The sequence below is a fragment of the Microcebus murinus genome, chromosome 10 (genome assembly GCF_040939455.1).
Source record: "Microcebus murinus isolate Inina chromosome 10, M.murinus_Inina_mat1.0, whole genome shotgun sequence".
Lineage (NCBI taxonomy): Eukaryota > Metazoa > Chordata > Mammalia > Primates > Cheirogaleidae > Microcebus > Microcebus murinus.
This window is the reverse complement of record NC_134113.1, coordinates 100,528,412-101,681,844: the sequence shown is the minus strand read 5'-3', so window position 1 is coordinate 101,681,844 and position 1,153,433 is coordinate 100,528,412. Positions and strand designations below refer to the sequence as shown.

Here is a 1,153,433-nt window from a genome sequence, read left to right as displayed (position 1 = left end):
TGTCAAGATGACGAAAGGACAAAAAAAGGGGACCAGGGTGTTGTTACAGATTAAAGGAGATTTACAAGATAGGACAAGCAAATGCATGACTAATCCTTGATTATATTTTAATTAAAAACAGAAAAGAGCTATGATGGGTATGGCTGTGTGGACAATTGAGAAAAGTGAAGATGAACCACACATCCATGTTAAATGCTTTCCGAGTGGCAGTGACAGATCCGGGGACATGTCGGAGAACACCCTTTTTAGGAGGTATTTGCTGAGGATTTTAGAGTTGATGGCTGCAACTTTCAAATGGAAAAAAATGTGTATCTCTAAAAGAAATAAAGTAAATATGGCAAAACGGATGAACGCAAGTGAAGCGTTTATGGTATCCACAGTACTAGTCTTTCCACTTTTCTGTATAAAGAAGAAAATAAAGAAGATGAAATGGGTTAGTCAGTTTGGTTCCCTAACGACCAGGGAAACACTGACTTTCCCAGAATCTGCAGGCAAAATATTGATCCATTTGCCACTGAGTTATTTCATTTCATGGAACTTACTCTCCAGGGGTGCCAGGAGGAGCTGATATGGCCCATTTGGGGTGGGGTGGGGTGGGGTGGGGACAGATGCCCTGTCTGTCCCCCATGACTCCTCGCCCGCCAAGGGCAGGGCCGTGTCTCACTTCCTCATATAACCCTTTCCCCACACACCATGCTTTGTGCAGAACTAAGTACATAGTAGCTGCCTAGTAAATATTTTCCTATTAATTGATTATAACTATCCCATCAGTAGGGAGAGAAACGCAGGCATGGAAGTCTAAGTGGACAAGGTTGGGGTTAAAAGGTTTACTCCAACTAATATGTTAAAATACTGCTGTTGGGCAGGGCCTTGCAGAAGGAATGTCAGGTGTGGGCTTTGACACAACCTAATTCTCTGGAAACCAGGTGCTACTGGCTTAGGCAGTGCTTAGTGTTCAGGGGTGGGGTAAAAGAAATACAGCCTTGGTGGAAGCTTATGAATACCTAAGCACAGAATGTCCCCAGCTTGGCCGTATGGGGCAACTGCTCTCACAACCCTGTGTGAGTTCTTCCCAAGGAATCAGGGCCAAAGGATTAAGGACCTCAAAAAAAAAATAAATAAATAAATAAATAAATAAAGGGCGTTCTCATTCTGGCTCCTTGAGCAGAGTCATTGTGCCTTAAAGGACTGGCACCATCTGTGATTTAAGGAGAACACCAGCGGCCTCACTCAGGAGGTGGGAGTGAGAACCAGCCCATGCAGTGCCTTAGGAGGAAGGTGCCACCACAGGCTGAGCAAGTTGCAGGAGAGCTCCTAGGCCAGAAGCATCCCGCCTCCAGCTGAGCCACCCATGTGCTGCTGTGTTGCGGCTTGTTAAGGGAGTGTGGACTTGTCCTCCTAGTCTTGAGCAATTTTTTTAAGGAGGCTAGAAGAACTAGAGGGTCCATTTCCTCTCTGCTCCAGCCAGGGCTTCCAGGAGGCAGGCCCTCAGCTCCAATAGTAGATACATGCCAATGTATTGCTATTTCCTATTAAATTGGAACTTTTTACCAACCACTGAGTTTTATACTAGCATTGACACTTAGTTTTGAATTCAATTTAATATTTTTGTACAGCTTCTTATATTGGTCTCTGATTATTTCATGTAAGTCTTGAATTCTCCCACAAAATTACAAACTTCTTGGGGGAACCATGCTCTGTGATGCGGCACCACTCACATGCCCTCCCTCATCCGGTCCACGGTAGGTACACAGTTAGTAAATGGAAATATCTCAATAACCCAGTGCATGTCCATAGAGTGTAACACTCTGCAACGTTAAAAATACTAAGGTGGATCTACATATTCTGACATGGAGAGATTTCCATTCATATTATTGTGTCAAGAAAATAAAAGCAACCAGGCACAGTATGAAACCCTTTATGCAGAAGTAATTAGTAAAAGGAACAAAGGCACAGTCCATTCATCTATTTCCTTCCTCCTACATAACCCTCGTCACAGACATTTGTTACAATTTAGAGTAGCAGAACTCAGCAATTTCCTGTAATTTCCCCTTCAAAAGCAACAGTAGTTAATGTTAAGTAAATAATATTATATGTGTAAGCTAGTTAACATAGGACTTGCCACAGTAACAGTCACACTCACATAGCACTTATACATGGCACGCAGTGCTCTTGGGGCTTTACATGAATTAACTCATTTAACCCCCACAATAGTCTCATTAAGAAACTGAGCCACAGAGAAGTTAAGTAATTTATCCTAGGTCAGACAGCACAGCACGCAAGTGGGAGACCCAGGATTCGAGCCCAAGCAGTCTAGCTCAGAGCCTGTGTCTTGAACCTCTATGCTGAAGGTGCATTTCTTTGTTTCTACGTTGTGTGTGCCTCAGCTGATGGCATTCAGGACACTGTGTGAGAATTAACGGAAAAGAAAATAATGTCCCCATCCCACCTTAACCTATGGCTCCACCTACAGATTTGAAGGTTTGAGGGACCTCTAAGGGGCTACTGATGCCTCCTGGAAACTGCGTGGACTGTTACTGAGAGAACATGACCATTTGCTGTGACTGTATTTGGTCAAATGAGATACATAAATCTCCACAGCAAGTGCCTCCTGAGGACAGGTTCCAGCCAACCCCAGATGATCCCGAGTAGAACCTCAGCTTAACAGACAAGGATGACAGCGGCCCAGGTGCAGTCAGGCCTGCTGATTGAAGATGGAGGTAGACCTGATAACTCTTTGAGGAACAAGCTCTGATTCTTGACTCCTCAAAGCCCTCAGGCATGAAGATCGATGCTACCTGAAAGCAAACTAGGAGGCTTTGCCCAGGCCTAGGTCCCCAATAGCGTATTGGAGGTAACACGGTGCTTAGTGCTGTTTCATATTAAATCAGTGGCCCTCAGATTTGCCGGACCTATTGTTGCAGTGATGTGTATCCCCGGTTCACGGAATGTTTGCTCCCTGGCAGCCAAATGCACTTGGGACTGGCAGTGATGATCTCATAAAGCAGGAAAGCTGAGCAGTCAGTCTGATGATTAATGCATTATTGATATGGAGGCGTTGAGCATTTGTGCTTAATGAAAATATCCAGGCATTGCAGAATCAGAAGTTTCCAAACTTGGAGGCAGCTTCGAGACCACCATATCCAAAGTCCTTGTTTTACAAATATGGAAACTGAAGCTTTTTTAAAAAGGTAGGTCTCAGGGCTTGTGGTCTGAAAAAAGTTCAAGTGTAGTTCTTCCAATAAATCTCACTGGAGCAACAGCACGTGGGCTCCTCGGAACCCCGTTCAACGACTCCGTGCCTTTACGCTCAACCTCCATCATTAACTCATCCCATGCGCCCGCTGACTTGTCTTCCTCCTCTCCTTTGAACAGTCCTGTTTTTATTTTTAGTTGTCCTGCTTGTATTGTGTTTCCTCAGATGTGAAGGGGGAGCCCCGCCCCGCACCAGAAGAACCGGCTGCAGGTGAGCCCTTAGAAGCGATCTTTATAAATCATTTGCATGCCGGTGTCCAGAGATCTGAAGGTTTGGGTCCTCCAGGTGGTTTTCAAGGTTTTCTTTTTTTCACAGTCATTCCCGATTTTTTTCGAGGCTATTCTCTTACTTATGTAACCATATTTATAAGGTGAAATTATTTGACAATGTGCTTGTACTATTTTCAAATAATAAAAACCATCCACTGCCCTACTAAAGTCTCACTGAAACAAAACTCGTGCTTTCCCTGAGTATAATGCTCTCTGGCCTTCAAAACCACTGCCTACCTATAATCCTAGCACTCTGGGAGGCCGAGGCGGGGGATCACTTGAGTTCAGGAGTTCGAGACCAGCCCCATTTCTACTAAAAATAGAAAAATTAGCAGGGCGTGGTTGTGAGTGTTTGTAGTCCCAGCTACCCGGGAGGCTGAGGCAGGAGCTGGAGGTTGCTGGGAGCTGGGCTGACACGAGGCACTCTAGCCCGGCAACGGAGTGAGACTGACTCAATCAACCAATCAATCAATCAATCAAAACCACCGGCTGTGCCTTCTCAAACACACCCACCTTTTCACTGGAAGGGGCTGTTCTGGGGACAGGAAGGACAGGCGGGCTGCTGTCCACCTTGGGCACTCTGAGCGGGAGAGTGGCTGCAGGGCTGCTCCTGCGGCCTCCCGAGTCTGCGGCTGCTGTCTACGACCCAGCTGGGCTCCAACCGGGAGTGTCCTCACAGGTGAAGGCGGGAGGCGGAGCGCACCCAGCGGACAGCCGGGGAAGCGCTGCGGCCCGCAGGGCGCTCTGGGCAGCGCTCTGGGCAGGGCGCTCTGGGCAGGGCGCTCTGGGCAGCGCGCTCTGGGCAGGGCGCTCTGGGCAGCCTCTGGGCAGGGCGCTCTGGGCAGCCTCTGGGCAGGGCGCTCAGGGCGCTCTGGGCAGCGCGCTGTGGGCAGGGCGCTGTGGGCAGGGCGCTCTGGGCAGCGCTCTGGGCAGCGCGCTCTGGGCAGCGCGCTCTGGGCAGCGCGCTCTGGGCAGGGCGCTCTGGGCAGCCTCTGGGCAGGGCGCTCTGGGCAGCCTCTGGGCAGCGCGCTCTGGGCAGGGCGCTCTGGGCAGCCTCTGGGCAGGGCGCTCAGGGCGCTCTGGGCAGCGCGCTGTGGGCAGGGCGCTCTGGGCAGCGCGCTGTGGGCAGGGCGCTGTGGGCAGGGCGCTGTGGGCAGGGCGCTGTGGGCAGCGCTGTGGGCAGGGCGCTGTGGGCAGGGCGCTCTGGGCAGCGCTGCGGCCCGCAGGGCGCTCTGGGCAGGGCGCTGTGGGCAGCGCGCTCTGGGCAGCGCGCTCTGGGCAGGGCGCTCTGGGCAGGGCGCTGTGGGCAGGGCGCTGTGGGCAGGGCGCTGTGGGCAGCGCTGTGGGCAGGGCGCTGTGGGCAGGGCGCTGTGGGCAGCGCGCTGTGGGCAGCGCGCTCTGGGCAGCGCGCTCTGGGCAGCGCGCTGTGGGCAGGGCGCTGTGGGCAGGGCGCTGTGGGCAGGGCGCTGTGGGCAGCGCTGTGGGCAGCGCTGTGGGCAGGGCGCTGTGGGCAGGGCGCTGTGGGCAGGGCGCTGTGGACAGCGCGCTGTGGGCAGGTCGCTGTGGGCAGGGCGCTGTGGGCAGGTCGCTGTGGGCAGGTCGCTGTGGGCAGGGCGCTGTGGGCAGGGCGCTGTGGGCAGGGCGCTGTGGGCAGGGCGCTGTGGGCAGGTCGCTGTGGGCAGGGCGCTGTGGGCAGCGCTGTGGGCAGGTCGCTGTGGGCAGGTCGCTGTGGGCAGGGCGCTGTGGGCAGGTCGCTGTGGGCAGGTCGCTGTGGACAGCGCGCTCTGGGCAGGGCGCTGTGGGCAGCGCGCTCTGGGCAGGGCGCTCTGGGCAGCGCTGCGGGCGGGCGTCAGGGCGCCGGGCCAGGGCGGTCTGGGGCGGCCGCTGGGTGTGAGGCTTCCTGTCTGCAGGTTGGCCAGCGACTCCGTGGGGGAACGCCACGTCCGCAGCCGCTCTGCGCAGAGCCCGACAACGAAGGGAAGCCCGGGAAGTCTGCCCGCCGAGGCCTCTTCCGAGGAAAACGAAACCGACATGGCCCGAGTGGGTCCCGGGCCGGGCGAGGGGCGCCCGAGCAGTGCCTGGGCGGCGCGGCCCAGCCTTTCTGGCGCCAGGGCCCCTAGCCTGGAAGGCGCTTTCCCGCGGACTGGTGGGGGTGGGCTGGCGGGGTGGACGTGGTTGGGAGCCCAGGCGGCCAGGTGCGGGTTCCTAACAGGCCCCGGGCCGGACCGGAGTGGGGACCGAAGCTGCAGTGCTGTCTCCTCGCTCTAGGCCTGAAACCGAGGAGGACACCCAGCACGGGGGCTCCAGAACTGCGTAGCTCCTGCGGGGCTGTTTGCAATGAAGCCAAAGCCAGATTTTTTCTTAGTGATTAGGCTTCACACCGGCACACCAAGTGGTGCCCAGACTCAGCCCCCATGGCACCCTTGTTAGCTTAGAGCGAAATTAAAGGCCTTTCGGAGAGAGTGGGTGGGGGAGGTGAGCGGTCTTTGGACACTTCTCTGCACAGAAAGTCCTCCATTGGTGACAGAAGTTTGAACCACCCCTTTCCACAGTTACTCTTTGCCCTCAGCCAAAAGGGGTCCCCTCCTCCCAGCACATCTCTTCCGGAACCCTCTCCCTTCCCACATGGAGGGATTAATCAGTCCACTGTTTAGAGACTATTTTGCCACATTGGGGGCCAATCTTGAGTTGCCAACTCATCTTTCAGCTCTTAGACAACACTTTCCTAGACCCCATAAGCTTCCCACAGCACCCTACTTCCTTTTTTGATAGTCCTTATCACACCACCCATTGCAATTGCTCATTTCCTTATCTGTCTTCCTCTGCAGATAGGGCAGGAACCATGTCTCGATTGTCACCTCAGCATTTAGCCATGGCCCAGCTCCCAGGATGCCGGTGCTCCCCAAGAACATCATTTGAAAAACCTAAGCTAGAGTTGCAAGTTAAAGTAAGGCAGTAAGGGAAACTAGGAACAACTGTAAAAACCTTACCTTTAATGACCACGACAGTAGTCATGTTGAACGGCTATCGTTTATTGTTGTAAGTGTGTGAGTGCAGGGTTCCTCAGACATGCATCCGAGCTGCCCAGAGATCTTGTTCAAATGCAGATTCTGATTCAGGACCTTGGGGTGGGCCTGAGATTCATTTCCAACAAGCTTCCAGGTGATAATTCATGGATCATACTTTGTGTAACAAGGCTTTGGTGTATTAACTTATTTTATCCTTTTAACAGCTCTATTAAGTAAGTACCACTGTGATTCCCATTTTACAGATGAGGAAACTAAGAGGGTAAGCATATATGAACTTACATCAAAATAAACAGACTACAGGGCAATAGGGGTAGAGAGAATACTGTAGGTTATAGAAAGAGAAACAAAGTTCCGGACAGAGCATAGTATTTACAAAAAGCCTGGCATGCAGGGGAGTGGGCAGGAGACCCACACAGGGCTGTTTCACCCATTAGGTGCTACGTACTATGTGCACAGTACTTGGAGCTGTGAGCTTTCCAAAGGTCTCTAGTATTTAAGAGCTGAAAAAAAAATTTATTGGGACCTACACGGGAAGACTGAACATTTAAATTAATAATTCCAAAAGTCAAATCATTAAAAATCACTTCAAAATTTTTACATGAAAAGATGCATATTCAGTGAGTGACATGGATATATTTTAATACATTTGATAAAAAATGGGGTAGGGTCTCAAGGCCAGAGCCCATTACGGAGAGGCCAGTCCCTGGCCACATTGGGTTTGGATGTGATCCTGAGGGCAACTGGGAACTACTGATAGAAGCAGGAAAATGTTCTCTGTGGCTACAGTGAGGAGAATAGGTTGGAGGGAGGCCAGACTGGCCCAGTGGCCAGAGACCAGATAGGCAGTTACCATCTTCCAGACTGTGAGACAATCTCTCCTTAGTGCCAAGATTAGCATAAAATGATAGCATTATATAACCCAATTATTCTTTGATCCCTCAGGCCCCAGTCTGACTCAGCATTCTAAGTTTACTTAGAATTTACTTAAGATTTTGGGACAAGGCTTTTGCCAAATCTTTTCTCATGAAGGCCAGTGATGTTACCGTCGGTCTAGGGAGATATTCAAGAGCACATGCCTTGAGCTGGGCAGACATGAGTGCAGACCTCCACTCTGCTGCTTACAAGCTTGTGACTTAGCAAAAGTGATGGAACCTCTCTGAGCCTGGGATTCCTTATCGGTAAACATGGGCATGATATAGTCCTCACAGAATTAAGTGAGGTAGGCCGGGTGAAGTGGCTCATGCCTGCAATTTCAGCACTTTGGGAGACTGAGGTTAGAGGATTGCTTGAGGCCAGGATTTCAAGACCAGTCTGAGCATTATAGTGAGACTCCATCTCTACAAAAATATTTTAAATTAGCCAGGCATGGTGGTGTGTGCCTGTAGTCCCAGCTACTTGGGAGGCTGAGGCAGGGAATTGCTTGAGCCCAGGAGTTTGAGGCTGCAGTGAGCTATGATCATGCCACTGTACTCCAGCCTGGGCAACAGAGTGAGACTCTGTCTCTAAACAAAACAAAATAAAACAAAACAAGAGAATTAAGTGACATAAACTACCATGTATATATACAGGGCCTCCCACAGAGTAGGTACTTATAAATAAATGGTAGCTATTGTCAAGAATGTGCCATTGTTTTGAGACCCAGTTAAATTTTTTCTAGGAGGGAAGAGAGGGTAGGGTGAATAATTTAGTCTTTTCGTCAATCTTACGAGATTAAAAGTATTATCACCATTGTGCAGATAAGGAAAAGGGCTCAGAGGTTAGATGGCAGCTCAGTGAAGGGGTGGGGGCAGAGGGTGCTTTGCTTCCGCTCTGGGTGCTCTCCCCAGCAGTGCAGAGTGCAGGCGTGGCTCCACAGCCACGAGGGTCCACAGCACACCAAGCCTCCATTTCCCTTCTTCCAACCTTTCCCAACCTCCCCACTCCCTTGTCCCCCAATTTTACAGCTTTTGGGTTTCCCTTATTAAAGAGTCTGACTCTTTGAGGCTCAGACAGAGCTGCCCTAGACTGGGGTGCCATCCAGGGTTCCTCCCTTTAAAGGGAGCAGATAAGTAGGTCACATCATAATGGTGGAGGAGGAAGCTGACTTCTTCTGGTAGGAGGAAATATACTGCAGGTCACATGGTGACTGGAAAATAAAATAACAGGGTTCCTCTCTTTGCTCAGTCTCTGTCTCCCAATCTCACAGAGACAGCCCCTGCCACTATTACTGTGACTAGCATTTTGGAGACAGCACAGGCAAAACTCTTGGGGTTTGGGGACGCTAGTGGAGACTGTACTGAGCAGAGAGCTTGTCTACCTGTGCTCCCCTCCATCCCAGCCTGCCCCCCTTCAGACTACCCCCACAAACCCCAGGATAGATTTTTCTCCTATATGGTAAAGAGAAATCTCAGCTTTGACAGGAGTTTCCACCCTGCTGCCTGTTCCCCGAGGGCCTGGAAGCACAGCCCTGCAGCTCAGCGGCTCTGCGGGGCTGGGTAGGTGCTGGCCGCCGAGTCCCAGGAGCAGCCTGGGATGCCACTTACAGAGATGCTGTTGCAGCAACCAGGACAGGCCGCTGTCCCCCTTCCCAACACTCTTGAAGACAGCACACAACAAGGGGTGTGGATGAGCATTAGGTTACACAGATCACTGTGAAAACCAGGTGCGGCCTTAGAGACCCAGCACTGCCAGCCCCGCCCTGCCCCACTATCCCCTGGGACTGGGGTCTGTTTGGATCATAACACTGGGCGGCCACATTTCTAGGAAACTGCAGCGGAAGGCGAAAGGTCCTGGCTGTGTGAGTGAGGTTGTGTTCAGATTAGGATGAAAGTATGTATCTGGGCAGACAGTTGTGTCCAGGGCACAAGACAAGCACACAAAAACAAAAGACCAAAGACTGACCCCTTGAACCTTGGGGCAAACAGACCTGCTTCCCTGGATGGCGGCTGTGGAAACCAGAGTCCATCTTTGGAGAGGCCGAGGGCTTTTCCATTCTCCTGGCACGGAGCCCCGGGAACTAGCACAGAGGCTCACTGTTCCAGGACACTGGCAGCTCTTGTGCAAAGGTTTTGAGGTGACGCAACTACTTTGGGGTGCCCACTTGGCTTCTGCACTGTTCCCTGCCCTCTCTACTCCTGTCCCCAAGGCCCTGGCAGACTATTCAGGGATACTAGGCCCCTCTGCCCTTTTTTCTCTACCTGGGTGTCTGTCCCCAGTTGCCCTGTGGGAGAGCCCCACTCTTGCCCCACTCTTGCTTTGGTAGCTCTCCTTTCCCCCACGAGGGGCAGGGCTGGATGACAGGAGAGAGACATCTGTCTTCACCTGTGCCCTTCATTATGCTAATCTCCCTAGTGGGATAGGCCTTTCAAACACACCTGTTTTCCAGGTTGGAGTATTCCCAAACCACCTCTTATCAAAGTGAATGTAAATCCCCACAAGCATGTGACATGCAAGTAGTAGCAGTGACAGTGTGGCGGTGCCCTGTATCAAACAAGAAGTTTGGACTTGTGAGGCTTAGATCCTTTGTCCTCTCAGAAAGTGACTGGCAGCTTCTCCTCCCTGGCATTTGCTGCAACCTGGGCACCATGCTTTGCCAACATCTCTGCCTGCCCCTTGGTGGGCTGCCTCAGGCCTAATGCAAGTGCTGTAGGACCACCTGGGAGAAGGGCCGGTCCGAAGCCTCCATGTCTCCTGCACACCAGTCAGCCGTGTGTGGAGGTAGGACTCTGAACCTGCAGTCTGCATCTGCGTCCCCAGGAGGCTTGTTTACAGATTGCTGGGCCTCATCCCCAGGGCTTTCTGGTTTGTAGATCTGGAGTGGGAGCTGAGGATTTGCATTTCCAGCAAGTTCCCAAGTGATGGAATGCTGCTGTTCCAGGGACCACACTTGAAAACCACTGAGTTAGAGTATAGCAAAGAGAAAATCTAGGTTTGAGCCCTAGCCCTGGGACTCTCACACTCTGTGATCTTGGACTCCGAGCTTCAGTCCCACATCCATTAAAGGCGCAGCAACAACCACTGGGCAGTTAGAGAATTAGATTGCATCATGTATTTGAAAGGCCTTTCCACTGTGCATGGCAAATTGGATATGTAAATTAGTCAACAAATACATTATTTATTGAGTAGTTTGCAGTTCATCAGATATCTGCTCAATGCCCTGGCCTGTGTGAGGATTCTAAGGCCCAGTTTAACGTCACACATTTCTGGACCTCAGTTTTCTCCTCTATAAAACACGATCTTTGATCCACTAGACCAGTTCCATAGGGATGCCCGACCAACGACTCTGGTGATCAATGCTCTTTCTCTGCAGAGGTACCTGGGCTCTCAGGTGGAGGTCCTGGAAAGGAATGGACAAGGAACAAAAAAAATTGGCTGCTCCCACCCCATCTCAGAGTTGGACTTCTACCCAGGACCTGGAGGGGCTCTTAGTCTAGCAGGCCAAACTTGGCCTTCACAGTCCATCAGGATCAAGTTCCAACCTACCTTTACAATCATATTTCCCACTATTTCTCCTCCATTTACCTTATAGTCTAGACAGACTGGACTACTGATCCTTCCCCACATATGCCCTATGTTTTCCTGCCTCCGGCCTTTGTTCTCGCTGTTCTTGCCACTAGAATACCCTTGCACTAGTCAAAGTCCTGTTCATCCTTTGGAGCTCATTCAATGGCTATCTGTTCCAAGAAGTCATCCAAATCTTTCTATCTATCGATCAATCAACCTAATGCAAGTGATTTTTATCTTTTTCTTTAGGTGTTAGCAGACATGTTACTGAAGTTGTCAGGTATAAGATCGAACTAAAATCAGGAAGGCAACCACCTCACCCTCTCCAGATCGTGCCTCACACTGTCCCTCTGTCAGGGCCATGGGGAAGCTCCGTGACCTGCCAGCCCCCTGGATGCCTCGTTTCTAAACTCTGTCCATGGAGCATGTTCAGAGATTTAAAATAAGAGTTGTACTATGTAAAACTTTTAAAAAGTGAAACAGCCACTTAAAAGGAGATGCTTACTTATATACAAGATTAGTGTATAAACTGTTTATTTTCTATGGCAGTCAGAGACAGGGAATAAACATATATGTCTGTATATGCTATGGCCCATATTCAGAAATCTACTCATTTGCATATAGGCACGCCTGCTTCTCTAATTTTCTTTTCTTTTCTTTTTTTTTTTTTTTTGAGACAGAGTCTGGCTCTGTCGCCCGGGCTAGAGTGCCGTGGCGTCAGCCTCGCTCACAGCAGCCTCCAACTTCTGGCCTCAAGCGATCCTTCTGCCTCAGCCTCCCGAGTAGCTGGGACAGCAGGCATGCGCCACCATGCCCGGCTAATTTTTTCTCTATATATTTTTAGTTGACCAATTAATTTCTTTCTATTTTTAATAGAGACGGGGTCTCACTCTTGCTCAGGCTGGCCTCGAACTCCTGACCTTGAGCGATCCTCCCGCCTCGGCCTCCCAGAGTGCTGGGATTACAGGCGTGAGCCACCATGCCCGGCCTCTAATTTTCTTTTTTAAATACAGGATTTTTTCTATTCTAAATATAATATATGGGTTGGTAGAAAATGTGCAAAGGAAATAAAAAATAAAAAGAAAAGTAAAAGAAGAAAACAAATCATTTATAAACCTATAACCCAGAAATAACTAGTATTAACATTTTGGTGTATTTTCTGCTAATAGTTTTCCTACCTATATTAATTCTATATGATTTTTAAAGGAAATTTGATTTTTATTTGATTTTTAAAGGAAATTTTAAAGGAAATTGAAATGAAATGTTTATACACTTCTGTATCCTATTTTTTGGCTTATGTGATTAGCACTTTGATATTCCTTTAAATATCCTTCCAAAATATAAAAAGACATTATTCCATGATATCCATTTATAGATGCATCAAACTTTATTTAACCATCCATTCATTATTGGACACTCTTGTTATAAATAATATTTTGATGAACATCCTAATATATCTGAGCACATCTCTGTTATTTTCTTAGATTGATTCTACAAGTGGGATTATTGGGTCTTTTTAAATCTCTTGATATATAGTAACAAATTGTTTTCTGGAACTTCCATTTGAAAATACTTCCAGAGGAGACTTCTGGTTTCTGCTTCTGTGTATGAGGAGATTGGAAGTCGCCACTCTACTCTAACAAGTAGAAATCTGAAGAAACTGAAAAATCCACCACTGTTCTTGGACCCTGAGGAGAGGCGAGAACAGAGGACAAGCCGCTGCCCTCAGGACCGAGGAGGCAGGTGGGTGCAGGGAGTCCTGGCTCACTGGAGCAGACTCACAGACGCAGTTCTCCATAGGAAACGACGACAGGTGAGAAACTTGAACTGTAACAGATGAATTGCTGGAGGCTTAGGGTGGATAAGTCCAAGAGTCAAAAACTCTGAGGGGACTCAGTCCCGGGTGGACATGAGGGAAATGCCTTTGCGTGTTTTACCTCTAGGAGCTCCACCAAGTGCTCACAGTAAATAACAGAGAAAAGTTCCCCATGCTTCGGGTGGGGGTAGCAGGAGGGACCATTTTGAAATAGTCCAGAGCACTCTCTTCTTCTTTTTCCTTTTTTTTAAATTTTTTTTTTTTAACAGAGTCTCACTCTGTCACTCTGGCTGGAGTGCAGTGGTGTCATCATAGCTCACAGCAACCTCAAACTCTTGGGCTCAAGGGATCCTCCTGCCTCAGCCTCCCCAGTAGCTGGGACTACAGGTATGTGCCACCACACTCAGCTAAGTTTTCTATTTCACATCAAGTTAATTTTTCTATTTCTTGTAGAGATGGGGTCTCATTCTTGCTCAGGCTGGTCTCAAATTTCTGAGCTCAAGGGATCCTCCTGCCTCAGCCTCCCAGAGTGCTAGGATTACAGGCGTGAATCACCGCACCCAGGCCTAGCCACTCTATTCTTAACAAGGTCTGACCTCAGGGGAAACTATTTAACCAGAGCCTAACCTTTTGGGGTTTTATCAGAGTTTAACTGACCTGGGGGAAGGAAAATACCCAACTTGAGCCTCCTGTAGCCATTCTGACCCACCTAAAATGGAGCCCGGAGAAGCAGTTATGAAGTGGAATGCAGAGGCACAGGCCCACTAAAATACTCAGACCTAATCAAAGGACTGTGGACTGTGTCCCCTCCCTGACTTCTCACCACCACCTACAAAGGCCTATTTACAGCAGTCCCTCTTCCCTGGCACATGGTGTCTGGCTATCAGAAAACGGTCACAAGGCATGCTGAAAGGCAAAAGTACAATTGGAAGGGAGGTCAAGCATCAAGCATCAGAGCCAGACGTGGCGGGGCTGTTGGACTTACCAGACGGAGAGTGTAAAACCGCCAAGATCAACACACTCAGGGCACTAGGGAATAAAGTGGACAGCGCGCCAAACACATGCGCAATGTAAGTGGAGAGATGGAAGCAAGAACTACTACTAAGAAAGAACCAAAAGGAATGGTAGAATCAAAACACTGTGGCAGAAATGAAGAATGCTTTTCATGGGCTTATTAGTAGACTGGACATGGCTGAGGAAAGAACCTCTGTGCTTGAGCATAGATTAATAGAAATCTCCCAAACTGAAACACAGAGAGAACAAAGACTAAGAAAAATAGATGGAATATTCAAGAACTGTGAGACAACTATAATAGGTGAGTAATAGAAACACCTGAAGGGGCAGGGCATGGTGGCTCACACGTGTAATCCCAGCACTCTGGGAGGCCAAGGCAGGAGGATTGCTTGAGGTCAGGAGTTCAAGACGACCCTGAGCAAGAGCAAGACCCTGTCTCTACTAAAAATAGAAATAAATTAGGTAAACAACTAAAAATAGAAAAAATTTGCTGGGCATGGTCGTACATGGCTGTAGTCCCAGCTACTCGGGAGGCTGAGGCAGCAGGATTGCTTAAGCCCAGAAGTTTGAGGTTGCTGTGAGCTATAATGACTCCATTGCACTCTAGCTGGGGCGATAGAGTGAGAGCCTACCTCACACACACACACACACACACACACACACACAAATAAAAACAGAGAGAAAAAATAAAAAGAAGATATGCACCTACCAACAGAGCTTCAAGCTATGTGAGGCAAAACCTGATAGAACTTCAAGGAGAAATAGATGAATACATTGTTAGACTTGAAGACTTAAACACCCTTTCACAGAAATGGACATATTCAACAGGCAGAAAAATCAGTAAAGACATAGTTGAACTCAAAAAAAAACATTAATCAACTGGATGTAATTGATACCTGTGGACGATTTCATGAAACAACAGCAGAATATACACTCTTTTCAAGCTTGCATGTAACATTCACCAAGATAGCCTATATTCTGGGCCATAAAACATACTTTTAACAAATTTATAAGACTAGAAATCATACAATGTCTGTTCATAGCCCAAAATGGAATTAAACTAGAAATCAATCAAACTATTAAGTCAATAACAGAAGTCAATAACTGGAAAATTCTCAAATATGTGGAGATTAAAAAATGAACTTTTGTTTCTTTTTCAACAGTTCTAAACTAGAGACAGAAAACAACGTACTTCTAAACAACAGGTGGGGCCGGGCAAGATGGTTCATGCCTGTAATTCTAGCACTCTGGCAGGCCAAGGTGAGAGGATCGCTTGAGGTCAGGAGTTCAAGACTAACCTGAGCAAGAGCGAGACACCATCTCTACCAAAAATAGAAAAAAATAGCCGGGTGTACTGGTGTGCACCTGTAGCCCCAGCTGAGGCAGGAGGATGGCCTTAGCCCAGGACTTTGAGGTTGCAGTGAGCTATGATGATGCCACTGCACTCTACCCAGGGTGACAGAGCAAGACCCAATATCAAAAAAACAAAAGAACAAAAACAAAACACATGGATCAAAGAAAAAATCTTAAGAGAAACATAAAAATATTTGAACTAAATGAAAATGAAAACACAATTTATCAATATTATGGAATGCAGCAAAAGCAGTGCTTAGCATTGGATGAATACACGGGAAAAAAAGAAAAATATAAAGTCAATAATCTAAATTTTCAACTTAGGAAAGTAGAAAAAGAAGAGTAACTAAAATCCAAAGTAAGAAGAAGAAAAGAAATAATGAAAAATTGGAGCAGAAATCAAGGAAATTGAAAGCAAGAAATCAATTAATTTAAAAATCAACAAAACCAAAAATTGTTTATTTGAAAAGATCAATAAAATCAATAAGCATCTACTCAAGCTAAAAAAGAAAAAGAGAGTACACAAATTACTAATATCAGAAATGAAAGAGGAAATGCCACTATAGATTCCACCAACATTAAAAGGATAATAAAGGGATATTATGAACATCTATAGCCCCAAATTTGATAACCCAGATGAAATGGGCCGATCCCTTGAAAGATACATCTGTCAAGACTCACATCAGAAGGGAAAGATTGCCTGAATAGCCTCGCAATTGCAATCCTTGTTTTTTCCCAAATGAACTGAAAATTTATGTCTACACAAAAACCTGCACACAAATGTTTATAGCAGCTGTATACATAAGGCCAAAATTTGAAAGCAACCAAGATGTCCTTCAGTGGGTCAATGGATAAATAAACTGTGGTCCATCCAGACAGTGGAATGTTATTCAGTGCTAAAAAGAAACATGCTATCAAACCATGAAAAGAGATGGAAGGACCTTAAACGCATATGACTAAGTGAAAAAGCCAATCTGACAAGGCTACACACTGTATGATTCCAACCATATGACAGTTTGGAAAAGGCAAAACTATGGACACAGTAAAAATATCAGTGGTTGCCAGGGATTGAGAGAGGAAGGAGGGATGAACAAGGAGAACACAGAGGACTTTTAGGGCAGTGAAACTGTTCTGAATGACACTGTACTATAATGGTGGAAATGTGTCACTATGTATTTGTCCAAACCCATAGAATGTACAACACCAAGAGTGAATCCTAATGGAAACTATAGACTTTTGGTGATAACGATGTGTCACTATAGGTTTATCAATTGTAAAAATGGCACCACTCTGGTGGGGGGAGTTGACAGTGCGGAAGTCTACGCATGTGTAGGGGCAGAAGGTATATATAGGAGGTCTCTGCGCTTTCTTCTCAATTTTGCAATGAACCTAAAACTGCTAGTGTGTGTATGTGTGTGTGTATAGTCTTTAAGAACAAAAAATACTCCCAGACTATTATATCTATAGCTCTTCTTCTATTCATAGGTAATTTTTACTAAACTCCACTCCCATCTCATTCTATTTGAATCTTGCTGTACTTGACTTGATCTACACTGCATTTGCATTCAGTATGGACAAGACTTAGTTCTCCTTTTAGGAGACCATCTTCCATCTCTCTCAGCATCCAGCACAGGTGGAACAAAGGGAGTCAAAGACTGAATCTCTTTGGGGGAATCTGCAAGCAGAAGAGGAGCTCCATTTTAAGAAAGAGCCAGGCAGGTAGCTTGAATTCCCTACTTGGAGGTAAGATTGCAACACTGTTTTGAAGGAGAAGAAAGGGATTTTTCTCAATCCTTCCTACATCCAGACTCTGAGTGGCAGGGAAAGATGGGAAAGTAGTCAGGCCTAGCACCTGGGAGATGAGCAGGCTGATGTCCTTGGAAGGGCTTCCACGAAAGCTGGGGAGGACAGAAGCCTGGAGGCCACAGTCTCGGCCTGCAGGAAAGGAGCAGCTCCAGGTGGAGGCCGCCTGCCCTAGCACCGTGCTCCCTTCTTTACACCCAGTTGTGCCACTACTAACTTTTGCCCTGGGACACATCTGCAACATTGATTACACAGGCTCACATTAATGTTTTTTAGACTGGAGTTTCCCGAACTTCAGTTATGCCACATTGAGGACATCAATACCCTAGCGCAGCAGCAGGCACAGCCCCAGTGCCGAGAGCCCCCGCATGCAAACCAGCCACACTCCGAACAGAGAAGACAGACGCAGTCATGGGAACGTTCACTGCGCGCCCACAGCATGCACAAGCTCTGCGTAAAGGTGTCGAGACATACTGTGCCACTCACTTTGGCCTCATTCTAAGCAATTACCAATTTTGAATTCACAGGTTTGATAGATTAGTTATGCTTTTTCTCATATGCATTAAGACTATAATGATAACCATTATAATAAAACACTGTCAGCCATTGGTAGTGTCCTTACTACCCACTGGTGATAATTGTACTACGTTTTTAGGGAAACACTGTTTTAACTAAATAGTTTTTTTTAAAAAATTATATTAATAGTTAATTGTTTATATTTCTTCCACCTAATTATAAGCTTTCTAAGGTCAGGGACCATGTTTTATTCAGTGCTTAGTGCTGTGTTGAAGCTCAAAATATATTTGTTCTTTCTCCAATCTGTTTTGTTTTGGTGATAGGGTAGTGATTAATAGGAATTAATCTACATACTCACATAAATGAAGTCTCCAAGGTTGTATTATGAAAGGGAGAGGAGAGTGACATTTACATGTGTTATAGAAAGTTGCCCCCCGTTTCAATACTGTGCCTTTATTATTTGGACTTGGGCTTTAAGATGTTTTTCTAATAACAGGATAAAAAACAGTAAATTATCCACATACTTTCTACCTATCTTTCCTGGATGAATAATACATATGTGTAAGAATTAGTCTTTGGCTACAAAACAGAGCAGAATTATACCTGTAGCAAACTTGGGGTGAAATACATAGTCATTGACCAGTAAATGTTAGTTGAATGAATGGATGAAATAGTGCAGCTTCAGTCAACATATCTTTACCATCCCTGGGAAACCATCAAAGAGAAATGGAGGAAAACTAATATTTATTCAGTGTGTAATATTCTAGAGCCTTTATATATGTCTTTCCTCTGGAGAGAGAACAAAATCCTGCCTATAGGGGACAGACAGTTCCACCTGTCTTTAACCACAGTTTGCCTTCTCAGAAGACCACAGTTACTCAGTTTCCAAAGAGGATTCAAGACCTAATTTAATCTAGACAGCTGGACAGGAAGTTGTAGAAAGTAATGGATGATCTTCTGACCAAAGTGTGAACAAGTTACTAGCATGAAGCAGTATATTCGGAGAGAGAATGACACGCAAGAAGAGAAAGGTGTGCTAACACTTTAGTTACCTGCTAGAGAGAGGGACATTTATCAAACCTGGCCAGGGATTTCCGTCTCCTTCCTCCCACCTACCTCTTTCCTTCTGAACCTTTTGTTCAAATGCAGAGTCCTTTGCCTGTAACTCAGTTGTAACCCATCAACACATAAGAAACTCATTCTTCTGAGACTGAAAAATGAACGATACTGTTTCCTTAGCTGCTAAGGATCTAAGGGAGCAAGAACTAAGTGAAATCAAAAGGAAACACACACCAGGGTCAGAAGACCTGGACTGGAATCCTGCCTTTGTCATGGACTGATTGAGTGACCTTGACCTTATGCCTATTACTGATCCCCTCTAACTCATGGTTTCCTTAACTCATTTGTTCAGCATATATTTCCCAAGTGTTTACTGTATACCAAGCATTGTTCAGCGCACTAGGGCTGCAGGGAATAAAACAGAGGAGGTCGTGCTTGGAGGGATTTCACACCTTAATGAGAGTGACAGGCAGTAAGTAATAAGTAAATAAGTGGTGTAGCTCCAGATGGTGAGCAGTGCTATGAAGAAATGAAACAAACTATAAAGACAAATTGGGAAGGGGGTTCCTATACAGAGGTTGGTTAGGGAAGGTCTCCCTGGGGCAGTAACATTTGAGCTGAGACATGAATGTCCTAGAAGGAGCCAGCCAAGGCATAAGTCAGGAAAAGATCATTCCAGACAGAGGGACCTGCAAGCCTTGAGACAGGACCATGTTTGGGGCTGGCTGCCAATCAGGGAAAACGACGTGGGGCATGCAGTGGTATAGGACGGTGGTTTTGACACAGTACCTCAAGTAATGCTATAGTTCCCTAGTGGTGTGGCGGGGTAGAGGCACCAAGGGGAGCGGGTCTGCCAGGCTTGTGCCACCCTACCCAGCTCACGCACACTGGTTCAACAAAAGAAGCTTTCATTTATTGTTTTGTAGTGACTAGTGCCTCTGCTATGTTGCCTAGGCTGTTGTTTTGTTTTTATTTTTGTTTTTTTTTTACCCTGTTGTTCTCCTGTGCAGATCTAGGCTGGTTTTGAACTCTTGGCCTTAAGTGGTCTTCCTGTCTGGGCCTCTCAAAGTGCTGGGATTATGGGTGTGAGCCACTGTGCCTGGCCTCTTCACTTTGAAGCATAAACTGGGTTTCTGCTTAAGAGTTCGTTGAAGACCAGGTGCAGGAATCAAAACTTCTTGATCTCAAAAGCCCTTTCCACACTTCAGTTGTTCAATTGTATGGAAAGTTGTCGTACAACTTCTGTGGTGGCTGCAGAGGGTGGATTCTGCTCTGTTCATTGACGAGGCAGGAGCGCGTCCCAGCCCCGACCCGCAGCGCGCGTTCCTTCCCGCGCAGGCGCGGTGGCCGCTGACGCCGCCCAGGCCGATCCCGGCGGAGGGCCTGCGCCTCTGCCTGTGCTAGTAGGTCACTCGGGCTCTTTCCGCGCCCTGTCCGGAGTACGCTGCCCGTGCACACGGGAGAGCTCTGTGGGGACGGCCGAGGACGGCTCTCGTTCTTCCCGGCCCGCGAGCGCAGAGCTGGCCTGCGGCCTCCCTTGCCGGCCTCCAGACGCGCCTCCGGGGGAGCGCTGTGCCGAGCGGGAAGGCGGATCGAGCCAGCCCTGACTGGCAGGAGGCAGCAGGGCCGCGAGGGACTTGCACCGCGCGCTTCGCTGGCGCCCGGGCGGCAGGCCGCGGCGAGGCGGCCGCGAGCTGTGGGGCCGAGTGACGGACACGCCGGCGCTGCCTTCCGGCTTCCCTCTGCTCTCTCCCGCAGAGCGCTCTCCGAAGCGCGGCCGTTTCTCTTTCGGATCCCGCCACACGCCGCGGCCGGCCGGGACTCGCCGCGTGGCCCCTCCAGGCGCCGGCGCGCCGCGCTGCTGCGTCCGGGCGGGAGGGAGCCGGCGCACAGCCCGCGTCCGTCCGCCGGGCGCGGCGCCGTCCTGGCCTCAGCCCTGCGGGCGGTGCACACACGTGCACGAGTGCGTGTGTGGGTGGCCTTTTAAGCTGGTCAGGACAGCATCATTTTCACGAGGGGCTTCAGTGCCCCTCCGCTTGCAGTGGAGCCATCTGAGGTCACTGGGCCTGCTTTGAGCTGTGGCTTTACTGCTGGCAAAGGACCCTGCATATTTATCAAGGGTACTGAAAAAAGCGGAGGATGCTGTCTGATGCCACTGCTCATTGGGGTCCCCAGGCACCAAGAGTGGGGTAGCCGTCAGCAGTCTCTGGACTAAGGCTTTGAGAATTCTTTGCTTTGTTCCTTCTATCTCTAAAAGTTTTTTTAAAAAATGTGTAGCATTTTTTAATGCTCCATAGCATAAGCCTTATTCTACTAGGTAAGTGAACAGTGAGTTCTTGCTGGGTAGCCTCAGCTTCTCCCTTGACTGGCCAGTCAGAGAGCGAGCAGGGAAAAGTTGTACCTTTGAATCTTGTTTATGCAAGTAGCCGCATTTTCCCTATTTTAAAGCTAAAGCTTTCCTTTTTTGGAAAGGTTTTCTTTTCTTCCCTCCTGTTTAGCGTAGAGCCTAAAACTCTTCTGGCTTGTCCCTGAAGCTGGTTTTAGACATAAGCTGTGTCTGTGAGTGGGAGGGTGTCGGTGCGGAGCATCTCATTCAGAGTTTGAAGAAGTAGGGGCTGCAGGAAGAGAGCCAGAGTCACAAATTTATTCTCACCACACTCAAATGTGCAAAAAAAAAAAAAAAGCTCAAAAGGCAATATCTTCATTTCTGCGAAATGTCTTTGTAAGTTCTCACCCTGCTAGACAGTGGTGTGGGGTAAGGCTGGACAACGAGGTGAGGATTATATGTTATTTTAATTTTTAAAATTTTACTAAGATATTAAGCTGGTAAGAACAGACACTACACTTGATTTTAGCCAAAAGGCCAAGAAGCGATGAGGATTATATTTTAGTCTAATACAATAAACATAGTTAGATCCAAGAATTTAGATGGTAAACAGTCCAGTTTAGCCATAATGCTCAGTCTTTTGGTTTTCCACTCCTCCCCGGAAGACGGCATCTCCGTGCATGGGAGAGGGGTGTAGAGTGATGGTTTTGCATCTATCCTGTGGCCTCCCCATCTCTGCTAGTTTCTGCTGTGGAGCTGCTGGGCAGGCAGGGCTCCCCCTGAGCTGCTGACTGCTAAGGAGAAGCTGGTCCTGCTCCTAGGCCTCCTGCTGGCCTTGGTGGCCGATGTCTGTGGCCAGAATCACGGCCTGTTCTCTTTCTGCTTTTGAAGACCCAGGGGTTCCCTTGTTGACTGCCCTATCTTGACTCTCAGGGTGATATGGACCGTCCTATGCTCCTATCCCAGGGCTTCAGTGCAGTGGCCCGCCCCTGTAAGGCAGTACCCTCTGGAATGCTCCCACCAGGTGCTCGGTCAGGGCCCCACGCCCTTTGGGAATGAAGGGCTGCTGAGGGAGAACTGGAGAAAGGCAGGCTCTACTTCTAGCAAAGAGTTTGCTTTGATGTGGCTGCTCCAGCTTGGTGCAGGAAGCCTCCGAGGGGCTCTTCTTCCAGACTCCCAAATGTGAGTGAGACACAGAACCTACTCTTTACTCAACAGTCCTTCAAAAACCTACCAGTAGGCTGGGCGCGGTGGCTCACGCCTGTAATCCTAGCACTCTGGGAGGCCGAGGCGGGCGGATTGCTCGAGGTCAGGAGTTCAAAACCATCCTGAGCGAGACCTCGTCTCTACTAAAAATAGAAAGAAATTAATTGACCAACTAAAAATATATATACAAAAAATTAGCCGGGCATGGTGGCACATGCCTGTAGTCCCAGCTACTTGGGAGGCTGAGGCAGGAGGATCGCTTGAGCCCAGGAGTTTGAGGTTGCTGTGAGCTAGGCTGACGCCACGGCACTCACTCTAGCCTGGGCAACAAAGTGAGACTCTGTCTCAAAAAAAAAAAAAAAAAAAAAAAAAAACCTACCAGTAATTCATCCATCACCCACACCCCACAATATAACACTACTATGTGAAAAGCTATATTCTAAGCACTTTAACACATCCCTTATTTAGTTTTCATAACAATCTTGGAAGTAGGGAATATTATTACTACTGTTTTACAGGTGAGGAAACAAAGCATAAAGAGATGAAGTAATTACCCAAGGTTGAACCGAGATTTGAACTCAGGCAGTCTGGATTCACAGTCTACATTCTTATCTGTGATTTTGGCTCAGAGTGGAAAGATTGAACCCCATGTCTATCTGCTTTCTCTTCCCCTGCTTTACTTCTTCCCATAATAACCATAATCTAGGATCAGAAAAGGTGGGCTTTGGTGGATGCCTTTTTTGGCTTCCACCCATCTACACCTAGATGCTCAAAATAAACAGCATTTTGCTATAAAATAAGCTTTTAAAGAAGTAAAAACTAAAAACTAAAAAAGAAAAAGAAAGGTAGACTTTGTCTTCTTTTCATTCCTGTTTGGATGGGGTGCATCCTATGTGGAATTCTATAGTAATAGTTCAAAGGGAGAATAATTTAGAAAATCCTCTTTATCAATAAAACCTGGCTATCAAAAATATTGTCTTGCTGGAAAACCTTATTTTGGACATGAGAAGCAAAATATTAACTATTCTTTCTCTTTGCATTCCTGTTGTGAAAATCCTGATTATTCTTTAGATAATATTTTGATCTGTCTGGCTGAATGGAGGGAAACTGGAAAAGAGAAAAGCACCTGAATATATTTCAAAAACTTCCTATTAATAATCATGTAAATTTTAGAGGAAACAGCTGTAATTATTATTGGTTATAATAATGGTTTTGATTTGGCAAGATCTGTCTGGATTTGGACCTCACTCCCCATCTCATAAGCATCACTTTGAAATAAACAGAATGAAGGGTTTGGAAAACAGTTTATCTACCATGTAACACTGTGACTCTGGCTCAGGGGTCAACAAATGTTTTCTGTAAGAGTACAGAGAGCAAATATTTTTTAGCCTTTGTGGATCACATGGTTTCTGTCACAATTACTCAATTCTGCTATCATAGCCTGACAGCAGCTATAAACATGTAAATGAATGATTGTGGCAGTATTCCAATAAAACTTTATTTATAAAAACAACAGACCAGATTTGGCCCCACAGGTTGTAGTCTGCTGACCCCATTATAGAATTTAAGCAGAAAGAGACAAGTCTAATTCCCACTTGAGAGGTAACTGTTGATCCCCTGCTGCATGGATATTGTGTTAGACACTACGGGGATACAAAGGCACCAAATGCCTGCCCTGTGAGGCAGGAGGCATATACATGGCAAGGGAAGCCACGATGAAGTGTGAGTGCTGCTTTTTTTTTTTTTTTTTTTTTTTTTTGAGACTCTCTCACTCTGTCACCCCGGCTAGTGTGCAGTGGCATCATCATAGCTCACTGCAATTTCAGACTTCCAGGGTCCAGCCTCCCAAGTAGTTGGGACTATAGGCACACACCAAGGCGCCCAACTAATTTTTCTATTTTTTAGTAGAGATGGGGTCTCACTCTTGCTCAGGCAGGTCTCAAACTCCTCAGCTCAGGCAACCCTCTCACCTTGGCCTCCCAGAGTGCTAGGAGTACAGGTGTGAGCCACCGAGCCCCAGAGTGAGTGCTTCCGACATTTGGCTGTGGTACTGAAACTGCACCCTCATGCAGTTTATTCAAACCATTCATGGGAATGGTTTCTATTTCTCTTTACTGCTAGGGTGATTTTTGGGTGTAAAGCCCAAAGGACATTTTTAGGGAAAATGTCTATTGGGAAGTATATTTTAAAATACACTTGAACTTGTAGACAACTAAACACTCCGAGTGACTCAAACTAGTTCAAGACTAGTTTCATGGAAACGGGGTCCTACAGTGAGACCCTAGGTATTGTGCTATGTAGCAGCAAAGGGTTGCTGTAGGGTACTGAAGAAGCCAGCAATTTGAAGATACCTTAATTTTGAATAGTGGGAAAAGCCTAGGGTGAAAGGTAGGTGGCCTGGGCTGCTAAGTCACTGTGTGTACTTAGGCAAGTCACTTAACTTCTCTGGGCCATATATTCTCCTTTGTGAAAAATGAAGCTGTAAAAAGAGTTGTTTCCAAAGATACTTCTAGCTCTTAAACTCTGTGTTTAATGTGTGTTTATTTTAAATACTTCCTGTGTAACTCAGGTGCAGGTCTGAATTTTAGTGTGGAAAAGTTAAGGGCTAGAAATTTGGAGTTTTTTCTTTTAATTGAAATGGAGCAAAAAGCAGGATACAAAATCAACATACAAAAATCAGTAGCAGTTCTATATGCCAATAGTAAACAATCTGAAAAAGAAACAAAGAAAGTAATCCCATTTATAATAGCTGGAAATAACGGCCGGGCGCTGTGGCTCACGCCTGTAATCCTAGCTCTTGGGAGGCCGAGGCGGGCGGATTGCTCAAGGTCAGGAGTTCAAAACCAGCCTGAGCAAGAGTGAGACTCCGTCTCTACTATAAATAGAAAGAAATTAATTGGCCAACTGATATATATATAAAAAATTAGCCGGGCATGGTGGCGCATGCCTGTAGTCCCAGCTACCCGGGAGGCTGAGGCAGAAGGATCACTGGAGCCCAGGAGTTTGAGGTTGCTGTGAGCTAGGCTGACGCCATGGCACTCACTCTAGCCTGGACAACAAAGCGAGACTCTGTCTCCAAAAAAAAAAAAAAAAAAAAAGCTGGAAATAAGATAAAATACTCATGAATAAACTTAATCAAAGAAGTGAAAGATTTCTGTAATGAAAACTATAAAACATTGATGAAAGAAATTGAAGAGGACACCAAAAAATGGAAATATATTACATGCTTATGGATTGGAAGAATCAATATTGGTTTTCTTTTTCTTTCTTAATTTTTTTTTTTTGAGACAGAGTCTCACTCTGTTGCCCAGGCTAGAGTGCCGTGGTGTCAGCCTCGCTCACAGCAACCTCAAACTCCTGGGCTCAAGCGATCCTCCTGCCTCAGCCTCCCCAGTAGCTGGGACTACAGGTATGTGCCACCATGCCTGGCTAATTTTTAAAAATATTTGTAGTAGAGACAGGATCTCACTCATGGTCAGGTTGCTCTTGAACTCCTGACCTCAAGTGATCCTCCTGCCTTGGCCTCCCAGAGTACTAGGATTACAGGCATGAACCACTGCACTCGGCCTTGGAAGAATCAATATTGTTAAAATGTTCATACTACCTATAGCAATCTACAGATGCAATGCAATTCTCATCAAAATACCAATGACATTCTTCACAGAATTGGAAAATAATTCTGAAATTTATATGGAACCATGAAAGACCCAGAATAGCCAAAACCATCCTGAGAAAAAAGAACAAAACTGGAGGAATTGGCTGATCGTGGTGACTCATGCCTATAATCCTAGCACTCTGGGAGGCCGAGGTGGGTGGATTGCTCAAGGTCAGGAGTTCAAAACCAGCCTAAGCAAGAGTAAGACCCTGTCTCTACTAAAAATAGAAAGAAATTAATGGGCCAACTAAAAATATATAAAAAAGTAGCCAGGCATGGTGGTGCATGCCTGTAGTCCCAGCTACTCAGGAGACTGAGGCAGAAGGATTGCTTGAGCCCAGGAGTTTGAGGTTGCTGTGAGCTAGGTTGACACCATGGCACTGTGGCCCGGGCAACAGAGTGAGACTCTGTCTCAAAACAAAACAAAACAAAACAAAAAAACTGGAGGAATCACATTACCTAACTTAAAATTATACTACAGAGCTATAGTAACCAAAACAGCTTTGTACTGGCGTAAAAGCAGACACATAGACCAATGGAACAGAATTGAGAACCCAGAGATAAATCCACACATCTATAGGGAACTTATTTTTGTCAAAGTTGCCAAGAACATACAGTGAGGAAAGGACAGTCTTTTCAATAAATGGTACTGGGAAAACTGGATATCCATATACAGAAGAATGAAACTAGATCCTTATCTCTCGCCATATATAAAAATCAAGTCAAAATAAATTAAAGACTTAAATATAAGACCTGAAACGATGAAACTATTGAAAGAAAACACTGGGGAAATGCTTCAGGACATTGGTCCGGGTCAGGACTTCTTGAGTAATACCCCCAAAGCACAGGCAACCAAAGCAAAATTGGACAAATGGGATCACATCATGCTAAAAAGCTTCCGCACAGCAAAGGAAACAATCAACAAAGTGAAGAGACAATCTATGGAATGGGAGAAAATATTTGCACACTACCCATCTGACAAGGGATTAATAACTAGAATATATAAGGAACTCCAACAACTCAATAGTGAAAAATCAAATACTCCTATTTTTTTTTTTTTCAGAGAAACCTACTGATTTATCAATGCCTTAGACCAACTCTACCCTTTCCTGTGAGGCTTCTTTCCATGGGGTACCCAGCAGGGCCTAGAATAGATGACACTTTTCACTGTTCCTTGAGGGAGGCTGGCCCTGCCCTGGGAAACAAGCCACCATCTCTGCTAGGAGTGAAGCAACTTCCTCCCTGACTGTGGCAGGCATGGCCTTCCTCTCAAGAGTCTGCAGGTGCCATGTCTGCTTCTAGAATTCTGGAGGGCATGCTGGTAGCTCTGACTCAAGCGGTGCAAACGCAATAGATATAGCCCAAACATTTGTACCCCTGTAAAAATTTTGAGGGGCGAATAAAAGGTTACTCTGAGGTGACAACCCACAGGGTGAGATGTTGAAGAAGCTAGAAAGAAAAGATGGTCCCAGTCAAGCAAACAGACAAATAATCGTATTTAAAAACAGGCAAAGGATCTCAACAGACAGTTCTCAAAAGAAAACATACAAATGGCCAACAGGTATATGAACAAATGTTCAACATCATTAGTCATCAGAGACATGCAAATCAAAACTACAATAAGATATGATCTCACTGCAGTTAAAATGACTTTTATCAAAAAGACAGGCAATAACAAATGCTGGCAAGACTGTGAGAAAGGGGAACCCGCATACACTGTTGGTGGGAATGCAAGTTAGTGCAAGCACCATGGAGAACACTATGGAGGTTCCTCAAAAAACTAAAAATAGAACTACCCTATGACCCAGAAATCCCACTGCTAGGTATATATCCAAAAGAAGGTAATTTAGTATATCGAAAAGATATCTGCACCCCTGTTTACTGCAGCACTATTCACAGTAGCCAAGAGCTGGAATCAACCTAAGTGTCCACTAATGGATGAATGGATAAAGAAATCATGGTACATATAAACAATGGAATATTATATAGCCATTAAAAGAGTGAAATCCTGCCATTTGAAACAACATGGATGGCTGGGTACAGTGGCTCATGCCTGCAGTTCTAGCCTTCTGGGAGGCTGAGGCAGGAGGATCACTTGAAGTCAGGAGATGAGGAACCTGAGCAAGAGCAAGATCCCGTCTCTACTAAAAATATTTTTAAGAATCAGCCAGGTATGGTGGCACTCTCCTATAGTCCCAGCTACTTAGGAGGCTGAGGCAGGAGGATCTCTTGGTTCCAGGAGTTGGAGGTTGCTGTGAGCTAGACTGATGCAACTGCACTCTAGCCCAGGCAACAGACCAAGACTCTGTCTCAAAAAAAAAAAAAAAAAAAAAAAAAAAAAAAAAAAAGATGAAACAACATAGATGGAACTGGAGAACATTATTTGTTAAGTGAAATAAATGAAGCACAGAAAGACAAATCCCACATGTTCTCACTCATATGTGGGAGCTAAATATTAAAACAATTGATCTCATTGAGACAGAGAACAGAATGATGGTTACCCGAGTCTCGGGAGGGTAGCAGGGAGGGGGGATAAAGTGAGGTGGTTAATGAGTGCAAAAGTATAGTTAGATAGTCGGATAGAATGAACAATATTTGACAGCGCAACAAAGTTACTATAACAATAAGTTAGGGTATACTTTAAAATAACTAAAAGAGTAGAATTGGAATGTTCCTAACACAGAGAAATGCTAAATGTCTGGGATGATGGATACCCCAATTACCCTGATTGATTAATTCACATTGTATGCCTGTATCAAAATATCACATATACCCTATAAATATATAACTATTATATTATGTGCCTATAATAATTAAAAATAAAAAAAATTTTTTAAAGAAATAGAGCAAGAATTAATTAATTAGTTAATTAAATTTACCAATAAAACCCTTCCTAATGGAATATTTATTTACTTAGAAAATTTGGGGGGCAAATTACCCCTACCTATTCCCTCTACCAACGGAGACTAGGCAGGGAAGATCCACATCAAACATGATACAGAGTGAGAATAAAAGCAAACTGCACAACATGCTCACAAACTCTCTTATGCTCACTGACACACTAACTCACTGCTCTGGGAGTCCTAGGGCCAGGATGGATGGCAAAGGGACCTTTCTGGAGGGTCTGTGGAGGGAGCTAGTGGTGCAGGGACTGACAACAGACTCAGGTTGGCCAAATGGATGATTAAGAATTAGATTGGCACCTGTAATCCTAGCACTCTGGGAAGCCGAGATGGGTGGATCGTTTGAGCTCAGGAGTTCAAGACCAGCCTGAACAAGAGTGAGACCCCATCTCTACTAAAAATAGAAAGAAATTAATTGGCCAACTAAAAATATATAGAAAAAATTAGCGGAGCATTGTGGCGCATGCCTGTAGTCCCAGCTACTCAGGAGGATGAGGCAAGAGGATCACTTGAGCCCAGGAGTTTGAAGTTGCTGTGAGCTAGGCTGACACCACGGCACTCTAGCCTGGGCATGTCTCAAAAAAAAAAAAAAAAAAAAAAAAAAAGAATTAGATTGGGTGATTCTAGCACTATCCAATAGAACTTTCTACAATGATAGAAATATTAGAGGACATTTCCACCTTCACTGTCCGGCATAGTAGCCATTAGTCACATGTAGGCATTGAGCACATGAAATGTGATTGGTGTGACTGAGGATCTGGATTTTAAATTTTATTTAATTTTAATAAATTCACATTTAAATAGTTACGTTTAAATAGCTACCATGTTTTCCCAAAAATAAGCCCTACCCATAAAATAAGCCCTAGCAGGATTTCTAAGCATTGGCGCAATAGAAGCCCTACTCCGAAAATAAGACCTAGTGATGGGCGTGGCCACGCAGCATATCTGCACAACCCACGCATGTTATCGCAGAGCGGGAAAGAAGATGAGCAGCCCTTGTCATCTGCCCCATGACAGTTCTATTGCTCGACATGAGAGATTGGGGTCGATGGTTCTAAAGGAAATAGAGTCGTAAGAAATTCAGGATGGGATTCGGGATTTGGAGATTTATGATGATGTTCCAGAAGAAGACGACTTAACTATATTTGAATAAATGTAGATTGTTGTACTGTACTTAAAACAAATAACACATCCCCTGAAAATAAGCCCTAGGGTGTCTTCTTGAGGAAAAATAAATATAAGACCCTGTCTTGTTTTCGGGGAAACATGGTAGTAGCTACCATATTGGCCAATGGAGCTAAAGACTAAAATTCTACATTTCAAATTTTACCATTGCAGGGGTGGTGCAGTGGCTCACGCTTGTAACCCTAGTACTCTGGGAGGTTGAGGTGGGAGGATTGATTGAGCTCAGTAGTTCAAGACCAGCCTGAGCAAGAACGAGACCCTGGCTCTACTAAAAATAGATAACTTAGCCAGGCATTGTGGCACAAGCCTGTAGTCACAGCTACTTGGGAGGCTGAGGCAGAAGGATCACATGAGCACAGAAGTTTGAGGTTGCAGTAGGCTACAATGATGCCACTGCACTCTAGCCCAGGGTGACAGAGTGAAACTGTTTCAAAAAAAAATCTGATTAAAAAAAACATTTATCCTGGCTGCTCACTCTTTTTTTTTTTTTTTTTTTTTTTTGAGACAGAGTCTCACTTTGTTGCCCCGGCTAGAGTGAGTGCTGTGGCATCAGCCTAGCTCACAGCGACCTCAAACTCCTGGGCTCAAGTGATCCTCCTGCCTCAGCCTCCCAAGTAGCTGGGACTACAGGCATGGGCCACCATGCCCGGCTAATTTTTTCTATATATATTAGTTGGCCAATTAATTTCTTTCTATTTATAGTAGAGACGGGGTCTCACTCTTGCTCAGGCTGGTTTTGAACTCCTGACCTCGAGCAATCTGCCCGCTTTGGCCTCCCAGAGTGCTAGGATTACAGGCGTGAGCCACCGTCCCGGTCGGCTGCTCAGTCTTGATAGATGTTCGTCAGGCAAAAGCCGGATCTGACACACGTAGGAGCTCAGGGCACACAGCAATCGTGGGAACGCCCCTGAGGCCTGGGGGTGCTCTCAGTTGTGGTCAGTAAAATTCCCCTTTGTTCTTTCGAATACAGAGTAGGGGGATTTTAACTGTGACTCACTGTTTAAGGAATGATTAGTAACAGAGCCTTCCTTGTGCTAATATGGAGCAGTTCTCCCCCTTGTACCTCAGGGATGAAGTTAAAAGTCACCTGGCCCTCTTATGGTGGCTTAAGGGAGAACGATAGCTGGTCTCTTCTTAGTGAGAGGTCAGTAGTTTGCGAACTTTGTAACGCTGGGAAACCCTTTTCTTAAATGTTATCTCATGTGCACATTAGAGCAGGTTAAAGTGAAGCTGCTGGAACCCTAGGGTCCCGCCGTCCCTGCCCTGCCAGCACGCCTCCATTTCCTGAGGTAACTCTTCATGCACCCTTGGGAGCCACTAGGTGGCCTGGCCGACAAGCCTCTAAGCGTCTGTGGGTGTGTGAGGGCTGAGCGGTTGCAAGTCACGCAAAATCCCGGGTAATTTTTCTAGTCTTGAAGTGACATATCAAAAAAACAAAGAATAGGAATTCAAAAAACACAAAGTTCTGGCCCCTTCTCCGGGCAGCAGATGGGATGCTGGCCCACGGGCCTTTTTCACTGACAAAGTGTTCCTCAGACACCCCACCTATGAAGCATTCTTGCCAAAAACATCGAGCCTGAGTATGTTCTAGATCTAATTTCCAGTTCACAGGAAACAGAGAAGACAGAAACATATTGAAGACACTCAGGGATGGGTTAAAATCTGGGAAATTCTACAGTGCAAACAACCTGACCTGGTTTCTTCAACAAGTAACTTAGAGGGGAAAAGAAAAGGAGAAAGACAGCGAAGATTAAGACTTCAGAGACGTAGCAACCAAACACAGTGTACAGATCTCACTCGGATCCTGTTGAAAACAAACCAATTGAGTAAAGAAACCATGGATCAGACAGTTGGGGAATGTATAGGATTTGCTTTGAAACAACCCAGTGGCCAGGTGGTGAGTAGGAATGCAGAAGAAACTAGATTGTTCATGGGTTGACAATTGTTAAAAATGGGTTTTGGGTAATGAGCATTCATTATATTATTCTTTCTGCTTTAGTATATGTTTGAAAGTTTTCATAATTAAAAAAATCTTTTAATGAGAAAAAAATGTTGCTCAGGCAGAGGAGTCTGGTGTCACCGTTGCATTGTTTCCCAAAGAGCACAGGGGACTCGGGTCAGGTATGGCGAGCATGCAGGCCAAAGGGGACTCTGGGGAGTGTGTCTGAGAGATAAGGACGGAGAGAAAAACACACACGTCTTTCAGACTGGGGCGTGGGCAGGGATGCAGGAATGAAGTTATAAAAATGTGCAAACTAGAGTTTAGAGACTCAAAAAAAAAACCCCTCCAGATGGAGCTACCAGTCCAATCACTTTATTTTTCAGACGACAGAAGCAGCTTAAGGGTGAAGGTGGGACCCTCTAATCACGTGGCTGTGCACATGTGAATGTGTGTGTGTGACAACTAATATGGGAATAACTGCTCGCACTGTCAGAGTGCTTTGTTCATATTTCGTTTCATTTGACCCTGTCACAACTTACAGATAAGGAAACTAAAATGAGAGTGTCCTGTCCAAGCTCACACAGCTGGTAATGAAGCCAGGACTCAATTCAAGACTTCTTTCTTCCAATTCTTTCTTTTTTGTCCACATGCTACTACTCAACATACACCCCTAACCCCCAGTGCACACACACAAACACACACACACCCACCACTACTCTACAGTGCAATGGGCCTTAACAGTTGTTGATGGCAATAACTTCCTGTCACCTGAGAAGACAGACCTAGTTTTGACTCCTAGTCCTGCTATTTACTAGCTGTGTGTGTGTGTGTGTGTGTTTTAATAGACTTTATTTTTTTACAGCAGTTTTAGGTTCTCAGCAAAATTGAGCAGAAAGCACATCGTGTTCTCACATACCCCTGCCCGCGTGCACACTGCCTGCCCGCTGTGGGACATTCGTTGCACTTAATGAACCTGCACTGACACATTATTATCACCCAAAGTCCACAGTTTCCATTCGGGCTCACTCTGGTGTCATGCATTCTGCGGGTTCCACTATCTGCGTGTTTGAGCAAGTCACTTTACTTCCTTTCCCCCTGAAAAAATGGGGATTATAGTGCCTAATTTATAAAGATCATTGTGAAGGTTAAATTAAATCAGAATGTGCGTGTAAAGCAAACGACCTGCCTGGCACAGAGTAAGAAGAACCCACTAACAGAGTGGATATTAGCATTCCTGTGAGTGTCACCAGTCCGCCTGGCTGCCTACCGCTCCTGAGCCTTCCCCCGTTCTCCTTTCGCTCAGCCCAGAAGCCCTCGCCTGCGCCTGCATAGCTGCCAGCGGCTCTCCAGAGGCTCCGCAGAGACTGCTCGGGAAGCTTCTCTGTGCTGCTCTGAGGAGCTCGAAGTGCCGCTCCTGGAAGGAGAAGGGCAGGTAAGCAGGGATGAGGGCTGTGGTGTCCAGGGGGCCACAGGACAGGAGTTTCAATCTGCACTGCTCGCCAAGAGACAGAAGGGAAATAGAAAGTGCAGAAAGAAAAACTCAAAGAGTGGGGGCGAGCTGCTGCTTCTGCTACTGCGGAGGTGAAATGAAGACACCTTTTGGTGGGGTTTGTCAGTGAAGACTTTTTCTTTTTTTTGAGACACAGTCTCATTCTGTTGCCTGGGCTAGAGTGCTGTGGCGTCAGCCTCGCTCACAGCAACCTCCAACTCCCGGGCTCAGGCGATCCCCCTGCCTCAGCCTCCCGAGTAGCTGGGACTATAGGTATGTGCCACCATGCCCGGCTAATATATATATATATATATATATATATATATATATATATATATATAGTTGTTGTAGTTGTCCAGCTAATTTCTTTCTATTTTTTTAGTAGAGACGGGGTCTTGCTCTTGCTCAGGCTGGTCTCAAACTCCTGAGCACAAATGATCCACCCACCTCGGCCTCCCACGGTGCTAGGATTACAGGTGTGAGCCACCGCACCTGGCCAAAGCTGGTGTTTCTAAGCCAAGAGCCAAACTTAGGCTACTGCCAAGTACATTTTTGCTGTGGGCTTTTCTTCAGTGAAAACTGCAGCATGTTTATGGTCTTGGGGGTCCCAGGCTCAGGAACTGGGCAGAAGAGGAGGAAGGCTTGTCACTGTATACATGTCCTCCCATTCGGCCCAGTTCTCATTTTCTGGTGAACTGTGGTTAGAAGGAAGACAGTGTGCCACTACCTTTTAGGGGAAAGAAAACTCACGAAGCACAACCCACAGCCTTAGGGGTGTGTGAGGGAGAGAACCCTCAGATGGGCACTTTTTCTCTGAAGCCAGCTGAGTCTTGGGAAGCTCAAGCAGCTGAGTTACAGACACAAGCCTCAGGCCACAGAAGGTGAGAGGAGAAAAAACTCCCTCTTCATTTGTTATTAAGTTTCTACCTGTCAAAATGTATTTTCTGCTGGGTGTGGTGGCTCAAGCCTGTGATGCTGGCACTTTGGGAGGCTGAGGTGGACCTAGAAAATGCATCTTTCTAGATACCCTTTACCGGCAAGTTATTATTTTTTTTCCCCAGGGATAGGGTCTCACTATGTTGCCCAGGCTAGTCTTGAACTCCAGGCCTCAAGGGATCCCCCACCTCAGCCTGGAAAGTGGCTTTGACTGAAGCACAAGCCACTGCATTGAGCTCTGCTGGCAAGTCCTCTGAACCCAGTGCTGTACAAAGAGATTTAATAAGAAATAACATGATTAGACTTTGGATACGGATGATGTGTGTGCCAACTGCCTCTCCCAAAGCCTGCCTCCTGAGGAGTGTGCTGTGAGCTTAGCCCGGGTCCCTCACCATGAGTGAGGAAGAGATAGCTGGGCCCATGCGGGGTGGCTCTGCTGTCACTCTTCCCACCCTGCCCTGGCCTGGAGCTTTCTCTTTTTCTCTCTCTGCTGGTTGTTAGCCCTTCTCTGGTGTCCTTTGCTCATTAAGAGTAATGAACCTGAGGACAGAACCTCCCGTTTAAAATGCTTCCAAGTGTGGCATTGCATCCCACTCTCACGGCCACCCTGAGCGCCACATTCACTTCACAGCCGGGCCAGCGACTTGCCGTGGGCAGCCTTGTGAGCAGCGAGCCCGGGCTGGCGCTGGGTCTTTGGACAGCACATCTTCTGGTATGGTTCCTCTGTGCCTTGCTGCCTGTGTCCCACACCTGCTTTTTCTCTGCAGTCTCAGCCACAGCGTTCAGTCACTTCCTCCCTGTCCCAGGCGAGCCTGCGCTTTCCTCCCTCGCACTTCCAACTCTGCTTTCAGAAGCTTGCACGTGGGAAAGACCCTTGTACTTTTCTGCCCCCAATGTGAGGCAGACACCTGCTTGAGAAAATGAGAACCCTCATAATCACAGTGGGTTATGGTTTGGTTTGGGTTCTCATTAGGATTTTTGAATTATTAATACAGTGTAAGTCTATTACAGGATATTTGGAGAATAGAGAAAAGAGAAACTACCATAAATAACTTCATGATCCCAACACCCCTGCACTTAGTCTATTTTAATAATGGTGATGTTTTAAGTAAAAAATTGACTTTCCACTTCTATAATTACCACACTATTTTTGCACTGAGAATGTCTTTTAAGCTAATAGTCCTTTTTAAGACACTACTGTCAATTCATAAGCACAGGGCACCACTGAGTGCTTAGTGTGGGTCTGAGAGTGACCACAAATTCAGTCTCATTTAAAGGACTGGTCAGCTTATTTTAAACAGTTCTCTTGCTCACTGGTCAAAGAAGGCCTCTATAGAGGAGGGCATTTGGGCTGGCTGGCCTTTGGATAACTGTAACGACGCTTAACCAAACACAACCTTGCCTGAATCTGGCCATTCAAAGGTTCCTTGCAATTTAGGCAAGTTCAGAATATGTGCTCTGTTCATGGAAGGGGTTACTTAGTATACAAGGAATATATAAAACGTATTTAGTAAAACTCTTTGTAACTTGATTTAAAATTTCCCGAGTTTAGATGCACCTATGTATAAAGTCATGACATAGATTCATAAATGTTAAACATAGAAGTGACTTCAAGGCCGGGCGCTGTGGTTCATGCCTGTAATCCTAGCTCTTGGGAGGCCGAGGCGGGCGGATTGCTCAAGGTCAGGAGTTCAAAACCAGCCTGAGCAAGAGCGAGACCCCGTCTCTACTATAAATAGAAAGAAATTAATTGGCCAACTGATATATATATATAAAAATTAGCCGGGCATGGTGGCGCATGCCTGTAGTCCCAGCTACTCGGGAGGCTGAGGCAGAAGGATCACTCGAGCCCAGGAGTTTGAGGTTGCTGTGAGCTAGGCTGACGCCACGGCACTCACTCTAGCCTGGGCAACAAAGTGAGACTCTGTCTCAAAAAAAAAAAAAAAAAAGAAGTGACTTCAGTGGGTGATGTGTAGGTGGATGGTATAGCAGTATCACCTGGAGATGCCCATATGTAACAGACAAAGCATTAGATTCAAAAGTTATAAAGAAAAAAATTAAAAATGTTTCAAAAGTATAAAGAACAACTATAAATCAATAGGAAAAATATAAGCAATCCAGCAGACAAATAAGCAAAGAGTTTAAATAGATAATCCACAGGAATAAACCTCCATGGCCAAATGTGAAAAAAGGCTCCACTCACTAGCAGGAGTTGCAGCTTAAAACAACAACAAAATATTATTTCACACCCATGGGACTGGCCAAAAGTAAAATGCCTGAGGATAGCAAGTGTTAGAAACAATGTAGGAAAATAAGAACTCTCGTGGACATCTGGCAGAAATGTAAATTACTAAGTCCATTTTGGAGAACAATTTGAAAATGTCTATTTTTTCTCTCTCTTTTTTTTTATGTACAAGGTGAAGGAAACAATGTCTAGAAAAGTTGAAAATGTCCTTGGTCTAAGACCTTGTATCCATTTTAGGTTGTATTGCAAGCAGCCTTTCTCAACGGAGATAATGGAGATTCTTCTGAACCATAGAACACAGAAAATTATTTGAATGACTGTTTTCTCAACTCTCCCAAGGATAGTATATAAACTAGCATCGTTCTAGATGCATAGGAGAGAAGTTATTTTATTACATACAGAGGTTGCACTATGTCATTAGGGTTTGTCTTGTGAAACCCAATTGAGAAAGTTTGCCAGGGAATCTCCCAAATGTATTCACAATACCACACTACTAGTAATAACAAAAAATTGGAAACCATTTGTTCATTTGCAGGAGAAAGGGAAAAATAATTCACAGTATATTATTTATTTATAAATACAGGGTTTCACTGTGTCACCCAGGCTAGAATGCCGTAGTATGACCAAGGCTCACTGCAGCCTCCAACTCCTGGGCTCAAGTGATCCTCCTTGCCTCAGCCTCCCTAAATGCTGAGATTACAGGCATGAGCCACCATGCTGGCCTCACAGTATATTTAGAGTGTGGAATTCTAATTAGGAGTTTAAATAAATTAACCTAATCTGTATGATTCTACATAAATCAATTCTGAAAATAAAATGTTGATTAAACATTGTAGGAAATTATAAAATTATTCATTAACAAATATTTTCATTCATTAACAAATATTTTATAAAATATACAAACTAATAGTATATATATAATCAGTAGTATATTTATAGTAAAAATAAAAAATAAGGCCTAGAAATGCACCCCATGTATGCTAGCGCTGCCTCCGAGCGGGGAGTGAAACGGCCCGCGCCTGTGGGCGTGCGTCCCAGGGCCGGCTCTCCTTGCAGGCACGTGCGCATGGCAGCACAGGCCTTCCTTACATTCTTTTCAAGTGGGGCGTGACCGTATGTCTTACTGTGACCAGAACAGTGTGAATAGAAGTGTTACTTCCAGGGTGAAGATTTAAGAACCAGTTGTACAATTTACTGTGTTCTTCTTCCTTTGCTGTAGTGATGATTAGTGTTTCAGATTTCAGTGTTTCGGTCCATGTCATCATCTGGGTCCCGGAGTGAGGACAGTGCAAGGGAGTTCCCAAATGACTCACAGCGAACACGAGGCGTGACGGAGAAAAGCCTTTGTTGCCTTCAGCTGCTAAGATTGTGTGTGTGGGGGGGTGTTTGTTCCTGTAGGATAGCCTAGCCCGTCCTAACTTATACAGGGACTTCAACTTTATCTGTGATGTTATATTCCTTCTTTTTATTTTTAAGGTCTAGCGAACATATGATTAAGTGTTAACATTTGTTCATTTTGAATGGAGAGTGTATGAGTGTACACCCTCATTATTGGGGGTTTTCTTTTGAAAATAAAATTTAAAAAGGCTTCTGGAGTCATTTTTCACAATAGACATCTGATATGCGGGATGTAGGGACAATGTAGAAGGCATGTGTATTTGGGAAAAACTCCCCATATGAATTTGATGGGCTTCCCTACCTCCTTGATCTAAAGGGCAATTCCTTCATTTTATAGAAAAGGAAACTAAGGCCTGGAAATACTGAGCATCTTGTTCTTCATTAAAGTGTGATAGTGCTATTAGTGCTACAGCCAATCTTGACTCTAATCCAACCTTGCTACAGGGAACAGGCCTGTAAATATTTTCTGCATTTTTGTAAAGCTATCGTTCAGGACACCGTCCATTATATTGCACAAAAGCCCCCAAAATAAGGTCCTATGGGAGGAAAAAAATGTTTTTAAAGAATTTAGTTCTGGGAAAATCTTTTTAATTGTGCGTAACCAGTAGCCGTCCACTTTTCTTTATAACTTATTTCCTTTTTGTTATGGTTGCCAGGAAACTCAGTGACAAATATATACTCAGTCTATATGGCAGCCGTCCTCTTACTTTAAACAATTCTCATACTAACTTTATGATATGCATTCCCTTCGTTTTAAGCTATCTCCAACCTCCTTAGAAAACAAAAGTGAAAAAGCATGAGCCCGCCATCATACCACTCCTTTTCAGATTCTCCCCGTTGACTGTGCGTCATTTATCCTGTGGCAAGGGGACCGCGTCTGTAGGAAAGGCCTGCTCATCGTCCTGAACATGGCCGCATGCCAAGCAAAGACTGCTGTGGCCAAGGCGAGCCTGCACCCTGGACCAGCCCTGATCTCCTGCGTTGGCACAGTGAAGGCCTTCTCTCTATGGACATGTATTCTTGGGTCTGCTTCATATTCCTAAAGCAGATGCTTCTGTGACTTCCTTTCCTTTCCACACAGTGTTTTATATTAAACATCTAAATGAGAAACACAGAGCTAAAATAATTCAGAGTTCACCTGTACATTAAAACAAAGAAACCACTTCAGTACTGAAAAACAGCCTGTGCCAAGAAGCAGGGCGCTTTAGTTCTGTTTCTAGGTGTGCTATTGTCTTCTGTATGACCCGACCTATGTAGGATTTGGCTTCCTTTCCGTATAATATGACATTTCTTCAAAGTCTTCTTATCAATATTTTATTTTTAAAATTAGAAATGATTATTTTCTTGTATTAAGTTTTCAAAATTAAAAAAAAGGAAAAATTACAAATTAAAACAAGAATTTAACCAAATAGAGAGTTGAAATACTACACATTAGCAAGCATGTGGAGGAAATCAGTTCCCCAGGCACCAGCAGCAACTCATACAGGAATGAAATCTTAGTGTCCAGGGTGGGACTAGGGTGATATGGGAGTAGAATTATTTCAGACGTGCGTTTTGTTTTTAGAATTCCAAAAGCAGCTTGCTTTTATAAGAGAAAGGAATTAGAAGAGCAGCATTCATGCTAATATGATCAACTAAAGCCCTGTTTCCCAAGCTAGTACTCTGAGGAAAACTAGCTTAAGAATTCTTAAATAGGTATACTTGGTGGTCAAATTTGGGGATTTGACCACCAAGGGCAGCACGTTGGCCTGAGTGCCGGAGCCGCGCACGGATGCTCTGCGGTGGTGCCACAGCGCTGCTGAGTCACCAGGACAGGCCTCTGCTAGGGTCTTGATTTTCCCGCCTAAAAATGAGGAAGATAACACTTATCTAGGCTTCATGGAGATGAGTTAGATAATGTCCACGAGGGCTTTGAACACCTTGGAAACCAGGTCCTATAGAAACAATGTCATTATGTTGGCCGCAGAAGCATGGTGGATAACAGGTCACACCATTGGGTGCTGCAAACCTGAGCCTAGCAGATGCTGCACACTTAGCTTCCTGCTCTGGTCCCCAAAGAGACTTATATAAATTCCATTTACTTCTGCAAGCAAACCCATTTCCGCCGGTGCCTTTCACACAGACTGAGAAGGAAGAATGGAAACCAGAGGAATAAACGAGGTGAAAAGTAGCGGGTACAGGAGCCACAAGGAGAGCGAACATCTGCTGAGCAGCTACCATGTAGAAGCTATGTGCTGAGCAGCTGCAACACACTATGCTTAATCTATCCCATCTAGCCCTCACCAAAATCCTAAGGAAGACATACTTACTATGACAAAATTGGAGTTTAGAGAGAGCAAATGGCATACAGGGATAAAGGATATACAGGGATAAAGAGGCAGAGTTAAGACCTGAACCAGAAATGTCTGACTCCAAAGCCTTACACTGCTTCCTAAGGTAGTACACATGAGATGCTCTTAGGTGGTAAAAAATATGTTTTTATTTTAATAGCTTTGTATTTTAATACATCTTAGAAAAATATAATATGCATCAGAAACCCATGATTTCATTTATGAATATCATGGGCGAGAATAAGCAAAAAGAAAAAAACATCTGTTTAAGAAAATAATAGTGCAATTGGTATGTGGAAATGTCAAAAATCCTGAAGGTGGTGTGCTGGGGGCTGAAGTTGGGATGGCTGCGACGCGTCCTTCTACCTCCCAGCGCAGAGAGTGAAGGCAGAAAGCCAAAGGCCAGTTAGATTCACTGTAACAAGGCTTTGCATTTGTTTCTGTCCCCAACCAAATGAGTCTCCTCTGGGTTCTTCAGAAGGAAGTTCAAGAAAGGAAATGAAATTCAGCAAAGGCTGAAGTTGGTAACCAGTTGCTGTATTTATCAGGGTGAGACGGCGGCGGGGGTGGGGACCACCAGAGAGAAATAACTATGATTGTGAGATCTGATTCACAGAAAATCACAGACAAACACCATCTCCCACAGAGAATGAAACAAGGCTGCCTTTAAATCCTTGGCAACCCTCTCCATGACCTTCCACTGTGTGCATTGCCTGGTTCATCTTTCAGCTCTGTGAGAGGGGGTGGGTCTTAGGCAAGACTTTCTGGTTGTAAAAGAAACCCATTTGACTGGTTCAAGTAAAGGTGAAAAGGGAAAAGAAGAAGGGCTTTGGTGGATTTACTAGGTGTTGTATAAACCACAGAGCTGGAGCCCCGAGTGGGAGTCAGGCTCCAAGATTACTACTGTCTGGGTCTGTCATCTCTGCGCCTCTAAGGCTCTACTTCATTCTCTCTTTCTCAGCTTCATCAGGCATGACCATCTGGGCCCTAGCGTTAATCACCTCACAGTTCTAGCCTCTGCAAGACAAGTATAAGCGTTTCTAGGCCTCAGTTCTAAATTGCCATAAGCGACTCAGATTGGCCCAGCTAGAGTCAGAAGTTCATTGCTGTACAGTGCACCATAGCCAGGGTAGGTCACAGTATAAGCAATTAATGGGTCTTCCTGAAATCTAGCATCTTCACTCAGTGGTTCCTATGAATTCTTACAGGCAAGAGTTGTGTCAATTTCCCTGATATTCTGGTTGCTGTGGTTCCCAACTGTCCTGCTCTTTCAGTTCTGCAGGTCATATTTTGTTATTTGACATTTCAGGTAAAACATTGGATTTCCTGCATTAATAACATTTTTTTTGGTTGTACCAACTCTGGTCTAGCTGAAGCATAGTCTAAATTGAAGCTTTACAAAGTTACAGTGGGTTGGAGGGAGTAGAAGGCTAGAGAGAGTCAGTGAGGTATCTTGAAACCTGTGTTAAGGACTTTCCCTGGTCTAGAACAGGGCAATTGGTTTTTACCATTAAAATTACAACATCGCAGCTTTCTCTTCCTCTTTGTAAATGTTAGTTAACTTGCTGGGTATAGCCAGTGCCCAGGGGAAAGGAGTTGAGATTAGAACAAACAATTTCACACGTTGCAGTAATAGCAGGTCTACAAGATGACTTCAGCAGAGTTGAAATACAGGAAGACAGTGTTACTGCAACAGCCAGAGAAGATGAACTACAAACCTACAGAGGAACCCAAACAGATAATTGCAAAGAAAAGATCCTTCCTATATGCAGAACTACCACCTCTGAACACAACTCCTGGTCTTTATTTTGATTTTAATAACTGCATGGCTCAAGATAAAAGGCTGGCAAATCAAGACCTGAATTCTCCTTCAGCCACACAGAATTGGAGGGAATGGTTGGTAGTAGTCCTTTTCTTTTCTTTTCTTTTCTTTTCTTTTCTTTTCTTTTCTTTTCTTTTCTTTTCTTTTCTTTTCTTTTCTTTTCTTTTCTTTTCTCTTCTCTTCTCTTCTCTTCTCTTCTCTTCTCTTCTCTTCTCTTCTCTTCTCTTCTCTTTTCTTTTTTTCTTTTCTTTTCTTTTCTTTGTTTTTTCTTTAGAGACAAAGTCTCACTCTGTTGCCTGGGCTACAGTGCCGTGGCATCAGCCTAGCTCACAGCAACCTCAAACTCTTGGGCTCAAGCGATCCTCCTGTCTCAGCCTCCTGAGTAGCTGGGACTACAAGCGCTTGCCACCATGTCTGGCTGATTTTTTCTATTTTTAGTTTCCTTGCTAATTTCTTTCTATTTTTAGTAGAGATGGGGTCTCCCTCTTGCTGAGACTGGTCTCAAACTGACCTTAAGCGATCCTCCTGCCTCCGCCTCCCAGAGCACTAGTAGGTGTGAGCCACTGGGCGCCTGTAGTCTTTACTCTCCCATTTTTCAAATAAAGTCTTTCAGGCTCATTGCAAGTCAACTGAAATGAAGTCTTCCCTCCTTAGGCTAAAAGAAGTGCAGAAAGTTATCATGTGGAAGCAGAAGGTAGAAGGAAAATAGTTAGAATGTAATGAGTTCAGAGGACTTGCTTTTTAATTGTATGTTAAAGTGAAGGAGGCTCATGTCTATAACCCTAGCACTCTGGGAGGCCAAGGTGGGAGCGTTGCTTCAGGCCAGGAGTTTGAAACCAGCTTGAGCAACATACTAAGACCCAGTCTCCATAACATTTTTTTAAAAAATTAGCCAGGCATAGAGACAATGTAACCATCCCCACATTGAACAAATTTCAATGACTCCTATAAATCCTCTCCCTTAACTAACTACTTGATCTTTTGAGTTGTTTCCCAGAAACCATGGATTTCCTGCAAGACAAAGGAGCTGAGATTCTGAAGGCCCCTGGCTAGCCTTCCTGGCAAGATTCACCATCCCCCCCCCCACCTGCCCCCAATTATGGAGCCCTGTTTTTAAAAGCTCCTGATCTCCCTTAGCCGAGATGGATTCCAGGCAGCTTCTCCTGACAAGACATCTGTTGTATTAAAAAAAATTCTTTTCTTAATGGACTTAAACAGAACCCTAGAACAAATGGGCCTGACTGACATTTACAGGACATTCTACCCCAAAACCACTGAATATACGTTCTTCTCATCAGCTCATGGGTCATTCTCTAAGATTGACCATATCCTAGGACACAAAGCACGTCTCAAACAATTTTAAAAAATAGAAATTATACCATGTATCTTTTCAGACCACAATGGAATAAATGTAGAAATTGATCCTAACAGGAGTCCTTATTTCTACACAAAGTCATGGAAACTAAACAACCTTCTGCTGAATGATCACTTCATAAATGAGGAAATCAAGAGGGAAATCAAAATTCTTTGAACTAAATGACAAAGGTGACACAAGTTACCAAAACCTGTGGGACACAGCTAAAGCAGTCCTGAGAGGAAAGTTCATTTCCATAAATGCCTATATCCAAAAGTCGAAAAGATCACAAATAGACAACCTAATGAATCGTCTCAAAAAGCTTGAAAAAGAAGAACAGACCAACCCCAAACCCAGCAGAAAAAGTGAAATCATTAAGATCAAATCAAAACTAAATGAAATTGACAACAGGGAAACTATACAGAAGATTAATAAAACAAAAAGTTGGGTCTTTGAAAAAATAAACAAAATTGACACACCTTTGGCTAGACTAACGAAAAGCAGAAAAGAAAATTCTCTAATAAGCTCCATCAGGAACAATAAAGGAGAAATTACAACTGATGCCATGGAGATACAAGATATAATTTATGAATACTACAAAAACCTCTATGCACACAAACTGGAAAATGTGGAGGAAATGGACAATTTCTTAGAAACACACAGCCTCCCTATGCTCAACCAGGAAGAAATAGAATTCCTGAACAGACCAATATCAAGTCCTGAAATTGAAACAGCAATAAAAACCTTCCTAAAAAGAAAAGTCCTGGGCCAGATAGTTTCACACCCGAATTTTACCACACCTACGAAGAAGAACTGATGCCTATCCTGCAGAAATTATTCCACAACATCGAGAAGGATGGAATTCTCCCTAACACATTTTGTGAAGCGAACATAACCCTGATACCAAAACTAGGAAAGGATGCAACACAAAAAGAAAACTACAGACCAATATCCCGTATGAATATAGATGCAAAAACTCTCAACAAAATCCTAGCCAATCGAATCCAGGTGCTTGTCAAGAAAATAATCCATCACAACCAAGTGGGCTTCATCCCAGGGATGCAGGGATGGTTCAACATATGCAAATCTATAAATGTAATTCACCATATAAACAGAAGCAAAAACAAAGACCATATGATCCTCTCAATAGACGCAGAGAAAGCATTTGACAAAATTCAACACCCTTTTATGATAAGAATGCTCAACAAAATAGGCATAGAAGGGGCTTACCTAAAAATGATACAAACCATATATGACAAACCCACAGCTAATATCATACTGAATGGGGAAAAATTGAAAGCATTCCCACTTAGAAGTGGAACAAGACAAGGTTGCCCACCATCTCCACTTCTATTCAACATAGTGCTGGAAGTCCTTGCTATACAATCAGTCAAGAGAGTAGAATTAAGGGCTTCCAAATGGGAGCAGAAGAGATCAAACTCTTAATCTTTGCTCATGACATGATATTATACTTAGAAAACCCCAAGGATTCAACCATGAGACCCCTTGATCTGATAAATGAATTTGGTAAAGTCTCAGGATACAAAATCCATACACAGAAATCAGAGGCATTCATATACGCCAACAACAGTAAAAGCGAGAACCAAATGAAAGACTCAATTCCCTTCAAAATAGCAACAAAGAAAATAAAGTACCTTGGAATATACTTAACTAAGGAGGTAAAAGACCTCTACAGGGAGAACTATGAAACACTGAAGAAGGAAATAGCAGAGGATGTAAACAGATGGAAGAATATACCATGCTTGTGGGTCAGCAGAATCAACATTGTTAAAATGTCTATACTACCCAAAGTGACCTACAGACTCAATGCAATCCCTATGTAAATACCTTCATCATTTTTCACAGATATAGAAAAAATAATTTTATGCCTCGTATGGAACCAGAGAAGACCCTGTATAGCAAAATCAATCCTAGGCAATAAAAACTAAATAGGAGGTATCAATTTACCAGACTTCAAACTATACTACAAGGCTATAGTCATTAAAACAGCTTTTTACTAGCACAAGAACAGGGACATTGATCAGTGGAACAGAACCGAGAACTCAGATATAAAACCATCCTCATATAGCCAACTAATCTTCGACAAAGCAGACAAAAACACACACTGGGGAAAAGAATCCTTATTCAATAGATTGTGCTGGGAAAACTGGATAGCCACATGTAGAAGACTGAAACAAGACTCACACCTTTCACCTCTCACAAAAATCAACTCACGTTGGGTAACAGACTTGAACCTTAGGTGGTGAAACTATTAGAATTCTAGAGGAAAATGTTGTAAATACTCTTCTAGACATTGGCATAGGCAAAGAAATTATGAAGAAGACTCCAAAGGCAATCACAACAGCAACAAAAATAAACAAATGGGACCTGATCAAATTAAAAAGCTTCTGCACAGCCAAAGAAACTGTCAAGAGAGCAAACAGACAACCCACAGAATGGGAGAAAATTTTTGCAAGCTACACATCTGATAAAGGGCTGATAACTAGAATCTATTTAGAACTCAGGAAAATCAGCAAGAAAAAAGCAAACAACCCTATCAAAAAATGGGCAAAGGACATGAACAGAAACTTCTCAAAAGAAGACAGAATAATGGCCAACAAACGTATGAAAAAATGCTCAACATCTCTAATCATCAGGTAAATGAAAATCAAAACCACAATGAGATATCATTTAACTCCAGTGAGAATGGCCTTTATCCAAAAGTCCCCAAACAACAAATGCTGGCGTGGATGCGGAGAGAGAGGAACACTCCTACACTGCTGGTGGGACTGCAAACTAGTGCAACCTCTGTGGAAAGCAATATGGAGATACCTCAAAGCGATACAAGTAGATCTACCATTTGATCCAGCAATTTCACTACTGGGCATCTACCCAAAATATCAAAAGTCACTTTATGAAAAAGACACCTGCACTTGAATGTTTATAGCAGCACAATTCACAATTGCAAAACTGTGGAAACAACCCAAGTGCCCATCAATTCATGAGTGGATTAATAAAATGTGATATATGTATACCATGGAATACTATTCAGTTTTAAGAAACAACGGTGATATAGCACCTCTTGTATTTTCCTGGATAGAGCTGGAACCCATTCTACTAAGTGAAGTATCTCAAGAATGGAAAAACAAGCACCACATGTACTCACCAGCAAATTGGTATTAACAGATCAACACCTAAGTGGACATATAGGAGTAACATTTATCGGGTGTCGGGTATGGGAGGGTGGACATACAGGAGTAACATTTATCAGGAGGTCGGGAGGGGGAAGGAGGAGATAGGTATATACAACCACGAGTAAGATGCGCAACATTTGGGGGATGGACACGATTGAAGCTCTTACTCGAGGGGGGAGGGGGCATGGGCAATATATGTAACCTTAACACTTATACCCCCATAATATGCTAAAAGAAAAAATAAAAAAAGAAACACAGTCTGAAGAGCCAGGCGGCCATCATGACCAGACTCAGATATGGCACAAAAGTTGGTATTAATAAACAGTGAATTTAAGTTAACTGTGATTAATATAATAAGGGCTGTAATGAAAAAAGTGAATAGCATGCAAGAACAAATGGGTAAACAGAGATGTGGAAAGTCTAAGAAAAACTGAAAAGGAAATGCTATAAATCCAAAACACTGCAACAGAAATGAAAAATGCTTTTAATGGGCTCACCAATAGATTGGACACAGCTGAGGAAACAATTAGTGAACTTGTATATATGTAATAGAAACTTTCAAAACTGAAATGCAGAAAGTACAAAGCATAAAAAGGATGGAACAGAATATACAAGAATTGTGGGATCTTTACAAAAGGTGTAACATACAAGTAATGGAAGTCCTATAAGGAGAGGTAAAAGAAAAACAGAGGAAATATTTGTAGTAACAATGGCTGAGAATTTTCCAAAAGTAATGATGATAGACATCAAATAATAGATCCAGGAAACTCAGAGAAGACCAATCAGGATAAATGCCAATTTATACCTAAGCATATCATATTCAATCTGCAGAAAATTAGAAACAAAGGAAAAAATCTTCAAAGAAGCCAGGAGACAAAAAAGAAAAAAAGAAAAAAACCTTACCTATAGAAGAATCAGTATTAGAATTGCATTGCATTGGACTTCCTTTTAGAAATCATGCAAGCAAGAAGAGAGTGGAGCAAAATGTTTTAAAGTATTGAATGAAACACAAACAAACCTAGAATTATGTATCCAATTAAATTATTATTCAAAAGTGGAGGAACAAGTAGAGAAACAACTCTCTCAAACAAACAAATGGGCTTCTATGAATATAATAAAATGTATATCAAATGTATGGCATAACTATGAATTACTGTTCAATAAATGGTAGCTATTTTAAAAACCAAAAATAATAAAAATTCTTTTCTTCCTTGGCAATCCTCGTCTGGATTGCCAAACTGGATCTTTGTACAACAAGCAACTGGACCCAGACTGAAGCCCCCTTGTAGTTTCAACAACAGTGAACACCTGTAGTCTCACTTACTTGGGGGCTGAGGCAGGAGGATGGCTGGAGCTCAGGAGCTCCTGGCTGCAGTGAGCTGTGATCGAGCCTCTGCACTGCAGCCTGGGAGATAGAGCAAGAGACCCTGTCTTGGAGAGAAAAAAAAAAGGAAGAAAGAAAATAGGGAACATTGGATACAGCTAATCTTCCAGTAGGTCTTTATACATTTTTCCTTTTTGAAGGACTTTGGTTTTTCCCCCACAGCCATGCCAAGACAGGAACACCAGCTCTCCTCGCACAGAGTGGGAGAGAACGATGGAAATGGTAAATGACAATGATGTTTCCTCAGAGATAAAACCCAAGCTCTATTCTTAGGAAAGGAAACTGTCCCTCTAGGATTTTTTTTGTTCACCCTTTATTTCTTATTGAGGAATGAATAATGAAAGGGGGGAAATACAGAACACTAACATTTACCAAGGGCTTTTTGTGCAGTAGGCACTTTCCCTTCCACGATTTCCTTTAATCTCTACATTTTTACAGATGAGGAAATTAGAGCGTGACACTAATGAAGTAAGTTGAGGACTCCTCCCTGTAGAAGGCAGCAGTGGTTTCTTCTGTCAAGCCCTGGCTCTTTCCATCCACCAAAGGACAGTGAATCAGACCTCCTATAGGCTGTTGGTCACAAGAGGGACCCGAAGAGTTGGAAGGATTAGACCAGTGTCCTCAAACTTGAGCACACGGCAGAATCTCCTGGAGGGCTTTTTAAACACAGATGTCTGGACCCTACCCTCACAGTTTCTGATTTGCTAGGCCTGGAGTGGAACCAGAGAATTTTCATTTCTAACAAGGTGATAGTGATGCTGTCAGTCCACCCAGAGCCATACCTTGACAGCAGCCCGCTAAGAGTTAATCCATCTGCACAAATAGAAAAGCACCAATACATGTTCTGATGACAGTGGAGTCAGGGGACATGGCAGCGCCACTTTCGTATGTGAAGGTCGACACATCCAAGATGTCCCCTGGTAGAGGATTCTCTGTGGCGTCCCATCGTCCAGGAGGAAAACCGAAGAGTAGACCTCTCTATGTTCTGAGAGCTGATAGAACCATGTTTTTTTTTTTTTATTTCTGATTCCACTGCAAGATTTCACCCATAATTCTTTTTTGTTTGTTTGTTTGTCTGTTTATTTTGAAAGAAAAAAATCACTGGCATTCCACATAATTAAAATTCTTGAACGTGTATAGGTATAATCGATCCTCATTATTCCTGGATTCTGTTTTTGGAAATTTGTCTATTCTCTAAAATATGTCTGCAACCCCCAAATCAATCCTTGAAGTGTTTTCTCAGTCATTCAGGGACATGAACAAGGAGGTGAAAATTTTGAGCCACCCAAAACATGGTGATGCTCATTTCTAGCCGAGGTCAAACACAGCCAGGCTCTGCTTCTTGTTTCAGCACTATACTGTAAATAAGTGTCCTTTCTCTTTGCAGGGTGGTCAGCGCCATGGTTTTCACGTCTGTGTTCTGTGTCAGAGCTGTCGCTGTTGGAGAGGCCCCGGGCTGGTGCTGCCGCTGCCTGGCAAGCCCGAGGGCAGCGAGGCTGGGCGCGCCTGGCAGAGAGAGCCGCGCGTTAGACATGCTTCGCCCACGCGCGCTATCGTGCTGCTGCCATTTCAATGTTAGTGAACCGACAATACATAACAAATAAGATATCTTTAAACAGAAACACACGTAATTGATTGTTTGACAGAAAGCTCATGACCAGAGGCCCGCAGGAACCGACGCTGTGTTCCCCGGGAGTGATGTCGGTGCTCGCAGCAACCTTACGGCCCATAACTACCACGGAGAGTGAGAATCAACTGTCCGTTGCAGGAAACCTCAGGGGTTAATGTGCAGGAAAGAACTGCAAAAATCAAGACAAGAAAAAAAGGACAAAAAACTTAAAAACTGACTCAAAGACTTAGCAAATACAAATAAATATGTGTAAACTGTATACAAAACCATGTTGTTTCTCTAGTTATTTCATATGCCAGAATACAGGAAATTATTAGTGATAATAGTTGTTGCAACGTCTCAGCCTTGTTGTCCTACTACCCTTGCAGACATTTTGTTTTTACAAAGTGGATTTCGTGCCCCCCGTCTTCATCCACTCTACCCTTGGAGAACTGTCAGAACCCTCTGTGCCAGCGGCGCCAGGCCCGGGCGGGGAAGGGCAGGGCTGCAGCTGCTGTTATCTCACTCCCGCTGTCACCAGAGAACAATGGTTCCTGCTAAGGGAGGGATGGGGATAACACTTCCATTGTTGGCATAGCAACTAAAGACAGGGCTCTGAGCTTGGGGATCAGTTCCTGCTCCTCTCCTTGGGTCTCCAGTTTTCTCAGAAGCATAGCCACTTTCCAAAGATGTGTAGTTATGGGGAAGCCAGGGGAGGAGTCTAGCATCCAATCGACAGAGAACCACACACCAGGCTGACAATGCAAATAAACGGCCCGAACTCAGGCCATACCTATTTAACCAAGAGGATTCCATCCTCACAGGTATGGCTGTAAGGTCCACGGAATCCTCTAGTCCTCAGCATGGGAGGACCAGCATGTTTGGGGAGGAGAGGTCCAGTTCACGTGGATAGGATAGTGACAGCACTCTCATTTAGTCAGAGCAACTAAAAATCATTGTCACTTAAGTATACAGAGATACTCTCATTTTTCTTTGTTTTTATGTTCTATCCTGAAAACTGTGATTTTCATATACATTGCCACAGGCTTCAGTCCGTTGCAGACCCAGGACTGATTCTGTGTGCTGTGACAGTTCTCCTACCCTCCTGCCAGTTAGTTTCCTTCCTCTGGAATGCCGCGTGGCTCCATGTGAGAAGGCATGGGACAGCCTGTGTTCTCAACACGCCGCGTGCGGGGCTGACTCCGCAGGATCTCCAGCAGCACATTCTCTGGGCCTCCAGACTCCACCTGGGGAAGGATGTACTTGTGCACAGCTTTGGTGTATCGATCGTCTTGCCTCCTCTTTCCCTAGCCCTGCTTCATGGCTACCCTCGAGATCTATTAGTAGAGTGCATGATGTTGGCATCTGACACTGCCTGCAAGGGTGGATCCCAGCTGGTCAGCAGCGGCCGGGGCTTGAGAAGTGAGTAGGGGGAGGCCAAATGCAGTGGAATGGTGGGAAAGAGCAATAGGGAATAGCAATAGGGAATTCAGAAGGTGAAGCAATTTTGCTACAAGTAAGATCCCTTGAGTACTCAGAATATTCAGAGAGCCAACTCCCCAGCCATGTTCTCAAATTATTTCCTTGATTGCCCTTTGATTTTAACATTCACTGGACACCTTTTCCCCAGTCACTTGTATTTTCTCTGTGTCTTTTCGCAGCACTCCTATGAGCACTCTAGCATGACCTCTGTGTGCAGGAGGAAACCCAGGCACAGGGAGGCCAGGTGACCTGAAGCTCACACAGCTGGGAAGTAGCGGAGCCGAGGTTCCAATCCAGCAGTCTGTGTTACAGCCTGCGCTCTGAACCCCGCGCGCAGGCGTCTCACTCGCTGTGAATGACCTAACTCACCATGGCCCTGCCGCATTCTCCCTGCGCCCACCAGCCTGACCTGCTGTGCTTCTGAAGCTTCCCGTAGCAGGCTCTCACCAAACTGCTGCAGAGAGCGTGGTGAAACCCCACCCTTCAGGGAGGACCTGTGGCCCCAGCTGCTGGGACCTGGCTGGTAGCTGCATGCTTCAGGGACTGTCTCCACTGCACACGGCACCCAGCCCACAGTCATGTCCTTCCCAAGGCAGCCCATGTCCAACAACCAACAAAGGCAGGAGGTATAAAGACTCTGCTATTTTAGCCAAATATGGACTAACTTGAGCCCTGTCAGTTCCAGAGGTCCCCATGGGGTTGGATGAGCCTGTCATCAAGCCTGCACTGAGGCTCAGCTTCTCCTGGTACTCAGTCCTGCTCCCTCCCGCTTTCTTCACTGGTGCTGGTCCCAGAGGCACTCCCTAATAAACATTCTAAAAACAAACTCCACCTCGGACTCTATTTCCTGGAGAACCCAACTTCAAATACTACAGTAGGCCTAGAGGGCTTGAAAGAGTACAGTCCTCACTCTCTACAGGCTAACAGGAAATGAAAGACAGGTGTATGGACGAGCCAAAAACAAGGAAAATATTCACAATAAATTTTAACGATGCCAGATTTATCATCTTGCATTGCTTTAATTTTGTTTCTTCCATTGGTCATTTCTGAGTGATTTTGTTTTTCTCTAAAACCTTTATGTAACAGTATGCCAGTTCCTTAAAAAATTAAAAATTTAGAATCATAATTACCATGATCCAGCAATTCCACTGCTGGGTATATATACCCCAAAGAACTGAAAGCAGGGTCTCAAAGAGACATTTGCACGCCCATGCTCATAGCAGCACTATTCACAATAGCCACAAAGCGGAGGCAATGCAAGTGTCCACTGATGGGGGAACGGGAAAGCACAATGTGGTCTACACATACACAATGGACCATTATTTGGCCTTAAAAGATAAGGAAATTCTGACACATGCCTCAACTTGCTGAAACTTGAGGACATCATACTAAGTAAATAAGCCAATCACAAAAAGACAAATACTGTATAATTCCACTTACATGAGGTACTTAGAGTAGTCAAATTTATAGAGATATAAAGTAGATAAAAAGTAGTTGCCAGGGTCTGGGGGAGGGGGAAATGGGGAGTTGCTGTTTAATGGGTAGAGGGTTTCCATTTTGCAAGACGAAAAGCTTTCTGGAGATTGGTAGCACAACAACGTAAAGATAATTAAAACTACTGACCTACAAATGGTTAATTTGGTATTTTATATTATCTGTTTGTTAACCACAATTTTACCTTTCATGTAGAAAGACATCAAAATTAAATTTTTGGCAAGGGAGCATTTACAAGAGCCTTTCTCAAATTTGTTCCTGGGTATACAGTTCTTCGAAAACGGTGGTAGATCTGCGCTCCTCCCCAGCACGAGCCTTAGAAGCAGAGAGGTGACCTTTCCCCAGAGCACGCGACCAGAGAGAGGCAAAGCCGAGAAGAGCCACAGAGAAGAGCAAGCAGGAAGTTCTCCGGGAAACGTGTGCCAAGTGCAGAGTGCCCGCCACAAGCCACAGGCAGGGCGTGTGGTGGCTGTTGGGACAGGCGCCTCTTGTGTCCTGCAAAGGTGATCTGAAGAGGAAGAATGAGGAAGAGCATGGTGAGGCACAGAGTGCCGCAAACTAGCTGCAGCTGGCTGTACGCCACAGCCAAACAAAACTGGAAGGAAAAATCATTTGTTGTGAATCTTGAGGGCAACTACAATAACAGGTGCTAAACAGGAAGAACCAGAAAAACAATTCTTGAAGCCCCATCCAGCAACTCTAGAGAAAGTGCCTTGAAGGGCTCGGAGGCTGAAGCTGTGAAAGCAAAGGTGACACAGCAGGAACAATAGGCATGTACCAGTCCACGCAGCCTGTACAGGAGCTGAAGAGACGCTGCGGCAGTGGATCAAAGTCTCTCTTGCACCCTTGGGTTCCAGGTGGTGATCCAGCCTTGGCCTCAGCTGGTAACAGTGAGAGAGCAGCGAAGCGAGCAAGTCAGGAGGAAGCTCACCTTGTAGGGTTTGATTTCAGAGTAACCCTGGCCACCTGCTAACGTGAAACTACTTTTCTCAAAGCGGTGTCATGTCACTCCCAGGTGCTGTCCCGTAGATGCCCCTTGGATGCACAGGTGAGAACTACGTGTCTGGCTCATAAATTCACCTCCTTTCCAGAGGCCCTTAAAATTTGCCTTATAAATTTAAGATGGTATAGGTTGCCCTGGATGTTGCTGAAGGGGTTCCTTGGGGTTCCTTCCTCCCTCCCTCCCTCCCTCCCTTCCTTATTTTGGTAAAATATGTATAATAACATTCACCATTTTAGCCTTTAATTTTTTTTAAAGAGATGGAGTCACATTATGTTATCCAGCTGGCCTCAAACTCGTGGGCTCAAGCAGCCTCCCCAGCAGCTGGGCCTACAGGCACGCACCACCGTGCCCAGCCAGTTTAAGTGTGTAATTCAGTGGCACCAAATATATTCACAATGTTGTGCAACCATCACCACTATCTATTTCCAAAACTATATGGTAACCCCAAATAGAAACTCTATACCATGAGACAGTAACACCCCAGCCTCTGATAACCTCTAATGTTCTTTCTGTCTCTATGAATTTGTCTATTCTACCTCAGAGAAGTAGAATCATATGATATTTGTCCTTCTACATCTGGCTTATTTCATTTAATTTATCGTTTTCAAGGTTCATCCACAGAGTAGCATGTATCAGAACTTCATTCCTTTTTAAGGTAAATAATATGCCATTGTACAGACAAACCATATTTTGTTTACCTGTTCCTCTGTTGATGGTCACTGGGTTGCTTTCAGCCTTTGGCTATTGTGAATGTCATGCTGCTATGAACACTGCTGTACAGGTTCTGTCTGAGTCCCTGCTTCCAATTCTTTGAGGTATATACCTAGGAGTGAAATTGCTGGATTAAATGATAATTTTATGTTTAACTTTTGAGGAACTGAAAAACTGTTTTCCATAGGAGTTGCACCGTTTTACATTCTTGCCAGCAATGCACAGGGTTCCAGTTTCATTACATTTTTACTAATATCTGTTATTTTGGGGTTGTTTGATAATAGACATCCTAATGTATTTAAAGCATTATCTCATCATGGGTTTGTTTTTTTTTTTTTCTTTTTCAGACAGAGTCTTGCTCTGTTGCCTGGGCTAGAGTACCATGGCATCAGCCTAGCTCACAGCAACCTCCAACTTCTAGGCTCAAGCAATCTTCCCGCCTCAGCCTTCCGAGTAGCTGGGACTACAGGTGTGCGCCACCATGCCTGGCTAACTTTTTTTCTATATATTTTTAGTTGTCTAGCTAATTTCTTTCTGTTTTTAGTAGAGACAGGATCTCACTGTATCTCAGGCTGGTCTTGAACTCCTGACCTTGAGCAATCCTCCTGCCTCGGCCTCTGAGAGTGCTGGGATTACAGGCGTGAGCCACCATGCCTAGCCTTGCCCACTTTTGAATCCGTTTTTTTTGTTTGTTTGTTTTTTGCTGTTAAGCTGTTCATTTTTTTTTTTTTTTTTTTTTTTGAGATAGAGTCTTATTCTGTTGCCTGGGCTAGAGTGCTGTGGCATCAGCCTAGCTCATAGCAACCTCCAACTCCTGGGCTCAAGCAATCCTTCTGCCTCAGCCTTCTAGGTAGCTAGGACTGCAGATATACACACCACCATGCCTGGCTAATTTTTTTCTATTTTTTAGTAGAGGCGGGGTCTCACTCTTGCTCAGCCTGGTCTTGAACTCCTGAGATCAAGCGATCCTCCCACCTTGGCCTCTCAGAGTGCTGGGATTACAGGTGTGAGCCACCGCACCGGCCAGGAGTTCTTTATATATTCTGGATATTGATCGCTTATCAGATATATGATTTGCAAATATTTTCTCCCATTCTATGGATTGTGTTTTCACCCTCTTGATAGACCCATTCTTTGATGCACAAAAGTTTTTAATTTTGATGATGTCCAATTTATCTATTTTTTCTTTTGTTGCCTGTGCTTTTGGTGTCATATGCAAGAAAACATTGCCAAATCCAATGTCATAAAGATGTTTCCCTACGTTTTCTTCTAAGAGTTTTATAGTTTTAGGTCTTCGAGCCGTTTTGAACTAATTTTTTTTTTTAGACAGAGTCTCACTCTGTTGCCCATGCTAGAGTGCCGTGGCGTCAGCCTAGCTCACAGCAACCTCAAACTCCTGGGCTCAAGCGATCCTCCTGCCTCAGCCTCGCAAGTAGCTGGGACTACAGGCATGTGCCACCATGCCCGGCTAATTTGCTCTGTATATTTTTAGTTGTCCAGCTAATTTCTTTCTATTTTTAGTAGAGACGGGGGTCTCACTCTTACTCAGGCTGGTCTTGAACTCCTGAGCTCAAACAATCCACCAGCCTTGGCCTCCCAGAGTGCTAGGATTACAGGTGTGAGCCACCATGCCCAGCCTGAGCTAATTTTGGTATGTGGTATAAGGTAGAGGTTCAGCTTTATCCTGTTGCATGTGGACTTTCCCTGTGGTACCATTTGTTGAAAGGACTTTCCTTCCCCAGCATTATTTTCTTCCATGTTTACACGTTTTTCATCTCCCTGCAAGAAAGCAAGAATTACTTAAAAAAAGAATTACTTAAAAAAAGCAAGAATTACTTAAATTGTAAGCAATACACAAGTAACATATATTTATATGGTAATGAAACCAGGTAACTATCATATACAGCTAGGTTAATATGCATTCCTCAGCCTAGAGTGGTTCCCTTCTTTCATTCATCTCTTAGCATTCATTGTTTATCATATTTTTTTTTTTTTGAGACAGAGTCTCGCTTTGTTGCCCAGGCTAGAGTGAGTGCCGTGGCGTCAGCCTAGCTCACAGCAACCTCAAACTCCTGGGCTCGAGTGATCCTTCTGCCTCAGCCTTTCGGGTAGCTGGGACTACAGGCATGCGCCACCATGCCCGGCTAATTTTTTATATATATATCAGTTGGCCAATTAATTTCTTTCTATTTATAGTAGAGACGGGGTCTCGCTCTTGCTCAGGCTGGTTTCGAACTCCTGACCTTGAGCAATCTGCCCGCCTCGGCCTCCCAAGAGCTAGGATTACAGGCGTGAGCCACAGCGCCTGGCCTATCATATTTTTAATATTATTAATTATCCTACCTTTTACTGCAGCCACTGCTGAGGCAACTAACTTTTTGGAACATAATTCTTTTTCTTTCTTTCTTTCTTTCTTCTTTCTTTCTTTCTTTCTTTCTTTCTTTCTTTCTTTCTTTCTTTCTTTCTTTCTTTCTTTCTTTCTTTCTCTCTCTCTTTCTTTCTCTCTTCCTCCCTCCCTCCCTCTGCTGTTTGAATCAGAATGGGCATAATTCTTGAATTCTACCCAGAACGGGAAGACCGCAGAGGCAGGGCCTCCTGCAAAGCCCACTCCTCGCTCATGCACACCCTAGCAGCACAGGGGGTCAATGCTCCATGGGGCAAACCTAGGCCAGTGGAGACAGGAACCAATCCTTCCTTACCTGAAATGAATAATTCTGAGGCCACTCTACATGACTCCTCAGTAAGTCCCAAAGGGACAGACTGCAGCTTCCCACCGTGCCCGATTTGAGAATACACGTTTGTGTCGGTTTTTCTTCCTTTCCTATCTCATGCCCCTGTGGGATTACTGCCCCCGCCACACCTTCACTCGAGCGCTGGGCTCAGCTCTTGCTTTCCAGGAAGAACACAGGCTAATAGAGTAAATCTAGTCTTTCGACATCTCCTGTATATTTAGTTCGAAGTCTCAAATAACTAATGATCTCTGCAACCGGTTTTGTAAGACTAAGAGAAAAAAAAACTGTTGAGCGTCAGCAAGGATTTAGGTGTGATTAAGATATAAAACATGATTTCTGTGTTGGGCTAAGCACAGGCAGCGGCTGAAATAGCCCTGCTCGTGAGATCAGCTGTGTGAAGCCACTGTCAGCTGACTGAAAGCCATAACTTCTCCTCCTGTTGTCCATCCATATGGAGAGCTGCGTGGTAACTGCTCCTCCCCTTTGCCTTTTTTTTAAAAAGCTTATTTATTTTTAAAGTGTACAATTCAGTGGTTTTTAGTATATTCTCAAAGTTGTGCAACCACCACCACCATCTAATTCCTGAATATTTTTATCACCCCAAACAGAAACCCATATTCATTAGCAATCACTCCCCATACCACCCCTTCAGTCCCTGGCAGCCACTAATTTACTTCTGTGTCTATAAATTGGCCTACTCTGGACATTTAGTATCAATGAAATCATTTCATACGTGGTCTTTTGTGTCTGAATTCTTTCCCTCAGCACGCTGCTTCCAGGGCTCATCTGTGTTGTAGCATGCATCCACACTTCTGAGGTTCTTTCCTCCTGACACCAATTCTTTGACACCAGCTGGGGGTCGTCGGATCCAATTCAATTCTTACACTAACTCCTGGAGTTAACATTGGACCCCACAGGGTCAAGGCTCAGTCCCACAAGACTGCCCCCACTTCAGATCCCGGCTTCAAATAGCACGCCCCAGCTACCCATATTTCTGCCCCACCAACCACAAATACAGGGGTTCATATGACAGACACCTCCCTCAGGTTCAATAATCCACTAGAATGACTCACAGAATTCAGGAAAGCACTTTACTTACCATTACCAGTCTATTATAAGGAGACAACTCAGGGGAAGACATGCACAGGGGAAGGTATGGAGGGGTGTGGGCGGGGCTTCTGTGCCCTCCCAACACTTGCATGTGTTCGCTGACTTGGAAGCTCTCTGAACTCTGTAGTTTGGGGGTTTTATGGAGGTTTCATCACACAGGCATAGTTAATTAAATCACTAGCCGTTGGTGACTGAGCTCAATGTCCAGCTCTTTTCCCCTCCCTGGATGTGGGGCTGAAAGTGCCAGCCCTGTAATCATGGCTTGGTGACCAGCTCCCATCCTGAAGCTATCAATGTCCCTCCACCCCTCAAGAGTCACCTCATTATTATACACTCAGGTATGGCTGAAAGGAGCTCATTATGAATAACAAGAGACACTCCTGTCACCCCTATCACTTAATAAATGCCAAGGGTTTTAGAAGCTCTGTACCAGGAACCAGAGACAAAGACCAAGAATTTATTTTTCTTTCTTTCTTTCTTTCTTTCTTTCTTTCTTTCTTTCTTTCTTTCTTTCTTTCTTTCTTTCTTTCTTTCTTTCTTTCTTTCTCTTTCTTTCTTTCTTTCTTTCTTTCTCTTTCTTTCTTTCTTTCTTTCTTTCTTTCTCTTTCTTTCTTTCTCTCTCTCTCTTTTACTTTCTTTCAATGGAAATTTTTATTTCTCCCATCTTTTTCTTGTTTGGGGAGATATATATTAGTAATACATATTTTTGTAGTACATGTGATATTTTGATACCTGTATACAATGTGTATTGATCAAATCAGAGTAATTGGGATATCTATCACCTCAAACATTTATCTTTTCTTTGTGTTGAGAATATTACAAATCTTCTAGCTATTTTGAAATATACAATAAGTAACAATTAACTACAATTTCCCTACTATTAATGTACTATAGAATTATTTCTTATTATACCACTTATTGTCCTTATGAACAATATTCTGTTGTTTGGATATACCACATTTTATCTATTTCTTGGTTGGATACAACTCCTTTGGTTTTTTTTTCACCCCGTGGCTACTGTGAATAGCACTGCTGTGAACATACAAGTTTTCATGTGGACATGCGTTTCCATTACTCTTAAGTAAATACCTAGGAATGGAATTGCTGGATCTAATAGTTACTCCATGTTACTTTTTGAGGAACTGCCAAACTGCAAAACTATTTTCCAACAAGCTTATATATATATATATATGACTTTCTATATACACTATTTAGGTTTTACCTCCTAATTAACTTCATAAACTCCTTGAAGGAAGAAACAGTTTTCTACTTCCCTGCAACTACTGCAGTATCTACTTTAATGCCTTACACCTTGTAGGAACTCAGTGTATTTATGTGTAAACATGTAATCAAGACAGTATATCCTTTATCTTGGGACTCAGTAACAAAAACAGTCTTACTATCAGCTGGTTGGTGGACACATAACTTTAGCTACAGGTTTCTTTGCTTTCCTTACTTAACACACTGGAGAAATCCAGGCAACCATTGGTGTGCGTGCATCGTGGGGAGCGGACAGAGTAGGTGATGGTGGGTGGCAGATCGTGGCATGAGGGACAGTGGGATTAGGAAGAATGGCTTACCCAATCCTCTGGTTGAGTGCTTACACAGATTCCCAGATAAGAAGAGTCAGTTCTTACTCAAAGTGATATATCCAACTTAGACCACAGTTACAGACTGGTGGTCATTTGGGAGTCCCTTCCTATTCTGTCCAATCCTCTGCTCATGCTTATAGAAGCTTACTCCAGAAGTTAGTGAGGACTCTTTCAGTTTCAAGTGCCAGAATACCAACTTAAACTAACTCAAGCCAAGAAAAAGAAAAAAAGAAAGAACGAACTGGGGGAGGAGTGTATTGGCTGTAAGCCTCAGCGTTCCCGAGCTGCAGGCATGGCAGGGGCCTGCCTTCAGCTGTGCTGCTGTGCTTGCAGCCTGCCTGGGTCTCCTGGCTCGATTCCTTCTGGCTTCATTCTCAGAAGGTTCTTTCCACTTGGCAGTAAGAAGTCCCCTGGCAGTACCCCCTGTCTCTCATTATCTCTTTGATATAAATATATTAAAAATAAACATGAATATATCAGGAGTTGACTAAGTTCTACTTACCAATCTGCTGGTGGCAATGGTAGCCTAATGTCAGGCTGAAGCTGATTCTTATTAGGGTGGAAAGCCTGGAGATACCCTGGGAGTCATCCATTGGGGCAGTGTCCACTGCCTCTCCCTTCTCCACGACTTCCCTGGGAAGTCTGGGCTCACCAACATGCACCTCATGTCCAGACAGCAAGCATGGAATCCTGTCTGTCCTTACAGGCAATACAGGCTGATATCACCTGTAGAGTGATTAAAGAGTAATCATTGCACCTTTGCTTTTGGACCTGCCTTTTTGTCCTGAGAGAGGCCTGGTGCTGCAGGGCAGCCATTCCTGGGACAGGACTTGAGGGGCAGGTGAGGCTGAGCCCAGTGGTCGCAGGGGGTGGTCTGGAGCACACGACCCAAGCTCTTTCTTCAGCTGACCCCAGCATTCCTTCTGGGCTCATAGTAGTAACATAACACTTGGTCTTTTCCAATGCTAAGAAATGAATCCTTACAATGATAATAAAAACTGGGCACCTTTGCAAGCTCAGCTCAGCTCAACTCCAGAGTGAGATTTAGACTTTCTTTATCCCCTCTGCCTTCTGTCCCTCTGCAGACTCTTCCGTCATCCCCAAAACTTTTTGAGTTAGGGAAGAGGAGTGGAGAAGACCTCATACCATCATGCTCTAGCAAGAACTCTAAGGAGCCCCAAAAAGTCTAAATTTAAACCTGGCCAACATTATGAAAACGTATTTATCCATAGAAATATATAAGATTTTAACAATTTGTTAGCTTAATTTAGAAATTTTAAATATGAAGTCTACAGTTTGTTTCCTCATCTGTATTCGTGCCTTGGGCCCTGAGGCTCAGGGGCCCATTGGAGGCAAACTTGTCTCTTTTTCCCTTTTCTCGCTAACTTTGCTCAACCACAGTCTCAGGCACCCTCATAAACAGAAGGTGACCCCAAGCACTTGCTTTGCCCAGTTGTGTCTTGGACTTGTGTCAGCTGCACCTTCTGCGTAGGGGGGTCACTGATAGCTTTGAGCCCGAGCAAGCAGACAGCTAGGGAAAATCACGTTACGATGTAATTGACGGATTTAGGTCTTATTTGGAAAAGCTTGTCGAGTGTGAAAAGGAAGAAAAAGAGCATGTCAGTGTGAGTTAATAGAGAAAATCCTCTTTAGCAGCCCCAAGAAGCCCAGGCATGAGAAGCAGAGGTTTGCACCTCGTGTGAGAGCTCGCCTGCTGGAAACAGCCACATCACCGGAGGAGCTCACAGCTTTGCGGTCATTGTCACACCACCCACCTGGGAGGTGAGATGGACCGTGGTTACTTGAAGATGAGGAAATAGAGGCAATATATGACCCATAGTAAATGGCTACAAGATCATAACACATGACCAGGACCAGTTACCGAATTTGCAGTGCCCAGTACAAAATCAAAACATGGGACCCCTTGTTCAAATATTATGAGGAATTCCAAGATGGTGACAGCAGAGCATTAGACCAAGCATGGGACCCTGTGGTACCTCATAGATTGCTTGCCCATGCAGCCAGGCCTTTACGTGGTTACAGGTAAAGCCAGGCATAGACCTCAGGTCTCCTGGTTCCCAATCGGGTCTGTGAATGTCTCGAGCAGATCCGTGGTCTTCACACCAGGGTACACCAAGGCCTGTGCTTCCTCTGCTGCATGTTTGTATATGTGAGACTTTTTGGTTGTTTTACTTTGCTGTCATCTCTCAAGTTTGAGAGACACTGGGGTGTCTCTCTTCCTATCAAAAGTCAGTCCCTCCACAAAGGGGCAGAACCACATTTTGTGGGGGCCTGGAACCTACATAATTTGGGGGCTCTCTTCACAAAAAAGAACATAAAATCACAAGCAAAATTAGGTGTGGGAAGGGTGGTGCGAGTGCCGGAGTGAAAGCGTCATCAGCTTCACAGCGAGCCTCCCTCCTCCTGCGCCTGCGCCCTGCGTCCCTCCCGCGCCGGCTCAGGGCTGGCTCCCTGGTTATCCCTTTCCTCTCCTGTGTCTCATGCCACCCTCTGTCACCACTCCCTGCTCTGCCCTCTTCGACACCTATCTCTCTCCAGGCACCTTCCTCATCTCTGATGTCTTCAGAGCTAGCCTTCTTGGGAGAGTTTAGTCTTCACAGCTATTTTTTGCCTTCCATTCACCCTTCCTCCTGCTACCACCTTGCTTTTCTCCCCACACCTCTACTGAAAAATGGCTTTTGTCATGTTTATCCACAATACATGGCTTGCTCCTTCCTTGACTGACGGCGCTGTGTTCATTGCGCTGTTGGACCTCTCAGCGGCACCTGTCACAGCTAGGAGCTCTCTTTCTTCAAGCTCTTCTCTCTTAGCTTCAGTGACACCACAACGTCCTTGTTGTCACCTTAGGTCTCTGAGTGTTCCTTTTGCTCTCTTGCAGGCCCCTTGTCTTCCACCCAAATTCTAATAGTGTGAGACATGACTTAGCTAAATCACACGAGACTCAGTCTTGGGGCCCTCTTCTCTGTGCATACTGTCTTCCTAACCGAGATGGCGACATCTGTAGCAAGAACTCGAGGAGGTGAGAACATGTGGCCGTCTGAGGTAAGAGCCTTCCAGGTTATTGGGGGAGCAGCAGGAGCCCAGTGTGGCTGGAGCAGAGAATGACAGGGAGGGAAGCCGGAGCTGAGGATACGGGGACAGATCATGGTAGGCCGCGGTAAGGACTTCAGTTGCTTTTGCCCGAGTGAGGTGGGCACAGAGTGACCTGGTCTGACTTACATCTTATCACTGGAAGAACAGATGCACAAACGAATGTGTGAGTGGAAGAAAATGGAGACGAGAAGGAAGACAGGAGAACTTACTTCAGCTGAGAACCAAGACGCAACATTAGAAGTGGCCTCCCAGTCCCCTTGCCCACAGCACTGAACACAAAGGCCGCTGGAGGTGCCTTCGTGGCTTGCAGCCCGAAGCTCTCTCCCCAGGCTGGCGGCGCTGCTGGAGGGCGAGGAAGATGATAGAGCTCATGAGAAATGCAGCTGGGTGCAGGTGAGACCAAAGGAGGACCTGAAGCAGCTCCTTTGTCAACAGAGACCTGACCCTTTTTGGTTTAGCCAGACAATGACAGCCATGGCTGGGATGTGAGGGGGCCTGCGGGTTCAGTCTGCCTCTCAGCCCAGACCACCTCTGAGAGAGGAGTGTGTCTCTTGGATGGGCAGAAAAGAGCCAGAGCACAGGCGAGAACTGACATTTCCCATTAGTATAACACGCAGACTGGGTAAAAATATGTTGCTGGATCTATTTTGTTCTTGCTGTGAGAAAACAAGACTTAGCTGTAAACAGAGGAGGAGTTATAATTGTGGGGTTTAGAATTTAAGGAGCTCCAAAATGACTCCTTTAGATAAATTTATCTCTGCTAATCATTGTTTACCTTTACTGTATTCTTTGTAATTTTTTTAGAATAAAAATAAATTATTCCTGGTCATAAAAAATAATACATGCAGATGGTTACAAATTCCAGCAATATAAAAGGCTATACAATGCTAAGTTGTCCAATAATATAAACATGTAAAGTCTTCCTAAATTCATCTATATCCTTAACCCTATCATAATAAAAGTACTATCAGAATTTTTTCAGAAGTGGACAAGGCAATGCAAATGTACGAAAATAGTGATGAAAATTCTGAAAAGGAAATATAACATGAGATGTGCCCTAGAAAATTAAATTATAAAAGTATCATAATTAAAAGTTTGGTAGTGGCACAAGTATAGACAGATTAGTGGTATAAAATAGTATGCAGAAATCAATCAAAATGTACACGGAAATTGAGCATAGGACAAAGTAGAATTTCAAGATTTTGGGGTGGGGGAAGATTATTAATAAATAGGGTTGCAACATTTAGCTTACTATCTAGAAAACATAAAATTGGATCCTTATCTCATTTCTTATACCAGAACAAATTCCAGATGAATCACATATTTAAACTTTAAAATTAAACCACAAAAGTACTGAAAGAAAACATGGGAGAATTTTTAAAAATAATCTTGGGTTATGTTATCAGCTGAATATGTTCCTCCAAAATTCATATGTTGAAGTTCTAATCTCCAGTTCCTCAGAATGTGACTGTGCTTGGACACAGGGTCTTTAAAGAGGTGATTAAGTTAAAATGAGGTCATCAGGGTGGGGCCGAATCCAGCATGACTGGCGTCCTTATAAGAAGAGATTAGGACACAGACACACACAGAGACAAGGCCGTGTGAAGACACAGGGAAAAGGCAGCTGTCTGCAAATCGCAGACACAGGTGTCAGAAGAGCCAAGCCTGCCAACACCTTGATCTTGGACTTCCAGTCTCCAGACTGTACGGAGGTAAATCTCTGCTGCGTCCGCACTCATTCTGTGGTGCTTTGTGCAGAAGCTCTAGCAGAACGATACGGTGACTAACATGTATCTAAGCAAGACACAGAATTCATTAGTCATAAAAGAAAAGATGATAAATTCTACTACATAAAAACTGAAAATTTCTACATAAAAATAAAAACAAACTGTAACAACAATAAAAAGCCCCTTCCCAGCCGGGCGTGGTGGCTCATGCCTGTCATCCTAGCACTCTGGGAGGCCAAGACGGGAGGATCGTTTGAGCTCAGGAGTTCCAGACCAGCCTGAGCAAGAGGGAGACTCCATCTCTACTAAAAATATAAAGAAATTGGTCGGATAACTAAAAATATATAGAAAATTTTAGCCGAGTGTGGTGGCACATGCCAGTAGTTCCAGCTACTTGGGAGGCTGAGGCAGGAGGATTGCTTGAGCCCAGGAGTTTGAGGTTGCTGTGAGCTAGGCTGACGCCACGGCACTCTAGCCCAGGCAATAAAGTGAGACTCTGTCTCAAAAGAAAAAAGCCCCTTCCCAAATTCAAAAGACAAATAATAATTTGGGAAAAAATGATGACACCCAAAGAGCTAATTTCCTTTAAAAAAAGCCCAGGATTGCCAGATTCATATTCTCTCTCTCCCTCTTCTTCCTTTCAATAGAAGCTTAGATGCTGGAATTCCAAATTTTACATGGTATCTTCTGATAGTTTCATGTTGAAAACTAATTTAAATTTTCAACACTGCACAAGCCAACACTGTGTGGGGCCTCTGGTGTAGGATCCCTGGTCCAGATTAACACCACAACGGCTTCCCCTTCAGCAGGTCAGTCCAAACCCACTGTGAGTCCTTTCTAAGATCTCACTGTCTTCAAGAGATGCAGAATGAGGGTTTTTCTTAGTCATCCAGAAGCTGGCTCTCTCTCTCTCTCTCTCTCTCTCTCACACACACACACACACACACACACACACACACACACACACACACACACAGGCATGCGCAATTAATATTAACTCTCACACTCTCACATACAGTACAGTTTGGAACTACAGTATGGAAGAAAAACATTTCCCCATAGCTATGTCAGTCACTTCCTTTTCTTCTCACCTTATATGGTAACACTAGAGCCCACCTGCACAGAAACAGGAGCCTGGACAGAGCTGTCCACTGATGGATGGCCATACTGAGCACCCAAAATAGCTGTCAAATAAATCTCATCTCTGTACTGCAAGCCAAATCACATTCCCAGGCAGACATATCCAGGAGGAAAGGAGGAAATAGGAAAATGTATGATCCACTTGTACAAGAATCTCCTCCAATGAGTAATTGTGAGGTGAGAATAGGGGTGATATGCCTGTCTGGGGGACAGGGGTTAAGCTTGAGTGGTGGGATTTGGGAGGACTTTGTTTTTACTCTTTGTATTTTTCTGTATTTTCTATAGTAAACTTATATTGCTTTTATGAATAGGAAAAAGAATAATAAATGCTATAAAAATCATTTAGTATGTTAATTTTATCTTCCTAACTGACTATAGAAAATTCCTGAAAGAGGGACCCAAAAGGGGGTCACAGTTCCTTTCCTTTTTGTGGTACCCTTTCCCATACCCACAGGTCAGGGATCATGGTAGGCACTTAATAAACCCTTGCTGACAGTCATTAATTTGGAGTGTTCTCCAAAGCTTAGTCCTGATTAAGGTCATTAGGCAGAAGTCTTGCCTGGGTGACAATGACTCTGTGGAACTGACTGGAAAGCATGCCTATGGGTTGGCAGGCTCTGCCCTTTACTGATCTCATAGGCCCATCATCATGCCCAGTGGGCACCACACTCATAGTGTTGCATTCCAGGACTCTGCCCCAGACCTAAAGACTCCACAAAAAAATGATTAGTACCGATAAACAAATTCAGTAAAGTTGCAGGATACAAAATCAACATACAAAAATCAGTAGCATTTCTATGTGCCAGATAGTAAACAATATAAAAAAGAAACCAATAAAGTAATCACATTTACAACAGCTACAAATAAAATAAAATACCTAAGAATAAACTTAACCAAAGAAGTGAAAGATCTCTATAATGAAAACTATAAAACACTGATGAAGGAAGTTGAAGAGGACACAAAAAAGAGGAAAGATATTACATGCTCATGGATTGCAAGAATCAATATTGCTAAAATGTCCGTACTACCCAAAGCAGTCTACAGATTCAATGCAATCTCCATCAAAATACCAATGACATTCTGAAATTTATGGAACCACAAAAGACCCAGAATAGCCAAAGCCATCCTGAGCAAAAAGAACAAAACTGGAGGAATCACATTACCTAACTTCAAATTATACCACAGAGCTGTAGTAACCAAAACAGCATGTTACTGGTATAAAAAACAGACACATAGACTGATGAAACAGAAGAAAGAACCCAGAAATAAATCTACACTTCTATAGTGAACTTATATTTGACAAAAGTGCTAAGAACATACAGTGGGGAAAGGACAGTCTCTTCAATAATGGTGCTGGGAAAACTGGGTATCGAGGCCTCTGCACCAGGGGTCTGCTATTTGGCATCATCTTAAACTTCACTTAGTGTTTACTGGTTTACAACAGGGTTGCCACTCACAGGTTTAATACTGAGTAGTGTGAATATCACCTATCGTCTTGAATGTTATAGAAGAAGCCTCCTCTGATTTCCTTACCTAGAAGTAATCTTTTCTTCCTCTAAATTTTATTACGTGTGATTTTTATCTCCATAGCATCTATCACCTTCTAAATTTGTATTATAGTTATTCATGCACACATCTTATCTCCCCTTGTAGAGTATGTGTTTCTTGGGATCCAGATCCATTCTTCTGTTACTTTGTCCTGTAATAATATAGCAGCTGCCATGGATTGTGCAGTTCCTTATGTGCCAAGTCCTTTATAGGGGCCATCCTGTTTAAACCTCTCAACTACTTCCCATGAAGTAGGTGTTTTTACCTCTATTTTACAAGTAAGAAACCTGAAGACCAAAAAGATTAATATCTAGTGTAAGGTCATACAGTTACTAAGGGATGGAGCCTGGATTCAAACTCATGTGACCTGACTTTAGAGTCTATGATCTTAGTCCCTGATCCACAGCATCCTTTGATGTTTTCTGCACACTGCAGGCAGCAAAGGTGCAGTGGGTCCCTGTGGAATGAATTAATTACTCAGCTAACACAAGAATGTTGGGCAGCTGTTCATAGTCCATTCCAGATACCTATTCTGACCCACACCATTAGCTAAGACTAAAGGATTTAGGAATAAAATCTGGGTCAGATCTTTAAGCATCCAGACTACTATCAAACCAAGTTCTATCAAGACTAACATTAGTAACATTAGAATAACCTAAGACAGTCCTTCACAATCCCATGCAGATCAAGCTGAGTCTGATAACTTCCTAAGGAGGAGAGGCTACGCATCTCAAAGAACTAAATTTGTAATCCGTTGAACCATGGTGTTGTCTGTGTTGGGGGGGGGAGGGCAGATGTATCCACCTTGTAGGGTTATTGTGAGATTTAATGAGACCATGTGAAGTACCCCATGCAGGGCTCGGTGCACAGAAGGCACGCCATGCATGTTAGCACTGCCCTCCCTGTACCCGCGTCCCCACTTTGCAGCTAATCTGAGAGAAGACGAAATGCCAAGAGGAACGATGGATGGATGACAGCTGGCAGCACAGGAGATGTTAGTCCAGTTCGACAGGGTTAAATGATTGTGAATCAGAGGTGCCAAGGTCCACTCCCAAGATGCCAAAGAGCAGCTTCTAGTCTCGTAGGGAAAGTTAGTCAGAAGAGGGATCAGTGAGAGGCCTAATGGGAGGAGGGAGTAGTTATTCCTAGCAGAGGGTGAAATTGGTTCTTGGGATTTGTTCACTGTAATGAGTGACTATTGGGTTGGCCAGAATTGGATTCACGTAAGGGCATTTGAAGCTCTATAGATATCACTGAGTGGCCTGCATTTTACTGAGGAATAGGAAGATTAATTGCAGTCGCCTGCCAGTTTGGTCACCCCACTTAATGTAACCAACCCTGAAAAATTCCTCTCTCATTCCAGAAACTGCTCAGTCTCCTGCCTCTGTGAAGCTTGCACATCTATCCAGAAAAAGGGAGCTCAGGCCTTGTTTTTCCCAAGCAGTAGAAAAAGCCAATCTCAACAAAGCTAGAAGTTCATCCTAAGAATCTGGAAAGTCACTTAAAAGATATTTCAACAACCTAGATCTTAGGTAAGGCTCCCCAGAAACAGACTCCGGACAGAGATGTGCACACAGAGCTGGTGGGCTGGTGTGTTTTTTGGAGAAGCACAGAGCGACAACACTGGGAGCAGGGCAGCCAGCCTGGGTGAAGGGAGAAGTTGAACTGCAAGTAGGCCGTTGCAATTGAGGCCTCAGCTGAGCTTTAGGGGCCTTTGTATCCCTTATTGACCAGTCATTTGATGGTGGCTGGATCCCGGGGAAGGAGGAGCCAACAGCAAGAATCAGAGTATCAACTGTACCTGCTGTGCCACAGTGAGGCATGCATAAAGTTCAAAACCTAGTAGACATTGTGGTTAATCGGTTTCCAGGAGGTAGGGGCTTAGTGGGGAGAAAGTGAGAGAACCTTATCTGAAAGTGCAGATTTGGGACAGGAAAGGGAAAGGGACATGTTGTAATTGGCAACTGTCTGCACCACAGCTGGGCACAGCAAGGGCTGGGTGACTCTTAGAGTGTGGTCCAGCTATGTCTGTTGTTGATGGATAAATCTGAGCACTTGTACTTAGAGACTGGATCTTGCTCTGTCTCCATGGCTGGAGGGCAGCAGTGCAATGATAGCTCACTGCAGCCTCAAAATCCCGAGTTCAAGCGATCCATCCACCTCAGCCTCCTAAGTAGCTAGAATTACAGGCGCAAGCATTTCTTGACTGCAGAAATTAGGGAAGTAGAATAAATGAACTGCTGCCCCTGGAAACTTAACCCGGGAGCCTGGAATCACAGACAGGGCACAGAGTAGGCACTCAGTAAATGTCTTTTTCAGTTGAATTGTACTGTGGGTCGGGGATACTCACTGAGGGATCCACTGGCTCTCTTTGTAGACAGTAGGGAAATTTTTTTCGTAGTATATAAGCATAAATATGCCCACCTTGCTTTAATCCTACAGGGGTCTAAAAGTCTTATTTGTAAAATTTGTCAAGCCCTTGGAAAAAGAGGTGAGAAGATGAGAGTTTATTAGATCTTGGCAAACCAAAACTCCCAAGCAAACAACAACATTACGCACCCAGCTGTTCCCTCTGCGGCTGAGCCCTTATATTCGCATGGCATTTTCCTGTTATTGATCACTTAGGCTCTCTCTTACATTTAAAAACTTTAAATTTTGTTTCTTTGTTTTTAAAGTTGTGTCTGACTTGCCTACCAGGTTGTCGATTTCTGGGAAAGAGGATCTCCAGACTCACAGTCCTCATTCCCCTCCTGGTGAGAGGTGATATTCAGAGTGGTCAGCACCAGCAGAGCGCAGGCAGCAGCCAGTCCTGTGGACGCAGGCCTTCTGCAGTTGGCGCGGCCACACTGGCACACACGGCGGGTGTGCACTCTGCACACGGAAAGCACCCGACATTCAAGTGCTGAGTTGAATTTCACTGGCTTTGTGCTGCTGGCTGTGGCATCTGAAGGACTTCTTTCAGAATGCAGGTGACTGTTTCTTGTCAAAATGTGATCGTAATCATTTTTTCCTCCTTGATTTAGATTCTGTAGGCATCTGTGCATGATTTTGAAGAACTTTGCAAAAAACAGGACATACCATACCTGCCTCATCCAGCATGGTAGCCCCGAGCCACATGTAGATAAATAAATGCTGGTAGATAAAATATGGGATGCCCAGTTAAATTTGAATTTCAGATTAAAGAAAAGAATAATTTTGTAGTATAAATGTGTTCCAGGCAATATTTGGAGTATATAGTTAAACTACAGAATTACATGTTGCTTACTTGAAATTGATAATTAACTGGGCATCCTGTACTTTATTTGTTAAATCTGGTAACCTTACACAACTGTCTACATTTATTTTATTTTTTATTTATTTTTATAGGAAAATGCTGTTTATTTTGAGCATCTGAGTGCAGATGGATGGAGGCCGAAAAAGGCGTCCACCTAAATGTAAATTAATTAAAATTTAATGAAAATTCAAAAATTTAGCCCCTCAGTTTTACTAGTTGCATTTCAAGTGTTCCATGGCCACATGTGGCTAACAGTTACCATCTTAAACAGCACAGCTGAAAAACTTTTCCATTGGCCACCACTTTTGCCAAGCAAAAGATAGAAGGAAAGTTTTTTGTATTTTAAAGGTTATAAAAAAAACTATATTTGGGGTTGGGAAACTGCCAGGAAACCCTAGAAGGCTCCTTCTGACAGAGCCAAGAAGCCAGAGTCTTCCTGTTCCAGTCTGTTACTCTCACTGAGTGTGCAGAGCCTTTGCTCCAGATAAATGAGTGGCTGTGAGAGAAGCAGCTCTTGCATATCTACGCTCGTGGAGATGGTTGTTCTGCTTTCCTTCTGGGACTACCAAGAAATAGTTTAGCTATCAGATCAAAGCAAATGAAATTTTAAAAGGCTCTAAATGAAAAATGAGTGTGTTATTTGGCTCATTAGTATCATTCTTCATAGATTTTCTTAAATTAATAATCAAAGAGCATCATCAGCTAGAATATCTGCTTATAACCCAGGTCATTGCTGAACTTGGTAAACACAGCAGAACTACTGCCTCTCTTAATTAGCCTTTTGGGAGAAACCATGTTTTGAATTGCTGCGTGCAGCCCTGGAAGTCTTATAAGAAGCAGGAGTAGATTAAGATCTAGAAGAGATATGTACCAAAAGTTGATTTTTAGATATGATTTGGTGAACCTTAAACAGAACCTGGCTCACAGGCCAAATGTGACCAGCTAAAAATGTTTTAAATCTTTATCAAGATCAAAGGCAGAAATCATAAAAGAAATGATTGATAGACTTGACACAGATACTAAAAAGTTGTACATCAAAGAGTCATAAAAAGTAGGCCAGGAATTTGAGTCCAGTCTGGGCAACATAGCAAGACCCCATCTCTATAAAAAAATAGAAAGTTATAAAAAGCAAAATAAGGGTAGATGACTTAAATTTGAAAATATTGCTACATATGTGACATAGTTGGCACTCAGTGAATAGCCCCTGTATGAATACATTTCTATGAAAGAATGTTTGAGTTCAGGACTAATCAAAGAACTGCAAATTAAAATAACATTGAAATAGCATTTTTACCCATCGGTTTGGCAATAATGAAAAAACAATAATACTCAGTGTTGGCAATGGTGAGGGGAAATGTGCCATGTTACACACTGTTGATGAGAGGATGAAGTGGCATGAACATTTTGGTAGGCAAGTGGACAACATGGAGAATCACTTTGTCTAATACCTCTGACAGCAATTTCATTTCTAGGTAGTTATTCCAAGAAAATACTTATAAATGCCCAAACCCATGTGTGCAATGGCAACATAGATGATATGTCTTTTTGGTTTGTTGGACCAATCATTGCGATGCACCCTCCTGACTTTAATGGTTGGTACAGAACACGGACGTGGGATGCATTCACATCACATCACTCCTTCCATAGAGCCATCTAGGTCAGTGATGGAAAGAGAGTTCTTTCTCTCTTTGGCCCTGGCGTTCTGGCTGTAAAGATGGACTCTGGAGCTGACAGTGGCCGTGTCCTCTGTTAGGATGTGGCCAACATACAGGAGCAAGAGCTGGGATGGAGGGACAGAGGGAGAGACAAAGAGAAAGCACGATTTGAATTGATAGATCCAGTTAACCCTAAAACCAGTGTCCTTTATTCTCTTCTATGGTTAGATGATGTGAACCAGTTAATTCTATCTTTTTTTCTAAACATGGCACGATTGTGGGCTTCTACTTCTGGCCAAGATGGAATAACAGTGAGGAAATTTATCCTCCCACCTGAAACAACTAAAAACCTGGACAAATATATTTTTTTAAATAACTGTTTTCAAAACAATGGACATCAGGCCATGAAGAACAATGATTCCTGAGAGATGGAAAACAAATGAGGTAAGCCCTACGACTGCCCAGCTTACTGCCTTGAGAGAGTTTCCAGGTGGGGGCACAGAAAGGTGAAACCTAGGCAGAGCCTAGCACATTCCCTGAGGTGAGGAGATGGAGCTGGGAGTCCAGGGAGACCAAGACAGCTTGAGTTCGCAGGGCAGAAAACCAGGCAGGAGAGAACTGCTCAGAGAGAGATAGAAATGACTCACAACAACAACAACAATGAAATCTAGAGATCATCAGAGGGTCCCCTTGAGTTTTCAGCAGAGTACTCAACAGCACGTGAATGTAAGGACACTGCTCCAGGCCTGGGACAGAACCACCTGAAAGTATTGTGGGAACAGTACCTCAAACTTACACGGGGCTGGAAGTAGTGCCCGCTCCCACCATGCAAAGTGGAAATATTATCATTCACAGGACATTAGATAAAATACTCAGAAGGATCTCTGTTGTGGGCCAAAATTGGCCCTAGGCTAAATATTGCTCTGGTCCTGCTTAACAAATCTTAAAAGCAAGACCTTAAAAGATCAAACTGTTTTCAAATAACTGTGTCCCAGAACAAACTTAAGAATATTTATGGGACTACAAAAATATCCAGCCCCTAATAAGGTAAATATACGATGAATGGCATTAAATAAAAAATTACTGAGCATTCAAACAAGCAGGAAAATATGACCCCTAATGAGGAATGTAATTAATCAATCAAACTGACCTGGAACTGATACAGATATTAGAATTGGCAGGCAAGAACATTAAGAGAGTTATTATAACTCTGTATGTTCAAAAAGCTAGGCCAGGTGCAGTGGCTCATGCCTGTAACCCTAGCACTCTGGGAGGCCGAGGCGGGCGGATTGCTCGAGGTCAGGAGTTCAAAACCAGCCTGAGTAAAAGCGAGACCCCGTCTCTACTATAAATAGAAAGAAATTAATTGGCCAACTCATATATATAGAAAAAGTTAGCCGGGCATGGTGGTGCATGCCTGTAGTCCCAGCTACTCAAGAGGCTGAAGCAGCAGGATTGCTTAAGACCAGGAGTGTGAGGTTGCTGTGAGCTAGGCTGACGCCATGGCAATCACTCTAGCCTGGGCAACAAAGTGAGACTCTGTCTCAAAAAAAAAAAAGCTAGAAGAAAGACTAAATATGTTAAGTAGAGACATGAAAGATATAAACAGACCCAAATTTAACTTTTAGAAATGAAAACTAAAATGTCTGAGATAACAACTATACTAGAGAGGATTAATTACAGATTATCCATAATGTTTTCAAAGTTTATCCATCTTTTACCATATATCAGTACTTCATTCTTTTTTTTTCTTTCTTTTCTTTTTATTTTAACAATCAGATAAACTTTTTTTTTTTTTGAGACAGGGCCTCACTCTGTTGCCTGGGCTAGAGTGTAGTGATCCTAGATCACTGCAGCCTCAAACTCCTGAGCTCAAGCAATTCTCCTGCCTCAGCCTCCTCAGTAGCTGGGACTATAGGTGTGTGCCACCGTGCCTGGCTAATTTTTCTATTTTCTGTAGAGTCAGTATCTCACTAGGTTGCCCAGGCTGGTCTTGAACTCCTAGCCTCAAGTGATCCTCCCATCTCAGCCTCCCAAACCACTGGCATTATAGGTATGAGCCACCACACCTATCTCAGTACTTCATTCATTCTTTTTTATACCTGAATGATATTGAATTGTATGGATATACCACATTTTATTTATCCATTCATTAGTTGATGGACATTTGAATTGTTTCTACTTTTTGGCCACTATGAATAATACTGCTATAAACATTAATGTACAAGTTTTTGTGTGTACATATGTTTTTGTTTCCCTTGGGCGTATACCTTGGAGTAGAATTTCTGGATCCAGCTAGAATTGCTGGAATTGCATGGTAACACTGTGTTGAACCTTTTGAGGAAATGCCAGACTGTTTTCCAAATCAGTGGAATGTATAATATCACTTTACATTCCCACTAATAGTGAATGAGGGTTCCAATTTCTCCACATCCTCATCAATACTTGTTATTATCTTTCTCTTTGATTATAGCCATCCTAGTGTATATGAATGATACCTCAATCTGGTTGTGATTTCCATTTGTCCATTAGCATCTTTTTATGTGCAAATTGGACATTTATATGCCTTTTTTTTGGAGAAATGTCTATTCAAATCCTTAGCTTATTTTAAAATTGAAGTATTTGGGTTTTTTTATTGTTGAATAGTAACAGTTCTTTACATATTCTAGACATAAGTTCCTTTTCAGATATATAATTTGCAAATATTGTCTCCCATTCAATGGGTTTTCTTTCCACTTTTTTGATAGTATCCTTTAAAGCTGCAGTCCCCAACCCCTGGGCTGTGAACCAGTACCAGTCTGTGGCCTATTAGGAACTAGGCTGCACAGCAGGAGCTGAGCAGTGGGACAAGAGAAGCTTAATCGGTATTCACAGCTCTGCCACCTGTCAGATCAGTAGCAGCATTAGGTTCTCATAGTGGGAACCCTACTATAAACTCACATGCAAGGGATCTAGGTTGTGGGCTCCTTATGAAAATCTAATGCCTGATGACATGAAGTGGAGCTGAGGCGGTGATGCTTGTGCTGGGGAATGGCTGTAAATACAGATTATCATTAGCAGAGAGGTTTGACTGCACAATACATGTAATGTGAGTGAATCGTCCCCAAACCATCCCCCCCACCCGGTCTGTAGAAAAATTGTCTTCCATGATACCCATCCTTGGTGCCAAAAAGGTTGGGGACTGCTGCTTTAAAGCACAAAAGTTTTTTAATTTTGTTGAAGTTCCAGGTATCTATTTTTTGTTGTAGCTTTTATTTTTGGTATCATATCTAAAAAAAAAATTGCCTAACTAATTAAAGGTCGCAAAGATTTACTCCTACATTTTTCTTCTAAGTGTTTTATAGTTTTAGCTCTTAAATTTAGGTCTATAATTTATTCTGAGTTAATTTTTGTTTATGGTGTGAGGTAGGGGTTTAGTTTCATTCTTTTGCCTATGGCTATCTATTTAATAATTGTCCCAGCACCATTTGTTGAAAGACTATTCTTTCTCCCATTGAATGGTCTTGTTACTCTTGTTGAAAATTAACTGATCGTAAATGTGAGGAATTATTTCTGAACTCTCAATTTATTCCATTGATCTCTACATTTAGCCTATGCAAGTACCATACTGTCTTGATTACTATAGGGTTGTAGTTTTGAAATCAGGGAGTTTGAGTGCTTTGTTCTTTTTCAAGATTGTGTTGGTGATTCCCTTGAAATTTCACACAAATTTTAGTATCAACTTGTCAATTTTGCAATCAGCTGGGATTTTAATAGGGATCACATTGAACCTGTAGTATAATTTGGAAATATTTCCATCTTAACAATATTAATACCAAGAAGAGGAAGCCCTGAAAAAGAATAGAAAATATATTTAAAAATATAAAAAAAAAATAAAATAAAATAAATAAAAAAAACAATATTAAGTATTCTAATTAATGAACATGGGATATCTTTCTATTTATCTATCTTTTAAAATTTCTGTTCACAATGTTTTGTAATTTTTAAAGTATATGTTTTATACTTCTTTTGTTAAACTTGCTCCTAAACATTTTATTCTTTTTGAAGCTATTATAATGGAATTGTTTTCTTCTTCTCCTCCTCCTCACCCTTTCTTCTTCTTCTTCTTTTTTTTCTTCTTCTTCTTCTTCTTCTTCTTCTTCTTCTTCTTCTTCTTCTTCTTCTTCTTCTTCTTCTTCTTCTTCTTCTCCTTCTTCTTCTCCTTCTCCTCCTTCTCCTCCTTTCTTCTCCTTCTCCTTCTTCTTCTTCTTCTTCTTCTTCTTCTTCTCCTTTCTTCTTCTTCTTCTTTCTTCTTTCTTCTTCTTCTTCTTTGTAGAGACAGAGTCTCACTCTGTCTGTTGCAGGCTGGAGTGCAGTGGTACAATCATAGCTCACTGTAACTTCAAATTCGTGGGCTCAAGTGATCCTCTTGCCTTGGCCTCCCAGAATGTTAGGATTACCGGCATAAGCCACCACACCTGGCTTTGGAATTGTTTTCTGAATTTTGTTATTGGTTTGTTCATTGCTATTGTATAGAAATAGAATTGATTTTGTATATTGATCTTATATCTTGTAAAATTGCTGAGCTCAGTATTAGTTTAATAGTTTTTTAGTTTTGGATAACTTTTAAATTTTAGTTTTGAATAGTTTTTCTTAGAATTTTCTACATACAACATCATGCCATCTTCAAGTAATTGTAGCTTTACTTCTTCTTTTTCAAACCTTTCTATTTCATTGACCTAGCTTGAGCCTCCAGTACAATGTTGACTAGACTGGTTAAAGTAGACATTTTCCCCTTGTTCCAGGTCTTAGGGGAAAGCATTTGGTCTCTTACCATTAAGTATGATGTTATATGGATTTGCATTTCATTTATTTTTTAAAATTTAGCTAATGTCATCCTTGTCATTCACCAATGTTTTACACACACTTTTGAAATTTACTAATCTCTCAATCACCCATTGAGTATTTAGAATGACCAGAAGTGGTTTTGTCCTCTGTATGTGATGTATAGACACCTGAGCCCAACTACAAATTTGTTTCCATTACATGCTGGCAGTAACAAAGAAAAAAGATACGTTGACCATAACATTAACCTTCTTCAAGGGTTTATTAAGCTGAATGCAAATTTGGTAGAAGCATAGCATAGTTTTTATTAATATAATCCCTTTAATGGCTATTTGGATGATCACAATGCCTTGCACATAGTAAGCTCTCAATAAATATGTGACATTTTGATGTGGATTAATTAATAATGGGAGAAGGGATAATATGAAAAAAGCCAATAATTTTATCCCAGCATCCCTCTCCCACAATTTTTTCCCTAATCTTCTTTATCTTTTTATCTCCCTTTACCCAAATATTAAATATAAATAGCCTTAGGCTTAAAAGTCAGGCAGGCTGAGAGGAGAGGAGAAAGGTCTGAGCAATCCACACATAATTAACTTGAACCTGAGTGATGGAAAGGGGCCGACACACAAGCCTGTGATCTTGCAGCAAACCCTTATCACCTGGAGAATCGATTCCCTGCTGGGTTTGGGGGTTCTTCTTCATTCAACAAACACTTGACAGTTTAAAAAGTGATATTACAGTTTTAACAAGACTGGCTAGGAGAAGAATTTCAAGATCTTGGGCAAATAATTTTGTTTCTTTGGGCCACAGTTTCCTTGCCTATTTTTAAAAGGGGAGGTGGGAAATAGGACTAAATTTCCTCTAAAGGCTCTTCTTCAAGCTTCTTCTAAGACCCTATTTTATAATTCTATTTAAGTCAATTTATTCTCTAGGAATGTACCATTTTATATGCGCCATTAAATGTAGCCATAAAAACCACAAGGTAGATAAAAACATTTGATAAACTCTAGGATTTCTTTTATCCCAAGTTTTTCTTATTTGGGACTGGTAGGGAGGAGTGCTAAGGAATCTGCCTAACTATGCAAGGATCAGGAAATGACAGACTTTCAGAGTTGAAATGTCCTTAGTGGTCATTCATTCCAAACTACGGTCCATGTGGAGACTGCCCTTGGCGTCACTACCCAGAGAGCAGCCACCAGCTTCTGCTTGAACATTTTCTGTGACAAGGAGTCCACTGGCTCATAGAACAATCAATCCCAATTTAGAACAGCTTTGATCAGTACCAAATTCTTGCTTATATTAAAACTAAAATCTGTCTCCTTGTAACTTCCACCCTTCTGCCCTTTGGAACCACACAGAATAATCTAATCCATTTTACACACGCAACTCCTTCAGATACTTGAAGAATGTTTTAATGTCCCTGACACAAATTCTCTTATCCATGCAGTGTTTCCCAGGTTTCTTCACAGGACACAATTTCCAAGCGTTTTGCCATCCTGAACCCCAATAGTTGGCACTTATTTTGTCAATTTCTTCTTTAAAAATAGTGGTTGGAATTGAACATCATACTATAGATTAATTATTCTTAAGCTCTTTTATCTTTATTTTGGTGGAGCGGGGTCAAACATACCTTTGGGAGTCCAGTGCAAACCGTACACTTGTCCCCTGAAAGAACACAGATACAAAATTCTTCATTTGCTTAGGCTGTTCGGGGAGTTAGACCCGAACAGTATTGATAGAGTATTAAATGGTATTGATAGAGGATACTGAGTCTATCACCTTCCTTAATTTAATATTTGATAAAGTCTAAGATTTCTTTTATGCCAGGTTTATGCATTTGATTATTTAGCTTGTTAGTTTTGGCAAATGATGGCCTTTTTCTTTCTTGTTAATATATCCCCAAAGCTTATGTGTGCAGGTGATTATTAAAATGTAAGTTTAGAGCTCTCACATTTATCTCTCTAAAATTTTATTTTGTTCATTTTAGCTCATTGTTCAAGTCTGTTGAGTTCTTACAAAATGTTCATTTGTTGCTCATGGTATTAATCCACAATCCTTTTGAACCTGTGTCATATGAAAATTCAGTTGGTGCATCTCTTAGTGTTTATGGAAGTTGTGGATTAAAATGTTTAATGGCATAAATCAAGGATAAAGTTGTGTGGCATGTGCCTGAGGACAGTCCTCCAATCCAACTGCTATATGCTTTTGATATCTTCCAGCTCACATTTCTCCATCTTGAGCACAGTAACATTCTAGCGGACTTTGTAATGAGCCTTGATAAAAATAAGAGGGCACTATGTCTTCTATTATTTCCTTGATTCAGCAGGTGAGTATTCTTATCAGGAGAGGAAATGAGGGTTACTACAAGGAGTTAGTTTTAGTATTGATATGTATTTATTGTTTTATGCAACGGTTATGCTCTTAAGATTTGTACAAATAATGTATTTATAATAACTAACACTTATTAGTGCTTACTAATAGTGAAGGATTACCCTAAATGATTTATATCCACTTGCTCATTTAACCTAACAGTCTGATGAGGTGGGTCCTATTATTATGCCCATTTTCTAGATTAGAGAAAAGGCTGAGGGAGGTTACAGAGCTTGGGTGAGTTAAATAGCTAGTAAGTGACAGGGCCAGGGCTTGAACCCACATAGTCTGTGTAGAGAATTCATGTGTATGTACAGCCTTGTGTTGTAAAAATCTCAGATTCAGATTCAGATTCAGCAATGAACCTTTGATAATCATCTGCAAGTTTAGTTTCCTCTGCCAGGGTGTCTACATAGAGTGACTGGTTTCATTCTCTTCACAGTCAAAGAGAGTGAACGGAGCATCTTCAGCACTTGCTGTTTACCCAGCAACATATGTTTTAAGATAGGCAAGTTTCTTTCTAACCAGTAAACATGAGGGAAAAAAATATCCCAAGATTCACTAAGATCCAGTGCCTTGGGTCTAGATGGAGGTTATATTTGGACATAGGAGAACTTACTAGTTAAGTTTAGTCCCTGGCTATGTGACCCCAGGGCCAAACTCTTTCCTTTTCTGTGTCTCCGTTTCCCCATCTGTTTGATTCCAGTCCCCTCCCTTCCTCAGAGGGACTGTGGGGGATGAGAATGCACATGTGATTAGCACAAGAGCTTTGCACTAGGGAGAAAGACACTAGGAAAACACAAGGTGCCATTAGAATTGATCTGTACTAAAAATAAGCCATCAAATATCAATAAACATGCTTTAAGAATTAAAACTAAAATAAGGAAGAATTAGTCAGGCATGGTGGTATACATCTGTAATCGCAGCTACTCTAGAGGCTGAGGCAGGAGGGTCACTGGAGCCCAGGAGTTTGAGGCTGCAGTGAGCTATGATTGTGCTACTGCACTAGCCCAGGTGACAGAGCAAGATTCTGTTTCTAAAATAAATAAAATAAAATAAAAAATATACATGAAAATTTTTTCTCAAGAAAAAGAGATAAAAAGAGAAAAGAAAAGAAAAAAATTAAAACTAAAAGTAAAATAACCAACTTGGGGGCCACTGCATTACCTTTTAAAAATGCAGACATGTAAGCCCAGCCAGAAAACTAATCCTAAATTTAATGTGGGGATTTGGACTGCCAGCCTCATTTAAATTAAGAGTTATATAATTTGCCAGCTGTGAACTCAGAGACTATTGTAATGAGGGATTTTATAAAAACTGTGAAGTGGATTCTTGTCAGGACCAGGCAGGTCAGACTTCATCTGACACATTGACTGTCCTAGTGCTTTTATTTTTACCTGAAAAAAAATATAAAATTGGTAGGGCCTTTTAAAATCCCAGTTAATATTTTATAAATACTAAAAGCTTATAGTGTGTTAGAAGCTAACAGGCAGCATAATATCTAAATGCATCTGTTGACCTTTGAAATGGAACGTGGCTCTCATATCCATTTGTCATAATTTCCTACTTATTTCCTTCCCCACCTTTTCCCCATTGTCAACACTTGTTATTTTCAGTGGTCATGGAAAGAAAATATTACTTTGCAGGCCTTAATGTGACCAAAACCAGCACAGACTGGCAGGTCATCTCTCCTCCTGGCTGGACTCTTCCTAACAGGGCTCGTGCCAGGGCTCTGACAGCGGGAACGAGAGCATCTCGCATGGAGCCTGCACCAACAGGCAGACTTGTTAGCAAGTTCATCTTGGTCTTCTCCTCACTCCTCAAGACAATGCTGTAGTGATTATACCCAGTCCAATTATGTATGTTCTACACATCTTCAAAATGTAACAAGATTATTAGTTTGCATAAGCTTTGAAACGGTCTTTGTATAAAGCAAGTTGTCATTAATAGTAGTATGAAGACAGAAACCAATATTTAAGAGAAATGAATGTAAGATTGAGGTGAGGGAGATTGGATGACTGGGCTAGGCAAGCTGGGAGGGAGAGGTAAGGTCTATATCCTGTGTTTAGTACTGAAACAACAATAATAAAACACTTTCTCACAGAGCTGTGCTGGACCTGAGGCCAGGGGAAGGAGGCCTCTACAGTAGTGGAGTCAGTTCCCATTTCTTCCCTATCTCTATTCTACACTGCACACAACTTCCACTTACACACCTGGGAGCTTCCAAATGTATCATAAGTATAACAGTGAAATATTAGCAACAGCTTAAGAGTCCCAAGGTGGGGAAGTGTTTAAAATAAGTTTTGGTGCCGCCATATGATGGGAGATTATGCTGTCATTTAAAATAGCATAAATAAGAATTTAGTGATATGAAAATATTATATTATTTGCTAAAAAATGGTACAGTGACAATGTACAGTAAAAAAAGAAAAGAAGAAACATATGCCCACACATAAAAGTATAGAAAAAATATCAGAAGGAAATATATCCAGTGTTAATGAGGCTAACTCTCTGTAGTAGAATTATGAGTGGCTTTTACTTTTTTTGGCTTATCTTCATTTTCTATGCTTTCTTTTGTTTTTGACAGAGTCTCTCTCTGTTGCCCAGGCTACAGTGAGTGCTGTGGCATCAGCCTAGCTCACAGCAACCTCAAACTCCTGGGCTCAAGTGATCCTCCTGCCTCAGCCTCCCGAGTAGCTGGGACTACAGGCATGCGCCACCATGCCCGGCTAATTGTTCTATATATTTGTAGTTGGCCAATTAATTTCTTTGTATTTATAGTAGAGACAGGGTCTCACTCTTGCTCAGGCTGGTTTTGAACTACTGACCTCGAGCTATCCGCCTGCCTCGGCCTCCCAGAGTACTGGGATTACAGGCGTGAGCCACCACGCCCGGCCTCATTTTCTAAATTTTCTAAAAAGAATATGTATTACTGCTGGAATGAGAAAACAATGAAAGTTACTTTTTAAAAGAGTGCAATCAATAAAAAGTGAAATAACATGATTTTCTGGCCTTTGAAGAGAGAATGTAATTTTTAAAAGCATGCCTTTTAGTGTTATGATGAACAGAATTTTTAAAAAATCTAATTTTCTTGTGTGTCTGAGTATGTATGAAAGTGTGTGAGGGTGGACTTGGATACACGAAGTCAAATTTAATGTAAGTCAAAGGCCTACTGTGTCCGAGGCCTTCTCAGAGATGCTGCAGAGGACACAATTTCATATGAGCCGCAGACCTTAGTCTCAGTGGGCTTCTATCCAGTTGCAGAAGCATGGGGGCATGTCCATAATAATCCTCCTGGTCAGCTGGGAAGGTTTGCAACAAGCCATTACATTGTGCTTCATGCCTGTCACTTGATGACCACAAGATGCTTCTCAAGAGGATCTATACGCTTCAAAACATCTTAGTGAACCTGTTTTGGAATGTTATCTGTCTTTAGGTGATAGCTGTGTATCAGAGGTGTCTCAGGAGGTAAGACATGTTTTTTTCCATTTAAAAAAATTGAACCAGGTGGAGCGTGGTGGCTCACGCCTGTAATCCTAGTACTCTGGGAGGCCGAGGCGGATGGATCATTTGATCTCAGGAGTTCAAGACCAGCCAGAGCAAGAGCGAGAACCTGTCTCTACTAAAAATATAAAGAAATTAATTGGCCAACTACAAATATATAGAAAAATTAGCTGGGCATGGTGGCGCATGCCTGTAGTCCCATCTACTTGGGAGGCTGAGGCAGGAGGATCGCCTGAGCCCAGGAGTTTGAGGTTGCTGTGAGCTAGGCTGATGCCACCGCACTCTAGCCCAGGTGACACAGCCAGACTGTGTCTCAAAAAAAAAAAAAAAAAAAAAAAAATTGAATCGGAATTGATATGGCAATAAGATGAGGGCCAAGTCTTTCCAGGGGCTTTACATTTCTCCTTGGGCCAGTGTTCCCTCTTTTGTGCCTCTTTCTAATGACTTCCTGTGAGCAAAGACCATCTGACAGACTTTATTTTTCTAATCAAGGCCTGGCACTTGTGTCCTGATTCTTTTTGGTAGCTAATCCAACACTTCAACCTGTCTTGGCTTGTTACAGGCAGAGACAAGTGATAAGATCCCCAATCCTATTCTGACATAACTTAATACCTTTGTCAAAGCTCCTTGATAAAAGCTGTAGAGATGCATAGATAGATAGCTAAAGTCAGCCTGGCAGTTGATAGGGTCTAATTTCAGAAGCTGTTCCCAACAGTGCTGAGTTATGGGGCAACATTATCTTGTCTTTCTTCAGCCGCGCCCCCCCCCCCCAACATTCCTACCTATAAAAGTTTCCTTGCACCACACAAATATCCATAATCTGGCCCCATTTTCATCATGACTGTTATTGAAGAGTTAAAATTGCATAGCATACAAAATGTTAAATTCAACACACCTAATCTAGATACACACACAAAATAAATTTAGATGTATCTTAGGAAGGGCAAAGGAGGGAAAACAGGGAAAGGGGAAAGAAATAATTATTTTAGGATTTTCCTAGGGAAAGTACAAAGAAACTTCACAGGAAGTGAGTTCCAAAGGGAGTAATTTGAGGTAACTTATCACTCTGAAAATAGAACACCAACTTATTATTAATTCAATTCCACTAAAGGTCCAGCTCTGAGAAGGCCAACTTGCCAAGGTCTCTTCCACTACTGGCCTCAGTGGCCCAGGTTCTGTTTTCTTCATCTTCTTCCTCTTTTGTTTCCTTGTATAATTTTATCAGTGTTGTGATTAAGTTGGAGAATATGAGAGTACTAGTTAAGTACTATTCTTATGGCCTTAAAGGATTATATACTTCTATCATTCTGAAGAGTATTACCCACTATAGAGCTTGAAGCTTTTTTCCTAACTCTCAGTCATTCTAAGAGAGTAAATTACCATATCTTCAACTGGTCCAAACACATGCAGACATTTGGAAGATGATAATATTATTACTGTTACTGAATTTGCTAAGTACTCTTTCCAGTTACAGAGTGAACCTGTGTATGTTAAGCAAAATATGTTCAGTAAAATCATCTTAAGATTCAGAAAATTATCACTAAATATTGAACTATGAATCATATAGAATTTGAACTAATTATCATATAGAATTTACCTTGATCATAAATGACCAAATAATGTAAGCAAACTCTTATGAGAGATCATAAGGTGTTGGAAAGCTCATCTTTCCATTTATTGGTAAGAAGGTGCTCACAAGGTGAGCATTCATTATATTCATAATTCTTTTCAATGTTTGTCTTCATAGTTATCCCTACCCTCCAAACCATTGAAATGGATGAAAATGATCACTGCTCAGGGAGTTATCAAACTGAACTAATAATTTATTTCATTTTTTCATTTTTACTCTTAAAGTTTACATAGACATTTCAGGTATTATGTTTATATTTTATTATTTATATTTCTTGGGTTTTGAGACAAGTAGTTGTAAGCAGAATAGGATTCTCTTTGTACAGTATGTTTCCATAATTTTGGCAGAACTAGGTGCTATTTTAAAAATCTGTTTTACTGAAGAATAACTTTTATACAATAAAAAAATTCGATTTGTAACCACCACTAAAATCAAGACAGAAAACATTTTTATCACTCAAAAAGTTCTTTCATGCTCTGGGGCTGTCAGTTCCCTCCTCTCTGACCCTAGAACTGATCTTTCTGTCACCATAGTTTTGTGTTTTCTAGATTGACATGTAAGTGAAATTGGTAGTCTTGTAGTCTTCTGTATTTGGCTTCTTTCATTTAGCATAATGCTTTTGAGATTTACCCATGTTATTATACATATCAGTTTGCTTCTTTTTACTGCTGACTAAGCAGTCCATCATATGGTAATATCACAATTTACTTACCCATTCACCAATTGATAAATATTTGGTTTGTTTCTAGGTTTTTTGGCTATCATGAATAAAATAGTTATGAAACTTTCCATACAAGCTTTTGTGCTGACATATGTTTCCATTTCTTTTGGGTAAATATCTAGCAGTGGAATTGCTGGATCATATGGTAAGTGTATGTTCAATTTCCAAACTGCTGAACCACTGTACTCCTACCAGCAATGTATGCAAAAATGAGTTTCTCTACCTCCTTGCCAACACTTGGTATTCTCTGTCTTTTTATTGAGATAAAATCTCCCTCTGTTGCTTGGGCTAGAGTGCCGTGGTGTCAGCCTAGCTCACAGCAACCTCAAACTCCTGGGCTCAAATGATCCTCCTGCCTCAGCCTCCTGAGTAGCTGGGACTACAGGCATACGCCACCACCATGCCAGGCTAATTTTGTCATATATATATATATATATTTTAATTGTCCAGCAAATTTCTTTCTATTTTTTTAGTAGAGACGGGATCTCTCTCTTGCTCACGCTAGTCTCGAACTCCCGAGCTTAAGCCATCCTCACGCCTCGGCCTCCAGAGTGCTAGGATTACAGGCATGAGCCACCTCGCCTGGCCTAAACCATTTACTTTTAACATAATTGTCAATAAAGCCGAATTGAAATCCTCCTGTTGATCTTTGTTTTCTTTTGTTCCATTTGTTCACTTTTGCTTCTTTTTCTGTCTTTTTTTGAATTATTTAAGTATTTTTTAATTCAATTTTATATCTACTATTGGCTTATTAACTGTACCTCTTTAGTCGATAATTTTAGTAATTGCTCCAGTGTTTACAATATGCATCTTTAGCTTTTACAGTTTAACTTCAAATAATGTTATGCCATTTCATATACAGTGTAAGACACTTATAACAGTATTCTTCCATTCCCTTCTCATATCCCTTGTCCTATAACTATACTGTATTTATTTTTACATATACTATATATGCATATCCATATCATACATTGTTATTAGGTTCTTGAAACTGTTGTTTACCTTTCATGTGACTAAAACCTGCCTTTTGTATTTCCCAACACATATATTTTTTCTGGTATTTTCATTCCTTGTTTAAACCCTAATTTACTAATCCATCTACTAATATACTGATATTTCCTTTTTGTTAAAAAAAACCATTTCTTGTAATGCAGGTCTGCTTGCAGTGAATTCTCTCACCAAAAATATGCCTAGATTGGGTGGAGGTAGTGGTGAAACCGTCCCATAGGCGTATTTTGTAAAAACTTTCTAGGTGATTCTGATAAATCTCTTCCTGTGAGGGTATCTTAAAACCTGAGACATGCTATAGATCCCTATTTTTATTTTAATTAAATTAATTAATTAATTTTTAGAGACGAGGTCTTGCTCTGTGGCCAGGCTGGAGTGCAGTAGTACAATCACAGCTACAGCAACCTCAAACTCCTGGGCTCAAGCCATCCTCCTGCCTCAACCTTCTGAGAAGCTGGGATTATAGACTTTTCTTTTTCTTTTTCATAGAGATGAGAGTCTTTGCTTTGTTTCCCAGGCTGGTCTTGAATTCCTGGGCTCAAGGTATCCTTCCGCTTTGGCCTTCCAAACTGCTGGCAACAGGCCTCAGCCACTGCGCCCGCTGGGATCTCCATCTTAAAATATTTTCCCTGATTTTTTCTAAATGATGTAATAAACTTACCCTTGTCATATGACGAAATACTATGCAGCTATTAAAAGTTGTTTTCAAAGAGTATTTAAGGACATTGGTAGTCAGGCACGTGGCGCCTGTAGTCCCAGCTACTTGGGAGGCTGAGGCAGGAGGATTGCTTGAGCCCAGGAGTTTGAGGTTGCTATGAGCTAGGCTGATGCCATGACACTCTAGCCCTGGCAACAGAGTGAGACTCTGTCTCAAAATGAATAAATACACATAGAAACATAGTGGGATTTTTTTTTTAAAGAATAACGAGATACGACCTAGTACATATTATCCTGAAACTTGAGTTTTTCTCTTTAACATTCATAACACCACATATATATTTACCTCTTTTTCTACTGTTGCACGGTATTCCCAAAGTTGGATATATTAATTCCACAGTGTATTTAACTGTTTTCTTATTGATGGACATGCAGATTGTTTGAATCTTTTGTTACAAAGCCATAGTGAATATTCTTATAGATATTTCTTACTAAACATGTGTAAGTATTTCTCTAAGGTAGGTACCAAAAAGAGAGAAAAAAGGCTATGCACATTGTATATTTTAATAATTGCTAACAAATTTCCCTAAAAAAGGTTCTACTAATTTATGCTGTCATTAACAGGACAAGTTTCCCCACATCCCTGCCAACACTTAATATTATAAATCCTTAAAAATTTTGCCAATTTTATGAGAAAAAAATATTACCTTATTTTAATCTGTACTTCCCTAGTTATTGAGTTTCAGCAGTTTTTTCATGCTTATCTTTGTCATTTGCACTTCCTCCTTTCTGAATTGTTTTTTCATATCCTCCTTTTTCTCTATAGTGGATTGTCTTTTTCTTAGCGATTTCTTAGTTTCTTAAAAATATATTTTGGAAATTAGTTTTTTTGTTATACAGGTCTCAAACTTTTTCTGCCAACCTGTCACTTGTGTTTTATTGATTAGATTATTGTGATATTGTTAAATTTTTTTCTTTGTGGCTCTTGGGTTGTTCTTTGAAGCCCTTTCCTATCCTCTATTCTCTTATATTTAAAAAAAATCTTTTGAGCTCTTCAAAAAAGTTTAGTCCTTTAATGCATGTGGCAATTGATTTTGTGAATGGAGTGAGATAGACGCTGACCTAATTTGTTTTTCAAATGAATAATCGTCCAAACACTGTTTATCATCTTGCCCCACTTACTTGAAATGCTGTCTTCCTCACATACAAAAATTCCCATACATACATGAGACTATTTCTGTATTATCTCTTCTGTTCCATTTTCTGTGCTTATCTCAATAACATACAGATTTAATTTTATGGTTTTATAATATGCTTTGATATAGTACAGATCCCATCCACCTTTATTTCATTTATAATAAAAAAAAAGCTAAAAAAAAGGTCTATTCTTCATTGTTTACCTGCCTGGTTCTCACTTCTACTTCCAGAGAGCAGGCAGGTAAAATAAAAATTATCCATAGGCAAGACAAAGGAGCATGGGAAATGAGGAAAAGGAGACAAAAAAAGAGAAATGCTCTAAGATGATAGTTTTTCCCCTATACTTAAAGGGAAGGAATTATGCCACATTGAAAATAAATTACATTATGTGTGTCTAGGATATTTCAGCTGCTTTCTAAATCAAAGCTGTCTCTGACTTTCATAGCTAGCCAGTTACCAATGGCAGAGACCACGTAAACATAAAATGTGAATGGATTGGAAACAGAAAGAAACATGAAACCAACATTAGAAAGTGAACAAGAACTACAGAAATAAAGAACTTATGTTCTTCTTATGGATGTGAAAGCTCTGAGTTTAGTGCATTCATTTCATCCTGAGTTCTTCCGCTACCTCTACTTAGAGTAACTCGATATTTTATATGGATTATGGAGGGATTGTTTACTTAATAATGGAAATGACAGACAAAAGAAAAGTACTAAGAGGGATTACAGCAACAAGTACCAGAAAATACCATGTTACTTGGAGGAGGTTGGAAAGCATTGAAAAGAGAACTGAGCAAATAAGTGTTTGTAGTAAAATATTCACACTAAACGAAACCTTTAAATCTAACCGTTGTACACAATATGGTTATACTCAAAGCTCTCATGGGCAAGTGTGGTTTAGAGATGACAGTTCATTACAATGAATTTAGTTGTTGCTGGTTGAAAAGACATGTTGATAGGGCATGGTGATTGTCAAGATACTTGTGTCCAACAATGCAGTGTGGCCAAAGTTTCAGGGCTCAGTAAACCAGGAATAGGCAATAACAAAATCCTTTAATAACCACTCACAGAAAATCCTAATTTTTTATGGAGCCAAAGTGAACACTGTGGTTTACTGATCTCCTTTTAACCATTTATAATTAGTTGCTTTATGCTTAAAAGCAGGCTATTTTTCCTAGTAAAGCAAAAATTGAGCAAGTTCTAAGGAGCCTCGCTCTTAGCGAGGATGTTCGCTCGGAGCTCGCTCTGCAGCGGGAGGCCGCCGGCGTTGATGCTCCGGTTCGGTTGCGCACGTTTCAGCGCTTCCCGCTCTTAACCGGCTGGGCTAAGACTTTAACTGCCGTCCCGCCCCCAATCCGGCTTCCTGCTCTGCCGGGGCCCCCGGTGCTAGCCACCTGTGCAGTCTTGAGCGGCTTCGAGAGCAGAGAGGTCCAAGGCGCCCAAGGATGCTTTCAAGAAAGGCATTCCATTACCATGAACAGCGAGGGGCCAGATTTCCCAGAGTCCAGAGCACCGATATAAAATACGTGTACATTCATGCAGCTCTGGAGAAAGAGAGGACGTTGTTTCACTAAGCAACTTAAGTAAGCAAAGAAAGGCGGAAAGTGTTTCACGCAGCTGCCAAGGCAGAAGTCAACTCAGCCCTCTCAAGTTTGTAGCCAAAGACTCACAGATATGTACACCATATCTTTTCTCAAATCCAGCCATCCCCTCCCCCGTTCGTTCTTTTACTGGCAAAGCAAAGACAGAGTTCACTCCTGGGTCTTTGGGAGCCAGCATAGTCCTGGGGCCGGGGCTGCAGCTGAGAATGTGGCCTTAATTGTTACGGAGGGGAGGAGGATAGAAGATAATTCTGTTTCCTTCCCCAAACCATTTAACTAACATTAATCTCATGCACAGTCTTCACAAAGTTTTTTTAACCCTCCTCCCCTCTCCTGAGCTCAGGCCCAGGTTACCGGCTTGGCCTCCCCGCCCGTCCCCGCCCGCCCCCACCCGCGCAGGCACCCAGCGCGACTGCGGCTCTCCATTAACGAACAACAGATCACTCCCGTCGCATGGCAAGCCGAGAGCTCTCGCCCCAGCAGAGCATGACGGGAGTCTCTCCCTCGTTCTGCCTCCCTCTTCTTCTTTTGTTATTCCTTCCTTTCCTTCTTCCACAATTAAGCCCTAAATAATGATATTCCTAGCCAGAGCTGACTTCTGGATGGGGTTAAGCGACCCACGATGACGCTCTCAACCTCCTTTCACAGCGGCGATTTCCAGAAAAAACTACAACTCCCATGAGGCAGCAGGCTAAGGCAACCGCAGGGAATTATGGAAGTCGTAGGCTCCTTCCTCCTCGGTCCCTTTCATCCCTCCAATCCTTGAACTACAAGTCCCAGGAGGCCTCGGTTCTGGCACGCCTGCGCGAGAGCCCTGGAGCTAGGTGGGGGTGGGGCTGCCCCGGGGGCGGGGGGCGGGGGGCGGGGGGCGGGGTCCGAGCGGGCTGTGTGGAAGCTTCAGACTCCCGGCGCCATTTACCGTGGAGAGTTTCCCGGGCAGACGCGGCCCTTTTCTCTCGCCTACGTCGTGCCCCCTTCTTCGGTGACAGAAGGCGCCTGGTGGGGTGACTGCTCTTTTGTCTCCCTATCCCCCTCCATCCAGTCCTCTCGGTCTCTACTCTCGCCTCAGAGAAGCAGCGGAGCTCGGGCCCCGCGGTGAGCGGCCCTCCCCTCCCCACCGTTCCTCCCTCAGCCCCGGCACCCGCCCGGGAGGAGACGGGGCTTTGCCAGGCCCGGGGCGGGTGGGGAGGCCTTGGGGAAGGGGGGGCCCGCTCCTCAGGCACCGAGGCTTCGCGGCTTCGGCCCTTCCCGTCTGGGCAATGGGCGCCCTGTGAGCCTGGTCCCCTCGCTGGGGGCGCGTGTAGGAGGAGGCGAGCGCCTGAGAGACCCGGATCCCCCGGCCGTGGCCCTCCCTCGCCTGCCCGGCCCCTCCCACTCGTCTGCCCCGGGGCTGCCACCGCCCGGCGTCGGCGCTCGTCGCTTCCTCGCGGCGCCGCCGCCCTCTGGGCCTAGCCCGCCCAGCGCGGCGAGCGGCGGCTGTGCGAGCTGATCTGTCGCCGCATCCGCCTCGACTCTGCGCCCGGCCCGGCCCGGCCCTGCCCCTCATGACTGCGGCGCCTCTGCTGCCACCGCCTGTCCGGCCGCCGCTCGCCGCAGGATGGATGCGGACCGTGCGGCGCTAACCCCCGAGGCTCTGCTCCTGGATCGCCCGCCGACGAGCCTGCCTCGTGAGCCGCAGCAGCCTCGGTGCCAGCAGCCGCCGCAACTGGGCCCCGTGTCCCGCCTCTCCTTCGGGGCGGCTCGTCAGTGCTGAGCGAGGCGTCGCCCCGCTCGGCCGGAACCCGCCGTGGGAGCGGTGCCCTGCGGACCTTCACCCTCGTTTCATTCACAAATCTGAGCCCGCTCGCCTCACTCCGGTGGACCAACCATGTCTGGCGGCGCCGCAGAGAAGCAGAGCAGCACTGCTAGTTCCCTGTTCCTCTCGCCGCCGGCGCCCGCCCCCAAGAATGGCTCCAGCTCCGATTCCTCCGTTGGGGAGAAACTGGGGGCCGCGGCGAGCGACGCTGGCGCTGGCAGGACCGAGGAGTACCGGCGCCGCCGCCACACTATGGACAAGGACAGTCGTGGGGCGGCCTCGACCACTACCACCACTGAGCACCGTTTCTTCCGCCGGAGCGTCATCTGCGACTCCAATGCCACTGCGTTGGAGCTTCCCGGCCTCCCTCTCTCCCTCCCCCAGCCCAGTGTTCCCGCGGTTGTTCCGCAGAGTGCTCCCCCAGAGCCCCACCGGGAGGAGACCGCCACCGCCACCGCCGCTTCCCAGGTGGCCCAGCTGCCTCCTTCCGCTGCTGCTCCTGGGGACCAAGCCGTCCCGGGCCCTGCCGCCTTGACTGCCCCCAGCAGTACCGGCAAAGACCGCCCAGTTTCCCAGCCTAGCCTTGCGGGGAGCAAAGAGGAGCCGCCGCCGGCGAGAAGTGGCAGCGGGGGTGGCGGCGCGAAGGATCCTCAGGAGGAACGGAGTCAGCAACAGGATGACATCGAAGAGCTGGAGACCAAGGCCGTGGGAATGTCCAACGATGGCCGCTTTCTCAAGTTTGACATTGAAATCGGCAGAGGCTCCTTTAAGACTGTCTACAAAGGTCTGGACACCGAAACCACTGTGGAAGTCGCCTGGTGTGAACTGCAGGTAAAAACTCTACCTACTTTATTTTACAGTCATTTGGATCCTAAATTTGGCTCGGTTAAGCCAGTTTATCGAGTTCACCTTTTACATGACATTCTCTGACTCTGAGTAGGAGGAGGAGGCCACCTTTTGAAAAGAGATTGAAATTAGGAGAATGTGGAGCATGTGCCTAGGTGTTGGAATAGGATAAGAATTATTGGTAGCCGAAGGGATTTGTGACCAGGCAGGGGTGGTGAAGGTCATCTTAGTACAAATGAATTGTCTCCTCATTGGTGTCTGGCAGGAAACTTGGAATTAGTGGGGAAGTTTTTGAGTTAGGAAAGTACAGAGGCTTCTTGCTCTGTGCATTTCAGTCTCATCAGAGGCTCTGCAGTGAGAAACTGCCCCTGTGAGTAGAGGAGTGTTTATATCCTTGAGATCAGGCTGTTCTTTTTAAATAAGGACGCACTTGTTCCTTTGGATATGTCTCACTTGATGGTTGCACAGGCATTTAGTATAAAAGAATTATAAAAAAAAGACTTTCTTCTCTGCCCCTTTTGGTTAAATGCCTCGATACTAGTAAGGTACAAGTAAATGTTTGATATTATTCCGCCTGATGATGCTTATGGTTTATAGTATCAGCAGTGCTCTGACGTTGTTCATTAAACGAATGTCTTGAGCTCATTCACTATACAGTGAATAGCATAGGAGCACATGCAAAATTGTATAAACGCTTTGATATATGTAATGTTGCCATCATTGTTTTAATCCTGTTATAAAACATTAAAAAGCTAAGTTTTCCCAAGAGTCCAAGGGAGTCACAATGCTTCCTTTTATAACCTTTCGTGATGTAAATAATGGTGTGTCATTCTGGTTGACCAGTATTCTAAGTTTAAATAGCTGAGTTTGGGCTACTTGTTGCTTGACCTACTGTAGCAGCTTGCTTGAATGTTGCCATGGTGAGGCATAGGTGAATTGGTAGAAGCATAGTTACATTGAAGGAAAAAAAAGTCAGCTACGTTATACATACATGAAAAATGCCATCAGTACTCTTCTTACCAGGAACATGGACCAAGCTGAAATAGGATGTGAAAGTAACTGAATGATCTCGGAACTTATTTTATCCATGCACTAGTATGTTAACGCTTAACCTTTTGAATGTCAGCTTCCAAATGACCTAGGCCAGATCAAATATGAAAGGAAATTAACACAGCATGTGGAAGTAAACTTAAAAACTGACAATTTCTTTAGAAACATAATGGCTTCTTAAGTTTTACAGTTAATGATGTGGAACTTCTAAGGCTGTGTGAAATTAAAACTGATTAATTAATTTTTAATAGTTTAGATTTAGAAAGGTGACAGACTTTTTTTTTTTTAAAAGAAACTTGTCAATCTGTACTGTTACTTTATTCCTGTTGGACAATCATACTCAAAAACTTAGATCTGATTCCTTTTGACATACAGGCAAAAAATTTACAGGCAGGCATCTATTTCTTATACTACTCATGCCTGTTGTTGCTGATCCTGGAATTTTATTCTTCTGTTGTTGTTGTTTATTTGAATAGATGCTTTTAACAATTTTAACAATTTTTTTCTTAACCAGTTATCTTACTTTCTTAAGATTGGACCCAAATAAGTGTTGAGCACTTAATAGATTAATTTTGTTAGCTTTAATTATTTCACTTTTAAGACATCAGAATGTAATGTGTATGGTTTTCCTTTATCACTGGGAGTTTTCTGATTATTACACAGTGTGAAAAACTCAATTTATCTAGTGTCACAATAAGAACTTTGTCTAAGCTTCACAGTTTTTCTTAGAATTCATGACTTTTTGGATTTTTACTTTTCTTTCTAGGCCTGGGCATGACCAAACTAAGGAAAATCTTATATCGCATATTATTACAAGGACAGTTGACTGTTTGGCTGCAGAACCAAGTGGGCTGGTTTAGAAACTTCCATGTCATTTGCCCATGCTTCTACAGTTTTTTGTTTTTGTTTTAAAAATGATTACCCTAGCCCAAGGATCCTTTATAGCAGTAGTTGGGCAGTCTTTGTTCTTTTGACCAGGATACTTGCAGTACTTGCCTAATAAAGTATTCAGTAGGTCATTGTTTGAACTTTTCTCTTTGGATCCAAATTAAAGGACAGGCCAAGGAATTTCCAAAGCATTGGGAAGAAGGGAAAGCTTTTTCACTAAGTGTATACTAGAAGTATACATATGTATACTTCTAGTGTACATATTTTATACTAATATGCTAGTATACTTCTAGTATACATATTTTTCTGTAGCAAGACAGGAAAAGTATTGTGTGCAGTTGTTAAAAGTCTCCATTGTATTAAAATTGAAAGAAATTTTAGGTTAGCATACTGCCTACCTGCTTATTTGTTAAAAATAAGGAAACAAATCATAGAGCAGTAAAATAACTTAGGTTGGTGAAGAATAAAAATTAAACTGGTTAGGATCTAATAATTTGGGAGATGTTAAAGCATTTAGTAGAGGGCTAATTAATAATTTCAAATGAAGCAATACTGTTTTTGTGTGGAAGTGGTTGTCAGATTTCTGGAGAAATCCAGTCCTATTAACCATGGCAAATTTCAGGCTTCTGTTTTGGTTACTGATTTTATCACTTCAAATGGATATATAAATAGGCTTTGGGGAATGGGTGAATATGGTATACAAATCAAACTACTTTTTATCAAGCTTATCTTTAGACTCACAGTACACATAGCTATCTTGTAAAACAAGCATCAATTCTTAGGAAATAATACCTAGGTAATACTTTAATACCACAAGATCTTAAGAAGTAATTGATATGTTTTGAGTAAAATGCAGATTTCTTTACCCAGCTTTATTAGTCGAATGGTGTGCCTTAATTTTAATACCTAGTTGCCTTGGTCAGAAAATGTTATTGCTGGTCTCTGCCTGCAGAGTTTTACATTGCTTTTCTAGGGAGGGACCTTGTTTTTTAAGAAAGATAGCATAATTTGCTTTATTTTTTTATTTTTTAACCAAGAGATAAAATCAAGAGTGCTTTAAAAAAATTATACACAGATTTAAGCACTTTTCCCCAAAATTGCCTCTCAAGAGTTCACCTTATATTGATGAGATTGTTTTCAGATCTACCTGAAAAGAGAGGTCAAATCATATATATATATATATATATATATATATATTTTTTTTTTAAGCTCCAATATACTTAGTGCTTACTTTGCTTTGGCTTTTAGTAATTAATTTAACACTTGTGTCTCATGAATATAAACTTTTTGTGAAAAGTTTAGCAGTGCTGCAGAAATGTGGTTCTGTGATTTAAAAAACATCATAGCTTATTTTTTTGACATAGTTCTTAAAATAGTCATTGAACTGAATCTCCCCATTTGCATGTTGACAGTTTTTCCCCCTCTTCTAAGTTTCTGCCATATTCCTTATTTGCCAGGATGAAAATTTGCAGTAACTTTCAGTCGTGGGAACTCTGAATTTCAGGGGATAGTCTGGATTTTTTGTTTGTTTGTTTGTTTTTTTAAACCCTCAAAGTCATTGATTGGGAGTATGTGCAAAGTTCAGACAACATCTTTACCTTTAGGTAAAGGTTAGCTGCTTTCGAATTAAAGAATGCTTGGTGACTTGTTTGAAATAATCCATTGTCCCTTTTTAGCAGGCTAGAATTAGAGGCAGTATGATTTTTGGTTAGGTAAGATTTAATTCAAAATATATGTAGATTTTTTGCCTTAGGAATTAATCGTGTTAAAGGAATAGAGAATTACATTTATTTTTTTTTTTTGTTGTTGTTGTTGTTTTTTAAGTGATATAGTTACTTCTTAGTCTTGGGGGCTTAAATGTTTTCATTTTCTCTTATTTACTTTTTTTCTGACCCATAGTAACACACTCTTAAGAACTAGTGTAAAAACTTGGAAAAAGAGGTTATTTTTTTTTCTTTTTTCTTTCTTTTAGTTTAAGACAGTGTCCCTCTCTGTTGACTGGGCTAGAATGCAATGGTGTCATCATAGCTCACTGCAGCCTCCAATGCCTGGGTTCAAGCAATCCCTCCTTAGCCTCCACTGTAGCTGGGACTACAGGCCTGTGCCACCTCTCCTGGCTTTTTTTTTTTTTTTTTTTAATACAGATGGGGTCTTCCCTATGTTGCTCAGGCTGGTCTCCAACTCCTGGGCTCAAACAATCATCCTGCCTGGACCTCTCTAAGTGGTAGGACTGCAAGTGTGAGCCACTGTGCCCGGCTGACAGTGCATTTCTTGACATTCAAATTTTAGTGCAAGATCCATCCTGGTCATTTTGAAATACATCTTAGTTCATCCCTATTGGAAATATTTAATTAAAATTGGCTTCTCATTTCAGATTATCATCCTAAACCTGTTATTTGGGGTTTTCTGGTAGCTTTAATGTTTTTTACATAAAGCTGTAAAAGCCGCAAAAGTAGGTTTACTCAAATTATCATTTCTGAAAATGTTAGTATACCATGAAATAATTCATCATTGTAACTAGTAGGTCTTTGCTATACAAGTTCTTTAAATTATGTTGATACATTTTTAGTAACTTCCATTTTATTTGAGTTTTTTTTGTTTAACATAGATAAATATGGTCTGCATGAATACGTGAGACTTAGCATGACCTCAATTTAGGTTTGAAGAGGCCACTTTCCTGTACTGTAACATAATAGTTAAGAACTAGATTGCCTGGTTTTAAATCAAGGCTCAGCTACTGGACTGTGTCATCTTGGGCTGTGCTGCAATTTCCTATCTATAAAATGGGTGTAAAAGAGTGCCTACTTTATAGAGTTGTGATGATTAAATTAATTAGAATATGTAAAATATGTAGGATAGGGTCTGGCACATAAATGTTAATGATGATGCAGCATCTTTTTTTAGATTGTCCTTTTGGGGGACTCAAGATTTTGTTTGATTTGTGTATGTGTGTGTGCATGTATGTATGATAAGTATGTATGTATGTATGTATTCAGAGACGGGATGTCACTATGTTGCCCAGGTTGGCCTTGAACTCCTGGGTTCAAGCGATCCTCCTGCCTCAGCCTCCTCCAGTAGCTGGGACTTATAAGGGTGTGGCACTACACCAAGCTCATGATTTGTTTATATTTATGCTTGAAAAATCATGTGGCAAAACTCTTACTGTTGCTATTATTTTTAGAGAAGGAACACAGGAGTTGAACATGTCATTGGTGCTTTCAAGTTCCTTAGCTTCACCTGGCCACTGCCTAACATTCTAATTTCATGACCTTTCCCAAATGTCAACCTTTATTAACTGCTTATTTCCAGAATCTGCTAAGATCTTTGTCTCATCTCCTTTGCATGTACCTGGAAAGTAATTTTCCTTGTGGTGGATCTTATATGTGATTCTTATGGTATTTATCATATTAAATTGAAATTACTTATATATTTTGTCTAATCCACTAGTCTTTGGAAAGTTCACTGTGGTGTAATAGAATACCATCTAATGAAAAAGCACCAAGGCAGAGCATTGAGTTCTAGGTTACCCAATTCTTTGACTTTGAGTAGGGAACTTAATCTGTAATGCTCATTTGTTAGCAACATGTCTACTAATTTAGGGTTGTTGAGGATCTACTGAAATAGCATGTGAAGGTACTTTTAATAATGTAAAGTGTTACATAAAATATAACAAAAGCTACTTTAAACATTTATTTTGAAGGCCATACATTGTCACTTGTTACAAATTGAATATTTTAAATTTCTTAGTTAAAGTTGGATTTTTAGGAGCTTTCTTTGTCAGCTTAGAATAATTTTATTAAATCTTAAAAGAGGATCTTTTTAGTCTGAGGAGAAATTGTCAGAAGCTCTTAAGAATGTTTTTATTTTGAAGAGGATTATGGTTTTGACAAGTGGCAGACTTAATTTTGTATGTTTTTTTTGAGATAGTAACTTGCTTTGTCACCCAGGCTGGAGTGCAGTAGCATAATCATAGCTCACTACAGCCTTAAATTTCTGGTCTCAAGGGATCCTCCTGCCTCAGCTTTCCAAATGGCTGGGACTACAGGTGCATGCCACCATGCTAGGCTATTTTTTTAAAAAAAAAAATTTTTTTTGTAGAGATGGAGTCTTGCTATGTTGCCCAGGCTGGTTTTGAACCCTTGGGCTCAAGTGATCCTCTTGCCTTGGCCTCCCAAAGTGTTGGGATTACAGGCATTAGTCATTGTGCCTGGCCCTCTGTGGTTTAAAAAAGATTGGTTATTGATAATTTCTACATGAGAGGAAAAATATCAGTAATCTGCTTGGTTTTGTGGTTGACATAATTAGTCATATAATTTTTCCAACATAATTTATATTAATTAATCTAGATTTTTTCATGTGGGCTTTCATAAAGAATTTACTCTTTAATGTTGTTACTTGAATCTTAACCTTGCAAAATTGCCATATTAAATGTGCTATGCTAAATGAATGTGCTTTATGAATTTTAGAAAAGATTCTTCATATAGGCTGTTAGTTTTCCCAGGAATTTATGTATTCTTAAGAAATTTAACAGTTTAAAAATATTTTAAGAGAGTGGTTGGAAAGTTGCTTGTTATAATCATCATACTCAGGTTAGTTAAGAAAACTATGCCGTATTAATTTTATTTCTGTGACACCTTTTGAGTAGCCAACGTTCAGCTTCTCGGAGACAGATGATCATGTGCATAGTAGATGGTCTTGTGTTAATCAAACACAGACTAATGTATAAATCAAACAAACAGTGGGAGATAAAACTAATTAGTAAATCAAATCATTATTGACGTGCACATTCCCTGTAAATAAAAATTAACAGATTGCTTGAGATAACAAGATTATTTTCATGGCTAATAGTTTTGAGCCAATTAACCTTAAGTAGTCATCTGTGTGTGGATCTATGTAGATAATCTCTTTACTTGGACTAATAGATCATTGTGGATTTGAGGTAAATTGGGAAATGCAACAGATTATCTCTTTAACATGCTGAAGAGTTCCTTCCTAGACATTATCATATTATAATGTTCTTGGGACTCTCCACACCTCTCCCCCCACCATATATCATCCCTAAATATCCAGAGGGCATTGGCTCCAAGACACCCCTCCCACCCTCCAGGATATCAAAATCCATGAATGTTCAAGTCCCTTATAGTATTTCCATAACCTACAGTATAGCCTCCTGTATATTTTAAATCATTTCTAGATTACTTATAATACCTTGAATACAACGTAAAATGCTATGTAAAATAGTTGTTATACTGTATTTTTTAAAATTTGTATTATTCTTGATTGTCATATTATTTTTTTATTGTTTTTCCCCCCAGTGTTGTGGTTTGTTGAATCCACAGATGCAGAACCCATGGATAGGGAGGGCTGACCGTACTTATGTATAGGCAGTGGTGACTAACTACAGAGTTTTAAGCAGAGAGGTTAATTGGTTAGGTTTGCATAGTAGTAATTGTGGAGAACGGATTTAAGGGGTCCAAGGGAAGTATACAGATTACTGTAGTCATTCTTTATCCTCAGGGGTTAATGATGGTTAATTTTTTCTCCTGCTTTTTCATATTTTTATCTTTTTGTTGTGTTTTCTATGAGGTTTCTAAGACCCCCATCTCCTGTGGATGCCTGAAAAAACAATAGTACTGAACTCTAGATATACTATGTTTTTTTGATCTGATAACCCAGTCAACTACTAAGTGACAAGTGGGTGGGATAGATGAGTAGTGTATACAGCATGAATATGAAGGACAAAGGGATGATTCATGTCCCACTTGAGATTTCACCATGATATTCAGAAAGGCACACAATTTAAAACTTATGAATTATTTATTTCTGGAATTTTCCATTTACAGTTTTCAGACCATGGAAAGTGAAACCGTAGATATGTGGGGACTACTGTAGTTTAGCTATGCATATGAGATTTTTAGGGCCTTAACAAGGGAGGTAATAGAGAATAAAATGTTTAAATATTTAGGAGATAAAATATGCAGTTTTAGTGTTTGTAGGAAAAAATGAAGCATGGATGAGAGGATAGGGATAATGGTGCTATCAACTGAGGGAGAGAATAAGAAAGAATAGAGGTTTTTTTTTTTTTGAGGTGAGAAGAGGTATAGAGATTTATTCAATTTGACATGTTGAGTTTGAGATACTTGTGAAACCTCCAGGAAGAAGTTCAATAGAGGCAGTTAGATACATTACTGAAGCTCAAAGAATAAGTCCGAGGTAGAGATCAAAGGTGATGATTCCTGAATGTCTGTATTAGTCATGGCTGAAATAATGGAAGTAAATGAGATCATCTAGGGAGAGAATGTAAAGACATAGATAAATTAGAGCTAGAGGGGAGAATAACGGTCCTAGGGCAAACTAGGAATAGTTAATGGGTGGGCAAAGGAAAAAGAGCCCAGGGATTAGACTAAAGAGAAAAAACTAGGAGAATGGTAGTTCTCCAAGGGAGATAAATTTCAAGATAATAATCTAGCAGAATGGCATAATAGTAATTGTGGAGAATGGATTTAAGAAGTAGCAAAGAAGTATAGAGATTATTAAGGCTGCTGAAATTGTTTATTGCATTTTGCTGTTGAGAAGTCATTAACAATCAAATTCAAGATTGCCTAAGGAGATTGGAGTTGAATAAGGGAGAAGCATTTAAGTGTATGTAAGTCACTGGTAATGATCTAGATTTCTGCACTGTTTAATACTGTGTCTACAAGCCTCATGTGGCTATTTAAATTTAAATGAATTAAAATGAAATAAAATAATTCATTTCCTCAGTTGCATTGGCCACATTTAAAGTACTCAGTAGCCACGTGTGGCCACAATATTTTTTAGCACAATTATAGAACATTTTTATCACTGCAGAAGGTTCTTTTGGAATGTGCTGTATCCAGATCTTGGCTTGAGTTGTGCTTTTTTTTTTTTTTTTTTTAATAACTATTGAGACATAATTTATATACTGTGAAGTTTACCCTTCTAAAGTGTAAAGTGGTGTTTTTATAACTTCAGTTATACATTTTTAAAATGTATCCTCTATTAGTAATTCTTTTTTAGGAAAAGATAATACAAAGGATGTTATCACCAACACATATTATACATGCAGAATTATCAATTTACATTATGTCATATTTACTCCAGGTATTTGGTGCTCTTACAATTTAGGAAGAGTGGAAACTTTACAGTAACTGAGGAAGGTCAGGAAGTAGAGATAATAGGTGTAGGCCATTTTTTTTCTTTGCTAAGTTTTGATGAATAGATAGGATCAAGAAAGATTGGGTGAGTAGAAGGTATGATCAAGGGTGAGATGGTTAGATGAGCCAGGAAAAATCTTTATAAACGTTGAAGCATTGGACTATATTTTGTCTGATATCTCTGCCTTAGTATCTATCATGAGTCTGTTCTAAGCCAATTACTGTTTAGCTTTGGTTATTCTTTGTGGGCAGTTAAATTCAATCCAAGTAAGTTTTCATACTTAATGTCATTTACCCACTAGGTTCCAGAATCCTCACTTGCAGCGTTTGGAGTAATGTGCTGATTCTTAATACATTGACTGCAACACTAGAAAGAAAAAAATTTTTCCTTGGGGTCTCGATGTTTTATTACAAAAATGGATTGAAAACAAAATGATCCTTTCTAATTTAGTGAAAAATTTGTTATTTTTTATTTTCTGTGTGTGAGTTATATGCAACTTGAAAAGTAGTTCTCGCAGCTCCCAAGCTGCAGAGACATTTGAGTTACATACGCTTCACAAGTCCCTGGGCTCAAAACTAGCATGAGTTAAATATTGAACACAACTCACATGGCAGTTAATGTGTTAAACAGTTTGTTTCTCTCCTGTGATCTCTGGCATTCATGCTATATTTGCATATGGTGATACATAGTTTGTAAGTGGAGCATCTGTCTGCAAAATGACTTGAGTGTTTTCAAAGTCTTTGGTAATTAATCTGTAAAGATGATAATTATTAACAGTTACCTACCTAATAAGAGCCCCTTTTCTGTGACAGGCACAATGCTCTGCCCATATTGTTTGTAATTCTAACAATATGAGACAGATTTTTAAAAATTTTATATTTGAGGAAACTAATTCAGGTTTAGTGGCTTGTTTAAGATCACATGGCATATCTGAGTCCTCGTTCTTTCCACTATACTCTCTAGTTAAACCAGGAAGAAAAGAGTTTGAGTTGTTTCGGAATTCTATCTCCTTTTGCTCCATTTAACGAATGTAATTTATCAGTGAGCACTTTATACCTTTTAAAATTTTTCAAGAAACAAGTCCCCACGTAAATGGCCTTTTAGGCAGTGTTCATGTATATGTATTTTTTTTTTTTTTTTTTTGAGACAGAGTCTTGCTCTGTTGCCTGGCTACAGTGCCGTGGCATCAGCCTAGCTCACAGCAACCTCAAACTCCTGGGGTCAAGGGATCCTTCTGCCTTAGCCTCCCGCTTAGCTGGGACGACAGGCATGCGCCACCACGCCTGGCTACATTTTTCTATATATTTTTAGTTGTCCAGCTCATTTCTTTCTATTTTTAGTAGAGACAGAGTCTCGCTCTTGCTCAGGCTGGTCTTGAACTCCTGACCTTGAGTGATCCTCCTGCCTTGGCCTTCCAGAGTGCTAGGATTAAAGGCGTGAGCCACCACGCCTGGCCCATATATATGAATTAACAGATTCTATAAGGAGGACTATGGCAGCTTTGTTTTATTAACTTCTTGGTGTGTTTAGAGTTTTTAAGATGCTATTTACATTAGTTATTGCAAAGAATTTTACTTCTGTTTAGACTTAAGTATTTAAAGAGAGGGAATATTCTAACAGTTGATATTATGATGTTATTTCCATCTAATAGAAACAAATGGAATAGCTATAGTGTTAGAATTTTTGCTAATGGTGTATAGATAACTTTTGCATATAAAGATTGCTCATTTTCTTGTAAATTGGTTTTATCTACTTTAGAGACTGAAGTTATGGTTTTTTAGCTTAGTTCACGATGTAGGTACTATGTGAATTGACTCTTTTCCATTAATTTTTTTTTTTTTTTTTTTTGAGACAGAGTCTCACTTTGTTGTCCAGGCTAGAGTGAGTGCCGTGGCGTCAGCCTAGCTCACAGCAACCTCAAACTCCTGGGCTTGAGCGATCCTGCTGCCTCAGCCTCCCTAGTAGCTGGGATTACAGGCATGCGCCACCATGCCCGGCTAATTTTTTTATATATATATCAGTTGGCCAATTAATTTCTTTCTATTTATAGTAGAGACGGGGTCTCGCTCTTGCTCAGGCTGGTTTTGAACTCCTGACCTTGAGCAATCCGCCCGCCTCGGCCTCCCAAGAGCTAGGATTACAGGCGTGAGCCACAGCGCCCGGCCTTTTTCCATTAATTTTTTATCGATAGCTCTTTTATTTTCCTCTTCACTGTATACTATGACATATTACATGTGTTATTGAGGATTTGGCTCTTTTGTTTGTGTGAGTTCCAAATAGAAAACTCATTTAAATTATGTAAGCATGTTTTGAAATCCTCTGGAATGCTTAATTTATTCAGTATTATTATGGGAATAAGATGTTCCCCACCCCTAGTAAGATTTCCATTTAACTGAAGTTCTTTTTTCAAAGTAACAAGACTTTGTATTAACAATCTTGTAAAACTCTTATTAAAAAGTGTATCATTTTTCTGCCCATTTTAGAGGATTTAAATCTTTTCAGAGAATGACTAAAAGCACCAGTTATTACATTTAGATAATAATACACCTAAGCGCTGCTTGGGTAATGAGCATCTTGCCTTTATGCTCCTACACTAAGTTTTTGAAAAAAATGTCCCAACTTCCTCCATCCCCCAACCTTCTGGTATGTCAGTGGTCACTGCTTGCTGCTGTTGGCTTGTTTGCACCAGGCTCCTTGTTAACAGTTGTTTCTGATTTTGCCTGCACTGGATAACTAAATTGCCAATTTTGTTAGAATTGGTTTTTAATGATTTAAAGAGGAATAAGTATGAGTAAAATTCATTAACTTTAGGGTGTTGTACTTGTGCTGCTCAGGTCTTACATTCTGGCTTTGGGTTGTATTTCTAGTAACTGATGTCTAAATAAGTAAGGTGTTAAGATGATATTCTGAGATTTGGGGGACGTATTTTGTTCGTGCTATTCTATTTAGCGTAGAGCATTTGATATAAATGAAAGTATGTTAAAGCTGATAGAGGTGGCTACTGTTGATTATTTATTGATGGCCAGCTTCTGGTTGGGGTGGGAAACCTGCGGCTTTGGGGCCACATGTGGCTTTCTGGATCCTTGAGTGTGGCCTTCTGACTGAACCCAAATTTTACAGAACAAATCTTTTTATTTTTTTTTTTTTTGTTTTTTTTTTTTTTGAACCAGAAAGGTAAGAATGAACAAATCTTTTTAATAAAGGAATTTGTTCTGTGAAGTTTGGATTCTATCGAAACTTCTGGGATCTGGAGGGCCACATGTGGCCTTGAGGCTGCAGGTTGCTCGCCACTATACTCTCTTGAAGGTAATGCATGTTTATCATGACTTGCATGATCCTTCACCAGTTTGGTATCACTTGCTATTATTTGCTTATATGCACACCAGCATAGACTAATGAATGTATCATCTCATGGACGTGGATTTCTGGATGTTTCTTAGACTAAAATGATTCATTGAGGTCAGACAGTCCCGTACCCTCTTACACTGGGAATAATCCACAATTGGGCACATCAGACCTCACCTCAAAATATGGCAGATTTCTCAAAATATTCCTGTTGTGGTAGAGTAGCTGGGTTGATAGGGGTTTTCAGCTTCAACTACACAGACAAGATCACCTCTCCTCCTTTAATTACCGAATCTTGGTTTAGACTTTAATTCCCTTATCTTTCAAGGTGAGTTTGCTTACTGTGTATGTTCAGGATATGGGAAACTTTTCTGCTAGTGGACCTCATTCAGAGCTGTTTAAAGTCTATCAGAGGATTTCTAATAACATTACACTTAAAGTGGAAGGCCTTGGAGTCTCAGTTGCTTACCAGAAGATTTTTGGCCTTTTAGGTATACTTCTACACACCTTCTTTTAGTACTATTTAATATTATTGGTATGGATAGCTTTTATCAAGTCAAAAAATAGAGCCTGTTACATCCTTTCTCCAGGATTTATTTGCTTCAGTTACATAATTCAGAAGGGCCACTAAAGTGGTGCTTCACAGAACAAAGAAGATGGCTCCTAGGTGCATTGCTGTTTTATACCCATACCAAAAAAAAAAAAAAAAAAAAAAAAAAAAAACAACAAAAAAACCACCAGCAATTTTTAAATGGTAGACTTTCAACTTAAATACTTGTTCTGCCTAACCAGGCACCCTACTACGTAGAGGTGCTAGTTTAGATTTTACTTTGGGTGGACAAACTGTGTTGCACAGCTTCTCTGTGTCTCCACAGATTTTTTTTTTTGGACATAAGTGGGGGAGTATGGTGATATTTTGCTGGTGAGACTCCTATGGCTAAAGAATAGTTTGATTTCTATGATGACAGTCTTAGCCATTTTCTATCCCTCTTGTAAGGGCAGAAGTGAAACTGCCATACTACCCATAACTATTGCTATTATAGGCTTTCACTAATCTTTACCAAGTATGTACTTGGTGTGAATACTTTATTATTTATTTCAATGTTTTAAACATCTATCAGTCTTACCATCTTCATGAGTAAAATTAACTTCTTGAATGACCAGTACTTAGCTAAGTGTTACACAATGTAATTTTTCCCCCTCATATCTTCATGTGATGGATATAGTAATACTTTTTAGAACACTCTTTACTGTGAAATACTTTCAAACATAACAGTTGTTCCAGATTTGGCTAGAAGCTGCTTTGCATGTCCTTGTTATTAACATGCCCCTGTCATTTTTTGATGACATCCTTACTTTCTGCACAGGATATTCTAGGTTCGTTTTATTATTTCCCCACCATAGTCATGCACCAGCCATTTCTTCTAGAGCCCTGGTTCTTTTTAGTGTAGAATGGTATTTAGAGAACAAGATGTGGTGCCAGGTGTGCTCATAGCTAGTTGGGCTGTTCTCAGGCTTTTTTCAGTGAAGAATTAGTGTCTTAGTCCATTTCTGTTGCTACAACAAAATTTATAAAGAACAGAAATTCAGGCTGGGTGAGGTGTGGAAATTTATTTCCACACAGTTTTAGAGGCTGGGAAGTCCTAGACCAAGGTGCCAGCAGCATCTGATGAGGGCTTTCTTGCTGCCTCCTCACATGGCAGAGAGTGAACCTACTTCTACAAGCCTTTGTTATAGTGGCATTAATCCATTCATGAGGACAGAGCCCCACCTCAACACTATTGCATTGTGGATTAAGTTTCTGACATGTCAATTTTGGGGGAAACAGACAGACCATAGCAATTAGGAAATATAAGTATGCATGTGTGTTTGTACACATCTATATTTATCTGTGTATATATATCGAAAGCCATGAGTTCATATTGTTACCTCCAATTGTAATTCAATGTAGAACTCATTCTAGCTTTTCCTTTTTCTATGTTTATATCTTTCTGCAAGGTTAAGAAACCTGGTTCCTATCATTCTAAATATGTGTACTAATTTGCATAATTCTCCTGTATGTATATAGCCAATCTCTTAACTCCTAGGTGAATGTCCCCTCAAGATACTCTTCTCATGTAGGTCCCTACTGCAAAGGGAAGTCATACATTCTTTTTCTAATATCTTCCTTTACAGCAACAGTACTTTTTAAAAATTAATTTACTCTTTGTGCTTGTACATTCTCTCTGTTGCTGCATCTGAGGATATGATGCAGTTTTTCAGCCTCAGAGGAAAACAGGTGATATAAATTGTCCTGAATTTGTTATTTTATATTATAGTTGTGGGAGAAGATTGCAATAATATAGGAGGGTATTTTCCTTACCCACTTCCACAATCATTCCCTTATAAATAAAGATAAATGCTGTGAATCTAAGTATCAAATTCAGTATTTGTTTTCTGAGTTTTTATCTATTTTCTCCATTGTATAAATCATACTACATTTACACTGAGTAATAGCTTTAGCAGAAACTTCCATTCTGTTTGAACACCAAACTATTCTAGGAATTGTCTTTGATTAGTTTGTCAGTTTAGAATGTGTTAGCACCTAGACCTGTGCTATTCCTTATAGTAGCCTCTAGCCACATGGTTATTGAGCACTTGAAATGTGGCTAAAGTTGACTAAGGAACTGAATTTTAAATATTATTTAATTTTAATTAATTAAAATTTTAAAATGACACCTGATTTAGTTTTTTGAAAACTTTTAAGTATGCCCTGAACAACATGGCTATGTGAATCATAGCCAAGTGGAATCTAAATAGAGATCGAGTATTTCTTTTTTTTTTATTTGAGACAGAATCTCATTCTGTTGCCCAGGCTAGAGTGCCATGGCCATGGTGTCAGCCTAACTCACAGCAACCTCAAACTCCTGAGCTTAAGTGATCCTTCTGTCTCAGCCTCCTGAGTAGCTGGGACTGCAGGCATGTGCCACCATGCCCAGCTAATTTTATATATATATATATATATATTTTTTTTTTTTTTTTTTAAAGTCATCTGGCTAATTTCTTTCTAATTTTCTTTTTATTATTTATTTATTTATTTTTGAGACAGAGTCTCACTTTGTTGCCCAGGCTAGAGTAAGTGCCATGGCATCAGCCTAGCTCACAGCAACCTCAAACTCCTGGGCTCAAGCAATCCTGCTGCTTCAGCCTCCCAAGTAGCTGGGACTACAGGCATGTGCCACCATGCCTGGCTAATATTTTATATATATATATATATATATATATATTAGTTGGCCAATTAATTTCTTTCTATTTATAGTAGAGACGGGGTCTCGCTCTTGCTCAGGCTGGTTTCGAACTCCTGACCTTGAGCAATCCGCCCACCTCGGCCTCCCAGAGTGCTAAGATTACAGGTGTGAGCCACCGTGCCTGGCCAAGAGATCGAATATTTCCTTTCAAAAATTAACATCCAGGCCGAGGCGGGCGGATCGCTTGAGGTCAGGAGTTCGAAACCAGCCTGAGCAAGAGTGAGACCCCGTCTCTACTATAAATAGAAAGAAATTAATTGGCCAACTAATATATATATATATATAAAATTAGCCGGGCATGGTGGCGCATGCCTGTAGTCCCAGCTACTTGGGAGGCTGAGGCAGAAGGATTGCTTGAGCCAGGAGATTGAGGTTGCTGTGAGCTAGGCTGACGCCATGGCACTCACTCTAGCCTAGGCAACAAAGCGAGACTCTGTCTCAAAAAAAAAAAAAAAAAAAATTAACATCCAAATTAATATGTGCTATATGTAAAATATACACTGGATTTTGAAAATTTAGTACAAAAAAAAGCAATGATAATATTTAGATATGTTTTTAATGTGGCTACTAGAAAATGTAAAATACATTTAGTTCACATTATATTTCTGTTGACTGTTGCTGACTTAGACTATTCTACTAAAATAAAATGTTAGAAGTGATGCTGTGGCAAGTTTACTACTTCCTTTTAAAATATGTTAAGCACCTTCCTTTTTGTGGTTTCTTTCATTAGCATCCTTTACAAACCATACTTCTTTTGCTGTTGCTGAACACAGAATATTGGGGTTTTAAAGTCTTGCCTTTTTTGTTTGTGGCACTTTTAATATATGATTATTTTGAAAATTGAAATCTCTGTCCTTAAAATTTTTATCTTCTGTTAACTTACCAGCATATCTTTTTCAGACATGATACTTTTTTTATAATCTTGATCTTTGAGTACTTTAGTTAGTTGTTGCCAAGAGAATATTTGAAGTCAGTGTTTACTGTAAATATCTTTAAATATTGGTAAATACTTTGGCTTATTTCAGATAAACTGGTAGTGTATGTTTGGGTCTGTATTGAGTGTGCATAAACTTGCTGCTTTATATTCTTTAGTAATTTCTGGCCATTGTAGCTCCTTAAATTTGTTAACTAATTTAGTGCCCATGTGCATATCTTAATAATACAGAGAAATAGCTTAAATTTGTGTTTGGTATCTCTTGCTTATTTTCATTGAGTATTTCCAAAATAGTTACATTCTTTGACTGGCTGTGCCACTACAGTAAAGAAGGGTGAAAAGATACTAGTGAGAATATAGTTAAACTGCTTTAATATATTTGAGATGCCAAGACAGTGCTTGTAATATATTTGAGATGCCAAGACAGTGCTTTTTAAACTCTTAATGGTAATTTAATGATTCCAAAAGCATAACTTTTCCTTTTGTATAAGGGCCATTTATAGTCATTGTTTATAGCTACATGCTAATTTGATTTTGACTAAAATATCTGAGTTATAAACCTAATTTATTTCTACCTTAGTTTTTGTCTTTAATTTTTTTTTTAATTTCAGCATATTATGGGGGTACAAATGTTTAGGTTACGTATATTGCCCTTGCCCCACCCAAGTCAGAGCTTTAAGCATGTCCATCCTCCAGATGGTGCACATGGCACTCATTATGTGTGTATGTTCCCATCCCCTCCACCCCTCTCCCATCTGTCCGACACCCGATGAATGTTATTACTATATGTGCACTTAAGTGTTGATCAGTTAATACCAATTTGATGGGGAGTACATGCAGTGCTTGTTTTTCCATTCTTGTGATACTTAGTAGAATGGGCTCCAGTTCTATCCAGGATAATACAAGAGGTGCTATATCACCATTGTTTTTGTGGCTGAGTAGAACTCATGGTATACATATACCACATTTTATTAATCCACTCATGTATTGATCAGCGCTTAGGTTGTTTCCACATCTTTGCAATTGTGAATTGTGCTGCTATAAACATTCTAGTGCATCCACCTTAGTTTTTGTAACCATCCTTAAATCACACACACAAAAGATTTTTAAAAATTTGTAGAATATATTCTCAATGTAAAAATTTAGGATATTGGAGGGGGGAGAAGGAAATAAAAATCACCTGCAGTCGATCCCTTCATCCAGTGATGAACATTATCATCATTCATAACATTCTAGTTTGTGTGTTTGATTTTTGTTTTTATGGTTGTAATCTTACTGTATGGTGGTACAGTTTGCCTGTTTTACCACATAGCGAGAGCATTTTCCTATTTAAAAATTTGAGATTTTTAGATTGAAAAACAACAAAATATTTGTGCACTGTAATCATGTGTGGGTGTGTACATATAGTTGTGATGCTGTATGGTGGCATAATTTGCCTGATTTACCTCATGAAAAGACCATTTCCCATGTTAAGATTAGAAATTTTAGTCTGTTTATTTAAGAATTTATAATTTTAGATAAAAACTAAGTGTTTGTACATGTTATTGGAATTGTTTTTAATACTTTGTATTACTACACATGCAGTTGTGAAATGATCTTGACTTTGGAATGTACTTGAATTGCTACCTAAGTGTGTACTTTTTTTATTCTCAGTAAGAGAAAATTAATTAGAATGTTTGATGCACAAATGCAAACATTTAGTTAGAACTAAATCTAGGAAATTGACCATTGATGCTTTTGATCATTCTGAACAGAAGTTTGAAAGTTATGGCTGATACATGTCAAAGGTAAAATTTTTTTTTTTGCCCCGCTTTCAGCCTTTGTCCAGAGATTTGCAAGACAGTTCATCACTGTTTCTCATATGATTTGGGGCATTATCAGAGTACTTTACATTAGTAGTTTGGTTTTAGAACATTGTTACTGTGTGGTTCAGAGTTTTGTAAAAGCCAAGTGTTAGGAGTGTTAATAACAGTACATTGAAAGTTCTTTGAGGAAGTTTAGTTTTGTATATTTACTAAGCTACAGAGGAAAAAGCCTTACTTAGTGTGCTTTTTCTACTTTGTACCCCACTCAAGACAACCTAACTCTGCTTACTTTGCTTTTGGTAAAGTCTGCTAGAGCATACCAAGGATGTTTTGAAAATGTAGCAAATTCTTAAGTCATTTAAAGGGAACTACTTCCTAATCAGTTTTTTTCCATTATAGAAGTAATATATTCTCAGAGATATCTTAGGAAATAAAAAAATAAAGACCAAAATAACCCCACTAAAGTTTCATCACTAAAAGACAGTGTTCATATATCATTTTGAATTATTGTCTCTCCCTCCCCCCATGATGGATTTTATATTTATTTCACAAATGTTTTTTGTATACCTATGTGCCTGGTGCTGTCTTAGGTGGCAAATAAAGAAAAATCTCTGCCCTCATGGAATTTATGTTCTACTAGGATCATAGATCTGTGTGTGTGTGCATGTGTGTAATTTTATAGCTGTTGATTTTATAATTCATTGTAACATAAAAATTAACACACACATATATAAATCAGCCTATATCATGCTTTGATATAAATATTTTTAACAGTTGCATGATAGTTCCTTATGTGGATATATCATAATTTACCTCATTTCCTCCTTAATGTTAGATAATTGTCATTTTTTTTTTCTATTATGAGTCTTAACTCCACAGGCTGTACCCATGAAATATCATATTCCTGTTTTACTAAAGTCAAATTTAATCTGTGTTGTGTTCTCACCCAGTTTAGTTGGTCCTTATTCTACTCTAGAACTTCCCCTACCCCCAATCTTGCAGAGCTTCATACATTCCAGAATTTTATCAGGACAGGGCGTTCCAGTCTTCCACCTACATTGCTTGTCATTGACATGCCTATTTATGTAAGTCTGGCAGGTTTTTTGAAGGCCATGTTACAGAGAATCTTAATCTTGAGTAATGGGATCTTTTGCAGAATTTTTCCAAAGCAAAGTTACTGCCATTATCATCTCTCCATTATCCTCTCCTCTTCTACGGCTCCTAAGGAGAAGGATGGCAGTATTGATCTTGGTTTGGTTGAATCCTCTAATCCTCTTCTTTCCTCAGCTTCCACCTCTTGAACTGCTTTCATTGTTTTCCATCCCCTCCCTTTCTAGTATAGTCCAGTGCAACTCCTTTCTTTGCCCCTGGGAGGTCTCTAAGGGAACCCAGCTGAGAGGATTGTCTTCTAATTGTAGGTTATAAAGTAACAAGAGATGCCCAGGCTAAAGTTTGGAATAGAGAAAAATGGAATTTACCCATTGCTTTGTGAACAAACAAATCCACACCTCACCTGTCAGCTGTTTAGAACTACTTTCTTAGGATTAAATTTAAAAAATGGAATTAGTTGTTCTAAAGGCATGAACATTTAAATGCTTTCTGTGGATCGTCCAATTATTTTCCAAAAGGTATATTTATTGTATTTTCCGTGACCCGAGTGAGAGTTCTTATTTCACTGCTCATTTATCAATGCTATTAAATATTTCTTTTTCTTTCTTTTTTTTTTTTTTCATTTTCGCCCCATGGCCTGGGCTAGAGTGTCATGGCATCAGCCAAGCTCACAGCAACGTCAAACTCCTGGGCTCAAGCCATCCTCCTGCCTCAGCCTCCGGAGTAGCTGGGACTGCAGGCACGTAGCACCATGCCCACCTAATTTTTTCTATTTTTAGTAGAGACAGGGTCGTAGTGTTGCTCAGCCTGGTCTTGAACTGACCTCAAGCAATCCCCCTGCCTCGGCCTCCCAGGGTGCTAGGATTACAGGTGTGAGCCACCACGCCTGGCCTCTAAATATTTCTTATTGGTTTATAGTTTTATTTCTTCATAACTTGACTTCATATGCTTGATAACTAACTGTATTTGTTTCTTGTTTTATTTTTGCCTACTTGCAGGTCCTTTTCCCCAGTCGACTTTCATAAATCCCTTATATCAAAATTAATAATGTTTTTATGTTTTCTACAAATATTTTTTAGTGTTGGGAATTTAATGTCAGTAGTAAAGTACTCTTTATGCCATCAAGTGAGTTAGTCATCTTAATCGTTATTTTCTTTACTTTTAAGTATACTGAATCTTCTCTCTAAAGTTGATAGGTGAATTTCTAATTTCCTATCTTCCTGATACTGGTATTTAAAATTGATTTGTCTTTGTGGATATATTTATGTTACAGTGTTAAGATACAAATTTTAACTTAGTATACACAAAACTAGATTTTTTAAAGTGTTCATACTAGCTTATCAATGTTTAAGATTTTAATTTTGCAGTTGCATAAGTGATTATTCCCTTGTCTGTGTTCTTTGTGTTTAGAAAGTAAATTAAGACATTACTTAATATATGAGGTAAATGGCAAACCAAGTAATACAGTTTATTGTAACAGAATAGTTCTTAAGTTGTTTTTATTTATTTATTTTTTGGAAACAGAGTCTTGCTTTGTTGCCCAGGCTAGAGTGAATGCCATGGCGTCAGCCTAGCTCACAGCAACCTCAATCTCCTGGGCTCAGGCAATCCTGCTGCCTCAGCCTTCTGAGTAGCTGGGACTACAGGCATGCACCACTATGCCCAGCTAATTTTTTCTATATATATTAGTTGGCCAATTAATTTCTTTCTATTTATAGTAGAGACAGGGTCTCGCTCTTGCTCAGGCTGGTTTCGAACTCCTGACCTTGCGCAACCTGCCCATCTCAGCCTCCCAGAGTGCTAGGATTACAGGCGTGAGCCACTGTGCCCGGCCTTAAGTTGTTTTTAAATTTCTGTCTTGTGATGAAGTGTTGTTTTCAATGGCAATATCTTCTAGAGTCTAATGTGAACTTTGATCAAACGTTTGAAGTTGTGTGTGTGTGTGAGAGAGAGAGAGAGAGAGAGATTAAAGGACTTGTATTGAAATAGAGAGGGGTATGAATTTGATACTATTGATGGACCAAACACTATGTTTTAACATATATTCTCATTTAATTTTTGTGCCACATAAGAGATCAATCCCATTTTGCCGATGAGGAGACTGAATTGAAATAATTTGCCAAGATCACATCTGGCAAATGGTAGATGTAGGAGTTGAGTCTGGATCATTCTTGTTTCTTCTTTTTTTTAATTCTTATTTTAAAAGCAGAACATGCTTCTCTTCAAACTTTATCTTGTAGTGTACATTAAAACTAATAGCTTAAGTTGTCTGTTTGTAACCCGAAGAACAAATTGATGATTTGTCAGTTTTCAATCTGATGTTTGATGTTACATCTTAAATATATTAGGATAAAATTAGGTCTCAGTGTGTTCTTACTTTGTATGGCATTTATAACTGGGCTGGTGCTTTGGGAGAGGAACTGCATAGTATGGTTTTTCAGAGACTTCTGAGGGTCAGTAAAAGAAAATGATTTATAAGTAAAAATCTGAACTATAAAGAATTAACCCATAACGCTGTGTTTGAGTCATAATAGTTGATTAGAATGTTTACAAAGACCTATTCAGAACTGCTGGAGATAAAAGACTGGGCCAGATGACCTCCTTGGTCCCTTTATTATTATTATTCTGTGATTTATTCAAAATTATGTGCATATGTTAGACTCATTACATGATATGCAATCTTACCTTTTGGTTACTGTTCTCATTGGATAAAATTAGCATATGTGGTTTTCATTGGGATTTTTAAATAGCTAAAGAATTAGATTTGTTTTTGCATGAAAGATAAGATTTTGTAAGAGTTAGGTGCTTATGTTACTTTGGACCAAACGTAGTCTGCTATAATTTTGAGATAGAGCTAGATATGGTCTATCATGGAACCTAGTACTCAGCTGTGTAATTTTTTAAGTATTAGGATATTATGAACTGGGAAAATGAGTGTTAGCACAATGGGTGTTTCCTTCCAATTTCTACAAGTCACTTTAAAAATAAGACTCTATTCTATACAAATTTCAAGATTTTAAAACTCAAATATCAAATCAATCACAGATATGAAATTTTTATGAAATGACAGGTGGTAAATATTTAGTATCTATTAAAGTTCCCTGTAGTTGCTTAAACAACTATTAATACCACATAGTAGCTATTTTAAAAAACAATTTGCCACAGCCTCAGGAAACTAGAATGTTTGACTGCCAACACTTTACAGTATTTGTCATCTGTCTTTGTATCCTATTGAGATATGGCAGATTTGCACTATTAAACTTAAGCTTCAAGTGCCATCTACTTTTGAATTGTGGCCACAGTTAAATATGACTTCAAAATGTTATCCAAAACTTTGGCAGGGGATACCTCGTTAGTTGCTTTAGAAGGACTTGAAGCTTCACTTTTTATTTAGTGCCCAGGCTATCTAATGTATTTAATATAAGTAGCTGGTATATGTATACCATGGAGTACTATTCAGCTTTAAGAAACAATGGTGATCTAGCACCTCTTATATTTTCCTGGATAGAGCTGGAACCCATTCTACTAAGTGAAGTATCTTAAGAATGGAAAACAAGCACCACATGTACTCACCAGCAAATTAGTATTAACGGATCAATACCTAAGTGGACATATAAGAATAACATTTATTGGGTGTCAGGGAAGTGGGAGAGGGGAGGAGGGGATGGACATATACAAACATAATGAGTGAGATATGCAATGTCTGGGGGTTGGTCACACTTGAAGCTCTGACTCAGGGGAGGAGGGACATGGGCAATATACGTAACCTTAACATTTGTACCCCCATAATATGCTGAAATGGAAAAAAAAATAAGTAGCTGATTCCTATTTACTTAATGATTGAAATAATTTTATGGAAGAGGAGTTATCTATCCACCTGAGCAATTTCACATCTCTGCTTATAATTAGGATTAAATTTTGCTTATACTGTTTACTTAACCTATGGGAAACCAGAGGAGGGCTACTGTGTGTTTTCTTGTTTGTTTTTGAGACAGTCTCACTCTGTCGCCAGTGCTAGAGTGAGTGCTATGGCATCAGCCTAGCTCACAGCAGCCTCAAACTCCTGGGCTCAAGTGATCCTCCTTCCTCAGCCTCTCTAGTAGCTGAGACTGTTGGCACATGCCACTGTACCCACCTAATTTTTTCTATTTTTTTGATGGGGACAGGGGTCTTGCTCTTGCTCAAGCTGGTCTGGAACTACTGACCGCAAGCAGTCCTCCAGCCTCAGCCTCTCAGTGCTAGGATTACAGGTGTGGACCACCTTGCCCAGTGGACTACTGTCTTATAATATTGAATATTTAGAATTTTCATATCTGTGATTATGATTTGATATTTGAGTTTTAAAAATAAAGTCTTTTTTAAAAAGTGACTTGTAGAAATTGAGATTATGAATGATTATGATTTATTAAAATATAAAATAATATGGACAGGTCATGTACATTTTTAAAGGAGATTAAGATAAGGAAGGTATGGAAACATGAGAGATTAAAAAAACTCACTAGGTATATTTTTGTAAACTCTAGAACAAAAATTTTCAATTCTTCTTAGTAATACTGGTAATAGTAACACAGATATGACTTATCCCTTATACCATGATGAACTCCACCACAGGGTGAAGTATTACCAGGAAATTCAAAATATATACCTGGGAATCTTGTAATTAAGGGAGAAACAAACATGGGAGGAGCAAACAATAATGGGGAATATTTTTGGGAAATGAGAAATTTGCAGGTCTTTTTCTACTCTTAAATGGAAAATGGATGAAGTCTGGGTTTCTAAGATCAGTGGGACAGCATTCTCTTCTGTTATAATTGCCACTGATATGTTTCTGCTAAATCATATGGTCTACTTTTCCCCCCAGAGAGTTGAATAAATTACTCATTTTCATTGTATTTTAGAAAAATAAGTAAATTTTGGAAGCTCTTTTATTTGACATATGAGTGGTGTTGCTATGAATATAATACAAAAAAACCACTCATACTCTTTATAAATTCCCTTAATCTTCTAAACAAAAAATTCACACACAACCGTGTAACTGTGGAATTAAAATAGTGGGTCTTTTTATGTCTCTACCACTATATTGCAGGTTTGAAAAATAAAGAATTAGCTAAGACATTTTCTCTTTGACCACGGACACTGTACCTCCGTTGGCTTCCGTTTTCTCTTGCCTGCATTTGTTTGAAATTTATTTAATATATGTACTTCACTGGTTTGAGTAGTCATAGTAAGGTTCAGTATCTCTGCTATTCTCAATGTTTAAAAGTTTTTTTTTAATTGAAATTTTGTTGATAATTATTAACAATTGTTTAAGAGAAGAACAGTTAATATTCTTTTATAGAAGTAATTTGAAATACCTTTTTGGGGTTGTTTGCAAGTAACATTGTGAATTTATTATGAATATTATGAAAGAAGGTATAGAAATAGATCTGTTTATAGTATGAAGCTGTGATAATCTGCCCTATTTGTAATGTTCCATCTTTCTGACTTTTGTAGAGAGGTCACATTTGTCTAATTCAGTTTAACTTCAGTCCTTACATGTTTCTTTTCTTATTGGTTCAGTTCTGTTTATCTGTCAGGAAATGAGAATGGAGTATTTTGGACATATTTCACATTTTACTATTTTGACTGACACCTGTTAAAATATTTATGATGTTTTACTAATGTGGTACACAGATTATAAAAGTATGGCTTGATTTAATTAGATTTTGTGGTACTTTGCTTCTAAATTTGGATAGAATATAGAAGTTTAGGAAAATTTCATTTATATTATGACCACAGCTATGCATTCCCAAAGGAAGTGTGTTGCATTCCTAAATGTAGTGTGTTACATGCACTACTGAGCATAATGGGAAAAGAAAAGTGCTATAAAAAGCTAAGTACCAAGTAACTAGCTAGAAAAAGCTTTTAATGGGAGAGCTGGCATGGTCATTAATCTGGTAGAATAGTACTTAAGGAAATAGTTGCATGTGTTATTTCTTCTGGTTATTAGAAACCAGAATAGGAAATTCAAAATGAGTACTTATGCTAAAGTGGCTTTCTACAGCCTAATATAAAGCAAAAAGAAATAGAATGGGAGACTTGATTCTAATGCAAACTATGAGCTTACCTTAGGTAAGTCCATTGTCTATCTTAGTAAAGTGAGTGGTAGAGTTGGAAGATACAGTCAACTTTAGGCCCACGCCTTAAATATATGCTTCTTAACCTCTCACAGTCAAAAAGGAGGAGTTTTACTTTTATTTACTCTGATTGCTGTAAACTCCTCCTCCCCAAATTACTCAGTGTATAGTAGTTTGGGATAGACTACTTTACAGTGGGTTTCAAACCTTTTTTTTACTAAGACCCATTCTAAGAATACATTTTTTTAAGAGTGCAAAATGCGTATTTTAAAAAAAGGCCATGAGCCATGGCTCATGCCTGTAATCCTAGCACTTTGGGAGGCTGAGGTGGGAGGATTGCTTGAGGCCAGGAGTTTGAGACCTGCCTGAGAAAGAGCCAGACCGTCTCCACCAAAAAAAGGTAGAAAATTTAGCTGGGAATGATAGTGCATGCCTATAGTCTCAGTAACTCTGGGGCTCAGGCAGGAAGATGGCTTTAAGCCTGGGAGTTTGAGGCTGCAGTGAGCTATGATGAGGCCACTACAATGTAGCCTAGGAGACAGAATGAGACACTGTTTCAAAAACAAAAACAAAAAACATTGTGATCCAGTATATATATACATAAAAAGACAAGTTTCACAAAATATTTCTCTTCCTATTAACAGGCCATATTTTCTGTTCTATTTCATTTTTTTAAAAAACTATTTACAGCCCACTCTTTAAAAACATTTCATTAAACTTGAAGCTAGATCTTTTAAATTATTTAACTAATTAAGTTAAACAAGTTAAGTATTTGCCACGAAATGAAAATACAGTGGCTATGTGAATTTTAGCTTCTGCTGTTGTTTGTTAATCATAACCCCAGCTCTGAACACAGTGTTCATCCTCAGAAAGGATCAAATGATTATGATTCTGCATAATAGCTGAAGTTAAGTGCATTTAAAGTTCTATGGTTGCTGCTCTTCAATGTAGATAATTAAATAATCTGTTTTATTTTTGCTTTTCATTTAGTCTCTTGTTAATAGGCACAATACTGACATTGAGTATAACACAAACTAGTGGCCCTAAAAATCTTCACTTTTTTTTTTTTTTTTTTGAGACAGAGTCTCACTCTGTGGCCCAGGCTAGAGTGCCATGGCGTCAGCCTAGCTCACAGCAACCTCAAACTCCTGGGGTCAGGTGATCCTTCTGCCTCACCCTCCCAGGTAGCTGGGACTACAGGCATGCGCCACCATGCCCGGCTAATTTTTTCTATATATATTGAGTTGGCCAATTAATTTCTTTCTATTTATAGTAGAGACGGGGTCTTGCTCAGGCTGGTTTCGAACTTCTGACCTTGAAAATCTTCACCTGTTTGGATTTGGATTTTTGAAAGGTATTTTGTGGAGACTACAGATTTAATTTTAAGTATAAATATGCTGTTATTTGAAATAAATGAGCTTTTTGCTTTTTTGTTCTAACCATCAAGGTAACTTTTTCTTTTTTGAAAACTTAACATTCCCAGTCTTTAGTTCTGTCAGATTTCTTTATTCCCCCTTCCCGTTGATTGAGCTGTTATGGGACTTGTGGCTTAGTCTTTTTAAATTTTTCTGGTGATATTACTTAATGTTTGTGCATACCTGGATACACCATTCCCTGAACTTCTGAGCCTTTTTCTTCATCTGAAAATGATAATTTTGTGTACTTAACTGGCATATTTTAAATAACAAAGAAATAACAAAAAATGTAGAAATAACAAAAAATTTCACACAATACAGTGTGAAATTTTATATAATTTTAAGTCATTGTCATAAACTGACTTTGGAAATTAACTTCTGAGATTTTTGATCTAAAATGAGCCTGAAATTTCATGACCTAATTATCATTTTATTGAGGCTTAAATGTGGATCTTGAATTTTGAGAGAAAATGCTTTAGAAGTAGTTACATAGCTAAGTATGTAGTCTAGCAAGTCTGTAACAGTGGCACATAGTTGTTCCGTAGTACATCATCTCATTTAGTTCTCTCAGTAACCCTGCACGTAGTATGTTGTCATCCCTATTTTATAGATGAGAAAACCAAGGGAACTCTTTGATAGAATCTAAAATCAGGGATCCAGTCTTAGAAGGCTTAGGTGAGTATCATTGACTATATTACTCTGGGGGTTTCTAAGCCTACAAAATTAATGAGAATTTAGAAATCTAATTGAAATCCAAGGAGAAAGTGATGGAAATAAAATTGTAGTGAGAGACTTCATCTTAACTGTACTATCTCAGATAGGTTAAATGGCTAAAAAAAAGTCTTAATTCTGCATTGTCCAATAGAAAACAGTGTGTACCACATTTGCGGTTTAAATTTTCTAGTAACCACATTTTTTTAAAAAGGTGAAATTATATAATATGTGTTGTATAACCCAGTATGTCTAAATATCATTTCAACATATCAATATAAAAATTATATTTTTCTATTAAATCTTTAAATCCAGTACACATATCTCAGTTCATATTAGCGGCATATCAGAGAAGTACTCAATAACCGTATTTGGCTAATGACTATTACAGGACAACTCAACTCTGAGGTTCTTAATTTTTACTTGTGAATGCTAAGTCCTTTTGTTAAACTGTTCCTGAGCAACCTTTTCCTATGTATCTCAAGAAGTTGGTGATTAAAATAATCAGTAGTAAGACTATAGTTGCAGGCATAGATGCAGTCTGATTCGCTGAGTTCTTTTCCTTGGTTTCAAGTTGCAGAAAATGTACTCATTTAAAGGTTTACATTATCAGAGTATTAATACCTGCTCCTTGTACACAGTTTGGAAGACCCAGACATGGAAAAACTACCTGTTTTTCACTATCCAATAATAATACTGGCAACATTTTGGTGAATTTTCATCTGGCATATTGTCTATGACTAAGTTTTTCTTGTGGATTTGTTTTTTTGTTTTTGCCTTCATGTGATTGTGAGCATCTTGTTTTATAATGTGTAATTTAGCATTTTAATATGCATATTTTTACTGTAACAGTTCTCATTTTTATTTTTAAAAATAGCTTTATTGAGGTATAATTAACATGCAATAAATTGCACATATTTACAGTGTACAGTTTAATAAGTTTTGACTGATACATCCGTAACACCATCACCACAATCAAGATAAGGTACTTATTACTGTTTTGCTGAACTCTTACCCCAGTTGTATAAATCTGTTACCACATTAAAACTTTCAGATATTCTTCCATTTTGGAGATCCCTCTCTTAGAGACTTCCAGCTTACGCTGGTTGCTTTCTAGGTGCTTTCTGATGCTCAGGCTGAGGATCTTCCTTTGCTCTTATTTTGGAGATTCCTCTCATCTCTAGCTGATTTTTTTTTTTTTTTTTTTTTTTTTTTTTTTTTGAGACAGAGTCTCACTTTGTTGTCCAGGCTAGAGTGAGTGCCATGGCGTCAGCCTAGCTCACAGCAACCTCAAACTCCTGGGCTTAAGCGATCCTCCTGCCTCAGCCTCCTGAGTAGCTGGGACTACAGGCATGCACCACCATGCCCGGCTAATTTTTTATATATATATCAGTTGGCCAATTAATTTCTTTCTATTTATAGTAGAGACGGGGTCTCGCTCTTGCTCAGGCTGGTTTTGAACTCCTGACCTTGAGCAATCCGCCCGCCTCGGCCTCCCAAGAGCTAGGATTACAGGCGTGAGCCACAGCGCCCGGTCTTCGTAGCTTTTTGAAAAGGGGCATTTGGAACATAAGTATATTTTTGAGACTTCACATATCTGAAAATATCAACCTTCCTCTTCCTTTCCTCCTTCTCTTTAATTGGTAGTTTAGATACCAAATTCTAGATGGGCAATAATTTACTAAAGAATTTTAAAGGCAATGGCTTTATTTTCTTATAGCTTCCAGTATTATTGTTATAGTCTGATGCTAGCAGAATTCTCTGTCCCTTATAACCTACTTTTCTTTTCCCCTCTGGAAGTTTTCAGATTTCTCTTGTCATTGTTTCGAAATTTCAGTTATGTGACTTGGTGTGGTCTGCTTTTTCCATTGTAACTTTTTGTGTCTGGAAACTGGCCATTAATTTTGAGAATTTTCTTCTACTTATTTATTTCTTGGCCTCTATTTTTTCTGTAGTCCCTTCTGGAACTCCTGCTATAGGTATGTTGGTGCTCCTGGACCAGTGGTCTAATTCCTTACCTGTATTCCCTTCATATTTTTATCTTTTGGTTTCTGTGAGATTTCCTTGTGGAAAATCTTGGTGTGACCATGCTGTTAAGTTTTATTTTTGCCATCATCATTTTTTAACTTCCAAGAGATCTTTTTTAAAAAAAATTGTCTCTTGTTTCACTGTATACAAGATTGTCTCTATTTATAGGTTTTTTATTCCTTGAAGTTTTCAATTTGTTTCAAAGCTTCTGCTTTTTTGCTTTTTCCAATTTACTTTTTTGTTCATTATTTATTTTAGTTCTTTAATTTTAAATGCTTTCTTCATGTAATCTCATGAGCCTTGGTTGTCTGCTTTTAGTTGAGTTGGGCCTTGAAAAACTGACAGGAAGTACAGTGATTGGGGTTTGTTAATGGTGTGCCTCACTGTGATCTAGGCTGTTTAAATCTTTATATCTTTTCATTTAGGTTAGCCAGATCCCTAGTTTTATTGACTGTGGCCAAAGTATAGCTTATAGTTTCTGTGATTTCTACTTTAGGGATTTTATAAACACTTTATTTCTAATCTAATATATGGGTATTTTAAAAATTAAAGTTCTTTTTGTTTTTGTTTTTTGAGACAGTCTCACTGTGTTGCCCGGGCTAGAGTGCAGTGGCGTGTTCATAGCTCACCGCAACCTCAAATGCCCAGGCCCAAGTGATCCTCCTGCTTCAGCCTCCCGCATAGCTGGGACTAAAGGCACGCAGGCACCTGGCTAGTTTTCTGTTTTTGGTAGAGACGGGATCTTGGTCTTGCTCAGACTGGTCTTGAACTCCCCAAGTGATCCTCTCACTTCAGCCTCCCAAAATGCTAGGATTACAGACATGAGCCACTGTGCCTGGCCCTAAAAATTAAAGTTCTGTGGTCATTTGAAAAAATGTGTTCTGTTTTTTAGGGGAAAATATTCTGTATTTATTACTTGTATTAATTAAATCTCATAGTTGCCTTAAGACTACTTGACTAGCTGATATTTGAGAAACGTGTCAGCTCTAGGAAATAATTGGATTTGTTTGTCAATTTCTCTTTATGTTTCTAACAGTTTTTGTGTTATATATTTATTGCTTCATATTTAGGCTAGGTTAAATCCATGAATGTTACATACTTGAATAATTGTACCTTTTATCAATATAAACTATACATTGTCTTAGATAATTTTCTTTGCTTAACAAATACTCTTTTTATAATTATATTCTCAATCTTTTGTTAGCATTTATCTCATTTATTTGTTCCTGTATCTTTTATATCATTTTTATTTTTTGATGTGTTTCTTACAAATAATGCTTAGCTAGACTTTTTTAAAAAGCCTTTTCTAGAGGTTTCTTTTAATACAGAACTTTAACCTATTCACATTTATTAGGGATAATTGATATGCTTGGAGTTGGTCTTCTTCCTGCCTTCTATGTGTTTTATTTCTCTGCCTTTCCTTTCTTTATGTAGACTTATTTTCCTTTTTTTTTTTTTTTTTTGAGACAGAGTCTCATTCTGTCGCCCAGGCTAGAGTGCCATGGCATCACCCTAGCTCACAGCAACCTCAAACTTCTGGGCTCAAGCCATCCTCCTGCCTCAGCCTCTCAAGTAGCTGGGACTGCAGGTGTGAGCCACCATGCCCGCCGGGCTAATTTTTTTGTTTCTATTTTTAGTTGCCTGGCTAATTTCTTTCTATTTTTAGTAGAGAAGAGATCTTCCTCTTGCTCAGGCTGGTCTTGAACTCCTAAGCTCAAGCAATCCACCTGCGTTGGCCTCCCAGAGTGCTAGGGTTACAGGCATGAGTCACTGCGCCCGACCTAGATAGATTCATTTTCTTCACATTTTTAACCTAATAGTTTGGATATTATATAATTTTCATTATTTTAAGTTATTACTCTAAAATTTGTGTTGAAACCTAATAGTTTAGTACTAGATGGTTACTTTTAAAAAATAACATCATTCCTCTACTTTCTTAGGTGGTAATGTGTAATGGAAAAGAGCCAGCCCAGAACAAGGCAGCTTGGGTTTGCACTATGGTTTGGCACTTGGCTGCCTTTTGATTGTGACCCTCTTGTGCCTTCCTTTCTCCATACTTAAAGAGAAGATAATAATGTACTTATTGAACAGAGGTGTTGTTGGGTTTAAATATGTTGATACATGTAGAGTACTAGAACGGTCTAGAACTCAATAAATGTTAGCCGTTATTATTAGGTGTCAGTTATGAACAAAATCTTGAAACTATATGATTAGCATAGTTCTTGTGGGTTCCAGTGTTTGCTTGCCTGGTTCTTAACCCATATCAAAGCTAATATGACAATAGCTTTCAATTGATAATAGCTTTCAATATGTTTAAAAAACATCTTTATTCTTTTGTAAGTCTGTTTTCATTACTTTTACATTGTAATGTATGTAGGCTGTTCTATTGTAAAGACTGAAAGTCTGTCTTCTGCTCAGCTGAGTTCTCTGCTTTCACTTCTTTTATTTTGACCTCTGCATTCCCATTTGTTCTTCCTATCTCCACCTCTACCTTTATGGCAGGTTCAACCAAAAGTTAAAAACTTGGAAGTTGTCCTGGATATCTGGATGCTATAATTACATGTGTGTATATATGTATAATTTTAATGTAAGAAATGGTATCAGCCAGGTTTCTCCAGGGAAACAAAACCATTAGGAGATTTTATACATATTTTAAATAGATATTTCATTTCAAGCAATTAACTTATTTGGTTGTTGGGGCTGGCAAGTCTGAAGCCCATAGAGCTGGTCATGAGGTTGGAAACTCAGGGACAGTGGATGATGCTGTGGCAGTCTTGAGGTAGAATTCCTCAGAAAACTTCAGTTTTACTCTTACTGCTTTTTAGCTTATTGGATGAGACCCTTATTATGTTGTACATATTAACTACATCTACAAAGATATCTTTACCATAACATCTAGATTAGTGTTTTATATTTAGAGTAACTGATTACTACAGCAATATTGACATAAAACTAACCATCACAGGTAGGTATATTGTTTCATGGTAGATTGTCCTTCCTATTAGCCTCTTGAAAATAAACCAAAAAAAAGTTACTGTGTATAATATTATATGGAAATTAAACATTGTCAAGATTTTTAGTAATACGTAATTTATGGTTACACCTTGCGGAGATCAATTTATGCACGAATGAATTATATTCTAAAAGTTTGTAAGTTGCTTGTTGACTTCTAAGTGAAAAAGGCATTATAATGTCAGCATTAAAATGATTGTTCCAGGCCTGGCGCGGTGGCTCACGCCTGTAATCCTAGCACTCTGGGAGGCCGAGGCGGGCGGATTGCTCAAGGTCAGGAGTTCAAAACCAGCCTGAGCGAAACCCCGTCTCTACCATAAAAATAGAAAGAAATCAATTGGCCAACTAATATATATATGTGTGTGTGTGTGTGTGTGTGTGTGTGTGTGTGTGTGTATGTATGTATATAAATCAGCTGGGCATGGTGGCTCGTGCCTGTATTCCCAGCTACTCGGGAGGCTGAGGCAGGAGGATCGCTTGAGCCCAGGAGTTTGAGGTTGCTGTGAGCTAGGCTGACACCATAGCACTCACTCTAGCCTAGGCAAGAAAGCAAGACTCTGTCTTTAAAATAAAATAAAATAAAATAAAATAAAATAAAATAAAATAAAATAAAATAAAATAAAATAAAATAAAATAAAATGATTGTTCCTAGAATAGCCAAGAAAAGCTGATACTTGCACAGTATTTAAAATACATTACATATGGAAGAGAAACCTATTTAAAAATGAAAGTGATCAACATGAAATTCTGTACATCTGTTTGGTGCCAGTAATGCTAATAGAAGTTTAGACTTTAACCTTTATTTATAATACTTTTTGTGGGAAAATATTAGTTGAATCTCAATATGAAGACCACTGATGCCACATGCTTTCTTCAATTAAGGCATAATAATGAAAGAACATACTGAATTTACATTATATGTTTCTGACATCAACAGTAAAGGAAAGGATAGGGAAATTAGAACAGAAATAGATTGGAAGGTGGAGAGGTAAGGTTCTTAGGTAGCCTGCAATTTTGGAAGAAGGTAGTTTTTTGCTGATGGCACCAAACAAGGATGCTGATTTTTGATACAGAATCATGTATCTGATTAAAAACTGTAGTCTCAAGCAAAACTCCAATGATTTCCATTCTAGTTCTTTAATGAGAAGCATGATAGTATACTGTGCATAGGTAACATTGAAGAATAAAGTAAAAGATATAGAATTCCTTGCTGTTAAAATCACACACACACTTTTTTTTTTTTTAAAGAGACAGGGTCTTGCTCTGTTGCCCCCACTAGAGTACAGTGGTGACATCAGAGCTCACTGCATCCTCACGCTTGGGCTCTAGCAATCACCCTGTCTTCTACCTCCCAAGTAGCTGGGATTACAGGTGTCCACTACCATGCCCACCCCCATGCCCAGCTTATTTTTCTATTTTTTGTAGAAAATCGTCTTGCTCTTGCTCAGGCTAGTCTCGAACACCTGATCTCACGTGATCCTCCCACCTCAGCCTCTCAGAGTGCTAGGATTATAGCCATGAGCCACCGTGCCCTGCCAGTGTTAACTTTTTTTTAAAGTATAAGAGATACTGTGATCTTATAACCTATTTATTTAAGTTTTATTTTGTTTAATGTTTATTCTTTCTCTCTTGCCTTTTTTCCTGCCCTCTTTCCCTTTCTTCCTTTCTCTTCTTTTGAAATGGAAGTTAGGTAAGTCTTCTGTTTTTTTTTCTGCCTGATCTCATCCTCTTCATTTTCAAGATGAATATGTAGAAGTCCAAAAAGATGAAATGATTTGCTTGAGATCATTTGGCTAGTAGACAGCTAGGTTTAGCCAGTTCTTCTAGGGAAATGAATTGCAGCTTATAATAGTGGGGAAAATAAAAGGGAAACATGCTATGTTTAGATTTTAGATTCTAGATATTTTAAATTTGAGGGCAGCCTGATTTTTTTTTTGAAAGGGCACACAGTACTTTTTTTTTTAGAGTTTGTGGATTGTTGTAAATAGTGTGGATGACAGTACCCACAGTATTATAATAATTAAGTAACATACTTAGAATAAAACTCTGAAAATTGTCAGTAACAATTTTACTCTATGTATATTTTTAGAATTGTGAATATATAATAAAAGTCTTGTAACTAAGAGAAAAAGAGATAATTACTACATGAATAGTAAGGCCCACCTGGAAATTTCCATGTGTATGCACAAAATTTCAGCGATAACAGAACGCTCCTATAAATAATGCTTCTTTATACACTTAAGTGGAAAAATTTTGTACAACATGGTTTTTATTTTATGTAAAACATAGATCTGTGCTTTTCTATAACATTCTCTTCTTGGTTTAAGCTAATACTTGACCTAAGAGGTTCTGTATTTGGAAGAACTTTTTTTCAAACAAGATGACATTTCATACCTAACCTGCCATCCTAAGATGGAAAGCCATTTTAATTCATCAGATATTTATTGATGATTTATTTTGTGAAATATATTGAAGAGAGTAGATAAAATTGTGTTGTTGGACATTGTGGGTTATGGACACCTGGAGTCCCAGCTACTGGGAAGACTGTGGCCAAGCCAGAGGATTGCTTGAGCCCGGGAGTTTTAGACTGCACTAGTTATGATCATGCCACTGTGCTCCAGCCTGGGCAACAGAGTGAGACCTTGTCTCTTTAAACAAAGAATTATCTGTGTTTACAGTTTACTTAGCATAGGACATTGTACTTAAAATATATAACATTAACTATTAATATGATAATATGATTGTAAGTCCTTTTTTGATGATTTTCTCTTCATTTCTACTCTTAAATTGGTAGAAAATGCTTGCTGGTTTTTTAGCCTTTTTATTTTTATACATACAGTGATATGAGTCATTTATTAGTTTGTTCAGGTTTAAAACACTTCCTAATACCACTACTTTCACCTCTAGGTTCCAATTGGGAATAGCAGTTTTATTCTACTCAGGACCTATAGCCAGAGTGCCCACGACAGCAGAATAAATTTCCCAGTACACCAAATTGTCAGTCAGCCTGCTTTTCGTCACCACTTAGACCTAAATATAGGAACTTTCTTGATTATCTTGGTTATACCTAAACACTGCTGCTCCTCTACCCCAGCACCCCAAAAGTGAGAGAGCTTGAGTCAAGGAAAAGTTTTCTGGAGGAAGAAATTAGCCACATTAGTTCTGATTAATAAACATTTCCATTTTTGTGATATTGTTACTCTTTTTTTTTTTTTTTTTTTTGAGACAGTCTCACTCTCTTGCCTGGGCTACAGTGCCCTGGCGTCAGCCTAGTTCACAGCAACCTCAAACTCCTGGGCTCAAGCTATCTACTGCCTCAGACTCCCAAGTAGCAGGGACTACAGGCATGTGTCACCATGCCCGGCTAAATTTATTTATATGTATGTGTGTGTGTGTGTATATATATATATATATATTTTTTTTTTTTTTTAAGTTGTCTGGCTAATTTCTTTCTATTTCTAATAGTCACAGGGTTTCGTTCTTGCTCAGGCTGGTCTTGAACTCCTGAGCTCAAACAATCTGCCTGCTTCGGCCTCACAGAGTGCTAGGATTATAGGCACTAGCCGCCAGTGCCCGGCAGATATTGTTACTCTTGTAAGAAAAAAAACATACAAAGAGTAATACATTTACATTGTTTAAGATTAATGCCACATATAAATAAACTCCTGAATCTGAAAGTTCTTCATGCTCCTACAATCCCGCCTTTACTTCTTTGCCTGGTGGCAACCATATATTTGTATGTGTTTCCAGTTCTTCATGCATTTACACAAATATGTAATCACTTTTTTTTTTTTTTTTTTTTTTGAGAGTCTCACTTTGTTGCCCAGGTTAGAGTGAGTGGCATCGGCCTAGCTCATTCAACCTCAAACTCCTGGGCTCAAGTGATCCTTCTGCCTCAGACTCCTGAGTAGCTGGGACTACAGGTGTGCGCCACCATGCCCTGCTAATTTTTTCTATGTATTATTAGTTGGCCAATTATTTTCTTTCTATTTTTAGTAGAGATGGGTCTCGCTCTTGCTCAGGCTGGTTTCAAACTCCTGACCTTGGGCAGTCCTCCCACCTCTGCCTCCCAGAGTGCTAGGATTACAGGCGTGAGCCACCGCACCCGGCTTTGTTTCCACTTTTTGATTATTATGAACAATACTTCCATGAACATTCATTTACAAGTCTTAGTATTAATATATACTTTCATTTCTCTTGGGCAGATACTGCAGAGTGGAATTGCTGGGTCATATAAAGTCTGTTGAACCTTTGGAGGAACTGCCAACCTGTTTTTCAAGGTGGCTGCACCATTTTACATTGCTATAAGCAATGATAGAAGGTTCCAATTTCTCCACATCCATATCAACACTTGATTTTTTTCTATTTTTTATTTTAGCCATCAAATGGGTGTAAAATGGTATCTTTCTGTGGTTTTGATTTGCATTTCTCTAGTGATTAATGATGTTGAGCATCTTTTTATGGTCATTTGTATATCTATTCAGATCCTTTGTCCATTTTTAAATTGAGTTATTTGTCTTTTTATTTAGAGTTTTAGGAATTCTCTATATAAACTGGATAGAAGTCCATTAGAGGTACGGTTTGCAAATGTTTTCTCCGGTTCTTCTGGTGGTTTTTTCACTTTCTTGAAACACTCAAGTTTTAACTTTAAACACACAAGATTTTATTTTATTATTTTTTGTAGAGATGGGGTTTTGCTTTGTCATTGCCCAGGCTGGAGTACAGTGGCAGGATCATAGGTCAGTATAACCTAGAACTCTTGAGCTTGAGCAATCCTTCCAGCTTAGCCTCCCCAATAACTGGGACAACAGGCGTGCCCCACTACACTTGGCTAATTTTTTAATATTTTATAGACAGACAGGCTTTCCCTATATTGTCTAAGCTGGTCTTGAACTCCTAGCCTCAAGTGTGAGCCACCATGCAAAGCCAAGTTTTTAATTTTGATGGAGTCCAATTTATTTTTTCTTTTGTTACTTGTGCTTTTGGTTGCATATCTGTGAAACTATGCCTAACTCAAGGTCAAGGTCCCAAAGATTTACTCCTCTGTTTTCTAAGTGTTTCATAGTTTTATCTCTTACATTTAGATCTGTAATCCATTTTGTTTATCTTTCTATGTGATTTGAGCAAAAGGTCCAGTTTCGTTCTTTTATAAGTAGATACTCAATTGTCCCAGCACCATTTGTTTAAAAGGCTATTTTTTCTCCTTTTGAATTGTCTGGCGCCCTTGTTAAAAATTAATTGATCATAAATGTTAGGGCTTATTTCTGGGCTCTCCATTACTTCCTATTTATCTAAAGGTCTCTCCTTATGCCAGTACTATACTGTTCTGTAGTAAGTTTTGAGATATGAGGTGTGAGTTCTCCAACCTTGTTCTTCTATTTCAAGATTGTTTTTGACTTCTGGATTCCTTGCATTTACATGTGATCACCTAGTCAAAATAGGCTTATTTGGGGAAGGGCTGTGTTGTGGTCAGGATTGCATTGAATCTGTCCATATCAGTTTTGGTGAGTATTGCCATCTGTCTTCTGAGCCATAATTATATTTTATTGTGGTAAAAAATATAACATAAAATTTACCATTTAAAAACTGTATTCTCTTTCCTGAATTTTTTGTTTCTCTGTGGTATCTCCCCTTCCCCACTTCTTTTTTTGTGGAATGAGTGTTTTATCCTTGGAGGTTTCTCAAGTGTGATAATCTATGATTGACTGCTGATATTTAAGAAGAAGGCTTACTGTGAACTCTGAATATGGATGATCTTGCTAATGGTCAGACTTCATTCTCAGGTCAGGGAATCCCCAAAATAATAGAATAGTGAGAGGTTTTGTTCTGGGATGCTAACTTCTACTGTCATTGCCTGAGTAGTTGTTTTGATATCTTTAGAGTAGAACCATAATTTCTCCTTTTACCAAAGGGTTAACTCATGGCTGAGCATTTTGCTGTGTGCAAGGAAGGGAAAGAGCATTGATCAGTCTGTCCTATAGATTCTTCTTCTTTTTTTAATAAAAGTAAATTTATTAAGAGGTAAAGAAGCTCCTTTTGCGCAGTTTGGCAAGGGATAATGCTAGAAAATTTTAAGCATTAAATGATACCAATGTGTTTATTCTAGGAAAATGTTGCCAAATATTATCTCTTAACTGTTGGCCTCTGATACAAGGGGAATGTGTTTCTATACCAAATATTGAAGCTGGTTAGGTTTTCAGAATCCAGATGTATAGAGATTCTTCTTTTCTTTAATCTCATGTCTTATTTCTGCTTTAGTGGGCCTCAGTGTTTTTGAGGAAAGTATTGGCTCCCTTCTTAGGTACCCTCAAATTGTATTTTAGGGTATTATTTCTTGGGCCAAAATTTCACCATTTTTATCTACTGATGGGTCTTCTCTCATCCTCTTTATTATCTTACATTTAGTATTTATTTGTTTATTTCTGTAACTTCCTTGAGTTATCAGGAGAATCAGGTCTGGATGGAAAGTAGGTAGTAGTAAAGTAAGATGTTTATACTGACATTGTGAATTGGAAATCTCTGCAAACTTGTTGAATGATGTTAGTGATGTTGAATCACTTTTCAATATGGAGGGGACTACCTTGTTCCTTGGTGTCACTTCTATAGCTCTTTGGTTGTTTGCTTAGCAGAGTTGAAAATCGAGGGAGGTGGAGGTATTTACATGTATTACATTCAGGATGGTGTCCCACTGGGAACTCCAAATGCAACTTTTCTTATTTTTCTCACTGAAATAATCATGAAATCAGAAAAGAATGAAAGCTCTCAACATTACTACAAATGAAATTTGACAAACACAGAGAAAGAACTGGGACCGAGTGATACTAATGATGAGGCAGTTGAATCGGATAAGAATCACTATGTAGATTTCAGTTTGCAGAATATATAATGACTTTATTATATATAATGACCAGCAGGTGGTCTCCTTGTCTATCCCCATTGTTTATTCAAAAGTCAGACCTGGAGTCCATGCTAACCAGAAAATTGAGCAGCCATCAATTTCCCCTTCCAGATTTTCTATATATATCAGTAAAATGAAGTTATGGGGGAGAGGGCTGAGGAAATGGTAACTGATAGTTTACATGTGATATACTTGGGCATTGTTATCCAAAATATGGTACATAAGCTTCAAGAGATATAATATATTTTTAGGTAGTATGTAAATGAACATTTTATACTCATAAATTTCTTTTAATAACCAACAGCAGTACTAATTTAAGAGAATGCTACAATAGGTAATACGTACAATGATGTGTTGTAAATAAAAATATCAAGTAAACATTATAGCTGGTTATTAGTTTTAGCAAAAAATTGTGAAAATAATAAGCAAATGATGGAAGTTTGAGAAAAACTTCCACTAAATAAAAGTGTGCCAGAAACTGGCAAAAATACTGCTATTTATTATGCATATCACGGTTGCAAACATGAGAAGAGAATTTGACTTCCGCTTGTGGCAGACAATGGGCACAAAAACACTTAAGTTTAGAAGACCTATGTTCAATATAGAATTCCATTATGACCAGTGTGGAAATGACTTTGGCTTGTTGCTGAAGCCCTGATGCTAAACAAATCTCTGATTTTGTTTTAGTCTTTTTTTCCCTATAGAAGTAAAAGAAGACAATTAAGAAAAAAAGCCCTTAATTTTCACTTCCTTCTTTGAATATACGTTTGGAAATGTAGGGAATTGGAACTGACAGAGTTTAAAGGTTAAGACAGGGGAATTACAATTGTTTTTAAATGAAAGTATTAGGATTCTAGGAAAAACTGGAACTGTAGTGGGTCAAGATAGGCAATAAACAAGATAATTTTGAAGCTGCAGTTGATTTTCTTTTTGTCATAGTTTCCAGCCAGCCTGAGGCCACAAATAAATGCAGTTGGAACAAGTTTTGTAAGATTAGATAGGTATGTTCAATAAATAAGACCTTTCTTTGTAGTATCCATATTTTGAACATGATGAATAAGATTTAGCCAAAAGAAGATGTGTGCATTATTTTATCCCTGGATTGATAAGCAACTCCTAAAAGTATGCTAATTCAGAGATTAGTTTTATGTATTGCAAACTATATAGTTAGGTAAATAATGATTACTTTGAACATTTACAGCTAATACCCTTGATTTGACAAAATTTTATTTAGTCATACTCTGAGGATAGTCTTCTCTATTGGGGTAGGAAATTGGTTCATTTAAAAAGATTATAAGCAAAAAGCTAGATTTAGAAAGGTAAGTATAGAGATAGCATTTTTAGCCCAGGTGTGGTGGCTCACGCCAGTAACCCAGCACTCTTGGGAGGCTGAGGCGGGCAGATTGCTCAAGGTCAGCAGTTCGAAACCAGCCTGAGCAAGACCCCGTTTCTACTAAAATTAGAAAGAAATTAATTGGCCAACTAAAAATATATAGAGAAAAAATTAGCCAGGCATGGTGGCACATGCCTGTAGTCCCAGCTACTCGGGAGGCTGAGACAGAAGGATTGCTTGAGCCTAGGAGTTTGAGGTTGCTGTGACCTAGGCTGATGCCATGGCACTTACTCTAGCCTGGGCAACAAAGTGAGACTCTGTCTCAAAAAAAAAAGAGATAGCATTTTTATAAAAATCAAAATAAACAAGAGTATCGTATGTCATTCATGAACTAGTACATAAGTTGTAAAACTATTAATATAAAATAGCATGATAAACGCTATATTCCAGACAGTGGCTAGTTCTGGGGAGGGGGAGAGAGGAATGGTGGTGATCTTACTATTTGTAGAAAATAATCCAAAGCAAATAAGGCAAAACATTAAGGAGTGGCAAATATAGGGGATAATACATACATGGGTATTTATATATTTTACATTTCTGTATGCTTGAAAAAGTTTATGTAAATTTTAAAAATATGTAATTCTTACTGGTTATCTAACAATGATTTTTAAAGAGGTCTATTAAAGTAAATCCATTGGGTGAAATGACAGTTGGATTAGGTTGTAACAGTAATATTAATGCAGATGACTCTAGTGTCTGCTTACATTTATCAAGAGGTCAGTATTGAGGCAGAATTATGTACTTGCTTAGCAAATAAGAAAATGTGAAATTTTATTTCGAGTGTTAATAAGGTGACCAGTAGCCATTGTTTTTCTCATGTACATCAAGTACTTACCTAGTATAAGTAGTAGAACTTTATGTCTTTGAAGTTCTCAGTGTGCTTCTCCTCATTCCTCTGCCTCCTCTGTTTTTAATGTTGCATTTAATTTACTTGCATTTAAGTGTCAAGAGCAAGTTTTCTCAAAATCAAGTAAATAATAGCCCTTTTTTGAGTAGTAAAATATATATAACATAAAGTTACCATTTTAACTATTTTTAAGTGGACAATTCATTCCATTAAAAGTACATTCACAGTATTACATAATTACTACCATCCATATCCAGAACCTTTTCATCATCCCGAACCAAAACTCTCTACTCATTAAATGCTAACTCCTTATCATCTCTTTCCCCTACCCCTTAGTAACCTCTTTTCTATTTTCTGTGTTTATGAAATTGCCTATTATCATATAAGTAGAATCATATAATATTTATCCCTTTATGTCTGGCTTATTTAACTTAGTATAATATACTCAAGGTTTATGTAAGTTGTAGCATATGTCAAAATTTCATTCTTTTTAAGATTAAATAGTATTCCATTGTATGTGTATATTTTGTTTTTTATTCAACTATTGATGGATATAGGTCGTTTCTACCATTAGGCTGTTGTGAATAATGTTGCTATTAACATTGGTATGCAAGTATCTGTTTGAGTCCTTGCTTTTAGTTCTTCTGAGTGTAAACTTTACACTTAGAAGTAAAATTGTTGGATCAAATGTTAATTTTTTTTGAGACAATCTTTGTTTTCCTGGGGTTAGAATGCAGTGGCATCATCATAGCTCACTGCAACCTTGAACTCCTGGGCTCAAGCCATCCTCCCTCCTCAGCCTCCAGAACAGCTGGGACTACCAGTGTGCGGGCCGCCATACCTGGCTATATTTTGTAGAGACACTGGTCTCAAACTCAGCCTCAAGCAGTCCTCCTGCCTTGGCCTCCCCAAATGCTAGAATTACAGGCATGAGCCACTATACCCAGCCCATATGGTAATTCTATATTTAACTTTTTGGGGAACCATCACACTCTTTCCACACTTGGCTGTACCATTTTATGATCCCAGAAATGCACATGGGTTCCGATTTGTCTACATCTTTGCCAACACTTTCTTAACTCTCTTTTTTTGGATGGGGTGAGCATAACAGCCATTCTAGTTGGTGTGAAGTGATATCTGATTGCTAGGCATGTTTTAAAGGAAAAAAGATGGTTTCTTAATGTGACTTAAATTATTCAAATATTACACATGTAAAGAGAAAACAAAATACATACCTTGTGCTTTATGGATCTTACACAGCTATATAATCAAAACAAATTTCAATCTAAATGCAAATTAAAACCTACTAAAATCAATGTTTTTGACAGTCGAAACAAAATTGTGGTAGCCTTCCTTTATAAATAACAGTCTTACAAGAATATCTAATAGGCCGGGCGCGGTGGCTCACGCCTGTAATCCTAACTCTCTGGGAGGCTGAGGCGGGCGTATTGCTCAAGGTCAGGAGTTCGAAACCAGCCTGAGCAAGAGTGAGACCCTGTTCTACTATAAATAGAAAGAAATTAATTGGCCAACTAATATATATAGAAAAAATTAGCCGGGCATGGTGGTGCATGCCTGTAGTCCCAGCTGCTTGGGAGGCTGAGGCAGGAGGATTGCTTGAGCCCAGGAGTTTGAAGTTGCTGTGAGCTAGGCTGATGCCACGGCACTCACTCTAGCCTGGGCAACAAAGTGAGACTCTGTCTCAAAAAAAAAAAAAAAAAAAAAGAATATCTAATTTCATTACAGATTAATAACTGTAGAAATTTTATCTTAAAACTGGCAAAGGAATTCAGAGTAAATCGTTGACTAGGGAATTTTCTAACATTAGGACATGCCAGTCTACAGCCAAAATTAATTTTATTAACAACATTAATACATTGACTTTATAAATTTCCATATAGGTTATCATTTGGTTGCTAATGTAATTCAAAAAGCAAATGCCTAGTAAAATCTTACAGTCAACTAGATGAACCAAAATATGCATATATTAATTTTTAATAAATTGTCTACATTAGAACCCAGAATTCTTTTAGCCATTGCTGATAATGTCTGTGGTCCCAAATTAAGAAAATGCTAACCTCTCTTGATGACTTCTTTAACCGTATGTGTCGCTGCAGTGTAAGAATGGCCTAGTACAAAAGTATAATTAGGAATATGTATGGGAGAGTAAATCACAATGAATGTAGTAGCTACCATAAAAATGTTAATTTGTGTAATTATTTTCACAGTTTTCAAGGCATACTTATATGCAATATGTTGAATCCTCAGAATAATTCTTAGCTATTGAAAAAAGATGGCAAGGAAACTAAGGCAAGGAAAGGAAGGAAAGGAAACTAAGACTCATGGCAGATAGTTTAGAAATAGGAGTGCAAAACTAGAAATGAGCATGGCATGTGAGTCCATGTCTGTGGTGGGTTGTCCTGAAAAGTTTGTTTTGTTTTGTTTTAAGACAGAGTCTTGGCTTTGCTTAGCTCAGGCTAGAGTGCAGTGGCATCATCATAGCTTACTGCAACCTCAAACTCCTGAGCTCAGGCGATCCTCCTGCCGCCTTGGCCTCCTGAGTAGCTGGGACTACAGATGTGTACTACCACGTCCAGCTAATTTTTAAAATTTTTTGTAGAGATGAGGTCTTGCTGTGCTGCCCAGGCTATTCTCGAACTTCAGGCTTCTTAAAGCGAGCCCCCCACTTTGGACTCCCAAAGTGCTAGAATTACAAGCATGAGCCACTATGCCCAGCCTGTTTTGGAAAGTGTTGAGTAAGAAGGTAGATCCTAGAGGCTTTGGAATTTGGATTTTGATGTAATACCGTATTTTCCTAACTTTTGGTGATTATAAGAAACCCCTCTGCTAAAGATTGATCGTCTGGGACTGGTGTGGTGTCCTAGAATTCTTGTTTAACAAATGCCCCCAAAGATTATTACACTTAAGCAAAATTGGTTAAATCTGCATTCACTATTTTTGATCAGGAGGCTTAGTGTCTTGGGGGAATAACTGCATCTAAATAATATGTTGAAGTGTGAAGAGACTCATCAGACAATAATAATTATTTTGATGTGAGGTAGTTTACCAGTTTACATTGGAAATGAGATACAGGGAATAATGGCAGAGAAAAATAGGGAAATTGAAGTGAATAAGCTGATAAGTGGAAGAAACTTAATAGGGTTGGAGATACATTGAGTCTTTGGTCATAAAATGTCCAGTAGACATTTTGGAAATGTTAGTTTGAATTCCAGAATTAGTAAAACTAGTGTCAGACCTTGCCAGGCATGATGGTATCAAGTGTTAATCCTCAGTATAAAACTCTGTTAAAGCAGGTTGCATTTGTTGTGGAAATTGGGCTTTTTGTCTTCAATTCTTACTGTTTTCAGGGCTTCTGGGCTGGATCTCCTTATACATTTGAAATAGTCCTTATTTTCCAAGTAAGTGTGGGAAAGAGGGAGAGAAAGATTGAGCTTAATAAGGAGTGGATCCTAGAAAAAAAGGTAATGCACAAGTATTTAAAGTTGATATGAATGGGTATGTCTTCCTTCTTTTGAGGGGGAAGAGTCTTCCCTCTTTTCTTAAGTGAATACCTTGATTTCTTTATTGAATAAAATGAAACAGGTTTTGGATATCGGGCTCAGTGAATTCTTAGAGATGCTTGTTGTCTTTGTGATGTATACCAGCACATATGCTTTTCTGTGGTGGCAAGTTCTTACAGGATGGTCCACTATGTTTCAGTTTTCAGTTCTGTGGTGTCGGTCTCCCCTTTGACAATCCCATTCAAGAAACATTGGGAACTTTTTTCTCTTGTGTTGTGGAGCAACATTTGTCTCTGATGTGTCAAATTTCCTTCCTATAGTGAGCAAAATTCTTCCATCTTTTTTTAAAAAAGAAAACAATTATTTTTTTAGATAGAATCTCGCTCTGTTGCCTGGGCTAGAGTGCTGTGGCATCACAGCAACCTCAAATTCCTGGGCTTAAGTAATCCTTGTGTCTCAGCCTCCTGAGTAGCTGGGACTACAGGCATGTACCACCACACCCAGCTAATTTTTTATTTTTAGTAGAGGTGATGCGGTCTCCCTCTTGCTCAGGCTGGTCTTGAACTCCTCACCTCGAGCAATCCTCCTGCCTCGGCCTCCCAGAAAAAATGTTTCCATCTTTATTCCCATCTACATTCATCTCCCTTCTTGTCCCCTTCTCAGCCTTCTTGCTTTCTTTAGGAAGTTCTAGTATAAGACCCTACCTACAGTTGAAGTTTAGTCCTGTCACTTAGCTGCTTTCACATTCATATTTATTTAATCTATTTCAATAAAATACTTCAAATTTATGTGAATAGCTAGGTATTGTTCTGTGTTTTGTTATGCAATAGATTTTTTAAGTCATTTGTTGAAGATAGTTCTAATAGAACTAAATGTGTTTATTTTTGTGGTTCAGCTATTATAGGCATTTGCTACATTTTTAGCATTAACCTAAAGCTTCCTATATATGCCAGATTCTGTATATTTTGGAATTCTATGTGGATTTTGTCCATGTCCCCCGCCCCCAAAAGAGGGGTGAAGACAGTCTCTTAGGCCCCAAATTTTACATATCTGTGGCCTGGATTGGGGGATTAAGTGGAGGGTTCTCAATGAATAGAACGTATAAATTAAGTACACATCTGGTTTGAGAAAGCTTTCCCAACTCTTGTAAGTAGATTTTTCTTCTTGCTTCTTTGAAGCAGAAACTTGTAAAAAATGAAATACAAATAAAGGTGAGCCATACTGGGAAAAAAGGGATTGAAGGAGGAATTAGATATAACAACCAGGTACAACCAGGTTCTTTTTACTGTTCTTTTGAGAACCTTTTTTTCCCTTTCTGAAACTAGTACTACTTCAAAATAATTCTTAGAAGACTCCATGGAGAAGCAAAGGACATGATGCTGTATTTAACTCCCCTCCCCCCCAAAAAAAATTGTCATCTTTTCACCTATTGAGGAAAATTCAGCTAACGTAGATTCTCTTCTCTATGGGATAGACCTTGTTTCATCTCTAAGAGTATATCAGATTGGAAGGTCATAAAGAAATCTGCAGTGGGAGTTTATTTAATATGTAGATTTGACCATATAAAATATAGGTATAATTTTCATATTGTGTTCCAAAACACCTTACAAGCCATATGTCTTTCTTTGTTGTTTTCAACAGTTAAGAGGTTTTGCATGAGAATCGTTATTTTGTTTCTAGTAGTTATTTTCCCAGCCTTTCCTAGGCCTTCAATCTATAATTATTTTGAAGTTTTCAAGAAGAGTAAGTTACCTATGGTTAATACATCTATATTCTTTGAATTGCTATTATACCATGTAGGCCTGTGTGAGAGAGGCACCAGACTTAGATAATTATTTATGTTATTTATTTCTTTTAACATACAAGATAATTTTAAAAAAAATATTTTCCCCTATAAATGGTAAGTGAACCCCATGCTGCATTAGAAAAACAATGTTTCAAACTGCTGTACTCTCCCCCTGAAGAAAAGTTTTTATTTCTATATCCTAACGTCCAACAGTTAGTATCATGTTGAAAGATGAATTGGATGCCAAAGTCTTTGCTAAGTCACTGTGGTGCAGACAGTGATAAGGAGGGAGTACTCCAATATTGACCTAAAATATTTTAATCAAGAATTCCAAACACTTTCTCCACCCAAACATTGCTAAAAATAAAATTTTACAGAAGTTAAAATGTTAATAAGACTTGAGGACTGGATCTATGGAGGTACAGTTGTTAGATTACAAAGTAAAAATTTCAAGTTTAATTAATGAAAACCAATCTTACTGCTGTAGTGACATAATTGATTGGGAGATTTGCTTCTGGGTAAATAAAATAAGCAATACAGGTGTCCCAAAAGTTTCCATACAAAGGAAAAATTTTGTAATGAATATTTTGTAAATGTACATTTAGCTACAATTTCCCATTTTCCCTACTATGGCAACTTTTGGGATACCTTGTAGAAAAATAATAAGCAATAGGAGGGGATAGGATTGCTAATTTAGAAAATATTGAAATATGAGGTTAAAGAGAAGATGTCTGTCAGGATATTTAAAAAGAGGTATTAATATATTCTTTTTTTCTTTTCTTTTTTGAGACAGAGTCTCACTCTGTTGCCCAGGCTAGAGTGCTGTGGTGTCAGCCTAGCTCACAGCAGCCTCAAACTCCTGGGCTCAAGCAATATTTCTGCCTCAGCCTCCTGAGTAGCTGGGACTACAGGAATACGCCACCATGCCTGGCTGATTTTTTTCTATATAGTTTTAGCTGTCCAATTAACTTCTTTCTATTTTTGGTAGAGACGGGGTTTCGCTCTTGCTCAGGCTGGTTTCAAACTCCTGACCTTGAGTGATCCTCCTGCCTCGGCCTCCCAGAGTACTAGGATTACAGGCGTGAGCCACCATGCCCAGCCTAAAAAGAAGTATTAATATATTCTTAAAAGCAGGTGACTGAAGATGTACAAATTGTTATAAGGCCACTGTACCAAACATTAACATTGTGTTCCTCACTCAAGAAGAAATTACATGAGCAAATAATCTGCTGAATACTGTTATTTATTTGAATGGTACTGAGATGAACAATTATTTTAGTTGTTGCCTGGCCACACCCCTCTTCAGTCTGAAACTGTCCATGGTATGGGCGGTCATATGATACTGATCCTCCGTTTTGTTCATTTAGCCTTTCAAAACAACTTAATGTAGGTGAAAAGAAATGAATGCAATGGATAAGAGTGGGTTAGCTGTATCAACTCTAGTTTATACTAAAGGTAATAAATGCTGCAATTGGGTTATTATGTCAAGGCCCCAGGAATATCCAGCATTGATAATACTGGAAAGAAGGTTCTAAAAAGTGACAGTGCCTAATCTATTCTAAATCTCATTTAATGCTTTATTGCTAATTTTGATGTTACATTTTAAATTTTTATCATTGTCTGCATGATAATTTGATTGACAGTTGGTAATATTTAAATAATTTATGGTTCCTTCTATTTTACCTTCAGCTATAATTTAGTAAAGTACCTAGTCCTTTTCAGTAATCCAGTTTTTCCAGTAATTCAGTTAATAACAAATATCAGCATGAATCTTCTAAGAAGAAAAGTATTTTAGAACCATCACAAAATTTTTAGGATATGTTTGTGTAGTATATAGTGAACAGAACATGAGATTTGAACCAAATCATTTAATTCTTGGTTCTGCATTTCTTGTGAAATTGAGGGAGACTTTAAATTTTCTGAGGCTATTCATCTGTAAAATAAATTAATATTAGTATCTCACTGGATTTTTCTGTGCACTAAATGAAGTAAAGCAGCTCACTAGTAAATAGCACACACTTGGCAAATATTATTTCAAAAACCCCAGCTGATCCCTTTGGTCTGTGTGCTAATGTTTTGATCTACCTTACCATTATTATAGTCTTGAGTGCTAAAATTATGTACTTCTCTGAGGTATTTTTATGAAATTCTTCTAGATTAAAAAATAAAAGATTCATCTATAGATGGAACAGTTAACAAATTATCGAAAGAAGCCCCAGACTATATTTGGGTTTTTTCCATTTAGTCGATGATAATCTGTTCTCATGAAACTATATTTCTAATTTTAAATATTTAAGCAAACTTCTCAGATCCCTTGAATAATTTTCAGAGACAGTAAAACTACAATAGATACGTAAAAGTAGCCTCTATTCACAGTGTAAATGACTTGCAGGCAAAATTAGAGATAATGTAATCTTAATATTCCTGTGGAATTTTTATTCTTTTTTTTTTTTTCTCTTTTTTTTTTTTTTTTCTTAACGTGAACAGAAATACAGAACCCTGTGGAATTTTTAGATTGCCATTCAGTGTATTATCTCAAGGAAAATTAGTTGAGGATTTTGGATGAGAAAGAATTCCCCATTTTTTTCTTCTTCTTTATCTGTACTTTGCTATAAATAAGTAGTTGGCAGCTTTTTTGTTTTTTTACAAAAAGCTTTCACAAATTATTTTTTAAAAATCAATATAATATGGTGGCTCACGACTGTAATCCTAGCACTCTGGGAGGCAGAGGCGGGTGGATTGCTCAAGGTCAAGAGTTCGAAACCAGCCTGAGCAAGAGCGAAACCCGTCTCTACTAAAAAGAGAAAGAAATTAATTGATCAACTAAAAATATATATACAAAAAATTAGCTGGGCATGGTGGCATATGCCTATAGTCCTGGCTACTCGGAAGGCTGAGACAGTAGGATTGCTTGAGCCCAGGAGTTTGAGGTTGCTGTGAGCTAGGCTGATACCACGGCACTCACTCTAGCCTGGGCAACAAAGTGAGACTCTGTCTCAAAAAAAAAAAAAAAAAAAAAAAAAAAATCAGTATAATAGTGTCTATGCCTTTTGCAAATTGGTCATTCCGTTTAGGTTGTATTAGACTTAACTGAGACTCAGGCCTGATTCCAATTCTCACCTTCTTTTAGGTCACAGGAATTCCTTTTATCTCTGGGGAAATGCTAGCTGCGTATGAAGGATATATATACACATGCACACACTTTTTTGTGGGAGGCTGGCAAGGGGAGTCATATACATGGATTCATTTAATCCATGTATATGGATTTAATTCATTAATTAATTTATTTATTTTTTGAAGGGGGAGTGAGGAAGGGATCTCAGTTTCCTTATTTATTTTATTTTATTTTTTATTTTTTTTTTTCATTTTTGAGACACAGTCTCACTGTGTCACCCTGGATCCTTCTGCTTCAGCCTCCTGAGTAGTTGAGACTATAGGCATGCGCCATGACATCTAGGTAATTTTTTTATTTTTTAGTAGAGACGGGGTCTCACTCTTGCTCAGGCTGGTCTTGAACTCCTGAGCTCAAGCAATCCTGCCTTAGCCTTCCAGAGTGCTAGGATTACAGGCGTGAAACAGTGCGCCCTGCCAACCAATGCTATTGAACAAGTCACTGTGCTAGAATGTCAGGTACTAAAGCTAGAACACTGAAAAGGCATTTTGTCAGTGCCTTTTTGTCACAAAATAAAGCCTCTGGAGTCTTATTGTATAAGGGAGGGGATAACACTCAGTATAATCAAGTGTTATGAAAGAGGCATGTGAATAGTTCATAAAAACATAACTAAATGTGCTAGGGGGGATGATTTAATATAGAATAGGGGGCAGTCAAGATTTCTCTGTGTAAATGACTTGATCTTTGAAGGATGGCTGGGCAGAAAAAGTTGATAGGCATTCTTAGAGGGAATAGCATGTATTAGGAACTTGAGGTGAGAAGGAACTTCACATGTTTGAGAATGGAAAAGATTAGTATAGCAAGAAATTGGGCTCAAGGAGTTGGGACAAGGACCACATTATGTGGGACCTCCTAGGATACAGTGATTTTCAGCTCTATCTTAAAAGCTATAGAAAGTTGTTGAGATTTTTTAAATAGGGTTATAACACTAAGACTCCATTTGTATGACACTATGATTTCAAAGCTGTTAAAAATGTGGAAGGTGGTATTTCTAAGAATTAATTAAATGGGCATATTTTAGAATTATATAGGTGTTAAAAATATTTTGAGTGTAATCTGGACAAAGTGGAAAAAGAATAAAAAATAGTGAAAAAAGGTAAAAGGACTAAAAACTAAAAGAACAAAACCACCAAGATGCTGAGGGTGGGGAGAGGTGCATTTGGTAACTGATTTTGATAAAGACCCAAATAGAACTTCAGGAAATGAAAAAAAACGTAAATGAGAAGTGTTACCTTCTTCAGTCATTTGGCCCCAGGTATTCTTGACTTGTCTGTTGGCTATCTGTTCTCTGGGAGAGACACATTTTAGGAAGGTAAACCCGGATGAAGTAGTTCTGCTGCCATAAATCTGAGTCTGAGTGGACAGGGTATGGGATTTTGTGGGCAGGGGCTGCAGCATCTGGTTGAAGGGTTAGAATAAAAGTGATAAAGTGGCGCGAAAGGGGACATTTGCTGTATTTTGAGAGAGGCCTATCTTGCAGTGATAATTTTGAGATGGAGCAAGACCCTAAGAGGGAGGCAATTCCAAGGAGGATGCTGGGAAAACTTGTTTGTTCATGAACCTGAAATTGGGTGAATGTTGGAGGGTATTGTTGCAAATTGAGCTGTTGATTAAAATGCAGAATCTCAAGTGTAGGGTTACTGCTGAGTGGAGAGGGACAAATGCATTCCCCAGGCTTTGGGCCTGGTGACATGGTGACATGTATGAAGCATTCCTCCCCCACTAAAGCCTTTAGTATGTGGGTAGCCTCTTCCCTCCCCTCCCCACTTCCTGGCTTTGTGTTTGATGCTAGTAGGGAGAGTAAGGACAGGAATGGTTAGTTAAGTTCCCTTTAATCAAACTCCTCATTGGGTACTTTTTGTGATGGACTGAGACTGACTGCTTGACTCCGTATTTTTGTTTTTTTATGGATGTCCAAATATTACTATGTGCCCCGTCTCACCTAACCCCATACCCCTAGACTTGTGTAATCAATCAGTTGGAAGTGTGTGTTGTGTGGTTTGTGTTCATCTCGCCCTTACCTGGAGCAGGAGCTAAGACCTTACCATATGTCCTTTGCATCCTTTAAACCTTAAAGTTCAATTAATAATTAGAAGAAGAAGAAGAGGAAATAAGCAGGTTAGATATAATAACTGCAGAGAGAATTAGTGAACAAAAAGGTAAATCTGAGAACATTCCCCAGAAAGCAGAGAGAAAGAAATGGAAAAGAAAATTTAAAACCTAAAAAACAAAAACAGTGGAAGATGGGGGGCAGGAGTATTCAGAGAGACAACATTTGAGAATTTTCCTGATTTGAGGATGAATACTTGAAGCTTATGGCTAAAAAGAACAATTAGTTCCATTATATATAAGTGAAACTAAATGCATAGTAGTGAAGTTGCAGAGCACAATAGAAACAAGGAGTCTTCAGAGCAACCAAAGAGAAAACACATAGCCTACAGAGGAAGGGCATTTATACTGACAGCTACAATAGAAGCCAGAACAGCATAAAACAATAATATCTTGACAGTGCTGAAAGAAAAACAAACCAACCTAGAATTCTACATCCATGTAAACTATCACTTAAGAGTTAGGATGAAATAAACATTTCAGAAAACCTAGGATTCTGCCAATAAAATGGAAGTTCACTGGTAGACTTTTGAAATATATATTTCAAAAAAGAAAGTTAAATCCAGAGAAGGGAGTAAGGAGCAAAATGGGATGGTGAACAAAGATACAGTTATGCACCCCCATGTTTTGTTCAAAGCTGAACCACATGTGTGACAGTGATCCCATAAGATTGTAATACCATATTTGTACTGTACCTTTTCTGTGTTTAGATACATTTAGGTACACAAATAATTACCATTGTGTTACTATTTATTTACACTATTCAGTATAATAACATGCTAAGATTATAACTTAGAAGCAGTAGGCTATACCATCTAGGTTTGTTGTAAGTACACTCAGTGATGTTCACACAATGATAAAATGGCCTAAGAATTCATTTTTCAGACTGTGTCCCTGTCATCAGGAGACATATGACTATATAAGTCAGCATATACTATTTAAGTGATAATCATAAAAGTGACTACCTAAGGGAGTATTAAGATGAAACTACTAAAATAGTAGAAGAAAGCAAGCATAAAATGGGAGGGGTGATTGGAGTAGTGATTTTTCTGTTATGCAAATTATACCTCAGTAAAGTTGTTTAACATTATTATATGCTATGCAGGGAAAAAAGGTGGTTTGAGAACAGAGTGTACTGTCTCAATATTATTCCAAGTAATATGCCATTAATTAAAACCCTTGATAATATTCTGACAGTGTTAATTGTTTTATGCTGTAATTTCTTCATTATAAAAATAAACTCTTCTCATTGGAAAAAACATAGCCAAGGTGATTTCAAAGATTAAATTGGAGAGGATGTTGCAGGAAGTTACTCCACCAGGGATGAATTATTTTAAAGCTATAGTAATGAAGAAAGTGTGGTGTTAGTGCAGGAATAGCGGGAATAGACAGACCATTTAAATAGAATGTAGAATCCAGAAGTAGTATTACACTTACATGGAAAATTGATATATGACGGAGTTGAGGAAAGCATAGATTGTTCATGATATGGTATTGGGAATATCAGTTGGGAACATCGGAATACGGAAAAAAACATAGCAGCCAATCCCCTCTCTTACTTAACCAAACAAATTCTTCACCAAATGAATTACCCAAATGTGGCAAACAAAACAAATTTATATTTTAAAAAGGAAAAGAAGAAAGAAAAAGTATGGCCTCTGTGTTTAGAAGGGTTACTGAAGACACAAAACCCACCTACCACAGAATAAAAGATAGATAGATTGAACTATAGTGAAATCTGTAAATCAAAAGACATCATAAGTCAGACAAAAATACAAATCACAAATTGAGAAAAGATATCTGTAACTCAGAAAACCAAATAAGGTTTAGTATCCAGAATAAATGACAAACTCCTACAAATCAGCTAAAGAAAGAAATGATTGGGCAACTCACAGAAGGGGAATGTCAAGTAGTCTGCAAGGAAAACAGGAAAGGTTGCCCAAACTTACTGTTGACTCTAAAAAGTAAATTAAGCATCAGGATATGATTTTATGGCCATGAAATTGGCAAAAAAAATTATTGTTTGATACTGCCAAGTGCTGCTAAGCATGTGGAACAATGGTAAGTTTCATATAATGTTTGTAGGAGGATGTCTCAATCTGTTAGGGCTACTGTAACAAAATACCATCAACCAAGTAGTTCATAAACGACAAAAATTTATTTCTCACAGTTCTGGAAGCTGGGAAGTGCAAGTTCAAGGTACCAACAAATGCAGTGTCTAGTGAAGGCTCCCACTGTGGGATTACTCTAGCTTTGTCTGCATGTATGGGGAGGGGCTGGCAAACAAATTCCCTCAGGTCTCTTATAATCTAATCTCATGCATGAAGACTGCTGCTTTCATGCCCCTCATCACTTCCCCAAAGACCTCACCTCCTAATACCATCATTTTGGGGATTAGGATTGGAGGACTCAAACATTCAGACCATGGCAAAAACATAGTTACAGTGGAAACTAATTATATTGAAATAGTTATGAAATTTGTGATATAGGATGCATTACTTGTGTATATTAACTAATAAGATCTAGTAGAAGGTTTAATAGCTACCATAGTTTCAAAGAAATGATTAGTATAAATGATACTCTGATGTACTGCAACCACTTGTTATGTGATATGAAAAATAAAAATCACAGATACTGCTGAATGCTATTAGATGTGTACAGTCATAATTGAAGTGAATGTTACATTTAAATTTGAAGTTAATGAAAAATAAAGATTCGTTTTCACACAAGTTCATAAACCTGTCTTAAAGGAGTTTAAGGACCCCAAGTTGAGAACCAGTGTCTTATAGACACTCTTACACATATGCCCAAGGAGATTAATATCACAACACTATTGTAGTATTGTAGTGGCAAAAATGGAAAGCAGCTTAAAGATTCCTCAGTAATAGATTATATATATTATGATATATTCAAACAATGGAAACCACATAGCAGTGAAAACAAGCCAGTTTACAAAAATGCGATGGATATTTTATTGTAGGTAAGATATCTTACTGTCTCTTTGTATACTCTCCTGAGTGATCTCAAACCATGTTTAGTTTAAAAAGCAAGCTTCTAAAGAATACTCTTTTTTTTTTTTTTTTTTTTTTTTTTGAGACAGAGTCTCACTTTGTTGCCCAGGCTAGAGTGAGTGCCGTGGCGTCAGCCTAGCTCACAGCAACCTCAAACTCCTGGGCTCAAGCAATCCTCCTGCCTCAGCCTCCCAAGTAGCTGGGACTACAGGCATGCGCCACCATGCCCGGCTAATTTTTTTTTATATATATATCAGTTGGCCAATTAATTTCTTTCTATTTATAGTAGAGACGGGGTCTCGCTCTTGCTCAGGCTGGTTTTGAACTCCTGACCTTGAGCAATCCGCCCGCCTCGGCCTCCCAAGAGCTAGGATTACAGGCGTGAGCCACAGCGCCCGGCCAAGAATACTCTTTAACATCATTTTATGAAACATTTCATACAAAGAGTAAAGGCTCATATAGGAATGATACGTCCAAATTTAGGGTTGGTGGTTATTCAAGGGTAAGGAGTCAGAATGAGGAAGACAACACAGAGGGGTTTAAATTATATCTGTAATGTTTAATTAACAGTATGATAGATATATTACTTATTGTATACCTAGACTTTACATGCTTGGACAGAATGTTAATATAACATAGTTTCAATTGTAATTTGCATAACAATTCAGGGTTTGTATGTATGGGACATCGTAGAGGGAAGAATAACAGATTGAGTGCTTCCCCCAAATCATCTCAGATAAGAAGTAAGTTAACCTATGAAGTACCTGGCATTTTAAACATGATTAAAGGATACCCATTAGATTACTTAATTCTCACAATAATCCTTGTGAGATGATGGTAATATATTCGTAATGGAAATTTTAATCAGTGCAAAGATAGAATACAAATTGGAATTTGTATTCTGATCTTTCTGCCTCGAAAATCCATGTTCATTCCATGACATTAAATTGCATCTCTAGCAAGTAATGATTTATTTTGGAAGTGGCAAGGTAACTGCACCTTACAAATTGAGACTATGTCTGAGGTATACATTAACAATAAAGATACTAAAATAATCCAAGCATGACTTTATAATTCAAAAATTTCTTAAAAATACTTTACCCTATTCTCATTCTTAATCAAGATAGGCTGATAAACTATCACCAGTAATTTTAGTGGTCCCCCTTTATTTTAACCCCTTTGATATATTTTAGCACATGGTTAGCAAACTGCATGACTTGGTGTTTTATGATTTTAAACAACATTCTGTTTTGGTTTTTGATTTCAGGATCGAAAGTTAACAAAGTCTGAGAGGCAGAGATTTAAAGAAGAGGCTGAAATGTTAAAGGGTCTTCAGCATCCCAATATCGTTCGATTCTATGATTCCTGGGAATCCACAGTAAAAGGAAAGAAGTGCATTGTTTTGGTGACTGAACTTATGACATCTGGAACCCTTAAAACGTAAGTCCATCAGTAGTTTAAAAGCTAAGAAGTATGAGAGAATTTGATTTTTGTAATTTCAGGCCTACCAGTTCTATTACGCAGCCTACTAAGGCTGGAACAGTTCTTCCAACTATTATTAGCATATTTTCCTGCCCACAGAGTCCTCTGCTGTATAAAGTGATTTCATAATTAATTATTAGAAAGTATTGAAATGAGAAGTTATTGCAGAATATTTAGTTATTTTAAATCTTACTGATAGTTGTTTCTAAAATTCAGTGGCTCAGGGATCAGAAATCAAATGTCAAGGTAGCCCTCTAGTGGTTAAAATGAGAATAAAGTTTATTGAGAAATGTTACCCATTTATCCATTGTATTAGTTTTTGTTATCTCTGTGCAACTTTTATATCAGATAAAATTGCATTATGACAGTTATCACTAAAAAATTCATGTAGTTCTATTTCTTAAAAGATCTAAAATTGATCCCAAAACAGCTAGACCTATTATCCCTTTGAAACAAATAGGTAAAATACACAAATTCCCTGTTACCTCTTATGAAGAGCTTTTTTTTTTTCCACTTTCACAGCTCACAGACTCTTTTGTTTTTTTTAGTGTTTAATAGATTTTATTTTACTGTATTATGGGGGCACAAGTGTTAAGGTTACGTATATTGCCCATGTCACCCCTCCCAGTGCGAATAAGAGCTTCAAGCGTGATCATCCCCCAAACATTGCACATCTAACTCATTGTATCTGTATATACCCATCCTCTCCTCCCCCCCCCACCTGCCTGAGACCCGATAAATGTTATTCCTATATGTCCACTTAGGTGTTGATCTGTTAATACCAATCTGCTGGTGAGTACATGTGGTGCTTGTTTTTCCATTCTTAGGATACTTCACTTAGTAGAATGGGTTCCAGCTCTATCCAGGAAAATACAAGAGGTGCTATATCAGCATTGTTTCTTAAAGCTGAATGGTACTCCATGGTATACATATACCTCATTTTATTAATCCACTCATGTATTGATGGGCACTTGGGTTGTTTCCATGACTTTGCAATTGTGAATTGTGCCGCTATAAACATTCGGCAGGTGTCTTTTTTGTAGAGTGTCATTTGATCTTTTGAGTAGATGCCCAGTAGTGGAATTGCTGGATCAAATGGTAGATCTACTTGTATCACATTAAGGTATCTCCATATTGCTTTCCACAGAGGTTGCACTAGTTTGCAGTCCCACCAGCAGTGTAGGAGTGTTCTTATCTCTCCACATCCACGCCAACATTTATTGTTTGGGGACTTTTGAATAAAGGCCATTCTCACTGGAGTTAAGTGATATCTCATTGTGGTTTTGATTTGCATTTCCCTGATGATTAGAGATGTTGAGCATTTTTTCATATGTTTGTTGGCCATTATTCTGTCTTCTTTTGAGAAGTTTCTGTTCATGTCCTTTGCCCACTTTTTGATAGAGTTGTTTGATTTTTCCTTGCTGATTTTCCTGAGTTCTCAGTAAATTCTAGTTACCAGCTCTTTTTCAGATGTGAAGCCTGCAAAAATTTTCTCCGATTCTGTGTGTTGTCTGCTCTCTTGAAAGTTACTTTGGCTGTGCAGAAGTTTTTTGATTTAATCAAGTCGCATTTATTTATTTTTGTTGCTGCTGTGATTGCCTTTGGGATCTTCTTCATAAATTCTTTGCCTAGGCCAATGTCTAGAAGAGTATTTCCAATGTTTTCCTCTAGAATTCTAATAGTTTCACACCTAAGGTTCAAGTCTGTTACCCAGCGTGAGTTGATTTTTGTGAGAGGTGAAAGATGTGGGTCCTGTTTCAGTCTTCTACATGTGGCTATCCAGTTTTCCCAGCACAATCTATTGAATAAGGATTCTTTTCCCCAGTGTGTGTTTTCGTCTGCTTTGTCGAAGATTAGTTGGCTATATGAGGATGGTTTTATATCTGGGTTCTCGGTTCTGTTCCACTGGTCAATGTCCCTGTTCTTGTGCCAGTCAAAAGCTGTTTTAATTACTATAGTCTGTAGTATAGTTTGAAGTCTGATAAATTGATACCTCCTATTTAGCTTTTATTGCCCAGGATTGATTTTGCTATATGGGGTCTTCTCTGGTTCCCTACGAAGTGTAAAATTATTTTTTCTGTATCTAGGAAAAATGATGATGGTATTTTGATAGGGATCGCACTGACTCTGTAGGTCACTTGGGGTAGTATAGACATTTTAACAATGTTGATTCTGCCGACCCATGAGCATGGAATATTCTTCCACCTGTTTACATCCTCTGCTATTTCTTTCTTCAGTGTTTCATAGTTCTCCCTGTAGAGGTCTTTTACCTCCTTAGTTAAATATATTCCTAGGTACTTTATATTCTTTGTTGCTATTCTGAAGGGAATTGAGTCTTTGATTTGGTCCTCACTTTTACTGTTGTTGGCATATATGAATGCCTCTGATTTCTGTGTATTGATTTTGTATCCTGAGACTTTACCAAATTCATTTATCAATTCAGGGAGTCTCTTGGTTGAATCCTTGGGGTTTTTTAGGTATAATATCATGTCATCAGCAAAGAGTGAGAATTTGATCTCTTCTGCTCCCATTTGGCGCCCTTAATCCCACTCTCTTGTCTGATTGCTGTAGCAAGGACTTCCAGCACTATGTTGAATAGAGGTGGAGATAGTGGGCAACCTTGTCTATGAAACACTGAAGAAGGAAATAGCAGAGGATGTAAACAGGTGGAAGAATATTCCATGCTCATGGGTCGGCAGAATCAACATTGTTAAAATGTCTATACTACCCAAAGTGACCTACAGAGTCAGTGCGATCCCTATCAAAATGCTATCATCATTTTTCCTAGATACAGAAAAAATAATTTTACACTTCGTAGGGAACCAGAGAAGACCCCATATAGCAAAATCAATCCTGGGCAATAAAAACTAAATAGGAGGTATCAATTTATCAGACTTCAAACTATACTACAGACTATAGTAATTAAAACAGCTTTTGACTGGCACAAGAACAGGGACATTGACCAGTGGAACAGAACCGAGAACCCAGATATAAAACCATCCTCATATAGCCAACTAATCTTCGACAAAGCAGACGAAAACACACACTGGGGAAAAGAATCCTTATTCAATAGATTGTGCTGGGAAAACTGGATAGCCACATGTAGAAGACTGAAACAGGACCCACACCTCTCACAAAAATCAACTCACGCTGGGTAACAGACTTGAACCTTAGGTGTGAAACTATTAGAATTCTAGAGGAAAACATTGGAAATACTCTTCTAAACATTGGCCTAGGCAAAGAATTTATGAAGAAGACCCCAAAACTCTAAAACTGTGTAGAAAAAACATACCACAACACAGTAAAAGCCATATATGACAGGCCCACAGCTAGTATCATATTGAACGGGGAAAAACTGAAAGCCTTCTCTCTCTGGTCTGGAACAAGACAGGGATGCGCACTTTAACCACTGTTATTCAACATAGTACTAGATGTTGTAGCTAGAGCAATCAGATAAGAGAAGGATATAAAGGACATCCAAATTGAAAAGGAAGAAGTCAAATTATGCTTGTTTACAAATGATACAATCTAGAGAACCCTAAAGACTCCACAAAAACAAGCGATTAGAACTCATAAGAAAATTCAGTAAAGTTGCAGGATACAAAAATCAGTAGCATTTCTATATGCCATTGGCAAATAATCTGAAAAGCAAACTAAGAAAGTAATCCCATTTATAATACCTACAAATAAAATACCCAGGAATAAACTTAACCAAAGAAGTGAAATAATTCTACAATGAAAACTGTAAAATATTGGTGAAAGAAATTGAAGAGGACACCAAGAAAATGGAAAGATAGTCCATGCTCATGGATTGGAAAAATCTAATTGCTAAAATGTCTATACTACCCACAGCAATCTACAGATTCAGTGCAATCCCCATCAAAATCCCAATGACTTTCTTCACGGAAATAAAAAAAAAAAATAATCCTGAAATACATACAGAACCCAGAATAGCCAAAGCCATCCTGAGCAAAAAGAGCAAAAAGAGGAGTCACCACATCTGACTTCCAATTATACTACAGAGCTGTAACAACCAAAACAGCATAATAACTGGTATAAAAACAGAAACAAAGACAGAACAGAATAGAGCACCCAGAAATAAAGCCACATATCTATATCAAACTTATCTTCAACAAAAGTGTTAAGAACATACATTGGAGAAATGACAGTCTCTTCAGTAATGGTGCTGGGGAAACTGCATATCCATATGCAGAAGAATAAAACTAGACTTAACCTCTCACCATATACGAAAATCAAATCAAAATGGATTAAAGACTTAAATCTAAGACTATCAAACTACTGAAAGAAAACATTTGAGAAACAATCCAGGACATTTATCTGGGAATGATTTCTTAAGTAATACCCCCAAAGCACAGGTAACCAACGTAAAATTGGATAAATGGGATCACATCAAGCTAAAAAGCTTCTGCACAGCAAAGGAAACAGTCAACAAAGTGACGAGACAACTCGCAGAATGGGAGAAAATATTTGCACATTACCCATCTGATAAGGGATTAATAATTAAAATATATAGAAAGCTCAAACAACTCAATAGGGAAAAAAAATCAAACAATTGGATTTAAAAATGGGCAAAAGATCTGAATAGAAGACACACAAATGGCCAACAGGTTTATGAAAAAAATGCCAAACATGATTAGTCATCAGAGAAACGCAAATCAAAACTACTATGAAATATCATCTCACCCCAGTTAAAATGTCTTTTATCAAAAAGGCAATAATGAATGCTGGCAAAGATGTGAGGAAAGGAGAACCTTCATATACACTCTTGGTGGAAATGTGAATTAGTGCAACCACTATGGAGAACAAGATGAAGGTTCCTCAGAAAACTGAAAAAAGAGAACTACCATATGACCCAGCAATCCCACTGCTAGGTTTATAGCCCTTTTCACAATAGCTAACATTTGGAATGGACTTAAGTGTTCATCAATGGATGAATGGATAAAAAGAATGTGGTACATATACACAATGGAAAAATAATCAGCCATAAAAGAGAATGAAATCCTGTCATTTGCAACAACATGGATGGAACTGGAGAACATTATATTAATATTAAGTGAAATAGCCAAACACAGAAAGACAAATCTTGCATATTCTGACTCACATGTGGGAGCTAAACATTAAAATAGTTGATCTCATGGAGACAGAGTAGAATGATGATTACCAGAGTCTGGGAAGGGTAGTGGGGAAGGAGTTGATAAAGCAGGTATGACTAATGGGTACAAAAATATAGTTAGATAGATAGAAGGACCAATATTTGATAGCACAACAAAGTGACTATAGTCAACAAAAATTTACAGTATACTTTAAAATAACTTAAAATGAGTGGAATTGGAATTTTCCTAAAATAAAGAAATGATAAATGCTTGAGGTGATGGATACCCCCATTACCATGATTTGATTAATATACTTTGTAAGCCTGTATCAAAGCATCACATACTCTGTAAATATATACAACTATTATGTGCCCATAATAATTAAAAACAAAAAAAATTGTTTAAAGAGTGATGGCTAGTATTGAGGATGTATACAGATTCCTAAGCAAGATAAGTGTATACAGATTTGGTTTTTATAGCTGGAAGAATAGAGAATAACAAGAACCGTTGGCAGCATTAGGAGAGGCAAATTGAGACAGAATGGGAATTAGTGCCAAAAATGCATGCTTTGGGGGGCTTTTGAGTTTCTAACTTTGTTCCACGTGTATAAATATTTAAATTAAAACAAATAGAGCACCCATACCTGAAAAATGGGAATGTGTGGGTTAAATTTGGATCAGGAAATGGAAATAAATTTATACTTAGTTATTAAATTGAGGCAAAATTCACATATGAAATTAGCCATTCTAAAGTGTACAGTTCAGTGGCATTTCGTACATTCACAATATTGTGTAAGCACCACATCTATCAAGTTTCTAAACATTTTCATCCAGCCCATCTATCATAGTTAGTCCTTAATTGCTCATTATCTAAATTCTTAGGCAATTTTCTTTTTACATTTAGAGTTCTCTTTTCCCCATCATTATCTGTTTTAGCTTCTGAGCCTCAGAGTCTATGGCAATAGGAGAAAGTGATAAAAATGGTACTAGACTTGGAGCTATGACTTCTACTCCCACCTCTGCCTCTGACTAACTGATCAGTTTCCCATCTGAAAAATAAGAGGTTGGACTAGCTGATTGGTAGTAGTTGTGGATGGGATTTTTTTATTGTGGTAAAAAATATACAACAAAATTTACCATCTTTTTTTTTTTTTTCTTTTTTTTGAGATAGGGTCTCACTCTGTCACAGTGGCTAGAGTGCAGTGGCATCATCATAGCTCACTGCAACCTCAGACTTCTGGGTTCAAGTGATCTTCATGCCTCAGCCTCCTGAGTAGCTGGAACTATAAGCATGCACCACCACACCCAGCTACTTTCTCTATTTTTTTGTAGAGATGGGATCTTGGTCTTGCTGAGGCTGGTCTCAAATCCTGATCTCAAGGGGTCTTCCCACTGCAGCCTCCCAGAGTGCTAGTATTACAGGTGTGAGCCACCATGCCCAGCCCATCTTTACCATTTTAAGCATCCAGGTCAATAGTATTGATGTCTTTCTGTGCAATATCCAGAACTCTTTCATCTCACAAAACTAAAAGTCTATAGCCATGGAACAACTCTCCATTTCCTCCCATCGCTAGACCCTGGAACCACCAACTGCTTACTGTCTCAATAGACTTATCTAATGAGGACATTTCATACAAATGGAGTCATAAAGTATATGATGTGACCCTTGTGTTTGGCATCTTTCACTTAGCATAAATTATGTTTTTGAGGATTATTATGTTGTAGCATTTGTCTGAATATACTTCATTCCCTTTTATGACTAAATAATATTCTATTGGATGTGTCAGGTGTGGGGACCAAATGTTAGGTCGTGTTCCCTGGTTCTTGGCTCCCAATACCAAAGAATGGTTATTGGTACCAGAGCAAATGAGCAGACCAAGCAGATGAAAGCAAGCAAAGTGCCAAAAGTTTATTAAAGCATAGAATGTTCTGAAGATGGATTGGGTCTATCCCTGGAAGTAGAAGAGAGCCTGAGTTTAACAAGATTTCTCCCCTTTATGCTGATTCCCAAATTCTATGCTAAGTGTGGGTAGAATATTCATGAGTTTTTTTGGAAAAAAGGTGGAGAATTCCCGGAATGGCAAATCCTCCCCTTTTCTATCCTTGTCTGGCAATTTCTGGGGATTGCCATAGTATTTGTAAACTGTCATGGCTCAGGTGGGTGTGATTTTTACTATGTTAATGAGGGTAGGTCACTTGAGGATACTGTCATCTTGTATGCATGCTCCAAAGACCCTCTTTTGTGCCCTTGGTCATATCTCCACTTTGGCCTTTCTACCTCCTTCTGGTTGGTCGGCCTTAGATACCCCCTGTCGTAGACCAATATCTGTTCAGTCCATGGAAGTCCCCTTGACATGTCATCTGTTCTTTCTTAGAAGCTCCCTCTGGTCAATTTGTTCCTCCTATTGTAGACAAAGCATCTCCTACTGCCATTTGTTTCTCAATGGAAACCCCCTAGACAAAGTATTTGTTCCCCCTCCTCCTTATTCCTACCTAACACATGGAAATACCACAGTTTGTTTATCTGTTCATTACACTGGTGAACATTTCCAATGTTTCCACCTTTGGGCTATTGTAAATAGTGCTGCTATGAATATTTGTGCGCAAGTATTTTTTTGAGCCCTTGTTTTTCTTTTGGCTATATACCTAGGAGTGGAATTGCTGAGTCACATGGTAACTTTGACTTATGTTTAACTTTTTGAGGAAACACGAAACTGTGTGTTTAATAGCTATGCTACTGGATATGACATGGTGTCTCATTATGGATTTGAATTGCATTGATCTAATGATTAATAATGTTGATTATTAAGTCCCTTGCCCATTTTTAAGTTGGATTGTTTATCTTTTTGTTGTTGATTTATGGCGTTATTTATATATTCTGGAAATTAGGCCTATATGAGATAAATGATTTGCCGATATTTTCTCCTATAAGTTGTCTTTTCACGTCCTTGATAATATTCTGAGATATACAGGTTAAGTATTCCTTATCCGAAATGCTTGGGAACAGACGTGTTTCAGACTTCAAATATTTTTGGATTTTGGAATATTTGCACTGTGCTCACCAGTTGAGCATCCTAAATCCGAAAATCCAAAATATTCAAATGAGCATTTTCTTTGAATGTCAGGTCAGAGCCCAAAAAGTTTCAGATTTTGAATCACAATGAATCTCAGATTTGGGATGCTCAACCTGTACCAAGTTTTTAATTTTGATAAAATCCAAACTATCTGTGTCTTTTCTTGCTCATGCTTTTCCTATCATATCTAAGACTCCAACGCCAAAACCAAGGTCATGCAGATTTACTTATAAGTTTTCTTATAAGAGCTTTATTGCTTTAACTCTTCTATTTTGGTTGTTGTTGCATTTTCTAGTTAACTTTTTTTTTTTTTTTTTTTTAGTTAACTTTTATATATGCTGTGAGGTCGAGGCTGATTTTATTCTTTTGCATGCTGATGTCCAGTTGTCCCAACACTATTTGTTAAAGAGACTATTTTCCCTTGGCAAACTTGTCAAAATCATTTAACCATAGATATAGAGGGTTTATTTCTGGACTCACAATTCTATTTCCTTGGTAGACATACCATGTTTCCCTGAAAATAAGACCTACCCATAAAATAAGCTCTAGCAGGATTTCTAAGCATTTGCGCAGTATAAGCCCTAGCCCAAAAATAAGACCTAGTGATGGGTGTGTCTGCGCAGCATATCTGCACAACCCATGCATTCCGTCACAGAGCGGTAAAGAAGAGGAGCAGCCCTTCTCATCTGTCCCATGAGAGCTCTATTGCTCAACATGAGAGATTGGGGCCAATGGTTCTAAAGGAAATACAGCCACAAGAAATTCAGGATGGAATTCGGGGTTTGGAGAGTTATGATGATGTTCCAGAAGAAGACGACTTAGCTATATTTGAATAAATGTAGATTGTTGTACCGTACTTAAAAAAAATAACACATCCCCTGAAAATAAGCCCTAGGGTGTCTTCTTGAGGAAAAATAAATATAAGACCCTGTCTTATTTTTTGGGAAACATGGTATCTATATATTATTAAGTCTTCGATTCATGAACACAGTGTATCTTTCCATTTATGTTGTCTTTAATTTCTTTTGGTAGTGTTTTGTACTATTTAGTGTGCTAGTCTTTTACATCCTTATTAAATTTACTCCTGTATACTTCATTCTTTTGGATGCTGTTGCAAATGGAATTGTTTTCTTAATTTTCTTTTTAGGTTGTTGATTGTTGATTTCTATAAATACAACTGACTTTTATATGTTAATCTTATACTTTTGTAACTGTTTAATTATTTTATTAGCTTGTGTGTGTGTGTGTTCTTTGGTGTTTTAATATATAGGATCATGTCATCTGCAAATAGAGATAGTTGTACTTCTGTCCTTCCAATTTGGATAACTTTACTTCTTTTTCTAGTCTAATTGTTCTGGCTAGAACTTCCAGTACAGTGTTTAATAGCAGTGGTTATCCTTATCTTATTTCTGATCTTAAGGGGAAACCAGTGGTCTTTAACCATTGAGTATGATGTTAGCTGTGGGTTTTTCGTAAATGCTCTTTTTTTTTTTTTTTGAGACAGAGTCTCGCTTTGTTGCCCAGGCTAGAGTGAGTGCCGTGGCGTCAGCCTAGCTCACAGCAACCTCAAACTCCTGGGCTCGAGTGATCCTTCTGCCTCAGCCTCCCGGGTAGCTGGGACTACAGGCATGCGCCACCATGCCCGGCTAATTTTTTATATATATATCAGTTGGCCAATTAATTTCTTTCTATTTATAGTAGAGACGGGGTCTCGCTCTTGCTCAGGCTGGTTTTGAACTCCTGACCTTGAGCAATCCGCCCGCCTCGGCCTCCCAAGAGCTAGGATTACAGGCGTGAGCCACAGCGCCCGGCCTCGTAAATGCTCTTTATCATGTTGAGGAAGTTCTCTGCTATTCCTAGTCTGGTGAGTATTTTTTTTTATGAAAGAGTGTTATATTTTGTTAAATGCTTTTATGTATCAAGTGAAATAATTATGTGCCCCCCCCCATGTTGTGTTATGCAGATTGATTTTCTTATGTTTAAACTCCCTTGCATGTTATGAATAAATCCCATTTGGTCATGGTGTGTACTACTTTTACTATGCAGTTGGGTTCAGTTGCTAATATTTTATTTGAAGATTTTTGCATCCTTCATAAGGGATATTTGTCTGTAGTTTTCTTTTGGTATCTTTAGTATCAGGGCAATACTAGTCTAATAGAATAACTTGGGAAATGTTTCATATTCCTCTTGTACTTTTTGGAAGAGCTTGAGAAGTATTTGTGTTAATTTTCCTTTAAATGTTTGGCAGAACTCACCAGGAAAGCTGTCTGGTCTTAGACTTTCTTTGTTGGGAGATATCTTGAAGGAATGTTCCATGTGTCCTTAGAAGAATATATATGAAGCTGTCTTGAGTGGTGTATTCTAGGCAAGTTTTCTGCCTTTTTCTTCTTTGTGCTCAAATGTGCTGTTACCTTTAGATGGCTTATAGTATTGTTCCAATCCTCTATTTCCCTACTGATCTTCTGTCCAGATGTTCTATCCATTAGTGAAAGTGAGGTATTGAAGTCCCAACTACTACTGTAGAACAAACTAATTCCTCTCTTCAGTTTTGTCAGTGTTTGTCTTATGTGTCTGGGGTCTCTATGGTTTCATGTGACTATGTTTATAATTGTTAAATTTTTTTGGTGGATTAGCCCTTTTATCAATATATATGATGTTCTTCTTTATCTCTTGTATCAGTTTTTTATTTAGTCTATTTTCTGGTATTAGTTTAGCCACCTCACCCTTCTTTGGTTACTATTTGCATGGAATATCTTTTTCATCCTTTCATTTTCAAACTATTCATGTCTTTGGATCTAAAATGAGTCTTTTTTTTTTTTTTTTTTTTTTTTTTACAGAGTCTCTCTCTGTTGCCCGGGCTAGAGTGCCGTGGCATCAGCCTAGCTCACAGCAAACCTCCAACTCTTGGGCTCAAGCAATCCTCTTGCCTTAGCCTCCCAAGTAGTTGGGACCATAGGCATGTGCCACCATGCCCAGCTAATTTTTTTCTATATATTTTTAGTTGGCCAATTAATTTCTTGCTATTGTTTTAGTAGAGGCAGGGTCTCACTCTTGCTCAGGCTGGTTTTGAACTCCTGACCTTGAGTGATCCTCCCACCTCGGCCTCCCAGAGTGCTAGGATTACACGCATGAGCTACTGCACCTGGCCTAAAGTGAGTCTCTTATAGATATTATACAGTTGTTCTCCTATTTTTTTAATCCATTCTGCCCATCTCTGACTTGACAGAGTTTAATCTATTCACATTTAAAGTAATTAGTGATAATGAATGACTTTTGCCATTTTCCTACTTGTGTTCTGTATGTTTTGTACCTTTGTTTCTTATCTCCTCCATTAGTGCTTTTTTATATTTAATTGATTTTTTTTGTACCACTTGATTTTCTTTTCATTTCCTTTTTTGTATAGTTTTTAAAATATTTTTTCAGTGATTACCTTGAGGATCACAATTAACATCATAAATTTCTCACAATCTAGTCTGAATTGATATCAAACTATCTTTAATAGCATATAAAATCTCTGCTCCTAAACACCTCTGCTCCCAAACACCTCTTCCCATTTTATGTTTCTGTTGTCTCATATTTTTGTCTTTATACATTGTGTTCCCATTAACATAGATTTATAACTATTGTTTTATGCATTTGTCTTTTAAATCATGTAGGAAACAAAAAGGAGTCTTAAATAAAAATATATATTAATATTGATTTGAATATTTAGCTATGTTGTGACCTTTGCCAGAAATTTTATTTATTCTTTTGGGTTCAGATTACTATCTAGCGTCCTTTCATTTCAGTCTAAGGACTCTCTTTAGCATTTCTTGTTAGTAAACTTCCCCAGCTTTTGTTTATCTGGGAATGTCCCTCAGAAATTCTCCCTTATAATTTTGTTGGATATAGAATTCTTGGTTGGCAATTGTGGGGGAGGGTTGTTTATTTGTTTGTTTGTTTTCCTTTCAGCACTTTAAATATGTCATCCCACTGCTTTCTAGCCTTGTCATGGTTTTTGCTGAGAAATTGGCTCATAATCTTATTGATCCCTTGGTCATGATGAGTTTTTTCTTGCTACTTTCAAGATTCTCTCTTTGTCTTTGTTTTTCAACAGTTTGAATATAATATGTCTCATTGTAGATCTATTTGTGTTTGTTGTTTTGGGAGTGTGCTGAGCTTTTTGGATGTATAGATTCATGTCTTTTGTCAAATTTGGAAAATTTGTGATCATTACTTTCTGAAATATCCTTTCTGTTCTTAAACTCTTCTTCTGGGACTCCCATTGTACATATATTGGTAATCTTGATGGTGTCCCACAGTTCTCTTTAGCTCTGTTTATTTTTCTACATTCTTTTTTTCCCCTCAGGCTGAATAATTACAATTGACCTTTCATCAAGTTTTCTGCCTTTTTTCTTCTTTGTGCTCAAATATGCTGTTGAAACCCCCTAGTGAGGCTTTAGTTATTGTGTTTTCAGCTCCTGAATTTCTGTTGGTTCCTTTTAATAACTTACACCTCTTTATTGATACTTCTGTATTTGAATTGAATGTCCTCTATACTCTAATATTAATTTGGCAGCCATTGTTGTTAGCATTTAGTCTTCCAGTTTTGTATAATAGATACTATAATTACTCCCATTTAACCATGAGTTGATTGCCAGTTTATAAGTAAATATTTCAGTACTGAGAAGCTGATTAGGAGCTCTGGTTATGAAGGTGGATCTTTTTAACTACTAGGCTTTTTCAGTGGGATTGCACAAGGATCAGTCATAATGAAGGACTACAAAAAGGTGCTACTATGTTAGAGAGAGCTTTTTTTATGGCCTGTTCTGCACTGATGGTACCTGCTTGTCACATTTCTCTCTCAAGGTGATCAATCAACTTATGGGATCTCATTATGTTGCCCCAGCTAGATTGATACTTCTGGAATCAAATGATCCTCCCACCTCTGCCTCCTAAGTAGCTGGGGTTACAGGCATGCACCCCCATGCCCAGCTGGCATTTTTTTTAAGTGCTTGCTCTAGAGATTGCATTTGTATCCTTAACTTTGCACAATTAATTTATGATTAATACTGCACCATTTCACATAAGATACTGGATTAATACTATACAATTTCATGTAAAATATAAGACCCTTGAACAAATAGTTTTGTTTATCCTCGCTAACATTTGTTCTTTATGCTATGAATTTCATATATGATACAGTTACATAAAAAGTCATAGCAAGTATGGTTAAATGGAAGTAAATATCTGTTCCACAAAGACTAAAAGAAAAATGTAATGTTTTATAGTTAAAATTTTTAGTTCTCTTCATTTTTTTCCTGAATATTTCCAGGTAACATATGCATTGCAACTCAATCCCAAAATATATCTTCCCTGCAGTGAGTACCATCAGAAATCTCTGGTCAGTTCATTTAGCAGTAGTTGGGCTAATTGGGATCTATTCCACATAATATATACTTCAGATGTCATCTAGAGATTTGGTCAGTAAATATGCAGAAGTTAATGCTCTCCTTCAGTGCCTCCTTTCTGAGATTTCCCCTTTCCTTTCTAGATCTCTATTGTTCAATAAAACCTTCTGTAGTATGGAAATGTTCTATAATGTGCACTGTCCAAATCCGTAGCTACTTGCCACATATGGTTATTGAGCACTTGAAATGTAGCTAGGGCAACTGAAAAAAGTAAATGTTTTTGTGTTAAGTAATCTCCAGTTATATATACGTGGTCACATTGGGCTAGTGGCTACTTTAGTGGACATACCATCATTGTAGAAAGTTCGGTTAAACAGTGCTGTTCTGGATGCTGTGGTCATCCCAAACTGTCCTCATTTCCATCTGGGGTTTAGCAGACTCTTCTTTTAGGTGAAAAGGTATAGAAAGAAGGAAGCTCAAGCAGTGCTTTCCCTTTATCCCATCCGATTTATGACTGATTTTGATTGCTTTCAAGAGCCTTTAGATAGTTTTATATATTGACTGAGTGTGTAAATACATCTGTATCTGATAAGAGCTACTCTACCCATTTACCAGAAACAGAACTCTGCTTCATAATCATGTTAACAGTGAACTCATTTTAAGGAATTCATTTTTGTGCTTTGTTGTCAAAATTCTCTTACCAGTCACAAATTAAATATTTTTGGCTCTGAAATATTTAGGTACTACTAATGCTGATACTGCCAACCTGGTATTCCATTCCCTTAAGAAAAAAACTAGTTACATAATACTGTAATTGTTTAGATGAAAAAGTATTTGGAGGACTTATTTATTTTTCTGTGTCCTGTAATAGAATTTTCATTTTAAACTATCCTAGCCTCTTTTAACCTTACTAAAAAGTATCACTAACCTTTAAAGTTAATGAATCTTAATATTCTAAATTTGATATTCCTATCTTGGGTATGTTAGAATTTAGTGGAATTCTTCAAAGCAACAAACTCATATCATTGATAACTTGTTTGGTGTACCTTGCCTTTTCCAGGTACCTGAAAAGGTTTAAAGTAATGAAGATCAAAGTTCTAAGAAGCTGGTGCCGTCAGATCCTTAAAGGACTTCAGTTTCTTCATACTCGAACTCCACCTATTATTCACCGGGATCTTAAATGTGACAACATTTTTATCACTGGCCCTACCGGCTCAGTCAAGATTGGAGATCTTGGTCTGGCAACCCTGAAGCGGGCTTCTTTTGCCAAGAGCGTAATAGGTATGTTTCAAGTGTACCTTGGAACACTTGGCCTTCTGGCATTCTTTTTATTTAGAGACCTGGCCCTCTCAGAGCTTTTAGTAATGAGATTAAACTTTTTAAAATTCATAGCTTAAACCTAAGAGGTGATCAGTTTTACTTAAGAGATACAGAGTTCTCTATATTTATTCTTCTAAAATTATCTTAAAGACTTGGTGTTTTACAAAATTACATTGAAAGAAATAAGGTGAACTTTGTTGCCGAAATCCCATGTAACAATATTATTGAGTCATACCATTTACTATTTATTATTATGTACTATTTGTATATATTATATACTATTTATTTAATAGACACAGCATGTCACTTCATAAAGAAATAGAATTTGTATGTAGTTTAGTTTCTAAAATGTTCATTTGAGGCCAGGCACGGTGGCTGATGTCTATAATCCCTGCACTTTCAGAGGCTGAGGTGGGAGGATCACTTGAGCCCAGGAGTTCAAGACCAGCCTGGGCAATATTGCGAGATCCCATATTTTCTATTTCTACACAAAATAGAAAAAATTAGCTGGATATGGTGGTGCATGCCTATAGTCCTAGTGATGCAGGAGGCTGAGACAAGAGGATTGTTTGAGCCCAGGAGTTTGAGGTTGCAGTGAGCTATGGTCAACACCACTGTATCCAGCCTAGGCCACGGAGCAAGACCTAGTCTCTAAAATGTTTGTTGAGAGAGGTGTGTGTGTGTGTGTAATATTATATATATACCTGCCTGTGAAAACTTTATTTTAAAAAGTGAAAATAAATATGACAGTTCATTCTTAGAAGTTGGTTTTATCAACTTACTCCCACTCTTCAGAAGTTGTGAACTCTCTAGAACAGGGTTTCTCAACCTTAGTACTAGTTAGATTTTAGGCTGGACAATTCTTTGTTGCATTGTAAGATTCTTTAGCAGGACCCCTAGTCTCTACCCACTAGATTTGAGTAATATACCATCTGTCTACTTGCCACTACTTGTTAAAACCAAAAATATCTCCAGATAGTACTATGTATGTCCCCTGGAGGACAAAATTGCACCCTGTTGAGAATCACTGATCAAAAGGACAAGGCTGTCCCTTTCAGATTTTTAACTATACATAGTTGCAGGTGGAAAAATAATTTAATGCCTATTTTAATAAGCTTTCATTCTCTGAAGAGGGTATCACAATTTAAAAACTTAATCTTCACAAGCATTCTACTCCACTCCCCCCAAAAAGTGATAACAAAAGAAACTCATTAATTTTTATGTGGACTAGACTATTAAGTATTAATAGGAAAAGCATAGAATACCAGTTATTTGTACATCATTATAAAACAGTATTATCTGTCAAATATTATGTACCTAGGATTTGGAATGCTGTTTTTATATTTCCATATAATACATTAACAAGAAGAGTGGGACAAGAATTATTTAAAACTGAATTTCCTTTTTGTCTTCCTCACAAAAAGCATTTCGTTGTCTTTGGCATCTTAAAATCTCTGCTCAAGAGAGTTTTTATTCTTTGTTTGCTTGTTAAGCGATAGTGTACAAGCCTGTTCTTGGAAATGCCCTATAATTTGAGGTATACAGATCTAATTTTTTGGAAGCGTTGCAAAACCTAGTCTTGTGGGATCTGTGCTTATAAAACAGTCTTTATTTGAGTTCTATATTTGGTGTGTGTATGTATTTGGTTTTTGCCTGAGGTTTTCAAGCCCTCACTTTATTTCTTATATCTGCAGTAGGCTTATTTGTGTACTGCAGATGGGATGGTAAGTATGTGAAGAAAAGGGCTTTGGTGAGTAGCCTTTGTAGACAATTATATTTTATTATTTTAAAAAACTTGCTATCAGGTTTTTGACTGCAAGGCCTCCTTAGAAAGTGAAACTAACCAGATGGAGTGTTAATGGCAAGAGACTGTGTTAACCTTATAGCTACCATACAGTAGGGGGCAGGCAAGTGTTAATATTTTGATCTTGTTAAATCTATCATTTTATCTTACACATAGCTGTCATTATGTCTTTGTTTCTTGCTAGTCTCTTACCTTTCTAGTTAAATTAGTTTATCTCTTAGCCAAGCCTCTATTTTGATATACCATATAACAGGAATTCAGATTAAACAGTAAATAGACACTTGACCCTATTCCAGTATCTTATGAAGGCCTTGCAGTGGAAGATCTTCTATAAAATATTTGATGGAGCAGACTGACTGAGAAGATTTCCTTCCTCTTTATTCCCCCTTTCTTTTCTCTCCCCACCTTCCCATTCCAATTTCTTCTCTCTCACAGGTCAACTCCTCTGATTCTGCCTCTGGTGAGTAATGTCTAAAGCTTCTGCTCACGTTGAGACCGAATCATTCTTTTAATTTTAGGTACCCCAGAGTTCATGGCCCCTGAGATGTATGAGGAGAAATATGATGAATCTGTTGACGTTTATGCTTTTGGGATGTGCATGCTTGAGATGGCTACATCTGAATATCCATACTCGGAGTGCCAAAATGCTGCGCAGATCTACCGTCGAGTGACCAGTGTAAGTCTTCCCCTAACTGGTTGGTGACCTTGGGTCACATCTAACAACCAATCCCAAGCTGGATAACATGAAACCATGCAAAAGGGAACAAGAGTAGAAAGCATGCTGAGTGAAGTATTGGGGTGGAAGAAGATTGAGTTATCTGCACTGCTATTGCTCATGGTATAGTAAGAGAAAAGCTAAAGATCAAAGAGCCACTGTTCATCTCAGACCCTCCTTGTATTCATTTAAATCTTTATTATGAGATACATTATGTTTAAAAAACACTCTCATCACCTACTTTTCAACCCCCCATTAATTCATTTAAGTTCTCATTCTTTCCTACCACATTAGTTTCTGAGTTAAAAGTAATTCTTTTAACTCTAGATGCTTTGTCAGATTATTCAGAATTTTCTCTGAATGGCTTGAGTTGATTTATTAATGTATTAAATCATATATATATGAGTACCCATAATATTTAAGGCATAAATTAATATCTTATTATAGTTGAAATTATCCATGGTAGTTCATGTCTACTAACAGAGATATTGTCTACAGCTTTCCAGTTGAAACCTGAAAGCTAGTTGTTATGATTCATTATTTCATTTTACCACTATATACTTCATTATGCTACTCCAAAAAATGCAGATCTTATTTAACCATATTATACTTAATAAAATTAATAGTAATTTCTGGATCATCTAATACCCTGTACCTATTCAGATCTTCCTCCATTGTTTCAAAGATGTTCATTGATAGTCAGTGTTCATCAGGTCCCATCAAGGTCCCATCAGGGTCCCCAGAAGATATTTTGTTGTTGTATCTCTTAATCTAGAACTGTTGCTTCTACTCTTTTTCTATATGCCATAGCTTTATTAAAGAAATTACATTAATTATTTTGAGGAATGTTCCACATTCTTAATTTACCTATTCGCCTCCTTGTGTTGTCATTTAATTTATTATTTTTCCATAGTTTGGAAAGGGAAGTTTACCTTAAAGTAAATTGAGGTATGTCAACAATGTAAAAATAATTTTGCCTTTTTTACTCACATTCACATAAGAGTATATAATGTAGATTTCCAGAGGCTATGTGCTGTATGAACTGCATGTTACAGCAGAGTGAATGCAGAAGCACATATGAAAATCCATTCATCTTCTATTGAATGTAAAATCATACTAGTCTCTTCCCTGAGTTTTTCTTGTTTTGGAAAATATTGAATTTGTTTAAAATGTTATATATATCATTAACATAATGGATTTATTATAATTGTTAATGAATTAAATACTTCTAAACTTTCTTATTTTTTACTTCTAACATGGTAAATATCAATAGTTATAACACACTCAAACAAAATCTATCTGAGGTTCCCAACAATTATAAAAGTATAAAGGGTCCTGAGACAAAAGTTTGAGGACCACTATTCAAAATCTGGATAAAATTTAGGCTAAACTTTTTTTTTACAAGGATACTTAATGTGTGGTTTTTTAAATACTGTATTACTTACACCAAGAGGCACAGAGTACTTTGTTATCCCATTTTTAGTCATGTAATGTGTATTGAATTTTGACATTATTAATATTAATAGATTTTATTATAAATTGCTTGCTTAGATTTTGATAGCTGAGTATAATGGAAATAAACACTGATAGGAAACATTTTGCTTTAAGTAGACCAAATTAGTTTTACATCTTCACAGAGACTTGGAAGAAATCTTTGTAGTAAAGGATTAATTATGATCATTTGTTATAATTACTGAGTGTTCCTTTAATGTCTTTTATTAGTTTGTTTGTTTTTTCTTATTTATTAATTTATTTTTATTTCAGCATATTTATTATGGGGGTACAAATGTTAAGGTTATGTATATTGCCCATGGCCCCCTCCCGCCTCAAGTCAGAGCTTCAAGTGTGACCATCCCCCAAACGTTGCGCATCTCATTCATTATGTCTGTATATACCCATCCCCTCCTCCCCGCTCCCACCTGCCAACACTCGATAAATGTTATTCCTGTATGTCCACTTAGGTGTTCATCCGTTAATACCAATTTGCTGGTGAGTACATGTGCTTGTTTTTCAATTCTTGAGATACTTCACTTAGTAGAATGGGTTCCAGCTCTATCCAGGAAAATAAAAGAGGTGCTATATCACCATTGTTTCTTAAAGCTGAATAGTACTCCATGGTATACATATACCACATTTTATTAATCCACTCATATACCACATTTTATTAATCCACTCATGATGGGCACTTGGGTTGTTTCCACAACTTTGCAATTGTGAATTGTGCCGCTATAAACATTCGAGTGCAGGTGTCTTTTTTGTAGCGTGTCATTTGATCTTTTGGGTAGATGCCCAGTAGTGGAATTGCTGAATCAGATGGTAGATCTACTTGTATCACTTTAAGGTATCTCTATATTGCTTTCCACAGAGGTTGCACTAGTTTGCAGTCCCACCAGCAGTGTAGGAGTGTTCCTATCTCTCCACATCCTCGCCAACATTTATTGTTTGGGGACTTTTGGATAAAGGCCATTCTTACTGGAGATAAGTGATATCTCATTGGAGTTTTGATTTTCATTTCCCTGATGATTAGAGATGTTGAGCATTTTATCATATGCTTGTTGGCCATTATTCTGTCTTCTTTTGAAAAATTTCTGTTCATGTCCTTTGCCCATTTTTTGATAGGGTTGTTTAATTTTTCCTTGCTGATTTTCCTGAGTTCTAAATAAATTCTAGTTATCAGCTCTTTATTGGATGTGTAGCTTGCAAAAATTTTCTCCCATTCTGTGGGTTGTCTGTTTGCTCTCTTGACAGTTTCTTTGGCTATGCAAATGCTTTTTAATTTGATCAGGTCCCATTTATTTATTTTTGTTGCTGCTGTGATTGCCCTTGGGGTCTTCTTCATAAATTCTTTGCATCAGCCAATGTCTAGAGGAGTATTTCCAACGTTTTCCTCTAGAATTCTAATAGTTTCACACCTAAGGTTCAAGTCTATTACCCAGCATGAGTTGATTTTTGTGAGAGGTTAAAGGTGTCAGATAATTCTAATAAGTAGCCTAATCATTATTCTATAGTAATTTACATTATGAATTGGTTTTTTTATTTCACTGAAACTGGTTGAAATTTCTTACTATCTCTTCCTGGTATAAGGAGCTTATGTGATATCAGTTTGCTTATATCAAAGCAAGTATAAATTCTTAATATTATCTTTTGCTATTGTTCTTCTTCATCCAAACATTTTATTCTTTCTTTTATTCCTACACATTTGTACATGCTATATACCGTACCTTCTCTACAAGATCATAATTTGAATTAATTTATCTCTATAAAGTGTTTCTCTATAACTTCACCCTTTTATCTGTGTTGCTGTTCCAAATTAAAAATGTCTCAGTACTAATAAATGTGATATTTTCTAAATCCCTGCTATATACCATACTCAGAGCTTTACACTAGGTAAAGGTGAATGACATATATATTCCCTGTCTTCAGAAAACTAGCTCTAATATAGAAGATAAATGTGTAAGCAAACAATTGTAATTACAATATGGTGAGTATTTTAATTAATAGAGCCAAGCACTAGGAACAGTGGAGGAACAATGGTTAACTGTATTGTAGATTAGGGAAGGTTTCACAAGTATAAACTGTCAAAAAGGAAGAAGGGGAAATAAGAGTGTGAGCCCATTCTAAAAAGTGAGAATAAGATGCATGTGAATACTGACGTGCCAAACACCATAGTACAATTGAAGAAGGTGAATCTGTTATCTTGTGTTTGGAAGGGAGGGACAAATCAATCACTCCAAATCCTTTCTCATTACAGGGCAAAGATTTAGAAGTCAGTGATTAAGAGGGGAACTTGTAGCTACTGGTAAGGGTTTTTGCTGCTATTATATTATTTTCTTTTAAAGATGAAATTTTAAGGAAATTAAAGGAAATTTTTTTGTTTATAGGCTTTTGGAAAGAGCAAGAGGGAATAGAGTTAGGTTGAAATTACAGGGATAGGGGAAGGTGGGCAGTGAGCAGGTGGATAATGGATAGAGTAATACCCAGGATTCGGTGGGATCATGAGTATGGTGTAATGAACAGTAAGCCTTAATAGGGAAGGCTTTTTCCTGAGATGAGGTAAGCACTGGTCCCCAACCTTTTTTGCACCAGGGGCTGCTCACTTCCTACTGTGCGACCCAGTTCCTAAATTTCCTGGAAAACGGTTTTTTCGTGGGTGGAGGGGTGGGCTGGGGGGAGGTGGTGCTCATGTGGTGATGCGCAGCCTGGTTCCTAACAGGCCATGGGCCAGGGGTGAGGGGGACCACAGAGGGAGATTATTATGATGGGTTTTGGAGGCAAAGTCTTGGGTTAACATCGCTGCTCTGCTTATTATTATATCATCTTGAGCAAATCACTTAATTTCTCTGTATTTTGTTGATTTTGTTCTCTGTAAAAGAGATACCCTTACCCCCTTACAGATTGTTTGGCACAATGCCTGGAACTGGTGCTGGTAGTAGACCCTGGTTATTTTCTGTGAAATATGAGTTAAGTCATCTTCTCAAGGGTGTAGAATGAAAGGTGGCCTTTAAGGGTGTAAAGGCTTGAAATAACATCTCTGGAATTTTGAACTGATTAGAAAATAATAATAATTGTAATGTAGTACCAAGCCTCCAGAATTTCTTTACAGCATTGATAAACACTATTGTGTAAACAATGCATCCATTGTTTGTGCTTCAGTCTATGTGTCTGTAAGTAGAAAACAGCAAATTTTTGTCTGACTTTATTTCTTGTGACAAACTATAATAGCTTAGATTGCTTTATTAGTTCTTAGTTGTCTATATTCCAAATTCTGTATACCAGGGTTTGAAGAATCTAGTATGGTAAGTTATTGGGGTAGGCTTCATAGGAGAAACATTAATTTTATTTAGTATCCTCTCCACTTGACAAATTTCATGTATTTATTCATGAATTATAAACTGACCAAGCACTATACAATACACTGAGGACATACCAAGGCTAATATTATGCCTCACATGGAGCTTATATTCATTTGTTTGGGAAAAGTTGATAACTCTATAGGAATGATAACAGGGTTCATGTCTAGAATAGATGGGAGGTAAAAGTAGAAACGGAACTGGGTTTATTGCAATGGTGCAGTGAATTCAATCATTCATTCTTTTTGCCTGAAATGTATAACTAGATACCAATGCAATCTGATTTTTTAAATTGAAATAAGTAACTTATGTAATGAGGGAGGAAATATAAGCTACTAGATTCAAAAGTTAGGAAAAATTAACAGAAGTTGCTATGGATGAAAATAGATTTAGAGATGAGCATGCTGTATGATGTACTTATCTAGGTGATCTCTGAAATGTTTTCTATCTCAGTAGATTCCTGATGTTTCAGAATGGTTTGACTTAAGGGTTTCTGCCACAAGATTGCGAGGATAGTATCAATAACTAGCTTTTTAAAATTTACATCATTGGAACATAAATTCCAAAATCTGTTATTGGGAGATATTTGAAGAATTTTACTTTCTTTTTTTTTTAATTCCCACAGCTTTTCAGTAAGATAGTAAATAAATACATGACAAATTATTCTGTGTACAGATGACTATCTAGATATTGAAACTTACGAATCTGATTACATAATCAAGTAGTAGGCTTTCAGTTGTCATTAAAGTCTGTAGTAAATTTTATTTTATAAGTTTGTAATCTAATATTTTGTATTTATTGCTTTTAATAAATATTCAAGGACCTTTGGGGATTTGATTGATTAATTGTATGGCATAATGTGCCAGGTCAGAGTATTGAATAGGAACAATTTTCTTCTTTATTGTATGTGCATATTAAAAGTGTATATTAGTGCTTTTTAAACAGTTTTATTGAGATATTTTATATACCATATAATTCACCCATTTAAAGTGTATAATTCAATGGTTTTAGTATCTTCACAGTTATATATAGCCACCATCATAGTCAACTTTAAAATAATTTTTTCTACCTGAAAAAGAAATCCTGTACCTGTTCACAATCACTCCCCTATACCTACATTCCCCCCAGCCCTAAGCAACCACTAATCCGTTTCTGTCTCTATAGACTTCCCTATGCTGAATGTCTCATACAAATGGAGTCATAATATGTGGCCTTTTGTGACTATGGTATATTGTTTTCAAGATTCATCCAGGTTGTAGCAAGTATTTGTGCTTCATTCCTTTTAAGGCTGAGTAGTAATAATATTCCATTGTTTGTACACACCACAATTTGTTTAGCCATTTATCTTTTGGTGGACATTTGGACTGTTTCTACCTTTTGGCTGTTGTGATTAGAGCTGCAATAAATATTCACATATAGGTTTTTTTTCCACTTCTTTCAGATGTATACCTGGGAGTGGAATTGCTGAGTTATGCTAACTCTCTAACTATTTGAAGAACTGCCACCCTGTATTCCAAGTGCCTGCACTATTTTACATTCCCACCATCCATATGAGAGAGTTCTAATCTCTCCAGATTTTCTTCTTTTCTCCCTCCCCTGCCCTCCTCTCCCCTTCCCTCCCCTCTATATTTAATGTTGTTGTTGTTGTTTTTGTTTTTGTTGTGGCTCTGTTGCCAGGCTGAATTTCAGCGGCACAATCATAGCTCATTGCAGCCTCAAGCTCTTGGACTCAAGAAATCTTCCCACCTCAGCCTCCCAGGTAGCTAGGACTACAGGTACATGCCACCACATCCAGCTAATTTTTAATTTTTTAATTAATAAAATAGCGGTAGGAGTCTCAATGTGTTACTCAGGCTGACCTCAAACCTCCTACCTCAACCTCTCAAGTAGCTTGGGACTGTAGACACATATCACCATGCCTGGCTAATTCTTCTTATTTTTTGTAAAGATAGGGTCTCGTTATGTTGTCCAGGCTGCTCTTGAACTCTGAATCTCAGGTGATCCTCCCACCTCAGCCTCCCAAGGTGCTGGGATTACAGGTGTGAACTACCACGCCTGGTCACAAAAGTTTTTAATTTATTTCAATCATAGTTTTCAAAGTTTTGTACTTCTTTTGTTAAATTTATTTCTAAGTAATGTATTTTTGTGTGTGTATTATAAATGGAATTGTTTTCTTAATTTCAATTTTGGATTGATCATTAAAAAAATATTAAGTTATTAAGTATGAAATGTGTGATTTCTATAAGTACTAAGTTTGACAGTTGATATGTCTGACATTTCCCTTTGACACTTCTTGTTTTATTTTTATTGTGAAAAGGTGCATCCTCAGTCTTTCAAATGCAAGTTTTGGTTTGTGATTATCTGTCAGATTTTCTTTAGAGCAATTTTTTTTTTTGTGAAACCATAGATAAGTAAAAAATTTGTGTTATTTTCAAATACGAATTCCATCGTGGAGCCAGTGCGGCACAGACAGCTCAAAATAGCAACGAATTGTTTGGGAAGGATATGGCTTATGAATGCACAGTATTTCCATGGTTGAGAAGTTCCGTTCTGATGATGTTAATCTCGAAAATGAGCCATCTGGGCAACCTTGAGACCAAGGGTAGATAATGATGAGCTGAAAGCTGTAGTGGAAGTGAATCCATCTCAACCTATGCGTGAATTACCAGCAAGGTTTGTTACTATTCCAACATTATTGAAACATTTGAAACAAATCGGCAAGGTAAAGAAGCTGGGTAGATGGGTTCCACGTGAATTAAATGAGCATCAGAAGAGAAATCCTCTCAAAGCTTGCCCCTCTTTGCCGTCAAGACATTAAGACAAACCATTTCTACACCACACTGTTGTATGTGATGAAAAGTGGATTCTTCCTGACAATCGTAAGTGTTCAGCACAATGGTTGGATAAAGATGAAGTGCAAAGACCAAATATTCATGAGAAAAAGCTAATGTTGTCTGGTGGTCCAGCACTGGTATTGTCCACTATAGCTTCATGAAACCTGGTCAATTACAGTGGATGTCTACTGAAACCAGTTGGACAGAATGATGAGGATGCTCGTTAAGCAGCCAAGTTTGGTTGGTAGAGATGAGCCAATCCTTTTGTAAGACAGTGCTCATCGAGCACATGTCACACAAACACTGCTGCTCAAACTACAGAGGCTGGACTTGGAAAGCCTCTGCCATCCACTATATTTGCCAGACCTTGCATCAACTGACTACCACTTCTTCCAGGCTTTGTGCCACTTCTTGCAAGGAAAAATATTCAATTATTGATAAGCTATGGAAAACAGCTTTTCATGATTTTATTGCCACTTGCTGTCTAGGCTTCTTTGCTGCTGCCATAAAAAAGCTACTGTTAAGAATGCAAAACTGTGTCGATAGTTTAGGTGCACACTTTGATTAATTGTAATCAAATCAGTTAATTTAATGACCTAACATTATTATTGATTTTTGTGTATTCATCTTGAATTCTACAGCCCTGTTGAGCTAACTTATTCTGGATGCCTTTTACTTTTTTTTTTTTTTTGCACCTTATTGCCCTGGCTAGAATTTCCAGTACACTGTTAAATAGACATAGTGAAAGTAGACATCTTTATCTTATTCTTGATCTCTGGGGGAAGGTATCCAGTCTCTGGGGGATGTTTTATAGATGACCTTTATCATGTTGAGGAAAATCCCTTCTGTTCTTAGCTTGAGTGTTTATTATGAAAGGGTATAGGATTTTGTCAGATGCTATTGAGATGATCCATGTACTGTTGTTTTTCCATATTTTTTCATATTCAAAGTGTTAACCTGTTTTTTAACCTGTTTCTAGTTCAGCAGTTTTTTTTAACTAAATCGAGGTAAAATCCATATGTTATAAAATTAACCATTTAAAGTACACAGTTCACTAGTTATTCACATTATATGCAACTGTCACCATTAATTCCAGACCTTTCCATCATCCTGAAAAGCAAACTCCATACCCATTAGCAATTATTCTCCATTTCCCCCTCCAACCCATTCTCTGGAAACCACTAATTTGTCTGTCTCCATGCATTTGATTTGCCTATTCTGATCATTTCACATAAACAGAATTATATAATATGTGGCTTTTTGTGTCTGGCTTCCTTTATTTATTTTAATATTTTCAAGGTTCATCCATGTTGTAGCATGTACCAGTACTTCATTCTTATGATTGAATAATATTCCATTGTATAGATATGCCACATTTTGTTGTATTCAACAGGTTTATTTCCCTTTAGTTCTATAGTTTCTTCCTCCTCTTCTCATTGTTAAACTGTTTGAATCTATAGCTACCTCTTAATCTGGAGAGATACTGGGAACAATGTCTCTGTTCATTTGGGCTACTATAACAAAAATAGCAGAAGGAGTTCATTCAACAAGCTCCCGAGGGCAGTAATGACCTCCTAGCCTAATCACCTCTCCAAAACCCCACCTCTTAATAACATTTCATAGGACACTAGGTTTAAACATAATAATTTTAGGGGGACACAAACATTCAGACCTTAGTAAACATGAAGGAAGAAATACATAGTGTCTTAAAAGGTAGTGTTCCAGAGCTTGTTAAATCTGTTTGTACTTACTGTGTTCATAGCACAGCATATGGCACACTGTAGGCACTCAATACTTTGAAGAGGCTGGGAGTGGTGGCTCATGCCTCTAATCCTTCCACTCTGGGAGGCTGAGACGGGAGGATGACTTGAGCTCAGGAATTCAAGACCAGCCTCAGCAAGAGTGAGACCTGTCTACTAAAAATAGAAAGAAATTAGCTGGACAATTTAAAAAAAATTAGCCAGGTGTGTGGTGGTGCATGCCTATAGTCCCAGTACTGGGGAGGCTGAGGCAAGAGGATTGCTTGAGCCCAGGAGTTTGAGGTTGCTGTGAGGTAGGCTGACACTACGGCACTCTAGCCCAGAGTGAGACTCTGTCTCGAAAACAACAACAAAAAAAACAGTTGAATACTGGCAGGTGGAAACTGATGTACATGTAAAAGCAATACATCTTGTAGAAAAGGAGAAACTGGTACAAATAAACAAAAAATAACTTTAAAAGGTACAAAGAGTCATCATCCCAGGACTAGATAGGCATTTGAAAAAGTCCTTTCTTCTTATGCGCTAATGTAGATTCTTAAATCTCATAGTTGTAATTTCTGGACAAATAGTTTAAATAACTCTTTTCCATTATGGGGCTATGTGTGTATTTCATTTTGTTGAAATATTTCCCATGTTTTTTACCCTATAATTACTCTCACTTTGTTCTTTGTTCTCTGAGATTTCATTGGGCAAACCAAATCATAATTTCACTTGATAGTTCTTCAGATGTTTCAAAACTATTTTTTTAATGTCATGAGTCCGTTTTTGTCAAGATGCATTATTTTCAATTTTTCAAAGTATTCCTTTAATTTCTTGAGGCAAGGAGCTTATATGCATTATTGAAAGAGGTGCTCAGCAATTTTTTTTTCTTTTGGGGGCAGGGGGGCTGGCAGGACAGAGTCTTGCTCTGTTGCCCTGGGAGTGTGCAGTGGCGTCATCATAGCTCACAACAACCTCAAACTCCTGGGCTCAAGTGATCCTCCTGCCTTAGCCTCCTGAGTAGCTGGGACTACAGGCACACACCACTGTGCCTGGCTAATTATTTTCTATTTTTGGTAGTGACAGGGTCTTGCTCTTCCTCAGGCTGGTCTTGAATTCCTCAGCTCAAGCGATCCTCCTGCCTCAGCCTCCCAAAGTGCTAGAATTACAGGTGTGAGCCACTGCACTTGGCCCAGCAAATTGTTTTCTTGGCCTTCAGGAAATTAAATAAGGAGGAAGAAAAATTATAAATGAACATAATTTGGTAAGAATATAAAACATTGCAATGGCCTATTGGTAAATGTTTGAGATTTTGTCCACTGAGATTTTCTGAGAAGGGATCAAGACAGCTGCTAGACTTGAATAATACAGGGAATAAATGAAAAATTCTCTAAAGAAATTCAAATACTACGGAAAAACCAAACAAATCTTGGAAATGAAGGAGGCTTTCAAGGAACTTCAAAACACAGTGGAAAGCCTCAAGAACAGAATGGATCATACAGAGGAAAGAATCTCAGAACTTGAAGATAATGCCTATGTGCTAAACAAATCAGATGAAGAAAACAGATGAAGAAAAAAAACCCACAAAAACAAGAGACAAGACCAAAACATACAAGAAATGTGGGATTATGTAAAAAATTCAAATATAAGAGTCATTGGCATCATAGAGAGAGAGAGATATGAAGAAAACACAAGAGCTGGGAAACTTATTTCATGGAATAATGGAGGAAAATATGTCTAGCCTGGGTAGAAATCTAGATATCCAGATACAAGAAGCACACAGAACTCCTGGGAGACTCAATGTGAAAAGACAGTCACCATGCCATGTAGTTATTAGGCTGACCAAAGTAAACACGGAAGAAGCTATCCTTTGAGTAGTGTGAAAACAGCAGATAATATACAAAGGAAAACCTATCAAACTAACTGCAGACTTCTCAACTGAAACTTTACAAGCCAGAAGGGATTGGGTGCCTATCCTTCCTTAATCTTTCATAACAGAATAATGGGCAACCTAGAATACTCTACCCGGCAAAATTAAGCTTCGTCTATGAGGGAGAAATAAAGACCTTCCCAGACAAGCAACCACTGATGGAATTTGTGAAGACTAGATCCAGCCCTTCAGGAAGTACTCAGACCTGCATTGCATGCTAAACAGTGCATTAGACACTCTCCAAAGTAAAATCACGTAAGAGTTAAAGTCTAGAAACTGGACTCCACGGAGGCTCAAGGAGTAAAACAAAACAATAGGAATTCACCCAACAATATGAACGGAAATCTACCTCAAATATCAATCCTTTCAATAAATGTGAATGGCTTAAGTTGTCCTCTGAAGAGACATGGACTGGCAGAGTGGATAAAAATCCATAAGCCTAGTGTCTGCTATCTAGAGGAAATACATCTAACCCGCAAAGATGCTTTCAGGCTCTAGGTCAAGGAATGGAAACTAATCCTCCAGGCAAACAGAAGTCAAAAGAAGGCAGGGGTAGCTATACTTATTTCAGATAACATAAGCTTTAAAATAGCAAAAGTAAGAAAGGACAAAGACGGCCACTATATAATGCTGAAAGAGAAGATCCCACAAGAAGAATTAATAATTCTTAATATTTATGCACCCAGATACATAAAGCAAACCCTGTCTGATCTAAATAGCATGAGAAACAATAATGCCATGGTAGCCAGGGACTTCACCCCACTGAATGAACTGGACAGATCTTCCAAACAGAAAATAAGCAAAGAAATAATGGGCTTAAACAGAGCGCTAGAACAAAAGGGTCTGACAGACCTCTACAGAACATTCCACCCAAATAAAGCCAAATATACATTCTTCTCATCAGCTCATGGAACTTTTTCTCCAAAATTGATCACATACAAGGCCACAAATCAGGGCTCAAAAAAGTAGAAATTATACCGTGTATCTTCTCAGATCATAGTGGTATAAGATTAGCTCATAGTGGTATAAGATGAGTTCAATTCCAACAGAAATACCACTTCACAAAGTCACGGAAATTAAACAATCTATTGTTGAATGACTCTTGGGTCAAGGAGGAAATACAGAGAGAAATCAAAAATTCTTCAAACTAAATGATAACAGGGATAAGTTTTGATAACAAGTTATCAAAATTTGTGGGATACAGCAATAGCATTCCTGAGAGGAAAATAATAGCATTAAATGCTCACATCCAAAAAACAGAAAGCTCAAAAATCAACAATTTAATAAACAGTCTCAAGGAATTGGAAAAGGAAGAGCAAATCAAATCTAAACCTAGCAGAAGAAAAGAAATAACTAAGATCAAAGCAGAACTAAATGAAACTGAGAACAAATGAAAATCAACAGACTTGAGTGATTTTGCTTAGTAGCTCTCAAATTCTTTCATATCATGACTCCTTCAGACTCTTAAAAGTTATTGAGGACCTCAAAGAACTTTCTTTTTTACTTCTGTTATTATCTGCTTAACATATTAGAAATTAGAATTTTAAAATGTTTGATTGAAAAATAACATAATAAGCCAAATATATTGACATCGATAACATTTTTATGAAAAAAATATTTTCCAAAACTAATTTCAAAAATTTGAGAAGAGCAGCATTTTTATATTTTCACAAATCTTCTTAATGTTTAAATAGCCAGATTCTTATATCTGCTTCTGCAGACGTCTGTTATAATATGTTGTTTGGATTGAAGTGTATGAAGAAAATCAGACCTTATACAAATAGGTAGTGCAAAAGGAAGTAGCTTACAGGCCACTCAGAAGGATCTTGAGGACCCTCAGGGGTTTTCATATCACACGTTTGAGAAACCATCATTTTAGGTCTTTTATGTAAAGTACAGTCCCCAGAGCAGCAGAATAAGAATCTTAGAGCATTTGTATTATAAAATTTTGACCCCATCCCAGACCAATTATTAAGTCATAATCTGCATTTTACAGAGTCCAAGAGTGATTTATATGTACATAAAAGTAATACCAAAATATTATTTGAAGAAATCATTATTTAACCAAGGGACCTTTTAACTGGCATTATAAGTTAGCAAATTGACTTAAAAATATATTATAATAGCATTTATGTATAATTGGCCTTTTTTCTGCCCTTTTGGTTATTGCTTTTTAAAAAAGCAAAATAGTAAGTCAACCTGTAGGATAGATAGAATAAAAAGCTTAAAGAGAATGTAATTGGAACTGTGTTAGAATCCTTAGTATCTATGGCTACTGTAGGTAACATTCACTTGTGCTTTATTTTTCCTCTAAGCTATGAAAATTTAGTTCTGCATGCTCTATAGTCCTTTATTCTGTACCATTATTTACTACACAGCTTGTCTACAAAATATTATCTTCATTTTACCAACTTCCATTCCAATCTTTTGGTTTCTAGTAAAGAATAAAAAGGACCATGTTCTTTGTTACTTTCATAAAGGTTTTCTTATGTTTGGGATGCTTAGATAAATGTGGGGGTTTTCAATAAGTGCGTACACAATACAATGACTTATATACTTATGTAAGCAATATGATGACTTGGTTGAAATAAGTCTTGATGTGTTGTACTTAAGTCTACTTTGGATATAAATTTAACTAATATTTTAAAGTTATATTAATGTCAGTCTGCTTAACAGTTACATGTTTATTTAAAAAAACATGCTCAGTTATCCACTGGAAGAGATCATAGGGCTCCTTAATACAGACACACACACACACACATATCCCAACCTCTCTAGATTTCTGGTTTTCATCCCAGGTCTACTATGTATATGCTGGCTATTAGTAACCAGTAGACCACCACCCTTGACCTACACACACAAAGGGCCTTCTATAGGTTTGGCACTAACTTAGAAAAAGGTTACAAAGAAATGTCTGTATTTAACAGTTGAGGATTACCTTTTTAGGTCTGAAGATCAGAGAATGCTAGGCACTTGAACCATAAGCCCTAGTTCTCAGTTTCTTTGTTTTAACAATTATTCTGTTATTTAACAGCTATTAATTAAGTATGCTCTGTGCGCCAGGTTGAGGATATAGCAGTGAACAAGATATAAATTTTGGTATTTTCCTAAAGCTTTTATAGCCTAGTAGGGAAGTTAGGCATATTGCAGTAGAATTACATTAAACCAAAGTAATATTGTAGACATAATGAAGTAGGAAGTTTTAATCTCCGTGAGAGGGTCAAATAAATACAGTATCCCCCACTAGAACTGAGCCTCTCAAGGTGTTTTGTTTTTTTTTTCCTCTGTAGATCAATTCACTACTACATATTTGACCCTGCAGTGGTACACTGTTGTGCAAATAGTGGCTGATAGCAACATAAATATGAATAAATATATATACTCTGTGTCAGATATTGCATAAAACACTTTCCATGTATTGTGTAGTTTAATTCTTCCAACATCCTGGGGGGGGGGCAGGGGGAGTATAAATACTATTATCTATACTTTATAAACAAATAGTCTGAAACCAGGATGGCTAGCACAAGATTACCATCTAGAAAATAACAGAGTTCTAATCCCAGATCCTTTGTTCATATCAAAATGATATACTGAATCCATAAATGTGTAGTACATTGTCAATCTATGAGCTTAGAGCATTTTCACCTGCGTTAAGTGCCAGTGTAAAGGCGGTAAATGTAGACTATAGTTTAACAGTAATAATTTATAGTGCACTGATGATACATTGCTATGTGCCATTATTCTGTACATTCATTTTAGGTCTCTCCTTTAAGTGTTATGACTCAGAGAGGCCTTTCCTGCCCACTGTATCTAAAACAGTGTTTTTAAGTGTGCACATACTTCTGTTACCTTATCACAGACTGACATATTATTATCTAATGCCCCATGAGAATACAAGTTCCTTGAGTTGGGGTTGTTATTTTTATTCTTTGCTGAATTCTCAGTGCTGAAGGACCGACAAGTTAAAGGTTCTCAGCCAGTATTTGTGAAATGAACTGTAGGAAATGAAACACAATTTCATGTTGCCTGTGGAGGAAATAGGCTCTGAAATTGGATCTGCTTGAATTCAAATATCAGCAATGTGTTTCCTAGCTGTGAGACTTTGAGCAGGTTATTCAACTTTGCTGAGCTTAAAGTATATGTGAGGATTGAATGAGAAAAGACAAAGTGCCTGTCATGCAGTACTTGTTAGGTATGTCCATTATCATTAGCATCACTATGACATGACATGTTTTGTAATGAAATGTCTCTTGTTCTATTATTTTTACCAGTGACAATCAACAAATTGTATTAATTTAAATGTTTAATGAACTTCACACAGAGTCAAGTTTTAAACAGGAGAATGAGCTCACATTTATGTGTAATCTTGTCAATCACTTTGCAAAGTGCTTTATATATACTACCTTATTTTAATCCTTTGTATCATGGTAAGAAGGTAGTATCTTCATTATATAAGTAAGAAAGAAATAGACAGATTATGCATTTTGCTTAAGGATATGCAGGAGAAATAATAGTAGAAAGAAATCAAGGATCTCTTAGTATGACATTGATATAAACCTTAATAACGTTTTTTTCCTTTGCCTGTTTTTTTTAAAACCTTTTTTCTAAACCCCCAGGAAGAAATCTGAGAATAAAAAGTTTATGGAATATGGATAGCATATATATATATATATATATAGCTAGAATTACACTTTTGAGCCCTATGTAAACTTCATGATCCTTGTTTAAGAGAGAGAAACGTCTTAGTTGCATGCTATACTTGTGATTTTGACCTAATTATCTTGAAAATACATGCCACTGGTAATAAGATCCAAATAATAGTAATAATATACTTAGCACAATTTTTGTCTGCTATTAAAAGGATAAAAACTACAGCAAGCAATAACATCAGCTTTTTATATGAAGGACAGTGCATTTGAGGTTAGAGCAGAATGTAAGCGTTCATGTATTCAGAGAGTAATGAGCCTTGGGGAATCATGAGGTAAGCTAATTTCCTTTGATAGAGCTAGTTCGATTTGGTAGGGAGTTTGAAGAGGCTTGTTTTCCAATGGGATCATAAGGTATGTTGAAATTCCTGTGAACTAATGGTTCATACCAGTAAGAATCTGGCTGAATCCAGCCTCCTAACAACCAAGTTAAAAATAATGGGGATTTTTAATTACTTTGTTTGTGTAATTTGACTTTGCCACTGATTCCATTAGCTTTTTGGATTGCAAGGTTCGAACATTCTGTCTGGGAAAAACAGAATTAAAGCTGTGAAGGTAAAATTCCTTTTAGTTTTTATATAACACATTGCAATTCACCTAACTTTTTTTACAGAAACAACTGAGTCTGATTCCTGATTAGATAGGGTTTGAAAAGTTGAGGAAAACTTTTTATTTCTTCAGCAGCTAGAATTTTTTTTTTTTTTGCTATCCTAGAGAATATCCACTGAAATGAGGTGAAACAATCCCTTAATAAATTTTTTTCCTATATCTCTAGTAAATTTGGATTATAAATATAAAAGAAAACCTCACATATTATGTGCTTTATCTTGGGAACATTGTGCATGATTTTCAGAGGCATTTCATTACTCTGTTGTGATTCCATTAAAGGTGATAGCATTCCCAATTTATATGCTAAAGAATAATTATAAAATCCTTATTTCAGACTTCCTCAGAAAAGCTGATTTTCGTGAATACTAAGCTGTAATTCACAAGACAGTAGACTACAGAATAAAAACTGATAGGATATAAAGAGATGGTTTCCATATTTAAATACATTTTTAACAGTACTGAGTTTTCTGGTATCTTGTAAATAGCTTACATGCTAAATGCAAAAGATTCATATAGATATTTTGTAATTGCTGCTTTCTCATAATGGACTATATATGATTTGAGATGTACCTTGAAAGAAGCAATAGGACTCACTTGACTAAAAAGAATAGAAAGAGTATTCCTGTTGGTAGAAGTGTTTATTAAGTATTCAGTGAACAAGTAACCAGTTTGACTGGACTCATTTTGGGACAATAGGATAGAGATGTAGGTAGAAGTTAGATTGTGAGGGATTTACACAGCACATTAAAGAAATTAAAGCACAGTAACATAAATTAGGAATGATACTGAAGTAGACACAGGAAAATCTGGATTCTAGTTTTTGCTTTACCATTGACTAGGCCCTTACTCAATGGAATATAGATTATATTTATCCTATTCTAGGTTCTGAATACTGTAATGCAGTGTATCTAGTAGATGCCTGACACCTATTAGACTAGACTAGACACCCCATTGTCACCAGTTGAATCAATGCATTAATTTTAACTTAGACATAGCATTTATCTTTCTGGGGCACATTTGTCTCATTTGGATAAGGAGGGACTCCTACTTAGGTTTTTTCCTAGATCTGTTATCTTGTGGTTATTATCTTATAGATGTAGAGAACTATTAACTTTTTGAGCATTTTAATCTTTGTGAATTACATGATGTCAGAAAATTGGAAATGGTTAAGTATCAGATGGTTAAATAAAGTCAGATAGTTAAGCTGGCCACAATAAAATACAAATTGCACATGGAGAGGATGGAAACAATGAGGCCCATCTTAAATTGGTCTAAGCTAAAGAGATATGAGGTGTTAGTAGTCAGGACTTTGGTGGTCAAAACTGTAATGCAAAACCAAAAAACTATTTTGAGAGATAATGAAGAAGTAAAAATTGCATTGTGCCTTGTTGGAGATCTTTGGCTGTTATATGAGCAATAAGAGTACTAGTAACAGAAACGTTTACCAGCTGTTTTGTTTTTTCTTTATTAACATTTATCTGTGTTTCAAGAGCTCATACAGGATAATATTATAATAGTAATTAAATACTATGGGAGAAGAAGCATCCAAAAATGATGATCAAGGTTTCTATTCTGAATCATGGAAATAATGGTCATACCATTGAAAGAAATGGGGAAATCCAGAGAAAGGCACTGACTTTAGGAGAAAGAAGAATTAGTTTAGACATGTCAACTGTGATCTATATGTGAATGGTATTTTCATTGTATATGTTGAAAACCCTTGATTTATAGAAAAGGTTGCTTTTTATAGAATTTAGCTATTTGTGCCTATATCACACTTTTGTCTCCCCAACAATGCATCACTTTGGTTTTGTTTGTTTCCCAGTAGAGTTAAAAACCTACCCACATATGTATATCTGATGGACCTTATGAAGCAGAGAACAAGGCGCCTGTTTTCTAGGTCTTTGATTTAGTTAAGCATAGTCCTAAGTAGGCTTGCTCATCCACTTAAATTCAAGGTAGTGCTGCATTTTTGCAGTACACATTGCGTTTCTGAACAATACCTGACATCCTAGACTACTTACTTAGTAGTAGTGAATTTTGTGGAGCTGGAGATCAGTGGCAGTTGCTTTAAGATAGCCTGTTGGAATTAGTAGCATTTCTAACCTTTAGAGAAGTATTCATACCAAATAGCTTGCAAGCCCTTAGCTTATGCTACTGTTTGTACTTGAAGCCTCAGCATATACTGTCTTAATTAATTCAGATCGAAGCTTACAAAATTACAAGGAATAGGACTTTAATCTATTTCCCATTATAACAATGCAATGAGCAGTGCTTTTTCTACTATCTTTGTTAATGCCATAAAGAAAAATCTTTCCTTAATTACTAAAATCAAAGTCATTTTTTATTTGGGAAAATCAATGTCTTTATGCATATTGAGGCTTCTAATATAAGGGAGAGGAAGAAGTATTAATTCTTAACCACTTCTGAACACTACTTCACAACTATTTATTTTTTTAAATATACTATGAGAGAGTGATAAGGCAGTTTACCTTAACATCACCATTGTTTACACTGGATAAACAGAGGAACTATTATCTCCACTTTTCAAGTAAGTTTAAGGGATATGGTCCAGGTCACACCAACTTAGTATATGATAGGTTCAGCCGAGAACCCAGCTCCGCTGTTGTGATTCCTTATCCAGTGTTCTTTTGGCTATATATTCTGAGTTTACCTTTTGTTCATTTAATTCAACACCTTTTTTATTTTAAAGTTCAGTTTCAACATGATTAGAGGGAAGGGAGTGTTTTGATAAATAGATTTCTAGTATATATACAGGTAAGCCTCCAAGATAGGTTTTGATAGGTCAAGGAGGCAGAACTTGTGCTCTATAGTAGGTGGAGCATTGAGCAAGTAAAAACTTCATCTTGCTTGTTCAGGGATCTATTACTGTTGACAGAGAAGCAGAAGGAACAGTAACTGAATAGTTTCTCTGCTATTCAGCATGTAGTTTTGTCTGAAGGGCCAATCTAGAATAAATAGCTTGTTGGCTGAGCGGAGCAAACTTACGTCTGAGAGTTGGGGAAGCATGGCTATTATTAAACAAGAAACAGTGCTTCTGTCTGACTTTGATGTCTGCCTTCCTTATGCTGTGGGCTAAATTTATTCTACTAATTTACATCATATCTATTTTCCCCTTATTTTCCTCTAATGAAAACAAGTCTGTTTTGCCTTTTCGCATGGATTTTTCAAAGAAAGATTTTTGTTCAGTATTTGTCATCATAAATTCTCATTGTTGCTGCTGCCCTCAAAAGGATTGTATAAATGAGGTGGGTAAGAATTTCCAGTATATATAAAGGGTTTATTGTAGCCTTTTTGATGATATGTGTGGAAAGTTTCAGTTAAAGTATTGAAATTGTTAACTGCAGAATGCTTTTAAAAATATTTAAAGTTCCTGTAATTGAATTAATTTGCACCATATTTTGTATGAGGAAGAGATAGGCTTTTCTTAATTCTAAATGATTAGAAAAATTTTACCTTTATGAAGAGATAGTTGAATGTTACCCTAACACGTTTGAAACTTAAGCTTTTAAAAAGCAAGTGCGGACAATTTTTACGATCTGGAAGGTTGAATCAGAGACTACTGTGTTGTGACTCACTTTTATTTTTCTAGCTAGAAAACATAGCATATAGAATTCAAAGTAAAACTCAGTCTATAAAATGTGTGTAGGTGGTTTATTATTTTGTTAGTTCAAATAAAGCAACATACTTGATAAACATTTATCTATATCAAACTCTTGATTTGCTTTTGTAGAGTCACAATTGTTTATTTTTCTCTCCCACTTAAGATTATGCAGAAACAGGCTTTGTTTCTTGTAATGGATGTACACTAGATTCTCAAGAAGTACTTACATTGAATATAGAGAAATAAGCTACTATCCCATGTCAGAAAACTCAATATGGTATGATTGCCTAAAGAGAACTTCTGTAAATTAGAAAAGTAAGGGAAGAAGATTTGTAGAGCCAGTGAATTGCTGGCTCTAGAGGAGTAAGAGGATTATGTGTCCTTAACAAACTTTGGTTTTGTTCTGTTTAAGATATTAGCCAAATTTATCTACCTAAGTACTGTTTTATGTTTGTGGTTTGAACCTCGTTCAGAATAGGTGAGCAATACTTTGCTTTTACTGTTTAGAATAGGACTCAGTGGGGCTAAATCAGGGAATAAGGAAAGGGGAGTGATATTTAGAGTATTGTTGGGCTTTAAGTTGATCATATTTGTTGAAGTATATGAACTAAAAGAAAATAAGATGAAGTCTTTCATCATAAAAACATTTTATCATTGCTTTGTTTTGTCCAGTGCTTATTAAATTCATGTTTTAGAATAATCTAGACCAACTTTTAAAAAAGAATACATTGAGTTCTCATGTCTTTAAGAACCAGAAACCTAGAGTATGTTGAGTATGAATATATCAAAATGTGTAATTGTTTATTTTAAGCATCCTTCTTTTTTGTGGGTTACTTTTTTGTAGGGTCTGAGGTTTCATACTCCACAACTTTCACTTGGTCATCTTTAATATACAATAACTATATATTCTTCTTATGATTCAGAATTCCTTTGCTAGGTATTTTTGATAATCCTGGCTTCCTGATGGTTGCTGGTGAAATTCCTTGTTCTATTTTTCAGTATCTAAGTGGGTAGCAGTAAACAGTCTCTTAATCTTTTAATTCCAGCTGCTGGACTGGTAATGTGTATCTCAGTTTTATTGGCTACCTTGGCACCTATAATACATTTTTTAAGACAGCAGTATCTGAATATCTGAATATGTTGTATAGCATTGGTATCAAATTTTCTATACCTAAGTCATGGCTATAGGTTGAGAAAAGCAGTATAACTTTGAAGTTATACTGTGCACAGTTACTGATTTTGCTGTATCTTGTCTATTTTGTTCTATATAAGTAGGAATTCCTATTTGTAAAGTCACGAATGTATATATGTTTGCATGGATAGGATTATGTTTTCTTTATTAACTTAATATGTAAGAGTTTAACTGCCAGTAGTCCAAATACATTCCTCTGAAATGTATGTGCTTATGGAAGAAGGAACATTTTTCTTCATCAAAAATTCTATATTCTCTTTAGCTACTTTTCTATAACATTCATAAAGTTTATGGAATTTCACATGTTTCTTGTAGAAAACCAAAACCAAATATAAAACAAAATACAGCTATCCCTCAGCATCTGTGGGGGATTGGTTCCAGGACCTTGACCTCCCAAAGATACCAAAATGCAAGGGTGCTCTCAAGTCCCTGATATAAAGTAGCCCATAGTATCTGCATATTAAGCTATGCAAATCCCCTGTATATTTTAAATTATCTCAAGATTACTTACAATACCTAATGCAGTGTAAAGGTATATAAATGCTGTATAAATAGTCATTATACTATATTGTTTAAGGGATATTAATGAAAATCTGTACATGTTCAGTGCAGTTGCAATTTTTTTCCAAATATTTACTATCTACCGTTGGTTGAATCCATGGGTGTGGAACCCATTGATGCAGAAACCTTTTAAGTATATGGGTTTAGCTTTAGGTTCAGGTCTGCTACACAGTTTTTTTGGCACTGAAGTTAGCCCTAGATGTAGAATTCCCCAAACCAGGTCTTTGGAATAATACAGTGAGTAATTGATGAGGATTATCCAACTTTGGGTAAAACTGTGGTATTTAAAGAGCTAATCATTTGATGTATTTCATTTAGATCTGTGAGATTATATACATCTCTGTGATTTAGTAGATCATTACTAAATTGCTTTACTGTTATCTGTCACTGAGACTATAGATGATTATCATTTATATATATTCAGTAAACTTTTTTTTCTGAACACTTTCTTCTCCTGACTCCCTTTGTTTTATCTGTTTATAGACTTATAGTACTCCTTGGGCAACATCTCAGTGTAGCTACTTCAACTCTTAACTCATGTGGTCACTTAGATGGGGTGGGAATAGCTAACTGTGGTTTTTTTTTGTTGTTGTTGTTATATCTTTTGTTGTTGTTGTTGTTGTTCTTATATCTTGTGTGCATTTTCTACACATTCCTGGAAATTTTATTTTTAAAGAATTTATCCTTTATGAAGCTTCAAAACTATCACTGTGGTGCTGCCACATAGTATTGCATATAATACTGGTGGTAATGAGTTTTCTTCCAAAATTAATTACAAAGCTTATCTTTCATATGGGTCTGATATATTGCTTTTCATTTTATGTTTAATTTGTGCAAGCAATTTGCCATTTAGTTATCATGCCAAAATAATACAAATCCTCAACTCTTTCTATACTAGTTGAGTTTGTTAAAGAATAATGCTTGCCAAACTAAGCATGTGAATTCATGCCCACACATAGGTTTAGTGTTCAAAGTAGTGAAATACTATACTTATTAATATGTTAGGGAGCAAAGTTGAACAAAAGATCTTCTAAACCAATTAAAACATTTGGCCTTATTTTTAGCCAATAACTTCCTTTACCTGAAACAGAACAGAAGATATTAAGACCGGCCTAAATTTTTCCATTGCCACATATGGAAGTAAGTAACTACACTGTCAAACTGTTCCTTCTTTTTTTCTCAAGAGGAACTACATTGCCACTATCCAACTCTGATCCTGCGTGGATCAGCTCCTTTAGGCAAATGAAAAAAAAAAAAAAGCCAGCATAGTAAGAAGGCAACCTATAAGGACCTTAATTGGAAATTTAAAAAACAAAGTTCAAAGGCCCTGCTTTCATTAATGTGTTTCTGGTTTTTTTTATGGTTTTCAGGGGGTGAAGCCAGCCAGTTTTGACAAAGTCGCAATTCCTGAAGTGAAGGAAATTATTGAAGGATGCATACGGCAAAACAAAGATGAAAGGTAAGTTGCCTCTTTTCACCCTTATGATGCTTGAACAAAAATCTACAGCATAATGTGCTCTGAGTACTACTCTCAGTCTCAGGTGTGTTTAATACTTATGGTTAATTTCTTCTCTATTTATGCCATGTAACATTTTTAAAAGCAAAGTTCTCTCCATTGAGGTTATTCAAATCAGATATACTAGAACACTATAAAAATGGGGTTTTATAGAGTTTTAAGTAAACCAGAACCACCTTAAAGATCGCCACCACATTCCATGAGAACTACTTACATCAGCATGATTTATAAAACTCAAAAGAGCTTAGTCTCCAGCACAGCAAATCTGTTCCTCAGTCCTTTACCCACTGAATTCTAAAAGGTGAAATAAAATCTTTGCTTTTGAAAATCAACTCAACTGTGCAGGTCTTGATTTGCTATCATTGTGCCAGAATTCAAGAAGAGTGAAACATCAAAATTCCTTTGAGTAAAAAGAGAAGACTTCGCCCCAAGGCTTAGGAGGATATTTGGCTTAGTCATTTGTACTAACAGAGGACTTTTCTCAGGAGTGGCACATATCTGATCTGCCATATAACTGATTCATCACCCTTTAGGCATGGCAAGGGTCCAATGTCTGTTTTTGAAAAATAACTTACTGCCGCCCCCCACCACCACCAAAAAAAGAAAAAGACCAGCTGGTACAAATATAAATTGTAAGTTGAGCATAATGTACAGCCTGAAGATGAGACCAATAAGGTATATTAACCAAAGTAAAGAATTCCATATCTCCACTTCTCCCATCTCATTCTTTTCACAACTTTGTTATTTGGAAGAGCTAAACATCATGGTCTTTAAGACTTTTGAGTAGAAATTTAGTTTGAGTTTCTATTTTTATATATACTGAGTTCTTAATCTCTTTAAGAACTTTTTCCCCCTATAAACAAAGGAATATTTGTTTTGAGTCTTCGAACACATTACACTGTTTTTTTTTCTAGATGGAACAGTTTACTAGATTACTGGTATTTTGAAACCATTTTATCTAGAAAAAATTATTTCACAATCAGCTTTCTGCTTGCCTAGGACTGCGTTTCCCCGAAAATAAGACAGGGTCTTATATTTATTTTTCCTCAAGATACCCTAGGGCTTATTTTCAGGGGATGTGCTATTTTCTCCTCAAAGCCTCAGCTTGCAGCACGCACAGGATGGCTGAGACCTGACAGGGAGAGCCGACCTTGTTGGTGGGGCTACCCGCAACTTTCCCGTCACTTCTGGGATAGTAGTTGTCACGATGGGGCAGGTGAGAAGGGCTGCTCGTCTTCTTTACCGCTCCGCAATGAAATGCATGGGTTGTGCAGATATGCTGCATAGCCATGCCCATCACCAGGTCTTATTTTTGGGGTAGGGCTTATATTGCACAAATGCTTAGAAATCCTGCTAGGGCTTATTTTATGGGTGGGTCTTATTTTCAGAGAAACACGGTACACAAATTGTTTAACAAGGAATTGAGAGAATTTATTGGGGATAAATAAAGATGCTATGGTAGAAGGCACCTAACTAGAAATCAAAAAATATATTTTCCAGTTTTGTTTCCACCATTTACAAGTTTTAACTATTTGCAAGATTCTCAACCTCTCTGAGCCTCCATTTCCTAATAGTCAGGAAATGGTATCTCATTGGATGTTGGTCAAGGATCAGACAAGATCTTATATCTGAGGATATTTTTGTTACTTATAAAATTCTATGTGAATGATTACATGGTATTTTGAAGCTTTGATATTCTATGCATTACTTGCCATTACTAGTACCCTATTTGTCAACAAGATTAGATCATTGCATTTAAAAATTTTTACTATCAGCTCTTATTCATAACTGAGATTGTTAAGTTCTGTAACATGGAGTAAAAACTCTGTAATTACCACTTAAAAGGAGCAATATAAAAATGAGTTAGAGGCCAGGCACAGTGGCTCATGCCTGTAATCCTAGCACTCTGGGAGGCCAAGGCGAGGATTGCTCAAGCTCAGGAGTTGGAAACCAGCCTGAGCAAGAGTGAGACCCGATCTCTACTATAAAATAGAAAGAAATTAATTGGCCAACTAATATATATAGAAAAAATTAGCCGGGCATGGTGGCGCACGGCCTGTAGTCCCAGCTACTCGGGAGGCTGAGGCAGGAGGATTGCTTGAGCCCAAGAGTTTGAGGTTGCTGTGAGCTAGGCTGACGCCATGGCACTCACTCTAGCCTGGGCAACAAAGCGAGACTCTGTCTCAAAACAAATAAAAATAATAATAATAATAATAAATTAAAAATGAAAACATGAATTAGAAACTTTCCCTTGTTTTACTTTTCACATTTATTTTTTCTTCTTAGGAATAACATTTGAAAATAATCTTTTCAAACTAATAGTGTATTAATTTTGTTCCTTTTCTATTCCTTCTCTTTGGAAGATATTCCATCAAAGACCTTTTGAACCATGCCTTCTTCCAGGAGGAAACAGGGGTACGGGTAGAATTAGCAGAAGAAGATGATGGAGAAAAGATAGCCATTAAATTATGGCTACGTATTGAAGATATTAAGAAATTAAAGGGAAAATACAAAGACAATGAAGCCATTGAGTTTTCCTTTGACTTGGAGAGAGATGTCCCAGAAGATGTTGCTCAAGAAATGGTAAATTGACACTAATCAGCCATTTTAAAATTTATGTATGTTTATATACGTTAATACTGTTAAGCAAAAATATGAAGTGGTATGTGCAGCATATTCCATTGGCACAGAATTGTGTTGGCCCCAACTATCATTTGAATAGTAGGATTTTATTATTTTTATTTAACTCCTTTCTTTGTACTTTTTGGTGTTGTTTTTATAATGGGTGTTGGATTTTGTAGTCATTTTTAAAGTTATTTTTATTTGAGAAAAGATATATAGATATAGGGATGGATGGATGAGGTAGGTAGAGGTGGAATACATTCTGAAGTCATTTTGAAGGTCTGTAAGGACTCCCAATTTGTATAAGCTTCTTTAGGTAGTTTGACAACTTATGTTTCTAAATATTGATTTATTAGTCTTTGATCAGTTATCTGGATAAACCCTATAAATAGACATAGGATCATAAATTGTTTTTACTTTGAAGGATTTTTCAAGATCAATTATTAGTAGGTAGGCTTCGGTATATCATTATTTAAAGTATGTCTGAAAGATCACTTTTCCAAAAGGAAACCCTTCACCAATTTTAGACTTGCCACAGTGCTAAAATAGCTAATTATTATGCAGAGATGTTCATAGAAGATCTCTACCAGGATTTCTAAGAACCATTCAAAAGTAGTTGTTGCTTCCGAGAAGAGGTCAGGTATGAAAGGGTTACTTTTAATTTAATTTTTTATATTGTTTCAGGGATTTGGGTTTTTTATGGGGTGGGGGAGGATATTTAAACCTTTGCCTAGTGAAAGGAAGTAAAAGCAGCACAAGTCAATGATGATGCTTGAGTGTGAGAGGGAAATAGAGTGAATAGAATAGAATACCTTACTTGGTTTAGGAACTGTGGTTTTAGCTGCCCCACACTACTGTTGTAAGGAGTAAAGGTATACCCACCCTGCCAGTTTCTAAAAGGTGGTAAGAAAATGCGTAACGCAGACCAATAAGTTAATAGTTTGGTTAAAACCAGTCTTGAGAGAGTTCTTTCTTCCTCCTCTTCTCTTCTTTTTACAGTGTCTTTTTGTATTTTGGGATTGTTTTTTTTCAATCTACTATAGCTTCCTAACGTACCCTCTTATCATGTAGGTAGAGTCTGGGTATGTCTGTGAAGGTGATCACAAGACCATGGCTAAAGCTATCAAAGACAGAGTATCATTAATTAAGAGGAAACGAGAGCAGCGGCAGTTGGTACGAGAGGAGCAAGAGAAAAGAAAGCAGGAAGAGAGCAATCTCAAACAGCAGGTAGAACAACAATCCAGTGCATCCCAGACAGGAGTCAAGCATCTCCCTTCTGCTAGTACTGGTGTACCTACTGCTTCCACCACTTCAGCTTCAGTTTCTACACAAGTAGAACCTGAAGAACCTGAGGCAGATCAACATCAACAATTGCAGTACCCGCAAGCTGTTCTATCTGTGTTATGTAAGTATTTTGGGAGGTGGGCAGATATGCTAATGATGCTCCTAATTGACTTCTTGTTTATCTTGTTTATCATTTTGCACTGGCTTTTTGGCTTTGAATTATGAATCAAATGTGTAGTGAAAAACTTGAAATGGTTGTCATCTATCTTCTCTTTAATCCTACGTCCAAGACTAATAGCACAGAACAGTGGGGCAGTGAGGAAATGTGATTAGGATATAAAATAATTTTATAGGCTGACTCTAACATCTTGAAAGTTCCAATTTATGGGTTTCTACTTTGCACAGTTCCTTAAAATAGAATTATAATGAAGACTGAACAAGTTAGCTACTTAAAATTTGAACCCATTAATCTGGTTGAGCTCTTTTAGCAAAGCTGAATAGTATACAGACCAAAAACTAATGAGAACACTAGCTATTGATTCTATTTTGTGCTTAATATGAGAACCTCCTTGTCTCCATAGTTAATACTTTGAAATCTGTGCTTATGGCTTACTTAATATTCCATTTTATTTCCATTACTCTTTAGGTGATAAGATTCTGTAATAGAGAATTTTTGAAAAACTATTAAAACTTTTTTCCATATGGATTTCTCATTTAAATACAGAAATCTACTTAATATGAGTACAGTTCATTTTTTATGTCATTCAGGTTTGTAAAAAGAAATAACTGATTTACGCCAGTGTAATGAGTCTAAAAATGTGATGGGAAAATGTGAACCTCCTTTTTGTGATTTGTCTTTTCTGTTTTTTTTTTTCTTTCTTTCTTTCTTTTTTTTTTTGTGATTAATTTCTCCTTCAGCTGATGGGACGGTTGACAGTGGTCAGGGATCTTCTGTCTTCACAGAATCTCGAGTAAGCAGCCAACAGACAGTTTCATATGGTTCCCAACATGAACAGGCACATTCTACTGGAACAATCCCAGGGCATACAGCTTCTATTGCTCAAGCACAATCTCAGTCCCATGGGGTATATCCATCCTCGAGTGTGGTAAGTAAATGTGTAAGAGAATGTAATACTACAATGAGAGCCAAAAGATAACATGCTAAATTCAAATTCTTTCTGCTATCCAAGTAGAAAATATAAATGGTATATTCTAAAGGAAATAGGTTTATTATAGAATATAATTGGAGTAGTTCAGGCAGAGTAGGGTATACACATTAAAGTGTGGGAATTAACTGTCTACATGAAACAACTATATACAAGATTTAGACTAGTCTGTAGTTGACTAAAGGTAATGCTCTCTTTAGCACTTACGAGTTGAAGCTGTTGAAATCAGCATAAGCTGGACATACAAATAATTTTGGGGTGGGGCAAGGATAGTTCTTCAAAAGCTTAATTATCAAAATAATTACTAAGTGTTTTCTGTAAGATTTCTTATTGTATAAAATACAGGTAAGACCTTCAAACCATTATAGAATGTTGCATGTGAGTACTTTAGAGTGAAGGAATCCTTTATTTGTGTGACTGTTATAATTTAACGCTTGTGTTTAGTTAATCATCAGTTGCTGTATGTGTTTTTGCCTTTAAAGTCTGTGTTTGACACAAGTTCCTTCCCCAGTATATGTTCATTTGCTTTTTCCCTTTATTTGGTATCTGTTTTATTACTGATTTATTTTCAGAATCAACTTATGGAGATTATTTCCTAAAGTATTTTATGCTTGTATAAATTTTATGTACACACACACACAAAAAAAATTATTATACTATGTTTTACATTAGCCATTCTTGCTTCTCATATAGAGAATGTTAAAGTAGATCATCAGATAATACCCCATTTCTTTTGTTGGCTCTTTGAAGTTTTGATAGGAAAATAAAATACATCATCTGCCTTAGAAAAGAATTAGAGAGTAAGTGGTTACTGTATAGCACTTATATTTAGTGAAATCTTTAAGCAGACAGATTTTCCCCTCCTTCTCAGAAAACTTTTAGTCTAAACTTTGTGAAATTCTTGCTCTACATTTAGTGAAAACTTTTCCCTGTTTAGAAAATGCTTCTGCTTGCTCTGATCCTTTATCCTACATCTTGGAATAAAAGATGTTTCATTTGTTTCAGAATTCCTTGATCAATCTTGCTTGTGCTAGGTCTCAAGACAAATGTCCACAGTAACACAAGAAAAACTTGCACTCATTTTTTAACAATCTACTTTTTAACCTTTAAAATAATTAGGGTAGAAGAACTTTATAAAGACAGCATAGAAGATATCATTCTGTCTTCTGACAAATATTACTTATTTTTTAACAATCTACTTCTTAACCTTTAAAATAATTAGGGTAGAAGAACTTCATAAAGACAGCATAGAAGATATAATTTTGTCTTCTGACAAATATTACTTATTAGCATTTTTTATAAGTTGCTACTTTTGTTTTAATTGACTATTTTTAGCTTCTTGGCATCATTCATCCCAGGGTTATGAATGTTGAGTATCTGTTTTAGAAAAGGAAATGGAATGATTATTATGAAAATATTAAATATTTGAGCCTTTAACATAACTGTGTATTGATGTACTAGAAGCAGACTGTGTCTTCTTGCCTTTTAATGACAATATTCTATGGAGGTCTAAAAAATTAAATATTGAGGATTTTTTAAAATTTTATAATTCTGTTGCTGTTTCATTCCAGAAAGAATTTACTGTGGCTTATAATAATATACAAATGATAAGTGAAATTTCAAAAATTAGAATAAAAGAAAAAAAGGCTAGAGAAAAATGGAATGAGGGAATGAAACTATATAACTATATGATGATACCTATATACTTGCTACTGGGAGGCCACAAATTTGGCTCAAAGCATTCTAGGCAGCTAGTTTTGGAAAGTAAAATGTAATTAGTTACATAGTTCACAATATCTAAAAAAAGAATAAACTTGCTCAAAACAACCTTACAGTTTTAGACGTACTGCTTATTAGCTGTATTAAACTTTTTCTGATAAGGTTCTTCAAACTTTGTAAACCTTAGTAGAATCTCTGATATGTCTGAAAAATTTTTGAAGTTACTCTTTAGAGAAACAAACTGAAGACATTTTTCCATTGACTCCATAAGAGCAAAATGTTTCCTATATCCAGTTATGAATTTCTTCTAGAAAGCTAAAGTTTTTCCTAGTAAATAATGCCTTTTTACCTTTGTAAATGAAGATCAGCAAGTATAAGAAATAAAATACTATGAGCCAACAATTTCTTCAGTCTGCCTTCTAAAATAGAAATGAGAATCATTTTCTGAGGTTTCTAGAGCTCCTGCAAAATAATTCAATAGTAAAATATTCTATATCTTATAATGTGCTTTAAACTAATAGAATTCATTCTTGTTTAATCTTTGTTTTCCAAAATTACAAGGCAATATTCGTTGTTTTCCCTGTCTGCTCCCTTCAGTCAGTTTGTCATTCTTACACGTACACTCATAACAGTTGGTGTTATTTCAGAATATTTAGGATGATAATTGATCATTATTGTAAAGAACCTGTACTTGACCAACAGAATAGAGAAAATAGTTTTGATCTGCAGGTGTCCTTTGGGGAGTTATATCTCTCCTTAAAAAAAAATTGTGGAATTGGGGGAGAACGAAACATTTCTTTATACAACTATGCCCTGTTATCACTGTATATTTGGTTGTTTTGTTTTCAAAGTACTGTGTTTTCATGTGTGTGTTTGTTTTTTGTTTAGCCTCATCGTGGCCGTAGCATGTCGGTTTGTGTTCCCCATCTTTCTGCCGTTCCCTCTCTGTCCTGCATCTCACCCAGTGCTCCTTCCACCCCACCACCAGTGCTGTATGCACCTCTTTCTCCTTCCCTCTTTCGGACTGCCCCTGAGGAAAGTTTTGCCGAAAAGCTTTCTAAAGCATTGGAGAGTGTCCTGCCTATGCACTCTGCCTCTCAACGCAAGCACCGACGCTCCAGCCTGCCTTCCCTCTTTGTCAGTACTGTATGTAGCTAAACTTTCTGACAAATGAAAAGTTATTACCAATGAATACATCCAGGCATCAAGAATTTTAATAAAAATTGAATAAAGAATAGGACTGAACTTGCTTTTAGGATACCTTTATTCCTACAGGAAAGTTTGTAAAAAAGGCTTTGAAGGGGAATAAAAATCAAGAAAGTAATGAGAGAGAATGCTTATGATGTCCTTGGCACATATCATGTGCCCAGTAAAATTTAGCTTTTATTATATCTTTCCTATCCACCAGTGACATAAAATCTTTGCATTTTCATATCCTAGTTAAGAAATGTGTATTTCATTTTAATCTCATTATTGCCTTAACTAAAAGCAAATTTTTCTGTCTAATACTCCTGTTTAAAAAAAGAAGAAGAAGGAAAAAAAGAAAGTTTTTATCAAACATTACCCAAATAATTTTTTCTCCCCACTTTATTCTAAGGGAACACTAAATGAAGCTGAATGAGCCCATTTCTTACCATAATCAGCAAAGAATGATCGAGGAGTAACTGTTGGTTTTAATTTAATCATTTGTATGAAGTGATATGTCAGCATACTAAAAGGCTACTTAGTCTTACTTCCACATGGAAGTATTTTTTTCTTAGGTTGAATAGTGTGGGGCCTTGGCTTTAATGAATGCATTAGATACATATATAGTATGTATAACTTTGGCTCCATTGGTGTCCATAAAAGATCTGTATTTTAAAATTGTTTCAAGCACTGTGGGACCTTGCTGCTGCTTTTCCAGTTACAGAATATAGTTAACTTTCCTGAACTAGCAAACCCAGAATTTTCAGATTTTTATTTAGGAGAATGATTAACTGTATAGTGTTTTATGACTTTAGTACACACCATTAGTAAACAACAGTAAAATGAGCATTCTAGTTCAAAATAGAAATCCTGTTTTAGTTATTATGAAGAGTTGAGCCACATTGTTAACTTGATAGGGGTCATTCTTATTGAAAGAAAGAAACTGATCTCTTTTAAAAGAAAGTACATGATAGTGAAGTATTATATTGTGTATTGTTTGTATTGGACAAGCTAGGTTTCTAAATTTAGAGTCTTAAAACTAGAACTGCTTTTGTTTAAAAAAAATGCTGTTAAGGCCGGGCGCGGTGGCTCATGCCTGTAATCCTAGCTCTCTGGGAGGCCGAGGCGGGCGGATTGCTCGAGGTCAGGAGTTCGAAACCAGCCTGAGCAAGAGCGAGACCCCGTCTCTACTATAAATAGAAAGAAACTAATTGGCCAACTAATATATATAGAAAAAATTAGCCGGGCATGGTGGCGCATGCCTGTAGTCCCAGCTACTTGGGAGGCTGAGACAGAAGGATCGCTTGAGCCCAGGAGTTTGAGGTTGCTGTGAGCTAGGCTGACGCCACGGCACTCACTCTAGCCTGGGCAACAAAAGTGAGACTCTGTCTCAAAAAAAAAAAAAAAAAATGCTGTTAAATCAAGTTGGCTGTCATTTCTCTTGTCCTTTCACCTGGTTTGAACACCAGATTTCAGGATCAGAGAATTCATGGTAATTCAACACTTATCTAGAATCAAAAAAGTGGACATTTGGTGATTTGTCATCTGTAACATATTTCAAATAGTAAAACTATTAGTTGTGTCTAGTTTGGGATAAAGGGGGGAAAGACATGACTGTCACTAGTCAAGTTGGATGCCTTTTACTGTCCACCAAATAACTCTTCTGATTTGTAGTCAGAAGGCATCCTATTATTTGATAAGAAAAATAACACTGGAGTCTCTAACACAGCACAAGATAATAAGAATATAGAATTTAGGAAGATTTAGTACAATAGCTTAAATTAAAACATACATTATCGAAATAGTTGGGCTTTTATTGCCTTCTTTTAATTCTTACTCTTCCTTTAACTCTTTTTCCATTGATGTAATTTATATTACTTCTTAAAAGTGAACATATTAATTATGGGTAAAAACAAATTAATCCCTTAGAAAGTTTAATTCTTCCATTTCCTTTGAGAGAAGAATGTTGTGGGAAAGCAGCTCTTATCTAATGCAAAGAGTTCCACAGGTTGTTTTTATTGGCCCTGGATGTATTTAATGGATTTTTACTATGCACATAATTTCCAAAAGCATTATTTCTTTATAGATTATAAATTTGGTGTAACCATTTCATAGAGTTACACAAAGCTACCCAGTTGTGCATGTCTGATGTAATTTCACATATGAATGTATGAATTACTTGTCTTATTCATGTTGATACAGCCTCAGTCCATGGCGCATCCGTTTGGGGGGACCCCAACATACCCAGAATCACAGATATTTTTCCCAACTATTCATGAACGTCCAGTTTCTTTTTCACCACCTCCCACCTGTCTACCGAAAGTAGCCATTTCCCAACGGCGTAAGAGCACCTCCTTCCTGGAAGCCCAAACTCACCACTTCCAACCCCTGCTGAGGACTGTTGGCCAAAATCTTCTTCCACCTGGTGGCAGCCCAACAAACTGGACACCAGAGGCTGTAGTTATGTTGGGTACTACAGCCAGTAGAGTAACTACAGAGCCATGTGAGATTCAGGTCCATCCTATGTTTGAAACAACTCAAGTTTACAATGACTATAGACCTGGACTAATACTTCCAGAAGAAGGTCACTATTTTATTCCTCAGGAAGCAGTGTATGTAGCTGGGGTACATTACCAGGCCCGGGTGGCAGACCAGTATGAGGGCATTCCATACAACTCACAAGTACCGTCAAGTCCTATGAAACAGACACCTGAACCGAAGCCGGTACAAGGAGGCCCTGCCTCAAGTTCTGTCTTTGAATTGCCATCTGGACAGGCTTTTCTGGTAGGACACCTTCAGAATTTAAGATCAGATTCTGGATTGAGTCCAGGATCTCCCCTCTCTAGTATTTCTGCACCTATCAGTATAGATGCTACATGTTTGAAATTTCACCCTGTCCTTGTTCCTCATTCTGCACCCGCTGTGTTAACTCATAGCAATGAGAGCAGAAGCAGCTCTGTATTTGAATTTCATGTTCAAACACCAAGCTCCTCTTCAGGAGAAGGAGGTGGAATTTTACCTCAACGTGCTTACCGAAATCGACAGGTTGCAGTGGACTTGAATCTGGAAGAACTGCCGCCTCAATCAGTTGGATTACATGGCCACCTGCAGCCTGTGACTGAAGAACAGCATAATTACCATGCCCCAGAATTGACCGTTTCTGTGGTAGAGCCTTTCGGACAGAACTGGCCAATAGGAAGCCCAGAATATTCCAGTGATTCCTCACAAATCACTTCTTCAGACCCCAGTGATTTTCAGTCACCTCCCCCTACAGGGGGAGCAGCTGCATCTCTTGGCTCTGACGTCTCATTACCTTTTATCCGCCTGCCTCAGACAGTGTTACAAGAATCCCCACTTTTCTTCTGTTTTCCCCAAGGAACCACATCTCAGCAGGTCTTAACTGCCTCATTTTCTTCAGGAGGATCTGCACTCCAACCACAGGTTATAGGAAAACTTCAACAATTCTTTTAAACTACCCTTCTATGAACTGTTACATTTAAATTTTCTCTCCCTCGTTTCTCTGAATCATGGATTTATTTATGAGGAATATTATTTAATCTTATCAGTACAATTTCCCTATCTTTGGGGGAATTATAAACTACTTGTATTTAAAAAACAAAACATGAGAAATTCTACCTGATTTTACTTATTCTATGTGTAAACCCTTGGAAAGGAGAACACAAAAACTAGGATTTTAGTCACTCATCAAAACCAGTGATTTCTGGCCAGGTGTGGTGGCTCACACCTGTAATCCCAGCACTTCAGGAGGCTGAGGCGGGAGAATAACTTAAGGTCAGGAGTTCAAGACCAGCCTGGGCTACACAGTAAGACTTCGTCTCTACCAAAAAAAAAAAAAATTTTTTTTAAATGACTTCAATCCCTATGTATATTATAATATTTTCAACCAGTAGTGAAAATGCAAATGTCTATAATATAAGGTTGACTCACCGCTGAGTATTTAGGAATACTAATGTCAAGTATTACTTTCTGCCTTTAAACAAGTTTAAAAAAATATGTATGAGATAACTTTTTTTCTATAAAATGAAAAGAATGGAAAAGAGGGAATATTTTTTGGAATAGTGTTAAGAATTCATAGAATTTTTATTAATGTGGAAAAGTCTAAAAAAACAAAAAAGAAACATCTTAGGAATTTGCCTTTTTAAAATGGCATCAAGTCAAAATTATATCTGCAAATAAAATGTTAATAAAATTAAGGACTGATTCTAATATTAGCAATTAACAATCTAATGGGTGGTGGGCTTAGTTTTTTAAAAATTTAGAATATGTATTGCAAGCTAAGGGACATTAGACATCTCAGGCCTTGTTTTTTCCACAACAAATTTAAATTTAGTTATTTTTGTGTATGAACACATAATATCCACCCTCATGCAAGTAAAGTAATGCATATAATAGAATTTAAGAAGTAGGGTCATTGTCATTGTTCACTATTTCATGTAATCTTTTAATATATTTTATCAAATGCATACATCTTATGAAATCTGTATAGGAGACTATGCAATTATATATTCGAGGCTCATTTGGATATTCTAAATATTCCACTCTTTTATAACTTACTATGTTCTTCTTTCTACTTTCTTCCTATGTACTTCCCCCATCAGGGGAATAACCCTGAAATGTACCTAAAGTATCAATTATTTAAAGTAGTATGAAGAAGCTAAAAGATCAAGAAACTTGAAAAGACACTTCGTGGGCATGTAGTATACTCACATCAATATTCAAGTTGCAGCCCCTACCATCAATAATTAATGTATTACCAGCCATTCTTTTTTAAACTTTCCAAAGTAAGATTTCAAATACTAGGTAGTCAATTTAGAGACATGCTGCAGAGGGAATGAATACTTACAGTGGTTGAGCTGCAGTGGAATATAATATATCCCCATAAGCTTCAATGAACCCCTTCTAAACTGAAATGAAACAAAAGGTGGTAGCCTTTTCATTTCCTTAACCTACATATAGTCCTTCATCTATTTCTCACTTTTTCATTTATTTTAATTTAGACTTCTTGATAACTGGAACATGCTAGTCAGGGTTTCTCAAACTCAACACTATTGACATTTGGTGTTCGATAATTCTTTATTGTTGAGAACTATTCTGTGCTTTGTAGAATATTTAGCAACATCCTTGGTCTATACCTCCTAGATGCTAGTAGCAGCCATCTCCCTGAGTTGTGACAACCAGAAATGTCTCTACATATTGCCAAATGCCCCCTGGGGCTGGCAAAATTGCCCTTGGATGGCAGGGCATTGCTTTAGGTACATAGCAGTTTGATGATAACAGATTTTTTATAAACCTTGGCATTATAAGTATCAAAAATAAGCAAATTTACTTTATCAAATATATTTTTTAATTGTTCAGATAAAATGTTCACATTGATAGTCTTACCACTTTTTTCCTGAGTATTATATTTCTAATAACAATTTATTATGAATCTGACTATTCTAGCCAGCTAAAATTATAGCCTGAGCAGCAGTGGGTAAGATAGGTTTTAACTATCAAGGGTTTTTACATGGGATGGGATCACAAGATGTTCTGTGATAGGATCCTGCAGTAAACTTTTCTTACAGAAGATGCCCTAGAGGCATAGCCTATATATAATCAAGCTAATGTTTCATTTTGATCAAGCAAACTCTTAGGAGCTTAAATATTTATTGCAAAAGCCTGACCTTTATACACTTAGTTTAGGCCTTCACTAATTTGTTGTGTTCGCTTCTTTCGTTCAGGCACAGGGGCAGAGCCAGGGGCAGCCATCCTCAAGTAGCTTAACAGGGGTTTCGTCTTCACAATCCATACAGCATCCTCAGCAGGTGAGAACAATGTGTTGCTACATTGTTTAGCAATAGCCAAAACACTGTTGTACATCTTTTGTAAATTAGATTCCTGATGTAAATGCTTGCTGGGTTTTTTATAGGAAAATTAAGGCATAACATTTCTTGTGTTCAGTAAAATTTTAGAAGATCTTTTACTGCATGGGCACACAGTTTAGAAATTTTAAAAATCTTTTGTTTAATGTATTTTTGAATAATTTAGTAGACATTAAAATTTAAAAGATCATTGTTACTGATATGTTAAAATCTACCTACCTTCTTAAACAGGTGATTTTACACATATAATTTAACAATTCAAAGAACATCAATTTGTTTCCATTTAATGTTTATGACTTGTCCACATACGAGCGTTTTGTCTTTACCTTCATGGTGCTTGCCTATAATAATCCTGTAGTCTTTTTAAATTCTAATCTGTGGGATGAGGCATCAGATTTTATGCTAACAGGCATTGAATGAAAGCCTAAGCACAACAATTTCAGCAACTTTTTTGAAACAGAATCTTGCTGTGGTCACCCAGGCTAGAGGCAGTGGTGTCATCATAGCTCACTGCAACCTCAAACTCCGGGACTCAAGCAATCCTCCTCCCACATCCTCCTGAGTAGCTGAGACTACAGGCACACATGACCATACTTGACTGATTTTTCCTATTTTTTGTTGAGATAGGATCTCGTTCTTGATCAAGCTGGTCTCGAACTCCTGAGCTCAAAGCAATCCTCTCACCTCAGCCTCCCAAAGTGCTAGGATTACAGGCATAAGCTACTGTGCCCAGCCTCAGGAACTCTTTTTTAATAAAAAAAAAAAGCTATCAGATTAATTTAACATGTATATACAGGAACCCCCTAAAAATGAGGGATATTAGTACAATCCCGATGTATTCAACAGTAAAACTGGTAATTCTACAATGAAATATCTATAGTTCATTGCTGGTATTAGTTTATAGTAATTATTTGCATGGGAATAATGGTTTTTTGGCATAATTGAATATTAGCTATTCTAAGTAAAATTTATAGTCATTATATGTGTAATACAAACTTCCTAATGAACTATTCCACTAATAGTTCCTCAAATATATTTTTCAACCACCAAATTATAAATTGCCTTCTGTTTATATTAATTTTGAAACAAAGCTTTTAATTCTTAATTACAAATGTCCCTCTTCTAATCCAGTATGTGGTCACGTAGTCATTTGATCATGGTTTAAGATGAGATGTTCCTTGTACAAAATAAAAATCACTTTAAAGCATCTTGTACAGACAGACTTGATTAGTTCGGTTATATATACATTCACCCAGTGATCAACATTTTTATTTTGTAGAACTTAAGGGCTGGGAATTGTTATATACATTGTCTTGCTCCTGCCCTTTCTTCCAAACAGATGTTTAAATTTATGTATAATTATGGTTAAATTTAGGTAGTCACATTTTTGCCAACCTTAACAAATTCTGTTTTATTCTATTAACAGTTCCTAATTAGAATACAAATTACAGGTCACATAAAACTGGTTGAGAACAGAAGTCCTGTCATGGGTAACAGTCTTCTAATTTACTTATCTTTGGACACAGACTAACACCAATAAACTGAGCAAATTTAAATGTGTGCTCTGTTTTCCCTTTTCCAAAGGAATTTGTTAAGTATCTTATAACTTAACAAATGGGGATGGACATACATATGTATACTTACTACTAAATGGAGAAGTAGTGAAATGAGCCATTGAGTTCAATAGTATATGAATAGTATATGAGGATTGAGGAGAGCAGTGCCATAAATGTCAGATTAAAAGAATTAGTTAACTCTTCTGGGGAAAAGTATAGTTAAATACTCTATCTACGGCACAAACAAAAATTAATTTGTTTCAGTGATGTTGTCATTTTAGATATTTTTATAGCATTTGTTTAGTAGAATCATAAAACTGAATCCTCAATTTATGTAAGAAGTGTATGCAGTATAGAATATTTAACTTTTCTAAGGTCACCTGGACAATAAGGGAGCTACATAACCAGAATTCAAGATTCCCAGAATAAAGTTCTACAGGGACTTATGATTCTGCAAAGGTACCCCAGAAGCTACATTTGTTTGTTTTAGTTATTGAAATTCTATATTAAAAAGAAAGAAAGGTTTGAAACTTTCTGTACTATATGGATAGAGTTCGTTAATCGACATGATTTTTGTCTTATACACAGTTAGTTCCCAACCCCACCTTAGGGAACCATATCTCTGGTTTTATTATAGTGAAGAAAGAAATATACTTTAGATCCAGCAATCCTACTACTGGGCATTTACTCACAGGAAAAAAATCATTATGTAAAAAAAACATCTGCACTCAAATGTTTATAGCAGCACAATTCACAATTGCAAAGATGTGGAAACAACTCTTCTAAGTGAAGTATCACAAGAATGGAAAAACAAACACCACATGTACTCACCATTAAATTCTTACTAATCGATCAACACTTAAGTGCACATATGGAAGTAATATTCACAGGGGATTAGGCAGGTGGGCCGGAAGCAGAGGGAATGGGTAAATTCACACCTAATGAGTGTGGCATGCACTGTCTGGGGGATGGGCAAGCTTGTAGCTTTGAGTGTGGCTGTGCAAAGACAATTTATGTGATGAAAGTCTTTGTGCCTCTGTAATATTCTGAAATTTAAAATAAAGGAAATGTACTTTAGCTGAAATTTACATTATTTGTGGGTTTCTGGCACATAGTAAATGGGGGATTGCTTTTTTCATGTTTTTATCAAGAGTCATTTATAGTAATCTGCTGTATTTTAATGGGGTACCAAAAATAATTCCTCCTATGGGAAAACTTCATGGCCATAAAGTTGTGAACTGCCCTACTAACTTAATAATTTCTTCCATAAAAGTACCTATAGACTCTTGAGGCATAGACAATATTCTTAGTTTTCTAAAGTTCAGTTGAGCCTCGTGAACAATTTTTACCAAATACCCATGTCCACCACATAGTACACAGTCAGTAAAGGCTGTTTGAACTGGTTTCATGAAGCAAGTTTAGGCAAAGCATGATACCAAACTGCTATGATAAACCATCTCTCCTTGGCTGATCACTAGCCAGTCGGGTTGTGCACAGTAGATCACCGTGTACTTTTGGCATACCCAGAGGTGCCATTTCCCCGTAAATGCTCTAAGGTACAACTGGCATAGGTGCCTCTTAATTATCTTAAACAAAAAGTGAGTGAATGGGGGCGCGGTGGCTCACACCTGTAATCCTAACTCTCTGGGAGGTGTGGATCACCCAAGGTCAGGAATTCGAAACCAGCCTGAGCAAGAGTGAGACACCGTCTCTACTAAATATAGAAAGAAATTAATTGGCCAACTAAAAATATATAGAAAAACTTAGCCGGGCATGGTGGCAAATGCCTGTAGTCCCAGCTACTTGGGACTCTGAGGCAGGATTGCTTGAGTCCAGGAGTTTGAGGTTATTGTGAGTTAGGCTGACAGCGCTCTAGCCTGGGCAACACAGTGAGACTCTGTCTCAAAAAAAAAAGTGAGAGAATAAAACTGCTCAGTTTCTTTTCCCTAATTGAGTTCAGATATTGAAGGTGTACCAAGATGGTCAAGGTATGACTACATTAAGAAATTTAAATAAAATAGTAAACACTTATAAATTCCTACAGAACAAATAATAGCTAACATGTATAATGTGCAAAGCACTTTGTTTCCATTTAATCTTTATAAGACCTCTTTTAAGCGTAGGTGCTAGCATTATTTCTGTTTTACTAATGGGAAAGCTGAGACCTGGAGAAGCTGAGTAATTTACTGAAACTTACAGCTTATAAGAGGTAGGAATAGAATTTAAATCCAAATGTGGTGACTCTACAGCTCACCATTTACCTACTACCCACTTGACTCAAAAAAAAAAAGAGAGAGAAATTAACATCTCTCTCAAGCAAGAAAAGGGATATCAGGAATACTATGAAAGAGATGGCATTTTAACTGGATCCTGATTATAAGTTAGACACAGATATAGAAATAAAGAATATTTTGGGGCCAGGCGCGGTGGCTCATGCCTGTAATCCTAGCACTCTGGGAGGCCGAGGCAGGCAGATTGCTCGAGGTCAGGAGTTCAAAACCAGCCTGAGCAAGAGCGAGACCCCCCCTCTCTACTATAAATAGAAAGAAATTAATTGGCCAACTAATATATAGAGAAAAAATTAGCTGGGCATGGTGGCACATGTCTGTAGTCCCAGCTACTGGGGAGGCCGAGGCAGAAGGATTGCTTGAGTCCAGGAGTTTGAGTTTGCTGTGAGCTAGGCTGATGCACAGCACTCACTGTAGCCTGGGCAACAAAGTGAGACTGTGTCTCAAAAAAAAAAAAAAAAAGAATATTTCGGCACTCTGGGAGGCCAAGGTGGGTGGATCGTTTGAGCTCAGGATTTTGAGACTAGCCTGAGCAAGAGCGAGACCCCATCTATACTAAAAATATAGAAAGAAATTAGCTGGACAGCTAGAAATACACACAGAAAAAATTAGCTGGGCATGGTGGTGCATGCCTGTAGCCCCAGCTACTTGGGAGGCTGAGGCAGGAGGATCGCTTGAGCCTAGGAGTTTTGAGGTTGCTGTGAGCTAGGCTGACACCACGGCACTGTAGCCTGGGCAATGGAGTGAGATTTCTCAAAAAAAAAATATTTCAGGCCAAAAGAAGGAAAAAAGGGTACTATGAGCAAGGCAAAAGGTACAAAGGTAGAGAAATACGAGATAAAAACAAAGGTACATAAATATGTGAGGGTTTAAGTTCAAGAAATAGTTGATAGAGTCTAAATTTTGATGTGAGCATGGTTCCAAATTAATGCAGCTGGGGTGGGGACAGGGGACATATGATTACCATATGCCCAAAAATAAAGTGGGGATTTTTCCTCCAATTTATGCTTTAGAAAAGAGAAGAATCACTATGTATTCAAACCTTTAACACAGCGCTCCCCAACTTTTTTGGCACCAGGGACCTGTTTCATGGAAGACAGTTTTTCCACAATGGAGGGGTGGGAAGCAGGGTCAGAGCTCAGATGGTGATGCTTAGCCTGTTTCCTAACAGGCTATGGGGACGGTAGTGGGCTGAGGCCCAGGGGTTGGGGACAACAGCTTTAACATACTTTCATATTATAGGGCTCTCACTGTCTTTTATTTTGAACTACCAACAAAATGTTAATGAAATCAAATATGACAGGTGAGAACAAATATGCCTGCAAGGACCTTAAATAGTGTGGTTGGAAATATGACAGGATTTTTTTTAAAGCCAAGAAATTAAACAGATTTGATCCTTACACTTGGGAATATGACTTTACTATTTCAAGTACTGTATGTCATCTTTACACAATTTGTTTAAAGATCACTTTAAAAAGTTAATATAAAAGTTACATGAATATAAAACCTGTAAGACAAATGCAAAAAAAAGAAATCCAACTATCCTAATAATATTCAAACAGATGTTTATCAGTATAATTTTTACCTCTAGACACAACTTAGAGGGAAAGTGTTATGTTATGCCAGAAACCTGCAAGAGCATTTATAATATAGCTGCAGTGAAAATAAAGAGTTTGGGGGCAAGGAGCAATGTTTCTGAAATTATTTATGTAATATGTAATCTTATTTAGGTGTTTAACAAGTTACGTAACTGTGGATACTTCATTCACATTTCTAAAAGTTTAAATATTAAAATATATTCAACTTGGTGAAAATGGTTTTCTGTTTTTTTAGTTCCTCTTTCTCAGTGGAAAAATGAAAAAATTGTCTTACATTCAGAGTTGCCTTCTAGTTGTCTACATGTGATATATCTTAGTTGCTGAAAATAAATTTTATGTAATTCAATAGCCATTCATTCCTACTTTTTTAAAGTTAAAATATGAGTACATTGAGAAAGAAGTAAGGAATAAATATAAGAAGAGCAAAAATATTATTTGCAGATTATCACCTAACAAAATCTAAAATGTTCATTAAGGTGGCCGGGTATATGATAGATATACCAGTAAAATAGCTTATCTTTATACTAGCGGTAACTAATTAGTTGTGTGTATATACCAGGACATATGTAAGAAGATATTGGTTGCAACATTATGCTAAATAGCAAAGTAACCAAAATGTTTGTCATTAGGAGATTGATTCCATTGATAAATGAAATGAAAAATCCATGCTGTACAACACTATTTATAGGATAGGCAAAAAAGGGGAAAATATACCTCTATATAAATGGCCACTTATACATAGAAAAAGTCTATGAAGGTGATACACCAAACCACTAATAGTGGTTGCCTCTGGAGAATAGGATTGATGAGGAGTATTCTTATTTTTATTTTGTAATCTGATATATTGGTTTAAATTTTTATTACAAACATGTGTTTTTGTAGTAAAAATATTTAAATTAGTTACAGATATTAGAGTTTTGAAAGTTAGCTATAAAGTTCAGATTTTGTTGAGCAGAAGGGGACATTAATTTAGGGTGATACTCATGTTTTGTTTGCTTGACTTATTACAAAATTTAGTATTTGGATATAATTACATGCCATGGTTTGCCCCACTTTGAGTCGACAGTATCCTTGTTTTCAAAAAGGGGAAACTTCCTTTTTGTAATAAAATGATCAATCAGAAATATTACAGCTAATAAATGGTAAAGCTAAAATTTTAAACTACCTCCTGATTCCAAATCTAATGCTTTGCTCATTATTTTGTAGCTATAATTGGAGCTGTTCTTCAAGAACATTAATTATATAGTTGATAAGCTAGGGTAAGGGAAAGAGATAAAAGGAAGAGACCAGATTTGTCTAATCTATTAATAGGAGCCAAATTGAGAGCTGATGCCAAGAAGTAGGAAAAGGGGGGTGAGAGGGAATGAACTATCTGGGTATGTTATCTACTGACTTTGTAAGGACCTCGCCTTGGGTTTGAAGTAAAGATGTTGTTAGATTAAGAACCATTGTTGACTCAGTTTTGAAACATTGGTTAATTGTTGGTGGTGGTGTCATCACAAGTAAAGAACATCAGAGGAAAAACAGATACCTGGGGGGAATTGATGAATTTGAGTTTGTGTATGTCTTTATTACTAAAAGCATCATTTACAGACACTAAAGACTTTAAGTAAACATCCTTGGAAACATGCTATGAATGATTTGAAATAAAACTGGATTATATTTTATTCTTAGCAGCAGGGAATACAGCAGACAGCCCCTCCTCAACAGACAATACAGTATTCACTTCCACAGACATCAACCTCCAGTGAGGCCACTACTGCACAGCCAGTGAGTCAGTCTCAAGCTCCACAGGTCTTGCCTCAAGTATCAGTGGGAAAACAGGTAAACTCTTAATTTCTGAAAGGATGCTAAAAGGGATCTCCATGTTTCTTGTCTTCTACCTTGTCTTCAGTAGTTAAAGATGGTTGATTTTTACTGCAAAAATGAAGTGAAAACCACTCTCTTTGCACATATGTATTGCTCAGTATAGATGGATACATTACTGACAGCAGTGACAATCTAGAAAGATTTCACTTTTAGTATTAGTCTAAAATAGATTTGACAAGATACTACAACTATCGGGTTAAATAAAAAGATGCTTTGGTAACTGAACCTATGACATTCTTTAGAATCGTTGTTGGCTATATTTGATATTCTGAGTTTGCAAGTATGCTTTATTTTCATGTAGATTTATGCACTATTTCCCCCTCATTACCTATTGACAGTAAATCATGAAAATACCTTATATATTTAATGGTGAGTTGTTTTTTTTTAAGTAGTCGTACTTCTAGTCACTTGAAAAGTACCCTGTCTGGAGATACAGGTTCACAAATAAACAAACAAACAAAAATAGTAGTACAGTAGAAGCATACCTGTGGAAGGTCTGCTCTTCTGAATGATCTTTCTTCAACTTTATCTTTGGGCATTGTTGTGCATGTGTTTGTACAGTATTGCTGTAGTACTTGTGATACTGTGATATTTCATCACACATTCTCGAGATGCTGTCAACTGTAAACCAGCATTAATTTATGTAGCGCTAAGTACTGACACATCATCAATTGTAAGATCCCAATTTCTCAAATGTTAAAATGATCAGGCAGTGGAGAATAGGGGTGATTACATCTTAGAATCAGGGAAATAAATATATTAATTATATCTACTTTTATATAGAGCTGTGTTGGACTTAACAACTGTAGAAGTGATATGAAATCGAATTCCACTAGGAAGGAATTACTTTGAATTTCAGTAACTACTGTAATAGCAGTCACAGATTTAGTCGCAGCATTTTGGTACATGAAATATATCCCAATAAAATTGTTGTTTTTTTTTTAAAAAACAAAACCTAGCCTATGGAAGGGTTTATTGCCAAATACTGAAGAATTAGTTTTCTACAGCAGAAGGTTTGGAACAGTAGCAGTCTATTTAGCCTCTCTGTCTGTCTCCTGCTATCCTTTTCATATTTTTATGTGGCATATTAACTTACACTAATGTATGCAGGGTTTTGTTGGGGTTTCCCCGCACACACTTCTTTTCAGCTAATACATAAATCTTGCTTTTGACAGTCTTGCTTTTTTTTTGAAAGCCTGTCTGTTTTGTTTTTCTTTACCTTCCCAGCTTCCAGTTTCCCAGCCAGTGCCACCTATCCAAGGCGAACCTCAGATCCCAGTCGCGACACAGCCCTCAGTTGTTCCAGTCCACTCTGGTGCTCATTTTCTCCCAATGGGACAGCCACTCCCTACTTCTTTACTCCCTCAGTACTCTGTCTCTCAGATTCCCATATCAGCTCCTCATGTGTCTACGGCTCAGACAGGTTTCTCATCCATTCCCATCACAATGGCAGCTGGCATTAATCAGCCCCTGCTCACCTTGGCTTCATCTGCTACAGCAGCTGCGATCCCAGGGGCATCAACTGTGGTTCCTAGTCAGCTTCCAACCCTTCTGCAGCCTGGGACTCAAATGCCAAGTCAGGTTCACCCACAGCTTCTACAGCCATCAGTTCAGTCCATGGGAATACCAGCTAACCTTGGACAAGCTGTTGAGGTTCCACTTCCCTCTGGAGATGTTCTGTACCAGGTATTGTGTTAGCTAGCAAAAAAGGAGGGCACCAGAGGGTTTGATTCTAGTAGACCATCAAGAACTTGAAAATCTATTAACTATCAGAATAGCAGTAATAAAGTTGCTGATCTTAACTAGAGAAGTTAAAATAGCAAATTTGTGGAAAAGGATAGGATGATTATGTCCGATGACATTCCTTATCTGGTTTTCCCAGCATACCTCTTCCAAGGAAAAAAATCCTTCTCTCAATATTCAGTGTAAACTGATCGAATGCAAGATGTGGTTAATAGAGTACATTATGCTATGTTGGGTTTTGTTTTTTGTCATCTTTTTGGCGGGGGGGACAGGATCTCCCTGTCGTTCAGGCTTGAATACATTGGCATCATCATAGCTTACTGTAGCCTCCAGCTCCAGGGCTTAAGGAATCCTCCTGCCTCAGCCTCCCAAGTAGCTGGGACTGCAGGTGCAAGCCACCATACCTGGCTAAAAAAATTTTTGTTGTTTTTTGTTGTTGTTGTTGTTGTTGTTTTGGTAGAGATGGGGTCTCACTATTGCCCAGGCTGGTCTTGAATTTCTGGCTTTAAGCTGTCTTCCAGCCTTGGCCTCCCAAAGTACTAGAATTATAGGTGTGAGCCACTGTGCCCAGCTTAAGCTACTTTTTTTTTTTTTTAATGTATAGGTAGAATAAATAGAAAAGCCAACATAGACTCAAAAAGCTTCAGGGTTTAGATTAGGAGATTAGCATTTCATGATATGACTGCAATAACTGATATATGAAAGTTTTTGTATTCTTCCATTTAAGATTAGCTAGAAAGGAATTAAGTCTTTTCCTCCTATTTAAATAATTTCCAGGAGGAGAAAAACCAACAATCTAAAGTATGATTGCAGAGTCCTGTCCCCTAAATTGGAACTAGTCTACTATTTCATTTCAAAATTCAAGAATGATCTTTAAATGTCCTTTAGATTATTAGAAAGAGATTGGCTACTATTCTTCTTTGCTGTGTGCTTTTTTTGTTTGTTTTTTTGTGGGTTGTTTTGTTTTGTACGTCTTGCTATGTTGCTAATTTGATGACCCAACCTGCACTAACTCACCTTCCTCATTTCTATCACAGGGATTCCCACCTCGACTGCCACCACAATACCCAGGAGACTCAAATATTGCTCCCTCTTCCAACGAGGCTTCTGTTTGCATCCATTCTACAGTTCTATCCCCTCCTATGCCGACAGAAGCATTGGCTGCACCTGCTTACTTTCCTGCAATGGTGCAGCCCTATGTGGAATCAAATCTTTTGGTTCCTGTGGGTGGAATAGGAGGACAGGTTCAAGTGTCCCAACCAGCAGTGAGTTTAGCACAACAAGCCCCCACTACATCCTCCCAGCAAGCAGTTCTGGAGGTAAATGGAATTACTGCATGTTTAAAACATATATGTATATATATAATGGGATAGAAATGACAAAGAAGAAGCATAGGCTCCCCTGGTTTAGAACTCATTTGGAGACTATGTAAAACTGACTTCTCAATGACTTTTTCTTACAGCAGAATGAAATGCCAATGTGGGGGCCTTGTTGCCACTGGCTGTTCTATTGGGAAGTGAGTGTGCCTTGGAGAAGGTTAACCCTATTAGCACTTCACTTCTCTAGCTAATACTTTAGCCATTATTCTTGTCCTTTCACAAACCTTGCCATTGGCAATCAGAAGAGTATCTTATCCTGCTGTGCTCACAGCAATCATTTTTGCCCTGCTAGGAGAAAGATCTTAATTCATCTTTGCACTCTGCCTGCCCTGTTGCACACTTCTGGTAAAATGCTGGCTGTATGGCAAGTTGTAGTTTCACACTGCCTTAGCAGATATGTTGGCTGACCTCACACCATGTAGTTATCCCAGAGACTAGCTTTAGAAATTTTCTTTGGAATTTTAAGACCACTGTCTCTAGATGCTGAATTACTAGTAAATATAGTGCTTCTAGGGCTTAGGGGAGGGATAAGGAAAAAAAAAAGTAGCTTATTAGAGATGGTGAATGATCAATAAATGTTATTGCCAAGATTTGAACAACCCTTTCCATCCACAGAGTACTCAGCGAGTCTCTCAGGTTGCTTCTCCCGAGCCAATTCCAGTAGCACAGCCACAACCTACGCAGCCTACCACTTTGGTTTCCTCTATAGACAGGTATGTAAAACTAAAATTCTTCCTTGACTGATAGGTAGGATAGTATGAAACTTCAGGACATCAGACCTTTAAATCTCATATTATAAACTGAATTTTTTTTTCCCAAAGTGCACATTCAGATGTTGCTTCAGGTATGAGTGATGGCAATGAGAATGTCCCATCTTCCAGTGGAAGGCATGAAGGAAGAACTACAAAACGTCATTATCGAAAATCAGTAAGAAGTCGTTCTCGACATGAAAAGACTTCACGCCCCAAATTAAGAATTTTAAATGTAAGTATTGCTAATTTGTGGGCTCTATATTGTTAAAGGAACTTGGTATTTTAGAGGTTATCGAATCCAAACCACTCCTTTCATAAAACAAAGATAACCTTTTCTTTATGCAGTACATAATTTATATAGTATTGTTATTTCATTCTCACAATCCTTTTGTGGTTTTGGGGTTTTGTTTTTTTTTTGAGACAGAGTCTTGCTTTGTTGCCCAGGCTAGAGTGAATGCCGTGGTGTCAGCCTAGCTCACAGCAACTTCAAACTCCTGGGCTCAAGCAGTCCTGCTGCCTCAGCCGCCCAAGTAGCTAGGACGACAGGCATGCGCCACCATGCCTGGCTAATTTTTTCTATATATATTAGTTGGCCAATTTATTTATTTCTATTTATAGTAGAGGACGGGGTCTCGCTCTTGCTCAGGCTGGTTTTGAACTCATGACCTCAAGCAATCCACCCGCCTCAGCCTCCCAGAGTGCTAGGATTATAGGCGTGAGCCACCACGTCCGGCCCTCACAATCCTTTTGAATTGAATATCGCATTTTTCACATAGAAAAAAAACTGAAAATGTAGCTCATAAAGCTACAATAAGGCCAGCAGTTATTATCATTTAAATAATTCTGAAGGCTCAGGTGAACACTGATATTCTCAAATTCCATATCTCTATGGTAAGGCACTATTTACCTATTAGAAGAATAGAGAGTTTTAGTATGTAGCTCAAAGACTGATATCTTCTCAAAGATTTTCTTGCTACTAGTTTAAGAGACAAAATACTAGAGCTCCAAGGAACAATAATAAGCACTATGCTTCCTCAGACTTAAATTCAAGTGGCAGTCTACACATCTGTCTCAAATTCAGTAATAAAGTTGAATGTGGTCTGAGATCAAGTAACTTTTCTTTTTTCTTTTTAGGTTTCAAATAAAGGAGACCGAGTAGTAGAATGTCAGTTAGAGACTCATAATCGGAAAATGGTAACATTCAAATTTGACCTAGATGGTGACAACCCTGAGGAGATAGCAACAATTATGGTATGTCTGCATTTAGAATTCCTAATTTTTCCACAGTACTTGATCTTAATATCCATTGTCCTATGCAAATATGTAATATTTTGTAATCTATGTTTATTTTGACAGTTACACATTTATTTCAGTGTGACTATAACTAGCACACCCAAGGTGTGATTTAGAGATGTTTTTGTCTTCGATATGTCTAAGTTGGTACTGAAGATCTTAAAAAGGGAAGAGCTAATTTGAATACCAGCTAAATAATAATACAGGCAGTATGCAGATAGGGCAGAAATCATGAAAGTAATAGTTGAATGACTTTTACAACTTGAGAAATGTTACACTAATCAGACTGACATCACATTTCTTTTATAGGTGAACAATGACTTTATTCTAGCAATAGAGAGAGAGTCATTTGTGGATCAAGTACGGGAAATTATTGAAAAAGCTGATGAAATGCTCAGTGAGGATGTCAATGTAGAACCAGAAGGTGACCAGGGATTGGAGAGTCTACAGGGAAAGGATGACTATGGCTTTTCAGGTTCTCAAGTAGGTCCACCATTCCCATAGTGAAACTTTGTTTTATTAAAATATTTCAATAGTGCTAAGTTTACACCTGTGACTGAGAACAAACATTTATGTTCTTTTCACATGTGGTGATTTGCTTTTCCTGATCATTGAGATTGCATTTGAGAATGAATTTAATCACTTTTGCTTATTGTAGAAATTGGAAGGAGAGTTCAAACAACCAATTCCTGCATCTTCCATGCCACAGCAAATAGGTGAATTTCTTTCCTTTCCTTCTTAGTTTTTACCTTTGTCTTAAGAAGCTGTATGTGCCAATAATGAACTTTTGAAGCTTCTTGTTGGTAACAATATAAATGATAATTATGCAGTTAAGTGGGTTGTTTCCTTTTGACTAGGTATTCCTACCAGTTCTTTAACTCAAGTTGTTCATTCTGCTGGAAGACGGTTTATAGTAAGTCCTGTGCCAGAAAGTCGATTACGCGAATCAAAACTTTTCACCAGTGAAATACCAGATACAGGTAAAGAATTGATTCTACCACATTCTTATGTAAATCCTACAGCATCTCCACTGTATTGAAAGCTTAATCATCAAACTGTAGTTCATCATAACACAGATAATAAAAAAGAATGAAAAACTGAATAATGATGAATAGAGAGGATCAAAGAAAAAGCTGGCAGGGATATCCATACTCAGTAGAACCTATGTAGTAGATATTACAGTATATGTCTATTTCTGCATTTACTACTGTTGTATATTCTTTAAGGTTACTCCATGTTTTTGAGGGTTTTTATTTGATTTCAGAAATAGATGAAATCAGACTGACTAAATTTGATCTCAAACTACTGTTTTACTTTACTGTTTTAGAGCCTAGAGCCTATCATTTCCTTTGGATAGATTGTAAACTTTATTGGTACTTGGCATTGTTGGTAATACACAAACAGTTGTTAGGACAGTCTTTTGAATCCATCCTTTTAAAATGGGCTGATTCTTATATTTTTATCCTTTGCAGTTGCTGCCTCTACGTCTCAGGGCACCGGAATGAACTTGTCTCACTCTGCTTCATCCCTTAGTCTACAACAGGCCTTTTCTGAGCTTAGACATACCCAGATGACAGAAGGACCCAATACAGCACCTCCAAATTTTAGTCATACAGGACCAGCATTTCCAGTAGTACCTCCTTTCTTGAGTAGCACTGCTGGTGTCCCAACCATAACAGCAGGTTCATCTTCAGTATCAGTCCCTACAACAAGCAGCCCTATAAATGATATTTCCACATCAGTGGTTGAGTCTGAGATTACAATGCCCACTGAGAAAGGGATTGCTGGAGTTGCCACCAGCACAGGTCTCCCTATACCACCTGTGTCTGAATCACCAGCACTTTCCACTGTGGTTTCAAGTATTACAATACCTGCAATTGTCTCAGTAACTGCAACATCCCAGTCAGTTCAAGTCCCTATATCTGGGAGTATTATTTCTAATACAGGCACTTTTCCTTCTATAACAGTTTCAACAACTTCAGCCTCTACAGTGGGCAGTGCTGCTTCCCCCTGTGCTAAGCCTCCAGCTGTACTATCTCAGCAGGCAGCTGGCAGTACTACTGTGGTATCCACATTGACATCAGTTTCTACCATAACTTCGTTCCATAGTACAGCTTCACAGCCATCCCTTCAGCTTAGCAGCAGCACCTCTGCTCCTACTCTAGCTGAAACAGTGGTGGTTAGTGCACACTCACTAGATAAGACATCTCATAGCAGTACAACTGGATTGGCTTTGTCCCTCTCTGCACCATCTTCCTGTTCCTCCCAAGGAACAGGAGTATCTAGCTCTGTTTCTCAGCCTGGTGGGGTACATCCTTTGGTCATCCCATCAGCCATAGCTTCTACTCCTGTTCTTCCCCAAGCAGCAGGACATACACCTTTATTACCCCAAGTACCTAGTATCCCACCCTTGGTCCAGCCTGTTGCCAATGTGCCTGCTGTACAGCAGACACTAATTCATAGTCAGCCTCAACCAGCTTTGCTTCCCAACCAGCCCCATACTCACTGTTCTGAAATAGATGCTGATACACAACCCAAAGCTCCTGGAATTGATGACATAAAGACTCTGGAGGAAAAGCTGCGGTCTCTGTTTAGTGAACACGGTTCATCTGGAGCTCAGCATGCCCCTGTCTCACTGGAGACATCATTAGTGGTAGAGACCACTGTCACACCAGGCATCCCAACCACTGCTGTTGCACCAAGCAAACTCACGACTTCCACCACGAATATTTGCTTACCGCCAACAAACTTGCCATTAGGAACAGTCGCTTTGTCAGGTATACCAGTGGTCTCACCTGGGCAAGTATCTACCCCAGCCACCACTGCATCAGGAGTAAAACCTGGAACGGCTCCTTCAAAGCCTGCTTTAGTTAAGGCTCCGGTAAGATTCTTGTTATAAAATAATTAGATAAATATGATCACTCTTTTTTATGCCTAAGAAGTACATTTTTCAACTCATTCTTATGAATTAGAAACATAATTATAAAGGTACCTGGCTTATAGTATTTATTGAACATATTGATGGCAGTTTTTGGATATGTACGTTGAAACAGACTTTTTTTTTTTAATATGGTGGGACTTGCAGGTTAATTATACTGTACCATTTTCTAAAAATGTATAATTATCAGATAAAATACAGGCATTTATTCTGAATTGGTGCAAACTGAAGAAATCTGTATCACAAAAGAGCTACATACATCTGTCAGCAAAATATATGTACTAATAGCTGTTCACAATCTTTGTTTCAATGAGAGCAAAGCAAATCTGCTGCTTTATTGTAGAGTCCACAGATGTACGATTTGGGGTTTATCAAAAATTGGACATTAGTGATGAAATTGATACAGAGGAGGCAGAAATAATCTAATCCTAGGACCAAAATAACTAGAATGTATTTTCTAATTCTGCTGTGGTGGATTTCCTCTGGTTCTCCCATCTTCAACCTCTCTAATCTTCTCCAAATAACAAAGCTGTATTATGTCTACTGTATTGTATGCTTCAGCCATTTTTCTTCATTGCCTTTGATGTGAGATTCTTTTTATAGTAGAATAATACAAAATCTCTCAGAAAAAATAGAAATTGCTTAATATTAGATTTCTGATACCTTTTATTACCAGGCCTGCCCCTTGAACAGCTACTGTTTTCTCAGAAAAATCTTATTTTTCTTAGCAAAAGCTTGATAATACTATACCAAATAAGTAGCTCAAGATTAGCTAGACTGGGCCTCTTATGTGCATATAGCTCTTGTTCTCTGTATTTTCCCTGGGGAACAACCTTTTACTATATTTTATTATTCATTTTATGTCATTGTAACCCCTATACTAATATCATTGGTTGTCATGTTCTTTAAGACAGATGCAGAGTATAACTTAGGCAATAAGCTTAACTAGGCACATTTTATTCTTATGTTTGTGCATTCAGATTAGTTGATTTGTTTTTTAGTATGCAGTCTTTACTAACAGTGCCTCATGGACTTGAATTTTCCTTCACTGTCTGTAGGTGTTGCCTGTGGGTACTGAACTTCCACCAGGTACTTTATCCAGTGAGCAGCTGCCACCTTTTCCAGGACCTTCACTAACTCAGGTGCCCCAAAACTTGGCAGATTTCTTTCTGTGTTCCTACCTTTTTTCACAAATCTTGTTTAAAGTCTCCATTGCATGATCTTGGCTTCTGGCTCCTATTTGGCTTTAACTTAGTAACACCTTTCTTTAAATGCTGTAGCTAATGAAATAGACCCTACTTAAAGTAAGAAGCTTCATAGTTGTTTCATTTGTAATGTTGCTTTAGGTCATTTAGAAAACATTTGATATTAATATTTCCCATATCTTAGAAAGAAAATACCAAAGTTGGCATTTTGCCAGACCCATATGATGACATCTTTTATCATTTACACTTTTTAGAAGAGTGAAATTACATCTTAAATGTGAGGTTAAGTTCTAAGCCATTATGGAAGTAAAAAATTATATATAATCAAAATTAACTTTGAAACTTGCTTAGAAAAGAGAAGCACATTGATAACTGATAAACTTTATTCCATGAGTCCAGTGCAACTAGTTTTTTCTTAAGTGTTTATCATTTCTTTCATATGATCACCTAATGAAATAATTAGCTTACATATAGGTAGGTATAACAGTAGTGTTTAATGAAAAATACGTACTTTATCTTTTAATATAAAAATCATCCAGCTCAGCAAGATGCTAACATTGTAAGATTAATCACAGAGGAACTGAGACCAGCAACTTGAACTTGAGATTCCCAACTCATACACAGTTCTGCTAACTGAGTGCAATGGTGGTCAGAATTACCTGTAATATTAAAATTATTATATTACCCTTTCCTACCCTACCCCACCACCAACACATTTACTTGAATTTCCTTAAGGAAAGTACTCACTGTAAATCCATCATGATCATGAAAAAGCTTCTGACATTGGGCAAGCTAGTAAATTTTGAAACTAAATTAGGAATTTATTTTGGAATCATATATAAAAAACACGTGGTAAATTGCTTACTTGAAAAGCCTGCTCTGAATTTAACCCAGTTCTTTTATCTCAATACAGTAAAGCATTGTTTAAGGAACTTATCACAATAAAGTAATAACTCCAACAGAGAACCTACTCTGTCAGCCACCAAATTTTGATAAAAGTGCATGGTGAAAGTCTATAAATTGTGAGTTTAGTTTTAAAACCTGTTTTCTCATTAAACACATGTATTCAGATAAGTAAGGGAGTTTTAAATGTGATAAGAAATAGCACATGAGATGCGGGAGGGAGAAAGAGTAACTGGATAGTGCCCTAATATAGAGGGAGAGGGATAAATGAATGCTGTATAAGAGTAGTTTGATAGGCCGGGCGCTGTGGCTCACGCCTGTAATCCTAGCTCTTGGGAGGCCGAGGCGGGCGGATTGCTCAAGGTCAGGAGTTCGAAACCGGCCTGAGCAAGAGCGAGACCCCGTCTCTACTATAAATAGAAAGAAATTAATTGGCCAACTGATATATATATATAAAAAAAAAAATTAGCCGGGCATGGTGGCGCATGCCTGTAGTCCCAGCTACCCGGGAGGCTGAGGCAGAAGGATCACTCGAGCCCAGGAGATTGAGGTTGCTGTGAGCTAGGCTGACGCCACGGCACTCACTCTAGCCTGGGCAACAAAGCGAGACTCTGTCTCAAAAAAAAAAAAAAAGAGTAGTTTGATAGAAGCCAAGACAGGTAGATACAGGATTAGAAACTGTGGCAAGGGCAAAGCTATGGCCTTGGGCTAGATGGCAGTGAGGCCTGATTAACAGGATGGAATGCCTAAACCTCCATGGCTGCCTTCTATAGGGTAGAAGAAGTGTAAAAAACCTGAAGAAGAGAATAATATTGTCCCCTGATAGTGACAGAATATATTAATGCCATCTTTTATTCATAGAGACAGAAAAAAGGTATATACAACTGAGAAAGAAAATAGAGGAAGCCAGGCATGGTGGCCCATGCCTGTAATCCAGTACTTTGAGAGGCCAAGGCAGGAGGATCACTTGAGGCCAGGAGTTCAAGACTATCCTGAGTAAGAATGAGACACCCATCTCTATAAAAAATAGAAAAATTAGCCAGGTGTGGTGGCATGTACCTGTAGTCCCAGCTTCTTGGGAGGCTGAGGCAAGAGAATCACTTGAGTCCAGGCGTTAGAGGTTGCAGTGACCAGTGATGACGCCACTGCACTCTCGCCCAAACAACAGAGTAAGACCCTGTCTTAAAAAAGAGAGAGAAAAAAGTAACCAACTTTTTCTATCACTCTGAGTAACATTGAACACAGAAGGTTAAAAAAAAAGAATACTTTGAAATAGCAAAAACATGAATTACTCTAAGGCTTGAGAGACTGACATACAATTTTGAGAAACTGATAAAATTCTTAAAACAATGTACTAAATTTTAGCGTAGTGAGTTTTATAATATATATGAAGACAGATGTTATATTGTGCCAATCCAAAGCATAAAACAGTATGTCCTATAGAAAGTGCCTATATACAATGGCTCTGAAATTGCCAACGAACTATATTTATACTGTGTTTGTTTTTGTTCAGTCCCAGCAACCTCTAGAAGATCTTGATGCTCAATTGAGAAGAACACTTAGTCCAGAGACTGTTACAGTAACATCCACAGTTGGTGTAAGTTTTGAAAATCTTGATTAAGTCCCCTCCTAACCTTAATGTATTATATTCCTTGAACATAAACTGTAACCTAAACCATTTTTAATTCCTTTAACACATATTCAGAGTCCCTGCTTGTTCTAGCCAACAGAAATGAGACAGATTAATGAAAGATTAGCACTGACCCAGTAGTGGGAAAGATTTGATTTGAAAAACACTTCTCTAGTCCTAACCTCTGATTAGATTATATTGCAGATCAATTCTATGGGTTTTGTGTTTATGCTTTAGAGGAGGCTAAACTTTGAAGCAATGATGTTTTACTTAAAACTACATTTCTATAAATATCCCAGTTACACTCTTAAGTATCCTATGAAAAAAATTAAGAAAGCAGTCAAGAGGGATAAGACTCAAAATTTCTTCTTGCCAAAGATGCCTTTCTTTACATTAGATTTATTTTTAGGGTGTAAGAATTTAAAAGAGAAGAAAACAAAATCCCTCAGACATAAGTTTCTTCACATATACTATCTTTCTGCCCTTTTACAAAGAACAGAGGAAAGGCAACAAGGCAAAAGTTTAAGCATGACTGAAGCTAAAGATTTTATGGTGTTTATGTGTATGTGTTTTGCAGCTGGTGTCCATGGTGGCTCCAACAGCAGTTACAGAAGCAGGAGCACAGCCTGAGAAGGATGGTGAGAGGCATCCTTCTTTTATATTACTAATTCCTGTCCTACCTGTAATTGATTATAGAGGTTTACTGTTTTGAAAGACACCTTTTGAGAACATCAGTCTATGTGAAACTATTATAAGGAACATTTTCGTGACTGAGGAACATTAATAGTAACATCTAAAGTATGAATATTAGCAAATTTATTGTATTGTTATTGGGGGGAGCTATACAGGGGATAATGATAGATTCTTTTTTTATATAATTATATAATTTTATTCCTTATTTTTCTTTCTTTTGTTTTTATTTAACTCTCAGACTTGAGCCAGTTTATAGAGATAATGATAGATTCTTAGCATAAGGCCCTTTGTCATTAGCTGGGTCTTGCTATGAGAGATTAAGAAATTCAAGCATGCTGTATTTATAAGTTAATTGACTGATAATCTTTTGGCTTTTGTGACACTGGATATATAGGGATAGAGATAAGCTTTTATATCCTGGACATACATTTGTATGGGAATACAAATATATGATTTCAGTTAATCAGTAAATATTTTCAAGGCAATTACATTCTGAATTGGCTCTCTTGTTTTTAAAGAAGTCACTTGCAAATCAGTGGAACAGACTAGAAAGTCCAGAAATGGACAAATTAAAGGGGAATGTAAATTATCAGGATATGATGTTACCACCGTAAACATGTACAATGAAAATAAATAAATAAAAGAAATTAAAAGTTCACTACCAATAAAAAAGGAATACAGAAAATTAAAAAGTTGGCCATTCAAATCTATGAGAAAAAGATGGGATATTTCAGAAAATCATTTGGAACAACTGGATAGCCATCTGGCAAAAAGCAAAGGTGGATTCCTAGACTAGATGTAAGTAAATTCCAAATGGATCAAAGATGAAAAATTACATTGTAAGATAGTATTATAAGAAAACATAAAAGGAATTTTTTTTTTTTTTTGCCAACTGTTCAGAGCAGGGCTGACAATTTTTTTTTTTCTATAAAAGGCCAGACAGTAAAAATTTCAGGCTTTGCAGGCTATACAGTCTCTGTTGCAACTTACTCAAATCTTGTGTTATAGCCCAAAAGCCTGCAATGAACAATATATACATGGATGAATTTGGCTGTGTTCCAGTGAAATTTATTTACAAAAACAGGCTATAGGCTGAATTTGGTCCACAGATCATAGTTTGCTCTTTCCTGGTATACAGAAAGGTGTTGTTAAGTTTAATGTCCAACCCAGAGCAAGCAGTAGTAAATGTAAAATTTTTGCATGGAACAAAATTCACAAAAGTGCCATTGAGTACAAAGATAAATGAGAAACTGGGGGAGAGGTATATGTGTATTCCTATCACAACAGGACTAGCTTTGCCTAATATAAAGAGTTCCTTTATGTTATTCAGTGTGGACCAAACAATAATCAAAAGATACAGAAAAAGAAACTTCAACATAAAAGTACATAACTTCCTTAATGATAGCAGAAATGCAAAGTAAAACTACAAGTGATAGCATTTCTCACCTCATTGGTAGATTAGTGGGTTAATAGCCACCAGTGACTTGGTACAACCTCTGCGAGGATCAATTTATTAATGTCTCTTGAAGTTTTAAGTAGAAATGATTCAGCACTTCCATTCTTAGGCGTTTTTTTTCATAGATCTATCTATAAGAGAATATTTATTTGAACACTTTTTAAATAGCAAGAAATTCTGAATAATTTAAATGTCCATCAGTAGAAGCTTGATTAAAATATGGTACATTGAAAGATACACACATGGCACACACAAACAGTACATTAAAAAGAATGAGACCTTGCTATGGAATGGTCTCTAAGATAATATTATGTGAAAACATCTAAATCAGTCAATGTTCTAACTAGCTGTATACAATAAAGAAAATGTATGCCTATATATGTCTACCAAATCTCTAAAAACTCAATTGTCCCTGGGAGGAGGACCTAGGTGGCTTTAAACTAGTTGCTCAAAACTAGCTACCAATGATTCTGAGAACTGTACTGTCCTGTTAGAGTATTTACCTGAGTGGTGCATCGACAAAGTAAAATTACCTGGTTTTCATTAAAAATATATACTAGGTAAAATCTCATCCTTCCCTTTACTTACTCATATCTCTGAGGTAAAGAGTAACTGAGTTCTTAATGCCTAATAACCCTTTTTATAGTATTTCTTAATATCATAGTTAAGGTGTGAAGCTGGTTTGCTTACACTTTACTTTTATTCCTTTAAACAATGCCATATTATCTGTGTGTGTACAAGGAAAGGTAGAGGGTTAATGATAAATTTTCAGACCTTGACTATTTTTAACAAACAATAGTATCTTCCCCAGTGAGGGTATCTAGTAGTAGAGCAAACAATAATTTCTCCCTGTTAGACAAAGCCTAGGAGATAAGGAAGGGTTTTTTTTCCTTTAACAACTTTCCTCATACATAGTTCCATTTTGATGTATTTCTGACCAAAAGGAAAAGAAGCTAACTAAAAGAGATGTTTATGTTTCCCCCCTCCATGTATTTCAGTTTCTCAAGGCACAGAAGGTCCTGTCCTAGCAACTACTTCAGGAGCTGGTGTTTTTAAGATGGGGCGATTTCAGGTAAGATAATCACTTTTCTTTGCCTTGATTCCCTCTTTTGGGGGAGTTGTATATTTAACAACATTATTACCTACCTATTTGGGACATAACTGCCAAGCCAGTGATATATTAATACTTCTTTTACATAGTACTTTATAGTTCTTTTATCATTTTTCCCTAGTAAAATAATATATAATTTTAAAATATAGAATACCCAAAACAGTAGAGAAACAGTTATACTGTCTACCCACCCACCTCCCAATATTACTTTTTGGGGTGTATTTCCTTCCACTCCTTGTTTTCTGCACAAGTGTGTATCTAAAATTGACCAGTTTCTCTTGCTCTGAATATTTTGTAGCTTTTTTTCCCATCCATTAGTTTACCTAAACATTCTGCTATTGTTGATCATTTAGGTCATTTCTAATTATTCCAATATAATCAGTAAAATAACAGTAAACATTTTTGTGTATAAAAACATTTTCTATGATTAGGATAATTTACATAGGATTCATTCCATAAGTTAAGATACTGAGTCAGCATCAAGTGATACTTCATCACTTTATTTACCCAGCTGGTCCAACATGTGAGCATTTTCTGGCTCTTAATACATTGTGTGAAGTAAGCTTTGCAAATTCTTTTTTTTTTTTTTCTGCTTTCACAGCTACTTTCAGATTATTCTCTTGATAATAGTCCTTAGAGTTGGGGAATAGCAGATGATGTTTTTCTCATTTGTAAAACTGAGCTTCTGAGATATCACATGGACAAACCAGGACAAAGATCAGGATCTTCCTTTTAATTACCTGTCAGTTGTATTTTTGATTTTTTTTCATTTTTTTTTTTTTTAAGATAGAGTCTCACTCCATTGCCCAGGCTAGGGTGCTATGGCATCAGTCTGGCTCACAGCAACCTCAAACCCCTGGGCTCAAGCAATCCTTCTGCCTCGGCCTCCCCAGTAACTGGGACTACAGGCATGCGCCACCATGACCGGCTAATTTTTATTTATAGATATATATATATATAATTTATTTATTTGTTGGCCAATTAATTTCTTTCTATTTTTAGTAGAGATGGAGTCTTTCTTGCTGTTGCTCAGGCTGGTTTTGAACTCTTGACCTTGAGCTATCCTCCCGCCTCGGCCTCCCAGAGTGCTTGAGCCACCTTGCCCAGCCCCGTCAGTTATATTGAATCTTCATGCTTAGCTGTCATTTTATAGTTACTGTTAAATGGATTTAACTTCTATAGTTTTTCTTAGTCACAAAACAACCTTCAAGATTCTGTGACTTCTGGTTATTTATATTTTGACTAAGACATGAATCTGAATCTTGTTTATGACATGAGATATGGAAGTAAGTAAGTCATTTACTTAGTAAGTTTATCCAGCCACGCAATGTATCTCAGTACAGATATGTTCTCTATAATGATATTCAGTTTATTTTCACAAAGATGGACTGCTCATTGACTGGGAAATAAAGTGATTCCTTTTTTTTTTTTTAATGGTCCATGATAGTGAATATTGAGAACTTCAGTTTGGTATTATTTGGTTTTGTTTTGTTTTATTTTTAGAAATAGGGTCTCACTCTGTCACCCAGGCTGGAATGCATTGGCATGATCATAGCTCACTGCAACCTTGAATGCCTGGGCTTAAAGCAGTCCTCCCACCTTGGCTTCCCTAAATGCTGGGATTTTATAGGCATGAACAACTACACCTGGCCCAGAAGTTCAGTTTTAATCTCATTCAGTTCTCTTTTTCCATCAGGTTTCAGTTGCAATGGATGATGCCCAGAAAGAGGGTAAAAATAAGCCAGAAGATGCAAAGTCTGTTCATTTTGAATCCAGCACTTCAGAGTCCTCAGTGCTATCAAGTAGTAGTCCAGAGAGTACCATGGTGAAGCAAGAGCCTAATGGGGTAACTGCTCATGGTATCTCTTCAGATGTGCCAGATAGTACCCCCAAAACTCTAGCCCCAGAGACAAAGTCAGAAACTGGGCAGCCTACCAAGGTTGGGCGTTTTCAGGTGACAACTACGGCAAACAAAGTGGGTCGTTTCTCTGTATCAAAAACTGAGGACAAGATTGCTGAGGCAAAAAATGAGGGACCAGTGACATCTCATTATATGGATTTGGAACAAGCTGTTCTTCCTGCTGTGATACCAAAGAAAGAAAAGCCTGAACTGTCAGAACCTTCACATCTAAATGGGCCATCTTCTGACCTGGAGGCTGCCTTTCTAAGCAGGGATGTGGATGATGGTTCAGGTAGTAGTCCACACTCCCCGCATCAGCTGAGCTCAAAGAGCCTTCCTATCCAGAGTCTAAGTCAAAGTCTTAGTAATTCATTCAACTCCTCTTACATGAGTAGTGACAACGAATCAGACATTGAAGATGAAGACTTAAAGGTGGAGCTGCGAAGACTACGAGAAAAGTAAATATATTTTCTCCTATGAAAGAATAATGGCAGATAATGTTTTAAGACCTAGATCTTAGTGCTAGAATGAATATTCTTTTCACTACAATATGCTGATGTCTCTCTTTTAAAGAGCAGGAGATATGCAAAAGCTAAAGTTCCCTGACTGTAGTTCATTAGGTTCTCTTACACTCAGAAGGACTGGTAGCATTTCTAGTTAAAGGACTTCTCTAGCACCTTTGAATTACTACTATAATAGCAGTGATATAATATACATGATATAAGTATTTTATTAATGGTACTTTTTATCACCATTAACCACTCTTGGCTATTAGCCTACCATATTAATCCAGTAATGGCACTAGGATGTATGATTATGTTGTCAAGTTTTTTTGTTTTTGGTTTTTTTTTTTTTTTTTTTTTTGAGACAGAGTCTCACTTTTTTGCTCAGGCTAGAGTGAGTGCCGTGGCATCAGCCTAGCTCACAGCAACCTCAATCTCCTGAGCTCAAGCGATCCTGCTGCCTCAGCCTCCCGAGTAGCAGGGACTACAGGCATGTGCCACCATGCCCGGCTAATTTTTTTTCTTTCGTATATATATTTTTAGTTGGTCAATTAATTTCTTTCTATTTTTAGTAGAGACAGGGTCTCACTCAGGCTGGTTTCGAACTCCCAACCTTGAGCAATCCGCCCTCCTCGGCCTCCCAGAGTGCTAGGATTACAGGCGTGAGCCACCACGCCTGGTCTGTTGTCAAGTTTTGTTAATTATATTTGGCAGATTGGATCAGAGTAGCAAATTCAGGTGTCCTGCACATGGCCTCAAAAGTCAGGAATTCTTTTTCCCCTAACACATTATCAATCATTTGTTGTTGGCTAGGAGCTTGCTGGGATATGGCTTGGATAATGGAGGCCAGCAAGGTGAGTTGACAAGCCAGAGTTTTGTGTAGAACATTTGGAGAAAAGGTTCATTAGTAACTAGTAAATACTTGGATACAGGTTTAAGACTATGCTGTTAGTTCTTTCTTGTTTGAATAAAGAGGGTTATATTTGTTTGATTTATCATTCATAGACATCTTAAAGAGATTCAGGACCTGCAGAGTCGCCAGAAGCATGAAATTGAATCTTTATATACCAAGCTGGGCAAGGTTCCCCCTGCTGTCATTATTCCTCCAGCTGCTCCCCTTTCAGGGAGAAGAAGGCGACTCACGAAAAGCAAAGGCAGCAAATCTAGTCGCAGCAGTTCCTTGGGGAATAAAAGCCCCCAGCTTTCAGGTAAAAAACCCTAGGCCAGGTCAGCCATGGGTGTCCCATCTTTTGTTTCTGTCTTCAACTACATATATAACATCTATTAAACATGTTATTTTTGTTAAATTTCAAAAGTTTTCCTAATATCCTTGTTTCCTTGACTTCCCCTCTCCCCATATTTATTGTGCCTCTTTTTGAGTCTATGGAAGTAAACTGAATAAGTACAAAGGTTTATTCCATTGTAATCCATATTGCTATGTACTGGTAATCATCATTTATAGTTGTTCATAAGGAAAAACATTTAGCTTTTCCCATTAACTCACAGCATTTAACCAAACTCTTGAGCAATTGAAGGAAAATACATTATTCTCTGTTTAGTAAAGTTTAGGTAGATTCTTCCTTTTAATGATTGAGTTCATCATAATTGCAACTGAGATGAACTCAACTGAGATGAATGTAAATGCCATGGGTACTTGAGTGTGTCTAAGTGGTAACTTCCTTGATTAGAATTTTTATTTTATATATCTATGTTGGGATAAAGAACTTGCTAGTGGTTATAATCAAAGAAATAGTTAACTCATAATCTCTTGTAAGGAACTATAGTTTGTCTATTTAAATAGAAAATAAAGAGCTTTTATCCTTTGGTGAAATTATGGCAGTGTTAACAGATAATTAGTTCAAAAGTAAAAGAGAGCTAAAGTATATTAGAAAGCAGTTGCAAACTTCTTAGCAGCTCCATTCTATGGAAGCTTTCGTAGATGCCCAAATCTTTCCTCTAGCACATTTGAACCAATTCGTGAAACCAGTCAATAGAAATGTGATTGTAAGAGAGTTCATCTGATCTCTGATCTGATCCCAGTCAGATTCTGACCCCAATTTTGCCATAGTTTTTGAGTGAACTTCTATTTAACTATAAATAGTAACTAGGGAACAGAGAAGTTAATCAATTTTAGGACAATTGACCTAGTGATCGAAAGCCACCTACTAAGAATAATTTTAAACATTCATTGCTCTGTAATCACATATTTTGACATCTCTTTTGTATCTGATCTGATGCGTATTTACAAGAAAGTCTAAGCAGAGACTACCTAATAAACCCATTTATATTATAATTCAATATCTTTTCTAATAGGATAAAAAAAAAAAAGCCATTGTGGAATTGCCAAATATCCACTGCATATTCTAGTCTTATTCTGCTCAGGCTTGTGGACCATCTCGGTTTTCTAAAGCTAAAACGCTTCTGGGATAATTCATATATCCCTATTGCCTGTTGACTCTTAGTGTCATTCCTCATTTCCCTTTTTGTTTGTGAGGACTTTGATCTTTCATCAACTTATAGCTTTTGCCCATTGTTAATCACTCAGTGGGACAAATTGAAGGAATAAGAACAATGCCTATTGAGTGCATTGGGGGAAAGCTGGATGTGTTTCCTCACGCCACTTTATCTTTTGGCAGGTAACATGTCTGGTCAGAGTGCAGCTTCAGTCTTGCACCCCCAGCAGACCCTCCACCCTCCTGGCAACATCCCAGAGTCTGGGCAGAATCAGCTATTACAGCCCCTTAAGCCATCTCCCTCTAGTGACAACCTCTATTCAGCCTTCACCAGTGATGGTGCCATTTCAGTACCAAGCCTTTCTGCTCCAGGTCAAGGTAAGAAATCAAAGCAACCATCATCTTCCAAAAACATTAACATGGAGATATTGCCATCCCTGGGACAAAAGCCTGATGAATAACCTATTGTTAAGGTCAGATGAAAGACCAGCTGACTAGAACACAGCCTGTGAGTTGTACACTTAATCTTTGGGCTGAAAAGTGCAATTGAGTAAAATGATTAGAATTGGTGGGTTCATTGGTATCATCAGGTGAAATGGCTTTTTTTCAAGGGATTACAGTAAGAAGTTACATCTGCAACCTATATGATAACTCATTTGGGATTTGGCACTTATGTTTTAATACTGGGAAATTCTAGGGAGTTTTAGCAGTTCTGAAAGCTAATGCATTTTCTTAGCCAGTGTAGCCTTTTGTAACTTCTAAGTATGGGAGTGGCATACTAAAATGAATAGCCCTACAGTTACCTACTTTCCAAATATAGTTTTGTTTGCTAATAATTGATGAAAACATTCCTGCAGAGGAAAGAGCTTCTAGTAACATTAGAACAAGAATTGAAAGGAATTAGGTATCATGGGTGGAAGAGAATGAAAAAAAATATAGGTAAGTAGCTCAAGTCCCTTTGCCAGTTTCACTGAAATAAGAGATTAGATTGTCTCTTCACAAGATGAATGTACTTGGCTAGTAAGAAGCACAAACTAAGTAGCTTTATTCCAACTGAGAAAAGCATCAGTATTTTGCATGAAAAGAATTGAGACCTAGTATTTCCAGTCTTACATATGTGACTTTCTTCCAGAAGCTTGTTCTTTTGTGTACCATCTTAGTGCATTTCACCACTCCAGCCTCAAGTTTCTAACATCTTGTAGCTGTGTTCTGTCTCTTCTCCTCTCTCTCTGTTCTTCCTTGTTTTTCCCCTCACAGGCTGTGCGAAGTTTAACTGTGCATCTGAACAGGTGACATTCAAACCTGGTGGCAGGAGGACCCGATTTCTGAGTACGCCCTGCTTGGCTCTTTGTGTGTAACACCTTTACTCCTTCCTTGTCCTTGTTTTTCTGCTGCTCGGATCTGATGTTTCACACAGTCCATTTTTATTTGTCTCTTTCTGTATATCATCTACTCAGTGGCTTGGCTGAATTACTGTTACCCTCAGAAGTTTGGGTCTGCACATCAATTATAAAAGATTTAGAAATGATAATAAGCTTCTACAAACTTCACTCTAACTTTCTGGTAGAATTGTTTCTTCATAGAGCTGTGACAGAGGGTATCAAGTCTGTAGACTGCTGGGTTATTTAGAATAGGGAAGACTACACTCTACGGTCATATTCGTCTCACTGCCCTGCCACTAGAAGTGACAGCATCTTGACCACTGATGCACTTAGATCTTGGCAGCAGGTAAAAGTTATACCCTATTTTTTCCATTCTTTTCCACAATTAAGCCTAAACATCTACCAGTTGAAAAGATGCTAGAATCTCTTCATTAGATCACCACTGCCCTCAAAACCTATAAAATCAATAGTTCAAAAAGTGGTTATTCTGATAAAGCATTTATTCTGTTAAAGACCAAAGCCCAGTACCGACAAGTGAAAATTGTCTTTTTAACATAATTGCTAGGATTTCCCAGCTTTCTGCTTAAAAACAAGGCACAATAGCAAGTCACCCTTCTTCCCCATATGTGAAATGAAGACATGACCTATGTCCTAGGGTTGTTGTATAAGTCAAGTAAGACCAGTTACACCAAAACAAGTAGCATTTGGGAAGTGCATGCATGGTTTCCCTTGAGTTAGCCAGTGCCTCCCTGGCACCTAAGCAGGTAGTCAATAAATGTTTATTGAAATAATAGTTTAAAAAACAAACAGAAACATAGTTCAAGCAAAAAAATCTTTTTAGAATTTGGTGAAAGATCTTCTCTATTAAGGCCTCAAACTTCTGATGTGGTTATTGAAGTGCTTTTTAAATGCATGTGCTAAGGCCTTCACTGTTTCTAAGTTTGGTCCAGTGGTCTTTGGGCCTCTTCATGGTGGAAAGGATTTACACCTCCCTTTGTTCTTTGTAGTGACCAGATTTAAAGGGAAGTACAACACATTAACTTCCATTTCCCTTACTCACACATTTATAACCTTTCCAGTACTGCTATTTTCTTTACCTGAACTAGTAATGGATTGGTTGTACTTGAGGCAGTCTCTTACTGCCTTCCCCCTACAATCACTAGTCCAGGGCTATTTAACAAAGAAAGGGGTAGAAGACATTACCCAATTTGGTAGTTTTCCAAGCATGTATGATATTTGAACACCCAGATCAATAATTTTTCTGGTTAGACTAACCTGGACTATGCCTAGCACTTGACACTTAAATAAACATTTAATTTGCATGTTCAGCTAAAAAGATGAAAGTACATGAGTAGTAGGAGGCAAGGGTTTTGAACCAGAATGTGAGATATCAGACCTATCATACACAGCCTGAAATGTCTGAGAGGGAAGAAAGAGAACCAAGACTTCTTTTTATTAAGTGTAATGTGACAGGTAAATTCTATAATTTCAGTTAATTCTATAAATTCTTATCCCACACTTAAAAGTAGGTAGTATTTCCCCTGTTGTTCAAATGAAAGTTGTTAGAAATATTAAATCTTACCACTTCCCTTTGGGTCTAAAACAAGAGGCCCTACATCTGTTGTAGGCACATCAGGAAAGGTCATGTAAGCCTGGTCAGCAAATCCAAAGAGGCAGACTTAAAGAAATGTGGAGGCAAGCTATAGTGGCTCATGCAATCCCAGCAATTTGGAAGGCCAAGGCAGGAAGATCGTGCAAGTCTGGAGTTTGAGACCAGCCTGGGCAATATAGCAAGACCCTGTATCCACACCAAAAAAAAAAAAAAGATTATGAAGAAATATGCAAAGAAAACAAGTACTTTAGGGCCGGGCGTGGTGGCTCACGCCTGTAATCCTAGCACTTTGGGAGGGCGAGGCGGGCGGATTGCTTAAGGTCAGGAGTTCGAAACCAGCCTGAGCGAGACCCCGTCTCTACCAAAAATAGAAATAAATTAATTGACCAACTAAAAATATATATATACAAAAAATTAGCCGGGCATGGTGGCGCATGCCTGTAGTCCCAGCTACTCGGGAGGCTGAGGCAGTAGGATCTCTGAGCCCCGGAGATTGAGGTTGCTGTGAGCCAGGCTGACGCCACGGACTCACTCTAGCCTGGGCAACAAAGTGAGACTCTGTCTCAAAAAAAAAAAAAAAAGAAAACAAGTACTTTAAAAGGGTAGGGATCTTATATATTATTCTCTGCTCTCAAAATAGATAATGGTTTGGAAGCACAGCTTGGCTTACTGCTCTGTTTATGTTCAGAGGTTGCTTGTTTTCCACATACTTTTAAAGATTTTTCTGGAAAGGAAGGGATTGGTATGTATGTCTAGGATGTGGAACTGTAATAACCAATTTAAAGAAATTTAAAACTGTAACAATGGTAATATCCATCTATCAGCCTACTGTGGTAAGATTGCTAATGCATTTAATTAAGTGCTTTTTAACAACCCAGCTGGAGAAACAGGAAGTGAGACAGGGTCAGTGGAAACACTGCTTGGGTATTTGAAATTCAAGCAGTGAGACCTAAGAGATTGGCATTCCTCCCCCCATTCCAGAGCTATAATGCAGGGCATTACTCTTTTAGATACAAAGATTGGATGTGGAAACTCAACATTTGTATCCCATAGAACTGTGTCTATGTTCCTTCAGAATAGAGGAGGAGAATAAAAGGAAAAAAACCTATGTCTATGGCAAGGACTACCCATCTGTCTCCCCTCCTGCTTTCTCTTGCTGGGCCTTTGTGTGCTGTTTAAGATTCTAAATATTTTACACCGATGTTTCTTTATCTTTAACACATTGCTTCTTTCTTTGTGCTTCAGGGAAGATGGTGAAAAAAGTCTGTCCTTGCAACCAGCTCTGTAGTAATTATCTTTTCTTTCTGTTACTTTTGGTCCTTGATTGCAACACCTGTTATCTATAAGTTCTTTGAACTCTGAAGCCTCAGAGCTCCCTGATTCCTAACTTCCATCTGTCTCTGCGCCCTTTTCTAATATGTTTTTTAACATGCTTAATTGCTAACTACTAGCTATTCTTTCAGATTGAGAGACCACCTCCTAGTCAGTGCTATCAGTGATGACCCCATGTGAGCCTAGATCTGTGAATAGTCTCCTAGTCATAGATTGGTGATGCCCATGGATGTGTATAGGGAGGTCAGAGATACCTAGCTCCTATGGGAAAGAGAGCCCTTTAGCCAGCAGATAAGTGGCAGGCACTGTTAAACTCCCCACTGGAAACTCAGCAGGATGAAAGCATATGAAAGTCCATGTAGTGGGAGATGTCTGCTAGATTGGTGAGGAGAGAAATACTACTTTGTAGAGTTTGGCTTCTTAGACTGATGGCTTCTCATTAAAGTTGCAACCCAGCAGGCTACCTACAAGGTTCTAGAGAGGGTCAACAGGAAAACTCCATACTTGGGTACTGGGCAGTGTTGTGCTTCATAATAGATTATTGTTGAAGAACTAAAAGGTTTAGAGACTGACTAGCACATTCTATAGAAGTCCTCTCCACTATAATAGCTTTTATGGTCAAGTCTGCTTTTCCTAGGAATTAATTTCTAGTCAGAAAGGGATGCATTTGTTTCTTTCTTTAACCGGGAAGCCTGTTCACAGGAGCCAGAATAAGAAGGTTTAACTGTATAGTTAACTCTTCCTCTTGGGATAAACCCCACTTTCAGAGTCCAGTATTGGGTAATACAGATTACAATTAAAGATGAAATTTGGTAAAGGGGCCTCACAGTACCAAGGGCGACTAACACCACAGTGGAGAGGTGTGACTCCCAACATAAGCTCTTGTGAACAAGCAGTGCTCACCTCTCCTGAGTTCCTTGTATTTAGCTTCTGACAGCCCTGCTCTCCCACGATTATTTCTGGCTTTTGTTTTGGTTATCTCTCACATCAAGCTCACCAAGTAATAATCATTCACACAGGGTGACAGTCCTTGTGCATGTGATATGCTTGCTTTCCTTAGTCACTGTCATGACTGCCCATCCTCATTGCCTATGCTTCCCACTTCACCTCCATCTCACATTTGCTGTTTGCAGAAGGCTATTTCCTGTGCTTTAATACTTTTCCACTTGGGTTCCTGTTCTATAGGGGAAGTTACTCTTCCCTTTACACTGTATGTGATAGCAATCCCCTTGTGGCTCAAGCGGGCACCAGGAAGTGAGCTGACATGCACACTGCCTTAGTTCTATATCTTGCCATGGTGGTAAGACGAATATGACCTTCTTTACTCTGCACTTCACCTCAGAATTAGCTGTTAGTCCAGCACAGATATGCTTGTGTGCCATTCCCTGGGTGGTAAGATATAAACTTGACTTGAGACCAGTAATGGTTAATAATGGGCTTTTAAATGGCAGGGTTGCATTAGGTGTTGTGCTCTGGTGCTGCTTTGACCTTGAAAGCAGGAAAACACATGCACTTATTTAGCCCCCAGCATTACTTGGGTATCTTAAGGCCTAGTGTCTCACAACTTAACTTTTTAGTAGATTTTATTTATTCTATAGCAAATGTGAGATCTGATAAGAAAGTGGGGGGTGAGAGGAAAAAAAACAAGACCATGACTCTTCTTTCCCTCTTCCCTAATACGTGCCTCTTCGAATAATCTTCAGTGTGCCCTTCAGCAGAACCGAAATCAGGCAGGACACAGACTCCTTCCTTTCTCATCAAACCATAGAAATAGATTTCCTTCATCACAACCTCAAAGCTTCCTCCTTTCCTTTGCACCCTGCCTCAGCTGCATTTTCCTGTTGCTTCTACATAGTGTTCTGGGAAGATTGGGGAGAAGGGGTGAGAATCCTGGAACCAATTGAAACTGAGGTCATCTTCAGGAAAAGCATGTTTCCTGGAGTTGAAAGATTCAGGCACACCATGCAGTCCCTTCCTCATGAGTAATCTTGGTCTTTAACTCGTTGGAAATTGGGAGAGGTTGAAGGCTTAACTCTTAACCAGGTTTATGTTTACAAATTCATGTTTATGGGTCCAGGTGAAAAAGTTTTCTGTACAGAGCATGCTACTTATTACCTCTTTCTATTTTAAAGAATGTGGCAGGGTCCACATAGTATGGGAACCCCATCTTCTCCTTGGCCAAGCACCTATCTTTGCATTCCTATTCCTGCTTTAACCCAGCCAAATGCAAAAGAAATCCAATTATTTGGCCCCGCATTCTGCCAAATTCCAGATTAACTAGTCTTGTTGACCATTTCACCTCTCCCTCATCAATATGATGCTGGGCATAGAGTACTGGCAGGCAGTTTCAGTACTCTAAGATGCTTTGTGAAGGGGCTGAAAAAGGTCCCTGCCCTTGTACCTACCATCATCCTGAATTGTTCAGCCTTATCTGCAGCTACTGAAGAGAAACTGCTTTTATTACCCTTTTATACCAAAACAAATGGCTAAATAAAACCTTAGAAAAATCTTCCTTTCTTGCATGGCTTCCCAGTTCATCCTCTCCCCATTCTGTGGTTTGCCATTCATTATCCTGTAAAGTTTTCCCTCTTCCTGAAATTATAACCCAGGCTCCTTTTAATGCTTATATTCTGTTCCTTATAACTCTAGGGACCAGCAGCACAAACACCGTCGGGGGGACAGTGAACAGCCAAGCCGCCCAGGCTCAGCCTCCTGCCATGACATCCAGCAGGAAGGGCACATTCACAGATGACCTGCACAAATTGGTAGACAACTGGGCCCGAGATGCCATGAATCTTTCAGGCAGGAGAGGAAGCAAAGGACATATGAATTATGAGGTAAGTCTTCCCCTTTTGCCATTAGACCTAATCTATCAGAGTATCACTTAACACACAGCTAAATCCAAGGTGATAAGCTACCTAAGCTACTTAACATTTTATGCCATGACATTCTTTAGTAGCTCATGAACTTTAACACTCTTTAGATAAACAAGGCAAAAAGCACCCACATACTCTTTTATTCTTCCTTCCCTGAATTGCTAGCCTCTTAAGATCAGCTCAGTTTTTTCTTCCCTTTTCCTTCAACATCCTGAACTACATGTGCAGACATGCACATACACATAACACCCCTCCTGTCTAATCAGAAGAGTCATTTTCACTCTTACTTGGTAAATATAAAGAGCCAGTAAATACTGTAGAAGGTTTTGTTTCATTTTACATACCCTACAAAATAGATGTGTGTTTTGGTGCTGCCCATTTTATACCCATGGGTGTTAAGCCCACACCAGACTTTACATATGGTGGTTTTGTTTCCAGGGCCCTGGAATGGCAAGGAAGTTCTCTGCACCTGGGCAGCTGTGCATCTCCATGACCTCAAACCTGGGTGGCTCTGCCCCCATCTCTGCAGCATCAGCTACCTCTCTAGGTCACTTCACCAAGTCTCTGTGCCCCCCACAGCAGTACGGTTTTCCAGCTGCCCCATTTGGCGCTCAGTGGAGTGGGACAGGTGGCCCAGCACCACAGCCACTTAGCCAGTTCCAACCTGTGGGAACTGCCTCCTTGCAGAATTTCAACATCAGCAATTTGCAGAAATCCATCAGCAATCCCCCAGGTTCCAACCTGCGGACCACTTAGTCAGACCTAAAGCCATTAACTGAGTAGATCTGGGGACAGGGGATGGAATGCTGATGGAGGGAGGGGTGGGAAAGTAGCCTCTTACTAACTACTAGTGCTGCATTTAACTGGTTATTTCTTGCCAGAAGGGAATGTTTTAATACCGCTTTCAGCCCACAGAATGAAGAGTATCTTCCCCTCCATTTATTGGAGTGGGACAAGAACAGCTTTCTTGTGTGAAGGGGCAGCTTCAGACCATGCTTTCCTGTTCTTCTATACCCAACTGTGAGGGCTTGGGCGAGGAAAGAGAATCTTGTTCATTAGTAAGCTACTAGAGAGCTTATGTAAAATCAAACCCCATCTGTATTTTCAAGTGGGTGGAGCTCCTAATTTTGCTACATGCCCTGAATCCCTTACTCTCCCTCAACAGTCCAAACCACAAGACACACACAAAAAAGCTATTGGGCTATCTCCTACCTTGCTCCTATCCTTCTTCCCCCGCCCCCACCACCCCTTCTTTTTGTTTTTCTTTGCTTTTTAGAACCCAGTGGAAAATACCAGGGGACTGGGGGTGTAACCCTTATGATAGGTCATTAGTGCTTTAGGCAAAAGATATTAGCAGCTTTGACTGCAGCATTAGCAATTAGGGAAAAAAATTAAGTTCCCTGCGGACATGTAACTTTGCCATCAGTTTTGATGTGGAAACACTGTGATATTATATAAATGTTGTTGGACAACAGTAGTTTTAAAAGTAAAATATGAAACGTTTAAAAAAGTTCCAAAAAAAGCTAGCTCTGTCCTTTACTTATTGAGACACTTTAACTTTTTTCCTTTGTATTTCCATTGTATTAGATAAATAAATGTGAATGTAAAATTGTATAAATTACCGTACTTGAATACTTCTGTTCTCCCAGTGTTGCTTGCTGGACATTTTAGTGCCTTGGACTTCTATTGCTTCTGCCATTAGCATCAACTTATCAGACCCCAGAACAGCAAAGGGCATGTGGAAGGAAATTGTAGGTCCATGTGACCCTAGCAGTGGATATGCCAAAGGGAAGTTGAAAGAGTATTTTTTGTTTAAGTCATTCAACAATTTTGTCTAGAACAGGTATAAGATGAGTCAGGTGAGAAGTTAAGTTGGCATCAGTGGATGAAAGCAGAAGGTTCTTTCAGGAATAGTTGAGGGAGGGGCATTATAACAAAATTGGGCAATTTAAAAGATTGAGTGTGGTGTGTGCTCAGTGAAAGAAAAAGAAAGACTAAAGAATGGGGGAACAAACTTGTTTAGAAGACACTTGATGCCCAGCCAGTGACTGTCATAAACCTTACTTATTTGAGCTGGGCTTGAACAGACAAGATCTAGAAGAAATTAAACATAAAGAGAAGGGGGTGGCGGTTAGTTTTTACATTGGAAAACATGATAGTGAAAAGCCACAGATGGAGAAAGTCGCTCTAAGAAGAACTATTTGGATTGCTTTCCCCTTGCACATGTACTATGCATTTCTCAGCTTAGGGTACTATATTTTGTGGAAAATGAATCTTTCTACATCTTAATAAGCATTGCCAAAAAGAATGCTTATTCCTACCCATTTCCTCTATGGTATCCAAATGGTTGCAGGATTATGCTCTATTGGGCCACCTTTATTTCTAAAGTTATAACTAATATTCTCATTTTCATATAAATATTTCCTTTAAATAATAACTGCAACCAACCAGTATTATTTAGTGCTATGCCTAATTGTAATGGGCAGTTCTATTGTTTTCAGAGCTTTCCAGAAATACTGTCCTAATTGGCTATATTTGGGAACTCTATTATCTCTGAAGATGGATAAAGAAGCTAGGACTCTGAATTTGGGGTGCTTCTTCTCTTGACTCTTAGTTGAGAAGCTGACATATTCCCAACCTTTCACTCCCCACCCCCTCCATTGGCACATCCCAGGAATCACAAGGGTAGGAAGAGCCGAGTCCTATTCATTCCTTATGGGCCTATTTTCTTTACTGTGTGGCCTAGGACCAAGACACAAAAGAGAGCTGAGGGTTTTAGGAAGGTAGAATTGAAAAGGCCAGCGGTTTCAAGCCCTGCGTTAAAACTGTTACTTATTCTCTGCTTGTAATTCTTGGGGAGAGGGTAAGAGTAAGGATAGCACAGAGAGAGTACCGAGTAAATGAGAAGTAGACCACCTAAGACCAATGGAACAAAAAACTTATCCCAGAGGAATGAGGGAGCCAAATGCAGCACATTCTTGTTTTGTTATTTTGGTTTAATAATTTTGAGATCTTTTCACTCATACACAAAAAGTAAGAACTGATTTTATTTACTATTGATTTTTTTCCCCTCTTGTGGATGAAATAACTGAAGCCTAGAGGAATGAACTAGTGCTACTGAACTGTTTAAATTATTTTTGTGTTAATAGTACACTGAGTATCTTTTTCCACATTAAAAAAAATCTTTCTGAATTATAAATGTTTTCCTTACATTATTTAACAATGTACACTGTTTAAAAAAACAAACTGAATTCAAACGTTGGGGGTTTCTCAGCAGCCATTAATTGTACATTTTGCACTAACTCTGGGTGTTGCGCTTCTTGTAAGATTGCGCTTTGTGCTTCAGTTTGTTACCTTTGTAGACTTATTTAATGAAACCATTCAAATAAACCAAACTTGCTTTTGTTGAGCTGTGAGGTTTCATTTCCAGCAAATTCCCTTTTCACATTCTCATTGGCATTATTTTGAGTCATGTATAACTTAAAACTGGATTACTAATTCCCAGGAGTTTTGTTTTTTTTTTTTAAGCAACAGTATTGCCCTGAATTAAGATTATACTGCAGACAAAGGTGATATTTTTTCCTAAGGAAAATGGTAAGGATATCAAAATCAAAAGCTGAATATATGACCAAATCCGTGCAACAGCAGGTAAAGTAAAAGCCTTTAGAAGATAGGGAAGTCAGGGTAAGCTCTTCATCTTCCAAAGGAATAGAAATGGTCAACTGCTGCTTAACCACTTCGGGACTGCGCCCACCAGCCGTGAAACCTCGCCCACAGCGGCACTCACAGTCCGCGTGGTAGTCTTTATCCCTTTTGCTCTTGTATGACGAGGAAAGCTTTAAAGCACTGAAAGCTTGTTTTACTTTACAGGCAGCTTTACTTGTCATGTAAATCAGAATAGGTAACATATATGTTTTCATTACGTTATTTTTAAATGTTCACAATTTTATTTTGATAAATGAAAAATTAGAAAAGTCATATCACGGCTGTTGGCTAAAGTCGACGCTCGGCTTCACGCCTTCGTATCACGGCTGTCGGCTAAAGTTGCTGTGCGTGTTCATCTGTGGCTATTGACTATAGTCGACGCTGGTCCCAAAGTGGTTAAGAGTTCCTTCCCTCAGTCACAGCCTCCCACAAATGGGTCTGTGATCCAAAAATAAGAAGTTACAGGCCGGGCGCTGTGGCTCACGCCTGTAATCCTAGCTCTTGGGAGGCCGAGGCGGGCGGATTGCTCAAGGTCAGGAGTTCAAAACCAGCCTGAGCAAGAGCGAGACCCCGTCTCTACTATAAATAGAAAGAAATTAATTGGCCAACTGATATATATATAAAAAATTAGCCGGGCATGGTGGCGCATGCCTGTAGTCCCAGCTACTCAGGAGGCTGAGGCAGAAGGATCACTCAAGCCCAGGAGTTTGAGGTTGCTGTGAGCTAGGCTGACGCCACGGCACTCACTCTAGCCTGGACAACAAAGTGAGACTCTGTCTCAAAAAAAAAAAAAAAAAAAAAAAGAAGTTACTGCTTCAAGATTAGGCACTGCACAGCCCAAAATCCACCTAAAAATGTAAGATTGCAAACTCATCATTTGGGGGAAAGAATTCTGAAACATCTAAACCAAGGCTCCTCAAACTTTTTAAACAGGGGGCCAGTCCACTGTCCCTCAGACCATTGGAGAGTGCGCACTGTGGGCCTGGGATGAGTTGGCTGCTAAGCAGGACAGGCAGCAGTGGCAAAAATACCCGGCGGGCCGGATAAATGTCTTAGGCGGGCGGCATGTGGCCCGCATGCCATAGTTTGAGGGCGCCTGATCTAAACACTGTAAAACCAATTTCTGTTAAGGTAGATTACATCTCACATCTGAAATGGGAAATGAAAGCAGTTAGTGTTTGAGCATCCCTAATCCAAAATCCAAATGCTCCCAAAGCCAAAACTTTTTGAGTACCACATGATGCCACAAGTGGGAAATTCCACCCCTGACCACATGTGACAGGTTGTAGTCAAAACAGACACACAAAACAGTTTATTCAGCCCCGAGGGTAAAAACCCTCCCAGCCCCAGCTGCAACATATCTTGCACACAAACTTTGTTTTGTGCACAAAATTATGTAAAATATTATATAAAATCACCTTCAGACTATGTGTATAAGATATATATGAAACACAAATGAATTTCATTTTAGACTTGTTCCCATCCCCAAGATATCTCAATGTATAGGCAAATATTTCAAAATCCAAAACACCTCTGGTCTCATGCATTTTAGACAAGGGGTATTCAGCCTGTACAATATTTTCCATTTTGTTAAAATAGAGGATTTGCTTTCTGAAAATGCCTTTTCCTTGCTTAGCAAAAATGTTGGTCTTGAAATAATGTAGGATTATGATGTCATAAACCCAAAAATTAGAGATTATATTAAATATTAGATGAAGATGGTAGTCTCGATGGATAGAAGTAGTAAAAAGCACTACTGCAACCTTGTTCCTATCATGATGTGTTACAGTCCTTATGTGGACAACATTAAAAGCATGGAGACCTGAAAGGAAAGAAAACAGATTACTCAAAAGGATTTAATGTAGGCAATTATTAAAGCTCATGCTTAGTACCAATTCTAGCCTGTCTTGCTTGATTGCAGGCAGCCAGTGGTGATTCCCAAAATGTCTATCTTTATTAACATAAAAGCTTAAAAATAAATAGTGGAAAGCCACAAGAGCCAAAGAAAAGATATTTCATCTGTCCAGTACCTCCCCCCTGCAGTATGTGATAAGCTTCTTAAAGGTGCTCAGCTCTATCTACAGTAGACTCATAGTCAAACCTCTGATAGGGTTCAGAATGAAGCAAAATATTTCCTTAGAAATTAAGTTCATTCCCCAGGAATGATGACCAAAGTCCCTTTGTGACAAGAGTCCAGTGATATAGGCTGAGCCTCAGTTAAGATGGATCCAATTTCCTTTTCTTCATGTCCTGGCTCTTCTTAAGAGATTCCCAGTTACCTGTGGATAATAAAATGGCTTAAAAGTAACTGCCATGATTTTAAAAATAAGGAATAAACTTACAGTTAATAATTTCTGGATTGTATTAATGATCCTAATTAGACTAAGAGCCCACAAATGAAAATTATTGTTAGGAGGAAAGCTGAGCCCTCTTACTAATAACCCTATACCAAATGGCATCATACTCATGAAGGACCTACCTTATCCTTATGAAAAGCTCAACATACTCATCCTCAAGCTTCCTGCTACTGTCAAAGGCTGCACCTGAAAGCAGGAGCCCACAGGAAAAGTTCTGGCTCTTAAATCAATTATCTTCTACTTACACTGTTTATTCCCTTGGAATGATTCTATCCAACTTAATTGTCATCCTTCCTTTAAAATTCACAGAGTTAATTTTTGTTCCTAAACAAAACACTTCTCTCTTCCTACCTGTTACATGCTGGTTAGTGCTGTAAGTTTGGGGTTGCCAGGGTCTAGATTTTGCTTGTGGTTTCTGGTGGCAAGCATTGTGTGGGGTCCTGTTCCAGGTCACCATCTGGTTGTTCAATGCTAGTGTCTCAGATGTCTGGGGTGGTTCTGGTCCAAACAAGGGCTTGATAGCACTGTCCAATCCATCTGGAGTCAGATCCCACATTTCAAGATTATCAAGATTCTCTACAGAGACCACAGAAAAGTATAGCATCAGCAAATAAGTGTTCTCACAGAAAGCCCTAGAAACACTGGCCATAGGAAATCCCATGTTTTGAGTACCCTATGATAGTTTTTGGAATCTCTCCTCTACCCCTGAAAGTGCACTGAAGCTTCCTTTGGTTAGTACAAATTTTTTGCTATCGGAACCCCAGCCAATAAAAATGAGGATTCCTAACTACTACTAAAAGCATAAAGCACAGTAGCTTATAAGCATTTCATGGGTATTTACTAATTAATTCTTGAGTCACACCTGCAAGGCAGTCTTTCTCAGTGACTGGTTCTGAGACAGCAGGTATGGTAGTGCTGTGCGTCAAAAGGGGCTGGAAGGGCAGCTACGGTTTACACAGAAGAAAAAGGATAAGTCAGAAATCACATAGCTAAATGGAATTTAACCACTTCAGTACGGCGCTCACCGGCCACAAAACCTCGCCCACAGCTGCACTCACAGTCCCCACAATAGTGTGTGCTGTGCATTGACGACGAATCTGTTTTGCTCTTGTGTGACGAAGAAAGCCTTAAAGCACTGAAAGCTTGTTTTACTTTACAGGCAGCTTTACTTGTCATGTAAATCAGAATAGGTAACAAACATATACATATATGTTTTCATTACATTATTCTTAAATGTTCACAATTTTATTTTGATAAATGAAAAATTAGAAAAGTCGTATCACAGCTGTCGGCTAAAGTCGATGCTGGGCTGTGCGCCTTCATATAACGGCTGTCGGCCATAGTCGCTGTGCACATTCATCTGTGGCTGTCAACTACAGTTGACACTGGTACCGAAATGGTTAAGAGATTAAATCTACTCCCCTCTTGTTAGAGGGAGCAGTCTAAGAAGTGCAAAGCTGCCTGGGGCTATGCCAGTTCAGACTGTAAAAGAACTCAAGATTACTGAGTCCCAGCCCTACAACAGATCTACCTGTGTTTTGTTTTTGTGGATTTTTTTTAATTTGACAGAGTTTAATTGGGCAAAGGATGATTCATGAATCAGGCAGTCCCCAAACCAGAATAGGTTCAGAGTGTCTCCCTATATGTGGTTTAAAATAACTATTCCTTCTCAATAAAATGGTAAAAACAAAAGTTTATTTCTCCTTTAACAGCAAAAGTAGAGGGAGAAGCCATCTACTCCAGTAGCTTGCTTGCTTTTTAAAGCCATAACCCTTGCTCAAACAAAATCTTAAGCAAAAATCCAATATGTAAAATAGATTAAAAGAACAATGGTTCCGGTTGTCTGGTAAGAGACAGGAGGAAGTCCTAGAGGACAACCTATTCCACACTCTACCCTGGGAGTTTCTGCAATGGTTCAGAAGCTAAACCTCTGGAATAACTCACTATTAACCACTTTGGTACGAGCGTCCAACAGCCACAGATGAACACACACAGACTTTAGCCGCTTTAGAGCAAAACGGGCGTGTGGTCAACGCACAGCACAGACTACCATGCCGACTGTGAGTGCCGCCACGGGCGAGGTTTCGCGGCCGGTGAGCGCTGCACCAAAGTGGTTAAAGATATCCTGGGACAGTAAGAGGTTTCGTTTTTTTCACATTAATTTCAGCCTGTCAGTGCTAAGGGGAATATTAATGAACCAAACACAGAGGAAGTCCTCTGTGAATCTTCATAATTTGTAGAGAAAAACTAGGCAAAAGTTCAATTGGTGTGGAATAAATCCCTTACTTTGTGTCTATTCTATATTCTATGGGCAAGGATCACCTCTACTAAAAAAAAAGTCTATTATTCCCACTGAATCTGGACTCTGAAATAAACTAAAGTCATCAAATAAATAATCTACCAAAAGCTCCCATTATCTTCAAACCCAATTTTTCCTTCTATTTAAAGACATGACAGAAATAAAAGGCTATCTGAAGCAAAAAAACCTTTTTACCCTGAAATTTCTAATTCCAGAAGATTATGTCAAGGCCCATTTACTTCCCCCAAAAAAAAAATATTGTCTTTAGAAATGGGAAAGTGCATGGTGGATTTCACTATCTTTTTTTAAGATTAGGTTGCCAAGGCTGGAGTGCAGTGGCATCATCATAGCTTGCCATAGCCTTGAACTCCTGGGCTTACGTGATCCTCCCACCTCAGGCTCCTGAGTGGCTGCAACTACAAGTGTATACCATCACGCCTGGCCTTTCTTTTTTTTTTTTTTTTTTTTTGTAAAGACAGGTTCTCATTACATTGCCCAGGCTAGTCTCAAATTCCTGGCCTCAAGCAATCCTGCCTTAGCCTCCCAAAGCGCTGGGATTATAGGTGTGAGCCACCACGCCCAGCCCGGATTCACTACCCTTAATTTCCTGGACTAATTTCTCCCTCGTACAGCTTGAGAGAAGTCTCTTCAGATATACTTCTTAGGGCCTCTGCTCCCATCTTCCCACACACCCTCACTCTTCTTTTCAACTGATGGGGGAGATACTTCAACTTGCTGCTGTCTCTCCATTTGCTCCCGGAACTGCTGCTGCAGCCGCTTTTGCCGGAGCTTCCGCTGGTAAGTGGCATCATTCTCCACAGTGGCCGAGGTCAGGTGTCTGGGTCACAACAGCAACAGGTGGGAGAGAGTTCGTGAGTGGTGGCTGTGGTTCCTCACAGAGCACACAAACCAGCTTGCTGGCTCTGAAGGTAGAAATGAAGGCAAACTAAATCGCATGAGAAGGAGCAGAAGAGGAAAGGAAGGGAACTTAGACCCCATACCGAGGGCTGCAGTCCTTTTCCTCCTGTATCACAATGTGGGGATCATCTGGGTGGCGAGGTCTGCAAGGGGAGGTCACTTGCTGTGGTTTTGGGTGTCCCAACATCATGTTTGGTTGACAGCTGTTATATCTTGCCTGTTCCACAGAGGGTTCAAAATCTTGTCTCTTTGCTTTAGTTAAATCTACTTCCAGAGGCAACTAATAAGTAAAGAAAGAGGATAAAATACCTTGAGATAAATGAAAACTAAAATTCAACATACCAAAACTTCTGGGACAGGCCAGGCACAGTGGCTCACGCCTATAGTCCTAGCACTCTGGGAGGCCAAGGCAGGCGGATCGTTTGAACTCGGAAGTTCGAGACCAGCCTGAGCAAGAGCGAGACCTTGTCCCTACCAAAAATAGATAGAAGTTAATTGGACGGCTAAAACTATATAGAAAAAATTAGCCAGGCATGGTGGCACATGCCTGTAGTCCCAGCTACTCGGGAGGCTGAGGCAGGAGGATTGCTTGAGCCCAGGAGTTTGAGGTTGCTGAGAGCTAGGCTGACACCATGGCACTCTAGCCTGAACAACAAAGTGAGACTCTGTCCCCCCCCTCGAAAAAAAATAAATAAAACTTCTGAGAGGCAGTGAAAGCAATCCTAAGAAGGAAACTAAACACATAAATTAAAAAATAAGAGGCCCGGCGTGGTGGCCCACGCCTATAATCCTAGCACTCTGGGAGGTGGAGGCGGGAGGATTCCTCAAGGTCAGGAGTTCAAAACCAGCCTGAGCAAGACCACGACCCCCCCCCCCCCCCCCCGTCTCTGCTAAAAATAGAAATTAGCCAAACAACTAAAAATAGAAAAAATTAGCCAAGCATGCTGGCCCATGCCTATAGTTCCAGCTACTCGGGAGGCTGATGCAGGAGGATTGCTTCAGCCCAGGAGTTTGAGGTTGCTGTGAGCTAGGCTGACGCCACGGCACTCTAGCCCTGGCAACACAGTGAGACTCTGTCTCAAAAAAAAAAAAAAAAAAGGAAGATCTGAAATCAGCAACTTGACTTTATACCTCAAGGAACAAACTAAACCCAAAGCTAGCAGAAGGAAGTAAATTAAAAAAGGATTAGAGCAGAGATAAATGAAATAGAGAATACAAAAACAATAGGGGGGGAAAAATCAAAAATAGGAGTTGTGGGTTTTTTTGAAAAAAATCAAAATTGACAAACCCTTAACTAGATTAAGAAAAAAAGAGCAAAGACTCAAGTTGATGAATACCAATTTTAAAATCCCCAACAAAATACTAGTAAACCAAATTCAACAGCACATTAAAAGGATTATACAACATGGCCAAATGAGATTTATTCCTAGAATGCAAGAATAGTTTAACATAATGAAAATCAATGTAATACAGCACATTAACAGAATAAAGGATAAAAACTGCATGTTCATCTCAACTGATACAGAAAAAGCATTTGACAAGATTCAACACTCTTTCGTGATAAAAACACTCAACGAACTATGACTAGAAGGAAACCACATCAATGTAATACAGGCCATATATGAAAAGGCCACAGCTAATACACTCAAAGGTGAAAGACTGAAAGCTTTTCCTCTAAGATCAGAAACAAAGCAAAAACACCCACTCTCACTATTTCTATTCAACATACCATTGGAAGTTCTAACTAGAGCAATTAGGCAAGAGAAAGAAACAATGCATTCAAACTAGATAGGAAGAAATAAAATTATCTTAGTTCCACGGACATCAAAAGAAAAACTTCCTGACATTGTTTTGGATATGACCCCAAAAGCACAGGCAACAAAAGTAAAGATAGACAAATAGGACTGCATCAAACTTAAAAACTTAAGAGGCAACCTATGTAATGGGAGAAAATATATATAAATCATATATCTGATCAGGGTGATACATATATCTATATATAGATATATATATGATATGATATATATCTGATGGTATATATATATATCATATATCTGATATAATATCCAGAATACTTAAAGACGCACTACTACTCAACAATAAACTATCAAATATCCCAATTAAAAAATGGAAAAGGGGGATCCGAATCAAGATGGTGGAGGAGAAACACCGCCAGACAGAGTGTCTCTGCAGAAAAGACAGATTCTAGCAGAAATTAGAAGAAAAAAGCAAGAAGACGAGCCTACATTGGACGAGGGTCGGAAGGCGGGGTACCTGAGACCACGGGAGACTCCACGGGAGGAGGTTGCAGAGGAGAACTGGAAGCTGAGACCGCCGGAGCAGCCCAGAGACCATCGGGAAGGATAGCTGGATAAGTCACCTTTCCCCTCCCTTGCATCTCGGACTGCTGGTGGGCTCCCCAGCAGGTGGAGAGACCTGCGGACACCAGCCCAGTGACAGCCACCACCAGCGAGTGGTAAGCCTGTAGCAGACGCGGCACCAGGCTCCAAACTCCCTTGGGGCACCTCCGTGTGCACAGACCCGAGCCGCGCGGCAGGCGCCATATTGCCTCACTCTCCCCTCCGCCCACCCTACCCGTGGCTGCCCAGAGAGACAATATAGCCACCAGCTGGAGGCACCTCCAGGGAGTGGGACCTTCTCTTTCGGGGCCCTACAGCTGACTAAGGGGAACTCAGACAGTGAGCTCCCTACCCGCCAGCTCTCCCAGGTGCTGCTGGCACGGTGATCCCAGGAGAATGGGGCAGACCTTGAGGCTGAGAGACATAGACACAGCTTGGACTCCCTGTGGGTGAATTGGGACCGGAACTCCTCTCCCTGGTGGGGATATAGTTTGAAGTCTGGGGCCCAGAGGTCAGACCTGCAGACCAGATCCCGTGCACCCAGGTCTCGAATTGCCCGGGGCACAGAAGGGATATATGTGAACAGCCTACTGAGGTGTGTGTGCCTTCGGGGTCAGATCAGCGTCCTAGAGGGCAACTCTACTCCCATAGGGAGGCCATGAGCCCAGCCCAGGTGGCGTTCCTGCCCAGGGAACCTCCCCGCCGGCATCACAGCCAGGGGAGGCTCGGTGGTGTGAGGTCTGGCCTGCTGGCAGAGGCCCAGGAGTAGCTGCGGAGTTGGGGAGGGTGGAAAGAAGTGAGGCCCGCTCCAGACTGCGGGTCTCAGACAGCCACACCCCACACGTAGACTCTCTGATTGAGCGGGGCCATTCCGGCCCCTCCCTGACAGCTTTTCCTGGAAGCAGAGAACAGAACTTTGACCCCTGCTAACGGCATTGGTGGTGCCTGAGGGCAGGCTTACCCAACCCAGCTCCGCCTAGACTCTCTCCTAGACTAGCCCTCACTGAGGGGGAGAAAAGGACACACCTGGAAGTCCCAGGGCCCCACCCACCACCTGAGGCACTAGAGTGCCTCTCTACAGGAACAAGAGCTGATAACGGCACAAAAACAACAGCGTAGCCTGTTTCTCCAAGCAACTGCCACCTACTGATAGGGAGGGCATCCTGCACAGCCTTTTCACGGCACCTACTGATTCATTTTACAGGGAGTGGTCGAATCTCACCCACAGACACCACCTAACAGCTCAGAAACTAAACAAGGTGTGTGAATACCCAAACGAAAACCTAAAGGAAAGAAACATCAACTGATCAACGTGGGAAGAAATCAGCGAAGGAACTCTGGAAATATGAACAACCAACGGAAACCACACCCCCAAAGAGGAGCACCAGCCCCTTAGAAACGGACACCAACCAAAATCAGGCAACTAAAATGACAGAAGAGGAGGATTCCGAATGTGGATCATAAGAAAATTCAACGACCTGCAAGAACAACTCAATAACCAACACAAAGAAACCACAAAAAGCCTCCAGGACCTGGAACAAAAGTTCACTAAAGAAATCAATACAATGAAGAAAAGTTTAACCGAACTCCTGGAAATGAAGAATCAATTCAGGGAACTACAAAATTCAGTGGAAAGCCTCAAGAACAGTAGATCACACAAAAGAAAGAATCTCAGAGATTGAAGATAACACCTTCCAATTAAATAAATCAGTCACAGAGATAGAGCAGAGAAACAAGAGAAAAGAGCAAAGCCTATAAGAGATGTGGGATTATGTGAAGAAACCTAATGTGAGGGTCATAGGGTTACCAGAAGGGGAAGAAGACAACACTCAAGGGTTGGACAAGCTATTTGAAGATATAATAGAGGAAAATTTCGCAGGCCTTGCTCAAAATCTCGATATACAAGTTCAAGAACCTCAGAGGACCCCTGGGAGATTCAATGCAAACAGGAAGATGTCATGACATGCAGTCATCAGACTGACCAAAATATCAACTAAAGAGGCCCTTCTAAGAGCTGTAAGACGAAAGAAGCAAGTAACATACAAGGGAAAGCCAATTTGAATAACACCAGACTTCTCTACTGAAACTTTACAAGCAAGGAGAGACTGGGGCCCCATTCTCACTCTTCTGAAACAAAACAATGCCCAGCCTAGAATCTTATTCCCTGCAAAACTAAGCTTCATATATGAAGGAGAAATAAAGACATTCTCAGATAAGCAAAGACTGAGGGAATTCACCAAGACAAGACCAGCCCTACAAGAAGTACTTAAAACAGTGTTACTGGCCGGGTGCGGTGGCTCACGCCTGTAATCCTAGCACTCTCGGAGGCCGAGGCGGGCGGAATGCTCGAGGTCAGGAGTTCGAAACCAGCCTGAGCAAGAGCAAGATCCCGTCTCTACTATAAATAGAAATTAATTGGCCAACTAATATATATAGAAAAAAATTAGCCAGGCACGGCGGTGCATGCCCGTAGTCCCAGCTACTCGGGAGGCTGAGGCAGGAGGATTTCTTGAGCCCAGGAGTTTGAGGTTGCTGTGAGCTAGGCTGATGCTACGGCACTCACTCTAGCCTGGGCAACAAAGCGAGACTCTGTCTCAAAAAAAAAAAAAAAAAAATAGTGTTACCCACGGATCAGCACAATAAACACGAATCTAAATCTACTGAAAGCTAAAGATCAAAGCCCAGACACTACAATGGCTCAAGAGAGAAAACAAAGCAACAATGTTCAATCCAACATAATGAACAGAAATCTTCCCCACCTATCAGTTATCTCAATAAATGTGAATGGCTTTAACTCCCCACTCAAGAGACACAGGCTGGCCTAATGGATAAAAGAAACAAGCCAAGTATCTGCTGCCTTCAGGAAATACATCTAACCAACAAGGACATTGGCCTAGGCAAAGAATTTATGAAGAAGACCCCAAAGGCAATCACAAAGCAATAAAAATAAATGAATAGGACCTAATGAAATTAAAAAGCTTCTGCACAGTCAAACTATCAAGAGAGCAAACAGACAACCCACAGAATGGGAGAAAATTTTTGCAAGCTACACATCTGATAAAGGGCTGATAACTAGAATCTATTTAGAACTCAGGAAAATCAGCAAGAAAAAAGCAAACAACACTATCAAAAAATGGGCAAAGGACATGAATAGAAACTTCTGAAAAGAAGACAGAATAATGGCCAACAAACATACAAAAAAATGTTCAACATCTCTAATCATCAGGGAAATGCAAATCAAAACCACAATCAGATATCACTTAACTCCAGTGAGAATGGCCTTTATCCAAAAGTCCCCAAACAACAAATGCTGGAGTGGATGCGGAGAGAGAGGAACACTCCTACACTGCTGGTGGGACTGTAAACTAGTTCAACCTCTGTGGAAAGCAATATGGAGATACCACAAAGCGATACAAGTAGATCTACCATTTGATCCAGCAATTCCACTACTGGGCATCTACCCAAAATATCAAAAGTCACTTTATGAAAAAGACACCTGCACTCAAATGTTTATAGCAGCACAATTCACAATTGCAAAGCTATGGAAACAACGCAAGTGCCCATCAATTCATGAGTGGATTAATAAAATGTGGTATATGTATACCATGGAGTACTACTCAGCTTTAAGAAACAATGGTGATATATAGCACCTCTTGTATATTCCTGGATACAGCTGGAACCCATTCTACTAAGTGAAGTATCTGAAGAATGGAAAAACCACATGTACTCACCAGCAAATTGGTATTAACGGATCAACACCTAAGTGGACATATAGGAGTAACATTTATTGGGTGTTGGGAGTGTGGGAGGGGGGAGGAAGGGATGGGTATGTACAACCACAACGAGTAAGAAGTGCAACGTTTGGGGGATAGACATGCTTCAAGCTCTTGCTCGAGGGGGGAGGAGGGACATGGGCAATATAAGTAACCTTAACACTTGTACCCCCATAATATGCTAAAATAAAATTTAAATTAAAAAAAAATGGAAAAGGACTTGAGTAGACATTTCTCCAAAGATGAAATACAAATGGTCCACAAGAATATGAAAAGATGCTCATCACTAATCATTAGGGATATGCAAATCAAAACCACCATAAAATATCACTTCACAGCCAATAGGATGATTAAGATGTCTACTACCAAACTTTTTTTAAAAAAACAGAAAATAGCAAATGTTAACAAGGATGTGGAGAAATCTGAATTCTTGTGCATTGTTGGTGGGATTATAAAATGGTACAACTGCTATGGAAATCAGTATAGCGACTCCTCAAAAAATTAAAAATAGAACTACCATATGATCCAGGCAATCCCACTTCTAGGATTCAATTTCAAAAAATTGAAAGCAGCAACTCCAAGAGATATTTATACACCTATGTTCACAGCAGCATTAGTTACATGAGCCAAGGGGAAGAAATAACTCAAATGTCCACAAACAGATAAACAAAATATGATATATGCATACGAGGATATTACTCAGCCTTATAAAGGGAGGCATTCCGACACCCATCACCACATGGGTGAACCCTGAGGGCATTAATACTAGGCGAAACAAGCCAGTCACAAAAGGACAAAACTCTATGACTCACTTATCGCAGCTACCCAGAGTAGTCAAACTCACAGAAACAGAAAGTAGGGTGGTGACTGCCGAGGGGTGGGGAGAGGGAGAAGAGGAGTTCTGGTCTTACAGGCAGAGTTTCAGTTCTGCAAGACGAAAAGGTTTTGAACATTAGTTTCACAACAATGCAAATATCTTAATACTACTCAACCCTACACTAAAGACGGTTAAGATGGTAAATTGTAAAAATTTACATTAAAAAATGTCTTTTTTACAATATAAAAAGAAAAACTGCAGACTAGGAAAAAAATTTTTTAAAGAGAAGAGTTTTGGCAGATGCCAGACACACACCTCTATTAGTGGCTCCACGAGAAAAAGAATCTCTTGGGCAAAGGATGGGAATTCTGCCCTGGGTGGCGGCACAGCAGGGACTGCAGCGGGCGCCACGGGGAGAGCAGGCACTCCTCCAGGCAGGCTGACCATCACAGGGCAAGTGTGACCCCAGGGGCGCTTGACCACAGAGCCCATTCTCCAAAGGCAAATGCTCAGACCATGTGATAGGTACTGACAGAAATGACGGACATCTAAACCTTAAGGACACCAGAGCTAAGGAAAAGAAACGACGACAGTGCCGCGGAGAGCTCTGTGCGCGTTCTGAGGTTTCACGGGCCGCTCGCAGCCACAGTTGCCTATATCTGAGACAAATGACACAAATTCTCCAGGACTCAATTTCTTTGTCCATAAAATGATCAGTTCTTGCTAGCTCTAACGTTCAAAATCTGAAATAAACATTCCAGACCCTCGAAATAGCTGAGTCCTCACTTCTCTCTCCATCCTCCAAACACTCAACCCATGACAGAAGAGAATCTGCTACACTGTCTTCCCCGCAATCCATCCTATTCCTCCCTTGCTACATACCTGGCGTGGAAGCTTATTTAGTGACCTCAGATAGTCTTTGTCCAGGATACAATTTCCAAGTGCATTCCCAAAACTCCTGAGGGTAAGAGAAAAAAAAGTGGGACAGGGCTGAGAATTGTTTGCACGTGAATCCCAGAGAACAGAGTTACAATGTTAGTACAAGTTGCTTCTCAAAGCAGCAGGGAAAATCAACCCTAGTGTGCATTCCATAAATGTCTACGGAGCATGGCCAGGTTCCTTCCAGGTTCTGAGAATAGCAAATGCAAATCCCTGCCCTGAAGGAGAGATGAGTATGAAAAAACTAAGGAACCATTTACAAAACCCTACCCCCCGGTGTGGAGCACACAAATTCCAGAGCAGAGATTTATTTTTCCAAGAACTGCTCCAATTTCCAAATAAGAGCGGGCTACACAAAGGACACAGTCCTCCACGACCAAAGTTCTCCACTTGGGATATATGGAGCTCCCCAGAGTACGGCAATGCAAGTTTCAGTGCACTCAGGCAGGCATTTTCTGGAAATGCAGTTCACTTCAGTTCTCAGCGATGTCTGTGTAGCCACGTGACTTCGTTGGCTCTGCCCCACCCGTGTGAGGCAGGCGGCGGCTGCGGGCACCGCAGGAGAGCGGAGGAGAAAGGCCGCCGCCTGCTGCAGCCGCCGAGAGGCCCTCTGTTCCCAGCACGGGCGCAAGAGAGCCCTAAATAGAGGGTGCAGGACTCTACCACTTACTCCCCAAAAGGGAAGACCTAAGCATAAACTCTGAAAAATACAAAACAAAGCAGAAAAACAGGGTAGATGAAGACGTGGGCAGGAGTGAGATTTATCTTTCCATGTTATTTAGACTTTTGAACCATGTGAATATATTGACTTTAAAAAAAAACACAAAACTGCTCTGAAACGAGCTAAAATGAAGCATGTGAGCCTCCAGCCCCCGTGCTCACCTGAGGGCCCGCTTCAGCCCGTCTGTCACTGCCTCCTTCCTCGCCTTCTCCAAAGACAAAGCCTTGGACTTGAGGCCCTCACTGACACCATAACCCACGTCTTCATGGTATGAACCATCCTGGGGCAGAAAAGGAGTTCAGACTCGAACATGAAAAGCCACAGGCGTGTCCCTTTCCCTCAAGTAGCAGTGTTCAGACCGGGCATCTGTCACCCAGAGGCACAGAGAGTTGTAAGAGCATCAGTTTCCAGAACTACTTCCCAAACTCAACCTGCCTGCACATGTGCCTTGTGGTCCCGGCGTCAAGACCATTGTCCCCTCCCAGCCCACTTTCACATACAAGGTGTTTCAAACCCCCAGATCTCACTAAGGTGTATTACCCAAAGGTATGAAAACCTCTGGGATATCAGGCAAAGAGATCATTTGAAATATTGTATCTAACAGTGACCGGGTAGCAATCCTTTCGTAAGTTGGGTGGTATCCAACGCAGCTTTCACCAAAAGCCAAGGTGGACCTGACAGAAATCGTTAGCTGACAGAGAATCAAATAAAAGCATTCCTTGATTTTTAGAAAATAACTCAGAGAGCTCTCAAAGAAATGAGTAACACTGTAACAAAATGCTTTTCATCCTCAGCTACTTACTGATGTGTGCAGGGTTTTTCTGTACTATTTATAAAAATCAGAAGTCAAGAATAGAATTAATGCTCAATGTTCATTCAAGAAATAAGTAGTGTTCAATTATGGATACATAAACTAACTAAAAAGAAAAAATAACACCATCCATTTCATTAAGATACACATTTTCCATAAAATTTTAATTTTTCTTTTTAGACAGTCTCGCTTTGTTGCCCAGGCTAGAGTGAGTGCCATGGCATCAGCCTAGCTCACGGCAACCTCAAACTCCTGGGCTCAAGCGATCCTCCTGCCTCCGCCTCCCAAGTAGCTGGGACTACAGGCATGCGCCACCATGCCCGGCTAATTTTTTCTATATATATCAGTTGACCAATTAATTTCTTTCTATTTATAGTAGAACAGGGTCTCGCTCTTGCTCAGGCTGGTTTCGAACTCCTAACCTCGAGCAATCCGCCTGCCTTGGCCTCCCAGAGTGCTAGGATTACAGGCATGAGCCACCACGCCCAGCCAATTTTTCTTTTTAAGTATCAAAATTTTGATCTATTTGTGTTCTCTTCAACATAAACACAATTGTTCAGTCAATTGTGTATTAACAATAACTGTGATAATAAGTCACTCCAGAAGAAATCTTTTAATATTTAGAGCATTAAGGTCACTGAAAATTTACCAAAAAATGTATTTTTATACATACACATGCACACACGCAGGGAGAAAAGCATAATAAGGTTATCAATGAAACCTTCAATCATAAGTCTATATTAGGATAAAAACCAGTAGGGAACTAGAATAGATATATTTCAGTTCATATAAAGAAGGAACAATGTAAAATTTCTGATGATTAAAGAATAACTTACTCATGTATTTTTTCAAATAAATGACAGTATTTAATCCCTATATAGTATTTAGTTTCCACTGGTACATTTTAAAAAGATGTAGCAGATTCACAGTAGCCTCAACATCTTCCATAGGTTCTTGGAAACTGACTTTAACGAAATGATGTATAACAAAGCCAATTTCTTTTAATCAACCTTATAACAAATGACATCATTTGAGGACCTGCTGTACATCGTTTTTGCTTAAAGTTGCAATTTCCAAAAACGTATCAACTACATTAAATGAGGACTTACTGTATTTTAAAGTGTTGAATTTTACAATATGCCAAAAAATATACCTTTTGCAAACAATTTTATATATGGTGAAAACTTTTTTAAGTGTCAAAAGTGTTCAAGAAGACAGCTTTCCAGAATTCTTTCAGGGGGCACAAGAGCAAACTGCCACCCTAAGGAACCCAGCTGAGACTCCCTGCCCCGCCCCAGCCTCCCTCCGGGCGGCGTCTGCTCCAGCAGCCTCACCTTCAGCTGCACCCGCACGAACGCGCAGACCCCCACGTAGAACTTGCCGTTGTTGAGGTCGACAAAATCTAGCAGTGGGAAAGAGATCAGCTGACGAGGATGGGACTCGGCCTGACCCACGTCCCTCCGCTGCCAACCAGACACACCAGCCTACACCCTCGACACCAAGTACTCTCGTCACCAGTCAGACAGTGCCCGAGGAAGGGGGACAGCACTTGGCACTGCCAGGAAGCAGACTTACCCACGTTCTGCTGTGTGACCGAGTGTGCCCAGCCATTGTAGCCAAACATCTCGTTGGCGAGACTAATTACCTTGTGACCCTCAATATAACACACCTAGAAAAAAATTGTTTTTAAAGAAAAAGCTATGTTAAAATTCCCTGTCACACTTAAAACGTGAGTCAAAATTTACTTAGTTTATTCCTTACCTGCTTATTTGGCAAAACTGCCCTTAAACATTCTAGGAAAATTCTCAATGAATTTATTTCAAAGATCTTCTAGAGCAGCGGTCCCAGCCTCTTTGGCACGAGGGACGGGTTTCATGGAAAATTATTTTTCCACAGACAGGGGGAGGGGTGGGTATGGCAGAGCTCTGTGGCCCAGTCCCTAACAGGCCGTGGACCAGGTGTTGGGGACTGCAGTTCTAGAAGGATCCACTGAGAACTAGTGAACTAATGGTCTGTCCAAGGGGAGGAACTAGACTAAGAGGGGAAAGAACTATTCATCTAACAGTTTCCAAAACTCACAGATGCCAAAAAAGTATAAATCTCAAGGTTGACATATTTTTATGGAAGACCAAAAACATGCACAGAAGTTAAAATTACAAGCAAATGATGCATAATTATTATGTATTCATTATAAATTCTTAAAAATTATTTAATTCAAAAATAAAAAGAAGCAAATGGCAAAAGGGACATTTTTTTAAATGGTATAAAAACCCTAAGATGGCAGTTATCTAAGCCTCAAGATGATGCCTGGGCCCCTTCTGATGAGAATGAAGGCCAGACCCATGCCCACCCAGAGGCACGAGGAACCTCCACCTGCAGTGAACAAAGGCCTCCCGCATCCGTGAGACCCAGAGAGAGAGCTGGTGAGGTCACCTGAGCAGTTGCGCCACGTGGACACCAGCTCTCCAGGCACAGAGCTCTCCTACCTTCTGGCCTCCTCCAGCCACGCGGCTACTGATGTATTCCGGGCCCAGCCTCTGCCTCAGCGCACTCTGAATGGCCTGGTATTCCTCTGCCGTGTACTGGCACTGCAGTCCAGAAAGGAAAATCAATGGACGTTTCCACCATGCCTTACATCGCCACGTCTCCAACTTTTTGGTCTCAGGACCCTTTTATGCTCTTTTTTTTTTTTTTTCTTTGCCGGGGAGACTCTGTCTCCCTCTGTCACCAGACTAGAGAGCAGTGGCATCATCGTAGCTCACTGCAACCTCAAACTCCTGAGCTCAAGTGATCCTCCTGCCTCAGCCTCTCAGAGTGGTGGGACTACAGGCTCGTGCCACCATGCCCAGCTCTTTACACTCTTATTGAGGACCCCAAGAGATTTTATTTATCTTGGTTACATCCATGGTATTAGGAATTAAAACTGAGAACCCTTTAAGACACACACTGCATTGAGCATCAGAGCAATGATATCATCATGTTGTACAGTCTCTGGAAAGCTCCACCATTCACACTTGAGAGGCTGAGTGTGAAAAAGGCAAACACTATCTTAGCATTATTATGAAAATAACTTTGACCTCATGGATGCTGAAGGATCTTGTGATTCTCTAGGGATGTAAGAACCACATTTTGAGGACAACCACCTTAGCTATTGCTACATCCTTATAAAATTTTATAATTTTCTCAAGCCAGGCCAGACATGGTGACTCACACCTATAATCCCAGCATTTTGGGAGGCCGATGAGGGGTGATCACTTGAAGCCAGTAGTTCCAGATAAGCCTGGGCAACACTGTGAGATCCCTTCTCTATAAAAAAAATTTAAAACTTAGCCAGGCATGTTGGCACACACCTGTAGTCCTGGCTGAGGCAGGAGGATTGCCTGACCCCAGGAGTACAAGGCTGCAATGAACCATGATGACGACACTGTACCCTAGCCTGGGCAACAGAGTGAGACCCTGTCTCTAAAAAAAGAAGAAGAAGAAAAAAAGAGAAAACATGATAGGAAGTCTTGATTCCACTTGTCCTCTCCCAAGTTTTATACCTTCTTCTCCAATTCAACAATTTCCATCCCACACATATGGAACTATACTCCTACTTGCTGGCTTTGGTTTTGTTCCCTGGTCCCATTTAAATGAGGTAATTCTCACAAACGAATCTCTGGTATAGACAAAGATAGAGCAAGAAAAACTTTTCTTTTTTCTTTTTTTTTTTTTGAGACAGAATCTCGCTTTGTTGCCCAGGCTAGAGTGAGTGCCGTGGCGTCAGCCTAGCTCACAGCAACCTCAAACTCCTGGGCTCAAGCAATCCTCCTGCCTCAGCCTCCCGAGTAGCTGGGACTACAGGCACGAGCCACCATGCCTGGCTAATATTTTATACATATATTAGTTGGCTGATTAATTTCTTTCTATTCATAGTAGAGACGGGGTCTCGTTGTTGCTCAGGCTGGTTTTGAACTCCTGACCTCGAGCTATCCGCCTGCCTCGGCCTCCAGAGTACTAGGATTACAGGTGTGAGCCACCGCGCCCAGCCAAGAAAAACTTTTCTACACACAGAATGTCTCGACAAAGAACAGGACTCCGGTAACTTGGGATTCCCAAGAAAGAGGCCTGGCTGGCACAGACACAAGGATTCAAAGGGGATAGGGAGACTTGTCACATACAGTCTTTCTCTCATTTTGAATTCAATAGCATATGAATATGTTATCTATCCAAAAATAAATTTAAATCCAAATGTAACTCCCAGTACTATCAGTCTTTTGATGCTTAAGTTCTAAAATGCTGTCAGAGTTCACCAAAGACCACCAAAATATTGCATCTAAAGAAAATCCAGTCAATGACATGCTTGATGATGCTCTCCAGCTAATCTTGTTGTAACTTTTCTCACTCAACTTTGTCCTCTCCTGTGAAGGAACTACACGTTACCTGTCCGAAGCATAGCACAGGGCTGCCACCAACAGGACGGCGGTCACTGGCTCCGAAGATCGCTTCCTCAGCCCCAGACATGTCAATTCCACTTGGCCTCTGTATAAATGAAATTTTAAAAAAAGATTTCAAAGAAGGCCAATGGGAAAACACAAAAGCCTCTACTAAAAAGCACCCTTATGTAATATCCTATGAGTTACTTAATTCATGTAACTCTAAACACTACTTCAATCAAGCACGAAGTTCCTCAGTGGTCAGCCAGGATCTACCAAGCTGCCGAAAACCCTTTAGGGTCTGCTGATACTTTCTGTCAACATTTTTGCTATAGTGGTGGTGCTGTCAAAGGTGATGTTTACAATAAGAACATATTAGGTTTATAATTGAAAAATCAAGATTACAAAAATGTTCTTTATGGGAAAGCAGACAATCTACTTACTACAGGTAGAGCATCTCCAATCTAAAAATCCAAAGTCCAAAATGCTCCAGCATCAGAAATGTTTTGAGCACCGGCATGATGCCACAGGTGGAAAATTCCGTACCTGATCTCGTGTGGCGGCAGAGTGAAATTGCAGGCGCACGGCACGATCTGCTCAGCCTCCCAAGGGAAAAATACAGTTGCCTACAGGCTGTGTGTGTAAGGAGGGTGTGAAACATAAGTGAGTTTCGTGTTTAGATTTAGGTCTCATCCCCAAGATATCTCATTATGTATGTGCAAACCTTCCAAAATCTGAAGTCTAAAATACTTCTAGTCCCAAGCATTTCAAATAAAGGCCACTCAACCTACACTAGTTAAAAGGGTAACTTTTACCCTTTGTGTGAGGTGACGGGTATATTAATTAGCCTGATTGTGGTAATCATTTCACAATGTATATATATATGTATCAAATTATCACATTGTGCACCTTAAATATATACAATTTTTATTTGTCAGCCATACCTCAGTATAGCTGAGGGAGACAAAGAAAAATCAAGTGAGTCTGTTTTAAAGCGTAAAGAAACCCAACTTATTACCACCTACTACAACAGACAACATGGCTCTGCTCATTTTGGGGGCAAAAAAGAAATAGAAACCCCAATAACTGAGCTGCTCTTGAGGCGCTAACACACTAGTGGAGGGAGAAGACTGACGGGGATGGGAAGAGCCCAAACATTCAGGAAGGAGAGGCACAGCATCAAACCAGTCCGGCTCCTGAGCCAGCAGCATCAGCCTCACCCATGAACTGGTCAGAAATGCAAATTCTCAGGCCCCAGCCTCCACCCATGAGCCAGACCCTCTGGGGTGAGACCAGTGATCTGCGCCGTCAGAAGCCCGGGGGGTCTGAGAGCCCCACACCAGACTGCGACTGCGCAAACTCATAATCCACTAGAAAATACAATTACCTCAGAAAATCATCCTGCCTGCCCACCCCCAGAATACCCTACACCTGTCAACGAACAGCCTCAAAGTTGTGCCTCAGCAAATTTACATGTTACAATCTCTGGATTATTTGCTAACAGAAGCACGAATCCATGACTGTCAAGTGGTACAGTACCCCCACAGCATCACAGGAGTTCCCCCTGACCCCTGGCTTCATTTCCTTGCTTTCCACAGCTTCAACACCCCCGGTCAACCATGGTCTGAAAATCTTAAATGGAAGATTCCAGAAATAAATAATTAAGTTTTAAATTGTGTGCCATTCTGAGTAGCATGATGAAATCGCGTACCATCCCACTTCATCCCACCTGGAACATGCACCCTTTGTCCAGCATCTCCATGCTGTAGATGCCATTGCCCATTAGCCACTTAGTAGCCCTCTGGGCTGTGAGATTGAAAAACATAGTGTACATAGAGGGAGGCATCACTGAGGGTCTTAGGACACACCCCCAGGGGTCCTGCCAGGTAATGTAACTTCAAGTTCTAGACGTTTTGAACTCCGGTCACCTGCTAGACACTTGACCAAGGGGAATTCACATAATCTCTCTAAATGACATTTCTGCATCTAGAAAATGGAGGTAACAATAGTACCTGCACTTCCTAGGGCTGCTGTAAAGATGAAATGTGATACTTCATGAAAGAGCATAGTGAAAGAGCATAGAATAGTGCCTGGCGCACATTAAGTACTAACTAAATGTTATTGCTTATGTCATGTTAATTTTCTTACATAGATTACGATGAAAATGCAGAAAATCATTTAAATGATCATAAAACATTACAGTTCAGCTAAGATTGATAAATTAATTTATAATCTAGTACTAAAAAGTAGGATAGTGGCCTAAACTAGGTTAGTCAATTAATGTCTAAAATTGTTAAATCAACAAATTAAAAGCGACTGCCTCAGCCTCCCAAGTAGCTGGGACTACAGGCATGCACAACCATGCCCGGCTAATTTTTTTTTCTATATATATATATATTAGTTGGCCAATTAATTTATTTCTATTTATAGTAGAACCGGGGGTCTCGCTGTTGCTCAGGCTGGTTTCGAACTCCTGACCTCGAGCTATCCGCCCGCCTCGGCCTCCCAGAGTGCTAGGATTACAGGCGTGAGCGACCGCGCCCAGCCTGTAAACAATATTTTAAAAGATCCTTACAAATGTCTGTTACATGAAAAATAAAAAAAAAAATAAAAAAGAATAAAAGATCTAAGGCTGGGCGTGGTGGCTCACGCCTGTAATCCTAGCTCTCTGGGAGGACGAGGCAGGAGGACTGCTCGAGGTCAGGAGTTTGTAACCAGCCTGAGCAAGAGTGAGACCTTGTCTGTACTAAAAATAAATTAATTGGCCAACTAATATATATAGAAAAAATTAGCCGGGCATGGTGGCGCATGCCTGTAGTCCCAGCTACTTGGGAGGCTGAGGCAGGAGGATTGCTTGAGCCCAAGAGTGTGAGGTTGCTGTGAGCTAGGCTGACGCCACGGCACTCACTCTAGCCTGGGCAACAAAGCGAGACTCTGTCTCAAAAAAAAAAAAAAAAAAGATCTAACATTCATTGAAGAAAAGGACAATCTTGTCTTTGCCCATAAGGTAAGCATGAAATCTTTTTTTTTTTTTTTTTTTGCTCTTCTACTTTAAAAAAGATGCATACTGTTCTCCCTTTCCAAACCTGTCCACAACCATTTCCCATTATAAAATGAAAATACCTTTATTGTAGAAAGCTTTAAACATATATCAGAGAGTATGGGAGGACATAAAATCAGCTGGGTCCCACCACCAAGATACAGCTGTTATATTTTTATATACGTGATTGTGTTTGTATATGTGTGCACGCGTGTGCATATTTGTTAAACAAAGGTGGAATCCAAATGCAACAGGCATATCTTACGCAACACCTCATAGCTTCTTGGCTTTGCCTGTCCCTGAGGCCCTTGGCCACTTTTCCACCCCAGGTGTCACTGGGCTGACAAAATACACCTGGGTTCTCACCAACTACACCGCCCTCCCTTTCTGCTGGCACTGTCTGCTTAACCCTCCCACCTGGGCTTGCCTCTTGCCTCTGAGGTGCGACCCACCTGAGGCTCACACACGCACAACCTAGAAGCTTGGAGGAGTTAACATGAGACAAACCTTTCTCCAATGAGACGCAGAAGCTGAGGAGTACGTCCTGCTCCTTCCTTCCCTTGGATTGGCTGTCCTGGAATGCAGTACTTTACACGTCCTCCCGGGAGACAGCTTAGGAGATTGCTTGCAACTGGACTTATACCAAGGGGTGGCCAACTTGGAAGTACACCCTTGAACTTCCTTCTTAACCTTAAGACTTAACCTTCCTTCTCCCCTAACTCCCATTCCCTCACCTCTGCTTCTGAAATTGCACTTCCTGAAAAAAGGATTTTGCCTCAAGCTCTAGGTTCTGGGGTACCATGTATAGCAGACACTAGAGCTGCCCTGCCAGTTACCCCATCAGCTCTCACCACGGCACCACACCCTGGCCTGACTTCCAAGCGCCAACATCTGATCTCTCTCCCTGAGAGCCTTTGTTGCTACTCAGAGCCTATTTTGCACCTGCTCATGGCAAGTGGGAAGTGCCAGACAACTAATGTTCCCTGGGATCAGCTTTTACAGAGTGACTGACAGGAGCTAGCATTTAAACACCCCAGATTTCTTACCCCTTCTTTGGGGTGCCACCAAGCCATGAGCTCTACATTGGCTCCAAAGTTCCCCAGGGGAATTAGGTTTGGCTACCTAACCTTGGTGGCTGGCTGGATGACTCACACTCTGTTGACTGCCTGTCCTTTCCCGTCACGCTTTCCCTGTCCTCTACCAATTGTCCTAGGGTCATCTCCAAATAAACTACTTGCACTTGGGGGTAAAAAGTGGAGAGGGGCAAAAGATAACTTTACAATAGAGAAATCTGGCAGACACCACCTTAATCAAGTAATCACACTTAATGCCAACAATGACAGCCACATCACGTGCTTCCTGACTGACGCTCTGAGGTCACAGCGTCACTCAGGAGTATTCCCACCAATCGAATCCTGAGGAAATAAGTTCAAATCTGCAAGGCAATTGGCCTCTACTCTTCGAAAATGTCCAACATCTCAAAAAATAAACAGAAGGGCTTGTGAACTCTTCTATATTAAAGGAGACTAAAGAGATAAGACAACTAACTACACTGTGTGGTCCCTGATGAAATTTCAGATCAGGGGAAAAATCTATAAAGCTCTGGTGCCCAAGCCCGATCCATGGCCCAGCCCTGTACCACCGCCTGAGCCCCACCCACCCCAACCATGGAAAAATTGTCATCCATGAAACCAGTCCCTGCTGCCAAAAAGGTTGGGGACTGCTGCTATAAAGGACATTATTAAGACATAGGGAGAAATCTGATGAAGGACTAGATATAAGATGAGAGTATTGTATCAGTGTTAAACTTACTAAGTGTGGTACTTGTATCACAGTTAAGAGAATGACCTTAATACGAGATATATGATAAAGTACTGGAGTGAAGCACCATGTTTTCTGCAGCTTACTCTCAATCCGTTCAACTGATAAAGATTGTGTATGTGCACACACATGTGGGTAAAGAGAAGAAGAGAAACAGATAAAACAAAAGTGACAAACTTATGAATCTAGGCAAAGGATATGCAGGCATTGATGGGACAATTTTCCTGAAGGCTTCAAATCTTTCAAAATAAAATGTTAGGAAAGACTTCCTAGATAGCCAAGGTTTTGGCAGCTACATAAATTCAAACATCCTAACACATCCTCTGAAAACTATACAAACCAAAAAGAGGAACAAAGAAAACCACAAAACATTCCATATCTTCAACATAATTAGAAGACTGAAAATACTACAAGCTTCAAATTACCTGTAAGTATAAAAACAAACATCACTTTCTGGTGGAGATATTTTTCAAACTCTTATCCCAACTCTTTAAGGAGAGCAAGGTGGGATCCAGGTGGGAAGGGAAGCACATAGAAGAAAGAAGAAGATGAAAACACTCAGATGGAACTAAGTCACTCCCTGAAAAAGAAACCCCACATTAAGTATGAAAACCCTGACAAAGCTCTTGACAGATTGTGGGGGTGGGGGCAAGGAGGGCCTACATTTAAGCACACACAGAACTTGATGAGGCAGTCTTAGAAAGTTTCTGGGGAGAAGAGAACAAAAAGGAACAGAAAGGTATGCTTCAAAAACTGTGCTAGGCCGGGCGCGGTGGCTCACGCCTGTAATCCTAGCACTCTGGGAGGCCGAGGCGGGCGGATTGCTCAAGGTCAGGAGTTCGAAACCAGCCTGAGCAAGAGCGAGACCCCATCTCTACTATAAACAGAAAGAAATTAATTGGCCAACTAATATATATAGAAAAAATTAGCCGGGCATGGTGGCCCATGCCTGTAGTCCCAGCTACTCGGGAGGCTGAGGCAGGAGGATTGCTTGAGCCCAGGAGTTTGAGGTTGCTGTGAGCTAGGCTGACGCCATGGCACTCACTCTAGCCTGGGCAACAAAGCGAGACTCTGTCTCAAAAAAAAAAAAAAACTGTGCTATGGCCAGGCGCGGTGGCTCACACCTGTCATCCTAGCACTCTGGGAGGCCAAGGCGGGTGGATTGCTCGAGGTCAGGATTTCAAAACCAGCCTGAACAAAAGAAAAAAAAAAACTGTGCTGTGAAGGGCAAAAGAGGAGGCAATTTAGGTTCCTACTAGACAAAAGAAAACTTAAGTCAAAGGATATACAACCATCTCCCAAAAAAACTTTCTAGTAAAATTAGAAACCATACTTTATTACCCTTACAAAAACCAGGACCTCTCTTTAACAAGGAATCTCATAAATCATCCCAAACTGACAATCCTGTTCACGAAATAGACAATTAGAGATAAAAAAAAAAAAAAAAAAAATTGAAAATAATGAAAGAGGTGCAGGACCCTGTGGGATAATTTCAAAATGCCTAACATACATGTTATTGAAGTCCCAGAAGAAGAGGTGAAAGGAAATGGGACAGTTTTTTTGTTTTTTTTGAGACAGTGTCTCACTTTGTTGAAGGGGTAGAGTGCAGTGGCATCATCATAGCTCACGGCAACCTCAAACTTCTGGCCTCAAGTGATCCTTCCACCTCAGCCTCCCAGAGTGCTAGGATTACAGGTGTGAGTCACTGTGCCTGGACTGGGACAGAATATTTTTTAAAATAATGGCTCCAAATTACCCAAATTGGATGAGATAGATTTACAGATTTAAGAAGTTCCATAAACCTCAAGCTGGATAAATAAAAAGATAATTACACCTAGACATACCAGAGGCAAAGTGCTGAAAACCAAAGATAAGGAGAAAAATTCTGAAAGCAGCTAGACAAAAATGACACATTATATATAGAGTAATGAATGATACAAATTACAGCTCCATTTTATAATATAGGTAAAAAACATACCTAGGAATAAATTTAACAAAAGACATATAAGACTTCGACACTGAAAACAATAAAACCGTATAAAAAGAAGACCTAAATAAAAAGGGAGATGTGCCATGTTCACATATTTGAAGACGCAATACAGTTAAGATACCATTTCTTTCCAAATTGATGTATAGCTTCAATGCAATTCCAATCATAATCCCACCAGACTTGTCTATAGAAACTGGTAAACTGATTCTAATATTTATATGGAAATGCAGAGGATCTAGAATATCCAAATCAATCTTGAAAAACAACAACAAGATTGGAGGGCTTACACTACATGACTCCAAGACTTATCATAAAACCATGGGAATTAAAATAATGTGGTACTGGCCAGGTGCAGTGGCTCACACCTGTACTCCTAGCACTCTGGGAGGCCAAGGCGGGCGGATTGCTCGAGGTGAGGAGTTCGAAACCAGCCTGAGCAAGAGCGAGACCCCATCTCTACTATAAATAGAAAGAAATTAATTGGCCAACTAATATATATAGAAAATATTAGCCAGGTGCAGTGGCTCACACCTGTAATCCTAACACTCTGGGAAGACGAGGTGGGTGGACCACTCAAGGTCAGGAGTTCAAGACCAGCCTGAGCAAGAGCGAGACCCCGTCTCTACTAAAAATAGAAAGAAATTATCTAGACAACTAAAATATATAGAGAGAGAAAAATCAGCCAGGCATGGTGGCACATGCCTGTAGTCCCAGCTACTCAGGAGGCTGAGGCAGAAGGATTGCTTGAGCCCAGGAGTTTGAGGTTGCTGTGAGCTAGGCTGATGCCACGGCACTCACTCTAGCCTGGGCAACAAAGCGAGACTCTGTCTCAAAAAAAAAAAAAGATTTAATATTGAGTTATACCTCACACCATTCACAAAACCTAGAGATAGATCATAGGCCTAAACATAAAACTAAAACTATAAAACTTCTAGAAGAAAATATAAAATATTACCTGCATAACTCAGAGGTAGCCAAGATTTGTTATAAGTCAGAAAGCAATCACTATAAAAGAAAAATATGATAAATTGACTACATCAAAATTGTCTATTCATCAGACAAGTTTAAGAAAATGAATAGGCAACCACAAAGGACTGATACCCAGGATATAAAAAGGATACAGAAAGAACTCCTACAATTCAATAATAAAAAGACAACCCAATTTATAGTGGACAAAAGATTTGAGGAGGCGCTTCACAAAGGAAGACATGTCAGTGAGTCCAGGAAAAAGTGCTCAGCATCATTAGTAAACGGGCTAAATTGAAACCGTAATGACATATCACTATGTACCCCCAGAATGACTAAAAATAAAAACACTGACAACACCAGAAGTTGGCAAGGCAACTGGAACTCTCATACACTGTTCGCAGGAAACAGGCTGATAAAACCAATTAGCTACTAACACATGCTGCTAACACATGCTACCCGTCATGAAAAAGGAAGGACTCTAAAGACTGGCCTCCACAGGGCCAGAAAGTGGAGCAGCAGAGGATGAAACCCAGGCCTTGAACCTTACTGATTCTTAATATATCTCTAATATCAGTCCTTCATCAGATAGGTGTCTGTGCTTGCCTCTTCATTTTCTTAGAGTTGTCTATGATAAGAAGTTTAAATTTTTGATTTTTGATGTAATCAAATTTATTTTTTTTTTTTTTAGTGGTTATTGTTTTCTGAATTCTGTCCAAGAAACCTCTGTGTACCTCCAGGTCATAAAGATATTTTTCTATATTTTCCTCTAGAAGCTTTCTAGTTTTCTAATTTGGGGAAATAAGTCTGATGATTTCTTTAGAAAATAAACATACATCTGTCATATGAACCCAGAATTCTTCTGATAGGCATTTTCCCAGGAGAAATAAAAACACAACCAAAAAAGACTTATAGTGGGTAGGAGGGAAAGAGCTTGGACTAAGACAGTGGCTAAAAGCAATAAATGAATGAATCTGAGATATTATGAAGGTAAACAAGACTGACAAAAATGCTTTTATTTTCCTCAATTTCCTTATCACCTAAAAGCATTTCTAATTATATGTGGAGGGAGGAAGAAAGGAGTCAGAGGAAATGAGGCATGTTAAATCAGGTACATTTTCCTCTTTCATATTATCACTTCTCATCCTTTTTTTTTCAACCTCAAACTCCTGGGCTCAAGCGATCCTCCTGCCTCAGCCTCACGAGTAGCTGGGACTACAGGCATGCACCACCATGCCCGGCTAATTTTTTCTATCTATATTAGTTGGCCAATTAATTTCTTTCTATTTATAGTAGAGATGGGGCCTCGCTCTTGCTCAGGCTGGTTTCGAACTCCTCACCTCGAGCAATCTGCCCGCCTTGGCCTCCCAGTGTGCTAGGATTACAGGCGTGAGTCACCGCACCCGGCCTACCTCTTCTCATCCTTTTTTTTTTTAAGAGACAGGGACTTACTCTGTCACCCAGGCTGGAATGGAGTACAGTGATGCAATCATAGCTCACTATGACCTTGAACTCCTGGGCTGCCTCAAGTGATCCTCCCACCTCAGCCTCCCAAATAGCTGGGACTATGGGTATGCGCCACCACGCCTAATTTTTTTTTTTATTTTTAGAAATGAGGTCTCTTTACATTGCCCAGGCTGGTCTCAAACTCCTGGCCTCAAGCGATCCTCCCACCTTGGCCTTTAAGTGCTGGGATTACAGGCATAAGCCACTGCACCTGACCCTCTCTTCTCATCTTTATTTATTTATATTTATTTATTTATTTTTGAGACAGAGTCTCACTTTGTTGCCCAGGCTACAGTGAGTGCCATGGCGTCAGCCTAGCTCACAGCAACCTCAAACTCCTGGGATCAAGTGATCCTCCTGCCTCAGCCTCCCGAGTAGCTGGGACTACAGGCATGCGCCACCATGCCCGGCTAATCTTTTTCTATACATATTAGTTGGCCAATTAATTTTTTTCTATTTATAGTAGAGACGGGGTCTCGATCTTGCTCAGGTTGGTTTCGAACTCCTGAGCTCAAACAATCCACCCGCCTCGGCCTCCCAGAGAGCTAGGATTACAGGCGTGAGCCACCAAGCCCGGCCTCATCTTTATTAAAGACAGAACAGGGCATGATCACCAAGGGTTTTGTGAGCCACTCTAAAAAGCTTGAAACTTTTATTTTGTAAGCTATGTGAAAGTACTGTAAAATTTTAAGCTGAGAATAAGATTGTATTTCTGCCTCAGAAAGCTCTTTGTTGACGCTTAATAACTGAGGGAGCGATCATTTAGGAGTCTACATTACAACAACTCAGATGGGAAATGATAAAGACTTAACTAAGGCAATGGAAACACAGAGAAAGAACGGACTCTGGATATGTATTACAGGGGGCAGATTTGACAAGACCCAGTGATGGGCAATATTCTGATTGTGAAGATCAAGAATAGCTGGATGGGCTGGGTGCAGTGGCTCAGGCCTGTAATCCTAGCACTCTGGGAGGCCAAGGTGGACGGATTGCTCAAGGTCAGGAGTTTGAAACCAGCTTGAGCAAGAGTGAGACGCTGTCTCTACTATAAATAGAAACAAATTAATTGGCCAACTAACATATACAGAAAAAATTAGCCAGGCATGGTGGCGCATGCCTGTAGTCCCAGCTACTCGTGAGGCTGAGGCAGGAGGATCGCTTGAGCCCAGGAGATTGAGGTTGCTGTGAGCTAGGCTGACGCCATGGCACTCACTCTAGCCTGGGCAACAGAGTGAGACTCTGTCTCAAAAAAAAAAAAAAAAAGAATAGCTGGATGAGCAGGATTAAACAGCAAGTTTCTTTTTTTTTTTTTTTTTTTTTTTTTTTTGAGACAGAGTCTCACTTTGTTGTCCAGGCTAGAGTGAGTGCCGTGGCGTCATCCTAGCTCACAGCAACCTCAAACTCCTGGGCTCAAGCGATCCTCCTGCCTCAGCCTCCCAAGTAGCTGGGACTACAGGCATGTGCCACCATGCCCGGCTAGCAAGTTTCTTTTATTTTCATTTCTGTACATATTGCTGTAATGTTTGTGATACTTTAAAAATATTTTTAGCCACAGAGTAGGAAAAAATATTTTCAAGTTAAAAGAAATCTCAATATGTCATTTCTCTTTAAAACCTTATGCATCTCACCACATTCTAAAAAGAATTAATCCTGTGCTCCCATAACATTTTAGACATACTTCAAAGCATGTATCACACTATGATCACTTCTCAGCTGCACTACCACAATCAGCCATTTGAGAACAGAAAGGCTGTACACTAATCACTGAATTCCGAGCGTTTAACATAGTCCCCACCCAGCACATAGCATGAAGGGAATTTTAGCCTTATTTTTTTAATAGCTTCTCTCTACTTCAGAACTGCCAGTACAATACTAAAAATAAATGACTTGAGTGAAAAATATGTTAAAAGCTGCAGAGATTGAAAAATATCCACACTATCTTTTCTGCCCCTGAAAATCGGTTATACAGTCAATTCTCATTATTAATGGCAGTTATGTTCTATAAAGTCACCATGATGGACACTGAATTAGCAAGTACTGGACCATTGCTCCTAGGGGAAATACAGGGCCATACAACAGGTCAATACCTAACCTGTTTTATGTGTGCCCCATTTAAAGATATCTTACTTAATATATATTGTTGATTCATTAACACTTAACTCACAGCTGACAGAACGCCTGAACAAAGCTTCTGCAGCTTATCTTTGTGAGGCACGTCACTGCCTTCTCACATTTAGGAACGCTAGACAGCACTTCAGCACTATGCTTGGAGGCCATTTTAAATACCAAAATCTCTAACAAAGAACACAAAAATATGAAAAACATGGCACTAAGTATTCAGCCAAAAGGAGGCTTATGAACAATTTGAGAGCTGAAACAAGGTGGTAACGCATAGTCAAATGGGAACTCATACATTGGGAAACTCAAGGAGCCAGGATTTGGGGGTTACAAATAAATTTCAGGCCGGGAGTGGTGGCTCATGCCTGTAATCCTAGCACTCTAGGAGGCTGAGACAGGCAGATTGCTCGAGGTCAGGAGTTCAAAACTAGCCTGAGCAAGACCCCATCTCTACTAAAAATAGAAAGAAATTAATTGACCAACTAAAAATATATATACAAAAAATTAGCTGTGCATGGTGGTGCATGCCTGTAGTCCCAGCTACTCGGGAGGCTGAGGTAGGAGGATTGCTTGAGCCCAGGAGATTGAGGTTGCTGTGAGCAAGGATGATGCCACAGCATTCACTCTAGCCTGGGCAACAAAGTGAGACTCTGTCTCAAAAAATAAATAAATAAAAAATAAAAAAAATAAATTTCAGCAAGTAGGCAAATTTGCAAGTACAGAGTCCATGAATAATGAGGACTGACTGTAGTTTTTTTTTTTTAGGTGAAAATCTCTAAAAGTTAGGTGAATTACATTTTTCATACACTCATCTCCAACTACACTCAGTTTTTATTATAACAGGTCTTGGCATACATTACAAAACAACAGTAACTCATAGTTTCTGCCTCCCTGAGATCTTCACACAAACATTTGTCTGTTACCACTACAATTAACGGTACTGTTCGGTAGGTGCTGAACTGAGAATAAAAGACTTTAGAAAAGACAAACTCTCCTAAAAGATACCAGACCTGAGGCCACTGAAATACCTGAGGTAATCCCTGAGTCAAATGCTGGTTTCTAAGAACTTGGTTTTCAAATGTTTGTGCCTCATATTGCAAGTTCCGTGGAGGAATAGACCTCAAAAGGTCTGGAAAGCCATCAATGTCCATCAACTAATGGAGAAATAAAATGTGGTATAACCATACAATTCAGTCATTTTAAAAAATGAAGTTTTGTTACTTGCTACAACATGGATGGACGAACCTTGAAAACATTACACGAAGTGAAATAAGCCAGACACAAAAGGACAGATATTGTACGACTCTACTTATATGAAATAAGTTCGGTTCCGAGAACAGTAAATCTCAGAAAAGAAAGAAGTAAACTAGTGGTGCTGGGTGTAGGGGAAAATAACGGGTGTCTGCTAATGGGTTTCAGGGTTTGAAGGTGATGAAATATTGACGAAAATGTCCTGTAACTAGCTAATGGTGGCGGATGCACAAACTCATGAATACATTGAAAACCACTGGTCATACACTTTAAAAGAGTGAATTTAATTGTGTATTATCTCCCAATTTTTTTCAAAACAAGGTGTAGAAAAGCTGAATATGTGGCTAAACTGGGCGTTAAATTCCTTTTAAATTTATCATTCCTTCCCAACCACACCCACAATTTCCAACCCACGGAGCCACCCACAGGAGCTTCAGCCTGTCGCCGCCGCCCACAAACGGCGCGCAGCCCGGCGCCGCCTTCCCCCGCGAGCCGGGCGCGCCGCCAGCCGCCCCCGGAAGCCCCGCCCGACCCCCGCGCCGCTCGGGCTCCGGGCGCAACACCTCCAAGCCCAGACCTGCAGGAAAAGCTCAGCTGCCGCCCAAATCTAGACTCAAATCTGAGCTGTCCCGCGCTCCAACACCCCCGGCCCAGCCACCCCAACGGGGACCCGTCCTCCCCGCCCACTTACGCGCCTCAGGCAGCGCGCGGTGCACGCAAGGAGCGAGCTCGATCAGAGCTTTGAAAACGCGCAAGGGGGCTTAGCTAGAGACCGCGCAGGGGCGACTGGGAAAGAAACGCAAGGGGCCCTGGGAAGAAGGTCCTAACCCACAGCACTAATTTGAAGGTGTGGGGGAGGGCAGGAGGTGGAGCCGTAAATCAAGTCGAAAAGCAAGAAGAGCCGCAAAGCAATCGGAAGCCGTAAAGCAAGCTGGACGGGCGAAGCGGACTTCCAAGTTCTGAGCCGCTTTCTCCGCCCCTTGTGCAGCCAACTTCCCTACCCTGCGCCTCGGTCTGTGGCCGCCCGGGGCTTCGCTGCCCCGCAGCGGCCCTGGCTGGCTCTCTTTGGGCCACAGCTTCAACTAAAGCCTCTGGGGCCCAATGCTCTCGCGGCATCCTACGCATGCCCAGTACCCTGTTAGGATCCCGGGCAGGACTCACCCGATAGCCACCCACGAACACTTGGGATAGTGCGGGGAGCGGAGGATAATGCTTATAAATCTTAGTAAGAACGGTTACGAGAGCCCTTCATAGATTGCACCGAGGCAGTGTGGACACATGTTCACGAAGCCCCCTCTTCCACTACTGCACGCATCCACACATCACGGTTGGCGTCTTACCTTACCTTTGCGAGGACCGGAGGGAAATGAGTAAGTGGCGACAGGGGCGGGCAGGTCTTTAGAATGTCCCCTGGAACTAACTGTCCCTTGAACTGGGTGGCAATTACACATTCTGTTAGCAATGCTCAATAAATGGATTTAAAAGTTTAAAACATCACAACCCCAAATTAAATACTGAGAACTCCAACAAAATCATTTTCTTATGTTTTCAAATTGTTTGTTTCAAGAAGACCTTTAGAACGAGACGGTTCATTATCTAGACAGTAAATGACTCCAGGGTCCCTATGACTACTCACTCCTCCCAGTAACGCCTTGGAAACCTGAGTAAAATTCTCCAGTTAGACCCAGTGTATAAACTTATTATTTGGTAGAGGTGGTATTTCAAATCAACGAAGAAAGGAATGTTTATTTTCAAAAGGGTGCCGGGACAATTAATTATTTTGGGGAAAAGATTCCTTATTAAAATATACACCAAAATAAGTTACAGTAAAATTCAAAGGTGAAATTTTAAACACACAGATATACATAAAACAAAGTAAAATATATATAGATGAATATCCAATCTCTGAATGGAAAATGACCTTCTAAGTATACAAGTTGAGAAATAAGTTATAAAGTGAAAGATAAATGTAACTACCCACATAAAACTTTTTAAACTTCTGTAAGTAAAAAAAATCCCAAAACTGTAAAAGTAAAGAGAAAGACAAATATTATCATACATGATGAAAGAGTTCATATATTAAAAAGTTCAGGCCTGGCGCCGGTGGCTCACGCCTGTAATCCTAGCACTCTGGGAGGCCGAGGCAGGCGGATTGCTCGAGGTCAGGAGTTCAAAACTAGCCTGAGCAAGAGCGAGGCCCCGTCTCTACTATAAATAGAAAGAAATTAATTGGCCAACTAATATATACATAGAAAAAATTAGCCGGCATGGTGGCACATGCCTGTAGTCCCAGCTACTTGGGAGGCTGAGGCAGCAGGATCGCTTGAGCCCAGGAGTTTGAGGTTGCTGTGAGCTAGGCTGATGCCACGGCGCTCACTCTAGCCTGGGCAACAAAGTGAGACTCTGTCTCAAAAAAAAAGTTCAAACAACTCAATAAGAAAAATGAAAACTTCAATCAAGGAAGCCCAACATCTGACCAACAGGCATTCCAGAAAGAGAGAATAAGCAAACACCAGGAAATGGGAATTTAAACTAGTACTGCTACTATGGAGAATAGTATGGAGGTGCCTCAAAAAAAACTACATGGATGGAAAATTACCAAGAGAAAAAAAAAAAAAAAAAAAAAAAAAACTACAAACAGAACCACCATACCATATGATCCAACAAGCCCTCTCCTGGGCACTTACCCACAGGAAAAGAAACTACTATATCTAACAGACATTAATTCTCCTGTGTTTATTTTAGCACTATTCACAATTGTCAAGATATGGAATCATTCTAGGTGTACTATGACAGAGGAATTAAGAAAATGTTTTAGCCGGGCATAGTGGCACATGCCTGTAGTCCCAGCTACTCGGGAGGCTGAGGCAGAAGGATCACTCGAGCCCAGGAGTTTGAGGTTGCTGTGAGCTAGGCTGACGCCACGGCACTCACTCTAGCCTGGACAACAAAGTGAGACTCTGTCTCAAAAAAAAAAAAAAAAAAAAAAAAATGTGGTATATATACACGATTGAATACTATTCAGCCATAAAAAAGAATGAAATCCTGTCATTCATGGCAACATGGATGGAACTGGAGGACATAATGTTAAGCAAAATAAGTGAGTCAGAAAGTTAAACACTGTGTATTTTTACTCATATGTAGAATCCCAAAAAAGTTGATCTCATAGAAGTAAAAGGTAGTACAGAGGGGTAGGGGAAAGGGAAAAATAGGGAGAGATTTGTTAAAGGATACAAAATTACAGCTAGATAGGAGGAATAAGTTCTAGTGTTCTATAGCACTGTGGGATGATTATATTATTTTATTTTATATTGAGACAGAGTCTCACCCTGTTGCCCCTGCTAGAGTGCCATGGCATCAGCCTAGCTCACAGCAACCTCAAACTCCTGACCTCAACCAATCCCTCTGCCTCAGCCTCCCGAGTAGCTGGGACTATACAGGCATGCACCACCATGCCCAGCTAATTTTTTCTACTTTTGGTAGAGATGGGGTTTCCCTCTTTTGCTCAGGCTGGTCTTGAACTCCTGAGCTCAAATGATCCACCTGCCTCGGACTCCCAGAGTACCGGGATTACAGGCTTGAGCCACCACGCCCAGCCAGTGGGATGATTATAGTTAACAATAATAGATAATTTCAAATAGCTAGAAGGAGTATATTGAATGTTCTCAACACAAAGAAATGATAAATGTTTGAGATGATGACTATGCTAATTCCTCTGATTTGGTCACTCTACATTATGTGTATAGAAAAATCACTATGTACCTCATAAATATGTACAACTATTATGTGTCAGATAAAAATTAAATTAAATTAATTTAAAAAAAGAAAACACCAGGAAGAAATGAACAAAGAAAAAACACCAAAACAAATTTTCAGAACTGAAAGAAGTGAATCTTCATATTGAAATTTCCCATCCAGGGCTCAGTATGATAAACTGGTTCTTTTTTCTTCTTTACAAACACACACACACACACACACACACACACACACCAGTATGATAAATCGAAAAATAGCTACACCAAGAAATTGTAGATCAGAAGAGTAGACAAAATATATTAAATCAAAATATCCAGAATGAAAACCAAAAAAGTATCATTACATTAATTTTACATACAAAGAATCAGGACATCTAAAAGTATCAGGAATTGGAATGCCATTGGATGTCCCCAGTGCAGCAACAGAAGCTAACACACTAAAGCAATGCTTTCTAAGGAGAAAAAATTTTCCAGTCTAGAATTCAATATCCAAACTATTAATAAAATGAGAAAAAAGTAAAGATGTTTTTAGACATACATATTCTCAAAAAAAATTAACTTGTTGCCCACCCATTGTCAGAAAGTTATAGACGAATGTCTCCATCAAAATGTAAAAAGAAGCCGGGCGCGGTGGCTCACGCCTGTAATCCTAGCACTCTGGGAGGCTGAGGCGGGCGGATTGCTCGAGGTCAGGAGTTCGAAACCAGCCTGAGCAAGAGCGAGACCCCGTCTCTACTATAAATAGAAAGAAATTAATTGGCCAACTAATATATATATAAAATTAGCCGGGCATGGTGGCGCATGCCTGTAGTCCCAGCTACTCGGGAGGCTGAGGCAGCAGGATTGCTTGAGCCCAGGAGTTTGAGGTTGCTGTGAGCTAGGCTGACGCCACGGCACTCACTCTAGCCTGGGCAACAAGCGAGACTCTGTCTCAAAAAAAAAAAAAAATGTAAAAAGAAACTCAGAAAGAGGAAGGCATGGGATTCAGGAAATAGGACCCAACACAGAAGAAATGCTGAATGAAATTCATGAGATGATAAGAAGAGAAAATCTCAGGAAGGCAGCTATGCAGCGGGACAAAGGACCATCAGTTCAGAGTGGTAAGGAGGATGAAGAGCTCCAGATGGAATGTCTACAGGGGAGATTAAGTGGTGCTAATAGATTATCTGACTTTTTGGATATGTGGAAAAATCGTATTGAGAAGAATTAAGGATCCCTTCCCAAGAAAAAATAGATAAATGGAGAAGGGAGGTCTCTTCTTACAGTAGAATGACAGGGCCAACTGGCAAATGACAAGGAAATGCTAGACTCCAGAAATTATAATTTGGCAACCATCATGGTAAAGATTGAATGAAGCAAGCATTACCATGGATGCTAAATCTAAGAAAAATTTTTTGATGAGAAGCAGAATATTTGCATGATTCTAAAAGTGTCTCCCATGGACTTAGAAGTTGCAAAGGGGAGAAAACAATAATTATCCGGTGGAGGAATTGGGCAAACCTTGACTAGATGATTAGAATTAATACTATTGGCCAGGTGCAGTGTCTGATGCCTGTAATCCTACCACTTTTGGAGGCTGAAGCAGGAGGATTGCTTGAGCCCAGGAGTTCAAGACTAGCCTGGGCAACAGAGTGAGACACCATCTCTACAAAAAATAGAATAATTAGCCGGGCATGGTGGTGCATGCCTGTAGTCCCAGTTACTCAGGAGACTGAGGCAGGAGGATCCCTTGAGCCCAGGATTTTGAGGTTGCAGTGAGCTAGGATGACCCCACTGCACTCTAACCTGAGAGATGGACCCAGACTCTGTCTCAAAGAAAGAAAGGAAGGGAGGGAGGGAGAAAGGAAACCAACCGGTAGACATTGTTTACCTCCAGATGTGATACCCTGAGGGTACAGTATCAACTATGTGGGATTCCAGCAGAGAATGCATAACCTCAATCTAATCACAAGGAAACACCAGATGAATATAAATGAAGAATATTCAAATAAATGAAAAAAATATGTTAGGGGCAGAGGTGAGGAACATAACATTCTTCAAAAATGTCAATGCCATGTTTATTGATTTATCTACATTGAACCACCCTTTCATCCCTGGGATAAATCCTACTTGATCATGTGAATGATCTTTCTAATGTGTTGTGGAATTCAGTTTACGATAATACTTTGTTGAGGATGTTTGCATATGTGTTCATCAGGAATATTGGCCTATAGTTTCTTTTTGTGCTGTATCCTTGTCTGGTTTTGGTATCAGGATAATGCTGGCCTTCTAGAATGAGTTTGGAAGTACTCCCTCTTCTTTAATTTTTTGGAATAGTTTGACTAGAATTGGTATTAGTTCCTTCTTTAAATTTTTGGTAGAATTCAGCAGTGAATCCATTAGGACCTGGGCTTTTCTTTGATGGGAAAAATTTTATTACTGCTTTTTTGTTGTTATTTATTATTGGTCTATTCAGATTTTCTGTTTATTCATGGTTAAATCTTGGTAGGTTGTATGTGTCCAGGAATTTATCCATTTCTTACAGGTTTTCCAATTTCCCCCTCTGACTCGAGTAGGGAAAGGGGGCATATAGTTGTTTATAATATTCTCTAATGATCCTTTGTATTTCTGTGGTATCAGTTGTAATATTTCCTTTTTTGTCCCTGAATTTTTGTGGTTTTTTTTTTTTTTGAGACAGAGTCTCACTTTGTTGTCCAGGCTAGAGTGAGTGCCGTGGCGTCAGCCTAGCTCACAGCAACCTCAAACTCCTGGGCTCGAGCAATCCTCCTGCCTCAGCCTCCCATGTAGCTGGGACTACAGGCATGCGCCACCATGCCTGGCTAATTTTTTTTTTATATACATATTAGTTGGCCAATTAATTTCTTTCTATTGATAGTAGAGATGGGGTCTTGCTCTTGCTCAGGCTAGTTTCAAACTCCTGACCTCGAGCAATCCACCCGCCTCGGCCTCCCAGAGTGCTAGGATTACAGGCATGACCCACCGGGCCCGGCCCCTGTCTCAGCCTTCTCAGTAGCTAAGAACTACAAGCATGTGTCACCATGTCTGGCTAATTTAAACAAAAAATTTTGTAGAGACAGTGTTTCACCATGTTGGTCTTGAACTCCTGGCCTCAAGCAATCCTCCTACTTCGGCCTCCTAAAGTGTTAGGATTATAGGCAAGAGTCAGTGTGCCGAGCCTGTTTATTTAAAAAAAAAAAAAAAAAAAAAACTGGCCAGGCGAGGTGGCTCACACCTGTAATCCTAGCACTCTGGGAGGTTGAGGCAGGCAGATTGCTCGAGGTCAGGAGTTCAAAACCAGCCTGAGCAAGAGTGAGACCTCGTCTCTACTATAAATAGAAAGAAATTAATTGACCAGCTAACATATATAGAAAAAATTAGGTGGGCATGGTGGTGCATGCCTGTAGTCCCAGCTACTCGGGAGGCTGAGGCAGGAGGATCCCTTGAGCCCAGGAGTTTGAAGTTGCTGTGAGCTAGGCTGATGCCACAGCACTCACTCTAGCCTGGGCAACAAAGCGAGACCCTGTCTCAAAAATAAATAAATAACAAATTTCACATATTTCTGCTCTGATCTTTATATTTTTTCCTTCTACTAATTTTGGGTTTAGTTTGCTGTTGCTTTCCTAGGTCTTTGAGGTATATCGTTAGCTTGTATCATTTCAATAGATGCTGAAAAAGCATTCCATAAAATTCAACAACTCTTTGTGATAAAAAAAAACCTTCAACTATTTGGTTATAGAAGAAACATACTTCAACATGGTGAAGGCCATAAATGACAAACCCATAGCTACTATTATACTGACCAGAGGAAAATCAAAAGCCTTTCCACTAAGATCTAGAACAAGACAAGGATGCCCATGCTCACTACTCTTATTCAACATAATTTTGGAAGTCCCAGCCAAAGGAGTTAAGCAAGAGAAAGAAAGAAAAGGCATCCCAATGTCTGGGGATGGTCACGCTTGAAGCTCTGACTTGAGGGGGGAAAGGGGGCATGGGCAATATATGTAACCTTAACATTTGTACCCTCATAATATGCTAAAATAAAAAATGGAAAAAAATAGTAATAAAATAAAAAAAGAAAGAAAAGTCATCCAAATTATTAAAGAGGAAGTCAAATTATTTTGTTTGCAGATGACATGATCTTATATTTAGGAAAACCTAAGCCTCCATCAAAAACATTCTTAGAACAGACAAATTCAGTACAGTTGCAGGATACAAAATCAATATATAAAACTCAGAAATGATTCTAAACACTAACAGTGATCAATCTGAAAAAGAAATCAAGAAAGCAATCTCATTTATAATAGCTACAAAAATACCTAGGAATAAATTTAAAGTGAAAGATATCTACAAAGAAAACTACAAAACACTAATGAAAGAAATTGAAAAGGACAAAAACAAATGGAAAGATCCATGAATATAAAGAAGTAATATTGTCAAAATGTCCATAGTACCCAAAGTGGTCTATAGATTCAATATAATCCCTATCAAAATACCAATTACATACTTCAAAGAAATAGAAAAAACATAAAATTTGTGTGGAACCACAAAAGACCCTCAATAGCTAAAGCAATCCTGAGCAGAAAGAATAAAACTGGACACATCACACTACTAGATATCAAATTATACTACAAAGCTATAGTAACCAAAAGAGCATGGTACTGGGGAAAAAACAAAAAAAAAAAAAACACACATTAGACCAGTGGAACAGGTATGAGAACCCAGAAATAAATCCACATTCTTACAGCCATCTGATTTTTCACAAAGAGACCAAGAATATACATTAAGTAAAGAATACTCTCTAATAAATGGTGCTGGGGAAATTGGATATCCATATGCAGAAGAATGAAACCATATCCTCATCCATATCCTTGTCTTTCACCATGTACAAAAATCAATTCAAAATGGATTAAATACTTAAATGTAAGACCTGAAACTATGAAACTACTAAAAGAAAACATTGGGGAAATGCTACAAGACTTTGGTCTTGGCAAAGATTTCTTGGGTAAGACCTCAAAAGCACTGGCAATAAAAACAAAAATAAACAAATGGAATTACATCAAGCTATAAAGCTTCTGCACAGGAAAGGAAACCATCAACAAAGTGAAGATACAACTTACAAAATGGGAGAAAATATTTGCAAACTATCCTTCCAACAAGGGATTAATAACCAGAATATATAAAGAACTCAAACAACTCAATAGCAAGAAAACAAATAACCCAATTAAAAATGAGCAGTGGACCTGAACAGACATTTCTCAAAAGAAGACATACCAATGGCCAACAGGTTTATAAAAAATGCTCATCACTAATCATTAGGGGAATAAAAATTAAAACTGGAATGAGATATCTCCTCACACTAATCAGAATGGCTATTAATAAAAAGATAAAAGATAATAAGTTGTTGGCAAAGATGTGAAGAGAAGAGAACCCTTGTACACTGTTGGTGGGAATGTAAATTAGTACAGCCATTATGGAAAACAGTATGGAGATTTCTCAAAAAACTAAAAATAGAACTACCATATGATCCAGCAATCCCACTGCTGGTAATATATCCAAAAAAAGGAAATCAATATAACAAAGAGGTATGTGCACTGCCATGTTTTTTACAGCACTATTCACAATGGTCAAGATATGAAATCAATCCAAGTGTCCATCAGCAGATGAATGGATAAAGAAAATGTACATATACATATTGGAATATTATTCAGCCATAAAAAGAATAAAATCTTGTCATTTTCAGCAACATGGATGGAAGTGGAGGTGATTATGTCAAGTGAAATAAGCTAGGCACAGAGAGACAAATATTGAATGTTCTCACTCATATGTGAGAGCTAAAACTCTTGATCTTGTGGCAGCAGAGAGTAGAACGGTGGTTTCCAGAGGTTGGGAAGGGAAGGTGGGAGAGGGGCATGAAGAGAAATTGGTTAAAGGGTATAAAAGTACAATTAAATAGAAGGCATAATAAATTCTAGTGATTGATAGTGCAGTAGAAAAACTGTAGTTAACAATAATTTATTGTATATATCAAAATAGATAGAAAAGAAGAACTCTAATGTTCCCAGCACAAAGAAAATGTAAATGAGTTGATGGATATGCCAGTTATCCTGATTTGATCATTACATATTGTATACAGGTATCAGAAATATCACATGTACCCCCAAAATATATACAACTAATATATATCAATTCTAAAAATTGTGAAAAAAAAAATTCTTTGAATGGCAGCTGAGGTATCCTTTGTTTCTCCGGGTATATGCCTTCAATACCACCATCCTGCCACTTCCTCAAGTTGTCTCACAATAATAGAATTAGCCTTATTGAAATACCTCATATTTATTAAATAACTTCCTTCTAAGATGCTCCAGGCTTTAAAATTATAATTTATCCTGAGCATAATTCTTTGAGGTAGAAATGGGCAGATTGAGTCACACCTCATAACAGAGATATTATTCCATAATCTTAAAGCATACTCCTGTGAGTTGTGCAAAATCTACCCTCTTCCAATACTTCTCATTGTTTGTGAATCTGCCTTCAAGCACACCCTAAAACCAACCATACTGAAGATCTTTTGGGCTGGGCCTGGGGGCTCAAGCCTATAATGCTTACCCTTTGGGAGGCTGAGACAGGAGGATTACTTTAGCCCAGAAGTTCAAGACCAACCTGGGTGACATATTAAGACCCCCCTACCTACAAGAAATTTAAAAATTAGCCAGGTGTGGTGGTGTGCACCTGTAGGCCCAGCTACTCAGGAGGCTGAGGCAGCAGGATCACTTGAGCCCAGGCTGCAGTGAGCTGTGGTGAGCCCATTGCACTCCAGCTTGGGTGACAGAGTGAGACCCTATCTCTAAAAAATGAAAGGAAAAGAAAAGAAAAGAAAATTCACCTTTTCTACCTGAAATGTCAACCCAGTGTAATGAAGGATGAACCTTTATGCTTTATTTTTATTTTATTTAATTGACAGGATCTCACTATGTTAACCAGGCTGGCCTTGAACTCCTGGTCTGAGGTGATGCTCCTGCTCGGCCTCCCAAGTAGCTGGGATTACAAGGCACTGGATCCTAATGCTTTTTAAGCTGGGAAGGAGGGCTGTCCTGAAGACAGGGCAGCCACATAAGCCATTTCAGAGCTTCCTGCTCCTTCATCGGTGCAGCCTATTGTGTCTGAGGGCGCATACACTGTCCCGTCAGCTCCTGCCCCCACCACTCGCGCCTGCTGGTGCTAAGGAGGAGCAACCTTAATGCTTGATACAAGACCAGAGGGAAAATCTTCTTGTTGTGGTAAGAACACTTAATATGAGATCTACCCTCGACAAATTTTTAAGTGCATAATACGGTGTTGTCTATAAGCATAATGTTGTAGAGCAGATTTCTGGAACTTACTCACCGTGCATAACTGGCACTGTATATACCCTTTGAATAGTAACTCCCTATTTTCTCCTCCCTCCAGCCTTTGGCAACTAACATTTTACTTTCTGTTTCTATGAGTCTGACTATTTTAGATCCCTCATATAAGTAGAATCGTATTTGTCCTTCTGCTACAGGCTTACTTTACTTAGCATGATGTTCATCCGTGTTGTAGCATGTGGCAGGATTTCTTTCTTTTTAAGGCTGAATAATATGCCATTGTATTGATATATCACATTTTCTCTATCTATTCATCTGCCAATGGACATTTAGGTGCCTCCATATCTTGGCTATTGTGAATAATGCTACAATGAACATGGGAATATGAATATCTCTTTGAGATCCTGATGTCAATGTTATATATATATATGTATATATATACCAGAAGTATAATTGCTGGATCATATGGCAATCCTATTTTTTAATTTTGGAGGAATTAAAATTACTGATTTCAGTAATGATGGTTTCAGTACAAACGATGGTTTCATTACTGATGGCTTCCTTTCCTGTACTGATTTAGCATCTGTGTCATTTTGCATTCCCACCAACAGTGCACAAGAATTCAGATTTTTCCACATCCACACCAACACTTGTTTTCTTCTGTTGCTGTTGTTTGTAATAACCATCCTAACAGGTGTGAGGTGATAGCTCACAGCAGTTATGATTTGCATTTCCCTGATGATTACTGATATTAAGCATTTTTTCATAGACCTGTTGGCCATTTGTACATCTTCTCTGAAGAAATGTCTATTCAGGTCATTTGCATTTGTTAAAACAGGGTTATTAGTTTTTGCTATTGAGCTTTAGAAGTTCCTTATGTACTTTGGATATTAACTCCCTATCAGAGATGTGGTTTGGAAATATTTTCTCCGTTCTGTAGTTTCTCTTTTCACTCTGTTTTCTTTCCTGTGTGGAAGATTTTCAATTTGATGTAGTCTCATTTGTCTATTTTTGCTCTTATTGCTTGTGTTGTGGGTTTCATAGCAAAGAAGTCATTGCCCAGACCAATGTCATGAAGGTTTTCCACTGTGTTTTCTTCTAGAAGTTTTATAGATTCAAGTTTTTCACCTAAGGCTTTAATCCAGCTCGAGTTGATTTTTTGATTATGGTATAAAAATAGAGTCCAATTTCATTCTTTTGCTTATGAATATCCAGTTTTTTTGTTTTTTGGTTTTTTTTTTGAGACAGAGTCTCATTTTGTTGCCCAGGCTAGAGTGAGTGCCATGGCGTCAGCCTAGCTCACAGCAACCTCAATCTCCTGGGCTCAAGCAATCCTTCTGCCTCAGCCTCCCAAGTAGCTGGGACTACAGGCATGGGCCACCATGCCCGGGTAATTTTTTCTATATATATTAGTTGGCCAATTAATTTGTTTCTATTTATAGTAGAGACAAGGTCTCGCTCTTGCTCAGGCTGGTCTCGAGCTCCTGACTTCAAGCAATCCACCCACCTCGGCCTCCCAGAGTGCTAGGATTACAGGCGTGAGCCACCGAGCCCAGCCTGAATATCCAGTTTTTTCATCACCATTTATTGAAGATACTATCTTTTCCTTATTCTATATTCTTCAGCCTTGTCAAAGACCAGTTGGCCATATCTTCATGGGTTTATTTCTAGGCTCTCTATTCTGTTCCATTGGTCTATATGTCTGTTTTTATGCAACTATCATATTGCTTTTTTAAAATTTGTTATGCTTGTTATAAGTACATGATAATAGTCTATATTTATGGGGTCATACTGTTTTAATTACTGTAACTTTGTAATATATTTTAAAGTCAAGACTCTGATGCCTCTAGCTTTCTTACTCTGACTTAAGAGTAGTAAAGTTTGTTTTTTTGAGGGAGAGGTAGTTTGTGTGTGTGAGTGTTTTTCCATTAAAGAGATAGTTCTTACTGTGTTGCCCAGGATGGACTCAAACTCCTGGGCTCCAGCAATCCTTTCCCCTAAGCCTCTGAGTGGCTGGGACTACAAGTGCATGCCACCACATCTGGCTTAAAACAGTAAAAATTTAATAGATGATTGATTAATTACTATGGGTTTTGTTTTTTCTTTTCTTTTTGAGACAGGGTCTCATTATGTGTCTCTTGGGCTGGAGTTCAGTGGCATCGTCATAGCTAACTGCAGCCTCAAATTCCTGGGCAGGAGTGATCTTCCTACCTCAGCCTATCAAGTAGCTGGGACTGTAGGCACTAGCCACCATGCCTGGCTGATTTTTTGGTTTTTTGTAGAGATAAGGTCTCACTATGTTGCTCAGGCTGATCTCAAACTCCTGGCCTCAAGTGATCCTCCTGTCTTGGCCTCCCAGAGTACTGTGATTATAGGCATGAGCCACTGTGCCCAGCCAAACTACTGTTTTTTGAAAAGCAGTAGCTGACATACTAGGAGACACTTCATACACAGGTGTGGGGCTCAACCCAAGCAATGTACCCAGTTAGCCCTTAACTTCTTATTTTCTACTGTGTGTTTCTTAACAAGGAAACAAGAGGCTTTGAGAACTCAAAGTAGCAGTTGTCAAGTGGAAATCGCCACCTTGCATTTTTCAATAATTATCATTCCACAAAGCCCTCCCTGGGCACAATATCCAGGCCACTGGTTCTGAGATGGAGCCAGCTATCATCAGAACTACCCTACTTCAAGAAAAATCATGCTTTCTCAACTAATCCAGTCTGTGGGAAAGGTTATTTTAGCTGGATTTGAGACAGTGGCAGGCCAAGAAGTTTGGAGAAGCACCAGCTCTCTTTCTGTTCCTGCAGAATCAGCCAATGTTTAGAATGAAGTCAGTCTTTCACAAGTGATTTGTCTTCAAAACGGTAGAGCTCCTACCAGGCAGTGATGGCAGAACAGAAACTATTGAGAGTAAGAGAAGTAAGTCCACTGCTGCCACCAGACTCTGATGTCCTTATTTCCAGAATATTTTCATTTACGTTCTGCTTCATTGAGAAGAGTTTAGAGTCTGGTTCTGCAAAGACCTTATTGTGTTCTCATAGGGCTTCCTCTAATGACATCAATCCTAATTTCCAAGGCCATATGACACCATGACACCCTATTAGAAGCCAGATCAGAGGGTGCAACTGTTGAAATTAATGGTGACTTGGCCAGGCGCGGTGGCTCACAGCTGTAATCCTAGCACTCTGGGAAGCTGAGGCAAGAGGATTGTTTGAGCTCAGGAGTTCAAGACCAGCCTGAGCAAGAGCGAGACCCTGTCTCTACTAAAAAAAATAGAAAGAAATTAACTGGACAACTAAAAATATATAGAGAAAAAAATTAGCCAGGCATGGTGGCACATGCCTGTAGTCCCAGCTACTCAGGTGGCTGAGGCAGGAGGATCACTTGAGCCCAGGAGTTTGAGGTTGCTGTGAGCGAGGCTGATGCCACGGCACTCTAGCCCAGGCAACAAAGTGAGACTCTGTCTCAAAAAAAAAAAAAAAAAAAAAAAAACAAGTGGCATTTATTTACAGGTCAAAATGGTCAAATATCAGCACTTTCTTATGGGTGAATCTATAGTTGTGCTAATCTATTGCATAGACAAGGAAGTGTCCCTCATTTATTTATTCTGGCACTGATATATATGTAGTGTTGGATTATCCAGGCTGCTTCCCTTTTTCTTTAAATGTACATTTGGCCCAGGTGACAGAGGGAAACTGTCTCAAAAAAAAAAAAGAACCTGGAGGACATTATGTTAAGTGAAATATGCCAGGCACAGAGAAACAAATACTGCATGATCTCCCTGATATGTGGAAACTAAAAAAGCCAAACTCATAGAAGTAAAGAATAGAAGCTGCAGATAGAAGGGGGGGGGGTGAGAATGGGAAAAGGGAGAAGAGGAATAAGTTTTTGAAATTTTTTTCACAGCATGGTGACTTTAGTTAATAATAACGTATTATATATTTCAGAATTGCTAAGAGAGTAAATTCCAAATGTCTCACCTCAAAAAATGATAAATAAATGAGGTGATGGATAAGTTAATTAGATTGATTTAATCATCCCACATTGTGTACTTATATCAAAACATTGACCAAGCATGGTGGCTCATGCCTGTAATCCTAGCATTCTGGGAAACTGAGGCGGGAGGATTGCTTGAAGTTAGGAGTTTGAGACCAGCCTGAGCAAGAGTGAGATCCTGTCTCTACCAAAAACAGAAAAATTACTTGTGCTAAAAACAAGCTGCATTCTAGCCTAGGTGACAGAGTGAGACTGTGTCTCAGAAAAAAATTATATGGAATTATTATTTGTTGATTAAAAAAAGAAATTGGAGACATCACTATAGATCCTATAAAGATGAACAAGATAATTAAAGAATATCATGAACAACTTTATGCCAATAAATTCAACAACTTAGATAAAATGAAAAAATTCCTTGTAAGGTAAACCTACCAAAGCTCATTCTAGAATATAGTCCTATATCTCTAAAAGAAATTGAATTTGTAATGAAAAACCTTCCCACAAAGAAAATTTTAGGTGGCTCATGGCTTCATTGTTAAATTCTACCAAACATTTAATAATAAAATAATTTCAACTCTATATAAGCCTTTTTTCAGCAAATGAAAGAGGAGAGAATACTTGCTAGCCAATTTTATGATGCAAAATTTAACCCGTTACCAAGACCAGACAAATATAAGAAAGCTACAGACCAATATCTCTCATGAATATATATGCAAAAGTCCCTAACAAATTTTATCAAAACAATTTTTTATCACATATGTAATATAAAATCAGTCATGACCAAGTAATTTAACATTACAAGATGGATTTCGCATTGGAAAATCAGTTAGTGTAATTCACCATATTAATAAAAAAGAAAAATCATAATAACTGCAGAAAAAGCATTTGACAAAATTCAACACCAAATTCATTATTGAGACTCTCAGCAAAGTAGGAGTACAAGGGAATGTCCTCAACCTGATAAAACATATCTATTAAAAACACAAAAAGTGATAGCTACTTTTTCTATGTTTGCAAAAGACTGAATGTTTTCCCTCTAAGATTGGGAAAAGGCTGCCTCATCACATCTGTTTAACAGTCTAATGGAGATCCTAGCCAGTGCAAAGAGGCCAAAAACAAACAAGCAAAAAGGCATATTGATTGAAAAAGAAGACACGAAACAGTCTTTACCTACAGGTGACATAACTGTCTATGCATAAAATCTTAAGAAAACTATGAAAAAGCTAATAAGTTTAAAAAGTTCAGAGGACAAAAATAAATCAATTATATGTGTACATACCAGTAATGATTATTAGCTAAAAATTTTAAAAACACCATTTACAATAGCATCAAATATATGAAATAACTAGAGACAAATTTAACAAACTGCAAATGTTTAAAGTATTTTATTTATTTATTTATCAGAGACGGGTTCTCACTGTATTGTTCAGGCTGTTCTCAAACTCTTCAAGTGAGGAGTCCTCAAGGGCTCAAGTGATCCTCCTGCCTCAGCCTCCAGAGTAGCTAGGACACAAACTGCAAATATTAATGAAGGAAATTAAGAACTAAATAATGGAGAAATACCCTCCATTAAGGGACCAGAAGACTCAGTATTATTAAGATGTCAATTCTCCCTGAAATTGATCTATAGATTCAACATAATCCAAAGAGAAGTTCCAGCAAGATTTTCTGTAGAAATTGACAAGCTTATCCTAAAATGTATATGGAAATTCAAAGGACTTAGCCTAGTCAAAACAATTTGAAAACAAAGTTGTAAACTTAAGCTACCTATTTCAGGACTCACTGCAAAGCTACAGTAATCAAGACAGTGTGGTATCAGTGTGAACACAGGCATATAGATCAACAGAGCCGAATAGAAAGTCTAGACACACACTGTCATATATCTGGTCTTTTTTTAAAAAACAATGATGCCGGCCGGGCGCTGTGGCTCACGCCTGTAATCCTAGCTCTTGGGAGGCCGAGGCGGGCGGATTGCTCAAGGTCAGGAGTTACCAGCCTGAGCAAGAGCGAGACTCCGTCTCTACTATAAATAGAAAGAAATTAATTGGCCAACTGATATATATATAAAAAATTAGCCGGGCGTGGTGGCGCATGCCTGTAGTCCCAGCTACCCGGGAGGCTGAGGCAGAAGGATCACTCGAGCCCAGGAGTTTGAAGTTGCTGTGAGCTAGGCTGACGCCACGGCACTCACTCTAGCCTGGGCAACAAAGGGAGACTCTGTCTCAAAAAAAAAAAAAAAAAAAAACAATGATGCCAAGGCAATTTAATGGAAATAATAACCTACTCAATAAAGGTGCTGTGACAATTGAATATCCATATGTAAAAAAATTTGGCATTTACCTCACATTATATATTAATACAAAAACTAACTTGAAAGGGAACATAGACCCAAATATAAGAGATAACACTGTATGATTTCCTCAAGAAAACATAGGAGGATCTCTGTGACACAGAATTAGCTAAAGATTTTTAAAACAGACATAAAAAGCACAAACCATAAAAGAAAAAAATGGACAAGTTGGATTTAAAATTACAAATGATTGCTCTTCAAAAGACTTCTTTTTTTTTTTTTTTTACAGGGTCTCACTCTGTCACCCAGGCTGGAGTGCAGTGGCACAAACAATGCTCACTACAGCCTCGAACTCCTGGGCCTACATTATCCTCGTGCCTCAGCCCTCTGAGTAGCTGGGGTTACAGGTGTGAGCCACCAGATCTGGCAAAAGACATTGTTAAAAAATAAAAGGCAAACCACACTGTGGGAGAATGTATTTACAAAACAGATATATGATCAAGGAGTTGTATCCAGAATGCATAAAGAACTCTCACAACTTACTGGTATTATAGACATATTAAAAAAAAAAAAAAAAAAAAAAAAGAACTCTCACAACTCAATAATAGAAGACAATCTGATTTTTTTTAATGGACAAATAGAGTGGTGGCATGTCGAAGCCACTTGGGAGGCTGAGGTAGGAGGATCACTTGAGCCCAGGAGTTCATGAAGTCAAGCCTGGGCAATATTGCAAGACTCCATCTCTTAAAAGAAAAAAAAAAGGACAAATAATTTAACAGATGTTTCACCACAGAGCATATAAGCAAATAAATGCATGAAAGGATGAGCACCATCATTAATCATTAGGGAAAAACAAATTAAAATCACAATATGAGGCAACCAACTACACACCTACCAGAATGGCTAAACTTTAAAAGACTGATAATACCTAGTGTTTGTGAGGATGTGGAACAGGAGTGACTTTCATGCATTGCTGGTAGGAATGCGTAATTGTACAGCTACTCTGGAAAAATAGTTTGACAGTTTTTTATACCGTTACTCTAAAACATAGCATTCCATTCCTAGGTACTTATCCAAGATAGGTAAAAAACAAGTCTACATGAAGACATCTTCTGAAATGTTCATAGCAGTTCTGTTTATAAAAGTAAACCAGGCCGGGCGCTGTGGCTCACGCCTGTAATCCTAGCTCTTGGGAGGCCGAGGCGGGCGGATTGCTCAAGGTCAGGAGTTCAAAACCAGCCTGAGCAAGAGTGAGACCCCGTCTCTACTATAAATAGAAAGAAATTAATTGGCCAACTGATATATATATAAAAAATTAGCCGGGCATGGTGGCACATGCCTGTAGTCCCAGCTACTCGGGAGGCTGAGGCAGGAGGATCGCTTGAGCCCAGGAGTTTGAGGTTGCTGTGAGCTAGGCTGACGCCACGGCACTCACTCTAGCCTGGACAACAAAGCGAAACTCTGTCTCAAAAAAAAAAAAAAAAAAAGTAAACCAGTGGCTGGGCACGGTGGCTCACACCTGTAATCCTAGCACTCTGGGAGGCTGAGGCGGGCGAATTGCTCGAGGTCAGGAGTTCAAAACCAGCCTGAGCAAGAGTGAGACCCCGTCTCTACTATAAAAAATAGAAAGAAATTAATTGGCCAACTAATATATAGAAAAAATTAGCCGGGCATTGTGGTGCATACCTGTAGTCCCATCTACTCGGGAGGCTGAGGCAGGAGGATCGCTTGAGCCCAGGAGTTTGAGGTTGTTGTGAGTTAGGCTGATATCACGGCACTCACTCTAGCCTGGGCAACAAAGTGAGACCCTGTCTCAAAAAAAAAAAAAGTAAACCAGTGAGGCCAGATGCAGTGGTTCACACCTGTAACCCTAGCACTCTGAGAGGCCAAGGCAGGAGCATTGCTTGAAGTCAGGAGTTCCAAACCAGACTGAGCAAGAACAAGACCCCATCTCTACAAAAAATAGAAAAATTAGCAGGTCATGCTGGCGCACACCTGTAGTCCCAGCTACTCGGGAGACTGGGAGGCAGGAGGATGATTGAGCCCAGGAATTTGAGGTTGGTGTGAGCTATGATGATGTCACTGCACTCTAGCCTGGGTGACAGAACAAGACTCTGTCTCAAAAAAAAAAGTCAACTGGTGAATAACTAAAAAAAGTGTGGTACATTCATACAATGGGATACAATTGTATATGGAATACCATTGTATTCCATATAATAACAATATGCAGGAACAAATGACTCATACATGCAACAACATAATTGTATTTAAAAAACATTATCCTAAGTGAAGGGGGCCAGAGACAAAAGACTATATGATTCCATTTATATGAAATTCTAGAGAGAGTAAAACTATAGTGATAAAAGCAGATAAGTAGTTGTCAGGGGCCCCTGGGGTGGAGGAAGTTGAGGACTTAACTCTGATCTTTTCTTTTGCTCAAAATTCCTTCCTAAGGGTGCCAGATGAGTCAGGCTCACAAATGGTAAAATCCCATTAAGCAGGTTTTGTTAACCAAATATAGTGTGGTTTACTTCCCAACTGGCTTCCAGCCTAGCATTAGCTTCACCTGAAAGATAGAACCCCATCCCCCACCCCATCTTAAGAATCCCAGCAGATCATTATCTTTTTTTTTTTTTTGAGGCAGAGTCTCGCTTTGTTGCCCAGGCTAGAGTGAGTGCCGTGGCATCAGCCTAGCTCACAGCAACCTCAAACTCCTGGGCTCAAGCAATCCTTCTGCCTCAGCCTCCCAAGTAGCTGGGACTACAGGCATGAGCCACCATGCCCGGCTAATTTTTTCTCTATATATTAGTTGGCCAATTAATTTCTTTCTATTTATAGTAGAGACGGGGTCTCGCTCTTGCTCAGGCTGGTTTCAAACTCCTGACCTCGAGCAATCCGCCCGCCTCAGCCTCCCAGAGTGCTAGGATTACAGGCGTGAGCCACCGCGCCCGGCCCAGATCATTATCTTAACTTGAAAGATTCTTCCGTCTAGACCTCCCAGAGTGCTCACACCTTTATGTTAAATTAAGCATTTCCTTTCTGGTCTTTTAGATAAAGCCTAACTCTCTCAGCCAATTATCAGCCAAAGAATCTTTAAACCCATCTATAACCTGTAAGGCCCCTCCCTTTGAGATGGTCCACCTTTGTGGCCAAACCAATGTATGCCCCCCACATATTGATTTATGATTTTACCTGGAACCCCTGTCTCTCTGAAATGTATAAAACCAAACTGTAACCCAGCCACAGCCAGTCCACTTGTTCAAGTCTTCTTGGGAGTGGCTCTGGGCCATGGTCCTCAAATTTGGTTCAGAATAAACCTCTTTCAAATATTGCAGAGTTTGGATTTTTCCATCCACAAAGTGTTAAGGGAACTTTTGGGAGGGATGTCTACAGAGAGCATGGGTAAATTTTGGGGTGATAGAAATTTTCTATTAATATATTTTGATTGTAGTGGTGGTTACATAACTATGTACAATTTGTCAAAACTCACTGAAATTGATACTTAAAATTAGTGAATTTTACCACATGTAAATGATACCTTAATGAAGCTGATTAAGAAAATTAAAAGGCCGGGCGTGGTGGCTCACACCTGTAATCCTAGCACTGTGGGAGGCCGAGGCAGGCAGATCACTGAAGGTCAGGAGTTGGAGACCAGCCTGAGCCAAAGTGAGACCCTGTCTCTACTATAAATAGAAAGAAATTAATTGGCCAACTAAAAATATATAGAAAAAAAAGAAAATTAAAAATATTCAATATGCAGCAATTTACAAAAATTATATACATTAAGCACATTAAAATGATTGCTGGGTGGAGGAGGTAATTGAGGGTGGTTTATGGAGATAAAAGGGAATAAACTAACAATCAAACAACAACAAAAGAGGGGCCTTACACAGACCAATGCTGACAGATGGGTTCTGCATGAATTAAATGAACGTCAGAAGAGAAACCATCTTGAAGCTAGCCTTTCTTTGCTGTCACGACATAAGGCGAGCCATTTCTACACCATATTTGTTTCATGTGATGAAAAAGGGATTCTCTCTGACAACCAACTGGACAAAATGATGAGGATGCTTGCAACTAAGCATCCAAGATTGGTCAATAGAGATGGGCCACTCCTCTTGCAAGACAATGTTCAACCACATGTCGCACAAACTCACCCCAACACTGCTGCTCAAACTACAGGGGCTGAACTTGGAAACTCTCTGTCATCCATGTATTTACCAGACCTTGCATCAACTGACTATCTCTTCTTCCAGGCTTTGGACCACTTCTTGCAAAAAAAATATTCAATTCTCAACAAACTGTGGTAAACACCTTTCAAGATTTCATCACCATTTGCTCTCCAGGCTTCTTAGCTGCTGGCATAAAGAAGCTACCATTAAGATGGCAAAGCTGTGTTGATAGTTTGGGCACATACTTAATTGTACTGTCTCTTGTTTGAGATATAATAAACTACACATTTAATTAGAAATCAAGAACTTCATATTTAATGACCTTATATATCTGTGGTTAAAAGGAAAAATAAAGAAAATTCCTACATAGACATCCTAAATAATTTTAGCAGGCACTTTCAGATGCCTAACCCAAAATCAGTCTGGTCTTCCCTCTTACCAAAAGAGTCCTGACTTTGTTCAGAATGGTAATATGCTTGGATGAAAATATGGTACTTATTGTCCTTGCCAGGCATGTCCACGTGACCCTGTTTTGGTCACTGAGATTTAGGTGTAATACTTGGTGGGTTTTCTACAAAAGCTTCTTAAAATTGTCAGCCTCAGCTAGCATGTTCTTTGTCTTTTTACTGTCTGGAAAGTGAGGCTGGAAGTGGAGCAGCCATATTATGATCAGGGGAAAAGCATGAAGATGAAAGCCACATGTTAACATGGTGAGTCCAGGCTGGGCACAGCGGCTGACTCCTGCAATCTCAGCACTTCGGGAGGCCAAGATGGGAGCACGAGGCCTGTTTGAGGCCAGGAGTTCGAGACCAACCTAGGCAACATAGTGAGCCCTTGTCTCTCTAAACGGTAAAAATCATTTAATAGCTAGGCATGGATGCGTGTCTCTGTAGTCCCAGCTACTTGGATCGCTTGAGCCCAGCCAAGAGTTTGAGACTGCTGTTGTGGAGAAAAATCTAACCCGCCGTTCTGCTTCTGTAAACTCCGCTTGCTCAACCCTACTCCCTTCCCCCGCTGGCGCTGGCGTCCCTCGGCTTGCTCAACCCTATTCCCTCCCCCGCTGGCGCCGGTGCCATTCTGTAACTCCCCAAAAACCGCTTGTCGTTAGTCCTTGGAGTTTATTGACCAAGATTATGTTAGGGACCGACCTTCCACAGCCCCACCGGACAGAAAAGCAGAGACATCGAGGATGCAATCACACAAGAGGAGGTTTATTTTCTGGCTAGCCAGGGTCCAAGCCCCAGAGCACCAACGCAGTGGCCACTCTCGCAGGCAAGGACCCCGACCGGAACAACGGCATGCCTTTTAGCCCCACGGTGCACAAGCTGCGCACAAGCCGACTACGCATGGATCATGCGTTGACCTTTAAAATGATTGGTTGCCCACTATTGCCTTTTGAAATAATTGGCGGGTTGGTTGCCCTCTATTGCCTGATAGGCCAGTTGCCTGTGCTTCAATGACCTCATCCCATAATTCCCCTTAGAGCGGTGTAGCAAGCAAGCAATGACCAGAAGCAAAGGTTTGCCGTTAGCTCATTGCCCCACCCAATGAATTCCCGACAAGTAGAAGAATTCCTCTGCCCTACAAATTCCTCTGCCTTACATTCCCCCCTTTCTCTAGGTAGCAGACGAGCACTCCTGCTCGTCCTCAAGGTCTCTTAGGTGCTCTAGTTCTATAGCACTTGACCATAGCTGCTGATATTGTTGTTGCAATACTAGTAGCTGGACAGTGTTTATGCGTTCTTTTACAAAAGCTACTAGTCTATTAATTACACATGGCGCAAAAGTAAGGACTAAGATTAGCATAATGAGTGGGCCTAGTAGGATGGATAGTAGCGTTGTTAACCAGGGGGAACTGTTAACCCAAGACTCAAACCAACCTGCTTCTATCGCTCCTAAGCCAAAAAGAGTAGCCAGGGTTATGGCTGTGATGGGCTCTCTTTTTCTTTTAAAAATTAGGTTGGTGACTCTTCACCCTACTATGCCCTCATACATTGTCTCCTCAGTGTGGTATATTATTTTTGGGAACACTAACACCATTATACAGTAATCTTTAGACCCATGTAAGGTTATGGGGTTGGTGGGGGTTCAGGGCGGTAAGTATAGCTGTAGGTCTCCATCCCAAAAACATTAGACGAAAAACACAACATCCCAAAAACACAACAACCAACCCCCACCACAACCCGTCCATGTTGTCACCCAGTTCAATCTTTAGATGCCACAACCCCAGTCCAAGTCTGGGTCAGCAGTCCTGGGCTGTCGCTGCCACACGGGTCAGTCTGGTCTTCAGAGGATTCTTCGGGTCTGCAGTTGCTTTCCACTGGTCCTGGCACCGCTCCTGGTCTTTTTATTAGCAGGTCTCACGTGGGAGTGGTGTAGCCAGGTCGCTACTATTCTATCGACCTTAAGAGCAGTGGGGGTAACAAGAATAATTTGATAGGGGCCCTTCCACCTCGGCTCGAGGGTTCTGTTGTTATGCCGTTTCACCCACACCCAATCCCCTGCTGGTGTGGGTGAAACGGTGTCCGGCACCCTCCTCCTCAGGCCGGTAGATAGCACGGAGGCCCGGCCATACTTGACTGTGGACACGTTGCAGAGCCTGCCTCAGGGCTCATTCTAGGAACTACAGGAGGGGGTGTGCCATACATGATTTCAAAAGGGGTTAAACCCAAGTGATAAGGGGTGTTCCGGGCTCGGAACAGGGCGAAGGGAAGGAGGGTCACCCAGTCTCCGCCAGTCTCCAGGGCCAATTTAGTCAGGGTCTCCTTTATTGTTCTATTCATTAGCTCTACCTGCCCAGAGCTCTGGGGATTATATGCACAATGTAATTTCCAATCTATCCCCATAGCCTGGGCCAGCCCTTGACTAACCTGACAGATAAACACAGGTCTATTATTTGATCTTATCCCTTCCGGCAGTCCATACCTGGGGACTATTTCTTCTAATATTTTCTTAGCTACTATCAAAGCTGTTTCTCCTTTCGTAGGGAAGGCTTCTACCCATCTGGAAAACGTATCTACTATGACCAGTAAATATCGGTACCCGTATTTTCTAGGCTTGACCTTTGTGAAATCCACTTCCCAAAATAGTCCTGGCTGCCTCCCCCTTTCCCTCGTACCTGCATGGGTCCCTCTGGTCCTCCCCGGCTGCATGACCTGACAGGCTCGGCAACTTTTGACGATGTCATCTGGAACCCGTCCTTGTGACTTGAAACTTAGTTGAGCAGTGTCCAGCAGTTGCAGCATCTTTCTCTTCCCTAGATGTGTGGTCTGATGCAGGTGTTCTAACAGGTGGCGTCCTAAGAGTTCTGGCACTATTAGGCGATGCCCTTCGTCCCGCAACCAGCCATCTTCACGTAGCTGCTCTGAGGCCCAGACCTCATCTACAGTCCGGCAGAGGAGGCAACCATCCCATGCCTGGGGGTGGCAGGCTAAGGTGCAGGATGTTTGGCTGCGGAGTGTCTTCTGCAGCCTTCTTAGCTTCAGCATCTGCTCTCTGATTGCCCCATGCTTCCATGGAATCCCCGCTCTGATGTCCCGGGGTATGGACTACCGCCACTGCCTTTGGCAGCAAAACGGCCTCTAGTAGGTGGAGTATTTCAGGCATGTGCTTAATTTCCTTTCCCTCTGCCGTGATGAAGCCCCTTTCCCTGTAGAGGGCCCTATGTATGTGCACAGTCCCAAAGGCATAGTGGTCGTCAGTGTACACCGTCAGCCTTTTTCCTCGGGCCCAGCTAAGAGCCTCCGTCAGCGCTATTAGTTCTGCCTTCTGAGCAGATGTCCCTTGCGGAAGGCGTAGCGCCCAGACAAGTTTACCTTAGTCATCTACTATGGCCGCCCCTGCGTACCTGCGTCCGTCCCGGATGAAACTGCTTCCGTCCGTGAACCAGGTCAGGTCGCTACCTGGAAGGGGGCGATCCTTCAAGTCTCTACGGGTCGTCTGGGTCTCGGCTAGGATCTCAAGGCAATCACGTTCAGGTGCGGCTGCAGCGGGGGTTGGCAGAAGCGTAGCTGGATTCGAGGCGGCAGGGGTCTGGAACTCCATGCGGGGTGCGTCCAGCAAAAGCCCTTGGTAATGAGTCAGCCTCGCATTTGTGATCCACCGTCCCGGTGGCCGCTTCAGAACCCCCTCTATGGCGTGCGGGGTGGTGATCTGCAGCCGCTGCCCTAGGGTGAGCTTATCAGCGTCTTTGACCAACAGGGCCATGGCTGCGATGAATCGCAAGCACGCTGGCCACCCCGCCGACACCGGATCTAGTTTTTTTTTTTTTTTTGACAAGTAGGATCAGGGAGTGCTAGGGCTGGGGCTTCCAGCATGGCTGCCCTCAGGGCCTGAAAAGCATCTTCCATTTGCAGTCCACTCCCATGCTCGCCCCGCCCTAAACCCTTCATACAGGGGTGGAGCCTTTTCCGCAAACCCAAGGTCATCATGGAGGGCCTTGTTGAACAGGGTAGGCGAGTTTTTCCTGAACCCAAACCCAATCTCTGCCATGTGGTCCACCAATATAGTTTGGCTCCTGTTGCCCCCTGCACCCAACTGGTCTTACTGGACAATTTTCCTGTGTCTTCTGTTAGTACCAAATGTTCTGCTCCTGTATCTATGAGGAAGCTGACTGGGTTCCCCTCCACTTGCAAAGTTACCCTAAGTTCAGGGAGGGGGACCGAACCCCATCTTCCCTATTTGTCTGTCACCTGTCCTGCAACCATGACTTTTTCAGGACCTCCAAGTCTTTGCCCCCCTTTCTTTTGGGGCACTCTCGGGCCCAATGCCCATGCTCCTTGCAATTGGCACATTGATCCTTGCCTAGCCTCTCCCGCCAGGGCCTTTCTCTGTCCTCTGACCCTATCTGTCCCCCTCTTGTGGCAGCTAGCAGGATTTTAGCCATCTCTCTGTTTGCTTTCCGTGCTTCCCCAGCTTGGAATTTCCTGTCTTCTCTTCTGATCCTCTCTAACCTCTCTTCTAGCGTCTCTCTATTGTTATAGACCTTCTCTGCCACTTCTAACAGGTCCTGTAGAGTCTTCTCGCCCAATCTGTCTATTCTCTGCACTTTGCGCCTAATGTCGGGGGCTGCCTGATTGACAAACGCCATCATAACAGCTGCCTTGCTCTCTTCTATAGTGGGACCTATGGGGGTGTACTGCCGGAAGGCCTCCATGATCCTCTCTAAGTATGCTGCCGGGCTCTCCTCCGGCCCCTGACGAACATCTCCTACCTTGGCCAAATTGGTCGGCTTTCGCACCGCCATACGGAGACCGGCCATCAGAGTCTGGCGGTAGACCCGGAGACGCTCCCTACCTTCAGCCTCATTGTAGTCCCAAAGCGGCCGTTCAAGGGGAAAAGTTCGGTCAATGGTTCGAGGGTTTGTAGTAGGTCTTCCGTCCTCCCCCGGAACCAGCTTCCGCGCCTCCCCCTGAATCCTTTCTCTTTCCTCCGTTGTGAAGAGCACCTTAAGCAACTGCTGGCAATCATCCCAGGTGGGCTGATGAGTGAAAAGAACAGAGTCTAAAAGATTAATTAGGTCTCTCGGATTCTCGGAGAAGTTCGAGTTTTGAGATTTCCAATTATAAAGATCACTGGTAGAGAAGGGCCAATATTGGAATGTCTGTGTTCTATCCTCCCCCAGGGGTCCCACTGCCCTTAGAGGGAGCGCCTTTACGGGCTCCGGATCTGTGGCTCGGCCAGCTCGCTGTCTGGTCCCATAGGCTGGCCCCGCTGCCGGTGGTCCCGCATCCGCCTCGGCCGGGAGAGCCGCAGAGGCTGCCCCAGGGTTATAGGGCGGAGGCGTGTTCCATTCGGGACCTGTTAGGTCTGGGTAGAGATTGGAATCCGGCAACACTGGCGTCCCAACGGACCTCGGACTCCATGCCCCCTCCTTTCTGACTTTTTTAACTGCCAGAACTTCCGCCTTTCCCCTCGGGGCAGGTAGGAGGGCCTTCAGCCAAGGTGGTGGGTCTCGAACCAAGTCTTGCCAGACCACAATATAGGGGATCTGATCAGGGTGGCTGTGGTGGCCAAATACCACCCCTTTTACCTTTTCAATCAAGGAGGCATCAAACGAGCCCTCCCTGGGCCACCCCACTCCAAACGTGGGCCACTCGGCCTTACAAAGGGTAACAAACTTTCCCTTCTTGACCTCCAGGGACAGGTTGTGTGCCCTTGCCCTGACATCCTTAAAATGGCTCACCAGGATGGACAATGGCGTTGTTAGAGCCTGTCCCATGGCTAGTCAATAATAGGCAGATGTGCAAACCGATATTCCGCAGTTGGGGCACTGGGGACAAGGATCTGAATCCCTAGCCTTTCACTCCCTACGTAGGTAACGGCTGTGCCCCTCCCGCATAGCCACTCCTGGCACGGGCAGCAGGAGATACACTGTGCACTGCCAGCCCATGCAGGGGAATGCTTACCTGGAGGTTCTAGTCGCCCCTGCGGATCTTTTCGTGGGTCCCCTGATTCCACGGCCCCAGCCCGAAAACCCATGCAACCCTGATGGGTTCTCAGGCTGAAACCATAGAACCCAGAGACTCCAACAAGCCAATGAGAGATGTCACACTCACTCACACACACACACACACACACACACACACACACACACACAGAAAGCCGGCGACAAACAAAGCAGACAACAGACAAGTGGACACTGAGGTAAACAGACAACCTAACCTAGTCCGGACCTACTCCCCGGTCTCCTCCTGACCGAGCCCTTGGCTACAAGGTCAGCTCCGGAGTCCAAACGGGGCCAGAGGACGTCTCCGCCTGGCTCCTACCGGCGACCCACCAGCGCGTCCGCCTAGGTCCTGTGCCGGCGTCCTGATTCGGGGTCCTGCAAGGGGATTCCGCGTCCCTTGCCTAACACCACACCCGGCTAGTCCGGGGTGGATTTTCACACTCCTCCCTCAGCCCTGAGTTCTATCCGGTAGTCTGTGGGGAAGGCAAATCCCGGACGAGCCCCCAAATGTTAGGGACCGACCTTCCACAGCCCCACCGGACAGAAAAGCAGAGACATCGAGGATGCAATCACACAAGAGGAGGTTTATTTTCTGGCTAGCCAGGGTCCAAGCCCCAGAGCACCAACGCAGTGACCACTCTCGCAGGCAAGGACCCCGACCGGAACAACGGCATGCCTTTTAGCCCCACGGTGCACAAGCTGCGCACAAGCCGACTACGCACGGATCATGCGTTGACCTTTAAAATGATTGGTTGCCCACTATTGCCTTTTGAAATAATTGGCGGGTTGGTTGCCCTCTATTGCCTGATAGGCCAGTTGCCTGTGCTTCAATGACCTCATCCCATAATTCCCCTTAGAGCGGTGTAGCAAGCAAGCAATGACCAGAAGCAAAGGTTTGCCGTTAGCTCATTGCCCCACCCAATGAATTCCCGACAAGTAGAAGAATTCCTCTGCCCTACAAATTCCTCTGCCTTACAATTAGAAGTTCCCGATATTAGCCCATCTGGTACATGTTTGTGCAAGGTCAAAGCCCATGGAATCTCCCCCCACCCTGTGATCCCTAGCCACCTGCGTGTGGTTTCTGCCTATAAAAATCCTAAGGAAAAAAAGGCCGGCGCGGCAGCTTCACTAGCTAGGTGGTGCTGTTTGCCCCTGCGCTGCGCTGGAAAATAAAACCTCATGCTTTTGCATCAAGTCTCTGGACTCTGAGTCTTTTTGAGCGGCCGTTTCTCCCCCACATGGGCTGTACATTTCTGCGGCCTAACATTGTGAGCTGTGATTGGGCCACTGCACTCCAGCCCGGGCAACAGTACCAGACTCTATCTCTAAAACCAACAAACAAAAAAGAAAACAACTCATAGTTTTATTAATTACTGTTTCATTAATTACTACAATTGTCTTTCCATTTTTTAATTTAATTTATTTCAACTATAGCTTTGATTTTTTTTTTTTTTTTTGAGACAGAGTCTCACTTTGTTGCCCAGGCTAGAGTGAGTGCCATGGCGTCAGCCTAGCTCACAGCAACCTCAAACTCCTGGGCTCAAGCAATCCTTCTGCCTCAGGCTCCTGAGTAGCTGGGACTACAGGTATGCATCACCATGCCCAGCTAATTTTTTCTATATATATTAGTGGACCAATTAATTTCTTTCTATTTTTAGTAGTGACGGGGGTCTCACTCTTGCTCAGGCTGGTTTCGAACTCCTGACCTCGAGCAATCTGCCCGCCTCCGCCTCCCAGAGAGCTAGGATTACAGGCGTGAGCCACCGCGCCCGGCCACGCTATATCTTTATTATTTTATTTCTTCTGCTTACTTTAGGTTTAGCATATGGTGGATGCAAGGCATTCAATTTTAAATCTTTCTTCTTTTAAATAAACATTTAAAGCTATAAATTTCCTTCTAAGAACTGTTTTAGCTAAATCCTACAAATTTTAATATATAATTTTTGGGGTACATGTATTTTAAAGTTATCCAATTAAATGTTATATTATTGAATATAATATCTCATTCTGGGTTTTTTGTTTGTTTATTTTGTTTTGTTTTTGGAAACAGAGTCTCACTCTGTTGCCCCGGGTAGGATGCAATGGCATCACCATAGCTCACTGCAACTTCTAGCTCCTGGGCTCCACGATCCTCCTGCTCAGCCTCCCGTGCATCTGGCACTCCAAATGTGCACCACTGGGCCCAGCTCTAAAACCACAGTTCAAGATAGTTTCCTTTGTTATTTGTTGTTGGTTGAGTTATGCCCCCCAGAAAGATATGGAGAAGTTATGACCTCTAATACCTGTGAATGTGAACTTAATTAGAAATAGGGGCTTTGTTCATACTCATTTAAGTGTAGACACCCTCCAATATAATTGGTGTCCTTATCAGAAAACAGAAACAAAGACACACAGGGAAAAAGCTGTGTGGAGATGGAGGCAGAGGTGGCAGTTATTATGCCACAAACCAAGAGGCACCTGAAGCTACCAGAAACTGGAAGAGGCAAGGAGGATCTTCTCCTGGGTCTTTGAAACATGGCCTTGCCAGTACCTTGATTTTGGACTTCCAGACTCCAGGATCTGTGAGAAAATAAATTTCTTTGTTTCAAGCCACCCAGTTTGTGGTAATTTGTTTTGGTGGCTCTAGAAAACTAACGCTCTAGGAAAATAACTAAGTTATTTCTAACCCATTGTGTCTACCTACCAGAATTTTCCATGATGTGCCTCCACCATATTTTGCCTATCTGCGTTCCCCACCACGGACACCATAAATAATATTTGCCACCACCATAAATAATACTTCACTGAATATTGTCATACATGGCCCTTCATAAAGTGTGTGAGACCTTTCTATACACACAGAAGTGGAATTGCTGGGTCTTGCACATACACTATTGGCCTAAGTAACGACAGCTCACTCTCCACAATAGCTGCTGTACGTGAGGGTCCCTATATCCCTGCATTTCTGCACTGCCAACACTTGACTTCATGCAGATTTCTAATTTTTAGCAGTCTAATGGTGCATTTTTTAAAAATTACATTTCTGATTACTAATAATTTAAGCATTTCTTCCTGTGCATGGTCTGTCTTTGGTTTTCTATTTTTTAAATTGACTGTTCATTTTTTTTTTTTTTTGAGACAGAGTCTTACTTTGTTGCCCAGGCTAGAGTGAGTGCCGTGGCGTCAGCCTAGCTCACAGCAACCTCAGACTCCTGGGCTCAAGCAATCCTCCTGCCTCAGCCTCCCGAGTAGCTGGGACTACAGGCATGCGCCACCATGCCCGGCTAATTTTTTCTCTATATATTAGTTGGCCAATTAATTTCTTTCTATTTATAGTAGAGACGGGGTCTCGCTCTTGCTCAGGCTGGTTTCAAACTCCTGACCTCGAGCAATCCGCCCGCCTCAGCCTCCCAGAGTGCTAGGATTACAGGCGTGAGCCACTGTGCCCGGCTCCATCCAGTTCTCATGGGAGATATTTTGCCTTCTGTTAGCTTTTTTTTCCTGTCATTCCTGACTTGCAATGGGTGCATGTACTCACATCACCTTCTTCGTTTTATTCATTTGCTGCTGTTCATTATTTGCTTAATGATTATAGAGTACTTACTATCTGCTAAGTGCTAGAGATGCTGTTGTAAGCAAGACAGACAAGGATCTGTCCTAGGAGCTTACTGCATAGTGAGGAGAGAGATGAACAAGTTTGTTAGACATTAGTCAGCAGCCTTTGAGTGCGGCCGGGCGCGCACGTGGCGCCGCGCGTGCGGGCTGCGTTCTGGGCCGGGGTGGCGGCGCCCCCGCTGCGCGCGGCCCGCTCTGCTCTCCGTGCGTAAATTTGCAAAGAAACGTGAATGGGTAACGACAGAAAGTGGTGTTGGATCAGTGGGGATCAGCAATTTTGCACAGGAATCTTTGGGAGATGTTGTTTACTGTAGTCTGCCCTAAGTTGGGACAAAATTAAACAAACAAGAGGAGTTTGGTGCTTTGGAAAGTGTGAAAGCTGCTAGTGAACTCCATTCTCCTTTATCAGGAGAAGTAACTGAAATTAATGGAGCTCTGGCAGAAAACCCTGGACTTGTTAACAAATCATGTTACGAAGATAGTTGCGGGATCAAGATGACACTGAGTAAGCCTTCAGAGCTAGATGAACTAATGAGTGCAGAAGCATATGAGAAATACGTAAAATCGATTGAGGAGTGAAAAATGGAACTCCTAAATAAACTAGTGTGAAATAACTTAAGCCAGCATAGTTGTCTTAAATTAGTGGTGGACAGATGACTTAAAATAGCAACTACTCTCAACACTGCTAATGGAAGAAAATACTCCTTAACTTTCTAATAATTGTAGATAAACAAAATATGCATCTTTTTCACAATACTCTATGATTTTTAGACTAGACATTAGTATTCAGAATTCATCAATTATCCATGGTAGAAAACTAGTTATAAAAATTATGTAATTCAAGGGTAACATTGTTATCTTAAGCCTTATATAATACTGTAACTTGCTTACATCCATACCAGGATTTGGGCTGAAATACTTAATGGTCTTTCCATTGCAAATAACTGGGAGTGTTGAGGTTTTTCTTGGTTGTACAGTATCAAATGAAACAATATTATCTTAATTTTGCATATACTGCATTTGCTGGTACTGTTTTTATACAGTGAGCAACAGCTTTGCAGCAAAATAATAAAATATCCAACTTCTTCATTAAAATAAATAAATAAATAAGGCCGGAGAGGCTCTCCTTTGAATGCATGACATTGTGGCATCTATTTTGGCTCTATTTCCTTACTTTTCCCTGTGCTATAATTAAGTTTAATGGCATGCAACTGAATTCTGTGTGGGTGAGATGTGTTTACTTTCTGCTTGGTGCAAATTATAAATAAAATATCTATTTCAAAACATCTATATTGTAAAATATTATACAAAATGTGCACAGAACATATAAGTACAATTTAACAAACAGTTGTGAAATTAGTGCCCATGTAACCATCACGTAGGTCAAGAAATGGAACTGGACTGGCGCCCAGAAGCCCAGAGTCCACTTCCCACTCGTAGCGCAGCATCCGGATTCTAAGTACTCATGTCCTTCTACGTTTTGCCACCTACATGGGCATCCCTGCACATGTAGTTTTGTTTTACCTGTTTATATTCATGTTCCATGTATTATTTTGTGCCTTTTCTTCTTTTTTTTATGTGACATTAAGTTTGTAAGATTTGTCCATATGAGTGATGCCAGTGAATGGTGGAGTAAGAGACTCTCACAAGTTTTTCCTCCATGAAAGCAACTAAAAACTGGCAAAAAGTATCAGAATTGACTTTATCAGAATTCTAGAAATTAACAAAGGCTTGTGGCAATCTAGGAAGCATTTATTCAAGAAAAATGACTGAATCTCAATGAGATCAAGAGCTTTATGATATTATAACATACCTATTCCCATCCCCTTCTCTCAGGCTCCCTCTTAGCCTTAAAAACCAACTGTTCACAATCCTGGTAAAACCCAGGAACCTGGCAACCACTAGAAAGGGGCAGAACTAGGTTGGAGCTCCTTCAGAGCCTCATTCTTATAGAATTGTCATTATTTGATCTGTCTGGTGTTGCTCTGGAGGACTCCACTTGCAAGGCTGTCTCTATTTGACCCAGCTAGGATATTATCCAAGGTTAAAAAACCTTTTCCCCAGGGCATTTATTGAAAATAGTTAGAGGCAATTGTTTAACTTCATTCCTGCCTGAGTGGTAGGTAATATTAGAGCAAACAAAAAGTAAACCTAAAGCTCAAAAGGGAAAGCTAGAGAACAATTTGCCCCTAGGAGCTTTGAAAAGCTTCAACACATTCTAAGACTCTAGAAAGCAGAGCACAGGGCTGTGGCATGCTCAGGAGAGACCTGAGCAGGCCTTCCCTATAGGAATGTAAGCTCAGTAAGGGCAGGGAGCCTGTCCACTGTATCCCCAGTATCATGAACTATACTCAACACAGAGTAGAAATTCAATAAATATGTGTCAAATCAACAAAGAATTAGTGTGTCTTATAAAATGCACGCGTGCGCAGGCGCACACATACACAGTCAGCCATCCATATCCCTGGGTTCTGCATCCATGGATTGAACCAGCCAGGGATCAAAAAATGGATGATTGTTTTTGTGCTCAATATGTACAGACTTTTCTCCCTTGTTATTATTCCCTAAACAATATAGTATAACAACTATGTACATAACATTTACATTGAATTAGATATTATAAGTAATCTAGAGATGATTCAGAGTATACCAGAGGATACATACATAGGTTATATACAAATACTATGCCTTTTTATAACAGGTACAACATCTCAGATTTTGGTATGGGAGGGGGATCCTGGAAGCAACCTCCCCATGGATATGGGGGGATGACTGTATATATATCTGGATACCAGGAACACCAACAAAAGAATTATTTAACATTCTCACAATGAGAATTGATTCATACCAATAGTACCACAGTCAACAATTTTATTTACATGAGAATTTGGTGGGGTTGCGCTAATTGTATTATATATGTCACATATGTTATATAGAATATTAAAAATTGTATTTCTGTTAAATATATATATATACACAATTTATTACTTTTGTTCACAGTTGTTCTCATTGCAAGAATTTTAGTATGTGAATACAATATTAAGTGTGAAGTACAAAATCTGGGAAGAGTAAAATGACGAAACTATGTAAAGAGGTTTACTAGAGGCACAGTGGCTCACGCCTGTAATCCTAGCACTCTGGAAGGCCGAGGCGGGCAGATTGCTCAAGGTCGGGAGTGCAAAACCAGCCTGAGCAAGAGCGAGACCCCGTCTCTACTATAAATAGAAAGAAATTAATTGGCCAACTAATATATATAGAAAAATTAGGTGGGCATGGTGGTGCATGCCTGTAGTCCCAGCTACTCGGGAGGCTGAGGCAGCAGGATTGCTTGAGCCCAGGAGTTGGAGGTTGCTGTGAGCTAGGCTGGCGCCATGGCACTTACTCTAGCCTGGGCAACAAAGCAAGACTCTGTCTCAAAAAATAAATAAATAAAAAATAACAATAATAATAAAAAAAAAGGTTTACTAGCCACCATATCTATATATATTGGTGATGACTTAATTCAGGAACTCTTGCTTCCATTCTATTTACTTAAACTTCATATCAATGTGAACTGAGAAAAGTTTTATAATCCCACACTGCATGGAAAGAAAAGAAAAAAACAAAATAAAAAAAATAAAAACTTAAAAAAAAAAAAGAAAAGTTTTCATCATGTATCCCACCTCCACTTCCAGTGATATGATTGTAATTTAGTCTTTGTTTCCATACTCACATTCCTTTAAAGATTGTTTTATTATCTCATTTTGCTGATTAAGGCAGTTACTGGATTTTTATTTAGCACAATCTTAGGCAGTCAAGAAGTTATCCATAGTTCAAAATTAAAAACAATATATTTATAACCAAAAATGAGGGAACACTTCTTTCCATCAAAAGACTTCCTAAGATTCTTTCACTTTGAACATTTAGCTTATTGGGAATGGTGGTTGACAAAGACAATTAGCTCTTAAGTTAAAGTGACAACTGGAAAGAATAGTAACAAATTAGGACTGTGAAAGATTGATTTAGAAAGGCAGTTGGGAGTGGGCATTTGGGAGGAGGTGGCTACAAATGGTTGTTTAAAATAACATTTGGAAGTAGGTGGTTCATGGGACAAGGAGATATCAGAAGAAAGTGAACTAATAACTGAGTTATTTTGGGTAGGGTATCATAGCAATTTGAATGTAATATTAACTACTTTTCTCATCATGATGCGCCTTAAGCCAGACACATCCCTTGCTGAAACTGAACATATATATTATGCATATATGTTAAGTTTAGTTATTATCCTATTATGCAAATAAAATAGGTAATAAAGGAGGATCCAAAGCTATTCCTTTACGTACAAGTCCCAAACCAGAAGTAACCGAAGTGGATGATGTCAAATGGAACTTGAGCACAGAAGAAAGGTACTTGGGAACATAATGTTTACCTCATTTCCACATCACCTCCTGGTACATCCTCCTGCTCCCATTTATAGCAGAAGTTCTCTAAATAATTGCTAGCATTCACAACCTATATTCCATCCATCCCATTCTCTCTCTCTCTTTTTTTTTTTTTTTTGAGACAAGGTCTCACTTTGTTGCCCAGGCTAGATAGAGTGAGTGCCATGGCGTCAGCCTAGCTCACAGCAACCTCAAACTCCTGGGCTCAAGCGATCCTGCTGCCTCAGCCTCTCAAGTAGCTGGGACTACAGGCACGTGCCACCATGCCCGGCTAATTTTTTCTATATACATTAGTTGGCCAATTAATTTCTTTCTATTTATGGTAGAGATGGGGTCTCACTCTTGCTCAGGCTGGTTTCGAACTCCTGACCTTGAGCAATATGCCCGCCTTGGCCTCCCAGAGTGCTAGGATTACAGGCGTGAGCCATCGTGCTCGGCCTGACATTGATATTTTTAATGGTTTCAGGAATATCCCTCTTGTACCACAAACTGGCTGCTGAGAGATAGTTTTCCATGGTCTCATGTTTCTTCATGCTCTTGTCAGCAGAGACACTAACTGTCCTTTTGTTCTGGACCATCTTTTCAAAGATATCTGGATAGTGAACAGTCTTGGAAGCTAGAGATAATGTTTCTCTTGAAGACAGGTTATTATTCAGTATAACAAAGGCAATGTCTCTCTGTAAGGCAAGAGTCAGGCAGGTTTGTTTGTATCCCAAACTTCCTAAGTTTGTGATTCTTTCCTATAACTCAACGAAAACATGCATAGGCATTGCCTGGCTCTCACTGAATCTCCCTGTGGAACTGGGCTGGGGAAACCGGCACAAGACAATGATGGTGCTTTGCTGCTATTGCTGTGAGAGACAGACTGTCCTTTGTTTCTGATCCAGGACCTTTGTATCTTCTGCCAGCGTCCACAAAACTGCTGCAGGCTAATCTGTCACCTTGCAGGCATGGTAAAATCCAAGACCCTTCATAGTTCTTTTTTTTTGTTTTGTTTTGAGACAGAGTCTCACTCTGTTGCCCGGGCTAGAATGCTGTGGCGTCAGCCTAGCTCACAGCAACCTCAAACTCCTGGGCTCAAGCGATCCTCCTGCCTCAGCCTCCCAAGTAGCTGGGACTATACACATGTGCCACCATGCCCGGCTAATTTTTTTTTTGTGTATATATATATATACATATATATATATATTTTTTTTTTTTTTTTAGTTGTCCAGATAATTTCTTTCTATTTTTAGTAGAGATGGGGTCTCTTGGTCTTGCTCAGGCTGGTCTTGAACTTCTAACCTAGAGCGATCCTCTTGCTTTGGCCTCTCACAGTGCTAGGATTACAGGTGTGAGCCACCGTGCCCATCTGCATAGTTCTTGACAATGGCTTTGACTGATTGTTTTGTCATGATCATATTCAGATTAAATAATTTTTTGGTCAAGAATTCTAGGCTGGGCGCGGTGCAGTGGCTCACACCTGTAATCCTAGCTCTCTGGGAGGCCAAGGCGGGCGGATTGCTTGAGGTCAGGAGTTCGAGACCAGCCTGAGCAAGAGCGAGATCCCATCTCTACTAAAAATAGAAACAAATTAATTGGCCAACCAAAAATATATAGAAAAAATTAGCTGGGCATGGTGGCGCATGCCTGTAGTCCCAGTTACTCTGGAGGCTGAGGCAGCAGGATCGCTTGAGCTCAGGAGTTGGAGGTTGCTGTGAGCTAGGCTTGACGCCACGGCATTCTAGCCTGGGCAACAGAATGAGACTCTGTCAAAAAAAAAAAAAAATTCTAAATGGTTCTCAACCCACAGTGTGAAAAAGAAAAGAAAAGGAAAAAAAAGAATTCTAAATGGGTAATGTTATGTACCTCCCATTACATCCCATGTGACAGTATATAATGTCAGTTTGTTCCATGAATGGTGATGCTAAATTTAATCACTTGGTTAGTTGGCATTTGCCAGATTTCTCTAGTATAAAGATATTTTTTTCCTTTTGAAGTTTTTTTTTATTTAGTTCATTCATATAATCTCAAATATCACCCTGCAGATTACTTATTGTCTCCCCCAGACCTGGAGTCTGTCATTAGTTATTTCTTCAAGGAGCTCTGTTTTGGTTTTTTTTTTTCTGTTTGTTTGTTTTAGAGGGGAAAAGTGTTTAGAAACCAAGATGTACATGATAGATGTGCTCATTGCTACTGAAATGTCTTTGCTTCTAGACCTTTCCAGTAGACAGAACTAGGGGGAAAGTAAGCAACCATTAGCACATGGTTTATCCTTCCTGTGTTTCTTTTTTAGAAAGATAAGCAAATATTTCCTTTTTTTACTCTAAAGTAGCATAGCAGATTCTCTTTTGTACATAACAATATACTGTATAAATCACTTTGTATCCGTTTCTAGAGATTGTCCTCATTCTTTTTTACAACTGCATTTCACTATTATTCAGTATAATAATAACTCTTCAGAGGAGTTGCACTGTTCTCACCAGCAATGTGTGCAAGTGCTTGTTTCTTCACTGTCCCCTCAACAGTGTCTTCTCAAACTTTTGAATTTTTCCCAGTCTGTATTGAGAGATGATATTTCAGTGTACTTTCAATCTACATTTCATTTAGCATAAGTTAAGTTTAGCATCTTGTCTTATGTTTATGGGTCATCTAAAAAATTTTTATTGAGGCAGGTCTTATTATGTTGCCCAGCCAGACTTCAAACTCCTGGGCTCAAGTGATCCTCCTGCCTCAGCCTCCCTAGTAGCAGAGACTACAGGTGCATGCCACCTTGCCTAGCTTTTAATGGGTCATTTATATATCCTTCTGTGTATCTTTTTTAAAATTACATTTTCTAACCAGGATGCGCATATGCTTGATTCTTGTCTGTTTATCTTGTATATAGATACCTTACTAAATTCTTTATTAAATCTAATGTTTAGTCAGTAGAAAAAAACTTGAAAAGTGATGATCATATCATTTGTGAATAATAGCAGTTTGTTTCTTACTTTATGATCCTTATAAAGTTCTTCTCCTGTTAGTATGCTAGTTATGACAGATAGAATGTTGAATGGAAAAGAAAATAGTGGCTTTATCTTATTCCCGATTTTTAAAAAAATGCTTTGAAAGTTTTTCTGTTAAGAATAGTATTTGCGGCCGGACGCGGTGGCTCACGCCTGTAATCCTAGCACTCTGGGAGGCCACGGCGGGCGGATTGCCTGAGGTCAGGAGTTTGAAACCAGCCTGAGCAAGAGCCAGACGCCGTCTCTACTAAAAATAGAAAGAAATTAATTGGCCAACTAATATATATAGAAAAAATTAGCCAGGCATGGTGGCGCATGCCTGTAGTGCCAGCTACTCGGGAGGCTGAGGCAGGAGGATCGCTTGAGCCCAGGAGTTTGAGGTTGCTGTGAGCTAGGCTGACTCCACGGCACTCACTCTAGCCTGGGCAACAAAGTGAGACTCTGCCTCAAAAAAAAAAGAATAGTATTTGCTATAGTCATTTTGTAAGTAGCTTTTTTTCAGGTTAAGGAAGTTCTCTATAATTGTTCTGCTAAGTGTTTTCATCATAAATGAGCATTAAATTTTATCAAATATTTTTGCTGCATCTATTGATATGCTTGGATTTTTAAATATATTAATGTGGTCAGTTACATCTATTGGTTTCCTAATATTAAATCACATTTGTACACCTGGGTAAACCCAACTTGGTTATAATATTCTATCTTTTAAATACACTATGATACTGGATTTGCTACTAACTTAATATTTTTGTTCCTTTCTTAATGAGTGCAACTGACTACAGTTAAAAAAAAATTTTTTTTTGAGACAAGTTCTCGCTCTGTCACACAAGGTAGAGTGCAGTGGTGTCACTATAGCTCACTGTGACCTCAAATTCCTAGGCTCAAGCAATCCTCCTACTGAAGCTTCCTGAGTAGCTGGTACTACAGGTGTATGCCACCACGCTGGGCTAATTTTTATTTATTTGTTTTTATTCTACCATGCTGCCATAATTTTTAAATTTTTTGTAGAGACAGTCTTGCTATTGCCCGGGCTGGTCTCCAACTCCTGGCCTTGAGTTATCCTCCTGTCAAAGTGCTGGGATTACAGGTGTGGGCTACCGCACCCAATTGCTCTACAATTTAATGTGTTTATGCTGTCCTTGTCTGGTTATCAGTGTTTTATTCACTTTACTGAGTGAGTTGGAGTGGAAACATTCTCTCTTTCTCACTCTCTCTTTTTAAGAATTCTCCAGAAGAGTTTGAATAAGTTTAAAATGAGTTGTTCCTTGAATATTTTGTAGAAGTAATCTATAAAACCAACTAGACCCTCGGGGTTTTTTTTCATTTTTTTTTATTTCAGCATATTATGGGGGTACAAATGTTAAGGTTATGTATATTGCCCATGCCCCCCCTTCCACCTCAAGTCAGAGCTTCAAGCATGACCATCCCCCAAACGTTGCACATCTTACTCATTGTGGTTATCCATCTGCTCCTCCCCCCTCCCACCTGCCCAACACCCAATAAATGTTACTCCTATATGTCCACTGAGGTGTTGATCTGTTAATACCAATCTGCTGGTGAGTACATGTGATGACCCTCGTTTTTTTTTAAAGGAAAATCTTTTACTATAATTTCTTTATTATGGAAACATTCAGGTTTACTACCAGTTCTTGAATCAATTTTGGGAAGGTATAAACAATATATATTTAGATTTACCCACATGTTCACTAGTTTCTTTGATCACCATTTTCTTATCTTTCAGCATTATTTTTATTTTTCTAGCATTTTCTTCTTCTGAAGTATCATTTAGACATTTAGATTTCCTTTAATAAATATTAACTGCTAATAAGCCTTGTGTTTTTGTTTATTTGAAAATATCTTTACTTTGCCCTTGCTCTTATAAGACAGTTTCATTGGGTACACAATTCAAAGATAACAGTAATTTTCTTTCACCATGTGAAGATATTATTCTACTGTCTTGTGCCTTCCCTTGTCTGTTAATAAGTCTGCTGTCAGTCTAATTATTGTTCCTTTGTAAGTCAACTGAACTTTTATTTCACTGATTTACGGGTTGAATTGTATCCCTCAAAAAGTTAAGTTGAAGTTGTAACCCACAGGAGCTCCAAATGTGACCTTATTTTGAGACAGTGTCACTGTAGCTATAGTTACTTAGGATGATGTCATACTGGAGAAGGGTAGGTCCTTAATCCAATTTGACTAGTGTTCTTATAGGGACAAAAGAGACACAGATACACAAGGGAACAATGTCATGTGAAGATGGAAGCAAAGATTGAAATGCTACAACTGCAAGCCCAGGAATGCCAAGGGTTTCCAGCAAATCACCAGAGCTAGGAAGGGGCAAGGAAGATCCTTACAGGTTTCAGGAGGAGCACAGCACAGCCCTGCCAACTTCTTGATTTTTTTTTTTTTTTTTTTTTTTTTTTGAGACAGAGTCTCACTTTGTTGCCCAGGCTAGAGTGAGTGCCGTGGCGTCAGCCTAGCTCACAGCAACCTCAAACTCCTGGGCTCAAGCAATCCTCCTGCCTCAGCCTCCCAAGTAGCTGGGACTACAGGCATGTGCCACCATGCCCGGCTAATTTTTTCTATGTATATTAGGCCAATTAATTTCTTTCTATTTATAGTAGAGACAGGGGGTCTCACTCTTGCTCAAGTTGGTTTTGAACTCCTGAACTCAAACATTCCTCCCGCCTCGGCCTCCCAGAGAGCTAGGATTACAGGCGTGAGCCACCGTGCCCGGCCTGATTTTGGACTTCTAGCCTCTAGACAATAAATTTCTGTCTTAAGCCACCCAATTTGTGACACTTTGTTACAGCAGTCCTCAGAAACTTATAATACAACTGATTTTAAGATGTGTTGTCTCCAGATATGAAACAATTTAAAAACCTTTAAAAAGAAAAAGAGAAATAATTAAAAAAAAGATGTGTCTTTTATGTTTTCAGCTTTATTATAATGTATATAGATTGAATTTCTTTTTACTTTCCCATTTTAATGCTTTGCACTCGCTTGCTTTTTTCTCATCATCTACTCGACATTATCCACACTCGACATCTGAGTGCAAAGGGTTAATATTCTTCATGATTCTTGATCTGTGGATTCTTGTATTTTATCAGTTTGGACAGTTCATGATTCTTGATCTGTAGATTCATGTATTTTATCAGTTTGGACAGTACTCATGATCTCTTTAGAAATAATCTCACCTCCTTGCTCTTGATTCTCCTTTTGGGATTCTAAATTGATTTAAATTAAGAAACTGCTTTTTCTATCCTCCATGTGTTTAATTTGACCTGTCATATTTTTATCTTATTGTCTCTGTGTGCTGCATTCTAGAGACTTTCTTTAGTTGGATCTTCTACTTCACTTGTTCTTCAGATGCATCTAACGTGTCCATTTAGTTTTTAAATTTCAGTAATTTTTTTATATGGTTGTCACAGACATCGATAGTCATCTCTCAATAGTCATTTTCTCCTTATTTCAGTAATAGAACTTCTTAATTTTAACTGGGCACATGACCATCCAGAACAAAGGCTATATTTCCAATCTGTCCTTGGGTGGGAATGACCATGCACTAAATTTTTACCATGAGATATATGCAGAAGTGGTATGCATAATTTTCAGGAAGTTTTCTATATTTTTCCTTCCCTTTTTTCTTCCTTCCCTCTACTCCATGAGAAGAGTATATGTTCCTACACCATTATGTTGGGTCTAGCCATGTGACTTGCTTTGGTGAAATGTGGGTGCAGAGAACATAAGACACATTTGAGCAGAGGCTTTGAATGAGTTTCTGTGGCTCGGTCCTTTGTGTACACCTTCCGCCATGAGGGAAAATAGAACCCAGTGATTATTGCCCTGTTACTCTGGGTCCTAGAATGGGAGACATGTGGGACTGACTTGGATTGGATTGTACCTAGAGCACAGCCACAGCAGCCACTCTCCAGCTGTCAGTTTCTGACTTAGTGAGAAGAAACTATTTGTTCTTTATTGGCCACTAAGTCTTTGAGGACAATTCCCTTATTCTCTTGAAAGTCAGTAATTAATTACAAACTAAGGTTTTTTTAGTAATTTATTCATGATTTAGTTTCTACTGTCTAGCTATTACAAATCATGCTGCTATAACATTTATGTACAAGTTTTTGTGTGGGCGTATGTTTTCCATTCCCTTTGGTGTGCACCAGGAGTGGAATTGCTGGGTCATATAATAACTCTATGTTTAAATTTTTAAGGGGCTGCCAGATTGTTTTACAAAATGGCTATATCATTTTATATTCTCCCCAGCAATGTATGAGAGTTTCAGTTCTCCACATCCTCAACACTTGTTATTGTATGTCTTTTTTTTTTTATTTTGGCATATTATGGGGGTACAGATTTTAAGGTTTCAATAAATGCCCATTTCCCCCCCTTCCCCCACAAGTCTGAGTCTCCATCATGACCATCCCCCAGATGGTGCACATCTCACTCATTATATATGTATATACCTGCCCCCCTCCCCCCTCCCACCTGCCCAATACCCTATTACTGTAGTACCTATGTGACCGCTTAAGTGCTGTTCAGTTAATACCAATTTGCTGGTGAGTATATGTGGTGCTTGTTTTTCCATTCTTGGGAAACTTCACTTAATAGTATGGGTTCCAGCTCTAACCAGGAAAATATAAGATGTGCTATATCACCATTGTTTCTTACAGCTGAATAGTACTCCATGGTATACATATACCACATTTTATTAATCCATTCTTGGATTGATGGGCACTTGGGCTGTTTCCACAGCCTTGCAATTATGAATTGTGCTGCTATAAACATTTGAGTGCAGGTGTCTTTTTTGTAGAGTGTCATTGGATCTTTTGGGTAGATGCCCAGCAATGGGATTGCGGGATCAAATGGTAGATTCACTTGTATCGTTTTAAGGTATCTCCATATTGCTTTCCACAGAGGTTGAACTAGTTTGCAGTCCCACCAGCAGTGTAGGAGTGTTCCTCTCTCTCCACATCCACGCCAGAATTTATTATTTAGAGACTTTTTGATAAAGGCCATTCTCACAGGAGTTAAGTGATATTTCATTGTGGTTTTGATTTGCATTTTCCTGATGATTAGAGATGTTGAGCATTTTTTCATATGTTTGTTGGCCATACTGCTGTCTTCTTTAGAAAAGTTTCTGTTCAAGTCTTTTGCCCACTTTTTAATGGGGTTATTTGATTTTTAATTCCTGATTTTCGTGAGTTCTAAGTATATTCTAGTTATCAGTCCCTTATCGGATGCATAGGATGCAAAAATTTTCTCCCATTCTGTAGGTTGTCTGTTTACTTTCATGACTATTTCTTTGGCTGTCCAGAAGCTTTTCAGTTTGATCATGTCCCATTTATTTATTTTTGTTGCTGCTGTGATTGCCTTTGGGGACTTCTTCATAAACTCTTTGCCTAGGCTGATGTCTAGTAGAGTGTTTCCAACTTTTTCCTCTAGAATTCTAATAGTTTCATACCTTAGGTTTAAGTCTGTTATCCAGCGTGAGTTGATTTTTGTGAGAGGTGAAAGGTGTGGGTCCTGTTTTAGCCTTCTACAGGTGGCTATCCAGTTTTCCCAGCACCATTTATTGAAAAGGGATTCTTTTCCCCAGCGTATGTTTTTGTCTGCTTTGTCAAAGATTAGATGGCTATATGAGGATGGTTTTATATCAGGATTCTCACATCTGTTCCACTGGTCCATATTCCTATTTTTGTGCCAATACCATATTGATTTAATTACTACAGCTTTGTAGTATAGTTTGATATCTGGCATATTAATGCCTCCCATTTTGTTTTTGTTGCCTAGAATTGCCTTTGATATTCGGGGTCTTCTTTGGTTCCATACGAAGCATAAAATTATTTTTTCAATATCTGTGAAGAATGCTGATGGAATTTTAATAGGTATTGCATTGAATCTGTAGATCAGTTTGGGTAGTATAGACATTTTGATGATGTTGAGTCTGCCGATCACAACCATGGTATGGATTTCCATCTGTTTACATCCTCTGCTATTTCCTTCCTCAGTGTTTCATAGTTCTCCCTGTAGAGGTCTTTTATGTCCTTGGTTAAGTATATTCCTAGGTACTTTAATTTCTTTGTTGCTATTGTGAAGGGAATTGAGTCTTTGATTTGGTTCTCAATTAGATTGTTGTTGGCATATATAAATGCCTCTGATTTCTGTGTATTGATTTTGTATCCTGAGAATTTACTAAATTCATTTATCAATTCCAGGAGTTTCTTGGGTGAATCTTTGGGGTTTTCTAGATATAATATCATATCATCAGCAAACAGTGAAAGTTTGATCTCTTCTGCTTCTATTTGGATACCTTTAATTTCATTTTCCTGTCTGATTGCTGTAGCCAAGACTTCCAGCACTATGTTGAACAGAAGTGGAGATAGTGGGCAGCCTTGTCTGGTTCCAGTTCTAAGTGGGAATGATTTCAATTTTTCCCCATTCAGTATGATGTTGGCTATGGGTCTGTCATATATGGCTTGTATCATTTTTAGGTGTGTCCCTTCTATGCCGATTTTCTTAAGTGTTCATATCATGAAAGGGTGTTGAATTTTGTCAAAAGCTTTTTCTGCATCTATTGAAAGAACCATGTGGTCTTTGTTTTTGCTTCTGTTTATGTGGTGAATTGCATTTATAGATTTGTGTATGTTGAACCATCCCTGCATCCCTGGGACGAAGCCCACTTGGTCTTGATGGATTATTTTTTTTTTTTATTTTGGCATAATATGGGGGTACAGATTTTAAGGTTTCAATAAATGCCCATTTCCCCCCCTCCCCCCAAAAGTCTGAGTCTCCATCATGACCATCCCCCAGATGGTGCACATCTCACTCATTATGTATGTATATACCCACCCCCCTCCCCCCTGCCACCTGCCCAATACCCTATTACTGTAGTACCTATGTGTCCACTTAGGTGCTACTCAGTTAATACCAGTTTTCTGGAGAATATATCTGGTGCTTGTTTTTCCATTCTTGGGATACTTCACTTAGTAGTATGGGTTCCAGCTCTAACCAGGAAAATACAAGATGTGCTATATCACCATTGTTTCTTAGAGCTGAATAGTACTCCATGGTCTACATATACCACATTTTATTAATCCATTCTTGGATTGATGGGCACTTGGGCTGTTTCCACAACCTTGCAATTATGAATTGTGCTGCTATAAACATTCGAGTGCAGGTGTCTTTTTTGTAGAGTGTCACTGGATCATTTGGGTAGATGCCCAGCAATGGGATTGCTGGATCAAATGGTAGATTCACTTGTATTGCTTTAAGGTATCTCCATATTGCTTTCCACAGAGGTTGAACTAGTTTGCAGTCCCACCAGCAGTGTAGGAGTGTTCCTCTCTCTCCGCAACCACGCCAGCATTTATTGTTTGGAGATTTTTTGATAAAGGCCATTCTCACTGGGGTTAAGTGATATCTCATTGTGGTTTTGATTTGCATTTTCCTGATGATTAGAGATGTTGAGCATTTCTTCATATGTTTGTTGGCCATTCTTCTGTCTTCTTTAGAAAAATTTCTGTTCAAGTCTTTTGCCCACTTTTTAATGGGGTTATTTGATTTTTAATTCCTAATTTTCGTGAGTTCTAAGTATATTCTAGTTATCAGTCCCTTATCGGATGCATAGGATGCAAAAATTTTCTCCCATTCTGTAGGTTGTCTGTTTACTTTCATGACTATTTCTTTGGCTGTGCAGAAGCTTTTCAGTTTGATCATGTCCCATTTATTTATTTTTGTTGCTGCTGTGATTGCCTTTGGGGACTTCTTCATAAACTCTTTGCCCAGGCCGATGTCTAGGAGAGTGTTTCCAACTTTTTCCTCTAGAGTTCTAATAGTTTCATATCTTAGGTTTAAGTCTGTTATCCAGCGTGAGTTGGTTTTTGTGAGAGGTGAAAGGTGTGGGTCCTGTTTTAGCCTTCTACAGGTGGCTATCCAGTTTTCCCAGCACCATTTATTGAAGAGGGATTCTTTTCCCCAGCGTATGTTTTTGTCTGCTTTGTCAAAGATGAGATGGCTATATGAGGATGGTTTTATATCAGGATTCTCACATCTGTTCCACTGGTCAATATTCCTGTTTTTGTGCCAATACCATATTGTTTTAATTACTACAGCTTTGTAGTATAGTTTGATATCTGGCATATTAATGCCTCCCATTTTGTTTTTGTTGCCTAGAATTGCTCTTGATATTCGAGGTCTTCTTTGGTTCCATACGAAGTGTAAAATTATTTTTTCTATATCTGTGAAGAATGCTGATGGGATTTTAATAGGTATTGCATTGAATCTGTAGATCAGTTTGGGTAGTATAGACATTTTGATGATATTGAGTCTGCCGATCCACGAGCATGGTATGGATTTCCATCTGTTTACATCCTCTGCTATTTCCTTCCTCAGTGTTTCATAGTTCTCCCTGTAGAGGTCTTTTACCTCTTTGGTTAAATATATTCCTAGGTACTTTAATTTCTTTGTTGCTATTGTGAAGGGAATTGAGTCTTTGATTTGGTTCTCAATTAGATTGTTGTTGGCGTATATGAATGCCTCTGATTTCTGAGTATTGATTTTGTATCCTGAGACTTTACTAAATTCATTGATTAGTTCCAGGAGTTTCTTGGTTGAATCCTTGGGGTTTTCTAGATACAATATCATATCATCAGCAAACAGTGAAAGTTTGATCTCTTCTGCCCCTATTTGGATACCTTTGATTCCATTTTCCTGTCTGATTGCTGTAGCCAAGACTTCCAGCACTATGTTGAACAGAAGTGGAGATAGTGGGCAGCCTTGTCTGGTTCCAGTTCTAAGTGGGAATGATTTCAATCTTTCCCCATTCAGTATGATGTTGGCTATGGGTCTGTCATATATGGCTTGTATCATTTTTAGGTATGTCTCTTCTATGCCTATTTTCTTTTTTTTTTTTTTTTTTTTTTTTTAATTTGAGACAGAGTCTCGCTTTCTTGCCTAGGCTAGAGTGAGTGCCGTGGCGTCAGCCCAGCTCACAGCAACCTCAAACTCCTGGGCTCAAGCAATCCTTCTGCCTCAGCCTCCCGAGTCGCTGGGACTACAGGCACGAGCCACCATGCCCGGCTGATTTTTTATATATATATGTATTAGTTGGCCAATTAATTTCTTTATATTTTTATAGTAGAGATGGGGTCTCGCTCAGGCTGGTTTTGAACTCCTGACCTTGAGCAATCCGCCCGCCTCGGCCTCCCAGAGTGCTAGGATTACAAGCGTGAGCCACCGCGCCCGGCCAATGCCTATTTTCTTAAGTGTTCGTATCATGAAAGGGTGTTGAATTTTGTCAAAAGCTTTTTCTGCATCTATTGAAAGAATCATGTGGTCTTTGTTTTTGCTTCTGTTTATGTGGTGAATTGCATTTATAGATTTGTGTATGTTGAACCATCCCTGCATCCCTGGGACGAAGCCCACTTGGTCTTGATGGATTATTTTTTTGATAAGCGTCTGGATTTGGTTAGCTAAGATTTTGTTGAAAATTTTTGCATCTATATTCATTAGGGGTATTGGTCTGTAGTTTTCTTTTTTTGTTGCATCCTTTCCTGGTTTTGGTATCAGAGTAATATTCACTTCATAAAAGGTGTCGGGGAGGTTTCCGTTCTTCTCGATGTTGTGGAATAGTTTCTGCAAGATAGGTACTAGTTCTTCTTTGTAAGTGTGGTAAAATTCGGGTGTGAAGCCATCTGGATCGGGACTTTTCTTCTTAGGGAGATTTTTAATTGCTATTTCTATTTCAGCTGTTGAGATTGGTCTGTTCAGGGAATCTATTTCTTCCTGGTTGAGCCTAGGGAGGCTGTGTGTTTCGAGAAATTTGTCCATTTCCTCCACATTTTCCAGTTTGTGTGAATAAAGATTTTTTGTAGTATTCATAAATTATATCTTGTATCTCTTTGGGATCAGTTGTGATATCTCCTTTTTTGTTCCTGATGGAGCTTATTAGAGATTTCTCTTTTCTGCTTTTTGTTAGCTTAGCCAATGATGTGTCAATTTTGTTTATTTTTTCAAAGAACCAACTTTTTGTTTTATTAATCTCCTGAATAGCTTCCCTGTTTTCAATTTCGTTTAGTTCTGATTTGATCTTGTTGATTTCACTTCTTCTGCTGGGTTTGGGGTTGGTCTGTTCTTCTTTTTCCAGCTCTTTGAGTCATTTTGTTAGATTGTCTATTTGTGATCTTTTTGTCTTTTGGTTATAGGCATTTATGGAGATAAACTTTCCTCTCAGAACTGCTTTAGCTGTGTTCCAGAGGAGTTGATAACTTGTCTCTCCATTGTCATTTTCTTCATAGAATTTTTTTATTTCCATCTTGATTTCTTCATTAATGAAGTAATCATTTAGTAGGAGGTTATTTAATTTCCACATTTTTGTGTAGAAATGTGAGTTTCTGTTAGGGTTGATTTCTAGTTTTATTCCACTGTGATCTCAGAAGGTACATGGTATGATTTCTATTTTTTTAAATTTCTTGAGATTTACTTTGTGTCCTAGGATATGGTCAATCTTAGAGAATGTCCCGTGAGCTGATGAGAAGAACATATATTCAGTGGATTTTGGGTAGAATGTCCTGTAGATGTCAGTCAGACCCAATTGTTCCAGGGTTTTGTTTAAGTCCATTATTTCTTTATTAATTTTCTGTTTGGAGGATCTGTCTTGTGCCGTCAGTGGGGTGTTGAAATCTCCAGTGATTATCGAGTTGCTATTAATCCATTTGCTTAGATCCAGTAAGGTTTGCTTTATAAAACTGGGTGCACCTAACTTGGGTGCATATATATTTAAAATTGTTATATCTTCTTGTTGAAGTGTGCCATTCACCATTATATAATGACCTTCTTTGTCTTTCACTACTTTTGTCAGTTTAAAAACTAAATTGTCTGAAATTAGAACTGCCACACCAGCCTTCTTTTGGCTTCTACTTGCCTGGAATACTGATCTCCACCCTTTTACTTTTAGTCTATATGCATCCTTGCAGGTTAGATGTGTTTCCTGAAGGCAGCATATACTTGGCCTGTATTTTCTTATTCATTCAGCCAGCCTATGTCTCTTGAGTGGAGAGTTTAAGGCATTCACATTTATTGAGAGAACTGATAGGTAGATTACTGTTCATTCTGTTGGGTTGGATGTTGTTTCTTTGATTTCTCTCTTGAGCCATTGTATTTTATGGCCTTTAATCTTTGGGTTTTGGTTGTTTTTATATTCGTGAGTTTTTATTATGGTGTTCTGCGCGTAACACTGTTTTGAGTAGTTCTTGTAGGGCTGGTCTTGTCTTGGTGAATTCTCTGAGACTTTGCTTGTCTGAGAATGTCTTTATTTCTCCTTCATATATGAAGCTTAGTTTTGCAGGGAATAAGATTCTAGGCTGGGCATTGTTTGTTTCAGAAGAGTGAGAACGGGTCCCCAGTCTCTCCTTGCTTGTAAAGTCTCATTAGAGAAGTCTGGTGTTATTCGAATTGGCTTTCCCTTGTATGTCACTTGCTTCTTTCATCTTACAGGTCTTAAAAGGGCCTCTTTAGTTGATATTTTGGTCAGTCTGATGACTGCATGTCGTGACATCTTCCTGTTTGCATTGAATCTCCCAGGGGTCCTCTGAGCTTCTTGAACTTGTATATCGACATTTTGAGCAAGGCCTGGGAAATTTTCCTCTATTATATCTTCAAATAGCTTGTCCAACCCTTGAGTGTTGTCTTCTTCCCCTTCTGGTAACCCTATGACCCTCACATTAGGTTTCTTCACATAATCCCACATCTCATGTGGGCTTTGCTCTTTTCTCTTGTTTCTCTGCTCTATCTCTGTGATGGTTTTATTTAGTTGGAGGATGTTATCTTCAATCTCTGAGATTCTTTCTTCTGTTTCATCTACCCTGTTCTTGAGGCTTTCTGCTGTATTTTGTAGTTCCCTGAATGGATTCTTCATTTCCCGGAGTTCGGTTAATCTTTTCTTCATTGTGTCTATTTCTTTAGTGAACTTTTCTTCTAGGTCCTGGAGGCTTTTTGTTGTTTCTTTGTGTTGGTTATTGAGTTTTTGTTACAGGTCGGTGAGTGTTCTTATGATCCACATATGAAATTCCTCTTCTGTCATTTTGGTTGCCTGATTTGGGTTGGTGTCCGTTTCTAGGGGGCTGATGCTCCTCTCTGGGGTTTGTTTTCCGTTTGCTTCTTCATATTTCCTGAGTTCTTTCGCTGATTTCTTCCCGTGTCGATCCGTTGTTGTTTCTTTCCTTTAGGTTTTTGTTTGGGTATTCACACGCCTTGTTTAGTTTCTGAGCTGTTAGGTGGTGTCTGTGGGTGAGATTCGACCACTGCCTGTATAATGAGTCAGTGGGTGCCGTGAAAAGGCCGTGCAGGATGCCGTCCCTGTCAGTAGGTGGCGCTTGCTTGGAGGAACAGGCTATGCTGTTTCGTGTCCTGTTATCAGCTCTTGTTCTGGGTGGAGCTGGGTTGGGTAGGCCTGCCCTCAGGCACCACCAATGTCTTTAGCAGGGGTCAAAGTTCTGTCCTCTGCTTCCAGGAAAAGTTGTCAGGGCGGGGCTGGAATGGTCCCGCTCAGCCAGAAAGTCTGCGTGTGGGGGTGGGGCTTTCTGAGACCCGCAGTCTGGAGTGGGCCTTGCTTCTTTCCACCCTCCCCACTCCGCAGCTACTCCTGGGTCTCTGGCAGCAGGCCAGCCCACACGCCACCAGGCCTCCCTGGACTGTGATTCCGGCGGTGAGATTCCCTGCGCAGGAACACCACCTGGGCTGGGTGCACGGCCTCCTTTTGGGAGGAGGGTTGCCCTCTAGGACGCTGATTTGTCCCTGAAGGCACACACACCTCAGTAGGGTGTTCACATATAACCTTACTGTTCCCTGGGCTATGCTAGGCCTCGGTGCATGGGATCTGGTCTGCAGGTCCGACCTCTGGGTCCCAGAGTTCAAACTGTATCCCCACCAGGGAGAGGAGTTCCGGTCCCAATTCACCCACAGGGAGCCCAAGCTGTGTCTGTGTCTCTCAGCCTCTGAGTCAGCACCGTTCTCCTGGGAACACCGTGCCAGCAGTACCTGGGAGAGCTGGCGGGTAGGGAGCTCACAGTCTGAGTTCCCCTTAGTCAGCTGTAGGGTCCCAAAACGGAAGGTCCCGTTCCCTGGAGGTACCTCCGGCTGGTGGCTGTATTGTCTCTCTGGGCAGCCGCGGGTAGGGTTGGCGGAGGGGAGAAGGAGGCAATATGGCGCCTGCCGTGCGGCTCGGGTCTGTGCACACGGAGGTGCCTGAGGGATTTGGGAGCCTGGTGCCACGTCCGCTACAGGCTCACCGCTGGCTGGCGGCGGCCGTCTCTGGGCTGGTGTTCGCAGGTCTCTCCACCCGCTGGGGAGCCCACCAGCAGTCCCAAATGCAGGGGAGGGGAAAACAGCAAATCCACCTACCCTTGCCGCTGGTCTCTCGGCTGCTCCGGTGGTCTCAGCCTCCAGTTCTCCTCCGCAGCCTCCTCCCGTGGAGTCTCCCGGGGTCTCAGGTACCCCTCCTTCCGGCCCTCGTCCGCTGTATGCTTGTCTTCTTGCTTCTTTTTTCTTATTTTTGCTAGAATCTGTCTTTTCTGCAGAGACACTGTATCTGGCGGTGTTTCTCGTCCGCCATCTCCTCCCTCTGTCTTTTTGATTATAGCCATCATGGTGAGTTTGATGTGGCATCTCACTGATTTGCATTTCTTTGATGACTAATGATGTTGAGCATCTTTTCATGTGTTTATTGGCTATTTGTATATTTTTAGAGAAGTATCTCTTCATAGACCCATTTTTAAATGGGATTGTCTTTTTATTTTCCAGTTTTAAGAATTATTTATACATCCTAGATATAATATCAGATGTGTGATTTGCAAAATTTCCCCCCATTCCATGCTGTCTCTTCACTTTCTTGACAGTGTCTGTATTAGTCTGCTAGGGCTGCCAAACCAAAATACCCTAGACTGGGTATAACTTCATTGGGGCTTAGGGCTTCAACATATGAGTTTGGGGGGTGGCACAATTCAATCCATAACATTCTGCCCTTTGGACTCCCCAAATATCCTTCTCATATGAGAAATACATTCACCCCCACTCCAATAGCCACAAAAGTCTTAACTGATTTCAGCATGAATCTTAAGTCCAAAGTCTTATCTAAAAATTATTTAGAGCCAGGCTCAATGGCTCTCACCTGTAATCCCAGTGACTCAGGAGGGCTGAGGTGGGAGGATCACTTGAGGCCAGGAGTTTGGGACCAGCCTGGGCAACATAGTGAGACCCCCAATCTCACACAAACAAATAATCAAATAAATATTATCTAAATCAGGTATGGATGAGACTTGAGATATGAGTCATCCTGAGGCAAAATTCCTCTGCAGCTGTGAACCAATGAGACCAGACAAGTGTGAGATGAGCATAGGACCAACATTCCTATTCCTAAAAGGAAAAATTGGAAAGAAAGGGGGATGGATCTAAGCAAGTTCAAAACCTAGCACAGCAAATTCCATTAGACTTTAAGGCTCAAGAATAATCTTCTTTGGCCTGATGCTCTGGCTTCCTGGCCCACTGGATTGGCAGGCCTGCCTTCCAGGCCCACAGGGGAGGCAGTGTCACCTCTCCTTGGTCCTGGTCCTGGGTCACAGCCCCATTCCCTCAGTCTTGGGCAGCAGCTTGGACCTCTGGAACTGAGGAGGAGGTATCCTAGCTCCCCAGACCTGTATCCTCTGGCCTGTGCTGGGAATATCAGCCCTGTCAATATCTGAGTCACCTTGAGGTCATTCTTCCCTTTTCTTGAGGGATAATGTATATTCATAGCCAGATAGCTCTGTTGCCCTATCCTTGGAAGGCAGCAATGCTCACCACTATACCACCAATGCCACTCTAGTGCCCTATCCTTTAGACTCCCAGATGTCTAACAAACATCCTTCATTCTGCCCCATCTTTGTCCTTTTGGTCCAAGCTGGCAGTGTTTCTGCTGGTATAATCCTATCTCTACTCCTGGCTTCTGCTATGATAGGTGAATAAATCTGTAAATTGCACCTATGATCTCTATTAAATTATTTTCCAGACACACTCCAGAGCGCACATGCTTTATTTGCACTTAGCAATATGGATAGGCTGGGAATTTTTTAAATCTTTAAGTTCTAGTTCTTTTCTGTTTATCAATTGCTTCGATTTCTTTCTTTTCCCACATTTTACTAAAGCAATTAGAAGAAACTAGGCCACACCTTCAACACTTTGCTTAGAAATCTCCTCAGCTAGGCTGGGCGAGATGGCTCATGCCTGTAATCCTAGCACTCTGGGAGGCTGAGGCGGGAGGATCGCTCAAGGTCAGGAGTTCAAAACCAGCCGGAGCAAGAGGAAGACCCTGTCTCTACTAAAAATAGAGAGAAATTAGTTGGTCAACTAAAAATATATAGAATAAATTAGCTGGGCATGGTGGCACATGCCTGTAGTCCCAGCTACTCGGGAGCCAGGAGGATTTCTTGAGCCCAGGAGCCTGAGGTTGCTGTGAGCTAGGCTGACGCCACGGCACTCTGGCCTGGGCAACAAAGTGAGACTCTGCCTCAAAAAAAAAAACAAAAAACAAAAACAAAGAAATCTCCTCAGCTAAATATCCAAGTTTATCACTTTTTTTTTTTTTTTGAGACAGAATCTCACTCTGTTGCCTGGGCCAGAGTGCCGTGGCGTCAGCCTGGCTCACAGCAATCTCGAAATCCTGGGCTCAAGCAATCCTCCTGCCTCAGCCTCCCGAGTAGCTGGGACTACAGGCATGCACCACCATTCCTGGCTAATTTTTTCTCTATATATTAGTTGGCCAATTAATTTCTTACTATTTATAGTAGAGACGGGGTCTCGCTCTTGCTCAGGCTGGTTTTGAACTCCTGACCTCGAGCAATCAACCCGCCTTGGCCTTCCAGAGAGCTAGGATTACAGGCGTGAGCCACCACGCCCGGCCAAGATTATAGTTTATTAACAGGTTGGGTCTAAAAGTTGAAACCCTCCAAAGCAGGATTTCCTAAGCTTTCTATTGTAGTTATTAATTATCCCCTTTGAATTCTCTCTTTTCCAGATTTTTCTCCCAGAACTCCTCTCCTTCCATACCAACGTAGCCTGGCTCTTGGGACTTCCCTTTACAGTCTCTTGAATTGGACCTATTGATTACTGGACATGATGTAGTCAGATACCCTGTTTTCTCCCTATTTTGCTTGAGCATATCCTTAAGTAGCTTTTTAAAAAATATCCATGTTGGAGGTTACCTTCTTAACCCTTCATATTTCAACTGTTTTCATTCTGCTTTTTAACCTAATGATAACTTAGCTAGATGAGGAATGGAGGTTTTCATGAAAAAAAAAATTTTTTTTTTTTGAGACAGAATCTCACTTTGTTGCCCAGGCTAGAGTGAGTGCCGTGGCGTCAAGCCTAGCTCACAGCAACCTCAAACTCCTGGGCTCAAGCAATCCTCCTGCCTCAGCCTCCCGAGTAGCTGGGACTACAGGTATGCGCCACCATGCCCAGCTAATTTTTTCTATATAAATTAGTTGGCCAATTAATTTCTTACTATTTATAGTAGAGACGGGGTCTCGCTCTTGCTCAGGCTGGTTTTGAACTCCTGACCTCGAGCAATCAACCCGCCTTGGCCTTCCAGAGAGCTAGGATTACAGGCGTGAGCCACCGCACCCGGCCTGAAAAAAAATTTTTTATAACTTGAAATTCAAAATATTTTCCCTCATAAATTTGCAGGCTTTCGTCTGTTTTCTTCACGTATCTAGTGTTTCTGGTAAGACTTCTGTTTTTCAATTTTTTAAATTTTTTGTAGAGAAAAGGTCTCCCTGCATGCTGCCCAGGCTGGTTTTGAACTCCTATCCTCAACTGATCCTCTCCCCTCAGCCTCCCAAAGTGCTGGGCTTACCAGCCCACATGTGAGCCACCACATCGGGGCACAGCCAGAATTGTAATGCCAGTTTGTTTCTTGTTCTTTTAAGAGTCACTTTTTTTTTCTCTTTGGAAATTTAGAATCTTCTCTTTATCTTTAGAGTTCTAATATTTCACAAGGTTGAAAAACAAAGGTTTTACTTTATTTTTGTTCTCTACTAGTGGATACTTTCAGCTCTGGGAAATTTTCTTCTATTATTTTTGGGGTAATTTTCTGTCCTTCATTTACTTCATTTTCTCATTCTTGTGTAATGTTAGTATTGTTGGATTCTTATATTTTCTCTCATAATTTCCATCTCTTGGTATATTTCTTCTATTCTCTTTAAAAGTTTGTGGACTTTATCTTTCAACACTTCAATTGAATTTATAATTTTGACAATTTCTTATTATTCTTAATTTCAAGACCTATTTTAAAGAATTTATTTATTTAAGAGAGAGTGTCTTGGTAATTGGCCAGGCTGAAGTACAGTGGTTATTCACAGGTGTGCTCCTACTACTGATCAGGATGGGAGTTTTAACTGTGTTTCTGATCTCGGCTGGTTCACCCACCTTTGGACAACCTGGTGGTCCCCCACTCCAGGAAGGTCACCATACCGATCCTGAATTTAGTGTGGACACCCGAACAGCATAGGACACTATAGCCCAGAACTACTGGGCTCAAGCAATCCTCCCACCTCAGCCTCCCGAATAGCTAGGACTACAGGTACATGACACTGTGCCTGGCTCAACATCTACTTTTTATTCTTGGATTGTTAATTCATCTGAATGTGTTAGTATACTATTAATAATTAGTTTTTTTTGTTGTTGTTTTCTAAGTTCTCTGAAATTTCTGTTTCCTTTATGGTTACATTTTCTGTTTATCTTTCTCCCATGTCAGAGACTTCCCTTAAATATCTAATAATCCTAGTTTTCTGTTCATATTTAAGATGAGGCAGTTGGAATGCTGATGAGGAGTCTTGTGAACATGGGAGGTATCGCAGTCCATCTCGTGTTGCTAGAAAGGAATACCTGATGCTAGGTAATTTATAAAGAAAAGGGCTCACTGTTCTGCAGGCTGTACAAGAAACATAGCACCAGTATCTGCTCAGCTGCTGGTGAGGGGCTTTGTGCTGCACCAAACCATGGTGTAGGTCAAGGGGAGGCATGCACATGTGAAGAGAGACTAAACCCAAGGGACAACCTGGCTTTATAACAAACCACTCTTGATGGAACTAATCTATTCCCCTGAGGACTAACCCAGTCTTGTGAGAGCACAAATATATATACTGCTGTAAGAACAGCACCGAGGAATTCATGAAGGATCCTCCCCCATTCCCTAATCACCTCCCTCCAGGACCCACCTTACAACACCTTTCTACTACTGGTGCTCAAATTTTGACATCCAAACCCACCAGGAGGGTCTTGCCAACTTGCTCAACTTTACTTTTTGAGTGGGAAGGAAACCAGCTATTGTGCTAGCATAAAGAATGCTTTATTTTTAGGCATTCAACACTCATAACAGCTGCCTAAATTCTCCCCAGAGGTTATGAGAACACTTGATTTTTAGCCTGAGATAAATGCCTAGTTATTGTATCTGAGATAGAGAGGATTCTGCTGTTTCATTCCATATACAGACCTTTATTTAGTCTCCCTGTTTTCAGCCCTTCTTCTCACTCTTACCCTTCGTCTTGTGTGTGTCTCCAAATCTTAGTCTCTCTAAAGCACTTCTGGGTAGACAGGCCCCCTTCCTTTCTGCAGCATCCACTGCACCCATTCTACATTATGGTTTCTTCCATTTGGTTTAGTCAGACCACACTTTGGTGCATGTCAAATTAAAAAAAATTAATCTTTCAACTGTCTGTTTCTTATTTTCTATTTTGTATAGGGTTTTAAAAAATGTTTTTTATTCCTTTATCATCATCTTATGAGGTCTCAGAAAGAGGAGGCAATAAATGCATGTACTCAGCAAGCTTTAGTAAAAAATCCTAAATGTAGGTTTAACAAAAGATATCTAGGGCAGGGTAGGAAACAAGAAAAAACAACAAGTGCAGTGGCCAAAAAAAAAAAAAAAATCTGAATCTGTGTCACAATATTCCTGTGTATAACTTAGTGCCTGACCTCTTAACCCTCCAGATCCACATATTTTAGGGATATGATGGATCTCAGACACCTAGTTCAAATCCATTTTACAGTTATGTAGGACCCAGAAGTAAAGTGATTTGCCTGAGGTTACACAAGTAGAGAGTGGCAGAATGGAGAACAGAAAGATATACTGACTCCCAGTTTATGTTTCTTTTACCTTACTACACTCCTGGGGAGTTATCAGGTCAGGAGTCAGATAAGAAATGTCTTGAAAATTAGTGACAGGATGGCTTTTTCTGGGTAAATAGCCGATGTTCAAGAAATGAAATACTTCGTAATGCCTGTCTGGCAGCACACTGTCTAACAGTTGGCAGTCATGTGTTGGAAGCACTGAAGGGGACAGTGCAGCAGGTCCAGAAAGGGCGATGATCCAAGTGTATGGCGACGCTGGGAGGGGACAATTAGAGGGCCTGGGCAGGATGAAACAGAAGTTGGTGAGTAATGGATGCGTCTACTGAGGAGGGGAGGGAAAATGTTCGTGGGTATTATGAGCGAGTATAAACTGGTTAATTACAGTGGTCGGAGGTAAAATGATGACTCTTCACTCCTCTCAAAGACATTTAAATTATTTTAATAACCACTGGAAGGCTGGGAATAAATATAATTCATACCATTCTTATTTTCTTGGTTTAGAGACAGCTTATCTACATCCTTAAATTAATGGCTGTAGTTACCCTCTGCGCATGGCTCCGACAAAAGAAAACCATCTGCGATTCAGTGTAGGAAAACTGGGTTGCCTGAAATCTGGCACTACTTTGGAAAAGCCTCTCCTAGCTGTCGTGAGGGCTAAATAAAACCGCCACCGTCGCACAGTATTTAGCACAGCGCAGGGACGGAGCGTGGGCATTTATTTCCGCCAGCCACGTTCTCCTCTCCTGGGAAAATCACCACAGGAAAAGGACGTGCACTGGCGTGGGTCTCCGCGATGCCCGGTGCCTCAGATCCCATTACCACCTTCCGCAAAAGCTAAGCGGGCACGGGGGAAATCCAGCCCCTTGGACCAAGGGTGCCCAGTGCAGCCAGGAATCCAGGGAGAAGGTCAGAGCTGCGCCCCACGGCGGTGGCCGTCTGGGCCGGGTAACGGGCCCGCGAGGGGGGGGTGGGGCGACTCCACCGTTCGGGAGAGACACGACTCCCTTCGACTTCCAGCAGCCCACTCCTACGGCAAGCAGGAGGAGACAAGCGCCGCCTCTCCCCTGCTCGCACCTACCGCGTCTCGCACAGCCGGCCGCGGCTCTCCCCTGCGAGGCCGCAGGGTCGTGGGTGTGTGTAGGTACGTGGGTACGCTCCGCGCCCGTGGCTCTGCTTGGCGCCGACCTGCCGTCGCGGCGCCGAGTCGCCCCCACTTTCTGGGCCGTAGCACCGCCGCGCCCAGAGAAGGGCGAGCGACGGCGAGGCGGCGGGCGGAGCTGGGCGGGCCGGCGGCGGGGATGGGCGGGGCTAGGTGTCTCGCGCAGGGGGCGGGGTGCGGTGACGTAGCGGGCGCCCGCCGGGCTGTGGCCGTGGCGGCAGCGGCAGTGGTAGCGGCGGCGGGGGCGACAGCGGCAGCTCTGAGGAGAGTGCGACGGCCGCGGCGGCGGCAGCGCGGGAGTCGGGTGGGACCTGGAGCTTCCCGCCTGTCGCTGACGCGGGGGCTTTCGCCTCTCGCCCGGCTTCTAGCTCACGGCCCTGGCTGGGCAGGGCAGAACGCCCCCGGGGAGGGGCGGAGCTGTAGGTGAGGCTTCGGGACCCCCTCCCCCTCCTCGCCGACCTGGGGTGGAGAAGTCGGGGGAGGGGCGGACCCCACCCCAGCCCACCCGGGGCCACCCAGCCGAGCTCCGGGATTGGGCGGGGCTAGCGCGGCAGTCGTGGGGGACGCGGGCGGGAGGTGGGAGATAGGGGCTCAGGGCACTCGGAGAACGGAAGGTGGGAGGTTTAGGAGGCGTGATGTTGGGGCGAGGTAGTGGGAAGACGGAGAAACTGGGGAGCCACGAGGTTGGGTGTGGTTGGGGCGAATCTGTGGGTTTAGGTGACTGATGCAAAATATTGAAGATTTTTTTTTTCTTTTTCTTTTTTTTTTGGTGAAATGGTGAGATAGAAGATGAAGGGTTGTATTTCGAAAGGAAGATGAGCTGTAGATGTTGCCTTTGAGGCAGTTGGAGAACCCATAGCACTAGATCTCACATCTCTGCTTTATGGTTTTGATTCCTTTTCTTCTCAGCGGGGTGGGTGGCGGATGGGAGAGGGAAGAGAATCCTTTTACTTTGGCTGAGGTAAATTGTGAGCGTGGATGGATCTGAAGTTTTACACCCAAGAAGAGGGAGATCTTGGGTTTAGAGAACTTCATTGTGGCGGCAACCATTAGGGTATAGGTTGCATTACATTTAGTACCTTAAAGGTGGTGTCTTTCGTTTTTTTTTCTGTTCTTAAAAGATCTTTTTATACCACGTTTTTTGCAGGCTTTCTCCTGGCCCCTTGAGAGAAGGCCTGAGACTCAGATGGTTCTTTTGGAAGACACATTTCTAAGTAATAGTTGCAGGTGGTTGTGGTTGACTGATTTGAGTGAATGAACAATTTGAACAGTTATGTTGGAGCTAATTATATAAAAAGTGCTTAAATATTTTAAAGCACACCTGTCTTTTGCGGCTCTTTATTCAGTAGACCTTGACATTTAGACATTTTGTGTTCAACACTGAATTATTGGAGATTATTTTTCTTAATTGCAGATATATTGCAGTTTTTATTAAACGTTCTAGAAATGAAGTGGAATTTATTTTTTATTTTTAGGTAGGCCCCTCAACTTCTGAGAATTATTTTTGGAGTCAAGTGCTTTTAAAACATTTTGGGAGCACTTGTCTCATTTGTAGAGAAATGTTACTAAGAGTAAACAGTGTGTGTTCAGTGTTTTTTTTTTTGAGACAGAGTCTCACTTTGTTTCCCAGGCTAGAGTGAATGCCGTGGCATCGGCCTAACTCACAGCACCTCAGACTCCTGGGCTCAAGCAATCCTGCTGCCTCAGCCTCCTGAGTAGCTGGGACTACAGGCATGCGCTTTGCCCGGTTAATTTTTTCTATATATATTAGTTGGCCAATTCATTTCTTTCTATTTTTAGTATAGATGGGGTCTGGCTCTTGCTCAGGCTGGTTTCAAACTCCTGACCTTGAGCAATCCACCTGCCTTGGCCTCCCAGAGTGCTAGGATTACAGGCGTGAGCCACCACGCCTGGCCTGTTCAGTGTTCTTCACATCAGTGTTTCACAACTTAGCACAGTAAATCAGAGTCTTCTTTTCTAGATTCCTGCTCCCTATTAGATTACAATATTCACTGACCTTACCTATCATTGTCATGTAAGCTATTTGTTCAGAAAACAAGTCCTGTGATGGACTTATGGAGGGAGAGAAACCACGATGAAGTGGAATTTAAGCAGTGACTATCCCAAGGCTTACCAGTTTATTTGGGAAAATAGCCAGAGAAGTGCTTTCCTGTAACCAAGAGAAAATATACAGATGAGAGTTTCAGAAGTTGCAGATCATTGCCTTTTTTTTTTTTTTACATGTCTACTTAATGAACAGATTATGGTCTAGCAAATACTTCTACTTGTAGAGACTTATAGGAAACAGAAGATATAATAGCTATTAAGTGAGAAACTGTGTGGTCCAATTTATAATTATAAATAAAATAGTTAACTGTATTCAGATTGAATTAAAGGTTGGTACAATAAACCTTTTGATTTTGGATTAATTAGAAGGAAAACTTAAAATTGACACATACCTAGTTTCAGTTTTTAAATTATACTTTGATTTAATTAATTGGGACAAATGTGAACTAAGATACTGGATGAAACTCTTTGTGTATGTACTCCTAAAATGACATTTGCATGGCTAACAGTGAGATGTGATTCTTCTTGTAGGAATGAAATCATATAATTTGGGGGAAGTCTAAGGTAGAAGTAAGCTATTTCTGTTTAGAATTTCTTGTTCCTCAAAAAAAATCCCTATATTTTATTTTTCAAGAAATATTGCATGCTAATTATTCTGATATGCTTGTTGAGTCTATGGATGTGTTCATTACTAAAGTCATAGATAAGTATACTGGTCTTTTAAGTCAACATTAATACTGGAAACTTAAAAGTGTAGGTTCCAGGCCAGGCGCGGTGGCTCACGCCTGTAATTCTAGCACTCTGGGAGGCCGAGGCTGGAGGATCATTCAAGGTCAGGAGTTCGAAACCAGCCTGAGCAAGAGCGAGACCCCGTCTCCACTATAAATAGAAATTAATTGGCCAACTAATATATATAGAAAAAATTAGCTGGGTATGGTGGTGCATGCCTGTAGTCCCAGCTACTCGGGAGGCTGAGGCAGGAGGATTGCTTGAGCCCAGGAGTTTGAGGTTGCTGTGAGCTAGGTTGACGCCACGGCACTCACTCTAGCCTGGGCAACAAAGCAAGACTCTGTCTCAAAAAAAAAAAAAAAAAAAAGTGCCAGTTCCCAGAGAAACCATTGCTCTATTTTATGCTGTGTTTATGCTTTTAGAAGTGGTATGAAAGCTGTTAAATGTGCATTTTGCACATATTATATCAGAAACATTGATGGCAAAAGATCAGGGAATAAAGTATTTTGGTTAATCAAATAATCAGTATATAATCAATTTTCAGAGACATATAATGTAATAAAATAAACTTAATATGCAGGGTATGTGTAATGTAATTTAATTCTCTGTCTCTTCAGGTCTTTCAATGTCTTGAGAGTATAGGCTCTGGAGTCAGAGTGCCTGAGTTCCAATCTTGGCTTTGCCATTGTATGACTAAGGCAAACTGCTTAACCTTAATTTCTCAGCCTTAATCTGTGCCTTAGTTTCTTCATCTGCAAAATGGGAATAATAATGGTAATACCTAACCCCTTAGGATGGTTAAATGAGTTAATTCATGTATTTAGAATGGTCTGGCACATGATTAGCTGGTTCACTAACATCTATTCAAGTTTTATTCTGAACACCATACATTTACTTAATAAGTATATATTGAGCACATATTATGTACAAAATATTCTATTTTTTTAATTTTATTTTTTTTTGGTAGAGTCCAGGTCTTGTTGTGTTGTCCAGGCTGGTCTCAAACTCCTGGGTTAAAGTGATCCTCCTGCATCAATCTCCCAAAGTGCTGAGATTACAGGCATGAGCCACTTTGCTCAGCTGTCATATACCAAGTATTCTAGATGCTGGCATTATAGCAGTGAAGAAAGTAGACCAAAACCTGTGTGCTCATGGAGCTTTTATCCTAGTTGATGAGACAACTGATAAAATAATTAAATACATGAATAAATTGCATATTATGTTAGACATTGATAAGAGAAAGCAAAGGAGAAGGAAAGGGAATGTGGGGGTTGGGGATATAGGAGCTTATAAACCATTGTAAGGCCTCCAAGTTTTACTAGGGGAGCCACTGTGGAGTTTTTAGTAGAGGACTGATATATTCTGACTTAGGTTTTAAATGAATCGCTCTGGCTACTTTATGAGAACTTTGAGCAGGGATTCAAGAAAGAAGCAAGGACACTGGTCAGGAGATTATGCTGAGCTCTTGTGGGTGAGAGTAGCTCTGACCGAGGTGATAGGAGGATGAAATGGTGTGAAGTGGTTGGATTTTGGATGTATTTTGAGGGTAGACTTGTAGCGTTTGCTGGTGATTGGATATGGAATGTATGCAAAATGGAACAATGAAGAATTTTGGCCTGGGCAACTAGAAGAATGAAGTTGCGGATAACTGAAATGGAGACTGTCGGTTGGTGGAACACATTTGGGGAGAAACCAGTTCAGGGAAAATGTCTAGGAAGAGTGAAAAATTTGGTTATTTTGAGCTTATAGGTGATATTTATTTAAAATTATGAGATGAGTGACATCATTAGGGGAGTGAATTTAGATAGAGATGAGATCCAAACATCTGAGCCTTGGGATACTGATTTATTCATTTATTCATTCAAAAGTTGTTTGATTTGGGAATACAACAGTCAACAGAGGTAACACAAACTCCACCTTTGTGGAATTTACCTGCTAGATACACTGTGGGAAATGAAGAGGAACCCAGCAAAGGAGATTGATAAGAGGTCATTGGGTTAGGAGGAACCAGGGCATTGTGGTGTACTAGAAGTGAAGGAGAGGAAGTTTTCAAGGAGGAGAGGATGATCAACTGTGTCATTGTTTAAAGCTGTGTCAGAGGGTTGAGTAATAGAGAATTATGCTTGATTATAATGTCTAATAACAAATATCTAAATACCTTTCATATGAGAAAGATGAGGCAAATGTAAGAATCTTACAATGTTTTACTTCACTGAATTAGTTTTTAAAGAATATTTCAGTCAGGCACGGTAGTGTGCACCTATAGTCTCAGCTACTCAGGAGGCTGAGGTGGGAGGATCGCTTGAGCTCAGGAGTTTGAGGCTGTAGTGTGTTATGGTCACACCCGTGAATAGCCATCACACTCAAGCTCGGGCAACATAATGAGACCCCTATATGTATATATATAAAAATATATATAATTCATTCTTTTTGGAACAAAAGAGGCAGTGTAGGAGTGTGTACTTGTGCTAAGGAGAGGTATATGACTTTTTATTGTTTTTGTTAATCTTATTACTCTTATTTTTTTAAAAATAAGTAATACATGTACCAAATCAGAAGGTATAAGAAAATATACAGGGTAAAGTCAGTCTCTCTTGTCCTATCTAGTGCTTTCTGAAGGCAATCACTGTTTCCAGTTTCTTTTTTATTAAACCAGTGAAATTCTGTACAATAATATGGCATTTAGCTATTTTAAAATTGTATAAATATAAGAAATAATTTTCTTCCACTTTGATATTGAACTCTGCCAATATTTTAGAATAGATTATTTAAAACATAGTTTTAGAAGCCTTGTCAAGGGAAATAGTGATCGCTAGGATCCAACATGGAGTCACATCAGATTGTAATGTTAATTTCCTAGAATTGATATGGTTACTTGACTGAAAAATACAGGAAATGCAGTAGTTATAATGTATCTAGACTTTACCTAGATCTTTTCATGCTATCTTTGTGGAAAATATGAAAAAAATGTCCTAGATTTCATGAGGACAGGGACTGTCATATGACGGGTACTTACTAAATACTTCATAAATGAATGAACCCGAGCTAGCACAGTTAAATGAATTCACAACTGGCTGAATGGCTATCCCCAGAAAGTAAAGTTGCTTATTGGGATGGTGAGTGTGGGGAACTGGTGTTAGATGACACACCCATGTGTTTATTGAAGTGACCTGGGATGGTAGCAGGGGTGGAGAAGATAGTGGCAGCTATAAACTAGTTGCCAGCATGTTCTCACTGTGGGTAGGGGATGTCCAGGTGGTCATAAGCTGATGGTAAAGGGGGAGAGGTAGGAGACTGTGCTGCTGAATAGCATGAGAATTTCAGTAAGGCTTTACATGAAGGTTCAGGTATGGTTTGGAAGTGACTTTGGGAGAAAGGATGGTACCAGCCTCATTTCCCAGTATTGGGTGTGGAGTGTTAGAGACTGAATAGCTTCCGCTTGAAAGGACTATGTGAGAAGAGGTGTCCTGATTGGAAAGCCAGTTTTCAGTTAAGGCAGCGTGATAGTGAGAACATTTCCCAAGGAAGTTGAGGACTTTTAGAGGAGTTTCTTTTTTTTTTTTTTTTTTTTGAGACAGAGTCTCGCTTTGTTGCCTGGGCTAGAGTGAGTGCTGTGGCGTCAGGCTAGCTCACAGCAACCTCAAACTCCTGGGCTCAAGCAATCCTCCTGCCTCAGCCTCCCGAGTAGCTGGGACTACAGGCATATGCCACCATGCCCAGCTAATTTTTTCTATGTATATTAGTTGGCCAACTAATTTTTTTTTAATTTATGGTAAAGACGGAGTCTCGCTCTTGCTCAGGCTGGTTTTGAACTCCTGACCTTCAACGATCCGCCCGCCTCGGCCTCTCAGAGTGCTAGGATTACAGGCGTGAGCCACCGTACCCGGCCAAGAGGAGTTTCTTGATAGTAGAATGAAGTTCCGTAAAAGTGTACTTTCCCACCCTATTGGCTTCTTATCATTTAAACTTAAAAAAAAATCTTTTTAACAAAAAACTCACCCACCTTCATACTTTATTGCTGTAAGTTCTGTGCTTTGTAGCCAAATGTATGCATTTGCTATACATCTCCATTTCTTCTTCTGTAACTTTTCTACCTGTTTCTGTGATGTTTCTGTCTCCACCCTGTCACTGAAATTGGAAATAACCAATGAAAATATGAAATATGAAAATTGCTAATGATTATTTTTCTATGCTCCCTCTTAGTAGTTGTACCAGCTATCTATTTCTATGTAACAAATCACCCCCAACTTACCTAAAATAGTAAACATTTACATTTCACAATTTTTATAGATCCAGAATCTGGGTGTTGTTGGTGCCTCTGATTCTGCAGTCATCTCAAAGCTCTACGCAGGGAGGCTCTGCTTTCAAGCTCACTCGTGTGGCCATTACAGGCCTCAGGTCCTTGGTGGCTATTTGCTGGAGAAATCAGTCTCTTGCCATTTGAGTCTCTGTATAGGATTACTTAGAATGTGGCACCTTGCTTTTCCTGTATTGAGAGCTCTGTGGGGCAAGAGGGGAGATAGTAGAATGTTTTTGTAACCTTATCTTGGAAGTGATGTGCTATCACTTTTGCTGTATTCTGTTCATTAGAAGCTAGTCACTAGGTCCAGCACAATCAAGATGGGATTTCACGATGGCATGAATACTAGTAGGAGGCAGAGATCATTCAGAACCATTTTCAGGACTGCCTACCACAACAGCATTTGACACAGTCGATTTCTCATTCCTTTGTAAAGCTCTCTCTTCTCTTGGTGTCTTCAGAGCACTCTCCTATTTTTCTTGCTAGTTCTCTGAGCTCTTTTTCTGAGTCACTGTTTGAATCTTTCATTAGTCATTAAATGTTGAATTTCTCTGGGCTGTCTCGTAACCTTCTGTTTAATTTTTCCTTCCTTTTTTTGTCTTCATTTTATACCTCTCTCCTGGGTCTAAGGATGAGTATATCTAACTTGCTACTCGGTATTTCCATTTGGATGTCCCTTAAACTCAGTACGTCCAAAACTGAATGTGTAATCCCTGTTCTTTCTTTTCTTTTCTTTTCTTTTTCTTTTTTGAGACAAGCTCACTGCAACCCCTAACTCCTAGGTTCAAGGGCTCCTACTGCCTCTACTGCCTCAGCCATAGTAACTGGGACTATAGACACATGTCACCACACCAGCTAATTTTTCTATTTTTAGTAGAGATGGGGTCTTGCTCTTGCTTAGGCTGGTCTTGAACTCCTGACCTCAAGCGATTCTCCTTCATTGGCCTCCCATAGAGCTAGGATTACAGGCATAAGCCACTGTGCCCAGCCCTCTGGTGTTTCTTAATTCATTAAATGACAGCATCAGTTGCTCCAACCAGACATATATATGATGTTCTTGATTTCTTCTTCTCCTCCACCTTCCACTCTACTGTTCTGTATTGATTTTGTAAAAGTCATTGCTGTTCAGTGATGGTGTGCATGTTTTTATGAGGTAGTGCATCCTCTGCTGGGTTCCAAGCATTGAATGAGTTGCTAGGTGATTTTTAAGGTTCCTTCCAATCTTGAGATACTGTGTTCATAGCTATTGAATTTTTGATTAGGAGACACATAATACAGGCTGTGCCTCAGGTAGGAACTCTTGAACTGTCATTTTTAGTTGTTCACCAAAGAATGAAATTAAACCCTTGTATTCCTTTTAACTTTCTTTTTTATGATGTGTTATGTGATGAATAAATAATAATTTTTATCTGACAACCCCTTTATACATGTTATTTTCATTTTTTCATTATTTTATTGCCATTCTTTTTTGTTTGAAAGTCCTTTGTATGGAAGTAAGATAACCAGTGGGGGAAGATTTTTTCTGAAGTTAAACATCTCTGAAATTATAAACTTCTCAAGAAATAAAAGTTCAGACGTTGGCTGAGTGTGGTGGCTTACACCTATAATCCCAGTGCTTTCGGAGGCTGAGCAAGGTGGGAGGATCTCTTGAGGCCAGGAGTTTGAGACCAGCCTGCACAACATAGTGAGACCCTGTCTCTACAAAAAATTAAAAAATGAGCTGGGCATGGTGGTGTGCGCTTGTAGTCCTGGCTACTCGGGAGGCTGAGGCAGGAGGATCGCTTGAGCCCAGGCTTTTGAGGTTGCAGTGAACTATGATTGAGCCACTGAACTCCAGCCTGGGAGACAGAGTAAGACCCTGTCTTTAAAAAAAAATAAAGTTCAAGCCTCAAACTGTAATTTAATTACAGGAATATAACTTATCTATTGAAGGAATTCCTTCTTTTTTTTTTTTTTTTTTTTGAGACAGAGTCTCGCTTTCTTGCCTAGGCTAGAGTGAGTGCCATGGCGTCAGCCTAGCTCACAGCAACCTCAAACTCCTGGGCTCAAGCAATCCTCCTGCCTCAGCCTCCCGAGTAGCCAGGACTACAGGCACGAGCCACCATGCCCGGCTGATTTTTATATTATATATATTAGTTGGCCAATTAGTTTCTTTCTATTTTTATGGTAGAGACGGGGTCTCGCTCAGGCTGGTTTTGAACTCCTGACCTTGAGCAATCCGCCTGCCTCGGCCTCCCAGAGTGCTAGGATTACAGGCGTGAGCCACCGCGCCCGGCCTAGGAATTCCTTCTTGAAGCCATTCGTGAATGCAACACATAAGAAAAGTATATAAAACAAATGTATACCTTAAAACTTTTGAATCAAGCTCTTGCATAGCCATCAGGTCCAGTAATAGGCCCTTACTGGCATTCCACAAACTTTCCTAGTCCTTTCCCAATCATAGCCTACTCCTTCCCCCATAAAGGGATTCACTGTCCTGGCTGGTAGAGGAATCACCTTCTTGCTTTTCTTTATGTAGACCTTTAAAGTTTTGCCTATTTACACCTTTATTTACATGGAATTGTGTTGTATGCATTCACATTTGACTTCTTTTGAGATTTAGATTTGTTATGTGTAGTTATAGTTTGTTCATTTTTGCTGAATAGGATTCCATTGTGTAAATATACCACAACTTACTATATTATTGATGAATATTTAGGTTGTTTCTGATTTGGGGCTATTAGGAATTATGCTGCTATGATCATTCTTGTATAGGTCTTTTGGTGCATATTTGTATATGTGTCTGATGCATATATAGCCAGGAATGGAAGTCCTGGGTCGTAGGATATGCATATATGCAATTTTAGTAGATAATTGCCAAACAATATTCCTCTGGTTGTATAAACTTAAATTCCCCAAAGTACTGTTTGAGATTTCCTTTTGTTCCATATCCTTGCTAACACTTGGTATTGTCAGTGTTAATAATTTTAGTCATTCTAGTGGCTTTATGGTGGTATCTTGTGGTTTTAATTTGCATCTCACTGGTTACTAATGAGATTGTATGTTCACTTCGGCAGTACGTGTACAATACTAATGAGGTTGAATACCTTTATATTTCTTGGTTATTTGGAAAACCTCTTTTGTGAAATGCTTGTTCAAATGTCTTGCTAAATTTTGTTTTTCTTTTTCTAGTTAATTTATAGGACTTCCTTGTATATCTTGGATATGAGCACTTTTTGGTGTTGTAAGTGTTTTTACCTTACTCTGTGGCTTGCTGTTTAAGACATGTTAATATCTCCTGAAGAGCAGTAGTTAATTTTTTGTGTAGTCCAATTAATATTTACCTTTACAGGATTGGGCATGGTGGCTCACGCCTGTAATCCTAGCACTCTGGGAGGCCCAGGCAGGTAGATCACTCAAGGTCAGGCAGGAGTTTGAAACCAGCCTGAGCAAGAGGGAGGCTGTACTAAAAATACAAAGAAATTAATTGGCCAGTTAAAATATATATAGAAAAAAATTAGCCGGGCATAGTAGCGCATTCCTGTAGTCCCAGCTACTCGGGAGGCTGAGGCAGGATTGCTTGAGCCCAGGAGTTTGAGGTTGCTGTGAAGTAGGCTGATGCCATGGCACTCTAGCCCCAACAACAGAGTGAGTCTCTGTCTCAAAAAAAAAAAAAAAAAGATATTTACCTTTACAGTTAGTGCTTTTTATGTCTGGTTTAGGAAATTTTTCTCTATCCTAAGGTCATGAAGTTATTCCCTCTTTTTTTATTTTCTAAAAGTGTCATTTCTATGCCTTTCTGTGATCTGCCTATAATTGATTTTTTGTGTTTACCATGTGGTAGAAGTTTAGGTTAATTTTTTCCCAGATGATTTACTGATTTTCTTAGTACCATTTATTGACAATTCCTTCCTTTTTCCACTGCTTTGTAATACATTAAGGTTCTCTATTTTTTTCCATTGGTTTCTCTATCTTGGTCTAGTGTGATACTGTCTTAATTACTGTAGCTTTTTTTTTTTTTTTTTTTTTTTTTTTTGAGACAGAGTCTCGCTTTGTTGCCTAGGCTAGAGTGAGTGCCGTGGCGTCAGCCTAGCTTACAGCAACCTCAAACTCCTGGGCTCAAGCAATCCTTCTGCCTCAGCCTCCCAAGTAGCTGGGACTACAGGCATGAGCCACCATGCCCGGCTAATTTTTTCTATATATATTAGTTGGCCAATTAGTTTCTTTCTATTTATAGTAGAGACGGGGTCTCGCTCTTGCTCAGGCTGGTTTCGAACTCCTGACCTCGAGCAATCCGCCCGCCTCGGCCTCCCAGAGAGCTAGGATTACAGGCGTGAGCCACCGCGCCCGGCAATTACTGTAGCTTTGTAGGCAGTCTAGCAGTCTTAATACCTGGAGAGTAAGCACTCCCACCTTGTTTTTCAAGAATATTTTCTTGACATTCAATGTCTCTGAATGACTGCCATGGTCAGTAATCAAGACAGTGTGGAATTGGTATAGGGATAAATACACAGATCAGAGGAACAGATTAAAGAGTCAAGAAATAAACCCACACATTTATGAGTAATTGATTTTCAACAAAGGTGCCACGGTACAGTCATGAGTTGCTTAATGATGGGGATATGTTCTGAGAAAGGCAATTTCGTCATTGTGTGACTGTCATAGAGTGCACTTACTCAAAACCTAGCCTACTGCATACCTGTATGGTATAGCCTATAGCGCCAAGGCTTTAAAACCTGTACAGCATGTTACTGTACTGAATACTGTAGATAGTTGTAATACAGTGGTAAGTGTTGTATTTAAATATAACCAAACAGAAAAGATAAAGTAAAAATAGGATATAAAAGGTGAAAAATGGTTTATCTGTGTAGGGCATTTAGCATCAGTGGAGCTTGAAGGATTGGAAGTTGCTGTGGTGAGCTCACTTAGTGAGTGGTGAATGAATGTGAAGGCCTAGGACGTTACTGTATACTGTTGTAGACTTTATAAACACTGTGAAGTTAGGCTACACTAAATTGATAACATTTATAAGTATGTTTTAATTTTTTATACTTTTATAATAACACAACTTAAGAAACAAACACATTGCATAGCTATTCAAAAATTTTTTCTTTAATTCTATAAACTTTTTCTATTTCTCACTTTTTTTCTTTTAGTCTTTTAACTTTTTTGTTAAAAAACATAAACACAAACAGTTGCCTAGGCCTACGCAGGGTCAGGATCATCAGTGTCACTGTCTTCCACTGCCACATCTTGTGCCACTGGAATGTCTTCAGGGGCAGTAACATGCATGGAGCTGTTATCTCCTGTGTTAACAATGCCTTCTGGATATCTCCTGAAGGACCTGCCTCAGGCTATTTTACACTTAACTTTTTTTAGTAAGTAAATGAGTACATTTAAAAATAATATATAGTATAATAAATACATGAACCAGTAAGCAGTTATTACCATTATCAAGTATTATGTACTATATGTAATTGAATGTGTTATACTTTCATATGACTGGCAGCACAGGTTTGTTTACATCAGCATCACCACAGATGTGTGAGTAATGTGTTGCACTATGTCACTAGGTGATGGGAAATTTTCAGCTCCGTTATCACCATTGTTGTATATGTGGTCCCTTGTTGACCGAATCATTGTTATGTGACACCATGACTGTAATTCAATGAGGGAAAGGATAGTCTTTTCAACAAAAGTAGTGCAACAATTTGTTGTGGTCCGTTTACAGGACAGAGGATGAACACACAACACAAAACACAAACGCAGAACACAAAGAAAAATGCGGACACACATACAAACAGTTGACTCGAGTAATAATACACTGGGTCAGTTTTATTTTTATATTCTAAAAGATTAAAGTTAGTTCCTTGTACATAACCACCCAGGAATGGCAGGATAGCCATAAATTCCAGAACGCGTAGCCTTAGGGAAGCAGATATCCCCTGACTCAGAATTTCAAGGTGGTTGCTCTAGGCACTAGGCATAGATAAAGGACTGAGATTAGCAAGGATGGGCAAGGTAAGCCACAGGGGGCATTTCTCATCCCCACCTTCTCTTAGGGTTACCCTCTAAGATCTTCAGCTGAACCCCAGTGGCTGTGCCTGGCGTAGGTTGCCCCTCCCTTGAGGGGTCTTACCTGACATTGACTAACCAGCCATCTTATGGGGTGTACGCAGCAATCACAGGAACAATGTGTTTATCTTGTGGCCTCCAGACCCCCAATGCTGTGGGGCGGGATAGCTCAGCTTGCTTACAACTCAGGTCCTTTGTTATGCCTCTAGGCAATAGCCTTGTTTATCACAGGGACCTTGTCTGGAACAGACTACTTTCAAAAACTCTGGGCAGAACAGGTACGTTACTCATTAACTTTAATTCTTATACTAGGAAAATATATGTCAGTCCCCTACAACAATTGGATATCCATATGCCACAAAAATGAACCTGAAATTTTGGTGTGTAGGAGAAAATATATATGTGTATATATATATATATATATATATATATATTTTTTTTTTTTTTTTTTTTTTTTTTTTTTGACACAAGTCTCGCTTTGTTGCCCAGGCTAGAGTGAGTGCCGTGGCGTCAGCCTAGCTCACAGCAACCTCCAACTCTTGGGCTCAAGCGATCCTCCTGCCTCAGCCTCCCGAGTAGCTGGGACTACAGACATGTGCCACCATGCCCGGCTAATTTTTTTTACGTATATTAGTTGGCCAATTAATTTCTTTCTATTTATAGTAGAGACGGGGTCTTGCTTTTGCTCAGGTTGGTTTCGAACTCCTGAGCTCAAACGATCTGCCCGCCTCAGCCTCCCAGAGAGCTAGGATTACAGGTGTGAGCCATTGCACCCTGCTAGGAGAAAATCTTTAAGTTCTTGGATTAGGAAACGATTTCTTAGATATGATGATATGACACAAAAAGTATGACCCCAAAAAGAAAAGAAAAGACAATATGGTCTTTATCAAAATTAAAAGCTTTTGCTCTTCAAAAGACATCATTAGGAAAATAAAAAAGACAGGTTCCAAATTCATGTATCTAATAAAGGATTTATGTCCAGAATGCATAAAGAATTCTTTTTTTAAATTTTTTCTTCTTTTTGTTTTAATTTTAATATTGTTTTTTCTTTTTTTCTTTATTTCAAGGCCTGACTCATGGAAAAGAATTCTTAAAACTGAATAATAAAACAAACAACCCAAAGAAAAAATGGGCAAAAGATTTGAATAGACTCTTAACCAGCAAAAATAAATGGATGGTAATAAGCACTTGAAAAAGATGCCCACCATCATTAGTCATTAGATATGAAACACAACAATGAGATACCACTGTGTATCCACTAGGACATATAGGACTAAAGGTTAAAATCAAAAGATTGAAATACTAAGTGTTGGTGAGGATGTGGAGAAACTGGAATTTTTGTACATTGCTGGTGGGAATGTTAAATGTTATAGACATTTTGGAAATAGTTTGATAGTTTATTAAGTTAAATTTATATTTACTGTATGTCCTGAGCCATGGGAGTATTAGGTATCCACCCAGAAGAAATGAAAACATCCACACAAAGACTTGTAGGCAGATATTCATAGCAGCATTATTCATTATAGCAAAACTAGAAGTGATACAAATGTTCATCAGCTGGTGACTTGATAAAATCCATTATATGCAATACTCAGCAATAGGAAGGATTAAGTTACTCATAAATTTAAAAATGTAAGTAAATGAACCTCAAAAACATTATGCTAAATGAAAACACTACCAGTTAATTTATTTATGTGCAATTTCTAGAAAAAGATCAGTGGTTGCTGGGGCCAGGGATGGGAGTGGGAGTGAGGATTAACTAAAAACATGCATAAGAAACTCTTTGAGATGATTGAAGTTTTCTAAATTTCAATTGTCATGATGGTTGTACAACTGTATAAATTTACTAAAACTCATCAAACTGCACACTTAAAATGGGTGAGTTATATGATATGTAAATTATGACTTCAAAAAGCCCAAGGTTTTTGGCTGTTCTTGGCCTGTTGTATTTTCATATAAATTTTAGAATCAGCCTGTGAAATTAAAAAAAAAATATGTTGGGATCCTGATTGAAATTTAATTAGATTTGTAGATTAACTAAGGTAGAATAACTTTTTTATAACATGGAGTCTTTGAATCATTGAATATGTTATGTCCATTTATTTATGCTGCTTTTCACATTTCTCAGTAATGTTTTATAGTTTTCTGTGCAGTATTCTTACACTTCTTTTGTTAGATATAGTCCTAGGTATCTAATGGTATTATAAATGGAATTCTAAAATAAATTTTATTTTCTATTTGATGTTGGTATATGGAAATAAAATTGAATTTTGAGCATTGGCTATTTACTAAATTTTGCAAAAGTCTTTTTGTTTGTTTGTTTTGCTTTTTGTTTTTTGAAACAGAGTCTCACTTTGTTGCCCAGGCTAGAGTGAGTGCCGTGGCGTCAGCCTAGCTCACAGCAACCTCAAACTCCTGGGCTCACTGCAGGCATGCGCCACCATGCCTGGCTAATTTTTTCTATATATATTAGTTGGCCAATTAATTTCTTTCTATTTATAGTAGAGACGAGGTCTCGCTCTTGCTCAGGCTGGTTTCAAACTCCTGACCTTGAGCAATCCGCCTGCCTTGGCCTCCCAGAGTGCTAGGATTACAGGCGTGAGCCACCACACTCGGCCGTAAAAGTCTTATAATAATTTTATATGTAGATTCTCTTAGATTTCTAACTATGTCATTTGTGAACAATTACTGTTTGATGTTTTCTTTATGATTCTTCCTCCTTTGTCTTTCCTTATTTCACTGGGTAGGATTTCTGGTATGTGGTTGAACAGAAGTAGGAGATGTCATTGTCCTTTCCCATTTCAAAGGGAAATCGTTCCGTTTTTCACTGTTAACATATACATATGAGCAAGGCAAGGCCAAGGCCTAGCCCTCACTGATTTGACTGGTAAGGATACAGTGAGCTCATTTAGACTCAGGCAGTTTATTACTTGTATAGTCAGCAGAAAGAAGAATAAGTGAAAAGTGCCACCTCCCTGTGATCTTTGTCCCACATACCAAAAAGGATAACACAGAAATAAAAGGGGCTGGTGCTTACTGTGAGCTGTGGGGTATTCTGTTAATGAGAAGCATACTCTAGATTGTAGCTAAGTGGTTTTATATTTTACAGCTCTGTTCTGAGATGAGCAGGGCTGAAAGTTCCATGTCTCATAAGAACCCAGGAGGTGATGAGAAACTGTCTTGACGGCTTCCAAGGAAGACAAGGAAGTGGGAAGGGATGTCCTGGTTGTGGCTCCTTAGAATCCTTAGGTCATGGCCGGGCACGGTAGCTCACACCTGTAATCCTAGCACTCTGGGAGGCCAAGGTGGGCGGATTGCTGGAGGTCAGGAGTTCGAAACCAGCCTGAGCAAGAGCGAGACCCCATCTCTACCATAAATAGAAAGAAATTAATTGACCAACTAATATATATAGAAAAAATTATCCGGGCATGGTGTCGTGTGCCTGTAGTCCCAGCTACTTAGGAGTCTGAGGCAGGAGGATTGCTTGAGCCCAGGAGTTTGAGGTTGCTATGAGCTAGGATGACGCCACGGCACTCACTCTAGCCTGGGCAACAAAGCGAGACTCTGTCTCAAAAAATAAAAAGAATACTCAGGTCATCTCCTGTTCTGAGAAGGTCACAGGCTTTCTGCCAAGACTCAGATAAGCTGCAGGTCGCCAAAGCGCCATGACAGAACCATTTCCCTATAGATACTTGTGATAGTTGCTTTTGTAGACATCCTTTCTTAGATTAAGAAAGATTCCTTCTATTCTTAATTTGTTAAGATTTTTAATCACTAATGTTAAAATGTTTCTGATAGTTTTTATATCTATTGAGATCAAATGCTTTTTTTTCCTTTTAACCTGTTCACTTTGGTAAATTACATGGATTTTAAAATTCATTTCTACTGACTGACAAATTTCTTTGTTTTTTTCCCCTTAAAAGGCTTCACGTAAAAAAAAAATTATTGATGATGACTTTCTTCTTTCTTGCTGTCTTCCTGTTTCTGCTTTATATATATTAGGTGGTCCAAACGTAATTGCGGTTTTGGACTGTGAATTTTAAATCATCATAACTAAGCTCAAACACATCTTTATTATTAATGTGTAATTTTTTTCTCTTTGTACATATAGAATTCATGGTTGCTGTACTTTTCAAGGAAGAAAGACTTAATTGAACTACTTTTTGGTGTTTTTTTTTGGAGACAAAGTCTTATTCAGTTGCCCAGGCTAGAGAGAGCAGTGACATCATCACAGCTCATTACAACCTCAAACTCCTGGGTTCAAAATGATCCTCCTGCCTCAGCCTCCCGAGTAGCTGGGACTACAGGTGTACGTGACCACGTCCAGCTGATTTTTCTATTTTTTGTAGAAATGGGGTCTGGCTCTTGCTCAGTCTGGTTTGGAACTCCTGACCTTGATGCTCCTGCCTTCGCCTCCCAAAGTGTTAGGATTACAGGTGTGAGCCACCACGCCTGGCCTATATTGAACTTCTGATTAATCAATAAGAAGTTATTGAAGATCTAAGAGTTTCCTAGGGTTTCTTTTGAAATAAGCAGTAGTTATGTTTTATACCTTTTGAGTACCTCCCTTCAGGTCTTTTAGGGTACATCCCTTGAGACTCTATGGGTAACGTTTTTTTTAAGTCCATGGCTATATTTACTTTCATAAATGACAGGTAATTTAGTATATACCAGATTATTTTTCATTCATTTTTTTAAACTTCTGTATTAAATTTAGGCTGAACTTTTGCTTGATGTCATTCTTTCCTGCATTTAAATAGAAAGTTATTAAGTTACTGAAGGTAGATGGAGTTATTGGCTATTTCATGTGGTTTTTCTACTGGTTAGCTGGTAGTCAGTTTTATAGTTTTGCCAAGTTTCTAAATATATTCTGAAATAATTTGTTTATTCTTATGCTTAGGGTCTGATCATTCTTAATTTTGATAGAGTAGCAGTTTTTATCTGGTTTTCTGGTGATTAAAAAGAAGTTAATGAAAATGGGAATAAATTATTAAGTTTAAACTCACAAATGCAGGTAAAGTATAAATATAATGCTATTATATTTCTCTATAGCAAGTATACACATATGTATATTGTATAGCATATACAATACATATATTGTATATGTATTGCTATATTGTATAGCAAATATATACATGTATATTTTATTTATATTTTATTTTCATTTTTTAATTTTTGTCTCGCTTTGTTGCCCAGGCTAGAGTGAGTGCCATGGCGTCAGCCCAACTCACAGCAACCTCAAACTCCTGGGCTCAAGCGATCCTACTGCCTCAGTCTCCTGAGTAGCTGGGACTACAGGCATGCACCACCATGCCCGGCTAATTTTTTTCTATATATATTAGTTGGCCATTTAATTTCTTTCTAGTTATAGTAGAGACGGAGGTCTCACTCTTGCTCAGGCTGTTTTGAACTCCTGACCTCAAGCAATCCGCCCACCTTGGCCTCCCAGAGTGCTAGGATTACAGGCGTGAGCCACCGCGCCCGGCCTTTATTTTTTAGAAACAGTCTCCCTGTGTCAACCCATGCTGGAGTGCAAGGCGTGGTCATAGCTCTCTGCAGCCTCAAACTTCTGGGCTCAAGTGATCCTCCTGCCTTGCCCTTGGAGTAGCTGTGCCCCTCAGTCTCTACCCTCAGGATCCTGGGGACTAGGGAGGGAGACAAGCAAACATGCAATTACAATAGCTTAATGATATAGGCTAGATAAGTGTTAATGATATAGGCTAGAACTGGAAGGTGGAAGGGAGTGGTGATAGATGAGGCTGGAGATTTGGTTTCGATCATGAAGGGCTTTGTATGCCCTGTTAGCATCTTACTTTTACCTTAGGGGCAGTGGCAAGACTTTAGAGACTTTTCATGAAAGGAAATAACAAGTTTATACTGCATTTTATGAAGAATGGATAGTAGAAAGCTAAATGAGGAGGCCAATTGGAGGCTGTGGCTTTATTCCCATTAAAGCTGAAAAAGTAGTGACAGTGGGGATAGAGGAGCATGCAGAGTTGAAAGCTTTAAAGAACACAGGACTGGATAATTTCTTGTATGTGTGTGTGTGTGTGTACACTTCTGTGGGGAAAGGACAGTTGATGGTGCAGGAGGAGATTAAGGTGACTCCAGACTTTCATGTGGAGCACTTAGGCCGGGAACAGTTCTGTCCAGTATAGTAGCCACTAGCCACATATGGGAATTTAAATCTAAGTCTGAACTAATTTAAATGAAATAAGATTTTAAAATTCAGTTCTTCAGTTATCCTAGCCACACAAATATAGAACTAAAGACTCTTAAATTCTGTACATTTAGCCCAGAGTACTATGAAATCATAAATTTGAGAGTCTCTACAGAGATTCAAGCAGAGAAGAATATCTGGGTATATTTGCTTAGCAGCAAGATGGGGCTCGTGGCCTCTGTATTGGATAGTGGAGCTATAGAACATTTCTTTTGTCACAGAAAGTTCCACTAGACAGCATTTGCCTCCAGCTTTTGGTTTCTACTTTCTTTTCCTCCAGAGTAACAGGTGGTATTCTCTCGTCTCCTAAGAACTTTGGCTCTACAATATCCTATTGCGGGATATTGCTAGGGATTCTGCTAGACACCATCACTGCCATTGCCAACAACTACTATCACTGCATCATCAGATATAGGACATTTCCATAATCAGGGTTCTTTGGGAGAATGCTGAGCTAAAGAGATGCTGAGGCCAGTCACTGTGTGGGGCAACAGGAGCCTCCAGAAAGCAGTATCCATTAAAAATATAATATGAGCTATATATGTAATTTAAAATTTTTTAGTAGTTACATTAAAAAGTAAAAAGAATAAAAGAAACAATTAGATTTTATAATTATATGTGTTATTTATACAATATATCTCAAGTATGATTTTCAACATATTCAAACATTATATTTTAAAAATTATTAGTGAGCTGTTTGTTATTTTTTAACACTAGATCTTTGAAATCAATTTTGTACTTTGACAACTTATCAATTCAAATGCTAAGTTTTTATCAGAAATATTTCATTGGTATTTAGATCTGTAAATCATAAAATTTATAGTTGAAAAAGTAGATTCACACACCTGAGTTGTTCCAAACATGCTTTAAACTTTTTTAGTAACTGCATCGAGTATCAGTTTTTTGTTTATTTTTTGAGACAGAATCTCTTGCCCATGCTGGAGTGCAGTTGTGTGATCACAGCTCACTGCAACCTTGAACTCCTGGGCTCAAGTGATCCTCCTGCCTCAGCCTCCTGGGTGGATGGGATTATAGGTGCGTACCACCATGTCAGGCTATTTAAAATTTTATTTTAGATATGGGGCCTCACTATATGGAGTTGCCCAGGGCTGGTTTTGAACTCCTGGGCCTCACGTGGTCTGCCTCAGCCTCCCAAACTGCTGGGATTACAGGCATGAGCCACTGTACATTACTGAATATCGGTTTTTATATTTAACTTGTATTAAAATCAAATAAAATTAAAAATTCAGTTCCTTAGTCTCACTAGCCACATTTCAAGTGTTCAGCAGCTAAGTATGGCTAGTGGTTACCACATTGGACAGTGCAGCTCTGGAATAACTAAGTGTATTTGCTGCATAGTTGGAAATTCAGGTCTGGAGCTCATGAAAGAGGTACAGAAACAGACAGCCACATTGGAAGAACTGTGAGGAACATGGAGATTAAAAAAGAGTTTGTGATTTTGGACAAACCGATTTTATTTCAACATCTCTGTGCTCCATTTAAAAAAAGGTCTATAAATGCATCCTGGTGAGAGTGAAATTGTAGGTGAATATGCAGTGTGTTGTAGTGGTGAAGAGTCTGACCTTAGAATCAGATAGATGTGTGATCTTGGGCAACTTACTGGGCCTTTCTAACCCTTATTCTCCTCATCTATAAACGGGATAATAAAATACTTGTACTTGAAAGATTTGCCAAAAGAGTTAAATGAAGTATTCTCGCAAGTATGTACTGCATATAATGTCATGTTTCTTCACTTTTAAGTTGCCATTTGTTTTTTGTGAGGTGTACCATCAATTTAATAATTCATTCTTTTTAGGAAAAAAAGAAACCTACTTTAATTATATATGTTAATTATAAGCTGAATCCCAATTCAGAAACTTTAAAATATGAAGTATGTATCTTAAAATAGAGGACTTTTTTTTCTTTTTTTTTTTTGAGACAGTTTTGCTCTATCACCCAGGCCTAGGGTGCAGTGGTGTCAGTACAGCTCAGTGCAACCTCAGACTCCTGGGCTTAAGTGATCCTCCTGTCTCAGCCTCCTAAGTAGCTGGGACTGTAGGTGTGCGCCACCACGCCTGGCTAATTTTTCTGCTTTTAGTAGATGGGGTCTCACTCTTGCTCAGGCTGGTCAAGCTATCCTTGCCTTGGCCTCCCAGAGTGCCAGGATTACAGGTGTGAGCCACTGTGCCCAGCCAAAATAGAAGACATTATTGTGAGTACTGATAAGTACTCATTATGAATGAGATACTCTATTAAATGCCTTATGATAATGTAAAAGGCTTTTTTTAAATGTGCAATGTAACATGATATTTCTATTGTAAAGTTTCACTTAAGTAGACTTTGTAATGGAAAAATCTCTTTTATTTCTGGAAATTTTGAAATATATGGTGGTGTAACTCCTTAGTTAATTCAGTTGAATTCTGCTTGAATCTCTTTGGATACTCTTCAGTTTATGATTTCATAGTACTATGGGCTAACTGCAGAATTTGAGTGTAATTCTACATTGGTGTGTATACATGTAGAGAATTAGGATTTTTGAAAAATGCCTTGGTAGAGTTTATTCAGAGAAGCATGTTAACAGGAAGAAAATGGACCCCTTCAGGTCAAAGAGAAAAGAATTAGGATTTTTTTTTTTTTTGAGACAGAGTCTCGCTTTGTTGCCCAGGCTAGAGTGAGTGCCGTGGCGTCAGCCTAGCTCACAGCAACCTCAAACTCCTGGGCTCGAGTGATCCTTCTGCCTCAGCCTCCCGGGTAGCTGGGACTACAGGCATGCGCCACCATGCCCGGCTAATTTTTATATATATATATCAGTTGGCCAATTAATTTCTTTCTATTTATAGTAGAGACGGGGTCTCGCTCTTGCTCAGGCTGGTTTTGAACTCCTGACCTTGAGCAATCCGCCCGCCTCGGCCTCCCAAGAGCTAGGATTACAGGCGTGAGCCACAGCGCCCGGCCTAGAATTAGGATTTTTAATGGCTCTGCAAATCCTTTTTCTTAGGTCTTTCCCTCAAGTCCCATCTAGTCCGTTGTTACTGTCAATGTGCCATTCCACCAGTGTCTTGCAGAAGACAGACATTTTTATAATGCGTACCCTGTGCTTCATATACATATTGTGTGCTAGGAAATTTTGCTACTGCCTTTGCAGTATACCCACTCAGGTCTGAAATAACATTAAGGCCGGGCGCGGTGGCTCACGCCTGTAATCTTAGCACTCTGGGAGGCCGAGGCGGGCAGATTGCTCGAGGTCAGGAGTTCGAAACCAGCCTGAGCAAGAGCGAGACCCCCGTCTCTACTATAAATAGAAAGAAATTAATTGGCCAACTAATATATATATAGAAAAAATTAGCCGTGCATGGTGGTGCATGCCTGTAGTCCCAGCTACTCGGGAGGCTGAGGCAGAAGGATTGCTTGAGCCCAGGAGTTTGAGGTTGCTGTGAGCTAGGCTGATGCTACGGCATTCACTCTAGCCTGGGCAACAAAAGTGAGACTCTGTCTCAAAAAAAAAAAAAAAAGAAATGACATTAGACATTTTGCATCTGTATTATTGGAAATAATGAACTTTTTTTATGATCCCTTTAGGGCTGACAGATAAGTTTGATACTATATGCCAACTACATTTAGTGGTGGCAGCTGGAAGTGCTGTGTTGGGAATAATTTTGAGACCAGTTACAAGAGGAAGAAATGCTCACCTTGGAATCACAGTGGCTTTTTCCTTTTGTTTCTCTTTTAAATATTCTTAACATTTTACCTTTTTAAAAAAGCAGTGTATACTTACTTGGAAAATATTGGCAATTATTAAGAAGAAAGTAAACAGATTTCTTATTCTTTTTGTTGTGCTTGTATGTATATTTGCAAAATCGAGAGTCTACTGTATGTTAAAACATATACCCTTTTTCATTACTATGTTATAAACATTTTTTTCATGACAGACATTGCTTATAAATATGTTTTTTTGTAAGCTGCATATTAAGTCATAAGGATTACACTCAAATATTTCTCAATGAGATGAATGCTTAATACTAAATGAATACGCAAGCTGTTATGTCTTAATTTTCTTTTTTTTTTCAAACCATTTTCAAAGTTGCTACTTCTCAAATACTTATTTTAGGGAAGAAAACAAATACTTACCAGTACCTACAATTTTTCACTTAAACCTTTTTAAAATTATGAAATGTTTTAGACATATTAAATACTTATAGAGAATTATATAATTAATATCTGTGTACCTACCACCTGGCTTACAGAGTAAAATATAGTGTTAAAACTCCTCATGTAGCTCTCCGTGATTATGTCTTTATTTATCAACAATGGCATGGATTTTCAATCTTAACAAGTAATACGGGTCTGTATCCAAGATCTTTTGAGCCAGAATTCAGAATTTTTCAGATTTTAAAAACGCGATATGATACATATACTATCTATTACCTAACTTTTCAAGTAAGTTCTGTGAGATGATCCCTAATTCCTTTATCAAACACATTGATATTTCTGCATCAGTTCAGGTTGGTTTTGCCACCATATTAGTTAAAAGAATTTTTGGGTTTTTAGAGATTTTTGGAATTTGAATCTGTGGATAAGGGGTTGTGAACAAGTACATATCTTTATTATGTTCAGCTTAATCACTCTGGTAGAATTTGTTGAACTTTGTGTTGATCTGATCATAATGTAGCATGAGATGTGGTATAAAATATAAGATAATGTAAGTCTGAACAATTTAATATTAGAGAAATAAGGATATCAGTAAGAACTGGAGTCCCTGGGGAAGGATACACAGCCTAGAACTAAGTGGCACAGATTGCTAATACAAGTAGACAACAACCTTGTGTTTACTTATAATTATCTACTTAAAAAGGTATTTATTTTATTATTTTTTCATTTTAGTAAATTATTAAATTTCTTTTTTCTTTTTTTCTATGGTATACAGACATTGTTGACACTTGTCATGGTGAGAACTTTGATAGAACTTACAATTAACTTGATTAACTGATTGATAAGGATTATTAAAAACTACAATTAACTTGAATATAGCTGAGTTACCCTTCCATAAAAAAGGGTGAAACAATAACTGTGACAAGTGTTAACACTGCTCTTTTACAATTAATGGTAAGTGGCATTGCTGCTCCTACCAGAGGTGCTCTTTTAGGTTGGCTCTGAAACAGTGCTGCAGCCACTCTGTACTATAGTTTTGGTCTCTTGTTAGTTTTAGAGAATCAGTTGAAGGTCAGACAACCAGATGCATGGTGTTGACAAACTTAATACATTTCAGTTACATGCAGAGGGTGGAAGCAGAGACATCTGTGCTGCCTTTAACTTGTAGAATTTTTTTTAAACCCTCTTACTAACAGAGATATTAGCAATCAGCATTTGGGCCTAGTCCATTAATTACTGTGTAAGTTAGTGTTGAATGGTTGTGGAGGTCTTTATTGAAACCCTTAATTTTATAGTGAGACTTGTTTTTTAAATGTAAAGGTAAGACATGCTCACTATTAAAAAAAAATGAAAACAAAAAAATCCAAGAAAAGTATATAGCGGGAATAAGTATCTCCATCTGGCCTTTCAGAAATATCTTGCTACCATCCAAATCATTCCTGTGTATGTAAAAACTTACACATGTATATCTTTTTGTCTGCAAATGGGATTGTATTATGTGCATTCTTTCTTCTGTAACTTGCTTTCTTTTTCACTGTACAGTATATCAGATGTCTTTGCATGCCAGAAATAGATATTTACTTAATTTTTTTTTTAATAGCAGCATTGTATTTTATGGTTTGGAGATAAATATTATTTAACCAACCCTTGTTAGAAATTTAAGTTCTTGTCCTGCTATTACAAACAATACAATAATGAATTCTTGTACATGTATCCCTGAACCTGTGAAAATATATCTTACAGAGATTTTTTTTAAAAAATGAAACTTCTAGTTCAAACAATATGGCACATTTTTAATTTTAATAGATTGTGCCAAGTTGTACTTCAGTGGGATTTTAAAATTTTAGTCTATTGCTAATCTTTTCACAGAGTTTAAGATAGCAGCATATTTCTTGCCCTTAGTAATGTGTATAATCCTTTGAGAAAATGAACAGAATCTTTAAAAATGTTGAAATATAGTGTTTAAAATATTCAACTCATTTTCTCATAATATATGCTAATTACTGGCTGGGCGTGGTGGCTTAATGCCTGTAATCCTAGCACTCTGGGAGGCCAAGGTGGGAGGATCACTCAAGGTCAGGAGTTCAAGACCAGCCTGAGCAAGAGTGAGACCCCCTCTCTACCATAAATAGAAAGAAATTAATTGGCCAACTAATATATATATAGAAAAAATTAGCTGGGCATGGTGGCACATGCCTGTAGTCCCAGCTACTTGGGAGGCTGAGGCAGTAGGATCGCTTGAGCTCAGGAGTTTGAGGTTGCTGTGAGTTGGGCTGACGCCATGGCACTCACTCTAGCCTGGGCAACAAAGTGAGAGTGTGCCAAAAAAAAAAAAAAAAAAAGAAAGAAAAAGAAAGAAAGGAAGGGAGGGAGGGAGAGAGTGAGAGAGAGAGAGAGAGAGAGAGAAAGAAAAAAGAAAGAAAAAGAAAGAGAAAGAAAGACATTAGCGAAAGAAAGAGAGAGAGTGAAATAAAGAGAGAAAGAAAGAAAGAAAGAAAGAGAGAGAAAGAAAGAAAGAGAAAGAAAGAAAGTAAGTAAATAGCTGGGCAATTAAAAATAGAAAATAGAAAAACTTAGCTGGGCATGGTGCACGCCTGTAGTCCCAGCTCCTCAGGAGGCTGAGGCAGGAGGATCGCTTGAGCCCAGGTGTTTGAGGTTGCTGTGAGCTAGGCTGAGGCCATGGCACTCTAGCCCAGGCAACAGAGTGAGACTCTGTCTCAAAAAATAAAATAAAATAAAATAAATGCTAATTACTGATGAGCATAACCCATTACAGCAGGTTGGACTAGTAATTTTGAGATTTATGTCAGAATTTCACCTATAATGCTTTTAATAGCTAATGGGTGGTGTATTATATTTTCTGGTTCATCTTATAAATGTCTCAGAGCACATCTGTGTCAGCTTATCTGTTATAATTAATTTGAAATAGGTTACTATATTTCTGTTAAAGGATTTTCTGCTTTCATTTGTCTTATGAATATTTGGTGTTCCTACAACTCAGGTTGTAGAAAGCTATTATTATCCTTTTAATCTATGAGGAAAGAGTGAGAGACTGTTGTCTGCAATTGCATGTTATGCTTGTAGCTGTTTGTGGGAAGAGTGAGAATTAAAAGCTAACATATAATTATCATGAGTAGAAGTATTTTTATTTTTAGACCTCTGAGTATATTCTAAGATTCTGAGTGGGTATATATGGATATCTGTGGGGTAGCACCAGCCTGGGGACGTTTTCTTTCTCATTATGCATATAATTATTGAGATCAGTGCTTTTCTTGTAGGGAAAAATGATTTTGGAATTTTTGAGTATTCTCTTTGTATTTTTCATGACCTAGCTAACAAGCTTTGTGGTGTGAATGGTAGTGAATTGGTGGCGAAACTGTGTTGTTAATAAACACTAATTTAAGATAAACCAGATTTCTGGTAATGTTCTTGTTGGAGTTTAGGAAATTTCTCTAAACATAAATCCTGGTAGGCTTGCGGAGATTTAAATGCTGTTCTAGTATTTTTTAAAAACTCAAAATGTAGGGTATAAAAACTCACCTTAAGTACTTGTAGGTCTTGGGATATGGTATTACTTTGACAGATAAGTTAGTAGAGATTTTCTAGTACTGAGAGCTGAATTTTACCCAATGGCATGATATGCATATGTTCTGTATGTAAACTTTTAATTTTTTTTCTTAGAAGATGAGAGGCAGTAGTCTGTTATTGTTGAGCTTATGCCATCTTCTTGGAATTAAGATTTAGCTACAGAATTTCCTATTTTTATTCATGTAGGAAGAACAGTTTGTTTTTAAAAAATTGAAATCTTGCCCGTTCAGTAAGTTTATTGTTTTCAGGGGATAGAGGACAAAAATAAATAGCAGGACATGTAGAGAGGTTGTCAATTTATGGCATTTGTATACAATTTAAAGATAGAGACAAGTTTCTCAACAGGAAGAGAATGTCAAAAAGGATTTCATATTTATTTTATATCACATTTAGTTGAAAGTTCCATAAACTAATTTCAAGATTACTACCACTTTTTAAATATATAAGAACTATCAGCCAGGTGCAGTGGCTCACACCTGTAATCCTAGCACTCTGGGAGGCCCAGGTGGGTGGATCGCTCAAGGTCAGGAGTTCGAGACCAGCCTGAGCAAGGGTGAGAACCTGTCTCTAGTATAAACAGAAAGAAATTAATTGGCCAACTAATATATATAGAAAAAATTAGCCAGGCATAGTGGTGCATGCCTGTAGTCCCAGCTACTCGGGAGGCTGAGGCAATATGATCACTGGAGCCCAGGAGTTTGAGGTTGCTATGAGGTAGGCTGATGCCAGGGCACTCTAGCCTGGGCAACAGAGTGAGACACTGTCACAAAAAAAAAAAAAATAAAAAGTGTGTGTGTGTGTGTGTGTGTGTGTGTGTATATATATATATATATATGTGAACTATCTAAGAAATTTCACTAGGATTTAGGTTTATTGTGGCTTCAGGAAACATTTGTTGCCTGCTTGATTTGTATTAGGCACTAAGCTCGGTTTTGCAGATGGAGCTAAGCCTTTCCTTTGCCTTTAAGGAAGTGATTAACTAAAACACAGTTAAGTACATTATTTTAAAAGCCCTTGGTTCCCTTAAATACCTAAGTTGGACTGAGGGGTTTGTGGTTTTGTAGAGGATTGTGACTGTTTAGTTTAGAAGACTGCACAGAAGGTAGTCAGTTGATGGGGAAGAGGAAGGTCATGGAAGCAAGAGAAAATGTGGTATTCAGGAAATTGCATGTACCTGATCATGGTTGTCACATGGAGAAGGAGGGTGATTAAGAAGTGACTTTAGAGAGATAGGCAGGGCCCAAATATGAAAAATTTTACATATACTACCAGGGATTAGATCTTTACTTTGAGAAGCTGTCAAAGGAAGTATGTAGGTGTGTGTGATTGTGTCATATTTAAGTTTTAGAGCAATGGTTCTTAAACTTTTTGTTTCAGCATCCCTTTACCACGATTTATTATTTCAGGATATTATGGGGGTACATTTTAGTTACATGTTATGACTTTGCCACACCCAAACCATGATTTGAGGTGTTCCCTTCCCCCCCCTACAATGCTTACCACGTCCATTAGTGGTGAGTTTACCCACCCCCATCCCCCTATCCCCCAAAGAATATTACTACTGTGTGAGTACCTTAGTGTTGATCAGTCAGTGCTAATTTGATGGGGAGTACATGTGGTGTTTATTCTTCCATTCTTCGGAGGATGGGCTCAAGCTCTATCCAGGAAAATATGAGAGGTGCTAGATCACTGTCATTTTTTATAATTGAGTAGTATTCCATTGTATACATATACCATATTTTATTAATGCACTCATGGATTGAAGGGCACTTGGGTTGTTTACACATCCTTGCAATAGTGAATTGTGCTGCCATAAACATTCAAGTGCAGAAGCCTTTATTATAGAATGACTTTTGTTCCTTTGGATAGATGCCTAATAGTGCTATTGCTGGATCAAATGTGGTATTTCTATTGTTAGCTCTTTGTGGTATCTCCAAATTCTTTTCCACACAGGTCACACTAATTTGCAGTCCCACCAGCAGTGTAAGAGTGTTCCTATCTCTCCACATCCTCACCAGCATTTGTTGCTTTGGAATTTTTTGATAAAGGCCAATCTTTCTAGGGTTAGGTAATATCTCATTGTGGTTTTGATTTGCATTTCCCTAATGATTAGAGATGTTGAGCATTTTTTAATGTGTTTTCTGCCCATTATTCTGTCTCACTTTGAAAAGTTTCTGTTGATGTCCTTGTCCTGTTGCCCAGGCTGGAGTGCAGTGGTGTGACCATAGCTCACTGTAACCTTGAAATCCTAGGCTCAAGTGATCCACCTGGCTCAGCCTCCCGAGTAGCTAGGACTATAGGCATATGCTACCACACTTGGTTATTTTTAAAATTTTTTGGTAGACACAGGGTCTCACTATATTGCCCAGGCTAGTCCTGAAATCCTGGCCTCAAGCGATCCTCCTACCTTGACCTCCCAAGTTGCTATGATTACAGACTTGAGCCTGTGCCTTGCCCTCTTTACACTCCTGAAAATTAATGAGGACCCCAGATAGCTTTTGTTTATGTAGGATGTATCTATCACTTTTTTTTTTTTATCTCTCTCTTTTTTTTTTTTTTGAGACAGAGTCTCACTTTGTTGCCCAGGCTAGAGTGAGTGCCGTGGCGTCAGCCTAGCTCACAGCAACCTCAGTCTCCAGGGCTCAAGCAATCCTACTGCCTCAGCCTCCTGAGTAGCTGGGACTACAGGCATGCGCCAGCATGCCAGGCTATTATTTTTATTTTTATTTTTATTTTTTAGAGTAATTAGAGATCTGAAGTGATTTTACTTTTATTTCCTTCACGGTAAGCCAATCATGAGATTTCACAGTGATTTCTGGGTGGGGCAGAAGGAGGTGGTGTTAAGCATCAGCAGGGCTGTGGCCCCGCTGGCCTGAGGAGGTGCAGGCAGGGTGGGTCCTCCTCACTGGGGCAGCTGCAGGAGCACGGACTGCCCCGCCGGCAGGTAGGTGATGTTCCGAGAGCGTGACAGCTGGTACGCAATGTCCTCGGCGGCCCCCAGCTTGCGCAGCTCGATCAGGCCGTCCCCCGCGGTGGCCAGCGAGTTGGCGATCAGCTCGGCTGCCTTGGAGTCGCCCTCGGCAGAGATGATGGCTGCCTTTTTCTGCTGCTCAGCCTTTTCCACCACGAATCTGGCCCTCTCTGCTTCCTGCTGAGCCACCTGTTTGGCTTCCACCGCTTCTGTGAACTCCTTCCCAAAGGTCAGATGCGTCAAGGAGACATCGTCCAGGATGAGCCCGAAGGTTGCTGCTCGCTCCGTAAGGTCATCGCTCACCTGCCTGGAGACCAGCTCTCTCTGGGTGATTAGTTCCCCTGCATCAAAGCGAGCCACCACTGACTTGAGGATCTCTGTAGTAATGGACGGCAGCACGCGCTCGTCGTAGTCCTCTCCGATGCTGGTGAAGATGCGCGGGAGCTGGCTAGCCACAGGCCGGAAGAGGATGCGCAGCGTGATGTTGACATTCTGTAAATCTTTGCTACCAGTGATGACTGGCACGTTACGCGGTCGAGAGTGGCAGTCAAAGATAATTGGTTTCTGTACCCATGGGATGAGAAAGTGAGTCCCTTCCCCTACCACAATGTCCTGCACTCCACGGAATCGGTCAAAGATGACAGCTCTGTGCCCAGCATCCACATTATACAAGGCAGAGTTCACCACGCCTCCTGCAACGGCCAAGGCCAGGCCGAACTTGCCAATGGACTCAAACACTTTGGCAGCCATGTTTCCTTCTGTTGGACCCACTCACACCTGCTTCCACTCTGACCTCCACATGAATTCCCCCTATTTTTATTTTTTTTTGTATATATATTTTTAGTTGTTCAATTAATTTCTTTCTATTTTTGGTAGAGACAGGGTCTTGCTTAGGCTGGTTTCGAACACCTGATCTCGAGTGATCCGCCCGCCTCGGCCTCCCAGAGTGCTAGGATTACAGGCGTGAGCCACTGCGCCTGGCCTATCTATCACTTTTTAGCATGTTAGAAATCTGAGAAATTTTTAGAACATCAGAATACACAAGCACACATTCTATTAGCTATCAGTGGGATAATATCACATGTTGCATAGCCTCTGGAAAGCACTACATTTGTGAGAGAATAACAGTGAAAAGGGGCCAGTAACGTTATACTATTAGAAAAATAGTTTTGCTCTCATGGAATTCCTGAGAGGGTCTTGGGCTCCCTAACCCATTTGGAGAATTGTCATATTAGAAGATCATTCTGGCAATGGTATTAAGAATTGTTTAGAACCTACAAAAAAGCACATTTTAAATTGTGGTCCAGTATGTACATGTGCATGCATATGCATACCTGAAACAAAGTTTTGGGAAACAGTATTGTATTAGTTGTCGCTTGTATCATAACAAGTTACTTCAAAACTCACTCCATTGAAAAAACAAACATCTCAGATTTTATGAAGAACGCAGCCGGCTGGTTCTGGCTCAGGATATGACATGAAATTGCAGTCAAGGTGTCAGCTGAGTCTACAGGCATCTCAAGGCTTGAGTGGGGTTGAAGATCCTCTTCCAAGGTATCTCACATGTTAATGGCAGGAGACCTCAGTTCCTGGCAATGTGACTCGCCATTGGGTAGTTTAAATATCCTCACAACATTGCAGCTAGCTCCCCCTAGAGCAAGTGATCTGTGAGAATGACCAAGACTGAAGCCCCATGTGTTTTATGACTTAGTCAGGAAAGTAATATATTAGTGGAAGCAAGTCACTAAGTCCAGTGCACACTCAAAGAGGAATTTTGCTTCCCTTCTTGAAGTAAGGAGTATCAAAGAATTCATGGACATAATTTAAAACTACAACAATTGTCAGGAGAATGAATCTTCATGAATCTCCTGTTTCCTGCATACCTTGCTGAGTATGCCAAGAATGCAAGGCCTAACTGCTCTCAGCCCAGCCCAATTTTCAGGACTGTGTTTGCAGTGAGCTGCCTTGAGAGAGGAGGTAATATCTCTCATTTGGACAAAGAGCAAGCCTGCTTATTACTTACTATAAAAGTGGTGGATTCCCTAAGCTCAGTGTTCCTCAGCCATGATGCAAACCCACTGCATGTGTAGCATCCATTTGAGACCCTCCATGTCACCTTGTGGGACTTGGTAACCGGGTGCCAATGCAAACACACTCATACTCATGAGTGTGAGTACTGAAGTTCTCTATCTGACCTAGGAGATGCATGTGTTCTGTCAGTATCCGTGAAACAATCCAGGGCTAATATTTTATTTTATTTTATTTTATTTTATTTTATTTTTTTTTTTTTGAGACAGAGTCTCGCTTTGTTGCCCAGGCTAGAGTGAGTGCCGTGGCGTCAGCCTAGCTCACAGCAACCTCAATCTCCTGGGCTCGAGCAATCCTCCTGCCTCAGCCTCCCGAGTAGCTGGGACTACAGGCATGCGCCACCATGCCCGGCTAATTTTTTTTTATGTATATATCAGTTGGCCAATTAATTTCTTTCTATTTATAGTAGAGACGGGGTCTCGCTCTTACTCAGGCTGGTTTTGAACTCCTGACCTTGAGCAATCCGCCCGCCTCGGCCTCCCAAGAGCTAGGATTACAGGCGTGAGCCACAGCGCCCGGCCTGGGGCTAATATTTTAACTTGTAAGTAGGGTTGAATAAAATCCCAGACCTTTCTTCACAGTTGTTGAGGATGTTTACTTTTAGTGTCATGCACTTTGAAAATAAGCTATATATTCTATGCTCTGCTCTATTCTCACTTATTTTATTAAAATTAGAAAAACAAGCTTGGTTGCAATCTACCAAACTGATTTTGCAACCTATTATTGGGTCATAACCTTAAGTTTGGAAAACACTGATCAAGGAGTCAGATTAGAAAGTTGTTATAATTCAGGTAGGGTATGATGGCATAAACCAAGGTAATAATTGTGAGAATGCAGGAAGAGAATCAATTTAAGAAATATCTGGAAGTCAAAGGATAGGAATTGTATTCTTTGATATATAGGATGTGAAGGAGATTTAGGATTTAGGAAGGACTTTCAGTCTTCTGGCTTGAGCAACTGGTGTCATTCATTTGAATAGAAATTGTCCACCCACCATGTTCTTTTTTTCTGCTGCAGGAGCAGATTTAGTTATGGAGTAGTGAGACAGATGTGGAGTTCTGTTTGGGGGCATGATGAGTTTGAGATGTGTATGAGAAATACAAGTGAAGATATCCAGACAGTGGGATATTTGGTTCTGATTGTCAAAGAGAAGATTAGTACTAGAGATGTAAATCTGAAGTCTTTATTGTACAGATTAGATGTTAAGTTGGTGGGGGCCGGGAGAAATGATTTCCCAAGGATGATATTGTAGTGTGAGAATAATACAGGAATAAATATACAACTCTAGAGATCAGAAATATTTCAGGTAGGAATGACCAGAGAAGGTGGAGGACTAGGAGAAAGGAGGGCCTGATATAAAGAAACCAAGTAAGGAGAGTGTCAAGAAATTGGGAGTGCTTAAGATGGAAGACTGTATTTATAGGCAGAAGTTACAAAGGCATTAGAGAGAAAAAACAATAATTAAATAAGTTTCTGTGAGGGGAACCATAGGGAATGGGAACTAAAGTACTCATGGAAGGATTAGCTTTAGCCCACTGCATCAGAGTAGAGGGAAACAAGTTAAGGAGGGTGTTGATGTAAATGAAAGTGTGGTAAGAGAAGTTGAGATAGTTCCTATTTGATTTGTTTCTCTGTGATATAGGAGGTAAGGTACCGTGTTTCCCTGAAAATAAGACCTACCTATAAAATAAGCCCTAGCAGGATTTCTAAACATTGGTGCAATAGAAGCCCCACCCCGAAAATAAGCCCTAGTGATGGGCATGGCTACGCAGTGCATCTGCACAACCCATGCATTTCGTCGCGGAGTGGTAGAGAAGAAGAGCAGCCCTTCTCATCTGCCCCATGAGAGCTCTATTGCTCGACATGAGAGATTGGGGTCAATGGTTCTAAAGGAAATAGAGTCGCAAGAAATTCAGGAATTCGGGGTTTGGAGAGTTATGATGATGTTCCAGAAGAAGACGACTTAACTATATTTGAATAAATGTAGATTGTACTGTACTTAAAAAAAACAACACATCCCCTGAAAATAAGCCCTAGGGTGTCTTCTTGAGGAAAAATAAATATAAGACTGTCTTATTTTCAGGGAAACACGGTATATTAGATTGGTAGGGCTTTGATAAGAAAGCGTCATAGCCTGGGTGGCTTAAACAACAATTTATTTTCTCATCATTCTGGAAGCTAGAATTATGAGACCAATGTGCCTGCTTCGTTGATTTCTTCTGAGGCCTCTTGCTTGTAGATGGCCATCTTCTTTTGGGTGTCTTAACATGGTCTTTCCTCTGTGCTTGCCTGTGTCCTAATTTCTTTTTATAAGAACACCAACCATATTGGATTAAGGCTAACCTCAGTGACCTTGTTTAACCTTAATTACCTCCTTAACGTTCCTGTCTACAGACGGTCACATTCTGAGGTATGAGGGGTTAGGACTTCAGTTTATGCATTTTGGAGAGGGACACAGTTCAGATGTAACATGGAGTTGTTTGCTGGAAGTGACAGGCAGAAGACAAAGGTTTGAAATAACTACCATAACAAATATTCAGTGGGAAGCTAAAAGTTTTGTAGGACTCTGTGGGGCAGGGAACATTATGGGATCAGCGGAAGTTGGAAATCAAACTGAACAGCTACATGGTTTTCTGCAGCAATAATTGGAATTCCAGGAATATAATCAGTAAAGGTGTTTCTTTTGGATTAATCAAGGGGAAGGGAATTTGGAATCTGTGAACTTATTTTATCAAACTTTTTTTTTGAGTCTCACTTTGTTGCCCAGGGTAGAGCGAGTGCCGTGGTGTCAGCCTAGCTCACAGTAACCTCAAACTCCTGGGCTCAAGTGATCCTCCTGCCTCAGCTTCCCGAGTAGCTGGGACTACAGGCATGTGCCACCATGCCTGGCTAATTCTTTCTATATATATTAGTTGGCCAATTAATTTCTTTATATTTATAGTAGAGACGGGGTCTCACTCTTGCTCAGGCTGGTTTTGAACTCCTGACCTTGAGCGATCGATGATTCCCCCCCTTCCTCGGCCTCGCAGAGTGCTAGGATTACAGGTGTCAGCCACTGTGCCCGGCCTGTCAAACGTGTATACTATCCCTAGTCCAGGGCGTGGGCTCCCAAAACTGAGGCAGCCAGCCTCCCAGTTGGGCCCAGCAGCCAAACCGTGGGCTGGACCCGCTCAGTCCCTGGGCCTGCACTGCCTACAGGGTTGGCCTCTTGGGCCTGAAGCTGGAGCCTCAAGTATGGGAAGGGTGGTTTCTTTTTCTTTCTTTTTTATTTTTTTGTCACTTTTTTTCCTTTGTTTTCTTAAGAGACACCAGAATTAATAACTATATATCTATATATATATATATATACTTTTTTTTTTGAGACAGAGTCTCACTCTGCTGCCCAGGCTAGAGTGCCATGGCGTCAGTCTAGCTCACAGCATCCTCAATCTCCTGGGCTCAAATGATCCTTCTGCCTCAGCCTCCCAAGTAGCTGGGACTATAGGCATGTGCCACCATGCCGGGCTAATTGTTTGTATATATTTTTGGTTGGCCAATTAATTTCTTTCTATTTTTAGTAGAGATAGGGTCTTGCTCTTGCTCAGGCTGGTTTCTAACTCCTGACCTTGAGGGATCCACTGCCTTGGCCTCCCAGAGTGCTAGGATTACAGGCCTGAGCCACCACGCCTGGCCAATAACAATAGTTTTGATTTTGAAAAAAACAAAACAAACCCCAACACCAAAATAAAACTAAACAAAAAACCTTTATTGTGTAATTTATGCAGCAAATTACTCTATAAAGTATATAGTTTGATAAATTCCGATACATCTATGTGCTGGTGAAAACATTACTGCAAACAAGATAAAGAACATTTTCATCACCCCCAAAAGTTTCCGCTTGCCTCTTTATGGTCCATCTCCCTCTTCACCATGTCCATAGGCACATACTTATTTGCTGACTGTCGTAATATCTTAGTTTTGGAATTTATATAAATGGAATATGACTTTTTTGGTCAAAAATTCTTTTTGTCACATAGTTTAAAAGTATAAGAATTATTTTTCTGTGGCTACCATATTTTTAAAAGGAAATTTATGTTTTGGCCTGGCATGGTGGCTCATACCTGTAATCCTGGCATTCTGGGAGGTAGAGGCAGGTAGATTGCTTGAGGTCAGGAGTTCAAAACCAGCCTGAGCAAGAGCGAGACCCCGTCTCTACTATAAATAGAAAGAAATTAATTGGCCAAGTAATATATATATAGAAAGAATTAGCCAGGCATGGTGGCGCATGCCTGTAGCCCCAGCTACTCGGGAGGCTGAGGCAGCAGGATTGCTTGAGCCCAGGAGTTTGAGGTTGCTGTGAGCTAGGCTGATGCCACAGCACTCACTCTAGCCTGGGCAACAGAGTAAGACTGTGTCTCAAAAAAAAAGAAAAAAAGAAATTTATGTTTTAAAAACACTTTTCCCTGAAACTCATAAGATTAAAAAGCCAATATGAGGGCTTTTGACAGAGCTAGTAAATTCCTTTGCTTGTCATATAAGTGAATATGGTTTTGAAAATAACAAAGTCTCTGGTTGCAAATGCTGTTTTGGATTTGAAAGTGACTTGACAGTGTACCTGCTAGTGTTGAAAACTTGATGTGAATTCTTCTTCTTGGGTCTTAGCCTATTCAGTGTGATTTACTTACTTCACTACATGAAAATAGAGTTTTGCCAAAAAGTACTGTTCGGAATTTTTTCTTTTGAAGTGGCAGTTTAAAGTTCTGATGGCATGATTCCTGAGACTCTTAATTTCTGAATTATTACTTTTTATTTTGTCATTTTACTTATTTTGTTCTTTTGTTTACCAGCCTTTAAAAAAGGCTTTCTCCTACTGTGTTTCCCTGAAAATAAGACAGTGTCTTACATTTATTTTTCCTCAAGAAGACACCCTAGGGCTTATTTTCAGGGGATGTGTCATTTTTTTTTTTAAGTACGGTACAACAATTTACATTTATTCAAATATAGTTAAGTCTTCTTCTGGAACATCATCATAGTAAAATGGCAGCCACAGCTTTCCTTCTTCCCCCTGGGGACACACGATACCTAAGGTGGAGCGTCCCCCTCCTCACTTCACTGAGGAGACTTTCCCCTCAGCCTCAGCGTGCAGCACGCACAGGATGGCCGGGACCTGGCAGGGGGAGCTGACCTCGTTGAGGGGCTGCCCGCACCTTTCTGGTCACCTCTGGGATAGTAGCTGTCACGATGGGGCAGATGAGAAGGGCTGCTCGCCTTCTTTATCTCTGCGTAGCCACGCCCATCACTAGGTCTTATTTTCGGGGTAAGGCTTCTATTGTGCCAATGCTTAGAAATCCTGCTAGGGCTTATTTTATGGGTAGGTCTTATTTTCGGGGAAACACGGTACTTAATAGAAAGATAAATGTGATTATTTTAAGTTTTACACCCAGGAAAACCCATGATGTAACCTAAAGTTTAGGTTTAGAGTACTAGATTAATCAGACACATTGCCTGAAAATTGTGAAAACCTTTAATATCTTATGGACATCTTTTATAACATTGGCAGATGATGGTGGTTAAGCATGGTAATGAAGAGCCTCCAGGATCTGGAATTAGGCTGCTTTCATTCAAATGTTGATCCTATCATTGTGTGGCTTTAGATAAGTCCCTCAACCCCTATAAGCTTCAACTTTCTTCATCTGTAAAATGGAAATAATAATGACAGTCACTGTGCTACTTATTAACATAAAATATTAAACTATAAGTGAATGTTAAATCTTATAAAGCTCATAGTGCAATGCTTGGTATATGGTAAACACACACTCGCTAAATGTTAGCTTTTGTTATCATTCAAAGAATTCCAGGTAATGAATGAATCACTTATTTTAAGTACTATTTAGATTACTTAAAAAACAAAAACACTTTGTATCCTTTTTTGATCTTGAAATAGAATTTATCTTACATAGTAATTTGTAGATTACCACTTGTCACCTACCTTACAATCTAAATTAATCTTGAAAAGGAATTTTTGCTTCATGGACTAGGTTAATCTTGGAAAGAAATTTCCTAATATTGCTAGCAAAATATTATAATTTCTGAGCTTCGTGTACCATTTCTATTTTTGAGATGGAGGGAGAATTGGAGTCTTTCCTTAAAGGTTTAGGTTCTGTGTATTTCCTGTCCTGTTTGTGGTTAGCCCAGGGATGTCTTTACTGGCTCACTAATGTACAGAAGAGACTGCCTATGTTCACATTTTTGAGGATTTTTAACCTGTTTGCATTTGACCAGAATATATAGTGTCTTTAAAATCTTATTTTTGACCGTGTGATTTTCTTGGAGACCATTTTTGATGAAGAAACACAAGAATCAATTCTATGTAACAGGATTTTGGGAAAATATTATTTAATATATTGAAGCATATTGTTACTTGACCTGAGCCAGTTCTTTGAAAGAATGTCAGGAAGTCACAGAGATCTATTCTAGACCTATATTGGTTTATATTTGCGATAAGTGTGGAAAGTAGTTAGGCATAGTACAGTCCGTCCTCCAAATCTGTGAGTTCTGCATCTGCAGATCCAACCAATTGTGAATTGAGAATATTCAGGGGGAAAAACAAGAAAAAATAGCAATACAGCAAAAAATAATAGAAATTTAAAAACAATACAGTATAACAACTGTTTACATAGCATTTACCTTGTATTGGGTATTAGAAGTAATCTAGAGACGATTTGAAGTGTACTGAAGGATGTACGTATGTTACATGCGAATACTATGCCATTTTATGTAAAGGACTTGAGCATTGAAGGGTGTTGGTATCCACAGGGGTCCTGGAACCAGTCTTCTGTGGGTACTGAGGGACAACCACTTGTATTTTTAAAATTTGTTTTAATTATACTTGTAGAGTCTAAATGTGTTTTCTTTTGTAAAAAATTCAAGCTTTATGGTAGTTTGAGTATAAAGCTTTGTAAGTGAAGCTAAAGCCTCCACAGACAGACATTTTTCCCCTCATTTCCTCTTACAACACAAGTTTCCTTCCTTCTAACCATTGCTGTTTCAAATTTGACATTTCTCATGTAGGAATTCTTTATATATTCTGTTAATAGATCTTTATACATATGTTGAATATATTTTTCACCTAGTTTTTGGTTTATCTTTTTATTGTTTATGACTATTTTTGGTATAATACTGTATTATTTTGATGTAATTCAGTGTTAGTTGTTTTTCTCTATGATTTTTGCTTTCTGTTTCTTATTTAAGAAGACTTACCCTAACTATTGTTCACAAGAGTGTTCTTCTAAATTTTCTTCTAATCCTTTTAATAATTTAAAAATTAGGCTGGGTGTGGTGGCTCACGCCTGTAATCCTAGCACTCAGGGAGGCTGAGGCGGGCGGATTGCTTGAGGTCAGGAGTTCGAAACCAGCCTGAGCGAGACCCCGTCTCTACTAAACATAGGAAGAAATTAATTGACCAACTAAAAATATATATAGAAAAAATTAGCCTGACATGGTGGCACAAGCCTGTAGTCCCAGCTGCTCGGGAGGCTGAGGCAGAAGGATTGCTTGAGCCTGAGGTTACTGTGAGCTAGGCTGACGCCAGGGCACTCACTCTAGCCTGGACAACAAAGCTAGACTCTGTCTCAAAAAAAAAAAAAAATTAATATCTTTAATGTACATAGAGTTTATTTCAGTGTGAAGTAGGAGTATAATTTTTTCTTAGAACATCAGTTATTCAAACCCCCATTTATTGAGTGGTTTGTCATTTCCTCACTGTTTCAAAATGTTACTTTTAGCATATATTAAATTCCCATATATAATTTAGACTCTATTCTTAGACTAATACTATGCAGTTTTAGTTAACATAGCTTTACAAGGCTACGGTTCTTTATGGGTCAGATGTGGCTTTGTTGTCCAGAGTTTTTTCCAGTTATCCCCAGTGGGCATTATGCACACATTATTTTCTTTTCTTGTTTTTTTTTTGAGACAGAGTTTCACTCTGTTGCCCAGGTAGAGTGCCGTGGTGTCAGCCCAGCTCACAGCAACCTCAAACTCCTGGGCTTCAAGCAGTCCTCCTGCCTCAGCCTCCAGAGTAGCTGGGACTACAGGCATGCACCACCATGCCTGGCTAATTCTTTCTATATGTATACTAGTTGGCCAATTAATTTCTTTCTATTTATAGTAGAGATAGGGTCTCACTCTTGGTCAGGCTGCTTTTGAACTGCCCTTTTTTTTTTTTTTTTTTTTTTTTTTTTTTTTTTTTTTTTTTTTTTTTTTTTTTTTTTTAGACAGAGTCTCACTTTGTTGTCCAGGCTAGAGTGAGTGCCGTGGCGTCAGCCTAGCTCACAGCAACCTCAAACTCCTGGGCTTGAGTGATCCTTCTGCCTCAGCCCCCCGAGTAGCTGGGACTACAGGCATGCGCCACCATGCCCGGCTCATTTTTTATATATATATCAGTTGGCCAATTAATTTCTTTTCTATTTATAGTAGAGACGGGGTCTCGCTCTTGCTCAGGCTGGTTTTGAACTCCTGACCTCGAGCAATCCGCCCGCCTCGGCCTCCCAAGAGCTAGGATTACAGGCGTGAGCCACAGCGCCCGGCCTTGAACTGCCCTTGAACGATCCGCCTGCCTCAGCCTCCCAGAGTGCTAGGATTATAGGCGTGAGCCACCAAGCCCTGGCCACACATTATTTTCTTGATGAAATACGTGAATAGTCACATTAAGTGGGGATACATATAAACAATAAGTAACTTCATATCAGATCAGGTCAGGTTTTGCTGTTAAATGAGTTAAAAAGAAAAAACTTACTTTCAGAGTTTTTTGGATTTTTGTGGTACAAATAGAGGATTATGGATCTGTAATTTATCTTGCCAGTTGGGAATGTCTTCCTTCTTTGTTCATCTATTTGAAATTGTTGGTTATTCTTGTACCTTTACTCTTCCATTTGAATTTTAGAGTTAGCTTGTTGAGTTATGTGAAAAATCCTGTAGAGATTTTCACTGGGATTGTGCTAAGTAGTTGGGGAAGAACTGACACTTTTTAAAGTGTCTTCTCATCCATGAACATGGATAACTTTTCTTTTGTTCAGGTGTTCTTTCATGTCTTTCAGTAATGTTTTATAGTTTTTTTTCTAAAAATGCTTGCACTTTTTTGTTAGTTCATATCAAAGTGCTTTAATGGTTTTGTTGTTCATGGTGAATGGAATTTAAATTTTTTTAAATTAACTGCATTTTCTAATTGTTATTATTGATGTACAGCACATGAAAGTATTGATATTTATGTATTGGTCTTGTGTCTGTCCAATTTGTTGAGTTTTATTATTAGTTCTAATAACTTGCCAGTTGATAATCTTAGGTTTTCAGTTAGAAAATCACATTATTCAAACACTGAGTTTTATCTCTTCTTTGTTAGTCTTTATACCTCTTTTTTCTTTCTTTTCTAGTTCATGGTATGTTTTCAGCATTCAGTTTTGAGTTATGTAAAATATCTTTAAAATGGTGTGTACTATGAAATACATTATGCTGTAATAACATTTTGAATGAATGAATAAATAGATGATAGAAGGAGCAAATATTCCTCAAGTTAGAGGTAATGGAAAGTTTCTGAGAAGGAAAATATTTATTACTGGAGGATTTAACGTGTGGTCTTTTTATTACAGATTTGGTGTAACGTATTTCTTCAAGATTGAACAGCAGCAACCTGTTATTTCTGATTGACCTGAAGCTGACTTATAGCCATAGAGAAACCTCCCAAAGTTCCATCTTTTATTTTCTGCTTTACATCTTTTTTGGCACCTAAGTTCACCTTGCAACCATGTATGGAAGTGCTCGCTCCGTTGGGAAGGTAGAACCGAGCAACCAGAGCCCTGGGCGTTCACCTAGGCTTCCACGTTCCCCTCGCTTGGGTCATCGTCGAACCAATAGTACAGGAGGGAGTTCTGGAAGCAGTGCTGGAGGTAGCGGTGGGAAAACCCTTTCAATGGAGAATATACAATCCCTAAATGCTGCCTATGCCACATCTGGCCCTATGTACCTAAGTGACCATGAAAATGTGGGTTCAGAAACACCTAAAAGCACCATGACACTTGGCCGTTCTGGGGGACGTCTGCCTTATGGTGTTAGGATGACTGCTATGGGCAGTAGCCCCAATATAGCTAGTAGTGGGGTTGCTAGTGACACCATAGCATTTGGAGAGCATCACCTCCCTCCCGTGAGTATGGCATCCACTGTACCTCACTCTCTTCGTCAGGCAAGAGATAACACAATCATGGATCTGCAGACACAGCTAAAGGAAGTCTTAAGGGAGAATGATCTCCTGCGGAAGGATGTGGAAGTAAAGGAGAGCAAACTGAGTTCTTCAATGAATAGCATCAAGACCTTCTGGAGCCCAGAGCTAAAGAAAGAACGAGCACTGAGGAAAGATGAAGCTTCCAAAATTACCATTTGGAAGGAACAGTATAGAGTTGTGCAGGAGGAAAACCAGGTTAGTTTTATATGTATGTTTACCTTTTTTGGCTGAATTCATGACATAAATAAAGTGAGCCATTCTTCCCCCCCCCCTTAGATTTTTCCGTTCTTCATTTATCTTCCTTTTTCTTTTTTCTTTTTTTAAATTTATTTTTATTTATTTTATTTCAGCATATTATGGGGGTACAGATTTTAAGGTTTCAATAAATGCCCATTTCCCCCCTCCCCCAACAAGTCTGAGTCTCCAGCATGACCATCCCCCAGATGGTGCACATCTCACTTATTATATATGTATATACCCGCCCCCATCCCCTCTGCCCAATACCCTATTACTGCAGTACCTATGTGACCACTTAGGTGCTGTTCAGTTAATACCAATTTGCTGGTGAATATATGTGGTGCTTGTTTTTCTATTCTTGGGAAACTTCACTTAATAGTATGGGTTCCAGCTCTAACCAGGAAAATATAAGATATGCTATATCACCATTGTTTCTTAGAGCTGAATAGTACTCCATGGTATACATATACCACATTTTATTAATCCATTCTTGGATTGATAGGCACTTGGGCTGTTTCCACAGCCTTGCAATTATGAATTGTGCTGCTATAAACATTTGAGTGCAGGTGTCTTTTTTGTAGAGTGTCATTGGATCTTTTGGGTAGATGCCCAGCAATGGGATTGCTGGATCAAATGGTAGATTCACTTGTATCGCTTTAAGGTACCTCCATATTGCTTTCCACAGAGGTTGAACTAATTTGAAGTCCCACCAGCAGTGTAGGAGTATAGAATTGTTTTATTTCCATCTTGATTTCTTCATTTATGAAGTAATCATTTGGTAGGACGTTGTTTAATTTCCATGTTTTTGTGTAGAAATGTGAGTTTCTGTTAGGGTTGATTTCTACTTTTATTCCACTGTGATCTGAGAAGGTACATGGTATGATTTCTATTTTTTTAAATTTCTTGAGATTTACTTTGTGTCCTAGGATATGGTCAATCTTAGAGAATGTCCCGAGAGCTGATGAGAAGAACATATATTCAGTGGATTTTGAATAGAATGTCCTGTAGATGTCAGTCAGACCCAGTTGTTCCAAGGTTTTGTTTAAGTCCATTATTTCTTTATTAATTTTCTGTTTGGAGGATCTGTCTTGTGCCGTCAGTGGGGTGTTGAAATCTCCAGTGATTATGGAGTTGCTATTAATCCATTTGCTTAGACCAGTAAGATTTGCTTTATGAGACTGGGTGCACCTAACTTGGGTGCATATATATTTAAAATTGTTATCTCTTCTTGTTGAAGTATGCCCTTCACCATTATATAATGACCCTCTTTGTCTTTCACTACTTTTGTTGGTTTAAAAACTAAATCGTCTGAAATTAGAACTGCCACGCCAGCCTTCTTTTGGCGTCCACTTGCCTGGAATACTGATCTCCACCCTTTCACTTTTAGTCTGTATGCATCCTTGCAGGTTAGATGTGTTTCCTGAAGACAGCATATACTTGGCCTGTATTTTCTTATCCATTCAGCCAGCCTATGTCTCTTGAGTGGAGAGTTTAAGCCATTCACATTTATTGAGAGAACAGATAGGTAAGGTACATTACTGTTCATTCTGTTGGGTTGGATGTTGTTGCTTTGATTTCTCTCTTGAGCCATTGTATTATCTGGCCTTTAATCTTTTGGTTTTGGTTGTTTTTATATTCGTGAGCTTTTATTATGGTGTTCTGTGCGTAACACTGTTTTGCGTAGTTCTTGTAGGGCTGGTCTTGTCTTGGTGAATTCTCTGAGACTTTGCTTGTCTGAGAATGTCTTTATTTCTTCTTCATATATGAAGCTTAGTTTTGCAGGGAATAAGATTCTAGGGTGGGCATTGTTTTGTTTCAGTAGAGTGAGAATGGGGCCCCAGTCTCTCCTTGCTTTTAAAGTCTCATTAGAGAAGTCTGGTGTTATTCGAATTGACTTTCCCTTGTATGTCACTTGCTTCTTGCGTCTTACAGCTCTAAGAAGGGCCTCTTTAGTTGATATTTTGGTCAGTCTGATGACTGCATGTCGTGACATCTTCCTGTTTGCATTGAATCTCCCAGGGGTCCTCTGAGCTTCTTGAACTTGTATATCGAGATTTTGAGCAAGGCCTGGGAAATTTTCCTCTATTATATCTTCAAATAGCTTGTCCAACCCTTGGGTGTTTTCCTCTTCCCCTTCTGGTAACCCTATGACCCTCACATTAGGTTTCTTCATATAATCCCACATCTCTTGTAGGCTTTGCTCTTTTCTCTTGTTTCTCTGCTCTGTGTGACTGATTTATTTAGTTGGAGGGTGTTATCTTCAACCTCTGAGATTCTTTCTTCTGTTTCATCTACCCTGTTCTTGATACTTTCCACTGTATTCTGTAGTTCCCTGAATTGATTCATCATTTCCAGGAGTTTGGTTAAACTTTTGTTCATTGTGTCGATTTCTTTAGTGAACTTTTGTTCCATGTCCTGGAGGCTTTTTGTGGTCTCTTTGTGTTGGTTATTGAGTTGTTCTTGCAGGTCGTTGACTTTTCTTATGATCCACATTCGAAATTCCTCTTCTGTCATTTTGGTTGCCTGATTTGGCTTGGTGTCTGTTTCTAGGGGGCTGGTGCTCCTCTTTGGGGGTGTGTTTTCCGTTTGGTTCTTCATATTTCCAGAGTTCCTTCGCTGATTTCTTCCCATGTCGATCAGTTATTGTTTCTTTCCTTTAGGTTTTTGTTTGGGTGTTCACACGCCTTGTTTAGTTTCTGAGCCGTTAGGTGTTGTCTGTGGGTGAGATTAGACCACTGCCTGTATAATGAGTCAGTGGGTGCGGTGAAAAGGCTGTGCAGGATGCCGTCCCTGTCAGTAGGTGGCGCTTGCTTGGAGGAACAGGCTATGCTATTGTTTTTGTGTCCTGTTATCAGCTCTTGTTCTGTGTGGAGCTGGGTTGGGTAAGCCTGTCCTCAGGTACCACCAATGTCGTTAGCAGGGGTCAAAGTTCTGTTCTCTGCTTCCAGGAAAAGCTGTCAGGGCGGGGCTGGTATGGTCCTGCTCAGCCAGAATGTCTGTGTGTGAGGGTGTGGCTGTCTGAGACCCGCAGTATGGAGCAGGCCTGGCTTCTTTCCACCCTCCCCAACTCCGCAGCTACTCCTGGGCCTCTGCCAGCAGGCCAGACCACACGCCACCAGGCCTCTCCGGATTGTGATTCCGGCGGGGAGGTTCCCTGCGCAGGGACACCACCTGGGCTGGGCTCACGGCCTCCCTTTGGGGGGAGGGTTGCCCTCTAGGATGCTGATCTGCCCCTGGAGGCACACATACCTCAGCAGGCTGTTCACAAATATCCCTTCTGTGCCCCAGGCAATGCTAGACCTCGGTGCACGGGATCTGGTCTGCAGGTCCGACCTCTGGGTCCCAGAGTTCAAACTGTATCCCCACCAGGGAGAGGAGTTCCGGTCCCAATTCACCCACAGGGAGCCCAAGCTGTGTCTGTGTCTCTCAGCCTCTGAGTCGGCACCGTTCTCCTGGGAACACCCTGCCAGCAGCACCTGGGAGGGCTGGCGGGTTGGAGCTCACAGTCTGAGTTCCCCTTAGTCAGCTGTAGGGTCCCAAAAGGGAAGGTCCCATTCCCTGGAGGTGCCTCCGGCTGGTGGCTGTATTGTCTCTCTGGGCAGCTGTGGATAGGGTTGGCGGAGGGGAGGAGGAGGCAATGTGGCGCCTGCCGCGAGGCTCGGGTCTGTGCACACGGAGGTGCCAGAGGGATTTGGGAGTCTGGTGCTGCGTCTACTACAGGCTCACCGCTAGCTGGCAGCGGCCGTCTCTGGGCTGGTGTCCAGAGGTCTTTCCACCCGCTGGGGAGCCCACCAGCAGTCCCAAATGCAAGGGAGGGGAAACAGCAAATCCACCTATCCTTGCCGCTGGTCACGGGCTGCTCCGGTGGTCTCAGCTTCCAGTTTTCCTCCGCAGCCTCCTCCCGTGGAGTCTCCCGGGGTCTCAGGTACCCCTCCTTCCGGCCCTCGTCTGCTGTATGCTCGTCTTCTTGCTTCTTTTTTCTAATTTCTGCTAGAATCTGTCTTTTCTGCAGAGACACTCTTTCTGGCGGTGTTTCTCGTCCGCCATCTTGATCCTCCTTCTATCTTCCTTTTTCTTATTTATTTTAGTATTTTCTATTCTCCATTTCTCAGTCTTTTCCAGGGGTTCTGTACCCTATTTTTTTTCTAGTTCTCATGTCTGCTTGCTCCCCTTTCTTGCTTCTTTTCCCTGGGTTCTCTTTCTTTTCCTGTCTTTTCTTTCAGCATATATCATCTTCTTTTCAGTTCTTTTGTGAGAATATTATTTTGCCACATACTCTTAACATCCATTACCAATATTGTGTAAACTATGTAACTTTAGTGTAACGTATACCATTAAGATTTGTTATACTAACATCAAAAAAATCAATCTTAAAAAAAAACCCAGCTATCACAAGGTAAATCAGTGTTGTCAGCACAGAACAGAAATTACTTTTAAAAAGTCAATATTGATGATATAATATTTATTAATGAATACATTCAGTATTTATTAATACAGTGAGTAACTGTTCTTTTTGTTGACAATCATGCAAGTTTAACTTCAGGATGCTTAGGTAGCCTTTTTGGTTCTGTAATTTTTTAAATTTAAAGTGGAGGAAAGGCAACTTGGTGTGATTGGTTGCTTGAGGAAAATAAATGAGATGATTAGGCATAATGATTACAGGCGTTACAGTTTAAGAGCTAAATGCTATCTTATTAACTGTGTGAAATAGTCGTTTACTATTCTTCTGCACTTTCCCAGATTATAGTTGATGTCTGGTGATAGCCATGTGACAGTGATACAACTTATGACTCCAAAGATGTGAACAAATCATATTAAGGCTCCAGCATTTAAAATATTTTTTTTTTTTTTTTTTTTTTTGAGGCAAAGCCTTGCTCTCTCTCCCGGGCTAGATTGTAGTGGCATCATCATAGCTCAGTGCAACCTAAAATGCCTGGGTTCAAGAAATCCTCTGGCTTCAGTCTCCTTAGTAGCTGGGACCACATGTGTGCACCATCGCCTGGCTCATCTTTCTGCTTTTTGTAGAGATGAGGTCTTCTTGTGTTGCTCAGGCTGGTCTCAAACTCCTGACCTCAAGTGATTCTCTTGCCTCGGCCTCCCAAAATACTGGGATTATAGGTGAGAGCCATCATGCCTGGCCTAGCAATTAAAAATCTTATATACACTTTTTGTTTAAAAGATTTTTTTTTTTTGAGACAGAGTCTCACTTTGTTGTCCAGGCTAGAGTGAGTGCCGTGGCGTCAGCCTAGCTCACAGCAACCTCAAACTCCTGGGCTCAAGCGATCCTCCTGCCTCAGCCTCCCGAGTAGCTGGGACTACAGGCATGCGCCACCATGCCCGGCTAATTTTTTATATATATATATCAGTTGGCCAATTAATTTCTTTCTATTTATAGTAGAGACGAGGTCTCGCTCTTGCTCAGGCTGGTTTTGAACTCCTGACCTTGAGCAATCCGCCCGCCTCGGCCTCCCAAGAGCTAGGATTACAGGCGTGAGCCACAGCGCCCGGCCTGTTTAAAAGATTTTTAGAACTTTTCTTTAACTTGTGATCTTGAGTTGTTTGCCTCCGTAAAAAGCTCTCTTATACTCATAAAGGAGAATTTTTAAGTAACCACCTTGTTGCTATTATTATACTTTCTTTTTGGATTAGGTTAATAGGAATTATAAAGAAAGTAATAAACTTATCTAAACTTATTCTGTGTTCTTGAATGATGATAAGAAGTAAAGAAGGAATTAAAAATGATGTACGTCTCTGAGGAAGTACAGTCACATGCCACACAATGACATTTCAGTTAATGACAGTGGTTCCATAACCATAAGATTATATTATAATTAGTATCACAGCATTTTCACTGTACCTTTTCATTATTTATATATGTTTAGATACACAAACATTTACCATTGTGTTAGAGTTGCCTGTAGTATTTTGTATAATTACATGCTGAGAGCTTTGTAGCCTAGGAGCTATAGGCCATATCGTATAGCCTAGGGTATATAGGTACCATCTAAGTTTGTATAAGTACACTGTGATGTTGCCACAATGATGAAATTGCCTAGTGACATATTTCTTAGAACATATCCCTATCACTAACCAACGCACGACTATAAATCTAATTTAAGATTGCTATTGACTGTTGTACCATTCAATTACTAATACTCAGTTCAAGTATTCAGATCTGTTTGGCTACTCATAGATCAGTAGTTACATTGCATTTCAGATCCACTTTTTCAGCAATAAACATAGCTTATTTTTTCTGGTCATAAATATAATACTGCAAAACATAGTTAGGAAAGCAAAATTTACCCCAGATCCTCCCATTTCCTGATAACTTCGCCATTCCATTGTTAATATTTGATGTTTCTCCTTAATGAAGTATTTCTATGCATATACACATAACAAATTTTACCTGGATGAAATATTATAGGGTTATACTATGACCTTTTTTAGCCAACATTTCTACTATGTATTAAAGCCTTATATATCTAAATCATTATTTTTAATGCCTACATACTATTATGCTGTGTCTATACTAGTTAATATCACAGAGTTAAGTCTTCAAATTTACTTGGTAATGCAATGCAAATTTAAAACTAAACCTTGAATTCATTTGAATGAGAGATTTCAAAGTAGGTAGAAATTATAATTATATTTTTCTCAGATACATTGTAAGCATCTCAAACTACTTTGTTTTTATTTATACTTTTAACCTGGTCCTGCTCAGTGGCTCACTCCTGTATTCCTACCACTCTGGGAGGCCGAGGCGGGTGGATCGTTTGAGCTCAGAAGTTTGAGATCAGCCTGAGCAAGAGTGAGACCCCATCTCTACTAAAAAATAGAAAAAATTAGCTGGGCATGGTGGTGCATGCCCGTAGTCCTAGCTCTACTTGGGAGGCTCAGGCAGGAGGATCGCCTGAACCCAGGAGTTTGAGGTTGCTATGAGCTAGGCTGATGCCATGGCACTCTAACCCAGACAGCAGAGTGAGACTCTGTCTCAGAAAAAAAAACAAAAAACTTTTAACCAGTTACTTATCACTTACTCAAGGTTTGAATGTTTTAATACACTTAAACTTCTAACTGTCTTAGAGACCCAGCCTTTTTAAAGAAGAGAAAATGCCCTTTAAAAAAATATCCGTTAGGAAGTTCTTTGAGTTTGAGTCATTAAGACTTTAAAAATGTGTAAAGAAAGAAAAGAACTAAAATATAAAATAGACCCCAGTGATAGCTCCTAGAAGTAAGGTCAGGGTTCCTTCCTGAATGCTGGCTCAGATACATCAATATCAACAGGTGTAATTGTTTAAAACATAGATTCCCAGGGCTTCATACCAGCTAAGTAAAAATCTCTGGAGATGGTGTCCAGGAACTTATATTTTGAGCAAGCTTCTCTGGTGTTCTGATGACAGACCATTCTTGGGATCCTTAGAATTGCTATATCTAATTCTTAAACTTGTCTGTTGTCAGCCTGTCGTAGAGATTTTCTGATAGTTATGTAGTGGCACTTTTGTAGTAGAAGGGAAAAGAAACAAGGAATGGTTTTCTCAGTGTTTCTCGTCCTTTTTTTCTGCCATGTTACAGCTTAGGAACATGACACTTCTATTCATAATGATCATTCACTGAGACAGGGGCCCTCAGTGATGGGGGTGCATATGGGGAAAAGGATGTTTAAAATCTTAGACATGTTCAGTTAAAAAAGAGTCCCCCAGGGGATTTTGATGACTTCTCACCTTGCGGATTATTGATGCACAAGATAAATAAATGTTCAAATGATACAATAGCAAAACAAGTAATTACTTCTGAGTTGACATTTAAGTTGTTGGGAGTGTAGGACAACATCAAAAATACATCATTCCTAAATATAAAATAATAGTGTATTTTCAGTTTTTATAGTTTGGTGTTGAATTGTGGAAGGAAATACAAATTTGCTCTCTTCAGTCTTGTGATAAAGTATCAGTGTAGACTAGGTCTTAGAAACTGTATATTCCTAGGGGGGCAAGTATTGTTTTCTTTCTTTCTTTCTTTCTTTTTTTTGTTTTATAAAAATGAGATTGGTACAATTAGAGATACAGAGTATGTACTGGTGGCATATCAGTGCCCAAATCTGAGCTTACCTATATTTATTTAGACAAACATAGTGCATCACATTTGAATATTACCCAAATGTGTTATTAATAAAAATCACAATTTACTTTCATTTAACTGAAAAGTGGCTGAGACATAACTTCTTTTTTTTTTTTTTTTGAGACAGAGTCTCACTCTCTTGCCCAGGCTAGAGTGCTGTGGCATCAGCCTAGCTCACAGCAACCTCAAACTCCTGGGATCAAGTGATCCTACTGCCTCAGCCTCCTGAGTAGTTGAGACTACAGGCATGGACCACCATGCCTGGCTAATTATATATATATATATATATTTTTTTTTTTTTAGTTGTCCAGCTAATTTCTTTGTATCTTTTAGTAGTGATGGGGTCTCGCTCTTGCTCAGGCTGCTCTCGAATTCCTGATCTTAAGCAATGCTCCCGCCTCAGCCTCCCAAAGTGCTAGGATTATAGGCGGGAGCCACCGTGCCTGGCCAGACATAACTTCTTATTATAAGAAATATTATGGAAAAATTGCCACGAATAAACACTTCCTTTTAAGGCCCTACCTTTCAAGAATAGATTGACTATATATATGTGTGTGTGTGTGTGCGCGCGCATATCCACGAGCGCATGCATATATATGTAATATATAAAATTATAGATAAGACTTAAAGTGGATTTGAGGTTTCTGGATTTATCACTGGATTAGCTAACCACAATATACCTTGCTGATGATGCTGAAAATATGCCCATCACTAAGATGGTTTTTATTATCAAATGACTTGGAAATGTTCATTTTTTTTTTTTTTTTTTTTTAATTTTTTTTATTTTGGCATATTATGGGGGTACAGATTTTAAGGTTTCAATAAATGCCCATTTCCCCCCCTCCCCCCAAAAGTCTGAGTCTCCGTCACGACCATCCCCCAGATGGTGCACATCTCACTCATTATGTATGTATATACCCACCCCCCTCCCCCCTCCCACCTGCCCAATACCCTATTACTGTAGCACCTATGTGTCCACTTAGGTGCTACTCAGTTAATACCAGTTTTCTGGAGAATATATCTGGTGCTTGTTTTTCCATTCTTGGGATACTTCACTTAGTAGTATGGGTTCCAGCTCTAACCAGGAAAATATAAGATGTGCTATATCACCATTGTTTCTTAGAGCTGAATAGTACTCCATGGTATACATATACCACATTTTATTAATCCATTCTTGGATTGATGGGCACTTGGGCTGTTTCCACAGCCTTGCAATTATGAATTGTGCTGCTATAAACATTCGAGTGCAGGTGTCTTTTTTGTAGAGTGTCACTGGATCATTTGGGTAGATGCCCAGCAATGGGATTGCTGGATCAAATGGTAGATTCACTTGTATCGCTTTAAGGTATCTCCATATTGCTTTCCACAGAGGTTGAACTAGTTTGCAGTCCCACCAACAGTGAAAGCGACTAAAAGTTATTGGTATACTTGTGTATTTTGAAATGATTGAGGCAATTGTTTATGCCTATACTTTAGAAGCTATGTGAAGGAAAAACACCCAATTCAATATCCTTTCTAATTATCAGGCTACTCAATAGCAAAGTATTTGAATCTTCTGAAAAGACAATAGTGGGTATTTCAATTCAGTGCAAGTGAAACAGTCCACAGGATTTTCATGCCAAAAAAACCATATGTGCTGAAGAAGGGTGAACACTGCCTTATCTAGATTCCACCTCTTGCCCTAATTAAACACCAATGGTGGCAGGAATATATTCTTCTTACACCCACTATAATTACTATACAATCCTAAAATTGTATAACTTTGGTTCAAAAAACGAAGGGTGCAATTTTAAAGTAAGTGAAACACTGCAATGAGGTACAGAGACTGAGAATGCTAATGAATAGATTATAGTCAGTCAGCAGTGGGGCCTAATTAAACTCTGCATTCATTATACCCTCCTTAGCCCTCAGAGGTCAGACATCTTCCACTTTATAAAGAAGATTGGTTTAATAGGATTTACAGTAATTAAACAATTTCCCCATTTCAGTTTTGAGGCTGGGGATTTAGGTCCATTCTAAATATTTGATCTTATTGGACCATAGAGATCTCGGTTTAGAATCCTATCAAATGTAAAAACATACTTTGCTTAGAATTGCTTGATGTATTTGTTTCATTATTACAGAGTCCTTTTAGGAGATTGTTCCATTTTAGAAACAATTTTATTTATTTTAAAATAACCAGCTATTTTTATGTCTCACCCTTTTTTGTTACTGAGCTTTCAAGTGTTGGCGGTTGGAGAGGTAGAACAATATATATTTTAACAGGGAAGGCTTTTTCATTTTCTTTTTTTGGATGGGCAATAAGGATGGCTTTTATTGTATATTTTTTGATGAAGAATAAAAATCCAGCTGTGAGCTGGTGGAGTTGGAGAGCTAATGAGACTTTGGATGATTGCTATTTTTTATTTTATTCTAACCAGCTTCTAACTAGATACTGTCGTACGTCTTTCTTGATCATGCTTTGTAATAGTTCTGTATGTTGGATTTAGTTGGAAGCTTATTTTAAAAATAATTATTTTAAAGTACTTTCATTGAAATTTTGTGTGATCGTGAGGTTGCTAGTTGTTTTATTGTTATTTAATATCTGATCTTAAAATTTGGGATCTATTTCTTGGACTATTTGTTAAATTTTCTTTTTGATAATTATGTTTTAATATAGAAATGAATTGTGAATGATTATTGAGAGTAATGGGGATAAATTGGTATTCTATTTGCCAGATAGATTTAATCTTTCTTGTTTCAGAAGTGGAATGTGTTAAAGGCATTATGCAGAGTGTTCTGAGAATATGAAATCAAATGTAAAATAGGTAATGTTCCTTTTGGGGAATTAGGAATCATTTTGAGAAGCAAAATTTGTGCATATGTGCCTTATAGAAATTTAAACTACCCATCCATCAAGATCTTGGTCATATATGAAGGTACATAAATGGGTATGGCAAAATTTTCTGCTTTTAGAGTGGGTAAGTTTGCTTACCTGGAATGTAGTGGGTATTATGAAAAATAATGTAATGACTAATAAGATCACTGCACAGATATCTGACAGGGCTTATTTGTGAGGAATTAAGGACAGAATTTGCCAGAGAATTGCAGTTTCTCTCTCTCTATTTGAGAGAAACTTCAATTCTCTGACAAATTCTGTTCTTATTTCCTCTCTTCTTGGATTTCACCATGTGTGATTTCATCTCAATGAAATAGAATTGTTTTTAGGGATTTGCTAACTTACAGTAAATTTGCAGATAGTAGCTTAAATATGATTTGGGAGACTTACTTTTTATTCTCCTGTGCAAAGGAGACCAGAAAATGAATTTAGTTTTTAGTTAATTAATCTTGATCAAGGGAGATCATAGTTGTACTTTACTTTTTAGAATCATACCACCACATGGAACTTGACATCCTATTATGGGTGCTCTGTGTGCCCAGAAGAGTGTAGGAGTGTCTAGAAACCATGCTTTATGAGAAGTGGTTGAAGGAACGAAAGAAGAGAAGACTTGTGACACTTTAGTTATACTCTGTATTTGATGGGCAGCCATGGGGAAAGGGGTTTTTCCTTTTTTCTTTCTTGGTATTGTTTTTGGAGAGCCAACACTGGAAAAATGAGTACAAATATTAGATTTTAGTTTTAGATTTTGGCTCCATGGAGGAATGTGTTTTCTAAAAAAGTTATATGCACTTGATGGGAGAGTCAGTTTCACAAAGTAATGCTTCACTATCACCAAAATTGGTCACTTGGAGGTCAGTTTACTTTCTGACAGTTTTGTGGGTGCTCTAAGTCATTTAACTCTTCAGAATGCCTGAATTGGTATGGAATAAAGTAGTACTTTGTGGAGAACCATTTAGGGAGTTTCCCCTATCCTCTCATCCCCTTTTGTCCCCTCTTTCCTTTCTTCCTGTCTCCTTTCCTTCCTTCATGACAGCTTTATTGAGATATAATTGAACTTATCCTTTAAAGTGTACAGTTTTTTCTTTCTTAACCTGACTTATTTGAAGAAGAATTTGAGGAGAGTAATAGTAAGTTGCCCTAGGCAGTTCTTGAACAAGGGAATAAATGACATAAAAATGCTGTTTAGGAGCAGCTTTTATCGCTATAGCAGAGTGAATTGAAGGAAGACAGGGAAAGCAAATGATTTTGTTGTAGAAGGCTTGTATTAACTTGGGAGATGGGAATGGAGCGGAATGTGCACATATGTGAGATACTCAAGTATTTGGATATAGGCTATGATGACAAGAGGGAAGATAGTAGTGAACCATAGTATTGAGATTGGGGAAATGTCTTTGCCATTGATTAACAATGGAGAGGAATTAGAAAGTGGAACTAGATTTAAAGTAAAACAGTGAATTTGGTTTTATTTATTTACGCATTTATGTATTTATATATTTAGAGACAGGGTCTCTCTCTGTTGGCCAGGCTGGAGTGCAGTGGAGCGATTATAGCTTACTGCAGCCTTGAACTCCTGGGCTCAAATGATCCTCCTGTCTTAGCCTCCAGAGTAGCTGGGACTACAGGTGTGTGCCACCACACCTGGCTAATTTTTCATTTTTTGTAGAGATCAGGTCTTACTATGTTGCTTAGGCTGATCCTGAACGCCTGGCCTCTAGAGAACCTCTTGCCATGGCTAGGAACTCAGTTTTACAGTTTTTCTGGGGTCCCCTTAACCAAAAACGGGGTCCTTGCAGTGGGAAGGAGAGCTTAGGACTTTATTTTAATTTACATTTCCCCCTTTTGGCCAAGATTTGCCAGAGGCAGCAATGATGGCCAGAGTGCTGAGATTACACCCAAGAGCCACTGTGTTTAGCTGGTTTTAATTCTTTGAATAGAAGTTTTTCATAAGCATTTGGAAATAAGAGACTAATGACTGTGACCTGAGGTACATGCACAGGGATGTTATATGTGTGCTTTTTAATGTTGGGGAACATACTTTTCTAGTTAATTTCAGTATCACAATCTACATGTCTGTGCTTGTGGGAGTAGGGAATAGAGAGGAAGGGAGGAGCTGTTAGATGGTACATGTTTTATATGAATTTTCTCACCCAGCTGTATTTGTGTTTTAGTCTTCATTTTCTTGTGGTATTTTTCTTTGAAGGCAGGTAACTTGAGTGATTCTCTCAATTCCTGCAAGTCACTATTCATTAAAAAAGGTAATAATGGAGGAAGGAAATACCAGAGGACCTAAACAGGTGGAAAACCATACCATGCTCCTGGGTGGGCAGAATCAACATTGTTAAAATGTCTATACTACCCAAAGTGATCTACAGAGTCAATGCAATCCCTATGAAAATACCATCATCATTTTTCACAGATATAGAAAAATAGTTTTATGCTTTATATGGAACCAGAGAAGACCCCGTATAGCAAAATCAATCCTAGGCAATAAAAACAAAATGGGAGGTATGAATCTACAAGATTTCAAAACTGCCATGATTAGGTAGTCACAGACAAACATTTGTTGAAGCACAATTTTTAAAGTTTTTTTCTTTACATAATTGCATTGTATTTACATTATAAACTGTATACAGCATTTATTCTATTTCAAAGAAACATTTTGGGACCTAAGTGAAAACAACTTGGTAGGATTTAAAATCTGTTGAAAAATTAGGAGAGTATAGTCACAAGATATTCTTGCTTTTGATTATCTTTCCTAGATTTTGATAACCTGAATAAGTTAGTAATGTATTTTTGTCATATCGCTCTTCTTCATGGGCATAGGAACTTAGAATAGGTGTCCAAATTCTTAGGAGCGAAACATACTTTAATGAGTTTTTCTAGTCTTTCCAATCCTCCAATTTTATGGGGGTATATTTTCTTATTTTTTTTTATATCAGACAAATGGTAAATCTCTTCATGATTCTATCTGCTGAACTATGCATGTTTTATTATTTCTATGAAAACATGTTAACTGTGGTAGAGAGTATTTTTAAGAGATGAAACGTGAAAAATAATGTACTCACATGATAGATAAATTTTTGAAATTTTCTTGGTATTTCTGATGATAGTTATTTTCAAGGGTGGTGTATTGGGTCTCAGTTGTTGGGAAGTTGTGGGAACACTGGCTACTGGAATAATTGGGGGCAGAAGATGTGTCTGGGATTTAAGGTAGAGAAGGCTTAGCGTTACTGTATGTTCTGTACTGCTTAGGATAGGTCTGTACATTGAAAAGTTCTCCTTCATTCCATATGATTCTGAAATGTTTTGCTAGAAATTTTCTTTTTATTATTTTTTATTGTTCTTAGTGTATTATGGGGGTACAGGTGTTAAGGTTACGTATATTACCCATGCCCCCCCACCCCCTTCGAGTCAGCGCCTCAAGCGTGACCATCCCCCAAACGTTCCACATTTCACTCATTGTGTTTGTATATACCCATCTCCTCCTACCCCCTCCCACCTGCCTAACACCCGATAAATGTTATTCCTATATGTCCAGTTAGGTGTTGATCCGTTAATACCAATTTGCTGGTGAGTACATGTGGTGCTTGTTTTCCATTTTTGAGATACTTCCCTTAGTAGAATGGGTTCTAGCTCTATCCAGGAATGTACAAGAGGTGCTATATCACCATTGTTTCTTAAAGCTGAGTAGTAGTACTCCGTGTATACATATACCACATTTTATTAATCCACTCATGGGCACTTGGGTTGTTTCCACAACTTTGCACTTGTGGATTGTGCTGCTATAAGCATTCAAGTGCAGGTGTCTTTTTTGTAGAGTGTCATTGGATCTTTTGGGTAGATGCCCAGTAGTGGAATTGCTAGATCAAATGGTAGTTCTACTTGTATCGCTTTAAGGTATCTACATACTGCTCTCCACAGGGGTTGAATGAACTAATTTGCAGTCCCACCAGCAGTGTAGGAGTGTTCCTATCTCTCTGCATCATTTATTGTTTGGGGACTTTCTGATAAAGGCCATTCTCACTGGAGATAAGTGATATCTCATTGTGGTTTTGATTTGCATTTCCCTGATGATTAGAGATGTTGAACAGTTTTTCGTATGTTTGTTGGCCATTATTCTGTCTTCTTTTGAAAAGTTTCTGTTCATGTCCTTTGCCCATTTTTTGATATGGTTGTTTGATTTTTTTCTTCCTGATCTTCCTGAGTTCTAAATAGATTCTAGTGATCAGCCCTTTATTGGATGTGTAGCTTGCGAAAATTTTCTCCCGTTCTGAGGGTTGTCCGTTTGTTCTCATAACAGTTCTTTGGGTGTGCAGAAGCCTGATCATTTGATCTGGCTATCCAGTTTTCCCTGCACCATTTATTGAATAAGGATTCTTTTCCCCAGCGTATAGTTTTGTCTGCTTTGTCGAAGATTAGTTGGCTATATGAGGATGGTTTTATATCTAGGTTCTCTGTTCTGTGCCACTGGTCAATGTCCCTGTTCTTGTGCCAGTCCCAAGCTGTTTTAATTACTATAGCCTTGTAGTATAGTTTGAAATCTGGTAGATTCATACCTCCCATTTTGTTTTTATTGCCTAGGATTGATTTTGCTATATGGGGTCTTTTCTGGTTCTATTCGAAGCATAAAACTATTTTTCTATATCTGTGAAAAATGATGATGGTATTTTCATAGGGATTGCATTGACTCTGTAGGTCACTTTGGGTAGTATAGACATTTTAACAATGTTGATTCTGCCCACCCAGGAGCATGGTATATTCTTCTACCTGTTTACATCCTGTGCAATTTCGTTCTTCAGTGTTTCATAGTTCTCCTTGTAGAGGTCTTTTTACCTCATTGGTTAAATATATTCCTAGGTACTTTGTTTTCTTTGTTGGTATTTTGAAGGGAATTGAGTCTTTTATTTGGTTTTCACTTGTACTGTTGTTGGTGTATATGAATGCCTCTGATTTCTGTGTGTTGATTTTGTATCCTGAGACTTTCTCAAATTCATTTATCAGTTCAAGGAGTCTCCTGGTTGAATCCTTGGGGTTCTTTAGGTATAATATCATGTCATCAGCAAAGAGTGAGAGTTTGATCTCTTCTGCTCCCATTTGGATGCCCTTAATTCCGCTGTCTTGTCTGATTGCTGTAGGAAGGACTTCCAGTACTATGTTGACTAAAAGTGGAGATAGTGGGCAACCTTGTCTAGTTCCAGGTCTAAGTGGGAATGCTTTTAATTTTTCCCCATTCAGTATGATATTGGCTGTGCATTTGTTATATATGGCTTGTACCATTTTTAGGTAAGTCCCGTCTATGCCTATTTTGTTGAGCGTTGTTATCATGAAAGGGTGTTGAATTTTGTCAAATGTTTTTTCTGTGTCTATTGAGAGGACCATATGGTCTTTATTTTTGCTCCTGTTTATATGGTGAATTACATTTATAGATTTGTATATGTCAAACCATCCCTGCATCCCTGGGATGAAGCCCACTTGGTTGTGATGGATTATTTTCTTGACAAGCACCTGGATTCGATTGGCTAGGATTTTGTTGAGAATTTTTGCATCTGTATTCATAAGGGATATTGGTCTGTAGTTTTGTTTTTTTGTTGCATCTTTTCCTGGTTTTGGTATCAGGGTTATGTTTGCTTCACAAAATGTTGGGGAGTATTCCATTCTTCTCAATGTTGTGGAATAATTTCTGCAGGATAGGCACCAGTTCTTCTTTGTATGTGTGGTAAAATTCGGGTGTGAAGCCATCTGGTCCAGGACTTTTCTTTTTAGGAAGGTATTTATATTTCTGTTTCAATTTCAGTAGTTGATATTCATCTGTTCAGGAATTCTATTTCTTCGTGGTTGAACCTAGGGAGACTGTGTGTTTATAAGAAATTGTCCATTTGTTCCACGTTTTCGAGTTTGTATGCATAGAAGTTTTTGTAGTATTCATAAATTGTATCTCCATGGCATGCATTGTAATTTCTCCTTTATTGTTCTTGATGGAGCTAATTAGAGATTTTTCTTTTCTGCTTATCGTTAGTTAGCCAATGGTGTGTCAATTTTGTTTATTTTCTTAAAGACCCAACTTTTTGTTTTATTGGTCTTCTGTATAGTTCCCTTTTGTTAATTTCGTTTAGTTCTGATTTGATCTTAATGATTTCACTTCTTCTACAGGGTTTGGGGTTCGTCTGTTCTTCTTTTTCCAGCTCTTTGAGATGATTCATTAGGTTGTCTATTTGTGATCTTTTCGACTTTTGAATATAGGCGTTTGTGGAAATAAACTTTCCTCTCAGGACTGCTTTACCTATGTCCCACAGGTCTTGATAACTTGTGTCTCCTTTGTCATTTAGTTGAAAGAATCTTTTGATTTCCCTCTTGATTTCTTCATTTATGAAGTGATCATTCAGCAGAAGGTTGTTTAGTTTCCATGACTTTGTGTAGGAAGGAGGACTCCTGTTAGGATCGATTTCTACATTTATTCCATTGTGGCTTGAAAACATACATGGTATAATATCTACTTTTTAAATTGTTAGAGATGTGCTTTGTTTCCTATGATCTGGTCAGTCTTACAAAATGACCCATGAGCTGATGAGAAGAACATATATTCTGTTGGTTTTGGGGTGGAATGTCCTGTAAATGTGAGTCAGGCCCATTTGTTCTAGAGTTCTGTTTAAGTCCATTATTTCTTTGTTGGTTTTCTGTTTGGAGGATCCATACCGTGCTTTCAGTGGGGTTTTAATGTCTCCGTCTATTATGGTGGTGTTGTTTATCCATTTGTTTAGATCAAGTATAGTTTGCTTTATTAATCTGGGTGCCTCAAGGTTGGGTGCATATAGATTTAGAATTGTTATGTCTTCTTGTTGAACTGTACCCTTCACCATTATATAGTGACCTTCTTTGTCTTTTATTATGTTTGTTGATTTAAAAACTAAGTTATCTGTAATTAGCACTGCCACGCCAGCTTTCTTTTGGCTTCTGTTTGCTTGACATACTGTTCTCTACCCCTTTACCTTTAGTCTAACTGCATCCTTACAGGTTAGATGTGTTTCCTGAAGGCAGCAGATACTTGGCTTGTGTTTTTTTTAATCTATTTAGCCAGCCTATGTCTCTTGAGTGGGGAGTTTAAGCCATTCACATTTATTGAGATAAGTGATAGGTAGGGCAGATTTCTGTTCATTATGTTGGGTTGAACGTTGTTGCTTTGTTTGCTGTCTTGATCCATTGTGGTATCTGGACTTTGATCTTTAGCTTTGAGTAGATTTACATTCGTGAGTGTTTTTGTGCTGATCCATGGGTAACATTGTTTTGAGTACTTCTTTAAGGGCTGGTCTTGTCTTGGTGAATTCCCTCAGTCTTTGCTTATCTGAGAATGTTTTGATTTTTCCTTCATATACAAAGCTTAGTTTTGCAGGGAATAAGATTCTAGGCTGGGCATTGTTTTGTTTCAGAAGAGTGAGAATGGGTCCCCATCTCTCCTTGCTTGTAAATCTCAGTAGAGAAGTCGGGTGTTATTCGAATTGGCTTTCCCTTGTATGTTACTTGCTTCTTTGGTGTTACAGCTCTTAGAAGGGCCTCTTTAGTTGATATTTTGGTCAGTCTGATGACTGCATGTGGTGACATCTTCCTGTTTGCATTGACTCTCCCAGGGGTCCTCTGAGGTTCTTGAACTTGTATATCGAGATTTTGAGCAAGGCCTGGGAAATTTTCCTCTATTATATCTTCAAATAGCTTGTCCAACCCTTGGGTGTTTTCCTCTTCCCCTTCTGGTAACCCTATGACCCTCACATTAGGTTTCTTCATATAATTCCACATCTCTTGTAGGCTTTGCTCTTTTCTCTTGTTTCTCTGCTCTATCTGTGTGACTGATTTATTTAGTTGGAGGGTGTTATCTTCAATCTCTGAGATTCTTTCTTCTGTTTCATCTACCCTGTTCTTGATACTTTCCACTGTATTCTGTAGTTCCCTGAATTGATTCATCATTTCCAGGAGTTTGGTTAAACTTTTGTTCATTGTGTCGATTTCTTTAGTGAACTTTTGTTCCATGTCCTGGAGGCTTTTTGTGGTCTCTTTGTGTTGGTTATTGAGTTGTTCTTGCAGGTCGTTGACTTTTCTTATGATCCACATTCGAAATTCCTCTTCTGTCATTTTGGTTGTCTGATTTTGGTTGGTGTCCGTTTCTAGGGGGCTGGTTTTCCATTCTTTGGGGGTGTGTTTTCCATTTGGTTCTTCACATTTTGGAGTTCCTTCGCCGATTTCTTCCCATGTCATTCAGTTGTTGTTTCTTTCCTTTAGGTTTTCGTTTGGGTATTCACACGCCTTGTTTAGTTTCTGAGCTGGTAGGTGTTGTCTGTGGGTGAGATTTGACCACTCCCTGTATAATGAGTCAATAGGTGCCCGTGAAAAGGGTGTGCAGGATGTCCTCCCTGTCACTTTCTTGGAGGAACAGGCTATGCTGTTGTTTTTGTGTCCTGTTATCAGCTCTTGTTCCTGTAGAGAGGCCTCGGGTGGTGGGTGGGGCCCTGGGACGTCCAGGTGTGTCCTTTTCTCCCCCCTTAGTGAGGCCTGGTCTAGGAGACAGTCTGGGAGGAGCTGGGTTGTGTAAGCCTGCCCTCAGGCACCACCAATGTCATTAGCAGGGGTCAAAGTTCTGTTCTCTGCTTCCAGGAAAAGCTGTCAGGGAGGGGCTGGAATGGCCCCGCTCAGACAGAGAGTCTACGTGTGGGGCTGTCTGAGACCTGCAGTCTGGAGTGCGCCTCACACTCTTCTTTCCACCTTCTTTCCACCTTCCCCAACTCTTCAGCTACTCCTGGGCTTCTGCCAGCAGGCAAGACCACAGGCCACCAGGCCTCCCCTGGCTGTGCTGCCAGCCGGGAGGTTCCCTGCGCAGGAACGCCACCTGGGCTGGGCACATGGCCTCCCTTTGGGAGGAGGGTTGCCCTCTAGGACGCTGATCTGCCCCTGAAGGCACACACACCTACGTAGGCTGGTCACGTATATCCCTTCTGTGTCCCGGGCAATGCGATACCTCGGTGCAGGGGATCTGGTCTGCAGGCGTGACCTCTGGGCTCCAGAGTTCAAACTATATCCCCATCAGGGCGAGGAGTGCCAGTCCCAATTCACCCACGGGGAGTCCAAGCTGGATCTATGTCTCTCAGCCTCAGGGTCTGCCCCTTTCTCCTGGGATCACCGTGCCAGCTGCACCTGGGAGGGCTGGCGGGTAGGGAGCTCACAGTCTGATTTTTTTTTTAGTCAGCTGTCAGGCCTCAAAAGGGAAGGTCCCGTTCCCTGGAGGTTCCTCCAGCTGGTGGGTATATTGTTTCTCTTGGCAGCCTCGGATAGGGAAGGGAGAGGGAAGAATGAGGCAATGTGTTGCCTGCTGCGTGGCTTGGTTCTGTACACACTGAGGTGCCTGGGGGGAGTTGGGAGCCTGGTGTTGTATCTGCTACAGGCTTACCGCTTGCTGGCGGTGGCCAATCCTGGGCTGGTGTCTGCAGGTCTCTCCACCCACTGGGGAGCCCACCAGCAGTCTGAAATGCAAGGGAGGGGAGAGTTAACAGCTTCAGGTACCCTTGCTGCTGGTCTCCAGGCTACTCGGGAGGTCTCTGCTTCCAGTTCTCTGCTACCTACTCCTGTGGTCTCCCGTGGTCTCAGGTACCCCTCGTCCAATGTATGCTCGTCTGCTTGCTTCTTTCTTCTAATTTGTCCTCGAATCTGTCTTTTCTGCAGAGACACTGTCTGGTGGTGTTCTCGTCCGCCATCTTGCTCCGCCTCCTAGAAAGTTTTAGATGTGAAAAATCTGTTTATAGTCATTTGAGCCTAGGTCCAAACTATATAGATGTTCATATTAGCATGTTTTGACTGACATTTAAGTTGATAGAAGATTGTAGTTTGTTTCATCTGGAATTTTACCTAGGGTTTTTTTTTTATCATTTTGGAAAGTCACTTCTGCAGCAGCGTTTCATTGTTGCCAGTGCAACCACCTGTTTCACCCCTGTTTTCCAGTGCATATATCTTTTGATATAGCTGTGCCCTAGCATTTACATAGTAAAGACATATTATTATGTTGTAAAATTCTTTCATTTTTCCTTCGTAGTAGTTTTTTGAAGTTACACGTGAGAGGGTTTTATTATCTATGCATTTCAGGATAGTAAAGGGCACACTTAGAAAAATATTTGTTAAAAAACTGGGGGGGGAGATGAGGGTTTTATGTCTGATAAGCTTGAAAATCTCTGGTGTTGTGGCTATAACAGTGGTTTTCACATCAGGAGACCTGCATTCTTTTTTTTTTTTTTTTTTTTTTTTCTGAGTTAAATGCAACTCACAAGGAGACCTGCATTCTAGTTTTGATTCTGTCTCTGCAAGGTGCGTAGCCATGGCATAGTGTTTAATATTTTTGGACTTCACTTTCCTTATCTGCAAAGCCTGGAGAGTTGGACAAGGTGGTCTGTAGAGATTCATTCTTACTCTTAAGACCTGACTTTGTTTTTGTCAGTTATCCTAGTGGAATTTTCTAAGAACTTGTTTACATTGATTATAATGCCAAAATTCAAGATTGAGTCATATATCCAAGCTTATGTCCTCCTGAAAATGAGAAATACATTACTGTTGATATTCTTTTCAAGGTAGGTAGCATAAAATCAGTGCTTATGTATGAAGAGCAAAGAGTCTTTATGTTAGTTCCATCCATTATCAAATGGGGATAATAATGGTTGTATTGTTGAAACATTTAGATGAGATTAAAGGGGATAATATGTATAAAATTATGGGCAAGACTACCTGACCTAATAGGTATGCAGTACAATAAATGTTAGTTGTTAGTCCAATATTTCATAAATACAAACACATTTTATAACATTTTTTGAAGTACAAAATGTACCTTGTGATTTGCTACCAGAAGGCAAACAGTTCGATGGATCTGTATTATGTTATAAAAAATGGGTCACAATGGATAATAATCACTACCAGTGTTGCCTTAATATTCCCAAAGGGGTTTCCTGGGGCTTGGAGTAGGGTAATTAGCTCTCAGGATTTTCAGTTACAGTCATATTCATTATTTAACGTTTTTATTTCCACAATGACTCATCCATGGGTATTTTCCCAAAAGGAATGTAATATTACCGGAAATAATTTTTTTACTGCTCTATTTTCTTTCTGTGATAAGAGTATTCTGGCTGGTTAGTGGGGTCCCAAACTCTCTGCAAATAAATTTTAACTATGTGCTTTTGGGTCAAGAAGCCTTAGCCTTCACAGGGCGGTGGAGATTTCTTATGAATGGGCAACATTGAATGCTTATATTTACTTACTCTGCTTATTTTAAACTTTTAATTTCTGTGCTGTGCTTTTAAAATGTAGCTGAAATCTTGCATAGTAAGTATATGTCACTTAAAGGTGTGCGCTTTGCTCACATTATTGCTATTATTTACTCCAGTGACATTAAAAATGTAGTCTTACATCTGATGTTCCCTTAGTTTTTTATAACATCTACTGTTGTATCCTTTTAAAAGTACTGTAATAGTTTTGTCAATGAAAACGATGTCTTATAGTGACACCATTGTCAAATACATCTCTGAATACCAATTATAGAGAACTAGTGAGAATGCTAATACTATTATAGATGCTAACATATCTGGAATAACTATTATTGATATAGATGTTAGTAATAATTACTACAGAGTACAGATACCACCACCCTAGTTGCTTTCATATGTGTTACTTCTAGTCTTCACAACAGTCCTTGCATGTAAGTGATATTGTCCTCATTTATAGGTGAGGAAACTGAAAATCAAGACAGGAACTTTTTCAGGGCTTGCGTCTAGCAAGTCGCAGATATTGGTCTGTTTGGTGACAAAACCAACTGAAATATCATTGTGGAGTTTTTGACTAAGGACATCTGAGTGAAATGTAGATACTTGTTTCAAATATTTATTGAAAAATTAATGTTTATTCAGTTACTCAGCAAATACATTAACTGCAATAAAATTCCTCTATGTTTTCATTGGAGAAGGAAAGACAAAAATAGGAATATCATAGGATCTACAGGGTTCTGAGGAGTTAATATTAAGAGAAAGGGGAGAGAAGAGAGATAGTAGGTGACCAAGTGAGAAGATGATAAAAATAAAATTCGATTAGTTTAAATAGTCAGTCTATATCAGCAGGTATAAATGACACAAATATATACCTTTTTTTTTTTTTTTTGAGACAGAGTCTTGCTCTGTCACCCAGGCCCAGAGTGCGGTGGTGTGATCAGAGCTTACTGCAACCTTGAACTCCTGGGCTCTAGTGGTCCTCCTGCCTCAGTCTCAGTACTACAGGCTCAGGTCACCATGCCTGGCTAATTGTTTTTTATTCTTTTGTAGGGACTAGGTCTTGCTATGTTGCCCAGGCTACTTTTCTTGTTTTGATTAAGCATAAAGTGTTAGATTAATGATTCCCAGACTTATATTTCAAACACCAGTGAAATTAAAAAAAAAGAGGACATGAGGAGACTGGCATGGGATTGTCAAAAACAATTTTTAAAAAGATAAATGACCACATACTATTCCTGTTATTTCATAAGCAGAAAGTCATATTGTAGCAACAAAGGAATTAGAATTGCATAATTTCTCAGTAAGGGACAATTCTTTCCAAGAATATAGCTTTTTAACTTTATACTGACAATTTTATTAAGAATTGATGGAAACTTGCTCATGGATTAGCTTTGAGAGTGTTTATTTATGATAGGGGGCATTATGTTATATCCTGTGGGGCAAATCCTTCCCAAAGGATTAATACATTGCACAAGCTAAGAATGGATTTTACATTTTTAAGTGTTTTTTTAAAAAAGTAATATTTTGTGAGATGTGAAAATTAAATGAAATTCTAAATTCAGTGTACATAAGTTAAGTTTTATTGTACCACAGCCATGCTTATTTATGTATTGTCTATGGCTGCTTTTACAGCACAGTGGTATATGGTTTAGTAGTTGTGATAGAGTTCATGCCCTGCTAAAATATAAATACAGTATTTAATATGTGGTGTTTAGTTTAAACAACAGAATAGTAATACCCAACACTTTTGTAGTGTTTACTAAGAAACAGGCCCTGTTTTATGTGCTCTACCTATGTTATTAATCATTATAACAATTTTATGAGGTAGGTACTATTAATCTTATTTTATTGAAGTGGAAACAGGCTTAGGGAATAATTTGTCCAAGGTGACACAGCTGTCAAGTGGCAGAGGCAGGCCTCCAGCCAGGTAGTGTACCTCTGCAGTCTGGGCTCTTTCTAGCTTCACTTGCCTGTCAGAAAAAGGAAATAGAGAGATTTTAGGATGCTGGACCCATTCTTCATGTTTACCTTGTTTTAGAAAGAGAGGAAAGTAGCTTATTCTGTAGTTGCCCAAAATGTTATCATTGAGTAGTTGAATAAAGAATGAAGAATTCATTAATTACTTCATGATATATGGACATTTATTAATAGTTTATTTTTATTTGACCCAGTGGATTTTTCCCAGAGGTTGTTAATTGATATGTCCTGCTTATTGATGTCCTACTTATTGACAGGTTTATTTTGAGAAATCTGTCACTTCTCAACTATTGACTTTACATTTGGTATAATTAGAATAATAAATTACATTATTAGCTTGGTGGAGGCTAACTTTGTCCTATTCTTCATTATCATCATTAAATATTTATTTTGTTATTCTTAAGGAGCATAACACACCTCCCACATCGTTGATTTAATTTAAAAATAAAACATTTATTGACATTTAATGTACATTTAGAAATATTTTAATTTAAAAATATGTAAATAACTAGTTTTTTTTCTTCTTTGGTAGAATAGGTATGGCTTTCTATGCCAAAGTCTGAAAGAAGAATTCAATTACCAGTAGTTGGGTATTTAGATGAATCTGTTTAAGAGGAAATCACTATTTTCTTTTTAGAGAAGGTGGCTTTTTTTTTTGTTTTTTTGAGACAGAGTCTCCCTTTGTTGCCCGGGCTAGAGTGAGTGCCATGGCGTCAGCCTAGCTCAAAGCAACCTCAAACTCCCGGGCTCAAGCAATCCTCCTGCCTCAGCCTCCTGAGTAGCTGGGACTACAGGCATGCACCACCATGCCCGGCTACTATTTTCTGTATATATTAGTTGGCCAATTAATTTCTTTCTATTTATAGTAGAGACAGGATCTCGCTCTTGCTCAGGCTGGTTTTGAGCAATCCTCCCGCCTTGACCCCCCAGAGTGCTAGGATTACAGGCATGAGCCAAGGCGCCCAGTGGAGAAGGTGGCTTTGAGGGGAGGAGGTAAGGTTTCAAAAATTGGTTGAATGAAAGAATGTTGACAAATAAGCAAATAAACCAGAATTAGTGTGAATAGTTCTGTTTCCACAAATAATGTGTTTACAAATAGCTTTCCTGAATTCTAATATCAGTATAAAATGCTGATAAGTAGAAGTCTAGTGGCTACATTTTTTTTGAATTAGACCTCATCATAGTTTGAGATTTAAAAATGACAGTAACTAATGTTTAGTTAGATTTGTGTACCTCTGAAGGTTAGAAACCTGCTACATATATCTGAAACTGGTTTTAATGGGACCATAGAGAAGATAGGAATGATAGTTCAGTAAGATTCTTTTTTTTCAAATCTGTTTAATTGCCCAGTGCTTTTTACAATTAAAGGCGAAATCCCAAAGGTTTGGAGGATAAGGGAAGGGGGATTGAGATGGTGGTAAAGGTTGATTTTTGACTTTTGGTTCACTTTTACCTCATATTTGGGAACTTGCTTTTTTTGTTCATTTTGTGATTTTGTACAAATGTTTCCATACTATAGGGAATTCAGTTTCTCAAAGTGTTGACTTGTCTCTGATTTGTTGCATTTGTGTGATTTCTATTTGCTGCTTTCACTGTTCCCAATAGTGAGTTAGGGTTATGGTGTTGGCAGAATTAGTGTTGGTGGCTTTTCTTCTTCTTACCCATTCCATTCATAATTTGACAATAATTTTTTCTTAATTTTTTCCTTTTTTTTTCTATATTCATGGGGTACAAGTGCAATTTTGGACACTAATAATTTTGAAAACTATTGCTTATCCAAGAGTTAGCTGGAATTAAAATCTAAAACTTGATTCTGTCCAGGTTGGGGTGGCATATTATAGTCCTTGACAGCTTCTGCCACCTCTTTTTCTTGTGACAGATGGCTTCCCCTCCTGGTTGTAATCCACTGCTGATTTTTTTCAAAGAATGAGTACCATGTGTTTCCCATTTTGGCTCTGGTTGTGTTCTGCCCCCTCATTGGCTTCAGAGAAACTTAAAATTGGATTTACTTGCTGCTGGCATTTATGGCAGGAAGTGGATACAACTGTGACTCTTTGTGCCAAGTGTTCATTTATTAGAAAAATTATAGCTTCCTAAAATTAAATGTTATTTCTCTGTCACAGCAAGAGTAAAGGTGAATTTTATTACTTTTTTAGAATATGGTTTTCGCTTGATGTATTGTAAATAATTTTTGGTGGCGTATTTATTACAAAATAGGTTTTTAGGTCTGAATTTCACATACTCAAAAATTTATAGTATATCAGACTGCAGGCGGTGTAAGTTACTGCATAAGTAGATCTAATTGCCCTGAGTATAATGAGTATGCTTATGAAGGGGATTTTGTATCTCACAGACTCTACAAACAGTTGAAATTGTTTGTGAGGTGCGTGGTATTAGACTTCACGCTTACATTCGAATGTGCAGTCCATCTAGACAGTAGTATTTATCCATTTTTACTTTCCTGCTCAAGATCTCCTCTGCCCATTGATGGATATAAATGACATCATCTTAGACCTTGAAGAAAATTGTAAGTCTATATCTGAGCCAATTTAATTCTGTAAAATTATTGTGCATATTTGGAGGTGTGGTGTTTGGTTTTAAAAAACACCTGGCCAGGTCAGAGTAAACAAATATTCTTAATATTTCTTCATGTTTTTTTCAAGAAATACCTTAATTAAGATAAATGTGAATAAATACTTCATATTACCCTTATATGTACCCTTCATATTACCCTTATACTGGAATTTGGAATTTCTTCCTTAGAAATCACTGTTCTGTCAGTCTCCTGTATTTAGCTGACCGAATATAGTGCAGGAATAGCAAAAATGTTGCTGGCAGTCTCTAAATCTGTTTTGGCAGTATCTCTAGCTGAACTTAGATTTGTGGTTCTTAACCTTAGCTGCAGGTTGATATCACTGAGAAAGTTTTTTAAAAAACTGATTCCTGGCTGGGCGGTGGCTCACGCCTATAATCCTAGCACTCTGGGAGGCTGAGGCGGGAGGATCGATCGAGGTCTGGAGTTTGAGCCCCGTCTCTACTAAAAATAGAAAGAAATTAATTGGCCAACTAAAAATATACAGAAAAAATTAGCCGGGCATGGTAGCATATGCCTGTAGTCCCAGCTACTCGGAAGGCTGAGGCAGGAGGATTGCTTGAGCCCAGGAGTTTGAGGTTGCTGTGAGCTAGGCTGACACCATGGCACTCTAGCTGGGGCAACAGAGTGAGACTCTGTCTCAAAACAAAAACAAACAAACAAAAACAAAAAACTGATTCCTGAGTATTATCTCCTACCCCCCAGATAATCCGATTTAGTTGGGTCTGGGTGTGGCCTCCATGTGGGGATGTTAAAAAAGCTTCTTCAGGCCGGGCGCTGTGGCTCACGCCTGTAATCCTAGCTCTTGGGAGGCCGAGGCGGGCGGATTGCTCAAGGTCAGGAGTTCAAAACCAGCCTGAGCAAGAGCGAGACCCCGTCTCTACTATAAATAGAAAGAAATTAATTGGCCAACTGATATATATATAAAAAAAAAATTAGCCGGGCATGGTGGCGCATGCCTGTAGTCCCAGCTACCCGGGAGGCTGAGGCAGAAGGATCACTCGAGCCCAGGAGTTTGAGGTTGCTGTGAGCTAGGCTGACGCCATGGCACTCACTCTAGCCTGGGCAACAAAGCGAGACTCTGTCTCAAAAAAAAAAAAAAAAGCTTCTTCAGGTGATTCTAATATAATAGAAAGGCTAACACTATTGGATAAGTGTTGGTACGTGAACTGAAACCATTTTGCCATCCTCAGTCTAGTGAGGTGGTTCACAACCAGGCCCTAATGCATGAACAATTTTCAATTTGACTATATAGAGGATATTTATCATTGGAATTTGAGAGTGCAAATGTAACTTGGAGTGATTAGATTAGGCAAATGTTTTCATGACATTTTAAAAGAAGTAGCTTCCAAGGGTAGCTGGAAAGGCAGATGAGTGTGGGACAAGAGGTTGCCATATTGGGGTGGGGATACCCACGGTGTTGGGGTATTGTTAAGGAGAATTAGAGGGGTGAAGAGAAAAGAGCAAAATTAGAATGAGCCTTGGCTTTTTTTACTTGAAATAAAAGAATGGAGTGGAAAGTCAGGTTGGGCCCAAGTCTTGAAGCAGAAACTGTACTTCCCCAACCAGGAGGTGAAGGTGGGGCTTATCTTTCTGTGAGACCAGGAAGTAGTGGTAGCAGACTGCATGGAAAGAGAAAGTTCCCTTTTACACTCAAACTTGTTCTTTGCTTAGTGGCAAAAGGCTCAAATTCTTCATTACAGCATTTCTTGAGCTTTAGTATATAAGACTTAACTGGGAGTACTTGTTAAAAATTAAAATTTCCGGACCCCACTCTAAAAGTTTCTGGGTTAGAGCTGCTGGGGCTGGGCCCAAGAATCTGTATTTGTCAAGGTTGACCTAACGTTTTCATTTGCTTACTGTCTTCTAAATGTTTCCTCTGTCCTTGTACTATTACTTATTTAATAATTTTTAAGTTGACTCTGTGAGGAGGGAGCTCTGTGGCTAATGCACGCTCTGGTGCAGGTTTTGGATATTGGAAGAAAAGGCGAGTGGCAATGGGCAGGTGAGACATGCTCTTTGTTGTGGAGGGTGGGTAGGGGTGGGTCAGGGGTGGGGGGCAGATATAGCAGTGGTGAAAAGGATGGCTGAGAACATGGCAAGCGGTTATGTATGGCTCTGAACAACAGTGGCAACATGCTGTGGGAAAGCATGATCACATGGGTTCACATAGGAGGTAACACCTTGGTTACATAAGTGTACTGACTCATGCCTTCAGGGAAGGCTGGCTAGCTGAGAGGCTGGGCTGGAAAAAACACGGTGGCAGTCATCTTAGTTGGCCTAAGAAACCTATCCCCTATACAAATGCATTTTCCCTTACAGACTCACTTTAAAAAAATGGAATCTTTATTTTTATAGAAATATTATAGAAATATTTTTACAGGGTCTTGCTCTGTCACCCAGGCTTGAGTACAGTGGCAGGATCATAGCTGTCTGGAACCTCAAACTCTTGGCCTCAAGCAGTCCTCCCACCTTGACCTTCTAAAGTGTTGGGATTATAGGCATGAGCCACTGTGCCTGGCCAAGATTTTGTATTTCTAACAATTTCCCAGGTGATGCTTATTCTGCTTGTCAGGGAATCACACTTGAAGAAACTACTAATCTAAGCAACCAAGCTGGAAACTTAGAATATTAGGCTTAGTTTTTATATTTTCTCTCTCTCTCTATACACACACACACACACACACACACACACACACACACACACACACACACACACACACACGTATATATATAATATATATCCAGAAAACTTTAAAAAATAATAAAACACAAACATATGTATCCATCACCTAGGATTAGCAAATGTTAATCTTGTGGCTAAGTATTAATCATCAATACTCCCTTTTTGGTGATACTACTTCATACTTTTGAGTACAAGGACTAAAAATATGGCAACTCTTCTGGGCTTGAGATCAGTGCTCTTTAGTTTAAATCACTGTAATATTGAGGAGGGAATTGTGCTCCGTTGACTTGCTTGATCAGTCTTTTAGGCAATAAAGTGAAATAAAGAAAAAAATAATCTAGGTTATGTGCTCAATTTGAGAAAAACATTAAAAAGTATATATATTTGAAAATGAAACTGTCAGATATAATCCTTTTATCTTGTGCCTCTCTATTTGAACAGTTAACAGGATTAATTTGATAGGCTGAATTTATTTATGCATCTATAACCCTGGGGCTGTGTAAACTGTTATGTATGGTGGGATAAAAAATTGAATGCTGTTGTGAAAACATTGTTTTCAGTTCTAAAACACTTGTTCAGTTCTAAAACAACTTGTTTCCCTTAAATATAACTGACATTCTACACCAATATATGAGGCAAGAGGGGAAAAAAAGTATTAATGGGTGTTATTCATTCAACAAATGGTGAATTGATATTCAGTGCTGTTAGCTTGATTTTGGAAAAGTTAAGGTAGTTTTGATTAGTCTTGCCTAGTTTTTTTGTCATGCTTCAAATAGATGCTTCTTTCAGAAAGAGATCATGCTAGCCAAGTTATGTCAGATAAGTTAATAATGCTTTTTTATATTCTTCTGGAGAGCACTATTTATCACCTCAATTATTTTTTCATCCTGGAGCTAATATCAGGATTCCCTGAGCTTGTTAGCTTCTGTAAATTTTCCTTACAATTCTTTGAAGTGAGAATTTGTACATTGGCTTTGCAAAGTATAGGCTATTGTCTGATGCAGATCCTTGTATAATGAAGTGAAAAAGTAAGTATCATTCTACCATGAAATTTGTGTTGAAAAATTAAAAAAAATCCTTATATAGCTTCAAATTGTCCTCCTTTTTTCCTCCCTCCTATTCATTTTTCATATCACATGTAATTATCCTCTTGACACACTAGTTTCTATAATGCTTTGTTTTTCCAGAGTCTTCCTATTTGCTTTCCTTCTTGGATTATTTGTTCCCTCTTGCTAGAACTCTTTTTTTTTTTGAAACAGTCTCGCTTTGTTGCTGCCCAGGCTAGAGTGAGTACCATGGCATCAGCTTAGCTCATAGCAACCTCAGACTCCTGGGCTCAAGCAATTCTCCTGCCTCAGCCTCCCGAGTAGCTGGGACTACAGGCATGCGCCACCATGCCCAGCTAATTTTTTCTATATATGTTAGTTGGCCAATTAATTTCTTTCTATTTATAGTAGAGACGGGGTCTCGCTCTTGCTCAGGCTGGTTTCGAACTCCTGACCTCAAGCAATCCTCTCACCTTGGCCTCCCAGAGTGCTAGGATTACAGGCGTGAGCCAACAGGCCCAACCTTAGAACTCTTTATCTCCGTTCATTAACTAGATCTTAGGAAAATAATCCTTTTCATTTTTTCTTTAACAGCAAGACCAGCTTGTCTTTACAGCTCATATAATATATATGCAAGTAGCAGAAGACAGTCCTTTGCAAATTACGGATATATTTGCTTGTTTTCATATAGTCTGGGAATTTGACCTCCTTTTTCTGGAAGCCACCTGTTTTGTCTTACAGATGAGAGTGTGATCTTTAAGCTAGCCTTGACTTTTTGGGTAGTATTTGCTTATCATTCAAGTGTTTTGTAGTAATTAGGACCAGAGTGTCAAAGCATACTTCTTGTTATCTTTATTGCCCTGGTCTCCCAGATTCAGGAAAAAATATAAGTTGTTATTATTTTTACAACTGGATTCCCTCTATTTATGGATAAGAATTCAAACATTTACAAAGAGAAAATTATTTTGAATGTCACATGCTATGAGAAGCATGTATTCAAAGTTTGAACTGTCACAATTCTCAATTCATGAGGATTTGCCAAACATTTAGAGTAAGGACTAATTGTAACTGACTTCCTTCTTTGTAGAGGGCTGCTCTTAAGGCCAGATGCCTTCCCAGGACCTGGTCACATTATGTAGTATGATGAATATCACAGAGCAATTTGCAGTTGGTTAGGAGCTGCTTATTGCAAGCCCTTTAGGATCTTTGTTTTTGCCTATTATTTGTGTTTCGCTAAGATTATTGACTTTTAAAAAAATTTACTTTATACCTTGCATGGTTTGGCCAGTTGGTATGTTTAACTGACCTTAGACAGTATAGTCAAAGTTCAGCATTTTGGCAAAATGGGTGGCAGTGCTATCTGTTTTTCTCATGGCATATCACTGTGCATTGTCTTGGGTGGCATACTTTGTGAGTATCTGTGTGGTTTCCCAATGAGAGAAGGGCAGTCTGGCTGCATTCACTCTCACAAGATGACTTTTGTTTCTACATATTCTCTACTTCAGCATAGCATTGTCTAATCAGCCTATCAGTAAATATTTATCAAGTGCCTATTGTGAATGCCCAGTAGTCTGCTTGGTGCTTTGGGAGATTTTTAAAAAAGGGGGCAGGGGAGAAAGAGAGAGCCATGCATTTGAGGAGTTTAAAAATCATGTTCACATAGAATTTATATATTATATGGTTTCATAAATAAGAATTTTTGGAGGGGCCGAATTCTACAGTATTTTGGCCCAGACTAGTTTCCAGAATTGAATTATTCTTAAGAGTAAGCTGTTTCCTCACTGACGTACAGCTTGTTCACGTAAGTGAGATATTTAATGTAAGGATTTCTTTGAAGTTGGTATTTTATATATAGATTTATAAAATTAGTATATCTTAAAATATGCAATGGATTTCTCACAATTTCATCATTTTAAAAAATTCTTGGAATAGGAAGATGCTCATAATATTTTAGGGAAAACATGTATGATATATATACAGTGATCAATTTTTGGAAGCATTGAATCATTATAGCATTGTGTTAAAAGCACAAGCTGTGGAGTCAGACTCCTGGGTGGTTCTGCCACTTATTATCTAAGTGACCTAGGACAGACAGGTTACTTTTCTTCTCTGTTTCCTTTTTTGTAAAATAAATATACTAATGGTACATAATGGGAGAGACATGAGAATTAAATGAGTTAAAATGTATAGAATTTAGAATTGGGACTCGCATGTGGTAAGCACTAATTAGGTATTACTTTCATTTTTATAATAGTCTTTTTTTTTAAAGGAACTGTCAGCATAGAAAAAATGTTTTGAAAGATACCCACCAAATAGTTTTTAGTGATTTTCTTTTTTTATCTATAATTCCCTTTCCCCCATAATGAATATATATTTCTAATATAATAACATAAAACAAAAAAAGATGAATAGGATTTAGCGTTAATATTTATAGGAATCACATGACAAAATCTGGAATTAGTTGCTTAGAATTTATTAAATATTTGATACTGAATGAGCTACAAAGAAGGTGTGATTTTTATTTTTAAAAATAAAAATAAAAAATTTAGGAAACATGGTGAGAAGTAGAGAGGGAAAAAGTCTTAAAAACTGTTGAGTTTAGGCCAGGCGAGGTGGCTCATACCTGTAATCCTAGGTCTCTGGGAGGCTGAGGCAGGCGGATCGTTTGAGGTCAGGAGTTCAAAACCAACCTGAGCAAGAGCGAGACCCTGTCTCAAATAGAAATAAATTAATTGGCTAACTAATATATATAGAAAAAATTAGCTGGGCATGGTGGCGCATGCCTGTAGTCCCAGCTACTTGGGAGGCTGAGGCAGAAGGATTGCTTGAGCCCAGGAGTTTGAGTTTGCTGTGAGCTAGGCTGACTCCACGGCACTCACTCTAGCCTGGGCAACAAAGTGAGACTCTGTCTCCAAAAAAAAAAAAAAACAAAACCAAAAAAAATCCTGTCATGTTTAAATTTCTTTCCTCCTCCTTCACAGTATCCCTCACAGATCATGTAATGTCAACATATCATCTGTCCTGCAGAATGTTCCATGTGTTGATGAGAATAATGTGTATTCTGCAGCTGTTTGACAAATTGTTCTGTTAGATGTCTTCGGTCTATAGTGCTGTCTAAGTCCAATGCTTCTTTGTTGATTTTCTGTTTGGATGATCTGCTGAGTGCTGAAAGGGAGGTGTGGAAGTCTCCAACTATTATTGTATCAGGGTCTGTCTTTTCTCTATTGTAAAATTTGCTTTATATATCTGGATGCTCTGGCGTTGAGTACATATATATTTACAGTTGTTAATTTCTCTTGCTAAATTGACCCCTTTATTATTATATAATGACGTTTTATGTTTCTTTTTAGTTTTTTTTTTACTTAAAGCCTGTTTTTTGTGATTATGCTTTTGGTTTCTATATGCATGTACCGTGTTTCCCCTAAAATAAGACCTACCCATAAAATAAGCTGTAGCAGGATTTCTAAGCATTTGTGCAATATAAGCCCTACCCTGAAAATAAGACCTAGTGATGGGCGTGCCTACTCAGAATATCTGCACAACCCATACATTTCGTCAGGGAGTGGTAAAGAAGAGGAGCACCCCTCCTCTTCTGCCCCATCATGATAGCTACTATCCCAGAGGTGAATGGAAAGGTGCGGGCAGCCCCACCAGCAAGGTCAGCTCCCCCTGTTAGGTCCCGGCCATGCTGTGCGTGCTGCAAGCTGAGGCTTAGAGAGGAAAGTAACACATCCCCTGACAATAAGCCCTAGGGTGTCTTCTTGAGGAAAAAATAAATGTAAGACCCTGTCTTATTTTCGGGGAAACACGGTAAAACCTTTTTGCATTCCCTCACTTTCTGTGTTTGTGTTTACTGATGAAGAGTTTCTGTAGGCAGTATATAGTTGGGTCGTGGTTTTTTAAAAATCCATTTAGTCAGCCTATATCTTTTAATTGGGGGATTTAAACCATTTACATGCAAGATTGTTATTGATAGAACTCCTGTCATTATGTTAATTGTTTTCTGATTGTTTTGTATATCCCTTGTTCCTTTCTTCCTCTCATTATCTTTGCCATTGACTCCTTTCTCTTTCTCACTTGTGTGTCTGCTTTGCTAGTTAGTTTTATAGTTTCATATGTTTTCCTGATGGTATAGACATTGTCCTTCCCCTTCTAAATGTAGGACTCTGAAGCATTTCTTGTTCGGCTGGTCTAGTAGTGATGATTTCTGTTTTTGCTTATCTGGGACAGACTGTATTTTTCCTTCATTTCTGTCTTTTCTTTTTTTTTCAACCAGTGTTTAAATTTTATTGAGCTTTCTAAAAGTATGAATGCATATGTATAGAGAAAAGAAAAGAAATAGATTTAACTTCTTAAAAAGCTGTTATCCTTGGTGATAGGATTATTATTATTGTTATTTTCTTTCAGAATATTAAGGGGCTACAAATGTTTTTGTTACATGGATAGTGTTTATTGTATCTCTTAGGTAGGTTTTTGCTCCTTCCCCCATTTCTGAAGGATAGCTTTGCTGGCTGTAGTACTCTTGGCTAACAGGTTTTTTTTTTGTTTGTTTGTTTTTCCTTTTAGCACTTTGAATATATCATTTCATTCCTTTTTTTTTTTTTAGGGATGGATCTCGCTATGTTGCCTGGCTAGTGTGTAGTGGCTATTCACAAGCACAATTCTAGCATGTCTGCCGATATTCTTGATTTAAAATAAACTATGAGGCTGGGCATGGTGGCTCACACCTATAATCCTACCACTCTGGGAGGCCGAGGTGGGCAGATCGCTTGAGCTCAGGAGTTTGAGCCCAGCCTGAGCAAGAGAGAGACCCTGTCTCTACTAAAAAAAAAATAGAAATTAGCTGGCCAACTAAAAAATATATATATGTATATAAAAAATTAGCCGGGCATGGTGGCGCATGTCTGTAGTCCCAGCTACCTGGGAGGCTGAGCAGCAGGATTGAGCCCAGGAGTTTGAGGTTGCTGTGAGCTAGGCTGATGCCACGGCACTCACTCTAGCCTGGGCAACAGAGTGAGACTCTGTCTCAAAAAAAAGAGAAATTACAAAAATTACACTTAAAAATCTAGCAAAAATATCTGTGTTATATGAAATAATTTAAATAGGAGGGAGATTTGTTTAAAAGAATTAGTAAATCCATATTCTTTTTTACTTGGAAAGGAATTTCCTTTTTGGTATTCTGCCCCCCACCCCTTTTTCTGGTTTAGTTCTAAATCCTGGTTAGAAATATAGTACTTTTTTTGACTTCATCAGATATTGGTGTTTTAAGCATGACTGGTCCACGGAGAACATGATATGAATAAAACTTTGCCTCCTTTAGTAGCACTTTGAATTTAAAGACCGGGGTCATTTTTATGAAAACTTGTAATAGCATTTAGTAGTTAACATTAGTATTTCTTTTAAAGCCATTTAGCAACATATGATATTTTAAATGTCATGATATTTACAAAATGTTAAGCTTCATGTAACTCTTGCTGTCTCTGTGGGAGATATTCTCTTCACTGAAAGAAAGATGGCATTCAACCACTAATTTAATTTTACAATTAATTTTGTTACAAGTCAGTTTTGAAAAGTTGCCAGTGTAAAATGCAGATGATTCTGGTATCCCATGAAGACTGTAAGGTTTTATAAAAATCTCACTATTGGAGAATTAGGGTTTGGGGAAGACTACTCTAAATATATGTAACTTTGTAATCAGAATAGTAACAGAAATAATAAATGGTACCTCAGGAGATTACTTGGATAGCCCTCGGATGGCAGGCCATTGTGGCAGGAGGCTGCTCCAGCTAAAGGTTAAAACTCATAGAAATGCTTGCTTGCAGTGCTGAGACAATGCTGATGAAGTGGATCTCTGAGTGCAGGGGGAAGAGCTGCCTGACTTGAACAGAGAGCCATGAGTGCTTAGGGGTGTGTCCCTGCGGGAAGTGAGCCCTAGATGTAAGTGTTCATTCTTAATTTTCTTAAAATAGAGCTGAAAGGATTCCTGTTTATGCAGCAGCCAAGCTGAGGGCATTTTCCTTTCCTACTGAGGGCTATAATTTTACTATTTTTCTCTGTAGTTCCTTTGCTTAGAAAAAATTACTTGTAAAGCAACACAGCTTTGATGTAATGATAGTCTTCTATTTACAGTGATGTATGAGCTAATTCTTATTATAAAAACACATTTTAGGCTGGGAGAGGTGGCTAACGCCTGTAATCCTAGCTCTCTGGGAGGCTGAGGTGGGCGGATTGCTCAAGGTCAGGAGTTCAAAACCAGCCTGAACAAGAGCGAGACCCTGTCTCTACTATAAATAGAAAGAAATTAATTGGCCAACTAATATATATATATATATATATATACATACACACACAAAATTAGCCAGGCATGGTGATGTATGCCTGTTGTCCCAGCTACTTGGGAGGCTGACGCAGGAGGATTTTTTGAGCCCAGGAGTTTGAGGTTGCTATGAGCTAGGCTGACGCCATGGCACTCACTCTAGCCTGGGCAACAAAGTGAGACTCTGTTTCAAAAAAACTCCAAAAAACACATTTTAAGGGGGCAGGGGGGCATGGGCAATATATGTAACCTTAACACTTGTACCCTCATAATACGCTAAAATGATCAAAACAGACTTTATGCATGTCTTTTGGAGTTTGCTAATATACTTTCATTGTATTTCATTTTAGTCACTGTTTTTTTAGAGTAATAGCCATAGCTGTTTGTGTCAGTTTGACATTTTGATATCAAGGATCCTACTATAGTCTTGCTCTAAATGTCAAACAGTGACATCAGAGTTCCTGAATGGTAGGCATAAACTCATTGGTGCTTTATTTGTTAAAGTATAAGATGATTTTATGGTTTCTTTTTATTGTGTTTGTAAGCTGCACATGTTGTGCCTAAATGAGAGTTTCTCTTGAGTCTAGAGATTACATTTATACTTCCTAATCATGCTTTTATATATTGATTTTAGGTTATTTGCTGCCTAAGTTTTATAACTTACATGAACTGTAAACTTGATTAGAATCTTTTTTTTTTTTTTTTTTTTTTGAGACAGAGTCTTGCTCTGTTGCCCAGGGTAGAGTGCTGTGGCATCAGCCTAGCTCACAGGAACCTCAAACTTCTAGGCTCAAGGGATCCTCCTGCCTCAGCCTCCTGAGTAGCTGGGACTACAGGTGTGCGCCACCATGCCTGGCTTGATTAGAATCTTGATAATACTAGGTGAAGAATGGATTTTCCAAGTAGGCAAATTTCATATACGGGCCAAATCTCAAGGAAAACTATTGAATAATAGCTTTTAAATATGCCTCATTAGTGTATATTTGAAGTATCATCAAATTTCTTAGTTATACTGGACTAACTGTAAACATTTACTCAGTGTTCATACACTTGTAATCAATGTTTCTTGGCTGGAGACTGATTTTACTCCTGAGGAACTGTCTTAGGAGTATGTGGTGTGGAAGAGTGTGTTATCAGAGTAGTACTGTTAAGAATATTCATCTGTGTATTCTTTAAGAAGAGTATTGTGTTCAGCCTCCTTTATTTTTTAAGGACAATTGTGTCATCTACAGGAAGCAGGCATTATATTTTAGCAATGTTGCTTTCTCTCCAAACACAGGTAGATAATATGGTAATTTGTAGAGTTGTTTTTGTAACATTTTTTCCCTCATTACAAAGTAATATATACTATAAAACATTTTAAGAATGCATAAATGTATGTACAAAAAAACCCTATAATTGCCATAGACTTGCCCAGTCAGGATTATGCTTATGTGTTTATGTGTCAATGTGTACACACATACACACCTTTTATATTACTCTTAAAAACTTAATATTAGGGCCAGGCGTGGTGGCTCACGCCTGTAATCCTAGCACTTTGGGAGGCCGAGGCGGGCGGATTGCTCAAGGTCAGGAGTTCGAAACCAGCCTGAGCGAGACCCCGTCTCTACCAAAAATAGAAATAAATTAATTGACCAACTAAAAATATATATATAAAAAATTAGCCAGGCATGGTGGCGCATGGCTGTAGTCCCAGCTACTCGGGAGGCTGAGGCAGTAGGATCGCTGAGCTCCAGAGATTGAGGTTGCTGTGAGCCAGGCTGACGCCACGGCACTGACTCTAGCCTGGGCAACAAAGTGAGACTCTGTCTCAAAACAAAAACAAAAACAAAAAAACTTAATATTATGAGATGACCATCTCCAGTGTTATTAAGTATTCTTTAGAAATATTATTTTAAATGACTACATAAAATTATGTCATACTTTTAGCCATTCTTTTACTATTGGACATGTAGGATATTTCTGGTTTTTTTGGTTATATATAAGACTCTTGTGACTGTCTTTCTAATACATTTTCACATTTCTGATTATTCTAATAATTGTTGAATAATTGAATCTATTTGTCAAAGGTGATCAAAGGAATTACAGGAGAGTCCTTTTCCTCCCATGTTTATTATGTATTCTTAAAATGTTTAACATATGTATGAGAAAAATGTTACAAAAATGAATATACAGTTATTGTATTATATACCTTGTGTTTGGGGAGAGTAGTAACATTGCTAAAATATAATCTTTGCTTCTTGAGGATGACACAATTGTGCTTATAAAATAAAAGAAATTGGTTGTAATATTCTTAAGGAACACATATTTTCCCCCTAATAGCTGGCTGTCGATCAGCCCTTCTCAGTTCAATCCTTGAGCAAATTAAGCCTTAATTCCCTGAGGCATCCACTGTATGTAATGAATTAACTTATTTCCTATGCATCTTGAATTATACGGGCTTGAATTATCTTTGGAAGAATTGAGAAAATGTCACTGAAATCATTTTATTGAATTATCTTTGGGAGAATTGAGAAAATAGTCACTGAAATCATTTTAGATAGGGCTTAATTCTATAGTGGAATGTAGTACTGGTTTAGAAAGGCTGTTTTCTATATAGCTATGATAAATTGTTTTCTGGAAAGATTAGGACCACCTTAGGTATCATCAGTGTATAAGAATGCCGGTTTCACTTTACCTCTTAATATAAAATCTTTTACCAGAAAAAAACTTGTGCCTGATTTATAGGTTAATAAATATTATCTTGTTTTAACTTACATTTCCTTGTTTACATATTAGATGTGTTTATTGACTATTTGCATATTATTTGTGAATTGTGTATACCTTATTATAGTTTTTGTTGGGGAAGGGAAGATCTTAGTATTTGATTGATTTATGTGGGCTTTTTATATGGTGAGAATAAAGTATTTTTCGTCACATTTATTGTAAGTAATTTTCAGTGTTTGTCATTTGCTCTTTAGTTTTTGCTTTTTGATGTATACAAATTTAAAATTTCTAAGCAGTGAAATGTATCACACATTCCTTTGTAATGTCTTATATTTCTTTTTTGTTTAGAAAGCTTTTCTTTATCCAAATATCATTAAATATGCCTATATTGTCTTTTTATTTTCTAATTCACTTGAGTTTTATAATTAGTTCTTTAATCTTCCTAGAATTTATTTTGTATTTTTGTGTGAGGAGACAGATTTTTTTTGATGTTTTTCTAATAATTGAATAGCTTTCTTAACATTGTGTGATAAATGATTAGTCCATTTCCTTTTGGTTTGTGGCATTTCTTGTTTTTGTTATTAAATGCTCATATATTGTAAGGTCTGTTCCATTGATCTGTTGATATTGATATTCTTTTTTCTAGTACTAAATTGATTTAGTTATTTAGTTATTACAGGCTTATAATTTGTATTAATGGCTAGTTGGGTATTGAAAAAAATTGCCTTCAACTATGTAACTTTTGCCATTTTCAACTCTTTATTCTTATGTGCTGCGAGATACTCTTACCCCATTTGTTTTATATCCTAGCTGCCTGAGGTCTCAGCTTAAATGTTACTTCTTCAAAGGGCCCTTTCTGGCCAGGCATGGTGGCTCACGCCTGTAATCCTAGCTCTCTGGGAAGCCGAGGTGGGCGGATTGCTCAAGATCAGGAATTCAAAACCAGCCTGAGCAAGAGCGAGACCCCGTCTCTACTATAAATAGAAACAAATTAATTGGCCAACTAATATATTGGAAAAATTAGCTGGGCATGGTGGCACATGTCTGTAGTCCAAGCTACTCAGGAGGCTGAGGCAGCAGGATTGCTTGGGCCCAGGAGTTTGAGGTTGCTGTGAGCTAGGCTGATGCCACGGCACTCACTCTAGCCTAGGCAACAAAGTGAGACTCTGTCTCAAAAAAAAAAAGGGGCCCTTTCATAACTACCCTATCTAAAGTAGGATACCCTGTTCTCAGCTTCCCATACTATCCTATTTCTTTCATTTTTTAATTTTTTTATTTTGGCATATTATGGGGGTACAGAATTTAAAGTTTCAATAAATGCCCTTTCCCTGCCTCCCCCCACAAGTCTGAGTCTCCAGCATGACCATCCCCCAGATGGCGCACATCTCTCTGATTATGTATGTATATACCCGCCTCCCTCCCCCCTCCCACTTGTCCAATACCCTATTACTGTAGTACCTATGTGTCCACTTAGGTACTGCTCAGTTAATACCAGTTTGCTGGTGAGTATATGTGGTGCTTGTTTTTTCATTCTTGGGAAACTTCACTTAGTAGTATGTATGAGTTCCAGCTCTAACCAGGAAAATATAAGATATGCTATATCCCCTTTGTTTCTTAGAGCTGAATAGTACTCCATGGTATACATATACCACATTTTATTAATCCATTCTTGGATTGATGGGCACTTGGGCTGTTTCCACAGCCTTGCAATTATGAATTGTGCTGCTATAAACATTCGAGTCCAGGTGTCTTTTTTGTAGAGTGCCATTGGATCTTTTGGGTAGATGCCCAGCAATGGGATTGCTGGATCAAATGGTAGATTCACTTGTATCACTTTAAGGTATCTCCATATTGCTTTCCACAGAGGTTGAACTAGTTTGCAGTCCCACCAGCAGTGTAGGAGTGTTCCTCTCTCTCCGCATCCATGCCAGCATTTATTGTTTGGAGACTTTTTGACAAAGGCCATTCTCACTGGAGTTAAGTGATATCTGATTGTGGTTTTTTTTTTTTTTTTTTGCAAAACATTACACAATTTTTTATTATTAAATGAGAAAATCTCATTTGTTACGTCGTCACATTGCTAGTCAGAGAAATGCTGCAGTGATGAAGAAAGTCAATGTTGGATCAACCAAAGTCCTCATTTCTACAACATTCATTTACAGAGAAATAATGTTCAACACAGCCCAACACAACATTCTTGGTTTTCTTCATATTGAAGTCCCCCCAGAAAACATCTTCTAATGGGGTATTTCACTACATAAATTATAGTTCTTCATTTTTACAATTCACCCCAAACTGTATGAGAGATGTATCACACTAAAATTTCTAAAGCTGTTAGGAAATCCTTCACACATCGTCGTCATCTGATGTGTCACTGCTACTTGTCTCTGTGTCATCATTCTCAATTGTGGGTTTGAAAGTGCTGTTTTTCCAGGGTCTAAACTTGAAGTCACAGATCAGCCCATTTTTCAAAATACCATTTTTTCTCAGACCATTCTTCTGTAACTGTTCACTAATAACTTGGAATTCTCTCATTTCATCCTCCGTTAAGGGAGCACATGTTTCATCATTTTCACTGTCTTCCTGCCAGCCCATCTCCTTCAACAATCTGTGTTCTGCCTCAAGTGAACTTGAAAGAACATCAGTTTGTGGGAAGGTTGAAGACCGAATGATCTGTTGGGAAATCACCGAGGCATTGCCATTCTCTTGTGGAATTTCATTTTCATCAAAGTTTCGGTTTATATCCCTTTCTTCGTGAGAGCTATTGCTGTTATGTAAATTAAATGAGTCGTCATCCTTCTCTGAGCCAGCATGGCTTTCATCTTCATGTTCCTCTTCTACTCTGTCCCTTTTCAATGCTTTAAAAAATTCACTCTTCTTATCTGTGCACATTCATGTCAGTTTGGTTAGACGAGGCTGCTGATTGAGTTTGTCAACAGGTGAAGAGGAATTTGAGCGATTACACTCTTTCACTGAATTTGGTGATGGACTAAAATTCTTGGCAGTTGATTTAAAAGCATTAAAGTTGCCAACACCATATGTAGACTCATGAGGGAAAGAAGTCCCAGCTTTATTTTCTTTAGTTTGGCTTTTCCATTGTGTAGGTTTTGTAGGTGCAGCAGCAGGTTTAGGGACTAAACCTTTATAAACACTTGGACCAGTTCCATTCTTAACTGGCTGTGACTGAAGATTTCCCACTACTGGGAATCCAGATAGCTGTAAGTCTTTTGTATTACCTTTCTTAATGACCAGCATCCTTGGAGCTCTAGATTTAGGATTCGGAGGATATTCCCATACACCTGCAGCTAAAGATTTATTCTGATTTGGTTCTCTCTCATATTCAGGATTTAAAGACGGAAAATCCTCAGCCTCAAACAGTTTGCGTTCTCTCTTGTCTTCTTTCCTCCCAGTTTCATGGTCAGGTACATTGTTTTCATGTAGGATTTTTCCAGAATGGAAAATACTGCTACGAGAACGGGAACTCCCACCATGGTATCCCCCTCGATGATTTATGTTTTCAGTACCATTTCTTCCATGTGTATGCCATCCGTTTTTTTCTTTCCTTCCAAAGTTACCCCCATTAGGATGTCCAACACCAGAATCAAAGCCATCTGAAGAGTTGTGTCGTTGACGATTCACATCATAACGATTTTCGGTCCATGAAAAGTTTTCAGAATGCTTCTCAAAATTCAATGATGACTTTGTTGATGATGGTGGAGTAGGAAAATTAAGCCAGGCTGGAGCAAAGTCATGCTGTGCCATTTAGGTCCAGTCTCTCCAACTCAATGAAATAAGGCTTCAACACCTCATGGCAAGTCCCTATGATCATGCCACGGCACTCCAACCTAGGCAACAAGACGAGACCTCCATCTAAATTCCAATAGGACTGCACAGGAAGGTGTTGATTTCTTCTCTGTAATCTTTATGTTTTTCAGTTTGATTTTTTATTTTGTATCCTCTGAAATAATATCCAAGTTTTTTGAAGATACTTAACGTATGACTATTTGACATAGAGTTACTTCAAGTCCGCTACCCATACTTCTGTTTTAAAGTTTTCATATGGCTATCTCTAGAATTAGCCAAGTTCCTTGGATTTAAGATCAAAGTCTTCTATATTATTCCATGTACTTGCCACTGTTGTACTTATCCACTCCAGATGAAATATCCAATTTATGAGCCAAAAAGCAAAAACAAAAAGAAAATTTCACATCTGAAGAGCATTCCTAAATATCAGGATATACAGAGACACACATAGCTATCTCAATACTACCATGCTGCTGGGAAACAGCAACATCTTAAATTTCCATGTAAATAAAAGATAAAAAAGGAAAAAAACTCTGTATTCTTTCAATGTATTCATTTAGAAAAGCTGTCCCATTGTGACATGAAAAGGACTGAGGTCAAAAATTCCTAAAACTTCTAATAAAGGTAAAAATAAACTGCCATGAAACTTCAGCAATAGTTAAACAGTCATTGAAACTGGTGAAACTACTCAGTAAACAAATCAAACATATCTTACAGTTTTGGCTGAAGAACACCAACAACAGGGGAAGGTGGGGAAGGGAGGCAAAAATACCACCAGCTGAAATACTTTTAACCAGTTATATAATCCGCTTGAACCAAAACACTGAAGAAACGCCTGGGTCTCTTTTTAAGTAGCTTGTTGAATTGTTCACTACTATCAATTCACTTCAGAGACGATTCTTGCAAATTTTAATAAACTTCTGGGGCAAAATTATCCAAAACATTGTAATTCCAAAATGGCTACTTGAAATATCCGGGGCCTTTTACACAAACCTGGAAGATGATCTTCATATCTGAGTAATTCAATCACCTTCTGCCCCACCAGAGGTGCCCCTGGCCTGGGGGTGCCGCTGCGCTCGATCCCGGGAGGAGTTTTTCGGTACTTTGAATAATCCCCTTTTGCCGCCTTTCCCTCCCCTACAACCAGTCTCCGTCCCCTGATTGTGGTTTTGATTTGCATTTCCCTGATGATTAGAGATGGTGAACATTTTCTCATATGTTTGTTGGCCATTCTTCTGTCTTCTTTATAAAAGTTTCTGTTCAAGTCCTTTGCCCACTTTTTAATAGGGTTATTTGATTTTTTTCTTGCTGATTTTCGTGAGTTCTAAGTATATTCTAGTTATCAGCCCCTTATCAGATGGGTAGGATGCAAAAATTTTCTCCCATTCTGTAGGTTGTCTGTTTACTTTCATGACTGTTTGTTTGCTGTGCAGAAGCTGTTTAGTTTGATCATGTCCCATTTATTTATTTTTGTTGCTGCTGTGATTGCCTTTGGGGACTTCTTCATAAACTCTTTGCCTTGGCCCATGTCATTTTCCTCTAGAATTCTAATAGTTTCATACCTTAGGTTTAAGTCTGTTATCCAGCGGGAGTTGATTTTTGTGAGAGGTGAAAGGTGTGGGTCCTGCTTTAGCCTTCTACAAGTGGCTATCCAGTTTTCTCAGCACCATTTATTGAAAAGGGATTCTTTTCCCCAGCGTATGTTTTTGTCTGCTTTGTCAAAGATTAGATGGCTATATGAGGATGGTTTTATATCAGGATTCTCACATCTGTTCTACTGGTCAGTATTCCTATTTTTGTGCCAATACCAGATTGATTTAATTACCACAGCTTTGTAGTATAGTTTGTTATCTGGCATATTAATACCTCCCATTTTGTTTTATGTTGCCTAGAATTGCTTTTGATATTCGGGGTCTTCTTTGGTTCCATACGAAGCGTAAAATTATTTTTTCTGTATTTGTGAAGAATGCTGCTGGGATTTTAATAGGTATTGCATTGAATCTGTAGATCAGTTTGGGTAGTATAGACATTTTGATGATGTTGAGTCTGCCGATACACAAGCATGGTATGGATTTCCATCTGTTTACATCCTCTGCTATTTCCTTCCTCAGTGTTTCATAGTTCTCCCTGTAGAGGTCTTTTACCTCCTTGGTTAAGTATATTCCTAGGTACTTTAATTTCTTTGTTGTATTGTGAATGGAATTGAGTCTTTGATTTGGTTTTCAATTTGATTGTTGTTGGCATATATGAATGCCTCTGATTTCTGTGTATTGATTTTGTATCCTGAGACTTCACTAAATTCATTTATCAGTTCCAGGAGTTTCTTGGTTGAATCTTTGGGGTTTTCTAAATATAATATCATATCATGAAGAAACAGTGAAAGTTTGATGTCTTCTGCCCCTATTTGGATACCTTTAATTCCTTTTTCCTGTCTGATTGCTGTAGCTAGGACTTCAAGCACTACGTTGAATAGAAGTGGAGATAGTGGGCACCCTTGTCTGGTTCCAGTTCTAAGTGGGAATGATTTCAATTTTTTCCCATTCAGTATGATGTTGGCTATGGGTCTGTCATATATGGCTTGTCTCATTTTTAGGTATGTTCCTTTCATGCCTATTTTATTAAGTGTTCGTATCATGAAAAGGTGTTGAATTTTGTCAAAAGCTTTTTCTGCATCTATTAAAAGAATCATGTGGTCTTTGTTTTTGCTTCTGTTTATGTGGTGAATTGCATTTATAGATTTGTGTATGTTGAACCATCCCTGCATCCCTGGGACGAAGCCCACTTGGTCGTGATGGATTATTTTTTTGATAAGCGTCTGGATTCGGTTAGCTAAGATTTTGTTGAAAATTTTTGCATCTATATTCATTAGGGATATTGGTCTGTAGTTTTCTTTTTTTGTGGCATCCTTTCCTGATTTTGGTATCAGAGTAATATTCGCTTCATAAAAGGTGTCGGGGAGGTTTCCATTCTTCTCGAAGTTGTGGAATAGTTTCTGCAAGATAGGTACTAGTTCTCTTTGTAAGTGTGGTAAAATTCGGGTGTGAAACCATCTGGACCGGGACTTTTCTTTTTAGGGAGATTTTTAATTGCTGTTTCTATTTCAGCTCTTGAGATCAGTCTGTTGAGGAAATCTATTTCTTCCTGGTTGAGCCTAGGGAGGCTATGTGTTTCTAGAAATTTGTCCATTTCCTCCACATTTTCCAGTTTGTGTGCATAAAGATTTTTGTAGTATTCATAAATTATATCTTGTATCTTTTTGGGATCAGTTGTGATATCTCCTTTTTTGTTCCTGATGGAGCTTATTAGAGATTTCTCTTTTCTGCTTTTCATTAGCTTAGCCAATGGCGTGTCAATTTTGTTTATTTTTTCAAAGAACCAACTTTTTGTTTTATTAATCTCCTGAATAGCTTCCCTGTTTTCAATTTCATTTAGTTCTGATTTGATCTTGTTGATTTCACTTCTTCTGCTGGGTTTGGGGTTGGTCTGTTCTTCTTTTTCCAGCTCTTTGAGTCATTTCATTAGATTGTCTATTTGTGATCTTTTTGACTTTTGGTTACCGGCATTTATGGAGATAAACTTTCCTCTCAGAACTGCTTTACCTGTGTCCCAGAGGATTTGATAACTTACCTCTCCATTGTCATTTTGTTTAGAATTTTTTTATTTCCATCTTGATTTCTTCATTTACGAAGTAATCATTTAGTAAGAGGTTGTTTAATTTCCACGTTTTTGTGTAGAAATGTGAGTTTCTGTTAGGATTGATTTCTACTTTTATTCCACTGTCATCTGAGAAGATACATGGTATGATTTCTGTTTCTTTAAATTTCTTGAGGTTTACTTTGTGTCCTAGGATATGGTCAATCTTAGAGAATGTCCCGTGAGTTGATGAGAAGAACGTATATTCAGTGGATTTTGGGGAGAATGTCCTGTAAATGTCAGTCAGACCCAATTGTTCTAGAGTTTTGTTTAAGTCCATTATTTCTTTATTGATTTTCTGTTTAGAGGATCTGTCTTGTGCTGTCAGTGGGGTGTTGAAATCCGGTGATTATGGAGTTGCTATTAATCCACTTGCTTAGATCCAATAAGGTTTGCTTTATGAAATTGGGTGCCGCTAAGTTGGCTGCATATATGTTTAAAATTGTTATCTCTTCTTGTTGAAGTGTGCCCTTCACTATTATATAATGACCCTCTTTGTCTTTCACTACATTCATTGGTTTAAAAACTAAATCGTCTGAAATTAGAACTGCCATGCCAGCCTTCTTTTGGCTTCCATGTGCCTGGAATACTGATCTCCACCCTTTTACTTTTAGTCTATATGCATCCTTGCAGGTTAGATGTGTTTCCTGAAGACAGCATATACTTGGCCTGTATTTTCTTACCCATTCAGCCAGGCTATGTCTCTTGAGTGGAGAGTTTAAGCCATTCACATTTATTGAGAGAACTGATAGGTAAGGTAGATTACTGTTCATTCTGTTGGGTTGGATGTTGTTGCATTGCTTTCTCTCTTGAGCCGCTGTAATATCTGGCCTTTAATCTTTGGGTTTTGGTTGTTTTTATATTTGTGAATTTTTATTATGGTGTTCTGAGTACTTCTCCTAGGGCTGGTCTTGGTGAATTCTCTGAGACTTTGTTGGTCTGAGAATGTCTTTATTCCTCCTACATATTTGAAGCTTAGTTTTGTAGGGAATAAAATTCTAGGCTGGGTATTGTTTTGTTTCAGAAGAGTGAGAATGGGTCCCCATCTCTCCTTGCTTGTAAATCTCAGTAGAGAAGTCGGGTGTTATTCGAATTGGCTTTCCCTTGTATGTTACTTGCTTCTTTGGTGTTACAGCTCTTAGAAGGGCCTCTTTAGTTGATATTTTGGTCAGTCTGATGACTGCATGTGGTGATGTCTTCCTGTTTGCATTGACTCTCCCAGGGGTCCTCTGAGCTTCTTGAACTTGTATATCGAGATTTTGAGCAAGGCCTGGGAAATTTTCCTCTATTATATCTTCAAATAGCTTGTCCAACCCTTGGGTGTTTTCCTCTTCCCCTTCTGGTAACCCTATGACCCTCACATTAGGTTTTTTCATATAATCCCACATCTCTTGTAGGCTTTGCTCTTTTCTCTTGTTTCTCTGCTCTATCTGTGTGACTGATTTATTTAGTTGGAGGGTGTTATCTTCAATCTCTGAGATTCTTTCTTCTGTTTCATCTACCCTGTTCTTGATACTTTCCACTGTATTCTGTAGTTCCCTGAATTGATTCATCATTTCCAGGAGTTTGGTTAAACTTTTGTTCATTGTGTCGATTTCTTTAGTGAACTTTTGTTCCATGTCCTGGAGGCTTTTTGTGGTCTCTTTGTGTTGGTTATTGAGTTGTTCTTGCAGGTCGTTGACTTTTCTTATGATCCACATTCGAAATTCCTCTTCTATCATTTTGGTTGCCTGATTTTGGTTGGTGTCCGTTTCTAGGGGGCTGGTTTTCCATTCTTTGGGGGTGTGTTTTCCATTTGGTTCTTCACATTTCTGGAGTTCCTTCGCCGATTTCTTCCCATGTCATTCAGTTGTTGTTTCTTTCCTTTAGGTTTTCGTTTGGGTATTCACACGCCTTGTTTAGTTTCTGAGCTGGTAGGTGTTGTCTGTGGGTGAGATTTGACCACTCCCTGTATAATGAGTCAATAGGTGCCCATGAAAAGGGTGTGCAGGATGTCCTCCCTGTCATTTTCTTGGAGGAACAGGCTATGCTGTTGTTTTTGTGTCCTGTTATCAGCTCTTGTTCCTGTAGAGAGGCCTCGGGTGGTGGGTGGGGCCCTGGGACGTCCAGGTGTGTCCTTTTCTCCCCCCTTAGTGAGGCCTGGTCTAGGAGACAGTCTGGGAGGAGCTGGGTTGTGTAAGCCTGCCCTCAGGCACCACCAATGTCATTAGTAGGGGTCAAAGTTCTGTTCTCTGCTTCCAGGAAAAGCTGTCAGGGAGGGGCTGGAATGGCCCCGCTCAGACAGAGAGTCTACGTGTGGGGAGGGGCTGTCTGAGACCTGCAGTCTGGAGTGTGTCTCGCACTCTTCTTTCCACCTTCTTTCCACCTTCCCCAACTCTTCAGCTACTCCTGGGCTTCTGCCAGCAGGCAAGACCACAGGCCACCAGGCCTCCCCTGGCTGTGCTGCCGGCCGGGAGGTTCCCTGCGCAGGAACGCCACCTGGGCTGGGCACATGGCCTCCCTTTGGGAGGAGGGTTGCCCTCTAGGACGCTGATCTGCCCCTGAAGGCACACACACCTACGTAGGCTGGTCACGTATATCCCTTCTGTGTCCCGGGCAATGCGATACCTCGGTGCAGGGGATCTGGTCTGCAGGCGTGACCTCTGGGCTCCAGAGTTCAAACTATATCCCCATCAGGGCGAGGAGTGCCAGTCCCAATTCACCCACGGGGAGTCCAAGCTGGGTCTATGTCTCTCAGCCTCAGGGTCTGCCCCTTTCTTCTGGGATCACCGTGCCAGCTGCACCTGGGAGGGCTGGCGGGTAGGGAGCTCACAGTCTGATTTTTTTTTTAGTCAGCTGTCAGGCCTCAAAAGGGAAGGTCCCGTTCCCTGGAGGTTCCTCCAGCTGGTGGGTATATTGTTTCTCTTGGCAGCCTCGGATAGGGAAGGGAGAGGGAAGAATGAGGCAATGTGTTGCCTGCTGCGTGGCTTGGTTCTGTGCACACTGAGGTGCCTGGAGGGAGTTGGGAGCCTGGTGTTGTATCTGCTACAGGCTTACCGCTTGCTGGCGGTGGCCAATCCTGGGCTGGTGTCTGCAGGTCTCTCCACCCGCTGGGGAGCCCACCAGAAGTCCGAGATGCAGGGGAGGGGAAAGGTGACTTATCCACCTACCCTTCCCGCTGGTCTCCGGGCTGCTCCGGCGGTCTCAGCTGCCAGTTCTCCTCTGCAACCTCCTCCCGTGGAGTCTCCCATGGTCTTAGGTACCCCTCCTTCCGACCCTCGTCCGCTGTATGGTCCTCTTCTTGTTTCTTTCTTCTAATTTGTGCTAGAATCTCTCTTTTCTGTGGAGACACTCTGTCTGGCGGTATTTCTCGTCTTCCATCTTGTTTCCTGTGTTCCATAGTATCCTATTTCTTCAGTAGCATATGTCATAGTCTGTAAATAACGTACTTGATGTATTTATCTTCTCTTTTATTGGAATAGCAGTTTCATGAGGGTGAAGATCTTGTTTTTCTTGATTACTGCTATATCCTTTGCACCTGACACATAGTAAGTACTCAGTAAGTACTTTTTGACTGAGTAAATTGGAAATGAACTCTAGAAGTATTCTCCGTCAGCCACAATCAGGGGTGTGTAAATGGGGAAGTATGGTTTCTTTCTTTTGTTTTTTTAATTTCAGCATATTATGGGATACAAATGTTTGGTTATGTGTGTTGCCTCCCCCCCCCCGCCCCTGTCAGAGCTTCAATTGTGTCCATCCCCCAGATGGTGCACATCGTACTTATTATGTATGTTATATACCCCATCCCCTCCTCCCCCCTGCCATCAACCGACACCCGATAAATGTTATTCCTATATGTCCACTTAGGTGTTGATCTCTTAATACCAATTTGGTGGTGAGTACATGTGGTGCTTGTTTTTCCATTCTTGGGATATTTCACACTAATTAGTAGAATCGATTCCAGCTCTATCCAGAAATACAAGAAGTGCTATATCACTTTTGTTTCTTATAGATGTATAGTACTCCATGGTATACATATACCACATTTTATTAATCCACTGATATATTGATGGGCACTTGGATTGTTTCCACATCTTTGCAATTGTGAATTGTGCTGCTATAAACATTTGAGTGCAGGAGTCTTTTTTTATAGAGTGTCTTTTGTTCTTTTGGGTAGATGCCCAGCAATGGGATTGCTTGATCAAATGGTAGATCTACTTGTATCATTTTAAGGTATCTGCACATTACTGTCCAAAAACCCAAGGATTCAACCAAGAAACTCCTTGAATTGATAAATGAATTCAGTAAAGTCTCAGGATACAAAATCAATAAACACAAATCAGAGGCATTTATATATGCTAATAATAGTCAAACTGAGAACCAAATCAAAGGCTCAATTCCCTTCAAAATAGCAACAAAGAAAATAAAGTACCTAGGAATATATTTATGGACGTAAAAGACCTCTACAGGGAGATCTATGAAACACTGAAAAAGGAAATAGCAGAGGACGTAAACAAGTGGAAGACCATACCATGCTCGTGGGTCTGCAGAATCAACATTGTTAAAATGTCTATACTACCCAAAGTGATCTACAGACTCAGTGCAATCCCTATAAAATACTATCATCAGTTTGCACAGATACAGAAAAAATAATTTGATGCTTCGTATGGAACCAGAGAAGACCCTGTATATCAAAAGCAATCCTAGGCAATAAAAACGAAATGGGAAGTATCAATTTACCAGACTTCAAACTATACTACAAGGCTATCGTAATTAAAACACCTGGGGACTGCGCAAGAACAGGGACATTGACCAGTGGAACAGAACAGAACAGAGAACGCAGATATAAAACTATCCTCATACAGCCATCTGATCTCTTGACAAAGCAGACAAAAACATACACTGGGGAAGGGAATCCTTATTCAATAAATGGTGTTGGGAAAACTGGAGAGCGCATGTAGAAGACTGAAACAGGATCCACACCTTTCACTTCTCACGAAAATCAGCTCACACTGGGTAACAGACTTAAATGTAAGGTGTGAAACTATTAGAATTCTAGAGGAAAACATTGGTTTATTTCTTTATTGATTAAAACATTATTACATTTTCCAGCAAGTTTTTTTTTTTTTGAGGCAGGGTCTCACTCTGTTGTCTGGGCTAGAGTGCTGCGGTGTCAGCCTAGCTCACAGCAACCTCTAATTTCTGGGCTCAAGCAATCCTGCTTCAGACTCCCAAGTAGCTGAGACTACAAGCGTGTGCCACCATGCCCAGTTAATATTTTACATATATATTTTTAATTGCCCAGCTAATTTCTTTCTAGTTTTTAAGTAGAGATGAGGTCTTGCTCGTGCTCAGGTGGGTCTCTAACTCCTGACCTCAAATGATCCACCTCCCTCGGCCTCCCACAGTGCTAGGATTATAGGCGTGAGCCACCGTACCTGGTCTCCAGCAAAGTTTTGTAGTTTTCTTTATTTAAGTCTTGCACATTTCTTGTCAAGTTTATTACTACATAGTTTGTAGAATGTTTTTCCACTTGGAGTGGAATTTTTTCCTATCATGTTATTTGAGTGATTAAAAAAACTGAAATAATCTCAACTTAGAGAAAAGTTGCAAATACAGTGTAAAGAACTTTTTTTCTTCTTTAATCATTTGGGAATAAATCGCCAACTTAATGCTTCATCTTACATTGCCCTTTTAAATAGTGCATGTTTCGCACAAACAAGGACCTTCTACATAACCACAGCACAACTATCACATTCAGTAATTTACCATTAAACCCAAATTTCATCAGTTGTCTTAATAATCTTCGTAAATAGAAGATTTAGCTCATAATCACAGGTTGAATGTCTCTTTTATCTCCTTCAGTCTGGGGCAGTTTCTGTCTTTATTGGGCTTCCTGATTTTGACACTTTTTAAGATTATAGACCCATAATGTTATAGAATATACTTTAAAGTGGGTTTGCTTTATGTTTCCTTATGATGTATTCAGGTTGTCCATCTTTGGAAAGAGTATCATGGAAGTAATGCTCTGTTCCTGTCACTGCATCCTGTCAGGTGCTGTCATTACTGAGATGATCCCTTGAGTGAGGTGACATCTGTCCGGCTGCAGTTACTCTTTTAATTACCCGTTGTAATTAATAAGTATTTTGTGAGGACATACTTTGAGGCTATATGTATATCCCATTCCCCATCAAAGGTTCAATTTATTTATATCATCTCTCTGTACAGATTTACAGATTTCCTGCTTTTTTCAATAGTTTGTATGTAACTATCAGTATATAATATTTATTTTGATGCTCAATTTGTCCTAGAGTTGGCCAGTGGGAGCCCATTCAGGCTTGCTTCTGTCTCTATTTGATATATTCCCATTATTCTTTGAGCATTTCCTTACTGTCAGTTATAAAAACGGTGATTAAAAGAATCACCATTTTTCCAGACTCACCTTGTACTTTCTTTCCATGCCCCAGCCCCAGACTCAGCCATTTCTTTCAGGAGCCTTGGTTTCAGTGAAAAATATGTAGAAGCAAAGATCCAAACTTCAGGTGTGCTCGTTATCATTAAGATTTTGCTACTTCCAGTTCCTCTCAATGGACACAGGTAGGAGATATTTGTGTGTGTACGCATATTCATATATATATACATATGCATGCATATAGGCCCACATACATTTATATCCATATTTATAATATATTTATCTTTCTGTGTTTAAAAAGACACTGATACCTTCAATTCCAATTCAACATTCCCAATTTAGAGTCATTCTAGTTTTTTTCCTTTCTGTATTTGTAATTCTGTTTTCCTACAGTGAGAAATTTGGCTCCCATTATCCTTAATATGTCTATATATTTTATCAGTCTGCTTCTCTGTGACAGTCTTCCATCATTGTTCCCCTCACTTCAGTGTGTCTGAATCTTATACCACAAAATATACTTTTTTTTTTTTTTTTTTTAAAAGAGGGTCTCATTCTGTTCCCCAGTGGCATGATCATAGCTCACTGTAGCTTCGTGGGCTTAAGCAATCCTCGTGCCTCAGCCTCCTGAGAAGCTAGGACTACAGGTGTATACCATTATGTCTGGCTAATTTTTAAAAAATTTTTGTATAGACATGTTCTCGCTTTGTTGCCCAAGCTGGTCTGGAACTCTTGGGCTCAAGCGATCCTCCCACCTTGACCTCTCAGAGTGCTAGAATTACAGGTGTAAGCCACTGCACCGGACCAGTAAAAATTTTTAAATATTTATCAAAAATATCTGAGTTTAAAGTTACTATCACAGTGAGTTTTATTTTATTTTATTTTATTTTTTTACAATGAGTTTTAAATTGCTGAGATTATTAGAGTATTTTTCTCTGAGTGCACAAATATTTCTGTCTATAAGTGTTTTACTTTTTTCTGACAGTGCAGCTATAATGAAAGAACCTGAGGATTAAAATTGGTTGAGTGAAGAAAGGGAATACTGTTCTAGATTTTTTTATTAACTCAATTCTGGAGCATATCAATAACTTGTCTTCTTTTCGGACTTTTCTCCCTCCTACATGTTTCATTGTAACTGTTGGCTTTGTGCCTAACTCAAATTTATTTACTCATATATTTAAGGGAAGATAAACTGAATTGCTAATCCTTCTGCAGTTTGGTGTTTAATGATAATTATTTCATTTAGACTCTGAGGATAGAGGGTTAATTGCTCTGTGGTCAGTGTCCTCACTGTCATTGAAGCACCATAGCCTCATAATCAGCACTTTTTCGTTTGCTTAAAATTGCAACTGTATAAACAATGAAGGAGATAGTTGAGGTGCATTCAAATCATGTAGGACTTTTCTTTTTCATGAAGAGTAAAGTTAAGTTGGTTAATATGCTTGAATTACTTGTAGTTATCTTTTTCATATGCCTACGTGAAGGAAAGCAGTAAACGGCATCAAAAATAAAAAAATCTCAGTTTTTTTCTCATTGACGTTAATGCCTCTAAAGACTTTCTTTTAATATTCTTTTTTATGCTCTTGATTCTTTGTTTATAGTTAATTACTTTGTCATCACTGTATCTGGTCTTCTTTGTTGTACTTACCCCAGATAGTCTTAAATTTAGTCTGTTGAGCAGTAGTATCATCTCTAGTGTAGCTGAAAATTCTCAGGGATGTTCAGCTATGGTTGTATGGCACAGATGCCCTAGTAGTTCATCTTAAAGTGGGAAAAAGGTTTTACAAAGCCTTGCACATTTTGTGTTTCAGACAGTGGCCATCTTTTTTTTTTAAGACATAATCAAATGTATACTTTATAAAATCATTTTAAATTATAACTTTGGAATTTACACTCTTAAGTAGTATTAAGTAACTTCTCTTAAATGCTGGCATTTGTTAGTAATAAGAATTTTCCATGGCAGAGCAGTCAGCAAAAAATAAGACACGTTATATTTTTAAAAGGCTTTAATTGTACTTTTTTTTTGTTTCCTTTTTTTTGAGACAGAGTCTTGCTCTGTTGTCTAGGCGTCAGCCTACCTCACAGCAACCTCCCACTCCTGGACTCAAGCAATCTTCCTGCCTCAGCTTCCGGAGGTAGCTGGAACTATAGGCCTGTGCTATCACGCCTGGCAATTTTTTTCCCCCTATTTTTAGTTGTCCGGCTAATTTCTTCCTATTTTTAGTAGACACGGTCTCATTCTTGCTGAGGCTGGTCTTGAACTCCTAACCTGAAGCGATCCTCCTGCCTTGGCCTCCCAAAGTGCTAGGATTATAAGCGTGAGCCACCACACCTGGCCTGTACCTTTTTTTTTAACTCACCACTATAAATAATGAGGGTTTTAGAATTTGCTTATGTGGCTTTAAATTGCATCCTTTTGAATGGCTATTGGGCTTCATAAGAATCTCAACAGTTGTGTGTTGCTGTGAATCCCAAGAGTTGTATGAAGGAAGTTTTGAGCAATTAAATAAGAGCTGATGGTAGATCAGTAGTTGTGTTCATTTTAACAGCTCAACTAAGAATGAGGAAGAGGAGACCTGGATTTGGAAGATTTAGCATGAAAAGGAAATGCCTTCTGAAAGGTTGAGTGGTTTGCTTGTGCTATGCTGGCAAATAAATATCATGTTGCTAAGGACATTTATTTATTGAACAAAACTTCTGGCAATAAGAGGTTACTTTCAGTTTTCCGTGCTGTCAAGTATCACACAACAATTCCATTATGCATGTGCATGGGTACATGTATGTGTATTTTAAACATTTATAGATGATATGGGCCGTATTTTTTGTACATGGCTTCTAATTTTTCCCTCTACTTTTGGAAGAATAGTTCCATTTTTCAGTGAATAAAACAGAGCTAACTGACTCATAACCATCATTGTAATTAAGTAATTTTCATAAGTTGTAAGGTTCATGTTGAGGATTATGCTGTCATATGGGATATTTTGTTTCTATTTCTCACATGATTTACATTGGTGAAGAATAATAAGCTATAGTCTGAATGAACTGAAGGAAATACTGAGGATCTTGTCAGTGGTTTTTGGAAATTGTTTTTAAAGCTACAGACTCCTTTTTTCAAACAAATATTTTGATATATAAATAAAACTTACTTAAAAAAGTAAAATAATAAAGAAGCCAGAGCTGTTTTGATTGAGACAGAAACAGGGAGCCCAGTGTCCCCATTATTGCGTTTACCAGGCATTCCCTGAAAACGCTCTCCACAATCCCCAGGGCTTCATAGAGCCTGGTTGAAAAAAAGCCAGAGTGGCCAAACCATTTGGCTTTACAATGAAAAACACTAACAACAGTTGTAGGAGACATCCCTGGGTCAGATTGGCCGAGACCCAAAGTCAGCAGAACGAGAGCACATTGCTTGTTCCCACAATTAACAGGAAGTGACTTGTCGACCAGCTGAGAGAACTGTTCCTCAGGGCAAATGGCCAAGGACCTGTGGTTTCGCACGCGAGCCAAGGTTGTCTGTTGTCCTGCACACGGGACCAGATGTTGCAAATGGCCAGGGACCTGTGGTTTCGCACATGAGCCAAGGTTGTCTGTTATCCTGCAAACGGTCCCAGACGTTGAAGAACAGGATGCAAACATCTTCCTCTCTTATGCTATGCAAGCAAGCCAGGTGTCTTGATATCCTGCAAACAGTATCAGATGTTGAAGGGCATCTCTTGTGCTATGTCTAGAGGAACAGGTGCTGCTGACATCTGGCAGTCACATTCTGGGAAAAAGCTGCAGGAAGCTTGCCAAATTGAACAGTATAAAAATAAAACGAGTGGTGTTTAAGCGCTGCAGTCTAGTACCGTCTTTTGTGTCCATGTGTTTTTGTGTGTCTTTCTGTGTCATCCCCTGTTCTGCAATCGGGCCATGACAATAGTTACTACCATTTGTTGCTATTTACAGTGTGGTAGGTGCTCTCTCTCTATATTATTGCAAATTATTATAACCTTGTAAGTTAAGTTTTATAATGCTCATATTATAATTTAATAAGGCTCAGAGTGTTCACTTTCACTAAATCATCTTGGTGGGACTAGGAATTGAACCTAGAGCCAAATCTTTGTTGGTCTGTGTTCTGCCCTTAAACCTAGAGAAAGGGTCCTGTCACCTGTTAGATTCTGTGACCCTGCATTTTCTGGATTTCTACTTTCCTGACTGCTCCTGTCTCTTTGCCAGGCACTCATACTCTGTCTGCTATTTAATAGGATCAGTTCTATGATTATCTTCTGTTACTCCATTTTCTTTTCCTAGGGAGGCTCATTCACTCTTGTGGCTTCAATTAAACCTGTATGTCAAAGCCTCTACAGTAATTTCTTTAGCTCACAGCATTTCTCCAAGCTCCAGACCCACATATCCACTTGCTGACTTAAAGCCTTTTCTTAGCATTGCTCAGGCACTGTAAATTTAACTCATCATTGCTCCTTCAATCTGGTCCTTCCTTCCTTATTTTTTTTGATTTTTGTTTATTGTACCACCACCTGTGTAGGGTGTTAAGTAATCCTTGACTCCCTTACTCCTGTATTTTCCATCCTGCTGGTCAAATACTGGTGATTATTTTTTTCTCTTAAATATTTCTCTAATCCATTTTTCTGTCCCCACTGCCACTATCATAATTTGGTTGTCATCAATAGCTGAGATTACTGCATAGTCTCCAAATTATCTCCAGCCTTTTTTTTTTATTCCCCTCAAAAATATCTAGTGGCTTTTAACTTAATTTCAAAATATTATTTAAAAGGGTACAAATGTTTTTGTTACATGGATATCTTATATAATGCTTAAATCAGGGCTTTGGTGTGCCTATCACCAGAATAGTATTCATTGTACCCAACAGGTAAGTTTTTATCCCATGCCTCCCCACTGCCCCCAACAGTCTTACTTGTTCTCTAATGTATAGCCACATTGCAGCCAGTTTCAGCTTTTTAAAATACAGGTTATGTTTGAATCCTCGCTCCACCATTCACTAATTATATGACTTAAAGCAAGTTGCTAAGTCTCTTCAAATCTTAGTTTCCTCATCTGTAACGTGGTTATAGTAATTTTTATCTCATTTGATTGTTGTAAGAATAAATGAGGTAATATGAGCCTGGCACATGGTAAACACTGGGTAAATAATTAGTGGTGGTGTTGGTGATGGTAATATCCTGCTCAAACTTTTCAGTGGCTTCCTACTGCCCTTAAAGTCCATTAAAATTCTTGCCATACTTCCATAAGTTCCTTTTTGCTTCAGTCTCCTGAATTCCTCAAATGTTTTATTACCTGGCCACTTCTCCTCCTTCACGGTTTTCACAGAAGCTGTCTTCTCTTCAAAGAATGAGCATCATGTTTTTAAGTCGTTAACAGAAATCAGCTTATTCCTCAATCTCATTCAACCCCCAAATCACTTGCTTAGGTAAACTTTCCCTGAACCTCCCAAAGTGGGTCAGATCCTCTTGGTGTATATTCTTTTAGTATCTTGAATTTGTATCTTTTGTTGCTATTTGCAATTATGATTGATTATATATTTCATGACTATTTGGTTAATGACTATCTTATCTACTGTACGGTAACCTTTATGCAAACAGAGACCATGTTGATCTTGTTTATTACCATTGTATCTCTAATGAGGAGTGTAATGCCTAGCATGTAGTAGGTATTGAAAGTATGTCTTCAATCAACTAAGGATTATACTTAAGTACTTATTCTTCCATACTGTTAAGTTTATTTTTCAACTGTACTGCCTCCTTATCTTGGGCAGAACTGTCTGAAATAGGCCCTTTCAAATTAATTACTAGTCATTGTTCTTGAGGGAGAACTCCCGGGGTGGCCAGAGTCCTCTCAGAATCTTTAATTCTCCTATTATTGAAATAGGCTGTTGAATTAGTCCCTTCTAGGATAAAATGCTGTTCTTGGGTTGTTGGAGATTTTATGTTTTTATGGTACTGGTCTATAGGTTGGAATTAAAATTTTCTTTTGCTATGTCTGTATCAGAAATAAATATGAAGCATGGGGGAGAGGAAGGCAAAAAACAGAAATAAATATGAAATATTTTAAGTTCACTAAAATTATTAAATTTTCCTGTGTGGACATGTCATTTAAGTTTTCTAGTTTTTATTTAGACAGCCTAAAGTTGAACAAGGAGCTTTATTTGAAATGTTAATACTCCCTGTAATATGGAGACCAAATAATTTGTTGTTAAATACTATCAGAAGAGAGAGTTATATAAGCATCTATCCCAACTCATATATTTGGTTTAAAATTTTTTAATTTTATTTTTTATTTTTTTTTATTTTGGCATATTATGGGGGTACAGATTTTAAGGTTTCAATAAATGCCCATTCTCCCCTCTCCCCACAAGTCTGTCTCCAGCATGACCATCCCCCAGATGGTGCACATCTCACTCATTATGTATGTATATACCCGCCCCCCTCCCTGGTTTAAAAATTTTTAACCATTAGTAACAAATCAGGTATCACTGCTTCTTTTTTCAAATTCCTAATGCAAAATGGAATTTTTTTTGTGCAATAAATATGAAAGAGACAGAAGGGAAACTTGATTATTGTATATTTTATGGCTTCAGGTTCCTTATTCCTAAGATAATTTATAGAGATCTTTGAGTTCAAAATTTTGGTGCTAAGATTAAAGTTCAGTAGTTACATTCTGTAGGGATTCTCAGGAGAGATGGTATTTTAAGATGTTAAGAGAGATGAGGAGAGAGATTAGAATGCTTCCCTATCTTTTGTTTCTTCTTCTTTTCAGAGAAAAGATTATAATAGAAAAGAGGGAAGCAGCAAGGTGGGAAGGAACACGAATGCAGATAGATGTTTAGGTTTTTGTGGAATCATTTTTGTTTTCCTGATGAAGTAGAATCATGTTAAAAGCCCTTGAAAAAATAAAATGTAATTCCATTTCATTACATGCTCTTGAAGCTCTGATTTTAGTGATAATTTTGTTTTTTAAATGAGCAAAACCTCTAAATATACCAGAATGGTAAATTTATTAATTTCTCTTCTATAGCTGATTGCTTATCAGTTTAGTTCTCTAGTCTAAGAATGATCTGATTAGTAGATTACTTTTATCAACAGGGAACTTTCCTCTTCTTACATACATCTTGTTCTCATTGGAGCTTTGCATATTCTCTGTATATGTAGAATATAAAGGTGGTATCTTTATGCGTACCTTCTTAAGTAATCTAAAATATCTTGAAAATGACAGTAACAAATTAAGACACCAAAGGTTATTTCTTTTGCGTGTGTGAGATTTCTTTATTTAAATGCAGAAACAGGAGGAAAGTGGTGGTTCTTGCCTGTAATCCCACTGCTTTGGGAGGCTGAGGCCGGAGGATTGCTTGAGGCCATGAGTTCAAGATTAGCCTGGGCAACATAGCAAGACTCTACCAAGAAAAAAATAAAAAATAAAAATTAGCTGGGCCTGGTGGCTTGTGCCTGTAATTCCAGCTATTAAGCTGAAGTAGGGAGATTTCTTGAGCCCAGAAGTTCAAGCCTGCAGTGAGTTGTGTTTGCACCACTGTACTCCAGCCTGGGTGACAGTATGAGACCCTGTCTCTAAAAAATAAAAAAAATAAAAAGTAAAGGGAGAAACAAAGTCTTATAAGTCTTATATTGAAAAGTTCATTTAAAATTCCATGGGTAGAATTTTCTTTTAAATATTTCTCATGCCTCAGAATGAAGCTAGGGCTATGCTAAAGCAGCTGCATAATTCACAGGTTTCTTTGAAAATACTATGCCATTCTTTTTTTTTAAATTAAAAAAAATTTTTTTGGGGCCAGGTTCAGAGGCTCATAATCCACCACATAATCTGCTCATAATCCACCGCCTGTAATCCTAGCACTTGTGGGAGGCCAAGGTGGGTGGATCATTTGAGTTCAGGAGTTCGAGACCAGCCTGAGCAAGAGCAAGACCCCGTCTCTACTAAAAAAATAGAAAGAAATTACTTGGACAGGTGAAAATATATAGAAAAAATTAGCTGGGCATGGTGGTGCATGCCTGTAGTCCCAGCTACTCGTGAGGCTGAGGCAGGAGGATCACTTGAGCCCAGGAGTTTGATGTTGCTGTGAGCTAGGCTGATGCAATGGGACTCTAGCCCGGGCAACAGAGTGAGACTCTGTCTCAAAAAAAAAAAAAAAATTAATGGTGGTAGCAGATACCCTTGGCTTGTACCTGGTTATAAAAGGTATTCTTCTGATATTTCAACACTAATGCAAGTTCTTGGGAGATACTCTTTATTAGGTTAGTAAATTTCCCTTATCGTCCTATTTAGAGATTTTTTTTTTAAATCATAAATGGATGTTGGATCCCCCCCTCATTTTCCTCTATTGAGATAACCATATGGTTTTCCTCTTTTAATTTTGCAAACATGATAAAGTAAGCTTTGTACCTTAGGAAGAAGTCTAATGTCAGGATGCATTTTTTTAAACCATTGCTGGATTTTGTTAGTATTTTGTTCCTCATTTGCGTATGTTCATGAGTTCATTGGTATGTACCTGGTTCTCTCCTACTTTACCTTTCTGTTTTTTGTTTTGAGACAGAGTCTCACTTTGTTGCCCAGGCTAGAGTGAGTGCTGTGGCGTCAGCCTAGTTCACAGCAACCTCAAACTCCTGGGTTCAAGCAATCCTACTGCCTCAGCCTCCCGAGTAGCTGGGACTACAGGCATGCACCACTGTGCCTGGCTAATTTTTTCTATATATATTAGTTGGCCAATTAATCTGTTTCTATTTATAGTAGAGGCGGGGTCTTGCTCTTGCTCAGGTTGGCCTCGAACTCCTGACCTTGAATGATCCACCTGCCTTGGCCTCCCAGAGAGTTAGGATTACAGGCGTGAGCCACCTCGTCCAGTCTACCTTTCTGTTTTGGTATCAAAGTTAAGGTAGCCTCATAAAATCTGGTGGGGATGTTCCCTCTTATGCACTTGAAGTGTTTATATTAATTTGGAATTACATGTTGCTTGAATGTATGGTGGCACTTGCTAGAAAAGTTGCCTGGTCCTGGTGTTCACTTCTTGGTAAGACTTTAACTCCTAATTCAATTTCCAGGAGGTATATGTTTGCTATATTTTCTTAAGTTACTTTTGGTAAATAGATTTTTCTAGAAATTTATCCAATTGTTTAAATTTTCAAGTTAATTGCCATAAATGAGTGATCATATTCTTTTCTTAAAACAGTTTCAAAAGTTGATTAGCTTTATTCTTTCATATTTATGAAACTAATGGTATGCTCATTGTGAAAATTCAAACATCACAGAAAAGCACAAAGAATAAGATAAAAAGCGCCTAGTTTCTCATTAACTATGGATAATTGCTATAACATTTTGAGGTATTGTATATCATTCAGACCTTTTTGTGTATCTAATATATATACCTATTAGAAAGAGGTGGTAGAGAAAAGCAGATGAGGATGGGCATAGAGTCAGAGATACATAGGGATAGATTGAGGTTACAGAAAAAAATAGAGACAGAGAAAGAAGTAATTTATTTTTACAAATGTGCTATGATACTTTTTTTTTTTCTTGTTTTTTTGGATATAGAGCAAGGTGTTGGTGTGTTGCTCAGGCTGGTCTTGAACTCCTTGCCTCAAGTGATCCTCACACCTTGGCCTTCCAAAGTGCTGGGATTATTGGTGTGAGCCACCATGCCTGGCCATAATTTTTAAAGTAAAATTTATCTTGAAATATAATAAATATCAAAAGCACACATATCTTAAATGTACAGGCCTACCTTGTTTCATTGCATTTAGCTTTATTGTGTTTTTAACAAATCGAAGGTTTATGGCACAAGCAAGTCTGTCAGGACCAATTTTCCAACAGCATGTGCTCAGCGTCACATTTTGGTAATTCTCTCAATATTTCAGACTTTTCCATTGTTATTTTATCTGTTATAGTGATCTATGGTCAGTGATTTTATTTTTGTTTTCTGGAGACAGGCAGCACCATCATCCAGGCTGGGGTGCAGTGATAGGATCATACCTCACTGTAACCTTGAAATCCTGGGTTCAAGTGATCCTTCCACCTCAGCCTTCCAAGTCGCTAGGACTGTATGCGCATGCTACCAGTTCTGGCTCATTATGTTGCCCAGGCTGGTCTTTAACTCGTGGCTTCAAGCTATCTTCTTGCCTTAGCCTCCTAAAGTGCTGGTGTTATAGGCATGAGCCACTGACCTATCAGTGATCTTTGATGTTACCATGTTTCCCTAAAAATAAGACAGGGTCTTATATTTGTTTTTCCTCAAGAAGATACCCTGGGGCTTATTTTCAGGGGATGTGTTATTTTCCCCTTGCAGCACGCACAGGATGGTGGGGACCTAACAAGGGGGAGCCGACCTTGTTGGTGGGGCTGCCTGCACCATTCCATTCACCTCTGGGATAGTAGCTGTCACGATGGGGCAGATGAGAAGGGCTGCTCCTCTTCTTTACCGCTCTAAGACGAAATGCATGGGTTGTGTAGATATTCTGCATAGGCACGCCCATCACTAGGTCTTATTTTCGGGGTAGGCCTTCTATATTGCACAAATGCTTAGAAATCCTGCTAGGGCTTATTTTATGGGTAGTTCTTGTTTTCGGGGAAACATGGTACTATTGTAATTGTTTTGGGAAGTCATGAACTACTTCCATGCGGGATGGTGAACTTAATCTATAAATGTGTGCATTCTGACTTCTCCATTGGCCAACCATTCCCCCACCTCTCTTTTTCTCCATAGGCTTCTCTGTTCCCTCAGACATAACAATATTGAACACAGGCCAATGAATAGCCCTTACAATGGCTTCTAAGTGTTCAAGTGAAAGGAAGAGTCCTACATCTCTCAGTTTAAATCACTTGATTGATTGATTGAGAAAGGGTCTCACTCTGTTGCCTGGGCTAGAGTACAGTGCATGATCGTAGCTCACTACAACCTCAAACTCCTGGACTCAAGTGATCCTCCCCACTCAGCCTCTGGAGTAGTTGGGACTACAGGCTCTCACTGCCACGCCTGGCTAATCTTTAATTTTTTTATAGAGATGGAGTCTTGCTATATTGCTCGGTCTACTCTTGAACTCCTGGCCTCAAGCAATCCTCCTGCTTTGGCCTCCCAAAGTGCTGAGATTACAGGTGTGAGCCACTGCTCCTGGCCTTCAATTTAAATCAAAAGCTTGACATGATTAGGCTTAGTGAGGAAGGCATGTTGAAAGCTGAGATAGGTCAAAATCTAGGCCTTGTGCACCAAACAGCCAAGTTGTGAATGCAAAGGAAAAGTTTTGGAAGGAAATTAAAAGTACTACTCCAGTGAACACATGAATAATACGAAAGTGAAATAATCTTATTGCTGATATGGAGAAAGTTTAGTGATCTAGATAGAAGATCAAACCAGCTACAACGTTCTCCTGAGCCAAAGCCTAATCCAGAGCAAGGCCCTAACTTCAATTCTGTAAAGACTGAGAGAGGTGAGGAAGCTGCAGAAGAAAAGCTGGAAACTAGCAGAGGTAGATTCATGAGGTTTAAGGAAAGAAGTTATCTCTGTAATTTAAAAATGGAAGGTGAAGCAGCAAGTGCTGATACAGAAGTTTCAACAAGTTATTCAGAAAATAATTGATGAAGGCGACTATACTAAACAACAGATTTTCTTTTTTTTTGAAAGAGTGAGTCTCACTCTCTTGGCTGGGCTAGAGTGCTGTGGTGTCAGCCTAGCGCACAGCAACCTCAAACTCCTGGGCTTAGGCGATCCTCCTGCCTCAGTATCTCAGGTAGTTGGGACTACAGTCACGCGCCACCATGCCCGGCTAATTTTTTCTTGTTTTTTTTTTTTTTAGTTTTTTGGCTAATTTCTTTCTATTTATGGTAGAGATGGGCTAGTCTCTCACTTTTGCTCAGGCTGGTCTCGAACTCCTGAGCTCAAGCAATCTTCTCGCCTCCGCTTCCCAGAGTGCTAGGATTACAGGTGTGAGCCACCGTGCCTGGCCTAAATAATAGATTTTCAATGCACATGAAATTCTATTAGAATCCTATTGGAAAAAGACATCTAGGACTCACATGGCTGGAGAGAAGTCAGTGCTTGGCTTCAAAGGATAGGCTGACTCTCTTATTAGGGGCTAATGCAGCTGGTGACTTTTAGTGAAGTCAGTGCTCATCTACCATTCCCCAAATCATAAGGCCCTTAAGGATTGTGCTAAATGTACTTGTGCTCTGTAAATGACACAACAAGGCATAGATGTCAGAACATGTGTTTATAACACGGTTTACTGAATCTTTTAAGCCTACTGTGGAGACCTACTGCTCAGAAGAAACAGATTCTTTTCAAAATATTATTGCTGATTGACAATGCATTTGGTCACCCAAGAACTCTAATGGAGATGTATAAGGAGATGAATGTTGTTTTCTTGCCTCCTAACATAGCATCCATTCTGCAGCTCATGGATCAAGAAGTCATTTCGATCTTCAGGTCTTATTAAGAAATACATTTTGTGGTGGGGTGTTGTGGCTCATGCCTGTAATCCCAGCACTTTGAGAGGCCAAAGTGGGAGGATCACTTGAGGTCAGGAGGAGTTCAAGGCTGCAGTGAACTGTTATCATGCCACTGGACTCCAGCCTGGTGACAGAGTGAGACCTCATCTCTAAAATAAAGAAATAAGAAAGGGAAGGAAAGGAAGGAAGGAAAAGAAAAGAAAGACATTTTGTAAGGCTATAGCTACCATAGATGGTGATTTCTCTGATGGATCTGGGCAAAGTGAATTTTAAACCTTCTGGAAAGGATTCACCATTCTAGATGCCCTTAAGAACATTCATGGTTCATGAGAGGAGGTCAAAATATCAACATTGACAGGCATTTGGAGGAAGTTGATTCCTCATGGATGACTTTGAGGGGTTTCAAGACTTCAGTGGAGGAAGGAACTGCAGATGTGATGTAAATATCAAGAGAACTAGAATTAGAAGTGGAGCCTGAAGAGTGACTGAATTGCTGCAATCTCCACATAAAAAACTTGAATGGATGAGAAGTTGCTTTTTATAGATGAGCACAGAAAGTGGTTTCTTGATATGGAGTCTCCTCCTGGTGAAGATGCTGTGAACATTGTTGAAATGACAACCATGAGTTTAGAATATTACATAAACTTAACTGATAAAGCAGTAGCAGGTTTAAGAGGATTGGTCCATTTTTTTTTTTTTAATTGAGACATGGGGGTGGGGGTCTCACCATGTTGCCCATGCTGGAATACAGTGGTTTTCAGGTGTATTATATTGCACTGCACCTTGAACTCCTGTCCTCAGGTGATCCTACCAGTACTGCAGCCTCCCAAGTATTTGGGACTACAGGTGTGTGCCATTGTGCTTGGCTCTGATTCCAATTTTGAAAGAAGTTCTACTCTGGGTAAAATGCTGTCAAACAGCATGGCATGCTACAGAGAAATCTTTCATAAAAAGAAGAGCAGATCTATGTGGCCACCTTTATTGTTGTCTTGTTTTTAAAAAATTGTGATAGCCACCCCAGCTTTCAATAACCACTGTCCTCACAAGTGAGAAGTCATCAACATCAAGGCAAAACACTCCATCAGCAAAAAGATTAAGACTTACTGAAGGCTCAGATGATTGATAGCATTTTTTAGCAATAAGTATTTAACAATTAAGGTATGTACAATGTTTTTTAAGATATGTTGCTATTGTATACTTCATAGACCACAGTATAGTGTTAAATAACTTTTATATGCACTGGGAAACCAAAAACTCATGTGACTTGCTTTATTTCAATAATCATTTTATTGCAGTGGTCTGGAACTGATCCCACAGTATCTCTGAGGTATGCCTGTAAATAGTGTGATGAATTTTCACAAAGTTGAAGACAGTCTGGTATTTTACATCCAGATCAAAAAATATCTTACTGCCAGATCCCAAAAGCACTCCCCTGTGACATTGTGATCTCTTCTAGTCACTAATTCTACCACCATCTGATATTTAACACCATAAAATTTGCATTATTTTGAACTTTATATAATAAATGGAATCCTATGGTTTGTCCTCTTTTATATGTTGCAATGATATATATAAATATTCTCACTAGGATAGATAAAAACTAAAAATAGCCTCTTGCTTTTCTAGTGAGTTTAGGTTTTCTGATGAGTTTTCTAATGTTTGCAAAAAACTTGAAGCTTTTAGACCTTTTTGCATTTGAGAATTTGGACCTGTCTTAGAATCTAGGCTAAGGTGGCTACAGATTCATAGAACATTAGAGCAGCATATAGTCTAGTGTTTTTCTCAGTTTTAAACTATGAACTCTTTCTTTTAAATAAAAAACAAATCCTTTACTAAGTCAACCCAAGACCAACAAATTAGAATCTCTGGTGAATGGTGTCTGGGTTTTGGACTATCTCACATTTCCAGATTATTCTAATAATGTAACCAGGGTTGAGAATCACTAGTTTGAGTGAAATATATAAAACCAATAAAAGGGGCTCTGCTCTGCTTGGAGGAAAGGGTGGAGGTTGGTGGATATCTACTAAGTTCTGAGAATAGTTTGACGAACATTGAATCTAGCTGCTGCTTTTTACAGATAAACAGCCAGTCCTGGGAGGCCAAGTGATTTGCTTAAGGTAGCTCATCATTAGTCATCTATACCAGGAGACATGATTTGATTACAGTTGAGTAGACCTTGGTTTAAATGAGGGTAGAGTCTTGGGTTTGATCATCACATGTATCTACTGGTTTTATACAGAAGTTGTACTTTTAGCTTTTTGTCCAGACATGCAAATGCACGTAGTTTCTTGTGAAGTAAGAGAACTATGGATGAATGAGCTCAGTGTAATAAAATTCCTGGAAACCAATTCAGTGGGGGAAATGTAACCAACCTAAAGCCTTGTTGATGCAGGGTGAAGGACAGGCAACATATTAAAGGATGTAGGTAGATGCTGTGGAGTTGTGAAGAGAATGTTACTCCTATAACATCCTACATCTGAAAATATCTTTATTACTAACAGGGAGGTAACAAGATAAAATAGGATAAGAAAGCACTTAAAGATGGGTGGAACAGTAGAAGGTGAATGCTGTGAGTTCAGTAGTGTTATCAGCTGGATCTGCTGTGTTAAGCATGGTTTTTCACAGTGAGAAATTCAAAGTTTAAAAGTAGAGAACTTTGGTTGGAGTAGGATAATTTCCTGAGGAGTGGGGCACATGGATGCCATCTCTGTGGTTGTTGAATGAGGTTGTTTTATTGATTTATAATTATAAAGAATACTATTTTTTTTTTTTAAGAGATAGGGTCTTGCTCTGTTGCCCAGGCTGGAGTGCAGTGCCATGATCATAGCTTAACTGCAACCTCAAACTGCTTGGTTCAGCTCATCCTCCAGCCTCAGCCTCCTGTGTGGCTGGGATTACAGGTGTGAGCCACTGTGCCTGGCTGTATATAGTACTTTTTTTTTTTTTTTGAGACAGAGTCTCACTTTGTTGCCCAGGCTAGAATGAGTGCCATGGCGTCAGCCTAGCTCACAGTAACCTCAAACTCCTAGGCTTAAGCGATCCTGCTGTCTCACCCTCCTGAGTAGCTGGGACTACAGGTATGTGCCACTGTGCCCGGCTAATTTTTTCTATATATATTAGTTGGCCAATTATTCTTTTCTATTTATAGTAGAGATGGGGTCTCACTCTTGCTCAGGCTAGTTTTGAACTCCTGACCTCGAGCAATCCGCCCGCCTTGGCCTCCCAGAGTGCCAGGATTACAGGCGTGAGCTACCACGCCCAGCCGTGTATACAGTACTTTTAATGAAAGTGCACTTTGGAAAAATTTTGTAAAACTTTTCATGCGTACTGATAAACCTCCTATTATTCACACTAGACTTACATTAGAAGAGCTAGCTGGTATTTTATTTTGTGTGCTTATTAGACTGCCTATATTTTACTAATGTCATAGAGATTCATGCAGTGCAATATATTGAAATACACTTGTGGAATACATTGTGCTGATCTGGAACCAGTTAATCTTTTGTAATGGATTACCTTTTGCACTTTGTCAGTTACCTAGTGTAGTGACATTCATTCTGATTTGCTTACTAGCTACACTTGATTTTTATAGGAAAACACATTGCTAAAAATGTTAAGTCTTGAAAAAAGGTGTAAATAATTTTGGTCAGCTTATTTTGCTTTACTGGTATTCTCTGTGTATCCTTTGTGCTCTAAGAGATTCTTTCCCAGAGAAAATTATTTATAGAAATAATTTTGTTTGGTTTCATCTTACTTAAAATTTTTTTTTGTTGTGATAGTTTATGTGAAAGCACCTTAAATAACAGCATGTGCATAAGTTCTTTTCTATAAGACTGTATGGTCCATGGTCTCTTTGTACCTTTCCTCAGTATCACTCTTTCTTACCTCTTCTTTTTCTCGGGAGGGAAAAAAGAAGAAAAATTCCATGGCTTCTGATAAGCTTTGAGAACATGTGACTTCAGTGTTGATACAGCCCTACCGGACACAGACATTGGCCCCTGTTGGCTTTACAGTGTGTGCTGCAGCTGAATGTCAGCAGGGTCTCCTCTCAGAGAGTCAAGCTTCCCCCTTCACTGTGTGTTCATTCAGCAGAATCCATTCCCAGTAACAGCACTGCCAAGATGAGCTGTTAACACTTTCATAGCTGATTCTTACACCTAACTCTTCCTTCTTTATCCTTTCTTGTTGATTCATATACTATTATTTTTCAGTGACCACATTTGGAAATCTTGTGCATCTCATCTACCTCTGTTGCAGCTGGTTGAAACTTTTCGGTTGTAGAGAGTGAAGCAATAAAATGTTGCTGGAATGAATGGCATCTTTGGAGTCTCTTGTAGGTTCTGCCATTGCTTGTTACTGCGGAGCATTCTCAAGCTAATTACTAAAGAACTGGTTGTTACAGGGTCCATCTGCTTATCAAGTTCACTTTTAGATTTTTTAAAAAATAATTTTGATGTTATTTTATTTTTTTTTGACACAGAGTCTCGCTTTGTTGCCCTGGCTAGAGTGAGTGCTGTGGTGTCAGCTAGCTCACAGCAACCTCAAACTCCTGGGCTCAAGTGATCCTCCTGCCTCAGTCTCCCAAGTAGCTGGGACTACAGGGATGCGCCACCATGCCCAGCTAATTTTTTCTATATATATTAGTTGGCCAATTAATTTCTTTCTATTTATAGTAGAGACAGGGTCTCGCTCTTGCTCAGGCTGGTTTCAAACTCCTGACCTCGAGCAGTCCGCCACCTCGAGTGCTAGGATTACAGGCGTGAGCCACCGTGCCTGGCCCTTGATGTTATTTTTAATGGAATGAATCTCTTTAATCCTGACATTGCTTAGTATGATATATTTACTATTGTGATTTATGTTTGGTGATACTATCTTTTCTTGTTTCTATACTTTTCTTCCTCCATCAGTTTCTTCCTATTTCTGCCTTTCTCATTTATCCCTATACTAACAGGACTATATGATGGTTAAATGAAACCAACTTCTTTGAAAGATACCCTAGAGAATTCAGTCTTATCCCTTGTGTTTGGAAGACAGCGTCTATGTAGTCGCTACAGCTGTGTGATGCTTCCTGTGGTTTGTTGCAGCTCCATTCTCTTCCTTTTGTCTTAGTCATGAATAGGCAAAGAGATACTCTCAAGATAGTGAACTATGAATGAATGAGCTCAATGTAATAAAATTCCTGGAAACCAACACAAACCAACTTAAAGCCTTGTTGACGGAGAGTAAAGGACACACAGCATAATAAAGCATGTAGGTAGACGCAGTGGAGTTAAGAGAATTTTAGTCCTTACAATATTGTACATCTGCAAATACTTACCAGTATAGTTAGGGAGTCATAGGAAGGTAGCAAGGTAAAATATTTTAAAATTGATTTAGCATACTTTTTTTGTTTCTTTTTGAGGGCCATCTGTGTGCCAGGTATGGTGCTACTTAGTGGGAATACAAAGATGAGTAGGAATTAAGGCTCATAGTTTGGGAAAGCTAAACAGGTGAAAATAAGTGATACAAGTGCAACAGTGGAGTTATGTTGAGAACATTTATGGGAAATAGAGGAGACTGACCTCAGTCAGCTTGGGAAGTCAGAACAGGCTTTTAAAGGAGATGATGCCTGAACTAGAATGAAGGGAGAAGTGTAGGAGTAAAGAGGGGAAAGGGCAAGACCAACTGTATAAATAAAGTTTAGGGGTGTATAGTAAATATTAATAGCATTGGGCTTTGGGTAACTGAAAGCTTTGGGGTTTCTAGAACTTATACTACAAGCAGTTTATTGTTATTTGAGTTGTTGATTATCTGGAGGAGCCCATAGTACAATCATGCCTCACTTAACAATGCGGATGTGTTCTGAGAAATGTGTCATTGGGTGATTCTGTCGTCGTGTGAACATCATAGAGTATATTTACACAAACCTAGATGGTATAACTTGCTACATACCCAGGCTATATGGTAGAGCCTGTTGCTTCTAGGCTACATACCTGTACAGTATATTACTGCATTGGACATTGTAGGCAGTTGTAACACAGTGGTAAGTATTTGTGTGTCAGAACATATCCAGACATAGAAAAGTACAGTAAAAACACAAAAGATGTAAAGATAAAAAATGGTACACTTGTATAGGGAGCTTGCAGAACTGGAAGTTGTTCTGGGGGAGTCAGTGAGTGATTGTGAAGGCCTAGGATGTTATTATACACTACTGTAGACTTTATAAACACCATATGCTTAGGCTACACTAAACTTACAAAAATTTTTCTTTATTCAATAATAAATTGACCTTAACTTACTGTAACTTTTTTGTTTTATAAACCTTTTTTTTAAAACTTTTTGACTCTTGAGTAATAATATTTAGCTAGAACACAAACACATTGTATAGCTGTACAAAAATATTTTCTATATAGCATTCTATAGTGGAGGTATGAAGAGAATGATATAACATCCTACATCTGAAAATACTTACCAGTAAAGTTATACATTTTTTTCTAATTTATATTTTTACTTTATTTTTTACTTTTTAAGCTTTTTTTTTTTTGTTAAAAAATTAAGACACAAACACACATCAGCCTAGACTTATGCAGGGTCAGAATCATCAATATTAGTCTGCGGTCTCATCTTGTCCCCCTGGAAACTCTTCAGGGGCAATAACACATGGAGCTGTTGTCCCCTATAATAATAATACCTTCTTCTGGAATACCTCCTGAAGGACCTGCCTGAAGGAGGTTTATAGTTTAACTTTTTTTTTTTTTTTTAAATAAGCAGAAGTCATACACTATAAAATAACAATAGGCTGGGCGAAGTGGCTCATGCCTGTAATCCTGGCATTTTGGGAGGCCAAGGTGAGAGGATTGCTTAAGGCCAAGAGTTTGAGAACAGCCTAGGCAACATAGTGAGACCCCATCTGTACTAAAAAATAAAAAATTAGTTAGGTGTGGTGGTGCATGCTTGTAGTCCTCACTACTTGAGAGACTGAGGCAGGACAATCACTTGAGCCCAGGAGTTCAAGGCTTCCGTGACCTATTATCACACCACTGATCATAGATCAATGTCTAGCTTGGGTGACAGAGTGAGGCCCTGTCTCAAAAAAATAAATTAAAAAACAGTAAAAAGTATGATAAATACATAAGCCAAAAACATGGCCATTTATCATTATTAACTGTTATGTACTGTACATATTGTATATGCTATATTTTTATATGACTGGCAGCCTAGTAGGTTTGTTTACACGAGCATCACCACAAATATGTGAATAATGTGCTCTGATGTTACCATAGCTATGATGTCACTAGGTGATAGGAATTTTTTAGGTTCATTGTAATCTTTTGGGACCTCCGTTGTATATATAGTCTATTGTTTGAAACATTGTTACATGGTGCATAACAGTATATAAAATGTATTTGTGACATTAGGACTTCCCCATTTCAATACCATTTTCATTTATTTTTTAGCTTTCTGGGATGTACTAACATAGGGAAGCATTATGTCTATTGCTGATATAAACCTGGTGTCCAAATTTGGATGTTTCCCCAGGGTTATCTTGCCACTTACAATACATTTATGTGCAGGGTTCTCAGAGCATAAACATAGATGCTCTTATTTTTCCTGACTCAGTTGTGGAGAGTAGTTGTTAGAATACTAGTATGATTGCTTGTTCATTTTCTTGTCTCTGACATCTTTTCTAAAGAATAACTTTCCTCGGTAAGCTCAAAGCAAAGGGTAAGAATGCTAAACAGTTTAATCCAGTCATTTGAGTTCTGGTATGGCTTTTTCTTCATTTTAGTGTGTCTCTTGCTGGCATTTAGATCAGTCTGAGAACTTTGTTTTGGTTAATATTTGAGAGCTTGCAGTGTGCTCTGCTGTACAGAAAATAAATGCCTGTCATCAACTGAAAGAACATTGGGCTAACGACCAGGAGAAATGAATTGCCTTAGAAGCTCTGTCTCACTTTCTGAGGTTCAGACTCATTAAAGTAGTTACTTAGTTTCCTCTTCTAAAATGAAAGAAATTAGAATACTTTCTTTTCATAGAGATATCGTAAAGACTTATGAGTCCAATCAGTGGTCTTATAGGTTCTAAATTCATTTGAATATATTGCATGTAAAATAAATGCTTCATATGTGTCCCTTTCTCTTTCTTGAATATTGTTAATTGAAAATTTGCAATAGGGTATAGTGCTGGTGAGTGTGTGTGTATAACTATTGTGTTTTACCAACCTGTGACCTTTATTTTTGTATAAGAACTCTGTCATGTACTCATTGTGTACTTTGTGTAGTACTAAAATGATGAAAGATTCATTTTGACTGTTATTTATCTGAAAATGCTTCTTTTTCTTTCAGGTCAAACACTGAATAAGCCTAGAGTATATAATTAGCATTTTTATTAGGATTGTGTTTTGTATTTTGGCCTGTTTGGATTTAAGATAGAATTATTTGTATTGGTTGGTATAAAACTAATTTTTACAGAATAAGAGTAATTCACTGTATTATTAAGAAAGATATAACTTTCTAGATATTTGAATTGCATCTGCTATACAGTAGCCACTTACTTTGAAATTAATTTCTCAAATTTGTTTTTGTCAGTTATCAGAAATTTATTGAGCACTTATGTCAAGCCAAGTACTGTGCTGTGTCTAGGATAAAAAGATGACATTCGTAAGGCTTAGGAAGTTTATTGAAGACAAATACAAAGAAATAAATTGCAGATCAGTCTGGTAATTGCTATTCTAGGGGTATGCATACAGTGCTGAGCAGCACAGATGAGGAGATCAAATAGCCAAAGGAAGATGAAAGCTTGGCTTGGTGACTTAAGTAAGAATTTATTTTAAATTCTTTTGCATCTTGCATTAATAAAGTTTAATTTATATATTTACATATTTCAGAAAACAATTGTTCTTAATTTAACATTTATAATAGGGTACCAACTGGTATTTTCTCTGGCTTTGATCATCTTGATAAATGGTGCCTTAATTTCTCTGTGATACATTGTAACGGTGACCATTTGCATGTATCTGTAATACTCTTTTTCTCTCACTAAAAATATCTCTAGGTTACATATTTCTGTTATTTTAGGAATCAGGATAAACTGGATCAAAGTGTTCTCTTGTTCTAAGAAACTAATTATAGTTTGTTTTTTGGAAGTTCTGCCTCAGAAGAGTTACTGGTATTTATCTAAAATGTATGAATTTTTGTTGTGGTCTTTTGTTGTTTTTTTCAGATGTATTATTTTTCTAGTAAAAGTCATAGTCCCTGTCAGATATTTATAAATTTTTATTACTATTGTTCACAGTCTCCTCCCATTTCATTGGGATATAGTTTGGTGTAATAGTAGTACAATCCTTAGAGTAAATTTTAGGCAACTACTTTTTTAGCCTTTCCTGATCAAGCTGAGTGTTTGAGTGAAAAGTGGAGTAGTGTGTGTTGCTATAAAATTTGGAGTGTGAGGTCATTTTGCAGTGTCAACAGCAGAATTCCCAATTAGATATTCTGGTAATATCTTACAACTGAGATCCTTCTGTTAAACCCAATGTGTCTGTTTCTGGTTGATCATTATAAATGTCTGTGAGATGTGTATATGTGCACATTTTATCTTCTGTGTGAATATGCTAGAGAAAGAGTAGCCTGGCTTGTGGCCTGCTTTCTTTTCTTCTTTTTCGGGAGTTGGCAGGAATTTTTATAAAGTAAAGCTAACCTGGTTGTTGTTTAAAGAGGGAATATTGATTTATATTTCAATGGAGAAAATTGCTGTGTAGATTTCTAGGCTTCCAATCAGAAGATTGCTTTAGTTTTATACCATAGTAAAGTTGGTGTGAGCTGTGCTGAAGATATAAACACATTGGTAGTTGCATTTTATTTCTTCACTGAATAGTAATTGCCATGCTAGATTTAGTCATGTATGCTGTAGTGTATGTGAGACTATACGTATATAATATGTATCAAAATTATAATTGTGTATACTTTATGGTTCATCAATTCCATCTTTAAGCATTTATTCCCAAGAAGAATTTGGATTCATGTTTATAGATGTATGTATGAAAGTGCCTGTCATACTAATGGAAAATAAGAACCGATCTAATATTTACAGTAGTTACAAATAAATTATTTAATACCCATAAGTCGAATTCTATGGCAGATAACTTCCCTCCACCCAATTTATTTATTTTTTATTTTATTTATTTTATTTTTTTTATTATTATTTTTCTTTTTTATAAAGTGTTATTTATCTATTTATTTTTGACACAGGGTCTCACTCTGTTGCCCAGACTGGAGTGCAGTGGCACGATCACTGCAGTCTGAAATTCCTGGGCTCAAGCGATCCTCCTGCCTCAGCCTCCCAAGTAGCTGGGACTACAGGCATGCACCACCATGCCTGGCTAATTTTTAAATTTTTTGTAGAGCTGGAGTCTCACTGTGTTGTCCAGGCTGATCTTGAACTGGGCTTAAGCGATCCTTCCACCTTGGCCTCCCAAAGTGTTAGGATTACAGGCATGAGTCACTTATGTCAGGCCTCGACCCATTTTTTTTATTGTGTTAAAATACATATACTGTAAAATTTATAATCATTTTCGAGTATACAGTTTAGTGGCATTAAGTACATTTTGTGAAATCATCATTACCATCTATCTCTAGAACCCTTCATCTCACAAAATTGAAACTCTATACCCATTAGACAGTAACTCCTCATTCTCTCCCCCTCCTAATCCTGGGCAACCACTGTTCTACTTTCTGTCTTTATAAATTTGATTACTCTAGATACCTTCATATAAGTAGAATCATATAGTATTTATCTTTTTGTGATTGGCTTATTTCCCTTAGTACTGTATCCTTAAGGTTCATCCTGTTGTAGCATGTGTCAGAATTTCTTTCCTTTTTAAGGCCCAAAATCATTGGTAGTCATCTTTTTAAAAAATTATTTTCTGAATGGATAATACAGGTATTTATGCCCTCATTTAAAATGTGAGGACTCTGAAACCCAGAAAGATGGTGATGTGTCCAAATTTCATAGCTAGTCAGTGTAAGAGCCAGAACTAAAACTCATGTCTTCTGATAGTGGTTTAGTGTTCTACCCATTATGGCACACTGCCAAGCCTTGAATACAAGGAATGATCTTTTCTTGTTGCTTCTTCATTCCTAAAAATAAGATTCTTAATGTAACAGCCTGTTGGAATTCATTGTATAATTTACCAGAATTTACTTATCCATTCAGATTAAAGGTTCATATACCTTCATTAGGGATATAAGCTAAAGATATGCCCTCTCAAACCATTTAGTTGTTTATCTACATTAGCATCTTCATTTAATTATTTACCCATATAGTTATCTTCCTCTGTGAAAAACTCACATATTCTCAGTTTTTAGAAAACTTTGTTATATTATTATCTTTGGGTAGTACTGACTTTAGTGGGATGTGAGGATTGCTTTGGTTTGAGTGCCAGCTCTGTCAATTTCTGTGTAATGTTGGACAAGTTACTTAAACCTCTCTAAGCCTGGTGCCCTCATGGATACAATTGAAATAATAGTCCATGTGCCTGGGTATCTAAAGTAGTCAAATTCACAGAATCACAGAGTGTAATGGTGGTTGCCATGGGCTGGGGAGAGGGGCAGGAATGGAGAGTTACTAATCTATGGGCATAAATTTTCAGTTAAGCAAGATGAATAAGGTCTAAAGATCTGCTGTACAACATTGTGCCTATAGTCAACAATGATGTATACTTATAATTTGTTAAAACACTTAAAAACACTTAACCTCATGTTAAGTGAGGTTAACACTTAACCTCATATTAAGTGTTTTTATCACAAAATAAAAAATAGTACACGTGCCATAATGAAGATGAACTGAATTCACATATAAGAAGTGCAGGGCACAATCTGGTATATATAAACCACTCATTAAATGTTAGTATTTATTATTTAATGTTTATAATATTTAAAAGTCATTTTGTGTTTTTATATCCTTTGTATTTTTTGGTGAGATTTTTTGAATGACTGTGTTCATATTTATTTCCCCTGTAGATTTCTTGTTTCCCCCCTCCTTCACCTTTAGTTCTTATGTAATGGCTTCTATTAATTTTGACCAGTGTCTTTATTTTATCATGTCTTATACAAAGTGAGGAGCTGCCATACTTTTCTTGTTAAATTACTGACATCTTGCAGGTTATCTAAATCATTTTTTAGGAAACTGTGAAATAGAATAAGGTGAATCCTAATTTGCTGGTTGCAGATTTCTGAGCGCCCCTGTAGCTATTTTCAACTCACCGCAATCTGCTCTGTTTTTGCTACTTGAAGAGGAAAGTTGATTTGGGGTTTTCTTTTTTGTCTTGGCTCTAGCACATGCAGATGACGATCCAGGCTCTTCAGGATGAATTGCGGATCCAGAGGGACCTGAATCAGCTGTTTCAGCAAGACAGTAGCAGTAGGCCTGGCGAACCTTGTGTGGCAGAGCTGACAGAGGAGAACTTTCAGAGGCTACATGCCGAGCATGAGCGGCAGGCCAAAGAGCTGTTCCTTCTTCGAAAGACCCTGGAGGAAATGGAGCTGCGTATTGAGACTCAGAAGCAGACCTTAAATGCTCGGGATGAATCCATCAAGAAGCTTCTGGAGATGTTGCAGAGCAAAGGACTTTCTGCTAAGGCTACTGAGGAAGACCATGAGAGAACAAGACGGCTGGCAGAGGCAGAGATGCATGTCCACCACCTAGAAAGCCTTTTGGAGCAGAAGGAAAAAGAGAACAACATGTTGAGAGAGGTGAGTGACCACTTTATTAGTTGTTACCATTTATTGTCTTCCTTATTAATCAGCGTGGTGGCCTAGATAAATTTATGTGCTCTGCTGTGCTAGTGAAAGGAAATTTTGTGTTTTGTATTTAAGTATGTCACTGATTTTTGTTCTGATTTGCTCTCTTGTGTGGGTTGACTTTGTCTTCTGGTATGTATGCCGGCTTGATAACTTTCTGGGCCTTTTCTTCCCTCACCCCCTGATTTCCAGAGGCTCATTTGTTGCTAGAGGGGCACAGAATTTTTTTGGTTTCTTCCTCATCTTTAGATTTGTTCATAGAGATAACACAACAAAACGGAATCTGAGTAGCTAACTATTGTTTAATTTTAAAATATTAATAAGAGAAAGTAAGTGGTTATCTCAGTTTATGTGTGCTTATAAAGTCCTTGGCAGCAGTAATGGATGTTTGCCTTGTCATTTCCATGGAAACTGTTGCCTTGCTATAAAAGATACGTGATAAAAATCATTTGCTTCCATGGAGGCATAGCTAGAAGATTGATATAGAGACATACTGTTACTTGTTTTTTAGAGAGGAAACTTAAACTTTAGCTGATTTTAGTGAATATTGATGATGTTTCACTTTTCTAGGTAATGCTTCATTTAAAGAAGGCATAAAGGAAGAATTCATCTTACATTGAATTAACAAAATTAACAGCTATAATAGCTTTTCTATTTATGGCCAGACTTAATCTTTACATTTGGATGGGGGAAAAAATCCCTGAACTGTATTAGTAGGAGTCTGAATAATTCCTTTTTAAATGAAATGTGAGGAAGGAGGTTAAAAAACTGGTGTAGTCCCAAAGCAGCGAAATAGTAATTTTAAAAAATACTTATACATTTGTAGTTTGTTTCATAATTTCTCCTTTTGTGAAAAATCCGAAATGTTTATTTACAGTGAGGACATTGTTATTTTTGAAGGAGAATGTCATTGTTTTTTAAAAACATGATTCTATTACACCAGAAATCCATTGTACTTGATTAAAAAAATTAGAAATAGATTAGCAAAAACTTAAAACCCAAGGTATTATTACCTAGTGATAATTGTTAACTTTTATCATATATATGCTTCTAGTAATTTTTGTTATTTATACATTTTTTTCATTATTTCTGTTTCTTTCTCAACAAAGGTAGAATACTATCCATCATCACTGTTCAGTATAACTTTCTGTGATGTTGGAAATGTTCTATATCTGCTCTGTCAAATGTAATAACCACTAGCCACAGGTGGCTGCTGAGCAGTTGAAATGTATTTATTGTGACTAGGAAATGATTTTTAAATTTCTTTAAATATAACTAATTAAAAATTAAATTAGGCTGGGCATGGTGGCTCACACCTATAATCCTAGCACTCTGGGAGGCTGAGGCAGGAGGATTGCTTGAGCTCAGGAGTTCGCGACCAGCCTGTGTAAGAGCTGGTCAGATAACTAAAAACAAAAAAAGTTAGCCAGGTATGGCATGGTGGTGCGTGCCTGTTAGTCCCAGCTACCTGGAAGGCTGTGGCAACAGGATTGCTTGAGCCCAAGAGATTGAGGTTGCTGTGAGCTAGGCTGACGCCATGGCACTCTAGCCCAGGTGACAGATTGCGACTGTCTCAAGAAAAAAATAAATTAAATTAAATTTAAGTATATACATTCAGCTAGCGCCTGCTGTTTTAGAGTACCTGTGCCTTACTTAATAATTTGTCTGAACCATCTTTTCTCTGTCAGAACTTGTGCTGCTTCTGTTGTTTCAGATATTTCAATCTATGCCAATTCTTTTTTTTAAGTTTCGCAGTTAATGAATCCTGAATAACTAAGACTTGTGGAAAGGCACAGTGTTAATTCTGGCAGTGAGCAATCAGAAATATGGTGAATTTGAAAAAGTAATAGGAAAAACCATGAATTTAAAACTGATTTTCAACCACATGTACTCACCAGCAAATTGATACTAACAGATCAACACCTAAGTGGACATATAGGAGTAACATTTATTGGGTGTCGGGAGGGGGGAGGAGAGGATGGGTATATACAACCATAAGGAGTAAGATGTGCAACATTTGGAGGATGGACACGCTTGAAGCTCTTACTCTAGGGGAGAGGGGGGGCATGGGCAATATATGTAACCTTAACACTTGTACCCCCATAATACGCTAAAATAAAAACAATAATAAATTGCTACTAACAAATGGGCACATGTGCACAGAGGGAAGTAAAAGTCATTGGAAATCAAGTAGGGGGAGGCAGGAAGATGGAAGGGGCAAAAACCTAACTAATGGGTACAGTGAACACTATTTGGGTGACGGGCACACAATGTAATGCTGACTCAAGCATTACAAAAGCTATTCATGTAACAAAACATTTGTACCCCCTTAACATTTTGAAATAAAAAAATTATTTCTTTCATTAATAAATTCAAAAAATAAATAAAACTGATTTTCAAATAACAAGAAGCTCTACAAATATCAAGTCTCACATATTTATACATAATACAGGAAGAAATCTAGTCCTTCCTTGACCCTCATGTGTTAGAAAATATAAGCAACAAAGTTAAAATAATAATTTGGGGTAAAGTTTTATAATTTATGTGTCTAGGCTAATACATAAAGATTGTTTTTAAAGCAGTAAGATGCTAGAGGCACTTGGTACGGCCTTTCCTTTCTCATGGATTCAACAATTGTTTTTATTGAGCCTTTAATATGTATTTGATCCTGGGATAGACACTGGGTATTCATTTTCATATCATAGCATGTGGTCTGTGTCCTCCTAGAACTTAAAAATCTAGTGGGAGACGGTAAACTTGTAATTATGAGATGAAATAAATGAATTGAGTGGAGTAGGTTATGTTGGGAAAGGGGATTTTTATAAACCAGTTAAGTGTCTTTGAGGAGGCGCCTTTAAATTGAGATCTGAAAAAAGAGAAGCAGCCAGCCTTGCTGAGCGGTTGGGTGAAGTCATTTCGTGAAGGACAGTTCCAAAGGCCTGATAGGAAGGAGTTTTGAGGGAACAGGAAGGAGGCTAAATGGCAGGACTTGTGGTGTAAGGGGAAGACTATGAGATGAGAAGTAGGAGAGATAGCCAGAGTAAGATTCCCTCATTCCACTCATCAGCTATTTATTGGACACCAACCATGTGCAAAGCCCTAAGGGTATAGCAATGAATAAAACAAAATCCATGTCCTCTAGGAGACAAAGTACCTGCCTTCCAACAATTTTATTCAAAGTGTTACAGAAAACCATTCTACTGTTTAATGAAGGGAGTGACTCAAACTGATTTAGCTTTTAAAATTTACTCTGGTTGTATTGAAAATAAATGGGGGCCGGGGGTGGTGGCTCACTCCTGTAATCCTAGCAGTCTGGGAGACTGAGGCGGGCAGATTGCTTGAGATCAGGAGTTCAAAACCAGCCTGAGCAAGAGCAAGACCCTGTCTCTACTATAAAAATAGAAAGAAATTAATTGGCCAACTAATATATATATAGAAAAAATTAGCCAGGTATGGTGGCGCATGCTTGTAGTCCCAGCTATTTGGGAGGCTGAGGCAGCAGGATCGCTTGAGCCCAGGAAATTGAGGTTGCTGTGAGCTAGGCTGATGCCACGGCCCTTACTCTAGCCTGGGCAACAAAGCGAGACTCTATCTCAAAAAAAAAAAAAAGGAAAAGAAATCGGGGAGAGACAAGAGTGAATAAGGGAGTCTGGTAAGGAATTTAACTGCTAATCTAGGTTAGGTGAAGGGTTGCTCCTAATAAACCTCTGTTCCTCCTGGTGCCTCACAGAGGTGAGCTCTCTGTGAGTAGCGAGTGCTTAACCCAGGGCCTGTACATGAGGCCACTGATAATTTAGGTCACAGACTTGAAATAACTGTTGGAGGTATACATAATATTACTAGTGTATCAAGGACGGCAAAAAGAATTTTAGATTGGCAATACTTGGATATCCATAGATTTTATTATTTATTGGATTTTTGTCCATCTGTTTAAAAATTGGTATTTCATTAATTCTAGGACTCACAGTTTTCTCCATTTTAACAACATGAAATTGAGTGATGTCTTATACTTGATGCTATCTTACAATCTGTCAGCAAAGCAGCAGCCCTGATATATTTGTTTGCCTGTGTATTCACAAATATAATCATGGCTATTAATTTTATCAGCACTTCAGTTGAGGTATGAGCATTGTTAGTATTTCTCATGTCAACTTTAATTGTTTGATATGTCGTCAGAAATATTCTGTGAATCAGCATTAATGAAGTTACTGGGTATAGAGAAAGTTATGAAAACAGTATATAATGATAAGTGATTAATGTGATTAAACTGTTTAAGTAAAAAGAAAAAGAACTCTTGCAATCAGTATTAAATACAATTTTAAATCATAAACCTTCATGTTATGATTTATTTGGAGGCATTTCCTGTCATTTCTTTCCAGCACATCAAACAGTGGTGTGTCTTACAATCAGTGGCATCTTAGATTTGTTGAAATATAACATTAAAATTGCATTTGTATCCAGTGACATTTATGATTAGTTTTTCATTTTATACTTGGACATGATCTCGTAGAGAACAGGTAAATAATTGCCCCTAAAAAAAGACAAAGAGGAAAAAGTAAAATTTCAATTAAGCATTGTATTTTCTGTTTGTATTGAATTACATGATTGTGTGTTAGATTTTGTGTTTTGCTGTAGTCCCTTTCCTTTGATTCATAGGAGAGTGAGGACATCTATTGGACAAGTGCTGAATTACAGGCCATACTTGGTTTGTACTTGGGGCTTGGGCACATGGCATTTCAACCAACTTTACAAGTTATCCTGTTATATTAACACATGAAAATTTCATGCCCAAACTTTGGTTCTCAGTTTCTTGGCAGAGAATACCTAAGTTTGCCATGGAATTTTGGGATCTTAATGCATGTGCATACCAAGCATTGTCTATAGGCCAACTAAATAATGTATTTCAATGTATGCTCCTATTTTTTAAAATGTAGGTAGATGCTCTTGTGATAAATAAAATATAACTTTGTTTTAAAACATTATTGCAGGCCGGGCATGGTGGCTCACGCCTGTAATCCTAGCACTCTGGAGGCCGAGGCAGGCGGATTGCTCGAGGTCAGGAGTTCAAAACCAGCCTGAGCAAGAGCGAGACCCCGTCTCTACTATAAATAGAAAAGAAATTAATTGGCCAACTAATATATATAGAAAAAATCAGCCCGACATAGTGGCACATGCCTGTAGTCCCAGCTACTCGGGAGGCTGAGGCAGAAGGATTGCTTGAGCCCAGGAGTTTGAGGTTGCTGTGAGCTAGGCTGACGCCACGGCACTCACTCTAGCCTGGGCAACAGAGTGAGACTCTGTCTCAAAAAAATAAATAAATAAATAAAAATTATTGCAATCTGACAGTTTTGTCATATCAACAAACCCTATTAGTATAACTGTTATCATGTTAGGGTTTGCAGAAATGTTTGAGGTTAAAAGTGCTAATATTTGATTGGGTTCTAGGCTAGGAATTCTGTATCTAACTAGCACATCTGACGAATGCCTATCAGTGTTACTGGCAGATGAAAAGTATAAGCAGGGAAGACTGAGGAAAAAAAGAAACACAGATACATAGAGAAAAAAATAGTGAGTAGGAGGAATTAAAGAGGTTCTCCGTTTCATCTTTTGTAGTGATTTTTGGAAAACAAGACTACTGTCATACCTTATTTAGAAATTTTTTTTTACAGTAATTTGAGTTGCTGTTTCAACTCATACCTTATTTATTTAGGTTATTCCTCCTCCCCTTTTTGTTGTGTCATTTGTCCCTGATTTCCATTTTGACAGGATAATTTTTTCTCAGCATAATACCACTACCAGAGATGGCAAGGGTTAAAGTGCAGTGCTGCAGGACATTGGCGAATATACTGAAAAAGGAGTGAGGGTTCTTTTCACTTGCCCTCCCCTTCCTTAATTCTGTCTCCTCTATGTTGCCAGTACAGTAAACCCAGAACTTGTGTGGAAGATTGAATCTGTGAGGGACTTTATGAACAATTTGGAGCTTTTACAAAACCTTGAACCAAGGGTGCTAAAGGCTAAAATCTGAAACTTGGGGGAGGGAAGAAATTTCAGACATTCAGACTTTTTAGTCACAAATGCTCCTTTCACTTAGGTTAGGTTTGTAAGTAAAAGTTGACTTACTTTTAAAACGAAACAGCCAAAGAAAAGGAGAATCATGAAATTTTATTCCTAACTTGTTTTCTAACTCTAGATTAGATATTATTCTGTAGTAAATGAGTGAGAGAAAATGAACACATTTCCTACTGTCTACCACAGTTGACAGTATCACAAGATCCAGATGATTCTTCCTCTACTTTAATTTTTTTTGAATGAAATTTTTCAGTTCAAAAGGAACAAAACAAAGTGAGCAAAAGGATATTCTTGTACTTGTTTTTGAATAGTACATTCATTTCTATTACCAGAGTTTCCATTCTTTATTAACAGTGCATGAGTCAGAGGCTTGATGTACACAGTGGGAAAGGGGAGTTTATCAGCTCACTGACTGCAAGATGTGTTCATACTGAACTTTAGTGTGTGAGCTTCCGGGTGGAAATTTGTGCTGAGTGATGGGTTTTAAAATGTTTTAATAGTAAAGCTTTCTGCCCATGAATGGTTTAAAACATGTCTTAGTTCCTTATTGTATGCAGAGAAGGATTTCTTATTCAAATGGGTTCTGTTTTCTTTATATTTTGCTTCTATGCTTGCTAGGGTTTAAAAGTGAAATTATAATAGTTTCACCTTAAAGTAAAGCATTTGGGAATTATCCATTTGGAATTATGTAGCAACGAAAAAGGGAAGTCAGATAAAATTAGTAGAAAATCTGAATTATAAGATATTTTTAAAATATGCAATTTTAACATTTTCAAGTAGATATAGAAATACCAAATAAGAAATTTTGTAAAATATAAGTTATAAGGTTTTATTAATAGATTGTTCATAATTAGTAGAGTTCATTTTATTTTTGTTCATACATTTTAAAGTTTTATACTCACTTACTGAACAGATATTATTAAATATCTCCTGTGTGCCCAGTTAAGCACCTTGTTTACAGCATGGAGAACAGATTCAATGTGGGCAAACTGTAGGCTGGGAGAGGCTGATGAGTTTGTTGTTTTAATGCAGGTGAGAGACTGTTAATGGCCTAAGCTAATGTGTTTAGATGCTGAGATGGAAGAAAAAAATGAATTTAAGAGATTTTACAAACTTTTTTTTTTGATATAGTATAAAACAGATGTAGAAAATAGTGTAAAACAGATGTGTAGTCTAGTAAATTACAAAGTAAGCACCCTTGTAACCACTGGCCCGGTCTAGATATAGAACCCTAATAGCCACCCAGAAACCCTCCAGGTGTAGCATCCCAGTCAGAACTCTCTCCTTTCCCTGTAAAAGTAACCACTATCCTGGCTTTTATGGTAGTCATGCTTTTGCTTTTTATTATATGTATCATATCTATATCTCCAATATTATATTAGGGATATATAATGCTTATTATATTATATATTAATATATATAAATTCCCAAGTATCAGCCCTAAATATTGTGGCTTTGTTTTGTCTGTTTTTTAAAATTATGCTTTAAATCTGTTAATTATAGATTTTCTATTAATTTTTCATTTTTTCCTCTTGCAGTTCAACCATTTCTTAGTTTATTAGCTGGAATGATAATTCCATCATCTTTGTAATTTCTGTTTTTATTTCAATTCGACTTGTCTTCAGGTTATAGGTCATATTTCCCTGCCTTGTCTAGTAATTTGTTACTGTATGATGGGCGTGATGGATTCAAGATTATTGAGTATCTCGATTTTGTTATCTTCCTTAATGAAGTGTTGTTTTATCTTGTGTTAATTTACTTGTGAATTAACTTGATCCTTTCAAAACTAGCTTTTAAACTCTGTTAGGGCTGGTTTAGAATGGCTGTCCCTCTAGGGCTAAATTAGCTCTACTCTGAGGGTTGGCTTTTCTGGTGTCTCCACTAAATGCCCCTGCTGTTCTCTCCATTTTGGCTGTTTGGAACTTGAATTTTTCCCAGCCTCATGAGTTCAGGTAGGTAGTTGCTTAGCTTATAGCCCCCTGATAGTTGTTCTTTCCCAGTAGCTTGTTGTCTGACCTGTAGAGTCTTTTTTTATTTAATTAATTAATCTATTTTCTTTTCTTAAATTTCAAAATATTATGGGGGTACATTTTGGTTACATATATTGCCTTTGTATCACCCAAGCCAGAGCTATAGGCGTGCTCATCCCCCAGACAGTATGCTCTGTACCCATTAGTTATGAGTTTACCATCCCCCCATGTCCCTCTCACCTACCTGGCACTCTCTGTGTGAGCACCTAAGTGTTGATCAGTTAGTACCAATTGATGGCGAGTACGTGTGGTGCTTGTTTTTCCATTCTTGTGATACTTCACTTCGAAGAATGGGCCCTAGGATAATACTCAGGATAATATAAGAGGTACCAGTTCTCCATTGTTTTTAATGGTTGAGTAGTATTCTGTGGTATACATATATCACATTTTATTAATCCACTCATGTATTGATGGGCACTTGGGTTGTTTCCACATCCCAATTTTGCAATTATGAATTGTGCTGCCATAAACATTCGAGTTAGATGTCTTTATTATAGAATGTCTTTTTTTTCCTCTGTGTAGATGCCTAATAGTGGGATTGCAGGATCACGTGGTAGTTCTACTTTTAGCTCTTTGGGGTATTTTCAAATTACTCTCCACAGTGGTTGTACTAATCTTCAGTCCCACCAAAAGTGTAAGAGTGTTACTATCTCTCCACATTCTCACCAGCATTTGTTGTTTTGGGACTTTCTGATAAAGGAGTTAAGTCGTATCTCATTGTGGTTTTGATTTGCATTTCCCTGATGATTAGAGATGTTGAGCACTTTTTAATGTGTTGCTGGCCATTCTGTCTTCTTTTGAAAAGTTTCTGTTCATGTCTTTTGCCCACTTTTTAATGTGGTTGTTTGATTTTTGTTGTTAATTTTCTTAAGTTCAGTATAGATTCTTATCAGCCTTTTATCAGATGTGTAGCATGCAAATATTTTCTCCCATTCTATAGGTTGTTTGTTCACTCAAATGATCATTTCCTTGGCTGTTGAACAGGTCCCATTTATTTATTGTTGTTGAGATTGCTTTGGTTGTCTTCTTCATAAATTCTTTGCCTAGGCTGATGTCTATGAGAGTTTTCCCAACATTTTCTTCTAGAATTCTTAAGATTTCACGTCTTAGGTTTAAGTCTGTTATCCATCATGAGTTGATTTTTGTGAGAGGTGAGAGGTGCAGATCCAGTTTCAATCTTCTGCATGTGGCTATCTGATTTCCTCAGCACCAATTTATTGAATAGGGATTCTTTTCCCAGTGTATATTTTTGTCTTCTTTGTCAAAGATTAGATGACAATATGAGGATGGTTTTATATCTGGGTTCTCAGTCCTGTTCCAAAGGTCTGTATCTCTGTCTTATGCCAGTACCATGCTGTTTAGGTTACTATAGTCTGGTAGTATAGCTTGAAGTCTGGTAGACTGATGCCTCCCAATTTGTTCTTTTTGCTTAAGATTGCTTTGGCTGTACAAGGTCTTTTCTGATTCCATACGAAGCATAGAATTATTTTTTCTAGATCTGCAAAAAATGATGATGGTATTTTGATAGGGATTGCATTGATTTTGTAGATCACTTTAGGTAGTATGGACATTTTAACAATATTGATTCTGCTAGTCCATGAGTCTGGTAGGGTTTTCCATCTGTTTACATCCTTTACAACTTATTTTCTCAGTGTTTCGTTAGTCTCCCTATATAGGTCTTTCATCTCCTTAGCTAAATATATTCCTAAATACTTAATTTTCTTTGATGCTATTTGAAAGATATTGTGTCTTTTATTTGATTTTTGGGTTGACTATTATAGGTATATATGAAAGCACTGATTTGTGTGTGTTGATTTTGTATCCCGAGACTTTACTGAATTTATTTATCAATTCCAGGAGTCTCTTGGTTGAATTCTTGAGGCTTTCTAGATATAATATCGTACTGTCAGCAAAAAGTGAGAGTTTGACTTCTGCTCCCATTTGGACACCCTTGATTCCACATTCTTATTTGATTGCTCTGACCAAGGACTTCCAGCACTATGTTGAATAGAAATGGAGATGGTGGGCAACCTTGTCTGGTTCCAATTCTAAGTGGGAATGCTTTCAATTTTTCCCTGTTCAGTATGATGTTAGCTGTGGGTTTATCATATATGGGCTTTAATAATTTTGAGGTGTGACCCATATATGCCTATTTTATTAAGAGTTTTTATCATAAAAGTGTGCCGAATCTTGTCAAATGCTTTTTCTCCGTCTATTGAGAGGATCATATGGTCTTGCTTTTATTTATATGTGGTATTACATTTATAGAATTACGTATTTTGAACCATCCTTGCATCTCTGGGATAAAGTCCACTTGGTTGTGATGAATTATTTTTTTTGATGTGCTGTTGAATTTGGTTTGCTAAGATTTTCTTGAGAATTCTTGCATATGTATTTATAAGGGATATTGGTCTGTAGTTTTCTTTTTTTGTTGTTGTATCCTTTTCTGGCTTTGGTATCAAGGTGGTAATGGCTTCGTAGAATGAGTTGGGGAAGATTCCATTCTTAATGTTGTGGAATAATTTCTACAGTATGGGTATCAGTTCTTTTTTGTACGTTTGGTAAAATTCAGATGTGAACCCATCTGGTCTGGGACTTTTTTTATTGGGGGGTTTTTTTATTGCTGCTTCAATTTCTGTGCTTCATATTAGTCTTTTCTTCCTGATTGAGCATAGGGAGATTGTGTGTTTCTAAGAATTTGTCCATTTCTTTCATGTTTTGAAGTTTTTGGGCGTAGAGATTTTTCTCGTATTCAAAGATGATGTTTTGTATTTCCATGATGTCTGTTGTGACTTGTCCTTTTTCATTTCTAATTGAGCTTATTAGAGTCTTTTCCTTTCTACTTTTTGTCAATCTAGCAAGAAGGCTGTCAGGTTTTTTAAAATTTTGTTTGTCTTTTGAAAGAACCAAGTTTTTGTTTTATTAATCTTCTGTGTACTTCTTTTTTCCTCAATTTCATTTAGTTCTGCTCTGATCTTAGTTATTTCTTCTGCTGGGTTTAGGATTGGTTTGCTGTTCCTTTTCCAGTTCCTTGAGATGGTTCATTACTTTGTTTATTTGTGATCTTTCTGTCTTTTGGATGTGAGCATTTGATGCTATTAGTTTTCCTCTCAGGAATGCTTTTGCTGTATCCCACAGATTTTGTGTCCCTATTATCATTTAGCTCAAAGAATCTTTTGATTTCCATTTGGATCTCCTCCTTGACCCAATAGTCATTCAGGAATAGATTGTTTAATTTCCCTGACTTTATGAAGAGGTGAGTGTTTCTGTTGGAATTGATCTCTAATTTTATTCCACTGTGGTCTGAGAAGATGTGTGGTGGCAAAATTTCTATTTTTTTTAATTTGTTGAAATCTGTTTTGTGGCCTAGTATGTGGTTAGTTTTAGAGAAGGTTCCATGCGCTGATGAGAAGAATGTATATTCAGTGTTGTTTGGGAGGAATGTTTTGTAGATCTCTGTTAGACCCATTTGTTCTAGAGATCTGTTTAAGTGCATTGTTTCTTTGCTTATTTTCTGCTTAAAGGATTTGTCCAGTTCTGTCAATGGGATGTGGGAATCCCCAGCTACTGTAGCATTACTATTTATCATGTTGTTTAGATTGGTCAAGGTTTGCTTTATGTATCTGTGTTGGGTGCATAAATATTTAGAATTGTTACATTGTCTTGTTGGATTTATAATTGTTACATTGTCCCTCCACCACTATGTAGTGACCATCTTTATCTTTCTTTGCTTTTGTTGCTTTGAAGTTTATGTTACATGATATAAGAATGGCTACCTCAGCTTTCTTTTCGTTTCCATTTGCCTGGAAATTTGTTTTCCATCCCTTCATCTTGAGTTTGAATGTGTCCTTATGGGTAAGATGCATATCCTGGAGACAGCAGATACTTGGCTTGTGTGGTTTTTTTTTTTTTTTAATCCACTTAGCCAGCCTATGTCTCTTCAGTGGACAATTCAGGCCATTCACATTTATTGAAAGAATTGATATTTGGGGTAGATTTCTGTTTATACTGTTGTGTAGATTCTTGTTGTTTTGTTTTACTTCTTGAGCCATTGTGGAATTAGGGTTCTGGGCTTTAACTTTTTGCTGATTATACACTGGTGAGTGTCTATTGTGCTGTTTAGTGTATAAAAGCAGGTCTGAGTACTTCCTGCAGGGCAGGTCTCGTCTTTGCAAATTCCATCAGTGATTGCTTGTCTGGGAAAGTCTTTATTTCTCCCTTACATGAGAAGCTTAGTTTTTCCAGAATAAATAATTCTAGGTTGGCTATGATTCTGTTTTAGAAGACTGAGGGTGGGTCCCCAGTTCCTTCTGGCTTACAATGTTTCAGTTGAGAAAATTGCAGTTAGTCTGATAGGTTTTCCTTTGTAAGTTACCTGCTGTTTTCACATTACTGCTTGAAGAATTGCCTCTTTCATGTTTACTTTGGCCAGCCTAATAACTATGTGATGTGGTGATTGCCTTTTCACATTGAGTCTCACAGGAGTTCTGTGTGCTTTTTGTACCTGGATATCTAGATTTCTGGCTATGCCAGGTAAGTGTTCATCCATTATTCTAAGAAATAGATTTTCCAACCCTTGTGTATTTTCTTTTTTGCTCTCAAGGATGCCTGTCATTCATATGTTTGGTCTCTTCACTTAATCCTACCTTTCTTGTATGTTTTGTTCATGTCTCTTGCTTCTGTGTTCTTTCTCTTCATCTGATTTGTTTAGCACATAGGAGTTACTTTAAGCTCTGAGATTCTTTCCTTGGGTGATCCAGCCTATTCTTAAGGCTTTCCACTGTGTATTGAAGTTCCTCAAATGCCTCTTTCATTTCCAGTGTTTCTGTTCAGTTCTTTCATAATACTTCAATTTCTTTGGAGAATTTTTCATTCATTTCCTATATTCTTGTGGCTTCTTTATATTAGGATTCTGTTTTCTCTTCAATTCCATTGAGCTTTCTTAAAGTCCATATTCAGAATTCTTCCTCTGTCATTTTAACCATTTCATTTAAGTTGGTATCTGTTGCTGAGGAGCTAATGATTTCTTTTGGGGGTGATTTTTTCCTCTGATTCTTCATGCTTCCTGAATTCTTTCACTGATTCTTTCTCATCTGGCTTCTTGGTCAAGAATTGGGGGTGCTAGGGCTAGTTTATGGCCCTATCTCCAAGTCCCCAAGGGTCATTCCTTGACAGTGCTGGGGAGAGTAGCACTGGTCCTGAATTGCCTAGCGGTGTTTTAGCAAGCTGGGTTACCTCTGACCTGATGTCTTCTCCTCTTGCTGATGGAGACTAGTGAGTTTGGTCCCCCAGCTTAATCTCCAAGCTGGTGGATTGTACTTATAGGTGGGTATGAATCCACTGCTTTCTAATAGCTTGAGATGGAAGGTAATATGTTTAGCTATGGTGTTTACACTGTGTTATTGATTTTAGTTTGCATGGAGGAGCTGGTTATCAAGGTAATCAGTTGTCCATGTGGTAGGCTCTGGTCCCCCTGAGTGGGGTATATGTATGCTCTGATCTTTGGGAGGGGTCTTTTCATGCCAAGGGGTTGCTTAGACCCTGCTCCCCCCTGAGATGGGGGTAGGAGCAAGATACATTGCAGCTGGAATGTGAAAGCCTCAGTGTGTATGCTTCTATGGTTGCTTTTCCTGCTGCTAGGGGGGATTTTTTTTTTTTAATTGTAAAATCTTTTACTTTGAAGCCACATTATCTTATTTGGCCATAAAAAACATGAAGTTCAGGGCTATTTCTCCAAGCTTGGAGGGTTGCTCCTGATGAGGGAACCAACTGGTGCCATTGCTGAGGTCTCTAGCCAGGTTTTTCCTTTTCTGTACACAAACCCAGGCACTTTCCCCTCCAGTGGCTCCACTTGTGTTTGCCTTGCCACCCAAGACAGTCTCTCAAGCTTCCCCACAGTTTGTGTGTCTGGCCCATTGGCATGTGTCTCCATGTGTCAGTGGAGGATAGGGGACTCTCCAATTTTACACCCCCTTTCTGCCACTAGACCCCAAAGTGAGGTGGGTGGGCCTCTCTATTCCTAGAAGTCTCTGCCAGAGGGATGCTCCTACCAGAGGAGGGGAGATGGGGCTCACCTACAGAACCCTGCCCTCTTGAGCACCTCCGCATCTACCCAGTGGGCACAGGTTCTCGCTTGCTGCCAGACCCAGGAATAGGAGTTTCTCTCACACTGCCCCACCCTGCCGACTGTGCTGTCAGCAGATGAACGCTCCAGATACCTGTGGGCAGGTGGGTGGGGATGGAGATACATCCCTGGTGGTGAAAGGAGGTCACTTGGCACAGAGAGCTCTACCAGCTGCTGTGGTTTGGGGTAGGGGCTGTGAGCTTCCTGCACTGCTCTTGAGTTGGGGAGGGACTTGACCTGTAGAGTCTTTGCTCTGCATGTGTACAGCTTAATATTTGGCTGGAACTCAGGGGGACCCCTGTCAAGTTAAATACTGCTGCATTTCTGGTAATTTCCCTGTGTAATTCTGCTCTGCAAATTTCTACTGCCTTTAGAAACCTTACCCATTGATCTGTCTTCCGAGCTCTGCAAGACTACTATTCTCTGTTTGGGCTTCTCCATATTGGGCAGCAAGTGCGGGGTATTACCTTGTTTGTTTCTCCTCTCTCAAGGATCATAGTCATACTGCTTGTTGTCTAATGTCTGAAAATAGTCATTTCATGCATTTTGTTTAATTTTATAATGGTGTATGACAAGAGGGCCAGTTTTGTGTCTGTTACTCCCATTGTGGTCAGATCGTGCTTATCTTAAAGACAGTGAGGAGTGTAATGAGAAATTCATTGAAAGTTTGGAAGCAGATTAGTGCCATGATTTGTTGATGTTTTGTCAAAATCACCCTGTGCTTGTCTTGAAAATGACAAAGGAAATCAAAGGAAACTAACTAGAGGCTGTTGCAGCAATCTAGACTTAAACTGGATGGAAATGGAACGAGATGAATAGATTCAAGAAATGTTTTGGAGGTAGAACAATTAGGACTTACTGTTGAATTAGTCATGGGAAATGAAGATTGGGAGGAATGAAAGGGGCTGCTTTGGTGGTTGGTTTGAGCCATTAGAATGGCAGTGCCATTTAAAGAGATAGGGAAGACTCAACTCTTATTAGACTCATCAGATGAGGGGCTAGGTTGCGGAAGAGAATATCAAGAGTTTTCTTTTGAATAAGATAAATTTGAGTTACCTATTAGACATCTAAACAGAGATGTCAAATGGGCAATTGGTTATATAGATCCTGAAATCAAAGCAAGGGCAGGCCTGGAAATTCTTGTGTGTCTTCATTGTGTTTTAAACTGTGGAGTAGATTAGAGATTTTAGGTGGAAAAGAGAAAGGGGTTAGAGCTGATCACCTTGTCACTATAGCATTTGGAGGTCTAATTTAGAAAGTTGTGGCTACAAAGGAAACAGAGAAGGTATAATTGGAAAGGAAGAAAGAAAAATACAATGAAGTGTCACAATAGTGGAGAGAAAACAAGCATCTTGGAGGGAGTGGGCCGTTGCTTTGAATGTCCCTGAGAGTTCTGGAAAGATGAGGACAGTAATGTGTTCATTAGATTTGGCAGCTTAGCCCCCATCATGAAAGCTTTTAGCATTTAGGGTGGGGAAAGAAATAGTCTCAGTGAATTAAGGCTAGGCCAGTTGGCCACAGATGAATTTTCAACTGAATGCTGCTAGTGTCCCCATAGCCAGTTTCCTCAAAGACATATCATGAAATATTAATAATAGGCCAAAGAATTTAATTCAAGAAATAGCTTTCAACTGGGGTGACTTTGCCTCCCAGGAGACACTTGGAATGTCTGGAGACATTTTCATTTGTCCTTTTAAGTTGTGGTGGTGGTGGTGGAATGTTAATAGCATCTAGTGGGTAGAAGCCAGGGATGCTGGTACACATTCTATACTATATGGGAGAACTCCCTACCAGGAGGAATTATCCAGCCCACTATGTCTGTAGTGCCAAGGTTGAGAGACTTTGACTTAGAGGTATTTTGCTTCTAGCTCCAGGAGCAGGGAGGAATTGGAATGACTGGGAAAAATTTGCTTACAGAACTAAGAGAGTAAAAAAAAAAAAAAAAAAAAAATCAATCCAGGAATTGATTTAGAAATACGGTGAGTACAGATTAGTGATAGACTCAGAAATGAGGTAGTGATGTTTATTTGGGGTGATGGGGTGCCCCATAAGAATTCTGAACAGTCCCAAAATGTGTTAATAGAAGAGTTGTTGTATCAGATCAGGAAGAGACAGGGATTTCCATGCTCTATCAAATTTAGACATGGTAGTAATTCTGCACCTACTGTCAGGGAAAAAAATTTGGCAATTTCGAATTCATTTGTGATCTTGATGAAGTTGTTTCAGTGGAAGGGTAGAGAAGGAAGCCAGATTAGGGGGCTTTTATGAGTTAAAGGGATCTTGTATGTCTGAAATATTTTACAATTAATTAAAACAAAAAGAATGAATGGGGGAGGGGAAGGAGAGAAAGCTGGTATAGACCAGCAGTCTTCAGGTTTGGGTATTCGTATACAGTAGAATTCACAGTGACTTTCCACTGGTATGTGGGCAGCATGTGGGGCAATTTCAGATTCTTGCATTTTGGCTGAGAACACATCTGTTAGTTCTTCTTTCCACTCCCTTTTACAATTGCCGTTTGCTCACTCTAACTCCTGCTCATTTCCCAGCTCTCAGGTATTTCTTAGGAAATTAGGATCCCCTAATTATCCTGTTACAGTACTTTGGATGTTTTCTTCATAATGCTTCATACATTAACTATACAGCTATTTCAAACATTATTTTCTTTATTCATTTGACAAATATTTGAGTACTCTCATTGTGTTGCATGCTGTTCTGGGTGCTTGGGATACATAAAACAACAACAACAACAACAAAATCTCTGGAATAGGAGAGATAAACAATAAATATAATAAATAAGTAATATGCTATTAAAAAGTAATAAATACCAAGAAAAAAAGAGAGCTTGGTTTAGGAGTTTGGAAGTGTGTGTTAGAGGCAAATTGCAATTTTAAATAGTTTCTGGAGATAATTTGAAAATAAGAGTAATACGATTTCCTTGATGGGTTGGATGTAGATATAAGAAAAAAGAGACTCCTACATTTCTGGCCTGAACAACTGGATAGAGGTATAACATTAATTGAGGTAGGATGGGTGAAGCAAGTTTAGAGGGGATTGGACACATTAACAGTGTGACACCTATTAGGTATGCTAAGAAAGCAAAGATGTGGATTTCAGAGGGAGGTAAAAATTTGAGAGTTATCAGTATGTGAATCATACTGAAAGTTATAAGCCAGAGTGAGAACACCAAGGGAATGAGTGAAGATGGAGAAGAGAGGGGGACAAAGGACTGATGCCTGGGCCATTCTTAAGAAGTTACTCATAAGATAGGAAGAAAAACTTTGAGTGTCATGTCTTGGAAGCCAAAAGAAGAGAGGATAGAAACTGGTTGATAATTCATTCACTTATTCATTCTTTCACTAACAAAAGAGGAACAGATGTGGGGGAGAAATAATTTTTTATGATTGGTACATGTCAATGATGTCTATGGAATACGGAAGACTATTTCTATCCTTAAAGAGTTCACAGTTTGGTATGTTAGAGAAGAAAATTGTTCCGTATGTGATGTGATAAGTGCTAATGGAGCTATGTAAGCTACGCAGCATGCTGTATGAGAAATAAGAGGAGGTCAAGTGGCTTGCTGATTTTTAAGGGGACAAAGAGAAAAAAATTAGTGATGGCTATCTGCTGGTAATAAAAGTGGTGGCAGGATGTCAAAATTCAAGAGTTGGTTTCCTATCACAGGAGATGTGACTCTGTCCTTAAGATAGGTTGAGGCTTGGAGCTTGTTCTGTTTTTTACTCAGGAACTCTGTAAAAGCAGATTCTTGAAAAACAATTTTGAAAGACAGAGATTGACATCTATTTTCCATCCATTCAGCTCTTTTCAGAAGTTGTGCAAAAAACAGAACTCCTTCAGGGTACCTGTTAGTGAGAGAACTCACAGAATTGATCTTTAACTGTTACTGGGAAAACTGTAGGATTAGGTATTTTCCAATTACTTTTGTAAGGCTGCCCCTTTCACATACCAGTGTGGCAGCTGCTGTTTATTCTAGGCACTTTGGATCCCTCGGTGAATGAATAAAACAAAGATCCTGGCCCTTATGGTCTTCTAAAGGAAAACAGAAAATAAACAATACACATAATTAATAAGCCATATAGTTTTTCAGATAATAAGTGCTATATATAGAAAAAAGAAAAATTAGAGGAAGGTCAAGGGGAAAGGACATGTGGGTTCTTTTTTGTCAGTGTTAAATTTTAAAATAGGGTATATTAATACTGAGAACATTGAACATTAACCCTTTGCACTTGCTTGCTTTTTTCTCAATTCCTTTATTCTACTCAGGATTTAATTTTTTAAATACCCCAAATTTTACAAAGTGCAGCAGTTGAATAAAAAACTGGAGTTTCTTTTCATACAAACTTATTTATTTGAATTATTTTATATTTCAAATTATTGATACATTCAAAAAGTAATTTTAATCTGTATAATTTTTGCTAACCGTCTCGAGTCACACTTGACATCCGAATGCAAAGGGTTAATTTTGTTCTAAAAAATTTCAAACCTGCACGGAAGTAGTGAGAACAGTATAATGAGCCTCCATATACTTATCACTCAGATACACCAGTTGCCAAAATTTTGCCACACTTTCTTCGTGCATCCTTTTTTCTTTTTCCTCTTTTCTTTGCCAGAGATTTTAAAGCAGATTTCTGACATCATATAATTTTACCCTGTTACAGCAAGTGTTATAGCAGGTTGTCCCTAGGACAAACCCAGCAGCACATGGAAAATCAAAGTTTATTTCCCTGGTGGGCTTAGAGGGCTCTTGCCACCAAATTCTGAGCTCCCTCTACCCAAATTTTCCCACTTTTATTAAGTTAGGGTGGTCCGAGGGGTGGGGTGCCAGGTGTAGGTTAGTTGATATGTTGGCAATAGGTTAATATTATGTTGATGCACCGGGCAATAGATTTAGTGTTATGCTGATGCCAGGCAATAGACTAGTTGATGGGCCAGGAAACAGGTTAGTATTATGCTGATGTGGGTCTTCCATGAATGTGGGAGGTCTCCGGTGTCTGATTCACCAAATAACAGATGAGGGTTTCCCTTATGAACTCTACAGACTTTAGTATGCATCTCTAACATATAAGGGCATTTTCTTGTGTAACTATGATTATTATTATTATTATCATCACAATTAATAAACTTAATAACACAGAGGAGACATTTGAGCCAAGACTAAGAAGAAGATGCTGAGGCAAAGATCTTCAGAAACTGAGCATGCCCAGTGTGTTTGAGGGGCAGCAAGGGGTACAATGTGCCTGGATCATGGTAACTGAGGGGAGGGTGAGAAGGGATGAGGTCTTGTAGACTACTTTGAGTTGAACGGGGAGCCACTACAGGGTTTTCTGCAGAGGAGTGGAGTGACAAGATCAAGTTTATGTTTAAGAGGGGTCACTCTAAGTGCTCTACTGGGAGTAGATTGTAGAGAGCAAGATGAGGGGGCTCAGTTAGTAGTAGGCAGTTGTATTAAATAGATTAAAGGTATGTTTTTGTTTAGTGGCTTACACCAGTGAGGAGCAGTGGAGATGGCAAGGAGTGCTTGGGTTTTGGGTATGTTTTGAACCTAGACTTAACAGCATTTCTTGACTGTGGCTTGACAGAGAAAGGAAGGCATTAGGAAAACTGACAGGCTTCTGGCCGGAGTCACTGGAAGGCCAGAGCAGGTTTGGGGGCACCATTGGGAGTTAAGAGTTGCACACGTAGTTTGCAGTGTTTGTTGATGTACAAGTGGGATACCTAGTTAGATAGTTAAGGCTGGAGGTAGGGAGAGAGGTAGCAGAAGGGGGAGTGTGTATTAATGGTTTGTGCTGTGGTATTAACAGCCAGATAGGGAGTGTGGGTGTTCTGAAATTACTGGTGTTTCCACTGTTCACTGTTTTTAATTTAGAACTCTTATCAGTTCATTAGGACTACTCTTTTAAGAAAAGGCAACTCAATGAAGTTTATAGTTATATTTTCTATTTCTCTCAAACCATGCTTCCTGGTCAGGCAAGAAAAAATAAATTAGGTGAAAGGTATAGTATAATTAAAGTATTGTGTTATATATTCCTTTTATTATGCTTAAGCATTGTTCAGATGGAAAGTATTTATCTTTGCATTCCCTTGGGCCACTAGAGCCTGTCCCCAGGATACTTTAGGAGTGCTGACTCAGAGACATTTGCAGACTCTGACAGGAACATTTCATGAACTAATCAATCAACACTTATGTGTACATAAGGAAGTAAAACTCAATGGAAATCAAGTAGGTGGGGGAGAGAGGTGGGGATGAGTAAATTCACACCTAAGGTGTACAGTGCACACTATCTTGGTGAAGGGCACACTTACAACTTTGACTCAAACTGTACAAAAGCAAATTACATAACCAAAAACGTGTTTACCCCTGTAATATTCTGGGAAAAACAAAACAAAACAAAACAAAACAAAAGCATTGCTTGAGGTGGTCTGATAGCTTCAGGATAATATCTCCTCCCTCTCCTGCCCTGAATTCACTGGATTTGGGGTTTAAAAAAAAAGAGCTCTGTTTTTCTGATGTTGTCTAAACCTAAAGTACTTAGAAAACTTGTTCAACAGTCTCATGTTTTTCTCCCTATGGCTCCACTGGAGAGAGATTTTCTTCCTAGGTACCTAGGTGGTTGTTCCTATAGGGGTGAATGCTGTGGAAAGGATGTTGTCAATACACACGCTTTCAGTAGCTTTGTGCAGTGCAGACTGATTGTGATGGCTTTTATTTCTCCTTTTAAAAAGGAAGCATTTCCGATCCCATTTTTAGACCATTTGGAGTTCTGATTATATCTTGAAGTCATGTGGAAGATTGACATACTAGCCTGGGGATGTGCTGTAGTTTCAACTGTTGTAAGTAGCTGGCATCTGTGTGACTAATTTTAAATAAGTAGGTGTTCAGAGGCAGGGACTCTCCTACAAGTACATGGTTGAATTAGCCTGAATGCAATTTGTGGATTCCCTGATCCACTGCGAGAGGTTGGTTACACAGAAAGGGGTCAGAATATCTCACAAAGCTGGAGATACTTGCATATGACTATTCTCCCTCACCTCCCCTTTTAAAAAAATGAGAGTGAGGGCCAGGCGTGGTGGCTCACGCGTGTAATCCTAGCACTCCAGGAGGCCGAGGCGGGCAGATTGCTCGAGGTCAGGAGTTCGAAACCAGCCTGAGCAAGAGCAAGACCCCGTCTCTACTATATATAGAAAGAAATTAATTGGCCAACTAATATATATAGAAAAAATTAGCCGGGCATGGTGGCGCATGCCTGTAGTCCCAGCTGCTTGGGAGGCAGAGGCAGGAGGATCGCTTGAACCCAGGAGTTTGAGGTTGCTGTGAGCTAGGCTGACGCCACGGCACTCGCTCTAGCCTGGGCAACAAAGTGAGACCCTGTCTCAAAAAAAAAAAAAAAAAAAAAAAAAAAAAGAATGAGGAGGGCACTTACTCTCTTTTTGCTTTTCTTCTATAGGAAATGCATCGGAGATTTGAGAATGCCCCTGATTCTGCCAAAACAAAAGCTCTACAAACTGTTATTGAGATGAAGGTAAGTGAGAATCTATAAAGAATCTTATGAATCATTTTACACTTTTGAGTGATTAAACACTTTCATGTGCGAGTTTTAGAAAATGGTATGTAATAATATTTCACTCGTTTTACAGATTGAGAGTAAGAGTAAGACTTAATGAAAATGACATCTTAAAATAATTTGAATTTCATTTCCTTTTAATGACTGTAATTCAGATTGGACTAAAAAGGGTTGTCCAGAAATTCTTTAAATCAGCTGTTCTCAAACTTCTTAATCTCAGGGCCCCTTTACTCTCTTAAAATGACAGGCTCACTTCCTTCATTTTTAAGAAAATAAATGTGTGCCAAATACCAAATCCAAGTAACCGCAGTTTGTCAGTTATTCTTCCAAGTAAAAATAGTGTTCCATAAAAAAGTACCAGATTCAGCTTTCAACCCAAAGCAACATGCAAATACTGTTCCCAGGGACGACCTTCATACTTTAGTATGCAGCAGATGTGCTTCATGCCTACTTCCTTCCTATTTCATCACACAAAATATTAAAAAGATGTGTACTTGAGGATTGAGATTTATTAAAAGTAATAACTTTTTTTACTGCTTCCTCAAAGAATTCTTAAGTGAAGCAGTCTTTTAAAAAGAGTTTTCTTATTAAATATTTATTTTTCACTTTTTTCACTATAAGTGCCTGACACTGAAGAGTATGACTAGTATAGTTCTTTGCCATTGCCCTGATCTGTGCTAAGGTACTTATTACCCACCTTTGCTTTTAGTGGGTAGTTTTGTCCACCTTTGCTTTTAGTGCAATGTCGACACTGTAGAAAAGTCCAGTGATATCCTGGTATTATTAGGAAAATAATTTTGACCATGTAGACTTTGTGAAAGAGTCTAAGGGACCCCCAGGGTTCCATGAAATTAAGTTAATGAATAGTTAGGAATCTTTACGATATACAATATGGTGATTAAAGAGCTTGTTTTCTAAGTTAAACTCCCTGGATTCAAAATGTGGCTTCACTTTTATGTGTCATTGAGCAAGTTACCTAACCCCCTTATGCCTCAATTTCTTTATTGATAAATGGTGGTAATAATACCCACCCAGTGGGTTGTTTTGACGTTTAAATTACTTAAAACATGTAAAACACTTTGAACAGGGCCTGGTGTATAGTAAACATTCAATCCATATTAGTTATTGCTATTATTATTTTTTTAACATGTTGTTTCTTATAAAAGCTCTTATAAATATGGACCCCCACAACTTCTACATATCCCTAAAAAGCTTGGCACTATGTTTTGCATTGTGGGCTTTCATTTAATATTTGTTGATATGATAAGAATAATTACTGATATATAAATAATAAAAATAAGATGCTTCTCAAATAGTTATGAAAACTGTTCTCTTAATTTGTTTGGTTTCCTCTTAAAGCTTTATTTATATTGTATACATGTTTATCCCTGGGGAAAGGATTTAACAAATTCCAAATTAGTGGATTCTGGGTTTTTCTTAGTTAATTAGTAATCTTGAATATAATCTTATAAAGGACCTTTAGAATGTTTTAATTGCATGGTTTTGCTTTAGTCACACTTACCACAAGTTTATTTATATGTGTTATTTCCTGATCCCTATTGATACCGAAAAATAAAACATATGAATGATGTACCCATGTTCACAAAATTATTTGTGTATTCAGTTTTTAACAGAATGGGGCAGTGTAATAATATTAATTGGCAGTGGATCTATTTTAAGTTGTGTTAACCTTAAGCTTTTCTGCAAGAAAGCAAGAGATTCTGGTGGCCCAGTGGACTCAGGTGGATGTTATGCTGAAGTCAGAACTGAAATAGCTGAGGTGCTGAGAATGTGGCATGAGCTTGAGAGACGTGTGAAGATCAAGAATAGTCTTTGGGGAAATGGGAAGAGAAGATGATTGACAGACAATGAAAGAGCCTTGTAATCTTCATGGTTATACCGTTTTCTTTTCTCCCTCCTCTTCCTCCTCGTCCTTTTGTTAGAGCAGGAAACTGCAGGACCACAGAACAAAGAGACAGGGTCACTGAGGCTGAAATCATCAAAAGGAGTTTTACTTACTAGCTTGAGCTAGGGTCCAAGTCCCAGAGCACCAATACGGCGGCCTCTATTCGGACAAGGACCCTGCGTACTGTGGGACGGAGCCCTTTATGCCCTACGTGTAGAACCTGCCCACGTGCTTGGCCTTTACATTGATTGGTTGGCCCCTTGTGCCCATGCCTTGCCCTTTTGTTTCATCCCAGAATTTACTGTGATCAGCCCACTCAAACCAACTTCCTGAAAACAAGCAATATACATAAGCTAAAAGAAAGCACTTAGCCTGAGGCTTCATACTTTCTCCTACCGTCTTCCCCTCTTCCATCCTTTCCCCCTCTCCCACTCTTTCCCTCTTTCTTGTTCTCCTCTTTCTCAGCTTCTTTTTGTTTTTCCTTTAGCAGTTGAGGAGCAGGGAAAAATGACTATACTGCTGTAGGGGTAGCATTTTGCTGCGTAGATAGAATGATTGGGATGCAAATGAATCGAGGGTGATGGCAGAGTAGTTTGGACATTCAGTATTGGAATGTACCTTGATATGGAAGAAAGAAAATTCAGATAGACTGATAGGTTGGGAGAAAATGTAAATGTCAGGGAAGTGAGGTTGAAGAACAGGAGATAATCAGAGTGAGGGTGTGACAGGCCTGGAAGAGAGTCCTGAGTGATGATGGGATCCATAGTATAGTCCTATAAACAGGATAGCTGAAAAGGACTAGAGGATGAGGTCACTGGAATTAAGGATGTCAAGGAATTCTGATGTTGAAATCTTAGGATGATGGTAAGACTGGCAATTGTGAGGCAGGTGCCAAAGACTTAAAAAAGTGGACAGGAGTGATTGAGCAGTCCCTAGATGGCAGACATGAGGAGGGTGGAATAAAAGGAAGTGCGTGAGCTTTCCATAAGGAACGCAGCATGGAGGAGCCAGGAGAACTCCTCCCCTTTCCCCTGTTTCTTTGTGGTGCTGGGGGATTACTGGCCTTTGCTGGGGAGAATTCACGTATAGGAAAGCCAGGTTTTACTCGGGGCAGCAGACAATCTTTGAAAAATGGTTGAGGCTTTGGGGGATTTAACAGGGAGCAGAGAATTTCAGTAAGCCCAGTGTGATTGGTTGATCAATGATGGGAGTGCTAGGGCTGGAGAAGTACACAGTAGTAAGGTGAAAAGGTATTTATTTATTTCATTATTACACATTACAGGAGTAAGAGACCTGGTTGGAATGACTCTTCTCAAACTCAGCCCTTGGTGCCAGTTGGGTTGATGCTAGAATTAGTTGAGAGTATCAAGCATTCATTTTTCTGGCCTGATTTCAGAGAGTAGCTTGGTAGGTTCTTTTTCTGGGCAGTCAGAGCCTGCTTCCTGGTTTTCAGAGCTGCAATCACTATCCCTTTTTGGGGAGAAGCTTTTATGGTGCATGATTTGGTAGTGAGGGTGCTGATTTGTCAAGTGCTGCCTTTATCAGTGTTGAGGGTGGGGAGAAGATGGATAATATTTTTTGGCAAGGCCCTCGAGGAGGCTTTGTAGAGGCCCTGTATAGGTAGAGGCTGCCACTTGATGTGCAGAGCTGGAGTTCGTAACTGGGGGCTATATTGCCTTGCCGGGGAGGCCCTGCTTCATCCATTCCGCTGGTCCCGTTCATTACTACCTAGGCTGATATCAGAGGAGAACCTGTATTTTGTGTTCTTCCATGTGCAGGTTAGTCACGTGCATATGCTTGGTATTTTAGTCATTTTTAAGGGATATTTCAGATAAATTTATAGCAATATTTTAAGATTTTCAGATAGTGCAATTGAAATAGTACTCTTTATGGGTCAGTAGATGGCATGACACATACTAATTTTAAATGAGTAAATCAAAATCCTGATTAAGTTTTAGAATGTCTCTGGTGGTAGTAATTTAATACATTTGATTTTGAACAAAATATAAGTTTAATTTGAATAGGTTTGTAAAAGGAAATTTTTGTTGTGATATTTTTAAAGGTAATGTGATGAGCAAGACAGAGGAGTACATCCCCTACTTTTCCCCTTCCCTTGTTCTGAAAATGGCTAGGTGAAGTTTTTTCATGATGAATCTTTAAATTGTTTCATCTTCATGCTCTAGGAATTATGATAGCAAGGAAAGTCAATCAAGAAATCCTTGAGGAGAGGTGGAAAAGGAAGTCAATGTCAACATTGCTTCCCAAAGGAATGGTTTCTCTAAAACTCCAAGTAAAGTAAAGCCATATTGAATGTATGCTCTTTAAGGTCTCTATTTCTTAGGTGAATAAGCATATGCAACTGCAGATATATAAAACCATTCATTCCATGTAGGAATAATTGATGACATTTAAAACAGTCATCAAAAAACTGGGGATACGCTAGATACTGTGACAAACAAAATCAAGAAATTGAAAATAAGAGAATGTTCTAGAAGGTGATATTTGTGGTAATAATGATTTAAAAGAACAGTGATTTAAAAATTATTATGAATTATTTTAAATGCATGGAGAAGTATGGAGAAAAGATTTCTAATATGATAAAAAATAACTTAATATAATTATTCATTTCTTTGTTTTTCTGCAATGGGATGTTATACAATTTTTATTGTAAATATAGCTACATACATTATAGTACAAATATTTGAAACCCTCTTACTTTTTCCCTCTTTGGGGCAGAAATACGCCTTTTAGGGGTTACCAAGTAAAATGATAAAATATTAGAACTAGAAAAGACTTTTTTCACTAGAAATTTGTAGTTTCTGGTGCAAAGAAAACTACAATTGGTTTTCCATTACTTCTACGTCTTTGGTTAATTATTTCAGCTTTAATTGAAAGATGCATAACTGGAGGCGGAGGGAGAGGGAAAATCATATTATAGGTAAGAGTCCTCCTCCCACCCACATGGCTGTAAAACATGTGTTTTAGAAGCAAGGCAGCAATTTTTCTGTGTATTTTTTTATATTTGTTAAATTTAACATCTTTAAAGATTAAGTTATTCAGCTTCTCTGGGTTTTTGTGATTTCTTTAATCACTAAATCTTCCATTGTCCTCAGGATTCAAAAATTTCCTCTATGGAGCGTGGGCTCCGAGACCTAGAAGAGGAAATTCAGATGCTGAAATCAAATGGGGCATTGAGTACTGAAGAACGGGAGGAAGAAATGAAACAAATGGAGGTGTACCGAAGCCATTCTAAATTTATGAAAAATAAGGTAATGGTGTGCAATACTTTAATTCTTAAAAGGGGTGTGAAAAAATTGATGTATACTTTTTACATCCTTAGTGATAATAAAGATCTACTTACACTGTTTTGTCAGACTTCAGGGAAAAATATTTCCAACACAGTTCTTCCAAATGGAACGTTTCCAAAAAGAGTCAGAATTACTGACGTCAGATAGTCGTTATAAATTTTTACTAAAGGAGAATTGCCTGTATGAGGCTGCATATATATTGTCACAGTTTAGCTTTTCTTATCTCTCTGTACTTCTGAGGTCATTTAATAGAATTATAACCACATGAGTTTCTCTCACTATGAGACATCAAGTTCTTTACCCCTTATAAGGATTTTAAAATTCAAAACCCTAGGAGGCTGAATCCAGGCCCCCTAGCCCCCCTCCTCCCCTCCACCTCGCTATTTTCCAAAATGGGCTAAATAAAATCATGTTTCCCCTTCAGAAACAGTTCCATAAAGGAAAGCCCTTTCCATTCCCCTGGGAATGGTCCGTGTGCTCCCAGGCTTATTGCTGCCAATGTGTGCTTCAGGCACATACGTGGTAAGACACCACTGAGACCCAGTAGTCTGTGTGTACGGAGTCAGTCACACCTTCCTCTCTTGGATCCAGAGTCATTTAGTTTGATTCTATAAGGCAAATTGGAGGATTTAGTTTATTACAGTTACCAATTTATCAGTTTTATTGTGGTTTAGTTAAAAATCATGATTTTAATTATAAAATTTTAGCCAGAAAATAAGTGTTTCCACCATTATTTCCCAATCATATTCTCCAGTTTCTTAGAACTGAAAACTGAAACATTCCTGATAGTATAAAGCAGGCGTCCTCAAACTACGGCCTGCAGGCCCCATGCAGGTATTTTTGCCCATTTGTTTTTTTACTTCAAAATAAGATATATACCGTGTGCATAGGAATTTGTTCATTGTTTTTCTTAAACTATCGTCTGGCCCTCCAATGGTCTGAGGGACAGTGAACTGGCCCCCTGTTTACAAAGTTTGAGGACCCTTGGTATAAAGGAATGAGAATCTTAACTTCTCCCGTGTCTGCCTTCTTGCTGTTGGTACCCAGACCTGGCATATAAGTCTATAGAATATTCCTCTACTACATTAAGAATCTGTTATCAATGATTTCTACTAATTTCCTGTTAATTTTGGAACTTCAAAAGTCACATATACAACTTTCTGTAGTTTGGATTTTTCACCCTAATTTGAGAATAAAATATATGGCAATATAAAATCTATGTTTATGGTTGCCATTTGTTGATTAGCATATTCTAGTCCATTTTATAAAAAACACTGTGAAAATATAGAAATCATCTCTGGCTCCTGTTTTTTTTTTTTTTTTTTTTGGAAAAAAAGAATTATCATCTATGGCTCTTTGAACAGATTTGATTGTGTTACATAAGTTATTGTTATTTCCAGTTACCTCTCTGGCTCAAAAGCAGATAATAAGAAGACCTAAGCTGACATTTAAGTGAAAAAGAATAACAATGTCGTGACAGGTAGAGCAACTGAAGGAGGAACTAAGTTCGAAAGAGGCTCAAGGGGAGGAGCTGAAAAAGAGAGCGGCTGGTCTTCAGGCCGAGGTCTTTGCCGTAAGATTTACCTCTTTGTGTGCAGTGATCTCACAGTGGGACCCTGCCAACTCTGGCTTCTGGGTGGCTTACACTTTCATTCTCTATGGTTGGCAGCTCTGCCCATTACTAGCACTAACCAGCCTGCTCTGCTCTTTAACTGACTCCTGTTCACCAGTTTGACCCATATGTCACTTTGTGTGCAGTGAGCCTTCATGTGTTCTAGAAGCCCTATGCCTGGTTCTTTATTGTTGTTTTTGTCATTCTATGGATGGTATTTCAAAGCTTGTTTTTTTCCAACCCCTTATTGTTAGATTGTTGATTTATATGAATGGTGGTCGTTTTTTTCTTCTTAGGTATGGAAATATGCAGATGTGCTAGCCCCATTGCCTAGAGTTTATTTGAATTTGAAGTTTTTGAGTAAAGTGCTTTACCTTATGTAGACATTAAGTCCCCCAGCAGGTGATTTTCCCACAAATGTTACTTTCTTTAGGACAGATGTATATTTAGAGTTAGCTAGTATATTAAAATAGTAAGAGACTTATTTCAAGTATCTAAATCTTGTGATGAACTTAAAATTTCATTTCAAAATATAATAATAAGATAATAAATATAGTTTCCATATATGAGGGTTTCACATCCATGGATTCACCAAATGTTTTTTATTTGAAGGGAAAACAAACAAACAAATGGATGGTTGTGTCTGTACTGAACATGTCCAGACTTTTTTCCCCGTTATCAGTATTCCCTAAATAATAAAGCATAACAGCTGTTTACATAGTACTTGCATTATATTAGGTATTATACATAGTCTAGAGATGACTTAAAGTGTACGAGATGATGTGAATAGGCTATATGCAATTACTACACCATTTTATATTGGGGACTTGAGCATTCATGAATTTTGGTATCCAAGGGCGGTCCAGGAGCCAATCCCACATGGATACCGAGGAACTACTGTAATAATAAAATAGCTAACACTTGCATACTTACTATAAGCATTTTATAGCCTGCTGAGTTAGGTATATTATCAACCCCCAAACTATAGGTAAGGAAACTGAGGTAACAGAATGGTACCCAGTAAAACACAGCTAGTAAGAGGCAGGGTTTGGTTTTATACAAGCATTCTCATTCTAGAAACTGTGCTCATAAGCTCTTCACTACACTGCCCTATATAGGCTGTGTACACATTTGTCAAAGTGTTAGGAAAAACTGCTTCTCAAAATAATTATGGGCTAAGACTGGAATGTAGTATTTAAAAACCCCCCAAACTTGTGCTAATTTGGTATGTTTGTGATTTATGGTCCACTTTATAGCATACAAAAAAAGTGAAATATTTTGGTGGAAAGGGTCTAATTTAGTTTATGGGAACCATGTATTGTCTATAGAAGTTGATCTACAACTTACTTTTTTTCATAGCTACCATTATTCATTTCTGTGTTGTATTAGATAACAGGCTAAGCACGTTTCATACTTTATTTTTTGAATCCCCCATTAGTATAATTTCTCCATATTACTGAATAGGAAACCAAGGCTTAGAGAGGTAAAGTGATTGCTCAGAGACACATAACTAGCTCAGCTTAATATGTGATTGACTGCTAAACTGTGGCTCCTAAGCTGCTTCCCATTTATAATATTCTCTCCCCTTCTCAGTCTTTAAGGAAAATTTGTGCTTCTAAACTCTGCTTTTCATTTAAAATATTTTCTTCCCCAGTCTTTAAGATCAATATAGCATTATTTGAAGCTTATTTAATAATGTAGATGATGAGGAAACAGATATATTTACTTTGATTATATGATTGGAGATAGCTGAAGTTTGAATAGTCATTAAGCCATATTTCTTTAGCAGAGAAAGTGGAAACACTTTGAACACTTTTCCTGAATATTCATTCATACAACAGATGTGTTTTTAGTACAGTCTGTGTGTTAGGGATAGAGTAATACTGATGTGCATTTTTTATTGGTAAAGGGATATCAGGAAAGACATTACAGTATGTGATCACTCCTGGGCACTTGTATGTTTTACAGGATGAAAATCGCTGCCACTTAAAATTATCTTCCATTCACCAGCCGCAGTGGCTCACGCCTGTAATCCTAGCACTCTGGGAGGCCTGGATGGATTGCTCGAGGTCAGGAGTTCGAAACCAGCCTGAGCAACAGCAAGACCCCTGTCTGTACTGAAAATAGAAATAAATTAATTGGCCAACTAAAAATATGTAGAGAAAAAATTAGCCAGGCATGGTGGTGCATGTATGTAGTCCCAGCTACTCGGGAGGCTGAGGCAGGAGGATTGCTTGAGCCCAGGAGTTTGAGGTTGTTGTGAGCTAGGCTGATGCCACGGCACTCTAGCCCAGGCAACAGAGTGAGACTGTGTCTCAAAAAAAAAAAAATATTATCTTCCACTGGTGTCTTAGTCTTCTCAAGTACTTTATTTATATACAATAAACATACAGAAATATTTATTGAATGAACGAATAACTATATCTGTAAACAAGAGATTTCATACATATGAGAGAAATGCATATTTTTTCATTGAAACAGAAGACTAAATTGGAAATTTGGTGCTCCTTAAAAATCTAATTTTACTTAAAGTTTATTTCTTCATGGCAAATTGTTCTCAAAACTCTATCCCTTATATCTAAGATGATTATAATTAAAATACTTCACATACATTTAGTTTTTAAACAGTAAAAAAGTATTCTTTGTTTCATCAGTGATACTGAAATTACTGACTTCTTGTCAAATTTATACTTATTAATAAAATCTTTTAGTTTCTTGCTAAGTGATAGACATAATGTAAAAGCAGATCTGATTTCTGTTTATTTGGCTTACATTTAGAGTAAAAGACTATTTTTAAAATTACTAGAAACAGTAGAAAGTAAAGGAGATGTTTGAAATAAAAGTTTCTGTGTTAAGAGAGAAATTTCGGGAGGATGAATGGCATCCATTTGATTTATAGATTGCCCTTTCAGAGTAATGAATTTGAAATTACGCATATAGATTCTTACAGAATGAAGTTTTATGCTCTCTTTAGGTCACATACTTTTATCCATTTAGTTGGTATGAATGTTGTAGAAGATAGAACTTTGAGGGTAGAATCTTTTTTTTAAGTCAGTACACATATCAAAATTACAGGAATTTTCAAAAGCACTAAAAGTAGTTTTTTAAGATAAGGAGTCTATGTAGACTTTGAGAATGAAAAATATAACTATTATGAAAAAATAAACACAAGAGCAGCAGCTTTTAAATTTGCTTTAAATAGTAGTACTAGGAGGTTTCTTTTTTTCCTTCTGTACTGTATCGCATTAATCCTGCATTCCATCATGTTCTAAAGAGGTATGACTTAAAAAAATGAAAACTGTTCTTATCAGTATAGTGGTGCTCAGTTGCTTTCTGCTATCTCATAGTCATCTAATTGAATTGGAATTTTCTTACCCTCCATTCCCTTTCTAAAGGGTTTAAGAGAATATTTAGAAGACACAATAAACGAAAACTATATGTTGAATAAGTTTTTTGGGAGGCAGGGTGTGGTATCCAAGATTGGACAATACGAAAAGGTGAATATGTCCTATCACACAATTAATGCTGCATTTAATTTCATACCTTGTGACTCAGATCTATCAGATATCCAGATCGAAGGTGGTTGTTTCATTTTTTTTTTTTCTTACAGTGTTTTACTTTCTTTTCTAGATTGGCCAGGTGAAACAGGAGCTGTCCAGGAAAGACACAGAACTACTAGCCCTGCAGACAAAGCTAGAAACACTCACAAACCAGTTCTCAGACAGTAAGCAGCACATTGAAGTACTGAAGGAGTCCTTGACTGCTAAGGAACAAAGGGCTGCTATCCTACAGACTGAGGTAAAAAGAATTCTGGGTTTTGTGGGGAGCTGATTCCTTGGCACCTTTACCTGTGCTATTTTTGTTAGGTTTAGAGTTGAGAAACATGAATAATGTTGTGATTAATTCTTTGGCAATGTAATCCGTTATTTGTACTAAAATATAACCATCTTGTTTCAGTTCTTAGATCTACCAAGTTAAAACCGGTACAGTTTATATATGTTTTTAATATTTTAAACTTTCACCAAATCTATACTTCAAAGTGGACTCAAAGCTAACATTATTTAAAATTACATCTACTTGAAATTGCCTAAAAAAAAAAAAAAAAAGAAAAAAAAAAAAAAAAAAGCTAACATTATTTAAAATGAAAGGATAATTGTAAAAAAAAAAATAATTGATTTAGAAGCTTTAATTTTCACCCATGGTAAATTTTCTGGTTATGAATGACAATGAGCTTGGTTATTCTGTATTTGGATTACATTTAAGTATTATTAATTTTTTGATATTATTAACTTATGCAAACTTGTGGAATCTATAAAAGTTCTAGATCTTATTTTCAACCACAGATCATTACACAATGTGTTCATATCCTGCATGAAAATAGAATTAGTATTTTTAGAAATCTTAGAAGATTATCCTGTCTGTGGCTGTGACTTCAAGTAGGAATACACTAAATAATCACTGATAGATTCTTATCCATCTTATTTTTTTGTTTTGTTTTTTTATTTTATTATTTATTTATTTATTTTTTGAGACAGGGTCTCACTTTGTTGCCCAGGCTACAGTGAGTGCCATGGCGTCAACCTAGCTCACAGCAGCCTCAATCTCCTGGGCTCAAGTGATCCTCCTGCCTCAGCCTCCCGAGTACCTGGGACTACAGGCATGCGCCACCATGCCTGGCTAGTGTGTGTGTGTGTGTGTGTGTGTGTGTGTGTATGTGTATTTTTTTAGTGGTTCAATTAATTTCTATTTTTAGTAGAGACGGGGTCTCACTCTTGCTCAGGCTGGTTTCGAACTCCTGACCTTGAGCAGTCCTCACGCCTGGAATCCCAGAGTGCTAGGATTACAGGCGTGAGCCACCATGCCCGGCCTATCCATCTTATTTTCAATGATCAAAGAGAAGGAATTGATGGTGCCATTTTGATTTGCTGTCTTAATATAAACATTTTTTAAAGATGTCAGTGAAATAGGTAATTTAGGTAGGCATGGGTAAGTAGTTCTGCTTTACAGAAGAGAAATAATGCATATGATGTAGATTAGTTCTTTTTTCTTTTAAAGAACCAGATAGTAGATAAAGGCATAGTTTGATGGAAGAAAGAAATGAAGAGGAAAAAGAAAGAATAAAAACATTATATTCCTATAAGATCAGAATCTTCAAGTGAGGAGGAATAGAGAGAGGACCAAAGCTGTTTCATGTACTATTTTTATCTGTACAGTTTGGGCCTTTGTTGAAAATAAGAGATTCAAATGACATATTTGTCATTTTTCTTATAACTTACAGTTTTTGTATTTTAATTATGTTTCATTTTATCATGATATCTGCTCCATTCCACCTCACAGAGGCTTTTTGGGTCTAAACTCCCGAGATGCAGTGGTGGTTCAGGCTCTGGCTCTAGAGGCATGTTTACTGAGTTTGAACATCAGCTTTACAAACATTTATTGCCAGGTGCATGATGCAGGGCTCATGTTTAACTTCATTTTGCCTCACTTGTCACAGCTGTGAGACGAAGAGAATACTAGTGCTTGACTCATAATTTTGTGTTGTTAAAACTAGTTTTTTATTCATGCCTACTGCCTGGCACGTAGTGAGGTTTTTTTTACATTAGTTATTGTCTTCATTATTATAATTCTTATAATAAAATCAGCTAATGTATGTAAACCTTTAAGATATTAAGAGAACATAGTTCATTTTCTCTTTCATTGGCATAAGTTTTATTTAGAAGATCTGCTCTTTCCTATTTTTATTAAGATTAAGTTTATTCAGGGAATTACAAATATAAAATTATCTGGAAATATTACCTGCAGAGTTACTAATTTATGGCTTTATTAATCAGAGTTTTCCACTTCAGTAATCTGAGTGCATGCAGTACTGCAGAAGGGTCGGAAGAGGGTGCTGGTGTGTTAGAGGTGGGCCCTAAACCAGGTTGGCTGCTGTAACAGCTTTGGAGGGAGGTGGCAGAGAGCTAAGCAGTTGGTCAATGGTAATGCAAACATACAAAAGCTTATCACAGTTTAATAAATGACTTTTCCCCCTTGGCAATCCATCCTTCTCTTTGTACCCCTCTCAAATAATGTTCTTATTAGCTAGGTCTCACACAGATGGGCTTGCAATTGGTTTCTTGTACCATAGAGAATAAAGACTATTTGTTGTCATTCTTGAATGGTTTTTATCTTTGGTTTTAGCCATTGTGGAAGTAGCTGAGTCTCAGTGATTACTCCTGTATGTTTTTCAAATAACCGCTCAAATATAACCATCCATCCTAAAAGGTGTATGAAAGTTAACTTCCTTTTGAATTTGGGATGATTTTAAGAATGTAATATGCCCATTTATTTGCATTTACTTTTAAAAAAAATTACTCTGGTGACACTTGACAAAGGTCACTTTTTCCAAAGTGATTTTCCCATGTTAGAGCTCAGTGAAAGGCAGTTTGTGCCAGCTCTGTGTATTTACATAATTTACTCTTAATTGAGTTCTTTGCAGCTGTCCTAGATTTCAATCTAACACTCATATCACTAAGTTAAGTATATGTGAAAAAGAACATGGATCATGGAGCTTAAAAAATTTTTTAACGGAAAAGAGTGATGTGGGAAACAACCTGATGTTTTTCCTGTTGAGGGTACGTGGAATGTGGCCCTCTGGTATTATGTAGTATATAATGTATATGTAATTGCTCCTGTTATATTGACATCTCTTTTAGTATGTTGAGTTTCACAGAGATGGTCTGGACTTAGTAGCACAGTGATTAAAGACATGGGCCTTGCAGTCAGATGTAGGCTTGAAAAGCAACATTTTATGTTTACTTGTTGTGTGACCTTAGAGGAGTTACTTTTCCTATCTTAAGCCTCCATTTCCTCATCTATACAATGAGGATAATGATATTAATAATAACTTCTAAGGATATTATAGGCTATAATAGGGGTTTAATTATGTAGTTTTCATCTGAATAAACTCAGTGGATTAAAAAATTTTTGAAACACCTTATAGTTTGTAGCACTTTGATTTGATTTGATCTTTTTTGTTTTATTTGCTCTACATAGTGATAGTATGGGTTAGGCAACATAAGTATTGTTGTCTCTTATATTGAGAATGTTAGGAAGTGCTTATTAACATACTGCTTTGGGACTGTTCTCACTAGTAACCCTGGAACTTCTGATATCAGTTCCAGTAGTCTCAGGAACTTTTCTATTTTATGTCTTCTTATTCTTGAATCTTGATGCCATACCAGGGACCTCCCATTGAATTTATTTTCTAGATGAGTTCTCAGTGTACAGAGTAGAGCTGATTTTATCAATAAACTAAAATAATGTAGACCCTTAGTGCCTCAAAGTAGTACTTTTTTTCCTTGCTTCTGCTGAAAATTGTGTTTTAGAATTGTTTATATAGGTGAGCAGTGTCATCCATATCTTAGTAGCAGTAAGAGGAAGTAGTTCTTTTGTCAGAGGTGACCATCCAGCACAGTGTAAAGAACTGCCTTACTTTAGGCTCCTGGGCACTGCAGCTAGGATGCTGCTGATGTGCACCTTCTGCTTACAGTCCCCTAGGGCCCCAGGATGGGGCCTCTTTGAGTTAGAGTCTATACAACTACTTTGGTATTAGAATTCATCTTTTCTGACTCTGCTAATTATGGTATGCTATAGAGACCATGACTCTGGCTTGATTGATAGGTTGGGGACTAGCCACAAAGAACCATTGGGAGAAGGGGAAACAGTTCATGTTAGTAGAGATGAGAAAAGAGTTTAGGATGAAAAAATTGTATAGCTTCAGAGAGAGATAGGCATTGTTCATAACATGAGAGTAACAAAGAAAAGAAAGATTTAATGATTGCTGTCTTCATTCATTCAACAGTTATTTGTGGATACCAGCTGAGGACTCTTTTGAGCATTGAGGACACAGTGGTGAATAAAACAAAGGTTGCTGCTGATCTGTATCTATATTTATGTATATCTCTGTAAATAGCTGCTTAGAATAAAAGAGGGCTGTGTACCACTAACAGAGATGGGGTTTGGAATATTTTTTGGTGAATGTTTTTCTTTCTCACTGTTCTAGACAGATTGTTGTTCTGTCATGACGCTGTGAGCAGTGCACAGTCCAATAGGAATTATGGGTTTGGGGCTGGGGGCAGGTGCTACAGGATAGCAATGGTGTGATACTCAAACCTGCTGGGGAAGGTGGACTGGCCAGTTTTTGGGTGCTCCTTCCTTTTTTAGCATCCTCTTTATACCCAAGGCAGGGTATGGGTTTAGAAAAAGAGCTTTGTCAGAGCAGAGGTACAGATTGTTAAACCAGAGCCTTTCTGATCTGGGAGGCTTATTTCCTGCCACCCCATTCCAGATGGAGAGTTGACACTGCTCATAGTGGTGATGGGATATTATATCTTGTTTGTGGGGAGAAGTATATAACATTAAGCCTGAGAAATTGACAGGAAAACATGAGTTTAAGTATGGGTCTTAATACACCAAGACAGTCAGAATGGAATGTATATGTTTCAAACCAAAAGAATAAAACTCAGTTTATCCAGTGGAGAATAGAAAAGAATTGGGGTGTGGGGAGACATGATGATATGCAGATGCTATGAAAAAAGGCGGCTAAGAGAAGTATGAATAAAATAACAGGAAAGGCAGTACAAATGAGTTAAACTTGGATTAAAATATAAATCTGAATTGGGCTAAAAATAAGATAAAGAAATATAAACATAAGGCAAAAAGAAACAGCAAAGTTAAAGTACAAAGATAGAAAAAATGTAAAAATAAAAGTTATATCAGGAAAATACGTCCCCCCATCTGATTTGTTTTACTATTAATTATCTTTTAAGGCAAAGAAGTTATAAGACACACAGCAATGTGATATACTGATAAAAAATAATAGATCAAGAAAATATAATTGTGCAGTCCTCCTGCCTTGGCCTTCCAGAGTACTGGAATTACAGGCATGAGCTACCGTCCCTGGTCCTAGATTTAACATACATATGTTGACCACATTAGGTGATCATTAAAGGTCCTTTAAAGGAAAAAGTCCTTAAAAAAAGGAAATATAATTTTATACTAAATAGTTAATGGAAGATGTGGTTTAAATAAAAAATATTGTTAATATGAAGTTTTTAGAACTAATTGGGGCTAGGAATAAAGGGATTAGATTGGTTTCTCCAAAGGAAGTTATATACAGTCAGATGGGAAGAGGAGAAATGACAAAGGAGTGGAGAGAACTGAACACATGTGGTCAGAATTAGAAAGGGAGAATGTCATGTTGGCAAAGCCAAGGGAAAAATGATAGGAAACAAGCCATTTTTTTTCCATGGAATTCATTGTTAACTACTAATGTACATTTAGATAAATCTATTTACTGATGTAAAACAAAGGAAGGTTAAGATACTTAATAGTTTTTTAATAAAATCAAGAGGAGAAAAGAGCAGAGTTCACTTTTTTGTTCACTTCCATTGATAGAAAAAAACCCTTCTGTTTTTATTGAAGTTGGCATAAACTGCCACAGACTTTGATGCTTGGCAAGCTAGGTGAATGCTGTTCTTCCAACTCAGTTGATGTGAATAAACAAGGTTTTATTCCTCCTGCCAGGAGTGGTGTTAGGGTGATGATTATGTGTCCTGCTAGTCTTTGAAGGGTTTTCCTAATTATGTTTTTTGTGGTTTGAAAAATATGGACCTCATGCAAAATTATACTACAAATTTAGTTTAATCCAAACCAAAAGATCGGTTTAGAATTCAGAGCAATTAATCTTAGTAGTAGCAAAGTGGGTTTCGTGGTGGTTTTTATCTTGAATCTGCAGACCAGCACATTTAAATTCTGCCTTGCACAAAAAAGCATACCGGGAAAAAGTGTACCCAGGCGATTTGAATTGAGTACTTAGTAAAGAAAAGGTCATTTAATCATTAGGGCTATGGACCTGGGCAATTTCTGTGCCTGATATTTAGAAAAGGAAATATTTTGATATCAAAGCCTATACTAGCCATGCTTACACCAAAGGTTGTATGTTTATAACAAGGGTTCTCATTCTTTACCCTTTTCAGTCACCCATACCTGTGGGTCTCATACTTGACATTCTCTCAAAATGGCTTGCAGGTATTTATGACTGGTCAACACTGGCACATTTTCAGGTTGCTTAACTGAGTCACAGATCTAATGTAAAGGTACAGCCAGGGCATCCAGGTACCTTTGGTAAAGGAGCAGCAATGTGGGGTCCTATGAAATATTGAACCATCAGAAAGAGAAACATTTAGAAGTGACAAGGGATGTTTTCCCATTGTATTGTGATCCCTGACCTGCAGATGGAAAGCCTTGTGTTTCTCTGAAATTAATGCTTACGAGAACTGGGAGACAAGCAAATTAGGCAATTCAGACTTCTCTACAGGGTTAAATGTTGGGGCTTTTTGCCTCTATTGTAAGAATTTAATAGTATATTTAGGGCGTAATTTTTAGAGAATTGCTTTGTTTTTTGCTTGTGGTTATTGGTTAGACATATTAGAAGAGGAATATTAGTATTATATATAAAACACAAAGTAGACTATAGAAATGAGGTGCAAATGATTATGTGATTTACGTATTTTTAAAATTTCTGGCATGTTTACTTTTCTAAGGCTTTGACCTCCTTAACTGTGCAGAAAAGTCAACAGATTCAATAAGTACCTTCTTTGCTCACTGTGACTGATGCCCTCCAGTGGACTCTGCTAATAGGAACCAAAATCTGATACTGTCAAATAGGATTAGTAGCGACACAGGCTGGCTGGAGCTGTGCCTGAATGCCACATGGATAGGGTCATAGGGTTCTTTTGGCATCTTGAGCACCTGGTTGTTGAATGTCATACTCCACAAAGGTCTTTGCTCTGTGGTGGCAGTCCTTCTTTCTCAACTGAATCAATATTCCATCTCTTCTGATATTTCATTTATTGACCTTTTTTCTTTGCATAGTAGAGTGTTTCTGATTTTTTTTCTTGATTTTTTCCCCCTCTAAACATTATACTATAAGATCTGATTTTTAATAGTTAGATGAGCAAAGACAAAGGGAAACTTAAAGACTTTGTTGTCTTTTACTTTAGAATGTACCAATAGGGATCTCAATGGTGGTCATGTAATTCATCTTTGTTTTGCATTGGATTTTAATTCTTGCCCTCAGGTCTTCAGTGCTGGATCCAGGCACCCAATCTGGAAAATTTTATTGTAGCATCTCTTGGACTCACTAGGCTTGACTTATTGTAGTTTTGCTGTTTGTCAGTAAAACATATTTTTATTTAATTTAATTTAATTTTTGTTTATTTCTTTATTTTTTTTTTCCATTTTCAGTTGGTCAATTAACTTTTTATTTTTATTTTTAGTAGAGATGGGGTCTCACTCTTGCTCAGGCTGGTCTTGAACTCCTGAGCTCAAACGATCCACCCGCCTCAGCCTCCCAGGGAGCTAGGATTACAGTAAAACATATTTTTAGATCATGGCTAAATAAACTTTTATTTTTCCTTGTTCCTGAAGAAAATATTGAGTAGGCCGATCATCTTGACACATATTAACTCTTAGTTTACATTTCATGTAGAATTCAAGAAAAGTGCTCATTTAGATCCTATTTGATTTTTTCACTATCATTTTGTAATTTTCAGCATACAGCTCCTGTACATGTTTTGTTAGATTTATACTTAAATATTTAATTGTTTTGGAGTGGTTGTAAATGATCATAAATTTTGAAAATGCAAATTCATTAATGGGTCATTTAATTTTGGCCAATTCACAAAATACTCATTTTTTTTTAATTTCGGCATATTATGGGGGTACAGATTTTAAGGTTTCAATAAATGCCCATTTCCCCCCTCCCCCCACAAGTCTGAGTCTCCAGCATGACCATCCCACAGATGGGGCACATCTCACTCATTATATATGTATATACCCACCCCCATCCCCCCTGCCCAATGCCCTATTACTGCAGTACCTATGTGACCACTTAGGTGCTGTTCAGTTAATACCAATTTGCTGGTGAGTATATGTGGTGCTTGTTTTTCCATTCTTGGGAAACTTCACTTAATAGTATGGGTTCCAGCTCTAACCAGGAAAATATAAGATGTGCTATATCACCATTGTTTCTTAGAGCTGAATAGTACTCCATGGTATACATATACCACATTTTATTAATCCATTCTTGGATTGATGGGCACTTGAGCTGTTTCCACAGCCTTGCAATTATGAATTGTGCTGCTATAAACATTTGAGTGCATGTGTCCTTTTGTAGAGTGTCATTGGATCTTTTGGGTAGATGCCCAGCAATGGGATTGCGGGATCAAATGGTAGATTCACTTGTATCGCTTTAAGGTATCTCCATATTGCTTTCCACAGAGGTTGAACTAATTTACAGTCCCACCAGCAGTGTAGGAGGATAGAATTATTTTATTTCCATCTTGATTTCTTCATTTATGAAGTAATCATTTAGTAGGAGGTTGTTTAATTTCCACGTTTTTGTGTAGAAATGTGAGTTTCTGTTAGGGTTGATTTATACTTTTATTCCACTGTGATCTGAGAAGGTACATGGAATGATTTCTATTTTTTTAAATTTCTTGAGATTTACTTTGTGTCCTAGGATATGGTCAATCTTAGAGAATGTCCCGTGAGCTGATGAGAAGAACATATATTCAGTGGATTTTGGGTAGAATGTCCTGTAGATGTCAAACAGACCCAGTTGTTCCAAGGTTTTGTTTAAGTCCATTATTTCTTTATTAATTTTCTGTTTGGAGGATCTGTCTTGTGCCGTCAGTGGGGTGTTGAAATCTCTGGTGATTATGGAGTTGCTATTAATCCATTTGCTTAGATCCAGTAAGGTTTGCTTTATGAGACTGGGTGCACCTAAGTTGGGTGCATATATATTTAAAATTGTTATCTCTTCTTGTTGAAGTATGCCCTTCACCATTATATAATGACCCTCTTTGTCTTTCACTACTTTCGTTGGTTTAAAAACTAAATCGTCTGAAATTAGAACTGCCACGCCAGCCTTCTTTTGGCTTCCACTTGCCTGGCATAGTGATCTGCACCCTTTTACTTTTAGTCTATATGCATCCTTGCAGGTTAGATGTGTTTCCTGAAGACAGCATATACTTGACCTGTATTTTCTTATCCATTCAGCCAGCCTATGTCTCTTGAGTGGAGAGTTTAAGCCATTAACATTTATTGAGAGAACTGATGGGTAAGGTAGATTATTGTTCATTCTGTTGGGTTGGATGTTGTTGCTTTGATTTCTCTCTTGAGCCATTGTATTATCTGGCCTTTAATCTTTTGGTTTTGGTTGTTTTTATATTCGTGAGTTTTTATTATGGTGTTCCATGCATAACACTGTTTTGAGTACTTCTTGTAGGGCTGGTCTTGTCTTGGTGAATTCTCTGAGACTTTGCTTGTCTGAGAATGTCTTTATTTCTCCTTCATATATGAAGCTTAATTTTGCAGGGAATAAGATTCTAGGGTGGGCATTGTTTTGTTTCAGAAGAGTGAGAATGGGGCCCCAGTCTCTCCTTGCTTGTAAAGTCTCATTAGAGAAGTCTGGTGTTATTCGAATTGGCTTTCCCTTGTATGTCACTTGCTTCTTTCATCTTACAGCTCTAAGAAGGGCCTCTTTAGTTGATATTTTGGTCAGTCTGATGACTGCATGTCGTGACATCTTCCTGTTTGCATTGAATCTCCCAGGGGTCCTCTGAGCTTCTTGAACTTGTATATCGAGATTTTGAGCAAGGCCTGGGAAATTTTCCTCTATTATATCTTCAAATAGCTTGTCCAACCCATGGGTATTGTCCTCTTCCCCTTCTGGTAACCCTATGACCCTCACATTAGGTTTCTTCACATAATCCCACAGCTCTTGTAGGCTTTGCTCTTTTCTCTTGTTTCTCTGCTCTATCTCTGTGATGGTTTTATTTAGTTGGAGGGTGTTATCTTCAATCTCTGAGATTCTTTCTTCTGCTTGATCTACCCTGTTCTTGAGACTTTCCACTGTATTTTGTAGTTCCCTGAATTGATTCTTCATTTCCAGGAGTTCGGTTAAAGTTTTCTTCATTGTGTCTATTTCTTTAGTGAACTTTTGTTCTAGGTCCTGGAGGCTTTTGGTGGTTTCTTTGTGTTGGTTATTGAGTTGTTGTTGCAGTTCGGTGAGTGTTCTTATGATCCACATACGAAATTCCTCTTCTGTCATTTTGGTTGCCTGATTTGGGTTGGTGTCCGTTTCTAGGGGGCTGGTTCTCCTCTTTGGGGGTGTGTTTTCCATTTGGTTCTTCATATTTCCTGAGTTCTTTCGCTGATTTCTTCCCATGTCGATCAGTTGTTGTTTCTTTCCTTTAGGTTTCTGTTTGGGTATTCACACGCCTTGTTTAGTTTCTGAGCCATTAGGTGGTGTCTGTGGGTGAGATTCGACCACTGCCAGTATAATGAGTCAGTAGGTCCCGTGAAAAGGCTGTGCAGGATGCTGTCCCTGTCAGTAGGTGGCACTTGCTTGGAGGAGCAGGCTCTGCTGTTGTTTTTGTGTGTTATCAGCTCTTGTTCTGGGTGGAGCTGGGTTGGGTAAGCCTCCCCTCAGGCACCACCAATGCCGTTAGCAGGGGTCAGAGTTTTGTTCTGTTTCCAGGAAAAGCTGTCAGGGCGGGGCTGGAATGGTCCCGCTCAGCCAGAAAGTCTGCTTGTGGGGGTGGGGCTGTCTGAGACCCGCAGTCTGGAGTGGGCCTCGCTTCTTTCCACCGTCCCCAACTCCACAGCTACTCCTGGGCCTCTGCCAGGAGACCAGACCACATGCCACCAGGCCTCCCCAGATTGTGATGCTGGCGGGGAGGTTCCCTGCGCAGGAACACCACCTGGGCTGGGCTCACGGCCTCCCTTTGAGGGGAGGGTTGCCCTCTAGGACCCTGATCTGCCCCTGGAGGCACACACACCTCAGCAGGCTGTTCACAAATATCCTTTCTGTGCCCCGGGCAATGCTAGACCTCGGTGCACGGGATCTGGTCTGCAGGTCCGACCTCTGGGTCCCAGAGTTCAAACTGTATCCCCACCAGGGAGAGGAGTTCCGGTCCCAATTCACCCACAGGGAGCCCAAGCTGTGTCTGTGTCTCTCAGCCTCTGAGTTGGCACCATTCTCCTGGGAACACCGTGCCAGCAGCACCTGGGAGGGCTGGCAGTCAGGGAGCTCACAGTCTGAGTTCCCCTGAGTCAGCTGTAGGGTCCCAAAAGGGAAGGTCCTGTTCCCTGGAGGTGCCTCCGGCTGGTGGCTGTATTGTCTCTCTGGGCAGCTGCGGGGTAGGGTCGGCGGAGGGGAGGAGGAGGCAATACGGTGCCTGCCGCACTGCTCGGGTCTGTGCACATGGAGGTGCCCGAGGGATTTGGGAGTCTGGTGCTGCGTCCACTACAGGCTCACCGCTAGCTGGTGGCGGCCGTCTCTGTGCTGGTGTCCGTAGGTCTCTCCACCCGCTGGGGAGCCCACCCGCAGTCCCAAATGCAGGGGAGGGGATAGGTGATTTATCCACCTACCCTTCCCGTTGGTCTCTGGGCTGCTCTGGCGGTCTCAGCTTCTAGTTTTCCTCCGCAGCCTCCTCCCGTGGAGTCTCCCAGGGTCTCAGGTACCCCTCCTTCCGGCCGTTGTCTGCTGTATACTTGCTTTCTTGTTTTTTTTTTCTAATTTCTGCTAGAATCTCTCTTTTCTGCAGAGACACTCTTTCTGGCAGTGTTTCTCGTCTGCCATCTTCATCCTCCTTCAAGTTCCAAAATACTCATTTTTAAAGCAAATAAAAGTGTGCCTCTACTTACCTTAGTAGTATTCTTCCTTTCTGTTTTTCTTTTTTTTTGAGATAGGGGTCTCGCTGTGTTGCCCAAGCTAGAGTACAATTACTATTCACAAGTGTGATCACAGCTCACTGTAGCTTCAAACTTGTGGGCTCAAGTAATCCTCCTGCCTTAGCTTCTCAAGTAGCTGAGACTACAGGCTCATGCCACTGTGCCCAGCTTATTCTTACTAAGAAATATTTTAGGCATATTTTAGTGTCTCATGCCACTGTGCCCAGCTTATTCTTACTAAGAAATATTTTAGGCATATAAGAATATAGATAAGAAACTAAAATAAGCACTTTAAAATGACATCATGATGTACAAAAGTTTTAAATTTTAATGTAGTTGGGTTTATCAGTATTTTTCCTTTATGCTTTATCCTTTGTGTATCTTTAAAAAAATCCTTTCATGCTTCAGTGCCTTAAACTATTTTCCTATATTTCCTTCTAAAAGTTTTAAAGATCTACTTCTCCTATATAAATCTTTAATTTACCCAGAATTCATTTTTGTGTATACTATGAGTTAGAGATCTTCTCTCCTTCCCCAGTATGAGTAACTAGTTGTCTAAAAATGATTTATTGAATATTTTCTTCTTTTCTCACTAATTACAATGTCACTTCTGTTCTATATATTTATTGATTGATATATGTCTTAATCCATGTGTGCTGCTATAACAAAATACCATAAACTGCATAATTTATAAAGAGCAGAAATTTATTTTCTCACAGTTCTGGGGTCTGGAAAATCAGGGATCAAGGTGCTATTCAGGTGTCTAGGGAGAGCTACTCTCTTTCCAAAATGGTGTCTTGTTGCTGCATCCTCTGGAGAGGGCAGCGCTGTGTCCTCACAAGGGGGAAGTTGGAAAGGGATGCAAACCAAATACCGGATGCTGGGTGAAGCCTCTTTTATATAAGGGCCTTACTCCCATTCTGAGGGAGGAGCCTCATGGCTTAACCTCTAAAGCTCCTGCCTCTTGATATCGTCATACCTGACAGCACCTGCATTTTGAAGGGGACATATTCAAACCATTAGCAGTACCTGTATGTGTGGGTGTTTTAGTGGGCTACCATTTTTGTTACAATGGTCTGTTGGTTTATTCCTACACCAATACCATGTTTTCTAATTTTGCTTTTTTAAAAAAGCTTTATTGACATAAAGTAAACTCATATTTTTAAAATGTACAATTTGGCAAATTTTGACATAAACACCTGTGAAATCAACAGCACAGTCAAGATACTGAACATTTTCCATTACTCTGAAAAGTTTTCTTTTATCTTTTTGTAATGCTTTCCCTATCATCCCACCCTAACATTCTCCACTTACTTCCCATTTGCCCTTCATTCCCAGGCAACCGCTGATCTGCTTTCAATTACTGTAATTAACTTGCATTTTCCAGAATTTTATGTATATGAAATTATACTCTTTCATTTAGCTTGTTTCACTCAGCATGATTATTATTTTATGAGTAATCTATGTTGTAGCATGTATCAGTTCTTCATTTTGAGATTTATCCATGTTATAGTGTACATCAATAGGTCATTTTTTATTGCTAAATTGTGTTTCATTTTATGAATATATAATAGTTTGTTTAAGCATTCACCTATTTATGGACATTTGGGTTGTTCCCAGTTTTTGACTATTAGAAATGAAGCTGCTGTGAACATTGTGTATAAATCTTTGTATGGATATATGCTTTTCTTCACTCCCTAATAGTCAAATGGTTGGATCATATAGTAGGTGTATGTGTATTTAACTTTTAAGGAACTTCTAAACTGTATTTCAAAGTGATTGTTCTATTTTGCATCCTTACTGCCAGTGTTTGAAAGTTTGATTTTCCACATACTGTTGATAGTTGCTATGATCAATCTTTTAAATTTTAGCCATTTTAATGTGTAGTGTTATTTCATGTTCTCTTTTCATGGGCTCACTTGCCATCTCTGTTTCTTCTATAGTGAAATGCCTGTTTATATCTTTTGTCCATTAAAAAATTGAATTTTGAAAGTTATTTATCTATTACAAATACAAGTCCTTTATCAAATACATGATTTGTAAATATTTTCCACCCATCTGTGGCTTTTCATTAACATACATGGTATATTAGGAAATGTTACTGAATATGTTAGGGTTTCAAATTTTCCTATAGGTGTGGGTTAGTTTCTGGGCTCTGTTACAGTGATCTATTGGTTTATTACTATACCAATACTGTTCTCTTATTTTTTAATAGTTTTATAATGTCTTGCCATATTGTAGGGTTAGTCTGTTTTGTTCTTTTTCTCTTTGCATTTCATTGTGGATAGTTTCCATTGCTGTGTTTTCAAGTTTGCTAAAATTTCTATTATAATGTCTTATCTGTCATTAATCTCATCCAGTGTATTCTTTATCTCAGACATGTGGTTTTCATCTTGTAGTTCAATTTGGGTCTTTTAAATATTTTTAAGCTTTGTATATTCAGTCCTTACTCTAGCTTCTTCTTTTCCTCTTGCTTTATTGAGGTATAATAGGCAAAAAATTGTATTTTAAAGTCATACATGGTACTTTGATCTATATGTGTATATGTGTGTATATACAGTGAAATGATTACTACAATCAAGTTAGTTAACACCTCTATCATCTCATATAGTTACCTTTTTTGTGAGAACATTTCTAGTCTACTCTCTTAGCAACTTCACATATATAATGTAGCGTTATTAATTATAGTCACCATTAGATCCCCAGAACTTATTTATCTTATAAATAAAAGTTTATACCTTTTGACTGACATCTCCTCATTCCTCTGCCCGCCCACATACCCAGCCCCTGGTAACCACCATTCTGCTCTCTGTTTTTGTGAGTTTAACTTTTTTTACATTCTTTATGTAAGTGAGATAATACTGTCACCTGTGTTATTTTTGTTTACAGATTTCAGTGAATGATTTTTTTCCTCGTTATCGGTTGTATTTCCTTGCTTCTTTGCATGTCTATTAAGTTTGGATTAGATGCCAGGCATTGTGAATTTTACCTTGTTGGATACTGGGCATTTTTATATTCTGGTAACTATTATTTAGCTTTGTTTTGTAATGTGTATAAATTACTTGGAAGCAGTTTTATTCTTTTGGGTCTCTCTTTTAAGCTCTGTTAGATGGTACTAAAACTGCATTCAGTCTCTGGTTAACCCACACCCCTCCCCCCCTTGTAGGCCAGATATTCAAGAGGTTTACAAAAATTTAAAATAGTTATATTCTTCTTACTATTTGGGGAAAGGGAATATAGAGTTTTTTTCATAGAAATATATATTTTTAAGTAACATAATGGACTTGTTATTTTAAATTAATAAATATGTAAAACTGCTTAGTTCTAATTTTGAATATGGTAAATACTGATAGATATATATCTTACATAAACAAAAGCTCAATAATTTGGAGTCTTCAGTAATTTTTAAGAGTGTTGAGGAGTCTTGAGACCAAAAAGTTTGAGAATGGGGGCTGTAAGGGAACATTTAGAACATTCAGATGCCTGAGACTCCCCCAAATACAGAACAGTTGCCCAAAGTGGGCTTGGAATTTTTCTAATCCCACCTCACTTTGTGTTGCCCTGAGATCTTGTTTTCTGTCTCCTGAGGCTTCTTCCAAACCCAGTTTTCTAGGTCACAGAAATAAGTAAAAGAAAAAGCAGGTGGACAGGTATCTCCTCTGCTATAAACTCCCAGTTTGGGTTTCTGGTCTTTGTTTTTGACATTTAGTGATTTTGTGTCTTTGTGTGTGTACACTCATTTGTACATGTGCATATGCATGCTCATTTGTGAATTTAAAGAGAAGTTTGTTGTACTTTAGCATCTTTGGGTCTTTTGTAGCAGTAGGTGTGGTGGGTTGATTAGTGTCCTCCATAAATTCATGTCTACCCAAACCTCAGAATGTGACCACATTTGGAAAGGGGGTCTTTGCAGATATAATTAATTAAGGTTTGAGATGAGATCGTACTGGATGGGGTGGGCCCTAAATCCAATGACTGGTGTCATCCTGGAAGAGGAGAGGACACACAGAGACACAGAGAAGAGGGTAATGTGAGGGAAGCAGAGATTGGAGTGGTGCATCTGCAAGACAAGGACTGCCAGGAGATACCAGCAGATATGAAGAGGCAAGAAGTATTCTTCCTTAGAGCCCTCAGAGGGAGCATGGCCCTGCTGACACCTTGGTTTCAGACTTCCAAACTCCAGAATTGTGAGGAAAAAAACTTCCATTGTTTTACGCTACCTGGTTTGTGGTACTTTGTTATGGCAAGCCTGAGAAACTAAAACAGTTGGGTTTTTCAGGATTTCTAGTCCATTTTCTGATCATTATAAGTATTTTTCAGGTCATTACCAGTTATTTTAGGTATCGTCAGGGAGACTTTTCAGATACATTTCATGTCAGAAATAACACACCAAAAATAAGGTTCTTATTCTCTATCAAAAGCTAAAACCTTCCAGCACATACTTTTAGTAAAAAAAAAAAAAAAAAAAAAAAAAAAAAAAAAAAAAAAAAAAGCTAAAACCTATCCAGTCATCTTCATCAGAAACCTGGGGAGCCATCATGGACGCCATTTCTCTCTTTTCTCTCTTTTCTCTCTTTTCTCTCTTTTCTCCCTTTTCTCCCTTTTCTCCCTTAGACCTAGCCACTAAGATACTAATGGCTTTCCATGACTGGCTCCCTGTGTTTGGCTGCACCACACACACTCTCCCACCTATTCTGTGCTCTAGCGCTTCTCTGTTTGTAGCTGTCTGCAAAGTGAACCCCCTTTCTGAACTTTGTTATTTGTGGTATCTCTGCTCAGAGTTCTCTCATTATCTTTCTCACCAGCCACCCACCATCTGCTCATGTTTCCTTACTTTGTTCAGGCTTCTCCAGCACCCATTGCAGACCAGCAAGCTGAGTTCAGTTAATGCTTCTTTTCTGTACGTAAAAGAAACCCGCTCTCTACCTCTATTGTGGTGCAGCAGTTCCTGTAATATTAATATATTTATGCATCTGTCTTCTCTATCAGATAGTAATGTCTACAGAAGACAGAGAGTGTCTTAGTTATCTTTGCAGCTCCAATGACCAACCCAGTATAATCTTTTTGGAGCACAAATGTGACCGTGACTTCCCTCTGCTTAAAAGTTTTTAGTGATTTCCATTGGAAAGCAGGATTAAAATTCAAGTACTTTATTTTGGCAGTCAAGGTCATTATGATCAGCTATCTTTTCAGGCCGTGTCTTGCCTTTCTTCTTTTACTTTATGCTTAGCAATACTAAATGAATTTACAAGCATATCATGTTCTTTCATGTTTCTATATTTTTAAATATTCTATTTCCTCTCCGTAGAACATCTGTGCCTTTCTCTCTGCTGTCCCTTTTATATCTAGTGATGTCTTCATCATCATGCAAAACCCAATCCAGACATTATTTCTTTCAGAAACCTTTCGTGACTCCTTTGATGTGTTGGTCAGTGGAGAGCTATCCCATCCTCTGCATCACCTCTGTTCCTTTTATGCTGGTATCCTTTGGTATATGATAAAAGATTGTAATCTTTTGAGTCATATGTAACCTTTGCATTTTAGTCCTTTTACTTGCTAGTTCTGTAATATGATATAAATTAACTCCTATAAGTCCCAGTTTTATTATCTTTAAAATAGGGATATTATTAGCTACTTTGCAGTGTTATGTGTTTTAAGTGAGATAGGATTACTTAGTTTAAAAATGTCAGCAAAATATGGTTCTTTCCTTAAGAAATACAGAAATAGGATAAGTTCTATATGATAATAGAGATATATGATTGGGAAGAAATGGTAAGTTCTATAATAAAGTACTATGGGAACAGAGGAGGGAGATTGTATTTAATAGCTGTCTGTTGAGGATTTGGAAAATATTTATTAAAATGGTAGCATAGGAAGAGGACCTTGAGAGATTTGTTCAGTAGGGAGAAGTTTTTTTTTTAATGGTAGTGGTTAAGGATATTGTAAGTATAGGACAAAATGTGAACAAAGACAAGGAAGGTAAAAAGCATGGTACTTTTCAGAGAGTGGTTGTGGTGCCAGAATGGGGAGCCTCTGGAAGTGTGCTGTAGGGAAGGCATATGGCAGTGGTGGTAAATTGGGACCCTTAGATCATCGCGCACTCTGAATTCTATGCTGTGGAATCTGGGGGGAGGAGTGTATTACAGAATTAGTAGTAAGAGTGTAGGATCTGGAGACAGAGCAGTTAATCTTAAATCCCTGCTCTATCACTTATTTGTAGCTGTGAAATCTTGGGTCTGCCACCTTCTCTAAGTCCCAGTTTCCCATATAGCCATGGGAGAGTGTGAAATTTTCCATAGGGAGAATGCAAGCAAAGAAAATATGACACCTGAGGCTAGAACTGTGAAGATTTTTTAATATATTGCATACAATAGTCCTCCTTTATCTGTGATTTCACTTTCTGCAGTTTCTTGTTACCTGTAGTCTCTGGTGGTCCAAAAATATTAAATGGAAAATTCCAGAAATAAACAATTCATCAGTTTTATATTGTGCACTGTTCTGAGTAGTGTGAAATCTCTCACCATTCCTCTTCATCCCACCTAGGATGTGCATCCTCCCTTTGTCCAGTGTATCTGTGCTGTATATGCTACCTGCCCATTAGTTGCTTACTAGCCATCAGAACAGCTGTCTTGGTATCGCAGTGCTTGTGCTCCAGTAACCCTTATTCTGCTTAATAATGTCCCCAAAGCACAAGAGTAGTGATACTGGCATATTGTTATAATTCTATTTTATTATTAGTTATTGTCATTAATCTCTTACTGTGCCTAATTTATAAATTAAACTTTATCACAGATATGTGTGTAAAGGAAAACACATAGTGCATGTGTGTGTGTTTGTGGTTTGGTACTGTCTGCAGTTTCAGGCGTTCACTGGGGTCTTGAAATGTATTCCCCACAGATAAGGGGGGAAACCCTGTGTGTGGTTGACAAGAATGTATGTATCCTCACGTAGATTCAGAAGTCTGGGGGTAGAATGAAGGAAACTCTAATACAGAAGAAGTAAAGTAAAATAGGTATGATTAATAAAATGAGATGATGTATTGAAATGATTACTTAGGCTGGGGGAAAAAACAAATAAAACCAGAACACAGATGAATGATGAAAAAGACGGGATAGAGGTTGAGCTATGGACAAACAGATTTAGTAGGCATAGGGGAAAGAAAAGAATAAATAGTGTTTGTGATTCAGAAAAAAGGTTTTCAGAGTTTGAAAGTTCATAGTTGCATCTTTACAGACTATAATAAAAGTTAACTATGTATCATTTTTTCAAGTAGAATAGAGATAAATTAGAGATCAAAGTGTTTATTGAGTCGTCATGGTAGAACTTTTGGTGAAGAATTATAAATGGGACCTATAAAGATTGCTTCCCCAGTTTCTGACTTTGTGAGATGAGTGGCATGGAACTGGTTGGTAGAAATGGAGTTTAGCACAGTGAAATATGGTTTATCTATTAATATTAATATATGTTTTTTCCTTTCTAGCATAGTCCAACATAATTTGTAAATACTTAATGACTTAACTATAGGAGTCTCAAATGAGACTAGTCTCCTAAGAAATTTTCCATAATTACTGAAACAGTAAGTGCCACCATTCTCACACTGTGTTGGTTCTCAGATACCTTGTATCTAAATTACATTACAATACAGATTGAGTATTCCTTACCTGAAATGCTTGGGACCATAAGTGTTTTAGATTTCAGATTTTTGAATATTTGCATTATACTTATACTTACTGGTTGAGCATCTCTAATCCAAAAATCCAGGATGTTCCAGTAAGCATTTCCTTTGAGCATCTTGTCAGTTTTCAAAAAGTTTTGGATTTTATAGCATTTTGGATTTCAGATTTTTGGATTTGGGATGCTCAACCTGCATTAGATCTTCCTGAGGGCTTTGATGTGCTCTAAATATGAAACATTGCTCATATTATCTTTTTTTTCTGTGTGGGTTAATCCACAGTCATATAGGAAAAATAATATGGGACAAGTTAAAGATGAGAGATGTTTTATAGAAAAACATAGTTTATTTCTTAGATTTACACTGTCTGGTTTGGAGCCACCAGTTATATGTGACTATTAAGCACTGGAAATGTGGCTAGCCCAAATTAAGGTATGAAATATATACATTGGACTTTGAAGACTTAGCATGAAAAAGTGAATGTAAAATATCTCATTAACATTTTTAATATGTGTTATATGCTTGAAATGACAATATTGCAGATATATTAGATTAAAATGTTATTTAAGGCCGGGTGTAGCGGCTCACACCTGCAATTCCAGCACATTGGGAGGTCAAGGTGGGAGGATGGATTGAAGCCAGGAGTTCGAGACTAGCCTGGGCAACATAGTGAGACTCCATCTTCATAAAAAAATAAGAAAAAAATAGCCAGGGATGGTGGTACACGCCTGTAATCCTTGCTACTCGGGAGGTTGAGGTGGGACGATTGCTTGAGCCTTGGAGTTCGAAGTTGCAATGAGCTGTGATTTCACCACTGTACTCTAGCTTGGGTTATAGTGTGAGACCCCCATCTCTACTGTTTCAAAAAATGTTATTTAAATTAACTTTACCTGTTTCTTTTTTACTTTTTAATGTGGTAATTAAAAGTTTTGTATATAGCTTGCAAATATGACTTATATTCTTGTTGAACAGCACTGTCTTAGGTGAAGGAACTCTACCTTCCTGTTTTGCTATTATATAATTATATGCTTAATTATTTGATGAATTATTAGTCCTTGGTAGAAAAGCAAAAACCAAAAAATGTTGCATGAATATCTGTGGGGTGCTAAGAGCTTAATGAAATTTATGGTGAATGGATTTTAAAATAAATATCCTTAAATTTCTTGTTTTTCTTTTTTTTTTAAGTTATATCTAACAAAAGCTGCTAAACTTTAGGGATAAAAATAATTGGATATCAGACTTTAGCTGGTTAGTCTTGGTGTCTAACATTAGACCTTTGCTTTTGCCTTGTATGGATATCTAAGTGCATTATGCGTTGTTTGTCTTAAGAGCATCATAGTCTACAAGGCTAGATTGTATTATCTGATACAATAAATTTTATGTTATGCTTGGTGATGCTTTGGTTTTGTCCCCCCTTCCCCCAACTTTAGATTTTCTAAAACAATGATATAACTTCATTTGAGAACTTGTTAGAAATACTAATTTTGATCTCCAACCCTGCTGCATCAGAAACTGGTGACGGGGCCTGGCAATGTCTTTTAACCCTCCCAGTGATCCTGATGCACATAAATTTTGAGAAGAATAGTTGTAGATTATACTGCTTTTATAGAAATAACAAAACTCTTCATAACCTCTTCATAACACATCTATTTGTAAGGAATGTAATTAATCACTTTTAAAATCTTACATTCTAAGGTGGATGCTCTCCGGTTGCGTTTGGAAGAGAAGGAAACCATGCTGAATAAAAAGACGAAACAAATTCAGGATATGGCTGAGGAGAAGGGGACACAAGCTGGAGAGATACATGACCTCAAGGACATGCTGGACGTGAAGGAGCGGAAGGTTAATGTTCTTCAGAAGAAGGTAAAGTGCAGGTGCTCTGAGTTGCGAGGCCTCTTCTCACATACATCCTCATTCCTACCAGTAAACTATACCTAAATATTGTCAAAGTTTCTTTCTCATTCTTTAGTTTATATTTTTGCAGTTAGTTATTGTTGCAGTAGGTAGATTGTTAAAACTGTTCTGCATATTTAGTTTTTAAAATTTTGAAGTAAACATGGTATCTTTCAGTAGTGCTTTTCATGCTGTTTCAGAAGAGTGCCTTATAAATGGCCAATGTGTTTGAACTGATACTCTTTTGTCCCTTCTGTCTTTTATTGGAATTGTAATGAATTAGTATACTACATGGACTTGGGATAGTGTAATTCCATTTATGTGATAAATAAGGTGATAATTTTGAATTGAAAAATATGCTACTATAATGAATATATAATGTACATGTGTCAAGGAAAGGAAAATTTCTTTTTCTCTTTTACCTTAATCATTGGAAAGAGGTTAACTCTGGAATAAATAAAAAATGTACTGATTGTGGCCCCACCTCTTTTAGTGAAAGTAGGGAATGACCTTGAGTTAACAGTTATAAGAGATGCTGAATTTATTGTTCATCTTTTTGAATTAATAGTGTAGAAATAATTGACATTGTCCCGTTTTATTTTTAACATCAATATTGTTTAACAATAATAGCCAAGGAATAAAAATCTGTTATGGAGTTCTACTCAGCCACAAAAAACAGTGGTGATCTGGCACCTCTTGTATTATCCTGGATAGAGCTGGAACTCATTCTACTAAATGAAGTATCCCAAGAATGGAAAAACAAGCACCACACATACTCACCATCAAATTGGTATTAACTTATCAACACTTAAGTGCACATAAGATTCATTGGGTGTTGGGCAGATGGGAGGGAGAGGAGGCGATGGGTATATATACACACCTAATGGGTCTGGGAGATGGAAACTCTTGAAGCTCTGACTCGGGTAGGGCAAAGGCAGTATCTGTAACCTAAACATTTTGTACCCCCATAATAGGCTGAAATTTTAAAAAATTTACAAAAAATCTCTGTTATACTTCAAATTTAGCAGGTTTTTATTATTACTATTATATACAGAGTATCATGTCCTATATTTGTAGTTTATATTAGTTTGACTTTTATTTGCTTTCAGTAAGTAATCTTAAAAATTTTATCACTCTAAAAGTTGGTTGCCTGTATCATGTTGATGGGTGTTTTAAATTTTTAAAAATACATATATCCTCACTGTTTTCTCCCTACTCCTCACTTTTGCTTACCTGTTTCTTATATATTCTTCCAGAAATAGTCTACATATAATATACACAAGCAAATATGTATTCTCTTTTTTATGTTTACCTCTTTTCTTGTATTCTTCCAGACACATGCATGATACATATAGAAGCAAAAGTGTGTGTGTGTGTGTGTGTGTGTGTGTATGTATGTGTTTCAATACAAATCCTAGCATTCCTTACTACTTTTTTTCCTTCAGTTAATAAATTTGGGAACTCCTTTCAAGGGCTTACACATTGTTATTACTAATGATGTTGTATAGATGTATAATAATTTATTTAGCAAAGTCTCTACTGATGGACATTTAGTTTGCTCAAAATTCTACTTTTACATAAAATAATGCTGTAGTAACAAATGTTGTACATATTTAGTTTATACATATGTAAGCATATTTCTAGCATAATTTCCTTGAAGGAGAATTGCTGGGTGAAAGGATATGCATTTATAATTTTGATGGGTAGCCAAGTAGCCTTAGAGATTGTACCAACTTTTGTTTCTGCTATCAGTGGATGAAAGTGCTATTTCTCCCATGTACTTGTCTACGAGTATATTATCAAACTTTCTGACTTTTTGCCAGTCTGATAGGTGAGAAAACAATGTCAGTGTAGTTGCTGTTCTTTTATCATAAGTAAGGCTGAACATATTGTTATATATTTAAAGTCTTTTGTATTTTCTTTTCTGTAAGTTATATGTTCATATGTTTTATCCATTTTTATTTTGAGTTCTTTCCTTTTAAAAAAATTGATTTGTAGTTCTTTCCCAATTGAAAAATGAACTCTTTTAGTCTGATGTGAGTTCCAAATATTTTTTCCTGTTTGGCTTTTTAGTGGGTAGGTGGGGGGTCTCGCTATGTTGCTCTGGCTGGCTTCAGATTCCTAGGTTTAGGGATCCTCCTGCCTTCGCCTCTAGAGTAGCTAGGACTACACGCTCGTGCCACCATGCCCAGCTCTGTTTGGCCTTTCACTCTGTGTCTTTGTGTGTGTGATCTGTGTCTGATAATCAGACTTTTTTTTTTTATATTTATAAAGTGAAGCCTTCTGGATTTTGTGTCATACTTCAAAAGTTCTCTTTTAGAATGTCTCTTCTCTTCTATTGATCTGTCTTTGTATTTAGTTCCACTATTTTAATTTTTGTGTTTTTGTGATATATGTTAATAGCTAACTCTTTCCATGGTACTTTTCTTTTTCAGAATGTTTTAGTTATTTTTTCTTCCCTAGTTTTCCATTTGAAATTTAGAATCAGCTTTTGTCATCCTCTGCCCTTAATTCTTTCTGTTGTGTTTTTTATTGGGATTGCATAAAATTAGTAGAACTTACTAATTCAGGAAGCATTGACAAAAATGTGGTATGAGTGTCTATGAATTCAAGTTTTGTGCTCCTCTGAAGTGTTTTAATATTTTCTTCATATAGATATTGTACATTTATTAAGTTTATTCCTAGGTTTTCTGTTATAAATAGTGTTATATTTTTTATTATATCTTCTGACTGCTTATTTTTATATATATGAGAACTTGTGATTTCTGTATTTTAGTTTTGTGTTTAGTCACCATACTGAATTCTCTTAATGCTTGGGTTGATTTTTTAGTTTATTTCTTTGGCTTTTCCAAATATGAAGTGATATTTTCAAGGAATAATTAAAGTCTTCAATTTTAATGCATGTACCTCATTTTTTTCTCTTTTCTACCAGTGCATCTGAAACTATACTAAATGATATTGGTGATAATGGACATCTTTGTTTTATACCTGATCTGAATGAGAATGCTTTCAGTTTTTTCCCACTAAAGTATGATGCTTGCTTTTGGGTTAGAATTGATAGATACGTTAAGAAAGTATCCATTTAAATAAAGTGAGTTTTAATCAAAGATGGATACTTTTATGGATGTTAAATTTTATTACACATACCTTTCGGCAGCCATGAAAGATGGTTGATTTTTGTGTGTGTATGTGTGTGATTTTTTTAATACAGTGATGTGTAAATAGTAGACTTCATAATTCCAAACCATTTTTAAATTTCTAATATACTTCATTATTCCTTTTCTTTCCTATTTTGCTTCTCATGTATTTACTTCTTATTAGGCACAATAGCATGTTGACTACTGATGTGTGTACATTGATTTTGATTCAGACTTTGCTGAATTTATTCATCAGTTCTAGGAGTCTTTTGGTGGAGTCTTTAGGGTTTTCTAGATACAGGATTATACTATCAGTGAACAAGGATAGTTTTACCTCCTCTTTCCTGATTTGGATACTCTCTCTCTTGCCTGATTGCTCTCTCTGGCTTGGACTACGGAGCTATGTTGAATGGAAGTGCTGGCAGTGGGCACCTTTGTTTCCTTCCGGTTCTTAGAGGGATGCCTTCAACTTCTCCCCATTCAACTATGATGTTGGCTGTGGGTTTGTCATGTATGGCTTTTATATTAATAATTTTGAGGTATCTTCCTTCTATGCCTAGTTTGTTGATTTTTTTTTTTTTTTTTTTTTTTTTTTGAGACAGAGTCTCACTTTGCAGGCTAGGATGAGTGCTGTGACATCAGCCTAGCTCACAGCAACCTCAAACTCCTGGGCTCAAGCAATCCTTCTGCCTCAGCCTCTCGAGTAGCTGGGAGGACTACAGGCATGCGCCACCATGCCCAGCTAATTTTTTCTATATGTATTAGTTGACCAATTACTTTCTTTCTATTTATAGTAGAGACGGGTCTCGCTTTTGCTCAGGCTGGTTTTGAACTCCTGACCTCAAGCAATCCGCCCACCTTGGCCTCCCAGAGTGCTAGGATTATAGGCGTGAGCCACTGCGCCTGACCTGTTGATGGTTTTTATCAAGAAAGGATGCTGGATTTTATCAAATGCTTTTTCTGCATCTATTGAGACGATCCCGTGGTCTTTGTTTTTGCTTCTGTTTATGTGGTGAATTATCTTTATTGATTTGCATATGTTAAACCATCCCTGCATCCCTGAGTGAATTATCCTTTTGATGTGTTGTTGAATTCAGTTTGCTAGTATTTTGTTGAGGATTTTTGCATCTATATTAATAAGGGTAAAATATTACTCATTTTCTTGCTTTTTATTTAAAGTTGAATTTTTTTTTTTTTTTTTTTGAGACAGAGTCTCGCTTTGTTGCCCAGGCTAGAGTGAGTGCCGTGGCGTCAGCCTAGCTCACAGCAACCTCAAACTCCTGGGCTCGAGTGATCCTTCTGCCTCAGCCTCCCGGGTAGCTGGGACTACAGGCATGCGCCACCATGCCCGGCTAATTTTTTTTTTTTTTTTATATATATATCAGTTGACCAATTAATTTCTTTCTATTTATAGTAGAGACGGGGTCTCGCTCTTGCTCAGGCTGGTTTTGAACTCCTGACCTTGAGCAATCCGCCCGCCTCGGCCTCCCAAGAGCTAGGATTACAGGCGTGAGCCACAGCGCCCGGCCTAAAGTTGAATTTAAATAAACTTTTCATAGATTTTTGTTTTGGGAGCTACATACTCATTTCATTTCCACATTTTTCTATTAAGTGTTTTTTTTTGTGTGTGTGTATCTGTTAGATAAATTGGTCTCTTTCCTCTCATGATTTATAAATATATTTTCTTATTTGTCATATTTTTTTTTTTTTTTTTTTGAGACAGAGTCTCGCTTTGTTGCCCAGGCTAGAGTGAGTGCCGTGGCGTCAGCCTAGCTCACAGCAACCTCAAACTCCTGGGCTCAAGCGATCCTCCTGCCTCAGCCTCCCGAGTAGCTGGGACTACAGGCATGCGCCACCATGCCCGGCTAATTTTTTGTATATATTAGTTGGCCAATTAATTTCTTTCTATTTATAGTAGAGACGAGGTCTCGCTCTTGCTCAGGCTGGTTTCGAACTCCTGACCTCGAGCAATCCGCCCGCCTCGGCCTCCCAGAGAGCTAGGATTACAGGCGTGAGCCACCGCGCCCGGCCTGTCATATTTTTTACTTCATTTATGTTATTTGTTTTGGGGTTTATGTGTCACATTTAATAGTCGTTTTATCTTGTCAATTTTAGATCATGCTTAGAAAGCCCTTGTACATACCAAGATTATTAAATAATTAACACTTGCTTTCTTCTGGTACTTTTAAGGTTTCTTTTTTCTTTATACCTAAAAGTTGGTTTATAAAATTTGCATCTTGCTGTAATGATTCAGCTTTAATATTTATTAGATAATCTTTCTCTTCTGACTTGAAATGTCACAAATGAATTATCATATAAACTTGGACCTGCTTCTAGATTCTATTTCATTTATCTGCCTATATTTCTTTGTCAGTACCAAACTGTTCCAATTATTATTACTATACTTAATAATTAGTAGGATTTTCTGTTCTAATAATTTTGTTTTTGGAAGAATTTCTGACTCTCCACTTATTTATATTTTCAGGTGAACTTTAGTATCATATTGTCAAATTCCCCTCTTCCAAAAAATAATTTTGTTACTATTTTGATTGGGTGTGATATTTCAGAAGTCAAGTGAAGAAAGTTTTCAAAGAAGAGGGAATAAATCAGTTTTGTCAAATACTGCTGATGAGTTAAGTAAAATGAGAATTGACCATTGGATTTAATAAAGTGAAGGTCATTAGTAACCTTGGTTATGATAGTTACATGGAGTAGGAAAGTTCATAATTTGTACCTAGTTCTCCTGTGATTATCTATTACTTTAAACAATATATTTAATTTTCTTTGTCTTGATTTAACAAATTTAAAAATGAAGTCACACTTACTGACTACTTTCTATGAAAAATAGTTCATTTATGTGGCCCTTTCCCCTTCTTGCCTTTTGTTGGTAAGCTTTGTTGTGTCTATATAACTTTTCCATTTTACATTGTGTTGGTTTTTAAAGGGGAAAAAGATTCTTTTCTGTAATTATAATTCATATTTTTTATTTCTGCATTTCAGGGGACTTAATGCTCATCACTAGTCCTTTAGAACCACAGCTTAACTATTCCCAAGGTTTAAACTTTTATTTAATTTTTGGTTGTCCAAAAATTTATTGGAATTGTTTTTTAAGAAGGGTCCACGGGTACTATATTTCCCAAGTCTTTGTTTGTTGACCATGTATTTGTGTTATCTTTTTATATTTTAAAAGTTAATTATCTCAGATATAAAAAAACAGAGAGTAATATAAATGTAATTACTCAACTTAAGTATAAATTTCAAATATAGTTGAAATTCCTTGCATATTTTTCCTTGATAGTATTCCCTTCTGTTCTATTCCAGAGAGAAATACTTGATTTTGAAGTTTATGCATGTCCCTATACCTTAAGTCTAGATGCATGTTTTCATACTTAATGCATGTTTTCATAAAACACATATAACAAGAGGAAATTTACATGGCAAATAAATATGTTTACCCTTACTGTGATGAGGGGAATGTAAATAAAGCCATATTAAGATTTCATTTTAGTACTATACTATACTATATTGACAAAAATTTAAAAGTCTGACAATACCAAGTGCTAGTAAATATGACAATTGAATTTCTCACACAATGCTGTTTGTATTTACATTGGTATAACTCTTTGGAAAGCACTTATCTTATTAAAATATACCCTCTAATATATCATTTTCACTGCTACATAGACATGATATATATATAGAGATCTCTGCACAGAGATATGTATAGATAGATGTATATGTTAGAAAAACTTTAGGAGATGTGTAGTTTATAGTAACCTTGTTTGTATTAAAAAGCAAAACAAACAAACAAACAAAACCCCAAAACTGTAGAAACTCTGTGCCAATGTTCACTGACAGAAGAATGGATAAGTAAATTGTGTTAGATTTACAAAATGGAACATTTCTTTTTTAAGACAAGGAAATAGGATTAGAATTCAGGAAAGTCATTTCCTCTTTAGGTAGGGAAGGCAGAAAGATGGGTTAAGGAGGTATATTCAAGTACCTTAAGTAGTTTAGGTAATGTTCTCATTCTTAAGCTGGGTCATAGGATTGTATATTTAATTGTTATACAGATTTTAGTATGTATGGATCAAATATTAAATAATGTAGTTAAAAATTAACTCAAAGCATATTTAACTTTTGTTAAGTTTGTGTGATTGGTACGTGGGTATTTATTATATACTTTATATTTTTCCGTTTGTTTGGCTATGAATAAAAATGGTTAGAAAAACTCTATATATCTGTCTGTATTCATTGAAAAATAATTTTTCCAACGTATAATCCTAAAAGTAGAACCACCTTTCTCTAAAACTTCATTTGTACATTTTGAAACAATGTCTAGTATAAATGTAGTCTCATTTTATAAAGATCAGTCATCCATTTCCTTAATTTTTTTAAATAAAAGTTTTTGGCAACTAGATTGAGTCAGCTAGTGGTCAAGTATGTCCAATTATGCTGAATGAATTGATTTTCTCCCAGTCTCCTGTATCAGTTTCAGACAGTTTTGATCCTCTTTTTGTAAACTAGAATCTGACTTCTTAGAGTTTGCTGATTGAGATTATTTTGGAGCCGTATTGAAGAAATCTAATCTTTCTTCTGCATAATAGCTTTTTAGATATTTGGAGCTTACTATTTGGTAGCCCCCAAATCTTATTTTCTTAGGTGAAATATTTTTATTTCTCTCATTGTTGTTATTTGCCCTGGTTATTTTTTCTAATGGCTGTTATGTGTCTAAACTCATTTTTCTTCCATATTTCACTTGTCCAGTTAGCATTTTGGATCTAATTGTAAGAGAGATGGTTAGGTTGATATATTTATTAAAACAAGTCTAAAAGCTTTTTTTATTGTCTATGGATTTTTTTTTTTGTAAACTCACTTTGTTTGTAGGTCTAACATTTTTATAAATCCATTTTTCTATCTGTCTTTCATCTGTGTTCCTCAATAAAACCCTTACAAATCTGTCTGAAAATGTAAGATGAGCTTTTAAAGTTCCTTCTAATGATGCCTAGATATTGAACTATGCAATATGCTCAACTATTTTTGGCTTTTTCAGGACCACCACCCACACATACTTTTCTAGCTTTCTGAGCAGTGTGTATGTTTGTATGCACTGTAATAGCCTTTGCTTTTTCTCCTTTTTCCCCTAACTAAGTTCATGTATAGTTGCATAGTCAAAATTATGTTCTTGGGTTTCCCAGTCTCCCCAGTCTTTCTAAATTGTCCTTATTCAGCATAGTACCTTCCACTATATGCTGGGCACTTTGCGAAGTGCAAAGACAAATGGATATGATCTCTGCTTTCAAGAGTCCCAGAGTTGTGGAGATTAAAGAATTTATGGTATGTGTGGTGTACAGTGGGGAAAAGGAAGGAGTTTTAGATTTGGCCTTGTGTGAAAGGAGCTTAAGGAAGTCTTAGAAGCTGAATCTTGAATGATGAATTAAAGTTTACTAGGCAGCTGGGGGAGGAGTCATCTAAGCCGAGAGCAGTGTGAATAAAAATGAGGAGCATGTTCTTTTCCAGTGTGTCTTGCCCTGGAATTTCACTTTTGTTTTTCAATCATTTTGTAATGTGCACTCTTAAAAATTGCTGGTAGAACTCTGCCTGAGAATACCTTTTCTTTCTTATGAGGCACTTTGAAATTACCTGGACTCTGGGAAAGTTTTACCCAATTCTTATGTATTGAGAAAGATTTCAGTGAATATAGTCATCTTTATTGTCCTAGTTTATTTAAGAAACAAATACAATTTTCTTTCCTCTGACCTTACAGGGTAGGTATCCCTGGAGAGATGCCTTAATTCTGTATAACAGTTAACCTACTTTGCTGCTGCTCCTTTTTTTTTTTTTTTTTTTTTTGAGACAGGGTCTTGCTCTGTCACCCTGGATAGAGTACAGCAGCATCATCATAGCTCACAGCAACCTCAAACTCCTGGGCTCAATCCTCCTGCTTCAGCCTTCTGAGTAACTGGGACTACAGGCACACACCACCGAGCCCCACCATGGTTTTCTATTTTTGGTATAGATGGGGTCTTGCTCTTGCTCAGATCTATTTTCCTTCTTGATTCAGATGCTTAATCCATACGAAAGAAGGATACAGTAACTGTTTTCATTCTTTCCTTGTTCTTTGGTATCTGCATTTGCTAATTATTTCTTTCATAAATACTTATATATTTAAGTAATATTTAACTATTATTTAGGGAGGAGTACCAAGAAGCAGTATGTTACTCTGGCATTCATCTAAGTGTGCTTTTTAAAAATTTTTTTTTCTGAGCACAGTGGCAGCTATGGTATTGGCTGGGTTGTGAGTCACATACTCTGAACTGTCTTTGGCTCCATCAGGGCCACCACTGCCCACCCATAGTCTTCTAACTTCATAGGTAGTGTATGTATTTGTATACACTGGGGTAACTCTGTGCTCAGAGAATGAAATGGGACAATAGCAGATGGCTGAGTGTGCTATACAATGGGATTAGTGCTGGGCTCCTCCTTCCCAGGATTTCCCTCTATGGTTTAAAGTAGTTTTGTGGCACAGTAAATTTCTTATCTTTATAATAAATCACTGACCTGGAAAATGTAATTGGGCATTTGAATCTGAGCTGCATTCAAAATCTGTGTTAAAATTGTACAACTTCTTGCTTGATTGATTATAAATGATAATGTAGCTTGGAGTTTAATTTGCTTACACAGATGCTATCAACATCCGTTTCCATGCTTCTGTGACTTCTGTTTATTTCACCATGCCTTGCATCTCCAGTTTCCTGGGTTTTGAGGTTTAGAGTTTTAGATTTAACAGTAGCAGAAAGCTGATTGATATATAGAATTAGAAGGGGTGTTTTATCCTAGGTTGGTTTATTAAGTCTCCTCTGTTATTTTGTTTCGGGTAGAAAGTCAGAAAGAAGGTTCTTTGTATATTCTCTTTGTTTCCGGTGGAGTCTTGGATAAGACAGTTGCTAGTTTCTTTGCTTTTTTTCCATATCATAAAATGGAAAGAATAGGCTTTTTTCCTTAAAGACAGTATTTACTAATATATTTTGAGAAAATATCTTATTTTTAAAATTGTGCCGTTTTATTTTTAATAAAGGATTAATTCTAATATTTTCTAAATGTTGTTATTTTTTAAGTCTTAACCCAGCTATTGACCAAGGTGAGTTAAAAGAACACCATGTCAGGCCCTACTTGAATTTTTAATCTGAAACATAATTTACTTAGCTGTTAGAATTTTTTCCTTCTCTTTCTTTTATTAATACTTATAATTGTTTAATAAAACTCACTTTAAAGTTTTTTGAGGATGGAGACTATGTATAGTCAAAATCTTGCAATATCATTTTACTAAAAAAATGCATAGTACATAAAGTTTGATTGATGATGATCTTTTTACTGATAGACAAGGAGATATACTCCATGTGAATTTATTTTACCTTGTTGTAAATCTTTTAATTATGTTTCTTAGCACCATCCTTTCTACTTCCAGTATACCCATCTCCAAAAATAGAAAAATAAAACAAAACACCCCTTGTCCCTGCATTCTGATGATCTAGAAACAATAAACTTCAGATATAAGTGATTTAAAATGGCAATAAAAATAGCATTGTTTTACGATAAGTAGATGAAACTCTGTTGCTGCATAATAACTATTCCTAAAACTTAGTGGCATAAACAACCATTTTATTTTGCTCTCTTTTGAGTCAGGATTTCACAAACAAAAGTGAACAAACAAAGTGAACAAACTCACTTTGGTAGTTTGTTCCTAATTTGCATGGTGTTGCCTGGAGATGCCTGAAATCGAATGATCTGCTACCAAGATGGCTTATTCACTTGCAGATATTCTACCTTGGTGTTTGTTGGCCTCTGTCTATGTAGTGTCCTTTGCCCCAGCTTCAGCAAATGCCCTGGGCTCCTCACAGCATGAGGAGAATAACCACACTTCTAATGTGGAAGCTGGCTTCCAGAGTCGTAGATGTTAGAAGCAGAAGCTGCTTGGCCAGTTAAAGGTCTTAGAAGTGGCTTGGAAGTAGCCGAGGGTCACTTCTGCTGTGTTCTGTTGGTAACAGTAGTCTTGGGACCTGCCGTGATTTGGGAGAAGAGGTCAAGAATCGATTCCCCCTTCTCGTGGGAGAGGGGAAAGTCATACTGCAGAAGAGTGTGTGAAATGGGAAATTGTTACGGCCGTTTTCCAAAAATACCTACTGTTAAAAGAAAATTTTGGATCAGTGATTAAAAAATAAAGGGGTGAGATTTTTTTGTGTGGTATGGTGATAAAGTTCTTATTCCTTTTTCTGTAATCTTATGATATTGCAGCCTTATTAGGCAGTATGGAAGAGAATTTTTTCCTTGTTTCTATGTTTTACTCAGTGTTTTTTTTTTTGGACTTATGCAGAGTGAGAACTACTCAGTGTTTTAATCTATTATTTTTAGGGTTTCTACCATCATCCATTGCTTCCAAAAGAAGCCACTTCAAACCAGAAAGAATTCTAAACAATTTAAAATTGTTTTACCCAGTTTAGGAATTACCACAGGGTATAAAAATAATGGATAGGAAAAAAGTACAGAGGAGTAAAGTGTGTGGAAAGGAAGAGGACTAATAGGAGAAGGTGAATTAATGTTATTTGTTTATTTGGGAGATTCACCTTAGTGAGAAGCACAACTGTCTAGATAAAAACTCTTGTATATTTGCGATCTAACGAGTCTGCCTTCTACAAGATTGCCTTTTAGAAGATAATCATACTGAGTATGTATGTAGGTGATACACAGAATGGAGAAGAATTTTTAAGTCCATTAAGAACAGATAAACTAGGCCGGGCGTGGTGGCTCACGCCTGTAATCCTAGCACTCTAGGAGGCCGAGGCGGGCGGATTGCTCAAGGTTGGGAGTTCGGAACCAGCCTGAGCGAGACCCCGTCTCTACTAAAAATAGAAAGAAATTAATTGACCAACTAAAAAAAATATATGTACAAAAAAAGTTAGCCAGGCATGGTGGCGCATGCCTGTAGTCCCTGCTACTCGGGAGGCTGAGGCAGTAGGTTTGCTTGAGCCCAGGAGATTGAGGTTGCTGTGAGCTAGGCTGGCTGATGCCATGGTACTCACTCTAGCCTGGGCAGCAAAGTGAGACTCTGTCTCAAAAAAAAAAAATAAAAAATAAAAAAGAACAGATAAACTTGGCTGAATTTTGTTATTTGGGGAATAAAGCAGGATACATCTCAGGCTTAGAGTGGTTTCACACTTCACTGATGAACATTGCTTTAAACTAGCACTAAGGGGTTAATTGGAGGGATTATTATTAATATTTCAACCGAGATAGAATTCACATGTCATAAAATTTACCATGTTAAACTGTATGATTCAGTGGTTTTTAGTATATTCATTGTTGTGCAACCATCACCGCTGTGCAGTTTCATAACATTTTCATCACTGCAGAAAAAAACCCATATGACAGCAATCACAACCCCTCATCCTCTGACAACTGCTAATCTCCTTGTGTCTGTATGGATTTGCCTATACTAGAAATTTTGTATAAATGTAATCATACAATATGCAGCCTTTGTGCCTGGCTTCTTTCATTTAACATGTTTTCAAGGCCTAGCCATGTTATAGCGGGTATCAGTACTTCATTACTTTTTATGGCTAATAATATTTTATTGAAATGTATATACTACATTTTGTTTATCAATTCATCAAGTGATGGACATTTGGGTTATTTCTACTTTTGGCAGTAAAATGCATGTATAGGTATTTGTATGAAAATGTTTTCATGTCTCTTCTAGTAATGGAATTGCTAGGTTATATGTTAACTCCATGTTTAACTTTCTGAGGAACTGCTAAACTGTTTCCCAAGTGGCTGCACCATTTTACCTTTCCACCAGTAAGGTACAAAGATTCCAGTTTCTCCACATCTTCACCAACACTTGCTCTTTTCCTTTTTAAAAAAATAGCCATCCCAATGCATGCACAGTAGTATTTCATGGTTTGGATTTGCAATTCCATAATGACTAATGATGTTGAGCATCTTTTTATGTGCTTCTTGGCCATTTGAATATCTTTTTTGAAGAAATGTCTATTCAAGTCCTTTTCCCATTTTAAAATTAGGTTTCTTTGTTTTTTTTTTTTTATTTCAGCATATTATGGGGGTACAAATGTTGAAGTTACATATATTGCCGTTGTCTCCCCTCCCCCCTCAAGTCAGAGCTTCAGGCGTGTCCATCCCCCAGGTGGTGTGCATCACACTCATTATGTATGTATATACCCATCCCCTTCTCCCCCCTCCCACCTGCTGGACACCCGATAAATGTTTTGTTTTCTTTTTTAACATTTTGGTTACATTTTATATCTTTGCCTTTCCCTAGCAAGGGTTAGGGGTATGCCCTTTCCCTCACCACATCCCTGTTGAGCTCTAAAAAGTCTTTATATATTCTGGGGATTCGACCTATATCAGATACATGATTTGCAAATATTTCTCTTACTCTGTGGGTTGTCTCTTCACTTTCTTGTGTACTTTGATGCACAAATGTTTTCAATTTTGATGAAGTCCAATTTCTGTATGTTTTTCTTTGGTTGCTTATGCTTTTGGTGTCATCCAAGAAACTATTGCCTAATTGAAGGTCACAAAAATGTCCTCCTATGTTTTCTTCTATTAGTTTTATAGTTTTAGCTTTCACGTTTAGGTCTGATTCATTCTAAGTTAATTTTTATATATGGTGTGAGGTGAGAATCCAGCTTCATTATTTTGTACAAAAATATCCAGCTGTACAAGCACCATTTGTTGAAGAGACTATTCTTGATCCATCTTGGCACACTTGCTGAAAATCAGCTGGCCATAGACATATAGACACATTGGACTCTTAATTCTATTCCATTAATTTATGTGTATCCAAATGCCATATCACAGTGTATTGATTGCTGTAGCTTTTGTAGTGAGTTTTGATCTTGGGAACTATGCATACTTCTGTTTGTTTTCAAGATTGTTTTGGCTTTTGGGGGTCCTTTCTCATTCTATATTAATTTTGAGATCAGCATTTCCATTTTTGTAAAATGGGCAGTTGGAATTTTGATTTGAATCTGTATATTATTTTGGGGACTGTTTCCATCTTAACATATCAAGTCTTTCAATTGATGAATGTGAGATGTGTTTCAATTTTTGTAGGTTGTCTTCAGTTCATTTCATTGATGTTTTGTAGTTTTAAGTTTGTAAGTCTTGCGCTTCTTTGGCAAAATTTATTCCTAAATATTCTATTAGTTTTAATGCTAATGGAATTGTTTCATTTTCACATTATTCATTGTTTGTGTACAGACATACAACTGATTCTTGTGTATTGATCTTGTGTTCTGTAACTTTGCTGAACTTGTTTATTAGTTCTAATAGTGTTTTAGTGGATCCTTTATTATTTTCCACATATATAAGATTATGCCACCTGCAAATAGAGACAGTTATATTTATTCCATTTCTTATATAGCTATCTCCTATTTATTTTTCTTTCCTAATTGCCCTGGTTAGAATCTCTAGTACAATGATGAATAGAAGTGGTGAGAGCAGATATCCTTGTCTGGTTTTTAGAGGGAGGGCTTTCAGTCTTCGCTATTAAGTATGATGTTAACTGGAGGTTTTTCATAGATACCCTTTGTAAAGGGAGATGTTTCCTTCTATTCCCAATATGTTGAGTATTTTTATCATAAAAGGATTGTTGGATTTTAGAAAATGCTTTTTCTTTATCTTTTGAGATGAACATGTGGTTTTTATCCTTTTAGAAATTATATTGATTGATTTTTGTATGTTAAAACTAACCTTGCATTCCTGGGATAAAGATATATGTGTTTTTTAAAATCTTTGTGTTTTTCAACTTGGGGAATGTAGAAACTTGTTCTACCAACATTGTGGAGGCAATAGGAATAGATCTGAGAGAATATAGCCTTTGGATCAATGCTTAATTTTCAAGTGCTAAGGTGTATTATAAATGAGAACTGTTCAAAGGCTTATGTTGTAATACTTTTTTACAACATGGAAATAATTTTGACCCTTATCAAAACATAATTTCTTTGGACTTTTAAGTAACTTAGTGAATAATTTGAGGATTTTTGCATATCTGTGTCCTCCTTTTTCTATCTATTGATAGTATGCTATTATCAGGGTCTTGCAAATTCTAGTTCAGAGTGCCCTAACCTATGTTTTGACTGAGCTCACATTTTAAACTTGAAAAATGGTAATTAACAAGTCTATACGGAAGGGTCAGATCCCTTTTGTGATATAGGTGCTTCTTAGCTCTCAGGAGACCCTGTAGCAGGAGCTTGTCAGAGTAATATTTATAAAAACATAGATAAGTATCTAGAAAGGAGCAAAGGATTTGGAAAAAAGTGCTTGATCAAAGTTTTGAAGCACAGTCAATATTTTCTTCTACTTAAAAACTGCTTATAATTTGACATGAATTATCTTGCATTGCATTCTTATCTGTGGGAATGGCTGTGTGAATAAATGCTCAGGTACCTGGCAACTCTAGTTGAGAAGTGGAAGTAATTAACCACCTCAGGAAGTTATTAAACTCTGATAAAGCAGCTTTTTGTGCTCTTCCTTCCTTCTGCCACACCAATATGTATATCTTAGCTAGAGAATAGTTTCAAGCATTAAACATGTATTTTGTTCTCTTTATCTATTTTATCTTCCTCTAATTGCCAGACTTCCTCACTTTTTTCTCCAAGCATTCTTTTCCAAGAAGAATTTTTCAGATTAGAAAAATCATCCATTTTTACAAAGGAAAATTTACTAAATTCTGTAAGATCTTTGAGCTTCTTATATCCATTGCATATTGGTAAGGAACTGACATTTGGACGTGTTCTTTCTGCATCCCACCCAGGCCAAACTCTGCTTGTATACAGAGCAAAGTTGGTGTTTTTATAAAGCAGCTAAGCAAGCCACTTTAAGGGAAGTGGCTGGCCATTTGAAACATTCTGGATACTTGAAAAGATGGCCACTGGTCAGTGATTTTGAACTTCTCTTACTCTTTTGATTGTCTGTTGGAAGCTGGGCTTTCTCCATGTAAAAGTACACATAGCTCACTTATGTGAATTGGGATGTCATACACACTTTAAAGTTCATCCATGAACTTCTGATTAAAAACACCCACTACTTATGGAACAATCAAGTTGGGATACAAGGGTCTCTAGATTTTATAAAACCATACAATATGTATGTGGTTCAAATACAATAGAAATTGAGAGCAACTACAATTGCATGTTAACTGCAATTTAACTAGAAAGAGTATAGGTGTTGGTTATGATAGATGCTGTGACTAGTGACCCAGATCCCTCATGAAGGTTGATGGCCTTATTCTCCCAGGTGCTAGAAGTGCTACTGACAGAAAGCCCTGTTGTCAGCCCCTGGGGAGATTTATCTTGGCTGAAGAGCCACCTTGCCCCAGGGCATGCCCCTTCCCGTGGACATCCAGTAACTGATCTTTATGAGATACAAGGGCTTAAACCCCTTACCCCCACTTGGAAAAACAGCTTCAAAGCTCCTCATGGGATGTGTGAATTCTTTGGGACTTTATGGCAGCTGAATTTTTCCCTCTGTACAATCCTGATTTCTTTTCTTCCTTTCTACTGGTATTGATCCCAGAAGCACCCTCTATTTTTTTTATTTTAGCGTATTATGGGGGTACAAGTGTTAAGGCTACATATATTGCCCATGCCCCCATCCCCCCTCGAGGAGCACCCTCTAATAAAATTTCCTGCACAGTAATGTCTCTCTCAGAGTCTGCTTCCTGGGAAAGTCAGCCTTGGATGGAATCTAGGATAAAATGTTAGTACCTAAGTTAGCATCTTCCTTTCCTTTTCTTTTTTTCCTTCCTCTTCCCCTTCGTTTTCCCTTTCCTTTCCCCTTCTGCTTCCCCTTCCTCCTTCCCTTTCCTCTTCCCCCCTTCCCTTTCCCCTTCCCCTCCCCTCCCCTTTCCTTTTCTCTTTCCCTTCCCCTTCCCTTTCCCCTTCCCCCTTGCTCTGTTGTCTGGGCTACAGTGCTGTAGAGTCAGCCCAGCTTATAGCAACCTCAAACTCCTGGTCTCAAGTGATCTTCCTGCCTCAGCCTCTCAAGTAACTGGGACTACAGGTGTGTGCCACCATGCCCAGCTAATTTTTTTCTATTTTTAGTAGAGATGGTGTCTCACTTTTGCTCAGGCTAGTTTTGAACTTCTGACCTCAAGTGATCCTCCCACTTCATCCTCCAAGAGTGCTAGGATTAACGGAGTGAGCCACTGCACCTGGCCAAGTTAGCATCTTTCAACCACAAAAGTAGATCTGGCTGAAATAAAAATTTAGTGAGATAAACTTGAATTCATTTCTGTCTCCCAGTCTTTCTTTGGCATTGCAGAAAACTCCCCAATACTTTGAAAGCTTGACTTCCTTGGTCACACAGTACGAACCTGTGGAAGGTACATGTTAAATGAAAAGTTGCTTACATGCCCCACGGAAACCCCTAGAAATTTTCCATGTTGATAATATAATCTTATCCATATGATAAGAGAATCTTTCTTTTCTGAGATTCCACAGATAGCATTCGGGAAACATTTGCTTTTGTCATTATCATTAAAATTGTTGTAGATGTCCATTCTAAATATTTGTAAAATATGGAAAAGTTCTAAAGAGGAAGAATCTATATACAAATACACTTTTCCTTAAAATTGGGATAATATTGTATGTACTTTTTGATGACCTTTCTTTTTAATGTAATAGTGTATAATAAACAGGTTTCCATATCCTTAATCCTTAAGAATACGGGTTGCAATGGTTGTATAATATTCCTTCTACCCACTGGAGAGACCACATTTAATTTAGCCAGCCTCCTTTTGTTATGCTTAATTTTTCCAAACTTTGTTATTGTTACAAGTAATATAATGAATATTTTTTGAAATTAAGCTCAATTAAATCTAATTAATTAAGCCTGCTTTAGTTTTTTAAACAATACTGGGTTGTCTCATCACTAAAAATGTTGTGAACTCTTAGATTTGAGACTGTTGTATCTAGGTAGCCATTGTAATTGTGCAACTACAAGGATGCCATTCACAGAGTTGATGCGAATTCAGGTCCTAAGTGCAGTTTCACCATTGTTGCTTCCTCAGAAGGATTGCCATTGTGGATTTGTGTGTCTTCTTTGTCTTTTGAGCAATTTTAACACAAGAAGGTCTTCATTTTTTATATATGCCTACCAGATATTAAAAGAAGGATTTGAGCTATTTCCATTATTGTCTACCAGGCATATCTTGTTCTCACCAGTTTTTGCATCATTTTATCCAGTTGTTTTAGTGTGCAACAAGCCCTTAGTTCCATTACTGGCACCATGAGAAAGTATGTTAAGGAATTTACATTCCTCTCAGTAATTATTAAAATCTGTCTGGAGCTGTAGATAGATTGTGAATGTATTTTCCTAAGGGCTATACCTATACTTTTGTGCAACCAGCTTTGAATAGTTTTTAAGATAAAATATAGTAGTATTCTGATGAAGTTTATTACTTATTTTTGAGACAGGGTCTTGCTCTGTCGCCTGGACTAGATCATAGCTCACAGCAACCTCAAACTCCTGGGCTCAAGCAATTCTCTTGCGTCAGCCTCCCAAGAAGCTGAGATTACAGGCTTGTGCCACCACAACCAGCTAATTTTTCTATTTTTTTTGTAGAGCTGGGGGTCTCACTCTTGCTTGGGCTGGTCTTGAACTCTTGGCCTCAAGCAATCCTTGCGCCTCGGCCTCCTAAAGTGCTAAGATTACAGGTGTGAGCCACCATGCCCAGCCTAAAGTTTATATTTACTTTCTAAATGTTCTTATCCTCGCCATCATAAGAATATAGTTATAGTTAGAATTGACAGAGATACAATGACCAAATTCTCTTGTTTTGCAGCTACAAGGATTAGAAAGATTAAGCAAATTACTCAAATGTCATATAGCTACTATTAATGTATTAAAGTAATCGACTTCATAACCTGTACTATGAGAGAATAGCACAATTGACAGGAAAACCTAACCAAAGAAATAATTACTTGCTGACCAAAATCTTTGCTGTGATTATTAAGGACCATAAATAGTAATTGAGAATACTGATATAGAGGCTTTTAAAAACTCAAATTGAGTTTAAAACATTGCTTAGAGTTTGCCATGATTTTGTTATGCTTGTGTCTTCTAATGGAAATACATGATTGGTCAAGTAAAATTTAGAGACCAGTGCAAATAGTCTGGGAAAAACCTCTTTTTAGTAAATTATAGTTATGCCTTATTATTAATAGTAAATTTTGTCAGAGTGTAGGATGGTAGACAAACAGCTGATAGAAACCAGGGGACTTAGACTCTAAAAAGAGAAAATTCACTATTAATTACTGTATAATTACAGTAGCCCTCTTTGCCAGGTGATTATGGACCCATTCATCCAGACTGTATTTCTACCACTGATACTGAATGGTAGGTATTATTAACCAGAAAGGTAAAGGTCAAAGGCTTTCTGAATACTGGGTACATAGAACAAGCGTGGAGGCATCGTCACAGAAGTTCCTTTCCTTTAAATGATGTTTAATGTGAGCCAGGTGAAATTGTGTCCTAGAGAAACTTAACTCTGTGATTAGGGTCTCAAAGGCAGAGTGATCAGTTCCACTTGACTAGACATAAATCACCCACATTGAAACACGATAGCTCCTGACAACTGGGCAATGCTGATAAAAACCAAAACAAAAGATGTCAGTAAATCTGTGCCAATGTGGAATTGGTATGCGGATTTGATTAATTCACTATGTAGCATTACATTCTGCATTAGACTTCTTTTTGTTTCATCATTTTTTCTCTCTCTTTGTAAAATAAAAATTGTATGAAGAGAAGAAAGCCTCTATGTGATATAGTAACTATTTTATTTCCATTTTCATTCCAACCTGTTAAACAAAACTATACCAGAATGAGAGAAGTCATGTTATTCCTTGTGTCTTCTTTCTTCAAATAGTTAATTTAAAAATATTTTTCTTGAATTCGCCACTGTTAGATCTTCTCTATGATAATAGACTGTATGTATAAACCTTGTTGATATCACCTCCCTTTCCTATTTGTCATTGAGGACACAGATATATAGAATAAACACTATTCCCTTTGATCTCTATAAAATTTTACTCATACAGAAAATCAATACATGCTAATAGGTACTTAATGATTTCTTTTCATATCAGGGAGAATATGTATAATGTAGAAAAAAGCCCATAGGATTATAAAATGAATGATTTCCTGCAACAATCATTTTATTAAGTTTTAATATTAAAATAAGTAAGAAAAGAAAAACTTTAGGTATTTCATTGTCAAGTGTTCCTTAGTTTACATGTCTGTAAATAAACTAGATTCCTTATAACCCTAGCTTCCTTTAGCCTTGAAGGTCAGGCTGAACAGGTTATTATAATAATATCATGCCCTGAAATCTTATATCAAGTATCTTTGGCTCTGCCAACCAGCTTTAGTATATTGTGACTAGGTATGCACATTCTTCCCATGAAAGATGTACTTGTGCATTTGTAGTGATTTGATACCTCATTCTTGGGGGAATTCTTCATTCTTTGCTTCAGTAGGGAATACATTTTTAATACATGATCATAGTAATAATATACTATATCTATTAACAAACACTATAAAAATAAGGAATCATTTAGATGCTTTTTGTGATTATTTTTTTCACGACAGAATATTATTTATAGCATAGTGAATAAGAGTAGCATTCTGTAGGTCACTTTGGGTACTATAGACATTTTAACAATGTTGATTCTGCTGACCCACGAGCATCGTATATTCTTCTACCTGTTTACATCCTCTGCTATATCCTTCTTCAGTGTTTCATGGTTCTCCCTGTAGAGGTCTTTTGCCTCCTTAGTTAAATATATTCCTAGGTACTTTATTTTCTTTGTTGCTATTTTGAAGGGAATTGAGTCTTTGATTTGGTTCTCACTTTGACTGTTGTTGGTATATATGAATGCCTCTGATTTGAACAGAAATTTTTCTAAAGAAGATAGAATAATGGCCAACAAACATGAAAAAATGCTCAACATCTCTAATCATCAGGGAAATGCAAATCAAAACTGCAATGAGATATCACTTATCTCCAATGAGAATGGCCTTTATCAAAAAGTCCCCAAACAATAAATGCTGGCGTGGATGCGGAGAGAGAGGAACACTCCTACACTGCTGGTGGGACTGCAAACTAGTTCAACCTCTATGGAAAGCAATATGGAGATACCTTAAAGTGATACAAGTAGATCTACCATTTGATCCAGCAATCCCATTGCTGGGCATCTACCCAAAAGATCAAATGACACTCTACAAAAAAGACACCTGCACTCGAATGTTTATAGCAGCACAATTCACAATTGCGAAGTTGTGGAAACAACCCAAGTGCCTATCAATACACGAGTGGATTAATAATATGTGGTATATGTAGACCATGGAGTACTATTCAGCTTTAAGAAACAATGGTGATATAGCACTTCTGGTATTTTTCTTGATAGAGCTGGAACCCGTTCTACTAAGTGAAGTATCCCAAGAATGGAAAAATAAGCACCAAATATACTCACCAGCAAATTGGTATTAACTGATCAACACCTAAGTGGACATATAGGAATAACATTTATCGGGTGTTGGGCAGGTGGGAGGGGGGAGAGGGGGATGGGTATATATAGACATAATGAGTGAGATGTGCACCGTCTGGGGGATGGTCACGCTTGAAGCTCTGACTCGAGGGGGGGGGCATTGGGCAAACCTTAACATTTCTACCCCCATAATATGCTGAGATAAAAAAAAAAAAAGTAAATTAAAAAAAAAGAGTAGAATTCTGGAGCTAGATTGCCTATTGTCTCATTGTCCTGTGGTGATGCTTTAAATATATTTAAATATAAACACATATGTGTGCCTGGCACATACATAATATGCTGTTTTTAAGTCCTAGCTGCTGTTGTCATCACTACCACCTGTCACCAGCACCGCCACCACCATTATTGTTGTTATTGTTATATTAATATTATTTTAGCAAGTCTGTGGTTTCTACTTCTGTACAATGGAGTTTTTTTTTAATTCTAAGCATATTTAATGGAGTATTTTTCCAATAACCACAATTGTAGATAGTCATTTTTATCTTTATATTCAAGTATGTGCATAATGGATTGAGTTTTTCTCTTGGTTCTTACATTCAAGGCTTTTTGTAAATCATATACTTCAGATCCTGTGGATAATTGAACTTAGTATAGAATAGGATCTCTGCTATATATTTTATGGAAATAGCATAGTAAATACTGAAATAATATGATATGGGACTATCAGGGTAAACAGTTTTTATAAGCTCAACATGAAGTGGTGAAAAAGAAAAGAAAAATTACAAGATTAATGTGGTAATATTCATATACCAGCTGGTTAGTGACACATATAAACCCATAAGTTCTTGATCGAAAAAGCACAATTTTGAATCACAACCAAAATGTGCCTCATTGGGGCTTGATTAGTTATCCATCATGATGCTGGTTAAATGAAAAGAGAAATATTTTTGTAGACACACATCCCATCTCATACACACCCACCCCCCTGCAAAACCCCCCCCCCATACACACACATAGCATCTTTTGGATTGGTTCAGTGCTTACATAGCTGGTTTGTACATATCTGTGTCTATTTCAGGTGTTCTGCACTGATGGCAACTTGCCCAAAGGAGGCAATCTTAGTGTCCACTGTTCTTTTTGCATTTTGTGAGATCCTTTCCCTATGAAATGTTTGTTTTTCCTCTTTAGAAGTAAATAAGAGTCTAAAATAGTCATCCTTTTTCTCCACCTCCAACTCAGCAGTCAGTCTGTCTAGACACCTGGATAATTGAAAAAGAAAGTAGCTTAGGCAGAACTTGCTTATGGGGTTTTTACCCTAGTTTAGCAGCTTCTGCTAAACTGTCAGCAGAAGTTTTTACCAGCAAGGAATAATGGATTCCTTTAATAGTTTAACTATATATAGATTATAAAAGTACAATTGTTAACATTTCAGTTCCTTAATTTCTTCCTAGATGAGGATGATGGAAGAGAAAGAAGGATATTATCCTTATTATGCTTTTTGGGGGGGGTGGAAAGGGGATACAAAGTCTTGCTCTGTGTGCCTGGGCTGGAGTACAGTGGCATCATCATAGCTCACTGCAGCCTCCAACTCCTGGGCTGAAGTGATCCTCCTGCCTCAGCCTCTAAAATAGCTGGGATTACAAGTGTGCACCACCATGCCCAGCTAATTAAAAAAATTTTTTTTATAGAGACAGGGTCTTGCTATTGCCCAGGCTGGTCTCAAACTCTTGGGCTCAAGCAATCCTCCTGCCTTGGCCTCTGAAAGTGCTGGGATTACAGATGTGAGCCACTGCACCCAGCCTGAAATTTCATTTTAAATAATGGTTCTTGTAATGCCCTTTCTTGACAAGAAGATCTAATTAGCAGCATGACCATGTTTTCTTTTTAAAGGTCTATACATTAGTAACTGGAATGACATGCACAGCTGGTTAAACATGTGAACTGCAGGGCATTTTGTTCTGTATATATACTGCAGATTCAGTTACAGACCACCACAATAAAGTGATTATCACAATAAAGTGAGTCATACAAATTTTTTAGTTTCCCAGTGTATATAAAAATTATGTTTACACATCACACTGTAATCTATTAAGTGTGCATAACCTTGTCTAAAAACTGTACATACCTTAATTTTAAAATACTGTACCGCTAAAATGTGCTAACGATCATCTGAGCCTTCAGCAGGTCATAATCTTTTTGCTGATGATCTTTTTACCTTGATGTTGATGGCTGCTGAATGATCAGGTTGGTGGTTGCTAAAAGTTGGAGTGGCTGTAGCAATTTCTTAAAATAAGACAATGAAGGCTGCCACTTCGATTGACTCATCTTTTCATGAAAGATTGCTCTGTAGCGTGTGATGCTGTTACACAGCATTTTACCCACAAGAGAACTTCTTTTGAAATTGGAATTAGTCCTCTCAACCCCTGGCACTGCTTTATCGAGTAAGTTCATGTGATATTCTAAATCCTTTCTTATTATTTCAACAGTATTCGCAGCATCTTCACCAGGACTAAATCCATCTGAAGGAACCACTTTCTTTGGTCATCCATAATAATCAGCTCCTTGTCTGTATAGTTTTATCATAAGATTACAGCAGTTCAGTCCCATCTTTAGGCTCCATTTCTAATTCTAATTCTCTTGCAGTTTCCACCATATATGCAGTTCCTTCCTCTACTGAAGTCTTGAATCCCTCAAAGTCATCCATGAGGATTCGAATCACCTTCTTCCAGGTTCCTGTTAATATTGATATTTTGACCTCTTCCCATGAATCATGATGAATGTTCTTAATGGCATCCAGAATGGTGAATACTTTCCATAAGGTTTTCAGTTTACTTTTCATCAGGGTTCTTGAATGACCAGGTGCATTGTCAATGAGCAATACTATTTTGAAAGAAATTTTATTTTCTGAGCAGTAGGTCCCCACAGTAGGCTTAAAAGATTCAGTAAACCATGGTATAAACAGATGTGCTGTCTTCCAGGCTTTGTTCTATTTACAGAGCACAGGCAGAATAGATTTAGGATCATTTTTAAGGGCCCTAGAGTTTTCAGAATGGTAAATGAACCTTGGCTTCACCTAAAGTTACCAGCTGCATTAACACCCAATAAGAGGTTGAAGCATTCAAGCCATGCAGTGACTTTTCTCTAGCTATGAAAGTCCTACATGGAATCTTTTCCCAATAGAAGGATGTTTCATTTACATTGAAAATCTATTGTTCAGTGTCATCACCTTCATCAATGATCTTAGCTAGATCTTCTGGATAAACTTGCTACAGCTTCTCCATCAGCACTTGCTGTTTCACTTTGCACTTTTGTTATGGAGACGGAGATATTAGGGAGATTTTTCCTTAAATCTTATGAGCCAACCTCTGCTAGCTTCCAACTTTTCTTCTGCCTCTTCTTCACCTCTCTGAACCTTTGTATTAGGTTATTAAGTATGAATATCTCATGTCCTTAAGTACTAATTTTGACAGTTGACATCTCTGACATTTCACTTTGATACTTCTTATTTTATTATTATTGCGAAGGTACATACTCAGTTTTTCAGGTGCACAGTTTGGCTTGTGATTATCTTTCAAATTTTGTTTTAGAGCAATTTTTGTAAAACTGGAAAAGTAAAAAATTCATGTTATTTTTGAATGTGAGTTCCGTTGTGGAACCAATGCAGTGCAGACAGCTCAAAATACCAGCAAAGAGGGAAGGGTGGGACTAATGAACTCACAGTAGGTTGATGGTTTGAGAAGTTCTGTTCTGGTGATTTTAATGTGAAAATGAGCCACGTTGGTGACTGGAGACTAAGGTGGATAATGATGTGCTAAAAGCTGCAGTAGAAGCAAATCATCTCAACCTACATGTGAATTAGCAGCAAGGTTTGATGTTACTATTCCAACAACATTAGACCATTTGAAGCACATTGGCAAGGTAAAGAAGCTGGATAGATGGGTTCTGCAGGAATTAAATGAGCATCAGAGGAGAAATCCTCTCAAAGTTTGCCTTTCTTTGCTGTCAGGACATAAAGGCGAACCATTTCTACACCACATTATGATGCGTGATAAAAAATGGATTCTTTTTGATGATCACAAGCATTCAGCACAACAGTAGGATAAAGATGAAGTGCCAAAACATAGTCCCAAACTGAATATTCATCAAGAAAAGGTAATGGTATCTGTTTGATGGTCCAGCACTGATATTATCCATTACAGCTTCCTGAAACTTGGTCAGTCGATTACAGTGGATGTTGACTACAGCCAATTGGATGAAATGATGAGGATGCTTGCGATTAAGTAGCTGAGATTGGTTACTAGAGACAGGCCAATCCTCTTGCAAGACAACATTCAACCACATGTTATACAAACAATGCTGCTCATGCTCAAACTATGGCTGCTAGCCTTGGAAACTCTCTGTCTTCCACTGTATTTACCAGACCTTGCATCAACTGACTGTCACTTCTTCTAGGCTTTGGACCACTTCTTGCAAGGAAAAATACTCAGTTCTCTAACATGCTGTGGAAAATGCCTTTCAAGGTTTCATGGTTACTCACTGTCCAGGCTTCTTCACTGCTGGCATAAACAAGCTACCGTTAAGAAGGCAAAACTGTGTTGATAGTTTAGGTGCATACTTTTTTAAATTGTGTTGTTTCTTATTTGAGATATAATTTGATTTGAAATCGGTCCTTTCATATTTACTGACCAGATAGAATTGAAGGGAGTTAGGGCCTTGCTCTAGATTGTTGTGGCTGATTTGATCTTCTCTCCAGACCACTCTTACTTTTCCCATATGAATAATATGGCTGTTTCACTTTCTTAGTATTTGAGTGTTCACTGGAGAAGGACTTCTAATTTCCTTCAAGAACTTTTCCTTTGCATCACCACTTGGCTTACTATTTGGTGCAAGAGGCCTAGCTTTCAGCCTGTCTTGGCTTTGGACGTGCCTTTCTCATTAAACTTAATCATTTCTAGCTTTTGATTTAAAATGAGAGATATATGACTCTTCCATTCACTTGGATATTTACAGGACATTGTAGGGTTCTTAATTGGTCTATTTTCAATATTCTTGTGTCTCAGGGAATAGGGAAGGCCTAGCTGAGGGAGAGAAAAGGGGAAATGCCTGGTCAGTGGAGCAGTCAGAACACTCACAGTGTGTATTGATTAAGTTCACTGTCTCATATGGGTGTGGTTCATGGTGCCTCCAATCAGTTACAATAGTAACATCAAAAATCACTGATCACAGATCACCATGACAGATATAATAAGAATAGAAATATTGCAAGAATTACCAAAATGTGACAGAGACACCGAGTGAGCACATGCTGTTGGAAAAGTGACACTGATAGACTTGCTAGACAAAGGGTTGCCACAAACCTTCAATTTGTCATAAACAGTGTCTGTGAAGTCCAATAAAGCAAAGTGCAATAAAATGAGGTTTGCTGGCATATCGAGTACTAGAGTTTTCAGTGGCAAAATTCTCTTTAGAGCTTGTGAGTATGCCTAATGTAAATGCATATGAGATTTCAATAGTAGTGTCTGATTCAATGAAGGGAAGTCTAATGTCTTTTTATGTGTGGTGAACTCTTCTTTTACAATAGGCTTTGGAAATTGTCACACTGAAATGACTGGAGCCCATTTCAGACATTTTAGTGGTTCACCTGTATGATTATTTCTTTGTTTAAGAATGAAAATTCAAGCCATAGCATATTTGTGGTACCCTATTCTAAATTTACCAGCTCTCTTTGCTTAGCTTGCTTGTTCTGCCGGTGGAGTTTTTTTATTGACCCTAGAAGGAGATCTTTTTTTTTCTTTCCCTATAGAATGAATGGAGCCGTTAAAGAGTTTGTACTAAACTGTTAATGTAAGAAACTACCTGGAGATTGGATCCAGGGTTCTTTTATACTTCCCTTCTTAGCAGGAGTTTATATGTATGCCTAAATACAGTTTATAATAAAGTTCAAACTTCTATTTTATTCATTTATTGATTGATCTTTACTTAAGACCCGGTATGTACCAGATATGAAGATATAAAACTGGGGTGTAGGGCAGGATCCCTGTCTACTGTAAAGACATATATAAAACAAATAATTACATATGGTTGGAGATTAGTGCTTAATGTATTACTGGATGAAAGAGTGGAGATAAGTATGATAAATGTTTAGCTAGATGGAAGAATGGAGGTGTGTGTAATTGTATATATTAATAATATATACATGTATATGTATTAATGGAGTACGGACAATAATCACATTACTCTCCTGAGGGAAAGAGCAAGAAAGTCTTCACAAAAGAGATAACTTTTATGTTGCATTTTGAAAGCCATGTAAAATAAATCAGGTAGTTCAAGAACAGGCTATGATTATATCCTCCTGTTTTGTTTTTCTCCATAGAACTTATCACTGTTGTGCATACTGTATTCATTCACTTACTTGTTCATTTGTTCCTTGCTTCCTTCCTTTGTCTGCCATACTAGAATATAAGCTCTGTGAAGACAGGGATTTTGGTCTGTTTTGATTACTCTGTATCCTGGATACCTGGGAAAATACATGATATAGCAGGAACTTGAACTCAAATATGTATTATATATAGTGAAGGAATGAACTTTGTGAGTCTAGAATAGTTGGGTTTTTCATAATTTTCCTTCAGCTTATTAAGAATATCTCCTTAGAATTTCCTCATAATTTCACTTAATATTTTTTATTATGTGTATTTAAATCTCTCTAGTGATAACATGCTATTTCCATAATGTTTCTCAAATGCATCTCCTATTTTCTATATCTCTTAGTTTGCCTATCCTATCCCATCCTGTCCCATCCCGTCCCGTCCCGTCCCGTCCCGTCCCGTCCCGTCCCGTCCCGTCCCATCCCATCCCATCCCATCCCGTTTTTTATTGAGACAGAGTCTCGCTCTGTTGCCTAGGCTAGAGTGCTGTGGTGTCAGCCCAGCTCATAGCAACCTCAAACTCCTGGGCTCAAGTGATCCTCCTGCCTCAGCCTCCCAAGTAGCTAGGACTACAGGTGTGTGCCACCTTGCCTGGCTAATTTTTTCCATTTTTACTTGTCTGGCTAATTTATTTCCCTTTCCCTTTCCCTTTCCCTTTCCCTTTCCCTTTCCCTTTCCCTTTCCCTTTCCCTTTCCCTTTCCTTTTCCCTTTCCCTTTCTCTTTCTTTTCTCTTTTGTTTCCTTCCTCTTCTCTCCTCTTCTCTCTTCTTCTCTTTTTTCATAGAGAAGGGGAGTCTCACTCTTGCTGAGGCTGGTCTCAAACTCCTGACCTCAAGCAATCCTCCTGCCTCAGCCTCCCAGAGTGCTAGAATTACAGGCGTGGGCCACCATGCCTAGCCTCTTAGTTTGTTTAGTCCCCATAATATCTTACATGAACTGATACAGCCTCGTAATTTTTTTTCATGTCTGTGTGTAAGTCCCCTTAAACTTCTTTATAGCCATTAGAATTATATATGTAAAATACAGAACTGGCCAGACCATTTCTGTGCTGATAAATCTCTGATGGTTTCCATCTCCCTAGAATAAAGTTTGTGCTGCTTAGGATGGCACAGAAGGCCACCTGCAGCTTGACTTCAACTACATAATGGTTTGTCTCTTACTATCTCATAATATAATAAAAATGGGCCTATTTATTTTTCTATCACTAGTGCCTGGCACATAATACAAAATTCAGTAAATTATTTGAGTAAATGAATACATGTAAGTGTGTATGAAGGAATGGGTACAATAAGAAATTTCATTGAAAATGTTTGCAGTTAGATAAGAGATGATATAAAAATCTAATTTAACACTAGCATTTAAGAACAGGTTTTTTTCTTTAGACAGCCGATTTGTCTTTCTCACTGTCTAATCACTCTATCTCTTGTCCTCCATCGATTCTTCATAAAGGAATCCCCTTGGCATTTGCAGTGTCATTTAAGAAGGAATCCTACTTCTCGTGGTTTTCCTCTCTACATCCTGCTCTCCACTCCCTTCTCAGTATTGGGTCTTTTCTTCTAGCTATTAATACTTTCCTTATTGTGTTAGAGATTTGTGTATATGTGTTTCCATACCCACATGTGTGCCTTTTCTCTGTTCTGGCTATAAATTCTGGGTTTAAGGTTTTGCATGTAATTCTGAAACTCTTAGGGTTAAATTATTTCTACAGAACATATAGACAACCATGACCTATTTGTTTTCAACTTAAAATGATTTTTAATTGTGCTTATTATATTTTTCTTCATGTCTTTTTTTTTCTTCAATGTTTTTGCACACTTAGATTGAAAATCTTCAAGAACAACTTAGAGATAAGGAAAAGCAGATGAGCAGCTTGAAAGAACGAGTCAAATCCTTACAGGCTGACACCACCAACACTGACACTGCCTTGACAACTCTGGAGGAGGCCCTTGCAGAGAAAGTGAGTGACTGGCCCAGATTCTTTACAGGCACATTTCTTTTGCTTTCCCATTAATCTAAAGCTGGGTGTAGAATACAGAAGAAATCCCCATGGGCAGAAGGGAAAAGAGCCCTTCTGTGCTGTTGCTGACATACATAGTATAAAGGAGAAAGAAAATCCATTTGGTTGTTGCCAATTTAAGCATTTGCTGCTAGGCAAGATGAATTTCATGCTACAGGGCAGTGGCTGAATTTCCTAAAAAATCAGCCATATGTTCCATATATTTTCTGAAGAAAAAGAAAATTCCTTGTTATTTATATGGTCAACTAGAATTTGGGGATGTGGGAATAGTCGGTATGGCCACCAGGAAGCAATACATAAAGTCTTCCTCTACTATCCCACTTTGGTACTTGATATATTCATGCATTTTAGTTATTAATATAATGTGCTTTCTAATTTTCTAGTCTTGGCCTTGATGCTTTATTTTACCTTTATGATCAAACTCAGTTTTTCAGGAGTGGTTGACTAAAGAAGTGGCCCAACCCCTGATGAATGTTAGTGTTAATGTCTTTAAAGGAGCTTTAGGGAATCTCCTTGGGACATTTTAATTGGATTTTTATAAAAGGGTTAGGGTCACTGTTCTGTAAGTCTCTTGGACTCCGAATGCTTCAGGCTGCCTGCCAAGATCAAGGCTTGATCCCAGAATGTATTTAGAAATAGTACCAGAAATATACTTAAATTGCTTTAATTTTCAAACTTTATGACTATCTGTTGACCGAAAAATGTTTTAATGGTTTCTCTTTTCTTTGCCTTCCTTTAAGGCATTATCCAAATCTCCTCTCTCTCCTTTTTGTTGGTATATGAATTGTGAGCTGTTTGCATTGCCTTATAAGCAACATGTAAATTGTATAGAAAGAAGAAATATTTGTTATTTAAGTTTTTTAAGTTATTAAGTTTTTAACTTATATAAGTTGTTAGTTACTTAGGAATTGAATAAATGCGAAAATTCTAAAAGAATATTTTAGCAATATCTAATACTAGTTGAGATTACAAGAAAAGAACCTTTGGGGTTCAAAAGAACAAAGCCAGGTCCTTATTACAGCAAGATGGATAGGAAGGATGAATTCATTAAAAACGTATCACTGTCTTTTGAACAGAGGATAGAAGTATAGATTTTATCAGCTGAAAACAGAATTACAGTCATATGATGTAAGTATGAAAAGGAATTTCCTCATGTGTTGCTGTGCTCTCTTTACAGGAGCGGACAATAGAACGCTTAAAGGAGCAGCGGGACAGAGATGAGCGAGAGAAGCAAGAGGAAATTGATAACTACAAAAAAGATCTTAAAGACTTGAAAGAAAAAGTCAGCCTGTTACAAGGCGACCTCTCAGAGAAAGAGGTCATGATCAACAAAGTGGAATTATTTTGTTTGCTTAATTATTGCATTGTGTGTACATGTTGTCGGTGTTTACATAGCACATGTAAAAAAGCATTTGCTGGAAGATTTTCTAAGTATTCTTATAGTAAGATTTTTGTAAATACCTTAAGGGATATTTCAGGAAGCTTTGCAGAGATATAGTAGATTAAGTCATTCATGTCCTAAATCTTACTTTATTTGAGATGGTTTCTTTCTTTTTGATGGCACTTTTATAAATCCTAAAATAACTAAAGCCCAGTTACATTTGAATAAATATTGTGTTAAAGGTAAGAAAAGTGATGGACAGAAGGAGGTAAATTTATTTATAACAACAATTGAAGTACATAATGGCTATTAAATTAGGTGACTTTTAATATACTTTGATCCTGCTTTTGGAGAATCATGTTAATGTGACCTAAATAGCAAAAATGCCTAATGCCCTATGATCAGATGATAAAGCATGAGCTTCAGGGTCTTTCTCTGGATTTCTATTATCTTCAGGAATTTTTATGGACATTTAAGTTCCTAATAGAATTTTTCTTCTAAAAGGGAAAAATGTTTTATGTTAAGTTAATGTAGCTACTAAGGTTGACTACTTACAGTCACAAAGTTTAATCTACTTTCATTTATTTTGTGCTAATGAGTATGTATTGATAGAGTTCTTTAAATCTCGGTTCAGTTGGTATTTCTTGGGAATCCATCCTATTTAGTTAGGAATTAATATTTTATATTTCATGAATACTCTGAAATGGAAATATGTCAGTATTTGGTAACGGAAAGAAACTGCAAGCCACCATGATAATAAATTAAAAAATTTAAAGCTCTACTTTGTTTATAATTTGTATTTATTCCGGGTATGTGTTGTTTCTTTTAGGCTTCACTCTTGGACCTGAAAGAGCATGCTTCTTCCCTGGCTTCTTCTGGACTGAAAAAGGACTCACGGCTTAAGACACTAGAGATTGCTTTGGAGCAGAAGAAGGAAGAGTGTCTGAAAATGGAATCACAGTTGAAAAAGGTTAAAGAAAAATTTTTACATACTCTTGCTTTACTTTCAATAAGAACATAGTAGCTAACTCTAGGGTGTTTATAGGGAATAATTTACTGTGGAATAATAATCCCCCAAAGTTCAAATACCATATATAATGTTCGATTAATTCTCTTAGCTTTCTTACCCTACTTTATTTTATTCATGAGAATCCCTAAACTCTTAGAAAAGTGGCAGTTTTGAGGAATATTAAAATATGCAACTCCCTGTGGTGAGATATGAGAACACAATGTAAAAAATCTCAATTACCTGATGTTTTTCTTCCATTATCAGACTTCTAGAGAGAGATAATGTAACAGTGATAGTCACATGCATTGGTGAATATTAGGACATGGCACAGATATTTGTGGTCTGTTTCTTTGATTTATATCTCTCTAATATTTATATAGCACTTTATAGTTTCCTGAACACTTTCATATTTATTACCTTTGAGCTGTCAATGCTGTGAGAATTGCAACTGAAACTTTTGAGTTTCATTAACTAGATCCAGGTCGAATGATTACTAATGAATATGGGTATAGCTTGTCTTGAAACTTCCAGTTTTGGTCTCTTTCCATATATTGGGTGTATTTAACATGATACCTTTATTTAAGAAATGCCAAAAATTAATCATATTTTGAAGCTGAGGAAAGGAAAAAAATCTAGTATCTTAAAGTTACTTTTGAATAAGTAGGAAAGTCCTTTTTTTTTGAGATGAAGGATTACAGTTTTAACCAATTCATATTTGATAGTTGGCTTTGTTTTTGTTTCTCAGTCAAAGGGTGGAGGTGATTTTTCATTTAACACCTAAATATTAAACATGAAGTTATATGTATAGTTACAAAACTGAGCGGTAGTGATCAAGAGTGATGTTAGTCATTGACATTTTAATCTCCCGTTTATGACAATCTCACATTTTCTTTTTATTTTGGATCTATCTTCATGCTTCTGTAGTTGATGCTTCTGTATTTGATGCTTCTGTAGGTCATTTATGTGGTCTGGAATATTTTAGGCTTTACATATAGATTTATGAGAAAAAGTTCTCTTTGGGGAGAGGATGTAGGCAGCTTTCTTCTCCTTTGATTTAGTACCTTTTTTTCTACCCATGGCTGTTTTTCTTTTTGCATTTTCCTATGTTTCATTCTGGACAGTTGTTCCTTTTCATTTTAATTCATTACTGATATTTTCCTATTATACTGCTTCCATGATGCCCTACTCCATAAAGGAGGTTGTTATAGTTTTCTCTTTGTTGCGTTTGTACTTTGTTGTTTTTCCCTCTTTTCTGCCTTCTCTGTTTTTAATTGAGCATTTTGTTTGATTCCATTTTCTCTTCCATTTTAGCATATAAACTGTACTTGTTAAAAAATTTTTAAGTGGTTGCCCTAGGGTTTGCAACATACATTTTAGCTATTCTAAACCCTGCTTCAAATAACACCATCCCACTTCACATTGGGTGTAGGTGCCAACTGAGTATTCCCAATTCCTTGTTTTCTTCCCTTATGACATTGTTATTCATTTCATTTACCCAAATGCTATCATTGCCCAACACAGTGTTACTATTGTTACTTCAGTAGTTATCTTATAGATTATTTAAGAATAAGAAAAATGAAAGATGCACTTTTAGCTTCACTTATTCCTTGCCCAATTTTCTTCCTTTCTTTATGTATATCTGAGTTTCTAACCTATATCATTTTCCTTCTCCTTGAAGAAATTCTAACATTTTTTGTTAGGTAGGTCTCCTGGCAGTGAATTACTCAGTTTTTGTTTATCTGGAGAAGTCTTTATTTTTCATTTACTATTGAAGGATAATTACACTGGATCTAGAATTCTAGGTGATGTCACTGACCCCAACACTATAATATTTCACTGTCTTCTCTTTTTGGTTTTTTTTTTTTGTTTTTGAGACAGAGTCTCACTTTGTTGCCCAGGCTAGAGTGAGTGCTGTGGCATCAGCCTAGTTCACAGCAACCTCAAACTCCTGGGCTCAAGCGACCTACTGCCTCAGCCTCCCTAGTAGCTGGGACTACAGGCATGTGCCACCATGCCCGGCTAATTTTTTCTATATATATTAGTTGGCCAATTAATTTATTTCTATTTGTAATAGAGACGAGGTCTCACTCTTGCTCAGGCTGGTTTCGAACTCCTGACCTTGAGCGATCCTCCCGCCTCGGCCTTCTTCTCTTTTTGTTTATGTGGTTTCTGAGAAGTCTCTTGTAATTCTTAACATTGTTCCTCTATAGGTAAGATGTCTTTTTTCCTCTGACTTCTTTCAAGCTTTTCTCTTTGTGTTTGGCTTTCTGCAGTTTGAATATTATGTGTCTAAGTGTAGATTTTTTTGCTGTTTCTCCTGCTTGATGTTCTGTGCTTCCTGGTATATAACATATATCATCAATTTTGGAAAATTCTCAGCCATTATGATGTGAAATATTTCTTCTGCTCCTCTCTTTTCCTTCTGGTATCCCAATTGTGTATGTTGCATCTTTTTTATTTTTTTGTGAGACAGAGTCTCACTTTGTTGCCCAGGCTAGAGTGAGTGCCGTGGCGTCAGCCTAGCTCACAGCAACCTCAAATTCCTGGGCTTAAGCAATCCTCCTGCCTCAGCCTCCCGAGTAGCTGGGACTACAGGCACGTGCCACCATGCCCGGCTAATTTTTATATATATATATTAGTTGGCCAATTAATTTCTATTTTTTTTATAGTAGAGACGGGGTCTCGCTCAGGCTGGTTTTGAACTCCTGACCTTGAGCAATCCGCCCGCCTCGGCCTCCCAGAGTGCTAGGATTACAAGCGTGAGCCACCGCACCCGGCCTGTATGTTGCATCTTTTAAAATTACCTCACAGTTCTTGAATGTTCTGTGCTTTTTTTTCTTTGTGTTTCAGTTTGATAATTTTCTGTTGACCTGTGTTCAAGCTCACTAATTCTTTCTTTACCCATGTCCAATCTACTGATGGGCCCATTGAATTCATTCTTCATTTTTTATGTGTTTTTAATTTATAGCATTTCATTTTGATTCTTTATTAGAGATTCCACCTCTCTGCTTTCGTTACCCAACTACTCTTGGATGCTGTCTACTTTTTACATTAGAACCCTTAACATATTAATCATAGTTATTTTAAATTCGCAGGCTAATAGTTCCAACATCTATGTCAGCTATCTGAGTCTGGTTCTAAAACTTGCTCCATCTCTTCACACTATATATTTTTCTTGCTTCTTAGCATGCCTTATAATTTTTTTGTTGAAAGCTGAACATGATATATCAGAGAATAGGAACTGAGATAAATAGGACTATATTGTAAGTTTTTTGTTTGTTTTGGTAATCTGGGTAGAAGTTGGTTGGTATTTATTGTTTGCTGTAGGTGCCAAAGACTTCAAATTCTTCTGGTGTCCTTGTCTCTCCTTTTGACTCTGGGTTTTCCTCTACACAGAGAGTCTGTCTTGCAGCTCTTTCAGCTGTAATCCACTATTACTATACTGGAGCCTTTTGGTGTGGTGGTAACATGGGGGGGGCATTCTGTAATCTTATGATTGTCTCAGTCTTTTACAAGCCTATAACCCTGGCTGTATATTCACAGGAATTTATTACCTTTTTCCCCCCACACTTGGATAAAACTGGAAGGCTAGAGGGGCCTGGAGTGGGAAAAATTTTCTTTTCCCAGGTGGGATAAAGCTTTGGTAAAATCTTTACCCGTGGAGAGCCAGCCTTTGGATAGAGAACACTTTAAGGGTATTACTCAGTTGTCACACTTCCCCTCCCACTGCCAGAACCACAAGAACATTTTCTCAGCTCCCACTGTAAGAACCTGGTAGGGTTCCTGGATGTGTAAAGCCCATGAAACTGGGATGGGGGTTCCCCAAAGACTGCAGCTCCCAGGACTTTCTTACTCACATGTCTACACTCAGCCTCTGGCAATTCCTCAAAATTACCATTTAAGTGCTTCTGCCATCTACCTCTGTTCCAGGTAAGCAGGTCTCGTCCATGACTCCAGATTTGCCTGTCTCTCCAGACTTTGGGGTGGCAATTGCTCTGTGACCTCAGTTTTCTAATAGGTCTAAGAGAAGTCCTTGATTTTCAGTTTGTTTAGCTTTTTCTTGTTGTAAGGAAAGGGGTAATGACTTCTAATCTCTACATGTTAGAGCTGAATGAGTCGTACCTACTAATTGTTATTTTAGGAAGATATTTGTATGAATTTTGCCATTTTGAATAAAATCCAAAGTAATAAAATAAAAATGGTTTTAATTTTATTTAAGAATTAGATTTAGCTTTCTTAATTAACACATAAATATTTATGAAATGAATGTTTCATAAATGTTAACCCTAGGAATTTGAGAATGGATCATAGAAATCTATGAATTAACACTACACCTGTCTTGTACAGCTTTCTCAGTTCAGCTATGTTTCCTACACTCTTAGTATTTATATTGGAATTTTATTGGAAATTGCCTGTATGGGAAAGAAAGAAAAAACTTTGCTTTATAAAAGGTCTTTCTTAGAATAAATGAGAGCATATTTTCTGATTTAAGATTGATATAAAAGATAATAAAATATGAGACTCAGAACCGTTGTTAAATATTCTATTTTAGATTTCATGTCATTCTAGGGAATTCTAGGTCTTGCTGTGGTGCCTAGGCTGGTCTAAAACTCATGACCTCAAGTGATCCTCCCATCTTGGCTTCCCAAAGTGCTGGGATTACAGGTGTCAGCCACTGTGCCCTGCTAATTTGCTATACTTTTTAATACTTCTTAGCAGCTTATTATCCCTAGAATTTTATTTATCTTCATCTTTTGTATTAGCAATCTTTTAGTGCTTTATAGCTTATTTGTAGATTTACATGAAGTACTATTTGGCATATTTTCTTCTTCCTGAATGTTAGGTCCAGAGCCAAGAGGGAGACACATGAAGCCTCAGGTGTAGCAAAATGCTATTTATTTGAGCATCTGGATGGAGGTTGAAAAGAGCATCCACCCTGAGGAAGGCGAGAGCCTTGGGTTTTACAGAGGGTTTTTCCAGGGAGTGTAAGCAACTGGGCCAGAACAGTTGTAATAAATTTTTTTGAAACAACTGGTTTCTGGGACCCCTGTGTCGACAGAACTGTCTGTGGTCAAAGTTAGATTTACAACCTCCAGACTCCCCAGACTCCTGTGGCTATTGTTTCACAGGCCTTATGATCACTATCTGAGTTTTCCATTAACCGCATTCCATCCTGTACATACTTTCTGGGTTCCCATCCTGAGCAAACCTAACACTGAACGCATGACTGGTGTAATATCATTGTTCTAATTTATATTTATTCAAAAGGCTGTGCTTATCTTTCAAATTTTCAAAGTAAATTTCTTCTCTGTTTTTCTTAGAGTGGGAAATGACTGGTCTTGAGGTAATGATAATTGATGTCATTTTTAATCCATTTATAACTTAAGAATTTATATTCTATACCTGAATTTTGGTATTCTGTGTCTTCAGCATAAGATAAACTCAGAATTATTAATGATAGAGTTGAAACTCAACTTCTGAGTTATCAGAATTATTTAAAATGCTAAATTCTAAATTCTTTTTTGTTTAGAATAAAATATTTGTTTCTAGATTCTGATTTTTTTAATTGAAGCTTTTTTTTAAACCATATTTTTAAATTGTTAGCTTTTCTTTTTCTTGCTTTTCCTACTCTTAAATTATTCATCTACTTTTCTTTCTTGCTTTCTTCCTTCTCCTTCTCACTCCCTTTGGCATCCTGAAATAGTGTTGAGCCACTCCCCTAAGCCCGTGACTGACCTGACAAAGTGTTGCCCCAAAGTCCTGGCCAATAGTTTTTTCTGTATTTTGCATGAATGACTTTTTAATACCCTGTGGAAGAGTGGAAACACTTAACCTTCTCATCTCTCCCTTCCTCAAATAGGACTCCCAGATTTTTTTTTTTAGATGATTCCTTTCTAAGTATATTGGGGTGAATACAAACTAGAAAGGTTTCTGTATGACCAAAATTCTCTCCCAAACTTTGGGAAGGTTTGTATTTCTGTTGTTTTTGCTTTGTGTTGTTCTTAGTGGGTTAATTCATTCAGGGTTGCGGCTCTTTCCCTTTGTTTCTACCATGTTGTGACTTCTAACTACACCAGTTTAGAGTATAATTTTGCTAACACAGTGAAACACGTGTCTGCCCGCAGAATCTCCTTTAAAGGCCGTGCTTCAAAGTACAGCTGTTGCTTCCACAAGGCATTTAGCTCAGTTTACATCAACATCTCTCCTTTACTCAAGGTACTTTGTGGCAGAGCTTTCCTGAGTATATATATTTACTCCTTTAAGGTATATATACACACACACACTTTATATATATTTTGGAGACAGCATCTTGCTCTGTTGCCCAGGATAGAGTACAGTGGTGTCATCATAGCTCACAGCAACCTCAAACCCCTGGTCTCAGCGATCCTCCTGCCTCACCTCCTGATTAGGTGGGACTATAGTGCATGCCACCATACCTGGCTAATTTTTGTATAATTTGTGGAGATGGGAATCTCACTATCTTTTTGCAGGGTGGTCCCAAGCTCCTGGCTTCAAGTGATCCTCCTGCCTCAGCTTCCCCAAGTTCTAGGGTTACAGGCATGAGCCACCACACCTGACCTCCCTTTAATATTTTTTTTAAACCATTTTAAGGGACTAAATATATTTTGTTGTTTATTGAATAAGGCCTTTACCTTCTCATTAAATAGATTATAAATGTAAAAATGTTGGTTTCTACAAGGATGTGGTTATGTGTATTATTCTATAATCATACCTATTTTAGTGAGACATGTATAAAATGCAGAAGAACAGAATTTTTGCCTCCAGTGTATGCATATTGAGGTTTTAATAATGTAAAAGGTAGGCAATTTCTAGTAGAACAGTGCCTGAGGATGGTGACCTTAACTTTTTTTTTTTTTTTTTTCAGCAAAGTTTTTGGACTGAATGACCTTAACTTTTGACTAAAGTATTTTAAGGAGGTTGTTCATTGTTAAGTCAGCTTTTCTTGTCCAAAGGTGACATTTTATACAAATTTTGTTATTTCACTGAAGTTGGTAGTTTTTGCTTGTGAATGGTCTTGACCTCCTCATATTCTAAAAACAAAGTGTATAAAATATCTACATTTTTAAAACATGGTTGATGGACAATTAGAATTTAAGGAGTAGGAGAGGGGAGAGGAGAATGAAGCTACATTTAAGCTTGGGCTAATATTTAATTACTGATTATTTTCTCTTCTTCCCAATCATTGTTCTTTACCTACCATAGCCTGTGGGCTATTTAAAATCAAACAGAAACCAGCCCCCTGCTTTGTGCATATTCATTTTTTCAATAAATAATTGAGTTTCTACTTTATGTCAGTTACTATGCTGGACACTGAGGATATAGTGGTGCACAAGACAGACCTGTCCCGTGGCCTCATAGAATTTATAGTCTTTGTTAGGGAAAATAGAGGCTCAAGCAGGTCATTATAGTAAATCACAGGGTGTGATGGAAGCTCAAGTCAAAGAAAACTATTCTCAGTCAGAGTCATGGAGAGCTGAGACCTCAAAGTAAGGACTCACAGTATGTGTGAGACCCAGAACACTAATATGCAGTAGTTATATTTATGGCATTATAAGTAATATATTTATAATAAATTGCTAGAAATCACAGTTATCTCAAGAATACTGAATATCAGCTGGCCTTCAGGTTTGTTTACACAGTCATCTTTTGTGCCCCCAATCCAAGTCCTGTCCTGTTGCCTATTTCATCTCTTTTCTTTGTGGATACTGGGAAGTTTCTCAATTACTCCTGCTTCTGATTGCATCTTCAGTCTCTTCTTCTTTGCTGTTTTCCTCCCTCTTTGTGTATAAATGTGGTCAGCTTTCTATAAAATATCTCCTGATCTTGATATTTCTCATACTGTCCTCTTTCCTCTCTCCCTGTTAGACATATTTTATTTTAAAAGCATTTATAGTTGGGCACAGTGGCATGTGCCTGTCGTCCCACCTACTCGGGACCCTCTAGCAGGAAGATTACTGGAGCCCAGAAGTTCAAGGCTGCAGTGAGCTGTGATCATACCACTGCATTCCAGCCTGGGTGACAGAGTGAGACCCTGTCTCTAAAAAAAGACAAAAATGTCCGCTTTTCCTGCCTATGAAGAATTAACTGCTACAGGAATTTCCTTCCTACCATTGATAAGTCAGAAACTGGGAAAACAATGTGAAACAACTGATTTTAGACATTGGACAACACTTAATGCAGAACAGTGATCTTTTTACCTTCCAAACTTGTATAGTTTTTGTTTCTTAAAATACACTTCACAAATATGTCAAAGTTAAAGGTTGGGGAAGCCAGTAGTTAAGACAGGTAAAATCATTTTCACCAAATGTGAAAATTTCATCACAAATGAGCTTGGTAAAGGACTTATCTTAAAAGTATAGCTGTTACTTTCACAAAGCCTTTAGCACAATTTACATAAATATTTCCCATTTACTTGAAGTACTTTGCTTCAGAGCTTTCCAAAGTGTTAATATTTCCTGAAAATATATATTTGCCCCTTTAATATTTTTTCAAACCATTTTGAGGGACTAAATATTTTCACTTGTCTGTTGAATAAGAAAAAGCATCTTGGTCTTTGCCTTCTCATTAAATACATTATACATGAATGGCTTTAGAGATTCAGGAGGAAATTGAAGGACTTGAAAATTCATTTTTAATTATTGAAAGAAGCTGCTTTGTATTACAAAATGCATTGATGCTATTAGTTGACTTTTGTAACAAGATCCTGAATAAAAATTCTTTTCTCAGTTCTATGCGTGGTTCCTGATTTCTGACTTCATTTATCTTTCTCATATTATCTTACAAGTGGTGGTAGCCATTTTCTTAAGCTAACGATGGCATCACATTGCAGTGTCTGTATGGTTCTAGATACTGAGTGTCACAGGCGTCACACGTTTGGTAAAGCAGCAGTACAGGAGATGGAAATGGAAGTCAGGGTGTAGTGACAACTGGGTCTCTGCCCTAGCAGATCAGCAGTGAGTCCCTGGAGGTGCCTTTGATATTATCTTGGAGAGATCAATCGCAATCCAGTGGCTTGTTAGTATGTCTAACTAAACTCTGGATCATCTCTTGGGTTAAGATGGTTTTTATCATACTCTTTGTCATACTCTTGATCAGCCAAAAGGCTGAGAAGTGATGATTTTTGGCCTAATAATAAATATCTAGAGATATTTTGGTTTAAAAAAACGAATCCATTTGGACTCTAATATAATTCTCCATTTGTTACTAATCTTTTTGTTTATGTAATACTTAAGCAGATAAAACCTTATAAATTGAAGACTAGCTGTTAGATATTTGATAATACTCTATTTAAATTGGAATATAAATAGTTCTTTGGGACATGGTTTGCCCATTGCTGCTATATGTTTATGTGATGGAATTGGAACACTTTTCTTTGTAGGCACATGAGGCAACATTGGAGGCCAGAGCCAGTCCAGAAATGAGTGACCGAATACAGCAATTAGAGAGAGAGATTACCAGGTACAAAGATGAATCTGGCAAGGCCCAGGCAGAAGTTGACCGCCTCTTGGAAATCTTGAAGGAGGTGGAAAATGAGAAGAATGACAAAGACAAGAAGATAGCTGAGTTGGAAAGGTAAGGAAAGGAAAGCTGAATGGGACTCTCAAAGTGAAAAAAGTTGAAGTGTGTACTTTGGGGGGGGGGTATACTTTTTCGATATATCTGCCTCTGGGTTTAGGTTCCTGAGTGCTTGATATTTCTTTATTATCTACTTTTTATTCTAAGTCAGTGTAAATTCTTTATTGCAGCATCTATTAATAGAAGGCAGCATGGAATGGGAATAAATTAGGAAGCTATGGACTTCAACCTCATTGATTGACAAAACAGAAAGTATTCATTAAGAAATTGAAGTTTTTTACTGACTAATCAAGAGAGTACAAGTAGCTATCTATTTGCTTTTTATTATTTTTTCTCTAACAATGAGGTAAATGATCCTCAAGTGTAAGGAGTTAGTCTTTTATCATTGGTTTAGACTTTTTTGTTAAGCCGATGCTCCTTTGGGCTATGAATTTTTAGACTTTTCACAGTTTATATTGTTGAAAAGCAAGCTATTACATCAGTGTATAGATCAAAATCAGAAGAAGGAGGGACATTGAGGATAATTTAGGAGACTTGGATGTGATTTTTATGGAGCTCTGACTTTGAATTCTTCAAAATATGCTGTGCTTTAGCAGATCCAAGCAGACAACTCTTAGAATTTTGGGAGGTCTTTTTTTCTCATTAGAATATTTTATACTAAATATAAAGCATATGTTTCTTGACTTCATCTTTTACACTGTATTTTAACATAAATTCACAAGTGTATAGAAACAGCTCTTCCAGTAGAACTTCATTAATTACTCATATTCTTCTGAACAACCAGAGAGCCTGACAGTGACACAGTGAAGTCACTAATCTGTGTGGTCCCTTGGGGGCTGATCCTTAGGAATAATTTATTTTCATATGCTCTTAAAGGCTGAGAATTAGATTACTTCCATACATTGTTTACTAAGGTACATTTTTTGGCTTATTGGTAGACTTGACATTTTTCTCTGAAGTTGTTATTTTCTCCTATTCTATACCCATAGAATTTTAATTTTCAAGAAACTAAAACAATAAATTCCATCCCTCACAGTTTTCTTTTGCTGTACTAAAAGTGTAAATAACATGGGCTCATTACTTGCTCACTTGTTTCCTTTTATTTTGATAATAACTCTATTTAAATAGTTTCTCTAGTTCTGGACAAGAAAAATGAATACAATTCTTTAAATGAGAACTTAAAAATTAAGATTAGATTATGTGTGTTTTTGTATGTCTTTTTCTTACAGCACACACTTCCCTTCAACACGCATGCACGCACGCACGCGCACACACACACACACACACACACCTTCCATACATGAATGGGCCTGAAACCAGCAGCTGAAATCAGCAGCAATACTGCATAGATGTTAAAATACAATATTTTTGATTAATTACTTCCCATTAAGTATATTTCAGAAGAGAAATTCCTTGAGAAAGTTTCATTTTATGGCTTGATTTCTTGTATTAGAAATCTACATTTGAAACTATTGCTTGCTATGGCAGCTTGCTTGAAAAATGTTTTTGATTTATTTTTGGCTCCAGTAGTGATTTTGGGAGATGGATGTGAATTGAAGGAGAGTAAGAATTCAGACAATGTCTATATTTGATATCCAAAGTGCACCAAATAGCAGCTTTTATTAACCAGCATATTTCTCTCATTTTGAGAAAGAGTTGAAAATGATCTACTGTTTCCACAGAATGTAACTCTTACAAGCTGGAGAAAGCACTATAGGTTCTGTCCATTGGTCCTGCAGGGTGTAATTTTGTTTTAGGATTTGACACAGTTTCTTGGCTACTGAAATTAAAGAAACTGCTTTCCTAACTCAATGTTTGCTACCAGCTTTGTAATTTGTTACTCAGCAACATAGTTTAAGATATTGAATATACAGCAGCATCATAGAATTTGTGAAAGAGATTGACCATGGCATTTTATGAGAAAGGAAACCAAGAACCCGAGAAGTTACCCTTGAAGTTACATAGTGGCTGAGCTGAAGCTAAGAGCATGGGATTTTTAAATTCCATCTGTTTTCTTTCTTTTCCACCAAGGCTAGTTATGTTCTTTTTAGACTTACTGGCAACTGTTATTTGAAGTGTTCCTACTCTAATGTGATTTAATTTTTTGTCCTATATTGACCCAATGTCTTAAGCAGAAGTGGCTATCTTTAGTATTATGGCTTGCTTAGAAACTATGATAGATTTTAGTTTTACTTATGCCCTTGAAAGGCATTCTTATAAACTGAGCTCTGCTTATTCTAGGAGATAATCAGTACATTCTGTGTCAAAGACAGTAGGGGTTATATTGTACCTTTCCCCCCAAGATTTAGTACTGATTTGCATGCATGTGACTGCTGTGTTTCTTACTAACCATTTGCTTCATCTGTTGCCATTCCCTGTTTCCTACTTGTGGGTGTCTGTCTCCATGTAATTTATCATTTGAGTTTTGTCACCTTGCTTTTTATCTTACCATGGTCCTGTTACATTGGCATTTTGGGTGTCTACATGTGTATACATGTGTATTCCCTATCCCCCTGGGCCATGCTGTTTCTCAGAAAGCCAGTCTCTCCCAAATTGCACCCTCCATGCCAGGTTTCTGTCCCTGTACCATCAGGGTTGTTTTTTTGGGGGGACTTCCTGGGAAAGTGAGTGTTATGTAAGGCTATAGTCTTATGCTAGAGTGAATTGCTATTGCTGTTCTGCTACTACTGCTGCTGCTGGGGCTTGCTGGGAATTTTGCTTGATCAGAATTAAAGAACAGCCAGGTATGTCAAGTGGAACTGTACCTCTTGGGTACCAGGCTTTTGGATAAAATCAGTCTGTGTTCACTCTGGTGAAGTTCTGATATTGCTAGTTGTAATTGTTTTAGTCTTTGCTTTAGTCCATCTTTTATGTGCTGGTTCTTATGCTGGAATGCTGTTTAAGCAGCCCCTCAACTCAGGGGTCCTCAAACTTTTTAAACAGGGGCCAGTTCACTGTCCCTCAGACCGTTGGAGAGTGCATGCTGTGGGCCTGGGACGAGTGGGCTGGTAAGCAGGACAGGCAGGGCGGCAAAAACACCGGGAGGGCCAGATAAATATGCTAGGTGGTCCACATGTGGCCTGCGGGCCATAGTTTGAGGATGCCTGCCTTAACTGATGTAACTGTAGTGCCATACTGTAATTCAGCATATAGAATTCATTTCTTAAGGAGGTTCAGTAACTTTCTAAGTGCAAAAATAAAAGCAGACAGTTAAAATAATTGAACTCAAGAAAATTCATAGTATTCTTTGCACTTCATAGTACTTATTATGTAAGGATCTTCAATATTAAAAGGTTTAGGTTATGTCATGAAGAGTTCCCAGACCTGTTCTTTGTGGTCTAGAGAAATAGACAAATAGTCCCTTCTCATGTTGGCTCTTACTGAAAATAGCAGTTCCTGTCAAAAGATGATTTAGTGTTATACTACTCTCTTGACCTATGGCAATTTTAAAAGGAGGATTAGGTAAGCCAACCTATACATCTGCAAATATAAAATGTTTTCCCAATTAAATCTAAGAACTGCTACTTCTAAATTCATATTCCATACTGTGGTGTATGTTAGAATTCAGAGAGAGAAGCAGAACTAGAAGGATACACACACACACATATACACACATACACACATATACATACATACATACATACACACACCAGAGAGAAATGTATGTACATATATTAAGAGACTTATTACAAGGAATGTCTGGTGTGACAGCAGGGCTGGCTGGGCAAGCCTGAGATCCCTGTGACAGGCTGTCAGGAAGAAGCCTGAGCAGAAGGGAACTGCTTCAGGCACCAGCCAAAGCTGTGAGCCACAGGCAGAATTTCCTTTCTCAGCCCTTTTTAAAGAACTTCCAAAAGATTCAGTTATGCCCACAGTTATGCTTATCTAGGTTAAGCTCCCTTACTCAGACTGATTGGAGGCTTTAATTACATCAGCAAAATACCTTCATAGCAACATCTAGATTAGAGTTTGACTGAATACCTAGCCAAGTTAATACTTTAAGAAAGTCATCATCTGGTGGTTCTGGAGAGTCTAGATAAGACAACCAACCAAACCAGACTGGAAATGTCTTTATGCAAATAGATAGATTAGCCTCAGGAACCCTGAATGTAATTGAGAATCTCTCTCCCAACATGAGCATATTAGAGTTTCTATTTAGATTAATTATGATTAGGCTTTTCTTTGGCATAATGTTTAAAATATTTAGAGGGAAGAATACTGGAGACTGATAGAATCCTAATAGTATTTTTTCCGACTCTAGAAAGAATTGTTTATTGTCTGCTCTTTCAATCACACTGTCCCTCTCGGCTAAATACTTATGTTATAGCATGACACTGGGAACATTGTCCCCTGTGCTGTATATTATATTATGCCTTAGAATTTTTTTACTTGCTTTATTACCTTTTTTCTAATATCAAAATGAGGAATGAATTCAGAGTTCAGTGTTTATGGCAGAAATCATCAGTTTTACTCTAATGTGAGATTCATTTTGATTAGATTCAACATGCTATTCAGAGATTTTTGTATTTAGAGAATGGCAACTGTCTTCTGATTTTCATGTGAGTTAGATATCAAGAATTGCCTTTGGTTTATCAAAATTGTCAATGATCTAAAGAATAATAGAGTCTGTTATTGTGTGAGCTAAAGAATTAATAGAAAATGTGAATTTACTATATTTCCTGATTTGAGGGAATATAAGAACTAAGATTTTAATGGATACAGAGTTTATTTTGAGGTGTATTTTGAAATTTAGCAGAGGGATTATTTATGGGGTAGTCAGAAAAGACCTGTCTCATAAAGTGAGGTTTGACCAGACTCTTGGAGGTTCTCTGTAAGAAATCCTCAGATGTCCTTAAAGCACTCCAAACCCCAAAACTTTATTAAGGTATAATTTACATAAAATAAAATACACCCATTTAAAGCTTATTGTTTGAGATTTAATAAATGTATACACTAGTGTGACCATCACCACAATCAAGATATAGATCATTTCCTTCACCTACCAAAGTTCCCTCTTTTTCCTTTGCAGCAATATCCTCCCATCTCTAGCCCCAGGCACCACAGATCTGAGAACCACTTTTTTTTTCTTTTGTCTATTTTATTTTATTTTTAAATTTTAGCATATTATGGGGGTACAAGTGTTAAGGTTACATATATTGCCCATGTCCCCCTCCCCCCTCAAGTAAGAGCTTCAAGCGTGTCCATCCCACAAATGTTGCACATCTTAGTCGTTGTTGTTGTATATACCCATCCCCTCCTCTCCCCTCCCACCCTCCAACACCCGATAAATGTTACTCCTATATGTCCACTTAGGTGTTGATCCATTAATACCAATTTGCTGGTGAGTACATGTGGTGCTGGTTTTTCCATTCTTGAGATACTTCCCTTAGTAGAATGGGTTCCAGCTGTATGAGAATCACTTTTTAAATTAATTTTATACATTGTACTTTAGCTCCCTCCTTTTGCTTAGCATTTAGTTTTCTGCTTTCCTTTTTTGTTTGGAGTTCAGAATGGCATAGATTATACCAGCCAAATGGCCATCTTCCATTCTGTTCTAGCACAACCCTGAGTGTGTGTAATTTCCTACATCCTTAGCTCCAGAAGATCTGGTTGAATTAAGCCAGTCGGGATAATGGCATTCTCTTTTCCAGTGACTAATTATGCAGTGAGCATATAATGCGTGAGTGATTTGAGGGAAAGACCACAGAGTCTCACAGAAAGACTTGTGAGAAGATAGGTGATCCCTTTCTCCTGGACATTATCATGTCTGATGTGATGCCCAGAATTATTGCAGCTACTTTCTACCAGACCAAGATGAAGCCAGCGTCCAGAGGGTGACAAAGGAAGAAAACCCTGGAAAATCAGAACTAGAACCCAAATAGGCTATTCCTGAAACTATCTCTAGACTTCTTGTTCTGTGAGATAGCATGATTTCTTATTGTTTAAACCAGTTTGAATTAGGATTTTCTTTTATTTTCAGCCAAATGCATTGAAATGGAGATAGCTTATTACATATTTCTTCCTCTTTTTTTCCTAAAGTAGAAGCAATCATTTTGAAAAGAGTTAAAGTTTTTCGATAAGTCAAAGGAGTATCAAAGCTACTAAAAGCAGAAGCAAATAGGGACCCTGACCAAAGTTGAGGTCCCTTTGTCTACCTAATACTTTCTAAATAAAAAAATAATTTCCCTACTGTTTTAATTACTTCCCCAAACCAGGAATGATTTGCTCCCTTATGCCCATTTTTGTTCTTTGCAAATAAGGCAGTAATTTGAGTGTACCAGTTAAACCAGTCATAGATGATTCTACTGTGCCATTATTTTCAGATATGTCCAAACCGGTTTCAGTTCTGTGTTTCCTTTGTTTTAGTCCTCTTCGTCTCTGCCCTTAGCCCATCCTCTACCCAAATGCCAGAAGTAGATCTTACCCCTTCATCTTTTGGAATAGGCACAATGAGCAGATTTCTGCCCCCAAACAGGTAATGACTTTAAAAGTAGGTATATTTTGAATCAGGTAGATATTGTCTTTCTGAGAAAGATATCCAACAATTTTAATGTGATTTGTTTAATAGTTATATATGGTAATTTTAGCTGCCATATCTTACATCATACATTTTTTGTTGTTTATTTTTAGAAAGGGTTCTTTAATAGATTTTTGTTATACGGATTAAAAGGCTAAGGCCCAGAGAGGTTAAATGACTGATCCTATATCACATAAGTAGATGGTAACAAAGTTGTGCCTAACATTCTGTCTCTTCTTCCTTTTCTCCTTATGAACCTTCTGTGTTCATTTTTCATTAATGACCCCACCTCCTAGAAGGAGAGGATATAGACAGCTAGATGACTGAGAGGCAGTTCAGGTGGGGATCTGGCTGAGGCTGAAGTCTTCCTACTCCTGGAATGGCCTCTTATGGGACAGGTACTTTGGAACTGGCATGTGGGTTGCTTTGCAGCTGGGGTGCCAGTTTTTCCATGTGTGACTCTTAAGTACTTCTGTCAGATTTTGCTAGTGCCTAAAATTTTATGTAATGAAAATGAAGATATTTTTATTTTTCATAATTCTCTTAAAATGTTTTGGCAAACTTGAACTAGTTTATAGAATGGTATTTCCAATTTTTGGTTTGATGGTCTTAGAAGAATTAACTGTTTTCTTTCAAAAGAAAAGTCAAAATTAGGAGAGGAATGCTTTTTTCTTATCTGCCTTTTGTTATTCTTTTCTCTTTGACTAAAATTTTCTTTACATTTGTTTGTGTGAATCTGACCTCTTTTAATTAACTGTTACGTTTTTTGAAAAAAAAACTTGACTTTTCAATAGTAACCTCTCATTCCTTTATTTATGCTTTTCCTATAGTACCTGTCATATTCTGTCCTGTAACTGTACATTATTGAAGGACCTATATATGTATAAGTATGTGTGTGTGTGAAAAAAAAAGATAGTGCTCTTGTCTCATTCTACTAATCATCTCCTATCTCCTTATTTTCTCATCACCTATAACATTTAGACCCTTTAGAAATTAAAGAGATGGAGATTCAGTAGTTTCTTAAACTTGGTAGTTATATTGAAAATATTTTTATATTTGTTTCTTTTATATGTTCATAATTTTACACATGTATACATGTACATAATATGTTTATACATTCTTTTCCTTCTGTAAAAGTGTAAGTAAATTCATATGCATGAAATATGCATAAAGTATTCTAATACAGTTTAGTGTGATTTAGTAGAATTACTTTTAGATCTGCAGATTAAACAAAAGTATAGGTAACTTACTCTTTCCTCTATATGTTACATGAAATACCAGTTCTAACTTTATTTTTACACTGTAATGTCTCTGAAATTGGGATATATAAACAAGTAGTGGCATGGTATAATTTTCTTTGTTGGTCATATATAAAGTAATGGTGCATCTTCTGGCCTTGGTGAATTGATGTTGAGGATGCATTCAAAGAGTGAATAAAATCGTTTTCTTGAATGTGGTAGTAGAAGAAAGTAGTATTTCTAAATTAGCATTATTTTTCATATACTCCATTTTAAATGTATATGTAACCAAATGAATCTATTACTGTTTATAGTTATTTGACTATTTTATCTACATCCTGAGTTTTTTACGTTGACCTAAAAAGGGTTTTTTTTTTTTAAATTGGGAAAATGGCTTTCTTTTATGTTAGTATCACATATTCAGATACCTATGGCATAGTGTAACCGAAAAATGTTACACTATGCCTCTTGATATTTAGTCTTCATATTTGTAAATATTTTTCTTAAAGAAATCCTGAATTGATACTCAGCTTAATGTCTTCAAAGCTCTGCCATATAGAAATTAAGCTGTCTGTAGCTTTGACATAAGCTGCTATATGATTTGTGAGGAGAATGGTTGCTGAGAGGATTTCCTCAGTTGTAAATGTATGAGTTTGCATCTTTGGTCCAAGAAGTATAGCATCAGGCAATACACTCTTCATATGGCGGGAATGGAAGAGAGTTGACTGGGGCTGCTTGTGGCTGTGAGGAATTACATAAGATGTGTGTTCTTGCTTGAGGGAGAAGGGTCTGTGTTTAAAAAATGGAACAATATTGCCTGAAGCTTGGTTGATATAGAAAACGAAATGACAAAAAAGGAAAAGACAGATACCAAAGTATTACAACTGAAGACCGGTACTTTATCTGATCCTGCTTGCTTCAGCTTGCTTTCTGGGGAACCTGCCTGTTTCTTTCTTCTTCCTCCTTTGTCAGTTTCACTGATCTCATTTAAAAGGAGAATAAATTGTACAACTTTACATAGTCAATTCTATTAGGTCGTCTTTCCAAATTTTCTTTTCTTCTTTTTTTTTTTTTTTGAGACAGAGTCTCATTGTGTTGCCCAGGCTAGAGTGCTGTGGTGTCAGCCTAGCTCACAGCAACCTCAAACTCCTGGGCTCAAGTGATCCTACTGCCTCAGCCTCCCAAGTAGCTGGGACTACAAGCATGCGCCACCATGCCCGGCTAATTTTTTCTCTATATATTTTTAGTTGGCCAATTCATTTCTTTCTTTCTTTTTTTTTTTTAGTAGAGACGGGGTCTCTCGCTCAGGCTGGTTTCGAACTCATGACCTTGAGCAATCCGCCTGCCTGGGCATCCCAGAGTGCTAGGATTATAGGTGTGAGCCACCGCGCCCAGCCTCCAAATTTTCTTGTGGTATAACACCTTATAATTTGTTACTATGCTCTTTTAAGAATTTGTGTTGAGTGGCTGCCTTAATGTTTTACTTAAAAGTGTATATCACAATTCCATGTGCAGGTTTTCTCCTCCTAAATTTGTTCCCCAAGTGCTATAATTTGATGCTAAAGTGAAATATGATTCACAAACAATAAAATAGTAAAAAGATAATTAAAATTTCTTTGTGTTGGCTGGAATAAGCTCAGTTTTTTTCATGGATTTACCCATGTCTTATATAAAACTTTGCACCTGTAGATCTCAAATTATTCTGACTTCATATATCATAACCAACAAAAATAAAAAAGATCATTGGGGACAGTCATTTAGAGATTGGCTTTTTTTTGCCTTGGAACATTGTCTACATTTTAATTGTTTTATATATGCTAAAGGTCCGTGGATTTTTTATAGATTCCTAAAGAAGCGTCATAGAACAAAGTGTATCAAGGTGAGATGTCAACAACCTACCTTCTTATTCTTCATCTACCTCTTACCCACTGTGTGATTGTGAGCAAGTTATTTTGTTTCTCTGTTTCTTAATCTCTTTATCTTATGTAATGGAGATAATAAATCTTACCTGCTTTTACCTTTTTTTATTCTCATAATGACTTTTGAAAACTCTGGCTTTAAGTACTAAATTAGATTTGTGCAACACATCACTAAGATTAGAAAACATTAAACTACAAATTGAAATAGTGCTTGCATTCATGAAGTACATCTTTTGTTTTAGATTCTTAAAGTAAAACTTAGGCCATGAAGACAGTCCAGATGGCATTAGCCATTAGAAGTCTTAACTATTTTCAGAATAGTACTGATTTCAGTGAAATTGACTAATTTTTAAAAAGAGAAAACTGCCTGTTATTATAAAAGGCAATAATGAATGAACCATAGGGGCTTCATGCTATGTAGGAATATTAAGCATGGCTACTTTACATCTCTGATTGCCAAGCAACATGGAGAATGAATTGATGTTTATAGAACTGTGTATTCTTGTTCATTATTGCTTTTAGATTACACCATTTGAGGATTTTGGTAGATCTGGAGTGAGAAATAATTGGTTGTGATTAGAAAAATTATGTTTTAACATTTATTATTTCAAGTTATTATAAGTAAATTAGAATTCTGTATTCTGTAGAATAACTGAAGCTGTCAGTTTTTTTCTGCTTTTGGTTCTGAATAATTTGCATCCACTTAATGGAGTAGGGTGGATAAAGGAGTAGTCGGTTATAAGGTGGGTGTATATAAAGCTAAGCTGACTAAAAAATGTGAAACCACTTAATGCCAGTTCTAGCTACTTAAATGAGAAGGGGGCGAGAGGAGTGTGTGTGTGTGTGTGTGTGTGTGTGACTAACCTCTTCTTTTTGTTAGTGTTTAAGAAATTGGTTTTTTTCTTGCCCTAGGAAATGGTAAATTTTGGACAAAATTTTTTCTTTGGAAACTTTCATTAAAGTATAGTGGTATAATCTAGTAAGAAAATATATCCGTTGAGAGTTGAAAATCTGAAATTACTAATTTTTAGTGCCTGTGCAGAATCTGTGTTACCCTGTCCTCTTCCCTATTCTTGCACTTCATGTTTTATCTATATCCATGAATAATATTATGTCTGAATATTGTCCTTACTAATTCTTTCTAACTTTTTCTTTCACATTTTCTTCCTGGATTTGCTGTTTCCTTCAGTTTCACCTCAAGGTCAGTATGCTTGCATTAAAACAAAGATAAAGTAAGTGAGCGTTGTATACTAACATTATCTTGGATTCCAATAGAGAACTGAAATGATAAAACATGTTCAGAGAGAGATGTCTAGAAATCTAGTTAAGAATGCAAAAAATGTCAGGGATATTAGGTTTACTAGAAGAGCTGATTCAGATTTTTGTGCTTCAAAAGATAGTGGGAGTTGTCAGAGAGCAAGAACCAGATTGACCAGGTTTTGACTGAGAGAGGAATGGAGATGAGAAGAGCCAAGAGGGGAATGAGGAGGGACAAATAAATTGTTTTAATTTAATTAATATTTCATCAGAGACATGCTGACCCTTTAGCAGGGTAAAGGGCAGTAAGAATGCTGGAGGGGAACTTGCCACAGTCTGTAGAATTACATAAGAACCTTTGAATTATTTCACCTAGACAAATCTTTACACACACACCCCCTTTAAATTTGGGATTCATTTTGTGATTCTGCTGAGTGGTAGAACTAGTGATAACAAAACCAGTAACCACTGCTGCTATTTACATGTGCCAGAGGCACTCTGTCAGAAGATTTACATATTTTATTTTAATTGAGCTCCTCAGCAACTATGAAGAGAGATTTATTTCCATTTTTAGGTGAAAAACACAAGTGCAGAGTCCATTAAGTAACTTGCTCATCTTCATTGTAAGTAAATAGAGAAGCTGCACAAAATAATCAGAAACCTGTATTTTTAAAGCTATTTGTTTTGCATATGTGCTATAACAATGTAAATTAAAGTATTAGGATTTCTGACAGGGTTCAGAAAATAAGCTAGTTAAGAACATTTGTGTTGTACCTAACAGCTATTTTTTATATTAGTGATATCATACATATTTGCTGTTTATAAAAAACGTCTTTGATTCTCACAGCTAGCATATAGTTTACACAGGGCAGATTATTATTCTGATGAGGAGCTAAGATTAGGAAACATGATTTCTTCAGGGTCAGCCAACCAAGTAATGACACTTGAAGCAAGATCTCATGTTAACCTCAGGGCTCTTTATATTATATGCAGTGTAGCCTAGGAAGTATAGGATGAGCTGTGGAGCCCCAGATTGTTTGGATTTTCTTAGTCAGATTTCTCATCTATAGTTTTCTCATCTGTAAACTGGGATAATTATCTAAAGTTTGAGAGAGTTAATACAAATAGCACTTGAAATAGTGTAAGGCACAGGGTAAGCAATCAATAAACGTAGCTATTATGATTATTCCTTTTGCCTTTTTAATGGAGTGCTATTTGACACATTTTATTATAGCATGATGTCATTCATCATTTTGGGTTCTTTAAAACATTGTACTGTTCTTACTGATTCATGCCAGTATGAATACAAAGTGCAAATTAGATTCCCAGTGCAAAGTTGTATATGTGTAGAAAATGACAAAAGAAGACATATTTCATCTGCAATATTTTAGGACTCCACTTGCCTTTTGGGGTGCAAAAATTTGTATTATAGGTAGAAAGATTAAGTTGAGGCTTTGTTGGAAAGAGATTCTTTCCCATTTCTAATTCCTGAAATTTCTTAGTGTTTAAGTTGAGGACTTAAATGTTACTTCTGAAAGGGTTTCCTTACCTTTGTGACTCATTTAAAAATAAGCAATTTGTGTGAGGTGTAAGTATATTAAAAATACAAACAAACAATAAATAAAATAACAATAAATAATTAAAACAATTAAAAAAACGATAAATAAATAAAAACCTTCTTTTATGAACTGCTTATGCTAATCTAATTTCTAAAGAGGATTCTTCAGCCTGGTTTGCACTGTCCTCTTCCTTCTCCCTTAGCCAATAACCCCGCCTACTTTACCAAGTAAATAGAGCCTTAAAGGTGTCAGCAGTTTCAAAATCTACAACTTTACTCATCTTTACCTTCCTTTTGTTTCAGAGGAAGTAGTGTCCCACTTCTTTCCCAAGGCTGAGTCTCCCTATCCTTTTCACACCTCCCTTCTTACCTGCTCTCACAGCCTGTCTCCCTGTTCTCTTATTTCCATTGTCTCCCTTTCCACTGACTCCTCCAAACTTAAATCATGTACTGGTTTCCCCCAGCCTTAAAAAAAATTTAACTAGTCCTTCCTGGAGCCTTTTCCTTGGCTTCAATCTACTACAGTATGTTATTTTTACCTTTTACTTTCTTTCATTTTTTCTTCCATTTGCACAGTTCTTGAAAGGATTGTTTATGCTTGCTGCTTCCACGCTCACACTTCCCATTTATTTCCAAACCACTCTGATCTGGATTCTTCTTCACTGCTGTGCTAAAATTGCTTCAGTGGTGTACTTAGTAGTTGCCTAGTACAGTGACCCTGTCTTGGGTCTACTTGGCCTTTCTGGGTGTTTGATATTATTGACTATCCCCCTTCCTTCTAGAACTCTTCTTTTGTGGTTTCTATGACAGTGTTTTCTGCTCACTCTCTTACTATGTTGTTGACTGTATTTTGCTTTTCTTCTTTTAGATGTTTCTCAACTCTTAGTGTTTCTAGTGTGTTTTTTTTTAAGTTCCTTTTTTTCACCTGTTATTGGTGCTCTGCCTTGTTACCACCAAGGACTTATTAGATTTGTTTTGTATAAATTTTTGTGGAACCCCCATTTTGAATAAACTGCATTAATTACAGAAGAAATCTTACAGTGTTTGTAATAAAAATAGAAAGCACAAATACTAATTTAAAGATAATTTTCATGCTTTTTAAACATTTTCTCCATATATTATAGTAAAGCAGTATAGGTACCACTTAAGTAATTCCAATTATGGTGAAATCTGAAAGCAGTTGAGCTTTCTAAAGTAGAACAATATCATTAAGTCTTTTGCTTGTGTTTGGAGAACTTTCATCTCTAACTTGAGTTTCAAGCTGACTCATGTTTTAGTGGTAAGTTTTATCATTTGTCCTATATTTTGTTGTTTGCATGGCAGGTTTTGGTCTCAGTGTCTCTAAATGAAATGCTGCGAAAAGCTCCAGAAGAATCTGTCCTTGAAGCCATTGGTGTATATATCGTTCTTTTATAAGTTATGTGAATTATAATATTGTTAGCTGGTTTACTGTAGTAACTTCTACCCAACAGCAGTTGTCATTAAATTATACTTATTTCTCAATAAGTTTATTTTAACAGGAATACAAAATAAAATAGGTTTTGTTTTTCCAGTGGCAAAGATCATCTTAGTTGTAGTATGTAAAAGTTTGAAGCCTCTCTTCATTACGGATTAGAATTTCGCGTAATATTTTTTCTATATAGAAACATTTTACCATTTTAATTATTGGTTTTGTCAAGTCTAATTGAGTAGGTCATTAAGACAGAATAATTGACTGATGCTTTGAGATAGGATTGTGTGTTTGGGTGACTTCATTATATGACCTTGGGCAAGATACTTAACCCCCCCTCCCCCCAACCATTTATAGTCACCACTTGTTTTGTGTTAATAGTGTTGCTGAACTGTAGCATTTGTATTTTAGTGTCTCCACTAAGTATTTGCATTTTTGGTAGGTTTATTTTTACTCCTTTGCTCCTTGTTTGTCTTCCCCTTCCCTCCCTTGTCCCCCTTTCCATTCAGTACAGAGCAGAGGGATTTTATTTAGAGTGATGCTGATGAAGATTGACACTTTGTTTCTAATCAAAGACATTAGCACCAGTGAATGAATATAAAGAAATAATTCGATATATAGATGAAATATATGATTTGGTTCAGAATTCATACTTTGGCTAAAGAATATTCAGAGGTAAGAGCTATAAATGTCATCTGTTAACTCTTTTAACACTGAGGTCTAAAAAAATTGAGCTCAATGTTATTATTACCTGTGTTTTAAATTAGTGGTACCTCTTGCAGACTTATTTTGAAAACAAATGTTTAGAATCTGTGTGCTAGTTCCTACCAACTTCATTAAGACCAGAGTGTCATTACATAGTAAAAGTCAAAAACTTTATATATATTTTGCCCCCAAACATTCCCCATTTCCATTATTACAGTCTCTTTTGTATAATTTTTTTTTTTTTTTTTTTTTTGAGACAGAGTCTCGCTTTGTTGTCCAGGCTAGAGTGAGTGCCGTGGCGTCAGCCTAGCTCACAGCAACCTCAAACTCCTGGGCTCCAGTGATCCTTCTGCCTCAGCCTCCCGAGTAGCTGGGACTACAGGCATGCGCCACTATGCCCGGCTAATTTTTTTATATATATATCAGTTGGCCAATTAATTTCTTTCTATTTATAGTAGAGACGGGGTCTCGCTCTTGCTCAGGCTGGTTTCGAACTCCTGACCTTGAGCAATCCGCCCGCCTCGGCCTCCCAAGAGCTAGGATTACAGGCGTGAGCCACAGCGCCCGGCCTTCTCTTTTGTATAATTTGATAAAGAGTTCCATGTTGATTTCTATAATCTAGCTTGGTCAAATAGTCATTTCTCTGTACATTTTAGAAATCTTTTTTTACGTTTCTGACTTAGTTCACTAAGAAAAGGCAGTAGTCACTAAAACCTCATGAGATGTCATTCACAAAAAAAAGATTCAATTGTATTTTGAAGGCTGAGTTATTTTCTTTTTTTTCTTTTTTAGCTAAAATATTCAGGACTCTATAGTTCCTAGAGCATTTGTGAGCCTGTAAAATCTGTTTATGAGGAGTTTGACTATGGGCAAGAGGATAATGAGCTAGAATGGTTTGTTGTTCGCGTTTTTAGCTTCTACTTTTTATTCCTTTGGCATTTTAAGCAACTTTATTTTTCAAGAGCATGTTTTCTTATTTATTTTCCTTTTAAGTAATAATATTGCCTAAAGTTTTTGTAATAGCCCACACAAGCAAGTGTAGTATACCTTCTGTTAACTAACATCTCCTGAAATAATAATGTACAGTTTAGAATGATTCATTGGTAGGAAAAAAAAATGTGTGAACATAGACTTGTGCTGATCTATAATACCTAACTCTTCTACTGAAAAGTGTCACGCTATCATGCATTGAGAGTAATAAACATTGTTTTTCTAGGTAGCACTTGTAGATGACCACCTAGTAAAGTTGCCAGATTCAGCAAAAAAAAAAAAAAAGAGGCAGAGAGGAGGGATTCCCAGTTTAATTTGAATTTCAGATAAACAATGGATCATCTTTTAATATAAATATGTCTTATAGATATTAAGACATACTTATACTAAAATATTATTCGGGGTTTATCTGAACTATAAATTTTTCTTGGTATCATGTATTTTATTTGACAGACCAGTTTCTGTCCCCCCATCTCAACAAAACCACTGAAACACATGTCTGATTTCTAACTAGGGCTTCACACTGTTAAAAATGCTATTGTATTCTTTATCACACTTCAGCTGTATGAAATAGATGATTTTCCCATTTCACAGATTGGAAAATTGGGGTTCAGGAAGATTAGAGGATATACTTGGGGTCATAACTACTAAATGGCATAATCTACAGTACAATTCCAGTTTCTCTGATTTCAGGTTTACCACATACTTTATTTTCCTTTATTTCTTGTTATTGTATGGCTTTGTGAAGTCCAGAAACAATATGTAGGCTTTACCTTTTTATTAATAAATATGTATTTTTTAGATCCTTGGAGTATGGGGGTGGAGGATCGGATTAATTGTGTTATTTGGTATGTATAGATCCAAAGAAGCAGAGTGTGTGGTCTTGGAGTAGAAACCACGTGCAGCTTTACCTCTTACTTGACAACCATTGATTACTGGTGTTCTAGTTGTATCTTCTTTTGATTATTATATACTGGGACTATTTTGTCTGGTAAATTGATTAATACTAAATAAAATAATGATATTGCAATAGCAGTTAGAAACTATTTTTAAAGCAGTCTCATGATGGGTTTATTTTCTGGGAGGCTATTGATATGCATTGTTCCGTATGATTATCAATATATATGGAATTTGCACATTTTTAAAAAATTGTGGATTCATGTAGCAAAGTTTGAAAAGTTTTTTGTAGCGTGTTTTTCTTTTTGCCCTAATTCTTAGGTGAGAACTGCTAGTCTTTCACCATTTATAGCCTGCTGTATGAGATGTTCCTTTAGTACTGACTGGATCATTTATACATGTTGTCCTGTTTATTTATCAATATTATCAGCCTTGCTTAGGGAAAACTCTGCAACACAACTTGTATTTTATGTATTGGGTAATGTGATTATTTGGTAAGATGGTTTAGAACAGTGCTTCTCAAACTTGAATGTCATACAAAGTGAATGGGAGGCTGTAGAAATGCAGTTCTTATTTGATGGGTTTGGTTGGGGCCTGAGTTTCTGTGTTCCTAAGAGCTCCCAGTTGATACTGATACTGCAGATCTGTTAGCATTTTTGATTTGCAAGGCTAGCGAATTAACATTTTTGGAATAGATTTTACTCCTTTTTAAAATTCAAACACATTTGACAATATTCCTGTTGATTTCCCTATATTAGCTCATATTTGAACTTGTTATAAAAAATCTACTTTTCCTTGGTTTTAGGATACCAAGGTGACCCTTTGCCTCTGTTAAAGGTCCTCTGCGGTTTCCTATTGGCACGGTACAAGAGGCAAGTTAAAATTTGAGGATGTTAGAGCAAAAGCACTATTTTCATTGGCACCTGTTGCCTTGTTACTTATTTTATTTATTTTATTTATTTTTTTATTTTTGAGACAGTCTTGCTTTGTTGCCCAGGCTAGAGTGAGTGCTGTGGCGTCAGCCTAGCTCACAGCAACCTCAAACTCCTGGGCTCAAGCAATTCTACTGCCTCAGCCTCCCGAGTAGCTGGGACTACAGGCATGCACCACCATGCCCAGCTAATTTTTTCTATATATATTAGTTGGCCAATTACTTTCTTTCTATTTATAGTAGAAACAGGGTCTTGCTCTTGCTCAGGCTGGTTTTGAACTCCTGACCTCGAGCAGTCCTCCTGCCTCGGCCTCCCAGAGTGCTAGGATTACAGGCGTGAGCCACTGCGCCCAGCCGCCTGGTTACTTAAATGTATGAAAACATATTTAGCAGTGAAACAAAATGACAAGAAATTAAGGGTGTGAGGCAACGGGAAAGGAGTCACAAACTTCAGAACAATTCAGTTGGCTGCTCAGGTATGGGTTATGTTTTGACAGAGACCTTCCTTCCAGCCTCCAGTTTCTATTATCATGTAAATGGATTTGAGGTCTCAGAAGGAAATAAGTGATTTTAACTGGCAGCTAGTATATCTATAAGAGCTTTAGTTTATTTGCCTACATATTGGTATTGATCTTTTTATAAAAAGGGTTTTGTTTTTTTTAAGCTAGAGTATTTACTGTTCGCATTGCCTTTGTTGATAAAGTTATATTCTTTTATTAATGTTTTAACCATCTAACTCTAATCAGGCTTGTCAAATTTTTCAGTATGATAGCAAAGATGACTAAAGTAGTTTATTTCTTTTTGCAAACAGATTTCATTTAAGACACAAGTAGTGTCTTAAATGAAGAGACCATTTCTTCACAGTGGCTCACGCCTGTAATCCCAGCACTCTGAGAGGCTGAGGTGGGAGGATCACTCAAGGTCAGGAGTTCAAAACAGCCTGGGTGAGACCCGTCTCTACTAAAAATAGAAAGAAATTAATTGGCCAACTAAAATATATATAGAAAAAATTAGTTGGGCATGGTGGCGCATGCCTGTAGTCCCAGCTACTTGAGAGGCTGAGGCAGGAGGATTGCTTGAGCCCAGGAGTTTGAGGTTGCTGTGAGCTAGGCTGACACCACAGTACTCTAGCCCAGGCCACAGAGTAAGACTCTGTCTCAAAGCAACAACAACAACAAAACACAAGTGTAATGGGATTCTGACTTCTATTACAAAAGACATTTGACTTCCATTACAAAAGACATTTTAAAAATTATGTAGCTAGCTGTTTAGCTGTTACAAATTTCAGTGTTAGTTATGCATTTCTAAATTTAAAAATCACTTATGCATGTTAAACTTAACTATTTTGAAAGTGGTAGTGAAAAATGATTCCTTTCAAATGTGATTTTTAAAATGGAGATGTTAAAAGGAAAGTTCTTTGTAGATGACTTTCCAAAAGAACTAGTAGGATGGAATAATTGGTTTGGGGAAGTAACTGTAAGTTTACTGATACAACTGTGGAATAAATTGATTTGTTCCTGTATTAATGCAACAGCTATTCCACCCCCGACCCCTACTTCAATTATGATTCACTTTGCTTTCCAAATTTTGGGAAATCTAATTATATCACTTCCCTATGATATATGTCTTATATACTTTGGATAAACTATAGATTTCTAGCTTAGCATATAATTACTTGGTTTTGGTTACCTTTAGCTTCCTTTTTCTCTCCTGTGCTCCTCCAGTGTTAAATTGTAGTCATTCTGAACCGTGAGGTTCCCCCCAACATAACAGTGTCTCCTTTTCTTCAGGTCATTGTTTATAGTGTTCTCTCTGCCTAGTACTATATTGCCTGCCTGTGACTTGGACTAATCCCTTAGGAGAGTTAAGATGTCACTTTTCCAGGAACCCTTGCCTGATCATCACTACCCCTCTACCCCCACCCCTCCAGACTAGGTTAGGTCCCTTTCCGGTCCATTCTCATACCACTTATAATATCCTGTATTTGCTTGTATGCCTGGGAGGTATTTGAGAGCAGGAGCTATTTTATTCATGGAATTATATCCCCAGTGTCTGATACATGATAGTAGTGCTTAACCAAATATTTGTCTATTTAATGTATAATGAATATGTAAAAAAATTAGTAATCTGTCAAAGCTTAAACAATTGTAGATCCTTTTATATCCCAGAGCCCATTTTCTCCCTGGCAGTGCCTTAGGCATATTTTCTAGTTGGTTGATAATCCTGATTCTGTCTATTGGTAAGGTTAGTCCTTTTTACCCTCTTTGCCTGTAACCTAGCATTTTGTCTAGTTTCTGACTTTGAGGTAATTTCTTCCAGATGTAAAATTATTTTCTGATTCCTCCTGCCTAAAACCTTAGGCTTCTTTTTCGGCTATCCACATAAAGTGAAAAAAAAAAGTGTCTTACATTTATTTAGGAACTAATAGCTTATGATACACTTTCACATTCACCATCTAATGTAAATGAAGAAATAAATTCTATGGAAAACTAAGGGCTTATTCTGTCAGACTCATCATTTCAAGTGGAGAGAATGTGGTAGCTTTTAAAAGGCAAAGTGCATAGAAGTGCTACTAACCTTAGAGTTGAAGCTCATTTTCAGTAGGGGTCAGTTGAAAGCAATGAAATGAATGTGAGAATGCCAGGAGACTTACATCATCAGATGTATTGCCCTTTTGGAAAGAAAAAAAAGAACACTGAAGGATGAAATTTTTTAATAACAAAGGATGATACACAATTAACTATGTTAATGAAATCCTGGTAAGATAACAACTCTATAAAGCAATGGGTTTCCACCTTCTAATTTATTTTATGTACTGTGTAAAAACCATCTTCATTGAATATTTGGTGTCGAAGATCTTCTCAAATCAACAGATTTTGCTCACAGTTACTATAGTAGAGAGGTTAAGAGTATGATAATTACTGTCAGACTGACCTGGGTTTGAGTACCAGTTCTGTGATGTCTAAAACTGTCCTTTTGGGCTAATTACTAAATTTTATTGAGGGTTTGGTCTTTTTTTCTATAAAGTGAAGTTAATAAAGAAGAAAATTTTGTAAGAAAATTTTGAACAAGATGATAAATGACATGAATTGATGATATGGTATTATAAACATTAAGGTGTTAGGTATATAATTGAGTACTTATAAGGGTTATTATAACATTATATTTAACATAGTGCTAGATTAGATATAAACATATAACACATTCAATAACATCCTTCCCCACTACTGGAAGAGTGAAGAGGGCTAGGTGTGGTTGCTTACTCCTGTCATCCCAGCACTCTGGGAAGCCGAGGCAGGATGATAGCTTTAGCCCAGGAGTTCAAGACCAGCCTTAGCAACATAGTGAGGCCCCGTATCTACAAAAAATTAAATATTAGCCAGGTATGGTGGCACTTGCCTATGGTCCCAGTACTCAGCAGGATGATTGCTTGAGCCCAGGAGTTTGAGTTCATAGTGAGCTGTGATGATGCCACTGCACTCTAGCCCAAGCAACAAAGTGAGATTCTGTCTTTTAAATAAAAAAAAAAAAGTGCAGAAGCAGCATATTCCGTGATTCTTTGGATCTTAATGCATGGGAGAATTAGATATTTAAATTTGTATATTAAAATATAACAAGTAGATACGTGTATATATGTGTGTGTTTGGAGGGAGGAGAGAAAGGATATGTTACTAACCTCTTTCAGTGTGTCAAATCTTATGCTAAGCATTTTCCGTGCATTTTTAATCTATTCCTCATAACTATAAGAAATGGACATTATTCCCTTATCATACATTTAAAAAAATTCTGAAGCTTATAGAGGCTAAAGAGCACGTAGCTAATAAATAGTAAGCCAATATTTAATCCAGAACTCTCCATCCAACCCTTACAACCTTTGCTTTTAGCCTCTCTAGCATTATCTTCCTATGAAAGGTCCTCACGTCCCTGGGGTACCTTGGATGTATTCTGAGATTTATGAGTTTACCATGAAAATTTTATGATTTTGTATTTTCATTTCATTGATAGTCACAAAATTTTATGTACATATTCTGGATCATTTGGATGAATATCTTAAAACTAAATACTGTATGTAGTTTCATCCATATTTATGGTTATGATCTCATTGTCTTTAAGTGTTACTACTGTAATTGTCATGGGCCAATAAGAAAAGAGGAGATGGTGGACCTAATACATAATGCTGCTTTCATACTAAGCAAATTCAAGTAACATTATAATGCACTTGAATGCACATTATGAAGCAAACTTTAAAAAATTTTTCGTTTTGACTTCATAATAGTTGTGCTGCATCTCTGTGAGGTATATGAGATGTTTTGATACAGTCATACAATGTGTAATGATCAAATCAGTGTAATTGGAATATCCATCATCTCAAGCATTTATCAATTCTTTGTGTTAGGAGCATTCCACTTCCACTCTTCTGGTTGTTTAAAAATATACAATAAATTATTATTAACTATAGTCACCCTATTGTGCTACAGAATACTGGACCTTATTCTATCTGTATTTTTGTATGCATTAGTCATTTCTTCTTAATCTTCCCATTTCAGCCACTGGTAACCATCATTCTATTCTTTATGAGTTAAGTTTTTTTAGCTTCCAAATAATGAGTAAGAACATGCAATATTTATCTTTCTGTGCCTGGCCTATTTTACTTAACATAATGTCCTCTAGTTCATCCATGTTGTTGCAAATCACAGGATTTCATTCTTTTTTTTTCTGGCTGAATAATATTCTATCATGTATATATACCTCTTTGTCTTTATCCATTCATCCATTGATGGATACTCAGGTTGATTGCATATCTTGGCTATTGTGAATAGTGCTATAGTAAACATGGGAAATACTGATTTTTTTCTTTTGGATATATACCCAGTAGTGCAACTGCTGGATAATATCTTAGTTCCATTTCTAGTTTTTTTGAGGAATCTCCATAATGGCTATACTAATTTACATTCCTACCAACAGTGTATGAGGATTCCCCTTTCTCTGCATTCCCGCCATGATTTGCTATTTTCTGTCTTTTTGATAATAACTGTTTTAACTGTGGTGACATGATATCTCATTGTGGTTTTGATTTGCACTTTCCTAATGATTAGGGATGTTTAGCACTTTTTTCATATATCTGTTGGACATTTGTATGTCATCTGTTGAGAAATGTCTGTTTAGGTCCTTTGCCCATCTTGAAATGGGATTATTTATTTTTTCCTATTGAATTGTTTGAGATTCTTAAATAATATATTCTGGTTATTAGTCCCTTGTTAGCTGAATAGTTTGCAAATATTTTCTCCCATTCTGTGCATTGTCTTTTTACTTTGTTGATTGTTTCCCTTGCTGTGCAGAAGCTTTTTAGCTTCCATGTGTGATTCCATGTGTCTTTTTTTTGCTTTAGTTGCCTGTGCTTTTGAGGTCTTAACTCAAGAAATGTTTGCCTAGACCAGTGTACTGTAGGGTTTACCCAACGTTTTCTTCTAGTAGTTTCAATTTCAAGTCTTAGACTAAAGTCTTTAATCCATTTGAATTTGATTTTTGTATATAGTGAGAGATAGGGGTCTAGTTTCATTTTTCTGCATGTGGAAATCCAGTTTTTCCAGCACCATTTCTTAAAAGACTGTTCATTCCCTAATGTATATTCTTGGCACCTTTGGCAAAAATGAGTTGACTATAAATTTATGGATTTATTTCTGGGTTCTCTATTTTGTTCTATTGGTCTATGTGTCTATTTTTTATGCCAGTACCATACTATTTTGGTTACAATAGCTTTATAGTATAATTTGAAGTCAGGTAATGTGATTCCTCAGCTTTGTTCTTTTGCTCAGGATTGTGGCTGTTGAGTCTTTTTTGGTTCCATATACATTTCAGAATTATTTTTCTATTTCTATGAAGAATGCTGTTGGTTATCTTGATAGAGTTTGCATTGAATCTGTAGATTGCTTTAGGTAGTATGGACCTTTTAACAATATTGACTCTTCTAATCCATGAGCATAGAATATCTTTCCATTTTTCTTCAGTTTCTTCAATTCTTTCATCAATGTTTTATAGTTTTCATCAGTGTTCAATTTATTTCATCAGTGTTTTATAGTTTTCATTTTAGAGATTTTTCACTTCTTTGGTTAAGTTTATTCCTAGACATTTTATTTTATGTGTAGCTATTGTAAATGGGATTACTTTCTTGGTTTCTTTTTCAGATTGTTTGCTGTTGGCATATAGAAATGCTACTGATTTTTATATGTTGATTTTTGTATCCTTCAATTTTACTGAATTTGTTTATCAGTTCTAATAGTTTTTTGGTGGAATCCTTAGGATTTTATAAAAAATATGTCACCCCTTCCTTTGCAACTTAGATGCCCTTATTTCTTTTTCTTTTCTACTCTGTCTAAGACTTCTAGTACTATTTTGAATAAAAGTGTTGAAAGTGAGCATCTTTGTCTTGTTCCATATCTTAGAAGAAAGTCTTTCAGTTTTTCCCCATTCAGTATAATTCTAGCTGGGGGTTTGTTGTATATGGCTTTTACTATGTTGAGGTATGTTCTTTCTATACCTAGTTTAGAGTTTTAATCATGAAATGATGTTAAATTTTCTTGAATGCTTTTTTGCCGTCTGTTGAAATGACCATATGGTTTTTGTCCTTCATTCTGTTGAAGCAAACTAACTTTTTTTTAGCCATTTGACAAAGAAAATTTCTGGGACAGTTGTGGATCTTCTTATGATTCATAAGAACTTGGGCCATAGTAGTAAATAACCGTGAGTATGCTGTTAGCATTGATTTCCCTATCAAATTAATAATAGTATTTTGAATATTGTGTTTTAGTTTTCCATATATTGAATTTATAAATGCTAAATTTAATATTTGTATATTTTAAGTATTATCATTTATCAACAGGGAATCTAGAAAATACTTTCCTTCACAATTATATGATATTATATCATAATCTAGATAAAGCCCCTTCAGCTCATGGGGATGCAACATTCAATTCTGCTCAGGAGAGTGCTGGAAAGCTTTGCCAAGCTATGGCCATTTAAGCTTCATCTTGAGCGCCTGTACACCCTTATGCTTGGTAAAGATAGGACAAAGGCAGAAGTAAGGACATTAAGACATCTGAAAAGGCAAAAAACAAAAACAAAACAAAAAACACTGCATGAGGGAGTAGTAGAAATACAGATGGTTGTTAGGGAACTTTTGTGCTAATTAAGGGAATTTGAATTTTATTATATCGTGAGTATGACACCAACAAAAACAAAAAGCAGGGGTCTGTAAACTAAACTTTTATAATTTGATTATGTACATGCTTAATTTTTATAAATTAATCATGTTTTACATAACATCGGAACCCTATTGGTTAAGGACCCCTTGATGAAAGTGCAATGTAACTGTTTTTGGAATGAAGATTGCCTATAAATTTCAGATTTGTAAATTATAATTTTTTTGCCTCCATCTCTCCCTTCCTCCTTCTGTCCCTCTTGTTCTTGCCTTTCTCTAGGCCCATCCATTATTAACGAAATCTGAAACTTGTAACTTTATTCTCCCTTGCCATCTCGATGGGATACTTTAGGGATTAATAGTCTTCTGCCTAATTGATTTAATTATTTTTATTATATTTTAACCAACATTTATGAAGAAAGCCACTTGCAAGGCTTTCTGGTCACTAGCATTTATTTGGACCAGAAAAAAAGCTGTTACCCTTATCTACTTAACAGATCTGCTTCTATTAATGATTTTACTAATACTTGGATTCTCACAGTTAGCCTCCAGCTATTAACTCTATGCATATTACAGTTAAATGTCTAAGTTAAATTTGTTTTTAAACTGAGCCTTGTGAAATTGCCAGGTAAAGAAATAAGGATGGCATACTATAATGCATGTGCATTTTCATATGCTACTGTGTAGTATGACTAAACTGGAGCATTGACAGCGTCATTATTATTTTTTTCTTTTTTTATTTTAGCGTATTATGGGGGTATATGTGTTAAGGTTATGTATATTGCCCCTGCCCCCCTCCCCCCTCGACTAAGAGCTTCAGGCGTGTCCATCCCCCAAACTTCGCACATCTTACTCGTTTTGGTTGTATATACCCATCTCCTCCTCCCCCCTCCCACCCTCTGGACACCTGATAAATGTTACTCCTATATGTCCACGTAGGTGTTGATCTTTTAATACCAATTTGCTGGTGAGTACATGTGGTGCTGGTTTTTCCATTCTTGAGATACTTCACTTAGTAGGATGGGTTCCAGCTGTATCCAGGAATATACAAGAGGTACTATATCACGATTGTTTCTTAATGCTGAGTAGTAGTCAATGGTATATACATAGACCACATTTTATTAATCCACTCATGAATTGATGGGCACTTGGTTGTTTCCACAGCTTTGCAATTGTGAATTGTGCTGCTATAAACATCGAGTGCATATGTCTTTTTCATAAAGTGACTTTTGATCTTTTGGGTAGATGCCTAGTAGTGGAATTGCTGGATCAAATGGTAGATCTACTTGTATCGCTTTAGGGTATCTCCATATTGCTTTCCACAGAGGTTGAACTAGTTTGTAGTCCCACCAGCAGTGTAGGAGTGTTCCTATCTCTCCGCATCCACGCCAGCATTTGTTGTTTGGGGACTTTTTGATAAAGGCGATTCTCCCTGGAGTTAAGTGATATCTCATTGCAGTTTTGATTTGCATTTCAAGATTATTAGAGATGTTGAGCATTTTTTCATTTCTTTGTTGGCCATTATTCTGTCTTCTTTTGAGAAGTTTCTGTTCATGTCCTTTGCCCACTTTTTGATAGGGTTGTTTGGTTTTTTCTTGCTGATTTTCCTGAGTTCTAAATAAATTCTAGTTATCAGTCCTTTATCGGATATGCAGCTTGCAAAAATTTTCTCCCATTCTGGGCGTTGTCTGTTTGCTCTCTTGACAGTTTCTTTGGCTGTGCAGAAGCTTTTTAATTTGATCAGGCCCCATTTGTTTATTTTTGTTGCTGTTGTGATTGTCTTTGAGGTCTTCTTCATAAATTCTTTGCCTGGACCAATGGCTAGAAGAATATTTCCAACATTTTCCTCTAGAATTCTAAGAGATTCACACCTAATGTTGAAGTCTGTTACCCAGCGGGAGTTGATTTTTGTGAGAAGTGAAAGGTATGGGTCTTGTTTCAGTCTTCTACATGTGGCTATCCAGTTTTCCCAGCACCATTTATTGAATAAGGATTCTTTTCCACAGTGTATGTTCTTGTCTGCTTTGTCGAAGATTCGTTGGGTATATGAGGATGGTTTTATATCTGAGCTCTTTGTTCTGTTCCACTGGTCAATGTCCCTGTTCTTGTGCCAGTCCCAAGCTGTTTTAATTACTATAGAAATGTAGTATAGTTTGAAATCTGATAAATTGATAACTCCTATTTTGTTTTTATTGCCTACAATTGATTTTCCTATACGGGGTCTTATCTAGTTCCATACGAAGCGTAAAATTATTTTATCTATATCTGTGAAAAATGATGATGGTATTTTGATAGGGATTGCATTGACTCTGCAGGTCACTTTGGGTAGTATAGACATTTTAACAATGTTGATTCTGCCGAACCATGAGCATGGTATGTACTTCCACCTGTTTACCTCGTCTGCTATTTCTTTCTTCAGTGTTTCATAGTTCTCCCTATAGAGGTCTTTTACCTCCTTAGTTAAATATATTCCAAGTTACTTTATTTTCTTTGTTGCTATTTTAAAGGGAATTGAGTCTTTAATTTGGTTCCCACTTGTACAGTTGTTGGCCTATATGAATGCTTCTGATTTCTGTGTATTGATTTTGTATCCTGAGACTTTACCAAATTCAGTTATAGATCAAGGAGTCTCATGGGTGAATCCTTGGGGTTTTCTAGGTATAACATCATGTCATCAGCAAAGAGTGAGTTTGACCTCTTCTGCTCCCATTTGGGCGCCCTTAATTCCGCTCTCTTGTCTGATTGCTGTAGCAAGGATTTACAGCACTATGTTGACTAGAAGTGGAGATAGTGAGAGACCTTCTCTTGTTCCAGTTCTAATGGGAATGCTTCTAATTTTTCCCCATTAAGTATGATATTGCCTGTGGGTTTGTCATGTATGGCTTGTATCATTTTTAGGTAAGCCCCGTCTGTGCCTATTTTGTTGAGCATTCTTATCATAAAAGGGTGTTGAATTTTGTCAAATGCTTTTTCTGCGTCTATTGAGAGGATCACATGGTCTTTATTTTTGCTTCTGTTTATATGGTGAATTACATTTATAGATTTGCTTATGTTGAACCATCCCTGCCTCCCTGGGATGAAGCCCACTTGGTCGTGATGGATTATTTTCTTGACAAGCACCCGGATTTGATTGGCTGCGATTTTGTTGAGAATTTTTGCATCTATATTCATAAGGGATATTGGTCTGTAGTTTTCTTTTTTTGTTGCATCCTTTCCTGGTTTTGGTATCAGGGTTATGTTCGCTTCATAAAATGTGTTGGGGAAGATTCTATCCTTCTCAATGTTGTGGAATAATTTCTGCAGGATAGGTACCATTTCTTCTTCGTATGTGTGGTAAAATTTGGGTGTGAAGCCATCTGGTCCAGGACTTTTCTTTTTAGGAAGGTATTTTTATTGCTGTTTCAATGTCAGTAGTTGATATTGGTCTGTTCAGGAATTCTATTTCTTCCTGGTTGAGCCTAGGGAGGCTGTGTGTTTCCAAGAAATTGTCCATTTCCTCCACGTTTTCCAGTTTGTGTGCATAGAGGTTTTTTTAGTATTCATAAATTATATCTTGTATCTCTGTGGCATCAGTTGTAATTTCTCCTTTATTGTTCCTGATGGAGCTTATTAGAGATTTTTGTTTTCTGCTTATCATTAGTCTAGCCAATGGTATGTCAATTTTGTTTATTTTTTCAAAGAACCAACTTTTTGTTTTATTAATCTTCTGTATAGTTTCCCTGTTGTCAACTTCATTTAGTTCTGATTTGATCTTAATGATTTCACTTCTTCTGCTGGGTTTGGGCTTGGTCTGTTCTTCTTTTTCCAGCTCTTTCAGACGATTCATTAGGTTGTCTATTTGTGATCTTTTTGACGTTTGGATATAGGCGTTTGTGGAAATAAACTTTCCTCTCAGGACTGCTTTAGCTGTGTCCCACAGGTTTTGGTAACTTGTGTCACCTTTGTCATTTAGTTCAAAGAATCTTTTTATTTCCATCTTGATTTCCTCGTTTATGAAGTGATCATTCAGCAGAAAGTTGTTTAGTTTCCATGACTTTGTGTAGGAATGAGGACTCCTGTTAGGATCGATTTCTACATTTATTCCATTGTGGTCTGAAAAGATGCACGGTATAATTTCTATTTATTTAAATTGTTTGAGACGTGCTTTGTGTCCCAGGATATGGTCAGTCTTAGAGAATGACCCATGAGCTGATGAGAAGAATGTATATTCAGTGGTTTTGGGGTAGAATGTCCTGTAAGTATCAATCAGGCCCATTTGTTCTAGGGTTCTGTTTAAGTCCGTTATTTCTTTGTTGATCTTCTGTTTGGAGGATCTGTCCTGTCAGGCTTTCAGTGGGGTGTTAAGTCTCCGTCTATTATGGTGGTATTGTTTATCCATTTGTTTAGATCCAGTAGAGTCTGATTTATGAATCTGGGTGCACCAAGGTTGGGTGCATATATATTTAGAATTGTTAATGTCTTCTTGTTGAACTGTACTCTTCACCATTATATAGTGACCTTCTTTGTCTTTTATTACTTTTGTTGATTTAAAAACTAAGTTGTCTGTAATCAGCACCACCACGCCAGCTTTCTTTTGGCTTCCGTTTGCTTGAAATATTGTTCTCCACACCTTTAACTTTAGTCTAACTGCATCCTTGCAGGTTAGATGTGTTTCCTGAAGGCAGCAGATACTTGCCTTGTGTTTTTTTTTTATCCATTCGGCCAGCCTATGTCTCTTGAGTGGCGAGTTCAAGCCACTCACATTTATTGAGATAACTGATAGGTAGGGCAGAGTTCTGTTCATTATGTTGGGTTGAACTTTGTTGCTTTATTTTCTCTCTTGAGTCATTGTAGTATCTGGGCTTTGATCTTTAGCTTTGAGTAAATTTACATTCGTGAGTGTTTATTGTGCTGATTCATGGGTAACACTGTTTTGACTATTTCTTGAAGGGCTGGTCTTGGTGAATTCCCTCAGTCTTTGCTTATCTGAGAATATCTTGATTTCTCCTTCATATACGAAGCTTAGTTTTGCAGGGAATAAGATTCTAGGCTGGGCATTGTTTTGTTTCAGAAGAGTGAGAATGGGGCCTCAGTCTTTCCTTGCTTTTAAAGTCTCAGTAGAGAAGTCTGGTGTTATTCCAATTGGCTTTCCCTCGTATGTTACTTGCTTCTTTCGTCTTAGAGCTTGTAGAAGGGCCTCTTTAGTTGATATTTTGGTCAGTCTCATGACCGTATGTCGTGACGTCTTCCTGTTTGCATTGAGTCTCCCAGGGGTCCTCTGAGCTTCTTCAACTTGTATCTAGAGATTTTTAGCAAGGCCTGGGAAATTTTCCTCTATTGTAGCTTCAAATAGCTGGTCCAACCTTTGAGTGTTTTCTTTTCCCCCTTCTCGTAACCCTATGACCCTCACATTAGATTTCTTCACATAGTCCCACATCTCTTGTGGGCTTTGCTTTTTCTCTTGTTTCTCTGCTCTATCTTGTTACTGACTTATTTAATTGGAAGGCGTTATCTTCAATCTCTGAGATTCTTCTGTTTGATCTACCATGTTCTTGATGCTTTCCAGTATATTTTGTAGTTCCCTGAATTGATTCTTCATTTCCAGGAGTTCAGTTAAACTTTTCTTCATTGCATCGATTTCTTTAGTGAATTTTTGTTCCATGTCCTGGAGGCTTTTTGTGGTTTCTTTGTGTTGGTTATCGAGTTGGTCTTGCAGGTCATTCAATTTTCTTAAGATCCACTTTCGGAATTCCTCTTCCGTCATTTTGGTTGCCTCATTTGGGTTGGTGTCCATTTCTAAAGGCATAGCCGTCATTATTGATATAGCCTTGAGGGGAAAAGTAAGAGGAGTGGTATTTCAAAGCACTTTGCAGATGGGAAGGGCGAAGGAAGATCGCAACAAATAAAATGCCGTATTGTCTGTCTAGTACCTTACTTTTCCTGGGTCATGGGGCCAGCAATCTCCTTCCATATGACTTGCACTAAGGCGGTTTCAGTCCCAGGTTGATTCTGTAAGGCCGGGGCATACAAACAGAAAAAAAAAGAATAGTAAAATTAAGGGAGAAAATAATAGAGGTGGGGAAGAGGTTAAATATGTGTATGAACATTTTACTTAAAAGTCTCAGATTCTATGTCCTGTTTTACACAGTGATAGAAATTAAGCTAATGCTTAAAATAAAGGGATGCTTTCTTCCATCAAAACGCCTGATACTTTCCTCTGCCATTATGAATAAGTCAGAAATCCAGAAGTGAATATAGAGCAGCATCCCCCCCCCAACCTTTTTTTAAAGAGGAAAAGTTGGCAGTGTATTCTGTCATATGTCCAAAAAGCCAAGCAGTGCTTTAAGGTAGGGGTTTCTTTGCTTCTCTGTTTCTCTACCACATCTTTGGATTTCCTGGGACATATAGTCATAACATTGTGTCATATCCTTAGTTTGTTTTTCAGATTTTATAACTTGATTTTGACTATACTAGCAGTACTAGATCCTTATCTTCACACAATTTGGGAAACGGATAATGACTGTTTTAGAAAAACAGCTCTCTACAGCTTACACTGTAGTATGTACGTAGGCTGTCTCTCTCTCTTTCCCTTTGGTCTGCTGCCATCCCTAGGCAGTGCCATTTCTCTGATTTAGGGGATTGTGTAGCTGTTCTGGCTAGAGTAAACCTGCCTCTTTCCTTTCGTGTGTATTTAAGTAAGTGGAATACATTTTTACCTGTGAAAATTTTCTACCTTGTTTTCATGATGCTGAAAAATACAGTGCAGCTCTGGCCACCACCTCCCCTCATCCCAGTTCACTCATTCTAGTCTCCACTCCAACAACTCTTCCACCTAATTGGGACTTTTATACAGCAACCTACTACTTTTTTGTTTTTAACCTCTATGTCCTTATGTTTCTCTCCTTATCTGGCTCAAATTTCATGCTCCAGCACTATAGTCACTCCTTTCTAAACACCCTGAATTTGCTTGCTTTTGACATTCTTGCTTTGTAAAACCTCTATCATGATATATTTAATAAAACAAGTGCCTACCTATATTGTCTCATCATTGAGCAGCTGCATATTACTGGGGGAGAAAAATCACACAACTGTGCTTACTTGTCTTATGTTGAATTTATGGTCACAGATCTAAATGTTCCTAATTATTAGGCAATCCTAATAAAAATGACTAGTAAATTTGATTTCTCATTCTCAGAAATGACTATATCATACTCACTGTTTCCTTGTCAAATCTGAAAAATCCCCCCTCTCCCACTTAAGTTGCTGACTTTATGTTACATTGAGAAAATTTTTTTTTTCTCTTTTCTTTTTTTCCAGCATATTATGGGGGTACAAATGTTAAGGTTACATACATTGCCCTTGTCTCTCCTCCCCCCTCAAGTCAGAGCTTCAAGACTGTCCATCCCCTAGGTGGTGCACATCACACTCACTATGTATGTATATACACATCCACTCTTCCCACCATCACCTGCCCTACATCCGACAAATGTTTGTTTTTCTTTTTTTCTTAACATTTTAGTTACCTTTTATATCTTTGCCTCTCCGTAGCAAGGGTTAGAGGTATGCCCTTCCCCTTCACAATGCTCACCACATCCCTTAGATGTGGGACTACCCCTCCAACCCCCGAATCCCTGGTGAACACCACCACCCTTTGAGCACCATAGTGTTAATCAGTCAGTACTAATTTGATGGCAAGTATATGTGATCTTGTTTCATCTCACATTGGATAATGGGCTTAAGCTCAATCCAGGATAATATAAGCTGTGCTAGCTTGCTGTCATTTCTTAGAATTGAGTAATATTCCATTGTAAACATATACCAAATTTTAATAATCCACTCATGAATTGACAGATGCTTGGGTTGTTTCCACATCCTTGCAATAGTGAGTTGTGGTGCCATAAATGTTCAAGTACAGAGGTCTTTATAATAGAATGTCTTACGCTCTTTTGGGTAGTTGCCTAATAGTGCTATTACTTGGTTGAATGGTATTTCTATTTTTAGCTCTTTGAGATGTCTCCAAATTCTTTTCCACAGAGGTTGACTAATTTGCAGTCCCACCAGCAGTGTAAGAGTGTTCCTGTGTCTCCACATCCTCACCAGTATTTGTTGTTTTGGGATTTCTTGATACAGACCAATCTCACTGGAGTTAGATGATATCTCATTGTGGTTTTGGTTTGCATTTATCTAATGATTAGCGATATTGAGCATTTTTAAATATGTTTGCTGGTCATTATTCTGTCTTCTTGGCCACAAAGTTCTGAGAGTCTGAGTTGTACATTGAGAAAATTAAAATAGTCAGACATACAGCCCGTGTGTCCTCCCATCATTAAATCTACCAGCCTGCTTGCATCTATACCTGTGTCTTTTGCCTATTCTTTTACAAAGGTGCCGTTGTTCCTAAATTCAACTCTGCCACTTTTTGTCTTAGTGCTATCCCTCTTGATACTATCCCAGTCCCCCAACCTCAAGATGCTGCTCCTTCACTTGCCCTTCTCCTTTATTGTCAAGTTTGTGCTCTCTCCTGGTTCATTATCACAAGTGTACTAACATGCCATAAAGGCTCCCCATTCCATCTTTAAAAGTCCTTCCCTGGATGTGACATCCCCCTCCTAGTTGCCACCCCATCTCCCTCTTTTCCTTCTCAACAGATCCTGTTAAAAATTTTTGACTATAATTGCTATCTGCATTTCCTTACCTTTCTTCAAGTTCATCTAATCAGGTTTCTATTTTTATCATTCCTATGAAACTGCCCTTGGCAGGGTTATCAATAATATCCACATTGCCTGTTCCTAGAAATCCCTTCCCTGTCCCCATCTTGCTTACCCTTTCAGCATCATTCTACACACTTCCTTTCTTGAAATACAATTTTCTTTTGGTGTCTCTGACACTAGATTCTCCTTATTTTCCCCCTCCTTCATTTGTCATTCCTTCTCTACTATCATTTCTGGTTCTACCACATTCCCCTAGACCCCAAGGGCTCTGTTCTTAGCCCAGTTCTCTCTTTTATATATACCTGCTCAGAGGATGTCTTCAAGTCTTATGACTTTCAGTATCAATGACAAGGTGATAATTCCCAAATTAATATATATAGTGAGGCACTCCATATGAATATACTAATTACCTACACAATATATTTCATTAATTATTAATTTTAGTTTTACCCAGAAGAGATCTCTTGATCTTGCCCACCCTTTTCAAAACCTTCTTCCCCGGTTTTCCCTCACCTCAATAAATGAGATCTCCATTCACTCGCTGAGCAGGCAATAAACCACCATGGAATCTTTGATTCTTGTCTTCCCCCATGCCCCACATTAATCTATCAGGAAGTCCTTTCACACCTCAAAACTACACCTGTGTTTCCATCATTCCACTCCAGCCCTGCTCTGAGCCACTGTCTCTTGCTCAGACTGCTGTAGTCGTGTTCTAACTGAAGTCTTTGCTTCTACACCTTACTTCTCTACCAGTCCCGTCCCATAGCTGCTGGACTGAGCTCTGAAAACTTAAAGTAGAAGTTCTCACGTCCTGCTTCAAACCTTGCTATGTTCTCCCCTTACACTCAGAAGAAAAGCCAGACTCCTTACCATAGCTTAGAAGGCTCCTGCCACCTCTGTGGCTCCACCACTGTGTCCCCTGCCATGTGCTCCACTGTGTCTGCTTAGTTTTTGTTAAACTCTTTCTATCCTCCAAGCCTTTGTATTTATGGTTCCCCCATCTCTTCTCCCAGGTCTTTACTTGGCTCTTTTCTGACTATTGTAGCTGAAATATATACTGTTTTGTCACATTCAGTGTCCCTATGACATTGCCTGTTTTTATTTTTTCCTAGCTCATGTTCCTGTGTTATGAGTTACTTATTTGTTTATGTTGTCTGCCTCCCCCTTTTGAAAATAAGTTCAGTGAGGGCGTGGATATTGTATCCTGTGCTCTTCCTTAGAAGTATGTAACTCTTGGTAGGCAATCAGTAAATATTTGCTGAATGGATAAGTGAAGGCCAACTCTTTCTGAAGAAGTTGACAATTGAGTTGAGAGTAAATACTGGCTTTAAATCATAGACAAATATGTGGCCTCTCAGTAGAGAAATTTGAATGTTTATTAGGTTACTCTTATTTGTATTAGTTTTTATAAGCTATTCCTTTGTACTTCATGATACCAAGAGATTGCTTCCTGACACAAAAGACTTTTCAGTGACATACAAAGCTCTTCAGCAGGATTGGCAAACCACCCCCCACCCCCCCAGTTTTTGTATACAGCCTGCAAGCTAAGGATGAGTTTTGCATTTTTAAAGAGTTGGAAAAAAAGAGAAAAATTTGTGAGACAGATTGTATATGGATCACAAAATGTAAGGTATTTACTATCTGACCCTTTACAAAAAAAGTTTGCTGGCCTTTGCTGGAGGATGTACGTGGCTCTCAGGCCCTGTCCGACCTCATCCACCAGAGCCCTGCTCCACAGTCCACTCGGCTTCCTGCTTGCCCCACTGTGGCCTCAGGGTCTTCGACTGTGGTGGTGTGCGATGCTCTTTCCTCGAGACACGCGTGGCCGTGGCTCTTTCCTCACTCCCTTCCCTTCTTTGCTTAAATGTTACCCTCATAATGTGACCTTTCCTGAGTATTGTCTTTAAATTCCAATTCTACTACCCATTCCTATGTGTCTTATATTTTTCCTCTTTTATTTGTTTCTGTTGGATTTATCACTGTCTGACATACTGTTTATTTTACTTGTGTTCTCTGTCTTTTTAGTAGACAATAAACTCAGTGAGGGCTGAGACTTTTGTCTGTTTTTTTCACTGCCATATTCCCAAAGAGTACCTGGCCCTTAGAAGCTTTCATTAAATATTTGTTGAATTAATGGTAATAGAGTCATTCTGAGAACTAACATTAGAAAAGAACTTTTGTCAAAACATCTTAGTCAATATTAACTACTGTAAGACTTGCTTCAGCTCAGATCCATGAGGGGTATAAATAGGTCCTTACCCTCAAAGAGATCAGTGTGGCAGTGAGAACAAACATGGAAATAAATGAAATTAAATGTAAGATGAGAATAATTATGCAGGTTCCTTGCAGACTGAAAAAATGTTAAATTGGTCCTTTAAAATGTTTTTGTAGAAGTGAAGTGTTTATCTAAAACTCCAAGTTATTAATGATTTTACATTCTGTGTCAGTATGTTTTCCTTTTCATTCCAGCTTATTTTCTTCAGATGGTTAGGGGTACAGTTCCAGAAAAATAAAATCCTTCTTTAAAATGGCTTTGAAATATTAAAAAACATCTTAATTAGAGAAAGAACAAGTAAAACTTATTTATTAATAGTTTTAGTTTCTTGGATACCTTTTGGGCAGGTATAATATGAAATTCTTATTTTTAGGCAAAGATTAGATACTTAGGTAATGTTAAGTTTTGTAATTTTATATAATAATTTTTTATTAACTGATAAAAGCTACATCAGAGCTATTTTTGGGAAGGTAAAATAAGAGAGGGAGAGAGACTATGTGCACATACATGCACATGCAGTATATTAATACATATAGTGATATGTTGCTTAACAATGGGAGTACATTCTGAGAAATGCATTGTTAGGTGATTTCATCATTGTGTGAACATCACAGAGTGTATATGCGCAAACCTAGGCGGCATAGTCTACTACACACCTAGGCTATATGGTATAGCCTGTTGCTCCTAGGCTGCAAACCTATATAGCATGTAACAGCCCTGAATACTGTAGGCAACTGTAATACCATGGTAAGTATGTATCTAAACATATGTAAACATAAAAAAGGTACATGAAATTATAGTATTATCATCTTATGGGGCCACCTTGTACATGAATGTTATATTCTATTTTTGTGGTCTGTCATTAACTGAACCATGTATGTGGCACATGACTATATATTCTCTATAAGTAACATTTTATATATGATATAGACATTTACATATAATATATATAATACTTTATCAATGTCATTTTACCTGTAGGGTATTTTTAAGCCTTTTATCTAAGTTAAGCTTCTGTTCTCCAGTGAAAGCGCAAATATCTGAGTGGAATTTGATTGTTGTTATATTTTTTTAAATGTGACAGTGGAAGGATTCTGGTTTTTCTTAAATTCATGTGGAAGATTTTTATGATACGGTAACATACAACACTAGCCTTATGTATCTCTCTTTTTGGTAAAGCAAAACATCCAGTAAAAGTGTAGTTTCTGACTAATATTGATAGTTTCTTAAGAGAATAGGAGTAACTTTTGAAGAAATAAAGCAATAATAATTACTTTCCCAATTAATTTTGCTGGATATAAGGAAGGTGTTTAATTTTCGGCACTTACATTGTTTTGGAACTTTAAAAAAGTTGTATTTTCCCTCAGACTTTTGTTTGGGGATTTGTCAATAGAGAGGATGTGCTTAGTTTCCTTTTTATGCATTTGTTCTATAAATGTTTAATGAGCACCTACCTGTACACCACGAGGAACTGCTAGGAATTATGAAACATGAACGTATATTAGATGTGGACCTTAAACTCTAGAAAGGCATTTTCATAGGTATAATAAGACATATATATATATACACCACCCTAATATGGAGAACAAATTAACCTGTCATATATTCATTTACAATGATGTGGGAGTTAGGAGGGTCAGTAGTAGTTATGATCTAATAGATTTACCTAAATTGTGTTTGGATTTTAAGAGGCAGAGGCTTAGGCAGCAATAACAAAATAAATAGGGGCAGAGCCTGCCTGGCAGAGCCTGTGCAGACCAGTGCTTCTTAAACTGTAGCTGTGCATTCATATCCCCTGGGAATATTGTTGAATGCAGATTCTCATTTAATAGGTCTGGAGTGAACCTGAGGTTCTGCATTTCTACCAAGCTCTAAGGTGATGCTGATGATGTATGTTCATGGATCACACTCTAAATAGCAAGATGGTGGACCATGTCTTATAAAATTTCTGGCGAAAGAGACCAGTAGAGATTCAACTACTATTTCCTTTTCCATCTTTGTTTTTCTCTCTTCTTACACTTTCATCTGCTTACATCTGTGTGATAGTAGAGAGAGTTAAATCTGTTATTCATCTTTTCATGGTTATGATAGTTGGGAACTTATCAATCATAAATCTGATTTTAAAGCCTGAATTCATTTATGAATTGCTCTAATAACTCCTCCTGCTTGAAGAATGACAAAATATGTAAGTTCAGTTTGCATTTAATTCAAATAAGTTCAGACACAATAGCAGTCTGAGAGTTTTAACAAATCTTTACTAAGCCATTAAATCCTTTCTCTCCAGTAGCACTTTGTGGTATGAATTTACTAACATTTGGCTTTTCTTGTGAATTCAGATTTAAATCAAATTAAATATTGTTTTGAGAGAAGGAAATTCCTCGTTTCACAGATTCTGTTATGTCTTAGAGTATTTGTTCCTAATATGCATTTGAGAAATGCCTCTCCTTTTGACAAATATTTAGATGATTCCCTTTTGCATCCCTTCCCAGAAAAATGGTATTGAAAAGGATATTAGTGAGGCAACAGTCGGTATGTATTTTCATCCATTTTAGTTAATTTGTGAATTCAGAACTATACATTCATGCTCATGTGTCTATACACACGCACACACACATGTACACATCAAGAAGATGGGGCAGGAAAGAAATAACAGGGGAGAGATCAATTTAATCCTCTCATTCTGTAATTTTCTTGGCAGTGTGACATAGATAAAATCATTTTCTGTTGATATTTGGTTATCTTTTAGTCTGTAGAGTAAAAATGTATAAATAATAGCTGTAAAACTAAGGTAAGGAAGGGAGATTTAAAATATGAAAAGAAAATGGATTAGGAAAATCAAAGACCAAAAAAATAAGGGAAGCCCTAGTATGCCATACTGTACTACTTTCTATCTAGTCTGATATGGGTGAAGATCCTGTTTTGAGATGCAACCATATCTCATTTATAAAAACATAGCTTTTTAAAGAAAATTTAAAAATGTTTTATGTCTATTGTAGAGAATTTAGAAGCTATAGAAAACCATAAAGAAAAAAAGTAAAATAGTCTAAGTTTTTCCTTTTTAATATTTTTTTTATTATATGTGTGTGTACACATATATTTAGGGTCATGCTCTATATTTACTTGCCATTTTATCATGTCTTTTTGGATCCAATGGAGATAGTTATTACAATTGTATGCCCAGTATAGTAGTCCACCCTTATTCACAGTTCAGTTTCTCATGGTCAACCATGGCCCAAAAATATAAATGGAAAATTGCAGAAATAAACAAGTCATAAATTTTAAATTATGTGCCATTCTGAGTATTATGATGAAATCTCACCACTCCTACTCCATCCTACCTGGGATATGAATCATCCCTTTGTCCAGCATATCCCATAGTCACTTAGTAGCTGTCGTGGTTATCATATTGAAGTTGTGTTATCACAGTGTTTGTGTTCAGGTAACCCTTATTTTATTTAATAATGGCTCCAAAGCACAAGAGAATGATGATACCATATTGTCATAATTGTTGTATTTTATTATTAGTTGTTATTCTCTTACTGTGCTTAATTTATAAATTAAACTTTATCATAGGTATGTATTAATATATATAGGAAAAAACAATACATACAGGATTTGATACTATCCTTGGTTTCAGGCAGCCACTGGGAGTCTTGAAACATACCCCCATAGATAAAGTGGGGACTAGTGTTTGAAGATGAAAATAAACTTTTATACACACACAAACACAAATGGGGTGGTGGGTAAAGTGGAATGGGGGTAATGAATTTCTTGAATTCTTTTTTCTGAAACATAGCTAAAATCACCATGACCTAGTTCTAACTTTGGGGGCAAAGTTAGGATAAAACAATCACTTACTCTTAGATATAATTATGATAAAAAAAGCTGAGGAATGACACTAGCTTTGATTAGATCAAAAGTTTAGCCAGTGATACCTGCCTTCTAACCAATAGAACCAAACAGTCTAGTGCTTTCAATTAGGTTCTTTACTCCATGTGTCATAATGCTTCAAATAACCAGGCCACTACTACAGGCATTACTGGTTGCCAGCACCATCTGAAATAATTCACAGATGCAAGGTAAAAGGAATTTATGTATCATTAAATTTTTTTCCCCTTAAAACAGCAAAATTTTTGCATCTAATAAATGAATGTTATAAGGAACTTAATTTTAAGAAAGAGCATTTGATTTATGAAAACAGAATTTTGCTCCATTTCTTTGTCTTTTCAGCAGACTCCAGTCTCTTTTTCCCGTTAGTTGATATGATTGATACCAGATTATTAAAATGAGAAATATTAGCACAGAAAATTATGGAATAAGGAGAATCAAATATAAACACTACTTCTCTTTTTATTTCTTCTAAAGGTAATTTGTTTTATTGTCTGTGGTTGACTCTTTCTGTAGATATTCAATTATGGCAAAATGTGGAGATTTGAAGTGTGACTTTTGAAGAGCTTACTAGTGTGCATTTCCATTGGAGAATTTTTTATCGTACCATCTGTATCATTAATTCACCATTTCATCTTGAATAATTTTTCCCATTTTATTGAGTTATAATCGATGAATAAAAATTGTGTATATTTAAAGTGTACAACGTAATGATTTAAAAAATATATATAGTGAAGGATTACCACAGTCAACTAATTAACACATCCATCACCTTACCTAGTTACCATTTTTTTCTGTATGGTCAGAACACTTAAAATCTGTCCTAGCAAATTTCAAGTATACAATACAGTATTATTAATTATAGTCATCATGCTGTACGTTAAATCCCTAGAACTTATTCATCTTGTACTGAATGTTTGTGCCCTTTGACTTACATCTCCCCCACTCCCCTCCCCCCAGCCCTTGACAACCACCATTCTACTCTCTGTGAGTTCTGAACTCCACATTTTAGGTTCATCCATGTGGTCTCAAATGGTAGGACTTCCTTGTTTTATGGCTGAAAAATATTTTATTGTGTATGTTTGCACATTTTCTTTATCCATTCATCCAAGAGACACTTAGGTTGTTTTTGTACCTTGGCAGTGGCAGAAAACATCAGGCGCCAGGACGTGGCCACATCCCCGAGGGGCGGGCGCTGTGTGGGCCGGTTGGAGGGCATGCTGCTGGGGCCAACCCCGCGGTAGTACACCCGGGGGACCAGGGTAGTGCCACAGCCTGCTTCCAGCTGCGCTGCTCGTGTAATCCTGATTGGGTAATTTTTGAATCCCACTGTTGCTGATTGGATGTTAAAGCTTGTTGCTGATTGGATGTTAAAGCTTGTAGTTGATTGGACACTTTTTGAGTCCTACCAAGGGTATAAAAACAAGAGGAGAACAAGGAAAAGGGGCAGAAGATCAGAAGACGGGAAGAGAGCTGTAACACTTGCTGGGTTGAGCCTGCTGGCTGAATAAAGACTGTTCTCCTACTCTTCATGTCCCGCTGGGTTCTTTCCCCGGTCAAGAGCTGTAATATTAGATGTACACCTTGCCACAACATCAGTAGTGAATAATACTGGAGTGAGTAGAGGTATCTTTTTGAGATCCTGATTTGAATTCTTTTGAATATATACCAGAAGTGGGATCATTAGGTCATGTGGTAGTTCTGTTTTTAATTTTTTGAGGAAACTTCGTGCTCTTTTCCCTAATGGCTATACCAGTTTACATTCCCACCCGTAGTGTACCAGGATTCTCTTTTACCACATTCTCACCAACACTTATCTTTTTGTTTGTTTTGAGAACTGCAACTATGGAATATGTTTTTGATAATAGCCATTCGAACAGGTGTGAAGTGATATCTCATTGTGTTTTTGATTGATTTGCATTTCCCCATGATGTTGAGGATATTTTCATGTTTAGTTATCCTTTAATCTGAAGGATTGCTTGAGCCCAGGAGTTTGAGGTTGCTGTGAGCTGAGCTGACTCCACCGCACTCTACTCAGGGTAACAGAGTAAGATTCTGTCTCAAAAAAAAAAAAAAAAAATCATGAGAAAAAGTTATCCTTTAGTCTGTTGAGCGTTTTTTTTGTATTGGCCATTTGTATGTCTTCTTTTAAGAAATATCTATTCAGGTTCTTTACCCACTTTTTAATCAGATTATTTCTTTTCTTGCTATTGAGTTGAGTTCCTTTTATATTTTGGATATTAGCTCCTTACTGGATGTATGTTTTGCAAATATTTTTTTCCCATTCCATAGGTTATCTCTTCGCTTTTTCTGTTGAATGTTTGCTTTTCTGTGTAGAATCTTTTTAATTTGATGCAGTCCCATTTGTCTACTTTTGCTTTTATTGACTGTGCTCTTGATTGGATTTGGGGTCCTATCCAAAAATCATTATCTAGACCAGTGTTACATAGCTTCCCCTCCCCCCTGCCAATTTTCTTTTATTAAAGAATAGTTTTATATTTTCAGGTCTTATGTTTAAGTTAAATTCATTTTGAGTTGATTTTTGTATATGGTGTGAAGTAAGGGTTCAGTTTCATTTTTTTGCATGTGGATATCCAGTTTCTCCAACATCATTTATTGAAGACATTATCCTTTCCCTATTATGTGTTCTTGACACCTTTTTCAAAGATCAGCTGATGTAAATGTGTGGATTTATCTCTGGGCTTTCTATTCTGTTCCATTGGTGTAAATATGTGTTTTTATGCTAGTATTATAATGTGTTGATTATTATAGATCTGTAATATAGTTTGAAATGAGGAAGTGTGATCCCTTCTGTTTTGTTTTTTTTTTGCATAAGAGTGGCTATTCCGGATTCTTTATGGTTCCATAGGAACTTTAGGATTATTTTTCTATTTCTATGAAAAATGCCATTAATATTTTGATAGGTATTGCATTGAATCTGTAGAACACTTTGGATATTATAGGTATTTTAACGGTATTAATTGTAGCAATCCATGAACATAGGTTATGTTTCCATTTGTTTGTATCTTTTTCAGTTTCTTTGTCTTACAGTTTTCAGTGTACAGACCATTCACCTCTTTGGTTAAATTTATTCCTAAGCATTATTTTTCATGCTATTATAAATGAGCTTTTTTTGTTTTAAATTTCCTTTTTGGTTAGGTCATTGTGAGTGTATAGAAACACAACTAACTTTTACTTACTGATTTTGTGTCCAGCAACTTTATTGAATTTATTAGTTGGGGTACTTTTTTTGTTTTTTTTTTTTTGAGACAGAGTCTCACTGTGTTGTCCCGGCTAGAGTGCCGTGGCATCAGCTTAGCTCACAGCAACCTCAAACTGCTGGGCTCAAGCAATCCTTCTGCCTCAGCCTCCTGAGTAGCTGGGACTACAGGCATGTGCCACCATGCCCAGCTAATTTTTTCTATATATATTTTAGTTGGCTAATTAATTTCTTTCTATCTTTAGTAGAGATGGGGTCTTGCTCTTGCTCAGGCTGGTTTTGAACTCCTGACCTTGAGCAATCCACCTGCCTCGGCCTCCCAGAATGCTGGGATTACAGGCGTGAGCCACCATGCCCAGCCTGTTTATTAGTTTTAAGAGGTTTTTTTGGTGCAGTCGTTAGGGTTTTCTATATATGAAATCATGTCATTTGTAAACAAAGACAGTTTAACTTCTTCCTTTCTGATTTGTTTGCCTTTTATATCTTTTTTTTTTTTTCCTAATTAGCTACAACAACCAGTATTGTGTTGAATAGAAGTGGTAAGAGTGAGCACCTTTGTCTTGTTACTTAATATTCTTAGTGGAAGAGCTTTTAGCATTTCACCATTGGGTATGGTGTCAGTTGTGGGCTTGTCATATGTGGCCTTTATTATATTGAGGTACATTTCTTCTATACCTAATTCATTGAGAATTTTTATCATGAAAGAATATTTAGTTTTGTTAATTTTTTTCTGCCTCTATTCAGATGATCAGATACTTTTTATTCTTTCATTCTGTTAATGTGGGGTATCACATTTATTAATTTGCATCCTTGCATTGCAGGTATAAATCCCACTTGATCATGTTGAATGATCCTTCTTAAGTGCTGTTGAATTCAGTTTCCTACTATTTTGTTGAGGATTTTTGCATCTAGTTTTATTAATGATATTGGCTCTAATTTTCTTTTTTCGTAGTATCCTTACCTTCAGTGTGAGAGCAATGCTGGCCTCTTAAAATGAGTTTGGAAGTGTTCCCTCTTCTTCAGTTTTTTGGAAGTTTGCGATGATTAGTATCAGTTCTTCTTTAAATGTTTGTTAGAAGTCATCCATGAAGCCATCTGATTACTGCTTCAGCCTCTTTATTTGTTATTGGTCTATTCAGCGGTTACAATTTCTTTATGATTAAGTCTTAGTAGGTTGTATGTTTCTAGGAATTTATCCATTTTTCTAAGTTATCCCATTTATTGGTATATAATTTTTCATAATATTTCTGTGGTATCAGTTGTAATGTCTCTTTTCAACTCTGATTTTATTTATTTGAATTCTCTTTATTTTTTATTTTTTTTCTTGGTTAGGCTAGCTAAAGATTTGTCAGTTTGTTTATCTTTTGAGAAAAACAACTCTTAGTTTTGTTGATTTTTTTTTCAGTTGTCTTTCTAGTCTCTATTTTATTTCTGTTTTTTATTATTTCTTCCTTCTGCTAACTTTGAGCTTAATTAATTCTTTTTACTATTTCTTTGGAGTGTAAAATTACGTTGTTTATTTGAGATTTTTTTCTTAATATAGATGTTTATTGCCATAAACTGTCCTCTTAGAACTGCTGTGAGTGTATCCTCTTGGTTTTGGTTTGTTGTTTTTTCATTTTCATTTGTCCAAAATGACTTTGACTTTTGTTTAAATTTCTTATTTGACCCATTGGTTTTTGGGGAGTCTATTGTTTACTTTATGAACTTTTCAGTTTTTCTCCTGTTTATAGATTTGTGAATTTTTCAATTCCTGTTAATGATTTCTGGTTTCATACAATTTTGGTCAGCAAAGATACTTGATATGATTTTTTTTTACTTTTATTTATGAAAATATAAGGTAGAAATATTCATGACTATTATAGTCCTTGTTTCTGTAACTGATCATGTGCTCCTAGTTGATATTGATAACTACTGTCTTCTATTACCTATTTTATATTCTCTTTGCCTTCAGCAGGCCCCAAGTGGAGTGACTAAAGCCTTCATTCCTGTTGATATGATTTTAATTTCCTCAGATTTTAGAATTGTTTTGTAGCCTAACATATGATCTCTCCTGAGGGAATGTTCTGTGTGCATTCAATATGTATTCTGTTGATGGAATGTTCTATATAGTCTGCTAGGTTCCTTTGGTCTGTGGTGTTATTCATATATGATATTCCCATATTGATACTCTGTTTGGATGATCTATCCATTGTTAAAAGTGGGTTAGTGAAGTCCTCTATTACTATTATATTGCTGGGAGCTTCAGTTCTATTAGTACTTGCTTTGTATATTTATTTGCTCCAACGTTAGGTGCATATATATATAAGGTTAACCTTACACGTATAAGGTTATTATATTCTCGATGAATTGACTAATTTATCCTTGTATAGTAACCTTTTTTGTCTCTTGTGACAGATCTTAAAGTCTATTGTGTCTCATATAGGTAAGGCCACTTCTATTTTTGGTTACGATTTGCCTGGCATATCTTCTTTCATCCTTTTATGTTTTTACTTTCAGCTTCTGTGTATCCTTACAGCTACTGTGAGCTTCGTGTAGGCAACATATTGTTGGATCTTTTTAAAAAAAATCATTTAGCCACTCTGTATCTTTTGATTGGAGAATTTAATCCATTTACATTTAAAGTAATTATTGATAGGTAGGGCCATTTAGTTGTTTTCTTGCTATTTTGTAGATCCTTTGTTTCTTTTCTTCCACTCTTGTTGTCTTTTTTTCTGATTTGATGATTTTCTGTGGTAGTGTATGTTGATTCCCTTCTATTTTTTAGATATTACTAAGGCTGTTTTTCTTTGGTCACCATGAAGGTTATATAAAATATCTTATGGTTATAACAGTCCATTTTAAGGTTATACTAACTAAACTTCAATCAGATACAAAACCTCTACACTTCTGTTTCTCTTTCCTCCACAGTTTATGCTATTGATGTCACACTTTTATTTGTTAATGGGTAATTATGTACCCATTAACAAATTATTGTAGCTGTAGTTATTTTAATACTTTTTTCTTTTAACTTTTATACTAGAATTAAAAGTGACTTTGTACCATGATTATAGTGTTACGGTATTCTGAATTTGACTATATATTTACCTTTACCAGTGAGTTTTATACTTTCATGTGTTGTCATGTTTTTACTTAGTGTCTTTTATTTTTAACTTTAAGAACTCCTTTAGCATTTCTTGTAAGGCAGGTCTAGTGTAATGAACTCCCTCAGCTTTTATTTGTCTGGAAATATTTTTATCTCATCTTCATTTCTGAAAGACAGCTTTGCCAGGTATTGTTGTGGGTTTTTTTTGTTTGTTTGTTTAATCTTTTAGCACTTTCCGTATATCATCCCATTCCCTGATGATCTGGCAGGTTTCTGCTGAGAAATCTGCTGATATCCATATTGGTGATGGTGATGGTGGGATAGGGCGAGGATGAGAAGGGGGTCCCTTGTATTTGACAAGTTGCTTTTCTCTTGCTACTTTCAAAATCCCCTCTTTGTCTTTGCCTTTTCACAATTGATTATGATGTGTTTCAGTGTAATCTTTGTTGAGTTGAGCCTTTGAGCTTTGTGAATCTAAATTTCCAAACCCTTCTCAAATTTTGGACATTTTCAGGCACCATTCATTTAAATAAACTTTCTGACTGTATTTTTCTCTGTTCTTCTTTTGGGACTCCCATAATGCGCATATTCACTTATTTGAGATCTCATGTGATTTTGTCTTTATATTTTTATTCTTTTTGTTTGTTTTCTCTACTGACTTATTTCAAATGAGCTTTTAGTTCACTGATTTTTTTCTTCTGCATGATTGAATTTCCTGTTGAAGCTCTCTGTTGAGTTTTTCAGTTCTGTCATTGTATTCTTAAGTTTCAGGATTTCTGTTTGGTTCTTCTTTAGGATTTATATTTCTTTATTAAACTACTCATTTTGTTCATGCATTGTTTTCCTGATTTTTGTTTACTTGTCTGTGTTCTCTTGAAGCTCATTGAGCTTGCTTAAGATGATTATTTTGACTTTTTTGTCAGTCAATTCCTAGATCTCTATTTCTTTTGGATCAGTTATAGGAGCTTTATTGGTTTTCTTTGGCAGTATATTATGTAATTATTTACATAGAAAACCCAAAAGAATCTACAGAAAAATAATTAGAATTAACAGGAGCATTTACCAAGTTTGCCAGATATAAAACCCATATATAGAAACCATGTGCATGTCTATATGCCCACAAAAAGTCTTTAGAAAATGTAATTTGAAACAAGATACTAAAATTATTCAGAAGTTCGTCACTGCATGGAACCATTAGAGGAAATATTGATGAATGGCAAACTTCATACATAGAAGATATCACCTATAACTGCCTTAAGTCACTGATGAATCTTGGCTTTATTTATTTATTTATTTATTTATTTATTTATTTATTTATTTATTTATTGAGTCTTAATTTCAGAGTTTTATTGTATTGCACTAAAGGAACAGCAGGATGGGGTTATACAATTTTCTCTGTTATTCAGTTTTGAAAATCTAAAGTACGTGCAAATTCTTAAGACTACCTTTACCACCAGTAACCATAATAACAAATTTCTTAATAAGTAATATCTTACAAATAAAAACACATTCAAAATAGCTTTAAATGCATTCTTCACAAGTAATTCAGCATATTTTTTAGATCATGTTCACTTATGCTTAAGAATTAAAGCAAGTATTTTTGTTACTCTGGTGAAAATATGGGAAATTTCTTATTCATGCAATAAGGATAATATTCAAGTTGAAGGGAAAAAATCCCACTCTTATTTTTGTAAATGTACCCATATATAATCATCTACATGATAGATGAGGAAACTCATGAAGTTTCCCACAAGTCAGATATACATTTCCAGCTCATCAGAAGCACCTGATATCTATAGCTCATTTATAATTAGATATCCTTTCAATAAAACCAAAATGAGCCCTACCAATTCCTATAAACAAATGCTTCCAATGGACTAAGTAATTAATGCAATCATTCAGAGGATTATGGCTGTTCCTTAAGGAGTCCAAGTTCAAACCTGTCAATACCAGAGGTAATCATTTTATATTAATTTATATGTAATTCCATTTAAATTCTTTATCTGAGTATAACATATGAAAACAGTCTTTCCACAAGCAAAAAATGTGGAAACATTTAAAAAATAAGGAGTCATTTTTTTAAAGTAACTGATCAGATTCCATAGGCTACTCTTGGAAACAGGATCTTGCTGGATAGAATCCCTTCATCTGGTGGTTTTTTGCATGCACTTAACTGGACCAAATCTTCTGTGTGTTCTAAGAGCTCACCAAAACATAGATCATGCCGTATAAGTAGTAAAAAAATGCTAGAAGATAAAAAGCTAATTTGAACCATCCTTCTTTCTGATAGTATGCTAGAATATCTGCATTCATGATGGTTGTAGGGTCATAGAGTCCTGGTCCACTCATCACTGGTCTACTCATGTACCTCCAAATATGATATGCCAAGAGGGGCATATTGAGACCCAGTGTAAGCCACGCTGCTGCATAAAGAAACATGACACAGAAGAAAGCATGGATTGAGGTAATCTGGAAGTACAAGAGGATTCAGGGTATTACACTGGTCTATGGGATTCTTGTAATCAGTCTTCAGCTCATCAAATGCTATAATGTGCCAGATGGCAAAGAAGATGAGCACGGGGGTGAGCAGCAGCGCCAGCATGTAGCAAAAGGCCGCGAACGTGAACGCCATGACCAGGGAGGAGCAGGCAGCAGCGCCGGTGCCTGTGGAGAAAGGCGGTGCAGGGCCCTCACCATTCACAGTAAAACCATTCACTTCCCCAGCCACAGCCCCGACCGACCGCTGCAGCTGCTGCCGCCGGAATCTTGGCTTTATTAAGGGTGGGAAAACCAGACATTATATACTTTCAGATGTGAGGTAGTATCAAGTATAGAACACTTACCTAAAAAATTGACACTGAATGTATTCATGTCTTTATAGCTAACATTCAGTACTAAGAAAAACAAACAAAAAAAAACAGGAGATAAGTTAAATTTCACCACGAACCAGCAAACATACAATCCAGAATGTGAGTCATTTTATGGAACAACTATTTCTTTTAAAAAGTCACTGGCATTAAAAATGGGGATAGAGAAACACTTAAGAGACTTTTTTCTAGTTTGAGACTTGAAGGATCTAACAGACAAACACAAGGTGGGTTTTTTTTTTCATTCTGATTCAAACAAATCAATTTTAAAAACAATAACTTTTTGAGATGACTGGGGAAATTTGAATATGGAGTATAATATGATACCAAGGAATTATTATTAATTTTGTTAATATTTACATTATTAAAAATGCCCCTTTTTGAGATGCATAAGAAGCATGTATGGGATATAATGAAATTATGTCTGGAATTTAAAATGACAAAAAACCACAATGTTCATAGGAATAAAATAGATGCATATCTTTTATGGAGGAAAGTATAATGTTTTTTTAGAAGCCTTTTAAGGAGACCTAAATGAATGGAGAGATATGCAGATAGTTCCCCCCTTATGATGGTTCCACTTGCGATTTTTTTTGACTCCACAATGGTAGGAAAGTGATATGCATTCAGTGGAAATCGTACTTCAGATTTTGAATTTTGATCTTTTCTTGGGCTAGCAATATATGGTACAATACTCTCTTGTGATGCTGAGCAGCGACAGTGAGCCACAGATCCCAGTCAGCCATGTAATCACAAGGGTAAACAGGTGATACTTTATAGGTTAAATGTATTAAGTGCATTTTGGACTTATGATATTTTCAACTTATAAATGGGTTTATTGGGATGTAACCCCATTGTAAGTTGAGAAGCATCTGTACTATGTTAAGTAATTAAAAGATTCAAGAGCATGAAGGTGTCATTTCTTGCAACTGGATTTGGAATACCAAAGGCTACTGTGTAGTTTTTGTTGCTATAGGTTGATGGTTGGTTTGGTGGAACTTGACAGGCTAGTTCTGAAATTTGTACAAAAAGCATAAATGGTCAGGAATAGCCAAGACTATTTTGAATAGGAAGATAAAGGTAGGGGGAGGCTTGCCTTACCAGTTACTGAGGCTTCTTATAAAGGCATAGTAATCATAGTTGTATAGATCACTGAAATATCATAACATATCAAACTAGAGAGCCACAAAACAGACACACATGTATACAGTAACTTCGTGCCAGAATTGGCAGTGCATGTAAGTATTGCTGGGACCATTAGTTATTAGTACATGTAAAAAATGTATTTTATTCTTATCTCACACCATACCCAAAAAATGAAATTATGTCTTTAGCTCATGTCATACACACAACATCAGTTTCAGGTGGATTAATGATTTCAGTGTGAAAGACAAAGTTATAACATTTTTAGGGGAGTATCTTTATGAACTTGGGATGGGCAAAATTTTGTTGAAAAACATCACCAGATTGAATGTCATCAAGGAGAAGATTGGGTATATTTGAAACAATTTAAATATTAAATTCTATAAATGAAAATATACCATAAAGTCATCAAAGAATTCATAGATTTGAATAAAATATTAAATAACATATAGCGAATAAAGTATTATTATCTATAACATATAAAGAATACCTCTAAGTCAATAAGAAAAAGATACCCTAATTTAAAAATGGGCAAAAAACCATGAATAGCTGTTTCAAGGAAGTGGAAAGAGGAATGACTAAATTCCATCTGAAAAAATACTCAGCATCGGTAGTCGGAAACATTCATCTTACAACTATAATGAGATACTATTTTATGTCTACCAGATTGGCAAAATTTAGAAAGTCAGATAGTACCAAGTGTTAGTAGATGTGGACAGGTGTAATGGGCATTGTTATGTACTACTTTTGAGAGTATAAATATAATTTCTTGGAAAATAAAATAAGATGTACCTGTTACATGGCCTAGCAATTCAGTTTCTAGGCCTATACTAACTTGGAGAAACTTTTGCACAGGTATGACAGAAGGTACCTAGCAGCATCGTTTATAATAGAAAGAAAATGGAAACAACACAATCGCCCATTCACTTGAGACCAGGTTAAAATATTACCATACATCATTTCATACTGCAGTGAAAATGGAGCGCATAAAAGGCTACGTTACACTCTGATTAGTCTGAGTCTCAAAACATATTATAGATTGAAAGGAAAAATAGCTTATTAGTAAACTTTATAAAGTTCAAAAACATGCGGACTATAAATGAAGGATCTATATGTAGATGTAGCATCACAATAATAAAAAGCTGGGGATTTTAAACACAAATTTTCAGGTATAGGTTAATCTTATCAGTGGAGGGTAGACTAATAGGCAGTGGAATGGTATAGGGAGAGGCACGTGGGAAGCTTCAGAAGTAGGTATACTGTTCTCTTTCTTAAGCTGGGTTCCTGCATCTTTATATCACTATTTTCACATACATATACATAATGTATAGCCTCTGAATGTTTGAAATATTTAAAAATGGTAAAGTTAGAATGATATTACAAAATCTTTCTTAATCAGCCATCCTAACTAATATTTCAGTGCATTGTTGTCAGGAGACTGCTTCTATTTTTCCAACATAAATTCTGACTTTTTTTGTCATTTAAAATTATCCCATACCTTTCTTTTGTTTTATTATTTCATTGTGCTTTATAAACTACATGCTGAAATGCATGTTCTTTAGAGGAAATTTTTATAAACAATTTGCTACAATTGGTAGGAAAGAGTTTGAAATTGTTAAAAACATTTTGCAACAGGAATTCTTTATTGGTTTTCAGCTGTTCCTTGATGCCTCTGGTATAAGTCTGTAAGTAAACATATTCTTTTCTCTGCATACATATATATGCAAGACTTGATTTTTCTCCCCCTGTCATTAGGCAAGTGAAAGACCAGAATAAGAAGGTAGCAAATCTGAAGCACAAGGAACAGGTGGAAAAAAAGAAGAGTGCACAGATGCTAGAGGAAGCGCGACGAAGGGAGGACAATCTCAATGACAGCTCCCAGCAACTACAGGTTAGAACACAAGGAGACTCTGAAAGGATCAGGTGAAGAGATTGAGCCATAATTGCATGTTGTTTTTCTCTTCATCTTTATCCTCCTCTTTTTTCTCTTTCTAACCCTGCTTGCTGCCTTCCTCTCAGACCAACTGTTAGCAATAAAGGAATGGCTTTAAATAGAAAATGCAAGTTTTATTCCACAGCTTTGTGAGGACACCTCAGCATAGGAGAAAATTCATCCTTCTTCAAGTTGATCATACTTAATTGGTAAGTTCAACGACAGTTTAATGAGTGGGTTATATTAAGCTTCAGGGCTGTCATTATAACTGCCAATCCCATTCATTAAAATGCATTGCTAATCTTGATTTGTGTCTTTCTTCCCTTTTTCCATTCTTCTTTCTCTTTCCTTTCTACCTTTCTTTCCTTAATCTTTCCTTCCTTTCCTCTTTCAAAAATCCAATTTAGAGAGAATACTTTATCATCATACAGGACATATAAACTATACTTTTTTACTTCAATGGAGCAATAATTGAATTGTAAACCTAATTATTCATAGATTAATTAAGCCAGGCTAAATAACAGTAGCAGCAACTATCATATTATAAGTGCCAATTAGGTTCACAATGTTTAAAACTAGGCCCTGGTCATTCATTATTTTTCTAACCTTCTCAGTAATCCACTGGAGTAGCTGCACATTTTGCAGATGAGGAAATAATCTCAGAGACATTGCATTACTAAACTTTATAAGTGGTTTAGCCATACTTTTAACTAGGACTTTCTTGATCTATAGCCTGTTCTATTTGTCTCTTTTTGAGGCAGAGTCTCAGTCTGTCACCTGGGCTAGAGTGCAATGGTGCATCATAGCTCATTGCAACCTCAAACTCCTGGACTCAAGGGATTCTCCTACCTTAGCCTCCCAAGTAGCTGGGACTACAGGTGCACCCCCCATCCCCAACCCCCCCCCCCCAGCTAATTTTTCTATTTTTGGACAGACAGGGCCTTGCTCTTGCTCAGGCTGATCTTGAACTCCTGGCTTCAAGTGATCTTCCCTCCTCAGCCTCCCAAAGTGCTGAGATTACAGGCGTGAGGCATCGTGCCTGGCCCTGTTTGTCTTGACTGTAATGCTTCAGAATTAATGTTTAGATTTTAGAGAGGAATACCATAAGCTTGCTAAAATCCTCCAAAACTCCTGGTAAGACTATTAAGGCGCTGCCAGATTGTTTTTCTCTAGTTGCATTTTCTATTTGAATATGAGAGAGCATGTATGCTACAAGTTGCATAATTATACAATCTTTACTGGAGAGATTTGGAAGAGTTACCTAGAAGCCATTTTTAGGCTTGACAACAAATTCATTTAAGACATGAGGACTCTGCTTTTTACTTCTTTTTTTAATCCTCTTTTATATAACTTTTATTGATTATACTCCTTAGAGAAAAAGTATAAATCTCCTCAGATGCATCAACTTTTAGAAAAAGCAGCATACCAATTTTCCCTCACCCTTGGCAACAACAGTTAATATTGGCAATTTTCTCTTTTTCCTGATGTTTTTCCTTTTTAAAGAAAGTGTAAGTCTGACGCGTAGAAAATATTTCATTTTTGTTTTATATTTCTCTGATACTGACATTGAGTGTTTTTTCATGTCTTGAATTTTCATTTGTTTCTTAATGTAATTGCGATCTCTGTCCCTTTCATGTTAGCTTCCTCCTATGGATTTTTTTGCTTAATTTCCCCATTTTGAGAATATGTATTTACCCGTAAGTATTTTTAAGTTCTGTGCTTTAATTTTTTACCTTTACCTTTTAATTTATTTTAGCCTATTTTGTGTGGTGAGGATATTTCTTCTTTATAGCTAACAGTTTCACTAGAATGTTTACAGTAAGTTATTTCATTACCCAGAAGTTTGAAGTGGCATCTTTATATTTTATGAAATTGGTTAATAATTTGACTATATCAAGGGTTTCAATTTAATCTTGCTTTCTTGAATGATGATCACGTTTTTTTTTTTTTTTTTTAATTTTTTTTTAATTTTGGCATATTATGGGGGTACAGATTTTAAGGTTTCAATAAATGCCCATTTCCTCCCCTCCCCCCAAAAGTCTGAGTCTCCAGCATGACCATCCCCCAGATGGTGCACATCTCACTCATTATGTATGTATATACCCACCCCCCTCCCCCCTCCCCCCTCCCACCTGCCCAATACCCTATTACTGTAGTACCTATGTGTCCACTTAGGTGCTACTCAGTTAATACCAGTTTGCTGGAGAATATATCTGGTGCTTGTTTTTCCATTCTTGGGATACTTCACTTAGTAGTATGGGTTCCAGCTCTAACCAGGAAAATATAAGATGTGCTATGTCACCATTGTTTCTTAGAGCTGAATAGTACTCCATGGTATACATATACCACATTTTATTAATCCATTCTTGGATTGATGGGCACTTGGGCTGTTTCCACAGCCTTGCAATTATAAATTGTGCTGCTATAAACATTCGAGTGCAGGTGTCTTTTTTGTAGAGTGTCACTGGATCATTTGGGTAGATGCCCAGCAATGGGATTTCTGGATCAAATGGTAGATTCACTTGTATCGCTTTAAGGTATCTCCATATTGCTTTCCACAGAGGTTGAACTAGTTTGCAGTCCCACCAGCAGTGTAGGAGTGTTCCTCTCTCTCCGCAACCACGCCAGCATTTATTGTTTGGAGATTTTTTGATAAAGGCCATTCTCACTGGGGTTAAGTGATATCTCATTGTGGTTTTGATTTGCATTTCCCTGATGATTAGAGATGTTGAGCATTTCTTCATATGTCTGTTGGCCATTCTTCTGTCTTCTTTAGAAAAATTTCTGTTCAAGTCTTTTGCCCACTTTTTAATGGGGTTATTTGATTTTTTCTTCCTAATTTTCGTGAGTTCTAAGTATATTCTAGTTATCAGTCCCTTATCGGATGCTTAGGATGCAAAAATTTTCTCCCATTCTGTAGGTTGTCTGTTTACTTTCATGACTATTTCTTTGGCTGTGCAGAAGCTTTGTAGTTTGATCATGTCCCATTTATTTATTTTTGTTGCTGCTGTGATTGCCTTTGGGGACGATCACGTTGTTTTTTAATTGTAGAAAATAAAATTTATTTTATGCTACAGCATCCTGTGTTTATGTTGGCTCCTTACCTGTTTAATTTATCTTTCCCCCCCCTTTAATGTTTTCTGTTACCAGGCTATCTTTGTAAATAAAATATACTCTTCTAATCTTCTGTCAGTTTTTTGAGAAAACCAAAAGTTCTTTCATATGTAATCTCTTATTTCCTATTTATATGAGATGAGAGATATTATTTATTTATATTTTACATATAGAGAAAACTAGAATAGGTAACTGATTTTTCCAAGATGTCTCAGTAAATGATAGATATCAAAATTATAAAAAACTATAGCTACGCCTGTAATCCTAGCTCTTGGGAGGCCGAGGCGGGCGGATTGCTCAAGGTCAGGAGTTCAAAACCAGCCTGAGCAAGAGCGAGACCCCGTCTCTACTATAAATAGAAAGAAATTAATTGGCCAACTAATATATATATACAAAAAAATTAGCCGGGCATGGTGGCGCATGCCTGTAGTCCCAGCTACCCGGGAGGCTGAGGCAGAAGGATCACTCGAGCCCAGGAGTTTGAGGTTGCTGTGAGCTAGGCTGACGCCACGGCACTCACTCTAGCCTGGGCAACAGAGTGAGACTCTGTCTCAAAAAAAAAAAAAAAAAAAAAAAAAACTATAGCTATGTGCAAGTTACACATGGATGTAATTCATTCAAATATAGTGAAAAGAACACAGGACTACACATTAGGACACTTAGGATCTGATCTCAATTCTTTTAGTAACTACTCTGCTATTAATACTTAAATATGTTTCTTAATCACGTTATTACAAATGACAACTTAGTGGTAGTGAGTGTCCCTAGCACCAAGATTGTGATCTTTATGTGTGATCACCACTAAAAGAAGCTTGGGATTTCTTGAAGAAATGGCTGATTCCAGGATTGGAGAAGGAAGTATACAGATAAACCTAGATTAGTGGTTCTCAAACTTTAGTATGTACTAGAGTCACCTGGAAGACTTTTTTAAAAATAGATTGCTGGCTCCTGTCCCTAGAGTTTCTGATTCAATATGTTTGGGGTAAGCCCCAAGGATTTGCATTTCTAATAGTTCCCAAGTGTTGATGACATTCCTGGTTTAGGGACCACACTTTGAAAAGCACTGCACTATACCATCATTTGATACCAAAAATTAAGAATCTATCAAAGACTATTGGGATCATATAAAGAGGACAGAGGAACAAGAATGAAGGGACTATCATCCGCCTCAGATGGACTCTGTGAGCATAAAAAAGGACTAATGACTACAGGGGCTTAATACTAATCAAATATTTTTAAATCCAAAAGTTTCATGATGAGACTATGAAAATAATTTGGAGATTCCTAGGACACCAAAGCCAAGCCCTAGCATTGCGGTTTGTTTGTTTGTTTGTTTGTTTATTTATTTATTTCATTCCAATGGTAGTAGGAGTAAACATTGGCCACTTTTTTCATAATTATTAAAGCTGAATGATGGTGACATGGGATTCATTATACAATTCTTTCTATACTTTTGTGTATGTTTGAAAATTTCCCTAATAAAATGCTAAAAAACATAGGTATCACTTAACCTCCTGATACTGTTTTCATATTTCTAAAATGAGTCCTAAGATAGTCAGGACTTGACTTTACTATATGGACTTTAGTAGTGTCTTTCAGTTTTAAGCCAGCCTATTTAAACATATTTACACAGCCCTGGAGCAGAGTCCTTGACTCTGGCTTGATTTCTTAGTCACACTCGTTATTTGTGTTTTCCTTCTTTCCTTGAAAAATATTTTTTATATTTTCCAAGTAACATTTTATTTTATATTTTTGCTTTACTGGGAGTTGGTTTATTCAATTTTTAAACTCAGGTCATATACATTTGCTTTTATTGTTTAAAATTACAGTTTTAATTAACATAATAGAAAAATTAGTGAGTAATATTTAAGTTTGCTTACATCCTTCCAAGTTTTCTTCTATACTTTAATTTTACTCATTTGTAATAATAATTATATACTGACACTATTATGCATCTCGCTTTTTAAAAACTTATATTCTGTCTTTTGTACATTTCCATGAATTGTGTTTTCATAATGATGCTTATACTTATTTTCAACTGAATCCAAAGTTGAGTAGCTTTATACAAGTTCCTCTTTTTGCTGGACAATTTTAATTTCAATTTTCACTGAACAAATTTGTATAGATAAGTTTTACCCAATTAGGTGATTTACTTTGGGCATGTCTCAGAGCAGACTTACCTGCTCTAAGTATGAAGTGTTGTGGCTTTTCTCAAGTTTCTATCCACAAAGGTTGAGCTAATTTATAATACCTCCAGCAGTTTGTAGACATTCTGTTTCCTCATAGCCACCTTGGTTCTATTTAATGTTTTGCTCATTTTACAGACATATAATGATATTCTTAATTTGTTTTATGTTCATTTCTTTAATGAAACTGTACCTTTTTCGCATATGATGATTTATTACCTGAAATTTCTGTGTCAAATGTTAATTACATTTGCTCCCGATCATGAATCTGTGTATGGTACTTACTTTGAATTGATATGTTGTCTATTAAGTTGAGGAATGATGCTTGTCAAATATGTTTTCTCTGTCATTTTTATCTTGAAACTGATTTATTATATTTTGTTGTTTAAACCTTTCTTTAAAAAAATCTTATAATTTGCTTACCTTGTCCTTCCATGGCTATTTTTTCATTTATCTCCCATTTATAATAGGATTAAATATATTACTTCTTTTTAGTTCTTTAGCTATGCATATATATGTGTGTTTGTTTATTTTAAGTGTTCATCTCTTTAATCCATGTAGAATTTATTTTCATATACCTTATGAGACATAGATTTAAAGTATTTTTTTCTTTACTCTGATACCCAGTTCTCCTAGTAGCATTTAGTAAATAGATATAGTTTTTTTTTCTGTCTAGCTAATCTATCTATGCTAAATATTATGCAAGTTTCTATTTAGTTCTAGGTTCTAGATTCATTGTTTTGGCTTTGATCCAATTTTGTGCGTACGTTGTTTGGCAATATATTTACAAAGTTGGTAGGTCGACTTCAACCTCATTAATTATATCTGAAAACTTTTTCCTTAAGTAAGTTTGTCAGTTTTTTAAAATAACTTTTGAAATATCCCTTGAGATTCTTTACTTTGTTGAATTGTACTAGTAATTTAAAGATTATTATCACTTGTAGTTTATTCAGTCATCTCCAGTCAGGAACTAAATTTATTTCTCTTTTTATTCATATCTACATTTATTATTTATCATATTAAAGAAGAATTGACTGCTAGGAATAAAATATTTGTAAAGAAATGTCATTCCACATTACAATCAAATTACTACAGATATTTGGTAGATCACAGAGAAGAGAAAATTAAATGAAATTCTAAACCATAAAAAGTATGAAAAAATTAGCAAATATACTGTAATATATTCACCTGTAAAATGAAGGTGCTATTTCTCTGTATGAAAACTGAGGCACATTCCTTACAGAGCTGCTGTCTCAACAGGTGGTGAGGATTAATGAGATGATATATGTAAAAGCATCTATCATAGCAGATATTAACAGGATTGGACTATGTAGTGGTAATGTACCAGATAGAGGCAGCACTCTATCTACGGTTCTGCTTCCTCAGATTCAACCCACGGCAGATCGAAAAATTTAGGAAAGAAAACAATAAAAAATAAGAAAACAACCAACAAAATAGAAAGCAATGCAGTACAACTACTTATGTAATATTTACACTGCATTAAGTATTATAAGTAATCTAGAGATGATTTAAAGTATACAGGAAGATGTGCATAGGTTATATGCAAATGGTATGCCATTTTACATAAGGGACTTGAGCACTGGTGGATTTTGGAATCCAAAGGGGGTCCTGGAACCAGTCCCCAGCAGATACTGAGGGGACTATACTGTGGTGATGTAGCCAGGGAAACATGAGAGATTCTGTAGTTATCTTATGAAAGGGGGCACCCATTTCAGTAGGAGAAAACTTTTTTTTTTTCCCTGATAAAATTATGGGATAAATTTGTCTCATGTTACTGTATTTTAAAGCAGTAATTCTCAATCAGGGGCTATTTTGGCCTGAAGAGATATTTGGCAATTTCCGGAGATATTTTTAGTTATCACCACTTGAGAGATGCTACTGGCATCTAGTGGGTAGAGGGCAAGGATGCTGCTAAATACTCTATAATGTACAGGACAGCCACCACAGCAAAGATTTATTCAGCCCAAACTGTGAACATTGCTGAGGTTTAAAAACTCTGATTTAAAAACACCTAGAACACCAGTTCTTTATTCAGGGTATGACTGTGGATGAAGGTTTCATGATTAACTTTGGAAAACTATAATACATGTGGCCATATTTGTCACACAGTTGCAATCGAATGACTTAGCCATATTTTTGATGTCTCAGAGAACAGAGGAATAGCAATTAATTGGGCTTTTTTTATTTTAAAAATTCTTATCTGAATTTTGTGTTTTTCAAATTTCTAGATATTCATTTAGTTCTCCCATATATTAATACTTCAGTTTGGGAACCATGTCTTGGTACTTTGCATATAGTTGGTACCCTATATATGTTTATTGATTTTAATTGTATCTATAGATGTCAAGAACTTGCAGTCACATACATTTTAGCCTGGAGTCTTAGTTTATTTGGGCTGCTATAACAAAATGCCATAAACTGGCTAGCTTATAAAAAACAGAAATTTATTTCTCACAGTTCTGGAGCTTAGGAAGTCCACGATCAAGAAACCAGCAGATTTGGTGTCTGTGAGGCCCACTTTTCTGGTTTATGGATGGTGTCTTCTTGCTGTGTCCTCACCTGGTGGAAGGGACCAGAGTAGCGTTTGGGGGCCTCTTTTATATGGGCATTCATTAATCCCTTTCTTGAGGGTTTTGCTCTCATGACCTCCCACAGGCCCCATCTCCTAATACGTCACATTGGAAATTAGATTTCAGCATATGGATTTGGGGGGAACACAGACATTCAGACCATAGCACTTGGCATTTGGAGTCTCGCATTAACCAAACTCTTTAAAATGTTTTTAACCTCATCTTTAGGTAAGATGGTCATGAGCATGGCTGCTCTGTTGTGGATGAGCTGATAATGTTGGTGTTAATTTTTTGATTTCATTAATCTGTGCTCTTCTCTTTATGCAAAGAATTTTTTTCCTGTGGATTTCCAGTTTTAGCACAAGAAGTTTCTGCCTTAAAATTATCCTTTGTTGACAGATTGTTCATGTTATTGTCTTACTTGTTGTTTCTTACCCTGTATGTTTAATTAGGCTTTGTTGTTTTTATACCTTTCAATACATTGTTTTATAATTACCCCTGTATGATTTAATCAGTTTTCTTTTTCTTTTTCAACTAGTTTATATCTGCTGTATGTGAAGGGTTACTTTTAAAAGTTCTTTTTAGCCTTTCTGCAACAATGTTTTACATTGGTTCAATAATTACAGCTATAATTATTGAGTTATAAATAATAATAAAATCTAAAAATTTAGTTATAAAATTCTTTTGAAACTTTGAATGATATTTAGTTCAGCACTCTCATAAATATATTCTAAAATTCCATAGGTTACCCTTTAAGGGCCTTGCATATTTTAACAAAAGAAATGCCATCTTCCATTAGTTGAGAACATTTACCTTATATATATTTTTATTCTTTGAGCAGTGACATTCAAGTACATCTTTTGACAAAGCTGATGATTTTAGTCACGTTCTAATAATGCAGAGTTGAGTGGACTGAAAGGGAGGCTTGTATCAGTCGTGGTTTGGAGCTTTGTTTTTATTTGTAACAAAGATAAGTATCTGAATTAACCTTGAGAGAGGTGGTGTCAGAGAGATTAATGAGGCTGCCAAAAGAAAGCTGCGGCTCTTGTGAATATGCTCTCCTGAGACCTGTGGATATTATTAGGCCCACAGAATTTTGACTTTTTAATTAATTCGTGTACAAATTTTATGAAAAATATAAAACAAAAAATGAAAACTGAAAAAAAGAATAAAGTTTAAAGAAAGTGAAAACAATAGAAATAGGTATGGGGAAAATCAGCTTTGCGTGTATTTAAGCATATTCTCTTCTTAGATACATGGTTGGTGAAACATTTGTGTCTTTATCTGAAATTAGATTTGATTTGCTCTACCTACATAAAAAGGTTCTTCCATTTTGATAGGAGAATCGTTTTTTCTGAAGTGAAGACTACTTATCCTTCATTTTCAGATTGGCCATAGGGAAAATTATTTAAGAAAACTTTTTAAAAAATTAAGATTGTCTGGCATCTTTCTAGAAATACTATGTGGTGTTACGTCACATGCTGGATATGTCTAATATATTAATGTTCTTGTTTTTAATAAAAATAAAGTTTGGTTTTCTCTTTCCAGAACTTCTCCTTCACCTATTTAAGTGTTTAATCCTGTATCATCCTTTTTAATTCAATTTTTTCCTTAGCATAGTAGTAGGGGGCTTTTTCTATATGGAATGGTCATAGGTGAGTTTCTGTGGTGTTCTTAACCAATATTAAATGGAGTAAAGGATTATACTGGGAAAGTGTACATACAAAATGGCATCTGTACATACAAAATGGCATACAACCGCATGGGTAGTTGCTGAAATTACACATGAAAATTCTCTTCCTGCAGGTGAAGCACCCACTCAAATCACTGGTTATATGTACAACTCCCATCTCAAACTGTGCCACTTTTTCCCATTTAGAGAAAGACAAAAACAAGCCTTAAAATTATTTTCAAAAACTCTACAGTGTTTGAAATTGACTCTATAAGTAATTTCAAACTCTAAAGTAAATCTTCCCTCTGGCTAAAATTGAGTTCCAATTTGATAACTAATGAAACTTACTGAATATGTTTACTGAGGAGAGTATAGCCTACGGGACCATGCCCTTTAGTTAAATTTAGCCTTGTTTGGTGGGGACATTTAGCACAGCCTTTCAGCTTATTAAAAGAATGCTTTCCTTAGAATGATGAGTAAAGTTATATTTGGTACTAAAATTCTTACAAGTGGATGGCTATGTTTTCACTTGAGTGAAATGGATGGTTGACTCCTTTCCTTTGTGTTACTGTAGGGGCTTTTCTTTGTTTGCATTTGGAAGGTGGTCTCCAATAAAATTCCTTTTATTTTTAAGGGAACAGAAGCAAACATGCATATGGTCCATTTTCCAAGACCTCAAAGGCAAGGGTCAACCTCTTATGGACCATATCAGTTGTTTGTTATTTTAAGTAAAAGATTATCTTTGGGATTTTTTGGTAATGTCCTAAGATTAGGTAAACCCCATGTCCTTGCCCAAGTTTCTCATACCCAACTACCAGAATTTTTAAGATGAGAATCTGCCCAATTGTACTAGATGCTCCATAAAAGTTATTTATATAAAGCATCATCTTGTATGTTCATTTTTCTGTTTCTTTAATGAAATACATCTGCTGTTGTTTTGAGTTTGGTTTTTAACAGTTGAGGTTGTATCAGAGCTCTACTCTAACTGAGAGGAGATATTTAAGGGGTTTTTAAGAGAAGAGGAAAGTAAATATTTTTTTAATTTATTATATTTAATAAATTAAATTAATTTTATTTAAAGCATTACCTTAAGACAAAGAGTAGTTGGTGTGTAGTGTAAACAAATTCTGTGTCTGTGTTAGGCTAGCTTTTCTTTTCTTAAAATTGACTTCTTCTGGCTTCATTCCCCCCCCCCAAAGTATCTGAGAAGTTGGTAAATGAATTCTGATATGTTGAATGATTTTGATGAAATCTTCTGCCTGTGTACATATGCTTGGGGGATGGGGAAGAGAGTGGCAGGATAAGCAGGGGCTGAGGGCAATAAAGAATTACTGTCTCTTCACATTAGGGCTGGTGGATAGTGATTAGCTTTTAGAGCATGTTACAGTCTGTCTGGTAAGTGGTGGTTGCTCCCAAGGAAGCAGCTCTTAATATTACCTCAAATAAATGACCTCCATTACCATGTCAGAGTGAGAGCTGGGAAAAGGAGGAGAGAACCTTGGATAATCTATGTGAAATCTGAATTGGCCTTCCTCCCTCTGCCAAAAAGGGAAAAGCTTAATAAGATCTGTCATTATCAGGTAGTTTCATTTTATGTTACTATATTATCCAGCCTTTTAAAAAAATTTTTAAGGGGGATATTTGAAGGGAATGACAATTGCTGTTTCTCATTGTCTTTGTCTTTGCTTTCCATATTGAATGTTCAATTTGAAAGAAAGCCATTATAGGCTAGAGTCTTACAGCTGCAATGATATGTGGCTTGATATTGACAGAGCTGACATCAAGAAGCAAAGTTCTGAGGGATGTATTGGGGGTGGTATCACAGGATTCACTAAAGGGTGCAGTCTCCTTCTTGATTTGCCGGAGTGAAGTTATAGATGTGGCTGTCTCTGCTTCTGCCCTAGTCTCATTTGACTTCGGGAGTCTACTTATTTAAGGAGTGAGGAATTCTTTGGTAGTTTTCCCCTTCCTCTCCCTCTACCAGACCCCCATAAGCAGTCACATAAACCTCCTGCCTTGAACCCTATACTCTGTGAGTGAAGTGTTCTCATCTGACCTCAGTTAATAAGTGTAGTTGGCAAAGGTAGGCTTCAGTTACTTAATCCAGTGGTAGGAAAAATGGTCTGTTTTTGGTGAGTCTAAATGTGATTAGTAGCAATTGAAGTAAAACTCTAAAGATAATTGCTTTCATTTTAGGCAATATGAACTATTTAAAATGGTAAAGCATGTTCCTTTACTATCTCTAGGTAGCTGTTTAGTGAGAAATCTGGAGTACATAGTACATTTCTAAATTTCGAGTATTGCCTGAATTGTTTTAACAGAGTCAATATCCAAGTTAGGGCCACTAAATGAAATAAAACACACACATTCTCTCTCTCTCTTTCCCCTTACTCTTGTTTCCCAAGGCTGCCAATTGAATGCTTTTTTTTCTAAATAGTGAATACTGTCAAATTGATTAACTGCAAACAGTACACACATTTTCTCTATTTGTCGGTTTGAAAAATTTTTATTTTATTTTTAATTGACAAATAATTGCATATATTTATGGGGTACAATGTGATGTCTCAATGCACATATAGGTTATGGAACGATCAAATCAGGCTAATGAACATATCCATTACGTCACATACTTTTATTTCCTTGTGGTATGAGAACATTTAAAATCTTTTTTTTTTTTTCGACATATTATGGGAGTATAATTGTTAAAGTTACGTATATTGCCCTTGTCCCCCCTCCCCTTGTGTCAAAGCTTTAAGCACGTCCATTCCCCCAGATGGTGTGCATAGCATTATGTATGTATATATCCATCCCCTTCTCCCCCTTCCCACTGCCCAATACCTGATAAATGTTATTCCTGTATGTCCTCTTAGGTGTTGATCAGTGAAACCAATTTGCTGGTGAGTGCTTATTTTGCGGTGCTTATTTTTCCATTCTTGAGATACTTCACTTAGTAGAATGGGCTCCAGCTCTATCCAGGAAAATACAAAAGGTGCTATATCACCATTGTTTCTTACAGCTGAATGGTACTCCATGGTATACATATACCACATTTCATTAATCCACTCATGTATTGATGAGCACTTGGTTGTTTCCACAACTTTGTAGTTGTGATTTGTGCTGCTGTAAACATTCGAGTGCAGCTGTCTTTTTATAGAGTGACTTTTTTTCTTTTGGGTAGATGCCCAGTACTGGGATTGCTAGATCAAATGGTAGATCTATTTGTATCGCTTTAAGGTATCTCCATATTGCTTTCCACAGAGGTTGTACTAGTTTGCAATCCCACCAGCAGTGTAGGAGTGTTCCTATCTCTCTGCATCCACGCCAACATTTATTGTTTGGGGACTTTTTGATAAAGGCCATTCTCCCTGTAGATAAGTGATATCTCATTGTGGTTTTGATTTGCATTTCCCTGATGATTAGAGATGTTGAGCATTTTTTCATATGTTTGTTGACCATTATTCTGTCTTCTTTTGAAAAATTTCTGTTCATGTCCTTTGCCCACTTTTTGATGGGGTTGTCTGATTTTTCCTTGTTGATTTTCCTGAGTTTTCCTAGAATTTTAAATAAATTCTAGTTATGAGCCCTTTATCGGATGTGTAGCTTGTGAACATTTTCTCCCTTTCTGTAGGTTGTCTGTTTGCTCTCTTGACAGTTTCTTTGGCTGTGCAGAAGCTTTTTAATTTGATCAGGTCCCATTTATTTATTTTTGTTGCTTCTGTATTGCCTTTGAGGTCTTCTTCATAAATTCTTTGCCTAGGCCAATATCTAGAAGAGTTTTTCCAACGTTTTCCTCTAGAATTCTAATAGTTTTACACCTAATGTTCAAGTCTGTTACCCAGCACGAGTTAATTTTTGTGAGAGGTGAAAGGTGTGGGTCCTGTTTCAGTCTTCTGCATGTGGCTATCCACTTTTCCCAGCACCATTTATTGAATAAGGATTCTTTTCACCAGCGTATGGTTTTGTCTGGTTTGTCGAAGATTCGTTGGCTATATGAAGCTGGTTTTATATCTGGGTTCTCTGTTCTGTGCCACTGGTCAATGTCCCTGTTCTTCTTCGAATCCCAAGCTGTTTTAATTACTATAGCTTTGTAGTATAGTTTGAAATCTGGTAAATTGATAACTCCTATTTTGTTTTTATTGCCTAGGATTGATTTTGCTATACAGGGTCTTCTCTGCTTCCATACAAAGCATAAAATTATTTTTTCTATATCTGTGAAAAATGATGATAGTATTTTGATAGGGATTGCATTGACTCTGTAGGTCACTTTGGGTAGTATAGACATTTTAACAATGTTGATTCTGCCGAACCATGAGCATGGTATATACTTCCACCTGTTTACCTCGTCTGCTATTTCTTTCTTCAGTGTTTCATAGTTCTCCCTGTAGCGGTCTTTTACCTCCTTAGTTAAATATATTCCTAGGTACTTTATTTTCTTTGTTGCTATTTTGAAGGGAATTGAATCTTTAATTTGGTTCCCACTTGTACAGTTGTTGGCCTATATGAATGCTTCTGATTTCTGTGTATTGATTTTGTATCCTGAGACTTTACCAAATTCAGTTATAGATCAAGGAGTCTCATGGGTGAATCCTTGGGGTTTTCTAGGTATAACATCATGTCATCAGCAAAGAGTGAGTTTGACCTCTTCTGCTCCCATTTGGGCGCCCATAATTCCGCTCTCTTGTCTGATTGCTGTAGCAAGGATTTACAGCACTATGTTGACTAGAAGTGGAGATAGTGAGAGACCTTCTCTTGTTCCAGTTCTAATGGGAATGCTTCTAATTTTTCCCCATTAAGTATGATATTGCCTGTGGGTTTGTCATGTATGGCTTGTATCATTTTTAGGTAAGCCCCGTCTGTGCCTATTTTGTTGAGCATTCTTATCATAAAAGGGTGTTGAATTTTGTCAAATGCTTTTTCTGCGTCTATTGAGAGGATCACATGGTCTTTATTTTTGCTTCTGTTTATATGGTGAATTACATTTATAGATTTGCTTATGTTGAACCATCCCTGCCTCCCTGGGATGAAGCCCACTTGGTCGTGATGGATTATTTTCTTGACAAGCACCCGGATTTGATTGGCTGCGATTTTGTTGAGAATTTTTGCATCTATATTCATAAGGGATATTGGTCTGTAGTTTTCTTTTTTTGTTGCATCCTTTCCTGGTTTTGGTATCAGGGTTATGTTCGCTTCATAAAATGTGTTGGGGAAGATTCTATCCTTCTCAATGTTGTGGAATAATTTCTGCAGGATAGGTACCATTTCTTCTTCGTATGTGTGGTAAAATTTGGGTGTGAAGCCATCTGGTCCAGGACTTTTCTTTTTAGGAAGGTATTTTTATTGCTGTTTCAATGTCAGTAGTTGATATTGGTCTGTTCAGGAATTCTATTTCTTCCTGGTTGAGCCTAGGGAGGCTGTGTGTTTCCAAGAAATTGTCCATTTCCTCCACGTTTTCCAGTTTGTGTGCATAGAGGTTTTTTTAGTATTCATAAATTATATCTTGTATCTCTGTGGCATCAGTTGTAATTTCTCCTTTATTGTTCCTGATGGAGCTTATTAGAGATTTTTGTTTTCTGCTTATCATTAGTCTAGCCAATGGTATGTCAATTTTGTTTATTTTTTCAAAGAACCAACTTTTTGTTTTATTAATCTTCTGTATAGTTTCCCTGTTGTCAACTTCATTTAGTTCTGATTTGATCTTAATGATTTCACTTCTTCTGCTGGGTTTGGGCTTGGTCTGTTCTTCTTTTTCCAGCTCTTTCAGACGATTCATTAGGTTGTCTATTTGTGATCTTTTTGACGTTTGGATATAGGCGTTTGTGGAAATAAACTTTCCTCTCAGGACTGCTTTAGCTGTGTCCCACAGGTTTTGGTAACTTGTGTCACCTTTGTCATTTAGTTCAAAGAATCTTTTTATTTCCATCTTGATTTCCTCGTTTATGAAGTGATCATTCAGCAGAAAGTTGTTTAGTTTCCATGACTTTGTGTAGGAATGAGGACTCCTGTTAGGATCGATTTCTACATTTATTCCATTGTGGTCTGAAAAGATGCACGGTATAATTTCTATTTATTTAAATTGTTTGAGACGTGCTTTGTGTCCCAGGATATGGTCAGTCTTAGAGAATGACCCATGAGCTGATGAGAAGAATGTATATTCAGTGGTTTTGGGGTAGAATGTCCTGTAAGTATCAATCAGGCCCATTTGTTCTAGGGTTCTGTTTAAGTCCGTTATTTCTTTGTTGATCTTCTGTTTGGAGGATCTGTCCTGTCAGGCTTTCAGTGGGGTGTTAAGTCTCCGTCTATTATGGTGGTATTGTTTATCCATTTGTTTAGATCCAGTAGAGTCTGATTTATGAATCTGGGTGCACCAAGGTTGGGTGCATATATATTTAGAATTGTTAATGTCTTCTTGTTGAACTGTACTCTTCACCATTATATAGTGACCTTCTTTGTCTTTTATTACTTTTGTTGATTTAAAAACTAAGTTGTCTGTAATCAGCACCACCACGCCAGCTTTCTTTTGGCTTCCGTTTGCTTGAAATATTGTTCTCCACACCTTTAACTTTAGTCTAACTGCATCCTTGCAGGTTAGATGTGTTTCCTGAAGGCAGCAGATACTTGCCTTGTGTTTTTTTTTTATCCATTCGGCCAGCCTATGTCTCTTGAGTGGCGAGTTCAAGCCACTCACATTTATTGAGATAACTGATAGGTAGGGCAGAGTTCTGTTCATTATGTTGGGTTGAACTTTGTTGCTTTATTTTCTCTCTTGAGTCATTGTAGTATCTGGGCTTTGATCTTTAGCTTTGAGTAAATTTACATTCGTGAGTGTTTATTGTGCTGATTCATGGGTAACACTGTTTTGACTATTTCTTGAAGGGCTGGTCTTGGTGAATTCCCTCAGTCTTTGCTTATCTGAGAATATCTTGATTTCTCCTTCATATACGAAGCTTAGTTTTGCAGGGAATAAGATTCTAGGCTGGGCATTGTTTTGTTTCAGAAGAGTGAGAATGGGGCCTCAGTCTTTCCTTGCTTTTAAAGTCTCAGTAGAGAAGTCTGGTGTTATTCCAATTGGCTTTCCCTTGTATGTTACTTGCTTCTTTCGTCTTAGAGCTTGTAGAAGGGCCTCTTTAGTTGATATTTTGGTCAGTCTCATGACCGTATGTCGTGACGTCTTCCTGTTTGCATTGAGTCTCCCAGGGGTCCTCTGAGCTTCTTCAACTTGTATCTAGAGATTTTTAGCAAGGCCTGGGAAATTTTCCTCTATTGTAGCTTCAAATAGCTGGTCCAACCTTTGAGTGTTTTCTTTTTCCCCTTCTCGTAACCCTATGACCCTCACATTAAATTTCTTCACATAATCCTACTTCTCATGTAGGCTTTGTTCTTTTCTCTTGTTTCTCTGCTCTATCTCCATGACTGATTTATTTAATTGGAAGGTGTTATCTTCAATTTATGAGATTCTTTCTTCTGTTTGATTGACCCTGTTCTTCAGGCTTTCTACTGTGTTTTGTAGTTCCCTGAATTGATTCTTCATTTCCAGGAGTTCGGTTAAACTTTTCTTCATTGTATCGATTTCTTTAGTGAATTTTTGTTCCATGTCCTGGAATCTTTTTGGGGTTTTCTTTGTGTTGGTTATCCAGTTATTGTTGCAGATCATTGAATTTCTTAAGATCCACATTCGGAATTCCTCTTTTGTTATTTTTGTGGTCTGATTTGTGTTGGTGTCCATTTCTAAGGGGCTGGTGCTCCTTTTTGAGGGTGTGCTTTCCATTTGGTTCTTCATTTTTCCTGTGTTCCTTCGCTGATTTCTTCCGATCTGGATCAGTTGTTGCTTCTTGCCTTGAATTTTCGTTTGGGTATTGACACGCCTTGTTTAGTCTCTGAGTCAGTAGGTGGTGTTTGTGGGTGAGATTGGAGCACACCCTGTATGATGAGGCAGTAGGTGCTATGAAAAGAGTGTGCAGGATGTCCTCCCTGTTAGTAGGTGGCGCTTGCTGGGAAGAGTCGGCTACGCTGTTTTCTTTGGGTCTTGTATCCAGTTCTTGTTTTACTAGAGAGGTATTCTAGTGCCTCAGGTGGTGGGTGGGGCTCTGGGTCTTCCAGGTTTGTCCTTTATTCTCCACCTCAGTGAGGGCTTGTCTGGGAGTGAGTCTGGGCAGATCTGGGTTAGGTAAGCCTGCCCTCAGGCACCACCAATGTGATTTATTTGGGGAAAAGCTGTCATGGAGGGGCTGTAATGGCCCTGCTCAGTCAGAAAGTCTGCATGTGGGGGTGGGGCCATCTGAGACCTGCAGTCTGGAGCGAGCCTCACTCCTTTCCACCCTCTCAACTCTGCGGCTTCTCTTGGGCCTCTGCCAGGAGGCCAGACCCCATGCCACCAGGCCTCCCCTGACTACGATGCTGGTGGGGAGGATCTCTGCGCAGGAAGGCCACCAAGGAGGAGTGTTGCCCTTTCGGACGCTGATCTGCCCCTGAAGGCACACACACCTCAGTAGGCTGTTCACATATATTCCTCTGTGCCCTGGGCAATGCAAGATCTAGGTGCACGGGATTTGGTCTGCAAGTCTGACCTCTGGGCCCCGGAGTTCAATCCCTAACCCCACCAGGGAGAGGAGTACCAGTCCCAACTCACCCACAGGGAGCCCAAGCTGAGTCTATGTCTCTAAGCCTCAGGGTCTGCCCCGTTCTCCTGGGATCACCAGGCCAGCAGCACCTGGGAGGGCTGGCGGGTAGGGAGCTCACAGTCTTAGTTCCCCTTAGTCAGCTATAGGGCCCCAAAGTGAAGGTCCTGTTCCCTGGAGATGCCTCTGGCTGGTGGCTATATTGTCTCCCTTGACAGCCATGGATAGGGTAGGGAGAGGGGAGAATCAGGCAACGTGGCGCCTGCCACATGGCTCGGGTCTGTGCTCACAGAGGTGCCCCAAGGGATTTGGGAGCCTGGTGCCGCATCCGCTACAGGCTTACTGGTCACTGGCGGTGGCCGTCTCTGGGCTGGTGTCCGCAGGTCTCTCCACCCACTGGGGAGCCCACCAGCAGTCCGAGATGTAGGGGAGAGGAGAGTTAACAGCTTCACGTACCCCTGCCTCTGGTCTCCAGGCTACTCGGGAGGTCTCAGCTTCCAGTTCTCCGCAACCTCCTCCCGTGGTGTCTCCCGTGGTCTCAGGTACCCCTCGTCCATTGCATGCTCGTCTGCTTGATTCTTTCTTCTAATTTCTGCTAGAATCTGTCTTTTCTCCAGAGACACTCTGTCTGGCAGTGTTTCTCATCCGCCATCTTGCTCCACCCCCCAACCTTTGTATTTAGAGTATGATTATATAAAGTACCGCACTTGTAACCTACTTCCAGAACTTCTTTATATCCTTAATTTATCCACAGTGCATGTTATCCTTTTAACATAATCTTTCAATTTACTTTTGATTTTTTATGAGAATAATATGTATATTTATAAAGTGAAATCATACTACATGGCTTATAATAATGGTCAGCTATCTCATTCTTTTTATTATTATTTCAAGAAAATATACAAGTACGAACATTTTGGTTTCATTTTATAACTTTGCCTCTCCCTAGCAAGGGTTTGAGTTAGCTATCTCATTCTTGTTCCTGATCCCTGTTCCTCTGAGACAACCACTTTTACCTCTTTTGGTTGTTCCATCTGCTGTTTATTTGCACCTTTCCAAGTGACATTCTTACATCCGTTCTTCCATTATTATTTGGGCCTTACCTATGCATGGTGAGGAATTAGCATTTTTACCAAACCACCACACATACTTCCCTTTTTCAATCCTTCCAATATAGTTATATCAATGTTTACATTATTGTATCTGTGGCACATAGTATGTTATGATTTGCATTTTAGTTTTTCTTGGTGTACTTTAGTTTTTCTAGTCTTGGGTATTTTATTTGCTTGATTAGTTATTTGTATATATATCACCTATTTATTCCCAAATTTCTTGTTAGAACTATAAAATTCCTCCCAGTATTGTAATGACTCTAAAGTATATCATCTCTTATCAATTACTCTCAGGTAATCCATACATTGGCTTTTTTTCTTGGAAACATCAGTTTTCTCTCTCTGCTCTAGTGTGCACTTGCTCTGTAGGCTCCCTGTCATGTTGGAGGCCCCTTCACCACTCACCTGTGCTATATCCCCTTTTTTAATGGATTCCACGTCTTCCTCTTTCCAGATTTACCTCTTCAATTTGAATGAAGCACACCCTGGTAGCTTCCTCAGAAAGTCTGTGATTGAGGTATATTTTTTGAGACTTTGCTTTCTACCCTCATATTTGAAATTTGGATTCAGAACTCTAGGTTGGAAATCATTTTTCCCTTGGATTTTTGAAGGCATTACTCAGTTGTCTTCTAGGTTCCTGTGTTGTTAACAAGTCCAATGTCTTCTGATTTTTTTTTTATCTTTTGTAAATTATATTTGTCCTGTCTTTACAGACTCTTTTATTAAAATTTTTTTTTTATTTCAGCGTATTATGGAGGCACACATCTTCTGATTTTTTGATCCTTTGTAGGTGATCATTTTGGCCCTTTTATAAGTTTTTAAGATTTTTCATTTTCTCTAGTATTCTAAACTTTTATTAAAAAAGAGTACCCACGTTATAATCTAAGTACAGAAAAATGTATTTAATCTGCTTTTTTTGGAATATTATATTCTTTTATTCAAAATTATCACATGAAAGTAATGAATGTACTAATTGCAAGTTGTTCACATATATTATTAAAAGGGAATTTATACATACATGACAATAGAAGGCCTTGTAAAATTAATCATTTTATATTTATATAAAAGAATTGCAATGCAGTAATTTAAAGAGGTCTTATAAAACCATTGTTTTTGATGTGGAGATATGGCTATGCAGTATTTTCCTGTGACATGATAGAAGCATATTTTTTGTTTTAAGTTTCAGAGTATTACAGGGATACATACACATGTTTTTGTTACATAGTTTGCTTTTGTACAGTTTGAGTCACAGTTATAGGTGTGCCCTTCACCTAGTAGTGTACATTGTACCCATTAGATGTAAATTTGCCTATCGACTCTTCCCTTGTCCCATCTGCTTGATTTCTGTTGAGTTTTACTTCCATATATGCACATAAGTGTTGATTGATTAGTTCCAATTTAGTATTGAGTTCACATAGTTTGTTTTCTTTTGTTTTGTTTTGTTTTCCCATGCTTGTGATACTTCACTTAGAAGAGTAGTCTCCAGTGCCAGGTTGTTATAAAAGGTACTAGATCACCATTTTTTGTTACGGCTGAGTAGTACTCCATGGTATACATACCGTGTTTCCCCAAAAATAAGACAGGGTCTTATATTTATTTTTCCTCAAGAAGACACCCTAGGGTTTATTTTCAGGGGATGCATTATTTTCTCCCAAAGCCTCAGCTTGCAGCACGCACAGGATGGCCGGGACCTGACAGGGGAGCCAGCCTTGTTGGTGGGGCTGCCTGCACCTTTCCAGTCACCTCTGGGATAGTAGCTGGCATGATGGGGCAGATGAGAAGGGCTGCTCGTCTTTACCACTCTGTGATGAAATGCATGGGTTGTGCAGATACGCTGCGTAGCCACGCCCATCACTAGGTCTTGTTTTTGGGCGAGGGCTTATATTGCGCAAATGTTTAGAAATCCTGCTAGGGCTTATTTTATGGGTAGGTCTTATTTTCGGGGAAACACGGTAGTTTACAGTCCCACCAACAGTATATTAGTGTACCTTACACTCTACATCCACACCAGCATCCGTTGTTTAGGAAATTTTTGATTAGAGCCATTCTCACTGGAGTTAGGTGGTTTTCATTGTGGTTTTGATTTGCATTTCCCTGATGATTAGAGATGTTGAGCATTTTTTTCATGTGTTTGTTGGCCATTCGTTTATCTTCATTTGAAAAGTTTCTGTTCATGTCTTTTGCTCACTCTTTAATGTGGTTGTTTGATTTTTTTCTCACTGATTTGTTTGAGTATTTTGTAGAGTCTGGTTAATAGCCCTTTATCCGATGTATAGCATGCGAATATTTTCTCTCATTCTATAGGTTGTCTGTTTGCTCTATTGATTGTGCCCTGGACTGTGCAGAAGCTTTTTTATCTGATCACGTCCCATTTGTTGCTGTGATTGCTTTTGGGGTCTTCTTCATAAATTCTTTGCCTAGGCCAATATTTAGTCTTCTTGAAAGAGTGAAGACAAATAAGAATATTAATATTAATAAATACTTATAAGATTTAGCAGTGTGGTCGACACTCCAGTATTTGTAGAACTAAAAGGTTTTCCTGTTCATTTCTTGCATTGGCTCATTATTTCATTGAATTAAATAGGAGATTCAAGATGTTGTTCAACACAAAGGAAACTTCCTTGGTTTGCCTTAGCAGATATCTGTTAAGATTCCAAAAGTAAAACTGAAGCCAGACTTTACTCACTAGATAGATTAAGTAGTTATGGACTTTGTTAATAAAGGTGAGGTAGATAGTTACTATCTTCATTCTCTTGCCGCTGCCCTGGTTTAACACAATTTCCTTAGAGCAAATGATTCCATACTTAGCTGTTACATGGCTTATATTAATAATATCACATAAATATTATTTAACAGTCCTCTGCTTTATTTGTAGTTTCACTTGGCTTTTGTTCTTCATCCTTGTTGAGAATGATTTTGAAACATCCTTTACCATTAAGTCCAGAAGACTTTTCTTAAATAAATGGCCTTGCACGCTGAGCTCATCTGGTAGACTATGGTTTCATCGCTGATTTTGAGGAAACTTATATTATGAAACCTACACTGATCCTCTGCATTATGACAAATTATTAATCATCTTCCCTCTTAAAATTTTTTACTGATACAGCCTCAAAGCTATTTTTTACGTTATGCAGGTGTACAAGTAAAGCTGTTTGCTTGAAGTTGATTCCTGGGAAGTTATTTGGAATAACTGTTTCAGACTCTGTTTAGGTAAGGATAACAGAAGCCTCTCAGGAGACCTCCACAAAACAGTTTAAGAGCAGGATAGGGTAGACTGGGAAAAAACATAATACTGGGTTTTCCACAACAAGTTGATAATGAAAAGCATTAGTGTGTATTTCTACTTACAACTATCTTTATTTCCTAATCCCATGTTACTGCACATACAATTATTCTTATTCATCAGAAGATTTGAGAGGACTGAACTAATTATTGCAGCCATTCCTTACCTCATAATTCTTCTCTTACATTTAGTTGTCTTTGATTCTGAAGAAACCATCTTGGTCTGCCTTCTGACTGGCACCAGTCCTTGTCTCCTCTGTGTAGCTCCGTTTTAGAAAGCCTCACTGTGCTATGCTGTTCCTGGCAGGCCAATGGGACATGTTAAGATTTTGACAAAGCATTTTTTTGTATAGCTAAACTGCCTTGTGTAAAACAGAACCTTATTTATGGGATAGATCACAGTATTTTATAACATCTTTGAGAAGAATGAAAACTTTTTTTTAAAATGAACATGACATACATCACCAAAATATGAATATTCTTTTATCTAAATCTCATATTTTTAGGCCGGGCGCGGTAGCTCACGCCTGTAATCCTAGCTCTCTGGGAGGCCGAGGCGGGTGGATTGCTCGAGGTCAGGAGTTCGAAACCAGCCTGAGCAAGAGCGAGACCTCGTCTCTACTATAAAATAGAAAGAAATTAATTGGCCAACTAATATATATACAAAAAATTAGCCGGGCATGGTGGCGAATGCCTGTAGTCCCAGCTACTTGGGAGGCTGAGGCAAGAGGATTACTTGAGCCAGGAGTTTGAGGTTGCTGTGAGCTAGGCTGACGCCACGGCACTCACTCTAGCCTGGGCAACAAAGCGAGACTCTGTCTCAAAAAAAAAAAAATAAATCTCATATTTTTAAATTTAGAAAAATGAGAGAGAACAAAATATTTATCAAGTTTTTATTAGGAAGAATGTTAAATAAGATGCTATTCTTCCAAAGTGGGGAGAAAAATCTGACTTATCTTTGACAGATTTCAAGTTCTGAATTTTCTGAAGGCAAAGTTGTCAAAAAGGACTTTTTTGTAAATTGTATTTATAAAAGCAAACTTCAGTATAATTAAATGAGAGTTGCTCAAAGACAAAATTCTTTCATATGTCTTCCTGATATGAGTACTGAAAGTTGGAGAATGGTTTAGCAAATCTTGTTCTTTTGCTATAATTTTAATAAAATATAGCACTTTATTCTTAATCTTCTGGTTCTATAAGAATTTAAAGAGAAAGTCTTTATAGTAACCTAATGAATCCAGTTCTCCATCCTACTTGAACTCTTGTTCATTAATCCTTCTTATGTCAAGATCCCTCCTATCTTATGTGAACTTAAAATCCTGTGGGATTTTGTTTGTCTTTCTGATAGATCTATATTCAACTCTCCAAAAGTTATGTTTGAAATTTCTGTGGACTATCAGGGCTAATGGGAGTGGCTTGGCTAACTAAATTGTTCATTCTTAGCCAGAGCAGTTCCTTATATCCAGTTGTCACTTTTGGTTTTCTCATATAAGATTAAGAGAAAACTGCACATTCTTGAAACATTAGGAAGTATTGCCTTCTTTTTACTTATTTTTTAAAAATTTTGCCTATAATTGCCTATATATGAAGGATATAATCTGAAAGATCATGCTGTTTACTTTTTCATATAGGTTTAACTTTGCAGGGGAAGAGAATATTTTGGTATTCAGTCTAATTAGTTAGACTTCATCAAAGCTGGCTTTAAGCTCAGTTCAGGGAGTAGTTCAAAAACAGCTTTGTGTTTTTAAATAACCAAGCCTTTGTTACTTATGCTGTCTAACACAGTTTTATTCTCTCTGTTGCAGAGAGCAAATTCATCACCTTTGTCTTGCTTAACTAACTTGATACTTTGCTCTTAATAATATACTTCTTCAATTTCTTTTACTTTTCTTCCCTTGTTTTATTCTTTCCTCTATGAAAATATCTTTTTGGCCTGGATTTGCTTCTCAAGTGAAGAACATTTAATAAGCCAATAGTCCTTTCTGATAAATAGGCTCTCCTTAGGTTAACTAATTAATCTCCTTCACCTAGTCTTCCATCATTTTCCAGGACAGTCTCCGTAAGAAGGATGACAGAATTGAAGAGCTGGAGGAAGCACTAAGAGAAAGTGTACAGATAACTGCAGAGCGAGAAATGGTGCTAGCACAAGAGGAATCAGCCAGGACCAATGCTGAAAAACAGGTCTGAGATTTTATATGGTTATTAGCAATGCTGCTGGTTAAACAAAAGGTAAAACTCAATTGGTATAGTTTAGGTAGACTACAAATATTAGATGTTTGTAGGGTTTCAAAAACACTACATCTGTATTTAGACTTAAATAAAAATTGAAACATAGTTGTATAAGAATTGGCTCATGTTAATGCAGAGGCCTTTACATTAATAATTTAGGACTCATTTCACATGTATTTATGTAATATATGCTAATATATCAGATGAGATGAAATGGAACTTGTCTGTTTGCTATAAGACTGGGCACAACCCTGGCTTTTAAATTGAATGAGAAAACACAAATATTTCTGACTCAGAGCTGTTAATTTCAAATAGCAAAGAGTTTATTTATTTTATACTCTGCCTTGTTTGAAAGAGCAGTTAAGGTTATGATGAGTTAAGGTTAATAGTGAGTGTGAGGGACATAGATATCATAGATATCGTGGCACTTGAGTCCTAGATTAGCATGTCTCAGCCATAAGGGGACTTGTGAAGAGTTCTGCTGTTGCTATTTGTGATGTTTGTTTATATATTTTCCACATCTTTTTAGATCTTCGTGCTTTTTGACTTTTTATTAGGAAGAATAACTAAAGTGGGGAAGTTTGGATGGAAGAAATAGTTTTTTGTTTTTTCTTTTTTTGAGACAGAGTCTCACTTTTTGCCTGGGCTAGAGTGCTGTGGTGTCAGCCTAGCTCACAGCAACCTCATACTCCTGGGCTCAAGCAATCCTTCTGCCTCAGCCTCCTGAGTAGCTGGGACTACAGGCATGCACTACCTTGCCCAGCTAATTGTTCTATGTATTTTTAGTTGGCCAATTAATTTCTTTCTATTTTTAGTAGAGATGGGGTCTCGGTCTTGCTCAGTCTGGTTTCTAACTCCTGACCTTGAGCATCCACCCGCCTCGGCCTCCCAGAGTGCTAGGATTATAGGCATGAGCCACCGCGCCCAGCCAGGAAGAAATAGTTTTAACAAGTGAAGGCTATAATCTCAGTTCTCATTCTGAGAATGTAATGTATGGTTTTGAATCTACCTCCCACAGAGGTTTATGACGTTTAATTTTGCAGTAATTATTTCTTTACCATTTCTTTGTGGGAGAAATGTGAATCCTAAACAGGTTTAAAAAAAAAACAAACAAGTTCAATGAGAAGGTGGCATGAATCTTTTGGTGAACTCCCTTGATCAGACTACTGTGTTACTGTGCATTAAAGTAGTTGAACAGTTAAGAAGAAGAGTATGTTTTCAAGGCAGACATGTTGTAGTATGTACCTCAAGGAGTCCCTTCATGGCCATGTTAAATACAAGGATATGGTTTCTTTTGTATCAGGTATAGAAACAAAGACCTTTATTAGCAAAGGTTAGGAGGAATTGAAGTTTTCACAGAATGAGCATTTTTTAGTACCTTGTTCCTAGATGAATGCCTTGTCTATATTCTCTTCGAATATCTCTCTTAACACACAGTCAGATAGAGCTTCCATAGGGCAGCGTCAGAGAAGGGATGGCAACAGCTGTTGTTCCGGATTGGGGAGGGATTTACCTTTTAATCTTAATGTCACCCTTTTTACGTTCTCTCCTTTATTTTTCAAATTCCCCTCATTTTTTTATATAAAGATTTTTTTCTGTAATGCTTTGGTATAATTATTTTTGATAAGTATTAAACATCGGAGATCATGCAAAGATTTTGGCAATTAATAATAGATAATGTCATTATGGTATTTAGACTTCTGTTTTATGTTTTTTGAGCTATTTTATGAACTGAATATAATGCTTGTTTTTTATTATGTTTTATTTATTTATAATTAATAAACTATTTTAGAACAGTTTTTAAGTTTATAGAAAAATTGAGCAGAAGGTACAAAGAGTTTTCCACTTACTCTTTTCTCTACCTCAGTGTCCCCTGCTACTAAAATCTTGCATAGTACGGTATACTTGTTAAAACTGATGAGCCAATGATGATAAATTATTGTTAACTACATAGTCAGTCTGTAGTGCACTCTTTGCTATGTGTAGTTCCATGGCTTTTGCCAAATGTATGATGACGTGTATCCACCATTACAGTATCATACAGAGTAGTTTCACTGCCCTGAAAAATCGATGCTCTACCTGTTTATTCTTCTCCCACCTCTCCAAACCCTGATTCTTTTTACTTTGTCTATATTTTTGCCTTTTCCTTTACTGCTAGTTGGAATAATACAGTACGCAGTCTTTTCAGACTGGCTTCTTTCACTTAGCCTTTGCATTTAAGGTTCTTTCATTTCTTTTTGTAGCTTGATAGCTCATTTCTCTTTGTCTATGATTAATATTCCATTGTCTGGATATACCACTGTTTGTTCATTCCTCCACCCGTTGAAAGACATCTTGGTTCCTTCCAACTTTTGGCAATTATTAATAAAGCTGCTATAAACATTCACATGCAAGTTTTTGAGTAGACATAAAGTTTCAGCTCATTTAAGTAAACACCTAGAAGTGTGATTGCTGGATTGCATGGTAAGATCATATGGTAAGACAATATTTAGCTTTGTAAGAAACTGCCTTCCAAAGTGGCTGTATAAATTTTGCTTTTAATTGCATGCTTTTTCCTTCTCTCTTTCCTGTTTATCTTGTTTTCCACCGTTCTACTACTTACTGCCTATCTGAAGCTGTTGAGTGAAATATTGCATGAGACCAGTCATTTGGGCTTTAAGTGGTTCAAGGTACGAAGAAACTGCTTTTATACTTCTGAAGCCTTACAACCCTCATCCACTGTCCTCTTCTCCCCCATTTTTATTCTTATTTTTATGTTTTTCTGTCTTTTAACTGCACTGTTAATTTTACTTATGTGTATTATTTGTATGCACAGAGGTAATCTACAGGTATTCTTTTGAAATGCCTTAAGTGGATGGACCTTTTTTTGCTTAAGGACATTATTCTTATTATCTTACTGAGGTCCAATAGTTATCTATTTCTTGCTTAAATTTAGCCTCTGAGAATAAAAGACTCCCTCTGATAAAGGGAGTATATCTGCATCTCTTGATTCCTCTAAGACCAAAGAAAAACTATGTGGGAACCATAGTTCTTATTAAAATAAGACATAAAACTTTCAAAAGTGTGAGCTAGAAAAAAACTCCCAAAGGAAAACATTCCTTGTTACCTTTCCTGTATTCTCACAGGATCTGGTCACAGTTTCTTTATCTATCCCTAATATATGCTGTTCAACATTGAGCCCATTCTAGAAATGGAGAGACATTGTATAATTATCTAATGAAGAAAAGTGCCCTTTAACCTATGTTGGCAAATAGATGGAAGTGAATGCTTCCCAAAAGGGAAAATCCAAGGGCACCTGTGCTTTTGTGTTGTCTCTTTCCATAGGGGCATTTTTTTTTTTTATGAAACCTCTGTCTGCCTAAGTTTTGGCAGGTTTTATGTTTTCTTGAATGTGAAAATCTGTTTTCTTTTTTTTTTTTTTTTTTTTTTTTTTTTGAGACAGAGTCTCGCTTTGTTGCCCAGGCTAGAGTGAGTGCCGTGGCGTCAGCCTAGCTCACAGCAACCTCAAACTCCTGGGCTCAAGTGATCCTTCTGCCTCAGCCTCCCGGGTAGCTGGGACTACAGGCATGCGCCACCATGCCCGGCTAATTTTTATATATATATCAGTTGGCCAATTAATTTCTTTCTATTTATAGTAGAGACGGGGTCTCGCTCTTGCTCAGGCTGGTTTTGAACTCCTGTGTTTTCTTAAAATGAACATAAACAAGTTCTCCTAAACAAGGCTCAGAATTGCCAGTGGCTAAGGAACCATATGCTTAGTTCAGCCATGCTATTATGAACTTACAATTTTTGAAATGCCTTTTTTCTTTAACACTTGAAAAGAATGTTTTAAATATCTTCACTGGTATTCTTTCAGGGTAAATTTATTTTTCGAAGGAATCATTTACAACCCAGTCTTCTGACTAAAGATTTAAAAATGCCTGTGTAGTAGTAAGACTTTTGTGTGTGTGGTTCATTAAGTTGGATTTATATATGCTCCTAAAGAATATTTTTAAATATTTTGTGCAATGACAAAGACATATTCTCTCACAATACTAACATTTGCACATATGAATTCTTATATTTATTTTAAAAGCTCATTTTTTAATAGTGATAACTTGTTTTTTCAAATTGCCATTTTGACATTTGGCTTGTATGTTTAGTACAAATTTTTGACCTTCAAGATAATAAGATTTTATCTATGGTTTGCTAGATAATTATAGATTAAGAGCGTTTTTAAGTATTACATCCTTTTTTTTTTAAGAGTTATTAAGTTCTTTGTTAGCTGCAAATCTACTCAGTCATTTATGCAACAGTTATCACCATAACACCTGGGTATATTTTCAGGTAGAACAGTTGCCACTGTGGAAGCAGCACTGAGTGGGGCAGCTTGCTGAAGGCGACATGTGCTAACAGAACCCTAGCTGTACTCCCCAGTTCTTCTTATTGCCTTTTACTTTCATGTATTCCAAGAATGGTATAATTCAGTCTTTGGTTTTATAAACTTAATCCTTTACTGGTCTGAATACTTGTAAGTTGTATTTCCCTCATTGTTTTTTAAATGGCAGTAATGCTCTGAAAATAAAATGATACTTCTGCCTCTTCTACAGACTTTTTTTTAGTATGTTGTATTTTTCCAGATACTACAAAAATGAAAAGGCAATAGGTATTATCTCTGCCTTCAAGAAGCTCATAGTTTATTGGGAAAGACTGAAGAATAAACATAATTATGGTTTAGTTTGATAAGTATCATGGTAGAAGTCTTAATAGAGTGCTGTAAGAATAGAGGTGGGGGAGCAAGTATGTACTCCAGATTGGAGAAGTCCAAAGAAGGCTTCCTGGAGGAGGTGGCTGTACATGAGTTGAGTCTTAGAAAGAAGGAATTAGACAAAGAAATGAAGGATGTTCAACATATTCCATATAGAGAGAAGAATGTAGGTAAAATCTAGAAGCATCTAGGCAACTAATTGGTGATTAGTAGCTGCAGTTCAGAGTAGATATGAATAGCAAGAACTATGTGAGGAAGAGCAAAAGACGAGAGGGGGAAGAGAGAAATAGAGGTCATTGACACAAGTTCAGTCCTCTGTTACATTCAGGAACTTTTATAATTCAAGGCAGGCAGTAAAGAACTATTGAAGCATTTTAAGCACAGAACGATATTTGTTATTAGTTTACTTGCTCATTCACTCATTCAGCAGATCTTTCCTGGTCATTCATTGGGTGCTGTGGTAGTCCTGGATAACATACAGTGATGAACAAAGCAACTGTGGTTTTTCCCCTAAGAGACCTTGTAGTTCGGAGGGGGACACAGACTCTAACCTAACAGATAACATTTGATTACAACTTATTACAAAGTACTGTAAAGAAAAAGAATAGGGATGGCCGCCACCTACTGCCTCGGCCGGGCTTTCACTGCCCTGGCAGCATTGTTGCTCTTGTCCTTCGGCAGCTTTGCAGCTAGTCAGATCGAGGATCAAGCAGAACAATTCTTTAGAAGTGGCCATACAAACAACTGGGCCGTTTTGGTGTGTACATCCCGATTCTGGTTTAATTATCGACATGTTGCAAATACTCTTTCTGTTTATAGAAGTGTCAAGAGGCTAGGTATTCCTGACAGGAATGTGGAATCCAAAATTGATAGTCTGGATAAAATTTTATATTAAGTACCTGGACAATTTAATATGGAATGGTTAAATCAAATTCATTCACATTGTCCTAATGCTTGCAGATGATATGGCATGCAATTCTAGAAATCCCAAACCAGCTACAGTGTTTAGTCACAAGAATATGGAACTAGATGTGTATGGAGATGATGTGGAAGTGGATTACAGAAGCTATGAGGTAACTGTGGAGAATTTTTTGCGGGTATTAACTGGCAGGATCCCACCCAGTACTCCTCGGTCAAAACGTCTTCTTTCTGATGACAGAAGCAGTATTCTAATTTATATGACAGGACATGGTGGAAATGGTTTCTTGAAATTTCAAGATTCTGAAGAAATTACCAACATTGAACTTGCAGATGCTTTTGAACAAATGTGGCAGAAAAGACGGTACAATGAGCTACTATTTATTATTGATACTTGTCAAGGAGCATCCATGTATGAGCGATTTTATTCTCCTAACATAATGGCTCTAGCGAGTAGCCAAGTAGGAGAAGATTCACTCTCGCATCAGCCTGATCCTGCTATTGGAGTCCATCTTATGGATAGATACACATTTTATGTCTTGGAATTTTTGGAAGAAATTAATCCAGCTAGCCAAACCAATATGAATGACCTTTTTCAGGTATGTCCTAAAAGTTTGTGTGTATCTACTCCTGGACATCGCACTGATCTTTTTCAGAGGGATCCTAAAAATGTCCTGATAACTGATTTCTTTGGAAGTATATGGAAAGTAGAAATTACAACAGAGACTATTAGTTTACAACAGCATTCAGAAATGGAAAGCAGTTTTAAGGACGATCAGATGGATGAAGAACTAATGGAACCTCTGAAATATGCTGAACAACTTCCTGTAGCTCAGATGATACACCAGAAACCGAAGCCGAAAGATTGGCATCCTCCTGGGGGCTTTATTCTGGGATTGTGGGCACTCATTATCATGGTTTTCTTCAAAACTTACGGAATCAAGCATATGAAGTTCATTTTTTAGACTTGATGTATGAAGAAGAATGCATGGAAGACTACAGCCTTGGATAAAAATTGATGTTATTATATGTTTTAAACATGCATTGCTCTATGTGAATTGGAAAAAAAGTATAAGGAGGTTAAATTTGAACAAACTATTGATTTTATAACTTAAAAATAATTATTAATATAATTGATTAATGACACTAAATATATTTCAGGTTTTCATTTTGTATGTTATAAAACAAATAGTACAATGAGATCAGAATATACTGATTGATTCATTTTTGAAATCACAGTTTTGTCTTATCTCCTTTTGGAAAAGAAAAAATTCTGAAGACATTAAATTCTCACTAACAGAGGTAACTTCTGTTAATAATTTTCTATATGTCCTCCCAATCTTTTTATCTATACACATATTTTTCCCCAAACTAGGCATCATAATATTAGATTATTAAATATGAAATGTCCGATTTCCCTAAGTACTAAGTTTGACAGTTGATATCTCTGACATTTTACTTTGACACTTCTTGTTTTATTTTTATTGTGAATGTACATACTTGGTCTTGTAAATGCATGTTTTGGCTTGAGATTGATTATCTTTCAAAATTTTTTAGAGCAATTTTTGTGAAACCATGGATAAATAAAAAATTTGTGTTATTTTCAAATATGAGTTCTGTTGTAGAACCAGTGCAGTGCAGACAGCTCAAAATATCAACGAAGTATTTGAGAAGAATGTGGTTAATGAAAGCAGAAGTACGTCTATGATTTGAGAAGTTCCATGCTGGTGATTTTAATCTTGAAAATGAGCCATGTAGCAACCTGAGACCAAGGTGGATAATGATGAGCTGAAAGCTGTAGTGGAAGTGAATCCATCTATACCTACATGTGAATTAGCAGCAAGCTTTGACCTTACTATTCCAACAATATTGGACCATTTGAAACAAATTGGCAAGGTAAAGAAGCTAGATGAATGAGCTCTGCATGAATTAAATGAGCATCAAAAGAGACGTCATCTGGAAGCTTGCCCTTTGCTGTCATGACATAAAGGCGAACCATTTCTACATTGTATTGTTATGTGTGATAAAAAATGGATTCTTTTGACAATCACAAGCATTTGGCACAATGGTTGGATAAAGATAAGTGCCAAAACACAGTCCAAACCCGAATAGTCATCAAAAAAAGCTAATGGTGTCTGTTTGGTGGTCCAGACCTGGTATTATCCACTACAACTTCATGTAATCTGGTCAACTGATTACAGGGGATGTCTACTACAACCAATTGCTGTGGTCCCCAACCCTTGGGCTGCACAGTTCCAGCATCCTCCCCTGACACATTGGTGGAAAAATTGTCTTCCATAAATTCCAGGAAATGTAGGGATGGGAAGGCACACAGCAGGAGGTGAGCAGGCGGGGGTTAGTGAAGCAAGTGAGTGAGCAAAGCTTCATCTGTATTCACAGCTGCTCCTCTCCTATTGCTCACTGATATCACCACCTGAGGCCCCATGAAAAAATTGTCTTCCATGAAACCGGTCCCTGGTGCCAAAAACATTGGGGACTGCTGAATTAGACAAAATGATGGGGATGCTTGCAGTTAAGCAGCCAAGATTGGTCAATAGAGATAGGCTAATCTTCTTGCAAGACAGTGCTGGACCACATGTCTCAGAAACAACACTACTGAAACTACAGAAGCTGGACTTGTAAACTCTCCGTCATCCACCATATTCACCAGACCTTGCACCAACTGACAACCACTTCTTGCAAGGAAAAATATTCAATTCTCAACAAGCTGTGGAAAACGCCTTTCAAGATTTCATTGCCATTCGCTCTCTAGGCTTCTTTGCTGCTGGTATAAACAGGCTACCATTAAGATGGCAAAACTGCGTCCATAGTTTAGGCCCATACTTTGTTTAATTGTACTGCTTCTTGTTTGAGATATAATAAACCACACTTTTTATTAGAAATTAGACATTTAATATTTAATGACCTAATAGAAAATACCATTTTTTTAACTTCTGTTTTCATTTTACAGTATGTTATCAGCCTTTTCTGTCTTTGTATATTGTGAATACATTGTGAATAACTACATAGTATCCATTGTATGAATGGATAGTAATTTATTTGACAGTCTTCTATTGCTGGACCACTTACTTTGTTCCCATAGTTTTCCTTTGGTTTATTCATTAATGGTATTAAAATTTTACTGTTGGTCACTCATGAAATCCTGCAGCTTTAATTATAAGCAAAGATGAAAAAATTGGTTTCTTAATCTATTGTGCTGACAGTTTTTGAGAACTTATTTGGCATCATTTATCTGGGAGATTTTAGATCTTTGGGCATTTCACATATTAACTGTTCAAGAGAAATGTACCCCATTATTTTTCATGCCTCAGCATTCTGTTATCTAGAATTGGTCATCACCTTTTTAGTTTCTACCTGAAACTGAAAGAGACAGCCAACAAGGACTTTATTTCATTCTGTTTAAGTTAAACCTTGCCCACTCTTAGTGCTGGATCTACATTTTCCCTAAGGAGAATCCCATAAAGTGTATGACCTGCTTGGAAAATTTATGTTTCTGGCCTTGCCTTCATGTCTGACTGATATATCCCATAGGGTAGAAACCCCTTTCTGGTCTCTGATAAGACACAAGAGCTGATATCCCCATCATTGATTTTTTATCCTGGAAATAGTATTGAGATTGTGCTTTGTGATCAACCTCAAATATTGTTTTTCTTTTTAAACTCAGATGGTGGATGGTGGGAGCCTGAAAGTTCAGTATTTATGTCCCAGGGGATACCATTATGTGTTTTATCTGTTTTATCTAATAATGTATACGTTTATCTTTACTCATTGCAAAAATCTGTTTTATAATTTTATGTATAATTGTAACATTAAGAGGACAATTCTTCCTTCACAATAAAACCTCCTAAAATTAAAAAAAAAAAAAAAGAAAAAGAATAGGTTTTCAGCAATAGACAGTATTTGATGGAAGTTGAGAGGGTTAGAAACTATTCTAGATAGAGAAGGTCCTTTGAGAAAGTAACATATAACCTGAGCCCTACAGGACAGGAAGAAGTTTTCACTGGGAAGAGTAGGGGAGGAATCAGCAATTGTGCTGGTAAAGGGTAGGAAAGAACTGGAAAGTTTGAGCAAGACTCATGACTGAAGGGAGGAGCAATACAAGGCATGCAGGGCTCCTGCAAGCCATGGCAAGAGGTTTGTGCTTTGTCAGAGGGATGGGCACCCTTGAGGAGGGCATGGCATTTATGTTTTAATATGTTATCTGGCTGCTGGGTGGAGGACAAATTGGAGGGGAGTAAGAGCGAAGGAGAAAGATCAGATGGCTTATCAGAGTAGTCAGGCCAGAGCTGCTCCAGCTGAGGTGGCATACACCTGAAAGTGCTGAGTACTTGCCACATTGTGCAGGCGCAGCTGCTCAGTTTCCAACCGTCTTTCTCCCTCAGAGTGATCTGCTCAGAAGGCACAGGAGGCATGCAGATTCTCCTGCCCACCATCCCTTTCACAGTTGGGAACCCCTTGCTTTGCAGCAGCCTCCCTCTCCTAACTTGACTTTCCTGTGTTCCTCTGGGGAGAAAAAAGTCTGGAACAATAACAAAGGGACAGTTCATGGTATTGGTGTTAAGAAAATGGACGAGTCTGTCAGGTTGTTTCCAATTTTTTGATTTCAACAGAATGGAAAGAGAACCTGATCAGGTTGCCAGCTGATGGATTATGATAAACAATTTTTGATGACAGGTTACTATGTGGTTTGGGATATAGAATTCTGAAGGAGTGCAAATAATTGAGTTACATTGCTGTAACAAAACTTCCATTCCTATCTAGTCATTTATGTGAAGAAGGTTCTTAGTGCGTTTGCCTATAAAAATGAGACATACCAGTAGAATGATTTTAAACTCTTATCTAATAATAAGTAATATTAATCTAAGGGATATCTAAACTAATAAAAGCATAAAAGTTCCATTAATCCCATTAAGATAAATATGTTTGATGATAAGATACATTTTAATAAAAATTTCTTCTGTGTTTAATAAGTATATTTAATATTTATATTTTTGATTGATTGTATATTATTAGTGATTGTAATAATAATGCAGTCCACAAGAATTTTTAAGAGTTATGAGCATAGGAAATTTTAAAAATATCAAATTTAAATTTATATGGATATTTTTGTTGAGAAAAGTATGAGAGGAGATCCCTGCAATCAGTCTAACTTAAAGTAAATTACGTTAGTATGAAATTGTAGAGAGAATGGAATGGAAACACAAGATCAAAGAGAAAAAGGAGAACGTAGAGAACAAGTTGTCCCTTACAGTTTTTAAATAGGTGATGGATATCAAGTCACTATGGCAGTTATATTTCACTGGATACTTCCTTTTTTAAGACAAGTGATACTTTATTTTTTAAAAAAGCAAATTTTAATACCCAAGAAATTACATTCTTTACAACTCCATAAACTTATGATATAAAAAAGTTTGTTGTATAGTAGATTAAAATCATAGTTGTATAAACTCTTTTAGGAGGTAAACAAGCAAAAGTGCTAGACTCTTGGTGTAGGCAGTAGGCCGTGCAGCTTAGGCAGTGACTGATGAGGTTCCACAGTGGCAGTGGAGATGGAGAGAAATGGAGGGATTTAAAATGTCTTTTGCAAATAGAGCTAAAAAGATTTGGTGAATTGCATATATTCACCAAGAAGGAAAAATTTGAGGATAAGAATCAAGACATTGTGCTAAAAAAATGTTAGTTACATTATCAGTAATAGCAGAATTGTCACCACATCAGATTTATATTTTTATTTACTTATTTTTTAGAGATGGGTCTAGCTGTGTTGCCCAGGATAGAGTGCAGTGGCCATTCACAGGTATTCACTGTAGCCTTGAACTCCTGACCTCAAGTGATCCTCCCGCCTCAGGTTTGAGTCGCTGGGACTAGAGGCATGTGAGATTTATATTTTTAGCCTAGTTTTCCCTTCTGAGATCCAAACTAATGAAGTAGACAACACTCTGCTCTATATCTTTACTCCAGTATTTCATTGACATCTCATGAAAAACTCTCCATATCTGAATTCTTGATTCGTACCTTCAAACCAGTTTTCCCTCAGGCTTTTTCATCTCATCCCTCTAATTCTGCAAAACCAAAATTAGACATAGTGAGTGTTAGGTTAGGTACAGAGATTTTTATACTATGGTTCTCCAGTTCACAGGGTCATTCCAGAACCTTAGGGAAGATGCATTCCACAATGACTAAGAAAGTGGGCTCTGGAGTTAGAAGCCTTGGTTGGAATTACGGTTCCACCACTTACAAATTGTAGTCTCAAGCAGGTTACTTCTTTGTCAGTATCCTGAACTGTAAAAATATAGATAACTGTATCTGCCACATTAAGGTGATGAGATATATGTGTCTATGAAGCATTTATTCTGGCACATGGTCAACCCTTAGTAGCATTCACCACTGTCAGTACTTCTATTGTCCCTACCACTGCCCTCCATAGTTCCAAGGGGAGGGGTTGCTCTGATCAGCCAATCTAAGGCCCAGGAGAAACATAGTATCTATAGACTCTACCTGTTTTGAGTCAGCACCAGTGGTGAAATCCTTATTGTTAAAATTTTTGATTTTCATATAACAATAGTTTTAATTCCTGTCTCCTTCTTCTGCCCAGCCCTATATCCTATAATTTAGTATTTAGATCAACTGATAATAACACAGCCTATGAATAGGTTCATCTGATGGGCATTGTTCCTACCACTGGATTATTCAGTCTCTGAGTGTCTCTCTTAGGTCAATGCAGTATCTTAATCTGTCCATTATTTCCCTTTTTACTTTTAGGTTTTCCTCATAAAAAATAGCCTGGGTAGATTTAGTAAATGGCTAGAAATATATGCTGTGAAATCCAATCCAAATGCTTTCAATTTTACTAAGCCTTGTATTCTATAGTTTGCCGAAGGAAGAGAGAGGGGGTAAAAATCCTTTCTGAGCACTATTTAAAACAAAATACTGGTTTTAGAACTTTGTCCTTAGATCTTATTCCTAGAAGTAAGAAGATGGAGAAAATTTAAGGTTGTGAAGATTTTTTTAAGGGTTTGATTTTTGTGATCTTATGACTTTTTTTCTCGTAAACACACACACAGATAGAAACACATGCATTTCCCATGTACTGAAAATACCAGGAAGACGATGGTCCTCTCAGTAGCAGTGCTCGTTCCTAGTGCTCAGCTGTGGTCTCTAAACACTATTGCCTATTATGAGGACTTGAATTCCAAACAAGTTATTTTTTTTCTTTTTGGCATAAAGTGAATACTTCAAATATGCAGTTTTCTTTACAAGTGCATATTGGTTTCCGAAGCCTCTGTAGTCTTCATTGCAGCACTGTGGAATAGAACTTTCTAAGACAAAGGAAATGTTTTATCTCTGTTCTACCAAGATGGTAGCCTCTAGCCACATGTTTCTATTGAACATTTAAAATGTGGCTCGAGTACCTTAAAAACCAAGTTCTTACTTTAATTTTAAATAAATTTAATGGTCACATCTGGCTAGTGGCTAATGTATTAGACAGCTTAGCTCTGTAGTGTATTGAGTGGATGAATGGATGGATACTGACATATACACATACACACTTGGCAGATACTAATTGGTTTCTCCTCTTGAGCCTAACAGAGCTATAGTACTGGAATACTGAAATAGAAACCCTTTCTGATATAGGTAGCCATTTTTTTTTAATTTTTGTTTTTGGAAAAACATTGGTGCTCTAAAAACAGGTTTATCAAAAGTAATTTTTCCTTTAAAAAATAATGGTGAAAGACTAGGTTAGTAAAGGGCTAGCTTACTCTCAAGAGATATGATAATTGTGTATGTGTGTTTTACCCCATATTCATGTACTACTAAATACTTAAATTTCCAACAGGAGTGATAGAATCAGTGCAGTAAAAAGAGCAATAGTTATAACAATTAGGGTCTTCGACATTAGATGTCCATGGTGAGAATGTGCCACCCCAGAATTGTTACAAGTTTAATGGCTACATTTATTTCATTATTTGTTCAGTTAATGTTTACTTATGCTAGAAACTGGGAATACATTAGTGAACAGATGAACATGGTCCTTTTCCTTATGGAGCTTATGTTATTGGGGGAGATAAATCTGGTGATCACATAAATAAACATACTTTAAAATTTGACACATGCAAATAAATAAAAGTATAGTATTTTATAAAAGAGCATAACAAGGGGACCTTATTTAGAGTGAATGGTGGTCAGGAAGGGCATCTCTAAGACATTGATATTTAAGTTGAGACATGAAAAGTAAGTAGGAATTAGATGAAGAATGGCAAGTAGTTTAGTTCAGTGGAAACAGAATGCATGGGGACCTTAATGCAACAGCTTGGTGTAGTCAGGGAACCAAAAGAAAATCAGTTCATGGAGAGTGCTAAGTTAAGTGAGTCAGTAGTTCTTATGAGTAAGTAGGTGAATGAGTGAGGGAGGGAGTGAATAAATGAGTGAAAGAACAGATGGCATGGCATGAAACTGGAAAAGTAGGCAGAAGCCAAGTTATGTAGGATGGTCATGTTAATGATTTTAGGTTTTATCTTAACCACAGTGGTTAGTTAGCCTCTAAGTCATTTTAAGCCAAAGAATGGTAAGATCCATTTCCTGTTTTTAAAAGATTATTCTAGCAGTTATATGAAGAATAAATAGGAGAGCAAGCATAGAAAGAGCTGAGGACCTGTTAGGAAGATGGGAATCCAGGGGCATGATGGAGTGATGGCAGTGAAGAAGTAGAGATCTCTTTAGACATAGATTCAACAAGATTTGGTGATGAATTGCATGCGGAAGGAGAGAGAAAGGGATGCAGCAAGTCGATCCCCACACTTTCTAGCATAAGGATCTATGTGGATGGTTGTCTGAATCCATTTATTGTTGTTATAAAGTAATACCTGAGGCTGGGCAATTTATTTTAAAAAGATGTTTATTTGACTCATGGTCCTACAGACTGTGCAAGAAGCATGGCACCAGCATCTGCTTCTGGTGAGGGCCTCAGCCTTCTTCCACTCATGGTGGAAGGCAGAGGGAGCTACTTACTGTACAGTGATCACACAGTGAGAGAGAGAAAGCAAGGGGAGGGAGGGGCTGGGCTCTTTTTAACAACTAGTTATCAGGGGAACTAACCGAGTGAGATGAGAACTCACTTCCCTTCCACAGTGAGGCATTGATGTATTCATGAGGACCCGCACCCATGACCAAGGTACCTTCTGCCAGGCCGTACCTCCAACACTGGGAATCAGATTTCAACGTGAAGTTTGGAAGGGAATAAAAAACGCTGTTGTTACTACTAAGAGACTGTCTCCATTTAGTCTGATAGAATGAAGGCTCCTCCAGAGCAAGAGCCATGTCTTGCTTGCTGTTGTGTCCTTGATGCCTGCCATCATGCCTGGTACATAATGGCATTCAATGAATATTTATTGAGTGAATGAATGAGTGAATGAATGAAATTTTATTCTGACCTCCTGAATATTTGTACCCCTAAGAACAGCAGCATCACTGTATTTACTAAACAATTTAGGGTTTAATGGTAATTTTATAATTTTTATAGTAGTTACCAAAATAACATTTTTAATGTTTTTATCTTTTGTTGTCATTGCTTTTCCACTGGATTTGATTAAATTACCTTGTCATCTGAACAGAAAAATTCAAAAGATTTCAAAATTGTAGATTTAAAGAATTAGAATAGATATTAGTTATTTGAAAGTAACTTACAATTTTTTTTTTTTTTTTTTTGAGACAGAGTCTCGCTTTGTTGTCCAGGCTAGAGTGAGTGCCGTGGCGTCAGCCTAGCTCACAGCAACCTCACACTCCTGGGCTCAAGCGATCCTGCTGCCTCAGCCTCCCGAGTAGCTGGGACTACAGGCATGCGCCACCATGCCCGGCTAATTTTTTATATACATATCAGTTGGCCAATTAATTTCTTTCTATTTATAGTAGAGACGGGGTCTCGCTCTTGCTCAGGCTGGTTTTGAACTCCTGACCTTGAGCAATCCGCCCGCCTCGGCCTCCCAGAGAGCTAGGATTACAGGCGTGAGCCACCGCGCCCGGCCAAAAGTAACTTACAATTTTTAGTGTTTGATTTTAAAGCATTGTAGCCAGAATGACATAATAAAATTTAGACATCATTAATACGCCTGACCTGTCCTTCAGTGGGAAAACAGAGGACTTTATAAGTCTTCAGAGAATGAATGTGCAAAATTCTAGCCCCACTACTATTGATCTTTTGGCTGGTAGGAGCTAGCTGAAAGTCTGATGTAGCAGATAGTCTTCAACTCTGAAATAGCAGGTAGCCATGTTCATAAAAACATGTTAATAATTAAATACTCTACGTAGTAGATAAAAATTTTTCATATTAGTTTGAAAATCTTTCAATCCTTTATTTCCTTTTAGTGGGACTGATACTTCTGATCATCATTGGTAAATTTGACATTAGGCTTTTCAAGATTTATCTCATCTTTCCCTGCCTTGAAAATAGGTTTGTAATATTATTAAGATGGGTTCCTTTTATATAGTGCTATGATGGGCTACATTTAATAGCTTATAGAAGTTTCTTAGCATAGATTCTTTTTTTCTTTACTTACACTTGTAAGTCTTAAACTGATCTCTGTGACAGTAATGGTAGAAATGCTTGGGACAGGTGGCTGAGCAGTCTAAAGTATTACAGATATAAACATGTTCCTCAGAACTGCATAGGATCATTCAGTCTTACAAGAAAGCACAATGTTAACAACATAAACTGCGCTTGTAAAGCAGTTTACTGGTTTCTGTAGAAGTCATCATTTTTGGTCAATGTGTAGAAATTCGATATTGTTATTCAAAGAGATTTTGTTTTAAAAACATAAGATGTTATTATGGAACATATTATTGGTAAACATACAGAAAGTTTATTTTTAATGTTCCAGGGATCTGAAGAGATGTGACAGTTAACAATCATTTCCTCTCTGCCATTGTGTAAACAGTTCAGTATTTAAATCAAGCTTTGTCAAGAGGAATCTAGTAAGTTTTATTGTAGACTCTTGCTCTAATGTCAAGGAGTTTAAATCTCCTTTGTTATGATGACTGGTTATGAAATCAGTCACTTGACAGACCCTGAAGTGAGACTGCTGGAAATACGTCATGTCTGCCTTCATGGTGACAGCTGGCTACAAAACAAACCCCACCAGAGCCATTCTGCAATTGACAAGGCACTTCAAAGGCCAGTGGGGCTGCCACTTCAAAGAGAATTCTGCCATCTCTGGCGTGTTGAAAGAAGTTGCTAAGTGGCTATGTTCTGCCATAGCAGAAATCTCTGTGTTTAGACTTCTCCTTCATATGATCTTAGAAAGATGTATGAAATAGCCTTGAGTTAGAGGGATGATGTAGTCTGCAGTAATGGTAACCCAATATTATTCTGCATTTCAATCCATTTATTCATGGAAATTACCCAGAGAGTTTCTAATAGGAGCAAGTCTAAAAATTCAGTATGTCAGAGAACATCCAGAAAAAGAGTTGAAACTCCGTAATACTGTTGTAGTTACCTTTAAGAATGCAGAATAAGATGGAAAAGAAAATGAGACTCTCAGTATGTTTTTAAAACTTCCCTTCCAATTCTCCATTTAATTTTTATCCCCTTTAGTAGAACCAGATCCTGAATGTTGATAGAATGGCAGACAACAGAAATCTTTAATCTCAAAGCGAATTTGTGTAGTTTAAACCAGCATTTCTCCACTTTTAGTAACTTTGTGAAACTACTTGCACTGTATTTAAAATCACATTCATCCTGTTATGCTGAACACAATTTTGAAATAATTACCTCATCTTTATATCAAATAATAGAAAAATATCTCAGAGTTTAAAAACTCATTTTTTAATAAAACATCAAAGTACTAACAAGCATCTTCGAGAATATGAAGGGAAAAGGCAGCAACATGAATTTTTTTTTTTAGAATACTGATATCCCCAAAAGATATCCCTCTGATGGAGTCTTGTCTAATATACTTGAAAAAGAAAACAGAAAACTTTATAAATCCTATGGCAGTAAAATATAGAGATACTGTATATGATGTGAAGTGGAAGTGTGGATGAGTTAGAATTTGAAATCCTTATAAGTCACTGGTGTGACCTTGCCCTAATTACATGTTTTCTCTCTTACCTTGTGTATTATAGGAGGATAAAGCTAAGAATCCTGAGATTCTTTTGCCCTGATTATCTAATTATTTATTTCTCTCAAAATTTCTCTTTATTTAAAATTTTTTTTAAAATGAGTTGGCAGAAGCTTTAGCCACTGTAAGTTCCTCTATAATTTTGCCAGATGGGGTCAGTAGACAACTACTAAAGAAATTCCGAACCAGAAAATTACAGCCCCCAGAAAATAACCACATGACATGGTATGACCAAAAAAAATCTCTAGTAACATGAGTGGTTCATAACAGTAGTTCTTAAAATAATGCATTTGGATTTGTCTTTTTCTCCTAGTTTTCTTCCTCTTGAAAAATTTTTGCTAAAGAAGTACATGATTATATTATCCTGTAGTTCAGGAAATAATCTATGCCTCTAAATTTAGGCTTGAGTTTTATTCAGTAAAAGGGCCACATCTGTGTTTTCAAAAGTTATAACCAAACGAAAAGATTAACTGTAGTGAAAACAAAACTTTGGCATATGCTAAAATTGAACCCCAGAACTGATTGCCCAAAGTCTGTAGATAATGGCTTTCAAAGTAAGTAGACATGTTTTTATACTTCTGTCTAAATTGGGTAACACCTGCACTAGGAAGCACTTATGGAAACTATGTGGCAGATCTATAACAAATGGTAGTTTTCTTATAATTAGTTCTCAGATTGTTTGGCCCTTATTCTGTTATCTCCTATTGAGAAGTTTGATAAACTAAGTTATTGACAATAGAAACAGTCCTCCAAGATAACAGCTGGAGTTGAAGCTGTGAGAGCTAGAAGGTTTCCCACTGATTTTAACATGCAGTTTATGTTCTTGGCTACATCTTCCTGGATGTTTCAATGAAAGATATTTTTTCTAGAGAAATGTGCATAGTGGGATTTATCTTACTCAACAGATAGTCTTTTTGTGTGGCATGTCCCAGACTCTGTTTTGGCATTCAGTTGTCCCTTCCTCTTATATCCATCCTTTTTGATAAGTGTATAAAGATGTAATAAAGATTAGTGTAAAGTACATTGGATTAGAAATCAAGTGATGTGGATTTTATTCCTTGTTCTATTTATTAGCTGTTAACTTAGGGTAAGTCCCATAATCTCTCCAAGTATCTATTGGCTCATCTAAATGGAAGAAATTATTACCCCCGCAAGCATCCACACACTGTTTCACATTGAAATAAGTATTTGCATGAAAGTAGTAGCTTCCATTAGTTGCCAAAAAAGGTAGCATCCAAATGGTGAGCCTTATTACGGCCAGAATGATACACACAAGCATCATATACACACTCACATGTTGCTTTTGGGTTCCCTCTTGGTGTCTTTCGGTTGACAGACATTAAATCCCATCCTTGTATTTTTTTTCCTTTTGCTAATAGTAAACATTTGATAAGGTCAAATAACTTCTATTTCATTTGCCTACATTCTATTTCTAACAACTGTCCAGGGTTACATTGAAATAATGCATTTTTCTCCACAAAATAGGTCTCTAATTAATGAAATGTCAATTTTGTTTATTTCTAGGTGGCAGTATTGCAAATAAGTATTAAAATTTCATATTACAATGCCAATAAATTCTTATTGTTGAAAACTTAAGGAAATGGAAGGAAGCTGTTTTACTCAAATTATTCCATTTAATCTTAGAAGAAGGGCTCACCCCCGAAATGGTCTCTGTTCTGTGTTGGTGACTTTATGCTAGTGAGGGCATTGCTGTTTTCCTTAATAAAATGCAATTAACATTTTCTCCATTTGAACTGACCAAATCACTGTAACTGAGAAGGAAATTTCTTTCTGAAACATAGACAATTTATAAAGACATTCATCACTTCCTTTATCCCATTGTCTTTAACTTCCTAGCAAATGGGATAAAAAAATTTTTTTTCAGAAGAGAACTTATCAGAGCTTGAAGTTCAAAGGCAGGTCTTATCTTCTACCTCTATTAGTATTTCTTTTCCTGAATTACTCATTTGTCACAAACCCTAATGACATATAAATAGTTCAGACCCAGATGCAGAAGAAAGTGTAAAATAATGGTTGCCACACCTTTGTTACTGCCGCTGGAGAAGAAAACGTGATCTGTTATTTAGACTATTTCTCTCTGTCTTTCTTCCAGGAGTACAGAAGAGCCATGGAGCTCATGTGGACCCAGGAAATTATTAATTTTTGGTTTTACTTGATTCTGGCACAACCTTTATATTGTGTAAATAAGCAAATGATGAGAGATAATCAAATAACATTATGATAAAAATGGTTTATTTCAGTGCATTAATGTAGTTTTTTTTACTATTTTTAGTTTTGATAATCATGTTGCCCAAAAGTCACCTAAATAGAATTGGCAGTGATGAAACACTGGCCCTTCGTAAAGCCTCTTTCCAACTCCAGTGACATAAGACAATAAGAGTCATACAGCAGGGTGACATTTGCTTTAAAAATGTGTACTCACAACTGTTAAGATAATCATATCATTTTACCTTTTTCATGGACTGATTTTCAAAGGTTGAATGGACCTTAGATTCCAGGATAAACTTTACTTGGTTATTCTTTTTATATATTGCCAGATGTGATTTGTTAATATATAGGTAAGGATTTTGCATCTATGTTCACGAGGGATAATGATATGCACTTTTACTGTAATATCTTTAGTTTTCTATCAGGTTAATTTTGGCTTGATAAAATCAGTTGTGAAATGTTTCATCTTCTACCTTCTGTAAAATTTTGTGTAGAATTGGTATTATTTCTTGTTTAAATGTTTCATTGCTTTTACCATTGAAGCCATCTGAGCCTAGGCATTTTTCTGTGGGAAGGTTTGCAGCTATAATATCTTTAGTAGGCATAGGGATATTCAGGTTATCAACTTCTTGAATAAGCTTTGGCAGTTTTAGTTTTTCAAGGAATTTGTCCATTTCATGTAGGTTATTAAATTTATTAGCATAAAGTTATTCACAATGGAAAAAAGTGTGCACTCACATTTCATTGGTGTCTAATTTTTCAAGCTCCACTTAGGAGTGAGGAGTGTTTATTATAGAATTTATCTACTTAAGCCCTTTTAGTTGATTGCTTAAAAATAAGAGGAAAATTAAGATGGCTTTTAAAAGAAGCATTTCTTTCACACTGACATATATCCACTCTCGTTTTAAATTTATCTTCAGTTGCAGAAAATTTGTTTCCACACATAATATTCCTGGAAAGTTTAAAGCAGCTGTCAGTGAAGAATACGTGAGGCAGTGTGAACTTATGTCCCTGCACTTCAGTCCTACCTGTGCGGACAATTATGTCATAACTGCATGGATACTTCAGTACGTGTGCTTTTACAGAAAAGGCAGCACTGCTAAGTGTTCTGTAGGAATGGGAGCCGGGTTGTGAGAGCTGGTAAAAACATTTGCTGATTAGTTTTCATTCTTACAAACCTTTAGCAGTGTCGATTTAATGGAAAAATGTAATGATATATAAAAAGTCAAGAAATCTAGTAAAACCCAGAGTTGAATTGTGGAAATGTAGTTTATTCTTCAGTGTTGGATCTGCTGCTGCTGCTTACACATGGGTCCTTCATAAATCAGTAGTAAAAGATGGCAGTAGTGTCTGACAATCCTAAATTTAATAAAATACTGAATTCAGTGGTATCTGTTACCATTAGGTTTTATCAAGATTCACTTAGAATTTCTTATTTTCAGTGAAGGAATAGAAAATGTCATCAACGCCATTTATATAAATCATATGCATTTAATTGGGGACCAGAGGAAAAAAATAAAAATTTCAAGTGCTTACTTTGGTGGCATCTGATTTATTTTGAACTTATGGTCCATTGGGACCAGTGCCCATTCTCTTCAGAGAAACTAGTGGACCTAATTTCACTGGGCCCCTCATCCTGAGTTTCATCAGGCATTGTCCAGACCCTGTATACACACCCACTGCACTATCATCCCTGTATTTTTCTGTACTTCTCTGCCTTAACCCAGCCCCTGCCTCCTCTGATTCCTCCTACTGCTCCCCACTAAATCACCAAAATTCACAAGTTCCTCTGTTTTCATTCATTCACTCATTCATCAGGTATTCATTACGCATGTGTTCTGTGCAGGCCCTGGCACATAACATTGCTAATCTTTTTCTTGAACCTTCTTTCACCTCCGTTGCCTGAAATGTAATCTTATCTATCCACTGACTACTCCCAACAACCCTTTCTGGTAATGAAAAAGAGTTTATTCGTAACCTTAGGAGTTAAATGTGGGACTCATACTTTGTGTTTTCCCTTATATCTTCAGACCGTTATCCACTTATTCATAAGAACCCCTGCTTCTTCAAAGCTTCTGCCATTCAGTTGAAATATTGAAGCTTTTCGCTGAAGACTTGTGATCTCACTGATTTTGTGAGTGAGAAGTATCTACATGGATGACTATTTGCTAGTTTGTCCACTCAATTTCTTGGCCAATGGCCTTTGTTTCACTCTTTATATGACACTCTTCATTCGTTTGTGACACTCTTCATTCCATCTCAGGCATCCTAGACCTTGCTGTAATCTAGTCTGCCTTTAAATTTGCCTATTAAAGCAACTTCCTCTCTAGTCATTTTAGCTTTCTTGTTCAAATATCCACACTATAACTATCTTTCCACATCACTGAATCTCTGGGATAAAAGCCAACTTTCCTAATGGCCAACAAGATTCTTCTTCATCCCTTTCATCCCTCTCCTGCCACATCTGTACTCTTAGTCCTCTTGTTCTTAGGGCTTTGATCTTATTTTGTAGGTAAGTTTGCCCACTTCAGGGCTGCTATACATGTGGGCCTCTAAGCTGGAATGCCCTTTTCTTCTCCAGCTGCTCCTTGACCATCTTAGGGAAACTTTTTCTAGGCCCTCAGGACATAAATCAAGTCCTCATGTTAAATACTCTCATGGTACCCTGTACTTTTTACATAACATATTTATAATTATATATTTATAAATTTTATTAATGAATGACTCTATCTAAGCATGGAGACAGTGTGGATTCTTAACTCAAGAGGGCTAGGGAAACATGTCTGTTTTGTTTTCTGTTATTCCCTCAACACATAGCACATAGTACCTGGCATATGGTAGACATTCCATATTTTGAGGAGTGGAAGAGAAAGAAAGGACGGAAAGATGCAAGAGAGAGCAGGGGGATACTCCCTATAGTAACTCATTAGATAGAATTGTAGAAAGCTGCTATAGGATGTTTTTGGTGAACATTGATACATTGTAGTAAAGCAGCATTAACTGTGACTAGAAAGAAGGAGTCAGACTGCCTAGGTTGAAATCTTTGCTTCCTCTGGTTGAATGGCCTGGGCAAGGCATAAACCCTCTAAAACTGAGATCCCCAACCCCCGGGCCGTTGACTGGTACCAGTCTGTGCCTGCTTGGAACCAGGTCACACAGCAGGGGGTGAGCGGTAAGCAAGTGAAGCTTCATCTGTATTTACAGCTGCTCCCCATCACTTGTATTACTACATAAGCTCCGCCTCCTATCAGATCAGGGGTGGCATTAGATTCTCGCAGGAGCATGAACCCTACTGTAGACTGCGCACTCGAGGGATCCAGGTTGCGCACTTCATGAGAATCTAATGCCTGAGGGTCTGAGGTGGAGCTTAGGCGGTGATGCTAGTGCTGGGGAGCTGCTGCAAATACAGATTACAGTTAGCAGAGAGGTTTGACTGCACAGTAAGTGTGATGTGCTTGAATCATCCTGAAACCATCCCCCTTACCCCAGTCCTTGGTGCCAAAAAGGTTGGGGACCACTGCTCTAAACTATTTCCTTGTCCATGGAAATGAGGATAATAATACCTTTTGCCTACCTTATAGGATCATTATGAGGTTTTAATGAGACAATACATGTAAAACACCTAGAACAAAGTAGTCAAATAATCTGTTGTTATTGCAATAATAATAACTATTCCATATTCATAAAATACTGTACTATTGGTGTATATCTTATCAAAGAATTACCATGCATTGGCAAAATGAACATATTGGAAAAAAGAGATTCTATTATAAATGTTAGCCTAAACTTCTGTTAGGAAATGTATTTCAAGTTCTCATTAGCAGTGAGTGTGAGAGACCTAAAGGATTTAAGAGAGGTTGATAGAATTTATGTATATAGGTATATATGTTACATACTAATACTAATATGTTCTCACTAATACCTTAAAAAGGCTTCTCAACCCAAGAGCTTGGTAACTTTTTTTTTTCACAGTTATAAAACACAGTAGGTCTTAATCTAGAATTTTGTTCACGTTAGGAAATTTAGTGGGATTCTCAAGGGACAATCTGGCTTACATGATGACTTCTTAACCTCTAGATAATCTTCTTTTTGTACCACTCCCTTTTTCTTCTAATTGTCTTCTTTCTTTGGAGATGTATGCTTTTTACTCTCCCAAGAAACTATAATATGATTTTCCGTAAGTATCTTGGAGACTACAAAAAGTATTGTTCTGTAAGTTGTAGAACAGAAGAAGGTGGGAAACTTGAATATGCAGGGTTTGCCAGCCTCTGAAGCACCCTATTGCTTTGCTTTCTTAAGTAGAATAGGTCTGTGGTAAAGTCATAATTTGTTCCCTTCTTATTTGTAGCAAAAGTTTATTAGCTTGTGATTTAAACAAACCATCTGGTCCTGTTGGCACTGCACACTGTCAAGCTCTCTCTTTTCTCCTTAATATGTTACTAGAGGCAGTTAAGTTACATATTTGAATCCCAGCTCTGGCCTGGGCATTTTTTTGTGTCTTAAACCTGCTTTTGAAATTGTTCTGTGACCTGGAGCATATTTTAAAATTGTGGAGAATTTCTTCATTGTTCAGTGTGGGATTTATCTCTTCTTTTCTTTTACTTTGCTTTCATGACCTTCATTTCTTAATGACTGTACATAATGTCATGCAACTGCTATGTGGTGGGCATGTGGATATCCAAATGGTTCTAGCTGAATATGTTCTCTTGGATTGTGGAGAAGTAACAGAAAATGAAGTAATTCAATTTGACTTTGAAACAGTTTTCCTGGCTTGGAGCCAGAGAGCAAATGAGATGATTGGTTGGAAATCCTGGTTTCTGGTACCATTCTTGCCTTGAATACAAAAATACTTTAAAACTTACTTAGGTATATGTGTAATCTCTGGCAGAAATACCTTGAGGCTCTGGTACTCACATGGGTAGAAAAACTAAGCAACCTTTTAAAAAACTATATTTTATTAACACAAAATTCTGAAAGTAAAAGGTTTTTTAATTTTTAATGATCACATTTGGCTAATTGGGATTTTGATCACCTCGAGCATTTATTATTTCTTTGTGTTGGGAAATATTTCAAATCTTCTCTTCTAGCTACTTTGAAATATACTATAAATTTTTGTTAACTGTAATCTCCCCACTGTGCTATTGAAAACTAGATCTTGTTCCTTCTAATAACCGCTCTTCACCATCCCCTCCTCCCTGCCCTTCCCACCCTCGTATAACCATCAGTCTACTTCCTACCTCTATGCGATCATATTTCTTTTAGCTCCCACATATGAATGAGCACATACAGTATTTGTCTTTCTGTTCCTGGCTTATTTCACTTAACATAATGTCCTTCAGTTCCATCCATGTTACTACAAATGACAGGATTTCATTCTTTTTTCTGGCAGAATAATATTCTATTATACATATATATGACATTTTCTTTATCCATTTATCCATTGATGGGCACTTAGGTTGATTCCATATCTTGGCTATTGTGAATAGTGCTACAATAAACATGGAAGTACAGATATCTTTCTGATATCCTAATTTATTTTCTTTGGATATATAGCCAGCAGTGAAATTATTGGATCATATGGTAGTTCCACATCTATTTTTTTGGGAAACCTCAACACTGTTTTCCATAGTAGCTATACTAATTTACATTCCTATAACCGTTTACAAGCATTCCCCTTTCTCTGCTTCCTTACCATCATTTGTTATTTTCTTTCTGTCTTTTTGATAACAACCATTTTAACTGGGGTGAGATGAGATCTTATTGTGGTTCTGATTTGCATTTCTCTGATGATTAGTGATGTTGAGCATTTTTTCACGTACCTGTTGGCCATTTGTATGTCTTCTTTTGAGAAATGTCTATTCAGATGTTTTGCCCATTTTTAATCAGATTGGGGGTTTTTTGGAAGTAAAAAGTTTTGAATGGAAGGTAAAGCACAACTTTAAACATGGCAGACTAGATACTGGGAAAAAACTTCCATAGAAACAGTTGAAGATGATTGATAAAATATGCATTCCTAAGTCAGCAAAACAGTAAGAAATTCTCAGGGAGTGAATAGGCAGGGGATTCAAAGATAGGTACTTGGTTAGCTGTTGAACAGGCACATTGGGTTTTGTGTCCTGGGAGGATAACAGAAAAGGTCCAGGGCAGCCCAAGGGGGAGAGTCCAACAGGTAGCCAAATCTCTCTCCTTCTCTTGTGAAAAGGAGCCACAAGGCCCAGAATTGGTTCTTTAAAAACATTAAGAAAATTGGAATTTGGTAAGACTAAGAAAGAGAAAAAGAAAGACAGTACAATGAACAATATTTAGAATGACAAAAGGTTCATAACTATTAGTCCTGAAGGTGTTAAAAAGATTCATGGATATCTTTGCCAGTACGTTTTGAAAATTTAGACTAAATGCCAAGAAAAATGGAACTTAGTAAATCCAACTAAATAGGAATAAAACTAAATTTTTCATGCATATTTTTCTTATAAGAAAGAAAGAAAGAAAAGTTAGTTTCTTATAAGAAAGAAAAATATGCATGAAAAAGTTAGTTTTATTCCAGGAGTTCAAGGTTGGACTTGACATTAGAAAACTAATTATTATAATCCACTACAATAAAAGATGACAAAATGAAGTTATACAAGATCATCTCAAGAAATGCAGAAAATATACATTACTTTATAATTTTAAAAATTTCTTATCTACCTAGCAATAGAAGGGAATTTCCTTAACTTAATAAAGGATATCTATTAGAAGTTATACTGCTTACTTACAGATAAAACTTACAAAGCATTTCTTTTAAAGATAGAGTGCATGCTATCATCACATCTATAATACATTGTAGTGGACATTCTAGAAGGTGCAACAAGGCAAATGAAGGAAATGAATGTTATAAGGATTGGAAGGAAAGAAAGAAAACTATCACTCTGATATGATATGGTTGGTCTACATAGTAAATTTGAAAAACAATAGATAAAAGCATTTAAGAAGACTGCTAGATTATAGAATCAATATATAAAAATCAATTGCATTTCTGTAATCTGTATTGAGTAGAAAATTACATTTTACAAAAAAATACTATTTGCTATAACATTAAGAAATATATGAAATACCTAGGACATTCCTGTGCACTACTGTAGACTTTATAAACACTGAACACTTAGGCTACAGTAAATTTATAAAAATATTTTTCTTTCTTGAACAATGAATTAACATTAGCTTACTATAACTTTTTAACTTTATAAACCACTTAATTTTTAACTTTTTGACTTTGTTGTAATAACACTTATCTTAAAACACAAACATATTGTACTGCTATACAAAAATTTTTTTTCTTTATATTTTAAAAATAAGACTTTTATTTATTTTTTTTTTACTTTTTAAACTTTTTTGATAAAAACTAAGACACACACACACATTAGCCTAGGCCTAACACAGGGTCAGGATCACCAGTATCACTATATTCCTCCTCCACCTCTCATCCCCCTGGAAGGTCTTCAGGGGCAGTAACACACATGGAGCTGTCATCTCTTATAGCAATGCCTTCTTCTGGAATATCTCCTGAAGGGATGCCCTGAGGCTATTTACAGTTAACTTTTGGTTTTAATAAATAGAAAAAGTAGACTAAAAATAACAATAAAAGACACAAACCAGTAACATAGTAGTTTATTATCATTATCAAGTATTATATAGTGTACGTAATTATATGTGCTATACTTTTATACAACTGGCAGCGTAGTAAGTCTCTTTATACCAGCATCACCACAGACATGTGAGTAATGCCTTGTGCTGTGATGTCATGATGGCTATGACAGCACTAGACTATAGGCATTTTTCAGCTCCTTTATAGTCTTACGGGATACCATTGTATATGTGGTCCATTGTTGACTGAAATGTTAGGCAGCACACGACTGTATTTCTGATCATTAAAAGATACTATAATGAAAGGAAAGGATAAGCTATAAACTAAGATAAGAGATTTGCTACATATATAATTGATAAAAGGTTGGTATCTAGAAAATATGTTCATTAGCATGTTTGTAACTCCTTTAAATCAACAAGAATAAGAAAAACAGTGAATGGTGGTATGGGGCATAGATATGACTGGGAATTTCAAAGAAAGAGAAAATAAATTTGTTCCCTAAACAAATGAAGCATATTTAACCTCACTGATTATTATTAAGATGATAAATGAATTTGATAAAAGATTGAGAAATTTATAATGAAATTAGACCATTGCCATCTGAACCACTAATCAGTAGTAATAGTGAAACACACAACCATTGTGTGTATCCTGATGTGATATAATATGAACTGCACAGCCTTACTTATGAAGTATTATTGTCTAAAAGATAAAAAAATCAAACCCAAATCTAATGAAGCCTTTAGATCTTTTAGTTTACAGGATACAGTAGGACAAGAGGAACAGATTATATGGCACTATAAAGAAACAGTCGACTGAATTCAGAATCTAGTATGTTCTACAGGACAATGACCCAGTTTCATCAAGCAGTTAATGGCATAAAAAAATTAAAAATATGAAGGACTGGTATGTTTGTCCAAGTATCCTTTGTTCAAATGAGCATTATTTCCAACTGAATTGTCTTGGTCCCCTTGTCAAACCCTTGACTCAGAACATTAGGGTGTATTTATAGATTGTCAGTTCTCCATTGATCTGTTTGTCCCCCATTAAACCAGTACAAGCCCTGAAACTTTGTAGTAAGTTTTGTAGTTGAGAAGTATGAGTAGTCTTCCAGTATTTCTTGTCCTTTTCAAGATGATTTTGGCTATTCTGGCTCCCTTTTATTTCCATATGAATGTGAGGATCAGCTGGTCAATTTCTGCAAAAAAAAAGAAGACAACTGGGTTTTTATAGGGATTATGTTGAACCAGTAGATCAAATTGGAGAATACTGCCATTTTAATAATATTAAATCTTTCAATCCATGAACACTGATGTCTTTCCATTTGTTTAAATTTTCTTTAATTTTTTCAATAATTTTTTCAATAATGCTTTATCATTTTCAGTATATATGTGTTACATTTTTCTTGTTAAATCTATACCTGGGTATTTCATTTTTGATGCTATTTTAAATGGAATTATTTTTTTTTAATTTTTAAATTTTTTATATTTGAGGGGACACCTGGATTTGAACTGGGGATAAATGGAATTATTTTCTTAATTTCATTTTCATTGTTGTGTATGGATATACTGCTGATTTTTCTATATTGATCTTGTGTCTTGCAACCTTTATATACTTATTTATTGTCATTGATTTTTAGTGGTTTTCTTAGGATTATTCTCTGTACAAAAGCATGCCATCTTCAACTATAGTCTGTGTCTTCCTGTCTAAAGAGGATACCTTTTAATTTTTTGTGTGGCCTAACTTTTCTGGCTATCACATCTAGTACAGTGTTAAATAGAAGTGATGAAAGCAGACATTCTGGTCTTGTTCTTGGTCCTAGTCTTAGAGGTAAAGCATTCAGTCTTTCATCATTAAGGATAATGTTAGCTGTAGGTTTTTCATAGATGTCCTTTATCAGTTGAGGAAGTTCTATTTTTAGTTTTTTGAATATTTTTATCATGAAACAGTATTGGAAATTGTCAAATGCTTTTTCTGTGTCTATTGAGGTGATCATATGGTTTTTGTCCTATATCCTAGTAATATGGTGTATTACTGTCTTAATATGCTTAGTGTTGCTATAAAGGAATACCTGAAGCTGGGTAATTTATAAAGAAAAAATATTTATTTGGTTCCTGATTCTGGATGACTGGAAAGTTCAGGATTGAGCGTCTACATCTGGTGAGGGCTTCAGGCTGCTTCTGTCACGGCAGAAGGGTAAAGGAGAGCCAGTGTGTGCAGAGATCATGTGGAGAGAGAGGAGTCCAGGTGGGAGAGTGCCAGGTTCTTTTTAACAAACAGCTTTTTCTCTCAGGTAACTCACAGAATGAAAACTCACCCCCAAGGGAGGGCATTAATTTATTCATAAGAGATCTTCCCCCATGACCCAACCACCTCCCACTAGGTCCCACCTCCAACATTGAGGATGTTATTTCAACATGAGGTTTGGAAGGGACAAATATCCAAACCACAGCAATTACATTAATTGATTTTTATATGTTAAACCAACCTTGTATTCCTAGGACAAATCACAATTTTTATGTGTTGCTGGGTTTGGTTTTCTAGTATTTTGTTGAGGATTTTTGCATCTGTATTCACAGGGGATAGTCCTCTGTAGTTCTTTTCTTTCTTTTTCTTCCTTTCTTATAGTATCTTTAGCTGGTTTTGATATTAGAGTTTCTGTGTTCTTTTGCCATGATTATTATTTCTCTTACTTTCTAGAAAAAGATGTACAAACTTTTTCCTGTATATTTCTTGCCCCAAATCTAGAATCAGCTGTTGTTCCAAGGAGCCTATCCAGTTTAGTGGGAAACCATAATCTATGTGCTGCCATAGTAGTTAGTGCTGCGGAGCTATCGTTGCTTCTAGCTAGCTCCTGGGTTGTGAGTACATAGGTGTGTGTTTTGCTCTTGGTTGTAGAATATACACATATGGTGAGCCTTTTTTTTTTTTTAATGCATCAAAAAGTATAATGTTGGGTGAAAAAAGCTCAGAAGATTCCATTTATACAAAGTTCATGAACTGATAAAAATAAACTAATTTATTTTGGAATGTATGCATGAGAGGTTAAAAAAATGTAAGGGAATAAGTAACACAAATTAAGAATGCTGACTACCTTTCACAGAGGATTTAGGGGATATGGTTGGATAACTGTACTGACAAAGCTCCTGGGTATTGAGTGTATAGATGTGTGCATTGCTCTTAATTCTGAATATATACATATGGTAGTCGCTTTTTTCTTGCATGCAGTAGTTCACATTCTTTGTTTATAAAATTTATAGGTGGTTATGTGCAATGTAAAGCATTTTTAAATCATTTTTTCCTATAATTTATAAGTAGTCTTTAAGTAATTTCTGATCTTTTACAAAATAGATGGAAAATTCTTTCTAACCATGACTGTTGAAGTCCTTCAACTGTTTATAGTATATTCCTATTGATAAAAAAATGAATTTTGACCATTACAACATATACAAATATCAGTTACATATGTATTATAGATCTAAACAGGAAACAAACAATACAGAATTTATGAGAAAGGATAGAAGAGTATCCTCATGACCTTGAGGGAGACAAAATCTTATTCACCGTACAAAAAGCTGTCAACACAGAAGAAATATAAAAGAAAAAATTGATTAAATTTCATTAAAATTAAAAACTTGTCATTATCAAAAGTGCTATAAATAAATTTTGTCATTTTCATACAGTTATGAAAATTATAGAATTATAATTATGCCCATCAACATAAATGAATCTCACAGATACAACACTGAATTTTAAAATGTTTAAAATTATACACTATATAATTCCATTTGTATAAAGTTAAAACAAGCAGGCAAAACTAACCGAGAGTTTTGAAACACAGAATATTGGTTACTCTTTATCTTGGAAAGGAGATATGAAGGTAATTTCTGGGTACTGGTAATGTTTTATTTATTGATCTGTGTGTTGATTACATAGATGTGGTCACTTGGAGAAAATTTTTCAAGCTGTACATTTATCATTTGTGTATTTTTCTGTATTTATGTTGTATTTTAATAAAAAGTTTACTAAAGAGTTTAAATACAAAACAGTATGTATAGAGTGTAGAAAAAGGAGGAATAGGTTGTTTATACATGCTTACCTGTATATGTGTAAAATATCTCCAAGGTATGTAAGAAACTGATACCATTGGTTGTCTAGGGTGTCAAAAGACAGGATGGGAGGGCAACTTGTTGAGATGTTTCAAGTAAGTTCATAAAAGATAGACACATCCTGTGCTTTCATCTTTAGAGCTCCTATGCTTATCCATTACTGGTTTTGTGCTATCATAAGAACATAGGTTGGAGTATTATTTGTGCCCAATTTTAGATAAGATTTTACATGAATTAAATGGATGAAATGTAATCGGTGATATATGTTCATGTAAAGCTTGCAGATATCTAAATACATATCCCAGGAGATCTGTATAACAATATATACCTCTGGCAACTGAGACTGTGAAGATGCTGTTGGCTGAGGACATTACCTTGATCACTTCCTAAAAGATTAAATAATTTTGGTGCCAATAGCTAAATGCATCTGCTTGCTATCAGTGTTTAGCAGCTGTTCCCAATCAAAATAGAGACTTTCTTTAGATATCATGCACTAATATCCAGTGGTCTGTGAACAACTCTGGTTTGTCATTCTGAAGTTTTATCTTTAGAATCATCTCAGTTTTAGTATCACACAAATTGGGTGAATGTAGGAGTCACAGAATGGCAGGTGCCCTGCCTCTACTACCCACCCCTTCTGCCTGCTGCTCTCTATTTCTGAAAAGATTTGTTGTCACCAAGATTATTTCTTGGCAAGCAGCAACCTGACATAAACTCTCATTACTGATGTAGCTGGCTGTTTGCTTGCCTGGATGAGGTTACTTTTTGGTAATAGCAGATGTGTTTGTCAGCATATATTTTGCTTCCAAATTAAAATGAACCTGTTTATTTAAATAATTCTGATTTGATAATGACCCAGAGTAAACAGAAATGACTGATAAAATATATGCTTTGCTCTCTTGGTTTCTTTTCCTTATGTTTTAGTATTCTGTCTTCTCTTGAGAAGTTTTTTGTTTGTTTGTTTACAGGTCTGTTTCTAGCCAGGTGTTTTTTTAAGGTCTTGTTAAAGCAGTCTGTCTCCTTTTTATCTGTATTTTACACACATACTTGTATACATACATACACATATACATGCTTTTTTTTCCTGCCTTCCTTAAAAATAAAACCCTACCTACATGGCTCTAGAGCAGGAAATTTTTCCAGCCGTTTCATTAAAAAGAAACTCTTTTTAATGGATAAACAGGAAAATTAGATGAGTAAAAATTACTCATCTGTGTAAATGCTAAATCTGTTATTAGCCAGGTTTTTATCTTATTTTCTAAAACTCTTCTATATATGATTTTGTTCTTTATATTTTTACTTGTGTTATATTATTATTTCCATAGAAATTTCTGAACAATTTCCAAAAAGCTTCCTTAAAAGCAATTGCCTATGGCAGCGTGTGACTTCTTAAACTGATGATTTGTATGTGCCCTTGCATGTATCAAAAAGAAAATTAAGTTCTTTCTGACCTAAACTGAAAAGAATTACAGTATAGGAGTGTAATTTTCTGCTGTACCTTCTTAATATATATGTCTGATCCAGAAAGAATACAGAATTTTTTATGTGTTCATGTGTATCTTCCATATTGTAAACCCTGGAGTTGTCTGTTGCCCAGGTCCTCTGATGATAATTTGACCCACTATGTTCTGTTTTTGTCTTTTCCACATTTATCATAGGTGGAGGAGTTACTGATGGCCATGGAGAAGGTAAAGCAGGAACTGGAATCCATGAAAGCAAAGTTATCCTCCACCCAGCAGTCTCTGGCAGAAAAGGAAACACATTTGACCAATCTTCGGGCAGAGAGAAGGAAACACCTAGAGGAAGTTCTGGAGATGAAGTAGGTGTTAGTAATCTTATTCCTAAAGTACATGCTTAGTAGACAGTAGAAGTATTTTTCCTCATGGCTTTTATCTTAAGGCTCAGGTCATTACCTTTAACATACTTAGCCTAATTTTTTTATATAATTTTTTTATTTCAGCATATTATGGGGGTACAAATGTTTAGGTTACGTATATTGTCTTTGCCTCACCCGAATCAAAGCTTCAAGCATGTCCATCCCCCAGATGGTGTGAATCATACTCATTATGTATGTATATACCCACCCCCTCCAACCCCCCATCTACCCGATGCCTGACAAATGTTATTCCTATGCGTCCACTTAGGTGTTGATCAGTGACACAAATTTGTGGTAAGTACACGTGGCTTGTTTTTCTATTCTTGTGATACTTCACTTAGTAGAATGGGTTCCAGCTCTATCCAGGAAAATACAAGAGGTGCTATATCACCATTGTTTCTTATAGCTGAATAGTACTCCATGGTATACATATACCACATTTTATTAATCCACTCATGTATTGATGGGCACTTGGGTTGTTTCCACAACTTTGCAATTGTGAATTGTGCTGCTATAAACATTCTAGTGCAGATGTCTTTTTTTTTTTTTTAATTTTTTTTTATTTTGGCATATTATGGGGGTACAGATTTTAAGGTTTCAATAAATGCCCATTTCCCCCCCACCCCCCAAAAGTCTGAGTCTCCAGCATGACCATCCCCCAGATGGTGCACATCTCACTCATTATGTATGTATATACCCGCCCCCCTCCCCCCTCCCACCTGCCCAATACCCTATTACTGTAGTACCTATGTGTCCACTTAGGTGCTACTCAGTTAATACCAGTTTGCTGGAGAATATATCTGGTGCTTGTTTTTCCATTCTTGGGATACTTCACTTAGTAGTATGGGTTCCAGCTCTAACCAGGAAAATATAAGATGTGCTATATCACCATTGTTTCTTAGAGCTGAATAGTACTCCATGGTATACATATACCACATTTTATTAATCCATTCTTGGATTGATGGGCACTTGGGCTGTTTCCACAGCCTTGCAGTTATGAATTGTGCTGCTATAAACATTCGAGTGCAGGTGTCTTTTTTGTAGAGTGTCACTGGATCATTTGGGTAGATGCCCAGCAATGGGATTGCTGGATCAAATGGTAGATTCACTTGTATCGCTTTAAGGTATCTCCATATTGCTTTCCACAGAGGTTGAACTAGTTTGCAGTCCCACCAGCAGTGTAGGAGTGTTCCTCTCTCTCCACAACCACGCCAGCATTTATTGTTTGGAGACTTTTTGATAAAGGCCATTCTCACTGGGGTTAAGTGATATCTCATTGTGGTTTTGATTTGCATTTCCCTGATGATTAGAGATGTTGAGCATTTCTTCATATGTTTGTTGGCCATTCTTCTGTCTTCTTTAGAAAAATTTCTGTTCAAGTCCTTTGCCCACTTTTTAATGGGGTTATTTGATTTTTACTTCCTAATTTTCATGAGTTCTAAGTATATTCTAGTTATCAGTCCCTTATCGGATGCATAGGATGCAAAAATTTTCTCCCATTCTGTAGGTTGTCTGTTTACTTTCATGACTATTTCTTTGGCTGTGCAGAAGCTTTGTAGTTTGATCATGTCCCATTTATTTATTTTTGTTGCTGCTGTGATTGCCTTTGGGGACTTCTTCATAAACTCTTTGCCCAGGCCGATGTCTAGGAGAGTGTTTCCAACTTTTTCCTCTAGAGTTCTAATAGTTTCATATCTTAGGTTTAAGTCTGTTATCCAGTGTGAGTTGGTTTTTGTGAGAGGTGAAAGGTGTGGGTCCTGTTTTAGCCTTCTACAGGTGGCTATCCAGTTTTCCCAGCACCATTTATTGAAGAGAGATTCTTTTCCCCAGCGTATGTTTTTGTCTGCTTTGTCAAAGATGAGATGGCTATATGAGGATGGTTTTATTAATAGCAACTCCATAATCGCCGGAGATTTCAACACCCCACTGACGGCACGAGACAGATCCTCCAAACAGAAAATTAATAAAGAAATAATGGACTTAAACAAAACTCTAGAACAATTGGGTCTGACAGACATCTACAGAACATTCTACCCAAAATCCACTGAATATACGTTCTTCTCATCAGCTCACGGGACATTCTCTAAGATTGACCATATCCTAGGACACAAAGAAAATCTCAAGAAATTTAAAAAAATAGAAATCATACCATGTACCTTCTCAGATCACAGTGGAATAAAACTAGAAATCAACCGTAACAGAAACTCACATTTCTACACAAAAACGTGGAAATTAAACAACCTCCTACTAAATGATTACTTCGTAAATGAAGAAATCAAGACGGAAATAAAAAACTTCTATGAAGAAAACGACAATAGAGAGACAAGTTATCAACTCCTCTGGGACACAGCTAAAGCAGTTCTGAGAGGAAAGTTTATCTCCATAAATGCCTATAACCAAAAGACAAGAAGATCACAAATAGACAATCTAATGAAACGATTCAAAGAGCTGGAAAAAGAAGAACAGATGTCTTTTTTATAGAAAGTCTTTTGTTCCTTTGCGTATATTCCCAGTACTGGGTTTGCTGGATCAAATGGTAGTTCTACTTGTAGCTCTTTGAGGTATCTCCATATTGCTTTCCACGGAGGTTGTACTAGTTTGCAGTCCCACCAGCAGTGTAGGAGTGTTCATATCTCTCCACATCCACGCCAACATTTATTGTTTTGGGACTTTCTGGTAAAGGCCATTCTGACTGGGGATAAGTGATATCTCATTGTGGTTTTGGTTGGCATTTCTCTGATGATTAGAGATGTTGAACATTTTGGCCATTAGTCTATCTTCTTTTGAAACGTTTCTGTTCATGTCTTTTTTTTTTAATGCTGATTTGTATTTCCTACTTTCTAGAATAGATTTGGTCAAATGTGGAACAAATCCTGGCAAAATAGAATTATTTTTGCCTCCTCTTTAGTAAATTTTAAAGTCCTCTGGAGTCTGTGTCTAATTGGCTGTGTCTAATTTATCTGTGTCTAATTGCCTCTTTGAAATTCCTAAAATCTTATGGAAAGTTCAGGCAAATTGGTGAGCTTACTGGGGAAGAGGACAGTTGCTTCTGAGGTCGTATGATGATTAGGCAAATTTTTAAAACATTCATTATTCCAAACATTTCCAAGCTACACAAGGTAGAGAGAAGAGTATAATAAACTCCCATGTGCCTATCCCCGAGATTCAACAATTAACATTTTGCCACACGGAAGCCAATTTTTACAAAATTTTTAACAAAACTTTGCTGTACATCATTTTCTTGTTTGTCCTGCGTCTTGAGGATTCCTGAGACTATAATTGTTTGTGAAACATGTATACATATACATGCTTCTTTTTCTTCTCTGTAACCTGCTGTTTAGAACAAGTATGTCTCTTGAAAATTCAGTAGTACTCTCTCATTGACCATTCCTAACTCTTTCCCTTACTTTAAGGCCCTATTCTTATTTTACTGAAACCAAGTCTATTCTGATATTCCTCAGTTACTTTTATTGTGTCAGCAGTTATCTATATTCTTGTTGTCTTCACTTCTGTCTCAGAGGAGATAGTTTCTCCTTCATAAGGCTGGCTTCTTATCCCTACCACAGATTTTAAGCAATGATCCCCTCCTGTAGTCTTCCTCTCTCAATAATTTTCTCTCTCATAATCCTTTCTCACTTTGTATTAGTTTCTTCTTCTCTGCATAAGTACACAGTCTTCATTTGGCCTAAAATAAGCAAGTCTTTTCAACTGAGCTTGCACTTTAAGCTGACATCACCTCTTCTGCTACTTCAAAAAAATTTTGAATACCTGAATAATAGACTAGCAGAGGATCTTGCCACGATACCTTAGCATGAGTTTTCATGGGACTTGATTATTGTGATATTGTGACAGCAACATGAAAGTTGAGGAAGCAAATGTTGGGGTGTTACCTGTAGTTATGGGTTGTTAGACCACAGTAAAACATTAAGAGGTTCTAACCTTTTAGAAAAGTGTTACAGATGATACACTTTTGGAAGGAATGAGTAAGTGAAGCCACAAATAGATTAATATACTTGGAATATACTCGGATGTATCATCATGGCAAAAACTTTGCAAATATGCTTGTTAGGAGCAAGTTAGTGAAAGTGGTATAAGATAGGCTTTTTTGTCACTGGAGGCAAAATTCAAAGCTTGATATTTTGAGGTGGAGTAGTAGAGGTGATTCTGTGGTGACAGAGAGTGAAATCATTAGATTGAAGAGGTCTGGATACCATTCCTAGAACATGGTGGGAGATAGAGTTGGGGGAAAATGTAAATCAGGTCCCCAAATCACTAAGAAAATGGAGGAAGGATGGAGATAATGTTGGGGAAAACAAGGTATTGTATGTGATATCCTATGGAAAAAGGGGCCTTGTTAAAGCAACAATGTCTTAGTTTTGTTATGTTTTCTATAAGTACCAATACTGTATATGACTTTGCCAGTCAGATCTTTCTCATTTAGTTCAAGTAGCTATTACAGCAGAATAGTGGTATATGTCTAGGAATTTACCTTTATTATTTAGGACTTTGAGAAGATATGAAAGAATTTTTGAAAAACCGCAATTACTTTTACACTGATCTAATAATAAAATTGTAAACAATGGGGAAAAAAAAGAATGCTTGAATCAAAAGAGAATTGTCTGTGATTATTTTTTGTACTGTAGTTTTTTTTGAGACAGAGTCTTACTATGTCACCCTGGCTAGAGTGCCATGGCATCAGCCTATCTCACTGTAACCTCCAACTTCTGAGCACAAGCAATCCTCCTGCCTCAGCCTCCTGAGTAGCTGGGACTATATAGGTGCACACCACAATGCCTGGCTAATTTTTCTATTTTTAGTAGAGATGGGGGTCTCACTTTTGCTCAGGCTGGTCTCGAACTCCTGAGCTCAAGGGATCCTCCCACCTCAGCCTCTGACAGTGCTAGGATTACAGGCATAAGCCACCATGCCTGGCCTGTTCTGTAGTATTAAACTTTATTGTAAACTTCCCTTTCCAACCTGGATTCGAGATTACATTTCTGGAAAATACTGTGATTAACAATACTGTTATTGGTAAGATCAAGCACTCACAACACAATAAAGCATAGGATAATGAAAGGATATAGAGAAATGGGGGCCCAGGCACTGTAATTCCAGCACTTTGAAAGGCTGAGGCTGGGAGTTTGAGACCAGGCTGGCAACACAGTGAGACCTCGTATCTACCAAAAATAAAAAAATAAGCTGGGCTTGATGGTGCATGCCTGTAGTCCTAGCTCCTCAAGAGACTGAAGCAGGAAGATCACTTGAGCCCAGGAGTTAAAGACCAGCCTGAGCAACATAGCAAGACCCAGTCTCTATATAAATAGAAAAATTAGCTGCGTGTGGCGGCACACACTTGTAGTCCCAGCAGGAGAATTGCTTGAGTCCAGGAGTTTGAGGTTGCGGTGAGCTTTGATCATGAGGCAACACAGTGAGACCTTGTCTCAAAAACTAAAAATTAAAAAAAAAATGATATAGAGAAATATATGTGCAGTGTAGAAATTTAAAAAGCAAACATTAAATAAAAGCTCTGACAACAAAATATTAAAACCTGGCTCTGAGATATGTCCAGTTTCTCAGATCCCCTTCTTCAGATGCTCAGGATATATTAATAATACTACTGTGACATCGTGATGTTCTTAGTCAGATTTTCCTCAAATTTTATGTCATGCAGTTTATGCTATCTTAAAGTTTTTAAACCAGTTTTTACTTTAATTTGCATTTTAATTTCTCCTTGTTTTTGTCCTTCATTTTCACATCTTAGCAAGATGGTTGGCTAATACTTTCCTTTTAATAAATTATTTCAGTACTTTAGGCCTAATTCTTTATCCATATATTCTGTTGAGAAAGTAGTGATTCTTCACAGATATTCTATTTGCACTGCTCTGTAGACCAACCCTCACGGTTCTGCCAAGAGTGAGGAGCAATCATTATTCTATGCTTTCCACCTAGAACAGTAATTTGAAACCCCTGAACTTCTCATAAATGTGGAACTAAACTTTTTAGTTTGCCATACAAATATAAAGTAATGATTTGTAGAACCTCTACCAAAAACTAGGCAATTAACCTAACTCTACCGTGTTTCCTAGAAAATAAGACAGGGCCTTATATTTATTTTTCCTCAAGAAGATACCCTAGAGCTTATTTTTAGGAGATGTGTTATTTTCCCCTCAAAGCCTCAGCTTGCAGCATGCACAGGATGGCTGGGACCTGTCGCGCCCGCCTCGCTAGCAAGGAAGATGCGGCAACTGGAGTTCTTCTGACAGTGCTTTAATGGGGTTCCCTTTAGACTTACATGATGCGGAAGACCCAGCCCGCCAGCACGCAGGCTGCTATATACCCTAGAAGCACAACCCCTAAGCTGGGATAGGCCGCTCAGCTGTCGAGCCGCCAAAGCATTGGTCCATAGTAGGATCCTTCATTTGCATGCTTGCGCCACAGGGTAACCGACAATTGCGCGTGCGCTGAACTTGTTTACTGCTCTAGGCAAAGCCGGAAACAGGCGCCATCTTGTAATGGCGTTGACACCGCGCCCCACAGGGACCTGACAGGGGGAGCTGACTTTGTTGGTGGGGCTGCCTGTACCTTTCCGGTCACCTCTGGGCTAGTAGCTGGGCTGCTTGTCTTCTTTCCCGTTGGGCCACGAAGTGCATGGGTTGTGGGGATGCACTGCGTAGGGTAGCCACGCCCATCACTAGGTCTTAGTTTTGGGGTGGGGCTTCTATTGGGCAAATGCTTAGAAATCCTTCTAGGGCTTATTTTATGGGTAGGTCTTATTTTCAGGGAAACACGGTAAGTGTAATTATTCACAAAATACTATCAGTGACATATTATGGGAACAGATAGAGTAAACTTTCAGTTCCTTTTCACTATATAGCAAGGGAATAGTCTTTTTCCTGCTATCTTCAGTGCTATTCCTCTCCATATTTTGAACAAGTTCTGCTAATCATCTGCCCTGGGCTGTGGCTTCTGAGTTTCTAAAACTTTGCTCAGAATTTACTTTATTCTGTTGTTAATTTGTAAGGCATTTTCTCCCTCCAAGTACCATGATATGTACCTCTAATTACTTGCGGTAAATAGTAAGAGTATACTTCCTGTGGTATTAGGGCCTGAATCTGAATTCTGACTCTGCCATTTATTAGTTCTATGACCTCAGCAAGTTATTTAACCTCTCTGTGCATCAGTCTTCTCTCTCTCTCTCTCTCTGTTTTTTTTTTTTTTTTTTTTTTTTTTTTTTTTTTTTTGAGACAGGGTCTGTCCCTGTCACTCAGGCTAGAGTACAGTGGTGTCATCACAGCTCACTGCAACCTCAAACTCAAGTGATCCTCCTGCCTCAGCTTCCCAAAGTGTTAGGATTACAGGTGTGAGCCACTGTGCCCAGCCCTCAGTCTTCTCATTTTTAAAAAGCAATAACAACTGTTCCTATTTCATAAGAGTTTTTATGAGAATTAAATAAAAAATTAATATATTGAAATGAGAACAGTGCCTGGAACAGAAAGCACTTAATGTTACCTATTATTGTTTGCTACAAGTTTTTCCTGGTGATGATTTGTAGGAAAACAGAAATTATTTAAGTAAAATATGAGGAGAAAGGCAGTATCCTCCTTATGGCTATTGGCAGTGACACCAAGTTCTTCATCTGTGGTCATTGCAGGACTCACCACATTTTAAAGGTTTAAATTATTTAACTTTTGGTAATCGAAGAAGTGACAGAACTTGATCAGTGTAACTAGAATGCCTGAGAGAGAAAAGTGTGATAAGAAGGCAGTGTACAAAGAGATTGAAACATGCGTATGTGTGACTCTGAGGAAAAGATAGTTGGCCCATTTGTATAGAAAATTCTTCAGGAAAGCACTAAAATTGTCTAGTTTTCTGAAATAATCCTGACCTCATCAAGCCAAAAGAATAGTTTCTTTCCATCCCTAGCATTTATGATGATAATTTTTGAGCATCTGTTACAGATAAACGGTGGCTATGGTTTGGGGAGATGTAAAATGGCCCACTTGGTTGCCTGCCAGTGGTTCGTTAGGAACATTGAGCTGGTTAGCTGGCCCTGAGGAGGAGGGATGTTTTTACTGGCAGATCCCCCTGTGGTTCTTCTTTTCTTTATGCTGTGGTTTTGTTAGTCATTATTTTTTTATTCCACTTTTATATTCATCTCTTTCTCTTAAGAAAGAAAGGATGAAAGAGAACATCAGGAAAAATAATAAATTAACAACTGTAATAACTATAATAAAATTTTAAGTATCAGTCAAGGTCATGAGGTTCATTATGAGGAATTCTAGATGAGCTGGTTGGTTCTCCACTGTCATGATTCGAACTCCTCCTGCATTCCCAACCTACATCAACATTCAGAATAAAGCTAAAATGATCCATTTTTTGTTTTTAATAAAATTTTTATCAAACTTTGAATTTGACTTCCCTCAGAACTGGTTTGTTTAGGGAAGGGGTAGAAGAACTCTTTGGTTTCTTAAAGAATCCAGAGCTGTTCAGTAAGTAGCATCCCACATTCAGTCTATTGGTAGCAATGTCTACCCAAGAAGCATTGTTCCAGACATCATTGTTAATTGCACATTTATGCACTCTCTCTCTCTTGCTCACTTTCTGCCCATAGGTCTGCATTTAATAGCCTTTTTTCCCCCACTCTCCTACCTCATCTTATAGAAAGGTGTTATGGAAAGTTTTTAATGTAATTATCTGCTTTTATAATATGGATTTTTAAGCAGTTTTATAAGTAAGTCATTTTTAAGTAAGTCATTCAGAGAATGAAACCAACTAGTAGGAATTAAACAAACCAATATATTGATTCAGAGCTTAAAAAATAAATGAAGAATTATGATTTAAAAAATCATAACAACATACAGGTGAAGTCAACACACAGGTAAACAATGGAAAACATTAGAATCTCCTGAGCTAACTAGACAGACCTGTTTAGAAAACTGGTCTTCTCTTGAGATTAGTAAAAAAGGCAGAGAAATCCAAACATCTGTGGGTTAAATTATATACTCATGAGATACTCTTTGGTTAAGGAAAGGTCTCCCACAAGCAGAAAATAAGTTTTGATATGTACCTAAGAAGAATCCAGTACTATAGTCTGAATTCTGGCATTTAAAAAATCCTTGCGTTTTAGGAGAGAACAGTAGACTATGCTTGCGATTAAGAGTAGTGTAGAAAGCTATGGGAAAATGTTCAGGCTTTCTGGGGATAGTATAGTCAGGTGATGACACTGTTATGCCTTAAATAATTACAATGAAACTATATTTTAAATTATTTTATCTCCTATAGTATTTCATTTTAAAATTATTTGTAGAGTTGCTGACATTTAAAAAAAATCCCATTTGCAGATTTTTGACAGTCTTCTAAATTAACCACAAAATTGTCAATAGTTATGCAAATTATATCCCAGTAACAATTAAGAGGAGGGAATCAAAATTGAAATGCACTCTAAGTCACATAAGAACATGTGTACTTTTTGCAAAGCCATATTTATTCATACTCCACTAAAAGTTTTTTTTGTTTGTTTTCCGAGTCATTAGACATATGATAGAGGACTTTTAGTGGAGTTGGAAGCATTTTATGTAGTGGGCCAAAATATTAAGGCTTAAATATCCTGTAGGAAATCCACTAAATTAATGTAAAATTGTTTTACACTTGAATTGAAAAAGAAAACAAAATTCCCTATGCAGTATAGCTATAAACAAATAGCACTGGTGGGATTGGTAGTAGATAACATTATAAAGCAAAGTTTATATCAACAATCAGCTATTACCAGGACTTCTCCCTAATTTTGGTTAACTCTGTGATTCTGCCCCTCTTTTTTCTACGCTGATATCCAGCACTCTTATACTACCCCCCATATAGAATCTTATGATCTGGACTATTCCTAACATTTTTATATCCTCAGAGCTAATAGTTTAATTGGGCTGTGAGTTGTTGGGGGACAGTGTTGGATTTATTGAATATTGTAATTATTAGGGTTCTTTACATCTTCCTGCCCCTAAACTTTGACCATGATGGTCAGCTTCCCACAAGATGAAACATGAATATTACAACAAAATGTTTTTCTCAAATCTTTTTAGTTTCTTGTGACCTGAATTGGAATCAGTTACAAGTAACCCTAAATGTTCCTTGCCTTTCTCTTCCCTTAAAGCCTAAACTGATTCCACCTTTTAGCCATTTAGGGTCAGATATTACTTTCACATAGAAAGAAAACACATTCCTTTTTTTTTTTTTTTTAACTGTGTCAAGTTACCTTGGTCAAAGAAACCACATTCTTAAAAATAAAAAATAAGAAACTTGCTTCCTAATCATCTTTTCATGTAAAAAGCCTCAAATGGCTGGAGTAATCTCTAAGTAGGCTAGTAAAGAATTGAACTTCTCAAATAAAAGAGTCCCCCAAGTCTTTTTCTTTTCCATCTCTTCCAATTCTTTCTCTCCCTGTATCAGTGTGCGATCTGTATGTGAAAATGTCCTTACCTTCGTAGGGATGAAACTAAGTGTATTTGGCATCCTCTTTCTCCCAAGGACAAGGGAGCTGGATAATTGTCCTGCATTTTTCTTATCTTTCCTTTTTTTTTTTTTTCTTCCTCTGCTGGATGTGTAGGGGCAACCCTGGTCCCTTTTGTTAAATATAAGTGAACTGGTTAAAAGGTTAACTATTATAGGTAGGTAACATAATGCCTTACCCTAATTGTACTATACTCATGTCAAGAAAATCTGTTATATAATATACTATTATGGCAATTCTTTGATTTTGGATTTCGGGATTTGTAAAAATCTTTTTTCTTTCAGGACCATCTTTTTCAGTGTGCCTCAGATTGTACCAAATAAGTAGCTACTCTGCAAATAGGTAGCTCTTCCCTGAAGCTATGGATGTAAAAGATAAAAATCTACCCATTTAATCATAAGCTTTTCCTATTAGAAGCTACTGAATGAAAGAGAATTAGAAGATGCTCTGTATAGTAGAGAATGTGCTTACATTTTGTGCCAGTTTGCTTGCCTATAAAACATTGATAATAATACTTAGTCTACCTCATGAGGTTGTTGTGAGGATAGAATCAGATAATATAAGAAACATTTTGAAACTGGTAAAGCTGAATGTTTGCAAAGCATGCTATTTACAACTGAAAATTCAATTTGTATTTTTGTATTTGCACATCAAGAAACCACTTAAGTTTTCTAATTAGCAGTTTTCTCATTCAAATATGAAAGATTTCCTAAATCTCTAAGAACTCTATAGATTGTAAAATTATGTAATTCTTTGACAAGGTGGCCTTCTGAGATGCCTTGGTACTGTTGTAATGCCCTGAGTAAACCAAGTTGTAAATGCCCTGAGTAAACCAGGAAAGTAATTCATATACATACAGTAGACTGAGGATAAGTTGGGAGTCAGATATCTGTAATTTTGGGCTGAGAACAAAGCTGCTCATTCACTGCATGAGACTACTCAAAGCTTACTAGATGCTAATGGAGTGGGAGTCAGATTGTAATATTAGAGATAGAGCAGTGCAATGGAATTTGGAGATCTAGCCTAGCCAGATTGGAGAAATCCTTGATAACATTCCAGTGATCTAGCTGAGGTAAAAGAAAAGCTAGGTTTTGGAATAGGGAACAGGCTAAGTAAACTTTAAAACCCCAAGTAAGTCTTCAAGGTAAACAGAATTTGGGGAATGAGTCCCACCAAGATGGAGAAGCCCCAAAAATACCCTGAGTTTTAAACACATCAGCCTAACAAAGGATAAATTTAAGCCTATACAAGTTCAAGGAGTCAACTATTAACTGAATTATGCACTAGAATAAAAATCATTGCTCTTCAGAAGGACAGGTAACAGAACCAAAAGTTTTTACAGCATATTGTTTGCAAAATCCTATATTGAACTTATAAAAAATTGCCAGACATTCAAAGAAACAGTAATATTTGACCTATATTGAAGAAAAGAAGCATGCAGTAGAAATCACCTCAGAGAAGTTCTATTCAATTTAATAGAAAAAGACTTTAAATTCATTCTTATAAATATGTACCAGAGAAGTAAAGGAAAATGTCATGTTGATGGGGGAACAGATAGGAAATCTTGGCAGACAAAGGAAAACTACTTAAAACTGAAAACTTGAGAGCTGAAATAGAAAAGAAAAGTTCACTGGTCTTAATGGCAAATTAGAGCTATCAAAGAAAGCATAGTGAACTTTAAAACAGATCAATAGAAATTAATTTGTAGAACAGAGAAGGGAAAGAATTTTTACAAAATGAACAGATCCTTAGTGACATGTATGTAGGACAATATCAAATGGGCTAATATGTGTGTAACTGGAACACTAGAAGAATAAAAGAGTGAGAATGAGACCAAAAAAAGTTGCAAAAATAATAGCTGAAATACTTCTAATTTGATTTAAAAGCTTAAATCTTTGATTTACAAATCCTAGAAACTCAGTGAAACCAAGCAGAATAAATACAAAGAAAACCACAGCTAGAACCATCATAATCCAATTGCTGGAAACAAAATATACAGAGAGAAACAAAAGCAACCAGAAAAAAAAGACACAGTACGTAAAAAGTAACTATCAGAACTTGAGTTCTTATCAAAAACATTCAGAGTCTAAAGAAAATGGAACTGAAAAAAATATTATCAGCCTAAAATTCTGTGACCAAAGAAAAACATCCTTTGAAAACTAGGATTAAGTAAAGACATTTTCAGATAAATAAGTAAATATGGAAAGAATTCATCTCTAGAAAATACTCTGTAAGAATGCTAGTGGATATTCTTCAAGCTGAAGGGAAATGAAACCAGATTAGAGCAGGGATCTACGGGAAGGAAAGAACACCAGACATGGTAAATAAATTGATGATATAGAAAATTTATCATCTCATAATTTCCCTAAAAGACAACTGAACATTTAAGCAAAAATAATAACATTGTAAGATGGAATTATAATGTGTGTAAAAGTGAAAGATATGACAACAAAATCCCAAAAGATTAACGGGTAGAATTATGCTGTTGTACGGTTGTTACATTTGTGAAGTAGAAAATATGAAGTGTCAGATGCAAAGTAGTACAATTTCTAATCGAAGTAGACTTTGATAAGAGGCACATTGTTAGCTACAGAGCTAACAATGTGCATCTTAACTACTGAAATAACAACAACATCATACTGATAAAGGGGGCAATTTATCAGAAAGACATAATCTTAATATTTATGTACATAATAATAGAGCTTCAGAATTCATGAAGGACAAGCTGACAGAACTAAAGGCAAAAACAGACAAATCTGTAGTCTTTAGTCATCACTGGAAATTTCAACCCTCTATTTCTCAGAAATTGATAGAATTAGTAAACAACAACAAAAAATGGGTAGAAATATCAAGTCTCTAAACACTACCAACGTGACCTATTTAACATTTATAGAATATTGCATCTAACAAATGAAGAATATATTTGTTTTTCATATACATATGAAATGTTCACTAATATAGACCATATGCTGGGCCATAAAAGTAAATCTCAATAAATTTCAGAAAACTGAAATATGTCAGAGTTGTTTTCTAACCACATGGAATTAAGTTAGAAATTGATAATAGATATTTAGAAAATCCCTCAAATGTTTGGAAATTAGATAACATAATTCTAAGCACCATGGCTCAGAGAAGTCATAAGGAATATGAGGAATCATTTTGAACTGAATGAAAATGAAAATTCAAACATGAAATTTTGTGTCACACAACTCAAGTACTTAGAGTGAAATTTATACCTGTGTCTATATTAGAAAAGAAAAGTTTAAATTCAGTGGTCTGAGTTTCTACACTAAGTAGGAAAAGAAGCAAAGTAAACTACAGTTAATAGGAAGAAGGGAATAACAAAGGTGGCAGAAATCAAGGAAATAGAAAGACAAACCAACACAGAAAATTCACAAAATTAACCATGGTTCTTCAAAAAGTTAATAAAATTGATAGGTCCCTAGCAAGACTGATCTAGGGAAAAAGGAAGAAACATCTATTACCAATACCTGGAATAAAAGAAGGAGATATCACTCCAGATGCTAATGATATTAATAAGGGAAAAGAATTTTGAGGCAACTTTATGCCAATAAATTTTATAAATTAAATGTAGTAGATAAATTATTTGAAAAATACAACTTATCAAAACTGGCTCAAGAAAAACTAGAAAACTGAGCAGCCCTCTATCCATTAAAGAGATTGCATTTGTAATTAAGAACATTCCTACAAAGAAAACTGCAGGCCCAATGACTTTACTGTTGAATTCCATCAAACATGTAAGCAAGAAATACCAGTCTTAGAGAAACTCATTCAGAAAATAGAGAAGGTAAAAATACTTTCCAGTTCAGCTTGAGACCAGAGTTACCCTCATACCTAAACATGACAAAGACATTATAAAGAGAAAAAAGTTACAGATAGTCTCACTCATGAACATTGACATAAAAGTCCCCAACAAAGTCCTAGCAAATTGAATTCAAGGTAAAGAGGAAAGCTAATATATCACAACCAAGTTGGGCTTATTTCCAGAATTCGAAACTTGTTTAGGATTCAAAACTGAGTTAAATTCATTACATTAACCCGATAAAGAAAAAAAAAATCACATAATCACATTCAGAAAAAGCAACACCCATTCATGATGAAAACTTTTAGCCAACTAGAAATTGAAGGCAATTTTTTCAGCTCCATAAAGAGCATCTATGAAAATTTTACAACTAACACTGTGCCTAACATTGAAAGCTGAACACTTTTCCCCTGAGATTACAAAGATAGCCACTTTTTCTCCTCCTATTCAATATTATATTGGAGATCTTAATCATGCAAGAAGGGAAGAAGGGAAGGAGGATAAAATTCAAAAGAAGTACTAAAACTATCACTAATCATGGGCAACATGGTTGTCTAAGTAGGGCAATATCTTGGAGATATGGTGAGTTTGCTTCTAGACCACCACAATAAAGTGAGTATTGCAATAAGGTGAGTCACATGAATTTTGGGGTTTCCTAGTGCATATAAAAGTTTGTTTATACGAGTAAGAGTGCAATAGCATTGTGTCTAAAAATCAATGTGCATACTTTAATTTAAAAATACTTTATTGCTAAAACATGCTAAAACATTGCTAATCACCCATGCCTTTAGCAAATTAAAATCTTTTTGCTGGTGGAGGGTCTTGCCTCAATGTTAATCGCTGCTGATTAATCAGGGTGATGGCTGCTGAAGTTTAGGGTGGCTTTGGCAATTTCTTAAGATAACAAAGTTTGCTGCATCAATTGACTCTTCTTTCAAAAAAGATTTCTCTGTAGCATGCGATGCCATTGATAGCATTTTACCCATAGTAAACTTCTTTCAAAATCGGAGTCAGTCCTCTCAACCCCTGCTGCTGCTTTATCAACTAAGTTTGCTTGTTGTCATTTTGACAGTGTTCACAGCATTTTCACCAGGAGTAGATTGCATCTCAAGAAACCACTTTCTTTGCTCATCCATAAGCAGCAGCTCCTCATCTGTTCAAGTTTCATCCTAAAATTGCAGCAGTTCAGTCCCATCTTCAGGCTCCATTTCTAATTCCACTTCTCCTGCAGTTTCCACCACGTCTGCTTCCCTTTCCTCCACTGAAGTCTTGAGCCCCTCAAAGTCGTCCATAAGGGCTGGAGTTAATTTCTTCCAAACTCATGTGAATGCTGATATTAATATTTTGACCTCCTCCCATGAATCATGAATATTCTTAATGGCATCTAGAATGAATCCTTTCCAGAAGGTTTTCAATTTATTTTGCCCAGATCCATCAGAGGAATCACCATCTTGGCAATTATATAGCCTTACAAAATGTATTTCATAAATAATATGACTTGAGAGTTGAAACAACTCCTTGATTCATGGGCTGCAGAATGGATAATGTTATAGCAGGCATGAAAACACCATTCATTTCCTTGTACATCTCCATCAGAGCTCTTGTATGACCAGGTGCATTGTCAGTGAGCAGTAATATTTTGAAAGGAATCTTTTTTCCTGAGAATCAGGTGTCCACAGTGGGCTTAAAATACTCTGTAATCCATGCTGTAAACTGATGTGCTGTCATCTAGGCTTTGCTGTTCCACTTACAGAGCACAAGCAAAGTAGATTTAGCATAATTCTTAAGGACCTTTGGATTTTCTGAATGGTAAATGGCCACTGACTTTGACATAAAGTCACCAACTGCATTAGCCCCTAACAAGAGAGTCAGCCTGTCTGTGAAATCATTGAAGCCAAGCAGTGACTTCTCTCTAGCTATGAAAGTCCTACATGGCATCTTCTTCCAGTAAAAGGCTGTTTCTGTTGAAAATCTGTTCTTTAGTATAGCCAACTTAATCAAGGATCTTAGCTAGATCTTCTGGATCTTTGCTGCTTCATCTCGCACTTTTGAGTTATGGAGACAGTTTCTTTCCTTAAACTTCACGGACTAAACTCTGCTAGCTTCCAACATTTCTACTGCAGCTTCCTCACCTTTTTTTTAGCTTTCATAGATTTGAACATAGTTAGGGCCTTGCCCTGGATTAGGCTTTGGCTCAAGGAAGTGTCATGCCTGCTTTGATCTCTCCAAACCACTAAAACTTTCTCCATACCAGCAGTAAGACTGCTTTGTTTTCTTACCATTCCATGCATTCACTGCAGTAGCACTTTTAGTTTTCTTCAAGAACTTTTCCTTTGCATTTACTACTTGGCTAACTGTTTGACACAAGAGACCTAGTAGCTTTCAGCCTATCTTGGCTTTCAACATGCCTTCCTCAGTAAACTTAATCATTTCTAGCTTTAGATGTAAAGTAAGAGATGTGCGACTCTTCCTTTCACTTGAACGCTTAGAGGCCACTATAGTGGTAGTTATTGGCCTAACTTCAATATTATTGTGTCTCAGGGAGGCCTGAGAAGAGGGAGAGAGAAAGATTAATCAGAACACATACGTTTACTGATTGAGTTTGCCATCTTATATGGGTGTGATTTGTGGTGTCCCAACAGATATAATAATAGATTTAATAATAATAAAAAAGTTTGAAATATTGTGAGAATTACCACAATGTGCCACAGAGACACCCAGTGAGCACATGCTGTTGGAAAATTGATGCCAATAGACATGCTCACACAAGGTTGCCGCAACCTTCAATTTGTAAAAAAAAAAAAAAAACAAAAAAAAAAACGCAGTATCTGTAAAGCACAGTAAAGTGAAGCATAATAAAATGAGGTCTGCCTGGATGTAAAACCTCCATGTATTTCCATATACTAGCAACAAACAAACAAGAGACCAAAACTTTAGAAAATATTATTTTCAATTGCATCAAAATGCATAAAATACTTCAGAATACATTAAGTTTTGTATAAGATCTTTATCCTGAAAACTACAAAACATTACTGAGAAATTAAAGAACACCTAAATAAACTACAGGTTGGATGCACCTGTAGTTCCAGTTGCTAGGGAGGCTGAAGCAGGAGGATCACTTTAGCCCAGGAGTTTGAGGCTGTAGTGAGCCATGATTGCATCTTAGCCACTGCACTCTAGCCTGGACAACATGGTAAGACCCTATCTCTTAAAAAGAGAAAAAACAAAAATAAAAATACTCTACTAAATGGAGCTCTATCTAGTGCTCTTCAATGATTTGAATTGGTCAATCTTTAAGATACCTGTTTTCCCCAAAGTGATTTGTATTTGAAACACAGTTCCAGTAAAAATCACAGGGGGCTTTTTTGTAGAGCTGACTGACAATTGGAATCTAAAGTTTATTTTAAATTTTACCATGAATCTAGCAGAGCTAAACTAATTTTGAAAGAGAACAGAGTTGGATAACTTATGCTACATTATTGAAAGTCTTGCTATAAAACTACAGTAATCAAAACATGATTGTATTGGCACAAAGGTAGATATATAGAATAATGGAACAGAATGAAGAGTACAGTAATAAACCCACATATATACAGTAAAAGGCACCAGTGTAATTTAATGGGGAAACAATTGTCTTTTCAACAAATGATGCATTTATAATTAGATACTTTTAGGGCAAAAATGAAGTAAAGACCTAATACCACATACAAAAATTAATTCAAAATGAATCGTAAACCTAATCGTAATAGGTAAAACTATAATCTTCTGGAAGATAACAGGAAACTTTGGGGTATACAATATGTACCAACATAAAAGAAGAAAATTTGTAGATTGTACTTAAAATTTAAAACTGTTCTTCAAAAGAGACCATTAAAAAATGAAAATAGGCCAGGTACAGTTGCTCATGCCTGTAATCCCACACTTTGGGAAGCTGAGGTGAGAGGATTGCTTGAGCTCTCAGGAGTTAATGACCCACCTGAGCAAGAGGGAGATCCTGTTTCTACCAAAAATAGAAAAACTTAGCCAAGTGTGGTGGTGTGTGCCTGTAGTCTCAGCTACTCAGGAGGCTGAGGCAAGAGGATCCCTTGAGCCCAGGAGTTTGAGGTTGCTGTGAGCTAGGCTGACACCATGGCACTCTACCCAGGGAGATAGAGCAAGACTCTGTCTCAAAAAAAAAAAAAAAAAAAAAAAAAGAATTAAATGATACAGACAAAAAGTACTTATGTGCAAAGTTTTTGGGGTAAGACTTTATAATGATTGTTAAATTTCTATTTTATCTGTGTTTCTATAAGATTTAACATTGTATTATAGTCATTTATTTACAAGCTTTTATTATCTTCCCTCAAATGCTTCATACTCACAATTGTTGCTTTATCTTGAACCTCCAGAAACAAGTATGATGCCTAACACATAATTGGTACTCAGTAAATATTTTTAATTATATTGAATTATTTTATTCTCAAAGTAAGTATTCTATTAATATGAGCATATATAGTCAAATAACTGACAATTTAAAAAAAAACATTTTACTGTTTGCCTTATCTACAACTTAGATCTTCAAGATTAAACATTGTGTAGACCCAGAGTTTATTGTTTCTCTCTGGTTAAGGTTCTAGGAAATTATGTAAAAGATGCCTATTTGGTTAGGAACAGTTGCTATGGAAAATATTTGGGATATACATATTTGGGATATACACATAAGCCATTCTCAGAGGGAAAACAGATGAAGCTCTCACTTTAGCAGAGGCTAACATCGCCATGCGTGGGAGCAGTTGTGGCTGGATTCATAATCTTTCTTCTCCTCTTTCACAGGATGACATTCTCATAAAATCTCATCAACATTGGTGTAATTTTTTTTTTTATTTCGGCATATTATGGGGGTACAGATTTTAAGGTTTCAATAAATGCCCATTTCCCCCCCTCCCCCCACAAGTCTGAGTCTCCATCATGACCATCCCCCAGATGGTGCACATCTCACTCATTATATATGTATATACCCGCCCCCCTCCCCCCTCCCCCCTGCCCAATATCCTATTACTGTAGGACCTATGTGACCACTTAGGTGCTACTCAGTTAATACCAGTTTGCTGGTGAGTATATGTGGTGTTTGTTTTCCATTCTTGGGAAACTTCACTTAATAGTATGGGTTCCAGCTCTAACCAGGAAAATATAAGATGTGCTATATCACCGTTGTTTCTTAGAGCTGAATAGTACTCCATGGTATACATATACCACATTTTATTAATCCATTCTTGGATTGATGGGCACTTGGGCTGTTTCCACAGCCTTGCAATTATGAATTGTGCTGCTATAAACATTCGAGTGCAGGTGTCTTTTTTGTAGAGTGTCATTGGATCATTTGGGTAGATGCCCAGCAATGGGATTGCTGGATCAAATGGTAGATCCACTTGTATCGCTTTAAGGTATCTCCATATTGCTTTCCACAGAGGTTGAACTAGTTTGCAGTCCCATCAGCATGTAAGAGTGTTCCTCTCTCTCCACAACCACGCCAGCATTTATTGTTTGGAGATTTTTTGACAAAGGCCATTCTCACTGGGGTTAAGTGATATCTCATTGTGGTTTTGATTTGCATTTCCCTGATGATTAGAGATGTTGAGCATTTTTTCATATGTCTGTTGGCCATTCTTCTGTCTTCTTTAGAAAAGTTTCTGTTCAAGTCCTTTGCCCACTTTTTAATGGGGTTATTTGATTTTTTCTTCCTGACATTGGTGTAATTTTTAATTCAGAGTGAAGTTATTCTCAATTTGTTTATGACCATGCATTATCCTGGTTACACATACTGTTACTTTTTAAACTAAGGTAATTACTAGTTAGCAGGGATGGCAAATAATCTTGATCTTGAAATTAAGCTTGAGTTTCCCAGGTGGCAGTGTGCACATTTGTAGAATACCTGCAAGAGTACATCTGCCTGTTCGGTGCTCTGGCATCCTGTTTGGTGTTCTCTTTCTAGCTCAAAGTATCCACAGTATATTATAGCTTCCAGGTCTTGCTTTGTCTTTGGCTATATCTACATTGTATACTTTCCTTTTCTTTCATTATTTCTTGTTTTTACATTACTGTCTTGCCTATTTATATGTTCTTTATGTTTGTGTTTTCTTAGCTCATTTATCAAATGTGCGTAATCCTCAAGATTGTCAAATTGCTTTTATCCAATGGTTAAAACCTGGAGTTGGGAGTTAAAATTGTAAAAAGAATGAGAAACAGCAAAAATAGGATAGTTCTCTTTCTCAGTAAAATTGTTTTTATATCTATATAATTTTATTTACTTATTTATTTTTTGAGACAGGGTCTCACTCTTTTGCCTGAGCTAGAGTGCAGTGGCATCATCATAGCTTATAGCAACCTCAAACTCCTGCACTCAAGTGATCCTCCTGCCTCAGCCTCTCTAATAGCTGGGACTACAGGCACGTGCCTCACCACGCCTAGCTAATTTTTCTATTTTTTGTGGAGACCAGGCTTTACTATGTTGCCCAGGCTGACTCAAACTCCTGGCCTCAGATCCTCCCACCTCAGCCTCCCAAAGTGCTAGGATAACAGACGTGAGCCACTACACCTGGCTCAGAAAAGTATAATTGAATCAGATATGTGTATGGATACTATTTATTAACTTTAAAAAGAAATAATAAAGATCTCTATTTTTCTTTTGGTAAAACGCAGATATTAGATATATTAATTTCATACTATGGTTTCCTCTCCTATAACATGAAATGTAATAGTCTTATGCTACTGTTTTCATTATTTTTAGTATCTTTTCTCATCTTTGGGGCAAGCAGTATAATCCCCATCACTAAATTGAATGTGAACTGGATAGAAGGACTACGATGACCTTTCTAACACGTAGATGTGTATTCAGAACGTTTTGTTCCCTAACAAGTTGCTCAATGGAAATGTTTCCTACTTTCGTTAGGAACATAAATCTAATTATGTTACTCTTACATTTAGAAACCCTCACATGCTTCGTGTTTCATTCTGCCCTCCATAATTTTGTTCCTGTTAATAGTTAGATTTCTGCCTTTATTTCCCTGTATACTTACTACTTCCATTTCCCAGAAACACCTAACTATTCATACTTACCTTCTGTTTTCCCTCCTTCATGCTTTTGCTAAAACTATTCAGTCTTAAATACTTGTTTAATAACTTTGCCTTTGATAGTTCAACCCTTTTCTGACGGCCTGCACCAAATGACACTGCCTGTAACGAAATCTGCCCAAACTTTTGAGTCGACTCTAGTCCCTCGGCACTGAGCTCTGTGTTTTGTTTTGTTTCAATTTAGTTTTTAGAGTATTTTAAACTATTGATGCCTTGTTTCTTGGACTTGCTACATGCTCCAAAACTATACTAGGGGATTTGGACAAAATACTCATTAGGATGGTATATTTTCTACTGTCATGGATCTCACGGACTTACATACGTTTTCTGGAAAATGATTATATTATAGAGCAAAGCATAAGGTTCTGTGGATGAACAGAAACGTGAATAACCAATGCGAGTGGGCTGTGTCTTCTGACAAAACATCCTTGAGGAGATAATACATTTATTAGAGTTGTTTGTATACACGTTGAAGTTTTATTTTCACATATAGGTTTTTTTTTTTATTTCGGCATATTATGGGGGTACAGATTTTAAGGTTTCAATAAATGCCCATTCCCCCCCTCCCCCCACAAGTCTGAGTCTCCAGCATGACCATCCCCCAGATGGTGCACATCTCACTCATTATATATGTATAACCCCCCCACCTGCCGAATATCCTATTACTGTAGGACCTATGTGTCCACTTAGGTGCTGCTCAGTTAATACCAATTTGCTGGTGAGTATATGTGGTGCTTGTTTTCCATTCTTGGGAAACTTCACTTAATAGTATGGGTTCCAGCTCTAACCAGGAAAATATAAGATGTACTATATCACCATTGTTTCTTAGAGCTGAATAGTACTCCATGGTATACATATACCACATTTTATTAATCCATTCTTGGATTGATGGGCACTTGGGCTGTTTCCACAGCCTTGCAATTATAAATTCTGCTGCTATAAACATTCGAGTGCAGGTGTCTTTTTTGTAGAGTGTCATTGGATCTTTTGGGTAGATGCCCAGCAATGGGATTGCTGGATCAAATGGTAGATCCACTTGTATCGCTTTAAGGTATCTCCATATTGCTTTCCACAGAGGTTGAACTAGTTTGCAGTCCCACCAGCAGTGTAGGAGTGTTCCTCTCTCTCCGCATCCATGCCAGCATTTTTTGTTTGGAGATTTTTTGATAAAGGCCATTCTCACTGGGGTTAAGTGATATCTGATTGTGGTTTTGATTTGCATTCCCCTGATGATTAAAGATGTTGAGCATTTTTTCATATGTCTGTTGGCCATTCTTCTGTCTTCTTTAGAAAAGTTTCTGTTCAAGTCCTTTGCCTACTTTTTAATGGGGTTATTTGATTTTTTCTTCCTGATTTTCGTGAGTTCTAAGTATATTCTAGTTATTAGCCCCTTATCGGATGCGTAGGATGCAAAAATTTTCTCCCATTCTGTAGGTTGTCTGTTTACTTTCATGACTATTTCTTTGGCTGTGCAGAAGCGTTTTAGTTTGATCATGTCCCATTTATTTATTTTTGTTGCTGCTGTGATTGCCTTTGGGGACTTCTTCATAAACTCTTTGCCTAGGCCGATGTCTAGGAGAGTGTTTCCAACATTTTCCTCTAGAATTCTAATAGTTTCATACCTTAGATTTAAGTCTGTTATCCACCGTGAGTTGATTTTTGTGAGAGGTGAAAGGTATGGGTCCTGCTTTAGCCTTCTACAGGTGGCTATCCAGTTTTCCCAGCACCATTTATTGAAAAGGGATTCTTTTCCCCAGCGTATGTTTTTGTCTGGTTTGTCAAAGATTAGATGGCTATATGAGAATGGTTTTATATCAGGATTCTCACATCTGTTCCACTGGTCAATATTCCTATTTTTGTGCCAATACCAGATTGATTTAATTACCCCAGCTTTGTAGTATAGTTTGATATCTGGCATATTAATACCTCCCATTTTGTTTTATGTTGCCTAGAATTGCTTTTGATATTCGGGGTCTTCTTTGGTTCCATACGAGGCGTAAAATTATTTTTTCTATATCTGTGAAGAATACTGATGGGATTTTAATAGGTATTGCATTGAATCTATAGATCAGTTTGGGTAGTATAGACATTTTAATGATGTTGAGTCTGCCGATATACAAGCATGGTATGGATTTCCATCTGTTTACATCCTCTGCTATTTCCTTTCTCAGTGTTTCATAGTTCTCCCTGTAGAGGTCTTTTACCTCCTTGGTTAAGTATATTCCTAGGCACTTTAATTTCTTTGTTGCTATTATGAAGGGAATTGAGTCATTGATTTGGTTCTCAATTAGATTGTTGTTGGCATATATGAATGCCTCTGATTTCTGTGTATTGATGTTGTATCCTGAGACTTTACTAAAATCATTTATCAGTTCCAGGAGTTTCTTGGTTGAATCTTTGGGGTTTTCTAGATATAATATCATATCAGCAAACAGTGAAAGTTTGATCTCTTCTGCCTCTATTTGGATACCTTTAATTCCACTTTCCTGTCTGATTGCTGTAGCCAGGACTTCCAGCACTATGTAGAATAGAAGTGGAGATAGTGGGCGGCCTTGTCTAGTTCCAGTTCTAAGTGGGAATGCTTTCAGTTTTTCCCCATTCAGTATGATGTTGGCTATGGGTCTGTCATATATGGCTTGTATCATTTTTAGGTATGTCCCTTCTGTGCCTATTTTATTAAGTGTTCGTATCATGAAAGGGTGTTGAATTTTGTCAGAAGCTTTTTCTGCATCTGTTGAAAGAATCATGTGGTCTTTGTTTTTGCTTCTGTTTATGTGGTGAATTGCATTTATAGATTTACGTATGTTGAACCATCCCTGCATCCCTGGGATGAAGCCCACTTGGTCGTGATGGATTATTTTTTTGATAAGTGTCTGGATTCGGTTAGCTAAGATTTTGTTGAAAATTTTTGCATCTATATTCATTAGGGATATTGGTCTGTAGTTTTCTTTTTTTGTTGCATCCTTTCCTGGTTTTGGTATGAGAGTAATATTCGCTTCATAAAAGGTGTCAGGGAGGTTTCCATTCTTCTCGATGTTGTGGAATAGTTTCTGCAAGATAGGTACTAGTTCTTCTTTGTAAGTGTGGTAAAATTCGGGTGTGAAACCATCTGGACCGGGACTTTTCTTTTTAGGGAGAATTTTAATTGCTGTTTCAATTTCAGCTCTTGAGATTGGTCTGTTCAGGGATGTATTTCTTCCTGGTTGAGCCTAGGGAGGGTGTGTGTTTCTAGAAATTTGTCCATTTCCTCCACATTTTCCAGTTTGTGTGCATAAAGATTTTTGTAGTATTCATAAATTATATCTTATATCTCTTGGGATCAGTTGTGATATCTCCTTTTTTGTTCCTCATGGAGCTTATTAGAGATTTCTCTTTTCTGCTTTTCGTTAGCTTAGCCAATGGTGTGTCAATTTTGTTTATTTTTTCAAAGAATCAACTTTTTGTTTTATTAATCTCCTGAATAGCTTCCCTGTTTTCAATTTTGTTTAGTTCTTATTTGATCTTGTTGATTTCACTTCTTCTGCTGGGTTTGGGGTTGGTCTATTCTTCTTTTTCCAGCTCTTTGAGTTGTTTCATTAGATTGTCTATTTGTGATCTTTTTGACTTTTGGTTACCAGCATTTATGGAGATAAACCTTCCTCTCAGAACTGCTTTAGCTGTGTCCCAGAGGATTTGATAACTTGTCTCTCCATTGTCATTTTCTTCATAGAATTTTTTATTTCTATCTTGATTTCTTCATTTATGAAGTAATCATTTAGTAGGAGGTTGTTTAATTTCCACGTTTTTGTGTAGAAATGTGAGTTTCTGTTAGGGTTGATTTCTAGTTTTATTCCACTGTGATCTGAGAAGGTACATGGAATGATTTCTATTTTTTTAAATTTCTTGAGATTTACTTTGTGTCCTAGGATATGGTCAATCTTAGAGAATGTCCCGTGAGCTGATGAGAAGAACGTATATTCAGTGGATTTGGGGTAGAATGTCCTGTAGATGTCAGTCAGACCCAGTTGTTCCAAGGTTTTGTTTAAGTCCATTATTTCTTTATTAATTTTCTGTTTGGAGGATCTGTCTTGTGCCGTCAGTGGGGCGTTGAAATCTCTGGTGATTATGGAGTTGCTATTAATCCATTTGCTTAGATCCAGTAAGGTTTGCTTTATGAATCTGGGTGCCCCTAAGTTGGGTGCATATATATTTAAAATTGTTATCTCTTCTTGTTGAAGTGTGCCCTTCACCATTATATAATGACCCTCTTTGTCTTTCACTACTTTCGTTGGTTTAAAAACTAAATCGTCCGAAATTAGAACTGCCACGCCAGCCTTCTTTTGGCTTCCACTTGCCTGGCATAGTGATCTCCACCCTTTTACTTTTAGTCTATATGCATCCTTGCAGGTTAGATGTGTTTCCTGAAGACAGCATATACTTGGCCTGTATTTTCTTATCCATTCAGCCAGCCTATGTCTCTTGAGTGGAGAGTTTAAGCCATTCACATTTATTGAGAGAACTGATAGGTAAGGTAGATTACTGTTCATTCTGTTGGGTTGGCTGTTGTTGCTTTATTTCTCTCTTGAGCCATTGTATTATCTGGCCTTTATTCTTTGGGTTTTGCTTGTTTTTATATTTGTGAATTTTTATTATGGTGTTCCGTGCGTAACACTGTTTTGAGTATGTCTTGTAGGGCTGGTCTTGTCTTGGTGAATTCTCTGAGACTTTGCTTGTCTGAGAATGTCTTTATTTCTCCTTCATATATGAAGCTTAGTTTTGCAGGGAATAAGATTCTAGGCTGGGTATTGTTTTGTTTCAGAAGAGTGAGAATGGGACCCCAGTCTCTCCTTGCTTGTAAAGTCTCAGTAGAGAAGTCTGGTTTTATTTGAATTGGCTTTCCCTTGTATGTTACTTCTTTGGTGTTACAGCTCTTAGAAGGGCCTCTTTAGTTGATATTTTGGTCAGTCTGATGACTGCATGTTGTGATGTCTTCCTGTTTCCATTGAATCTCCCAGGGGTCCTCTCAGCTTCAGATTTTTAGCAAGGCCTGGGAAATTTTCCTCTATTATATCTTCAAATAGCTTGTCCAACCCTTGAGTTTTGTCTTCTTCCCCTTCTGGTAACCCTAGACCCTCACATTAGGTTTCTTCACATAATCCCACATCTCTTGTAGGTTTTGCTCTTTTCTCTTGTTTCTCTGCTCTATATCTGTGACTGTTTTATTTAATTGGAGGGTGTTATCTTCAATCTCTGAGATTCTTTCTTCTGTTTGATCTACCCTGTTCTTGAGACTTTCCACTGTATTTTGTAGTTCCCTGAATTGATTCTTCATTTCCAGGAGTTCAGTTAAACTTTTCTTCATTATATCGATTTCTTTAGTGAACTTTTGTTCTAAGTCCTGGAGCCTTTTTGTAGTTTCTTTGTGTTGGTTATTGAGTTGTTCTTTTAGGTCGTTGAATTTTCTTATGATCCACATTCGAAATTTTTCTTCTGTCATTTTGGTTGCCTGATTTTGGTTGGTGTCTGATTCTAAGGGGCTGGTGCTCCTCTTTGGGGGTGTGTTTTCTGTTTGGTTCTTCATATTTCCAGAGTTCCTTCGCATTTCTTCCCATGTCGATCAGTTGTTGTTTCTTTTCTTTAGGTTTTCGTTTGGGTATTCACACGCCTTGTTTAGTTTCTGAGCCGGTAGGTGGTGTTTATGGGTAAGATTTGACCACTCCCTGTATAATGAGTCAGTAGGTGCCGTGTAAGGGCTGTGCAGGATGCCGTCCCTGTCAGTAGGTGGCGTTTGCTTGGAGGAACAGGCTATGCTGTTGTTTTTGTGTCCTGTAACCAGGTCTTGTTCCTGTAGAGAGGCACTCTAGTGCCTCAGGTGGTTGGGGCCCTGGACTTCCAGGTGTGTCCTTTTCTCCCCCTCAGTGAGGGCTGGTCTAGGAGAGAGTCTGGGTGGAGCTGGGTTGGGTAAGCCTGCCCTCAGGCACCACCAAGGTAGTTAGCAGTGTCATAGTTCTGTTCTCTGCTTCCGGGGAAAAGCTGTCAGGGAGGGGCTGGAGTGGCCATGCTTAGTCAGAAAGTCTATGTGTGGGGTGGGGCTGTCTGAGACCCGCAGTCTGGAGCGGGCCTCGCTTCTTTCCACCCTCCCCAACTCCACAGCTACTCCTGGGCCTCTGCCAGCAGACCAGACCTCACGCCACCTGGCATCCCCTGGGTGTGATGCCAGCCAGGAGGTTCCCTGCACAGGAACCCCACCTGGGTTGGGCTCATGGCCTACTTTTGGGAGGGGGGTTGCCCTCTAGGATGCTGATCTGCCCCTGAAGGCACATACACCCCAGTAGGCTGTTCATGTATATCCCTCCTGTTCCCCGGGCAATGCGAGACCTGGGTGCACGGGATCTTGTCAGCAGGTCTGACCTCTGGGCCCCAGACTTCAAACTATATCCCCACCAGCGAGAGCAGTGCCAGTCCCAGTTCACCCACAGGGAGCCCAAGCTGGGTCTATGTCTCTCAGCCTCAGGGTCTGCCCCGTTCTCCTGGGTTCACTGTGCCAGCAGCACCTGGGAGGGCTGGCAGGTAGGAAGGTCACCGTCTGAGTTCCCCTTAGTCAACTGTAGGGTCCCAAAAGGGAAGGTCCCGTTCCCTGGTGGTGCCTCTGGCTGGTGGCTATATTGTCTCTCTGGGCAGCCGAGGGTAGGGTGGGCAGAGGGGAGATGAGACAATGTGGTCCCTGCTGTGCGGCTCAGATCTGTGCACATGGAGGTGCCCTGATGGAGTTGGTGGCCTGGTGCCATGTCTGCTACAGGCTTACCGCTCACTGGCGGCGGCCGTCTCTGGGCTGGTGTCCGCAGGTCTTTCCACCCGCTGGGGAGCCCACCAGCAGTCCGAGATTCAGGGGAGGGGAAACTTGGCTGGGCCACCTACCCTTCCTGCTGGTCTCAGGGCTTCTCTATTGGTCTCAGCTTCTAGTTCTTCTCCGCAACCTCCTCCCGTGGTCTCAGGTAACCCTCCTTCCGATCCTCATCTGCTGTTTGCTTGTCTTCATGCTTCTTTCTTCTAATTTCTGCTAGAATCTGTCTTTTCTCCAGAGTCACTCTGTCTGGCGGTGTTTCTCGTCCGCCATCTTGATTCCCTCCTCCACATGGATGGATTTTAATTGCTGTTTTTTAGACGAGTTTCTGTTGTAAAATTTTTGCCAGTGCTTATGGGATGGGATACATTACAACTCTCTTAAACCACAATTTTACATGCAAAGGCAGCAAAAGGCAACAATGAAAGATGTACTTCCCACTCCTCATCTTTGTTTCTGAAATCTTGTTTTGTTCTCTAAGTTTCTGTAAGAGTTACTTCTGCTTAAAACTTTTGTCTTTACCCAGACTTCACATATCATTTACGGTATCTTTTATTATGGTATCACTTCTTTTTCCAGTATAATTTAAAGAAAAAAACCTTTCTGTTCCCAGCCTGTCAGGATATCCAGCTCCTGTAGTTTTGGCTCAGAGTTCTGCCTTATGATAAACACCTTTGTGTCTCATTATATCTTAACTCTCTGAGCTCTAGGAGCAGGCTTACAGAGAGAGCAGAGTATACTATTTAAATGGGCCATGACAGGCCTGGGAGTGGAACTTACTGCTGGGAAGTAGACCAGGTGCCGTTAAAAGGGCTTGTTCCGTGCAGTAATTGCTCAACCCATTAATATTGAAATAGAAACTGGAGGGGTAAACCTCATTCGGCTGATAATTTCCTGGAGTGCTTAAGATAGCCACACTATACTTATGTATTTCCTTCTGTCCATGTAAAATTGTACCAGAGGACATTTCTTTTTACTTCTAGGTTTGATTTTTTGTTTGTTTTGTTTTTATTTTATTGGCAGGCTTAATGTAGCTAACCCCCCTCAGTGCTTCAATTCTGAGACACCAGGAGATGGATTAAATTGTTATATTATTAAGTAGCTCCTATAGCTCTTCTTGCTAGGGATGAAGCTCTATTGTGATGAAGTAATGTGGTGTTAAGCTGTTAGTAATTTGTAGATATGGAAGAGGACCTAATCAGAAAGTTTCTTGACCAGAAAGTTTCTTGTTCCAGTGGGTCTCTGTGAATTAAGAGTATGGTATTCGTTTTATCGTTAATTCTGTTAGGGAGGTTTCACATGGGAACATCATGAGCAAGTACCATTCTGGGCAGTGCCGATGGTCTCCAGAGGAAGAGCAGCCCTAGAGACCACCTGTGACATCCAGTTCATCAGTGTACCATCTCTTTGATCACTAAGAAGATAGCTATTGTAGCAAATCTCAGCTGTTGTCAGGTTCTGTGGATTGATTGTCTCAGAGAGAAACATAAATCAATTTTGTTTTTTTCTGTCAATAACTAATCGGGTAACTTAATTTTGGACCTATAAATAAAAGAACAGTTGAGTTAAATAAGTGCTTTGCAATTTGACCGTGGGTTGAGTCAGCATGTGTCTTCTTCTCTTGAATTCCCTGTTCCCTACTTTGTGGTGTTGTATAGAATACTTTAATGGGTCCACGGGCCCTGTAATTATGTTAGATAAGGTGTTTGTTGTTTTTTAGTAATTGGGATTGAGTGGAAGTTGCGCGTTGAATTTTGAATGAGTGACTTGGTACAGTTAACTCTGGTGTGTCATTAGTTTCAAGGAGTTCTTTTGCTGTAGCTGCTTCTTCCCCTTCTAATACTCTTTAGCTTTGGTTGCATTCCTGTTGCATCTTGCTAATAATGACATCTCTGTTTTCACTTTTGAAGTGTAAGGAGGTTCCAGAGCTGTGCTTGGTTTTTATTTTAAATTAATATCATCAGAGCTTCCTTTTAGTTAGTCACCAGCCACTAGTTAGGTAAGCTGATGATTACTTTATGCTGCCCAAGATTTCTTATTTAAAACTGAGCATTTTTAACTTGATTTTTAGGTCAGAGGATTCATGTCCTCTGTGGTATTCCTCCTCCATCTCAGCCTTTTAAAACACATAAATAGAGGCTTTCAACTTAGCATGTACTGTGTATTTCATTGACTAGAACTGAATGAACTGTAGTAGGCTAATAAAAAGTACCAAATGAAAATATGGTATCTCATTGCACTCTATTGTAGATGTAATGTAGTATGAACAGCAGTAGCTTTGATTCATTGTAAATCCCATCTGAATACTGACAACATGGTTCTAAATATCAGGAGATAAATCCCAAAGGCCACATTTGGATCAGTAGTCACTGTGCATGTATAAGACATTATTTCATTATTTTTAAAAATAGCAATATTGCTCTTAAGGTAGGGCAGTGTCCTATCCTCTGACAGGGATAGAGGTAAGATGAGAGTTAGTGGCTGTTGAATAGTAATATTTCTGTAGTTGAGGTTCTTTTTCTATTTAAAGTTTTTTACTTCATAGGCAAATCTCCCTTGAGTCCCAGAGTATTGCAGCTGATTAGCTTACATTAAAATAAGAAAATTTTGGTCAGGTGTGGTGGCTCATGCTTATAATCCTAGCACTTTAGGGGCTGAAGCAAGAGGATTCCTTTGTCTCTACAAAAGATGAAGGACTTTTGTCTCTACAAAAAATTTTAAAAAACAAGTAGCCAAGTATGGGGGCGTGTGCCTGTAGTCCTAGCTACTCAGGAGGCTGAGGCAGGAGGATCACTGGAGCCCAGGAGTTTGAGGCTACAGTGAGCTGTGATTGCACCACTGCACTCCAACCTGGGTGGCAGAACGAGTCCGTCTTTAAAAAAAATTAATTAAAAAAAGCAATTTTTGCTTTTCCACATACACAAAATGAAAGAGTACTTCAAATTTCTTCAAACTTAAATGGTAGACTTTATGTTCTAACTTTCTTAAAGGAAATCCATTTCTTTATAGTAGGGCAGAGGTTCCCAACCTTTCTTGGTTCCAGCACAGCCAGCAAATTTTTCATGACCCTTAGGCCTAAATAAATATCTAATGGTTCTTTTTTTTTTTTTTTCGAGACAGAGTATCACTCTGCCCAGGCTAGAGTGAGTGCCGTGGCATCAGCCTAGCTCACAGCAACCTCAAATTCTTGGGCACAAGCAATCCTCCTGCCTCAGCCTCCCGAGTAGCTGAGACTACAGGCATGTACCACCACACCCGGCTCATTTTTTCTCATATATATTAGTTGGCTAATTAATTTCTTTCTATTTATAGTAGACACGGGGTCTCGCTCTTGCTCAGGCTGGTTTCGAACTCCTGACCTCAAGCATTCTCCCCCCCTCGGCCTCCCAGAGTGCTAGGATTACAGGCGTGAGCCACCTCGCCCGCAGTTCTTAACAGTACTTAGATCTGTATAGTTTAAATATTTATGACCTAACAATTTGGTACTCACTTGAAAGCTACACACCTTTCCCCTCAACAACATCATTTTGTCTTTTGGTGGGGAGTTGGAGGCCTCAGAGCCACATGTGTCCCTCCAGATCCCCAAGTATGGTCCCTTGACCGAATCCAAACTTAACAGAATAAATCCCTTTATTAAAAGGATTTGTCCTGGATTCAGTCAAAAGGTGACACTCAAGGATCCAGAAGACCACAGGTTCCCCACCCCAGCATGCTAAAGGGAAAGTTGCCAGAGGCAAAAAAAAGTGTTATGTTTGCTTATGTCCTCCTAACCCACTGATGGTGACAAAGTATTTGTTTCTCAGAGAAGTAGAGCCGTTATTTGATTTATAAATATTTATAATAATATATTGACTTAGGTTGATTCTTTCCTCCCTTCTAAAATAATTCCCTCTGTTAAATTAAATTTATTTTTAGGGTTCATTATCCACCACATTTATGAGTTGGTCGGTTCTTTCACAAGTTGAGTTTGTTTTTAAATATCTTACTTTCAAAGTCCCTATCTGTTAATTGGAAGGTGTTATCTTAAAGAAAAAAAAAAGTCCCTATCTGTTTCTACTGCAGCCGCTTTTATTTTAACATTTGTCATGTTATCCCTGGATAACTGCAACCAGTCTTCCTTACTCTTCTCTCAACTCTGAGCTATCAACATATGAATGCTAGAATGATTTTTTTCAATCATAACTTTAGATAGGTTACCTCAGTATTGGCTCGTTTTTAATGAAATCCAAAAGATGCTTCTATTGCAATAAAAGCAAAGACAATATTAATAGAATAAGGATTTATTTTTCTCACCTAACAGGAAGCATAGATATAGGCAATCTGGGGCTGGTACAGTGGCCCCAAGATCCCTAAGGGATCTGGGCTCTTTCTTTTCCACTATCCTTGGTATATAGCTTTCCTCTTCCTACTTGCAATATGGCTGTGCATGTAGGTTCAGACTGTGAAGAAAGAGAAGGGGAAAAAATATGTGTCATCTGAGTCTAACTCTTTTATCAAAACAACAGTAGTCATGTCAAACACTCACCCTCTAGATTTCCTCTTCTTACTGGCCAGAACTGTGCAGCATTCCCCCCAACTCCCAACATACACATCAGCTACAAGGGAACCTGGAAAATCACATTTTAGTTCGGCAGTGACTATACAATGCAAAATCAAGATTCCAATAGTAAAGGATGATGGAGTGGCTATTGAACAGGCAACTAGCAGTGTCTGCTGCAACTTTCCTGTCTGCAAACATGTTACAACTTCATCCTGCCTAGCATATTAGGCTCTGCAGCCTACATAGAATTGCAAGACCAGAATCAGACCTTTGGAGGCACTAACCATTGAAAAGAGGCTAATCACTTCTCATGTGTAAGTCCAACTTTATAAAAGATTGAACATAGTATAGGTAAAGACCAAAAACATTCTTGTTTTTCCCGTGAGTGTTTCAATATCTTTCCAAAAATACCAAATATGCTTCCTAAAATCTTTTTTTCCTCATTTTTTGTAGTGGTGGTGATGAGCTGGAGAGCTTAGTGAGTGTACCTTGCTGTCATGCTACCCCACTCCCTCTCTCCTTCAGCAGTAATTCCTACACAACCTATTAGAGAAATAAGGATGCCTAAATTATAACTCCGTGAAGGAGGATGTTCATTCACTGCAGAGCCAGAAAGAATTTATTAAACCTTTCTAGCCCTGTGTTTCTTCATCTATAAAATGAGAACATTGACCCTAATAGAAAAGTGGGCAAAGAACATAAATAAGCAATTCATAAAAATGTACATGCAGATGACCAATAAAACTATAAGAAAATATTAAGTCTCACTATGACAAAAGAAAATTAAATTTAAATAAAACATACTTTTCTAAAATCTAACATAGTAGCAGGGATGTAATACCCAGTGCCAGTAAGAACATATGGGAACAAATACTCTCATTCACAAATGACAGAGCATTTGGGTGTATTTATCAAAAGCTTTAAATATGAACAGATTTTTGACCCTGCAATCCTACTTCAAGGAACTTTTCCTACTGAAATTTTAGATAAGTGCACAATGATTGACCTGGTAAATTTTTTTTTTTTTTTTGAGACAGAGTCTCACTCTGTTGCCCTGGCTAGAGTGAGTGCCATGGCGTCAGGCTAGCTCACAGCAACCTCAAACTCCTGGGCTCAAGCAATCCTCCTGCCTCAGCCTCCCGAGTAGCTAGGACTACAGGCATGTGCCACCATGCCCGGCTAATTTTTTCTGTATGTATTACTTGGCCAATTAATTTCTTCCTATTTATAGTAGAGACGGGGTCTCACTCTTGCTCAGGCTAGTTTCGAACTCCTGACCTCCAGCAATCTGCCCGCCTCGGCCTCCCAGAGTGCTAGGATTACAGGCGTGAGCCACTGCGCCCGGCCTGACCTGGTAAATTGACATAAGATATTTTAAACTCCAATTTTTTTCTTTCCTATAGTAATTAAATTGCATGGTGCTTTCTAAGAAATAAATTTATAATTTACTGTCAAACCTTTCTTTCTCTAAAGGAAATCTAAGCCATAAACATTTAGTATATGTTTTCACATTGTACTAGAATGACAATACAATAATTTTTAAATAGATATAAATATATAACTTTTTAAAGTAAAAATTGTGAGTTTCTTTGTTCATATCTTTATTTTTGCTTTAATCTGTCCATTTTGGTCTTGTCTATTTTACCTACAGTGAAACTTCAGTAAATATTTCCAAATGAAACTTGCCTAATGGATCTAGGGCCATGAGGACTTTTGCTTCTATCTTCTATCTTGTCATTGGATTTTAGTCAGTAAACACCATACTCAGAAGTTTTCTGCAATATTTTAAAACATTGAAGCTGTCTCCTTCCCAAATTTATCCTCAGACTTATTTCTTTCCTAGTGCTGTTCTACCTATAAAATATTCTATTCATTTACATTCTAGACTTGGACTTGGTACATTGTGGGGAGGGGAAAATGAGGGGGAGAAGAGAGGAGATGAGACAAATGGTGTAATTGAATTGTCAGAAAGATGGTAAAGTGAATCATGAGTCCCAACTCCCATCACTTTTTTTTTTTTTTTTTTTTTTGCCAGAGTCTCCCTTTGTTCCCAGGCTAGAGTGAGTGCCATGGCGTCAGCCTAGCTCACAGCAACCTCAAACTCCTGGACTCCAGTGATCCTACTGCCTCAGCCTCCCAAGTGTCTGGGACTACAGGCATGCGCCACCATGCCCGGCTAATTTTTTGTATATATATTTTTAGTTGGTCAATTAATTTCTTTCTATTTTTGGTAGATATGGGGTCTCGCTCAGGCTGATTTCGAACTCCTGACCTCGAGCAATCCGCCTGCCTCGGCCTCCCAGAGTGCTAGGATTACAGGCGTGAGCCACTGCGCCCGGGCTCCCATCACTTTTTAAAACTGATAGCAATCATATTATCTCTACAAACATGAAACCACATTTTGAAATGATAAATATCTTTTTAAAGCTCATGGGCACATTAGGCTAACTGAGCACTGACCACTATTAAATATATAAGAAGCTGTTTTGACAAACCTCCCCATAACCTTTTTGCCAGAGACTTTTCTTTTCTCTCTGTTAACTGCCAAATTGGTGCCCAGAGCCTGCTGGAACAGCTCTTGTATTACTCTCCAACATCCCATGCATGGCTTAGATAATCTGTTGAGTTTTATTATTGCTAAAAGTTAGTTATGTTTGTTCCTAAACTTGTTTATTCCAGTTATTCTTGATATTTTAATTATGTATTTTTACTATTATATGACACCAATTACATACAAAAAATATTTCTGTGAAACTATAATAAAGCTGAATGTCTTAGGGAAAGGACACAGGTAAGTCACTTAAGGATGCTGTTGCTGAATTCGGTAAAAAGTAAGATAGTTATTGAATATTGAGGGAATTTTTAAAATCTAAAAGTGTTTTAAACTGGAATTGCTTATATATATCTTTAAGCTGGCCCCACTGCCACAAAACCAGAACAGAAAAGGATACGAAAGATACAATGTAGAACATAAGTTATCGGATAATACAGTGAGCTTTGGACCTTGCCTACTTAAAAAATTAGCAAAGTAATATACATTTATATGTATACATTTTTTATTCTGTAAGAGACTTTGTAGTTAATCAGCTGCAAACTTGAGTGTCACATAACAAGGCTTCTTCTATAGTTTCTTGTAAATAATTTGATTCCAAGAACTTTAAAAGGTAATACTTTTATATAGCATGCATATATTATAAATTATAAAAATGTTATAAAGACCTAATAATTCTCAAGTAGTAAGTAACTAAAAATGATAGCACCTTTTCCATGGTGTAATATCTTTAAGATTTGACACAAACTAAATTTATTGGTCTGGATTTGGTTTTGATTCTAAAGAAAAATTATGAAAGGATATTGTAATTTTGGGGGACTTTTTAAAACTCAGATTTTTTTTTAACCCTTCACAAAAACTAATTCTGGACCCAGGGAAATCAGGGCCAGCTGCATTGTGATATGACTTGCCTGGGTTTGGTATTTTATTGAGATACCTGCCAACTGGAATTAGAACCCTACGGGCATAACCAGGATAGACTTAATTATTGGCTCACTATATTTAAATCAAAATGAAAACCTCATACAAAATTTTGTACCCATACCCTGAAAAAATGTGGAGCTGTGTTTGGACTAAAAATTTATAGCTTTTGTGGCTAATGAGGCATGAAATAAATTGGCAAGCGCAAACTGCTCGGAGTACAGTGGTACAGTGTGCATTTTCTTATTCCCAACCCTTGGGATTCCAGCAAAGGTCACAAATTAAACAAAGTCAGGATTAATCAAAACTACAATCAAGTAAAACCCAATCATTAATCCTCTTCTGAGTTACAATAGAGGGATTGTGTAATTGTGTGAGAAGCACTGGAGAGGGCTCTTTTGTAGTGTATAGGAAAATCAACAGTAAAGTGTCAAACAGAAAAATGAAACCCTGCGGAAAAATGAAACCCTGCAGGTGAAGCTGTCCCTGGAGCCAAGAGAAACTGGCAATTTATGCAGAGTTGCAAGTGAACCTTTGGAGTATTGAAAGGGGTGTTGGCACTGAGCTAGAGAATACGTGGGGCTCTCAGTGGGGCCCTCCCCAGAGATTACTTTATGGGCTGCAGCAGGCCCTGTTTGCTGAGAAGCTCAGTGTTTGGGTGTAGTAGCTCCAAGCAACAGTCTTTGCAAGTTAACTGCCAAAAATTTACTGTGTAATTCTCAGCTGTGTGATTTTGAAGAAGTTGTTATAGAAAAGCATTTCCTCTGTGGGAATAATTGGGCATTGGAAAATGTCATTCCCAAAGGGGGGCGGGGGAGATTTGCTAAGAACAAAAATTTCATTCCATATTTCTTTTGGGTTCCTGACTTCGAAACTTACTGATGCTTGCTTTATGATAGCTGTCTTATTATTTCTGCTATTTTATATTCTACAGTGATCATTTACTTTATTTTTCATCCATTAGTCTCGAGTCAGTGTCAGTTTTATTGCCTGTTTTTAAAAGTTGACAGTGATACTATCCAGTTATGCTAAGATTATAACTTTAAGAATCAATTTTGATGTTTCATTCATCCTCCACGGTTTATGTTATATGTGTGTTTTTAAATGTGTACTTTAAGGGTAGTATTGGCCTCTATTTGTTAGCATTCTGCTTTGCTTCAGAAATTTTCACTCATCCCATCTCTAACTTAGTAACTGATTTGAAAGCTTCAAAGCAGGTGATTGCCTGTCATTGCATGACTCATTTTGAGTTTCTGTATTACAGAATTTGTTTCTTACATTGCTTTTTACTGTTTGTGTACTAAGCTCTCTGTGTATGCAGAATACCATTAGGTCCTTTGTGGGATACATGTTCCTTTCTTTCAAGTAACTTAATAACTAACGTCTAGGCATAGCTGTTCAGTCCCATAAACTTACATTACTAAAAATATCACATAGGTCTTTCTATAAGCGAGATTTTATGGTAATGATGTATTATTTCAGATTTTGTCTTTCCATTGAAGTTCTTATGTATTACATTTGGTATTGTTACTGAGACAAATTTATGAGTTGAGTTCATCATTAAAAAGTAAAGGCCTTAGAATTTTGATAATTGTTTTCATACTTTAAGCCATCAGAGAAATGTATTTGGCATATTTAAATCCTGTATGTTTTTACTTACCTGTAGTAAGTTTTAATTTTCAAAGTAGCTAAAGCTATAGCAGAAATGGGAAAGCATATAGAATACATTTTTGCACACATGTCTGTGTGGGGAGGGTGTCTTATTTCACTTTATTTTACATTTTTATTGTTTCTTTGATTTTATATAAACAAAATGTTAGATACATTGTTCTGCGATTTATATTTTAACAGAAGAATATTTGTGGTTTTTTGTTTGTTTTTTGGGTTTTTTTTTTTTGAAACGGAGTCTCACTCTGTTGCCTGGGCTAGAGTGCCGTGGTGCCAGCCTCGCTCACAGCAACCCCAAACTCCTGGGCTCAAGCAATCCTTCTGCCTCAGCCTCCCAAGTAGCTGGGACTACAGGCATGCATCACCACACCTGGCTTATTTTTTCTATATATTTTTAGTTGTCCAGCTAATTTCTTTCTATTTTTATAGTAGAGATAAGGTCTTACTCTTGCTCAGGCTGGTCTAGAACTCCTGAGCTCAAACATTCTGCCTGCCTTGGCCCTCCAGAGTGCTAGGATTACAGGCGTGAGCCACCACACCAGGCCAGTGGTTATTTTTTAACGTCAACATAAAGATCTGTTTTATTTGATTTTTCTTCCATTAATGGACATTTAAGTTAACTTCTGACACTTTGCTATAACATATAATGCTACAAAATAATGACATATTTGTAGTAATATAAAATTTTCATAAATATAAGAATAACCTTATACAAAAGTCATTTCATATATATGCAAGTATGTCTATAGGACAAAGTCCAAGAAGTAGAATTGCCTGGTCAGAGGGCTTATGCTTTTGTAATTCTAATGTTAAATTTAAATAAGCAAGATGGAAAACATTGTGCATAGTACACTACTATTTGTTTAAAAGGGGAAGAATAAGAATATACACGTGCAGACATCAGACAAACACATACTTACATGTTATTATCATGATGAATGGGGGGAAATGAAGAGCAAGGATGAGAGTGACATTCCTCTCTTTGTGTGTGTGTATTGTGTATATGTATCTTTTTTACTTTTTTATTCATGGGAATATATTACCTATATAATATGTTAAATATTTATTTAATGTAGTTGTAAAAGCATGAGCTTTTAAGTTGGAACTAAATTTAAGTGTCCACTCTGTAACTTAGGTCACAACAGTACATAAACAATTTACTCTGAGCCTAAGTTTCCACATATATGTAAATTACACCAATAAATGCCTGTCTTGTAGAGTTGTGAGAATTAAATGAGAAGTTGCATATGGAATTATGTACCACAATGGCCAGCACATGATGCATGTAATAAATAGTAAGTTCTTTTATATTTCTTCATTCTGCCAAAGTTATTTCTATAATATGAAATGCCAAGAGGTTATATTTAGAGAGAGAAAACTTAGTCATGGAATGTCTGTTATCTCTTCCTCTCTCTTTAGATGTGAATACGGAGGCAGAAGTGAACCATTTGTTTTGTTAGGAAGGAGGCCATTACCCCTGGCTTGATTTTGACAGTGACTTTAAAAGAAGTCATAAAAATGATTGTATACCAGACAGTGGGAAAATGAACATGAGCATGAAACTGATATATCTAACGATCAGTATAGTGCAGAGCTCTATAGCATAGTGCTCCGGTGAGTAAAACGCCTATGTGGAAGCTGGGGCTGCTATGAGCACTCCTTAAGCCACATTCATATGTTATCAGATGTGTGTGTACACTGTTGCATTGTAGCACAGATGTGAGAGTGTGTGTGTGTGTGTGTGTGTGTGTGTGTGTGTGTGTGTGTGTGTGTAGAAGTCGGTCTGCTCATAAGCCAGTACAGCTTAGGCAGTGATAGCTTCTGGGTAATTGCTATAGAAATAAATTACTACAGTACAGGAGTATCACTTTTTTTTTTTGCCAGACAGTGTCTCACTCTGTCTCTCCTGCCAGAGTACAGTGGCTTCATCATAGCTCACAGCAACCTCAAACTCCTGGGCTTAAGCGTTCCTCCCACGCCAGTCTCCCAAGTAGCTGGGACTACAGGTGCATTGCACCATGTCTGACTAATTTTTCTATTTCTTGTAGAGACAGGCATTTCAGTATGTTGCTCAGGCTGGTCTTGAACTCCTGGCCACGATCGATCCTTCTTCGTCAGCCTCCCAGTGTGCTACGATTACAGGTGTGAGCCACCATGCCCAGCCTTAACCTTTTAAATAACAAGTACATATTATCACAGTGTTTTAAAATGTCTGGTATTTGGCCGGGCGTGGTGGTGTAAGCCTATAATCCTAGCACTCTGTGAGGCTGAGGCAGGAGGATCCCTTGAGCTCAGGAATTCGAGACCAGCTTGATCGAGAGCAAGACCCCATCTCTACTAAAAATAGAAAAAATTAGCCAAGCATTGTGGCACATTCCTGTAGTCTCAGCTACTTAGGAGGCTGAGGCAGGAGGATTGCTTGAGCCCAGGAGTTCGAAGTTGCCGTGAGCTAGGCTGATGCCACAGCACTCTAGCTGGGCAGCAGAGCAAGACCCTGTCTCAAAAAAAAAAAGTCTGGTGTTCCTTCCAAGTTCACTCCTTCAGTTTTCCCTTACAAATCATGTGAATCTCAAAGACTTCATAAAACTTTTTTTGTCAAGGATGTCAAATTAGAAAAGATTGCTGGAAAATTTATTCCTAGTCCTTTCTATTGACATCCAAGCTGCCCTTGAGCATAATCATCAACTCCAAAAAACTGAAGAAATCCTGAGTGCAATTCTTTTCTTTCTTTTTGCATTTATATGCTTGCTAAAATTTTGCATTGTTTATACTAATTTTTATATTTTTTCTCTGCATCAGTTTGCTTGGCTATGCTTCAGATTATCTGGTCTGCTCTTACCTGATAACTTTTTGCCACTTCAGATGGTGAGCATTTGTAAGAGATAAATTATTTACTGATGCAAATAAATGTGTAGTTCTGAAAGTCCCTTTTAAAATATTTACTGTTTAAAAGAACAGAGTTAAGGTGATTTTAAGTGCCATAATTAAATTTACTTGGTAGATTATTAATCTGATTGTTCTGTAGATCTTCCTTTGAAATGTTACAAGAATTCATATTCAGAAACAAATACTGTAACTTATTCCAAAGTTAATATGGTATCTACTTTTCCTATAAATTTTTGGATAGCCTTTATTCAAATTCAGTAAAATATCTAAACATGTAATAGTATATATGTACCCTACATTCTATTATTGGAAAATGTTTTATAAAAATAATACTTCTCTTTTCTACATGTAGAACATTCAGCTATTTGATATTGTTTCACTTGTTTTAATATAGTTAGAATGGCACTGAATTAATGGATACTACCATATTCTTTACTTTGTTTGTCACAAATTCTGATGACCAGTGTTTCTAATCTTAATAACTCTTCAAAGATGTAACTCTTCAGTAGTTTTCAAGTATTTTCCCTGTAAGGTAAGCCTGTGTATGAGCTGGTTTATGTGTAAATATTATAGTTTCTGCATGTGGGCTGCAACATACACAATTATGCAGCAAGTATGCAGTTTTCTATTTGTATCCCATTCTACCTATATCTATTCTGTATGATATAGAAGAACTGTCCAATTTATAGAACATTCAAAAAAACTGTTTTGGTAACTTTATAATTTCTATTTTAGAATTTCTTCTGTGGCTGCAAAGCTAAGCTAACCCTTAATGGCTTATAAAAACATAGGCTGGGAGTAGTGGCTCACACCTGTGATCACAGTGCTTTGGGAGGCTAAGGTGAAAGGATTGCTTGATGCTGTCTCTACAAAAAAATTGTTTAAAAATTATCTGGGCGTGATGTGGGCCTACAGTCCCAGCTACTCGGAAGGATGAGGAAGGAGGAGCACAAGAGTTGGAGGGTGCAGTGGGTTGTGATCGCACCACTGCACTCCAGCCTGGGCAACAGAGTGAGACCCCCATCTCTTAAAAAAAATATTATGAAAAAGAAAATGCCTCCTACTCCTTCCAGAATAATTCTATGACTCCTCTTTTACTCCTCCCTCTGCTCACAGTCATTGTGGTACCAAATCCTGTTGATTCTGTCTACTTGATTTCCGCTGTCCTCTTCTCTTTATCCCTGCCATCACTACCATAATTTGTACCTTCATGATGATTCTAGCTTGCATTTCCTTGATTGCCTTCTAACTGGTCATCTTGTCCAATTGTAAAACATTCTTCATGTTACCTGCCTGAAAGATTGGAATAAAAAATTCTGGCCGGGCGCGGTGGCTCACGCCTGTAATCCTAGCTCTCTGGGAGGCCGAGGCGGGCGGATTGCTCGAGGTCAGGAGTTCAAAACCAGCCTGAGCAAGAGCGAGACCCCATCTCTACTATAAATAGAAAGAAATTAATTGGCCAACTGATATATATATAAAAAATTAGCCGGGCATGGTGGCGCATGCCTGTAGTCCCAGCTACTCGGGAGGCTGAGGCAGAAGGATCGCTCCAGCCCAGGAGTTTGAGGTTGCTGTGAGCTAGGCTGACGCCATGGCACTCACTCTAGCCTGGACAACAAAGCGAGACTCTGTCTCAAAAAAAAAAAAAAATTCTTCAGTGTCCCCAACCCTTCCCCTCATATCTCTCCCCAAACAAAATGTTTTTCTTAGTCTAATATCTATAGCTCTTTATGAGCTGTCCCCTGCTTTCTGCCACCCCTATGTGTAATAACAGTTCATTTATCCTCATTGCTGTGTGATATTCCATTCTGCGACTAGAATACAATTTATTGATTTAACCATAAGTAGAAATTTGAATTGTTTACGGTATTACAAATAGACCACCTTATATTTGTTTGCTTCTTATAGTATCTTCCAACAGATTCTGAGTTTATTGAAGGCATAATCTTTTTATCCTAGTAACTTTGATTTCTAGTGCATTACATGGCATAAACGTGTTTTTGAAAGAATAGAGGGAAGAGGAGAAAGGTTACTCTAGTGTTATAACACAGACTAGACAACACCCGCTGCATTCTTAGAATAGTAATTTTAAAAACCTGTCCTGTGTTTCTCTGGCCCTTTACTTCAGTTATGTTCATTCATAGGCCTTTGTAATGGAAAAATGAACTCCTTGTATCAGTGTAGTAAACAGTTGATATTTGTTAAACAGCAACTTTTCCATATCTCAACTAAATTTGCCCATTCCTTATGACTACTGAGCATGTATTTATTTCTAACTTAGACACAGAATTGGTTACGTGAAATCAATGTTAGAGTATTCACATGTAAAATTAAACTTTTACAATTGCTGGAAAAATACTGGTAACTGGAATCAGACCTTTACCTTTCTAAACCTTTCTACTTCAGGTAGGAGTGAAATTCATCTTAGAGCTGACAAAAGAGAACCCTTATCATGCAAACTGTAACCTGAGAGAATAAAGATTTATAAATTCTGATTTCTTATTCAGATCCATTTATAAACTCAGACTTTACTCATCCACAATTTCGTTTACATGTTCTTACTCAAGAATTTATAATGTGATTGAAGCATAGTAGATTCCTCAGATATTTTGTCCTGGTTTTAATTTCGCTTCTTCATATGCAGCTGCATTGCTTCTTTCTAAACTAGATACAAAAACAGAAGCAGAAAGAGAAAATGGCCCCTATCAAATCAGTCACTCTAGTAGAAGGCAGTATTGATTAATGGGATGGAAAATAAAATTAAAGTTTGTTTTCTTTGAATACATTTTAGAAACAGGTACAGTCAATCCTCATTATCTGTGGGTTCTGTATTAGTGAATTCGCCTTCTTGCTAAGGTTTGTTTGTAACCTCAGAGTCAATACTCAGCCATTTTCACAATAGTTTATAGATACAGGCAGAGCAGCAGTCACTCAATGTTCATGTTTCCACTTGAAGTCAAACAATGTGATGCTCTGCTTCTTGTTTCAGTTCTGATGCTGCAAACAAGTCTCTTTTTCGTGGTCTGTTTAGCACCACATTTTTTACACTTTTGCACTTTTTGTTGGTGATTTCTGTGTTTAAAATAGCCCCAAGCATAGTACTGAAGTGCAACCTAGCAAGACCCCCAGGTTACTATTCCTAAGCACTAGAGGGCTGTGATTTGTCTTACAGAGAAAATAGTTGCATTAGGTAAGCCTCTTTCAGACATGAGTTACAGTGCTGTGGGACTGTAAGTTCAATGTTAACGAATGAACTATATATAATAATAAGATGCCTTTAAAGAGAAATACACATAAAACAAGGTTATGCATTGATCGGTTGACAAAAATGTGGCCAGAGGTTTCCAGGAACCTGATCCTGTGTTTCCCCTTGGGCCAGTGGTTCAGCGTTTGCTGATTCAGTGTTCATAGCTCCTTTATGTAGCTTAACTATCATGAACAGGAGTCCTCAAACTATGGCCACGGGCCGCATGTGAGTGTTTTTGCCCGTTTTTTTTTTTTTTTTTTTTTTTTTTTGAGACAGAGTCTCACTTTGTTGCCCAGGCTAGAGTGAGTGCCGTGGCGTCAGCCTGGCTCACAGCAACCTCAATCTCCGGGGCTCAGCGATCCTACTGCCTCAGCCTCCCGAGTAGCTGGGACTACAGGCATGCACCACCATGTCCGGCTAATTTTTTGTATATATATTTTTAGTTGGTCAATTAATTTATTTCTATTTTTGGTAGAGACGGGGTCTCGCTCAGGCTGGTTTCGAACTCCTGACCTTGAGCAATCCGCCCGCCTCGGCCTCCCAAAGTGCTAGGATTACAGGCGTGAGCCACCACGCCCGGCCTTGCCCGTTTGTTTTTTTACTTCAAAATAAGATATGGGCAGTATGCATAGGAATTTGTTCATAGTTGTGTTTTTTTTTTAACTATAGTCCGGCCCTCCAACGGTCTGAGAGACAATGAACTGGCCCCCTGTTTAAAAAGTTTGAGGTCCCCATAATACGCTAAAATAAAAAAAAAATAAAAAAATAAAGTTTGAGGACCCCTGATCATGAATAAGGAGCATCGACTGGGCTCGATTGCCTTTTACCTCTGGTATTATCAAGTTAGATTTATCCTTATTTTCTCAGTCTGTTCTCTCCAGCTTAAATCTCTTTTTCTGTATATTCCCAGCTGCCACATGTGGCACAGGTATCTCTTCTAAAAGTAGCAGTTGCCTTTTGTGTGCATACACTGTGGAGCCTGATTGTCAATGGTGTTTTTATTTAATCAATTATGCATTGAATTTTCAGCATAGAAAATGCAGCTTCTGTTTTGAATTGTCTGTTTGACTTCTGAGTATAATTTAAAGGCAAAATGGCTTCTCTCCTAGAAACTTGAGACCTCTAAAACTTGTTCTCTTAGTGATACATGTTCTCTATGGGCCCTTCAAATAGAATATCTTACCCATGGCCTTAGGTGATGTACTGAGAGAACATGCAGTTGTGTTAGAAAGCTTTATAAATATTCATAATACTTGGGTGTTCAATATAATGAATGTTTGGCTTTCTTAACCATTTCCTACTTCTCTTTCATAAGTTTATTAAATTCACTGTACCTACCTACACAGTGTGTAGCATGTCTCTCCTTTGGTGCTAATAAAACGAAGTAAAAGACAGAGTTACTCCCAAGTTAATAGCATGTTCCTGGAAAAACAGCCTTACTTCTTTTCTTACCATGTTCAGCAGTGGTAATCCTTTTAGAACCAGTAATCAAAATATTCTTTCTGTTTTAATACTTTGAGAAGTAGTCATCTGTTTATAAGTTTGTGATAGTAGGTTGAATAAATGTCTTCATCCTCATATAGGATTATATACTCAAATTGTTGTATACCTAGCTGATGATGCAAGTGAGGGAACAGCAGAACTTAGGCCCCTTACTATGATTAGGCGCCTTTTTCTTGAACCATCATTATATTTTAGTTAATTGTTTTCCCTACTTGACTGTGAATTCTTTCTTATCTATTTTTATATCTCCAAATACCTAGCACATATTGATTGTTATGTAGTAGATGCTTAGTGAATGTTTGTGGAAGTAAACTATCTCCACTCTTGCAGTGTTGGTGTGCCCGTCTAGCCTGAGCTTGCTTGTCTCCCATGTTCAGGTTCATTGCTCAATCTTTCCTCTGTTACATCACTAAGAGGTTATGTTAAAGAGGAGGAGCTCAGAAACTAGACTGCCTGGGTTTGGATCCCAGATCCACCAATTTCTAACCGTGAAAATTTGGCAACATAATACTTACAATCTTTTAGTGTCAATTCTCTTATTTTTAAAATGGAGTAATAGAAACTCCTTTCTATATTATAAAGATGTAATGAATTGACACACATATGCTTTTATAGCAGTGTCTGGTGTATAGAAAACAATAAATGTCAGGTAGTAATCCTCATTTTTTTTTCAGCCTCATCTGCCAACTATATATCTTTGACTTCCAGACCTTTTATCTGGAAGCTTTCATAAGTAGAAAACCTATGTTTTCTACTATACCAAGCAATGTCCATATTCATTTATTTTCATTTGTACAATTTTCAGTGAGGAAAAAATGAGCAGAAACTATTGGTTCATCTTTTTTCCGCCTTAATAATGTCTAGTACTTATAGAAATTACTAAGAATTAAGCCTTGATTACACCACACCCATTCCAGAGAGGTGGGTGTTGAGTTCTAATGTAAACATCTTCAGTAATGATAATTCCACAATTATCAGCAGTTTCTTTTAGATACTGAAGAAGGAGATATGTGGTGTTACTCTCAACACAGCAGGGCACAGTCTCAGTCATCTGCATGGTCCAGATGGAGAGGAAGCATTGAAAGCAGAGCTTGAATATAAAGTTCATTTTTTTATTTCTTTTTTTCCATTAAAATAGTTATCTGATACATATAGTATACCAAATTAAACATTCCAGAATTATTTATCCCTGTTTATTTGATTTCTAGAATGTTTTCTAACAATCTCAAACTTAATTGGAAACAATGCTATACTTCCAATTTTGTTTTTAGTTATCAATGTTGGCAAGTCTCCTATTATTCCAAATTCAGCTTATACTTCCACTGCTCATTTTCCTGCAGTAGCGGGAGCATTTACAAGTCCCCATCCCCACTCACGTGGCCCTGGGTAGTGGGCTACATTTTGTAGCCCACACAGGGAGCATCTTAATATGAATGTACAGAATTTTTTTTGGATTAATCACTGGAAGTGTGCTGAATATGGAATATTGGTGGGTTTTGAAAGTCTGTAAACTTTAAAAATAATTATATATAGAAAAAATGTAGATATTGTTGTAATGAATACTCTATTGTTCAGTGTTCCTTTTATAAAGACTTATCTTTTGGTATTCATAAAGAAGCTTTTCAGCTTCTCTTTTTCAGTTGTAGGCAAAACATGAACTTTGGGAAGCTTTTAAAAATTCTGTTATTATTCCCATCCAAGTTTCCCTTTAAACTACAGTAGTGGTCTTTAATCTACAGTAGTGGTCTAGCAGTTTAGGATATTTAGTAAGGAAGAAACAGAAAAACCACATTTTTAATAAGAAAGCATTAAGAATAAAAGCAGCGTGTATCAGTGTTCTGGGAGTCTATATTGATGAGTATTGTCAAAGTGCCAAAGCATTTCTTGTTTAGCTTCCCTTGATAAGTTTAAAGGAACCCATACTGCACTGTTTTTAACTAGATAAGAGGTTGAACAATGCTAAGAGTTTGTGTCCAGAGGTTTGGTTAAAGTTTGGTTACTTGGCTAATTCTGCCAAGTAACCATTGAGTTTGACCTTGTTCTATTTAACTAGCATTTTCTCTGCCATAAGAAAACCATCCTTAGAAGCCAAGACAACTGGTTTTATTGGTAAATATGAATGAGAGCATGTTTCACAAAGCTCTGTAAATTTAGTATTGGAAGGAAAGAAGTTAGAGAGACAGTTCAGTAAAGATAATACTGCATATTTTTTAACTTTCATACCAATCACTTATTCTTTCTTGAGAAAAAAACTGAATATACAAAAGTCTGTAGACATTAAAGAATAGTCTAAGGATTATAGTTTTGAATCAGGTATTTCTTCTTTCATGAATATAGTTTATCTTTTATCTCTTGCTTAATACAAGATACATACCAATTTGTCTATCCATTCCTCTTCAGTGGAGTCCAAGCCTGCTTGCTTCTTTGGTTGTGTCTCATTTCTTTATATGGTCATTACTTGTTACCGCTGTATACAGTCACTTCAATCTGATACTTGCTTTTGATTTAATAACATACAGACTCTTACTCTTACTCAGATAAACTTTGTTGGATTCAGGGACCTGTGTGTGATATGAAACTACTAATCATCTACTTTAATAATCATAGTCCCAAAACATCTTGTTCAGCTCTGAATCCTTATTTTCTGAAACTAAGATAGAAAAATGCTCATTATATTGATTTGCATCCTCTGGCAAAGTGAACAAAGTTAGAATCAAGATATTTCACTCAGAGCCCACTAACTGAAAGGGATAAGTCAGAGTCTGGCCTAACCAACAGACCTTGGACCTCTCAAATTAGATTGAATTATTAACAGCATTAAATCCCATTATTTCACCAAAATTGTCTATCACGCAATAACTTCTAGTCAGACTGGGATAATCCTCAATCTGTAATACTGAAGGCATTCATAACAAAAGCCAACCCTTTGAAGCAAAAAGCAATTCACCTGTGGTTAAAAAAAAGAAGCAGACTTAACTTTTGAGCCTACCTGATAGTACCATTTCCAATTTATACTTTGTTAAACATTTTTATCAAAGCCAGAAAGAGTACATGCAAAAAGAACTTGAAATAGACTAGGTACCATAATTCTTTGTGTTTGAAAGGTGATGTGACATAGAAAAGGAAGTCTCCCTTGAGGTTTTTGGGAGTTTTGTCTTTGTTTTTTGTTTTTGAGACAGGGTGTCACTCCCTTGCCCAGGCTAGAGTGTAGTGGTGTGATCAGAGCTCACTGTAACCTCCAATTCCTAGGGATCCTCCTGCCTCGGCCTCCCAGATTATTCAGATTACTGGCATGAGCCACTGCGCCCAGTCTCCCTTGAGTTTTGATAGGAACTGTTTATAAGGACAAATATTTTAGGTTGAAAATTGTTTTTTTTAGTTTCTCTGTTTATGAATAGTTTATAGGGTAATGTTGTCAGCCATTTTAAATTCATTATCTCTCCCTCTTGGAAAGGTCATAGATTGCCAACAGAAAGTAGAACTTCTTGTCTTGTCATGAAAGTAGAACTTTCATGTCTTTCTCAAAAAAAGAGTATGACATTACTCCAGGCTCAATTTTAGACAAATACTATGTTGTTGTTTTTTTTTAAATAATGTCGAAAATCTGTGGATAATGTATAGTAAGTTGACCTACATCTTACTAGACCTAAAGTATATCAGTTGGTGTCCTACTGTGTTACCTCATTAATAGTCATTGGTCCATAATTGCTGGCTGTTTTTTTTTTAATTTAACTATTTTTATATCTAATACTGAAAATCAACACAATTTTTAAAGTTATTTCATCTCCTATCTTAATGGCCTGGTTTTCATTCTGAATCTGTGTCCTAAGTTACTAATTGCTACAATAATTCAAATTTATCAAATCTTTATGATTTGAGGACCAGTTACTTTGGAGAAGAAAAATATAAGTCTTTTCTATTAAAGTAACAAGAGTGACTTTCATATGTATCTGTGGACCTAGAGTCATTTTTTATCTCTTTATGTTCTAACAATAAAGTTCTTATAAACTGGCTTTTAGCAGAATAAATATATATGTAACATCAGTATTTTAGAATTATTTATAAGTCTTTTACCCCATGATTATATAACATGAAATGATATCCAGCCCCTAAATAAATTCTTCTCTGGGAAGTTCTTCCCATTGCTTGACCATGACAGTAGATCTTTGGTTCCTTTAATTACTCATCTTAGTTTTCCTTCTGTGTCATTAGCCATTCCTTTAGAAAAGTCTTCTTTTTCTCTCCCTTAAGATTAATGTCTCCAGGAGTCTGTTTTCAGTTCTCTTCTCTTCTCCTTGTATACTTTCTCCCCCTGCAATTTCTCCCCAAGTAATTTTATCTATTCACTGGCATCAATTACTGTCCGTAAGTGTTGATGAATTCCAAGTACAAATAAACACACATATGCATAGTTTACTCCAGCCCACGTCTCTCTTCCAAGCTTTGGCCCTCTGTACCTGACTCTGGAGTGTTCCACAAACAATTTCAACGTATCTAAAATTATGGTCATTATTTTCTTTTACAAACACGATCCTCAGTATTTATAGGATCAATAAATGTATTCCATTCACCCAGTTGTTCAAGGCAGAAACGATTAATGAATTGTTCCTACTAAATTTTTTTCTCTTGCCTCTCTCAATTTTTTCAGTCGTATATTCTATTGATTCAACATTTGAAACAGATCTCCAGTAAAAATGAGAACATCATTTTGTTTCTCTCCCCAGAGGAATTTTTCTAATATTTTGTCACTTTTATTTTTATAACAGCATCTTAATTAATTTCTCTCTAACTAGTTTTGCCCTTCGCCAGTTCTCTTTTTCTTTTTTTTTTTTTTTTTTTTTTTTTTTTGAGACAGAGTCTCACTTTGTTGCCCAGGCTAGAGTGAGTGCCGTGGCGTCAGCCTAGCTCACAGCAACCTCAAACTCCTGGGCTCAAGCGATCCTTCTGCCTCAGCCTCCCGAGTAGCTGGGACTACAGGCATGCACCACCATGCCCGGCTAATTTTTTTGTATATATATTAGTTGGCCAATTAATTTGTTTCTATTTATAGTAGAGACGGGGTCTCGCTCTTGCTCAGGTTGGTTTCGAACTCCTGAACTCAAAGGATCCACCCGCCTCGGCCTCCCAGAGAGCTAGGATTACAGGCGTGAGCCACCGCGCCCGGCCCAGTTCTCTTTTTCTGCTTCTTCCGGGTTAATACTTTCAAAAACACATATATGGTCATATTATTTCCCCTTAAAATTTTCCAAAGGCTACTCGTTGCTTTCAGTCTCCTCAGCGTGGCACTGAAGGTTCTTCATAATCTGGTGCCTCCCACACTGTTCACCATTCCCCAGTCCTCAGCACCTCACTTTTATCCTCTCACTGTCCTTCCTCACTTCTTTCTTCTTCTCTTTCTCCCTCCTCCCCCTTTCCCCTTAGTGCTCCTCCCTCTCCCCCTTTCTCTTCACTTCCCTCAGTTGAGATGCTGCTGCTTCTGTGAAGAATGACAGTACAGCAGGAAGTCATTCTTTTTGCTGAGCTTGCAAAAGAGACTCTGACTCACTCTCCCCCCCCCCTTTTTTTTTAATCACAAATTAAAACTATCTGTGTACATGTTTTCTTTACTGTGGAATCAGGAGCACCTATTTCAGTGTTAGGCACTGTTCTGCCTCTTGGCAATCTAACTAGGAATAAGAGCTTCTGCTCTCAAAGAGGAAGGGAGAGTTCTTGTCTTTTTCATTCTTGTAACTCTTTATAGCTCATTTGACAAATGAATAAATATCTATTTAAAAGTTAGTTTTTTTAAGTCTTAATAAAGGTTGTATTTTTTCTCAATTTTTCTAAATATTGATTCATCTAATATCAAAAATTATTTTACAATAGCCTGAACAAAATCAACCACACATACATTCGTGATGGTCTTCTATAAATGAAATCCTATTTGTAATGCAAAATGATGCAGTAAATACAACAAAAATAATAAATTTTTATGTTGTTTTACATTTTCCAAATATATATTGTGTTCATTTATGGAAGCGTCACTGCAGCCTATGAGAACGATGCTTTCATTATCCTTGTTTTATATTTGAGGTAATGGAGTCTGTAATAAATTGAGTAATTATTCCAATTATACCAATAAATGGAAAGGAACAGATCGATGACTTTGTTTTCCTTTTGCCATGTAATGCAGAAAGATCTTACCTAGTCAGGGAAGGGAAAATGTGAATAAGATATTTTAAAAGTGGATGTTAAAGTAATTCAGGCAAGAAATAATGAATTAGGGTCATGTCAGAGGTAGAGTATGAAGAAATACTGAGGAGATAGAATGAACAGAAGATTTAATGACAAAGGGATATGTGGAATTTGAAGGAAAGGGAGGAATTAAAGATGATTTAAGCTAGAAGCTCCCAGGACTTTTGACCTCAGTTTTGTAGTATTCTTGGTTTTGCCTTTAAAGAGATTATGGAGAATAGTTTAACAATTCCCAATGGAAGTAAATTATAAAAGCTGTGATGGGGGATATTTAAACCCTAGAGCCAGCAGTAGTGGATTCAACACTGAAGTTTTAAGCAGTATCCTTTGTTTTATGACTAAGAATCAAGATAATCTGTTATGTAACTAGGAACAGAAACTTCACCTTATATAAGACCAACATTTTATATGATTTTCTTATTTTATTTTATGAAATATATAAGCAACATAATACATGACAATGGTGAAAAATCAAATAATACAGAAAGACCTATAAGGAAAAGCAACAATACCCCTACCATTTCTTCCCCTATTCTACTTCCTAGAGTGAATTATTCTTTTTTACATTTCTTCACTTGAAACTTTACACTTGATCTTAGTTAAAAGGCTGAGAAGTGATCATCACTCAAAACTTCAGGCTCATAATGTTATTTCTTGTTGATGCTACAAAAGGCTAAGATGTAGCTCATTTAAATTGCTGCCTGCCTTCCCTCACTCTTTCTAATTTTTCATAGTATTGTTATTTTAGTACTCCTGTTTCTTACCTTTGTAACTTTAAATCATACACTTAAAACTCTAATTTCTGTTCTGTTACAGGCTGTCTAGTCACCATGTAAAATAAGGTTATTAATACCTCTGCTCTTCCTTCCATTTCTCTTCCCATCCCTCTTTTAGCTCCTAACTTCTGACAGTTGAACTTTATTTTTATTCATTTGTGCAGGATATGCAATAATAATACCTTAAAGTTGAAGACTCATCTTATTCTCTGTCTTGGAAAATTAATTATCTCTTCAAAATATTATTTCCCCCTATTCTTTCTAGAGTTCTTCTTTTTCTGCAACTCTTACTAGACTTATATTAGAGTTTTCCGTCTTTCTTACGTGTCTTTTCACTTAATCTTTTCTATTTTATATGTTTTTATTTCTCTATTCTATGTTGAGTAAATTCCTAGGGCTATCTTCCAATTCACTGATTCTGTCTTCAGCTCTGTTCATTGTAGTATCTCTCATTTATTTAGTTTTTGTTTTTAATTTCAGTAACATATTTGTTAAATTTTCAGTTCAGTTCACTATTCTCACAAACTGAAAAACCCAGATCATGAAATATTACCAATACTCCAAAAGCCCTTTTTATGCTCCCCTGCAGTCAATAACACCTCCCCTGAGTAACCACTATTCTGACTTCTGAATGCATGTTTTAATTTTGCTTGTTTTTGTATTATATATAAATGGAATTATAAAATAAGTGCTCTCTTTTGTTTGTGTTCTTTCACTCTACATTGTGAGTTTTATTTATTGAGTTATTGCATGTAGCCAATAGTTCTTTCAGTCTCGTTCTATATACTATTACTTTGTGTGAACATATAATATTTAATCTGGCAGTTACCTATTTATTTATTCACTGTTGATGGAGACATGGATTATTTGGTTTGGGGCTCTTACAAATAATGGCACCATGAATATTTCCAGTATAGCAGTGGTTCTTGACCTCAGGAGATAGTGATGCTGTCACAGGGATGCAGTCACAGAGCCAGTAGATGTCTTGATTCTATTTCTGTTCTAGAGGCTATCTTCTTCATTCTCTATTCCCCAATCCTATATGGTAATTAGCAATTGGGACAGGAGAGAGTATGGAATTATAGCTCCTGGTTTTAAGCAATGAGCCTGTATCTCCTATAACTTACAGTTAGTCCTCATCATCCAGAAGGAATCAAATCCCCAGCCCCCCAGCCTGCTCTCAGATCCAGATTCTGTTGGGTCGTGGCTTCAGCCCGGTGTATTGCTTTCGGCTCTGTTCCGTGTGTGGTCCACATATAAGTTTAAGTTGTATTGAGCACAGCTGTGGCTTTATAGATAGATCTCTCTTTATCAGTCATTGCTATGTATTTTATACCTCAAAGCATGAATTTACTAAACGATCTCAACCAGAAATATTTCTTTGAATCTGAAGACTCCTGGATTTGGGGATATTATCTATGACTTCTTTTTTTTCTTTCTTTCTTTCTTTGTTTAAGCTCAGAAAAGTTCTTATATTACTTCCTTGGCCATTTTCTTTCCTTCATTTTGACTGTCCTCACCTTCTAGCTCTAAGTCTCCCCCAAGTAGTTTGTAAACTGTCATAGAGAAGATCCCTTCAGGTTTCTCTGTTCCTTGCTTGCTTATTTGTCATAGTCAGGGGAAATAATAAGCTGTTTGTCCTATATAAGAGGATGAAGAAGTGAGGAGGGGCAGCTGTTACAGCTATTCAAAAGGTAGACTTTCAGTTAAACCCCTTGTTTCTGATCTCTTATTGCTACCCTCTACACATGCTGGTTTCAAGTCCTGAATCCCTTTGGAGTTTTTTGCAGCGTAACATCTCACTTCTCTGCATTATCCCCTTCTGCATGTATCCTGGATTACAATTTGCTCTCATTGGTTCATCTGTCAACATACTTATTTTTATATTTTTTCCTTCTAGAAATTTATTGAACTCTCCCATTGACCGTCTTCCTATTCACATAACTATTATGGATATATTTCAAATTTGTATTCCTTTAGTATCATTTTAATGGGATTCCCATTGGACTGGAAGAGCTTCTAGACACCAAGCCAAAAGGAATAATCGGGAAGTTCAGATCACTGCTGCCAAATGGTCCAGTTATTGAAAATTGATTAATTAATTCATTAAGCAAATATTTCCTAAATATTCCTTATGTGCTGCAAAGTAATCTAATTTTTAGAGATAAATGGTGACAAAGACATATAAAGTTCCTGCTTTTACATTTTAGTGGGGTTTACATTTTAGTGGGGGAAATGAACATAAAATAAGTAAACAAATATGCTAAAAGATAGTGATTAAAATGATATGAAGAAAATATGAGGATTCTGTGATAGAAAGTGAGTGCTAGGGGATTTTAATAGAGTGGTGGGAAAAATTCTAGACAAAGAGGTTCAAGAATGCTTGTTTTAGATCTTGCTCGAGCGTTACCTCCTTTATGGTGAGAAAAGGGTATCTACATGACTATCTGGAGGAAAAGTGTTCCAAGCAGAAGATGGCACAAATAGAAGGAGCCTGAAGCAGCATTGAGCTTGGCCTGTTTGAAAAACAGAAGCAAGACCAGTGAGTAAAAGTAAATGAGGGGATTTGTAGGAAATGAATCCAGAAAAGCAGGCAAGACCACAGGTCACATAAGGACTTGAAGGAGAATGAATTTTGCTCTAAGTATAATGGGATGCTGTCAGAGAATTTTCACCAGGGTAGTGACAGGATCATATTGACGTTTTTAAAGCTTATAGATCTATTAATAGAATATATTTGGTAGGCTGAGCCTTTGGCATTCTGATGGATCAGATATAGGGGTGAAGGAAATGGAGGCATCAGTCGCTCCTGCGTGGTGCCCCGGATGCTGTACTCTGCCGTGATGTGCCCTTGCTGGCCCAGGTTGCTATGTGAGCCACAGTGGTGACCCTACTTAGCTTCCAAGATTCCTAGTTTACGCTCAAATGTTCACACGTTTATTCCCCATAGCCAGGATGGATAAAACCAGAAGAACTTCCAGGCATATCAGTGTGCTGTGCTGGAACTAGTCCTCTCCCACCAACTGCTGATGCATTTGTATTTATGAGATAACGCTCAATTTCTAAGCAGCTACCTGAATGTAAGGAGTGCACTCTTCAGTCCACATAAGTGAGCAGATTCTGCCATGGTTGCTTTATACAGTTTTCAATCCTATAAGCCAGTAATAGCAAATACAGATATATTCAAGGGCCAAGCAGATAATATAAATTATTGAGGTCTAAAGGCACTCAAGTTCATTTAAAAACAAAACAAAATGCAGCAGACAAATGAAACACTTGCATGAGCCAAAGTCAGCCCTTAGGAAGCAATTTCTGGTATCTCACTAATCTTTTCTATAGTTTTCCTCAGGCTAGGGAAGAGACATTTATTTTTTGAAGTGGAAAGACTTACCGATTTTTTTCCTTGCTATAAAAATACTGCTTACTTTTTTTAAAAATTTAGACATTTCCACTTTGGCCAAACAGACTAACACTGAGTCGTTGTGATTAAGTTAAAAATGAGGGGAAGGTCTGGTTGTAACTCTTTCTTTGAATTTAAAAGACATTCAGATCTCACCGTAGGGAGAGTTGTTCCATGTAAACATTTCACCTTGTTATGAAAATACTGTAAGAAAGCGCTCCTCTCTTTTCTTTACTATGACGCATTTACTTATAAAGTAGAGAATGAATGAATGTGGATTGCTGTCAACTATAAACACTTCTGTATGTCAGCATTTAATGGCCACCTACTGTGTGCACACTACTGGTAACATTTTTAAGACATTGTTAACATTGAAACATATTTTCAAATTGCCTATAAATCTGAGCCTTGTAATGTATATTTAAGTTATTTTTGTTTTTATAGATTAAAATGACAGTATACTATCCAGTACTGGGGAAAAAAACTGGTTTCAATTTTATCAATGTGTAACTATTTGCCTACCAAGTTTACAAGTACGTTTTAAAATTATCTATGGCTGTTTTAAATTGTCTGGTGATTTACAGAGTTGTAGTTAACTTATTTAAGAAACAATTATCTTTCTATATAAAGTCATTTTCCAATAGCAAGACAGTGCTTGTCTTTTTTTGTTATCACACCGAGTGCAATTCAGTAAACTGCATGGCAAAACATGTATTATATTATAAATAAACCGGGTTTACTAAATAAAAAAAAAATTCAGACATTTCATAAATATTTAAAGAAGTAAATGAAAATCACTTGTAATCCTACCTAAAGCTAATTGATTATTTTATTTGGTGTATGACTGTTCAGACTTTATTCTGTTTTTATATTCACATAAAGTTTTTTTTCTACTTAGCAATAAATATGAAAATCTTTCTAAATCAGCTGATGTCAGTCTATGTCATCATTTTAAAGATACCATAATAGTCCCCCTTATCCACAGTTTAGCTTTTCACAGTTTCCATTACCTGCGGCCAACCCCAGCCCGAAAATATTAAATGGAAAATTGCAGAAATAAACAATGTATAAGTTTTTAAAGTTCTGCTGTTCTGAGCATCATGATGAAATCTAGCACCATCCTGCTTCATCCCACCCAGGATGTGAATCACCCCTTGTCTGGTGTATGCACGCTGGCCTGTGCCTTAGTCACGTAGTAGTCGTGTTGGTTATCAGATCTTCAGTTTCAGTATCACAGTGCTTGTGTTCAAGGAAACCTTGTTTTTACTTAATGGTTCCAAAGCTGAATAGCAGTGATGCTGGTATATTGTTATAAGTGTTGTGTCTCATTAGTAACTGTTGTTAATCTCTTAATCTGCCTAATTTATATAAATTAAACTTCATCATATTTATGTATAGGAAAAAAACATAGTATATATAGGGTTTGGTATTATCCGCAGTTTCAGGCATCCACTGGAGTTTTGGAACATATCACCCTTGGATGAGGGGGTATTACTGTATTATTATCCGTCCTCTTTTGTTAAGAATCTGATATTTTCCTGGTTCTTGTTATTTTAACTTCTGTTTTTTTAAACAGTCTCACTCTATCTCCCAGGCTAAGTGCACTGGCATCATCATAGCTCACAGCAACCTCAAACTCCTGGGCTTGAGTGATCCTCCTGCCCAGCTTCCTGAGTAGCTGGGACTACAGGCACATGCCACCATGCCCTGCTAATTTCTGTCTATTTTTTGTAGAGACAGGATCTCACTTTTGCTCAGACTGGGCTTGAACTCCTGAGCTCAAGCAGTCCTCCCACCTCAGCCTCCCAAAGTGCTAAGATTACAGGTGTGAGCCATATTTTAACTCTGAAGTGTTGTATTGCCATTTTATTCTACCACTGTCTTAACTGTTCTTCCACAGGAACCAATTTATATTGGGATAAAACATAAGAATATTAACATTTCTATTTTCCCTCACTGTCCATGTCCATCCATTCTATACCGTAGGAAATAATGTGGCAGGATTTGGAGAAGATTCCCTGAGATATAAAATGTGTCCCAGAATTACAAATTACCTACTACAGAAATTCAGATATTCAGCATGTTCACTTATTAAATCTATTAAGTGTCCACTATGTATCAGGCATTGCACTAGGATAGACTTTCATAAGCATTTACATATACTGTGTTTCCCCCAAAATAAGATAGGGTCTTATATTTATTGTTCCTCAAGAAGACACTGTACGGCACAACAATCTACATTTATTCAAATATAGTTAAATCATCGTCTTCTAGAACATCATCATAATTCTCCAAATCCCAAATTCCATCCTGAATTTCTTGCGACTCTATTTCCTTTAGAACCATTGACCCCAATCTCTCATGTCAAGCAATAGAGCTCATTAAGTGAGCAGCTCTTTTTTTTTTTTTTTTTTTTTTACTCATTCAAGAGAACATGTAAAATGAGCAGCTCTTATCCATGTAACCTGCTCGGAGTGCATTGGTAACAACATTGTCAATGATTTTATCCCATGAATTCTTCACCCAAATCATGACCTCTTGCAGGCTTGGCTTCACAAAGTTTCCATGCTGATTTCTTGTCATTCTATTTTCAATGTAGTCGTTAATTTCCATGTGCAAATGGTCTTTGAATGGCTTGTCTATTGCAATATCAAGAGTCTGCAGATAGGCAGTCATTCCTGCAGGAATCATTATTTGCTCTATCCCCTGGTGTTTTGGGGGTGGGGTTGAGAGAGGCCCACAGTGCTGAGTAAGATGGCAGCCACAGCTTTCCTTCTTCCCCCTGGGGACACACAATACCTAAAACGGAGCGTCCCCCTCCTCACTTCACTCAGGAGACTTTCCCCTCAGCCTCAGCGTGCAGCACGCACAGGATGGTCAGGACCTGGCAGGGGGGGCCGACCTTGTTGGTGGGGCTGCCCGCACCTTTCCCGTCACCTCTGGGCTAGTAGCTGTCATGATGGGGCAGGTGAGAAGGGCTGCTCCGTCTTCTTTACTGCTCCGTGAGGTTGTGCAGATATGCTGCGTAGCCACGCCCATCACTAGGTCTTATTTTCAGGGTGGGGCTTCTATTGCGCAAATGCTTAGAAATCCTGCTAGGGCTTATTTCATGGGCAGGTCTTATTTTCAGGGAAACCTGTAATATATAAATATATATAAAACTTATGATTATCTTTTTTAATTCAAATTTTTATGGTAGAAAAAACATAAAGTATACCATCCTGACCATTTTTAAATGTACAGTTCAGTAGTGGTTTGTACATTTACATTATTGTGAAACAGATCTCCAGAACCTTCATCTTGCAAAACTGAACCTCTGTGCCCTTAAATAGCTTTCTTTCCTCCCTCCCCCAGCTCCTGGTAACTACCCTTCTACTTTCTGTTTCTATGAATTTGACTACTGTAGATACCTTATATAAGTGGAGTCATATCATATTTGTCTTTTTGCGACTTATTTCACTTAGCATGATGTCCTCAAGGTTCATCCATGTTGTAGCATGAGGCAGGATTTATATTTTTTTTAATAGGCAAGGAGTTTGCAGCTTTAAATTCAGCCTGGTATACTTCAGGTAAATTCTGTTAGTAGTTTCGTTCTGAATCACTTTGTGAAGAATGTCTTCTTATATTTCACTGAATGGTAAGCAGTCTGTGCCTGTCACTGCTCTGTTTTGGAAATTCATAGATGAAAGGGCATGGTTTTTACCTTTCCTGGTCTGCTGTGAGGAACTCATAATCTACTGTGGTAAGCATGAACAGGTTTTGGTGAGAGGCTGCGGAGAAGACAGGGATGTAAGGGCAGCCTTCCTAGTGCTTGGCGAGCTCTTGGAAGAGAAGCCTGGGAAGAGAGCATTGTAAGTGTTCTTAATTGAGAAAACAGCATATGAAAAGTCACATAGGTATGAAGTATTAAGGTGTATTTGAGGAACTATAAGAAATTTGGTACTGCTGGAGCAAAGACCATTTGAGGAAAATTATGAGAGATAAAACTAGAAGGGCTTTGCATACCTTGCCACTAATTTAAATTTTTATTCCATAGGCATAGGGAGCAGGGAAGTGACACGATCCAATTCATGTTTCAGGAAGATAGTGTTGGCCCTGTTAAGGATGGATTGGAGTGGGAGGGACTACAACAGAAATAAGGAATCCATTGCATGAATGCAGACAGGAACACTGTAGAAATATGTGAATTAAGCAATTAATGAGATAAATACCAATAGCTATGTTATCTGTCTTTTTTGCCTGCCGCTAATGCTGTCCCCACAACTCCTTCTAGCACCTAAACTAATTAGTCCTGGCATGAGGCAGCTTTGAAATGTTTATTAAGAAAATAGCTCTGTTTTTTTGTTTTTTTTTTAATTTCGGCATATGATGGGGGTATAGATTTTAAGGTTTCAATAAATGCCCTTTCCCCCCTCCCTCGACAAGTCTGAGTCTCCAGCATGACCATCCCCCAGATGGTGCACATCTCGCTCATTATGTATGTATATACCCACCCCCCTACCCAATACCCTATTACTGTAGTACCTATGTGTCCACTTAGGTGCTGCTCATTTAATACCAGTTTTTGACAGACAGGTGTTAGAGCACCTGGACTGAAAGCAGACTTTACAGCTCTCCTGGGGATCTCAGGGGTGGGTGCCATGAGGTCAGCAGAGCCCTATGCCAGCAAGCTTCCTAAGCAAGTGACCATTTTTTCCATTATAGACTCCATCCCTCAAAAGACAGTGCCATTTGTTGCAACTAGTATTTCTCTTTTCCCAGTATGGCTGATGCTAAGATACTTTATAGAACATTCAAGTTACAGCTGCTTTTTTGTTGCTAACCTTTGTTTCACAGCTTCAGAGTCCTACTGCTCATTACTTTGGCATGAAAATATCCCATTGAGTCATCATGGTGCTTTTAATTTTAAAAGTTCCTATGAGCTACACCAGGAATGCTGTATCTAACATAAAAACTACATGCCTGTTCTTCCTTAAGCAGATTATCTTGTGACTTGAGAGTTTAGTTATCTTGGTATTGATACTGAGTTATTTTTTAGGGAGTTCTGTGGCTTTTATTAGCTCAGTGCTGTCATCACTCATTCACTTAACTACCCTTTCTGAACATCTGTGTGGTGTATTTGCTTTACCTCCTCCTTTCTCACTCAAGTCTCAGATGCTTTTATTTCATTCTTTACATTATTAGGAAAGATTAACACATTATACAGTTCTAGTTACTGCAGGGCTTTCCTTTGATGCTTCTAAACTACATCCTAATATGCTGAAATAAAGTATATTCTGAGGCTTATTTTTTAAATTATGGCTTTCGTACATAAAAACATTTTCATCTTTGTTTATAAATAAGACATCTGATTATGCTTAATTTCATGGAACTTAAACAGGGGGAATTTGATGATGGGGGAGATCACTTATTTATTCTTAAAGGATATCTGATTTATGTTGGTAGTTTTTCTTTGCTAATCATGACCTTTACTTTGTGCTATAGAGTCAATCAGCATCTCAGTGAGGGGCAAAAGGGGTTTAATACAATTTGAATATAATGTTCTCTTTGCATCGAGTCAGGGAAGATGTTGATCTCTCAGAAGAGGAAAGGAAAAACTTTGGAACCCTGTGGAAGTTTATGTTACAAAACCCCTTACCTGTACACTTTGGTCATCGTGTTTTAATAAAGCTGCCGTCCTTAGCCACACTTATCTTGGAAACTAAAACTTGTATCCATTTGACACTTGACTAAAGGTTAAAAGATACAATTGGAGAAAAATCTAAAACCCTGAGTTATAATTCAGTTTCTTCTTTTTCTTTCAATTGTTAGAACCTGAGCTCTTTAGGAAAACTAACATTCGTTAAGTGCTTGCCATGTGCCAGATTCATATCTGAAATAGAGATGTATTATTTTAAACTATCGTAATCTTAATAGTGACTCTGATAATTTTACACATTTGTGTTACCATTTTATAGATAAAAACAATGAAGTTCAGAAGCTACTTGTAAGTGGCAATATTGAAATCTAAAGTACATGCTTTTTTCTTTTCACAGTGCTCTTCAAGTCAGTTTTTATTTACTTATTTATTAATTAAGTATTCATTTATAAAGTTAAGCAGTAGCAAAAGGTAGAAAGAAGAAATAAAGAATAATAAACAAGCAAATAAATAAAGTAAAATAAAAAGCCCCAAAGTCAGCTGCCTAGAAAAGTCGTTATTTGTAGTAGGTAAGCAGGATTACTGTCCTGTTCCTATGTACATATAAAGAAGGAAAAATAGGGGGAAAATTAACAGGATCATAACAACATGCCTTTTTAAATAAAAATTGAATTTAATTTTACTTTAGCAGATTAAACAAAGGGAATTTCAGTAGAATATTTCTGTACTATAAAGGAGAGGAATTCCTAAGTCATCCTTCCAAGGTTAAAAAGATATTAAGAGCTTCAGATCATGCTCTATAACAGCATCTTTTATTTTGATCAGTATCAATTCAGCCTGTGCTCTAAAAGATAAAGAAATTAGCTCTTCTATTCACCGGTTTTTTTGGTTTTGTTTTTTTAAGAGAGTCTCACTCTGTTGCCAGGTCTGGAGTGCAGTGGCGTGATCATAGCTTACTGAAATCTCAAACTCATGAGCTCAAGCCATCCTCTTGCCTTAAACCTCCCAAGTAGCTGGGACTGTAGGCATGCACCACCACACCTGGCTAATTTTTTTCTTTTTTCGTTTTTTGTAGAGACAGGGTCTCAATATGTTGCCTAACCTGTTCTCAAACTCCTGACCTTAAGCTATCCTCCTGCCTTGGCCTCCCAAACTGCTGGTATTACAGGCATGAACCACTGTGCCCAGCCTCCTCACCAGTTTTTAAAGATATAATCTTTATTCCTGCTTGCTAAAGTTTGTAACATTTACATCTTATTTTATAAGTCCCAAATTTACTTAGGTTCTATATTTAAAATTCAGTGCATATCACCTTTTGCCACATTTTTTCTGTCCCTGAATATTTTGCATTGATTTGTCTTTTTGTTTATTGAATTCTATTTTTAACTTACTTTTTCAGGAAAAACTGATACTGAATTCTGCTTTTCATTTTTTGTTTTTGCATGTTTATTGCCATTCTACTTGAAGAATAAGCTGGTGTGCTGCTTCTAATGCAGAGCGGATAAATGTTCCTCTTCCCACCCCTGCCTTATCTGGGACCTCCTTCCCCCTCTGAGCATTGACCACAGTCTGCTTTTCTGTAGCCTGGGCATGTGGGGAGCAGGGACATTGCTCAGCTAGGGCCATGTGCAGTCTTTGTGAGAGAGACTGGAATCAGTTTTTTTCTGAAATTTTGATAAAAGTCATGTATTGATCCTACTCAGGTAAGTAGGGTTCAGATCATTTGCAAAATTGTTTGGTGATTGCTAGAAAACAACATATTCTGGTAATTTTTCTTGCCTGTACTGGGGTTGCTGTAAAGAAGTATTTTCTCCTGACTTTCATTTCTAAACCATTAATTCACCCTTCAGTCTGTTTTTCTCCAAATTTGGGGGTGTTACTGGGAATTCTCACAATTTGATCATCTCACTTCTGATCATGGTATTATTTCTGGGCTTAAGAGTAGGCTGCAGAGCTTCACTATTCTTCACCAAAATTTTTGTTTCATTTTCTTATCTGTAACTGAAGTTGAGATTGTGTCCTTTTTCTGGTTTGGTTGCTGTAGATGAATATTTTGCAGGCTTTTGCACTGTTTTATTTATTTATTCTAAGTATTAGAGAAGAAATTCTGAAATCTGCCATCTTTAGGCAAAATTACATATTTAATTTTAAAGGCAATCTAAAATCTAATAGTATATTTGTGATTCAGGGTGCTATAGCATGCTGCTATGCCACAAATAGGTTTCAGATGTGGGCCAAAAGCAGGCTTATGTTTTTGTCTCAATACAGATATTAGCATTTTTTATGTGTTCTGTGATGTGAAAAGGGTTCAGAAACACTAATCTAAATTCCAGGACCTAAAATCCACAGGTTTGTTGTTTTAATAAAATTTATTTTGGTCATGGATTGCCCAGTATACATTCTCTACATTTATAGACCTGTTCCTTTTTTAGGGGAGAAAAGTTTGTGTCTGGAGTTAGAATAATTAAAAATAGGAGTTGAGAATTATAATTGCTGGTTCTACACAATTCTTGCTTCTTGAAGTTGTATATTTTAAGTGTTTATATAACATGGTTATATTGAGCACTTAATACAAGTCTGATCATTCAACAAGTGTTTACTGAATACCTATTTTACGTGCTAAGAAGGGACATATAAATAAATATATTAAAACATGATCAAGTTCAAATATGGGAGCAAATACATAAAGCTGTGTTTGACTACACTGTACTATTCACCTATTGACTACTACTCAAGTTGTGATGTGCAGCTGGCTCTGAAACTACTGTGTATAAAGGTAACACAGAATTCTGGCAATGGTCAAATTATTTGACACTTTAAAGGGAGATAGGAATTGATGATAAAGGACATAAAGGTCAGCTTCTAGGAGGGTATAATATCAAAAAGTATTTTGAAAGCTGAACAGCAGTTGATAAGACATCGAGGGTCCCAAGCCATTAAGTAATATTGGGGCATAAATTAGAATGGATAGTGGCAGAATTTAAGGCTAGAGAGGAATAATCATAGCTTATGAAGGGCCTTATGTGCCCTGCTAAGGAACTTAGCCTTTATCCTATGTATTAATTATCTATTGCTATGTAACAAATTAACCCTGAACTTAGTAGCTTAAAAGAACAATTATTAAGGTCATTAAATAAGAATGTCCAATTTCAAATCAGAAGTGTAGTTTATTTTATCTCAAACAAGAAACAGTATAATTAATCAAAGTATGTGCCTAAACCATCAACACAATTTTGCCATCTTAATGGTAGCTTGTTTATGCCAACAGTGGATAAGCCTACAGATCAAGTGGCAATGAAATCACAAAAGCCATTTTCCACAGCTTGTTGAGAATTGAATATTTTCGTTGCAAGAAGTGGTCCAAAGCCTGGAAGGAAGTGGTAGTCAGTTGGTGGAAGGTCTGATGAATATGGTGGATTACATAGAGTTTTCAAGTCCTGTTGCCATAGTTTGAACAGCGTTGTTTGTGTGATATGTGGTGGAGCATTGTCTTGCAAGAGGAGTAGCCTGTCTCTATTGACCAATCTTGGCTGCTTAATCACAAGCATTCTCATCATGTTGTCCAACTGATTGCAGTAGACATCCCTTGTAATGGATTTACCAGGTTTCATGAAGCTACAGTGGATAATACCAGCACTGGACCACCAGACAGACACTATTAGCTATTTTTTAATGAGTATTTGGTTTTGGACTGTCTTTCAACACTTCATTTTTATCCAACCCTTGTGCTGAACACTTGAGATTGTCAAAAAGAATACATTTTTCATCACATGTAACAATGCGGTGTAGAAATGGTTTGTCTTTATGTCGTGACAGCAAAAAAAGTCAAGCTTCCAGATGATTTCTCTTCTGACGCTCATTTAATTTATGCAGAACCCATCTATCCAACTTCTTTACCAGTTTGTTTCAAATGGTCCAATATTGCTGCAGTAGTAATGTCAAACCTTGCTGTTAATTATAGGTTGAGATGGATTCACTTCCACTACATCGTTCAGCTCATGATTATCTCAGGTCACCCACGTGACTCATTTTTAAGATTAAAAACACTAGAATTGAACTTCTCAAACCATCGACATACTATACATTCATTAGCCACATCCTTCCCAAACACTTGGTTGATATTTCGAGATGTCTGGGCTGCACTGGTTCCACGATGGAACTCATATTTGAAAATAACACAAATTTTAGACTTATCCATGATTTCACAAAAATCGCTCTAAAATTTTTTTGAAAGATAATCACAAGCTAAAACATGCATTGAAAGACTGAGGATGTACCTTGACAATAAAAATAAAACAAGAAGTGTCAAAGTGAAACGTCAAAGATATCAACTGTCAAACGTAGTACTTAAGGAAATCAGACAATTTCATACTTAATAACCTATGTTGAGGAAGGAAATAGCAGAGGATGTAAACAGGTAGAAAACCATACCATGCTCACGGGGCGGCAGAATCAACATTGTTAAAATGTCTATACTACCCAAAGTGATCTACAGAGTCAATGCAATCCCTATGAAAATGCCATCATCATTTTTCACAGATATAGAAAAAATAATTTTATGCTTCGTATGGAACCAGAGAAGACCCCGTATAGCAAAAGCAGTCCTATGCAATAAAAACAAAATGGGAGGTATCAATTTACCAGACTTCAAACTATACTACAAGGCTATAATAATTAAAATAGCTTGGTATTGGTGCAAGAACAAGGACATTGACCAGTGGAACAGAACAGAGAACCCAAATATAAAACCATCCTCATGTAGCCAACTAATCTTTGACAAAGCAGACAAAAACATACACTGGGGAAGGGAATCCTTATTCAATAAATGGTGCTGGGAAAACTAGATAGCCACATGTAGAAGAGTGAAACAGGATCCACACCTTTCACCTCTCACAAAAATCAACTAACGCTGGGTAACAGACTTGAACCTTAGGTGTGAAACTATTAGAATTCTAGAGGAAAACGCTGGAAAAACTCTTCTAGACATTGGCCTAGACAAGAATTTATGAAGAAGATCCCAAAGACAATCACAGCAACAACAAAAATAAATGGGACCTGATCAAATTAAAAAGCTTCTGCACAGCCAAAGAAACTGTCACGAGAGCAAACAGACAACCTACAGAATGGGAGAAAATGTTCACAAGCTACACATCCGATAAAGGGCTGGTAACTAGAATCTATTTAGAACTCTGGAAAATCACCAAGGAAAAATCAAACAACCCTATCAAAAAATAGGCAAAGGACATGAACAGAAACTTTTCAAAAGAAGACAGAATAATGGCCAACAAACATATGAAAAAATGCTCAACATCTCTAATCATCAGGGAAATGCAAATCAAAACCACAATGAGATATCACTTATCTCCAGTGAGAATGGCCTTTATCAGAAAGTGCCCAAACAATAAATGTTGGCATGGATACGGAGAGATAGGAACACTCCTACACTGCTGGTGGGACTGCAAACTAGTTCAACCTCTGTGGAAAGCAATATGGAGGTAGCTTAACAAGATCGAAGTAGATCTACGATTTGATCCAGTAATCCCATTACTGGGCATCTACCCAAAAGAACAAAAGACACTCTATTAAAAAAGACATCGGCACCCAAATGTTTATAGCAGGACAATTCACAATTGCAAAGATGTGGAAACAACCCAAGTGCCCATCAGTACATGAGTGGATTAATAAAATGTGGTATATGTATACCATGGAGTACTATTCAGCTATAAGAAATAATGACATCTCTTATATTTTCCTGGATAGAGCTAGAACCCATTCTACTAAGTGAAGTATCCCAAGAAGGGAAAAATAAGCACCACATGTACTCACCAGCAAATTGGTATTAACTGATCAACATCTAAGTGGATGTATAGAAATAACATTTATCGGGTGTCGGGCAGATGGGAGGGGGGATGAGGGGATGGGTATATACACATATAATGAGTGCAATGCACACCATCTGGGGGATGGACATGCTTGAAATTCTGACTCGAGGGAGAAGGCAACACACATAGCCTAAACATTTGTACCTCCATAATATGCTGAAATTAAAAAAAAAAAAGAAAAATAACCTATGTTATCTGACAGTTTCTGAGGGTCAGGAATTCAAAAACCATGTAGCTGTGTGTTTCTGGCCTAGGACCTCTTGGGAGGCTACTGTTAAAATGTCAGCTCACACTGGAGAAGTCTGAAGCTTGACAGTGACTTAAGTAGCTGTATCCTGTGTTGCTCACTCACATGGCTGTCGGAAGCATCCTTACTTCCTCACTAGTGGTCTGTGGGAAGCCCCATTTCCTTACTCCAGAGGCCTCTCTGTGGGGCTTCACACAGAGCATGTGATTCAGGAGTGAGAGAACACCTGAGACAGAAGCCGTGGTGTCTTGATAACCCAATCTTGGAAGTGATATACCTCACCTCTGCCATATTCCATTGTCACGCACACCAACGCTGCTATAATGTAGGAAGGGGGTACAAAATAGTGTAAATACTAGACTATGGGGACCATTGGGGTCATCTTGGAGGTTGGCTCCCCCATCCACAAGTGACAAAAAAGTGTTAAATGTTTTGTGTGTATAAGCGATGTAGATCTTTGCATTCCAGATATGTGGCTCCAGGGGACAGTGTGGAGAATGAGATATAGAGGGGAAGATTGCAGTCAGGAAAACACTGTAGTAATCTAGAGTTGCTGAGATCCTGAACTAAAGCAGTGCCAATGAGGTGTTTAAGAGATTTTTGATAAACTTTTAAGAGACAGAAAAGACAGTTTATTGGTCATTGATTCCATGAGGTGGTTTAGGAAGTAGAGCATTTAAGGATGACTGTTAGATGACTGTGTTGACAAATTTAGTGGATGTGTTCCACTGAGATATGGAGCATTTAGAAACTAGCCAGTAGACGATGGGCTGTCAGTAGGTTTGGAGCTCAAACAAAAGGGAATGGAAAAGAAAGTATGATTTCACAGAAGCTAAGGGAGGAACTGTCATTAACCTATACTTGTAAATGTAACAGTGAAGTTCTGAATATAGTTTAGAAAGCTAAACTTAAATGCCTTAATATAGTGAGTTAACATGGTGACATGAACCCTAATGAGAAAGAAAAATATAATATGAATAATTTTTCAAGGTAATATTGTTAATGCCTAATGATTCCTTTATGTTATGTTTATTTAACCAAAATTTTAAATATATAATAATTTTTTTAAATAAAAAAAGCTTCAAGACAAAAAAAAAATCCCCAAAAGGCAGTAGAGTGAATTTTGCCCATGGGCTATTGTTTGCCAACCCCTGGACTATAAATATATACTCCTGAGTGCAAAGATTGTATCTTTTGCAACTTGTGTCTGTAGTGTCCAATACTTATAGCTGTTTCTTGTTTTTTATACTTACACCTGTTTTATTGAAAATACAGAGAAGTTCCGTATAGCCAAATAAAATTAAGAATTTGAGTCTTCCTTTTTTACTTATATAATTATCTTCTTAGTGTATTTAGTGTCTGTTTAATATTTAATTAATGTTTAATGCAAATCAAGAGGATCAATTACTCTATGATGTCTAAAGATCACAGGATTAAAAATAAAATATTGATTTTACATAAAACTCTAAATTAGGAAAAAAATATATTTTTATCAGTAAGCCTTAAATGATTTTAATCTTTTTCTTCATATAATTTTGAAAAATATCATTTCTAATAAGCCAGTGCTCAAGTTATACATAAAACTTTTATGTTCTCCGTTTACATATATATCTAAATGCCTTAAATTTTACATAATGCCAATTTATCTTGGTGGCAAAATCTGTAACAGTGAGTGGCCTGGGTGAGAAGTTAGCTATAAGTTTGTTTTTCTTTCTAGCAGTAGATTGAACTACTGAAATCACTAATGCTGTGATTAGACAAAAACTTGCTCTTTTTTCACATTTTATTCTGTTACTTTACATTTCTTCAGGGCTGTTTACAAATATTTATTAATCTTCATAGTCTGTTTAATACCGGTCCCTCTGTTTTGTAAAGGAGAAAACTGAAGGGGAAAACATTTTGGTAAACTTCAAGAGGGATCACAGTCTTTAATGACAGGAAGCATCTTCATGTGTTAGTTTAAAAACTTAGTTACCTATGGCCCAACCAAAAAACTGACTTCTTTCATTTCTGGGAGAACCACTGATGGACCTTAATAGAGTAAGTTGATTCTATCAGTCAATTTTTATATTATAGTGTAAAGCAGTGCTCCCCAGCATTGTTGGTACCAGGTCTGGTTTCATGGAAAATAGTTTTTCCAGGGATGGGGGCAGGGCAGGGGGGTCAGTGTAGCTCGGGTGGTGGTGGGAGCATTGGGGAGCAGCTGTAAATACAGACGAAGCTTCACTCACTGGCCTGCTGCTCACTTCCTGCTCAGCCTGGTTCCTAAGTTTCATGGAAGACAATTTTTCTGTGGGGTAGGGGTAGGAGGGGGAGGCAGAGCTCAGGCAGTGATGTGCAGCCAGGTTCCTAAGGGAGGGGTGGGGGAACGGACCACAAGTGTGAAGGAAGCAGAGTGTGTTGTGACATTAAAGAGATAGACAGGTTCGAGGTTTTTGTTTGTTTTCTAGTTTTGCTTTTGTTTGATTTGGGGGAAAGTATGGAATCATTTGATGATGATATTTTGTAGTCCAGAAAAGGTGTTTAAGAGTAGTAGAATTGAGACAAACTCAGCTATTTATCTTTGTTGAGACTCACTGTTGGCAATCTTCAAATGTACCTTCTTGAAATGCATCATTGAAATACTGGTATATATGTTAGTGCCAGCTACTTTTTTATTTTTTCAAAATAAAAAACTTATTAGTAAATCTAAAATGCACCCAAATCAAAATTAACTGCTTTGAAAAGGGAAGTTGAAATAATGTAGTACAGCAATTTCTTTCTTTTTTAAATGTATTTTTAATTGACAAAAATTGTATATATGTCATGTGCAACATGATGTTTTGAAATATGTACAGATTGTGAAATTGTTAAGTCAAGCTAATTATATATGCAATACCTCATGTACTTATTTTTCATAGTGACAGCATTTAAAATCTACTCTCAGCAATTTTCTAGTTATATTCCTTCCTTTCCATATAGAGAAATTCTATAAAGCTCAAGCATGTCTATTTTGATGGCTCTTAAGATATTTTCTGCAAAATAGTATATAAATTTTGTGATTCACTTTAGCCACATAAACTATCCTTTTTGTTCGGAGGTTAAGAATTCAAGACTTCGATAAATGAACACAGGTTTCTCATATTTCTCTCCACTTAGTTGATTCTCTGGAGTGTGATTCATTTTACAGCGTGTTATTTGCAGTGTTTATTTACTCTGTCCAGCAGGCTAAAAAGATTGGTGGCATTTTCTAGTGAGGTACAACTCTGTGACCAATGTAAATGATCTGCCACTGCTGCCTCCTGGTTTGGATGTCTTGTCTAGCAAGATACAGTACAAGAAGTGGCCCAGAGGTCATTAAGAAGGAACGTGTCTGCCACTCCTGTTTCCAGAAGTTTTAATATTTATTCATTAAAGGGCTTTAGTTACTGAATTCTTTTTAGGAAACTTATTGGACTCTATGGTCAGTGATGAAGAGTTAAGCTTAAGGTAAAAAATATATATACTGTCCCACAATATAATACAACAAGATTTCCTGCTCAGGACTTACAAAGACCTGTGTCCTTTAAGATATATAGGAGAGGCCGGGCGCGGTGGCTCATGCCTGTAATCCTAGCACTCTAGGAGGCTGAGGCGGGTGGATTGCTTGAGGTCAGGAGTTCAAAACCACCCTGAGCAAGAGTGAGATCCTGTCTCTACTATAAATAGAAATAAATTAATTGGCCAGCTGATATATATATAAAAAAAATTAGCCGGGCATGGTGGTGCATGCCTGTAGTCCCATCCACTTGGGAGGCTGAGGCAGAAGGATCACTTGAGCCCAGGAGTTAGAGATTGCTGTGAGCTAGGCTGACTCCACGGCACTCACTCTAGCCTGGGCAACAAAGCGAGACTCTGTCTCAAAAAAAAAAAAAAAAAAGATATATAGGAGATTACATAGTCATCAAAATGTAGGTTTCTGGTAATTGCTGAGAATTCTTTATTTCTTTCCTTTATGATTCACAGGAAAGCATTGGGTTTTGAAATGTTTATGATTTGATTATTACTATTTACCTTGACATCCCACTGCCATGCTCAAGATTTTTGCACACCTCATGCATGCACATAATCCAGTTATTTCAGTGACTTGGCAAGGGATGAAGAGGCTAGTGAACTGGACTCCATATTTTTTCTGGTTCTATTTTCTTACTATAAAGGAATGTAGTCACACTGGCTTTTTCTGTATCTATTGTTGGCTGTGTGTCTCCAAAACATATGTATTAAATAGGTCTTTACTGAGTAAACGTAAACTTGTCTCAGTTGTACCTCGGGAGTCAGTTTCATGGTTATAATAGAGTCCCAACACTTCTTCTCCAGGGCTTCCACAAAAAGAAGCATAAAACAGTGTTGGTATGTGACTGGCCTTTAGTGTAGAGACTTCAGTAAATCCATAAAGTGAGATTGATTAGGGTTAATAGCTTTTTGTCTAGCTAAAAATTCTTTGGGATCTTGGCTTAAAAGGAGTTCTTTTTGATACCTAGGAATGTGGTTTTATTTTAGCTGCTTTACGCATTTTATTCAGAGAGTTGAGAACATAAAAGATAACTTAGTGATCATGCTTAGAGCTTAAAGTAAAAAGCTTTTAGGAATTCAACAAACACATAAGCTTTACAACTGATTATATTTCCAGTTTTCCTAAACAAGAGTATGGTGCTATTGCCAATATTGGTTTAAAGTATATATAATCTACATAAATAGCGCTGACTGTAGTGCAAGTCTCCAAGCCCACAGAATGCACTGGTAACTTTGTTCCCAGGAGCACTCTAACTAGTGCTTCTTGTTGAGTGACCTAGAGAGAAACCAGGTTGACAGTCCTTTGCTTTCTCATTTTGGCACCAAAAGGGGTTCTTCTTGGTTAATGAGTTACAAAGGATGAGAAAAGGACTCAGAGGGAAGTTTGGCATGCGTAATATTATTTTCTTGAGTAGGTAATAAAGTCAGAGAAAAACAGAGAACAATGGAGATAAGGGAATGGGATACATTAAATTTATTCTATAGTTCCACATAGTTCACTCAGAAAGGACTCATTTTGAATTCATATTTGGTATTAAAAGGTCATGCCTGGGCCAAGTGCAGGCCAGCACGGAGAACGGTGGTGGGTTGAGACCTATTGTATTTTTTAAGTGGTTCCAAGGCTGTCCAGGTGTCCTGATTTAAAGGCTGCCTCTTAAGTCAGGAAATTGTATCTTGTTCTGAGGTTTACTATAATAAAGTACACAGTCCTAGGGGATGGTACTCCAGCTCCGTGAATCATTTTATAGGCTGGCTGTACTGACCCAAGCCCCATGATTTATTTATGCCATACCACAGTAGGAATAGCAAATATGTAAGCCACACATGGTCTCTGGGATGGGCCTTTAACTGGGAAACTACCTTAAATCCCTAAAGTGAGATAGGACAGAGCCAGCAGCAGCTCGTGTCGTGTCCAAGAGATCTCTTCCTATTCTATAGGGACTTGCAGTTCTAGAGATAGTTAAGTTCAGCATCCTTCTTGGAATGTATCTGCCTTAGTACATTTTGTGTTGCTTTAAAAGAATACCCGAGGCTGGGTAATTTATAAAGTAAAGAGGTTTATTTAGCTCAAGGTGCTGCAGGCTGAGAAGTTCAAGGGCATGGCTCTGGCTTCTGGTGAGGGCTTTCATGCTGCATCATGAAGTGTCAGAGAAGGTCAAAGGGGAAGCAGACACCTGCAAAGAAGAGGAAAACCTGAGGGGCATCCTGGCTTTGTAACAACCCACTCTTGGAGGAAGTAATCCATTCCTGTGAGAACTAATCCAGAGAGTAGGAACTCAATACCATTCCTGAGAGGTCCACTCCCCCACAACCCAGACACCTCCCCACTGGGCCTCACCTCCCAACACCATCACACTGGGGATGAAATTCCAGCATGAGTTTTGGTAGGGGCAAACCATATCCAAACCATAGTGGTATCCTTGGGCTTTTTGTGTGCTATGTTTAGTCCATCAGGTCTTTGATTTCACTGCTTAGAAATCTAAACAATAGCTCTCTCTGAAACATCGCATAGTACTGTTGCCACTAATATTTTCTCTTGAATTTATTTCTATAAAGTGTTGCCCATGTTTTTCTAGCAATTTTCATGTTTTGGAAAATACTGCATTGGACTGATAAGCTAATGATCAGTCATCATTTTTTGTGTCTAAGCTTATAGTTGCCAGCACTGCAGTAAGATAAGAATTCTACCCATCTTTTTGAACCTAATTTGATTCCTCAGTACAAATAAAGAGATGCTGTTAGAATTGTGCTTAGGATTTATATGGGGTAGTCAAATTTTGATCCAAAATTGACAACATAATAAAGTAATATTTTATTTTAACCTGAATAAAGTAATCTCTTTTAATTAATCTTTATTTTGAGATAACTATAGCTATACATGTAGTTGTAATAATACAGAGAAATCCCATGTACCCTTTAGCCAATGTGTCCCTGATGGTAACATCTTGCAAAACCAAGATGTAATATTATATAATGTATTATATGTATCATACATTATGTAGTGATATATTATGTATTATATATAACATCACATCTTTGTTTTGCAAAGTGTTACCATGGGGGCGGGGGACTGGCTAAAGGGTACATGGGATCTCTCTATATTATTTTTTATGTGTGGTGCTATCTCGTTTTAATTTGCATTTACTGGTGACATATGATGTCATATAAGTTGCCATCTGTGTATATTCTTTGGTAAGGTATCTGTTAAGATCTTTGGCCCTTTTTTAAAATTTTTCTTTTTTGTAATATTTTCAATTTTTAATTGACATATAACAATTGTAAATATTTATGGTATATACTGATATTTTGATAAATACAGTGTATAGTGAGACCCATGTTTTAATCAGGTTCATTTTCTTATTGTTCAATTTGTATAACAGTGTTCTATCAAATACATCTTTTGAAATATTTTCTCCCATTTTGTGGCTTATCTTCTCATTCTCTTGATATTTGAATATTTAAATGCATATTATATATAAAATAATGCTACATCATTTATAATGATGGTTAAACAGTTGATAAATAAATCACTAATTAATATATACTGCTTTGGAGGGCACAGAGATCCATTAGGCCTCCATTTTGACCCAACACAACATACTGAAATTCTCTATTTTCCCCAAAGCTTTAGAAGGCCTCAGGCCTGACCCACCCCATTTTAAGTGAAAAGGATTAAAAAGGTGCTGGGAAAGGAAAAGGCAGCTTATATTTGGGGAACATGAGAAATTTCTAAATGACTGGAGCATCAGGCTGGAAAATTTAGGTTGGAGCCAAACTGCAAGTGGCTTGAATGTCATCACGTGTAGTTTATGTATTTTATATATACTTATCTTTGCTGTAGAATGTAAATTTTTATAGCTAGAATGTTCTCAGAATTCATCTATTTATTTCAGAAAACATCCAATTAAGATTTCTCAGTAGACACCGAAATAATTTGTTCTTATATAGCTTCAGTCTGAGCTCTTAAAGCAGTTGTCCTCGAGCATACTTGCACATTCACCTGGTGACTGCAGAAACTGGAGAGCTTAAAAATAACATGTTTAACTAGAGAATATTGGGGGCGTTTTGTAGACTATACCACCTTTTAATTTTATCTATTCTTTCTGTTGCTTTTTCTCTTCTTTCAAAGTATATACAAATATATATTCGTTATCTCTTGTGTAAAACAATGTGTATAACTCTTGAATAGTTTGAAGTATCTCTTTTCTTTTTAGAATGTACTCTTAGCCAGGTACCGTGACACATGCCTGTAGTCCCAGCTACTCGGGAGGCTGAGGCATGGGTATCACTTGAGCCCAGGAGTTCAAGATTGCAGTGAGCTATGATCATTCCACTGTACTCCAGCCTGGGCAACAGAGTGAAACCCTGTCTCTGAAAAAATAAAAATGTAAAATGTAGTCTTAATAAGATTTAAACATGTGTATTCAATCAGATCTCTCTTAGTTTTCATTTTGATAAAATTCTAGGGTATGAGAAGCAATCAAGTCTTCTTAACCAGAAATGTGTTTAGACAAGAAAAATAGTAAACTTTATTGATTGAGATAATGTTATGGTTTAATCTCTGTAAGATTTCTTAAAATCAGTCTAATTGGCCAGGTGTGGTGGCTCACACCTGTAATCTTAGCACTCTGGGAGGCTGAGTGAGGCAGGAAGACTGCTTGAGCTCAAGAGTCCGAGACTAGGCCGGGCGCTGTGGCTCACGCCTGTAATCCTAGCTCTTGGGAGGCCGAGGCGGGCGGATTGCTCAAGGTCAGGAGTTCAAAGCCAGCCTGAGCAAGAGCGAGACCCCGTCTCTACTATAAATAGAAAGAAATTAATTGGCCAACTGATATATATATATATAAAAAAAAAAATGAGCCGGGCATGGTGGCGCATGCCTGTAGTCCCAGCTACTCGGGAGGCTGAGGCAGAAGGATCACTCAAGCCCAGGAGTTTGAGGTTGCTGTGAGCTAGGCTGACGCCATGGCACTCACTCTAGCCTGGACAACAAAGCGAGACTCTGTCTCAAAAAAAAAAAAAAAAAAAAAAAAGAGTCCGAGACTAGCATAAACAAGAGAGAGACCTCGTCTCTACTAAATACAAAAAATTAGCCAGGGATGGTGATGCACATCTGTAGTCCCAGCTACTTGGGAGGCTGAGGCAGGAAAATTGCTGGAGTCCAGAAGTCAGAGACTACAGTGAGCTACAATAATGTCACAGCACTCTAGCCAGGGCAATGAGCAAGGCTCTGTCTTCAAAGGAAAAAGAAAATTATTCTAATCATGAAAGAGCCTTTAAAGATCCATATTTGTTGTTTGTTACTCTTTATACTAATTTTTTAAGGCTTACTTTGTTCTCCAAAATAATCAAGGCAAAATAATCAAGGTCCAACATGTATTGACTCATTGTTTAACTGAGATTTTAAGAATAGACTATACACATGATACAGCTTACAATTGCTTTAAATAACACATCTAGGCATACTTGCCTATCTTTGAAATTTGTCAGCAAATTGGCCCATCAGTTGCCAGTTCATACAGGTCACCTGGCTCTTTAAGACGTTTATTCAGTGTACTTAGGCTTAGGGAAGAGCTAAATTAAGCCACAGCACCTTAATCAAATTTTTGACAAATAATTGTTTAGTACTAAGGAGACAGAGGAGCATTTCCAAATATTTTAAGGATTATCATTTAGAAGAGTGATGAAATTTCTTTTATGTGGCCTGAAGGGATAGAACTAAGGAGATAACAGAGAGAAAGCTTTTAGGATTGATTTCAGAAAGTAATTTTCTAAGAGTTAGCTGATCAAAGCTCACATAGGCTGCTTTGGGGGCAGCTAGAGTTCCATCTCATGAATGTGTGTATGCATACGCTGTAGGGCCCTCTACAGGAATGTAGTAGAACAAAATCAACCAGTGATTTTCATGAATGGATTTGATCTGTAAGATCTCTTGTTGTTCTGATTCTAGTTTTGTTCTGTGTGATCTTGAAAGACTAATTTCTAGTCTCTTTCCACTTCTTCATGGCTGCTTACTCCCCAGCCCTTTTCAATATAGCTTGTGCTCAGCACTGAAACTGCTTTCCAAAATAACTAGTAACTTTCTAAAAGCTAAATCCAATGGAAATTTTATATTCTTTGTTTTAACCTGCTTGTAAATACCTTAAAGTATTTGATTCCTTCATATTTCTTGAAATTTTCTTTGGCTTTTAAGAGACCCCTTTCTTCTTACTTTATCTCTAAGACTCCTCTCCCTCAGTTCTTTATAGACTTTTCTTCAACCACTGCTATATGCCCCTCCTCTTTCCCTGGTGGTCTCATGTACACCTATGATTTTGGTCACCTTCTAGTTGATCATTCACACATCCGTCTTGAAGTCAGGTCCTCACTGCAGGCTCACCAGTACAGCTACCTGCTGGATATCTCCTCTCTGAAATTCGTGAGGTTGTTGTAAGGATTAAATTACTTCATCCATGTAAAGTGCCTAGTAGTGTATCTGGCTCTCTATAGCAATCTTGCTGGCAACGTTAATCATAGTGAATTTTAACCCAGTTCATTCATACTCTTGAGGAACCATTGACTTATCCTTAAATTACCACTTTCCAAACTGTTTCTTGGATTACTAGTCTCCCTCAAGGTGTTAATTGGTGTTCCACCCAGAAAAAAGAGGAGGTAAGGATCCGTGGTCAATTAAGTTTGGAAAATGCGTCACAGTAGAGTTGACACACTTTCACTAAAGGGCCAGACTAAATTTATTGGGCTTTGTGGGCCATTCAGTCTCTGTCATGCCACTCAAATCTCTTGTAGCACCAAAACAACCACAGAAAATATATAAACAAATCAGCATGTTTGTGTTTCATTAAAATGTTATTTATGGACACTGAAATTTGAATTTCACATAATTTTCACAAAACATTATATATTATTTTGTTTCAGAAAAGTATTCATCTTTTCTTTTTTTCAACCATTTAAAAATGTAAAACCATTCTTCACAGATGGGCTGTGCATAGAAAGGCGCAGGCTGGATTTGGCTGTGAAAAGTAGCTTGCCGACTCCTGCTTTGAAACATAGCCTCCTGTTAAAGATGTGTATCCTCTTCCGTAAAAAGCTTGTCACAGTTCTGCAGCAGTACTATTAGAACCAGTGTTCCTCAAATGTATTTGACCATGGGAATCTGTATTTCATGGTTATTTGTCACTATCTCTTGCCGTATGTCTGTGGAGTGACTATTGAGAAATGCTGACCTGGAAAACAGCTGGTGTGCTGGGGCGACGTTGGTGCTGTGGAGCAGACTAGAGTTGACAAGAGGAAGCATTTTCTCTTTATTACTCTTGCTCTCATCAGCTGAGCTAATGGGTCACAGGCAGAATAACATCTTGGAAAATTGAATTAGCCCTATGAGGAAGGCACCAGCGAGCTACTATGACTGAGTCAAAGATTGGCTGAATCGAAGATGGACACAATGACGTTCATGCCATCAGCCAGCTTCAGAAATGGGGAAAACATGTACGTGGCTATGAGATAAAATAGAGGTGCTCTCAGTGAGATAAAATATTCAGTCAAGAGATCCAGAGGCCATATACAAAATATAAGCAATAATAGGTATCAATTTGTGTTCCCTTTAAATCTTACTGTTCTTGCTAAAAATTAAGCAAAAGTTTAAAACTTTCTTTTTTCTTTTTTGAGACAGAGTCTCACTCTGTCACCCTGGGTAGACTGCAGTGGCATCATCGTAGCTCACTGCAACCTCCAACTCCTGGACTCAAGTGATTCTCCTGCCTCAGCCTCCTGAATAGCTTGGGACTACAAGGTGTGTACCACCACACCTGGCTGATTTTTTCTATTTATAGTAGCAGCAGGGTCTCACTCTTGTTGAGGCTGGTCTCTAACTTCTGAGCTCAAGCAATCCCTCTGCCTTAGCCTCCCAGAGTGCTAAGATTACAGGTGTGAGCCACCAAGTCCAGCCAGTTTAAAATCTTTTTAAAGAAAGTTTAGTTTACATATAGTGAATTTCTAAAATTTGTTTTGAAATAATATTTTGTGTCTTTGAGAAGTAAGTATGTGATGACACAGTAGGCAGTGAAGTTTATTGCTTTACTGTTTTTGAGCATATTTTCCCCTAATAAAAATAATGCCATTGCTAAGCAGAAAAATTTCAAATTAAGAATAGTTTTATCAAAAGATTCTGCATTTTCCATTTTTATGCCTACTTTAACCATGTGCACTTTATATTTATGGAAAGGAAAAATAGATTTAGTAAGCAGTCTTTCTAAACTATGTCTGGCTTTTGGCAAGCAGCTAGAACCTGTAGGAGGAGGCAAAGAAGATGGGATCATCCCAGTGATAATAGTAACAACTCATCTACCTAATGCAAGCACAGTCACTTGCCCATCCCCACAAAATTTACACACCAGGTGTCTCAATCCAGATGTGTGTAGGAAAGAAGATGTTCTTACCATTTTTGCCAACAAATTGATAGCTGGTGAATGATGGAATTATTGAGTCATTAATACAGGAAGGTAATAAATTACAGGGTTTGTTTTCATCCATTTGGCCAGCAAGAGTTTTGGGGACCTCCCAAGCTCTCAGCAGCCCCAGAGCCTGCAGTCCTCTCTCAGTACCCCAGCATCACTCAGGTATATCCCCCATGGCTTTCATAAGCTTCCTGTACAGCTTGGAGAATGTCTTGGATATTTACACATTGGAGCAGTTCCTACTTTTTTTTTAGGCAGCATACTACAAATCTAAAGATTAGGTGTTCTATGTACTGGCTGTTTGTGAGATCAAGACACAGTTGGCTCTTGATTGTGCTGGACCAGGTGGAAAACTGAGTGCTGTGACTTTGCTGGCATTCATGGCAAACGTCATGGCAAACAGACTTGGAATGCAATGCAAGCTAAAGAAAGGCAAGTGAGCCCCTTAGCACAGTGTGGGCAGCTGGTATGGACATATTATCCATCTGAAACTGGGAAAGGTTGAGTAAACAGTGGGACAGTGACAAAGTACAGGGATTAATTGCTGAAAACATTCAATAATTCTTAAAACAGACATCTAAATAAATGGAGGCATTCTTGAGTTTGAGTTCTGAGGAACAATGTAAGAAGACTTTATTTTCTTTTGGAAACAGAGACTTCCTAAGGAAAGAGGACGAGAATAATGGTGTGGCCCGGAAGTGGGCATATAAAGCAGGTGTACCTGATTTTGAAGGGACTACATCTTCATGTGGGAAAATTATATTTTGAAATTTTCTGTTCATTTTATACTATCAAACAGGAGGGAGAAAGGACATACCATTGTAAAATAGTTAAGACAAAATGAACAAAAAGGCCAGTATAAATCTCTTTATCAGACCATCTCCAGATGTTTCTGTGAACCTTAGCTTAGCTTTATCTCCTGGGGCTCGAGCTAAGTAGGCTTCCCTCCTCCACCCCATCCCCAGATCTCCAGCACAGATCAGTGGGTCTAAGATGTAATTCATTAGAGATTTTGATAGTATTTTAGTAAATCTTCAACAGAAACTCCCTTGGTTTGCCAACTGTTTTTAAAGGCAGGTATGTAAAAAGCAAAAGATCCTAAATTCATCTGTCTTGTGATAGCCCTTGCCTAGGAAAATAGGGAGAAATTTGCTCAAGAATGCATTGTAAAATGTTCTCATGGCACGTGCCTGTAGTCCCAGTTACTCGGGAATTTGAGGCAGGAGGATCACTTAAGCTCAGGAGTTCAGCAGCTTTAACAGAAATAACAGGGACTAAATTGTATATAAATGTATGTCTCTTTCATGTGAGAATACAAACTGGTATAGTGACTCTGTCTGTGAAGTTGTTGTGGGTTTAGTCATCTTGTCCTGTTGCTTGGCCACCCCTGGTGTATTATCCATGTGATCCAAGATACCTCACTGACACATTGCACCCCTGCCAGCAGGAAGGGGAGGACACGAGGGCATACTAATTACATGACCAATAAGCTACTTTTGTGAAATATAATTCAAAAGTAAAGAAGCTTAGAATATCAAAAAAAGAATCTGGATATCATAATCAGCAGAAGGGAATCTCTAAATGTAACATTATATACAGGAGATTATGTTGTCCTAATCTAGTCATGAAGACTATGAGGCTTGGCTATGAAGTAGTAAGAATATTTCTATCAAAAAATAAAATTGTTAGAATTTAGGATCCAACATAGCCTCAAAATAGTCACCTAGATAATTTTACACTTTATTGGTTCTGACGTTGCAGAATATATTCTTAATCTCTTTCTTGGGAATTGCTTTCAGAGCCAGTTTACAAAATGCCCCCCAAAATCAATATGTACTTACACCTCATGTGGTCCAAAACACATATCATATATGACTCTGAATCATTGTCTGTGTGCCAGACTTGGTATCAAAATTAAAATTCAGTTTAATAAAAAGGATATTTGCCATAATTCCAAATTCTTAAAAAGTACAATAGACTTTGAAGCCAAATTTAAAGAGAAATTCGGCAGCATCATTAGAGTAAATTTTTTATAACTTGCCAAAATTAATTCTCTGAAGAACTTCTTTCATTTGAAGAATAAATCCAGGTATATTTATAAAGGAAGCAACTGGATACCTTTTGCTAAAGTAACTTCTAAGGAAATATAGGATAAGAAGGATCTTTGCATATTTGTAAGTTTAAACTTTCAGTAATCCCAAGGAACCTCTTAGAACTGAGTCCATTTACTTTGGGACAAGCTAATTTAATCATGGAATATAGATTGTGGTTTATTATTCCCACATGGATTACTGCATTTTGCAAATGCCTCAACATTTGCTGTAATCTTAATAATAAAGTCAATCTTTACATTATCTATATATGAAATTTAAAGTGGGTGCCCCAGACTTAGGCTAAAATTTTTGTTGGTTTTGTTTGTTTTTAATACAGAAGGAATTTTCTAATGCTTTGGCATAGATATTGTCAGTAAAACTAAAAAGAACTTATTAAAATTTGTTGTGTGATGTCTAACATTAAAGAACAGAGAAAATCTTTAAAATTATTTAGTTATGGGCATAATTTTGTCTAGCTTCCGTAATAGACTAAGTTCTGTGAAGTTGTTCAGATGTGTTGGTGGTACTTAGCACAAGACCTGGCAAGTAGTAGGCATTCACCAAACACTGGTAATCTTGTTTTGTTTGTGATACTAGGCTTGTAAATGTCAGGTCATAGGCTAGCGAGTTTCTAAAGCAGTTCATGCTCTGAACCTACAACTCAGCACTAAAAATACCTTTAAAATGAACTAGCAAAGTTGTTAAATTACTTTCCCCAATAAATACTTAAAATACTTTTCCCATAAAGCTGGCTTTATGACTTGTATAATTTTTTAAAGCTTCTGATGTTGCTCTGTGAGATTCCATTGCTATAGTACAATACTACCGTATGTGAAGTAACTAAAACATTTGCTTCCTTGTTCTTTCATTGTATTGTATGCTTTTTTTTTTTTTGACAAAGTCTCACTCTTGCCCAGGCTAAAGTGCACTGACATCATCATTTCTCACAGCAACCTCAAACTCCTGGGCTCAAGCAGTTCTCCTGCCACATCCTCCCAAGTAGCTGAGACTACAGGCACACACCACCACACCTTGCTAATTTTTTAGTTTTTTGTAGAGACAGGGTCTCACTATGTTGCTTTAGGTTGGTCTCAAACTCCCAGCCTCAAGTGATCCTCCCACTGTGGCCTCCCAAAGTACTAGGATGAGCCACTGCACCTGGTCTTCTGTATGCATTTTCTTAAAGATTTTTTTCTGTTTGTTAAGACAATATTGAATATGATTGGAATATTTCTTATGTGATTCTTATAAACTGATATACTGGGACTATCTCAAGGAAGTTCCTTTTTAAAAGATCAACATAAGAATGAGCATAACAATGACTCTAGATGAGCTTATAGGGGAGACAGGTATTTGCTTTCTGTGATCAAGTAATGATTTAAGCATTGAGAAAATTTTATTTGATTATTGGAAAGTCTACTTTGTTGCATGTAGAATGGTTAATGCTAACAATTAATGATTTAACTTGTTTCACTTCTCTTCTGTTCAGATAATTGGGCTTTCCTAACTTTGGTTCAGAGACATTAGACCAAGAAGAATTTTTAGTTCTGGAGTAGATTAGTTTTTAATTAACTGGCTGAAATTTGCTGAGTGCCTACTATGTAAAGAACTTACATGTGGAAGATACAGTGAAGTTAAGACGTGGCCCCTATATCAAGAAACGTATACCCTAGTTTAGTACTCAAGATTTGAGTAAATGAATAGTTTCTCTTAAAAAAAAATTTCTCAATCTGCAAGCAGTATCTCTTCCAAAACAATATATGGTATAGTTAGTAAAATTCTATGTGATTAGACAAGTGAGAAATGCCAGAAATAGAGTAGCTTAAGAAGGTTTTATTAAGGAGGTAAATGTAAACTTTAAAAAGTTGGTATAGAGGGTGAGTGGAGGGTACTCAAAGATAGACTCATTAAATTGAGGATATGTTATTCCAGTCTCTGGCCTGAAGAAAAAAATTGCCTGTTTCTATTAAACTAATAAACAATTTATAGAAATCTGTGATTCAGTCAAATGAGTTTTGGATACCACCTTCACTTTCTCTTAGGAGAAGCTAAAACTGTGCATAAATACCCAGTCCCCTGTTACCTTCTTAGTTGTGAGCACTAAAAGCAATACCTTGCTCTAGAAACCTAGCTTAAATTCACATTCTGCGGTAATAAATATGGAATGAAAATCTCTCATGAAGTTTTCATGAAAGTGCCTCCAGAAAAACAAAATTCTGGAACTTTGGGCCACATTGTACAGCATTTATAAGATCATGATTATTCATTAAAAAGCTGAGAATGTAGTTTTTGAAAGGCATTTACTTATTGTCAACTAATGTATAGTTTGAGATGAAACTGACACCTGACTTTCTGTATGGAATATGGTAGGGAGAGTGGAAAGACTATCCAGAGCTGGGACCTTCTTCAGAGCCAGGGAGCTGAATTTTATTTGAAATATTCAAAGGCATTACTGTTTTCCATGAAGTTCTTTCTTTGTTTTAGACTATGTATCTACATGTTGCTTTATTCTGTTGCTAATGCTTCTTAAGGTGTCACTGTCTTACAGCCCTAGAGAAGACTGGACACTTTGTATACTTGAATTTTAGTCATGTATTGGAACTCCTATAAATAGCTTCAGTTTCTTGAACAGATTTTCAGTATCACTGTAAATGATATTTAGGATTAAGTGGCCAAAAAAACCATTCAGAGAGATTTTATATTATATCCAGTATACCGGCACTGAACCTGCAGTTTTATGTTATATTTTTGAACTATACTTAATAAGGAAGGAAAACAGGGCCCCAAAGAAGCTGCCATCACTCACTGAGTCCTGTATAAGCCTGTCCTCATCTACTTAGTCTGTTTCATCTGTGCTGTTCCCACCACTGCCTTCTTAGTGCAGTAATGGCTAGGTAAGAACCATAAATCTTTAGAAATCTGTTTTCTTTTTTTAAAGAATATAGTAATAAAAAAAAGAGTTTAAAAAGAAAACTTGAGGGAAAAAATATTCATAGGGTGATTTATGTCTTCAAGGTCACTTAGGTTTGGAAGCATAAAAATACATTGTGCTTGAAGACATTATGCTGAGTGCAATAAACCAGATACAAAATGACAAATACTGTATGATTTTACTGATGTGAGGTATCCAGAGGAGTCAGATTCATACAGACAGAAAGGAGAAGGGAAATCACCAGGGACTCCGGGCAGGGTGGGAATAGGGAGTTAGTGTTCTACAAGCACAGAGTTTCAGTTTGGGGGAAAAGCTCTCAAGATGCGTGGTGGTGATGGATGGATGATTCATACTGTCACACAACAGTATGAATGTACTAATGCCACTGAACTACATGCACACTTAGAAATGGTTAAAATGGTAGATTTTATGTTATATATATTTTACAACAATAAAAATTATGCTTGAAGTTGTCACCATTGCTGTGTAAAAACATTCCTCATTCAGAAAATTTTTGATTTTTAAAATAACTTGATTGCTATATAATATACTTAAAATGCATACATTTTCTGCATATAGTGTGATGAGTTTTGACAGACATATCCACTTGTGTAGCTGCCACCATCATCCAGCCACAGTGCATTTCCAGAAGGTTCTCTGTGTCCTTTTCTAGTCATCTTCCATTTTCCACCCTGACACCTGACAGGGTGGAAAATTGTCTTGTCTTCTATCTGCAAGCAGTATCTCTTCTATTGATTGATTTGTCTTCTATCTTTGTGGATTAGATTACAATTAATTTATACATTTTTTTAAACAAATGGAGAAGATATAAACTTTTGTGTTGTTAACAAATGAAGATACAAATGTCAAGTTTTTGCCAGTCTGAGCAGCCAGTAGAAGATTCATAACAGGAAAAGTACCAATATCACTTTAAAACTAAGTTTTCCAAACTTGCCATAATATACAGTGGGCTACATGTGTTAACATACTCATTTTTCAGAAAAAGTAAAGGAAAAAATAAAATACAAATTTTCCACATAAAATTTTGTTCAGCTGTAATTGCCAGAAGTTTCAGCCTTTATTATATTAATTTTGATCCTTTTCAAGGACTTCCGATAAATGAAAAATCAGTCCATATTGTGATAATTTCTCTACCCATTCTCTTGTCATCATATTTCTTAATGTAGATCAGGTCCTGTCCCTGGTTTCAGGAGGTAGACTGACATGAGAGGATTCAGAAGCCGTGCGCTGCAGGGGGACTCTCCAGTATGCTTCAAGAAGGTCATAGGAGGCAGGACCCTAGCATGCACTGTGGGGACAACACCCTAGTCTGTATGGGGTGACCTTTGAAAGTTCCTTTCCAGCATAAATAATACTTATTTTGTGTTGCATATTCATCAAGAGTATAGCAGTTTTTCACTTAGAGTCCTACCTGTGACTCTTGAATCTAGGAGTCAGATAGCAGCATTTTATTCTTCATTCTTTAGAAATAATTTTTGCAATACAAGGTTTTTACTCATAATACATCTCTAGCAGTAGCAAATCGTCTAATCTGTCCTTTTGGCCTTCAACTTGGTATTCATAAAACCTTGCTTTACTATTCTAGAACTTTTGGTGCTTCTATATTATTCTTAAAATCAAATCACTTATTCAGTGTTTTTGTGTGCCCTCTGTCTGCCAGATTCTGGTTAGATCCCTCAAGTATTTCACAATATGTGTTTATCCCTTAGGCCCCCATTCCAGACCATCTGTACTCTGATTCAGAGCCACCTTTTCAGCTTCTCTCTTTGCTGTCTCCTTTCCCGATAGAAATCTGTCATCCAGTTATATCATGTGTCTTCACATGCAGTTGGTGCTTTTATACTTGCCAGTCTCTCTGTCTTATTCCTCTGTCAAAATAGGGCCCATCTCAATTCCTGTGTCCTTAGCCCAAGGTGATTTCTCTGTCATAATTGTATCTGTATTACTTCAGCACTTACTGCTCATACAATTTATTGGCACTTACCATTTATTGTCTCAAAGTCACTTATGCAGTATCTCTGATAATCTCTTTAAACACCTAGTTATGGGAAGCAGCTTAATTCTGGGGGCTTTCCAATTCTACTTATTAACAAGCATAATTACATTAGATGTTTGTTTTATAAACTGAAATCTTTGTCTTTGTGACTTCCCCTCTCCCTTGGTTACATTTGTGTCTTCTAGAGGAACACAGATTCAATGTTCTGTTTTTGCAAAACCCACCTTAAAAACTTTGATAGCAATTTTCAGGCTATGTTAGTAAATCTTTTTGGATTAACATGCCCTTTTATAATCCCACTCTGTCATCTTCCTTTGGATACCCTCTACTTCTGCACTGTCTCCTAAGTTATGGCATATAGAATTGAACCTAGTGTTCCAATCATCATATGTCTAATTAGAGAAAAATGCAAAAATGTAACTTTTTTTTTCTTTCGTTAAATGAAATGTAAGTTGGCCAAAGCTAGTGGTTTCTTTCTAGTCTTGGTTTCTTTCATGTTTTAAAACTTGTATTCCTTACACTCTCTCTTTCCTCACTTGCCTTACATGCTATTGGACTGGGGGAAAAAAGCCTTAAATATATATTGAAACAGAGCTTTAAAATGAAAACACTCAACAGCTGGGAAGGCACCACAACAGACAGAAATGAAGTCAGAATTGGAGGAACTGTAGGTCCAAGATATATTTATGAAGAGCTTATTCTATGCCAGGAACTTTTCTTGGCACTTGGGATACATTAGTGAACAGAACAGACAAAGATCCTGCCTTCCTGGAGTGTGTAGTCAGCTATTTCTGAGCACAGGCTGTGAGAACACAATGAAGACTGGCTGGCAAATGATATCAGAATGTATAGAGTAACTACAGCCCTAAATAAAAGAAAACAAAAAGATATAAGCGATTTAGGCACATACAATGCTGAAAAGTAATAATATTTGAAAGCTTCTGGTTTTCAGATCCATGAACAAAAACTCTAGAGGAAATACTTAAAAAATTTAAAGATAACAATATTCACAGTAATTAAAAGGTAGAGGCAACCCAAGTGTCAATGATGGATAAATAGATAAACAAAATGTGGTGTAGACATACAATGGAATTTATTCAACCTTGAAAAAGGAAATTCTGACACATGCTATGACATGGATGAACCTTCAGTACATGCTAAGTGAAATAAGCTAGTCACAAAAAGACAAATACTATATGATTCCACCTATGTGAGTAGTCAAATTTATGGAAACAGAAAGTAAATGATGATTACCAGGGGCTGGGGGAAGGGAGAAAAGGGAGCTATTGTTTAATAGGTACAGTTTCAGTTTTGCAAGATGAAGAGAGTTCTGGAGATTGGTTGCACAGCAAGCTGAATATACTTACTTAATACTGCTGCTGATCTGATTATTTGTAAATGGTTAAGATGGTAAATGTTATGCATGTTTTACCACAGTTAAAAAATTTTAAATCTAAAAGATTAAAATTTTAAAAATTAACGAGCTAATAAGTTGAAAGACTAATAAACTTCTAGAAACATTAAAAAATTTTAAAGAGATAAACCACAAACATACTATAGTTGAGGAAGCAGACCCTGCACATGTAGAATTGAAAGACATTTACACAGCAAATGCCTGTTAATACAATCCAAACTGTGGTAGTGCTGAAAGGAGATGTTGAATAGGGAGAAATTATTAATAGCAATCAGGTGAGGAGCCAGACTTTTGAAGGAGAGAAAGCTACAGGCATTTCAGGTAGAGAGCATAACATAAACCTAAGTGAAAACAAGTAGAAACTCTATGACTCAGGGGCCTTGGAAGACAATGAGGAAAAAATGGGTTGAAAAATTATAGATGGTTCTGAGTATTAGGCCAGAGCATTTGATGTGGTAAGAGATCTAGTGATCTCAGTAGAAAAGGACAGTGCAGAATGATGGGGCAGAGAAGAGGCTTTAAGAATAGTGTACGCCCACAATAAAAGGGTGGTCATAACAGTGATCATGACAATGAAGATTCAAAACACTGGGTTTATCAAAAACTACTATAAGAGAGGAATTAGCAAAAGTTGAATATTAGCCATTGGGAGCAAAGAAGAAATGAAATAATTTAAATCTTGTCAGCCTGTGGACCCAGGAATACGGTGACTCTATTAACATTGAAAGGGACATTTGTTATGATGGAAGGAAAAGTTGATTTACTTTTGACATTTTACATTAATGATATTTCTGGATACCTAAATAAAACCAGCCTAGAAAGGTCATAATAAGATGTACAGGGATCAAAGTTTGAGAGATCAAACATTTCAGTGAGGTTTGTCCACAGAGGCTCACACAAGGACTGTGGTTTTCACAGAGCCTAATTGAGGTAGTGTATCTATAATACTCTAAAAACCTCTTCAAGGAAGTTAGAGAAAATAGTAATCAGAAGGATTTCTTTAGGAAATGTGATAGAAGAGTAGATGAGATATGGTAGTTTACTACTCACTCTGAGTAGTTAATTGGTTAAATAACAAGGAAGGCAGCATTATCACAGCTTTGTTTAATCTATCAATAAGAGAAGATTTCAGATTTTTCTTGAAATTGGAGTAAATCAAGCTTTGCCTACATGCTCATGACATTAAATTGTCCAAAGCTACTAGTCTTGTTCTTGCTTTCATCCAATATTTTCTGTTATGTTTTCAGGATTATAGAATTTATGGAACATGATTATACACTCATTCAATTTGAAATACTCAGAGGAAGAGGGAATAATAAACCTTGGTAACATCCTTCATCCATATTCCCTTTTCTGTCTTGCATTTCTGTTAAGCATGCACAGATATTTAGGACTAACTCAGACTTTTTAATCACCATCATTCCAGCACCGATTATAATCTCTTATTTAGTGATGATAGAAGGCTAATGCTGTAGTGTTCCCAAGGATTCAGGAATTATCAAAAGAATTTTGAGCTCCATTTGCCTTTGATATTTGCCTCCAGTTTCTGAACTTTGCCCAGATGGGGGAAGGGAACAGGGACTCCTTCCTGAAGCTCAGATACCACAGCAGAGTACTTTTGGAGACATCTTGATTCTATTAGAGTTTGCAGGTCAAAGGGCAGGTTCAACTGGCCTTGGTAGTTAAAGCACCAGGAACAGAGTGAATAAACCACTGTAATGACTTAAAGTTGGATTTCTGCTGCCACCCACTCATTGCGCTGGTAATAGGCATGTTAGTCATGCCATGGGGATCACTAATCACTTTGAAAGGTTTTGTGTCCACATTTTCTGTTTTGTTTTGTTTGTTTGTTTTTAACTGAGGAAAAGACACCAACAGAGCAAGGAGAGTAATTTGACAAGAAGAGCATTGCAGTCCTTATTTTGCTCTGGGCTTGTGGCACACATATATTAACTTTCACATTTCATGTGCTTGCATTACTCCCTAGGGGCCCATGGGGAACAGTCAGAGTGTGCCACACAGCCAAGGCTCCTTTTCTATGAATAGTTAGTAAGGCTCTTAAAGTCAGTGAGTAATCTCCTTAAAAGGTTCAATTTCTTTAAAATACCCATATCAGTATTGAAGAGGTGACTTCTAGATCTTAAAGCAACTCAGATTAAAAGGAATTATTAAAAAGGAATTATTTCTGGTAATTTTTATTTTCTTTATAGTTTTCTGGGTCTTTCAGTTTTTCTCCAATGAATGTATACTACTTTTACAGATAATATCTTTTTTGCTAAGAGGCAATTATATTGAGTAGACAGCTACTAAAATAAGATTCTTTTTGCAATTTGCTTTTTCCCCCCACTCTGAAGTCCATTCCCTCTGAAAAGCAGAGTGTTTCTAACAAAATTTTAAGTTTAGACACTCAAGTGTACTATGTAAAACTTAACTATGTAGGTTCAGCTATGCTATATATATATCCTATCAGATGTATTGGGGGGACAACAATTTTTTGTATTCCCAAAAAGTTATGGCTGTTACTGTTTAATAGCCTCCGTGTTCTTGCCTATCCTCGAAATTTTTTTCAAGAGGTTTTTCTTCCCCATAACAGCCATTTCAAATTTAGCAAAATTGTAACCAAGGGAACAATACTATCTCTGTCCCTTTCTAAAAATAAAAGAAAACCCCAAAAGCTCATATATCTGTAAAAAATAGTTGGCATTACTCAGAATTTATTTGATTATATGTACAATATATAATTGAAACATTTTATTCTCTTGACTATGAATTGCCCTTCTTAGGTACATACATATGTAGAAATCGATATTAAGAATATACTTTTCAGATGGAAAGGACAAAGCTATGATAATCTGTTAGGGAATTTTTAGGGGATGAGAGCCATGGGTATGAGAGAACAAGTTTGATTCTGTGCAGTTCATAGCATATTATCATTGCTTAGTAAATACTAGCACTAATAAAATCTCTGTTTGAATTGCATTTTTAAAAAGACTTCACATTATCTATCTTATTAAAAAGACATTATTTCCAATGGCTCAGACTCCAATACTACATTCTTTAAAATTTTGAAATTTGAAATCTAGGCTGTGACCTATTATATCATGTTGCAATTTGGGAATTTGACATATTACCCAGAGATTAACTGTACCACACTAGCTGGCCAAGTGTACCATTTATGCGAGAATTTGGAATATAGTTAAAATGGCTCAACATTATAAAATAATTTTTACTATATCATATTATGATGCTTTCCTTAAGCACAGAATAGAACTCAAATCCCGCTCTCCACATGCATGCAACAGGGAAGGATCATGTGAGCGTATAGCAAGAAGGCGCCATCTACAAGCCAGGTGGAGAGACCTTGTCAGAAATTGAATCTTGCCAACACCTTGATCTTGGACTTCTAGTTTCCAGAACCTGAGAAAATAAATTTGGTATATATGAAAAAAACAAAACTCAAACCCCATCACCTTTTTATTTTGCATTCAGCAAAAGTGCTAATGTTTCCATCTAATTAGACAGTAATTTATCTTTCATTCGTCTTCTGCTGCTTGCCTGCTACTAAATGTGTAATTCTGACTATTGGTACACAGAGATGCAGCACCCTCATTGAGAAAGCATGCTCCTCATTCCTGCTTTGTCAGACTTTGAGCTTCCCAAAAGGGAACAGATGACAGCCAGGCTTCCTGTTGGAAGCTCTGCAGAATTAGACCATCTTGAACTCCTTCACCTTTAAGCTCGTTTCACCACTTGATATATTTTTTTCAAGTGCCCACTGGATATATTTAGACTGTCATTGTCCCTTTGGTGTTAACTGGAGCCTCATGGTGTAAGCCATCTGCCATTTCTTAGAATTACATAGTGTGGGGACAATAGAAAGTGATAGTGAAGTCAGTGAGAGTCATCTTTTCTTCCAACAGCAAAAACTAGTTACACAAATCTTCATGTGTAAACTAATCTACATCCCTCATTTGTCAGTATTGCTTGTTCATAGTTCAGTGTACCTACTCATCGGAATAAAGAATGTCCATCCGAATATTCAGCTGGTAGTCTTCCAGTTTGTGACTGCACCAAAACTCTTCCATGTGACTGCTGTTGAAGCTCAATTATCTTAACAAAACACAGAAGCAGGGTTAAACTGGGGCAATGCATTCTCAGATTCAGCATTTCCTCAGGTCAAAAGCTCAGGCCAAGGCCGTGCGCGGTGGCTCATGCCTGTAATCCTAGCTCTTGGGAGGCCGAGGCGGGCGGATTGCTCAAGGTCAGGAGTTCAAAACCAGCCTGAGCAAGAGCGAGACCCCGTCTCTACTATAAATAGAAAGAAGTTAACTGGCCAACTGATATATATATAAAAAATTAGCCCGGCATGGTGGCGCATGCCTGTAGTCCCAGCTACTCGGGAGGCTGAGGCAGAAGGATCGCTGGAGCCCAGGAGTTTGAGGTTGCTGTGAGCTAGGCTGACGCCATGGCACTCACTCTAGCCTGGACAACAAAGCGAGACTCTGTCTCAAAAAAAAAAAAGCTCAGGCCACTTATATAGTTGCTGTAAATCAAATCTGTCTTCCTTCATAAAAGATGAGCTACTGAGGAATGCATTTTGGACCATGAGACTAATCATTCTCCAACTTCATTCTAATTATTTTGTAAATTTCTTATGTCCATCTTTCTACTAAATACACCTTCTTTTCCTTCTGGACATAAACTATAAAGTAGTTATTAGCTAAACCACAGGAATCTGTAAAGTTTAAATTACTGTTTGAAAGTGTGCAGATCATTGCCAGTAAAGCCACAACTGCAAACTTATTTGCATTGATGATATAAAAGGGAATTATTGATATTCAGAATGCCCCAGGAATGGATGCCTGTGTTCCCAAATCCAGTTTACTAAAATTTGCAATTTGTTATACACTCTATACATGAACTGTTTTCAATGTTAGTAATGCCTCAATTTGCCTAGAGGCTACAGAATACTTAGCGAAGGAATGAGTTAAATGGATGAAGTGCATGGGGAACAGGATTATTCTTACTAAAAACAAAAAAAGTCACTAACTCTGTTTACTTTTCAAGTTTAACTGAACTATGTTTAAGAACTCTTTTTTTTTAACTATAAAATGAAGTACTAAGTTGTTATTAATGTAGTTTTTAAATGGTTAAATATATTTTTAAATTTTATTTTGTTGTGGTAAGAACACTTAACATGAGATCTACCTTCTTAACCAAGTTTTAAGTGTACAATACAGTATTGTTAACTATAGGTACAGTTTTGCACAGCAGATCTCTAGAACTTATTCATCTTGTGTAATTGAGACTTTATGCCCATTTGCCCTTCCCCCAGCCTCTGGCAACCACCCTTCTACTCTCTGCTTCTATGAGTTTTACTATTTTAGATGTCTCATATAAGTGGAATCATGCAGTATTTGTCCTATGACTGGCTTACTTCACTTAGCATAATACAGGAGAACTTTATTAATATAGCAATATAAAAACATGGTAAAGATATTTAGAGTCAGAACAACCTGCATGTGATTCCTGGTTATGCCATTTACTGCAAGTGTGAACTTGGGCAAGCTTTGTAAATTTTCTAAAAAGCCTTGGTCTTATCACCCACAAAATGGGGGTAATAATAATAATAACTTTAAAGAATTGTTATGAGGGATAGATCATACTGTTGGCACTTTCTTTTGCAGGCAAGAAGCTCTTCTGGCTGCCATTAGTGAAAAAGATGCCAACATAGCTCTTTTGGAGCTTTCATCCTCTAAGAAAAAGACCCAAGAAGAAGTGGCTGCACTAAAGCGTGAGAAGGACCGTCTGGTGCAGCAGCTCAAGCAACAGGTATCATTGAATGCCAGAGAGGGTCCCGCAGAGGAGGGTCAGCTTTCACACCACTCTCCACACGTCTTGGCCAGCCTGTCTCTTGTTTCATATTAGACATTTGATAATTGTACCTAATTTCCGTGACTGGAGACTTCGATCTTCACAAATCTGTGGCTATGTCTAGGAAATGCAGAGTATTCTTGGTGAGAGGGCTGTTTTAGAAGATGTCACAAGTCTTCTATGAGAATGTTTTTAACTTTGTACAATGGATAGTAGAAATTGGTAAAATCAGCCCATTTGAAATGAAAAGGGCTTTCTTTTTAATTCCGGTCAGATTCCTAGTACAGCAGGTACTGAGGGTATTTTCATTAGAAGATTTCCAGTTATTCATGGATGGGTAACCTCTGAAGGCAAGAACAAAGTTTGCTTCTTTTTCCCCAACCTCAACTCTCGGGCAAGTTAATGCTTAGTAGTCCTGTATGGCCTTTTATCTGTGAAAATATAAGTGAAACTTTCCCCTCTGATGGTTGCACAATAGTGTGAATGTGCTCCGAATACTTTAAAATGGTAAAATGTGTTATGAATATTTTGCCACAATAAAAAAAATGGGAGAAAATTTTTCCTTTCTGAAAATAAGGAGAAAGGTGAATTTTTAAGTCTGAGGCCCCTGTTTAAACTTTAGTGCTTGTCCCTGACTGCTCCTATCATTGTCATCTCCTGCCTTCTCTGTCACATTTTCTGTGCATTTGGGCTGCCCAGATGTGTTCTTTCACCTCAGATAATGAGACTAAGAAAGAGCTTTTTAAGTGAAGCAATTTTTTTTTTCTATTTTGGGGGAATCTTTCATCAATTGATAGCATTTCTTTTTTTTTTTTTTTTGAGATGGAGTCTCACATTGTTGCCCAGGCTAGAGTGAGTGCCATGGCGTCAGCCTAGCTCACAGCAACCTCCAACTCCTGGGCTCAAGCGATCCTCCTGCCTCAGCCTCCCAAGTAGCTCGGGACTACAGGCATGTGCCACCATGCCCGGCTACTTTTTTCTATATATATTTGTTGGCCAATTAATTTCTTTCTGTTTTTAGTAGAGACAGGGTCTCGCTCTTGCTCAGGCTGGTTTTGAACTCCTGACCTCAAGCAATCCGCCCGCCTCGGCCTCCCAGAGTGCTAGGATTACAGGCGTGAGCCACCGTACTTGGCCAATTGATAGCATTTTGACATAATATTTAATGTTCATATTAACAATAACCAATATTTAAACACTAGATACTTTCTCTGTAGCTCAGTATTAAAACTGCTTAGAAATAGACCTTCCATTTATTTATGTGGCTGATTTTGCTGAGAAAATGCTAGAAGATGCTCCTTTTCTACAGGATAGATCATTGATCAGCTAAAAGTAACCCATTGCTCACTTACAAGTGAGAAGAAACTTTTCTAATGTCCTAAAATAATTTTTAGCTAAAAGAGAACGTCATCTAATAGTTGGATGCATGTTAAATAAAATAGGAAGATTGTGCCTATTATTAAAGACATCTGTCCAGTAGTTGAAAACTGAAAATTATCAAAACTGATAGTATAAAATAGGAGGGTATTATTGAAGAAAAGAGTGCCCTGGTTTGTAAGTATATATATTTAGCAATATCAATTCTCTTCAGTAATTATACCTGGAGATATAGGTCTTATATATAGGCATCTGATTTAAGTAGCTTATAATCCTTCACTTTGTGACACCAAATAGAATAGAATTTATAGCAGACCAGAATACTGCACCTCATTCACAGTGGCTTTTGATTACCTGGCTCTCAAGACTTTGTTTTTGTTAGGTGAAAATTAAGGAAATTAATTAGTTTATGAGCTTATAACCTCAGAAAGGAGTAGCTAAAAAATTCTCAGTGTCTTTATATCTAACTATATGCTTTGAATATTCTATAGTGATGTGTCCTATGTAAACAGAAAAATAATAGAGTTCTTAGCAGTGAGTCCTTTCTACAGTCTTCTCCTGTCTCCCTTTCATGTGAAGGTTCACATTCCTGCCCTCTCAAAATGTGTCTGGCATGCTGTGAGCAAGAAGGAATGGACCTTGCCAGAGACATTTGGTTCTTTAATTCTTCTAAGCGTGTGTACTAACTTTTGGACAAGGGAGAGGCCTTTTGGAAAGAGGATATGGCATTAGTGTTATTTTAATTTAAAGCTTCTAGTCCTTGAATTGCTGGAATGTGCCTCAGTCTAAAGGCCATTTCCTAACAGGGGAGCAAGCAGCGCTGGCCAGGCTTTCCCGGGAGTGGGGCTGCACTTGCCTGGTAGGCTTTCGGCGTCCACGTGGCTTCCTGTCTTCAGAAAGCGGTGAAGCAGTGTGGGATGTACAGATTTGAGGGTCACTGTCTAATATGGTCCCAATTTATTAACCCCCCAGGGTGACTTGTCTCCTTGACTCATTCATGGCAAAGCAGCATGTGGAGAGGCTGTATCAGAGGAAGGGGCCGGGCTGATGAAAAAAATAAAAACTAAAGGTCGTCTAACAAACTCCAGATGTGCTATGGCGGGTGCCAACCCGTGTGTTCAGAACATAAGTCATGAAGAAGCCCCCACTGTGATGATCAGGCCCCTGCGTGAGATTTAATGTAAATGCAGATAGAACCCTGGGAAGCATTAACACGATCTGTTTAGCCACAGTGGCTGTCACAAGATGGCCTTCCTTTCAACGTTATTTTCTTCTTTTCACTTCCAGAATTTTACAACCTCCAGATCGTGTTTGCTGCTAGTGTGAAGTCTGGCTTTGTCCCTGTGTGCTCTATACTGATGTGTCATAGGCATGTTGGGCTTTTCAAGACAGGCTAGGATTTTTGTTCTGTTTTGAAAAGTCAGCTATAGCAGTGTAAGAGTAAAAGCTGCAAACTTAAACTGATGTGTTTTGAATCTAGATAATCTCATTTACAACTATAATTTCATTTGAGATTCATTGCCCATTCATTTGAGATTCATTGAGCATCTACTATGTGCTAAATATTATATTAATGGGAAAAAAAAAGTCTTTCTTCCTAATAACAGCCTGGTGCAGAGCTAATACGACCTAGGTTGTAACTTTAGCTACTCCATCTAACCAGTTGGACAGATTATTTCTCTAAGATTGATGTTACTTATGTATAAAATTGGGATAGCATTACCCACCCCACAGAGTTGGTCTGAAATTAAATAAAATAGCAAACCCACAGTACTTAGAATGCACGCTTCCATTGCCTTTCAAAGACCCCTGTTCCAGAGTAAGAACTATGCCATTGGTGACCCATGTTGTCTTGATTGAAGGGGCATTTCAATAACCATGTCTCTCATTCTCAGTCATCCCTAATGACTTTATTTAATGCTCCACCTGACTCTATAGTGTTCAGAACTGTACAACCAGCACATGGTGCTCTACTCCTGAGGAAGGACACGTTTCTCGGTGCAGTTAGGATAAAGAGATAGCGGTACTTTTTATCTTTCCTTTCTTCTACCTGTTCTTTTTAATGGTATGACTATAATATGAAAATTTTAAAAATAATTTTCAAGTCTTTCTTAAATCTTACATTTCCATTACTGAGGAACACAATTTAAATGCCCGTCTGCCTGAAGTTCTCCATATTAGGAAAGTGACAAATCCCAGACACACATTCCATCTCACTCACTTTCTAGTTCTGTGATTTTGAACTTGTTTCCTGCCTGCTCCTTACATCCCTGGCCAGCGTAACTTTTCAGAACTATGTGAAAACAGCATAATGATAATAATGGCTACCACTTATCAACTAGCTGGTGTGCGGAGCACAGGTGCACCTGCTCTTCCCCACGCTCTGGAGAGGATTGTCTTCATTATATGATGAAGCACCTAAAACCCAAACGGTTACAGTTCTTGGCTACATTTCCACGAAGACTAAGTGATAGAGCATGGAGCCACAATTAGAACTATTCTCTTCTTACTCCTACCATCTTTTTTGTTTTGTTTTTTTGTTGGTGGTGGTTTTTTTAGAGACAGAGTCTTGCTCTGTCGCCCAGGCTGAGTGGAGTGCAGTAGTGGCCTGATCGTAGCTCACTGCAGCCTCAAACTCCGGGGCTCTGCCCTGCCCTGCTAATTTTGCTAATTTTATTTTTTCCTGTGGAGTCGGGGTCTCCCTACGTTGCCCACGCTGGTCTCAAACTCCTGGGCTCAAGCATTCCTCCTGCCTCAGCCTCCCAAAGTGCTGGGTTTACAGGCATCAGCCTGGCCTTACTCTTACCATCTTATGTATAAATTTCAGACAGTTGGTAATTAGGAAGATTGCGTTAGAATTAGAACAATACAAACAATGCTATTCCACGTTTTTGTGACATGTATTTGTTCCCCTGAGAGATAGAAGATGATATTTATTTATATTCCAACCCCTCCCCTCTCTGTCTGTAAAGAACCTGAAATAAAAAAGAAATGGTATGATTTGTCCTGTCTTATAAATGACTAAGAGAGGCAGTGTGAACCTGAAGCTACAAAATAATAGCAAAATATAATTCTGCTTTTTTGTGTTTGTGTCTTCAGAGAAGGCAGTACCGGATCAGGACTAAACAAGCAGTGGTTCTTTTTTTTTTTTTTTTTTTTTTTTAAAAGGCAAGTCTCAGGTGAAATTTATTGAGGGGGGAGCCTGCAAGATGGAATTACAATAGGATTCCAGGGCAAGAGCAAGATATAGGTCTACAGAGCATGATACATACGCCACAAATGAAGATCAGACTACTTGCTGCTGCAGGAAAAAGAGAGTATACTGTGGTTCTGAGAGTAAGTGCCCAGGAGTGCTTCATATCCTGCCTGCTTTGAGCAGTCTGCAAACCAGCCACCCTTCCCGAAGCTGTCCTTTAACTCAACCACCTGGGATGTATGCACGCTTTTCCAATTCAGAGTGATTATAGCGAAGAGTCTGGTCCCCTAGATCCCTGATGTATGGGTAGTAAAGAGATATTCAAATCCCATAAGTATTCAGAAGGTAGCCTCTGTGGCCAGTCTGTTTGACCTTTGCCTGAGGATAAAAGAATCATACACTGAGACTCTGGCACCCTAAGCCTTCATCTCCTGTGTACATGACATACATTAACCACTTCGGTACCAACGTCGACTGTAGTTGACAGCCACAGATGAAGGCGCACAGTGACTTTAGGCAACAGCCGTGATATGAAGGCATACAGCAGAGCGTCGACTTTAGCTGACAGCCGTGATAGGACTTTTCTAATTTTTCATTTATCAAAATAAGGTTGTGAACATTTAAAAATAACGTAATGATCAAGAGAGCAAACAGACAACCCACAGAATGGGAGAAAATTTTCGCAAGCTACACATCTGATAAAAGGCTAATAACTATAATCTATTTAGAACTCAGGAAAATCAGCAAGAAAAAAATCAAACAACCCCATCAAAAAATGGGCAAAGGACATGAACAGAAACTTTTTAAAAGAAGACAGACTAACGGCCAACAAACATATGAAAAAATGCTCAACATCTCTAATCATCAGGGGAATGCAAATTAAAATCACAATGAGATATCACTTATCTCCAGTGAGAATGGCCTTTATCAAAAAGTCCCTAAACAATAAATGCTGGCATGGATGCAGAGAGATAGGAACACTCCTACACTGCTGGTGGGACTGCAAACTAGTTCAACCTCTGTAGAAAGCAATATGGAGATACCTCAAAGCAGTATAAGTGGATCTACCATTTGATCCAGCAATTCCACTATTGGGCATCTACCCAAAAGATCAAAAGTCACTTTATAAAAAAGACACCTGCACTCGAGTTTATAGCAGCACTATTCACAATTGCAAAGCTGTGGAAACAACCCAAGTGCCCATCAACACATGAGTGGATTAATAAAATGTGGTATATGTATACCATGGAGTACTACTCAGCTTTAAGAAACAATGGTGATATAGCACCATTGTATATTCCTGGATACAGCTGGAACCCATTCTACTAAGTGAAGTATCTCAAGAATGGAAAAACAAGCACCACATGTTGTCACCAGCAAATTGGTATTAACGGATCAACACTTCAGTGGACATATAGGAATAACATTTATCAGGTGTTGGGCAGGGGGGAGGAGGGGAGGGGTATATACAATCACAACGAGTAAGAAGTGCAACGTTTGGGGGATGGACACGCTTGAAGCTCTGACTCGAGGGGCGAGGGGAGATGGGCAATATATGTAACCTTAACACTTGTACCCCCATAATACACTAAAATTTAAAAAAAAAGAAAAAAAATGAATAACGTAATAAAAACATATATGTACATGTTGCCTATTCTGATTTACATTACAAGCTGCCTGTAAAGTAAAACAAGCTTCCAGTGCTTTCAAGCTTTCCTTATCACACAAGAGCAAAATGGACTCGTCGTCAACGCACAGCACAGACTACCATGCGGACTGTGAGTGCCACTGTGGGCGAGGTTTCGCGGCCAGTGAGCGCCGCACCGCCTCGGTTACGTAAGGGACTGTTACAACCTCCTTCTGAGGGCAGCCGGTTGGAATAGTCATTTCAGGGTCCCACGGGTTCAAAATTATTGTTCTTAAAGACAGTTTAGCTGACCACCCCGTTGATATTCAGACTGCATTAATTTGGTTACCTTTCAGGATTAGTTGCTTTTTCGAGAAAACAACTAGAACACCACTGTATTTTTCAAAATAATGTGAAATAACCAACTCAAAATATTAATTTTTTATAATTATCAATTACTCTGGAAACTTAGCACTCAGTGGTGGCTTTAACTATAAACTTTTCAACTCTTTAGTTCCATGGGCAAATGCTCTACTTTCTTTAACAGAATAATGCTAAATTAGGTTCAAAAAAGATAGATCAATTTGCTCATAATGAGAAGTAAAAATTTGATTGGTTAATTTTTTCTTTCAATCAATAGCTCCTTCTAAATAACATCACATAAAATGTTTTAGGCTGTAATCTTTTCTTCTCAAATATGAATTTCTCAGATTCACAATTTATTATCACAATTTATTATGAAAATTATCATCATTAATTCCTTATACCCCCTGTACTCTAATTCTCCTCCAGGACCTGAACTATTCTCATTGAGGTGAGGTACTAAGACAACTGCCAAGAATTGTACTCTAGGGTAATACTGACTTTAAGAATTCATTTGAGTTACAAAATTAAAAAAACTTTGTAAAGCCATGATGGCCTCACATCTTTTAATTACACACTGACACTTGGCTACCTGTAATGTTGAGCATTTATTTGACTTCTTTGTTATTTGCATTTATTTGACCCTTTGTTATTTGCATTTATTTGACCCTTTGTTACTTGCAAAATTTTGTCATCATTTTCTAATAAGATCTCCTGATAGGAAAACAGATTATTAATAGTATACACTAGTCCCCCTGATCTTTGGTTTCACTTTCTGTGATTTCAGTTACCTGCTGTCAATCATGGTCCAAAAAAATTAAATGGAAAATTCCAGAAATAACTTACAAGTTTTAAATACACACCATTCTGAGTGTCATAATGAAATCTTACACTGTCCCACCTAGGATGTGAATCATCCCTGTGTCCAGTGTATTCACACTGTCTACACTGCCTGCTCATTAGTCATTAACATCATCATTGGGAGGTTAGGAGTAGCCTAATGCTATGTCACAGTGGCTGTATCATTCGCTTCACTCCATCTCAGCACGTGGGCATTTTATCATTGCACGTCATCACAAGAAGGGTTAATACAATATGGTAAGATATTTTTTGAGAGAAAGAGACCACATCTATATAACTTTTATTACAGTATGTTGTTATAATTGTTTTACTTTATTGTTATTCTCTTATTGTGCCTAATTTATTCATAAATTGAATATTATGGGTTTGTGTGTATAGGAAAAAACATAATAGACATAGGGTTAGATACTATCTGTAGTTTCAGGCATCCACTAGGGTTCTTGCAGTGTATCCCTTGCAGATAAGGAGGGCTACTATAGGTACATTTCACAGAAGGTAAAATCAAGGCACTAATTGACTAACAGTGCAAACCAGCTGTAAGTATCAGAGGTTTATAAAAAGAGTAGATCTACACTTTCACATTGCCTACCTTGTCGTATCAGTGCTCCTGATTGGGGTTCTGGGGCTGTCTAGTTCTAGACTCAGCCGTCTTGGCGCTTCTTCTACTGTCCGGGGACCTCTTTCTCGGCAACCCATACCCTTTACTGTTAACACATCTTTTCAAACTCTCTTTTGTATTCATTTAGCAACATTCACTAATTATTATCTGGTGCTTACTGTATACCAGACCCTCTCCTGGCTGCTGGCAATAGTAGGGTGAGCAGAACAAACGTGGACCTGGAGGGCTTCCCTCTATTTCAGGCCCAACTGTTTTATCCAGCATTTCTAGGTATTTTGTCACAGAGGTTTTCAGGTCATTGAGTCTGACAAAGAAGCTATACTTCCTTCATATTATACTAGAAAACTGAGCAAAAAAAAGTGTACTTAATAATTTGTTACACAATCTCAGATTACTCAGTCTAATTTTAAAAGCTGAACTAATTTTAATTTGTTTGTATTTCATAGTTTCTGAACAAATTGTTGGCTTACAGTATGGTCACTAAAAGAATTATAAATGGATTAAGGATAGCTAAGCCATCTAAGTAGGCCTGAAGAATTATAAATAATGTGACCATACCTGTTGTTTAGAAAAAACAAGAGAATTACTGTATTTTATGCCCTCAACTATAAAAAGAATATTATCTCTATCCTATTCCTATTAGGGAAATTTGAAGATGAATTTGATGGTTTCTTCAAAGAGAACCAAGATCTTCTGGAGAAGAGTGGTGTATGTGTGCAGAGCTGTGTGACGTGTCAGGCCCCTGGTGCACGTGCTATGGAAAGCTCTCAGTCCCGTGGGAAGCTAGCTAATTGTCAAACAGATACTAATACCAAGACTTCCTATCTGCGTCCTGGTCGGTTGACAGAGCCTGCTCCCTGGTCTCTCTTCACTGTTTCAAGCTGAGCGTCACCTTTCTGTTCACCCTTCTTTTTTCAGTTGTCCTAGTTCTACTTCCTTGAGGTTATACCTATAATCCTGATTGGCCATGCAGTGATCCCACAGTCTTTGGCCAGGCATTTCCGTATGTTTTCTTAGTTTTCTATTGTGTTGTGTGTATTTTACCTATTTTTGGTTTTTGTGGAGATTTTTGAGAAATAGGGTCTCACCCTGTTGCCCAGGCTAGAGTGTGGTAGAGTGATCATAACTCACTACAGCCTCCAACTCTTGGGTTCAAGTGATTCTCCTGTCTCAGCCTCCTGAATAGCTGAGACTGTGGGCACACACCACCACACTCAGCAAATTTTTAAATTTTTTGTAGGGATGGGGTCTCAATAGGCTGGTCGCAAACTCTTGGGCTCAAGCAATTCTCCCGCCTCGATCTCCCAAAGTGCTGGGATTATAGGTGTGAGCCGTGAGCCGTGAGCCACCATTCCAAGCCTGTTTTACTTATTTAACCCTCCCAAGACCACTTTATTTCTCTAATTGCTAAGTTCTTGATGGAAAGGGAGTATTTCACTGTTGCCACAAGTATTTTCAATAGCTATGACATGGTAAAACACCTGAATCAAGTGAATAATATTTTAAGAGTTGTCTGTTATTAAGTTGACAATTTTTAGTCTCTGGAGGAGCTGCATATGACACAATGATACTTTGTATGATACCTTACTCTTTCTTATTGCTTCGGGTAAAGCTCAGTACTCTGACAATTGCTGATTAGGTCGGGGCAAGCAACCTATGCTTTGGATGAGCACTTTCTCAGTCTAGCAGATGTTCTAGCACACATCAACTCATCTGTAAACCCACATTGTACGTGATTTCAGACTGCCTCATTCTGTTAGAGTACTGGTTACCATCGTGACAAGTCAGTGCTCTGTCCACATACACCACTCAGAAATAATTTGTCAGTCCTATAATATGGACTAATAATGCTCTTTCGATTCCTTTATTTGGGTTATTTTACTCCTTTGTTGTTAAATAATAGAAGTGCGCATAGGTTAATATCTTTCTTATTTTGACTTTAGGCCTTTTTTTCTCACATTTTATAGGGCTGGCCTTGGCTCACCTATAAACATGTATATAGCATCTGTCTTTTTCTCCTTGTAGCATTGGGGGGTGCTGTTTATCATGGTAGCATGGTGTACTAATTACAAAGTTACAGTTGAAAAGGCACTTTTATGGTAATCACTCTAGGCACTTGGAACTTCCCACGTAAATCATTGTTTGGGCAAAAATTTCTGATGTTTGTTTATAGTACAAAGAATACTCTTTTGGAAGTTCAGTAAATTCTCTTTGCTTGGAACTTAGGGTTATGACAACAACAACATATCGTCATTTATTCCAACTCTAGTATTGGTGCACGTGTTTTTTGATCATAGCTTCTATGAGAGAAAGTGTAGTTTTAATATTTTTCTATAGCCAAGCTCAAATCATTTTACTCGTCTTCCTTTATCTATCTCTAAGTTTTGAGTAAAGAATGCAAATCTATTCTTTTAGATATAAAAATATGATTTGTTCTTATTTAAGTTTTGGGAAGAACTGCCTTAACATTGTTCTAAAGAATGAAAGTAGGGGTCAGATAAGTTCTTTAAAAGAAAGCTCAAACTTGGTTTTTAAATTCTTAGCCCTGGACCCACCTATTAGAGCAACATTTAAGACCACCAAGTTGGAGCACAATCAATAATTAGATTCTTGCTGTCAAACTTATTGTTGGCTCTCTTTAGTATACACAGGTTGTTTCTGAACAAAGCTGAAATAGTATGAACCCAGTTGGGTAAAAGTCACCATTTTGGACTTATCATCCTCTTCCTATATGAAGAAGAAGTTGTTATATGGAAAATTCTTCTAACTAGCTCAGAAAACAGACATTTCTGTGGGCAACTTACTGATTTAAAGCCTGTTCCTTATGAATAAAGTATTTTATGGAAGTTTGTAGCCAATAAGAATAACAAGAATCAGCCTCGAAAGCCACACAATAATGTACAATCTCGAGTTGCCATTATTCTGCGTCGTAATCCTGAGCCAGAGAAAGACACGTACCTAGTCAGTTTCTTCAGCTGCTTCCTACAGCAGTCCTCCCTTCTTTTTCTCTGCCCTACTTTCTATGGAGGTAGGAATTTAAGACTCTCAAAATTAAAGGCATTTGAGGGCAGAATGTGCCTTGTTGACTACGTGTCATTGTATGTCATTGCGTGTATTGTTGAGCCTGGGCCTTCAGATGACATCCGGAAATGAACTGCATAGTGGGTGTACTCTGCACCCATGATTCCGAACATTGAGGACTTTTGTCATGTTTTGACAAATACACTATCAAAGGGAAGTACATCACAAAGAATGGTTATTTTCAGGCCAAATATTGACGAATTTAGGGAATATATTGTGTGGTGTTTTGTCTAATTTTTCACTTTCAATTTTGTACTGTACACAGGAAGTTTTTTTAAAACTGTATGTTTTAGATTCAGACTGTGTTTGCAAATTCCCATAAACACATAAAAGGACCAAGCTAAGCTGATTTGGGAGTGACCACTTTAGTACATTTCCTCTCACATTTCACCTGAGCAGCAGGAAGAAAGCTGGCCACATTTCAGCACTTGGGCTGGAAATCTCCTTAGCTAGGTCACTGGGTTCATTAAGTGCCTTCTCTGCTGCCCACATAACTGCAGGGGGCAGCGTTGCTAAAGTTCTGTTACTACTACTAACAAGGTTCCCAATATCATGTTTCTTGTTTCCGTTTGAGATCCATTGGCAGCCTCCTTAAAAGCCCATGTTTTAGCTAACAGTTGATTAAAAGGACTTCAGATTTTCACTAACGCTCTCCTCAGACTCTTTCCAGGTCTTCCAGCTCTGCCTGCTGCCCAGCTCCAAAGCCAGACCCACATTTTAAGTTTTTGTTCCAGCACTACTCCATTCCCAGTTACCAAAATCTATTAGTTATCGAGTATTGCCTAAAAATTACCCTAAATTTAGTGGCTTAAAGCAATAATTATATATTATCACACAGTTTCTGAGGATCCAGAGTCTGGGAGCAGCATAGTAGGTGATCCAGACTCAGGGTCTCTTATGAATTTGCAGTCAGGCTTTTGGCTGGGTCTATAGTCATCTGAAGACTTGGCTGAAGCTGAAGAATCCACTTCCAAATCTACTCATGTGACTCTTGGCTCTTCACCATATGGGCTCCTCCACAGAGTTACCTGGGACCTGGCAGCAAATGACCCAAGAGAGAGGACGAGACCAACCAAGGTGAAATTTGCAGTGTCTTTCACAACCTGTGCTCAGAAGTGACATACCATCACTTCTACCTTATTCTGTTGATCACACATACCAACCCTTGTACAATAAGGGAGGGGAAAACACAATGGTGTGAACAGCTGGGCACAAGGATCTTTGCAGGCCATCCTGAGTCTGGCTCCCACAAGTGAGCGAATAAACAAATTGTGGTGTGCTCATGCAATGAAATACTGCTCAGCAGTAAATAGAAATGAACTACAAACACACACAACAATGCAGATGAATCTCAAAAACACACTGAGCAAAAGAATTGAGACAGAAGAGTACATAGCACATGATTCCTTATTTGTATTAAACCCTAGAAAAGATTATTTTAATCTGTGGTGTAAGAAAGCAGATCAGAGCAACAAAGTAGAACTTGCTTCATCTTCTCTTCCCCTCCTTAGGTCACTTGAGGGGCCTCCAGTGGGAAAAGACAAGTGCCATTCTCTGTCATTCCTCTTCTCTCTTCCTCCTCTGGTTTTAGGGTCCTCCGATACTGCTTCTCTGGCCAGCCCCTGAGGTGGAGTGCAGCCAAAAGACACTAACCTGGCTGCTTTCTGTAATGTCACTTGACCAACGTCCTTGCCATGCCAAATAGTGACGATATGTGGGCTGCCATGGTATTAAAATGCTTCTCTGTCCTGTCATCTGTCTCTAGTTCTTTCCTCCTTCTAAGATAAGCACAAGGCAAATCAAGAAGTCTGATGCCTAAATAGGTTGCAGAGAGATGTGATGTCTATCTCCTTTTCTTGTACTCACACCCAATCTTTAAGAGTGATTCTCTTTGAGCCCCACTCACTTAGCTGAGGCAACGGAGACCCTCTTAAGAATGAGTGTTTACTCGTATAAAGAGTCCTTCTGCCAGGCTTAGCACCACCCTCACAAAACTCTTACATGGACAGACAATAGTGGTGGCTGCTTGGCTACTTTTTTTTTCTTTTTCTTTCTTTCTTTCTTTTCTTTTTTTAGTTAGGGCCTCTCTCTGTCTCCTGGGCTAGAGTGCAGTCCAGTTTGAGGTTGCAGTTGACAGGTCACTGTGTTGCTCAGGCTTGTCTTGAACTCCTGACTACAAGCATCCTCCCTCTGCAGCCTCCCAAAGTGCTAAGATTATAGGCATGAGCCACAGCGCCCAGCTCAGCTACTTAGTAAGCTGTCTCTATAATGTGTGTTGCTTTGCTCTTTTTTGTCACCAGCTTTGGACCTTGGTCACCAATTCTGTAACAGCAAGAAAAACCCACTCATCATACTATTAAAACTATTTTACATTCTGGAGAGCAGGGGTGGAGTAAAACTACAGAGAGCTCCTGAGTTGTTAGTGAATAAGGGGAAGATTAAATAGCAAGTGTGAAAATAGCTAGAGTGCTACAGAAGCTGTGGACAGCAAAATGTACAATATTCAGAATATACAGTATTCAGAAGTTGGTAGAAGATTACAATTCAATCTGTATTTAATGATTCAATGGCCTTTATTGACTTGGTCAGATAAAAATGTTAATCTCAAAAATTATTCTATATCCTTTCAATTCTAGATTTTTATATATTAAACATTCAATATATATATACTTCTTCTAAACCACTACAGACATTAAAACCAGCTGGATTGCTCCTGCTGATGGTGTCCATGTTTATGTGACAGGAACTAGATGCAAAGCATTTTTCCATTCACTGTCTTCACTTCTAGAATTGCCTTCTACTCCCTCCGCTTAATCTCCAATTTTTTTTTAAACTAGTCAAGTGCAGTAGTGAGGAGGGAGTAAAGTAGTAAAACAAGGAGTTCAATGTGTAACTGACTGTGAACAATCAAGTGAGATAACTCTACCTTGGGACCAGCCTTAATCTCCATTTGAATCTGTGCTTCAGGACTCATCTTTGTAGTTTGGAATTCCCTAGCCACAAAGTCAATATTTCTCCTTATCATTAGCAAAGCCATTCTATGCCTTTTTTCATTCACATATTCATCCTTCCTTGGGCTTAAGTTGAAAAAAATGAGAAGAGAGGAGAAAAGGAGGGAGCAGAGGTAAAGAAAAAGAGAAACTGTTCATTCATACTATAGTCATTAATTGTGTTTATTCTTTAAGAGAAGCCAAATTATTCTCATTGTCATGGTTATTTTTTCAAATGTAAGAATTCCCATTCTATAACTGTTGCTGTCTTGTTTCCTTGTGCGTGTGAAGCAGCATGGTGTGGTAGAAATAGCACTAAACTGAGTGGCAGGAGACCTGAGCCCCAGCTCCAACTCTGTTGATAACTAAGTGTATGATCTTGACCAATAATAACACCATCAACTAACATACAACATTTTACAATTTACAAAGTATTAATCAGATACTTCGTAGCTCCCAACCCTACCGCTATGTGGGCCAAGCAGATAAAAGTGAAAGAAGTGAGTGAAGTGGTGAAGGCAATAGGAGAGGTAGAACTGTGATAAACTAGGAGCCACATGCTTTGTTTAAAGGGGCAGCCACTTTTAATTCCAGCTCATGATTATGCAAGATGTGGGCCCTGTGTTATCCAAGCATCCATTTTTCCCCAGAGAATTCAGAGTTTTAGATAAATCTCTTGATGTCTAAGTGTTGGCAACTAATTTATTTTTTGTTTTTACATAAATCAGACCACAAGTCCAATTTAGTATTATTTGTTTTTATATAAATAAGGCCACAACCTGCATAACTTGCCTCTCTGGGCTTTTTATCTTTCTTATCTACAATTGGAAGCATAGATTGAATGAATTTTGAAGTCTAACATTCTTTATTTTCTATATTTTGATGAATCAACATGTTTACCTGTCTCTGTATCATCTGCTGGTTGCTGACATGGGAAATAGTTTTAAAAGAAGTGGTCATATGCATAAGAACAGATGTAAGGATTGTTTGACTCTGTCTATGGAAATTTGCTTATTTTATGAAAATATTACTTTCATTAAAAAGTAATACATTTTGTAGTTGAAAAAATCCTGGGTTGTTTTTTTAATCCTACAAAGAAATCAATCATATTTTGATGGATTCTGCTTGACTGCAGGTAATTCCAGAGGGTGGGGGGAGGATCTGGATTCATCCCAGTCTGCTTTCATCCATTTGTGGCATTTTTTGTCATCAGTTCCAGATGTAGGAAAATTCTTCCCAATAACTTGATAAGTCTCTTTCTTTCCTTCCTTTCTAGTGTCAAATCTAACTCTCCCTTCCTATTGTCAAACTGCTGCCTTTTATGATGCCACAGGGAATTAATTTATAAATTTTCTGCGTTTCCTGCTCCCTCTTGAATTGTCTCGGTGCAAATAAATCAAGCTAGGTTTCCTGCCGGCATGCTAGTGCCCTCCTATCCCTCTTACTTCCGTGTCTGTCAGGTGGCATGATTTATAGCTGCCTTTCCTGTGCCATTGACCTTGGTCTGAAGATCTCATTAAGCCTGAGTAAAACTGGAAAGATTAGCTTGAGGGTGATTCCCTCCCCCACTAAACTTCTCTTGGTGGGAATCAGTCACACCAATATATTCCAGAAATCAATTCCTACTGCCTTCTTTAATCTCTTTTGAACTAATGCAGATACTTATTAAAAGTGAATTTGGAATTAAATTATGTCTATATTCAAGGACAAGAGTGATATTAAATAAACCAGAATATTAGCTATTATTGCATGCCCTTTGCAAATGCCGTAATTTATTACACATCACCAAATTGAATCGTCTATACTAGGAGATGGCTTTCTAGAAAACAGCATTCATGCCATTAGTCATCTCAAAGATAATGTTATTTAACCTCTGTTCAGCCAACCCCTATTTTGAGTGCTTTATGTGAATTAACTCACTTAATCCTCACTATAACCCTATGAGGTAGTTATCCTCATTATATGGAGGAGATGCTGAGGGAGAGAGATTAAGTGACTTACCCTAAGTCACATAGCTAGTAAATGACCTTAGCTAGGATTCAGAACAAATCATACCACTCCAGAGCTGACACTCCTAATCACTATACCAAACTGTGTTAGCATCATCAGGGTACATGCTTTTGGTAAGAGATTTTAGTAGCCTTTAGTCATATTATAATGACCCCATAATACTCTGTTGTAATAAATAGTACTTTAATCTACTCTTATTTTAAATATAGTGAAAATATATACATTACTCTAAAGAACTGCCCCAATTTTTAAAAATTAATTCAGAATATTGACAGGTAAAAATCTCTTCCAAATCTTATATCAAAATATGTCTTGTTGGGCCGGGCGCGGTGGTTCACGCCTGTAATCCTAGCACTCTGGGAGGCCGAGGCGGGCGGATTGCTCGAGGTCAGGAGTTCGAAACCAGCCTGAGCAAGAGCAAGACCCCGTCTCTAATATAAATAGAAATAAATGAATTGGCCAACTAACATATATATATAGAAAAAATTAGCTGGGCATGGTGGCGCATGCCTGTGGTCCCAGCTACTCGGGAGGCTGAGGCAGTAGGATTGCTTGAGCCCAGGAGTTTGAGGTTACCGTGAGCTAGGCTGACGCCACGGCACTCACTCTAGCCTGGGCAACAAAACGAGACTCTGTCTCAAAAAAAAAAAAAAAATATGTCTTGTCATTTCAGTAATTATCTTAAAAATCATTGACTAAGGCCGGGCGCGGTGGCTCACGCCTGTAATCCTAGCTCTTGGGAGGCCGAGGCGGGCGGATTGCTCAAGGTCAGGAGTTCAAAACCAGCCTGAGCAAGAGCGAGACCCCGTCTCTACTATAAATAGAAAGAAATTAATTGGCCAACTGATATATATATAAAAAAATTAGCCGGGCATGGTGGCTCATACCTGTAGTCCCAGCTACTCGGGAGGCTGAGGCAGAAGGATCGCTCGAGCCCAGGAGTTTGAGGTTGCTGTGAGCTAGGCTGACGCCACGGCACTCACTCTAGCCTGGACAACAAAGCGAGACTCTGTCTCAAAAAAAAAAAAAAAAAAAATTGACTAGATTAATGAATAGCTATAAATCAGAGTAGAGGGTAAATTGATGAGCTGATTTTTAAGCAGCTAAATTTGAAAACCCATGTGCTAGTAACCCTAAATCACCATCAGAAATAATTCTGTTATTAAAATACTATTACTGACATATAGAGACAGATATTTACAAATCTGGTCCCAAAATATTGTACAGCATTTATTAAGATAGCTTTGGCTACCAGCATTTTTTTAAAAGAATCAATTAATTTGCATTCTTAAGAAAAGCTCATTGAAATGAAAGATTGGAAAGCTATTGTTGAAGAGTTTCTAGAAAATAGTGACTGTCAAAGAAGGAACATGTCATACCTGAAGCTCAAGATTTTTTCCCCTTGTATCTCAAAAGTTAAGAATTTAAGTAAATAAATAAATCATTATGCTTTAATACTAAAACAGTATTTGTAGTAGTTGTTTTTCAAGGTAGAGAATGCTTAAAATAAAGTGTATGGTATTGCCAACCTTATTCCTGAATAGAGCATTCTGAATTGGATATGATATTTTCTTGGACTTGTATAAAATTGCTGCCTACTAATTGTCAAATCTAGAAGTGTGGATTCTCTGAAAATAACTTTGAACATGTACATTCTGGGCCTACTTTGCTTTTAACCAGCCGATTTATCAGACATATACAAAGAGATTAAAGGGATAGTTCTATGTTTAAATATACATGTGCACTTTACAAGCATGCCCAAATTGCAGACCAAAAACCAATACCAAACTGTGTAGTAAAACCCACACTATCAAACACACTTAGAAGCCTAGTTGATCCTTCATTGGTTCTCAGTCACTAGCCTGAATCCAGTGAAAGGACACAGTTGCATCATCTCTCTAGTCTATACAGTTCAACTTTTCTCTTTTTTTTTTTTTGAGACAGAGTCTCACTTTGTTGCCCAAGCTAGAGCGAGTGCCGTGGCGTCAGCCAACTCACAGCAACCTCAAACTCCTGGGCTCAGACAATCCTGCTGCCTCAGTCTCCCAAGTAGCTTGGGACTACAGGCATGCGCCACCATGCCCAGCTAATTTTTTCTATATATATTAGTTGGCCAATTAATTTCTTTCTATTTATAGTAGAGATGGGGTCTCGCTCTTGCTCAGGCTGGTTTCGAACTCCTGATCTCAAGCAATCCGCCTGCCTCAGCCTCCCAGAGTGCTGGGATTACTGGCGTGAGCCACCTCACCCGGCCTGAGTTCAATTTTTCTTAATTTCAATCTCTGGTAAATGGAAGATTCTTAAATCCAATTTACCTTTTGCAATAGTTTTCCTCACAGTTGCCTCCCTATCTACCTTATTATTTAGAAACAATAGCCAGGAAGAACTAGATGCGATAGAAAATCAGTTTTTAAGGCTGGTTCTAGGTTAGCTGATTGTCAACTAGAACTCTATTTGTATTTAGCCATCAAGACAGTGGTCGCAGCAGTATTTCTGAAGCCTGGATTGTCATCCTGAATGGCAGATGAAATTACCAGCAATGGACTCACAGTTGTTCTTATGGCTGTGTCCTGAAATGACTATTTCTTTTAATACGTCTATAAGTTCAGGTCTCTCACTTTTATGTCAACTGGTAAGCAGCCATAATGTAAACATCCTCCTTCATCAGCATAATAACTATAGGAAAAGAAAAAGCATGAGCCATAATTGGAGGAAATGACTCTCCTTGTTCAGAGATCATTTCTTCTGTCACTTAAAGCTTCTTGTGATACAGCCTCTTAAAAAAAATTTTATTGAAATATAACATACACATAGAAAAGTATACAGATGGTAAGTATACTTGTCAGTGAGATTTCACAAGGGAGCACACCTTATCACCAGCATCCACATCCAAGAAGCAGATTATTATCGACACTTCATGCTCCCTCTTCACCCTTGTTTATTCCTGCAAGAATAAATACTCTCCTGGATTCTAAGAATATGGGTTAGTTTTATTGTAAAATGAAGACTTTACATTTAAGATTTTATGCAAACAGAGCCACTGAAGCCCAGAGGCAGAGGTCAGTGGCACCACCACAGGCAAAGGGCAGAGTCTTGAGCCACAGAGGATTATTCTCAGGCCTTGAAACCCAGTGGAATTTACTTTGCTGGATTTTAAACTTGTTTGGTGCTGGTGGCCCTTTTATTCCTTCCAGTTTCTCCCTTTTGGAATAGGAATGTCTGTCATATACCTGTCCCATCATTGTATTTTAGAAGCTGATAACTAGTTTTCCAGTTTTATGTATCTACAGATGGAGAAGAATTTTGCCCGGGGGGGATTGTACCCATTCCTCCTCATACCTGATTCAGATGAGTTAGATAATGAAATTTGGGACTTTTGAGCTGATGATATTTAAATAAGATTTTAGACTTCGAGTTAATGCTGTAATGGATTAAAACTTTGGAGATATTGGGATGAAGTGAATATATTTTGCGTTTGGGACAGACAGGAACTTGAGGAGACTAGAAGGCAGACTGTAGTGGGTTGAATGGTGGCCCGCAAAAACATATGTCTGCTTCCAAATCCCTAGAACCTGTGAATATGACCTTATTTGGAAAAAGCGTCTGTGCAGATAGAATTAAGGATCTCAAGATGAGATCATTCTGGATTATTTAAGTGGCCTTAAACCCAGTGACAAGTCTTTATGACAGACGAGAAGATGGGATAAGGTGATGTGAAGGCAGAGGCAGAGATTGGAGTGTGTGGAATGAGCTAGAATGTCCACAGCCTCCAGAGCAAAAAGAGGCAGGAAGGCTCCTCCCCTAGAGTTTCCATGTTGATGGTGGCCCTGCTGACACCTCACTTTTAGACTTTGGGCCTCCAGAATTGTGATAAGAAAATTATGTTGTGTTTGTCTTTTAAGCCACCAAGTTTGTGATAATTTGTGAAGGCAGCTATAAGAAGCTAATATATGGGAGTAGGTGGTATGGCTTCTTGAGTCCTTCACATTAACCATTTTACTCTCCTGTATATTTAGGGTTCCGTAGTATGTAGTTAGAACAGTTAAAAAGCATATTATTGATAATACCTATATTCTGAATTTTATTTTGCCTCTGGTTTATTCTGCAAAGGGGCAGGAATTCAGTCTAACATTTTATTTCATACCAAGCATTTTTCTTTCTAGATGTAGAAATACAAAGATGAATGTGACAGACTTGGTGCCCTTGAGTGTATTAGGTTTCCCCTTTATTTGAAGGAGAAAGAAAAATTATTTCTGTGTAAGGATTAGCATTTGTTGATAAATGTATGCAAAGAAGGCATTCTTAAGACTGCCTGGGGGCAGAAGAGGTCAAATAATATTTTCTGAGAAAGGGGAGACTAAAACACTACTACAGCCTCATGGGAAAGCTAGAAAAGGAGCCTTTTTAGGCCAGGGGATCAGCGTGGCCAGGGTGCTGAAGCATGAGGCCTCAGGAGAAGGGAGTGGCTCGAGGTTCGTTACCACCAGGCGTGCTGCTCGTGGGGAGCCTGGCACCGGCAGGGCGAGGCTTCGTCTCGATTTGGTCCTGTGCGTAGTGCCAAGCCATGGAGATGCTGTTAGTCTCACAGATGTTTTCAGAGTTTTCTTTTATAGATAAATCACTCAGCTGTTAATGGAGGAAAGTTCGAGGGGCCTAGATTGGAAAGAGGGTGTTAAGATTAAAAACAAGGAGACTGTTTAAGAATCTGTTCCATGGCTGGGCGCGATGGCTCACGCCTGTAATCCTAGCACTCCCGAAGGCCAAGGCGGGCAGATTGCTCAAGGTCAGGAGTTCGAAACCAGCCTGAGCAAGAGCGAGACCCTGTCTCTACTATAAATAGAAAGAAATTAATTGGCCAACTAATATATATAGAAAAGATTAGCCAGGCATGGTGGCACATGCCTGTAGTCCCAGCTGTTTGAGAGGTTGAGGCAGGAGGATTGCTTGAGCCCAGGAGTTTGAGGTTGCTGTGAGCTAGGCTGATGCCATGGCACTCACTCTAGCCTGGGCAACAAAGTGAGACTCTGTCTCAAAAAAAAAAAATCTGTTCCAATTATCCAAATATGAAATGATGAGGACAAGAGCACAGAGCAGTGGAGATGAAAAGGTAGCATATGCACTAGGCTATTCTGGAGCATCAAAACACCTCCTACTCTCAGTGGTTTAACACGGCAAACATTTCATTCTCGGCTATGCAAAGTGCACTGCAGGTCTTGCTAACTCTAGGAGGAGGCAGTTGCCCTCTGTGCAGCAATTCAATGATCCAGCTCTACCTAAAAGCTTCTAGTTTAGGTCTTTTTTCTTTGTTTGTTTGTTTGTTTGTTTTTATTTGGTTTTTTTTTGAGACAGAGTCTCACTTTGTTGTCCAGGCTAGAGTGAGTACCCTGGCATCACCCTAGCTCACAACAACTTCAAACTCCTGGGCTCAAAAGATCCTACTGCCTCAGCCTCCCAAGTAGCTGGGACCACAGGCATGTGCCACCATGCCAATTAATTTCTTTCTATTTATAGTAGAAACGGGGTCTTGCTCTTGCTCAGGCTGGTTTTGAACTCCTGACCTCAAGCAATCCGCCCGCCTCGGTCTCCCAGAGAGCTAGGATTACAGGCGTGAGCCACCGCCCCCGGCCTAGTTTAGGTCTTTGAGTACGAGGCCTTCTTGGCCACTGTGGCACAGAAAGAAATAGCTAGAGGGTTTAGTGGTGTTTCTTCCATGCTTGGGCCCTGAGATCACTGTACCCATGGGCCATTGGCCAGAATGAGATGTCTAGTTTGAGTGAGGAAGTGGACGCGGTCACACTAATTAAAATGAGTAATCCAGAAAGAAGACCATGTGTGGAAGAGAATAGATAGCATGTTCCCTTTTAGTAGAGATGAATTTGAGGTATCTGTGGTATATACCCAGGTAGACACGTCAAGGCAATTGCTAGAGAATTATGATGCACCAGATAAAGGTGAAAACTAGAAATGTTCATTTTGGAGTCATCAGAACAGAAGTGGTGGTTAAAACCATGAGAATGAATAGCTTACCCAAGAAAATATAGTCAAGTTATATTTACTTTTTACTGCTTCCTGACACTGATATTAAAATATTAACATGTGCCATTCTTTTCATCTTTATAGAATATACCTCAATGAGTATATGCCCTCTATACAGCCTATTAATTAACTGATACCAGAATTGGCTCTACTGGATATGATTTGCTAGAAGCTTTTATGAGGTTCTGGGCTTTTAAGACCTTTTTTCCCCACATCTTACATGTGTTGAAAATGGTTTAAGCATTTATGGCACAATACGTCACAGGTGATTGTGATGTTATATACCGCATAGCCATTTTACTCCTTTGGCGTATACATTAATAAAGCTCTGTTTCTGGAAGCAAGAATGATGTGAGGTATAAATGCTACACTAATACTCTGAAGAGGTAAAATAAATGTAGGCCCAGGAAACATTCATTAAAGAAAAGAATTCTGTCTAAATCCTATCAATTTCAAGTTATTTTATCTGTTTTCCTTAAAAGCATCGTGAATTCTCTATCCTTTCTGCATTCAATTTCTTAGTAAAAATATGTAGTGCCTTTAAAGAAATTGTTAAAAATTCTTGGGTAGCTTAACCACTCCATTTTAAATGCCACTTTTATTCCATGAATAGATCTTTATATATTTGGGTGGTAAATTATACTTCAAAATACCAGTAGACATTTGGTTTAAAACTTTGTTTTCTTTGGTAAATTAGTCCCTTCTAATAAAAGTAGTAAATATTGGTATGTTATGATTAGTAATTAGCTTATAACAAACATCAACAGAGATAAGTCAGCCTGTTTAGTAATAAATCTGTCTCTTAATATCATTAGCCAGTACTGTGTATTTTCTAGGATGGTGTAACCCACAATGACATAAATTAAGAATTTTTTTTTTTTTTTTTTTTTTTTTGAGACAGAGTCTCACTTTGTTACCCAGGCTAGAATGAGTGCCATGGCGTCAGCCTAGCTCACAGCAACCTCAAACTCCTGGGCTCAAGCAATCCTGCTGCCTCAGCCTCCCGAGTAGCTGGGACTACAGGCATGTGCCACCATGCCCGGCTCATTTTTTTTTTTTTTCTATATATATTAGTTGGCCAATTAATTTCTTTCTGTTTATAGTAGAGACGGGGTCTTGCTCTTGCTCAGGCTGGTTTCCAACTCCTGACCTTGAGCAATCCACCCGCCTAGGCCTCCCAGAGTGCTAGGATTACAGGTAAGAATTTTTTTAATCAATGATACAGTAAATATTTCTGCTTCAGGTAGAAAAAAAAAAGAAAAAAAAATGATACAGTAAATACAAACTGTACTTGAATAATAAATCAGAAAATTTAAAACTTAGTTTAATTTTTTAAATTGATAAAAGTAAAAATTAATTGAATTACTGAGTTAATGTTAATAACATTAATATTTATTATCATTAATCTAAATGGAAAGGAGATATATGTGGGACAAAGAAGAACTTTTTCTGAGCCAAAAAACTGGAAGGAAAGTCAAAAAGTACCTATACACTTGATACATATATATTTCCAGAAATCAAAGTTTTTCAAATACTTGGATTTATCAAATGATGAGTGGAATTGTTTCAACAACCATGAACAGATGAGACATTTAAGGCACTTTTCTATAATTTAAGCTTTTTTTAAAGAAAGGCCTGATTTTAATAAATGGCAAGGGTTTTTTTTTCCCTTCTACACAAAAGACTAAAAACCATTTTGCTGAGTTCTACAAAAAGAATGCACTGGTTGTTTTGTGAAAATTTTAACAGTTACCAAATATATAAATTTGTGCAAACACATATATGCAGAGAAATCCTTTCATAATGAATTGTCAAACAGGAGGAAAAGCTAGTATTGTAGAATAATTTGGCCTTTTGTCATTTGCTTTCAGTTTGAATGGTTTACAGAAAGAATCCGAATGCTTTCATATTCCCTGGGTTTATATCAACCTACTTCAATGTATATGCACGTGAATGCACAATTTATAGTCAGGTTATATTTTGAGTCAATTCTATTCTTTCCCACACATGAACCACGATTTTATAAAAAGAAAAGATAAAATTCCCACAGAACTTTTTACTTTTAAGAACTTTTATTCTTATCTTCTAAAGTGCTTTTTTTTAGGCCGGGCGCGGTGGTTCACGCCTGTAATCCTAGCTCTCTGGGAGGCCGAGGCGGGCGGATTGCTCAAGGTCAGGAGTTCAAAACCAGCCTGAGCAAGAGCGAGACCCCGTCTCTACTATAAATAGAAAGAAAAATAATTGGCCAACTGATATATATATAAAAAAAATTAGCCGGGCATGGTGGCGCATGCCTGTAGTCCCAGCTACTCGGGAGGCTGAGGCAGCAGAATCGCTTGAGCCCAGGAGTTTGAGGTTGCTGTGAGCTAGGCTGATGCCACGGCACTCACTCTAGCCTGGACAACAAAGCAAGACTCTGTCTCAAAAAAAAAAAAAAGTGCTTTTTTTTTATTTATAGAGAGCATGTGTATATATTTGGGGGGGTGTGGTTAAAGTGCTTAGACTTCTTGAAGACCACCCTTCTGCCTACTTAGCTTTTCCTCAAGCAGGAAAATTTTTTTTAATAAAAAGCACTAAAGAATTTAATTTCTGAATGTTTACTAAGGAAGCAGTCATACTTCTATTTGAAGGGCAAATACTAAACTCTTCTACTTTGCAATACTAAATACTTGGGTTGGTGTGTACTTTGTACCTCTGTCCTTGAGTAAATAAATTTTTTAACTTGCATCTAACACCATTTAAGATCACAAAAAAATTGTCTGTCTTTTCTGTTAGGTGTGAAGAAATTTAGTGTTACTTCTTTTTTTCATAATGTCTATATCTGTAAGGTTTTACTGTATACTCCTACTCATACAGTCCAAGTCACAAATACACACCCTAAGATTTTGGCCCTTGTTTGCTGATTTGTAGAACAACAGAAAACATTTGCCTACATTTTCTTCTTTTCTTTAGATAGGGTGGTGTGTCTCACTGGATCCAGCTAATATTCTCCTTAACCATTCTAGTTCCTCTGAGAACAGACACAGCTGGGAGAAATGATACTTACGACGTTGAAACTAGAATTAGATTACTTGAAGTTTATTACAGGGAGATGAGGAAGTATGCACTTAAAGGTGTGGAAGTGATCAGGAATATATTTTCAATCACACTTTGGTTTTGAACATTTTTATTTCAGATACTGCATTGAGTCAGTATAGGCACGTTGGCCTACAAGATATTTCAGTTCTGGAACTTCAGTTCATGATCTAATGTTAGGAATGGCTTTGTGGATCTGACTCTGACTTTTTCTTTGGGGTGTACTGCAATTATGGACCATAGCCTTGCCAGAAAATAGGACAGACAGCTCTCAAAACTTAGGAGTGGAATAGAAATTGTTGTGAATTTTTTTTTTCAATTTAAAAATGCTGATTGTCTTTATCCTCTTGTTAGTAAGTATTTGAAGAAAGTAAATGTAGGCTGCTTTCCTCCAGAGTTCCAAGTTAAAGTCTACAAGGCATATGGGAAAGTGCTAAATCTACGTGGTAATGGGGATTGGCCATTGAGATCAGCGGTCTCACATTCTCTCCGGCAGTTGAGAGGCAGTATCTTCAGTTCGGTGAAATCTGTTAACTATGTTTGTAAGTCCTTCTAGCAGTATTCTGTGTCTCTGTGTTAGGGAAGCCAGGAATTCCACACCAGCTGAACAGTCATAATGAGATAGAAGAGACCAGGTGCACAGAAATGAGCAGATAGGCAGTTTGGTGTACATTTGGTTTTTTCTTTGCTTTTTACCAAGTAGAGTTTGGTGGGAATACAGAATTGTTGAAGAACAGACATCTTGTGAGCTTAATGCCATAAATGGTCACGTGTCCAAGAATACTCTGAGATAAGAGGGGAAGATTATATGAAGCTTTAAAAAAATTCTGAGTCCTAAAATAAATAAGTGAATATTTGTAATCAAAAATTTTTCTCCAAAGAGAGAACTTTGCAAATACTTGTAAACTGCAATCCCTGGATTCTGGGGCTCTTTTTTGAAATTGGTGTAAACAACAGGAATTGCCTTTATCTGGGATAAAACTGTGCTACTTAGTTAAAATGCGTATTTTCTTTGCTTTCAACTAAGACAATTCATTGTAGATTTTAAATTCTAATGAGTAAGTATTGTTATTTTTAATTAATAAAATATAAAAGTGTTATTTAATAAAGGAAATTTGATGGAAAAAGCTTTCAAAATATGAAGCTCATTGCTAGAAAAATAATAGAATATATTCCCTAATGATAGGAAAGATGGGAACTATGAACCTGTATCATTTTGTACCAACCGTGGAAAATTGATTCTTTTTTTTTTTTTTTTTTTTTTTTATTTTTAGCCCGCCGTTGTTGCCTATGAAAATTGATTCTTGAATTCAACAAACAATAAGGATGTTATCTATGCTGGCAATCTTACTAGGTACTGAGTTGATAGAAAGGTGAAATAGACTCTGTCCCAGCCCTCCTAAACCCACAATTTGTTGGAAGAAAAGATATGTAAAACAGGTTACTAGAACCTGCCAGAGGTTGCACTTGGCACTGAAAGCTCTTTTGTTCCAAACCTCAAGATGCTGGATAGGCTTTAACCACCTCTCAAAATCTGTCATGTGTGGTTGAGCTTTTGTGAGAGAAAGGAAAATCTTCAGAGGGGTTAGAAGACAGAGATGAGCCATGTGAGCTGATGCAGCAGCTACCCTGGGAACTGTGAGACCTAGTATGACCAGAAGCTTGCGTCTTTCTGCTTACGCCCAGAAAGGAGGTGACGGTTAGGCTCACATGGGGCGGGCACTTGGCACTGAACCTTGCTAAAGAGAGGACAATGGAGGGTTGCAATGTAGGGGAAAGAAAGCAAGACTAATTTGGTCAACCTTCTACCACTGGGAGAGGAGAAAGAAGCTTTTCTCTTTTGTGACTCTGGGAAGGAACCCAGAGTCTGCTCTAAGAAACCAAAATTCTGAAGCTTGTACCTGTAAGGTTTTTCGACAGCGGCAAAAAGAAAAGAGACACAGAGAGAGAAAGAGTGGGGGCCAAACCACGTGGCTTTATTATACACTCGTGGACGAGGTTCTGGGGCCCCAAGAGAGGGGGGCCCCAGAAGTCGCCGCCATTTGAAGGGGCTGAGGCCTTTTATACCCTTTGGGCTTGGCTAGGGACTTTTGGCGGGAAGAGCTGGGGATTTTAGGAGGGGCAGGAGGTATTTGTGGAATCCAGGAGCCAAAACATTCTTATCCAGGTGGACATCTGGGTGTGGATCCTCTCAGCGGGGCCTGGCAGTTTTGTCCTTGGTGGGTCTGGTCTCATGAGTCTTTTCTTTTTGATCCAGGGAGGGGAGGGGGCTGCCACCAGCCTTACAGTACCTTCTTCAGGTTTAGACTACAGATTTATATTTCTCCTTGGCGTGGGAAGTTCCTACCTGAGAGATCACAGGGTAAGAAACGTAGATGGTCCTTAAACACTTGAAAAGATGCTTTAGCCTCCTTCATAATAAGATAAAAGCAAGCTATGATGCTATTTGGCCAAAATCAAGAGTTCAATAACATAGTCAACAGCAACACTGAGGACTCCAGTACTCCACGGGTGGAAATTCAGAATGTCAACCTCTTATAGAGGAAATTTGGCAGTATCTAGTAAAATTATTTGTCTGTGCATTGACTTTTTGTCCAAGAAGCATCACTTGTAGAAATTCATCCCAAAGATACATCTTTAAAAATACAAAATAACATATACACAAGATAATTCATTGCTATAATATTTGTAACAGCAATAGATTGGGATATTTGTTGTCAATTAGAGTATATCCAATAGAGTGGAGTACTGTGCAGCTATAGAAAGGCGTGAGAAAGATTGCTACTGATAGGAATGATTTCTAGAATGTACTGTTAAATGAAAAAGCAAAATGTAGAATAGTATATTTAATATACTATGTAAGAAAAGGGGATAACCTGCATAACTGTGTATTTGCCTGTAATTGCAAGAAGAAACAATTGAAGGATAAATTTAAAAGTTACCTATAAAAGAAAGGAGGAAACAGGTAGAGGAGACAGAGATGGAAGCAAGTCTTCTCTGAATGTACCTAAGTTATGTGGTTTTGACTCTAGAATCAAATGAATCTATCACATAATCCAAAATAAAATTAGTGCAGAACGGGAAGAAAAGCAATCTTTAAAATTTGAAAACAACTTGAAACAAATGAATCCATATGTTAAATTGTTGACATATCACACAAAGCAAAAAATTATTTCAACTAACCTTATAATACAGACTTTTCTCTGTACATTGTCAGGGAGGTAAAGTCCAACTACAAGGAAGAAAATGCAAAGAAATCTTAAAGTTCATCCTGAAGGCATACTGATAGTAATTACTGATAGTATTGGTTTTAGTATTTTAAAAGCATTGTATTGACAGATAACACAAATAACAAGTAATTGTGTTATTATTAGGAACCAAGGTTTTTCAGCGTAGGGTGAAAAGATATAAAGTATAATAAACTCAAGTTAAGTAAAAACCTAGTCTTCAAGACTAAGATCTCTAATCTTAAATCTGAATTTAAAACATTACTGTTAACTCAGTTTTTCCCCTATTTAAAAAAAAAAAGTATTTCCTATCTCTTACTGAAGTAGCCTAGAAGCCATGATAACTCAACAGCAATAAGCACCCCAGCACCCAGATTGTGGTTTCCCCCTGTCTTAGTCTGTTTATGCTACTGTAACAAAAGACCTTAGACTAAGCAATTTATAAAGAACACAAGTTTATTTTCTCACTGTTGAAGGCTAACAAGTCTAAGCCAGAGGCACCTTCCGTTTCCTGTTGAGGGCTGCTTTCTGCCTGGGGGGTGGGGAGGAGCCTTGTTGCTGGGCTCTCCAGAGGGCAGGAGCGCTGTCATTATTTGTTTATTTGTTAATTTGTTAATTTAATTCGCTGATTCCCTAGCAAGCTTTAGTGATGACAAATTACTTTCTTTTCTCTTACTATTTTTTAAGAGCGAACGCATTATTTACTCACACAATTGGTTTTTTTGATTACTAATTTTAAATACCTTTATTGAGATATGATTCACATCCCATACAGTTTGCCCATTTAAAGTATACAATGTCATGTTTTTTAGTAAATTACAGTGATATGCAACCATCACCACAGTCTCTCCTGTTTTTTAAGTATCTTTTTTTTTTTTTTTTTTTTTTGGAGACAGAGTCTTGCTCTGTTCCCGGGGCTAGAGTGCCATGGCGTCAGCCTAGCTCACAGCAACCTCAAACTCCTGAACTCAAGCGATTCTCCTGCCTCAGCCTCCCGAGTAGTTGGGACTATAGGCATGAGATACTATGCCCGGCTAATTTTTTCTATATATTTTTAGTTATCCAGCAAATTTCTTTCTATTTTTAGTAGAGATGACGGGGTCTTGCTCTTGCTCACGCTGGTCTCAAACTCCTGAGCTCAAACAATCCACCTGCCTCAGCCTCCCAAAGTGCTAGGATTACAGGCATGAGCCACCACGGCTGGCCTAAGTATCTTTTTCTTTAGTATCATAGATTTTTATGCATTAAGTTTTAATAAATGGAACACATTACTGATTTTGATGCTCAAATTGTTCATGTTTAGCTGTTGTCCCTTTCCCCGAGGCCTGGCAACCACTAAGCTACTTTCTGTCTCTATGGATTTGCTTATTCTGGAGGTTACATATAAGTTGAATCATATAATATGTTGCCTTTGGGAGACTTCTTTCACTTAGCATAATGTTTTCAAGATTCACCCATATTTGTAGCATGTATCAGTACTTTATTCCTCTTTATGGCTGAATAATATTTAATTATATGGATATGCCACATTTTACTTATCCATTCATAAGTTAGATATTTGGGTTGTTTCTCTTTTTTCATTAGTATAACTAATGCTGCTATGAACATTTGTGGACAATTTTGTGCACAGAAATATGTTTAAGCTATTTGATGTAATTCCATCCTCTGTGCATCTCCTCATTACAGAGTTGTGACTCTCGTAAGAAGCAACAAGGTAAAGAAAAGAGTAGAACAGTTTAAAAGACCCACTTCTCATTTATAGGGAGACTCACAAACTATATCTCTGTCATATTCCTATTGGCCACAAGTATAATAATTTTAATGGTGATTTTAAATTATAAGAGTCCCTTCATGCCTGTACTAAAGAATTAATTACCTTTTTTAGTCTGATAAACAGACCCTACATCTGTAACTGTCAGATGTTTTATCAATAATGAGAATATATGTTTAATTAGAATTTAGATCTTTTAATACCTAGATTTCGATAACCTATCCTGCTTCTCAGTGTAAGTATTTTCCTATGAAATATAATTTCTGTAACGCTTTATTTTGGCATTGACATTTTCATTTTATTTTATTTTATTTTATTTTATTTTATTTTATTTTTAGAGCAGAGAAACAAGAGAAAAGACATTTTCATTTTAGAAGAAAAGATTAGCAGAATAAACAGTTAACTTCTTTTCCTCTAGAAGGGTGTGTATACCCGAATTCATACATATGCATTGATAGCTAACAAAGTTTATTTCAGCAAGTTTCTTCCTCCTTCCTTCCTTTCCTTTCTTTTTCCTTCCTTCCTTCAAGTCATCTTATTATTTATGTCATTGGGACCAGGAGATTTCAGCTATCTGCACATGTAGCTGGCATGGTTCAAGAAGGAAAACATTTGGATATGAAGTACCTTTCATGTCAGTAAAACGTGAAGGACTTCTTTTGCTTTTTGGTCTTATCTTGAGAAGAGCATAGTAGGAGAGCTCCTTAAGAGCAGAGCATCATTTATGTTATCAGTGTAACATCTAATGCTCTGTGAGCTGTCGGGCATTTAGTGCTCAACATTATGACTATGTGGGGAACAGATTTCACACCAAGTTTCCAAATACTAGACCTAGAAGCACTAAACTTTGATTATCTTCATGCCTTTTAGAAATAGAGAAGTAAGTTCTTAGAACTATTTTTTCATTCTCTGATGTGGATCCAATAAGTAACCTTTGGTCTTACCTGTTCAGTGTGATCAGTTCTTCAGGCAGGCATACACACTCATTCCTAAGAAGTACTTGAAATATATTTTGCCTTGAAAATGGATTTGTGTGTATTTTATTAGGATTTCTTTTTAAGTTTTTTAACTTACACTAGATATCAAAGATTTAAATTAAGTGTCTTAGGTTCTAAGAAAAGAAGCCAAGTATACTTTTGCCCACATTCCTATTAAAGTCAACATGGAAAGGTTTCTTAACCAAGTATATGACATGAATCAGACGTTTTCCTCACTTTCTGCGTAGGCCTCTGTTTCTTCCTCTGTGCTTCCCGCTCTCCTGAGAGCTGTGTTGCCGAAGCCCTTCTATTTGTCATGCGATATCACAGGACATGAGAAAAATTACCTTACATATTTTCAAGATTGTCTTAGTCCATTTGGGCAGCTGTAATAAAATACCGTAGATGGGGTAATTTATAAACAATAGAAATTTATTGCTCACTGTTCTGGAAACTGGTAAGTCCAAGATCAAGGTCCCAGCAGATTCAGTGTCCGGTGAGGGCTTGCTGTCAGCTTCATAGGTGGCACCTTCTTGTTGTATCCTTACATGGCAGAAGGGCAAACACTCCCTCAGGCCTCTTTTTTTTTTTTTTTTTTTTTTTTTTGGGAGACAGAGTCTCTTTGTTGCCTGGGCTAGAGTGCCATGGCATTAGCCTAGCTCACAACAACCTCAAACTCCTGGGCTCGAGCAATCCTTCTGCCTCAGCCTCCCAAGTAGCTGGGACTACAGGCACATGCCACCATGCCTGGCTAATTTTTTTTCTATATATTTTTAGTTGACCAATTAATTTCTTTCTATTTATAGTAGAGCTATAGTTTTGAGCTCCTGACCTTGAGCAATCTCCCGCCTTGGCCTCCCAGAGTGCTAGGATTACAGGCGTGAGCCACTGCGCCCGGCCTCAGGCCTCTTTTATAAGGCTATTAATACCATTCTTGAGAGCCCCTCGTGACCTAATCATCTACCAAAAGCCCTATCTCATAATACTATCACATTGGGAGTTAGGTTTCAACATAGGAGTTTTGATGGGACACAAACACTTAGAACAGAGGGATGGGGTGGAAAAAAGAAAAAAAAAAAAACACTCAGAACATAGCAAAGGTCACTGAGGTTCATCCCAGAAAAGAAAAATTGGATGCCATGGATAATTTATTGGTAAGTGTTTTCTTTGCTATCATTATGGACTGGAGAAAAGAACTGGCTCAAAAATGTGTGTATATTATTGAGTGAAAATGTAAAGAAGATAAATGGTCAGCAATACAGGACTCAGTAAACATCTGTTCAGTTGAGCTTGTTAGGGACCAACCTTCCACAGCCCCACCGGACAGAAAAGCAGAGACATCGAGGATGCAATCACACAAGAGGAGGTTTATTTTCTGGCTAGCCAGGGTCCAAGCCCCAGAGCACCAACGCAGTGGCCACTCTCACAGGCAAGGACCCCGACCGGAACAACGGCATGTCTTTTATCCCCAGGGTGCACAAGCTGCGCACAAGCCGACTACGCATGGATCATGCGTTGACCTTTAAAATGATTGGTTGCCCACTATTGCCTTTTGAAATAATTGGTGGGTTGGTTGCCCTCTATTGCCTGATAGGCCAGTTGCCCGTGCTTCAATGACCTCATCCCATAATTCCCCTTACAACGGTGTAGCAAGCAAGCAATGACCAGAAGCAAAGGTTTGCCTTTAGCTCATTGCCCCACCCAAGTGAATTCCCGACAAGTAGAAGAATTCCTCTGCCCTTCCTCTGTCCTACAAATTCCTCTGCCCTACAAGCTCTTTGCAACCAATTCAAATTAGATGTTAGGCTGGGTGTGGTGGCGCACACATATAATCCTAGCACTCTGGGAGGCTGAAGTGGGAGGACCGCTTGAGGTCAGGAGTTCGAGACCAGCCTGAGCAAGAGCGAGACCCTGTCTCTAATAAAAATTAAAAAAATAAAAAGGAAAGAAATTAACCAGACAACTAAAAATAGAAAAAATTAGCCGGGTGTGGTGGTGCATGCCTGTAGTCCCAGCTGCTCAGGAGGCTGAGGCAGGAGGATCACTTAAGCACAGAAGTTTGAGGTTGCTGTGAGCTAGGCTGATACCACAGCACTCTAGCTTACGCAACAGAGCAAGACTCTGTCTAAATAAATAAATAAAAATAAGATTTTAAAATACTATTAAATGACATGAAAAAAAATGGTCATTATTATGATGATAATAATGATAGCTAAAAAGCCAGAATTTATTGAATGTTGATTTTATGCTAGGCACTATTCTAAGTGCCTTCCTTGTATTAACTAGTTAATCCTCACAGCAGCCTGATGGGGGAGAAACTGTTATCCCCATTTTAAAGGTGAGGAAACTGAGGCTCAGAACATTTAAGTATCTTGCCCAAAATTAGATAGCAAGTGAGAGGCAGGGCTAGAATTTAGGCCCAGGCTGTTTGGCTCTAAAGCCCTTTCTTAGGCATCATTGCATATCTCTGTAAATTTTTTTTTTCTCCCTCTCTTTCTCCCCCATACAGAGTCTTGCTCTGTCGCCTCGGGCTGGAGTGCAGTGGTATCATCGTAGCTCACTGCAACCTCAAACTCCTTGGGTTCAAGGGATCCTCCTGCCTTAGCCTCCCGAGTAGCTGGGACTACAGGTGCATGGCACCATGCCCAGCTAATTTTTTAAATTTTTTCTAGAGACATGGTCTTGGTCTTGCACAGACTAGTCTTGAACTCCTAACCTCAAGCGATCCTCCCACCTCTGCCTCCCATTTGTAAATTTTTTATGGAACCAGACAAAATGTTTTAAATTCATCTAGAAAAGAAAACGTGCTAAAGATAACCAATCAAATTTTGATAAATTGGTGGAAAGAAAAGACAGCATGTCCTACTGGATATGAAAATATACTATAAGCTGTAGTAATTTTTAAAATACCATAGTGTTACTGAAGTAGAGAAGAACTAGAATTAATCAGAACAGCGTAGCACTTTTTATGTTCCCAGGGAGGGGGCTGAATGGATACACCTAAATATTAATAGTGATTGTTACTAAAACAGGGATTACAGATGATTTTTCTTTTTTTTTATATACCTTATCCTTCAGATTATCTAGAGTGAACATTTTAAAATCATACAATTTGAGCAAGTTTATTTTTAATGCTTTAAAACTTCAGGTTTTAATAATATTTTATTAGTGTAACATTAGTGCAATATTTTATTAGTGTGCTGTTTGATTTTATGCCTACTCGTACCCTTAATTTTCTGAATTGCTTACTCTGCAGAGTGAATTCTCAAAAAATGTTCAATATATTATTCATTTATTCAGGGCTTAAATTAGCCAGCCACACAGAAATACCAATCCAGTCCTCCTTTTCAATAAAGATAGAGAAAAGGCAATGGGATAATAACTCTCTTCTGGCTTAGGGTTGAGGACAAGGATTTCAGAACCTTGTACTTCTTTTCTTTTCTTATTTTTTAATTGTTATGAATACATATAGTTGTATATCTTACCTTTTACTTATTTTCACAATCTAAATTGTCTGTTGATAATACAAAGACAAGTTACTGTGTATTATATAGGTAGCTTGTGTCTAATCACTTTACTGAACTCTATAATAAATTATCATATTTTTTCAATTGATTCTCTTGAATTTTCTAGATCTATAATCATTTTGTTTACAAGTAATGATAACTTTTTCTTCCAATATTTATTTTCTATATGTTATATAACATCCAAAATAATGGAATAGTTTTAAAGGATCAGTAGACTCATATAATAATAACATGGGAAGATGGGTCCTATATATCATAAAGTGAAAAAATAAAGTTATAGAGTCCTATATGGTAATATAATCCAGTCTTTATTTTAAAATATAAACACGGCATGAAGTGCTTGGTTGGGGCATATTGCCTGTCCCCCTAAAATTCCTGTATCAGTTTATGTGCCTTTCTTAGCTGGAACAGGCATAACCAAATGCCATAGACTGGGTGGCTTAAACTTTCTCATAGTCTGGGAACTGTGAGGCTGAGAAATCCAAGATCAGGGTCCTGGCCAGTTCAGCTCCTGCTGAGGGCTCTCATCCTGCCTTGCAGAGGCCACCTTCTTGCTGGGTTATCATACAGCAGAGGAGTAGAGCTCACTCTCTCATCCTTGTCTTACAAAGCCACAGTCTTACCAGATTAGGGCCCCACTCTTAGGATCTCATTTAACCTTAATTACCTCCTAAATACCCTATCTCCAGATACAGTCACATTGGGGGTTAGGGCTTCTACATATGAATTTTGGAGGGGACACAATTCAGTCTATAGCAGTGTTTAAACTCTTTTCAGTATCCTCAGAAATCTTGTTTAATTTATCTTATTGCAGACAGGATTAGTTTTATCCTTTCCTAAGAAATTGTTAAAGTGCTTGTTACTTTGCAGTGTGTCAGAGAAATGTTATCTGAATTTAACCTTATGAATAACTTTTTCATAGACACAAAATCGAATGAAGCTAATGGCCGACAACTATGAGGATGACCACTTCAAATCTTCCCATTCCAATCAAACAAATCATAAGCCCTCCCCGGACCAGGTAAGACTGTTCTTAAATGTTTTATTAAAAAACAAACAAAACAGTACACTTACATTTTGATGTATTTTTTACAAGCATATTGCAAATTCTGGGATATAAGTTAGAAGAACACTAAATAGCTATTAATAAGTCAGTTTCTGAAAACACCTTAATTCCTTTTTTTTAAAATACAGACTCAGTTTCTGTATAGGAAGTTGATGATTCTGAATATTTTAAGAGCAAATACTTAAAATACTTGAGAATGATAAAGAATCCTTGAATTAGGTTGAGAAAAGAAATTAACCTTCTCAGAGATACATGCTAATTTATAACTATGTGGCCTTTCTTTTTTAAAGCAACAATGCCTCATTAGAAAATAAACCTTTCTTGCCAGCTCAGTGAGGTACAACTCAGTCTAAAGGTTACTTCTGTTTAATTGCAAATTATTAAACCTGTGCTCATCACCTCTTAAAAGGGAAGATTTAAACTGAGTTTCCTCACCCCCTTTTCTTATAGATCCCTCCAGCATATCATTCTCAAGGAAAAGTGTTGCTTTCAACTTCTCATCAATGCAAAAGAGACATTGATGAGTCTGAAGGGAACCATATTCAATTCTAGTTTTTTGGAAGAAAGAAACTCTCCCAGGATCTTGAAAGTGATGGATGGGGAGAGTGGTGAACAGATTACCTCATATCCCATTGCCAAAAATCAGATTTCAACATCTCCAGTCTTAAAATATATAGCTAAGGGAAAAAAAATAATAGGTAATTACATCCATATGACTAAAAAGTCAAGGAAACTTCCCCACTAAATATCTCCACTAAAGAATAGTGGTGGCATTGTCTGAGGAGCAGCAGCAGAAATAGTACAGATAAAAGCAGCAGTGATATTCAGATTGCTATTATTTCTAAGATTCAGAAGGTATAGTCCTAGTATGATAATATTTACTAAGCCAGTTGAGCAAGCCTAATATTTTAGAGGGAAAAAAGTATCAACCTTTAATGTAGGCAAAATGGAGAGTTGTCTGCCTGCTTTCTCCACTTACTTCCTGACACCTGGAATTAAACTTATGCCAGTGTCTATTAGGTGCATGTTAGATCCATTCTTGGAAATAGGATTTGATAATAGATAAAGGGAATTGGATGCCTGTGGTAGGAGGAAGCAAACAGAGGTGGAGAAAAAGGTAAAACATAAAAGCTTCCAACTTGATAATTTTGTCTAGATTCATCCCTGACATAGTGATGGCATCTTGGAAAGGCAGGAGGAATAGAAATGTAATGACAAACTACAGTTGTTCCTCCATATCTGGGAGGGACTGGTTCTAGGACACTTCTGCCCCATGCAGATACCAAAATCTAAAGATGCTCAAGTCCTTCATATAAGATGGTGTAGCATTTACATATAACCTATGTGCATCATCCTCTATACCTTAAATCATTTCCAGATTACTTATGATACCTAATACAGTATAAATGCTTTGTTATTTTTTTGGTTTTTTTCCTCAAATATTTTCAATCCATGGTTGTTTGAATCCACAGTGTGGAATGCTTGGATATAGAGGATCAACTATAATTACTAATTTTGATAGTCTAGAAAATTAGAAACTAACATAAAAAGAGTCAAGAAATTCTCTTCTACTACATTGTGTTTATGTGTTTGTTTTAAATACTAACCAACTCTTTTTCATTCCCATGCTGCTCTGGGTATGGCCCCTCTGTCACCTCTCTCCCCCTAGGACGAGGAGGAGGGTATATGGGCATAGCCAGTCAGAGGCTCTTAGTTCAGCCATTTTGTTCAGAACGGTGAGAAACACCTTTCCTTAACTATAGACATGATCTTTGTTTTTATTTTTATTTTTACACAATCACTCTCACATCTCATTTCTCTATAACTCATGAAATCCTTGGAGTGCGTCTGTATTTTCATTTTCACATGATTCTTGTGTGTGTTGTTGTGCTTCTGGCTTAGTGCAGTTTGGATTTTGTGGCTTTTTTGTTGTGTGTTAATAGTCACTCTTATAATTTCTTTTTATATATATTTTGGGAGAACTTCCAGGGCATATAACTAAATTTCTCCAGTTATGATTTTATTAGCCTATCTAAGGTGATTTTTACAGTGTCCTGGTAAGGCTTATAGTAACTTACATTAAACTGGCAGTAGAAAATTGATCAAATACTCTGCCATTTGCCTAGGTTTGAGATTTTTTTAATGATAATTCATTATAAATACATGGCATGTAGAAAAAAAACTTACACTCTGAACTAAAACCTCCTTTTGTCTCTAGAATGTTTGGAATTCTCAGGGTCAATACCAAGGACATCCCCTAGGGCTTTGACATTACTCTCAAATTATCCCTCCCAAAATAGGGAGGAGCAAAAAAGTAAAGGGAGACTTTTTTCAGAATTCCATCTAAGAATTCTTTTCCCTCTCTTTTCATGGATTGTTGCTGTGTTAAACAGTTGCCAGGACACTGTCTATATTCTCCTTTGGAAGCCAGTTGGCTAGAAAATATAGTCCAGCTGTGTCAGTATGCCTCTTTGATGTAATGCCCTGGAGGTTTGACTAAGGAAATCACTTTCTTAGAAAAAGTAATAATTATGATGAATAAGTTCACACATATTGGTAGCCTTGCACTCCCTGGATTCACTGCCCATGCTTATTGGTGATCTCACTCTTTTGGAGTCACTTCTCCCTGAAATGTCTCTGTCTTGGTGTTAAACTGCTTAAAATGATACGGACGTATGTAGACCTCTGTCGGGCACAGCCAGGAAGGATGAAGAGGTAAGTTATGGAAAGGGGCCGTGCATGCTGCACAATGGACACCTTCCAGATGGCTTTATCCTGAGGGTGTGAATGGAAGTGAAATACATAGCATCCCAAAAAGCTCTTTGGGTTGAAATGCTGTATGTTAGAGAAAGCTAAAGCTGAGAAAATCAGTGTGCTAATTCTGTCTATGCAGGGTAGACACATGTCATCAGAAGGCAAGTGGGGGTCAAACGGTAGTTGCCAGTCTCTTAGCATGGTTCTGCTGCATCTGCTTCAGCAGAACGTCAGAGCTGCTTGGTTTGCCACAGCAGGGGCACCTCCCCTGCATATGTGAACAGGATTGTATTTTGGTTACAAACACTTTTTGTAGCCAATCTGAAGAAACATGTTAGTGTTCTGGGAAACAGGCCTGTAGGTAACTTCACTAGGAAACTAAAAAATGAACAAACCATCACATAGACTTGTTCCTGAAGTCTCCATTTTCTGTTCTCTTCTACCATAATAGAATAACTGCTAACAAGAGTTCAAATGCTATTAATTTTGCTTTTTCCAATTATTGTACTATTGAGCTCACTGCACTAAAATATTAACTGCTATTGGTTTAACACCATACAGATGCAATTAGCTGGCCATACTGAAGTTTCTTTTTTTCTTTTATTTTTTTTTCTTTTCTTTTGTGGTGCCTTCAGGAGTTTTGGAACATAACTGGAGTTCCTATGATATGGTGTTTCAAACTTTCTAAAATGTGCTACAAACATCATTATATCAAGGATTTTACCTAAAGAAATGCATAAGTGACCCCTAAAACACTGCAGAAATCTTGACTAACTATCCAGTTTCCTTGATTTGTTTCCTTGCTACAGAGGACAGATCTTCTTAACAAAATTTCAAACTTTTGACATTGATGATTTACCTTACCAAACTTAAGAACGTAATGTTTTGCATCTAAAACATATTATAGGACACTAATATACATTGGCAAAGTATGAGCCTTCCTACATATGATCAGCACTGGGGTGGGAAGAGACTCACAGCAGTGTGGGCCAACAGGGCTTGGAGTAGGCATTCCCAGGAGAGGTGGCAGACACCACGGCTGAGAGTATCGGCTTTAGAGCAGAATGCCTCTGCCCAAATGCTAGCACCTCCACGTATTACCCTGTGACTTTTGACAAGGTATGTGATCTCTCTGTACCTGATTTCTTCATCTTTAAGATGGAGGTGTTGTGAGGATTAGATGAGTGTGAGCCACACGCACTCCAGCCAGACCACATGGACTCCCCCACCTACGCTGTGATCTTGGGAAAGTAGTTCACTCTCTCTGGACCCCCGTCTTTTATCTATAAAAGTAGGTTTACTAATAGTGCCTGTTTCCTAGGGTTGTTAGGTAGATTAATAAGTTAATATACGTAAACTGCTTTGAACAGTGCCTTACACCAGCAATACTGTGCGTGTCGTTACATTTTTTGTTTTTCCTATTGTGATCCTTAACTTAGATTCATCACCAGGAAATAATTAAATTTTCAATAAGTGTTAGTTACTATTATAATTAATATCATAATATCCAATGTCTTCATTTTATAAGTAAGGATGCAAACAAACATTTGAATGTTGTGACTTACATTACCCAGGCATCTCTGTGGTCTGGAAAGAGGGACCAGTAGCTGACAAGAGGTAGTCAAGGCGTATTGACGGTGGCAACTCCCTCTTCACCATAAGTGCCATCTGCTATATCTTGAGAAATTTTTCTTTTCATAGAATTCAAGGTGAATTGAATTTTATGCAGAAATTCCCTATAAAAAGAAATTTAGTCAGTGAGATTTTCTTTGAAAAAATTAGCTGTCAAGCAGCCTTCCTATCACACACAGGCTGGATCAAGGGCTGCCTCCACTTGGAAAAAATGACAATGTCCCTCTCTCTCCTCTGCCTATACAGAAAATCCATGTGAAATGTAAATCTGTTTTCTCTCTCACATTTCCTTTTGCTCTTTTCAGACATTTGTGTTAGATGTTTTGAGTCCAATACTAAATAGAATTTTAGCATGATGTGATAATGGTTATATGACTACTCAGTAAATCAGTTGAATAAATTTCTATATTATAATGTGTTTAGATTGCATTGCTATCAAGTCTTATTAAATGGCTGTCTTAGCTCAAGCTGCTATTATATAATAAATACCATAGACCTTGTGGCTTAAACAACAGGCATGTATTTCTCACAGTTCTAGAAGCTGGACGTCTGAGATCAGGGTGCCAGCATGGTCAGGTTCTTGGTGAGGGCCCTCCTTCTGGTGTCCAGGCAGCTACCTTCTCGTCATCTCTTCACATGACAGAGAGAGGAAGCAAGCTCTCTCGTGTCTCCTCTTGTAAAGGCACTAATTCCATTCAGCAAGCTCCACTCGCATGACCTAATAACCTCCCCAAACGCCCCATCTCCAAATACCCTGACATTGAGGGAGGAGAGGGGTGCTTGCCACCAGGGGTTTCAACATATGAATCTGGAAGAAGAGGGACACAAACATTCAGTCTGTAACTGTGGCATTGCTGCTGATTCATAGAACCTCAGACAGTCATGCAAGTATGACAAAGTTTCAGCCAAACCAACAGGCAGCTGGAGAGGATAGATTTCCTGCCCTTATTAACATATACATGCCACTCTCTATCCCTTTAATTTCTCTTTTTCTTTTTCTTCTTCTTCCCTTATAGTAGAATGTAGGCCCTGTAAAGTTTTGGGGGGCGAGGGGAAAAGACAGACAAAGTAGGGTCAAACAACATGGCTTTATTGAGCACTCCCGAGCAAGGCTCACAGGTCCCTAGAGGAGACCTGGGGAGTCACATCCATTTGGAGGCGGTTAGAGCCTTTTATGCTACCTGAGGCAGGTATTGAGAAATAGGAGGGGCTGGTGGTATTTGCAGAATCCAGGAACCAAAACCGAGAAACTCCTTATCTGGGTGAACATCCAGGTGTGGTTGTTCTTTAACTCAGCTAGGCCAGTCACTTATTTTTGGCGGGTCTTCTGGGCTACTTCTCTTTAGGGAGGAGAGGGGTGCTTGCCACCAGCATTACAGGCCCTATGAGGACAAGGACTTTAATATGTTTACTTTTGTATTCCTGCCATCTAGAACAATGCCTAGTATATAGTAGGTCCTTATTAAAAATATATATTTATATATTTTAATTTTAATTAACTTATACATTCATGAACTCCAGGGAAAAAAAAGTTTACATTGAAACCAAGAGCATAGATTGGCTGTTTAGCTTTAATTATCTGCATTTCTAGTACAAGAAATGGAAGTTTAGAAAATGGAGATAGGAAAAATATATAGAAACAAAAGAACTTTAGGCAAACTGAGAATTTAAAGGAAAATCATAATGAAATCCTAAACTCTAGCTCCTAGAACTTCATGCTAAGTAAAATGGAGTTGAGAGTATAATTCAAAAATGTTTTCTATTTTCTAACTGAACATCGTTTGGTTAGAAACCTTTCTTCTAGTAACCTATGGTTCATACCATCAAGAGGAATAGCCCTGTGTTCTTTCTGGACTTCATCCTGGGGAAGCAGTTTGTGGCAACTGGTGCCATTCCCTTCAGGTAAAAGATTACCTACCGAGGGGCTTAGAAGTTGCTCTTGATATAAGAACATTCCACTGACTAAAGTCTGGAAATGGGTTGCATGCTTATTAGATCATCACTGTAGCATCCCCAAACAGGATTTGGACCAGAATGTTATAAGACTTTTCTTTTTTTTCCCCCATCATATTACGAGGGTACAAATATTTAGGTTACGTATATTGCCTTTACACCACTCAAGTCAAAGCTTCAAGTCTGTCTATCTCTCAGACAGTGAGCATCGCACCCATTAGGTGTGAATATACCCTCCCCTCCTTACCCCTCCCACCTGCCTGATACCCGATGAATGTTACTACTATATGTGCACTTCAGTTTTGATCAGTTAATACCAATTTGCTGGTGAGTACGTGTGGTGCTTGTTTTTCCATTCTTGGGATACTTCATTTAGTAGAATGGGCTCCACCTCTATCCAGGATAATACAAGAGGTGCTAGATCACCATCATTTTTTGCGGTTGACTAGTACTCCATGGCATACATAAACCACATTTTATAAATCCACTCATGTATTGATGGCAATCTGGGTTGTTTCCACATCTTTGCAACTGTGAATTGTGCTGCTATAAACATTCTAATGCAGATTGTTTTTATAGAATGTCTTTTTTTCCTTTGGGTAGATGCTCAGTAATGGGATTGCTGGGATCAAATGGTAGTTCTACTTGTGTAGCTCCTGGAGGTATCTCCATATTACCTTCCATAGATTGTAGTCCCACTAGCAGTATATGAGTGTTCCTATCTCTCTACATCCATGCCAACATTTTTTGTTTGGGGACTTTTTGATAAAGGCCCTTCTCAATGGAGTCAAGTGATATCTCACTGTGATTTTGATATGTATTTCCCTGATGATTAGAGATGTTGAACATTTTTTTATTTGTTTGTTGGCCATTAGTCTATCTTCTTTTGAAAAGTTTCTGTTCATATCCTTTGCTAACTTTTTGATGGGGTTGTTTGATTTTTTTCCTTCCTAATTTTCCTGAGTTCTATATAGATTCTAGTTATCAGCCATTTATCAGGTATGTAGCATGCACATATTTTCTCCCATCCTGTAGGTTGTCTGTTTGCTCTTAGGATAGTTTCCTTGGCTGTGCAGAAGCTTTTTAATTTGATCATGTCCCATTTATTTATTTTTGTTGTTGCTGTGATTGCCTATGGGGTCTTAAATTCTTTCCCAAGGCCAGTGTCTATAACAGTTTTTCCAACATTTTCTTCCAGAATTATTATAGTTTCATGCCTTAGATTTAACTCTGTTCTCCACCGTAAGTTGATTTTTGTGAGAAGTGAGAGGTGCGGATCCTATTTCACTCTTCTACATGTGGCTATCCAATTTTCCCAGCACCATCTATTGAATAAGGATTCTTTTCCCCAGTGTATGTTTTTGTCTGCTTTGTCAAAGATTAGATGGCTGTTTTAGGATGGTATTGTATCTGGGTTCTCAGTTCTGTTCCATTGGTCTATGTCTCCGTGGTTGTGCTAGTACCATGCTATTTTATTGCTATAGCCTTATGGTATAGCTTGAAGTCTGGTAAATTGATGTCTCCCAATTTGTTCTTTTTGCTTAAGATTGCTTTTGTTATACGGGGTCTTCTATGGTTCCATATGAAGCATAGAATTAGTTTGCCTAGATCTGTGAAAAATGATGTTGGTATTTTCATAGGGATTGCATTGACTCTGTAGATCACTTTGGGTACTATGGATGTTTTAACAATGTTGATTCTGCCAACCCGTGAGCATGGTATGGTTTTCCACCTGTTTACGTCCTGTGCTATTTCCTTCCTCCCTGGTTCATAGTTCTCCCTGTAGAGGTCCTTTACCTCTTTAGTTAAATATATTCCTAGGTATTTTATTTTCTTTGTTGCTATTGTAAAGGGTGTTGAGGCTCTGATTTGGTTCTCAGTTTTGACTGTTGTTGGCGTACAGGAATGCTATTGATTTCTGTACATTGATTCTGTAACCTGAGAATGCTGAATTTGTTTATCAATTCCAGTAGTATCATGACAGAATCTTTGGGTTTTTCTAGATATACGATCATATCATCAGCAAAGAGCAATAGTTTGACCTCTTCTGCCCCCATTTGGATGCACTTGATTTCCTTTTGTTGTCTGATTGCTCTGGCTAGGATTTCCAGCACTATGTTGAATAGGAGCAGTGACAGAGGGCAACTTTGTCTGGCTCCAGTTCTAAGTGGGCATACTTTCAGTTTCTCCTGGTTCAGTATGATGTTGGCTGTGGGTTTGTCATATATGGCTTTTATCATTTTTTGGTAAATCTCATCCATGCCTACTTTGTTAAGTGTTCTTATCATAAAAGGGTGCTGAATTTTGTCAAATGCTTTTTCTGCATCTAATGAGAGGATCATATGGTCTTTGTTTCTGCTTCTCTTTATGTGGTGAATTATATTTATAGATTGGCATATGTTGGCATATGTTGAACCATCCCTTCATCTCTAGGATGAAGCCCACTTGGTCGTGATGGATTATTTTTTCAATAAGTACCTGAATTTGGTTTGCTAGAATTTTGTTGGGAATTTTTGCATCTATATTCATAAGGGATATTGATCTGTAGTGTTTTGGGGTTTTTGTTTGTATATTGTTTTTTGGTTTTGGGGGGTTTTTTTGTTTTGTTTTTTGTGGCATCCTTTCCTGATTTTGGTATCAGGGTGATATTGGTGTCAAAAAATGTGTTGGGAAGGGTTTCTTCCTTCTCAACGTTGTGAAATCATTCCTGCAGGATGGGCACCAGTTCTTTTTTGTAGGTCTTGTAAAATCTGGGTGTGAAACCATCTGATCTGGGACTTTTCTTTTTAGGAAGGATTTTTATTGCTGTTTCAATTTTGGTTCTTGATTCTGGTCTGTTCAGGAATTCTGTTTCTTCCTGATTTTGAGCCTAGAGAGGCTATGTGTCCCTAAGAATTTGACCATTTCTTCCAAATTTTCAGGTTTATGTGCATAGGGATTTTTATAGTATTTATAGATGATGTTTTGTATTTCTGTGGTATCAGTTGTAATATCTTCTTTTTCATTTCTGATTGAGTTTATTAGAATCCTTTCTTTTCTGCTTCTCATTAATTTAGCAAGAGGTGTGTCCATTTTATTTATTTTTTCAAATAACCAATTTTTTGTTTTATCACTCTTTCGTATAGTTTTTTTGTTATCAATTTCATTTAGTTCTGTTCTTATCTTTATTATTTCTTTTCTTCTGCTAGATTTTGAATTGGTGTGCTCATACTTTTCCAGTTATTTGAGATGATTCATTAAATTGTCGATTTGTGATCTGTCTTTTGGATGTAGGCATTTATGGATATAAATTTTCCTCTGAGGACCGCTTTAGTTGTGTGCCACAGATTTTGATAACTTATGTTTCCTTTATCATTTAGTTCAGAAAATCTTTTGATTTCTATCTTAATTTCCTCCTTAATGCAATAATCATTCAGCGGAAGGTTGTCTAGTTTCCATGACTTTGTAGAGATGAGAGTTTCTCTTGGAGTTGATTTCTAGTTTTATTGCACTGTGGTCTGAGAAGATGCATGATATACTTTCTATTGTTTTAATTTGTGGAGACAGGCTCTGTGGCCTAGGAGATCATCAGTGTTAGAGAATGTCCCATGAGCTGTGGAGAAAAATGTGTATTCAGTGATTTGAGGATACAATGTTCTATAAATATCAGTCAGGCCCATTTGTTCTAGAGTGCTGTTTAAGTCCATTGTTTCTTTGTTTATTTTCTGTTTGGAGGGTCTGTCCTGCTTTGTCAGAAGGGTGTTGAAGTCCCAGGCTGTTACGGTGTTGCTGTTTATCATTTTGTTTAGATCAAGTAGGATTGGCTTTATCCATCTGGATTTACCTGAGTTAGGTGCATAAATATTTTAAATTGTTATGTCTTCTTATTGAATTGTACCCTTGACCATTATATAGTGACCATCTTTGTCATTCATTACCTTTGTTATTTGAAGACTAAGTTATTTGAAATCAAAACTGTTACTCCAGCTCTCTTTTGGCTTTTTTTTTTTTTTTTGCATCAAATATTGTTTTCCATCCCTTCACCTTGAGTCTGTATGCATCCTTGTGGGTTAGATGTGTTTCCTGAAGACAGCAGATACTTGGCTTTTGTATATTTATCCATTCCGCCAGCCTATGTCTCTTTAGTGGGCAGTTCAAGCCATTCACATTTATTGAAAGAATTGATAAGTGGGGTAGATTTCTGTTCATCTGAATTTGAATTTCTGTTCATTTCTGAGTTGAAGTTTGTTGCTTTTTTTCCTCTCTTGAGCTATTGTGAAATCTACCCTTCAACCTTTAGCTTTGTATGATTTTTCACTGGTCTTTGTTTATTGTGCTGATCCATGTATAATGATGTTTTGAGTACTCTCTGGAGGGCAGATCTTTTCTTAATGAATTCCCTCAGTCTTTGCTTGTCTGAGAATGTCTTTGTTTCCCCTTCACATAAGAAACTTAGTTTTTTAAGGTACAAGATTCTAGGCTGGGCATTATTCTGTTTGAGAAGAGTGAGAATGGGACCCCATTCTCTTCTGGCTTGTAAGGTCTCAGTTGGGAAGTCTACAGTTAGTCTGATGGATTTTCCTTTGTACGTTACCTGCTTCTTTCACCTTACAGCTCATAGGAGTGCCTCTTTCATGTTTATTTTAGCCAGTCTGATGGCTATGTGTTGTGGTGTCTTCCTGTTTGCAATGGATCTCCCAGGAATCCTTTTATCTTCTAGTACCACGATATCTAGATTTTTAGCAAGGCCAGGGAAATTTTCTTTCATTATATCATCCAATAGTTTATCTAACCCTTGTGTATTTTCTTCATCACCCTCAGGCATGCCTATAATTGTCATTTTAGGGTTAGGCCTCTTCACATATCCCACATTTCTTGTAGGCTTTGCTCTTTTCTCTTATTTATCTGCAAATGAGTTATTTAATTAAAAGGTGTTACTTTCAATCCCTGAGATTCTTTCTTCTGTTTGATCTACCCTATTCTTAAGACTTTCCACTGTGTTTTGTAATTCCTTGAATAAATTCTTCATTTCCAAAAGTTCTGTTTGATTTTTCTTTAATATTTCAATTTCTTTAGTGAATTTGTCTTCCAATTCCTGGAGTTTTTTGTGGTTTCCTTCTGTTGGGTATCCATTTTCTCTTGCATATCATTGAGTTTTCTTATAGTCCATGTTCGAAATTCTTCTTCTGTCTTTTTTTTTTTTTTTTGAGACAGAGTCTCGCTTTGTTGCCCAGGCAAGAGTGAGTGCTGTGGCATCAGCCTAGCTCACAGCAACCTCAAACTCCTGCCTCAGCCTCCCTAGTACCTGGGACTACAGGCATGCGCCTCCATGCCCAGCTGATTTTATATTTATATATTAGTTGGCCAATTAATTTCTTTCTATTTATAGTAGAGATGGGGTCTCACTATTGCTCAGGCTGGTTTTGAACTTCTGACCTTGAGCAACCCGCCCACCTTGGCCTCCCAGAGTGCTAGGATTACAGGCGTGAGCCACCGTGCCTGGCCTTCTTATGTCATTTTAGTGTTCTGAATTTGGTTGATATCCACTGATAGAGAGCCAGTGTTCCCCTTTGGAGGTGTGCTTTCAGTTTGATTCTTCATACTTCCAGAGTTCTTTCTCTGATTCCTTCCAATCTGGATCAGCTTTTACTTCTTACCTTTGAATTTTTGTTTAGATAATGACACACCCAGTTTAGTTTCTGGGCCAATAGGTGGTGTTTGTGGGTGTAATTCAAACACACCCTGTATGATGAGTCAGTGGATGCAGTAAAAGGGTGTGCAAATTGACTTCCCTGTCAGTAGGTGGCACTTGGTGGGAGGGGCAAGCTGCAATGTTGTTTTGAGCGCCTGGAACCAGCTCTGGTTCCTCTGCAGTGGCACTCTAGTGCCTCAGGTATTAGGTAGAGCCCTGGGACTTTCAGGTGTGTCCTTATTCTCCACCTTAGCAGGGGCATGTGGAGTGGGGCTGTGCGGGGCTGCATTGGGTGAGCCTGCCCTCAAGCTCCGCAAATGCTGTTAGCAGGGGTCTGTTCTTTCCTTCTTGGCAAAGCAGCCAGGGAGGGGCTGAAATGGCCTGACTCAGCCAAAAGTCTGCGTTGCAGGTGGGGCTGTCTGAGAGCTGCAGTATGGAGCAGGCCTCGCTCCTTTCTACCCTCCCCTATTCTGCAGTTTCTTCTTGTCTCTGCCTGCAGGCAGGACCTCAAGCCAGTAGAGCTTCCTTGTGATGCGAGCTGAGAGGTTCCCTGCCCAAGATCAAGGCCTGAGCTGGGAGCTCAGCCCTCCCATGGGAGTAGGGTTGGGCCTCAAGCATGCTGCAGCTAGGACCTACTCTTATCTGCTGTGAAGGCACACACACCTCAGTAGACTAGTTCACAAACATCCCTTCTGTGTGAGACCTGGGTGTATAGGATCTGGCCTGCAGGCCTGTCCCCCGGGCCCCTTGAGATCCCTGACCCTGCCAGGGAGAAGAGTGCTGGTCTCAAGTCACCCTTGGGGTACCCAAGCTGAATCAATGTCTCTCCTCCTTGAGATTAGCCCTGCTCTGATGGAGTCACTGGGCAAGCAGCACCTGGGAGGGCCGGCAGGTGGGGAGCTCACAGTCCGAGTACCCCTCAGTCTGCTGCAGGGCCCCAAAAGGAAAGGTCCCATTTCCTGCAGATGCCTCCAGGTGGTGGCTAAATTGTCTCTCTCTGAAGCCGTGGGGAGGGGGGAGAATGAGGCAGTGTGGCACCTGCCCATTGGCTCAGGTCTGTAGGATGGGAGCTGCCCGATGGCGCTGGAAGCCTGCCTGTACACAAGAGGCTCACGGCTCACTGTCAGCCATCTCTGGGCTGGTGTCTGCAGGTCTCTCCAGCAGTTCAGGAGCCCACCAGCAGTCTGAAATGCAAGGGTGGGGAAATTTAACAGGCCCTTGTCACTGGTCTGCAAGCCTCTCAGGGTTTAGACCCTGGCGATGCCTTTCTCCTTCCAGTTCTACTCTGCAACCTCTTCCCATGGAGTCTACTGTAGGTTCAGGCACCTTCCTTCTTACCCTTATCTGACCTATGTTTGTCAGCGACTTTGTTTCTCTCACTTTCATCTACCTTTCTTTCTTGCCTAGGCACTCTGGCTGGTGGTTTTTCTCGTCCGCCATCTTGCCTCTACTCTGACTTTTCTGTTTTAATTAGAGATGATGTAAATCAGCATTTAAGACAGGTATTTCAAAGTAAGCGACCCGACCCTTTCTCTTTTTTTTTTTTTTTTGTATTTTTTTTTGTCTGTCCTATTTGAATTGTCAATGTCCTTATCAGTTTAAACACCCTAAAATTATTCTCATTGCAATAGTGCTACAATGGAAGTAGCACTTAAGTGGATTTAAGTAGATTCTCTTAAATCTTTAGAGAATATGTCTATAGAAAGGAGGCTTTAAATCATCTTGCAGAATTGAACAGTGCAATGGATTGAAATATTTTTCAGTAGGAGGAAAACAGGTGCCCCAGAAACCAATTTGGACCAATACTAGGACTGATTTTTGACATAAAAAAGAAGGAAGTATTTGAACCTGGGTTTTCAGAAATAGAGATTTTAGCAAGAGGCTTCTCTCCTGAAAAGCTTGGAAAAGCTAATAGAATTAAAGGAGGAGGAGGATCTTAGCTGTAGAGAAATGGGAGGGAGAAAAGGAACATTTATTAAATGCATACTGTGGGCCAGACAATTTCATAGCCATCCTAAGAAGAGCATGTTGTTTTCCCCATTTTTTAAAAAAGAAGAAATAGAGCTCATAGTAGTGAAATATCTTCCAAAATTATGCAGCTGAAGAGTGACAGATATTTAAACCCAGGACAGACTCCAGACACCATGCTCTTACCACTACACCATACTGAAAAGAGAAGGAATCTTCCACCTCCTAGTCTAGTTACTTGGGCACAGTAAATACTCAATAGAAGCATGTTGAATTGAATTGTATTCCCATTTGGAGAAATAACAAAACTGCCTTCACCAGTAAGGAATTTCTGAAGGTAACCCAAGATAGCCCCTTACTAAAGAGCCTAAGTGGTTTCTGACTTCACTAATATTTTGCGTAAATTCAACTACCCAAGAATTTAGTAAGGAACCATAGGAGAAGTGGGTCTTTTTAAAGGTCGCGTAAAGTTTGAGTGGATGGAACAGGAAAAGAAAAGTATTTTATTTTTTTTTTTTTTTTTTTTTTTTTTTTAAATTTATTGGACGAGGTTCTGGGGCCCCAAGAGCGGGGGCCCCGGAAGTCGCCTAAGAAAAGTATTTTAGATAGGAAGAAGTTTAAAGGAGATTCCAATCTAAGAACAAGAATGTGGTTTCCATAAGGGAAATGAGTCCGACTGAAACAAAAGGTACCTGTCCTTTCATTATTCCATGGTTATATCCTACCCACGCTTCTGTTTTAAAGTAGGGCACCCATGATTCAAATAGACGAACTACAAATGTGAGAGGTCCAGAAGAACTGTTGCATGTTGAGCTTTACAGAGGATTAAAATAATAATCAGTTTCCCTTGGATGTTCTGTGAATCCCTGTCTTCTAAGTTGGTTGCCCCCTTATCTAGTTCTGATGCTTTAGGGTACTAGTCAGAATGTGGGCTTTGAGCCACATTACCTGGTTCCAAACCTCTGTGTACTTCACTTTCTTCATTTTTAAAATCAGGATGATAATACACCTACCTCATAGGACTGTTCCATGATTGAATGAGGTAATATAAAGCCCTTAGAATGGTGCTTTTTCATATCATGGTTGCTCAGTTAACGTTAGCTATTAAATGCCTTTAACCTGAAGATACGAGCTGACATTTATAGTATTGATAGATACCCATCTCCCTTTTCTCTTTCTCTCCCTGCCTTTCTTACTTTCTCTCTGTCTTCTTCTTGGCTCTCTTTAAACAGCAGGAGGATTGGGTAAGAGTTCCTTACTCTTCAGCTCTGGATTCAAACTATTCTTATACCACCTGAACTCCAGTAGAATAGCATTTCCTGTATACTCTCAGAAATGTCTTTAACTAGTTTCTTCTTTCTCCCAGGCACACAACCCACTTTCTACTTTCAGGTTTCTCCTTCTCTTTCCCCCTGCCCCCAAAATAAATGTAAGATCTTCATTCCTGTTTTTCATGATTTTCTAGAGTGTTCTACTCCCTTTACTCCTAACCGTTTTCTCCTAGATCCTTGCTAGCTGTCTCAAAATTCTGCCTTCAGCTGTTAACAGGCCCAGCTTTCCTCCAGCCCTCTCTACATACCATATTCATCAAGCCCCCCTTCTCCAAGCCATCATCACTTCTTATCATTAGCATGTACTGTAACCCATAAATAGTTTAGATGCAGCTTCATTTTTTTTCCCCCTCATCCAAAGCAGCTTGAATTTATGTCAAATCAAAATTGATTTTGGGAAAGAGTTACTTTTGACAGGATATTGGAGAATAGAGACTAAATAATGGGTGATAATAATAGTTACCATTTAAAGAATACCTACTAAGTGCCAGACACTAAGTTGTAAGTCTATATGCACATTGTAAGCATGTTGTCATTCAAGCCAATACAATCCTAGAAGATACTCACTGTTCTCATTATTTTACAGCTGAGGAAACTGAAGCACAGAGAAGTTAGCTAACTTATCCAAGTTCATATAGCCAGTAGGTAGTAGCAGAAGCCAGATTTAACCCAGATATGTATAATTAAACCACAGCTTGACCCACCTCAAATAAGGAAGCATAGCTAGAAGTATTTTTTTTAAGAGACAGGGTATCACTTTGTCTCCCAGGGTAGAGTGCAGTGGCATCATCGTAGCTCACTGCAACTTCACACTCCCACCCAAGCGATCCTTCTCCCTCAGCCTCCCAAGTAGCTGGGACTACAGGTGCATGCCACTATACCTAATTTTTTTATTATTATTTTTTGAAGAGATGAGGTCTCACTATGTTGCCTGGGCTGGTCTCAACTCCTGGCCTCAAGGAATCCTTGTGTGTCAGCCTCCCAAAGTGCCAGGATTACAGATGTGAATAACTGCACCCAGACTTTAGAAACATTTTTAAAAGAGATTATTATGCCCTTAACCTCATTCTAATAATGAGAGAGATGAGAATAAGTAATGAGGTTTAGGACAGGCTACCCCAAAATATGGCACTTCAGGATTTGAGTAGACAGCAGAAGCAGGAAGGTCTCTCTGACCTTCCCTTTGCCCTTCTCTGAAGCAGACCATAAAAGAATTATCTGACCTTCATCTAAAATAGATCATAAAGCCATCATTCCAGAATTGCCCACCTTATATCTGTAGGAAATGATTGTCCTTATCTCTGAAGACAGAGGAACACAGAAAAACAAACAGGTTTTGCTAAATTCCCCCCAGTTTATTATCATTAGATCACACCCTTTGTCCTGAAATCATATTTCTCCACAACTCTCCACTCTTCATCAAACATAGCATAAAAATATACAGAATTCCCTGTTTGGGAGGATCTTCATTTCTGAAGGCTTACTTGTCACATAAAACATACAGTAAATTAATTTGTATGCTTTTCTCTTGTTTTAATCTCTTTTGTTATAGGGATCTCAGCCATGAACCTAGCAGTTGATGAGAAAAGAAATCTTTTCTCTCCTAAGAATATCCCTGTAAGAATGTCCAATTTAAAAAATAATGAACAATATCCATAAGAAACTCCTCTTAAAACCTGGCTAAATAGAAAGGGACCCCATGGTGGCAATATATGTATGTTGGACTAATTTGTAACAATTCTCCTAAGTGTTTACCCTACTTAATCTTTCTGATAATGCATTTTAGGGTTAGTAAACTACAGATGCACTTTTCCTCCAAAATCATAAGTCCGGGATACATTTCTTTTTTTTTTTTTTTTTTTTTTTTTTTTTTTTTGAGACAGAGTCTCGCTTTGTTGTCCAGGCTAGAGTGAGTGCCATGGCGTCAGCCTAGCTCACAGCAACCTCAAACTCCTGGGCTCCAGCAATCCTTCTGCCTCAGCCTCCCGAGTAGCTGGGACTACAGGCATGTGCCACCATGCCCGGCTAATTTTTTTTTTTATATATATATATCAGTTGGCCAATTAATTTCTTTCTATTTATAGTAGAGACGGGGTCTCGCTCTTGCTCAGGCTGGTTTTGAACTCCTGACCTTGAGCAATCCGCCCGCCTCGGCCTCCCAGAGAGCTAGGATTACAGGCGTGAGCCACCGCGCCCGGCCGGGATACATTTCTTTATGTGACTACTGCTAATGGGGAAAAAAAAATCCAGACTCTATAAAATAATTTAAAGAGGTTTATTCTGAGCCAATGTGTGTGACCATGGCCTTGGAAGCCCTGCCTAAGAAGTCTTGAGCAAGTGGTCCCGGGACTGTTGGGTTACTGTTTGGTTCTAAACATTTTAAGAAGATAGGAACTACAGTAAAATCGTAAATCAATGCATGGAAGGTGTACATTGGTTTGGCCTGATAAAGTGGGACATCTCAAAGCAAGGGCAGGAGGGGATTTACAGGTTATAGGTGGGTTTAAAGATTATTTTATTTGTAACTGGTTAAAGATATAAATCCTTGTCTAGAGACTTGGAATGTTTTAAAACAAGGAGGCCTGTTAATTGGAGACAAGCTGCAATATACCTAATCAAGTGATCTCTGAAGCAAATTGATGGCCTGCAGGTGATTTAACCTTTGCATGTCCTTAGGTCTTGTTAATAATTTTGTATCTTATTGTCACAAAGAGCCCGTTTTATCAGTCTTGTGATCTCTGTTTTAACATTAAGACTGGTCAGTTGTTGTGTCTAAACTCCAAAAGGGAGGCCTGTCTGACCTCCCTTCCTTTCATCGCCAGGAACTCAGTTTATATGTTTTTTTGGGGGGTCCCCGTGGCAACAGGGTGTCCATTTGGGGGGGGCATGCCTTCCTTGCTTCAAATATCCATAGCAAGCAGTATAAGAAGACTCCAAGACCATGGTCTTTTGAAGCCCTTTATTCTATTTAGTAAGTCATGTCTCAAATTCTGTTCTTGAAAAGGAAAAAAAAGTTGACTATAAGATAAATTTCTGCATCAAAATTCATTTTTCCCCTTAATTTTTTTATACTAAAATAGAAGCCATGTTTTTAATCATTTCATGAAAGGCACAAACCCTTGTAAAAAACAGAAATAAGAGAGGAAATAGGGAGTTGCTGTTTGAAGAATATAGAATTTTATTTTTACAAGAGGAAAAAAGTTCTGGAGAGCAGTTGCACGATAGTGTGAATGTACTTAGCACTACTGAACTGTATACTTAGAAATGGTTAAAATAGTAAATTGTGTTATGTATATTTTACTACAATTTAAAATTATCTTAATTAAAAAAGTAAAGGTTTTCTGGCAAAAAATGTATTCAAATATATACTGAATAATATTTGAAATATATTTCTTAATGAAGAAAAAGAGATACCTTCCTCCTTCCTAGTTAAATATTTCAAGGTTTTGAAATGGAAAAGAATTACTATTGAGGCTTTTGTTTAGCCTATTATTCTCTGCTTGGGAACTGGGCTATTTCTTTATTTAACTGGTTACTCTATTAGCATATAAAAGGATTTATGCGTTTGGGGCTTTCTTAATTTGAACTGTTTAGGAGTCTTTAAAATAAGTATTTGTATAATTTATTATTTTCAGATATGTTCACCTTTTTACAAAGGTACACGCCTATACTTGTTGCAAAGGTTTTGTATATTTACACAACCTAGATGACTCAAAACACTATACAATAGAAATATAAGTTTGGGGACCACCTTTTAGAAATAAGATCCAGAAAAATACTATGAACAAGGAACTAACTTTTAAATAATTTTCTAGCTTCAGTACAATGGGATCTTTTCTCTTTTATTTATTTATTTACTTGTTCGAAACAAGTTCCTGCTATGTTGCCAAGGCTGGACTCAAACTCCTGGGCTTAAGAGATCCTTTTGCCTTAGCCTCCCAAGTAGCTGGAACTACAGGCAAGTGCCACCACTCCCTGTAGATTGTTTAATATTTTTTCTTCTGCTTTGTTTTTGAGGTTAGTTTTAAGGAAAACTCCTAGGGAAAGAGTTAGCTGTGTTCCTGAAAGTTCAGTACTTGTCCCAACCACTGAACTAAGAATGAGGACAAGTAGTTTGAGGAGAAGGAAAGAGAAGTTTATTAATTTGCCAGCAAAAAAGGAGAATGTAAGACTCTCATCTTAAAGTACCACTGTCTTTCCTTTAAGCAGAAATACAGAAATTTTAAAAGGCATTTTCAGCTTCAGGCTATTGCTGTTTATAGCATATCTGGCAAAACACAATCTTGTGACTTCTGCCTGGACACCTGGACAATTCTGCTGAGCCATCTCCTATGGTATAAAGAACACTTCCCGCCCTGTGATTACTGGCCTCAGGCAGGGATGCAGGTTTTATTTCCCAAAAAGAGTTGGGTGGTGGGGTTTAAAGAGACAACTCTTTTTTTTCTTTTTTTGAGACAGAGTCTCACTTTGTTGCCCAGGCTAGAGCGAGTGCCGTGGCGTCAGCCTAGCTCACAGCAACCTCAAACTCCTGGGCTCAAGCAACCCTACTGCCTCAGCCTCCCGAGTAGCTGGGACCACAGGCATGCGCCACCATGCCCAGCTAATTTTTTCTATGTATATTAGTTGGCCAATTAGTTTATTTCTATTTATAGTAGAGACGGGGTCTCGCTCTTGCTCAGGCTGGTTTCGAACTCCTGACCTCGAGCGATCCTCCCACCTCGGCCTCCCAGAGTGCTGGGATGACAGGCGTGAGCCACCACACCCGGCCAAGAGACAACTCTTTACAAACCTTTCTCAGGCTGTTCCCTCTGTTACATCTGGACTGCTTTACAAAATAGGTGTTTAAGTCCTGTTTGAGGGAAGACAATGCCTAGAGTGCAAGGATATGCATTATTTTTGTTTGTTTGCATTTTGGGGTTTTTAGAGGGGGCTTTTTAATTATAGAGCATTTTTGTTGTTGTTGCTGGATTAAAATATTTGTCTTTTTATTTGACAACTAGTAATTGCACATATTTATGGTGTGCACTGTGATATTTCGATACATGTATATAATGTGTAATGTTCATCACATATCCATCATCTCAAACATTTATCATCTCTTTGTGTTGGGAACATTTGAAATCCACTGTCTAGCTATTTGAAAATATACAATAAATTGTTATTAACCATAGTCACCTTGTAGTGATCTTATTTCTCCTATCTAGCTGTACTTTTGTTAACTAACCTCTGGCTTTCCCCTATTTCTCCTACCCTTGCCAGCCTCTAGTAACCACTGTTATACTCTCTACTTTTATGAGATCAAGTTTTTTAGCTTCCACGTATGAGTGAGAATCATGTAGTATTTATCTTCCTGTGCCTGGCTTATTTCACTTAACATAATGTCCTCCAAGTTCATTCATGTTGCTGCAAATGACAGAATTTCATTCTCTTTTATTGCTAGATAGTATTACATTGTGTATATATACCACAGTCTTTTTATCCATTCATGTGTTAATGACCACTTAGGTTGATTCTGTATGTTGGCTGTTGTAAATAATGCTGCAGTAGACAAGGGAGTGCAGATAGCTCTTCAACATACTAATTTCCTTTCCTTTGGATATCTACCCTGTGGAGGAATTGCTGGATCATATGATAGTTCTATATTTAGGTTTTTGAAAAATCTCCATACTGTTTTACATAGTGGCTGTACTAATTTACATTCCCACTGTAGGGGTCAAGGGGAAAGTTCTCCTTCTTTGCCTTCTGAAGTTTCACTGAAAAATCACCTCACAAAAGGCAGATTAATTAATTGGAGAAAAGGCAAGCAATGTATTCAACATATATACATGGGAGCCTTGAAGATGAAGATACAGGAGAAATTGTCCATTTTTATACTAGGGTCAGATTAATTAATTAAAGGCAGATTAATTAATTGGAGAAATGAGTATGGACAATCATGTAGAAATAGGATTGGACAAAAGGATATGATCTAATGGCAACAGACTAAATGGGGAAACCCAGCAAGGCCATCTGTCCAGATTCTTCTTACCCTCTCTGAGCAGCATCCTTTCTTCTGGGTGTGGGGCAGGACCCTCTCTAGGATGAGGGTCTAATGACCTACAAACAAAGTAGATCATATAATTTATTTATGGCCAGTTTTTACACAGAAAGGCAGAGGGAAAGTTAGAGTGGTATTTAGGTTTTGTGGCTGGTTTGGGAGAATAGGGATTCTGGTTTCTCTGACCTACCTTGGGGAAGAGGGCTTTTGTTTCTATGCCTAGCTTTGGGAGAGAATGGGACTGAGAGACAGGAAGACAGGTGAAGGTCAGAGAGAAACTTCTACTTCTGAGGTCTTCATTTTTGGCGTATTATTTTCTGAGCCCAAACATTCCCTGATCTGAAACTTTGCCAAGAAGTTTCATGGTCCAGAAGTTCGGTTGGTGGATTGTCTTATAAGCCATTAACCAGTCTCTGAGTCCTAAGAATAGGCCAGTCCAGTTAAACAGTTAACAGTTGTGTTTTATTTCAGGCAGTGGCATTGTAGATGGGCTTCCACCAAAGTTAGGCCTCTATATGATTTGAGCAATCAGGGATTTGGTAAGAGGCATTTCCACGGAGATAATAGAAAAACAAAGGTTAGTAGTTAGAACAAACCATAAGCTCAGTTTTTGAGTCCAGAGGGCCACCAGACGAGATGGCCACCATCTAAAAAGATGTTGTGCTTAAAGTGTCTTCAGATGAAGTGAGAGCAGACAGTGGCAATCTGACAGATTTCTTTCTGGCTTGAAGTTTTCCTATCAGGTGTTCCAGTGAACTTTTCGAGTAGTCTGCACACCAGGAAGCATGAAGTCTGTTCATATATTAAGTTGCCGTAATAATCTTTTTAAAGTTTATATTAAGTTGTCTAGCTTCAGCTTGCAGGGCTTTAGGAAAAAAGCAGTTTTAATCTGAGTGATTTCAAGTCATAAAGTGGAAAAAAATTTGGAAACATTAGTTTGGAAACTTGTAGCCAGGGAAGAATTCAGGATTTAGTCCAAGTTGTAGTCAAATAACAAAAACTGAAAAACAATGGACAAGGCTAGAATCTAATAGCAGATATACTATAGGGTTTTTTTTGAAACATAATTTTTCTGTCTTCAGTCCCCTATTTTTACCAAGGACAAATCATAGTAGGACCAATTAATATGTAAAATATGTTTTAGTCTTAGATTTTGCCTGATTATTTGCATGAAATGCAGCAAGAATAGTGATTGGTCATGGGCTCTTTTTAAGTTGGCTTTGCTGAAATTTTTTTTTAATAAAGAATCTCAGATCAGTCTTTAAAGGCCTTTCAAAGCTAGCTAAGCCAAGCCAAGAATTCCCATCAGACCATCTGCAATACCTGTATGAATTGAGCAAATTCCTCTTTTCTCAAGGTCCCCAAATAATGTGAGGTTCCTAGGCATGTGAGGAAGTGACATTCTTCATTTGTTGGGAATCTTGTAAAGGAACCACCTAGACAAGGTACCAGGCCAGTCTTTCCAAAGGAGCTTTTTGTCAGCTCTATAAAGGCAACTTCAGTTCTGAAAAGTATACTGGTCATATCTAAAAATACGCCATTTCAGTCAAATCCTTTGTAAAATAACCAGTGTCTCCAGTTGTGTCCTGTTATAAAAGAAATGAGATTGTTATTGAACTTAAGGAAATAATTATATTGCCATAAATTAAACAATATGCATAAATAGTTTCCAAATTCTGGAGAAATCAGTTAGAGAGAAAGATAAATGTTACAAATTTTGCTCACAAAAGTATACTTTACTCAACTTACTGTAAGCTGTAAGTAGCCCAAAAGAACAAATTTTCCTTGACTCTGGAAAATAAAACACCAATCAGTAATGTTTCAAACAGAAAGTCATAAAAAAATTATTTTTAGTCCTCTATCAGTTCAATTCCATGCAGTTAACTCTTGTTCTGCTCAATACTGGGTTAGCAATCCTTATCCTGTAAGTTTTTCCTAGTCCAATGGTATAATCTCCAGAATTATTAGAAACCTGTATTCAAGAGTACTCATCAGAGTCTTTTTCATGAATTTTTTAAAGAAGCAAATTTTGGACTGTGGTTTACTATAAACTGCTTCTTAAGAAGAATCAAAATAAAACAATCATTGTCCATGGATGACATGAGTCTTAGAATAGCCATGGTTAATGACACAGTTGACAAGGAAATTTGGTTATTTCTGTGGCATATATCAATTTAACATAATAGTCATAATTATTACTGGTAACATATAATCTTAGGACTCTCATACAATTTTGAAACACATATTGATAATACATTTTTACAAATATAAACCAAAGAAAGTTAAATACCATTTCTAAGTGACAACGGTTCCTGTATTATTTTAACATACCAAATAAACCTAATAGGTCTCTCTTGGACTTCTAGGGGCCCTAATTTCCAAAAAGTTAGAGTTCAGAAAAACTGAATTTAGGGCTTAAAAGTTTTATTTTTGAAAGTTTGTCAGATATCAGCGGTTTAAAACACTTACTCAGAATATTAAATAGGGTCACAAGTCACTATAAAATAATAGTCATTCATTTAGCCAAAATAATAATTCAAAGATTTCAAGAAACAAAAACCTTTATTCTTTAATAGAATTGAGACTCAGTTTCCCAATCATAAGACCCAATAATAACACCATTGAGGCAAACTGCATCTGTCTCTCCCTCTCTCCCCTACATTCTTTCTTTTTGTAGTTTGCTCAAAGGGTAAACAAAATTTATTTACTATCTTTTATTAATATTACATGAAAATCTTGTTCAAAAGAAAAAAACAAATTTTACTTTTGCATTAGTGTTTATTAATGCTAAAGCTAATTTTGACAAAACCTTATAAACAAATCTATTCAATTTCAATTTCATTTTGACCACACAAAGTAAGATTTTTATAATCTCTTATAATTTTTTCTATTTTCTTTTTTCTTTTTTTTTTTTTTTGAGACAGAGTCTCGCTTTGTTGCCTAGGCTAGAGTGAGTGCCGTGGCGTCAGCCTAGCTCACAGCAACCTCAATCTCCTGGCTCAAGCAATCCTTCTGCCTCAGCCTCCCAAGTAGCTGGGACTACAGGCATGCGCCACCATGCCCGGCTAATTTTTTATACATATATATATATATTAGTTGGCCAATTAATTTCTTTCTATTTATAGTAGAGACAGGGTCTCGCTCGTGTTCAGGCTGGTTTCGAACTCCTGACCTCGAGCAATCCGCCCGCCTCGGCCTCCCAGAGAGCTAGGATTACAGGCGTGAGCCACCGCGCCCGGCCAATTTTTTCTATTTTCTCTTTCAACTTTTTATATTCATTTAGTTTTATTTTTCTTTAATTTTAAACAGCTTTTAAATTTTTTAATTAGACAAAATAATTTATCCTTTAACTAAAACCATTTTCATGTCTTCTTATAACCATTTTTACCAAAACATCCTACTTTTTTATATACTTTGTATATAGAATTATTTCTCTTTTATCCAGTAGTTTTAATTACATATATTAATAGTGTTAACACTTAGTAATCCTTATTTTTAGTGAAAAACCTAGGAAGTAAACAGTTTTAATTATCTCTGCAGAGCTCAGGACAAAGGACAATATCTGGAGGATTTAATCTCTCTCAGTGTGGCCAAGAGGCACAGCTGGGCCAGAGAGGATGGGCGGTGCTGTCCCTGTGCCTCACCTAGGCTTAAAGCCCAAATCAAGACATAAGCTCACAGAGAAGTAAGTTTGTCTGTACCAAACATATCACAGAAGTGATAGTTTTATGACCTTAAAAACATTTAGCAGACACAGTATAAACCTGTCTAATAGACCCAGCCAAAAATGTCTAAAGTAAAATTGGAAAATATTTGAAGACAACAATTTTAAAGCTATCTTTATTTACCAAAGATTACTAAAGTCCCATCAAGTTGAAAAGTATTTGTGCTAGTTACTTAATTTATGAATACTCATTTATCTTTAAGGTAATTTGTTATCATGTGTAGACAATATATAAACATATGTATAGACATATATATATGTAGACACAACATATAACATAAAAATGTACATATATATGTCTCTGGAAGCCAAAGAGATAGAGGGGCTTCATGTAAAAGGGAGTAGTAGAGCTTTAGACTTGAGAGGAATAAGTCCACTTACAGCTCTTCTTCCATGAGGAAAAATAGAAGTTTCTCCCAAAAGCAGGAGTTTCTGTGTTGCCCTTTCTCTTTTCCTTAAGGGATCCTTTAGATCCCCTTGTGTGGCATTGAGGGAGGGAAGAAAAAGGAGGGACAGACAGAAGTAAACGGAGAAACAGAGGGAGCACATATGGTTAGCGGGGGCTTAAGAAAATTTAGCCAACTGAATATATAGCTTGAATATCAGCTTTTCATTAAGCTGACTTTTAACCATAAAGCTCATTTTAAAAAAATCCTTTGAAATCTCTTATTATCAGATTTTAGATAGGACAAACAGCTGATATTTCTGGCTTTTGAACTTTTTTGTTCTAAACCAAAGGTACCTTTGAAAATCAAGCCTTAACCCAGGTTGTGGTTAAGGATGCCCAAGGACACACAAGGCATCTCCGAAGAGGTGCAAAGCAGTGCTCACAAGATCCAGAAACACCCCAAAGACAGCTCAAGGAAAGGAAAGTTTCACAAAGGGGCATAGCCCTCATTTCCATCCGGCCATATTTTCTAAGATCTCAGCTCTTCCTCTAACAGTCTGCACCCACAGGCCCAAAAGCATCATGTGCCCCCTGCAGACAGAAGAAGACAGAAAATCAAAAGCTGACCACAGAGGGAAAAGGATTAATAACAAATGGATACCCCAAAAAGTCAAAAGTCACACAAATATCACACCAAGAGGGATTGGTTCCTTGACCAGGAATCAAACCCAGGCTGTAGCAATGAAAGCACAGAATTTTAACTATTAGACCACAAGGTGGATTAGCTCTTGTTGTTATTCTCACAGGGGATCTAAAGCAAGCAGTTTGTACAAAGGATTTTAACTTAGTTTTAGGTCACATTTTCTGTCAGATTGCCACCATGTGCATTTGAAGATGCTTTGAACACAACACCTAAAAATCTTCTCACCTGGTGGACTGAAAAACTGAGTTTATGATACCTTCTAACTATACTAACCTTTTTCTTAATTTGATCTTCCTGTAAATAGGGCAATTGTTTACAATAAGAGATCTCTAAAATCTTTTTTTGTAATATTTAGGAGTTTAAAGGATCCATCGTCTAGCCATTGACAATAGAATATCCAATGATGTAGTAATTACAGTAGCAACTCAGCAGTAGCCTCTTTAGAGAAGAAGCAAGCCCAAAGATCACTCCACATTCCCAGAAATAGGCTAAGACAGACAAATTCTCCTGAGAGCTCGACACACTTGGAACAGAACACACTTGGGTTCCCAGCCACGTTCAAATTGGCCATCTACGTGACACAAAAATCATAACCTCCAGTTGGTGGAGTCCAAGAGAGTGCTTCCACTTGGACACAAGTCAGGCTCTCAAGGACATAAAACAAGATAAGAGGGAACTTTATCTACTACCCTTCTTTATGACAGAACACCACAGATAAAGGAAAAGACTATTTCTGGGAGGAAAGGGAATAAACATGAATATTCATACCACAAAGTACCAGAAAGTACACCAGAATGGCTATACCAACACTAGTCACAGACAAACGTCTTCTGCCATTAGTCAAAATTTTGCAGAGGAAACAGCAATTTCTACTACCTGCTCGACTAGATTGCACAGAGAGAGAGGCCAGGAACCTGGCTGCTAAGAAATTCTTACCCTTATGCCAACTCATTAAGTTCTGGGTTCCCCTCACTGCAGCTTCCAGAAGAGTGGGGCTTTGATTATCTTGTTTGTGATGCCAAACTGTAGGGGCTGTGGGGAAAGTTCTCCTTCTTTGACCTCTGAAAGTTTGCCAGAAAATCAGTCTGCAAAAGGCAAATTAATTGGAGAAAAGGCATACAAATTTATTTAACATGTACACAGGAGCCTTCAGATAGTAACCCAATTATATAGGGGAAATTGTCCATTTTTATACTTAGGGTCAACAGGAGCCTTCAGATAAAGACCAAATGATATAGGGGAAATTGTCCATTTTTATACTTAGGGTCAACAGGAGCCTTCAGATAAAGACCAAATGATATAGGGGAAATTGTCCATTTTTATACTTAAGGTCAACAGAGTATGGACAGCCATGTAGAAATAGAATTTGACAAAAAGGGTATGATCTAATGGTAATAGACTAAATGGGGAAACGCAGCAAGGCCATATGTCTAGATTCTTCTTACCCTCTCTGAGCATCCATCCTTCCTTCTGGGTGTGGGGCAGTGCCAGGAGTTAGTTACTCTTCCAGCAAAACAGGCCCCAAGGCAGGATAGTCGCAAGGGATTTGGAAATAATAGGAAATAAATAATATAGACAGAGAAATGATTGAGACGGAGACAAAGTGCAGTTTAAATGATGGGGGAGTTAGAAGTCCTCTCCAGCATTCCCGTGAGCTGTGAGGCCATGAGTGAAGTCCTGCATCAGTATTTATCGTTACAGCAAATAGTTGTCTTTTGTTAAAGAATTACGTGTACAGCTCATTTTTTGAGGTTTCCAGGGGAACCTGACCTAAGTCTGTCTACAAGAATAGACAGTTACAAAATTTTTCTAAGATAAGTGTGTTAAGCCCTAAGTTAGACCTAGCTGAGCATACAAATTAAAGATAAAATGTATAAAATGAGAACACTGAATCTGTGTACTACTCTAATCTACTTCTTCTAAACACAGACACATGTGGTCAGGAGTAAGGCAGGAATAGCCTTACTCCTGAGTCTAGGATAGTGCCAGCTGCACGTTATCTGCTGGGCAGGCATTTTAATCAGCTTCTCCACCAAGGACCAAACTGAGCTTCTGCCTTGCAATAAAGCTCAAGGCGCTGGCTGGCAGCAAAGCAGAAACATTGGTTTGTAAACGTCCTCTGACAGTGCCTCCCTTGTTGGAAGCAGCTTCTATTCTGTGAGCTAACATGTCCACAGATTCCTTCAAGGCAAGCCCCTGCAAAACTCCTGAAACTTCTCACGTCTCTTAGCCTATTTCCCAACAGGGCAGGACCCTCTCGGGGATGGGGGTCTTATGACCTATAAAAAAAGTAGATCAGATAATTTCTTTATGGCCAGTTTTTACACAAAAAGACAGAGGGAAAGTTAGAGTGATATTTTAGGTTTTGTGGCTAGTTTTGGGGAAAAGGGGTTCTGGTTTCTCTGACCTACCTTGAGCAAGAAGGCTTTTGTTTCTATGCCTAGCTTTGGGAGAGAATGGAACTGAGAGACAGGAGGACAGAGGAAGGTCAGAGAGAAACTTCTACTTCTGAGTTGCTTCTGAGGCCTTCATTTTGGGGTATTGTTTTCTGAGCTTCACTAGTGTATAAGAGTTCCCCTTTCTCTGCATCCTCACCAGCATTTGTTATTTTTTGTCTTTTTGATAACAGCCATTCTAACTGGGATGAGATAGTATCTCATTGTGGTTTTGATTTGCATTTCCCTGATGATTAGTGATATTGAGCATTTTTTTTCATATCCTCTTGGAAGCCCACTGTTTTGATGATGGGATGAGAGTGCTCAGCTGCTGCAAACATTCATTTATTCATCAAATATTAATTATTTCCTCTTAATGGGCAAAAGTTTGCTCAAAAAATGTCTAGTTTAGTTTCAAATTTTGAATTTTTTCCTAAATATCATACTACTATTCATTTCTAGTGTTAGATAAACAAATTAGGGCCTGGCATGGTGCCTCATGCCTGTAATCCCAGCACTTTGGGAGGTTAGGAGTTTGAGATCTGCCTGGGCAATGTAGTGAGACCCTCATTTTTACACAAATAAGAAAAATTAGCTGCATCTGGTACACACCAGTAGTCCTAACTACTTGTGAGGTGGAGGCTGGAGGATTGCTTCAGCCCATGAATTGGAGGCTGCAGTGAGCTGTGATCATGCCACTGCATTCCAGCCTAGGTGACAGAGTGAGACACTGTCTCTGGGAGAAAAAAAATTAATTGAGAGGCCATTAGGCTGAGGTGGCTCCAGTTCCCTGAGTTCCTATATAAACAAAACAAAACCCAACTCAGTATTTGACTTTTAGAATTTTCTGGGTGGCAAATTAATTGCCAGATAATATGATTTCTTGTGTGTGTGTGTTTGTGTGTGTTCCTTTTTAATGATCTTATTTTCAAAATCTCAGAGTGGCTGAGCTGCTATGAATAAAACAAAACAGTATTTAAGAGGTCGGATACCTCCCAAATTGAGGATTGGTTTTAGCCTTCTAATTAATACTGAAAGAAGAACAACAACCTCATAATGACATAATGAGTGAGTGAATTGGCACTGTAGGTTAAATCTTCACTTGTTCTTAGCCAAAGGCTGAGAAGCGATTAGGTTAAATCTTGAGAGGAAAAAAATAATCATGGCACATATAATGTAAGGTGTTTTTGTTAGAGAGGTAATAGAAGAATTGGAGTAGGTCATTAAGGACAACTTCATGAATATGTGACTTTAATAACCTTCAGCTATATTTTTACTATTTTCCTGATATTTATTTAAACCAAAGCTCATTCTCTATATACCAGTACCCTTTTAGAGCATCAAGTACAATAGTTCTGTTATGTTCTTTATTTGTTTAAACAAAATGTTTTATTTTTATCAGGGTTTCAAAAAAGTCATTGCTCCTCATTCTAAATAAAGATCCTCAAGGCAATTAGAGACCATCTGTCTGGATGTCTTAGGCAGAAAAATTGGAGAGACCCACGCAGCCTAAAGGAAGCTTTCTATAATCTTCCCATTTTCCTCTCTTCTTTCTTTTTCCCTAGAAGTAAACAAACTAAAACTAGTCATTTTAAAGAGAAATAAAGTAAACACTGAAGTAATCCCCTGTGATTCTCCTTACCTAGCCAGCTGTTGAAATAGGGTGTTTTGAGGAGAGCTAGAAAAAATATATAACCCATGGGTCAACAGTAACTCACTAACTTGTAGCCAGAGACATGTCAGAGTCGCTTGGGACCCCAAGAAGTTCTTCTATAAATTGTTAAAACCTGAGAGTTTTTTTTGCTTATACTGTTCATCTGGGCCTATCACTTTGGTGTGGGTTGGGGTGCTTTGGAATAGCATGCTACTGCTTAGACCAGAACAGGATTATAATTCCTTTTAAGTGTATGTTTCTGTTGTGTAAAGAAGATTATCTACTCCGTGGAATGCACAGTGCATGCATAATTTAGCAAGGCACGCATGGTGGGTTGTGTTTGGTAGTTGGGAGTGAAGCGCTTTTTAGTATGACGATGCAGCCACCTTTCCTCTGGGGATAGTAATATTCTCCTGCTGCAGTGACATCCTTTTCTACTTTCTGCTTTCCTCTCTTTGCCCCCAAACTTATAGAAGCTCTTGATAAACAGAGCAGAGAAGTAAATTTTCTATACCAGCATTTTCACCAGTGCAAATTCCTGAATCTCTGACTCAGTTAACAAGTTATACCAGTCATCTACCTATCCTGCCTTACCTCATAGTGAGGGATGGAACAGAAAAGGAATTGATTACAAAAATAATCATTCTTCTGTGAACAAAGGTCTCATGCATATCATTCCTCCTTCATGTGTTTTTGGCTTTACAGAATGACTGTGGGACAATGTTGATCTGTTTACATGACTTCAACAGAACTTTTAGCATATTTCAACTGCCAAAGTTGGTTTTTTTCTGATAGATTTAGTATTAGAATCAGCTATCATTTTTCTGGCCCTGATTCACTAAGCTATGAAATTCCTCAAGGTTCAGATATGTCTCTTTTTCTGTTTAATATGAATTATCCAAGAAAAATGTAGGAACTTATTTAATGTAACAGTGTAAAAAAGCATTGCATAAAAGTCAAAGACTTTAATTCATTAATCTCTTGGAACCTTAGTTAATTTATCTCTAAAATGGGTGTGATGATAACTATCTTACTTTTCTTTTTTTTTTTTTTTTTTTTTTTTTCTCTTTTTTTTTTTGACTCCCCTTATGGCTCATCTGAGAATAACTTTTCTTGATGCACGGATATACCAAACATCAAATTAGTTTGTAAATCCATAGTTTGCTGTACAAATAATGGATGTTATTTGCTAACCTGCATGTAACCAACATTCACTTCTACATGGTTTTTGCATGGTATCTGAAGTTTAATACTGGGAGTCTTAGTTTTTAGAACATTCTTTACAAGTAAGTCAGAGGAATGTTGATGGGAACAGAGTGTAGTCATTTGCCAACGTTGGTGAAAGACACCAGCATTGGTGTCTGTATATTTAGGGTTGTCTGTATATTTCTGCATATTTAGGGTTAGTCTCTCTTCTTAAACATCAACATTCGCTAGAATCCAAATGCTTTCAGATAACTTGCAGAATTCTAGGATCTTTGCTTTAGGCTACAGCTTTTGCCAAATTTAGACTACAACTATATTTTATGCTTTATAGACTACAAAAAAATAGTTTTATAATAAGATATAGTAATGAATACTGGTTCAGATTTGAAATCTCTCTCAACATTATAGACATGGAATGCTTTTATTCCTAATTATAACCATGTCTAAAATATCTTGCCCCAATTTTTCTCACCATGTTCTGTCTACCTTTGTACTTCAAATTTCAATTATCATTCTTTTTTTCTTCATGATTTAAAATGGTTTGTGACTGGGCCAGATTCTGTTTTCTACTTTCTTCTTATAAAGCATTTTTCTGCTATACAAGTGTTGTAACTGTTGGAATTCCTTCAAAGTAGGTGTCTGATCCCTCCTCCTAGTGGCCCACTAGTCATAGGCCTCAGAAGCTGCAACACAGGGCCACTCCAGGAAAATTGACCTATTTTATTCCCAATTAGAATTTCTCTGATAACTGACTACCAACCTAGAAGTATCTCAGACCTGCTTTCACCTATTCTTTTTTTTCTAAAGTGCCAGAGAGACCCTTCCAGAACTGGATGACCATCAAGACAAAAGCATACCCAGTCCCATTTTCCATTCCAGTAGCAGACAACAATGCAGTAGGCCTTGCCACACCTCCTAGATTTGTAGTGTCTCCTTTCTGCCTGTCAAAAACTATAAAACTATGGAGATTACCATATGGGGGCTTCCTTTGTGTGAGACCTAGGTGCATATCAGAACTTTTACATAGGGAAGTCAGATGGAGAGGAGAAGGATTTGTAGTCAACACTAACAGTCATTGGCCACTTAACTTGGAAAAGAGAAGAGAAAAAGAATCGCCCATACCACTACTACCCCGCTGCAATCTCAGTTAATACTTTGACGTAGCAGAGTCCAATGCCACTGTTTTTCTCATGTGGTGGTGTCATAATTGTAATACATGCACAATAGTGTGTCTGTAGGTTTCTATTTTTTTAATGTAATATTACATCCCACCAATAAAACTGACAAAATAGAGGGTCATAGGGTTACCAGAAAGGGAAGAGGACAACACCCAAGGGTTGGACAAGCTATTTGAAGATATAATAGAGGAAAATTTCCCAGGCCTTGCTCAAAATCTCGATATACAAGTTCAAGAAGCTCAGAGGACCCCTGGGAGATTCAATGCAAACAGGAAGACGTCACGACATGCAGTCATCAGACTGACCAAAATATCAACTAAAGAGGCCCTTCTAAGAGCTACAGCAAGTGACATACAAGGGAAAGCCAATTCGAATAACACCAGACTTCTCTAATGAGACTTTACAAGCAAGGAGAGACTGGGGCCCCATTCTCACTCTTCTGAAACAAAACAATGCCCACCCTAGAATCTTATTCCCTGCAAAACTAAGCTTCATATATGAAGGAGAAATAAAGACATTCTCAGACAAGCAAAGTCTCAGAGAATTCACCAAGACAAGACCAGCCCTACAAGAAGTACTCAAAACAGTGTTACACACGGAACCCCATAATAAAAACTCACAAATATAAAAACAACCAAAACCCAAAGATTAAAGGCCAGATAATACAATGGCTCAAGAGAGAAATCAAAGCAACAACATCCAACCCAACAGAATGAACAGTAATCTACCTTACCTATCAGTTCTCTCAATAAATGTGAATGGCTTAAACTCTCCACTCAAGAGACATAGGCTGGCTGAATGGATAAGAAAATACAGGCCAAGTATATGCTGTCTTCAGGAAACACATCTAACCTGCAAGGATGCATATAGACTAAAAGTAAAAGGGTGGAGATCAGTATTCCAGGCAAGTGGAAGCCAAAAGAAGGCTGGCATGGCAGTTCTAATTTCAGACGATTTAGTTTTTAAACCAATGAAAGTAGTGAAAGACAAAGAGGGTCATTATATAATGGTGAAGGGCACACTTCAACAAGAAGAGATAACAATTTTAAATATATATGCACCCAACTTAGGTGCACCCAGTTTCATAAAGCAAACCTTACTGGATCTAAGCAAATGGATTAATAGCAACTCCATAATCACCGGAGATTTCAACACCCCACTGATGGCACAAGACAGATCCTCCAAACAGAAAATTAATAAAGAAATAATGGACTTAAAACCTTGGAACAACTGGGTCTGTTTGACATCTACAGGACATTCTACCCAAAATCCACTGAATATACGTTCTTCTCATCAGCTCACGGGACATTCTCTAAGATTGACCATATCCTAGGACACAAAGTAAATCTCAAGAAATTTAAAAAAATAGAAATCATACCATGTACCTTCTCAGATCACAGTGGAATAAAAGTAGAAATCAACCCTAACAGAAACTCACATTTCTACACAAAAACGTGGAAATTAAACAACCTCCTACTAAATGATTACTTCATAAATGAAGAAATCAAGATGGAAATAAAAAAATTGTATACTCTTACACTGCTGGTGGGACTGCAAATTAGTTCAACCTCTGTGGAAAGCAATATGGAGATACCTTAAAGCGATACAAGTGAATCTACCATTTGATCCAGCAATCCCATTGCTGGGCATCTACCCAAAAGATCCAATGACACTCTACAAAAAAGACACCTGCACGTGAATGTTTTTAGCAGCACAATTCATAATTGCAAGGCTGTGGAAACAGCCCAAGTGCCCATCAATCCAAAAATGGATTAATGAAATGTGGTATATGTATACCATGGAGTACTATTCAGCTCTAAGAAACAATGGTGATATAGCACATCTTATATTTTCCTGGTTAGAGCTGGAACCCATACTATTACGTGAAGTTTCCCAAGAATAGAAAACAAGCACCACATATACTCACCAGCAAATTGGTATTAACTGAACAGCACCTAAGTGGTCACATAGGTACTGCAGTAATAGGGTTTTGGGCAGGGGGGAGGGGGCGGGTATATACATATATAATGAGTGAGATGTGCACCATCTGGGGGATGGTCATGCTGGAGACTCAGACTTGTGGGGGGAGGGGAGGAAATGGGCATTTATTGAAACCTTAAAATCTGTACCCCCATAATATGCCAAAATAAAAAAATAAAAATAAAATGGAAAAAAATTAAAATAAAAAAAAATAAAACTGACAAAATATATTTTCTTTTGCTTTCCCTATAGGACAGTTATATTATTTTTATGCCCTTTTAGCTTAGTGGTAAAGACTATGCTTTGCCTTTAGATCTAGTTTGAACCCAGTGTGGTGGCTATATAACTTCCCACAGATCACTTAACTTCTCTAAGCAGCAGGTTCCTCATTTTTTAAATGGCAATAATAATAGCTATCCATAAAAGCTATCCCAAAGGATAGCTTTTATTACTGTGAGAATTCAATGTAAGAATGCATTTGGTGTGTGCACTTAGCCCCTTGCCTGGCACATAGGGTGTGCTCAATAGATGACAATGAGAATGACATTGAGGCAGAGACCCCTTTAGGCCACGCGAGTGCATTGTAAGCAATTTGGGATGGAGAACTTTTAATGTGTATTTAAGACAGCATTTAGTGTTCCACAGGTACATCCTGCATTTTTGTGGTTTCTGCTGAGTGATTTAAAGTTATGTTGTCCTGTGACTCATTTGATTTATTTCTTAGACTGAAAATTACAAAAGTGTTTTAAGGACCATGTGCTCTGAGGTCCATGGGTTCATATTTTAATGATTATGAACATTTGACTAAATGAGAAAGAGCTATCTTCTTCCTGTTTATGGTTTTATTTGTGATTTAGACATTTTTCCTGGATAACAAAATACTTTTCACTTTTGAAAAAATAAAATTCTTCCTATCTTCCTTGTTTTTCACATAGTCATCTGAAAATGCAGGGACGCTCAGAGCTCAATCTATATTTATTGAATGAAAAAAAAAATTGATGAGTTTTGACCCTAAAGAAGAGTTGCATGTATTTTATTTATAGTTTTATGCATTAGTAGAAGCTATTTTTAATCTTGGTTTCTCCCTCGCCCTAATAAGTCTTCCTATAATCTGACACCATTTATGTGTATCAGTGACCCAGGCTGAGCTTAGCTCCAGTCAATACCTAGTGTACCTTCTAGAATATTATATCATTAAGTTCATTACCCACCTGCCTCAGTTAACCTGTGATGGGACCTCTTTTTGAGATATAGGCCTAACACTTGCCTATTATATCATATTTTTATTTTACAGAGTTATGTTGTGGAGGATATGATTTGACTCACCTTTTCTCTGAAATACTGAGCAGCAGACTATAAAAGGATCCCGCAGTTCTGCTTTCATTTCCATGTCCTCCATTCCCCACTAATTTGTTCTTTTCTATACATTCTCCCTGTCTTAGAATTACTGTTTGTTTTGGGTTAGAGGAATATTTTCTTGGACACAAAACTGCATTATCAACCAAAACAAAAGAGCTATTCTCCCTTGATGTGTCTTCCTTCTTTTTCCTGATGCTAGGACGACAAGGCTAACGTTTCCAGCTGCATCTGGCAGTCAGCATTTCTGGGATAGATTAAGTGAGCACATTTGATTGAGGTGTGGCTAGACTGTGTCTCTGGCTTCCTATTGTGCTAGGAGATCAAAGCAGAGCACAAATAGAGGCTTAGTCTACAAAATATTCAAAGCAGATGGCTTGTTCTTTTTGGTAAAAATTCAAGTTTTAAGGCAAAACGCTTGTTAGTAAGACTTCATTTCTCGTCTTTGAAAGATAGTCACCACTGACATTGTTTCTTCCTGAATTTCAGGACTAGAATCACCAACTTTTTGCATGAAGAGGGATTTGACAAGCCTAGAAAGGTCTTAGACTGCCTGGGTTCTTCTTCATGTGAATATGAAACAAGTAATTAAAATTTTGCTTTTGGCATTCTGGATAGCAAATGAAAAATTTGGTCACATAGTCATTTGTTTGTGGGTCACTGTTTAAAAATCTAGTATTCATGTTGTTCTATCTTCCAGGATTGAACCAAGATGTTTGCCCCCATCTTCATGTTTTAACACAGTGAAAAGCACATTCTCCACACTCCCTTATCATTTACATCTGGGTCCTCAAGTTCACAAACAATAATTCCATAAGTGTGGTTTAAAGCTTTTATTATTTTGATTTAAAACTTACAGAAATGAGAAATAAGATTAATTCAAAAATATTTTTTAGGCATCTACCATGTGTCTACACAGCACCAGGTACATGGAAAAAAAATTACATGTTTCAAGACCTTGAAACAAATACCAAACAACAGATTTTCTTTAACAGAAAAAAATTATACGAGATGCAGTATGAAAACCTAGGTCTTCACAAGAGACTCAAGGATTCCCAAAGGCAGTGACACTTGAGCTGGTTCTTCAGGTAGCAATAGGCATTTGCCAGGCAGATATAATTTTGGACAAGGACATAACATTCGCAAAGGCATAGAAGCAAAAACAGCATAAAAAATTTAATGTACTCTTAGTACTTCACTGTAGATAGTGCTTAGGATATATATTAATTATCCCTAGAACTTGGCAGCATAAATATTTGTTATTTCAGTTATATCTATGGGTCAAGAATTGGGAGCAGCTTAGCTGGGTAGTTCTTACCTGGGGTCTCTCATGAGATTGCAGTTAAAATGTCATTTGGGACTGCAGTTACCCAAAACCTTTACTGGGGGTGATGTGTCCAATTATAAGATGGCTCACCCACAATTCCTGTTGGCTACTGGCAAGAACCTTCAATTCCTTGCCATGTGGAACTTTCCACTGGGCTACGGAGTGTCATTGTGACAGGGTGGCCGACTCCCCCCAAAATGAATGACCTGAGAGATGAGAGCAAGAAGAAAGCCACCGTGCCTTTTATAACCTAGACCAGAAGTTACACACCATCACTTCTACCGCATTCTGTTCCCTAGAAGCAAGTCACTGAGACCGTCCCACATTTCATGGGGCAGAGGGGTTTAGGCGCCACTTTTTGAAGGCAGGAATGCCAAAGAATTTGTGGGCTTATTTTAAAATCACTAGAGGGTGTCAAAGCGGGGCAGGCCATGAGGCGGGCACAGTCAGCAACAAGAGGATCACTACCACCTTAGCATGCCATTGCAGCCTGTCCAGGATGGACAGAGGACAGGAAACACTGGGAACAGGAAGGCCAGTGACGAGCTCCCTGATCCGTCCTGGGGTGTGTTGCTGAGGGCCTGAGTGGGTGAGTGATGGGCGTTTGAGAAGTGAGAATATGTTCATTCTCAAGAAGCTTTGGTTCTTCCAAGAAATGTCCCAGATTGTTTCCAGCCTTTCTTGGCTTAGAAAATAGAGAATACAGTCTGAAAGCCCAGTTACAGTTCAGAAAGTGAACTTGCCCACAGGAACTGTGGAGATAAAAGCCTGCGAGTGCTATAATCGGCGGTGGGGAGGGACCTCGAGCTGTGATGCACTAACGCCACCTGAGCTCCTCAGCTCCTGGCTGTCCCGCAGGGCAGCTGCCTCCTAGGGGCTTGAACTTCTCATGTAGAAAGTTAGGTGACTCAGTGATCTCTAAAATTCCTTCCATCTTTTATGCTCTGTACTCTGAATGAGTACAGGTGCTGTTTTGATTCACTTAGTGTTTTAAGCGTGTCTATCATTGAGAATGTTTGACACAATAGAAATGTTTAACCTGTTCGCAAATATTTAATGCAGGTTATACCAGTATCAAGGGATTTTCACTGAGTATTTTCTGGAACTAAAACTAAGTTAATCCAATTTAATCTTGATTAATTCTCTATACATGTAATCGAAAATGTCCAGTGTTTTAAATTCTCTTCCTTTATGGAATCATTTTAATTAGTATCAGTTCTTTTCCATATTTAAATTGTACAGTGATTTTATTTATCAATCAGAGTTTTTGTACATATCAGATTTTACTAATTATAACTTCCTGCAACTGTCAGTTTTCTTTTTATGCCTATTGCCAAATTCAGTTTTCCATTTAGCCAGTGTTTTATTTTGTGTTGATATTACTGTTGATACCAGTAATATTCATTATTGATGGATTTTTTTAAAAATAGCAATTATGATTTATTTCTTAACTAATTTGTGAGAAACTGATAAGAATTTCCTCTTTAATATTAATGTTACCCTGTTACCTGGGGTTGGGCTATCGCAGGGATTGGCAGACTCTTTTTAAAGGTCCAGATAGTAAATGTTTTATGCTTTGCAAACTATACCCTTTCTGTCAAAACTATCCAACTCTGCTGTTGTAATGTGACAACAGCCATAGATAATATGTAAAGAAATGTATGTGGCTGTTAACTAACAAAACTTTATTTACAGACAGTAAAATTTGATTTTCATATAAAAACCATTTGCTAGGTGATGGACTGTACAAAAGCAGGTGGTGTGTTGAATTTGGTCAATGGATTGTAATTTGCCAATTCTGGGTCTTGTGTTGCTTACCTAGTTATCTGTGTGCTTCTCACTTTGCGTACCTTACCTATCCATGTATGGTCCTTGGTGAGGCCAAGCACAAATAGTGGCATTCAAATCCTCTCAGGGTCAGAATGTCAGGTAGAATCATCAACAATAGCTTGTATTTTACATATACTAAAATCTTCACAAAGTTGGGCATTGTTATCCCCATTTTATAGATGATGAAACAGATCCTTAGAAATACTAGTAGTCAATGATTATTGAAGAAGCTTACTATGTGGCAGGTCCATGGATTATCACAACCCCATGAGATACACTGTTGCCAGAGCAACTTGTTCTAGCTGGAATGTAGCAGACCCTGGAGTCAAGCCAGGCAGTCTGTCCCCAGAGCCCATGCTCTCAGCCCACACCACAGGGCTCCAGTCCTGTACTGCTTCACAGAACCGTCGATACAGTCCAAAGATGTCATAGCACGTAGCATAAGTGATACAAATCTGTCTCTGGCAAGGGCACCCTCCGGGTTAAAATAATAATAATAATAATAATAATAACAACTGTTTTCACCACAGTCTCTGAGACTAGATACCCAGTGAATAACATGATGTCACCAGCCAAGGGCCTGCATGTTTCTGGCTACAGTGTTTAAACAGGTCCTATTTCTGGCTGCAACCACAGCGGCCACAGTGCCTTCCCTGGCACTAAAGAGTGGAGACTACAGTGTCTGCATCAGATGTAGTGCTGTATGGTGCGGAGAAGCCACAGAAGCTTTTGCCAGAGAAATGTTCGAATAGATGCAATTTTTAGTTAAGATCATAAGACACAGAGGACCACCTGAATTAATTTAATTCCAGACTAACTAATAAAAACAGATTTCATAAGGGGAGTAACTGACATGAGAGCAGATAAGGGCAAGCAGCTGTGCTTTCCTGGAAGGTGCAAGTTGTAATTGCTCCAGGAGATGCCAGCATGCAGGAGTTCTAGTTCTGAGAAGCCTCGCTCTAGCCAATCAGACCACATCTTGTGTGCCTGTTCATGTGTTATTTGAAGTAAAACATGAACCCGATGCTTTATTCTCGTGCACAGAAATATATGATCCTTGAGACAGAGCACATTGACAAAATCAGGGCAAGCTGGAACATTCAGGTACATAGAATGCACAGCCCCTGACTCATGAGGTCTTCGGAGGTGCAGGAGGCAGCTTTAGAATGGCTCCGCAGTCTTCTTTGAAATGCTACACCCGGGAAATTATGTGTAATGATTTATTAGCTAGAGGAATGACAGAAGTGTATAAGACCAAGTAGCATGAGTTCATATTGTTTGAATGAACAAGATGGCAGAGGCTTTGCTCCCTGTGGATGATCCTTTCTATTTCCTGCTAGCCATAGGATCCTATAGCTGCTGACGCACACAAGGCAACTGTGTATGAAGAATACCTCAAAATTTTGTGGTGCTTATATTTGGGCAGATTGCTTAAAGCATAGAGAGAGTGATTCCTCTTGTTAGTTGCTGTTAAAGTCTATGATACCAAAAATCTACTCCCTGGTAAGAGAGCCAGGGGAAAGCAACTAATAACAAGAACAGATTAACATAGTGAAGAAAAAGCATTCCCTTGTCCATTTTCTTCTTTGTTTGATCTCTAGAGTTGAAGTTTATTTCACTCTTTCATTCTGTTTCATATTTTCCAAATACCCATAATAAAGGTACCCTGATTATATTTTTAAAATCTCAACTAGGTGTGGTGGTGCGCACTTGTAGTCCCGGCTACTTGTGAGGCTGAGGCCAGTAGGATCGTTTGAGCCCAGAAGTTCGAGGCTACGTTGAGCTGTGATTGTGCCACTGCACTCCAGCCTTGGCAACAGAACAAAATCCAGTCTCTGAAACACACACACACACACACACACACACACACAGAGTGCGCACACACTTCAGTCAAAATGTACCCCATTCCTCAGGCCGTGGCCTGCCTGCACCGATTTTTTCACTTGCTGGTAGTCTGCTGTTTTCCTCAGGGGATCTGTTAGCTCTGTGAAATGCTAGGGTTTGCTCTTCCTGCCCCTCTTGTCTCATGTTCCGGTGGAACTGCTGCACTCTGCCACCGCACTTCAGAATTAATCCTCACTCATCACTTAATGGTCCTGTGTTTGGAGCAGAGGGGACCAGGGCACATGGGTCTGTCTCCCAAAGGTGGGGCTATACACACACAAAAGATGCTCTGACTGGAGGTCGGAAGGCTGGTCATGCTCCAGGTTACTCCATCTTCAGTTCCCCTGGCTGTTCACTTATAACCTATAACAGCAGCCACCATTGGTAGGATTTCTGGTATTTACTATGCTGAGCCTCTTTTGTCATAGTCAGTTTTATATCTTCAAATAACTAGTAATGTTGAAGTGGTGATGTCCATCAGAGTTTATGTTATGCTAAGCAATTTTTTTTTTTTTGAGATAGAGTTTCACTCTGTTGCCTGGCCTAGAGTGCCATGGCGTCAGCCTCACTCACAGTAACCTCAAACTCCTGGGCTTAAGGGATCCTTCTGCTTCAGCCTCCCAAGTAATTGGGACTACAGGCATGTGCCACCATGCCCAGCTAATTTTTATATATATATAATTTTAGTTATCCAGCTAATTTCTTTCTATTTTTTTAGTAGAGATGGGGTCTCACTCTTGCCCAGGCTGGTTGGGAACTACTGAGCACAAACGATCCACCCACCTCGGCCTCCCAGAGTGTTAGGATGGCAGGCGTGAGCCACCACGCCAGGCCTATGCTAAGCAATTTAAATGTTTTGCATGCGCATGCACCAGAGAGAGAGAGAGATTAATTCAGTGGATGCATGGGAGATTTTATTCTTAAAGGAAATTAGTAGAGAAAACAGTCTTTCTCATGTTTGTTTTTCCAAATCTTTTTTTCCATCCAAGACCTGGATTACTCCCACGGTGAAAGGGATGATGTCTGGAAATCGTTAATCCATGGGATTTGCTCATGGCATATAAAATTTTAAGAAAGAATTTGCCTTTTAAATATAATTTCCTGATTGACTGGAGCAGACATAAATCTAAGAAGGAGAACTCTGTTGGAGCAGCCAAGATCCCTCTTAGCTGCTCAGATGTATGGGATTTTTTTGAGGGGGGTGTGTGGAGTAGAAATAAAGATTCTTCCCATGGGCAGGGCAGGAGAGAGAGAAGGTAGAGGGAAAGGAAGAGAGTAATAGTACGTGGCAACAAAGCAAAGCTGCCAGTGTGGGATGGGGACATAGACATGGCTTTCTGGGAATTAGCTGCTGTCTCCCTGAGAACCTAGCTTTATTTCTGTTTACATGAGAGGAAGAAATTAGGGAGACACCTTTTGTGCCTCCTATCCTAGTACTGGTTTCAGTTCTTGAAGTGCTCATTTATAATATTCAGAAATATTCCCATATCCTCTTGGTTGTACAAAGTACTTGTGGCCTATTTCCAGAGACAACTAAGCTACACTAAAGCTGAAGGTATTGGCTGAGGGCCTTTTGCTCAGATCTTTCCTCCCAACTTGTCCCTGTGCCCATCCTCGGGCCCTCTTCTCAGCACAAGTATATACATATGCATTCTTACACACCAAATCACAGTTTGTTTCCTGGCTATTTTTTACTATAGCATTAGGAGATCAAATTCCTGTATGTGTCTTGCCTTTCTCCAAATGGATATTTACACACAGCTATGGATGCATTTATACACAGCTATGGATGCATTTATATTTTCCCTTGGATTCCAGGTCATAGCTCAACTCTTCTTCCCTGCCACCTGTACCCCTTTAGGCTAAGTTCTTATTAAGCGCTGTTTAATGAGGAGCTGTGTCTGCCAAAGGCTTCAAACACAGTGAGACCCTCAGTGGTCAAAGCTTGTCCATTAGCAGTAGCTTGTCCAGTAGCAGTAGTCAGTAGTAGACGTCTAAATATCTGATAGTCTGTCGTGTTTGATTTGACGCAGGAGTTGAAATAATAATGTGACTAATGGCAAATTGTCTCGGCCTACTGTTACAACCCTTCCAACTCCAACACAAACGCACAGACATGCACACACACACCCTTAACCTGACCTTGAAATAATTGCCACTCACTAGAGACTCTCCTCCAGAGACTGGCCTCTGCTGAGGAGCCTCCATACAGATAAGCTATCAAAACTCTTAATTCCTGGGTGATCGAACTCGGCTCTTTTCTTCTTTGTAGCAGTGTAGTCTATGGGTAGACTGAGAAGGAGCCAGAGGATGTGTTCCTTATAATGTAGAGTCACCTCTTTTGTTAAGTTATTCCTTGTTTATTGAGATACTGTCAAGGTTGATAGGTCCCTTTTGTTTACGCTAGGCAACTCCACTCATCTCTCCCTCCACTCCCAATGCAGTTGATATGTTAGAGAAAGAAGAAAATGGAATGTGGTGACAAAGTTATTGTGTTTTACCCAGCAAGCAGCAAGCATGTTGCTGTTTTTCAGATCCATATGTCCAGCAGACATGTTATAATGCCAAGAAGTATTGTGCTTCATTGTAGCAAACAGTTATTGCAGGGGTACATGAGGCATCAGGCCTCAAAGGTTGAGAATGGACTGGCAGTTACCAGTTTCAGTACCAGCATGTGTGTACAGGTGTGCAGAGAGTTGAAGGCCACCCTTTTTGTCTCTGACCAACTGCCTACCTAGTTTTTCTTTTTAAATCCAAAATCAGTCCTCATTTGGCCTGCTAAAAAGTATGGCCTCTGTTCTCCCTTTTCTGCCTTATTTTTCCCCCCAGGCCTAGAGTTTACCCCTGATTTCTCATTCATAAATATGTAGCTATGGAACTTTACAGTAGGGAAGTCATTCAGATATAGGTAATATATAGAGAGAAAGATATATATGTATAGATATATTTCTACACTAATATTTAATTCTTCCATTTTTTGCTAAAACACAGTAAATGATTTATTGTGGAGAGGCAAGCTGCAAGCCAAGAACTAAATTGAAAATGTTTTCTCATCTTTATTAGCTCTTAACAGTAAGAAATAAGAATTTTAGAACACATCTGTATTCCTGGTGTTTCTGACTCCAGCAGAGTGGGTGGCTTTCTTGATTTCTTGCTTCTAGTTATCTTATTCTCTCCCATTGGACCATCCCTTCAGGGTGCATATGATGTGTACTCTTGATTGATTAACTTGTGATAACTTCTGTGCCTCATAGGAGCATTCTCTTCATTTAATGCCCCATTTGTACGTACTGTTTTCATCTGCATATACATGTTAGCCCACCTGTGGGTGAATGACCTTCAATTCATGTATGTTATAAGTTTCCGAGGATTAAAGCAAGCACTTGAGATACCTACAGCTTTGACATCCTTTGTAAGCACATAAATAGATATATATGTGCTCAGCAGATTTCCTTCCCTCATTGGGGACAAGCCCCTAACACTTTGCTCTCTATATACATCCCTTAGATTTCATTCAAGTAGCATTATAAATCCTGTTCTGTATCTCCTTAAAGCTTTTTTTTTTTTTTTTTTTTTTTTTTTTTTTTTTTTTTTTTTTTTTGTGGAGACATCGTCTCACTCTGTTACTCGGGCTACAGTGTGGTGGCATCATCATAGCTCACAGCAACCTCAAACGCCTGGGCTCAAGTGATTATCCTGCCTCAGCCTCCCGAGTAGCTAGGATTATAGGCGTATGCCATGATGCCCAGCTAATTTTTATATTTTTAATAGAGACAGGGTCTTGCTGTTGCTTAAGCTGGTCTTGAACTCCTGAGCTCAAGTGATCCTCCCGCCTCGGTCTCCCAGAGTGCTAAGATTACAGGCGTGAGCCACCGTACTGGTTCTCCTTATAGCCTTGAGGACAGAGTGTTTTTCCTCTGTATCTGAGTCAGGAAATAGGGGATGTTTTGTTTTGCTTTGCTGGAGTGGGGTAATACATCATTAAAGAAAAATTAGCAACAGATTTCTGGGCCATAAAACTAAGAAGAAATGATTACTTGTTATTTTCAAAAATTGATTCTCATGTCTCTTCACATTTCAAAACGTTTTGTCTTTTGCAGTTTTCATAGGCATACTTATATACTTTAACAAACCGTAAAGCCCTTTTAAATCTGAAGTCTTTGGAGAGAGATTTTTCTTCTAGAACTAGATTTCTATTAGTAGTAAGATTTCTGATGAATATTTATTCATCTCTGTGACCTAGTAGTCACTTTATTAATACACTCAAGTATTGATGGGCACTTGGGTTGTTTCTACATCTTTGCAGTTGTGCTGCTATAAACATTCGAGTGCAGGATCCACACCTTTCACCTCTCACAAAAATCAACTCATGCTGGGTAATAGACTTAAACCTAAGGTGTGAGACTATTAGAATCCTAGAGGAAAACGTTGGAAATACTCTTCTAGACATTGGCCTAGGCAAAGAATTTATAAAGAAGACCCCAAAGGCAATCATAGCAACACCAAAAATAAACAAATGGGACCGGATCAAATTAAAAAGCTTCTGTACAGCCAAAAAACTGTCTCGAGAGCAAACAGACACAGAATGAGAGAAAATTTTTGCAAGCTACACATCCGATAAAGGGCTGATAACTAGAATCTGTTTAGAACTCAGGAAAATCAGCAAGGAAAAATCAAACAGCTCTATCAAAAAGTGGGCAAAGGACATGAACAGAAACTTTCCAAAAGAAGACAGAATAATGGGCTTTCTTAATATATGCTACATTGAGAGACAGCAGTGCACAGGAGATCAAAACTACCACTAACATGTATGCAGTTAACATATGGACAGTTGAACCTTCCTGTGAAGACTTCAGCGGGTAAAAAGAACAAAAATATTCTGTAGCCACTTCAGGGCTGTGAGCTAGCCACATAAGAATCATGTTAAATATAAAAGTAGTTTGTTGGGGCCGGGCACGGTGGCTCACGCCTGTAATCCTAGCACTCTGGGAGGCCGAGGCGGGCGGATTGCTCAAGGTCAGGAGTTCAAAACCAGCCTGAGGAGACCCCGTCTCTACCATAAAAATAGAAAGAAATTAATTGGCCAACTAATGTATATAATATAAAAATCAGCCAGGCATGGTGGCGCATGCCTGTAGTCCCAGCTACTCGGGAGGCTGAGGCAGGAGGATCGCTTGAGCCCAGGAGTTTGAGGTTGCTTTGAGCTAGGCTGACACCACGGCACTCACTCTAGCCTAGGCAAGAAAGTGAGACTCTGTCTCAAAAAAAAAAAAAAAAAAGTAGTTTGTTAGGAAGATAGTACGTGATCAATAATGTTAGCCTTAAAGAATGGTATCTGGCTGGGTGTGATAGCTCATGCCTGTAATCCTAGCACTTTTGGAGGCCAAGGTGGGAGGATTGCTTGAGGCCAGGTGTTCAAGACTAGCCTAACCAACATAGTGAGATCCCATCACTACAAAATTTTTTTTTAAATAGCCAGGTGTAGTGGTATGCATCTGTAGTCTCAGCTACTTGGGAGGCTAAAGCAGGAGGATCACTTGAGCCCAGGAGTTAGAGGCTGCAATGAGATATGAGCCCACCACAGCACTCTAATCTGGGCAACAGAATAAGACCCTGTCTCAAAAAAAAAAAAAAAAAGAATTGCATCTTCCAAACAACAAAATGTTAGTACCCCAAAGGCAAACACCTCAAGTCTCAAATAATATTCAGTACCTATCATCCAGTCTTTGTGAAAAGAATATACCATACGTCTTGAAATGAGTTCCTAGAATGAGTCTATACTTAACAGCAAATATCTAGCACAGAAATGTAAAAGTGGAAAGAGAAAAGCAGTCCCTCTCATCAGCTGATTGGGCAGGCCTTCTGCTGTGCACATTCCATCCTGGTATTGAAGTCAAATGGTCTAGGAAAATGTGTTCAGATCATAGATAAATGAATTGCAGAGTGGAATACTGTAGAACCTTCAGGTACTGTTTATACTGAACTATACAGGAACAACTCATCCGTCTTCCAAGTGACTATTAGCTATCTAACCTCACTTAAGTGGAAATGAGATTAAAACAAACCCCTCCAGAAGATCACTGGTCCCCAGTCACCCTGTGCCATCAAATGCTGACCTCAGAAACCTCATTGAGAATCAAATACATAAATAAATCCTTAGAAGAAACAAAGCTCTCGTACTTCAACCAAAAATTTCTCATCCTTTTTTATAATTTAAATTACTTTCCTTAACAATTTGTTAAATGTAGGATTGGGGGAATATTGACATTTGGACAGTATATTTGGTATGAGCAAAGGTTATCTTGACAAATTCATTTTTCAACTTATTTTTTCCCAATGCAAAAAAATATATATAACTATACCTCTGCATACAACCAATTTAGCCTAACCACATTTCTGGTGATTTTTAGTAGGACTGCTTGCCAGTGGACTGAGGTCGTATGCGGACAAAAGACATAACTTACAGATCCTAGAAGGCATTCTCTTTCTACTTGGCAAGTGTCCCCCTCCCCTCTTGAGATTAGGCAGTGGCAATTCTACCTTCGGGGAAACCTATTTTCTTTTCTAAGTGGCCTGCTCAAATTAGATAGGAGAAGAAGAAAGAGATAAAGTTATTTCCCACATGATCGACATGGCTTATATGATCAGAGAGACCAAAGTAATTTTTTAATGAATAAATTTAGGGATTATGCTAGCTAGGCTGCTTTGTATACTTTCACATAGTAAGCACTATAGTTAAAAAACAAAAAACAGGCATTTCCTTTGATAGGAGGAAAGGATAGACACTCTGGTCATTGCATAGAATGAGGTGGGGTTTTTAATTTTTGTTTTTTGGAGGGCTGGTTTTTGGTTTTCTTAATTGATATACCATAGTTTACATATTTTGGGGATGCATGTGATATTTTGATACCTTCATACGATGTGTAATGATCAAATCTAAGTATTTGAGATATCTATCACTTCTAACATTTAAATCTCTTTTCTTTGTAGAATGAGTTTTTATCATGGAAAAAATTTCAAATGCCATATTTTTCTAAGTTTTCAGTTGAACTTTGAAAAATTTCAGAGTGTAAAAATACTATTATGTTGTATATTTAATCAGTTAGCACTTAAGTATAAAATACACTTAAATCAGTTTGAGATTCCTTTTTGATGGAGAACAAGAACCCTTAAAAGTCAGCATCCCCAGTCATAGCCATGGTGGTGAGCTAGTATCCTTCTAAATCCCATTTTACTATAAACACCTTTGCATCTTCCAAACAATGTTCCATTATGACCATTTATCACATCATCCCATATTTCAGTGGTCATACTTTTTTATGCCAATTTTCCAATACAAAATGGCATTTACTTAAGATATCAGCTCTTTTAGCCTTGCAGCCCAGATGTGGCTTTTTTTGTGATGGCACACACACACACACACACACACACACACACACACACACACACAGAATGGGAACAAATTTCACAAACCCAGTGCAAATCCCAAAAGGGATTTTTTTTTTTTTTTTTAACCAATGTATCTGTGAAAGAAGATAGAGAAACCTAAGCTTAAAAAAAATTGGAAATGAAATAGGAATGCCCTACTTGGAGTCATGGGGGATATGATGATAGAACCATGACTAGTTTCAACATTGACACGCAAAGTGTGCATGCATTTGAAGTAATATTGCCTTTTAATTGCCTTCAGAGACTACACTTTGGAATTCTTTTTGAACTTTCTACAGTGAGTATGCATTTGTGGTCAGAAATACAATACAGTTATTTTTGAGAGATTAGTGTTGTTTGTAAAAACTATCCAACTTCCCGACTCTCCAGATCCTCTGCTTGATTGAAACATTCTTTTCCTTCTGTGTCTGGCTGTGTTGATATGCCAGAGGTAGGAAATTCCAGCACAGAACTGGTACCAGAAGCCTGCTGATTAGGGATCACTGATAGAGCCCAAGAGCCTTCCACAGCAGCACTTTAGTGTTTAACCTTTATCCTTATAGAATTGGGTGTTTTATTTTTTTTTTATTTTTTTATTTTTTGAATTGGGTGTTTTAAAAAAAAAAAACTAATTCTAAATTGATTCACTTTCTCTGGTCTCTCTAGCCAGGCTCCAGCTTCTATGTCATATTATACTGTGTAGTCTAAACTCAGAACTCTAATATTTTTAGTAAGCTAAAGATTGTTTTAGCCACTAAGCCCTGGCTCTTCACTTTCTTTTAATTATTTCCTGGAAATAGTATTAGAAACAAAGGAAATGAGCTATATTTTTATGCAACCATTAAAAAAATATTTTCCAGTAATACATAATGCCATGGACAGTATGCACAATATAATGTCAAATAGATAAACAGTGTATGAAGCAAAATGTGAGGTATGAAACTGTTAAAATTGATATATAAGTTTATAAAAAGACTTGACAGAAAATCACCAAAATGTTGCAAATGATTACTTCTTGATGGAATACCTATACAAGCGTCTGCAGTTTTATTGTTTTCTTTATACTGTTCTTCCCCAGATTTTTCAAAGTAAAATATATATTGTTTTCATAATAAAAAACATAAATCTTTATTCATTTTAAAAACTCTTAAAAAGAAATAAAAGAAAGTAGCTGGAGTAGCCCTCCGAGGGGGCCAAAGAGGAATCAGTGTTGCTGTTGAAAGTATTGCCAGGCTCTGCTCCTGTTTACTTGAGGATTATGAGCTCCTTATTGTTTAGTTGGGTCAGAGGTGTCCCGTTGTTGAAAATTGCTAGCCTGATGACATGCGACAGGTACAAAGCTCTGCTGTGTGGGCCCTGGGGACGTGCTGAGAATTGCCAGCATTTGGCAGTGCTTTGCAGCTCTCACAGCTGCTGTGTATCAAGCAGGTGCTGTGCTAACACTTCCGTGTCCTGTGACATGAGATCTGGCCCGACTCTCTTCCTGAGCACCTACTACCAAACACCTGACCGGAGCATCGTCACGGGAGCAGTCAAATGAAGTCCTGGCACAGGAATCATCAGTCAGTTAATGAGCTTCTGGCGGCAGGGGTTGGGGGCTGTCAGAGGAATGGTTGTTCATCCAGGCACAGGGAATCGAAAAGAAAAGGTTAGAGCAGGTCTGCTTTTTAAGAAAAACACAGAACCAGTGTTACAACTAAGAATTTTAGAGAGTCCTGGCTATGAGTCTAGTATTGGTGTTACATAAGGATTTATCAGTCACTGTTGGGAAAGAACGTTGGCTAGCCTCTGTGAAACGAATGTGGGAACTTAAGCCAGGGTGAGGCAGATTTAGTAATGAGTTCTCTCATCACATCTCTTGGCCGAGGAAAACATGCACCTTTTCCAGAGACAGAATTTTTCTTCCATTCCAAGAGGTGAAGGAACACTTGAAGTATATATAGGCTTTCAGATGAGCAATTTTCACTAGTTGTTTTCCTAACCTATTTATAAATAAGTAAAAAGAGAAATTGAGAGGTAACTTGAGTTTTTCTATATTGGGAATATCATCTCTGTAAAAATAAGTGGTCCTGTGCTTAATCCCTTGCCTACATACAGAACTCTCATCTGGTGTGTATATACTAAGCCAGCATTCCCTCCCGGACTCCCAGAATGGTGGTTGGGTGTAACGGTGTGCATGTGCAACTGAATATGGAAATATTTCTTTTTATAATCCTGAAGATTTCAATAATGATTAGAAGAGCTTTAGTCTTTGGTCAGTTTCTTTGATTTAGGAGGCATAAGGAATATTTGAACTTCTCATTTCAGATTGACCCTGACTTTCTTTATTTTTTTTACCTCAGATCATCCAGCCCCTCTTAGAACTTGACCAAAATAGAAGCAAACTAAAGTTGTATATTGGACACCTGACAGCCCTCTGCCATGACCGAGACCCCCTGATCCTTCGTGGACTCACTCCACCAGCTTCCTATAACCTGGACGATGACCAGGCAGCTTGGGAGAACGAGCTGCAGAAGATGACCCAGGAACAGGTAAGCCTCCCACTGGAGCTTTGACAAGAGCCTGTTGAAGTCCAGCTGCTGTTTGGGTTAATGCAGTGAGAACTACCTTGGGGAATTCAGGGTTTGGAGCCAAGATTTTTTGGTGGAAGGGTTCCAGATTTTTGTACTGATTTCTATTTTATTTTTTTAATTGAGAATTTAAAAACATATATGTTTATCGTGTACAACATAGCGTTTTGAAATACGTGTTCATTGTGGAATGACTAAATCAATGCAATTAACATATGCATTACTTCATTTTTTTTTTTTATGGTGAGAACAAAATCTCTCTTGGCAATTTTCAAGAATAAAATACATTGTTATTGACCATAGTCAGCATTTTGTATAATGCATAGATTTCTTGAACTTATTCCCCTATCTTACTGAAACTTTGTACCCTTTGACCAACATCTATCTCCCCCACCCCCACTGCTGGTAACCACCATTCTCTTCTTAGATTCAAGATTATTGGTAATGAACAGTCTTCAGCAGATATTTGGGATTACCTTTTGAAGGAAGTGCCACTTGATTCTTGCATCAGTATAATGTACTCAGTTATCAGAAAGGGCTGATTTATAAGGAAGAGTGTTAAGGATAATCTGTTTACGTGCCATAGGTTATTACATAGACATGGTGACCACTGAAGGAGAGTCTGAGTTAAGGATGTTTGCATGAGAGATTTTTCTTTTAAGAGATAGTCTCACTCTGTTGTCAAGGCTGGAGTGCAGTGGTGCAATCACAGCTTACTGCAGCCTTGAACTCCTAGGCTCAAGCGATCCTCCTGCCTCAGCCTCCCGAGTAGCAAGCCATCACACCAGCTAATTCTTTTTTCATTTTTTTAGAGATGAAGTCTTGCTATATTACCCAGTCTAGTCTTGAACTCCTGACCTCAAGCAATCTTCCCACCTCACCTCTCAAAAGTGCAGGGATTACAGGCATGAGCCATTGTACCTGGAAGGATAGGGATTTTTGACAAGTCAATAACATGTGTCTTCAGTTGTATCTTAAGTTGTTTCCAGGGAACTGTAGGTGACAATATAGCCTTGAGTTTATAAGTAAAAAAAACATTAGATGAATTAGTTTAGGTTTAACCCAATGTCTCAGCCCATTCAGGCTGCTATAACAAAATACCACAGAGTGCATAGCTTGTAAAAAATAAACATCTATTTCTCATAGTTCTGGAGGCTGGAAGTCCCAAATCAGGGTGTCAGCATGTTTGGTTTCTGGTGAGGGCTCTCTTCCAGGTTGCAGACTGCTGACCTCATGGCCTAATCACCTCCCAAAGGCCCCACCTCCTAATGATATGACATTAGGGGTTAAGATTTCAATTTAGGAATTGGGGTGGGGCACAAACAAATGTAGCATGGGCGGGGGGGTCTATGTTACATTTTCTGTTTACTGTTGCCTATAAAAATCCAGTGATTTCTCTCTCTCTCTTTTTTTTTTTTTTACATTTTATGATTTTTAGTTCAATAATGGCATGATAAGGCTAGTTTGGAGACAAAAATTGTGAATAAAAAAGAGTGAACAGGATAAGGATGATAGGGATAGCAAGCAGACACAGAAAGTTAAGGAAAGAAAAATTGGATGCACTCTGAGAAAAAGAAAGAGAAAAAGAGCAGGGTTTAAAATATTGATTCAAAGCTCCTTTTGCTCCTAGTTTACAGACAGAAGTGGGTGGTGTCCCTTATCCTCTTATAGGCTATAGACATACCAACCAAAAGACTAAAGAAATGTACAGAAGTTATAAATTTACTAAAACTCTGCATCAGGATTTGGGAGGTAGGCACTGTTCCGGCTAAGTACTTCCTATTTGTTAAACATTGTTTGTTTACTCTAGTATGTGAAGGAAAATTGGGTTGAATAGAAAACTTACTATGGTGTGAGGTTAATGATGGCAGGGACAACCCACAAGTCAAGAAACTCAAGCTATCTCTACATTGGGAAAAAACACAGAGTCAGCTCCGGCCGCCCCGACCCCGCGGCCAGCGAGCAGGGCAGCAGGGCTCAGAGTGGGCGCCGGGCGGCGGAGTGCCGCTGCAGCCAGTCCAGCACCCACAGAAGTGCCTTTACAATCTCTAGACCCAGACATCTCACTCCGAGACAGAATAAAGGAAGGAGAACCAACCACAAGCTAAAGGCAATGAAAAGAGGACAATTTGACACTGGAGAAGTTGTGACAAACGTATTGAGAATGCCAGTTGGCAAAGGCAGGTAAGGGAGTACCTGGAGAAGCAGAGCAAGGGCAGGTCGGAAGGGCACGGTAGGCGGGCCCCAGTGGAATTGGCGGGCGTGTTTATTGGCCCTTCCGATCAGCTTTAAAGAAACCTGAAGAAATGGACAAAGACGGAGAAAAGGCAACTAGACGTGATTCTGCCCTTCCAGAGGCAAAGAGGCTTATGTCAGCCGTATGGTCGATGCCCGTCATGGGGAGGAATGACTGTGGAAACAGTGTATTTGCAGCATCCGATCTGGAAGGAAACACGTGTGTTTAGCAAGTTTGTAAAGCTTTTTAAATAAACTGCATTGCTTTTCATTCTCAGTTTCCAGTTATAAAACCAGTGGATGATGAAAAGACCATGTGACAACACAGCATGTACTCCCGGGAACGTTTGTATTCCTGGGATATTGTATCTGACAGGACAGGGCAATTGGGAGGGTGAACCACCCATACTCTCAATTGTGCAGGTAATGAAGCATTGGGAAAGCAAAGGCAAATGAAATAGCCTGGTCATCACAAGTGAGTCTTCTTTTAGTGCTCTTATTACTGACAAGTGTGAAATTGCCAGGGTTGTATTTCCCTGTTTCTGGCACTCATCACACACTTGGGATGAGCACGTGTATGCAGAAAGTGGGAGCCCAGGCAGTTTCTGTAGACCAGGCTGTTAACCTGGAAGTTGTAAGATTTCACAGTGTGGAGGATGGCGGTTGAGGGTCGGTGAGGCTCTACAACAGTCCTGAGGCCCCACAGAAAGTGGAAAACTGACGCTACCCTACCAGTGTTCCTGAATGCTCTAAAGTTCACTTTTTAGTCTTGAGTTGGGGGTGTATGTTAAATATGTGTTGCTCACTCATGATGTTGCCACTAGTATTTTGCCAGTAGTATGTTGCCACTGTATTTTATTAGACTGAAGTGTGTTAGAGCCAGAAGGGGTTTTATGAATCATCTAGCCCAGCCCCCATTTGAACGGATGCTTATGGAGGTCTAGAAATATGTCTGAGATCACATTCCTAGTAAGAAGCAAGGCTATGACTGGAACCCAGGTCTTGTACTTCCTTGGCTGGTGTTTCTACCATTTGTGTGCTATGCCAGGATTCTTAGAAGTTCCAATAACGAGGGTATTAAGATGTGTACCAGTTAATCTAGCATTAGGTAGTAGATATGTATGAAAATAAGTACAAGCTATTTTGGCTACACATCATTAGTGGAAGATTGTCAGTAATTGTTAATTTTTTAAAACCACTGGGCATTTTTATTATTAATTGAAAATTAATCAATGAGCTTGTGGCTGTATCAGTAAAGCCATTCTAAAGCCTAGTAAAAACAGTGCCCGAGTCTCATGCTCTGATTTAATAGGAAGTAAAATGCAGGATATGGAGTTGAGCATCTTGTACTTGGTGCTCACTGGACCTAGACACAGCCAGGAGGCACAGTAAGGATGTGTCCGCAAGGCCGAGCCTTTATAGAGATACTAAAGAACAGGTCTGTGGATGGAATACTACACGGCCGTTAAAAATCGTACAGTAGAAAAGCATTTCTTGACAGGGAAAAATGTTTATGATCTATTGCTAAGTGAAAAATAATAACAGGTTTCACAGCTGTGTGCAGAGAATACCATCATTTTTGTTAAAAAAAAAAAAAAATTGTGTGTGTGTGATCAGTAAATTAACTTGGATCCATGTATACCAGAGTGGTGAAATGATAAAATGGTCATTTGTGGATGGTGGGATTATCTGTGAGTTTCTTTTTCTTTGTGCTTTTCTGTATTTTGTGAGGTTAGAGTTAGCTATATATTATTTTTGTAATTAGGAAAAAAATCTTTTTTTCCACAAAAAAAGGAAAAAGAAAGAAATGCAAACTGGAGACCCTTAGGACTGCACTTACTCCCCCATATTGTGGGCAGTGCCTGATAATGCATAGACATGTTTAACAGCCTAACTAGTTATCCAGGATGCCTCTCTTGTAATGCGAAAAGGGTAAGGCCTACTTCTCAGATTTGGCAGGTTGCCATAGAAATTTTAATTACTTTCTTTCTTGAAAGAGGAAAAAAAAAATTTAAAGGACAGTATTAAATTCCTAATAGCTCTTTTTGATATTAATAACCATGTAGTAAAAATGCAACTGGAAACAGGACACATGGCTAGTTTATTTTAAAGACTTTTGTTTCAAAATTTTGTAGAAAAACAATGCTTATTAAAGTGCTAACATAGTGATATATCAAAGTTTAACTGGTATTAAATTATAGCTTTGTAAAACAGCTTATCTTTGACCAAGCATGGTGGCTCACACCTGTAATCCTAGCACTCTGGGAGGCCAAGGTGGGAGGATTGCTTGAGCTCAGGAATTCGAGACCTGCCTCAGCAAGAGTGAGACCCCGTCTCTACCAACAATAGAAAGAAATTAGCCAAACAACTAAAGATAGAAAAATCTAGCCAGGCATGGTGTTGCATGCCTATAGTCCCAGCTACTCAGGAAGCTGAGGCAGTAGGATTGCTTGAGCCCAGGAGTTTGAGGTTGCTGTGAGCTAGGCTGATGCCACTGCACTCTAACCCAGGCAACAGAGTGAGACTCTGTCTCAGAAAAACAAAACAAAACAGCTTGTCTTTGAAATGGAACAGTGTTTTCTCTCAATCCTGTACTTCTAATATGCCTGGATGGACTTAACTCAATTTCCAAGGAAAAAAAATATCTTCAGGGTTGAGACCAAGATAGAAAATTTCAAACTAAGAATTTTTCAGAATGTTTCCAGTGAATGAAACCAGAAATTCCTTAATAAACTTACCATTGCTCATTACTGCAGTCATTAAAATAATTTTGCTCACACACATGAATCCTGTTAATGTTGCCATGTTTGCCCTTGATTGAGAATGTGTTCCAGTTACTGATGTTACTGTTTGAGGTGTGTGAAATTGTATCTTCTGCAGTATTCCTTGGGAAACAGGAGACTCCGGTCATCTGTAAAGGAATACAACAACTAACATCCCCTCTGTAAGCTTCTCCATAGCTACTAAAGATTCATGGAGAAACCAGCCAATTTTCTGCCTTCTTACCCCAAGTAAGAATTTAAGGAAACAATGCAGGCTGTCTAACAATACGAACTGATTTGCCCATGAAAGCATTGTGATCTAGGTTCGACTGGAGTTTTGAAGGCCAAGAAACAAAAGAGTCACTGCCAAATATGCATATTGGTTTCTTTTGTGTTGTTTATTATAGTTTTGTTTTTATGATCGGGAGCCTTGTGCTCCTGATATTTGTGCTAGTTACCCCTGTATCTACAGTGCACTTTGCTGCCACCATTCTCCCCCCAGCCCCACCCCATGAGGACAGAATAAGAGCCTTGTCTGTCTTTTCCAATGCTTTATCCTCTGTACCAAGAACAATGACTAGGATTTCGTAGCTGCTCAGTAAGTAGTTGTTGAATGAATAAGGGGGTGGGGGTGGAGGGCAAGTAGACAAGTTCAAGTCTACGGTCCTTTCATTCATACAAGGCTTTCTTTCCTTGGCCTAGCTACTAAATGTATACTTGTTACCTATCCTTGAAGCATACCAAACTACTTAGAGTTTTTTAAAAGGGTGGCACCATTTCATGAGTCCTTTTGCTCATTCTCATCATTCTGCCAGTAAGCCCTTGCCTACTTTGTCTCCCTGGGGAATACCAAAATAGGACTGTTTACAAACTCAGCTCAGACATCATTTCTTCTGTGTGTTCTTTCCTGAAACCCCAGGCAGAATGTGTCCCTTTCTCCTTAGAGCCTCTGTAGTGCCTCTAACAGTTTATTTCATGTCCACCTTCCCATTCTGGCTTGTCTGCCCATTAAAAGCAGGAACTACATCATTTTCATCTTAAAATTAGCACCACCTCAGGGTGTGTGGCACATGCTCATTAACTTAAATGGGTGAATTCTAGTGAGTTCTGTGTAGTTTATTATTTTGTATTTCATATTTGTGATTCTTATTTCTCCAGCTAGATTATAAGTTTCTTCACTGCCAGGACAACGCATGTCTTCTATTTCTCCAATTCCTAGCACAGTACAATGCATGTGGAAAATGCTTAGTATATACTTAGCTGATTATTTATTTGGCAACCCAAAACAGGTTCCTCAGTACCACTTAATAGCTTTGGATAGTCTGACTGTTGATCTTAGAAACCAGACTTCACCCTGAGTCTTGAGTGCATAATCTGCAACTACCTGCCTTATAGGAGCCTAAAAATAAAACCTCACATCTGAAGATTTCCTAGAATTGTTTTGTTTTCTTTGCCCTCTTAGAGGCTGGCTACCATTCCAACTAAACTAGGGGATTTGTTTATTTTTCGTTACTTTCTCAGTTTTGCTCTGTGTCTCATAAAGCTTTGTGATCCAGTGCATACATGTTAAGGATTGTTATGTCTTCTTCATGAACTGACTCTTATCATTACGTAATATCCCTATTCAAAGCTCTGAAGTCTGCGTTGTCTGATATTAATGTAAATGTTCCAGCTATCTTTAGATTCATGTATGTGCATGGTAAGCCTTTTCCTTACATTTGCTTGTAAGCTATCTATCTTTATGTTTAAAGTAGGTTTCTCATAGAGAGCATATATACAGTCATTGTCTTCTAACTGAAGTGTTTAGAACATTTGCATTTGATATAATTATTGATATATTAATGGTTGAGTTTAATCTATCATATTTCTATTCTGTTTCATTTCTTATTTTTCCTTTTTTTCTCTTTCCCTGCTTTCTTTTGAATTAATTATTTTATTTCCACTAGTGGCTTATAAGCTCAACCCCCTACCCTTTATATAAGTGGTTGCTCTGTGGTTTAAGTGCACAGCTTTAATTTACCATAGTTAAAGAAGAAATAGTATACTACTTCAAGTATAGTATAGGAATTTTTCGTAGTATGCTTCTATTTCTTTTCTCCCAAACTTTATACTATTGTTGTCATGCATTTTATTCCTCTATGTTATTAAGCCCATAGTATATTGTTACTGTTTTTGCCTCAGATAGTTATCTTTTTTTAAAATTTTTTTATTGTGGTAAAATATACATAAAATAAAATTTATCCTCATAACCATTTTTAAGTATACCTCAGTACCTCAGAATGTGACTGCTGTGTTTCCCCAAAAATAAGACAATATCTTATATTTATTTTTCCTCAAGAAGACACCCTAGGGCTTATTTTCAGGGGATGTATTATTTTCCCTTCAAAGCCTCAGCTTGCAGCACGCACAGGATGGCCAGGATCTGACAGGGGCAGCCGACCTTGTTGGTGGGGCCACCAGCACCTTTCCAGTCGCCTGTAGCTGTCACCATGGAGCAGATGAGAAGGGCTACTTGTCTTCTTTACCACTCCGCTACTTGCAGATATGCTGCGTAGCCATGCGAATCACTAGGTCTTATTTTCGGGGTGGGGCTTCTATTGCTCAAATGCTTAGAAATCCTGCTAGCGCTTATTTTATGGGTAGGTCTTATTTTCAGGGAAACATGGTATATTTGGAGATAAGGCCTTTAAAGAGATAATTAAGTTAAAATGAGGCCATTAGGGTGGGCCCTAATCCAATATTAGTGGTGTCCTTGTAAGAGAGGCACCAGGTTAGGCACAAAGAGCGAATACCATGTGGGAGCGCAGCAAGAAGGTGGCCATCTGTAAGCCAAGGAGAGAGGCGTCAGAAGCAGTGAAACCTGCTAGTGGTAATACTTTGATCTTGGGTTTCTAGCTTCCAGAACTGAGGGAAAATAAATTTCTGTTGTTTAAGACACCCAGAATGTGGGGTTTCTTTTTTGTTTTTATTTTTTCTTATTTTTATGGGGGTTTGTTTGTTTGTTTGTTTGTTTGTTTTTAAAGAGAGAGGCTCTCACTTCATCACCCAGGCTGGAACTCCTGGCCTCAAGTATCCTCCTACCTCTGCCTTCCAAAGTGCTACGATTATAGGCGTGTGCACTGTACCTGGCCTGACTGTGGTGCTTTGTTATGGCAGCCCTAGCAAACTAATATACCTTTGCTTTGAAAGATGTTCCTCTCTGGGTGTAGATTTGTTAGTTGACAAGAAGGGTTTTCTCCCTTTTTTTTTTTTAATACTTTAAGGATGCTGTTCCATTTTCTTTTAGTTTACATAGTTTCTTTTGAAGTCTGCTGTATTCATACAGTTTTGGTTTGTTTGGTTGGGTCTTTTTTGGTTTATTTTTTTGGGTGTTTCTTTTTTCTTTGGCTACTGTGAAGATATTCTCTTTATCTTTAGTTTTCAAGCATTTGATGATAATGTGCCTAATTGTGTTTTTCTTTATTCTTTACCCTGTTTGGGATTCTCTGAGCCCCATAGATCTGTTTTGTTGTCTTTCATTAATTTTGGAAAATTATTGGCCATTATCTCTTCAAATATGTCTTCTGCCCCTTTCTCTCTTCTTCTTCTGTAACTACAATTAAATATTTGTTCGGTCATTTGTTACTATTCTATATCTCTTGGATGCCTTCTGTTTTGTTTTATTTTGTTTTCTACTTTTTTTCTCATTATGTTTGTAGATTTCTTTTTTTATTTTAGATAATTCCTATTGATCTATCTCAAGTTTACTTTCTGTTTTGTGTGTCTCATAATTTTTTACTAAATGCTAAATATTCTAAGTAAAAAGAATAGTAGAAACCGAAGTAAATAACATTTATGTCTGAAATAGGCATTCTTTTTCTTATGTCAAGCCATTAGCATTAGGTACTAAGTTACTAACTGAGCTGGCTTTGGGTTTGTTTTTGCTATAGTTACCTTCAGGGCACCACTGGCTTAAATTTCCAGTGGTCAGTTGCCACTGCTGTATGCAGTCTAGAGTGCGGTCTAGAGCGCTGATTTTTCTCTGTTTTTCTGCTTTGCTCTCAGCTTCAGCAGGTCCTGTATGCTGCACCACAGAGAGCTCTTCTTCAAGCTGTAGACTTCTCTTGTTACTCAGTGCGAGATGCATGGTGGGGCACAGCAGCGGTTTCTTCATTCTCTTGCCCCACCCCTAGTGACAGGCAGCATCTCCCTACTCCTCAGAACAGGGTCTGGACTATAGGCTGATTTCTTGCCCCTTCCCTTGTAGTAGCAGGCTTCTGCCTTGAATCAGTTCATAATTTGAGGGTGTAGTGGACTTACTTTCTGTCTCTTTCCCAGTGACAGTTTGCTTTTGCCTAGAGTCAGTAAAAGAACCTGTAGGGTAGATTTTCTACTCCTTCTCTGGTGGCAGCCAATCTTTGCCTAGGAATAGGGGCCAGGGGGGTTGCTGCATTGCCACAGCAGCACGCAGCTTTTCCTGTCAAAACAGGGCCAAGCTCCAGGCTCCAAGGGGTTTCTTGCCCTTCCAAGGCACATGGTTTTTGCTTCCTATCAGAGAACAGTCCAGGGTGGGCCTTTGTGCCTATCCCATCCTGGCAGCCGTCACCACTTGTGCTCGTACAGGCCTGGAGCATGGGGAGACCTCTGGAGTCCTCCTGCTCTACCCTCACTGTTGGCAGGCCCCGAACACCTGTGCCATTGAGTGCCTCTCAGATTTCCTGCTCTGTGCCTGATCTTTCCAACAAAATACTCAGTGGAGGCCAGTGGAAGAGTTAGAGAGTGGGTGTGGACTCCTTGTATCTTTGGCTCCAGCGGATTATAATCTGTTGAGCTGGCCCACATCTGAGTTTAAGAATTTGTTTAAATTATGTTAATAGTTGCTTTCTTCCTACCTATTTTGGTGGCTGCCACATTTTCCTCCTGTGCTCTGCCAGAAATATGTCCTGTTTGTCCTCATATGGGCTTGTCATCCTTGAATTCAGTTCACCTAGTTACCTTGGAACCTCCACTTTTGATAGGCCTTAAAAAAATGATGATTTTATAGATTATCCAGCCTTTTCTTGTTATGTGGGAACCATATTCTCTTAGGGCTTTCTACACGCTAAGCAGAAGTAGAACTCCTTCCAAACTTGCATCATTGTCAGTTTGCAAGATGAAAGAAGAAAAGACACAAAGGGTATTGCTTTAAGGCTTCTGGTATCTCCTACTCCTTAACACAAAGATTACCCATGTTGACACAAAGCTCTTTATCCAAGACCCTCAAGTTCTGCTTACTTGGACAGCTGTAGTCTGTTAACTTATGCACCAGTGTTTTTACTGTACCTTTCTGTACAGAATTCATATAAAAGAGAGATGATGAAAACAGGTCATTGCATATGCCTTCTTAAGCTTTTTGAGTGCTGATAGGTAACTGGTACTTTAATTTATGCTTACCTGGATAGCGGATGTGGACTGTTTGAAGAGCCAGAGGGAGAACAAGATAACTTCCTGTGTGCTTAAAGAATGAGAGCATGAAAATCAGCAGGGAAACAAGATATTCCTTGTGCTAACCCAATTTGGAAAATCTCTTTTGACCAAGTAGAAATAAAACTCAAGGAATATATTCAAGAGAACGGCCCACACATCTGAACACACACACACACATATACCCATATACACACATACACAGAGTGGCAGAGTAGGAAAAATAATGACACTGGAGTCAGATCTGGGTTCCAAGTCTGGCTGTGTCACCTTTCTAGCCTTGGGACATAAAGCAGCTCTTAACCTTTCTGAGCCCCAGTTTTTTCAACACTAAAATAGGGATAAGAATACTTGCCCCTCAGGATTGCTATAGACTTAATGAGATAACATTACCTACATAGTCACAAGAAATGCTGTGTGGTGTGAATGTAAAGAAGTGAATGTCAGGCCCTACATACAATCATGAATTTCTTTATCAGAGGTCTTTCCGACAGGCTAGCTAAACTTTCTCAATTCTATAAGCTTTCTTTTTTCTTTTTAAGAAAGTTGCGCATTTGGTACTTATACAACCCATAGTATTACATCATAAAAATTTCAGATAGATTGGAACGATGAATAAATCTTACCTTTTAAAAAAAATCCAGAGATGAGAATATAAAATTTTTGGTCAGAGTTACAAACTGAAAAATTAAATATCACGGCTGTGTGTAGATTAAAGGTAGAGCCTGAGAAGGAATTAGGAAATGAAGTCTTACCATTGTGTCAGAATTCCATAATAGGCTGTTTAGGATTAATGATCATTGATGGCATTATTTCCTAGTGCTATAAAATCGAGCTGGCATTGATTTACTCCAAGTAATCGTTCCATTTTCAAAAATTAGAAGATTATTTAGACCTATAGAACTATTACTTTTTTTTCAACCTACTAGACTTCCTGTAGTGGTTTAATGATAATTATAGGACAGCTGGATGGTAGAATGTGATAAATTCCTTTCTGAGCTCTGCCTTGAATCTATTCATAACAGTGACTTTTCATTTTTAAGTTTTATAAGTGTGAACTAAAATAAAAATTTCAGGCTCATCCTGCTACCACTGACTGAAGGGACTCCCTCATGGCCAAAGGAATATCCTAAAACTAAATTGCCTGCCAGGAGGAAGGAGGTCAGGCATGCCTCATCATGCCACACCCCCTGCTTCTTGGGGACATCCTTTGTAACCTGTTAACAGGCCTAAGACTATGCAAGACAAGCCTATAGGTCCTCAATTTACACAACAAATCTATGTCTGGTGGCTTATCTCTGATGAACAATTCCTAAGTTAAAACATTCCAAGCCTTTAGACAAAGCTTCATGTCTTTAACAATTACAAGCCAAAGAATCTTAAAACCCACCTGTAACCTATAAGGCCCCTCCCTTTGAGATGGCCCACCTTTTCAGGCCAAACCAATGTATGCCTACCACTATTGTTTGATGACTTTACCTGTAATCCCTGTCTCCCTGAAATATATAAAACCAAACTGTAACCCAGCTACATGGAGTTCACATGCTCAAGGCCTCTTGGGCGTGGCTCCAGGTCATGGTCCTCCAATTCGGCTCTGAATAAATCTCTTTAAAATTATTTTATAGAGTTTGGCTTTTTTTTTACATTGACATAAATCTGCCTCCCAATTTTATACTCTTAGGAGTTTCCTTTGGGTGTGGTATATTAATTTGGATTGAATTGAATTAGACAGTTGGGCACATGGGTACATGGAAGACAGGCAGACATACTGCGTACGTTAGTGCCAAATGCTACTGGTGACAGCCTCAGTGGACTGCGGAAGTTACTGGCACAGACTTTAGAGTCAGGCAGACTGGTATTTACGCGGTTCCCTTCCCCTTCCTATCTATTGGGTTTTAGTTTTCTTAGCATCTGTACACCTGTTCCTTCACCTTGCAATGGACATGACGTTCTTATGAAAATTATAAGTGCTTATAAATGGTGCTTGTTATTGCTGTTATCCTCATCATCATTTTCAGTAAATATTTTCCTAAAAAGCAGCCTGATGAGCCCCACATTAACCTTGAAATTGTCCCTGTTCTAGAATCTTGAGCATGGAAAATTCTGACCTTACATCTAGCCATAGCTGGGCTTTCTTTTTTTTTTTTCTTTTTCTTTAAAACTGACACTGTACCATAAGCTGGGCTTTCTTAACTTTAAGCTTACTGTCATTGTATGTCCATTTGTGATCCAGGAGAGCAGTCTTAAATATATATATCAGGAGTCACAAAAGTTATTTGCAGAGGATTCTAGAATAAGGTTTCCTCTGTGAAAAGTTTGCCATTTTTCCCACTTTATATATATATATACGCACACATATCATATTTCCTCGAAAATAAGACAGGGTCTTATATTTATTTTTCCTCAAGATGACACCCTAGGACTTATTTTCAGGGGATGTGTTATTTTTTTTTAAGTACAGTACAACAATCTACATTTATTCAAGTATAGTTAAGTCATCATCTTCTGGAACATCATCATCACTCCCCAAACCCCGAATTCCATCCTGAATTTCTTGCAACTCTATTTCCTTTAGAACCATTGGCCCCAATCTCTCATGTTGAGCAGTACAGCTCGCATGGGACAGATGAGAAGGGCTGCTCGCCATCTTTCCCGCTCCGCTACAAATGCACGGGTTGTGTCGTTGATAAGCTGCGTAGCCACACCCATCACAAGGTTGTATTTTCGAGGTGGGGCTTCTATTGTGCACATGCTTAGAAATCCTACTAGGGCTTATTTTATTGGGTAGGTCTTATTTGTAGGGAAATGCGGATATTTAAAATTCCAACTTTTTCCCCAGGCTCTTTTCTCTTTTGTGTGTGATTGTATCAAATTAATTTGTTTTTTTTTTTTTTTTGAGACAGAGTTTCACTCTGTTGTCCGGGCTAGAGTGCCATGGCGTCAGCCTAGCTCACAGCAACCTCAAATCCCTGGGCTCCAGCAATCCTTCTGCCTCAGCCTCCCAGGTAGCTGGGACTACAGGCATGTGCCACTATGCCTGGCTAAATTTTTCTGTATGTATTGTTAATTGTCCAGCTAATTTCTTTCTATTTTTAGTAGAGACAGGGTCTTGCTCTTGCTCAGGCTGATCTCAAACTCCTGAGCTCAAACGATGCTCTCCCCCACCACCACCCCCGCACCTCCCAGAGTGCTAGGATTACAGGCCTGAGCCACCATGCCGGCCTATACCAGATTAATTTTAAGGAAATACTTCAAAGATTCAGAAAAGTGTAGAGATTAACATAACATTACTTTTGTACCCAGAATTAACAAATATCACTTTGTCCTATCTGCTTCAGGTCTGGTTTTTGTGGGGTTTTTTAAATGCTAAATATAGTGTGATGTCGGAATAGATTGAAAATATATATTTGGTCTCGGGCCCTAGTTCCTTACAGGGAGCCTTAAAATGCTTGGAATCTCTGGAGTGATGATTGTCCTTTGTATGCTAATGAGGTGACTAGGTGCTGAGGGCTCTTGGATAGCCTCAGGATGGGGGCTGGTTGCCAGGGGAACCATCCTAGTGTTTAGAGGGTTGGGGCTTCAGTCCCACATCCTAACCTCTGAGGTGGGGAAGGGGGCTGAAGGTTGAGGTGCTCACCTGTGGTGATTACAATGATGTAATCAAGCATGCCTACTTACCAAAGCCTCCATAAAAACCCAAAAGAACAGTATCCAGATGGGGTTCCAGATGTTTGAATGTGCGAGAGTCCCTGGAGAGTGGCATGCTTGGAGAGGACATGGAAGCTCTGCACCCCTTCCCACATACCTTGCCCTGTATATCTCTTCTGGCTATTCATTGGTATCCTTTAGAATATCCTTTGTAATAAATGGGTGGACATAAGTAAAGTATTTCCCTAAGTTCTATAAGCCATTCTACCAAACTAACAGAACTTTGAGGGGAGTGTGGGAACCTTAATTTATAGCTACTCTGTCAGAAGCACAGTTCATTACCTGGAGCTTGCAATTCGCATCTGAAGTTGGGGGTGGGGAGACAGGAAATCTTGTGGATAGAGCCCCTGGCTTATGGGATCTGACATCGCCTCCAAGTAAATAGTATCAGAATTGAATTAAATTACAGGATACCCACTAGGTGTCTCCTGGAGAGTCTGGTGTCAGAAGTACTGTGAGAGGAGGAAGAACACTCGGTTTTCCCTGTCTCTGAGCATAGCTGAAGTCTCCTTTGTGCCCCTTCTCAATTGTATTTTTCTAACCACTGTCCAAAATTGGTGTGCATTTTTACAGTCTACATTTTTACCTTTTTAATACATATGTATGTTTCCATAAACAATATGCGGTGTCATTACACTAAATGACACTAGATACAAATTAAAAATATATGGTATCATACTTAGGCTGTCTTTCTGTTCTTTATTACTTACTAAACATAGGCCCTGTAATCATTCTGTTGTCAAACCACAAGGGGATTTCAGTCTAGGTCCAGTTGCTCATGGCAGAAAGATCCAATTAGGAGACAATAAGGATTGCCAGGAAAGAGAGGAATTTTTTAATGGACAAGACATCTTTCCAGGAGCACAGGAGAAGGTGCCCCAAATCTGTCTCTCAACTAAGGGAGATCATGGGCTTTTAAAGGAGGGGCCATGTGCCTTGGGGCAGGTTGTGATGCAGCTCCCAGGGGCTGTGTGCTTTTGGGACAGGTTGTGTAGGGTAGTGAATTGTGGCATCAGGAAGGACCTTCAGAATCTCAACCCCTTTGTCTTGTAGAAAATCCATCATTTCAGACCAGGTGGCTCACACCTGTAATCCCAGCACTTTGGGAGGCTGAGATCAGGAGTTCGAGTCCATCATTTCTAGGAAACAACTCAGAGCGTCAAGTAGTTAATTAAGAGAGAGGAATATATATATTAGGGTTCATGGAGTGGATTACATTTATTTTAAGACACTCCTATATTTGACCACTGTCAGCTTTCAGAATTACAGCTCATAATTGAAATTCCAGGGCCAGGTTCTCCACACTGCACTTAGAACCATTCCTCATACATAACATGCCTTCATTTCTTCACCAAACTCTACTGACATCTGTTGGGTTGGAAACTTTGTTAGTGTATCCATGAATCCAGCGTTGACACTTGCTAACAAAGAATTAACATCTACTCAATGAATGGAATTAGTGGTTCTTAGATTGAGTATTACTAAATTCCGTGAAAATCGTGGAAAACTAAAACCTTCTTGACAAGTAGCTTTTCTCTTGAATATAAATGCAAACAGTTTTGAGTTTTAAAATTTCAAACTTTTTCATAAAACACAAGGATTTGTGTCCTAATGTGTTTGGGAGGGGTACAATAGGTTTAACATAAAGATTGTGTATCTTTTTTAAAGGTTGTACTTTACATATGCTACATATAAATTCCTTAGTTTCAGAAAAATGCACCAGGGTGGACAACACTAGATAGCCACAAATGCAGGCATTGGAAAGACCACACTCATGTGCGTGATCTTTCTCATGGACGCAAGTGATTGTGTTCAGTTTTACAACAAGGTGAGGAAACATTTATGAGTCTCCTATGGCTCTCTTACTCATACACCACTGGCCGTGAAATACGATTTCCCTGCAACAGTAAACTTCAACTTTTCGACTGGTCACCAGTGCAGTGGCTCATGTAGTTATAAAGTGAATGTGGCAACAAATAATTTAGGATATAATATTGATCTCGGGTCAAAGTGTCCTAGTTTGAAGAAATTTTACGTATTATGATTTTACACATACTGGCCAGAGTCAGATAGTCTAACTCAGTAGATGTGATCTTGACTACCTATGTGTCGTTGATTGTATGCGCTGTAAGTATTTTGGATTGCAGGTATTTTTTGAAGACTAAAACATTTGGCTCCTATGTCTTTGGTTTTCTACTTCCAGACTCTACCAAATATATATTGTTCAGATAATGATTCAGGGCCACTTTACCTCTAGCTTGTCAAGTTCCTTGTCAAGTTCCAGCAGCTAAGTATACTTGTACCAGGTCAGATTTTAGATACTTTATGGCTAAGAAAATATTGTTTCTAAATATCTTGTGTATATGAAAAAACAGCCATTATTTTATCTCTTTGAGATAATTTTTTATCTACTTCACATTTTTTAAATTTCTTTCAAATCCTATAAAATTAGAAGTTATCTTCACAATATTATATTAGTCTGGCTTTAAGGTTAAGGGGGACATGTGTTAGAACGAGAGGTGAGTAACCTGGTTCTGCACCGTACAGTAGTCCAGACTGGGCCAGCGGTCCTGGAGAAGTCCTTCTTGGAGAGGGCAGCCCGTCAGTCGCTGTCGAATTTGCTCACCTTCTACATTCCCATCCCCATGACTCTAATAAGTAAAGAGAAAATGAGAGTAGGGAAAAATAAGGTGAAGCTGGGTGTGAGCTCCCAGGCCCGACAAGAGAAAAATTTGATTACACCACGTAACAAGGGACCTTGTATGCAGCAGTGCTCCCCTAAGGTTATAATGCTGTGTTTTAACTGCACCCTTTCTACGGTTAGCTATGTTTGGATACAGAAACACTTGCCATTGTGTTCCAATTGCCAGTATTCACTACAGTAACACACTGTGCAGGTTCGTAGCCCAGGAGCGATAGGCTGTACCGTTTAGCCCAGGTCTGTTGGAGGCTGCACCATCCAGGTCTGTGTGAGTCCGCTCTGTGATGTTCCCACAAGGATGCAATCGCCTGAAGGCAAGTTTCTCAGGATGCGTTACTGTCGTTAAGTGGCACGTGACTATAGTTATGCAGGTATAGTATCCCAAAAGATACCAAACAAACCAGTAGTTTAGTGAAAACATTAGTTCTGATATCTGAAAGAAATTTCTCGCCCATGGATCCTCGTAAAGAACCAAATTATAAGCAACATCTCAGCAATATCGTAACACCAGAGTTCATTTAAATAAAAACCATTCTCTAGGAGACCCTAAATATTGCTGCCCATGTATGTACTAAGGTATCTAATGTATTATTTAATGTAAGAAATAAATTTTCAAATCATTGGAAAGACCCTCTGTTAGTAGTTTCAACCAATTTTTTTAATGTATTAAGCAGTAATAAGTTTAAGGATCTAGTTTTTTTCAGATACCAGAAGATAGATATCCAGTGTTCCTTTTAAATGCAGAGTCATACAGTTTAAAGTCAGTCTGCCCCTTCCCCTATTGTTGTGGTGAGTGGGGCCGGGGCAAGGACACGGCTAATATAGCCAAAATGACCCGCAAGACAGAGGCAAAGGATTTGAACAGCATGACTGCAGATTTGGCTGGATCTAAGGATCGGGCCCTCTGTATCTGGCAGGACCAGAGATTCTGCCGGCACAGCTGTTGTGTTTGTCAGACTAGGACCAAGAATTCAACCCACGTGACCAGTGTTTTTGGCAGTCCAGGACTGAGGATTCAACTAGCATGAGTGGAAATAGTAAGCCAGGGCCAGGAAGGTGGCCCACGTGGTTGGGAGATTGGTTACATACTGGGAGATTTAGCAGATGAGTAAATATATTAGAGATAATATATTGGGGATAATGTGTTTGTCATTATAGGAAGAGAGTAACAAATATAGAAAGAGTAAAGATAAACCCTGTGGCATTGGATTGTTGTTAGAAGTATGATAAGAACTCATAGTTTTTAAACAGATAAATGGTTTTAGATTTCTGTGTGTGTGTTTATCTCTCTCTCTCTCTCCACACACACACACACACACACACACACACACACACTTTCTAACCTTGTCTGCCGAGAAGGCCTAGACAGTGACACCCAGTAACAGGGAGCTCACTTAGCACATAAAAGTTGGTTTCTAGGTGCCCTTTCCACCAAAAGGAACCAGAGCTCTTTGGAGAAATGGCTGATTCCAGGACATCTTATGCCAGAAAGTGAGGAAGTTTCCCAAGACTGATTAGGGATATATTGTGGAAAACTTTGAAGAATTTGAGCATCAAAGCAAATGTGATAACAGATAACCCATTAAATAAAATAGAACTCTATAGCCGGGCGCGGTGGCTCACGCCTGTAATCCTAGCTCTCTGGGAGGCTGAGGCGGGCGGATTGCTCAAGGTCAGGAGTTCGAAACCAGCCTGAGCAAGAGCGAGACCCCGTCTCTATTATAAATACAAAGAAATTAATTGGCCAACTAATATATATAGAAAAAATTAGCCTGGCATGGTGGCGCATGCCTGTAGTCCCAGCTACTTGGGGAGGCTGAGGCAGGAGGGATCGCTTGAGCCCAGGAGTTTGAGGTTGCTGTGAGCTAGGCTGACGCCATGGCACTCACTCTAGCCTGGGCAACAAAGCGAGACTCTGTCTCAAAAAAAAAAAAAAATAGAACTCTATGATTCTATACTGATATAAAGAAATAAATGAATGCATAAACAAATAAATGGGGAGAAAGGTTAACTCCGTCCTGTAATAGAATGCCAGCTAAATGTAGATAGAATGATGGAATTAGGGAATCACTATTTGGCACCCATCATACTAGTAACTGATTTGAGCAAGTAACATCAAAGAATATGAAAACCACTGGGTAAAAGTTTGTTAAGGAGCAGGATATTTGCATTGACTGAAACTATCTCCTCAGAAAAAAATTTATTTCAATTAATTAGTACAAAATACTTATAATTAATTTACATTGGAAAAATCTGACAGACACTATCTAAACTAAGTGATTAAAGTTATCATCACCAGTAATGGGACAAACCAACATTATGTGCTTCCTAATAATATGCACTAAGAAAAACACAGGTGGGTGTTCCTGCCAAACAATATATAACCTGAATGTAATGATTAGGAAACATGTATAGGGTGATACAGATATAGACACAGATATGGATGCAGATATATACAGATTTGTACACATAGGTATATCCATCAAAAGAGAGAAAGAATAAATGAATGACTGATAAGGCAAATGTAGTGAAATGTTAGCAATTTAAGGAATCCAGTGAAATCTTTACCAGTATAGACTCATAGATATCTGTTTTATTCAGTGGGTTATAATCTCTTCTTGTTATTTGATACTTAAATTCTCCAATACATTTTCCCCATGCCCTCTTGGAAAACTTCCTTACATTCTAATATATGACGTTCTTTGTAAAACTCTTACAACTTTCCTATCTTTGAAATTATTCCAAAATTAAAAGTTTATAAAAATTTAAGTCAGTAAACTGAGGTTAAGATTTTCATCATCTTGTGAAAGTCTAGGTGCCTAAGAGTATTGAAAATACTAACACGTGTATTAGCCTAAATAGAAGACCCCAAGCTAGTACCCACAGGCAGCAGCAAAATAGGACAGTTACAGGTGAAGAAATGACCTTTGGGTGTATAGACTGCTTCAGTGTTACCCCACGACCAGGAAGACAAGTTTTAGTTTAACAGAAAGAAGAACTTCCTAGAACGGTCCATGAAAAGAATGGACAACCATATATGAAATGTTCTTTTTCACTGGAGGAGAAACTACCCAATTGGGTTATAGAGGGGATTCAGGATTACAAGATCCCCTCCCCACCCCCTTTTTTTTTTTTGAGACAAGGTCTCACTCTATTGCCCTGGCTTGAGTACAGTAGCATCATGATAGCTCACTGTAACCTCAAACTCCTGGAATCGGGCAATCCTCCTGCCCCAGCCTCCCGAGTAGCTGGGACTATAGGCACCCACCACCACGCCCAGCTAATTTTTCTATTTTTGTAGAGATGGAGTCTCACTCTTACTCAGGCTGGTCTCAAACTCATGACCTCATCCTCCCGCCTCAGCCTCCCACAGTGCTAGGATTACAGGCATGAGCCACCACTCTTGGCCCACAGGATGATTCAAGTCAGATTTTTCCAACCTTGGTTGTCTATTATTACAGTGTAAAGGAAATGTAAAATAGTCCCCAAAACACCTTATAGGACTGTATTTGAATGTGATATTCTACCTCAAACTCCATTAAAAAAAATTAGGTAAAAGACTTGAAAAGGGAAAGATAGGAGTAATGAAAAATAAACAATTATTTAGAAAAGGAAGTTTACATAGGATAAAGGCTTTTACCTAAATGGTGAGGCCCTTTTTCCTCCATTTTTCTGTTTCCACTGAGGATAGGATGAGAGAGTATATTAAATTACAAAAAGAAATGTTTCAGTTAAATGTAGGGAAGAACTATCTGACTGTAGAGTTATGAAACATGGAACAAATTTCAAAAGAATATTGTAGCATTTCCTTTTGGAAAGTTTTTAAAACTGAGGTTGCATCTCAAACACTTAGTGATCTGACCCCACCATACTTGTCAGTATTGTGCCCAGTTGATACAGATCATCTAATCAGTCCAATGGAATATATATGAATGCAGAACATGTGATCTGTATGTTGAATGATCAAATATTTTTGAAAGTGCAGCTTTCATTTTTATTTTCTTTTTTCCCCCATCCCTCCCCCCTGCAGCTTTCATTTTTAAAACCTTAGTAACCCAGGAATTTTAGGTAAAGCCAATGTTTTTGATTCTAAAATCAAGCCTTTGTAACCAAAGATTACAGTGAATAATCTTGTTTTAAGCCTTAGTAAAGAAATGTGTTTTAATTCCAGATATTAGTAGACATAAAACACTAAACTTAAGAGAACAAAATCGCTGGGCATGGTGGCTCATGATGTTCATGTGAACATTCTAGGAGGCCGAGATGGGAGGATCCTTTGAGGTTGAAACCAGCCTGAGCAACATAGCAAGACCCAATCTCTAGAAAAAGTAGAAAAATTAGCCAAGTGTGGTAGCACATGCTTGTAGTCCCAGCTACTCAGGAGGCTGAGGCAGGAGGATCGCTTGAGCCCAGGATTTTAAGGTTGCAGGGAGCTATGAAGACACCACTGCACTCTAACCCACGTGTCCTCTGTCTCAAAAAAGAAAAGAAAAGAAAGAAAAAGAAAAGAAAAAGAACAAAATGGTAAATTAGACTTCGTCAAACTTTAAATTTGTATTCATCAAAGCACTGGGAGAAAATAGTCACTATAGGTGTGTGTGTGTATATATATTAAAGAAAGGACTTATATCAAGAAGATATTTTAAAAATCAATAGCAAAAGACAAAACAACATAATTTATTAAATGGCCAGAAGATTTTTTTTTAAGCATGAAAACAAGTTTTATCTAGCAAGAGCTAGATACATTCACCATGGATGACATCCCTGTCGTATCAAGAGGCCTGGGCAGAAGATTTGCGCAGACTCTTTACAAAAGAAAATATGCAAAGTGAGCATGTGAAAGCCACAAAGAGCACTACAATCTCACTCACATGGCTAAAATTAACAACACTAACAATGCTAAACATTGGTGAGGGTATGGAGCAACTGGAACTCTGATACATTGCTGACAATAGTGCAAAATGGTATCATATATTGGAAAACTATTAGTACTAGGCAGTTTCTTATTAAATTAGATGCATATCTAGCCTATAACCCAGGAATTCCATTCTTAGTTATTTACTTAAGAAGAATGAAAACATGTGCACAAAAAGACTTGTACAAGATTGTTCATAGCAGCTTTATTTGTATTATATAAGCCCAAAGCTGGAAGCAACCTGAATGTTCACTAATAGAATAGATTTTTAAAAATTATTATAATATGTAATAGATACTACTCAAAAATAAAAAAGAATAAGCTACTAATAAAAGCAACTTTATGAATGAATCTCAAAAACACTATGTTAAGCAAAAGAAGCCAGATACAAAAAAACATAATTAATGTGTGATTTCATTTATATGACAGTCAAGAACAGGATAAATTAATTTCTGGTGGTAAAAATTACAAAAGTGATTAGCTATAGGAACTGACTAGAAGGGGGTACAAGGAAACCTTCTGGGATAAGGGAAATAGTCTATATTTTAACTAGGGAGATGGTCATGTAAGTAGGTATGTTTATTAAGATTCATCAAATTGTACACTTAAAGATCTGTGTATTTTGCTGTATGTCAGTGTTACTGTAATTTAAAACAATCCAAAAAATTATACCCCACCTCCAATCTTCTTTTAAGCTGTTTAGAGCAATTCAGCTAATACGCAGATTCTGCTAAAAAGCTAAAAATGGAATTTTTCCCTGGAGTACAAATTCTTTTTTCCCACCATAAATGCCAGCCTCCCATCTGGCTGGACCGCACTGGAATGAACTTGTATCAGCCAGCCCACTAGGACCCAAAACTGCTGCATTACTTCTGATAACATACCCCCCCACCACCATGAGGAAATGAGATTTGCATATAGAGGAGATAAGGAACTCTTTTATATAGTTGAAATTACATAGAAAGTATTATTTACTTAATTACATATTAAGTATTATTTGTAACTGACACCCAGTGTGAAAACAGCCTCCTTGTGTTTTGCAAGGAGATATATATGCAAGGAGATACTTAGGAGCAAAACTACAAGCTTTGTGCTTGTTTGTGGAGTCAGAGAGAGAGAGAAAATATTTAGGAGACCTATAAGACCAAAACTTTTCTGATACAAAAGATCCTTCCAGCCATTTCTTTCTTAAGTTCTTTTAGAGCACGGGAAATCCTGTTTTCTTTGCTGTGTCTACCAGGCCTTTCCATCCATGTCTTGACTGGGGTAGTTCCTGATCCTCATTACTGGTTCTCACCCCAAACTCACTGGGTCTAAACTAAACTGAACATAAAAACACCTATTATAAATTCAGGTCCCACGTGCATTCAGCTTTACAGCAAAGAATGCAAGAGCCTTTTCTTTTCTTTCTTTCTTTTTCTTTTTTTTTTTTTTTTGAGACAGAGTCTTGCTCTGTTGCCCGGGCTAGAGTGCCGTGGTGTCAACCCAGCTCACAGCAATCTCAAACTCCTGGGCTCAAGCAATCCTCCTGCCTCAGCCTCCCTAGTAGCTGGGACTACAGGCATGTGCCACCATGCCTAGCTAATTTTTTCTATATATTTTTAGTTGTCCAGCTAATTTCTTTCTATTTTTTTTAGTAGAGACAGGGTCTCACTCTTGCTCAGGCTGGTTGGGAACTCCTGAGCTCAAAACAATCTGTGCTGTGGCTCGTTTACAGGATGGGGGATGAACACAGAACACAAAAGAAAAACACAGGCACACACAAAGACAGTTACATGACTCAAGTGGCAAATGCACCAGTCAGTTTATTTTTATACTCTAAAAAATTAAACTTAGTTCCCTGTACATTCCACCTAGGCATTACAGCAATGGCCATAAATTCCAAAACACGTAGCCTTAAGGACACAGATGTCCCCTGACTCAAGGTTTCCAGGTGATTGCTCTAGGCAATAGGCATAGATCACAGACCAAGATTAGCAAGGATGGGCAAGGCAGCCACAGGGTGCATTTTCCGTCTCCAGTTCCTCTTAGGCTGACCCCCTGTGGCTTTGCATGGCTTAGGTTGCCCCTCCTTTGAGGGATCTTACCCATCATTGACTAACCAGCCATCTCATGGGGCTAAGCAGCAATCACAGGAACAATGTGTTTATCGTGTGGCCTCCAGACCCACACTGCCATGGGGCTGGGCAGCTCTTGCCTTAGTGCAGAAACTTAGGTCCTTTGTTATGCCTCTAGGCAGCAACCTTGTTTGTCACAAGGATCCTCTCTGGAACACATTACTTTCAAGCGCTCTGGGCAGAGCACGTACATTACTCAATAAATTTAATTCTTAAACCAGGAAAGTATAATGTCAGTCCCCAACAGATCTGCCCAACTCGGCCTCCTGGAATGTTAGGATTACAGGCATGAGTCACCATGCCCAGCCAACAGCCTTTTTTTATTCTAGTTTTTATTAGCTTGGACTTGCATTGGACTCTTTAGAGTTCTAAAAGATGAATATGGAATATTTTAAAAATTACAAAGATCTGCGTTTTTAGAACTCTTAATGGTTTTTAGCTGCCCTAGTTGCTTTTTTCCCTTTGTGTTTAAAGTATTACCGTGGGAGAAGGTTAGCCCTCCTGAGTCTGTGGAGCTCCTACAGGAGCAATTATTTACCATCTTGGAATTTTAATGAGTCTTGATAATTACTACAATCCAGGACATTAAACATGGGTCTGTCATCTCCAATGTCATCGTCCAGAGATAATGCTCCCCCAGCTAAGCAGAGAGGAAAAGGAATCCTTGTGTATGCCAAAGAAACAGGAATGACCAGCGCGGGCACTGCAACCAGAAAGCCACTGGGACTTAGAAACTTCAGAAATGACTGTTATTCAATCCAGTCACAACACTGGGAATAAATGTATTATTACACACATTTTAATTTTCTTTACAAAAAAGTTTGGTGGTACCAATCTTACTGGGACAGTCTGCAAATAGAAATGACATACATTTCCTATAGTCGGTATCTACGAAGGCATGTGCCAGGCAATCCGCCACATTTCTGCTCCAGCATGCCCCAAGGACATGAAGCTCCTGTAGTAACAGTGGCTGTGTGTCCTGTTAATTCTCTAGAAAACCTATGTAAATTTAAGCAAAGACAAAGGTGTAGGACCACACCCCTTTTCCAGTGGGGCATGGCTTCCAGATATAAAATCCCTGGAATCTAACAGTTTCCAGTGGACGGGCAGTGCTGCCATTCTCCACTGGCCACCTCTGTGCCTGTGACTCACAGCCCTGCTTCCACCAGAGGCCTTCGGGCAACACTGTCGCAATCTCCCTGCCCATAGCGTTCTGTCCTCGGAAGAGGCGCACCTACCTGAATTTTCCAGACCTCCATGCATTCTAGCAGTTGCTGCTCCCTGAGCCTCTATGAGAATCTCCCCTTAGGAGAGTTCACTGCTGCTGGGGCCACTGCCGTAGAAATGGCGGTTCCCCCCACCCCCGTCCAGTGCTAAGTAGGAAAGATGAGACCAGAACACATGCAGATGTCTGGAGTTAAAACTCAGAAGGCACTTTCAGTATGTAAACTGTTATAAGATGGTGGTTAGGACCTGTGGCGCTGTGCACCAGCAACATTGCATTAGTGTGCTGGACGTTTCCTAACAAAATCCCACAGGCTGGATGGCTCAAACAGCAGGAATCTATTTTCTCCTGGCTTTAGGGGCTAGGAGTTCAAGAGGGAGGTGTTGGCAGGATTGACTGCTTCTCAGGCCCCTCTCCCTAGCTTGCAGACGGCTGCCCTCCTTGTGTGTCCTCATGTTGTTGCAGCAAAGTGTATAGCTAGTGTTACAGCTCTTGACCGGGAAAGAACCGAGAGTAGAAGAACAGCCTTTATTCCTCCACAGCAGGCCCAGCACAGCTAGTGTTACAGTTCTCTTCCCGTCTTTCTGCCCCCTTCCTTGTTCTCCTCCTGCCTTTATATCCTTGGTAGGACTCCAGAAGCAGCCAGTCAACTACAAGCTTTACCATCCAATCAGCATCAAGCTTTACCATCTAGTCAGCAACAAGCTTTAACATCCAATCAACAACAGTGGGATTCAAAAATTACCCAATCAGGATCACGCAAGCAGCGCAGCCGGAAACAGGTGGCAGCACATGGGCCAGGCGGCATTCCAGCACTTGGGGGGCCGGCACTGTGCCCTCCAACCGGCCTCGGCCCACAGGGATGCAGGAGCGACAGGAGGCGGCAAGCGGCTGCATCCAGTCACCCGGCATTTTCCGCGTCAACGTGGTCTGCTTTCCGTTCCTGTGCACTCCTGGTGTCTTTGTGTGCATCTGACTTTCCTCTTCTTGTAAGGACACTAGTCATATTGGATTAGGGCCCACCCTAAAGGCCTCATTTTAATTTAATCATTTCTTTAAAGACCTTGTCTCCAAATACGGTTGCATTCTAAGGTTCTGAGTATTTAAGGCTCCAACCTATGAATTTTAGGGGGTCACAGCTCAGTCTATAACAAACATTATGGGTGAAATAGGCTCAAGGTGACTATTTCAGAGCATAACTACTAAGGTAATTGTTAAGGATTTCAAACAACTGATTTCCAGATAAACTCTGGAAATTGCCTTCTAAATAAACCTTGGGGCCCTTCCTGTTAGAAGGGTAGGGGTCCTGCAGAATCTGCTATGTCCCCTCTACTGATGACAGAATGCTCCCTTAGGGGAGACACAGGGCCTGCTGGTGACTCACTCCAGAATGCTGTATGAAAATACTTAGCAACTGGACCCTTCTGAAAGGGCTGTGTAATAGACATAAAGCCATAAAAGGTGAAGCAAATGCTTGTTTAGCGAATGAATGAAATCAGGAATTTTCTGGAGATAAGATTGGGATATTTTTCTACACTGTATAAATGCTATCTTACTGCCTTGTTTGCCTCTTTATATACAAAAGACCACCTAGGCACAAAAGAAAATGCCCCTTCCTAGTGTATGCTATCTTGGTGAAAGGCAGCCTTTAATTTTAACAACGAAAATAACAAATCTTGCTGTAAATTGCAGTGATGCTTAATAGCCCTAAAGATCAGGTTGTGATTGGTAGAATTTTGCATGGGGTTCTCGTTAAAGGTAATAGTGGTTTTTAATGTTATCAGACTAGAAAAAAAATTTTTTTTGAGACAGGGTCTCACTCTTTTACCCAGGCTAGAATGAGTGCCATGGCATCAGCCTAGCTCACAGCAACCTCAAACTCCTGGGCTCAAGTGATCCTTCTGCCTCAGCCTCCCGAGTGGCTGAGACTACAGGCATGTGCCACCACGCTCGGCTAATTTTTTCTATATATATTAGTTGGCCAATTAATTTCTTTCTATTTTTAGTAGAGACGGGGGTCTCGCTCTTGCTCAGGATGGTTTCGAACTTCTGACCTCAAGCGATCTACTGGCCTCGGCCTCCCAGAGTGCTAGGATTATAGGCGTGAGCCACCGCACCCAGCCCAGACTAGAAAAATCTTATTCTTTTCAAATATAAACCCTAAGCCAAACTTCAGACTCTAACATCTAATTGCCAATTTAACAGAAAAACGTGATATGATAATAGCTTAAAACTAGGGTGCTGGGATATTCAATAAGGCTCCTGCCTGACTCCATGCCTGAAATGTCACTGGTTCAATTTATCCCTTCGAACTCAGCCTCTCTCCAAGGCACTGCCTTTTGAAACGCAGGTCTTCTAGGAAGGGTGGCACGCTGTCAGGGTCACCTCAACATGCCCAGGGAGCCTAGCATGATGTGAACAATGACTGGGAAAGAAGAGTTCGGAAAAGGACACAACAGCCTGACTAGCCTCTTTACTGTGGCCCAGGCCTGGTGTCCAAGCATCATTATTTTTAGGGTTCTCTGACTTCAGGCTACTTGACACATCCAGAGTATGTGTGAAATCACATCAGCCTTTTGCAAGGCGTTACCCTAAATTTGAGTCAGTAGATACTTACTCCTAGAAGTCTGTGTACCACAGATGAATGTCAGAATACAGCTAACAGGAAGATAGGGACTCATGGAAAAGATAAAGTAATGCGTTGTCTCCAGCACCAGACAGGAGAACATGTGGGGAAGCCTTCATCAGAGCAAAGAAGCTCCTCCAACTGCAGACAGCCTGTAGGCTCTCAGCTGGGATCACTGCTCTGCTATTTTATAAGGCAAACCAGGAGATGAGCTGTATTGAGTCCTAGATGATTAAATCTGGAAGGAATTTAGAGACCATCTAATCTCCCCTTTTCATTTTATACTTACTTTTTTTTATTATTTATTTTATTTATTTATTTATTTATTTTTTGAGACTGTTGCCCAGGCTAGAGTGAGTGCCGTGGCATCAGCCCAGCTCACAGCAACCTCAATCTCCTGAGCTCAAGCAATCCTGCTGCCTCAGCCTCCCCAGTAGCTGGGACTACAGGCATTCGTCACCATGCCTGGCTAATTTGTCTTTTTTGTACATATATTTTTAGTTGGTCCATTAATTTCTTTCTATTTTTAGTAGAGACGGGGTCTCGCTCAGGCTGGTTTCGAACTCCTGACCTTGAGCAATCCACCCGCCTCGGCCTCCCAGATTGCTTGGATTACAGGTGTGAGCCAGCACACCCGGCCTCATTTTATACTTAAGAAAGCTGAGGCCAGAGAGGTGAGGTGACTCACCTAAGGTGACAAAAATAAGTGATGGGATTAGTACTGGACATTCCCTTCCATTTCAGACCTTTGCCCACCACTTCATGGTGCAGCCCTGGGAAGAAAATCCTGTCGGTCTGTCCAAGCAACCGCGTCCTCCTTCACAGATGTTAACCGTCCCGCAGGTGCTGCAAGGCACTGGCCGTCCCGCCCTGCCTCTCCAGCAGAGTTTCTGTCACAGACCCCAGCAGACAGACGTGTGTCTGTACTGGGTGCTGCACGCCAACTGAGTTCTGTGGGTGTCTCTGGGGGAGGAAGTGAATAGTAGCTAATTAAGAATATCTGTTGCAGAGTTTCTCTAACCTCCTGTGGGCTGCAGCTCCCGCACAGCTCTCTGTTCTGCCGGTGGAAGCCCTGTGTCCAGCTCTTTGGCACTGCCTGGTGTCCAGCTTTGTGCTGGTTTGGCACTTAAATCTCTGCTGCAAGGCGGCCTTGTTTTTGCCGCCACGACAGTTGCAGCATTAGATTTCTTATTAGGGCAACCCGCAGGCCACGGTCCTGTAGGCATTGGGATGATCGCAAAGAGCCACGTGCAGGAGTAGCCGGGGCTGCTGCCATTGGGATTGGCCCCCAGCCTGTGTGCAGCGGGATGACCCGGTGACCTTCTCACCTGGCTCCTCCCGAGGGTTGGGCCACCTCCCTCTCCAGCTGCTTCCCGGGAGAAAAGCAGAGAGAAAAGATCTGACAAAGCTCCTCAAAGTGCTCACTCTGGCACGGGCTTTGCACCAGTGCCCTCGGTGAGGCAGCAGAGCTGGTGAGGCCGCACCGGAGCGCCGGGCCTGCCGGGGCGTCTGCAGAGCCGTGTAGGTGTGTGTGCGGATGCGGATGCGGGTGCGGGTGCGGAGCCGTGCGGGTGAGGGTGCGGGTGCGGAGCCGTGCTGGTGAGGGTGCTGGTGCTGGTGCTGGTGCGTGTGCGGGTGCGGGTGCGGAGCCGTGCTGGTGAGGGTTAGGGTGCGGGTGCGGAGCCGTGCTGGTGAGGGTGCTGGTGCTGGTGCGGGTGAGGGTTAGGGTGCAGGTGCTGGTGCGGGTGAGGGTTAGGGTGCGGGTGAGGGTTAGGGTGCGGGTGCGGCGCGCTCACTGAGCCAGGCCGGGCTGGAGATGTCTCTGGAGTCTCCCATTCCCACCCTTCTTCACCTAAGTAAACACTGCCTGCAGCATTCTCAGAGCTTTAGGGGCTGTGGGAATATTTTTCTTTTAACCCCAATCTTCCCCAAGAGCTTTCAGATCACATCATATAGTTTTCTTCCCTTCAGCAATCCCAAATTAGCAACATGCGATTCCAGGCCCTACCCCACCCCATCCTTCTCCATGCCAGCCAAATCAGACACGACTTGTTGTGTCACAGAGGTATGCCATGAGCCGGCCGCGTGTGCCCAGGGATCACTCATTGAGGCCCACGTGACCCCATGGCATTGGGCACTAGTGGAACCCCTTCCGTGACCCTTCCAAGTTACTGGGCTAGAAGTTTGTATCACATCGAAGGATCATTTTGTCATCTCACCAGGGAGTCAGGAGACACTAACCAGAGAATGTATCAGGTTTGCATGAGAAAAAGGAAATCTGGCAAAATCCACAGGTCTCTGTGGGAGCCTTTCCAGTCTGTCCCTGTCACAGGGGCCGTAGTATCAGGTGCCATGTGCTGGACACAGCAGAGCACTGTCCTGGGCAGAGAGGGGCATTGAGCACATGCTGCTGTGGCTGGGGGAAACTTCCTTATCTCTTCCTGCCTCACCAGAGAGACCAGCGGACATGGATTGGGCTTCGTGCTGGTTTAGCACTTAAATCTCAGCTGCAACATGGCCTTGTTCTTACCACCCAAAGTTGCAGCATCAGATTTCTTATTAGTTGTTTGGCTTTGGGGGGTTTTGTTGTTTGGTTTTTTTTTCATCCTCTCTCTCGACACTTTTCATTTCTGAGAGCCAAACCCAATACACTGGGCGGGCTGGCTAACCTGGCATGTCTGCAGTTCCCAGACCCCCACTGCTATTCCGAGGGGTCTCCTTTGGCAAGGAGGGACATTTTTCTCCCTTTTGATGATGACAAGCTCTTAATTTGAATGTCTCTGTTCGCTTCAGTTAACAGGTTTGTAAAAGATAATATGAGATATTACCAGATGAGCTTAAACAACAGTATTAAAATTCTGCCTAGCTGGGAAATCTGGTTCTTTGTTTAGAACACTCCACACTTTCTCAAGCCTGCGCCAACACTCTCTGGCCTACTGAAGCCTCCTAGAGACCGTTCTGTCCACCTCTTGCCTCAGGACTGGCTTCATCTAAGTGTTCCACCTGGGGCTGGCTGGCTTGTTCCAGGGGTAGGATACCACCTCTCAGTTCCTGTGATGTTCCAGGGACATCTTCTGGCTCTTGAAATTTAGCATACAGAGGCCAATGAAACTCAGGTAAACATCCTATTGAGTTTTATGGGTTTCTTCCCTGTTCCCACTTTTATTTTTATGTGTTCTGTTTTCTCATCACACTCCTCCTCTATCCACTCCCTTTCCTCACTCCACCAGAGAAGGCATGACACATAGATCACAATAGAACCTGCTGGGCATGGTGGCACACACCTGTAATCCCTGCTACGTAGGAGACTGAGGCAGCAGGATCACTTGAGCCCAAGAGTTCCAGCCTGGGCAACATAGCAAGACCTTACCTCTAAAAATTAAAAAAGTAAAAATAAAAAATTATTTTTAAAAAAGATATAACCCTTCAGAAAAGAGGATAACCTGGGAAGTTGTTACAGGCACAGAATATCACATAGGAAAAAACTCAAATTATCTCATCTGGGAAAGAATGCTTACAGAGAGATGCACCACGCCCAGCCACAGCCAGTGTTTCAGAAGTATCTAGACATAAGTAGGTTAGAAATTAAGATACCAGTATGTTAGTGACATCTGCAAATACAAAATGGAATCATCAGAAAGCAAAGTCTGTGCTGGTTTACGTCCAGATAGCTGTTGGAAACAGGACCCTTGCATGGGTCGTACTGCTTGGCCCCGGCTCCTGCTGCTGCATGAGGAGAGCGCTGGGTGGTGAGGTGTCAGCAACGTGTGTCTGGGGCGCTTTGCCGCTCAGATGTTGACTCTCATGAAATAATGACTCACTCTAACCTCCAAAAGAATGATAAGTGACAGTGAGTAATATGACAACTCCAAGAGGTCTGATAGCCAACAAGACCGATTCCTCGTAAAACTTTTCCTTGAGGGAAAGGAGACTTCCTCTTTTCTCAGTGGAGAGTTTGTGCATCTGCAGACAGTAGAGTTTGGTCCTAACCACTGGTTGATGAACGCTACATAGTAAGTCTTCCTGAAGGAAACACATCTTGCCAGTCTAACTTATGTACCCAGACTTGTAGGCCTCGGCTGTCTTACTTGTAAGGTTAGAGAATGGAACTGGGAGTTCTTGTAGCTCCCTTCCAGGCTGTGAGTCTAAATTTCAGAATTGGCTTCCTTTGGATCCCACACTTTCAGGCCAGTATTCCACTGTTGGATGTTGCCTGGGCCAGGTGGGGGACCAGTGTGGAAAAGTAAGTGATGAGCTCTGTGTTTATACAGATTCACGAGGAATCTAAACTGTCTGATTTCTTATGGGCTGGGGACTAGCAGTGTCAGCCGCATCGTTTTCAGTGCCATAGCTGGGAAGCAGAGAAGCTCTTTATTTGTTTTTGTTTTGTTTTTAACCTTTGAAAACTAATGGTAAAAATATGTGATGATCTAAGATTGAAAAATCTAATACCCTAAGGCATATGGCTAATATTCACTCAATAAATATTTAATGAGTACCTGCTATATATTAAGCATAAAGTGTTGTTGATAATATCAGGAAGTAATGACATTATTTTCGTGCTTCAAGGCTTAAAGTGCTTGGGGTTTCCTCCTATTCTGATGCTTCTATCATGAGGGAAGGAAAGGAGGAAATTCCTTAGTATCACTTGAGTCTTGAGGAGATTCCTGTGGAACATCATACCGTTTGGCAGTGGGACTTTGACTTTGGGTGTACAGACTCCAATAGAGCTAAACTCTTGTTTTTATGATGCCAATTTGTTCAAAGTTAGTCATGGGAGAATAGTAACATCTTATTTATTTTTGGCCTAAGCAATAGTCTTTCCTTCTTATAAAAACAAATTCAGACGTCGTCTGGCAAAGGGATTAATCTCAAAGCAGAGGGAGAAGGGGAAGGCCCCACAACAGCTTCGTGACCACGGCGCTGAGCCCGCCTTGCAGAGCACGGGCCTGGTGGCACTTGCTTCAGCTCTGCCCAGGGAGGGGGCAGGAGGCAGTGGGGCTTCCAGAAGGAAGGCTGGAGGATTCAAGCTGCAAGCGCAGACTTGAGGGAGGGAGGGAGGGAGGACTTTGGAGTGAATTTTAATCTGTGGGAAATAGTCGTAGGAAAAATCCTTTGAGGGCAACTTTAGCTTGTTCTGGTGCTGAGTCCTAGAGAGATTCTACAAAGTAAAGAAGTGACCAGATGCCTGTAGAAAAAGAACTACCTGGGCAAGGAACATCCATCATGCTTTCAGATTCCTCTAACCAGATAGGTTTTATGTTTAGTTCAACAGATATTATGGCAAAATACATTTCAGTTTTTTCCAGTTGTTTGAAACCCCTAATTGGGAAGTTATTTTATGTCTCTGTATCAGCCTGCTGATTCAAGTCAGGGGCTGTAGGCCAGGCCTGGCCAGGACGGGGCTCCGTTTCCACTCGGTCCGTCCCATCCAGAAGGCTCTGATGGTCAGACCAACTTACTGCTCAGATCTCCTAGCCTGTGTAGCTTGGGACCTAGCTATTAAAACCTCAAGTTCAGATTTTTGTTTGCTTAAACCAAACTAGGGATTTCTATATCATTTCCTGCCCACCACCAAACCATCTGCAGAGAGGAATTAATCTGAGTCACTGCCAGCCACAGCCAGACTGGTGCAGTGGCGTCCGCAGTAGGCATCCTGTGTGCCCACCAGTGCATCTTCTCCTCACCTCACCCTTTGTGACTGTGAACACAGAGTTGTTTACCTTGAAATCCAGCCAAGTCTACAGAATTCTAAGCTGTTTTCTCTCTTTTAAGAATTTCTTATTTCATGGATTTCTCCCTACTGTCTTTCCTTGGCTATGGAAAGGAGACACAGTACCTATTCTAAAATCATGACTTGTGCTGAGCAGTAAATTTTCTGGGACAATTTACCTGCATCAACCAGCCCATCCCTCAGCTGTACTAACATTCCTCCATTCAGCCCAGTTAGTTCCTTATTCTTTTTTGTTGTTAAGACACGGTCTCATTCTGCTGCCCAGGCTGGAGTACACTTGCATGACTGTAGGTACTGTAACCTCGAACTCCTGTTCTTAGGTGATCCTTCCACCTCAAGCCTCCTAGCAGCAGGACTACAGGCACAAGCCACCATACCCAGCTAATTTTCCTATTTTTTGTAGATACAGGGTCTCACAATATTGCCCAGGGTGGTCTCAAACTCCTGGCCTCAAGCAGTCCTCCTACCTTGGCCTCCCAAAGTGCTAGAATTACAGGCATGAGCCACCATGTCTAACCTCCTTACTCTTTATACTCTCAGCTCTGTTTTCTGACAGTTATCCTAACATCCAAAGCAGGAAGCAGGCTCAGGTGGCTTCCCCTATAGCCAGCCCTTCATAACAATGCTTTCATTTGGTGTGAGGTTGTGGAGGCTCGTCACTGAAATACCTCCAGTTTTTTTGTGTGTGTGCCTCCTGTCTGTTTCTTCCCAGGGCAGTGGCAGAGGCTGAGCCACTCTCCTTCCCTCTGCCGCGCACACTGCTATTCAGGTTGACTTGCTAAATAGCAGTATTTGTGATTCTTGGCTCCATTCCCTCTAGAAATCATATTACTACTCTGAGTTCAAGGAGGGCTAGAACAGCTACTAAGAACAGAATACATTATAATAACATTACGCAGACAAAAGCCAGAAAATTTCTGCCAGAGGCCACCTTTGTATCTTATACTTGTCCCATATTCCATCTTTTGAGAACTTTAAACAGAGTGGGCGCTACGGTGCATGGTTTATGGGCCCTGCTGCCTACCAAAGGCCTGTGTCTTGAGGCTGTTTTGATTTGAAGATGCTCCATATTTGATCTTAACAAGCTCACTGGAAAGTGATCAAGGCTTTTCCCCAAGATTAGTATCTTTCCTTTACTTCACTAACCAGTCACTTTCAAAAAGTCTACTATGTGTATTTCATTTATTAGGTGGCATTGGTAAACAAAAAAGAATTCATCAAGGAGTTTGCAGGACATTGGGTAATTAAACATATGGCCAACTCTTAAAACAGGAGACAAAATGAAAATTATAGCAATATTCACCTCTGACCAGGGATGGCTTCACAGAGAAAAGGGGCAATTGAATCTGCCATGAAGGATGAGAAAGATGGAGAAGAAAGGTGTTGGAGGTGAGCTTGCCCACACTCTGGGTTGAAAGAACCAAATCAAAGGAAAAGCAAAGACAGGGAATGACAAGTGTATGCCAGGAGATGAAATTGGAACAGTGGCTGCCTTGTCAAAAAGTATAGACTCTATTCTGTAGGTAGGAAATCACTGAAGACATTAGAAAGGGAGGTGGGAATCCACCCTAGCATGTTTTAGAAAGATCACTCTCATTCATACCAGGTTGAAGTGCTGTAAGACTATTGGAATAAGCAAAAGATGCTAGGATATGACAGCTTGTACTAGGGTTGTGACCAGGAGATCAGAAATGAAAAAGTAAATCAGAAGAAACATAATTTGGAAAGAGCATTAATAGGAAATTCACAGAAGAAGTGGCCAATAAATACGTTTTTAAATGTTTTGCTTTGATTTGTGGCTTCACTACAAATGAAAAGAACTACAAATGAAAACAGCCCTGTCATTTTTGGAAGGTTGAGGTTCATTTGTTTGTGTCTTCAGTATATTGAGAGAGTAGGGAAATAGGCACCCTTCTGTGTTGCTCACATCCTGAAAATTAATACAACTATTCTAGAATGGTTTGGTCACATGTCTTACCCTTTGGCGCAGTAATTTTAAGAAAATAATCATAGACATGTAAAAATGTATATACAGGAAAATTCAGTATGTTAATATTTACAGTAATAAAAACTTGAAAACAAACTAAATTTCTAATGAAATTTGTTAAATAAATGATAGATACATAAAATGAATTATAATGCAACCCATTAAAATTGCTTTAGAAGAATATCTAATCACATGAAAAATTACAATTAGTAATTATTAGGTGAAAGAACATTTGCTACATAGTATGATCAGTATGGTTTGATGTGTAATCAGACATTCACAAAGAGATGTTTATCAGGCTCTGGAAAATGTGAGTCTGAAACTCAGCAGAGAGAGGGAGCTACAGTTAAAACTATGTGACCTGCCTTCAAAATGGTTAAATTTAGATGATGGGCATGGAAGGGTTATTGCACTATTTTCTTTGATGTGCATTTGAGATTTTCTGTGATAAATTTTTTTTTTCAAAGAACAAATACCTACCTCAAAAGAAATAAATTGAAAGAAACTAACCAATAAGTTAGCTGCTATTATTTTTACCTCCCTTTAAAGCTAAAGGTAGACAAAGGTACCCAGGCTGAAGATCTAAGAGGAAGAACAGTGGACAGTCTCCTTAGACCTGCGTGTGTGGGAGTGAGCGGGAAGAGGAGGAGTGACATGAGGACAGGAAGGAAGTGTGGGGACAGGCAGAGGAGAGCCCACAGAATATGGGTGGTGTGGCCTCAGGAGGGGAGAAGGTTAGAAGGAAGTATTGTCAGGGCCAGACGCAAGTAAGGACCCTTAGATCCCGGGCAGGTATGTAATCTTGGGGGGATTAGTGTTTGGAGGTGTTTTGTTTAAGTTTCAAAATATACCATGCATACAGAAAAGTACACAAATCACAATTACAGCTCAGTGAATCTTTACACACTCATGTGGCAAACACCTGGAACAAGCAGCAGGACACCACCAGCACCTTAGAAGCCCCTTTAATCTTCCTTCCAGTCACTCCCCATCCTCCAGGGTCACCTGACTTCATACCCCTCTGATTAGTTCTGCCTGATTTTTGACTTTACATACCTGGAGTCATCCTATGTGGGCTCCTTTGTATCTGGCTTCTTTAATTCCACATCATGTTGATGAACTGCATCTGTTTTGTTATGCGTATAGTTCATTCATTCTCATGCTACATGATATTCCATTCTATGAGCATGCCACAGTTTATCATTCAATTACTGGTGGACATTTGGGTTGTTCAAATAGTGCTGCCATGGATATTCTTGTCTGTGTCTTCTGGTGAATTTACATACACCTATAAGTTCAGTCATAGGGTATACATATGTTCAACTTTAGTAGATACTGCTAAATATTTTTCCAAAGTGCTTGTGCCAATTTATATTCCCACTAGGAATGTAGGAGAGGTCAAGTGGTTCCACTTCCTTGCCAGCACTTGGTGTTGTCTGTCTTTTTAAATTTTAGCCATTCTACTGGGTATGGCTAATGAGACTGTACTCCTTTTTATGTGTTTGTTAGCCATTTCAACATACTCTTCTGCAAAGTATCTGTTTAAGTCTCTTGCCCATTTTTATTGTTAATTTTTATTGTCATTACTGATTTATAGGAGTTTTTCATACATTCTGAATATGAATCCTTCATCAGATATATGCATTGCAAGTATCTTCTCTAATCCGTGAGCTGCCTTTCACTCTCTTATTGGTATCATTTTTTTATAATTTTTTTTATTTCAGCATATTATGGGGGTACAAATTTTAAGGTTTCAAATAATGCCCTTGCCCCCTCTTCCCCCACAAGTCTGAGCTTCAAGCGTGACCATCCCCCAGATGGTGCACATCTCATTTATTATGTATGTATATACCCGCCCCCTCCCCCCTCCCCCCACCCAATACCCAATTCATGTAGTTCCTATGTGTCCACTTAGGTGCTGCTCAGTTAATACTAGTTTGTTGCTGGTGAGTATATGTGGTGCTTGTTTTTCCATTCTTGGGATACTTCACTTAGTATATGGGTTCTAGCTCTATCCAGGAAAATATAAGATGTGCTATATCACCATTGTTTCTTCGAGCTGAATAGTACTCCATGGTATACACATACCACATTTTATTAATCCACTCATGAATTGATGGGCACTTGAGTTGTTTCCACAGCTTTGCTATTATGTATTGTGCTGCTGTAAACATTCGAGTGCAGGTATCATTTTTGTAGAGTGTCATTGGATCTTTTGGATAGATGCCCAGTAATGGGATTGCTGGATCAAATGGTAGATCCACTTGTATCACTTTAAGGTATCTCCATATTGCTTTCCACAGAGGTTGAACTAGTTTGCAGTCCCACCAGCAGTGTAGGAGTGTTCCTCTCTCTCCACATCCACACCAACATCTATTGTTTTGGGACGTTTTGATAAAGGCCATTCTTACTGGAAATAAGTGATATCTCATTATAGTTTTGATTTGCATTTCCCTGATGATTAGAGATGTTGAGCATTTTTTCATATGTTTGTTACCCATTATTCTGTCTTCTTTAGAAAAGTTTCTGTTCATGTCCTTTTCCCACTTTTTGATAGGGTTGTTTGATTTTTTCTTGCTGATTTTCGTGAATTCTAAGTAGATTCTAGTTATCAGCCCCTTATCAGACATGTGGATGCGAAAATTTCCTCCCATTCTGTAGATTGTCTGTTTACTGTCATGACTATTTCTTTCAGCATGCAGAAGCTTTTTAGTTTGATCATGTCCCACTTATTTATTTTTGTTGCTGCTGTGATTGCCTTTGGGATCTTCTTCATAAATTCTTTGCCTAAGGCCGATGTCTAGGAGAGTGTTTCCAACATTTTCCTCTAGAATTCTAATAGTTTCATACCTTAGGTTTAAGTCTGTTATCCAGCGTGAGTTGATTTTTGTGAGAGGTGAAAGGTGTGGGTCCTGCTTCAGCCTTCTACAAGTGTATCTTTTAAGAAAAACACATCCTTAATTTTAATATAGGTCTAATTTATCAATTTTTTTCCCCTTATGGTTAGTGCTTTTTTTGTTCTGTTTAAGAAATCTTTGCATTTCCTAAAGATTGTCTCTTGTGTTTCCTTTTAAATATTTTGTTTTACCATTCACATTTCCATCTGTCATTCCTTAGGAATTCATTTTATGTATGGTGTGAGGTTGAGATCAAAATACTGGTAGGGCTATGTTTTGCATACAGCTCCTCCCCGCCCCCCATTTATCAGAGAGACCGTACTTTTCCCACTGCACAGTTATACCCTCTTTGTCACAAATCAAGCAGCCACGTGTATAAAGTTTTTTCTGGATTCTCTTTTCTGTTTCATTGGTCTGCATGTCTGTTCTCATACCAGTAGTGTGTGTGCTAATGACCATTGCTTTACAGTAATATTCTTCTTCCAGATAGCAACAGTCTTATAACTTCGTTCTTCAAGATCAGATTGGCTGTTCTTGGCTGTTTCCATTGCCACTTACACTTTGCAGTCAGCTTGTCAGTTTCCACACACAGCCGCCAAGTCTTGGCTTTGGATTGCATTGACTCTGTAGTTAGTGTGGGCAGAATTAACACATTTAAAATGTTGAGTCTTCCAATCCTTGATTCATGTTATATCCCTCCATTTAAGTTATTAATTTCTCTAATATTTTATACTTTTCAATATAGAGGTCTTTAGTGATCTTTTGAGAGAGCAATTTCAGTAAGACAGCAAAAACTAAGTTCTTAGGCACTGAGGAAGGAATGAGAAACAAGCAGCAAATGTAGATTATTTCTTTTGGGAAGTTTGGTGAAAGGAAGAGAAAATTTGCTACCAGCTTGAGAGAAATGCAGATTCAGAGCCTTTTCAGGAAGGGCAGTGTTCAAGTAGTCCCCAGAAGCCTTTGTGAAAGGCCAGGGGAGGGGAGGGGCTAGAAAGCGAGTTTGCTCATGGGACAAGGCCTAAGAGGTGGCTGCAGCGCAGGCAGGGAGCCGTGCCAGCCTGGAGAAGAGGAAGGAGCCGGGAACATCATGGGGTCCTTTTGAGGCAGGATATTTCCCAGGTGGAGTTACCTTAATTTCCTCAGACTCCCAGGTTGCCCCCACATTAAACAGGGCTGAGCCCTTGTGACCAGCGCCCTTTGCCACCGAGAGCAGTGAGTCCCACAAGCAGGATGTCTGAAGCAGCAGGACTCGTGGCCGTCCTGATCCACGTGTCCAAGTCCCTCTTCCTTTAGCAGAGCGTGTGATCCTATAATATATTTCTCTCCTGGAGGTACGTGCCTGTACATTTGTCATTCCAACAGTAGTCCCTTCCTCCAGAGTATCTCAGTTAAATTAAGGTGTGGTGAAAGGGACCTTTTCACAAAATCCTGAGGTGCGTTTTGTTGTAGATACTCTGTATAGAGGAGACCAGGTGCTGGGATGTGCGGCTTCACGCTAAAGCTATAAAAAGTCTGGCAGGACTTATGGGAACAAACTTGTTTTCCAGTTTAGTGAAAATGGTTTTACTTTGGAAGTGTTTTAGGTGTTTTGTTGTTGTTTGTCTTTAGATGCAAAGCTTTAAATCCATACACAGAAAATTGCATCTTTATATCTAGAGAGGTGATCGTGTAAACTTATGTGCTACCTACAATTATGGTGTTTCTAAGAAAAACAAGGCAACAGTATTTTTCACTGTCATACTTGCAGTGGTGGAATTAGACTGCTAATATTAGAAAGGAGAATAAGAAATGGAAAATCTTCTTGATTACTCCATCTTACATCTACTAAGTTTGGATTTGTAGCCTTAAGGAAAGGAAAAGAGGGAGAGAGAAAGAATTAATTCATTGTAACTAGGATGTAATAAGCATTTTCATGAAATCCCAAATATTACATGTTTATATTCTTTGGGAAATTCTTTTCTGGTTTTAAGCCTAAAGGGGCCTTTCCTGAAGAGAAGGCAAGAGGAAGGAGCGTGTGAGAGGGCTGTGGGTGTTGGGCAAGGGTAGGAGGGAGCAAGAATACCTTGAGTGAAATCTGCTACGTTTCAGAATCTAGAATACGCCTTTCCCAACATATCCATAGAATCCATAGCATTGCAGAGCCATACAAAAACTTCCTTTCTTACATGTGATTCATGTGCTGAAGACACACAGCAGCCCCCTTATTGTGGGGGTAGATACCTGAAACCACAGATGGTACCAAACTCTATATATACTAAGTTTTTTCCTATACATACATAGCTGTGGTAAAGTTTAATTTATAAATCAGACACAGTAAGAAATTAACAGTAACTAATAATAAAATAGAACAATTGTAACAATACTCAGAATGGCATGTGATTTAATATTTAAGAATTATTTATTTCTGGAATTTTCCATTTAATATTTTCGGACTATAGTTGACTGCGGATAACTGAAACAAGGGAAAGCAAAACTGCGGATAAGAGGGGACTACTTTATTTTAAAATAATGAGGTACTAATCCATTTCAAGATTTGTTTTCATACCCTTGCTGTATAATACATATGTCTAAGTTTTTAGTTTGGTCACTTCACATTGCCCCTAAGTGATCTAAAAGTTTTAACAACAAATTCTTGTACTCTTTTGACTTCAGAATGAACAGAGCTTTGAAATCAAAATAGAAGTCCTCGTTTTAAAAGTAATTCCAGTTTCACAAGAGAGGTTGATCTTTGAGATCTTTGAGATTTTTTTCAAGAAATTTTGGCATATAATGGATCAAGTACCAATGAAACCTCTCCCTGCTCAGCCATGCCCACATTTAACACTGCTTTCAGATAAAACGCAAACCATGTGTAATCTCTGGAGAACAGAAAAAGACCTACCCGATGGAGAGCAGCTCCAGCTACAAAGGAATACTTCCCTCCCTAAACTTTTTGATTTTCTCTAAACTTTTTAATTTGATTTTCGATTTTTAGACACCTTTTCCCTGACAAACCAGCCACTGGGCCTTGGGAAAAGCATGCCTTTCAGTCTTCCTCTGTCCCCTAATCTTACTCCCCTGCTTCCAGCTTCACTTTGTCCTCCTACAGTGCTAAATCACTCTTCCCCTTTTGTTTACGCCTCCTGGCATTTGTAGGTAATAGCCACGTTCCATGCCCTTGGATTTTACTTAGTTCAGGTCTACATACTTAGTTCTTCTAATCCTGCCTCATAAAAAAATCCTTTCAGCTTCTCAGTCATGCCTGCCATTTTTCTTTGAACTTATTCCAGTTTGTCTCCATCTTTCTGGTAATGGGGTGTCAGAAACGGAACACAGTGCCCTGGGTGTGGCTTCACTGAAATGGTGTAATGGAATGGGGGGCCTCTGAGGGTAGTGCCCAAGCCTGGCCAGCCCGGGCCTTTTGTCACTCTCGCAGGGCTGGGGTTGCTTGTCCAGATTTGGGACTCCTGTGTTCCTGAGCCACAGTGAATAGCCAAGTGCATTTCCCACCCCATTCCTCAGCTTTTACTGTTTTTCTGTGTGAAATGACACTTTTTCTGTCCTCTACTGTCAGCCGCCACATTCTTCAAGAAATTCCCCTCCCTCTTCTTCTTCCTGCCCAAACCAAAGGCAGTAGCGTTTACCTCTACTACTTACTGTGTGGGCATTTACTGCACAGTGTTTTGCATAGAGTGCTCAGTCAATTTTTTTTCCAGTTGCATAGAGATATAATTCTCATACCATAGAATTTACTCATCTGAAGTGTACAATTCAGTAGATTTAGTGTGTTCTCAGAGTTGTGAAACCATCACCATAATCAATTTTCCAACATTTTTATCACCCCAAAAAGAAACTCCTACCCATCAGCAGTCACTGCCATTTCCCCATCCCACCCCAGCCCCAGGCAACCACTCATCTACTTTCTGACTCTGGATTTGCCTAGTCTGAGATTTCATAAGAAGAAAATCACACAATATGTGGTCCTTTGTGACTGGTGTCTTTCACTTAGCACAATGTTTCATATACTTTACATAATATAGCATGCACCAGAGCTCCTTTCCTTCTTATTGGCCAGTCAGTCAATACTTTTTGAGTGGATATTCTATATATTTCCATTCAGCCCTTCTCAAAGTTTTAGAATATTAGAAATATGCCTTTAAAAATGCATGCAGTTTTGAAGGATATTTGCATTACCCATATTTGTATTTATATTTTTTACTGCAAAACGTATGTTGCTTGTGGTGTTAAATCAAACAGTACAGAAACATATGCGGTAAAATTGAAACTCCTTCTTCTGTCCACTCAAATTAACCACACTTAATAGTTTTGTGTTTCTCCTTCTGTACATTGTATTTATTTTTGTGTGTAGGCCCATGCATGTGTGTGTATATTTTAAAATGTTTTTAGGTCCAAATATATAGCTCTCTCTTGGCCTCTTGTTGGCCAACCTCAGTGTTGACACTGAGGTTGTTAATAAATTTTGGCTCTTACAAATTGCCTTAGTAAACATGGTCAAAGGGTATATACAATTAAATTTGGTTAATGAGACCAAATTCTTCACCAGCCTATATTCCCACCAGTGTTGTTTAAGAGTACCCACTTCCTTAATCCCTTACTGACACTGATTGTCCACAGTCTTTGAAAGTTTTGCCAATGTGATGGGGGGAAAAATAAACCTATCTTGTTTAATTTGTATTTCCTTAATTATTGAGGTTGAGTATCTTTTATGTTCTTATTACCCATTTGTATTTCTTCTGTGAGTTTTTTGTTCATGTCTTCTGCCTGTTTTTCTATTAGATATTTAGGCTTACAGCGCCAGTTCGAACTACACTGATGTCTGTCATTTGTCTTTTTGTATCTTCTCTTGTTTTCCAAACCATCACTTGTATTTTAATTTAATGTTTTTTTCTTTCTTCCTTCCTTTCTTGTCTCACTCTGCCACCCCAACTAGAGCACAGTGGTGTCATCTCAGCTCACTGCAACCTCAAACTCCTGGGCTCAAGTGATCCTCCTGCCTCAGCCTCCTGAGTAGCTGGGACTACAGGTGCATACCACCACACCAAACTAAATTTTTTTACTTTTAGTGGAGATGAGGTCTTGTTTGCTCAGGCTGGTCTCAAACTCCTGACCTCAAGCTATCCTCCCTCCTCGGCCTCCCAGAGTGTTGGTTTACAGGCCTTGAGCCATCATGCCCAGCCTTAATTTAATTTCTATTTCTCTGTCTCCACGCAGACGTTTTAAATTTCTGTATAGTCAGATTTGCCTTTTTTTATGATTTCTGAATTTAAAAGCATTTACTCTCTCCTCCCCCAAATAAAAAGCACTTACCTGTTCCCTAGCCCAAGATTATAAAAATATGTTCCTAAATTTACTTCTAGTACTTTCAAGGTATAGTTTTTAAATTTAAATCTTTAACCAGTTTGAAATTTATATTGATATATGTTATGAGCAGGAATCCAGCCATAGATGGGCACAGTTGACTTAATACAGTTCAATGATTTCAAATGCTTCCTGAGAATATTCTAAATTCCACTGATTAGTGTTATCAATACAATCCTCTTCTAATTGGTATACTTTTATAGTATGTTTTACTATCTGGTAGAGCAAGTCTCACATGGTTCTTCTTCCTTTAAGGTATTTTTCTGGTTCTTCTTATATATTTATACCTCAGGACAAATTCTGGAAACAATTATCAAATTCTGAAACAGCCTCTGGGATTTGGTTTGGAAATGTATTTACAGTAGACTTTTAAGTGAAAAAAAAATCAGTTAACAAGTAATCTATATAATATGATGGCCATTTTGTTTCTAGAAGGTATGTGTATATATTAAAACAAAGTCCCAAAGAATATATGACAAAATATAAGATAATGGCAATATTATAGGCAATTTTTTTTCTCGGTGCTTTTCTTTCTTTTCCAATTTTTTACATTATTTTTATAGCACTTTCTAAATCAGGGAGAAATCCTGACAAAATGTTATTAAACTAACTAACATGTGTATCCATCATAACCTCATGATTATCTCCTTAATATAACAGAACCCAAATGATAATACCAAATATTTTGTGGGAAATAAATATGTGACTTGTAAAGAGTGAAGTGCAGAGACCTGGCTAAGAGTATAAACCCAGTTGTCTAGAATATTCCTGGGAAAGATTGAGGTGGGAAACTGAAGCAACCCAGCCCCACAGCCTTCTACCTTTGCGTGGTTGACACTGCAGAGACTTGAGGGTTTGTAGCCTTTTCACTTGGCAGGATTTCTGGGTTTTCCGAGCAGCAGATTTACAAGGCACCTGGTCTCCAGGCTTTCCCCATTTAAGAGATTCTTATTCGTGCGACACAGCCAGACTTCAGTTTAAATCTAGCCCTTGAATGTCCTGATCTTTTAGTCAACTTTTAGCAAAAGGGAGATTGCTAGGCCTATTTCTAACTCTTTGATATATTTGAAGAAACACCATGCTAATTCTTGGCTCAGAGCATCTGGATGCTAACAGCAGTGGAATCAAAACTTGGTTCTCTTTGCTTTTCAGTTTATGTGCTCTTTCTGGGTGATCTTATCCATTTAATAACATCAAGAACAATAATTTTAACATCCAACATTTATCAAGGTTTTTCCATGTGTCAGACATTGTACCGTACTTTATATGACTGTCTCATTAAATCCCTAAAACAACTCTGTAAGTGTTGTTTTTGCCCCATTATACAGATGAAACCAAGGCCCAGAGAGGTCAAGGTCACATAAACTAATAATTGGCAGAGCTGACACTGAAACCCAGGCTGCCTAACTCCACAGCCTATGTTCTTAACTATACACTGTACTCAATTTTTAATTTTCCTCCTTTATTCCTTAAAAGCTGCTTTGGTTCCTGTATTTTCAGCCTTATTTGTCCAATTTCTCCAGTTAGAATCATCAAAAATTATCCTCCATTCTCCCTCACTCCACCTCTTGTCACTCCTGCTTTTGAGAAGTCTCAGATGCATGTGTCTTCACCATCCTCCTGGGCCCTTCCTCGGTCTTAGCCCTCCCTGACTCCCACCTGGGCTGGGAACAGTAACCTCCCTTCTACCAATCTAACCTCTTTCCTTATCTTCTGAGTTATCTTCTAAGAAAGTGAAGGTGATTGAGCCACTGTACTGTTTAAAAATTCTTAGGGGACTTCCTTTTTTGTTGTTTTATTTTAAGTTTTGGTTTTTGAACCAGATTAAATCTGAGGTCCCAGGCTTTAAATACACAGTCTGGTCCTATTGCGACTTTTCAGCTCTGTTTCTTGTCATTCTCCACCCAATCCCTTCCCGTGTGCTACAGCTGTCCTGAACGTTCCCCTCTTCCTGAGGTCTGTGCCAAGTCTTTCCCGGCTCCACGCACATGCACTGGTCTCTTCTGCTCAAAACCTCTTCTGTGTTTATGTCTCAGACACTCCTGTTCAGCTCTCAAGACCCAGATCACCTCCAGTAACAGCTTCTCGGACTCATCCAGGACGAAATAGTGATTGTTGCTATGCTGGGTGTCTGTTTACATATGTATGTCGCCTCCCTTAACCTGAATGCGCCTTCAGGGCAAGGACCAAACCTGTTCGCCATTCAGCACCTTGCACGCAGTAGCACTCAATAAATGTTGGTTAAAATGCCTGAAGGAATGTTAAAGAAGGTATTAGAAACAACAGGAAATTAGAAATATACTTACTTCTAAAAAAGGGACCATTTTATGTTTCTCAAAGTAATCTTTTTAGCTAAATTAGCAGGCCTAAGACAGGGGTAGTCTAATGTACTGAATGAAAGTGGTACTCAGCAAATGGAGAAGTCCTCTAAGTTGTACGTTTCCCAGTGCCAACGCCACTCCGCAGGGTTCAGATCCTAGCCGAGGTCACCACGCCCTGTCCCACCCTGTGTGCGAGCCGCATCCATCGGCGGGAACGCTCCACTCAGAGTGAGAGGCTGGGCTGAGGGCCCTACTCTGCAGGTGACCAGCTTTTGGGCCTCATTTTCATAAAGAAAAATTTGATATTTGTACACTTTTCTTGTGATTAATTTTGATGCAGGGAGATTTCACATAGATAGTGCTTCTCTGTGTCATTTCTTTACTGATGAACAATAATTTTTAACTCAGTACAAATAGAATTGCTTTGTTTTACCTGAAATCCATCTCTCCTTTCCCTTTCAGCTGCAGAATGAGCTAGAAAAAGGTGAACGGGACAATGCAGAACTTCAGGAGTTTGCCAATGCCATTCTCCAGCAGATAGCAGATCACTGTCCCGACATCCTGGAGCAGGTGGTCAGCGCGCTGGAAGAGTCCTCCTGACCCTGCTGTGCGGAGAAGCCCAAGCCGGGCGGCCAGGGAGCCAGGAAGGGAGAACTGTGAGGAACAGGCGCCCAGAGCCTTCTTGGCACCCAACACTGCACACGGCGTCCCATCTTGCTCACTTGAAGAAGTGTGACTCCGGCACCGTTTCTAATCTGTCATCTTCCTCCATCTTTCTGCTTTTGATGTGGTCTCTACACTGATTTTCTGGATGTCCAAGGTGGGTCAACAGCCGAGTCTCTCTGAAGAGCTGCCATCCAGTCATCGACAGTGGGGACCAGAAGCTGGTGGCTCTGCCCTACAGGGGCTTGGGCACAGAGCCCTCTCTCCTCCTGTCCTTTGTCATGAGAACAAAGCCTGGAATCTCCTTGGAGTTCAGCAGGTTGAGAGAATGCCTCACACTGGACCGGAGAGCTGAGTGTTCCAATATCGCAATAGGTGCTTTCTCCTAAAGGGCAGAAAAAAATCTCAGAAAGAGTATTAGAAAAAGAGAGAGTGGGGACAGAGTGAATAGGGACAAAGAGAAACCACCTCCTCTCACAGTCTGTCTGCTTCCTCCCCATGGGTGACGTTTGTATGGGGAGCCGGGGCAGAGGCCTCACCCTTCTCCTCCCCCAGGACTGGGCCTCTGCCCGGCCTCGCTCTACCCCTCAGCTAGCTGTCAAGACAGTGGGAGCAGTGACCCCAGTCTTTCTGTGCAAGACCTTGACCTTACCATATTAGTTGTTAAATAAAATGTCAACGGAAAGAGAAAAGGGGTTTGACATGCAAGGCCCCGTCATCCCTGCCTGCAGCATTGCCCCTCTAGAAGGTTCCTCAGGCTCAGGCTGACTTCCCCTGAATGTCTCTGGGATGCCGCCTGCCCTGTGGCACCCAGGCCCGCACTCCTGCAGCCTGGCAGGGGCTAAGGTTGAAGATCCCTCTCGCGCCCTTTCAGCCTTGCTCTTGGCTTGCCCTCTCAGAACCAGCCTCATGTATGCCTGGAACCTTCTTCTGGCACAGTGAAGGTTCCTTATCCCACACATTCCTTTCTCTGTTCTTTGACCCAGATGGTATTTGCGAAATGCCTACTGTGCACAAGTCACCATGTTAGGCATCCATTCTTGAAAGTCTCTTCAGTGAGGGAGCGGTGTCGTGGCTTCCAGGAGGCATGCCTGGTTGAGTCAAAGCAGTGACAAGCACATCCTTCCCCTCCCCCACCTTAATATAAGGTATCATTCTAGAAAAGTCTTTCATAAGTCAGCATTTCTCATCGATAATGACAAGGAAATTGATAGGTTTGAGGGGCCCAGTTGCCTCATTGCCTATGGGGTACCATTTGGTAATTGAGGATTTTTGCTGTTTGCTGTTATTACCCTTAGGGGGCTGTGGGAGGCCACTCCCTACACATCTGCACGAGCCTCGTGGACTAAACCCAGTTGAAGGTGTTGGCACTTTGAAGGGCGTTTTTCCCAAGCATAGACAGTGGCCATCGTGAATAATCAGGTCCCAAGAACTAGACCACCTAACCCACATCTACCACCCCTTTGACCACCTCTGCCACCAGAAGCCCACCAGACACTCACATCTTCTGAGGGGAGTTGCTGGACAGGGTATTAGAGTCTCACTGTGTCCACCATGACATAAAGAACTGAGGCGTGACAACAGCCTTCACAGGGCTTCGGCAGAACAGAGAGCAGGGTAGGCCGTGCCTGAAGGATTGGCCCAGCCCGGGCTTGCTGTCCTGCAGCTAGTCTGGCAGGGACAACTTCAGGCAGGTCTCCCCCTCCCTAATCTGGCCCATGTTGTCAGGCACAGCACCTGCGCCGTTGCCCATGCAGCGTGTGACTGTCACTGCACCTCCTTCCTTCTCTCGTTTCACCCTCCCCCATTACTTCTACTCCAGAAAACTTATGGAAGCCCTTTGTGACAAGTGCTTCTGAGAAGGAAAATTCTTGGAACAGACATCTCTGGGCTCTGTGAGCAGCAGGGAAGCTCTTGATCCTTCTTGAACTCTGATCTGGTATCTCAAATGATTCAGGGACTATTTGGCTAAAGTTTCATGGCAAACATGTCCTGCCTTTGTGTCACAGGAGCAAAGTCAGTGCAGTTTCTAGCGTTCCGAGCACCTTATTCAGTCTGGACCATCCGTTGGACACAGCTCTGATCACACTAGGACTTGTCACTCCATGGCCCTCCTCTGGTACCCATGGTTTCACAAGGTTGCTTAACTGCTACTGATAGTAGGGAGCCTTGAAAACTCACTGCTGGATGCTTACAATCCCCCTAACTCCCCCATTCCCCCATTCCACTCTTCCATTCTCCTTGCCCTTTAGCGCCTCAAGAAACACCCCCAAATCAAGGTCGTCATAAACAGGGCGAGAAGAGTGGGTACGACCCAGCCCGGGGCCAGTGACTGAAGAAGTACAGTGTAAGTTTCTCATCTCCTAGACCTCTGTCCCAGGTGCCCATTGAGTTACTGATGAAGTATCTTAATTGAAATTTGCAAGGACTTGGATACCATTTGAAATGGGAAAGATTTTAAATGGGCTTTAACGTATTCAGAAATATGAATGAGAATTCCCAAATTCATCTCAGCTCTAGCCGTTGTCCTTGCACCTTACAATCAAGATCCAGGTCATCTCTCTCTTGCTCATACTCGGGCTTTAGACATAGCAGTCTAGCAGGCTGGGCCCAAGGCCCCGCCAGTGTCTGTGGTGGCAGTGGGACGTGCTAGTCTGGTCAGTTAGAGTCCGTCTGGCTTTCCACGACGAGCCCATGGGCTCACCCTCTGCCCAGAGTGAGAGAAGAGGAGGGGGAAGGCATCACAAAGCCCTCGTCAGCTGGCAAGGTTGTCCCTCCCCTGTTAAGGTCAGGGTTGTGAAGGAAACCATGTCACCGCAAAATATAACTTTCCAAGCACCCCATCAGTCGGCAGTTGGATTTGCCGCTAGAGAGTCCTGCTCTTCCTGGAGCCATCCCGCCCCGCCTGGCCACCTTTCGGAAGCACAGGCCACTCTTGGGTCTTTGTGGGAAGAGTCAGCCCTCTGGTGGCATTTCCTGGGTGCCAGCAGAGCCCACGTCAGCAGCACAGGAGACTGCGTGTGTGCCCCCAACCTCATGTCCCCTGCAGGAGTCCAGAGCTGTGGGAGAGGGACAAGAAGAGACAGACCGCAGAGCAGCAGCCGCCCTGTGGAGCCTGCAGGGCCCACCCTGGGGCTTCTCAGGGAGGGACTCGAACTGCTCAAAGCAATGTTTCCAAGAGAACCTGGAGTCCCCATGTGAACTAAGGGAACACATAGGCAAGAAACGTGTGCGTGGAAATCCTTCTGAACAAAATGGCTGTCCTTACCCACTGTTTTTAAGCAAAAACTGTTTCCAAACTTTTTAGTGTCAAAACTAACCAAGTGTCTCCTGATTTTTCCCATTGTGTTTGGCGAGTGTTGTGACCCTGTCGTAGGTATTTCTCCTCCTGACTCGGGGGGAGAAGTGGTTTAGGGACTGATTTGGGGAGCGGGTTTTCCTCCCATCTCACCTCTTCTTCTGTCTCTCTGCTTGTCGATATTGTCTGTGTTACTCAGAGAACTGGGGCAGTTATGTCGTGTCCATTATTGAGATTATTAAAATATTAAAAAGTAGTTGTAGAACTGAAAAGTTAAAGAGCTTTGTTTTAAAACTGAAAACCAATGTCATGTTAACAAAGGAATTCAAGCTATGGGGCAGCCGCACTCCCCCCCCCCCAAGCTGGCAGAGGTGGCAGCTGGGCTAGCAGCTTGGGAAACACAGTGAGCACACCCCGGGCAGGTGGCTGCCTGGGGAGAGAGACAATTTCTGAGTAAAAGGAATGCAAATTTAGGGGCTCAGAGACTCAGGTGTGCCAGGACTTTCCTATCCGTCCTCGGGACCTGTTGGTAGAGGTTTCAGCTTGTTGCCCCAGAACCACCGTCCCCACGTCGGCCCCAGCTCAGTGTGCCTAATACTCTCTGGTAACCGGGGCTGGAGCCCAAAGCCCACACCTGGCGGGCCGCAGGGCCTCCCTCCTGCCCACTTGGTGCTATATCATCCAGTGGCCCGTCCAGGACGGCCACTCACAGCCAGCCTGGAGCCTGCAGTCCAGGCGGGACGACGCGCCCTCCCATCTAGTTCCTTCTGGCTTCAGGCCCTAGGTTCTTTCCCTGTGAGCTTTTTAGGCCCCAGATCTCCCGGGCCAGGGCTCGCTCTCTCGGCCCCAGAGATGCCGTGGTCAGGAAGGGATGTGAACCGTGCTGAAGGCAGAATCTGCACCTGGGCCAGAGCCGGCCCTCTGGGCCCCACACACCACACCAGCATCGCGCCGCCAGAGGTGCAGCCGGGCCTGGCGAGGGCGCCACACCGCCTGTCTGGCCTGCCCGCCCCACTGCAGGACCAGCCCTGGACCTGCCTCGCACATCCGGATGTCCGGGCTGGGCCAGATTCGCCCCGGGCTCCAGAAGAGAAGTGCCAGCTTCAGCGGGGGCCCAGGGGCCTGGGCCCTGCCCCGTGTAGCTTGAGTTCCTGGCGCAGTGCGCCGCTGCCTTCAGCTGTGCGTGTGTCCTGCTGGAGTTGCGGTACTGATGGGGTGATGTACGAAGAATTGTGCTACATTCAACTTGGCCTTGATAATTACTGTAAACACTTTGTTCATTTTTTTCTTTTTTATTCACAAACTAAATCCATCAGGAAATTATAAAGTTATTTAAAAATGATGTACCGTGTCCTTTGAGTCTCACCCTCGATCATCCAGGCGAGAGTGTCCTTAAATGCTAGAAAAGCAGAAGCCAGTGGTCCCCATGAGGCCGACCCCAGCAGCAGGTGACCCGAGAGCCAGGGCTGCCCAGCCCTGGACGGGCGGAGAACTTGCGCCTCGTCCGCAGGCCCTGGCGCGGTCTCAGGAGAGCGGCCTCCTCTCGCCCCACCGCATCTCGGGGTGCAGCTCCCTCGACTGCCTTTCAAGGCCATCCCAGCTCCCTGTTCCTTCACGCCCGAGGCGGAGCCAGGGTCTGCATTTCTGGTCTCGTCTTCCAGAGCTTAGTGGAAGGCGTCGCAGACATCCCATCCTGAGAGGGCTCTGTTCAGAGCCGGGACCCGGTGAGGGGTGAGTTCTGACGCAGTGGCTGCGGCTTGCGGCCGTGGCAGCCAGGGCACGTGGGAGCGCCAAGAGGAAAGGGAGGCAAGACCCTGTGCTTCCAAGTGGTGGTCATTTCCCCTTTGATGCTGGTCTTGGCCTTATGCGCAGTAAGAAACTATTTAGGGGATTTCTCCATGAGAATTGCTTTTCTGCTTGGCTTCATTTCTGTGTCTGCCCCAGAAGGGGACCAGAAAGCCTGTTCCTGCATTCCCTCCCTCTCCCTGGCTGTCCTGTCGCCCACCAGGCATCGGCAAGACAGTCCCACGTGTGCTCCTGGTTCTCCCAGGGCCTGGCGCTGCCCTGGCCCCGTCTCCAGCCAGAGCCACCGTCGGGCCCCTCTGCCTGGGGCACGGGTGCTGGGCATGGGCTGAAGGGCCGAGTTGCTCGTCATTTCGTCACACAGAGCAGAAGTAGTTTTACTGGCAGAACGTGTCATCCTGCACAATATAAAGTCACAACCACAAGCAGATGTGTCCACAGAAAGCTGTTGGAGTGCACTGGCCAGCTGTTTTCCAGGGTTCTCCATTCATCCCTTTTTGCTGTTTATTTCTTTGCTCTGGTCTGCAAGCACCCAGCTGCAGACAAGTGGACGCGGAAGCCGCAGGTATGAGGAAATATTCGAGAGAACTCTGAAGTGAGAGCTCCATCCATTGACATGGCTCTTCTCTGAATTGGGAAGAGACCGCTTTATTTATTTATTATTTATTATTTTATTTTTGAGGTATAATATCTCAAGGTGCCTCAAAAATGACTGAGAACTGGTTAGGCCCTGGGGGGCTGGTCACAAGAGGCTGGTTTGGGATCCGTGAGCTCCCTGGGCGTCCTGAACAGAGCCGGGCCGCGCAGCGGCACCAGAGCCTCTGTCTCGCCCCCTCTGTGAATGCAGGCCGCCTTCCTCCACGCCACAAGACTCAAGTCATCACGAAGATAATACAGGATTATGTTTTTCCTCTTTGAAAGCTCCTTTCAGAGTGTAGTATAAAATCGCTTTGTTCACGTCTGCAATTTGCTTGACGGTGCCCCAGTGTGGGGGCACGGGCGCTCGGGACTCTTGGGCCGTCCTCGTGTGTTTGACGTTGTCCTGAATAAGTTAGACATTCACACCCGCCAGTCGTGCCTGCCCAGTCGCCACACGTGGACCTGCCCTCACGGTCGCTGGTCGCACTCCCCGAGGTCTCCACGCCAGGGCTCCTCACGGGAGCTGTGGCGCTTGGCCACCTGCCGGCGCAGCGCCGAGCTCTTGGCGCCTCATTTCATCCTCAGGGCAGTCCTAGGAGGCAGGTGCTGTCGTGCCCATTTTAAAGATGAGGGACAGAGTGGGCAAACGCCTTTCCCAAGGCCAGATGTCAGGAAGGAGCGAGGCTGGAGTTCACGGCCAGCTCTCTCCAGGGATGCAGTTCCTTGACCTGCTGCTGCGGCCACTTCTCGGGGAGCCTCCGGTCTGGTGGGGGAAACTGATCCCAGTGAACCAGGGCAGGAGCAGGAAAGCAGGCAGTGCCCCTCCTTTCAGATCTCCAACCTAGACTTCGAAAGATGGATTTTGCCAGTAAAGGCGTTCAAGGTGAAGGGAGGCAGAAAAGATAGCATGAGCAAAACCAGGAGGTGGGAAAGTGCACAGCGCAAGTGGGACAGTGAGTGGCTGTGCAGCAGTGGGGTCTCGCTGCCCGGCTCAGGAGCGCAGAGGAGGACGTGACAGGAGGCTGCCTGGGCCCAGGTGGTGACAGGTGCCCGGCGCCCTGGGAAGGGGCCAGCCCGGAGACAGCCTCACAGCACCAGAGGTCCCAACCCCTCCCCAGGACGGATGAAAGTAGGGAAAAGACCACACATCTGGGCACATCCGCTTTGGAGAGCTACCAGCCCGGCCGCGGGCAGAGGCGCGTGAGAGGACCCCGCGGCGGTGCCTCCGTCGGGCAAGGAGGGCGTGACTCCTCTTAGCACGGCTATTGCTGCGTGGCAGGAGGCACGCCCTTTTCAGAGGTTATCATGCAATCTTCAATTATTCTACAGGGCAGTATTACTCACCACTGTTTTTCTGACAGAGAAGCCATTAATACAAATCAAAGATTAAGTCGTCTAGTTGCACAGCCAGCAAGTGATGGATGGGCCTGGGTTCAGAGCCGGGTCTCTCAAGTCCAAACCTGCCTCTGGCTCCAGACTCCCTGCAGCCTTGGAGGGTGCCAGGCGTCAGGGCACATGGTGGCTGGGCTTTCAGAGGACAGATGGAAAGAGCACGCCTGGCTCGATCACCGTCAGGGCGAGTGAGTCACCCCAGGACTTGGGGCTCTGTCAGGCTCTGGGCACCACTGATTTTCGGGAATCTGCTGATAAAGCACTGTGGACGCTTTCACCTTCAGGCCTGTGATGGAAAGGACTGAGTGTGCAGGCTTGCTAATGCCACGCCAGCCCTCCCATCCAGAGACCATCCCCACACTGTGGCATCTGGGCAAAAACTATTCCCTGCATAAGTGCAGGGTGACTGGGACACCCTCTTCTTTCCCACCATTGCCACATGCTCACGTTCCTCCCTGCTTCCCAAATTGCACTCAGTGCTGCCCTGATTCCCTCTGGCCCCCTGGTCCTGGCCTCTCCAGCCCCTGCTCTCCTCAGCCCTGCTTGAGCCACAGTCCTTTAAGAGGGAGAGTTGGATGTGTACAAAGAAAACGTCCATCAAAAGCCTGCAAAATTCCACACCAAAAACCACCTCTGTCGTCTGATGGAACTCACACGCAAGAGACAGTTCCCGTCTGGCTCCTCGTGGGCTTAAGTTTTTATGGTGATAATTTTATTCTTCAAGGGGCTGTTGTAAATGAGGCTGTGGTGGGAGTCTGAGTCTTAACTAGTCCGTGAGCTGTGTGCAGAGGCATCTGCCCCGCCCTCAGACTGCTCACTGTGCGCAAGTCCCACGCATGGGGGACACAGCCGGGAAAGCAGGACTCTGCGGGCCGGCTCGCCCGCCCCTCACCGCAGCAGCCAGGGCCAGGCCTTGAGGCAGCAGCCTGGGCGTGCGGGCAGGTTCCAGGGTGAGTGGGTAACTGGAGGTGCTCCATATTTTTCCATCCTGAAGTTCTTTCATTTTTATCCTGAGTATTGAAGATTGGCTTTTAGGAGTCGCCATCTGGCCCTTTAGGGAAAAAGAAAGCATGAGAAGCCAGTTAGCTTTCCTCGTGCAAATGTCATCCCTGGGTCCCGTGGGGTTGGGCCCAGGAGGGGCTGTGTGGCCCCCAGGGAGGCTGCCGCCAGCTCCACGGGCTCCCTGCTCACCCGGGCACAGCCTCTTGGGACCCGTGGGTGTGGCAGGGAGCAGGTGCTGGTTCTGCTGATCCGGAGAAGAGCAGCTCTCGATTTCAGGGCAAGGCAGGGCCTGCACTGCGGGAAACTTGGCCTCCAACAGGAGCACGGGGGCAAGGAATGAGGGGAGGCTGAGGCCCAGGAGGCTGGCTGGAGCCCAGGAGTTTGAGGTTGCTGTGAGCTAGGCTGATGCCACGGCACCCAGGCGACAAAGCGAGACTGTCTCAAAAAAAAAAAAAAAAAAAAAACAAAGCCTGGGTTCCTGTCTAGACTTTGCTGTTTATTAGGTGTGTGGTCTTGGAGAATTCATGTGACTTCTTGGACCTCCAGTTTGCTCATTTTAAAATGGAGAGCTGCTGCCCATGTCACAGGTGCAGGTAAGGGTGAGCAAGTGCTTCAGAAACGCCTGCTGGGCAATATCCACCCTGGGCAAAGTGAAACCCTGTCAGCCTGAGGAAACCCTCGTACTGTTTTGCCTGCAGCCCAGAATCTTGAAAATGGGATTGTCCCTGCACAGAAGGTCATGCAGGTCTGACCAGACTCTGCTCCGAGGGCCGTGTCTGCAGTCCAGAGGCCTCTGCACACACAGAACTGCCACAGCGGGGACACCCAGGTCTGGCATGGCAGCGTCCCCAGGACATGAGGTGCCGCTGACTGCTCCACGCTGCCCCTGCGCCAGGCTGTCCCTGCACTCACAGAACTCCAAGGGCACCTGCAGAGGCCTCTGGGCCTTCAGGGGAGGCTGCGCCAGGGCGTGGGCTGCAGGCGCCCCCCCAGGGGAGCCCTGTGTTTCTGCTTTAGGAGAAGCCAAGATGCCAATCTACCTGCCTCGTCTTCTGGGGCCACATCATCTTCCTGCAGGGATGGTCTCTTGAATAAGTGCTTCGTCTGCCCGGCCTCTTGGTCACTGTGACAAAAGAGACCCAGGGAGACTGGAGCCCAACATTGGATTATTTGGCCAGGATGTCAGTCACGGAGTTCAGGCTGCAGTGTGCAAACGACCCTGGTTCCAATATTTCTGAACTTCTGCGTGGACTAAATGTTGCAGAAGGTGCTCATAGTGCCCCCATCCAACCACCAGAGCGAGGCAGCATCTTGGTCTATATTTCCTGCCGCCCTGCACACGTGGCCTGCTTCCCTACGCCTGTGCCCTGGTGACTGTGAGCTCCCCAAGGGCAGGGACTGTGTCTGCTGGTGCCCTGTGTCTCTGCCCGCCCAGTCGAGCCCACGGTGCGCAGGCCCAAGCTCTGCATGGTCGGCACCGGTCTGTGCACGCACAGGCTTCCCGCCGGCCTCGTGCTCCAAGGATCCTCTTTTCCACCGCTGGTGCAGCTGTGGCCCATGTCACTGGAGGTGTGTCTGTCCCTGAAATATTAGTGTGGGCATCCTTTATGACCAGAACCTCCCCTGGGGGCCCAACAGGTCAGAGCACCTGCGCCAAGGCCACCTGGTGTCAAGGGGAGCCCGTATGCCTCTGCGGAGCTCCTGGTTTCCCGGCAGCCGGGTGGGCCAGGTCTGCTGAGCGAGCAGGGGGAGCGGCTGGGGTCTGATGCGCGGGACCTGCGCAGGGCCTGACCGCAGCCTTCTCTCCCCTCCCTGCGCCGAGATCTCCACCTGGGTCCTCTGCTGCTCTCTGAGCTTTTGTTTCCTCCCAGGGGCTCAAGGAAGTCCCATAAGCCTCCTTCCTAAGTTCTGGCAGTGCAGACTGACCGTGGTGAGGAGCAGAGCTCAGGACCGGATGCAGGCTCTCGCTGCTCAGAGGAAGTCCTTATGCTGAAGGGCTCATCGGATGTTTTGGAAACTTGCCAGGGGCTGAGACACAGCCAGTCTTTCTAAGGATTCCTGCTCTCCTCTGAGTGTGTGCACACGTGTGTGCAGCCATACAGCCCAACTGTGTGTTAGCACACGCACATGCACACACTCTGGCCAAGTATGGGGGTCTCCGTGTTATGAAGGAAATGAGTAAACAACTGCAACATTCTTGTTTCCCTCTGAGGCTTGCAAAGAAGGTGTTAAGAGCACAAGATTTAAATCATAAACTTCATGTAAAGCCAAACAGCTAATGTGTGACTCTCGCCAACTTGGACAGGTCTTCGGGTACTGCTACACTGCTCTAACCCAGCAGGATCGAGAGGAGGAGGATAGCAGGGGGCGCACGCCAAGGTGTCGGGCAGGGACAGGCCGAGTGGCCACACGCTCCATGCAGCCACCCACCTGGCAGCCGGGCAGCACTGGAGCCCAGGCAGGGCCTCTGGACTGTTCTGTTTTCTGCTTTTCCTCATACAATTTCCCGAGCAAATGGAGCATCTTTAATGCCTAAAGGACTCACAGCAAAGCAGGGGAGAGTGGACCCCAGCGGGACCTGGGGCGGCCCTGACGGCCCTCTGGGGACCAGCAGGGAGGAACGCCCGTCATCCCGCACCCACCAGTGACGCCAGGGCACCGGGGACTGTGCTCAGCACCGTGCTCCTGAGAGCCCTGCTGCAGGTGCCCAGGCCGGCGGGGCCGGAGTGCAGACAGGAGTCGGCAGGAGCGCACCCCGGACGCAGGGCCAGGCGCCTCCCCGCAGTGGCCCGGCCCGGCTCAGGCACTTGCCTGTGCGCCCACTCAGCCCAGACTCGGGACGTATAAGGACATTCTGCCCCACAGGGGGCTGGTGACTTTGTGTCCTGGGACTCGTGAGTGTGTCACCTGCTCCGACGCACGCTTGCTGGCGTGAGCACCTCGTCCACAGAGCTGCCAGCTCTGCCGAGTGTGGGAGCCACGAGGGCCTGAGACAGCGCGGTGGTGAGGAGGGAGGAGGGCCGCAGGGAGGACGCAGCTCCGCACTTGTCCTTTCCTGGCCACAGCCCGAAGGGCTCTGGGAGACCCACTAGCCTTTCCTATCTTAACAAAAATGTCAGTGTCATCACAAACATCAGCTCAGCTTGGGGCTGGCCACAGCATTCTCCTACAACTCAGGACAATCTCCTGAGAGCGTGGGTGCCTCTGCACAGGCTCTGCGACCTTGGAAGAGGAGGCGTGGGTGGCCTTGTGGGACTTCGCCTGCTGCCTTTCGAGTCCTCTCCCACAGACGTGTGCGCGGTGTCCCTGAGACAGCATCACTCTCCTGACTGAGTGTCGGGGTCTGCTCACCAGGGCTTCTGTCCAACATGCGTACTTCCTCCTGGAGTTTCTTCAAATTCCGCCGAAGCAGAAGAGAGAGAGAAGGTGGCCACACCGGCGTCGTGAGCGCTGGCACTCGCATGACACCCGGAGAACAAGCGCCTTTTTGAGGCAGCAGCAAGCACAGAGATGCTCCTGACCCAGAAAGCCCAGGCTGCCTCCCTCAGTGCCGGCCACGCGGCAGCCCTCACCTCCGCCGCCGCCCGCCGCGCCGCTAGTCAGCCGGCTCCGTGGGGGCGCGGCGCCAGCCCCACCTGCAGGCCCGTACAAGCAGCTGCCCTTGTTTTCTCTCGCTCCCATTTTTCCCTTTGCTTAAAAAGGTCCCACCACAGAAATGCTTTCTCTCTTCCTCCTTATGTAGTGACCAGGCTCCGGAAACTGCAGGGGTGGAACTTGCACAGGCCTGCCGTCCACAGCAGCCGGGGCTGACCAGGCCAGTTTCAAGGTCAGAGGAATTTTTCCTCTGAGTCTCCAGGACACGAAATCCCAGCTGTGTGCAGCTGGGCCAGCTGGCGGAGGAGTTTCCTGACATGAACCCCATTATTTACACACTGCCTCTCCCACCAGCTTTGTGGAGGGGCCCTTGGAGGTCTGCTGACACATGTTTGTGTCCAGGTCTGCGTCAGTCACTGTTGACCCTGGTGACCTTAGTCACCCAAGCAAACCTGGGCTATGCAGCCCCCACTTGGCCACCTCCCCACCTGGTGTGGACAGCGAGCTGCCCAGAGCCCCGGGCTGTGCTGGAGGTGGCGCCCTTTCTTGCTGAGCCCCTGCCTCCACTGCGCTACTGCTGGGGTCATTCTGAGCACCCCTTGCGTCTGTTCGTAGTTTTTCTGCAGTGGCCATCTGTGAGTTATAGAGATGAGCATTAGAAGGGAGTTATTTACAGGAGGTTATTTCTATGAGAAAGGAGAGTATCCTTGGCCAGCCAGTATGCCTCCCAGCTACCAAGTTAAAGGGGAAGGAAATAACTATTAAGTGCTCACAGTGAATCAGACACTGAGTGAGCTCTTGCACATCACCACGCTTCGTGCAGAAGTTGGTTGAGAGCACAGCCCACGTGGTCTTATCATCAGTGTATCCTGTGCTTAGGAGAGTGGCTGGAGCATTCTAGGTGCTCCATAAAAACGCTGTATATAAGTGAATGTGAAGGAGACGGAGGCTTAGGGCCCAGTGCCGCTGATGGAGCTGCACAGCCTGCAGCCAGGCCTCCCACCCCAGCCCAGCTCTTCCTCTCCTGCCTGCCGCGAGTCTGCCTTGGCTTCTCTGGACATGGCTTGTGGGGCCTTTCAAAGGACATCCCAAATGGTATAGTGGTTTCTCAAAAAAAGATCAAGCATAGAATTACCACATGAGCCAGCAATCCCACTGCTGGGCACATACCCAGAGGACTTGGAAGAACGGCTTAAAGAGATCTTTGCACACCTGTGTTCGTGCTAGCATTGTTCACCAAGCCAGGAGGCAGAAGAAACCCTAGTGTACACTGGCAGATGAATGGATAAAGAGAATGTGGTGCATACGTGTGTTGAAGTATTATTCAGTCCCTGAAAAAGGATTGAAATTTTGACGCATCTTGCAGGATAAATGAGCCTTGAAGACACTATGCTAAGTGAAACAGGCCAGAGACAAAAGGACAAACATTGCATGAGTCCGCTTGTGTGACAGGGCACCTGGACTAGGCCTACACAGGGCGGAAAGCCCGTTCTAGGCACCTCATACATCCCTGGCAGCCAGGGGCTGGAGCAGAGGGACGGGGAGTTAGTGTTTAATGGGGACAGTTTCAGCTTGGAAAGATGGAAATGTCTGGAGGTGGAGGGTGTGATGGTTCACAACGATATGAATGTACTTAATGCCACTAAACTGTACGCTTAACCACTTCGGGACCAGAGTCGACTCCCGACGCGCGCTGAGTCTGGCTGAGTCGGGCGCCGGCCAGGAGACGCCTTTGCGGCCCCAAAGCCTCGAGCGCGGCGCCGCCTTGCCCGGATCCCGCCGCTGGGCTTGCAGGCGCGCAGCCCTTGGCTGCCTCCCGCTAGAGGACGCCGCTTGTGGGAGCAGATGTGAGGCGCGGCTGCCGTGGGAGCCGGGGACCCAGCTGTCGGTGGGGCAGATGGCGTCGGCCTCGCTGGGCGTGAGGGTTCGGCGGCGCGGGCGCCCCGCGTCGGCCGGCAGAGGCAGGAGGGCGGCCGGGCGAGCCCGCGCCCACCGGGCGGCGCCACGCAGGCCTCCCGCCACCCGGGCGAGGAGCAGGGCCTGGCTGCCACTCGCAGCCAGGGGGCCTCGAACGCGTTGCTTAGTGTTTCAGGCCCTCCCCATGTTTCCAGGGAAGAGACCGGACAGGATTATTTCTAAGATCCCTGCCAGCTCTCATCCCCTAGGAATCGAGAAGGAAGAATTTTCTGGCATAAAAATGTGTTCGCAATACGTAGAGCTGTCTGCTTGGGTGAGAGAGAGGGATGTGTGGAGTTGAGGTGTGTTCTCCAGTCAGGGGAGCCAGGGTGGCCCCACTGCCCTCTCGCGCGGAAAACAGCCTTCCTTATTTCTAAGGTGAAGGGGATTCCTCAGGAGGGTCTTGCTCTAAGCAAACACATTTAATAAAGAGCCGGTCACTCGAACTCCTCCGCTCTGCTCCCCATTCAGAAAATGGGAGAAACATTCAGGTTTACTTTTGGAGCAAGGAGGAGGGACCCAAATAGTGGCCAGACGGCCAGGGCACAGAGGGAGGCTGCCCTGGGAGGCTGGGAAGGGCCGGGGTGGGCAAGGCCACTGGGGAGAAGCCTTGGTGCTAGCCGCAAGTTGGTTTTAAAATCCATTTTATTGATTTTTTTATTGTGGTAAAATATACATGACATAATATTTATCATTGTAACCACTCATAAGCACACAGTGCAGTGGCACTAAACACATCTGCGATGGTGGGTGTCACCACACCCAGACTTCCTCACTGTCTCCAGCAGACTCGACCCAACAAACATTACCCTGCCTCCTTCCCCTTTCTGACTCTAGCTACTTTTATTATTTTTAATTAACTTTTTGTTGTGGTAAAATTTATATAACTTCAAAGTTAACACTTTCACCATATTTAACCGCTTCGGTCCGGCGCTCACCGGCCGCGACACCTCGCCCGCAGCGGCACTCACAGTCGCCAGCGGTCTGTGCTGTGCGTTGACCACGCGTCCGTTCCACTCTTGTGTGACGAGGAGAGCCTTAAAGCACTGAAGCTTGTTCTCCTTTACAGGCAGCTTTACTTGTCATGTGAATCAGAATAGGTAACATATACATATATGTCTTCATTACGTTATTTTTAAATGTTCACAATTTTATTTTGATAAATGAAAAATTAGAAAAGTCATAGCACGGCTGTTGGCTAAAGTCACTGCGCTTTTTTTATTATTATTATTTTAGTGTATTATGGGGGTACAAGTGTTAAGGTTACTTATATTGCCCATGCCCGGCTCCCCCCTCGAGTAAGAGCTTCAAGCATGTCCATCCCCCAAAGGTTGCACTTCTTACTTGTGGTTGTATATACCCCTCCCCTCCTCCCCCCTTCCACCCTCCCGGCACCCGATAGATGTTGCTCCTATATGTCCACTTAGGTGTTGATCCGTTAATACCAATTTGAGTACATGTGGGGCTGGTTTTTCCATTCTTGAGATACTTCACTTAGTAGAATGGGTTCCAGCTTTATCCAGGAACATACATGAAGTGCTATCTCACCATTGTTTCTTATAGCTGCATAGTACTCCATAGTATACATATACCACATTTTATTAATCCACTCATGAATTGATGGGCACTTGGGTTGTTTCCATAGCTTTGCAATTATGAATTGTGCTGCTATAAACATTTGAGTGGAGGTGTCTTTTTCACAAAGTGACTTTTGATCTTTTGGGTAGATGCCTACTAGTGGAATTGCTGGATCAAATGGTAGATCTACTTGTATCGCTTTGAGGTATCTCCATATTGCTCTCCATAGAGGTTGAACTGGTTTGTAGTCCCACCAGCAGTGTAGGAGTGTTCCTATCTCTCTGCATCCACGCCAGCATTTGTTGTTTGGAGACTTTATGATAAAGACCATTCTCACTGGAGTTAAGTGATATCTCATTGTGGTTTTGATTTGCATTTCCCTGATGATTAGAGATGTTGAACATTTTTTCGTATGTTTGTTGGCCATTATTCTGTCTTCTTTTGAGAAGTTTCTATTCATGTCCTTTGCCCATTTTTTGATAGGGTTGTTTGCTTTTTTCTTGCTGATTTTCCTGAGTTCTAAATAGATTCTAGTTATCAGCCCTTTATCAGATGTGTAGCTTGCAAAAATTTTCTCCCATTCTGTGGGTTGTCTGTTTGCTCTCTTGACAGTTTCTTTGGCTACACAGAAGCTTTTTAATTTCATTAGGTCCCATTTGTTTATTTTTATTGCTGTTGTGATTGCCTTTGAGGTCTTCTTCATAAATTCCTTGCCTAGGCCAATGTCCTTGCAGGTTAGATGTGTTTCCTGAAGGCAGCAGATACTTGGCTTGTGTTTTTTTTATCCATTTGGCCAGCCTATGTCTCTTGAATGGAGAGTTCAAGCCATTCACATTTACTGAGATAACTGATAGGTGGGGAAGATTTCTATTAATTATGTTGGGTTGAACTTTGTTGCTTTGTTTCCTCTCTTGAGCCATTGTAGTGTCTGGGCTTTGATCTTTAGCTTTGAGTAGATTTACATTCATGAGTGTTTATTGTGCTGATCCGTGGGTAACACTGTTTTGAGTACTTCTTGAAGGGCTGGTCTTGTCTTGGTGAATTCCCTCAGTCTTTGCTTATTTGAGAATGTCTTGATTTCTCCTTCATATACAAAACTTAGTTTTGCAGGGAATAAGATTCTAGGCTGGGCATTGTTCTGTTTCAGAAGAGTGAGAATGGGGGCCCAGTCTCTCCTTGCTTGTAAAGTTTCAGTAGAGAAGTCTGGTGTTATCCGAATTGGCTTTCCCTTGTACGTTACTTGCTTCTTTCATCTTATAGCTCTTAGAAGGGCCTCTTTAGTTGATATTTTGGTCAGTCTGATGACTGCATGCCGTGACGTCTTCCTGTTTGCATTGAATCTCCCAGGGGTCCTCTCAGCTTCTTGAACTTGTATATCAAGATTTTTAGCAAGGCCTGGGAAATTTTCCTCTATTATATCTTCAAATAGCTTGTCCAACCCTTGAGTGTTGTCTTCTTCCCCTTCTGGCAACCCTACGATCCTCACATTAGGTTTCTTCACATAATCCCACATCTCTTGTAGACTTTGCTCTTTTCTCTTGTTTCTCTGCTCTATCTCTGTGACTGATTTATTTAATTGGAGGGTATTATCTTCAATCTCTGATATTCTTTCTTCTGTTTGATCTACCCTGTTCTTGAGGCTTTCCACTGAATTTTGTAGTTCCCTGAAATGATTCTTCATTTCCAGGAGTTCGGTTAAACTTTTCTTCATTGTATCAATTTCTTTAGTGAACTTTTGTTCCAGGTCCTGGAGGCTTTTTGTGGTTTCTTTGTGTTGGTTATTGAGTTGTTCTTGCAGGTGGTTGAATTTTCTTATGATCCACATTCAGAATTCCTCTTCTGTCATTTTGGTTGCCTGATTTTGGTTGGTGTTCGTTTCTAAGGGGCTGGTGCTCCTCTTTGGGAGTGTGGTTTCCGTTTGGTTCTTCATATTTCCTGAGTTCCTTCAATGATTTCTTCCCAGGTTGATCAGTTGTTGCTTCTTTCCTTTAGGTTTTTGTTTGGGTATTCACACGCCTTGTTTAGTTTCTGAGCCAGTAGGTGGTGTCTGTGGGTGAGATTCGACCACTGCCTGTATAATGAGTCACTAGGTGCCGTGAAAAGGCCGTGCAGGGTGTCCTCCCTGTCAGTAGGTGGCGCTTGCTTGGAGGAACAGGCTACGCTGTTGTATTTGTGACCTGTGACCAGCTCTTGTTCCCCTGGAGAGGCACTCTAGTGCCTCAGGTGGTGGGTGGGGCCCTGGGACTTCCAGGTGTGTCCTTTTCTCCCCCTCAGTGAGGGCTGGTCTAGGTGAGAGTCTGGGCGGAGCTGGGTTGGGTAAGCCTGCCCTCAGGCACCACCAGTGCCATTAGCAGGGGTCAAAGTTCTCTTCTCTGCTTCCAGGAAAAGCTGTCAGGGAGGGGCTGGAATGGCCCCGCTCAGCCAGAAAGTCTACGTGTGGGGGGTGGGGCTGTCTGGGACCCGCAGTCTGGAGCAGGCCTCGCTTCTTTCCACCCTCCCCAACTCCGCAGCTACTCCTCAGCCTCTGCCAGCAGGCCAGACCACACGCCACCAGGCCTCCCTGGACTGTGATGTGGGCAGGGAGGTTCCCTGCGCAGGAACGGCCACCTGGGCTGGGCACACGGCCTCCCTTTGGGGGGAGGGTTGCCCTCTAGGACGCTGATCTGCCCCTGAAGGCACACACACCTCAGTAGACTGTTCACAAATATCCCTCTGTGTCCCAGGCAATGCGAGACCTCGGTGCATGGGATCTGGTCTGCAGGTCTGACCTCTGGGCCCCAGAGTTCAAACTATATCCCCACCAGGGAGAGCAGTGCCAGTCCCAATTCACCCACAGGGAGCCCAAGCTGGGTCTATGTCTCTCAGCCTCAGGGTCTGCCCCATTCTCCTGGGATCACCGTGCCAGCAGCACCTGGGAGCGCTGGCAGGTAGGGAGCTCACAGTCTGAGTTCCCCTCAGTCAGCTGTAGGGCCCCAAAAGGGAAGGTCCCGTTCCCTGGAGGTGCCTCCGGCTGGTGGCTGTATTGTCTCTCTGGGCAGCCGCGGGTAGGGTGGGCGGAGGGGAGGAGGAGGCAATATGGCGCTTGCCCCTCGGCTCGGGTCTGTGCACACGGAGGTTCCCTGATGGAGTTGGGAGCCTGGTGCCATGTCCGCTACTGGCTTACCGCTCACTGGCTGCGGCCATCTCTGGGCTGGTGTCCACAGGTCTCTCCACCCGCTGGGGAGCCCACCAGCAGTCCCAGATGCAGGGGAGGGGAGAGTTAATCTCTCTACCTACCCGTGCTGCTGGTCTACGGGCTGCTCCGGCGGTCTCAGCTTCTAGTTCTCCTCTGCAACCTCCTCCCGTGGAGTCTCCCGGGGTCTCAGATACCCCTCCTTCCAGCCCTCGTCCGCTGTATGCTCGTCTTCTTGCTGCTTTCTTCTAATTTCTGCTAGAATCTGTCTTTTCTGCAGAGCCACTCTGTCTGGCTGTGTTTCTCGTCCGCCATCTTGATTTGGATCCTTCTAATAGTTTTTTTTAACAAAAGGCCCCACGTTTTCATGTTGTATATCGAATTATGTGGCTGGTCTTGATTCTAGGCTTTACTTTTTATTTTTGAGACAGAGTCTCACTCTGTTGCCTGGCAGGCATGCCGTGGCGTCAGCCTTGCTCACAGCAACCTCAGACTCCTGGGCTCAAGCAATCCTCCTGCCTCAGCCCCCCGAGTAGCTGGGACTTCAGGCATGCGCCACCACGCCCGGCTACTATTTTCTATATATTTTTAATTGTCCAGCTAATTTCTTTCTATTTTTAGTACAGACGAGGTCTGGCTCTTGCTAAGGCTGGTCTCAAACTCCTGACCTTGAGCAATCCGCCGCCTGGGCCTCCCAAGTGCTAGGATGACAGGCGGGAGCCCTGCTCGGGCTGGTTCCAGGCTTTGCCGTTGGGGGGCAGCAGCTCAGGCACGCGCCGCAGGGCGCGGCGGGCAGAGCTCGCTGTGGGCGCTGAACTGCAAATTCCATGCAACTTTCTCATGTCATGAACTATTATTCTTTACAAAATTTTTTCAAACCATTTCAAAATGTGAGTCTTTTAGCTTGCAGGCCATAAAAAGAAGGCACCAGGCTGGACTCAGCTTGGGAGGCACAGTTTGCCAGCCCCGGCTGAGAGAACGGTCTGGGGAGACCGCAGCCCCTGTCGCCGCCAGCCCGCGGGCAGGCTCCCGAGGGGCCTCCCGGCCGCGCCTTGGGGCGAGGCGGGCAGCGCCCCTGCGGAGCCGCCAGGCCCTTGTCCCCAGACCTGACGGGACAGCGACGGCGCAGACGGGGCCAGGTTTTGCGGAGCCCCCCCTGCTCCGCTCCCCGCTCTGCGGAGCCGCGCCGCCTGGCTCGCCGTGGGACTGCGGGGCGCGCGGGGCGGAGAGGCGGCTCCTCCCGGCCACGCCTGACCGGGCGGTTCCCGACAGCGCCGCGCCCGATCGCCGCCTCCCCGGCGCCCTCCGCCTGCCCGTCCGACTGCGCTGTCCGCGGAAGCCCGCGGCGACGGCGGCCTCCCCGGCTGACGGCCCTGCTCGGTCGCACCGGCTCGAGCTGCGGCCCGGCCGCCGCCCTGAGGCCGGGCCGGGCGCCAGGTGCGGGCCTGAGCCCTGAGGCGAGCCTGCCCTCCGGCAAGGCCCGGTCGTCAAAGGAAGCGGCGGCCAGGGCAGGCGGGCGGCCGGGCGGCTGCGGAGACTCCGCGCCGCGAACTTCGCCGCCGAGGACGAGGAAGGCGCGGGCGGCCGGGCGGCTTCCCGCCGCGTGCAGGCGCCGCCGGGCGAAGGGGCGCCCGCTGTCGGGCGCTTCGGAAGCCCGTGAACAAACTGGGCCAAGGGCCTTTGAGGGAATGAAACAGCGTGAGCTAAGGAACTCACCGTCTGGTAAGAAAGGTAAACTAACTTGTAAGTGTACATTCAATGTCAGTATAAGGCCATGTGTGATAAGTTTACAATAAACTTAGTCAACATCCTCTACCGAGTGCCAGTCATGTGTGCTAGAGACCTATGTTCTGTTTTTTTGGTTTTTTTTTTTTTTTTGAATTATTTATTTTAGATCGACAAAGAATAATTGTGTGTATGTATGGGGTGCCAAGTGATGTTTTGATCTATGTATAAGTTACAGAAAGATTCAATCAGTCTAATTAACATATCCATCACCTCACTAACTTACCATTCTTTTGTGATAAGAACATTAAAAATCTATTCTTTTAGCAATTTGAAATATACAATACATTATTATTAACTGTGGTCACCACGCAGTGCAATACATCACTAAAACCTATTCTTCCAGGCTAAATGAAACTTTGATCCCTTTGATCAACACCTTCCTTTTCCCAATCCCTCCCCCTCACACACACCGCCAGCCTGTGGTAAGCACCTTTCTACAGTCTGTCTCTATGAAATAGACTTTTTAAGATTTCACCTATAAGTGAGATCATACAGTATTGTCTTCCTGTGCCTAGCTTATTTCACTTAGCATAATGTCCTCCAGTTCCATCCACGTCGTGGTGAATGGCAAAATTCTTTTTAATGGTTGTATACTATTCCATTCTGTATATACACCACATGTTCTTTGTCCTCCATTGATGGGTATTTAGATTGCTTCCATATCTTGGCTATCGTGAATAATACTGAAATGAATGTGAGTGTATAGCTATGCCTCTGATATACTAATTTCAATTCCTTTGGAAATATATCCAGAAGTGAGATTGCTGGATTGTATGGTAGTTCTATTTTTATTTTTTTGAGGAACCTCCATGCTATTTTCCACAATGGTTGCACCAGTTCACATTGCCACTGACAGTGTATGTACCAGGCTTCCTTTTTCTCCACATTCTCCAACACTTGTTATCGTTTGTCGTTTTGATGATAGCCAGTCTAACAGATGTGAGGCGATGTCTCATTGTGGTTTTAATTTGCATTTCCTTGATGATTAGAGATGTTTACCATTTTTAAATACATCTGTTGGTCATTCATATCTCTTAAGGAATTTCTGTTCAGATCATTTGCCAATTTATTAATCAAGTTATTTGTTTTCTTGCTAGTGAGTTCCTTATATATTTTGGATGTTAGCCCCTAATCAGATGTATCATTTGCAAATACTTTCTCCTAATCCGCGGGTTGCCTCTTCATTCTGTGGATTGTTTCCTTCACTGTGCAGAAGCTTTTTAGTTTGATATAATACCTTTTGTCTGTTTTTCCTTGTGTTGCCTGTGCTTTGGGAGTCCTGTCCAAGAAATCATTGCCCAGACCAATGTTGTGGATTTTATCCCTATGTTTTCTTCTAGTAGCTTTACATCTTCAGGTCTTACATTTATGTTATTATCCATTTTGCGTTGATTTTTGTGTAGGGGGTGAGATAAGAGTACAATTTAAGGCCGGGCACAGTGGCTTATGCCTGTAATCCTAGCACTCTGGGAGGCCGAGGTGGGCGGATCGCTCAAGGTCAGGAGTTCGAAACCAGCCCGAGTGAAATCTAGACCCCCGTCCCTACTAAAAATAGAAAGAAATTAATTGGCCAACTAAAAATATATAGAAATAATTAGCCGGGCATGGTGGCACATGCCTGTAGTCCCAGCTACTTGGGAGGCTGAGACAGAGGATTGCTTGAGCCCAGGAGTTTGAAGTTGCTGTGAGCTAGGCTGATGCCAGGGCACTCTACCCCAGGCAACAGAGTGAGACTCCGTCTCAAAAAAAAAAAAAAAAAGTCCAATTTCATTCTTTTGTATGTGGATATCCACTTTTCCCAACATGATTTATTGAAGAAATTGTCCTTTCCCCACTGTGTCTTCTTGGTACCTTTGTTGAAAATTAATGACCATAATACTTGTGTTTGTTTCTGGCATTTCTATCCTGTTGCATTGGTTGATGTATCTGTTTTAGTGCCAGTACCATGCTATTTGAATTATATTAATAATAGCTTTATAATTTATTTTGAAATCAGGGAGTATGATGCCTCTGCCTTTGTTCTTTGCTTGAGGTTTAGCTATTCAGGATCTTTTATGGTTCCAAACAAAATTTAGGATTGTTTTTGCTATTTCTGTGAAAAATGACATTGAAATTTTAATAGCAATTACATTGAATCTATACATTGCTTTGGGTAGTACGGAGTATAGTACTATTTTAATAATAGTAATTCTTCCAATCTATGAACATGGAATATCTTTTCATTTTTTGTGTGTCTTTCTCAAATTATTTTATCAATATTTTTTTGTTTTCAGTGTACTGGTATTTCACCTCCATGGTTAAATTTGCTCCTAGGTATTTTTATGCTATTATGAATATATTATAAATGAGATTGTTTTCTTAATTTCTTTTTCAAAGAGTTCATTTTTAGTATATAGAAATGCTACTGATTTTCATATGTTGATTTTGTAACCTGCAACTTTACTGAATTTATTAGTTCTAACAGTTTTTTAGTGGACTCTTTAGAGTTTTCTATAAAATCATGTCATCAGCAAACAGAGACAATTTCACTTCTTCCTTTCCTACTTGGAGGACTTTTATTTCTTTTTCTTGCCTAATTGCTCTGGCTAGGACTTCCAGTGCTATGTTGAATAAAAGTGGAGAGAGTGGGTGTCCTGTCTTGTTTCTTATTTTAGAGGAAGAGCCTTCAGCTTCAGCAGTAAAAAAAGCCTTCAGCTTTTTACTGCTGAGTATAATGCTAGCTGTAGGCTTGTCACACATGACCTTTATAGTGTATAGAGGTACATTCCTGTGAGACCTAAGAATTTGAGTGTGAGGAATGGGGAACTCTCAGGATTTTGGAGTAATCAGTGTGGGCTTCATGGATAGTGAAGATGATAAACATGTCCTGGGCTGGAAAGGCAGACAGAATCCAAATAGACCAGGAACAGTGATGGGACCCAGGGGAGCTAGAGACTGTGGGCAAGCCAGGGTGGGGCTGTAAACTGTTCCAGTTAGAGGAGGCAATTCAGGACCTCGGGTGCCTACTCAGCAAGCCAAGGAGCTTAGCCATCATTCAATGATTACCTAGATTGATGGACTAGAGAGTGACATAACAAAAGTGGTATTTAAGGAAGGACATAAGCTGTCAGAAGGCAGGGATTTGTTCTGATTAGCTTCTGTGGGTGACATCAGAAAGAATAAGCCGGGCACGGTGGCTCACGCCTGTAATCCTAGCACTCTGGGAGGCTGAGGCGGGCGGATTGCTCGAGGTCAGGAGTTCGAAACCAGCCTGAGCAAGAGCGAGACCCCGTCTCTACTATAAATAGAAAGAAATTAATTGGCCAACTAATATATCTAAAATTAGCCGGGCATGGTGGCACATGCCTGTAGTCCCAGCTACTCGGGAGGCTGAGGCAGGAGGATCGCTTGAGCCCAGGAGTTTGAGGTTGCTGTGAGCTAGGCTGACACCACAGCACTCACTAAGCCTGGGCAACAAGTGAGACTCTGTCTCAAAAAAAAAAAAAAAAAGAAAGAAAGAATAAACTGGAGATGAGCCCTTCAGTTAATGATGACTGGAATAAAGTACACAGGGCTTGCTTCTGAGACAGTGGTAACTATGGCACACAAAGCAAAACTTACTTTTCTTTGATGTGACTATTCCTCTTCTAACACTCAACCTCAAAAGCTCATATGTACTTCGTTCCCTAAAAGAGAAGAGGCTTCAGAATCAGACAGACTTGGTTTGAAACACAATTATGCCACTTCAGCCCTTGGCCTCCTGTCTGTGCGGTAGGTGCCACACACCTCACAAGGCCATGAGGACAGCCGGGCAGATGATCCACACGGAGTGCCTGGCTCACAGCCCAGCTCAGGGCAGATGCTGCACAACGCCTACTTCCCTTTTATCCCTTGTGTCTCGAAGAGCTTCCATGGATTTTTTTCCAGTGTTTGTTGTTCGAGGTTGATTATAGAGTCACAGTAAGTTATAAAAGTAGTACAGAGAGGCTCCTGTACTCTTTACCCAGAGACCTTTTGAAATTAGCGTTTCTCAGCATAATGCCCCTGACATCCATCTAGCTTGCACATGTCAATTATCCATGCATTTATTTCTTTAACTGCCAAGTAGTGCTCCGTGGTATGGGTGCACCACAGTTTGTGTGTCCCATCGCCCACTGAAGGACACCTGGGCTCCTTCCGATTTTTGCCTGTTACACACAGAGTTGTTACAGACTTTTGTGTACAGATTTTTGCATGAGCGTAAGTGTTCATTTCCTGGGCACATATGCCCAGGTGTGCAATTACTGGATCATATAGTAAGTATATGTTTAGTTTTTAAAGAAACTGCCAAACCATTTTCCAGAGTGGCTTAACCATTTTACATTCCCACTAGCAATGTACAAGAGATATAGTTTCTCCATATCCTTGCCAGTGTTTGGTGTTGTCACTGCTTTTATTTTAGCTGTTCTAATAGCTGTGTCTCACTGTGGTTTTAAATTTCCATCCCCCATGTTTACTGATGAGGATTTTTTCGTGGCCTATTTACCATCATTTCCTTTCAGTGAAATGTCTTTTCATATCTTTTGCCCCATTTTCTAACTGGATATTTTTTACTGTTGAGTTTTGAGAGTTCTTCATATATTCTAGATACAAACTTTTGTCAGATATAAAATCCTCTTAACAGGATTTTTTTCTTTACTGAGTTTTTCTTTTTTTTCTATAAATTGATGGTTTCATATTTTGCATTTAAATCTTTGATTCATTTTAAATTAATTATTGTATAAGAATATAAAATGTGAGGTTTAGGTTCACATCTTTTTTTTTTTTTTTTTGAGACAGAGTCTCACCCTATTTCCCAGGCCAGAGTGCCGTGGCATCATCATAGCTCACTGCAGCCTCCAATTCCTGGACTCAAGTGATTCTCCTGCCTCAGCCTCCTGAGTAGCTGGGACTACAGGCATGCGCCACCCCACCCAGCTAATTTTTTCTATTTTTTATAGAGAGGGCTTCTCGCTCTTGCTCAGGCTGGTCTCGAACTCCTGACCTCAAGGGATCCTCCTCCCTCAGCCTCCCAGAGTGCTGGGGTTATAGGTGTGAGCTGCCACGCTTGGCCCTCTAGAACTTCTGAATCATCCCCAACTGAAACTCTGTTCCTATTAAACAATTCCCCATCCTCTCCTCTCCCCCGCCCCCAGCAACCACCATTCTACTTCCAGTCTCTATGAGTTTGACTGTTCTAAGTACCTCACATAAGTAGAATCACAGTTTTTGTCCTTTTGCGTCTGACTTACTTCTCTTAGCATAGTGTCTTTCAGGACCATCCATGTTGTAGCCTGTGGAAGAATTTCATTACTTTTTAAGACTAACATTCCATGTTTATACCACATTTTTGTTTATTCACTTATCCATTGATGGACACTTGGGTTGTTTCCACTTTGGGCCATTGCAAATAATGCTACTATGGACATTGGTGTACAAATATCTCTTTGAGTCTCTGCCTTTTTCTTTTGGGTATATGCTTAGAAATGGACCATTGCCTCTTATGCCAGACATCTGGACCTGTCCAAACATCTCCCTTTTTCCAAGGACCATAGAAAACGGCCACTAGGGGGCGCTCCCCACCCTGGGATTTGGTGGGGTTTTGGCTTTGAGACCTGTAGCTCAGTGGAGGTGAGAAAGGAAACAGGAAGACTAAAATTAAGGAAATAGCAGCCCCCCCCCATACCCACCCCAAGTTTTAGAGACCATTTTTCGTGGCTTTGGTAGCTTTACAGCCTCAGGGTTTTTGTTTCCTGGAGCTCCAAGCACCATCTGGAAATTGCTTTATTAAAAGCAACACCTCTCTGGACCCAGGGGTAAGAAATGGAAGTAAAGAAGAAATGGAAGTAAAAATCATTGGAATCAATGGAAGTAAAAAAGGACTGCCCTTTCCTCAATTCGTAGTTTGGGGAAAATTGGTTTCCTGCTTCAGTGTGGGCTTCAACAGGTTATATTATATATAAAAAGCACTTCATCTTATATGTTTCTCTCAAGCTTTCCAGCCAACTCTTCCTCTCCTGCTATTTGTAGAATTAGGGCCAGGGTAGGTTTCCTGCCCCCTGAGTAATTGTAGGAAGATAGGGTCTGAAAAGTGAGAATGAAGACCCACTTCCCAGTCCATGGTGGTTTGGGGCAGGGAGCTTAGCCCAACAGCAGCAAGAATTCTCCTAACTTCCTCTCTAGACAGGCTCTTCTCCAGCTGGGTGCAGAGCTCTCCCTAGGTCCCTGCTGGCTGTATGACTGTGGGAGTAACTTGGCCTCTCTAAGCCTCAGTCTTTTCGCATGTAAAATGGGATAATAGAGCCAACCTCATAGCTTTGTTGTCAAGATTAAATTCCTTAGTACACTGTGAGCTCTCAGCTAGAATCCGGTGATTATTACTGCTGTTATGCCGATGCTATTGTAGTTCTCCTACAGAAATCAGTCTGGATGGAGGCAGTTATTCCTCCACACACTTCCTCACATCACCTGCCAACACACTGTGCATAAAAATGAACATTGAGGTACAGCAGACAAAACACCTGCATTTAGTAGCCATAGAACTATCCTAATCCAAACACTCTTCCCGAGAGCTGGACTCCAGAATCCATACTACCAAGACAGTGGTTCTAGAGCTGGACTGTGTTGGAGAAGATGTTCCCCCACAACCTGCATGTCCCCAGGACCCTTCCCCCAACCACCATGTGGGACCACAGAGTGGGGGCTGCCGGGCAGTGGAGACTGGGAAGAGGGAGATGCAGGGCCTGGCCTTGAAGAAGACCAACATCCCCTCCCTCTTGTCCAAGTTGGGAAACAAGGGCCAAAGAGAGTTCACGTCCTGTTTCCCGTCTCTCTCAGCTGCCCTCTGGAGCAGAAGAGAGGTCAATTTGGAGGTGCAGAACCAGCCCCAAGTTAAGCAAATCTTCCTGTCCCTGGAGCAGCTCTGACAAAGAATAAGTTGATAGAAAGGGACGACACACTGGGACTGTCTCCCAACTTGTCCAGGGACTGTCCCCGTACCCTGTCCTGGGGCTGCCCCCCTACCCTGTCCTGGAGCTGCTGCTCCCAGCCCTGGCATCAATGCTTATACCTGGTTCAGCTGCTGAATACACCCTTTACTGCTACCAGCAAGCTACTGTCTGACCCCACTGAGATCCAAGATAAAGTCACGAGAAAGAAAGATCATAGATGAAAATGAGAAAAACAAACTTGCTGACATAGATCATAGATCACATAAGGGTCAGAAGGAAGGTGCCTGAAACTATAGGAGGCTCCATGGGAAGAGGTTGCAGAGCAGAACTGGAAGGAGAAAGGCATCGCCAGGGTCTAAACCCTGAGAGGCTTAGAGACCAGTGACAGGGCCTGTTAAATTTCCCCACCCTTGCATTTCAGACTGCTGGTGGGCTCCTGAACTGTTAGAGAGACCTGCAGACACCAGCCCAGAGATGGCTGACACCAGTGAGCTGTGAGCCTCTTGTGTACAGGCAGGCTTCCAGCGCCCTCGGGCACCTCCCGGCCAACAGACCTGAGTTGATGGGCAGGGCCCACATTGGCTCATTCTCCCCACTCCCCGACAGATGCAGAGAGAGACAATTTAGCCACCACCTGGAGGCATCTGCAGGGAATGGGACCTTCCCTTTTTGGCCTTGCAGCAGACTGAGGGGTACTTGGACTGTGAGCTCCCCACCTGCCGGCCCTCCCAGGTGCTGCTTGCCCAGTGAATCCAGCAGAGCAGGGCTAATCTCAAGGCGGAGAGACATTGATTTCGCTTGGGCACCCCAAGGGTGACTTGAGACCTGCACTCTTCTCCCTGGCAGGGTCAGGGATTGATCTCTGGGTGCCAGGAAGAGGCCTGCATGCCAGATCCTATACAGGTCTCAATGACACTGTCCAGGGGCACAGAAGGGATATTTGTGAACTAGTCTACTGAGGTGTGTGTGCCTTCACGGGCAGATCAGCATGCTTGAGGGGCAGCCCTCCCACCGAAGGGCCACATTCTCAGCTCTGGCTGTGATCTTGGGCAGGGAACCTCCCTGCTCCCATCACAGTCAGAGGAGATCCACTGGCTTGAGGTCCTGCCTGCAGGCAGAGGCCAGAGAGAAACTGCGGAATAGGGGAGAATGAAAAGGAGCGAGGCCTGCTCCATACTACAGGTCTCAGGCAGCCCGACCTGCATATGCAGACTTTTTGGCTGAGTCAGGCCATTTCAGCCCCTCCCTTGCAGCTTTGCCCAGAAGCAGAGAACAGACATTTTATCATTGCTAACAGCATTTGTGGAGCTTGAGGGCAGGCTCACCCAATGCCGCCCTGTCCAGCCCCACTCCCACACCTGCCTCTGGTGAGGTGGAGAATAAAGACTCACCTGGAAGTCCCAGGGCCAGACCCACCACCTGGGGCATTAGAGTGCCTTTCCAGAGGAAGTGGAGCTGGTTATAGGAACCAAAAACAACACTGCAGCTTGCACCTCCCAGCAAGCACCACCTACTGACAGGGAGGTAAATTTGCACTCTTTTACTGCATTTACTGACTCATCATAAAGGATGTGGTTGAATGACACCCACAGACACCACCTACTGGCTCAGAGACTAAATGAGTGTCATTATTCAAACAAAAATCTAAAGTTAAGAAGTAACAGCTGACCCAGATTGGAAAGAATCGGCAAAAGAACTCTGGAAGTATGAAGAATCAAACTGAAAGCACACCCCCAAAGGGGGAACAGCAGCTCTCTAGCAATGGATATCAACCAAATTCAGAACACTAAAATGACAGAAGAATTTCGAACATGGATTGTAAGAAAACTCAATGATATGCAAGAGAAAATGGATACCCAATACAAAGAAACCACACAAAAAAACTCCAGGACTTGGAAGACAAATTCACTAAAGAAATTGAAATATTAAAGAAAAATTGAACAGAACTTCTGGAAATGAAGATTTTATTCAAGGAATTACAAAACACAGTGGAAAGCCTCAAGAATAGGGTAGATCAAACAGAAGAAAGAATCTCAGGGATTGAAGGTAACACCTTTTAATTAAATCAGTCAGTCACAGAGATGGAGCAGAGAAATAAGAGAAAAGAGCAAAGCCTACAAGAAATGTGGTAATATGTAAAGAGACCTAACATGAAAATTATAGGCATCCCTGAGGGTGAAGAAGAAAATACACAAGGGTTGGATAAACTATTTAAGGATATAATGGAAAAAAAATTCCCTAGCCTTGTTAAAAATCTAGATATCCAGGTACTGGAAGTTCAAAGTACTCCTGGGAGATCAATTGCAAACAGGAAGACACCACGACACAGTGCCCAAAAAAACAGGAAAGAGGCACTCCTATGATCTGTAAGGTGAAATAAGCAGGTAACCTAAAATGGAAAACCCATCAGACTAACTGCAGAATTCTCAACTGAGACCTTACAAGCCAGAAGAGACTGGGGCCCCATTCTCACTCTTCTCAAACAGAATAATGCCCAGCCTAGAATCTTATGCCCTAAAAAATGAAGTTTCTTATATGAAGGAGAAATAAAGACCTTCTCAGACAAGCAAAGACTTAGGGAATTCATTAAGACAAGACCTGCCCTCCAGGAAGTTCTTAAAACAGCATTACATATCGATTAGCATAATAAACACTCACCAGTATAAAATCATCCAAAAGCTAAAGGCCAAAAACAAGATACCAAAATGGTTCAAGAGAGAAAAAAAAGCAACAAAGTTCAACTCAACAGGATGAACAGAAATCTACCCCATTTATCAATTCTTTCAATAAATGTGAATGGCTTGAACTGCCCACTAAAGAGACATAGGCTGGCGGAATGGATAAATATACAAAAGTCAAGTATCTGCTGTCTTCAGAAAACACATCTAACCCACAAGGATGCATTCAGACTCAAGGCGAAGGGGTGGAAAACAATATTCAATATAAACAGAAGCCAAAAGAGAGCCGCCATAGCAGTTTTGATTTCAAATACCTCCGTCTTCAAATAACAAAGGTGATGAAAGACAAAGATGGTCACTATATATATGGTGAAGGGTACAATCGAACAAGAAAACATAACAATTCTAAATATTTATGCACCTTACTCAGGTGCACCCAGATGCATAAAGCAAATCTTACTTAATCTAAACAAAATGATAAACAGCAATACCATAATAGCCAGGGACTTCAACACCCCTCTGACAGACAAGGACAAATCCTCCAAACAGAAAATAAACAAAGAAACAATGGACTTAAGCAGAATTATAGAACAAATGGGCCTGACTGACATTTACAAAACATTCTACCCCAAATCCACATATATGTTTTTCTCATCAGCTGATGGGATAGTCTCTAAGATTGACCATATCCTAGGCCACAGAGCATCTCAACAAATTTTAAAAAATAGAAATTATACCATACATCTTCTCAGACCCCAGTGGAATAAAATTATAAATCAGTTTCAATAGAAACTTTCATTTCTACACAAAGTTGTGGAAAATAAATAACCATCTGCTGAACAATTATTGTGTTGAGGAGGAAATTAAGATGGAAATCAAAAGATTTTCTGAACTAAATGATAAAGGAGACAAAAGTTATTAAAATCTGTGGGACACATCTAAAGCAGTCCTGAGAGAAAAATTTACATTCATAAATGTCTACATCCAAAAGACAGAAAGATCACAAATCAACACTCTAATAAATCATCTCAAGGAACTGGAAAGGGATGAGCAAACCAAGCCCAAACCCAGCAGAAGAAAAGAAATAACAAAGATCAGAGCAGAACTAAATGAAATCAATAACAAAAAATCTAGAGGGAAGAGTAATAATAATTATTACTCTTAGTAATAATAAGTAAGAAATAATTATTTCAAATAGTTGTTTATTCGAAAAAATAAATAAAATTGACACACCTCTTGCTACATTAATGAGAGGCAGAAAAGAAAAGACTCTAATAAGCTCAATCAGGAATGAAAAAGGAGAAGTTACAACTGATACCACGGAAATACAAAATATCATCTATGAATACTATAAAAACCTCTATACACATAAACTTAATAATGTGGAGGAACCGGACAAATCCTTAGAGACACAGCCTCCCTAGGCTCAATCAGAAAGAAATAGAATTCATGAACAGACCAAGTACTGAAACAGTATCAAGTACTGAAATTGAAGCAGCAATAAAAAAATCTTCCTAAAAAGGAAAGTTCCAGACCAGATGGTTTCACACTCGAATTGTACCAGACCTACAAAGAACTGGTGCCTATTCTGCAGAAATTATTTCACAACATCGAGAAGGAAGAAATCCTCCCCAACATGTTTTATGTAGCCAACATCACCCTGATATCAAAACCATCACCCTGATACCCAGATACCTGTTGTGAAAGGACATAACAAAAAAAAGAAAACTACAGACCAATATCCCTTATGAATATAGATGAGAAAATTCTCAACAAAATCCTAGCAAAGCAAATTCAGGTGCTTGTCAAAAAATAATCCACCACGACCAAGTGGGCTTTATCCCAGAGATGCAGGGATGTTCAGCATATGCAAATCCATAAATGTAATTCACCACATAAATAGAAGGAGAAACAAAGATCATATGATCCTCTCAAGAGATGCAGAAAAAGCATTCAACAAAATTCAGCACCCTTTTATGATAAGAATGCTTAACAAAATAGGCATGGATGGGACTTACCTGAAAAGGATAAAAGCCATATATGACAAACCATAGCCAACATCATACTTAACGGGGGAAAACTGAAAGCATTCCCACTTAGAACTGGACCCAGACAAGTTTGCCCTCTATCACTGCTCCCACTCAACTTAGTGCTGGAAGTCCTAGCCAGAGCAATCAGACAAGAGAAGGAAATCAACGGCATCCAAACGAGGGCATAAGAAGTCATACTATCACTTTTTGCTGACGATATGATCTTATATTTAGAAAACCCCAAAGATTCTGCCAAAAGACTACTGGAATTGATAAACAAATTCATCAAAGTCTCAGGTTACAAAATCAATGTACAGAAATCAGTAGCATTCCTGTACACCAACAACAGTCAAACTGAGAACCAAATCAAAGACTCAATATTCTTGACAGTAGTAACACAGAAAATAAAATACCTAGAAATATATATTTAACTAAGGAGGTAAAGTACCTCTGCAGGGAGGACTACAAAACAGTGAGGAAGGAAATAGCAGAGAATGTAAACAGGTGGAAAACCACACCATTCTCATGAGTCAGTAGAATCAACATTGTTAAAATGTCTATACTACCCAAAGTGATCTACAGATTAAATGCATTCTCTAGGAAAATATCAGCATCATTTTTCATAGATCTAGAAAAAAATAATTCTACACTTTGTATGGAACCAGAGAAGATCCCACACAGCAAAAGCAATCTTAAGCAAAAAGAACAAATTGGAAGGCATCAATTTACCAGACTTCAAGCTATACTGTAAGGCTGTAGTAAGTAAAACAGCATGTTATTGGCACAAGAACAAAGACATAGAGCAATGGAACAGAACTGAGAACCCAGATATAAAACCATCCTCATATAGCCATCCAATATTTGACAAAACAGACAAAAACATATGCTGGGGAAAAGAATCCTTATTCAATACATGGTGCTGGGAAAACTGGATAGACACATGTAGAAGACTGAAACAGGATCCACACTTCTCACCTCTCAGAAAAATCAACACACAGTGGAGATCTGACTTAAACCTAAGGCATGAAACTATAATAATTATAGAAGAAATGGTTGGAAAAACTCTTATAGACATTGACCTTGGGAAAGAATTTACGAAGAAGACCCCAAAGGCAACCACAACCACAACAAAAATTAATTAATCGGACCTGATCAAATTAAAAGGCTTCTGCACAGTCAAGGAAACTATCATGAGAGCAAACAGACAACCTACAGAATGGGAGGAAATATTTGGATGCTACACATCTGATAAAGGACCGATAACTAGAATCGATATAGAAATCAAGACAATTAGCAAGAAAAAATCACACAATCCCATGAAAAAATGGGCAAAGGATATGAACAGAAATTTTTAACAGAAGATAGACTAATGATCAACATATATGTGAAAAAATGCTCAACATCTCTAATCATAAGGGAAATACAAATCAAAATCATAATGAGATATCACTTGACTCCAGTGAGAATGGCCTTTATCAAAAAGTCCCCAAACAATAAATGTTGGCGTTGATGCAGAAAGATAAGAACACTTTTACACTGTTGGTGGGACTGCAAACTAGTGTAACCTCTGTGTAAAGCAATATGGAGATACCTCAAAGAGCTACAAGTAGAACTACCATTTGATCCAGCAATTCCACTGCTGGGCATCTACCCAAAGGAAAAAAAGACATTATGTAAAAAAGTCATCTGCACTCAAATGTTTATAGCAGCACAATTCACAATTACAAAGATGTGGAAACAACCCAAGTGCCCATCAATACAGGACTGGATTAATAAAATGTGGTATATGTATACCATGGAGTTCTACTGAAAAACAAAAAAACACTGGTGATATGGCACTTCTTGTATTTTCCTGGATAGAGGGAGCCCATTCTACTAAGTGAAGTATCCCAAGAATGTAAAAACAAGCACCACATGTACTCACCATTAAATTGGTATTAACTGATCAACACCTAAATGCACATACAGTAGAAACATTCATTGGGTGTTGGGCAGATGGTGGGGAGGAGGGGATAGGTATATATACACCTAATGGGTGTGGTGCACACAGTCTGGGGGATGGACATGCTTGAAGCTCTGACTGAGGTGGAGCAAAGGCAGCATATGTAACCTCAACATTTGTACCCCCGTCACATGCTAAAATAAGAAAAAGAAGAAGATAAAATTGCAATTGGTTCTGTGCAAAAACTGAGTCTAGGCTGGGGCTGGGGCTGGTGGGGGTGATGTTGCCTGTGTGGGAGAAGATACGGCCTTTCCAGCACAATCCACCCCTGGGCCACCTTCTTGGCAGCACGGCTTCTGCAGCCTGGCCCTCAGCTGGTGGACTGCAGGCCAGTGGCAGCTCAGTGGGGCTTGGTGGGGGAGCACCCTCCCTCGCTAGGGTGCTCTCTTCCCTCCAGCCTCGGCCCTCTGGGAGCAGAGCTGAGCTTCTACTCTTTGTTGCAAACAGTGGTGAAAACTCAGCCAGGCTCCGGTGGCCCTTGGCATTGGCTGACAGCAGGCCAAGCTCTTCTCAGGGTTCACGTCCTCCTAGCAGTGCCCCCTGGCTGTCTCTCCTGGGCCCTCTCGGCATGCTCCAGTCTCAAGTCCCCCAGCGATGGACCTCCCACTCCTATTTCTGAAAGCCCTTAGACAGCTGCTGCCCAGAGAAGAAACTCCCCTTCCTCTCCCCTTCTTGTTCCAGCTGCCAACCTGCATGATTCATTCCTCTCTCCCTGCCACATCAAAGGCAGTCAGGCCATTGCTTGTACCTAAGCAAATATTTGGTGTTCTGCATTTGTAGCAAGTGAGCATCCTCTCTCTGTCTGGGTTGTTCTTGTCAGTCCTCACGGCAAGCAGGGCCACTCTGCGGGTTCTCTAAGTACAAAGCAGGAAAGTTTTAAAGTACTGACTGTGGCCAGATTTATTCTGATCCTTTCATCATTACAACGAAGGCAACTTTAAAACACACAATCTAAACCCCACCCATCTCTGTGGATCCAAGAGCCTAAAAAAATAAATAAATAAAATAAATAAAAAAATAAAATAAAATAAAATAAACCCCACCCATGGAGGAAACATCCTGATAGTGTGGATTGCCTGGCACAGGCTTGGGCTGCCTGGACAGATCCTTCCCTGTCGGCTCCTGGAGCCCCTTGTCCCTGTAACTTAGCGCAGACCCAGCTGGACATTTAAGCTAAAGAAGGCAGGCAGGTAGCCCTGGCGGCCGGCCACAGCCGGGATGGTGGGGGAGCCCTGGCAGATCTGACAGCGAGTGGACTCCAGGCAGGCTGCTGCTGGGCGGTGAGACCTGAAGCTACCGAGAAGGCTCCCCCGAAGCTTCTCCACCTGGCCTGGCGCCCTGGAATATCTCCTTCTCTCAGGCGTTGTGGTGTCAGAAGAGCCACCACTGCACGTTGTAGCTTTTGCTGTCAATCTTACAGTTTTCTGTTTCCAGAAATTCCTGCACCACAAAGAGCAGCCCAAAAATAAAATAGGCAGGTGGGAATATAGGTACGTTACCAGGCTACAAGAAAGGCAAAAGGAAATTAAAAGGGCAAGGAGAATCATGGGCGAAGAGAGCTCTCAGCACTTTGCAGGCGGGTGAGTGGACAAGACAGTGCTTCCCCGCCAAAGCCAGCTGCCTCCTGCCTGTTCTCTGCCTGCCCCCCCATCCACCAGGCTTAAGGCACGGAAGTCGGCACTTGCAGTACACTTCTAAGCCTATAAAAACTGATGGCATTCATCTGTTCATTCTTCATTAAGAATCAAAGGTGTTGAAGGCCCATATTTGAAACTTGGAATGCAAATCGCTGGCTGTAATTTTCGACTCTTTGCTAATCACCTTTGTTTATCTCACCTTCTTTATTATGGTCAATGCATGAAGTCGCATGAACTTCCAGGAAGGGAGAAATGTTAAGAGACTAATTAACACTGTAGCTGATGGTTATTTTCTATGAGTCATTTTTATTCATCAGCATACTTAAGAACTTTAAGAATGAATGAAGGATGCTAATGTTGGTTACGTACTAGGATCTAGATGCTTGTGTAGTTGTTCCTCAGTATCCATAGGGGGTTGATTCCAGGACCCCCAGGGATACCAAAATCCATGGATGCTCAAGTCCCTTATATAAAATGGCATAGTGTTTGCATATAACCTACACACATCCTCTATGTACTTTAAATCATCTCTAGGTTATTTATAATATCTAATACAATGTGAATGTTATATAAGTAGTTGTTATGTTATTTTTTAGTGTTTTTTGCATATTTTCAACCTGAGGTTGGTTGAATCGAAGATGCAGACCCGCAGACAGGGAGGGCTAACAGTGTGACTACACAGAGTGAAAATTACAGAGAATGAGGGAAGGTGTCAATGCTTTAAACTTAACATCGGAATGTTAACTCCAATTGTTAAACAATCGTCCATTGCAATGATACATTTTCACTTATCACTGTTTGTCTCTTGTGATAAAACCATTTTTTCTCAAGCCAAACAAGTGCTTCAAATAGGAAACTGTCTACCAAAGCATTACAGCTCAAAGAGCAGAATTCAGTAGTTTGTAAATGCTTTGATGATAACTACAGGCCAGGAGACAAACCATTGCCTACCTGGAGAGGTTTGCATTACCTGTGGGTTTCCTTTCTTATCCTTAGTAGTACCACTTAGCAAAAGTCTCTCTCAGTCAGACACGATGGTGGAATCCAGAACCCAGTGTCCGTTCAGGCTGAGCACGCCAGCACTTGGTGCTCACCAGGGCAAAGACTGCTGGAAACCAGGTGGATTCAGGTTCTCTCTACACCCTGCCTCCTTTCTCTAGCGCCCTGTAGCCCGAGGAAGAGGATGGAGGGGGGCCCCGGCTCTCCCAGGTTACATGTGTCCATTTTAGCAATTCTCTCCCCTCCCAAGAGGCTCACTGGAGCTGGGCCTTTGGGATCCCACAGCTGAGGCTCACATTGGGTTGAGGTCGAGTGACCTGTGGGGCCTTACAGTTATAGACTCCACCCACACATATGTAGAGGGCCAGAGGTGCAGCCTGGGAAACTGCATTTTAAAAGTTCTTCCCAGGAGATTCTGATAAACCAGCAATTCAACCCCTCGATGCCCTAGGAAGCCCTGCAGGTAGCTGTTGTAAGGGAGCGACCTGGACACACCCCTGGTCGCCTAGCCTAGCTGCGCCCCCACGCTGCAGCTGCCCTGGGCAGTCCGCCGCACCAGGGCTAGAGGAGCACTCCATGCCCCTGTGGGAGCCCTCCTGCCTTCCTGCTGCCCTCTCCCTTGGCACCCACCTCTCTATCCTCTTAACAGTCCCCTGCAAGGGGGAAGGGGAACACTCCAGAATGCTCCCTCTCCTGCCCTGGTCGTGCAGCAGGTCTTGCTCCCTCGCCCTTTCTGGAAACAGGAACTGCTACCCCTCTTCCCTTGTCTTCTCTTTGCCTTGAGCTGTTCACTGCTCCCTCATCGTGAAAAACACCTCACTTGGCCCCAGGGCCCTTCCTGCACCCCCAGGCCCTCCTCTCCTTTTCCTCCTTCAGCTTCTTCGCCATCTCTTTAAAGATGGTTGCATTTCCATTTTCCGTTCACCTGACACTGGTCTCCAGCCTCCCTGACCTCTCATCCCTCCAGTTCCCTGTCTTTTGCTATCAACATTTGAATGCCCTATGGACACTCAAAATCAAGTGGATATGAAGTCAAATTTATTGTATCTCACTCAAACCTCCATATTTCTGATTTCCCCCCGACCTCAACTATAGATTCGTTTACTCTTGAAGGTATTTTAGCCAAGCCCATGCCCCTTACAGGTGGGGACACTGAGGCCCAGAGAGGGGAAGTGACCTGCCAAGGAAAACTAATTTCTCAGGAAGAGAGGGGGGGAGCCCAGGCCACCACCTCTTAGACCTAGTGGCATTAAGCTGTTAGGGCTCCGGCCCCTGGGCTATGGGACACGCTCATCTTATGTGTTTTGCTTCCATTTGTTTGTGTCCAGCCTCACCATGAGAGCAAAGCTCCAGAGGGCAGCACCTGTCTCCTTTCCTCGGAAATGCCCTCGGTATAGAATGCATCAAAGGACTTTAGTCAAAGCTGAGAAGGGGACAAAGGGAAGGACATGGGGATGTTAGAGTCTCAAAAGGGCAAATAGTATTTCTTGCCAATCACAATTCCAAAGAGTACCTTGTTTTTTGGTCAAGCATCCGAGCCGTTTATTTATAGGCCCTTGTTCATCAGCACGTCCCATTTTCTCTTTATGGGACCTTGACACATGATACTGGTGAGATGACAAAGCTCTTCCCATCCCAGTCAGCTGGGGTCTCTGGATTATGCCAGTTTTTAATGAAATCTTCAACTGCTTCATTCTAGATATTTGTAAAGTTGTAATTCATTAAAAGAAAACTGAAGACTCTGTCTTCTCTTAGGGGAAAAAATGGGACTAAAATCCAGAAGTTCAAGAACAGCGAACAACATCAGAGCAGGCAAACAGAAATTCAGGGCACATCTATTTAACAGTAAAGACACTATTATTACCATTTATTGAGTATATACAATGCATAAGACATGGTGCTTGGTTTCCTTATCTGTATTACCTAATCGATTGCTCACATTCCCATGAGGTAGGTGACCTCACCACCACTATCTTTCAGATGAGAAAACTGAGGCTTCAAGAGATCGATGTCTTGCGCAAGACCACATGGCTGACGTCTGGGTTTCAGCTGTGAGGACTGACTCGGAGACCACCTGCTCAGAAACAACGTTGGGTCTTCTCCCTGGGGACACTGGCTTCTCTCTGGGGGAGAGGTGGTTAGAGGAGAACCCTCCAAGCAAGATGACTAGCACTGTCATCATTGTGATGGACCTTGATTAAAATAAGAATGGAAAAGCAGTGTACAAACTGGTAAGCTCTATGCACATACCAGATGTTAAGAACTGTCAACAAGTTAACCCTCTTCCGCTTTTATAAAAATTCCCTTATGTTACTGACATCTCAGTGGGCACTTTTCCTCCACAAATAAGCTATAGAGCTGGATTGGAACTCACAATAGCAGTTTTCTTCCTATCAGCCCTGCTTCCCTCAGCTTTTAGAGTTCCCCTGATCAGACATCTTGGTTATTGTGAGTTCATGGCAGCAATCTAGTGATGGTGTCTGGATATTTGGGTCATATTCTATGGGTTTTTGAAAGCCCTTTTTCTTATAAAAACAGTGATTTCTATGTCGCATCCAGAGAACTAGCAGAGAATAAACACTGAGTAACACGATAACATGGGCAACAGGAGTGTCTGAAAATGGCTTTGCCTCTCTGCCTTGTTCTGGGCTTTGAAGGCTCAGTGGACTGGTTCCCCCCAAGGAATTTTCTGTGCATCCCAAATAAACCCTGTGAAACAGTCTAGCATGGAGCAGAGGACTGCCCTGTAACGGGGATGCTTTGCTCAGGCACACGGCAGCAGCTGGGCCACAGCCCCGCCTGAGGCTCTTCCTCCTGGCACTGGGGACGCTGAGAAGGAGCAGCTGACCTAAGAACACATGGCCTGAGGGCCGGTGGTCAGCCTGCATGTACACTGGCAGGAAAGCCACTGAGCTCTCTGACTAGTCCAATAGGGTTTTTGCTAGACTTTCTGGCTGGTAAGCGGCCTCTTGCTGTGGCTGGCTGGTGGCCGTCAAGGGCATGATCTTTGGGGGGGACAATGTCTCCCCCAAAGATAAACAGAGCAGGAATCATTAAATATTACCATAAAGCCAACTGTTCTCCCTTTCCTTTCTCTTCTCTTCCTGTCTTTCCTTCCTTCCTTCCTTTTCTTTTTAATCACAAATGCCAAGTTGGGATATGTTTTACTTAAGAGAGAAGGTAAGAGGCCCTACCCAGCAGTCACAGACAAAACATGGGTGAGATCTGCCCACATTCCCATTAGTGCTGGCCTCCGGAGCCTGAGGTAGATTCCCTGGCAGTTCAGTGACTCACGCAATGGGACGCTCACCACTTCCCTCCGGAATCTGGCCCACGTCTCTGCCATCTCCTCATTCAAATGTTTTTCCAGCTACTCAGCCACAAGCTCCTTTCCTGGTGGCACTGCAGCTTCCTGGGGGCACTGCACATTCCAAAATGTGCCACACATTTTGACTCATCTTGGACAGAGATGGTGGGAGGTAGGGGACTTGCAGGACATTCAGCTGGGAATGCTGTCATCTGCCACCTGCTGTCCTGGCTTGTCAGCTTGGGGCCAAGCAAAGTTGCCCCTTGTTGCTCTTCCAATTAGAGGTTTGCCTTCCCACACCCCATTCTTTAGACTGTCAACTTCTTGGGGTAGGAACTGGTGTCAGTCATCTCTGAGCACCTAGAGCTCAACAAACACGTTTATGAAGCAAACCCCCAGATTCTCCCAAGTTGCATTCTGAACGATCAGGGTCTCCTGAACAGGCTTTCCCTTAGTCTCCCACAATGGAGGGACCCTGGCCCCAGAACTGATGCTTTATTCTAAGGAAGAGAGGAACTGAGCCTATCTGTAATTTGACAATGTGGATTCAAGGCTTTTATGCCTGCTTTAGACAAGCTTTCCTCCTTGTCCCCAAAGATAAAGCCTTGAACTAGCTCCCCTTGGTGAAGGCAGGTCCCCCTTCCCCCAACAATTGTAGGCCATTTATTTATGCTTGCTGGACCTGGTCTCATAAGCCCCATTCACTCCGAGGTGAGAAAAGTCACAGTGCAGCCCGAGCCAGCACAATTACAAGGAAGCCTTCCCCTAATTAGTGGCCTATTCGCTAAAACAGCTCTTGCTCTCCTTATTGTAAAGTCCAGAGGACAGTAGCTTCTTATTGCCTAACCAATATGGTGGGTTCCCGGTCCCACCTATGCCCTGTCCCTCCCTGCTGCCCCTGCCCCACTGAAAGGGGAGGCTGTCACCTTGTTTAGTTACTAATTAAGAAAAGGCAAAGACTTTGATTGTCACTATTGTTTTTGCCCCTTCGCTGTACTGCATTCAAAGGCAATTTCTTTAGCAGAGTGGCCTCCTACTCCTTCAGGAAAGAGACTGGGCTTTTCAGAATGTGAAAGAAAGCAACTGGAGGGCATGCCGGCCCTGCCTCTAGGGCCAGGGGGCCAGCACTGGAGCGCGGCCCCTCCCGCGCGGACGCGGCAGCTCCTCTCACCGGCCTGGGCGCCCCGCACAGCTCGCCACGAGGCGACCCCTAACAGGACTTGGGACCTCAAAGCAATGTTTAGAACTTCGGCTTGACCTTTTCAGGTGACTAACTCTTAGTAACTAAGGGCTGGTTGGTCGTTGCGCTTTTTTGTGCCTCAGTTTCATCATTAAAAGTCAGGAGAATGATTTCGCCCTACAGCCTCGGCAGAAGCGCTCAGCGAGCGCACTTCCCGCAGGCCCTCCGGCCCCCAGGTCTGCGGGCGGCGCTGCGGGAAGGGGCCGAGGCCGCCGGGCCGGGCTGGTAGCGCGGGAAGGCAGCTCCAGGGCACCTGTGGGGCTCCGAGGAGGAGCAGCCGCAGGGAAGAGCTCCACACAGGGAGACGCGACGGAAGCGCCGCCCGGGTGGCCATCTGCCCCCGCGGGACAGCCGGGCCGGGCGGCCGGGGGCAGGTGCGAGGCCGCGGGCCCAGCGCCCGGGGGAGCCCTGGGGAGCTGGCGGCGGGCGGCGGGCGGCGGGCGGCGCGGGGCGGGGCGGCGCGGGGCGGGGCGGCGACCGGTCCACTCTCGGCCCCGCAGCCAACTTGGGCCGCAACTTCCTCGGGTCTCGCGCCCGCGAATCGCGCGCAGCACAGCGACGGCCGACGGCGCGCGCGGCCCCAGGGCCTCCCTCGGGCTGCGCGGGGCTCGGCGCCCCGACGTCCGCCGGCCGAGCTCGGGGACCGGGCGGAGCAGGTAGCCTTCCGGGCGGCAGAGGGAGCGCGGACTCCGGGAGCCAGGACTGCCCGGGCCGGCGCGCGCGGGCTCGGGGCGCCCAGCGTCGGGGGCGGCGGACGCTTTGGCGGGACCCGGGACGGAGCGCGCCCGCCGCCCAGCCGCGGGTGGGGACTCCGGTGCGGCGGCCCGCGCGCTGAGAGGAGCGGGCAGCGCCCGCTCGGGCTCCGGCCGCCCCCGCCGCCCGCCGCGGCGCCCGGGAGACCCAGCGCGGCGCCCGGGAGACCCAGCGCGGCGCCCGGGAGACCCAGCGCGGCGCCCGGGAGACCGGGCCGCGCCGCAGCCGCGGGCCTGACCAGGCGGGCCGTGCAGGTAAGCGCCCGCCGCCGCGGCGGGGAGGGCTGCGGGGCCGCCGCCGCCCCCGGCCCGGGCCTCCCCAGGACGCGGCGTGCTCGGCCGGGAGCGGCCGCGGCGGGTCGGGCAGCGGGACCTGCGCGGCCCGGCCGCGAACAAAGCTGGGACGCCGCGCCCGCCCCGCGCCCACCCCGCGCCCACCCCGCGCGCGCGGTCCCGCAGGTCGGCCGGCCTCGCCCTCCCCGGACCGAGGGCGGGACCGCGGGGCGCCGTCCGCGGCCGTGCGGGCAGCGGGATCCGAGCTCCTCGCTCGCTTTCCGGGCCTGGCGGGCCCAGCTGGAACCCTCGGCTTGAGGTCCGCGCCAGACTCGGCGAGGGCTACATCTGGATTGCTTTAACCCGCCGGCAGTGTGTGTTTGGTGCCTGCGTTCCTGTCCGCGCCGGGCAGGTAGCGTCCTGCGTGGTGGGCGAGCTCTGTGTTTCCTCTCCTGCTCCTCGGCCTCACTCACCCCTGCTGTGGGAGAAGTGGGGGACCTCTCTCCCCATGGTGTGGTGGAGCCTCAGTGGATACCAGGCCACTTCTCCGGGATATTCAGTGCGCTTGGAGCAGGATTGGTTCTGATTCACAGGGAGGAAGATTGAAGTGGCTCCAGCCCTGTGTGGGGAAGGGACAGTTGCTCTTCACTTTGCCAGGATCCTGCTTCACTGCTTTTGCCACCTGGCCACATCAGCAACAGTTTCAGTTTCTACCACTCTGGGCAGAGTTTCAGCCTGGTACCTGGAGAGGGACTCAGGGTCGTGTCACTAATTCTCTGAACTAGAGACTGCCCACGTGCCAGAGTCGTGATGGGCGCTGTGCCCGTGCCGTCAGTGCGGGAGCAGAGTGCTCTGGGTCAGCAGAGCAGGACCATGCCCTGGCCAAGTTCCAGCACTCATGCAGCAAATGGGTGGAAGCTCAGGGTTACCCCTCTGTGGCTGGCCCCTAAGCAACAGGGAGCCCAGGGAGCAGCAGGCACACCCTCATCCTCACGGGGCCTGAGGACCCGTTCCTGCACCCGTCTGCTCCTGTGGTCTAATCACATGTGCAGTTTTTATCAAAGGCAAGACTCCCCATCTCAGGCATAGAGTGGATGCCAGGCCCAGAGCTTGCACCTGCTCACCCGCCTAGGCTCACAAACGCAAGTCCCAGCAAACACGATGACTTATTAGAGGTGGAAGGCCCAGTGGTGGTTTTCTTCCATTTCAAAAGTGTCTGTTCTGTCGTTGATATACAAGATTTGTGGTTATAAATAGCAAGAAGGAACAGGTGTGTCTCCTTGGGTGGAAAGGCAACAGTGAAAGAGGTCACTTTTGTGCAATTGTGAGAGGAGTGATGAGGCTGGGGTCTTCATGGTGCTGTCAGGTCGAGTAGAAAGGCATAATTAAAGCCAGGGCTCCTTCCTAACAGGTGCAAGTAGCCGACGCCAAGGCAGGAGGTGAAGGAAGTAAAGGAACCTAAAGTGACAATATGCAGGCAAATACCCAAAGGTAGCCAGGAGAGACAGCTCCCTTTCGTTTTCTTTCTCAGAGACAGTCAGCCCAAGTGCTTGTGGCACACGGTGGCTCTGTCTAGGAGGAGCCTGCTGGTCCTCTTCCCTCTGGGGAGTCTCTGCTTCCCCAGGCTCTGGTGTCTTACGTGTTTTGAGTATGATTGTGCTTGAGTATGCCTGTCGATGTGTTTGCCCAGGACGTCTGAAACTGGTCCCCTCTTTAGTTCATTTGGTGGTTGTAATATCCAAGGGTTTTCTACTGGCTCAGAACAAGCCTTATCTAAAAATGTTTCTGTCCAAAAAGCCTAAGTTATTGCCGGAATTGTTGGGGGCCATATGCTATGAAAATAAAAAATCTGGGCTTGTTTTCCACCTGTGTATTTCACTCTGCTCTTACGCTGGTGGCAGCTGAAATGTTTTTTTGTTTGCTCTTATTTGCAGAGGACCGGGCTGGTCGGTTCTAATTTCCACTTCTGGGATAGTTCCACTGGTTTCTGGATTGCCACAGCGTGGCATCTCTGGCATGGGCGGGGGGATTTTACATGAAGTGAGAGTCCTTGTCTTCTCTGAAATAGAAACCAGTGCATGCACAAGAGCTTTTGTGTCACAATCCTGATTGTGTTCGCCTTGGCTCCTTTCCAAACTGCCTGCCATTTATCTCTTTAACCTTCCAGACAGGACTTCAGAGTCCTGTTCTTCCAGCCCCTCACCTGAACACGGTCCTCAGAGTGTTGTGGTTGTGTTTGTGACTACATTGGTCTCTCGAGACTCAGGACAGCGATGTGCTGAGAGTACCCACGAGTGCTGAGAGTGTAGGGAGCACCGAGTTGGGGCATCCTTGGCTGGTTTCTGTTGAGCATTTTCAAATTGTACCCAGGAGTCCAGAAAAATCCAGCAGAGGCTGGGGGTAGATACTGCGGTAAAGATGAAAAGGTCTGATAGTTTAGTTTCTAATCTGGGCCTCTTGTCCATCTCTAAGGTGCAGCCCATGTACTCCCACAAGCAGCACGTCCAGGAGCCCTGAAAGTGGGCTGGCTGTGTGTCCAGATCTGGCTGGACTTTTCGGGAGAAAGGCCCTGTTCTGCAGAGCAGGTGACTGCGCTGCTGTGCCAGCCCTCTCTACCCAGGCTCTGCTTACCTGGCTAAATTTAACCTCTGCCCCTCCACCCCAATCTGACCCACTGGCTCGCGGTCTCGCCACTGCCCTGGCTGCTGTGGCAGCATTTCCTGACTTCTTCGCTCTTGTGGTTGCAGTTTGGTCTTTTTTGTACTGAATGAATCTTCTTCTAGACTTTCTAAAGTTGGTGTCTCTCCTCACTGCTTCTTCACCCATGTGGCTTTTTTCTCAACTCTTTCCTCCGAGGTGATTTGGAATCTGGTTCAGTGCTGGGGGCAGACTCTCTCCCCTGACCTTTCCAGATGGCCTGCATAGAGGTTTCTGGAAGCCAAGGGTGCTCAGAGGCTGTGCTGGCTGCAGTTGCCCTCAGCTGGGCTCAGGCTGCCCTCCCTGTGAGCACCGAAGTCCTGGCCACAGTGCAGCCCTTAAAGGGACAGGGCTCTTTCTCAGAAGCTCTTTGGCACCCCAGACCTCCAAAGAAGCCAGCCTGCCCACATGTCCTGTTCTTTGCGCCGCTGTCTTTTCTTGCGGTTTTGGTGGGGAGGGTGTATGTTGTAGCTCCTCTCTGGTCTCAGTTGTCTTTTCTATAAAGTTGGATTAGATAGCATGAGAGATCCCTTCCAGTTCTAAGAATCTGTCCCACTTTGAACAGCTCCAGCTCTTTCAGGTCTGGGAATCCTCTGCTGTGGATAGGCCTAGGGTGGGAGGCAGGCCAAAGGCAGGGGTGTCCTCCCCCCACCCCAGTGGAGGCTGGGCCTGCTGCTTTCACAGAGGTGCTGTTTCACAAATCGTGGTCTGCAGGCACGGTCTGTGGTCGAGCAGGAGGCTCAGGTTGTGCTCCTGGCTTTGGGCTTGGGCCTGGCAGGGGCCTCTGTGGTTAGTTGGCATCCCAGGGCTTATGACAAGGCTCTGTCTCCAGCTTAGGGTGATTTGGGGGCTGGTGCCTTAGTCCCTGGGAGGAGGCATTGGCGTCCATTCTTAAGTGGGTTTATAGTCCCCTCTCATCTGCAGCTTCCTTAAGCCCCAGAAATGCTAACTCCTAGAAGGACGCCCTTGTCTGACTCATTCATCAAGGATCCGAAGTGGATTTACCAAAGCCTGTGAAATGATAGCTGGGCTTGGGGTTAGAGAAGGCGGTAGATTAAAAAGTTCTTGGTTTACAAATTTTAGACTCCAAGGTCACTTTCTAGTTATCTGCAAATGTTCACTCCTTAGATTTGCTCTGAGTACCGTTGGGGGAGTGAAAAAGATCACATGAAAGGGTGGAGTGAGGAAGCTTTGCTAATCCTGCTGGCTGCTAGCTCACTCTCCCCTCTCCTCCCAGAGAGTTAGGGCCCAGGGTTTGAGACAAGTAGCCACAGAGTGGCCCTGAGCTTCTGGGATGTTAGTGGTGTCCTGCCTGTACTTGTGGCCTTTCCCGGGTCTGAACCAGGATTCGGATTTGTCCTGGACTTAGCCCATGGATGGACCTGGGCAAGAGGCTGGCACCTCCACCCCTTTTCTCTTACTGATAGGTACACCCAGGTGATAGGAGGAGAATGACACTGCTCTGGGAGCTTGGAGCACAGTTGAGTCCCTGTCACAGACTCATCTCTAAGATTATAGATTTCACCCATACTTGTTGAGAGGTTTCTCTTGGGAAAATTCGAGTAACGAATTTCTAAATATATCATAGAAATCTTGTCCAGGTTTGAGACCTACAATCAAGGTAATTAAACCTTTGAGGAGATGCTGTATGTATATAAGTTTAGAGCTAGAAAATCGCACTTTGGCGCAGGAGCTGGTGAGTGAGGGAAGAGGGCGTCTAACTTGCATAGTGAGGACACGCTGAGATGAGAGGCAGTAGCAAGCTGAGACAGGAGAGGCTGAAACCTCCTGGTGATGAACCCAACACTTACCTGCTGTGTAACCTTAGGCAGGGCAGGTATCTGATTTCTCTGCGCCTCAGTTTCCTTACTTATAAACTGGAAACTGTGGCTTTGTGCCTTTCCCTTAGGTTGCTGTGAGGTATGTCGTGGTGACTATTAGTGTATGTTAAGCACTCAGACCTGCGAGGAACTTTGCAAGGCTCTGAGAGTGTCGGCTGTCGTGCGGTGTTGGAGAGGGCCTCCTGGCAGGGCAGTCAGAGCTCCTTGGCACTCCGCCCTGGACCGCTCTGCACTGAAAGATGGAGGCTGTGCTATGTGGGACATCACCTGCATGCCTGCTGCCTATGTCGGCCTGTGTCATCACTTCTCCAAGGAGATGACGTTCATAGACACGGCTATGTACAGTCAGGCGTGGAAGTCCTTTTGATTGTTACTGATGGGAATAGGGGTTGGTGGGCTGATGGGGAGAGGACAGGTATTCAGTGTTGGCTGTCATGAAGGGAAGGAAAAGTGAGACACTCTGGACAGGAGAGTTCGATTCCGATGTGGTCCTACACGGTTGAGCAAGTCCTTGGCTGAGAAGGAAGGGTCCTGTGGAGAGCCCTGTGGAAACCATCTCAGATGCAGCTGTTGTTTCACTAGGCAAATGCTGACACATTCCCTAGATGTGTCACTCTCAACATCTTAACTTATTGTATCTTCTTATTCTTAGAAAGATAACCTCTGTGAAGTCATATCTAACAGCTTAGGGCAGCTGTGCCTGGCACTGTGAGGCAGAGCAGTGTGCCGGTGAAGAGAAGAGGCCTGCGGGCCTCCTGCCCAGGTGCCCAGGGGCGGAGCAGGTAGTGGGAGTGAGCAAGGGAGGGAGAGGGTCTAGAATGCAAAGGTGTGGAGGAGCACCCCGGCAGCTGTGCAAGCGCATTCCCACCTAGGGGCGTTTGAATTCCTCTGGTTGAACTCACTGAGTCAGCCCTACCAGAGCCCCGGGCATCAGGCTGGGTGGTGGGGACCTGCGTTAGTGCCCTTGCATTCATGAGCAGAGGCTGACGAGCACACCCACTTGCTTCCCCTTTTCCAGTATGGAGGTGGGCACCACATCTAGGGGTCGGGTCAGGTCCTTTAACTGGGTCCCAGTGACACCCAGCCCCATCCCTGCTCTAACCTAACCCAGCTTCTCTAAGGGGTGGCGAGTTCTGAGCCGTTACACACTGAGCCTGAGAGTCCTCTTCCCTGCACATTTTGTGTCTTGCTCCTGATATTAACAGGGAGTTTTCACACTTCCCCAAGAATACCCTCTTTACTTTCACAGTAACTTAAAACAGCCCAGACCTGACTCCATGGTCCACCCAGCCCTGCACAGCCTGCATCCTGCCTCCCTCTCAGCCTCACCTTGTGCACTCTCTTTCACACCTGTCATACGGCCTCCTTGCAGGTGTGAGAGCACTGCGTGGCCCCTTGCACCTGTGCTCCTTCTACCTGGATTGCTCCTGCTCTGCTCTGTGCTAGGGGGGCCCCTCCCCATCCTTCACCTCAGCTTCTCAAAGAGGCCCTGCACTAAGAGTGGCCACCAGCCCCAGGCACTGCCTACTGCAGTCTGATTCCCCTGGAGCCCTTACCGCCATCTGTAGCGGCTTGTTTATCAGCACCTTTGTTGAATGGCTGTCCCCACTGTCTTTGCCTTGCTCTCCACTGCGTCCTAGAGCTAAGACAGTGTCTGACCAGTGTCTGAGCCTAAAAGTTGCTCAGGAAATATCTGTTATTGCTGACCTTAGAGCAATGAACTCTGTAATTGTATAGCATGCTCTTCGCTAGAAATAGGTCCATTTTGCCCAAGAAGTGTGCCTCCTTAATGATTTCTGTTGATGATTGAATTATTCTTGTAATATTGATTCAGGCATGTCCTAGGTGCTGTGGTTATAAGATTCCTGAACTTCAGGAACTTTTGTTCTGGTCATTTCTACTATAGATGAATAGCAATTGTGCAGTATTCCAAAACCTCCAAGTCTTTCATCCCCCCATGTCCTGTACCTAAGACTCCTGTGATGCCTTACCTTGAAGGTGGTGTGGGGTGCAGCCCTGAGGGGAACAGAGCAGAGCAGAAGTGCAGGGGCAGCCGGCCAGGCCCAGCGGTAGATCTGTGGAAAACGGTGCTAAGCTGGCCTCTTGCTCAGGCTAGATCCTCAGGCGCTGCCCTCTCGGATCGAGTGTATTTTATTCGTGTGTGTGGCCAGATTGAGATGCGGTGCAGGCACTGGATCAGGAGTTCCATGAGTGCTCCACCCACAGTGCTCCCCATTGTGGGCACTCAGTCATTGTTGAATGAAACAGTCATTCCAGACTATTGGCACCATCTCCTACCTGTCTCCAGGATGCCCAGCACCAGTATCCAGTAAGGCCTGATTGAGTATAATTTGAAAAGAACTAATAGGAAAGCGGTCTCCAGTTGCCATGGGCAGTTGCATTATTGCCTCCTCTTTGATGCAGGATCTTCACTTGGCTTCCAGGGCACTCACTTTCCTAGTTTCCTTCCTCCCTCACTGGCTGCAGGGTCCCTGGTTTTTCTTTATCTCCTGGGACCTCTTCTCTACATACAGTCATGTGCCACATAAAGACGTTTCGGTCAATAACAGACCACATGTATCTCAGTGTTCCCATAAGATGACAATGCCATATTTTTCCTGTACCTTTACTATGTTTGGATGCATAAATACTTACCACCGTGTTCCAGCTGCCTAGAGTATTCGGTACAGTAGCATGTTGTACAGGTTTGTAGCACAGGAGCTACAGGCTATAACATAGAGCCTCGATGTGCAGTAGGCTGTGCACATGGTCTAGGTGTGGGTAAGTACACTCTGATGTCTGCATGATGACGGAATGACCTAACGATGCATTTCTCAGAACGCATCCCTGTTGTCAAGTGATGTATAGCTGCACACTTTGATGGCTGTAAATGCTGCCTGTACTCTTACACGTCTCACAGTTTCATCTCCTGTCTCCTCCCCTCCCTTAAGTTCCAGACTGGCATGTGCAGTTGCTTGAGCAGCATCTTCTCTGCGATATCCAACTTCTGACCTTCTCCCTTAAGCCACCTGTGCACAGCCTTCTCCATCTCATCCTTCTCGCTGCTCGTGCCATAAACCCCGGAGTCTCTACTCATTCTTCTCTCACTACCTGCACCCCGTCCATCAGGCACTGTCCCAAACCCAGTGTCAGAATGTGCCCAGCTCCCGACCACGTCCCACCTCCACCCTCACCTCGGCGCGGTTGGCAGCACGTCCCAGCTGTAGCAGTGGCCTCCTGGCTGCTCTTCCTGCCTTCGCCAGGGCAGCGATCCTGTTGAGACTTGTCAGATCCGCCATTTTCCCCTTAAACCCTCCAGTGACCTTGTGTCTTATGCAGCAAAATGTGAAAGTCTTCCACTGGCTTACACATCCTTGGTGACCAGCCCCTGCTTACCTCTGTGACCTCATCTGTCACCCATGTCACTACAGCATGGTGGCCTCCCTGCTTGTCCTGGAACCCCCCACCCCAAGGCAGGCATGCTTCTGCCCAGGCTCTGCCTCTCGCTGTGTCTTCTGCCAAGGCTGTTCTTCCCTCCTCCCCACTCCCTCACCTTCCTCAAATCTTCCTCAGAAGTCACCCCTGCAAGGTCTTCTGGGGCTTTCCTATATAAATTGCACCCATCCCACCTCCCAGCCCTCCCTCTGCTCTGTTTCTGTGCATCATGCCTGTAACTGAGGGACATATTGGTTCTTTTGTCTGCTTCCCTTTGCTAGAATATAAACACCCTTAGGGCAGGGATTTTTGTCTGTTTGGTTTATGGTTGTGTCTTGAGCACACAGAACAAAGTATAACACGTGTTCAGCAAACATTTGCTGAAGGAACTGAATGGATAGAAGGCAGAGGTCTTACCTGCGACCTTCCTCTGTTTTGTTGCTCCCTGCCCCTCCTGGCCCCTCACCAGACCAGAGGTGGGGCAGCCACTGAAAATATGTGACCAGAGGTCACCTCTATTTGTCACAACTGATGAAAGTAAGACATGTTCACTGAAAAGCATTGAATTTTTTTCATTTTTTTAATTCATTCATATTTTCATTGAAAATATAAAGAAAAATGATAATTTCAAGTTCTCATTGATAGTATTTGGGAACATTCCTTTTTAGTGTTTTCTGCACATGTGTGTATAAACTCCCTTAGGGAAACAAAAGAAGTGAAGATGTAATGCACCATGCAGCTCATGAGCCCAAAAGGCAAAGGAGCCACGGGCACTTGCTCTGCACAGTCACGACGCCTCGCCAGGGGACTGTCCCTCACCTAGCCTGCACGGACGAGCCTGATCTACACCAGGCTGTGACGGGCGCTAAAGACGGAGACCGGAGCACAGGCCTGGTTCTTGCCCTCAAGGTGTTAGCATCCAGCCAGCAAGGAGGCAGGCAGAGAGAGAAACAGCAGGCAGGGGTCTCCCACTCCCAGATGTGCCGTGCTGCTGCCCTCCTGATCACTAAACAGTCCCCAGTGTGAGTGAGGTATCCTGTAAAAAGGGTTTTGTTATTTACTGTGTTGTTTAAATGGAGTATCAGCCTTCCAGACTTCAGTGTAGTCTAGCAGTGATTTCCAAGCCTTTGCAAGTCTTGCCGTCCATGCTCTCTGTCCTCTGTCCAGTGGAAAAGCACATGGCCTTCAGGGCCAGGTGGACTTGCGTCTGAGCCCTAAGTGGCCACTCATAGCTGATTGACCTTACTGTGGCTACTTAGGTTTTCTGAGCTCTGGTGTCCCCACCCCTTAAGGAGGAAATGATAATAATGCCCAACTCTTAAGGTTATTTTGAGAATTAAATGTGATGATTTCTGTGAATTAGGGTACTACTGCCTGATACATAGTATATACTCAACCAATGTCAGCTTACTTCTAACATTGAGCTGTGGGTTTGCTGGATGGCAGAAGTGATGCCTTCCTCATCTCTGTCCCTTTCTTCCCTCTGCTGGTCCCGGCATGTTGCTACTCAGTCATGTTGGCAAATTGATGAGCTGGGGACTTCTAAAAATATTATAATCTCCCATTTGAGAAAACTGGTCTTGAATTACCATATATCATTAATACTAAGACATATTTTAACATACCTGAGATCTGGATGCATCTTAGAATCAATATTCTATAATAGTTTAATGGGGAATACTTTTCTTCCTTAATGAAACAAAATAATGGTGCATTTTCAAATTTGTAACATCTTAGATTTGGTGAGATAAAGTAATTGTCACTGTTTGCTAGGACAACTTGTTGTCATTTCCTCATGCCTACCTTGATGCTGCCTTAAGCACCTTGGTGCTCCCTTGGAAGTGCTTCTGTTTTTTGCCAAGCAGAATATTTAACCACTTCGGTATGTCGACTGTAGCCGATGGCTGCAGATGAGCGCACACAGCCCGGCATCGACTGTAGCCGATGGCTGCAGATGAGCACGCAGCCCAGCGTCGACTGTAGCCCACGGCTGCAGATGATCACACATAGCCCAGCATTGACTGTAGCCCACGGCTGCAGATGAGCGCACACAGCCCTGCATCGACTGTAGCCGATGGCTGCAGATGAGCACGCAGCCCGGGGTCGACTGTAGCCGACGGCTGCAGATGAGCGCACACAGCCCGGGGTCGACTGTAGCCGCCTGCCGCAGATGAGCACGCAGCCTGGTGTTGCCTTAGTTGACGGCTAAGATGATCCCATGACGGCAGATGATCACGCATAGCCTGGCGTCGACTGTAGCCCACGGCTGCAGATGAACGTGCGGCGACTTTAGCCAACAGCCGTGCTATGACTTTTCTAATTTTTCATTTATCAAAATAAAATTGTGAACATTTAAAAATAACGCAATGAAAACATATATGTGTATGTAACCTATTCTGATTCACATGACAAGTAAAGCTGCCTGTAAAGGAGAACAAGCTTCAGTGCTTTAAGGCTTTCCTTGTCACACAAGAGCAGAACGGACGCGTGGTCAACGCACAGCACAGACCGCCGGCGACTGTGAGTGCCGCTCCGGGCGAGGTGTCGCGGCCGGTGAGCGCCAGACCGAAGTGATTAAAGTGTCACCTTTGTGTTGAATGTCTATTGACTAAGTTAAAATTGAGATGGGAAATTCTAGGCAAAGACTGCAGATGTCCCAAGGGCTCTGGGCCCTGATGCTTGAGGGTGTCAGCCTCCTTGCAGCCACCCGGGAGTCAGAAGTCTGGGATTTCCATCCTGTGTTGACTGGGATTTGGGCAAGTGCATTAACTGCTATAGGTCTCCCTTTCCTCATTTGTAAATGGATTTGCAAAGGAACCCCCACACACACCCCTGCCAACCTTACAGAGTTATTGTTGGGATCAAGTGAGATGGTGTGTAGGAAAGTGGGTTCTAACCAATGTAAGATGATGTTCCTACCTGTAGAGTGTGTGGAATGGAAACATAACCCAGAGATTTCTTTAAATTCACTGACAAAACATAGCCCCAGGTGGCTCAGTGGTGATACATACCTGGCACTTGACTTATTATTGATTTATTTCTAGAAGAAAGTCTTTGAATACTTTATAGAAGCTTGTCTGGTAAGATGAAATAGTATCATGAAGGATCAAAAAGGAGTTATATCCTATAACTAGAGTGAAAGCTCTTTTTTCTTTTTCTTTTTTCATTTTACACTTTTGTGTTTCACTGCCTTGGCATTGGAAAATATGTCAGGTAAAATACCGTTAACACTAACACAAATATACTGATTGTGAGAGAGGAGTCTAATATCTTAGGTACAGTGCACCAGAAATCAAGTTCTGCAGCACACAGCAGGTGCTGGTTCAATCCTGGCTCCAGAAACTCACTGGTAGTATGACTACCATGCAGAGGTGGCCTTGAGCAAGTTACCCAAACTTTCTTGACCACAGTTTCCTTAGCTGTTAAAATTCTTAAATGTCTGTTGTGAGGATTAAATGAAATGAATGGAAAGCACGTAAATTGTAATGAATGCAGGGCCTTGCACACAGAAACCACCCAGTAGAGTTTGCTCTCATTATGCTTCTGAACAACCACAAAAAATGCTGTTGTGCAACTGCCAGTGACTCGTTCTGCTGACATCATCAAAAGCTTGGTTATGTCTGGGAAGAAGGGATCGAGTTCATGTTATTTTCTTTCTTAAACATGGCATTAATAAACTACACAAGCATGTGGATTTGACAGTAATCTGACCTCAATAATACTGCATTTTCAGTACATACATCTTGTTACACCGTAACCAAATCAAGAACCCTGGTCAAAATCTTACCAAACAGCTTTAAAGTATTTCCTTTCATGTGAGATTCTTGGAGTGTACTGTTGCCCATTCCACATGCTGAGGAGAAGTCTTAAGTGTCATCCACTTTCATACATAAAAGCCTGGGCATCCTGCCCTCAAAGAGCGTGTTGCAGGGAGAAGGCGCCCTCCGATGTCTCCGCCGTGGTGTGGAACACAGGCTCCGAGAGGCCGCCGGACGCCTGCGCCTGCAGCGGCCCGGCGAGCCTTCCGTCTGAAGTTCCTTGGCTTCATGCACTCCGTCCCGTCCGTGTTTCTTTCTCCACTCCCTGCCCTGTGTTGCCATAGCTGAATGGTAGAGATACTATTTACTTTTTCTTTTTAGTCCACTTTATTGAAGTACAATTTACATACAATGAAATTCTCACATTATAAATAAACAGGTCAATAAATTGGAACAAGTGTAAACACCACCACCCCAGTTGAGATGTTCCCCTTCCCCAGAAAGTCTCCCTGTCTCCTGCCCCCATAGCCACACCCCACCACCCTGCTAGCTCAGCCACCCACTGAGCTGATTTGTGTCCTTCTAGATTAGTTTTGCCTGTTCTAGAATTCACATAAATAGAATTGTGTTATACCAGAATTATTGTTTTTCTTTCAGCTTTTTGGTGGTTGGCTTCTTTTTCTCAGTATCTGTGAGATTTATACAGAGTATTGCAGGGATCAGTAGTTCCTTCCTTTATGTAGCCATGATTTTGTTTACTTTTGATGGACATTTGGGTTATTCATTATTTTGGTTAATATGACAATCTCAGTCTTTAAATTGAGATATTTAGTTTATTTACATTTAATACCATCTTCTAACTTGTTATTTTGAAATAATTTTAGACTTGGGGAAATGTTGCAAAAATAGTACAGAGAATTCTTGCATATTCTTTACTTAGTTTTCCCTTTTGTTAACATTTTACATAGCCAAGGTATAATTATCAAAAATAGGAAATTAACATTGTTACAGTGTTATTAATTAATTTACAGACTTTCTTCCAACTTCATCAATTTTCCCCTAATGTCTTTTTCTGGCCCCAAATTCAATCTAGTATCTCACATTACATTTAGTGATCATATGTTCTTAATCTCCTCTAATGTGGGACAATTCCTTAGTGTCTTTTTTGTCTTTTATTACCTTGACATTTTTGAAGAGTACAAAAGAGCATGTTCCTCCCTTGCTTTGGGCTCGCTGATGTTTACTCATTAGATGTGGTTATACATTTCTGACGCAGAAGTGATGTTGTCTCCTTCTGAATGTGTCCAGTCAGGGGGTACATGAAGTCAGTATGTCTTATTGCTGTGATGTTAACTCTTGATCATTTAGTGTAATTTTTGATATGGTTTGGTTTAAGTCTACCATGTGACTGTTGGATTTCTATTCATTCCTCCAACTCCCCTACCCCCACCTTTTTTATGGTAGTTGTTCTAGGGCATTCTTAACATACCAGGGTTTATTTAGAAACAACATCGTACCTCTTGACAGGCCATACTTCTCAGATGTAATAAACTTACGACAGTGTAATTCCATCTACCCCCGTTTAGTATATTGTCCTGTGTTATAAACCTCACTTTACAGAGCTATTGCTTTTCTTTCAGTCAGTTGTTTTTTAAATAAATTATGAAAAGAAAAGTATTTTCTATTTTTATACTTACTTACCACTTCAGGTGTTCTTTATTCTTTTCTGCAGATCCACATTCACGCCTGCAGACAGCCTTAGTGTTTCTCCTGGTGCAGGTCTGCTAATAATGAATTCTTTCAGTTTTAATTTATCTGAAAATATTTTATTTCATTCTTGTTTTTTTTTTTTTTTTTTTTTTTGAGACAGAGTCTCACTTTTGTTGTCCAGGCTAGAGTGAGTGCCGTGGCGTCAGCCTAGCTCACAGCAACCTCAAACTCCTGGGCTCAAGCGATCCTTCTGCCTCAGCCTCCCGAGTAGCTGGGACTACAGGCATGTGCCACCATGCCCGGCTAATTTTTTTTTATATATATATCAGTTGGCCAATTAATTTCTTTCTGTTTATAGTAGAGACGGGGTCTCGCTCTTGCTCAGGCTGGTTTTGAACTCCTGACCTTGAGCAATCCGCCCGCCTCGGCCTCCCAAGAGCTAGGATTACAGGCGTGAGCCACAGCGCCCGGCCTCATTCTTGTTTTTGAAGGATATTTTTACTGTATGTAAAAATACATCCAGTTTTTTCTCCCTGTTTCAGCACTTTAAAGGTTTTGTTTCAGAATTCTGCTTTGATGAAAAGCTGCCATCTTTCTTTAAATCACTGTTCCCTGTACATATGTACCCTCCCTCCCCACGGCTACTCTCAAGATTTCATATTTAATTTTTAGCAGTTTGACTATTATTTGCCTGGGCATGGTTCTTTTTATGTTTATACTTCTTAAAGTTTGGTGATGTATAAGTTAGTGGCTTTAATCAAATTCAGTAAACTTTTTACCATTATTTGTTCAGATTTTTTTTTCTGCCTCATTCCCATCTTCTTACCCTGATATTTTAATTACACTTATATTAGACTGAATGATACTGTCACTCAGGTTCCTGAAATTTGGCTTAATTTTCTTTAATACGTTTTTCCCTCTGTCTTTCAAATTAGGTAATTTCTATTGATGTATCTTAATGTTCACAAGCACTTTCTTCTGCCATCTCCAATTTGCTTTCAAGATTATTGGTGAATTTTTCATTTTAGTTGTTACACTTTTTAGTTCTTGAATTTTCGTTTCATTCTTTTTGTCGTGTCCATTTCTTTGCTGAGATTCTCTATGTGTTCCTACAGTAAAGACCATATTTTTATAAATTCTTTGAACATATTTTCCTTTAGCTATTTAAATATAGTTATAATAGCTGTCTTAAAGTCTTTATTAGATAAGTTTAACACCTAAGCCATGTCAAGGTTAGTATCTTTTCACTATTTTTTCTCAACATTTTCCTGTTTATTTATTTATTTGTCTAGTGATTTTTATTGAATATTAGGCATTATAATAATATATTTAAAAAACTCTGTATTTCGTTATTTTCTAAAGTGTGTTGATTCTCAATTTGGCAGACAGTTCAACTATTGGCTGATCACGTTATGCCAGTATAGGCTTGGTTTGACAGTTTGCTAGTGTGAATCTGTAGAAAGCACGAACTTTAACTTGACAGTACTCAACTTCTAACTCTGTTTTTCCTGTAGCTGTTGTTAGGGCTTGGATTTAAACTTTATTGGATTAGGTCTAGATGTCTTACTTTAAGGCATGGTCATTACTCTTAAGGCATATCTTGGCTGGATTCCAGTGGTGCTAACTATTTTTTCAATATATTACAGTTTTATTGAGATATAATACACATATCATACAATTCACCCATTTAAAATGTATACTTTGGGCTGGGCACGGTGGCTCCCGCCTGTAATCCTAGCACTCTGGGAGGCCGAGGCAGGTGGATTGCTCAAGGTCAAGAGTTCAAAACCAGCCTGAGCAAGAGCGAGACCCCATCTCTACTATAAATGGAAAGAAATTAATTGGCCAACTAACGTATATAGAAAAAATTAGCTGGGCATGGTGGCGCATGCCTATAGTCCCAGCCCCTCGGGAGGCTGAGGCAGCAGGATCCCTTGAGCCCAGGAGTTTGAGGTTGCTGTGAGCTAGGCTGACGCCACGGCACTCACTCTAGCCTGGGCGACAAAGCAGGACTCTGTCTCAAAAAAAATAAATAAATAATAAAATGTATAATTTGATGTTTTTTAGTATATTCACTGAGTTGTACAACCATCAACATAATCAGTTTTAGAATATTTTCATCCCCCCAACATTTTCAGAAAGAAACTCCATCCCCATGAGCAGTTATACCCCATTTCTCTTCAACTCTCCTACAAGGCATAAGCAATCTACGTTCTATCTCTATAGATTTCCCTGTTCTGGACATTTCATAAAAGTAGAATCATACTATAAAGAAGCAAGTCTTTGTGACTTGCTTCTTTCACTTAGCATAACATTGGCAAGGTTCATCATGTTGTAGCATGTATCAGTACTTTATTTCTTTTTATGACTGAATAATAATCCATTGTCTAGAGATCTCACCTTTATCTTTTCATCAGTTGATGTATATCAGGGCTTTTTCCACTTTTTGGCTATTATCAATAATGTTGCTATAACATTTATGTATAAGCTTGTATGTGGAAATATGTTTCCATTTCTTGTGGGCAGATATCTAGGAATATAATTATTGGGTCATATGTTAACTCTATATTTAATCTTTTGAAGGAATGGAAGGCTGTTTTTCAAAGTGGCTGTACTATTTTACAGTCCCACCAGCAGTGTATGAAGGTTCCAACTTCTTCACATTCTTGTCAACACTCGCTATTATCTGTTTTTTTTATCATAACCATTCTAAAGGGTATTGCTATGGACCGAACTGTGTTCCCCCAAATTCATGTGTTAAAGCCCTAACTCCCATGTGATAAAATTTAGAGATGGAGCCCTTGAGAGGTAACTAAGATAAAATGAAGTCTTGAGGCTGGGATCCTCGTGATGAGATTAGTGCCCTTATAAAACTAGAGAACTTGCTCTCTGTCTCTGTGTCTGCCATGTGAGCAAATACTGAGAAGGCAGCTGTCTGCAGGTCGGGAAATGGGCTGACCATATTGGCACCCTAATCTCAGTTTGTAGTTTCTAATACTGTAAGAAAATATTTGTTATGTCAACCTAAGGAGATAGGAAATGGTATTTCATTATGGTTTTGATTTGCATTTCCCTAATGGCTAATAATGTTGAATGTTTTCCATGTACTTAATGACCATTGTATATCTTCTTTGGAGAAATGCCTACTTAGATCCTTTGCCCATTTAAAATATTGGATTATTTATCTTTTTATTCCTGAGATGTAAGAGTTCTTAGTATGTTGTAGCTTATCAGATGTATGATTTGCAAATATTTAATATGTTCTCCTGTTTTATGGGTTACCTACTTTGGGGTGCATTATTTCTTCCACTGAAGATAAAAGTTTGAAATATGTTAAGCAGCTAATAGAGATCTCTGAGGCATCCCGTGTTTGTTATTGATAGAGGGTGTAACCTGGACATTTTGGGAAAATCTCGTCAAGCCATGATAAATTGAGAAAATGTAAATCTTAGTCTATTTGGAGTATTTAATGTTTTCTTGTATAATAAGTAAAAAATACTATAAATCGTTACTAAGAGATATCATTGGGGTTTTCAGAGCCCAGAAACCTAAGGACTTTCCTTTGAGACAGATAACTTGTGTATCAGAGCCCCACCTGACAGGTGGCCTGTTGACTGGGAGCGCTGATACCAACTGGTTAGAGTCAGGGATCTCAGGGATGTTCAATTTCCATAGCCACTTAAGCCCATGGTATCTTTCCACAATAACAAAAGTTTTCCCAAAATATAAGTAAACTTTTTGGAATGGAAACATTTATCATTATGTGTTGTGACAGCTTTTCTCTCCCTTTCCCCAAAATACTGCATGGTTACGTGTCTCTTTAATAAATATGAATTGAAATTAATTGTATTTTATGATACCTTTTAAGGTAATCCAAGCTAATCAGGGATAATACAAACTTCTTTTTGAATATTATTATCCTGTTATACATTCTGAAAAGTATTTCTAGGAGTCACATTTCAATGGTGTGTCCGTCACTGGTGGCAAGTCAGGTCTCCCATGCCAGGCTGTTCTTTCTACCAACTAGCAACCTGCAGTTTATGGGAATGATTTTCCAAGAGCAGTGGATTATTAATATGATAATGCTTTGCATGTGCATGTGTGACTCAGGCAGTCGCTTCATGCCGCCCTTTACCCGTTTGTATGATAGCAAGAATGCTTCGGGGTGCTTGGATCAAAGATGAGGCAGGCAAGCCCCACTGGAGGAGATCTGGTTTGGAGAGCGAGCCGTCTGACTGGAGGCTAATGCTTGCCTTTCGTGAGTAGCAGCGTCGTCAGGGGCTGGTGTGTGCCCCGCCGTCTCGCGGAGGTGGCGAAGGGTCAGATGAAGCAGCACATCCCACAGAGCCCTGAAGACCACACTCCTTTCCACAGGTGCAGAGCACCCTCCGCAGTGGCGCTAGGGTTGCTTTTCCGTGTCGCCACCCTGATTGCCAACATCGGAATGGGCAGTAAGAGCCTGGGAAAAGGGATGGGGGGGCTTCTCACTTTGGGACTTTTGCGAGGTCTCCAAACCAATGGACTCCGTGCTCCCCAGCTTGTTCTCTACAGTCCTGTGAACCGAGCTTTTGTCTCACGCGCAACTTCCACCAGACGGTTTCTGTGGTCTCCTGAGATCCGTGACGCCTGTGTTTGGGGCTTGCTGTCATCTCAGAACTGCAGGGCTTGTCAGCATTTCAGCATGGCAGATCCATTTAATACTTACGGAGATTCTCCTTGGCTATTTCCTGGGGACACACTTTCTGACCTCCACCCCTTACTAGACATACACTCCGACCTCAGGTCCAGGACTCAGGAGGCTACGCGAGCTGAGGTGAGTGGAGCAAATTCCTGTGGAGAGCAGCCTTAGCTGCAGCACACTCCGCACTTGGTTCAGAGGAGAAATAAAAGCCCTTTTTAGGACAGATAACTGGGCCATGTGGCTCACACGCAGGCCATGGCTAGGTGTGTAAGATTGGGCATCTACTGAGTTTGGTTGTTATGGCAAAAGTGAAATCTGGTGCCACTGAGCACCGGCTGCATCGTCAGCTCCTGCCGTGACGGTGCAGGCGCCCGTAGTTGTGGTGGAAGCTTCTGTTTCCACCAATCAAAGTGAACTGGGCTCCTTCGCAGAGAGCCTGAACTGCCACCATGGAGAGTCAGGTATCAGACATCGGCCCTGAGCTGTTGCCCTTCCCCCTTTGCCCTTTGATGCAGTTGGTTCTAGCGTACACGATTAACCCCTTGGTGGCCATACAGGTGTAGTTTGACAATGAATGTGTTCATGCGTGGGTGGTTGAAGACTAGTGTCCTTCAGGGGAGCTCATGTTGGCACTGCAGAGCTCACTGGGGCATTGCGAATCGGAATCTGGGAAGGCCGGACAGCCCAGGAGTGGCTTATACATTTAGACTTCCCCAGGTGTGCTTGCTGTTGGCCAGGAGGGGTCACCACTCAGGTGACACTTGGCCACCTCTGTTAGGTCTACTATAGTCAACCATTCTTCCTTCAATCTATTTCCTTGGAGACCTTTTTCTCATTATCTTCTTCAATGTGGGACGCACAGAGTCAGCTGCTAAAAGTACAAAAGCTGCTGAAACTAGAGGAATCCTTTTGGTAGAGATTGTTTAATTCAAGAATTATTTATTCCCTCTTTATTTTGTGGCAAGATTCTATGACATGACTGAGACATAGTCCTTGCCTTTAAGGAGTTATGTTCTGAGGGGAAATGTAGAAATAACACAAAGTACTGTATTACAAGGCAGCACCATTGATCAGCTCTAAGACCCTGGGAAAGTTGCTGAAATTCTCTGAGTTTCAACTTCCTCATCTCTAAAAGGGGTTAAGAGAATTAATTGTGACGGGTTATTGGGAGGTTACTTAAGGATGAATGAGACTGTGCTTCTTTCAATTTGTATGTATCATCTTTTCAAATGGCTACTAAGTTATTGGGACATAAATACTTATTAGGTTGTTTGGACTTAACTACTTAACAAATGGAACTGTTAGGTATTTCTTTTGGCCCAGGGACTCCATGTGAAAATTACTAAGACACTGAAGGCAACACAAACCAAGGGTTCATTGACTCTAAGATCCCTTTGGTTTTATGCTATACTTTTATTTTCTATATCACAAAGAAAAACAGTGCCAATGACCTATAAAACAATGCCTTTAAGATCGTCCTTTGATGCCGGGCGCAGTGGCTCAGACCTATAATCCTAGCACTGTGGGAGGCCCAGGCGGGAGAATCGCTTGACATCAGGAGTTTGAGACCAGCCTGAGCAAGAGTGAGATTCTGTCTGTACTAAAAATAGAAAAAATAGCCTCGTGTGGTGGTGCATGCCTGTAGTCCCAGCTACTCAGGAGGCTGAGGCAGAAATATCGCTTGAGCCCAGGAGTTTGAGGTTGCTGTGAGCTAGGCTGATACCATGGCACTCTAGCCCAGGCAATAGAGTGAGGTTCTGTCTTAAAAAACAAAAGATAATCCTTTGAAACATATGAATTGGTCATGCCAGTCTCTCTTGCTTTGTATTTTCTTTCACTGTTCAGACGGATCTGTCCATCTCTCTTGCCACCAGGCACGTCGTTTGGCATGTGATGAGCACATCTCAGTAGAGGTGACCCAGCTTCATCTGCCTGTGGCTATCATCCTTTCTTAGGTTCTGTGAAACTTTTGATTGTTACTTTACAAGAAAATATGGAATTTTGGTCATTCCTCCCATGACAAACATTTGATTCACTAATATAAAATTTATATTCTGTTTTCATGAGTTTCTGTATACCTTTGAAACTTTGTGTTTCAATGCTGGATCATGGTGTCATCTTTTTAAAGACATGGCAGTGAAACTCAGTGTATATAGTATAATGATGCGGGTTACTCAACTGAAGTGGCAGCAATATGAGCAACTAGGATCAAGTTTGTCATTTGGAGACAACAACAATTATGTCATGACTGCTGTTCGGCTGACAGCATTGAAATTTGCATTCAGATTTTAGAGTTAACTGATGAAATGTAGGCGTGAGTGTCATTGTATCAATGTTAGTTGACTGGGACTGTATACTTTGTTAGGGAGGATTGTTGAGTCCGAGTCAGGTGCCAAGAGAAAGAGCCCTTCCACTCCACTACTGATGTCTTCCATTGGCCTCTGGGTATGGGACGGGGTGGGGGGCGTGTGAGAGGATTTGCCCTCCCAGGATTAGAGAGCACTTAGAAGGCCACTATAATTGGGGCCAGGGGCGTGCAGTGCGTTGACAGAGTGGCACAGATGTAAGAGATATGTCTGGCATGTCACCTAAGGAGGCATGGGGTGTGGGTGCCCTGTGAGTCTGGCTGACTGGGACATAGTCTGAGCACTCGTGTGAATAGTGGAGCTAGGGGCTGGATGGACAGGAGGGTGGGTGGAGTCGTTTTTGGACATGTTAAATTCGAGGTGGCTGGTCTGTGCAGGAAGTTATAAATATGGCACTGGCACTTTCTTCAAGGAGTTTGGCAGAGGGTGGAAATTGGGCAGTAATTCGAGAAGTAGTGGACTCAAAGGAAAGCTTGCAGGTGGGTGGAGGGGGAGAAGACTGGAGAGAGGAGAGTGACTTGGGGTCCCAGAGGCCCAGGAGAGGAGAGACAGCCTGAAGTCATTCACGCTAAGGGGTAGATTGCAAATGGCCAGCCCCCAGCTGTTCAGGGTCTGAGGCATTCATGAACACTTTTGTTTCCTTCCTTTTACCCCAGGTTACCTGACCCCTCGCTCCGCTCCCTCAGCCCTGAGCTGCTGTGGCTTTCTTGCTGGCCACCTTCGCGGCTGCTGGCTCCCTGCGCAAACAGGTCTCTTGCTCTGAGGCAGAGGCTGTTCTCCTGCAGCCCCCAGCCGCCTCAGCCTTTCTCGGTGCCAAGGAGTCTCCATGGCAGTCTCAGAGTTTCCAGACGTTCCTGACTTACCAGACCCATTTTTTTTTTTTCTGATCAAAGTTTTTATGGCTCTGTCTTTCAGCTGGTTTAGTTTCTTGTCAGGACTTTTCCTTTTCTCTCATTCTGTTATTTCTCTCCTCACCTGTGGTCTTTGGGCCTCTCGTGTGAGCCTTCATCATCATCATCACACCCTTCCATAGAGTCAGACCCCTTTTCCAGTTCTTCTGTCTTCTTAGAATAGATGTTCCTGTATCTAAAACCCACTTGTGATTACTCTGGCTCCAGCCTCGTGGCTTACTCTCAGTGGATCTCAGTGCCTGGACGGCTGGCGGGAAGCCTCTGATCAGCACTTCCAGCGTGTGTTTTTCCCTAGAGGTTAATAGGTATTTGCCAGGAAAAGGGGTCCTGTGATCCAGTAAGTTTGATAAATGCTGGTTTCAACCAGATTAAACACATTTCTTTTTACCAGGGAACTTGACTGTGTTCCTGTGCAGCGCGAGCCCCTCAGGCGGGAGTGTCCCTTGCACTGTCCTGACTGTGGAGCTCTGGTCGCCGGTCTGACCACTGCCACGCCCAGCAGATGGGCGAGCGGCGGGCACCATGAGCGCTGCGAATCTGACTTCACTGCGCTTATTCGTCCTTAATAGACTCCAGCAACTGTGCTGCGTCTCTGATGGGACCTGTTGTGACGGTGCCACTCAGCGCGATGTTCATGAGCCTTTAACAATGCATTTAGCAGTGGTTTTAGCTCTGCTGGGAGCTGATGTCTAGGCTGAACTTTCCCAACTGAAAACTAAGAATTAGATACACAATCAGCTGAGATCATAGCCAGTTTAGGCCTCCCTGCATTTTTTTGAGACAGGGTCTCACTCTGTCACCCAGGCTAGAGTGCTGTGGCGTCAGCCTAGCTCACAGCAACCTCAGACTCCTGGGCTCAAGCGATCCTCCTGCCTTAGCCTCCTGAGTAGCTGGGACTGTGGGTGTGAGCCACAACACCCCGCCTGGACCCCTTTTCACTACAGAACCAAGAGCAGCACACTGTGGCCCCAAGAGGAAACTGGGCTTCCCACCCTGAGTATGGAGCTCCAAGCCCTTCCTATTAATTCTGTTTCTGGCATTTCTCCCACATGGACGCAGTATCACAGCCTTGCAGAGCCACTGCCCCTTCCCCAAGTGTGAAGCCTCAAGTGCCACACACCCTCCCGCTGTCTGCAGCGCTCGTTTGCACCTGCGAGCCAGACGATGACCACGTTCAGCGCACGAGTCCCTCTTCATGCCTTGCAGGCCTCCCTGGCGGGGCTGCTTTCTCCTCAAAGCTCCTGGAGACACTTACACACAACAATTCTGATGTGAAACCTAGCACATTTCCTCTAACATTTGTCTTTAGTTTGTCCCCCTCACCAGACCCCCTTCCAGTTATCGCTGTGCCTGTGGCCCTGCTCAGTGAGCAGGTCTGGGTGAATCTGGGGACACAGATGACCCTTGTGGGGACACTGACCTGTCAGGAAGCTGCAGGAGAGCCACCGGTCAGGAGGTGGACGCCTGTCCGAGACAAGGCACATGAGGAAGGACTCAGAGGAAACCGTGAGACTGACGAGCAAGAGAGGGGAAAACTCGCCCAGGTGCAGGGAGGAGTGGAAAGAGAGGATGATGTGGACATGTCAGGAACAAAGGCACAAAGATGGCAGGAGGACTCGTCACCCTGGGCAGAGCAGGGGAGGGGCAGGGCAGAGGAGTGAAGGAGCAACGATCTGGCACAGAGGGTGGGAGGAAGGCTTTGAAGGAAGACATGCGGGGGGTGGAGGCGGGGCCATGTGGCTGTAGGGTGAGTGCCCATATGGCCTCCAGCTGCCCAGTCCCTCACCCAGATGTTTGCACAGTGCCCAGGCCCAGCGCTGGCTGGCTGGCTCTCAAACATTCAAATAACTGCAACCATCTCAAAAGAGGTTGTATTTTTAGCCAGGGTCTGGCTGTGGTAGGCGATGACTCTAGTCATCCTAGTTACTGGAGTGGCAAGGAGGCTGTGGTGGCTGCGTAGCCTTGACTGCAAATGCCAAAGAAAGCCACCCACCTTCTAGATCACACTTTGCCATCTGTCACCTAGGGATAGTTGTCAATTCTCATGCAAGTGATTGATATTTGCAAAATGCATTTAGGACATTTTTTAGCTAAAAATGCTCTGCCAAACAGTTTAGTGGTTCTCTCTAGGTAATAGAGTTTTAAATGCTATTTCTTCTCAATGCTTATTTGTATTTTCTAAAATCTCTGCAAATGAACATGTAATAAAGTAAAACCTGAAAGTTACCTTAAAAGATACAAGTACTAAAATATGAAAACTTTAAAATATGTAGTGTGTATTGGAATAGCAGCTTAGACCTAGTCTCTTTACTCGAGTTTGACATTGACTTTTAGTTGACAATCAGTCACTTCTCCATACCTTTTATGTGTATTAAAAGGAAATTTAGAATGCCAGCTATTAGGACAATTATTAATGGTAGATGCCAGCAGTGGCAACATGCCACTCAAGGCAGATCACAGCACCCTGGTTGTGGTCTCCGTTTGCTCTCTTTTGGGAGGGGCTATGGCAGAAGTCCCACTTCCATGGCAGTGGGAGGGAGGGAGCCAGCCAGGGAGCCAGAAGGTGCCTGTTTCTCCCTGATGGTGGGTGTTGATTCCTAACCCCCTGCAACAGTGTGTCAGCTTCATTGATCCCTGTTGGTCCAGGGTAGAAACCTGTTACACACAAGGGCACAGTCAAAAAAGGACTCGATGTCTCTTTCGATCTGTGGGGTGCTGCTGGAGGAACGTGGGACACCCCCCTTTCAACATTGCTTTGCATCTAGCAGCATAAGAACTTAGCTTTATGTTCTAACAGAGACACAGAAAAAGACTTTCTTCAATTATATGCTGGGTTCATAAACATTGTTTTTTTATTATAGTAGAATGTACATAATGTGAAATTTACTATTTTAACCATTTTAAAGTGTACAGTTCTGTGGCACATTCACATTTTTGTGCAGTCATCACCACATCTATCTGCAGAACTTTTCCATCTTCCGCAGCTGAAATTCTGTTTAGGATTAACACTATTATTTAGTTAACATTAAACAATAACTCCCCATTCCTTCCCCCACCCCAACCCCTAGCCCTTGGCAACCACTTCTTAATGTCTACTTTTACTTTCTGTCTCTGCAAATTTGACTATTCTAAATAACTCTTAGAAATGGAATCATACGCCAGGCATGGTGGCTTACACCTGTAATCCCAGCACTTTGGAAGGCTGAGGCAGGACCTTTAATCACTCCAGGCCAGAAGTTTAAGACCATCCTCTATATAAAAAATTTTTTAAATTAACTGGGCATGGTGATGTGTGCCTATAATCTCAGCTATTTGGGAGGCTGAGGTAAGAGGATTGTGTGAGCCTGGGAATTCGAAGTTGCAATGAGTTATGATCATGCCACTGCACTCTAGCCTGGGAGACACAGGCTGTCTCAAGAGAAAAGAAATGGAATCATACAATATTTGTCCTTTTGTGTTTGGCTTAATTCATTTAGCATAACTTCCTTAAGGTTCATCCATATTGTGGCATATGTCAGAATTCCTTTCCTTTTTAAGGTCAAATAATATTCCATTGTATGTATATGCCACATTTTGGTTATTTATCCTTTGATAGAACATTATTGTTTGTATTTTTTAACTTAAATTTTTATTTTTAGTTGATAAATACTAACAATCATAACAATACCTTATTATTAACTGTGGTTACCATACTATTCAATAGGTCTTGAAACTTATTCCTCCAGTCTAACTGGAACTTTGTACCTTTTGTCAGCATCTCTCCATTCCGCAGCCTCTGGTAACCCCCATTCTACTCTCTACTTCTATAAGTTTGACTTTTTAAAATTCCACATACAAGGGATCTCATGTGGTACTTACCTCTCTGTTCCTGGCATATTTCACTCAGCATAATGTCCTCCAAGTTCATTCATGTCAAAAATGACAGAATTTCCTTCTTTTTAAAGGCTGAATAGTATTCCATCCTCTTTACCCATTCATCCATTGATAGACACTTAGGTTGTTTCCATATCTTGGTTATTGTGAATATGCTACAATGAACATGGGAGTACAAGTATCTCTTTGACATACTGATTTCAATTCTTTGGGATATATACCCAGAAGTGGGATTGCTGGCTTTTATGGTAATGCTATCTTTAGTTGGACTTTTTAAAATTTATAAACAACAGAAATTTATTTCTCATAGTTCCGGAAACTGGTAAGTTCAAGATCTAGGCACTGGCAGGTTAGCATCTGGTGAGGCCTTGCTCTCCGCCTTCTTGTGCTTCCTCATGTGGCAGAAGGGATAGGGGACAAGGGGTAGAGTGCCTCCTTCAACCTCTTATAAGGGCGCCAGTCTTACTTCCTTTTATAGGACACTAATCCCATTGAGGGACTCAATTCCCCAGAGACTCCACCTCTTAACACTATCACCTTGGGGTTAAGTCCCAACATAGGAATTTTGCGGGGCACGCGCACATTCAGGCCGCAGCATTTCACCGCCAGCCCCCTTCAATTCACATCCTTCTTACATGCAAAACACACTCGCTCTATCCCAACAGCCCTAAAAGTCTTGACTTGTTCCAGCACCAACTCAAAGTTTAAAGACATCTACATCAGATGTAGGTGAGACTCAAAGGTGTGTTTCATCCTGAGGCAAATCCCAGCTGTGAACCTGTGAAGTCAAACAAGTTACGTGCTTCCAAAACACAGTGGCAGGACAGACATAGGATAGGTATTCCCATTCCAAAACGGGAGAAATAAGAAAGAGGAAAGGGATCCCAAGTAAGTCCAAAACCCAACAAGGCAAACAACATTAAATCTTGAAGACTGAGATTAATCTTCCTTGCTTCACTGTTCTACTTTCCGGACATAATGAGGAAGGGTACTTTTAGTTTTTTGAGGAAACTCCATATTATTGTTTTTTAAAGTTTCTCTAGTCTTTAACATATTTTTGAACTACTTGATAATGTGTCTATCTTTCCCATTAGACTGTCAGTTCCATGATGAGTTTGTTTATTTTTGTGCTTCCAGCTTGGTGCCAGGTGGTCAATAATATGTCGGATGAAAGAATAAACGGCTGGGGCCCTGACGCAAGTGTTTGCCCGAGAGTCAGAGCCCAGCTCTTTACTGGACCTGGTGTTCCGCATAAAGCCAAGCTGCTCGTCTTTACTGTTCTGAGCTTAGCTGTCAGGGGCATAACATTCAACACTTGATTCCTTGCCTGACCCAAGGGTCTTTGAGATCATCAGGCGAAGGTTGCTGCTGAAACACTCAGGGTTAACCAAGACTTTTCCCCACAGAACCTTTTCTTGATTTTAAGAAATTCAAAAGCTGCTGTGTTTGAAATCATTCAAGACTTGTCATGGATTTATGTGTATTTTTTAAATTAAAAAGGGACTAATTGTTACACGGAAAGCAAATAACTGGAAACATGTCTCCCTTTTCCGTTTCTGTTGTTGCTGTTTTTGAAATCTCCTCCCCTGTCTTCTGTGACGTGGGACTCGCCTCCTTCCTCTCCTTTCTCTGTCCTTCTCTGAGACCCTAAACTGCAGTGAGTCTGCCTTTAGTTCTCTTTTCTTTCTCTACACATACACATTTTTCTTCCTTTTAACTGCATCTGATCTGCTGTCTTTATGTGGTGGATCCCAAAACTCACTCTCCGGCCCAGACTCACTGCTGCGTTCCAGCTGCCGCTGCATGTCTTTCTGGAAAGGTGACGTGCCTGACCCTGGACCTGAGTTTCCTCCACACACACCATTCTCCCTGAGGATTCCCCAGCATTCCATCAATTATTCAGCAAGTATTCATTGAGCACTTGCCACGCAATTGGCTGGTTAATCCCATAATTCAGAAAATCGGCCGTCCAGCCTCTCATACAAAGCCCCTACCTGCTCTCCTCTTGGGTCTGCTGTACGCGTGGTATCGAGGGCTGCGGTAACAAAGGACCACAAACTGGGTGGCTTCAAACTACAGAAATGTATTTTCCCACAGCTCTGGGGACCGGAAGTCCGAGATCAAGGTGTCTGCAGGGCTGGTCCCGTGCCTGGCTCCTGGCTCCTGGCCGTGGCTGGCAGTCCTGGTGCTCCCTGGCGTGGACGCACCACTTCAGTCTTCTCCTTCCATGGCATTCTCCCCACGTGCATGTCTGTCCTCTGTGTTCAAATGTCCCCTTTTTATAAGGACAGCAGTCATACTGCATTAAGACCCACCCTGATGACCTTGTTTTAACTTGATTACCTCTGGAAATCCCTATTTCCAAATTAGGTCACATTCTGAGATATTGGAAGCTAGAACATCAACAAATTATTTTGGGGAGACACAGTTCAACCCATAACTCCCAATTCTCTTTTCTGCCTTCAGCCATCTGTCTTTTCCAGGCACGGTCAGTCCTCTGGGGTGCCGCCTTTCAGCGCTGTTAGCTTCTGCTGCTGGGGTGTCTGCTGCCCCACTGGTCATGCTGCTCAGCCGGGACTGTCTTTATCTTTCTACCTCAGGGCTTCCACTAGGCATTCTTGACACTTCCAGGCATTCCGCGTTTGAATGAACGCATGAAATAATGAATGGACTTGGGCCCCATCTACCTTGCCAACCTTATACCCCATCATTCCCATCCAAGCAGTCTTCCTCTAGGCAGATGTTGGCTTCAGTTCTCCAGCCCTTTCCTCGCTCTGTCCCCACGTTCAGACCCCAGCTCTCTCCCAGGGCCCAGCTCAGGTTCCTCTCGTGCGGCGCCTCCCTAGCCATGCTTGCCTTTTCCGAGCCCTCCTAATGCCTTCCTGGTGCCTTTCCTGTGATACTCTCAGCTTCAGCTTTGTGATTTAATAATTCATCACAGAACTTTTTTGTTAAAAAGGATCTTGCAGATGGACTATGACCAAGATACGTGCATTTGATCACATGGGGACATTTAAAAAATCATTACAAATCCCCGAACCCCACACTCAGAGATTCTGATCAGCAGGTCTGGGGTGGGTCCCTGGAATCTGCACTTTTAAGAGCTGGCCCAGGCTATTCTGATACATAGCCAGGTTTGGGAACCATGAATCTGGTCAAGCCTCCTTATTTTACTTATGGGAAAACTGAGGTCCAAAATTGTTAAATGATTTTCCCAAGATCACATAGTGGCAGAGCCATCCAATTATGTGGTTCTCTTACCTTTTCAACCAGACTGGAACAACTGAGGCACAGTCTGAACCTTGCTTATCTTGTAACGCACGTAGCAGTGCACCACAGTCAGGACAAGCAATTGACAGTAAGTGCTGCTATTTGGGGACTCCTCTGGTGGCCATATTCCAAGCTCCAAGAGGGCAAGAACCAAACTGTCTTTGCTAATTTTTATTCCCAGCACCTTACATGGTGCCTGGTATATAAGAAGGTGCTTAATGAATGTTGGTTAAATGAATGAAGCATCTACTGTGTACCAGGCACTGTAGTAGATGCTCCATATACTTCATCTCATTTCATTCATTCCAACCATAATCCTCTGAAGTAGGTTTTAATATTCCCATTTTAAAGATGAATAAACTGAGGACCAGAGATTAGGCAACTTGCTCAATGTCACGCAGCAAATAATTGGTATAACTTGAGTTTTAACCCCCAGCGCTTGTTCTATGGTGCTGCAGGCTGTTACATGCACAGGGCTCAGCTCTCTGCAGGAAGCTGCGGGTCACTCCAGAACAATATATGGTGAAAGGTATTTAAAAGCCCTGAATGTTTAGAAGTCTCGTTTGGTTCTCAACTCTTTTTTTTTTTTTTCTTTGAGACACAGTCTCACTCTGTTGCCTAGGCTAGAGTGCCGTGGCATCAGCCTAGCTCACAGCAACCTCAAACTCCTGGGCTCAAGCGATCCTGCCTCAGCCTCCCAAGTAGCTTGGACTACAGGAATGCACCACCATGCCCGGCTCATTTTTTATATATATTTTTAGTTGTCCATCTAATTTCTTTCTGTTTTTTTAGTAGAGACAGGGTCTCACTCTTGCTCAGGCTAGTCTCAAACTCCTGAGGTCAAACGATCCACCTGCCTTGGCCTCCCAGAGTGCTAGGATTACAGGCGTGAGCCACTACACCAGGCCGGTTCTCAACTCTTAACTTAGCCTTGCTGCTCCATGAGGTAGTATAAAAGGTTGTTGTACTGAAATTTTATTGTGAATGTTATAGAACATTCAGTACTCTTACACTTGCATGCTTCTATGTGCATGACTCAATTCTATCAAAAGCTTTACAAGTGTTTCATCCTCTTTCCCTTGTTTTTTAAATGCTATTAAAATTCCCCTCCCTTTGTAGGGCAGAAGCGCCAAGACTAGGGCAAGCAGAGTTCAGAGAGTGTCCCAGCATGAACTGTTCTAATACCAGGTTTCAGATGCGAGCTAATGGCTGGGAAACCCGAGCAGGGGATGTGAGTTGGCCCCACACACCTAGCCGCCTGCCCAGATCGCTTGTGTGGCCAGAGGGTTCCATCTGTACCAGAGGCGTTGCGTGCTGGCACGGCCTCCCAGCAGGCCGGGGCTGTGCTCCACTGACTGCCAGGCAGGACGGGGAGACCTGCGTCCACACATCCCAGACACTGAGTTCAGCAGCAGCATCTGAAACGTTTCTGTCACTTTCTTTCTTTCCAATTTGATGTTTTGCTGGGATCTTGGCCTCAAATTTATGCTCCATATAGACAGTTTCCTCATTCCTTGTGGCCTCCTTGTCATTGCTGTTGCTTCCTCAGTCAGTCCCACTGACAGCCCCCCTCACTGGTGTGGAGACAGTGACAGGGACCCCGCTCCGCACTCGGGAGGAGCTCCCAGCCCCTCCTCCGCCTCATCTCTGCCTGTGTCCGCCCTGCCCCTGAATTTTTCAAATATGTGCAAATTCTCACTTATCTTCCCTCTTTAAAAATGGTCTGGAACAGAATTACTTTAACAAGGACTCTGATCTTGTCAACAACCCAAGACTCCCGACTGACAAAGCGATAACGCCGGCTCCCAGAGGGGCCTCGCCCAGCCTGGGTGAGGGTGGGGGTCGCAGGACTCCAGGCCTGGGGCGTGCTGAAGGCTCTTTTTCTCTTCTCTGTGCTGGGGCAGCAAATTGCCCATCACGGCAGACTGCTCGACCGTAACTAAGTGAGATGTGGGACGAACTCCTTAGAGGTCCTGGGTAGCAGCGCCCTAGTGCTGGCTTTCATAACAGACGGCCACCGCTTTATGGATCGTTGAATGTGCCAGCATGAGGCCAATACACACAATATAGGCAAAACCTATCCCAAACACTATCCAGATTCTTTTGTAATACTAAAACTTTTGCTGATTAAATCTTACTAGAGTTTGTAGACCATAAGCTGGATTTGAACTTTTTGAGAAACAGATTTTCATTGTAGTGATATGTTCAATGGAATCTGATCTATATTACTTCTGCCAAGAGGAATTCAAAATTACCCATTGGAATTAATGTTGTACAGAGAACGAAAACCCTCTCATTCTCAGGAAGTAGAGTAGTCTTTAATGAAAGCATTGAGTCAGTAATGTTTGTGGCTTAGTGTCACCACACGCTGTTCCGTGGATTTGGAATAGAGTCTCAGAGACGGTATTGTACTGCAAAGAGCAAAGGGTTGGCCATTGGGAAACCGAGTTTGTCCCTGTCTCTCTAACCCTGGTGATTTACCTGACTTCTGTGTGTGCCCATTTCTTCACCTGTACAATGGAGGGCCCGGACTAGATAAGTGGTTTCGAGACAAAACTTTGAGACTTCTTATTTAGGGGCCAGTGGAGACCCCTCCCCAATTTTCAACTACATAAATGCTTTTCTTTCTTTTGCTTTAACATATTATTTTAGTCAAAAAACAGAGTTCCACTTCTTTATAAAAAAATAAAGTTGAAAACCACTGGACTAGATCATCACTACCCCTAAACCTTTGTGATTCAGCATAAGGTCTGCCCATCAAATCATGCAGACCACTGCAGGTCCTCTCATGCTTTTAGAAGACTCCCACACCAAAAGCCCAGGCAAGCCAGGTTTGGCATGTGGGCAAGCTCATGCTACAGTGCAATCTAGAAGGTCCTTTTGGGCAGCAGAGAGAGGGTTCTTATCAGTGAGTTTTTAGCCTGGATGTATACAGCAGTTACCTGAACAATCTAAAGAGACGAAGTTCTCTAGCACCTCGACCGTCATAGCTAGAGTCCAGCAGACCTGGTGGGAGCTTTGGGAGAGACAAGTGGAGTCTCCCTCTCTGGACTTCCTGAGCTGTGAAATAAGGAAGTGAGTCTCTGTGGTTAGGAAACGGGTCTGAGAGAATTTTATCCCATCAGATTGACAAGGTAATTTAGAGATGAGGCACTAAGTAAGAATGGTAAGTAATGATGGGGCAATGTCTGCTTGTTACCAGTTTGGCCTCCTGTTGACTCGTGCTCTCTGTGTCCTTGGTGATTCTTCCTCGACTCCTGCATGGGGCGTCCCATCCCCCAGTCCACGCTGACTCACCCCTGAGTCTCTCCCACACCGGGAGCTCCGCCCCGCTGCCCAGCCAGTTTAGTTTGCTTCTGTTTAGCGTTCTTCCACCTCTGTCCCCAGTCCTCTGTATGTCTTCACTCTTTCACCAAGTATTCCCTGACTCATGGGAGGGAAATGACCCAACTTAGTTCATAAAACCAGGAAATTATTTTTCTGGACCAGGAGGGAAGAGAGAGGGAGAGAGAGAATAAGAAACAACATTCAGTACAGGTGATAGGGGAAAAAAAAAAAAAGAAAAAAGAGAAAAAAAAAAAAAAAAAAAAAAGAAACAACAGCAAACCCAGACACAGCAGGCACATGCCCTGCTTCGAGCCCACGGCGGGGGCGCGCTGGGGGGGCCTGCAGGCGTGCAGGGTCTCTTCCACATGTGGGCACTTGGTAAATTTTATTAATGCATGATAATGATTTGTCAAGTGATTGAAACTGTTTCAGGGAAGAAACAGGGAATGAAATACAGAGACATTCCTATATCTCATGGGGAAATTACTAGGCAGCTCATCCAGATGTATTTTCTTTGGGGAGTTGTGAAATCCTTGTGTGTGCAGCTGTCACTGTGTAATCATATTTTACCTTCTCAGTAATATACACCATCGTTATATATATCATCATTTTATGTGTGCACATACATACATACCATATACATATATATACATGGGTGTGTATGTATATATATGCATGAAATTAAAGTGTGGAATTTCCAGTTTCCTGTCTGGTAAGAAGCTTGGAAGTTGCAACCCCATCCTAACAGCAAGTAAAAAGTTGAGCAAACTGAAAAGGCAACAACTCTTCTTAGATCTGTAAGAGAAGTGAGGTCACAGGGCGCAAACCACTGAGAATCACATCTTCCTGGAGCAGAACCCCTGAGCAGCAACCGCTGCTGTGCCCAGTGCGACAGGGAAACCTGAACTGTACTTGACAGATCTAACAGTTAACAACCTCGGGACCCACGTCATTGCCCCCACTTTTGCAGCGTTTGTGCATTTGACCTTTTGCCGCTCCCCCAAGTTCTCGCTGTGGGTAATGGGGAGAAGCCCCTCGTGCTTGCTGCAGGGGAGGGGGAAAGGGACCATTATGAAATAGGCCAGAGCACTCTAGTCTTAGCAAGGTCTGCCCTCAGGAGAAACTATTTAACCAGAGCCTAAGCCCACTGGGGTTTTATCAGAGCCTCAGTGATCTGGGGGTAGGGACGTGCCCATTGTCAGCCCACTCCAGCCACCCTACCCCACCACGGTGGCACCTGGGAGCAGGGACTGGGAAGCACTTGTAAGGTTTACAGCCCTGAGCACAGGCTGCTGAAACACCAGACCTAACCATGGGGTGGAGATGGCCTCCACCTCCTCACCACCACATACAAAGGTCTGTATATAGCAGTTGCATTTACCCAGTCATGTCTATCAAGAAAAAATTACAAGAAACACTAAAAGGCAAATAATGCAGATGGAAGAGACAAAGCAAGCACCAGAACCAGACTCAGACAAGGCAAGGATGTTGGGATTATCAGACTGGGATGTAAAACAGCTATGATAACACACTAAGGGCTCTAATGGATAAAGTAGATAGCGCGCAAGAATAGATGGGCGGTGTAAGCCGAGAAATGGAAACCCTAAGAAAGTGCCAAAACGAAATGCTAGAGAAAACACTGTAACAGAAATGAAGAATGCCTTTGATGGACTTTGATGGATTAGTAGACTGGGCACACTGAAGAAAGACTCTCTGAGCTTAAGGACATCCCAATAGAAACCTCCAAAACTGAAAAGCAAGGAGAAAAAAACGACTGGGGGTAAAAAAAAAAAAAAAAAAGAAGAAGAAGAATAGAACATCCAAGAACTACAGGACAGCTACAAAAGGTGTAAAATATGTGTAATGGGAATACAGTAAGAGAAGAAAAAAAAAGGAACAGAAGAAATATTTGAAACAATATGACTGAGATTTCTCCAAATTAATATCAGACACTAAACCACAGATCCAGGAATCCCAGGGAATGCTGAACAGGATGAATGCCAGAAAAACTACACCTAGGCATGTCATTTTCAAACTACAGAAAATCAAAGATAAAGAAAAAATCCTGAAAGAAGCCAGGGTAAAAAGAACACCTTACCTATAGAGAAACAAAGATAAAAATTATATCTGACTTCTCAGGAAGCATGCAGGCAAAAAGAGAGTAGAGTGAAATTTAAAACAGAGAGAAAAAATGGCAACATAGAATTCCGTACCCTGTGAAATTATCCTGCAAAAACGAAGGAGAAATAAATACTTTTTTAGACAAACAAAAATTGAAGGAATTTGTTGCCAGTAGATCTGCTTTGCAAGAAATGTTAAAAAGTTCTTCAGAGAAAAGGGAAATTATATAGGTCAGAAACTCCGATCTACATATAAAGAAAGAAAGATCATCAGAGAAGGAATAAGTGAAGGTAAAATAAAAACTTTTATTTTTTATTCTTACTTAATTTAACAGATGAAATAGTTTGTTCAACATAATAGCAATGATGTATTCAATTATGTGTGCTTACGTGTATGTGCTTCTGTGAAAGTGAAATGGGTAACAGCAATGACAGAGAGCTAGGAGGGAGGAATTGGGATCACTCTGTTGTTACAAGGAACTCACGCCACCTGTGAAGCACATAGTGTTATCTGAAAGCAGATGTGATTCGTTGCACATGTATATTGCAGACTCTAGGGCAACCATTAAAATGAGTGAAAAAAAAAGTACAACTGGTATGCTAAGGAGAAAAAAATGGAACATATGAAATGTTGGTTAGAGCCACAAAAGGCAGAAAAGGAGTAGAAGACAAAAAAAAAAATAAAAACAAAGAACAAGGGCAGCACAGACCATGGTAACAAATATGGTGGGTGTTAATCGCTTTGAATGTCAGTGGTCTGACGCACTGATTGAAAGAGAGATTGTCAGTGTGGATCAAAAAACAAGATCCAGCTATACATTGTCTGCAAGAAACCCACTTCAAATACAAATTGTGTTTCTTTGAGGTCACTTTGGGCTGGGTAGCAAGAGGTATAGTTCTGAGACATCAAGAATAACCCAGAGTAGTTATCTTTAATAATATAATCATAATAATATTAAAAACATTTTCATTAAAGTTTTTACAGAACAAAAAGGTGGTATATCTTTATCTCTATGCCTGCCAATATATGCATAATCAATATGTTTATATGATTTGTGTTTTTATGTTTCTTTGTATGTGTGTACGTGTATATGGAGACTGAGAAAAGAGAAAGAAATGAGATAACCTAAATTCATCCTATCTCTTTGTTTTGCCTTCTGTTTTTCATTTTTCTTTCTAAGTTGAGGTAAGCTAGTGGTTGTTTGGGAAGGGGTCATTTATTTTTGTCTGCTTACTGTTGTGTCTCCCATTCTCTCTCTCTGTCTCTCCCTGCTTCTCTCCTTCCCTTCCTCCCACTCCCCTCCCTTTCTCTTCCCTTCCGCTCCTCCTTCCTCGCTCCTGAACTCCACACACTTTCGTAACTTCTATGTACTGAATAAGAAACCACATGGTTCTTCATGGCTGTTGAGCATGGCTCATCCTGGGGGCTTGCTTTATGCTGTCCCATAGAAGAGGCCATTGCCAAAGAGCAGAGCCCCTTTCTCTGGGAGCTGTGCCCTCCAGCCAGAGCCCCTGCGCACAGGCAGGGGGACCAGGGCGCCTTGTGTCCACTGTGGGGCAGCTTTCCGCTCCAGGGCTGCGCCCTTTCCTCAAATCCACTGAGCTGCTTGTGCAAGGAAGGGTTTGCAGGCATACAAGACAGTTTATGAGGTTGAGACTCTTTCTAAGAGAACCAGTTTTGCTGTTGTTTTGTGTTTAATTGCAGTTAAAGCTCTTTTTTCTCTCTGGTCTAAACCTCTCCTGGCTTTGGTATGGTGTCCAGCCCAGAGAAGACCTGGCGTCTCAGTTTGGGTTCCTCCAGAAGCAGACTCTGAAACGATGACTCTGGCGCAAGCAGATTACTTGTGACCTGAAGGAGCTACTGGTGCTGGGCAGGAAAGCCAGCCAGGGGAGGGAGGGCAGCCAGTACAGAGTGCTCACCACGCCACACAGCTGGCCCTGCTGGGGAGCCCGTCACGGGGACACTACCTCCTGCCGGTCACTGGTGGAGGGCTGTCCAGGGAGCACTCGTTCCTGCTGCTCACTTCCTACCAGGGTGGGCAGAGAAGTGCAGGAGCTGGCAGTTAGACGGTGGGCTTTGTGCCCAGAAGTGGTGCAGGTGGAGGGACCTGGTGGGCACCACCGCGTGCTGCACACCTGTAATGCTCGCCTGCTGAGTTGGACCTCATTTCACCCTCTGTGGTTCCCTGTAGTCTTTCCTGGCAATACTCTGTCTAGTATTTTGCCAGGTTTTACAAGTGAAACAAGTGAGGCAAGGGAAGGCAGTCAGGTTAAGGACTGGGTGAGCAAAGCAGAATGGAGCCCAAGATCCCTGATCACTTTGCTGACTGTGGTCTGAGCATACAGCAAATAGTCAATAAGTCTTTGATGATAAGATCATGGAGACAAAGTGGTCGTCATCCTCCTTGGGTGCTGTTGATGGGAGGAGAGACCACGGTGTGGGCAAAGTACAGACGGCCCCGGGCAGCTGTGCGACTCAGCCCCTTGCGCCCTTGTCCGCGGCATCTCCAGGTGGGTGGTGGCTGCGGGTTACAAGGACCAGGACGTCCAGTCGTCTAGTCACTGTGTGGCCTTTGCTCCTCACTAATGATCACTCATTGCTATTACCTTTCTCCTGGACTGTCCTTCAATCACTATTTTAGAATCTTGTGTATATCCAAGATTTTAGATATATTTGTGTATACCTCCAAAAGCCTACTTTTGCATGGCAGTAGTTATAAAACACTTTTTTAGTCAGCAGAGCTTAAGCAACACCTCTCATCAATTGCATAAACCTAAATAGTGCTTTTTAAAAAGACACCTGAAATATTCTAACCATATATGTTGTTTCTTTGACTTTAAAATGATTACCATGGGACAGGGACACAACAGTTATCAGGGAGTGACTTTTTAATACATGCTGGGTTTTTAATATGTATTTCTCACCAGGATAGTTACTGTGAGATTGGCCCTGTCCCATCTGAAATCATTACTAATAGCTCAATCTGTCTTCCTCAAGTGAGAATCAGTTGAGCCTAAAGTCCTCGGTTTATATTCCAACCCCAGATCTTCCCACCTACTTGTTCCTCAGATATTTATGGAGCACCTTTTACATACCAAGCACTTTCCTAGGTGCAGGGGGTACCAAAATAAGACATTTCCTGTACTTGAGTCTCTTGAGACTTCACCACCCCAAGCTTTATTATTTCTATAAAGTCTTAAGTTCCTTATGCAAATTCTCCTACCCAGAGAGCAAGACAGAGCTGGGCCATCAGGGCCTTGGCCCGTGGGCAGCAGAGTTTAGAGTTTAACCTATAGACAAGAAGGAGCCAGAGGAGAATTGTGAACAGGGAAGTGATGGGATCAGATTGGAGCATTAGAGAAATCAATGTTAGAAATTGGGTCAAAATTAGAAATGAGGAGGGGTGGAGAGGAGACAAATCCTTCGGAATCTAGAAAGCAGAATGGACACAGTGGGGTGTTCAGGTGGGCACAGGGTTCCCTAAGAGAGAGAGAGCTATACATCACGTCCAGGCTTGATCACCCAGGCAGAGCCTGATATGGAGGCTGTGAATTCAGACAAGTGGAGCAGGTTTGGGAGGAAAGATGTTTTGTTCTGGCTGTGCTGGGCTGACATCTCCACTAATGGTGATGCGTGCGTAGATGTCTAATAGTTGGGTCTGTGAGTCCAGAGGTCTGGGATGAACATTTCAGCGTCATCAGCATTTGGGTGACACTTCACCTTAGAAAACTGGTTCAGAATCTTCCAGTGTGCAAGCAACAGTGGTAGGCGTGCAAAAGTACGTGTTCGTGCTTTCTGGGAAGCATTCTCTGACCCTCTGTGCCAGGGTAAGGCCTCCTGATTTGGGTTAATAGTACTAGGTATTTTTCGTATCAAAACGTTATGGAAGTTACTTACTAATTGTCTCTCTTTCCCACAAGGCCGTAAGCTTTGTTAGGCTAGAACTAAGGTCCAATCAGTGCTATATCCTCTGCTCCTAGATCCCAGCGCAGGGCTGGGCGCCTGTTAGAAGCATTCATGCTTGTTAATCAAATGCCACCCCCACCCGTGACTAGTGGACCCTTCCAAGGAGAGCGAGTAACGCAGAGAAGGCGTCACGGTGCAGTGCCAGAGTGCCAGCACTGGAGCCTCAGATGCGTGTGGGGAAACAGAAGGAGTAATGAAAGGTCTTGCAGGGCTCTCATTTGAGCTGGAACTTACAGGGTGAGGAAGAGTTCTCCTGTCAAACAGGGAGGGAAGAACATTCTAGGCCCCAGCATACAACATACATAAGGGCACAAAAGAGTGAAGTGGTTGTGTGTGACCAGAATAAGGGGCTGGGATTTAGGAGGGTGAGCACAGCAGGAGATGTAGCTTTTGGGGAGAACTGGGGACCCTGTAGAACAGAGTTGGACTTTGTTCTATATAAAACAGGAAGCTGGTGGAGGCTTTGGAGCAGGATAGCAATATGATCGCTTTATGTTTTTAGGAAGAAATCTCTGGTGATGGAGTAGAGGGATTGTGCACCCTGCTCCCTGAAAAATGCACTTTTGGCAAGCACCCAGGGGATTTCCACGTGAGTCGCCCGAAGACCACACCTGGAGGAAGAGTGGCGTGGCTGGGAAGCTGGGGCTGGGGGCAGCAGAGGCGCCTGGGAAAGCAGGGACAGTGAGGGCAGCCGAGCCTGCTTTTGAGGGATCTGAGATTCAGGCCTCAAGATCCCAGAGCATCAGTGATCAAAAGCCGCACGAAGCTTTGCAGCTGTGTCTCGTGCCTGCCTGGACAGTGGGATGTGGGCAGAAAGCTTTGGGGATAGGATCTGCCAGTGTGCAATCAGCAGAGTCCTGCCCTCCTCCGGAGACGCAGTCTGCTCAACCCTGCGTCTGTGAGCATTTCGGTGTAACGTGTTATTGTGGCTGTTGGGAAGGTTTTGGTACGAATTCATTGGAAAAGTTAGGAGCTTTTTCTCCCCCAAATTATTATATCTTTGATGAACTTAATAGTGTATATCAAAGGTGTTTTGTAGCCAGTAATGAACAAATTGCTCCTGAAGTAGGTGGGAAAGATCTAAACACATCATCTCAGTACAAAAGTAAGTCTCAAAAGTACCTCTGCTTGTCTCTCATTTGCCTTTTAAAGTCTATATAAACAGATGTGAACAGACCCTGGACTCTAAGAATAATATTTTTCTGTGGACATATATGGACAGATAAGCAAAACTCCAAGGGAGAAAAAGACCTCTCTTAAAATAAAGATCCTCACAGGCTTAGCGTCCTTCGCTTACTGGGGTTTCTTTTTTTTTTTTTTTTTTTTGAGACAGAGTCTCGCTTTGTTGCACAGGCTAGAGTGCCGTGGCGTCAGCCTAGCTCACAGCAACCTCAAACTCCTGGGCTCAAGCAATCCTGCTGCCTCAGCCTCCCGAGTAGCTGGGACTACAGGCATGCGCCACCATGCCCGGCTAATTTTATATATATATATTAGTTGGCCAATTAATTTCTTTCTATTTATAGTAGAGACCGGGTCTTGCTCTTGCTCAGGCTGGTTTCGAACTCCTGACCTCGAGCAATCCGCCCGCCTCGGCCTCCCAGAGTGCTAGGATTACAGGCTTGAGCCACCGCGCCCGGCCTGGGGTTTCTTTATTTCACTTTGAGACGCAAGTATTTGGGCTTCTCAGGAGATGCTGAGTAAGAGCGAGCAAAAAGAAAGTGAATCTGTCCGTCTGTGTCTGGCCCTGAATATTACAGCCACAAGTCATAGGGCTTCGTGCTTCCCTGGGGTTAATGGCTCTTTGAATAAACACTAATACTGTGCAGGTCAGGATCCTCTGGGGGAAAAATCCTCTTCCTTATTGGTCAATGACAACTCTGTGCTCACAGCCTCTGCTCCCTCACCAAAGCTCCTGTTTGAGCTTGTGTAGGGCTCTCCGGGATCCGAGTCAACCCTGTCTGGCCCCAGGCACCCAGGGATCCTTGCAGCTAGCGGTTGCTGTTGGCCTCTGCCCACGCTGTGTGTCAGTATCTGCAGCTGACAGTCGTGGGAGCATGGAAGGGCGCCGGTGGCTTCCCAGTGGGAAAACATTGGTGGAGTCATGTTAAAGGAAGAGTCCTGGGACAGTCACTGTCTCGGTGGTGGTGTCTGGAGGGAATGGCCTGAGCTTGCCTCCTGGGAGATTATTACAAAGTGGTGTGCAGGTTTGGCACAGACTCTGAACTTTCTCCCTTTGCAGGATCTTCAGTAGAAAGGCCCTGTCCTAAGGAACTTCTCTTGCTTGTGAAGCGTGCTGGCATATGTGTTTGTCGTGCCAACACTGAGATGCACATGACAAATGTATGCAGTCCTTCAACATAGCCCAACAGGTTTTTTCTGTTTACACTTAACTAGCCTTGAACAGCAGGAGGAAACCTTAAATATTTCCTTTTCTTCTCACAAACACTTTATCTAAGAAAACAAAATTACTGCAGGTAAAGCAGGGAGTGATTCAAACAGCCATTTAAACCAGGACCTGGTTTGGCTTTGCTTCCCTGGGAGACTTTTCCGCTTGTGCTATGCCAATGACGTCCGGGCAGTCTAAACTGACCCAGGTGAGGGGTGGCAGTTCTAGGGATGGGCAGAGAGCATGGGGCATTGTGGGTCACTCTGTGCTCATTTAGCCCCTCACTCCTCAATATTTTTGTACCAGTGAAATCAGGTTGAAATTGACATCAAGGGCAGCCCCAAGGAGGTGAGGAAAAGACCAGGAGGGCACCAATTCCAAGGGGAAGGACATCTCCTTCCGGAGCTGCTGCTGGGGGCAGTGGGAGGAATTTAGTGCTGTGTGTGCATAAACCTACCTCGTGTCTGCCACTGGCTGGCCCCCTCCTGCCTAAGACTCTGAAGCCCAACTCTGTAAAGCAGCAATTCCCAACCTTTTTTTCCCCTTTAAAATACACGAGACACACTCTCATGGGCACGTACAGATTGCAGGCTATGGCACAGATAAGGCAGGCTGTGGCTGGGTGAGTTCCCAGGAAACCCCTGCTTCTTTCTCTCCCACTCCAGAGAGCAGACCTCCGCACACTGCTGTCTCCCCCCACTTGGCCTGGGGCTTGGCCTATAATAGCTGCCAAGTAAATACTAAGTGAAAGACAGTCTTAAATCCACACTAATTTATATTTTTAAAAAGTCATTCATAAACTTTATCATTTTAACTATTAGTTAGTAATTAATCCCAATAAACCAGCAGGGTTTTGTGATTGTGAAAGACTGTCATAATGGGTTGGTCAGAAGGAATATTTGTTAGTGTTTTTATGGGCTTTTAAAGTATTGGGGAGCTGTGTAACCAACTGATAGAGCCACTCAGTCTTTGTGGGCCCTGCCTTTGACTGTCAGCGCTATGTGGATAAACTAATAGTTCCCAGAGAGAAACTTTAAGCAGGAGACCACGGAGAGAAATTCTTAATGTTGCCTGGTTACCATAGACCCTTTGGGGGCTTAACCTATTTGGATAAATGCTTAATTTCAAGATCTTATACAAATCAAGAATAAGTCTTCTATTAGAGCCAAACTTGGGGCATTTGTCACGTCGCTGCTGCTGGAGCTCTGACAGCCGGAGTTGGGTGGAGGAGGAGGCAGCCCTCACCTGGTTGCCGCAGAGGAGGGCACTGGAGGAGGCGAGGGTTGGAGAGCTCATCTTTCTTTGCCTTGGCATCCAATTTGCCTATTCTGGAAGATTTTTTAATAAAATTTTTTTAAATTAAGGATTTATGTATTATTTTAAAGACCAGCCTTAAATAGGCAGGCATATTTTAATAAAAATAATTCTTAAAAGCTGTGGTATGGTCATTGCCAATCAAAACAGTAATGGGGTCATTATCACTCCTCTGGCCCCCCATGCCCTGGAGGAAATAGAATGCAGAGTTTAGATGATTCTGGAGCATTCCATGGCTGTTGGGAGGTGCCTGAGATGGATTTGGAGGGCAGAGCAGGGTGAGTTTCAGTGTTGGGTCTGCAGGCACTGCCCTCAGGCCAATAGGCATGGAGAAGTAGCCAGGAGAAACAGAGGACAAGTATGTCCAAAAATGGTGCAAAAAGAGTGAACAGTGCTCATTTAGAAATATTAGGCAATACAACAGAGACTGAAGCTATTGGAGCAGGAGCTAGGTGAACCCTGGTTATGAGGGCCTAAGAGAGGAGCTGAAGAAAGCCCTGCAAGAAGAGAGCCTCCATTTCAGCCTGCGGCTGCCCAGCACCTGGGTGGGGAGAGGTGACATTTCCTGTCTTCATGGACTATTTCAGGTGTGCCAGTTTGACACAGTGAACTTTGGACTGATAACATTTCAACATCAACATAATTCTCTCTTTAGACCTTGAGCAAAATTTTCTTTAATTTGAAAGCCCATACTTTGTACCTCTTAATTCTAATTATGTTCATCATGCTTTTTGAGTTATTTATATGCCTTTGTGATCTAATGAGAGTCTAAAATATATTTATATTCCAAAGTACTAAAATTTTCAACTGCCTTGAAACATCTAAGATGCATTCTTGTCACTGTTTTATTAAATTATTGTTTCCAAACTGTTTTACTCTTCCCCAAACTGGTTTTGGTAGGAAGAGCAACCTTTAAAACAACTGATATTTTGTTGAACAAAAGGGCAGAGGGAAGCTGAAAAATAATGAAGAACCCCAAAATAAGGGCGATAAGCAAAGGGAAGAAGTGAGCGGGTCCAGGAGGGGCGTCTGGGCAGGGCCTCGAGGCGCCTAAGGCTTTGCGTTAGAGAAGTTCCGCTGTCTCCCTTGATGCCATGAATATGTCACTCCACCTTTCCAAAGTTCATCTTCACCTAATGTAGGGTTAAGATTATTCACTCCTGAAGAAAGCTGTTCCAGCATTTTTGAGATGACCAGCAGATGTGCTTTGGCAAACTGTCTGTCATTATCTGAGGAGGGGACCCCAGAGAGGACACTCTTACTTGCTTGCTTTAGGAAACTGTGGGGTCCTCTCCTCCTGGAACACCCACCAAAAGAAGTATGAAAGCCAACAAGAAATACCAATATGATATTTGCATTAAGTATTAAATGTATTAACTATACATTTAACTAACTCAATTTTAACTAACTAAAAAGCATTAACTATAATATTTGTGCTTTCATCCATCTGTTTCTCAATTATTTAGGGTTCTTCTGAGGGCGAACCAAAAAATCAGTAAGGCAAAATATACCTATAAGTCATTTTTACTGATGAAAAAAAAACAGGTTTTTTAAAAAAAAAAAATCTGCAGTTATTGATTTTTTTGTTTTTGACACAAAGTATTTTAGGAACTTTGAAGAAAGGACTTGAGAATTATACTCAGCCTGGTATTTACTTTGAAATATATGCTGACTTTTAACTTTCAGAGCTAAACAGTCTAATCCTTGATCATTCCAGAATGAGTTTAGGAATTTGTAATCATTTCCTTTTTACTGGGTATTTGCATACATCACTAACCAACTAGGATTAGAAAGATGAGCAGTCTCTCCGTGCTGAAATAGAGTGATGAGAACCCAGGGCCAACCTGAAATGTTCATCTCTACCAATTAATCTTTAATGAACATTCATGCAGAAACAACATCACAGAAGGTCTTTTGCAATATACAAAGAAGACAAACTTCCTTCCACAGTATACATTTTTAAATGAACATTCCAATATACTAATAAAAATAGTTAATGTTTTGTATTTTTATCCATGTTTTGCCCTGAGATTAAGCATGATGAGTGTTGGGGGTATTTGCTCACTCTTCGCAGCCTGGAAGAGAAGGGTCACTGTATATAAGAAGAAGGATGTCTGGCAAGGTTGGGAACATGACCTCTTGCCCTCCAAAGCCTGGGAAGCCCCAATGAATGCTCCCAGTCTTAGCAGTGTGTGGACACAGTGCGAACTCTCCCCTCTGCATTCAGGACAGGGTTAGAGGTTAATGAATGAGTGCTCTCCCCACACTCAGGGTCCTGTTCGATAGTGGTTTCATGAATAAGGGCTTAAATGGGGTCAGAATAGGACCTGCATATTGCTTCCAAACTCTCTAAATCTGTTTGAAGTGATGGTGTTCAAAGATGACATCCTTCTACCAGGAAGGGAGAGATGAAGCTCTTGTGCTTGGAAAACTGGACAATGTATGTCTAAAAGCAGGACCAAACAGAAAACAAAGGGGGGAGGTCCTTGCTGCCTCCTATTCTTCTCTAGTAATCCCTTAAAAAATAATTGCAGACCCAAACCTCTGGCCTCCAGCACATTTTCCACTTGATTAGAGGCCTTTGTGAGGTAGGGAAGGGACCTGCAGACTTGTATATTGTGCCAGGGCCTGAAATGTCCAGCTGGGATTTTTTCCCATCCAAAGGGGATTTTAGTAAAACCATTATCAGGGGCTTAAAGGAGAAAAGCTGTTGAGCTGCAAGTGAGGGGGGCAGATTAGCATTAGCGGGCTTGTTTTTGGCACTTGTGGAAGGGTGGGAAGGTGTTTGCAGCCATTTGCACACAAGTTCCTTAGTTTCTGTGCAATTTCTGGCAGATGCAGAAAGAGGAATGAACACAGGAGTGGGAACTAACGGGCTTGGAAATGGCACATGGAGGCCTTAACTCTGAGGCATCAGGTGGAAGGCAACCCAAATCCGGGAGAACTGCAACGTGTCACTTGATACCTGCTTGGCAGTGTGTGGGCAGCTGTGGAACTTGCTGCAATCCTGGTTATGTCCATGTCACCTGGAATCCCCCCACCCCAACACTCTGTGCCCCTTCTGATGGTTTCCGTAGACATCATGGGAATTCAAGAAACTGGGAAGTGGCCATGCTAGATTCTTTAAATGGCAGATGGACACCTTTATTGGGGTGGAGGGGGTGTTATGGTCTAAGAGTACAGAAGGAGGTTAAGAAAGCAGCAGCAATGGCTGTCATCTGCAAGCACATATCCAGGCTGTGTGGGTTTGCAAACTAAGCTGTGGGAGCCCTCTAGGGTGAGGGTTGGGGGAAAGCTACCTAAAATAGAAACTTCCATCTTCTTGGGATTGCTGGATCCCTTAGCTGTATCTTTTTCCACAGAGCAGAGCATAGAGGCCTGAGCAGCATGAGTGGGGGTGTTGAGGCCAGTAGAGCAGACTACACGTGAGGAGTCAGAGTCACCTGCCCTGCAAACGGCGTTTTCTGTTTCTCCCCATATACAAGTTCTGGCTGGTTCCCTGGTAAAAATGGGATCATGGATAGAACAGTGTTTGTCCTGACTGCTGTGAGCGTATAACTAGAGTAATGGCAACATGTCACCGAGTGGGACACTTTCAGGCTTGTGGTGCTTGCTGTGGCCACCAAGATCTCAGTCCCAGGTCATCCTCACACCAGCCTGGAGGCCACGTTGGCAGGAGTTTTTTGTCTCAAGTCAAATTCAGACCACCACAGGAGGGCCATCTTCTTGAAAACATATGCTAGCCCAGGAAAGCTGTTCTTGCAGGCTACGAGTCAGAGCACACCCCTCCTAGCCCCTGAGGACGCCTTTAGGAACGGCTGGTCATTGAGGTTGACACTTCCTCATTTCTCATTCTGGCTCCTCGCCTGACCTGTGTCTTTTCCTCGGCTTTGGGTAGAGTGGGACATGTTTTCTTTCTTTCCTCTACAACTTCTATTCTTTATTTGGGTTGTTTTCCCTGAATCTGCATTCATTTGGTACAGTCACTAACAATGACATATTTCAGCTATGGTTTCCATAAAGTTGCCAGGGAGATTTTCTGCTGTTATAAGATTTTCATGGATGATGCCACTAATAATCAATTGCTTCATGCCTAGACCCCAAGTCCCAGAAACTTTTCCTTTTTTTCATTCTCTAACCAAAAATGACCTCTGTATTACTGAGCTTATAAGCTGTGGGTCATCTGGCTAATACAGGTTGGTAGAAGTATCCACAGGGGATATCCACCTTCCACTTTTTTATTCTGTTTCCTCAACTGCCCTTTGGGTCCATACTTTGATTCCCTGAGGCCAGACTAGGGAGTGCCAAGAGGGCAAGACTCCCTCCCCCTGGCGTCTCCTATGCTCTGCCTGTCCCTCATTGTGACATTTTATGGAAACTGGCCAAGTTGGCTCAACAGTATTTTTTGTTTTAATTTTTGCTACTGCTGAAGTGGGAGGATCCCTTGCAGCCAAGAGCTCTAGACTGGCAACATAGACTCCCATCTCTACAAAATATTTTTTTAAAAATTAGCCTGGTAATATCAGCCTGTAGTCCCAGCTACTCAGGAGGCCAAGGCAGGAGGATCACCTGAGCCCAGGACTAACAGGCTGTGGTGAGCTATGATTGCACCACTGCACCACAGCCTGGGCAGCGGAGTGACACCTTGTCTCTTAACAAAAATAAAATTATTATTATTATTTCTGCTACCTTATGAGGGCTCTTGTTGTTTTCAATTTCATAGACTCCTTTAGATTTTCTGAAGATATCTTTATCTGGGCAATAAAGATACTCCTTTTAATAATAAAAAATAAAAATAGAGGCTCCTAAAATTTAAAAAATATTTTTATTTTTCCTCAAAGGACTTCTAGAATTCTTCATCACAGACAATATGCTTTCTATTTCTCTTTTGTAATTACAAAAAAGCTAGCTCTTTTACTCTTGCTGTTAAAATTGATATCACCATGTATGACTGAAATTTTTCTCCGTTTGTTCTCTTGGTCCCAAACATGGCAATCTAACAAGGATTTGTGAGTATGAAATCATATTTAAGAAGAGTTAGAACTTTTGAAGTTGTTGTTTTTTTTCAAAGAAGAAGAACTAAAATTGACGTTTGATTCCTGTAGCCGCCAAGGCAGAGAGCTGCGGCTGAGCGCCGGTGAGCAGGCTGCGAGTCGCCTCGCCCCAGAGCGCTCCACCTGCCTCCTGGGAGCGACTTCCCTGATAGCGCAAAGCTTTTCTGGGGAGTAAGACTCCTTGCTTGCCAACTCGTACACCCTGAGGAAACCCTTTTGGGGGGCCGTGCAGGGCAGTGACCAAAGGGGGTCGTAGGATGGAAGGAGGTTGTGTGGCTCCCGGTGGGAACAGCCTCCAACGCAAGGCAATGCTGCCACCTGCTGACAAAACAAGGGCTTGCAGACTTTGGGGATAAATGAATTTTTCTGTGTTCCATAGTGGAGAACAAATACTTAGTTTTACATTAACCATACTTTATTTTACTGTCTTATATTGGATCCTAAAGTCATTTTCATAAACTTAGAGTAAAGAAAAACACAACCCTGGACTCCTAGCTACTTCTAATACAGGTTTGGACATGATTCATAGCTCACAATGGGGAAGATAAATTGTGTGTGTGAGTGGGTGGGATAGGTTTTAGGTTTGTTTTTGTTTTTTAAGGGGATGGGGTAGGTCAAAGAATAGTCCAGAAGGAGACAAGAACAATCTTCCACCCTACCTTTCAATAATGTGTAGTGCTTGACTTCTACCTCCTCACCCACACATACATTTTCATTTCTAAAGTAAGCAGCGATGAAGCTGTTTGCTGCCAAGTCCTGTGTTGTACTTACTGTAGTGAATTTCTGCAGTACCTCTTGTGATTCCATTGAAAATCGGACCCTTCTTTGTGGGAAAAAGATAGGCCAGCTGCCTTCCTGCGGGTCATGCTGTTCTGACTGTCGCCATCTGACTCAGAGCACAATGGCAGGGCATCTGTCTCAAGTGCACAGACGTCAGCTGGGGCGGGAGAGCCACTTCTCTCTCTACTCGAAACTGGAAGACCTCTGCTTCTTCCAGCGGTCAGCAGTGAGCCTGATAAAGTTCAGGGGGCCACAGAACTTAGCCATCCTGTTTTTATAGATTCCCAAAAGATTGGCTAAATTTTGCACATTTGAAATGAACTAGGAATGCTAGAAACTGTCACTTCCATCTTGTCATTTTCATATTGTTTGCTTAAGATACACTTATTGGCCATCTCTCTCTCTCTCTCTCTCTCTCTCTCTCTCTCTCTCTCTCTCTCTTCGGTAGTTTATAGCAGTGGGTTTTTCGATCAGTGAAGTTAAGGTTTAAAATATTGGAAGTAGAAGTGGCTGTCTTCCATCTGAGAACATTAAGCATTTATTTGAAAGGCTTAACTGCTGCAGTTTCTCCCCTTACCATCTGCCAGTTTTAACCTCAGTGATTATTCTAGAGATTCTGAGGAACATCAGGACTAATTTTTTTGGCTCCTCCCTATTTAGGAACCACTTTTCAAAGAGCCGTGCCTTGGGCTGGAAAATAGAAGCAGATGTGTACATAAATGATGCCAGTTTGGGGTCAAGATTTCCTAAAGAGAAATATTACGAATGCTTGTAGTAAATATTTTCTTATATACTTTTTAGATGAGAAAAACAATGCTTTCCAAACTATATTGAATAATTTCATATTAATATTTATGAAAAATTAATCTGGTGTCAAAGAACTGTTTTCCCACAGCCAGTTCCAGCATCTTGGCTCCATGATGTGGGTGGTAACTGTTGACAGGCAGCCATGTTGCAGCCTGTTCCTTCTGGAGCGTGAAATATATAATGGAGGAGTCACGAGCATAAGAGGGTGCCTGGTATTAACAAATTAGACTCTCTCACTCTTTTGGACAAGTGGGATTTGTAACTAAAACATCTGTCGAGTCAAGCGTTTTTACCCTTGAATGAAGGGAAAATAGCTAGAGTTCCTGCAACTCAATCCTACTTTATAAAAGGATTGTCTGACAGATATTTGTAGTGTTGAGTGTGTGTAAGTAAGTTCTTAGCTTTGAGGCTATCACAAGCGTAGACTTCTAGCATTAGTACTCCACATTATTATTTGTGAGAAAGCAGTGTTTTGGGAACCGGCTCAAGTCCTGTGAGAGCAACAGATTTGACACTTCAAGAACTTATAGACCATTTGAAAACCTGCACTGTTTTTTGGCTTCTTAAATAACTGTATACATAATGCTTGCAGAACATATCTAAGTTTGTATAATGTAATACACATTAAATAGCAATAAATTAAATAGTAATAAAAGTTGAAACTTTTTTTTCACTCCCAGCAAAAATAACAGGCTCTAGTGCCGCACCTGTCAAAAGAGGGGGTAGGTGGTGCTTTGCAGGGTCTCAGCGAGCTACCTGCATGTTGGCCACCTGCTGATGTAGTTATTAAAGTCTAGAATATGTCTAGAATGTAGTCTAGAATATGACTGACTCCTCATATTACTCAGGCAAAATCTTTTACCTTATTAAGCCTCTTTCCCCATTTATAAAATTAGATGCACCATATATACTATGTTTAGAGGAAAAAGATTTGGAGACAGAGAAACTGAACACTCTGTTATGACTGCGTTCTCCCGGCAGATCGAGGTCCCAGCTGACACTGCCTCGCTGGGCGCCGCTGCTGCTGCTGCTGCTGCTGCAGGCCCTTCTCTTGCTTGCAGTCGACGCTCACTAGTTTCCACTATCACAGGTACAAGTGTCCTCGTAAGGGTTTTTATAAGGCTATGTGGCACTTGTCCCTTAAACAATTAAAGTAGAAGAATAATGAGATAATAAAAAATTAAGTCTTCTTTTTAAAGAAAATATGTACACTTTTCTGGGCTAACAAATAACAAGCAGAGGAGTTCCACTTCTTTTATTGGAGGGGTTAACATACCCACTCTGCTGCTATGCAGTTAAGATCTCAAGCTTGCTCTCTCTTCTGCCTCAACTGGAAGACTTGGCTTTACATAGTGCCAAATGTCCTGGGTTGGTAAAGGCAACTCCACCAGGCAAACTCAGAGCAATCCCTGGAAAAGAGGAAAAGACTGAAACTGATCATTTGTGGATATTTAAATTCACCAATTGTCCAGAAATACCTGTTTCCATCCTAGAGCTAAGAAGATATGTTCTTATTCCAGCTATGCAGTTACTTTTGATGAGTTGTAAATGACTAATAGTTGGCACTGATCTAAATATGAATGCCTCATCTGTTTTACAACATTGACTTTTTAAAAAATTTAACTTCCTACCTAATATTTGAACAAGTATATTGACATAAATTAGGTAAGTATGTGGCCCAATATAAGTTGAGGCTTGAATGTAGCTTTTCCAATTTCTAATCCTGTGCTTTATTCATGATCCACATTATTTCATCAAAAAGCTTCACCCTTCTGACTCCTCAGGGGTTCATAATGGCACAAAATTTAGGTCTTGCCCTCTGCTAAAGGAACAGAATTAACTTTTAAAATGGGTGATGTTTGATGCAGGGAAGAGAAAGAGAACAGAGAGAAGGGACACTAGGTGACTCACTGTGGCCCCCCTTTCTACAGCAGAACAGAGCAGAGCTCAGAGGCCAGGGCTTTCCTTTTCAGAGCACTGGGAAGAGACCGTTGTCAGAAGCTGCATGAGGTCTTGGTTTTGTTTTACAGATCTGATCTTTTAATCAAGAAGTTCTTATTCTTTGGAAACAGTGGTCCCTGGGGGCCACTACCCTTTCCCCCTGGGAAACCTGAGTTCAAATTTTCTAAGTCAAAAGTGAAAGGTTTTACATATATTCCAAGACCAGCATCTGTCCAGTAACCACTGCAGGATTTAGAGGATAGGCCATGCTTCAGTCTATACCTGTCCTTATATAAGAGGAAGGTCTTACCTTTAAAAAGAAACAGGAACATTTACTTTTTTTAGATCTTTGTTGTTAATTTGAGTCATGAAAGAATACAATCAGTTAGAGTTTTCTTAACTGTTTAACACATTGACCGCCACAGTAGAAAAAAATTTTTTCCTTGGGGCCACAGTGTTTTATTACAAAAATAGAACAAAAACTTAGAAAACAAAATGATCCTTTCTAATTTAATGAAAAATTTGTTATTTTTATTATTTTCTGTGTGTGAGTTATATGTAACTTGAAAAATAGTTCATGCAGTTCCCAAGGGGAAGATACCTGTGAGCTCCATATGCTTCACGAGGCCCTGGGCTCAAAACTAGCGAGAGTTAAATACAACTCACATGGCAGTTCATGTGTTAAGGATGTGCTGGTGCTGGCTTTCACTTTTAGTAAGTGAGGCAAGCTAGAGGCCCGTCGTGGCCCTTAGGGAGCTGCAGAAGTTGTCTGAACCCCACAGCTGTATTTATAGGTAATCTTTTCAGTACGGACATTAAAGGGCTATGCCCAATGAGACGTAGAAAAAGAAGGTATATGAAGCTGTTTCTTGACTACTATGCAAAGAATTTCTCCTGAGGTTTTTTTACTTTTAGATGGTAAGGTTTATATTAAGTTTACATTTTGTTTTTTAAATTTTTAAATTATTCTAAAAATTGCCCTGACATACCTTTTAACTTCTGTTACTACCCACAAAATGTATATCAACTCATTTTCTTTCACATGTCTATTCTTTAAAAGCATTTCTTCCATTCCTGTAGGTATAGTGGGATCAACCTTTCATACCAAAAACCACCCTTATTCCCTTTGAAGTAATGCCCTATGGCATCAGCCTGTTCATACTCCGTTCAAACAGCTACACTCACTTCTCTGAGAGGCACCTTGTTGAAACCAAGGTATATCAGTAACCAAACCTTCTCCTCAAACAGAAGGGAGCTGGACTTTAGAAATAGACCTGGTTTGAATCCTGGTTCCCTCAATTACTGGTTGAGTCATTTAAGGGAGGAATTATGGCTTATCTGGAAAACAGGGATAACTATTTCCACAGGTTACTTTGAGGATTAAAATTTATAAGTACCATGCAAAGCACACATAGTTTCTTTCCATTCTGATAGGTTGAGAGATTAGCAATTGACCTTCACTGACCATAGAAGTGGTTTATTCACCTCTTCCAGAGAAGCTCCAGATATACCATGTTTCCCCAAAAATAAGACAGGGTCTTATATTTATTTTTCCTCAAGAAGACACCCTAGGGCTTATTTTCAGGGGATGTGTTGTTGTTTTTTTAAGTACGGTACAACAATCTACATTTATTCAAATATTGTTAAGTCGTCTTCTTCTGGAACATCATCATAACTCTCCAAACCCTGAATTCCTGAATTTCTTGCGACTCTATTTCCTTTAGAACCATTGACCCCAATCTCTCATGTCGAGCAATAGAGCTCTCATGGGGCAGATGAGAAGGGCTGCTCATCTTTACCACTCTGTGACGAAATGCATGGGTTGTGCAGATGCGCTGCGTAGCCATGTCCATCACTAGGGCTTATTTTCGGGGTAGGGCTTCTATCGAGCAAATGCTTAGAAATCCTGCTAGGGCTTATTTTATGGGTAGGTTTTATTTTCAGGGAAACACGGTATTAAGTATGCCTTGTTCAGGATGAGGACACTAGAGCCATGACCTTAACTTTCAAACATTAATTTGCCAACCTTTAGTGAAGCTGATATTTAACCTTGAATGTAAAAAATGAAACAATACAAAAGCAGAAAATGCCCCAGGTTTTAAGAGGTAGGATTATTTTGTGTATTAAAATGAAGACTGTGAGCACAGAGCCTAAGACTTAGAAGGTGCTCAAATTTTCATCAATTGAATCTCAACAACCATGTAGTCTCTTAGGAAGAAAACAGACCAAGAACCTAAAACTTGTGTAACCTTCATGAGTGTGTCAAATGCTGAATTAGAAAGCTGACCCTAATTCAAAGTCCCTTCTAATTAGGGCTCACACATTTTTTTTTCCAGGCAGTAAGAGCATAACCTAAGGGGGAAGAAAGAGATCCACACCTTCCCCAAGAAAGGAATGGAAGATGGATCTAGTGTCAGGCTCAATTAGACCCAATTGTGACGGCTCTCCAAAAAGGAACAATGCTGCTTTTGTCATATATTCAAGCATAAAGCTTGGAAATTTTACAAAATAATCTTACCCCAAGAGAAACCTGGGTTCTATCCCTCTTACTGGAAAGAGGGGTTGATCCAGGAAAGCTTTATACTACTCTTATCAGCTGTTGCTGGGATCAGTTTTTTTAAGTAATCTCAGAAACAACTAAGACAGACCTATGTGAAACCAGAAAATGAATTACTCTACTGTTTGATAATTTATACTCATAGGTTTCCACAGCCCAACCACAGGGTGTCAGATTAGTCAGTTATTGTCTACTAAAGTGAACTCTGCTGGAATTGTTGGTATTCATCAATCTGCCCCAAATTCAGTCTGAAACCCTCCACAGCGTGGGTGAGCGGCCGGCCTCTGCCCTGGGAGCGCCAGATGCAGATGTGCGAGAACCCTGCGCCAGCCTCTCCTCCCTCAGAGAAGGCTTGCACACAGCCAGGCCTGGAGGGGAATGCTGAAGAGGGGTTGAGCTGCCCTCCTCCTTCCCCCGGACCCGCTCACACACAGATTCAGTATGCATGGCTGAGCAAGCCAGCATGCAGGGACAGCCAGGGCTCTTTCAACTTTCCTGAACAATGGCTTCAGCCCCTCCGCCCTGCACACCCTCCCCACACCCACTCTAAGGGCAAAGAAATCCATCTTTCTTGCCCACATCCCCGTCTCAGGGCCCACTTGCCAACATCACCCCTAGATCTCATTTCCACCCAAAGAAAAACTGTGGAAATTGTGACTTACAAATGTTATTTTAAAGTTTCATTCTGTCCAATTTCTTTAAATTTTCCATGTTATTGACAGTTTAAAGCCAAAAATTATATAAATCTCTAGTCTAACCATATTCCTAGAAACAAAACATTTGGATGTCAGCAGTAAACCTCATACAGAGCAAAATTTTAACCATGAGCTTAACTCACACCATATAGGATGCACCAAGCTATATCCCTTATTTCCTCTGACTCTAACACAAACAGCACCTCCTGCTTTGCCTTGTACCCAAGCACACAATGCCTTAAAAATAATTCACAGATACAAGGTTTTTTGTGGTTTTTTTTTTCAAAAACATACTTCATATTTCCTCTTTTATTATATAAATATCAGTTTAACCTTTTACTGTAAGAATATAAATGTTTTAAGAGGATCTTTGTTATTATTTATACAAATTCACAAACAGTACAATTAATTGATAAAGGTCTCTGGGTATCTTTGACTCCATGGTCTCACATGTTGCTGTGGAGGATTCTAAAAAAATAAACAAACAAAATCCAACGAAAATATACATCCTACTCAAAAGTGAGTTTTTTTTAAAGCCACAAGTCCCAACCCCCACCAAAATAAAGAAAGTCATCTATTCCTCCATTTAGAAACAGAATTTTTTTAAAACCCACAAACTCCCATTTTATTAATAGAACACAGATAAGACATGAGTTTCTGTCTCTCTCCCTTCACATTACAGGCCAGGGTCTCTCGGGCCAGCGCTGCCCCTCTGCTTCCCCCAGGAAGCCTCCTGCAGACCTTTCTGAGGGGAAACTTGCAAGAGGGTGAGGGTGGGGCTGAATTTGCATATATAACAATCATTTTCAACACAATCTGCATCTCAAACAACAGTTCAACTCTCATTTCTCCCACATATTTGTGCTATAAATTAAGTCAAGATTTAGAAACACCATTGGGTCGTCAAATTCCAATGGGCAAGGAGAAAAAGAAAATGATAGCCAGAATGTGGAAATGGGGCACACTGGATGCATGGAGGATGGCAAGCCAAAACAAAAAAGACACACAAACCCAGTGGGAATCTTTCCAGTCTAGGCACAAAAATGTTTCAGTCTCAAAATATCTCTCTTGTAGAATTCCAGGGCTTCAGAGAAAAAAGTAAACTAAAACGAGGTAGCCAGATATATATATATATATATATATATATAAAATTTATATATATATAATATATAGAATATATTCAGCAGAAAAAAAGGACCATGATTTCAAATTTCTTCAAAAAAATTTTAAAAAGGAAAGAAGATAAAAATGAAATGAACGTGAGTAGCAGAGTACTGTAAAAGGAGAAGTGATGAGAAGAGACTGGGATTAGTCACTAAGTGGAAGAAGGGTGAAAAGGCCGTTGTAGTTGGGTTTGCTTTTTATGCACTTCAAAATAAAAACCAGATCACAGTATTCAAATGAAAGCTTAAGTGAAGGCAGACATTTTTCTCAACTCCCAGGGTTGAAAGGACTCCCCACCCCAATTTCCAAAAGCAACACAGCAGGCATACAGTAGCTGCATCCGTCCTCCATCCCCTGCAGAGAGGAGTGGTGGGTAGAGCTGAGTCCGGCTCTCCATCGGCTCGGAAAAGGAGAGGGGAGTAGGGGAGGGCCAGCGGAGGAACCCCAGATCACTGAGAATGGGCTGGGAGCAGGGAGGGGCGCCGGAGGGGGAAGGAGAAAAGGAGCCTGAGGCTTCTGTCACTGCCCCATGTCATCCACCACGATGATCTGTGCATAGTGTGCGTGAGTGTGGGGGGCGGTGGCGGTGCTAGGAGGGCGCACAGGGCGGGACAAGGGGAGCTGGTGCTGCCGCCCTCACCTGACCTTCTCACTGTCCGTCATCTGCCAGAGTCCCAGGTTGAGTACCTTGAGGCAGGGGAGCTGCGTGATGCGCTCCAGGCCGCGCTTGGTGATTCGGGTGCAGCCGTATAGGTCTATGCCCGTGAGCTGGCTCAGGTGCTCAGCAATCAGCTCCAGGCCCTTGTCCGTGATGCGCACACACTGTCCAATGTTGAGCGTGCGCAGCCCATGCATCTGCCGCACCATGCGGTTGATGCCATCATCACTGATGTGGCAGGAACAGAGGGAGAGGGACTTGAGGCCGTCCAGCCCCTGGGCTATGTAAGCCAGACTCTGGTCCCCCACCTTATCACAGAACGACACATCCAGCCCCGAGAGGCGCAGGCTGCCCATGGCCAGATGCATGATGCCCGTGTCACTGATGTTGTCACAGGAGCGCAGGTTAAGGCTGCGTAGGCTGCCCATGTGCGACAGGTGCAGGAGGCCGGCGTCCGAGATGCCCCCACAGAAGCTGAGGTTGAGGAGCCTCAGGCCGGTCAGCCCTCGAGAGATGTGCTTTAGGGAAAGATCCGTAAGCTTCTGGCAGTCCTGCAGCGTGAGCTGCTCCAGGCCCAGGCAGCCCTCGGCCGCGCTGCGCGTCATGCCCGCCAGGTGCCCGATGCCTACGTCCGAGAGGTGGCGGCAGCTGCGCAGGTTAAGGCTCTTGAGGCGCTGCAACCCCCAGGCGATGAGCAGGAGGCCGGTGTTGGTGATGTTGCTGCAACCCCCCAGCTCCAGCACCTCCAGGCCCTTGAGGTACTGGGCTATGCGGCCCAGGCTGCTGTCGGTGATCTGCTTGCAGAGGCTCAGGTTGAGGGCGCGCAGGGAGCTGATCTCCTGCACGAACGCGTGGCCCAGCCCGTTGTCGGTGAGGTTGTAGCAGCCGCTCAGGTTGAGGCTCTCGATGTTGGCCATGCCCTGGATCACGTAGCTAAGGCTGCGGCGGAGGCTCAGGATCTGCACGCGGCGGATGCCCCGGGCCTGCAGGCTGGGGAACAGCGACGGGTTGGCCCGGCGCAGGTGCAGCTTGGCCTCCACCCCCCGCCACACCGACTTGTGGTAGGCGGCGTCCCGCCAAGCCGTGCACACCTGCGCCGCGCGCCCCTTGTCCCGCACGTCCAGGTAGCCGAAGATCATGGCCAGCAGCTCGGGGAACAAGCACGAGATGTGGGTCTCCATCTTCCTCCTCCCCTCCGCGGCGCTGGGGCGGAGGCGCGGGCCTGGCCGCTCCCGCCCGGGAAGGCGACGAGAGCGGGCCGCCCCGGCCGCCGCCGCCTCGGGCCCAACGGACGGCCCCTCCCCGCCTTCCGGCTCCGGCCGCCGCCGCCGCTCCTCCTCCTGGTGCGTCCGTCCTCCTTCCTTCCTGCCACCCCGCCCCGGGCTCCGCTCGCTCCTCACATCCCCGGCGCCGAGGGCGCCCGCCGACTCACTCCCGAGCCCGGCCGCCGCCGCCCGGTCTGGCCGCGCCGCGCTCCGGCCGCGCCGCGCCGCCGCCGCCCCCACGCCCCTGCCGCATCCTCCGCCTCCCGCCCCGCGCTGCTCCGGGGCCGGCGGGCCGGCGAGGGGCCCGGGGCCGGGCGCACAGGCTCCGGGCGCCGAGGACGCTTCCTGCCGCCTTTGTCTCTCGCCGGCTTTTCAAACCTCCCAGCCCCGGGCCGCCCGCACTCCGCCGCCCGGCGGGGGGACCAGGAGGCCACGCCGGGCCGCCGGGCGCGCGTTGCTCCCCCGCCGTCCGCGGGCGGTTGGGCGCTGCCGGCCCTGCTCCAGGCCGCCGCGGCTCGGCGCAACCCGGGCGAGCAGGCGGCCGCGCGGTTGGTAGCGCCCGAGCCGCCCTCCGCCCGCCTGGCCGCGTCCCTCCGCCCGCCGCTCCCCCGCGCGCCGCGCAATGGTACGAGCCTGCGCTGCCGGAACTGTCGGCGCCGTTACCCTGGAAACCGAGTTCGTCCTGGCCTGGTCGCCCCTGGCTTTAACCCTGTAGGCGCCATCTGAGAGCAGCCGTCAGCAAGGCGCTGGCCCACCCTTCTTTTCGCCCGGAGCCCGTTACTGCGCCGTCCCCTGCCTGGGCCACGCCCGCCCAGCCTGGGCTTCCTCTCTGCTAGCCCTGCCCACGGTTTACCCTGCAGGGCCGACCCGTACTTTACAGCCTCCTCCCTTCATTATCCTGGCAGGGCCCTCCTCCTAATAGCGCTGCTCAGCTGTCATCACCCGCTCCTCCTCTCTCTTAGTCCCTCGTGGCCCTTCACACGCACCTTGTTCCCGCACCCCCAGTCCCCCCAGCGGGGCTGTTTCCTACGGTTCCTTTCTCTCCTATCTTGTGCCTTAGATTGGGGAGAAACTCAACTGTACTCATCCTAGTTTAACACTGACCCGCTCTGCTCCTTGCTCTAGAATTTTCTAGAATTATCCATTACTACTTCCTTCTGGCATCTTCTGATTGTTTCCAGACACCAATGTGTTTGCCTCAGTACTTTCTACATCAAACTTCCTCCACTACGCACTTGGCTGCGCCACTGGTGCCCTCAGCCTGCTTTGCTCTTAGATAGGAATAGCCTTTCCTAAGCCTTATTTAACCATCTCTTTCCTTTTCACCAGCCTATTAGACGTATAAAACAGTATATGGCCCAGTTATACTGATAGTTAATATTTTTTCATGCCAATACATATTTACTGTTTGATAAAATAGAATGGCTATTAGACTTAGTTTAAGATGCTCTAGTCGATGTCTTTTGGTTTATAAACTGTGTTTTGTGGAACCAGGGCAATATTTCATTCTAGAATGTGGCCCCTGGGTCTTAAATGCCCATACGGAGGATAGGACTTCAGAGTTTCATTTCAACTACCCCCAAACCAGGAATTTTTGGATCAGAGAAAATGACCCTCTGTATTTTTAAATAATTTATGAATCCACACAACTAGATACAAGACAACCGAATTTATCTATCAGGAAGGGAAAATAGATTCATTGATTCTTTGAGGACCTGGCCAAGATTTTGAATGGGTTTCATATTCAGTATATGAGATTGTTAATTTTGGCCACTTCTCTTTTGTGCAAGCAACCAATCCTAGACCAAGTACATACAGATTCCCTAACAGACATAATACACATTTAGACCTCCACTGCTTCTCTTTCCTAAATCAGGAAATGCAGAAGCAATTTTGCAAGCTTGTTTGTTACCTCACTGCATCACACATAGTGTGAGGCCCACAGATTTTTGTGACCTCCCTGAAATAATAGACTGTACTGTTAGTTATCTGGATGATTCCAGATGTTCAGTGGCAGTAGTATCAAGGTCCTGAGGTATACCTGAGCTTAACTCTTCCCCTGGGGATATCTGGGCTTTTATTATTCTCAGACACCTACCTAAACTTTTACCTTCACCTTTACATGAAAGTCACTTTTTTGTTGTCATATGGATGTAGATGTGTTTGTGTTGATGTCAAGATCTTAATCCAAAGCACCTTAGTATGCCTTAATCCTACTTACCACAAAACAAAGTGTCCCACACTTTTGGGAGGAATTTTAGACAGGAGACCTGACCAGGCTCCAGATGAAAAAGGAGCTTAGTGGTTTTCCTTCTCTAGAAAACCTACTGTCTCAAATCTGAAGAGTTATTCACAGGTGCCTGGAAGCACTTTCTCTAGAACTTGGCCACCTGGTGCTAGTTCTAACAAAACTTTTTCTTGAAATCTGGAATTGTATTAATAAGATACTTTTATTTAAGGCATTCAAGTATATATTACAAGGATTTTCAGCAATATGATTATTTTCATGTTCAATAAATAGGAAAATGTAATATCAAGAAGCATCTCAGAAAATAAACATTAATAGGGAAAAAGAACTATGACATCTAATGAGCCCTATGTGAATTCTGGACACCTAGTGACTTTTTATGGCATTGAGGAAATGACTATCCTTTCTGGGTCTCAGTTCTTCCTCTAACACTAGGGTGATTTGACTAGATAATCTTTAGGGACCTTTCTAGTAGTAACATTCTGTGAGACCATGAGCCTTGAATGAGTTCTGCTGTCTCCTTAACCCATGGAATTATATGGTGTTCTTAAAGCAGGCTCCAGATATTTTCACATGCAGTGGCTTCTTAAGGGTTATGAGACACAAAACTATATGGAGGGTACATATGGACAAGAGACTGTCTGGGAACGAATGTATGCCTACATTGAAAATCCTGTGGATAGCTGTTCATATTTTACAGTCAGGTCGATGTTTTTGTATATGATTCAACAAATTGAAACCAGAAGTTTTTTTCTGATTGAACTATAAGCTTCTATTTAAAAACAGAAATGTACACACGCCTGTAATCCTAGCTCTCTGGGAGGCCGAGGCGGGCGGATTGCTCAAGGTCAGGAGTTCAAAACCAGCCTGAGTGAGACCCCGTCTCTACTATAAAATAGAAAGAAATTAATTGGCCAACTGATATGTATATAAAAAAAAATTAGCCGGGCATGGTGGCGCATGCCTGTAGTCCTAGCTACTCGGGAGGCTGAGGCAGTAGGATTGCTCGAGCCCAGGAGTTTGAGGTTGCTGTGAGCTAGGCTGACGCCACGGCACTCACTCTAGCCTGGACAACAAAGCGAGACTCTGTCTCAAAAGAAAAAAAACAAACAAAAAAAAAAACAGAAATGTAATGGATATAGTGTACACTATCTGCGTGATGGCACACTTATAACTATATCTCAAGCAGCACAAAAGCAATCCATGTAACCAAAACATTTGTACCACTGTAATATTCTGAAATTTAATAAATAAATAAATAAAAATAAATGCACAAATGATAGCCTTGTCTAGGGAGTCTCTCCAAAACCTTACCAAGAATTTTAAAGAAATCTAGATTTTCAGATGGAGTGTGTTTTTCCCCTGGGTAGGGCCTGGGAAAATTGAGAGGCCCAACCCAAAGAGCAGGCTTGTTTAAGGTTGCATACTTCCTTATTCAGAGAGGGAAGACTTGACAGGAAAGATCAGAAGAGATCTGCAGCTTTTAACTCCGAAAGAAAAGAAAGGAAAGGAAGGGAAAGGGAAAGAGAAAGGGAAAAGGGAAAAAGGAAAAGGAAAAAAAGATCCAAATGAATGGCTCTGAGCTGAGTCTAGCTTATGGGTTGGGTCAAAGGAGTTCAAATATTTTGTGTCTGTTTTGTTTAAATTAACTGTAACGTATCCATAGCACACTATGTGGTAGGCACTTCATTAATGTTAAACTGAAATGACTGAGATTGATAATATCAACAACAATAATAATATCTTTTTTTTTTTTTTTTGAGACAGAGTCTCACTTTGTTGCCCAGACTAGAGTGAGTGCCGTGGCGTCAGCCTAGCTCACAGCAACCTCAAACTCCTGGGCTCAAGCAATCCTCCTGCCTCAGCCTCCCAAGTAGCTGGGACTACAGGTTTTCACCACCATGCCCAGCTAATTTTCTGTATATATATTAGTTGGCCAATTAATTTCTTTCTATTTATAGTAGAGACGAGTCTCGCTCTTGCTCAGGCGGGTTTCGAACTCCTGACCTTGAGCGATCTGCACGCCTCGGCCTCCCAGAGTGCTAGGATTACAGGCATGAGCCACCGCGCATGGCCCAATAATATCTTTATGAACGACTTCTTACGTATCAAAACTTTTCCAAGAGTTCTGGGCAACAGGTAGCAATCAGAGGTTTGTTTATAAAACGCTTCCTTTCCAACTTCAAGATTTCTTGAGAGCAACATTCTCTCTATTCCTAAGCACTTCTAAACAGGAAAATATCTTGTGGCACGCTTGGCCAGAGAATGTTAAAAATTAGAGAGGGTGAGGACTTGATTCACTTACTGGAAATAAAATATTTAAACAGAAACAACCCAAATAACCCTATTAAAAAATGGACAAAGGACTCAAATAAAGAGGATATACAAATGGTCAGCACTATATGAAAAGATGCTCAATGTCACTAATACTTAGGGAAATGCAAATCAGACCTAAAATAAGATACAACCTCATATCCATTAGAATCGTTATTATTATATTAATAAAATGGAAAATAACAAGTATTGGTGAGAATGTGGAGAAAGTAGAAACCTAACACACTGTTGGAAGAATGTATAATTGTGGAAAACGGGGTGGCTCTTCCTCAAAAAATTAAAAATAGAATTACCATATGAGTCAGCAATTCCACTTCTTGGTATGTACCCAAAAGAACTGAAAGCAGAGTCTTGAAGAACTATTTGCACATCCATGTTGATAGCAGCATTATTCACAATAACCAAAAGGTAGAAGCCACCCAAATGTGTATTGACAGATGAATGGATAAACAAATCGTGGTCTAGAACAGGCACAGTGGCTCACGCCTGTAATCCTAGCACTCTGGGAGGCCGAGGCGGGCAGATTGTTGAGCTCAAGAGTTCAAGACCAGCCTGAGCAAGAGTGAGACTGGTCTCTACTAAAAGAAATGGAAAGAAATTAGCTGGACAACTTAAAAATATATATATATATAGATAGATAGATAGATATAGATATAGACATATATAGAGAAAAAATTAGCTGGGCATGGTGGTGCATGCCTGTAGTCCCAGCTACTTGGGAGGCTGAGGCAGAAGGATTGCTTGTCCCCAGGAGTTTGAGGTTGCTGTGAGCTAGGCTGACGCCACCATACTCAAGCCCAGTGACAGACTGAGACTGTCTCAAAAAAAAAATGCAGTCTATACATACAATTGACTATTATTCAGCCTTAAAAAGGAAGGGAATTGTAACATAATGCTACAACATGGATGACCATTGGGACATTGTGCTAAGTGAAATACACTAGTCATGGAAGGACAAATATTAGATAAATTCCACTTATATGTGTAGTTAAAATTATAGAAACCAAAAGTAGAATAATCATTGCCAGGAGCTGGGGAGATAGATGATGCATAATGAGGAGTTGTTGTTTAGTGGATACAGAGTTTCAGTTTTATAAAATTAAAAAGTTCAGCTGGGCGGGCACAGTGGCTCACACCTGTCATCCTAGCACTCTGGGAGGCCAAGGTGGGTGGATTTTTGAGCTCAGGAGTTGGAGACCAGCCTGAGCAAGAGTGAGACCCCATCTCTACTAAAAATAGAAAGAAATTAATTGGCCAACTAAAAATATATAGAAAAAATTAGCCGGGCATGGTGGTGCATGCCTATAGTCCCAGCTACTCGGGAGGCTGAGGCAGGAGGACTGCTTGAGCCCAGGAGTTTGAGGTTGCTGGGAGCTAGGCTGACGCCACGGTACCCTAGCCCAGGCAACACAGTTAGACTCTGCCTCAAAAAAAAAAAAAAAAAAAAGACAATAAAGTTCTTGAAATTGGTTGCACAATATAACGTGAATATACCTAACACTACTGTACTGTACACTTAAAAATGATTAAGATGGTAAATTTTATGTTTTGTATATTTTACCACAATTTTTAAGACTTTGAAAAGATTTAAGGAGAGCAAACATTTTGAAATAAGAGTGTAAATAAAAGGGAAAAATAGATAAAAAATGTTCTCACATCAGCAGATTGCCAAGAACATCCTGAAATATTTGTTTACTCTCTCAGAAATTATTAGTTTGCTGTATCCTGTAAACACAGCCTTAGTGTCATCTTTATCCACCACCATAAAAATAAGAGCTTGAGATCTGGGTACTAGAGCCCTCTCATTAGGGTGACTGTATACTATATGGTCCAAACTGGAAAACCCATGACTGTGAAAGGGAATGCTACTACTAATCACCCCAGACAAATGGTCACTCTCTTCTTCTACTCCTGAAATGAGGTTGTCATTTATAATTTGCAACTTTTGAGTGTTAACTCTAATATATGTTTTTGCATTTTTAGGTACCCACCAAAAGGATTAGAAATACAGTTATAGGCCGGGCACGGTGCCTCACGCCTGTAATCCTAGCACTCTGGGAGGCCGAGGTGGGAGGATCGCTCGAGGTCAGGAGTTCGAAACCAGCCTGAGCAAGAGCGAGACCCTATCTCTACTATAAATAGAAAGAAATTAATTGGCCAACTAATACATATAGAAAAAATTAGCCAGGCATGGTGGCGCATGCCTGTAGTCCCAGCTACTCGGGAGGCTGAGGCAGCAGGATTGCTTGAGCCCAGGAGTTTGAGGTTGCTGTGAGCTAGGCTGACGCCACGGCACTCACTCTAGCCTGGGCAACAAAGTGAGACTCTGTCTCAAAAAAAAAAAAAAAAAAAAGAAATACAGTTATAGAATAATCTCAAATATCAGCTACTATTTGTTAATGTTGACAAACACCTTAGGTTCTTGTTACAAAACAGGTAGATATGACAACTGTAGAAAAAATAAAATGTGCTGTAAATGTAATTACTTCCAGGGCACCAAATGCCTAGGAAGGTAGGTTTTCAACTTATTCAATCACTAAGGGATATTAATATGAATTATATGCATTGCTCTGTGCTATGCAGTAAACAAAGATGTTGAACATGATATTTTTACCTTTAAGTACTCGGAATCCCATAGGTGAGCTAGAAAATACCTGTGACAATGACAGAATTTGTTAATGCCAACAAAGTGATAGAAATAAAACATTTTCAGTTCAGAGCATCCACAGCAAAGCCTAGAATTTGAATAAGTGTTGATGGAAGGAAGGTCATCACATATAGTGGAAATTTTATTAGAGAACCCAATGAAGTTTTTCTTTGTTCAGAAAAAAATAAGAACATTATAATAGCAACCAGATACTGTCATACTTTGCTATGGGTCTTCCATATTGAGGCATCAGTTAGGTTACTTTTAAGAATAACTGGCCGGGCGCGGTGGCTCACGCCTGTAATCCTAGCTCTCTGGGAGGCTGAGGCGGGCGGATTGCTCAAGGTCAGGAGTTCAAAACCAGCCTGAGCAAGAGCAAGACCCCGTCTCTACTATAAATAGAAAGAAATTAATTGGCCAACTGATATATATATAAAATTAGCCGGGCATGGTGGCACATGCCTGTAGTCCCAGCTACTCGGGAGGCTGAGGCAGTAGGATTGCTTGAGCCCAGGAGTTTGAGGTTGCTGTGAGCTAGACTGACGCCACAGCACTCACTCTAGCCTGGACAACAAAGCAAGACTCTGTCTCAAAAAAAAAAAAAAAAAAAAAAAAAGAATAACTGTCTTGAAGAATTCTTGGCTTTTTTTTTTGTTGTTTTAAGAATAAGAAATCTTGATTTTAACTCTTTTATCTGGAATTGGAATTTAGTATCTGAAGTCAGAAAATTTTAGTTCGTGGTCTGAACTTTGCAACTGTTTGTACAACCAAGAGTCCCTTGAAAAAAAATTTGTTTTAATCAGCCTCTCCCATTGGCCCAGTTCACCCCTCTCTGACAGTAGAGCTTGGTGATTCCAGCCAGGCAAGGATGGAAAAAGAGAGGTTCAGGGTGTTCTGCCTGTGGCTTTCACGTGTGATCATCCTTTACGTGCCTGTGACATGGAGGGCCCCTCACACACACGTCTGTTCTCCAGGCAGAAAGAACATGGCTAAATTCACACTTTGGAGTTGGAAGTTGTGCATTTGAATCCTAGCTCTCTCACTGTAGTTCGTTGCATGACCTAAGGCAAAGTCACTTAAATTCTTTGAGCTTCAATTTCCTCATCTATAAAATGAAAGTAATTGCTGTTCACAGATCTGTTATGAGATTCATTAAGAAAAAAATCCATGAGAAAGGAAGGGCTTAGTGTAGAAACTGGAACATAGTAGGGACCTAATAAATGCCTTTTTTAAAAACATAAATGCAATGTGAAGGGAGAAAAACCCTCAAACATGGGCCTCAAAATTATATAGATATACATTTGCTGACAGTTAAACATTTTTTAAACTTTATTTCCTGCTTTTAAGAAATAGATTTAAGGAGTGGAAACATAGCAAAAGCGCAGGAGCATAATAGAATAATGTTTCAGTTAGAATAAGCACCTCATCTTCTTTGTAAGTCAGGAAGAGTACATGCTCATTCACTCCCAAAGAAACAGTCCAGACACCCATCCATCCTGTCGCCTTGGACCTGTGTTTTCACTGCCAATTCTCACACTTTCTTTTGCTTAGAACAGTGGTTCTCAAACTTGACTAGGCAACAGAATACCTTGAGGGCCTCCTAATTCAGGATGTCTGGGGTGAGGCCCAAGAATCTGCTTTCCCAGCAGTTCCCAGGCACTGCTGGTGCTGCTGCTCTGGGGCTCACAAGAAGGGAGAGCCCTGGTAGAGCAATCCTAGCACCCACCTTTAAAACTTTTGTTCAACTATACTTCTTAAAGGCTTTCCCTTTTTAGTAAAATAAAAATAATATAAGAAAGAACTATGGTTCCCCCTCATTTTTTGTCTTTTAGATCAGAAGCTCCTCTAGTATAAAGACTGGATTTTTCCCCAGTGGCATAGTGAAAAGAACATAGGTTTTGTAGTTAGATGAATTCTGGGTTAAAATCTTGACTCTGTCACTAGCTCTATGACTTTGGATAAGTTATTTAACCACTAGGAGCCTCAGTTTTCTTACCTGTAAAATGGGACTAGTGATTTTCATATCTTGGGAGTTTTGTGAGGGTTGAAGGAGATTATGCATATAACTTCCTCGCACAGTGCAATGCCACTGGTTGTGTGTCAGACACTCTTTTAAGGTATTTACATATGTGACCTTATCCAATTCTCACAACAGCTAACCTTCACAACCTATGAAGAAAGTTCATCATTATCTCCATTTTACGGATGAGGAAACTACAGAACAGAGAAGTAACTTGCTCAAGACCAAACAACTAGCAGAACTGGAATTTGAACTCTGTGGTCTGGATCTAGAACCCACACCCTAAAGCACCATGCTTTGCTGCGTTAACAATATAAGTTTAGCATTCCACTTGCAGTTACGGTATTATGCCAAATGAAGAAGGTTCACAACACAGAAAGATGAACACCGCTTGTTCTCACTCACAGGTGGGGGAGCTAAAGGAATGAGCTCATAGAAGTAAAGAGTAGAACTGTCGGCCGGGCGCGGTGGCTCACGCCTGTAATCCTAGCTCTCTGGGAGGCCGAAGCTGGCGGATTGCTCGAGGTCAGGAGTTCGAAACCAGCCTGAGCAAGAGCGAGACCCCCGTCTCTACTATAAAATAGAAGGAAATTAATTGGCCAACTAATATATATACAAAAAATTAGCCGGGCATGGTGGCGAATGCCTGTAGTCCCAGCTGCTTGGGAGGCTGAGGCAGGAGGATTGCTTGAGCCAGGAGTTTGAGGTTGCTGTGAGCTAGGCTGACGCCACGGCACTCACTCTAGCCTGGGCAACAAAGCGAGACTCTGTCTCAAAAAAAAAAAAAAAACAAGAGTAGAACTGTCGCTACCAGAGGCGAGAAGGGCAGGGGGAGGAGTGGATGGGTAGAGGCTGGTTAACAGATGCAAAATTGCTGTTAGATGAGAGGAATAACTTCTAAGGGTCTATAGCACCACAGGGTGAATGTGATTAACAGTGATTGTATATGTCCCAAAGTCTAGAAGAGAGGACTTTGAATGTTCCCAACACAAAGAAATGATAAGTGTTCAAAATGAGGGATATGCTAATTACCCTGGTTTGATCATTAAACATTGATCAAATTGTATTGATCAATGTATTAATCAACAATATTACTCTGTACTCTGTAAATATGTACAAGTGTCAGCTAAAAATAAAAGGAAAAAAAGATATGCAAATGTGTTTTGAGATCTTTAAAGCGCCAGGTAAATGTATGGTATTTATCACTGATTATTATTATGAGTACCGCTGTCATATATTTGAACAACCTTCATAAAAATAAAGCACTTTTGGCTCAGAAAAAAAAAAAGGAAAAGAAAAGAGAGATCCGTGAAAGCAATGGCTAACAGTGAATGAAACAGCGCCTGTACTGTGGGCCGCACCTGGCCACAGTGAGGTGTGGCTGTCATGCAAAACACTGGCAAGCTCTCGGTGGTTTGCTCGCTGACGTAGGTGTGTGTGTGACCAGTGCTGTGCACACTGCAGGAAGATGTGCCCGTACCCTCTCTGACACCTTCAAGCCCACACTGGCTCTGGCTCTGCGTAGAAAGCAATGTGCTTGTGTATAATCATGTCACACCCTCTAGTGGCTACTTCCCTATTAGCCCTTTATTGGTGAAACAACCCACTCTTGGCGATGGTGACCTCTCTCCAAATGAGTCAGTGAAGAGAACTTAAGGGAGATTTGGGCATGGAGCCCTGAGAAACCGGGTGTGGCAGGATCTGAGCAGAGCGAAACGGACAACTAGGAATAATTATTAGTCTCCTGCAGCAGGAGGAGACAACAGGAAAGGAAGAACCTCTGGGCAGGGGAGAGAAAGGACGACTGTCTCATGCGAGGCCCACGCATATCAATTTTTATCAAGTGCCCTTTTTATCTGTGGGATGGGGTAGTTACTGTATCTAGAACTCTCTTTAGAACTTCAGTACTGAGGGCTGGAGTGGGAGTGGGAAAGCAATATTTTAAACTGGTTTCAATTCTCTTCTCCAAGGCAAGTAGGCACAGGCTGAGAGAATAGCCAGAGCTGACTCAGTGCCAGACCTTGGCCACCGTGGAGTGGACAGCTGGCTTTGCTGCTTCTTCACGGCCTGAGGCTATGTTCTTTGCACCAGTAAAGTTCATTTTTATCCTGATCCTTCTAGGCTTGTCATATCTTTTTTTTTTTTCTTTTTTTTTTTTTTACTTTTTTTTCTTTGCATTTCCAGTAAGTTTCCACAATATCTTGATAAATATTTCAAAAAGCAGTGGGGGGCCGGGCGTGGTGGCTCACGCCTGTAATCCTAGCAGTTTGGGAGGCCGAGGCGGGCGGATTGCTCAAGGTCAGGAGTTCGAAACCAGCCTGAGCGAAACCCCGTCTCTACCAAAAATAGAAATAAATTAATTGACCAACTAAAAATATATATACAAAAAATTAGCCAGGCATGGTGGCGCATGCCTGTAGTCCCAGCTACTCGGGAGGCTGAGGCAGGAGGATCTCTGAGCCCCGGAGATTGAGGTTGCTGTGAGCCAGGCTGACGCCACGGCACTCTCTCTAGCCTGGGCAACAAAGCAAGACTCTGTCTCAAAAAAAAAAAAAAAAAAAAAAGCAGTGGGGGATCAAGATTCATCTTGGTCAGAACTGGTTTGTAACTGCACATCAGGCCTGGGACCCTGCTGTCTAAGGCCTGACTGAGTTTGAAGGTTATTCCCTTTTTGGAAAGGTGCTGGCACGCCAGGATTTGCTGGAAAGTTCTACTTGGATGACCCAGAGCATTCACGTTTCTTACGTGAGTCAGGCCCAGAGGAGCGAGGGGTCGGCCCTGTTGCAGAGTTCACAGCCAGGTCCCCCTTTCTGCCAAGAGGACAGGGTTGAAGGCTTAAAAAAATAGCCAGACTCCCCAGAGGTGGAAGCACAAGGTCTCAGCCTTGCCAGTGTTGGCCGTTCACACCCCAGAAAAGACAGTTCGGAGATAAAACTCACGTCTTCATATCATGTGATGCTGCTGCTTTCCTGAATCCAGTTATCCCCACAGATGTCAGGGACAAGAAGCGTTGGCTTACCCTCTTGTGTACAGGAAATTAAAGCGGCGTGAAAACTCTGTCCAAATTTTTTCTAAATTTGGAACAACATGTCTCAGTCCTCGGACCTAGAATTCAGTGAGATTCTTTGTTTGTTGTTTACTTTTTATTTTTAAACTTACCATTTAAGGCCAAAGAGTTCAAGTATTAATAACTTACTCAACTAGTTAGTGGCTATTGTTGTAAACATCAAGAATTCCTTAATTTAAGTGGCTGAGGGGACCTAAATTGGAGTTGGCCTGTGATAATTAGATGACATCTTCCCAGCTCTGAAAGTACTGTGTAGACATTTAATGACGATGCTTATTTTTTTGCTTGGTAGATTTTTTGCTTTGTTTTGCTATGTTTGTTTGTTTTTGAGAAAGGGTCTTGATTTGTTACCCGGGCTGGAGTGCAGTGGCATTATCATAGCTCACTGCAACCTCAAACTCCTAGGCTTAAGCGATCCTCCTGCCTCAGCCTCCTGAGTAGCTGGGACTGCAGGTGCATACCACAATGTCTGGCTAATTTTTTCTACTTTTCTGTAGAGATGGGGTCTCAGTTTTTCTCAGGGTGGTCTTGAACTCCTGTTCTCAAGTAATCCTCTTGCCTCCAAAGTGCTAGGATTACAGGTGTGAGCCACCAAGCTGGCTATTTGGTGGTGGTGGTGGAGGTGGTTTTGCAAATGAAAAAAACAAGGCATAGAACAAGGAATAACTTTCTCAGGGTCATGGGAACAAGTCAGATCGAGTGCATCTTTCCTCTGACCTGCCTAGCATCTTTGAATCTCCTTTCTCAGGTGCACACCCAGGCATTGGGTCATCTGCTGTTGTTGCCTTTTTACTCAATATTTTGGTAAACTAATACACAATTAGAATGATGATGAGACATTAGCAGAAATACTTAGAAATGTGATCACTTAGACGGCTGTGTGATTAGGACTGTTCATTGATATAACTGCAATAAGGGAGGGAAGGTAGACATTTCAAATAGAGTGATCATGCATGTCCCCCAGGCATGTTAGTGGCTGTTAAAGTGCTATGGGAAAATGGCAGACATAATCTTCGTGATCTTCTTTCAGCCTAGTTCTCCATTTTCCTGATTTCATATCTATAATCTTTTTTTTTTTTTGAGACAGAGTCTCACTTTGTTGCCCAGGCTAGAGTGAGTGCCGTGGCGTCAGCCTGGCTCACAGCAACCTCAATCTCCGGGGCTCAGAGATCCTACTGCCTCAGCCTCCCGAGTAGCTGGGACTACAGGCATGCGCCACCATGCCCGGCTAATTTTTTGTATATATATTTTTAGTTGGTCAATTAATTTATTTCTATTTTTGGTAGAGACGGGGTCTCGCTCAGGCTGGTTTCGAACTCCTGACCTTGAGCAATCCGCCCGCCTCGGCCTCCCAAAGTGCTAGGATTACAGGCGTGAGCCACCGCGCCCGGCCCATATCTATAATCTTTTAAAAGTGTGGCATACTTTGAGAAATAATGTATTAACTAAGAAATTGTCAGTGCTGGCAGAACTAAGAATGAATTAGCTTGTCTCGTGATTTCATCAGCAACATGTTTAGTCTGTAATGCTTCACTGTACAAAATACCCAGGAGCTGCTAATAAAGTTTAATATATATTTTCTTCATTATACTACATCTTATATCCTGACCATCATAATTTTCATTATAAACATATCACTTATTGAAAACATCGTGTAAGGTGTCACAAACTCATGGAAATTTGTGACTACTACATGAATTAATGTGCTAACAAATGTTTTCATTGTTATATAGTATAGTAAGAGTTTAAAATTTAGCAGTTTAAAATCCTTGACCAACATAAGCACACAGTTATCATTAAATTATCCATAGCTCTAGAAGAGAGCTGATTGTTTAATTCCAATGCATGGATCATGCTCCAAACTGAAGATTTTGTTTGTCAGTCTGTTTTGTTTTCTTCTTTAAAATAAACCAAGTTTTCTTTTTTAACCTATTCATTTCAATTCTAAGAAAAAGCTGGAAAAGAGAGAATTGAAGACCTGAAAATAACATTGTCAACCATTGCTCTTCTACTATGGAAAAGAAATGTCTCACAAAAGAAAAAAAAATTTGGAGGGCATTAGAAGTCTGTGGTATTATGCAAGAGAAAGCACCCAGATTACATATAAAAGTTAAACTGCTTCACACCCTGTTCCTAAACATTAGGGATGCAAATATGTGGGGGCAGTACATTGAAACTTGTTTTCTTAAACATTTCTTAAATGTTAGGTATCCTCAGAGATCCCTAAACACAGAAAATTCCATCCTGAAGACCTGTCTGTGATCCTGCTAGGAGAATGGTTCATAGGTTCTTTTTGAATTGACTTCCCACCCCAAGCCAGAAAGAGTAAACTATCTCTAAATACGAGAATAAAATTTAAAACAACAGCAAAACAACTTTTAAAAGGTATATTAAAGATCCAACTGGATTCTATTCTTGCACTTCTCTGCAGTGTGTCAGTTTGGTTTGCCCTGTGGTGGTGGTTTTATGGGTATATGCATATGTGAAAACTCACCAGGCTGCACATTTAAGATTTGTGCATTTTACTCTATGTATGTTTTGTTTCAATAAAAAAAGTTATATGTATCTTTGTTTTTTTGAGTCAGGGGGTTTAATGGGTCAAAGAAAGTTTACTTCTATGCATACAAATTATCTCAAGTTCTGTTTTTTCAAACAGGGTAGATACAGATTCTACAGCAGCTGCTGCCTAGAATTTAACAGGGATGGGGGCTTGGCCCCACCCTCAACCCCACAACCTTCTTTTGCGGTGATTAGGTGATTACGACTCCTTACCTGGACAGTTCTGGCCTGGCTGCTGGACTAGGGCAGGACTCTTCACTTGCCTGGGCCTCTGCTCACCCATCTTCAACCCTGGTATCGTGTGTGCAGTCAGCGTTCAGTAAATATTGACTCTAGTTCTGACCATTTTTCTCTGGGTAATGTTAGGGAAAAGTGGATTGTTTTTTAATTCGTAGATGGGTGCAGGTGTGTCCTGGGAGCACCCTGGGGTACGCAGGAGCTGCACAGAGAGTGCACAGCCGAGTCTGGCTTTGCCTCAGTCTTTGACAATGTTTTCTTCATGTTGGGAAAAGCAATAATTGTATCATACCATCCCGTGCTGTCCCTGCTGAACCAAATTGGGTCATATACTTGCTAGGTTGTGCCGAGCTATTTTCCATTGACTTTTTGGTTGTTGATATTGGCTTTTAGTGGTGGGTATGTGGTTTCTCTTACCACAAACATGAACACATTTTACCACTGAAATTTTCCTAGGGGCCAGTCATTTTAAGCTAGAAATTGTCATCAGGATGCATTTTTACATTCCTGTCCTTGCTCTCGTCTGTGGGTGCCACCCATAGAACAGGCTTTCTGTGGGGCGGTGAATGTGCTACGTGTGAGTGGGAGAAACGAGGCGTCTCTCACCCAGCCAGGAGACAAAGAAGCCATGGGAAGGCTGTAACTTTCAGTATATCAGAGCTTCAGATCCAGCCATCCCCAGCAGCAAAATCCACAAGGACGAGGCCCTTGTGCAGAAGATGGAGAGCACTCCTCCCTCATTCCTGTTCCGGCAGTCGGGATCTCCTGGAACACCCTTATGACGGTTCCTAGATTTGAACTCTGGGACACTGGCCACTGGGCACTTTTTGCAGAAGATCCTCATTAGAGTTTCTCTCTGCCAGTTTTAAAAATGTATTTTTTAAATTTCTAAATGCTTTAGAAACCAACAGTGGTTTTATTTTGCTGATAGAACCTAAATGGCAGAAGGGAGTTGGTTTTTTCAAATCATTTGAACCACTGCACAAGCACCATACCACCTAAACACAGAGGGTGATTTCAGGACATGCTGTGGCCACAAAACATGGTTAGGTTTGGAAAAGTAGCAGGGCAAAAAAATGCCTTCTGATTCAACACTTCCACTCTCTGTGTTAATTAAGCACATATCTAATTACAGCATTTCTTTAGCAAAAACAAATTTTTGCACTAGAGTTAGCCAGGCAAAGCCAGCGTCTCTTTGGCCAGTTGAGGTTGAAGACCCATCTGCCTGGCAATCACTGGCAGCATGGTTTGTTCAGGGCCTCTCGGCAGAGTCTTTATTCATGAAGGAGGAGAAGGAGACTCAAACAGCCCAGCTGGATTTCCAGGTCCTGGGTGGAATTTGTAACCACTTTGACTTCTCAACTGAGAAGATTGGATGCGGCTGTCACAGAAGGAGAATAAATACGGACCCCCACAATGCTATGCTTGCAGCCACTTTTATTCCATTGAATTTAACACATAATGAAAGGCAGGCATACTGTGGGAGGCACAGAGCTGAACCAATGCTAGGCTCCATGCAGTTCCAACTAGGGTGAGCTGGTGACTGTTCCGGGCAAGATACTTCAGCCCCTCACTTGGCTGCTGGCTGACAGATGCAGGCAATAACACCTTCGCCCACTGCCCTGCTGCAGGTGTTCGGATTTTAAAACTAAACAACTTATGAAAGAGAAAGTCTAAATTGCTAAGAAACATCTAAAAATGTATGCCCTCGCTAGTAATCAAAGAAATGCAGTCTAAAATTTGGTGACATTTTTTTTACCTATCATGAGAAAGGATCTTTTTAAAAATGGTAACATCCAGGCAACTTAATTAGCTTTTGTCATTTTAAACTAAAACACAGTTTAGTGTTTTATTAGGATTTACTTTCATTAAAGGTTAGAGATTCTAAAAATAATTTATTTTGAGAGAGTAATGAATTGCCCAATAAACTTAATGATCCAATTTAAGCATATTGGGTGTCAATAGATACCAGAGATGTTAGGACTGGAAAAGACTTTAGGGATTATGTGGTTCAGCCCAATATTTCTAACTGAGAAATCTGGGACCTAGAGAAGTGTGTGCCTTGTCCAGGGCCATGAAGGTGCTGCATGGAGCTGGAATTGCATTGGTAAAATATGATGAACTGCTATTTAGATCTTGCTCTCTGTAAATAGCTTCATATAGGATTAAACTGTTTTTCTTAATACCTCAAGGATATTGTGCTTCCCTGTCTTTCCGGACAGACAAGATGTCCTAGTCCTCAAAGAACAGAAATTCAGGCATTATTCTGGCATTCACTCTCTGGCATTCACTCACTTTTTCTCAGGAAAAAGTGGCTGGACACCTCTATATCTTTTTAATGGGGATAATAATCCATGCACAATTGAAGTCCCTTTGACAGTCTTAATTAGAAACCACTTGAGCAATTACAAATAAACATGAGTGTTTACAGTCTAAAAGGGGGGTAAAAAGTACACAGGTAAGTCTAACACAAAATGGCATAGATGGCGTAAGAGCTTATGTCAGTTAAGGTGATGCTGCGCCTGTGACAAACAAACCAACCCCAAATGTAAACTGGCTGTGTTGTTGAGTTGGATTTCGGTTCTCTCTCTCTCTCTCTTCCTCCCTCTCCCCTTCTCCCCACCTCCCACCCCTTCTCTGCCCCTGTCCCACCCAATATCTCTGTTTTCTGTAGTTGAATTTTGGACATGAAACTACGTGTATGGTGTTCTTGTCATTCTCAAAATGTGTCCTGCATTTTTCAGGGTCTCATTCTCCCATCTCCACCTGTCCTCTTAGGGACAAGCTCAAATATTGTCACCCCCATGAAACAGCCCCCACTTTGGAATTACTTAGCATTTCTTAGGTGTTTGGACAGCAGCTAGTTCCTCCCTTATAACATAGCGCTCTGCTAAATGCTATAATCTCACACATCTGCCTCACCGTTACAAGACTGTAAAAATTCCTGTTTCTCATCTTTAAATGAGATGTAGTAGATGCTCAGTAGTATTTGCTGATTTGAATTAGAGTCACAAAAAGAATTCCATTTAAATTACTTTCTGGCATTTTCACTTGTTCTGAACTTTTCCCTTTACTCTAAATATAAAATAGCTAGCTGTTTAGTCCTGATAATGGGAAATTGCTGTCAACATCATTACAGAGTATCTGCTTTTCCTAGAACTTATCTAGAAAGATGAGACGTAGAGACTGTCGTTGGAATAGACAAGGATTCTCCATGGCTGGTAGGTAGGGTACTGATCGTAGGCCATAAGTGACAGAGTTGGTGACCCATGGCATTTTTCAGGTACCTCTATTATAGCCCATACTGCACCAAATTTAAAGAAAAGCCTAGAAATTGAGTTTTTAATTTTGTATGAGTGATGATTTGTTTTTCTTACCTGGCTTCTATTCTAGACCAGCACTGGCCATAAACTCTCTGTGATGATGGAAATGTTCTGTAATCTGTGCTGTCCAAAACCATAGTCACAGCTACAAGTGCACATTGAGCACTTGAGATGTGGCTTCTGCAACTGAGGAACTGAGCACTTAATTTTATTAATAATTCATTTGCAATTTAAATAGCCACATGTGGCCAGTACCATATTGGACAGCAGAGTGAGGGTGAGGTCCCAGGAAAGTAACATCTTATTAGTTTATTGCAGTCTCCTATATAGTGCTATGTGGTGCGACAGGCCTGCAAGAAACATTTGTTAAATGATGAACAGTTAATATTTCTTGAGGCCTGCTGAATGCTAGGTGCTTCCCAGAGACTCTCCTTGTGTTCCTTTCATTTTCTGCAAAGCACAGACCTTATTGGGGCAGGATAGACCACAGGCTTGACACCCTTCATTGCAGCCTTTACCAAGAAAACAGGCAGCCAAGGGAGCAATTTAGCAAGAGGATTAGGAGCCCTGTGAAAAGAGGTCTGGCAGAGCCATAAAAGAAACTAAAGAATCTCAGTGGCGAACCGAAAGCCTCTGTAACCTGCCCAGGCCTGAATTTGGTGACTGTGCTTTTTCCCAGTACAGCCACAGAAGTTATTCGATTCCAAAAACCAGGGCCTGTGTGACCCACAAAGCTGGTCTGCAGAGCAATCTGGCAGTGACTCTACTGGCAAATGAAGAGCGAGCTGCTTAGCATTGGAGCGGGAGGCCAGGAGAGGGGACCAGCTTGGCTTTGGCTGTTCTCCTCTCCTTGCTGAAGAAACTAGTGTTGTGCCTGAATAGGATTAAACTCTTTTTACCTGTAGTTTTCTTTAGAAAGCTGCTTGGCACGTCTCCCTCTGAGGATTTAGGACGTCTTCCACAGCACAAATGATCAGTTTGAGACATAAGAACAATAGCTAGGGGCAGCATTAGAAGGACTCAGGGGCCTTAGAGCCACTAGTTTCCCCCCAAATAAAAAACCAGGAGTGGTTTCTGCATGAGCAGTGAGTGATGAGAAGGAGCCTGAAGACTGCCCTTTCCCACTGTGCCCTCAGAGTGCATCTGGCCACATGGCTCCCCACGCACGCCTGGCTGGAAAAGGTAGGCGTGGGCTCCTTACTTCGGGGTCTGTGGACCCAGCTGCTCCACTTCCACGATTCTTTCCACTGCAATATTTATCTCTCATTTGTTTACAAAAATAACTATCCTATTCTTCCAAATGGAAATTGCTAATCTGTTTGTTTGTTTGTTCTGAGATAGGTTATTGCTCTGGCTAGAGTGCTGTGGCGTCATCATAGCTCACAGCAACCTCAAACTCCTGGGCTCAAGCGATGCTCCTGCCTCAGCCTCCTGAGTACCTGGGACTACAGATGTGCACCATGCCTGGCTAATTTTTCTATTTTTGGTAGAGACAGGGTGTCTCTCTTGCTCAGGCTGGTCTCTATCTCCTGAGCTCAAGTGATCCTCCTGCCTCGGCCTCCTAAAGTGCTAGGATTATAGGCGTGAGCCACCAGCCAGAAATTGCTTATTTTTGAAGCAGAGGTTTGCCAGCTTCAGTACAATTTCAAGAGAGCAAGAAGACTGGAGTAAGGAGAGGCAACTTTTTATCCAAACGTAGTTTCTGGGGACGGAATTACAGGATTGTTTAGGAAAAAGAATCTGTGCAACCACTTTCAGAAAACCCCATATGTGAAAATCTGGATTTATAAATAGTTAAGAGTGATTAATCCTAGCACTTTGGGAGGCCAAGGCGGGAGGATCGATTGAGGCCAGGAGTTTGAGACCAGCCTGAACAAGAGCAAGGCCCCCATCTCTACAAAAAATAGAAAAATCAGCCAGGAGTCGTGGTGCATGCCTGCAGTCCCAGCTACCCTAGTGCCTGCTACTCAGGAGGCTGAGGCAGGAGGGTCCGTTGAGACAGGAGGTTGCAGTGAGCCATGACGACACCCCTGCACTCTAGCCCGGGTGAAAGAGAGTTCTTGGACCCAAGAGGATCCAAGAACAAAAAGTGATTATACATATAGTACAATGACTATCATATATGTAATATATAGGATATAGTAATGTTAATAATATATAATACATATATTTAGGTTCCTTGAAAGAACAGAGTGGCAAACTTGAAAGTCTGGGAAACTGGCAAGCAAAATGAATGTGTGAATCAGCTAGGAGAAACAGCAAAGAGCAGTGGGGATTTGGGAAAATTTGAGAGCTTGTGTGCCCTTCCCCCACTTACCAAGGCATTCATATTCCAAAAATTTTAAAACAGTCAGAGATTTGGCTGACTGCTAGTTGGTGATCCCTGCTTTTAAAAATAGCACAATTCCCCTAGGTCCTTTTAAAATACGCTCCATTTTGCAAAAACAGGAACACATCTACTTGTTAGCACAAGACACATTTTTATTCTAATTAGCCTGTGGCATAGGGAGAGGTTATCCGCCTGCCCTCGTTCGGGCTCCAGAACTCGTTTAATTACTTCATTTGTTCTATCCAACTAACCTTGGGAATTTGTGGAGGAGGGTGGCAACTGCTCAGATAGATGTTTTCCCCTATAGCACAAGACCCCAAACTCTAAAGCTGGTGAAAATGGATTACTTGCAAGGTGAGGGCTTCCAAACACCATTCTCCTCAATGCTCCAACTCCCTTGAAAACAAAGTCCACAGCTGTGGCCGCCATGTTCCTCGAAACAATTTCCTAAACCACACTGATCTGTGGCCCATACACTTCCACGTTCGTTTCTATTTAAAACTTTTTTAACTTATCAGGATTCAGGAAAAGGAAAATTCCTCTTTCTTCCGCACAGAATAAGACTTCCAAAGGGCTTTTGCTTGGTACCTGGGGAGAAATCTATGCTTTTCCAGGTAAGGTGAGGAGTTAGCTGGGATCTGCCCCTTCAGGGAACTGTGCAGGGCCTGGAGTCTTGAGGGTTTGCTTTGCCCGCTTGGTGGAATTCATTCTCACAGCGCATGCGTTATGAGTAGGTCACTTTCACACCGCAGCAGCCACTAGGAGCTGGAGACTTGGGAATCTATTCTCTGAAACATCGAGCCCTGGATTTTAGTGTGGAGGCCTTAGGATCTGTTTCTGTGTCTCTGCCGTCCTGCACTGGGGTCGGGTCTGTTTTGCTCTGTACTTCCCAAATCGTGTACATCATTGAGAATAACGAACACATTTCCGGGGAAGGGTAATTTGGTATTTTTCTTAAGGGCCAGAATTTAAATCTCATCACTCCTACCCACCTCCCATCCCTCCCCACCCAAAAGACATTTCTTCTTCTGCGAGCTAGAGAAACAGTGAGGAAAGACAGAGTATTTGGGAGATGCAGCTGCCAAAATGATATGGCAGAGCTGGTATACCCAGCCCCCTAAATTTTTTACTTTGATTTCTACCAACTGTAGAAACACACAAAAGTAGATCACACAAAGGAAGAATATGCCTCAGGGTTAAGAGCATTCATTGGGCGAAGCTTGGAAGGAAGACAGAGAGAGAGAGGGAGAGACCCTTGGGAGGAATAATCAAGGCTGGCAGGGAAAGGCGGCGTTCATTGAGCTGAGAAGAAGGATGAGCATCTTGGGATTCTTTTAAGAGGTTGCGGCATTTTCTGATAAAAATATTTGGTATATTATTGCATTAATCTTTGGTTACTACTTTTAAAAAGTGTGTTTTAAGAGAGAAAGGTATCTAGAAAAATCCATGCAAGAGAAATAGCTAGCTATAGGACTAAATAGTAATAATTGACCAAAAAAATAAGTGAGGCAGAAAGGTGGTTTTGCCAGCTCCTCATTTCCTGTGTATCAGCCCCAGGCTGGCACTACCTGTGAGATACCCATGTGGTTTGCACTGAGGAACTCCACACCAGCCCCACCTGCCCTCAAATGTTTGTTTCACGTGGTTGTCTCTGTACCTAAATTTCCCAACATTTGTTTAAGGCAGAAGTTTCTTTTTGAGTATGAGGATCCTTTGTTCAAGCCAAAAAGAATAATAGTCAGGTGCCCCATCATGAGACTATAGTTCCACTTTCCACTGAGAAAATATATACATAAAGACCTTCAAGGCATTAGGTATTAATAAGATTTTTTTCCATGTTTAAACTTTTTATGTTGTATAATATAATGCAGAAAATTGCATTGAGCATAATATATGCACAACTTAATGAATTGTTATAAAATGATCTGCTACTTTATCCATTACCCAGGTTGAGAAATAGAACATTACTGGCACCCCAGAAAATCCCTTATATACCTTCATCACAATTCCTTCCCTCTACCCTCAAGGAAACCACTTCCTGATGTTTATGGTAATCATTTCCTTGTTTTTCTTTATGATTGAACCACCACCTACGTATGGACCTCTAAACAAGATAAGTTTTGCTATAAATGGAATCATAGTTAATATACTCTTTTACAACTTGCTTCTTCTCAGCAATATGTTCAGAGCCTGGGCAGCATTGAAGACCTGTCTCTACAAAAACAAAAAAAATTAGCCAGGCATGGTGGCATGTGGCTGTAGTCCTAGCAACTTGGGAGGCTGAGGCAGGAGGATCACTTGAGCCCAGGAGTTCCAGGTTGCAGTGAGCATGATTGTGCCACTGCACTGTAGCCCAGGTGACAGAGTAAGATGTGTCTCTTAAAAAAAAAAAAAAAAGTATGTTTGGAAGATTTATGATGCATGTAAGTGTAGTTCATTTTCCTTCCTGCATAATTTTTCATTGTAGTAATATATCACAATTAATTGGTCTATCCATTCTATTGTTGGTGGACATTGACATTGTTTCCGGTTTGAGCCTGTTGACAGTGCTTAACATGTTTCCTGATGTACAGATATCTCTGGAGGGGAGGAATAACTTCTTCATCAGGAACACTTTCTAAAAATATAACAGCTTTGTTGAAATATAATTCACATACCATACAGTTTACCCATTGAAAGTGTACAGTTCAGTAGTTTTTAGTATATTCACATAGTGTGTAGCTATCACCACAATCATCAGTAACACCTTTAAATGAATTCGTATTTTATTAATTTCAAGGATCCACATACATGTGACCATCAGAGTAGAAATATGTGGACATATTTATTCATTCTAGAAACAATGTACGATTTGCATAGTTCTGTGACCTCCAGAGGTCTTTAGCCCCCAAGTTAGGGAACCAGTGACTGAAGGCATTGGGATGTAGAAATTTTCCATTAAAATACATATGTGTTACTTGGAGAACTTAGTATATTAATTCATTATGTATTACCATTGATGGCTTTACGACAGTGGTTCTCAAATTTTCATGGCTGTCAGAATCCTGTGGAGGGCTTGTTAAAACAGATTGCTTGACATCACCTACAGAGTTTCAGATTTAGTGGGTCTCAGTGGGGCTTGAGAATTCGAATTTCTAATGAGTTTCCAAGTGATGCTGATACTATTAGGGGACCATACTTTGAGAAATGTGGTGGCTAGCTGTTACCTTGAAAATTAGAGAACTGGATGTGGGGGCATCCATTTAACCATTCAACAGACAAGACTAGGCATGAGACACTCGCAGTTTGGTAGGGAGAGGGGCCAGGCAGCAGGTTCGTGACAGCAGGAATGGAAAGTAGGGAATAAGTTCAAAACTGTGGAGAAAATGCACAAAAAGAGGTATTTCATCATAATACATTGCCAAGGCCTCTTGGTGAAGAAATACAATCAAGAGGCCTTGGCGATTGATTGGACATACAGGGCAAAGCAGAGGGAGGGGGCGAAAAGGACACCGAAACTTTAGGCCTGGACGCAGGGAGAGAGCTAGAGGACAGAGGACTAGCAGGATCGGGAGGAAGGAGCACAATCAATCAGCCTCTTAACTTCTGTGCTTCTTGGCTGTCGAGGAAGATTCACTCACCCACATTTTATGGCCAAAAAGCAGTACCCAGGGTGACTGATCTCAAGTCTTTGGCTCCATTCCTGTAGTGTTGCCCCAGAAACTAGAAGCATATCATCATGAGAGTTTTCTTAGGTAATCAGTACTACATGATGAATGGGAATTCAATGTCAGATTTTGGAGAGATTACATAAATTTCACAAACAAGAATTATTCTGGGCTGGGCGCAGTAGCTCACACCTGTAATCCTAGCACTCTGGGAGGCTGAGGCGGGAGGATTGCTCGAGGTCAGGAGTTTGAAACCAGCCTGAGCAAGAGCGAGACCCCGTCTCTACTATAAATGGAAAGAAATTTATTGGCCAACTAATATATATAGAAAAAATTAGCCGGGCATGGTGGTGCATGCCTGTAGTCCCAGCTACTCGGGAGGCTGAGGCAGCAGGATTGCTTGAGCCCAGGAGTCTGAGGTTGCTGTGAGTGAGGCTGACGTCACGGCACTCACTCTGGCCTGGGCAACAAAGCGAGACTGTCTCAAAAAAAAAAAAAAAAGAATGATTCTGAAAATATTGGAAATTGTTGAAATCCTCCCTTATTGCAATCTCTCTCCTCCTCTTACAAAAAGCACCTAGAATTTTTTGTCTTTGACCAGACCACATTTTCATGTAAAATTCCTTCTGTTTTTCCCTCCTGTTTAAAATCCACACATTCTTCACAGCCCTACTCAAACTCCACATCCTGGCTGCAACTGCTCCCTTGGGCTCTTCTGGCTCTCCGCTTGGCCTGCCTTCCAGGTGGTTTCCATGTTTCCCCAGCTAGGCCAGAGCGCCTCGAGGAGCAATGTCTTAGACACTTTCACATTATTCATTGAGCAGTGTGGTATTTTACTCTTAAAAGCTGAGTGTTACTCATGTCTTTGAGGAAAAGAGAAAGAGACAAGGCTGGGATCTGGAATCTCCTAAATCTCAATAAGCAGTAGTTTGTCGAGTAGGGGACACACCAGCAGGAGCCGCACAAGACCCCAAACTCTAAAGCTGGTGAAAATGCATTACTTGCAAGGTGAGGGCTTCCAAACACCATTCCCCTCAATGCTCCAACTCCCTTGAAAACAAAGTCCACAGCTGTGGCCGCCATGTTCCTTGAAACAATTTCCTAAACCACACTGACCTGTGGCCCATACACTTCCATGTTCTTTTCTATTTAAAAATTTTAAATGGACTCTCTTTGTCCCCAGAAGAGGCTGGCCTTGTTCCAGTTTCCTTGAAAGCCAAAGGAGGGCTTTACTTTTCTTTCAGTCAACAAATATTTATCTAACACCTGCTAGATGCCCTGTGCACTCTCCTAACCACTGGGGAAGAAATGGTGACCAAGACCATTGCCAGAGCTTAGGAGGGAAAGTAAAAAGAACACAAACAGATTAGCATGTCAAACTGCCCCATGTTATATTAAATGCTGTCACAAGAACAGGCAAGCAGCTAGGAATGAGAATGATGGCAGTGGGGGCCTTCTTTGGAAGTGTGACCTCAGGGATGAAGGTGCCTGGGCTGCACAGAGAGAGGGAAACCATTCCCAGAAGTCAGCAAGCCACAGAGGGGAGGAACAGGATGGCTTGAGTAAGGAGGGATAAGTAGTTTGGGGTTCTAGAACACAACAGGAAAACCAGAAGAAGATGGAAATGTTGACAGGGGTAAGATTTTAGAAGGCCCGATGTAATGTGGTGAGGAGTTATGACTTCATCCTTTGGGAGATAGGGAACCTTGGTAGGGCTTTAAGCAAAGAAATCACATGCATGGTCAAATCTTAGTGTTCAAAAGAACTCCTTGGTAGCTGTATGCATTGAAAGGCATTAACAATAGAATTTTGTGCTATCAAAGTAGCATCTTCTCCTGTGGAGGTCATAGCCCCCGGGTCAGTTTCACTTTCCAAACCCTACACTTCTTCACATAACCACCCTGTACCTCTCCTCTTCTTCCCTGGGCTCCCCACCACATGCCACGGCCCACCCTCCCACACCCTTAGCTCTTGACCTGGTTTGTCTTTTCCAACCCAAAATAAACATAAACACCAGCTCTTTAAAACTATTATGTTTTGGCTGGCGAGGTGGCTCACGCCTGTAATCCTAGCTCTCTGGGAGGCCGAGATGGGCGGATTGCTCAAGGTCAGGAGTTCAAAACCAGCCTGAGCAAGAGCGAGACCCATCTCTACTAAAAATAGAAAGAAATTAATTGGCCAACTGATATATATATAAAAAATTAGCCGGGCATGGTGGCGCATGCCTGTAGTCCCAGCTACTCGGGAGGCTGAGGTAGCAGAATCACTTGAGCCCAGGAGTTTGAGGTTGCTGTGAGCTAGGCTGACGCCACGGCACTCACTCTAGCCTGGGCAACAAAGCGAGACTCTGTCTCAAAAAACAAACAAACAAACAAAAAAAACTATTATGTTTTAATTCCTCTGGCTCCAAGCAGCCTAGTCTATTTTCAACCCACATATCACCTTGGTTGGGGTAGAAGAGTGTGGCTATTTTCCCCCACAAGGGTGTGTGTGTGTGTTTTATGCTAGTAACTTTGCATTTTTTTCATAAACCTTGCTTTTTGTGCTCCCTCCTGTATATCGGGATATTATTCTCTGACAGTCATACCATTCACAGCCTTAGTAACAGGGCAGTGATGGAAAGAAGAAAAGCAGAGCCGGGAAGGCATTCTGCTCCAGTGACGGGGGTATCTGTGTTTGGGGAAGTGTAGAAAGATCTGGATTCCAAACAAGTGTCAACCATTCAATTGCTATATGAACCAGTTACTTAACTTTAGTCAAGGAAGGATTTTCATGGGGTTTGGTTAATCAAGAACAATTTTATGGAGGAAGTGAATCTTGAGCATGGACTTGAAAGTAGTTTCTGATTGGATAGCTGGAAAGCAAAGGAGAATGCGTCTTTGGGAAGAGGGTCAGGATGAGGTCTTGGGTTGAGGAAGTGGGACTTGTTCAAGGAGTAGGAGGAGATTGGGAAAAGAGATCTCACACTGGGAAATTCAGGAAGACAATGAGAGGTAAAATGAGGCCAAATTGGAAGTTTAGAACTGGGAACCACTGTAAGTTTTCAAACAGGGAATATTATGATTTAAAATAAGCATTTTAGGAAAACTGGTGTCATAGCTATGTGCAGTTGTGGGTTAGACCAGGAAGAACTGCTCTGGTGTTCAGGTGTAAGAGAGTGAGAGCACTTACTTGGAAACAGGGAAGGAAATGAAGGACACTCATGTACGTTTAGGAGGTGTGTGTCAAGGGTTTTAAGATCCATAAAGAGTCTTTCTCCACTGTGGGGGAAACGAAGGGGACCAAGGGGAGAGAAGACACAGGACTCCCGTTAGCAACGTCTGCTGCCCCACCTGCCCTTCCCGTTCCACTGTGGGAACCATCCGCTAACAGGCAGTCACTTAGCTCTAATACAGCTACAAGTTCACTAGGGGAAGTGTCCTTTTCCAAAGCATGCTAAGATCGTCTACCTTGTTATGCCAGGAATGTTAGCAGAATTGCAAATGTATTTTTAAATCACACATTCACTAGTCCCCCTTTGGGTCGGGAAGTAAAGGTTAGCCAGTGGCAACCTTGCAGAGGCTCCCATCTATGCTCTCTGCAATTTCTGGGTAGCTTTCTCGGTGGGAGGATACCTGTCTGGAGGTGACACCCTTTCCTGTGCAACTCATGAGATGCTTGAGTCCCCAGACTCTGGGGGAAAACAGCACTACACATCCAGTGATGGTTTTGATGAAGGGCTAGTGACCTGAAATCAATCCCTTGTCCCTTCGGGTGGGGTTTTCTTCTCAGGCACTGCTCTGAGGTGTGCGTGGAAAGCACAGAGATACCCCTTTGAGGAGAGAGTTGCTGGGGTCTCAGTTCTACTTGCCTGGGCCACTCTCCTTGGTCTCTTAACTCTGGGCTGGATGGACACGGTCCCTTAAGGGAATGAAAATAGTGACTGAGTCCTATCAGAAAAACGAAGAGAGCTTGGAGTCCCTGATTTCAGATATGTACCCGTTTGGCACGATGGCAAAGTGGGCAGTGCAGTCTCCGTGAGGGACCTTGGATGTGCCCAGAGCAGTGTTGGATGAGTAGCAGAGTTACACCCCACCACCATCCCTTCTGCACAGAGGTTTGGAGCAGGTGGGCAGGTGCTTCAGAGAGTAGCCTTCCCAAGGACCCTGTGTCATGTAAGCTCTCACCCTTTACCCTTCTTGATTCTTGCCCCCTCTTTTATTTTTCCTCAGAGTATTCACTGGACCTAACATATTATGTATTTGTTCACTGCCGTATCGCTGGCACTTAGAACAGTAACTGGCACATATTAGGAACCTGATGCATATTTGACTCATGAATGAATGAATGAATGAATGAAAGAGTAGAGCAGATGTCTGACCAGCTCATTCTGGCCAGAAAGGGTCCTGATTGAGAATTTTGCAAGCCCCTTCCCCAGCCTCCCATTCACTACTAGAGAATAGATACCCCATTCCCACATACCTAACTAGTGTTTGGTGTGTTTGAAATGATACTTGCCTCTTAGGGAAGGAAAATTTTTAGATCTCTGGGGAAATCTATAGTTATTACAACAGCAGCAGAAGGAATTCACTTTCCCTGCCTTTGGGTATTTACCAAATCTTTCTTCCTACACAAGAGAGAGCCTCACTTGGTTGAGTCCTGCTGTAAATCTCACTAGTGACCCACAGATGGGGCTTTCTATGTGTCTTGCTCATTAAGACCAAATCCTCAGGCCCCACACAGCTTCCTGCCTCCCCCATCATGTTGAGGTGAAAAGTTTCCATTTTGCCCACACTAATGCAACCAGTCACCTGGCATTTACCCGTCCAAGGGGTCCTTTCTCTCCCCACCCCCACACAAGAGGGCAAACAGCTGTCTGGCTTCAGTTCTGGGTCCACTGCAGGGGTAGCTCATATCTGCCTGCCAGGACAGAGAGCGTGTTTGGGGGTTGATGTGTGCATTTGGGGAAAGGGGTTCAATTTCGGGTAGCACACATCTGACAGAGAAAGAAGCCACTATACATGCGAGGACTTTTCTTTGTAATTTCTAAAATACTTTTTTTTATTGTTTTTTTTTTTTTTTTTTTTGAGGCAGAGTCTCACTTTGTTGCCCAGGCTAGAGTGAGTGCCGTGGCGTCAGCCTAGCTCACAGCAACCTCAAACTCCTGGGCTCAAGCGATTCTGCTGCCTCAGCCTCCCGAGTAGCTGGGACTACAGGCATGCGCCACCATGCCCGGCTAATTTTTTCTATATATATTAGTTGGCCAATTAATTTCTTTCTGTTTATAGTAGAGACGGGGTCTCGCTCTTGCTCAGGCTGGTTTTGAACTCCTGACCTTGAGCAGTCTGCCCACCTCGGCCTCCCAGAGAGCTAGGATTACAGGCGTGAGCCACCGCGCCCGGCCTAAAATACATTTTTTTAATGGGCTGAGGGTTTGATGGAAGGCACAGGGTGGTGGGAACAGCACCCGTATATGTTCATAGGCACCGAAGGGGGATTAGCAGCGCGTGGGAAGCCTGGACCTCGCTGGCCTGTCAGCCTGTCACTGGGACAGTCACCATTAGCCACAGTGACCATTAGCAGGCACTGACCCCTGTCCTTAGCTCAGAAACAGTGGCCCCCAATGTGGCCTGGCTTGAATCTAGGCCCTCAGTGCCAGAAAGACGTCACCAGGAGCCTGGTGGAAAGCTGGGACAGAGGTGAGGGACACCAGCTTGAGGAGGACCACGGGGACACAAAGTGTCATCAGCTGGGAGGAAGAACTCCGCTGCCTGGCAGTGGGAAAGGGTGGCTGTCGTCGAGGAGTAGGTCTGTGCAGGCGCAGGGCGGGGGGACGCGCATGCGGCGGGGCAGGTGCAGGGAGAGCCGCCGGTGGGGGAGGCCGGAGGGCACGGCAGCCCCGAGTCCTCGCCGCCGGGAAGGACGGGTAGGTGGAGCTGAGGATGTTTGGACAAGGAGACTCTTTGAAGCTTTTCTCTCGTCTTCGCTCCCCAGGACCCGGTCCCCTCCCCTCCATAAAGCCATTAGCTTCTGGTGCCAGCCCTATCTCTGCTCCATCTCTCTCGGTTCCAGCCGGTGCATTCACAGACCTCCTGCCCCGAGGGACGCGGAGGATTTATTGGGGGCGGGGGCGGGGGCGGGGGCGTCCTTCGGAGGAGAGGTCCGCGGGCGGGGAGCAGTTAGCCGGCAGGCTGGAGGCCAACATTTCCGAGCTGGCTCTGCATGACAAAGGGGAAGGGGCAAGTTTCTCCTTTGATCTGCCCAGCCGCCCGCACACCTGCCCGTCGGTGCCCCTACCCGGGCGAGACCTCCGGAGGAACAACCGAAAGGGGGTGGGGGAAGGCCTTGTCCCAGCTCTCCTGGATCCAGCTCAGGCCAGCTTCCTCTCTTGGTGGCCCCAGGACAAAATCATTTCCTAGGCTGATGACCCAAAGCCCCTGCCGCCCCTCGCGGAGAGCCCGGAGAGCCCGCAGCGCGGAGCGGCGCGGTGAGAGCGGCGGCGCGGACGGCGGGCGCGTGTGCGCGGCGCTGCAGGTGCGGGCCCCGCCGGCCACGGGACGAGTGGGGCTCGCCCCAGGTGGAGGCTGAGGAGAAGCGAGGTGGGGCGAGTCGGAGGGGGAGTGTTTTGTAGGCCCGCGCTGGGGGCCAGAGCGTGGAGTTCCCGTCGATGTCGGAGGGCTCAGGACAAAGTGTTCTTTGGGGACACAGGCGCCGACGTTGGTGACGAAAGGCCAAGGTGTGGGGGCTCTGGAGCTACCAGGGAAGGGGGCGGCTTCTGGAAGATGTGTCCTGGGCACGGACGTTTGACGGAGAGATGCCGCCCGGGCGCGCCGGCGGGCCACCCAGGAAGGCGCCGCGTCGGCCACCAAGGCTTTCGCGTGGGCGGTTCGCCGGGTGGCTTTTACGTTTCTCAGAGAAGGTGCCTGGAGAAGGTGAACAGTCCTTGCTCTGTAAGCAAGGGTTGGGACTTGGAAAACTTGTCAAGGGCGAGAAGGGTACAGATTAGGAGTGAGGAAACCTTCTCTTTGGGTATAAGTGAACTTAAATCACGAATTTTATTTTAACCTCCACAAAGGAGAGCCTGGTGGTCAGAGAAGTTAGCCTCTGGGCTGGAGTGAGAGGTAAAAGAGAGGCGCGGAGGCGATGGTCCCCATTCCCCTGGGTGTTCTGGGACAAGGGCAGGTGTGCTTTGCAATGGCCACGGCGCCTGGGAGCCTGCTCTGTTCTTGAAGTGGCTTTTCATTTCTCTTTTCTGTTGTCTCAGCTCACTGTTTCCCTGGTAATTAGGTCATGTGTAGGGTTCCCACAGTTTGGGGTAGGAGACATGCAAGTGCTAGGGTGAGAAGATAAGCAGTAGGGGATGGAGGCTGGAAAGAGGCGGAATTTCTCAGGCAGCAGAACTTGACTCTAGGTCCCTCCTGTACTTCCCGCCCCTCTCCTAGTTCCCTTATCTGTTGCATTTCCACACTGATCCTCCCTTCCCTTCTGTCTTCTCCAGGGAGCCCGATTCTGGAAGCTGCTAGTCCCAGGGCACTGGGGAGGGCTGAGGCCGACCATGCCCAGCCTGCTGCTGCTGTTCACGGCTGCTCTGCTCTCTGGCTGGGCTCAGCTTCTGACAGAGGCCAGCTCCTGGTGGTGAGTGAGGGGCTCAAGTCCTGCTTTCACAGCCTGAGGCCTCCTTCTGTATTTGAGCTGTGGAGAAAGGGTACCATGTGTCATGACCCTGTCTTATCCATAGGAATGCTAAGGACCTCTTTTATCCCAGGAAAACTAGGACAGCGTGCCCTGCCCTCGCCCCCAGAGGTAAGGGTTCCGTGAGGATAAAGGATCAGCTCAGTTGTGTTTTTCTCTGATCCTGTCCATATTCCCTTTCCCTGGACCTTCCTCCGTCCCTGTGAATTCTTGCTGTTGGGTCAACAAGAATATTGATACCCGGTAGGTTGGATTTTGTGGGTTTTTTGCTGTTTTTGTTGTTTTTTGCTGGCAGGCCCAGGGAGAGTAGAGTTCCTGTATTACAAGTCTGAAGACCAGACAAGGGATTTGCAGGACCGTGTCTAGCTTTCTTCTTGTGTCTTTAAGGCTATTGTCACTGCTAAGTCCATGGCAACGGCAGGCAGTCGCCACCAATGTTGCATGGTCTGTGCTCCACCCACACTTTTACTTAGTTGGCAAATCCACAAGCCTTCTCATCAGAGAAGGCTGTATATGGCTGGTATATGATGAGCAAAAGGGAGACCCCAAACTGATGAAGGGTGGGGTGGAGGGATGTGGAAGTGGAAACATGTAGACTATATTGTGATGTATGTAAACTGGGTCCTGTTTTAAGGCTTGAGGGGAGTTCCATTTAAAGGGACTGATTGCTTTCCAGCACATACCCTGTACTTGGGCTAAACTGAGTCTCTCCTACTCCTTGAGTAGGGCAGTGCTCTCCTGCTGAGCTTTGGCTCTCTTTGCTCCCTGCCCTGCCCCATCTCCTCTGCCTGCCCCCATCCTTAAGACCCGGTCAGATTCTGGCCATTCCCTTATAAAGGCTTCTCCTCAGCTGTAAGAGCTCCCTGCCAGATCTCCATGGATCCAGAAGCGCCCGTCTGCTCTAGGTATCTGGCATCTCGCGTGCCATTTGTAGTCATGCCTCAGTTTCCCTCAGTTTGTCCTTTTAAGGAGGCACTCAGTTTTATTAACTTTCCTTTCTATGTCCGTAGTCCAGGGCCTCGTACCCAGGCTGGGTAAATGTGTCGTGCATGACGCACTGCTGCACACAGGCCGCACTCACCCCGCCTCTTCCCCGTTTCTGCATTGCTGTCCTAGGTCATTAGCTATGAACCCGGTGCAGAGACCTGACATGTTTATCATCGGTGCCCAGCCCGTGTGCAGTCAGCTTCCTGGGCTCTCCCCTGGTCAGAGAAAGCTGTGCCAGTTGTACCAGGAGCACATGGCCTACATAGGGGAGGGGGCCAAGACGGGCATCAAGGAGTGCCAGTACCAGTTTCGGCAGAGGCGGTGGAACTGCAGCACCGTGGACAACACATCTGTCTTTGGCAGAGTCATGCAGATAGGTAAGAGGCCAGGGCAGCCGGGCCTGGCCAAAGGAACTGTGCTCATCTTGCTTGGCAGCAGTGTGCAAGAAGAGAGAGAGGCACACAGGAGGCAGAGTCTGGGAGAACACTTGAACCGCACATCTGAGTGTTCCTCCAGCCTCACCCTGCGGCAGGCTGTTAGTGACTCTGGCGCTGGGCGGGGGCAGAACATCTGAGTTGAGTTAGAGAGGATTAGGAGACCCGCCCACCACCACTGCCTACTGCCTTGTCTCTCTGTGCAACTAGCACCTCCTGTTCAGGTTTTTTCATTTGGCTGGTTGGGGTTGGTTTGTTTGCGTTTTGTTTTAGAGCCTGGGGTAGGGAACCAACAATTGCAGCCCTGGATGTTTGTAGGATTGTTGCCCCTTCTAACTGGACCCTTGAAAGAGAGATAGGAAAGGTTGGGCCAAACTGGTGATAGCTGTCAATAACCCTACCAGCCCCAGCCCTGGCTTTTTCATTTGAAAGGGGATGTGTGTGAAAGAGGAAAAGGGGTAAGACTAAAGACAAAGATGAGAGGGAGAGGGCCCATCTCCCTGGATTCCTGTCCCTTCCCCTCTCCCAAGCTGGCCTGGGATTCTTTGGCTGCCCTATTGCTTAGATGGAGGTGTGATCTGAGGTCTAATTGTTTTAGGTCCTTTTGAAATGCAATCCTCCCCTCCCTGGCAAGAAATTGAGAAATCCGGCCCTATTCTACTGGGTCTTATCTCCAGGGCCATAAAAGGAAGGTGTTAGAACACTGTATTGGTCCTGTCTCTCAGAACCGCTCCCCTGAAAAGGCCACATTCTGGAGTTACCTGAGGGTTTTCCCAAAGAATTCCTTTAGCCTGGCAGGGGGAGTAGGGGAGTTGGAGATTTGGGGTTCTGCCTTTCTCCCCCTCCCACTTACTCCAGACCTCTTTCCCTACCTGCTCTGCCCATACTGAGAGGCAAAGCTGGGGGAAGCACACTTTGAACTTCGGTGCGTCGCTCCCTTTGGTACCAACACAAGGTACGCAGAAGCAATGCTCGTGTGTTCGGTGACAGCCTCTCCCCAGAGAGCAGCTTTCCCCAGAGAGTGGACTTAGGGGCTTACCAGGGTGTATTCACAATGTACTGATTCTTCTCGATTCCTTTGGTATTTGTCCCTTCCTCCTGGAGAAAGTCTCGGTCAGCAGCACTCCCTGCCCAGTGTTTTGGGTGAGGAAACAAGGATGACTCAGGTGTGGAGAGAGGTACCCTCTCATCACCCAAGGTAGCTAATGTTTATGGGGGACCTAATGTATGCCAGACATTGGCTAGACCCTTTTCATGTGTCATTTTGTGCGAGTGAGGCTTTACTTTAGGAAAGAGAGGGGTTGGAAGGAATAGAAGCTCTGCTCAGTTCAGATTTGCACCGTGAAATGACTCATCAAAGCAGGCCATCAAAGAGAGCAGATCTCTCTGCATCCCATTCTGGGTCAGAATGAAGCCCTTCTGTCTGCCTCATTTCCCCCAGTCCTTTTTGCGGCTTCCCTGAGGCGCGATGTGCCTGGACAGCTGTCCTCCCTTTGGCCCTCTGGGCCCTGAGTAACTCCTGGCAAATCCTCTTACTTTTATTTATTTATTTTTTTTGAGAACAGGGTCTTGCTCTGTTTCCCCAGCTAGAGTGCTATTCCTGGGTTCAAGGGATCCTCCTCCCTCAGCCTCCCTAGTAGCTGGACTACAGGCACTTGCACTGTGCCTGGCTAATTGTTTCTATTTTTAGCAGAGATGGGGCTCACTCACTCTTGCTCAGGCTGGTCTCTAACTCCTGATCCTCCCGCCTCTGCCTCCCAGAGGGCTAGGGCTGCAGATGTGAGCCACCTCGCCCTGCCATCTTACTCTTATGTCTGGCTTCCAAAGCTTCCTTTCTTCTTGGAAGCTACTGCAAAGTCTGTCACCAGAGGGCAGCAGAGCAGCCCAGAGCCGCCTCCGGCGTGTCACCCAGCCTCTGCCCAGGGAACAGAGACACCCTCCTGGTAGTTGGGCTGCTATGGAACAGACAGGGCATGATGTCGTTCTGCTGTCTCCTTGTGGGGTGAAGACCCAAGTCTCCTGAGTAGGGAGTAGCTCCATGGCTGCTGGTTTACTAGCCTTTTATCCTGGAGATGGTTTGAGCTTCAACTCTGGACTGTTGTGCACACAGATAAGCCTCCGCCTTGCTTACCCATTGTGAAGCCTGAGCATCTCCTTCTTGCCAGGTCTAGCAGTAGTAATCTGCACTCACAGGCTCACTAGAGGGTCCAAACGCTGGCCTGTGAAGACAGAGCTACTCACACTAGGCGTCTAATGCAGCCCTGACCAGAAGAGGCAGGCGGAGTGACTGCAAGAGATGGCTAATGCACCTGGGGACAAATCCAGGTCCCAAACCAGAGTACACAATGTCTGGTGTATTGTGTTTGGCTGCAGGCACATTGTTTTAAAAGGCAATTCTGAGAGGGCTGGCTCAACTCTGAAAAGCATGTTTGCTAAAGCACGGTGGAAAGAAATCAGACATATGTAGCTTGGAAAGGAGAAGATGTAAAAGGCTTCTTAGCTGTTTTCAAACACTGAAGAGCTGTCAAATGGAAAAGGGATTACTGTGCAACCGCAGCAGGAGGGAGTTACGGGGAGGCATATTTCAGCTTCATCTAAGAAACAACATTCTGGTGATTAGAGTCATTTAAAAAAGATGGAATGTGTTACCTTGAAAACCTAGCCGCTTCTCTGAGGGTGCCAGGGAAGGGATGGTCCCAGGGATGCAGCCTGGCTCTGGGCGGCCACCTCACAGGCTCCGTCCTCTTCCCGGGTGCCCCGTCAGGGTAGAGGCTGCGTTTTAGAAAGACGTGGGGCCCAGCGTTCCTCCCTGAGGGCGCTCGCGGTGCTCACTGTCACAGCCCCGCTGCCCCAGGCCAGACCCTTGGCTCTGACGTGGCTCGGCACTGACATAGATGCCAGTGCTGTTGCCTGGATCACCAGGGTAACTTCCTGCCATCTTTCAGATTTTTCTTGGGCTGTTCCTGTTTCACAACTGACCAGAAGCCGACCACTGGTTAATTGAGGAAAACTGACTCGACCAGTGTGCTCTGTTTACAAACCGCCCTGTGTTGTGCCTAGACAATAGACAAGATGCAGGGCAAGGTAGGAAGTCACTCTAGACCTATCCTGGACTGCAGACTGCTTCCCTCTCCACTGCCAGGGCAGGACTGTGGGTGTCTACCTCTGACGGGAGTCTCCGGAGAGGAGGAAGTAGAGGGCAGAAGGTTCTGCTGGTTTGCTCTCTGAGATGAGGATTGAATCTGTTTCCTGCCAAGAACCACTCTCTTCCCTCCATATCTGAGTCTTTATGAATATTATTTATTATTTATTATAACAGCCTTTTTGAGATATATAATTCACATACCATACAACTCACCATTTTAAAGTGTGTAATTCAGTGGCTTTTAGTACACTCACAGGGCTGTGCAGCCCTCACCACTGTTTAATTCTGGAACGTTCTCACCGCCCCATAGAGAAACGGCATGCCTATTAGCTGTCTCGCTCCACCCCCCAACCTCCAACCCTAGGCAACCGCTAATCTTTCTGTCTGTAAGGACTTGCCTATACTGACATTTCAAATAAATGAGACAATACAATATGTGACCTTGATGACTGGCTCCTTTTACTTAGCATAGTGATTTAAAGGTTCATCCATGTTGTGGCATATATCAGTACTTTATTCCTTTTGTGGTTGAATAATATCCCATTGTATGGATAGTACCACATTTTATTTATCCATTCATCCATTGATGGACAGTTGGGCTGCTTCCACTTTTTTGGCTATCATGAATAATGCTGCAGTGAGCATTCATGAGTAAGTTTTTGTGTGGACATGTTTTCATTTCTGTTGGGCATACAGGCATATCTCAGAGATACTGTGGGCTCGGTCCCAGACCACAGCAACAAAGTGAATCTCACAATCAAGCTAGTTACGTGGATTTTTTGGCTTCCCAGTGCATAGAAAAGTTATGTTGACATTATACCATAGTCTATAAAGTATGTCATAGCATATCTAAAAAATAATATACATACCTTAATTAAAAATACTTTATTGCTAAAAAATGCTGACACAGACACAAAGTGAGCACATGCTGTTGGAAAAATGGCACCGGTAAACATGCTCCACACAGAACTGCACAAACTTCATTTTGTTAAAAAAAAAAAAAAAGCAATATCTGCAAAGCACAATAAAGTAAAGTGCAATAAAACAAGAAGCTGTGCCTATATTTTTAGGAATGGAATTACTGGATCATGTGCTAACTATATTTAACCTTTTGAAGAACTGCCAGACTATTTTCCAAAGCAGCTACACTGTTTAATGTTCCTGCCAACAGTACAGGCAGGTTCCAATTTTTCCATATCTTCACCAATTCACCAACTTATTATTACCTTTTTTTTTTGAGACATGGTCTCACTCTATTGCCCAGGCTGGAGCATAGTGGCATGATGATAGCTCACTGCAGCTCCTGGGCTCTAAAGATCCTCCCACCTCAGGTGTACGCCACCAAGTCTGGCTAATTTTAAAAAAAAATTTTTTAGAGACAGGGTCTCACTATGTTGCCCTGGCTGGTCTTGAACTCCTGGCCTCAAGCGATCCTTCCTCCTCAGACTCCCAAGTAGCTGGAATTACAGGTGTGAGCCATCGCACCTGGCTATTACTTGTCTTTTTGATTATAGTCATCTATAATGGATGCAAAGTGGTATTTTCTTGTGATTTTGGTTTGCATTTCCCTGGTAGCTGAGTATTTCTCATAGACATTTTATTGAAGCAGAACATACATCATATGAGTTTTTAAGTGGTTCACTAAAGTAATAATGAGGAGCGTAGCTGGATTTTCTACTGGAAAATGATCTGGATATCTAGAGGAACTATGCAGATACCATAGATGTGGTCTTGGTGCTCTTGACTTTAGGAGACTGAGTGGATCTTACTGGAGGGAGATAGTTTGGATTCTTCTGGACATTGTCGTTCTAGTTGACTTTCAACTCTTGGACTCTGCTCTATCTAGTTAGATAATGATGACAACCAAAAAAGACAAATGTGTCTTTTTAGCTAATAGGGTGGTGAGAAAGGAATTTTTGCCAGGACACAGAGCCCTGCTATTGATCCCCTGACGTCCCCTGCGTCTCCGGTCAGTCTCACGCGTTGTGTGTCTAAATGCCCACTCTCCCCGCCCCAGGCGGCTGCCTCCTGGGAGTCCACAGGCCCGCAGACCTCTGCAGGGGTGTTGGTGCAGGCCAGGGCTGTGCCATTCGTTTTATTCTGTGCGGTCTCATAGGGTAGAGCTGGGCCAAAAGGCAGAAGCAAAAGCCAGGCGGGTTTCAGCCCTTGAAAATGAGGCTTGACCGCGGCAGTGTCTCGGCAGCCAGGAGGCGGTGGGAGGCGCCAGGGCTGCCCGGGAGGGAGTCGCTGCCTACCTGTCCGCTGTCCTCCGCAGGCAGCCGCGAGACGGCCTTCACCTACGCCGTGAGCGCCGCGGGCGTGGTCAACGCCATCAGCCGCGCGTGCCGCGAGGGCGAGCTGTCCACCTGCGGCTGCAGCCGCGCCGCGCGGCCCCAGGACCTGCCCCGGGACTGGCTGTGGGGCGGCTGCGGGGACAATGTGGAGTACGGCTACCGCTTCGCCAAGGAGTTTGTGGATGCCCGGGAGCGGGAGAAGAACTTTGCCAAGGGATCGGAGGAGCAGGGCAGAGTGCTCATGAACCTGCAGAACAACGAGGCCGGTCGAAGGGTAAGATGGACCTCCCCTCCCCTCCCCTCCCCTCCCCTCCCCTCCCCTCCCCTCCCCTCCCCTCCTGCCCTCCCCTCCCCTCCCCTCCCCTCCCCTCCCCTCCCCTCCCCTCCTGCCCTCCCCTCCCCTCCCCTCCTCTCCCCTCCTCCCCTCCCCCCCTCCCCTCCTCCCTCCCTGCATATGTAAATCAACGGGTAAAGGAAGCCAGTTCATGGGACCCTGAAGATTCTTACCTACAGTTGCTGACCTAGATACTCTTGCTCACATTGAACAAATCCCTTTGAAAATGCCCCATTTCCCAATGGGCATGTGTGATTGTCTTTTTTTTTTTTTTTTTTTTTGAGACAGAATCTCACTGTGTCGGCAGTGGTGTCAGCCTAGCTCACAGCAACCTCAAACTCCTGGGTTCAAGCGATCCTCCTGCCTCAGCTTCCCGAGTAGCTGGGACTACAGGCATGCGCCACCATGGCCTGCTAATTTTTCTGTTTTTAGTTAAAGATGGTCTCGCTCTTGCTCAGGCTGGTCTCTAACTGCTGGGCTTAAACGATTGTCCCACTTCAGCCTCCCAGAGTGGTAGATTATGGGCATGAGCCACCACACCAGGCCTGATTGTCACTTCTTAAACCTTATTTATTACTGCACAGGACACCTGTCTCTATAGGATTTAGATGCACTGTCTGGGTCAGAATTCCAGATATGTAGAGCAGAATTCTTGTCTTGACTGCCCCTCTGTTGCAACTGAAACAGATAAGACGATTGGAAGTTTCAGCCCAGGGTTTATGATTTGTTAAAGACTCAGGTAAAACTAGAACTGACTTTTTTTTTTTTTTTGAGACAGAGTCTCACTTGTTGCCCAGGCTAGAGTGGTGCCATGGCGTCAGCCTAGCTCACAGCAACCTCAAACTCCTGGGCTCAAGTGATCCTCCTGCCTCAGCCTCCCGAGTAGCTGGGACTACAGGCATGCGCCACCATGCCCGGCTAATTTTTTCTATATATATATTAGTTGGCCAATTAATTTCTTTCTATTTATAGTAGAGACGGGGTCTCGCTCTTGCTCAGGCTGGTTTCGAACTCCTGACCTCAAGCAATCCGCCCACCTCGGCCTCCCAGAGTGCTAGGATTATAGGCGTGAGCCACCGCGCCCGGCCTAGAACTGACTTTTAATAGCTGCTATTGTACATATCCAGAAACCCAGCCAAAAACACATTCAGGCATTAATGGCAAGCACATTTCCATGCTTTCCAGTGAAGTCTCACCAATCTTACATAAGATGTGATCATCTTTTAAGCCTTAATGTCAATTGAAACTAAAATATAGGTTTTGAGGTGAGCTTGGTTCATTGTATGCACAGAGCTCACCTGGGCAACAGCTTCAGGTTTCCCTGGAAGGCATGCTGCAGGTGTGTCCTTCTCTGCCTGCACCTTGTCCATGAAGACCCCCCCCCAGCACATGTCTGGCCTCCTCTTTCCTGTGGTCTGCCTCAGCCACAGGGAACTTGGAGGGCCTGTCCCACAGGAGCTCTGCCATTTGCGGTTCAGCATAGTCAGCGATGACAGGGTGAAGGGCAGTGTGGGTACACACCCAGGTTTCCCCTTAGAAAGTTCTGAGGTCTAGGAGGAACTTTCTGCTGGCAAAGGACCTCTCAGGAAACAACACAGATTTCCTTCTTGGAGTGTTGTCCCCACTCAGGTCAGTGTCAGGCCAGCTGGCCCTGGGTGAGCCCAAATTAAAAAATGAGAATGGCAATTTCTCAGAAGTTTAATGTTGGTTCGTTAGTGATTCAGTAACAGGATATGGACATATTTCTAAAAAGGTCATTTTATGTATCAAAATTTTAGAACATTAACTCATGTTTTATAGGAGCACATATCAAAGAAATGTCTTTGGAAATGTTTTTCTTATGAATCGGGGTCTTGGAATATCGGCCCGATAGAGCATGGCACACCGGTGGGAATTTAGCCTCATCCGTCCCGGGACATCAAGTAGACATTAGAGTTGATTCTTTGCCCAGTGTCTTCCTTACGCATCCTCTACCAGGGGTAGCTCTGTTCTGTCAGAAATGGGTGTGTGTAGGGCTGATGTTAGGAGTTCTGGCCATGGCTCTAATCTGTAGTTACTATGGAATAAACCAGGGCAGAGAGACCAGAGCCATCTCAGAGGACACCTCCTCTGAGGCATCTGTGGAGCTGCCCAGTCTTGCAAGCTTTCCTCTCTCTGGGCAGTCCATCTGCCTGAACCTTTGGCTGTCTAACCCTGCGGGGTAGAGAGAGATTAGTGAAAATCTTTATGTCTTGAATGCCCACATTCTATTCATTTTTCAAGATCCTAGTTCAAATACCACCTACTCATTAGCATCTTCCCCATTCCCTATGGCGAGTAGTGCCTCTTGCACCTGAACTTGATTAGAGCATTCTGTGCTTTTCTCAAGCTCTTTCTTACCCTGCTAGTACCTTGTTGGCTGTGGGCTGAGGACAAGGATGGCGCTCTCTACCTCTTTGTGCCAACCCTTGCTGCTTCCTGGAGAGAAGGCCCATGTTGCTCCCAGCAGAGGTCAAATGCACGGAGGTGCTTGCTGGCTCTGCTCTTCCTGTGCTGCCTCGCCCTGGAGGGAGAGGAGCAGACACTTTAGCTCTTCCTCTTCTTCCCTGGCTGTCTTGACCCCTCCTGCTGGCTCCTGGCTTTATGGCCCCCCACAAGGTTTGTTATTTGTGTGGGCCTTATCTAGCAGCCCCTCCCTCTGCCTGGTGCCTGCTGCACACCTTCCCTCTTCCTTGCAGCCATAGAGCCCATGCCTCTTCTCTCCTGCAGCCCTTTATCTCTCTCTCACTTTGCCTCCGTCTGCTCCAGGTTGGGAATTCCTGTCCCTCTATTTTTCATCTCCTCTCCAAGGAACAGGCCTGGGCCATCAATCACCATCTGAGCCCAAAGGTACTGGACTGCTGCCTGCTCACACCTACACAAAAGCTCTTCAGAAAGCACTGAATGGCGGTGGGGCTGGAAATGCCCTGGGCTAGTGTTTCAAAGCACCAGATTTGAAAAAAAAAAATAGATGATCTAGGATCTGCCATCTTGGCCATAGAGTAAGTCTTGGGCATACTTTGCTTGAAGTTTCTCTTGGCTTTTAAGAGTTTCTAGTAGCTCCATTTTAGACACTGGTAAAACCAGTGGATTGATACTGTTTTGTCACTTAAGAGTTTCTGAGGATTTTCCAGATAAAAGCCTGGTGCCTAATCCCGGGGACATTCCTGTCAGTAACCAAGCCCAACAAACCATTAGACAGAAGTGGAAGAGGAACTTAAGAGAGGGCTTTGCCAGGGGGCGAGATGTAGAGCTAAAACAGTTTTTAAAGCATTTTATTGCTTTTTGAGTTAGCAAGATGGGCCAAAAATTGGGATTTTCCCTCTCCTCTACAAAAAGAGCTTATATATATTATCAATAGTAATATATGAAAAAATAGAGATATTACGCTTTCTACAATGTCTTCAAAGTAGAGGAAGGATGGAATGGGTGTCTGAACCATGAGCACAGTGACAGGTTCCTCCTTTTGGATTTGTTTTCCTAAAATTCTTGTCTTTGCCCCATGGAGTCTTGCTCTGAGTCCTCCCCAAATCTCCCTATTTGCTCCCAGGAGATGCTTATCTTGTGCCCTGAGTCACTAAGCAGGAAGGTACACAGTTTTAATGCTTCACTCTCTGCACTAAGGACCATTTCCAGAGGAATGTCAGACCAGCTCAGACCTGAGGATTTGGGCCAGAAGGGTAATTGCAGGTCCTGTCTTTGAAGTGCCTGTTAGAATAGGGTGCTAGTTCCTTTGGCCTCAGGCCTGGAGCGACCAGGCCAAGTGCTGGTGCCTTTAACCTTGGGGAGGAGCCTTCTTCCTTCTCTGTCCTAAGCCACTTTTAAGCCCCAAGATGTGCAGAATTGATAGTCACTCTGACTCCCTCCTGGGTGGCCTTAAAAATCAGTGAGCCTCTCTGGAGCTTCAATTTGTCTATCATAAAATAGCAGGAATAATTCTACACCAGGAAAAAACTCAGGAAGCATTTTGACAGTAGTCATATGAGCTGATGATGGTTATACTGTTTCCTGCACCTGCAGTGGTCTCTGCCCAATACTGAATAAAAACACAATCTGGGTACTCTTGAAAAGAAATCTAAAAGAAACCCTTGAAAACTGAGTCCTGACGCAGCTGGTGACAACAGCTGTGGTATAAGAAAATGTTGTGCAGCAGGCTTGCATCTTTATCCTACCATCTGCACTGCTGGGCCTGCTGCCAGGGTTCTTTGCCACAACGCAGCAGTTCGCTGTCCCTGAAAAGCACTTTGTGAGCAGCTTCCTGGTCTACTCCTGCTTTTCCGTTTTGATTTGGGATAGCCCAAGTTCAAATCCACCCCACATTGTTATGGTTCTGTGACTTCTGGGGTAGACTTGTTTCCAGGAGACTTGCCCTGCAGGTAGGCCTGCCACCTTGCTGTTCCACTGCACACGGCCTCCCCTTCTTCCTCCACACCAGCCTCCACACCAGGGCAGCGTGTAGGGGCAACTGGGGTGAAAGAAAGTGGTCTTGCTTACAAATGTGATGATTATGGTAAAGCTCTTGATGACTCTAGTTAGTGAGTGAATGGTAACATGGGAAAAGGGACCATTTAACTTTTAGGGCATAGGTCCCCAACTTTTTGTCACCAGGAACTGGTTTCATGGAAGACAATTTTTCTGTGGACTGGTGCGGGGTGGGGGGGTGGTTTCGAGATGATTCAAGCGCATCACATTTATGTGCAGTCGGACCTCTCTGCTAATGACAATCTGTATCTGCAGCCGCTCCCCAGCACTGGCATCACTGCCTCAGCTCCCCCTCAGACCATCAGGCGTTAGAGTCCCATAAGGAGCCGCAACCCAGACCCCCGAATGCGTAGTTTACAGTAGGGTTCGAGCTCCTATGAGAATCTAATCTTGCTGCTGATCCGACAGGAGGCGGAGCTTATGTGGCGATGGAGCGATGGGGAGCGGCTGTAAATACAGATGAAGCTTGGGCCACTCACCTCCCACTGTGTAGCCAGGTTCCAAACAGGCCACAGACTAGTACCAGTCCTCAGCCCAGGGGTTGGGGACCGCAGCCTTATGGGATTGACAGACCCAGGGTGAGCTTTGGGCTAAGCACGGTCATGCCAGCAGTTTCTGTGATAGCCTTGTGATACAACTGGATTCTTTTTTCTGAGTTGTGCTCCATATTATGCAAAACCTGGACACATTTTGTTATTTTTTATTTATTTGTTTGAAACTTTGATCAAGATGGAAATATCTTTCTTTTCTGACTGTGAAAATGCCACATTTATTGCAACAGAGGTTGAGGACTGAGACGTGAATAAAATAGAAAAGGAAAGTGATTCAAATGCCACCCTCACAGCTGATAAAGAAGGTGCACATTGGCCTCTCCAGCCTTCTCTGCGTTGCTCCTTTTACCTGCTTTCAGTCTGAGGGTCCCCAGGAGATCTGTACACGCATGTGACAAGCACTCTGCCCCCTCCGCACTGTGGCCCTCTCCCTTCAGGGACCCTCCTTACCCCTCCTTTCTCCTTCCACAGGCTGTGTATAAGATGGCAGACGTGGCCTGCAAGTGCCACGGCGTCTCAGGCTCCTGCAGCCTCAAGACCTGCTGGCTCCAGCTGGCTGAGTTCCGCAAGGTGGGGGACCAGCTGAAGGAGAAGTACGACAGCGCGGCCGCCATGCGCGTCACCCGCAAAGGCAAGCTGGAGCTGGTCAACAGCCGCTTCAACCAGCCCACGCCAGAGGACCTGGTCTACGTGGACCCCAGCCCCGACTACTGTCTTCGCAACGAGAGCACAGGCTCGCTGGGCACCCAGGGCCGCCTGTGCAACAAGACGTCCGAGGGCATGGACGGCTGCGAACTCATGTGCTGCGGCCGCGGCTACGACCAGTTCAAGAGTGTCCAGGTAGAGCGCTGCCACTGCAAGTTCCACTGGTGCTGCTTTGTCAAGTGCAAGAAGTGCACCGAGATTGTCGACCAGTATGTCTGTAAATAGCCAGGGGCCACTCCCCTGGCCCTCTCCTCCGCTCTGCCTCACAAAAGTCTATATTATATAAATCTATATAAGCCTATTATATATTTGTATAAATGAATGGATGGATGCTAAATAATTAAAAGGTGAAAATGGAAAGGAAAATCTTATTTAAGAGATGCTGGAGATCTTTGAGGACTGGACTTTGCTGGTTCCTTACTCCCAGGGCTTGTTCTTTCCCTCTAGTGAGGACTCCCAGGACGTAGGGATTTGGAAATATTTGCTATCTGTCTACCATGGCCTTGGAAGAGAGGTTGTGGTTAGCTGGAGGAAATGATTTTGCCTGGAAGTCTGGAGTCTCTGTCGGTTGGATGACTGCTTGTGACCCCAGCCACTAGGCCAGCAGGCCCTGTGGAAGGAAGGTGGCGAGAACTCAGGTTCAACCTTGATGTCTCCAGGGTCTTGCCCAGAATATAGACTGGTGCGGTAGGAGCCCAGGGCTTTCCTGCTCTTTCATGCATGTGTGGAACCCAGTCACCAGGATGGCTTCTCCCCGCGTGGGTGGAGAGGTCCCATGTTGTCTCCCACCTGCCAGCACACAGGGACCTGCACCTCCCTGGACTCCTGGGCCTGTCTTTCCAGTGAGAATTCTTCCTCTTCCGCAGCTCACTAGCTCCTGCCGCAAGGTCCCTGCGCGGAGAGCGAGGGGCCGTCGTGGAAAGACGTGAGCTGTCGGGAAAGACATGAGCTGAGTGTGTGTGCCTGGGCTGCGGGGACGCCGCCTGCCCACACGCAGGGAGAGGAAGCTCGCCTGCTGCTGCTGTCACTCTCCCGCCAAGGGCTTCCCGAACCCCAGGACGGGTGCAGGCCAGGCCTGCCGTGCTCTCTTCATCTCTGCCCCAGGTGTTAGTTTCTCTCTGACATTAAACACCCTTCACAGAGGTTTCTCTCCCTTTCGTTATTTCAGCACATGATCGTCTTTCACGGGCCTCCTTTGATTTTTGACCTGATCTTTAGAAGCCCGCTGCATGACGTGGAAGCAGGTGAGGAAACTGAGTCTCCTCAGGGCTCTGGTGTGGCGATTGGAGAGGGACAGGAGGATACTGTGAGAATTAAGTAAGGTAATGCATTTAAGTGCTCTCCCCCAGGGCTGGTGCAAAGTTAAACACTCAATAAATGGTAAATTAATATTACTACTATTAATAATGAACAAAAGAATTCAGAGATTTATGTTGAAACCTCACACTTACCCTCCCCCTTTCCTTCTTCCATTTTACAGCCAACCAAGTTGGCTGGTTAACCCTGGTTTGTTCCCAGGGTCCCTGGGGAAGCACAGATGACGGGGATGTTCTTTGCAGACTTCTCTACGTTGCTCTCTGCGGTTTTGGACTCCAGTGTCTGGGCCAGGAGAGAGTAAGGCAGAGTTGGGGGTGCAGGAGGGAGGTGTTACTCCCCGAAGACGGGGAAGGAGTTATGAAGACAGACATGGGGCCAGGCTGCACTGCAGTGACCAGCCTGCAGGGGAGCTGGTAACTACATAAAGACATCAGTTTTACTCTAGAAAACTTTATCTCTGTGGAAATAATGAAACTAATGAGTTAGGTTGGGTTGTGACGACCAAATAGCATTGTGAAACTGTTTAAAATAGCTTCTGCCTGAAGGTGTCGTGGCCATATATACTACTTGTGTCTTTAGTACCTAGAGAAGAGCCTTCTGACTTAACAATGAGGAACCTCAGACTTATGGTTATTTTACCAGTAATGAGTCCACAGTTACTCAGCTTCCTGTGGTTGACATTTTCAAGGTAACTTTTCATGACAGAAACTGATTGAAGTTAATTGTTCTACAAAAGATGAAAACCATGTCCTTGGCTTATTATTAATACCTGTCATTTAACCATCTTTACCATATTTAACCATAACTAAGCAGTCACACAGATCAACCAAAATAGTGGGGATTTGAAACACTGGCTGACACGTTCTTCCTGATGTCACTGTTCTAGCGGTCTGGAGAGTTCCTTTGTATCAGGTGCTCAAAGTATTTAAGAGCTAAATCTAATCCATCCTTAGGAACCTCCAGAAATTAGTTGAGAGTGACTTGTTCACAATCCCTAAAAGTCACTTCCATGTTCGCGAAGGGAAATGGGTAATCCATTGCATCGAGGTATAGCTGCAGAGTCGTGGCAAGGGGGGGTAATCAGGGTTCTCTTCCTGCTGTGGGAGCAGGCCCTATGTTCAATACCAGTGTGAGTGTTGCATCTACTGACCGACTTTCAAAATAGGTTGGGATGAAGTTACTGTCACATGCTTGGTGAATCTGACTCATTGGCAGCTGTCTGTGAAGTGGCTGGCGATGCTGTAGGAATACAGCTGGACAATGTGGAGGCCACCCTGGAAAAACATGAGCTTCAGCTCAGAACCATAGAATGTTGGAGTGGGAAGGGAATGAGACCTTCAGTGAATCCCAGACCTTAGTGGGCTTGTCAAAATGCAGAGTCCTAGGTCTCTAACACCATAACTTTGTATTCACTTGGTCTGGGACCCTAGGGGGTCCTATGATGGTGGTCCAAAGACTACACTGGACTACAGACATCAAGAGCTAGCCGAGATCTGCAGGGAGACAGGAAAACTGGTCCTAATTCCCAGTGCTCTCTTGGCAGCCCTAGATAGGGTTCCTAATACCTGAAACTTGGCACAATCACCCAGTACTCTGACCAAAAGATCATTGCATTCAGTGTAGTGCCTGGACCAAGCAGTCGTAGGCATCCCAGGGAAACTTGCCGAGGAGAGAAAGAACATTCTGGCACAGAGCAGGGCTGACTTGCCCTGGCTGTTCCACCTCCCTCCGCCCAGTACTGGCAGGGCTGCTGATCCGACTCCTATGTGAATATAAAGCAGGATTTGTTTAGCTATCTGCCATCACTTTGTCCTCAAGACAAGATTAGGAGAAAGGTATGCCTGCCTGCTTCCCTTTAAAGGCAGGATGGACAGGGCAGGTCCCATTCATAATAGCATCCTGGACAAAGTCTCTCCAGAACTTGGGTTTCAAGTCCTAACTTGGAGAGCCAATTTTATTTTAAAGCCAAAAGGAACATACACTGTTTCAAGTGATCCTGGGCCCAGAGTGCATCTTCAGGACTTGGGACTTGCGCTCTGCCTGTTGGTTCAGCCAGCTCCTTGGTTGGTGCTTGATTTGAAAGTTATGTCTTTCATATATGTACTTAACTTCCAGAGGCCTTTTTAGTAGAAGTTTCATAAAGGAATTTTCAAAATCTGTTTTGTTCCCTGCTATGTCTCACAGTACCTAAAACAGAGCCTAGCATGGAAAAAGCACTCAGTAAATATTTGCTGAGTGAATGAATGATAATTCTTGCTGAACAGATGAGGAAACTAAGGCATAATGAAATTAACTGCCCAGTCCACCATGTAGTCTATTCTCTTAAAATTAGAAGTAACAGAAATCAATTTGAGCCAGATTTGAAGGAGAGGCTATTATAAGGGTTCATAGGAATCCTATAGGCTCCCGGGTCTTTAGGAACTGACCTGGATACTTCTGCTCTCCCTTCTCCTCCTCTCTCTTCTCTGAGGTCTCCTCTGTCCTCCCCCCTCCAGCTTCCTCTCCTCATGCTGGGGAACAGCAGCGGACGGCATGTGAGTTAGGTTACAGTTCCAGCTATAGGCAGTGACTCTGAATCTCTCCTAGTCCTTGTTCCAAACTCCAGGGAGGGTTCCAAGTTCAGGGCTCTCTCCACCATCCTGTGACTTGGCGTGGTTCAAGTCAGTGAAGCAGAGGGGTTTAAGATAAGAATTCATGAGGGTGGGAGGAGATACTTAGGTTTTCATTAATTTCTCTGGGGATGGTTAGATCTAGAGAACATGTAATCCGATTCGTGTAAATGGCGACCCTTAAGTATTTACTCTGGAAATTCCCATGAGAAGTCTTTACCTGTGAGAATGCATAATTATGGGACAAGTCCTGGGGCTTTTCTAAAATAAGTAAAAACCTGAGCCCACTAGTGTGAAGAAGGAGGCTACTCCTCCATAAATATTATAACTTAAAGGATGGGACAAACACCCATTCATCTACCTGGTAGGGCTCAGGGAGCAAAGTTGCTAAGAAGCAGAGGACTAGACTAGATTCAGTGACGGTGCCTCACTGTCATTCCAGCCTACAGAAACAGTATTTTTTCATGCTGAGCTGTATATGAAGGCCAGTCATTGCTGTGCATGATTTAAAGCCATTTTCCCTTTGACAGGATAACTCTGCAGGATGTATTGCGTCCTTCATACTTTTTCCTAGTCTTCAAGGTCTGAGTGTGCCAAAAAGGGATATCTGAGAGGGATGAAGATTGCTAAGATTTGTCTGTAAGTCTTCCGCAGTTCTTGAGGGCAACACAGTAAGCATTTAGAAACTGACTTGTGCCCTGTGGCTAGGCTTCTTCTGTCCTTGATTTGAGGCACAAGCCACACTGCTCTCCAGTCTCACGCTGTGGACAGGAAAGACATGTTTGTGAAGCAGGACATGATACCACCCCCACGTGCACAGTGCTGTGCTTCCTTCCTCATTTTATTTATTTATTTATCTATCTATTTATTTATTTATTTTTGAGACAGAGTCTCACTCTGTTGTCCGGGCTAGAGTGCCGTGGCATCAGCCTAGCTCACAGCAACCTCAAACTCCTGGGCTCAAGCGATCCTCCTGCCTCAGCCTCCCAAGTAGCTGGGAATATAGGCATGCGCCACCATGCCCGGCTAATTTTTTCTATATATTTTTAGTTGGCCAATTAATTTCTTTTTATTTTTAGTACAGACAAGGTCTCACTCTTGCTCAGGCTGGTTACAAACTCCTGACCTTGAGTGATCTGCCTGCCTCGGCATCCCAGAGTGCTAGGATTACAGGCGTGAACCACCATGCCCGGCCTCATTTTATTTTCTAACTTGAAAAAAAAGTTTTTTTAATGGACCTAACAGAGAACATGGCCCCAGGTCAGAGAAGACCCAGCCTAATACTCACTCTGGACTAGTCTGCACTTCTGCCTCTGGCCACACAGTGTCACTGTCTTTGCAGTTCTGGCCAAATGGCTCTGCGGTTCACGCCTTGGTTCAAAAGCTGGGCAGTGGGGTCCTTGTGGATTGATAGCAGAGAACAGAATTTGGACAGCAGCAAAGCTAAGTTCTAGATTTTTCATTTGGATAGACTTGGGAAGAATTAGGTCAGTGTTATTTTACTTATTTTTATAAGACTGAGTGAGGAGGGTAACACAGTTAGGAAGGAAACCGTGAGGGGAATGCCTAGTCCTGCTGGGCTGGAGCCCCAAGACTGTGACAACCCCAGCAGCGCACTTCCAGGGAAGGGCTGTGTAAGAGATACCTGCTTAGCCATGGATAGGGTTGTTCCCTGCTCCTAAGTCGTTTCTGGGCAGTCAAATACTTTGCATGCTTGAAGGTTATCATAGGGAAGTGAGTAATAATTATAGCTACCATTTTATGGAGTTCCTGCTGTATACCAGCTGCTTTACAGATACACCTGTAATTCTCTCAGGACCTCTGCAACATAGGTATTATTGTCCAGGTGTTTCACGTGGGAAAACTAAGACTCAGAGAAGTTAAGTAACATCCTTTGCCTCACACGGCTAATAATTGATGCTGACTCCAGAGCTCTTTCTGAGCCCTCAGTGGATTTTGGGTAAAGAATAGTCTCCTGAAATAAGAGGCATCCATTTCCTTCCACATTTCAAGGTATGTACAATAATCTTGCTCATCTTGACACCAGGAATTCTGAATGAGACAAATGCATAGGGAAATGTCATCTGATAGGGGCCCACGGCAGAGGGAACTTGGGGATCCCAAACTCAGAGGAAAATCATGGAAAACATGTATGTTGACGTAGATACTAAAGCAAAGAGAAAACTGGTAGAATGCTGAGCTCGGGCATTACCTGCCTGGGACAGTGGGTAAACCATATTCAGCAGAAAACACAGAGCCACCTCGTGGGGGCTTTATTTGATACGAGGGCCTCGGCATTCTCTATTGCACACTTGCTCTGAATCTACACAAAGGGCAACTATGTGTCTACTGCCTTTCACAGGTATTAGGAGTCAGAGGTTTTGAAAACGAGTGAAGTGATTTTTAAAACTCAAAAGCACTTGGAACATGTTTGATCTTCAGTGAACAGGGCCGTGAACTGAGCGTCTGAACTCCCATCTCGAATCTGCCCTTCCAGCCTCTCTGCCTCCAAGCCAGGACTTCACTCTCCATCATAAATACAAAATTTCTGTCACAAGGAAAAGGGACAACCTCAAACACTTCTGAAGTAAGTGCCCTATTTTCAGCCGCTCAAAGGCCCCATCCCTAAACTCAGTGTGGCCTTGATGCCCTGGTGGTGCCATCACACCAGGCACAGCACTGAATTTGCATCTTGCCCTGCAACGAGGAGACTCACTGAGAGAGGCGCTGCGGGGACAGAGGAAGGAAGTGGAGGCGGGTCTTGGGATTCCCAGTCTTGCCCTGCTTACTAGTGTACCCACTGCAGGTGCCAGGGCGGGGACAGCAGCTCCTGTCCACCCGACTCAGCTTTCGCCTGGGGCTGCTGGGTTCAGGGCAAAGTGTGTGTGTGTGTGTGTGTAGGTCTTAGATGAGAGAGGTAGAATGAGCAACTCTTGGGACTTCTTCCCCATCCTCCATCCACTCAGAGAGAAGTGAGCCCAGGCCAGGCGCGGTGGATCATGCCTGTAACCTAGCACTCTGGGAGGCTAAGGAGGTCAGGAGTTTGAGACCAGCCTGAGCTAGAGCCAGACCCTGTCTCTACTAAAATAGAAATTATCTGGACATCTAAAAATATATATAGAAAAAATTAGGTGGGCATGGTGGCACATGCCTGTAGTCCCAGCTACTCGGGAGGCTGAGGTAGGAGTATCGGCTGAGCCCAGGAGTTTGAGGTTGCTGTGAGCTAGGCTGATGCCACAGCACTCTACCCAGGACAACACAGTGAGACTCTGTCTCAAAAAAAAAAAAAAAAAAAGCCAGGCGCGGTGGCTCACGCCTGTAATCCTAGCACTCTGGGAGGCCGAGGCGGGCGGATTGCTTGAGGTCAGGAGTTCGAAACCAGCCTGGGCAAGAGCGAGACCCCGTCTCTACTATAAATAGAAACAAATTAATTGGCCAACTAATATATATATAGAAAAAAATTAGCTGGGCATGGTGGTGCATGCCTGTAGTCCCAGCTACTCAGGAGGCTGAGGCAGGAGGATCGTTTGAGCCCAGGAGTTTGAGGTTGCTGTGAGTTAGGCTGACGCCATGGCACTCACTCTAGCTTGGGCAACAAAGTGAGACTCTGTCTCAAAAAAAAAAAAAAACAAAAAAAAACCAGAGAGAAGTGAGCCCAGGTCAAAAGGAGACGATATTCATGTTTTAGGAGAGCAAGGTTGAAATGGACTGGCAACAGAGCTTGGGTCACAGCTGGCTACTTTGGGTCTGAGTGTGCAGTGCCGCCCTAATGTGTGCAGGTGGAGAGGATGGTGGTTTTTCTCCTTGTGGCACTGAGGGCAAGGAGGGTGTTCGTGCATCCCGAGCACCGTTTCCTAATAGCTTGCCCACCATCTGGCTGAATTAAAATCACCTGGGGAGATTTAAAAATTCAGACTCCATAGCACAGTCATAGCATTGTTAAAAAAAAAAAAAAAATTCAGACTCCTGAGGTCCAGTCCTAAAGAATCTGATTGAGTGAAGCTGGGGTGGAGTCTGGGGATCTGTGTTTTAAAAAGATGCCTTGCCAGCTGGGCGCAGTGGCTCACGCCTGTAATCCTAGCACTCTGGGAGGCTGAGGCGGGCAGATTGTTTGAGCTCAGGAGTTCGAGACCAGCCTGAGCAAGAGCGAGACTCCGTCTCTGCTAAAAAAAATAGAAAGAAATTGGCTGGACAACTAAAACTATATAGAAAAAATTAGGTGGGCGCATGTCTGTAGTCCCAGCTACTCAGGAGGCTGAGGCAGGAGGATCGCCTGAGCCCAGGAGTTTGAGGTTGCTGTGAGCTAGGCTGATGCCACGGCACTCTAGCCCGGGGAACAGAGTGAGACTCTGTCTCTTAAAAAATAAAATACTGGACCTGGGAGAGGGAATGGTAAACGGTCTTAGATTAGCATCAACAGAGTCTGCCCCCAAACCCTACTACATGATAAAATTTGTGGACTTAACTTCCTGGATCTATTTCCAGTGTCCACTGTGGTCAGCTGGACTAGCATTAAGTGATCAGATGAAGACGGGGATTTCTCACGAGGCAAACCCACATCCTAGGCTTGGCCTGAGTCTTTGACCTGGCTTCTCCAGCTCTGGAGAGATGCGCACGGAAACAGTATGCACCAAAAGCAGCAGCATAAACCAGATCACGAGAGATCACACAGCTCACAGGTCTGGACAGACCTGAAGGACAGTATCTCAAGAGAAGCCTCTGAATGTTGCTGGTTCCCACGCAGGCCTGAGCAGGGACAAGCCAACCACTGCACAGTTGCACATACTCCTCTGGCTCTGCCCCAGACAGACTGGCAGACGCCAACTGGGGCTTCATGTTCTCGCTTATGCAAGTCCCTTGGGGCTGCCTTCAGCAGGCCTGAACTTGGGAACTCGGACTTGGGCACTGAACTGAAAACTCACCCAAATAAAAACCTGGTTTTTCTGTAAAGTCAACATGACTTTTTGATGGGCACAGTGATTTAGCTTTTTAATCCCAGGGTCAAGAGACCAGAATTCTAGCCTTGGCTCTGTTGTTGATTTGTTCATGAGCCTTGGAGGAAACTTCCAGGCTTTCAGGCTTTAGTTTTCTCCCCAGCTCCTGGTGCTGATGTCAAGAGCTCTACCCACCCCTCAGGGGTGTTGTGAAGCTTAGCTGCCACAGGAGAGGAGAAGGCACCTTGACACATGGAGATGACCCCATTCTTGCATTCATTATTGTTTCAATTCTGCTATGGACTGTCCTGAACTGACTGGGTAACCACTGACTAGTTCCTTGTTTTCTAAGCCCCAAATTGCTTTTTTCCAACAAAGTAATGAAAAACACTTTCTCTGCCAAACGTTTTTTGTGGGGACAGATAACAAAAAGACCCAAAGTGGAAATAAAGTGTGGCTTTCTCATGAGAGAGTGGCTATTTGTTACCGGGGCAGGTAACTGAGAGTATAGATTTCATTCCCCAGAGAAGTTTAATAAAATAAGAACATTTAGATGTTTTTAGGATAATTTTGTAGAGTCTAGAGCCAGGGGGGGAAAAAGTATTCTCTGGAGGTGCCCTTAGCTATGGGCCTCTGCTGTTAGGGACTAACCAGCCTCTCAACAGTAGCAGCCAGGGCACAGGATTTGGGACCTCCCCAACCAACTAGTTAACTGATGTCAGGTAGTTTCCTTAGCAGTAAAACAGGGATAATACTATTTAATTCAAATAAAATAATGGATATGAAAGCCTTTTGTAAAATATTAGCTTTTTAAAAATTGAAGTAGCAGTGTGGCTACATTGCGCTTGTCTTGTGTTGACTGAAGCCACCCACAGTGCCAGGGGGCTCACCTTGATGATCTGGCCTTCTACTCAGTAAATCCAGCATTCTTCCTTGTGTTCACCTTGGTTTTTCCTGAGAAGGCCCTTAACCAAAAATAAGCATTCCACCCCCTCCACCCCCCACCCCGGCTGTTTACCATTGTTTCACTGGAACAGAGACCTTAGGAACCTCAAAAGGGCAAAGCAACGGAGGGAGGGAGCAGGCCTGCTGACCACTGGAGGTGTGGCAGGCTAGGCTCTGAGAGGGCTCTGGGGATTGGTTCTGCCCCCACGGGGCCTCCCCCAGCCCCAAGCTCTTTCTCCTTACTGGCCTCCCCAGCGCCACAGCCCTTCCTCCATTCACAGAGGGTCTGTGTCCAGGGGAGAAGATTCCCAGGATCTCAGGTTAGAAGTTGGAAGGCATCTCCTGAGGGCTGCATGTTTCCACAGGGTGGGGTTTCAGTTATCTCTGTTCAGTTCTTGATTTTAGAGACACAAGTGGTTCTTTTGGGCTGTCCTGAATAACCAAGATCACACAGGCCCCTGTTTATCTGAGGAAACGCCTTCCTGTTCTAAACAATTGACTTACAAATTCTCTTTCTGAGAACAATACCCATTCATCAATTGGGGACATTCTGTGATTTCCCTTTGGGCAGTCACAGTTCTCTGGACAGAGAGGAGGGTAGGGTTTCACACCTGCAAAATGGGCCTGTGCCTGTCCCAATGTTTGCCAGGAACACTCAGCAGGCAGAGGTGCCTGGACCAAACCTGTCCCAACAAACACACCTGTGCACATGACTGTCACATGTACTGCCAATGTGCCTCCTAACATTCACCCTGAGCTAAAGCATATTGGGTAACTCTGTCCTCAACTAAGGTCACAGTAACACACCTCAGATATTGCCCAGGCCAAAAAAATGTTAAGAAAAAAATTCGCTCCCAGCTAGAACACTTATCTTTGTCTCTGTGTAGAGAAATTGTTTGGAAATGAAAACATGGAGGCTCTCTCGTCCCTCAAACTTGTGGAGTTTTAGGCAGAATCCAATTAAACTTCTGTGGGGCCTAAAGGTTATATAATCAGGGTGGGGACAATTTTAAAAATTACAAATAGAAAATTATGAACTGGGCCTTAAAGGCAAGGAGAGGCCTGAAGCTTAAGGTTCATTCACTTCATGGAAAATCCAACTCTGGTTCTGGGGAAAGAATCTAGAAGATTCCATGTAAACACAACCATACAGAGCATTAAATTACTTCTCTAAAAGACTCCTACTTCTGGCCTTACAGAATTCTGGATTTTCCCTCACCATGTGGTCATTTGGTTCAAAACCCTCGGGGGTACAAATGCGTCCTTGAGGGTCTCCACACAGCACCGCGCCAGCCTCCGCCCGGCGTCAGCCTCCGCCCGGCCTGGCGCGGTCGCCTACCTCGGGCCAGCCGCCCACAGCGCGCGGCGGGCCGCAGCTCCTCACAGCCGCCACTTCCGCGCGAGTCGCGTCCAGGCCCCGCCCAGTGCCTGTCCTCCCGGGCCTGGAAGGGGCGTCACAGGCGGGGCCTGGAGGTCCGGGCCGGGGCGGAGCAGGGCCCCCGGCCGCGCCCAGGCCGGAAGTCGTTGACCGACCGGGAAGAGCTGACAGAGCAAGAGGCTGGCTGGACAGGACGGCCTTCCGGTCTCCGCCCAGTCTCCTGCCCCACACCTGCGCGGGACCGCCCTCGCTTAGTGACGCGGAGCGAGGGGGTCAGGTGTCAGGTGTGCGCCTCTCTCCTCCCGGGAAGGGGACAGTGTTCTACTTTGAGGGCACAGCTTGATGCTGGAGGCTTGAAAGAGGGGCAGTTGGGACTGCTCCACAGTCCTCAACAACAAACAGTGATCACGTTTTGTTTTTTCTCTCGGTCTTAATTTTTAATTCACAACGCCTAAATCATGGTATTTTGTGCAGGCCATTTTTGTTTTAATTTTAGAGATGGGGTCTCACTATGTTGCCCAGGCTAGTCTCCAACTCCTGGCCTCAAGTGACGATCCTCCCAAAGTGCTGGGATGACAGGCATGAGAGCCACCATACCTGGTCACTTTGTGCAGACCTTTGTGTTTTGGTAGCAGAGATAAGGAGAGAATACTGGAAGTGGCCAACCGTATCCCTGCCTGTACAAGCTAGGGGAGGAAGACTAAAGAAAAGGATGAACAGGATGTGCATGTAAAACATTTAAAGAACACAGAAAAAGCACATTCTAAATATTCCACACGCTTACATTTGTATTTATCTCTGTGTCTTTAGGTATTGGGAGTCATGAGTTCACACTGATAGTCTCCACCTCCAATCTGATACCATGAGTCCATTTTTGTTACCTCCCTTCCCTTCTCTGACAATAAGAACCCGGCTTCATAGGGAGTTTTTAAGGAGGTGAAGAAAATGAAAAATAAGGCCGGGCGTGGTGGCTCACGCCTGTACTCCCAGCACTCTGGGAGGTGGAGGCAGGCGGACTGCTCAAGGTCAGGAGTTCGAAACTAGCCCGAGCAAGAGCGAGATCCTGTCTCTCCTATAAATAGAAAGAAATTAATTGGCCAAGTTCTATCGGGCATGGTGGTGCGTGCCTGGGAGCTACTTGGGAGGCTGAGGCAGTAGGATTGCTTGAGCCCAGGAGTTTGAGGTTGCTGTGAGCTAGGCTGACCCCACCGCACTCACTCTAGCCTAAGCAACAAAGTGAGACTCTGTCTCAAAAAAAAAAAATGAAAAAGAAGCAGTAGGTTACCACAGTCCAGCCCCAGCCAGCCCCACTGTCGTTGCCTCCCAGGGCAAAGGGTCGGTGGGCAGAGGTGGTCTAAGAGACCCACTTGGAACCAGAAGGCTCCCCAGGGTGAAAGAAATCCCAAAAGTGTCAGTGCTTGGGGCAGATGTAGGATACCCTAAAAATACACAGCAGGGCAAAGTCAAGGGTGCTTCCGGCTGTCAATCTAACCTGAGACCCAGGAATCTGAGGTATGATTTGAGTTAGGATGGTATAGGATTAATTTTGATATTTGGGGGAAATGGGAAGGTAGGAGAGAAACGACAGAAGAGAAAGCAGGAAATGTATCACCACTTAAAAACATTAATATTGATAAAGTTGACTGCATTTAAAATTAAAAATTTCCATGTGACAGAAAAACCTAAGACAAATTAAAATATAAGAAATAAACTGGGAAAATATTTGTGACACATACCATGACAAAGAGTTAATTTTCTTCACATGCAAAGTACACTTAAAAGTCAATAATATCATCATCAGCCCAAAAGGAAAATGGCAAAGGACTTTTAAAAAGCTGTCAGAAATATGCATGACTGAAAAGGTGCTTGGCCTCATTTATGATAAAATAAATGTAAATTCAAACTATAAGAGGTATTATTTTCTATTAGATAAGTAAAGATTAAAAATTTCCATAAACTACTGCATGAGAGAAGATGTGGAGAAATACTCCACATCTACCAGGAGTAAAAACTGGTACCATTTCTTTGGAAAAATCTATCAAAATAAAAAATGCACATATCCTTTGATCTAGTAAGCCCTCTTCTACAAAGTTATCCTATAGGTGTGCTCACACATGTGCACAAGGATGTGTCCACAAGAAACTTTCTGCAGCATCGTTTGGGGAGCAAAGTGTGAAAGAACTTAAATGCTTGTCAGTGGGGAGAGGAACATTAAACATGATTATTACGTAAACTGAAAAATCACACAAAATGACATTATACACTGTTTATAGATGTCTATATGTATGCATGCGAAACATAAACAATTCCTGAAAGGATATGACACATTTATGATAGTACTCTCTTCTGGAGTGGGAGGAAGGAAACAGGGCTGGCCACAAAGCCACAGAATATTTCAACTTCATCTATAACATTTTACTGCTTTTATGTAAAAAAGAAAGAAGGAAGGAAAGAAAGAAAGAAAGAAAGAAAGAAAGAAAGAAAGAAAGAAAGAAAGAAAGAAAGAAAGAAAGAAAAAGAAAGAAAGAAAGGACTAAATGTCCTTATAAACTCTGGATGTTAGGAACTTCATCTATTATTACACTCTTACTTTTCTGTATTTTTCCAAAAAGCAGGATAGAGACAAATGAGTATAAGGTGGTATCTTTCGCGTAAAAGAAAGACACCCCGTGCGTGTTTGTGTGTAAACTGTCCCTGAAAAGACAGTCAAGGTGACAGTGGTCGACTGCTGTGAGGGGGAGCAGAGAGGTGGTGGTGGGGAGGCGGAATTTTCATTGCTCATTCCTCTGTTGATATATATTAATATATAGCCATTGGAATGTACTACTTGAAATTAATAATTTTAAACGACAAACAAAAAACATTCCTGAAGAGCCCGCTGTGCCTCCAGGGGAAGGTCAGGGGGAAGAAAGGGCTTCTTTTCCTTGCTGCAGCCTTTGCCTGAGGCGAGTGGATAAATCCTGACTGATGTCGGGATGAGAGGAGAGAGAGACCCCAAGGTCCGCCCGGGGAGCAGTGCTGTGGGGCTGGCAGCCGTCAGCAGCTGTGAACACACCAATTCTGCAGCGGACAGGCAGGAAGAAACACTGAGAAGTGTCCAGTATGGCTGCGTAAGTCTATTTTAGGGTGATGAGAAAGAGAAGGAAGCCTCCGGGCCAGGCAGCCTTTCAGTTTGCTGTCCTGTCTTCAAGGTCTGAGACTATCAGTCCTCAAAAAGAAAACAAAACTCAACATTCTAAACAATGAAAAACAAACTATAGAGAACTAACAACCCACATGGATGACCTTTGAGGAGTTATGCAAAGTGAAATGAGCTAGTCCCAAAAGGACGACCACTCTAGGAGGTACTTCAAGTGATCCTTCGGAGACAGGAACTGGACTGGTGGCCCCCAGGGGCTGGAGTGCAGCGGGATGGGAGTCAGTGTCTACCCAGGGCAGAGTTGCAGTTGGGAAATAAGATAGTGGTGACGTTGGTACAACAGTGTGAATACACGTCATGTCACAGAACTCTTCAATCAAAAATGGTTAAAATGGGAGGGAAAAAAAAGATGGCAGATGAGAAACACCGCCAGACAGAGTGTCTCTGCAGAAAAGATAGATTCTAGCAGAAATCAGAAGAAAGAAGCAAGAAGACGAACCTACATCGGATGAGGGTCGGAAGGAGGGGTACCTGAGACCATGGGAGACTCCACGGGAGGAGGTCACGGAGGAGAACTGGAAGCTGTGACCGCTGGAGCAGCCCGGAGACCAGCGGGAAGTATCGGCCGTTTCCCCTCCCCTGCATCTGGGACTGCTGGTGGGCTCCCCAGCGAGTGGAGAGACCTGCGGACACCAGCCCAGCAACGGCTGCTGCCAGTGAGTGGTAAGCCAGTAGCGGACGCGACACCGGGCTCCCAACTCCCTCGGGCACCTCCGTGTGCACAGACCCGAGCCGAGCAGCAGATGCCATATTGCCTCCTCCTCCTCTCCCCCGACCCTACCCGTGGCTGCCCAGAAAGACAATACAGCCACCAGCCGGAGGCACCTACAGGAAACGGGACCTTCCCTTTTGGGGCCCTACAGCTGACTAAGGGGAACTCAGACTGTGAGCTCCCTACCTGCCAGCCCTCCCAGGTGCTGCTGGCACAGTGATCCCAGGAGAACGGGGCAGACTCTGAAGTTGAGAGACATAGACGCAGCTTGGGCTCCCTGTGGGTGAATTGGGACTGGCACTGCTCTCCCTGGTGGGGATATAGTTTGAACTCTGGGACCCAGAGGTCAGACCTGCAGACCACATCCCATGCACCGAGGCCTCACATTGCCTGGGGCACAGAAGGGATATTTGTGAACAGCCTACTGCGGTGTGTGTGCCTTCAGGGGCAGATCAGCGTCCTAGAGGGCAACCCTCCCCCCAAAGGGAGGCTGTGCACCCAGCCCAGGTGGCGTTCCCACTTAGGGAAACTCCCCGCCGGTAGCACAGCCAGGGGAGGAGTGGTGGCATGTGGTCTGGCCTGCGGGCAGAGGCCCAGCAGTAGCTGCGGAGTTGGGGACGGTGGAAAGAAGCCAGGCATGCTCCAGACTGCGAATCTCAGACAGGCCCATCCCCACACGCACACTCTCTGACTGAGCCGGGCCATTCCAGCCCCGACCTGAAAGCTTTGCCTGGAAGCAGAGAATAGAACTTTGACCCCTGCTAACGACACTGGTGTTGCCTGAGGGCAGGCTTACCCAGCCCAGCTCTGCCCAGACTCTCTCCTAGACTAGCCCTCACTGAGGGGGAGAAAAGGACACACCTGGAAGTCCCAGGGCCCCACCCACCACCTGAGGCACTAGAGTGCCTCTCTACAGGAACAAGAGCTGATAACAGGGCATAAAAACAACAGCGTAGCCTGTTCCTCCAAACAAGTGCCACCTACAGACAGGGAGAGCATCCTGCACACCCTTATCAGGACAGGGAGTGGACGAATCTCACTCACAGACACCACCTTCCGGCTCAGAAACTAAACAAGGCATGTGAATACCCAAACAAAAACCTAAAGAAAAGAAACAACAACTGATCGATATGGGAAGAAATCAGCGAAGGAACTCAGGAAATATGAAGAACCAAAAGGAAAACTCTCCCCCAAAGAGGAGCCCCAGCCCCCTAGAAACGGGCACCAACCAAAATCAGGCAACCAAAATGACAGAAGAGAAATTTCCTCTGTGGATCATAAGAACACTCACCCAGCTGCAAAAACAACTCAATAACCAACACAAAGAAACCACAAAAAGCCTCCAGGATCTGGAAAAAGAAATGGACACAATGAAGAAAATTTAACCGAACTCCTGGAAATGAAGAATCAATTCAAGGAACTACAAAATACAGCGGAAAGTCTCAAGAACAGGGTAGATCAAACAGAAGAAAGAATTTCAGAGCTTGAAGATAATACCCTCCAATTAAATAAATCAGTCACAGAAATAGAGCAGAGAAACAAGAGAAAAGAGCAAAGTCTACAAGAGCTGTGGGATTATGTGATAAAACCTAACGTGAGGGTCATAGGGTTACAAGAAGGGGAAGAAGATAACACTCAAGGGTTGGACAAGCTGTTTGAAGATATAATAGAGGAAAATTGCCCAGGCCTTGCTCAAAATCTTGATATACAAGTTCAAGAAGCTCAGAGGACCCCTGGGAGATTCAACACAAACAGGAAGACGTCATGACATGCAGTCATCAGACTGACCAAAGTATCAACTAAAGAGGCCCTTCTAAGAGCTGTAAGACAAAAGAAGCAAGTAACATACAAGGGAAAGCCAATTCAAATAACACCAGACTACTCTAATGAGACTCTACAAGCAAAGAGAGACTGGGGCCCCATTCTCACTCTTTTGAAACAAAACAATGCCCAGCCTAGAATATTATTCCCTGCAAAACTAAGCTTCGTATATGAAGGAGAAATAAAGACATTCTCAGACAAGCAAAGGCTCAGAGAATTCACCAAGACAAGCCCAGCCCTACAAGAAGTACTTAAAACAGTGTTACGCACGGAACATCATAATAATAACCCACGAATATAAAAACAACCAAAACCCAAAGATATTAAAGGCCAGATATTACAATGGCTCAAGACAGAAATCATAGCAACAACATCCAACCCAACAGAATGAACAGTAATCTACCTTACCTATCAGTTCTCTCAATAAATGTGAATGGCTTAAACTCTCCACTCAAGAGACATAGGCTGGCTAAATGGATAAGAAAATACAGGCCAAGTATATGCTGTCTTCAGGAAACACATCTAACCTGCAAGGATGCATATTGATTAAAAATAAAAGGGTGGAGATCAATATTCCAAGCAAATAAAAGCCAAAAGAAGGCTGGTGTGGCAGTTCTAATTTCAGACGATTTCGTTTTTAAAGCAACAAAAGTAGTGAAAGACAAAGAGGGTCACTATATAATGGTGAAGGGCACAGTCCAACAAGAAGAGATAACAATTTTAAATATATATGCACCCAACTTAGGTGCACCTAGATTCATAAAGCAAACCTTACTGGAGCTAAGCAAATGAATTAATAGCAACTCCATAATCACCGGAGATTTCAACACCCCACTGACGGCACAAGACAGACCTCCAAACAGAAAACTAATAAAGAAATAATGGACTTAAACAAAACTCTAGAACAATTGGGTCTGACTGACGTTTACAGAACATTCTACCCCAAATCCACTGATTATACGTTCTTCTCATCAGCTCACAGGACATTCTCTAAGATTGACCATATCCTAGGACACAAAGTAAATCTCAAGAAATTTAAGAAAATAGAAATCATACCATGTATCTTCTCAGATCACAGTGGAATAAAAGTAGAAATCAACCGTAACAGAAACTCACATTTCTACGCAAAAACGTGGAAATTAAACAACTCCTACTAAATGATTACTTCATAAATGAAGAAATCAAGACGGAAATAAAAAAAATTCTATGAAGAAAACGACAATGGAGAGACAAGTTATCAAATCCTCTGGGACACAGCTAAAGCAGTTCTGAGAGGAAAGTTTATCTCAATAAATGCCTATAACCAAAAGTCAAAAAGATCACAAATAGACAATCTAATGAAACGACTCAAAGAGCTCGAAAAAGAAGAACAGACCAGCCCTAAACCCAGCAGAAGAAGTGAAATCAACAAGATCAAATCAGAACTAAACGAAATTGAAAATAGGGAAGCTATTCAGGAGATTAACAAAACAAAAAGTTGGTTCTTTGAAAAAATAAACAAAATTGACACACCACTGGCTAAGCTAACGAAAACCAGAAAAGAGAAATCTCTATAAGCTCCATCAGAAACAAAAAAGGAGATATCACAACTGATCCCAAAGAGATACAAGATATAATTTATGAGTACTACAAAAATCTTTATTCACACAAATTGGAAAATGTGGAGGAAATGGACAAATTTCTAGAAACACATAGCCTCCCTAGGCTCAATCAGAAAGAAATAGATTCCCTGAACAGACCAATATCAACTGCTGAAATAGAAACAACAATTAAAAATCTCCCTAAAAAGAAAAGTCCTGGTCCAGATGGCTTCACACCCGAATTTTACCACACTTACAAAGAAGAACTAGTACCCATCTTGCAGAAACTATTCCACAACATCAAGAAGACCAGAAACCTCCCCGACACCTTTTATGAAACGAATATTACTCTGATATCAAAACCAGGAAAGGATGCAACAAAAAAAGAAAGCTACAGACCAATATCCCTAATGAATATAGATGCAAAAATTTTCAACAAAATCTTAGCTAACCGAATCCAGACGCTTATTAAAAAAATAATCCATCACGACCAAGTGGGCTTCATCCCAGGGATGCAGGGATGGTTCAACATACATAACTCTATAAATGCAATTCACCACATAAACAGAAGCAAAAAAAAAAAAGACCACATGATTCTCTCAATAGATGCAGAAAGAGCTTTTGACAAAATTCAACACCCTTTTATGATATGAACACTTAAGAAAATAGGCATAGAAGGGACATACCTAAAAATGATACAAGCCATATATGACAGACCCATAGCCAACATTATACTGAATGGGGAAAAACTGAAAGCATTCCCACTTAGAACTGGAACCAGACAAGGCTGCCCACTATCTCCACTTGTATTCAACACAGTGCTGGAAGTCCTGGCTACAGCAATCAGACAGGAAAGTGGAATGAAAGGTATCCAAATAGGGGCAAAAGAGATCAAACTTTCACTGTTTGCTGATGATATGATATTATATTTAGAAAACCCCAAAGATTCAACCAAGGAACTCCTGGAACTGATCAATGAATTTAGTAAAGTCTCAGGATACAAAATCAATACACAGAAATCAGAGGCATTCATATACGCCAACAACAATCAAATTGAGAACCAAATTAAAGACTCAATACCCTTCACAATAGCAACAAAGAATTTAAAGTACCTAGGAGTATACTTAACCAAGGACATAAAAGACCTCTACAGGGAGAACTATGAAACACTGAGGAAGGAAATAGCAGAGGATGTAAACAGATGGAAATCCATTCCATGCTCATGGATCGGCAGACTCAACATCATTAAAATGTCTATACTACTCAAACTGATCTACAGATTCAATGCAATACCTATTAAAATCCCATCAGCATTCTTCACAGATATAGAAAAAATAATTTTACACTTCGTATGGAACCAAAAAAGACCCCGAATATCAAGAGCAATTCTAGGCATCAAAAACAAAATGGGAGGTATTAATATGCCAGATATCAAACTATACTACAAAGCTGTAGTAATTAAAACAATCTGGTATTGGCACAAAAATAGGAATATTGACCAGTGGAACAGCTCTGAGAATCCTGATATAAAACCATCCTCATATAGCCATCTAATTTTTGACAAAGCAGACAAAAACATACGGTGGGGAAAAGAATCCCTTTTCAATAAATGGTGCTGGGAAAACTGGATAGCCACTTGCAGAAGGCTAAAGCAGGACCCACACCTTTCGCCTCTCACAAAAATCAACTCACGCTGGATAACAGACTTAAACCTAAGGTATGAAACTATTAGAATTCTAGAGGAAAATGTTGGAAACACTCTCCTAGACATCGGCCTAGGCGAAGAGTTTATGAAGAAGTCCCCAAAGGCAATCAAAGCAGCAACAAAAATAAATAAATGGGACATGATCAAACTACAAAGCTTCTGCTCAGCCAAAGAAATAGTCATGAAAGTAAACAGACAACCTACAGAATGGGAGAAAATTTTTGCATCCTACGTATCCGATAAAGGGCTGATAACTAGAATATACTTAGAACTCACGAAAATCAGCAAGAAAAAATCAAATAACCCTATTAAAAAGTGGGCAAAGGACTTGAACAGAAACTTTTCTAAAGAAGACAGAAGAATGGCCAACAAACATATGAAAAAATGCTCAACATCTCTAATCATCAGGGAAATGCAAATCAAAACTACAATGAGATATCACGTAACTCCAGTGAGAATGGCCTTTATCAAAAAGTCTCCAAATAACAAATGCTGGCGTGGATGCGGAGAGAGAGGAACACTCCTACACTGCTGGTGGGACTGCAAACTAGTTCAACCTCTGTGGAAAGCAATATGGAGATACCTTAAAGCGATACAAGTGAATCTACCATTTGATCCAGCAATCCCATTGCTGGGCATCTACCCAAATGATCCAATGACACTCTACAAAAAAGACACCTGCACTCGAATGTTTATAGCAGCACAATTCATAATTGCAAGGCTGTGGAAACAGCCCAAGTGCCCATCAATCCAAGAATGGATTAATAAAATGTGGTATATGTATACCATGGAGTACTATTCAGCTCTAAGAAACAATGGTGATATAGCACATCTTATATTTTCCTGGTTAGAGCTGGAACCCATACTACTAAGTGAAGTATCCCAAGAATGGAAAAACAAGCACCAGATATATTCTCCAGCAAACTGGTATTAACTGAGTAGCACCTAAGTGGACACATAGGTACTACAGTAATAGGGTATTGGGCAGGTGGGAGGGGGACGGGGGGCGGGTATATATATACATAAGGAGTAAGATGTGCACAATCTGGGGGATGGTCATGCTGGAAACTCAGACTTGGGGGGGGCATTTATTGAAACCTTAAAATCTGTTCCCCCATAATATGCCGAAATAAAAAAAAAATTAAAATTAAAATTAAAAAAAGAAAGAAAAAAATGGTTAAAATGGTAAATGTCATGTTATATATATTTTACCATAATTAAAAAAAAGTTACTCACCCAGTTGACTGACAATTGTGACAAGCCTAAAACCTTTTACTAGCCATTTAAAGGTGCAATGCTGAACCAATCTTATATTATCTCCCCGTGATCCTCAACCAAACTCTCCTTTATTTTTTCCTTTACATTTCCTGCCAAGAATGTGAAATACAACTTTGACACACTCATATATATTTTAAAAAGAACCTAATAAAAACAGTGGAACTAAACTAAAAATAACAAAAAACTCTTAAGCAATGAAGGCCATGGGTCTCACATTTATTTCCCACAAAGTGGGGAAGTCCAGTAAACCCACTTCTGCTTTCTGTGCTGCCCGAGAGGAGAAAGGCTGAAACTATAGACCCCTTTGAGCAGGCATAACATTTTATAAGTAATCTATGTTGAACAAAACAGAATAAATGAAAACAACCCACCAACTTAAATATCACAAAGGAAACCTTCACCCATCTGCTTCCACTCAGAGCTACTCCTTGTTAGGGTGCAGGCAGATGGTGTTTACTGCGTTTTGACCTTTGGACCAGTATCCTAACTGAATTTCTTTCCAAAGACAGTGTTGAAATATGTGAGAGTGAACATATCTTGAGCTTTAGTCTTTGGACTGCGAACAGAACTAGGGCAAAGGGCGTCTGCTGGCTTACCGGTGCTCAGTACTGGTTTTGTAACTCTCTGTATCCATGGCCCAATATTGCCCCAGCCCTGATTAATCCACTTTATTCTATTCTTGTTTTTGAAATAAGTAGCAGTGTGGATGAGAGCCAAAGTGCTACATGGCCAAGCCACCCTGTATCGCTTCTACCAGTAAGAGGATCCCTCCAGTCTATGCCATCAAAGGATTGTCCTGTGGACCCAGAGCCTCCGTGTGGCACCACGAGATCAGCACCTGGGGCCCAGTGTCCTGGAGATGTAATTGGCTTCAGACTCAGAGAGGACAATGAAACTCCTGATATTGAGGGAAGCCTACCTAGAATATTCCTAATCTGGCATGAACCTTATCTAAAAACACCTTTTATTTTAGTTGTAGCTTATTTGGCAAACAGGAGCTCTGGTAGGGAGAAGGAATAGGAAAACTATTGTAATTATTAGGTATAATTTGAATCTTTTACATGCTTTTTTTTTTTATCACCCACAAATGAATGCTAATAAGTTGTCAGAAACATCACAAACTGTTGCTGGGATATAGCCCTTTCACAGATCAAAGAACCCTTCAACACACATCTCTGATTTTCCCCCCCGTATAAAAGGACCCATTCTAGATTCATTCAGAGAAAACATTCTAGCCTCGTTCTAGAGTTGTACATACCTCCAAAAGCTCAGACCAGAAGTGACACTTGGCTTCTTCCATACTCTAATTTGACACTCTTTCTGGAAGAATTTGGAGAGATGAGTGCTGATACCCTGTCACTTTTTGAGGGCCGAGAGTTTGAAGGTTTTCATTGCTTACAATTCAACACTGCCCTTTGGTGGTACTCTCTCTCATTTATTTACATTTCATTTGGATGGCTTTACCTATTGAGTTTAAGTTTCTCACTTCAGTTGCAGCTTATATATATGTTGTATATATTTTCAACATGAAGTCACGGATGTGTCGCCAGACGACGCCTGGGACAGTGTTCCGAGTCATGAGCCTACAGGGGCCACTGCACCCTGACGCTCAGTGATAGGCCGCCATGTCGCCCTTGCTTTGTGGTTAGAGCTTTGGAGGCATCGTGCTCATCTCCCTGGAGGTTCTGAACTAGCAGTAATCACTGAACCTTAAAATTGGAGATTCAGATATACTTTTTCACTTTTTAAAAAAGCAATACTTTAACTGTATCAGTATAGCTTAAGAGATGTCATTCCTCCTCCTATGGCTTTTTCCAGCTCCTCAGGCTGGATGTTTATAGCCCTCCACAGCTCCACGAGGCCCTGCCCAGGGCCACAGCAGGCATGAGAAGCATGTCAGAAACGTTAGTCTAAGCCCCATTGCTGTGACTCAGGTGCCCATGGCCTGGCATTCGCCCCTGTTGACTCCATGGGTCAGTTTTGACATGTTTTCCCTGCCAAGGCCTCTGGTTTCCTGTGGCGATTAGAGCCTGCAGTGCCCATGTCTGCCCAGCGCCAGTCCTGCAGGCCCCCTCAACAACTTTATGTGGTCCTAGTGAGGCTATCAAGGCTGACCCCATCTCCTTCCCAGCCCTCAGGTGATAAAGTGTGGAGATGTGACCTGGACCGGATGTGACTTGGATCCTCCCTAGTGTGGGGACCGGGTCTGGGATAGGGGTAGACCCATGCCAGCTCCATCAGAGTCTTTCTTAAACTTTTTCTTTCTTAAACTAAAGTTACCTGGAAAGATGGTCTCTGTCCATTAGACCTGCCAAGCTTGGAGAAAGTAAGGCAGAGACAACTAACAGGCCTCTGCCTTTGCAAAAGAGACGGCATGTAGCACGAACAAGCACAGGCACGCAGAGTTCAGACCAGACACCATGTGATGGATTGGATCATTGCTCTCAGCTCTTTGCTCTTTCCCTGAAATTTATGTGTAAATGAAATTCACAGCCCTGCTCATTGACTTTGGGCTTGGCCATGTGACTCACTTTGACCAATAGACTGTAGATGGAAATGACCAGTGTATCAGTCCTAAGCTGAAACCTTAATAGTTTCCACAAACCATTTTGGACCTTCTGCTCCTTGCCACGAAAAGAGCATGTCCCAAGTAACTGTTCATCCTTCTGCCTTGGTCCCAGGATAAAGACATGGAGCAAATCTATAGCCAACCTGACATGCGAAGTCCAGCTGAGCCCAACCAATAAGCAGATATAGCTTATTAGCGTAATCATGAGATAATGTTTGTTGTTGGAGGCCATTGAGATTTTGAGGTTACCTGTTGCACAGCATTGAGATGTTGGTGCTACTTGTTACATAGCATGATTATACCTGAATAACATAGAGGGCAAGTGAAAAAGAGTTCCGATTACATCATTTAAATCCCTGGATCTCAGTGCATTGGAAGTCAAAGTCACCCAGTTACATGAAGTTGAGTTTCTATTATTGGGAACCAAGTAAGTCCTGATCAATTCAAAAACCTTTTCTGGGCTGGGCATGGTGGCTCATGCCTGTAATCCCAGCACTCTGGGAGACCAAAGCAGGAGGATCGCTGGAGCTCAGGGGTTCAAGACCAGCCTGAGCAAGAGTGAGACCCTATCTCTACTAAAAATAGAAAAAATTAGCTGGACACAGTGGCATAAGCCTATATTCCCAGCTACTCAGGAGGTTGAGGCACGAGGATTGTTTGAGCCCAGGAGTTTGAAACAACTTGAATATTTCTTTGCAAGGTAAAACTAAGTCTATATATGATATGTGGCAAAAATCCAAGCATTTCAAAAAAAGCTATCCTTTTTCAAAGCACTTATTCTTCAAAAGGAAAATTTGGTTGAACATGTCTCCAGTTAGCAAAGGTCATTTATGAGCAGGGTGATATATGTGACTCATTTGAAGAATACGCAGCTGTTACAGACCTATTAATTGGAGAACATAATTAAAGGTTCACTGACTTTGAGAATCATGATGTCACACTCAAATTAGCACTTCAGCCTCACCTAGTTGATATCACGAAAGAACTACAGATGGAATTGATTGAGCTCTCAGTAGATGACATTTTAAAGTCATTGTATGATGCTAAGGAATTGAAATATGGAAAAATGCAGTAGAATACCCATGCCTTCAGCAACATGCCCAAAATATGCTTCCATGCTTTTCAGCCAGTTATTGCTGAGAATCTACATTCTCCTACCTAACCCAAATCAGGATGCCCTTAAGGTCACAAATGACTGAAACCCATCTAAGGGATCAACTGAAACTGCTGACCGCCAAGCTGCAACCAAATATTCAAATGCTTTCCAACAAAAAGCAGACACAACAAAGTCATTAAAAGGTTGGTTAACTTTATTTTGAATTTTTTTATTTCCTCCTGAGTAGCTGGAGCTACAGGCATGCACCACCACACAAAGCTAATTTTTTCTATTTTTAGTAGAGATGATGTCTCACTCTTGCCCAGGCTGGTCTTGAACTCCTGAACTCAAGTGATCCTCCTACCTCAGCCTCCCAGAGCACTGGGATTACAGGAGTGAGCCACCTCGCCAGGCCATTAGTTAACTGTAAAACTAACAATAGTTTACATTGTTTGAAATTATTAAGTACATAGTAGTTAGATTTTTATAAAATAATGTACATTTTTAAGTATATCTAATTGAAGTTTCTTGAATGAGGCCTTATTCCATTACCTCTAAATTAATGTGGACTTTCCAAGGTGAAAAGTTCCCTTACCTCTGATGTATACGTATAGCATCCTCTGTATATACATTCCTGTACTGATGCACATTTAGGTTATTTCCACGTCTCTTGCTATTACAAAGAATGTTCCATAAATATTGTTGTACATGTTTTCTGATGCACTGTGCAAAAGCCCATCATGTTAGCAGGCATATCTCACCTCCTCCTGAATGATACAAGAACTTAGGGCTCTTCATTTCTATACCACACCATCCTATCTTACATGCTATTTTGGGGGATACTTTAGATCCATTTTACATATTCGTCATCAACATAACATGTGGTTATACAATGCATATGTGCTTAGACTTATTTAAAGGGTTATCAGTTTCTTTGCTCACCATTTATTTCCCCCTTTATTTTTTTGGAGAGTCATTCATTTTTTTCTTCTGTATGTGTATGAAAAATAGATCATACATATAAAATATATGAAACCATATGCATGATCCTCCCAAAGTGCTGGGATTACAGGTGTGAGCCACAGCTCCTGGCTGTTGCTCATTTTTAAAGTGTCTTTAAAATCTTTATTTATCTTTACCATTGTTGAGTTTTAAGAGTTCTTTATATATTTTGGATATAAGACCTTTATCAAATATATGATTTGCAAATATTTTCTCCCATTTTATAAGTTGTCTTTTTACTTTCTTGATACACAAAACTCTTTAATTTTGATGAAATCTAATTTACCTATTTTCTTTGGTTGCTTGTGTTTTAGGTGTCATACCTAAGAAATTATTGCCTATGCTGAGACCAGGAAGATTTATATCTATGTTTTCTTCAATAATTTTTATAGCTTTAGCCCTTACATTTAAGTCTTTGATCTGTTTAGAGTTCACTTTTGTATATGGTAAGAAGCAGGGGTCCAAATTCATTATTTACATATGGATATCTATTTATCTATTGTGCCAGCACCATTTTTTTTTTTTTTTTTTTTGAGACAGGGTCTCATTCTGTCATCTGGGCCAGAGTGCAATGGCATGATCGTAGCTCACTGCAACATCAAACTCCTGGGCTCAAGTGATCTTCCTGCCTCAGCCTCCTGAGTAGTTGAGACTACAGGCATACGCCACCATTCCTGGCTAATTTTTGTATTTTTTGTAGAGTTGGGGTCTCACTTTTGCTCAGGTGAGTCTTGAATTCCTGGCCTCAAGTGAGTGATTTTCCAGCCTTGGCCTTCCAGTGCTAGGATTATAGGCATCAGCCACTACACCCAGACCCAGTACCATTTTCTGAAAAAACTATTCTTTTCCCCATTGAATGGTCTTGGCACACATGTCGGAAATTAATTGACCATAGATGTATTGGCTTTTTTCTGGACTCTCCAGTGTATTCCATTGATACATATGTCTGGTTTTAAGTTAGTACCACACTGTCTTGATTACTGTAACTTTGAAGTAAGTTTTTTTTTTTTTTTTTGAGACAGTTTCACTTTTTGCCCAGGCTAGGGTGCCGTGGCATCAGCCTAGCTCACAGCAGCCTCAAACTCCTGGGCTCAAGCGATCCTTCTGCCTCAGCCTCCTGCGTAGCTGGGACTACAGGCATGCGCCACCATGCCAGGCTAATTTTTTCTATATATTTTTAGTTGGCCAATTCATTTCTTTCTACTTTTAGTAGAAGCGGGGGTCTCGCTCTTGCTCAGACCATCCCGGCCTCTCAGAGTGCTAGGATTACAGGTGTCAGCCACCGTGCCCGGCTGCTTTGAAGTAAGTTTTGAAATTGGGAAGTGCAAGCCCTCTGATTTTGCTCTTTTTCAAGATTGTTTTGGCTATTCTGGGTTCCTTGCTTCTCTATGTGAGTTTTAGGATCAGTTTGTCCATTTCTGCAAACAAAGGGAGTTGGAATTTATAAATTTTTAATTCACACTAAACTCCCCACCAAACTGTCCTCCATGAGGACTGGCACATTGTCTAACCTGGTCACCGTTGTATCTCCAACACTAGCACAGGTCTGACCTAGAGTAGGCTCTTAATATTTAATGAATGAATGGGGAAAATGTGCAATTTAGAGAATAGCAATAAAATGTACCTAAGGTAAGAAATGGAACATTGCCATACCCTCAAAAGCCACCTATGTGCCACATCTTGATCAACACGTGCCATCATTTCCTTGGTTTTTTTTTTTTTTTAAATAACCAAATGTGTACATATCTTTAAACAATACATTGGTTAGATTTACTTACTTTTAAATTTTCTAGACTGGGCACGGTGGCTCACGCCTGTAATCCTAGCATTCTGGGAGGCTGAGGCGGTAGGATTGCTTGAACTCAGAAGTTTGAGACCAGCCTGAGCAAGAGCAAGACCCTGTCTCCACTAAAAATAGAAGAACTTAGCTGGGTGTGGTGCATGTACCTATAGTCTCAGCTACTCGGGAGGCTGAGGCAGGGAGATCGCTTGAGCTCAGGAGTTTGAGGTTGACTTTGAGGTTGCTGTGAGCTAGGCTGACACTGAGGCACTCTAGGCAGGGCAACAGAGTGAGACTCTGTCTCTCTCCCCACCCCAAAATTTCTGTGAGTTGTTTATTTCAAAAATCATTATGTTTTGAGATTCATTCATGCTAACACATGTAGCTGATATTTATTTATTAATTTTCACTGCTTGGTAATCTATTATATAAATATATACCATCTTAAGCATTTGGGTTATTCCCAGGCTTTTGCTATAATTGACTATGATACTGTTAGATACTCCTGCATGTGCTTTAGTCCATATATATGGAAGTGTCAATACCTAGCAGTGGAATTTTGGGGTCATAGGATATGTGAATATTCAACTGTACTTGATAATCTAAATTGTTCTCCAAAGTGGTTATACACATTGTACTCCCACTCTAAGTAGGTGAGAATTCTTAACCATTGTCATTCTTACCATTTTATTCTTTCCTTCTGGGTTAATTTTTCTTCTTTCACAGTAAATACTTTAGCTATTTTTTCAGAGATGATCTGAATGTTAAACTATCTTGGTTTTTGTTTTTTCAAAATGTCTTTATTTTGCCTGTACTCTTGAATGAGAACTTATCTGAATATAGAATTCTAGATTTACCATGTTTTTTTGTTTTTCTCTCAACACGTTGAAATATTGTTCCATTGCCTTTGGGCCTTTATTATTAAATCTAATTGTAGTTCTTCTGTCTTTTGTCTCTAGTGAGTTTTAAGATTTTTGTCTGTGGGGCCTATAATTTTACCATGATGTGTCTAAGTGTGAATTTCTCTTTGTCTATTCTGCTTGGCACTTGTGATTCCTGAACTAGAAGACTTTTTGTGTGTGTTTTAGGCATCTGGGGATTTACATTTCTGTCTTGAGTGTCGAACTTTATAAGAAAGCTCACTGAGTTTATTCAGCAGTTGCAGGTGTTTATAGCCTAGAGGATTTTCTCCATGATGACCTGGAGAATTTTCAGGTCACGAGGTCTGCCAAAATGCCAAATTTAAAATCTATTAATTAACTTTGTGTTTTCATTAAGAAAATTTAATTGTGATAAAATATATATACTGGCTAGGTGCAGCAGCTCAAACCTATATTCCTAGCACTCTGGGAAGCAAAAGTGGGAGGTCACTTGAGATCAGGAGTTCAAGATCAGCCTGAGCAAAATTGAGACCCTGTCTCTACTAAAAATAGAAAAAATTAGTCATGTGTGGTGGTGTGCACCTGTAGTCCCAGGTACTTGGGACTGAGGCAGGAGGATCGCTTGAGCCCAGGAATTTGAGGTTGCTGTGAGCTAGGCTGACACCACGGCACTCTAACCTGGGCAACAAAGTGAGACTGTCTCAAAAACTTATATATACACACACATACCATAAAAATTATTAATTAACATTTAATGGTGCCGGGTGTGGTGGCTCATGCCTGTAATCCTAGCACTCTAGGAGGCCAAGGTGGGCAGATTGCTTGGGGTTAGGAGTTCAAAACCACCCTGAGCGATACCCCGTCTCTACTAAAAATAGAAAGAAATTAATTGACCAACTAAAAATATATATACAAAAAAAAAATTAGCTAGGCATGGTGGCGTATGCCTGTAGTCCCAGCTACTTGGGAGACTGAGGCAAGAGGATCATTTGAGCCCAGGAGACTGAGGTTGCTGTGAGCTAGGCCGACGCCACGGCACTCACTCACTCTAGCCTAGGCAACAAAGTGAGACTCTGTTTCAAAAAAAAAGCATTTAATGGGATGGGTAAAGTTGCAAAAATAAAGCCCATCTTTAGTCCTACCTTCAGTGTTAGGAAGGACTTCTTAACAGGCTCATGGGAAGCAAAGGATTTCCAAGGAATGAAAGACAGAGGCAGAAAGTAAAGGACATATTTTGGGAATGGTAAATAGTTGGTTTGATTGGATCACAGTACACGGTACATGGAGTAATGTGAGTAAATTTCTAGAATAGTAAATTAGGGACCGATTATGGAGGGTCTTGGATTTCAGCATAAGGAAATTTGAACTTTGAGAGCCTTTGAAGGTTTTTAAATTTAACTCATTTTGGAAGTCTTGGCAGCAGTGTACGAATGGATTGGAGGGTGATGATATTGATGGCAGGGAGACCAATTAGGAACTTATTGCAGTCCTCCGAGAAGGTACAAAGGCACATAATAGGGGCAAGGTCTGACAAACACTCAGAGCTGTTGAGATGGCCAAAACATAATTGTAGGTGTTAACCAAATTGGGACTGAGAAAGATGTCAATACACATATATGACAGCATTCTCTAGAGCTAAGTTACTTCCCAATGGAGTAGCATTATGAACTCTTAGAGATTTGCTGATGTTCTCTAATGAAGGCACATGATATTTACAAAATGTCTGTTAATTAGCCTGCTGAGCCAGCTAGAGCCCTCCTTTCATCTGAACCCAGACTTGAAAAAGCAGAGCAGTTTGAAAACCAGTATTAAAATAGGGAAAGTGGAGCAAAACAGATAGGTCTGTAGTTCTACGGAGTATAAATAACTGTTCTCAGCATCAGGCAGAAGAGTTTTAAGTGGTATCCTTTGTTTGCTTCTACTATTAACAAAATCTTCTAAAATAATTGCTCTGGACTCTCAATCTCCAAATTTCTTAGCAGGACAATTAATCACTTGTTCAGACTGGGTTCTCTATCTAATTGGCATGGTGGCAACCCAAACTGCCTACATTTGCATTTGTTTTCACATTATTCTGGCATGCCTTAAGGTTATTTTCATACATATCCTGTGTGTAAGTCTTCCTTTACCAAATTATTGTGGATTGTGTTATAACTTTTTTCTTAAAAAAAGCTCAATTTAAATGAACACCAGCTGTGTAGAGATGCCATATTGAGTATTTACTGCCGAAAGAATGGATGAAAACAACAGGAGTATGAAGCTAAGAAGTTAAATGAAGAAGAACTCAGATTACTTTATTCTGAGAATGGGTGAGTAAGATGTGAGTGTGGAGAGATGGAGTTATTTAATATTTATACAAAGGAGTTGAATGATGTTTTGAAACCACATTAAGTCCACCACTAACAGGCATTGCGATACGTTTGTCTTCCTTTTTTCCCTTTCCTTTCCTCTATCCACAATTACTGAGCACTCATTGTGGGCCAGGCATCACATTAATGCTGGAAATTAACAATGGTTTATTCTTTTATCTTGAAATAATTCGGCAATTGATGAAAACCTTTATAGTTTGTTATTTAAAAATACTATGTGGGAGGGTGAGGCAGGAGGATCACTTGAGGCCTGGAGTTTGAGATCAGCCTAGGACACATTGTGAGGCCCTGTCTCTAAAAGTTTTAAAAATTAGCCAGGTGTGGTGGTGCATGCCTGTAGTCCCAGCACTTAGGGGGCTGAGATGGGAAGGTCACTTGAATGTAGGGGTTTGAGGCTGTGGTGAGCTGTGATCGCACCCGTGAGTTAGCCTTGCACTCCAGCCTCAGCGACAGAGCAAGATCCCTTTTCCAAAAAACAAAAAAGGGCCAGTTCTTGGATTTTGATGACATGGTGCTATGTAAGCCTTACAGTGTCCTTATTGCCATAGTTTATCAAGTCATTTGATTTTTAAAAATGTTTTTGTCTTTGGTAGTGATAGTTGTTTTATAATTTTAAGCAACTAATGTCTGGAGTAGGCATTCTTAACCAGGAATCACATCATAATGGTAATTATATGGTCTCAGAAGAGCAGGTACAGTCCTCTGTGGATTTGTATAAATATTTGGTGTATGTATTCATTCTTCTGAGGGTTATAGGTGCTCCAAGGAGTCTATAACCCGGGAACAGATTAAGAACAGCTCTGCCTGCTCTGCTTCACCAAGCTCCCAGAATAGTGCCTTTTGCTACATGGAATAGTGATTTAAGTGCTTGGTCATTCGAGTCCCGCTCCCTGTGTTTGAAGCCTGGCTCTGCTATTTAATAGCTGTGTGACCTTAAACAAGTCACTTAACACCCTTCTGTGCCTCAGTTTCCTCATCTGTAAAATGGGGATAACAATAATATTATGTCATGGGTTGTAGTGAGGATCACATGAGTTAATATAAATAACTCAGAAAATGTTCAGCACGTGGTAAATGTTCTCTGTGTAATAGCCATTGTTATTATAAATACTACATAGGTGTAGCATTGACGATAATGATGGTGAAAATCACGATGACTTATCCTCCTGAAGCCACTTGAGAGTGAATGAAACACTGAATACCCAGCTGATCACTCCAAGCGAAGCTGACACAGCCTTTCCCTTCTCGCTCTGTCTTATGTGGAACAAGTCTCAGGCTCCTGTGGCTGGGGCGTCTGACTGACTGCTGAGATGAGTATATTCAAGTTGAATCACAGCAGCAAAAGCAATTTGTTTTTTCAGATTTAGCCAAAATGTATACTGATTCTATTTTTTAGCCTTGGATGGAACTGACTCATTGCCATGGCTCTGTTTTTTTGTTTTTTTTTTTTTACCTTTACCTCATGGAACGTGTATTGTTGATGCTCTTCCAATGATAAATGAGTGGGGAAATGTGCACCCTTCATTAGCTGTCCTAAGCTCATCTCTCCCAGTCCTGCAAACAAACACCAGGGCCATCTGCTGGACTTTTCCTTTTTCTCCATCTCCACCCACTGACCTCCGCTGCTGAAAAGGGTAGGTGAGATAGACTAAATTAGAAGGCATTCCAAAGGTCTTTAGCTTTTTCTAGTTTTTTTTTTTTTTTTGAGACAGAGTCTCACTTTGTTGCCTAGGCTAGAGTGAGTGCCGTGGCGTCAGCCTAGCTCACAGCAACCTCAAACTCCTGGGCTCAAGCAATCCTCCTGCCTCAGCCTCCCAAGTAGCTGGGACTACAGGCATGCACCACCATGTCCAGCTCATTTTTTCTATATATATTAGTTGGCCAATTAATTTCTTTCTATTTATAGTAGAGACAGGGTCTCGCTCTTGCTCAGGCTGGTTTCGAACTCCTGACCTTGAGCAATCCGCCCGCCTCGGGCTCCCAGAGAGCTAGGATGACAGGCCTGAGCCACTGCGCCCGGCAGCTTTTTCTAGTTTTTAATGAGCAAAGTTTTCTTTAGATAATTGAGTTTCAGGGTTACCTGATCACCTATGTTGGGCCAGTTTTGGATAGCTACCTGTGGCAGCTGACACCACCTACCTCGCACTACCATCTGCACTTCTTTTTGCTCTCACACTCTCTCTGTTTTCCTCTCTCTTTTCTTTCCTCTTCTATTCCACGCTTGTCTTGGCCTCCCAGTGACACCCTAGGCATGGTTGAACTTGGCTGATAATACACTAAGCATATGAAATTATCAGAGAGTTCTAGGGAAAGAAGTAAGACTTTTGATAGTCTGGGGTTGTTTGCTGGAATTATGTCTTTTTGGTAGAGCTCCCTTTTCCTACCCAGTTTTGCTTTTGCTTCTATTCTAAACCAAGAGAAAAGAAAAAAAAATCAGAGAAACAAATTATTGAGAATAGCCTCAATGCCACAGCCCCACTCTCAGTGACTGTTTAGTCACCGTCATTGGAATTCAATCCCAGATCAGTTCTGCTTTCTTCACAGTAAATGCCTGCCAGTACTTGGAACTTATTTCTGTAAATTGTCACTTCACCAAATTGCGACCCTAAGGGCTCAGGAATTCATCCCATGTAACTTGATGAAAGAATTCTTATCAAATTACCCTGACTAAGAACCTGGTCCTAAATTCTGAGTTCAGCCACACATCATCAAGATATTGCAAGGTTAATACATCTCTTTATATTACAGATTTTAAATTTTAGCACAACAAATAAAATGCTCTTTTTTGGGTTATAGTTTTCTGTGTGTGGGTGATTGCTTAAGCAGTCACTGAGTGGAACAGATGCTGTCTTGAGTTTTTCCTTAATAAAAAGTTGACAGATTTTTAATTAACAGGTGCTTCTAAGCATTACTTATGTAATGGCTTTTTTCTTTATTCATTTTCACCTCTATTTTCTGTTTTTCAGTATTTGTAGCTTTCTAATACACATCTTTATTTCTCTATATTTTTAAAATAATGAAAACTTTGTGTTTCTATTTCCATTCTCATAGCAAATGAGAGATTACATGGAAACAACCCTTTATAACTTTGAAATATTACATAGTCATAGAGTTCTTTAAAAATTTTTTTGCTTGTTTTTTATTTTGGCAAAAAGATTTGCATCTAAGGATATATACAGAGCTCTTACAATTCAATAACAAGAGGCAAAACAACCCAATTTTTTTAAACAGGCAAAATGTTTGAATAGACACATCATAAAAGAAAATATAAGAATGGCCAATAAGCATGTGAAAAAGTCTCACCATCATTAGTAATCACGGAAAGGCAAATTAAAACAACAATGAAATAACACTAACATACCCACTAGAATAGCTAAAATACAAAATCTCAAAATCCGACAATACCAAGTGTTGGCAATTGGAAATCTTATACACTGCTGATAAGAGTGTAAAATGATACAACTAAGTGGAGAAATAATTTAGCAGTTTTTTTTTTTTTTTTTTTTTTTTTTGAGACTGGTCTCATTCTGTTGCCTGGGCTAGAGTCATCATAGCTCACAGCAACCTCAAACTCTTGGGGTCAAGTAATCCTCCTGCCTGAGCCTACTGAGTAGCTGGGACTATAGGCATGCACCACCATGCCCAGCTAATTTTTGCATTTTTTATTTTGTAGAGATGGAGGTGTCACTATGTTGCTCAGGGTGGCCTTGAACTCCTGGCCTCAAGAGATCCTCCTGCCTCAGCCTCCCAAAGTGCTGGGATTACAGGCATGAGCCAATGTGCGTGGCCCAATTTAGCAGTTTCTAATAAAGTTAAACATAAGCTTATCATGTGACCCAGCTATTTCACCTCTAGCTATTTACCCAAAAGAAATAAAAACACGTTCTCGGCTGGGCGCGGTGGCTCACGCCTGTAATCCTAGCACTCTGGGAGGCCAAGGTGGGCGGATTGCTCGAGGTCAGGAGTTCGAAACCAGCCTGAGCAAGAGCGAGACCCCGTCTCTACTATAAATAGAAAGAAATTAATTGGCCAACTAATACATATATAGAAAAAATTAGCCAGGCATGGTGGCACATGCCTGTAGTCCCAGCTACTTGGGAGGCTGAGGCAGGAGGATTGCTTGAGCCCAGGAGTTTGAGGTTGCTGTGAGCTAGGCTGACGCCACGGCACTCACTCTAGCCTGGGCAACAAAGTGAGACTCTGTCTCAAAAAACAACAACAACAACAACAAAAAACCACGTTCTCTTAAAATAAAAACATGTCCTCTTAAAGATTTGTACATGAATGATCATAACAGCTTATTCAAAAACTAGAAATTTCTCAAACTTCATCAGTGGGTGGAAGGATAAACAAACTGTGGAACACAGATACAATGGAATACCACTTAGCAATAGAAAGTAACAAACTACTGATGTATGCGATAACATGAATGAAACTCAAAAACATTATGCTGAGTGAAAGACACCAGACACAAAAGAGTACATGCTGCATGATTCCATTGATTTGAAAATCTAGAAGGAGCAAAACTAATCTATAGTGACAGGAAGAATATCAGTGGTTGCCTGGAGCCAGGCTTGGGAGGGGGCTATTGACTCCAAATGGGCCTGGGCGAATTTTTGGAGGTGTTGGAAACATTCTCTATTTTGATCAAGGTGATGCTTCTATGGCTGTGTACTCATCAAAACTCATTTGAACTATATACTTGAAATATGGGCACATTTTATTGTATGTAAAGTATATTTCAATAAAACTGATTTTTATAAACTACAAAAAAGTTCAGAGGTGCCTCTAATACATATTCAGGTACATAGTACCCAGGATTAATAAATGTTAAACATTGTGTTACTTGCTTTATCTTTTTTCACATAGAAGAAATTAAATATTATGGATAAAGGTGACATCTCTTTAGTTCCCAGACCTATTTAATCCATAATTAGATATTATGGATAAAGGTGACATCTCTTTAGTTCCCAGACCTATTCTCTACCCTTTCCCACTGGCAAGTACATTCATGAAGTTGTGTATACCTCTCTATCCATTTCAAAAATTTTGAATTTTTGAAATTTTGAAAATGCCCGCATCCACGGGCATCTTCATTTTATTGATGAGGGTATCAAAGATTAACAAGAGCTAATGCGTAGGCCGTAGTTAAACAATGAGTCAGTCAGCAACACAGCCAGCGATGATGCTGTTTTCAGCCCTATGCTAATTTCCCGGGGCTATGTTACCTAACCTGTGCTTGAGGAGCTGCTAATGTAATTTATGGAATTATGAGAATGTTTATACTGCTGTTTATCCTCAGTTTCAAATATGACTACAACTTGGCATAAATGGGAATTTAGTGTATCACGATGTTTCTTTAAGTTTTAAAATTGTGCTGCTTGTAAACTTTCAAATTGAACATTAATGTGGTTTTATAACATATAGCTATTTGGCATCAGTGATTTGTTTAATTGCAATCAAGACAGAATACAGGTATTTATGTATTTCCCTCTAATTTTGCCATATAGATTACTAGACTATTTTCAAAGCAGCTAACACCATAAAATCCCAATTTGGTGGCTGAATTTGACTGTTTTTTATGTACTTTATGAGATAACCACAGGCTGATTTAACATTCCTTGTCTTTTCTTTGGTTTATCTTTTTTTTTTTTTTTGAGACAGAGTTTCACTCTGTTGCCCGGGTTAGAGTGGCATGGTGTCAGCCTAGCTCACAGCAAACTCAATTCCTGGGCTCAAGTGATCCTCCTGCCTCAGCCTCCCAAGTAGCTGAGACTACAGGTATGCGCCACCATGTCCAGCTAATTTTTTTTCTCTATATATTTTTAGTTAGCCAATTAATTTCTATTTTAGTAAAGATGGGGACTCGCTCTTGATCAGGCTGGTTTCAAACTCCTGACCCTGAGTGATCCGCCCGCCTCAGCCTCCCAGAGTGCTAGGATTACAGGCGTCTGGCCATGGTTTATCCTTTTTATAGTCCATCTTCTATATTGTCCAGGTTTCCCCCTCAGTTTTAATGCTGATATTTTAAAAGGGGAGAAAATGGGGAAGAAAGGAAGAGTTTAGGCTGGTTTTAAGTATTTTGTAATAATGAGGCTGTTAAATTCCCTTTGTAATTTTTTTTTAATTCATGGACACAGGTCTCTGAAAGAAGACTACTAATTTTAGTTTTCACTAGTACAGTAATTTGTCTTTTTTTCTTCTTAAAAATAGCAATGGTTCCTATTAGAAAAATAATAAATGAAGTAATTTTTCTTTATAGGAGAAGCAACAAAAACCAGTTGCAAGCTCCAGTTTAAATTCACAGTCCGGTCTGGAGTATTTTTTTTTTTTTTTTTTTTTTTTTGAGACAGAGTCTCGCTTTGTTGCCTAGGCTAGAGTGAGTGCCGTGGCGTCAGCCTAGCTCACAGCAACCTCAAACTCCTGGGCTCAAGCAATCCTCCTGCCTCAGCCTCCCGAGTAGCTGGGACTACAGGCATGCGCCACCATGCCCGGCTAATTTTTTCTATATATATTAGTTGGCCAATTAGTTTCTTTCTATTTATAGTAGAGACGGGGTCTCGCTCTTGCTCAGGCTGGTTTTGAACTCCTGACCTCGAGCAATATGCCCGCCTCGGCCTCCCAGAGAGCTAGGATTACAGGCGTGAGCCACCGAGCCCGGCCTGGAGTATTTTTTTTTCTGTAGAATTTGAAAGCTGCACCTTCATTTGCTTGCAGCTTTAGATACATATTCAATTCTCATTGGCTACTGCCTTGCATATCACAATGGAGAGCAAGTCCAGTGTCATTATGTCAGCAATATACTGCAGTGTCACTGAAGCCACAACTGGATTATGAACGTTACTCACCTAGTGATGTGTCCTCCTCATCAACATTTGATAATTGCAGAGATGATGACATCAGACTAGCTGTGCCATGGGTCACTGTTGGGTCACTGGTGACAAGCATGGGGAGTAGGGGTGGAAAGGAATTTTTCTTTGGTTCTGCAAAAGATGAAGGACTACATCTCCCAGTGGAGAAATGTGACATCATAAGAATGGAGAGAACAGTGATTCTTAAGATCTTCAGCTGACACTGGAAGATACAGAATTTCACAGAATTTCCTTTGGTTTTCGGACAGCCAATCAGCAGACAATATATAAAGATTAGTAACTGAAGTATGGTCAGGGAGATGGCCTGAAAAATCTGCTTTTGGAATATTTAATGGTGACATTTAGGTAAGGGATAAGTATGAAGTTAGCTTTATGGACATCAGGCTCAGCAGAATGTCCCTCACAGATCAGGGACAGTGGCAACATCCTCATTAGCAGAGAAGGTGTGAGCATTGTGAGGAAATGATGTGGTTTGTTTCATCATTATATGAGCATCAGGAATTGGCAGTAGTGATTTGTGATTGGGATCAAGGTGACAGAAAACAAGATGTAAAATCTTGGGGAAATGATGAGGTTCTCTGACACCTGTTTCAATACACGGTGGACTGTTCCAGAAGTAGCTTCTTAGAGTAAAGCCCTTTGTTTTGTCAAAGCAGAATCTTTAAGAGAAAGAGATGCAGGACAGATTTGAGATCTTAAAAAAAAAATTTTTTTTTTAATTGTTTTTTCTCTATAGTTCTGTTACCTTTAGTAGACACTATTAAGCCTGGGAATCTTGTTCTTCTTATCTTTGCCCTATTTGAGTTGGTATAATGGGTCAAATTTGCAATCAAAAAACATGTTTGTGATGTCCTATAGAAGTGTATAATTGTCTTCCTTGATTTCAATCTCAAAAGCTTTATGTCTTTACCTGGAAACACAGAAGTCATTATTGCTGTCTTTCACGAATTATGTAAACTTAAAAAAAAGCATTTATATTTTCAATGTAAATTACTCCTTGAAGGGAATTAGTTCTTTTAAATTTAGTTCCTATATTTTTATTTATACTAATTTTACCTCTTTCAAGCTTAAATGAGTGGGCCTTAGTACTGTATTAAAGCTATCTTATTCATATTTTTTGTGATTTATTAACTTTACCTCTTAAAATTTACATTTCCAGGATAAAGAGTTCTCTATTTTTTTTTCTTCCTCATATATCAGTCTCCAGTGCCTTTGATATGAGACCTGTAAAGCTTTTCCCAGCACTCTTTGTTATCTCTTGCTGTGGTCTAAGGGGAAGGAAAATAAGCTGTGAGCATAGGCTTTCTCTAAAGCTTATGGATTTCCTTTAGTCAACAACAAGAATTTTGATAGTTAAGGCATTTATCCCTTAAGAGTGCAATAAATTCCTCCTCCTACTGAATGTGAAGAACTATTTTTCTATGCAGACCAACTTCTATATTTCTTTTTAAGTATGTAACCAAACCTGTTCTTGGTTTCTAAGAAGTTAGAGCTCAATTTAAGGCTCACTTGTAGAAAATTACTCATTCTGGCTTAATCGATACAGATATTTAATGCTTAAGTAGATTCTGATCTACCATTACATTAAAATCATTTTAAATATCGCTCTGAATTATATGTATTTTAAGAGTGGGCTTATCTTTTTTTTTCTTAAGTGGTAGGGCATAAATCAAAATAGGTTAATAAGGTTATACAAGGCAAACACTATTGTTTTGGGCAAGAGTTGGCTGATGCTTTCGGATTTATTTCCGAAACCTTCACAGACAACGCCTAGCATGATGTTGGCGGTTGACAGAAACACACGCTCCAGTTTAAATCCCCTATATTTGGCTGCCGCCCAAGGTGGTAGCCAGTATCCATAGACACTGGGGAAAGCGTCCGCGAGCCTGGCGGCCCCCTCCGCGTCAGCTCTAAACTGCTTCCCTTTTCCATGGGAGAGGAAAAACCAAGAGGAGTTGTGTGAGCGCCGGTGGAGCGCTCTTTCCCTGGTGCCCTCATGCCCAGCACTGTTTTCAGTTCCCGGCCGAACCACAACTCCCAAGATGCACCCACGTTCTAGAGCGGTCAGAGGAGCAGCTTCCGGTTTGGGCCAGCGCGGCTGCGCACGGGCTGTGGGCTTATTGGCTCGAGGCCCCTCGTGCGATGCGCGCCACGGCGACGTGCGGCCGTGGGGGGCGGGGGACGCGGCGGCGGCAGCGGTGGCGGCAACACCGGCTTGGGCCCCCTCCCTCCTCCGTTCCCCCTCCTCCCCCTCCCCTCAGCCGTGGTTCCCGAGGAGTCCGAGCCGTGTGGAGAGGCGGCGGCAAGCTCCAGGTGAGGGTCTCGGGAGTGCGAGCGCCGTTTCCCGGGCGCACCAGGAGAGCGCGAGGTCGGGGAGGAGGCGAGGGCTGAGGGGGCGAGCGTCCCCGGCGCGGGCCGGACGGCGCGCGCTCGTCCCAGTTCCCAGCTTGACCCCCCAGCTCAGACCTGCCGCTCCGCGCAGTGTGCGGTGTCCCGAGGGGCCGGCCGTGCGCGGCCTGGGTCCGTCTTCCTTGCAGCGGGTGTCACTGGAGCTCGGTGCCCGTCGCCCGCGTCGCCCCTGCCAGCAGGGACACAAGCCCGCTGCCCTCTGAGCTCGCCTCACCTTCGGGTGCAGTCGCTCTCCCTGCTGCCGTCGGGGAGGACCTGCCCGCCCGTCTTCATTTCCGTCTCTTTATCACTTCTACGAATTTCCTTGCTGGCAGGCTTCAGATGGGATCTGCTTTGCGGATGGGATCTGCTTTGGTTCTACTTTTGCGGTGCCTGGGATAGGAAGATTTCCCTCACCCTTTCTTAGGTGGCGCTTCAGCCAACCTACTTGGCATAGTACCTTGGGTCCTGTTCTCCGAAGCCTCGTTTGGGTTTCCGTCAATGTTAGCTGCTTTAAAATTGCTGATAACAGGATTGTAAATCAGTTTTTAGAGATCTGTGAGAGTTTGGATTGGAGACTGATAACTCTTTTTCTTCTCCTGGCTTTTGACGTTAATTTAAACGTTTGCCTCCAGAATTTGACAACTTCATTAAGACGGTCCAAAAGTGAGTTTTGGTAGAAAGATTTACATGCCCAATTGGGATTTTATAGGGCACAGTGACTTCATTGCAGGTTGTTGATTTTTTTTTTTTTTAGTAGGATGGTCTTTCAATTTCTTATTTTTTTGATTCTGGATTTCTCAGCATTATGTTATTATCTCCATTATATCAGTTCCCAAAAGAGACATAACACCCGTCCACCTTGAAACCATTAAAACGCCAATAAATCTGTTACAACATTTAAAATTATGCCATCACAAAACTTTCCCCAAATAAAATATTAAAAATAAAGTCCATCAGAAAAAACAATTCCTTCAACCCATTTTTGGTGGGAGGGGTAGATTATAAACCTTGTCAGTTCTGAAGTTTGGAGTGTCCTCTTATCAAAAGCCACCTTTATGTCTGACTCTCTGACTCTTAACACTGTTAGAGGGTAATTTCTAGATGTTTTCATTCTTTCTTATGAATTTGCTGTCAGAGTGCTGATTGTGAAGATCTGTAACTAAAATTATTTCACTAAAATAATTTCATCAGTAGTTGTGACTTCCACATGTATTGGCAGCTGCTTTGTGGTGAATTACAAAATTTGAAAAAACTGCAAATAGATTTAAATGTGAAAGGCAATTTTTTTTTTTTTTTGGAAACAGGGTCTTGCTCTGTTGCCCAGGCTAGAGTACAGTGTGTAATCATAGCTCACAGCGACCTCAAACTCTTGGGCTCCAGTAATCCTCCTGTCTCAGCCTATCTCTTGAGTACCTAAGACTACACCAACCCAGGCTATTTAAAAAAAAATTTTTTTTTTTTTTTGTAGAGCCGGGGTCTTGCTATGTTGCTAAGGCTAATCTCAAACTGCTGGCTTCAAGCGATCCTTTTGCCTTAGCTTCCCAAAGTGCTAGTATATTACAGGCATGAAGCCACTGTGCATGGCTTGAAAGTCATATTTCGTTAAGCTTCTGTCTGTAACTGCCTACCCACCAGAATATGTTCCTATCTAAGACTTTGGGCTACTTAGTAGCAAATTTCCTCTTACTGGGGCAGTAGGGGTGAAAATAGGATTTCTAGAGCCTGAAAGAAAGTTTGTGTTTTTTTAATCCCTAGGCTCATTATATGAATTTATAAATGATTTTTTTTCTATTGATAGTATCAGTGTAGCTGGTGTACTTTATTATCAATCACATTTATTTTCCCAAATGAAAATAATTTTGTTTTATCCTCGGTTTTAGTGATTGGCAACGTTTACAGCTTGCAGGCCAAGTCCTGCCAAACACCTGTTTTTGTCATTAAAGTATTTATTGGAACATAGCCATATTCAGTTGTTTAGGTATTAGTCTGTGCTTTCTTTTGTGGTATATCAGCAGGGCTGAATAGTTGCGACAGAGACCCATATGGCCTGTAATGCCTAAAATATTTACTGTCTCGCTCTTAATAGAAAAAATTTGCTGATCTCCATTAAAAATGATTCATATTCAATGTAGAAAATTAAAGTCAGGTACAAAAGTATAAAGGAGAAAGTAAAAGTTATCTATAATTGTACCATTCAAAGGGAATTTTTTGTGCTTATCATTATAGAATCTGTTGGTGATTATTTTTATTGAGCTCATATTGTTAAATATTGGTTTGTAATCTGCTTTTTAAAAAATAGTATCTCAAATTATTTTTATTTGACTTTTCATAGGTTTTGTATTTTCTGCATTGAAGATCTTGTTAGAAAGGGACTTGATGACCCAAGTTTTCCTGACTTGTCTTACCAGTCAAGATTTAAAAAGGAAATTCAAGGCCGGGCGTGGTGGCTCACGCCTGTAATCCTAGCACTCTGGGAGGCCGAGGCAGGTGGATTGCTGAAGGTCAGGAATTCGAAACCAGCCTGAGCAAGAGCGAGACCCCATCTCTACTATAAATAGAAAGAAATTAATTGGCCAACTAATATATAGAAAAAGTAAGCCGGGCATGGTGGCGCATGCCTGTAGTCCCAGCTACTAGGGACGCTGAGGCAGCAGGATCGCTTGAGCCCAGGAGTTTGAGGTTGCTGTGAGCTAGGCTGACGCCACGGCACTCACTCTAGCCTAGGCAACAAAGTGAGACTCTGTCTCAAAAATAAATAAATAAATAAATAAATAAATAAATAAATAAATAAAAAGGAAATTCAGGAATGATAGATGCCTGATGATGATAATAATACATGTAAAGTATTTTCCACTACTTTACATGTATTATTAAATTATTTAATCCCTGCAGTAGCTCTGTGAGTACATACTGTTATTGTTTCTAGTTTACAGGTGAAGAAACTGAGGCACAGAGAAATTAAGTAACTGCTGAAGTTTATCAGCTAGTAAATGGAGCTGGGATTTGAATCTGTGTGGTCTGGTTTGAGAACCCAAGCTCTTATCAGTATGGCACAGAGCCCCTCTTTGTAGTACTGTTCAGTGTGGAAAGTTTAGACAGTCCAAAGATATATATGGTCCTCCTTGGTATCTGTGGGGCATTGGTTCCAAGACCTCATGTGAATACAAAAATCAGTGGATGCTCAAGTCCGTGATGTAAAATGGTATAGTACTTGCCATATAACCTAGGCATAGCCTCCCTAATACCTTAAATCATCTTTAGATTACTTATAATACCTAATACATTGTAATGCTATGTAAATAGTTATTGTATTGTTTAGGGAATAATGGGAAAAAAAGTCTGTATATGTTCAATAGATGCTTTTTTTTTTTTTTTAATATTTTCAATCTGAGGTTGGTTGAATCCATAGATGTGGAACCCATGGATATGGAGGGCTGACTATAGTGTAAAAATTCCTTCTCATGAACTTCTTTCTAGTTTCATTCTTTGTAGATAATCATGAGAAACTGTTTGGTATAGGTCTTTCCAGGTCTCTATGTCTGCATATACAAATATTTATTTGCAAATTTGTGTATATATGCAGAATTTAAAAAATTAATAGACTTTATTTTTTGAGCAGTTTTAAATTTAGAGAAATTTGAGCTGATAGTACAGAAAGTTCCCACATTCCCTTCCCTCCCCTCATTTCCCCAATTACTAACATCTTGCATTAATTTGACATATTTTGTTCCATTTGATGAACAATATCAATATATTGTTATTAGTTAGTATCAATATATTGTTATTAACTAGTTTACACTAGAGGTCACTCTTTGTGTTGTGGGATTGTTTTTTAAAAATGTGATTAAGCCAACCATTGTTCAGCAGTCTGCTTCTTTTTTTGTGGTTTTAAAAATATAGTGTTTCTGGACTTATGTAAACATTCTTGATTTATTTTCAGATTAATGACACAAATTTAGCATTCTCTTTGGAATGGAAAACTTACTTGGATATTTTACTTTTTCTCTTTTTTAAAAGTGTATCTCATAGTGCCACCTGCTTTTCTCCGAAGTATTGCTTATTTTTTGACTGTACATTTTGGCTACACTGAAGCATCATAAAGTTCTTCTGTTTTTAGAAGTGGAAAATTAGTGGAAAAAAGTAGTGGAAAATTCTCTTTATTTCTGGATCTGGAAAATGGGTTCATTTTAGTTTTCTTCCTCGTAAAATCTTTTCGGTCTGTCTTTCCAGCATTGTAGTTGCTAGTCTTATGTCCTTGTCAGACTTTGGGTTTTTTGTGAAGGCCATCTATGTTCCAAGAAGTAAGTTGCTCCTCATCATTGTCTTGCAATGCATTTTCTCTTTTGGGCTTTCCCTGGGGGCAGCTGTGAATTTTTTTTCTTAGTAGGGCCATGCAGATTTTCTAGAAGTCTTCCTGTAGCTTTGACTTTCTACTTTTTCATGGGCAAGGTGGAGGAGATTTCTTGCTATCCTTCATTGAGAGTAGTGCTCATCAACACATTCACCATCCTCCCCGTCTTCCTCACTGAGACTGGTACTTCCCCACCCATCTTTATCGTTTTCAGCCTTGTCTTCCTTTCTCAACTTTCAGAACTACTTTTCCTGGAATGTAATCTTTAGCATCTAATTCCCCGTATTCTTGCACTCTGATTTTATTGGGGCCTCTGTTGGCTTGCCCTGGAATTTCTTCTGCAACATCTGAGGATTTGGAAGAACTGAATCACAGTTGTAGTTGACATCATCGTGTTCTTATCCTGGTGTGTTTTATACTGGGCCTAGTATTAAGGAAGTCTTCTGTCATGGCTAGAGGACATTGAACTGTTATTTGTTTTCTAGCATTGATTTTGTCATGACTTCCCCAGAGTTCTTGTCCATAACAAAGTGATTGGCATAGGCATGAGCAATGACTGATCTCTGGGACTAACAGGTGATGAGATGCTCAACAAAAGGATTTTTGTTACTTGTTCCATGCAGCAGCAGAAACTTTTGCCTGAAGGCGTAGAAGTTAGAAAGCTCATGAATTCCTACAAATCTGGGGATAAAGTTCATGAGCATGTCACTTCAAACCTCAGTTTGGAGCTTTCTAGCTGCCTGCTTTAGTTTTTGTGTAAAAGTGTGAGGATCTTGAATCAAGTGAATAGCTGAAAAGTTAAACACTGAATTTTTTCTTTTGCTTCTTGGGCACATTCATGACCTTTTTAGTGTTTGTCTTCTGTTTGGAGCCTCTCTTCCAAGTGGCGTATTGCACTAGTAGGTCTCTTGCTGTTGGCCCTTTATCATGAGATTCTGAGTTGCTGTCCTGTTTTTCATCTTCATCTTACCCTAGGAAGAATGTCAAGGCAGCAAGCAACCAGTACCTTGAAGCATGCAGTTGTGATAACATTAATGGTTTAGGCATTATTCCAGATGTTTCTTGTAGAGGTCAGTCATCACATATCTTGGCTGCAGTTGCATTGCTGTCTCTTAACATGGTATATGTGAAATACTGCAATACTATATTCACTTTATTCTTGTGTTTTGTGCTTATAGTCTTTTTTTTTTTTCTTTTCTTTCCTCCTCTTTTTTTTTTTTTTTTTATAGGGTCTTACTCTGTCACCTTGGTGAGAGTGCAGTGGCCATAAATAGCTCACTGCAACCTCAAACATCTGGCTCAAACAGTCACCTGCCTTAGCCTCCCAAGTAGCTGGGACTACAGGCGTGCACCACCATGCGCAGCTAATTTTTCTAATTTTTGTAGAGAAGGGGTCTCACTCTTGCTCAGGCTTTTGCACACACACACACATATATATACACACACACATATATATATATTCTTTTTTTTTTTTTTTTTTTTGAGACAGAGTCTCGCTTTGTTGCCCAGGCTAGAGTGAGTGCCGTGGCGTCAGCCTAGCTCACAGCAACCTCAAACTCCTGGGCTCGAGTGATCCTTCTGCCTCAGCCTCCCGGGTAGCTGGGACTACAGGCATGCGCCACCATGCCCGGCTAATTTTTTTATATATATATATATCAGTTGGCCAATTAATTTCTTTCTATTTATAGTAGAGACGGGGTCTCGCTCAGGCTGGTTTTGAACTCCTGACCTTGAGCAATCCGCCCGCCTCGGCCTCCCAAGAGCTAGGATTACAGGCGTGAGCCACAGCGCCCGGCCAATATATTCTTTTTTTTTTGAGATAGAGTCTTACTCTGTTGCCCGGGCTAGAGTGCCATGACGTCAGCCTAGCTCACAGCAACCTCAAACTGCTGGGCTCAGGCGATCCTTCTGTCTCAGCCTCCCGAGTAGCTGGAACTTAGGCATGCGCCGCTGTGCCTGGCTAATTTTTCTATATGTATTTTTAGTTGGCCAATTCTTTCTATTTTTTAGTAGAGATGGGGTCTCGCTCTTTTGCTCAGGCTGATTTCAAACTCCTGACCTTGAGCGATCCTCCCGCCTCGGCCTTCCAGCGTGCTAGGATTACAGATGTGAGCCACTGTGCCTGGCCAAATTTTTTATTATTATAATTTTTGGGCAGAGCACACATAGTATGCTGTTTGGCTTAAATTAGTTCAAACATGGTCCAACATTTAAATTTTTAGAATTTTCTTGACTACCAGTCACTCCCCCTAGCAAATTGTGCGTTTTCAGGTCTTTCTTATTTTTCCTATTTGGTGACTGTAAAAGTTGTGGGCAAACTGAATACTTAACAAATGTATGTTTTTAAAGTGTAAGTTTTCAACCCTGGCTGTTTGTCAAGACTGTGAAAGTTTTTTTTTTTGGAGACAAGAGTCTCACTTTGTTGCTCAGGCTAGAGTGAGTGCCGTGGTGTCAGCCTATCTCACAGCAACCTCAATCTCCTGGGCTCAAGCAAGCCTACTGCCTCAGCCTTCCGAGTAGCAGGGACTACAGGCATGTGCCACCATGCCCGGCTAATTTTTTTTTTGTATATATATTTTTAGTTGGTCAATTAATTTCTTTCTATTTTTAGTAGAGACGGGGTCTCACTCAGGCTGGTTTCGAACTTCCAACCTTGAGCAATCCGTCCACCTCGGCCTCCCAGAATGCTAGGATTACAGGCGTGAGCCACCGTGCCCGGCCAAGACTGTGAAAGTTTTAAAAACATACATGTCTGGTGGTTGTCCTTCAGAGATAGTGTCATTAGTGACTCAAGGATGTTGTGACAGAGCACCACACACTGGTTGACTTCAACAGCAGAAATTTATTCTCTCGGTTCCTGAGGCTAGAAATTCCAAATCAAGGTGGCAGTGGGACCATGCACTCTCTGAAGGTTCTAGGAAGATCTTCTTGGCCTCCTCCAGCTTCTGGTGTGGTTGCAATCCTTGGCCAGTCCTTGGCTTGTAGACGCGTCACTCCAAGCCCTGCCTCGGTCACCACTTAGCATTCTCCCTGTTGTGTGTATATTCTTGATATCAATCACAGTGTGAGTGTATAAAATCTCAGAAACTTATGGCAACACAAAAGTTCAAAGAAAAGCTCTAGCAAACTTGATGGATTGATGTGATTCTCCAGTGACTTTTCAGCCTTTTTGGCTAAGTTCAAGTTTGATATGATTATTTCTCAGTGACATCAACACTTGGTAAAATGTTATTAGAGGATCTAGATTCAAGACAGTATCATTGTAGGAAAGCAGATGTTTCAGCTCTTGAGGAAAGTTATTTAGACATTCTGATTAGCACTGACCAATCTGCCATAAATACCAGCAACTCTGTCAATTCTTTGCTGGGTTTATTTGGTTGTAATTGAAAATTTCCACAATGGATTTGTTATGAATGTAGTATTACTGTAGAAATTCTTCAGTGTCAACCAGTGAGTCCACTTTATTAGAGTCTATAACTGCTGCAGGTTTCTGGGCAGCTAGTTTTTGTTTCTGCTGGGCATGTTGGCTGTAGACTGGGTCCACAGTGAGCGGTTCTCAGAAAACGCTTATTGCCAACCCATCTTGGCTATGGCATGGAGTTGTGCTTCTGGATTTGACCGGAAACAGCACTTCAGGGGTCAGCAGGTGGCGCTGTCTTAGTGGCTTAATATTTATTATTATTTATTTATTTATTTATTTTAATACTTGTGGCTAGCTTTCCATGTCAATAAATCTGCATCTCCCCTATTCTTTTAAATATTTCTTTAGTGTATTATTGAATAGTTATGCTATACTTTAACAGTGCTCCAGTTACTGGGTATTTAGATTATTTTAATGGATCGTATATTGGTTGTACACTGTATAATATTTGTGTGTTAATTCCCCTTGAGGATAATTTTCTAATAGTCGCATGACTGGATTGAAGAAAATGTGTATTTTTCATTCAGATATATGTTACTAGACTGCCATTCAAAAAGGTCATAGTAGTGTAAACTCTAACCAGAAATGTGAGTGAGGTCTAACTTCTCCGTGCCATTGCCAACCTTTTTCCTTCTTTAAATTTTTGCTTTATCTGATAGGCTGTTAAACATTTGCAGTATATTCTGTCCATATAACTGGGAGATGTGCTTTGTTTTGATAACATTCTTATAGAGTTGATTGAGAATTACTTTAGGTGGGGCATGCCTCCTATAGTTCTCCCTAGTATTCCCTTGGGTAGAGCTGCTCCACCTATTTAGGTTTTCTGCTTGGCACTTGAAAGCATATGATTTTGCTACCACTGATCAAAAATAATCTGGATGAGTGCCTAATAGACTATATATTTCTTGAGGGTAAGGAACATACAGCTTTCTTTATATCTACTGGCAGTTCTGGTATATGGCAGGTGGTGTTTAAATGGTCTTTTTAAAACCTAATTTGGTTCATGTTCTTTTGGGCTTACTGCTGAAAGAAGTGCTTTAACTTTGTTAAAAATAAAGATTTCAAAGCCTTTGTGAAATATAAACTTGAAAAACTGCAATATAAAATTGCCATCTTGGTGTATGTTCTCTCTCATCGTTTATCTAGCAAATGAGATAGATAGGACTGATATCTTAGGACCTGTTTGTCAGGAATAATTGACCTATTTCATAAGTACATTTGGTATTTAGAAATTGGAAGTTGAGAAATTGGTTACATAAGAGATTTGTTTCATGTTACCCCTGGGTTTGAATTTCTGGATTGAAGTTTACACATGTTAGAGGGGGATATTTGTTGGCTAATGATAACATAGCTTGGCTTAATTAGACATCATAAGTGTTTAGATAAAAGGAAAAGGGAAACTGGATTCTGGGAACTGTGACATTATCTTCAGGCATGGGAAAAATACCTGTGGGAAAGGACACTTAAAGTTTTTAGGTGGAAGACTACAGTAAAATAGAATTTTCTTTGTAAGTGACTTAAATTGTTACACATTTTTATTGGACTTACTGTATATTTTCCACAATTTCTATGCCCTAGAAAACATGCAAAGCATATGGTCTTGAAGAGGCAAAATTAATTAGCTTATTACACTTTGGCCATCTAGATTTTTTCCTTTGGATGTGTTTATCATTAGTATATCAGCTAAGTATTTTTCACTGGCAGCATATTCACTTTAATCCTGTCTGTCCTTAAATTTTAGTTTGGTAACCATGTATGCATAATTGTATTTATATACCCAGTTCCTTTTCATGGGGGTACATTATGAAAACTTTTTAGCAGAATGGAACAGAAGGTTTTTATTTTCTTGAAATTTATTTTGTCATATTTCATTCCAGAAAGAATTTCTGGTAATTTAAAATAAAAGATCCAGAAGTATAATAAAATATATATAAAAAGGAGAAATCAGGAAAAGGACAAAGCATATATTCTGTTCCCAAGTGGCAGCATAATTCAATGCCTAAGAATAAAAATTGGGTTTGAATTTGCTTGGTAGCAAGGGTAAAAATGGAAACATGCTAAAATACATAGCACTAAACTAGAAGAAGGAACAAGACCAATTTTTCACAGGTAAATCTTAACAGATTTTAAGGAATTATTTAAATTGGGCATTACATAAAAGCTGTTTTGTTGTTATTGTTGTTTCAACAGTAGAGGCCCTGGATAAAAAAGGGCTTAAGCATTAATGTTTCAAGGCAATAGAAGAAATTTTGTATGGCAGTTGATTTGAATTTAGGTTGCTGAGGTGTGTTTTGTTAGGCCAAATAAAAATTTTTTTTTTTTCTTATACATGCAGGAGATTACAGAGACTCATACAGTTAACATTCATATATTCGCTATACAGCTATAGCAAATCTTATGTTTCCATATTTCCCATTTTTTTTTCAGAAAAAAAAATTTCACATACAGTTGAAGTACCTTCTTGGATTACATATCACTTTCTTCCCAGAAGTAACCATTATTCTGAATTTGGTGTTAATCCTTCCTAATGCGTGTTTTTATATAATTACATATATATATATATATATATATATATAGGCATACATTCATAAGTAAATCATAGTATTGCTTTGCATATTTTCAGACTTTCTGTAAATGATGTTCTCTCTGTTCTGTAACTTGTCTTTTATTAGATTTAAAAAAATATTTATAGGAAACTGCTAATATTTCACCATTTTTTATCTACCAAAATGGTGGTTTCACATGGTTCAAACTAATAACTATAATTATCACTTTTATATACTGTAAAGTTATTTTATTGTATTAATACAGCCAGTTTAAATTTCTTTTCTCGTGTTGTTGGGCATGTAGATTATTTCCAATGTTTCATACATTAAAAACAATGCTACATTGAACATTCTTGATTAGGAATCCATGTACCTATATTTACAATGTTTGGCGGTGTTTGGCAAGTTTTTAAAACTGCATGTTATAACCCATTAATGGGTTGTGAAATCAATTTAGGGATTAAAATAGAATAGAGAAGTACCAGGTTGTATTGTAAACAAGTAAGGATAAAATGTTTCGTGAAATTTTTGTTTCTGTGTGTATGTGTGTGTATGTATGTGGTTAAATTTGAAATGAAGTCCTCTAGGGTCAGTTACCCAGAGGTGCAATTATTGGGCTGTAAGTTTTGGAGGTTATGGGAATTGTTAGCTGTACTGAATATTATCAAGTTTTTCTCTGAATTTATATCACTTTGCATTTTTAGCACCAGAATGAGAATTTGCTGTTTCCAATTCATTGCTGAAACAGCAATGAATTTGCTGTTTCATTATGATTCATGGCACTGTCATATTTTTTACATGTTTGCAAATCAGATGAAATACTATTACATTTCTTAATTTTTTTGATTAATTATGAGATTGAGTATGTTTTCAAATGTTGGATGACTATTCAGGTTTCTGTTTTTTTTTTTTTTTTTTTTGAGACAGAGTCTCGCTTTGTTGCCCAGGCTAGAGTGAGTGCCGTGGCGTCAGCCTAGCTCACAGCAACCTCAAACTCCTGGGCTCGAGTGATCCTCCTGCCTCAGTCTCCCAAGTAGCTGGGACTACAGGCATGTGCCACCATGCCCGGCTAATTTTTTATATATATATCAGTTGGCCAATTAATTTCTTTCTATTTATAGTAGAGACGGGGTCTCGCTCTTGCTCAGGCTGGTTTTGAACTCCTGACCTTGAGCAATCCGCCCGCCTCGGCCTCCCAAGAGCTAGGATTACAGGCGTGAGCCACAGCGCCCGGCCCAGGTTTCTGTTTTTTGAATTGTCTGTTCTTTTTTTCCCACAGCAAATTGGGTCCTTCAAAATTGATTTTAGGAGTTTATACTATGGTCTGATTATGTCTGTTAAATGAATTGCAAATATATTCTCTTGTCTGAAAGGCTTATCTGTTCACTTTTTCTATGGTTTGTGTTGTTAAATAGCGATAATTATTAAATCTATCACTATTTTCCTTACTGGTTTGTGTCTTTTGGGTTTTATTTAAGAAATATATTTTATGTTCCAGTGTCATTAAGATTTTCCCATATTTTTTTCTAGAAGTTTGGTTTTTTTAAATATTTAGGTCTTAATTCTGCCTGGAAAAAAAAAGTTGTTCTTTTTTTATATTATGTGAGCAGAGATCTACTTTAATTTTTTTTGTATGCACACCCAATTACCACAGCACTGTTAACAGAGTGTTTTATTTATTTATTTTTTTGAGACAGAGTCTCACTCTGTTGCCCAGGCTAGAGTGAGTGCTGTGGTGTCAGCCTAACTCACAGCAACCTCAAACTCCTGGGCTCAAGCAGTCCTTTTGCCTCAGCTTCCCGAGTAGCTTGGACTACAGGCATGTACCACCATGCCTAGCTAATTTTTTCTATATATATTAGTTGGCCAATTAATTTCTTTCTATTTACAGTAGAGACAGGGGTCTTGCTCTTGCTCAGGTTGGTTTCAAACTCCTGACCTCGAGCAATCCGCCTGTCTTGGCCTCAGAGTGCTAGGATTACAGGCGTGAGCCACCGTGCCCAGCCTCCCTTAACAGAGTGTTTTAAAAGTTTGAATTATAATTCTTTAAGCAGGGCATGGCTTCTTATTCAGCACAATTGAAGCCTTTTTGTCTTTTCTAGGCTGCTTCACATGTTCAAGTTTGTGACCTCTGGGCCAGAGTAACATGATTGGTGGAGTACTTGATCCAGAAATAGAACCTAGAGGAATAGATAGATAAAGAGTATGTTTTATAGCACTCATTCAAATGTCATTTCTCTTAATCACTGTTTAAATAGAAATTGGATTGTGGGCAGTTTGAGGATATTATTTAATGAGGAAACAGTTGTTTTTTTTGTATTGCTAGTTAATATCCACAGACCCTGGAAACTAGGTAAGCAGGTGGTTGATTGATAATTTTGATCTAAAACTTGAGAATATTACATTTATTTAGTCATCCAGTTGCTGTTATGTATATATTCTAAAGTTTGAGGCTGTTAATTTTAGGAGAATTATGTAAATAAATTTGGGTCTTAATTTTCTGAGATGTTTGATAGAAAGCACTATATATCCCTTAGTTTAAAAATGAAAACTATTTTTCTTTCCTCTTAAGAGGGTTTTTATTATACTTTTAGTTTGAGAAGAGTTGCTTCTGGGGTCTGCAGATAGTAGTCTAGGTTTTTCTTTTGTATTTTTTTCCTATTGCTTTTCTACTGGTGGTCAGAAGAAGGCCTTATGATTTAGTGGAATTAAGCAATATTGAGAAAGGTTGTAGATACAGGTTTTATTTTTAGATTTCTTAGACTTGTAATATTGAGAAAGGTAACTAACCACTTCTTTGGATTCTCTGCAGCAGTATTAAAAAACCAAAAAAAAAACCTTTGTGTTTTGGAGGGTACTATTCAAGATGAGATGGGGCCCTGAATGGTTATTATTTACTAGTGGGAATAAGGTGCTTTACCATTTTCAAAGTAGTGTTTTCATTTTACCTGAAAGGTTGACTCTACAGGCCAAGTATTTTATATGAACAGATTTTATTTCTGAAATAGTTGAAACAGTTGGTTATGTGGCATTATAGGACTGTACATAATTGTAATCACTATTAAGAGCATTAAAGTTCTCTGGTTTTTTTAAACCAAAGTTTAAGGTGAAAAAAGGTGTGATTAGTAACTTTTTTCTCTTAGTAGTGAATATTACTCAAAATCCTAGGGGATGAACTCTTTGAAAGGATTATTTAACCAATTCTATTTTAGCAGAAACATTGAAAGAGCGCTCTACATTGTTATAGCTAACATTTGATTATCTGGGTTTTGGATTAAATCTTTAGTGTCAGTTTGCTGCTAATTAACACCTCTACCAAGAGAGGAAAGGACAGAATGGAAAGGAGTGCAAATTAAAAACTTTTTTAAAGTTATTTCTCCTTAATTCAAAGTTTGGAAGAGGCCTGGTGCAGTGGCTCACGCCTGTAATCCTAGCACTCTGGGAGGCCGAGGCGGGCGGATCGCTTGAGGTCAGGAATTCGAAACCAGCCTGAGCAAGAGACCCCATCTCTACTATAAATAGAAAGAAATTAATTGGTCAACTAATGTATATAGAAAAAAAATTAGCTGGGCATGGTGGCGCATACCTGTAGTCCCAGCTGCCCGGGAGGCAGAGACAGTAGGATTGCTTGAGCCCAGGAGTTTGAGGTTGCTGTGAGCTAGGCTGATGCCACGGCACTTACTCTAGCCTGGGCAACAAAGCGAAATTCTGTCTCAAAAAAAAAAAGAAAGTTTGGAAGAGAAGCAAGTTGAAACTGTAGGCAGATTATGTAAAAATTTGAGTTATCAGATCTCTTATTACTATATATAATACAGATTGTAAGTTCCTGAGCTACCATGACAAATTGTATTTATTATTGAAAACTTGTTTATACTGCATATATTTTAAAAGAATTATACCATGACAAAGAGACATACGTTGTAATATTTTAGATTTTTTTTTTAATTGTGGGAAAATACACATAATATACAATTTACTATTTTAACCATTATAAAGTGTACAATTCATTGGCATTAAGTACATTCATACTGTGGTACAACCATCACTATTATCTAGTTCCAGAACTTTTACATCATCACAAACAGAAGCTCTATGTGTTTTATTTTTTTATTTTTTTAATTTTTTTTTTATTTTGGCATATTATGGGGGTACAGATTTTAAGGTTTCAATAAATGCCCATTTGCCCCCCTTCCCCCAAAAGTCTGAGTCTCCATCATGACCATCCCCCAGATGGTGCACATCTCACTCATTATGTATGTATATACCCACCCCCCTATGTGTTTTAAATAATAACTCTCCATTCTTCCCTTCCCTTCCCCCAGCTCCTGATGACCTGATTACACTTTGTGACTGTATAAAATAATTTACCTGTTCTAGGCATCATATAAATGGAGTCATACAGTATTTGTCTTTTGGTGTCTGGCTTATTTCACTTAGCATGCATGTTATAGCATGTATAAGAATTTCATTTCTGTTTATGCTTGAATAATATTCCATTGTATATGAAGACCAAGGGTGGTCCTTTCTATGGTTGAACACTATTCCATTTTATGTTTATACCACGTTTGTCCATTCATCTGTTGACAGACTTTTGGGTTACTTCCACCTTTGAGCTATTGTGAATATTGCTTCTATATAGGTCCTTTTTTTAAATGGCATCTAATTTTATATTCTCTTATAGGTTTTTCATGATGTGAGCATGTACATATTAACCGAGATAATAAAATTTAATATAATTTTGATCATAAAATGTTCATAATGATTGGAGATTTGATTTTATAATAAACTTTTTTTTTATAATAAACTTTTATGTGGCCTTGTGTGGTAGCTCACACCTGTAGTCTTAGCACTCTGGGAGGCCGAGGTGGGAGGATTGTTTGAGCTCAGGAGTTTGAGACCAGCCTGAGCAAGACTGAGACCCCATCTATACCAAAAAAATAGAAAGAAATTAGCCGGACAACTAAAAAAAAAAAAATACATACACACATATATATACATATATATATATATATATAAATATCTCTATATAGATATATATTGACATATATCCATATCTATAGATATAGATATATCTAGATATATAAATAAATCAGCCGGGCATGGTGGCACATGCCTGTAGTCCCAGCTACTCGGGAGGCTGAGACAGGAAGATCATTTAAGCCCAGGAGTTTGAGGTTGCCATGAGCTAGGCTGACGCCACGGCAACAGAGTGAGACTCTGTCTCAAAAAAAAAAAAAAAGCCAGAAAGTTTTGTTAGCTTCTGTGTTTTATTTATAAATTCACCTCCTTATATTGAGCCAGAAAAGCTCTGACTCTGGGCTATAGTGAGCTATAGTGTCACCTTAGGCTACAGAGCAAGATCTGTCTCTTAAAAAAAAAAAAAAAAAAAGGCTCTAACTCTGTTATGTCTTGTTTTAGAGGAAACCAAACATTCTTTTTTTCTTTCCCCAGGGAGTTTGTATTTCCTTCCTTTTATATTTTTTCTTTAAAGAGAGTCTGGCATAATGTCAGAGCCTGGAAGAATGAAATATACTGAATAGGCAATTAAGTGAACTCTCCATCCAGCAGAAGGCATCTTATCTTGAATTGCTAGTGTTTTATGCTGGTCCCCCTTTCTCTTCCTTTCACCTTTTTGGTGTGGATAAACTCAGCCATTCACAACTATTTGGCAGTTTCACACATGTTTATTCATGGAGTGGGCATACTTAAGAGACATTTTCTTTTGTGTTTGATGAAGAAGCCATTTTGGATCTTTTTCTCCGTTGTAATCTGGTACTGAATTTTTAGATTCATGTTTCCTTTGAAGAGCAAAGGAATATTTTTCTCAAAAATGAGAATTAATAATTGCATTGGTAACAACAAAAAGTTCATCTCTATTAAAGATATTTGGGGGAAGGTCATTTGTTTTTAAAGAATAACATTTCTTGTGTGAGTCATTCTATTCAGCAAAATTTCCTTTGTAATAATTTTATACTGCCATATAATTTTTTTGGGGGGGTAACTTTTATTTTAAATTAAAAAAACTCTAAAAGTTTTTATTTTAGAAGGGCAGTAGAACAATTGAAGGAGGAATTTTAAGTCAACAATAAAACATGAATTCATTCCTTCAAAAGCTGAAAATTTTCTGCCAGGAACAGTCTATGCTAGGCTCTTAGCCCAGGAATTCCCTTTATACTCTTGAATATTGAGGACCCCTATACCACTGCTTTTCTCTGAGCACATGCGCGTGTGTGAGAGAAAGAGAAAGAGACATGCACACACACATTCACTTACTGTACTGGAAATTAAAACAAGAAATTAATTCATTTAAAAATAATCCATTACATAGTAACACAAATAACATTTCAATAAAGTAACCATTTTCCAAAAATAAAAAAAATAGTGAGAAATTTTGCAGATTTCTTTAATGTCTGGGTTAATTGATGATAACTGAATTCTTGTATCTGTGTCTGTATTAAATCTGTTGTGATAGCACACATCATGTAGCCTCTGGGTTACTCCAGTGTTCACTTATGAAAGAATGAGAGTGATAAAGGTAATGTCTTGGAAGTATTAATTTAACCTGGTAGACCTCCTGGAAGAGTCTTAGGGAGCCCCAGAGATATTCAGACCACAGTTTGTTTTGTTTTGTTTTTTTTGAGACAGAGTCTTGCTCTGTTGCCTGGGTTAGAGTGCTGTTGTTTCGGTCGAGCTTACAGCAACCTCAAACTCCTGGGCTCAAGTAGTTGTCCTGCCTCAGTCTCCCGAGTAGCTGGGACTACAGGCATGTGCCATCATGCCTGGCTAATTTTTCTGTTGTAGTAAAGAGGGGGTTTCACTCTTGCTTAGGCTGGTCTTGAACTTCTGATGTCAAGCTGTCCTTCTGCCTCGGCCTCCCAGAGTGCTAGGATTACAGGCATGAGCCACCATGCCCAGCCCAGACCACAGTTAGAAAACCAGTGTCTTATCCAGGGACTAAACATCTGTCTTACCCTTTACTCTTTAAAGCAAAGATACATAGAATTGTCCATCGCCTTATAATGGTCTTTTCTCCAATTGTCTATAGTATTCGAGCTGTGTTCTCTTAGTCTTAGGTTAATTTGAACTTTTTGAACTATGCTACTAGAGAACATAGTCATTACTTTTGTTGTTTCAACATTTTAATAAATGTTATGTTAGTTCTGGACCCAGTGAACTTAACAGAGTGATTTGAATAGGCAAAATAATATAAAGAAGTATTAACTATACAGGAGGTTGGGGTTGAGGAATTGCCTAGTAAGAAACAAAGAGCTAGCAAAGAGCTTAGTAAGAAGCTAGAGTATAGGAGAAGCAGCTATAAGGGGCAGCTGCTACCCCTAAAGTTGAGATAGAATACCCAAGGAAGAGGCCTTTCCATTCCCACCCTGCTTGAGATCTAGATCTTGTTGGAGAGGACATGGCTGGGGCTCACTGAATGGCAGAGAAGTTGCTGTGGTGCTGAGCTGGCAGAACTTGTTGGAAAAATACCCTATAGAATTTTCTGAAAATTCACCTTTTAGGGTGCTGATGAACCCTGCCAAGTTAGCACACCAATAAACACAACATTTTTATTCTGTGCATTTCTGCATTGCCCTCTCCTGACAAGACTTAGCATTATGGCATATGGCAAAGGAAAAATATTTGAAGGGCCCAGATTTTTTTCACAATGCAGGCAAAAAAGATGAATTTGGAGTGGAGATACAATAAGTTGATAAGGGGCCTAGTCTACCCCTTTGATACTTACAACTCTTTGAATACCTCAACTTCCACTACACTCTTCTACACAGCAAATCATGATTAGGAAGTTGATTAGGAAATGATGATAAGGATTAAGCTCTTTCAAGGTGGGAACCTTAGGAGTCAGTGCACTTTGGAGGTATAGTATGAAAGGTATAATTGCATTTCATTTACTGTTTGGGAATGCTGTTTATATGGAGCTCATAGATTGAAGATATCCTTTCCAGAGTAAAAGCTTGAAACAGATTTTGCAGAGTGCTTCTGTTTTGGTTTGGTTTAGAGATCTAGGATTTTTCAAACTTCTTTACACTTGGCAGTAAAAATTCGCAAATAAGAGCAATTTTTCATGTGTTTAATCACTCCAAGTTTCCAGAAGCACTTAATTGTAAGATGTTGTTGACAGGTGAGATTAAGCAGACTTTTTTATTAAGTGGTTATGGAGAAGATTTAAAAAAAAAATTTAGTTATTACAATTTCTTATTTGCTACAGTAACAAGTTACCACAAATTTAGAGATTTAAAACAACAGAGGTTTATTATCTTATGGTTCTGCAGGTCAGAGATGTGCTGGAGGATTTCACTGGACTAAAATCAAGGTGTCAGCCTGGCCAAGGTCCTTTCTGAAGGCTCCAGGGGAGAATCTGTTCCCTTGCTTTTCTAGCTTTTAGTGACATCATCTTCCAGCAACAGTGCAGCTCTTTGTGTCTGTTTCCTATAGTCATGTTTTTCTTTCTGACTCTAAACTATTCTGCTTCCCTCTGCTACTTTTAAGGTTACATTAGGCCCACTGGATAATCCAGGACAATCTCGCTGTTCACTGGATTAGCGATTTTAGTTTTCCTTTGCCATGCAACATATTTGTAACATGGTCACAGGTTCCAGGAATTAGCATCTGGAAGTCTTTGGGGGACTGTTATTTTGTCTACCACATTTTACTTACCTTACAGTTCTTTTAAAAAGAGGGGAACTTGTAGGTATTATGTTTCAGATCTGACTTTAACAGCAACAATAAAAATGGAACTCAGCTTTCCTGTTTCTTACCTTTAGGTTGAAATTTTGTTCTGTGGAAGTAGAAGATACTTTGTCAGTTTTTCCTTATATGCTATCAAGAAGTTTCTTATGGGGGAATGATTCTTCTGAATTCCTTTTGTCTTAACCTTTGTTTGAAAAGAGCAAAAAATATATATTTTTAAAAGAGTTAAAGAAAAGTTACCATGTTTATGGTTATTGTTATGTATTAATAATATAAAGAAAGAAGCACCTGGAAACAGAATTAGAGAATTGTAGTCTCAGGTGAGGTTAGAAATTTTGTTGTGGGGTTACTTGCTCCTTTTTAGAAAATCTTTATTAAACCAGAATTTAATGGTCTTGTATTTCTCTATGTCTGCTTACTAGCCACCTTCAGGTTGGTGGTAGGACATGTCATTTGATCTGTAAGCTTAAAAATTTTTTCTTTTGTTAACATCCTCATGTTGTGAGAAGAAATATAATTTATAGAAGAATGTTAATTTTCTTAGGCTTAAGACAGAACTCTTCAGAAAAAACTTGTGTGGCAGTTTTTTGTTCTACTGTTTGCATAGTTATGTAGACAGACATAGATGCATATACTTCTACTCTAGGCTTTGGGATGCTATGTTAATTGTTGCTAGGTAGGGAAGTCTTGAGATTTCCTTCTCTGTGAAATGGAGGTGGTAAAGTAAAACTGTTGTCTTAGGTCAAGGTTGGCAAACTGTAGCTAGCCACCAGGTATCCTGCCTGTTTTTGTATGGCTTATGAGCTAAGGTTGGTTTTTACATTTAAAAATAGTTTAAACAAAATAATGTTTTGCAATATGTGAATGAAAATTATATGAAATGGAAATTTCAGTGTTCATAAATAAAGTTTTATTGGAACACAGCCACACTCATTCATTCATGTGTTGTTCATGGCCACTTTTGTGCTACACTGGTTGAGTAATTTTGTAGGAGAGACTTTTTGTGGCCTACAAAACCTAAAATATATACCATCTGGCCTTTTATAGAAAAAGTTTGTTGACCCTGCTTTAGAATGTTAGGAGCACTGATTAGTTATTACTTTAATCACATATGCTCTTTTTTAAAATTTTTATTTTATTTATTTTATTTTTATTTTTTGAGACAGAGTCTTACTCTTTGCCCAGGGTACAGTGCCATGGTGTCAGCCTAGCTCACAGCAACTTCAAACTCCTAGGCTCAAGGGATCCTTCTGCCTCAGCCTCCCAAGTAGCTGGGACTACAGGCATGCACCACCATGCCCAGCTCATTTTTTCTATATTTTTAGTTGGCCAATTAATTTCTATTTATAGTAGAGACAGGATCTCACTCTTGCTCAGGCTGGTTTCGAACTCCTGACCTTTAGCAATCCTCCTGCCTCAGCCTCCCAGAGTGCTAGGATTACAGGTGTGAGCCGCCATGCCTAACCTTACACAAGCTCTTGAAGCAGCTTCCACAAATTGCTTATTAGATGGCTAAAAATTAAATTATAAGTAGCTATATAAAGGGTTGTGGTGATGTCATGTACTACTGGTGGTAAACTTTGAGATGTAATTATTCAGTTATTTCTGTAGAAAAATGTGAAAATAATGTGCTATTCTGTTGAAAGCCAAGTATATTAATTTGCTAAGGCTGCCAGTACCACAGATTGGATGTCTTAAATGACAGATATTGATTTTGTCAGAGTTCTGGGGGCTAGAATTCTGAGATCAAGATGTCAGCAGGTTTGGTTTCTCCTAAGGCCTCTCTCCTTGGTTTACAGATGGCTACCTTCTGTCTGTGTCCTCCTCACAGGGCCTTTCCTCTGGGCATGCATTCCTGGTGTCTCTTTCTCTTCTTCTATCAGTCATAATGGATTGAGGCCCCCACCCATGTAACCTCATTTAACCTTAATTACCTCTTTAAAGCCCCTGTAACCAAATATAGTCATTGTAAGGTACTGGGGGTTAGGGCATCAACATATGACTTTTGAGGGGATATAATTCAGTCCATAGCACCAAGGAATTTCTAATAGACACTTCATTTATCTATTAAGCAGATCTTGAGGGTGTGCTGTGTGACAGATACTATTCTAGATGAATATGGTGAATAAGACAGATTAGGTTTAACAAGGAGCTGATGATTTAGTGGGGAAATACAGGCATTTAAAGGAAAATAAATAATTTCAGAGAGTGATAAGGACTATGAAGGAAATTAAACACTGTAAAGTGTTAAGAGTGACTGGTGTGAAGGGTGAAGTAATGCTATTTTAGGGTGGTTAGGTGAGGGCTTCCTGAAAAGGTGACCTTTCACCTGAGAGCATAAATGGTAAGGGATAGTTAGCTAGTTAAGTGCCCAAGCCTGTTTCCAGGGCCTGCTGCTGGTCAAGGTTGGTATGGAAAAGGATCAAAATCATGAGCCAATTAGGGAGCTTTGTAAGTTGAGATTGGAGAGGTTGGTAGGGATGAAATCATGAAGGACCTCATTGAGATTATAGTAAAGATTTTGGTTTTCTTTTGCACAAGAAATAAAATCTACTTGAGGGATTTTAGGAAGAGTGACATGATTTTTCTATTTGGAAGAGTACTTTTACTGTCAAATAAAGAGACGAGACTGCACGTATGAGAGTAGTAGATAGGGAGACCAGTTAGGAGATTATCAAAGTATTGTAAGTCAGAGATATTGGTAGTTTAGCTTAAGATAGTGGCAGAGAAGAGGAAAAGAAATAGAATTTGAGAGAGATTTTAGAGAGAAAAATCCATGGTATTTGCTAGTGGATTAGGTATAGGGATTTGGGAAGAGGGAGGAATATCTTTGCAAATAATGTCTAATACTGTCCATTATGGCAAGTAAACCTACAGTGTTAGCAAATCTAGTGATTGTGGCAGCAGCAAATTGCAGGATATAATTTGGAAAGGTAAAAACCTTCAGTCATTAAATAGAAAAACATAAGGCAAGTAAACAGTGCTGTGGTTTAATTGTGGTCCAACTGACAGGCTTAAAACTACTAGAAAACCTGTAGGGAATTCATGGTTTGTCATAAAGTGTGCTGTTGGGACAAATAATCTGTTTGGAACTAAAAAGACCTGGAAAGTATTATAAAATAATGAATGTCAGGTTTGGTGGAAGGACTATGCATGCCATTAAGTGATTTTCTTTAGAGCTAGAGTTATTTATTCCAAGGTAAATTTTTTTTAAATGGACAAGATTTTTGATGAAAGTGGATGTACATAAAATAATGTTAGGTAAAGATGAATGGAGATGAAAGGAATAGGTTAAGACTATCTTCTTAAAAGTTTGAACTATTTTTGTCAAAAATAATTTTATTACTTCTTGGCTAGACTTTGAAAAGTAAAAAAAAAAAAAAGAATTTTATGGTTATTGAACTCTCGATGAGGAATCAGAGAATTGAGATCTGGTCTGGTTTTGCCAGTTTTTTTCCTATGGTTAGATCTTCCTCTGAGCCTCAGGTCCCACATCCATAAGCAGGCATTTAGTAAATGGCTAATTTTAGAAGAAAGAAGGCATTCAGAGATGCACAGTAATTCTAGATTCTTAATGGAACACATTCATCCCTTGGTATCCATAGAGGATTGGTTCCAGGACCTCCCATAGATACCAAAATCCATGAATGTTCAAATTCCTGGTGTAAAATAGGGTAGTGTTTGCATATAAACTGTAAATATCTTCCTGTATACTTTAAACCATCTCTAAATTACTTAATACAATTTAAATGCTATGTAGACAGTTATTATACTGTATTGTTTAGGAAAAAAAGGAAACAGGAGAAAAAAGCCTGTCCATGTTCCGTACAGATGCATTTTCCCCCAATTTCTTTCTTTTCTTTTTTTATTTTTTGAGACAGAGTCTCACTCTTGTTCCCCGGGCTAGAGTGCAATGGAGTCAGCTTAGCTCATAGCAGCCTCATACTCTTGGGCTCAAGCGACCCTTCTGCCTCAGCCTCCTGAGTAGCTGGGACTACAGGTGTGCACCACTACACCTGGCTAATTTTTTTTTCTACATATATGTTTAGTTGTCTGGCTAATTTCTTTCTGTTTTTAGTAGAGACGGGGGTCTCACTCTTGCTCAGGCTGGTCTCGAACTCCTGACCTCAAGCATTCCTCCCGCCTTGGCCTCCCAGAGTGCTAGGATTACAGGCATGAGCCACCACGCTCGGCCAAAACTAGTCTTAATAACTTTAAAAAGATTGAAATCACGCAAAGTGTCTTTTCTGGTCACAATGGAATGAAAGTAGAAACAAGAGAAGGAAAACTGGAAAATTTATAAACGTGGAATTTAACACACTCTTAACTAATTTGGTCAAAGAAAAATCACAAGGAAAATTAGAGAAATTAGAAAATATCTTGGGACAAATGAAACAAAAACAAAACATACCAAAACTTAGGAGATGCAAAATATGTATCATTTAATACAATGAACTAAAAAAAAAAAACAGTTAAGAGAAGAAAGGGGAAAAAAACACATTTGTACTGTCTTTTATGGTTACATAACTAAATTTTTGGGGGTGGTGGTGATGTGTGGATTTGAATTACTGTTTGAAGTTACTTGCTTTCAGGCTTTAGTATTACTTTTATGATGATTCTGCCAGCAACAAAATCTCAGTTCTGTTATATTTTAAAATCTGGGAAAGTCTTTATTTCACCTTCAGTTTTGAAAGATGGCTTTGCTAGATATAAGATTCTTGGTTGACAACCTCCTCCCCCTTTCAGGTCTTTTGAGTATGTTATCTCACTATCTTCTCTCTGCCATTGTTTCTGCTTACAAGTCAGCTGCTAATCTTACTGAGTCTCATTTTAAATAATGAGTCATTTTTTTTTTTTTTCCTGCTGCTGCCTTCAAGATTTTCTCCTTGCCTTTGACTTTTAGCATTTTTACTATGAAGCATCTGTCTGTGAATGTCTTTGCATTTCTCCTATTTGGAATTTATTGTGTTTCCTGGATGTATAGTTTAGTGTTTTCAATAACTTTTTCTTTTGAGACACAGTCTCACTCTGTTGCCTGGGCTGGAGTGCTGTGGCATCAGCCTAGCTCACAGCAACCTTAAACTCCTGGGCTAATCTTCCTGCCTCAGCCTCCCAAGTAGCTGGGACTACAGGCGTGTGCCACCCCGCCCAGCTAATTTTTCTATTTTTAGTAGAGACGGAATATCACTCCTGTTCAGGCTGGCCTCGAACTCCTGAGCTCAAGCCATCCTCCTTCCTCAGCCTCCCAGAGTGCTAGAATTACAGGTGTAAGCTACCACACCTGCCCTGTTTTCAATAAATTTGTGAAGTTTTTAGCCATTATTTCTTTGAATTTTTTTTTCCTACTCCTTTCTCTCTCTCTTTTTGGTACTCTCATACTGCTTACATTGATGTGCTTAAGGGTGTCCCACGTATCTCTAAGACTCTATTTTACTTCTTTCTTGTCTTTGTCCTTTGGCTTGCATAATCTTTATCAATCTAGCTTCAATTTTACTTATTCTTTCTTCTGCAGGTCTACTGTTGTGCCCCTGTAGTGATTTTTAAAATTTCAGTTGTCATACTTTTCATAATTTCCATTTGGTTCTTCTCTTTCTAATTTCTGTCTCTTTATTGATATTCTGTATTATGCTTTCATTTACCTCTTTAATCATAGTTTCCTTTCATTCTGTGAACATTTAATGGTTACGTTAAAGTCTTTTTATGATAAATTTGACATCTGTTCTCTCACAGGCATTTTTCATTGCTTACTCCCTCCCCCCATTGTATGGGCTGCACTTTTTCATTAATATTTTTTATATTATATGCCTCATAATTTTTTTTTTAATCTGGACATGTTAAATGATAACTCTGTAGCAGTTCTGGGTACTGGTCCCCCTTCTTCCAGGGTTTACTATTATTTGATTGTTTAGTGACTGACTGGATTATTTTAGTGAACTTTGTTTCCCTCCCTAGTCTTCACTCTCTAACTTGGGATAAGCCTTCAGTCACACTGAGATGATAGTGTTTTTGGTAGGGTCCTCTTCTCTTCATTTCTGGAACATACCCAGCTTTAAACTCCACTAATTGCTGGATGATTGCTCTATTGATTTCAACCAATGCCCTGAAGTAAAAGTTGTCCTAAGACTAATCCAAATTCTGGTTTCTTTGAAGGAATAGTTTCTGGGATCAGTGTTTAATTTTGTTCTGATCCCTGGTTCTGTTGCTTTGGGAAAAGATTAGGAGCTATATGGGGTTTTTTGTTTACCTTCTCTCCTGAGGGAAACTCTGAGCTTGTTCTCTAGAGGTGTGGGAGTGGGAACAATGACAAGTTTCTCTCTGAGTGACAACCCATTCGTTCTAGGAGATGAGCGTTCAGTGGGAGGGTAGGTAGTAGCCTTCGGTCCCACTGGTGTGGAAGCACCGCATGATGAGCAGGGTTGAGAATGGTAAGAGTTTCATTATTCTCAGTGTGACAGGCCCTAGGTAGAGCTTTTGTTCAACAAGTGGGGTCTGGGCAGAAAGGAGTCCCCACTTCCAAACTGTGTTTGTGAAGGACTTAGCCTCAAGCAACAGGTAGCTGGGGAAGGATTAATGAGAAACACTGATGTCCTGCTCCTGGGGTTAGGGGAGAAACCTCTTCATCTGGGTGGAGAGTGCAGAGGGAACTTGCATCAGTCTGGAGTGGAGTCTCTGCTTCTTTGAGCTGGGAGAGGGTGGATAGGAAAAAAGAGGTTCAAATACCACAGTCTGTAATTGAATTTTCATAGGTGTCTTTAAACAGATGTTTCTTCGTTTGCTATTTGCCCTTTGGAGTATTTCCAATGGTTGTTTTTTTCATAGTTTTCACCAGTTTCTCTGGGGAGCAGGCCATTGGAGCTCCTTGCACTGTCATGCCAGAAGTCAGTCTCCTTGTTGTTACTGTTTTGTTTTGTTTTTTTTTAAAGTCATTCTGATTAGGTTTGTAGTGCTATCTCATGGTGGTTTTTTTTTTTTGAGACAGAGTCTCGCTTTGTTGCCCAGGCTAGAGTGAGTGCCGTGGCATCAGCCTAGCTCACAGCAACCTCAAACTACTGGGCTCAAGGGATCCTCCTGCCTCAGTCTCCCAAGTAGCTGGGACTACAGGCATGTGCCACCATGCCCGGCTAATTTTTTGTATATATTAGTTGGCCAATTAATTTCTTTCTATTTATAGTAGAGATGGGGTCTCGCTCTTGCTCAGGCTGGTTTCGAACTCCTGACCTCGAGCAATCCGCCCGCCTCGGCCTCCCAGAGAGCTAGGATTACAGGCGTGAGCCACCGCGCCCGGCCTCATGGTGGTTTTAATTTGCATTTCCTAGGTGGCTAATGATGTTGAACATCTTTACATATGACTATTTGCCATCAGTGTATCTATCCTCTTTGGTGAGATGTTCATTTGTGACATTTTTCATTTTCCAGTTGGATTGTTTTTGTACTGTTTAATTTTGAGAATTCATACTAATGCTGTATTGGATATGTGATGTGCAAATATTTTCTCCCAGTCCTTAATTTGTCTTTTCAACTTCTTATCAGGGTCTCTCAGAAAAGTTAATTTTTGTAAGTCCAGTTATCAGTGTTTCCCTTAATGGATTGTACTTTCGGTGTCAAGTTTTAGAACTCTATGCCTAGCTCTAGATTTTCCCATGGCTTTTTTGTTTTATTTTTTTTATTTTTTTTTTTTTTGAGACAGATTGTCACTTTGTTGCCTAGGCTAGAGTGCCAAGGTGTCAGCCTAGCTCCCAGCAACCTCAAACTCCTGGGCTCAACCAATCCTTCTGCCTCAGCCTCCCAAGTAGCTGGGACTACAGGCATGTGCCACCATGCCCGGCTAATTTTTTATATGTATTTTTAGTTGGCCAATTAATTTCTTTCTATTTTTAGTAGAGAGGGGGTCTCGCTCTTCTTCAGGTTGGTTTCAAACTCTTGACCTTGAGTGATCCTCCTGCCTTGGCCTCCCAGAGTGCTAGGATTATAGGCGTGAGCCACCGTGCCCGGCCTCCCCTGTGTTTTTAAAGGAAGTTTTATAGTTTTGCATTTTACATTTAAGTCCACAATCCATTTTGAGTTAATATTTTTATAAGGTATGAGGTTTAGATTGATGTTCATTTTGTTTGTCTTTTGCCTATGGATGTTCAATTATTTCAGCACCATTTGTTGAAAAAGACTATCCTTCTTTCATTGAATTGCTTTGGCATATTTATAAAATAATAGGCATACTTGTATCAGTCATTTCTGGGTTCTCTATTCTGTTCCTGTCACTCTTTATATGTATTCCTCTGCCAAAACCACACTGTCTGGACTACTGTGGCTGTATAGTAAGTAGGCCTTCAATCAGGTAAAGACATTCTTCTCATTTTTAAAATTGTTTTGGTTAGTCTAGAGCTGTGCTTTCCATAGAAATTTTAGAATAAGTTTGTTTATATCTACAAAAATCTTTGCTGAGATCTTGATAAGAATTACATTAAACCTATAGAACAATTTGGAGAGAATTGATATCTTTACTGTGTTGAGTCTTCTAATCCTTGAACATAGTATATTGCTGTTTGTTTAGATTTTAGATTTCTTTCATCAATATTTTATAATTTTTAGCATGCAGATCCAGTGCATATTTTGTTAAGTGTATACTTAAAGTACATAATTATTTTGAAGCAATTGTAAATGGTATTATTTAAAATTTAAGTTTCTACATGTTTATTGTTAATATATAGAAATGTAATTGATATTTGGTGTTCATCTTGAATCCTGTGACCTCCTGAACTCATTTATTATTTTTAGAAATATTTTTGTAGATCCTGAGTAACATTTTAAGATTTGTTTTGAGGTGTTTTATCTTTTTTCTATTGCAATGTATTTTTTCTTCCACAATGACCAAATATTGTTTGGTTTTGGGACGAAGGCTGGTGATATACATATATTTTATGTCCAATCACGTTGATGAATTTTCTTATTTATAATATTTTTTTCAGTTGATTCTCTTGGGTTTTATAGGTGAAACAGTCATATAATCTGGAATACTTACAGTTTTGTCTTTCTCTTTCCAATTTTTGTACCCCTAATTATTTCCTCATTTAATGTCTAAAACTCCAAGATGGATTTAAATAATGTGGGTGATAAAGTTTACCTTTCCTTCTGTTAACAGAACAAAATCCCAAACTCTGTAAAATAATTTACAGAGGTTTATTTTGGGCTGAGTGTATGTAACCACAGCCCAGAGAAACATGCCCTCATGAAGTCTTGAGAAAATGCTCCCAAGGTAGCTGTACAGTGTGGTTTTATACATTCATGGAGACAGGAATTACATGTAAAATCATAAATCAATACGTGGAAGGTGAACATTAGTTTGGCCCCCAAAGGCAGCATATGGGGTGGGGAGAGGCTTAAAGATTCTTTGACTTGTAATGGGTTAAAGAAATGAACTTGAACTTTGCCTAAAGGATGGGAATGTGTTAAGGTAAGAAAGTTTGTTAATCAGAGACAAGGGCACTGGATTGAGACTCCAGTGATCTGTTAAATAGATTAATGGCCTGTAGGTGTGGTTTAACCTTTGTCTTGCATGGCCTTAGGCCTATTAATGATATACTATCTTATTGTTACAAAGAATAACTCCAAAAGGTAGGGGGCATGACCAGTTGTGTGTATGACTGCCCTTCTTGTGGTGGGCAACTCAGCTTTAAGGTTTTTCTGGAGTCCTCTTGGCCAAGAGGGGGGTCCATTCTGTTGGCTGGTGGGGGGAGTGGTAAGATTTTATTTTAGTTCACACTTCTGATTTCACTTTAGACTGACTTGTTTGTTTTTTATTTCAAGGCATTGCATTCTAGTAGGAATTAATTTATTCAGTAGGTAGAATGCAAATAAAGTAAAATATATAGTGAATTTCAGTTCTTTAGGGTATTCTAGGATTGGGGTATTCTGTTTTGTTAACTTTTTGGAGCCTGAGGGTTGACATAAATACTTTTTTTTTTTTTTTTTTTTTTTGAGACAGAGTCTCGCTTTCTTGCCCAGGCTAGAGTGAGTGCCGTGGCGTCAGCCTCGCTCACAGCAACCTCAGACTCCTGGGCTCAAGCAATCCTCCTGCCTCAGCCTCCCGAGTAGCTGGGACTACAGGCACGAGCCACCATGCCCGGCTGATTTTTTATATTATATATATTAGTTGGCCAATTAATTTCTTTCTATTTTTATGGTAGAGACGGGGTCTCGCTCAGGCTGGTTTTGAACTCCTGACCTTGAGCAATCTGCCCGCCTCGGCCTCCCAGAGTGCTAGGATTACAGGCGTGAGCCACCGCGCCCGGCCCATAAATACTTTTTCATTCAGCAAGTCTATTGTTGAAACTCTATATTGATAGGCTTTCCTGCTTTAGTATATAGGGTGGGGAATATTATTAAATATTTTCAAAGATTTTGCAGTGCTTTATTTTCTTGATTCTTATTTTTCGGTACTTATAAATTTAGAAAACATCGTTGATAGGAATATATATTGATCTCAGGACTTTCCTGGAAATTTATTTTCTTATTCCTTTTTATTTTAAAGAGAAGCCTTAAACAATTTTTTGGGAACACTTATTTCTTGTCATTTGCTTTCTTTTTCTGAGTTAAGGTTTACAAAACAATTCTAACCAATGGAGCATGCTGTTTATATTCTCATAAATGAGCAACACTGTTCCATATATATAGCTCCTGCTTATGATAAGTTTGGTGTAGTCATATTTCAAGAACACTTTTAAGATGCTTTATTCTACTTGCTACAGTTTGAGAATGAAAATCCCAAATCTGTAGTTTACTTGTGATGTAAACCAACTAGCTTGAGGGTTCAATTTCTTATTTTTTTCACCCCTGTCTTAGTTTTGTTGGGCAGTGGAAAGTGCATGAAGTTCATGAGGTCAGGAAGACCTGGGTATAAATTTTAGCTGTTTCTCTTTGTTACCTAATTATCTTGAATGCATTACTTAATCTGTGAGCCTCAGTTTCCATATCTGTTACATAGAGGATAATAATACCTCAGAGGCCTATATTTAAGGATTATATGAGATACCATGTGTAAATTCTCTGGTACAGAATTTACCTTTGTTAATCCTCTATAAAGGATAGTTGCCTCTTCCCTGAAACAAAACGAAATGGTGGGTGTGAACTAGCTTTGTTAGCTGTAAATAATTAAATATGAACCATTGTGTCCTCTTTTAGAAATGGGCATTAGTAACATAGTTTATAATATCAAGTAGTATAATGTGCTTGTTCAGGGTCAGAAATGGTTAAGTACATGCCCAAGTTTGGTGATCCTTAAAAGATTTGTGTTTGTTGCTGCTGGTGGTGTTTTGTTTTTTGTTTGTTTGTTTTGAGTTAGTCTCACTCTGTCACGCTAGGTGGAGTGTAGTGGCCTCTCAAAGCTCACTGCAACCTCAAACTCCTGGGCTCAAGCAATAGCCCTGCCTCAGCCTCCTGAGTAGCTGGGACCACAGATGTGTGCCATGGTGCCTGGCTAATTTTTGTGTTTTTGTAGATATGGCGTCTTGCTCTTGCTTAGGCTGGTCTCAAACTCCTGAGCTCAAGCAGTCCTCCTGCCTCGGCCTCCCAGAGTGGTAGGGTACAGGCACGAGCCACTGTGCCCAGCCTTGTGTGTGTTCTTGCTCCATCAACTTTCAAAGTCCTTAGAGAAATCCTGTAGCAAACTCACATGATTTATGAGACTAACAGTTGGCTAATTCTTAGTCTAATTCTAATTCTTTGACTAATTCTTAGTCTGTGTATCCATATAAATGAACACTGAATACACCTGTTACTTTCTTTTTATGGAATCTAGGCCCTCCCACTTTGCCTCACTCCTCCTTTCCCCAGTAAGAACTTTGAATCTTGTGGGATTTAAGAACTAGCATATACCCTGGTCTCTTCCTGTTTTGGTAGTTCTGGTTGGATTGACTATGATAATCCTTATTTGGATATGCAACTAATTGTCTAAAATAAGCTTGTGTACCATGAGTTAAGAGTTAGAGTGCCAAGGACTTGAAAGGATTGAACTCCTATGAAACTTACTTGTTCCAGTCCATTTTAGAGAGAGATTAATGATTTCTGAAAATGTTTTTACTACTCAAGAACATTGAAGTATTTACCAAATATTCATTAAACACTTATGTGCGTAGCACTTTCTAGGAACCCAGATGGATATAAAAGGAGGAGTATGCTTTGGTCCTAAGTTTCTTCCTTTCAGGGTAGTTTAGTCAGAGTTCAAAACAACTAAAAAAATGTGGAAATGTCAGACATTAACCTTTGAATGCAAAACATTACCAATAATAAGTGCTATATAAACTCAGAGACTTTGTCCTATTTATTTTAATACAAAGCATGGTGAATTTTGGTTTCCTCACCTGTGAAATAGAAATAAAAATATCCTATAGGATCACTGTGATGTTTAAATGAGGTTAGATGTGTAAAAACCCAGTTATAATATATAAACCTACATATATTCTTCTAACATATACAATTTGGATTTAGAATTCTAATTTTAAATTAGAATCATATATATTTTTTCTATATTTTTAATTGGAAAAGTAATATATAGTAAAAAAAAAAAAATGCAGGCAGAACAATGTGAAAAGTATTCTCCCTTGAGACCCTAGGTTCTTTGTGTACTTCTGTACCCAAAGCATGGTTTTGAATATTTTCCAATAATTATACTAATACATACACACTTACAGACAATTATATATTTTTATAACATCTAAGTGGGAAAATATTATACATGTTGTCTTGTATCCTGCTTTTATAATTTAAAAAAGATTTTGGCAGTCTCCTCATCAACAAATATAGGCTTTTAATACATTATTCTTTTGTTATTTTTAATGATTGTTGAGTGTTCTATTGTTCGAATGTATAATAATATAACTATGTCTTTTTCCCAGCACTCATTTAATGTACTTATTCAAAATATATTTATTCAGAACTTTCCTGTCTTTAGGGTCAATTCACTACTCTGAAAGTACATTCTCCCAAGAAGAAGGGACAGAAAGAAAGACCTCTTTGTAAGAAAGCCTTGAGTATCCCATGAACGAGCCAGCAGAAAACCGATTGGGGTGCAGCAGGACTCCAGAGCCAAATATAAGGCTCAGAAAAGGGCACCAGCTTGATGGTACAAGGGGAGGTGATAATGACAACCACCAAGGAGATTTGGAGCCTATTATAGAGGCATCTGCTCGTTCTTCCCATCATAGAAAAGTAAGTAATGTTGGAAGGATGGTAAACAAAACAAAAATTTATGGGGATATGGTAAGAGGGATGCTATTAAAAAAATATATAGGGCCATTGCTGGAGAGGGGATGGAGTGTTGAGAAGGAACCTTGAGCACATTTGTATTTTTTCTTCAGCATAACTTGAAGTCACTCATTCTTAAATTAGCTTAGATATTATTTGATTACATAGTTTCACCTTTCTTGCTAATGCCTAAAATCATACTTAATCTGCTTTATCTTCTTTAAGGAAGAAATGGGTTTTGTAGTTACCATATAACCTTTGTAATTTGACCAGGCTTTAGTTGTGACATTATCAGTTATATATTTTTGGAGAAATTCTAATTGTGTGCTGAAACTATTCCAAAAACTGTTTATCTTCAGTGTATATCTTGGGATTCAGTAGAATTCTGTAAGTAGAAGGCAGATTTTAATCTTTCCTCTTACTTCCCAGAGAAAAGAGTGTCTTCAGGCAGCTATACCTAGAAAGCAAAGGCATAAATATTTCTGAACAGCATCAGAAAGTCCTTTTTACAGACATTTTGCTATGTGTGCTGGAACTTTCCCATTATGTAGCATGGGTTCAATATTGTGGCACTAGTACGGTGTTTCTCAAACTATGGGTTGTGAATTAATTTTAGTATTATAAAGCATAAAAAAAGATGAACAGCAAAATAGAATTAAAAAATTGAGGTACATGTATGTAATAAATAAATAATATACATTTAAACTATATTATTTGATGACATTTTTAGCTTTATATAGTTATATATGTACATGTAAATGTACATATAAATAAATGTAATGTAAATGTAAATATATATGTAAATATAAATAGCTTTATATAGTTATATATGTAAATATAAATAAAAATATGAATAAATAAATATTTATTCATGTAAATGATACATGAAATACATTTCTTACTGTGGGTTGTAGTTGAAACTATCTCGAAGGCCTCTCCTTGGAGCAGCACCTATACTTCCATAAGAGATGGACATACTGTATGGATAACAGTGTTGTTGGGTTGAACTCCAGAGAGTTGTCTTGTCCTTTCAGGTCTTTTATAAGAATTTCACCAGAATGTCTTAGTAATTACAGGCTATTGTGGCAAGAGATTTAAGCCTATTTCTTCTTTTATTCTTGATAACACTTTTTAAAGCCAACCTTATACTTTTGACTAGATAGATTGTGCTACAGTGAAAGATTATGTATGTGCGTGTGTGCATATATCCATATGGATAGATTAATAATTTATAGGACTTTAAAAAGCAGCCTACAATAAGTATAATTTGGCCTTTAAACCAGTATTTCTGTTTAAAATGACTTTTGACAGATACCTGGAGCAAGAACTTTCTTGTACACTTGAGACTTAACTTTCTTGTTGCTGTTTTATAGTACAGTGTAATGGAGTTTAAGCTTCCCTTGCCAGGCAGAACAAACTGAATTTCACTCAGTTGCTATTAAGGCCTGAGCAGTTGTTAATGCAGTTGCTGTTCCACTGAGAACTATCACTGAGTTTGGATGAGTGACTGAGTATTTTTTGTCCTTAACATGAAATCTACCTTCTTAACAAATTTTTAAGTATATAGTACAGTATTCTTGCTACGCGCACATTATTGTATAGTAGATCTCTAGAACTTTTTCGTCTTACATTACTAAAACTCTATATCCATTGATTAGCAAGTCCCCAATCCCCCATCCCCCTCAACCACCATTCTACTTTCTGCTTCTATGAGTTTGACTATTTTAAATACCTTGTAAGTGGAATCATACAGTATTTGTCCTTCTGTGACTGGCTTTTGATGTAGCATAAATATCTTCAGGGTTTGTCTATGTTGTAGCATATGACAGGATTCATTGTATGTATATAGCACATTTTCTTTATCCATTCATCCATAGGTGGACATTGAGGTTGTTTCAACCTTTTGGCTATTGCAAATAATGCTGCTATGAACATGAGCATGCAGATATCTCTTCAGGATCCTGTTTTCAGTATTGTGGATAAATTCACAGAAGAGGGATTGCTGGATCATATGATATTTCTATTTTAGATTTTTTGAGGTACTCCTACTGTTTTTCATAGCTGTTGTATCATTTCATTATACATTCCCACCAACAGTGCAAAAGGTTCCATTTTCTTTACATCCTGGCCAACGCTTGCTATTTTCTTTTTTTTCCTTCGGATAATGGATGTCCTAACAGGTTTGAGGGTTTGAGGTAATATCTCATTATGGTTTTGATTTGCATTTCCCTGATGGTTAGTGATGCTGAACATCTTTTCACATACCTGTTGGCCATGCCTTATTTGGAGAAATGTCTATTCAGGTTCTTTGCCCATTTAAAAATCAGGTTACTTATTTTTTTTTTTTTTTTTGCTTTTGAGTTGTAGGCATTCCCTACACATTTTGGATATTAACCCTGTATTTAACCCCTTATTAGTTATGTGATTTGCAAGTGATTTTTCCCATTCCAAGGTTTGCCTTTTTACCCTGTTGATTGTTTTCCTTGCTGTGCAGAAGCTTCTTAGTTTAATTTAGTCCCACTTGTCCAATTTTGCTATTCTTGCTGATGCTTTTGGTATCAGGTTGAAATCATTGCCAAGGTCAATGTTGTGAAGGATTTCACCTATGCTTTCTTCTAGGAGTTTTATAGTTTCAGGTCTTAATGTTTAAGTCTTTAACCTACTTTGAGTTGAGTGTATAGTGACAGGGGTCCTCAAACTGCGGCCTGTGGGCCACATGCGGCCCTCTGAGGACATTTATCTGGCCCGCCAGGTGTTTTTGCTGCCGCTGTCTGTCCTGCTTAGCAGCCGACTTGTCCTGGGCCCTCAGTGCGCATGTGTGGAATGTGCGCTGCACTCTCCAACGGCCCTCCAATGGTCTGAGGGACACTGAACTTGCCACCTGTTTAAAAAGGACCCCTGGTAAGATAAGGATCCAATTTCATTTTTTTGCACGTGGATATTCAGGTTTTCCAACACCCTTTGTTGAAGTCACTCCTTTCCCAATTATGTAGTCTGGGTGCTGCTTGGCTAACATCATTTGATTATATATGTGTGGCTTTATTTCTGGGGTCTCTATTCTGTCCCATTGGTCTGTATGGCTGTTTTTATGCTAGTACCATATATTTTTTTTTTTTCCACTTGGGTAGTTTCACTTAACATATTGTTTTGATTATTGTAGCTTTGTAATATGTTTTGAATGTGTAAGACTTCCAGCCTTGTTTTTCTTTCTCAAGATTGTTTTGTCTATTTGGGTTCCTTTGTGGTTCCATATGAAATTTAGGATTGTCTTTTTCTATGACTAGGATTATCTTGAAGTGGAAATGTAATAAACATAATTGGAAGAAGATTGACCAAGAGACCAAGATGTTGAACACAGGGTCAGATATTGAACACGTGTTCTAGTCTTATGAAATAGGTGAATTATTTAAGTTCCTGAGGTTTTGTTTTTTTCATATGTAATATGAGGTCAATATATGATCTCTGTGTTTCTTTCCAGTTATGGTAGAATGCTACAATTTTATCAATTTCTTGATATTAAGAAATGTTCTCAGTTGGGCGTGGTGGCTCATGCTTGTAATCCTAGCACTCTGGGAGGCCGAGGTGGGCGGATCATTTGAGCTCAGGAGTTTAAGACCAGCCTGAGCAAGAGCGAGATCCCATCTCTACTAAAAATAGAAAGACATTAATTGGCCAACTAAAAATATATAGGAAAAAAAAAATTAGCCAGGCATGGAGGCTCATGTCTGTAGTCCCAGCTACTTGGGAGGCTGAGGCTCAAGGCCTGGGATCGCTTGAGCCCAGGAGTTGAGGTTTCTGTGAGCTAGGCTGATGCCATGGCACTCTAGCCTGGGCAACAGAGTGAGACTCTCTCTCTCAAAAAAAATGTTCTCAAGGGTTTTTAGAATGTATACTTTGAGCTATTCTGAAATACACTCATATCCAATGTAAAGAACAGATGGTAATGAAAAAAGTAGTTCCTCTGGCAGTTTCTAGAGGTGGTTGTGTTAAGTAAAGGCCAGTAAGGAGGAAAAGAGGGAATGTGTGCGGGGATTTTAAGCAACAGGTATAGTGTGTAGCAAGGTCCTGAGTCTGAAAAGAACTTGGTGAATTTGAGGAGTGCGGTGAGTGGATAGAGGGAGGATGGTAAGAGATCAGGTTAAAAAAATGTAGGTAAGGGCCTTGTAGACCACCATGGGAAGGTCTTAAGCAAAGGAGTGATAAGACCTCATATACATCCTAAAAAGATGACTTTTTAACTTTATGTGAAGATAGTAGATTATGGAGGTAGTTTTAAGAGAAACTTGGAGATGAGTTAGGAAGTTGCTACAGAAATTCGTGGAAGTTTTTGGGTGGCTTAATCTGGGTCGATGGTGATAGGGGAACTGATAGGAAGTGGATAAATTTGAACTGTGCGTTGGAAGTAGAATTGTCAGGATTTGCTGGTGTATTGGATGTAATGGTTTGAGGGAGAAGGAAGTGATGTGAATGACTTTGAAGTATCATGTGAGTAACTGAATTGATGGGAGTATGATAACCACATTTTGATAGTGGAAAAACTATGTTCTGAGAGGTCGAATTTGGGTGTGAAGCAGGTTTAGATGGGAGGATCAAGAGTTTGCTTTTTTTGTCCAAGTTAAATATGAAATGCCTGTGAGCCTTCTTAGTAGATATGTCAAGAAGGTAGTGAGTGGGTATGAGTTTGGAATTCCAAAGAGACGTCTATGCCGATGTAGTGCATATAAATTATATTTAAAACTACTGAAATGGGCCGGGCGCGGTGGCTCACGCCTGTAATCCTAGCTCTCTGGGAGGCCGAGGCGGGCGGATTGCTCGAGGTCAGGAGTTCAAAACCAGCCTGAGCAAGAGCAAGACCCCGTCTCTACTATAAATAGAAAGAAATTAATTGGCCAACTGATATATATATGTAAAAAATTAGCCGGGCATGGTGGCACATGCCTGTAGTCCCAGTTACTCGGGAGGCTGAGGCAGTAGGATCTCTTGAGCCCAGGAGTTTGAGGTTGCTGTGAGCTAGGCTGACGCCACGGCACTCACTCTAGCCTGGACAGCAAAGTGAGACTCTGTCTCAAAAAAAAAAAAAAAAAAAAAAAAAAAAAAAAAAAACTACTGAAATGGTTAAGGTTACTACAGAGGGGGAGAGGGAAGAGAGGAGGGCCCTAAGAACCCAGCCTGAAGAACATACCACATTTTAGCTATGAAATAATCAAATATGTTTTTAGAGTCCAGAATTTGCCCACCCAGTCCCTTTTTGTCAGATTCACATTAATTGATTTTGTTTGTTGTTATACTGTTTTTTGTTTGTTTACTATCTTCACTGGATAGAGTGGTATCCTCTGAAGATGATATTTATGTTTTTTATTTCACTAACAATTCAGTGAATGTGATTTTTTTCATCCTTATGAATTTATTATATTTCATAGAAAACCTATATTTGATTTTTCTTTAATCTTAGACCTAGCCCAAAAGTCAGCAGTATGAACAAAAGAACCATTTTCTCTTCCTATCTGTTTTAACATATTTCCTATGAGGAGTCAGAGGGTGAGAGGATCTGATCCACAGATCGTGGAATGTTAGAGCTGAAAAGGCCCCCTGAAATCATCTTGCTTGCCTTGTTCAGTTTATCAATGAGCAAATTGAGTTTTTTGGTTCTTAATGATAATTTGTCATTTATGTTGTTTCTCTTTGGAGTTGAAGTTCTTTGCTGAAAAAGAGAAGATGGTTTATGGAGAGACTGGTACAATTTGTATGTACTATCTACTTGGGAGATAGTTTCAGTAGAAAATTTATTAATATTGTTGATTATTTAAGCAAAGGAAAACTTTTCTTCTGTTTTTGTCCTCCCTTGGCCCTTTCTCCCCATTCATTACAACTTCTGTTCCCTACTGAAACAATAAACAGTACTGTTCCTTGCTACAGATTTCAGGGTTAGTATATAGTAAACATGGGAGCTAGAGAAGAAGGGGGACAGAGTTACAGAAAACTATGCAATTTTGAGACTAAAATTAAAGGCAAAATATTAACTTAATATCTTCAAGTACATGACTTGAAGAGTTCCATGTACTGATTTTTTGTGTGTGTCTGGAAAAAGGATTCATTTCTTATAATTTTCAGTTTTGAAGTTGAAATATCAGAACTATTAGCAAATATCAGAAATATCAGAAGGATAAAGTGTATCTTTCTCAATAATTCTATTTATAATAATGCGTTAATTTGTATGTAGCACTTTCACAGATGTTATTTCATTTGCTTCTCAAAACTGTACTCTGAAGTAGGAAGAACAGACATGATCTCTTTTTGAAAGTGGATGAAAGTAGGATTTAAAAAGGTTAGGATAGTAATTTGCACAAGGTCACATGGCTAAATTAGAACACTTGCTGAAGTCTCCTGACGGTTCTTTCTGCTGAACAAAGCTGACTTTATCAGGTTGACCTACTGTTTCCGAATTCCAAACCCTGCCCCTGAGTGTTTATGTTGAACCCAGAGGTTGGATTCAATAGTTGGTCTTGTTTTTTGGCAAAATTGTTACACACTTTGTTTTCCGTGAGGCCAGAGTAATTTTGTATCCTAACTCTTTAATGCTTATTTTGAAAGTAAATAAAACAAATACAGTGCAGCCTTTCACATTTCTGATGATTTAGCATCGTTTTCTTTGAGTCTTTTTTCCCTCCTATTTTAAGATGTAGAATTTAACTAGGTTGCTTAGCCTTCTTTGAAAATATGATTGAGAGTCCTTAAATTCTCTAAGTTGTGTTAAATCCCAATCATGCATAAGGATAAAAGTGTAATAAAACACGCAACAAAGTTTTTGGTTTTTTTTTAATTTAAAACAAGTTAAGTGAAATTCTGAACTTACAAAATTAGGTTTATGGTAGTTACGTGCATTGTGGAGTGCTATATCTTTCCATACAAGTGTTTACTTACCACCAGGTTCCTTTAAATCAGTGACTCTATTAGGAGTGCTCATCTGGTCACATATGGCCCTTTAAAGAATATATACAAATGCCAAGATTTCATTCCAGACCTATAGATTCAGAATCTTTGGGTTCTGGATGTATATGTAATTTTAAAAAGTTTCACAAGTGACTAAGATGCTCACTAATGTTTAAAAAACTAGTGCCTAAAGTAATATCTTTTTTTTTATTTAAAATATTGAATGTATTAAAAACTTCTCAGGAACATGCTTTGTAAAGAGACAGATCTTACACTGAGGAATATTAGGGAAATAAAGTTAGATTTATTTGCTCTTTGTTAAAGGAAAACATCACATTTACTCATGACTTGACTGATTTTTGACAGTCTCACTCTGTCACCCTGGCTAGAGTGCAATGGTGTCATCATAGCTCACAGCAACGTCAAACTCCTGGGCTCTAGTGATCCTTCTCCCTCAGCCTCTCAAGTAAGTAGTACTACAGGCGTGTGCATCCATACCCAGCTAATTTTTCTGCTTTTAGTAGAGACGGGATCTTGCTCTTGGTCAGACTGGTCTCGAACTCCTGACCTCAAGCGATCCTCCGGCCTTGGCCTCAGCCTCCTAGAGGGCTAGGATTACAGGGGTGTGCCACTAAGCCTAAAAAACTTTTTATTGAGATAGATCACATACTATAAAATTTACCCATTTAAAGTATACTGTTTGATGGTTTTAGTATAGTCACAGAGTTGACTGTAGAGTCACTGCAGCTGGGTCCCTAATAGGCCACAGCCATCACTCCAGTCTAACTTCAGAACATTTTTATCATCTCCAGAAAAAATCACTTACCTGTTTGCTATTTCTCCCCATCCCCATCCCTTAACCCAAGGCGACCTCTAGTCTACTTTCTGTCTCTGTGCCTTTGCCTATTCTGAACTTTTTATAAATGAGATCAGATGATATGTGGCGTTTTGTGTCTGGCTTCTTTTATTTAGTATGTTTTTAAGGTTCATCTGTCTCATAGCATGTATTAGTGCTTCCTTTCTTTTTATTACTAAATAATATTTCATTGTATGGATATACAGTTGTTCTTCCTTATTTGTGGTTTTGCATTCGCTGGTTTTAGTTATCGGTGGATCTGAAAATAGTAAATGGAAAATTCCAGAAATAAGCAATTCAAAAGTTAGATTTTATGCCATTCTGAGTGGTATGTTGAAATCTCCTGCCTTCCTGCTCCATATGGCCCCATCTAGGATGTGAATCATCCCCTTGTCCATTGTATCCACACTGTAGATGCTACCTGCCCATTAGTCACTTAGTAGCCCCATTGCTTATAAGATGGATAGACAACAAGAAGAACGGTAAATACAATGCAGTAAGGTATTTTGAGTGAGAGACCATATTTATAAAGCTTTTATTAAACTATAATTGTTCTATTTTTAGTTATTGATATCTTACTGTGCAGCCTCCCTCTCTTAAGTTTCATGGAAGACAATTTTTCCATGGGCTGGGTGGAGGGAAGTGGGGTGGCAGGGGAGCTCTGCAGCCTGGTCTCTAATAGGCCACAGACAGGTACCAGTCTGGCCTAGGGTTGAGGACCACAGCTATATTTTATTTATCCAGTAATCAGTTGATGGACACTTGAGTTGTTTCCACATTTTGGTTTGTTATAAATAATGTCGCTATTGTCATTCATGTACAAGTTTTGTGTGGACATATATTTTCATTTCTCTTGGGCTAGGGTCCCCAACCCGTCACCCCCACCCCTTGGCTGCATTGCAGGAGGTGAGCAGCAGGTGAGCCTGTGAAGCCCCACCTGCACCCACAGCTACTGTCCATTGCTTGCATCACCACCCGAGCACCACCCCCATCACGTCAGTGGGGGCATCAGACCCTCATAGGGATGTGAACCCCACTGCAGACTGTGCATGCAAGGGATCCAGGTTGCGTGCTCCTCATGAATATCTAACACCTGAAAATCTGAGGTAGAGCCAGGGCAGGACACCTCCCCCGCCCCGGGGTCTGCGGAAAAATTGTCTTCCACAAAACCCATCCCTGGCGTCAAAAAGGTTGTGGACCACTGCTCTTGGGTATATACCCAGGAGGGATTTTTCTGGGTTATATGTTAACTCTATGTTTAATATTTTGAGAAACTGTCAAATTGTTTTCCATAGCAGCTGCACCAGTTTATATTCCAGCCAACAATGTATGAGGCTTCTACTTTTTCTACATCCATGCCAACAATTATTACTATATTTTTAAATATAACCATCCTGGTGGGTGTGAAGTGGTATCTCGCTGTGGTCACAGTTTACTCTTGAGCTTTTATCAGGAGACCAGACCTGCCTCTGTTAACCTCTTTGGAGAATTTGGAAATAGCAGCTAAATTCAAACCTATTATAAAACTCCAGTTGTGGCAATTCAACCTCTTTTAATTGTCTACTTCCTTTCATCCATACTGCCACTACTTTAGTCTAAGCCATCATCTCCCATCTGGAATAGATCTAATAGGACTTTGTCTTTTGTTTGTTGTTTCTGTCCACTATATTCTTCACACAGTTCTGAGACAGAGCTCTTAAAAATTCAAAGTTTATTACGCCATTCCCATTTTTAAAATTCTTTATTTGCTTCCCATTGCACTTAGGGCAGTGGTCCCCGACCTTTTTGGCATCAAAGACTGGTTTCTGGAAGACAGTTTTTCCACGGACTGTGGGTGAGAAGGGGATGGTTTCAGGATGATTCAAGCGCATCACACTTATTATGCAGTCAAACCTCTCTGTTAATGATGATATGTATTTGCAGCCACTCCCCAGCACTAGTATCACCACCTCAGCTACACCTCCGATCATCAGGCATTAGATTCTCATAAGGAGTGTGCATCCTAGATCTCCCACATGTGCGGTTTACAGTAGAGTTTGCACTCTTAAGCGAATCTAATGCCTCTCCTGATCTGACAGGAGGTGGAGCTTATGTGGCTATGTGAGTGATGGGGAGTGGCTGTAAATACAGAAGAAGCTTCCCTCACCCAGTCTGCCCACCCTGTGCTCACCTCCTGCAGTGTGGTCTGGGTTCCTAACAGGCCATGACCGATACCTTTTGGTGGCCTGGGGGGGTTGGGGACCACAAACTCAGGGTACAATACCAACTCCTTTCTCTAACCTGTAGGATCCTGCATGATCTCATTGCTGCTCTATCTTTCTAACTTCATTTCAGGACATTCTCCTCCGTGTTCATTGAGCTGCAACCACGCTGGCCTTATTTCTGTTCTTTAAACAGGGTGGGCTCTTTCCAGCTTCAGAGCCTTCAAACAGGGCTCTTGCCTGTGCCTGGAGTGTTCTTACCCCCACTCCTCTGGGTAACTGCTCATCCTTTAGTATCAGGTTAAGTTCTCTACCCCCCCCCTTCATTCCGTATCAGATTTCCCATTGTTAGCTTTAATCAACTTTTATTTTCCCATCACAGTATGTATCACAACTTGTGTATTTGAGCGATTATGTTTTGTTTTGTTTTTTTGACACCGAGTCTCACTCTGTTGCCTGGGCTGGAGTGCAGTGGCGTCAGCCTAGCTCACAGCAACCTCAAACTCCTGGGCTCAAACAATCCTGCTACCTCAGCCTCCTGAGTAGCTGGGACCACAAGCATGCGCCACCATGCCCAGCTAATTTTTTCTGTATATATTAGTTGGCCAATTAATTTCTTTCTATTTATAGTAGAGACGGGGTCTCGCTCTTGCTCAGGCTGGTTTCGAACTCCTGACCTCAAGCAATCCTCCCGCCTTGGCCTCCTAGAGTGCTAGGATTATATGCGTGAGCTACCACGCCTGGCCTATATGTTTAATAATTATTTTTGCTTGTAGACTTCTAAGTTCCATGGTGGCAAGAATCTTGCCTTTTTGTTACCTATATTCTCAGATTCTAACAGATTTGTTACCTATATTCTCAGATTCTAACACAGTGTCTGATTGGCCTATAACAAATAATTGTGGAATAAATTTATCAATGCTGAATTTAAAGTTCTATGTCTAAATGGTCTCAGGTAGTTTCTGTGAAGAGATGCGCAGAAAGAGAACACTGGGGTATGTTCTTTGAGTGTTCTGGGAAACTTAACACTTCTTTATGATAGAATAAATGCATTCTTATTATTTATCATAAGAGTGATAGCTTGTTTTTATCGATACTTTACCATGTATGAGGCAATTTTCTGAGCTCTTCTGCATATATCATCTCATTCATTCCTGAAGAAGCCTTATGGCACAGATTAATTTTGCTTGCTTTTGTATTTCATCTCTTTGTAATCATTCCGTATGTACTCTTGTGTCTGCCTTCTTTCACTCAGCATCATGTTTGCAAAATTCATCCATATTTTCTGGGGGTAGCTGTAGATCGTTCATTTTCGTTGCTCTGTAGTATTTCTTTATGTTACCATACCACATTTTGTTTATTCATTCTGTTGTTGAAGGCAGTCAACACTGGGTTGTTTCCAGTTCAGCGCTGTTATAAATAGTGTTACTGTGAACATTCTAGTACTTGTTTTTGGTGAACATATATTTGCATTTCTGTTAGCTACATACCTAGGAGTGGAATTACTGGATCAGGAAGGTGATCCAATTCCTTCTTTAAACATCAGAAATATTTAACAACCTCACTACATTAAAGTCATATTTTTAATATTAGCTTGAAAAAAATACACCATAGAAATTAACTATGAATTTCAGTTCATCTTAGTGAATTTGTATTTAGTAAATTACTGTAGTACCTACATGTATTTGGAAAGTAGTATCGCTTACTAATTTGTTATGAATATGAGAAATTTATTCAGTCCACAGACACCATTTAATGTGCATATAGACTTTCCTAATTATTGAAGTAATTATCCAAGATAGTTTCATGAGGTTGGGAATCAAGATACTACTTAGAGCTATGTAACTTCTCTTAGCTTCCTTTTCTTCATTTACCACACTTAATCTAGATTTCCACTTAATAAAATGGGAATAGAAATACTCATCTCAGAAGGTTGTTGTGAAGATTTGACTATTTAATTTGTAAAAAGCATTTAGTACAGTGTCTGGCATGTAGTTAGTGTACAATACATAATCTGTTACCCTGTCCTTCCTTGGTAATAGTACTCTGTTGATTAATTGCAGTAAATCCTAATAAACACATCCTGAGTTTATCCATATACCTCAACCACCCTTGACTTCAACAGTCTTTTCACAAAGATGATGTCTAAATCTGTTGTCTTAGTACTGGCCTCTTTATTGGACTTTTAACTATTAAAATTAACTGTTTCAAATTGAACTAATTTAACTTGTTCTCTTTCCCTACCAGCTTCTCCTTTTGAATTACTAATTTCTTCTATTAAATAGAAGCAACTTTCTTTCAAGTACCCAAATTTGGTTCCTAGATGACAAGAGTGGAAGGGCTCCTGTGTCATTTAGTTTAGTTGACACGTGCATGCTTTTAATCTTTCTACAGATTTTTTTTTAATTTTTTTTTTAGTTGGCCAATTAATTTCTTTCTATTGTTTAGTAGAGATGGTGTCTTGCTCTTGCTCAGGCTGAGCTCAAATGATCCGCCCGCCTCGGCCTCCCAGAGTGCTAGGATTACAGGCATGAGCCACCACACCTGGCCTCTACAGATGTTTTTAGTTTCTTTACCGTGTGTTGGTACTTTGGACATGCAAAGAGAAGACATGTTTTATGCCATTTAGTTTTGTAATCTCTAACCCGCAGGCCTCAGATTGGTATTGGTCCATGGTGGCCTGTTAGGAACTAGGCTGCACAGCAAGAGGAGCTAAGCAGTGTGTGGGGGAGCAAGCCAGCAAATTTTTGTCTGCATTTACAGCTGCTCCCCATTGGTGGCATCACCACATAAGCTCCACCTCCTATCAGATCAGCTGCTGTATTAGATTCTCATAGGAGTGCGGACCCTACTATAAACTGCGCATGTGAAGGATCTAGGTTGCGTGCTTCTTATAAGAATCTGATGACTGATGGTGTGAGGTTGAGCTGAGGTGGTGATGCTAGAGCTAGGCATTGGCTGCAAGTACAGATTCTCATTAGCAGAGAAGTTTGACTGCACAGAGACCGTAATAAATGAATTGCTTGCAGACTAGCCCTATCAGTGAGTGGCAAGTGACAATGTAATAATAGTAGAAATAAAGTGCACAATAAATGTAATGTGCTTGAATCATGCTGAAACCCCCCTGTGGAAAAACTGTCTTCCATGAAACCAGTCTCTGGTGCCAAAAAAGTCGGGGACCACTGATTTAGTTGGAGAGACAGATAAATCAGTACATTTGTGGTGAGTGCTGTGTGATTGTATGCATAGGGTACTATGGGGGCAACTCCAGCTGCAAGTGGGGATCAGGGCAGGAAAAACTTGAGTTTCAGACTTACCTAAGAGAAAGGACTAAAGAACATTCTAGACAAAGGGAACAGCAGATGTGAAGACTCAGAAGCAAGAAATAATATGCTTTTAGGGAATAGTAGTAATAAGAGTTAACATTTATTGAATATACACTGGCGTATGTTGATGTCTGAACCTGAAAAATGTTCAGCCTAGCTGGGTTCAGTGAGGTGGAAGATGTAGCAGCAAGTAAGCCTAGATGACTAGGGACTAAACTGTAGATCTTTAGACTCTTGGTCCAATATTCTTCCATCATCCAAAATTCCTTTTGAAATTTGTATCAGATTCAAGTTTTGTGTAATGTTGTATATTAGTTGAAATGGCTAGACTATTGCCTCTAGGCTTCTGACCCTAAGGCCTGTGCTCTTTTGACTATAATTGCTGAAGTTTATAGTTTAGCATTTTATAAGGTTTTGGACAAAAATATAAAAGTGGCATTTCAAACCAGTTTTTCTGGATCTTCAATTTTATGCCCCCTCCAAAGTCTCTGAGGTATTAGGCCAAATAAACAGATCACCCTTTATGATTGTCCTACTTTTCCTCCGTTCTAGGTTCTTCTTCATACATTGGGAGATTAGGAGCTAACTTTTATTCATTCAACCTAAAACTTATTCTATTGAACTGGTTTACTTTAACCAAATTCAAGAATGCCACACTGTATTAGTTTATTATAAGAAAGCTAACTTGTAAATATGCTCCTGTCAATCACTTCATTTTATTTTCATAGGGAAATCTGTTCAGGAAATTCACTTAATATTAGAGAGAGTTTCTATGTGAGAATTTTAAAAAATTGGATGATTTTAAATATCTTTTCCATCAAGCTTCGATAGAAAGACCTAGTGAATACAAAGAGTATATATATTTTGAGGCAGGCCAAGATGAATGTTCATATAGACTAGGTATTGTACTTATTATTTTGGAGGGATCTAGGTATATACATCCATCAGTGCTCATCTTCAGCTGTCATTTTTTTTTTTTTTTTGTAGATACCTTAATTTCCACTAACCCCTGTGTTTTTATTTGTTAGCTATATCAGCTTGCTAATGCCTTTACTACACATTTCTGGTTTCTAAATTTAAGACTGGTTTCAATCTGTCAACTTGCCAAAAAGACTATCAGAATGACCGGTAGGTCAAACTAAGCCAAGTTTATTACATACTGCTTAAGAGTGAACTGTAGGGGACTGACATATATTTTCCTAGTTTAAGAATTAAATTTAGTAAGTAATGTATGTGTTCTGCCCAGAGCGTTTAAAAGCAATGTGCTCTGGACAAGATCTTTCTGATAAACAAGGCTGTTGCCTAGAGGCATAACAAAGGACCTGAGCTGCAAGTAAGCAAGAGCTGCCCAGCCCCATGGCAATGGGGGTCTGGAGGCCACATGATAAACACATTGTTCCTGTGATTGCTGCTTAAACCCCATAAGATGGCTGGTTAGTCAATGATGGGTAAGACCCCTCAAGAATAGGGGCGACCTAAGCCAGGCACAGCCGCCGAGGGTCAGCCTAAGATCTTAGGGGTCACCCTAAGAGAAGCTGGGGATGGAAAATGCCCCCTGTGGCTTGCCTTGCCCATCCTTGCTAATCTCTGTCCGTGATCTATGCCTTGCATCTAGAGCAAGCACCTGGAAATTCTGAGTCAGGGGATATCTGCTTCTCGAAGGCTACGCATTCTGGAATTTATGGCCATTGCTGAAATGCCTGGGTGGTTACGTACAAGGAACTAACTTTAATTTTTTAGAGTATAAAAATAAAACTGACCCGATATATTAGTACTCAAGTCAACTGTCTATGTGTGTGTCCGCGTTTTTCTTTGTGTTCTGGGTTTTTGTTTTGTGTTCTGTGTTCATCCTCCGTCCTGTAAACGGGCCATGACAGTGAATACCACCCTAAAGCAGCAGTCCTCAACCTTTTTGGCACCAGAGACTGGTTTCATTGAAGACAATTTTTCCATGGACTGGGGCGGGGTGGGGTAAGGAGGGGAGGGGCAGCAGAACTCAGTGATGCAAACACTGGGGAGAACACTGGGGAGCTTCACTAGCCTGCCTGCTCACCTCCTGCTGTGTGGCCCCACCCCCACTCTGTTCCTAAGTTTCATGGAAGATGATTTTTCCATGGATGGGGTGAGGTTGGGGTTGGGTGCAGTGCAGCTCTGTGGCCTACTCCCCAACAGGCCACTGACCAATACTGGTCTGCAGGCCGGGGTTTGGGGACCACAGCCCCAAAGAGTCCTAGTAGTGTTTTTAGAAATGAGAGGTCATGGGTGGATATAGGGTTTTGGAGTTTGGGTTCAAGTGGCAGGTCTTCCAATATGGAGAACTTACTGGAACTGGGCAGTTTGTGGTAAGATAGATTAGGATTCTTGGACCAACTATTGATAAGCAAATAATTGTTTGATTAGTGAGCAGGTTTGCCCATTTGAGCAATATATTGTTCTAAAGGTCTGGTTGAACAGTTTATTTTTCATTTAAATGAATTGTTGAGAAGTTGCTAAAGATAATGTTGAAGGTATGTACTGGTTCTCATCTTTACCTTCCTGGGCAAGAAGTTATGTTAAATAGGGCCTAATAATTAAGCTGTGTGAATGCAGGTCTCACTTCGTAATGATGTCTATAAAGGCAGATAGATTTTCATCAAAGATTTTCTGTTCCCAGCCCTGGGTATTATAACATTTTTGATCTTTCTCTTCTAATTGTGTATGGTGTTGTGACCATGGGTCTCTGTGGCACTTTGTGACTTTAGCTAGCATTTACATGTCATTTATGTTTTACTACTTCCCAAATGTAACTGAAGCTTCAGCTGAATTGAGCTAGTCGTCTTTCCTCAAGATGGTACTTTTGTTTTTCTCACTTGATTATTTCCTTTTATCTCATCTTTCTAAAACTGTATTCTTCTTGCAGCCTTTCCTGAGCTCCATAATCTCTATCTTTGAACTAGCTATACATTATTTCCATGATAGTCATTTATGTGGTTAATTCAGCCCCTTGCTAGCCTGTAAGCCTGCAGAATAGAGACTATGTTTTATTCATCTTATTTTTAATTATCTTAATATTTGTTAAACTTAATTACTTTGTTGAACTGAGCTGGTCTAATAACCCAAATAGGTTTGTGAATTATTTTCATATTGGACTGACCTTAAGGGCCTTTTATCTTTATCACTATAGTTCTCTGTCTTTGTAAGGGTAAAATATACTCTAGAAAGTTGTCATTTTAGGTTGTCCTTTGGACAGATCATCAGAGTCAGGTGTTATTGTCTTTTGAAAGACAACCAACTTTAAAACTCAGTCTTCTCACAGATGAACTTCACTGATTCCAGACTTAGAAAAGAGTATGACAGTTTACCAAGGCATAGAAAAGATGAGCACTTAGTATATCATAAGTTATATGAAAAGGTAAGCAGTGTTCAAACTATTCTTGGTAAGTTTTTTTGTTTGTTTTTGGTTTTGTTTTGTTTTTAACAAATAAACATTTGATTCTCAATGTTTTTGTTTTAAATTATAGCATGCTAAATAAATACTAGTTTTGCTATTATTTTCATTTCCCTGTACATTTAAAACGGACACTTTTTAATGTTTTGACAAAAGTTTTTAAGGTCATTGAACAGTCATTTTCCCCATTGATCATTAAGATTACTGTGCATGGTTTTGGCTTGCAAAAACAGTCACTTTCACTGTCCTGCACTGCTATGCCAGGCAGGGCCTGCCTGTATCTTTTCTTATCTTTTGGCCAAATCTCTATTTATTACCACCCAAATTCAGCAGTTTTATAACTAGAAATTCATGTGAATGTAATGGATGAAGCATGAACTTTGGAGCTATATGGACATGGAACTTCTGATTTGGGCATTCTAGATATGTGACTTTGGACAAATTATTTAACCTCAGATTCCTCATATAATATGGCAACTGCCTAATGAATATTTTTGAAATTGTTTGAATGAGTGCTTGCTATTTAGTTCTATCACTAGTAATCACTTAGTAAGTAGCTCATTTATTCTTATCATTTTTCACAGTAAAGAAATACATTTTTTTCTAATGTAAACACATAATATTGTACAGTGGCATATGTAATTCAAGGTGTATAGACCCTCTTATCATTTCTTTCTATCAGGGTTTCTCAACCACTATTGACATTTTGATTAGATAGTTCTTTGTTGTGACTGTGCATTATGGGATGTTTTAACAGTGTTCCTGGCCCCTACCCACTAGATGTCAGTAGCTGTTGCTAAATGTCTTGGGTAGGGGAGTAGAGGGGGGAGCAAAATTGCCCCTAGTTGAGAACCACTGCTTTAGACTATTAAAGTATTTTCTTAACTAACTTCCCTTCTTTCCTGAAGGTTTCTCTTCTTTAATCTAGCCTTTTCTCTGTTGCCACAGTAATAATGTTCAGCTTGCAACTTCTTGTCCTTTAAATGCTCAGCTTTGCCTACAGGGCAAAGCCTAAAGTCCCTTAGTAGTAAAAGCTTTTAAAGAGCTGGTTCCTATCTAACTGTACCTCCTCTGTAACACACCCTCCATTGCTTTTTTAAAAAGCATTTTATTGAGGAATAAACTACGCAAACAACATTTTACTGAAGGATACTTTAAATACAAATACTCAAATGTTAGTTAGATTTATAGTATGATGATAACTTACATATGAATGACCACCACACAGCAATTCAGATCATTTCCATCACTTTCCAAACTTCTCTCATGCCCTTTTCCAGTTAGTAATCTGTTTCCTACCCCGAGATGTAACCACTCTCTGACTTCTATCACAATAGATTTGTCTGTTTCTGAACTTAATATAAGTGGAATCATATAGTACACATACTTTATGTTTGTGTTCTTACACTTGATGTGTTTGGTACTCATCCACATGGTCATGTTGTTTTGTATATAAGTAGTTTCTTTTTTATTTCTGAGTAAGCATTCCATTATACGAATATATCACAAACTTGTTATCCATTCTCTTTTTTGATAATTAGGTTGTTTCTGGTTTTTGACTGTTATGAATGATGCTGCTATGGACCTTTTGTTTTTCTGTTTTTATTACGGTAAAATGCCTATAACATAAAAGTTGCCATTTTGACCACTTTTTTTTTTATTTTTTTTTTTTATTTTTTTTTTTTGAGACAGAGTCTCACTTTGTTGTCCAGGCTAGAGTGAGTGCCGTGGCGTCAGCCTAACTCACAGCAACCTCAAACTCCTGGGCTCAAGTGATCCTTCTGCCTCAGCCTCCCGAGTAGCTGGGACTACAGGCATGTGCCACCATGCCCGGCTAATTTTTTATATATATATCAGTTGGCCAATTAATTTCTTTCTATTTATAGTAGAGACGGGGTCTCGCTCTTGCTCAGGCTGGTTTTGAACTCCTGACCTTGAGCAATCCGCCCGCCTCGGCCTCCCAAGAGCTAGGATTACAGGCGTGAGCCACAGCGCCCGGCCCACTTTTTTAAAATGTACAATTTAGTGGCGTTAAGTACATTCACATGTTGTATAACCATTACCACTATTTATTTCCAAAATTTTTCATCACCTCAAACAGAAATACCGTGCCTACTAAGAAATAACTCCTCATTCCTCTTCTCTCTAGACCCTGGTAACCTCAAATCTATTTTCTGTGTCTAGGAATTTTTCCTATTTTAGGTATTTCATGAAAGTGGAATGTTACAGTATTTGTCCTTTTGAGTGTTACTTTTTTTTCTTATTATATTTTCAAAGGTCATTTATCAGAACTTCATTCCTTTTTATTGCCATTCTGTTGTATGTATAAGCCATACTTTATTTCTTCATCTTGTGATGGACGTTTGGATTGTTTTCATATTTTTTAGCATCACATCACCTTTACTTTTTGCTGTAGCCATGCTAAACTACCATATTCTTTGTGTCATGCTTTTTCTTTCCTCTGTGTTTTTGAATACTATTACCTTTCCTGACATAACTTACCCCTGTCATGTCTGACTGGTGAACTCATACATTTTCCTTCGCTTGGTTTAGATGTTACCTTTCTAAAAAACTGTGCCAAAATTAACTATTTTGTCTTTATATCAGACCTTATTCTTAGAGTTCTCTAAACTCATTGCTGTAGTTATTTATTTACATATGTGTGTGTCTTTTCCACTAGGTTGTAATATCTACCTTTAATGTACTTAGTACCTAGCTCCTCGTTATAATAATAAAGACTATCTTTTATTACTTTCTGAGCCCTAGGCCCTGCCATAGTTTCTGCCAGATCTGCAGTGTAGGTACAGTATTGTTAAAGCCATTTTATAGATAAGGAAACTTGATGCTTAGAGAGATTTAATGTAACCTTGTCCAAGATTACAGAATATATCAATAGTCAAGGTTTATCTGGCTTCAACTCACGCTTAATTTATTATAATAAACTACCTTTTCCTAAAACTTAATAAATGTTTGATGAATGAATAAACAGTGCTATTTTCTCCTGGCTAGTGTTTGTCCTAGACCATACGTTCTGCGTATACTTCTGTTTTCTTTCAGCAAACAGGTATTAATGCTGCTAAGAACAAGAAGCTGTTCCTCCCCTAGCAGCAGTGTCTGTGTTCCTGTTCCCTCCCTATGATTCATTGAACCGCTCATCTCTCTTTCTTGTAGATACATATAGTAGTGAGTACCTATTGAAAGAGGTACCCTATCCTGATTTTTCCTTATATAAGTCTTTACCAGATGGTTAGGTGAGTGAAATGCCCTTACTTTTGCCATTGAGGCTTCCTTACCTTTTCCTATAAGTAATCCTTTATGGATCCAACTGCATTTAGCCTGATAACCCAAATTACTGATTGTAAGTAATCCCATTGATTCAGACTGCAGTTTCATAAGGTTTTGCTTATGACAGTACAGAAAACATTTAACCGTGGTTCTGTTTTATGTACTTATTTGTAGTTTTGAAACTGCTGACATAATTTATTTGTATGAGGATAAAGATTGAATCATTGTTTTTGTTTCTCTTTGTAAAGAATCAAATACATGCTGAATATTTATTACTATTTTGAGATCATTTCAAGCTATTGCCTATTTTTAGTTTTCACATTATTGGTGTTTTATGAAATTTTTTTTTTATTTCGGCATATTATGGGGGTACAGATTTTAAGGTTTCAATAAATGCCCATTTCCCCCCTCCCCCCAAAATTCTGAGTCTCCATCATGACCATCCCCCAGATGGTGCACATCTCACTCATTATGAATGTATATACCTGCCCCCCTCCCGCCTCCCACCTGCCCAATACCCTGTTACTGTAGTACCTATGTGTCCACTTAGGTGCTACTCAGTTAATACCAGTTTGCTGGAGAATATATCTGGTGCTTGTTTTTCCATTCTTGGGATACTTCACTTAGTAGTATGGGTTCCAGCTCTAACCAGGAAAATATAAGATGTGCTATATCACCATTGTTTCTTAGAGCTGAATAGTACTCCATGGTATACATATACCACATTTTATTAATCCATTCTTGGATTGATGGGCACTTGGGTTGTTTCCACAGCCTTGCAATTATGAATTGTGCTGCTATAAACATTCGAGTGCAGGTGTCTTTTTTGTAGAGTGTCATTGGATCATTTGGGTAGATGCCCAGCAATGGGATTGCTGGATCAAATGGTAGATTCACTTGTATCGCTTTAAGGTATCTCCATATTGCTTTCCACAGAGGTTGAACTAGTTTGCAGTCCCACCAGCAGTGTAGGAGTGTTCCTCTCTCTCCACAACCACGCCAGCATTTATTGTTTAGAGATTTTTTGATAAAGGCCATTCTCACTGGGGTTAAGTGATATCTCATTGTGGTTTTGATTTGCATTTCCCTGATGATTAGAGATGTTGAGCATTTTTTCATATGTTTGTTGGCCATTCTTCTGTCTTCTTTAGAAAAGTTTCTGTTCAAGTCCTTTGCCCACTTTTTAATGGGGTTATTTGATTTTTTCTTCCTGATTTTAGTGAGTTCTAAGTATATTCTAGTTATCAGTCCCTTATCGGATGCATAGGATGCAAAATTTTCTCCCATTCTGTAGGTTGTCTGTTTACTTTCATGACTATTTCTTTGGCTGAGCAGAAGCTTTGTAGTTTGATCATGTCCCATTTATTTATTTTTGTTGCTGCTTTGATTGCCTTTGGGGACTTCTTCATAAACTCTTTGCCCAGGCTGATGTCTAGGAGAGTGTTTCCAACTTTTTCCTCTAGAGTTCTAATACTTTCATACCTTAGGTTTAAGTCTGTTATCCAGCGTGAGTTGGTTTTTGTGAGAGGTGAAAGGTGTGGGTCCTGTTTTAGCCTTCTACAAGTGGCTATCCAGTTTTCCCAGCACCATTTATTGAAAAGGGATTCTTTTCCCCACCGTATGTTTTTGTCTGCTTTGTCAAAAATTAGATGGCTATATGAGGATGGTTTTATATCAGGATTCTCAGAGCTGTTCCACTGGTCAATATTCCTATTTTTGTGCCAATACTATATTGATTTAATTACTACAGCTTTGTAGTATAGTTTGATATCTGACATATTAATGCCTCCCATTTTGTTTTTGTTGCCTAGAATTGCTCTTGATATTCGGGGTCTTCTTTGGTTCCATACGAAGCGTAAAAGTATTTTTTCTATATCTGTGAAGAATGCTGATGGGATTTTAATAGGTATTGCATTGAATCTGTAGATCAGTTTGGGTAGTATAGACATTTTGATGATATTGAGTCTGCCGATCCACGAGCATGGTATGGATTTCCATCTGTTTCCATCTGAGGATTTACATCCTCTGCTATTTCCTTCCTCAGTGTTTCATAGTTCTCCCTGTAGAGGTCTTTTACCTCCTTGGTTAAGTATATTCCTAGGTACTTTAATTTCTTTGTTGCTATTGTGAAGGGTATTGAGTCTTTAATTTGGTTCTCAATTTGATTGTTGTTGGCGTATATGAATGTCTCTGATTTCTGTGTATTGATTTTGTATCCTGAGACTTTACTAAATTCATTGATCAGTTCCAGGAGTTCCTTGGTTGAATCTCTGGGGTTTTCTAGATACAATATCATATCATCAGCAAACAGTAAAAGTTTGATCTCTTTTGCCCCTATTTGGATACCTTTGATTCCATTTTCCTGTCTGATTGCTGTAGCCAAGACTTCCAGCACTATGTTGAACAGAAGTCGAGATAGTGGGCAGCCTTGTCTGGTTCCAGTTCTAAGTGGGAAAGATTTCAATTTTTCCCCATTCAGTATGATGTTGGCTATGAGTCTGTCATATATGGCTTGTATCATTTTTAGGTATGTCCCTTCTATGCCTATTTTCTTAAGTGTTCGTATCATGAAAGGGTGTTGAATTTTGTCAAAAGCTTTTTCTGCATCTATTGAAAGAATCATGTGGTCTTTGTTCTTGCTTCTGTTTATGTGGTGAATTGCATTTATAGATTTATGTATGTTGAACCATCCCTGCATCCCTGGGATGAAGCCCACTTGGTCGTGGTGGATTATTATTTTGATAAGTGTCTGGATTCGGTTAGCTAAGATTTTGTTGAAAATTTTTGCATCTATATTCATTAGGGATATTGGTCTGTAGTTTTCTTTTTTTGTTGCATCCTTTCCTGGTTTTGGTATCAGAGTAATATTCGCTTCATAAAAGGTGTCGGGGAGGTTTCTGGTCTTCTCGATGTTGTGGAATAGTTTCTGCAAGATAGGTACTAGTTCTTCTTTGTAAGTGTGGTAAAATTCGGGTGTGAAGCCATCTGGACCAGGACTTTTCTTTTTAGAGAGATTTTTAATTGCTGTTTCTATTTCAGCTGTTGAGATTGGTCTGTTCAAGGAATCTATTTCTTCCTGGTTGAGCCTAGGGAGGCTGTGTGTTTCTAGAAATTTGTCCATTTCCTCCACATTTTCCAGTTTGTGTGCATAAAGATTTTTGTAGTATTCATAAATTGTATCTTGTATCTATTTGGGATCAGTTGTGATATCTCCTTTTTTGTTCCTGATGGAGCTTATTAGAGATTTCTCTTTTCTGCTTTTCGTTAGCTTAGCCAATGGTGTGTCAATTTTGTTTATTTTTTCAAAGAACCAACTTTTTGTTTTATTAATCTCCTGAATAGCTTCCCTGTTTTCAATTTCATTTAGTTCTGATGTGATCTTGTTGATTTCACTTCTTCTGCTGGGTTTGGGGTTGGTCTGCTCTTCTTTTTCCAGCTCTTTGAGTCGTTTCATTAGATTGTCTATTTGTGATCTTTTTGTCTTTTGGTTATAGGCATTTATGGAGATAAACTTTCCTCTCAGAACTGCTTTAGCTGTCTCTCAAAGGAGTTGATAACTTGTCTCTCCATTGTCGTTTTCTTCATAGAATTTTTTTATTTCCGTCTTGATTTCTTCATTTATGAAGTAATCATTTAGTAGGAGGTTGTTTAATTTCCACGTTTTTGTGTAGAAATGTGAGTTTCTGTTAGGGTTGATTTCTAGTTTTATTCCACTGTGATCTGAGAAGGTACATGGTATGATTTCTATTTTTTTAAATTTCTTGAGATTTTCTTTATGTCCTAGGATATGGTCAATCTTAGAGAATGTCCCGAGATCTGATGAGAAGAACGTACATTCAGTGGATTTTGGGTAGAATGTTCTGTAAATGTCAGTCAGACCCAATTGTTCTAGAGTTTTGTTTAAGTCCATTATTTCTTTATTAGTTTTCTGTTTGGAGGATCTGTCTCGTGCCGTCAGTGGGGTGTTGAAATCTCCGGCGATTATGGAGTTGCTATTAATCCATTTGCTTAGCTCCAGTAAGGTTTGCTTTATGAATCTGGGTGCACCTAAGTTGGGTGCATATATATTTAAAATTGTTATCTCTTCTTGTTGAACTGTGCCCTTCACCATTATATAGTGACCCTCTTTGTCTTTCACTACTTTTGTTGCTTTAAAAACGAAATCATCTGAAATTAGAACTGCCACACCAGCCTTCTTTTGGCTTCTATTTGCTTGGAATATTGATCTCCACCCTTTTATTTTTAGTCTATATGCATCCTTGCAGGTTAGATGTGTTTCCTGAAGACAGCATATACTTGGCCTGTATTTTCTTATCCATTCAGCCAGCCTATGTCTCTTGAGTGGAGAGTTTAAGCCATTCACATTTATTGAGAGAACTGATAGGTAAGGTAGATTACTGTTCATTCTGTTGGGTTGGATGTTGTTGCTATGATTTCTGTCTTGAGCCATTGTAATATCTGGCCTTTAATATCTTTGGGTTTTGGTTGTTTTTATATTCGTGGGTTATTATTATGATGTTCCGTGCATAACACTGTTTTAAGTACTTCTTGTAGGGCTGGTCTTGTCTTGGTGCATTCTCTGAGCCTTTGCTTGTCTGAGAATGTTTTTATTTCTCCTTCATATATGAAGCTTAGTTTTGCAAGGAATAATATTCTAGGCTGGGCATTGTTTTGTTTCAAAAGAGTGAGAATGGGGCCCCAGTCTCTCCTTGCTTGCAAAGTCTCATTAGAGAAGTCTGATGTTATTCGAATTGGCTTTCTGTTGTATGTTACTTGCTTCTTTTGTCTTACAGCTCTTAGAAGGGCCTCTTTAGTTGATACTTTGGTCAGTCTGATGACTGTATGTCGTGACGTCTTCCTGTTTGCATTGAATCTCCCAGGGGTCCTCTGAGCTTCTTGAACTTGTATATCAAGGTTTTGAGCAAGGCCTGGGAAATTTTCCTCTATTATATCTTCAAACAGCTTGTCCAACCCTTGAGTGTTGTCTTCTTCCCCTTCTGGTAAGCCTATGACCCTCACATTAGGTTTCTTCACATAATCCCACAGCTCTTGTAGGCTTTGCTCTTTTCTCTTGTTTCTCTGCTCTATTTCTGTGACTGATTTATTTAATTGGAGGGTGTTATCTTCAAGCTCTGAGATTCTTTCTTCTGTTTGATCTACCCTGTTCTTGAGACTTTCCACTGTATTTTGTAGTTCCTTGAATTGATTCTTCATTTCCAGGAGTTCGGTTAAATTTTCTTCATTGTGTCTATTTCTTTTCCCATATCCCGGAGGCTTTTTGTGGTTTCTTTGTGTTGGTTATTGAGTTGTTTTTGCAGCTGGGTGAGTGTTCTTATGATCCACATACGAAATTCCTCTTCTGTCATATTGGTTGCCTGATTTTGGTTGTTGTCCATTTCTAGGGGGCTGGTGCTCCTCTTTCGGGGTATGTTTTCCGTTTGGTTCTTCATATTTCCTGAGTTCTTTCGCTGATTTCTTCCCATGTCAATCAGTTGTTGTTTCTTTCCTTAAGTTATTGTTTGGGTATTCACACACCTTGTTTAGTTTCTGAGGCGTTAGGTGGTGTCTGTGGGTGAGATTCGACCACTCCCTGTATATTGAGTCAGTGGGTGCCATGGAAAGGCTGTGCAAGATGCCTTCCCTGTCAGTAGGTGGCGTTTGCTTGGAGGAACAGGCTATGCTGTTGATTTTGTGTCCTGTTATCAGCTCTTGTTCTGAGCGTAGCTGGGTTGGGTAGGCCTGCCCTCAGGCAGTTAGCAGGGGTCCAAGTTCTGTTGTCTGCTTCCAGGGAAAGCTGTCAGGGCGGGGCTTGAATGGTCCCGCTCAGCCAGAAAGTCTGGATGTGGGGCTGTCTGAGACCCGCAGTCTGGAGCGGGCCTCGCTTCTTTCCACCCTCCCCAACTCCGCAGCTACTCCTGGGCCTCTGCCAGCAGGCCAGACCACAAGCCACCAGGCCTCCCCGGACTGTGATGCCGGCGGGGAGGTTCCCTGCACAGGAACGCCACCTGGGTTGGGCGCACGGCCTCCTCCTGGGAGGAGGGTTGCCCTCTAGGACGCCGATCCGCCCCTGGAGGCACACACACCTCAGTAGGCTGTTCACTTATAACCCTTCTGTGCCCCGGGCAATGCTAGCCCTCGGTGCAGGGGATCTGGTCTGCAGGTCCGACCTCTGGGTCCCAAAGTTCAAACTATATCCCCACCAGGGAGAGGATTTCCGGTCCCAATTCACCCACAGGGAGCCCAAGCTGGGTCTATGTCTCTCAGCCTGAGTCGGCACCGTTCTCCTGGGAACACCGTGCCAGCAGCAACTGGGAGGGCAGGCGGGTAAGGAGCTCACAGTCTGAGTTCCCCTGAGTCAGCTGTGGGGTCCCAAAAGGGAAGGTCCCGTTCCCTGGAGGTGCCTCTGGCTGGTGGCTGTATTGTCTCTCTGGGCAGCCGCGGGTAGAGTCGGCGGAGGGGAGGAGGAGGCAATATGGCGCCTGCCGCGCGGCTCGGGTCTGTGCACACGGAGGTGCCCGGAGGAAGTTGGGAACCTGGTGCCACGTCTGCTACAGGCTCACCGCTGGCTGGCGGTGGCGGTCTCTGAGCTGGTGTCCGCAGGTCTCTCCACCGGCTGGGGAGCCCACCAGCAGTCCCAAATGCAGGGGAGGGGAAACAGCAAATCCACCTACCCTTGCCGCTGGTCTCCGGGCTGCTCCGGTGGTCTCAGCCTCCAGTTCTCCTCCGCAGCCTCCTCCCGTGGAGTCTCCCGGGGTCTCAGGTACCCCTCCTTCTGGCCCTCGTCCGCTGTATGCTCGTCTTCTTGTTTCTTTCCTCTAATTTCTGCTAGAATCTGTCTTTTCTGCAGAGACACTCTGTCTGACGGTGTTATTCGTCCGCCATCTTGCTCCCTGTTTTATGAAATTTTATAATTGTTGTTTTATGCCTAATTAGGCATAGTCCTGTTTAATTTATTATTAAATCTTTTAAGCATTTATTAATTTAGCAACTGTGTAAGTATATTCTCGGAGCCAAGGGGAAGAGGACAAACAGATACTTAAAATCTAGTTTAGGAAATGATACACTAAAAAAGTGAAATTCTATCAAACATTAAATAAAAGAGCATAAGTCAAGGAAACAAGAGCTACAGTCAGGTACTGTTGTCAAATGAAGGGGTTTAGCCCTGAGTGCTAAAGAAGTTCAGAAGAGGAGGCAGTTGCTGTGGGTAGGTAGGATAATATATTCTCTGGTGAAAATTGGTTCTTGGTGGTGGGGGGACTATTATATATTACTGTGGTTTTTGGCCCACCAAAGGGTTACAGTACATAAATAAATAGAATATCTGTGTTAAAATTTCATGGGGATGAGGGAGGCAACGTAAAAATACTTGTGGGGTAAGAGGGCGACAGTAATGAAAGAAAGGTTGAGAAACTATTTTACAGTAGTTAGGGAAGGGTTTTAAACAGGAAATGTGATGGCCTAGGGCAGCATTGAAGGACAGATGGGCAAGTTTTAGGTAGGAATACTAAGGAGGCAGATTTAAGGTAGTTTTCTTGGAGAATGTACTTTTTTAAAAAATAAATTCAGAGATTGGGTGTGTAACATGTCTCACATGCTGCATCATAGCCTCTGGTTAATATCCTGTAAAGTGAAGAGTAGGAAAATAAAACCTCAAAATTTATTTTTAAATATGTTCAGGTTCAAAGTGTGCCGGATGACTTATCTTCTCTGTGTGTTCATTCTTATCGATTAATTTTCTGATTAGAGGTAGAAGATCAGTTCATATCTTCATGCAGTCATATTAGCAGGACTGTTTAGCAGACTCTTGGTTAGATATGGAGTTACAATTCTCCTATGCTGTCATTATTGAGGTATAGAATCACAGAATTTAGAGATGTAGAAGACTGTAGAGCTTGTTTAAATGCCTTTCAGATAAAAATGAGAAGATTGGCCTGTAGGAAAGGTCCATTAATGTTATTGCTATAACTGGTCTTATTATGTGGGCCTCCTGACTCCTAGTCCATTGCCCTGCTCAAAGCATCATTCTGTCCAAACTGGTGTGAAGCTTGGTCTGGAAGCAGAAATCTTAAATTTTAAGACCTTACCAGATTGTCACTTCTTGCTCTATTTCCCCAGACAAATTAATCATTTATTTCCTCAAGAATGTGGAAAGACAATGGGTTTTGGATTTTTGACTTTTCCACTTTACTAGCTTTAACCTTGGGCAACTTATTTAACCTCTTTGCCTAATGTTCTTATATGTTAAATGGGAATAAGAATATTTATCTAATAAGGTGGTTGTCAATATTAAGTTAGATGAGCTATATAAAGCCCTTTCCTCTGTGTTGGACAGATCTTAAAAATTCAGTAAATGTTTTTCTCTCCTTTCTTTTGCCACTAGAGTGCTTACCACATTGTATTGCAGTTATTTATTTTATATATACCAGGTGGGATTCAGTAATTCTCAACTTTATATAATATTATTATGAGGTCTATGAAAGTAATTCCTAAAACAAATAGCAAACCAATAAAGCCACTCCAGGAATTTGCTATCGAAACAAATTCAGAAAACATTTGTAGTAAGACAGTTCATTCATCTGTCAGAGAATGAATTGGGTAACTAGTGTTCATTTTTAATACTGATAATTCTATAATAAACTAACTTTATTTGCTATATTGTTGATAGTTTTCTGAGGCCTTGTTTTGGCCTTATAAGAATTTTTTTTATGCTGCAAGGAAAGCATATTGATTACATCATTTGGCTCCAGGTCTCTGTCCTTGACTGTTTCTATGATTGCCTTGCAGAGCTCTGAGGAGCATGAGTGCATTGATGAAGCTTCTCAGGAAGATGACGGGTTTATGGGGATGTCCCCTCTCTTACAAGCCCATCATGCTATGGAAAGAATGGAAGAGTTTGTTTGTAAGGTAAGATTGCAATTTCTTACCATGTTTATGCTCTATTATTTCACCCTTCTCAAACAGAAACCTTTAAAGAGAGTGGAAGTACCTTAGTGTTTGGTTTGCTTTGGGGAAGGTCTGTGGCAGAATGGGGACAAAGGCAGTCTTATGATTTTAACCCTGTTTAAGACACAAACATTTGTTTGCTTGCAGCAACTATGATAAAGTTCTGATCAAACTAGAATATCCAATGGGGAAACAACCTTCCCTGATATAAGTTAACAGAGTAAATGTTTTATTGATAGTTTTGACAAGGTAAGATGAAACAAAATTAGAAGAGGTTGATGCCTGGAGATATGAAAATATCATCCCCAAGTCCCTTGAATCTGTTCTGCTATTTGACTGCAATTGCTAACATGCTAGTCTTTGTAGGGATTCTGTGGGTAATCAAATTACTCTTGAGATAGAAATTTCCCAGATTTCATGCACATTTGCTATTTTCAGTTCAGCTGGTATATTTTCTGTCTCTAAGGTTTTTCTTCCAATTCATTGTCTGATTCCCTAGGACCTATTTTGGGATTTTTTATTTTATTCCTAAAGTGGTTGGTTAACTAGAATTGAGTTTGCTTGCTTAGAGAAAAGAGAGACATTGATAAATTTGTAGGTACATGGGTAATCAGATCAGTAAGGGCTATGGCAGGTATGATCTGGTTAACATAAGTCAGTCTGTATGTATATATAAATGCATTTATTAAACATTTCTGGAGAATTCTTGGTTATTTAGAGAGAAATTTTTGTGACAATTAGCTTTTCATGGGTTTTATGAAACCAGATTAATTACACACATGGTCTTAGATCCTGAAAACTAAATTTAGTTTTTTCACATTCACAATGATGCTGGAAATAATTGGGGTCAGTTGATTTAGAATACAGTACCTTGGACCAGGTGATGAGAAGAGAACATTATGATCTGAACATAGATGTCCCTTCCAAGACTAAGGGCCAGTAGGGTTAGGGGTGGAACACACATTAGGAATACACAGTAGGGTTAGGGGTGGTGTATAAACATTTATGGGTCTACATAGAACCCAGGAAATTTTAATCAGTGCTTGAAAATTGGTGAAGAAAAAGCGAAGCAAAACAATAGATCCATTTTGGTGATTGCTGTCTCAGGAGAATTAGCACAGAGGGATACAAAAGATAGATTTTGGTTTTCAAAAAGCAAATTTGGTATGATGAAATCTCTCAAAGTTGCAAATTTAATGTGTGGGCCATTAGGGCATTTTAATATTTATAGATCAGTGGGGTCCTGTAGCTGACTTAACTGCCTTTTTGTCCTCCCTTTGTGGACTCAGAGCAAGTAAAAATTTCAATTTAACAGCTAATGGGAGAATAAATAGGGCGAGGCATTTGTTTGCTACAAACTGATTTACTGAAGAAAAAAGAGTATGGCAAATATCCCCGAGCATTTTGCTGTGAGCAGAAGCAGCAGCATTCTGATACACAGTGTTCTCCATGTGGCTCTGCCGCCTATGGCAGTGCAACTGACTGCACTTGAAAACTAGCCATGTCCAGTGACGTAAGGATTCTGTTTCTTGGATTGGAAGCAAGTAAACAGAGACAATTTAAAATGAGTTTGTTGTGCCCTTCCTGGTGTACCTTCCCTTTTAGAAAAGCTTTACTTACAGGATTGAGGGAAATAAATAATTTTGTTTTTAGAGTTTCCAGGTTTGATCTTGGCCTTTTTCCCCCCCGGACTTCAGGTTTTGCTATTTACCAGCATAACCAGGCTATGTGGGAATAGGAAGTGTGCCCTGGGTAGTTTTTTAAAAAAATACCATTTTTGTGCATTTTGTGGTCTAATACAAACCCAGTAGATCATTGCTAAGATGTTTGATATAGACAGTGCCTTTGTCAAGCTTATAAATAAATATGTCTTTGGCTAAGCCATGATTCTATTCTATTATTCCAGGGAGTAGAGGATTCCTATTTGTGTTGGCATTTGGCTGACTGTATATGGGTCCAAGTTGAGAATGAGGGTGCAGTGTCTGTTGAATGTGTCAGTAATTGCAGTGTAATCAGGAAAGTATAGTTCGTAGCTCAGTATTTAGACCACTAGAATATTTGTTTAGAAACAATGGGAAAAATCACTGTGATGTTATATGAGTGTATAACTGGTAAGAAAGTCAACATTATATTCTTTCTGATTATAAAAAGGGAGCATTTGAATATTTGACTATGTGTGGTAAGACAATAGCACTTTTGATATAGTCGTAGCAGAGCTATTTGTACATTGTGAACTGCCTTGAAGATTTAAGGATTGGTTTCTACTTCTTCCTCTTAGAAAATAAAATTCTCCATAATTACAATAGAGTAGCAACATTTTGTAAGGTTAATTTCAACAATGATGATCTTAACGAATTCAAATTAGATATAAAAAATTCAGTATTGTGGTCTCTCTCTCTCCCCCCTCTCTCTTTCTCCCCCCTCCCCCTCTCTCCTCTTTCTCTCTCTCTCCCTCCCCCCTCTCCTCCCTCTCTCCCTCTCCCCCCTTGTCTCCCCCCCCTCCTCCCTCGTCTTTCCCTCCATAAAGTCCTATGAAAGATCTCATAACAGCTACTTTAATAACTGGTGGTACTATTAGCAGAAGACATTAAAAATCTAGATTAGTCTTGTATTGTATGTTAGGAACAAGCATGAAACGACCATATTAATGACAGTAACCACGTTTGGAGAGGGGGAGGGGGTGGGGGGAGAGAGAGAGAGAGAGAGAGAGTTTTTTTTTTTTTTCCTTGATAGTCTCGCTTTGTTGCCCAGGCTAGAGTGAGTGCCATGGTGTCAGCCTAGCTCACAGCAACCTCAAACTCCTGGGCTCAAGCAATCTACTGCCTCAGCCTCCCGAGTAGTTGGGACTACAAGCTTGTGCCACCATGCCCGGCTAATTTTTTCTATATATATTAGTTGGCCAATTAATTTCTTTCTATTTATAGTAGAGACGGGGTCTCGCTCTTGCTCAAGATGGTTTCGAACTCCTGACCTCGAGCAATCCGCCCACCTCGGCCTCCCAGAGTGCTAGGATTACTGGCGTGAGCCACCACACCCAGCGGAGAGTTTTGATAGAGTGTTAAGAGGGCTATATCTGTTCTTAAAATGTTAGCCCTCACTTCCTTCAGAGGTGGAGGAAGTATTACACAGAGGATCAGTCTCTTTATAAAATTGTCCATGAGGAAGTAAGAGAGCAGAGAATAGGGAACAGGTTGAGGAATGAAAGGAATGGGCATAGTAAACTGGTTGAGTAAGTGGCAGTCTTCCTGCATAGTAGAGAGGGAGAGTCACGTTTCTGTGGCTTAGCCATGTTGTTTGTCACAGGACCCCTGAGAGATAGGTCATTGTCTGAAGGTGAATCCTGCTGATTCATAGTCTGGATTCTTGCTTTGTAGGTTAATAAACTGGAAGAACTGCTGAGCCCATATTAATAGGAAGATAGACCATGTGCCTGGCATTTTTCCTTACATCTTTCTGTCTAGCAGAAGCAAGTTAGTTTGGGATTAAGTGATCCCTGTGATATGAGCTCTCCAGGCTGAGACATTAAAAGAAGCAGAGTGCAGAGAGGTTAACAAACTTTTTAAGGAGGGGATTCCAAATCCCTGATCCCTTTTCCTCTAGAATCTGATGGGGAAGGGACCACAAGGAAAAGGCAGGAAAGGGGGCTAAGGGACTTGAATGGCAGTTAAGGCTGAGCTTCTTTGTCATCTTCCCACCATGAGAAGGAGGGCGGCTAAGTTACCAACTCTGACAGGTGACATCCTCTGGGATGGTCAAGATTGTGTATGGTCTTTGCAGTGGATACTCAGGATTGCTAACTCATTTATGGAATGCTTTGTGTCGTTTCGTTTGATCCTGATAATTTCCTTATGAAGTAATTGAAGTACTTTTGGTACAGTCATAGCAGAGCTATTATCCTAATTTCTTATGAACAAGGAAACTAAAGCTTAGAGATTTTATAATTAATTAAAGCTCATACAACTCTTTAGTGTCAGAGACCCAAGATTTTCTGACTCCTGTGCTATTTCTCTTCTACTTCATATATTTGCTATGGTGGGAAAAGATAGACTAAGGGAGAGGGAGAGATTTTAGCAAAAGGCACAAAAGTGTGACTCTATATAATCCTTTTTCTCCCAAGAGGAATATTAAATATAAAAATGGTTATATTTAATACCACAGGGATTTATCAGATGTGCAGTCTGTTGTGGAGGATGAAGGAAAGTCCATATGGATGGGACTTTGGACCCCTCACCCCACCTTTATCCAGACTGAAACAAATCTTTTAGCACCTGTTTTCTTAGGGCATGTTCTATAAATTTGTATACTTTCTCCTTTTCCTAAGAAAAGCGCCCCCATTTAAAAACTATCTTTTTCATCAGTATTTTTTAAGAACTCAGAATATAGGACATTACACATTTTAAACATATTTGCCTTTTTAAAAATAAGTTATTTTTCCCGTTATAAAATAATATGGTGAGAGATAGTTGTTTGGGATCAGTGTTGCTAAATTAACCAACTTAAATATCAAAGATGTTTGATAATCCTGTAGTAATAGGTACTCAGGAAGCTGAGGCAGGAGTATTGCTTGAGCCTGGGAGTTTGAGTCCAGCCTGGGCAAAATAACAAGAACCCTGTCTCTAAAAAATAGAAAAAATTAAAGAAAAACAAGATATTTGATAATACTCTTCTTCCAGGTCTGGGAAGGACGGTGGCGAGTAATCCCTCATGATGTACTACCAGACTGGCTCAAGGATAACGACTTCCTTCTACATGGACACCGGCCTCCTATGCCTTCATTCCGAGCCTGTTTTAAGAGCATTTTCAGAATACACACAGAGACAGGCAACATCTGGACACATCTCTTAGGTATATAATATCAGTGGTGTAATGAGTTGGTGATTCATTTTATTCCTTTTTGTTTTCATGTATTACTATTTGAGAGTAAGGATAGAACTTTAAAAATGTTTTGGGATTTGCCATTTTGTTTTCTGAATTCTAATGATGAATGTTCTCAAAACTGGTTTACTCTGGTTATCCTAGCTTGTGCTATGATTTAATTATAACTAGGGCATGGTTTACTAGATTTTCAGACATTGTCTCCTCAAACCAGGCCAATGAAAAGATGCTATACAAAATATGGTATGATATTTTAATGACCATTGAGAGTAAGGTATTATTTAATTAGAAGTAAGCTGATTTTTTAGTCATTACGTAAAATATTCACAGTTAAATCTCAATTTGGCTTGAGGTAGAATGTGAACTGTAATTTTTTCCCCTATCATGATTGTATATAAAAGGAAGAATACAGTAGGAAGAAAGAATAGTCTTTTCAACAAATGGTGCTGGGACAACTGAACCATATCTAAAAGAATGAAGTTGGACACCAACCTCACCCCATATACAAAAATGAACTCAAAGTGGAACATATGTGAGAGCTAAATGTAAGAGCTAAAACTGTTAATGTAAAACTCTTAGAAGAAAACATAGATATAAATCTTCATGACTTTGCATTAGGTGACAGTTTCTTAGACTTACCACCTAAAGCACAAGCAACCAAAGAAAATAATAGATAAATTGGATTTCATTAAAATTAAAAACTTCTGTATATTAAAGGATATTGTCAAGGAGTGAAAAGAGTCTGGAAATGGTGACTCACACCTATAATTCCAGCACTTTGGAGGCTGAGGTAAGAGGTAACTTGAGGCCACAAGTTCAAGACCAGCAATAATGAGATTCTATCTCTACAAAAATAAAAAAAATCAGGTGAGCGTCGTGGTATGTGCCTGTAGTCCCAGCTACTCCAGAGGCTGAAGCAGGAGCATCACTTGAGCCCAGGAGTTTGGGGTTGCTGTGAACTATGATGATGACATGGCATTCGAGCCAGCCCAGGCAACAGAGCAAGACCCTGTCTCAAAAAGAAAAAAAAAAAAAAGAAAAGACATCCCATATAGAATGGGAAAGGACATTTACAAATCATATATTTGGTAAGAGTCTAGTAAATAACTCTTACAACTCAACAATAAAGAGAACTCAGTTTAAAAAATGGGCAAAACATCTGAATAGACATTTCTCTAGAGAAGATCTATAAATGGCCAATAAACACATAAAAATATATTTATTATTTTAGTCATTTAGGGACATACAAATCAAGAGCTTTGAGAAATGCAGTGAGATGCCACTTCACATTCACTATAAGGGCTATAATCAAGAAAATGGAAAATAACAAATCTCGGCAAGGATGTGGGGAAATTGTAATCTTCACACATTGTCAGTAAGAATATAAAATGGAGCAGCCCCCATGGAACAAGGTTTGGCAGTTCTTCGTTAGAGTTACCAGCAATTCCACTGATGTTTGGAAACATGTTCACACAAAAATGTTTACATGAATATGAATGTTTATAGTGACATTATTCATAATAGCTAAAAAGTGGAAACAACCTAGATGTCTACTAGCTAACGAATGGATAAACAAAATATGGTATAATCCATACAGTGGAATATTATTAAGCCACAGAATGGGATGAAGTACTATTGATACATGCTACAACATGGGTGAGCCTTAAAAACATTTGCTAAGTGAAAGAAACCAGACACAAAAGGCCACACATATATGGAGCATATGTATGATTCCATATATGTGAACTGTCCAAAATAGGCAAATCTATAGAGACAGAAAGTTGATTAGTGGTTGTCTAGTGCTTGGAGAGGTGGGGAATAGGGCAGGACAACAGGTACAGAAATTCTGTTTAGGGTGATAGAAATGTTTTGGAATTAGATAGTGGTGGTGATTGATAACCTTGTGAATATGCTAAATATTATGGTTTCTGGCCATATTCCATTTAACTTGCATTTCTGATCACACATTTGATTTCTACGGTACCTACAAGTTCTTGGCTGCTAGTATGGTTAGAATAGAATAGAGAATCAAATCAAGTTTGTTGCTGACTTCTAATGCAAGGATAATGTTTAAATTAAAATGATAAAACAGAATCCCTTAGCAAATGTGATTTAACTTCTGAATTTCTGTGCCTTCTTTGTGTTATGTGTCCCTTCCCTAAGCAATAGGACCATGGTATCTTACTGTGGAGAAGAACAGTTTAAGAAGTGGTGAGGAAATTGCCTTAATAGGCATTTTACTATTCTGTAATCTACTGGGCCAGCTGATGAGGACAAGAGAAGCAGCATAATGCTCCTGTACAGCTGTTGGTGGAGGAAAGCTGTACTTCTTGGCAGGGTTTAGGGGTATTGGAATTCATTGCAAAAACAAAAGCACAGTGGACCTTTAAAGGCTGGGCTGTAATGTATATGCCAAAAACTTTATAAATGAAATTTCATGCTAGATGTAGAGGTAGAAGTGGACTCTTTTAGTCTTCTAAGTAGCAGCAGCACTGTCTGATTTTTGGATCATGCTCTTAGATGAATAAATTATTATATTCTGTATATTCAGTTTATGAAGCTGAAGTATATATGATACCAACAATGGAACTAAATCAAAATTTTTGATAAGCTTGAGTTATTTGGAAAATTTTTCGCATGGAACTTTTGATTCAGGTATCATTGCAACTGTGAATTGCAATTGATTAAAGACAGAATCAGTATATAATAAAACACTATCTCTTCAAAAGGATGACATTTTGTCTATCTCTTGTATTCTTCCTAGGTTGTGTATTCTTCCTGTGCCTGGGGATCTTTTATATGTTTCGCCCAAACATCTCCTTTGTGGCCCCTCTGCAAGAGAAAGTGGTCTTTGGATTATTTTTCTTGGGAGCCATTCTCTGCCTTTCTTTTTCTTGGCTCTTCCATACAGTCTACTGCCACTCAGAAGGGGTTTCCCGGCTCTTCTCTAAGTAAGTATTTGTGAAGTCCATATTTTGATCAGTGAGGGTAGTGGGTTATGGAAAAGCATCCAGAGTTGGCAGAATTCTTAATAATATCTGATGGGAACTTTTTTTTCCAATCAAAGAGCAGCCCAATTTGCCTTTTAGCTGTTGTTGATAGCACATGTCATGGGGGATTAATTAAAACCTGTAATGGTCATTAATTTATAGCATTAAATAGACGTTTTTTTTTTCTATCCTAGACTGGATTACTCTGGTATTGCTCTTCTGATTATGGGAAGTTTTGTTCCTTGGCTTTATTATTCTTTCTACTGTAATCCACAACCTTGCTTCATCTACTTGATTGTCATCTGTGTGCTGGGCATTGCAGCCATTATAGTCTCCCAGTGGGACATGTTTGCCACTCCTCAGTATCGGGGAGTAAGAGCAGGTAAGAGCATGTGGAGGTTCTACACTGGACGTTCATTTACTCACCAGTCATTTATTAAGGGTTGACGATTTGCCAAGCATTATACTATGTATTTTTGATGCAAAGATGAAAAATCTTAGTCTCTGTGGCTGAGGGGCTTTTAATGTAGTGGTGGTGTTCATTAATTGTCTTTTCTTTTCTTTTTTTTTTTTCTTTTTTTTTTTTTTTAGCCCGGGCGACAGTCTTACTCTGTTATCCAGGCTGGAATGCTGTGGCGTCAGCATAGCTCACAGCAACCTCAAACTCCTGGGCTCAAGCAATCCTGTCTCAGCCTCCCGAGTAGCTGGGACTATAGGCGGGTGCTACCTTGCCAGGCTAATTTTTTCTATATATTTTTAGTTGTCTAGCTAATTTCTTTCTATTTTTTTTTAGTGGAAACAGGGTCTCGCTCTTGCTCAGGCTGATTTCAAACTCATGACCTCAAACGATCTCCAGGCCTTGGCCTCCCACAGTGCTAGGATTACAGGCGTGAGTCACTGTGCCCGGCCCATTAGTTGTCTTACGTATTAGTGTTGAGGGGCGGTAGTGAGCATGAGGTGATGCATTGTGGGAGTGGTTTTTTACTTGAGTTTATGGCCATACACTGTCTAGAAGGCAGTAGCTCTGTAACCTTTGTAAAATAAACAATAACTTCTCTTACTCTTTCAGCTTGAGTGTACTGTTTGTAGTGATTGAGTCTTTTTGTTGTCATTTTTTGTTTTGTTTTATATTTTTATTTTAAAATGTATAATTTGCTTAGATAAATAAGGCTTTACCCTCATACTGTGATTGTGTTCTTATAAAGAAGAAGATACCATAAATCTCTTCTGATATAGGGGTAAAGGAGCTTGTTATATTTAGGATAATGCCTGTTTAGCTGAAGATCATATGGAAAGCAAAAGGCCTTGTTAAGACACTGAGAGGTATGGAGTTAGCAGAGATGTTTTTATCTCCCACTCTACTGGGAGCTCCTTATAGCCAGGGCTGTGTCTGCGATTTTCTGTTCTCAATGTCAAACCCAGTGCCTACTGAGAATGAACACGCAGTATTAAAAGGAGTATTTTTCCTTATATCCTCTTCAAAAAAAACCATTTAGTATTAAAATCCAAGCCCTGGTCCATCTGCAGTTACCTAGAAGGTTAGAAGTATTACTAGAATTAACTTCATGTTAATGAGCACTGTCATAACACTCTGCCCTCTTCTTTTTTTCTAAGTATTCATATGAACAAATGAGCAGTGGTCAGAGTGGCTTTCAGTAGTACTGTAGTGTTAAGCCTGCTTGAGCACATGAAGTAAGGACGTCTTTACTGAGTAGACCTGAGCATTCTTCTATTTATAAACATCCAAAGAACCAAGTTTCTGAGCCCTTGACTTAGTGAATGATAGGCAAAAACCATTAGTAGCATTTGCTTAGTATGTAGAGGAAAAATAATAAGTGAAGGAACAGGATCATGATGATTTTTCTTTAGAGGAGGAAAGGTATAGTTTCTCTTTAAGCCTGCTTGGTTCCTATCTTTTGTGAGATCAGCATTGCCATTTTCTTCTTTTAGCTGCCCATTTTATCTGTGAGCTTGCATCTTTATATGTGTTTGCATATATCATTGCACACCAGCAGCTTATTTGGTAACATCTAAAGCAAGTCATAGACTCCTTGTCTGTTGAGAAAGCTTACTAAATGACAACTTGTTTTGCAAGGTTCTTTCTTAACTCTGCATCCAGATGTAGGGGCCCTTACTGGCTGAGGCGAGGAAGGCCTGTGTCGCTTTGGTCGACTCACAGGTTTCAAAGCGATTTTAGCTCAGACTTTTTTTGATCGTGACATTTTCTTTTATAACCTTAAACATAAGGTTATATATGTGTATATGCACATAAGTTCATGTATATATAAATTATAAAACTTTTACAAAATAGTATTTAACCTTCTACTTGTGATAGTCTGATACTCTTTGTTTTATTCTAGTTCATTTAAAAAAATGCTGGTAGAGACTCAAGTAGTTGATCTTAGAACCTAGGTCATATCCAGAAATTTGAAAATCACTGCTTTAGATTATTTTGAAGGCAGTATGGCTGTGGCAGAGTGATTCTGACAGACTTTCTGTACTTGATGGCAGTATTCAACTTAGCACAATATTTCCCCCCCACCCCTGTTAGGTCATTTGTTCAAGGTATTTTTAAAAGTTTATTTTTAAGTACCCAATTGTAGGTCATGGATTTAGATTACTGTTAAAAGTATTTTAGCTTTATGGATAATCTACCTCCCCAGGTTATCTGATCATTCATTGTCTCCTTCATTCCAGGGATGTCTGTTGTTTCAAGGTGAAGATAAAATATATAAAATTGCTCTGTATTGTAATCTGTATCTGTAAAACGGCAGCATTTAGGGTGGTTTAGACAAACTGCTGGAGTTATCCTTTCCTAAAACATTTAGCAACATAATTCTAAACCCTTAAAGGCTTCTGGCTTATTAAGCTAAGTCTCTCTTAGCAGGAGGCTTCTTGCATTTGTATAATAAATAGATCTTAGGAACATACCTGTGTCGTCTAGTGTGACAGTGTCCCAGAGTTTGAAGAGCCTTCTTTTTCCCTTAAAACAAGAAGCTAATTTTGGATCCTACTTTGAAACATTCAGTTTACAGAGGTATTGTACTGTAATACTGACTTCTTCCTCCTTGTTTCTCTTCTGCATTTTTACTTTATTCTCTTCTTGTGATTCTTAGGTGTGTTTTTGGGCCTAGGCCTGAGTGGAATCATTCCCACCTTGCACTATGTCATCTCGGAGGGATTCCTGAAGGCTGCCACCATAGGTCAGATTGGCTGGTTGCTGTTGATGGCCAGCCTCTACATTACGGGGGCAGCCCTATATGCTGCCCGCATCCCTGAACGCTTCTTTCCTGGCAAATGTGATATCTGGGTAAGTGTGACCGGGTGACTGAGTGTGTATACATATGTGCTAGTGGGTTATTGGCATGCTGCAAAATGATGTGATGTAGTCCAAAAAGTTTTAGACTCAAAGTTAGGAGACTTGTCTCTACTTAGCTATGTTTCTCTGGACAGTAAGTACAATAGTAAGTAACATTTATTGAGCTCTTGGGGCTCAGCACAGTACAGAGTGCTTTACATATATTACCTCAGTTAATACACTAGCCCTATAAGGGATAAATTAATAACTATTATTAATGTCTTCATTTTATAGATTAGGAAACTAAGGCTTAGGGGAAGCTAGGCAACTTGTCCAAGGCATGTGGCTAGTAAGTGGTAGAACTTGGAATTTGAACCAGGCTAGTTTTAATATCAGAGTCTGTGCTCCTTACACAGTAATGGAAAGTCATTTAGCCATTCTTTGTCTTAGTTTCCTCATTTATGAAATGAGGATGATGGACCAGAGTTTTACCAGAGTCCTTTTCAATACCAAAATTCAATGATTTGGTAATGAGAGACTTGAGTGTATGTAAGTCTGGTGGGAGGAGGAGGCAGCGATAACTGGATTGTCATTAATGGTAAGAGAGAAAGAAGGAGAACGGGAAGAGAAAATATAAGAGACTGGCATACATGGAAAATTGTATAAAGAGGGCCTGAAACACTTCCAACAGGACACAATCAGAATGTTATTTAATGTGAATAAAATCTGACCTTTAGGATTCTGTTCTCAGCCTATTGCTAATGATTATAGACTAAGTTGATCATCTAATCTCTTTGAAGTTTAGTTTAGTTATCAGTAAATGGACAGAATCCTGAACTCAGGCAAACTCTTTTTTTTGAGACAGAGTCTCACTTTGTTGCCCGGGCTAGAGTGCCGTGGCGTCAGCCTAGTTCACAGCAATCTCTGACTCCTGGGCTCAAGCAATCCTTCTGCCTCAGCCTCCTGAGTAGTTGGGACTACAGGCATGTGCTACCATGCCTGGCTAATTTTTTCTATATATATTTAGTTGGACAATTAATTTCTTTCTATTTATAGTAGAGACGGGGTCTCGTTCTTGCTCAGGGTGGTTTCGAGCTCCTGAGCCATCCTCCTGCCTCGGCTTCCCAGAGTGCTAGGATTACAGGCGTGAGCCACCATGCCCGGCCGCAAACCTTTTATTAATAGCTTTAAATTAGTTAATTTATCTCCCTCTCTCCGTCTTTTTTTTTTTTTTTTTACCCAGGTAGAGTGCAGTGGCATCATCGTAGCTCACTGCAACCTCAAACTAGGGCTCAAGTGATCCTCCTGCCTCATCCTCTATAGTAGCTGGGACTACAGGTGTACACCTCCACCACACCTGGCTAATTTTTCTAATTTTAGTAGAGATGGGGGTCTTGCTCTTGCTCAGGCTGATCTTGAACTCCTGAGCTCAAGTGATCCTCTTGCCTCAGCCTCCCAGAGTGCTAGGATTACAGTTGTGAGGCACCCCACCTGGCCTAATTTATCTAAGATTGCCTCATCATAGTTTTGACATTGATATGGAGGGATTTTTACCCTCCCCCCACCTTTGGGGAAAATTAATCCCTTATAATTAATCCTAGGAAACATCTCTTGGGATGTGACTTTTGGTTTCTTCTAGTTTACATTTCTAAAACCATTATCTCTCCTGTGATAAATATTGCTTTGCCACTGTACTTATTCATTTTGAGATTATAATGAGAAAATAGTATAATTTTTGAAGTGATGTTTAGTGCACTTAGCAATTGATTACCCTTCTTGAGATGTAAAATAGCATTCACCGGAACAAGTAAAATCATAAATAATGTCACATGCTTGTAGACCAGTTTCTGAGAAGGGGTAAAAAGGCCTGTTTGCCTCATCTTTTGATATACTACGTAGGTTACACAATTCCAGAATTTTAGAGTTGAAGGCAGTGATAGGGACCATATGCTGTGACCTTGCACCTGACCTGTAAACCTCTTTAGTTTTGCTAGCCAAGAGCAACATTTAAATGGCTGTAGCTCTAGTACTCTTGTCCTTCTCAAACCATCAGCAGCAGTGAGTAGGAAAGGCTTCTGTGTCTAACCATTGCCCACTGCTAAGTGTCAATGGATCCTTGGGACCTTTGTGTTCTGTTGGCAAGAGGGTCTGTATGTCATTAGCCACTGAGTTCTAGTGTTAAGTGTGCAAATTTTCATGTCTAGAGCTTAGCAACAGCATCTTGATTTATTTGGGGATGGCTGGCTTTCAACTTAGCAGAATGTGATATGCCTAATGGAAGTTCCAGGATCTGTAGACACCTTGAATTTGAGCTGGCACATCCATTCCCTGTCCTCTGCTCAGCATAAACCAGGATTAGACGATCCTAGGAATCTTTAGCAGTCTTAATAATGTATGGATTTCTCTGCCCTCTCCTCTTTTTTCCTTCCAGTTTCACTCTCATCAGTTGTTTCATATCTTCGTGGTTGCCGGAGCTTTTGTTCACTTCCATGGTGTCTCAAACCTGCAGGAGTTCCGTTTCATGATCGGCGGGGGCTGCAGTGAGGAGGATGCACTGTGACACCTACCAGGAGCCAGGGACTTGACCCTGAACCTGCAGGCCTCTCTGCCGGCCACTCATGCCAGTACCAAAGGAGCCCCCAAAGTTTGACAGCCTCTTGGGCTTTGTGACAGCCCAGGGGCTCCACATGGTACACAACTGAGAAGAGAAAAACAAAATAAATCATACCTCAAAGGATGAAGTGCATCAATATGGAGAATTGGCCCAAAGCCTGACTTACTCTTGGGATCTCCAGATTGAGGGCTCTGCAAGACCCTTGGCAAACTGGCTTCTGATCCATATCATATTTATTTGTATAAGATGGGGAAACAGTTTGGCTGATGGTTTTTTCTTCTCCCTTTCTCTCTCCTTAAAACAATAATACAAACCAATTTAGGTGAACATTTATATCCAGTTAATGGGTGGGAGTGTGATTTTCAATGCTCTTTTGCAAAGGAGAACAAAGAAATTGATGTAAATAAGATTTCTAACTTACTGTTTAAGAATTTATATAAATGTTTAAAACATAGGGGTAGAGAAGGGAGGGAGAATTTTTGTATAGAACAAAACATGCAAGTACCACACACTGTTTCAATTTTGCACAAAGTGACTGTAGGAGGATCAGATGATGGCCCCAAATGTACAATATCTTGGTACATCAAGGTGCCTTCTAAAGGCTGACATACCTTGGACCTGAGCGGAGTGGAGAGTCGAACCCAGCCGGGTGATCACACGACCACTCTCAAGCCTGAGAGCCTTTGGGAGTCCTGAGGGAAATGGTATGTTTTTTCCCAGTGGAAGCAGAACATGAGTGGCTGGCAGGATGGGTTAGATAAAGGCTTTGGTTAAGGTGTCATTTGAGAGACTGACTTGTAGGCTGACAGTGACCCTCTCTAAGGAGTAGAGCCACCTGCTTCTACCATCCATGCTGGTAAAGGGGTGGTGGAGATAGTGAAGGAGCTCTGGAAATGTTAGCACGGGCTGATCTGGTTACTTCCTGGCATCCTGCTCAAGTTTGTGGATAATTCTTATTAGAGAAGTGTTACAGTTTTCCATACTTTTGCTATGGATCTCTGGAACACCCTGTAAATTTCCTCTATTCCCTGCCCAACTGCCCGCTCTTCTGGGAATAAAAATTGACCTTTCCCTGGCATCCTAATTCCTAGCATGGAGCCAGCCACAAATGAGATTCTGACTTGTCCAGGTGGCTCCTCTTTTGACATAAATTGAGAGAACCCTTCGTTAGGATTAGGAAGGATGAGTCTCACCTCTGGGCCACTGTCTTGTTAAGTGTAGGTGTGACAGACACCTCAGCTCTCCTTGAACAAGAAAACCAATGGAAGTCTTGGGAAGCAGAGTCCATTTCCCACTGCGGAGCTGTCAGCTGTCATTGAGCCCGACTGCACAGGGATAGGGTGTTAGGAAGTGTTAGAGGAAATAGTATGTTATTGCCAGAGAGTCTGGTAGAGTCCTTAAAGCTGTGTCTTTGAATTCTTGCTAGAAGTACAAAATGATTGCTCATGTTTCAGAGCCACCGTGCTGTGGTGTCAGGGAGAGTGGTGGAGGAAGGATCTGGTTCATAGAGTCCTAATCTTGGCTTATAGGTGAACCACACTTTGGCACTTGAGTCTTAGGTTACTGTCATCAAAGACTTGGGGTGACTCTATCACATCCTGGGGATTATGGGACTAAATTGAGGCCCTTGGCCTCAGGGCTAGCATCCTCAGTGGGTGTTTGGGAATATGGGAAGGGTCTCTTTATTCAGTAGAGTTTTCTTAGTTATTTTTCTCCTTTCTTTCCCTTTTTAATCTCCAGCAAAAGCTGGAATCCAGGAAGAAAGAAACCAATGTAGAAGTTGGGAAGAACTTAAGAGTATTTTGGTTCTGGATAAAGTCACTGCCCTGGGTGCTAAGTGGTCTGAGAGGAGACTCAGTGGGTAAACTGTGGCAGTGCCTGACGGAATATAGAGCAGTATTAATCCCTTTGAGAAAGTGTAGTCCGGTAGGACAGTGGCCATCTGGACGGAAGCTCACTTAGTTTCATGGGAGCAACAGCACATATCAGAAGCCAGACTTGCTCTTCGGTCATGCACTTTTGGACACAGGGTATGAGATGCAGCCCTGTTATAACACCAACAGAAGTAGCAGTCTCTGGGCCCAGTCACCCACACCCCAAAGCAGGAAGAATCTGGTTCAACATAGCACAAACCCTTAGGAAAAATGAAATTACCATCACCAATGTGGAATCCAGTAAAAATCTCCCTCTTTTGGGTGTGTATGCGGGCATGTGTGTGCCCATTTGTATGTGTGTGTCTGTGTGCAACTCACTACCAACAGCCTCAATGTGCACTTGACCTTACAGTGCTCGCTGAGAACTCTCACCAGGTTGGCGCCTGAATGCCTTACTCTCAGCAGTCAGAGGCTTGCTTGCTCTGTGCAGATTTTTAATTTTCTTTTTTTGGCCCTAGGCTTGTTAGGACCTCTACAGCTTCATTTTTCCATCATTAAATAGTGGCCTTTTTCAGTATTTCCCCCCCTTCCCCTTTATAAATTGCTGAAGCCACAAAGCACATTTTTGGGGATCATAGAAGGTTGGGGTTCCAGAAGGGCATCTGTGTAATGGTTCATTCACCGTGGGAGTTCCCTACTTGCCGTATTCTCAATTTCTTCTAATAAAAAGAACCAAATGAAATATGAACTTTTGTTGTGTATTTTTTACTGTCTTTTCCAGCTTACCTCCCCTTAGTTTTGGCACTTCTTTGAAGCCCCAATGTAGACACTGAAATCTAAGAGATGTTCAGAATCTTCCCATTCTGAATGCACAAATCAAAGTGCTTATTCCCAACTCTCTGTGTGCTTTCATTATAACTTCGATCAGGTAGGATGGAGGGGAGAGCTAACTCTAAGGGACAGGTTTTTTCCTTTCTTTTTTTTGAGACAGAGTCTTGCTCTGTTGCTGGGGTGAGGCATCAGCCTAACTCACAGCAACCTCAGACTCCTCAAGCAGTTCTCCTGTGTCAGCCTCCTGAATAGCTGGGACTACAGGTGCACACCACTACACTGGCTAATTTTTCTATTTATAGTAAAGATGGGGTCACTCTTGCTCAGGCTAGTCTAGAACTCCTCACCTCAAGCAATCCTGCTTCAGCCTCCCAGAGTACTAGGATTCGGCCTCAAGGGGCAGTTCATAATTCATTTATTAAAGTTGATGAAAATGATATGTAATATAATGAATACTTTAGGCCAAGGGATGTGTTAAAGGACTATAGATCTCTCATGTAATCATAAGAACTCTATGAGCTGGTGTGTTATTTTCATCCTCATTTTATAGAGAAGAAATTGAAGCTTAGGAAGTTTGCCTGACTTCTAGTGCCAGCACTCTATATGGGAGAAGGGAATGAAAAGAAAATTTAAGGAGAAAATTGCTTTCTCTCTGTACTTATTTTTCTGATTAAACAGTTTCATATATGTTGATGTAAAGGTTTTAGGGTTTGTTAACCTGATACCCTTCTATGTAATTTAAGAAGAGGAAATCCCAACTCTTTTGCCTTAGGTAAATTGAGTTTTTGCAGGAGAATTTCCAGTATTGGGAAAATATGTCCATTCTGAATTCTCATTTTAAAGCATAGATACAACTTTAGGTAGTCTCACATACTACGCAGATACAGAACACTGGATCACAACATGCTTCTCATAAAAAATAAGCTGAGGCCTATGAATAAGCCACTTTTCCCCTCTTGCTAAAAGTTGTCTGTATGCTTCCTGTCACTCAGGTGATGTCTCCTGCATACTGTAGAGGAAATAAGGGCAGTTGGAGGTTTTTATTAAAGACAGGGTCTCTTGTTGCCTAGGCTGGAGTTCAGTGGTGTGATCACAGCTCACTGCAGCCTCAAACTCCTAGCAGTTTGAGTCTCAACTTTGTAGAATGCGAGTGCTCTGGGTGCCCTAGAGAAGCTTCTGGGCACTGTTGCTCTAAAACTATCCTGGAAAACAAACAAACAAAAAAACCCATCCTTTTGAATATTCTGCTTCCGTTGTAACACATTTCATTTGTCCTTCAGTGGGCATGGATCATTTGCTCACCACACACATCCTGTCTAATGTACAAATCTTTTCTGCCTTCAGCTTTTTGACTAGTCACTGAAAACAAGGCCAGTCTGGCTCACGAGTGTCGGGAGTGCTGTGATGTCATGGTTCAGGGCTGGGGGGAACCAAGGAAGCTGCACGTTCCCCCAGCCTCTTGTTACTGCTCTGCTACCATTGCTACCTTGCTAGGCTAGCCCAGAAACAAAAGGAGGGAGCTCCAAATCCCAGTACTGCCATTTGCCATATCACAGAGCAATGATTTGCTTGCTTCTCTGGCCTCTGTGTTCTGGTAAAACGGGGCCAATAATACATCCTTTGCATCCCTCACTGAGATGTGGCTCTCACAGATAATTTATCTTAAACTTCTACAGTGTTTGGCTGATGATTCTGCCAACCCTTGCTCTAATTTCTTCCTTTTGTGTCTTTGAGTCACTCCAAACCCCATATTTGCTTTTCTGGCCTTAACATATGTCCACTCTCTTGTCCTTCTGAACCAAAACTTTACTTAGCATCGTGAAATGGTTGTTGAAGCATTTTACCTGAAAGCGCAATGTACAATACAAAATTATTAGGTGGATTTAGTATTAAGTATTATCCCTGGTACTGAGGAGAGGGTCTAACAGCATCCATAAGCTCTTGATCCTCTAAAGTGTACATTTATAGAAAAAGAGATTTCAAATTCTGTACCCCACTTTATTAGATGACAGGTTCCAACTTTGTTCCTCTGAAGTCAAGGTGCTGGCTCTTTAGCATGAGTCAGGCTGCCACCTGCTGTCCCTTAATAAAAGTGTTTCTTAAAAGTAGAAAGAGGACTGGCTCTGACCTTCAAAGGCAAAACTTAAAATACTCTGTTCTCCAAGGTAGAGGAGAGCAGGGTTGGTTTATCAGAAATGGTTTTTGCCTCCACTGGTCCCTAAAGGGATTTCCAGGTCTTTATTCCACCCTTGGCTGTGCAGACATGGGGCCCCTAAGGAAGCAGACAAAACAAGGTTAGGAGCTGCCCAGCACTTCCCAAGTTTGGCTTTTTACCAGTTGATAAATTTGCCTGAAAATGCTCTTCCCGCTTGGGTAGGGAGGACAAGCTTCCAAAAGACAACGCTGGACCATTGTCCTAGAGAGAGACAAGTGGTCGGTGTCTGTGAGTCAGCAGTTGAGATCAAATG

The 1,153,433-nt window shown here is 39.8% G+C and overlaps 7 protein-coding genes, 2 long non-coding RNA genes, 1 other non-coding gene and 4 pseudogenes across 59 annotated transcripts; 5 read left to right on the top strand and 9 right to left on the bottom strand.

Moving 5' to 3' along the window:
- Positions 1 to 21,347: 21,347 nt before the first annotated feature.
- On the bottom strand, positions 21,348 to 21,472 carry LOC142873468 (uncharacterized; annotated as a pseudogene).
- A 69,081-nt stretch (positions 21,473 to 90,553) lies between these two features.
- On the top strand, positions 90,554 to 242,128 carry WNK1 (WNK lysine deficient protein kinase 1). Of its 18 annotated transcripts, none has more exons than XM_012748318.2 (31): positions 90,554 to 92,300; positions 149,197 to 149,369; positions 164,049 to 164,269; positions 166,631 to 166,788; positions 190,244 to 190,332; positions 192,753 to 192,972; positions 194,083 to 194,416; positions 195,214 to 195,401; positions 200,568 to 201,806; positions 204,107 to 204,190; positions 211,367 to 211,513; positions 212,786 to 213,244; positions 214,339 to 214,620; positions 215,296 to 215,393; positions 215,502 to 215,664; positions 216,567 to 216,683; positions 217,035 to 217,208; positions 217,384 to 217,441; positions 217,583 to 217,705; positions 218,198 to 219,606; positions 220,722 to 220,805; positions 223,285 to 223,368; positions 223,979 to 224,039; positions 226,549 to 226,622; positions 228,358 to 229,019; positions 230,070 to 230,272; positions 231,701 to 231,895; positions 232,775 to 232,867; positions 235,757 to 235,798; positions 238,493 to 238,680; positions 239,158 to 242,128. In XM_012748318.2, exons 1-31 carry the CDS (start codon positions 91,542 to 91,544, stop codon positions 239,473 to 239,475), a joined length of 8,499 nt encoding a protein of 2,832 aa, XP_012603772.2. In that variant the 5' UTR covers positions 90,554 to 91,541; the 3' UTR covers positions 239,476 to 242,128. The 18 variants fall into 18 exon arrangements, with proteins under 18 accessions (XP_012603772.2, XP_012603773.2, XP_012603771.2 ...); XM_012748319.2 differs by having other exon boundaries at positions 211,364 to 211,513; positions 232,775 to 232,846; XM_012748317.3 differs by having other exon boundaries at positions 211,364 to 211,513.
- RAD52 (RAD52 DNA repair protein) lies at positions 239,969 to 275,311 on the bottom strand. Of its 6 annotated transcripts, none has more exons than XM_076007820.1 (12): positions 275,218 to 275,311; positions 262,381 to 262,467; positions 261,842 to 261,940; positions 259,906 to 260,007; positions 258,995 to 259,088; positions 258,754 to 258,821; positions 256,770 to 256,888; positions 255,831 to 255,906; positions 248,082 to 248,278; positions 247,773 to 247,918; positions 245,133 to 245,357; positions 239,969 to 244,703 (listed from the first exon to the last, which is right to left on the bottom strand). In XM_076007820.1, the coding sequence occupies exons 3-12, from the start codon at positions 261,920 to 261,922 to the stop codon at positions 244,642 to 244,644; spliced, it is 1,170 nt and encodes a 389-aa protein (XP_075863935.1). In that variant the 5' UTR covers positions 261,923 to 261,940; positions 262,381 to 262,467; positions 275,218 to 275,311; the 3' UTR covers positions 239,969 to 244,641. The 6 variants fall into 6 exon arrangements, with proteins under 6 accessions (XP_075863935.1, XP_075863938.1, XP_075863936.1 ...); XM_076007823.1 differs by lacking the exons at positions 262,381 to 262,467; positions 275,218 to 275,311 and adding exons at positions 245,644 to 245,713; positions 265,382 to 267,732 and having other exon boundaries at positions 247,771 to 247,918; XM_076007821.1 differs by lacking the exon at positions 275,218 to 275,311 and adding an exon at positions 265,382 to 265,474.
- A 58,031-nt stretch (positions 275,312 to 333,342) lies between these two features.
- Positions 333,343 to 893,761, top strand: ERC1 (ELKS/RAB6-interacting/CAST family member 1). Of its 21 annotated transcripts, none has more exons than XM_012747177.3 (21): positions 333,343 to 333,604; positions 375,650 to 376,473; positions 454,779 to 455,195; positions 476,930 to 477,004; positions 482,066 to 482,221; positions 483,741 to 483,833; positions 487,503 to 487,670; positions 509,023 to 509,190; positions 539,171 to 539,308; positions 540,546 to 540,686; positions 541,579 to 541,719; positions 551,159 to 551,352; positions 562,219 to 562,230; positions 602,939 to 603,074; positions 627,738 to 627,869; positions 630,533 to 630,586; positions 661,337 to 661,497; positions 755,432 to 755,576; positions 791,278 to 791,376; positions 842,203 to 842,391; positions 888,921 to 893,761. In XM_012747177.3, the coding sequence occupies exons 2-21, from the start codon at positions 375,805 to 375,807 to the stop codon at positions 889,056 to 889,058; spliced, it is 3,426 nt and encodes a 1,141-aa protein (XP_012602631.1). In that variant the 5' UTR covers positions 333,343 to 333,604; positions 375,650 to 375,804; the 3' UTR covers positions 889,059 to 893,761. The 21 variants fall into 21 exon arrangements, with proteins under 21 accessions (XP_012602631.1, XP_012602632.1, XP_012602633.1 ...); XM_012747178.3 differs by lacking the exon at positions 333,343 to 333,604 and adding an exon at positions 333,640 to 333,839; XM_012747179.2 differs by lacking the exon at positions 333,343 to 333,604 and adding an exon at positions 334,050 to 334,280 and having other exon boundaries at positions 483,741 to 483,824.
- Positions 363,693 to 364,740, bottom strand: LOC105861591 (prohibitin 1 pseudogene; annotated as a pseudogene).
- Positions 390,443 to 390,507, bottom strand: LOC142873624 (small nucleolar RNA SNORD77). Its single transcript, XR_012921617.1, has one exon. It is a non-coding gene; the product is annotated as a small nucleolar RNA SNORD77 (small nucleolar RNA).
- On the bottom strand, positions 418,356 to 419,930 carry LOC105861587 (vasculin pseudogene; annotated as a pseudogene).
- On the bottom strand, positions 571,407 to 592,084 carry LOC105861593 (uncharacterized). The gene is made up of 3 exons (XR_012921499.1): positions 592,004 to 592,084; positions 581,930 to 582,003; positions 571,407 to 571,488 (listed from the first exon to the last, which is right to left on the bottom strand). It is a non-coding gene; the product is annotated as an uncharacterized LOC105861593 (long non-coding RNA).
- On the bottom strand, positions 599,370 to 599,805 carry LOC105861592 (protein cornichon homolog 1 pseudogene; annotated as a pseudogene).
- Positions 631,385 to 638,846, top strand: LOC142873428 (GPI-anchor transamidase-like). The gene is made up of 2 exons (XM_076007814.1): positions 631,385 to 633,513; positions 633,602 to 638,846. Exons 1-2 carry the CDS (start codon positions 633,275 to 633,277, stop codon positions 634,545 to 634,547), a joined length of 1,185 nt encoding a protein of 394 aa, XP_075863929.1. The 5' UTR covers positions 631,385 to 633,274; the 3' UTR covers positions 634,548 to 638,846.
- Positions 893,762 to 980,745: 86,984 nt separating the features above from the next.
- Positions 980,746 to 987,818, bottom strand: FBXL14 (F-box and leucine rich repeat protein 14). 3 transcript variants are annotated; one of them, XM_012747200.2, is made up of 2 exons: positions 986,503 to 987,818; positions 980,746 to 980,914 (listed from the first exon to the last, which is right to left on the bottom strand). In XM_012747200.2, the coding sequence occupies exons 1-2, from the start codon at positions 987,699 to 987,701 to the stop codon at positions 980,851 to 980,853; spliced, it is 1,263 nt and encodes a 420-aa protein (XP_012602654.1). In that variant the 5' UTR covers positions 987,702 to 987,818; the 3' UTR covers positions 980,746 to 980,850. The 3 variants fall into 3 exon arrangements, with proteins under 3 accessions (XP_012602654.1, XP_012602655.1, XP_012602656.1); XM_012747201.2 differs by having other exon boundaries at positions 986,508 to 987,818; XM_012747202.2 differs by having other exon boundaries at positions 986,550 to 987,818.
- A 31,872-nt stretch (positions 987,819 to 1,019,690) lies between these two features.
- WNT5B (Wnt family member 5B) lies at positions 1,019,691 to 1,042,419 on the top strand. Of its 4 annotated transcripts, XR_012921498.1 has the most exons (7): positions 1,019,691 to 1,019,810; positions 1,020,984 to 1,021,231; positions 1,026,709 to 1,027,001; positions 1,032,584 to 1,032,952; positions 1,033,986 to 1,034,061; positions 1,039,106 to 1,039,330; positions 1,041,229 to 1,042,419. XR_012921498.1 is itself a non-coding variant. In XM_076007806.1 (6 exons), the coding sequence occupies exons 1-6, from the start codon at positions 1,019,731 to 1,019,733 to the stop codon at positions 1,039,126 to 1,039,128; spliced, it is 1,089 nt and encodes a 362-aa protein (XP_075863921.1). In that variant the 5' UTR covers positions 1,019,691 to 1,019,730; the 3' UTR covers positions 1,039,129 to 1,040,359. The 4 variants fall into 4 exon arrangements, 3 of the variants coding, with proteins under 3 accessions (XP_075863921.1, XP_075863920.1, XP_075863922.1); XM_076007806.1 differs by lacking the exon at positions 1,041,229 to 1,042,419 and having other exon boundaries at positions 1,039,106 to 1,040,359; XM_076007805.1 differs by lacking the exons at positions 1,039,106 to 1,039,330; positions 1,041,229 to 1,042,419 and having other exon boundaries at positions 1,033,986 to 1,036,038.
- LOC105861594 (uncharacterized) lies at positions 1,036,061 to 1,044,275 on the bottom strand. The gene is made up of 3 exons (XR_001149615.3): positions 1,043,962 to 1,044,275; positions 1,038,032 to 1,038,142; positions 1,036,061 to 1,037,504 (listed from the first exon to the last, which is right to left on the bottom strand). It is a non-coding gene; the product is annotated as an uncharacterized LOC105861594 (long non-coding RNA).
- A 26,726-nt stretch (positions 1,044,276 to 1,071,001) lies between these two features.
- On the top strand, positions 1,071,002 to 1,150,882 carry ADIPOR2 (adiponectin receptor 2). 3 transcript variants are annotated; one of them, XM_012747237.3, is made up of 8 exons: positions 1,071,002 to 1,071,209; positions 1,105,223 to 1,105,479; positions 1,134,325 to 1,134,444; positions 1,139,157 to 1,139,328; positions 1,142,123 to 1,142,309; positions 1,142,543 to 1,142,730; positions 1,145,465 to 1,145,658; positions 1,148,078 to 1,150,882. In XM_012747237.3, exons 2-8 carry the CDS (start codon positions 1,105,309 to 1,105,311, stop codon positions 1,148,204 to 1,148,206), a joined length of 1,161 nt encoding a protein of 386 aa, XP_012602691.1. In that variant the 5' UTR covers positions 1,071,002 to 1,071,209; positions 1,105,223 to 1,105,308; the 3' UTR covers positions 1,148,207 to 1,150,882. The 3 variants fall into 3 exon arrangements, with proteins under 3 accessions (XP_012602691.1, XP_012602693.1, XP_012602690.1); XM_012747236.2 differs by lacking the exon at positions 1,071,002 to 1,071,209 and adding an exon at positions 1,073,039 to 1,073,177; XM_012747239.2 differs by lacking the exons at positions 1,071,002 to 1,071,209; positions 1,105,223 to 1,105,479 and adding an exon at positions 1,072,993 to 1,073,177.
- The last annotated feature ends 2,551 nt before the right edge of the window (positions 1,150,883 to 1,153,433 follow it).

What these genes read in the sequence shown, in the direction of transcription:
- ERC1 (XM_012747177.3), top strand. Translation starts at nt 375,805, where the DNA reads ATGTATGGAAGTGCTCGCTCCGTTGGGAAGGTAGAACCGAGCAACCAG. An exon ending in ACAGCTCCCAGCAACTACAG is followed by an intron (nt 603,075 to 627,737) that starts GTTAGAACACAA and finishes ATCATTTTCCAG; the next exon opens with GACAGTCTCCGTAAGAAGGA. An exon ending in AGAAGATGACCCAGGAACAG is followed by an intron (nt 842,392 to 888,920) that starts GTAAGCCTCCCA and finishes TTTCCCTTTCAG; the next exon opens with CTGCAGAATGAGCTAGAAAA.
- RAD52 (XM_076007823.1), bottom strand. Translation starts at nt 265,600, where the DNA reads ATGGGAGTTAGGGGAGAAGGAAGGTTAAGTCTTAAGGTTAAGAAGGAA. An exon ending in TCGTGCGGGTGCAGCTGAAG is followed by an intron (nt 256,889 to 258,753) that starts GTGAGGCTGCTG and finishes TTTCTGCCCCAG; the next exon opens with GATGGTTCATACCATGAAGA. An exon ending in GGGCTGAAGCGGGCCCTCAG is followed by an intron (nt 255,907 to 256,769) that starts GTGAGCACGGGG and finishes TCTTACCCTCAG; the next exon opens with GAGTTTTGGGAATGCACTTG.
- LOC142873428 (XM_076007814.1), top strand. Translation starts at nt 633,275, where the DNA reads ATGGCCGCCACCTACTGCCTCGGCCGGGCTTTCACTGCCCTGGCAGCA. An exon ending in AGGCTAGGTATTCCTGACAG is followed by an intron (nt 633,514 to 633,601) that starts GAATGTGGAATC and finishes AATCAAATTCAT; the next exon opens with TCACATTGTCCTAATGCTTG.
- FBXL14 (XM_012747200.2), bottom strand. Translation starts at nt 987,701, where the DNA reads ATGGAGACCCACATCTCGTGCTTGTTCCCCGAGCTGCTGGCCATGATC. An exon ending in ACGGACAGTGAGAAGGTCAG is followed by an intron (nt 980,915 to 986,502) that starts GTGAGGGCGGCA and finishes CCTCTTTTCCAG; the next exon opens with GGATTGCTCTGAGTTTGCCT.
- WNT5B (XM_076007805.1), top strand. Translation starts at nt 1,019,731, where the DNA reads ATGCCCAGCCTGCTGCTGCTGTTCACGGCTGCTCTGCTCTCTGGCTGG. An exon ending in ACAGAGGCCAGCTCCTGGTG is followed by an intron (nt 1,019,811 to 1,020,983) that starts GTGAGTGAGGGG and finishes TTGCTGTCCTAG; the next exon opens with GTCATTAGCTATGAACCCGG. An exon ending in TGGCAGAGTCATGCAGATAG is followed by an intron (nt 1,021,232 to 1,026,708) that starts GTAAGAGGCCAG and finishes TGTCCTCCGCAG; the next exon opens with GCAGCCGCGAGACGGCCTTC.
- ADIPOR2 (XM_012747237.3), top strand. Translation starts at nt 1,105,309, where the DNA reads ATGAACGAGCCAGCAGAAAACCGATTGGGGTGCAGCAGGACTCCAGAG. An exon ending in CATCTGGACACATCTCTTAG is followed by an intron (nt 1,139,329 to 1,142,122) that starts GTATATAATATC and finishes TATTCTTCCTAG; the next exon opens with GTTGTGTATTCTTCCTGTGC. An exon ending in CTGGCAAATGTGATATCTGG is followed by an intron (nt 1,145,659 to 1,148,077) that starts GTAAGTGTGACC and finishes TTTTCCTTCCAG; the next exon opens with TTTCACTCTCATCAGTTGTT.
- WNK1 (XM_012748317.3), top strand. Translation starts at nt 91,542, where the DNA reads ATGTCTGGCGGCGCCGCAGAGAAGCAGAGCAGCACTGCTAGTTCCCTG. An exon ending in TATATCCATCCTCGAGTGTG is followed by an intron (nt 195,402 to 200,567) that starts GTAAGTAAATGT and finishes ATGTTGATACAG; the next exon opens with CCTCAGTCCATGGCGCATCC. An exon ending in ATGGCTTTTCAGGTTCTCAA is followed by an intron (nt 217,209 to 217,383) that starts GTAGGTCCACCA and finishes TGCTTATTGTAG; the next exon opens with AAATTGGAAGGAGAGTTCAA.